Source organism: Cygnus atratus, chromosome Z (assembly GCF_013377495.2).
Source record: "Cygnus atratus isolate AKBS03 ecotype Queensland, Australia chromosome Z, CAtr_DNAZoo_HiC_assembly, whole genome shotgun sequence".
Classification (NCBI taxonomy): Eukaryota; Metazoa; Chordata; class Aves; order Anseriformes; family Anatidae; genus Cygnus; species Cygnus atratus.
In genome coordinates this window covers 7,746,767-8,888,124 of record NC_066396.1, presented here as the reverse complement: position 1 = coordinate 8,888,124, position 1,141,358 = coordinate 7,746,767, and the positions used below count along the sequence as shown (strand labels likewise).

Below are 1,141,358 nucleotides of genomic sequence, written 5' to 3'. Positions count from 1 at the left end.
AGCTCTGGAAAACACTGTGGGGGGTGTGAAGCCCTGCTTAGAAGCATGGGGCTGGATATAGAGGAAGATCATTGCAATGGCCCTGCACACAGCTCTGTGCGTCCATGCGTGGCTGGGAGGAGGCTGAACGTTCCCACAAGAGCCTGAATCACCACCAAGGTAATTAATGCAAATTTCCCAAACAGGCGAACAAGTCTGGAGAAGCCTCGCTGCCTGGCCTGAACACAGTGAATGGTGCAGTCATCTTCACCCCAGGGCCTGCAGTCCCTTGGAAATTTGGGAAGAGCTTCTAAGGGGTCTGGAAAAGAAATCGACCAGAAAACCACCGGTCTGATCTCACATGGCCTAAACCCTCCAGTGTTGTCCACTTGGGAGAGCAGTTCTCATGCACCCCCCTGGAGATGAGGGGGCCATGAAGGGATGGGAGCCTCATCACAAGCATGCAAGGACAAGGGCTCAGAAGGCAACAGCTGGAGGTTGAACCCTTGGCCCCACCAGCTTTCCTGCACCCCATGTGCCCTACAACCACTTGTCGATGGTGGATATAGGGCACATGGGGTGTCTGTCCCCCTTTCTCCACCAGCACCTTGGGCTCTTGCAGACCTCGGGGACACCCCTGTTATGTCCCTGCCCCATTTGTCTGGCTGTGGCTGGGGGGCTGAGCCCTACAAGAGGGTCCCTGGGGGAGCTGTGTGTGGAGCAGAAGGTGGCCATGCCCTGTAGGTGATTTGCTACCTCACTCCCCATCTACAGCTGCACCTGGGGGCAGGTAAATCTCCTCCAGACTTGCTTTCCTGCGAGTTTTTCATTTCCATGAATTACCACCGTGGTTCTCCATCCTGCAGGAAACTCTTTGGCTGCACCAACTCCAAGCTGTCAGTGCATGGCGGGTTTTGCACATCCCATGTCCTTGGCCCACTTAGCACCTCTCAGCATCCTTGGGGTCCTCTGCCTGGCCTGCAGGATGGGTTCTTCTCCTTCTGTGAACCTCTGCCGTGGATTCAAGGGCTGGAAGAGTGTGGAGGGGACCAATGCCAGGCTGCATGCCCAGTCCGGATGCTCACCGGGACCGGTCCCCTCCACAGAAGGCAGAGAAGGCTCTGGTGCTGCCAAAACTATCAGGCTGAGGATTTTATCTCAGACAGCTTTGGTTTATCTTTGCATGGGTGTCCCAAGGGTGTGGAGGAGGGAGCCAACCCAAGCCTTTGCATCCAGACCCTCATTTCCGCAGCTCAGCTGCTACAAGCCCCAACGCCCTTGTCCTTGCCTCTGACGGAGGCTGGGAAGCAGGTGAGAGAGGCCGATGTGTTCCCTCACGCCGCAGGGGAGGCGTTCAGCTGGCTGAGCTGGCTGCAGCCCAGCCCTGGCTGGTCTGCGCTGTCCTTGTCTCCGAGAGCATCGAGGGGCCTCTCCTTGCTCTCACCCTGGGGAAAATAAAACACCTCTGAATGTACTTGCTGGCTGGTGGTAGGGACCCAAAAAAAGGCAAGCAAACCGAGCAGGGGGAAAACTGCATCGGGCAGGGGCTGCAAAGAGGGAACCGTGCGGAGCAGTGAGCATCTCACATGGACCACATCCCTCTTGTTGCAAAGAAGCAGCAAAAACACTGCAAAGGGCACACAACTTGGGTAAAAGCTTTTCTCCATCTCAAATGTGCTCTTCTCTTGGCATCCATTTTTAATAGAGTTCCCTCCCTCTTTTTTTTTTTTTCTTCTTTCTAAGTGCAATGCTGGTGAGCATTGCCGGGGCACTCAGTTCCTTCCCTTGGCAGCACAACACGTGCTCAGCTTCAGAAAAGCAGAGATTTCCCTAGAGTGAGACGTATTTTCATTTACCTGATCAATTATGAGCAACAGAAATTAGAAGGGAGAGTTTGGTAACATTGTGCCTCGCCTGTCCTTTAATGGGATAAAGCTGTTTCTTCCAGAGCCATCTCCAGCTGAGCTTGATGTGGTTATAAGGCGTTTTGCTCTTTTTGTCTTCATATATGTAAAAATATTGTCCCATTCATTCTCCTGTTTGCTTCTGCCGCCTACCCTCCATTTCATTTACCCTCAACAACATCACGTCTTTCTTGTAGTATAAAATATGTATACATACATGCTTCTCTCATATCCACTTGCTGGCTAAAAATTCGTGGTAGCTGTCAAAGAGTCTGATACAAAGGCACAATGGAAATACCTTCCTATTGCTCTTAATATTCTGATGATTAATAAATAATAGTCATAAGAGGCATTTGGATCATACCCTCATCTCCAGGCTTTGACTTCTGCTTAACCCTCAAGTGCTCAGGCACTTGCACTCAACCACCTTAGCAGGTCCCTGCCAACCGAGCTGTTCTATTCGATTTGATTCGATTTGATTCTATCTTATTCTGCAGCACAGGAATGAGAGGGGAGATTTGGAAATTCCCACCGCCAGGTCTCGGGCTGGTCTCCTTCTGCTCTCGCCTTATCTCACAGCCTTCAGGCTCAGTGTGTCAGCAGCTGGTGCTCTATCAAGGCCCTGCACCGAGTGATTTTGCCCCATCGCCCTGTCTCCGGAGCCTGCCCGAGCGGCTCCCATGGGCACTATCTCCTCTCCCCACCCGCTGGGTGCCTCTGGGAGATGCTTGCACAGCTCTGCGGCCAGATCGTGTCCTGGGCCACTCTGTGGTCCTAGCCCTACTGCTGGGGCTTTGCTGGTGCACAAGAGAGTCCTTCATCCCTCAGCACCACTTTGCTCTTCCAGCTCTTCACCCCTTACAGAGCACCTCTCTGTCTGTGTGCCCTGTTTATTTGGAAAGGCTTCCCTTGGTCATCCCCATGGGCTCTGTGCCTCATCCAGCCACGCTGGGCTGAGCTCCAGGGCCAGATTCATGCAAGTGGATAACAAACTTATCAGGACCGACGTGGTGTTTCAGTATTGGGCAACTGGGACCGCTTCACTGCCTGCGGTTACCTGATCCCAGCTCCTCTTACAGTGCAGAGAGGCATTTGCAATGGCAAGCGGGGAGAGAAGGGAATCGCAACCAGACCCCCCAAAATCACCTTCATTTTCTTGGATATAGAAATGATCCATCAAAACCAGTACCTCTCATCATGAAAGTCCACCCTTGGACAGCCATGGAAGGATGTCAGAAGATGCGATACTTCCCTAGAATAGTTCCCTGACCTCCGACAATTTTCTGTGACTCAGAGTCCCTGAGTCAGAGGTGTCTTTGTATGTAATACTCTTCAGTAGATTTTTCTCCTGTGAATTTATGTAGTTATTTTTGAAGTCGAGTAGATTTTAAGCATTTGCAACATCCTGTGGCACACAGCTTCCCACTCCAATGGCCTGTTTGGGTGCAAAATCATTTCCTTTGGCTTGCTTTGATCCTGCCACCTACTAGGTTTTTTAATGCCCTTATCCTCACGCTGGAGATGATGACCAGTCCTTTTCTACCCAAGTGCTTTCTGCCCCTCATTATTTTACAGGCTCTACCATAACGTTTCCCATGCACATTTTTGGGGGATAGGAGAGTCCCATCCTGTGCAGCTGTCCCTTCTATGGATGTTGAGACCTTAAGCTGTTAGGATCACCTGAAGACGGCTTCCCTTTGGTCCTCATCCCTTTCATGACAAGCACCACGAGTCTCAGGTGCACCTCCACAGATTGTCTAAAAGACAAATCAAAAGAAAATAACCCAAAATGAGATGTCACCACCAAGGTCACTTCAAATTGTCCCATCTGTATTTTCTCCCTTGGGTGTTACTGCTGTCATAACCTAGACTGCAGGACTGGGGGAACCCATCTCTTTGTGTTTGCTTGCACACACAGGGGACACAAAAAACCCTTGAGTGATAGCAGAGCACACAGAACAGTGGCACTTGCTGTCCTGGGGGCTTTAGGGTTTCTGTGGGGAATGAGAGCAAGAGCCCAGGACAAGAGCCTCCACACCCACAGGACTTCTGCCAGCTGTTTCTGCAGAGGCAGAGCTTTCATGCCTGGTCTCTGCTAGCACCCTCTTGTGTGGACTCTCCAGTGGCTAATAATGAGTTTCGTCCAACTTTGGTCCTTCTCCTCCCAGCTGAGCTGCCTGATCCCACAAAGCATCTCCGAAAGGCCAGCATCTGGGGGTGAAGCTGCCCCCATGGGTTCAAAGGCAGGAATAAGGAGGAATCTGGCAGCGACAGGCAGTGTGGTTGCATCATCTCTGTTTCCGTGGGAAGCAAGGGCAGAATGGGAACTGCGAGGGAGCTGCCTGACCACCCGTGCCAGCCCTGGCTCAGCTCACCTGCACCCTGGCAAACCCTGGCACTGCCCTGCCTCAGTTTCCCCATCAGGTGAGAGAGGAGGATGGAGCACAATGGTCTTGAAGCTGGGACAAAGACGAAAAGAAATAGACTGGTTAAATCTGAGCTAGGCATGCAAGTCATCATCATCATCACCCTCACCCTGCCAATGTTTTCTCTTCTTGCCCAGGTGATCCCTTTGCCCTGGCACCGTTCACTCCAGCTCAGCCCTGTTTGCACTTCCCAGCTCTGTGACAGCCAGTGCCACATGAAGCGAGGGAAGGATGGAGGGATGGAGGGGGCACCGGGTGCCTTGGCACTGGGAGGTTTAAGCCGTGGATAAATAAATGCCACATTAGCATGTTCCTGGCTCTCTTCACTACATCCAGTCTCAGGAGCTGCCTTGGAGATTGATTTTTTTTTTTTTTTGAAAATTGAGCAATATTCTGCTGGAGGGAAATTGCCAAGGGCTGTTTTTGTGGGATCGTGGCAAACAAACCATCGCTGATAACGCATTACACTAGTGTAAGAGGTCCGAGCTTCACAGGTCCTTCCCCTCCCTTGGTGTCCCTGGTGTGATTTTTGGAGGCTGCAGGTTGTTTCTTAGGATGAGGAAAAAAAATAAATAAAAGGGAAAGGTTTCTCCTCCCTGTTGCTATGTGTAAAGCCCACAGCAACAGCAGGGAAATCAGGCAGACTTGCTCTCTAGCCTGTCACAGAAAGCAAGCCAAAAGCAAGCAGAAAATAAAAACATGAACGTGTTTCATGAACTATGAAACGTGTGAGCTTCCCATCAGCTCTCTTTGTGCAATTCAGGTCACCCAAGTTTTGCGATAAAGCTGTCGGAGCTGCTGGCTTCGGGCAGTCACAACCAGTATGTATGGATTATTTAAGTTACAACCAGTACGTATGGATTATTTAAGTCCTCTCTGATTTTATGACATTTTAGGGGATTTTTTGTTTGCTTGTAAGTGGAGCATGTAACACACTCTCCCCAAGCACAATCCACTCGGGAGGGCTCTGGACGTCATGGGATCCTGGACCCTGGTGCTGGGGACCTCGTACAGCTCCAGCGCTGCTGATGCTGAGATTTGCAAAGCGTGTGCTCCAGCAGAGCGGGCAGGGGAGGCTTCACGAAGCAGGTCACCATCCTGCCATGCCACGTGTGACCGCTGGTGCTGGTGAGATGCAGCAGGCGACCAGCACCCCATCCTCCCTATAGGGACCTGAGCCCTTCAGCCTGTCATTGGAGGGGACCTGGGACTGGGCACTTAAAATGACTTTAGAAAGGCACTAGAAATGACTTTAGAAAGAAAAGAGGCCTGTTTAATCCCACAGTGAACTGCAGCTTCTGCTGGGGTGAAACAGACCCCACCTGTCCCCAGGAGAGGAAGCAAGGTCCTTGGGTGTCCAGACCATGGCTTTCTGTGGCCATGGCATGGCCAAGGGGGTCAGGGGCTGGATGCAAAGCTCTGGTGGGGAATGCCCCAGGCAGGAGCTGGCTTTGCCTGTGGGAAGCGTGGGACATCTGCGGGTGATGCTGTGGGACCCCCAGGTCCCAACCCATCTGGTTTTGGCGGGGGCCCCGTCCCCTCCCTCAGTGTCAGCTCTATGTACCTGCATGCTGGTGGCACAAAAAGGTGGGCACTTGGGTCCCCTTAAAAAAAAACAAACAAACAAACAAAAAAACAACCTTAGGAACCATGGCCACAAATGAGTACCAGGCTTTTTGTTTGGCAAAGCATAAGGGTATGGTGGGCAACACCAGCCCCCTTTAATCTCCTGCAAATCCCCCTTTTTGGACACCAGAGATCCCTGGTGTGGTTCAGTGCTGCCACTGCCCTCCTCGCAACCCAGGGGAAAGTCACTGTGAGAGGACAGCCCTGCCCCACCAGCATGGGTGAACCCAGTGAGAAACAGGCGGAAACAGAAATAACCCAAATAGGCAGGGGGGAAAACTCAGCCCTAGTTATTGGTCCCATCAGCACTGTTATTTCATGGGAGATATTTCTGGTATCTCCTGCTTATCCTGGAGTGTGGCAGGAGGCTGTGTGCCCCTGTGCAATTGCTATCTGGGTGGAACAAAGAGATGGGCTGTGGTTGCCCTGGGAAGGGCTGGTGGCCATGGACCTTCTGGGATTTCGGGTAGGACACAGCGTCAGGTATTTGGGTGACTTGGCTGAGAACAGGTGATGATAGCCAGGGGCTGTGTCATGGCTTCTTTAGTGCAATTTAGCTGTTTTTAAGGAAGTATGCATGTTGTTTGGGGGAGTTCTGTCATTTGTAAGATGCCATGCTGACTACGGTGTCCGGACAGCTGGTGGCGATGAAGGATTTCCCTAGGGGCATGCTGATGCTGGCTCTCCATCCACCTGCACCTCCTAGGAAAGCATCAGCTCAGGGACACCACACCAAGGAAACTGCCAGGCTCCAGGGGATGGAGCCAGGGAACGGATCCCTCCCATTCCTGGGTGTGGGGCCGGGGCATGGCCAGACACAGGATCCTGTGGCTTTTTGGGCGAGTGGGAGGTGGTGGTGGAAGGCGAGCAGTGCCTGTGAGGGCGGGCACAGGGAGTGGCATGCTGTGAAGTAATTTTTGATGATGATTATTAGTATTAGCATTTAAGAATGGGGCGTAATTAATGACTTGCCAGGTGCTGAAATACTTTGTTAAATAGCCTCTTGCAGGAAAGGCGTCACCCACCGGCACTGCTGCAGGGCTGGCCGGGCCGCCCTGGGACAGCACGTGTGTACGTATACATAAGTGTATATGCAGTATGTGTAGGTGTGTGCTTCCAAAGGGAGGCTGTTTTGAGGCAGGTGTTACAAGGGGATGCTGAGGCACTTCCACTGGCGACACCTGTGGGCATCCCAGCCACCCACCCAGAGCTGCTGCTCGCTCCCTGGTGGCACAGTCCCTTGTCCCCTGTCGCTCTCAAACAGCACAGGGACGTGACCTTGTGGGCAGCGATGATTAAACGAGTTTTACCAGCTCTCCTAAAAATCATGAGCAGAGGTGTAATTACCCTCACCCTGAATCAGAGGGGGCCCGACCCCACAGGTATGCCCACAGCAGCCAGAGGTGTCAGGCAGTGAATCGCAGGGTCAGGACACAGTGAAATGGAAATCTGGGAGAGGAACTGAGCTGGACCAGGTGACCCTGGCATATCAGGGATGGGAGGGAAGGGGAGGAAGGAGCACTCCTCCGGATCTGTTTGTTTCATGAGCACAGAGGATGAATTCCTGCTGAGGTAGGAGCTGACACCGTAATTCGCGCTCAGCAGAGTCACGGGGCCAGTCCACAAGAATTACTTGCAGAACTGGCTGGGAGTTAGGCATCCGTGCTAGCTGGAAGTCATTCTTTGCAGGTGATGTTGGGATCCGAGGGAGTGCGGGGGAGCACGTGCACATGGATGGACAAATGGTGTTTGTGTACCCACCATCGGGGCAAACCCAGGGGACCCGACCTGGGCTGGTGAGATGGAGGAAGAGGTGATTCGCTGTTATAATAAGCAAAAAAATGTCTCTGACAATGGGTATGTGAGGGATGCAGCCATTTAACCAAAAGGAAATGATGCGCTGCTCCAGTCAGGGACTCACTGGGGTTTGCTGGGCAGAGATGCCATGCGGTGGTGGCAGGGGGAAGCAGGGCTCAGCAAGGCAAAAACCAGGTAGCTGTGGGCACTGGTGGAGGCCTGAGTCTCAAATCTGTGACCTCACACTAGGGGATGGACCCTGACAACCCCAATCTAGCTGGACCTGAGGTTTGGAGCTGTTTCTGCAAAGGCACTATATTAAAGGGAATATTTCTCCTACTCCAGTAACCCACTTGTAGGCTGCAGCCAGCCCAGCCCAGCTGCCCTTGCTTCCCCAGCCTTGCAGAAGTTTCCCCACGCAAGCCAGGCTCTGCAGTTTTGCCTTGTGCTCTCTGCAGGTTACATGCGGGATGCCCACCCTGACAAATTGTGAAGTAGTGCACCCCTGGCTGCTCTGAGCTCGTCCTACCCAGGAGCACACCGGCAATGCTGCCTGGTTCCTTTGGGAAACAAAGCTATTTTCTGGGTGTGTTGAAAACTTCAGGCGTAGTATTTTTGCAGTAACTGTTTGGTCAGAAATCCTCGTGCCAGAAGCTGTGCTCAGCTCCTGCTGAACCACCTGAGGCGTCACTTGGTAGGACAGGGCTGTTACACCCAGCCTGTCCTCACGGACAAAGCAAACCATCTCTGCTGTCTGCCAGGCAGGTCAGAGGGGGCTCTGGGTCACACCCCTTGGGCTTGTTTTTGGGGTTGTTTGGGGACCAAGCTGCTCAGGTGCAAACGTTACAGTGCCTCCTGCTCCAGGCTGGTTGAAAATCACGGTGGGATGACTTTTGTAAGGAAGGGTTGGCTGTTCTGCCTGGAACTTAGGAACAGGCGGAGAGCTGCAAACAGCAGCCTGAGCGCTTTAGCAGGACGTACTAGGAGCAACACACTAATTATGTGAGAGAAACACCGAAAACCCTGTTCTGAGAGAACTTTGGAGATGAACAAAGCTTCTGAAGGAGGCAAACGGAGGGCTGGAGCCAACCTGAGGGTGCCCCATCCCACGATGACCCGTGGCACTAGGACTGCGGCAATGACGTGACTGGGGGTGGTTTGTTGCAAACCGTATGTAAGTTCGTGAAAATTTTAGGGTGTGTAGGGGCATTCGAGGTTTTAATTTAAAGGCTGGACGTGGTGCTTAGGGGCCAGTGGGTGACATTGCGGGTAGGGCGATGGTTGGAGCAGATGATCCTGGAGGGCAACCTTGGTCTTGGAAAAGAACCTCACTGCGATTGTATGGTTTGACTCTGCAGTTCCCCCGTCTGAAGGGCAGTGGTGTCTCACGACCACACCACGACATCCCCACAGCTCTGCCCTCAGCCCCGTCAAACTCCAAAAAAAAACCAAAAGAACCCAAAACTGCCCCATTTTACCCCCCCCCCCCAGCCGCCAAGCGCTCCCAACCGCCGCACGCGCACCCCCCCCCCCCCCCCGAGCACGACCCGCCGCAAAGCGACGACGAGCGGCCCTCCCTCTCACACAAACCTACCGGGGGGGCGGGACGGGAGGAGGAGTTAGCCAATCAGAAGCCCGAAACGGAGCGCGCGGACCAATGGGCGGGCGGCGGGCGGGCGCTAGCGGGGTGGGCTGCGCCACGCGGGGCGGTGGGGAGAAGGAGGAGGCGGCGGCCATGATGGCGGTGAGGGGGCGGGGGGCAGCATGAGGGGGCACGAGGGTGCCCGGCGGGGCCGCGCTCGGCGCCCCGAGGCCCGGGGCCATGCTGTGTTCTCCCCGCAGGGCTTCAAGGAGCCGGCAGAAGCGGCGGAGGCGGAGCAGGGCTCGCAGACCCCCGGGCGAGGCGCGGCCCGGGGTAGGAAGAGGCCGGCCCCGGCCCCGGCCCCGGCCCCGGCCGCGGCCCCGTCAGGGAGGCTGAGCAGGGCCGAGCTGTACGAGCCGCCGAGCAGCGAGGAGCTGAACCGCCTCAAGGAGACGGAGGATCTGTTCCACTCCAGCCTGCTGCGCCTGCAGGTGAGATCTGCCTCTCCTTAGGGCCCGGGGGGATTTTGGGGGGATTCTGGGGGCAGCGCCAGGCTGTGAGCAGCTGCGGAGCCCCCCTGGCGTGTCCCCTGCAGGAGCTGGGCTGGGGGACAGCGGGCATGGGGCAGGGACAAAGCCCAGGCTTCCTGAGACTTACAGTGTGTTCTTGGGATCTCGGCTACAGTTCTTGTTGCCATGCCACCCCGGGCTTCTTGCTTCATTTATTGCATTAAAGTTGAACGTTTCTAGCAGGCAGTTGTAGCGTGTTGGGAGTGTGAGTGCCGCATCTTGCCATGTGGTGATGTATTGCTTGTCAGGGTCAGGGAGTAACATCGCCACGTGCACCCGTCTGCTGCAAGTCTTTTGAATGGGACAGGAGGGTTTTTTGTGTTCTAGGGAAACAAGCAGCCTGTGTTAGGAGGGGGTGCTAGCTAAATAGCGCCTGGTGGTCTTCACGTGTGTGGGTTTTGTCAGGAGCAGCTGTGATTTCCTGACCGCTTCCTAGTTTGGTAGCAGGATCTCTAGGACCTCATTCACGATGTAAACCTGCAGGAGCTGGCGGTTTGTCGTGCAAAAACCTTTCTGAGAGCAAAGCCCATGACTGTCGTACCGTTTTTTTCGTGGCTGGACCTCACACAGCAGTCAGCGGAATGGAGCTGATTTCCATCTAGCACTTTACAGGAGAGGGCAGGAGCTCGTGCTTGTGGGCTGACTATTCTCCCAGCTCTGAGATAAGTTTTTTGGAGAGACCCAGGCGTTGCCCAGCTCAACTTGCTGCCTTCTGTGCCTTCGTGCTGTCAGTGGTGCAGTTCTAGTGTTATAGCTGCTTTTCATGGTCCCGTTTCCCCTGCAGATTGAAGAACTTCTGAAGGAGGTTACACTGAAGGAGACGAAGAAGAAGAAGATTGATGCCTTCCTCCATGAAATTAACGGCCTGCTGAGCGCCATCCCGGAGACCTCGGAAAGCGACGTAGGTCCCAGGAGGCTGGAGGAGGCAGCGAGGCCCCTGTGTGGAGCAGGCTCTGCTGATGACAGAGCCACTTCCCCATGGGAACCTCCCTTAGGGACAGAAAAAATACTGCCTTGCTTTACGTTGGAGGGGTCTTCAAGTTCTGGGTGTGGGTGCCTGCCAGCTCAGGGCAGCGCTGTGTGGGAGGAGGGGTCTTGTTCTGTGCCCATCTGCTCTTGGTGGTGCTTAGAGCCTTTATTTCTCCTGCCTGTCCCCAGCTCACCGACCAGACGTGGCTCCCCGGGGACGTGAAGGTGCCGTTCCTGCAGGTGCCTTTCGACGTGAAGGGCAAGTTCCGCTTCCTGCCCCCGGCCCAGCTGAGTGTGGTGGGCAGCTACCTGCTGGGCACCTGCATTAAGCCCGAGATCAACGTGGATGTGGCCGTCACCATGCCACGGGTGAGTCTGGCTGCGCCTGAGCTGAGCGCCTTCTCCTCCTGTCCCCCGTGGTCCTGCCCCTCTCGTGATTCCTGACACGGACACGCAGCGTGGCAGCTTCTGTGAGGAGCTGGGGAGTGAGGCTTCGGTGCTTACGCTGTTTCAGAGTTTCAGTGGCTTTGGTTTTAGCTCCTCGTGATGATCTTCCTGCCCTCTGCTTGGGCCGAACCTCTTCTATGTTCTCGGGGAAGTAGGATGTGGTCTGGCTTTGAGTGCCATTGCAGTTCTGCCCCTACTGCCAAGTCTGTGTTAGAGGGAGCCTCATGTTTGCAGGCTGTTACCGGCCTAGAGCTGCCTCCTCTTGCTGTCCAGTGTGGCTCTGACGGGCTTTGGGAAGATGCAAAGCCCTGTTGGGCTGCACGGCCCCGCTCTGTGATCCTGCAGCCTGGTGAACCAGCAACAAGGCAGCGTTCCTCGCTGACCTGGAGCTCTCTCGGGCCGTAGCTGTGTGTTGGAGATGGGGGGGAGCTGTGGGTGTGGTGCCGTGGGCTTAACCAGGCTCTGCGTGCAGGAGAGCTGAGATTCCCCTGTCCCCCTCCTTGCAGGAAGTCTTCCAGGACAAAGACAACCTGAACCAGCGCTACCACCGCAAGAGAGCTCTGTACCTGGCCCACATTGCCCACCACTTCTCCAAGGAGAGGCTCTTTGGCAGCGTGAAGTTTGCCTACATGGACAGCAACCATCTCAAGCCCATCCTGCTCCTCAGGCCCCAAGGTAGAGCTTGCCCCTTCCTCCAGCAGAGGGATCCTTGCAGTTGGTGATAAATTTTTCAGCTTTGCTCCCAGTTCTACCTCCTCTCATCCCTCACCCATCCTCATCCTCAAGGTCTCCTCCCCTCCTATGGTTTCTGAGCCTCTTCTGCAGCTTGGCTGGGCTCCCCAGCCTTGCTGGCTTGCCCAGCCTCAGGGAGCAAAGCAGACCCTACAGAAATGTCTCTGTCTGGCACTGTCTTTCCTGTCCAGTCTCCTCACCCCTGCTCCCCGTTATCTTCTTCCCCCTTTGGTGCTTACAGGCAAGGAGAAGAAGCTGGTTACTGTCCGACTTCACGCCTGTCCTGCCCTGGGTTTCTTCAAGCCGAGCCGCTTCCATCCTAGCAAGAACAACGTCCGGACAGCCTGGTTCATGGAGCAGAGCACCCCCAAAGGAGGTAGGGCCTGGGCTGGGGGAACACCAGGCTGCTTGTTGCAGCCCTTTTCTGTGAGTGGGAAGTTTGTGGTTGGATCCAACGTGTTACCCTCTCCTCGCACAGGAGCCCCTGAGCCGCCCACCCCACACTACAACAACTCCATCCTCTGCGACACGGTGCTGCTGTCCCACCTGCAGTTCTTGTCCACCGCCTCCACCGACTTCCCGGGCATGAAGGACGGCGTCGCCCTTCTCAAAGTGTGGCTGAACCAGAGGCAGCTCAGCAAGGTGAGGGCCGGGCTGGGCTCTGTTCGTGTGGCCAACATGTCCTTGGCCTCTTCTCCCTTCCTCGGTGTGGAAGGGGGGTGGTTTGTCCCCACGGGGTGGTGTGCTTGGCTCGTGGTGCCTCACTGAGCTCTTGTTGACTCGGCCGCTTGTTGCCACAGGGCTTGGGGTGCTTCAGTGGCTTCTTGGTCTCCATGCTGGTTGCGTACCTGCTGATGAAGCGCAAGATCGTCAGGGTGATGAGCGGGTACCAGGTGCTGAGAAACGTCCTGCAGTTCCTGGGTGAGTTTCCAGGGGCCTCTCTGGGCAGGGGGAGCCCAGTATCAGCAGTGTCTCTGCACAAAGCCTGAACAGTGGAGGAAAAGGAGGGTTATGGCTCTTGTCCCTCTGTTGCTGGGCCCCTGTGGGTGGGATGGACAGGAGGGGATGTGAGTGAGTGAGGGAGACACAGGTGGCAGCATGACTTGTTTGCCTGTTTGCCCACAGCCACCACTGACCTGAGCGTGACGGGGATCAGCCTCGCAAAGGACACAGACGCCTCCCTGGTGAGCAACTGGCTGTGCTGCTGGCACTGCTGGGCAGGGACATGCCCTGTGTGGGGCTGTGGGATGGCAGCGAGGTGGTGGTTTGTGCTGTGGTCTCTGTGCTGTGGCTCTGAGGGCTGTCTCTGCTCTTCCAGCCTGCCCTGGCTGACTTCCACCAGGCGTTTGAAGTGGTCTTTGTGGATCCTTCCGGGCTGGTGAACCTCTGTGCGGATATGACTGCTAGCAAATACCACCAGGTACCGGCAGGTTGTCATGGCATCCTAGGATGCTGCCTTAGGAGAGAGCTGAGGCACGCAGAGTGGTTGGGTGTCTCAGAGAAGGCTGTTAGATGTGGGGAGGGGGTTCAGTTCTGCATTTCAGGCTTTTAACACCTCGGCTCTGAAGCTTAGGAGTGAATTGTAAGATTTGGATTTACTGCTACCTTACCTGTCGCACTTCAAATGTGGAGGAAAGTTCTTTACCCATGTGTGGGCACCTTCAGGTGAAGCCAAACAGCTGTTCAGCTGGAAAAAAAAAATGTTTTGGAGCAGAAAAACCCACTTTGATGGCAGGGACATCGAGGAGGGGTGTCTAGCCAGCAGCATAGCGTGCAGTCAAGTGACCAGCAGATGAGGATGGAGGCCGTCTAGCCTCGGGGTCTGCTGGGGACCACAGAGCTTGGGTGGCTGTGGTTTACTGGGGGGGCACTGCTGACCGCTTTTGGAGGGATTTGCTTTCCTCCTCCCCTCCTGTTCATGCTCCTGCGTTGTCTCCTTGCTCAGGTCCAGTTGGAAGCCAAGCGCTCCATGGAAATTCTGGATGACAGGATGGTGGATGGCTTCCAGGCGCTGCTCATGACCCCGAAGCCCATGCTCAGAACCTTTGACCACGTCTTCCAGTGAGTCTTCTCATGCTGGTGGGGTGGTGCTGAGGGAGCCTCTTCAGGGAGGAGCGGGCTGCTTCTGGTTTCTGACCAGGGTGGATTTGGACCTGTCTAGTGGGAGTTGGCCCTGCTAGCTCTGGGATAGATGTTGGTGCCTCTTCCGTTTGTTCTTTCCACTTCTATTGCCTAGATAGCTTCCCAGGAAGAGGGCGGCAATGCTTTGGCCTGAGATGCCAGAGTGCAGTGCTGCTTTTTGTAGCCCCCACCCTGTGCAGGGACCCTCTGCTCCTTCACTTTACCCATCCTCTAGCATCTCTCTCGCAGAAGGGATTTGGTGGAGGGGGCAGAGGTGGGTGACTGGGTTTTCTCCTCCTGTAGCCTGAAGCACGTCTCCAAGCTGCAAAGTGCCTGCAAGAAGATGGAGCTGCTGAACGAGCTGATGGATCGCGGTGGGAACTACGTGGCCGCAGCCCTTCCCTTCATCGTCTCGCTGCTGGCCCGTGGGCTGGCTGGAAGAGCTCTGCTCGTGGCACACTCCTTGCCTCAGACCCCTGAGGTAACACAGTGGGCAGTGACACTGCATCGTCTGCTGCTTGTGGGGTCTTGTACATCCCTCGTGGCACTGCTGGGTGCAGGGAGAGGATTTTTACTGGCAGGGGAGGAGGTGGGCCTGTCCCCTTTGTGTGGGAAGGTAGGACCTGAGGCCCTTGACTGGGGCGTGAGGTGCAGCGTGGGACACTTGGTCTAGGCAGAAGTTGTGGCCCAGCAGTAGGGCAAGGTGAAGGCAACCGGCTTTCTCACCAGGAGACCTGTTAAGACCTTCCTTGTCTGTGCCCATCTGGGCATCTGAGAGCGTGTCCTGTGTGGCAGGAGGTTTATCTGTCTCGGCAGACACTGCTCCAGCAATGTCATCTCTCCACATGCTTCATATTTCGTGTTTCCTCTCAGTGGCCAATTGATGCTGAACCCCCAAAGCACAAGGATGTCGGGCCCCTGACGTTTGGGCTCCTGTTTGTTCCTGAGTTTGCTGCCAGCACGCTGGAGAGGGGACCGCAAGCTGATCGCCCTGAGGTGAGGGGAGTTCTCCTTGTTTGGGTGGCAGTGGGTGGGGGACACTGGTGGTTTTGGGGATGCCATGCGTGATGCTGGGTGCCTGCTGTGGACAAACTGTTATGGGTCAAGGATGAGGGGACTGCTGAGCTGCTGGTGCTGGCTGTGAGATGTTGGTAACGTGACGTCCTGGCCCCCGGGATGCCCCTTGGTCTGGGAAGGGTGATGGCCAAGCAGGGATGAGTGGGAAGGGACTGGGATGTGGAAGAAGCAGTGGGAGACCCGAGCTTGTTGCTCCACCCATCCTGGGGCTTCCATTTGGTTAAGGGAACCGAGGAGTGGAGCAGACCTGGCGCCCTGCTGTGGCTGCAGGTGGTGCTGGCAGGCATGGGACCACTTTGGCCAGTCCCCATGGTGGCCCATGCCCATGGTCTGTCTTGGCCAATGTCTCCCTTCAGGCCGTGGACTTCCGGACCTTCTGGGGGGAGAAGTCTGAGCTGCGGCGGTTCCAGGATGGCACCATATGCGAGGCAGTGGTGTGGGAGGCCAGCACTGTCTGTCAAAAACGCCTCATCCCTGAGCAGATTGTCAGGCACCTGCTGAAGCTGTAAGTAGCACCGAGCAGTAGCAGGGGCTGGGCGACGTGTGCCTGTGTGGGGGGCCGCTGCTGTTCTCCCTGTTCTCTGCCACGTCTGTGGTAATCCTGTCGTCAGACTTGTGCTTTGGGGGAAGCTGCAGGTCACTTGAGCTCAGTGAAATGTGGAAGTCATTTCCTCATTGTGGTCTGGATACTGCTGGCTGCTTCCTAGGAGAAGATGCAAGGAGGCAGTGACGTCCTGCCTTCGTGTCCCAGCATCCCTCTGAATATTTATTGTTGGCAGAGCTGTAAGATCTCAATGGCTTCTCCTCCCTGGACATTTCTTGAAATTGTCTGACACCTTGTGGTAGTTAACAAGGTTGGGTCTCCCAAGAGCACTTGCAGTAGAATTTCAGACCTGCTAAAAATGAGACCCTCTTGCATTGGGGAAAAAAAAAAATAGGATTGCCTGGGCCTCTTATTTTGGCTCAAGGAGGGGTTTTGCAAGGAAAGGCTGTGTTAGCAGCATTAGCTTTGAATCCCGTGAGGCTGCAGATATTGCTGCGCTGCTTTGAGTCGATAATTTGGGCACAGGAGGAACACAAAGATACAGGTCTCTTCACTGTGGCCTTTCTGTATGGAGGGATTGGACTGACCCTTGCTTGTGGGCACAGCCAGCAGGGTCAGGGTGGATGGGGTGAGGTGCCCCGGCTCCAATGCTCTGTTGTCTCCCTTCATATAGGCACGCCGATATTCCTGGGTCGTCCATCTGCTACACAGGAGCGCTGCTGGACTCCGTGATCAAGAGTGGGAAAGAGGTACAGTTGCTCCCCAAATGCAGGGAGCGTTTCCTCCTCCTCTCAGGGAAGGGAGGTGTGGGAAGAGCTGTAGGGAGATCATCTCTGCTGCGTGGACCTGAGGCACCTGGGTGCTTCCCAGGAGATGGCAGTGAGTGCGAGGAAAATGCCCGTCCTCAGGTGCTCAGACAGGCAGTGTGTCCATCGGCAGAGTCCTTCCTGCTAACACAAAGCGTAGCTGCTGAAGTGCTCTTGCTCTGGCAAGCTTCCACACCTCTTTCTCCCCTGCAAGCATCCCTCTGGCGTCCTCTCTGCTTGTGTGCACTATGTCCACATCATCTAAGGATACATCGTGGTCCCACTGTGCTCTGGCTGCACCTTTTCACCTCCTGCATCCTTCAGGGCACTGGCCAGGCTCTTCTGTGCCTTCATCCTGCAGACCCACCTGGGAAACCCAGGAGAAAAATCTTTCCTGTCCTGGTGCAAAGTCCTGATCGTGCACACCTAGCGCTGCAGCTGATTGTGCACCTGAAACAAAGAATGTCACTTCGAGACAAAAGAAGATGGGTCTGGTAGGCTGGGAAATGTCTCCGCCTGTACTTCTCTCCCGCTTGTGGAAGCTTAAAGCCTGGAGATGAGCTGTGGGCACTTTGGCACCACTTTGCTGGTATTTGGTAAAACCAGGGACTTTTATCTGGTTGTTAAATGGAGGAGGAAAGTTTTCTTTCTGCTTCTTAAGTGTTAAGGGGAACAGATAGACTCTTTTGGCCCTCTTGTTTGGGGGCCATTCCGAAGTCCAGCTTGACCATGTGAAATTAGCCTCAGCTGCAGCCTGGGCAGAGCCACTTGTCAGATTTTGGACAAAGTGCTAGTTTGTACAGCTTGCTGTGTGGTGAGGCAGCAAAATCTCTGCACCACGTCCCTGCAGGCTAGCCTGGGATGAGCAGGGGTGAGAGGGTGAGAGGATGCACTTTTCAGATCCTGAGTGCCTTTCAGGAGTCTGATTGTAACCAGTCCTTGCGGAATGAAGCAGAAATCTGCTCTTGTGTGCAGGGCTGTGCGTAGGGGCATCTCTGCTCTTCCAGCTGCTCATGTGCAGGCAGCTCGGGGAGCCTGGGGTGATCGAGGGATGTGGTGGATGAGGGGAGATGGATGGTGCAGCTGGCTCTAGGGATAGGCAGCCTCCCCTGGACTAGGGTTTGTCATTTGTGGTGTGCCCTGCAGAGGGTGCTGCTGCTCTGCTGTAAAGCCTGGGCAGGCCAAGTGCATGCAACTTGGTTCATATGCGTCTGAACTGAGCTGTTCAGCGTCAGTCATGTCTCTTTCTCATTTCAAGCTCTTCTCCAGTGCTTCAGGGTGGTGGAAGCTGCAAGGGCAGCAGCAGTTCTTCTTTCAGTGCTTCTTAAATGTGCTCCCCAGGGTTCCTGAGATGATCTGGATATTTTCTGTCCTTGCTTTTGCCATGCTTCGCAGCTAAGGGTGTAGTCAGAGCAGCTTTTTGTTAATTACTGCCTCTGCTGACGTTGCAATAACCAGACGAGAGGCAGCAGCAGAGCTCTTGCCTTGCCAATATGTGACCTCTTTACCCTCAAATCACTCCTAGCTTCTCCCTTTCTAGGCAGAAAGTTGGCAGTAGAGCTCTTGTGCAAGATGCTAAGGCAGCAACAGGAAATCATTTCACTTCTCTCTTGAAATGCATCTAGGATGCCTGCAGCTGCTGGGGAGCTGCAGACAGATTTTCTCTTGTCTTCCCTCTCTCATTTACCTTTTTGCCTTGCTGAACGCCTGTGCCAGGTGCTGCTCTCTGGGACAAAAGTCCCAGCTCCTTGGCCTCAGTGCTAGCTGCAAGTGAGGCGGGGTGGGCAGCTGTGCTACAGAAGTGGGAGAGGCAACTGCAGAGGTGCTCTCCGTGTGTCCGCAGGAATCGGGGACAGGCGAGGAGGCCATGGTCAGCATTGTCTGCTCCTACGATGACCTGAGCCGCAAGCTGTGGAACCTGGAGGGGCTGCCGCTGACGGTGACGGCTGTGCAGGGCATCCACCCGGCCCTCCGGTACACCGACGTGAGTGTCCCTGGGCACGGCCCACGTGGGGGTGGTTTGTATGGGGTTTGGGGGAGTCTCTGGCCCTGTTGGGGTTTGGGGTGAAGAGGGACAGAGAATTAGTTGTTCTTTTGTAGCCACTGAGAGCCCTCGGGGTGGTGCAGTGCCTCTTTTCTGCTGTCCCACCCCTAGGGCTGAGCACGCAAGTTGCTAAGCATTTTGTGTTGTGGGCAGGAGGTCTGGGGGCCGGGGTGTGCGGTGCTGTGGGGTTTCTGCTCCCTGTTCTCAGTGACCCGGTGGCTGCTCTCTTGCAGGTCTTCCCTCCTATTCCCATGAAGCCGATTTATTCCTTCCATAACCAAATCAGGACCAAACGCTTGCTGCTTCCTTCGGAGGAGAAGCCCTGCCCAGCCTACATTGCCCCTCTGAAAAGTAAGTGGGGAGAGATGTGAGCAGGAGATTATTTGGGGAGGAGAAGCGGAGGGAAGCAACAATGCTGACTCTGTCACAGCTGCATTTGTGTCCTGTAAGCGGGACCAGAGCTCCAGCTCCTCCTGCTCCCCCTGCCATAACCTCTAACCACAACCAGCCACCCCCAGCGAGCACCCCGTCCCTGCGTGGGGCTCACTGGCCTCCTGTTGTCCCTTTGCGTACAGTCATCTGCCACATGGAAGGCAGTGGCCGCTGGCCACAGGACAAGGAAGCCATCAAGCGCATCAAGGCAGCTTTCCACCTCCAGCTGGCCGAGCTCCTCCAGCAGCAGCACCAGCTGATCTGCAGGCCCACGGTCACCCACACGGACGTGTACAAGGTAGGGGGGTGTGGGGGTTTCCTTCATAGCTGTGGGCTGAGGGTGACGTGGTACCGGGGGACGTGTCGGGGGGTTATGGAGGTGATCACAGCCAGGATTTGGGTGCAAGGCCCAGCAAGAAGAACGGGAAGACCGCACTAATGCCGGGCTGCTGTTGTGTTCCTGGGGCACAGCAGCCTGGTTGTATTGCTGCCAAGCCTGACTTGTGCTTCCACCCCCATCTCAGGATGGCTATGTTTTCCGTCTCCAAGTTGCCTACCACCGAGAGCCCCTGATCTTGAAGGAAGTGGTCACCCCGGAAGGGATGCTGAAGTACCAGGACACAGAGGAGTCTCAGCAGCTGGAGCTGGAGACGTTGCATCGGCCCTATCTAACCAGCTCCCTGCACGGGTATGTGAGGCAGAGGGCCTGGGACGGACAGAATGGGGCCAGGAGCCTGTGTGGAGATGCCCTTCGATGATGGAGGGTGGTGGGGAGCTTGCTGTGGGAAGTAGTTTTTCAGCCCGCCTTGTGAGCTGGTGAGGGAGGAGAGGGGAGAGCTGGTTGTCCCTGTTGTCACATCAAAGGTCACCAACATGGGGAGACAAACACCAAAGAGCAGTATGATTAGAGGGGAACGTGTAGCAGGATTTCCACTTTGTTCCCTCTAAAATCTCAACACCCACAGAGTGCTTTGTGCTTGTGGTGCTAGACGCGTGTTTCTAGCAGGTGTTTATCCTTCTCGTCTCTCCTGCTGAATGCAAAAAGGTTGTTTTGGGTCCCGGGGTGTGTCTGTTGAACACTCACAGATATTTGTCTGCCTTCTTGCAGGCTCCAGCAGCAGCACCCCGTCTTCGGCAGCTCCTGCCGGCTGGCCAAGCGCTGGGTCAGCGCCCAGCTCCTGAGTGACAGCATCTCTGAGGAGTGTGTGGACCTTCTCGTGGCGTCTCTCTTCCTCCACCCAGCCCCCTTCACACCACCCAGGTGAGGATGAGGAGCATGAGCTGGCCTGGTGGGGACTCGGAGCCTTTTTCTTTACCTGGGATGGAGGAGGCGTGGGGTGGCCTCTGGGTGCTGGTGGTGCAGCTGCTCAGTTTCTTTTTTCTTGAGGACTGGCAGGGCTCTTTATCCCAGGGGTGACGGTGGGAGAATTGGGGTGAGGGCTGTGTGGTGGCTGCCAGCACGCTGGCCCTCCTGGGTTCCCTGGGAGGGAAGTTACAGCAGCGCTGGTGGCTGCAGCTTGTGTTTGTCCTGGAAGGATCTCCCGAGGGAAGGGCAGAAGGTCAGCTACTGAAAGCTGAACGGAGCAGTGTGTTGGTAAATAATCCCTGGGGGTCAATTGCTTGCTGGCCTCTGGCAGGTGGGCTGGATACAGCTCGGGGGGAGTGAAATGAAGTTAAGGGCTGTCTTTGTGCTCCGTGTGGAGCCAAAAGGTTACGCTAACCTGCACTCAAGATCCGGCTTCCTTCTCCAAAACAGGAGTAACTGCCTGATGCCTGGAAAGCTTTACTTGTCTCCTAGAATAGCCTGCTAGGAAGAGCCCTATCTTCCCAGATGTCTCACTTTGCGAGCACGTTGTGCTGCAGCTAGGCAGGCACAGTGCAAGCTTGGCCAGCGTCGTACAGAGCTGCCCTGGAGATGGGAGCAGCTCTGTCTCTGGATCACCCTAGCTCCGTTCCCACCTGTCCGTGCTTTGGGAGATGCAGGGACTGTCCCAATTTCTGCTGGTTTCTTTTGCATGGAGAGGGAGGAACAAGGGGGAACGACTCTCCTCAGGGCCATGGAGCAGGGGAAGCACCTCATTCTCTCATCTTGAGCATCCCTTCCTGGGCTGTGTGTGGCCTGGGCGTTGCTAAGTCACTCCCAAACCCTGTTCCCGCCGAGGTGCCAGGCCGGGGGAGCAAATGCTGGTGTCGAACTGTTTTGTCTTGTCTGCAGCTCTCCCCAGGTGGGGTTCCTGCGCTTCCTCAACCTGCTGGTGACCTTTGACTGGAACAACAACCCTCTCATCGTCAACCTGAATGCCGGCCTCACAGGTGAGCAGGCAGCACGTGTGCCAGGGCTGTGGGCGAGCTGTGGTGTGAGGATCTTGAGCCCTCCTTTGGTCAGCCCCTGGCTCAAGGGTTCTTGGATATGTGGGGACTCCCAGGCTTCTGCATGGAATGTGTAGATTTTCTACTCATTTCCTCTTCTGCTGTGTTTAACCTGGCTTTGGAGTTTGGCTGTGGCTTTGAGAGCCCCACTGAGCAGCCTATATCACAGGGGCTATCTGCTGGTTCCCAGCTGTGAGACCTGCAAGGAGAAAGGGCTACAGTCCTCTACTGTTTGTTACCTTCTGAGCTTTGAGGATTTCCTGGTAAATGTCTCTGGTTTCCAAAGGAACATTTTGGCCAAGTGGACCTGTGGACCTACACTCTTATTATTTGGTCTGTTGATCATCGTTTAGGTACCAGTTTAGGTACCAGCTGTCTCTTGCTGGGAGCCAGAAGAGACCATGGGATTGTCTTAGCTTTGTTGGGGTGCCAGGGTGGGTGGGAGAGCAACAGTTAGTGTTTAAAGCTGATTTATAAGAGAAGGAAAAGCTGCTTGGGAGTGTGGGCAGACTTATGGAGGGAGCAGCTGTTTCCGTGGGTTTCAGCACTCCCCCAACTTTCTCCTTTTTGGGAGAACGGGTTTTGGAAACTGATATTTTTCTGCACTCCAGCTTTTTCTAATGAACAAAATGGGAAGCGTTTTTGGCTAAAGAGCTGTTTCTTCCACTTAACAAACAAAGCAGAAGACTCTTCAGGTGCAAACTCTCTCGTTAGCTTATAACGTGAGCTCCCAGCCCTTGTTAGTCCCAGCGACTGCAACTTGAGCTGTGTCTGGGCCCACATGAGAGCGCCTGGATGAGTTCAGAGCCAAGGTCCACCCAGCCCTGCATCCTGTCTCCAAAATTCCTCATTGGCAGATGCAGAGGGAAGCACAAGATCAGAGCAAGTGCAGAGCTGATGCTCCCCTTGCTTCTCTCCCAGCCACTGCCAGCGTTTGCTGGTGCTTGTTTCTCTGCTGCAGAGGCCTGTCCTCTGTCCTTGAGGGCTTGGTGAGAGCTACCTGCTGCCTTCCCTGCAGAACCACTGCTGGGGCTCAGCCCCAGGATCATCCGGCTCTGTGTGGCAGCAGAGCAGGGCCGAGGCGTGGTGGGAAGGGACAAAAGGCAGCTGTGCTGCTGGGCTCGCCACCTGTAAACCTTCCTGGGCTGCAGCCACCCTCATAGCACGCCCTGGTTTTATATGTGGAGGGATTGTGTGTCCCACAGCCTCTGGCCAGCAGTGTGCTGAGAGCTGGGGAGATGCAAGCAGTCGGGTATCGGCACCCTTTCTGTTTAGCAGATGAGAAAAAAGAGCAAATATTCTGCCCCACGTTTAAAATGTGTTGCGAAGTACCCGGGCTGGGCTTGCAAGGAAGAAAAGGCTCATTGAAAACTCATAGATAATTAAAAAACGTGGGAGCTTGTTTGTATGACAGATCTATCTGGTAGTATGGCTGTCAGGGAGGAAAGGTGACCTGGAGAGAGTTCCTCTCTTCAGTGGCCTCCTATCTCTAGGTGAATGGCTGTAATTTTCCACTCATGCTTCTACGCACTCCCCACAGTCAGCAGCACATCCCTCTCAGCTTGTTTTGCAAGGTCTGCAGGGCACTGAGGTCTGGAGTTGGGATCAGGGGGCAGGAAAGGTTAAAAGCATATTGCACCACTTTTTTCTGGACTGTGATACGTGGGCAAGGAGGCTGGTGGAAGCCTGTGGGTGCAGCAGAGCATCTCACCCAGCTGCCTGCCCTCTGCAGATGCCGAGTGCACAGAGATCAAGAACAAGTTCATGGCCGCTCGCTCTCGCCTCCCCGTCATGTTCATCGCCACCCCCAAAGACCAGTGGAGCTCGGTGTGGACCCAAGAGCGACCCTCGGCGCAGGTGAGCTGGGGCTCCCCATCCGTGCCTCGTGGTGCCTGGGGCATTTCCCTGCTCCCGGTGTCAGGAGGAGCTCTGCCAGCCCCATGGGTGACTGGGGTTCCTCCTGCATCCAGGAGTTTCACCCTCAAGCTCTCTTTCCTCCCTAGATCCTGCAGCGCCTTCTCGTGCTGGCCTCAGAGTCTCTCCGAGCCCTGGAGGAGCAGCTCACGGACCCGCTCGGCAGCCAGGATGTGAAGGTAATTCCTTGGGGCCCCAGACGAGGGTTTTTGGGTTCTGGCAAAGCAGATGGGAGAGGAGCTGGACATGGAGGTGCTCCAGCCGTCATCATGTGGGCTGGAGGCTGCCCGCTCCAGTCCTGCCCCTGTGCGCAGGCATGTGTGCATGACCTGAGCTCCCAAACTCCTGCCCAGATGCAATTTAATAAATCCTCCGACTCTCACCACCTCCTGCAGTGGGGGAATGGTTCATCCTAGCTCCCAGCTTGCCTTGGGGTTTTGCAAAACGTCATTTGCTTCTCCCCAGCCTCCACCCTTCTGGTTTAACCTGAGCTGAGCTCGGCAGCAGGCACTGTTGCAGGACTTCTTCCGATGGCATTTAGGTTTGGGTGAGCTTGCTGGTGTCTTGGCAATGGGAGAGGAGTTGGAATCGAGCTGGTCTGAGCTGTCAGGGTGAAGCAGTCTTAATAGAAAGCGATGGGATGGAAGAGCCCTGGGAAAATCCACTTAGCAAGATTTCAGACTGTCTGAACGTGGGGTTTTACTTATATTTGAAAAAAATTAGGGAGGGAAGGGGAGGAAAAGTTAGCTCCTCTGTGTACTGGGACTGCGGTCCTTCAGCAGCAATGAAATCCAAGTCACTGCGCCTTCTCTGTGTAGGGAGCAAGCTGAGATGTGGAAATAGTGTTTTCTTCCTCATCCTTCAGGTGCATTAGTGTCCTTGTCTATAAAACAGGAGCGCTGTTTCTGTCTGCCCATGGGACAGACAGTTCTCTCGTGGGATTTGGTCTGTATAGCACCCCGAAAGTGTTGTCCACTGCCAGGTGTCCTTATTTCTGCTGTTTTAGCCTCATTTGTGGTGTGGACAGTTCCCGTGGTGGCTCTGTAGCCTGTCCTGTGACCAGACCAGTGACGCTGTGAAGTACTGGGACTGGGGTGCAGGTTTTGGCATGCCCAGTCTCTTCCGCAAAACACAGGTGCTGAGACACCTGAGACACCTTCCTCCTGCTCTCAGGTGGGCTGCGTAGTCTGTGTGTAACTTGTGGTAGCAGGACTTGTCACCGCAGGGTCTGGCACCGTCAGGGCCCTTGATTTGTGCCCGTGAAGCCGCAGAGGAGCGCGGCTGACACGTGTGAAGGGCTGCTGGGCCAAGCGCAAGTGTGAAGCACTGCCGTGCTGTGCTGATTTTTGGCAGGGCTGTTCCGTGTTTAAGGGTGGCAGGTGCTGGCCAAGAACCGTGAATGGCTTCGCTTGTTTCACCTCCTCTCCCGGCTGCCGGCGCTGTTGCAGTTGGGCTCTTCCCCAGGGGAGGACGGCAGTGACACGAGGGAGGCAGGTGGCAGGAGGAGACCCTTGTGTGGCAGCTACGGGCAGGGCTCAGGGCTGCATCCCGCTCTCTTCCACATCTTTTTTTTTTCTGATGACCCTGCTGGGCATTTGGGTGTCAGGACGCTCTGGGAGCCTTTTTCATTGAACCTGACAGCTCAGGAGAGATGAGGGCATAAAGGGATGAGGGCAGAAGAGCGGAGGCTTGCCTCGGGGTACAGCTTGATTCCTTACATCCGAGGGATGCGCTGCTTTCTAGTGATGAGCTGCACAGAGCCTTTCCACACTCCCTTAGCCACGTAACCGCGCCATCTGCTCCTTTTGGGAGCCTATTGTGGGACGGAGGAAGAGGAAGATGATAACAGGCAGAACAGCCGGTAACTACTCTTCCTTTCTGTGTCATGGCCAGGCCAAATCCAGCTTGAAAAGGATCCAGGATGTTGTGTGAAAGGGTGATTATTGGCTGTCCTCAGCGTGAATCTGCAGCTGCCTGCCACTTAGCTCCCGAGTGGGATGGGTGGGACCTCCTGCTCCTGCACAGCAGGGACAGGGACCTCGGGATGCTGTCTGTCTGTCTGTCCTGGGTGAGACAGCCTGTACCTGAGCTGAATGCTGAGAAGGGTCAGGGATGGGGTGCAGCCTTGGTGGTGATGTTTCCCCTGGTGATTGAGAGGGGAAGCCGCAGGGCTGGTTTATTTCAGGCTTGTGTTCATCCTTATGCTGCTTTCCACCCAGATTTGCTTGGACTCTCTTGTTGTTCCTCTGCGTTCCCTCCCTGGAATTAGCGTTATGGCCAGCTGTGATATTTTGGCAGCCTTTGTGTATCTTTATGGGATCTAACGTCCATTTTGGTCATGTTCCCAGGACAGGGGTGGGTGTCTTTGAGCAGCCCCTTGGGGGGAAGCCCGTGCTAGTAGCTTCTTGTTCCTTGCATTATTATTTATTACTGAAGGAAACAAACCTGCTGGCTCCCAGTGTCTTTGAAAAGATGGGTTTATCTGCAGCACTCCCTGTACTATGGAAAACGCGCTGTGTGAGTGATGTTAAATGAGGGGAGAAAAGAGGTTTCTGGCCTGGCTGGGAAGCGGGCATGTCCAGTGTAGTGTTTCCAATTTAATAGTGAATACGAGGCCGCTAGTGATGCTGTAGCCCATGTCCAGCCACAACAGTGACACTTTGGGTTTATTTTCTTCCGTGTAGGATGTTAGCAGGGTGTCCTGAACCCCCATGTATGTAGGGACCTGCTTTTGGCCAAGGTTGGGTTACCAGTTCCTGATGAGAGCAGGGTGGCTTGAGGGAAAAGGTTTTGAGGGGGCTGAGAGCTGGGGTGGCTTAGGGTCAGTTCCTGGCTCTGCCGCTGGCTCGTGCATTCACTGTGGCCACATCACTTAATCACGCTATGAGAGGAGGCTGCTCACTCTCTTCTTGAGCTGCAAACTGTGTGAAGTGAATCAAATGAGAAACCCCACAAAGCTCCCTCCCTCCTTCACCTGCCAGCTTGGCTGTAGGGGAGTGTCCTGGGAAGCACAGGCACATTTGTTCCATCTTCCTCCCCCTCCTAGCTGCAGCCCCTGCGTATAGAGTTCCTTATTCCAAACAGTAGGCTTTTAACATCAGGCTTCATGCCTAGTTAAACTGCTCAGGGTAAAATATGCAGCTTCTCTGTGAGTCAAGTGCTGCTGTCGATGGAGGGAGCTGCAGCCCGTTCAGCTCCCTCTGCAGATCCTCTGTAGCTGCTGGGCCCTCTGCCCCCAAGAAAGGGAGCTGGCCTGTGGTGAGCAGAGCTTCGGCCATAGCCTGTGAAGAAGGAAATAAACTTGCTATTTAAAAAAAAAAGAAAAGGCAGAAATTCCTGGTCTTCCAGTGACATCCAGCAGCACCTCTAAGCAACTTCGGCTTCTGCACTTGAGTCTAACTGAACCCAGCATGGTGAAGGTTCTGGTAGGATGCCAGCAGCTGCTTCAGGAAGGCTTTATTTTAATTTGAGTGGAGGAGAAAGGCCATCCACATCTCTTCCCGCTTCATTTTTTGTGTTTTAGTTTGTTAGGTTAAAACATGCTTTACTCAAATGGATGAGGGGAGATCCAGACTCATTTACCTGCCTTTTGAAGGGAGGTATGTTGGTCTCTGAGGGGAGCTTGTTCTGGTGTGCCAAGTCCTAACTTAGGCAGCTGAAGCTGACAGGACTTGAAAAGCCAAGCAGTGGTTAGATATGACAGAGTCACATTCTGGAGGGGCTCTTTTTCCTGTTTAGGCAGTGAAAAAAAGGACTTCTTGGACATGGCTTTCACTTCTGCTGTGTTTTTGCTGGACATATTACAGAGGTGAGATCTACTTGAGGTGGGGCAGTGTCCGCTACAGGGCTGTAAAATGATTTTTTTTCTTTGCTGCTCTCACTGCTGTGTTGTGTGAATGCTCCCAGGCCAGCTGAAAACAGGAGGTTTGTTCAAGCAGCCCTTACCTGGGGAGTTGTGTGTGGTGAAACAAAGCAGTGCTGCCATTCGGATGGTGTCGTTTGCTTGGAGGCTGGGAAGTGGACTTGGAAAAAGTCTCAGGGGAATGCTGCTTCCCTGGCTCAGACTCGCCCCAGCCACCTCCTGCTTGTCAAGTGTCTTGGGCTCAATCGAGTCGAGAAATAGAAACAACCCAGGGGTAGGGAGAGGTGTCACTGCAACCTCTGGTCAGGCCCAAACCCTTATTTTGGGTGGCAGCTTGGCCAAGTTTACCTTAGGCTGGGGTTAGGCTGTGCTAGGGTGGGCCCGAGCTGCCCCGGGGCTGGGCTTTGCTCGGGGCTGGGTGTCAGAGCCCTGGCATGAGTGGGGGAGGAAGAGGAGGAGGAGGGCTTGGCTGTAGGGGTGAGAAGTGCACGGTGTGCTGCAGTTGCAGTGGGGACCTGTGATCAAAACTGCAGGTTTGAGGTGAGCCGGAGGGCTCTAGCTCCCAAAAGGAGCTGTTGCATGTCCATAGCATCCTCCTAACTCCTCAGCTTTACCTCCCTGGTCCTCCTTCCCACCCAGTTCCTCTTGTTCGTTGCGGCGGGATCCTTTCTTATCCCTCTGGCCTGTACAGCTGTCCTTCACTTTCCTTAGGGATAAACTTGGGACAGCGTTTCCAGAGCTGCTGACCTTTTTGTAAGCAAAATGTGGGGCTGGGAGGAGGGGAGAAAACTTGCCAAGGCAACTTGGAGTTGCTTCTCACATGTCTACCAGTGGGCTTTTTTATTCGCCTTTATATTTGGGTCACTTGGGAACGTGCCTCTTCTCATGTGGATGCAGAGATGGGTTTGTGAGCTCCATGTCTGCGCTCTCACAGGGATACAATAAGCCACGGGCTTCGTCTGGATGGAAAGGCAGCTCTGGGTGGATTAGAGCTGGGATTTGGTGCTGGTCACTGATGTTGTTTGTGTGTGTTCCCTGACCTGGCTATAAGCCAGCCCCAAACAGTGGGTTTTCTGACAGTGCTGTGCTGAGCAGTGTCCAGTGGCTCTGTTTGTGTCCCCATGCCACTTACTCCACAAAAATGTACAGGCAGTTTTAAGTTTTCCATTTTAATACAACTGCATCCAGAGTGCCAGATCCCTCCTGCCCAAATATTTGTGTCTGGGATTGTTCTCTTCCACTAATGGGGCCTGTTCTCATCCTCTGCTCGCTGGAAGATGCTGCTGCCCTTTGGGACAATCTCTTGGACAGATGGGACTGTCCTGCTGTCCTGCAGCTCCTCGTGTCCCCTGGGGTTTCCTTTGACTTCTTCCTTCCCGGGTTCTGTGACTGTAGCTGGAGGGAACCACCTTGCCCTGCCGGAAAGCTCTTCTCTAGGGACCGTCCCTTAGTCACAGGGACACCAGTGAGCTGTTTCTGCAGACCTGGGAACCCAGTGGGGTAGGGAAGGCAGCCCTTCAGGCTGGGTGGCTGGTGTGGGTAGGGAGCAGCTCCCTTGGCAGAGGGCTTGGCTTGCTGGACACTTGGGCTGCAGCAACCAGGTGCATCCTTCCTGGTGCACTTTTCTGGTGCAGGGAGCATGTAGCCTACCCACCAGCAGATGGCCCCAGGTGCTGCCACCTTGCTCTTGACAACGTCCTGGTTACAGATTTGATTTTGCTGCTTTAAGGAGAAAGGGATGGAATGCAGACATTGACTTGGGAAACCTTTTATATCTCCTGCTTGCCTGTGCCCTACATTTGGTATTTTTTTCTTCCATGCAGATTGCCTTCCGCCCTCCTTTGGATCTCTACGATGTCCTCATCCACCTGAACTCCAACCAGATTCCTCGGCACCTGGAGAGCGTGGACCGGCCAGTGAAGTCGTTTTCCCGGGGGGTGGTGAAGAACAGCGCGGGAGTGAATGTCCTCTTTCCTGTGGTGGATTACGACCCTGTACAGTGCTACCTCCAGGAGCTGAGAGTAAGCATAGTCTTTTGGGGAGCTACGGGGGGTTGTCTGTCATTAATTCAGGTTATTAAGTGCTTGCTGTTGCAGGTGAGGGTAGATTTTAGATTTTTAGGAAGAAATTCTTTACTCAGGGGTTGGTGAGGCACTGGCACCGGCTGCCCAGAGAAGCTGCTGTAAGGCCAACACGTGCATGCACCATTGAGGCCAAATACTGGTCACAGATTTGTTTCTCTGGGGCTGGTTACGCATGTGGTGGCAGGAAAAGTTTAGTAAAGTGGGTAAACAGAGATCATGAGTATCCAAAAGTCATCAGCCCAGTGCTCTACCACCGTGTGGTCATGCCAAAGTCTTAGCAAGCTGGGGTGAAACACAAGGAGCAGGGTGGCAGTGGGATCCACGTGACATCTGGGCAGCAGATGTGCAGCCTCTGCCTTTTTGGCGCTTTCTAGCTGTGTTTGCGGTAGCTGAATTAATTAATGTGTGGAGATGAGGGGCAGAGATGCCCTTTCATCAAAAACTGGCTTGACTCTCAAGTGATCTCCTGCCCGCAGAGGTGTTGTGAGCAGTACTAGAAAGCAGTATTAGAACACGGGAGCCATGAGTTCGCTTTGGAAAGAAGGTGCTCTGCAGATCTCTGGTCCTGTTCCCCACTCAGAGGTGATGCAGCTTGGACAGTAGAGGAGGCTGTGTAGAGCCCAGTCCTGTTGAATGCTGATATCCCCAGGGATGGAGACTTCCTACATCCTTGTGCTTTTGTCTCAATGTTTGATCATTGCTATTGTGAAAACTTATTTCCTAGTATCTGAATGGCATTTCCCTTGCTGCAGCGTGCATTGATTGCTTGGTCCACCACGGCAACTGTGCTAGGGGCAGCTTGCTTGAAAGGAGGTCCTCAATTCTAAGATGCTTTGAGTAAGACGTCAAAATCCTCCCCCAGTTCTGTAAGTGGCACTGCTTGTTCGCCTGGAAGGTTGGGGTGGAGAGGGAAAGGAGGTGCCCAGTGCAGGGTGGGAGGCCTCCTGCTTCTGAGAAGGAAAGTGGTTGAGAAGCTGCAGGTCCCCCAGGCAGATTGCAGAGACTACTGGGAGACTTCTTGGGGTCCAGGATGTGCAAGAAGGAGGGGGAAGAATACCCTACACGAGGAAGCCCGATGACTGGGAACAAGTTAGTATTTCAGTCTCTCTGCTGTTGTCTGGATCTGAGATGTAATATCAGGGCAGGCTCCTCTTCGTTCTGTAAACGATGAGGGTTTGACCTGCCACTATGAAACCTGGACACAAGGCGTATCCCTGGGTAGGAAATGGAGTTTAAGCCTGAAATCTTTCTCCAACCCACGCTGGAAGGGAGGATTAGAGCTGAATGGAGTCTTTCAGCAGCTGCCAAGATGCTGGAGATGCCTGTGTGTATGGGGCCAGAGCTGCTGCATCTCCAGAGAGGTCAGGGCCGAGCGACTCTTGCGGAGACCTGGCAAGAGGTTGACTTCTTACTCCAAGAGGAATTGGAGACTCCTGGGAGAGCCAGTGGGGAAAGCAGGCTCCCTGGGGAGGCTGTTAACAGACCTGCAGCAAATCTGGCAGTGTAATGAGGCACTTGTCAGGAAACTCATCAGGGTGTGTTGCAGTTAGAGCACTTTCTTGTGCTTCTACTCAACTTGCTGTCTTCAAAGAGATGTCAGCAATGACTCCAGAAGAGAAGAGTGCAGATCTTTCCTGGAAAGCAGTTTTAATTATCCTAAGAAATTGACTTAATTGATCCACTCAATTACGACATCCCAAGTGTCTGAATTTCTACTGCCTGTTTTCTCTAATACAGGTAACAATAGACTTGGAATAGGGTTTGGTTTGGGTTACAAATTACAGCTGGCCCTAAATCCAATATACCAACATCCCAGTGAAGAAACGTGGGTTCATGCAAAGGTCACTTTGCCTTGTTGGAAGCAGTGTAACGCTCCCAAAGAGGAGCATGCAGTCAGTGTCTCTTTTTCTTTGGCCTGAGGGTGCCTGGGAGGGAACAGAGCAGGAGCTGGTCACAGGTTTCTCAAAAGAGCAAGCTTGGGAGTAGAGAGCCTGAAATCTGCCTCGGCAGCCTTTTCTGGGGGACGTTTCCTCCTGTTGAAGGCTCTGAGGTAGGTATGGCTCTGTTTCCCCTGTGGGCATCATACGGGAGGTGTCCTGTAGTACCAGTGCACTTGGCTCTTGTAGCTTCCAGGTCAGTAACAGGCAGATCTGAAAGGACTGATGAATATCTCTGGGTAAACAAGTATTTTTTTCTGGAAAAATCAGAGGTAACAGCTGCATGTGAAGGAGTTGCTATGGGGCACCTTTGCTCACGGATTGCTCAGCCATGTCAGAAGGCCTCAAAAGCAGACTTTGTACTGCATGGACACCAACAAGCAGGTGATGCAGAGCTGTCAGTAAAATTTACCCTGTCAGTAATCACCCAGCCCCGTGTCTTGGGGTCCTGATGTAAGGCCTTTGCTGTGCTTTGACCTGGCTTCAGTTGGTAGCCTCTCCAGCATCCTTGTGTTCTCCCTCCCCTGGTTTTACTGCTCAAAGCAGTGTTCAGCTCCTTCTTGCCCTGGAGGCTGGGAGCCCTGGGGCTAATCTGAATGCAGCAAGATGTTGGTACCGGAAAGGAGTGTGGCAGTAGCTCGGTGGCAGCAGCAAATCCTTACAGAAGATTTTTGGATGAGAACGCCTTTGGACACAGAAGTGGCTGGCTTTGACTCAGAGTAATTTGCTCTGCCTTAATAGCACAAACCACAGAATTGAGCAACAGGGTTGTAGCCATGGTGGTTTTACAGCAACAGGGGGAGACATCTGCCATGCAGCGATGCTGTTGGATTTTGTTCTCTTTTTATGGGTGGAAAAGAAATACCTTTTAATGTGGCAAGCTCAGAAAAGGTCACATTTTTAAGCGTCTGGGCATGCTATTGAGCTGAGAGGGACAGGGAGTATCCAGTGTCCTTGGCCCAGTAACCAGGACACCCACTTCTGTCCTGCCCAACCTGTTTGCACCGAGAGATGCCCTGTTGTTCTCAAATCAAAGGGGTGGGCAAGGCAGGAGTGCTCTGGAGCTGCAGGATTGCTGTACGCCTTCCCCCAATAGGAGAAAATAAAAGGAGGGGAGGTGCTAAGCCCTGACTGCTTTAATTTTTCCTGCTTCAAGGAGATGTGCTACAGGAGCTGGTCTGATTGAGTTGGTCTGGTGCCTGAGAGGCTCTGGGTAAAGATGAAAGCCTGGTCATGGCATTCAGGCAGTGAATTCTTAAATTCCAGGACAGATCTGATGGAAAAGGCCTGTTCTGGGAGTTGGTCCAGATGAAAAGGCTTTGCAGACAGACGCTTTTGAAGGAAAACAGGTGCCAGACATTCCACAGAGAGGGCTTCCCTCGCGCCTCAGCCTGGAACCAGACTCCCCAGTGCCTATTGTCCCAAGCACCTTGGTGAACAAACCCTGCATCAGGTTCTTGGGGATTCTCCAGCAAGACTAAATCAAGTTTTTTTTAAGTGACTCAACTGAGGTTTCCCATCACGACTGCAGGTTTGAGTCGTGGCTGCCATTGAGCAGCGCCTGCAGTTCTGCTGCCTTTGCTGGGGATGTGGCATAAAGGGTCAGTCAGCACAGCTCCTGCTCCAGGGTGGCTTGGGTCTCTGTCCTTCAAGGGAAGATCTTTCTGCCTGCATCCAGTGAGCCCTGTGGCTATGCTTATGTCCATCTGCATCCATTCAGCAGCTCACGAAGCCCAAAGACTCTGGTCATCTTGCAAAGGTCCAGAACTGTTCCTTCATGGAAGGGAAAGTTGAGTGAGTCAGTCTGTCTGTCTGTCTATAATGGCTGTTAAGACTTTTTTTTTTTTTACAAGGTCTTTGGTCTTGCTGGATATGAACCACTCTGTCTTTGAGATTTAGCTTTCTCTTGGTTGCATGTGCCTGTTACAGAGCTCATGTCATCTTGTACAGAGGAGATCTTTCCTGTGTGGGCGAGCAGGAATATATTTCCTGCTTTATTGTAAACATCCCTTTCTCTAAAGCAATGTTTTGTACTTCTTGCACCTTTGGACAAGACCTACCTGGAAGACTTACAGCCCCTTTCTTTCTTCCTCCTGCAGTATAGGAATGTGTGTCTTGCTAGTGCATGTTGAGAAGGAATTAGTGATACTAAAAGTTCTCGTCTCTTACAGCATACAAGTTGTGGTTATGGGATGTAGCTGGAACTGGGGAAGTGTTTTCAGGTCAGACGGCTCCCTTCCTGCTTTGACTGGCCTAACTCCTCCTACAGCATCTTTCAGAAGAAACAAAGACAAAATGGAAAGCTTTCGTTTTTGTGGCACAGAGGAAACATTCCTGTCTGGATCTCTGCAGAGGTGGCAGGAAATTCCCTGCCTTTACAGCTGCAGAGCAGCTTCGTGACCCTTACACAGTGCCCAGGGTCAGGGTGTGTGTATGCACACGGGTACACCGGTGTGTATCAAAGCATTTGTTCCTCGTGCTGCTTGACTGAGCTTAGAGGGTGCTTTTGGTTGGATTTCTTCTGTGTTGGGAATGCTTTCCTCCTCCCATAGGAAGGGACTTCTGCTTGGTGGACCAGTGGATGAGGCATGTTTACTAATACAGCCAGGAGTTTGTGGGTGTAGGGTTTTGGTGGTGGTATTTTTTTTTCCCTCCCCACTTGCCATACCTACTTGCCACTAACCTGAACCCCCAGGAGGGGGATGCTCATGTGGCTCTGGTGAGGTGCTAGGAGGTGGAACAGTTTGGGTGGGTTGAAAAAAACATCTTACCAGGGAAATCCCAAACCTAGCGCTCAGGTTTCTTTTTTCTTTTAAAATTCCTCTGATACAGAATCAACCCCAGCCTGTTTTTTTTTTTTTTGACAGTGCTCCTTGCTCTGTTTGTGTGTGGGGGCTCCATCTGTATCATATACTGTGGGTATTGAGGACAGGTTGTGTCAGCATGACAAAGACTTTAAAGCATTAACCACGCCTGTAGTTTGTTGGAAGTAAGTAGCTTTTAATAGAGTTTTATACTGTCAGGTCCCTCACTGAGAGCGCTTAAATAGTTCTAACCACTGAGCAAATGTTTAAGTGGCAAATGCATTCATCAACTGCAGTGTACCAGGAAAAGCAACCAGGCCCATTTCAGAGACCTCCCCAAATTTTGTAGCAGAAGTGGTGCAATGAGAGCTCGATCTCCAGGTGTAAGCAAGCACAGTGGAAAAGTGGGTGGATAAATGATTAGGCAAAAAAAACGCACCCCTAAACAACAATAAAGTAGTTGCTTAACTAGCAAGTGCTTACCTCATAGCTAAATCCATGCTTCAGCCCCAGCTGCTTAATCCAGTAATCCCATTTCAGATGAGGGTATTGTTTTACTTACCGCCTTTCTGCATCCCTTCGGTCCTCCTACCCGGGTGGCTCCCTACAGACCTTGGGCTAATCTTCTCCCAGGCACTTGTTGCCCTTTGGCTGAATGATGAAGCCCCTGTGGGTCACAGCCTGCAGATCCCTCGTACAAACTGGGAACCAGGTGTAGGGTGTGGTGGTCAGGATCCTTCTGAGCAGGGAGAGCTTTCCTTGGGCCTTTAAAAATGACTTGCGAGCAAAGATACGACAGCTTGGGAAGGGAGCAGGGGTTCAGTTGTGGTCCCCACCTTTATCCATTTTCTCATAAACTTTCCCTTGAGGGAGGTGTCTGCAAGCCGAGGCAAGCCCAGTGGCACTGGGCATAGAGTATGGGATGTGGAAAGGGAGGTGAACTGTTTGTTTTTACTTCCCAAGCCTCCGTACAAACAGAAGCGCAGCGACTAATGCACCAGACCCTCTTAATGCTGCAGTTTCCCAAGAGCTGGATGTGCATCTCTGCAGCCTGGGGAAGCTGGCCTGAAGTGCTGTCACATGGACCTTGCTGGGAGCAGCACAGGAGCAGAAGCTCGCCCTTCGCTGGGGTTTTGAATTGGATGCCGTGGTTTTAATGTCAGCCCTCTGCTCCCTCCTGGATGTACAAAAGGTGCTGGGTATCAGGCACAGCAGCGGTTTTATTGGGAAACGAGCTGAGCCTGGGAGGGTTCCTTTCCTGCAAATGCTCCTGGTTCCTGTCCAATGTAAAAATACCTGAGGAGCATCACGTGGCACTGAAGACCTCACCCCGTAGACTAACGAGGCCTTTTCAGGTTCTAACATGCTCTGGTCCCCTTTGATTCAGAGAGCTGTGCATTGGCAGTCATCGTGCTGTGTGCTTTGCCCTTTGCCGAGGTTTCCTTCCCTCCTGCCGTTTGTCTTTTGGCACAGCTAGGAGTTTTCCTTGTTGACCGGGCTCTGAGCATTGCCCATCGCTCTCAGCTGAGAAGCACCAGGGCAGGTTGCCTCCTCCTCAGTGTATTTTAAGAAAGTGGCCAAACCGTCTTGAAAAACCAGATAATGCCCTGGCCAGCCTTGCCCCCTTGAAGGTCCCGTGCAGTGGGATGAGCTGGCAGGTCTCTGGACCTTACCAGCTTGCTGGCCTAATCGTGTTGCCCTCTGTTTGTGCTGCTTCAAGTCCGAACTCATAAATCTGATTGTGAAGGTTGCAGACAACACTGCCCCTCCCTGCTTATCGGCTCCTTACACTTAAAATGCCACCCCACCCTTCGGGATCAGCGGTAATACCAACTCGATCCACCTTTTCCTCCTACTGCTATCCTGTCATGTCCATAGATGGTGCCTTCCAAACTTGCCTTTGATGTTGTTTTTTTTCATGCACATCATCACAAAAACCTCATGATACAATGGTGCCAGAGGAGACCTTTCTTTGTAAGAGGGTGACAGAGATGAAGCTGGGGAAACCAGGGGAATGCAGTTGTCATGGTCCTGTTGACCATCAGAAGGATGAAGAGGGAGCAGAGGGACTGTTTCTTGCAGTAGGTTGCTCCAAAACTAGCAAGGCCATGTGCAGAAACTTGCCGTGCACTGGTGTTGCAGGGGTGTCTTTGCTCAGCCCATTAAGCACGTGCATTGCCTGATGCAAGTCTCCAACGTGATGAACGGGTATCAGGGAGCAGCTTCTTGGCTGCTTGCTCAGCTGCCCTTGGGATGTGTATCTCTAGGTACCAGCGTGTTGGGTGCTGAGCTCTTGGGACAGACCTTTGGGTTTGAAGTTGCTTGCACACAGTGTTGTTTACTTCTGCTGCAGTGCTCATCCCCTGCCTCCTTGCAGCGCTGGGAATCCAGCTCACGTGGGCTTGGGGGAAGCCAGGCTATGGGCTTCAGTCAGCTCTTCTTGCAAGCTCCTTTTGAGCTCTTCTGCCCAGCGCCGTCCAAAGAGGTCACTCGTTGACACAGCTGCTGAAACATAGGGGCAAGGAGAGGAGATTTCTTCAGTGCCTCCATCAAATATTTATTTGCACCTTGTAGGACTTTGTGTAACTTGAGATTTCTGCTAAGTGTCCTTTTGGGATGCTGGGTATTGACAGCTCGTGGGGTGTTTGTCCTGGGGGAAGAAGGAGCTTTGATGCTCTGGTTGCACAAGATTGCAGAGCTCTAGATGCTGACCTTCAGGAAGGCCTTTGACTGGGGTTTGTCTTTGCTGCCTTGTAGTGAAACTTTCTGTGGCAGGATAGCCGGCTGGGCAGGACCTGCCTCTTGCCATATGCTGCACCATGAGGTCTGGGATGTGCTGGGCCCTGGGACTGGGCAGCTTGATGGTGCCAGGTCCATCCAGCTGCTAAGGTGACCATGGTGAAGAACACCCTCAGTGGGTTTCCACCCCAGGTATTCAACTTCCTAGATCTGGTTCTGTTTTCCGGGTGCTCTTGCAGGCCTGTGGGAGGTGATGAATTATTTTTCTGCTCTCTGGGACAGCCAGAGGTAGCTAGCAATCAGATCTGCGTGCAGAACTGAGGCTCTGCACATCAATGCTGAGGGAGAAGAGGCAGCAGGAGGCACTCAGGACTTGTCCTTATGCTGCTTTCCTTCTTGGAAATGCACTGGGTGTGTTGCAGGTTTGGTCCATGCTTGTGCAGAGCTACTGTGTGTCACTGGAAGGGATGGGCTGTGGCTCTGCCTCTGGGCTGTCTGGCATAACCTCTTTGTTTTCTCCCCAGGATGCCTTCAGTGATCTCGCCTTGTTCTTCTATGACAAGCATGGTGGGGAAGTGATTGCAGTGTTGTGGAAACCTTTGAGCTTTCAGCCTCAGCCTTTTAAGGTGAGTTTTAGACTCTGCTGAAGGCATGTCAACTTTATAACCTGAAAGCTTGGAGGGCTTTTTCCTGTAATTGTTGTGTCTAACTCTCATCAGCCCAAAGCCCTTTGAGAAGTGGAACTAATACTTCTGTCCCAGTCTTAGAAGGGGTGAAACCAGGACAGGGATGTGGCCACAGTCCTGTCCCTTCAGAAGTCATCCGCAGAGCTGAGAAGGGAATGTGCCCTTGGACAAGCCTAGCACCGTGCTCACTAGGTCAAAAGGGAGCAAAAACCAAAAAGCCTCTCTGTCCCAGGTTCTGTTCCCTGGTCCCGTTCTGGGAGGTGGGCAATACATTGCTGCTGAAGATGTTTGGTGTGTGCAGCAGGCTGTCCGATTCCTCTGGGTGTCTCTTAACAGCAACACCTGGTCTGCTAGAAGTTGGGGTGACAAGCCCAGGTTTGAGGTGCTCGAGTCCCGTTGTTGTACAGGGATATACTCCAGCTACAGTGTGTGGGTTGGCGAACTCTAGAGGGTGGTTAAACGAAGTGTGAGGCACACTGGAGTGATTCATGCTGCTTTCTATGAAGGAAAGACGCAGAGAAACTGGTGACTCACAGCCCAGAGTTGGCAGCCCAGGTTTTTCTGCTGTCAGTCTCTGGGTGATTTATCTCCCCTCTCTTCATGGCCAGGGGGCATTGGCCATTCAGCCTAGCTGCAGTTGTGAAACCCAGTTATTCATGGTGGTGAAATGAGAGGAGGAGATGCTGGCATCTGAGTTGAGTGTGGCTTGATTAAACATGAGGTGTATTTCTTCTTTTTATTTCCCATCCTGGTGGAGCCAAAGATCTCTTCTGTCTTGAGGTCTTGACACTCAACAACAGGGCAGAGCGCAGCCAGCTCTTAATCCAGGGTCACGGTGTGGTGCCTAGCATTTTTGCATACTGTCTGCTCTGTTTGCACAGGCTCCTCCATGTGCCAGTGTGCTCTTTTCCCATCTCCACCATACCCTGGCAGTTATTTCTTGTCCTCCCTTATGGTCTTTGGACTGTGGCTACAGAATGTACCCTAAAAGGGACAGAAAGGGCCACTCGTGCACTTCATTATCTCTAATAATAAGAGATGGTGGTGGCAAGAAGCGGTGTAGTGGTGTGACGGGTTGGATGTTGCAAGACAGGAGGGCGATTTACTACTTTTATTTGGGCCTTACGAGTGTAGCAAAGCAGCTCTGAGCAGGTGCTGCCGTTTGTACAATGTTTGTGTCCTGCAGGTCTCCAGCATGAAAGGAAGGATGGTGACAACCGTGAACAACGAGCTGGTCTGCGTTCCCAACGTGGAGGCAATTTTGGAGGACTTTGAGGTTTTGGGAGCGGGTCTGGTCAAAAGAGTGGAAGCTCGAACAGAGAAATGGACTATCTGAGACCACTGCGAGGTGTAAGAAGGACCTGTCCTGAAGCAGTTTGTTCACTCCAGGACCGTTCCATTTTATAAATCAGCCCTTTTAGGAAAGGGCTTAGGCTTTTTACATTTCAGAACTGTGCATCTGACTCTATTTATCTTTATATGGCTTGTTCAGAAAAGTGATGGGACCTATTGTTTTTAAGAATGCAGATATCTCTTTATTTTGAAAAAATATAAAAATGGGTTAAATTTTTTAAGTGTTCCTGTTCATTATAGGAGACAAAGTAGTGTTCATGTGAAAACATCAACGCCTGAAAATTGTCTGGAGTGTGTGTTAGGCAGTTTCCTGGTTCATAGTAGCTTCTGTTACGCTCATGGCTGGCAAAACGAAAGAAACACTGAGCCATCCAAAAATGAGCAGATGTTCCCCTTTGACTTGGGTCTGGTGAGACATTTCTGGAGCCATATGTCCAGTGCTGGGCTTCCCGGTAAAAGAGAGATGGGGACACTGGAGTGAGTTCAGGGAAGGGCAATGAGGATAACAAAGGGGTTGAAGCATCTCCGATATGAGGAGAGGCTGCAAGAGCTGGGGCTATTCAGCCTGGAGAAGAGAAGGCTCGGGAGGGTCTTACCAATGTGTATAAATGGCCCCATCTTCTTTCCTCCCTCATCAGGCAGAGTCAGTGATGTCCTGTGACAGAATGAGAGGCGTAAGCTGAAATGCAGGTAATTCTATTTAAAACATTTTTTGAAACCATGAGGGTGACTGAACACTGGAACAAGTTGCCCAGAGAGGTGGTGAAGACTCCATCCCTGGAGGTAAATCAAAACCCAACTGGACGTGGTCCTGGGCAGCCTGCTGTGGGTGACCCTACTCTGAGAAGCAGGGGTTGTTGGACTCGATTGCCAGAGGTGCCTTCCAGCCTCTTGTCTGAAATGATTGTGGAGACTTCTGATGGGAAAAGAGGGAGAAAGAAGTAAGAGAATGCACTGGTCCCATTCCCCTCTTCTGATCAAGGCAGTGCACATCCTGGCAGCAAATGGCAAGGAAATCATGTGTGGGGTGAAAGAAATCAACCTGGTGACAGCAGATATTGCTGAAACCAAAAATAGATCAAGCTTGGAAAGACAAATGGATGTTTAGGCAGTCTGAGAACTGTAGACAGTTTTTGCTTGATAAAGGGGCATTTTGGATGGGTTGCCAAATCTCTTGCTTCAAGACCTACCAGCCTCTCCAGCTATGAGAAATGAGGATTTCTGGAGGAGAGGTTTTCTTCTTTTTTACAAATGCTTTCTCTGAAGTATTTGAAAGCAGGCTATGGCAGAGACAGGGTACTGGGCTGGCGTTATATAGCCAGTGCCCATTTATCTAGTGTGTGGAGGCACAATGTGTCATATATGACATAGACACCTCTGTGCAGCATCCCCAGTTTTGGGCTGTGGGTATATATGCTCCATTAAAATCACAAAAAGCAGTTTTTGCTCTTCTTTTTGCCAGCAGCTGAGAGAGGCTGTAGGTGAAACCCTTTACCAATCTATTGCTTGCAAGATCTTTCTTTGAGAATGCCTAAACTAAAAACATCTAAAGCACTTAGTGGGCAAAGCAGGTATCAAACCCAAGAACAAAGCAGCACTCTCTATTGCTACTGTGACCCCTGAAGATGCTGACAAGTCCATTAGTAAACATGATGTAGGCAGTGATTTCGACAGCTTGCAGAAAGTAGTTAATTAGGGATTATTTTTTAAAGCTGTTTTTTGTTTTATCATCTTCTAGATATTTGAATCGCCTTATCTGCCTTCAGCGATGGCTGTAATCTTCCTGGGTACTCAGATTATTTCTGCTTTTTGCCCCTATCTGCCTTCATTCCGAACGTGCAGTTTGACACGGATCCTGTAAATCTGCCAACAAAACTGTTGGAGAACACTAGAGTGGCTGCACTGGTTGTGCGTTCGCTACCTCTGCTGATCTCTCCACACCCCATCCTGCCCTTGCTTTTCCCCTTGCTGTGTGCTTCAGACGTAAATGATTTGGGCTGGGGCATCCTTGCTGCATCTCTGTGCTTTTGCATAAGGCCAGAGGTGTGCGCTGAGGCTGATGCTCGCTCGCAGGGGAGCAGAGCTCCTCCAAACCCGCTGCTCTACCAGGTGGCTGGAAGTTCCTGCTCCCCTCTTCCCTGGGGCTGTCAGAGGATGGGGCACAAGGGAGTGCTGCCCCTCGCTGGCTTATTCCCTGGCTGGGAATATTGACGGAGAGTGGTCTCTGCTTTTGCAGCTACTAGTAGTCTTCCCTGCCCTGTCCTCCCCAGTAGGGCAACTCATGGGACGTGTGAAGGATGTAACCTGTTGGGGAAGCCCTGCAGCACTGCTGCTTTTATCTGCTTCTGTTCCTGTGTCACACGTTGCATTGCTATTCCATTTCTTTTTTGCCTTTAAAAAGATGTAAAGCTATGTGTATGGGACTATGTGTACCAGGTATTGGATTCCCTCTCTGCTCCTCGATCCTCTGGCAGCACTGCTGTGTGCTTTGTCCTCTTTGTTTTTGGGGAAAACACTGCTGTTTGCAAAGGGCCAGGAAGTGCTCAGGCTAGCCTCCTATAAAAATAACAATGCCAAGTTACCTGATGATAAATGAACTCACTTGTAACCAATCCCTCATGCGAGTACCAACCTGCTAATGTTTCACAAGCTTATGCCAGGGCTCAGCACCCAGCTGTGAGCTTAGGTCAGGCCTGTGCTGCTGGATTTTCACCACCACCAAAGCTTCTTGGGTTCAGCCCTGGTGCAGAAGAAGTGCACTGCATCCCCCTCAGCTGGAGGGATGGAGCTGAGGAGAAGCATGTTTTGGGACAAGGGGAGAATGAGGGACTGCTTGCAAGGGCAGCAGCCTTTCTTGCTTGCTTGAAGCGATGAATGAGGCTCGTTTACTTGACAAAACCAGCTCTGAAGTTTTGGGAAACCTCATTGTTATCCATAGGAGCTGCCCTGATAAGGGACCCGGTGAAGCTAAATGGTCTTGCTGCCGTGGCATGGTTATCTGCAGTGCTTTTAGGGACTGGATGTTGGTGCGCCCTCATTTTTTGGGCAACAGGTAAATAAGAGAGGACAAATGAGGCCTCGCTTGCAAACTTTATCTCCTGTTGCCTGACTAACAGGAGTCCTGTTGACTCCTGGTGTACCGTGACAAATTTCCATTGTGAAAGCTGGGGCAGGGCCCGAATTATTCAGAGCAGGCTTATTTAACAAACTGTTCTTGGTTTCTGCTTCCAGGGAAGTGAGTGGGCACTCGATTGCTTGCAGGATTGCCTCTTTGCTTAGCCCTGGTCCATCTACAAACAAGAGCTGTACAAACAGAGCTGCCCTGGAGAGCCTCGGGGTGTCGCAAGAGGCAGGACCAGGGGGAGCTTGGGGCGATACTAGTAGGTTTTGATCTGTTGCCACCACTGGATGCGTAGGTGTTGCTGCCACGGGGATTTTGCAGAGCGATAGGAGGCCTTTGAAGCTTTTTATGGAGAGCCTGTTGTGCGTGGGGGTTGAGCACCACAGGGGAGGTGTTTCTAAATGTGAGGTTGGGCTGTGACGAGGGGATATTGATGCACTTAGGGAGTGGATGGGTCAGCTGAGACAGGACTCAGCAGCATCTGCTTTCCAGCAGGCCATCCCAAAACCTGCTGTGTCTTCATGGGTCTTTATCTGAGACACCCATTGGGCAGTTTTCTCCTGAAAGGTACAAGAAAAGTTGGGAGGCAGCTGGTGTTGGCTCTGCAGAGAGGATGATGGATGGAGCCTTCCTCCTCACACCAGACCCCAGTTTGCCAGGCGCCCATCATAGCTCTGGGTAGCAATCACAGGGTCTTTGCGACAAAACTGGGGAAACAAGTTGGTGAGACACAGCTGGGAGGGGGGTGGATGATTCGAAAGCTGACGGGAATGATCGGAGCAGTTTGAAAGCTTTGGGGTTTGCCAGCCTGCTGAGTCTGGGCAGCTGAGATCTTGAAGGTGCTTTGGGTCGCCGTGGCTCTCAGACTTTGGGATGACCCCCTGAAAGGGAGAAGCCTGTTTTCTTGAAATAAAGGCACAGGCAAAGAACATCCTGCTTGGGCACCCAAAAATCACTGGTCGCTTCTGAAAACCTTTAGCCTAAATTTCCACGTCTACCTGAGGAAGGAGCAGATGTCTGGTTTTCAGTACGGAAAGGAAATAAGCTCCTTTAGGTTGCTGTGTGCCTCCTGGACCTGTTCCTATAGCAGCCGTGCTGCTTGGATCAGGGCTGGCTTTTTTATCAGGGTTTCATTTCTCAGGAAAACACTCTGAACCTGAAGTGTTTTTCCCGGCCAAGGCTGATCCTTTCTGGAAGTGCTGCTGACAAAGCAGCTCTGGCATACCGCAGCTTTGGAAGCGTGTGGGTCTGCACGGGAAGGCAGCGTGATGCTGTGCAAGAGGTGAGAGGGGCCTTCAGCAAGTGTAGGGTGCTCCACGGGGAAGGAAAAATCAAAGGGTTGGTGGGGGGGAATTGAAAAATGGGAGAAATGTGGTCTGGAAAGGACAACAACTCTGATTGTGGCTTCCATGAAAAAAAAAGTTTGCTGAAAAAGTAGGTAAATGTTTTCTGTAGCTCTCTGATTAGCTTTCCAAAAGGCTCAGCCAGGTGGAATAACGGGCAGCCCAATCCCATGCTCCTTCCCACCCCAACGTGAGGCTCCAGCAGGACAGCCTCTTCCCGGGGCTTGCAGGTGGTGGCACCAGGACTTGGGCTTGGTGCCATCCCATGGACCTTTCCTTCCCCAGAGCAAGGGGGCTGTTGCTCTCCATCCCTGCACCTCCTGCCTTTGTCCTAGCCAAAAATAATCCTCCCCATGAGTAATGCTTGCACCTCCTGCCCAGGATGGTGTTGCTTTTCATCAGTTACTGAGATTTGTTTAGCAGCAGTGCAACTGGATATGTTCCTGCCCTGAAGTGCTGGTGGGTGGAGGTGAGATGTGATGGGGCATCCAGGGAGGGACAGGGTGGCACGTCACAGCTGTGGTGGGAAGCCCTGGAATGACCCCAAAATGGGGGAGAGCTGTGGAGATGGATTTTATCTTGGATGAAAGTGTGCAAAAGTGTGTTTTCCCAGCTTACCCTGGTGCCGTGTTGTCCGTCCTGTGGGCTTGTGGCACTGACACCGTGCTGGGGAGAAGCCTTTTCCCAGCCCGTGCTCCCTGCCAGGGTTGCACTGTGCTTGCCGGGGTTGGGGCAAACCCAGCAGTTCCCCTGCATGGCTGTGCTCTTTGCCGCCTGTGTGTGACAAACACCATAAAAACACTGCGTAACGGGGAGCTGGCAGTGCTGGGACACGGCTGCCTTTATCTTCCTGTCTCAGCTGGTGCCGCAAGGCTCGGGGACACAGTCATGGGGCGGGTCCCTGTGAGGGACATCCCAGCAGGGACACGGCTCACATCACTCTCACCCCCTCTAAAAAACAAGACCTGGAGCTGCCTATGGGGTTTGCAGGCTGGGAAAAGCAGCACGGCATCTCAAAAACAGCCCATTCCCTGGCATGGCAATATTTTATTTATTATCACTGCTGCTGCCCCTGCAGCATGCCGTTTGCAGCTGCTGAGAGGGTTTTGTTCTGGGTGTGCGGATTGCTGGTGCTCGGGAGCTATCCGAGATAAACTATCAGCTGCTAACACATGGGGCCCTCCTGCCCCTCCGTGCACTGTCCTGTCCTTGCTGGGGCAGATCCATGCAAATGGGACTTTGCTTGCCGCCTAAATTGGGCTTTACAGCATGCTGGTGCAAGGGGAACTGAGGGCGGATAGGCTGAATGTGTGTTATCCCCAAAAGTCCTGAGAGAAGAATCCCATGCAGAAGTTGTGCCCGCCCAGCCCATGCCTTGAACCTGCTGCTGGTCGACGTCCACTTGGCTCGTGGAGCAGCAGAAGGAAACCACCAGGATTTCAGCAGTAACGTGCCCCGGGAGTGTTCTCCCAGAGGACATGTGAATGCTCCTGCCCTCTATATGCAGGTTTGTCCTGACCCCAATAAAGTTGGGGTTTCGGAGGGATGCTGCTGGATGTCACACAAGACGTGTGGCTGGAGACCACGTACGCCACCAGCTGTGCCGTGGTGTTTGCTCCTCTGGGGCTGAACTTTGGATCGTGGAATCCTCAGGGGCTGTGCGTCTCCTCCCCTGGCACTGCAGTCAGGGGTTGGGAAGCATCTTTACCTCCCTGCCTTAAACCAGAGAGAACTCCTCGGGAGCTGTGCTTGCACTTCCTTATGCTCCATGCTCCTTGGGCTCAGCTCCGTGAGTAGGGTCTGAGCTGCTGGGGCTCTGCACTACCCCACGCCACCCTTCCCAGGGCTGGGGACTGGCTGTGCTGTGGGATGACGCTGCCAGGAAGCCCAGAGCAGAGCCACATCAGGTGGGGAAGGTGAAACTGCAGGCACTGGTTGGGCAGTCGAGGTGGGAGCAAATTAGAAAGGTGTAAAAAGCAGGGAGTCAGCGGGTTTGTGGAGGGGACACCCCAGGGAGCCACGAGGTCCGACTGACGGTGCCCGGCCAGCAGAGGCTCTTTGGGCACTTTTTCAAGGCGGTGAGTGTGCTAGCACCCAGCTGAGGAGCTCCTGGCTGTCTTTTCTCTGCTTGTGTTGGCCAATAAATAATTGCTTTATACTTTCAAGGCCAAGCCCATTTTCTGCTCTTGGCAGGTGTGATCCACCCAGACCCCTTCTAAGCCACCTGAAGTCACAGTGTCCTAGTGCTCCTTTGCTCTCCCCTGGCCCCAAGCATCTCGTGCACGCTGGAGACCCTACGGGGGGTATGGGAGCCTGCATGGGGTGGAGAGGACGTGCTGGACAAGCAGGACTGGCCTCTGGGTGCTGTACCCCTGTGTTAGCTGGCTGCTAACGTCACAACAACCCTGCCCAGCGCTGCAGCGGGTGGCACAGCCTTTCAGGCACGACCTGGTGGTGGTCTGACACCAAGACCCTCTCCTCCAAGCAGAAAGGACAGGCTCGGGGCAGGAAATGCTGGGCATGGAGCTCTTTGGCCTGGGTGATGCTGGAGGTCAGCTTGGATGGTTACGGTCCATCTGCCTCGCAGATCTTCAGATGACAGCGTTTGCTCCACAGGGGTCAATGGCAATAATGCCAGGAATGGGACGTCGCTGAGGCCTGGACTAAGGAATCTGACCCTAGAGCAGGTTTTCCTGCTCATGCCTTCTGCTGCCCACATCGTTGCTTCATCTTGCTGCCTCATTGCCTCACTGCTTCTCCTTGAATGATCCTAAAGATGTCCCTTTCTACAGCAATGCAGTGGAAGTGAGGCATGAGACCTCCAACTTCACTCAGCACCGTGTCCATCTCAGTACTTCTTATGGGGGCTTCGGGTGGCTCCCCATGGCTCAGCTTCCCAAGGGTAAATTAAAAAAATAATGAGTAGGTGAGACTGGTTGTGAGCAGAGTTATGGTGCTTTGAGAGCCCTGAAACCCTACAGAGGTTATTCTCCCACCATTGTACTTGTGTTTAAGGGACAGAGCCCTTTTGTGATGTGAACCCCAAGAGATGTTCCCAAGGTGATGTTTTGGTCAGCTGTGGGATGAAATCTATGGGCTGGTCCCGCACAGGACTGAATCCCTGGCTTGCTCACAGGGATCCAGCTCTCCCCTTCCACATGCAAGAATGTGACAAGATAAACGTGCACGTTCCTCCCTATTTCTCCCTGAAGTGCTCCCTGACATGCTGCCGCTCTCCGTGCTGCCATTCTCTCTAATTCGAGGGTTTCCCACGGCCCATGGGAGATCTGGGCTGTGCACGATGAGGAGGTCGATAGCAGTGCTCACACCCAGGTATGCAGGGGGTGGTTTTGGCCAGGGCAATCTGCTGGTTGTGAGTAGGCTCAGCCCTTGGAAGAGGATCTCTGTCGGCTCCTGCTTGCAGGCTACAAGACGCTGCCTGGATGACTAGGTGGTGTTTGGACTTGGTCTGACAAGCTGATCTTTCTCAAGTTACTTGATTTATCCCTGCTTTTATCACTGTCAACGTGAGAAGGAGCCAACCCCACACGAGGAGAGCGGAGGGCACAGAGCAAGATGAATGTGCAAGGAGTGCCTGGTTGACCTGAAGAAGGGGAGGTGAGTGCTCCCACATTACATCCATGATTCGTCTACTCTGTCCACGGCTGCCTCTGCCTGATGCCTCCAAGAAGTCAGCTTCCCTTGCCTCCTAACACTTCATTGACTTCGGCCAAAGAAGCTGTAAAGAGGAAGATAAGGAGGTGGCTGGGCAGTAAGTGATGTCCCAAAGCTCTAGCAGATGATGAGCTATAGATTAAAAAATGTAAAAGGTTGAAAAAGAAGACAAAGAAGAGACCTTCTGTTCTCAGAAGTTATTTCTCTGCCTGGCCCAAGTCCCGTGGCCAGGCATCACGAGGCTTGCTGAGCAGCTCTCTTTGCCTGGGCTCAGCAGCAGCTGCTTCTGCTCTGGTCTGAACCAGACACAACTTCTTTTTGCTTAGAGTGTCTGCCAGGCAGTGGGTCCCTATAAGACATGATTTCTGAGCACCAGGAGTGGCTGTAAAACCAGATGACTGTTGGATGAGTTGGACCAGGCAGCCAAACTCTTGCCTGGTGTGGATCTCACGGACAGAATCTCTCCCTTTGTGTGGTGAGGACCATTTCTATCACAGCTTTACAGTGTGCACGAGCTCGTGCATGTAGATCAGAGCTCCCAAAATGTTTTAGTGTTTGTGGTAACTAATAAAGATAATGGAAAAATGCTGGCAAATACTGTGGCAAGAAATACACAATGATGTCCATATAATTAAGTTAATTGATAGCTATTAGTATGAACGTCACTGTTATGTCTCCCCAAGCATATACATCTCACTTTTCATGGCCGTGCCTTGGCCAGGCAGTGGATCCCAGAAACAAGGGGAGGAAAAAATTTATTCTGGTAGGGGCTTCTAGGGGGGGCAGCTGGTGCCATGCAGAGTGCGATTTTGAACTCTCAGCACAAGTCCAAGATCTCCCCGTAGATCATCCTGGCTCCAATGGGCAGCATGAGCCCGAGCTGTTTTGCATAGGGCCGTGGGTGATTCCAGCGCTGGTGTTCCTGTGCCTTGCAGCTGTTTGTGACCCCTGCACAGCCTGTGGCACCGCAGTGCCGTCCTGGAGATGTTCTCTGAGGCTTGGAGAGCCTGTGCCAGGCTCCCATGGGACACCTGGGGAAAGGGCCCGCTGTGGGACAGGGCCTTCTCCAGACCCATTGGCCTCCTCCATCCAGGAAACATGACATTAACTGCCCTGACCTGTGTACAGCACACAGCAGGGTATTCACAGCATTACCCCAAATCAGAAGATGTTCTGTTTTGAGCATGGGGGTGTTTGAGCCAAAAGCCCGCCATTTCCAACCCATTAACTCCAGGCAGGGGACAGTGCATAGTCCTGGTCTGATCTCTCCTGCAGTTAGCTTCCTTTCCTTCTCCTGCTGGTTCCCATTTTTATCTTTTTACCTCTCTGTCCCATCCCTTGACTGGAAGAGACCCAGGTCCAAATCCCTCCCCAACTGCACAGACCTGAACATGTTCACCAAGCCCCTCAGGAAAGCTTGGGTGGACCTGAGAGGGCACCAAGCTGAAGGGCTGCCCCCAGTTGGCCTGCTGCAGTTGTCCTGCCCCCAGTGTCCTGCTGAAGGCCCTGTGCCCTGTCTTTGCTGCAGGAGGTGACCTGAGCTTTCTCTTTCAGCCGCTGAATTATTTGATGCAAAGTGGAAAAGCTTTCCGAAGGAGAAACGTGAACATCTCAGCTGGGGCTCTGACACAAGACACTCAGTGTGGCTGTTAGCATGGGAGCTGATCTCTTCAGTTTGGAGCCTGATTTCTTCAGGGAGAGAAGGGGTTTGAGTCTGGATCCCCCTGACCACCAGGTGAGGACCACTGGGTGCAGGGAAGGGTTCACTGCTGGCTCTCCCTCTGAGGGCTCCTCTCCAATCGTGTGCTGCCCATGGTGACAAAAAGCCCCGCAAGGCATCAGCTTGTGTTTCAGACAGGGAATCTGGATTACTAAACACTCACTAAGGCTTGCCAGGACCAGCTACGAGACCATTTTGCCAAAATCTGCCTTCTTATGTTTGACTTTGATGGGAGCTTTGTGGTAGCAAGAGCTTCAATGCCTGATTTTGGGGAAGGACACTTTATCAGGGAGTGTAGTGATAGGATAAGCGGTAACGACTTTAAGCTGAAAGAGGGGAGATTTAGATTAGATATAAAGAAGAAATTCTTCACTCAGAGGGTGGTGAGGTCCTGGCACAGGCTGCCCAGAGAAGCTGTGGATGCCCCATCCCTTGCAGTGCTCAAGGCCAGGCTGGATGGGGCTTTGGGCAGCCCGGGCTGGTGGGAGGGGTCCCTGCCCATGGCAGGGGGGTGGAATTAGGTGGTCTTTGAAGTTCCTTCCAACCCCAACCATTCTGTGATTCCAGGATTCTATGGTCTTAGTGAAAATAGCATGACTCTGCAATTGCCTCCTCTTGTGCGGGTCCCAGAGCAATGTTTGCACTGGTAATTAGTGGAGCTCTCCTGAATGCAGAATATGCGGCTGGTAAAACTGTCTTTTGGGGAAAAGCATGAGTGGAAGTGGCTGTTCAATACCATTTCACACAAAGAGAGGATCTGGTGCAAGCACTGCCGCAGCCAGGTTTCCATGGTCCCACCTCAGAGCCAGTTTGCCAGATGGAGGAGTAGAAGGCGAAGCCAATAAGAGCATCCCATGAGCTGGCATCTCATCTCTCCCCGGGGAATTTCACTTTGAGTACAAAACCCGTAAGCTTTCTGCCAGTCATCGTCGGGAAGCGAGCGCCTTGTGCAAGTTGTGCAAGAGCTCGCAGCTCCCTCCTTATCTCCTGGTGGCACAGGTTTGCTTTCCATCCAATGACTCAGCGAACTAACCTTGGCCCAGAAAACCCTTTGTGTGCTGAGTAACCCCTAGATAATACCCTTCTGGGAAGAAAGGGAGGATGAGGGGGTGGAAACCCAATTGCTATCCCAGTGGCCACTGAGTTCAGGCAGGCAGCAAGTCTTGGGGTTTTGCCCAGTGCCGCAGCCAGGCTTTGGCACATGGATGTGTCTGTGGTACCTCCGCTCCTGGGGGCCTGCTTGGCCCAGCCCAAGAAGACTCTGGCTGTAAAAAGGCTGAGTTATTTTCACAGTTCTCATGGCCCAAGGAGGAAAGCTGTCCCCCTGCCCGTGCACATCTGCATGCCGTGTCATGCCTGTGGCAACCTCTTGACTCATTCACTCCTGCAGGAGACACCAGTGGGAACTCCCTCCCCAGGCTGGGCAGGATTGGCTGCAGGGAATGGGGAAATCACGCCGGCTTGTGCTCTGAATCCCTTTCCAGCTCTCACAATTTCCCTTTGGATTTTATAGTGCTGGGCAGGTTTTCTGTTTTTTTTGCACCCCAGATCTGCTGCCAGCTGTGTTGGGAGGTACCACAGAGGTACAACTTCCCTCCAGATGGTTTTGGCCATCTTGGTGTTCCTATATTGAAATCTGATGCTTCTGGGACCAAAGGGAAATGTGCCAGTGTACAAAATCCCAGCTTCCCTCATGGTCTTTCTCCTGGAAAGAACTATTAGAAATCACCTGCTTCCAAGGCTCAGGAATCCTCTGCTCAACCCTTGGTATTTCCTACAATCCTATCTCTTTCCAGAACACCACCTTCTGTTTAAAAGCCGAGCCCATCATCAAAACCGGTCCTCAGAGAGGGCATTTCTTATCTCCCTACAGCTTTCAGTCTCCCCATTGGCACAAGAAGCTTCTCCTCTGCAGATCTGACACAATGGACCAAGCAGGTCCCAGGTTTTCTTTGCCTCTGGGCCTTTCCATGGTACTTCAAAGCACAGGTGAAACCTCACTGTTTATTTTCAGTGTATCATCTCCCCTATAGATTTATTGCTTTTCCTTTGTAATGTACTCTATTATCACTAAAAACAACAGCAACAAATTAACTTCACTGAGATCCCTGCTGATTCAGTCTGGCCCTGCTAGGCATGACGGAAGCCTTTGCAGACATTTCCTGTGTTGAAGTGCTTGCAAAGTCCCATCCAAGACCTGTCAAACCTGACTGAAAAAGTAGTACTAAAACCACAGGCAGTTTTAGGGATGTCCAAGAGTGAGGTTTTCCAAGAGATGGAGAGGGTTCCTCCTGCCATCCCCATAGTGGATTGATTGGAAATTCCAGGTCCAATTTAATAAAGTTCTTTGGCTTTAAAATCTGTGAATCCCAAATACTTTTTCTGGAAGAAAAAAAAAAAGAATATTGGGGCACAGAAAGGTTGTTTGGCCTTTGTTGCACATCTTGGGTGCACCTCTGGCACCAAAATGAGTAGAACATTCCCACTTGGTTTTGGTTTCCACCCACTGGTACAATTTTTGCTCTATTACTGTCAGAATTCAAACGTTCCCATGGTTATTTCCTGCTGATTTAAAATCAGGAATTTTCAGAAAAGCAAACTGGGCCTTTTTGAACAAAGCATTCCTGAGAAGTTTCTCATGTCTCCCCTCCAAGACGTATTACAGTGGTGGATGGACACCCTCTGCCTCTGGGCTACCTGGTCGGAGCCAGATGAGGCTGACGGCGAGGTGGCAGTGACTGTGGATCCGTGTTTTGCAGGACACCCAACACTCCCTCCAGTTCTGTGGGCAGGCTCAGAGCCAAAAGGTAAGGGTTTGGCTGAGAACTGCTCTTCTAGGGCACTCGGTGGGCCTGTTTGCCATGCATATGCCACCCGCCTGCTTAGAAGAGGAGCATCCTCCTCCTCCTACCTTTGCCTTCCTTGCTGCTCCTCAGATTACTTTTTCTTAATGTAATGGAGCTGGCTGATTGGGACATGACCTGAGATTTATATAACTCATTGTGCAATACACTTTATGTAATCAGGGTTTTCTTATGTAATTTATTTGCAGGGCATTTGCCGAATCAAAGACCAGGCCTGATTGCTTGTATATGGGAGAAGGCTAAGTGGCAGACCACAAACAGGTTTACCATTCCTGGTCTGCTTGCTGCCTGAGAGAATACAGAGTTACAGGACTAGGAAAGCATGCACCTGTGGGTTTGGTGGCTTTGGTCCACATCCATCTCCAGAAAGTTCTCCCCGGGATGCAGCAAACCTCTTTTCAAGGATGTGGAGCGGGGTGCCAGGTCAGGAGGTGTAACCCACGCTGCCACTGCTGCTGGTGTGCACCCTCTTTTCCTTAAGAAGAAAGACAGCGGGCCTTGGGGTCACCCTTCTGAGGGCCAGGCCTAGAGGAGGTTGAGCTGCCTCCATTTTGTGCTGCTTACAGTGGGAGCCCCAGGCATGGCTTTCCTCTTGCATGCCTCGGTGAGGCCTTTGGAGTTAGCCCTCAGTGTTCCCTCTCTAAGAGGGCTGGATTGTGCTAGAAGCAGGTCAGGAATGTGAGGTGGGTGAAGGAGGATGTGATTCAGGCCGTGAGCTGAGGGTATGACCCCCCGTGGAATGAGATTAAACTCTGGTTCCTCCTGGCAGCTGTAGCCTGAGCACACAAATCGTGTCTGCTGTTCATGTTGCCCACTGAGGTGGTTAATCCATGAATGGGGCCTCATCCTAGCCTGAGGAGGGGAAGCGTCCACGCCCATACTGTGGCAGAACAGCTAATGGCTTGGAAACAGCAAATGCAGATGCCAAATGGAAAAAAAAAATATAACTATGGGGCCCTTGAGCTCTTCTCACAAATCATGCTCTGGCTCCCCATGCAGATGTGCATGAGTTGTCCTGGGGCAGAAGAAGGGATCAGATGAGGTAATGCAGCATCCCAGAGCTTCCCCTGTACCATTTTTAGTGCTCTTCAGCCTTCCTCCCCTCTGGTGAAAGAGGGCAGGTCCCTGCTGAGACCGCTGGGGAAGCATTAAGAGGATGGCCTTGGCGTAGTGTAGCTCGCACAGCTCAGTGAGGTGGGGCTGCTTCGTCCCTGGTACTGGGCACCAGGGCCCTCATAACACTCTTCCCTGTTGTAGAAGCTGCGTGTGGTGGAAAACTGGGCGTTTTATATTCTTTTGTATTCCTTTAAGTTAGAAGTATTTCACAATGTCATGGAAGGTGAACCTGACACCTGGCTGCACATGAGCTGGGAGGCTGACTGGATCGTCAGGCATGAGAACAATGTCCTGCATGAGAAACTGCAGCATGGTGGGCTGTAGGGCTTTTGAGTGCTAAAGAACTTGTCCCACAGTCAGCTGAAGTCTAAATAGTAAGGGACGTTCTGGTTATTATGGGAAGCTGAGAGAGCAAAGAACTTAGACAATTTGATGGACCTTTGCTTTGCCTTAATCTGTGACCTGAACAAGCTGAGAAGCTTACTAAAAGTTACAATATTCTTCAGCATGAAGAGAAATAAAAGAGGGAAATTTCTTGAAATGTGCATTACAAGATCCGTCATGGATCTGCTTGGCCTGTCCTCACTGCCTCTGCAGGAGGTAGAGTGCTCTGCTCTGACTGTGGAACGTGGTGTGTGCAGGAAACCCCACCTGAGACACCCCACATAACTTGTCTACTGGGCATTTCAGAGTAAATATGCTCAGTCAGAAGTCTCCAAATTTAATTCTTTTGATAAAGCTGGAAAACTTCCTGAGACTTCATCCATCCTCATTTCTTGCTACTGTTTTGTTCGGAATTTCAGCTCTTGCTGAAGCATGTGTGAAGTACCAGGATGACCCTGGATGGTTCTCCTGGTCACTCTTCCTGAGACATCATCACTTGTTTTGCCCACCTTACCCATGAAGCAGCTGATGTGTAGAGCCTTGGGAGGATGTTAAAGCTCCACCCTACTTGGAGCTCACAGGGTCACTACCCTTTTACGGATGAAATGTTAGGTGAAAATGAAAGTTGCATCAAGATCAGATTTTTGCAGTGAGTTCTGCCACGAGGCAGGTTGTGCTGGGTAATGGCTCAGGCATTAGGAAAGCTATTCTTTTATTTTCTGCTTCTGGGAATGTCTGCGTGAACTTCTGTGTTCCCTGAAGATAACCTGAGTACTGTGGTGCCAGCATCATGAACACACACTTGTTTGTGCAGGTTGTTGTGAAACATGGGCACTTTGGGCTTCATCTTCCAAAGATGAAGGAGTCAGGAGGTGTTGAAAGAATTTCTCACTTGGAAGTAAAAATGTAAATAAAAAAGAAATGATGTGACTCACTGCAGATGGGATAGAGGTTGTAGTGAGCCACCAGCTGTGGTGGTCAGGTCTCTCTGTGGAGTGGTGTAAGTAAACAATATTTTAAATAATACCAATGCTGTTTTTTTTTTCCTCATAGATGTCATTATGGATTTCTAGCTGCCTTTCTAAGAGGAGTGACCATTGTACAGCTGCCATACCTAGCTTTGTCAGCTCTTTGCTCACCATTTTCATTTGCTCTGACTGGAGAGAAGGAATACGGTTTCAGGAGGATGGTGCAGGGCTGAGTACGGATGCAAGAACCATTTTCTGAACAAACAGGGGAGAGGCAGACAAACCGTTGGGAAGACTGCAGCTGTATAGAGAAGGCATTGCAGGTGGCTGTGGCAATTATCAGCTGACCATAAGTCAACAGAGTCATGGTGTTGCAAAAAAGAAAGGAAAAGGTAAACATCCCTGGGATATGTAAACAGCAGCATTGTTTGTAGGACACCTGAAGTAGTTCCAACAATCTGTTATTGTAGACAATGCCTACGCTGTAGTAATGTGACCAGCTCTGGGCACTGCCCTGCAGGAAAGATATGTACCAGTGGGAGAGTGTCCAGGGGAATGCAACTGAAGTGATTGGAGGGTGGGAAATATGATGCATGGAGAAAGACTGAAGAAACAGGTTGTTTAGTCTAGAGCAGAGATTTTTCGATCTGTGGTCTGTTGTCTTCTTGTCTATTTTTAAAGGGTCTGGAAGAGGTGACTAAGAAAAGCACGTTTCCATGTGCTATAGAGCTGTCTGCAGATATAACATCTCTATAAAGGTCTGCACTTGCAGGAGAACTTATTTAGGGTCCAATCCTGAAGTGAGAGACTGCAAACTATTGCTGTGGCAGAGAAGACTGAAAGGGGCCCAGTGCTAGTTTTTGAATGTGTGAATTATGATTGAAGGAATAAGTTCTCTCAGCTGGAGGTGCAGAAAGTTAGGAGAGCACACTGTAGCAATGGAGATGTAGGGAGCAAAATCTTAAGGACAGTAGGATTGCAAAGTGCTGGAATGCATTATCTGGGCAGGTTGGAGATTCCCAGTATGGGAATCTCAAATAACAGGATAGATAAACATCTGTCTGCAGTCACAAGGATAGGGCTGACCCCTCTTGGCTCCCTCAAGGTCACCTTGCACCCCAGTCCTCTACGTTTTACAAGCAGTGCTAATTTATGGTCTCTGTTATTCAATATACTCATAAACACTCTTGAGAAGGAAGTGAGCAATGATCCAGTTGTCACCTAGCTGCTCACTTCCTTTTCTGGATTAGCAAAAATACGTTGAGCAACACTAATCCACTAATCCAACCCCTAGTATTGACAAATTGCTAGGCAGACCTCCCCATGTCTATTTTTTTTTTAATAATTCTATATCACAAGACTGACATGTTGGTTCTGAGAAAATCTGGCTTCAGAAAATCTTTTTTATAGTCTCAGATCCGAGGCTAACTTCACAGTGCTGACAAACAAACATTTTGAGCATCATCCACCTCTCCTCTGATCCGTGCTGTCTTGAATCTTACCTGGTAGATGTCAGACAAAATGTGATTCCAAGAAGGGCAGGCAGAAACCTTGGCTGTGATGCTTCTGCTGTTCTTCTTGCCAAAGATCCAGTTCCCTGAAAAAAACACTTGCTGTGGCTTAAAGAAAGCAAAAGATGCAGTTATTCACAGTATTGCTATTTGCTAGTGAGGAGAGCTATTTGAAAGCCAGAAAAAGCCTTTTTGCACATGTAGCTTTGTTACAGAGGCAGTAACTCTTGCAAATGACTTTAACAAGAGGCAGGAAAAAGAGAGGAAGAGCTGATGGATCTGGAAGGTGGCTTGAGGACAGAGTATTGAATGGAGACAAGACAGGTGAGGTGAGACACTTGCACTTCACAAGGGCAGATTCAAGACCTCTGTAATTGCAGTGCAAGGGCGGGAGCTTGCTTTCTTTGCTCTTTTGATTCTATTCCAGTACCATTTGCTGCAGTTCATTTGTGGCTTTAAAAGCTTCTTGTCTCTCCAGTCCTTGACTGCTGTGTCTGAAAGGCTTTGAGAAGCTGAAGCACAATTTAGAATTGGGGTAGTCATTATGTCTCCAGCATGCTATAACTTATTGCCCTCCATTAACTTCACAGCACTGGTGCAAGTGGATCTCACCTCAATGTGGACACCACCTGAGGCACTTCCACGTGCTGCCTGTTTTTTCTTAACAGACTCTCTATTCTGATTCATGGAGATGGGATTTCCACTCCAAAGGGTTTCATGGGCATCTTTGCACAAGACTTATAGGGCACATGATCAAAGGTAAAGTTATTTTGTAGGGTGATTTGTTGTTAAAGTAGACAAAAAGCAAACAGTGTTTCCTGCTTGCTGCAATCTCTTTGAGGTGGCTCTCTGCAGAAAGGCTCTGCAGGGATTACAGCTCTGAGCAGGCTCACCTTTTTGCCCAAATTAATAGAAGAGCTGCTGCATGGTGTCATCTACTAGGGTTCACAAACAGCAGTAACATTTCCTTGTTGGAGAATCGTCACGGGCATGTCAAGGATAACAAACTCTTAGGTTCAGTGGACAAGCACAAGTGCTCTTAATCAACCTTATGAAATCAAAGAAGTTCTCTTATCCTATTATTGAGAAAAAGTTATCTAAAGTCTCGTCTTGTGATAACAAATCCCAGTAACTAGGCAAAGCAGTCAGATCCTACTGGTTTTCTTTCTCATTGAAATTTTGTTTATGTTTCACATTCAGGAAAATATGTCCCAAACAGTCAGGAACTTAACAAGAATATACTGAATTAACTGGAATGTCTAAAAAACACATTAACATATAGAAAGGAGTCCGTCTGATTCTTGGGTAGTGGCTTAAAAGCTTTGCCCCACCTACACTGCTGAAGTCTCTGATATGTCATTTTGCTGAAACTTTGCTGAGTCTGACAATTGTTCTATGAGATAAACTCTTCTATTTCTGTTGTTCCTCCTGCCAGGGTTGTTTGCAGAGGGTGTGATGAGTGCTGAGTCCTGAGGATGAGGATAAAAGACACATTTCCATGCTCAGTTCAGAGCTTTTTTTTTTTTTTTTTATGATCACTTCTTTCCAAAGACCTGTAGAAAGAAAATACAATTCTTTTATAGTTGCCTTTAGGATTTAAAGCAAGCTAGTATGTTCCCTCAGTGTCCTCACAAGGATCCAGTGTTCCCATGGTGTTAACTTGTTGAAATTTTCTGCTTGTTACTTTGCAGACTCTTTCATTTACAGAAACAATCTTTGTTTCTATTTCTTCTTAAGTAGAGAAAGTACTCGAATGGATTTCAGTTTGATGACATGTCATTCTAGTCTTTTTAGCATCGTACAGGAATGGAAATTTTACTCCAGATAAATTGGTTGAATATTATTATTTGTATAGATTTTCTCCAGCAAGCATATAGTCTTTTTAATGTCATTAATTCTTGAAGAAAGTATTGACACTGAATTCCTTCTTAAAAATTTCACCACCTTTCCTTCCTAACATCCTTCAGATCTTTCTGAATTTTCTAAGGAAGATGTCTATATGCTGCCAGACAAATAATTTCCTGATTCATACAAATACTTTGTATTCTGGCAGTGATCACACTAACAATTGTTTTTCTAGGGAGTTTGCCATATGCAACATAAACACTCCCAGATTTAGATAACCTAGCAATGAAAGGCTAATTACATTAAGGTATTTGTATCAGGTGAAAAAAAAAATCCACACTAAAGTTCTTCGAAGAGTTTTGTTGTCACAATCAGTTAAGGAATAACTGAGGCTAGTTAGAGTCTTGAATCAGAAAGATAATCAACATCGATGGAGAATTTTCCAATCACTTATAGGTTGAGATATTTGGGTGCTAGAAAGTGCCTCTAGAGGAACATAGTCTTCATACAAAATCACAGTGCTTTTTTCCTTACTTAAATTAGTATCGTTCTCCAACTAGTGTCTTTCTCAAGGAGAACGTGGGCTTGTGTTTTTCTGACACAGCTAATGGCTCTAATAACAACCTCCTACATCTTTGCTCCCAGCCAACAAGCCATATAATATTTCTTGCACAATAGGATCTCTTTGAAAAACAAATATCTTACAAAGCTTGCTTTCTTTATGTAGATGCTGTGTCTATATTAAATCTGATGTCTTGTATGTGTAGGTGTTGCCTTCCCATAAGAAGACGTTAATTGTTTCCTTGTCTTTTGGACCAAAGGGTCCCTGATTTTAAAATCTGCTATGAAAAGCAGCTTTATAAGTTGCATGTAAAGGTTATTTTTTTGGCTTGTGACCAAATCCAGGTGAGTGTCTTGATCTTTCTTTGCTTTTGCATGCAAATTAATACACACTCCAGCTCCACGTCTCAGCTAGGAGGTGGCAATTAATTGAGTGAGGGTTTCCTAAACCACATCGCAAGCCACCTGTGGTCATATGGGTTTCTTTGTCCACCCTGGTAAAAAGTAGCTTGAATTTCTCACGATTTCCAAAATACCCCACCAATACAAAAGCAGTAGGATTTTAAGCCTCTCCTAGATGTGCCCTGGTTTGCACACACCTCTGAGCTGCGGTTAAGACTGGTCTCAGGAGACTCGGTAACGACAGGTCTCAGCACCAGAGACCCAGTGAGTGTCAGGTCCTGGTGGACCCAATGCTACAGAGCTGGGAGGTCTCAGGGAACCTCACTGAGCCATGCATGGTTGGATGGAACTGGAGACAAGGTGCCTGGCTGCCCCAGGAGGTAGGAACAGTGGAGGAGACTCTCTGTTGGAGGAACTGAGATCAGCTTTTCTTTAAGCAGCTTGCTGGTGGTCACTGGGGCTGGCAGCACTAAGTCCTGCCACTCTGTGGGACATGGAGAAGGAGGTTGAACTGGGCATGAAGAACAGGTAGGACAAAGGTGGAAGTGGCCCAGGTCAGCTTGTTGCTTGACAGAAATTCCAGCAGCCCAGCTAGCTGGGTGGGTAGGGCTGAAGTTTCTCTTCCAGGCTAATGACCAAAACCATCTACTTTTGGAAGAAGAGAGAGGAAGAAGTATTGAAATCCAGGAGCTGTGGAGCTGATGTGAAGGATATCCTACATATTCTACATGCAAATTTAGGGAAGTCTGGGTGTAATTGTGTAAACAAGGATAGAGCAAGCCATGCAGCTTTGTGCTGAGAGGCCTGTTGTGGCTGAGGGGCTTTGTTAGAAAGATGGGCCCATCCTCAAAGTACACTGTTCCAGCAAAGCTGTTCCTCTGCTCCATGAACCTATTCCTTGGGAGCACACGCATCTGTTGGGTAGGTCTCCTTCCTGAGCCCCTTCAGACTATTACAGGAGCAGACTGACATGACTGGTCAGCAGTCCCAGCCTGGGGAGATGTTCTTCAGCCCTATGAGGACCCAAAACTTCCCTGAGGGTCCTGGCTTATCCAACCCAATGTTAAGTGCAGAGGCACCCCCTGGAGGAGGGGACAGCACTAAAAAACATTAATTGTGAAAGTAAAACTCAACTTCCCTTTCTCCCAGCTGCTGATGAATCATGAGTTGATGCATCATGAGTTGGGTCCCTTCTGCGTGAGGTGGCTGAGGAGAAGGAGAGATGGAGCACTGCTGGGGAGGGGATGGCCGCATGGAGGCCAGGCCTGGCAGTTGGGCAGCTGGGCTCCAGGCAGGCTGCACATCCCACCAAACCTCTCCCTTTGAAACCCTCAGCCCTTCTTGCGGATCTGTCCTCGACTCCCCCAGGCTTGCCTGTGCTTTTTTGGAGGTGTAGCACGTGCTGTTGGACACCAAACTCCAACCCCAGCTTCATCAGCACCAGGTAAAGCAAAATAATTACTCCCCATGCCCTAGATCTGTCTCTCTTGTCCACATCACCTGCACAATAGTTACCCTTTTTTACCTGGGAACCATAGCCTTTAAGTTTGTGAGCAAGCCCACCCTGTCTCCAGACCCTCCTTTTGTTGTTTTGCATCTGAGTCCTCCTCTATGACAGTAGAAATTTGATTTTCCTGAATTTCATTTGTTTTCCTAAAGTCATTTATATTTTACCTGAACCTTTTCCCCAGAGCTCTCCCAGACTCTGTTGTTAGCATCCTATTTTTCTGCCTGTAAATTAAAAAAAAAAAATACAGACCAAAAGGCTAGCCCCTCTGGGCCAGTCACTGCATTCTTTAGAGATGTTCCCAGATTTGAGAGCGTGTTGCACAACAATATTTCTGAGTGCATATTTATTTGTTCTTTAACCAGAACTTAACTTCAGCTGTGGTCTGTTGATATTATATTAGGATTTCATGCAGAACAATGCCAAGAGTGGTATCTCATCTCCCGATTCCTCCCAGAGCATGGGGTAATCTGCCAGGAAACAGGTTTGATTTGACGTGATTTCTTCTCAACAAACCAGTCTTGATGCAGCTATCACCTCACTGCGTTCCCAGCACTTACAAAAGGAGCGGTGAATAGAGCAGCTTCCCGGGTACAGAAGGTGGCTCAATGGAGCTGGGACTCCTGGTGTCCTCCCGGGCCTGCTTTTTAAAGATAGATATTGTGTTTACCTTGCAGCAGTCCTATGGGAACGCCAAGAGATCTCGGAGATAATTACTAATGGGTCTGAAGTGTCTCCAGCTGCTTCCTTAAGTACCCCCCGTTTATTTGACTCTGCACACTACCTGACCTGTGTTTTTCCTATTCTGGACCTTTCTCCCACCCCTTATTAACAATTTCTGTAGCTGGTGGCTTGTCTCAGTTAACCTTTTCCTAGGTCTGGAGCACAGCATGGGCTGTACCAGCTTTCACTCAGTTACTTGCTATTAGCTGTCTTTTTTTGTAAATAGTAGCTCTTCTGCATTTCTTCATCTTCTGCTTATTCCAGTGTAATTCTGCTTATTCTAGTGTAATTTTATAACCCTCTCTATGCAGCCCTTCATATATCTCACTAGTTTATAACCCTTTTCATGTACTTTAGCCTATCTGAGTTAATCCTTGTCTGCCTCGGCTTTTCCTTCATGTTCATCATTACTTGTATGACAGCATTTCCACTTGTACAACTCCTTTCTGACTCCCAGATCACCAAATGGCGTCTGACGCAGTCACTGTAATCTCTTACTGTACTTCTTCTCTTCTCTCTGCATCAGGACAGTTTGCCTTTGTGCTTAACTAAAGGCATGCTCATGTGATTGCAAGAGAATTAAGCCAACACATCAGAAGAAATTATTACCTGTCAGCTGAAATATAGTAACTGACTCTGTCCTTGTGTTGGAGCCTGTTCTGGTTGTGAAATTAAATGGAGTAGTTCAAGCACCTCCATGTCTGGGTTAAGCAAACCCATTTAATTTCATTTGCAATTGTCTAGTCTTTTGCATATAGTCAATTGTCACATCAGCTTATTGGCAGTAATGACTTCTGATGAACTAATTGATCACTTGTGGTGATGTAAAACCATCCATAATGTCTTTATGTTAGCACATAACATAACAGTGCTCTCTTGCACTTGTGTTATTCACTTAGGTTTTTTTTTTTTTTCCTTTCCTCCCTCTCCCCCCTAAGGTAAATTCCCCAAGTTTGCTCATTGCTCCTTTTTAAAAATCCATTATCCATATTTTAAATCCTCTCTTTGGATCTGTCTGTCCTTATTCTGCTACTGGCACGCAAGATCCAACAGTACAAGTGAAACAGGAGGGTTGGCAGAGGACAGTTCAATTTGAATTGACATATGCATGGAGAAAAACAAGACCACGTTGTCTTTTCTGCCATTGCCACCTTCAGCCTGCAGAACATGCAGAGGAGTTTCCACCTGACACCCCGAGGGTGGCTGTCAGTCCTGTCCGTTTTGACAGAGGCGTCTTCCAGTGTGAAGTCATTGGTCACAGCCAGGAGAAATATCACAGAGGAGGAAGTTGTGGGATCCGATAGATGGTGGAAGATGAGGATTAAGTGGCCTCACCTTCACAAGGCAGTGTTGGTATTTCCTTTCTTCTCCTTTCCTCCTCTTGGCATGCATTTACTTCCTAACTTTCACCATGGCAGGAAACCCAGGTAGGGCAGAGATACGTGCTGTGAGTAGTTCAGCTATGTGCATGCTCCCAAGGGTCTAGCACAATTTGCAGGTGTCATTTGTTAAAATAAGGCAAGGTCTGGTCTGCCCTCATAAGCAGATCTGGGTTGGGGAACCCAGAAATGCTAAAAGGAGGTCCACTCTTATGACTGATGCACTGCTGAGACCTTGTTTCTGGTGGCATCCCCGTACTAGGGGTGTTGGGTTGTCCTAGCTTGTCTGCAGTGAAGTAAGGTCAGTTGTTTGGCAAACGTAGAGATGGGGAACAAGATAAGGTGGAATGGGGGCTGTGAGAGAGTGTAAAAGTAGGGAGTATGGGAGCCAGGACAAATGAGACAATAGATGCAGACGGGGTGGAGTTGTTCAGATGGAAATCTACCTCCTCTTAGCTGAAGAAGCATAAACAGGAAGATGCTGTGACTCATCATTTATTTATTGTTGCTTCTTGTTGGACAGTAAGAGACAGATTGGATGTCTGCAATATACTTTTGGATTCTGCATTCACTGGGGGATCAGGCAAGTTCTCTCTTTAATGATCTCTACTGTAATCTCAAGATCCACACCCTGGAGTCAGAAGTGTTTATGGCCACTGGTTTGTCTCCTCTGAGGACCTCCAGGCAGAACAGGCAGAAGAAGATCAGACTCTAGGCCTAGAGTTGGGCATAACACCTACCTTTTAATCCATTTATTTCTACTTAGCACTGTTTAGTCTTATTTATACTGAAGTCATTAAAGTTGTCCTATATTTCATGATTGAGCTAGTGTTATAATGTGGACATGAACGAGATTTATTCATGCCTTCAAAACAGATCTTACAAGAGACTATAAGAATAAATTCTGCTTATTAAGAGTTAGATTTTCAGTCAAAACTGGTAAAGGCACACAGGATGAAGGTAAGCATACGGTTTTCATAAGAAGGCAGCCTAATAAACGTTGGTCCTTTTAGGGGCCTGGGCCCAGACATGTTTGGAAAGCCTTAGAAGTCATTTCTTTGAGATGTTTTGGAAAATATAGTTCCAAGAACTTTTGAGGGATGGGAAAAGAAAGAGTTGTAGCCATGTAAAATAATATCCCTAAAAATCAAGCCATCTTTAAACTGTTTGTTCTCTCCAAATGATTGAGCTCATTCCAAACATTCAATGGGATCCTGAGGGAGACTCAATGGAATCTCAAGGGGATGATGGAGGATCGGTAGCCACAAAGTCACAAGGAAGAGTACTGCTCCTAAAAGCAATCTTGCAACTAAAGATAAATAGTGATCCTGAAAGCACCAAGGTCACCAGCAGAGTATCTACCTAAACATCTGCGATGCTCAGGCTGCACAAGCTGACTCTGAAATAGCCAAGAGTGACTGGGGAGCCCTTTATGAAGAGGAGAATGTACACAATGACTCAAAAGGTGTCAGTGTGGTGGTTCAGGTGCCAGACAAAAGACATTTGAGTGCCTGACTCTGACTAGCTTTGGGCAAATGCTCCGACTGCTCTGAACTTTTGTCTGCACCTGTAAGAAGGAGACTTCCCCATCAGACTGGGGCTTTCCAGACTGATCATATCACACAGACACCCTGAGGCTTAAGTGTATTTCCTTAGGCTAGACCTCTTTGTCGGAGGAGGGGGTAGAATCAGGAGCTAGATCCCGACACCAGGATCTGAGAGGAGATGTTATTATGTCACTGCGTCTCCCAGAACACATTTGTTTGCTCTACATTTCTCCTGGGGAGCTAGGCAGGATTCAAAAAAAAAAAAAAAGATTCAAAAAAAAAAAAAAAAGGTTTCTGTGGTTGCTTTGACATTGGTTCTTCACCGTGGTGAATGGTGGATGCTATGGTGAGATACATGATTGCTTAGAGTGCTGCAATGACAGCTGTGTCACCATCTCTCCAGGTGACAACACATGGGCTCTAGGGTGTCCTCTGGCCTCGTTCTGTAGCTGGTACTGTGTGGAGGACATTGGATCACTACACTTTTTAGGTTGGGTATGATCCCTTTTGGGGTTTGGAAGGAAGAGAGGAAGCTGCTTAAGGGCCACATGGGCCCTCGGCCATAAGCCAACTTGGGACGTGCTGATACTTCTCCATGAGGAATGCTGTTAGCTGTTGCCATTATCTTCAGCACAGTCCTTATCTGCATCTGGTTTCATGTCACTTCAGCTGCCCCAACTTTCACATTACGGAGTAGCATCATCTTGAGTAACTTTGGACTACTCTGTTATAGTTGCTTGTATTAACTAAAGACCCCGACAAGCAAATGAATTTGTGCTTGTGGTTCCTCCTCTTGTAGGTCAGAACCATTTCTGTTCTCCTAAGGATCTCTTCAGAGAAGTTTATCTGTCCACCTCATGCACTTCCCTGGGTATGTAAGTATTAGGCTGCAAAGGCTGTGTGCAGTATATGCACCTGTCTCTGAACAGATCAGCAGAGAAAGTCCCCATGGCTCAGAGGCACCTGGTGCTCTGTAAGTGGCCAGGCAGGAGCCACAGCCACAGGCTTCCAGGTTATCCTTTCATGTCCTCACAGGGAAGGTAATTTTACACATCAGTGTAAATGCTAGGCTGCAAATTGAGGTGTTTAGGGATGCTAGAACGTGTAAGGGATTTGGTAGGTCCTCTGAGGTCAGATGGCAATTTGATTTCCAGATTTCCCAAACCCAGCTTTCGCTTTCTTACATGGATCTCTAGACCCCATCCACCCTTCTTCCAAATCTCCTATGTTCCTCCAAGCTTTCTCCTCCCTTCTCCAGTGCTCCTTGGAAAGCATAATTCCTCTTGTTCCAGTGGCGTGAGCTCTTCACTCCTCTTCTGAGGCCTCAACAACCTGCATCAAGCCCAGTGCCACTCGTCCCTTTTCAGGGTCCTGTGTGTGTCTGCTAGAGTTTGCCTAGATTTGCCTCTTTGTCAGTAGAGTCAATCCATTTTGCTCCGTCACACTGTCAGCCCTAAAGACCCATCAGTTGGAGCATATAATCTATGTGGCCCTTGTTTGTGGAACACCCACCTTGCTCCGGTCCTCTGACCACTGGCTGGTTCAAAGTTCAACTCAAAACTCATTTCTATCATTCTGCAGTGATTTGTCAATTCATATTAATGACAAAATATTCAGCTCAGTTTCCTTTCTGTTTGTCTATCACTTCACTCCTGGATGTTGTTTTCCCTGCATCTTTCTCTCCTGGCCCTCATGCATGTTCTGTTATCTTTGACAATGAGGTTTCCGAGCACACTGTGAGGATAGCCTATGTTACAACAACTTTTTAGTCATTCACAGTAATTTTTACAGCCTTGACTATTGCAATTCTCTATGACACAAGGCCTCTCTCTCATGAACACATTTTCACACATGTGAATCATTGCTAGACATCCATTTCCCCAGTGATCTCTTTGGCAAGATGGGCTTTTGCTCACCTGCACGGACTTTCAGTGTTCATGGCTTTGGCATGAGCACGGCCTAACTTGGCCTTGGCCCTGGGATGTCAGGTGCCTTTGCACATGCACACACACACGCACACACACACACATGTCACTGTACAGGATTAACTGGACTCTACATCTCTATCTTTATCAGCCATCATCCTCTTTCTGAGTCATGGCAGAAGTAGATAAGCAGCTGGTTTTGCTATTGGCTTCATGATAATAAGTAAACAGTAATTAATATTTTGCAATTGTATAGCTGTTTGAATTGGAGAATCTGAAAGCACTTAATTAACATTAATTAGTCATCATTGCTTAGCCCACATGGGGTAGATAAGGTTTTATGGTGCAGAAGGGGAAACCGAGGCAGGAAAAGATAGCAGGACCAGGAAGGCTGAACTCCTGTCAGAAAGGTTTGCAGTTCCCAGGTGTTTCTTAAACCCTGCTGCAGCCACATTTTGAAGACACCAGAGGTGCAGCTAGGGCTAAAATGCAGAAGGCAAAATCCTGCTCCCTATTCCCAAAAAGCTCAGGATGGAGCCCTCCAGGGTTAACTGAGGCTTCAGTTCCTGTAGGGTTGTTCCTCTTCACTGCCTTGACTCTTCCTAATTTTGCTGCTGTTTGTACTTTGCAAATCACTAAGACCCCAGTGCAACAGGTAAGGTAGGCATCTAACAGAGCCAAAATAGTGGGGTGGATCTGGGTCTTGGCTGGATCTGGCCTGATATCTTAGAGACATTTTTTTTCTGTTGTCCAGAGATAACATTTGCCAAACCATCCAAATGACTTGCAAAGTCAAAGTCCTTGCAAAAGTGTGTAACAGCCTGCTGAAGGTCCAGATATAGATCAAAGTATTTGGGTAAAGGAAGAGCTGTCTAGACATTGTATGGGATTTACAAACTCACGCCAATGTCTTACATCTGAGGCTAGGTTCAGTTATTTAAATGTAGATGTCTAGGGCCCTTTCAGATGCCTTAGGTGTCCTGCCTGACCTCCAGGCAAGGAACGACAACACTCTCCTAAAGGTCCCATGTTGTATCTGCCAATTGGCTGGGGTACCCTAGGGCACCTCAGAAACACCTGGTTTTGGCTGAGTTGTGCCCCAGGTGTACAGCTTAATGGCCTGTGTCAGTGCACATCCAGCGTGTGGTTCACAGATGTAGGTCTGTTTCTCTAGGGATGCAGCCCTATCTCAGCCAAGGCCGTGTGGGTGAACTTCAGGGTGGTACTTTTTAATGCTGAGGGGCTGGAGGGCTGGAAGTGAAAGCTTTCATAAACTTCTTTTAATACATGCTTCTGGAGAAGTTCTCTGTGGCTAAAAAAAATCACCCAACTGATCACAACGCAGTGCTTACTCAAGTCCTCGTGATTCACCACCATCGCCTTCCACCAGAGCAGAGGGAACCCAGGACAACTGGTTGGTGGGGAGCCCTGATCTTGCCATGAAGTGAGGTTGAAACATGTTTTGCCTAAAAGTCTTGATGAATATTTGCTGACAACAGAGGACAGAGTGAGGCTAAGGCTCTGTTTGGGCTCAGCAGCAGAGTCTGTCATGGTTGATAAATGCTTGTTTCACTGAATTCATTCCTTTTTGGAGCATTTCTTCCCATTTGTTGCAGTCTTTTTGCCTTCCTCCATACCTCCCTGACCAGTTCAAGGCTTTCAGTCTGTCAAGCCCTAAACTGGTTTCTGTTCTGCTCTCTGCCTCTCTGCAGAGACTCCCCTCCTCTCCTTTTCTTAACCTAGACCCTATTTCTGCTGAGCCTCAGCTCCCACTTTCAGATCCTGGTTTAAAATGCCTCTGCACACAACTTCATGGTCCCAGACCCTCTGCTGTTTCTGCTGGCTCCCTTATCAGCTGCATGCACGCCTCCTTCCTGGCCTCTGTTGCAGGCACGGTCCCCCAGTGCCAGCTCTCCCTGGAGCCCTCCCATCTGCCTCCCACTCTGTCCCTTCCCACCACGTCCACAGGCTGGCAGTCCCTGTCTCCAGCTCCAGTCACTCCTGGCCCCCACTGCCTTCTTGTCTGCCTTGGCTTCTTTTTGAGGAACCACGAGGAGGTTTCTCCAAGAAAGGCTTGCCCTAGCACCACATCCAAACCTCCATCCCCATCCCTTTCCTCTTCAACTCCTAGCCTCATCTCCCTCTCGGATTCTCAGAACTTCCTTCCACCAGTGCTGTTGTCACTAGTGTTCATTTCATGGTGTACTTGTCCCTCCTGTCTGGGTTTGTCACCGCTCAGATAAGACTCCTTCCTCATAGACACGACTGGGAATCTCATGGAGAAGCACCTGGGGGAGGTGGTCAGTCTCTGCTTTTCATCCCTGGGGCCTTCTGCCATGGAGCCACCAGGAGACACCAGCCTGAGAGATCTATTTTCTCTGTGGGAATGTTGTGGTGAGCAGCCTTGTCCTCCCTAGGAACTGCAGAAATGTTCAGAAATGAGGTGGATTTTCAGAAAAAAGGTGGAGGAATTTCAAAATTTTGGGGGTCTTTTGTTAGCAAAGATCTACCAAGTCTCTCCTGAGGACACCTCCGATGCGTCTGGAGAACATTGGGGTGGATTTTCACCAGAGGGCAGAAGCAGTTACCTACGTGTCTGCCTCCCAACCATATTTTGAGTCCCAAATCCAAGGCCTGGCCACCAGGGCTTTTACATGTCTGAGTTTAACATGGACAAAAAAAAAGAAAGTAGATTTGTTGCTAGCCTACTTCTGGAAGCTCTTGAAAACGTCTTGGCAGCTAGAGGTGTGCATACGTGCTTTAGGCAAACAAACAAGGCAGAAAACGTTCAACCCCCAGCGGTGCCTGTTTGGCAACGCTACGGACAGGCTGGGGAGCAGAACAACAGGCTGTGCGATATGAATGTGCGAAAACACTCCTGATCCCTTCGCCCAGAAGGTGCTAGCTCTGTGAGTGGTGAACAAGGACACCCACCCGTCCCTGCCCTGGGCTCAGCACGGGGGGACAAAGGAGGGTGCTGGCTGCGTGCGCTGGTGCTGGGAAATGTCTGTGCCTCCTGTCTGGGTGTGCTTGTGCAGTGGCACCCTAGGCCTGTGGGGTCTGGCTGTGGCCGATGGCACACACATAGTGTGAAGGAACAATAGAGGATAGGTAGGGGATGACTGCAGGAGCCTCAAATCAAGGGAATAAGGAGAAGTATCAGCCAGACCTGCTGGATCAGTTGAAATCCTTGTTTTGAGCTTGGACGGGGTGTTTAACCACGTTTATCACCTCTTTGTGGGAGCAGAGAAGTGTCTTTCATCATCTGGCAGAGCTGTGCATTTGCAGGCACGGCTCTGCAAATGCATCCTGTCCCTCAGCTGTGGGACCCGGGGTGCCCATGCCCTGTGCTGGGGCCGTGCCTGTCCCGTGGCTCAGCAGGAGATGACTTGCCCCCCGGGCGCTGCCAATAGATAAGGGAGGGGAGTCAGGTTTCCCAGTCATAAAGGTGTTGCACAATTAATTATTCTGGCTTGGCTCTGCATCCCTGGAGCTCAAGGATGCCACACAACATGACTAGTGCAGCAGAGTGGAGGGAGCAGCCCAGCTGAGCCCCAGGCTAACAAATCACTTCTGCTTGCGTCTCTCCGCTGAAGTGAACACATCTTTCAAAGGGGGACGTGACGGAGCACGCTCTGGAGCAACAGCACCCATGGTCAATGGAGCTAGAAAAGTCTTCCAGCCCTGTGAGCTTGTGTCCTCCCTCTCCACCCAGACACCCCCCCTGCTGTGCCCACCCACCCACCACACTGCTCTGGGGAAGTGCAAATCCCTCATGCCTGGGCTTCTCGTTTGTATTTGTCTGGCTCGAAGCTAAAAGCCATTTGGCTTGATGGGTCTTTCCCCTGGAAATTAAAGACCTTGTATTTTTCTCCCCACAGTGGTATTTGTGCCCTGTAATCAAGATACTTCTCCATCTTCTCTCTGAAAGGCTGAGCACACTGAACTCTGTGTTTCTCCCTGCGAAGGGTATTTGCTTTAGCCCTCAGGTGGTTTTCCTGTGGCTGGCTTCACTATCTTTAAATTTTCAACATCCTTTAAAAAAGCACAGAAACCCAAACCCCACAGCCCTGCACTCTTCAGAGCTGGGTGCAGATACTCTTGTGTCAGTCTTGTTGACCTGCCATCATGTGCGGTTCCCTTCCTCTCCTCCAAGTGCTCTCCAGCAAGCCTCCTGAGGTGGGTGGACAAGCAGTTCTGGTGAGGAGTTGACTGTTGCACTATCTGTCACAACACCTGCACTGCCACAGACTTTCAAGAGCTGGTCCAGGTGACCAGACAAGCTGGGCTATGTTCTGGCCATCCAGCTCTTGCAATTATATAATTACGTGCTGGTGGCACTGGCGGTCCTGATGGACACAGGGATGCAGAACCAGACCATCCTTTTTTTTTTTTTTTTTTTTTTGAAATCCCAGTCCTATGAAGGGCACCTGATGTCGTCTGTACAAACTCCTAGGTAGGTCTCTTTGAACTCTACTGCAGCTGAAAGTCATAGCTAGGGAAACTCAGCTTTGGTACACAGACGACGTCTCTGATTTTCTCCATCTTCCCATGAAAGGAGGTATCTCCTTGGACATATTTAAAAACCATCTGGACAAATTCTTGGGCAACCTTCTCTAGGTGGCCCTGCTTTCTCAAGGGAGTTAGAAGACCAGATGACCTCCAGAGGTCCTTTCCAACCTCAACCATTCTGTGACTGTGTGAAGTACCAAAAGTACAACCCCAGACAGTGACCAGGGATTCTGCATTGCTAGGGCAGAGATTAAAATGTCTTAAAACATCTGGGGTGTCGCTCACAGGCTGATAGTTCAGAACACAATCAGGGAGGTATCCCAGGACCCAGGGCAACCATGTTTTAGAGGCCAAATGCTTTTCTGCTGAAAGCTGAAGATGCTCCAGTTGACACACGCAGAGGATTTAGCCCGTCTTTTCTTGTTATATAAGCTAACAACAATCTGAAGGTGTTGGTTGGTTTGGAGCACATCCATTGAATGATGCATTGCCCTAGAAACGGGGATGGAAAGTTGCCTGTTTACCAAGCGTTAAAAACAAGAGTGATGAAAGACAGCAGCGACCTGAGTTCAATGGCTTCAGCAGCAGGAGGTAATAGGGACTGATGTGACCACTTACCGTGGAGGTCCAGGAGCTGGTTTAGAGTTTCATGGCCCGGAGTCATCCTCAGGGCACTGCACGTTCCAGAAACGTCTCCGAAGCACCTTACAGTAAATGGCAACAAGCAGAAAACTATCAGGGCTGGTGTCAGGGGAGCAGCCTGCTTCCCTGGCCTCTGATGAAGCTCAATTTTGGTGAGTAAAGATTAATTATTTTCTAGATATGGGGCCTCAAGAAGATTTACCAGCAGTCAGCCCCAGTTCCCAAGCTGTGGTCCAGCGTGAAGTAACCCCTTGGTTGTTTAGCCTGAGCATGTCTGCACCTCCTGCTGGTGAAAAGGCATGGGACCTCTTCTAGGGCACAGGTCTGTTATACCCCATGTGGTGTGTTTTTGAAAGCTACATCCCAGCTGTAGTCCCAGAAGAGATGTATCCCCAGGAGGTCCTTCCACCGCCAAGGCAATTCCCTCTGTGACAGCTTGGTCCTCCCACCTGCCCTGGGTCTGCATCATTTGGGATCAGATCCTAAGGGTCCCTGGCTGAAAACCCAGTTTTTCTATGTTTGCTGGCTCTCCACATGTACTGGCTCTGGAGGAGTTGTGCTTGGAGGCCTGGTGAACCCAGCCACCACCATTATGTTTGGGTGCTGTGTCCACAGGGCATTGGGGGTGACGCTGGAATAGCTGCAGGGTGCTCTGTGCTAGCAGCAGGCACGCAGGTGGCAAAGCTCCTGACTTTCGGGGGGTCTCATGTGTGCTGGGGTGGTAAACACTACCTCAGGAAGACTTCTGCCTTTCCTCCCACTCATACACACCTTCGATGTCCTGGAGGAGAAGCAAGGCAAGAAGATTTCTATATAGGTTAATAACAGCCTTGAGTTCAGATTTCTCATGATCTCCCTGGCAGCAGCTGGGACCAGGTCTTCCTGGCACATCCCGTAGGGAAACCTCCCACGAATGACTGGCATGTCTTATTTCTTCCTAATGGCCCATGATGGGGTATCCCACCAGGTTGTCTCTGCCTCTCCATCCTGCTTTTGCCATTGCCAACCCCAACATGCCGGGAGGAGGGATGGATGAGCATGATGGTGGCCTTGCCAAGCCCTAAACCTTCTCTCTGCACACCATCATTTCTGCCAGCTGAGTGTATTCGTTGTGGGAGGGGTGGGAGAGCATGTGTGGAGCTTGGGTTGGTGCCTCTTCATGAGGGTTTTGCAAGGCTGAGCCAATGCCCCAGCTGGGTGCCTGCAATAGATACTCCCCAAACCACAAGTGGGATGAGTGTAAATGATCTTATCTCACCGTTCAGTAATAGGTATCCAATTTGCTGACTCCAGTTGCCCAACTCAAGTCTGATTCAGGTCCCCGTGGGCTTCCTGCAGGATGTGATAGCAGGAGGGGTGGGCGTGATGTCTGAGTGGAGGGCTTGGGAAACAGGGGTGGGCATGAAAGACCCATCACCTGCACCTCCCAGAAGGTCCTGGGGGCTTGATACCCCAGAGCTGAAGAATGTGTACATCAGTGTGTAGGTTAACAGGAAAAGCAGAAGTGATGCTGCCTGTCCCCAGAGGATGGAGAGAGCGTGCATGGGAAGCCCCATGACTATCGTTAACAGATTTTGCTGGTAAATAGCTCCCCAAGCAGTGTGTGGCATGATACCAGCTGTTCCAGAGCTGTCTGAGGTAATTTTCGTACCATGGCAGCCTTGCCCTGCTCTTACCACCCCACAAAACACACAGTGCAGCAAAGCACAGAGCCCTTCTATGATTTTATGAGGGGGAGACCTGGGGCTTCTCTTGTCCCCCTCCTGGTGTTCCCTTATTTCCAGTCTGCAAATGAACAGGAGCTGTGGTGGGGACAGGACTGCCCTACTGGGATTTGCTGGGAGGGCTGGGGATGGGAGCTTGGGGCTGCAAGGACAAAGCAAGCCATCCCCTCTGCAGCCCGGGGTGGGGGGATATGCAAGGCCCCCCAGGGTGGTGGGAGAGGACCCCATGCTCGTTCCTTCAGTACACTGTGTGCTTGCTCCACCTGGTGCTGCTTTCAGGGCTCATCCTGCCCTCCCCGGCTGCTGGCAGCCAGCAGAGTTGTGGGAAAAAGGGTTTTCTGGTTCTGATTCCCAAATCCAATCCCAGGAAGACAGGATTTGGGAGCTGCTGCCAAATGTTGTCTACGGATGCATGAGTGACTCACGGGCTCCTGTCTGCTGGTTTCTGATCCCCAGACTCCTTGTCCTGCCCCAGGGGGAGCACTGAGGCTCCTGTGGCCTTGGTGCCAGTGGTCTCAACACCCAGCCCTGCCCTCGGCCATAAGGGAGGCACGGGGACGTAAGGGAGGTTGGAGCTGTGCTGCCCGTTTGCGGGGAGGGATTGCCCCTGCCATGTCCTCCCCCCCTGCTTTCACAAGCCACTCTGGTTTGACAGCGGGATTCTCGAGAATATTTTTCATCTCATCCTTGTCTTGGGTCTTGAAGCAATCCAGGACTTGGGCTTCCTGTGTCCCCACATGGGAATTATTGTGTGTATCCAGTGCTCTGGTTTTGGACTGAGATTCTGAGTATCTCCTACATCCTATTTTGGCATCTACGTTTGCTGACTCTTCTTAGGGCTTCTGGTTTGCAAAGCTGTCCTGGTTTCAGTTAGGACAGAGTTAATTTTCCTCCTAGTAGCTGGCAGGGTGCTATGTTTTGGATTAGGATGAGAAGAGCGCTGATAACATGCTGATGTTTTAATTGTTGTAGAGCAGTGCTTACACCAAGCCAAGGACTTTTCAGCTTCTCGCTCTGTCCTGCTAGCGAGCAGGCTGGGGGTGCAGCAGGAGCTGGGAGGGGACAGACCCAGGACAGCTGACCCAAACTGGCCAAAGGGGTATTCCATACCATCTGACGTCATGCTGAACAATATATAGGGGTGGCTAGCCGGGGTGGGGGGGCCGGCTGCTCGGGGATAGGCTGGGCATCGGTCAACGGGTGGTGAGCAATTGCATTGTGCATCACTTTGTACACATTATTACTATTATTATTATTATTATTATTATTATTATTATTATTGTTATTCTTTTCCCTGTCTTAATAAACTGTCTTTATCTCAACTCACAGACTTCACTTTCCTGTTTCTCTCCCCCATCCCGGAGAGGGAGGGGGGAGGGTGAGCGAACGGCTGTGTGGTGTTTGGCTGCCAGCCGGGCTAAACCACAACAAAAGCCTTGTCTTTTCCCCTTCTGGGCAGGCCAAGAAAAAGAGGCCAAGACATTTTTCTAAGGAAATGTTGGATTGTCACCCTTGGGATATTCCATGTCAGTGGTATGATCAGTCAAGCCCCAACGTAGCTGCATCCAAGGAAAAGGAGGAGAAGACAGTGGCTCTCATCAGAAAGCCATTCAAGTCCTTTGCTTTTCTCCACCCATGAGATGGAGCCTTCACTGAAGCCTCCAGATCCAGCTTAAAAGCTACAGCCCCAAACCACCCCGTGTCCCATGGCTGCTAATGTCCGTACAGGAGCTGTCGGGTAGAGGACATTCTCCCTTCTTTTGAGAGAGGTGAACTGGGAGGTGGGTGCTTCCCTCCCTTCAGACCTGGAGTGCTGCACCCACCGAACAGCCCAGCCCTTCTCTTTACAGCCCTGTTATCTCCACAGCCGCAGGCGCTCCTCTCAGGTGGCCTGTCCATGCCAGATCCCTGCTGCATTATGGAATCTCAGAAATGCCCATTACGATTCAGTTCCTCAATGCCTGCTTGGTTAAGGAAGATGTTTAATACTTAATCTAACCAGGGGAAAAATAAAAGAGGCCAGGATGGAAATTCCCCGGGATTCAGGCTGATGCAAAACCAGCTGAAGCAACGGAAGTCCCAAGGAGGACAGCAGGCTCTGTTCTCACTTGCAGCAAATGTAGGTGAGCTTACTTTGCATTTGCAGGGGTGGATTTAGGGAGCGTCCAGGTGAATTTGTAGTTAAAGTCCTTAGACAGCCCTGAGGTCATAAGAGACAGAGAGTGTAGCTTGCTCCAAAGCTCCTGTTACAATTTGGTAGCTTGATTCTCTCCTGTGAGGGAGCAGGTTAGCAGGAATTTCTGTTCTGCGACCGTATGAGGGCAAGCAAGACTTGGCCTTCTAGAATTGGGTCAGGGTACAGGAATAGGGGAAAAAGAATTAACTATTTCAGGGAACACTGTGTCTCCTGTCTGGAAGCTATCCCATTTCTAATTTAACCCTCTGGTACTTTCTGCCCTGTTTTTTCCTAGGAAAGGAAAATACCTTCCTGGAAACAGAAAATACCTTCCTGCGAATGGAAAAAATCAACAGGACATCCACGCTCCTATGGTTTCTACCCTCCAGCCTAAAATTATCCATGTCTAGTTTATCCCTAGTTGCACTTGTGCCAACACAAACAGTTCTTGTACCTTCTCGTGTACTTACTGACAGTGGTATGTCCCATCTTGGCTTTGGGTTCATTGCATTGCCTTATTTGAGCACTTTTACCCTGTACGGGAATGGAGGGACTCCACTCACCTGCTTGTCCTTCAGATACTTCTGTGCCCCTCTTCCACTTTCAGTTAGTTTTCCTTTGCCTGACCTACATGTGGTGGTGAGGTGAAAGCCCTGCTGTGATTTGTAGAACAGAATCAAGGCTTCCATGTTCCTCTTACAAATACTTCACCCATTCTGTGGCACAAACACCAAAAAGGTAAACTAAAATGATATCTAGGTGTAGTGAGCTCTTAAAGTGATCTTTTCTCTCCCCAGGGACATCTGCGCTGGGACTACCTGTGGTTGGGTGGGACAGCAGACACCCTCCTCACTCATGGACACTTCCTCACCTGGCAGGGAAAGTTCTTGTCATTGCTCCTGACTCACGCGTTGGGCTGGCTGACTTTCATCCCATTTCTGCGTCTTCTGCCTTCAAGTCCTTTCAGCTCACCTGCTGCGGTGTTCAGTAGCAGCAGTGTCTCCAAGGCAGGCCTGGCTCTGCAGCTCTCAATGACTGCACAGAGCAGTTTATGGGGGAAGCTCCTGCCAAACACCCTATTTCAGGAGAGCTGTTTGTGATAGCTTTCCTTTCAGATGTGTTATTAAAAAGCTTCCTTCTGGAGCAATTGGTGCTCTTCCAATGTACAGTAGGTCTTCCGGTATGTAACTGCTCACACGGGAAAATGGCTTCTCTACAGGAGCAGCATGTGATGAACAAAGTTTATTCCTGTAAATCGGGACCAGCTTTGGGATGAGCAGTAAATCAGGCATGACAAGGAACCACCAGTGGGAACAGGCTGTGTTCCCCAAAATAACTCTGGGGGATTCAACCCTATGGAATTCTTCTGAGTGATAGGATGTGTAGACTCAGTTCAGGGTCACCTTTTGCTTCACTTGGTCCTAAGCAGTGGACTTCATGAAGAGCCTTTTTCATGAATTTTAAATATTATTCACATTATTATAGGTCGAAGTCCAAACCCAGTTTGCCAACTTCCATGCCTGTTAAATGTCCAAGGAAACTAAATTAGAGTTGCAGCTTCACCTTAAGTTTCTCAAAACACAGATGCCATCAACAACCCTCAGCTGTGTAGACTACCACTGTTTCCAGGAGGAATTTCTCCCTTTTTCTAGCTCAAGATGGAGAGCTGAGCAGACCCAGACATGAAATGAACACCTGCCTCTGCCAACCTGGAGATTCAAGGCAGGATGTTGAAATGACTGCGCTCAACCCTTCAGCTAGAATCATTTAGAAAGCTTATAAACTTCCTACTCACTCACTTCCTACCCTGCCTTGCCAGGCAAGCTATAATTTTTATTTTTAATGAAATCTGCTGAACAAGTCGCCATGTTCCTCTCAGGTAGATCACAGGAAGGAGGTGGTCAGAGGTGTCTTCCAACGGGAGATTTCACAAGAACGAATCCCGTCATGCTTTGACCCAGTGACCTCTCCTGGCATAACGGCGTTTGCACCAGGTGACCCAGTGCAGCGACTGACTCACTACAGATTTGTGTGATTCATGCTCTTCCCCCTGGTGGATTGCACCACGTATCCTGGGATGGGTGAATGAATTTGGCTTGGATAAGATGTGGAACCAATCGGTCCAAGTTTACCCATTCAGCTGCTTGAGGATAAGTCTGGTTACTTTGTTAAACTTGTTTTTTTAATAAGAAAAATTACACTGCTGGAGGCTGATTCAGCGCTTTGCAGAAGCCAAGGAGTTCATAAGCCTGGGTTTATTCTGTGTCACTAGAGCCGGTAGGAAAACAGCTGAAGGGAAGCAGCCAAGGATTGGGTTCTTCTTTTAAAATTTCACCTGTGTCTTTCCGCTGGGGCAGAGCAATGAGGGAAGAAGCCAAGTGGCAAGGCTGAAACACAAACAGCAAACATGGAGCCTGGGTGTTGGTTTTGGATCATGTCTAGAAATAACAGCCAAGCACAGTGAGTTTGTTGTGGCACGTTTCAAGGTTCTGCAGGAGAGAAAGGGAAGGAGTAAGAAAGTGACAAACTTATAGGCAAGTGTTCTGATGGACTGCGGTCAGAGGGCATGGGTTTAGATCTTGGTTTATCCCGTGATACTCCCATACTTTTGGGCCCCAGAAAATATTGGGATAGAAGGCTGAGATTTATGGAATGAGCTAAACAGAACAAACAATGCTCTCCTGAGTTCCCTGCTGAGCTGAGCTTCTTTTTTATCTTTGAGCTTTCCTCTGGGGGAACCAGTATTTTCCATAAATTAAAGTGTTACATCGCCCTTCTATTTTTTTTCCTTTGTTTTTTGACACTGTACAGATAGATACGGATAGTTCACTCTAGTTCACCTGATGTCATGATTGACTACAGCTTTGGCACCACCACCAGGGGGTGAGGCATGAGTTCTTGTGACAGAGGTTTGGAAATTTCCTTTTTTTTTCAAACCCCTGTGCTGTGGAAGAGTGGCTTTGAATGTCTGTGCAAAGCAGTGGTAAAGGTGTGGATATCTTGCTGTGCCCACCCAACACGAAGAAGGGCCAACAGCTCTGAGGGTCTACCTCAGGGTCTACTCCTATGTCCTTCCTTGTTTACTCCTGCTGACCCGCAGACTGCTAACCATGAGGATGGGTGCCAGTACCTTGTGCACCAGGTAACAGGTCAGATGGGCTTCTTTGAAAAATAGCTGCTGATGACGCAGTATCTTCAGTTGTTTTGTGCTTGGGTCCTGTGTCCCTGGAGTCCAGCTGCTCAGTGTGGCAGGGCACTTCCTGCCTTGGCACGGAGAAGCTCCAGAACTGGTACCTTTCAGCCCTTATTCACACTTCAATTAATTATTGCTTCTGAAAAGATCTTCCACTTCCCCCAGCACTGCATCACTGTCCCTTCCCCATGCTCCTTCGTAACCAATAACATAGTTCTTGGGAAAGCAATTGCATAAGTCCCCATTGCTCAGTTTAAGTCGCTGGGTCTTGGGCTGCAGTGATTCACCCTCACGACGCCCCGGGAAGGGAATCCACTGTCACTCTCTCCAATTTACTGCTGGAGAAGCTGAGGTGTGGAAAGGTGAAGTTTTTGCTCAGGGTCAGGCAGTGTAATTAATGGGCAGTGAGTCAGCCACAGAGCTGGTGTCGGAGCGCCCACCCCACCCCAGCTCCTCGGGCTCGCATCTGTCTAGACTTTTCCAAGCACCAGCTTTGATGCTGGTGCTACCACTATCTTCTATCATCATCCTGGGAGCCCAGACTGCTCCCCTCCCTTCACCAGCCATGAGGAAATTTCTGTACCCTCGACTCTCACTCGTAGCCAGTGGGGATTGGGTGCTGCACTTATGGGAGACACGTATCTGCTTATCTGGAGAAGATCGCATCTCCACATCCCTCCTGCTCTTCTGCAGGCTCTCTGGTGTTATGGCTCGCACCCAGCATGGCCCTGTCCCCACCACGGGGGAAAGAATGGGATCTAGGACCCAGACTAAATAAATTATAAACATACACCACAGCACCTGCCCACCAGCGGCTCAACAAATGGCAAAAAAAAACCCACAGATCTTAGCTTAGAAGTGCACCATGGCTTTAATTCTGGCTGCAGTGGCTTCAGACAAAGTCAGGGTGAAAAGGACAGAGGGGAATATAAAGGAGATGGGAAGTGCAGGATGAGGTGAGGCAGAGGAGCAGCTCTGGGTCCTCCATGGCTTGGATGATTCACGAGAATGATATGGGGAGAGAGAGGGAGAGGATGGAAAAGTGGGTGTCCTTGGGGCTGGTTTGCAAACCCCATGTTGCTGGGGTTTGGAGGACCCCACTGACGCTCGTGTTACCAAACCAGGCTCAGGCCCAAAGTAATGAGGGATGTTTCCCGTCCCTTGTAATTGCATTTGGACCCAAATGTTCCCCTGCATTCAATTCCTCACACATTATTGCTTTCCTAACTATCTTCCTGACTTGGATCCTTGGTCTGGCTGTGGCTTCTGTAGGGAATAAAAGCCCATTCATCACCACATTGGAGAGCCGTGCATTTCCAGCGGGAAAGTCGATGGTTAAAGAAGAGGAAAAGCTGGCAATCTGTGGTTTTGCAGAGGAGGTGAGGGAACAAATCCGGGAAAGGGGTCCCCTCAGTCCTGCGCATTCATCCTGCTGTGCTGCGTCAAGCCCTGCAGAGTCAAAGAGCCCGGGGAATTTTTACTGCTGGCTTAACAGAAACCAGATGCCACAAGTGGCGCACGTCCTGCCAGCAGCTCCAGATGCTACGGACTGGGACAGCTTTTCATTCAGGTGGTCTCATAAAATCGGCCCGGGGTGATGCAGGATGCCGCTGAGAACAAGGAGGCAGCAAAGGTCGATGAGTGAGTCGGCTCAGTGAGTCGGTGGTCTCCTTGCTGAGGCCATGCTGGGGATCTCTTGTGGCTTTTCTTCTTTTCTTTCATGGGGACTGGGATGAAAATGTGCTCGCAGAGCCTTGGGAGGGGGAAGCTGTAATGTCACCAATGGTTTGGACCCAGCTGCAGCCCTTCAGCCAGGGTGGGGAGCTGGGGGAGGCCTGGCCTTGCTCTGCGACACCAGCTGCTGCTGGGGGGGGTTACCGGGGCAGGAGGTGTCTGGCCCCAGCCCACAGCACAGCTGTGGGGACCGATCCTCCTGCCCCACTGCTCTGCTGCAAAAACCTCCACGGCCTCTGAATCAGGGGCAGCAGAGCCTTTGCCATCCTGCGGTGGGCTTGGGAGGAAAAGGAAGCTGGAAGCAGGTTGCTGTGATCACACAAACGGGCAAAGACGTTGTTTGTTCAGCCCAGCTTTTGGACTTCAGCTGAAGAGAAGCAGCTACAGCCCCACACACTATGTGGTGAAAGCAGCAGGGTTTGGGGCAGGACATCTTTGCCACCCTTAATTCCTCCTCCTACCGAAAGTCCCAAATCTTTTGCTCACCTATGTGAGCAATAAAGAAAGTGAAGAAAACAGCTTGGTCTGTCTCACGCTAAAAAGGAGGCGAAAAAAGGGTTTTGAAGAGGGTGGAAGGGGTGTGGTCACTGGGAGGTGTGTCAGGCACCACAAACTTATTTATAAGCAAAGGCAGCTCTGCTGGGGAAGAAACCTTGCTGAGGCTGTGTCAGCTGCTGTTCTTCCCTGACACTGCTGGAAGGGCACCTCTGCTGCGATGGGGAGGCAAAAGGATGTTCTCGCTACTATCGAGGAGCACCTGAGGATCAGAAACAAACTAGTGCGACAGGCTCTGGCTGAGTGCTTGGGGACCCTGATCCTGGTGGTGAGTCTGTGCTGGGGTGAGGGGGACATCGTCCTGGTGAGGGGGACACTGTCCTGGCAAAGGGGCTGTGCTGCTGCTGGAATTTGTCCCATGGATGAGCCCAGCTCCAGTGCAGCCTGCCCCGTGGGCACCAGAGGAGAAGTCCTTACCCATGGAGCAGGGAAAAGCTCATGCAAGTTGCTGTAGGGTGAGCTTTAGGGTGGCTGGCAAAGGGTGGGCTCTGCAGTGCTTGGCAGATGCTGTAGGGCTGTGTTGTACCTGTGGAGCGCAGGGAGCAGAGAAAGCTCCGTGTAAGAGCTGGAGTTTTCCTGGAGATCGTGCAAAACTTCCTTTCCCTCTCTGCCCTGGAGTATTTTCTTGGCACTGAAATAGTACAATTATTATCACCCGGGCAGTGAAAGCTTTTTCCTTGCTTTTTTTTCCTCTCTGTACATCCTGTGAAGAAGCCAGAACTTAATGTTGCAGTATTTTTCTCTGCTGCAGGTCCCTCAAGCCTTATCAGTGGGACTGCATGTCACCACCGCAGCCCTTGCTGGCGGCTGATCCCGTGTGCGTGGCAGTGCTGAGCTGTCGCTCCATGTGTTTTTTTTAAGTGCTGAATGGCAACACAACTCTTCTGCCTGTTGTAGTGCTTGGTTCCCAAAGGGATGGGGTATGAGGAATAAAGTGGGGTGGGTGTCTTTGAGGTCAAAGGCAAAACTTCATCTGAAGTGGTGGGGATCCAGAGCAGTCCTCCAGGCTTCTGTGGAGTGACAGTGGGTTTACCTCTTGCTGTAACTGATAGCAGGGTTGTTTGGGGAAAGCATTGGTAGCTGGAGGGGCTGAAAGCAGGGGAAGGTTTGACGAAGCTGCCTGTGCTCCTGGGGACAGCAGAGGGACTGACACTGTCTTACACTTTCATAGCATGTACTTTTCTGATGAGGAAGAGGGGACTACTGAATCTGGTGTGGGAGACCATAAAATGTTAATACTCCTGAAAGAAAGCATCTTTGCACAGTGCAATGGCTTTCTCTCCAGAATGACCCAGCTTTGGTGACTTGCAAACCTCCTGGTTCCTTAGGGAAAGGTTACTTGGATCAAGGTGTGTAGAAGTTGGTAGGAAAGTAGCCAGCAGAAAGCTGCTGTTCATGAATCACTGATGTTGCTGCTCTTAGCCTCAGGATAGAAGCAAGGCAGTGTTTGTGAAGAGGAATAATGTCTCCCGCTAGCCAAGTTAGTATTGGTGGAGAAATGAGGCAAGCCTTTAGCCGTGTGGATGTGAGTTTTCAGAAGGGCTTGTGGTTGAAAGAAAGTTATTCTTTCTTCCAACTGCTACAACTTTTCCCTACTGCCTTGCTGCTGAGAGGCAGAGAGGGGTCAGGATGTGCTCAGAGCATGGAAGGGTTTGGTCCAAAATCGTAACCAGCTTCCAAAACGAGTGTGCCTCAGCCAGGGACAGCCCCAGGGAGCACCACGCTTGCTGTGTCTGTGTGTGTGCACAGATATTGTAAGAGTGACCTGGGATCTCCTGCGGCTCCCATGCAGGGGACGAAGGGCTGTGGGAGCTCTGCACTCATATGGGAGAAAATGGGGCAGGGGGTGGGAGAAATGGTAAAATCCCAGGCATGGCAAACACTGCCTGGTTGTCAGCAGGCAGAAACAGGGTATGCAAAGGGGGAAATTAATCCCTTGGAGCTGTCCTAGTCTATTTTTCTGTTAATGAAGTGCAACTTTGAGATTTTGTTTCTTTTAATATGAAAAGCCACTTTTTTTTTTTTTGCGCTTCCTATCACCCATATTCCCCTGTGTCTCTTTTATCAGCTGCCGGAAACATAAAGGGCATTGAAGTTGTCTATTTTTCCCCCTTTTCAGAGGACCTGCGTTGTGGTTCAGGCTGCATAATCCCAGGACACGGATCTGGATTCTGCCTGGAGGGAAAATGAGCATTTGTATCCCGCAATAGTCCTTGCTGCCTGCCCTGCCAGCAGGCTGAGCTGGGTGTGAATGCATTTATCTGCATCTGAGCCCAGTAAGCATCTCTTATGGGCTTCAGAGAATAAATACCTGAGGAAAGCCATGGGATACATGGAGAGATCCATTCACAGGAGATGGTATTGACTGAACATGAATATATTAGAACTGAGCAGTGTTGAGGATGGATTTAAGGCTTGGTATTATTCACACTGAAGTCAACTTCCTGAGCCCAGAGTGAGACTGTTTAAAGTTTGCAGCTTACTTGAGATTGCACTGTGTAATGTAGAACTTGTCCCACCGTAGATATTGGCATGGCTTCAGCTCCTTCTCCCCTCCCTCTCACTTGCATAACTGCAACTCTCTAAAGCTCTTCTAGAGCAAAACCATTTCAGACCCCTGCAAAGTCTCTTTGCTGGTAAGAATCAACCTGGTGCTTGATTCTTATTTTTACGGGGGTTGTAAAGGTAGCAGAACATTACCTAGAAAAACAGTTTTTTTTTTTTTTAAGATAAAAATAGTTCAGCTAAGCAGCCAAACCCTGAACAGTGCAAAGGCGAGGTGCTCTCAACTTGCAAGCAGCTTTCACAGCTCACAGCACCTTGCACAACAGAGTTGCAGTCTGTGCCTGGTGTCCCTCCTGCTACAGGAATGGCAATGCTGATCCTGTTTCCTTTGATAATTAAGATGATCCTCCCCCCCCCCCCCCCCCCCCCCCCTTCAAAATATACTTTCTGAATGGTACATTAGGTTTAAACTTTATAGCTGTGTCGGAAGCACCCCTTGCTGGCAGTGGTTAAGCAATGCAAATGCTGAAGGCATTTTCCGAGTGACTTGCTGTTTGCGTTATTGCTGTAGCAACTCGCTAAAGCGAGATTTCCAGTGGCAGGTCTCTGTGCTTTCCTTAAAGGCTGGGTCTGTTTGCTTTGCTCTGCTGGCTGTAAATACCAAAGGTGGCTCTGTTAGGTTTTTACATTTGCAAGAGAAGTAGCTTGCTGCTGTAACTGATTTCCAAACTGGACTAACTATGATTCACTGCTGCTGAGGCATGAGGAAAGAACAGAACTACTCCCAATAGCTTTTCAGTCAGGCTGTCCTGGCTTTGTGGCTGGGTGGGAGCTTTTTGGGGTATGAGTGTGCTGCAGACCACAGAAACCAAAATAGCAAAGTGGTTGGGATGATCAAGGCAGGGGGAACCTCATTTAACTGTAGGCAGTGCAAAGCTTAAAGTCTGCCACAGCCATCCAGGGTGGCACAGCAATTTTTGTGCCAATTCTCTTAAAGCCAGCTTGTTGCACTTGGAGTGTTTTTTTTTTTTTTTTTTTTACACTTTGGTAGGATTTAAAAGGGAGTAGAAATCTTTTTCTTTCTTTTTTTTTTTTTTTTGAAAACATCCTTTCGTGGGACACAGCTTTCCCCCAGCAATGCCCAACCCTGTGAGCAAAACCCCACCAGAAACCCAGGTTGTTCTGAGAGCTGAAGCCCCCTGATCTGAGGGACAACAGGGATGCCACAATGTGTTCCTACTTCAGCATGTGTGTGGGGGAAACAAGCTAAAATAACAAGTTTCCTCACTAATGCCCAAATCCTCCACTGTTGACTGCTTTTTTTTTTTTTCCTTTTTGGTGTGTGCTGAGAGCGGTCTCTCTCCATCTCTGAGCAGCGTTATCATAGCACATGAGCGTGTATGGCGCAGCTCCCCTCAGACTCCCTCTTATCTCTCAAGTCCTGCTGCCCCACCTGGCTCTGAGACAGCTGGTGATGAAAAGAGAGCTGTAACATTACAGACCATCGGCCTCTGCCCTTCCCTGCTGGGCTGTTTTTGCCCAGGCTGGCTCCAGCTGTGCTGGACAAGAAGCCAGACTGTGGGATCTGATGTTTCTCCCATGCTTTGCAAACTCTAAATGTTGACCCACCTGTTGGTTTGAGAGAGATTTCGAGGAAGGGCATGAATGGTGCTCCTTGCACTGTCCCTGTGGCTGGCGGAGGTCCCTCTGGCTGTGTGGGCTGTGGCATTGAGGAAGGTCTGTGGATGCTGGAGATGGATCTGCCTTCAGATCCACCCCACTAGATGGGGAGGGCAGCAAGAGGCCGTGTTTGGGCTTTGCAGTGTCTTAACCCAGTCTCACGCTGAGCTGCAGGGAAGGATTTGGGAGGTGGCTTTAAACTGGCTGTAGTGAGAGCCCTCCCTCCCCTCCCTGCTTGGGAGGACTTCAGGAATGCCCTAGGTTTTGAGTTCCACTCTGATATGAATAAAGAGGTCTCTGATGCTTAAAATCTCCCATCAATAGCTCAGATCCCCTTCCTTTAGAGTATCCCCTGGGCTTGACTGCCCTTCTGGCATCTTCCCCACCTAACCAGAGGGCAGTGAGGGCTGAGCAACATTTCCCATCCACCAAGGTGATTAGGGTAGACTTACAGTGGGATCCTTGCCTAATCCCTGGTTTGTTTGCTAGCCAGAGAGTTGCAGCTTGGGCAACACCACTCCTCCTGGGCTATGCCAACAAAACTTTCCCATCTTGATTTAGAGATCAGTCTGTCTGAAGTTCAAGTACAAATGCATCCAGGCATTGCACCTGAAGGCATGAAAGAGCACTGACAAAGGAGGGAGAGGGCAAGTGAGGGAGGGAACCTGGCCACTGTGCAGGGGGGTGCTGGGTGCTACCCTCCTGAGTTCACCTACAGAACTGCTTTGCACAAGAGCTGTCTGTGAACCCAGGTGGCCTCGCTTCTTCATTAGCTCTTTCAACTTTTTTTTTTTGTCCTCCAAGGTTCCTTCATACCAGCTCTGACTAACTCCAGGCCTTTTTTGTCCCTAGCCAGGGAGAAGACGGGGGTGTTTGTCACCCGAGGTGACAAAGCCTCACATGCCCTGGACACAGGGAGGTTTGGTTTCCCTGAGTATGAAGCTACACCCAGCAACCTGCTACGACTCCTGTTATATTATTATTATTTGCTGCTGTGGTGGGCTCCTTTTCATTTTATGCAGTGCAAGGAGCTGGATCAGCCTGTGAAGGAGAAGCCTCCCTGCTGGCAGTGAAACCATTAGATCTGCCTCAGCCAGTGAGATGAAATTAGGGAGCTGGCTTCCATTAGCCTGGTTAATGGGTGCAGTGACCTCACTTTCTAGGAGAGTAGATTTAATGCATCAGAGTAATGGCTTGTTGCAATCATTTTATTAGCACTTAAAAATTGCTTTTGAACTTGCCTAGTGGCTCACAGGGATATAACAGCTGACTGCTGCACACTATGCTGTGTGGGGGACTAACCTGGGTTTCTGTTGGTTGGGATGTTTTCCGGTAATGTAAAATCAATGTGGTGGCATCGGGTTATTAAAATCCTGAGAGTGAGGAATCATCTTCCCAGGGGTGTGCACTGCTATCTCCTGACCACAGTGGACTAATATTGACTAAGGACTTTTACATCCATTGCATGGACTTAAAGCACTTTTGGTTAAAAAATGGATAAATGCTGACTTTCTTTTTATTTGACCTTCATTGCCTTTCAACTCAAACTAACTGCTCCTGAACTCCTAAGTATTGGAAAAGGAAGACTTAAGACTTAAAAAAAAAAAAAAAATAAAAAAATAAAAAAAAAAATAGTGAGGGTATCCCATATTTTATGGTTTGGGAGAGGGAATTGGAGGGAAAATTAACGTATAGAGGAAGTGGAAATTGTTGTGATTAAGTTTTGTCACTACCACAACAAAATAATAGGCACCTGGCAGGGCAAGGATTTGGAAAAGTGGATCATGACAAAATCTGCTACAGGGTTGTAAACTTTGTCTGATTTCTGTCCCTTTGAGCAGCGTGGCAGACCACAGTGACAGTGTGTGTTCCAGGTGCTGTGTCTGTCACTGATGCCTCTTTAGAGTCTTGAAAGAGTATATCAAAAGACAGAAGTGTCATTGTGGCAGTGGGGTTTGTCCTGCCCAGGCTTAAACAGGAAAGTCAGAGTTGGCTGTCCTGAGTGCTGACTACACCAGCAGAGAAAAGTGAGACCCTAGATTGAACTACTTGGTGTGGCTGCCCATCTTGGGAGGATGGGTTCCCTTCCAGATGCTGTAATTTCTCTCCATTGAGTGTGGGGGAGGAATTCAAGATGACCAGATCAGACTCATCATATAACTCAGATGTATAAAGGTGCAAAAAATCCCACTCCAGGTAAACATGTATTTTGCACAGACATGGTGATAGTTATTTTAACTTCTGTGTCTGTAAATGCATCAAGCTGCATCCGTCCAGACAACATAACTGTGTGGCATAGTTTGTGTCAAGGCTACACCTGACTAGGGAAGGTGTGCCACTGGCTGCTGCTGAGCGCTGCTGGAGTGTACCAGATGCTATAATGTAAAACCATGAGCCACAGGAGCGGGGATGAGCATGATTTGAATGGATTCCTAAAGTTCAAGTGCCGCGGTTGGATGTCATGTATAAGAATGTGTTTGTGCTTAGAGGACTTCATTGGTAGGGGATGGAACTGCACACAAGCATATCAAAGTTCAAACTTGTTCATAAATATCACCTTACTTTTTTTTTAATCATCTGCTTAGGGTTAGGTTTCCTGTTGTTGTGCTGAATTAAGCCAAAGAGTGCTCAGGGCTCATCTGATAAACAGTTGTAATGCTCCCGTGGAGTGGCCTGGAGGTGTTTTTGCACGGCCCATAGGCTCTTTCCTGCAGAAAAGTCGGAGAGCGATTGCAAGGTGTAGGATGGGGGGGAGAGGAGGATGGGGAATAACCTCTTGAGAAATGGCAGAGCTGGAACTCCTCCAGGTTGAGAGAAGACCTTTGTGGGTAAATGAGGTGGTGGATGGCGGGGTGGGGAACTTTACTCTGTGGTTTCTGTGACTAAAAGATATCTGGCTAACGAGCCAACCACCATCCACTTGCAGAACTGCCAGTTCTTTCAGCATGAATAACACAAATACCTTCATCAATAGGAATAAACTGGGGCCAGCCCTGCCAAACTCAGATGCACACTGCAGCTTTTCGTGGGCTTGTCCCTCCCTGGCCATACTGATGTGCTTGCTGTGTGGCCTGAGAGGTGAACACCATGGCCAAATACTCTGTCCAAACCTCTGACTGAAGTGTGCTGAGGCTCCTCTGGGGTAAGAGAAGGAACAGATGTCACCCTGGTTATTAGCCAGTATTTACTTGTTCAGTTGGAGCTACATTCCCCTCAGTAGCCTGGACATGGCTGGGAGTAATGGCTGTTTGCTGCACAACAAACAAGACTCATCCCTTCTGCCTTCAGCTGGGCGTCTTCTCTGCCCTGTCTTTCCAGTTGGGAATCTTGGGGTTGGGACATTGGAGGGGCTGTTCTGATTGCACCCGGTAGAGAGCAGTGCTGGATGTCACCTCCTGTTAACTAACAAGTTCTGCAGGTTCCTTTGTCCTTTGTTCCTTTGTACTTTCTCCACGAGATCCTGTGTTGGGGACCTGGCTCCTTGTCAGGAGGTACCTGCGTGCAGTGTCCACCTTGTGAGGTCGCTTCCAGCCTATCTGGCCACCCCTTTCCCAGCAGGCTGATGAGTGCAGTGTTTGCTTTTACTAACAGAAACTCATCAGTTATCAGGGGGATGAGTTAGCTGTGTTTTGGCTTTGCCTTTCCTCTGAATTGTGTGTTGCTCAACATCATGTCCAGCGTTGGCAGGAGAGATGAAGAGATCCACCCCTGCCTCCCAGTGCCTATTTGGTGGCTTGTCCCCTAGGAGCAGATGCTGCCTGTGTGGCAATTGAGCAATTCTAAAGTGATGGAGTTTATAGAAGCAGAAAGACTTGATGGGTGGGTAGATATGGGCGCACATTCAGTAGAAGTAAGGAGAGTTTTGATGCCTAACCTGGAGGATCTCTGGCCTCTGGGAGCAGGCCAGGAGCGGGCTCTAATACCTGTCCTTGTTTAAGGATGCTCACAGTACCTGGTGGTGAAGTAATCCCTGGTACACATTGAGAATCAGTTCAAGTAGAGTCAGTGGAAGATACAAGCAAACAGAAGGTCAGGACTAGAGCCCCTTAAAGTACATGGTAGGTAGTGGAAAGACTTGGCCAGGCAGAAGGCATCCAGCTGGATGAGTGATGAACTGAACCACCTAGGTAAATTAGCCTGGGTTGCTAAGGATGTGCATAGGAAGCATGGCTTTTGGATGTGGTTGGGAACACAAGGATCACCCATTCAGAGCAAATGTCTTTGAAAATGAGCACGTGCCTCCTCTAGCTATTAGGCAACACCCCTTATCACCCAACAGAAATAACTTCTGTTGCCCAAAGTGCTTGATGCATGTTGGTACTTCAGAGACAGGCCAGCTGGTCCTTTCCTACATAATTTGTCCTGGTCCTTTTCTACATAATTTTGCTATAGGAGGGATGTGGTTGGCTTGGGGTGGTGTGGGCTGTGCTCCAAGGGCCCACAGCAGGGAGCGTGCCTTGGGTTTGGGACAACTGCAGATAGCTCAGCTCAGGGAGGCAGCCCCAATCCCTCAGCCAGGGCTGCCTGAAGGATTGTCTGTGAATGCCAGGCTGACCCTGCCCTTTTTGCAGCCATGTCTTTATTTCAGGCAATCGCAAAATGGTGCCCTGCCAATCTATGTGCTACCGGGTCAGACTATTATTAGCAGTTTTTAACAGTAAGGTGCCCAGATCCCTTATATGAACAAGTTGTACTGTAAATACCTTGTTGCTGTCTCACTGACTCTTCTTGCCTACCTTTAGCTGCCTAAAATTGAGGTGTTTGTATAAAGACGTTCAGTCTCTTAGAGATGTGAGCTGTGGGCTGATCTTTATTCAGATTTTTTGGTCCTTGCTTCAGTTCCCCCAGCCAGGTACTAGGCTTGCCTTGTGTCCTTTCTCCTTCCCTCTTATCCCTGGATATGATGACTGGGGGTTGAAGCTTTACAGCTCATCCATGACCTGAGGCCTTCAATGGTGCATGCAGGTGTGAGCAGAGCAGTCAAGGGTGTCAGTCAGCAGCTGGCCCTGATGTGAAACAGAGGGTAACTTCAATCTCTTTTTTTTTTTTTTTCCAGCTGTTTGGCTGTGGCTCTGTTGCACAGATCGTGCTCAGCAGAGGGACTCATGGAGGCTTCCTGACTGTTAACCTGGCCTTCGGCTTCGCTGTGATGCTTGGCATTTTGATCTCAGGACAAGTGTCAGGTACGTTGTGGCTTTATGTAGGCTGGAACTCACTTGTGACAACTGGTGTGTAGTCCTCGATGGCTGCACATTTCCTGTGTGGCACTGGTTTGGAGACTGGTGTGCCCTGGCTTATCTCTGGGACCCAAGTTCTGCTTGCAAAAGTGCACTAATCTCCAGTCTTTCTGCAGGTGGACACCTGAACCCCGCTGTCACTTTTGCCATGTGCTTCTTGGCCCGGGAGCCCTGGATCAAGCTACCAATTTATGCCCTGGCCCAGACTCTTGGAGCTTTCCTGGGAGCTGGCATAGTCTTTGGGCTGTACTATGGTAAGTGCAGATAGTCCATGTGTGCAAGTGCATGTGTCTGTTATCCAGATTAAAACAGATCTTCCAGAAATGTTGATGAAACATTACTAGTAATAGAGTCTTTACATCTGGGCATTGTTCCAGAGCCATTTTCCTCTCCTTGTCAAAAAAAGAAAAAGATAAACTTCACCTGAATTTTTTTGCATTGTCTGAATGCTAGTATGAGACAATTGGACTTCCAGCAGCTTTGGCAGCCTTTATCAGGGTGATTGTACATCTTGGAAAACATCCCAGAAATCCAGTTCCTCATAAGTCTATTCCTCTTTCATGGTGCTCCTCAATACAACAATGTTCAATGGATGAGAACTGAACACTCTTTGTGCTGATCAGGAAAAGGTTTAATGCTGCTAATTCCAAACAAAGCAGTACTGCTGTAATTCTGTAATGTAAACAGGTAAAAGCAATCAGCACTTACCATTGCTCAGCATTTAATGGGTGTTAGAGCTAAGCAGTGTTCCAGTAGTCTGTGGGCTGAAGTCAGATTCTCTGCAGAAGAGAACTAACCCCATCCTAACTAGCTGCCTAAAACAGGGATGAACATCTATTTTTCTGTTAACTGACCATGGAGGGAACCTGTACAACCTGCTTAGGGTAGTTATCCAGCTTCTATACAGCAGTAGATGGGGGGCAACTGCTCTACGAGACAGCCCCAAGTGGTGAAAGTAATTGCATATTGGCTTAGAGGAAATGGCAAGATTAGCCCAAATCGTATTTGCTGCAGATCAGATCCGTAACAATATCTGTTATGACTTCTGTAGCACCACAGATGTTTAAGCACCTTGTGGGAGGAATTAGGATTCAGATTAGCGTTTCTTTTTTTTGGGCTCTAACTCTGGTGCCTTCTCCCCACCACCAGATGCCATCTGGGCTTTTGGCAACAACCAGCTGTACGTAACGGGACAGAATGCCACTGCTGGTATCTTTGCCACCTACCCATCTCAGCATTTGAATGTTGTGAACGGATTCTTTGACCAGGTAAGAGGGTGCTGGGAGGATGCCAGAATTTGAAGAGGGATCTTTTGGGGTGGATCTTCTGGGCCTCTCATTTGATTAGAGAATGAATTGCAGTTTCAAGAGGAGAGATATTGGCTCCAAGATCCTTTCTGTATGGGTACCTCACTAGCCCATAGGAAGGTGAGAGTTGGAAAGACTTAAAGCAAGAAAGCTTGTCTTAAAGGCACTAACCAGTGTTAGACCCAACGCTTGCCAGGACACCAGTGAAAAGGACATCACTTGGTCTCAGCTCCTGAAGGATGTCTCTTCCTCACTCCCATTGCACTGCGGTGGCTGTTGCATGACCCAGAGGTCAAGTGGGTGTGGGGTGCGGGCTGGTGTGGGAGGGGTCTCTCTCCTTCCTGAAGATGCCACCAACCACAAAGGCAGAGCAGCTGCTCAGCTGTGGCAGCCTGGAAGCAGGTTCAGGAAGATGTCTTCAGCTGCTTTTGGCTGCTTGGATGGTTATTCGTATCTCTTCTGTCCGTAGAGGAAAAGGTGTAGCTGTGATGGAGTTTGTCAGCTGCTAGGAGTGAGCTCCATTGTCCCTTTCCTAATAGGGTGCTGTCTGATAATGCCATGGGATGACTTAGTGCAGTTCTTTAAAGAATGAACCCTAAAACCATGAAACTTCAGAGGAGTTAAGTAACTTGATTAAAAGATTGGCCTGAAATAATTTTTGTCTTTTTTTTCCCCCCCCTCCCTCCCCAGTTCATTGGCACTGCCTCCCTGATTGTTTGCGTCTTGGCTATCGTGGATCCCTACAACAACCCTGTCCCCACCGGTCTGGAAGCTTTCACAGTTGGCTTTGTTGTCCTTGTTATTGGAACCTCCATGGGCTTCAACTCTGGCTATGCTGTCAACCCTGCCAGGGACTTTGGCCCTCGTCTCTTCACAGCCATTGCTGGCTGGGGCTCTGAAGTGTTCTGGTAAGTGCTTGCCGATGAAGACTTCGGGCATCAAGGGGAAAAAGCAATTATAAGTCCCATTAGGTGGTACTTCTGGCATCACAGAAAGTCTTAGCACCCATGAGGTATCTCTGGACTGTATAGACATTTTTAAAAAGACACTGTTTGCTCTGCTGCTTCTTAAGAAATCATACAAGTTGGGCAGTTTCCAGAAAATGACTTAACTTTGCTATCAGGGATGAAACCTCAGAGCATCTATGAGAAGTTCAAGTGCACCTTGAACATGATCTCTTTTTTTTTTTTTTTTAGTGGTAGGAAATATAGGGCCTTTGTTGTAATTGGATTTTGTTATAACTGGAGACAATTAAATCATGAACAATACAGGCTGTGTTTTCAAGGGATGCTTTCTTGCAAGTAGTGGGAAGGAAGTTAAGGTGCATAGTTCAAACACTGCAATGGTTTCTCTCCTTTCTTTGTGGGGAAACAGTTTTGGAGGTCCTGGAAGCAGCTGTTCTGAAATACTTGTCACCAGAACTTGCAGCAAGAGGCAACTTCTGTATTGGGTGTTGTGGTGGACCCATGGCTGCTGTTGTCTTATGCCTCCAGATATGCGCATTGACTTGCAACTAGATCTTGCACTGTTCCTTGTCCCAAAAAAAGCATCCTAATGCCTAGCCTGCAATTGTTAACCTTGTGCATTTCCTCTCTGTTTTCCAGGACTGGTAAGCAGTGGTGGTGGGTTCCAGTTGTTGCTCCTTTCCTTGGGGCTGTTGCAGGAGTGATGGTCTATCAGCTGATGATTGGATGCCATGATGAGCCTTCTCCACCTGCCTCTGAGCAGGAAACAGTCAAATTGGCCAATGTGAAGCACAAGGAAAGGGTCTGAGGAAGCTGCCACCCAGGTCTGGCAGACATTCATTACTCAGGACTGCAGTTGGCCAAGAGGAGGAAGGAGTTGAGAAGAGCTTCAAGAACAACGGGAAGAGTTTTTTTTCCTGTCTTGAGATATTATAGCTTTTTTTTATATCCCTGATGCATTTGCTTTAGACACTTTCCCGTGAGCCTGTTCCCCATGTGCAGTATCATGTAATCTTTCCCTACTAAAAGGGGCTTGAGGACTGTAGGAGTCAGGAGAGAAGTGGGCATTGCTATCCAACACCTCTGGCACAGGCCTCATGTTCAGGAATTTGGGATCTCCTGGGCTGAATTGTTGGCCTGGCCTGTGAGTTTGGCAAACTGCTTCCCTTCAAACCTTCGTCCCTATCTGCTGCAGAATGGGGACTGTGCAAAATATAACTTTTTTTTTTAGCATGGAATAGAAAATACAACATCCTGGAAAAAAATTCACTGCGATTCTATGATGGATCAAATCCATGCTTGGTGTTGCTCTAAAGTCAATGACTTGACACCAGGAATGGACTTGTCTAAAAGATTTTAATTGGCTTATCCTTTTACAACTCCCATGAACTCCCAGAAGATTATATCAATCCATTTGATTCATAATGTCAGAGCGGAGAGTGAGAATGCACAGGATTTTATTAAAAATACTAAGACAAAATGTTTACAAGCCACTGCATCCTGGTGTTTTGATCACAATTTTTAATATTGCCAACTCATGGAAGATAAAGTATGAAATTCTTGTTTCAGTTAGGGGATAACCTGGAAAGAAAGCTTAGCTCCCTGTAGCAGCCTTTCCAATTAATCAGCTTTGTATATATACTGCAAGCAGCTAATAGCCAAGTTCCACTGAAAACGTGGTGTTAAAGTTGTGTGTGTGTTCATGTAAATTTCACAATAGTATTTTTTTTTAAGAGATATATAAATGCACTCCTTAAAAAGCTGTTACCACATACCAGGGTTGGGATGAGTTAAGTTACTTTAAAGACATGTGGGAACTGCCTGTTCTCTGACAGCTTTGAGATACTGTCGGATTTTCCCAGGATAGCCTTAGATCATGGAATTATGCTGTTGGAGTATTTCGTTTTCTACCTTGCAGAATTGCTGGGGCATCCCTGGAACTCACAGCACTCTTATCACATTATTTCTGATGACAGCCTGAGTTCAGGCACCTCCTACACTAGCAGTGCTGGTGTGCCAGAGGATCTCTGGTGCTCTCAATGCCATACAGAGTATTTGAAAAGAGCAGTATCTGTTGTGAAAGAATTTGTTGGTCCCATGGCAATGCGTTAAAGAGACAGGCTTCAAAAGAGTTTATTTAATGTGTGAACTCCTTGAAATATGTAACTTTGTATACATTTCCAATCACTGAAATGATGTATTCTTCTTGCCTTTTTAAAAAATAAAATGTCAATACCCACACTGTAAAGTGTTAGCGCTGGTTGTATTTCTGAGTTGTTGTCAGCAAACTTTGCTGTGGAAAGGAAGTTGTCTATAGCAAAGGCTTCCTCAAAACCCTTTCCTCTCCACAGCCTGCAGTAGCAAAATGGAATTAACCCTTCCAGGCAGTACATCTACTTGCTCCATTTGTGTTTTATCCCTTTCCCTTTGGGGCAGCGGGGAGGAGATCTGTGCAAAGATCGAAGTATTGGCTAGTGGGTGGGGGCATCCTGCTCTTGGGCATCTTATTCTTAAGACAAAAGAAACAAGTAGTCAGTGTTTTGTCCCTCACCCTTTGTACCATTTAGCTTATTTTTTTTCCAATTAATTCAGTTCTTCTGGTTGTGAAATCCTACTCCGTATCCAGCGTATGTTCCAGCATATTTTGCTAGCAATTCCTTTTTCCTTGCATGGCTTAGCTAACAAGTATTACAGACCTTAACCCAATGCTTAAAGAATTGCACGGCTCTTCCAGCCTATGTCCCCTGAAATACCATTGTTGCTCTTTAGCTGATGTGTCCTGCTGTGTTTTTCCTGTGTGAAATGTACAGCCTTAAAATAACTCATAACTTCCCATACGGTGCCATAGCGAACAATTCAGTGTAGTCTGGATGAATGATTTCCTGTAATTCACCAACTAGAAATCAAATGACTTTTTAGCAAGAAAGCTTCTGAGTTTGGTATGTTCTATCCTTCAGTGCTGCTTTATCCCATTTCTGTCTTGAAAGTTTTTCCCTCAAAATCTGTTTTATACTATTACAATCAACTAGTATTGCTGCGGAGGTCACTTCCCTGTTTCCTTCAGGACTCGTAGACCTTTTCCCACTGTTCTGTCCCATAATGTCTTCAGCTGGCTTGATTGACGTACTAAAATTCTGACTACAGACCATATGACTTTGGATGCCAGTGCTGTCTGTTTGCTTTATGCGTACTCCCTACCCCATTCCACCTGCTTCTGTCTGGCACGTGGTAATTGCCTTGCTCCATACCCTTACTAAAACTGCAACAAAATGCTGTACTGTTTTCTGGTAAGATCTTGACTATCTTTTGTCATAACCGTGTTCCCACTGTGTAAGGCTTTTATGTTTGGGGATCTGTCGGAGGAGTGCTGAGTGCAGCTGAGCAGACCCATTGCCAGGTGGAAAGGGTGCAGCCCACTGTGAGCAGATGGGGAACTGTGCAGGGTTCTGCCTCCTCTTCCAGAGGGGTCTGTCCCATGTGAGACAGGAACAGGGTGGCTCTCTGCTCACCCTGGGAGGCGGGCAGTGCATAGGATGGTTTCGTATGCCATATCTCAAGAGCTCTGGAACTGTTATTGAAGTGTGGGGAGGGAAGGAGAGTTACCTGAAGATGGCATATTCCCTGGCAGCAGGCACACATAAGTTGCTGGAAATTGTGGTTATTTTCAGCTCACCTGCCTCAAACGAGTTTCTGGGCATTGTTCATTTGGCAGTCCCACACAAACTAAAAGCCTTCTTCCTCCTTTTTTCTTTTTTTCTTTTCTTTTTTTTTTTTTAAACTTACCATACATAAATTTCAAAGACAATGAATCATCATGTTCTTAATACTTTGCTTTTGGAATCATTGGAGAGGTAAGATTCATCTGGCCAAATAAAGACAGCTAGGTTTTAGGTCAGGTGAACTGTGACAAGCTATTGAAATATACTTACTTTGTAGGAAGAAATAAATCTACAGTTTAAGCTATTCATGCTTGACAGGGAGTGTAATTAGTCACTGGAACAAAATGTTAAAAGAAGTTGTGGATTCTCTATTGTGTGAGTTTCGAATTGAAACTGGCTGTCTGGCAAAAAGGTCTCAGCTAAACTGAAAGCTGTATTCTAAGAGCAAGTCCCACTGGAGGAAATTCCCAGACCTTTATATTGCAGAAGGTCAAGTTGACAGGAATTGTCACCTCTGACTTTAAAACCTATGAAAGTTATAAGGCAGGATGGAAAAACGGCCAACTTTTTGGTTCCTCTTGGTTCTCAGCTGGTTCTGAGCTCTTTGACGCAGGTGCTGTAACATGGTGGCATACCAGCTATGACCCAGAGAAACCTGCTTTTGGTTCCTGGTTCTCCTGGTACCTTGTGATGTGAGCCTCAGGAAACTCTTCCAGCTCTGTTTGCTTTGTCTGTCTGTGAAGAGGCAGCAGCAGCACTGATCCCTCCCAGAGCTTGCTCTGCTCTGGACAGCACTGATGAACAGCACTGGCAAAGAGCAGGCCATGGAAGATTGTTGTATTCCCTGCTGTCTTCTCTAAGTCCTTGGTAGTTCTGCATGCTCGTGCAACGTTTGAACTCCCAGCTCTCCCATGCGTTCAAGGATTTTGCCTTCGTCGCGTACCTCGAGGTGGAAAGAAGTCTTAGCCCACTGCTCAATTCCAGCATGACCAGTCGTGGTGTCTCCAGGGCCTCTGAGCTTGTTGGCTTTCAACTTTTTAGGGGACTCTGTAGCTTTGGAGGAGCCTTGGACACACATCTTATCAAACTACCTACTTACTGATCATTTACTGTGTAAAGTATATGTAAGTATATTTAAGTATGTATTTTTACTGTGTAAAAATCCTTCCTGGCAGCACAAACTTTTAGTTGAGTAGGAGGTTCCTCTTTGCTCTTCACAATTCAGCTCCAGCTGAGGAGCAATATCGCCCATAAGGGTTTCTCTGGATGCAGTGTGCACATGAGGGAGACATCAGGGAGCTCCAGACAAATGTGTCTGCAGCCCAGCTGCTGTCATGGGGCTTGTCACTGCTGCGCAAGACTAATTTGGCTGAAGAAGCGAGCATAACCAACTCACTCCAGGGGGCTGGAGAATGATTATACAGCCAAATGAGCTTATCAGATAGAAAATATTTTCATGTGTGGTCATATAATAACAATAAAAAAGCCACACTGGGAAAGGAAATGTCAATAGTATGAGGGTGTAAAAGCCACAGAGAGAGTCAATCATTTTAAAAGGCAATGATTTTATTCAATAAGCTGCTGAGATTTTCTAGCAGCAAAGTTTTGTGGTGTGTCTCGTATATAACGTTATTGAATTAAGAGTGCAGAGGTAGATTAAAACTTTAGTCAAGAAAGTTTTTTATGGTATTCTTTTATTTGCAACATTTAGGTGGCTATTTAAGGTTTCCCTGCAGCCCTCTAACAGCAGTCTGAAGAAGGAATGAAAACAGGAGTTCCCTTGTTAATGGCTTTGATCTGTCATTCCTAAAATTTCTAATGGGTTTAAAAATCAGCGTCAGTTCTCTATAAACCCATCCTAACGTCAAATTGTCTTGTTTGCTGAAAGCAGTGTCTTTGCTAGCATCAAAGCCTTCGCCTGCAAGTTAAAGAAACAGCAGAGATTTGACAAATGGCTTAGGCTCCGCATTTGTGTTTGGGCAGGTCTGTGCAGATAAACTACCAACGCACATCCAGGCCTAGAACTGCTGCATCACCTGATGTCCTTATGTTCTTGTATACCTTGTTTTTGTTTCTTTTTATTTTTTATTTTATTATTCATTATTTTTTACAAATGGCAGCTGTACAGAGGTATCTGTTGTTTTGGATGTAAAACTAGCTGCATAGTGTGGTCATTCAACTAGATGTACAGACACCCAAAAAACTTTATGACAGGGAATTATTTAGGTTATGAAATCCAACATAAACTATACTTACAAAAAAGTTACATCAATACAAAAACAGAGTCAGTTTTGGATCCTTACTCTTACTGGGTACCAGTCGGAACCTGTGGGAAATATCACCAGATTTCTACACCTGTGGAAAGCTGTGGGAATGTGGCCGTATCCCTTTTCATGTGCTTGCAAGTCACACTGAGTGGGTACTGGCACTCCTATAACCTATCTTGATAAATCTGTCTGCAAGTGGTGTGGGAGTCTTAGTTGTTGTAGGGCTTCTGATCCTGTTCTTCTGGAGCATGGGCAATGGGATCCATTCTCTACTGTCCTACAGGCTGAGACTGAGTGGCATTTATAGCTGAAGAAGGACATTTTCCCCTAAGAACCGTGTTGGGGGGACAGACTGGTTCAGCTCATGCCCCACTAGCTGCAGCACATCTCCCCTTTGGCCAGACAGATGACGCAGAGTGCCAGAGGACATAAAAATAGTCTTGCAGCCTTCGCATTGAACTGTAGCTTTTTATACTGTGTGAGATCTCTGCAGAAGACAATGTTAAGTTAAGCCTGAGTTAGTTGTTCTTCAGTGTGTATCTGGCAGCTGGTCTGAAGATAAAGGGCTGTTAGCAATGTTTTTCCCCACCAGAACCTCTCCAGCTGGGGCTGATCCAGAATCTGACAAAGGAGTTGAATGGACGACAAGGAGAGTAAGCTCTCGGGCTGAAGATGCTAACTAGGAGATACTTCTGAAAATTAACAAGAAATATGCTGCCTGAGATGGTGGTTTTACTGGTTGTGGGATCATAAACTGGCTTAGCTCCTTGCAGGGGATTTGCATAGTTCCCGTCTTCTTCTCTTCCTCCCCAGGATATCTTACAGCTTTCTACTCATTTCTGCTGCTGGCCTGGAACAGACTGAAACATCTTTCTTGGGATCTGGAAAACCTTCTGTAAAACATCCCCTGCACTTTGCGTGTCTCAGATGAAACTGTCTGACTTCTTTCTGCTTGCTTACATGAAACCTCATAATTTATGCACTGAGACACAGCTCGTCTCCATCTCAGCCTACGTGCCCAGCCCAGGCCAGCTGGCTTGCAGGACCTGTGCGCCTAAGTGAGGCCAGCCTTCGTAGCTGGTGGCATGTGAGGGACCAGGCTGCCTTTGACTGCAGCTGACCATGCTGACTGCAGGGCAGAGGATGAGATTCCTCACCTGGAGCCTGGTGTGTGACCTTGGCTCCAGGACAGGTGAGGACACCTCACTTGTTGCCCTGCTGGCGGTGCCATGAGTACCCATAAGCAGTTACCTGGGTGCTGTGGGGTGACTTGGTGCCCCTCTTGTGCTGCTCTGTTTGGTGGCTGCTGAAAAGCTCCAGTCCAGACACAAGACATGAGGCCCAATATAAGACACAAGATATAAGAACGGGCAGGATGGTCCCACCTTGGGTCCCACCAAAATGAATCTTGGAGTCCTGTGACCTTCATTGCACTGTACTGGGGCTGCAACATGCAGTGTGCAGGAATGGGGTGGGGTGGGGTGGAGAGCTAGCTGGGGGACTGGTCAGGTCTTGTCATGAGCCTTTTCCTTGTGATCCTACACACCCTTTTGCCCCAGGAAAGCACTGAGTGTAGAGTAGGTATATATCTGTTGTAGTGATGATTTACTCTCTTCTAATTTGGGAGATGCATTATTTACCCACTTCTCAGTGCCCGGAACACCAGAGAGGTGGTTGTCACAAACTCTGTGAAACTGATCACTCTGTCACTGGTGGAAATACAAGATAACAGGTGGGGCACCCAGCTTCTCTTATCTCTGAGCAGCAGGGGCACAGAGCAGAGTTGCCAAACCTCTACCTCGTGTCTGCTGCCCCTTAGTCCGGAGGCTCCAAGCGCTCAGCAGACGTCAGGCACTGCAGCCCAGCCCCGTGATGTCCCAGGTGAGCAGCTGAGTGTAAAAAACACATCACAGTGATGAATGTTCCTGATATGGGGACAAAGACGATGGTGTTTGTCCCTCCAGGTATGAAAGGTGAAACTGAAAAGACCTCTGGAGTGCCTGAAGGGACTAGAAGGTGGAGGGACAAGTGCACAAGAGTCTTGCAAGGCCTAGCACAGGGAACTGGTGCAGAAGCTGATGGTATCTGAGCCCTGCGGCCCATGGCTGTGAGACAAGTGCATGACAAGAGGGGTAAACAGCGGCTGGGGGAAGTCTGTGAGCCCATGACCCCGCTCAGGCTGACAAGTGGCAGCACAAACTTTGACTGAGCACTGGGGGAGTCGGTAGGAGAGACAGAACAGCGGTATCCTCAGTGCCACCACATTCGTAGGGTCTCCAAGCTCCAGCTCCTCTGGGTATGTTGTCCTAACTGACACAGTCAAGGAGTCTAGAGAATTGTCTGGCCCATGAGACCATCTGCAACAATGAGCTGAATTGCTTCATTAACAGTGCTAACTTTTGGCTCAACTCAGAGGCCTAAATGTGGGTGTCTGGAGCCATTTGAGGTGCCCTGGGGAGTCCTGCCTGGCTCCAGCTGCCACTCCAGAAGGGCACGGGTCCACTGCCGGCCTTGTGCCGAAGCTGCAAGCCCCATGTAGGTATCTCAGGGTGTCTCCTATGTGTGCACAACTGGGTCAAGCTCCGGAGATCACCTAACTGGAGCTGAATTCCTCCCCAGGAAACTACGGCTTGGGCAGTGCCAGAAACTCAACAAATCTCCCTGTTTCTATTTCTTTTGTGGCAGGAAGCCCATTTCCATAGTGGCATAAGAATGGCACAGGGACCAGATGAAACGTCTGTCTGCCTCTGTGCCCTGTCTCCAGCAACAGCCTGTTACACCTCCCTACCCTCTTTAGGAATGCTGCAACAGGGAGCAATAAAAACCACACAGGTGAGGTGGCTTTTGAGCTCCCAGATATTCTTCTTCATTTGGTTTGAGTTATGATGGAGTTGGTTGAAACCAATTCTCCTGAGGAGCCAGAGTAATACCGCATTTGCATCATAACTGAAAGGAGTTTGTTGGTCTTTACTGGGAAGGGCAACTTCATTCACAGTCCTAAGGAGAAACACTGATGTTGTCTCATAATTAATGCTTTTCTTTCTCTAATTTCCTCACTGGGATACAGATTCCCTGCCTGACAGGCTTGGCTTGTCCCAGGAGATTTCTGACTGTTCCGAGCTGTATTTGAGAGTACAGCAATGCCTTTCAGGACAATCTTGCAGGGAACCCCACAAAACGCTCATGTTTTGGCTCCCATCACTTGGAGGTGGCCCCAACTGAATGTGTCCTGTCAGATGCAGCAGACAAGGCTTGGCATGGGCTATCAGAGCTAAAAAAAGCTGTAGTTTGAGGCAAAGAGGCAGGCTGCACCAGGTTTCACTGCTCTTTCTGAAGACAGCACAGTCAGGCATCCATCACACAAAAACGTCATTTTACATGTCAGGCTTTTTATTATGAATGTGCCCTGTCCCTGGCCAGGAATCTCAGATCCAGAGCACAGGGAATTAACTCACAGGGCTAATATCTGGGTAATGCTCACCATTCAGATATGAGTCATTGGGACAACTTGTAATCGTTGAATTTTGTGTCTTGGCTGGCATTGGCTCAGCCACTGAAACAAATTTTCACTCAAACCTTCTGGCCTCACTTGCAACCTCTGAACTCCACCCAGCACAGAAGGGCAGAGTTTCTGTTGCTCTTTAACTTTGCATTCCCTTCCTTGCTGCATCGCTTTAGGTAATCTCCAGCCAAATCATTGCGTGTCTGAGTCCTTTCCTCTCATTTACCCTGTGCTCGCTCAGGAAATGTTTATAGGCCCTTTGGGAGGGAAGGTGCTGATGGGAGAGGAGAGGTCATGTTGATGAATCTCCCCTGAGCCAGGGGAACAGAAATACTAGCACCTGGTCCATAGGACAGCCATGACCCAATAAACCCCAACTCAGCTGCTACCTGACCAGTAAATCTGGAAGACCCCTGGCTAGAAGAGCCTGGCTTTCTTCTCAGCCCTCCTGGGGTCCACAAGATAAGTGGTACTGTGAAGGACTGGGGATTGTTAATTTCATCCTGTGTAAGGATTTTGTTTGGGTAACAGTCTCCCACCTTCCCTCCTTTTGAGGCTGGGCTTATTGGGAAGAAAATTCACAGGACAGAAAGCAGTAAAGCAAGGAAGGCTCTGGCCCTGAAGCAGTAGTTCTGCTTGATTTTAGCTCAGTGACTATAAAGCCTCGAATCCCATTCTCAGTGCAAGTGGCTGGGTTTAAACAAACAAAAAACAGCGCTTTGGGGTCTACCCGGAGCTATACAACCCCCAGCAAGGACGCAGGATTGAGTTCTGAACAAGCTGTCAAGACATTGCCTGAAGGGAAATGTTGGGGGAAAATACTCTTTGTATTTATAACCCAGGGGAGAATAACCCAGAGTGGAAAGTCTGTGGGACCACCCTTGGTCGCAGGAGATGGGAGCTGGTGCTGGGAGGGGTGGCTCTCCCTGTTTGTGCTATAGGGCATGTGTGTCTCTCCTGCAGCGTGCGCGGCAGTGTCAGTGCCAGCTGCCTGGAAGTGAGGAGTGGCGACGCTAAGCTTTCCCACGCCGGGGACCCTTTGTTGGTCTGGGCATGAGTCTCCGTGTGCCTTTAAAGCAGAGAGAGCAGCAGCAGCACCACCCTGCCCCGGAGCGGGCGGGGAGAGGTTGTAAGCTGAAGATAGTGTCATGTACTGGTGGAGACAGACTGTACACAACATTTGCTATTCAATCATTTTGGTTAAGTCGCTTGGTATTTTCCCTTCCCATGACCTGTTCTCCTCTCAGCCCTTTCATGCACTTCTTCCGTATTTTAGTGTCTCTGAGATTAATTTGTCTTCCAGGTTTTGTCCCACTTCTCTCTTTCATTAGGGCACTTTCTCTTGTTCTTCTTCCTCTTCACTCTTTTTCCCTCTATTCTCCTCCCTCATCCCCAGTGTCCCAGCAGATCCCCAGCCCCATTTCTGCTTGTGGGTGATGGAGGTGTGGGGAGAGGACCAGCCCTGATGGAGCAAGCAGGGAACTGGGGCCACAGGGGAACTGGGAGCTCTTGCTCCAGGCTAGCAGCCAGCCACGTTTCTCTGAGGTGCTCTCATAAAATATTCCCAGCATTTTATCAAAGAGGTGATGCTGTCATGGGTTTGTTTATTATTTCCCTCCAGGGCTTTGTCTCTTCACGGCTTCTTCCTTTCATTTTTGAGGAGGAAATGTTTGCTGCTCTGTCAGCCCCTGGGAGGAAAGTAAGTTACAAAGGGAGCAGGGGTAATGAAAGCCTTTTCCTGAACCAAGGTAACACAGCTCTGTGGTCACCTATGCCCTAAACATGTGGGAACCGAGCTCAGCCCTCAAGGGCACTGATCAGGGAGCTGATCACCAGCAGAAAGAGCCATGGCAGGGGAACAGGAACACAGCCTGTGTGCTGTCCCACTGATACTTTGGTCTCTGTTCCTTCAGCTGCTCCTCTCCCTTCGTGGTCCCTGACCTTGACTGGACTTCTCCCACCAGGCCCAAGCCTTTCCCCTCTGATGGGGTCCTCACCATCTCCTCACACACCTCCTGTGCACCCGCTCAGCCATTTCAGTTGAGCTTTGAGCAAATCTGTCCAGCTGCTTCCCTCCTCTCCTGCTGAAGACCATGTCAATGTGGCTTTCACCGGGCAGAGAAGCACGAAGGACTTTCCCCACGTGGGGGCAGACAAAAGGATGGAGGCAGGTGAGTTCCTGTGCCCACCCATCCCTGTGTGTGCTCCCCGTGTGTGACATGCCGTGGCCATGCCTGGGGACACCGTGTGAGCCTGGGACCAGATCTTCTTCAGCTGATGCCTTTGGGCTGTTTTTTCTCCACGTGCGGTCTGCAATTTAGGCACTTTGCACCCTCCCAGCGTTTTGGAAGGCAGTTCTGCTCTTGTGCCAGTATCTATCTTTATTTTCTAACACGTTTCATACATTCCTGCAGTCTCCAGGCCACTTTCCACCTCATTTACTCCTGCCAAAGATCTGTCTTCCTGTCGCTGTGTTGGGAAGTCTTGCACAGGTATGAGTGCAACAGCAAGAGGCTCTCAGGGTCGTTTGAGAGGACATGCAGGTCGGGAGCCCTCTGTTATTTTCTACTATATCCCCTTTTCCTTCCTTGTCTCCTTTCCTCTGCACACATTTGGGAACATCATGAAACACCTCACTGAGGAACTCCACTTCAGACCCCGGAGAAAGCATCAAGAAGGAAATGACTGAAGAGAAGGGGGGATTTTCTTTCATGATGTATATTCTTGCTACTAATTTTAGCCTTCTAATTTTCTTCCTTCTGGTATCACAAGTGTCCTGTGCTTGTGAGGGCAGAGATGTGTCTCTGGTGGAAGGTTTGGGATGCAGATGAGCTCCTGGCTATACCTTGTGTCATCAGGAATAGACCAGACAGATAAACAGACAATTCTCAGTAACTTTTCCTGTGAGGTTTTGTTCAGCTTCTACAAAGGAAACCCTGGAAAATTCTTCTAGAGTGATCTGCGTGCAAGCAAGCTATCGGCTTCAAAACAGGCTTCATCTCTGCCCTGGATCCTGAGCTAATGTGGTACTCTCCATCTCCTGTACTGACTGCATGTGTGCTCTGCAAGCAGGGAAGTCAACCCACACCAGAAGGGGTCTCTCCTGCCAGGCATAATTTTACTGTTGGAGACACACAGTGGGGACATGATTATCTGCTTCTGTCTGGTTTCCCCAGGAGCCGAGACCTATGTGATCATGCAGAAGGTGAATGCAGGTGCCTGTCTGTTCCTCTGCTATCTTTGAACCATTGTATTGGTTTTCAAAGTTCCTCCTGTTTAAAATGGAGTTGATGAGAAGATGTCTGGGCTTTTCAGAGAGGAAAGCCTGTTTTAGCTAAGCAGGCTGTTCTTTCACAGAGCTTCAATCTGGTTAGATATGATGATATGATCCTCTCCCTACCCAGCCACTGATTGCTGCAGCTCAGTTCTTGCTTATTTTCTCCTATATGGAAATACATCCACTGGGGTTGGGGAAGAGAGAGAGGGGGAAAATGGAAAAAATAATTAATGATGGCAGCTTTTCAGCAGCTCTGTAAAGTAAACCTCTGACTTCTATTCATGTTGTTAGGTAAGGAATTTATTTTACTTTCAGGCACAAAAGTGAGGGTCTATGCTGACTTGCCTGCCCCTGCTCAACATCAAACCCTTCCAGTCTTCACAGCCTCCTGGCTGCTTCAGGGTGTCGTTTGCCTCTCAGGCAAACCAGGCCCAAACACCTAATCTTGATTCATTGCTTTAGTCAGCTTGGAAAATCTCTGTGATTCTGTTTGGTTACTCATTTCTGGGAAGGAGAAGACGATTATATTGGCCTTTCTGGTTTCGAAGGAAAATGTGTGCTGTTACAGGGAGCATAAGGTGCTGGTGTAAGATCCAGGCCCAGCCTCACACCTGCCTGCCCAGGACCCAGTGCCATTAGACACCTGAGCGTGTATCCTTGGCACTTGGTGTCGTTCTTATCTTGCATGTTTATCGTTCATCCTTGTTGTTTTCTCTCTTGTGAGAAATGAAAAATGAACAAGGAGGACAGGGATCAAAGCTTCAAGGCCCTGAAGGAATGGTGGGTGAATCACATGGATCCTCTCCAGATATGAGGCAAACATGATCATGTCATCAAGGTGTTGGAGATACCGTGCTGGGAAGGGGCCAGCTCTCTGGGGAGGCTGAAGTGAAATGAAGCCCCAGAGTGGGGAGGAAAAGTGACTTTCTTGCTACTGCTTCTTCATCTGAGTCCTGCTGTGATGCTTGCCTGAGGGACTTGGGGCTGTGGAGTCCATGGGTCACTCTCCCGGGCCCATTATCCAACGTGTCTAAGTGCAGCTGGGGTAACACAAACCCTTAATTTAGATAGTATTTGTGCTTACACATGATTAGTGTTAGAGCATTGCAGTCTCCCAGGCAGGCAAAAGCCATGGGTGTAAACTACATCTCTTTCTCAACCAAAATTCTAGTAGAAAAAAGTGTGGGTGTTTACTTTTTTCTTGGGGGTGGGGTGGGGGAATGTGTTTAATCCACAATTTTTTTTTCTCTCATTGTTGGATGCTGAAGCTCATGGCCTCCAGAGCTGCACCTCCAGGGTGCTCCATCTTTCTGCATGTGGTACAAAACCTGTGGCTTCCTCTTCCAAGAGCTTGGGTCTCAGGTGCGTTCCCCAGCACACAGTTCAAGGGTAATTTGGCCAAAGACCTCACGTTTGTTATGAGGTACACGACTGATCTAGGAGGGGAGACAGTGGTGCCTACAGCTAGTTACTGGCTGACAGCTGTGGTTCTATGAAGATGGGGGGCTCTGGTGTAAGGTGACAGCTAGTCTTTGTGCGCTGCCATTCTCCCCACCCACCCTCTGTTTTTTTCACTTTTTTTGCCTGATCTTGCCTCTCCTTTCTTGGCTTTGAGGCTGGACATGTTTCCCCTTGGAGTGGCTCTGACTCTGGCTCTTAAGCATCTTTTATCTATCAGCTCCTAAGGTGTCAGTAACCTGTGGAAAATGAATGTGACACACAGAGCCTGGACAGCTATGAGAGGACTTTCATTGCCTCTTCCAGCCTTGTCTGTGCCCAAGGCAGCACTTGTCCTCACAGCATGGCTTGCTAGAAGGCTACATGGGCCAGACCTGGCAGATAGAAGGACTGTCCCTGAGTGATGTTACCTGGATCCCTCTGCACTGAACTCCAGAGGTGTGGGCATAATTAAGCTTTTTGCAGAAATTTCCAATTTCCTAAAAAGTCCGCATTTGGCTGAAAAGTGATTTGAGCAAAAATATTGGCTGTACCATTAGATGTAGGCTCAAAAACCAGAGAGGCTTTGAGATTCCTCCTAAGACTGTTTTCCCTGGAGTATCACTGTAGCACTTATGCCTTTCTTCCCCTTCTCCTTTCTGTTTTCATAATACAGAACAAGAGACCTAATCATGGATGTGGGCTCCCCTGTGCCTCATGGTTCCTTGGGACACATACCCATTTCACTACAGCTAGTGTCAGACAAGAACCAACAGCTGTGTGAGGAGCCATGGGACAGAAGAAGGGAGCAAGACCCAGAGGATCAGCCTGACAAGCAGTGGCTTTAACACACAGGGGTAAAAGTATATGAGGGGCAAGGAAGGTGAGGTTTTCAGGGGATCTTTTGAAAAAATAATCCCAGGAATAGAGAGCACGGGATAAAAGATGAAGGCATAGGTTTGAAAACAAGCAGGTGATGGCAGAGGCTACCTGGAGTTGGGAGCCAACTCCTTTATGGTGACCACTGATGGGTTCCCAGGTGGGGTTTGACTAGCTGAAGGTAAACGTCTTGTTGCCTGAAATAGCTCCCCATCACCCCAGGGTCTCGTAAACCCTTCCAGCTCTGTGCTCAGTCCTTGGCAGGATAGGTGTCAAGATCCTTGAAGGTGCTGAATGGGTGCTACCATGCAAAGGCTTTGATGAACTTGTATGGCACCACTCTTTTACTGCTGGCTTTTGCTCTTCCAGTCGTGCTCAGATACTTTTTCCTTGGGAATCTAGTTTGGAAAAGTATTTCTGGAGCAGTTATTAACACTGCATAGTGCAGCATTTGTTGCTGTTGGCTTATGCTTTTGGTCTTGTGGCAGACTCAGGGTTGACAAGAATTCAAATTTCCTGATTCTCCTTTCCCTTTTGGTGAACCCTGTGCTACAGACACATGAACAGTAATAATCAAAGTATTATAGCTTAATGAGTTGTGGTGAGCTATGTTGTCCAAACCCATCCAATCTGTCAAGGCATCATTTGTAGCTGTCTGGCTGTGGACTCCTACACCTACAAATGATCCACTATTCCTGGCTCAGGCAATGCCCTTACTTAAGGGAAGGGGAAAAAAAAAGAAGAGCTATTGGCTTACTGCAAGGAAGGGTTTGAGACCAGAAACCCGCAATTTGTATCTTGATGCTGTTCCAAATGGAACCAGAGCCGTTGCAGGCTTTGTAAGACTCATAGTACATCCTTTCTGAGGCCCTTAGAGGCTCTCCCCACTGTGCTACTGCACTGCAAAGAGCTTTCTTGGCTTATTCATGTCTCTTTCATGTGCCCTCTGCACTACCTGCACCCAATGTGGTCCGTGCAGTTGAGTGAAGTATAGCTTATAACACCCTAGTTTCCTAGAGTATTGTGATAGCATGGGCAGGAGAGAGCATTATCACACCCATTGGCATGGCCTTCTTGAAGTGGCAATTAATTCAACAAGAACTGCAGTGTTAGCCAAGATAAAGAAAAGTAAATAAAGAATTTGTCTATAAAAGCCAAACAAACAGAAGAGTTAAATAAACTGAAGGAAGAGGTGAATAAGAGAAAACCACACTTTGTACAAATCATCCTAAGGCTTGCCTAACTTCTCACTAGCATGCCCAGCACCTATTTCTCTACCTGCCCTGTTGTGCTTTTCTTATGCAAACTGCAACAATAAATTGTCCTTCATGGGAGCAAATGGAGATCTCAATATTCATTTTCTTTTTATACCCAAACCCAATGTGAAGTTCTGTTCAGATTCATATCTTGCTCCTTCACCCTGCCAATGACCTCTTTCATTACTGACTTGATTAGGAGGCAATCTTTTCCCTGGGAAATTAGTGAAGCTGAATCATTGCTGTATGGTGAGGTAGTACTCTTGTTCTCCCACATGTATCAGCAAACGTGGCTCATTGCAAGCTCTGGGTTGCGACTGACACAGCAGTAAGTCAAGGATGATTTGACAGATGTTGACTGGTCCCTAACCTAGATTTTGAGGTCTACAGTCCTTCATTCACATTCTGTACTCATGGACATGAGACAGCTTCAGTTAAGATGCTACAGAGGTGTGTTAGGTTCAAAATATAAACCTGAGACAGATGGTGGCATGGATGGATGGTGGTCCCATGCACACTTCATTGGCAGTGGTGCCACTGTCTGCTACAGACCACTCTTCTCTGTTCCCAGGCTGACATGAGAATATTCAGAACTGATCTGTCCGAAACAAATCATTATTTTCTGGCTTTTTTTTAACTAAAGCAGTTCCCTGTCCCACTGGTGGCAAAGCTGATGGGAGGACTAACCAGAGGAGTTTTTGGTCAGAAGAGGTTTCTGAAGATCTCCCCTCCAGCCTCCTGCTCTGACTATCTGGGCTGTTCCCAGCACTCAGTAGGCTGGCTGTGAAATTGTTTTCCTGTCTTGAAAAGCTCCTTGGTGACCTGTCCCAGGACTGGTCCTCCCTCCTAGCAAAAAATGTCCACCCTAAACCTTCCAAACTCCAGTTTCTTGTCACTCATTATATCAGCTGCCACTGCTGAGAAAAGCTGGGCTGCAGCATCATTGTAGTTGCCCTTCAACTAGTTGTTGGCTGCTACCCCCACCTTCAGCCTCCTCATCAGAATAAATAATCCCAGCTCCCTCAGTCTCTGCTTTTGGGATGTGTGGTCTGTCTCCTGCTCTTGGCAGCCCTTCTCTGCTCCATCTTCTGTTTCTTGATATCCCCCCTGATCTGGGGTCCAATAATAGAGGCAGTAACTCCTCGGTCTGCTGGCACGACTGTCCTAACATAAAATAGTATGTGGTTTGCCCAATTTGAGATAAGAGCCCATCGTGGGCATTCGGCTTTGCATTGACCATAAGGTAAGATGTTGTGGTAAGGTGGGGGGGCAGCCAGGAGCATCCTTCATGAATATCTGCACTGATGATGGACCCTTTCCAAAGACTCAGCAGTGTGCTAATGTGGTTGCTCAGTTTGCATACCAGTTATGGCTCATGTTGAGGGACTCTTTTTTTCCAGCTATTTGGGAATAAAAAGTCATAGCAGCAGACCTCCACTCAAAGAGATCTCAAAGAAAATCCTAATTGCTTCATAAAGAGGAGTGTGATTTAACTCTTCCCTCTGATTTACACCTCAACACGGTGTCCCAAGAGCATATTAAGGAACAGTGTGGGAAGCACCATCATTTTGCATGATACCTGTGTTTCTTACAGTCTGTAAAGATCTCACCAGATATTGCTGAGGATGTTAGCTCTGATGCCCTGGGAAAGTTCCAGCACAGATAATTGCCTCCTACCTAATTCAATCCACATTTAATAGATTGGCACCACTGAAGTGAATGCCTCCAGGATAGATGAGCGGTGGGAATCAGGAGTGCCCAGAAAAAAAAAATAAATGGCTAAAAAGCAGAGATGGAAATCCACTGAGAATCAATGTTTGGGGAACAGCCCTCCTCTCTGCCACAGGAAGCCCTGAACCGATTCTCCTCTCTGAGCTGTGCTGACCTGAAAGCATGGAAAGAAATCTGGGGCTGTGGTTCTTCTAGAAGAGTGATGTCAGGAAGGATTACACCATGTGCAGTGCTGTGAGGGCTGCCACAATTCTGTTTGCAAAGGTCTACACATGCAAACATCACAAAGGCGATTCCTGTGTTCTCTCCAGACCTTGCTGTATGTGTTATATGGACAGTGCGCTTTCATTTCCATGTGCTTGCTGTTCCTCCTAGAGAAAGAAATGTCAACTTGCCAGCCCTGGTGGGAAAGCATCAATAACGTCAGCATACAACCCTCTCGTAATGTAGCTGCTAGTACAGGCTCTCTGCATTACAGAGCTGACACCATTTGCTTACTGTCCAGCATAAGGTATTCAAACATTATCTGCAGAGGAGAAGCAGAAATATTTCCAGGATATTATTGCTCAGGGACAAGAAAACCTAACCCATCTTAGACATGGCTAAGCTGACACTTCCTATCATATTGCATATTCTTTCCTATATACTCCTCACACTTAAAGCAAACTGAAGTGGGTTGGATTTGCTGGAGATCTCCCTGAAAGTGCAGAAGGAAAGCTCTCTGCCTTGGCAGAGGCTTGTTCTCTCTGCTCCATGTTCTTTGAGATCATATCTACCATGTTTATTATTTTTCTTAATAAATTGGCAGCCTCACTGGGTTCCTCTCTGCCAGGTGCTGCACGTGCATTTACTGAAAGATTTATCAGGCATCCTACAGCCTGAGGTAGGTCAAGGCAGGGCAAGAAGTCTGTGAGAGCCATCCCATACCAGGTCCCTATCTTTGCTTTTAGATCCTCTGGGTGCTGCCTGGAGGCACAGATGGATGCACCTCACCTTCCCTTCCCTTTGGCATGAAGAATTGTACCACTACAATTCCCCTACCGAGTGGAAAACTGGACATCTCCTCACCTGTCTTGCAGTGCTGAATTTCTCGTATTTTCTCCCCCATGAGCAACCCAACTCCCTTCTGGTTGTCCCTTTCTCCAATTGACAGCACCCCCTGCCTTCTTCCCCAAAATCATGCCCAGGCTGTGACTGCTCAGACAGTCCCCGTCCCAGGGCAGCCACTGTCCCAGGGAACATGATAACATGAATTTTAAGGGAACATGGATGACGCTCAGCCCATTGCTTGGCTACCTTGTGGTTATTCCCAGCCTTACAGCTTACAGTCAAGTTCTGAAGGTCTGAGCATGTCCCCACTGAAAAACAGCCCCTCAGATAACCCCCCAGGCAGAAGGACTACCTCCTGCCCACCCGTGCAGCCCTGTGCTTCTGTCCCGTGGCTCTCTGCTCTTCTCTAAGAGGACAGCTGCTTGGTGACCCTGAGCCAGTCACCCTCTGAAGTAAAAACAGCCCAGAGACTTCAACTCATTTCAGAGCCCCGAGAACAAACCTGCTGCAGGTGTTTTGTCTGTGCAAGTACAGGAGGAGAAAACCGAGAGTGAGACCCGACTAGATCTTTCCATTTCAATCCAAATTGAATCAATTACTCATCCAACCGTGCTCTCCTTGTTATTCACTTAAGGGATATTCTCACTTAAGCAATTTCTGAGCCAGAGTCTTATTTGGAGGGTGTGTTATAATTCAGCTAGCAAGCTGGGACAGCTCTCCCTGGCAAGCTCGAGGTATTGAAAGGAGCTTGGCTTCAATAGATGAAGATAATTGGGGATATTGGACGAAGGAGAAAGAAGAGGGGAGAGAGCTGGTTTCATCCAGTTATGCGTACAGTATGTTAAGTAATCGTATAACTTGGTAGTAATGATTCATTTAGAGATGCCTTGTGAAAGTTCTGGGCTAGTTGAGTCTTGCACTCGTGCTGTAGGCTGAAGCATGTAGAAAAACATCTCTGGCTTTGAGGGCTTGTTAAATATTGCATAAGAGAATTAGCTCCCTTCTCTAGTGGAAGTGGAAGCAAACTCTGCAGGGGTTAGTGTGCTGGGTGGGGGCTCTCAAAATGGCAGGAGCAGCCCACTGGTGGTGGAAGGTATCCCTGAAATGAAGAGAGACATGGCCTTCTAGGCAGTGGAAAGCATGGGGCTTTGCCAGCAGGATGCTTGTGGCAAAGTGTACTCTTGCCAGCTGCAGCCTTGGCAGAGACCACGCACGAGTGACATTAATTAGACAGCTATTTCCCCTGGGGCCAAAGGTGCTTTGGATCAGTAGGCACTGGCCTGTTGTCCAAGATTACAGAATTTTAATTCCAGCTTTGATTTTTTGCAGCTGTTCCTCATCCTCCATCATGGACATCAGTTCTTCTGTCTGTAGAGGGCTGTGGTTTATTCCTTTAGAGTCTGTAAGAGGAAGAAAGTTTCCTTTGGCCGTGACATTATGGTACCATCATGGGGAGCAAAAGAAGAAGGCAGGGCCTCCTTTCTCTTGGTGTGAATGTCAGCCCAGCTCAGGAGGAGAGCCAATGTTATATTCACATTGTGTTACTGGTGGCAAGCTTAAGCATCATGTTCTTAGCTCTGAATGCATAGAAAGCCAAAACCTGGACAGCCTTAGGCATAGGAAGGTCTATGAAATCAGAACCACTAGTTCATTCCTGGAACGGGGATGTCATAAGAGTTCTCTGACTTATTTGAGTTTCCAAGTGCACAGTGACTTCAGTTCAGCCCTGCGTGGCAAGAAATTAATCTTTTCACCTCCCTTGCAGGAGGACCACTGAATTGTCCTGTCCATGAGAGAGATGTACGCACCTCCCAAAAGGTCAGCCACCAGAAGAGCCAGGGAATGATGGGGATGGGCAGTGTGCTCCCACAGCCCTCAGCACCAGGTCTGGGTGCTGCTGGATCCTGACACAACATGGATTTGAATGCAACCAGGTTTGAGTTCTGAATAAATTTCAATTCAATTAGCCAGGATGCATGATATAGGTATGTTTTTATACATACCTGACACAGCACACACCAAATTGAAAACAGAATTAGTAAAACCTTAGCTAAACCTTGTCCTCTCTGTCCCTGCCAGCTTGCCCTCTGCATTGCAGAGAGAAGTAGTGATCTCGGTTTGGCTGCCATGGTGTGATACTACGGGCTTGGTGAGGTCAGGAGACATCTGATCTGACCTAGAGACAAAATAGTGCAGACACACCGTGCTGGGTCTGATCTGGACAAAGCTTGCCAGGTCAGAGGTAATCCTTGGAATACATTTCTGACAGCAGTGTCAACTTCTGCTGTGCCAGAGCTCTGTTTCACGTGGCTACGGCTTTTATGTTCTGGTATTCGGAGCCCTCTTGAACCCCTTGCCACAGCTCTTTGATGTGTACAGAGAGGACTGGATTTCTGCCTACCCATCTCCATCCACAAGAACATCTCTGCTCTGACAGGACAGTATGGGAGGAAACATCTGTTCTTTGGCACAGATGAAAAGCGGGTCAAGACCTGTATTTCTGCAGCTAGTTTCCACCTCGCTCATAAATAGCAGGTCTTGATGGGTGCTATGTGGAATGCAAAAGCAACAGGTAGTGTAACAACAGATGTGTTTAGATTGGTGTAGCTGGATCAACCCTAGCATAATGCTATGTCTCTTGCTTCACCTGTGCCTTGCTTCCAGAGCAGGAGAGCCTTCTTGTTGTCTCTAACCCTGCTGTGAGGAATTGTCACTGCAAAGGGGGTGTCACAGGGAATGAGCATTATAAGCAAAGGCAGAAGTGCCTTTGCAGGATCACTTTTGGCAGGTTACTTCTCCTGTCTGTGAGACCATGAGCAAATCACTTAGCTTTTTGTGTTCAGGTCTCTTCATTAAAGCATTTAGAACCTGGTCTTGCCTCTTGCTACACATGTATACAGTGCTGGCATAACTGGATCTTGCTGCAGTTTTATTTCCGTAGGGATTGTTATAAGGCAAAACACTATCATAGCATCTTGTGAATCTGTGGGTTTAATAGCTTTGGATCACCTGATACCGAAAACATTGTAGAGCCGCTGGGAATAACACAATGCACAGGAGCCACAGGGATTTTTCTTGTAGGCTAAGACTCATGCATTTAGGTGCCATTTGAAATGCCCTGTGGTATCTGAAAAACCCACATGTGGCTGTCAAACCTGACACAGGAACTACAGCAAACCAATAAGAGCAGCTTAGCATGGCAATTTAAAGGGTGTACGTAGCAGATACCTGCATTCGAGCCCTATCTCAATGGCCATGTTCAAGTTCCCATGCCATCTCCACCACTGTGCTGCCCCCAAACATGCTTCTCTTGATCTTCAGCCACAAAATGGACAGGGTTTGTGTACTGCTTTGAAAGTCCAGATCCCATTGCTGGTTTGTGCAGAAACCGGTTTTTCTCCATTCATTTTTGGGTTGTCTGATAGCAAGATTGTGTATGTCTTTCTCAAAGCCCCAGCTTCATCTTTCCTTTTACCTTTCTTTCTCCCCTCTTTTGCCTCTGCACATGGAGCTGCACATGCAAATTTGTCACCAGTGATGCTGCTCTCTTTTCTAAGGATGCAGCTATATTCAGAGTAGTCCTTCAAAATACAGATGCATAATTAACGCATCATGAAGTGGTGGCTCTTCGTGCCAGGATTTTCTGAGCTTTTTGCCCACTTGTATTAATCTGAACTCCCATGTCGCAGTAAAGCAGACAGGTGGTAATGAGAGAAGCACCATTTCTCGATGTTCAGTCTAACCAGAGACAAGTCTCCAGAAATTGTTCCCTGACCTGACCCCCTGAGCCATGCCCCACAGCACAAGCTCAGCTGCTGGGTCTGAAGGTTGGGCTACTCACTGCCCTGCCTTATGCTGGCTGGTCTGTACCGACCCTGTTCCATGACCTTCCAGGTTAGAGGGTCACAATGAAAATTTCTAGTACTCTGTCCATGGCCAGAGCTCCCATAGTGTCATCATCCCTTGAGGCGCCATGTGGCTGCCCTGGTGAAGTTCATCACTCACAGAGTGTTCATGCAAAAGTTCATACATGAAAATGCCAAAGACTTTATTGAAAAAAAGTTACATTAGGGAGGACATTTTTGTCCTAATAGGGAACTGTCCTAGTCTTTTAATAATCTTATAATCCCCATTTTACATATCTGCCTTTCTTCTTTCACATTTGTTTTTATTTTCATTCTGTATCCACCTAATTATCATTTCCATACATTTCATACCACCAGAACAGGAATTTCCCATGTTTTATCTGTATGCCATTATTTTTTATTTACTCATTATACTGCATGATTAAGTTGTAAAGTAATATTCTTTTAATCTGTTTCCATAAAACCCAATGTCTTTGGGGCAGGCTCATTAAAATCTTGTGGTATCTCAGATGATTCCTTGAGGCCTAAAAGACAAACAAACCCCATCCATTTATCAGTACATCACCCATATCAGGTACATTTATAATATCCCAGGTTTGAAGACGTGGAGCAGACCGGTTAAAGACCATGTTTAGAGGGATTTTGTTTGCATCTATGTCAGTGATATGTTAAGGAACTTTTTATTGGAACATATGTTTGTTGTAAATCTTTAATTTCATATAAACAAATGTGTTGGAAAGGACCCCAGGATAAATTGCAGCCTAGTCTCCTGACTTGCTGAAACCAGTATCTTTTTGGTTGCTATAGCAGAGTGAGGGCTTACATGTGAAAATGTATTTATTACCATATATTATTCTGGAGAGAACTCCTTGCTCCTTGATTGTTAGCCTCACAACCAGGCTGTTTGTTAGGAAGTGAGAAACTCCAGTTCACATCTGAATAGGTAGGACCCCATAAGAGCACTATATCCATGGAAGTCTTTGATTGTCCCTAGCAAGTTTACTCATCTTTTCCTGCTCATCGCTTCTGCCTGGTCCTTTCTAATCTGCCCAGCTGATGGAAAGCAACGATAAAGCCATTTGCTCTGTTTCTGACACAGCTCTGGACACTGGCCACCAGCAGCTGCTTCGGGTCTCTGACTCCCTGACCACTGCTCTAACAAGATGGGAGGCTGCTGTGCGAGCATCTCCACGCTGTGCAGGACAACTCCCTTTGCTTGCTGTGGATCCTGGAGGTCAGGGTAACATCTCCACATCCAACCTGCTTGCATGACCCAAACATGACACAGAATCACAGAATCATCACACCTCTGCACAGTGCTGTGCTCCGAGCTGTACCAGCTCACACTGAGCTACTGCAGGCACATCCACACTGGGTGCTGTGGAGGTTTGCTTGGATCTCTCCCTCTTGCCTTTCACTGTTTGCTGTTTCTAGATATTTTTTGATGTTTGATGTAGTATTTGAACATCCCACAGCATTACTACTTGGTCAAACAGTTGCCTGGGGGCCCACCATACCTCGGGCACTGGACAAGTTTTCTCATAAATGTGTAAAAAAATGGAAAAACAAAAAATATGTTTTCTTCAGCTCTTAAAAGCAACAGCTTTTGTTATTTGAAAGTCACTGTTGACTAGAAAATCTGCCTGAACCAATGCAGGTTTTGATCAAACCTGCTCTTCTTAATATGACACACTCGTCTCGATGATGCTTATCACACAATGAATAATGTTGGATGGGAAGTGATGGGAAAGATGAACATCACTTGGAAAGCTGGGAGCATGTCTCTTGGTGCTGCAGGGCATGGCTTTCTGGGCTTTTCTTTATGCAATGTGCCATGCTTCATGATAAGTGACTGGAAAAAGGAGGCAGAAGCTGGCACTGATAAGTGCACAACACCTGGGCTTGTTAGAAATGACACGTGCATTGCACACACAGGAAAAATCCTGCAATAGAAAGGAATGACATTGACAGAGTGAGGTCACACGTCTCAGAGAGATGATGCCAAAACCTGTAATCAGGGTTCACTCGGTTCCAGATCACTTCAGTTTAAGAACAGGTGGGAAATGAGGTTGTCTGGGTCTTCAGACTTCAAAGACCTCCAGTACAAACAGAGCAGCTCCATCGGTGTGATGGTTCAAAGAAAAACCTACATGCAAATACTTCCTACCATGGGGAACGTCTGTAGCCACAGCCTAGACTTTTGTCTTGGGCCGATAGGTAACACATTTATTTTTCAGATTTCTGATCTGGCTGCATTTGCCCATTTCTAAGGCAGGTCTTACTCAGCTCTGACTACTACTTTTCATGATAAGATCTTGTTTCCTGCCAGTGGGACTCGGTTCGTAATTGACTGAGTGGGAAGAGAGGTGTGGGAAAGTGATAAAGTCACACTTTTAATAATAAAGGCAATCAAGAGCAAACCCAAATCCCTTTACCATTACACATCTCCTATTTACAAGTATCTCATAGTCTGCTCTAAGGAGGCTTCCTGTGCCAGAGGAGTCCAGATGGGAGAAAAGGATAGCTGGGGGGAAGGAGTGAATGAGTCAAGGGCTGAATAAATCTTTGATCAGCCCCATACCTGCAATCCATGGATGCCTCCTCTCCAGGTTGATTTTGGCTGGCTTCCTTTTTTTTTTTTGCCCACAAAGTTAGGCTTTTAGAGGAAGTTTATAAATTCTCGTTCTGTTCATTGCTTCCTTCACAAATTCCAGCACGACGCAAAAGGCAGTTACTTGTGCTTCACGGGACTTGGGACCTTCATCACCAAACCCAGGCTTCAGCTGTATGGAGGGGCGGGGGTTCCTTTTAATGAAAGCAGCAGACAAGGAGGCCATTTAGAAAAGTCAGAGCCTTTCATGCATGTGAAGTCAGGTTACATGAGACTCAGTGTCAAGCCAGTTTCCCAACGGGCAGAGTGGACACAACTTACTTGAGTGCCCACTTAGAAGTGATCCCTAAAATTCTGGATTTCTATTCCATTTTGAGGGTTCTAATTTTAGAGCAGCATTAGCTTTATCTTGGTGGACCAGTTAAGACCATCAGACTGGTCTGGCTCAGCCAACAGCCTGGAACTCTAAGCAAACATGAGATTTTGCTGCTGGCAAATATTAACTAAGTCGTGCTGACGCTGAAGGGGAGGGTGAAATATGAATGGCTAATAGGGATTTACTTTTTACATCGTCACCAGTGGATATAATTAAATAGTTTCTGTTGTCTTGATTGCTTGAAGATGACGTTGCTTGCAGGAGCAGACGACTCATTCAACATGCTAACGTGCATGCAAATCTATCTTCTTTCCAGGATGCCTGAAAAGCAGCTGGATTCCATAGCAATTATTTCAATTGAAAAGGTAATTGCTGGCCATTATACCAAAATCCATCAGTGTTAATGCCATTGTTACCATAAATGGTGTTGGATCAAAGGTGAAATAAAATGTCTCCTGTACTCCTTTAAACATCTAGATCTCTGGAAAAAATGAAGTTACACAATTTGACTATATTTAATCATTTGATTATATATATTTTCACTACAGTGTCATTGCACATGTGTGATAACATCAAATATCATGTTCTTTAGCCACAGAAGAAAATATTTAAGTAAAGGTTTTATTAAAATCACATGCCCATATTAATTCCAGCTTCCAACATCTCTTCCCTGGTTCCCAAATCCTTTGCTGTCAGGAGAACTCCTCTAAAGGGGATGAGCTGGGAAGGAAAGGACATTTCCAGGCAGGTCCGGAAGCAGGAAGGAGCCATCAGCTCAGGACAGAGCGAGGGCAGGGCTCCGTGCAGCAGCCTCGCAGCCAGCGGTGGCTCTGAGCTGTCAGAGACCCCCTTGCACTGGAGGGCCCCATTGGTATTGCAGCCCCCTGTGGGGCTCTGCCTGAGCTCTGTTTTGGAGCGTGGTTCCCTCCTACACCATTGCTGGTACCCCATTAGTAACAACAGCATCACTTTCAAGGGCTGTGCTCAGAGGAGTCCTCTTGGGAAATTAATGCGCATCAATGAGCACCCTGTTAGGGCTGCTCTCTCCAGGCACACACTAACCTCCTCCCTGACAAGCCCTTGGGACTGCAGGCACCCACGTGTGATGTGGCTGCATGCGGGCTGTCCCCATGGGGTTGCAAGCCTGTATCTGCAGCTGGGCTCTTTTCTACGGAAAAAGGCCCCTTTTGAATAGCTGGCAGGAAATGGCATGTGGTCTGCTTGCTGCTCCCGTACAGGCAGGGATGGCTTTGCTCCTGTAAACCATCTGGTTGCCACCAGTCCTCCATCCCTTGCTCCAGTTTCAAGCAGTGATCCTGAATCAGCAGCAGGTGGGAAGGGACAATAGATCCCCACCTCTTTGGTCTGCTATGAGGTGGTGAAATTTTGGGGGCAAATGCAGCTGGGGGTCTGCTTCTTGGGCTGCTGGGAAGATTCTAATCAGGAGTGTGAATTAGATTGACACTGACCTCCCACCACCTGGCTGATTTACTAATTTGTGCAATGAAGAGCAGAGGCAAATAATCGTTAAAAGCTTTTTCAGCCTGTCTCCAGCAAGCAAACAGTGGGATTACTCCTGCCCTTGTCCTTTGAGACAGGCACACTAATCCCCTGGTACACTAATGCATGGTGTGGTTAGGGTGTCTATCTTGCACGACCTTGCCTGGTGAACCAGCTTGGCAGGTTTTGCCAATCTCTCACATTGGGCTGGAGAACAAGCCATTGGCTCAGAAAATGGGTGGGTTTGATTCTTCTTCCACAATTTTTTTTTTATGGGCTACAGATGACTTCACTGTTGAAATGTTCCAACATGTTGTGGTTCTATTCTCTAGCATCTCGGGTAAAAGGAGGTATGGGAGATACCTCTGCTCTATCTCTCCCACAGAAACTGTGCCTGGGCTTTTGGGTTGCTGTTAGACCTCTCCTAGTGGTGATGTTATAGCCACTGTGGGCACAGGGCTCTGCAGCCACAGGCAGTCCTGTACCCCAAAACTGCCACAAGTGGGTACAGTGAGGGCTGAGAGTCAGTACTGTTCTCCAGCAGAGAAGCTGCATCACAAATGTCTCTGCTCTGCTTCTTGGTTTTATCCCCCATTGCACAACACAGTGTGCTTGCTTCCCAGCTGCTGGGAGGAAAACCTCTGTCTCCGCACTGCCATCCCTTGGAGCCACAGTGAAGGTGAACAAGGAGGCCTGGCAGCTGCAGTGCTCTCATCCAGCCCCAGCTTCCTATGTAAGTCTATTTTCCACTCCACCTTTACCACTTTTCTTACTTCTTCCAGAGCTTTTTGACCTGGGTTCCTCGACTGTGATGTAAACCAGATTCATTAACTTTGTGCTTTGATGACAAATCTTTATGTCTGGGCTCTGGAAACTGCTGGCATTTTCTGTATGGCAAGTTTCCCGATGAGTTTTGTCAATGCTCTAGCATAGACTGAGGTCTTTCTTTTGCTGAACATGTTTTTTCTATGTATTCCTTCTTTCTTACCTTCTTGCCAAAGTTCTTTTCAGGTTTGGATTTCTAACTTTGCCTCCCAAATTTTTCTGGCCTCTGCCTCATCTCCCTCTAGAGTATCACTGTGAACTAGCAGTTTACCACCTTCCTCCACTTCTGTAAATGCGGGCATGCTACAGAATACAGGCCCTTCATGCACACGATGAAACCATTAAAGTATAGGAGCCAATTTAGAAAGGATCTTGAGAGACAGTTTCTAATCCATCTCCCAGCCCTACAGCAGGATCCCATCAACTTCAATAGTTCCCTAATAATTATTTGCCTTGCCTGTTTTCCCAAGCCACCCAGCATGGCTTGGGAGAACCTAGACGATCAGTACTTCACCATTCTCACTATTAGAAAATTCCCCCAGTGCTTAACCTAAGTTGCCAGTGATAGTTTCTCCTATCCAGCCTTCGATTTTGCAGATACATGGGAATATGACTAGCTGTCCCCTGAGCACCTTCATTGTTTCCACCTTCTTTCATTTGCTAGGTTTTTTATTGCTGGAGATCGTGGCTGCTCCTTGCTGCAGTTGGTTTCATGTCTAAAAATGCACACCAAGAGGCTGCAGTTTTACACCCTGCCTCCATGAGAGATGGGAAACAGGTGGGTTCAATGTAATTCAGTGGGACTAGTGCAGTCATGTCATTCAGAGAACCCCCCAGGCACTTCAATAATCATCTTAAATGAAAGGCTATGAAATTAAAACCACCAGCTACATCCACCCATCTCTCTATCTGTACCTGCAGTCCCACATGTAGTTAAAGGGCAGGAGCATGTTGATCTGAGGACCCCAGCCCGTCTGGGGACAGGGTTTTATCCAGCCTGAGTTTAAGATCAGCAAGGAATGCGTTGTAATACTAGACAGGCTGCAGTCAGAAGTTTTGTTTCATTACGTACCTCCTGTGGCATAAGACCATTTCTGAGTTGAAAATGAAATTCAAGGTGAGGAGGCTGTTCTCCCTGGTTTTCTTGTGTTGCCAGCTTTGTGGGTGTTGGGGGACCTAGGCTTTTATCCAGAGTAATTGCACAAATTTCCATTTTTATAGTGCCCTGGGCTTAGCTAAGAAGGGGCCCAAGTGGAACACTCAAGGTGTTTGGAAGTGGTGTGAGACCACTTTTCCTCTGAAGAAGTTAGTCCCAAGTGGGAAAAGCAGGCAATAAGGTGGGAGGGAGAAACAGCAGATCAGAACAAAAGAGTGAGTGGAAACATCCGTGAGTTCTGTGGTCTTTCTCTATGGACTTGCAGGAAGTTTCTGGTAGAGCCAGGAAAGGTGCTTAGATCATTTATGCAGTGGTAGGAAACCTCAGCAGTGAAACCCACTCTGCTCTTCGCCAAACATCTAACCCTGCCAAGTTCAAGGTGAGACTCCCTCCGCAGAGGGCTGGCTTCCCCTGCTTGCATGATGCAGCCCTTGCCCTGGGCTAGAGCTGTCCTGGGCAGCAGGATGGATTGGGTGAGATCCAAAAGGTCCTTGCAGCTTGTATTTGTGATTTTTTACCCCCCTATGTTTGTAGTCTGCACATTCCTGCTGTGGAGGACTTGTTTGGGTTGTTGTTGTCTAGAAGCCAGATGACCCAGTGCCCTGCTGTGCCACACAGCACAAAGTCTTCCTGGAGAAGTACCTGGCCCAAGGAGTGTAAAGAGCAGCCAGGGCTGGTAGTGGAGGAGAGGGGGCACCATGGCATTTCAGTGCCCTGCTGTCACTGCAGAAAAATCCTGGAGGACCACAAACTAACTGACTGTGGCCTTCCTGCTGTAGGATAGGAGCACAGAGGATGTTTCCTGCAGCACATCCTGATAAAAGCTGCACATGGCACAGGGAACCTTACGACTAATGGCCAACTGGCCACTGCTGCTTGGCATTAGTTTGTCTTTGGATCCCAGGGCATGGAAAACCTGCTAGAACATCACCTAAGCTGTGACCGGGCTGTCTGACAGACACGTCAATTGTTTCTCCCATTTAAATGGTTTGATTTAAAGCCCAAAGGAACAATAGAATGATTTCTTATCAGCTCCCACGTGTTTGGTATTAAAACCTGCGCCCTGGAGGACCCGCTCTGCAGCTTTGACATATTCATCCCCAAGAAACCCTGACCGAGCCTGCTCCAAGGTGTACATTGGCAGTCATTTTGCAAACAGAAGGTGCATGCCAGCTTTGGGAAGGAAGCTCACTGCTCTGCTGCTGTACTCGAGACATGAGAGCTCCTGACTGTCTGACGGGAAGGGAGATGGGAAGCTATCCAGCAAAAACTCAACCACGAGGAAAATTCCCAGCTGGCCCTTGCTACAGTTTACTTCTTTTGGCGTAATGGAGAGAGCACAACAGGACTGTTCAAATGGTTTCTTCTCCTTCATCCGTATGTATGGCAGAGGCTGAAGGTTGTTTAAATGAAGTCTGAACTGGAGATGTACCTGATAGATCCCAGACAAGCCAGTTTTCCCCATGGGCTGCATACTCTAGACTGGGGAAAGATATACAAACATTTCATTTTTCATTGGTGGCTTTGCTGTCCCCAAACCTGCTGGCTGCTTAGCAGTTCTTGCTGTAGGAACCAAGTAAAGGGGAGGGAATTACCTTCTGGTTAATGACTTGCTGCTGCCCTCATCCTTGTTACAGGGGGATGGCAATCCCCTCGTCCATCAAGGCCTGCCCGCTGTCCAGCATTTGCTAGATGGGCCCTGTCACCATGAACTATGGGAAGGTGAAAGCAAGGAGCCACTTGACCTGCTGCATGGGCAATGCCGGCTGGTCAACATCTGTCTCATGTAAGTTCCCTTTTGGCTTATCAGCATATCCTTTCTACCTGCCCTGTCCCAAGATCAGGCTGAACCATCACCTGGCTTATCTCTCTCCTCATTAAAATCAGTTATGGCCCATCTCTTTCCTCTCAGGGCCACCAGAGGACAACGTTCCCAATGGACACCAGTGTCCCACCTGCTACAGTGTGGATACCTTCCATTGAGGTAAGGAAATTGTAAACTGCACTGGATCCAAAACCCAGTGTGTCGATCTGTCTGGGTTAATGAATTCTGGTAACTGTCTTTTGTTTGGGGCTATCTCATATTTTTGGTTGAACTGGCAAACAGTTTAAGAGGAAGAATCACAGAGAAATAAAAATGGGTGAAAAGTGTGAAGGAAAAAGAGAGGAAGAGATGTACATTTGAAAGGGGCCATGCTTAAAGTTGGGAAAAGTATGTTTTTTTTTCTTTCTTTCTCTTTCCCCATCTCACACAGATAACTGCTGGGATTCCCTATAGTATGACATAACTGAGGTCAAGAGCAGAACTGGACTTGTGAAACAATCTGATATATGGACATGTAATAAACTTGACCAACACCCTGAATTTTCTGGCCCTAGCTAGAAAGCATGAGGATGAATCTGGATTTAAACCAGTTACCCACTTGTTGGAGGTTCAGGTGAAACCAATATAGAGTTATTGGCTTTCTTACAAGGTACAGCTCATTAGCTTATAACTATTGTGGCAACAGGACACAGTTTGTTATAGTGGTGCCTGTGCTCCTACAGAGCAAGGGACAAATCCTTCCCTTTGAAAACTGCAGCTGAGCCTTTGGGGTCTGGGTACCCCTTCCCTGCTGCAGGTAAAAGACTTCCACATCTCCAGGCAGTCCCACCCATGATCCAGCAGGCAGGAAAAATAATGTGGAAATAAAGGATAACAGCATCTGTTGTGAAAGCAGAGTGGGGAAAAAAAAAACAACACACAACCGAAACCACAAACAAACAAAACCACAAAAACTTGCGTATGGTTATGGCCTTACTCTGAGATGATGGTGCTGCCAGGTGATGGTATGAGGGCTGAAGGTCTTTGCTATATGGTTTATATCTGTTTTGTCCAAACTCTGAATTAGAAGGTGTCTTGCAAAGTCAACACAAAAGAAAAAACAATTTTTGTAGTCACAGAAACGGAAATTGATTGGTGCAAACTATCTACCACTGAAATTAATAAAGGCTCTTAACTTGTCTTGACTTGACTATAAATAGAGGAAATCTGTGTGGTGTGATGAGCCACACAGAGGAAATGATGGTGTAGGAAAAACAAAGCAAGTTGAGGAACTAATGAAGCGTCTGTATACATTATTTGTATTGGAGATAGAAATGTCGAGAGATGAGGAAAAGGCTGAGGTGTTTAATGCCTTCTTTGCCTCAGTGTTTGGCAGCAAAACCAGTTGTTCTCTGGATACCCAGTACCCTGAGCTGGTGGAAGGGGATGGGGAGCAGGATGTGGCCCTCACAACCCACGAGGAAATGGTTGGCGACCTGCTACAGCACTTAGATGTACGCAAATTGATGGGGCTGGATGGGATCCACCCGAGGGTACTGCAAGAACTGGCAGAAGAGCTGGCCAAGCCACTTTCCATCATTTATCAGCAGTCCTGGCTATTGGGGGAGGTCCCAGTTGACTGGCGGCTAGCAAACGTGACGCCTATCTACAAGAAGGGCCGTATGGTAGACCTGGGAAACTATAGGCCTGTTAGTTTGACCTCAGTGCCAGGGAAGCTCATGGAGCGGATTATCTTGAGTGTCATCACACAGCATTTGCAGGGCAAGCAGGCAATCAGGCCCAGTCAACATGAGTTTATGAAAGGCAGGTCCTGCTGCAAAGCTTGCAACAAGCTCCAGCAGTGGTTTGCACCAACTCATTTGCTGGAGCTTCTTCTGCATGGGGAATTTGTTTTCAGATTAGCTCTTCTTTTATAATCTTACAGAATAAAGAGAGTACTTACGCTTCTTTTGTTTTCTTATTGATTTAATCTGATTTAAAGCTGCATAGGTTCAATTTTGGTTGGTTCTGTGATACGTTCTTTGAGTGCTTTGTCCACACTGGGACCTAGGACGAGCGCGTGAGGTGCTCACACACTACAGGCAACAGGACCTCTCAAGATAGCATTAGAGTCTGTATCTGCTGTTTCAGGATAAACCTGTGCTTGGGTAACCACTCTTCCAAGCTCTGGAAAGGACTGGAGGTGAGTTTCTGAGAAGTTCACTTTGATTAGAGAGCCAGCTTGACTCGTTTTGCCTCCCTTATAGTCTATTTGTTTATAGTAAGAAGAGTCGCTCAGCTCAGAGGGCTGCTGGTGGCCTACAGGCAGCCCTGAAGTAGTCTCCATTTCAGAGCGGAATCAGTGACCTTTTGCTACAAGCAAACTGCTTCCTGCAAGAGTCTTTCTCCTGGTGGTTGTTCTTGCCTTACCAGACACTCTATTGTGTTCTATTTCAGGTTTCAGGATTATCCAGAATAAATACTTACCTTAGGATGTTTTGGTTTCATAAAGTAGGCAACTTTCTATGGTGGTTCAAGTAATGGACATCTGTAGCGTAGTGCCTATTTTCCTTCTGTTGGTCAGACTACACCCACAGTTGGCTTAGCCTCCTTCTTCTACATTCCTCACCACCTAGCTGTTCTGCTCCAGCCACTGTCTGTCCTGCTAGCTCTCCTCAGGTTGGTCGCACGCAAAGGTACCAAAGAAAAATAGTACATCGGGCAACAAAGCTGTGCCTGGGAAGTAGTATGGGCTGTGGGCAGAAGGATAAAGAGATGGGAGCTCTTGGAGATGCTGGGGTGTAGCATGGAGGAGTGTACTTCGGCATCTTGTTATCCATCTGTTCCCAGATGAGTGAAATCTGCTAGAAAAGGGTGGCCTATTTCTGGAGAAGATTATGGGATTATTAAGCAAAATGCACGATTGTATTTGTGCTTACTAGCTCTGGCTCACAGTGCAGTGTTCTGGACATGGAGTTACAGTGATCAGAAATGGAATTTTATCTCCTAATTCAAAGCTGTGGCAGAAAGCCCTATGGAAAGCCTTGGCTGCTGAAACCAGACCACAATATGTGGCTGTAGTGAGATGATTACACGTACTTATATATGCATGAATATATATGTCATCAGCTTTTAACTTGCAGCATGGGGACTGAATGTTCTCATAATTTCAGTCTCCCCCAGACTTTATCTTCTCAAACAGGATGAAACTTCTTTCTAATATTCCCACTGAATTATTTGGATTTCACATTATCTATTATAATAAAGGGATGTGAGTCTGAGAGTGAAAATTAAATTTTGGGGTGGGGAGTGAACTGATAACACAGATTTAATGCAGGGAAAAGAGTCTGGTTAGGCTCAGTTAATTATTTACAGAGGCTGTGCAATTACATCGTGGATGTTAGAGAAGGAATAAGCTCCCGCTTCATGGTGTAGCAATATGCTGATAGTGGAGCAACTCACTCTTTCAGCATTTTTCCCGATCTGATAACTCCTTGGAATTAAAAAAATTCTCTACCCATGTAAGTACCTTATCCCTGAACGCATCTCCTGCATGTTCATGAAGAACGTTACCTTGCTGTCTGTGGCATCCCCCATGGCAGATCTTGATCCACTTAATGGTTCAACCCTTCACTCTTTAAGTTTGTTCCACTTCTACCTGTGGTGTTATCAGGATGGAAAACCAAGAAGTTTTATTCAGCCTGGTCAAGACTTGGATGAGACATATCTAAAGAACTACGGTACTGAGGTGGCATTTAGGGGAGGATAAGGAAGATGTGATGGATGTGCTCAGGTCCTGCATTTGACATGAGTCTTGTTCAGAATTATTAACCACAATAGGCCTCAGTGTGAGTTTTGGCCTCAAAGGGGATACAGCCCTAGAACAGGTGATCCATTGAAACCTTTCATGGAGAAATAACAAATTGCATCAAAAGGTCAAAAATAATATGGCAAAATTCTAAGCTTGACTATGAGCCAATCACTTTATCTCATAAATACAGCAGTTAGAGAAGGCCTAATACGATCTCTCCTTGCACAGCAGTCTACTCCCCTTGGCCTGGGATGAGTCAAGGTTGCTCTTTGAGGTTGAGAGATCCTTACTAACTACGCTGGTTGGTGAGTGAAATTTTAATCTTTAATGGTGTCTGATTTACGTTAAGATTTAGCAACTTAAATATGAAGTAGACTAATCACTGTGACTCTTGTCATCATAACAGATTAATGATACCAATCTACTTACTATAATAAAGTAAATTGCTGTTATATCACTAAAGCTGTAAGTGTTAGATATCTCTTGTGACAGAGGAGGAGGGCAGGCAGAAGTGTTTCTGGCAAGAGTTTGCAGGGCAAAGAGGAGAAACATCTCAATTTTAACTTGTAATTCAATGTTGTGGCAAACAATGCTGTTGCAATCTGTGGCTACATAAATGGGGGAATGATGAGTGGAAATAACCCTATGTCTTTATGACTGATACACTGATGCTTGGTTACAATCCAACGTCCACTTTTTTAAAGGCTATTAAAAACAGAAAGCATGAAGAAAAATGTCTCAGTGAAAATCTTCAGGAGCATAAGCTGGTGAACTTCCTGAAAAGCAGATAGAGAGGTGGCTTGTTTACAAGCTGTAAACATGCTTATATGCAAAAAGATAAGATTTAAAGGGCTCTTTTATATGTGAAAGCATAACAGAAACCTGACAAATCCAAAGGAGGAAAAGTCACATCACCTGTGTATAAATTTCAGCCATCAGAGCAGAATGGGTCACCAGCTTTTGATGTCTGCAAATCCAGCATGAAGGTCGTTCAGAACTGGCTGCTTTACTGGAATACAGGTCAGGAAGTTCAGGCTGAGCTGGTAGAAGTATGATAGACTGGGGTATGAAGGAAGGTGAGGAGCTGATGAGACTTTCTGATCTCAAATATGGTTCCTGGGGAGAGAGATGACGCTGGAGAGTTTTCAGATAAAAGCAACACAAAAGATGGAACAAAAACCCTGGTGGAGCCAATTTACAAAAACAAATGAAGCAATGGGACCTTGATAACTTGAGCAAGGAATGATGAATACACAATAGTTGCCTCTAAGTATCTGCAGGGTGTGAGCAACAGAGAAAGGGGCATCTCCAGCAATTCCCTGACAAAAAACAGGGTGAATAACAGGGGAAAAAGGGTGAAAAACAGGGGAAGCTCCATTGCTTGCAGGGTTTAATTGAGGATGCAGAAGGGAGCAGCCCTTGTCTTACAGGCATTTTTGGGAGGGGCAAAGAGAGATGTGGCCAGAACCCATCGTAGTAAATGGAATGACTCCTGCTGATTTTAACGGACTGTTTAACGCACTGGGCCTTAGACACCAAACTGGGTTGTTTCCATCTGCAGCTTCTTTTTATAATATATACAAACCTTACTCCCACCCATGCACACACACAGACATGTAAAACCAGATCTTCCCTTAGATCTTGCAGACACTTCAACTGCCAGGCATGTGAGATACAGCAGCCCTGGATGGCTGGATGAGGCCTGTCTTACCCACAGCACTGACCATGTCAACAACAGCTTTGATCTCCCTTTTCACATAACAAAGAGGACTCAAACCATTGTTTCCTCTCCCCAGACAGTGGAAAATTAACCATCTTTTGCTTCCCTTGCTTTCCTCTGAAGCTTCAGTTCTTTCTCAAGTGGTTGATCCAGCAGGGAAGCCCAGTGGCAAACAGAACAACAGCCAGTGATCTGCAGCAGACAGATGGAAGTGCAGAAATTTTGGCTGATAGGTGATTTTGTAGGGCCAGAGAGAGAGAGAATTTGAGCTGTCGTTTGGCAGACTCAGCCCTGAGCAAGTGGGTGGGCTGAGGAGGTGTGGGACAGGAGAAAATTGGGAAAAGGGCCTGTGTCTCTGTGCATCCATGCATGATGTGGAGAAGATCTGATCAGATACTAAAATCCTTGGTTCCCTCTTTCCAGTGTGTCTAGAGCTGAGAAAGGTTTTTCTTCCATTTCTTGGGAAGCATTTCTGTGCCAGCACCTTCACACCAGGATCTCAGGACATTGGAACCTGACAAATTCATCTGTTTTTCTGTCCAGAGCATGGTCTGGGGTTGTATTTGCAAAGGAATGTGATATTGTTGCTGTTTCTTTTACATAGTAACCATGGCTCTTAAAAGGTAGTTTGTCCAGCACCCTGTGCCAGCAGGTCCAGTAGGCACTTTGGGGATTACAGTTCTTCAAAGGCAAAATGAAGACAAACAGTGAGTGAAAAAGCAATGTTTCTTGCAGATAGGAAAAATGTGTCCTGCTGCATGCCAGAGGCTAAATGAGTTCTCCTGCCTCTTTCACAAAAGGACAGCAGGACTGGGGCCATCTGGCCAAAGCTGGCCATCTGCAATGGGTAGTTTTATCCACCTGAGCACATCACCAAACTACTGAGGTGACTGAATCAATAGAGCCCTTGGACATCAGTTTCTGCATCCGGTCAGAAAAATCACACTGCAAGTTCCCATCAGTACTAAGGCCCAACTCTGCCCATGCCACCAACAGAGGCAGCTCCATAGTAGACACAACATGTTAATTGAAGAGGTTCCTATCCCTAGGGTCCTGTCTTTTCTGTGGAGAACATATTTACATTAAAGATGTGGGGCACAGAAAGCAAACACTCCACAGTCCACTGTGCTAAGGGATTAGACTAAATGCCCAGAGCCGTATGTTCTCATCTCCTAACTCCTTGGACACTTTTATGGGATTGGAAACCTGCTGTTCCCAAACCCTCACACGTTTGCTCTTCTCTGGAATGCATGTTGTGAAGAACAACATTTGGTCCCCATCTTTATTACTGTTGTATAGAAAAAGCATCTCTCCCTCCCTATACACATCCAAAACTGTGAATAGAGCATCTTGTTCAGACCCTTGGGAACTCTCATAGAGACAAATGAATGAAAATAAAATTCACCCTTGTTCCTATCTTGGAATAACCTATCAAATCCTTTCAAGCAACCAGACTTGTCAGTTATTAGGACGAACGCAGATGTGCACGTCAATGCTGTGACTGCTTATTTGGTTTTTGCCACTGGGGACAAACCTTTGTGTTTTAGGATATTGTAGATCACAGGAAAGGAAAGGTTCCTCCCACAGTTCAGTGCCTCCCATAGTCACACCTCATGTATGACTTTGTCTCCAGGGACTTGGGACCCAGGCTCTTGGGTCTGCTGTCCAGAAACCCATGTTGTTGAAGCAAGGAATTCAAATTCTCTGCTCCAGAAGAACAGGTAGGGAGCAATAGATCATAGAATAAGTTTTCCCAGCAAGTTTCTGCTGAAGAGCTCCTGGGATGGTGTGGCTTGTCAGAGAAAATATGAAAACCATTGGTAGATGATTTTTCAAAGAGTAGGTTTTGGGAAATGTGCAGGTAGAAGGACTCTGTGGGGTTACAGCTCCAGGAAACTACAAAGCCTATTGCAGACTCAAGATGAGGACACATCTCATAGGGTTGGTTGGATCCAAAGGGGTTGATGCAATTTTGGAAGTAGCTTGTCATGGCCTATGTAGAACGTCTGACTGAAAGCTCAGATCCAGTGCAGGAGCTTGTTCAAGTTATAGGGACTCATTCCTCTCTGGGGTGGGAGTTTCTCTAGGGAGTTTCAGAGGATGCTTATCTCTAGTATCAGTGTAAGTCTCAGGGTATACTTAAGAAGTCAGACTTTTAATATGTCTTTAAGCTCTCTTACAATGTGTTTGTAAAAGGGTGGATTTAAGATATTTTAATGGGTTCATTCCCCCCCCACCCCGCCCCGCTGCTATTTCTTTATTGTGTTGCAGAGTCTGTGGTGGGCTATTCGCATACAGTGACAGCAGTCTGACACAGAGTTGCTTGCCAGAAGTTTTTGAGAAGTGTGACTCAGTCTCCTCACTATTCCAAGCAAGAATGGTACAACACTCTAGCTATGGCTTGATTTATCTGCCTTATGTCTTTATGAGGTTTTGTGGTATCAGACCTCAAGAAACTCAGGAACTTTGTAGACATTAGCATGGGAAATTCTTTTTTCCTAAAATGGGAGCTGAGATCATCAATATTCACATGATGCCAATAGGGGTGTTCTAAGGAATTAATTACAGTGTTACGAAATTCACCCAATTACGGGAACTGACCATATTGAAAGCAGAGTTGCTATAAACTGCCAAAACTACTAACAAGTACCATTTGCCATGATGAATGGCCCCGAACTGAAAGCAAATGGTGCTTAGGGCACTGATGGCCTACAGGAAATATACACGCAATGTATAATAGAAGTCAAGCTGGTTGTTAAACAACGTTATTCAAGTGTCCCCATTTCCACCTTCTCTTGCCTCCAGTTTTGTGTAGAAACTCCTGCCGGTGGGCTCTGTTCACGTCACCTGGTGACAAAGGTTAATGGGTAAATTGTGACAGATAGTTGCAGAAACTCCAATTTTACATCCAGATGGTTGGAGTTCAGTCCCCGTGGGAATCCTAACCAATCTGCACCAGATGCAAACTGCATCTTGCGTATGTCTTTCTCAGCTGTATTCTGCAAAGAATTGTTCTTGCTCCTAGGATTTTATGGGCAGTTAAGCAACAAGGATGATGACCCAGACTGTCCAGAGGGAAACTCTGATGTTGTTCAGGACAGCCCTGAGCAGCAGAAGGGGAAGGACTGACAGGATCAGTAAGCCACTGTGGGACACATTCCCCATACATATCCATCCTTTCCTCAACTATGGGAAAGTTCATCCATCTGCTTCTTATCCTGTTTTGTGTCAGCACCTCCCTACCCATGTGGCTTTAGCTGGCAGTAACCACAATGATGGCTTTTTCAAGGGGGACTGCCTTGGAGGACTCTTGTTGGCACCAGATTTAACTTTTCCCTCTGCATTTTGGCTTTTTGGATTCAATGATGACTGGAAATCTTCATCAAGACAGGAGGCCAATGAGGAAATTAAGATAAAGAAATTGAGCTTTTCATGCCCTGAACTGGACTGTTCACCTCCTTGCTATTACGCAGATAGGCCTCAGTGATAGAAATGAAAACAAGTAAAATAATTGGAATAAAATTCACTGGCAGGGTGAACACGTGACACAAATCTGGAAAAGATCAACATGAGGACCTCATCAGTGGACACATTTTGAAAGTCTAACGTTGTGACCCCTCTTGGCATCAGACAGCGAGCTAGTTTGAATATCCGACTGCTTCTTCTGTGCCTGAATGGCAATCTGAGAATTCTGCTCCAGTTCTGGATATTGGACAGCCGGGAGAATATTGTCCTTTATTTGCCTCATTTGGGTCTCTGCAGACGTTGCTGCACACCCTTGGGGGAATGGTGCAGTGTGTCAGCAGAAGGTATATGGTATATACCATATATATATATATATATATATACACACCATATATATGGTATATATATGGTGTAGTGTGTCAGCAGAAGGTATATTCACAGCAGGTGAATTTGCTTTGCAGTCCTTAGGTCTGTTGGCCACTGTGGATCAGACTGTAGGAAGTCATGAGCAGGACATTGAGGTAAAAGGACGATAAGAGGAGCTAAACACACATCCACTGGGGATGGGTCATAGTGCTGTTTTTTGTAGCCAGAAAAGCAGAAGATGAGTAATCTTTTCCTGCAGAAAGTCTATCTGTGTTGCTTGCAGTTTTGAACAAACTTTAGCTTTGTTAAAGAAAACATATTTTGATGCACCTGCTGACCAAAAGATGAGCTTCTGGTGCTGCTTGCTTGAATATGTGACAGGGATGAGAGGCTTTTCCTAGAAAACCTTAAAAAGGTTATCTCAAATTGCAACGTGCTGTTGTCTCTGGTAGGATCTTGGAAACAGAGTCAAAGACCAGTCGATCGGATAGGGGCAGAGCATTGTTTGGCCAAATTTCATGATTTTATAGTATATTTTGTCTTCTAAAAATCTGTTTGTTTAACTATGATTTGTGGAAATAGGTAGAAAAATATGGGCTTTCATGTGTGTCTTGGGTTAGCATGGTTGCTTTCTCCTGCATTGAAGAGAGGGTTTGAAACCAGCAGGATGCCTCCATTTCCTTGCAGTCTGTCTGTGGTGGGCCTCTAACAAAGATACCTTGCTTGTTTTCTTTCCCCATATTCCCATTTCCCCTGGAAATTTTAGAAAATTTCCCTAATTTTAGTGAGTGACTGATGCGTAATTTGGTGATATGACATGATTTTGTCATGCTATGCCACGGAGACTCAAAACAGTGAATGGTTTTGGATTCCTTGTATTTTTTAATTTTTTTTCCCTTGGAAGAAAGTTCAAAAGACCACTTTGAACAGGAAAAGCTAAAGGTCTTGTGTTATTAAATCCCTCGTAAGACACCCCTTGGTCCTTTCTAGGAGCCAGAGGAAGAGCAGGTTGGTGAATTCAGCAGGACACGATGACAAGATATTACAGCAGAGATGAGCAGAGGGCAGGAGAGTAGCTATCCCCTGTGGTAAATCTTGTGGAGAAATGCAGTGACCACAAGCATAAAAATAAACCATGTCCTCTCATCAGTGGCAAATTAGATGCCAGTGAAATGGAGGCTACAGTCCATGGAGGCTGATGAACAACTTTGTAAAGCCGTTTAAAAAAAATATTTACATGTATATGAAAACAGACAAAGAAGGAGGAGAGCTGATGGATTTAAGGGGAATGAGTCACTGCCTGTGCCTAATCCTGGAGGGCAGAAATGTTGGTGGGCTTTGCAGAGCAGGGCTAGTGCTAGTGCTACCTTCAGACTGGCCCACTGACTGTCCCCCTCAAGCACTTAGGATCTTGCAACAGTGAGAGGACTTGAGGGGCTCATGAACTGCCAGCTGGAAGGTGGGAAGGAGAAGAGGCTGGAATTGTCTTCTCCTTGTCCTAGGGAGGGCCAGAAACATGGAAATCAGAGGCAAATCGGGAAAAGTCTTTGGAGGCGGTTACACGTGTTAAGTATGTCTGAATGTTACAGGAAGAGATAAAAACAACCTGAAATAATAGACTTCAACCCAAGTGACACTGTCCATTGTTGCCTTAAGATGGGTAAACACACGGTCAGCTGCTGTAAGTGCATCTCAGTGAAGAACACTGCATGCTACAAACAGTGGTGAATCACAGTATGAAGAGTGGAGAAGGCTGAAAAGTATTCTTTAAAGCCAGGGTGGTTGAAAAGCTTAAATTCCCACACTATTTTCCTGTCAAAAAGTGAAATGTTGTCAGAATGAACATTTTTCTTGTGTAACAATAGATTTCAGCAGAAGTTTGGCATAGTGATATTTAAACTAAGTAGTACTGTTGGGTCAGCCTGACAGCAAAATATGAGTCCTGGCCTCTGCATGGTGGCAGTGAGTTTTGGGTGATAATGAGGTTTCTGCGATGCTTTCTGGGATTTCAGGTGCTTTCAGTAACGTTCAGCCTGACCCCTGCACAAACTGAGTTGCAGAGTTAGAGCAGATGAGGTTAGGAAAGATCTGAGGACAATGCAATGAGCATGGCAGTGAGAGACACATTTCTCTCTTTCCTTCCAAGCTGAGGCTTTTGTTGGAGAAGTGTTCCCAGTGGTACTTCTAAACCTGAACCAGCTGTGGGTTGGTCAAAGACAGCAAGTGATCCCTCCCTCACCAGTTATCTCAGCCCACACCTCTCTGAGAGGAACAAGAGCTTGTGAGAAAGCCCTCTTTGGATAAATTTAGGGCTAAACTCAAAGAAGCGATGGGTATGTGTATGCGTGTGTGGGCACATGTTGGGAGTAGGTGGTGTACTTGTTTAGGGTGATGACTGGAAAAGGTCCAACCGGAGTATTTTGAATAGCTTCAGCTCTTGCTACCTTATCTTAGTTGACCAAAACTTTGGCTTCTGATGACAACAAGTATCTGAATGCTGGTGGCTGTTGTGAGAGTAAGAGTTGCCCTATGCGTCCTCAAACAGGTAAACTGGTTAGGATAGACTTGGAGGGGAAGGACCTGGGTGGAATTCACCCATGTCTTTGAAATCACTGTTTGGAGAGGCTTTCTCAGCTCTGCAAGTGCCTGGTATTGAACCTTGGGTTTCTGACAGCTTCTCTCATGCTGTGCTCAGAACATTATTATGGACAAAGAGAACATATTGTATTCATATAGAGCCAAAAGCTCACTGTTAGGCTAATTGAAATCTTAATATAATCAAAACATAATAAAGTCATTATTAGTCCAGTTACAGTAATACTAATACTTACAATCCAGATTAATACAGAAAAGCCTAATAATAATAATTTAAAACAGTCACTAATAATAATAATTTAAAACCTGTTGTAAAAGAAAACTTACTAGTATCTAATCCTTTTCTCTGATGCTGTTTTCACCTTCTGATGTCCCTCTAGGTCTTGTGGTTAGTGTCACTCATGGGTAGGAGAGAAACTGCACCCACTGACATGCACTTCATTGCTAACCTTCTCAAGTGAAAGTCTTACCACCAGAAGGTTGAACTGAAATGTGACTATCTGATACAACATGTTTTCTCCCAGGATGTGGGAAGATTTTTTCCTGGTTCTTTTCATTTTTTTTTTCCCATCGTGTGCTTGGTCTGTTGAGGTTGTACAGTCCTTGGGACAAAGGCTGTATTCCTTTCTCTTGTCTTTCTTCTTTTGCTGACATGTTTGTGACTTTGTCCTCAACCGTTAGTCTCACAGATGTCTGGAGAGAATCAGTGCAGCTGATATTTCTTCAGAGGTGTTTGTAATGAGCAATGCTGGCAAGCTTCCCCTTGGGAATGGTAAGCAGAGATTCAGGGCTCGTTTCAATCCCAGAAAGAGTTTTTCCTACCTCCATTAATATGAAAAATAAGCCAGAAGCAAATTCCAAAAACTATTCTGTTCAATACACATTCCCTGTGTCTTATGTTATGCTTTGTTCACTGCAGCTCTTGATTCAGCTTAGAGATACAGAGGGCATCTGAGTGAGTCAGTGTGCACTCGCTTTTCTCCAGTGTCCAGGGCAGGACAGGGTGCCAGTCCTGCTCAGGAGCCGGTTCCTGAAGGCAGGAGTGCTGCTGCCACCTCTTGGAGCTGGGAATAAGGGATGAGCCCAGTGTGGGAGGCATTGCCATGGTGCACTGGAGGAGGCCAGCATGTGAGAAGCATGGGATGGTATTTTGTTCATGTCTTTTCCCTGTGTTTTGGTGAAAGCCAAAGACCTGAAACAGGTGGGATTTATTTGGTCTCATCCAGACCCTCAACTAGCAGAGGGTCCACAACAATATTTGTTTTCAAAAGCTATTTTTCAAGTCAGGTTTTAAAGGGTGCATGTGATGTGGCTCTCTCCACTTTCCGTGTGAAGTAAATATCACCTTTCTAAAGCTATTACTGCTGCTAAAATGCTATTACAATGCTTCACTGCATTTACTGTAAATGCTCTGATAAATGAAGGAGTGGAAACCAGGTTGTTTTAAAGTCACACTAAGGTTTGACCTGCTCTCTATGTAACTACCATCATTGCTTCTCTTCTTCTCCTTTGCTATCTCAGTTCTTAAGAGGTGCTTGTCAGCATTATATCTGTGTGCTGTCAAGGAATGCATTAAGCAACAGCTGTTATATGTTTAGTTCTCATCCTGATCATGAGGGGAAAATATGTGCAATGAATTTTTTTTGTTCCAAATCCCTTTGTTACACCGAGTCAGACTCTCTCTTGCTTTTTCTGTGCACAGCCATCCAATGATGCTCCAGTGACGCATTCATGTGGCATTTTTTCCAGATCTGATAATGCGCATGTGAGTACACACGTAGAGTTCTCCTTTTATGCACGTTGAAGTACAGCAGAAGGTGGTGAGGTTTATGATGGCTTTTAGCTCTGGGGAAGGTTTGCTCCACAGAGAGTGTGACTCACCCCACACAGGCTTTTATTACACTGAGGGACAGAGTTTGTTGCTGCTCGAAGGTACCAGAGGAGAGACTCTGTCGAGGACAGTCTTGATCCATAGGTGCTCTTTTAGATAACGTGGGCTCCTGCTGTCGAGATCTTTGAAAACAAGGAGTGAAGGTGATTTCCTGCTCTCTGGGAAAGCTGCAGCTGAGGCTGTTGCTCATAGCAGCCCAGGGTCACAGAGGGCCCAACGTGGTCAATTGTCTATGCCTGCCTAACTGCCAAGTTATTCTGGGAGTAATGTCTTGGAGAGGTATGTCTGAGGTGGGGAATAGAAGACTTCTCTTCCCACTAGCACATACTCTGCTCCAGATAGGAGCAGCATCAAATGTCAGTGACAGTTTCTGAATTGCAAAGAGCAAAAGCCAGATTTGGAGGTGCTGAGCTCAGACTCTGAAGGTACCCACAACTCTGAGGAGTGTAGGTTTCTGCAGTTAATCATTGATTCTCTGTGATCCATGCAGCAAGAGGAGGTGATGGTTCATTGTCATATGTAGCAGCTGGTGACAACACCAGGACTGATAAAACCGGCAAACTACTCTGGAGAGTTCCTGAAAACAGCTTGTGGGTGCACAGGAGCATGACTGATAGGCAAAAGGAGCTCTCCAGGATGATCTGTGTTCAGTGAGACCTGGGATGGCACTCTGCTGGAGCCTGGAGACCACACCTGATGGGCATCACCTTAAGGAATTAAACAGCAGCACTGTGAGGGGACACTACCTGCTGTCAGGGAGAGCCATGTGGGGGTCTTCCTCCAGCACCCAAAAGCATGGCAGCAAAATGCATCTCCTAGGGTATATTGCTGCTCCTCCAATGTGCTAACACACAGAGCTCATGCTGTGATGTTCACTCGCTCCTAACGGATGCAAATATCTCTTTGTGCATCCTCATTGCTACAATTTATGTCGGTGCAGATGGTTATTAAAGCAGTACCTCTAGGCTCTGCCTGACTCTGCCAGACCTACACAAATGAATTAGGAGAGTCACTCCTTGCTCCAAAGAGTTTAGTTTAACCAATTTGAAAAGGATGATATGGAGAAAGAGGGCAGATCATCTGTCCAGGCATGTATCCTTTATCGACTGCCTTTACGCTAGTAGAGAAAAGGAAGAATGCATTTATGATTCAGGCAGGTAAAAGTATCTCAGTCACAGGAGTTGTGATGGTTGCTCCTTCACTGCAGCGTGTTTGCATGTGCTTTTTTTGTGGCTCAGACTCAAATGCAAAATACACAGGAAATCTGTGCAAATAACACCAAGGCACTTTCCGGACAAACTTGTCTAAACAACATTTCCTAGTGCCAGCAGACTGGTTCTGCCTCGCAAACGGCGAGGAGGTCTCTGCAGCTGATTTGTGTGTGATATCTTGCCCCCATCTTTGCCTCTGGACATGGTCTTGTTTCCCAGCAGGTGTCAGAGGTACATGAGGCAGGATTCAGGCTGGGAGGCTGCTGTGACACAAGGCTAATGAGGTGTGTTCTGGTCTAATTAACAGTAACATATGGATGGACAGGGTGAATGAGTAAATGGCCAAGCCCCTGTGGCACAAGGGGGCTTTCATTTTAAGGCTAGACAGATTTTGGCAGCACCTCTCGTTGTTGATCCTTCCCACTTAGCCTCCTGTGAGATCCAAGCAGAAGCACCTCGGTATGACCTACAGCTCCCAAAATGGAGCAGAGGGCCTGGGAGCCACCACATGTGGGCCTTGTGCTTGTCTCCCATAGCCCTCCTGCAAGAGTGGCATCAAAGTGCATTGTCTTTCCTCCCAGTCTTTCCTCAGGCAGTCCTCCTTGGCTCCCCATTTTTTGTCCCAGCCACCTTTCTTAACTATTTGGGGTGGTTGAAATGGGAGCTGAGCCAAAAGCTGTCCTGCTGTGAAGGTCCTTGCCAGCCTGAGGCCAGAGCCAGGACTCATCCTGCAGTAGTGGGGCAGCCAATACCTGTGCACTCAGCTGCTGTATGTGCAAAGCATGACACCGGTGCTGTGAGATCTCTGCAGTCTGGCTGCTGGCCGTGATACACAAGCCCTCTGTGCCCCAGGACCTTTCCCTGCTCTCTTAGCAGCAGAGCTCCTGTCCTGATCTGCAGATCTCCAGCTACTGAGTTGTGTAGGTGCGAAATGCTGGGAAGCTGAGGTACCTTGCTCCAGCTCCTTCCTGAAGGAATATGGGCACCTATAAACTTGCTGGATCAGTCGTGTTTGGTGTCCCTCCTTGGCATTAGGCCGCCCCACAGCCGTGCCAGCAGGTGGCTTAGAAAGCAGCCATGGAAAAAAGATGCAAATATTTTTCAAAGGGACTTCATTTGCTCTCCAATGATGATCTGAAAAAGCTGTTTTATTAAAACGTGTTTTATTAAAGGGGAGGAGGGTGTGAGGAAGGAGGTATTGGACTGAAACAGTGTAGAGGAGCAGGTAACTATAACGCAAGAAAGTGGCCCATGGCACATATTAGTCAATCATTTACAGAAGCCATGAAATTATACTGTATGTATGCTGGAAAGGGAATACAGCAGCCCATTTTATGACATTTTCTGTGCACAGCCATTCAATGATGCTCCAGTGACGCATTCATGTGGCATTTTTTCCAGATCTGATAATATTCTGGGCTCTAAGCAACTCTCCTATCTACACAGATTATTATTTTCAAACATATTTCATGCACCTTTGTGCATAACATAACATTGCTTTATGTGTAATTGCCTATTTTAGATCTCTATCCACTGTTTCTATCCTTTGCTTACGTTTGCCTCGGCTTATGATGCTATCAAGCGCTGAAAGCTAAGCAGGACTGATCCAGCAGGACGGGTCAGCACTTGAAAGGGAACCCTCTGATTAAAACTGAGTGCTGCGGAAAGTGGTGACAGCACCTGGGGAGGGATGCGCTCCTTCCAGACAGACAGCATGTTGGGTGGGACACTGAGCGTGGGAGCACCGTCTTCGTTACGTAAGATATGTGACTTGTCATCCAAGTCAACGCACCGGCTGACACTGTAGGAATCTTCTATGGGAACTGGAGTTTTCTTCCAGGCTGTGGGTTGTCAGCAGGCAGGGAGAGATTCCTGGGCTGCCTTAGCCAAAGGATGTATCTTCATTCCAAGAAATAGATGGCTATTTAGTTTTTATATTATCCCTTATGAGTTGCCTAATATAGATGTGTGGACAGAATACTTCAGACTTTGACCCTGCGTACAGATTAGGGTCAGTCTGTTAAGAACTTTAAGGTGATTATGATTTATTAACCTCCGTTTCTTTGTCTTGATCTTGTTATTAGCGAGGGTGAATCAACAAATTCAAATTATAAACATCTTTTTTCCTCAGTGCTGACAACCTAGAACAAAACATGTTTTTGTCACTGCTGGCTCATACCTCGTTCTGCGCAGACGCTGATCAGGGCAGGAGTTCTTCCTTCCCTGGCCTGTTGCCTATTCCATAGGCCTGTTGCCTATGGGAACAAGGCATTTGTGATGGGTATTTTGGTGGTGCTTCCGAACAAGCTGGAATCCAAAGAACTTGGGGTAACTGTATGACAGAAATAACAACTAACCAGAATGTATCCAAAGCTCTTGAACAAAGAAGTTTTTAGAGTCCAGCTGTAGTCCAAGCAGATTGTCTTGTGGTTAGGCATCTGTCTCCTCCCATACCACCCTGTGGCTACACACAACAAATGTACTGTATCCCACAAAATTGCCAGTCATAAGATTTTCCCTTTGCCTCTTCTAGGGTGGATGGTGGTGTGGGCTTAAAAGAGGATTTGTGAATTAAGGGGAGTTTGTTCACACCCAAAATTTCAGGCACCACCAGCATTAGGGAAAGGAGGAGTTGGGTGGGACATGGCAAACCCCATGGCACTTGTGAGGGATCAGGACCCTGCCCCATCTGTGACCATGATGTGGAGGTGCCACGTCCCCAGCTGCCACCTCCTGGGGCCATGCAGAAGGGACAAGGAGGTGCCTGCACAGGTTGTCTGCTCTGTTAGTCTACTTTCCCCTGTGAAGCACTATACAAACATCAAAGGCAATAAAATGAGATGAACAGGACCAAATCAGTTATTTACTGCCCTAAACCGGGGCACGATTGTTCCCCATGGTGAGTTTTCAAGTGCCTTTTGCTTCTTGTCTGCTTTTAAATGACGCATACGATGTTGCTTCCTCCAGCTCCTGGGGGGAAGGAGAAGAGAGACTCTACGTGGCGCAATAGCTCTCCCTCTTCTAAAGCTTTCACTTTATCAAAAATGCCATTGAATTGCTGCACTGCCGTAGGCATTACGGTGGGTGCCCTGGTGAGTGGAGAGAGCTGCTCTGCCGGCCTGACCTGTTGTACATGTGAAGGACACTCCTGCCTGCTCTTTGGGGGCCTCTGACCGCTGGCCTCACCAGTGTTGAAGTGGATGCTGAGATGTGCGTGACCTTGGCTCTCCTGGAGAGGAGGAGATAGCAATGAGGAGGTGGAGCTGATGGCAGATGATGGCCAATGCAGCACTAAGCCAAGGCAGGTGTTTTTGTGAGTATCACACAGCACGCTGTGAGTTGCAAAGGTCTCCCCTGCTCCCCACAGCTGCTTCTGAATGAGGTGTTGTGGTTACCCACTGGAGCTGGGGAGCTGGGCAGGGAGAAGGAGTGACTGCCCAGGACTCACACTGGTGAGCAGCAGAGCTGGGAATATGTTCTGGGTGTCCTGGTTTCACCTCAGGGCAGCCCACCAACTCAAGAACATGCTAGTAAAGGTTGCTGGTCTTCCGTTCCTGTGACCAGAGTGATGGACACCCTGTTCCAATGGACACCACAGTCAGGTGGGCAGTGGTCACGCAGACTGGTTGGACCCACGGAGGAGATCCTAGGTATGATGGGAGGAGAGTGTGTGAACAGAAAAAAATGTATTTCCCCAGAATTGTTTTACAATCTCCAACAATTCACAGCTCAGGGACCACTCCTGAGAGAAGGACATCTGTGTTTAACAGCCACTGATAGATTTTTCCCTCCGTGAATGTGTATAGCCATCTTTTGGTCCTTTTTTAGCATCTGCAGCATCCTTTGTCAAGGACTTGTAGAGATGAACTACATACCTCAGAACATAAAAAGCAGTTTGAACCTATTGCTCAAGAGACTTGGGGTGAGCAGCCAAAGCCATGTGAGCAAACCAACATATTTCCTGGTAGACTCTATGAATTGGAGCAGCTGCTCCTGGAGGTGAAAGCTCCAGCCAGGCACTTGCTGTGCCTCATGCTGCAGTTTGATGCCTGCATGTTCACGTGTAAAAAGTTACATCTATAGGCTCACAGACCCACTGTGTGTTGGATGTGTGTTGCTCCTGTGGCAGAGCCTGGAGGCTGTGTTGGGATCAGATGCTCATCACATCTGCGCAAATCCATCCTGAGACAGCTCCAGAGAGCTTTCACACATTCACACTGGGGGTAGGTGCAGACCTTCTGCCATTCTCATGAGATTATAAATCAATATTTTGACCCCAAGAAGTTTCCTATTAAATCAAAATTGTAAAGGTAATATGCAACAATTACTTCTTCACTAGGAAATGTCTGATACAAGTGTGTGTAAAAGCAAACATAGGGACAACAAAGACAGGTGACAATATTTAGTATTTACCATGGGCCAGAAACACGCACACTGCATATAACAACTGATGTGTGGTGCCATGTGATTTGGGAAATAGACTGCACGCTGGTGCCTTTGCATGACGTGGGCTGGCTTGTAGAGTTGCCAGTTTTTCTGCCGTGCAGGACTTGTGCTGGGAAACTATGTGAGCAAAGACAAATAACTCTTTTTCAGGTGACACCAACAGATGGATTTTCAACTTCTGTGGGTTTCTCTGAGTAAATGGCTTCCCACGTAGACTGATGGGAAGCCAACGAAATCCACCAGAGCTGGATCCTATCCTGTCTCCCAAAACAGCATGAGAGCAGCTAAAGGGACTGGGGGAAGGCATAAGGGTGATGGGGTCTGGCCAATGCTGGAGCAAACCTCCACCCCTTTGCAATGCCTGTAGGGCTTCTTGGGGCCCTGGAAGAGGCTGGGCAGTGTCCGAGAGGATTTGTGCATGTCTGCAAGGAATCTGCGGCATCTCCTCCTGGCCGTGATAGAGAGAGCTTATCAGGGGTTTCCTTCAGATGCCTTCACGTCCGCACTGGCAGCAGCCCTCAAGGCTGAGAAAGCTGGCCTGGCCACCCACTCTCCGATCTTCCCCTCCCTGACAAGAGAATAAGGACAAATCCCCCATGGCAGGTATTGCTCACACTGGCTGCTGGATGCTGTTTGGGCACCCCATGGCTGGTGTGATATGGAAGAACAGGGTCCTCCTGCTGGCAGCTGGGGGCCTGGGGCCAATTTAGGGCTATTTGTTAGGATCACAGCTGCATTTAGTTCTGTCTTTGAAACAAATTAGCTCCTTATTCTTTTCTTGCAGCCTAATCTTCAGTTTCTGATTGAACTGCAAGTTCTTTGGAGCTGAGCGTAACCAAGCTTCGGGAGGCTTTACCTACATGCCAGCCAGCCACCTCCCAGCACCTTACAGTGTCTTTTATACATCAAAATGTTACAGGGACTCCTTTTTCTGTGTCCCTAGACCAAATACAGCCTTTGGCAGAAGTGACTAGAAGTTATGTCCAGTTGAAGGTCCTGTGAAAAGAGTTCAGTTGCTTTGGGTGTAAGTCACCATGGTGTTGCTCCCAAATGCACAAAATCTGAGCTGACATTTGCTGATTACACATTTGGGCACTGATTAGTGTTTCCTCACTCTCATTCGATTCACCTGGTGTCTCTGCCCCAGCCTGCAGCTGTTCCCTTTTAATATCTCCCTTTCAGAGCATAGGTGTTCACAGGAAAAAGCCTGGCTCCTCTTATCTCCAGAGTGATGATGCCCTGTGGACCCTGTGGTTTCCCCAGCTTTTACCTTATCTGTGGATTGAAAACAGACCCAAGCAGGCAGCTCGAAGCTCAAGGGGAGTGTTTGCATCCTCAGAGCCTGCTGCTCTCCCCATGGGGCCTGGGGGAGATCTGCAGTGTAGGCTGGGGATGGTCCTACACAGAGGGACATGGTGGGAGCCTGGCCCTGAGCAGGCTGGGGGAATATGATGCTCATGGTGTGTGTCAGGGATGGGCAGGGTTTGGGGGACAGCAGCAGGTGGGGAGCTGGCAGGACTTCAGCTGATATCCCACAGGTGCTCTAAGTCTCCTGTGGTCTTCGCTGAGACCTGAGGTGTCCCTGTGTCTTGCTTTCTGTCTCTGTTAAAGCTGAAAGGAGACTTTCAGACTCTGCCGGGTCAAGGGCTTTGTCCAGGAGGAAGATGATGAGGTCCCTCACAAATCGCCGTGCTGTACAGCATGTAAAAATAACTCTTTTCTGCCTGAAAAGCCAGACGGAGGGCAGGAGGGGATGGTGGCCCCCCACAGGGAAGGGGGAGGTAGGGATGTGGGGGAGAACCCCACTGCCCTTCGCTCTGTTGCCCAACAATGGGGTGAGGGCTACCCCGGGCAACCCCGGGCAACCCCTTCCTAGACAGCCCTGCTTGATCCTTAATGAGCAGCAAGAGCCACGTAATTCCCCTCCTGCTGACACCACCACCCCATGGATTACCTCTGGCTCAGTGAGCATTAGCAGTCTGGGGCAGGGAGGCTCTGCCCAGCCGGCCCCATGCCCTCAGAGAGGAAAGCAGATGGCTGCAGGCCAGAGTGGGCTCCCACTTCTGTGCAGCCACATCCCTCCACCTTCAGTCCTCCCTCCTGCCCGGCACGGTAAGACCTAGTCTTGTTTTATGGAAAAGGGGCCCATGTAGAAAATGAAAAGTAGTTGTGTGATGTGGGCCCCAATTACTCTTGAGGCAAGAGTTAGAAACCGTGGCGGCTCCAGCCTTCAGCTGGGGTGGGGAAGGCAGAGACTGGGAGCTGAGAGGGCTGTGTGACCAGGGGAAGTGCTTGGCAAAGTCCATTTAGGGCTGCCCTGGAGCTGTTGGCATTCAGTGTTTCCTTGGTGAAAATGAAGGGGTCGGTGGGATGTGTGGGGGATACACCTTCAGCCAGCTTCAGGGCAAGGGGCAATGAGGTGCAGGGTGAGTGGGTACTTGAAAAGCTATGGAAAGTGGTGTCCTGGAAATGGGAATGCTGCTAATGTTATGGAGAGCAAAGCCATATGTTGAGAGATGAATATCAGTTGTCTCTGTGACTTGCACAGTGCCTGCCATCTGCAGAGGAGAGGATGAGGTAGACCCTGAGCATTAGGTGGGAGACCATGGGGTGCAGGTGCTGTAGGGTACATCGAGCGGTGTCTGCCACAGCTCAGGTCATACCAGTGCTGTATGAGTCTCTCTGAGACCTGGTCATGCCTAATTCAGCTTCCATGAGGTCAAGGAACCTGGTTCAGCATTCACCCTTCTACTAGTGCACTCTGAGTGCAGCCTAATCAGGGAATGCAGTCACAGCCGTGTGGCTCAGGAGCCCCACGATCAGGGCCTGGCCTTGCTTCCTGAAGGAGCCCAGAGATGTCTTGGTGCCAGGGCTGACCCCATCTTCACTTAGCCTTATGGAGGAGCAAGCAGTCATTGTCCACGGTAAGGAGCTCCTCTGCTCAGGCAGCCTTTGGGGAGAAGTTAATGCTCCACCAGCAGGGCCAAAGCTAATGGACTGGCAATGTTCCAGCTGTTGATTAGTGCAATTAAGAGATAAATGAGCTCCTGGGTGCAGAGGGAATGTGCGCTGTCAAACTCAGTGAGAGAAGTTTCTCCTTGCCTGACAGCCCTAGAGTCTGTGGTGGGGCCTGTCCTTCGTGGGGTTGCTCTGGCAGGACCCTGGCTTGTCCAGCACAATATGTATCAACACCAACACTGCGAGTGGGCCTTGACTGTGCCAACATTTTCCTGTCTAAGCTGAGACTTTCCTCTCCAAACCGAGACCTTTACTGAAAGTGCACCTGCATTAGGGAAGAAAATGGGTTTGGTTTAGCAGGTGGTTGCTTAATGTGCGGTGGGAAACTTGGTAAAATCTTTGTAGGGCTAATGTTCAGTGAAGTTTCAACATGTTCAAAGTAAACATCAGGAGGCAGTGCAGAGCTAAGCATGAGCTGCTGTTCTGACAAACTTCATAGGACAGCACCTGTAAGAAGTGAGTTAATTCATGACTGCGATGGGGTAATGCTGGCACATGAACAAATGGTGTAGACAATTTGTCTGGAAATGAGAAGAAAGTCTCTAGTCTTCACAGCAGTGAGTGCTGGTAACAGGCTTCCACCAGGAGGAGTAGGGGCAAAAAGCACTTACCCTCAGAATGGAGACTGCTCAGGTCGTGAAAGGGGAGAGGTGACGTGGCTGCTTATATGGGTAGGGGACTGTTGTTGATGACCCCGGAGATCCTCGTCAGCCCCGTGGGTAAGTGAAACCATGCAAGTACGAACAAGCCACGTTGGGCGACCGGCAGATCTTCGCTCCCCAGCCCTCGGCTGACTCACCCGTCGTTGTTTGCGCTCGCTGGGGATCGCCACATCTGGATGCAGATAGGAAGGGCAGTCCAGCTCACCCGGTGGCAGGCACCTCCACTGGGTGTGTGCATCAGAGCTGATCCCTCCACGTCCCTGCTGCAGGCACCGGAGGGATCTGCCACCGTGACTCATAGGTCTGGCCTCAGATGCTTATTTTTTGTGGGGATGAACTGCCCTTTGGAGCTGCCTGTTGTTCGCTGCTAATGATAAAACGGAGGCTGACAGGCTCAGTCTCACATACTTGCATTTTGTGTGCTGGTAAAGCAGAGGTGCTCTGCCCTACAGGACTTGCAGAAAGACTTAATTTTTTTTTATTTCAGTCCTTGAACATTGTTGGATTACTTTTCTTTATTGTATAAAAGTGTATTAAAAAAAAAAGAAAGAAACACAAAACTAAAGGGTTCTCACATTTTCAGCAGCCAACAGAGGAGCCCATCTGAACATTTTTAAGTGAGAAATTAATGCATCAGTGCCATCTTGTGGAATGACCTGTGTAGGAGGACAGGCAGCGGTGAGAGGTACCTCCAGTGCCATACTCCTCCAGCTGTGATCAGTGATGCCAGTCTAGAAGCATGCTGGAGTTTTAGGGGATTTGATGGTCATTTCAGTGATCATGCTGCAAACACTGTCACTAAAACAAAGATTTCTATTGCAACGTATTTATTTATTTATTTATTTATTTTTCTGGAAACAGTTCAAGTCCATGGGATCTTGGGGTTCCCATAAAATTCTTGCCCATTTTCCAGCCCAGATTAGAATATATAGATGCTTATAGTTAATGCTTGAGTGCAGGAGACAAAGTCGTTCAGAGACATAGCAGCTATCATATTTGCAAGGGGAAGGAATCCACTTGAAGGGCCCCCTCATATCCAGGGGTGAGAAGTGAAGCTGTGTGTCCAGCTGTGACTGACTAACACCCTCATCCATCTGAGAAATCCTGTGAGATCTCCAGGGCTTACTCCCGTCCATAAAAACTTTCCCTGATGCAAGACAGACAATCATTTGTGGAGGTGAGAGGAGAAGCAGCTTCCCAGGTTCTGCCATACATCTGTCAGTGTCATGTGGGTGAGAGAAAAGCTCATGAACTTCTGCAGTGCAGAGGGAAGCAACACCTGGGACAGTGTGAACAGAGCTCTGTGTCCCCATCGGGGCAGCTGCTGGTAACTGCACCGGAGCTGTGCACTGTTCTCCTTCCAGAAAAGACACTGAGAGCTGCAGCAGGTTGAGAGAAAGGTGAAGAAAACCAGTCAAGAGCCAGACACAGCTCATGGAAAAAGGTCTTGAGAGTTCATGGTTGAGCACGGAGTAGTTGAAAGGGCACTAAAACCTTTTTACAGTGGATAGGTAAGAGCACCTGGTAGGCAGGGAGATGAGCAGAGGGAATTGGGAGGTGGAGGAGGAATCAGGAGCGTGAAGGCTCTGCTCTGGCACCCAGACAAGGCTGGAGGTGCCCATCCCTTATTCCTCAGAGACCGGTCTCTCCTGGCCCTGCAGGAGAGGAGGGGCTGGCGGTGGTGGGGAGACTCTTGGTAGCAGGGAGCCACAGCCATGGGCTCAAATACTCAACCTGAAGCAGCATTCAGGGCGTTGTGTTTTTCCCAGACACAGACAGGTGCACATCAGCTTCAGGCAGTGTCCTCACCACAGACTGGGCTTGAGCCAAACAGCCCTGCAAAGCACCATCAAGTGGTCCTGATCCTACCTGCTACAAAACTACTGGTGCCCAACCACCAGCTAGTGGGTTACAATGCAGAGCACAACCAAAAATTCCTGTTTGATGCCTGTGAAAAAGGCTATGGAGAAAGAGAGGGGCTTTAGGAACACACCGAGGCTGTTTACAGCTCCATTGCTCTGGAAATAGGCTCCTCCTGGGCAGAGGTACAGAGTTTGCAGTGCTCTGGTAGCAGAAATGTTGCATCCTCACCCATTAGTTTTAAAAGGATGGTGTCTGTCTGTGGTAATGTCGAAGCTAGCAGCTATTTTATTGGCTTGTTCATCTTTAACCAAATGAATGAAGGTGTCTGGGGGTGAAGGAAGGTTGCCAAGTTCCAAAGGGTAACTTAGCTCAGCGCAATGAAGTGTGCTGTCACAACAGGAGCTCCTGCGACCGCAGGCTGGAGGCGGAGAGGAGAATGCTGGAGCAGATTCAGAAGATGCTCGTGGTTCGTAGCCCGACCGTCAGGGAGCTGCTGGCAGAAGCACTGGGGATGTACATCCTGATGGTAAGGAGGAGATGGGCCCAGGTGTGTGTGTGCGTGTGCAGGGTGGGTAAGCATTTGCAGCAGCAATGTGCAAGGTCAGTGGTTTCCTACTGCATCCTCAGGGTTGCTCAGCAGCCGCTTGTTACTCTCTCTGGTGGTGCCAAAGCTGAAGTGGTGGAGTCACCGTCCCTGGGGGTGTTCAAGGAAAGGTTGGACGTGGTGCTTAGGGACAGGGCTTAGTGGGTGACAGTGGTAGTAGGGGGATGGTTGGACCAGAAGATCTTGAAGGTCTTTTCCAACCTTACATTCCATGATGCTTTTCTCCACACTGTACTGGAGGGGATGGCATGGGCTGGGCAGGTGCCTGCAGCCATCAGGGTCCTGCAAAGGGTTGGGGAGCAGGTCCTCGCTTCTCTAACACTGACAGCCCCTGCAAAATGGGAACAGCGCACATCTGCTTTCCTGCTGGGGGTGCTGGGGCAACGAGCACCTGTGAAACCCTCTGGAGCCACAATCCATCGTTAGGAAATGTAATTACCAGGCGTAAAGCATGTCAGGGTTTTGCTTATGGTTGTCTCATGTTTGCAAAAGAATAGTGCTTATCTCGAATCATACAGAAACTCCCAGCTTGCCTGAGGGGTCTCTTGCACAAAGAAAAAGTGAAACTGTTTTGAGCTTTTGGGCTGCTTGGAGGTGCTTAGGGGAAGGCAGGGGTGATCGCTTTGCAGTCAGAATTGATCCCTGTGGTGGTGACATGCCCACCGGGATCAGAGCCTTCATGTGTCGGACCAACACAGCCAAATGTAATCCTCTCTCCACTGAGGCTCAGTATCTGCCTGTGCCAATTTGCCACACCTGGACTTAGCCTGTAAGTGCTTTTGGGCTGAGAGCAGCCTTTTGGGCTGGACAGAGGATGGGAAAGTTATCCAAGAAATCCAAATAACTCATACTTGGAGGTTTTCCTAGGAGGAGGATAAGATTTGTATAAGCATGTGGGCCCTCTGCCACAGCTATCTGCACAGATGAAGGTGTTTATTTTCAAGGGCAACAACTGCATGTGCAGAGGATGCTTGCTTTTAATCACATCTTACTGTACACCCAGTCCCTCAAAGTTCACTCCTGCTGCACAGGTAGTTTTGGACACATTGAAAATTGGAGTACAGACACCTGTGAGTCCTCAGCAGGAGCTGAGCAAACCATGTTCCCTTCAATCCCCTTTGGGTTTTGGTGCTGGAACTCCCCAGGTGATAAAAAAACAAGTCTGGGAGGCCCTGCCCGGAATGCCTCTAGGACGTAGCACGCAGAGGAGACGTTCCTCTGCACTCAGGGCAGCCCGAGGGAGATTTTGGAGCCTTCAACTCACGTTGGCTCTTCCCTCACTAGACTCCATGAAGGAACAGAGGAGGACAAGCAGCACCCAGCATCCCAATGAAGCATCCAGCATCCGACCCTTCAGCAACCCCCTGGCCCTTGCTGCAGCTGGATATGTGCTGGGTGCATCTCCAGGACTCCTGGCTGGCTGCTGTTTGGATGGTAGCACGCAGACAGGGCCTTTTGTTTTACTGAACAGGAGGGAACCAGGCAGCGGGAGGAAGTGGCATGAGGAATGGGGAGGTAGGAAAAAAGCCTGTTTTGGGACTGGGAGGATAGAAGAGGCGACCAGAGGTTTGGATCTGTGCTGAAAAATAGATTCTCTGGCCTGGCCAGGTCTCCTGCCCTGGCCTCTATGCACTGCATGCTGTCCTGCAAAACCTGAGCTTTGTGCATCTGGCTTCTCCTGGGTGTGGCTTTGTACATGTTCAGAAATGAGTAGGGAAAAAGTTTTTGTAAGGGCTTTGCAGATGCTGGAGGATGTCCCAGGTGCTGCTTTTTGGGGCTTTTGCTGAGGCAGGCTGAGAGAAAGCCCCACACTGTAGCTGTGTGTGGCGCAGAGTGTGGTCTGTGTATACGAGAGAGATAAGAAAAGTGTCTGTGGGTACCAGGGGATTTGGGTGATGTCTGAAGGGGAAGAGGGAGAGCAGACACATGAGATAAAACCTGGATCCAGGCCAAGCAGCCAGTAAAGATCCGAATCAAAACAGGACAGGCCAGAGCAGAAGTTAGATGGTGCAGCACATAATGACTCTTTTTTTCTTGGAGGGGCACGATACCCTGAATAAACACTGATGCAGTCCAAGGTACAGGATATGCTCTCCAAGCCCTAAGTGGTTGGAAAGGCAGGGATCTCAAGAGAAGCTTTGTCCTTCTCCAGATTTGAGTGTAAGAGCTGTGCAAGAATTGATTTTTCCACCCTCTGACCACAAAGAATGAATGAAATAGAATTTACTTTCAGGCAATTTCTTAAATATGTCTTTTCCTGCTGGAGAGTGTTCACATTTCTTTTTAATTTCTTTCCCAGTCCCCTTTCAGTCACTAAAAAAATATTGAAACCTTGGTTGTTTTCAAACTGAAAAGTATATGTGTCAAAAGGAAAAGTCCAACCAGAATTTCTTTCCTTCTTTTGGCTGGAACAAGTTACCAAAATTAGAGTTGAGTTTGGCAAACAGCTGTGTGTTGCCAAACTACATTTTTAGTCAGTAAATTGTACACCAGGAAGAGAAAGACATCCATGCAGCTGTGGTGACGTTCCCCAGGCTCACATCCCAGGTTGTGGACACAAGGTGCCACCGCGTGTGAGTGCCCCTGGACATCAGGGACTGGGGTTCGTCTCCTCATACCCAACTCAGAGCAGAGCATCTGGTTTGGTGTGACGGAGTACCTGCCAATAAGGAATACCCAGGCACCTGGTCTATTTTTGCAGAGAGGGGAATCATTCTTGCTTGATCTCCTAACTGTGGACACCTTGGAGTCTTCCCATCTGTGGAGGTTTATTAGTACTGCAGAAAAAAGTGGCAAGGAAGCTCAGCCCACCATGGCAACAACACTACTTTTAACACTCCTTTCTCTATTTTTCCATGCACTAGGTCTTTGGCTTGTCTGCTGTGGCACAAGTGGTATTAGGAAGAGGAGAATTTGGGCAGTATCTGAGCATCAATTTGGGATTTGGCATTGGAGTCACCCTGGGGATCCATGCAGCTGGAGGAATCTCTGGTGAGTAGGACACCTGAGCATCATCTTTATGTCTCCTAAAGGCCACAGGCATTGGGGCAGCAGGAGTGGGCTGCAGAGCATGGTGATGGCATGACAAGGAGGGGCTTTGGCCTCACCACCAAAAAATGCAGTCCCGCAGTCCCCAGAGAAGAGCAGAGCAGGTCTGGTGAACCGTAGCCAGTGTCAGCCTTGTGATCCAGTGATCACAGCCAAGTCCTCAGTGGGGTGACAGGTCTGAGGTCAAGCCAGGGGGTCGCGGTGGCACAGTGAGGTCAGAAGCAGCAGGGGACAAGGCAGACATCGCATACCTACAGTATGCTGACCCCAAACGCATGTCCTGAGCTTAGACAGAGGGTGCATGGGTAGATGCCCCAGGTGAGGCTCTCACGGCTCTTGTTCACAGCCCAGCGCTGCACAGAGCTGCCCAGTATCAAAACCAAACTGGGCACAGGCAACCAAGTACCCAGGGTGGTCTGGAGGAAGAGGCTGCAGAGGAGGACTGTGGAGAAGGGTGGTCTCAGGTTGGCCACGAGAGGAATCGGATCCCGTTGGTGCACTCGGGGCTCTGCTCAAGTGGGGCAGGAGTATTCTTGAGACTCCCTGCTCACCGGTGGGCACAGGCAGAGGGAAGTGGGACAGGGAAGAGCACAGATGCAGCCATCCCCTCTCCGTGCAGTCAGAGGAGCCACATTTCAGCATTGCCCATGTTAGGCGCTTGGATTATGCCATCGGAACGTGGCCCAAGGAGATCTGAAAACATGCTGCCAATATGACCCATGCTGAAGTAAATCATTTATTGCAAAGGAAAGCTTACTGCTGATGTTGCAACAAGGAATAGTATGGAAATTTTCTCCTTATCACCCACACCCATGCACATCCCTCCCCCCCCCATGCAAACTCAGGAGGTGGTGTTTCAGGAAGTGGTGTTTCGGGGCCATAGGGTGATCTCTCTCACATGACAGAGCATTACCTTTGCCTTGTGCAATTTCTGCATTCATTTGCACCAAGTGAAGTGATTAAGGGCTCTAGTGGGCAGAAAATTAAAGCAAGTCCTCACTCTTGAACTGCTGGAGCACAAAGGTGTCCAAAGCTGGAGCTGGCTTTGAAGGGAAAGTTTTTCCATGCAGACAACCAGCTCTTAGACTCGCTGCCCATTTAGAGCTGGTGGATACGCCCCAGGGAAAGACGGCTGAGCAGAGGGGGTCCCAGGTGGCATTTGAGATGGAGCTGACCTGCTGAGGGCTGGGAGGTGGTTGAACAGGAGGGAGTCCCATAGAGGAGGGGACTCGTGCCATGCCAAGAGAGGGGTCTCTGACAGGTGAGATGACCGACTTTCTGGAGGCAGCCTGTGGTCTACAGAGAGCTAAGCAGAGGATGTCTAACTCCTAAAGGACTGAAGCTAGGAGCTCGCTCCCCTGCACCATTCAACTGCCCAGGGAAAATGGGTCAGCTTGGCAGGAGGGAGACCCTCCCCAGGGAGAGCCTTGGTGCTTGCTACTCTGGGGTCTGAGTCTTTACTCTGGGATATGGGGCATGCTCCAAATCTGGTGCATCAGGGCCAATGCCACTCTCCTTTGTTGTGATTTTTGCAGGAGCTCATCTGAATGCTGCCATCACCATCACACACTGCATTTTAGGAAATCTCCCCTGGAGAAAGCTTCCAGCTTATCTGCTCGGCCAGTTCCTGGGCTCCTTTCTGGCAGCAGCCACCGTCTTTGGCACCTACTATGGTATAGTTTTGTCTTTATCACTGGGGTTGCTGTAGGCACCTTTTCAGTCTTAACTTGCAGGTCATCAAAAATGTATCCTTTTGCAGTCCTCAGCATTATATCTCGGTGACGATCTTGAGCTCTTGGCTTGTGGGACAGACTTTTATAGTTCAAGGCCAGGCAGGGCACAGATATCCCTGGGAAGGATGTTTATTTCCTGGAGAACACAGATCCTTTTGCACAGGGTATTCCCACTGCTAAAACCTGTCTCAACACCAGTAATTTTGTCAAAAAAAATTGCAAAATAATAGGTCCAAAAAAAGGCATTTTGTCTGCCTTTTGTTTCCAAGGGCCTGCAAGGGCTTGAGTTGGATGGACCACCAAGCATTAGGCACAGCCGGAGCTCTGTGGGACTCTGCTGGCCTGTGGCAAATAAGACAACAGTCACTCATGTTTATGAGTTGTTAGCAGAAGACCCACCACCAGCATGTCTCAGTCCCCGAGGGTCAGAGGGACAGACGCCTCCCAGTGCATCCAGACCAGTCTGAGGGTGACAGATATCAGTGAGATCATGCCCTGCAAGGGGTGTGTTGACTCCATCATATCTGCCACTGCCTCTCTTCCCCTTTGTGTCTCTGCTGGCTGCAGCGGGTGAACATGCCACGTGTGATGAGCTCCGCACTGCCCATTGTGCTAACCCCCCTAATTCCCATTTCTCCCAGATACTCTGTATGACTACACCAAGGGGAACTTCACGGTGACAGGACCAACTGCCACAGCGTCGATCTTCTCCACTTACCCTCATCCCTGTACATCCTTGCTGGGAGGCTTCTTCGCAGAGGTCAGTGGGGACAGCTGAGGTGTGCTAGGAGAAGGTGGGTGGTAGCAGGCTCTGGTATGGGGCTGGTACAAAGGACTCACAGATCTGTGTGTGCAGACACAGTCACAACCTCTACTCTGAGGAGCCCACCGTCCAGGCAGAAGCTTGTCAGGTAGTGTCCAAGGTTGGTGGAGCAGGAGGACAGAAACCATGAGGTCTGAGGGGGGTAAATTGCTTAGGTCGTGGGAGAGCTCAGTCAGGAGGGTAGCCCAGAGCCCTCTGCTGAAGAGAGCATTAACTGAAGGAAAGATCCCAGTGTCAGCCCTCATCTGCACGGTCCCTTGAGGTGGCATGGGAGACCGAAGGGCTCAGCTACCTTGCAACCACCTCTGCAGGTCCTGCTGCTGTGGGGCCAGATCTGCTCCTGCAGGCACCTTTCCTTGCACACTGTCCAAGCAATGGGAAAATGTGAAGCTGAGCTATGGCAGAAACCACCTCCTTTTGGCTCTGCTCAGTTCCCTGAACTGTTCTTAACCTTTTTAAATCCTACACCTGCTCCACACTCTCAGGCAGCTCTGCTGGCTGCTCCTCACCAGCACAGATGGCCTGGGGCTGCTCTCACATGAATACAGCCTGTCTGGACTGAACCTCTGGGGGTTTGAACAGTCAAGTTTAGACTCCATACAGTTGATTCCCAGCATATAATACAACGTCCAGATGCCCAGAAATGAGAGGGGGATGCCTCAGGGAATGTGGAGCATCCCTGAGCGTGTCCCAGTGCTACAGAAGGAAGACTCACTTTCAGTTCAAATCTGAGGAAGCTTGTGTGTTTGTTTCTGAGCTGGTGAAGCTGTGCCTGGATGCTGTGAGGAGGATGGTGAGAGCTGGAGAGCCACCAGACGGGTTCCTGGTTGCTCAGCATCCTGTGTAGCGTGCAGTGTCCTTGCTGCACAAGAAAGCAAATGACAATGGCAAGGTGTTGCCAAGACTACAGGGTTTCTGCTCTTGCCAGCATCTCTGCAGTCCAAGGCTCTCCAGGTGCATCCAGAAGCAGAAAGAGACAGGAGTCATCATGTCTATACAAACAAGAACTATTGATGTCTTGGGCACTGCAGATCTATTTCTGTATTGTCGCAGACGGGAGATTGTGTTTCCCAGGTGAGAATCTGGTCTCTACCTTGAGTCCAGAAAGGGCAGATGCAGCAAGCTCTACAACACCTCTATCCTGCTAGGGAGGATCAGATATGTCCTGTAAGCAGATTGTTATGGCTCTGTGTCTGTTGGACAAAAGGTACTTAAAACAACCTTTGCCCCTAAATTGAAAGGTGGAGGGAGCTGAGTTCTGAGAAGTTTCTATCAGTCCTAGAGCATTCTTCTTGATGAAGTGCAGGCATTTTTGCTGGGAAATGAGTTAGTCTTTTCTTCAGTATCAGGAGGCAGGAATAACATAGGGGTCCTCCCTGACTTATCAGGCCATGAATCCCACCTGCTCTTTCAGTCTGGAAAATCTCTGAGTGGGATCCTCCTGCCTTTGCTGATCTCTCTCCTGACCTGTTTCCCCTTTCCTGCTCCTGCAGTTTATGGCGACGGTGATGTTGCTCTTGGGCATTCTGGTCATCCACGATGAGAAAAATAACGGAGCCCTGAAAGGCACACAGGCCCTGCTCACGGGTATCCTGGTCCTAGGCATCGGTCTGGGGATGGGAATGAACACAGGCTATGCCATAAACCCCTCCCGGGACCTGCCTCCAAGGATCTTCACAGCAATTGCTGGCTGGGGAGTGGATGTCTTCACGTGAGTGACCTGTTTTGTTTTTACATTGCCCAGCTCACAAGGAGAGGAGTCAAACCCAAGAGAAAACAGTCATGGAGTCTGTCCACAATTGGAGTGCAAGCCTGGTTCCCAAGGGGTTTGGGTCTTGTTAAGGAATTTTCTTTGGACCAAGTGACACTATCAAGTGGGTTCTCCTTTTCATAGAGCAAGGGTTGTGCATAGAGAAGCCCCCTGCACTGTGTACACATAATTTGGGGTACATCAATTCTCCAGTGCAGGATTCAGCTTGACATTTGAATACCTCAGTTTAGCCACCAGGAACTAAGTAAGTCTAACCTTAGTTAGCCAGAGATTGAGCTGGCTGTTGCAGTGTCTGGAGAGCCAGAGTGGTTTGGCTCACCAGAAAGCAGTTCCAGTCTGGCTCACCAAATGCCTCTTCTGTGTTTTGTTTTAGGGCTGGAAATTACTGGTGGTGGATCCCAGTCACAGCTCCAACACTGGGAAGCCTTGTGGGTAGTTTAGTCTACAAGCTATTCATTGATTTTCACAATCAATCTGTCCCGGAAAGTGGAAATGAGAAAGGACAGCCAGCTATAGAGACTTCTACGCTGTGACGGCCACGTGCTCCCAGGAAAGGGCCTGACAGCAAAGTCGAGGTCGACATACACACTGACAGCCAAAGGGTAACCAAGTGGGTAAGGGCATGTGCAACGGCACTGCTGGAGCACACACTTTTCTCACCCTGCATGTGGAGAAATGAGAGAGTAGCTTACAATAAATCCATTCTGCTTAACCAGACAAACAGGGTCTCTAAGAAACTGGGCAGACGTGAGTAGGCTAGAGCTGTCTATGACCTAAAGAAATTATTCAATCTCCCTGAGTAAAAATCTACCAAAAAAAAAAAGAAAAAAAATCACATTCTGGAGAAAAAGCAGAGCTGCAAGACTTCAGTTACCTGTAAGTTCACAGCAATCAAAATACAAAATCCAACAGGGTTAGAATAAAAATTAGATCTACACAGTGGCAGAAACAACTTAATTGAAGAAATTTTGATCTGGACTATTCTTTTTGTAAGAGATAGCAGATATTACACTGATGAATCAGGAGCTTATCAGTTTGCTAAATCTGGCACCGTATCTATGATCCAGTTTGTTAGAACACAGAGAAGAGAAAGGACAGTCTGAAAAAGAAACCTGGTGGGTGTTATTTTTTAATTTTTTATTAATTTGTTTTCTTTTTGGTCTAAATATTCAGGAAGCACTAGCAAATTAGTAAATTACAGGGTCTCCTGAATCCTGGTATGACCTGCTGGAACAGGCTAAGATATGTTTTGTGCTATGCTGGTGTGATGGAACCACGTGTGTTACCGATGAGTGAGACTTCAACTACCAACTTATGAAAGGATTCAGACAACTTCTGTGGCAGCATCTCCAAACACTGGAAAAACAAACAAACAAAAAACACAAAACCAACAAACCTTTTCTCCACTCTGAAAGCAAGAAAAAATGGGAAGATACTGCTGTGCTCCTTGCATGAATTCTGCCACCTCCATCTGAATGAGGAAATAGGCTTGCACGTTTGAAGCATTGTTGGAGTAAAAGTAAAACATTATCAGAAGCTGCCTGTCCCCAGGCTGGGCGATAAGGCTAACTTTTCTGGGGGGTGCTTAAGCAAGTACGTTTCATATATCAAGTGTATGACTGTAGTTCCAGGGCTGGGTACCACAAAGACAAAACACAGGACTCTACTGTAGATAGATGATAGAATATCACTGCTGCACAGAATTCCAAAAATTGGCACTTACTGGCTTTAACAATCATTCACATTACGCTACTAAAAGGACTATTAATGTATTACTGTCACATGGGGGTAGATGGTAGGTACTGACCATCACTGTTTCTTCATTAGAGTTGACCTTTTATTAGTAGAGCAGCTCCAGCAGATCTTTACCTGGCATAAGATGCACATCAGCCTAAGCGGCCTGAAGAGCATTAGAGGATTTTCTCTTGTGCAGGGGGGTGGGTGGCAGAGGACAGCTGCCAGGCAAGCCCTGGAGGGCTCTTTGAGCAATGACAGCAGTCTCTGGGTAAGTGCTGGAAGCCAGCAAACCATGTTAGAGTGAGGCTGGATGGCTCCAGAAATTTTGAACAGTGAACATACAATGGAAATAGAACAACTAGTTCTCATAGATGAAGAGACTCATCCGTGTGATAAACTGGGAACTTCATAATAGCTCAAGGTGGGATCAGCTTAGAAGACACTGTAACCTGTCTCTTCTCAGTGTGAGATTCTGCACTGCATTAAAACAAAAACAATCTAGCCTGCACTCTGCTGTTACTGTGCATCCTTGCGCATGTACTGCCAAAGGCATCTTCAAATATTTAATCACTCTGGAGGAAAATATTAACATCTTTATTAAAATATTATTAAGCGCTTACAGGGCGGCTTCATCTTTCTGAAGGCCATACAAACACTTGCAAAAGCCTCACAACAACCCTGTGAGGTAGGTTGGTCGTATGTAATTATATGACTGTTTCATAAATAAAAGATGCTGCTCTTTAAATAATCAAAGCTGATTTGGAGATGGTGACTTTTATTTCCCTGCTTAGGCACAAAACAGGTTGGTTGCTACCATGCATTTTCGGCATATCTAAGAGGACAGAATGGCATATAAACGTAATGGAAACAGATGCAAATCAGCAGTGAATGGGTTAAAGTGCAGTTCTACCCTGAAAACTTCCAGTACTGAAAACAGCATCAGGGGCTTGTAGGGCTGCAGGATCTCAGTGGCCCCTGGTCAGATCCTGCCCAGTTAACAAGTGACAAAGGCTGAATGCTCAGCTTTGCAAATGAACGTGTAACAGACCAGAGGGTCCTCCTGGCTTACAGGACTCCAACACCACAGACCCACCTGCAGCTGCCCTGGCGCAGCAGATCCCACAATATGAGAAAGCAGAGGCAACAAGGGACCTTGCAGCTTCTGGTTGCTCAAAGGAAAGGACATCACACAGATGTCATTATCTGAAAAGATATGGCACAAAGGCCAAGGAGTGGTCTGGTTTGTAAGAGCAAGTGCCAGGCCAACACAGAGATATGGAAGCCCCAGGTCCCTCTGCACTGTGAATCTCAGAGCAGGAGTTGGAAGGAGAACAGGGAAATGCAGTTTGAGTCTGTCTGAAGTGGAAGATACTTCTTTGTTCCGTGGGTTCCAGCCTGCTCCCATAGCATGCAAGGTCAGGACAGGTTTCTTTCAAAGGAGACGGCAGAAATGTCCTTATGCTGTAATTCAGCACGAGTGGTCCATTAAAGTAACAGTGACTTACATTTACTTTCATTTCACTGCTGTAGTTGCACAGGAATAACAGCTTCCCCACAGAGCACCGACATCAAGGGCTTATTCACGCCCTCTGAAAAGTGCATACTCCAAGTGGCAGGAGGGAATTAAATCAGTGTCTCAAGGCTTTTCTCAGAGTTGCCTGGAACTACATCCCTCCCATGTCCAAGTACATCGTGGTTATATTTCATGCAAACACTGCAGTGCATTTTCCATGGGCACATCTATTCATGCACAAGGAGCTTGGTCTGAATCGCTGAGACTCTGCATCAGAACATATCAAAGCTTATTGCAAATGCTGTTGGGGTCAGATCTGGGGATCTCGCTTCTTTGAAGAATTCCCAACTAGCGAGGAAGTCTTGGAGGAGGTCATGCTAGTGTGGCTCTTTTGGGCCCCTGCTGGCTGGGAGGGTGGTTTCTTTTTCATCACTGGCGTTTTGTTCTTGCTTTTAAATACCTTGTTGGGGTCCAGCTTGTTCACAAAGGAATCAGCTTCTTCAGAGAGGAGAGCTGTGTTGATGGTTATAGGTTTATACATGTTAAACCATTGCTGAAAGACAGGATGGTGGGGAAGGAGGAGGTTAAAAATCAAACTGCAATTAGACATTTTCTGCCTGTTCCTCCTCACCCCAGAGCCCTGATTTTAATCATACACCACATAACAGTTAGCAGTTTACAGGACAAGGCAGAGTGCCCTGTGATAAGGATACGCAAGGCACAGCTACAGCCCTGGAGCTGCCTAACATTCCAGACAGGGAAGAGGAGAACCAGACACAAACCTAAAACTACCTATCCTGCAGTGTAACTCCTATCAGGAGCAACTCCTGACTTAAACCACAGGAGGAAAAGTAAAAGGGAGGGGATGAAACTAAACCACTTTTATTTAGGTTCAGAGACGCAGAAAAGATTAAAAAAACTGGAATGCCAAAGTGCAAACTAGTTGCACTTCCCAAAAATTAGCTTCCCACCCTCTCTGCACATACAATGTTGCTGATTTTGTTTTAAACTCTTTACAGAAAGGATTTTGTGTTTGTTTCTCTTCGGCCTGATTTTATGCCTAGAAGTGACCACAATGTTGTTCTTTTTTGTTCCCATATGCCCCCACACCATTATGCCCTGAAGTTTCCATCTCTCAGCGTTTTTCCTACCAATTTCCCATTGATGAAGTCGGGAAATGAAACTGTAGGGGTTATAGTACTACAAGTCCCACTGACACCATCCTCAGTAAAGTATTTAACAAGATAAGCAGAAAATCAATACCAAAATGCAGACAGCAATCTGTTCACGTATTGCTTAATGGAAGAGGGCTCTAATATACCATCCTTAAAGACCTTCACAAATGATAATGGTTAACATACTAGGAGGATTTGAACTAACAGAGGCTGCAAATGATTAGGGAATATATGAATGATTTCACCAAGATTTGTGAATATAATAAAATGTTCTAGCAAGAAAACTACAAAAAGGCAGAGCACAGACACATGCTAATGTACCACACACCCAGCCCTGACTAATAAAGTAGAGCACAGTGTGACGTGGACGACACCAGAAACACAGGGCCAAATTCTGCAGCCATTCATAGATGGGAAGTCGGCAGTGATTTCAGTGAATTGTTTCTGTGCACGCACAGAGCTGAGGCAGAGATCAAGGAATGTCATGCTGGTAATACAGCTGCCTTGTCTGGGTTAAGAGGAAGATGCTCACCAAGACGTGCCAGGCCTTGCCAGCGTGCCAGGCTTATGTGCTGTGCTCTGCAGTAGTACCAGCTCTACTCCCTGACCTCACACAACGTGGAAGCTGGGTTAGGTTATATCCTTACCTTGGCCTGGGGGCTCACTCCATAGCTAGTGAAGGCATACTGCCACTGTGGGAGACCCAGGTGAGTGATGAGCAGGCGGTAGTAGGCTGTGAAGGTTTTGGTGAGGAAATGCCAATACAAAGCTCTGTCCAGGAACCATATCTCTGTGTCTGGGGAGACAACTAGAACCAACCAAACAACCAATGTTGTTGCTTTGCAGTGATAGGAGATCAACCCCTGGCCCAACGTCAAGTGGGAGACAAAACATACTTATGGGAAAAGTTGCACCTTCCAAAACACAGCGTCCCTGACTAACATAGGTGATTATCCAGAGGGAGTGTGGTTTAATGGTTAAGAGCATGGGTGCTGAAAAGGTCTTGGTCTGCTCCCAGAATCATGCAATAGCCATTACAGTCACTTTCCCTGCTGTAAAATGGATGCAGTTCTATTTCTTTCCAACTCGGGACTGACACTCTACATTCAAAACACTTGGACAACAGCAACTTTGCAGTATAAGTTCCAAGCATTATTATAGCCAACATTTATCTGCCCAGCAAAATAATAACAAGAACTGAATTGTCAGTCATCTGGATTACTGAGTATAGAGTCCAGAGTCCAGAAGTCATAGGAGAGCATGTACTGCCAACAAAAACACATTTTACAAAATCTTTCCAACGTGATAAAATCCTTCTCTGGTGGCAACATCCTTTGAAGAAACCACCATCCAATTACTAGCATAAAAAGAAGAGATTTTTCTTGGGAAACAGGTGATGAAAATTGTCAGTTAAATACACTGCCTCCTATGCTGACATCAATACTTATAAACAATGCTGCCTCTCCTTGGTCAGATTATCTAGGTTTTCAGCGTGTGCTGAAATCACTACCACTGGAAGCAAGATGACAGGTAAGAAGTTTCTGCCCTGGGAGTTCAAGTCACACCCAATCAAAACACAAGATAACAACTGCAGGCCTTTTTCTTAAGAACAGGTATCCCCCAACTGCACACCCCCACACAGTGTACATGCACGTACGTGCACACACACCTAGTGACCTGTGTACTTTGACAGATGACAGCTACTTGACAAGTGACCTGTATGTTTCACTGATCCCTGACTGAAAACAACTGACTGTGTACCTTTCAGAAGGAACAGCTCAGCTAACATCTTTCACTCTGCTTTTCAACCTGCTGCCACAAAATTTTGACCTAGTTAGCATCTGGAGGTTCTGCATCCACTTACATGGTGGCTGAAACAGTCTAAGCCTGTCTGAATGAGAAAAGGACCTTTTTGTCATTCATCCTTTGCTTCTAAGCAGACACCCTTCTCATCAAAATGTAAACAAATTCCTCTAAGACATGCAGGTAACCATAAATATGATAGTGGCTGAAGTCTAGCTCTCCACATTATTTCAACATAATTGCTTGCAGGTCATACATGAGTGCTTTCCTGGGTCAGTATGCAAGTATGCTATGCATACAGAAATACTAAGTTAAAACTCAGACTCAAACATTAAAAGGGAGAGAAAATGTAAGCTCCAGCTAAGCCACTGTTATGATGTAGCCACTGAGTTCAGCAGAGACAAGAAGTCTCAGTAAATGTTCATCTATAAATTGCAAAGGAGATCAGAAATGTAAGATGATTCTACACATGAGGCTCCCAGGTACAATCTGCAAAAAGAGATGGCAAACTTTGCTCTTTTCAGTCTTACCTGGTTTAGCGTGCTTATAAACAAGGCAAACTTTCCCATTCCCGTTGCATGGGTCTAATTCAAAGAGAAGACTACGAGAATCAAAGTGTGGCTTCTCGGGTTTGTCTTCATTACCTGAAAACAGAAAAAAACATTTCTTGAAACATGTTTGGAAAACTGACTGTGACTCAGCTGCAAAGAGTCAATCTGTTTTGTAGTTATTAATAAATCAGCTGAGGAAGAACTAAACTAAACCATTATATTTATGCTTCTTGGAAAGGATTAAAGTCCAGATAGAGAGAAAGAGAGAGAGATTTTAAGTCTTCAGTAGGAAAACAAATCACAGAATCAAAAACATGGCTGAAAAAAACACATCAAGTTGCCCTGTAGTCCTTCCCTGGCATAAGGCAGGATCACAGGATCAACTTTGTGGATGTCACAGGCACCTTATCTTTTCTTCCAGTGCTGGAAATGTCACAGTCTCCAGATACTCAACCCAAATGCATTGATACCACTTAGAAGTTTTCCCCAGGTGGATCCTGAATTCTCTTTGCTGCTAAAGTCCTCTATTGTGTTCTATCCGCTCTCCTTCTTTTGCCTTACATTCTTATTTTCTGAAAAGATCAGAGAGAACTGTTCTTTTTGTGTTGACGCAAGACTTTGATTAACTTGGAGATGTATACATTTCTTCTTACATTCCAGTGTAACATCTACCTCCTTCTCAACAGCCACACATTCTGACTCTCATTAAACTTGTGGCACGAAACCATCACAGAGCCTTTCTATGGGACCATTTTGGGACTGTGGAGCTGTAAATTCTTGAGGAATACAATTTTGAATTTTAATGCTGCTGAAGAAGAAGGGACACACAAGAGTTGTACCCTTCTGAAGAGTTCTCTGTGAAAATCAGGATGAAAAGTCTTACGGGGATTTAAACTTTTCATAATGCACCTTATAAGAGCATCAGTGGAGGTCTAAGTGGCTAAATGGAAGCAGAATCTGGCCCATTTCACTACAATGAATAGAAGACCAGGACTGTCGACAAACTGGAGTGTACAAAAGAAAATTTCAGTTGCATTTAGAAGCTACAAAAGCTACAGAAATTCAGAGACATAACTGTGAAATCAAATAGCATTTTTTTTTAAGGAGTCAGAATGACACCTGGCTTTGTTCTTGTCTTCTTACTTCTTCCAGTCTTGTTAGACTGTAAGAGGTCTGGGTTTTCTTTTCTTTTTTATTTTCCTTCCCCTCTCCAAACCACAGGATGCCCAGCATGTTCACACAGTCTGGAAATGCACATTTTCCAGCGTCACCTCACACTTCAGTGTATTTACCAGAGTTGCTTTTCCAATTCCAAAGAGCATATCTAGCTGCCTTTTCACTACCAAGACCAAACTGTTACCTTTTGTTCATAGAACACCATAAGCACACAAAGATTTTACAAGTTGAATCACTGGAGGAGGTTTTGGTTACAAATATAAAAAGGGAAAAGACAGAACAGGAGGACAGATGGACTGTTAAAAGAGTATGAAAATAACACTAACAACTGGCAGAGTTAACGATACCTGTCAGATTAACAGAAAACATGTCCACATTTTAAGGCTGTAGGGAACTACGAGGATGTATAGTAGCTATGATCCAGGAGAGACAAAAAACATCTACCTGGAGCGACCTTTTCTGGTGCCACATCCACATGCTATATGGTAAAAGTATCCTAACACAGCAAAAGGGATGAGGCAGAGCACACACTCCAACCTGTTAACAGGACCTTACCTTCCTCATCTGTGTCATCTTCCAGGTCAGCGAGACACGGTGCATTAGGCAGGGCATACATGGAGGAACCCCCAAGCCGACAAAGCTTTGAGATACTGTTAATCACCATGGAGCCCAGAGGCATTGGGGTATCTGCAATAAGACTGATCATTAATTACATTCAATGTCAGGAAAGCATAGGAGGTACTGTTTTTTCTCCAAATATCTACTCAATCTCTTCTAAAACAGAGTGGGTAGTAGAGACGCATATGCCCAACAGGCCTGTACACTTAATCAAGCCCGGCTCCAAAAGAGTGAAAATTGGGCTTTTTCAGACAGCACCACGTCATCAGCTCTTGCTCCACTGCAAGACCAAGGAAATTTCAACTCAAAGGCCTTTATTTATTTTATCTGCTTATCTGGAATAGGAAAGGAAGCGGTACTCATGTGACACTATGTCAGAGCTGTGCACATGAGAACTGCACTGCTGACTAGGCCCGTGTTGCAGCAGTTAGCCCAGTCCTGTGAAATTGGCTCTTAAACATCCTGGCTAGCTACAGCCACCCCCACAACACTCTTTTCCCTGCTGCAGTCCTTTCTACAAGGAACCACGCCACCCATTTACAATGCACTGGGTAGCTTGCCCTCTTCTACACCCCATCTGCTGAGGGTGCATCCTCTCGAATCCTGCTCCAACACAGGTTTTCAACAGTGCGGCAACATGTTGGTGTTCCTGAGTGAATGTTTGAGGACTTGCCACATGTGTCTCCTTCTGAGGACCAACACTGTCACTGGACATCAGGTCACAAGCAGCCATTCAGCCACATGCCAGCATGAAAGGCCTCAGAAGGCACAGATCAGGCTTGCTCAAACAAAGCAGTTATGCGAGCTGCTTGGTCTCTGTGTGCTTTCGTGCTTTCATGCTTTTTGTGCCACATTATTCAGAGGTCATGAAACACTAAATCCCACTTGAAACATGATGGGAGTTCAGTACTGGTGCTACAGCCCTGATGTCTGAAATGAAATCCCACTTTGTGAGGAAGACTCCTGTATTTGAGACTGTCTCTTGATGCCAGCAGTGTCTACAGCCCAATCTGACAACCTGGCTTTAAAGTAACAAGAGCCAAGAGAAGACTCAGTGTGCCTGACTCTTGCCAAACAAGGACAGATAACGAAGCTCGGTCCTGCTCTCCCTTCTGCCACTAACTCCAGAGATAATTCCAATGAATGGACAATGCTGGTGGAAAGCAGAATCAGGCTCAGGTCTTGCAATTCTGTAGGCTGGTGATAATCTTGGTATATATGGTGTAAGGCAATTCCCTGATGCATTATTTCTCGTTATCACAGCAAGGTCTTGTCTTTGTGGCTGACTAATGTAAACTGTGTGACCTCTGCTCAGGTGCTTGACTGGTCTGGCTTCTATTAACCGAGAAATGAGAACTATGTGAGAAGCAGGAAAACAACTTTAAAAAAATAAATCATATGTTCCATCTTAGCTGGGTAGGGTAAAGATGTAACTAACTAAGAAGACAGATCATCCTTCATAACTGTCATGATCTTTACAGCCTCCCTCTTCCTGGCTCATAGATGGGAACAGTCAGATGACTTCAGTAGATTCATTTTTCTCAGATTAAAGCCACCACATGGAGTGGAGAGACACTGAAGATACTAATGATGTAAAGGATTTTCTACAGCACTCATTATGGTTCATACTCCAATGTGTAATTCACATGTTTTGTGGTAGAGAAGGACAGTCCCTTCCTCATACTACAGAAATGGAAGAAGAGAGAGGGATTATGCTGTCAACACAAGGTCCCAATTCTGGCCTTTTATTCAGTTTGCCATTTTAAAATGAGTGCACATATCAGGTCTCTCTGGATTGCATATATATTATATATATATAGACACACACACTTCTAATGAGAAAGCAGCATTTTCTGATGGTGACTCCTCTTACTGCTTTATGATGGGATAATGTGCCAGAGCTGCTTCTCTCTCCACGAACCACAGAGGGAGTCCAGGTACTAGATTTAAACAACATACCTAAATCTTGCCAGTGTATTACAGAACAATTTTTATGTCATTGAGCCTTGTTTAGTTTCTAGACAGTGTTTGGTGTACATCTCTCCTATAGAAGTCCAGCACATGCAAACAATAGGTTTTGCCCTGTTGCAAAGAAAGCGACTTCTGATGTGCACTCATACTTTTTTCCTTTCACCAAGACACTTCTAAAATAGCCTACAATACAATGCAGATCTGCACTCACTTATTGAATCGGAGATCAGTCTTCTAGTGACTGATCAAGCTGTCTAGCAGACAGAGTACTTATTTTTTTCAAGTTAAGGAATGGTGCTAATTTTTCATTCAAAATGACTCTATGTGTGTGCATGACTCTTGCTCAGACTAACGCACGATGCAGACGTGTGTTGAATGCAAAAAGAAAGTTTGAAACTAAAGAGATTCTGCACAGAAAAGACTGTCTGCAAATAAATGAGGGTATCAGGAGAGAGGAACACATGGACTCACCATCAGTTTTCACACTCCAGGTCATCTGGAAGCCATCGGTCATGAGATAGAAGTTCTTTAAATCCTCTGGCAATATGCAGGAGTTTTTCTGCAAATCACAAGAGGCCCCAAGTGTTATGGGGAAATATAGAACATGCCTCAAACCCAAAGAGCAACTGAATGTTAGTACAGAAATATTTGCCACCAAATGTTTTGCTCAACTCCAAGATGACTCAAATCAGGTCAAATATATCAACCTAAAAACTTGAGAGAAAACTGTACATTTCTTGAGTCTGTGCTACTGTATTAGTGAAGATGAGGAGAACAAATTTCACAAAGAGCAGTCCGTCATCACAAGGTGATTACAGATTGTTCCCCGAATGAGATAACCCATCATCCTGTGACACTAACCGCTTCTCCAGGATCACAGATATAAGGACAACCAGCTTCTTCACACATCTTTATGGCTTGCAAGAGTAGCGTTTTGCTTTGAGTGAAAGCAGACTAAACCTACCTGCCTCACCAAAGCATGAATAATAGTAGCACAAAGATTCTTTTCTTCTGAGAGCTTTCACTTTCAATTCCAAGTAGGTGAGAGATGCACAGACTCAATAGTTGCCCATACTCAAGCTGGTTTCACATTTCACTTAACAGTATGCGTGCGAAAACACAAAGAGCCAGTCTCACAAATGTGCTGGCCTGGTTTCATCCCACCAAACTTTGGCACTGAGCTGGGACTCCTAAGCATGCCTCCTGCTGAGCCAACAGTGAAAGAGGCACTTGCATTGAGCTGCTAAGAGTGTTTCTAAGACACAAGATCCTTCTCCTATGCATATCTTCGCTGTGGAAGAAGCCTTTCTTAACTTGAACACTCAAGCAACAAATATGAAGGAGGGAGGATAAAGGCTTAAACCTCAGAACAAGAAGCCTACAGAGCTATAGTCAACTGCAGGTACTGCTCCTGGTGACAGGAGAGGGTGCAGACCAGTGACCCTTCACTCCCACTGATGTGGCAAGAACACAAAATGAAATGCTACTGAAGCATGTCAGTTTTAAGAAGACGGGCAACGTGTATGGTGAAAGGACTTACTGGTTGCTTCATCTGCAGTTGTTTTAGTCAAAAAAAAAAAGTCTATAAAAGGTTGAGGTGAGTTCACTTTTAAAGCATCAACTCAAGATTCCATGAGAATAGGACCCGAAAACTCAAGAGTTTAATTACTAAGAAGTTTGAAAAGATGAACTGTTTGTGTCTAGACGAATCTTTAAAGTCTCCAGTGATGCTAGTTCCAAAATTTCTGTGTTGACTTGTCCCAGAGCTGCACCATCCTCCTTAAGGAAAAGTTTTCCTAACTGCAGTCTGAATCTCTAAGTTGCAACTTGTGGTCATTCTCCCTTTTCAGTGCTTTTAAACCTTCTCAGAAACAAAGGCATAAATTAGCCCTTTGGGGGTCAAACTCCAGCATTAAACCAGAAGGACAGACAACTTCTTTAAAACATGTATCTGAGACCTGTATATAATCACAGGACTCAGGCAGCCACCATTTACAGGGAAAATGAACAAATAACGTGAGATTTGCAACACGGCATATCTGACGACTCAAGTGCTTCTGTGATGGGATTTCCAGCCTTTAAAAAAAAAAAAAAAAAAAAGAGGTCTACTTCTTTCATTAAGCCGGTTTAAAAGACACCCTGTTGGATATGGCCTGCTCTTTGTGCAGTGGGTTTGACACTCAGAACAAGAAAACACAAAAATACAAACTTTAAGAGCATTTAAAGGTCAGCAGTGCTGTCCCCCATATAAGTGTATCATGCCATAGATCCAGATGTTATTCAGGTAGGTATTCATAACTTGGCCTCAGAAGCCTGGATGAATTTCAGAGCAGCTACAGAATTGTTTTGGAGAAAACAGAGGTGTCACACTAACACCTTTCCAACACCATCCCTCTGCTGGGACTGAATTTGTAACATCCTCAGAACGGTGATCAGATTCTTCCCCATGTCTGCAGCCTGTGCATACCCAGTTACCCACCCAGATTATTCCTCAACACCTCTGTCCAGCAGAAGCCACCTCCTAGCCGTGCATTTAGTTGCTGTGCTGGCTTCTGGTCTTCACTGACTGGTACGAGGAAGGAAAGGTTCCGGCCTCCTCCTGTCCACATCCCTTCCCCACCTGTTGAAGCACAGTCCTGTTCTTTGAGTTGTTACAGTCCCTGTCCCCTAAGCTGTGGCATATACACAATGCAGGAACCTGTACCTCACCCCCGAGCTTCCTGCGTGCTAAATAATGCACTTTCTGGGCATATCCATTTATGCCTACAGCCGACAATTGACAAGTTCTAGATACTAATGGCTTTGCAGCTTGCAAGAGGGCACTTTGCTTTACTCGGTCCATCAGCAGCCTGTCACTAACACAGTGTTTTCCTAACCCAGCTTGCCAAAATCTCCAGAGGTGACAGCTACTGAAGCAGAGAATCTGATATCACAGAAACTTTGCTTTGAGAAGAACTTCAGATCATCTGATAAGAGCCTGCTGCTGGCCTGGTGGTAAGTTTCAGAAGATTACTAAACCACATGGACATATCTGAAGTTCTTCAAATGCCTTTAACAAACACACCTTCTTCTGTGGGTTCTCCTCAGCACTAAATATTTATAGTTTCATTCTGTACCTTCACCACTTCTAATTTCAAGCTGTAGCTATGAGCACAGTGACTAAGTTTAAACACTATGAAGAAAATATGACAGTCCTGCTACAAAGCCTCAGAAGAGCAGAAATGTTTACATAGCACTTTACCCCCCCCCCCCCCCCCCCCAATTTTTACTAATCTACCTCAGCAGAAAAAATATATATGGGATATACATGGGAACAGCTCTCTTGGTTTTGGTGGGTGTTTCTCTGTAAGTGGGAGAACCGGATCCGTTGGGATGACAGGTCCATGCACAAAAGTCATGTCTGGAAAGGCCTTCTACTCCGAATCCTCCTTTTTCTGGAAGGAACCAGCTACACGTGCATGTTTCTCCAGCTGGCCACCCTCCCCACTTTTGATTCTCCCACACATGTCCCCTTGTTTGACTTTCCAAATGCTGGTGGGAAATGCTGTACCAGAGCAGATCTGGTAAAACAGATTAGAAAGCTTTATTAATACCCTTCTCTCCCATCTGACAGAAAGGACTGACTAAAATGTCATATTACGCTTAGCCACATGACTCTATGACTTCAAAACAGTGTGTTTTTTGACAGCAGAGACAGAGAAACAAGCCATTATTGTATAACAAAAAAGCCTTCATCTCTAGCAGCTATACTGCCCCTGCTCAACTGGTAGTTTCCAGGGTTGAGATCTCCAGCCCCATAAAATACAATATTCCTAAAAACGTGCCAGAATTTGCTTAACCACAGCCCTGGCAAAGAGCCGTTTTCATCCCAGTCATCTGGTTACACTCATCAGCTCATAAAACAGAATATCCCAAGTGCCCAATATGGTGTGTGAGGTCTATTTCTTTTGTTTATTGACCATAATATCCCCAAATAGTCTCCCAAGAAAGCACAGTCCCCTGAGGATAGAGAATATTAGAAACAGGGAGGCTTTCGTGCCAAGAACTGATCAACACTGGATCCAGAGCTAAAACACTGACATAGCAATTCCCATAAATCAGTATTGAAAGAATGCCTCCCAAGCAAATATCCTAAAGAAATAAATAGCAATCAAAGCATATAGCTCTAGAGAAACTTCTCTGAAAATCCAAATGATTGCTATCCAACTTCTGAGGAGAGGAATAAGGGATTTATGCCACTTCTCAGGGCTGCCAAGTAGCAGAGCACATCAGCAGCCACCTTTCTTTCTCCCCGTCTTCATGACCAGTCTACTCTAGCTGACAGGTTAATTTTTGTAACCTACTGAGACTTTCCTGTTCATCTTTTTTTAACTCTGATCCCGGTGGGGCTCCCACAATTTCCCATCCCTTCCTCTTATGGAAAGGCGCAGGGCTGGGGTGGGCCCAATTCCCTGCTGCAGAGAACAGTATTTGGCAGTTCTTTTGAGGATGATGTTGTGCAGCCGGTATTTTAAATCAGATTATTGTAAGGCTCCACAGGAGGAAAATACTGTATCAGAAACACTAACTGCCTCCAGCCTGTTCCCCATTAAGCAGCCTGAAGAACTGTACCTTTCCTTGTGCGCTGGTTCTGCTGGCTCCACGTCTGCTGCTCTCCCACCCGGCGTGCCACAGGGCAGGTGGAAGGAGGGCAGATCCTGTGCTCCTGGGTGCCAGGGACCGCAGGCTCACCTAACGCTGAGGGAGGGCATTGCAAAAGGATGGGAAGTATGGGCCCTGTGGATCTGTGCACCTGCACGCTGATTTTGGAGTCAAAAGTAGATATGGTAGACATGACGAGAATGGCTTCTAGAACAGCCAGGAACAGCCACATCAGTTGCCAGTGGGATTTACATGCAGAGAGCTTCTGAGTCGTCTGGCAGCCTAAGACAGCCCACATCAGGAAAGCCCCAGACTGCTGGAGGGCTTTTTTTCCATTTTATTACAGAAACATAAACCTTTGTAGACAAAGACCGTAAGAAGAAACAAAAGATTACTCATGTAGAGTTGTAGAATATCAGTACTCCAGAGCCAGTTGAGGGCAGCTTGAACACTTAGGAAGCCAATTAGAGGAACTGGCAAAATGACCTCTTTCATTTTGCGTGCCTTGCTGATATGCTGAGCCCTGGGATTCCCAGCTCCCCCTAACAGATGCGATTTTATATTTTTGAAAAGCAAACCAATGATCTGAGTGACTTATTTCTCCTCTGGTTGAGGCAAAAAGGAAATCTAGATCAGACACTGTCACTGCAGATACCGGAGTGCCTCCTACCAATATTTCAGTACCACGACTGCTCTTACAAACCGCACACAGAGGGTAGCAGGGCAGTTGCTAACCAAGTAGTAGGAGTGGGAACTGATTCCTAGCAGGATATACAGTTATTAGCACTGGCATTCCAGCGACCTGAAAACTCTGTCTCTACTCCCCCTTCTACCGCTTGTCTCACTTTCTCTGTGAAAAGATAATATCTTTACAGGTCTGAAATACCAGGAATCATGAAAAAAATACCTGCCTTCATTCAAATATTTTGAAACACTTTAAGTTTTGGGGAAGTGATGTTAGCCACGTAAATACCTGACAAACATGTATCTTAAATATTTTTGTGAGTGTGCTGATTTCCAACAAAATATTCAGGACTGGTTTCAGATTAGCAGCTCTTTCTGCTTGCCTGTGTCTAAAAGAAAGGCTTGGAAAAATCTCTTCTGTTCTCTTGCTGTATTACTGCACTGTAACCTGTTAAAATGTTCACCTTCCCTCACAGAGCTCATTGCAGCTGACTGGTGCTCAGTAAGCTGTTCTAAGATTTTAAAACTTCCACCATGGCATCTGGTTAAATACTTGGAAAAAAACAGGCACAGTCCAATTTAATTAACACAGCTGATTGAGACAAGCAAAAAATAATAAATAAATGCTGCCAGCATTATTAAAATGCAAGTTTAATAATTCATAACTAAAAAGGCTTATTTTTCTTACAAGAGTTTCAGAATACCAGGGATTTTCTCTTGGCAGAAATACGTTTTCTTTGCAAAACTGAAATGGGACTGGAAAAGAAATGCTTCTAGAAAAACTGTTTAAATATATATATCTTAAGAGTAGAGCTTGTATTTGGTGAGTCTCAATAAAAAGAGAAGTGATTCTTTTGGGAAAAAGAAGAGTATAATTTGGGGAATAGTTTAACCAATTTTTCCCTACATTGCATAAAAAGGCCTGCAAATAGTTTCCTAACCAAATATGTAGAGGGGAATTAAAACTACTATCCATGTCAACACCGTGTTAAAAGCTCGGCCATGGAGAAAATGATTATGTGCATAAGTGTTGCCACCTAGTGGCTATGAGGAAACACTGATGAAAGCAACGTGAACATGTATACCAAGAGAAGCAAGTAGGGTGAGTTTGTAGAAAAGAAGAGGTGCAAGTTCACCCCTGAAGGGCCTTGTGAGGTGCTGAATGCCTTGCACTTAATCATTGCTGCAGAACACACTGCAATTGCGTGGACTGTGATAGATATCAGACTTAATCCCCACAGCTCAGGAAATAAAGGAAAAAATACTTTATCTTTCAATTCAAGGAAGAAGATTTCAAATCTCATGAATACAACTGGAAACAAAAAGAAAAAAACAAAGTGAACTCCTTTACTGTTAGTAGTCCAGTCCAACCACATCTACTTAATTTTCACCACTTATTTCCACAATTACCTATCTCCTTCACTAGGGGGAAAAAAAGCTGAAGTTTTGACAACTTCAAAACAAAGTGCGTTAGCTGAAGCATTTCAAAGCTTGGTTTTATAAAAAGTTAAAATTTAGAACAAACCTGATATAATTTTGAGGATAAGAAGCACCTGCAAATGAGAACAACCTGTTCTGGAAGAGCAGTCCTCTCTTCTCCATTCCAGAGGAACAGGAGTGAACCTCATTCTGCTGCTCCCAGACCCGAGCCGGCTCACAGCCAGGGTGTCTCGAACTTTCCAGCCCTGTAAATCCAACACCTGAATAGCTACAGGAAATCAGGAACCAGTTCACATGAACGTGAAAAATTGGACATTTTTGCCTGACCACCGTTAGGGCTACTGTACAAGTTCCAGTAACTAACAGAGGTTTCCATCACATACATTCTGACCTGGATTATTCATAAATATCACTAACTGGGATAGGATGCTACCAGAACTAGTGCAAGATTTTTCACTACTACTTTGGAAAACAACTGTAAATGGCAAGGTGGCAAAGGGGAAGTCATTTTAGGTAGTGGAAACAACTGCAGTGTTTGGGATAATGTGCACTTGAGCATAGTCAGGGTTGGAGGGAGGACAATTCACTCAACTCCATTCTCTGCCATTCTCCTTCCCAAAGGCCAGTCAGCTACAACTGTTCCTTCCCAACACGTGAGAAATACCTAAAAAGCAGCTATTCTCCCATGGCATGGGACTGACAAATGTACATTCGTTCAAAAAGAGGACTAAAAATGTCATCTCTGTCTACCAAAGTCACACGACAGTATTCAGGAGCACACAGCCTGATGCAGCGAGGTCAGTGAACAGGGAGCTGAGGTAGCACGTGCCCTCTGTGGTGTTCTACAACGGGCAGTGGGACATGCTTAGGCAAAAAGATTGGGCCTGTTAGTCAAAGAGGACGTGGGGGCTATGACAAATAGTGACTAGCTGAGACTAAAAAGAGAAAGGGATAACTGGAATGAACTCTGTGGCTCATTGGTATTTTCCATCTTGATGCCTTTACCTTTAAAGGCTGTAAGTTGAAAGAGCTTCATTTTGTCTGCAAGGATCTTGGAAAATAGTTTCAGACCTGGGTCAGAACAATGTCTGTTCTCCACTGAGTCACCACTGCTGCTGACTCCTTCTTAGCGGTGTCACTCTGAATACATACACACAGATGAACTTTCTCTAACAGAACAGGTGCATGAGATAGCCTAAAAACTGAGTAATAGCTGATCTACCAAAACGAAAAAGGGTTTCACTCTGCATCGAACTTGGTAATAGGTGGTCTCACAAAGTAGCCACTGTATTTGACACTCTCCATGGGCTGCTATACACTCAGACAAACCTCGCTGTAGTACTACCACGAAAATACTCACCTGTTCCCATGAAATAATTGCATGGCGCTCTGCTGGCTCCTTTTCCACAAACGTCACTTCAGCAACTCCTGGAGAAGTCTCTAAAAGGAAAGGAGGAGCATGTTTGCAGCTGGCACAGGTGACACCAGGCACTGTTAGCCAGACAATTTTGCAAGCTAACTTGACTGACAGCTGGGGAAAAGGCGTTAATGACTGCAAACATTGTGCTGGTGACTGAGCAGTTGCTTTCCTTTGTCTGTAATTGTACTCAATGTGTCTTGGCATGAGGATGCCTAGTGCAGCACAAGATGCCATCCTTTGATGGGTTTATAAAAACAAGAGTGCCTCTGTGCGCGTGTATCTATATATAGACAGATAGATACAGACGTACATTTTGTATTCAAGGTCTGCTCGTTTGCAGAGGCTTCGTGGAAAACAAAACAAAAAAATCAGCCATGGCTTCCTGGGCAAACTCAAAAGAGCTGAATCCCTGTCTGTAAGTGTGCCCTGTGGTTTCAGTCAGGCAGGACGTTCTCAGCTTAACACAAGACGTTGTGCAGCGTTGCCATGAATTGTTAACAACCATATTCCTCAAAGACAGGCACATCTCGGCGCTGGGTTTGAACACACGCAGAATCTGATCCCGATGAAGGAACCCACATGAGCAAACATTGGTCCTTTGGAACCCCAGCTGGACACATGCAAATCTGTTACAAGCACTGAGCTCATCATTTATAAAAATCATCTCAGTATTTTATGGGAAAGAATGCTACATAAATGCAAGATGCTAATCTACATGGTGCTATCCTTGCAGGTGTGTGACAGTCTCCCTTGCACTTATTATTTTATAATGTTTTTCTTCATCTACAGCCAACTGAAATAGTTCCCACTGACTTCATTCACTTTGGATTGGGTCCAGAAAGACTACTTACTTCTTGTTGTGGGAATTGCAAGCCCAGCACACAAGGCTGTAGAGTAGAAACGATCACTATGCAGGGCTTTCAAGACCGGCTCTGCTGTGAGTGAAAGTATTTGCTCCCGAAGCAGTCACACGTATTGTAATTGCTTTCTGATAAAACATACACAGTGCACTAGACGGGAAAGGCAGGCACCAGAGAGCTTTGGTTTGGTTTTTATCTCCAGTTCTGGGCTTTTCATTCCAGGAGTGGTGTTGCCCTTGTTTGTTCTGCTGGTGAAAGAGCAGCACTCAGTTCCAGGAAGTCTGAATGTTGCTTTAGTTGGAAGTATTGATTTATACATTGTCAGATAATTTAAAAGACAAAGCATAGCACCAGAAAACCAAAACTCCAAGTTCAAATAACAATAATAATAATAATAATAGTAGGTCACATAGATAATCCTTCAGGCCAGAGCAGGGCCCAACACACAGAAGACTCTCTGATGCTTTGCCAAGTTTCACGTCAAATAGTTGGGTGCAAGGCAGAGGGATCTGTCTCTTGCTCAAAAGCCTTCCATATGTATTCTGTTTCTAAAGAACCGTGTGGAATCAATGATCTAACCAGCCTTTTCCTTCTAAACTATGCAAGTCTTATAACAAATTAAGAGATTATAATAACAGAGTAATTGTTATTTCTGTGATCAAAGAAAACAGCAGGGATGTTTAATTCATCATGCACAAAGGCTCGGCTGGGATGATGGAAGATTTAATATCCTATCAGTCATAGGAAGATGTCTAAGAATGAGCGAGCTGCAACTTCTAAAGAGGTCTGAACCAAATCCAAGATCAAAAGAAAGAGAAACTCCATCTTAAAAGCCTGAATGTTACATTAAAAATATCCTGTGGGTGAGCCGAAGACCACATTTAACAGATGTGTATAAGTACAGACAGGAGCTCTATTTAATATTAAGGAGGAAGAGCAGGATAACTCTGCCCTGGGTTGCTTTTTCTTCCAGACGGAAGAAACCAGGAAGCCAACTAAGTTAGAGAAAAGATGCAGGATAAAGCTTGACTAGTTCAGGAGAATCTTCCCAGTTAAAACTATTCTGAATTAAGGTCACAGGAAACTCCATCCTGTTTATAGGAGATTTCATCTGGAAGCTTCCACAATGTTTTCCAGTACTAAATCTGAAAGACCTGATGTGACGGCCTGAGCACAAAGGTGAAGCAGGAACCAATCCTTATGGTAGTGCTAGTACTTACTGCAAGTCAGATAAACTGTCAGCATCTTTGTGAAACTGTCGAACAGTTAAATTCTTACCTAATAAAGACTGCAAATAGCAAAGTATACACCTGCTCTGGACAGTCCTGAACAGCTAACACCTGCCATTCAAATTTACTTCTGAGCAACCACACTTTCTGGAATTTGCTATTAGTCATGGAATTTCAGCAAACTGAATCATACGGGGAATGAAGACAGATGTCCCTCTTTTTCCTCCCTCCCAAATCTTCATAACGCTTCTGAGAAATCTCCTGCTTTGCAGGGACTTCCACATATACTAGAATTTTAACAAACAAGCAAACAAAAACTCCTATACAGAGTTTGCCTGAAGAACAATTTGTTTTCAGGAACGGTGCCATGAACATTTGTTCATGGAAAATTGGTATTGGAAAATTGGCCCTCAAGCTCCCATTGCTGGACGTGGAAAAGTCTGTTGTTTGAAAGGGCTGAGTTTCATTACACAATCATTTCTATCCTCTGAAAAAGAGTTTTACAAACTCAAGAGTTAAAAACCTTACTGCTTTTATGTCATATTTGGCAGAAAAGCATCCACTGGCTTCATGAGACTTACCAGAAGAAGGTATTTTAATACAGGACAGTTTCTAGAGCTGCTAACTACTGTGTAAGACATCCTTCTGAACCAGATACCTTTTGTTAAAGAAAAAACTGAACAGGTTGGTAACGTTCCTCAAAACTTGTACTTCAGCAACTCTAATTAACACGGTGGCATGCTTTGGGCTACCTAACTGGGCAAAAATACGTGCAATTCCCGGGAGGAATGGAAGAACAGAGAAAGAACCAGAATAAAAACAAACAAAAAACAAAAAAGGACCGGGGCGTGCTCCGCTATCTTGCACCACGCACGATGGCACAGACGTGGGAAAGGCTGGGAATTTTTGATGCCCCCTCCCCGCGGGGCCGGGCCGGGCCGGGCCGGGCCGGGCCGGGTCGGGTCGGGGCAGCCCCCCGGGACTCCCCCCCCTCGCCCCCGCGCCGGCCCCGGCCGGGCACCCCCTGGGGGCCGACATTTTGTGCGGCGTCCCCGCTGCCTGCCCCACCCCGGGGCCGTCCCGGCGGTTGCCGCCCGGCACTCACCCAAAATCCGCGTCACCCCCAGGGTGAGCTTGTCCAGGTGGGGCTTCAGGCTGCCGGGGGGCCGCTCCTCCATGCTGACCCCGCAGAGAGGCGGCTGGGGGCGCGTGTCTTTGTGTCCGCTCCGCTTTGTGACTGCTTTTGTCCTTCCTCCCCCGCCGTAGCCGCCGCTGCGCCGCGAGGTGCTCTGGGAGGTGTAGTCCCTCCAGCCGCCCGTAGCGGGCTCCGCGCCTCGCGTGGCCTCATGGGAGTGGTAGTTCGGCGGCTGCGAGGCACCGCTGGTGGCTGGCTCCGGCGGGACTACCCCTCCCAGAATGCCCCTCTCTTCCGCCGCCGGCCGCGCCAATGGGCGGCGAGCGCCGGGGGGGCGGCGGGGAGCAGGCTGGGAGTGGCGGTTGTTTCAAGATGGCGGAGGTGGACGCCGGGCCGGGCGGGGACGTGTACTGGAGCCGTGAGGGTATCCTTCCGCGGGGCTGGATCCCTCCGCGGGGCGGGGGGACGCGGGGCTGGGGGCTCCGTGCTGGGAGGGGGAGGGGGAGGGGGGAGGGGAAGGGGAAGGGAAAGGGAAAGGGAAAGGGAAAGGGAAAGGGAAAGGGAAAGGGAAAGGGAAAGGGAAAGGGAAAGGGAAAGGAAAAGGAAAGGGAAGGGAAAGGAAAGGAAAGGGGAAGGGGAAGGGGAAGGAAAGGAAAGGGGAAGGGAAGGGAAAGGAAAGGGAAAGGGAAGGGGAAGGGGAAGAAAAGGGAAGGGGGTGAAGGAAGGAAGGAAGGAAGGGAGGGGAGGGGAGGGGAGGGAGGGGAGGGAAGGGAAGGGGGCCATGGTGTCCCCCTGAGTGGTCTCCCCGGGCGTTCCCCCCTGTGCCTGACCTCGGTTTCAGTTCTGGGCTGTAAACTTGGGGAACTGGGGTTGGGTTCAGGTTGTGGAAGGAACCACCGGGGAGAGACCGAGCTGGAGGCGCAGACAGCAAGGAAAAGGTCACAGAATTTAGAGTCACTGGGGTTGGAAGAGGCCTCCGAGACCATCTGGTCCAACCATCGCCCTACCACCGATGTCACCCACTAAACCCTGTCCCCAAGCACCGGGTTGAGCCTGTCTTCCGCGTGGTCAGAGTGCGGTGCGCTGGGCTGAGCCTGCTGGGGAGCCGGGGGCTCTGTGTGAGGCTGTGGGGGCCGTGAGCCTCGTTTGGTGACCTTATCGCACTCTGCAGGTACCTTAAAGGAGGCTGTAGAGAGGTGGGGGTTGGTCTGTTCTCCCACGTGCCTGGTGACAGGACGAGGGGGAATGGGCTGAAGATGTGCCAGGGGAGGTTTAGGTTGGGTATTAGGAAGAACTTCTTTACCGAAAGGGTTGTTAGGCATTGGAACGGGCTGCCCAGGGAAGTGGTTGAGTCACCATCCTTGGAGGTCTTTAAGAGACATTTAGATGTAGAGCTCAGTGATATGGTTTAGTGGAGGACTTGTTAGTGTTAGGTCAAAGGTTGGACTGGGTGATCTTGGAGGTTTCTTCCAACCTAGATGATTCTGTGATTCTGTTACGGGAGCCCAGCTGGGCTGGGCGTGTCGGTACAGTGGTTGTGGTGCTGGGGTTTTGGTGTGTAAATGCTTGGCTAGTGAGATGAGCTTACACGGTGCGGAGAACCCAAAGGAGGTGATATTGATGTTTCAGCTCACACAGCTGAGGCAGAGGCTCAGCTAACTGAGAAGATGTGAGGGTGGAACTGTGGAGGCCTGGCCTGGCGGAAATGTAGGAGCTGACAATTTAGGTATGAGGGACTTGAGGCATTGCTGTTTTTGGCACTGGGAGTGGGATTCCAGCATCAGCTAGAAATGATTCAAAAGGAAGGTATGTGTGCATGCTCCTGTGTTTATGACAGGTTGCACACCCACCCCAAAACAGTGCACAGATGGAATGGGCCCACCTGCCCTGGGCTGTTTAGGGGCACATTGTTGTAAATCTTGGAAGACTTCCCATTTATGGTTTTTAAACAACAACAAAAAGCCAGCAACTTTCTCTGCCCTGTGATAGGGTGAAGGTTGGTAGTCACATACCAGATTTGTTTCTGCAGCACCATTACTCTGACTCAATTACTGTGACTGTACTTGTTTACTTTTATCAGTAAACTCCCGGGGTGACCGGGTGTCTCCATCACCAAATAAGGTCTCTTGAGCCCAGCGGTGGAGCAGTGCCCTCATGCATCAAGATGTTGCAAGGGGCGAGGATCTTTCTGACAACCATTTCTATTTTGCGTGTTTCTGCGAGGAGGTAGTGTTGCCTCTAATCTTGGCAAAGTTTAAATACCCTGAAATACATCGCGAGAACAAATGATGGTTGATGTTTTTAAAGGAGAGAGAGGGTTGGGTTTGGGGTGAATTGATGATACTTGTTTAATAGCTCTGGAAAACTGAACTCCTCTCTGTAATTGCCAAGCAGTTACAGCATAGTGAGGCAGACTGCAGCGTGCTGTGCTGTTGTGTGTCTCTAGCTTGCTGTGGGGGGACCGTGAGCATCATAAGATGATCACTTTCTGCAATGCCTGCGGTGACTGCTGTAGCCTTGAACATTAGCAGTAGCGTTAGTAGGTTTATAACGCATACTGTCAGCCCATTAGGAGTCTTGAGAGGCGTGTGGCAGTGAGTTAACGTTAAATGGCTGATGCTGGTGATGCACCAGTCTCACTCCGAGACAGGGATGTTGGACCTGTTTGTGAATCAGCTCCTGAGTCACTGCAGTCTTCAGCCCAGCTGATTAAGGTGGTCTGATCTCACTTGGGTTTGTCCTAATACACCAGGCAGCAAACCTTCACGGGAGGATGGTCCTGATAGCATAGGGGAGAAACAGCATCAGCTTTGTGTAATCCCACTACTAGGCATCTGTCCACAGCAGCGCCAATGAACGAGGCAAACTTCAAAAGCCAAATGTTGTTTAGGCAAATCTGTTTTATTTCCTACAGCCATGTGTTGATGTAGATTAACCATATGCCAGCCGAGAAAGCAATTGCCTATGCTGAGGTTCGTTGTTTCTGGTAGCAGTATGAGTCAAAGATCTTTTCGGGATCCTGCAGACTGCTGTCATAGCTTTACTGATGCAGCTGTTTGCGCTGGGCTGTGATCCAGATTGGGACTTGATCTACCTTGGTGCTTTCTGGGAAGAGAGGGCACGATGCTTTACTTTCAGAACTGACTCAATTTCTTCACCTGGTTTGTGGCGTGACCCCAGATTTTGTTGTGACAGCTAGAGACAGCCGGCTGCAGCTTACACGTGAGGACAAAAGTGCTTTCAGTGTTTGTAGAGAGATGAATGACACCAGTATCAGGTGAAGCTCTTCTCAAACTGGTCTAAGACTTATGAGTGATAATTGTTTATAAGTGTTAATGTGGATCAGAAAGATTACAAGTGATTCTTGCTTGTAATTACAAGCCCTTCCAGTGTGCCAAGTATCACTTGTGCGAAGGATAGTGAGGATTGATGGAACTGAAGTTGCCATCCAGAGATAAAAGCTTCTAGACTGTTGCTAATTTTACCTCTGCAGTGAGGTAGAGAAAACTAAGTTTCTGAGATGGTACTACCAAAATCAAATTTTAGTTAAAGTGAGAGTTTTGAGAGAGAGTTGGTATAGGTTACCTGAAAGATTTTCACAATTTGACTCTACTACATGGAGACAACTGTGCAAAACCTTAAACGCATTTATCTGTAAACAGTACAGAAATTAAGTAATTGAGTTAATTGGCCAAACTTTTAAGGCTGAGGAAAGTACTATTAATGAAATGTTTGTGGAGGAGGCTTTTGAGCCCTGTGCGTTTGTTTTTCACTTCGGCATAAAGTTAGTAATTTACGTGGGAATAAAAAATCTGTACATTCAACTAACTGAAGGTATTGCTTTAAGGAAGGTGCTGTAGTCTACACCCTTCCCTGAATTGTGTGAATTGTGCTGAGTCCTATTCTTAGTGACTTCTAGGAGGCAAGTTCAGTGACTGCTAACATAACAGAAGTAACGTGGTGCCTGGTCCTTTGTGATTTTTTGAGTATTTTCTGCAGTCACGTAATTCAAGATTTAAAGCGCTGGATTATTTGAGAGTTCTTGAGATAACTTACCAACAGAAATGGTTTCAGACCAACTTTTGATCTTGTTGAAGAAGACAAGTCCTCAGGCTTTCAGCTGGCACTTGTCATGTGATGATCAGATGGGAATGACCAACTTCCTTTGAAAGCTTCTGTGTTCATCCTCATTTACATTTCTTAGACTATGCTGTACAAAATGTAGTATTTCATCGTAGCGTGATTATGTGCTGTTCTGGAAGTTTGTCTTTCCTGTATATCAAGGGGTTCCTTACATAAAGATAACCCACTCTTAATTTAAATAAATATTATTACTTCATTATCTTAGTAATTGCCCTTACAACTGGGACTGGTCCCTGGGACCTTTTGTGAAGGTGACCTGTCAGATAATCTTTACTGGCTAAAAGTCAATGCACAGTGAGGAAGGAGTAACACTTTTTGTTTTAGCAATCTGTGTTAGTTTTTTTTTTTTTCCCCTTCCTAGTCAAGCTCTTCCTGCTTCCAGTTCTCCCAAAGTGTTGCCAATCTATTTTCTTATCAACAGCCTGTTAAGATTAAGGGCAAAATACTTATTTTTATAGTTGCATTTAAAGAGCCAAGCTCTTTCTTTTGTGTTTATTCCTTTTATCTTTTGTGTTTATTCCCTTTAACAAAGCTACTTGCAGTTTCTGATGAAGAACGGCCAATGGTGTATGTTTCAGGTATGAACTTCTAATAGCCATAAACACAGTTGTTTTTTCCTGTGAATGCTAAACTGTGCAGTGTTTTTTCAACTACGTTATTTGTGTATGTAAGTGTTTAAGGTACAGAGTCATCACAAGTACTTTAACTTGTATTGGGACATACAGGATTATAGCAGGGGATTTGTGCTCTGCTGCTTAGATAAGCATATGGTATCATATGAACAGTTTCAGGGGAGTTGTTTCTATTGCAGGTACAGGATAGTTATATTCAACCTATAAGGTAAGCAGAATTTTTAGTGTGGTCTCCAGGGAATGTTGAAGCATTTGAGATTCTCAGGTCTTTTGTAAATTTTGAAGAGAACGGTTAAAATGAAGATTCATTGTGTATAGAAAAACTGAAATTGTTTTGTAATTAGTTCTCTTGACCTTGATTTACTGAGCGCGTACTTGTGTACATCCCTGGGGAAATGATGAGTGTTCTTAGCCTCCCTTCTTTAGAATTTTCTAATTGTTGTCAAGCATAAAGACAACTTTTACAGTGACACCATGTCCTGAAAATATGGCTGCAGAGGATTAACTCAAGTAAAATTGCGTATATGTACAGCATATGTTCAGCAGTTAAGCAGTTATAAACTTTGAGGAATCCTTATTCTCTACCTTTGGAGTAGCATGGTTACCCTTACAAAAACAACAACAACAAAAACCCTACAGGGCAAGTAGCTCTATTAAAAATCTTTGAATGTGTTTAGTTGCTAGTATAATTCAAGCCAAGCGATATTAGATTGTTAATCAGTGTGTCCTAGAAAAAAAGCAGGGATCCAAAATGCTGTAAATGATTCACTCTGTGTAACATTTTTCCACTTCTCTTCCACTCCTGTGTTTATGAGGAGAATGTCAGAAACATTTTCCCTGGTGTCCAAGCATGGAGATGTTAAAGTCTGTAATTTAGTTCTTTCACTTGAATTGCTGACACACTTCTAAAGTTCATTCCCCAAAGGAGTAAGTTCATTCCCCAAAGGAGTATAGTCTGTAGTATAAATACAGTATTTGAGTTTTTTGGTCAAAACTTCTGCACCTCTGAACAGTCAAGACTGGATCTTTCATGCAGTACCAAGAAGCTGTTGGTTTTCATCTGCCCTTGGGAGGTTTTAGTGTCAGTGTTAGTGTTGACACTTTATAATTGCACGACGAGGATTTGCAGTGCTCTAATGTTTTTACCTGCAGTAGGGGTGGACTAATCCAGTTATGGCAGGAAGCTTTTTACAGAAGATCTGTGGAGTGTGCACTGTGGTGTAACCTTACTCATATGCGTGGTCCTGACAGGAACAGTTAGTCTGAGCAATCAGCAGCTTGGCTGTATAACAGAAAAAAAAATGGTTTATCATGTGAGTCGTACTTCTAACAGCATTACTTCTGTTTGGTTCCTATTTGTATCTGACTGTCAAAACAGCAGCTCAGTTTTATGCTTTTGTATCTTAAACACTGCTTTTTGCATTGAACCTCAGTCAGAAGACAACATGGAGGTTTCAGAATTTACTTCCATATTCATGTGGCTGGATGTTCAGTGCCATGCACCTCTTTTCTTCTGCTCATATTTTCATCTTAACAAAATTTAGTACGGGGTGAGAGTCTGGGGGGAACTGCAAACAGACACCTGAAATTCTCTTTCTTTTCGAAAAGAGCTGCTAAGCCAAGAATGAATTTGTGGAAGGCCTGTTGTAGGAGGCACAAAAAGGTTCCCGTTTGTCTTCATAATCTGTGTTTTACTTGTCTTTCATCTACAGGAGTGTCTACAAAAGGAAATTTAAGAACAAGGTATTTGCCAAAGAGTCAAAAAAGTGAAGCTGAGCCAAAGGTGCCTGTAGCTGTTGCTTCTGTTTCCATGGATCCTGTTAGGAGCACAGGAGATCTGACAGGGCAGCAGGTCAGTAAAGGCAATTTTTTCTTGCTTTGAAGAGTGCACATGGTGTAAAAATGTTGGGAAAATCTGAAAATCTTTAGATAGAAAAATTCTACCTAGCTTTAGAATACTATTACTCTTGCAAATTCTTAATTTTATTGTCCATTTACATGGTGGTTTGCTGGCAGAAATTAATTTTCCCCTGAGATAGCTTGCTAACTTAAGGAGAACAAAAGCTCAATGTGCTAATTTATGTAAGTGGTTTGCAACTGGGGCCATGTGAAATGGCTTATACACCTGTGTGTATGTGTGTAGAGGGAGAAAGAAGCTTAGAGTAGCTCCTAATCGGTATATTACTTGCCAAACACACAAGCAGTGTTTCAGTCTATTCAATTTCTTTGGTTTAGTCTTATCATTTAGAAACTGGACATGCAAAATTCTTTTTGGAGGCCTTTTTGTCGTGTCTGCTCATGTAACAAGGTAAAATCACTTTCCATTTTTGATAGGAAAAGTTAAAGTGCATCTGAGTAATAGGAGTTGCTCTGCCAGTTGATGTTATCTTTGGCTGTGCTTCAGTGTGTTATCTGGCCTACTCCTGTGGCAGTAAGTGACCCTTTTAGAGTTTATTGCGTTAGAAGTTTCAAAGCAGTGGGGTTTCCCTTAGAAGGTTGTTTAGTGTTCTGATAGGTCTTGTGATGTTCACAAATCTGTTGAGAGATGGCATTTTTCTGACGTGATTTGGGTAGTATATTGATTGTGAGTCATTTAAATACTGTTGTCTCTTGCCTAGCAGTCATCTGGGGCACCTCGGTAAGCTGTTAGGATTTAGTATCTTTGTACTTCCAGGCAGTGTCTAAAACTTTTCATAGAATCCCCAACTGGTTTGGGTTGGAAGGGACCTCAAAGCTCACCCAGTCCCACCCCCCTGCCATGGGCAGGGACCCCTCCCAGCAGCCCAGGCTGCCCAAAGCCCCATCCAGCCTGGCCTTGGGCACTGCCAGGGATGGGGCAGCCACAGCTTCTCTGGGCAGCCTGGGCCAGGGCCTCGCCACCCTCTGAGGGAAGAATTTCCTCCTAATCTAATCTGAATCTCCCCTCTCTTAGTTTCAAGCCATTCCCCCTTGTCCTATCACTGCACCCCCTGACACAGAGTCCCTCCCCAGCTCTCCTGCAGCCCCCTTTAGGCACTGGCAGGCCGCTGTGAGGTCTCCCTGGAGCCTTTTCTCCTCCGGGCTGAACACCCCCAGCTCCCTCAGCCTGTTCCCACAGCAGAGGTGCTCCAGCCCTCTGAGAATTCTTGTGGCCTCCTCTGGACTTGTTCTAATATGTCCATATCCATCTTGTGCTGGGGGTCCCAGAGCTGGGTGCAGGGCTCCAGGTGGGGTCCCACGAGAGCAGAGCAGAGGGGGACAATCCCCTCCCTGCCCTGCTGCCCACGCTGTGTTGCTGCAGCCCAGGGTATGGTTGGCTTGCTGGGCTGCAGGCACACACTGCTGGCTCATGTCCAGGTTCTCATCTACCAGTATCCCCAAGTCCTTCTCCTCAAGGCTGCTCTCAATCCATTCTCCTCCCAGCCTGTATTCATGCTTGGGATTGCCCTGACCAATGTGCAGGACTTTGCCCTTGGCCTTGTTGAATTTCATGAGGGTTTTCACAGGCCAGCCTCTCAGCCTACCCAGGTCCCTCTGGATGGCATCCCTTCCCTCCAGCATGCTAACTGTCATGACTGTATCTGGTCCACTGCTGTATTAACATTCATTAAATCTTGTTCTGTGTCTGGGTTAAGATGTCCTCTTTGTCTTCTGTATGCTGTGTGCCTCACATGTATGCTCAAAACTCTAATGTGAAGATAGATCACGCTGTTCTCACTACTTTGACAGAGTCGTTCCTCTTTGAATCCATAAGCAGCTTTGTTCTCTGCAGCATGAGACACTGATAACTAGTATTCATTTTTGGACCCCTCTTGGACTCTTCCCAATCTATATCTCTTTTACCAGTGTTTGCTTTTAGGAGACTGGTATGTACCTCCACTTTGCAAATGATGTTGTTCTTAAGTGACACACAGAGAAATTTCACAGATATTCATCATTACGTACAATTTTTATGTAGATGGGTCTCTTCATAAGCATCTGCAACCCTCCTGTCTCAGAGATGCCTTCATATCCCACTTTAAAATCTGTTGTGTTGTGTGTTGTTAGCATTACTTGTTTACTTCCCTTTTCCATGTGAGGGTTGTAGAGGTAGATTTTTTTTTGTTCTTTTTATATAATGCCTAATACACTGCAATGTGATTTGAGACTCAGATGTGCTTTAACAACATCGACAATAAAATGGGTTCAAAGCTTTTACTCTTTTCTGTTTTTTTTTTTTTAACTTTCTATGTTTCTCTTGTCATGTCAAATCCTCATGGAAACTTTGTACTTTAACTTTCAAGATAAGCTCTGAATTGCTTGAAACAAACAGAACAAAAACATTTTGCTTGTTACAGAAGAGGAAGGTTTCATACCATTTTTCACAAGGAGTTTTCATGACTAACAACTAATTTTCTTCAAGGTGTGGCTAGGGTTCTGTGTGTCTAGGGAGAGCTGATCACTTTATTTTGATGTACTTTGTGCTGCTGTACTGGTAGGTAGCACACCATTATGATTTACCAGAATCATCTGTTGAAAAGAATAGATTGAGTTTCTCTCTAACGTGAATCCTAGCAGAACTAGTTTACCTTGTTTTCATTCAGATAGACTTGAGGACAGTGTAGTAGGTTGAGAGTTTGGGAGAAGTCTTCAAAAAGGTCTTGTTAGCTCTGCAACTTTTCTGATAATTTCAATAAATCAGTGGTTTACTGGTCATGATTAAAATCTTCCTGCTTCCTGTTTCGCAGAACTTGTCTGCTTCTTTCCGGCAGGTTGTCATCTTCTAACATATGGATTATAAGGGAAGAAAATCTTCCACTTAGGTAGTGTGTTTTCCCCTCGAAAATACTGGGTTATGAAACATTGGATGTATAGAAGGCATGTATAGACAGGACAGAGATCTGGAAAAAAGGAGACTGTATTGTCTTGGACCCTGTCTCATTTGTCATCTTGTTTTTATGGTAGAGCTGTTGCTGTGTCTAATTCCACAGTTTCATTTTGACAAGCAGTAAGGCAGATACAAGCTTGCCTTGAAGAATTTTTTGTGTGCCATTTATCCATACTTGTGGATAATAAAAAAAAAAACAAAAAAAAACACAGATTAACTTTTCAGTTTTTCCTGTTCGTCCCATAAGTCTGTGTCTGACAGCATGTGCATGGGTTTGGGGAAGAGCTTGAGGTACCTTCTGTTAACATCTCCTTTACTAATGTAATAAAGCTTCTGACTTATTTGTTGATTGAAAAATGTCTTTTTTTTTTTTTTTTCCTTTTGAAGAGGTTCCATCAGCTAGCTGCTAAAACAGAGTAAAAATCATTTTCAGACATTTTAGCATAGGAAATGGAAATCCTTCAACCATATGTTTAGTTAAAGTTAAATTCAGTTAAGTTAAAGACTTTCTCTATTTGTGTGACTGTAAATAGCATATGTTTGTGAAGGAAACTGTGAAATCAAATGCCCCCTTGAAAAGCACTGAAATCTGATTTGCCTTGTGAAATCCTGTTTTTCCAAGGAGAACATATTGAAGTTAAAATAAGAACGTACTGCAGGGTCAGGTGGATGTAACCTGCCTCTAAAATCATCACCTCTTTTGAAAGCTGCGTAGTCCTTTAATTGTTTCAAACCATTGTTCAAGAAGCAATTAGCTAAGAGTGGAAAGGGGCATTTCCTCTCTGATGTGTGTAGATCAGCTGCTGTTACTGCTAATGAGGGCAGATAAGCCCAGTGTTTGCTTTCTATGTTCAGAGGTTGTTCAGTGCTGTATTGTGCTAGCTCGGCCAAGCTGCACAACATTTGGTAGCCTTCTTGTATCTCTTATTGAGGACTGTATGTGCTTGCAAAGGTTTATAACGTTTGTAGGCTTGTTAAAGTCTAAATTGAAATAAAAGATTAAGTGGAAATATTTAAACTTGTCAGAATCTTAGGCAGAATAGCATAGCTGTTATTACTGCAATCATTTTGGGATTATTATTTTGTACTTATTGCTAGCAATAAAGAACTGAGTCACTGATGGTAAATAAAAGCAATTTTGAACTAGGAATTGTTTCCCACTTAGAAACACCCAACATAGGTAATAATAACAATAACCAGGCACTACAAAGAACTGTTGCAAATACGAACAGCAATATGCCCTCTGGTGGACATTGATAACAAATACTGCAGTTTTCAGCGTAATAAAGGAATGTATTAATAGAAGAACTGGAATATACTAAAGGTTCCTTTTTAGAATGGGTGGTAAGTTGTGAAGGTAGCATATTAGTGATTGAAAACAAATGATAATGGTGTGCAAAGGACTGTGTACTTTTCAGTGTATTAAAAAATTTGTTTGAGATGAGGATTTACCTTCTACTAGCAATGTACTGCGTACCTTTTTTGCTGTTTGTATGCTTTGGTCATAATGCTAAGGCGGAATTTTTTTTTCTTACTCTGTATTTTAAAATGCCAATACAATAAAGTTTGAACCTGGTATTGGATATCACTGCACTAGGTTTCCAAGTCATGAGTCTATTGCACTTTAACTTCAGTATGAATCAATGTGTGGTGTGGGTTTTGAAACTTCATTCAACATGTTTATTATTGAAGCCAGTAGCTTGCATTTTACAAGTTACAAGTCTCTTAGAATTCTCCACAATTTTGGTAATTGGTTTCACTGAACTGTACTTACAGTTAAAAAAATATGCACTTTATTTCCAGTTGGAATTTGTCTACCTTCAGTTTCTAATTATTAGGTCTTGAAATGCTTTTAATGTGTTATGAAATACTTGCTCTTCTTTAAAGATTACTTTCTAAATTGTGGCTTTCAATTTTCAGGTCACTAATGAAGGAGGAATGAAGAGTGCTTCTTTAAAGGATTTATGTCCTGAGGACAAGAGACGCATTGCAAACTTAATTAAAGAACTTGCCAGGTGAGAATAAGTATCACCTGAAAATGCATTATGTTTAAGGAGAGTCATTCCGATAATTAACATCAAGCAATGTAAAACTGCATTATGGAACTGAATATTTGCATAAGGTAATTTTTTTTCGCTCGAAGAGGTATGAAGAGTGAGGCAGCCTGATCAGTTTTTTCTTGCTTCTTGATCCTAAATCCCCTGAACATTATGAAAACAAGAGCCAAAGTTTTGTGACCTGCAGCATAAGTATAGTCACAGGGCTAGATTTTGTTTGCTGCTTGTATCATATGCTTTTAAATAAATATATGTTGTCTTTTGGAAATAAGGAACTTCGTTGGTATGAAACTTTGTAGTGCTTATTTGTTAGGAGTAAGGTTTTATATGGAAATTCATGTTAAAAGCAGATTGCTGGTCTTGTGGCTAAAACATGCTAATCTGCATTCACCTGTGTTTTCCTCTGTAGAGCAACAGACTCCACTGCGATTTTAACTTACTTTGCCAAATTTAAGAAATTAAAGTAAAATAAAATCGTGTTCCCCCTATTCTTTGAAAAGAGAGGCTGAAATAGTGCAAACTTCTCAACTTTAGCAAAAGGTTTTTCTGAGTTTCGTTCCAGTACTAGTTTCATTCGTGAAGACAAATGATGGTAAAAATAAAGTTGGATTTGAGAGAGGAGATTTTTTTTCTTCCCTCCACTCTGTGTCCCTTACACTTCAGAGTTTCTGGAAATCTGCTTCTTACACAATGCCTCTAAAACTGAGGAGCACATGGCAGGTTTTCTTACAACACCAGAGGAGAAAACCTTGTGAGATGATCTTAGTGCCTTTAGGCTAAAAGTTAGTGTCCACACTGAGAACGTAAAGGCTAAGTTTTTTTCTAGAATAAAATGCAAGTTCTTAAGTATTAATGAAGTACTTTTTTGTCACAGATTTTATATGCACAATAATTGGCGACCATTACTGCCTTTATTCTTTTTCTTTTTATGTAGGAAAATGTGGGCAGAGAGATTACGTTACCTGTTCAAGGTCACGCAATAAGTCTCTGGTGCAGCTAGGAATATTTTCTCTCTGATTATCCCCGTCCAGTGGACCGTTTTGCCTGATAATAATTTGTACCAATACAGGTTTTCTTGCTATACTGTATTTTAGTAATTTCTGAAGTTCGTCATGCTTGCAACCCTATTTTATCCTACCTCGTGTTAGAAAATGTCTAGTTAAGGCTGTCATAAAGAGTAGATTGCTGGGAAGCCTGGTTACAAATTGTCAGCTGTTAGAGCTATTCGGACACTGTTGCCACTGTTGATATATAGAGGTATATTCTAATATTTAAAAAAGTCTTTTATAACATTGTTCCTCATAATACTCTGCTCTCTAGAGAATACTAGTACACTAACTCATTTGAGCATGGGATTCTTCTTAAATCTCAGATGCTGTGATTTTTCCCTGAGGACAGTTTGATATTTCTGCCTGACATTTCTTCGAAGAAAAATAGAAGGTGCAGCAACATTAATTTTGAAAAGTAAAATTAGTGGAACACTATTATTTTATACTTAGTTCTCTTTTATTTTTAAACCTAATCATATTTTTATTGGATGTAATTAAAAGTCCGTTGCAGAGTAATAGGGATGTTGAACTTTAATTCCGCTCACCTCGTCACTTTTTTAAAACTCTTCATAATTCTCATCTCGAGTCGTGTAATGATGGAGGCTTTTTACATGCAGTAGGACATTCTCTGCTATATCAGAGAAGACAAAGAACCAGCACAATGCTGAAAGTTTTCCAGGAAGACTGTCTTATAATACATAATTGGAATAATAAAGATCTCACTTGACCAGTGCTGTAATTCACCATTCCTTGTTTTGCTACTATTTATGAATGAGAATTATGGTAGTTGGAACTAATTCCTGCACGTTTATTGCAGGATGGTGGACAGAAATAGATTGGTCAATAACTGCCTGCATGAGGGCAGGTGTATGGTGGCAAAATTCTGTCTGCATGGAAACCAGTGACAAAACATGGTTAACTCCTGGGGCTTGCATTTCAACCAAGTTTTGCTTGAGCAGTTCAGGATATCGGTCTATTACTTGACTTTTGCAGCTGCTGAAGGGGAACTAATGTACTTTTCTTTCTCTTCGTATTTTTTTCTTTTCTTTGTCCAACTCTCATTCCCACTGCACTTTTGAACACTGGGAAAGTGTGTTGCCCGTGTATCACCTAATATGCTGAAGTGTGGGACTTTGTCTTGGTGTGAGTAAATTGTAATGCTGGCTTTATCTCTTCCTTTGAAAAATTCAGTTACTGTGCTCAGCTTGGGCTCTGCGGCTGGGGATTCCAGTGGCTGACATCACATGAGCTGTTAGGGACTTGATTGAATTTTGAGACAGGGTCCAACAGAAGGACTCAGCTGTATCCTCTCTAATCCTTCTTTCTAGGCTAAAAAATCTAATTTTTTCTCTGTTGCCACCTATCAATCTAACCGTTATTTTTCCTTTGAACATATCCAGTCTGTCTTCCTTCTTTACATGAGTAGGATAGTGACAGGACAAGGGGGAATGGTTTTAAACTCAAAGAGGAGAGATGTAGATTAGATGTTATAGGAAGAAGTTCTTTATTCAGAGGGTGGTGAGGCCCTGGCCCAGGCTGCCCAGAGAAGCTGTGGCTGCCCCATCCCTGGCAGTGCCCAAGGCCAGGCTGGATGGGGCTTTGGGCAGCCTGGGCTGCTGGGAGGGGTCCCTGCCCATGGCAGGGGGCTGGGACTGCTGGATCTTTAAGGTCCCTTCCAACCCAAACCATTCTGTAGTCCATTCTATGATTAAGATGTAAAAAGTGAGAGGCAAACTTGGTCCGAACTTAAAAGGCTGAAATGTTGCAGATTTGATTTTTTTTTTTTTTTAAATTGTGTCAGCAGATTCTGTTCACGTTGTTATTGTAGGGGAAATTCTGAGCAGAATGAGTCATGCCTATGTATGCCAAAATGCTCTGTGAGTAAATGGGAAATTCTTGAGTGTGATGAGCCATGATTTTCAAAAATAACCAGCATGGCACTACCCTGTTTACAGTAAGGTGCTGCTGGCATGGTGGTGAAAGTGGCAGGCACAGTAAGAGCAAATTTTAACTCTCCCTACAAGCAGAGGTCTTTTAAGAGGCCAAAAAAAAGACTTTCTCTCAGCTTTTGTTACTGCAGGCTACTCCTAAAGCAGTCATCAGGTTATGTAATGAAATGAGCAGTGACACAGTGAAGACACTGAAAGATTCCTGCCCTTGTTCTCAGTGCCGATGTCGGGACACATTAACCTCTTCCAAGAGGGAACAGGGCAAGGCCTCTTGGGACCTAGCCTGTTGACTGTTGAGCATTAAGGAATTGCTAAACTCCTTACTGAGAATGGTCACAACGTGTTCCGGAGTGAAATGTTTTAAAAATGATAGGCATATTTTAAGAGCTCTCAGCATTTGGCTGAATGAAGAGGGTCATAACTTTGCAGGGAAAGTATGTGTGTGTGCTTGCAAGCATTTACCTCGTTCCTTACTGATACATAGCTGTAGTATTGTGACTTTCTGGCTCCTCCTTTGACACGTGCATCACAAATAATTCTGCATGCACAGTTAAAAGTACCGTTCAGACATGCAGATTTCTTTTGAATGAATAGACTAAGAGGCATAGAATAGTTCATGAAAGACTTTTTTGCTTTTAGTGTTGAGAATTTGTATCTAACTCCTCTGTTTATCTTATTTGAAGTAAGAATACTTGGAGAAAGCTGGCTCTCTGTTGTCTTTGCAAACATATCTTTGAAAGCAATTTAGGTAGAAAGGTATCCTAATGCCCTTATTCACACAGGGGAGGGAGCGATTGCCCTTTTCAAATGAGGTACAAGATGAATTTTTTTGCTATTGGGTGAGTGTCTTTCTGGCAAAGACCAGTGGTGTGCCCAGAATGACTTGTATCTGGCAGCTAGGAAAACAGCTTTTAGACAGCCCTTTGTACCTCGTGGAGAAAATGCTGCCTCCTTCCTCTGTCACAGGAATCCCGGACTCTTTCTAGGGATCTGTCAGTCTGGGACACTAGTCTTGTCTACTGACATTGCATTACATGGACTTCTTAGTCTGATATTAAGAAGAAATTGACCAACTGAAATGAAAATTTTCCAGCAAAAGGTGAAAATGGGAATCTAAACTGGTTAATTTGATTACAGAAGTGGAAATCATTACAAAGGAAGGCAGTAAAGCAATTGTAGCATGTATCTGTCATTTAAGTGTTTTCCTTCCAGCTCTTAGGATCTTTGAAGGACAACTTGAATGAATGTGAAAGTCCCTATGACAAATCCACAGTGTTTGGCCTCTTGGGCTGCCTGCTATCATGGGTTTACCCATATTTATCTCATATTTAACCAAACGGTTATCTGGCTTTAACTTCAATGTCAACGTTTTTTCTTTTTTTCTGTATGTTTTACTTTAAGAGACAATATTCTGCTGGAGTTCTCTTAATTAGTCAGGCAGTGAGACTGCAAATGAGATATCCCTAAGCTTGTATGTAAATTACTTCTTGTTGATAGGTAAAGCATGCCTAGAATTATTGCATCACCAATCACACTTACCTATTGTACTTAAAAAGTCATTTGTAGCTATAAATTCATGCTGTGAGATCTAGTTTTGTATTATTTTGCAAGCTGCATATCATAAAACTTATCCATTGTGCAGCAATTTCAATTATGGGATTGTTGGAGTTTTTTGGTTATTTTTTAATTTATACAGACTGCTTGTTACACTCGAGTAAAATGTATCAGATTTGTGAACAGCGCCCCTAGACAAAAATGCTGCCATTCTGTCTTCCCGCAGTGCTGATGCAAAATGTCACTGTTGCCCAGTTGTACCGAAGGCGTGTTGTGATCAAGTCTGGCATTAAAATCCTTGTTTCATCTTTTTGGTGCACATCTTACACTTGGAATACTGAATTGCATTGCCTTGGTCCCATGTGTGTTGGGCTCTGTCTGATGCCCTTACCTTGGTCCTTGCTCTGTTTTTTTGCTTGGAATGTAGAACTTGTGGTTTTCAGGAACAGTCACCAAAATACTTTAATCTTGGCTAGCTTGCTAGTGGACTAGTATCAAGCAAGAGTTCCTGAAAGGTAAATGTTCCCAGCAAGTATGTGACTGATCAGTGAGATCTGAGTGAACAGATCCCAGTGGCAGTCCGTGCTTTTCATTTATTTTGTCTTCTCTGTCTTGCTCAGCCAAAGTTCTCATTGCATTTGGATTTCTCTTGGTAAAAGCTCAATTTTCCTCACACCTTTATAAAGTACAAAATACTACTTTTCATTTACTTTATCAGCACTTCTTCTTCCCTTCCCCTTCTACCCACCTCAGTGTAGGCTCTTTCAGTCAAGAAGAGTTACTTCTGAGTTTTGTCCCTAGTATGGTTTTGATGTTAGCATTATCATGGCTCTTCCTTGCGCATGCCAGTTTTCATTAGACAAATAAAACTTAGTGCTGTTGACCCAGGCATTGCTTCAAAAATTCTACCTGGAGAACATCAGTCCTGTTTAGTCAGTGGAATGAGTCTGTGTCATCAGCAAACTTGTTGGTCAAGTTTCTTCCACTGAGACAGCCAGAACTCCTGCTAGCAGCAGTGGATTTGGGAGCACACCATAATTGGAACTGGTGAATTAGGAATTAACTTGAACCCTAAGGCTGATGTCCTAGGAGGGGTTTCTGTCGATATATCTACATCATGTTTTTTTTTTCTTTTTTTTCTACAGAGGCTCCTGTAAAACAAAATTAAGATCTTTATTTAGATGCATCTGGAATTACATAAGCTTTGAAGTGCTGAGTTTAAAACAAATCTTGAACAAAGATTGTGTATCCTATGCCACAAGTTAGTTGAATGTAAATTGTATGCAAGGAAATATTGCAGGCATTGAACATCAGGGATAGTTCTACTGATTTGTTGTCTTCCCTCTCAGCTGTCAGTCCTCTGTTTGCTGCTGCAGGCAATGACAGTCAAGCTGAATACCAGTGTGTTGCCCAATGGAGCAGTTGTGCCCTTGTAGCTGGGGCGCCTTCTTCCTTTTACTGCTGTTTTCTGACCACAAGCAGAAGAAAATCAGATCAAAATCCTTCTTAGGAGTACTGTGAGCCTTGTTATGTTTCTGCTTAGCAGCAGCGAAGTCCTTCCTAGTTCTGCTAAAAATCATCTGTTCTTTACTGCCAGAAGGCAAGGAAATAAGGATATAAAAAAAAATCTCACTGAGCTATGTATAAGATGTGACATATATCCAGCATAATCTGATGACATTCTTGTATTCCTTTTCTCCAACTTCCTTTTGCCACCTCCTGTGAGTAACTGTCTTCTGTATCTTGCCTGCCCTTTATGGGCTGTCTCCTGCTTTGTGATACATAAACACATATTGCCACGTTTCTTCTAAGATCACTTACTGTTCTCAGTCATTTACTGCATAAGATATGTGGTACAATATATTCATGTGTCTGGGAGTATGACAGCTTGCTGTGATCTGTGTTAAATACAAACACAGCGCGTGAATGTGATGCAAACTGATACAAGCAGCAAATCACAGAATCTAGATAACGGGTAAAACGTTCTAGGTTTAGTCCAGTTCTGCTAGCACTTAATTCTTTCTTCTTTATCTAAGTCTTCTGTAATGTTCTTTGATTTTAATACTCCTAGGTGCAAGCATGGCGCAGTATTTCAGTTACCTGAACCTTCTTCTAATGCAGCATCACTACTCAAGTTATTAAGCAAGCATCATTCCTTATATAGTACCCTGGAGACAATATTTGTCCGCTCTTTCTCTTCTGATCTCTTTTTGCCCAATTCTTGCTTCATTCCTGTCTTTCATCTACTTGCTACCTTCATTCAATTTTTCTAATTGAAGGCTTTATTCTCTGATCTCTACTACTCTTTAAGGCATTTTAGGCATTCTTGCACCTTTTGATGATTATAGTGCCAGGTATGTCATATATGCTCTAGTCATGTTACCTGAGTGCTCTAGATTCAGAGAAAACAAACTGGTTGGGGTTAGATGGAAAAGCATGGGTCTGCAGCCTGTAGCACATGTTCCATACCTGTAACTGTATTGAGGAGCAAGGATGTGTGGCCGATAGCTTTCAGAAGCTTGTTGCCTGCTCATCTACAGGAGCACGTGGGCTTTGGGGATGGATCCACAGTTCATACAGCTGTTTGAGGAGAGGGAAGGGAGCCTAGGAATGGCTTGATGAACATTGCTAGAGCATAAGGTTGTAAAATAAGGCCATGGGCGTATGAATAATGGAATGTTTTAGTGCTAAATCAATGTCTTTTTGTGTAATTTAGAAACTATACAATTAACATCTTGTTCCAAGCTTTCAAACTGTCCTAATTTATGGAATCTGTTCATATGCTATATGTTATTTTTCAGCCTTGATGTTTGTAGAGAAAAGTTTCAGTATTATTAATTATTTTACAGCTTCGTGTTGTCTGTTTGAGCTGTTGTGGGAAGGGCTGTAGGTCAGTCGTAGAGCTGGGGAACGCTGCCTGTCTGTAGCTCACCCCGTAGGGGTGACCTAATTGTATTTATGCTTTTCTGCTGGAATATCGAAACACCTCTGTGTCCTATTTAGGGAAAGGTGATGATGTTAAATGGTAGCTCTGTGCCTAAATGGGGTTCTCATTGTTAAGGATGTCAGCAAGTCTGATGGGACGAGTGGAAGGTACAGTCCATTGCACATTTACACATATATGTGCATATATGTATCTTTTCCCTTTTTTCTTCCTATACGATTGTTTCACTTAAAAGAAGTTAAAATTTTAAGTTTTCTGAAAGTGGTATTGCTTTGGTCTCCTGTCATCTGCATTGTAGCAGCTCTTTCACCATCATAAAAGGCTGTATTTTAAGAGCCTTCAGCAAGAGAAATTGCTCAAGTGCAGAGCAATATTATTTATTAGTCTAAGCTTATTACTTAATATTTTTGTAGAGCTTTTATAGAACCATGACTTCTGACCCATGCTTTTAATATAGTTACAGGATCATCTGTGCATAATGGCCATCTTGCCTACACGATAGCAGAATAACTATTTTTACAGTCTCCTCATGAGATGCAGAATAAATGATCACTGTAAACCTTTCTCACATTGTTATCTTTTAATCTTGATCCAAGTATTTACACTGAGTAGCAAAATACAGGGTGCCATGGCACAGACAGAAAGGAAAATTTATTCCTGCGGCTTGATGTTTTAAGATCCCCAGAAGAGGCCAAAGTGTTTTGTTTGGAGAAAACTAACAAGAAAAAGATTCCTTTCATGGACTTATATTTGACCAGTAAATGTAAAAGAAGAATTAGCATATAGTTTAAGAAAGGGGAAAGTTTTTCTATTTCCTTTCTGTCTCAGCAGCTAAAGCTCTCCCATTTGAGTTTTCTGTCTACATGTCCCAGGCTTGTATGGATCCCAGTGTGTCTTCATTACGGCTGCAGAAAATCAGACTGCACAGACCACACTGTGGGCTCAGATCCTTACTTTGTAGTTCTGTGCTGTACGGTAATGTGCATGCACTATTGTGAGACTGGTGTCTTTGAAAAAATAATTTCTTGCATTGTCATATGCAACTTCCATTGTACTATGATAAAATAAACATTATGAGAAACTGAGCTTTTTCCGGGTGGAGAGGGTGTTATTCACTTACCTGGAAAGCAAAGGAATTGGAAGTCGGGCACTGTGGTTATGGGCATTTATTTTATTTCTCTCAAATTCTTTTCAGGGTAAGTGAAGAAAAGGAGGTAACAGAAGAACGGCTGAAAGCTGAACAGGAGTCATTTGAGAAGAAGATCAGACAGCTAGAGGAACAGAATGAACTTATCATCAAGGAAAGGGAAGATATCCTTTAAAAATGTGTGCAAGGGCTCACTGTCTGAAATAAAAAGTGAACTACAGAGAAATAATTGTTCTAATTTATGGCAGAGAATAAATCTGCATGTGCTGCCATTCAAAAGCAATCAGAGAGATGACTTGTCAGCATGTGATGCTGGTTCATTTGAGCTTAAAACTGCCATCCAGCTGTTCCTATGATGTTGTTTTGCTATGAAATAGATATTTGTCAACTAGAAATGGCAATAAGGAATTTGTGCATTAAAATATGGTTATAGATTTTTTTTTCTCTTAATCCTGTTAGGTTGTTGTAATTGAGGTCTGAAATTTATCTTGCATGGTATTCCAGTGCGAGTCCAGAGAAAGGCAACTAACACTGAAAGCATTTAAACCGTATAAATATGTACTACGGGGTTTAGCTGGCTTAGCCTTTTTTATTAATACAAGGTTGGCTGATTTTTTTCTTGCAGACTGTGACTTCCATTTTTGTTAAACTGCATATGCTTAGTCCCAGTCCTGGAATATCTCATGCAAAATGATCTTGCAGGAAGTACAGCTTTCCTTCAGTGTGGTGTGACATGTCTTTACAAAATGCTTTTGTTCATTTCTCCCGAAATTGTTGATTTTGATGCTTTGTTGTTAAATTCCTCAGAAGGCTAATGGTTGACTACAGTGGGAGAGAGGAGATAATGCTGCAACTACAGTAAAAGCAAATAGTTGATGATTCATCAGTAGCTGTATTTCAAGTAGGGAGGATACAAATACTATTGTAAAAAGTGTTGTTGAAACCTAGTGCGTAGTGCTGTTTTCAGTCCTGAGTCATCCCTTGCTCAAGTTAAAAATGAAGTTAGAGAAGTTACAGAGAAGGGAGAACCTATTTTCTGAGAAGGGGCTGTAGTGTGTATGTTACACTTGTGAATAGTGACCAACCATATGTAAGTAGGTTGAGACGGTGGTGAAGTGAATAGGGGAAGAGAGAATGCTGAGACAAAAAAAAGGACTCTTCAAACTGTAGTCCAGTCTTGGAATGGAAATGAATGGAGATAAACAGTCCACAAACTTAAACGTGAAGTTAGAGGAGGGCTCTGGGAAACTTGAGGAATCACATTTCGCAGTTAAGCACTGGAATGTTTGGAGAGGGGAGCTTCATTCTCATAGATCTTGGTTGGCTTATGAAAGGAATTCCTTGATCTGTTGTTTCTGACAGCAGGGGATTGCCCTTGATAATTCAGCAGATCCCCTTGCAGCCTAGTGGCAGTAATACTGGTAGAAAGAACTTGGTCTGTTGTCTGTACTAAATAATATACACATCAACAAGCTTAAATGGGTATGGAACATTTCCTGGAAAATAATAGATCTCATGTATTTAAGAGCTATTAGATGTGATTGCAACTCTTTCACACTGATTACACTGAAGTTAGTATTTTGTAGTATGTTATACCTTACGTGTTCATTCAGCCCATGAATGTGGGTGGGGTATTAGGTTCCTGATATATATATATATATATATATATATATATATATATATATCATATGTATGTATGTATTGATTTACCTGCATAAAGCTTTCACCAATTCATCTGAGGTTTATTTGGTTACCGGGAAGTAGCCATGCTTGCTTTTTTGTTTTGTTGCTTTTGTTTGTTTACTAGAAATAGACTGCACAAGCAAGAATACTTTCTCAGAAGAAGTCAGAAAGACATAGCAGAAGGTTAATGCATGCAATTTTACACTTCATAAAACTCTACAAAACCTAGAAATATAAAACAAGATAATTTAAACCAATATAATTTTAACTATAGGAATATTTGCCTATCATACGTGAATGATTCAAGATCCTTCATGTACCCCTAATCAGTTAATTTCTGATCTCTCAAAGCTCGTTGCAGAGCCAAGGAATGGTAGAAATGACTTGCCAAAGTAGAATATGGATTCTGGCTATTTTCAAGTACATAAACTTGAAATTCTTCTGAAATATACAGAGTTCACTTGCAAATAAGATACCAGGAATATAATAGCATAAGGAAAAACTTTCAAGTATAGTAAAATCAATTTTGTGTACTTTTTTTCCCCCAAAGCTAATTTATTCTCTATAAAATTAGTTTATCTACCCCAGTGTTTAAAATTACCCTACAATAATAAATCGGTGCTTCTGATATAACAGCTACAGCTATCCAGTGAAGTGTAACCTCAACTTGGTAGAGGTTTAATTTGAATAACATGGAAGTGTGCGCTTTTTCAGGGAGTTGTCTTCTTTTCCTTATTAAGACTCTTGCAGCAAGGATATGCTTTGTGTGCTTGAACTCCTAACTTTAAAAGCAGAAATTTCTCATTTTGTTGTGGTTGATTTTTTTTTTTTGAGAAGCTCTGTGGACTCATCTATTTGAATTCATTGTTGATGAGCTATGACAAAAGCATGGGGGATGGGAGAAGAGGTGGTGTGCACTAATTTCACTGCAGAACCTTGAGTAATTTCATAGAACTGGAGAATTGTATCTCTCTGAAGCGTAAATCTGCATTTGCTTTGGTCAGTACTGTGTGGGTGAGGATCAGCAACTAAAATTTCATGCAAACTTCAAGTCAGTTCCATTCTTCTCTTGCGGTTGAAACTTTGAGATTTGAACAGATCTTACTAGGGCATACCATTAATGGAGGACAACACTGATGAGCATGCTGTGAGTCATAAGTTGCCAAATCCCTGCTATCATAGAATGAAAGAAAATGAGGGATTTTAAGTAGTCATCTAGTCCATGCCTTTTCCCTAAAACAGTATCATCAGACCTGACACATTATCTTATGATTTGGTCAAAAGGAGCTATTCTGGCTTAGTTCTTCACATGGTGTGTCCACGTCTAAAAGAATGTGACTTTTTCAAAAAAAAAAAAAAAAAAAAAAGCAACCCTTGACCTAATGTGTCCTAATGAGTTCCAGAAATGAAAGAGGATCAAACCTTTATTTTGCATATGTGAAACTCTCATAGGCTTATTCCTAAAAGGTTCTGGTACGCTGTTCTTTGGAGAGGAGATGCTGAGTGGTGTAAGGTACGCGTGCTGTGACTGTGTATTCTGCTGTTCTTATTAAAATCTACCCATGTTGGGCCAAATTTATAAACTCTGCAAAAATCCAGTAACGTGTTCTGTTTCTTTCAAAGCAAAAGTTCCAGGTCACCTGCACAATATAAACATTCCCATCCTTGTGGGCTATTGCAGCTCTGGCTCAGGCTGTTGTGGGTTCTTCTGGGTATGGAACTGACTGCATCCTATCTGTGTCGTGGGGACCTGGACATGTAGAAAGAGAGGCATGAGTCAAATGAGAATGACTTGTGGAAGAGAGAGAGTAGAGAGGTGAAAGAGTTTGGGGTCAAAATAGAGAAAAGGACTGTGTTTTCCATGAATGGTAGCAAAAGGAAAAAAAATGGAAGCTGGGTTGGGCAGAGATAAGGATCTTGTGTCTCTAAGTGATGCAAGTGGTGGAAAAATGAATCTTCTGATAGGAAAGATTAAGCAGTATGTTAGAACAGAAATAAAGGCTGCACTTGAGAAAAGAGCATTAGGACCTGGCTGGAAGGAAAGACCTGGAAGTTAGTCTGGGCATGAGTAATGTGAAAGAACTGAAGCCTGTGACTGATGAGTTTGCAAGTGTTTGGGTTGAAGAATTAGAGTTCAGAAGGACCCAGGATGGGGATCAGTCAGATGGTTGGGAGACCGTTGGTGTAAAATGGGATGTGTTGGTTCAGTGCATTGTAGCACCATCCACACTTTGAAACAGAATGCTGGAGAAAGGTTATGTGAGATGGACCACCACGTGCAGTCTATCTCTAGCATCCCCATTTAATATTTGTCTTTTTGACGCTGTATCCCCAGATCATGTTGGATACATACCAACAATCTAAATTCCAGCATTTTCTTTGGAGTGTTTGACTTGCAACTTAAATGTCCGTTGAAATTTCTGTTGTTTCATTTGCATTTTCAAAATAAGGGAGAAGCAGTTTGTGTCATGCTCATAGGCTATTGTGTTATTCCTTCTGCTTATGCTAGGAGCTGTTAAGAGAAAAGCTTTTGACTTTCCTTTTTTTTCTGGCATTTTTTCAAGCACCCATTATTAACTTAGGTCCCAAATATGATTTAATTTAAGAAACGGGGAATTATCTTTTGTAAGATGCCCCAGTACTGTCATGATAGATGTCTTAGGAAAAAAACAATAATAACGAGATTATTAAGAAACAAATACTACTGTTATTTCAAAGCCCAGAGAAATTATATTATGGTCTTTAGCTTTTCTTGTTATCACCATTAAGGATTTTCTAATCTAAATTTGATGCTCTTGCATAAATGCAGAAGCAAAAACAGCCTTAACATTTCTGCAAATATCTCTTACTTTGGTAAGAGGAAACTTCTTAAAAATAAATAATAAAACATCAGTATAGAATTCTAAGCTATGAGAAGGAACATGTATTTCCTTGCCAGAATGATCGTTTTGGGGACAAAGAACAGGGAGAAAAAGTGGTGAAGAGATTCTATTTGTTACAAACTTTTTTTTTCTTTATGTAAATTTAAACTCATCAGCCTTACTAAATGTTTGTTTTGGTTTATATTTAGAATGTACCTGCATTTCTTAAGCTTTTTGGTGGAATTATTTTCTGGCTGAATATGATCTGTTGATTTGAAGACTCAGCCAAGTTCATACAACAAATCCCATATGATTTAATTGGCTAGTCTAAACATGATCACAGGCTCTTTACGTATGTCGTTAGTACTATAACTACTTAGCACTACTTAATTACTTGATTTTGCATGCAGTTAACATGAATATTAATTTAACTAAAACAGTTCATTTTCTGATATTGTTGGTGAGATAGAATATTAATTTGCTGGAAGAATAATTGGCTTCTTACAAACATTATGTGGAGTCTTTTAATAACAGTTCTAGTTTTGCCATAGTACTGCTAATTATGTTGCTCTTGCATATATTTGTAAATTAGTGCTACTTCCGTATTTCCTCCTCTTCCTATCTTCCTGGATTAATAGAGAATTACCATTATTTTTCAGAAGAAAATTTGACTTGACTAATGCCAAAGAGCAAAATGATAGAAAAGCAGGTATGAGGCTATAGAATTTACCTGACTGTTCTGTATCATGCTTACTTTCTCTACAATGTTGAATTTGCTTTTTTGAGAATGGGAAGATAAATATGTTTATTCAGTTTCATTTCCTTTTAAAGTCTGAGCCACCAATATTGTCATCACAGGTGGAGAAGCAAAACAGTGGGTCTTGCATAAAAGCCTTTGGGGAATGTACTTTGTTGCATGTATTGTCCTGGTGTCCTGCTTATCAGATGTGTGTGTGCCTCCGCAGTGCTGCCGTTTGCAAAAGGACAGTTGGTTTGAACTCCCAATGACAACACCTAGTGCCATACAGAAATAGGATATGGAGATTAACAATATGGTTAAGCATGTGGTTCAGGAGTGGGACTCGATGTTCCTTGTGGGTTCCTTCCAACTCAGGATACTCTATGATTCTGTGTGTATATGAAAGTTGGATCCCTGCCTTGTTCGTCCCTGCCCTGCAAAAGGTGTTAAAAATGCAAGAAGAAAATTGGTGCAAAGAGACCTTGCCACTTACAGAAAACTTGTGCCTAGTGTTTTCAAAAGTCAGACTGTTTATTTAAAACCCAGTAACAGTTTTAGTGTTTAAAGTTGGTTAAGTCCAAGTCCAATTTTTGATTTTCTTATGGTTTCTCTAGTATTAATAATGACAAGGTACAAACTGAGCGATTGGAATTACTATTGCCCTTTTTCTTCTGTTGCTTAACTCGGCTCTCTCAGCTTATAGTTTAAAATTTCTCCCTTCCTGTTTTTCATATGTGGATGCATCCTGTATATCATTTTGTGTATCATAATTTGTTTGAAGGCATGTGAGGAGAATGAAAGATTAGTGTCTTGCTCTTTTCTTCCATTTTATCCAACTGCTTTACTCTTTGAAGGTGTTTCCCTTACTGTTATTATAGGTCCCTGACTGGTAAATGTTTCTAAGCAACCATTATGGTCCATTGAATAAAAGCTGAACTTATTAAAAAGTCCCTGAATATTTATATGCTATTCTGTAACAGCAATATTGGCTAAATAATGTATGTATTTTAGAACTTCTTAAATGTAAAAGAATCAGTCAAGGACTATTGGGTAAATAAGGTATTTTGAATTTTTCATGAACTTTTAAACTAAAACAAGGTGAAACATATTGTAATGTTGAGCGTTCAAATGGATCAATGGCTGGAGATTCATTTAAAGCTCAGCTTTCTATGTTTAATCCTAGCTAGTGCCTTTGAGCACAAGCTAACCAACTGCGTTGCCCATGTTATGAAATGATCCAGAATCAACAGGCAGCATCTAAACAATCAATGTCAGCCTTTTTAGAATATGAGCTGTATTGGCTTGTTGCCCTAAAACTTTACACTCAGTGGTGCAAGACTGGCTGTGAAATGATGCTGTCAGTACAGAAGTGTAGATGTGGGATAAGAGAAGAACGGTTGCTGGCTTTGTAATTTGTACTGGAAAGCTTAGTACAATGTTATTCTGTGTGTGGCTGATTTAAGAGGAGATGTTCTCATCCAGCAGCTCTGGCATTGAATTTTGGAGACCCACTGGGGTGAATGTAGAGGGCTAGTAGCGTTCTCATATCTCATCTGTTTCTTGACACTTTGATAGCGCAGGGATCTATCTGTTCCTGACACTAGACTCTTGATGTCTCTGAGCTGCAGTCTTGCTGGCTGAAGATCTGGGGTCGTGCTCTGTGAGGTTGTTGATAGTGGCTAGGAGGTATATACTTGACAGATAACCAGTCTTCCAACTCAGAAGGATGAATGGTATCTTGATCACAGGCTTGATATTAGTTATACTATCCGGTTTGGATCTCAAAAACTGGCTCTGATGATGAGTTGCACCTGGCTGAACTTAACAGGAGGGACCCGTCATTAGAAATGTAGCTTCAGCCACGGCAATCTCGTATATTAACAGCAGTTACCATAAGGAAAAAGCCTGAAATAGGTCAGGTAAAAATTATTTCTCTGTAGAAATCAGTGTCTTAAGTGGAAAGCAGATTGATTTATTTTTTTTCAGGCACTCAAACTAATTAGGTTACTTACCTGACTAAATTTTGACCCTACTCTTGTGGCTACTGCTGAAACATTGGGTTTTAGGTATGTGAGCTTTCAAAGCAATGCTTCTTTGAGTTAAATTTTCCCTTATGATATTTGGCCTCATTCGGAAACAAAGACTGAGATCTCTTAAAAGGAGGCACAAATGGGAAAATGAGATCATTAATTGTTGAAGCTGGTACTGTAACAAATTGACTAGAAATGTGGATTCAGAGAAATTGATGTACTTTATCCTTCTAAACTAAATGAATTCTCCATCTGCTTCAGCTTCTCAACTATAATGAGGACGTTGGGCTGACTCTGCTATTGGTTTCTCTGTCTCCCTGAACTATTTTGGAAAGTTTAAACATTTCTTGCATGATTAAATACACTTTCAATAAATCAATCTCATAATAATTGTTGTTCAGGAGAGTTCATTATTCAGTTTAGTCTTTTAAATTAGTGTTCTTCTTTAAAGGATTCTTCTGACGTAATGGCTTCTGCTAAATCCATTTGCCATACTCTGGCTTGTAATTACTTTAGATTTGAAGAATAAAATGAATGGCTTTATTATTAATCAGTAGCAAATTTATCTTACTGTTTTTAACCTCAGAGTGGCCTTCGCTCATGAAATAGTTTTAATGGTCTAGATAGCAAAACACTTCATACCTCTCTTTCAACAGAGATTTAGTGAAAGCAGTCAGATAGTTTTGTGGGTTTTCTTCTTATTTGTCATAGTGACTGTCGTCGTGTGTAGGTTTGTTGCTGTATGCTGTCAACTGCTGGCCCTCTGAAAGTCTAGTTTTGTTATCTGTTTTTAATTGTGAATTTTTCAGATGGGGCTAGCTCTTCTTTTTGCCTTATGCTGTGGAGAGTACATAGCACTTAAACGCAGCATTAATTTAATGCTGACTGCTGTACTGGTCATTTGCCTATATGAACTTTGTCACTGTTCATGTATGATGAAAACTTACATGATTTCTTTCATTCTCTGTGTTATTTACGTGTGCTTTTGTAGTTGGAGAGTTGTGAGTCTGTGCTGTGAATTTTGGTAACAAAATGCCATCTTGGACTGATGTTGTATAGCCTCTGCGCGTGGACAGATAGATGTCCTAGGTGAATCTCATCCATTTGGCTCCTTCAGCTTGGCATCAGTTCTCTGTGCATTGTCTCTTGTGAAGTTTTTCAAAGCATCCTTAACTTTAAGCTGCCAGTCATTGCAAACTAATATAAAAGTATTTTCAGCCTTGCTAAACTTCCTAGTATCTAGTAGATGTTACATTAATATCTCAGTTTCAGAGACTGCTTGGATAAGGAAAGTGGGCCAGTTGCAGAATTACAGATATTCAATAAATCTCAGCTTTTAATTTCTGGAGGGATTCTTTCCTTTAGCAGCATCATGTTGGTTTTGTTTCCTGCATCAAATGTAATGTTTAACCAAGGCTAAGCATTTTTCAAATAATGCCAAGGAATTGTAGCAAACATCCAAAGAGGAATGAATAGTGTCCTTGAAATGTTAATTCCCTGGCTCTCTAGGAGGTCATTAAAAGTGTAAGTGAAAAACTCAGTAGAATTTATCAAGATACAAGAGCTTCATACAACACTTCTGTCTGTACCCTTTATTCATCATTCTATTTGTATTTCACCTACATGTTCTCGTTTCAGGAATCGTACTTGTTAATTTCATACCTACCTTTTCATGTTCACATACTAGTGTGTATATGTTTATTTAAAAGTATTTTTTAACTGTGCAAATAGAAAGCGATGACAGTATGGCCACTTTCACTGCATGTATGTCAACAGTTTTACATAAAGGTTAGCCCTTTCTTGGGACAAAAAATACCCCAGGGTTATAGCACAGGGAGTACAGTTGTAGTAATAAAGATTATGTTGCTGATAAGTTCCCCTCAAGGCCCCATGATGGTAATACCCCTATATTTTGTCTTTAAAGAAAACTGCTGAGAGGCAATAATTTTTTTTGTATGTGTCCCATTTTCATTAATGCATGGTAATTGATGGAGTTGCAGTGACTTGTAACAGTAATGAGTTCTAAACATAAGAATGCACTCCTTTCTAATAAGTGAGCACTGCTGGGGTTTAAAAGCGTACTAAATCAGTTGCTTTAGTATGAATTTATTAGTTTTTTTCAGCATTAGCTTTAATAGTAGTTATTTACATAAGCGTACATCCCATTAACCGCCATCAGGGCTGGAAAACATGCTGAACTGTTCATATTTTCATATAATTATTGAACATAATGGTTTCATTTGCATTTCTAAACAGTGATGTTTCTGTCAGGCTTGGAAATAGTGTCTTTACGCAGTCCCTATTTCACATCCACTTATTTGACATCGTTAAATTTTATGCTAATGTGCTTCCCTAGAATATCATCAGTAGGACAGATGCTTGTGCTTTAATATACAAATCAGAGATGCTTTTCCCTCCCCCCTCCCCTGAACTGCAAAAGAAATAAAAAAGCATATCTGCACTTTTAGATATAGTTTGTCTCATTCTAAATAATCTGTACAAAATGAAACTTTGCTTTCACCCCTGCTAGTCACTTCTGAATGTCGTAACAGATACCTTGTTTGTGCAGGGTGGGGAGCTGTCTTCTCCATGAAGGAGGAAGAGTCTTCTAAAATTCAAGGTAGCGACTCTGTGAAACTAAAATACTGTAACCTGGAGATTGCCTGATGTGTAAAGCATGGAGCCTTACACAGCAAGCTGCTGAACTAGGCAGTGGTGCATGGACGGGTCTCCTGGCAGCAGACATCGCTGTGCGGAAGGCTCAGGAAGGGAGAAGTTTCAACGCAGCAGCTGATCTACTTTTTAGGAAGGATGTTTCACCGAGTCTAGTGACTCAGTGCTTGTCCGCAGAAACGCACGTGGGATTGAACGCCGTCAGGTTTAGTTTTACATTTAAAATAGCTTTTTGTTTGTTTTTGCAATTCTGCAGATAGGTGGAGGTATGTGAGCCCACTGCCTAATTAAATAGGGACGATGGTGGTTGCACGATGAGTGTTGCTTTGACTCATTATATGTACGCGGATCATAAGAGCTTTGATACATGACGTGAAGTTAGCAGTGGAAGCAGAACATCAGAAACCTAAGAGAGTGCGGGTAATTGCAGTTCTGCATGAGGAAATGACTGAGTAAAAAACCAAAACGCTATGAACAACAAAACTGAACTGCTTTTCTTCCATTTAAAAAATGAAATGAATACTTCACATCTTGTTCTGTATGAACTTTATCTTGGAATGACTTGCTTGTGGAGCAGCAGTGCTGCTGAGCATGAGTGCAGCCTACAGTATACAGTTGTGGTCACAGGAAGAAGTAAATATCGAGATGTGAGCAATGTTGCATAAGAACCTATCGTGACTTCAGTAAACAAGTGTGTCCCTGCATATATCAAGCTCAGTGCTATGCTTTTACTGACTTACCCTATGTGATGTTGGGTGATGCTCCTTTCTTTCTGCTTTCTTCTGTCCTATTTATGTACTTAAATATTTGGGGTGCTGCTTGCTGGCTTTTCTGTGACATGAAAGGTTAAATGTACGCGTGTTGCTTATTTGTGGCATTTCACAGATGCCCTCAGCCTTGAACAATACAAATGCGGCATGTCTCTGAAAATCTTTTAGACTATAAAGTAAGGGTCAAGTAAAAGACTGAGAGAAAGGTGTCTCTCAGATTTGTCACTTTCCTTGTGTATTACGTATTTTTTATTTTTTTAAAATTTCTTCTCTTCATGGGATGTCATAGAAGAAGGCTTGAAGGAGGCACCCACATGCAGGAGGGTACTTGGTTTGAAATGTAAAGGCATATTTTATGCATAAAGGACCATGTGAGAAAACTGGAGATACTCTGATGGATTCTGGGCTTATGGTGTCTTTAATTATAGATGATTAACAATTTGCTAGTTGCTTTGCAGACAAGGGTAGAGACAAAAATGCCTACTGGGAAATGCTTGCAGTCTAAGACCTCATTCTGGGGTGTGTGTGTGTGAATCTCAACAGTACAGCCATATTTCAAGTCAGGAGAAGTAGCAATATCAAAACAACAATGTTTATGTGTATATTTCTATTATGGTTTTGAGCTTACAAGAGTGCACACAACCAGTTTGTAGCAAACAATTTGGAGCAAGGTGCTTTTTGGTAAACCTTTAACTCAGGATCAAAATAGTATCCATCAAAGCAGGGTAGCAATTGGTGAGAGATACTAATTTCATCTTGTGGAGTACTGGGAAATTATAAGAGAGTGCCTCTGTCATGCAGAGCAGGCTGTTATACAGCACAGATTCTGAACTGACCTCTTGTCAACTTCTCATTTGAATCCTGAAAAAAAGGCTCTAGGTAATTGCCAAGTATCCTTATTTTAATATGCAGCCATAAAAAGGTAAAGTATGATGATTTTTAACATCAGAAGATTAACATTTTACCTTTAAATAAAATATGATTAACTGGTACAGAATTAAAAGTAATAGAACTGAAATATTCAAACTATGACTCTATGGTGTCAGATTATGCATCAAGTGTGACAGTTTAAGTACTGAACTGATTTAAAAATGAGCCAGCTGAAGGATGTATATCCCAAGTATCAAGACTAAAATGGAATAAAACAATTGTGGCTATCAAAACTTTCTTAAACCCTCTTGGTTGGAGGAACCAGGAAATCAGAGAGTGGTGTTCTGTGACTGCATCTCGCCTGGTGCCAAAGCAGGTGCAGCGGGGGAACAGTCGGCATGCTGTGACGGCATCCCACACTAGGCTTTGAAGCCTGCCAGGTGATGATTACGTTTAAATTTAATTGCCAGGCCAAGACTATTGCTTCCATACTCATCTACTTCGATCAGGGTTCAAATATGATTGATCCAGTAGTTCATCTTTTCTTTCAGTGGTTTGCAGTCCGCCAGGCTTCCTATTATCCCTATGCTGTTTTATTTCTGGTAGATTGGCATATGTTTTGATAAATGAAACCTCATACTTATGATCTGAACTGCTTATTGCTCCCATTTGGAAATCTGAAAATGCCATTGTGAAGGTTTGTCATTTGAATGCTGCATATTTTGAGTCCTTGTTAGTAAAATGATTTTACTTTTTTCCGACCTTAGTAGTTTTGTAGACTAAGCTTGGAATTTGACAATGAAGTGGCACCTTGCTGTTGTCAGAAGTCCTCTAAATGAAAATTTTGAGTGCAATTTGGGAATATAGTTGTCCTCATGTAAATGTTTGCATCAGATTCGTTCACTTTAAGCTGTGACACCTTGCAATTGTTAATGAAGCATCAAGAGTGGAATATAGCTCATGTTCCATATCTGCAAAAATAAAAGAAATGGTAAAAAGAAAACAGTTCTGTGGCCACAGTAGTTGGCAGGTTTAAGTGAACAGGTTACTGAAATAAGAGGGTGTTGCTTTTACGTAGTTACTTCTGAAAGCAGTACTTTAGTATTTAAGAAAAAACGTTTGCAAAGCACTTAACAGGTTTCATGATACCTAAACTTTTCCAGTTACACTGCTCAGATGTTTTTGTGGATTTCTTTGTATTTCGCTGTCTTCAGGGGGAGCTTTTTTGTTGCTATAAGTATTGTTAGCCAACATTGATGAAAGATCCTTAGATGCTTTTAAAGATGTTACTCATCTCTTAACAGTGCAGAATAAGACTCAATGTCCAGCTGTCACTCCAGGTAACTAGACAAGTCCTGTGAGGTCTTGCTGCTCTGTTTCAATGCAAATAAGTATATTTAACTTGCCAATGCTCTTTGATTTAATCTGCCAATAAATCCGTTGAATAAATTTGCCCTATAAATAGAAGGAAATTAAAAATTAGAAATATAGGAGGAAGAAAAACAAACTTACTTCCAGGATAGAATTTGATTGTGGAAAGGATTGCATGGTGTTACCTCTGGTGAGGAACTAGATCTGGTAACCCTGGAAAGCCTCTTGGTTTCCCCAGCAAGCCGTCTTGGTACACTGCTCTAGTGTGGTATCTGGGGATCTGTGCACAGCCCATGAATCCTAACTGATTTTAATGAGCTGTTTGTATTGAACTTGTCTCATGTTGGCAAAGTTCAAGTTGCGTTATTACATTCCTTTCTCTGGAAGCAGCCGCAGGACAGTCCAAAGCATTTAACAACAATGCAATTACATTGTTCTGAGTGGACAGTGAACGTGCCAGAGATTCTCCTGGCTCATCTGCAGGGGACAGAGGACTATCAGGAACCTTCTGGCGCTCCCAGCCAACCCTCATAACATATTTATGTTCATAAAGCTGTGAAAATCTGCTTTGGTTCACTTGTTACTTTTCTGCAGCATGTCACTTTTGAAGGATCAGTGTTTTAAAAGACCCTCTAATTTTATTTTAATCTTGACACCTGTTAATTCCCAACCTAGTCACAATCACAGCTAGTTTAAACATGCTTGTTCTTGTGCCAGTGTTTTTAGGGTTTTTAGTCAGGAGAATTGTGGGGGGGGCAGGAAGTTTCAAGAGATTATTTTTGAAGCCAAATAATAGCTATTTTTATTGCTTCTTTTAGGTAAGTCTATAGGATGAGTTCAGCAGAAGACCTAGAGTGTCTTTGGGGAGCTGCATGAATGAGTTTGAGCAGTATCTCTCCCCTTTGCAGTGCAGCCATGCTGTTATATGACATGCAGAGAGACAGAGGAGGCCTTGTGGAGTTTCTACTCCACACACTGTCAACATCTGGTCTTTGGACCTATATCTTTGGGGCTTTCTGATATCCCTGTTACATAGTAAAGATAAACCACAACCCGTTAATTGCCTCTATAGTCTAAGAGGTGCTGAACTCGCTGGAGTGATGCACTGGTGTCTGTTCTGCTCATTCCTCCCCTTTGCCCTAGGCACCATTTACTTTGGATCTGGTGTTATATAGGGCCTTGCAGTCTGTGTTCAGAGAAAGCCTTTTGTACCCGTTACATGGGAATGTCTCAATGTAGTGCAGTAACTGGCCACAACACAAAATATAGAGCAGCATATAGAATCACTCTCCTCCAGTAAGGAGACTAACTTATAAATTGATGCACAATATTTAATCTTGTCTCGTCTCCCCCTTTTTGTCAGTCACTGTAGAGTTGAATATGCAAAGAATTGAGAAACTATACATATTGAGTATTAATTGAGTTAGTACTAGTGTATTAGCATATATTTCCCCCAGCTTTTGTTGACATTTATTATTTCTCTCTGCCATTTGGGCTCTTGGATCTCAATTTTATCTCAAGCGAGTGAGGCTTCTAGAGTTGGTCTGGATTTGTGGGTAACAGGCAGTAATTCTTCCATGCTTGCTATTTTCTGAAGCAGAATCATCATCAAACATTTTTTTTAAAAGCACGAACATCTGAGTTTCATGTTTAAAAAGCCAATTTGGGAGTCAATTGTAATATCAATCCTAGTGCCAAGATAAGTCTTTTATAACAGGAGAGTAATTCACTCTTAACAGTTTCATACATTAAGCTGCACTGTGTGACATTAATAAAATAGATGTGTAGAGGGGACGGTGTCACACTGTAGGATGTTTGTCTAGTTGTTTTAGGTGGCCTGACAGAACTCCAGTATGAAAGGTACCGAGTGTGGACAGATTGAAATGAACTTGCATACCAAATCATCTGTCAGAACCCTACTCTGCTGGGACCAGACTTGCTGACAGACACGAGCCTCCTAGTATAACCATGCGGTGCTTTATCTTTTATTTAAAACTCCATTGGCTCCTCGTTCTGTAAGTTTAATAGAGATGTAGTCTCCATTGCCACAATGTCAATTTTCCTGTGGTTTTATTATGCAGAATGTTGAGTGCTGTATGCCTCACTCTGTGAAAAAGATGCATTAGGGTTCTTGGAAAACAGCAACGCTAGAAAATAAATTTTGATTTGAGCTTCACTTACATAGGGAGTTTCCCACAGGTTTTGTGGCCTTGAACCAACAATGTTTTGGTTAAATAGAACTGGCATATGCAAAAAATTCCAATAGCATTTGTAGTGGTTAGAGTGTCAGTGTTGATGCAGCGTTAAGAAATAGTCGTTAATTGTTCCTAACGTTTTATTACAGTGGATCATGAGTGGAAGAGGACACAACTAATATCTCTTAGATTGTATTCTTTGACTTCAGGTAATTTTGTGGATCAGGAATTAAAAATTGTTAATCCTTTTTGATTATGTGTAATTACTTCTTGAGCAGGCAGTGAAAATAAAATAAAGGGGAAACAAGTATTTTTGTTGTTAGAACTGAACAAAACTGAAATTTACATTTTTCAGGAAATGTTAGTAGTTTGAAATTCAATTTTGTTCCAACAAAATGTATTTCAAGCAAATTATAAGGCTTATGAAATGTTTTTTCATAGTCTGTCATGACACAGTATGAGATGTATGTCACGATCCTGCCATCCTCATGGTGATACTCTGTAATGGAAGTGGTCTTTTTTTTTTTTAAAGTGCTTCAGCCTTTCATTGTAACATACATGGTATGTCAATACTGGATGTCAGTAATCCTTTATGTTAAAAATGAAGTAGGCTTTCACCTACTTCCTTATCATTATGACCTTTTTAGAATGAGTAAAACATGATATAAATGTGATAATATAGAATTTAAGCCAGCAAGCAGCTGAGCACCTGATGCAAAATTAAAATGTTTTCTTTTACATAGAAAGGATTTTCTTAAGTTTCAGAAATCTTGTTTTGATTTGTTCCCCCTAGTGGAAAAGTGGTTTTGACAAAAGTTTGGTTCTTATACTGTCTGTACAGTATAGCATGTGTTAGAAAAACAGACTTGAGAAGTATCTTTAGGCATCCTGCTCTTTCCCAACAGAAGATAGGACACAGCCTGTCTTTCTTTCTGGGTTCTCGTTCTTTGCCCAGATGACCTGAATTTGAAGTACAGATTTTCATCCCGATTTGGAGGTTTGCCATAACTGTAACCTTTCTCTAGGTTAGGAATTGAAATTACTTCTCATTCCGCAATGTAAGCTCTACAGTATTCGTTGCTGATAAACCTTCCAAGCTGGCATGGGTTTGCTCCATGTCCTCACTTGTGCTTTGTGAAAACATCGCAGTTTGGGCTATCCATCCCACCAATCTCTGGAAGAGCTTCCAGAAATGGTGAGGTCAGGCAGATCTCAAAGGCCCGTGAGTATATTGCCGGGAAAGCAGTGGGTAGGTGGTTTGATCAGTATGATCTGCAACGCCAGTAAACTTTTAACTGAGCTGGCATTAATGCAACCCAACTGAAGTAGCATTTAAACCTAATGAAACTAGTTTTAACAGTATCTGCAATGCTTTTTGTGTGTGAACGTGTGACATTTTACAAGTGCATAGCAAAGACTAAATTGATTCTTAGAAGAATACATTTCTCTAGTACAGACAAGACCCAATAGATCTTCTTCCTAGATAGCAGACTTAACTTTTTCTTAATTTTCTCTCTTGATTAAAATCCTGAATGGGGGTGATGTTTCCACTAAATGTCTACTCAAAACAAGTTTAGAGAAAATGGAATGTCGGCCTTAAAAATGTCACTTTAATATGCTTAGACGTGATAAGGTCTTAAAAGTCTCCTAACGATATATGATGGAGTACGTATGCTTGCTGTATTTGGAATCAGCATGTGCAGGGTTGTGTATTCACAAAATATTGATGAGACTATGCTGAGGAGAATGCTTGGAATAAGGAACGCTGGCAGAGAAAGAGAGATCTGACTGGCAAGTTTAAAATACACAGGTGGGTGAAAGGCAACTGAATATTAAATATGGAAAGTAAAACGTATTAAAAAAAAAACAAAGTATGTCTGTTTTTAGGAAAAATATATTTCTAATAATTTGCTTATTGATATTTAGATTTTTTTTAAGTGAAATAGTACAACTCTAAAAGCTTTTAGGTGTGAAATGTTAACAATTTCCTCTGTGTGCACAAGCACTTGTATTATTCAAACCTTTTTTTCATAGTGCTGACTGTGTATTTAGTACAGCAGATATTCTAGTTTTGGTAAGTTGATTTTTGTCTATCCATAAAATTCTGCTGACTTCTCTTTTGTGTCTAAATACTTGACTGATTATCGAATTCCATGCATTTGTGAGTACATCAGAAGTCTTATTTAACAATTAGCTTCTGGAAAATCAAGGAAAAGTACATGTCATGCATTTGCCACATATTTAAATCAGACTTTAAAAAAGCCATCTGTTCTATACTTAATTTTTAGGGTGCTCTTTATGATACAAAGAAGTGTACCATTAATAAGGAAGGTTCAAAACAGTTTTGTGTACCTATTAGGAGAAGAGTTTATTTGTGTGTGCGCACACGTGAGTGTTTATGTGCTCAGCAGCTTTCTTAGTCTCTAACTGAATTTTTCAAAACCACTGACAATTTAATGTATGCTCCTGAAGGTGATGTTGTACAGCTTGTAAGCAAGCTAGAGTTAGAACAAAGACAATAGAGCTTCACATTGGGTTGTGGGCAGTAGCCAGTCATACAACTTAAAATTGTTGTGCTTGTCTTGCTGCTCTTATATACTTTGAAACTGAGTAAGACTTGTTTGGAATAATCTATAACCATGTATGCATTTTGATAATATAAGATTTTGCAATATTGTCTTACAGATTTTGGATTTTTTTTTCAAAGTAGGCACATTACAGTTATTCTTTGCTTGTCTGAAACTGTTCTCTAAAAATTATGGGAACCACTTATTCTGTGTTTAATGGTGGTGGGCAAATTCCTTAGACCATCTAAACTTGTTTAATATCCCCCTACAGTGTTTGGACAATAGACTGATGTTATTAGAAACTATAAATCGAAGTTAAATTGAGGGTATAAATCATGCTTAAACCACAGAACAAAATCACATTAATGCGAAAGTGCAAGTAAGTAAAGGAAGCCATAAGGTAAAGTAATTGCAGAATCTTGGTTAAAATATGCACAGACTTATTAAACTTTTCATGATAAATATGAGACATGCACAGCTAATGCCTACCAGACAGTTCCCCACAGCATAAGTTACCTCTGTTGTGATTGTACTTCATTGACGTGGTGGAGCTTGGGCTCAGGAACCCCACGTTCTGAGAGCGTGTGGTCAGCAGCTTGGCAGTTACCTGAACTGGCACGGAGTGTCCCTTGCTCTTGCATCAGAGCTCAAAGAGAGGTAGAGGTATTGGTCATGGTCACAGAACTCCTACTGGGAGGTGAAGATGCAGTGTACTGCTGTGGTCTCCTCCTCTGGTGCTGTATTCCCTAAGGTAAGATACTGGAGAGGGTGCTATTGGTAGGCTGTATGAGTTTGCAAGAGAAGCAGTCACACTTCTGTTAGTTGGATCAATAGGCATGGGGGGAACAAAATGAAATAAATAGGGGTTAATGAAATGGAACTTACACTGCTAAGAGTTCTGTAGATTTGATCATTGGAGCTTAGGTTAGAAGAACAAAGATAATTCTTCCTGAAGGCTTATAAACTTCCACGTTTGTTTTCCCTTCAAGGTAGAGTACGTGGTGTGGAAGCATCTCTGAACAAACCCCAGATTTACTTTTCATGAAACACACTTTTTTGTGTTTTCTGCATCTGTAGAAAACTTCTGCTTACTCTTAGCAACTAGTAAGTGATGTCTGAGTTGCTGCTTATACCAGGCTCTGAACCTTTATTTTTACTGCCTACTGTCTTGTCTGAGAAAGTGTTTTAGTAGGAGTTGGTTTGAGCCTAGGTAGACTTGAAAATATGTACTTGAATGTATATTTGAATATACACGGGTACCTGTTCAAATACTTGGATACCAGTCCCAGAGCAGCAGGATATACATAACTCTGCGTCCCCTTGGATCTGTCTGTCTCTGTACACAGTTCTGGTTTCCCAAAGTAGATGCAGGTTGGTGTAATGAGGCTTTTCCTGAACAGCACAGGCCTGCTCCAAAGTTACCAATTTGTTGTGTATCTGACTGCCACTAAACAGAATGGGATATGTTTAATGCAAAACCATGGGAGTCTGCGTGGTAAAATATTAAATCTGAGAAGTACAAGAAAGAGCAACGAGAAATTTATGATAAGGTTGCCAAATGTAATTCAAAGCCAAACATCTCTTAAAACAATAAAACTTCCCTCACACAATCTGTGTTATCAGATTTTGTGATTTCCGGGTGAACTCGATACGTGTGCTGACTTCTATGCAGATTCTTTTCAGTAATCTGTATTGTTATCGGCACACTGATTTAAAAATCTTTACTCTCTGCACAATATGAGCAACTGGATGGTAAACAAGCCATGTTACTTATCTTTACCTTAGACTTTATGTGCAAACTTTAATACCATATTCATATAAGGTCTGACCTTTTCTACAGTTGCAAACAAGCTTCCAAATAAACCTTGAATTATTAAACTACCCTTTAAGTGAATGTAATGCAGTTCTCATGCTACTTTAGATTTCTCTAGCTTCCATTCCTGTCTCACAGAAATGCTTCCAAATGGCAAGTCAATCCTTCATAAGCAAAGTAGCTTTATATTTTCTTAATTAGGCAAAAACTTCAGAGTCAAAGCTTTTGTTTGAGCAATGCTGAGATCCTATAATAAACATTATGGGCATGGAAGAAGCTTTAATTCAGATGTTAATAGGCATATAAGGATCTGTTTCAAGTCATATTAAAGGACTACTGCTGTAATAAAAATTGGGGATTGTCTTCTAAATTAGTAACATCAGTCTGGTGACAGCAGCTCATGTTCTAGTAACCGTGCTGTTCCTGTTTAATTGTGTGCATGCATGAAGCAAATATTGTCAGGTTGCAGCACTGCAGGTATTTCTATTTGCATTGTATTAGCAACTCATGATACTAAGGTGAAACCAGCAGACATGGCTGAGGATCCGTTACTCCAAGCATGACTTTATCTTGCTTTGAAGACTTCCTTCTCTGGGCTGGTGGTCAGACTCATGAATTCCCAGGCTGGAATTGCTGAGGTTGAAAATATGGGAGTTTGGGTTTTGTGGGGGGAAAGAGAAGAGCTGCAGAGAGTAAGTGGGGTTGAGTATGTGAGGGTGGGCATATATGTTCTGTCTTGAAAGCTAAACTTGTTGGAATTTTGGGGAAAAAATGGTTAGGGAAGAAGAAAAAGAAAAAAAGAAAAAGGAAACCAACATTTCAACGTGTCATTTTAAGTTTGCCCTTAAATGCCAGTCTGAACCATATCTTCAGCTGCTTCTCTTGAATAGTATAAAGGTTTGACATGTATCATTTTTCAATGGCTTTTGAAAGATTTCTAAGCTCTCTGAAAGTGTGCTGCATTCATTTATGGCTATGTTGTATGTACGGGAGTTGAGATGGCTCTGATTTATACTGCTTTGGTGCACACTCCTTGTTGCTTAAGTTGTGGTTCCCAATTTAGGAACCAAGTCGCTCTCCTGATTATAAAGGTGCAGAAGAATCTGCAGAACGGCAGAAAAATCATGCTTGGTGTTTCCCAGATTGCCATGACTTTTGTTAGAGGCTGTAGGAGTTCAGATGTTCAATTCCCTTCAAAAAAATATTTGAAAGTTTGGGGCAGGATACATGAAGTAAGAGATGCTAACTACATAGCTAATGACAGATGTAAGCTTGAGCATGAGTATTTGGTTGTTTGCCTAAATATGCAGTGACATAAACTGTGACAAAAATACAGCGACAAGAATGCCCCAAATGGGGGAGAGCTTGTTAGTGAAACCACTCTAGGAATTTTACACTTGTTTACAGGGGACATTCTTCTTTGCAGTGTTAATATATTTATTTTTTATTTCTGATTAGCTTCCTTTTTCAGGTATACATTTTTTTTTTGTTTTTAGTTAACTATACATTGTAAAGCGTACAGAATATGCAGCACGAGTAGGGTAATGTTTGTATTGAAATCTTAATTTCTGTGTGTCTCAACGCTTGTTACTTTTTTATTGTGAACCTTAACGGTGGATTAAATTTTTTGCATTTATTTTGCCTTAGGTTTTGATGTATTTCAGTGAAGTTGACAACCCTTACATTATTGCCTTAAGAGCCACAGAAAAAGTATTCCATGTCTTGAAAGAGACCACTTTAGTGTATCTCACTTAAATGCTTGAGAATATGCAAGAATTTATATTCTAAAACTATAATTCTAGGCTTGTCATTATTGCTTGTCTAGGCAATAATTTTAGGCTTGTCATCATAGAAAGGCACCTTCACACATCTTTAATTTCTGTAACTAGTTTTAATAATTTCCCTGGGACCATCCTGAAAATAGACCTTTTCTCAGTTATATCCTGGTTATGCAGGTCAAATTGATTTATTTTTTGCTATCACTTTTTTTGTGATCTGGATAAGCATACATAAACATGAAATTGTGGATATTAAACTGTACCTAGCATTTTATGTTCTTTCCCATGCAACTTTTTCCTTTTTGAGAGGATAGAACAAAAACAACCTGATGTGTAACTTTACTTTCTGGACATAGAACTGTGCAATTTAGCCATGCGAGTTTAAAAACTCCAGTAATTCTAAGAATGGTTCCGGTTGTAATAATGTTGTATTGAATTCTAGTCGAACTGGGAAATTGTGTGTTGTTAAATGCAGAATTACACCTAGTTTTGGGGGGAAGAGGGGAGGGGTAGTTATGGAGGAAATGGGAAACTTGAGGGTTTTATTATAGTTTGCAGCCTATGAAAAAATAGAGCAAAACTTCGATTTGTGTACAACATGTTTTTTTTCCTCTTCAGTGATTATAAAATTGGAATGGCGATGTTCTTCTGTAACTCTCATGCTTTGTGAGAACATACAGGGTTACTGCATTAAAATAACGTAGCTGAAACTTTGTTGAATGGTCAGCTTTTAAAATATTAGGATGTGAAATAAGGTCCATATTGTGTATGCAAACAGATAACTGTGTATATGGAGCCAATGGGTGTGTTTCTGTACAAAACTCTGTATACAGTCTCTGCTCAACCTTTCAACTATATTTGAATTGTCTTCTTCAAATTTCTACTTTCTTCTACCTAATTTACATAATGCTGCTGCTCACTTAAAATCAGCTCGTTCTAAGACATAACATGTTGTGCTAATCTAGGTCCTTTCATTCAAGGAGATCAGAGTGGCTTGCAAATGCTCATAATTCTGTCTTCATCCTGTGCTGCCATCTCATCTTCATAAAAGTGAAGAAACCAAAGTAGAAATTTGAGGATTTGTTCAACATGCTAAAAGAAGGCTGTAACAGATCTATTTAAACCTCAGATACCTTTATTCTGGCACTTGTTTTTCTTTTTTTTGTCCACTTTGAGAGCTCACACAATAAGGACTGTGTGATAACTGCCTTTACAGAAGACAGAAGGGCTAGAATTTCATTTGAAATAGTTTGAGGATGAGTTTTATTGCTGCTTCGGATAACCTGCAGTAGTCTGAGAAAATACCCTTTTGCTCACAGAAAGGAGAATCTAAAGTTTACTCTTTCTTTATTTTTTCATGTCCCCAAGTTCTAAAGATGCTTTGGTTGAATTAAACCTGTTCGTGTCAAACCATATCTCTTTGTGAAAGCTCTGACAAAGGTTCTTGCAAGCTGCTGCTGCTTTTGTCCTCCTATATTTTCATTTCAGACTTGGCCTTAATCTCCTTGTGGAACACTTAGGCATTTTCTGTTTGTCTGCACATGGTCATTAATGCCTTGGACAGCTTTAGGGATTCTACAAAATCATATGGTGAAAACCGAAGCTGAGTCTTTTGCCATTTCCATGTTAAGTATTGGTTTGTATATGTGGATGCTGATATTTTATCTTGCTCTTGAACAGCTTTATATTGCAAAGTTGATTTGTTATCTAGCTGAGATTCCGTAAGTGCAATATGGTATCTGTCACCTTTGGCAGCGTGGCCTTTCTGAATAGGTGTAGGAGTTCACTGCAGAGAAAATGTCTTAATACATGTACATCGAAACTTTCCTTTAGCAGGAGGAAAGTTGTTTTAAAATATGGAGGAAAACAAGGGAAGTATTTTCTGGTTTGTCCAGAGGTCTTTGGCAACTGTCCTTAGGTGAATTTACTTCAGAGTGTCAAAGAGCGTGTCTGTAAGAGTTGGTTACCCTTTTTTGCTTCAATCATTGTGGTTTTGTTCCTTTTGCTAAGAGGGCTTTTTTCTTGTGGATCAGTTACAGTCTGTTATGAATCTGCATACAACTGTATCCAAAGAATTTTCTGGGGGAGTATAACTGTCCTTAATATTTTGATCAATTAAGGAAGAGACTATTTTTCTATTGCTATCTTTTTCTTTTTCTTTTGGGAAGATGGTGTTCCTAACTCTAGGAAAATTAAGTGACATGATGATGGGTGTGTTGCTTGTCATTACAGCTATTCACTTCACTGACTTGCCCCTCCACCTTGAGAATGCTTTTGTAATTTTTCTATGTATGCATGAATTTGTTTTCTTACAGTATTTAAAAAGTATTGCTTTCTTCCCTTTTGCCAAGGGAAAGAAAGAAAAGACTTGCATACTAGCAAAGGGGTTTATGAGACAGCGTGCTTTGTTGGTGTGGGGTGCACAGACTTTTGTTTGATCTGTGATTGTGCAGTGGGGGAAGTGACTGAATGGATAATGTTAGGGAGTTGTTCCTGAGCGACCTCTCCAAGATGATGTAAACTGTAGGTATCTGTTGGAGCACTTACCTTAAAATGCAACGTTCCTGGTTTGGCAGATGGAGAAATTTCTGAAGATTATGGGGTAAAAAGAGTGTGGAAAGTGTGAAAAATGCGAATGCCCTTTTAATAATGGAAACAACTTCTCATCAGGGCTTCCTCACAGTATCAAAACCTAAGAATGATAGTGTTGGCCTGATGCTTACATGAGTAGGGAAGCTGTTATGGATGAGAAGTTATCTGAATGATAGTCCTCTTCCCTTGACATCAGGGAAGGGCCTTTTTTTTTTTTCTGGTTGTTAAAATTTGTTTGTATGGAGGAGGCAAATTAATTCCTCTTCATGTCTGCTTAAACCCAAGAGGATGAAAATCTGGCACAAAATAGTGGGCTTTTAGAGTTCAAATAAAAATGTCTGAATTCTGTTAGCAGCTCATCTGTGCAAATGCTGGGGACAAGGACATCCAATATATTCCTTTTGAGTAATGGCATCCCTGTGCTTTTTAATGCAAAAGCTATATCTAGCTGTTGAAGACTTTGACGAATCTTGTTTTGGAAGGGGGAGTGACAACTGAATATGGATTGAGTGAAAATGGGAGGATGAAAGGGTATTCTCTGAACGGTGAGAGGTGGAGGAGAGCAGACAGTCCCTGTGCCCTCAGCCTTTCTGTGTAGGTTTTTCTTACCGGCACTGTAAAGCACCAGAAGTGATTAGTTGGGGTGTGGGGGGAATACTTCTGTTGCCCTGCTTAAAAGCATAATTCTTTCCCCAAAAGTATTATCTACTGGTTGAACAAGAACACTGTGCTGTGTGCTAGGGGCAGGTTGTTTGGTTCAAAGGAGCTGATTTTTTTGTGCTGTCTAAAGCAGTCAGTTAATATTGAAATCTTTTTGGTGATAATACGGGTAGGGCTAAGCTATCTTGTGGTAGATGTTGAGAATAAGCACCATCTCGAGGCTATCTTTCCCTCTCTTAGAAAGACATTCCATACTTTCCAAACTTGCCTTTCCTTTGCAGTTGGCCTTTAGGAAAATAAGTGAATGTATGATATGTTTCTCCTATAATTTTTTGTTTCTCCTATAATTTTCCAGACAGATCTTCATCAAAGAATAATCTTTATCGCAGTTGTCTTGTTGTGAAAGTTTAAAGATGGCATAGTTCAGAACTTTCTGATGAACTCTGTCTTGTCAAGTTTTCATTTGCATCTACCCATGCTTTGAGCCAAATCTCAGTTGTTTTCTGATTCCTGATTTCCCTTATTGCCTGTCCTGACCTCTGGATGTGGCAGGTCCTTTTCAGAGCTTCAACATTATCGTTGTGGATGATGGCGTCTTTTACAAAAGCAAAAAGAAAGCTCTGCCACCCTTTCTGCCCCCAAAGGAGGGTCCTGAGTATACTTCACTCAGGTACTCTCTTCAGACAGAGTTTAGTTTTCTACTGCAGTAATCTCAGCAAGGATGTGTGAGGCTTTCTTTTGGGGGTGTCTTGTCAGCCACACTTAGTTAAGATTATCCATCTTTCTATATCAAATATTACAACTATTACCTCTGTGGAACATTACTCTTATGAAACTGAGTTACTCTTATGAATCAAGAGTAGAAGTAGATAATGGTATGATAGTATTACATTTGGAAAAATACAGACTAATGTATTTGGGAAGAATGGTCCAAGTTGTATCGTATGTATGTGTGTATTAATAGTATCAAAACTGTTAGGCACTTCAGACTGGTAAGGGCTTACAATCCAAGTAGGTGCTGGAGGTGAGATTTGGGGGCTGAAATGTGACTAAATAACCCCAAGTGGATAATGGTGTTCGTGATGGATCTTGTTAGTTCTGCATTTGAATGATGACCTTCGGTAACGCTCATCTTCCTGGCTAAGTTAAGTATTGCAGAATTCTCAGATGAAACCTGTATTTTTGTAGGAACTTGAAATTGGATGATTATTCTTTAAAAAAAATCAGTTATGAAAGGAATGTGTTTAACAGAATGCATGAAGATACTCAGTTGAAATGGAGTGCAGCTTACAATGAAGTAATACTGGAGTATGTGGGGTATATTAGTGATTAATCTTGGTTATTGACTAAGCTAAGAATATGCAATTTGTTATTGCAAGAAAGAGCAGATTTTTGGGCCATCCAAGGAAGTACTCACTTATGGAATAAGGAGGTTAGTCCTCTCTGCTCTGTGGCAACATCTGGAAAAAGCTTTTCATTTTTATACCCTTGAAGTTCACATTTGTGGTGAACAAGTAGGTAAAATAAACTAGCACAGGAAAGAGGTACAGAGAAGATGGACTGACAAAAACAACAGGACAAGTAGGTGTTTTTATCCTGTTAGGATGGCAATTATAGCTCCATGGGCTGTTGTTGGTTTGCAATTTACTGTATGCATTGAGGGAGAAGAGAATTTCTGATCTTTATAATTTAGAATCATGATGGTGATTAGCCACAGAAGAAATCAATATGTTTCATGTTCAAATTGAGTTTACCAACTTGATTATTACACCCCCTACTTGAGATTTATTTTGAAAGCCAATTGGAATATTCTGCTAGAGCACTGCTTGCTGCTTATTGTAGCAATGTGAGCTATATTGAGCATGGCACACTGGAGATCTCTGATCTACTGCCTTGTTTCATCTGAAATTTAATTCAAAGTACTGGAGTTTTACTTCTGTGGCCTTATATTTTCTGGTTCAAATGTGACTTACTTGGAACTGCATTGCTGCTTTTGTGTTAATCATGTGTATTTACAAAGTTTTAAGTACGTTTGCTGTCCAAAGATCTTGCAAACCATGATAATTAAAAATGGCAAGTTAATAGATGAGATTGTATAGGAGCCATTAATGAAGAGGGCAAGCTGACGTTAATTCCTTTGCAGAATGTCTTTGAAAGCAGATGTAAGTTCAAACTGAAGCCCAAAGAGCAATGGGAGTAAAGGCTGCAAGCAATGTGGAGAAGCGAAGCACTGAAGTGATGTATAGTAGGTGGAAAAGTCGTGAAGTGACAGCTGTGACGGACACAATCAAGACTGACCATGAGACCAAACTAAGAAAATAGGTTCCTTTAGATGCCTTCATTCAGGACAAGGTTGGGCAATCTTGCTTAGAGAAGATAAAAACTTCAGCTGTTGCCGTTATGATCCTGATGAGGGGAGGAATGAGATGGAGAGTTTACTGCAAAGCTTATGTTCAAATGAAAATTATTTGTATCGAGTACCATCTGTCCATTTTGTGTCTGAATTTCTAAAGTAGTGAGCACTTAAATGGAGTGATACAGGCAGTGTGCAGTGATAAAAGTCTACTGGTCTCTGACTCTGTTAAAAAAGTGGAGAAGATTTAGGAGAAGTCTGAGTGAAATGATTGTGACCAAAAAAAAAAAAATGGTGGTGAAAACAATTACATCAAACTGACAGACCCTACAGAGTAAAACGCTCAGTAACAAGCCCATAGTGATGCTGGGTCCCCAAGAGTTCTCAAAATGTGAGAACAATTGCCTGCCTTGCAGTTCCAATTAAAAACTTACAAACTGAAGAGGACATTACAGATTTAAAACAATGGAAAACACAGCAAGCTGAATGTGTTATGAGGACCTGCTGAGGGAAAAATGATTTGATTTTCATTGTCCTCCTGACTTGTGACATTTCTGGATACCTAGGAGTGCCTGAATGAGAATACAGGGACTGTGCTGCAGTATTGAAGGATGCTGCAAGTTCATAAGGAAAGAGGGTTTCACTTTGCTTAGCCAATGGAAGGATTTTAGTAACCAAGGTCAGCCTATTCTTGGAGACTTAGAAGAAGAAATAACTAAATCTGCTCAGTAACACTTAGTCATAAGAAACAGAAATCAGAATTAGAAAGGCCTGTATTGCACCAGTATGGCCTTTCATATCTGTAGTATTTAAATGACTTAAAAAAATCTGCATGAGCTTTACAAAATCATTCTTTCCATACAAAGAAATGAGCCTGGTATAGATCATCTTATTTGTATTTTTTGAAGCTGGAGCTAAATCACGTGATCTTTTTTTATTATTATTTTTATTTATTTTTGATTCAAAGTGCTTCAGGCTTACTGGGCTCTTTCACTTAAAATTGCTGTACAGAATAGTTGAAACTTAAAAGCAATAGTTGCTTGGAGCCAGGCTTCGAAGAGGATTTTGTGACTTCAAAGCTTTGTCGTTCCTGACAATTGTTGTGGCACTACCACTGTAAAACTGACTGCATCAGTAATTTTTTTAATTTGATGCTTCAGCTATGGTATAGCATGGCTCTTCTTTCTCCTTCTGACTTTTGTTCTAAAGCATTACTCTTTGTTAGCTGAAAAGGTTTTTAAGGAACTGTCTTCCAGTTATGTTGTAGTTGACATGAAAAGGTGCTGTGCAGAAAGAGGGGAGTTGGACCTAAGCATCGTGCGGGGCACAGGCCCGGGATGCTGCTTAGCTGTGTTTTAACTGTGTCCTTATTTAATTTCAAGCCCATAGTACATTTTATTAAGCGTTTAGCAAGTTCTGTTTTTTTTTTTTTTTTGTAGGCTTTTGCTTCTCAGTCTCATGAGCAGAAAGGGCAAGGATGCTGTGAACGTGGGAGGGCTGCATGCCTGAGCTTTGGAATCGACAGGAGTGCCTCAGCTTCCCCGAAATAACTCTGTGTGGGGAAGGGTGCTGCTGGTCCTTGGGGAGATGCCATGCGAGGAGCATGTGCGTTGTTCAGGTTAGGAACACAAGAACATACAGTAGCAAAAGACACTGTGTGTAGTTAAGATCATTTGGGAGGCTGTTGATCTGTGGAATAGTGTAGTGTTCAGTTAAGAGTGATATATCTAGATAGTACCTCTGAACCTGTCCGTAATACGAAGCTAAACACTCTTCCACGTAGGAGCTGGGTTATAGGGGTTAGCAGCAGATAGAAGGGCAATGTATAACCTCTCGTGTAGCCAGCTGGAGAGTTGCTGTCCTTACATTTACAGATTAAAGGCTTGAACCTGGCTACGAATTCCCTTCAGTCTGGTTCTGAACTGACTTTCTGTTCTTTACCTGTACACTTCTTGCAGCCTTGTTTGGGTCCTTCTGTCCTGTCCCCAAAGAGAAATCTATTTTCACAATTAATTTTACTCAGAAGGATTTGTTAAAATATGGAGTCCTTTCTGTTGATTCAAACGGTTGCTTCATCTTGCCAAATTTCATGCAGCTCTGTAGGTAAGACTTCTGTATTCGTATATGTTCTCTTTAAATAGCTAGAAGCTATACTGAATTATTTGGTATGTATTTAGATAAGCATATCTTTGTTCAGGCAGTATTACCTGTGAATTTGAGGTATTTTTGTTAATTGATCTTGAAGCAGGCTTAGTGGCTTTAGTTCAAATTAATTTTAAAATTGCTCTTTATCTACTCTGCAAAAATCTCATGTGCAGTGCTTTGTTCTCATGGATGTGGCTTGTGTTTTTTTTTGTTTGTTTTGTAGAAACAGTTTATTTGAAATATGATGGCATGTTTATTTGTAAGGATTGTGGAAAGCCATAAATATAAATTGAAAAGAATTTGGAAAGGCTTTGTTTTTTCAAAATGAAAAAATCCAGGACATACTAGCTGCGGAAGAGAACAGTCTGGATAATACTCCTGAAAATTGTTTTTTTACAGCCAGAGCTGCATTGCCATTATATGTGGACAGCAGATGGCAGCATTAGACAACATGTGCTTTGTCCAGGTAGCCAGAAATCAAATTACTGCTTTTGGGGTTTCTTTTGTTCTCCCCCCTTCCCTCCTTTCTTTTATTTCTTCATGACACAAAGTATGAGCTTTAAATTTGAACAAACTACAGGTTTCATCCTTCTCTTACAAAATTAATTTGTGAAAGGATCTATGTTTCAGTGCTGTGTATGTTGTCAGTGTGTGAAGAAATTGTTCTCCAGAGTGAAGACAAAATTTCTTTGAAGGAGGGTGCAGAGTGAGGGGAGACTCTGCTATTTCACTTGACTCAGGAGGTTCTGTCTTGTCCCAAATCACATATATCCGTCCTTCCTCTACCTACTTACAGTACAAAATGTCATCTGGAAAAAAAAAAAAATTAGTCATAATGTAGCGGCAAAACTGTTGCCTGGAGAGTGTGCCTGCTGAGAGCCAGACGCAATTTGGAAACAGTAATAAGTTTCCCTTGATATGATTATTTTCACTCTGCTTTAAGGGGGGAGAGAGGATGGAGAAGTGTTTGTTCCTAATGGGAATGCCCTTGAAAGAACAAGTAGGCGCAATCAAGGGAAAAATATACATATTGTGCAGTTAAGATTGCAGTTCTTCTACAGACTAGAATAGATTCTAGTCAAATTAGAAAAGAGAGGTGGATTATGTGCCCTAGTTCAGTGCAGCACTACTAGCCCTGCAGCAAATGTCAGCATTTCAGCTGCAATGGCTGGTGTGTGTTTGTGGCATGATGTTATTTTAGGATGGTTAGTCTTCATTAATGTGGTGAGAAATGCAAGACATTTCTACCAAATGTGTACAAAGAATCCATTAAGTATCTTCTCTCAATACTGCTTTGTGTGAATAAGGCTCCATTTTGGGGGAACAAAATGAAAAATGCTCCTATGTAGCATTACCTGCTTTGGATGTTCAAAGTTGTCTTTAGTTGTTTGCTTTCTCCCTTGCCAATATCTGATCCCTCCTGCCTTAAGAGAACTGAATAATGTACTGTTGTCCATTTGTGTTGGTTATAAGACTGCTGCAAAGAAAAATATTTTGAAGTCCTAAATTGTGTAGTTTAATTACATTTTCTTAGCATGTAATATACTTTTATACTTTAAATAATAATACCTGATGAGAGAGTCCTTGGTAAATCAGGGCTGTGTATTCCAAATTGCCTATTACATTAGTGCAAGTCTGATATGGTCTTCAAGCAAATCAGTAATAAAAGATTTAAGCCTTTGTGGGTTAGCTGTAATGACTTTCAGCCACGCTTCTCACTGTAGTTCATGCAGTGATGTGCTGATCTGTCTGGTCCCTTCCTCTGGTATATGGAGGAAGAAAAGAACATAAGGAAAAAAGTGAGGAAGATCTTCTCTGAACCTTTAGGAAGGAAGCAGAACATTTTTATACTGGTAATAGTCTGCAAAGCAAGCAAGTTGTGGCTTTGAGACTTTGAATTTGTCTCATGTATGGTACCTGGTGGCCATATATGATCTGTTGAAGTCTTGGTAAGCTGATGTAAGGAAGTCTGGTTCTGCTTTCGTTACCTACTGCAGAAGTGCCAGCCTCCATATGTGTCCTTTGTCCTGGCAGAGTGGAGTTGCCGAAACTTCCCTGTCAAATGCCAGGTTCTTTAAATTTGAGTACAGACTACAAGAAACAAGGAATGAAAAAACAAAAAAAAAAACAAAAAGCTTTTCAACTCAGGTCAATCTTTGGTTAGTTGCGGTTTTCTTTTATGGGTTTTATTCTGTGTTTTTTTTTTTTTTTTGTGTATGAATATGTTATCTTGACTCTTGCTAGGAAAGAGAAGAGTGTTGCTAGTTCTGCATTTGGGCTCAGACTCTTCATGTGTTCGTGTGTTTTGCAAGGGTGGGAGTTTTATTAAGAACTGTAAGGAGAATTACATACTTTGGGTAGCCAAAGCGGGGGGGGAAGCCATTTAAATGAGAACTTATAAATCTGTTGGATTTGGTCATGATTTGATGAATTTGGCTTCTGGGTTGCCTGTTGCATGAGAAAAGCCACAAGGACTAAAGTGCCATTGACATCAGGAAAAACTGGGCAAACATATCTAAAAAAAAAAAAAGCCTAAAACCCCCAGTACTAATGCTTTCTCTGTGCAGCAGTATACAGACTTACCAGTGTCAATGAATATTGTTCTGCTAGTATATTTCTTATTTCATGCTTCATTTTCTCTTCTCCCAGAGCTAGAAGTGTCATAAAGTGGTTTGCATTATAAGTACTAGGGATACTGTGTAGAGACAGTATTTGCCATGTTCTAAGAAACAGAAGGTGCACAGTGAAATCTAAGAAATGGAACAGACAGTTCCACCTCTACCATTTGCTCAAAAGAAAGAGGCAACAAGTAAATATGTGGGCACTGGGAAAAAAAAAGTTCCTGTATGCTGATACCTCCCCCTGCCCCATGCAGCAAAACTGATAGATGTGTGCAGACCTACTCGTAGCAAGCACAGGCTTTGCATGCGAGTGCACAGCAGTTACCAATATTGAGGTTCAGTCTAGCTATCAGGAAGCAGGGAAGGGAAAAATACGGTGAAGTAGTGGCTCAGCTTCTCTCAAATGGGTTTTAATTGAGCTTTTTGTGATGAAAAGCTAATGCTCTCTGTTTCCTAGAGATGACTAATTCTGTGTTCCAGTTGTAAACAAGGAGATGGAGATGGAGTCAGAGAAGGCTTGTAACAAAATACAGGAGCAGGCATTTGATTGTTGACTAAATATTTTAAATACATTCAATTATCCTGGGGAAAAAAGGCAACCTATTTCTTTGTTACAGCTTGTACACTTAAGGGTAACAAATATGAGTGCTATGGTTGATGCTGGACAAATATCTGTAACGGGGCAGTTTCCTGCTGTAGTTCTTTGATCAGGAAGTAAACATCTGTATTAGAGGATTGCTGTTGCCTCTGATAATTGCTATGAATCTCTTCTATGAAAGGTACTTAACTCCAACAACATATTTAATGATGATGTGCATACAAATAAGCTGTATTTTTGGTAGTATTCTATACCTCTTTTCTGCATTGATCAGCTATAGTACATTCTGAGTACTTCTGTATATCATTGAAATGAGAGATTTTACTGCATTTTAAGAATGCACGTTTACATTTTTAGTTTTGTACATTTTTTTCCCCTAAGGTTTCTTCCATCTCGATGCGGTGAGGTAGAGGAAAAAGATAGTCCCAGAGAACAATAGTGTTCAAAATACCAGTGTCTGAAAACGTTGCTTCAGATTGGTAAACTTACTCACGCAGAACAAATGAGAACCAAAAATGCAGTTTCCATCAATAAGTCTGCACTTCATGTCTCGCTGAAGCAGGGAACATTAATAGATCTCCTCATGTTACTCTGATTAGCTATATGTGGAAAAAAGGCAAGGCTTTCCTGCTGATGAGTTAGTTAGAGGTTTGTGCTTTAGCAGTCATAAAGGAAAATGTAAAGAAGCTGGGCAGTGTCTTCTAATTACTTATTGTTTCTTAGTCTTATTTTAATACATTCAAAAAGCATCGTAATGTTTATTCGTGAGTACCTTTGCTTAGCGCTGGGGAATTTTTATCCTCATGAGGGTCCCAGGGTAGGAAGTGGTAATGTTGACAATAGTGCTTAATATGTTCTTGTCCTCCAAACAGCAGGAAATATTTACCTTCTAGAACACCACATAAACTTAGTGTGTTTTCCTCCCTGCCTTAATTTTCATCTTGGAAACTGAGGTAAATTAGTAGGGGCAAAACAGTCACGTGAGCGTAGATTTCAGTCAGTGGGGTGTAAATGGAAGTGACTCTGTTAATAAAAATGCAAAACCTGAGAAAATCTTTGTATGAGTTTCTATGTGGCCAAGCCTGTAGTGATCTTCAAAGGTCTGGCATCTGAGGGAAGTGATGACATGAAGAAAGTATTCAGTGTGGAAGATCATGTAGAGATCAAGAGAATTGGAAACGAAGTCAGCAGAAAAAAAATCTCTAAAGAAAGACTTGTATAAGAGAGAAAATAGAAGATAAGTCGGAAACTATGTCTAATATTAAAGGTTTTAGGAACAGAAGACATGAAGGTGAGAGCTCAAGGAGGAACCAAAAGGAACAGTTAAGGCCATAAATACGTGATGACAACTGTAACAGGATATGAAGTAAGAGACTGTGAGGAGTGGATCATGAATTTCTGCGTAAGGTACTGGGAAGAGAAGCATTGTATTGCTGACAAGGTGAGGCTACTGCCAGCATTTATGGTGTGAAATCTGAGGGCGTGTATTTGTAGTGGGGGCAGTTCTGCTGTCCCATTTCTTGTTTCTCTTATTAAGAGGGGTGTACCCAGCCTTTCTGATTGGTGCTGAGAGAGTAGAGGCTGCGTTTCTAAGTGAAACTCTGCATCATCAGTCTTGCTATAGCCTCACTAATATAACCAAGCATCACTAATAGACATATTTCTTGCTTCTAGCCATGAAGAAGATAGTCCTTCCTCTCAGCCAGTATGATGCTGAGTTGCACAGGTTGTGGCTAGGCAGACTGAAAAAATACCGAGTAAGTCTGAACTTCAGCATTCATCTCTGAGATGTGACTAACTTCCTTGCCTCTATCTATCCATTTCAACACCAGAACTTCCACTGGAAGCAAAAACTTGTCTTCAACATCATTCAGAGCCTCATAGTAAAAACATGTCGTGTGGTTAACCTTTAATACAATGTAACATTTAAAGAATAGTTTGCATCTTTTGCTGGCAAATTACTACATAAATATTTAGATTAGGTAGGAATAGGAATGTGGCATTATTTATGGATCCATATTTCTCTGGCATTTCAGATGCATGGTTGTTTTGCTCCTTAATAAATGCAGACATTAAAGGAACAAGCACACACAAAGTGCTAATTCTAAAGCTTTGCAGCTCTGGGGAGGAAAAATCTCCACATGTTTTGTTAGAACTGCTTGTCGTCTCCTGTTGCATGATAGAAATCATTTAAAACACTTGCAGTTGCATTAAGCTCCTTTATTTCTGATACTTGTCACGGAGTGACATGTCTCACCTACTAGTGCAGATCGGTAGCGGAGCAACCTGTCAGATCTGAAGATGTTTTGGTGCTGTCTGTTCCCTCTCACTTCAGAGGCAGATGTGTTATGGTACAGTTACTGCTTTAATTTTTGCCCCTATCTTGCTTCAGTTCTCTCTCACCTTAATACTTGGAAGGGGAAGGGAAAGAATATATGAAATGTGTATGTTTTCACTGGTGAAAACTGTCCAAAACAAAAACAAAAACAAACTTCCCTACCAGGAAAACACAGGTTCCTTTTTTTTTTTTTCCTGGTGTAGCTAGAGATCAGAGCCTTAGGGAATCTGACCACAAAGGTACATTGCCATTGGAGGGCGCCACAGTTCAGAAAATGGTCCTGAAATAATAGCACTACAAGGTGTTGTGGAAGCACTCTGAGGTCTAACACACATGAATTCTCCTACCTGCACTGCACAGACTTCATAGGTTACCAAAATCATGTATATTCTCTGTACTTCAGCTTCCCTTTTGTGATGGGCTTCCTCCCTTATCAAGTGAATGTGCAAGGGTGAGGACAGTCACTGATACCTGTAAGCTGTTCAGGTACTGCCATGATGGATCTTCTTAACTATTAACATAGCAAGTTTCCATTTGAGATGTGAAGGGCATGGGCCTTTCCTTATCTCTTGAAATTAAGGGAAAGTACTGAGAAACTCTGCTGCAGTATTGGCTCCCAAATTACTCCTGCACTTCCAAAGTTAATTCCTGGGGAGCAAAATCACTCCTCTGTGGTTTCACCAATGCTTATCAATAGGAGCACCTCGTGCTGGATTTTCTTGTGTTCGTGCCTGGGGCTTGGCAGGAGTATCACTCGAGACCTGTAGGATCTTGTATTCTAGTTTGCTGATGCAGAACAGGTTCTTGTCTTGTGTTTTGAACTTCTGTGAGGAAAGTAACTCTCTAGATTTTATTTTTTTTTACTTATGGTACTCTTCTTAAAAGTCAGTCACTTTGAGTTTAGGGCACTTGCAAGAGGATTACATACACTAACTTGCTTTTTCTATTTGTTGACCAAAAAACATACATTCCAGTATGCCTTGGCATACATACTTTGACCTGTTGGTCTGGAAAATACCAATAAATTTTCTGATTTTAATAGTCCCTTAATGTAAAAGATCTTTTAATGTTTCTTGAGCTTTTTTTCCCCCCATTTCCTTCTAGTGTCTTTGGTTTGATGGCTCAGAAATTTATTATAATCATGGGAATGTATTTTACAAGAAACCCTTTTCAGTAACTGCCTTGACTGAGCTCTTCCAAGCATCTGTGGTGAGCCCTGCATTATCTGTAGATGCACTGGATCACAGATTTTCCATTTTTGTTTTTATGGAGTGTGGCTGTATGCATGGAAGCATCTGACTGTGATTCTGTCTGTATTCCAATAATTAAAGAATTTGCCAAAGAGCTATTTGCTTACTCAAATATTAATCCAGTCAGAGAAGGATATATGAAAGTATCATTTTCTTGCTGCCAGTAGCTGTCTTTATGCAAAATCTTTTTAGCTATTTTTTTTCTTCTGATGAGCATTTCTGAATTTAGATGTTGGCATTTTTATCTTCTAGAGAAAAGGGCATCCAACACTGATGTCCTAAAGGCTAATGCTTGCCAATGATCTTCTAACAGCAGTGGAGAAGTGCAAAGTGGGGGGAAGTCATAGCTACAGAGAAGGGGTTCTCTCTCTTCCCCACCAATATATTAGATTGCCTTGGCTGATACACATCCAGCTGCCCATCGTGGCATGCTCTGTGTAAGAAACCAGGAAAACCTCCATTACGCCAGCTGTTCCTCTGTGGTGGCAAGTGTGCCGATATAAGGCTGAGCGGGCTTGGTTCCCCACCCCACAGGAGACTGAACATGTAGAGCTTCATGAAACTTGTTTTTACCCAAAGGCATGTAAGCTTCCAAAAAGTTTACATGTGAGTAAAATGTGAGTGGGTCACTGTCACCCTTTTTCTAATACAAAACTGATCAGCCAGATTAAACATCTTGGTCTCCAAGTAGAGGAGAAAATCAGAGACTGGGCTCCTGGAAGCCGTCTTTCCTACTGATACTTCCCGGTAGAATCATTCCAGGTCATTTGTTTTCTTCCTCTTGCATAAATATTAATCACTTGATGTGGAAATCTTTTTGTTGGCTTCAGAAAGCCAACTTATTTTGACATTTTGTTTTATGTGTTTTGGTTAACCTGTTTTATAACAACTTGAAGTGGTAGCAGCTCTCTTCAGATGCTTGGAGAAGAGGTATCTTCACTCTACTTCATAGAATGTCCCAAAGTGGAAGGGGCACACAAGGACACTAACAAGTTTTAGTATATTTTACCTGCTAACTTTATTACAGTAAGAACATAAAGTGGCTGTACTGGGTCAAACCACTGAGTTAAGTGTTCCAGCTCTCATAGTGGCCGCAAGCACATGGCACAGCATAAGAACAGGAGGAGCAAATTATAACACTTGCCCCAGAGAGTCTCCCAGTGTCTAAACCTGTCATTCAGAACTGGAGTCAGAATGTCTCTCTCTATTTGATAGCACTGGATGGATTCTCTTGTATAGCTGAGTTCATTTAAACTTTAAATGTTCACAGCTTCATGCAGAGTGTAGACCCACAGCTTAGAAAAACTCTGAAAAATCAGCTCCTTTTGTTTTTCTGGAACCTGGTAGACAGAAGTACTGAAGACCTTGTTCATGTCTGAATCCTCTGTTTGTTCAGTTACTTGCTGGACAAGTGCATGTGCTCTGTCCTGAAATGCTTCCAATAGAAACAAGAGTGTTTGTGTCTTCATGAGCCCCTGTGTTTGTCTGGCTCAAAACAAGTCTCCCTTTTGTGCAAGAGTAAGGACCAACCTGGTCCTTTTAGTCTAGTGAGAATGTAAAAAATCTATTTTCCTATCTGTTCCCATGTCTCCAGGTGCATTAAGGTACATTGTGCTGGTCTATCCTGGTATATTTTGCAGGTGCAAATATTTTTGTGTGTTTAATCTGGGACAGTGCTACATTCTTTACACGATATACCTTCTTTTTCTATTCCAGTGGTCCAGACCTCAAGAAATACAAAATGCTTGTTAATTTGAGGAGCTGTGGTTCACTTTAACTACTTCTAAATCTTGAATTGTAAGGAGGAAAGAATATCATTATTCACCAGATTGGGAAGGAGGAAGTTTCCTGTCTTACTGTGTGTAGATGTGTCACCTTTTGGTCTGGGTATGAGAAACTAAGTGACAAAATGAAATTCAGGCTGTAGGCAGACAAATGACTCTTGATTTGTTTCTATTTGAAACAGCTCTGTTTAGTTTACCTAACCATATCTCCTATTTTGAGCTGGGGTTGATTTTAGAATACTGTTAGTGGGAAAAGAGCCTACCACCCGGAAAAACATCAGAACACACCCCGTTTCAGACAATACTATTTGAGACCTTAGAGCTGTAAATGATGTAGAAATGTGCATGTATTAATGAGGGGTATAATAGGTTTCAGTGAAAGTGGGAGATAAGATGTGTTAATCTTGTATATTAAATAGTCCTACAACAATGAACCTTATAATGAGGCTGTTATTAAATCTTTTCTTCACTGGCTTCAGTTCAGTGAAACCAGTGCTTTTCAGCTTGGCATGTTTAAGGTCAGATTTTACCAGAAAGGAGTAACTTTGGTGTAATTCTGTTGTCATTCTTAGGTAGCTAGAGATGTGCACAGCACATGACGCAGAAGAAAATCTTTGCAGCACTCTTACATGACGTACTTTCCTTTTTTGGGGTTTTGGGACACCTCCTTTAAAATTAGCATTATAATGCTTGTATGGAATTTTATTTGCCCTCAGTGGCCTTTTAGGAAAAGGAGCATTGCATTTTTCTCATCAACAGTGCTGCAAACAGATTGTGCTCTAACAAGGTTAGAAAGACTGTCAAAATAGCAATAGTTTTAATAGAAAAATTATCTAGAATGATATGTGATTTTTACATTCTCGCTGTTCTAGTTATAACGCTGAAGGCAGTTCCATAAGAAGCACAAGATTTTCTGGGATTGCTGGTATTTATTTTTTGTATTTCTGTTCAGTGATGTTTGTAGATTTTTGTCTTACCACTTGTACCATTTATACCTAGTTGGATTAAAATCTACGTGCTCCTGTCTGAGCACATTCTGCTTTAAAAAGGGTGGAAAAGAAAGTTGAAATATCCTAGCCTGATGCAGATTGTGTAAGATACAGAGAGGCAACCATGTGAGATAGCAGCAGACAAAAGAATTCCCCATCATGGCCAGGTTTCTTTTCCAGTGGGGACCTGAACAAGGAATCTCTTGCTCTGGGAGTAATGGGAGCTGCTCGCCTGGCTGAAGGGAAGCCTGCTTTTCTCTGTCAACATTATTCCCATTTGAGGGCTGTAAGGAAAAGGTTCAGTGAGAGACATCAAGTATATAAAATTAAGAGTGATGATTGATTGTTTCCTGCAAAGAAGCAGCAAGACAGACACCACTGTGTATTCTCAGGTGATCTCCGTTCTGATAGTAACCAAGACCAAACCTGATTAGCTTCGTTATAAAATGAGATGGTGTTTTGTGATCTTACATTCTCATTCTCTGCAAAGCAGACAGCTTTTTGATTTACTATGCATGTTCTTTAATTGAGATGGAGGTGCTGTAGCTCTGCTTTTGGTGAGTTCAGGTTTTACATTCCATTTCTCTTTTGCCTCTCCATCCCCTTTGCTCCATGCATCTGACTCTGAGCTCGCATTTATCCTGTTAAATAACTCCTGTTACCGTGTCTAAACATAACAGGCTGAGCATTCTTTCTCACATACTTCAATTCCCACATAGACTAAAAGCACCTTATCTCTCCTCGGGCTTCTGCCGGGAGCTCTGTTGTCAAATTAGAGCAAAGAACACGGCTGTTTTAATATCAACTAGCACTGATATGACAAATGGCTTTGTGTAAACAGGAACGGTGGCTACTGTGAAAGATTGGGAATTCTCACAAAGGCCTGTAAGTGAAACAGCAAGTATTTCCAGTGATAGGTGCTTCATGTAAAGCTGCGGCTGACTGCGTGGATAGAGGAGAGTGTCATTTGAGGAGGATTGCACGGCGGATGTCCATGTTTCAAAACGATGTGTTAGATCCCTCTATGTAAGAAAATTAACCTCCAAATTTGACAAGCTCTCTGCGCAAGTTTAGTTAAGCGGGCTGTGATATCCAAGCAGGTCACTAGGTGGAGCTGCAGGTTCATTTTTCGTCTCGCAGGGGCTGACCAGTGCTTTTGTGGGCTTTGCAGATGCACATATGGTAGAATATTATCATTTTATGGTTACAATTATGAGCAATTTGATAGAAAATGAAAGCTAAATTACGCAGTGTTCCTTTTATTTGTTTAATTTTGTGCTCTAAATATGTCAAAGGAAAAAATAGCATTCTGTGCGTGTGGATGGTGATAGGTGCAAAACCTGTTTTTTTGGCTTTGCCTTCTGACACCGTGCAGGTTGAGATTGTTTTCTGTTGTTCGCGATGATATGTGTGGTGTTGTTCTCAGGTGCTGGGACTGTTCTGCACAGAAATTGTATATGGCTGAATTTCCAGGCTCCTTTTTTTCCCCACAAAAAAAAAGGATCATTACTGGCTGATACACATGCATAAGTAACAAGTTCCCTAACAGTTTCCAGTGGAAGAGGCAGGGTAGCTGTGCCATCTAAGCAACTGCCAAAAGGAATCTTGAAATTCTGAAAGTTGCTATTGACATTGGCAAAGCTTCCCTAAAAGGAGCAGATATGTTCTGAGAAAGCTCTTGCCGGTGTGGAAAATCTCCTGCCATTGCAGTTGTTAAGCCACAAGTAATTTTTTTATGGCCCATGGCAGGACCAGTAGGTGGTTATGATCTGTGTGGTCTGTATTTTGTGTATTCAGGTTCTTAGTTTTTTCTGTTTTCAGATTCCTTGTGTTCATTATTGTGAAAACATTTTCACTGGTGTGGGTAGTGGCCCAACTCGTCTTGTGTGTGCTGTATTCTTCTTTCCTTTTCATTAGAAGAAACTCATTAGCACAGCTGGGCTGTGCAATAAACCTTTATTTTCTTTTTTTCTTTGCCTGTAAGTATCCTTTTGTTTGTGTTAATGAAGATAAGGCTGGAGCTGTGTTTTCCACTTGGAATGGAAAGTGCAAGCCCTGAGATAGTATTTGCATTTATTGATCCAGGCACATCTGCTGGCATATGATGGCGTGTGATATTTTTGTCCTTACCCACCTTTGAACCAGAGTACATGGCAGATAAGCTGTCCAGGGTGATTGGCATATCCTGTGGGAAGGATTTATAATACATAGGATCAAATCTTATACTCTGAACTGCTCTTGCATTTTCAAAATATGATAGAGATTTCTCTGACTTCATATGCAACGTTAGGAATTAGTTCTAGGTTTAAATGCTCTCCTTGCTCTCTTTAAACCATGCTGGTTATCTTTTTGTTTTGGCCAGTTTTTAGATGCAGTGCATGTATATTGTGCACCTCAATATCTTTCAGTATTTTTAAAGTGAACTAAAGGGAATTTCATCATCTGGGTGGAACAGAGCATCTTGGTAGATGAAATAAAACTCAGGATGTCCATAAAAGAAATAAAAAAAAAAAAAAAAAGCAAGTATTATGAATAAATCATACCGGTGATTAACCAGGGTAGGAATTCTTATATCTTTAACTGCTTTTTTTTTTTTTTTTGGATCAATTTTAACAGTTGTCCTACAGGTGGTATGGGTGGAAACGGAAAGACTATTCATTGAAAACAACTTGTTCAGCTGTTCAGGAAACTATTTTTATTATTTCTGTTCCCACCTGATATCAGTAAGTCCAGAGAATAGATTTGAATGTGATGTTTTACATAGGCTTCCTGAAAGCTTCAAATGACTGCTGTGGCTTTTTCCCTAACTTTGTGCTGAACTCTCTAGCTTTCCTTAAGGTAAGTAACCATAACTTAACTAATTTGTATGCACCATATGCAGGGTTGGCTCACTTCAAAGTGTAATCAAGTCGTGAACTAATTACAATACCATATTCCCAAAGAATGTAAATTTAATTTACCTTCTAACAGAATGGGAATGTATTAAGCAATTCCTTGATACGAGAGCTGTAGCATTCAACAACATAATGCTGATGCTTCAAACAGAAGTGAAGTTCTTAACTTTTGTGGACCTTCTGACCTTTCTCCCTATGCATCTTCCCTTTTTTATTCTCGCATCTTGAGTTAATTTACTGACTGGATAACAATATTAAAATATTCAACTGTAAATTAAAATGTAACTGTTGGACTCCAGATTGGAGATCACTCTATCTTATTGTATGTGACTTGCTTCTTTATAGCGTTTGCAGAAATGTGCTTCCTGAGGATTATGGATCAGAAGAAGACTGTGTTTTGAATTGAAGGCTCATAAGGTTCAGACCTGCACCAGATGATTTCTTTTAATACAAGTGGCTGTGCAGAAAGTTCCCTACAGGTTCTTAGCATCATTGTGCCAAAGAGTCCACATAAACTCAGTTATATAAGAACGAGCGAAGTGAAGTTGTTCATAAAACGTTTTATTACCTTCAGTCTTTGCAGCATCTTTAGAGTTTAGATAATAAACCTTCATAGAAGTTACCAGTCTTTACCCTTTCTCAGAACAATGATTCACATAGGTTCAAGCTACTTACTTTAATTTCTCTTAATTTTAAAGGTAGAAGAAATGTGTTGAGGTTGACTTTGATCTCTGCCTGGATAGTTTGATTTCTGAAATGCAGGCTTGTTGCTTTTCTGAGGTTGTCAAAATGCAGAACTGTCTATATATTGAACGCAAGTTGTATATTAAAATTAAATGTGGGTCAGCTTCCAATGAAGTATGTAATTGTTTAATGCTAAAGGAAAGAGCTTAGAATATCTTAGTTTATATTTTAAAGTGTGCCTTTTAGATGTTAATTTATTAATACCAGCAGTTTATTTTTATTCATAAGACTTTTCATATGTAAGTAGTTGAAGCGGCATTATTTTAATCCTTTCTTTGGTTAGGAAGAAGAGAGAGCCTGCAGGTGGAAATCAGAATGGCATACATATTGCTTCTTTCCCAAAAGGCATGGTATCTTTCTCCTATTGATATGCAAAATTTTAAGGTAGAAAATAAACCTCATTGCCTCATGTCAAAATACTGAAAAAATATATGCTTGGATGATGCATGGAAAAATGTGGGCTCACTTCAGACTGAGCACACTGGTAGTGGAGTTTGCCACGAGGCTGTCGGGGCCCTTCGGGGTTCTGCAGACTCTGTGCAAACCCTTGTATCATAAGCAGTTAAGCGGAGATCAAGCCTTACTTGTTGGTGGCATTTGCTAAGACATTTTTGGACTAATGAATAACAGTGCAATAGGATGTCACAGTCATTCAGGGTGCTAAAATAGGAGATATATGCATGTCTATTCAGTGGATGTGAGCCTGCTTTGATGTTCAAGTTGCCGGGCACAGTCCAGTTGCCCTCTGGAAATGGTGTAGTTGCAGCCAAACGTAAAACAAAACATCAAAGCATGGTAAACTGGTTTAAGCACGATGTGCTAGATGCTGTGCTGTTGTGCCTGCACAACTTCTTGAATAGGGCTGGCTTAAACACACCTAGTTGGAGTGCAAGTGGGCAAGCTCAGGTCTGCCCGCAGCTATCTGAATAGACTTTTCTTTGGGGACTTAAGACCTCTTTCCCTTCCCAGTCTAGCTTCAGCAGCCTTGAGCCAGTGGTGCTGGTACTTCTCAGCTTCTCCTTGTCGCTCTAGTTTTTTCTCAGCCTTTGTCTTCAAGGGACTACTTGAGGCAGTGAAGAGAGTTTGGTCTTTGCTGAAACTGCCAGTATGATGATAACTAGTCAGCTTTCTAGAGACGTGTCCTTAAGCAAGGATTAAAAAAAAACTATTTTGTGTTTACTAGATCATGATTGCAGATGTCAAAAAGCTTTATTCATCACGTGCTGAAATTATATCCCTGAAGGTTCCTTGTATCTCTACTGCAAAGTGTAAGTTATTGCTGACTTACTTAAATTTAAACTTGTGCCTGTTTGACTTTTCTCTTCCTTTGCTTGCTCTATCTGTCTTTGCATGTCTGTACTAGCCCTTAGTCTCTTGAGAATCTTCCATTGGATGTACGGGCTGGTGGGACTGGAGCATCCTGTTGCTGAAGATGGAGATGTGGCTGTTGTGATCTCTTCTGGACGTGGATCAGAATGAAAGGATGGTCCAAGTCAGGGACTATGGGAACCTGTCATCCCTCAGCAGCTTGTTTGATGCTTGGGAAGTCTCTTAGGATGTGTCCGCATGGGTGGATGTAGACAGTCTTGCACACTAAGCTAATCAGCTGCAGGACGGATCTGGGCTGTTAGTGCTGTGCCTGGGCTACGTGACTTACCTTACAGCTTCAAGACTTCTGTGCTGGAGCTGGTGTGTGGAGCGTGGGGCTGCTGGGCTGCACCTGTGTGCGCAGATGTGCCCAAAGACTCCCCGTGCCACAGTTTCTCCAGGTGTAAAATGCAAACGCTAAAGCTTATGCCTTTCCCAAAACTGCTCGTGACAAACCGTTGAGGAGTGAGTCACTAGGCAAGGAGTTCTCACGCACTGAAAACACAACGGGGCCTTTGTTACTAGTTTGATTGCCAAAAAATCTTGTTAGTTGTGCTCTCCTCTTATGGTAATAGCTTCTAGAAAACTTTTTCCAGCCCCAAATTCCTGTGAGTGGAGGCTGCTTAAATGTGTTTCTTCCCTTACAAAAAAGGGAGGTAAAACCAAGCACCTCTGAAACGATACAGGCTAAAAAATCTCTCTGAAGAAAAAAATCCTGTTTGTTTTTGTCTGTCTTTCTTACAAGAAGTGATTTGGGAAAGACAGAACTTCGGCAAATAGGTCACCCTTGCAGAGTGGCTGGTGCTGGCTACATTTGGAAACCTCTGTCCTAGAAGGGAAGGCCAGTGGGTATCTGAGTGGCTGAAAAGAGGACATTGCACACAGAAAGATGTGGAGGTTGATGTGGAAAACTCAAAAGCTTTCTAGAAAGTTTCTGGTTGCTCTAAACCAAAATATTTTGGCTTTTAAGGTGAGCTTTGCTTACAGTCAGAGAAGCAGTGGGAACACTGTACTGGGAATGCTACAGGAGGTCAGCAGGTATGCTTGTGGTTAGTACTTTTCTTTACACCTCCTTTTTTCCTCCAAATTCTGGGGAAGCAAGGATCTGTAGCTGGCTGTCCTGCTTCAGCTGGTGAGCAGGCTAAAAATATTTCAGCAAGGATTAAGCTGGGCACAGTTGGTATGGTCTTAGCAGACATAAAAGACTAAGGCTTAGGAGTCAAGCTGAAGAGTAGGATTGAGACTTTGCAAGGTGGAGAGTCTCTACCAGGCAGGGTGCTGCTGCTGGAAGCGTGGCCCCTCTTCCAGCTGCACGTTTCCTCTGCCTGCTTCATGCCAGCTCCTGTGCTTAAATGACCCTTTGATTTGCTGGTTCGGTTTGCTAAGCCCTCAGGATAAGCAGGGGGCTTGGGAGAGCTGCAGAGCTGATGCAGATGGAGGGGTGAGACTCCTGGGGGTGAGCAGAAGTGTGTCTCTGGCAGGAGCCTAGCATTAGGGTTGGCTGTGCCTTCTTCTGAAGCCTCACCCATAAGATGCTCTTTGTTCCCTGCCTAATGTTCCTCTCCCTGGAAATCTGTAAGCGTGCCACTGCTGCATGCAGTGGTCCCTCTTCGCAAAGCCAACTCTATCTCCACTGAGGATATTATCTCTGAAGAGCCATAAATGAACTCTTAATTCTATGACTTGCATTCAGCGATGAAATTAACTAATTTATTCTGTAAAACATATAGTCCTTGCAGTATGACATGTAGTGTTGAAATCTTAACCTTTGCATTTCTGAAGTTGATTTTTTGGTCGTGTACTTCCCACCCCCTGTGAACAACCTAAATACTTTATTAACAAACTGCATGAAGTGTATTACTAGGATATGTTCAAATGCATATTTCTTGAATATAAAACTACAGTTTAGTGAAATGCCAAGTACCACTTCTCTCAGGTAACTAACATCTTGTAAATCCAGTATTTGTGCTCCTAAATGGATAAAGAAATATCTGTGAGCATTTAGGCACACGCACTTTTCTGTGGAATGCAAATCTGCAGGACTTGTTGTCTTGCAGGTTTTTTCACCCTTATAGCAATTCCTGTTTCTTTTTTATAAAGCAGATTATAAAAATATTTGTCACTACCTATGTATTTGTTTGGAGACCACATTCCCATTGAACATGTGTGCCCCCATTGTATCTGAAGGACTTAAATATTTTTGTGGCAGTGTTTGTTGTTTATTGCCTGGCTAATTTGTAGGGGAGAAAAAAAGAAAGAGATCGTCTTGCTGCTTTTAGCAAAAATTCAATAGAACAGAAGAGTAAGATCTAATATTAAAGCTTTTTTTAAGAAAGTATTCTGCAGTAAATGTACCAGCACATTATGGAGAATTATCATAGTTAGAGCTATTATACATGTGCCTGCAACAAAAGAACAGTTTTTTTTTTTTTTTCTTCCCTATTTGAAGCTTGATGTTTACTTACTTAATGAGCAAAGCAGGGCTTTGGACTATGTTGGCTGTAACAATATGTTGCTTAATGCAGAGTCATTGTCTGAATGAATGAGATTTTAATCTTCTAATACAGGAAGTTTTAACCATAGTTACACTGCTGATGGAATCTTCGAAGAATTTCAGAAGTATCTCAGCTGCCATTCAAGCTCACGTTAACTATTGCCCTTCTCACTTGTTATCCCATAACTGGCTCTTGGACAATTAGAATTTGCTTTCCTAACACTAATTTTGCATGTCGTGTTTGTGAGCTGTATTTTAAATAAATTTGGCAGCTGCAAGTAAGAGGTGGCAGCATCATGTGCACGGCAGGCGCTCTGCAGTCTGTAAAACATGATTTGGGCATCTCTCGTGGTACCCATGCACCACGTATGTATGCGCTACTGTGCGGGCAATCTCATCTGGCTTCCAGACACGGCTGGTACCAACATTATGGTAAGAGTGCGAGTGGGTGCATGGCCGTCACTCATGACCCCGGGGCCATTTTGGGTACTTGTTCTGTGTGCCAGCAGTGTGCTGGCTGGAGGGAGAAGAGGGTGAAATCTGTTTGGTGGGGAAGGGGCTGCTGGAAGCAAAGTGAATTAAGAGGGCTGTAAAAAACTGATAAAGATAGGACTGTCTGTTTTTATATTCTGCCACATAACATGGGTTTAAATGAATTTCCCTATAATTTGTCTTCAAATACCGACATTTAACTCTTAGGCAGTATAAATGAACTGGCTTTTTCTAGAGTAAAATTCATGCCCTGCGTCCAGGCTAATATGTTCACCTACTATAAACATTACTGCCTATGGTTACAACCGGAATAAAAAATTCCTTTTATATACATCATAGCTGGCAGAGACTCCTGAGACCACCACAAATCACTTCAGCCTTTTGGTGCTCTCTGACGAAATGAACTGAAATGTAAAACAGCCCAGGCTTCAGGCAGGCTGACTCTGGAAAGCAATTAGCTTGTTTAGACCATTGTTTGTATCCTCCTGTATTTCCAGGTGCTGAGCAAAGGTGGACTAGGAGCTCTCCTGAATGATTTAAACACTGGGCTTTAATAACCTCCCATTCCTTCCTTCCTAAAAGGTTTTGCTCATTCTCTGTGTAGCCTTTCATTTAAAACAAAGCAAAACAAACAAAAAGAAAACCTGGCAAGTTCCCCCTTCCCCCAAAAGAACAAGAAGAAGGGAAGGGAAAAAAAAAAAAAAAGGGTCATAACAGGGAATAACAAAGCAGTGAGTTATTTATGCAGCCATGATTGGCAAAAATGATTGCAACATGAATTTGCCCAGAAGCAATGATTAGATCATAAAAATGTTAAGGAAATCTGTAACTCAACACCATTTTATAGATTGAAGAAGTTTTTGTTCCCTACCTTAATTGCGGTGACTTGTTATTAAAGTATTTATTCAGAGTAATCTCTTTGGACAGCGAGCCCTTATCCCATCTGCATGCATAATTAAAAGTGAGGGGGGAGAAGGGGGAGCATAAATGGTTTACCATGCTACATGAGCAAGGGAGGGAATTACACAATGACAGGTGAAGAGCAGATTTATCTCCTGTTGCAATGCTGCAAGCAAGGCAGGACACTGTTGCTTGCTAATATCCTTGCAGACACCACAGTTGCTGCTTCTCCAGATTACTGTCCAAAAATCATTGCTGGTCTCTAAAAGGCCTGTAGCGCTGCATCTGTAGCTGTGGGTTTTTGAGCCGTTGGTGCTCAAGCAAAGAGATTGGATTTGGGTATGTGGGCTTGTGAATCCATGCCTCTGCTTAAAAATGGACTATTTACTTACTTGGCTGGATATTTATTTATTTATAAATAAACATTGGTAGTGTCTGGCTTTGCTGAATACAAATCAGAGGGTTGTAATTGTTCCAACTGAAACAATGTCATCACCTGCCTACTGCTCTGTCCCTTTTCCAATGATAAAAGAATTTGGTGCAATTCTTCTTTTTCCACTCTCTGAATAGAAAGAAGGTTGTACTTGAACATTCGTCTCTAGACAGATTTATCATCATTAGGCAGTACTCAAACACATGGTATCTGTTTTTAAATTGAACTGTTATGGATCTAAATCGGATTTACACAGAGTAAGTTGGTATATATTTGACTCTTAACTATTCATGAAACAGTATTTTTCCTTAACTTCTGATGTCTCACCTCTGCAGCAACAGTACAGAGAATGCCAGGAACTTTTGAGCCTTTATCAGAAGTACCTAGCTGAGCAACAGGAAAAACTAACGCTCTCCCTCTCTCAACTCAGTGCTGCCAAGGAAAAGGAGCAGAAGGTAAGCTCTTTTTTCCATCTCCTTTTTTAATGACATCTCCAAAACACGATCTTTCTTCTTCTAGAAGTGTAACTTGAGTACGTTGCCTTGTATTTTATGATGTTGGTAACTATTTAGTGATTGGTGTACCTTGACCTTCCCTTAATACATGGATTACAGGAAAACAAAAAAAGAAGCAAGTTTTGGATCAATAAAATGGGTGAAGTTAATTGACCATGTTGTTGTGCAATAGGAACCATAGGAACCCATGCCTTTGCTAAGCGAAAGGATAAGATGCTCTTCTGTTTTCTGTCCTGTTTCTTAAACAGTGAAATAATTACAGTCACTATAGCTACAGTCTTTCAAATTTTCACTGTGGCTTTTGATGACTGAAAAGGAGATTACAGATGATGTGTTTGGTCAATAAGAGCTTTCTCAAGTCTGTAAGGCAGCCCATCTGATTTGAGCTGTTTATAGAAGACCCATAATTATTTATGCTGTTTAAAAACAGAAAACATTGACTAGAGATACAATGTGTTAAATTAAGTGGTAAAATGGTTCTCAGATGTATATGCAGAAAGACTTGAAGACATGGTTACTGAGATTTTTTTCTGATAACTACGTACTTGATTTGTATCCCTGCTGATAGCAGATGATACCTTGAAAATTAAGGCAATTTATGCAAGTGCTCTACCTAATGTCTTTACTTGCTATTCTCTTTCAGTAGTTTCAATCAGTAAATCTCCATTCAGGGGCTGTCCTACCTTAAAAATAAAAAAAAAGACCATGCCTTTTTTAATAGGTTGGGCACTAGATCTTTCTTTTGCTGATGACTGTTTAAGACTTCTAGTATGGCTAGAGGTAAAGTCATCAGTGCAGAGTATCCAGGAGGTGGCCTGACTCTGGACTCTGCTAACAGAACTGCACAGACAGATCCTACTTCTCAGAAGTCCGTGAAGGCAGGGCTACGCTTTTAATTCTGTTCAAGAAGCAGGTAGCAATACTGACTTCATTGGCAGTAGGAGCAGGTTATTATGCATGTTTTTAAAAATACGTTGCAGTTTGTCAAGCTTTTGGCCTTATAAACATTTCATTTCTATTCTTTTATATTTTTATCTGCCATCCATTTTGTGATGGCTTTGAGTTCAAAACAAGAACCTTTTATTTTCTCTAAGAATGGATGATGCCTGTGTTCTTGCCTGTAATATGCAGCCCGCTGGGGTTCTCGGTGGAAAACAGTCCAGAGGAGCCCAGGCGGTCCAGCAGAACTGTGACAGCTGAGTTTGGGATGATGCTGTTACTTCTCTGAGGTTGAGTTGTGCTTGAAATCTTTCACCTTTAGCATTTCACCTTTAAATACGTGATTGTAAATGCATGTAGTCTAATTCCATCTACAATTCTAATACAGAGATACAGATAATAGGAAACCCTCAGCCTATTAACTGTCAAATTAGCACCTGAGCTACAGCAATCCATGTTCATCTCTTGTTCTTCTGTCTTCCTAAGCACTCTGTCAGTGTACATACAGAGACTCCTCTGAACTTGTTTTCTGACTTCATGTGCAAGTTCTATCAAGCTTATCTTTGATCCCATTATTTCTTTATACTTACAGGCACTTTTGTCCACAAATGCGAATTCAGATATTATATCTAGGTTTGTCTTGACATTTTATTTACAGTACCTAGCGTACAGCTCCAGCCTAGCAGGTCTGAAATTACCCTAGCCTTCTTGCCCTGTGCAAAGCTTTGTAGGCATAGATAAAAATTGTCAAAGCACGTTTCAGCTGGTCTGTCTCATAATTTGCAAAACATTGGTAATGTTCCTAGCTTTCCTCTTCAATTTTCTCTTCTATGTAATCCTGGTGATCATGAAGCTGTTTATTTCTTGAATGCATTTGGCTTTATAATTTGTTACCTTTCTTCCTTCCAAACAAACACTTCATGCTATGTTTTTCCTCACAGCTCAAACTGTGGAGAGATTTGCAGGACTGCCTCAGCGCTTCAGTTCTTTCCCTACCACACTCTATGTTGTAGCTATCAAAAACAAAGGAAAGTTGCTGGGCTGCTTTTTGGACCATAGTGTTATTTTCACACACGTTTTTGCTGCTCTGTCACTTGTCTTAATAACAGAACTGTGAACTCTTAGGGTCATCGCTGGTCTCTTTTTTGTTCCTTTTGAGTGTTGTCTTAATACAGCTGTTCAGACAAGCCTAGGGCTTGCATTTTGGTGTCCTGCCTCATTAGGTAATGTCACAGAGGAGCACAGCATGGAGGATTTTTTGGGAGGTAAGAACTTGGGGGGAGGACGTAGCCAAAACCTTTCCTCCTGCTCTGAGTGCTGCTTATTCCTGCGCTCTCTGCCCTGCTGAAGGTCCTACAGTCTCCCCCATATTTATTTTAAGTCGGAGTTTGAAAAAAGCCATCTTGATTTGGTCTTAGGCTAAGAGAAGTCTTCCTGACTTTTGTATGAATCCTTGACCATGGGGAATCTTCTCTGTTGTTTGTTTTGACTGGGAGAAGGAAATTCTGGCTGGCTGGCTTTAAATCAATTACTTAGTTTTCACTTCTTTGAACCCTCTAGGTGATGTAGTCACCCAGTTCAGGTGCACGCTCGTGTTACAGGGGCATCTGTGCTTCAGTGTAAGATGTTGCTCTGATTTTTCCTGTGTCTTGCAGAAAGACGGGACTGCACAGTTATAGTCTGTACCGAAGCATGGCTTTGTTATCCCTGTTATGAGCTGTTCTTTCTTGTTTCTGTTCATCTTTCCTTTTTTTTTCCTACTTGTTTGTTTTGATTCATTCCTACACCTGTATCTTGACATAACTTACTATTTGTCTGTCTGGCTCCCTCATTCTTGCTGTACAATAATGCTGACCGTGATCTCCCCTTCCCCCTGAGCTTAGATAGGAATTTGAAAGCATCTCCTTTTGGTGTCTAAATGCCGGGCTTCGTGTTAGAATAAGACAATTAACAGGTCAAGAGAATCGCAGTGTTAGCGAACTGCCATGGCATTGTTGCAGAAAGGTGGAGTTGTGCAGGAGGGAAGCGACTGCAGTAGCTGTGCACATGTAGCTGAAATGCAGCCCTGGTTCTCAGCTGCACTGAACTAATGCAGCTACTTTGGTGTTTGCTTTTATTTTTGTCTGTTTTAGCATCACATAATGGTAACAGTAATTCTGAAGTCACGTTTTCCTCTTACCTGATACTGCTTCTTTATAACAAAAGCTAGCCCTCGAAATTTAAAGGAGGTGGTAATGACATAAAAATGTGAGGAAAATGGTAGTGAGATGATTTAAGACAGAACTCTCGTGGAGTCAATAATCAGTAACTGGAACATGGAGCTTCCTTTTTTGTGAGATAAAGTTAATTCCATTTGAAAAGATACTTAAGGTGACATGAATTGAATTATTCAAACCGGCCTTCTCAGCATTAACTCTAGGTTAATATCTCATGATGCCTCTGGTTTCATTACAGGAGTTTTAAGTACATAACTTTTTATAATAAATTCAATACCTAGAAGCTGAACTGAAATTGGTTTACCTTCTACCAACCCATAAAAAGAAGCATTAATTGTAAAGTGAATATTAAAGTGGTCACTAAAGTTGACTCAGACAGATTCAAAGAGATAGGTCTTGTGTAAAGGAAGTGAAGAGCTCTACTGAACAATAGGCTTCTGCCTTGATGTTAATAGAAAATACTATCCATATTAAAATGTAGTTAAATCTCTTGTATCAAAAATGATTTTTGAATGTTCTTGCTGCAGCTCTCAACTGTTCAGTCTTGGCCATTTTCAGAAGCTTTACACGGAGATGTAAAGAAAATTGCGGTTGTTCTAGGTAAGCAGGTCTGACCTAGTTACACAGTTGCTGCTTCAATGCCATCTCAAACAGTGGCAAGAATCCAGTTTACTTTGGCAAGTTCCTGGCTGGTGAATTTGTACGTGTTCTGCAGCATAGGGTGGGACTTCACTTGCAAGAATGGGACAGGAGGCTGAGTTTTTACAGGACTGGGATTCTCAAGCTATTTCACCTAAAAATAAGGATAATGTCTGACCTGTAGACTCAGCTTTGCCTATTAGCCTTTGAATTTACAAGTACAGATGGCAGCTTTTGTTTCTTATTTGTAGAAGATTATCAACACATCTGCTAACTCCCTTGATTTACATAGGTTCTTGTTGTGTATGTGTTTTAAGCTTGGGTTCTTCTCCCCCGCCCCCATTTATAGAAATGCAATAGGTATGGGGTGGAATTGTAGGCAGAAAGGAGTATCAATAAATTATTTTCAGTGGGATATCTGCACTCACCCCTTCCTGTATATTACGCCATCTGTCTCCTGTTGTTTGATGTTTATATTTCAGTAATTCCAGAGGCCCTCGTCAGGAATGAGGTACTGTTGTGTACTAAGCACTGTGCAAGCATACTGAAGGACATGGTCTGCTTTGGGAAGACTGTAAAATCTTAAGAAGATTAGCTTTTTGGGAGGAGGCTAATATTTTTTTTAGCCTTTTTTTTAAATGTTGTTATTTCTCATGAGTTGCTTGTTCATCTTAAACATTGTTGACACAGTTGTGGTGTCATTTCACAGTTAAGTCTAAAGGAAGCCTTTTCTAGAAAGGACTACAAAGTCTTGCTTTCTTTTCATGTCAGTGACTAAAATTGATGTCCATATAATTGTCATTTTTTGCCTTAATAAGTGTAATTATATCCTAAAGCTTCAAAAATTAGTTATGATTATTTTTTCTATTGAAAAAGATATTGAAACAAGTCAATCTTCAGAAGCCTTTCCTTTCTGATTTTCCCCAGACTTCTCCATTCCTCTTCTTTCAGCATGAGTCACCTTTAAACACACTCTTAGTTCGCTTAAAGAAAAAAAAAATCCAACATATGCAAAGGGTTGTGAATGCTATAACGTAAACCTGCATGATAGAATTTACTTTGTCTGTTTACCCAGCTGTACTGGAACAATGGATGAGCCCATCTGAAATATACTTGAGAACTGGGGTAATAAATAAAGAATTAATTTGACTGTTGTCCCAGAGGTATTGGAATAATTTTAGGAGGCCAGACAGAGACAGAGGTTTAGCTTGAGTAAATACTGGGAATAGCCTTTCCTTACCTGTGTTACTTCAGGCAAAACCTCTGATCTCTTTCTGTGCCTCTCTTATCTGTGAAAGGGAGATAATGCTTTTTGTCCTCATTCATTTTATTTTCTGCTGAGAAAGCCAGGTTTTGGGAATCTCCTCATGTGTGTTCAGAGTGTTTAGCAATATTTCAAGCTTAGTGTCTGGAGTAGGCTACCTTGTGTAAGGGAGAAAAAGGCATATGTTTTCCTTTTACCTCTAGGTTACTTGTCCTACTAGATTTACCTGTCTTTTCTAAAAAATGCTAACTCCAAACAGCAATGGAGATGGACATAAATATTTAAACTAAAAGGAAACATCAGTATTGAAATATCTGTGCATTGCTAATATTCACAGTGTAACTACATCTGCTCTCAATCCCCTGGAAAAGTGTGCCACAGCAGGACCATTGGGCTCTCATAACAGCCCTGTCTACTTGCATGTGGTGAATGATGCTGTATTTTAGTGGTTGTAAGCACTTCACTCTCAGTTCTCTGCTTAAGTGAGGTCTGAGCAATTCACTGCTTAACAGATCTATGCTGCTTGACTGTCTCTTTGCTATTGTTCTATTGTCTTCATCAAGTTTGTCTTTAGTCACTTTAGGGTCTTTTGATTTTCATTTTCTTTGAAGGTTCCTCTTTGTTTCATCCACCTGGCTTTAAAAACTGTCTCTCCTGAGGAAACCTTTTATTTAGGTGGACATTCATATCAACTGTCTATTTTTCTGTTGAGGGATAAATCTGGAAAGAAGGCAATGCCTTCTCTTCCAGCAAAACATTCCATTCTCTTGGCCTCATAAGCTTTTGATGATATTTGCTGCTATTGTCAAATGACATCTCTGGACTTTGAGAATTTGAGAAATCCCTAGGACTGACTGTTCCTTGAGGACCTCCTGTTCTTAAACACCAATTTACAGATTCCTAGGTAAGATATTGCAGTTCCTTCAGTGTAACCCTTATAGCGGCTGTTGGGAGAGAGCTTTGTGACCACACTCGCCAGCATCCTCTACATCTCCTTTTAAGTGTGGGTGAAGATTCTTCAGTGAATATAAGGTCTCATAGGACTGCATTTGCAGTCAAGATTTTATAATATGCTACAGGCCTTGAGGAAGCAAGCTTCTGTTCTGCCCTTCGCTCTGTGGAGCTGGCTATGTAAGTTCTTTATCACTGTCAAGCAAACAACCTAGCTGTCTACCATTATGCTGGCACTTTTAGTAGTATAGTCTGTTTAACCTATGCATATATCTTTGGTTCTGCTGTCTTCGGCCTTTTTTTGAATGTTGAGACTCTTGAAAGTCAGTTTCTCATGCACATCCTATATCCTTGACTTGCTAGTTTCCAGTATCGAGAAACCAGACTTATAAGATTCCTCTAAGCATGGCGGGTCCTGTGTGTTGTGATCAAGATTACATGTGTGAATTTTCTGACTTGTTGAAAACTAGCCTTGGAGACATTCAAAACTGAACTGAACAAGGAACCTTGTTCAAGTAACTCTGAAACTGGCCTTTATTTGGGAGGGGTTTGGACCAGATGCCTTGCAGAGACTCCTTCCAGCCTGAATTCTTGTGTGATTCTGTTCTGTGCTCTCTCTTCCCCATCGCTCTTCAAGAGAGAAATCATCATGTAAAAACTTGCTGTGGTAAGAAGTGAAAATGCTTCTGGGCTAATAGCGGTAGTCCTACAACTGGACCCTTATTTCTGAAAGTCGAAATGACTGGAGTTGCTTTATAGCTATTGAAAAGAATTAGAGGCTGTAGACTCATCTAGAACTTCATAACATAAATAACTTTATGCAGTAGTTTAAATTCCAGATAGTGGGTGTGATATTAGTGATTATTATATTGGAAGGGAAATTGGTTACCATCTCTTTTGTGCAAAGCATACATTTTTGTGTTTTGATCAGGTAGCTTAATTTGAAATGCCTTTGTTTAATGAAGGCCAGGTTCAGGGCACTCTTCATATGGCAGAAAGATTTTTCGTGAGAGCCAAGGCTGTAATTTTCTTACAGCTAAGAGGGTGGGAATTCGTTATCTGTCTGTACCGGGATGATTGCCTGCAGAAATATCTCTTCGAGCTAGTTCTGAATACCCTAAGATTTAGCTTGAGTTTTTCATTTTGAGCTGCAAGAAGTTCAAACTTAAAGTTTGTCTGATACACAGCTTGCCATTTGAAGTTTATAAGGACTCTCCTGGACTCTCCTCCTTGGATTTTATCCACTATAGAACAAATTTCAAAGTTCTTGAGTCAGCTTATATGTCTATATAAGCAGAATATAGCTGGTGTGGTGACATCAGCAAACGTTATGTATCTATGGCATTTATTGCAAGATTGTGTACAGGGTGCATGCAATTTATGGTTTAGAACAGCCTGGTCACCTGTCTCTCAAGAATTAATTCATTAGATGTCATTCCATAGCATTTTTTGGTTGCCATCTCTTCATGGCAGATGCCAGCAATGTCTGAAATGTTCTACATTCAGGTTTATAGCAAGTACCATTTTCTCTTCATTTTGGAAATTCGCTCTTATGATTTCAGTTTGGGGCATATGCAGAAAAAGACCATGCAGACATTCAGGACTATCATTAACCAACGTTGATTCATAGTACCATCCGCACAAATGGGGATAAATGAGTTTCTTTTGTCTATGCAGAAAAGCTGCCAATCTGAAACTGATGCTGTCAAAGCCAACTACATAGATACGTGGCTTCTCAGGGTGGCAGAGCTATTTCCGAAGCCTTAAAGTAGGGGAAAGGACATGATGTCCTCTGACCCATCTCTGAGGTGTGGATTACCCAGAGGTCGGTGTCTGCCTTGAAATGAACAGCCACTTCTAGTCAATCTGTAATAGATATGTGTGATTCCATGTTGTCTTTCCCCATCTGTCTTCCTCTCCATTAGCAGCAGTACTTCTGTTGGCTGGAGCAGGCCAAGCAAGTTTTCAGGGTGGATTCTGTTTTCCAATGTATAACCTCAAAAACTTCTTGTCCTTTGTGGAGTTGGATCGTGAACATCAGTACCTTAGTTGAAGATTGTCAGTTCACAGTATGTCTGATGAATGTGTCTGCTCTAAATCTTCAGATAGAGGACTTCTCACAATGAAATAAGGACCTTGGTGCCTTCTATGGCAAGGTCAAGTACCCACTCTTGCAGGCTAATGTTACTTTTAAATTTCAGGAGAAGAATTTTTACTCAGTCATATCAGGAACGCCATTTAAGTCAGGGGGCACTCATGTTTGTGGCTACAGGAAAAAAAAAAAAGGCCTTAATTTTAATAGAGAACTTGTTTCATTAAATAGCTTGATTGGCTGCAAGCATAAAGTATCCTGTGAGCTATTCCGAATTTTAGGTGACGGCTGTGGAGACTACTTCTCTTCCTGAGATCTATACATTCATCACATAAACTTTCATTTTGACAGTGCTCTACTGTTACCACAACTTACTGACACAACTCTTCTTTTGGGATTTTTATCCTTCAGTGGCTCGTTCAGTCAGGCACTCCATGACTCCAGATGATTATGATTTTGGGGTGGTTATTAGTGTCCCTCATAATGTGTGTGTACATTTAGGTATGGAGTTGAAGGAAACTGTACGGTTACTTTTGTCTGTAACTTCTTCATTAAGTGTGTGTATTCTGCTTTTGAGACCCTGGAGATTTTGCAACTGAGAGGAAAAGAGCACCTGGGATGCGTAGAACTGTTCAGCCAGCAGCTTTTCTGCACATACATGTGAGAAGGACTTGCTTGTGTACCTTACCAGCATGCATGGTGTGTGTCTGGGAGCATGTCCAACCATCATGTGAACGTGTAGGCAGATGGACCTGTAACTTCTTTTTCTCAAACCAATACGTAAAGTCTGGTGAAGATACAAACCTCTGACTGAAGCACCAGCACAAGTTCAGCATTCACAATTCAATTGATAAACATGTAAGCAAGCTTTCAGTACAGTATTGTCTATGGCCATGAAACAGTGTTATTTCCTACTTTTTCTAAACCTTAACACAGAAATAAGTGGCTTTTTTTTTTTTTTTTTGTGATTTGAACATTCTAGTTGATCCATGGGCATCAGCCTTCTGCAACATTATCTTAGGCCCTTTTTGTGGATTCTGTAGCTTCAGATAAAACCAAGAGCCAGTGGTATGTCTGGAGCAAGTCCTTTTTAGTTGAGGAAATAAGAGAATGGTCTTTAAATCTTTAGGCCTTTTATTTTCGTTTTATCCGTGGGAATGTCATTAAAGGGACATGAGAGGTTTTGATTAGTATTTTTCATTACTTGTGCTGACCATTAGAGTTTTGCATACAAGTGAACTACTGGGACTGCTGCTGTGGTCTACCAAGTAGGTGAGGGCTGGCAAGCAGATGAATTGGGATCTAATTCTGTTCTGTTGCATCTTTTGCCATTGAGTTATTCAATTGCTGTCTGGCTTTTTTTTTGCTCTTTAAATAGGCGATGATGCCCACTGTTTGTTAGAGCATGTAAGCTCAGTGAATTTGAAATGTTATGTAAATGCAAAGATGAATTGTTGATTCAGTTATGAATTTAAGATACTGTAAGGAGAGCTCAGTTGGTCTGGGACTTCCCTGTACATAAGTTAATTCCTGTAAAAAGGCAGTCTTTTTGCCAGTGCTGGTTTAAGAAGAACAGGTGATTAACATGGGGAAAAACCTCCAGTGATGTATGATACAGGGCAGATACACACGTTGTATGATTCTCTTTACGAGCATGTTTATTCATCGGAGATAAAAAGGATCACATAATCTGAAGTGAAGAATCAGCACTTCTGCAAGTAAAACACGAGAAGAAAACACTGGAGTCTTCTATTTGCTAGGCACACACCTATGCATTCTTATCAGCTGCTTTTTAAGCATTAATTCTATTCTAATGGTTTAACCAAAGTATTGTCATTGTGACAATGTGCTTATTTATAACTATAGAATTAAATGTAGAGGAGTACAGATTCAAAATATATTTCATAACTTGGAGATTTTGTGTTTTGTTAGGCTACGTAACTCAGTGAACACTAGCATATTAGAAAGTTACTTCCTGATAACGTCTTCCTAACTGTGTGTGCGATAGCCTCGGGCAGTCTTGGGTCCCTGTGCAGAAGGCAGGAGTGAAGGTGAGTGACACCTCCAAAAGGTGACTCAGATGCAGCTCACGATTCAGTTTAGATGAATCCAAGCATCTTTATCTGAAATCCTTGTTATTTGATCATATATCAAGATACTCCTTTTACTTTTTCATGAATGATTAGATAGCATCATCATTAAGAGAATGAACACTGAACACAAAATTGCTCAATCCTAAGTAATAAGACCATATTTTTCTTGATGTAGCGTGTTGTTTTTCAGACACATCACTGATGATGTTTATTTGTTTAACTAGTCCCTTGCGTTAAAATTTGTAAATATTTTAAGTGTTCCTTTTAATTTGTCTTCAACCTTTCAGACCTGCGATTCTAAACTTCTGTGTGGGAGCGTATTTTAGGTGGCAGGCTGCCAAGCAGGCATGGCAAAAATGGGTATGTTCATTCAGCCCTTTAAACTTTTTTCCTAATAGGAGAATGCTAATGGTTTGGTATAAGAGACAAGTACTTCTGTTATAATAAATTAGTAATAAAGTGTTTAAGAGTATTATGGAAATCTTTTGAAATGTCAGAAACATTGTAAAATGAGGAGCTGGTTGTTTTTTAAAAATCGAACAAACAAAAGCTCAGCAAAAATCTCTCCTTACAGAGTAAAGTTCCCGGTGAAATCACCACATTTCAGTTCTGGTGCTGCTGGTGAAAGAACCTTTCTGTATCACAGTTCAATGGACAGGAAGGTTTGAGACACCTGAGCTGAGACCTAAAGAGGGGACTCTCCAGCCACCAGAGTAGATAAGCCACTTCTCAGCAGTAGGGGGAGAAAAACGTGCATCTTCTGATATCAAACAGGGTTCAGTTGTTTGAGTAGCAGATGCAGTGTCTCGCTATCTTTGCGAGCAAACACGGGCCAGTGTAAGACCAGGAGGCAGCTGGTACAGTGTGACAGCCCCTCTGGGGCCAGAGGCCACAGTGCTCCTGGTGCCTGCACAAAGCCTTGTCTGCAGCTGAGAGCTGGTGCCACAGCACAACCCTCACTGCCACGGGATGAGGAAACTTCTTTCTGTGATGGTCACGTCCACGTAATGAAGACTTACATACCCCTAACAGAAAGCTGGTCCTCCCAGAAGCTGGTCCTCGCAGTTACGATTTTTACATGTATTTATCCCTTTTCACAAAGGGGCAATTAAACTCCCATAAGTCTGCCAAATTTATTACATTCTGTCTGCCTAAATATTTCCTGTCATTTCAGTTGAATGTGGCATTTTCCGGTTCTTTTTATCTTACAACTGCTTAACTGTCACACGTTCTCTCTGAGCTGGTTAAATGTCAAGGGTGGAATAAATTATTATTCACATACTGTTATTTGTACAACTGTAGTATTTGGGTTGGGGAACAATATCCCCTTCTACTAGGTAGGCGTAGCACGGCCCCTAATCTGAATGACGGTCACTGTTCCAAAGCAATCACAATGCCAGTGTCTTGCAGCATTTTTTTTATCATTTGGAGATGAAAGCTGCTTTATAGATAAATGTAGGATGATTATATTGAGTATTACTTACTGATACATATTTCTTGCATAAATTTGAGTTTCTATTTACATTGCTTCCTGTAAATGCCATTGTTAATAGAGTTCTGACATCTTATTTCCCTTATTGCTGTCTCAGTAGCATTTTATTTCTGATGTTTTAATAACTCAATGTAGACTGAAAGGATAAAACCGAGGGAATTGACTGAAATAATTAGACCCTGATTTGTCTGGCTGTCCAGCACCTGACAAACACATCTTTGACATAAACAGAATGAAACATTTTTGCTATTAACCACTTACAAATAGCTATTTTGGCAGAGCTTTGAAACTATTGAATTCTCAGGGCATATTGTGCTGGGTAAGGCACCAATTCAGGATTTTTCTTTTGCCTTTGTGACTCCTCCTTCCTGTCTGTGTTGAAGGAGAGTCATATTTAGTAGCTTCACAAAAACTCAAAAGCAGTTAGTGTAGTTATCACCCTAACAAACTGAGTATTTCTGAGAAAGTGGAAATGTTCCCATTTCAATTTCTGGTTAATGACACACTTGAGTATGGGATCTGAAATGTCAGTCGTTGTATTTTCAAACCTGTAGAAACTTGAATAAAGCTTATACATAAGAGCAATCAACTCTGATAGCAGTAGGCTAAATATCGGTTTCTGAAAATAAATTTTATATGAATCTATTCTCCAGACAATTTGACTTTTAAATGTTTAAAAATGTGACATCTTTATATAAGTGAATACAGATTGAGGCAGGAGCTATAAAAACTTGAAGTTTCCATGCATCACCTACTTTTCACTATCACCTGTTAAACAGCGCAACTAGGTACAGTGCAGGCTTTACTACTTTCCATTGAAATAATTTACTGCCCTCCTGACCTGTAAACAGATAACCATTACCATGACTTGATACTGTTAGATGTTTGGATACATTCTCAAAGGTAATTCACGGTTTTAAATATTGTATGTGTGAAAGGTTTTATAACCAAGCATTTGGAAAACGGCAGCATTACATTTCCTTGAGCAGTGTTTTGGGAGTAACGATTTGTCACCGCAGCCTTGTTACACGGCTTTCTGAGCAAATGTCCTCTCCTTTCACCTCTTCCTTCAATGCTCTAAACTTACGTAAGGACCGCTGAAAAATTCATTAAGCACCTTCCTTTTTCTCAGCGCTTTCCTACAGGGTGACTTCACTATACTCTGCCTGCAAAAAGTTTTCAGTGACCTCAGTTATTGATTTACACTTAAAACTTCACTGCAGTAAAGGGGGGATGCTGCATTAGAGAATTCGGGAGTGAAAATAAGTGGGTCCTTGTCCTACATCTGCTTCTGACTTTCTCTGGGACCTTTGGAGAATTGCTTCAACTTCCTGTGCCTAAGCTCACTTACTTGTATGGTGAAGTTAACAGTGCTTCCCACCAGTGCTTGTAAAGCTTTTCAAGTTCTGTGCATGAAAACAGCAAGTACAAAGCATTGTCACGATTCATAATGGCATTACTTCTTTATGCTGAAGTCCTCAACAGAAGTAAGCACAGTCGTTCTGGAGTAAAGGTGGTGAATCCAGTCTTAGTCTTTTTTCTAGTACTAAGAAAATAAAATAGCCATAAGAAGGACTCATGCAAAATGGCAAACCATTTAAATGCCAGCAGGGTCATTAGTTTCCTCAGACTGCTGCTTTTGAAGGCTTCTTTTCCCTTTTGTCAGAAATAATCCCAAGAACCTCAGGCGAGAGCCAAGGTTTTCACATCTCAGCAAGCCGATTGTGCAATGACGTGCCTGAATGGTGCATGTTCATGGAAATCAAAGTGCCTGCGCTAGATAGTGGTGCTGGCAAGGTAGTGAGCTAGTGACCAGCAAGTACTTGGTGAGGTCCACTCCATCATTGTTACAATTGGGGTTTAGAAAGGACAGGAACAGTGGATGTAGTCCTGGAGCACGCGGACCAAAAGGGAAGTCCCCCTGAAAGAAGAGCGCGTGGAAAAATCTTGCATGACTTGCTGGAGACTCGGCTGTTAGTGGGACCTGAGGTCCTTAATCCTCACTTCTTTTATTAATTTAATTTTTAAAGCTTGTTTTAGGACGTGAGTGAGAAGTGGGCTAATAGTAGCTGGCAAATAATTTACTCAATAAGCCAATATAGATGGAGAGGGATTGAAGATAAGCAGAAGACCTCTGACATTTACATAATGTTTACCGAGAGCACTCGTTGTAACTTGTTTGTTACAGAAGTCATTATCTGGAGATTAACAGTAAATAGGGGAACGTAAGACTAGAATGAGAAAAAGACAAAGGGTAGAAACAGGAGATGTGTTTAAGCAGAAAAACAGGGAGATGATGTAGCCATGCTCTGTTGCTGGTATTTATGGACTATGATAATGCTATCTCAGTAGAAGCTCCCAGGAGAAGAAGAATTCATCCAGGTTATTGTTTCTTGAGAGGGTAATCTCCGAAAAGCGTTATGGAGATTATCTGTAAGTATGTGTAATGTTGGTAAGAGGGCTTTGTGAGATCCAGAGTTGATATTTCTCTCAAACTTGGAAGAAACTGACATTTACTTTCTGGAAGTATGCACCTTTCCTATGCAGTGGGTGTCATGAGTTTGCTAGGTTCAGTTTCCCATCAAAGATAAGAACACTTTCTTAAAACAAAAAAGGTAGAAAAAAAGGCTTTTATGATTTTGTGGTAGGCTGTAGAGGGGATGTGGGTAGCAAATAAAATGACTGGCAGAACAGTAGCAAGTTTGCAATACAGGTCAACGAGAGGTCCTCCTTAATGACAATAATTGTTAGGAACACTTGGAAACATTTTAAAATACAATTAATCAGTCTTGGGTTTATAAAGACTTATTATCTGTCAGACTGAGATTTCCACATAGCTGTAATTAGAGAGCTTGTTTAGGCTGCAGAAGATCTCTGCTGGAGTAGTGAAGGTTAGAGTGTGTCTGTGGCCCACTTTTAAATTTTTTTTTTTTTTTTTGGAAGCATGTTGGGATTTGTGGGTGTAGTTATGCTGGATTACTGAGTTAAAATGATTTTTTTGTACATCAGAAGCAAATACTACACATTTGTAGTTCTACTAAAACGTTTTTTTTTTTAAAAAAAGTCCTTTCATTCCTCAAACACTCTTAAAATCCTCTAACAAGATAATAACTGTAACCTAACAATTTTATATGGATAACCTTTTGTAGGCCTTACAATGTGTTCAAGCAGAAATGGCAGGTTGTAAAAAAAAATTATTGTAGTTGCTTATATTGTGATAGTGCTTAGAAGCCCAAGCTCTGTTCTTTCAAGTACAGTATGAATATTAAAGGAAAAGAGGAGATTTCTGGCCCACGCCACTGTTTTGCAGAAGCAGAGGTTGATGCTTGCATTAGCAAGGAGCATCAGCCAGGTAGTGGCATCAAGCATTTTGTCAGAGGAACCTGGTGGTCTGCTAAGAAGCATGGTACCAGTTTGGCTGCCAGGGTCCTGAGCCTGGAAATTGTACAAACTGCTGAGAGAACTGCCAGGGTTTGTGAGCTGCTGCAATAAAGTAGAAACAAAATTAGGAGGCTTTCTAGTTTGTGCATTTGTGTCTCTGCAAGTGCGCTGGGAAATGGAAGGACCACAAACATCAGTCCTGGAGTCACAAAGGCAGATGCTGCATGTGTATATAAACCACTGTTCCTGTCCTGTAAAGCTTACAGTTCGGGCTATAGGCAGCAGAGAAAGGAAAGAAAATACGTAGTGATGATAGGAGAGATGGCAAGACAGGGTGACCACAGAAGCATATTGCCATACATGCTTGCTGAGTGCACAGCAGTGCTCTGTGCCTGCCTCGCTGTTATCTTCCAGTAGTAGTAACCAGCAGTTGTTGTTAGCCCTAGCAGGGCTTGCTCTTCTGATTACAATCTTGCTTTTTTCCCTCTGCTTGGATTCCCATGTAATTTTAGCAGTATTCTTATGGAGAACTGTTAGAGCAAGATAGGAAGCGAATGTTTTATGGCAGCTGAAATCCTTGCTGGAAAATGGCTTTGAGCATTCTCTTTTAACCTGAGCACTTAGCACGATATTTGTGGCAGTCAAAAATGCAGGAAACGAGGATGCTTTGTTGCAGAGTTAATGAAGAAGATTTCAGCGAACACAAACCCTCAGTCGTAGCTATGCTAGCGATCAGAAGGTGCTTATTTTCCCATCTTTCAATAAGTTCTTACCTGCTCGTGCTCTCTTACGAGAGCATTTTCCATATGTGACAGATGAGGCACGGAGGAGGGGGGGGGGGTCAGTGGGATCACACGCTGGGTCCCTGGGGAAGAAACAGAATCTTTATTTGTTGGTTGATATCAGAAATGAATTACTTAAGGGCATGCCTGTGCCGCGCTTTGGTCGGGTACCTGAGCCTGCTCCAAATGGGCTGATATGTTGTACCGCATAGTGGTATTAGCTCGGCTCCCAGAAGCAGTAGAGCTGCATCAGTAATTAGTTCTTCTCAGCAAGCTTAATTAGCAGGCTCAAGCAGATACTGCACTGACATGGATACTTAGCTCCTGGTTCCCGAGCCAGCTTAAGTATGCGTGCAAGAGCCAAGCGCTGTGCAGTGTGGACTTAAAGTTTTGTCATGTCTGTTGTATTTCATTTACAGAGCAGAGTTTGTCTCTTTTTAAACTTCTTTCCTCAAGCTGTTGTTACAACCAATGCCCTTAAAGATCCCTTGCACCTGTGAGAAAAAGCGCTGATTTAAACAAGGCCAAAACACGTCTGATTAGAGAATAATCTTTTTGATTAAAATCCATTAGTTAATTTTTCAAATGAGTTTACATTGTTTTTATTACTTTTTTAAAAAAATCAAATCCCATTTCAGTCATCTTTTTAGGCAGGAGATGATTTATAGAAAATGATCTGAGTGTTTATTTGAACATCCAAATGCAATAAATCTGCTCAGTATTTCAATAGCATGATTATTAATAGAACACATTATTCTGTTCAATATTGCGTTGTCTTTAAAATTTAGCAGAGCATTAGTAGTAATGAAACTAGTTTAAATCAATATATCCCTGTTATGAAACCATCTACGTGAGGAAGAAAATTCAAAAATGTGCATGTAGCACGACAACTGGATGATAATTGCATGAAAAGGTCTTTAGGAGAGACTTTCAGGGAAATTTTAATTTCCTAATTTAGGATGTGTGTAGGTCACAATGTATTAATTTTAACAGAAATATTTTCAGGACTAAAAAAATTCACCAAAAAGTACTTTGATTGCAGAGAATGAAATTTTGGTCTTACTGGCAGCAATGAAAAAGCTCCAATTCATAGGAGTAGCCTTTATAACTACACAAAATGCAATGACTAAAATGAGTATTGTGAATATGGCCCAGAAAATATCACAGATATTTTTCTATTCAGTTGCAAAAATTGTGTGGAAAAAAACAAATACACAAAGAAAAACTAAAATTAGATTTAACATTCTCAGCTTGGCAATCTCGCGTTTCCATTAAATGTACGGGCCAGAATTTTTGTACTTAGCCATCTAAAATTAGACCCCCGAATAAAAGACCTGATTGTAGAAAGTGCTTAAGCTCAGTGTTTGTGGAGATGCGCATCCTAGTTCTGGTGGTTTAATTTTAGTTTTCTTGGTGGGTTACTGTCACTTCGTTGGACTCAGTGTTGCCACAAGACGTCTACTTCTCTTGACTTGAGCGTACAAAGTGCCGGTGAAGTGGGTGCAGGAGCATGCCCTACCTATGTGGTATGCCCTTGCAGCACAACCAGTGGTGGAATTGGGTTGCTGTGATACAGGATCTTTCTCACTACTGAACAACAAAACCCAAGCCCCAAACAAGAACCCTCTTCCCAAGCTCTGCTGACGCTGCCACGTAGAGGAAGGAGTGTGCTCCTCTGCGCTCTGTCATCCTCTACCCTTGGAAGTGAAGCTCTTCGGGAAACCTTGTCTCATGGTGCTTTGTGTGAGGTGGGAGAGTAGGAAACCAGTGCAAATGGGTATCTTGAGTCGTGGAGTGGCTGAGTGATTTACTGTTGAGATATCAGCGGAAGAGACAGATGAGTGACAGCGTTCCTGCTTGTGAACTCACTAGCTCTTTCCCTTCCCTAAGATGTTGAAATGTAATGAAACTTAAACATTTTTAAACAACTTCCAGATTAAATTTTAATAGGAATGAAAAATGAACAATATTCTTACGAGTAAGAAACGGTCTTCATTATTTTTTAAAGTCTGTATCATAAGGAACAGCACTATTAATAAGAGCCCTGAGTTTTTTATATTATGTATACTGTTCAGATAGAAATTTAACAGGGAATTTTAATGAAATGATGGCAGAAATCACATTTTTATTACATCCCTTTGCAGAATATTTCCTGTGAGACCAAGATAGAGAGAGGCCAAAATTAATGGCTTTTCATAGGAACTGAGTGATAAGTTATGTAAAGCTTATAAAGATAATAATTTTAGGCTGCTGTTTGGATAGCTAAACAGCCTTATGGAGAATTGCTGCTTAATAGACATATCATGGGAATTAAAGACATTTGGCTGTTAATTTGTATACATATTTTGGTATGGGACCATAAAGAGAAATTCAGTGTATACTTGGTTTGCCGCTCTGCAGAGGGAGGGGAAGGATTCGCTCGCTGGATATAGTTCCTGTCATTCAACCATGTAAGAGAACGCGGAGAGCTGTCAGGGGGCTGCCTCTCTTCCCCTTTTTCGCCCCTCTTGTGGTTTTTAGTCTGAACGTAAGAGAGCATGATAAGATCTTACCATGGTTTTGTTCTCATTAAAAATTAAAGAAATTGTTATTTTGGGAAATGAGAGTTATGTTTAGGGAAAATAAGCACCAAAAATATTTATGAAAATCTAAGCAATCTAGCATATTATGTTGACTTAGAGTCAAGCTTGTATTGCCCACTTGGCAAATATATTTTACCATATTGCTGTACAACTATAATAATAAATGAACATATACTAAAGCCCCCTATCCACTATGGCAACTGGTGTTTTAGAAGCACTTCACGTGCTCGCTTTCCTGTATTTTAAATGCAGATGTTCATCCAACTTTTAATACCAATGGGAGGCCCTGTTCAAAACCTGCATTAGAGTGAAGCACAAGGTGGCAATAAACTTAATTCGGGCTTTTATCTTTCTTGGTTCCACCTCAAAGCTTTTAAATATTGCAGTTCTGAAGTGCGAATTTCTTTTGTGTGAGTCATTTCTGCGAACACCTGTGAGCGGCTGGGTTTAATTGGCCTACAGCTGGCGCTGATTGTGTGCGCAGGGGCTGGGGGAGGCACCGCCTGCTCGGCTGCCTTCGCGGCGGGCATCATTATCTCCTCGTCTTCCTTTTCAGCTCCTTTTTCTTATAGGCAGGTTAGAAAGGTTTAGGGATTAGGGACTGGAAATAGAAGGGGCTCCGGCGAGATTTGATGCTTCTTGGATGAAGTCATTTCGGCAAATATATCTGCATGCATCAACACCTTATTGAACGAGTCAAGCACAGATTTGCTAATCTCGTTAGTCGATTTGCAGTACTTCTGTAGCTTTCGTAGAGGTGACGGTGCCAAGAGCTGGGGAGGCTGAAGTGCACGGCAGTGACAGTGGTGTGGAAGAAAGGAGCAAAGATTTTAAGCATCCCCTCTCCCTGTCACCCGTTAGCAAGTTAATGGAAGGTATCCCCCTCTATACGGCCAAAAAGAAATAGTCCAGTTTTGTGCATAGACACTTCTGATGGGATGATGTGGGTTTAGTCATTAGTGGTCTCATTTGCATCCCAGCTTGTTTGATCTTAATAAGTTAGTTTAAATTATCAGTCCTTTCGTAAGTGTCTCATGCATGTCCTACTTTGGAACAACCGTTGTTCTGATTTTGATTTCTGTAAGTTAAATTCAGAGTTAGGTGCTGGAATTATAAACTCATTTCACACAAAATACTACTCCACACCACTTGTTTCAGAAGTATGTATTTAGGAGGAAATGGTTTTTTACCTGTTGTTGCTTTGTGATAGTTTAGTACGGTTTTCTACTTGTAGGTTCATTGTGCTTTGCAGATGAAGATGAATTATGCAGCCTGCACTGGAGAAGGAATGACAGAGGGGAGAAACGTAGCCAGATCACCTGGACTAATCCAGAACATCCTAGAGGTTGTATGTCCTAGTGCTAAGAAGAAGAAAATAGTCTCTGTATGGGATATTTTATTCACAACATGAGCAAAGCAGGGTTTCTAAATCTTAATTGAAAACTGTGAACAGCCCCGAGCATATAAATATGCCTTTTGGATTATAATAGGCCTTATAGTCTTCCTGCGTTCATTACAAATGGATTGTAATTTGGGAAACTGTGTAATTTGCGAATCCAGAGAGTTTGTTGCATCCTCTGTTGCCAAGTGTGTTTCTATTAGGCACTCGTTGTATGTGGCCCGTAGGGGCCCTTGATGCCACTGCATTGAGGATCCTGTGTTTGGGGGCTTAACAGCCTTCTGCAAGGTGAGATTTACTCTAAAACAAAAAGACTGTTTAAGTGGCCATGAAAAGTAAGGAAATGCCTTTTCACTTTCATATGAAAGCAGCACTGACCCCAGCTAGATTTCTTCTTTTACATGGGCCACAATCTTGTTGATGACTGACTTAGTTCCAGCAACAGGCACACAACTCTTCACTTTTGAAGAAGCAGAATTTCAAGAAATAAATGCGTGCTGGGTGCAAACAGGTTATTGGAGAAGGAAGTTAATTCAATAGCCTCTCCCAACTTAATCTTTCTTTTCTCCTCTGTTGCTGTTTATCTGGGGCTCACTTCGACTGTTTATGTTAAGCTTGTTGCTTCCCTTTAAAATGCTTTAGCAGAGTTTCATACTACAGAAAGCAGCATTACCTAAATGGAGAAATGGCACAAACTGGAAGAAAGAAACGGTGACTGCTCTGGGACCAAATTTGAGCCTGATGCTCTGTTAAAATATGTGAGCATTATTTGTGAATTGTCATTATTTGACAGCGTTCACAAGGTGGTGTAGCAGTAGCCCCCGAACTTCAGTGTGACTTATTCAAGTTTCCTATTTGTGTTAGCTGACTTTGGTTAATTGGAATACATTAATATCGCAGACACTTTGCCTTCTTCTAACCAGATTTAGGGCTGAGAATGAGTGGAAAGGTCTTATCTTAATGAAAATGAATTTTCTTCTGTCTGCACAATAATGCAATAAAATGATCAGCCTTTTTTTTTTTTAAGCTGTTAATTGTCTGCATGTGTAACGCTACCTAGCAACATTTCCAGCAGTGCCGTTCTAGGGCCCTGCTGTTGGTCAGAGATTTTTGGAGAGCGCTGAAAGATAACGTTATTAGTAACAATTAAGACAAATGTTTTTTTGTGGCTTGAAGAAGGCTCATTTAGCAAAATCTCTCCAAGGCAAGTCACTGAACATTTACAATTGTTTTATTTATTTTGCAGGAAAGGAAGTTATTGGAGGGAGGGAGAGGAACTGCAGTGTACCTTAGACCCCCCCCAGCAGTGCTGCTGGAGTTAGCAGCAGTCCGAGGCACCCGCAACAGGGCCAAGTACAGGCTTGAGTGCAGACAGGTGGGCTGTGGGCTTCATGTACTGTAAGGGGCGAGAAACAGCTACCCCAAATATTCTTCTTACAGTAACTGAATGCTTTAGTTCCTGAATTAATTAATCAAAGGCCCTAGACTGCAGAGTCATTATGAATAGTCAGAACATTTTCAGCTTGGTGCTTTGGCTCATCAGTCTGGCAGGCACTGAACTCTGTCAATCCCTATTGAAGTTGTGCCAATCTTCTTAGATGAAGCTGATTGATGTGAGCCCTTTCCTCACCATTCATTTGGACAGCCAGACTGTGTGTGACTAAATTTTTGGCCATCACAGACATTCAGATGAATTCATTTTGATTAGTTCTAGTTGAGACTTTGGGGAAACATGAAAAGTGAATTGCCATTCTTTTCCTCCCTTCCCCCATGTCATTCTCAAGCTCTTCCCTTGTCCACCCACAACCACTATGCTCATGCATACATGTATGTGAATACACATGCAGCCATTTCTGTTGCTAGGCATTAATCCATGGGTCCAGGCAGAGTTCAAGAGCTTTTTTTCTTTTTCTTTTTTTTAATACTAATTGCCAAACTATTTCTTTTCTCTATACAACACAATATTGGAAAATGATGCTGTTTTCTCAGTGGCAGCTTTTTAATGCTTGTTCTGTCTTCAGTGAGTTGCTTTGCTTTTTCTGCTATCTGGTACAATTTTAGTGTAAATTAAATGACCAGTTCATTTTCTGCGCTCCATAGGCTGCAGCAAGTAATAAACAGCTTATGTAATCTCCTAATCATGAACTCAGCCAAAAAATGTCATAAAACTCTGCAGTTTACAGCACCTCGCAATGATTTCTGTAGCCTGCGGAAACCATATATTATGAATATTGTTTGCTGTGTTTTTTTTTTTTCATTTGAATTGTCATCATCCTCCATTTGCAGGAAGGAGAAAGACTTTCCTTTCTTACTTGATCTTCTGCTTTGAATCCATATTTGTTGTCTCTGTGTGTGTGATTGTTAATTCTACTTTGTGGTTGTCACTTTATTTCATTGAATTGGAGAAATGAGGTGAAATTCAGAAACGTGAGAGATAAATAAAGCTCTTCTCTACCCCTTCCCCTTTCCATCTCTTTCCTCCCAGTTTCTGGTCTTCTCCCAGATTTCTTGTACTTGTTCATCTAGCCATTGTATTTTCAATCCGTGTGTGTGACCAAACCTTTCATCTTTCTTCCCCTGCTCCCGTTATAGGATTTTCTTCTTCCACATATATATTTAACATTTTTCCAGCCTAAATAGCATGAAAGTTAGCAAAGTGTGGAAGAAATCTTCCATGAGAAGCGATGGAAGCTACCAAAAGCATTTTTATATTCAGCCCTTATTTCCTGTTTCATCATGTTTGTTGTATCCTATATAACTGTTTTCTGTTCTTTGGTGTTAACCATAGTGTATACTAAGTTTTTTTTTTAAGTTTGTCTTTTAACCTTTTCACTGGTGTTGTAAGTTACAGACTATCATTAATACATCTTAATTCTTTTTTTTTTTTTAATCAGTAGTACTTTGAAAGAGTGTTATAGAACAGCATGCTCTGTTTCAGTCGCAGTGATATGAAATAGTGTTGAGCATTTTCTTCTCAAACCCTTTTAGAGGTAATTTTTCAGTCTTCATGGTGCTGTCATTGATGCCACCTGTATCTCTGCCAGTCTTCCTTTGTGTAATGTGTTGAAGAGAATTGATTTGAACAGAACGATAGATGTAGTCTAAAAGTTACTTTGGAGAAACATCCTAAGAGGATCTTACGGTATTGGAAGGGTTAGAAGCAGGTTTGTGTGCCTTCATGTAAGGCAATACTGGCTCGGGATTCTTTTGGAGGGCTTCTTGGTTAGCCCTTAGAAGGGTAATTTGCTGCTCCCTTAGAGGTGATCGATCCTCTGCCTGAGGAAACCAGTCCTCTTAATTGTGTTCTGCGCACGTTGCTGTTCTCACTTGCACTTGTAGCTTACTTTACGTGTTTAAATATATATTCAGCTAAAGTGGTTCAGCTTGGGCTTGAACTAATACTGCTGTTACTGAATGTTCTTGACTTTGAAATTGGTGAAAGCTGAGAGCACCCAGCTCCTCAGCACCTTCCTAAAGTACTAATTGCTATAATGTCAGCCATGTATTTTATATGGCCAGCAAAAACTGTCTCTTGGTAAACCTTATTTTCTTCTTATAATTTGAGCTAAGTAATTGCTTGGTGCAATTTGATGGAATTGCACTGAATTACGATATTTTTAAGTGACAACTGTATGTTCAGGCACATCCATTTTATGAAGGTAAATAAGCTTTTAAAATGAGCTCAGATGCTGTACAACATAGCCAGGATTCATCCAAGAGAAGTAATGCAACATGCACTGAGGAAGAAAAGTAATGGGGATAGTTTCTAAAAAGGAATTGCAAATTCTTCTTAATGAAAAAGAAGAAGGAGAGAAATCTGGGCTCTCTTGTTGTGGAGCAGCAGATACTAACAGAGAAACCCACATACCCTTTTCTGGCTTGTCACTTCCTCTGGTGCTCTTGCAAAATACCTTAACAGAAAAATTTTAAATACAATTTTAAACGCTTGGGTTATATATAGAGAAAGACAAAGAAGGGGGAAAATGAGTGTTTTAACTACCTACAGTTCTGGCACCCTGTCTGCTTGTTTAATTACCGTAACACATTTGACACACTTGAAAACTTTTGACTTAAAATCTTTGTGTGTGGGGTTATTTTGTTTTGTTTTATTTTTATATGGAATGATGTATTTTATATTTTTTCCTCTGGATTGATCAGTCACTTTTATTTAGGCTTGATTGCTGTAATACAACTGCTGGTTATTTTTCTTTTTAATGCTTAGCCCTTGCCCAAGGTGCTTTAAGGGAGGAGGAATAGATCAAAATAATAATTTCTCTTCTCCTAACATTAAGGTATGAGTTTTTAAATGACTCAAGCCAATTTATTGCAGGGTAGATTCATTGTGGATACGCTCAAAATCTATCTGATTGATTGACGATGCTGTTCTATTGACATATCTGTTCCAAAAGAGAATGTGGGATAATAGGATGAAGATTTGATGAATACCATTTTTATTTAGAGAAAATTATGTTTTGGTGCATTTAGTATGTTTGTAATATAGGAAAGACTTTGAAAGTTACCTTCAAAAAGGTGACTGTAGGAAGGTTTCCATTGTTGAGATCAATCCTTGTGGGAACGGAAGGTTTTGGAACTGCTCCAGTTCCCGAGAGATTCTACTGCTGGAAGAACACAAGGAAAATACATTTCCATGGGTTATGCAGTCTGAAAGGTTTTTTTTAAAAAAACACACACAAATACTTTCATTTTAATTTGGCTTATAGATAAGTTGTATGTACTCTTTTGGAACATGACTGAATAAAGTTGGTTTTGTTTGTTTCCTTTTCCTAAAAATGTTTATAACTTTTTAGATCTCCCTTTTACAAGCAGGCAAGCCTGGCTCACTCATTGCCCTTATGAAGTGGAAGGTGATACCTACTTTCAAATTCTTCCAACTTACATAATTATTTGTACAGCATTTACTAAATAAATGTTGTGGCTTAACCCTAGTGGGTGCCTAAGCACCCTACAGCTGCCTGCTCACTCTGCTCTCCCAGACCAGTGGGATGGGGCTCAAAATCGGAAGTACAGAAGTTAGCAAAAAAGAAAACAGAGAAAACAAACCCATGAAAAACAAGTGATGCAAAAAAGCCCAGCAAACCAACAGTTGCTCACTACCAGCTGACCAGTGCCCAGGTAGTCCCCAGGCAAAGGCAGCCCTGGCAAACTTCCCCCCATATTTTTTCTTTTTGCTGAGCACGGTGTCATATGTTGGACTTGATGATCTTAGAGGTCTTTTCCAACCTAAATGAGTCTATGATTCCATATGGTATGGAATATCCCTTTAGCCAGTTTGGTTGGGTCAGTTGCCCTGGCTGTGTCCCCTCCCAACTCCTTGTGCACCCTCAGCCGCCTCAGTGGCAGGGCAGCACAAGAGGTTGAAATGTCCTTGGCTCTGTGTAAGCGCTGCTCTGCAACAACTAAATCATAGGTCTATCATCAACACTGTTTTCATCACAAATCCAAAGCACAGAAACCTCAAGCTACTATGAATTTGAAAGTAGAATTACCTGAAATCGTATGGTATAATTCCAAATAATGCATATGAACTCTTAAAATTCACAGGGAAATAAGCAAAGAGATTGTCCATGTTGTGTCACGCTGCTGGTTTACTGAATTGGTTCTTCTGTCTCTGCCTGGGAAGCAAAAACTGTTATACTAAATTGCATGTTGACAGTTCTTTTTTATCTTTTCCACATTAGTTTTACTTTCTGAAGCAGAATGTCCCCGAGTTTAAATCTGAATTTGGAGCAGAGGCATGTTTTGAGTGCAGCAAGTAAGATGTAGGAGAAGGAAAAACTTAATTTTGAATTTTCTCTTCTTTTTGGTTAGTGTATGGCAAAAATTAAAGGCATCTCTGAAGTTAAATCTGTTTTAAAGATGTCCGTTTCAAGTGTTTTTTTGAGTCAGCCTGTTGTTTCTCAGGGTGAAGCCTGAGTCTTGTATGGCTTGGCCTGGCATCGCAGCTAGTTAGGGTAAATTGGCACTAGGCTCTTCCTTCTGTGTTGTGAGGGTTGGGATAGGAGTTGGGATAGCAGGAAGAATCAACAGCTGTTTCCAGGCTTTTTTCTTGGCCATCTGTTGGGCCACTTTGGCTATATCCTTAGCTTTAAGGTGCACCTAAGCTACTGCAGCATCCAAATCTTGGTAAGTGCTCAGTCAGAGGTGGACATGAGAAAGCTACAGAAGCTGTGAGGTTGCATTAGCAAGCAGAAAGTAAAACCCTTGCTCTATTTCTTATGTACCTTCAATAAGCATTCAGTAATAGTTGTAGTTTTGTCTAAAAAATCGATCCGATGAGAATAAATGACTTGCATAAGGTCCTATGTGCAGTCTGTCATCTGGGCAGGAAACGTAGCCAGTTCTCCAGAGTCCCAAGGCACCGGGTCTGGGTTTTCATAGCTTTATTCCTCTCTTCATTTATATAAAGATGTGGTATTTGTAAGCCTTCAGGCAGGCCCGTTTTGGGTCACAACAAAGCTGTTGGTGAATGCGGGGACTGCAGGCAGTGCGCTGGGTAGTGGTACCTCAGCACCAAGAGCGGTTCCTCATCTGAGGTGGTGGTGGGCTCGAGACCAGCTCCGCGGCTGGGCCAGTGTTTGCTCTGACTTGCTGTGGCAGCTTTTATGTTCCTCAACAAACCTTTGAGCCAGATTATCCTTGGCTCGTCTGAAGGTTTGGGTCACAAACAGCTATGGGGCTGCACCTGTTTTGAAGGTAGTGGTGGTAGATGTGGACCTATGGGATGTTAGGAGTAACAACTGCAGAGAAGTTAAAATATGTGAGAGGCTTTTAACCAGGAAGAATAAAGTTGAATAGTATTGGGTGATGCTGAAATGGGAATGGCCTTTAGTTCAGCTAAGTCAGGCAGGACTCATTGTGAAACACAAACCAAATGCCTAGGACAAAATTCAAGTGAGAGATGGGATAGCTCCAAATAATGGCAGGAATCCACGAGTAAAGGCTGGGGAATCAATAGGTGTGTATGTGCATCACTGTAGCTAGCCAAATAGTAAGTCTGTCAGAACATACACCTGGGTAAGAGCCAGGGTGAGTAAATGCTAAATTCTAGCTGCTAAGCAGGCCCGGTGGTTGAATATCAGGCAGAACCCGCCTGTTTTATGATATTTTGCTGTTCATCACAGATGGGGTGAAAGTAACTGCAGGGATGATTCTGGTAGCAAGCTGAGGTAAGGCAAGAACAGTCAAGAGGCCTGAAAGATAAACTCCAAAGGAAAAGCCCAGTTTTAGTCACCTCTTCTGAATGTAGACAGCAGTTCCATCATCGTGTGACCTAAGAAAATCCTGCGTACCTCCTTAGCCTCCTGCTGTATTGAGTAGGCTGTGCCAGGAGGGAAGGATTTCCATTCTGCGTATGCATGGGAGGATGGAGAATTCAGGCTGGAATCGAGCTCTTCAAGAGAGACCAGCTTCAAAGCGTTATTTAGCCCTTGTTGCCCCCCTTCCAGCAGTTATCATAAACTCATTTATTTTCCACCCAACTCTGATAAGGGGCTGTAGTTTCCTGTGCTAAAAGAAATTATGACTATTACTTTGTGTGACTTGGGTACTGCTGTGAGTACAGTACAAGCAGGTGCCAATTTTTTTCTGTCAGAGAATTGAATTCAGAGGTTGTTATTGATGCAGTTGAACACATACAAATTTCAATACAAAATACGAGACTCCTAGAGTTCTAGTTAGTTGAATTGAAATAAATTCATATTCTCTTATTAAAAGCCAAGAGAAAAAACTGAAATGCAACTCTGTGCGTGATTCTTTTTAAAAATGAAGGCTAAGAAAATCCCAATTGATACATATAAGACATAGCTTTTTAATTTATTGCTCAAGCATATGCAAAAAAGGCATTAATTTTCAGTAATATAAAATTCTCAATGTGTAGTGCCTGGAGCTATGGTTTTGAACCTAAATTGCATGTATTTACTAAGCCATATAGCTCTGCAACGTGGAAAATGGAAGTACATTTCAAATGTGTGCAGAGATTGCCAATGCTAAAACCAGTTGTAATTTATAAGTGAGAAAAATAAAGCTTCAGATCGCAGACGAAGAGACACCTTTATTGACTTCATGTGCTTGACTGCATGAGGTACGTTCCTGAAAATAGGAAGCAAGTGCCATATTTTAAGGAATTTTAGAAGTCAAGCATCAAGGGGTAATAGAGTTGACCTCTAATTTCAGAAATCACAGGCTAACATTTGAGAGCATTTCACTTCCAAACTTTATTTAAAGCTCTGCTTAGCAATCAGTTTTATAATAGTGAGGATTTTTGGCTGGGAGGCACACCGGTTATGCTGTTACCTAGCAGACTTTTCCCTTCAACAACAGAAACCAGTAGCCAAGTGTGAAATGGTGATACTTTGGACTATGTGCAGGTATGGTGGGCTGGCCTGCTGGCCTTGGTTCACAAGTATGTTCTTGCATCTTCTATTTTTCTTTGAACCTTGTGCAAAGGATGATGTAGTTGGTGGCTTATGTTTCTAACGGGAGGTTTTGCATTCTTAGTTTACTGTCTTCTTGGTGTTGAAATATTTTAACTGGCATTTTTCTATCAGCCTTTTCCTAGAGTATCCATTATATGTTGCTGCAGTATGTTATCTAAAGGCTGTCTCTCGGTATTCTCAGTGGGTAATTGTCAGCATGGATGCTGCTCACCTTACGAAGGTGTTAAGGAAATACAGGTTTTGGATGTATATTTACTGTGGAATTGATTCCAGCCTGTGTTCCCTCCATCTAAAAATGAAGATTCAATACAAACACAATGCTCCTCTTTCCAAAATGATAGAACTGCTTTCAGTACAGATTTGAAAATTCTTAGAAAAATGAAAGTTAAAAGTATCAGTGTTTTCCTATTAGATGAGAAGCTTCAGCATAGTGAGATAAAACTGTGTCTTGCAAGATGCTTGCTACCTGCTATTAACTGAACCATGTTCTTGTATGTCTGTTGCATCCAGTGTGAATAGAAGAAGTTTTGAGAGCATGGTAACTGCCGCCAGTATGACATGAAAACAGTTAAACATCTGTTTGTACATTCAGAGTGGTTATACTAGCAAGCTGTCAGCCTTTATATATATATATATATTAAAAAAAAAGAGGGAAATTTAAATATATTTTCTATGAAGCAATTTTCTTTTGATTATTCTTAAATATCCATACCTGCTTTCTGAATACAGAATTATTAACACATAACGCGTAAACTTGTACAAGAACAAAACTTTTTTTACCTACTGAAATCTGAAAACAACAGGTTTAAAGCAGATGCTCAGAAACGCATCTTGGATGAATAAGGCTTCTATTTTAAGAAATAGAGCGTAGTTGTAAAAGCAAATGCAGGACAAGATTTCTGGGTAGACATAGTATCTTTTATTAAACTGGACTGGTATGCCTCGGAAAATTAGTGTGGTTTAGGGCAGCCAAACATTTTTGATGTCTGAAAAGGAAGCAGCAGATTTCAAAGCTAAATACAACTTGAGAGCAATTACAGTTCGGTTAATGTCTAGTTTGGATGTTTAGGTGTTTGTCCATCAAACTGCAAAATCGTAGGTTAGCCTCGAGTTACTCAGCAACTCATTTACTTGAAGTCATGAATAAATGTCATACATAGTACTTAGTTTTTTTTTTCCAAATGTAATTGTGCTGTACAGATATCCAGACTATTATGCGTTGTTAGCAGTCTGCTCTCATGCCTGTTAGTGTTTAAAAGCTAGAATGTTGTTTTTAACTGTGCTTGTATTTGTCTCAGATTTGGAGGAAAGGCGGGGGTTACTTTCACAGCACAAGGTGATTACTGGCAAAGCCAAGAAGTTTTTCAACTGAATTAACTCCTTTGTCAAATGGCATGTTTATTTTCAGGGTGGCTTTTAGGACAATTTAAATAAACTTGAAATACTCTGGATACTTTAGCACCGTAGATAGGAGACGGGAAAATAAAGGGACAGAAGATACAATTTTTATACTAAGGTTCCTCCCCTGCTTTACTGCTGTGGAAATGAGCTGCCACATCTGCTGTGCTGTGACAAGGTCCGGACAGGATACGTCCAGAAGACTATGGGAACTGGAATACAGGCAGATGATGGAATTGTTTGAGCTGTAGGCTATCTGTGCTGTCACATTTAATGGCATACGTTCAGCATCATCACAGACAATACTGTGGCAGAACACAAGTATATGGAGCACCATGTTTTTTTGACTGTTCCCAGAAATGGATTTCTTATATTTATTAATTCTGGTGGTGGAGAAACACTGATTTTGTTGGTATGGATATAGCAGCAGTGCCAAGAACATGGCCATTTAGCCAATTTACAATTTAGCACTGCATAGCCAAAGCTGAATGAAAGAAGATGCTAGAAATGGATCCAGAAGAATTTCTGGTAGATGCTTTTTGCTGCAACATTATATTTTAAGAAGTATCAGTGTAACCGGTTGGATTTCTCTTTATGTGTAAGGTTCTGTTGTTTTGGATCTGGATTGCAGTTTTATTTATATTTTAAATTATTTTTTGTTAATGTTAGTGACTGAATATCGGCATTCAGATTGATAGCTAGAATCCATTTTAGAGAGATTAATTATGAATGATTTTTTAAAAAAAGTTCATAATTCTCTTAACCCTTTGGAACCCAGAGAAGCCCTTCTGTAACAGCCTCCTATAGGACTGGAAGAATAGAAATCTATGGGATTTGTGTACTCTGAAGCCTGGGCCACTTCAGCTTTGAATTTTTTAATGTTTGTCATAGAATCATAGAACATCCCGAGTTGGAAGGGACCCATAAGGATCATCAAGTCCAACTCCTGGCACTGCACAGGTCTGCCCAAAATTTTAGACCATTTGACTAAGTGCACAGTCCAATCTCTTCTTAAATTCAGACAGCCTTGGTGCAGTGTCTGCTTCCCTGGGGAGCCTGTTCCAGTGTGCAACCACCCTCTCAGTAAAGAACCTCTTCCTGATGTCCAGCCTAAACCTCCCCTGCCTCAGCTTAACACCGTTCCCACGGGTCCTGTCACTGGTGATAACGGAGAACAGGTCACCTGCCTCTCCACTCCCCCTCGCGAGGAAGTTGTAGACTGCGATGAGGTCCCCCCTCAGCCTCCTCTTCTCCAGGCTGAACAGGCCCAGTGACCTCAGCCGCTCCTCATACGTCTTCCCCTCTAGGCCCTTCACCATCTTCGTCGCCCTCCTCTGGACGCTCTCCAACAGTTTAATGTCCTTTTTGTACTGTGGTGCCCAGTCCAGTTGTGACCAGGATTGAGAGTGTCCCCTTGCATTTTTTTTACCCTGATGTCTTCATCAGTAGAACAAGGATATTAGTGCCTAGTTACTGCCAGGAATATTCAGGCATAATGTTTATAAATACCTCTAAAGGTTACAAGCTCTTTCCAAGTGCCTAGTATTTCTGCTGATTTCCTGTTGAGTAGAAAACTATGTGTATGTGGGGTTGGGGTGGGGTTTCAATCATCAGATGTCAAGTTTTGTTTTATTTTTGTAATGATTTATGCAGTTGTTAATCAGCAGCTGACTCCTCTGAGGAAACTTCAGGGAGATCATGCATTTAGAAACAATCCTGCTTCTAGTATTTTCTCTCCATTGTATTTTTCTTCCTTTGTTCTTTTGTTCTCTGTTATGAAGGACATTTGCATGAAAACAAGATTTTTGTTTCTTAAGAGTTCATCTGCTCCTGCTGCTTATTCCCCACCTGGCCATAATCCTCTGTTTGTGACATCTCAATTGGTGGCTGTGCAAATGATTATGATGTCAAAGACAGGATTATGACTTCAGGTGAGAAACAAACAGCAGGAACAGGTGAACTCAGGAGAAATACACATCTCGACTTTTCTCTAACCATTTTTATGCTAAAAGCACAGGAGAAATGCAGGCAATAGATTATGTATGCATATAGAAAATAACTGATGTATAAGCGAATTGTACCATGCTAGTGAGTAACATGAGAAATCGATTCTTAAAATTGCCTTCAACTGTTTTTATTCTCTAGTTTTGTTTACAGAAAACTACAATGGTGTGAAAATACCCAATGACAGAGTGATTAGGACATAATTTTTTAAATTTTTTTACAATGTTACAAGTCTTGTAAGAGATTCCCTCTGTATCCCTCTGTTGTAACACAACATCCTTAGTTGGATTAAAATGAGGTTTGATTAAAAATGTAAAAGGAATGACCTAAACTGGACTATAAATGAGTTAACTGGGATCTCTGATGGGAGTGGGGTTTTGGAGCAGATCACTCTTTGTGAGATAACAAAGGGAGGTTCTTGGAACTGGCTGGGTTCTGCTTCAGGTTTTTTCATCTATTTAATGTCGCAGTTCATTTTTGTTCTGGAGGAACCCCACCCCCTGCTGCCCCTGCAAGCCATTTCCCTAAAGGTTTTTGCAGAATACCTCCTTTTGAAATTTCTTGTCAGCAATTGGAGTGTTATGATGATAAATAGCTTGTATGGGTCTGCAGTCGTCTGCTACTGTGCACTGACTAGTGGGAGAAAGAGATTTGCTAAAAAAGCTTTGCAGGTATAAGTATAATGCACGGGGTGTGTGTGTGTTGTAACACTGGTTGATGCATCTAACACCAGAGATTTTTTCTTTGGTAAATTTGTAGTGGGTCCTGAAGAGATTGCTCAAGAGAAACCTCATCCGGGGAATCATTTTGTGGACTTCTGCTGTTGAATGTGCTACAGTGGTGGTTGCCACTTCTGCTGGCTAAGCCTGAGGTCATTATGCTGACAATTTTGAGTTAGGAAATATTTTTTTGCTTTCTGAATGGTTGTAAAAATATGTACTTATAGATGGATTATGGATTTGTTTAGAGTTACTAGGTAAACATTTTTTTGGGTGCGGTTTGTGGAAAGAAATAGAAGAAATTGTGTTATCATATATCGATGTAATACTGTTCTGTGTATAGAAGCCTAGGTGAAAATAGGAGGGAAGAAGGGAGTTAAGAATCACAGAATTAAAGACATTGAAAGTCATCCAATCCACAAGTTTGATATTTGAAGTACTCCCAGCTTCAGAGAAGCCATGGGGAGTGTTTTTTTTTTTTTTTTTTTTTTTTTTTTTTTGACAGAATTGAAGTAGTTATCTTCAGGAACCCAGTAATTAAAATTAGAAAGTTGGTAACATTTTTATTGCAGGCAATTCTAGTGGTGAGATTAACATTAGATAATCTTATCATAAAATAACCAGGCACCCTATGATGATCTGACACATGAGAGGCTGCACAGAGCTCCTGGTCCCCTAAGGGCTGTGATTGTTTTATGGTTTTATCTCATGATAACCATGCTTTGGTTTTACCCTTTTCTGAGAGTTTCATATAGTACACATTCCCCCTATCTCCCCCCGTAAATTTGTAATTTAACACCACTCTAGGAAATGGCAAATCAGCATGAAACTATTAATCTTATATCATGAAACAGACACAGATCCAAGAAATCTGATTACTTTGCTTGTGGTCATTATCCAGACTGAAAGCTGGACTTGGGCGTTTGTAACATCAACAGTTCTGTCATCAGAAAGAAAAGATTTCAAAAACAAAGTGAAATTCTACAATCAACCTAATTTAACATTTCAAGCCAAAAATATCATGTGGCACCAAACTCCTTTAAGTGGTCACTTAATGATCAGCTACAGTTTGAAAGCCCTAATTTCTGCCCTATGTCTAGAGCTTCTTTTCCTAGTCATTAGAAGCATGATAAAGGACCCGAATGTCAGGCGTGAGGGCTTTAAATAATCTGTAGTGATTTTAATGAGTTCAGGCACAATCGCCACAGGTTTGTCTTGCTTCATAAGTATTTTTGAGATGGAGCTTGCAGTCAGACTCTCTGCTGCCAAGTTGGTTTTCGATCTTTTGAGAAGGATGGAAACTGGCTCCTGTTCAGTCCTGCAAAACTGAGTCTGTTTTAGCTTGAACTCCTCTGGAAATAGCCAGCTGCATCCCCTCCTCTCCAATGAATATATTGTGAACAAGAAATTCAGTTTTAATTTGTATTATCATTTAGCTAATTAAAGAAAACCCATTTTAAATACCTGACTGAACCGATGTGATTTGGCTTTCTTCTTTTCTTTACTCTTGGCCCTTCATCTATTTTGTTCACTCAGTTCTTCTGAATACTTGCAACTTCATATCTTCTTTTCTCCCATTAAGCTTGTGACACTTGAAAAGATGCAGTCATTTAATATTTAACTATGAGGGAGGCTCAATCTCTTTTTGGCTTCTCCAGTAGGATAGAGCTTTGTGCTTTACAACAGTATTTGTAAACAAAACTTCTTACTATTTGCAAATCCCAAAGGATTTTACAGATGTAGAAACACACAGTGAAAATTTCTTTGTGTTCAACTGGATGGTTCAACTCTGTTTCTGGAGGGAGAGAATTTTACTGTTGACCTAATTCTGCTCCCATCAAAGTTGGCAGTGAGTGGTTTTAGAGATTTTCAGCCTCAAAGCTTTGCTATTCTTTGTTGAATCCGGAGTTTCAGAAGAAGAGCTGAAGTGCAGCTCTTTCAGATGGAATAAGGAAGGCTTAAGCTTGATATTCAGAATACATTTATTAACCAACTCTATCCAAAGGAGTGGCCTAGGAACCTTCCACTCTGCATTAGAATTTTGCCACAACTTCCAAAATCAATACTTCTTGTCATCACAGGCTGTTTTCTGCTTTCATCATTTGTGCAGATGATTATACAGATTGAGTTCAGAAATGGGGGAATGATAAACAAGCAAAAGTGAAATACAAAAATATAAACTTTCTACAGTTTTCCCTGTGAAAATAAGTTCCCTTAGAAAAACCACACAAACTTTGAAGATGGACAAATGTTAGGGTGCTGGTTAGAAAGAGAGCAGAAGAGGTACATAACATTTGTTCATAGCTGTAGGGCTGGTGCTCTTAGGTTGGCACAGCACAATAAAGTTATTGTTCTATAGCAAAAGAAGTTCTACATCTCCATTTTAACTTGCAGAGATGGTACTAAGAGGTTCAGAGTTGGAAACAGTCCTTCCCTATCTCCTGTCCTTAAGACTTGCAAGCAGGGCATAGCGTTTTGTTAACTATTAATGTAAGTCTCTGAAAATGTTTAGTTCTTCTGCGTATTTTTCTGTGCTTATGGCAAATGCCAGCTTTCTGCAAGGATTTTCATTCAGGCTGTTGAAAATAGTGACAGTTATGAGCTTTTCTGTACTAAACTACCTCTAGTAAACCTCTGGATGGCTTTTATTTGGTCTGTCTGTCCAGACTGCAGTATCTCAGAATAAAGGCGATTGCCTCACAAGGTCACTGCTGTCCTGGAGTAGTGGAAGGCCTCTCAATTTATGCTTGGTCATGCCCTTTTAACTTAATGTTCTCCTTCACACAAGCTGGTAGTGATGGATGTCCATTCAGACAACCTAATGGCCTATGGTAACGATAGTAGAGCCTTTATATCAATATTCTGCAGCTGAAACCCATCAGGATGGACTGTCAAACTGCTCTACACCACATCTAGGACCATTTTATGCAAATAATAACTGTGATACCATTGCTATACTTTACGGCGTCAAGCAGGACTATAAAAGATCATTTCCACTGGTCAAGAGGAAGTTGATCTTTGTAGCTTGATATATCAGAGGTCATTTGCTGTTGTCAGCTGTCTACCTGCAGCAGTACTAAACCCACAGCAGAATGTCCTCAGCTCTTAAGGAATCTCAGCCACAGAAGGAAAGTCTTCTAGGACATCCTACTTAGTGTTTCAAATGTGTTGAGACTATTCTGAGGCATGGTGGGCTACAAAAGGAAACAACCGGCTTACCACCAGGGAATGCGAGATTGCTGTTTGTTCTGTGCCTGCTCCTGTTCCTTGATTCAACTTCTCCTGCAGTTTTTCATTAGTCAACGTATGTATCTGTTTGAGATATTGCAAGTCTGCCAAATAGAAAACATTTCACTTCTCGCTGAAATCACAGCCTGTATGCCAAGAGGATGATGAACTTTCATGTACAGAGAGCCCAACCTCCCAGACTCAAGTGAGACAGTTTGCCTCTGTTGCTCAGAGGTCTCAGGGCACACCTGTCCGATGCAGAGACTCAAATTAGGTAACAGATTGAGGTATCATGCTGTGCATCAGCTTGGGGGGACCTTCTACAGGGGATCGTTGTATTTTGCACAAAACTTCTGGATACACAAGTTCTTAGTCAAAAATGTCCATGTCCTTTCCATTTGCAGAGTGCCCTTTGCACTTCCATGGACCTTCTATATGACTATAGGAATATGTAACTATATATTAGTGTATAATTGCAAACTGAGATGTTGCCTTCCAATAGAAATGGAGTGCTTGTTAATGCAAGAGAATCTGACAGCTCTCTCATTAAACAGGTGTATAAACTACGGAAAGACTGAAGCAGGAACTGGAAGCATAATATATGTGTAACGTCTGCCCACGATGGAGCTCTGTCACCATCCAGAGAAGACTCTTAGCCTTTTAAGCCCCTTGGCAGCACCTCCAAAGTTACCTGTCTACTAGTTCATCCATCCATATATTGCATTCTTCAGTTGAGTGTGCTGAGAATATACACCTTTTCTCAGTGTCACTATAAAATAGAAATAGTCTGTGCTTCCATTTCTGTGTACTCTGGCAGGCTAACTTGTAGTTTCCCCACTCCCTTGTTTAAAGAAGTTGTTCCTGGTAGTTTAGTCACCTTGGCAATGACAGCAAGTTTCTGCATGTCAGCGGCTGTGGACTGGCCATTTTACCTCTTAGTTTCATTCCTAGTGACAGAGACATAAGCTACCTGATATATGCCGTCTTGTGTTCACTGCGGGATGGTGTGGGGTTAACGCGTGCAAGCTGTTGTCTCAAAGCAGAGGAGACAGTGAGCAGTCAGTGTCTACGCCTTTAGAGAACTTTCCTGATACGTGGCATATACACTTTTATTGAAATGTGGAGAGGTGAAGTTCCAGTGGTTCTGACTTGTCTCAAGGACTTTGTTAATTTTTGACTATCGAAACTATTTAACACCAAGTCACAGGGCTGCCTTTTTTTCTGTCTTGCACTAGCTTCTGGCCAGTTAATATGAAGTGATGTACTAGTTGGATTTTGGTGGGGGTCTTGTTCCAGTCTTTGTTCTGAGGTACGGCATCATTATAAAATGAAAAGGCCTTCTAAAAAGCTTTTTATTTCTTCTAAGTGCAACTACTACTTTGAAAAGATGAAGTGAGTCAGCCTGTCTTTAATGGGATTGCACTGAAATGTCTGCTTACATGCAACTCTTGTTGTCATTCCTTGGCATGATCGTTACTTTAGGGGCAGATTAGAGGTCAATCAGCCAGAGCCACGGGGGCGCCCACAGCTAGCCTCAGGATACTCCCTACAAATGTAAGATCAAAAGGGCAGGCACATGAAAATTACTGTTTACTTTTTATGAATTATTTCCCAGAGATGGGATCATTAGCAGAATCTAAATGCTGGCTGGCTTGTATTGCAAGGACACTCCTGACAGAACTATCTCACTTGGGCACACCTTTCCGCTCTTTTAAAGTCAAGAGATCCTCTGTTTTTGCCTGTGTGGGATTTTTTCTGTATTATGTAAATAACTTTCAAGTTGTATGTTTTTCCCCAAAATGCTGTTGCTACTTCTGCGTATGCTTTCAATTCTTAAATGTCTTCCATCTTTTTTCTTTGTTCACGCAGCAAATTTTAAAGGCTGTGTCCGTACCCGGGGACTCTGTAGGAGACACACAACTTCTGAAGGAAGTAAAACTGGCTGGTAATCTTTCTGAGTGAACAGTGGCTGGCACTTAAAATTCATCACTGGCCAATGGGTACCACAGTTATTCCTACTGTAAATATAGGGGAAAGGTGATATTGGCTGTCATGGCGAGGTACATGTTGGCAAATGCTGATTCAATGTCTACTCCTGCGGTAATCTTCACACATCAAACTCTACGCCTTCTTATCCACATAAGTATCTGGTTTCTGTTTGATCACAGTAATCAGGGCTATTTAGAAGGGTCACAGTATATTTGCCCTTTTGTCTTGTGTCTGGAGCTATGAAAGCATGACTTTGGAGCAAATGTTGATTGAATTCTAAAGAGACTGGCAGTAGCTGGGAACATGTGTAGTTGCTGATATGCTAAACTTGTGATTCCAAGTAAAAAACTGTTTTCTTTTTAAAATAACTTTGAAAAAGTTACCTTGAAGGACCAAATACATGGTGGATATTACTCTTTAATGAAAACCAATATGAACTTCCTTCTTATCATCCAACGTGTTACTAACCTTAATGTGAAATAATCAAATGCTGCCCAGTGTAGGAATGAAACTAAATCTTCTGGCTGCTAACCAAAATAAAATCCCTTATAGCTATTTTTGTATGTTCTTAAAATGTGTGCTGTGAGATTAAGCAGTTGTCTTTTTTTCCCTCCCTCTCTGCTATTTTTCTTAAAAAATTTTAAACACAAACATACACATACGCACACATATATTTATATAAAAGTATATATATATATAAATGCTTTCTTGCAGCCCCTTCCCATGCTAAGACCGGGGAGCAGATACCCAGTGCTTTGTTCTTTTATCTAAATCCTTATTCTTCCTAATGTAGCTAGATAATTTGGATAGGTGTGCTGTCATGCATTTGGCATGATGTTTTCTCAACATCGTTGTGGTTTTTGGCATTCATCTTGACAGCAGCAGCTTGAGAACTTCTTGCTAGTGTTTAAAAGGATAAATCAAACATTCCCCTTTCCATCTTTTCCTCGTGCAGATGTACACTGCTCAGGAATTTTTTGAATCCTTGCTGAACAGTGAGAGTGTAAAGGAAATTGTGTGTGGATGAGTGGGGTCACTGGATTCTCCAATACAGGGGACTGCAAGGAGCTGTCTGTGGGAGCATGTCTAGGGTTTAATGCAGCAGTGTTCAGAAAGCTGAGGCATGGATAATAAAAAATAATACAGTTGGTGCTAGCCTGTGTTGAGCTGCAGCCAGTCTCAGAAGTTTTCAGGCATGCATCTTGGTCTTCTTTAGGTTAGATAAGCAGTAGGTAAGAGGGTCTGCATGCTTACTTTCAGTCTTACAGCCATGCTCACAGGCTCATAAGATATCTGAGGGCAACTGATTTGGAGCCAGGATCTGGCATGGTTGCTCTGCATTTCTTGCAGACTGAAGTGGAATGAGTTATCTGATTGTGCTGTTCATCTTGGTTACCTTTGCCATTGACAACTTCTTGTAGTCATCATGGAAGACAATGGTTTTAAATTGTCTTCTATTACGTTTGTGCTTTGGAGGCTATCTCCTCTCTTTTTTTTATAATGTGTCACACAGGTCCTTAAATCTTTCCTCCGCAGTTCTACATCTTGAAGCTGATACCCAATTTCAGGTGTGTTTCTAGCAGAGATCACCACAGTGTTTTTAGGACCGAAGAATGGTGGAGGTCCAATTGCTAAGGAGTACAAGGTATACCTGCCAACTGATAGCTGTTAAATTAACATTTCCATTTCCCTGTGTATAGCCTTATCTTTACAGACAGGTGCAGATGTGTTGGGAGAGGGGCTATTTTTGGCTATACTGTAGGAGAGCCTGAAGGTAATGAGTTGTGTATAGTAAATCTTGCTTACTCCATAATTTCCACTAAATTTCAAATTAAGGGCCTAAATTAGGGTTAGTGTCAGACTTGCTCTTCTGCTATGTCCTAATTTTGTTTTAAAAGCACATAGCTAAGGACTTTAATATGTTTTAGATTCAGTGCTTGTAAGTTATACTAAAATCCCTAAGGGAGCCAAAATAACTTATTAAAACCTTGCAAATGTTTTTGACTGCTGCATTCTATTATTTTCTATTCCAGCAGTAGCATACAGCCTCTGCTGCTGATGGGCGGAGGAACGCAAACCTCCAGGGCCCATTAGACTTAACTTGTTTACTGCATTGATATCTATATGTTAAATGACAAGAGAGTTCAGGTTATTGAATAATTTAAAATTCAGCTCTAATTGGTGTCATATGACCTGGAAAAGGCCATGGATGACGCCAGGAGCATGCTGTGAAATTCTTATAAATAATTCATAAATTAGATCATTCATTTGCCTGGATGTCTTGTTAAATGCAGAAGTTTGTAAGTAATAACTGATGATATAACACCTGTAAGTATTTAGTTCATATGCTGGAAGGTAATCTACCTTGATGATCTTCTAGCAAAACCTGCCAGAGTATGAGAGTTAATTGCACTAGGGAGAATGCACTACATTTATTTGGGATGGGGCTTTGGCAAGGCGTACTGTGCAGATGTTGCATTACGCATTCCCTATCAGCTAGACAACTATTCTGTGTATGCCCGTGTTAAAAATGCAGCTCATCACTCTTCTGCCCTTATTTCACATGAACTCCAAATGCACTGGGAAATGGTAGTGACCCGCTCTGCTCACAAATAGTATAGTTTTTGAAATATTTATCTAGGTCTTGAACTACTGATTCTTCAGTAAAATAAAGGGCAGAAGTAAAAAATTGAAGCCACAAGATTGTGATTTTTCGTTTTTATAATGTTGGCAGCACATTGAATGTTAATAGTTAGAGCCGGTGCTGTCAAGATTAGTATAGTGGCATTTTTCTGTAGTGCAAACAGGTCTGGTGTAGTTTTGTTTCTGAAAGCAAACATGTTTGCTTAATTTTAGTGGTCAGCTATTGCATTGCCATGTGTAGCTACTGTTTGGGCTTAATGGGCATTCTGCTCACAGTGACTTCCAAGACTAAATGCAGAGACGCCTCACTTCGGTTTTCTTGGAGCACTGTATTATTAATGACTGCCTTATCAGCCAGTGTAAAACCAGTTTGCTGATCTGAAATGGAAGCATTTGTTAGAGATTATCTACAATATTTGTGTAGCTGGAGAGAAGGGTGGCATGTTTATGAATGCAAAATATACACTTATAGCTAAGTGCCAGCAAATGCTCACATGCCACTTTGAATGCAGGTTTTTTGTGCACCTGGCATCCCAGCTCACACCCTCTTAACAAAGGAGAGAAAAAAAGAATTAAAGGCAGCAGAAACATAGGAGGTGTTCCTCTGCTGTCAGCTAGCAGCTATAGATTCATTTTTTTGTGTGATGTGATCCTATTTTTATTTTTGTTTTGCTACACCTGTTCAGTATATTGAGTTCGGTAGATTTTTACAGGAAAAATGCAGGCTTGTGACTGTCATTCACATATTGTTCCTTTGACTTGAGACCACTTGCTTTATTCAGTGCAGTGTGGCAATCATAGCTATACATAATTACTACAGAAAATGGTGCTTTATTTCTTTCTTGAAAAATGGTCAGCTTACCTTCTGAGTTATCCGCTGCATCTGTCTTAGGTACTGACAGAGACAGTTGCCGAATCATTAACTGGGCACCTTGTAATGACTGATATTAGGTTATTTATGGTAGAGATTTTAATAAAGGATTATACGATTTAAAGGAAAAAAAAAAAAGATAGACTTCAATATATCCTACTAATTTACTTTATAATCTTTACCTTTTTACATTCTTGATAAATTCTTATGGATTCTTGGAAAGAATAGCTCCTTAATCACTAGTAATGCACTTCAAATAGTCTTATCATTTGAAATAGTCATTCTTAAAATGGCTTTTCTGTTGCCCCGATAGCATACCTGAGCTTATTTGTAATATATTCTCCTTATTCCAGTGACAAGAGCAAGTGCTTATTCTGTGGATAGATCTGCAAACCCCAAACCAAGCTTTATTCAGATGAGACCCATACATCACCAGTGCGTGGTGTTGACCGAGTTCCAGGTTTAGGATGTATATACCTTAATGAGTGTGTCAGCTAGGTCGCTAATGCCCTTGACACTCTTTAAGGTGTCCTTGTGTGTGGTAGTCTCTCATTTGCCCATTTTGAAACACTTCCTTCATCTTGAAACAACTTTAAATCCCTGTACTTGTCTTTTGGTTGCTGCTTCTGTGTGTTCTTGACTTCCTTCAGGCTCCCTGCCCCACACACTGAACTTGCATGTTCCTTTCCCTGTTTCTCCCAAACTAAAGAAACCCCCAAGATGAAAATCCAGAGGGAAACGCGCACAAAATACCATCAAGAGCAATTTTAATTGATTGTCTCTTTTTTCCCTGCATTCAAATGTACTTCAGCTGTGAACTGTAAAGCCAGGTGCTATGGATTAAACTCTGACCCTGCTGACATCCGTAGGCGTTTCGCTGTTAACCTTACCGCCACTGTATTTCTCCCAGTGTATGCAAGGACCATAGCTTTTGTCCTCTGAGCGCAAGACTTCCCGAGCTAATGATTTGGGGCTGGTTCTTAAACATATTTTGTGCATGCAAACCTACCAGTGAAATCTGTCGGGACGTTGCCTGTGTGGAGATTGTAAGGTCTGATCCGCTACTAGCTCAGCCCTTGCCAGACAAAGCCCCGTGTGCTGGAATCAGTGGTTGAACGCGTCTCCTCTACCAGTGCTGCCTATTAACGCTGCAGAGCACACAAGCGGTGTTCAGGAACAATTTGCAGAGATCCTAATGCTGCATGCATAAAGCTGGCGTGCTGTTTGTCTGTTTGTCGGAAGTTTTAAGGGCTGGATGTTTGTTTAAGCTTTGCTCCGAATCCCTGAGCAAAAATTACTGGGATTGCAGTAAAGATTTCTTAGAACTCCCCACCTGTCTTCCTTTTTCAACCTTTATAAAGATTATTTGAGCTGTTGTTTTAATATCTTTTGGTTTCCATGCAAGAGTTTCACATCTGATCAAGTCTTATTATTAGTCTGATCAAGTCTTGCAGTATGCTGCAAGGAGCTGTCTGAGTTTGTTTGTTTGTTTAAGCCTCAGTTAAAGGAAGTTGTAGCTTTAAATACCATACAGCAAGTGTGGAAGAGCTCCACAGAGGGGAAAGCACAGCTGTTCCATCATGGTCCGCCACGGTTTCCATGCGTCCCGTAGGTAATATCTTCCTTAAGCTCAGCTTGTAAAATTGCCTAATTCCTCATGCTTGTGAGTCTTTAGACTCAAGGTACTAGGCGAGTATTTAGATTTTTTTTCTTTACTTTTTCCTTTTACCTGACCAGCATCTTACAGGTTTGTCATGGAATGTTGTGGTCGTATGATCCTTCATAAATACAATAGTCAGGCTATTTTCCCTGCAACCTATATCCAAATGTAGTCTTGAGTTAAAGCATTAATGGAAAAATACAAATTACTTAAAAATTTCTGGCTAGCTTCTGACTCCCAGTAGTTAATTTTTCTTTAGGATTAGACCTTGCAAAGCATTGAGGAGCCTTCAAAGGCGTGTGAAACTGGAATTCAATCTTCTACCTAATATAACCTCCTCCTTCTAAAGGAATGAACAAACCCCACTCGTATTCAATGACATTAATGAGAATTTCCCCCCCTGCAAACATATTGTAGCTGTGAAATAACATTAAAGTTTCTCTGCCTTGTTATGAAGTCTTTAAATGTCAATGCCATTTCTGAGACCATCAGGGCAGATTTAATGGCGGCCAAGGTCAACAAATGCTAACTGGTACCTCTCTTCTAGGGCCTTCAGGGACTCTTAATGGAGTCTCAGCCATGAAGTTAATTTGCGATGTGGGCCTTTATTCTTAAATCCGCTCCTGATGATTAGTTTGTACTATCTTCATGTGTTTAGATTTCTTAACAATCTCTTGTGTCTTCCATCAACAAAAAAATGCTAAAATAAAGATATTCTGTCATTCCATGTTTTGCGCCTTTTTTTTTTTTGTTTCAGAACAAAAAAAAAAAACAGAAGAAAAACTTCTGTTTATCGGCTGTAGAAGGTGAAGTGTATTCTTTCTGTAGACCACCCTAATCTGTCAGCTCTGATAGCATCCTCTATAAAAACCTTTGGATCTGCCCCCTTCTGCTGTCCTGGGGGCCAGGGCCACTAAACACATTGAACCCCTCTTTGTGCTGTTGCCCTAAATGCTGTGCCAGCAAAAGCAGGTGAATGAGAGAAAATGGGAAATGAGAAACAGAATGTGACTGCAAGGTTCTCCTCCTAACCTTTTTCTGTATCTCTTCCCGTTTCTGGTCATCCCTTTATGTATTGTCTAATTTAGATTGAATAGGCTTTGTAGCCTTTATTTGTCTAGAAAATATTGCAGACAAGGATGGCATGCTACAAATAATAAATAACAAAACTCCGTCTTTTTGGCAGCATGTTGCATTTCTGCTCTGTTGCCCTGCCAGCCCCTCCAACTTTAAAATATTTTAATGTCCTGCACTTTTCACCCAGTCCGAGCACCAGACTTTCCTCAGACATTTAGCACTGACATTAATGCAAATGCCTCCAACTCCTGGGGCCCTTTGGGGCAAAACATGACATCCTTGGCTTTCAATCACATGGTAGTGAGGATATTTTTATATCCACAAAAGTAGAAATAATGAAATATCAGTATTCAGGTGCTAATCCATGTTAATTTACATTCTGTGAAGTCTACAAGAAACTTGTAATTGGTTGTCTTGAAGGGCAGCAGAGTATATTTGGTATTTTGTTTATTTATAAAAGGGAATTTAAATTATAGATATAAACACTGCATAGATTTGGATTATATCTCTCTTCTAATCATCACTGGACGCTTGCTTGCATCCTTAAGTTCCCCTGGAGTGATGCTTGCTGGCTGTCTTTCACTGTACCACTGTACCACTTTCACTGTACCACTGGACCATCCCTATCTGTTGTAAGCGTTGCTAGAGTGCAAGTAATACTTTTCTCACCATCTGTGGATACCAAATTTCACTGCTAAACCACTTTCACTGAAGTGGTTTCATTATCTTTAACAAACCTGCTTCTGTAATTAAAAAAAAAAAAAAAGAAAAGAAAAAAAAAGTAAAATAATCTCTGTGAAAAGTTCTGAAGGTCGGAGGATTTTATATTCAGTATGTTACTGAAATAAATGCACAGGTCTATCAAAAGAAATGTGAGTACCTGATTCACTGCTGTTCCAATGTGTATAACATCTCAAATGTTTAACTGCTTAGATGAACTGTAGTGCTCCGGGATGTAAGTAGGATTTTGATGCCTGTTGCACAATATCCATGAATATAACAAAACCACTAGAATTTGCTTGCATTGGGTTGACAAATGTGAGTTACAGTTGCTTTCTTTCTTCAGAGTTTTATCAGAGTGTAATCACTCGCCCAGCTTAATTGAAAAATCACTTACGTTTATAGCTGAATTTAAACATGTTTTGTATTTAAATGACAGCTTTTGATGTACAACCATTTTTTACAGAAAGTAGTTGGTTTTTATCTGTGTTTCTGTAAAGATATTTCAAAAACTCTCATCAAATTTCCAGCAGTAAGTAATATCCCATTCAGTGCAAGGTGAAATGTTTTACATCAAATCTCCTGCTGTGTAATGGCCAATCAAAGAGTATTTATAGTGACTGAATGGATTTTTTGGCTCGGTATTCAAAATTAAACATTTTCAAACATTAACATTTAATGTTTTTTGCCACTCTTCAAGTTGATTTTATGTAACCCTAGATGCTCACAACTACTTGATACTCTGAAGTGACTCATTTTATGCTGAGGATCCTGCAGGCAGTAGTTTTACATTTATTATACTTGTGTAGATTGAATGAAATGTATATTTGATAGCAGGTCCATGTCTGTCTTTTGATAAACGTTTTGTCAAGCTGGGCTGTCTGTCCAGCAGCATGACGCAGCAAGTCTGTTTCTGAGGGAACGTGTTTAACCAATGACATTAATGAGTAAAGATAAATTTTGGTAATTCACAAGAAATTGTTCTCTTATTGCAGGTGTCCAGTAAGAAGGCCTCATGCCAACAGCCACCTTTGGAAATAGATGGTTCGTACTTAGCCATTAGGGGACCACAAACTTTTTATAAAAACAGCAGAGCACCAAAGGCTGGAAGCCCAAGCCGTGTAGTGTTGTCTCAGCCCTGCAGGAATAATCACGATTGTGGGACTGAAATCCATTACAACCGTCAGGAATGTCTGAAGGAATATTCAGTGGAAAATGGCTTGCACAGAAAGTGTAACAATATGATTTCCTCAGTCAAGCAGAAAAGCCCTCACCGTGTAAAACCAGCTCAGGAGATGGACCAGAAATCAAATGAATTTCAGAGCACGTGCCCTCCACAAATGAGTTGTGGTTGTGCCTGCAGGCATGTAGGGAGCTCAGGTAGTGTGCAAGACAGCCACCATGTCAGCGAGGTTCCTAAGAGACATTCTGGACCTGTTCACAAAACCTGTGATTATTCCAGGCTCTCTCGAGTTTCTGGGCTGAATGACAGCGTGGATCCAGGGTCTAAAGAAACAGAACAAGCTAAAAGGTTGTCTGAAGAAAGAAGGCAGCAGCTGCTACTGCAGAAAATGGAGCTGGAAATTGAAAAGGAACGTCTCCAACATTTGTTGGCTAAACAAGAAGCAAAACTGCTCCTAAAACAACAGCAGTTACACCAATCCCGTATGGATTATAACAGGTGATTTTGAGATTTATATTTTAAAAAATAAATTCAAAAATTTATAATGAAGACATGGGCAAGGGGAAGATGGAAAAATGGAATTTATAAAATAAGATAAGGCAATACCTGTGGCATAAGTACCCTCTAATAGTGATTTAGAGGAGAGGAGACTTTAGTATATTAGCATATGCTGTTGGGAACCAGCATGACAGCTGTGGAAAGCAGCAGAGGAAAACAGTATGTGGTAGAAAGAAAGGCACAAGAAAAGCATTTCTAAAAGACTAGGTAGGAAAAGAGGAGCAGTAGAAGAAAATGAGAGCTTGATCTTAGTGCAGGCATTTTAAGGAATAGACATTTGGCAATGGAGCAGCGTGAGCGTGGATGACATAGATGTGGCATTCCTCTTCTGTCTTTGCAGAGGGCAGTTTTGAAACAGTGCACCTTCCTAGGTAGGGACTGGAAGAAATGTCTTTTATAGAAAAGATGAAGATAGTTTTATACATTTTATACATAGATTTGTATGAGTGTACATATATGTGTGTGTGGAAAAAAAGGGAGCCTTCTGAAGAAAGGACATTTTCCTTTCAGTGATTTTCGTGCAGGGGTAAATGCCAAGATTGTGGCATAAGACCTGCTTAAAAACTAGAAGAAGTGAAAGGCAAAAACCATAGAAATATGGAATGTGGCTTGAAAGGCCCTTGAGATTGCAGAAGGTGAGATAACACCTTCCTGACAATGTAAATGGGGACTCTGGCAAGTGGGAAAAAACTGGTTTATTGCTATCATGTGTTATGTAGAGTGGAGAGGAATAGTGGAGGGGAATGGGTTAAAGCCGTGGAAGAAAAAGTTGAATTAGCCAGTGTAACTCAGTTGAATACTAGTGTTTCAGCATTAGGAGGGGAGAGGAATGGGAAAATCTAGCAGTCTTTTAAAAGAAACTATAGGAGGATTTCAGAAGAATGCTTATTTCAATGCTATTTTAATGTGGTAACTGCTGACAGCATCCCACAAGAGTCTGCAATACTTGACCCATTTCCTACATGCATGTATTATAATCACTATGGAGGAATATATCACTTTCTTTTCTTAATCCCAGCCCCACTGGTTACTTTTTAAACTCTAAAAGAGAATACCGTAATTTTTGTGGTCTTTTGTTTCCTTCTCAGACTCTTGAAATGTGTGTGTTTGTTTAGCTTTTAAAATGTCTGTTTTATCAGAGGCAATCACAACTATGTGTGTGAAAATGGCTGAGGTCACAAACAAAGGATTATAACCTAAGGTGAGAAATAAGTAGGAACAGATGGATTCTTAATCATCAAATAGCTGAATTCTACGTATGCATCCCTCTGTATGAAAAAAAAGTAGAATATGAAGGACATACAGACTGAGGGTTTTGGTGTTTTGTTTCTAAAGGATAATGTTCAGCCTTCTTTGAGGCATCATCTGCCCAGAAAAAAACAGACCTTAAATATCTCTGTAATGATGTGCTTGTTAATGCCATTGTGCCTATTTTAGCCTTTCTTTTTTTTTGTCCAGGAAAAAAAAAAGGTTTGCAGAGCTCTATTTACTTTTAAAATGCTATGAAAAAATCATATGTGATCAATCTGAGCACTAAAACTGTTTTTGCAGTCTCTTTTCAGAGGTGCAGGTGAATGCACATTTGCCATTTTGTCTCTAAGAAACACAACTAGATAGATATAGTCTGCTTGCTCTTGAAAAAATACTCAGTCTCTTTAGAATGGAATGTTTGATATTTACAGGTAAATCTCTTAACCATCACAGTTATATTTCAGTTCTGGCAATATAATTCTTTACCACTTGATAACAGGGTAATTTTATGTGCTACAAACAATAAAAATTTGTTTAGCTAAGCTCAAATACCCTTTGCTTCCTTGGCGGGAGGCTCTAACCTAGTTCATCTCTTAACATCATGACAGTTTAAAAAAAACATACAACAAAAATCCATTTCCAAGTAGTGTTTATTTTTGTCTGTCCTTCTGCATGGTTGGAGTGCTGGTTAAGGTCCATTTTAAGCTGCTGGAAGTATTGTCATTGAGTGACAAGTAAAAGGTCTGACCATTTCTAATTATTGGCTATTAACTCTTCTCTTTTAGCTAAAGTATGAATTGATCCTTTTTTTGACCATGCTGCATCATAACTGCATTTTAATTCCCCACATTTCCCTGTTTAGCCTAAAGTGAGCATAGTACTTTCAGTCTGCAGTTTCTCTGGATGTGAAATAGTTGTTCAGCTGTCAAAAATGGCATGCGTGCAGGGAAAGTGGCAGCTCAATGACTTCCACTGATGCCAACCACACCAGAATAAAGGAGAGTTCCAGAAATGACAAAATATTCTTTCTTGGTAATATAGACAAATCTGGGTAAATCTTGGAAACAGCAATTTTATTCAAACAAAGAGGGAAAATTACCTCTGTTGCTGATTTTTTTCTGTCTTTACTGGAGAGAAAGAAAAAGATGGGGTAATGTATTAAAAATGGAGCATCACCTGTGGGCCCACAGTTTCAGAAGACAAAACCACCTCAAACACCTTTTACATTTTGTGCAGTTTACATGATATTTGGAGCTCTGGTGATGATGGATCTGTAATCTGAGCCAAAGAGGGATGCTTGTTTTGGATGCAGTGACCATTTTTCTCAAGGGAACAGATCCTTTGAAATCAGTAAATGAAAATTTTCTAATCTTTTTACCAGTGGAAACCCTCAGAAGGAAAGGCACTGTACATAAGTCAACCTTACTTAAAAAAGTACATGTATGTTACTTACAAAAGTACATTTGAAAGCATGAAAACGGTTGTGAAAGCTTCTGTATTAAACACGATTAATAGCCATGCTACTAGACACACAACTCACCCTTTTTGGGGCAAGTTCCTTTTGTGGTGATTTGACCAGCTGCATGAACAGCTACCTCTGCTTTTTCAGGTTTAGAGGCCACGTACCTGGTTTGGGAGATGTGACCATTGATGAAGCACCTGGAGAACTTGCTCCGATGATGAACGGCAACAGCATGGGACTAAGGTAATTTTTCTATTTTCTTTTAAGTACTTCACACAGTGTTGGTATATCTTCTTGACAGTATGCTATTGGCTGCCAAGTGTATTTGTTCATGTGTTTGTTTCAGATTAAGAGCTTTTTTTCCTAGAAAAAATAAAATTCCTTGGCTGTTGATTTTTATGGATTACACGCTGAACTGTTATCACTCAGGATTTAGTTGTTGACTTCCTGTAGTGCTCTGAGATTGCGTGCATCATGTCTTAAGGACCCTAACCTAGCCCAGGGCAAGCTGGAGTTTTCACAGAATCTTTGATTTCTTTCTCTGCTCTAGGTTTTGCTTCTTATTTTTCAAATCAGATCAGAACATCTCTTTAGGCTTGATTTGGACCTGCTGTAAAAATATATTAGCCTTTAACTCTGAGACAGAAATTACATTTTACCACTGGTGATAGTTGCTTGTTTTTTAAACAACACTGTGCTGCACCCTGGCTCGAGTATAATCAGTGCTAACTACCACTGAAATTATTGTCTTAATTCTACTTTCAATTTTTATCTCTTTATCTCAATTTTGCATGCTAATTAAAACTTTGATCAAGATATTTTCTTCCTATTCCACCCAGTTGCATTTCATGTTTCCACTGGAAGAAGATCCAAGCCTATTAGAAAAACAACAAACTGGAACTGGATTTGATAGAGTTTTCACCCCATTCTCAAGAAGTTGCTATTTCTATTCTACGCAGTATTATGTTCTGCATTTGAACTATCTGTTCTGTCAACCCAAGCATCCTGTTGGGTGGACAAGAAGTGCAGCTGATCTTTGAGTGGCCCCCTCTTCCATGAAAAGAAAAGATTTTTAAATCATAAGCTCTTCTAATTCTAGTATGAGAATGTCAGAAGAAATGTTTGTTTATAAACTAAGGGTTCAATACTTTATTTTTGTATTTTTAACTTCAAATGATACTGGTTTTATTTTATTTTACTTTATTGAGATCCCTCTTCACTACAAAGGGAAGTCAGAAGACTGGTAAGTCTTCTTTCTCCAGAAGAATAGAAGTTGTTACTTTCCTTAGAGTGCTTCATTGCCTAACCAGGTGTTTTGATGCTATGAGTTGCTGGTACATCCCTCGTTGTATTTTGATAGCTTTTTTATTTCATTTTCACGCAGACTGACGTGATCAAAGTGGGATCACTAACAAAAGAGAGAGAGTTGTGATATTAATATGCAGTAGCATTAAACCCTTGGAGGAAAGATGTAACCTAGAACATCTGTAGGACTTCTTGCCAACAGTTTACCAACAAACCTGCAAAAATCTACATAGCTTAGAAAAGAAAATGAGGAAAAACCTGTGATGTTTACAGATTTAGAGTTCCAGATTTCAAAAGGTTCCCCACCCTCTGTTCATTACCCTGGTTTAATTTACTGTAATTTTTCAAGGTTAAAATGCGTTTGTGTAGTCTCAAGTTGGTATGCCAGCTGGTTCCAAAGTTTGGCAGCGTAACAGTTGAAAGTTTTTCTTCCTGTATGCCATCTTTGGTTTTGCAAAGGTTACCAGATGAATGCTCCCTAAATAATTTAATGTTAGGCTGAAAGAGGCTAACAAAGACAAGTCCATTTATCTCTTTTATGCATTTGAATTTGTGATGTTTTCTTCAGTAGAGAGTGTGCAAGCATGTGGCTAAGGCTTTGAAAAGATGAAGAGATGGTAGGAATGTATTCTTGAATTCTTTTTTTAACACTTGTTTCTTTAATTGATTTGCCAAATGGTTCTTGTTATAGCAAATACAGCAAATGCTATCAGAACCCTAATGGAAAGCCAGCACTCTCTGACTTTCCAGTTCATACATAAGAGCTCCTCTAGCAAACCTCACAGCATGAAACTTGATTTCAGCCTTCAAATAAGCAAAACTTAGTTTAAAAATATCCTGATATTTGAAAGGAAGTGGTGAAAGTCCTTTAAAATACTAAAGTTGTTGAAGTGAGATATGGAGTTTAGAAGTAAAATAAATAATATAATCAAGAACTGAAAAACATAGTTTTTTTATAATTAACAGCTCATTTTGAGTTAATTATCTACAATTACGAAAATCTAATTGCAATTTATTCTCTACTATCTGTGGGAAGAATCGTAGGCAAGGGAATGTACATCACTGCCAGGCATAAATGCTATAGGATGGGTACAAATAATAGAGGAGCCCTTAATGAAAAACAAAAAGCAAATAGGAGCGTGCAGCTGTGCCAGACTATTGAAAGGTAATTGTAGACAGAAATGAGATATGTACTTTAAAAGGCATCTTGTCATCTCCTGTAGGGATTAATTTTTTCCCTGCTTGAAAAAAGCAAAAAAGATTCCACGAGCAAATACAGTACCGAGTTTGATTTCTGTTGCAGTGTTTGGTCATAGTGTGTATGTTTGTGGAAAAGAAAACTTTCACCTTGGGGAGTACTACAAGCTATAGCCAAATTTTCATTTTCTCTTCAGAATGCCCCATTATGTTTTCTTCATTATCCAAGTCAGCAAGTGTTGTCCTTCTCAGTCTCTTTGGACTGGCCCAGGATAAATTTGCAGCATAGAATTTGTCGCTTCCCTGCTGGGTATGTCGAGGAGCTGTTGAGAAGAAAATGTGTCTGTCCCTTTGCCTGCATACAGCTGGGCCAGCGCTCGGGACCTGAAGAGTCTTCAGATGCAGGATCTCCAGTTCTCTGAGGTGCAGCAGTCAGAGCAGGTTTTATTGAGGATGGTTTTCAGCAGCTTGGAGTGCTCCTAAGTGAGCCCACAGCCAATTTTCAGCTGTGGAGATAGTAACTTGTACAATTAACGGCAAGTTGTCTAGTTGTCTGTATAATTTCTTTTCAAGTCTGCCCCAGTGTGCAAGATGCTTTAAAATATTCAAAATAAAAACATAACCTGATGCATTTGTTTAGCATAAAACAGCCTTTTACAGAGTGCTTTCCATCTCCCAGACGCAGATGCTTGGTACATGCTCAAGTACCCACTCCATGCGTATTCAGTAGGATCAATACACCCGGCACCTGCTTTTGTGTGTGCTCCTGATGTCTGCATCTGGGAGAGGAATTTTAAAACAATCCACCCCTCTCTCCCTTATTTAATCTCAACTTTGGATCTGGATGTCATGAAAATAAGACCTGTTTAATAGCACAAACTTGAGAAGATATGGTTTACTGCTTTGCAAGCAGCCCCCTTCCCTCCAGAGTTGTGCTGTGTGCCTAAATCTTAATCTACAATGTTTCCTGCTTATCCGATTTTTAGGCATACCTATACAGCTCCACCGGTACAGCTTTAACTGCCTTCTCTCTAAATGCATCCTTTCCTCGGATTTCACACAATACTGCAGCTGCACCTCTACACTGACCTGTGCAAAATGATATAAATAGGAATTGTTGGATACTGTAGCTATCGGAGGGGTTTACAGTTGTCTGCAGGCACCCTTTCAGTGTATACTACCTCGTTAAAGGATTTCTTTGTCAGATTATTAAAGATTTGCAGGTGTAATTTGCCACCTTTAATTTCATTGAGGGCTTTTTACGTTTGTGTGCCTCAGCCTATGTCACCTGTGTGTATTTTCTCCAGCTTGTGTTTTTAGTTAGTTGAAAATATCCAACACAGGATTCAGTAGTACTTTCCCTCTGTTTGAATGCTCATTGCTATGGTGATAGTTCCAGGAGGGAATGCTGTCAGGGGTCTTTTAGAAGATTTTTATGTTTATGGTGTAACTATTTTTATTATCTTGAGAGAAGGTGACAATTATCTTTTGCTCCTTGTTTAGTGCTTTGTTATGAACTCGATTTCTTTTGCTGCTTGTTAGACATACAGACATCTTTCTATAGTGATGTACAAGCATACTTCTGTGGTTTTGTCCAAACAGTCAATGCAATTAAATGTAGATGCAGAGGAACACAGACTCGCAGCTCCCCCTGCTGTTCCAGGCATATGCTGTTTTTTTCACACAATACCCCCCCCAGCAACTTGTTTAAAAATAAAATAAAAATCACACGCAGTCATGGGGTTCTGCCACCTGACTCGCACAGTCCCCATTGCCCCATTCTTGAAGGGAACCAGTATTTACAGTAGCATTGGCAGCGCTCATTTTATCTCACATTTGGAGTTTCTTGTCAGTTCTTCTTCATGACGGTATGCATCACCTCCCGTTATCCATGTCCTGAGCCTCTGGAGGAGAAACCATCACCAGTGCCAGAACTGGCTTGTTGGCCAAGAGCTCCCAGCCTTCAGTTCATCCCCGAGCTGTCTTCGGTCTCTTGAGGTGCAGCTAAGTAGTATTTGGCCAACTTTTCTGAATGTTTTGAACACAGTTTGTTAGATATTTATTTTTCTCTCATCTCTTCACTGCTTCAGCAGACTGGCACATTAAATCGGACTGAAATCAACTGTGCTTACAAATGGCCCATAAAGTCCGTGTGTCTGGAAACTGCTTACTCATTTGTTAGTGCTCCTTTTAATGCCCAAGTTACTTTCTTACTCCACATTATTTTATATTGAAGTTTGTATCATTTTTAGGTGGGATATTTGCAGAGCAAACAGTAGTTTGCCCAGTAAAAAAAAGTGCTTATGGATCTGCCCGTAGTGCAAATGCTGATTTAGTTGCAGACGTGAATTTTCCTTTCTCTGGTGGAGTTGTTGTCTGGCTAAGTACAGAATGAGCATCTTTCCAACTGACACCAGCTAGAGCTGATTGTGCCAAAACAGGAGCATACATTTGGAGTTAGATATACGTTTTTGCTTCATTAGTGCCCCATGCGGACTCTGAAGGTAGTAGATTTTCTTGTTCAGGGTGAAAGCTTTTGTTCTGATGTGATAACTAAAAGCTTGTTGCTAAATGAGAGGAAGAGAGAATATTTATATATATATATATATCTGAGAATATTTATATATATATATCTAAGTATGCATATTTATATTTGTATATATTTTTAAGGCAGATAGTGATCTTTATCAGACTGGGGAGTGAGGAGCAGCTCATTTCCACTGACGTGGTGGTTGCTTCACTAATCTCATTTTCAAGCTTGCTTTGAACTGTGACAGGGTGTTAAGCTGTTTTACGTTTACCTGAATTATGCTGATTCTGCTCTCATGATCACGTATGCTGCACACAGCCATATTACATCATTACCATTACGGTCCAAAGAAACATTGAGCAGTAAGCCTGTTGATAGACTTGAGGCATAAGATGGAAGTGGGAGCTACCACTGTAGTTTTCATAGGCAGATGGAGCTAACCTGTAGGTGAAGTCTTCAAAAAAGCACAGGAATTCTGGTGCTACAAACACTTCTAAGGATGGCAGTCAGTGAAAATAGGCTTACTAAAACTTGAATACATTGCTATTTGCACAAATCTTGCATTTTCTGCCAGTCTTTTACATGGGTATGGTTCTGTAATACCAGAACTGAAAATACTTGGAGATTTTGTTCTTTGGGTTAAAATATTTAAAATTCATGTATCTCCTGAAGGAGTTTGTTCCTTGCCAACACTTGCAGACAGTGAGAGACATTTTTGCAAGTCATTTGCAGATGCCTCCTTTACAGGAAAATGTACACACTGTTAGTTTACTGCCTGAAATGAATTTTGAAAACCTGAATGCTATTTTTATAAATTGGAGTGGATTACTTTTTCAAACATATCATTTTGTTACTTTTTATTTTTAAATGTAATCTTGGATGAAGAGAAAATGTTGTTTAATCTATATATTCATATGTTAATCTATATATTCATATGTCCCAGAAATTGGTAAGTTGGACTAGTTAAGAAAAATCTTGCAAAACAAAATGTTCTGGAAGGTAGTTTTAAATTAGGAGGTTTTAAACCCACCCGAACAACTTTCACGCCATTTAAAAGCTTATATCCGAACTGATGGGGCAGGACTAAGAACAAAAGCTATTGGTATTACAAAGTTAAGCAAGAAATCCTTTGTACCCTGCCGTTCTGGTCACGATTGCAGCTGCACTAAGCTAAACCCGCTCTCCCACCCCTCTGGTGACCTTGGCTGTGCTTCAGCACACAGAGAATTGAAGCAAAAGGCAAACTCTGGTAAATATTAGATTCTGTCACTTGCAGATATACAGACTACATATAAAGATAACGGCACGCGTGCTCTCGTTCCTCTCTAGCTCTCACCTTCTCTGAAGTGGACTTGGTGTTTTTGCAGCTGAATTGCTCTGACATAAAACTTTCCAGACCGTGCTGGTGGGTTGAGCTGAACTCTGTGGCATTGCATGGGTGCTGAGGCTTTGCAGAACTACCCATTACATTTGTAACAGTGCTAATTTTTGAGAGCCACGCAGAGAAAATTTTAGTTTCAGCCCAGCTGATTTGTTCTTCACACTGCTCCTGTGGTGAAGAGGATTGATTTTTGTGTTTCTTTTGATATTTGGCTTCCTTTCCTCTGGTACTCAATGCTTCAGGCCTTAATCCTTTAACCTTGAATCTGAGCATCAAGGCTTCAGGGAGGGATCAGGCCTTTTGATGGAGAGAGAACATGTTTTGTTGTACCAAATGGTTGGGAGTGGTATAAAGCAAGACAGATCTCCAGACAGTATATATTCCTTTGTTGCGTTAAAACACTATAAACAGAGGATGGGTTTAGTGGGGATTATAAATAATCTGGAGGAAGGTGGCATATTAGAAGCAATGGAAAAGAGTTAATGACTTTTTCTTTAACATTTCACCAATAACCAGTCTATCATGACAGATGTGTACTGGGTTGCCAAATGTTAGAGTCTGATTTGGGTAACGGTTCAAAGCTCAGTGTGTCATGGAAATGGCAATGTGGTCCCCGATGGAACAGGGGAAGAAAGCTTTTCAGCTTCTCAAAGGGCAGTATTTGTGGAAGCAGATGCTTGCTTGCCCTACCTGGCATAAAGAACAGTTCTGCGGGCAGCCGGGAGAGTTCGTACTGCTGGATTTTTATAGGATCATTAATTATATGTTATAAGGCAGCTAAGCATGGCATTCCTAACTCGATGAATTCCATTATGAATGGCCTTTTCATATTCTTCATCTCATTATATTAAATGCATGTGACCTGAAGTTTAGCTAAAGTTATTGTTCGGGTTAACTTTCATTTAGTGGTTGCCCTAATTTTAGAAACAGTCTGATCTTTCGGTTTTATGGAGAGACGGGGGTTTTTTATGCATGTTTTTGCAGCACTATTTTAGATAATTTCTTTTGGAACTAGGTATGAACCTCTGTGAGGTGGCAGGGAAGGGATTTAGTCATTCCTTGATTTGCCTGGAGATTTCTGTGCACATATCCCTGGATGACAACATCCAGTTACATGGATTTGGCTATCATCTCTCTGCCAATAACTCTTAAACCTTCTGCTCTGTTCCATCTAGTCTTGCATATCTGACTGCCTCCCTGACACATAATCCTGGTTGTTTTGCCTTCAGATCATTCCTAATCTGGCCAAAACAGAACTCCTTACTTTTTCTTCTGAATCTCTCTTCACTTATGATTTTGATAACACCACATCCTCTCTGTCACTCAGACTTGTAACCTCGGGTCATTCTCCTTCTCCATACGCATTTGGGCTGCTGACGACTACTGCAGCTTCCTTCTGCTTTGCAGCAAAAATGTACCACTAGTTTGTCTGGAGCAAGGAATAGCATTTTAACTCCTGTCCTTCATCCTGCGCCTTGACTACTGTAAAATCTTCTTTGGCTGCTCAATATTCATGCCCTGCCCTCAAAATAATTTATCCAAATCAGCATCTTTGCTGCTCATTCAGATCTTGTCACTGTTGCTTCTCTGAAACCCTCCTTCAAAGGCCACTTGTCAAAGGTATCAGTCTACAGGGCTCTGCAGAAAGTCACACTGACACTTCTTGTTATATTTTATCTGCCATCCCCTCTTCTTTACTCCTTCAGTTCCTTGAAACTCAATGTTTTCTTTGGTGCTGCATGAACTTTTAGCAATTTACTCCTACCGCATTCCCTAATTCCTTCTGGCTTTTGGAACCACTGAGTCATGTCCCGGTGGATCCTGCTTCCATTTTGTCTGTGTCTTTCCTGTCTCTCATCCTTGAGCCCTTTTTTCAGAGTTTTTCATTAGTTTCAAAGTAATCCGTCTCTTTCCACTGACCACAAGGACGGTCTCTGCCTAACAAGTCCACTAAAATTTGAATCATACTCAAAACATCTCACTAGTGACCTAGGGAGAGAAGTATTATAACTTAACTGAAGTGACAAATCATCAGCTTTTATGTGTGGAAAAGCTTACGTCTGGCTTCTAGTACACCCAAGTTTGAAACAAAACAATATCCAAGTATCTTCAGTCATCTGTCAATAGTGTCAGACTTTGTCTCTTTATGTAACTACATGCCCTCCTGTTTGATCGATGCCTCGTTAATCCTTTTTTTCTTTTTAACTTTGTGCTCCTTTAATCTCTACCTACGTCTTGCATCCTTTCTGAGACAGTAATGTCTCTAAGAGATGGGTTAAATTTATGTACCGGCTGTAGACTCCATAGGAGTGAGGTGGTTTGGCAACACAAATATATGCAAGCCTCTAACAGCAAACACCACAGTGTCACAGTGACACTAGTGGCAGCAGCTTTGGACAGACATTTCCAGATGTTAACAAACTTGTGCAGAGCCAGACTTCCAAAACCTAAGATCAGTTGTTTATTTAGATTGGTAAAATATAAATTACGTTCTGTTTGCCAGTGGTAGCTGTAAGACGGCAAGATATGTATCTGATGGAACAAAAGTTCAAAATATGCATCTCACTGAATGGTTTTAAAAGAGCTGTTCACCTCTTAGCAAGGTAGTGGTTTCCCTCTTGTTGAAGTTCAGCTATACGTTTTTATTTCTTGAACATACAAACACACAAAAAGTGTTGTATGTTCCATAAACATCTTGGTTGAGTCAGTATTTGGAGGTTCCATTGCATTTACATAAAATCTATGTGTTGAAAGGAAATCTTCAGCGTGTGTTTGTTTTTTCTGTGGAGCTCAGGCCAAGGTTTTTAGAGTAGTATTCTGTCAGGTGAGTATCTCAGTCTGTATTTTACTTGCAGTAAGAAGCCAATTTTTCCATCACTAGCCATCAAGCACACTCTATGAAATAAGTAGCTTCAGTGGATTCAAGGTAACGTAAGTGGCCAGAAGTGAAAATTTTTTTTTAACCTTTACCAAGAGGTGCCTTGTCAAATCTACATCTGTTGGGTATGGTAATCCACTAATCTGAGGAAACTCCAAACTCTTATTTCTCTATTTACTTCTCTTTGGGCTCTAAGAATTTCTTAAAAGCAGATCAATAAACAATCTCAGTGTTTTCATTTTACTAAGCTATATAATATAGATGAGTACTGGAGTAGTAGTAAATCATTAATATACTACTTAATCATAGGATGACTGTGCCCCACAGATGTGATTTAATCACAAAAAATCACCCAGTGAAGTGCAAAGATGCAGCAGGAGGGGCGTTTCCAAAATAAAAAAAGGGGTAATATATGACACCATTTTAAAAGATCCTAGTATGAGAGCATTTGAGATGCCATGTATAGTTATAGTTGCAGACCTAGCTATATTCTGACATGTTGTTTTGATTACTCTTTAAAACAGGAATCAAAAAACACTTGAGGTTTGTGTTTGTGGGAACCAATGTGAAGATAAAGGTCACCATGGTGTTAGAGCTGTGCCTTGTACCTGTGCTGAGCTTTGTGCCACCACGCTGAGCCTCTGATGGCTTTTTGGAATAAGAACGGCATTAGAGTTTGCAGACAACAGGTTCACTAGTCCCAAGGTTTTTAAGACAGCATCACCAACAGATCTGTATAACCCTAAAAGACAATAGTAATCTGTGCCTAAAATGCTTAATTCAGTCATCACACAATTCTGATAAAGATGATTAGAATTAGAGGATGGATTTTCTGTGTATACGTAGCTCTTTGTAATAACTGTACACAAGAGTGCAATCTTAAGAATCTGTTGCTCTAATTAGGCATCTCTTCAAAATGTCTTGTTAGTAGGGCACACTGGAAAGCCTGTGAGTGCCTGCTTTCCAACTCTTTCCGTGCCCATCCTCTGCTACATCGTTACTTGTCTGCAGCAAATGGTTCCTCCCTGATGCGACGCATGTGCAGAACAGGGGCTTTTGCAATTGCAGCTCATTTACTGAAAGGTCCTCTTGTCAACACCTACCTGCTCGTCTGGAAACTCATATGGAGGAGATGGTGCTTATATATGGATAGTTGTAGTGAAGGAAAATGCAGTTTTTTTCTTAGCGAGCAGGTGGTTGCCGGCATGCTCAGCCCGAGCCCTGCAGTAGCGTCCCGTTTCCAGCCTGATTCACCGTGCAGCCCATCTACTGTGAAATCTTTTGTTCTGGGTGAGCCAGGTTCAGAAGGGATGATGCATTGCTCATCTGTGCCTTTATCACAACGAAATAGCAGCCTAATTGGGGTGATGTTTGTTCAGAAGATGGCTTGCATACGGTATTTTGATGGGTACCTTGTGGATGGGGTTGGCTCTCAGCCAGACAACAGTGATTCCGGATAAGGCACTAAGACAGGCATTCACTTCTCTGAAGAGCATGTGACTCTCCTGCTGAAGGAGAGTTATGCAGTTTGATCTACTGCAGAAGTTTGGATTTGGTTCAGAAACTTTGTTTGTCCTAAACAGGCTTTTGCATCATTCCTTATGGTACTTTCGCTGGTGACAGCTAGGCAGGCTTTTCAGATACACAGACGCTGTTTTGAAGGATTGTTTTTATACCTATGACTTGACATTTACATGACTTTCTTTTGTGAAGGCTGACAGCACTGCTTGCTGGAACGACAGGTGCTCTACTCTGCTCTATAAGAAAGGCCAAACACACAATCACAGCATTTTGTCCTGCTAAAGCTTTGCCAGTCTGCTTTCTGTGGCTATTTCTCTATGACTGTCTGAAAACCTTTATGTTGGGATTTTCTGTGGATTCAGAGGCAAAGAAAGAAAGTAATCAGAGCTCATTTCACTGTTTATTAGGGAAACTGTAAGCGGTGTAGGAATGGTGCTGGTAGGGAGTTGAAATGTGGCTAAGTTAAAGCAGAATGAGGACAGGGCTTCAAAGGAAAGGCATGAATATAATTTTAGGAGGAATTTAGCTTAGTACTTGCTACAAACGGACCTTTAACTGTGTATATTAAGTGAAATCCTGACTTCATTGAAGATAAGGGCAGTATTCTGATTGATTCAATGAGGCTGGGGTTTCACCTATGGCTGGTATGATCTAATAGGTCATTGCTAATTAAGAGCATATGCGGCCTCAATTCTCGCTGCTGGAATTAAATATCTGAGCACCAGTCACAGAAGGAATGGGGAAGGAACTGGTATCTGAAAGAGTGGTCTGGAAAAGCCGCACTGTGGATTACGTTACCCTGGTAGAGCTTGATATGTGAGAAAGTTTTTAGCACACTTGCCTGTATAACTCCTCTGAGATGAGAAGAAAAGTAAACCAAATGCAGTAGGTCCAAGAGGGACTGTTCAGCAGAAAGAAATAACAGAAAACTGAGCCAACCTTACTGAATTCAGGGGCGCTGGACCTGAAGAGGACTGTAAGGGGCGAAAGCTTGGGATCACTCCCCAGCAATGTACTGTGTGCATAATAGCATGTGGGATGTAGGCAATCACTGTGCGTTTTCTGTGATGAAAACTTCTTTACTTAGAGGCAGGTTTGGTAATACTTTAGTTACAGACTTGCCCTTGTCTGCTGAGGTGTGTTCCCCTGCTGTCCCTGCCTTCTGCCTTTTACCTAGAGAAATACACGAGAAAGGAGACGGACTCTGTCCTGAAGATCTCAAAAGTATAAATGAACATGCTCTCTAGAAAGGAAAGCAGCTGTTTCTTATTAACATGCACTGGATCCCAGCAGTGTCATTAACATGCTGATACGTCTAGCATAAGCCTCAAAATGCCAGGTTTCATAATTGGGCCATGAAATCTCACTCTAGGCTTGAATATGGCCTTCAAAGTCTGTATTAGAATAGGGCATTTTTCCTAATTTTTAAAGGAAATGAGGGGGAAAATGTTAAGCTTAGATTATTTTTTTTTCAAGCACTCTGTTTCAATATGAAATAGGCTTTAGATTTTTAGCAGTGTGTTTTGAAGGTTGATGATCTGCTGACATAAACAGATTGCCTTTGTCACAAGGAACGCAAGGGTGATGGCGTTGAGTGATGAGAGATTGCCCTGAAGTTTGCGCTGTGCTTCTCCTCCTCACTTGCAATGCTTACCTTTCTTCCAGCTCTATTCACACAAAGCAGGAATGAGGACACCAATCTCCGTCCTTTCTCCCATGTGCTGCTCTGGCTTTTTCTTGGTGGTGGAGTCACCATCCCTGGAGGTCTTTAAAAGACGTTTAGATGTAGAGCTTAGTGATATGGTTTAGTGGAGTACTTAGTGTTAGGTCGGAGGTTGGACTCGATGATCTTGAGGTCTCTTCCAACCTAGAAATCTGTGTCTGTGTCTGTGTCTGTGTCTTTTACATCTTGTCATGTTTCTCCCCAGCTCTGCTTTAAAGAAGGGGCAGGAGTGACCCTCACAAGAGGATTCGGTGTTGCAGATGGAGATATGCTAAGGAGGGCCTTAAGCTCTACCTCTGGTGTCAGGGTTTTCCTCATGATTATCTTTAAGCAGGTACACATGGGGTACGCACTAATTTCTGGTGTCTCAACTGGTGAGTCGAGTGTTTGGAAGTCAGCTCCAGTTCTTATCTACCTTTGAAGACCTGCTTGCTGTCCAGGGGCCTAGCTTCCTTACCACATTTGTTTCTTGCCTTTGCTTTGTGGATGAGGGAAATCACACAGCCCTGCCTGCCATATTCTTAAACAAACAAACAACAAAAAGGCCCTCTTTTGAAAAATACAGGACACTTGGATGCTCTGAAAGTAGAGGCTTACATAGAGTAGAGTTGCACGGTACACCTGAGAAGACTGCAAAAGTTGTGGTTGGGCCGAAACCGCTGACGTTACTTCTCAGAGCCACTCATCCGAAGTCTACAGACCTTTTCTCCTAGTGAATATTTTTTAATTGCCATGAAGACAACCAACTTCCCAAAGTTCCAGTTTGGAACTGGCGGTTTTCAAAGTGTGTTTTGATTACTTGATTTAAACTGGTTTAAATTCAGACCCCTGCTGAAAATGAAGATCCTGTCATGTATTGACACCTCCTTTGTCCCAGCACTTTTGAAATTGCTGCTTTATGCTGAGCTGACTGTGGAAGCTGATCTGGCTGAAAACTCTCCCAACCAAAGGGGTGGGGTAGGGAGGAAAAGATCATACTCAGCCTGCTTGTCAAACTGCATCCGAAATGGCAATGCAGGTTCCAGCTACAAAAACGTATTGCTTGGGTTGCCTACTTATCACCAGTTTTGCATCATTAAGTGTTATGCATTCTTGGCCTGATATAATTGCAGCAGATTGCACACATGAACTGTTAATTATTTTATTTTTAAAACATAAATTGCAGAACAGGAAAATAACATTCCAACATGTTTGCTTTTTGGAGCTAACCTACCACAGCAATCTGTTAGTTTGATAATGGTTAAACTCACAAGCCCTTGTCTCAACAGGGTGCAGTAGGGTACCATTAAGGCAGCCATCTGTTGAACATACATACTGGAGGCATGAATTGCCTTGCATTTTGGGTTTCTGACTAGCTATAACATAGACGTGTTCTCTGGATACCACTGATCTGCACTGAAAAATGCATGGAAAGATCAGAATTCAGTGAAAGGTGGGAATCCAAATTTGGGTTCGATGGCTGGGAACCCATCAGATGATCACTAGTTATGGAGTAGGGAAGAGATTAAAACTCTTGGGTGTACAGGTGCTGATAGTGAATGCTACTCTGTGGCAAGTCTTAGCTGCTTCAGTTGCTTAGCAATTCAATAGATCTGTAAAACTCCATTTGCAGACCAAGGCTACCATTATGGTGGATTGATTCATCAGGATGAGCAGCTAAAACAAGTTAAATTCTATCAGAGTTTTCCTGCATTAATTTAAAAAATGAATTTAGTTGGCTCTAAATGGACATTTGTTTTAGTATCTTGAAGAACTGACTTTCCTCTATTAAAGCAGAATAATGTATCTATATGGTGCCCTAACTTGAACAGTACATAAAGATTAGTAAATAAGACCCCATTAAAAATACTTATAATGTAAGTAACATGGGTCCCAATAGCCTTTCTAATGTCCATTAATGCTTATTCTGAGGATCAGAGCTCATTTTACTGAGCCATTTAGTCAAACCGTGTGATTATTTAGAAAGTTAATTCATGCATACTAAAATCTAGCTTAAGTAATGCAGAGGGTAGGAGGTAAAACTCTATGGAGACGATAGTCCTTTTTGTTATTTAATGATCAGCCATAATTAACTTGCAAATTTGAAATAATTAGAACAAATTAAAGGTATTTAACTTTGCCTCCCTAAAGAAAAATTCAAATTGCACCAAATGCAGCTTTAAATTATTCAAGTCTCAGAGGTCTGTGCTAGGTTTTTTTACAATGCCTTTTCTATGATGAGAATACCAATCTGCTTTTTGTCAGAAAGCATCCTATCAAGTAATTGTTCTTTGTGTCTAATAAATGACAGCTATTCTTCTTTGTAAAAGTATTTCAGTCTCTGAAGACTACATCAGCATTTCCATGGCATTTTAATTCAATAAAACAAAAGGTTAATGTTTTTCTACTTTTTAAGGAATGCAAATACTAGCAATATTCAGTGGGTCCTGAATGACATTTAAAATTTGCCATTCACGCTCAGCAGGGATATCGCGATATGATGCACTGGCAAAATGAAAAAAATGTTTAAGGTGTGTTTTCCTTTGTTGATGTACTTCAGTATTCATAAGGAAGCAGTAATGCTGAGGCTCACGTCTTTTCTGGTGATGCTACTTTATAGCTCCTGCCTTAGGTTAGGTGGGTTAGTAAGGTCTTTATTTAGGCAGTCTTCTCTGTTGTGTAGTTTCAGAGAATGCTATGAAAATTCATCAGATAACAGGGTGCCCTAAGGAAGTCCTACTAGCCAGCCTGCATTTGGATGATATGATGGATTGCTGGATTTGAAGATAGAGAAGGACCTGTCACTTAATCTTTGTGTCTGTACATAACTGATGCCTTTGGACCTTATGTTAGTTTTAAACTTTCCAGGTAGTCACATCGTTCAGTTTATTAATTATTCTGTAGCTGATTGAGCAAATTTTTCTGAAATAGATTTTTTCATTCCATTTTCGTTGTTTAATTTCAGTGTGTTGTTAATTGTTGACTTTTTTTTTGTATCTCTCTGCATTATCCCTTTCACTCCTTGGTGTGCACACCTCTCAGCCTAAGTATCTGTCATTTTAAAGTTTGACTACATCCTCACTGGGACAGAACTTTGGAGCAAGCCTTCTCTGATTAAATTCCAAAGAACGAGGCTCTGATTCATTGTTTAGTGAGCTGTAAAAGCAAATATGCTTGCTTTTGTTATTTCCCCATGAATTAGCGTCCGTAACTTCCTCTTGGTGTCTGTTTCTGTTTGAATTCTCTCTGCCATAGCATTATTTAAACCAGAACCTGATATTTTAGAGGTGACTGCACCATTTAAGTGGTATGGTAGTGAACCAGCAGAGTAATCGCTTCCTCATCTACATGACTAAGGTCACTGTCTTCACAGAAGATCTGTAGGTGGTAATTAAAATGTACTTTAAAAACTCAGAAAGCATCCAAATAATGATGACCTTAGTGTTTTTAAATGCTGTTAATCATTCAGGAACAGACAAATAAAAAATCAAGTACTGTATTATCAGAGAAATCTGATCAACTATTACACCTTTAAGCCTCTTTAAACATTTATTAGGGTCCAAACCCACCTCTGGCTACACCCTGGGTTGCAGGAGTTAGTAGGTTAATGATATCACAGAATTCAAATAAGATAACTAATTTAGAGTCACCATAAATTTTAAAAACATTTTGCAATATTACTAAGTCATCATGCGGTTTGAAACCCTAAAGTAAACGGAGGTTATTCGGAGAAATTTTATCCTACACTTCAGTCAGTTGTTATGGGTCATGAGCCATTATATAATGTTCTGCATTAATAATACGGGAGTAATACTAATTGTCAAACCAGCGCAGTGGGCCTTATTAAACAATGACTTTTACAGCACATGGATTTGAAACTTTTAATTTAGCTATCATTTTCTGATGGGAAGAAAGATACCTGCTTTTTTGCCTCAGATATACAGTAACTTCAGTAACGTAAGCTTTTATGTAAAATATTTTTGTGAATCATCCACCAATAAAACTGTAACCCAAATGATACAAACTTAGTAGCAGTCTTAGAGTTATCCTTTCAAAATTGGTACTTAAATGGGAAAAAGATTTGTATAATCTTCTGTTGATTTAGGAAAGCTGTGTGTCACTCCCATACTTGCAAACAGAGCAGTATAATCTTGGGATGAACTGTATTCCTTCATGTGGATAATCCAATTTTTTTTAATATTTTAATTACTTTTTTTAACTGTGTAATAGTCACAGGGTTAATGACGTATAGATTTCGGGAATCCTTATTTAAAGCAGTAGTTGTCTTCCTGAGAGCAGAATTTGAAAGCAGTCTTTTGTCTTTACCGAGAGAAGGATGGTCTCAATAACCTCCTGTCTTCCCAGAAGGTTTTTTTTGCATGTGTCTGCAGAAACTGAAATCATGCTTGCTCCATGTCACCAAATGTGCATCCCGGCTCTATCTGTGGAGTGTTTAGGATCTTGTGCAGGCGTCCTTCCTGGACCATACTGCTCATTGCTTTTCTGGTTAGCTTTCTCGTTTCTTACTCTTATTTTTTTTCTTTTTTTCTTGAACCAATGTACCATCTGCTTCCCTTTTGCAAACCATGACTGTTTCTCTCCTCTCAGATTCTTCTGTGTTTCCCTTTTTTTCTAGCAAAGTGAGCATTTTTCCATTACTTGTTTTCTTCCAACCTTGCTCAGCCATGCTGGGTAAAGTTCTTTCTGAACCTTCATCCCACTTGTCCTGTTCTAACCACTCAGGAAATCCAGGACCTATTGCATTAGGGAATGTGCCAAATACTGCAAAACTCCAAATATAATTGTCAGAGTGTGGCCAGCTGCTGATAACCAAAGACTCCTGTGGAAGTTGAAGTAGGTTGGTGACCCTTCAACCCTTAGGCGCTCTGCTTTCAGACATTGTAAATGGATTCAGCAGCAGCTCAACTAGCACTATGGTGGTTATGCTTCTGGGGAGGCAGAGGGCTGGATGCAGTGTTAAAGAGGTTGATATGTAACAGTGTCACCTTTCTTTCTTCCTAGTGTGCCAGTATCGAAACGTGAAGATTATTATCCCAGGATACCACCAGTGAGCAAAGCCTCCAGAACATCACGGAGCAGTGGTGGGAGCAGTTCAGGGAAGAAAATGGCTGGTTTTGGTGCACATGTGGAAGATGGGCGAGCCCTTCTGATGAAAACCAAGAGGGAAGGCAGCAAGTCAAGGAAAGGTAAGGGGAAGCATACTGTATTGCAGGTCTACAAGTGTGCTGATGTTTAGAAATTATATGTGTTCAAGAGTGGATCAGCAAAATATGCAATTAAAGAGAGAGGATTGCAAGTTGCTTAAAACAACCTAAGAGAAGCTACCTATGTTTAAAGTAAAAACATAGAAAACCTTGTAAATAACAAGTGATCTTCTTGGTTGGTGTTCCTGATAAAAGAGGAAAAAATAGCCCTTTAATCTCAAAAAGCTGTTTCAACAATTCTTCTTCGTTTCCCAGCAAGCAGAGAATAAGTACAGTGGGACTTGTTCTTGAAATGTAATCTTCTTCACATTCTTTTCCTCCCCAAGTAATGGCTCCACCATTACAACCTGGTATTTTGCCACACAGGGTTGTCTGTACTGCTAGAATCTATCCTGCTCTTAGCTTAGTACCTCCACTTAAGGAGCAGAGAAAGTATATTTTCTTAGGAAGAGAAAGGGCTGGGAACAAAAACAGCTTGGATGTTTCACTGCCGAGCCTTGAACATAATCCTTGGTTCAATTATGAGCTGGTTGTGTTTTTTTTTTTTTTTAACTTGTCAGCCAGTTTGCTGTATATGTCAGCATAAAAATAAAGAAAATGGCAAAATGAGAAGAAATGTGGTGCAGTTCTCAAAGGAACAAATAACTTGTGTTATTGGTTAAGACCGTACCAACATTAAAAAGCAGTCCCTGTGAAGAAACTTTCAAAAGGGTATCATCAGCCTGGACCCAAACAGTGGCTGAGGTTAATCTCTTCCAAGGCACAGCTACAAAAGTTGGAAGCCTGTAAAGGGCTTGTGTCCAAAAAAATCAATTTCTAATTTGAAAGAAAATCATTTTTGACTAACGGGGGTTCAGGACCCATTACTTTTGCTGTATAGTCTGCTGACATTTCACACTTTCTGTTGTGCACAATGAATCCTAATAGTCATTTTATAACATTGCTACACCAATCAATTTAAGCAAGAGAAAGCCGTTACAATTCTGCAAAGTTTCAGGGGCAATTTTCACTGATGGTTTTCTTTTATGTTTTTTTCAGCTATCATTATTTTTTTTCTTCTCTTTTCCTCTTCCTTCTCCCCCCTCCTTCTCAATACTGTAGTGATGAAATTGAGATTTTTCACAGTTGGATGGTGGGTTTTGTTCCTTGGATAGGGGTAGTCCCAAAAAAGTAATTTATTTTCCATAGATTTTGGGGAAAAAAATCCAACCTGGCCTCTCCTTCATTCACTCATTTCATTTTTATCACTTAGAAGTGACGAGCTGCACCTGGCTATTGCACGTTCAGCTGAACTGCACCTATGCTGATTTAGTGAGTGCAGTGGTCAGCATAATGTCCAAAGATGGCGAGTGTCTTTTGCAAACACTTTTTGGGATTGCTAGCTTTGAAGATACAGAGCTGCATGGCAATATTTAGCTTATAAACATTGGCACTTGCTGTGATACCAGATAAAGTTCAGAGAAATGCTTTCAAGCTGTGGAACAACCTCAGGTCTATTACTGATTTGAATGGCTTGTTTATCACACGGCAAATTACCTAGCACTAATCACTGAAGTTGAAGTCTTCTGTATTTAGTACCTTTTTAATTGGCTTCCCTCTGTTATATGTTTGGACTCCTTTAACAAGCATACACACACACTTGTACAGTGTTTTTTCACCTCTGGGGATCACCAGGGTACAATGTCAAGTTTCTTATTTCTAGTTAGCTCTGGACTTAGGTGTCACTGTCCTTACTTCTGCTAGATCTTACCATCTGCTGCTGAACTGGGATTTCAGCTTCAGAGTTTATTCTTTTATTACGAAGTAATTACGTAGCATCTAGCAAAAATAAAATGAGAGATATCAACAGTGTTTTTATGGTGAATTCTTAAAAAATGTGGCATTTTCCTAACTGCTTCAGAGCCAGCAAGCCTGGAAGTCTATCTGAGACAGTGGTCAGTACCTACTGCGTCAACAGAAACCAGTCACAGAGCTCTAGCTAAGCCATTTTATGCAGAAGGGGGAACAAAGTCAACCAGATGACATCCATGAAACTTGATGGTAGTAAGCCGGCTACTTTCACGCAGCGATTTGGTCAGAAAACAGCAGTGCTGGATCCTATACACAAAAGCGTGTCTGCTGAGAACTTCCTAACAGACAGATGTTTTACTACAGAGATATTTTTTGTTAGAGATATTTTTTCATGCCTTGATCTGTCTCGATTATTTAAATTGTAAATGCTTGAGGATAGGGACTATCTCCAAGCGTGTCTTAGTGCAGTGCCAGGTCTGATGTGGGTCTTTGGGCTCTGTTGCAATATAATATAATTTCCCCATACCTCTGGGAACTCTGGTGTCTCGGGGCACCATGCAACTCATGATAGAGTCCCTCCACAGCAGCATACACATTTGTATTGGATTTTGATGTTGTCCTTTTTCACTACTTTTGTTGTCTTCAGTTTTGTTTTGAGGAGATAAATCGACTAGTCAGTAAACAATTCTCATGGCATGGAGAAAGGCTTTACAGCCCACAGCACTGCTCGCTTACTGTGAGTGTAGTGAGTTTGGAAGGGGTAGTTTCTTAACCCAGTTTTCCTTTCTCACTACAAATGTTTAGTTATGCACAGAACAGCATTGTTAACCTGGTCCCATCACCTGGTGGGGGAAAGGAGCACTCTTTTCAAGGTATAAGCTTACTGAACCAGCCCTGCTTAGGCAATCAGTATTTATTCTTTCACTGTTGCTTTTTGTCTCCTTTTTCTGTTTGCTCCTTCATTTCTATTCTTCTTTAGCAAGTGTTTGTGTCTTGTATCCAAACTTTTTTAGTTTTACCAGCAAAACTTTAAGCAGACGAAGCAATCCTCAAGTCTTAGATCTTTTCAGCAGTAAATTGTTTTTATTGGTGTCACCAGCAGCTATGTCAATTTGTACTAAAATCTAACAACTTGTCTAGTTAAAAAGCACTGGAGTACAGAAATGTGTGTTTCTCTTTCTGCCCTGGAAAATTTTGCTTTTGGGTTGGGAAACTAAACCAGATTGTATTCATTATATTCTGCAATATTGGACAGTTCACCTCCATACATTTTTTTTAAACTCTTCCTCTTCACCCCCTTCCTAAAATCTCTTTGCAGTGAAACAAACTCTTTTTTCCATTTGTATCTCTTTAGGGGATGTAGCATCTGTGTGATACTGTATAGCATGCATAGCTTTCCTTTCTATATGTAAAAGAAAAAGGCAGAGAAAGAAATAATATTTTAGCTCATAGAATCTGTACTTTTCCAGGGGCTGATTTTTCTCAATAGTGTTTGTTTTTGGTAGGTTTTCTAATGTAGCTTCTTAGGGATTCAAGATCTGGAACTTCTTCCCTTGAGGGAAGACTCTTCCCTACAATTGAATAGAGCAATTAGTTAATATTAGTGAAGCGCTTTGAAGCTGTGAAGTACTATATGAATGTTAAGTGCTATGAATATTACTATTATTCAATTCATAAACATTTCTTTCAAGTTTATCAACCTAGATTTCCCCTTGCTTGCTTTCATTCCATTACTGCTTGAACTAGACTCAACACTTTTTCTTCGTTCTTAGTACTCACACTTTCAAAAAAGTTGACTGTTGTATTTCCCTATTTTCTTCATGTTTTAGTTGTCTGCTTCTCAAGCAGAAATATACAGCTATTTAAATTTTTTCAAAAGCGTCTTCAAATCATTCATATACCAAGTTAAGAAAATTGAAAACAGTGTTCTTAACTTGATCATTTAGAAGACATCTATAATTGCTTTGGGGGTAGCTTGCCTTTCAAGCTTATGTCTAGTTTATATTTTGTTATGCTCTGCTACTCCAGGTTCTCTCTTTTCTTTGGTATCAGGATTTAGATTATTCACACCATATATGAGCTTTCTTTTTTCAGGGTGAATGTGTCTATTCTTTTTCCATGTTCCTTGCTTCTCTAGGTCATCTGCAACTTCTCCAGCCTCATACTGTCTTCCAGCATCTGGAAATCTAATTAATTTGCTGTCATTTGCATCACCCCAGTTCTCTATGACTTTTCATAAATAATTACCAGTCGCTTCATAAATTCATTAACTAATTCCCTTTAGCCATGAAATATATATCCTTCAGACTAAGGATTTTGTAACTTCATCCCCCCTGATAATTCCTTTTCATCAGCTTTGTATAGGCAGTATTTGCCAATATTCCTTTTCTTTATATTTTTTTTCTTGCACTATATTTTACAATTATTAGTAGCTTGACCATTTTAGGATCATTACTGATTTAATCTTCTTTGTGTATTAATAGACCTGCTTTCTCTTTGGTGTTTCTTTTCCCTCTGTAGACTTCTATGCCTTTTTCAAGATGTTTTTAAAACATTTTTTGTTTCTATATGCACTTATTCAGGATTTCTTGCTACCTCTGTTTAGCTCTGTGCAGCCTAACAGCCTCAATATATTCTTTCTTAGTTCCTTTTCTTGTTTTCCATTTCTGGCCCTGGTAATATTTTCAAATGTGGGTCTTTGAATAGTCCCCTCGAGGCTGTATTGGCCACTTCCGAGTCCATATATTTTCTTTTTCGGAGAAATACATCTACTTTGCTTTGAACGTAGCATGTTGACAACGTGCCAGCCTTTTCTCATACTAGGAATTGAATATATTCTCCCATGCTTGCCAGGTTTTTATTACTTCAGTATTAGTTTCTTAAGATCCAGCTGCCTCATTCCACTGTCACATGAAATGATTTCTAAATATCTCTTTTTTAGTCATGAAGCCAAAACTCTAAGCAAGAGGCTTCCAGTCTTTATATGCATACCCACTCTTCTCATTGTGGATTGGCACTCTATCAAGTTACCAGGGACACACAATCAACATACATCCCCATGATATTTCTAAGAGTTCCTTCACTGATAATTAACTATTTGTTAGGCAAGTTTTTTTCACTACATAGTACCGAAGCACAGTGCATTGTAGCAGGGCAGTAAGAACACATGTCTTTGTTAGCGTCCCTAGAATATACATTAAAGCATGTGGTTTTACTAGATCGTATGCATATATTTGTATACATCTTAAATCAATGCAGTATTTTAAATAATCTTAATCTCTTGGATGTCTGTAAATTTGCGCTGGAGTTCCAACCTTGATGTATTGCTTCATATTTCAGCATGAATGGTAGATAAAGTTGCTGTTCACAGAGCTGAGAAATATTTACGCATGATAGAATTACTTAAAGAGCTAAATACTGTTTTGACTTTAATTTTTGCTGAGACTTGTAGTTTTCCCCATATTTACTGTTTAGTTAAGTGATGTTGGTTGGACAGTGCTAGTTAGGATAGATTAAAAAAAATAAACACAAAAAAAAAACCACAGTCTTTTATGTTACCCATAACTTGCATATTCCACTTAGCACTGACTAGTTGGAGGCAAGGTGTCTAACTAAATCATACCTATAAAACCTAGTTCTCAGGTGGATGGGTGCAAGGTGGAAGATGGGTAAAAAATCATCTGGATCTCCAACCTCAAAGGGTTGTATTTAGTCCATCTGGCAGACAGTTGCTCGTGAAGTCCTTCAGTGGCTTATATCAGGGCTGATGCTGTTTAACATTAACAATCACAACAGTGGGACAGGAGGCACCTTCCGCAAATTTGCGCACAACACCAACTGGGGAAGCAATCAATATGCTGGAGGTCGGGCCCAGTATTCAATGGACCTTAACAGGCTGGAGAATTGGTATGACAGAAGCCTGTTGAGGTTCAACAAAGGGAAATGCCAGTTCCTGCAGCTCGTTTGGACCAACCCCATGCAACAGGACGAAGTGGGTGCTAACAGTCTAGAAAGCAGTTTTGACAGAAGAGAGCTGAGGCTCTTGGTGAACAGCAAGTTAAAAACAAGTCAGCAGTGTGCTTGTGTGATGGAGCAATCAAAACTCATACTGGGCTATACCAGCAAAAATGCAGTCAACATATTGATGAAGTCAATAGTTAATAGAATCACAGGATGGGTTGGGTTGGAAGGAACCTTAAAGCCCCTCCAGTCCCACCCCCCTGCCATGGGCAGGGACCCCTCCCACCAGCCCAGGCTGCCCAAAGCCCCATCCAGCCTGGCCTTGGGCACTGCCAGGGATGGGGCAACCACAGCTTTTCTGGGCAGCCTGTGCCAGGGCCTCACCACCTTCATGGTAATTAATTTCTTCTTAATATCTAATCTAAATATACCCTCTTTTAGTTTAAAGCAATTACCCCTTGTTCTATCACTACACACCTTTGTAAAAAGTCCCCCTCCAGCTTTCTTGTAGGCCCCTTTAGGTACTGTAAGGTCTCCCCAGAGCCTTCTCCTCTCCAGGCTGAACAACCGTAACTCTCACAGCCTTGCTTCATTGGAGAGGTGCTCCAGCCCTCCGAGCATCCTCGTGGCCTCTGGATCTGCTCCAACAGCTCCGTGTCCTTCTTGTGCTGGGGCCCCAGAGCTGGGTGCAGGGCTCCAGGTGGGGTCCCACGAGAGCAGAGCAGGGGGGGGGCAATCCCCTCCCTCCCCTGCTGCCCACGCTGTGTTGCTGCAGCCCAGGACATGGCTGGCTTTCTTGGCTGTAGGTGCACATTGCTGGCTCATGTTGAGCTTCTAATCAACCAACACTTCCAAGTCCTCCTCAGGGCTCCTCTCAATCCATCTCCATGCAGCCTCTATTTGTGCTTGGGATCGCCCCAACTCAGGTGTAGGGCCTTGCACTTGGTCTTGTTGAACTTCATGAGGTATTTTATAATTTGAGGATTTGGGGGGTGAAAGGAAAGAATGGACTAGCAGTCCTATTTTACTGAAAGCAAGATAGTGACAGTTACACATGGAAAAAAAAAAAACAAAAAACCAAAACATTATAAAAGGTCACAAGAGCTGTGTCTGTGAAACAAGCTGCGTCCTTTGGATCCTAATTTTGCCTCACCACTAAGAAAATGGTCTACAGTGTAAGTCTGTCAAGATTTGGACAGTAAGATGAAGGCTGTATGTCTTATTACATAGATCTGATTATACATGATCCTGAAATGCATGCTATACACAGTACTGTCAACTGATAATGAATTCTTTGATTGCCATTTAACTGTATATAAAACACTCCAAAAACATTGCTACTTTTAGCCTTGGTGTTCTGTAATAATGGAGAATCACAAAATAGCTGCCTCAAATTTACTAGCATCTGGTATCTGACTTGTCTTCACTTTGTTTCACAGGGACAACTTCAGGACCCAGGAGGGATGCAGCCACGTCTCCTGGACTGATAGGCAGAGGCAAAGAGCTTGTAACCACAGCCCCATCACCAATCGAGCATAACACTTCACGGTAAGTTTCTGGGTAATCTCTGGTTTAAGATTCTGCAAATGCAACTATCAAATTCTCCTAGATGCAGGGAAGTGGCTGAATTTCTATGATATTTCATGTTAACACAAGATGGATAATATAAGCTAAAAACTGCCATATCCTTTTGACATTTATAGTAAGCCTTAAATTGCTTGTTAGAATAAGAAAAGCAGGAATATGCCAAGTTCTAACATTTAAATTTTACTTAGATTTTGAATAGAAATTATTTTATGTTCCAAGTCCTGACACATTAAATACATTTATAAATAATTTGAATGGATGGTGTTAACCCATGTTAGGCTTTAAATCCACTTGAAGATTTTAATCCCCCTGTACTCCATTCCCCCCCATTCACCCCCCCCCCCCCATATTTTATCAAATGGCATTTGGTTTAAAATGTTTTGTACCAGAGTTATTTTATGTTTAATGACAAGCAACAAAATCACATTAAGTCAGCAATTCCTGATTATGCTATATATCTGCACTAAACGCTCTGGAAAAGCAGCATTATCACTTCTGCTCCAATGAAGAAACAGAAAGCAGCATTGTTGTTACACTTAAGAGTCTAAAAACAACTTGCCTTCTTTGGGCAGGATTACAATTCTAGTGGTAAGTGCCTAGAAAAACAGCATACAATTCTTGCTTTTCTTTATCATATCCCATATTTTATTGTAATAAAACCTTCAGTTAAGCAACTGAGTAAATGCAGATTAAAGTATGAATTTGCTATATTTTACACCATTAGTTAGATGACTTTGTGCAGTGGAATGACAAGACTGTACAACCGTTCATAAGAAGAGTTAAATGTTTCTTGGAGAATGAGAGGACTTGAGTCAGATTTAATCTTTTCTTGGCCCAGTGGACTAGGAAAATGTATGCTTGATATCATCCCTGTATTCTTGGCAGCAGCTGGCAGTTTATTTCTATCTTCTGAGAGAACTTGCGATATATAATAGGTGAAAAATCACTATCAATATTGACAAATTTGTACTTACTTGCTATGGAAACACTTTTTTTTTGTTGTTCTGAAGGAAAAGATGATAATTCTGTGGGGATTTAAGAACTGAGAGAGATTGGGCTCTGTTTCCCACAAGTAACCGTATGTTTAAGCAAACAGAAACTACAAGACAGCCTTAGCATTTCTCTTAGAAGCAAGGGTTACCTTTGCAAGACAGTAATATCAGATAAGGAGTGTGTAAAGATACTGCTTGATACCACCTAATAGCAGTAAGTTAAGATTCTATTCAAGCACTGAGGAGTAGATATAATTATTCGCATCATACAACAACTGCTCAGAAAAAGGAATTTTATTCAAGAGGATTGATGGTCCATTCTTTTCCACAGAGGGGAGTAAAATAATTGTTGAAATATGCTGTTAGAAATCATATCAGATAAAGTGATCAGTAACAAGTCTGATTAGCTGTCATCTTTAAAGTTTTATTTTACTAGTTGATGGCAAATTCTGAAAAATCCCGTATTTCTGGGATGTTCTCTCCCGCTCTCACTGGCTTGCTTTCTCTCTGTTGGTGCTGTAAGTATAATTGACCAGCTTAAGCAGCCATGTTGTGCTTTCCCTTACTCATGGCCTTCTCTAATTGAAAATGGTAAATGGACAAGTATTTCTGTGGAGACCTAAAGCTGATCCTATCCTTCATCAAAAAACCTGCTTGAGCAGCAGGTCAGTCTCAATTTATCACTGAATGGTTATAAGCTTAGACTGCAGGTTTAACTAACTAAATTAATCAATATGGAGAATTATTGCTGCTTTTGTGCCACTAAAGTTAGTGTTTGTCAGCATGTTCGTTATAATCTGCGATTTGGGGGGGTTAACAGCTTAACCACAACAGTTGGCATGGGACACAAACTTGCAGCACAAAGCCCAAGCCTAAGAGCAAATTTATTTATTCGGCAGTACATGTAAATCTAATTACTTTTGACTATTTAAATTTATAGGACTAGATTCAACTCATGTTTGTGCCAGCTTTAACTAGCACAAACCCTGGCACCCGGCAGTAGCAGCAATGGAAAGCCTGCCAGGGAGAAGGTGTTGGAAAGTGACAGAAGCTCCCTGCCAGCACGAGGCTTTAGGGTGCTCACTCAGCTTCTGGGAGGGCTGGCTGGATAAGCAGGCATGGCAGGTAGAAGATGTGTTGGCTTGATAGCCTTTCTTGGCAGGGCTCAGTGAAGGCTTCAGCATGTGTTACAGCTACCTCCTGCATCAGGAAGAATCTCTGCAGTGCTACTTTCTTCTCTCTCTGTGAATCACCTCTGGGACAAGTGTGTCCTGAGAAGGTAAAGGTGTGTGCTTCGAGATTCTTAGGGCTACACCCATAGAAGGACCAGACTTCCTGAATGTGTACGAGGTCATCTCAGTGCTCTCTCTGAAGGAAAAATACTTCTTTTTCTGGCATCCCGAGTTAGTCTAATAGTGAATTTGTTTGCCCATCATGCTTTCATGCTTGCCTATGGCTGTTTTTCATAATGCAGCCAAGCATTACATGTTTGGTTATCCAGTGTTGTTAAGCCAAGTGTCTATACCTGCATGAGCCCCTTGAAATTATGTTCACAGCAGGTCTGGAAAGCTTTTTTATTCCATGTGCTTGTTTATCTAGATCAAAGCTGATATATTTGGAAAACAATCACAGGCAACATTCAGACTCGGAAGAGTAAGTTCTGTTCCTTACTCTTAAAGCGTTGGCCCTCTGACTGCCTAAAACATTGCCTTTTTGGTGACCAGGGACATCTTCTTCATAACTGTTGTTTCCCTAGAAGCAAGGCTCTGCTTTTTTTTTTCTGTAAGCTGGAAGGGAGATGGAACAGGGAAGTAGCAGCATTTATATGCTTTCATTTAGTAATGAAAAGTTTTTGTATAAACTGGATTTTACCTTAGGTATCATAAGGTAATGATTTCAGCAAAACAGGGATTATGTTGCACAACAAAAATGAAGCTGTTCTAAATCAAAATATTAAGTTATGCTTTAAAATAAAAAAGTGTTGTAAATTGTACATTGTGAAAGACCATTTAATTTGATTATAGCCCTGGTACAATTGTCAGGCTCTCCCCACGTAGAAACAGTTGTACCGTCGAGTTTGGCACAGTATGTCCTATAACACTGCGGATAATCAAGCACTTAAAAAGACACAGGCAAAGGTTGTTTTGCTCACCATGGAAACAGATAATTCTCCTGTAACATTCTTCACTTTGGGCATCTACGAAGTGAATTTAAGAACAGTTAGGTAAATTAAGGGATTGAGTGATAGTCTGGGACTTCAGCATTAAGCCTATGTTTTCTTGTTGCAGTTTTAAATCAGAGCTTTAATGCTAGCTGAATGCATTGTCTTGGAATGAAGTTTCTTTTAGCCATTAAAATAAGTGATTTAGAAGTACCTGCAATATAAATACTATATTTGAGCTATATTATTATCTGTTAGGCTACAGTGGCCTGTTGGAGTTCTTATAAACAGATTGTATTGTGTAAATTTGTGTTTAGGGACATTTTAAAAACAAAACTATTTACCCAATTGCCCAGCACATCTCAGGTGAATGTGTATTCAGGGACTTTTAAGCAAATTAATATCTGAAGTAAAATACAACGTGCAGAATTGTATACTTAATAATGCACACTGGAATAGTATAGAGCAGATCTGTTATGCTGAATATTAGGAAATACAACAGTGATGAGGTTTAATCTTTTGCTTTACTTACGCTTCTCAGCTCTGCACGTGTTGGGTGCTTAAATGTTGTTCAGCTCTTAAGACAATACCATGAAGTTTCTTCTCGTGTATCGTCTAAGCAAGCACAGCCAAAGAAATAGATTATTTTTCCCCTTAGAATCAGACATGATTTGAGGTTCAAAAGGACAGGGAGGACAAAACTTCTATTCCAGATCTAACTTTTGAGCATTTAAAGGAATGAAGAGTGTGTTTGGAGGGGGGTGGTGAGTTAGGTGATGAACATGATAGGAGACACAAGTTTTGTCTACTCCCTGAGAGAGCCAGCAGCACAAAAAGTCCAATATAGTTCCATATGCAAGTGATAAAACCAGACGTTGGCAAATTAATCTCTCTTATTCACAGTGTAGGTTGTTAATTGTTCTCTCTGCTGGCTGTCGATATAATGTGAAATTTTCATTCCCTATTCAAGATGGAAAAAGTTGTGGCTGAAAATGTTAACATTTGCATTTTTATTTGTTGATTTATTTAAAGGACAGCCTCTCTTACAGCAATCCATCACTCAGTGACACCCCAAATATGAATAATGTATTGTAGACTTGCGGTTACAATGTGTAATAAGTGCCAGAGACAGTAGAAGAATGTTAACTATGTTGCAAATGTAATATTTATCGACTCATAGTTTATTGCTTTCGAGGTTCAATAATACTGACCATAGGACATTAATATCACTTATCTTGATTTTAGTTGGGCACCTCTGTATGTAGAAATAACCCATCTATCTCATACTTACAAAATAAATGTGAAATTTACAGCACTTTGTAAGAAGTGCATTATAGGTTTCTTTGCTTACTGCTCACAATTCTCCTTTTCTGCCTTCTCATTTACTTATATCTAACATTGATCCCACTCCAATTGCCTGACCCAGCTGGTGAGCACCTCAGCAGTCTTCTAGAGGCTTTATTTACTGGCTGTATTATGATATTGTGCATTTGATGGTGTTTGGACCATGTCTCTTTTCCTGCTAAAGATCGGTATGAAGAGACTGATAGATAGTTTTCTGGTGCTTCTTTCTGAAAAGACCATGGCTGAGAGGCTAAAACAGAGGTAATTTCTCCTCTCAAAATACATACATATAATATCTAAACCATCTCTTTTAGAAGATCATGACTATCAATAAAAGGAGCATTCAAGAAGGTCAACAGTTGTCAGTATAGACATGGCATGTATTTACAGAGAAATGTTTAATCAAAGAATAGAAATACATTAGAGCAATTTTGGAAAATTGGGACTTAAAATTCAGGTTTTATTTTTAAAGTATATTTTTTTCTTGATACTCTATATAAGAAAAAAATGCAATAAGGATATGCTACAGTAGCAAATCAATTTGTAGTAGTCATTCATATCTTCAGCCCTTGCTCCAGAATTTGGCGTCAGAAGCTGAGCAAACAGGACAAACATTGGTCCTTATCTATGTTGTTCTGTTGTGACTACTAAAAGCTATGAAGTCTCAAATGCGAAATGCAGATGTGAACCCAGGACGGGGATCAAAACCAAATTTAACAATGGGAGATTTCAAGCTTGTGCTGAAATCAGATTTCACCTGTGAAGCTTGACTCTTGGGAAACTTGGAATTGGGTTCAGCCATGAAAGTGATAAGCCTTGATTATATTTCACATGGTAGACATCAAGTAAATTTTGAAATGACATTCTGTATTTACATCTGAGGTTATCAAATTTAAGACATCATCAGATTCTTTCTCTTTACTGTGTGTAACGGGAACACCTATTTGTGTCAAAGCAGCCTGCCTAATAGCTGCTTTGCGATAACAGTTTTGGTGTGTCCATTTCTGACAATGAAAATCATATTGGGAAATTCTGACTTGCAGTGCAAAAGGATTAATGTTAATTAGCAACTGTTGGCTGTAATTGTCACCCTCATTAAAATGCAGAATTATGTATTTCTTAGTTATAAATAACCTTTCTAATTGTACTTGATGTATGCCAGTTTAATCAAAAAGTACACTTGCAAACAGGCAGATATTTGCATTAATCTAGCACTGGATCTTTGAGGTTTTTTTGATCGTCTTTTATTCCAAAGTTGACTAGTTGGAGGAGGTCTATTACAGCTACATATTCTTTACACATTTTTTTATTCAGCTATGTGGATCTGACAGGATTTTGTATTAAAATGAGGGGAAATGTCTTCTGGGAATGTTCAGTGCAACAGAAAACGTGTCAGTTTTGAAGTAGTTGGCAAGGTTTACATCATTCAGTGGTATGACAATAAGTTGATTGTAGTTTGAAAGTAATAATAAGCAAAGGAAAATAGACTACAAATCATATTATGAAGCTGACTTAACTCCTTAAGTCTGTTTCTTACCATCATTTTCATTGTTATCTCAATTAGTTTTTGCATTTTTTTTCCCACTGCTTTTGCAGGTTCTCAAATACCTTGTTAAATCTTCATTGGATGTGATTCTCATTTGTACTTGTAGTCACAGCATTGAAGACTTAGTCTCAGAATACACACTATTTTCAGGTTCCTGCTGTGCTTTGCTTTGCCCCCTTGTCAAAAAAAAACAAACTTTTGACTTTTTTTTTTCCCCCCTCCACTGGTAGCCTAAGCACTGTATTGTAGCTTTTAAACATTTTCCTGGAATTGCTGTCACGGCAGTTTCTACAGAGCTTGACAAATTGAGACCAGTCTTGGTTCCTCTCTTCATGATTCTGTGATGAACCGTTCTGCATGGTTCTCTTCCTAGCACTGTAGTCACTTCTGTGTTCCTTCTCCTTGGGAGGAATCGAATAATAATATATACAGAATCATTGCATCTTACTTTAAGAAGCCACTCTCCCAAAATATGGCTCTGTCATACTTCCACCACATTGCTTATGCGTTAATGTATTCCCCTTTCTCTCTCTCCTTTGCCTGCCTGGTATTTCAGGCTGTAAACTCTTCAGGGCAGGATCCTGGCATAGTGAATCTCCGTGCTTGGTTAGTCCATGTAATAACGATGATTAACTGTGATGCTAGTGTAGTTAGGGTGGAATTCATCTTGCTTATCTTGAGACAACTGAGCTAGTTACCCTCAGGTCCTTTTATGGTCGATGGCTTATTTTAGGATCAGCTAAATCACCTTTTGGTGATGCCTGTCTTCCTGTGGACTGTAAAATAAGCCTGGAGTAACACACACTGACATCTTATTCCTCTTGTAGCTGAATATGTGGAACTAAAAATAAGTTGTTTGTCATTCATGTGTTGATTATGGATTGGAGGCAAATGCAGGGTTAACCTGTGTGCTGCATGGTCAGTGCCTTGATTATTAATACAATTTTAATACTTGTGGTATAAATCAAAGGGCTTAGCTACTGAGAACTCTGGGAGAGGAAGTGCACGTGTGATTACAAGCATACAGCATCTTCCTCAGTGGAACACAAGCTTGTGATAATGTGTTCAGTAAAAACTGTGGTGAGGGAAATCTGGAAAGAATCAGAGTTGTCACTGCTTTGAAGAATTCTCTCTGATTTATTTATTTTTTTAAAGAGACACCCTGTAAGTTGAACATAGGCAATCAGGATACTGCAATGAGGTCTGAGCAAGGCTTTGCACCAGTCATCTCCCATCTCTACTAGTTAAATGTTGTGTGCTCCGGGAGATGGTCTCAGCAGACAAACACAGCTCTGTCTTCTCAATTATTTCCAGCTGATGAGTTGCCTACTTACAAAAGAAGGTCTTGTCACCGTCACTTAAGGACGTTAGCCAGCACTTTATACCATTAGATTTGCCCCATTTCCAGGACTAGTTTTTAATGTACCTTTTTTTTCCTTCATGATATTCTAATTCTCTGCCTCAGTGAAGACCTCCAGCTCTTGTTTTCACTACCATGAATAGCATAGTATCAGCAGCGAATGTCATCTCATTATTTGTCCTTTCTCTAGACCACTTATGAATGCGTTAAAGAGTTCAGGCCCTAGCAGATTTCCGTGAGGCTCCATTGGTGACCTCCCAGGCCACTTTACAGCAGGCCAATTTTAATGTCCTCTCTTTATTTCCTGTCTTTTAACCAGTTAATGGATTTTCCTCTTAGTTTATGGAAACTTTTGAATCTTTGGTGGCAGATTTGTTGAAAAGCTTTTGGAACTCCAGATAAACTATGTAAACTGTATTTTTCTTTTCCAGATGCATAACAGTTTTACAAATCCAGTAGAGGTTTCCAGTGGATTATGACTTAATAGAAATACTTTTCACCAATGTGTCAAGTTTGCATTATGAATTTGTTTCTTTATTATATTTACTATCAGTCTGCCTGTTCTAAACATCAGAGTTCATCTGTAGATTGGTGTGTCGCTCCAGATCCTTTTAAAAAGAAACTACATTTGCCAATTTTCACTGCCTCAGAACTGAGGCAGTTTTAGGCAATTAGTTATGTGTTACAGTTAATAGTTCAGCAATTTCATACCTTCAGAGCTCCTTCAGAAGTTTGAGTGAGTACCAGCTGATTACAGCAGCTTATTATTGTTCATTCTGTTGATTTGTTCTGTGATGTAGTTATATGACACTTCAACTTGAGATAAGTCTTCCACCTTGTCCTCTTTGGCATCAGAAACTTCATGGTGAATGTGTGTCAACTCATTGACCTTTTCTGCTATGGTCTTATCATCCTTAGATGCTCCTTCTTGGCTTTGACTGATACTCAAACTTCCTATTTTTGATGTATTTGAAGTAGGATTTGTTATTAGACCCTATGTTTTTCTCAAGGTAACCCTTAATATTTGGCTGGGCTTTATTGTGCTTTTTATTTTTTTTCCTCGACTTAATTTCTCAGAATTTGTTCTTTGGTATTTTCCTTATTTGGACTTGACTGGATATAACTGTATAGTTTGCTGTTCTGCTTAAGTAGTATGACTCTGTTTCATCTTTCTGAAGTCTGCCTTCATAGGCTGTGTGTCCTTTTATGAAGACCCAGCATGACTATTAAACAAATGTGTGCCATTTACAAATGTTTTTACCCTTTGGACTGCCCTTTTACATTCTCTTTAACAAAGTCCCTCATTTTTATGTTGTGTCCACTTCTGAAGTGAAAGACTGCCATAGTGGATTTTTGCTCTGCAGAGATGCTGCATCAAGTTTATAATGTTCATTGTTGCTCTTTGTTGATAACATCTGAACTGTCCATTGCACGACTCAAGTGTGGAACCCAACCAACTAGGACTCTTCAGCTTGGAAAAGTTGGACTATGTTGGAGATACCTTAGAAGTTTATAAAATCAAAAGTCAAATGGAGAAAATGAGTAAGGAATAATTCTTTGTTATCTTGTCTACCGGATAAACCAGCAGGTATCAAATAGAATTGTGAAAATGGCACATTCAGAGTGTACAACATTTGGATAGAGGCCTGAGGCCTAGCTAGCCCATATCCTGACATCTTGTTGTTACTGTGGTCTTTACCTATTCCAAGACTGTGTCATTGGGGTTTTGTCTAGCTTCTACAGCTTTTTAGCTAAAGTCATCCATAATATTACTAATGATATTTAAGTAACTATAGAATCATAGAATCATCAAGGTTGGAAAAGACCTCCAAGATCATCTTGTCCAACCATCCCTCTATGTTCATCTCTTTAATGTCCTTGTTAAAAAATGTGGAAAATCCCAATATTTGGGCTTAAGTCACAAGCTCATAATGTTATGTATCTGGAATTAGACAAGGGGTTTAAGTGGAATTGCAGTAGGACATAATAACAAAAGACTCAGGCCCTGATGTTTCATGGGTAGAATAATGAAATAACTATGGTATCTTTCCATATTTTAGGTAGGGAAAGTCATGGCAGTGATTCAGTGCAATATAATACTGAACTGTTTAATACTTTTTGGTTTTGTAGGCTTTCCATCATTACTATTGGGAACCTTGAATCGTGTAGCATACCTTCCACTTTCTGATGGAGATTTGATGGGGTAGAATCAACTTAGAGTTGATGGGGTATAGAATTGTAGAATATCCTGACTTGGAAGGGACCCACAAGAATCATCACATCAAATTCCTAGTCCCTTGCTGTAGCAAGGAGACTATTAATGTCAATCTACAGATCTTTGTTCAAGCTGAATGCACCAATTTCTACTGTAAGGTGTGACTTTCATTCTCGTCCCATTACAGATTTCCTTTTCAAAAATTCATGCTATTAGATATTGGTAATTTTTGCTTTGTGGCAGGCTGTCACTGGAACAATGAAGTTATCTTCTCAACTTTTAGATAATCTTAAAGCATTTGGGGTTTGCTTTGTTTGTTTGTTTTTCATTTCAGATGACACACCATTTCTTTATAGATACCAATTATGTTTAGCATACAAATTTCCTGGTACGACCTGTTTCTAACTCCAAAGTAATTTGGGGTCATATATTTGTTTTGTGTTTTTTATGAGATTGTACTTTATTTATGACCCTCTGCAAGAAAAAAAGCTGAATTATTTCTTATAGTCTGAATGTGTTCAGGAGAAATAATTTGAAAACATAATGGAAAATTAAGCCTTTTACTGAACATAATATTCTCTTTGTTTTCTGTCCTGTACAAAGTTATCTGTTTTAGTAGAGGCGCCTTAAGTGTTGTTTTTCTCCTGTGGTTCATCCTAACCATAAGTTTTAAGGGATTTGGTTTGATATGTACTGTTGGAGAACATAGTGGAAAAAAAATTGCTTTTTCAAGTTCTTTTTCTGTAATAATAATAATAACAACACCAAAAAGGACATTTTAGAGTACTAATATATAATTTATGTATTTGAAATCTTTTAAAGGAGATTCCCAAAGCCTCTGTTGCTATTGTACTTTTAACTTTCATTTTTGCTTCATCTGCATTGAATCATCTTTTACTACTTAAAACAGAAATTGGGTTTATTGAAACATTTCAGTTCTGATTATTTTTTAATAAAGATGAAGAAGTCTAACCTAATGAAATCACTGGAATGAAATGAGAAAAATTAAAAAAAAATAATAAACTGAAGACTTGAAGATTTTATTAAGTCACATTTGGCTGTATGTTTCTCTGTGCATACTGTCTTGGATCAGTAGGGTGAGAAACATGCCATGCAAGGAACGACCTTTGCACTCTTAGACTGACTTTTTCTGTTACATTTCCTGAAGGGCGAGTGGCACACACCACTTGCATTGCCAACAGTACTTGTGTGTATAACTTCTGTGCCTCTGATCATGAAAACCTGCTTTGAGATGAGCAGTAGTGCTGAATTCAGATTTTTTCCCAACTGTTCAGACCTATAAATATATTTTGTAGAATGCACGCACATCTGTCAGTTTATCAGGTATCTGTGAAACATCGTAATGGACAAGCAGCTTCATGATTTATGAGTTTGCTGACTTTTTCATATTCTTAGAAATGAAATGCTTTCTGCTCCATGCAGATTATCTGATAATTCAGTGATGAAATGTGTAGGTGTATTTGTGGTATAAGGGGTGCAGTTTATATATTGCTTTGCAAGTCTCAGGTCTGATGTAGCAAGCTCTTGAACTTGTGCCCATGCCCCTGTGCATGGATCTGCTGGGGAATTTTGCTAGCTCCACTTTTGTTGCAATGACCTTGTCCTTTCCGATGAGCTTATGCTGTTCCAGTGCCACTTCCCCTTTTTACTGTAAGAGGTGAAACAATTCCTAGAAGGACTTTAACAATGCTCCAGATGCTGCTCATCCCAGCTTCTGCTTGACTCTGTTAATTGCTCTGTGCATCCCTACTCCTACCCATATGCTTGGAATTTGGAACCTGCATAACCACCTCATTCACAGGCAGCAAACTGATCTAATAAGAGATGTGCTCTCCCTCCTCCTTCCTTGCCAAGCTCAAATCTCTTTCAGTCGTCTTTTTCCTATCTCCTAATGGCATCTCAGCTCCCTGATTTTGAGGCGTGAAAGAGAAGTGTGCTTTCTTAACTCAGCCTGCAGTGACAACTGGATACTGCTGTGGTGAGCATCTTAAGGAACATCTAGATCACTAGAATGTATAGACCTATTGTAATTATCCATGCAATTTTCTTACTTTCACTCCCTCTGTTTTGTTATGAACTTTTTAGCAGCAGACCATTTCTACCAGTGCACAAACCGTAACATCACGTGACATTGACTTTACTCAAACCAGAAGATTTTTGTGCCAAGGTTGTAACATTGTATCATTACTTCATTGTATCTGTGTGAAAATTTTAATTTCACGCCCTGCGGACTTCACTGTCTCTGTGCACTCTGCTCGTGTTGTTGCATAGAAGGGTAAGTCCCTGGGTCACATTCATTTTGTAGTGTGCTTTTTTTTTTCTTTCCTCTTTTTTTTTTTTTTTTTTTGTTAGCAAGAGCTCTGTTTTCTTTGAGAGGTCTTGCTGTAAAGTTAGCTGGAGATTTCTGCCAGAAAAATATTTGCAAGCTTAAAGTGAAGATACTAACAATATTTTTATTAAGTTTCTTAACTTGTGTATATGGCTTTCTTATTAAAGTATATATATATATCTTATACATATATATATATACATGGGGTCGTATGCTACACTGTGAGGTATTTGTACGTGAATAGATGCAATTAATTCGGTAAAGTATGTGGGGAAGGGAGGGAAGACATATGTTTAATACATCATCATGTTTCCCATGCATCCAGTCTGATTTTACTGAATTGCAGACCTTTCTGTGCAGAAGCCTTTGGTTAAAGTTTGCATTGGCTTATGGGGATTTCTAGTTTGCAGGCACTGGCAGTTTAAGCTTCCTTTAAAAGCACCGTGCCTGAACTGTGCGGGCAAATCAGAGTCCGATCCTTGATGGTGAGTCCTTGAGATTTTGCCATATACTGTCAGTGAGGTTTAATATGTTCACGAAGAGAAAATATCCTAGCCAGTCAACGAATGGCTGATGTTGGAACAAACCTTTGGAGATCATCTAGTGCAACTCCTTACTCACGGCAGGGTCAACTAGAGCCATTTATTCAGGACGTGTCTAGTCAGGTTTTGAATTTCTCCAAGGATGCACACTCCGCAACCTTCTGGGCAACCTGTGGCACTGTTCAACCACCCTCACAGTCAGAAAGCTTTCTTTTCCTACGTTTGAGTGGAATTTCTTGTGTTTAAATTTGTGCCTACTACCTCATCCTTTCACTGAGAAGAGCCTGGCTGGCTCTGTCTCCTTTCCTCCACTAACCAAAGATTTATACATGATGAGATCACCCTGAGCTGCCTTTGCTCCAGGCTGAGTCCCAACTCTCTCAGGCATCCCTTGCATGTCAGATACTCCAATCCCTTAATCACCTTCGTTGCCTTTCTCTGGCCTCTCTCCAGTGTGTCCATGTCTGTCAGCACTGGGTCTGGTCCTTCAAATGGGTTGTCCCACCAGGACTCGGGAGAGAGGAAGGATCACCTCCCTCAATATGCCGGCAATGCTGCTTTCTATGCTGGCTTATATTTATGTATTTATTTATTTATTTCGTGTACCAGGGCAACAAGTGTCCAGTTCCTTCTTCGCAAAGCTGTCTTCCAGCCAGTCAGACATGGCATGTACTGGTGCCTGGGGTTATTCTTCCCCAGGTGCAGGACTTTGCATTTCGCATGGCTGAATGTTATGAGATTATTGTGGGCCCATTTCTCCTGCCTGTTGGGGTCCCTCTTTGAATACTTTCTGGTCCTTCTCATCCTCGAATTTATTCAGAAGGATATGGGAATGAGAGTCATTGCATTAGTCTCTTGAGCCGTTAAATGCCCGGCCTTATTTTGTAGTGTATCAATGACGTGATGTAGTTTCTGACAGAAGCGTAGACTATCCACAGGTGTATGGTTATCGAAAAGTAATCCTGCAGAGCCCGAGATCATCTTTTCTAGTTACTGCTGGGAATGAACAAACTAAAATTTCACTTCCCTGCCCATCTGTTCAGCAACCAAAAGTAGGTAATTTATCTCAGTGGGACACCTACCACCTGTGTAAAGTTTTTGAAAGAGGTTGTTAGCGTGCGATGACTACAGCCAAGGGACACCAGGCCCGAGTGCCTCGTACTCCATGCTTTACTGCTGGCTTTTTCTGTAGGGTGCCTTCTAACTCTGTACTTGCACAGTGTCAAACCTGTTTGGTGCCTGTGTCCCTGTGAAGCTCACAGTGATGCTACCTGCTTCGCCACACGGCATGCTCTCGTGCCAACTGTGCGCAACTCCTCACCAGCAGTCACCCCTCTTTGACATGCTAAACCAGGCACCACCAGCACACTGCATTTTTTTTTTTTTTTTTTACAGCTACTGTTTTATCTCAGTGGCTTCTCTTGAATTATGTATCCTCATCTTTCATGTATGAAATCTCAGCTGATTTAAAGATTACCCCAGAGAGTTCAGCACACCTGGAAATGAATGGAACAGCGGATAGTCCCAACCATTCCACCACAGAGCAGGAGGTTTAACAGTGCAAACCAGGAGCTTTTACAGCAGTTGGGTACTGGAATACAATTTTTATGGGAGCGTTGTCTCTTCATGTATGGTCTGCACCCAAGCAATCAATACGTTGGGATGCCAAGAATTCAAGCTCGTTGGCAATGTTTGCTCTCAGGCAAAACAGATTGAATGAGTTCAAAGAAAGAGCTGACATGTAGTGAGATTGTGGGCTGTTCTGCTGGGGCTAGGCACCAAGGATTTCATTAGATAAGGTACCCGAAATTGTGTGTGCCTCTCACTGGGAGGTGAGCAGAACAGAGCAAGTGAATGCAAATCTGGCTGAAAAGCAGTTGCTATCTGGTGTGAGGCTTCTGAGTACATTATGAAGGAAAAAGAAGCCACTGAGCGTAAACTACATATATAATGTCAGCACGATACAGAATCACAAGGCATGTAAAACTTAACCGCTCTACCCTATAAAGCATACTTCAGTTTCTTCAGCAGGAGTTGTGGTCACTCTGCTCCCAGCAGAAATTAGACTTTAGATGAACTGTAAGATCCTATTCACCTATCTTATGCTAGCATAACTGGCATAAAAGATTATGCCAGTTACTATACCATTACCATTAATGAACTTATACCAATTAAGTGCTGAGAGCAACAAACAGAGCTCAAGTTCATGGTGCAGTTTGGCCAGAAAATGGGCTTTTTGCAAGGCAAAATATGTCCATTTTCTTTATTTTGACTATTACTATATTTCAAATTTAAATTCTTCTGGATTTTTAGGCAGCTTCAGCCCCATTAGCTTCCAACCACACCACACTGCAAAGCATCCTTTTCGCTCCTAACACTCCGGCTATGCACCCAGCTCATGACCGGAGATGACCAGGGCATTTTATTTTCTGATTAAAGTTCTTTTTAAAATCAAGTCTCCCACTGAACACTTTTTTCTCACTACTTGGTTACTTCTGCCCTTTCTCTTTTTCTCCCTGCACCCTACCAAGGGACTGGTACGAGCACAGGGGCTGTCATCCTGGCCTTGCTGTTCCATGGATCAGGAGCTAGAAGATGTTTGCATTTACCACTGGAGTGTAATTCTGACTGATGGGTTCTTATCAGGGTTGCCAAGTCCATCCATCCAATTGTCTATTACTTTTTTGAAGACCAAGCAACCATAAAGTTGAAAACCATGTTGTATTTTTGGAATCTGAAATTTCAGACAATGCATTTATGAATTATTTATGGAGAATGTGTTTTCAGTAATGTGTGGCATAAAATGGAATGAATGCGTATCCATACTTGCCCTGAACTCTCCAAAGTGCATGCTAATAAACAAAATGATAACCTACCATCACTTTTGCCCTGTAAGATTTACAGTGCAAGCACTTTTTTGTGTGGTTTAATTCAAGTCAGTTTGTCAACTTAAAGCTCTAGCGTTTTGTTTTAAAGTACAACTTGGTGAGTGATTTTCTATTACTTAAAGAAATCTAACTGCCTTTTTCCCTCTATTTCAACCAGAGTTAGTGTCTGTAAATTTTTGTAGTCATGCTGGCATAGAGCCACTCTAAATTATGCTTTAATTCACAATTAGAAGGAAGTGGCAACTGTGCAGAGCAGCAAACCTCTCATTTAAAATGGCCATTATACAAGATCATGATTCTTCAGAATGATTAAGATATTGAAGATAATTAAGATATCTTTAGATTTTCGGCCATTTAGAAGTGCTGGGCTTATTTAATTTTTTTTAAACCTCCCTGAAACAGCTTTTTCTGTAATGACAGTAATACAGGACTCTATATTATCACAACGTGGTGTTTACTGGTATCTGGATTGTCTAATGGTAACTTGTTTTCACTGATATAGCTGACAGGGCAGAGATAATTAAGAAACAAAAGAATTTGAGTTTCTGAATAGCTGAATTTTGCTATTAAACACTCCATGCCACAGCAGAAGAAATTAAGCTGACAAGCAGGTTGGGAAGGATAGTACAAATCCCCAGGAAGAGTTTGTGTTTAGGTACAGCAATTGACTATGTAAAATATTTCACCAAGGTAGAGGAAAAAAAGAGAAGAGGTAAAATAACCAATTTCCAAGCATTTCCAAGGTGTAAAATAGAGGTTTTGCAATACCTGTTCATCCTGACACAACAAATAGCAGCAGAGAGGGAAGAAACAAGCTCCTGTGAGCCAGTGGCAGAACTTCCATTGGCTTCCGTAGGGTCATGATTCCACCCCAATATATACCTAAAACTACTGCAGCCCGATTTTGTTCTTCTGCTTAATGAGGTTTTAAATCTTGCACAGCCAGTAGCAGTTCTTGCCGCAATGGTTAGAAAGTCAATGAAAGCTCACAGTTCAGTAACTAAATGACAAAGTAAGAAACTTTGGAATCATAAAATGGTTATAAGTGCTTGACCTAAAACTCTACAGATCTCCCAGTGACTACAATTGAAGCAAAAAGTTGATTTATTATCTGGCAGTCTGGGAATATGGACTGAGTTTGTGAAGAAAGGCAGATAGCTCCATGTAAATGATGATGGGCTTTGCAAGCTGGATTTTTCATTATTTTTTTTTTCCTGAGCTATGCCTCTTATTTATTTTTTATTTTTTTACTTATTTAGTACCTACAAAGTTCTAGCCATTGTATGGGGTATAGGGTAGTCCCAGCTTTGCTGAAAGCACAGTAGGAAAAAGAAACGAAACATGAAAGAGAAATCAAAACTAAGGGGCAAGACCCAGAATGGCAGAGAGGAGGTGCAGAATTGCACTATGCCTTACATATGCAAACCCTTTGTCAGAGGCTTTAGCAGATTATAAAAGAAAAAGCACAATTTTAAAGATGATTCATTGAATTAGAGCTTGCTTTGAGGGGAAAAATGCTGGGGGACAAACTTGTAAAAGCAAAAAAAAAAAAAAAGAGAAGAAAGGCTGTTAAGGCAGGAGAAGTGGGGGGATGAGGTATGGCAGGAAAGATGATGACAGCTTAGTTTTGGCCCAGAACAATAAAGGGTGAAGATCTCGCCAAAGATACGCTGTGATGACAGAGTGCTTAAAGGGAATAAAAGCTAAGCATGCTCTGAAGTTCAAAGTTATTATGTAATATCACAGCAGAATCAGGGCCTCAGGTGCTGTACATATACTGAGGTTCATTTTCTGATCTGAAGAGCTTTCAGACTTGATGAGACAGAAGCGGGTGTGTGGGAGGGGAGAGAAGGACAATACAAACAGAGTGATTGCAGAGGTGGTTGTTAAACTCCATGGTAGTTCCATGGTTCTGTAATTCCTTTCTTTTCTACTAAAACTTCATTCTAAATTATTCCTCTGTCACTGGCAGATATGATTTAAAAGGTTTCTTTACTTCTCAGCACTCATGTCTTTGTTCGCTCTCCCCCTTCCAGAATTATTACAACCTCAGTTATGCCAATTCAGCTGCCTGCAGCCATGCCTTAAAAAGAAACGATCTGGGTTTTTTGTTGTTTTTTTAACTACTAAAAGCACACAGAGACAAAAACAATAAAGAAGTTCTTTCAGTTGTATTTGACAGGTTGGTAACATGGCAGCAGAGTCTGAGTGAGAGTCCGATGAGGAAATAATAGAAAAGGCTGAGTTTCCAGTAGCAAAAAGGTAGGATAACTGAGGGTTGGGAGCCCTGAGACAGGAGTGTGAAAAGGTGAGGAAAGCAGGTGTTGCTCTCTGACTAGTGGGTAAGTGAAAATGGCTTGTTTGTTTAGCAAGGAGGAATGAGAGCAGCAGTAACTCTTAGTTCAGTAATGACAGCCAGCTGGATGTTATCATAGGTGAAGCCAGGGTGAAAGCTGTGGAATAAAAATCTCTTAACAGACCTGATTTAGGACAAAAGTTTTTTGATGCTGATGCTGAACCCAGTATCCTTTAGCACACTGGCTCTGCTTGGTATGCAAAAGACCAGGGGCAAGCCAGCAGTGCTCAGCCTCTTTTAAGGCCATGTCCTCTTTAGCTCTTTGCTACTGTGTATCACACTGAGAAGGTTGTCTCCTAGTGCTGTCTACCAATGCTCATTTTGGTTAGTAAAGGTGTGAATTACCAAATTCTGCTACTTTTCTCCCTGTTCTTGCATGCAAAGGCTGTAATCTCTGATGTCATTTTCCACCAGATATAGCAAAAATTGTTAGTAACCCCATAAAACGAGGCATACTGTTCATTGGTTTGTAGGTCCTACAGCACACAGCAACGCGTTACAGTGCAGTGGGTCAACACACAAATTAGGAAGGGCGTAAGAGCCATGAAAGCAGCAAAAAAGCTGTTGTCATCTGAGTCCTCAAAGGCATGTGCTGTGTGAGTGTTGGAGGGAGCTGGTCTCCTCTCTGCTTCTGTGTAACCACACGTGGGGAATGTGGTGCTCATTTCTGGGTGATCGTTTACTGGAAAGATGCTGTCAAAGATTGGAGGAGAGTGGCAAAATCTGTTGCTGTGCTAGAGGTATTGATTTATGAGAGAAGATTAAAATACGTGTGGCTCAGATAAATGTTGACTGAGACTGGAGCAGAAGGGAGAAATGGAATGTTATTCAAATACTTAAGGAGTATTTGCACCAAAATAGGAGATGGATTTTTCAGTACTGTGCAAGATCTTTAGCTATAACAAATAGTGTGAAACTGGGAGGAAGAAAAAACCTCCTTTTCTATCTCTAGCTGACTATCAGAAACACATTCTTGTTGTGTTCTTGTTTGCAACACATAGTTTTTCCTCCTACAAAACTCTAAAGTGAAAATTCATGCAACGTTTGTGGTATTTTCCATGCTATTCTAATCTCCTAAATTGTATATCTTTCCCCTTGGACTTTGTCTATGTAGACTGTATGCTCCTTTGGACGCAGAATCATTCTTACAAGTGGTTGTAGAGTAGGTCCCCCTGATCAAGGCCCTTTAGGTTATACTGTAGCCAGTAAATAAGTAATAATGGTAATGATAGCATGAAATATATTTGGCTGTGGAATGGCTTCCCTAGGAGAATAGCAAGAGGCTGATTATTAGCAAAAAAATGTTAGGAAGCACACTGTAGGGAATGGTTCTCCGTCAGCGGGGAGATGGCTGGATGATCTAATAAGTCTTTTCCTTCTCTGGGTTATGATTCTGTGAATACTGCCTCAGAGAGTTCTCTAAAAGTCTCTGATACTATAAGCTCTCTGTTACGTGGGTGTGGGTTTTACAGCACTCCGGGAGGCTTTTGCTGAGGACACTGTAAATATATTCTGTTTTACATTGTGTGATGTATTTTAAATAAAAGGCTTAGATCTTTTTTTAATTGCTTTGAACTATTCTGCAGTCTGATCTTTTTCTTTAAGAATTAAGAAACTTTGAGATACTTTTGGAAAATACAGAACAGTTACAGGCAAGAAATACATCGCAACCTGGAGCTGGTTTAAATACATACAGCGCTGCTGAATTTGCCTCCTCCTGTTTCCTATGGTGAAGTGTCTGTTCCGAGTCCCAACCTGCATGAAAGTAAAATGGGAATCTCAGGCTAACTGGCACTGTCCCTTTGTCTCTGAGTCCCTATTTAATCTTGTTCATTCTCTTGATGCTTCAGCCTCAAAGATTGCACTTCTCTGGGTTCATTTTTGGGGGTTTCAGCATCCTGAGAAGTCAGTACATGGGGATACTCCTACAGAGATTTCTTTGGTCGCTGAAGATCAGGTCACAGGAAAGACAAGGTTCCCTATCGTGACCTGTGGCCTTCCAGGGAATGACTGCAAAATCATCTTCTCTTTTCAGCTTTCATTTCCTATCCAACTGGTCTCTCCTTTTCATTGACAAGTTCATCTCAGGCTTGCTGGGCCAAATAGCATACTGGCTAAAATCTGGACTATATTCATAGAGCAGGGAGGCAGAGAAGAAAGAAGTCGAAACATTGGGTAGGACGTTGAAGATCCTGAACCCAGGAATCTACTGGCGCAAAGAAGATCCACCACATACAGTGTGTATGGATTTTCAAAAGGCCATTGTCAAGGTTCCACACCAAAGGTTGTTAACAAAACCAAGTTTCCACAGGATTGGAAGAAAGTCCTTTTATCTGTTTACTGATCATTTTATGATAGCAAGCAAAGGGGCTTAATATACATTTGTCATGATGCAGAAGAGTCAGCAGGGACCGGTGTTGGGATGGTTCTTCATCAGTGACTTGGAACAAGAAGTAAACAGCAAAATTTTTTAGATGACCTAACATGTTTGTGGTTTACAGTAAATTCTTTCAGGTAGTCAAGTGTCATGTCTATAGCAAGAAACTCCAAAAAAGCATCAAAAGTGATGGAGGGATGAAAAGGTAATTTACCTAGGTAAGAGTCATCAACACCATGTCTACATGATACTGAACCCAGAGTATCATATCATAGAATCATAGAATAGCTTGGGTTGGAAGGGACGTTAAAGATCATCTAACTCTAACTCCCCTGCCATAGACAGGGATGCCACCCACTAGATCAGGTTGGCCAAGGCCCCATCCAGAGGAGGTGGTTACAACTTGTAAAATCAAAAGCTTCACAGAAGCTTGTGGGTACACAAGCCTTGGTGTACCCACATTTTGATTCCTCTGTGTTCTTTTGGTCTCTGCCTCTCAAGAAAGAGCAGAAGCTAGAAAAGATGCATAGGACAATCAAAATGATGAAGGGGATGAAGCAGCTGGCACAGAAAGAAAGAGAGAAAACCCTATGACTTTGGATAGGAGAAAACCGACTGGGAAAATTATCAAGGTTTGCAAACTTGTGAACGTGGATAAACTGAATATGGAACTGTTGTTCACCAGGGTACCGTCAGATGAGAGGGAGTAACTACATTCAATCCTTAAAAAGCATTTGATGAAACTAGAGGGATATTAATTTAAAATAAACAAGAGGATGTCTTTCCATGGTAGTGAACTTCCTGAGCTTGCTTTCACAGGACATTGCGGAAGCTGCAGGTTGAAAAATAAATCAGATGTATTTTTGGACAAAAAATTGATACATGGATGTTGAAAGAATGAGCCAGGGACATAATCTCTAGCATCCCTAGTGCAAGAATTGTGGACACAAGAATAAAGATGGCAGAAAGTGGCTAGGACTCTTGAATTCGGGCAGAGCTCCGCCCATCACCAATAGAACCTGGATTAGCTTGAGGTGGGTAATCAATCAGTCATCCCAGCCAGTTTTTCCAGGTAACCTCAAGCTGTAACACCGCTGTGTTGTCTTCATGTTTGGGGTAGCTTGGCTGCTAACACCATACCTTATCTGCATCTATTTTCTCCTGTGGAAGCTGCTTTTATTTGCCCTGTTTGTTCCAGTCAAGTAGGGATTTGACATTTGCTTTACAATAACAATAAGCTTGGTTTCCTTTTCTGTAAAATGGGTCTTTTCCTTACCCCTTGAAGGTGTTTTTAGCTGTATTTAGTGTTTGTAAAATGCTTGGAGGCAGATGGTGTTTTATGAATACAAAATAGTGTTAGGCTTTGTACTTGGGCACAATACTGTACCGTAATTCAAAGGCAATTCATGTAACATTAGTAAATCACTTTGAACTTTATGTTGAAAATATAAGCAGTAGTATAAAAATAAACCTTTTTATTTCCTCTGGTATATACAGTTAAATAAAGTAAGCCTATATAGCTACTAATCTCCAAATCGTATTGCCAGTATGCTTTGTTGAAATGCCATCACCTTGCAGAAGAGACATTCTGTGTTTTGTACACATTTATGGTTGAAGAATAAATTTTCAGAGACTGTAAATGAAAAGATATCTCTGAACATAGTGATCAAATAATATCTGACAGTGCTTGTTTAAAGAAATATACATATATCTCACTGCCAGAGTATTTATGACTCTAATAAGTTTAGTTATTTTGCCTCATGGGGAAATTTCTGCTCCTCCAAATATCAAACTTGTTTGGTGTTGCGCTGTTTTTTCAGGAAGGAGCAAATGATATTATTAGTTAAATGGGACTGCACAATGCAAAAATACAATAGCATAGTTTAAAAATTGAACACCATATAAGAAATATATTTTACCAGCAATGGGAAATAGACAAACATTAAAAATTTAATGACACATCCCAAATGTCTAAACGAATAAATAAACAAACATTGCTGTTCAGCTGATTGATGTGAGGATCCTCTGTGGTTACCTTCAAGAGCACTGTTTTCTCTAATATCCTGTGTAGTAATGAGTTCTGTGCATCACTTTTGTGTAACCTGACCGTTTTTTCAGTACTGTACATTGTGGGACTGTCTGAACTCTGATTTTTCAGCAGGTTTTATTAGACAATACCAACTGGTTTCAGGTGATTTCTCAGCAACCATCCTGGGAATAAGTGGTCTTATGGTTCCCAGAGCAACAGCCACATTTGCGTGTTTGTCATAAAAATGCAAACACCTTCCTTCCCATTCAATTTTGAAACATATCACTAGGTAAGATGCACCTGTAGATGTTCAGAGCGTTGTATTCTGCTGCACAGGCGATGAAACAGAAATACGGTGGAACGAAAGGTTTGACTCTGTGCCAACCTGTGCTCAATTTTGTACTGTTTCCTTCTGTAAAACATGAACTTTTAATGAACTGATATGAATTGTAATGCTTAATGATGTTTTCTGTTACCTTAATGATGGGCTACAACTGTCTTTTACGTTAAGAGTTTATAAACTCTACTAGATATTTATGTAATTAGGAGCCAATGCTGAAAGTTTGTAATAAAATTTCCACAAACACTTTAGTGTCTGAGGAGCCAAATTTCCAGCAACCTGTGTTAATTGTACACAGAAGATTAGGAGAATACTGTCACAGTATGGTGCAATGCCTGACCAGGGTGGTTTTAGTCACCCAGGTCACAGTTCTATGCTGACACAGCTACAAAGGTTTGATCCCTGTGGTAGCTCTCAGATAGTTTGGGCATCTCCATGCTGCTCTCTGTTGAGCCATATTTGGAGTTTTATTTTGTACATTAAAAACAAAGGTCAAATTTCTTCGTCGAAAGAAGAGCTTCAGTGCTTACCTTGATCTGTTCTCTCAACGCCCTCTTGTTGGCGGCCCTGCCTTCCTTATGCTTTATATGCCAATTCTTTGTGTCTCCTCTCCTGATGGAATTTATGGAAACCCTATGGTAAGACTACTTTCACCAAAGCGTAGCTATCTAAATAACTTCTAATCCAAGCTTGTAGAGTAGCCTTCGCAAACTTTCTTCTCCCATGGAAAAACATGCAGACTTTCAAGCTCAAGAAAGTCAGAGGAAAAAAATATAAATGGTGGAAATGTCAAGACTGGGCTTAGAAAAGATTGTTTTCCAGTCTGTTCTGTAGGTGACTTCCCAGCATACTGGCAGCTGTTGCTAAAAGGTGAAGACAGGCTGAATTGTCACCAGCTTTAAGGGGACAGTTGTCCACCTCATTTCCCTTCTGTTGAAAGGGCAAAACACATAAAAGAAAATGTATGTAAGCATCTAGCACTGATGGAACATTTGGTTGCTTGGTTGAACATCTATGTGTGAGGAATTTCTGTATGTAGTTCAATGTACAGTGCTGGTACTTCTGCAGAAGATTTGGGAATTTTTTCTCCTGGGGAAGCATGAACGAGCGCCTCTCTTTACTGTTAATTTCCATTAAAAGAGCATTCTGTATTCACAAGCCAAGTTTGCCAGATCAGTTTTCATGTTTGAAATGTTCTGACTTTTGGGTGCCTGATGCTGCAGCTTTGACTTCACTGAAGCCATAAAGTGTGATCTCAATAATCTGTTTTTGCTTACAGATTTAGGCAGATCATGGAAGGAATACATGTGGTGTTTTTAGAGAGAGTTTCATTTTGGGCTTTGAGCATTCTGTGTCTCTTTAAATATTCAGATACAAATAAATAGTGAGAAAATTGTCTTTGCAAGCTTCAAACCATTCTAGGTCTACTCTGTTGCCTCCAGCCAGATACTGTCTGATGTTGCCTAGACAAACCAGGGCAAACCATTATCGTGGGATTAAACACTAAATACCTGCAAGGAGCATTCTCTTTATCAGATAGCGCTCTGTTAGCAGAGTTCATTCACTTTATTGCATATATAACTGTGGTGTCAAATAGACTGATTTACAACACCTGGTCTTTTACATAATCTTTGCTATTTGCTGCTCTTGTAATCTGCCAAATCATTTAGCCTTCCTGATAGCAGAAATGCTGTAAAACTTAGATAAACTTGCAGAAGAAATAAACTCCAAGGTACTGCTGAAATCTAGGGCCTGCACGTTTGCTATAAATGCACTGGCTGGTTTGGTTTCCCCCTACCTAATCTGTGATTGAATGTGGCTGCTGGAGAAATTGAAATTTTATGATAGCACTACAGTCAGAGGAGATAAGCATTTGTATGCTAGACTAGATTAATCTAAAAAGAAGTTTTAGGTGTGGCTAATGAAACCAGTGTATGTGTTAACTGGTTTTCTTTGGGGTTCAAAGCATCTGTGTATATCTGTACAGAGTCTAGTCTAAAACTTTATGTGAAAAGTCTAATATAGCTATGTGCTAGTTCTCACTAGCAGTATAGCTTATTCCATTTTACATTGGAGATGTTTTTAAGGAGCCTCGGTTTTTAGAGGGCACTTTCTGAATGCTAATACAAACAACAGGACCATTTATAGTGGTCTTGCATGGCTACCTATGTCCTTTTGAAGTTCTTGGTTAGAGTAACTGTAAGACATCACATTTGGGTACAGTTAGCCATTTGAAAAAGTCCATTTGAAACAAAACTAAAGCTCTGTTTTTGGGGGTTGAGTCACTCATTTCTGGCTATTAGAGGTAATTTTGAACAGACATAATAGAAAGACATGTAGACACATGAAAAATGTGAAAAAATCTGGCAAAATACGTTTCTGATTGGATGAAATGCAAGCTAGAACATCTGAAGGAAATTAATACAGATAGTCACATAGACGAGGGAGCACTGAGATGCAGTTACGTTGAGTCAGGCTGTGTTAGGAAGGATGGCTACCATCAAACTGGAAGGAACAATGAAAATCAAAGGAAATTAAAGAGTTGGCTTTTGGAGCAATAATAGCATAACTAAGATTGCCATTAATATCAGTATTAACCCACCAGTGCCCCAGTTAACTCACATGAGCTGAGGAAGTGTTTCAGCATTTCTTGGACATGGCTACAAGTTAGCTTGTCACAGCCAGTGTTCTGACAACTGCTGGGACGTAACACTCGCCACTGGAGCTAATGAAGGGTATTTTGCATGGCTTTTCTGGTTTAGGGAAGAAAGTTGCTTTACCTCCTGCTGCTGCACGAGGAGACTGGACATTACAAGTGGTGGTGTGCCTCTGGGAAATCCATTGGTCTCTGCTAATCTTTCACATCAATAAACTGTTGTGAATATTTGTACTGAAGATTTTCATCCCATCTGATTTTAGGAACCTGCCTCAACTGGCTGATTTGGTTGCGTAGTCTTCCTAGGCTGCCCCTGTCCTGAATGGAAAACCCAAGGCTTTTCCACCATTACTCAAAGCGGGGAACAGCTTGAGATGTCTCCTCACTCTGTGGATGAACTCTTTCTTCTTAAGTGACAGGGACCGTATGGAAACCAACCAGCCACACTGATACCTTACTTGGGTGCTGTGAATAATGTCCTCTGCATGTGAGTGCCTGAATTATTTCAGCATTGGGAATGTTAGGCAGGCTGGTGTTAACAACAAAATGGAATGAAGGGGACTTTTAGGTAAAACTCTGGAGTCATATCTCTTAGATTAGAGAACAACCTCCCTGGGGAGGCAGGGAACCGGTATTGTTTAAGACATTTAAAATTGGACAGGAGAAAATGTATTGTAATGATCAATCCTGTGCTGGTATTTGGATCAGGTCTTGTCTTGTGTGAATATTAATAGGAAGTCTCTGTCTAAAGTACCTGCCATTATTCAGAGTGCGTTACTAGCTAACACTGGCCTGCAACCTTCCCCCACATCTGTACTCACACTTAAAGGACAGCCTGAGTAATGTCTAGCACCTTTGCCTTCTCTCGTGGTGCCTGAAGTGTTGATTTTGTATTGCCTTGCTTAGATTATATTCCTTCAGTGCTTCCACCAGACAGACTCCATATACTGCATAGAGATTTACAGGAAGCACATGTAGTTTGTGGCAATAATAATAAAGTCTCCTGCTGTTTTCAAATCCCCGGGAAACTAAATCAAGTGTAGAGGTCTATTCAAAAAAGTGCAGCATGTGTATAAGTCACTTTGCCATTACCTGTGTGGGTCTGTCTTGTACCTGTTCTGTGTATTTGGCTGTTATATCTCTGAATCCTGTCCTCGATCTCCGGAGTGTGACTAAGACATTACACACATCAAATGGAAAAGCTGATGAAACAGCTTAAAATAACCCAAGCACCCATGCTTTGCTCGCCTCTTTTTCACCACCTCTGTGCTGGTATTCCTCATAGGAACTTGTATAGCAAAATTCATTCTGGACTGATGGCCCCATTAGACAAGCCTAGGTCTAGTCTGGATTAAGCAGGTGGAAGGATTGGATTCAATTCCTGTGTGATGCTTAACGGAACTCCCATTTTCTTGGTATGTTTCTGTAGGTATGAAACCTCTCTTCTGGACCTGGTTGAAGCTATGAGTCCCATATCTGCCCCAGGACACCTCTACAGAGAATTATATGATGGGAACAACATGCACACACCTCGTCATATGAGCCGCAGGCCATCGTCTTGGTACCAGAACCCTCGCAGTTCCAGAAGCAGAGCGGATGAGATAGAGGAGAGCCGGCTGCTCGAGGAGATTTTCTTCATTTGACACTGCTCTTTATTCTACAGCCCTTCTGTAGAATTTTTAGGAACTTTTTATTTCTGATTTGCTTGTGTTAAAGTACCATTTTTAAATTATTTGAGTGACAACTGATTGTCTTCCCTCTTCTAATAGTTAATTAGCATCCAGTTTCATTTTGGATTTAGTAATCATGGTGCAAGAATGTTTGTGGGATAGACCAATCAGAAAGCGTTAACTTTTTTTCTAAACCTTTCATGTGCCAAGTAATCATTCTAAAGCAGATTTTTTTTTCATCTACAACATTTTCTAATAGATTGAAGTCACAGTTTTGCCAGTCTCATATCAGAAGTATATTTCATTATTGATTTTTAGCTCTAAAGCAGTTTGCAAGAACTGCCTAACATTCAAGAGCCATAACGTTCAAAGTAGATTATTTTCTAATTAAACAAGTCTGTTTAAAACCTGGCATATTATAAAGGTACAAGCACTTTACTACTTTTTTCAGTGATTTTATGATCTACCTTTTCCTTCAGCATTCTGATGTTTAACATGCTGGGTTTTTAGGGGATAATATCATAAGCTCAACTTTACAGTGTCTAATAACATTAATAGATGATGTTGCAGATTGATGTACTAGGCATCCATGTGAAATATATTCCTCTTTAAATCAGTGCTATTTGACATAGTTTATGCGCTGGGAGACCTAACCCTGAAATAGCAGAACACAGTCAGACATTGTAGTGGTCCAAAACCTATGTGATGTACTTTTCAAGATGAAATATATAGTTGTGGTAATATAAGAACAGTCTTAAGACATTTTCACTAACTTGCACTATTTTGATCTGGTATCCGGGCTCCATAGTAAATAAGACAAATCAGTAATTATTTCCACCAGCGGCTCGCAATGCACATTTCCCTGCCGGCTTTAATTATTCATGCTGTATCTATTTCAGTTTATTTAAATGCACTTCCATCTACTGCATGTACTTGGTTATTTAAAGAAATGTGCAGAATTGGTAAAAATGACTGCAGATTACAGGATTAATGGTCATTTTCTCCACAATGCGGTGTTCATATTTTATTGTAACAGTAGCCACCGGCATGTGTTCCTAGAAATATGAGGCTAAAATACTCATTTTGCACAGTAAAATTGCAGCGAGGGAAAGGTAGAATTGAGCCAGTACGGGCAAGTTCTAGGCCATTTGCTCCCAAACACCAATTGGTGGGCCAGTGCAGCTTTTTGCTGGTCTCTTTAGGCAACCCTGCTTATCTTAATGGCAGCAAGTTGCTGGTCTGATCCTTGGGGTATCGCTGCTGCCTGCTTCCAGCACGCTTGCTCTTGTGCAAGGCTTGGTACTCCTGTGCTCTGCAAGGAGCTGGCAAGACTGCAATGAGGCACGCCATGCCTCCTCGGGGAGAGCAAGCATGACGCAGAATATCCAGCATGCCCCCCTGGCAGCACCCTGCTTTTAGAGCAGAAATAAAAGGAGGATGAAGGGGGAGGTAAACCTTAAGTTATTATGAGCTGTTTCATTCAGGCTCGGTCTTAACCACAAATTAGGTGGTACCTTTTCCATGTGTCCCAGCTGAATTTTCAAAGGTGCTTGGAGGAGTTCACAGGAGGGAAGCGACATTACTGTCCCAAAAATGACTGCTGTGGAAAGGCCTTGCTTGGTCTGTCCTGCTGTCAGTGAAGCATCATAGTTCTTTCCAGTGTGTCCATCTGCTGTTGAGTGTCCCTCGTGTTCTGCTCCCTGACCCTGTGAAGGCACAGGTTTCTGGTTAAAGCCCCAAAGACATGACAGGTGCCCTGACCCAAGTGTAGCAGTTGGGGCAATAGGTTTTCTCACTCAGCATGTTTCTGCTGGCCAAGTAGTCTGCTTCTTTAGGAAGACAGGGAAAGGGTGGGGAAGGAAGAGAAAAATGTACAAGGAGCAGCAGGAAAACCATGGAAAACCATAAAAGTGATGACCGGCACATAGATCTTAAAGTTTTGGGTTGATTTTTTGTGAGTTGGTTTTGTTTTTGTTTTTTGTTTTGCATTTTTGGCATTTGTAAAAAACAGTTCTATGATTTCAGCCTGATTGCTTCTCTTCTCTTTTCCAGTTTGACTGAAACTTTAATTGCCCTTTCTAATAAGTGCTAACTGACCTTTTGAAACAGCAAAAAATAGAAGTATATCTCCTGAAAGGTGCCTTTGTGTATCCAGTCAAGAACACTGCATGGGAGCATTATGTTCTTTGGTTCCTCGTGGGTGTCAATATTTAACTGCTTTAGGATTCCTTATGATCCATTTTGTCCATTAACAATTCTAATTCTGATGGTGACTTTTGACTTGAATCTATATTTTGGTAGTAGCTCTTTTTAAAAAGACGCTGTCAGGGTTGTGGGCTCTGTGCTCAAGGTGCTGTCGATCAGTCAGAGCTACACGGGAGGGAGCTACACCTTTATGTAGCCAAGAATTCTACAATTAAGATAGTTGAAATATCTGATGGATGAAGATCTGCATGTTTTAACTATCTGTGAGATGTGAACCGAGAAGCAAAAGCTATTAATTTGGCAGACCCTGTGAAAAATCATTTTTTATAATGCTGGCTCTTGCTCTAGTTATCAGCAGTACATTAGGAATAGTGTTTAGCAGTCAGTGCAAGCGAAGATATTTTGCCATGAGGCACTACAAAGTTGAAGTTATTAAAACATTTATAGCCTTAGAAAAAAAATCAATGATTGTCAAATAGGAAAGGACAAAATCAGTAGTTGGGACTGGGAGGGGAATTGTTTTCCATCTGCTAAAACAGTAGAGGAAATGCAAAAATTAAACCAGCAAAAGCAATCACTTGACAGTGTCCTTTTAAGTTTAAGCTCCTATATTAGGAAGCTGCCGCTGGGGAGTTAGTCCAGCCACAGATTGTTTGTCCAGAGCGTTCCCAGTTAATACGCTTCAGCTACACATTGGGCTGTATTTTACAAGAGGCTTCGTGGAGTGACATGACTCCTGCTAAGGCTGCTACCCATACCTTCACTTTGTGTTCTTCCCGAGTGGCTCGTACACATGCGCTGGCCATGTTTGTGTAGTCGTTGCTTTTGTGCACCTTGCACGCAGTGGACCTGTAGCAATCACATCCTTTCCACTTGTAGCCTCTCCAGTCTCACTGTTGAGTACCATCTTGAACATATATTTATATATGTATGTGAGGTCTTAATCTAATAAATTATCTGGGGGTTTCGATTAATCTTCCAGCCTTTCATTTATTTGAATTATCTTCTGGCTTCTTTTGTCTGATGCAGATGTAGCAATTGCCATTGACAATATGTTCCACTTTCCACACCATCATATCATGTGTATTCTAAATCTCCAGCTTGCTAAAACAGTTGAGGAAATAGTTTTAAACCCTCTCTTTCTCTCCAGAACATGGGTATTGCTGTGAAAAGGAGCAAGACCTCTTTTGGGGCTTGATGTTTGGGGAACAGAATACAAAAGAGAGGAGAGATGAGAAGCCAGCAGCATGCACTGGGACAGAAAGGTGGGATTTAAAAGTAAGGAAGAAAGGATGGAGGTAAAGACAAAAAAGGACAAGGATGCAAGGGAGAGTACTGAATGAAAGGATGAGAGAAGGTATAATTTGAGTGGAGCTGAGCCAGCTCTGAGGGTAGAGATGAGTTGTTAAAATATAGTAAGTCAATTAGGGAGAAATGTCTTCAAGCACTGGTTCCCAGCTGAGGCTTATGACCTTATGACTCCTTTTCCAGACCAAGTTCCTGCATTTGGGGACCTACTGTCCAAAGGATACCTGGTAAATCAGGCAAAGGAGGAAATGACCTAACTTTATCTGACCAAACTTTATTTAGGCAGGGAGGCTAGAGAACAGGGAGAGTAGCAGGGTGAAGCCCAGAGGTAACCAAAGCATGGACTGAATTTAATTGCTGGTGGGAAGTGTGGTGTGGGCTTAGATTACAGAAGAATGTGAGACTGGATATAGCAAGAATTTGAATAAGGGAGAAACAAGAAAAACAAAATTTGTAGTGATCCACTGAGCTGTGGAGGTTTGGTGCTAAGGAAGGAGAGGAAAGGGCTTAGCTGTGCTTGAGACAGACTCAGCTTGAGCTATCCAAAAGTTATCCCCTGAAAGCACACATGAGCCCAGGGTTAAACTCTAAAAGTTGCAGCAGAGATTTTCTGAAATACGACCTCCGAGCAGTCTTTGAATTTGTACCATCTGAGGGGGAGAGAGCACAACCTGGTTAGTTAGAAACCTCTTTTTTCACTGTTAACAAATTTGTGAAATTGTGTGCTAATTAGTGTATGATTTATAAATTTACATAACTGCCTGCTACATAAGACAACACAGAATATTGAATGAGGTGATTTAAACCAGCAGAAGCACTGAAGTCTGCTCTGACTGGGTGTCTCTCCTCTGGAAAAATGCCTTTCCCAATTTCATAGCTGCTCCCCGCATCTCTTGAAGTCTTAACTGCGCACGATGACAATAAATGTTTTACTATAATGTGGTGCCGTGTAGCTGTGAGAGAACAGGCTACCTTGAGAATCTTTGGCATGACTATAGCAGAGCTTTCACCACGGTGCTTGTTTGTGGGGGGTGTTTGGAGCAGAAATCACCAAAAAAAAAACCACCAAACAACAACAAACAAGAAATGCAACTTGTTCTAGTTACTGTTGTTTTTTGACAACTCCCACGGTGGTTCACAGGGAGTGCTGGTATGTCCCAGCTGCAGCAAGAGGACAGAGACTTGGGGAAACAGGATTTGATTCCCAGCTTTGGAAAAGCCACTTTGCTTTCTTCTGTGGCGCTTTGGGTTCAGCTGGTGAAGACAATCAGGAATCATACTTACTACCACATCTCTGAAGGGCTGTGACTTGTATTAGCACCCATGGCATGAGGTGCTGGGCATATCCACCAGCAATTTGTCTCTGAAATGTAAGCTGTTGCAGCAGAAGCATATCAGCCAGTTGTTCTCATCCAACAGAAGCTGAGACTCAGACTTCATATATTTTGAAGCTTAAGGGGCTATTTCAGGCCTTGGGAAGCTAAACTGGAGAAACTCAGATGTCCCTGACAGATGAGGCCCTGACGTACATGAGGTGAGAGATGCCCAGAAGGTCCCAGCAGTGAAATCAATCCACAGGCTGCAGCAACAGATGTCAATTCCTAGTTTCCTTACTTCAGGAATCATTCTGAATATGTAAAAAACAAAACAAACAAACAAACACATTTCGTTCATAGCATTCAATAACCAGCCCTAGAACATTAAGTTCATTCTTTCTGATCTCATGTCTACAGATGGAATGTAAAAAATTAAGGAAAAGTTGTCTTTCCTGATTGTTTATTGGCAACTACCTTAAAGCTTTGAATCAAGGATGCAGTTGGAGCTCTTTTCTGAACACAGAGTGGTGAGTGTCATGAGCATCAAGGGCAATGTGGGAGCTCCTCTCCTCCTCTAGAGCTGGTAAGGAAGGAAATGGTGAGGTGGATTCACAGACTTGTTGGATTCAAGAGCTTGTTCTTTCCCACGCTAGAGTTGTCTGTGAGGTATTTGCACTGAAATTTTAAAAGCACCGTGTCAAAATCTTCCAGTGTTTAATTATCTGCTATGAAACTGCCTTGTTTTGAGGTTGAATTGCTCTAATTTTAATTTCCAGCTGCTGGACTTAGTTGTGCTTACAGAAACAAGATGGCACAGTTCCCGTGTTACTGGACAGTAAGTACCGCTATGCATTGGTAAGCTCCCTGCTCAGCCTTCTCTTTGACAAGCTGAGGTCCTTTAAGCCTGGTGTCACAATGTCTCTTTTCCAGCCCCTGGATAATTTGGTGGGGGTGTCTGGTTTTGAACTTTCCCCAACATCTATGCATCTTGAAGGGGTTGCACTAGAGGTGAATGACAGATTCCAGTTACCATTGCTGTGAATGGTGACAAAGTGGCCCCATTCTGCACCGTATTTCCCTGTTGACACGTCAGGAGCTTTGTTTGGAGGTGTTGGGCTGGGTACCTGGTCTCATTGCACTTAAGATCATGGCTCTGTTTCTTGGAAGCAGAAAGTCTGGGTATGAAATCAGGAGACCCTGCTAAATTTAGTAGAGTTGAGGAGGAAGAAACAATGCGACGTAGAAATACCAAGCAGAAAAAAACGTGGGATTCAGTTTGTGATGGAGGGTGAACTTTGGGGTGCTGCATCCATGAACTCAGCCACTTTGAAAACAATCCGAAAGGCACATGCTTAATGGCAAGGGGGGAAGCTAGACAGCAGAAACCCTCAGAGGGGGAAGAGAGAACAAAGCAGGAGGTGATGATACCTGATAGCAACAAAAACAGACAAGAAGACTTTTGAGCTGCAGGTGAGGAGGTGATGACACCTCCAAATTACACAGGAAATGGCTCCTTGTCGGTGGCTCTGGTGCCCTGGTATTTGCACGAGTGCCTTCAGCACAGGGATCTCATTACCAGAGAGTTTACTGGCAGATTGGAGGGATTTCAGTGAGGAGTAATAAAAATGATCAGGGACTGCTAGAATTGACATAATGAGGAAACAAGATGAGAAGAGTCAGATATTTATAGCTTGGGTGAGAGAGACAATTAAAAGGTGGGATGGGAGATGGACTGGGTGACCTGAAAGCCTTGTCTGTATCTAATAACCTCGTTGTGCTGTACAGAGGACTTGAATTTACCAAGGCTGTCAATCTGACTCTTAACAGCCCTAACTTCCCATGTTGAAAAGCTCAGGTGGGTGTACTCTGGCTGTATTGACACTGTCAGAATGTCACTGGTACTGAACTTTGTTTAAAAAAAAATAGTCATCCGCCATATTGTGGAAAAAAATGACACTTTGACAGCAAAGGGGAAAAAAAATTAGACCTGCATAAAATGAAAAGCCATTGAAGTCCTTGCTGAGAGCAGGCCTGAATGGAAAGGGCTCCTACAGTGTGAAACTGATGCTGCTGAGCCCTTCTGCTGTCCACATGGAGCTCTGCCGAGTGGGGAGGTCCCTGTAGAGGGATGGAGCCTTATAGAGAGATGGAGCCTTGTTCTGTGCGAGGCAGGTGCTGTGCCACCCAGCTGTGCACGCAGGTGAGCATCACTCCTGCTTTCTTGTCCCTGCGTGATGCTGAGCTCCACGATGGCTCTCTGCTCCTCCTGGGTTAGAGACCCCTGAGAGAAGGTGGCACGCTGGCCCATCCAAGTAATCACTGAATATCCTTGTGATAAGGGTTATTTCAAACTGGGGCTGAGCCGACGGCTGCGTCACATGTGCCTGACCACAGCGGAGGAGAGAGCTCAGGATTTGCTCCGGACTTGGGAGGCTGCAGCAGCGCTGGGGCAGCCCAGCTGGAGGCCTCTTGGTGACTGGGTCTGCAGGCAAATTAAAATGCTGTGGCTGAAAGTAGCAGGGCTGTGCCTGTTAGAGGCACTTCGGGGAAATATCAGAGTGGTGTCTGTTGAGTCTGATGGCAGAGTAGCCGTACTGTTTTAATGATACCTGTGTGCAAAGGCCACAGCTGCTTTCATCCATTTCACATTAGTCTGACTTTCATGGAACAGACATAGCCTACGGTGGTGGAAGGGAGAGAAAGGTGACCAAAAAAAAAAAAAAAAAAAGAAAAAAGAAAAAAAAAAGCCATCAATTTTTTACTACTTTTTCCATGCTTCTGAGCTGCGATACCAAGCTCCGGCTGAGCAACAGTAATCTTATCCAGCATACTGTTGATTCTGTTGATTTAAGCCTCTTGGATTTATATAACTTTGGAAATGGTAAACTATATTAATTTGCTGTGTTTTCAAGGGAAAGTTATTTATTGAGAGACATTTTTAACTCAAGTGCCAGGAGCCTTAAATCATTATAATAAATTCATGCTATTCAGGGCTTCTTACATTGTAATAAATTTGTTTTAAACATGAATGAGGAGATCCATGATTTCTTTAATATACTGTTATGTATTTCCTTTCAAAATGACACAGCTCACTATATCAAGTGGGAGAATAATAGTGAGAGATTTACAATACTTAAGAATAACAGAGCCTGGGAATGTGACATGTTAACCAACAGCGGGCAGGGGGCTGGCGAGAAGGAAGCCCACCGCTCCCGGTGGCAAGAGAGAGAGTTAACAGTGTGACAGCAGGTCAGGACAGGAGGGTGAAGGCGAGAGCTCAGTGGGAAGCATCGCTGCAGGATGGGAATCACAGCTCAGCCTTACAGTCACCTCCATTTTACTGTGAAAAGTGCAGTTGAAACACCCAAAAGGTGACGCAGAGTGCTTGCTGCGAGTCCCCCTCCCCTTCGTGGCTTCGGGTACCCACTTCAGCCTCTCCACAGGGACCTTGTCCCACAGTGGTGCACGTGGATCACATCCCTCAGTGGCCGCAAAAGCCTCTGAAGTGCAGCGAGGAGGCACCAGGTAAGCGCTCTGATAAATTTTGGTCTCCGCTGTTAATCCCTGATTCCTCATTAAACCTCTGCTAACCCTGCCACTCACTGCTGGACTGCTGCAAAGAGCACGAGATGATAAAACTGGCTTCACATCACGTCCTCCCGGCTTCAAGGGGGTCCTTGCAGAGGGTAGAGGAGGAGCTGGGCACAGACACTGCCTTGGTGACATGAGCATCCCAGGTCTGGACACAAATTTGCTTCGGCAACACGGCTGTGGCTTTCTTGAAGAGCAGAGCCCCTCTGCACCATGTAAACCTTGCTCCTGTGCCTCAGCCTGCTTCCTTTCTTCAGGGAGCGATATCTGATGTTTGCAGTGATCTTGGGATTGGGGTTGAGTGGGGCAAAGCATTGCAGTGCTCAGAGCTACAAAGGCCAGTTGGTTCCCTAGTATCTAATGAGAGCAATTACCCCCTGAGATGCCGAAAAGTCTCCCAGCTCTCCAGTACACAGCTGTGCTGTAAAGAAGCCCCAGCAGCAGCTCTGCAGAGGAGGCAGACAGACGTGAGGACTCTGCTTGCTGTCTCAGGGCTCTCTGTGTTTTGTTTGGAGTTTTGTTTTGATTTTTTTTTATCATGTGCTTTGTTTGGAGTTTAGTGCTAGTGCTCCTGAGGCACCAGCTGATCTGTAACCCCCGAGGCAGCTGCCTGTCGGATTACTAGAACTTCATCCCACAGCCATGCAGGCCCTGGGCCCTACCTAAAATCTGTCCTGCTCTACCACAGACCTAGCTCTGTTTTGCTTCTGTAGTACTGTAAGGCCAGCAGCTGGCAGCTATTTGCTAGGTAAGTGAGGGTTTTAGATCATCATGCTTGGTCCCAGTGTGCTTGCCACGAAAGACACATTTTGTCTCATACCCTAACGAACCTGCACTCTCCCTCACCCCTAGCAGCACAGGGACTGAAGTAGGCAATTTTGTCTGGAGACAAAAGCAAAAATCTGCCCCTAGGCTGCCTGTGCAGAGATCCAAGAGCATTTGCGTGGCTCTAAAGTGTTAACAGCTCTCTGATGGATGGGGCCATAACAAAATGCAGCCGGGCAGCCCTACTGGCTGAAATGTAGGCTGGATGGGCCCTACTGAAATGTAGGCCATCCCAAAACTGCATCCCCGGTGGCCTGGGCATGGGGCTGGCAGCGGAGGGCGCAAGGCTGGGAGCAAGGCCACAGGCTGCCGGGCAGCTTCGAGAAGGCCCCGCCTGCTCGCGGGAGTGATGGCAGGGCCTCATCTGTCAGCGCAGAAAAATGTCTGGCCAATAAACTTGCCAAACGTCCCTAATAAAGGGCTGGATGTGTTATCATGTAGAATGGTTTTATAGGGGACGGCCATAAAACGTGCACATTGCCCTTTAAAATGCCAGGATGAGGATTGATTCCAGCAGGGTGGAGGGAGAGGAGGAGGGGGAAGGAGGCTAATTGGAAAAGGGGGATAAATCCAGGGGCTCATTTCTGTGCCGTGGTTCCCCAGGGTGTCAGGGAACAGTAACAAAGCAGGAGTCATCGCTGGGCTAACCAGGGCTTATGTGCCATGCCTGGACCTGGGCTTCTTCACTCTGTTCTCTTCACCCCATGCAACGCTGGGTGCCTTTTCTGGCATCTGCTTCTGCTGCTGGCTCAGGCCAGCCCTGCTCTTGCTCCTTGCCCTTGGCCCAGGGAAAGCTGTGGAGATACCTCCATCAGCATCTCTGTTGGTTCCTCCTCATCTGCACCTCTCCTTCTCATCTGAGGGCTCCAATACCCATCGCTTCCCCCTTGCAGCTTCCAGTAGATGTGTCCTGCCTGGCCCAACGGCTCCAAGGCCAGCTCCTCTCTCCTTCTCCTCCCTTATGACTCCTGGCTGTCAGCTGGCCCTGAAGTCCACCACTGCCAGGAGATGGGCCACAAGGGTTTGGGCAGCAGTTTTAGGTCCCCTGCCCTGTGGGAGAGCCCATCCTGAGGATGCAGGTTGTTGTATGTGCCCTGGGTTCTGCTTGAGTAAGCAGGAGAGGGGGAGCTGGAAGAACATCCAAGGTGCATTTAGAAGTGATCAATAAATATATTGTACTCCAACTCACTTTTAATGCTGCAGAAAACAGGCAGTGATTTCACTTAATAAATGTAGACAGTCTTGCAGAGCTACAAGACCATCTATTCTGCTAGAAAATTTCTACACAACGGGATGGCATGAGACCCAGGCGCCGGTGTTTAAGTACAGCTGAGGCTCACAGACTGTTGTTGGCAGTGGGGCGCTGTGTCTGATTTCTCATTTTCCTTTTTTAGTTTCCCCGAACAGGGATGCTGGGCAGCCAAACCCTGATGAGATCTGGTATCAGGAAAAAAATAAAAAAAAATCTCCTTCTTAAAAAGTCAGTGAAGGCCTCTGGGTGGGAGCTGGGCAGGTACTGGAGGGACAGAAAAAGAAAGAACCAGGAAAAGTCAGATAGATGTTTGGCAAGGATTCGTTCAGAAATGTTTGTTGGTGTCAGTGTGGATTTGTTGGTATGTGCTAGGTCTCACTTGTCCTCCCATGCCATGCATGTGGTGCTGCCGAATTTCGAGTTTGAAGTGACCCTGGAAATCCCCAGAAAGCCTGGTGGTGGCACGAGTGGGAGGGAGAGGGGGTGGAGGCAGCCCCCGGGCTTGCAGTTTGTCCCTCAGCTCTGTAAATGCTCTTCCCAGTTGGATATTGTCCTTGGTGACCAAACCCAGGGAAAGCTGCAACTCAAACGGAGCAGACGCCTATTTGCTTCCACTGGGCTTGCAAAAAATAGCACTTCTCCCATCACAGTTAGAGATGAGTCAATATATCATGATACAGACCCATGTTAAACAACATGACTAATGGATGTGGTGTACCATGTGAATTTGGATGAGAGAATAGGTTTTGATATTAACTATTTCTTCTGGAAAGCAGAGAGAGCTTATGAAAAGTAGCCAAAGAGATGGATCTCACCTGACTTTCTCACAGGGTGCCCCACCTCGTGTGATAACAAGTTAGGTTTATTCAACAGAGGAGCTTTAGGACTGACACAGATTTTGAGATCGCCAAACTGGGCGGTGTTCAAGTCCAGGATTTTCAGTTTTGTTACACAGTTGTGAAGTTTGGAGTAATGTCTAGGCTCCCAGCCTGAGATGCATCTCCGAGGTCTGGATTTGCTTCTTCGCTGCCTTTTGGCTCAGGCCCATCTCTACTGTACCCACCACAGTGAAATTTTCATTGAACACAGTTTTAGTTCTGGAATTGTAATTAAGTTTACGGGCTGGTAAATTTTGCTGTGAACACTTTCCTGGCTCCTTTCCTAAGCATTTGGTCTACTCATCTACTACGTAGTGTTTTGCAGATGCTATTGTATATTATATTGCCAACCACAAGTATGAAAAAATGTGTGATTTAGAAAAATACTAATACATTCGAGGTCTTTTTGTTGTTGTTGTTTTTGCTCTAATGGTCACACTTCAAAGCTTTTTTTTTCAGTGTTTGCTAGACATTAAAAAGTTATGAGGTTATGGGGCATGTGGGAATCTCATCCTGCCACTTGACTCCACGAGCTGTAACCTTTCCATATCCTCATCAAGCTTATGATCAAACCATAAGCATGACAATACTGCATGTAATTGCGCTCTGAATTAAAGCATTTCCTCCAACATCCAGCAATAAGGAAAATGAAATCTTCAGGTAGGTTTTACCGACTCGCCTTGAAAGAATTTCATCTCATGCTGAACATTAAGCCACCTAGTAATATCTGGGTACTTGTCTACTTTGAGACCCATGGGAGAATTATATCAAACTCAGTCTTAAAGGGGATTAATTAAGCTGCATCAGTACCCTGTTTCGACACTCAGAATTTAGATAAGTTGAAGTAAGACCCCTTTAATTTACATTTTAGGGAATGAACTGAAAGAGATGTGAGACCTCTTTGACACCAAACGAGGGTGTCCGAGAAGCAGCTGATATGGTTTGACTAATCCGTTTTACATTATACCTTAGTTAATTCAGACAGAATGACCCAGCATAGACAAGCCCTGAGATGTTGAGACTGGGTGTGATTGTACTGCAAATATCTGCTTTCCCAGCTGTTTTGTGAGGAGATAGGAGGTGTGTAAGAAACAAGATGATCTATAAAATGTGACAGAGAATGTAAACCAGAGATAATAGCTCCCAAACGTCTGCTGTTCTGAACAAGTTTTGTCCAATATCACCTTTGTTGTGGTCTCAGTTTGTCTGTTTGTTTTAAAGCTTAATCAGCTTTTTTTGAATATTGGGAAATTTTACTTTTGAGGGAAGACTCAGACTCATTTAGCTAATTAGATACCAAGATGATGTGTGCTTTATCTACACTTCTGACATATTCTTTTTCTTATCCCTGCCACCAGTTACTTGGCTGTGAAGTCTGATGTCTCAACCCTTGCCAAGATTTCTGAGCTGAGTTGGTGGTGTGGGCTTTCTCCACCTTTTGGTTCCCATTTCAAGACGCAAGTAGTTTTCTGTTTACCACTATCTATTTTTTCCCTCCTTTCTTTTTTCTTCTGGAAAACAGATCCCTTCAAACTGGAGATCTGACACAAATGACTCTCGGTGCCTTGAAAACAACTTGTAAAGTATCCAGGGACATTTCTTATTAATGGGGAAACTGACCAACTCACCTTTTTGGGACAGAGGGGTTCAGAGTGTAATGAGAGCAAGAGGAGCTCATGAGATGGTTCCTTCCACCTTGGTGCCAATGCCTATTCATGTAGGATTTTCCAAATTTCCAAACAAAGCTGTTATGTTCATGAGTTTGAGTGCAGGTGGAGCATCTGAGAAATATCCTGTGGCTTGGAGCTCCAGCATGACCTATGTTATGAACTTTTCAGGAGGCTTTTTGGATCTCAGTATATAGACTGACTGGAAAAGGACAGATTCCACAAAGCACCATACCACCCCAAAACCCACTCACATATCTCCTGATGAATAGTCCAAAAGCAAAGGTAAGACACTAGATGTAGTCATGAGCACCTTGCAGAAGAACTGCCCAAACTCCTCGGGGAACCCCTGGAAAATGCCAAGAGGAGGTCTGGGCCAGCCTTTGGTGTCCCATGGGGAACTTGGGCACCTGAGGTGGGCTGCACTGAGGCCATGGGGAGCCCTGTGGATGGTGGGGGCTGGCAGGGTCTCTGAAAGCCCTGTGCAGGCTGTGCTGCACTGACAGGTCCCATGAGAGGGGCTGGGGAAGCTAAGGACAATGGATGGTCATTCAGCAGGTTTTGGAGGAGCTAGGACAAATCTCATGGGTCCCTGCCTGTTCTTGCTGTTACCAGCTCATGCTGCCTCTCACTTGGTCATTCCCATGGCTGCTGGTAGTGTTCCCTGCTGAATTTCCTTCCTGCTTTTGCAGAAAAGTGCTCTCAGTACAGGGCTGAGCCTGAGGCTTGGTGTTGAAGGACACTTTGAGATGTTCTGTGGGGCAGACTTGCTGCAGAAGGAAACCTCCCAGGAACAGCCTGGAAATTGGTGCTTTTGCTGGTCCTGGGTGGGGAGACTGGGGACCTTTCCCAGCTCTTCACTAGAGGAACAGCACAGAGTTTTCTGAGCTGGAAAATTAAACTCTTTGCATCAGGTGAATCCAAAGCCAGGAATTAATTTTGGAAGAAGGGTTCTCCATTTTGCAAACTCCAACTGCATCCAAACAGGTTTAGGGTGGCTTTGCTAAATGCTTTGCTGAGCCCTGACAATCCTTGGAAGGGAACCCAGTCCTCCTCCCCAGCTCCCCGAGAAGGTGAGCATCAGCGTGGGACGTGGTTTCTACAACTTCTGCACAAAGCAGCTTAGCAATGGGCTCACTGGCTGGTGCAAAGAGCTCCTGGTGCTCCACTTCATTGCTCTTTTCTGAATGTTGGCCACAGGCTTTGATGAGAATTATTGTTCGTGCTAAGGCAAATGGGTCCAAAGAGAACACGGTATAATGCAAGATTACATTTTTCTGGGGATTTTTAGCGGGAGTGTATTCCTCCTACCCATTATTAGCACTGCCATGTGCTTTAGGAGCAGCCTCACAGTTTTCTCTCTTTCCATCTCAGGCACAGCTACCCCCAGATGAGATGCAGCTGCTTGGTACATGGGACTGTACTGAGATAAAGCATGAAATCCCACACCACGGTGCCAGACAAGTGTTCTCACAAAATAAACCGGAGCCAAAATCTGTTGCTTTTGCTTTTAAAAGCTAATATTGTTTTCCTTTCCTTGTAGAAGAAGTTGACTGACGAAAGGCTGCTCACATGGAGTCTGCTTTCAGAGAAGGATGAAGAAAGAGAAGGCATGGACAAGGTAAGAAGTTGAGAGCCAATACGAAATACTTTGAGCAGAGAGGTATGTGATTTGCAAAAGATTTAAAAGGACTATGAAAACCATCAAAAGAACAAAACAACAACAACAAAAAAACAACAAACAAAACAAACAAACAAAAAAACCACAGGCTAATCTGAGGGCATTTCATTCTTACCCAGAGCAGAAGCTGCGTGCAAACTAATTATGGCCTCCTTCCCTTTGGTTGTTGCAGAAAAACTCCTCAGGAGGGAAGAGCCATTCCCAGGAGCATCAGGAGGTTGGAGTGGACAGACGTGCCCTGGCCGAGCAAGGCTGGTGTGTCTTGCTGTGTGACCAAGGTGGCTACTAGGGGGGGAGAGGCATCAGCATCAGATCAGGATCACAGCATAATTTAGGTTGGGAGGGACCTCAGGAGGTCTCTAGTCCAACCTCCTGTTAAAGCCAGGTCAGCTCTGAGATTGGAGCGCGTGGCTCAGGGCTTTCTCCAGCTGGATCTTGAAATCCTGCATGGATGGCAATCACCTAGGCCCAGGGGAGGATAGGGTTTCCGGGCACTCTTCTCCAGTGCTTGACTGTCCTCATGGGGAAAAAGTTTTTCCTTACACCTAATCTGAATCTTTCTTCTCTCAGCTTACGCCTCTAGCCTGACAGCTTCCCACCATGTACCATGCACACCATGCTCAGGGCCTGGCTCCATCTTCTCCACAAGCTCTGTTGCCCCCCTTTGCTGCCAGGATGAAGCATGGGCTCATGTCCACCGTGCTGTGCACCAAGCCCCCAGAGGGGGAGTCCTCTTGCAAGGCCTCCAAAGCAGCCCTGGAGACTTGCTGGGGAAACTGCTCTTCTCCCTCCCTCTTTGTCAGACATCATGGGCCATGGGGACAGCCCAGATGTTTGTTGTGGGGGCTGGGTTCATCCATCCAGGAGCTAGAACATCACTTTTTTAATCAGATAGCATCCCCGAAGAGTCATCTAAAGGTAACGGCTATTTTCATGAAATATTTCCATCTCATCCCCCACCCTCATTCCCTTTGCTCTCCCACTAGCAAATAAAAGGAGAACAAATGCTCACAGAAGTGATGGCTGGGGAAAGCTGGACTGGACCATAACTGGGTGAGACAGTATTTATTGGGGATCAGAGGGTTATGGAAAACAGTGCAGAAATGCTAAGAAGAAATTACAATCGCTCCCTTACTTTTTCTATTTTATTTTTTTCTTCCTCTCCTGTCACTGGTTTTTCCTCCTAGGTGTTGGGGTCTTTTCAGAGGCAATCGTTACTGTTAATGATTTTAGCTTGTTGGCTATTATCACATTTGTGCCTGGGGACTGCAGCCGGCTATCTGGGCTCTGGCAGGCCTTGACAGCAATCAGCTCCTTCCTGCTTCGCACTAATTTTCTCGGGGGAGCCCAGAAGAAAATACTTTTTCGTTCATTTTCCTTTCCCTCCCTGTGTCTCCCCTTTCCCACTCCTTGGCTCCTGCCCCCATCTCTGGGTGCTCTGCTCCAGGAAAGGCCCCATGAGGACTGTTGGGGACAAATCCGCAGCAAGGCATGGGGCATGCGGGAGGCACTGGGATGTGTAACAGCGAGAGAAAACATTCCCTGGGAAGAAGCACCCTGGCTTTTGTTATTCATGCTGTGTTTGGACCCATCTCTGCGCTGCTGCTGATCCCCCAGCTGTTACGGAGAAAGGTAGGGATCATTGTGGTTATTTTATGAAAAGGGTACGTGGATCTTTTTCAGTGGCTGCGGCTGAGCGCAGAGCTTTTACAGCCTTGAGTTTAATATTCTCTTTTTTCCCTCCATCATCATTTTATATTATTCAAAGCAAATCAGACAGCCTTTGAAGAACAGCTCAAAGCCTTTTTTCTTCTTTTTCTTTTTCTTTTTCTTTTTCTTTTTCTTTTTCTTTTTCTTTTTCTTTTTCTTTTTCTTTTTCTTTTTCTTTTTCTTGTTTAAGGTGGGAAAGAGAGGGAGCCACCTGGTACACTTCCTTTCTCAATTCAGTGATTTTATTCGGTGGGGAAGAGATCACATCGCATCTTGTTCTTTAAAGCAGTGTAAAAGGCAGGTAAGATCTGTATTTCTAAAAGCCCCCAAAGAGAGTGCTTTTCTGGAAGGGTGACCAGCATCTTTCTTGCACTGAAGCAGCCTGGCTGGTGGAAATGTGACTCCTCATGTGTGGAAAGGCTCTAGCCTGGAACCACTGTTGTACTGAGAACTACTGATGAAAAATCATTGCTCTGAGACACTCCAGTGCATATCAAGAATGATCTTGCAGGCTGGGAGGCATCAGGGACCACTGAACTCAAGTGAGGTGGCCATCAGAAAACAGGTTGCCCAGCTGCAAGTTGCCTTCTGGACAGTTTTCTGTGCCAGGCAGTGCTTTGGACAGGTGAGCTCTTTCCACCCAGAGGAGAAGTGGCATGATAGCAGAGATCCCAGGCTGTAGACTGGATGGGGTCAAGGCTTCAGCTCCCATGTTTGTGAGCCCACAAAATGGTGGATGGTAACACCATCTGTGCCACTATGCATGCCTGGCACCTCTTGGTCCTGCTCAGGTTTGGACCTGCAGAGGCTGAAGGGCTCTGTAGGAAGGGATTTGGGCTAACTCTCCAGTTATTGGATAGACACAGGTGACCTGGTGGTATTGTGTCAAAAGAACAGATTTCAGGTCAGCCAGAGCTGCAATCACCTTCCTTGCTCTTGGCCTATACGAACCTAGGACAACCAAGAGGAAATGCAGGGTTTCATTGGCCATGCATTGTGCTGTTGCATTGCTCCCGACTTGTTACAGGTGATAAGAGCACACTTTGCCAATGTCAGAGGATGTCCTGTATGTTTTTGCTCATCTATCACCCACCTTCTCCCTAGTTCTGGGGAGCAGAGAGATCCCTAAGAAAGAGGAGGACTCTCTCCCAGCTCTCTTCTTTCCCAGGCACGACTCTGCGTGATGGTATTGGGCTGAAAGCACCAGCCCACGGGTGTACTGCGAATGTGAACCTGTAGAGACATGGAACTGCTTCTGGACCTCTCCCCCCAGCTCTGAGCTTCCAGACCTGCCCATCTCTGCTGCTCTCACCACACTGAGGGAAGGAGTGTAAAACAAGTCATCAACCCCAAAGGTAATGGCCTCTCCGGGCAGGTTGCCAGTCATTTAATATCTTTGCTAATCATCTGGAAGTGGAAGTAAACAACATGTTAATGAAATGTGTGGGTGAGGCTAAACTGGGAGGAGCTAGGGGGTGTGGTTTGGACAGTGGAAATACAACAAAAGGATTTGGGGAGGTTAGAAAGACAAGCAGGAAATTACAGTTTGGGAATTATTGGAAGGACTAGAAGTGGGCAGGGGAGCAGAGTTATAAGGTCATGCTAAAAAGGCCTTTTAGGTGCCAGAGGGTGGAGGGGAACAACAAATTCAGCTTCCATCTGTTTTACAGTCCAGTTTGGTTTGTTCAGCCTGGGTAACTGGGGCCAAGAGGGCACCAAGAGGTCCCCTGTGGGAAGAGGGGAGGAGGAAAGGGATATGGCAATGCTGGAGCAGAAACAAGCTGGTGTAATCTGTCTGGAGTGAGGAACCTAGAGAGAAAAGAAGGGCCATGTGCTGAAGATGGCTCTGGATTAGCGCTGGAAATTATTAAGGTTATTATCTCTTCATCAGAGGGCTAGACAGGTTCAATAGCTGGTTCTTGCAAGTCCTGAGTGGGCAGTTCTTTTAATCTGGGTGGACAAAAAGAATGTTTCCAACAGCCCAAAGTGTCTGTGTGGCAGCACTGGGATCAGAGATGGTCAAAATCATCTGAATTAGAGTTTTCCAGTGATTTTTCTTTTGACATTTTTGCCAGATATTGGAAGTTTTTAAATGTGTAAATTTCCCTTTACTCCTCCTTCCCTCCAGACTTTCCTGGAAAAAATATATATTAGAAAGAAAAGGGATGAATCTTTAATGACAATTTGCAGCCATTTCTCTGCTCTGTTCACAGTGGAAGATCCATTGCAGGGCACCAGCCACCTCGCCCTTGTGGGCTGCCTGGGTTTCGTTTCGTACTGGGTCTGGGTTACTAAAAGGACCTGCAGAGTTCCTGAGCTGAACCCAAACTTTCCTGCATCTGTGCAGAGTTCCCAGGAGGAATTCACAGGGGAATATGGAAACCTTCAGAGTATCGATGTGGAGGTGGGTTTCCCTGCAAGGGGTTAAATCTTGGAGCCAGAGTGGGTTAGATGATGGGCTGAAATTAGTCAGTAAGTTTCTTGGCTCAGCTCGTGGCTGGAAAGCAGGAGGGATTTGTCATACATGGAGTCTGGAAAAAGATTGCCCTGAAATTCAGCACTAGATACAGACTCATTGACTCCAAAACGAGGGGTTTTAAGGGGCTGAAGGGGTGGGGGGGTGCTTATTTCAGGCAAAAGGTCCACATAAAGGCATGTGAGATGACCATGAGAGGAGGACCTGATTGAGGAGTTGAGGAAGCAGAGCAGGAGATTTACTGGCACAGGCAAGCAAACCGCCTCTCTCATCTCTGCTCGTGGCTCAGGCCCTCCATGTCCACCCATCTTCACGGCTTTTGCTGCTCTCCGAAAGGGAAAATAAAACAAGCCATCAAACCCAGAGATAGCAACCTCCTGGGCAAATTGCCAGTTGTTTAATATTGTTGCTAACGATCTACAAGCAGAAGTAAACAGCATGTTAATGAAATGAGTGGAGGAGGCTAAACTGGGGAAAGTTGCAAGAGCTGGTTTAGGCAGAAAATACAAGTACAGAGGCTTGGGGAGGGCAGAAATACACAAGGGAGAATCGGAACAGGAGTGGTGTGGGGGTGATGCAAGGGGATATAACAGGAGAGGAGAAGGAGGATAAAGCAATGCCAGGCATTCGGACTGCAGCAAGCGGCTGGTGAGGGCCCACCGGTAGGGTTGAAGAGACTTGGGATCAGGTGTGGAGGCTGCTTGTGATCGGCGTAGCCCAGCCTGTTGTCTCCTCTCTGCCATTGCAGTGACTGCCTGTAGACTTGCCTCTGGCTCATGGGAAACAGCCTGCATCTGAGCAGTGCATGGCACTGGCGAGGAGAGCCTTTTATTACAGCCCCTGCAAGAGCATCAGTCACTGCCCAAAGCTCTTTTAGGCCACCATTAGCCCAAAGGAAAAGTACTTTCCCAACACTGCAGCCTGGGACTGAATCAGGAACTCTTGAGTCTATCCTGGTGAAGCCAGCTGTGAAGATGGCAAATTTCTGCTGGCACAACAGATCTGGGACTAAGGTTTATGGGTTGTGCTTGTCTTGAGTAGAGGGAGATGGACAGTTTCACTGGTGTCACCCTGAGCCAGCAATGGGACAAGTTTGTTTAACATCTGGCCCTAACACAGCCTACAGGGAGGCAGAAGTCACTTCGGATAAATACTGCCCCAAAACATTTCATTTCTCTCTCTCTCTCTTTTTTTTTTTTCCTCCCTCCCCCTCATTAGAAATTCATTGGCTCTAATTGCAGAGGTAGTCAAACTTTGGCTGCATCTGAACTGCAGGTCTTCGAGGGGACTCTCACGCTAGACAGCAAGATGAATGATTTATTATTATATTATTATTTATTCATTTAAATTCATGAATGCTTATCCAAATCCAAAATTGCCCAATTTCATCCAGATCTGAATTTATAGATTTTCAGGCCAGATGGGACCGCTCTGATCAGCAGCCTGACCTCCGGCATCGCACAGGCCAGGGAACGCCACCCGGCAATTCCCACGGCGGCGGGAAGCGTTGCCGCTATGTAAATCAGCATTATCAAGCCCAGTGACTTGTCTGAAACGGTCTCTAGTGGAATCTGTGAAATTGGCTGGTGGTTTTCAGCTCTGTTTCTCAGTGCTGGGTCCTGCCTGCATCATGGAAAATGCAGCATCAGCTCTCCTTGGTCTGGAAGACAGGGGTGGACAGGGCTGTGGGATCAGGCTCCCTGCCCTACAGCTGTGAGATCCAGCCTTGCTCTCGTCTAAGTGGTTAGGCAGGAAGATGTGGGAGTCTAATATCAGCTTCTACAGTACTAATGAGAAAAACTTTGCTTTGTCTATAGAAACTGCTCCAGGAGCCCATCGGAAGTGAAACCCCCAGCCAAGCTGAGTCCTACCGAGCTAAGCTTTGGTGACCAGTGGCTCAGGGGAAGTTTGTGTGGACATCTGATGTGAAGACAGGTAGCTGTGAGTTTTACTGTTCCCATTTCCTCTGTCTCTTCAGGAAAATCCTTTTCTTTTCCCTGAATTGTTTCGCTGCCTGTATTATTGAAGTTGCTGAACCCCAGGACAGAATTTGGACAGTAACATGCCATGGAAACCTCAAATGACAGCAATTTCTGTGGGTTGTCAGGGTTTTGAGTTTAGGGATTGGTGTGTCTAGGGGGAAGAGGTTGGGAAGTCACACAGGAAGCAAGCGAATAATTAAAGGCAGACAAACTTAATAGCAGGCAAGTACAGAACGGGATCCAGCCTGCCCTAAAGGGTGGGATAAGAACCCTATCTCCCAAAAGCTCATTAAAATGTGTCTGTGCGTATCTCAAGGATAGGCTAGAAATCAGGAAATTAGCTCTGGCAGCAAAGACAAGATAAAGGAAACCACTGAGAGATCATCTTATTTTGCTTCCAAAGACTTTGTGCTTTTGTTGTAAACCAGTTAGTTGGAAGAATTCCCCCCTTCTCCAGTCACTGAAGCATTGATTCCCTTCTCCTCTTTGCATGAGGGTCTGGGATGAGATCGCATCTGCTCACTTCAGGTGCCACAGGTCCCGCAGCCCTGGGCAGCAAGTGGAGTAGGTAGACTGGAGGGCTGAGCTGGGAGACCAGTTCTACAGTCAGGTGATGGTTGCATGCTGCTGACAACCTGTTTTTTTGGGCTTTCAGTGATAGGAAGCCCAAAGCAGGACAGCTGGCTTTGCATGCTTGTAAGAAGACCATATTTATCCCCACAAGGGCATTATTTTTCCAACTTGTGTTCTTCTAAGTCACAAACTGGAAAGAGACCTGTGCAACCATGACAGGTTTGTAGGTTGCTCTTACATTCCCCATCCTGCTTTGACTGCTGGACCATAAAAGCTGGAGGAGCCTAATCCATGAGCAAGAGCATGCAGAAACAGGAGTTGCACTCAAACAAATGTCAAATGCTAGCCTGAGAGGCAAGGACACAGGTGAGGAGTTTACAATACATTCTGAGTTACCCAGGTTTTGTTGAAGAACCCTAGTATGTAGTACTAACTGGTTTTTCAGGTTAAGAAGAAGTAAATATGGACTAATGGCTGGGCTGTTCATGTGTTTGTTCAATGAATATGCTTTCCATAATGTTTTTTCCATCTGTAACTCAGCAGTTTGAGGGGCAAAGGTATGCTCTACAGGCTCATTCCTCTGATTAGCTCAGTTCATTTCTTAGGTCTCCTCCTGGCCTGAGATATGACCTTTATCTCTTTATCTCCTGCTTGGATAGGATTTGTTATCTGTGAAATTACTATAGTGACTGTGATGGTTGGGTCTCAGAGGTCTTCTGGTGACCGGAGCCAGGCTGGTGGGTTCAGCAAGAAGGACATGCCAGTCTTGCAAAATGAAGCATTGTTTCAATTATTTTAACACACACAAAACAAAGACAGGACAGAAAGAAAAGAGACCCAAGTGGTTTGTGCTGCAGTCATATCTTCTGCAGCCCTTCAGAGGAACCCCAGACCCCTTCAGACACTCCTTAACTTGCAGAAATTCAAAGATCACCTTTTCCAGCATCAAAAGACGGCAACAGTTCAATGGCATACAGCAGCAATTAAAGATTAGAAGCACTGTGGCTTTGTTTTGCATTTCAGGTTGGTGGAATTGAAAGGAGGAGAATGCAATCATCGGCTGGCTGTTGTCCAGGACTCTGAGGCTGCGTCTATACCTGTAAATTAACTGTAGCTGGGTCTGCTCTCTTGTGCAGAGGCCAGCTGGCACAGGATATCCTGCATCTGTACTATTAAATTCTCTCACCCTCCAAAAAAAGGGGGGTTGCATCCAAATTGCCTACTGAGAATGGGCACTAGTCTGTGCTAATTCCCAGGCTGCATCTAGGCATCATTTGGGAAAATGCTAGTTAGCTTGTGCCAAAAACATGCCAGGTAGTGTTTTATCAACTTACAGTACAGATCAAGTTCTCAAGTCCAGGGACAATTTTTGCAACTGTTCATTCTAGTGGTAATGATGTAGCTTGAGAGTTTACGTTATAAACTTTGGCAAGAATACCTCTAGGTCCTTCGTGGCTGTCCCTTGTGCTCAGGTCCCCTCTGAAGGTCAGTGCACTGCTGGGATTCCTCCCATGGCCCATCACCAACAGGCTTCCTCTAGTCTGAAGGCACTCACGTATATGGACCTGCCACGGTGTGGGCAAAGCAGTAGCAAAAAGGAGCTCCAGGCACAATGTGCCATTGCCGAGTACTTCACAATAGCACTGAGGCCATGATGTTGTCAGAAGTGGGACGTACAGGTGTGTGGTCTCTTTGCAGACTGATTTATGGAGAGTCCAGGGGAGTGCTGAAAGCAGTCCTGTGGGGCAGGGGCTGCACTGTGGCAGCCATACCAAGGACATGAAGTAGAAACTTGCACAGGCTGTGGGAACAGTTTAAACCGTAAAGCTGTCCTCTGTATAGATTTGGTGTTTGCACCTTCCATGTGCTATCTCAGGAGGCTCCCATCCCTTCCCTCGTTGTGGGATAAGATGGCATCACGCGGCACAAGGTGCAGGCTCCGGACTGCAGTGTGCTGTAAGCTGATGACACATCTCCCTGGTCCAAAGCTGGGGTGAGATGAGGGAAGGGTCATAAGCTTGCCTGTGAAGGCTGTGACGGTAGCTGCTAAAGGCTTTTCAGGAAGGAGCAGGGGTAAAACGACCCCTAGCATCCTCCCTGACATTCCCGCACCCTGCTAATGGCAGCCAAGACGACTTTCTGCTAATGCAAATGTTCACAGCTGTATGCTGGATGTTGCTGAGTGGATAATGGCTGATGAGGTTGCCTGTAGACAGTCACTCCACTACCAGTGTGTAATTAATTGCTATGTAAAGTGCTCTGAGATGTGGTGCTGCTGAAACGCTGGGTGTATAAATGCCATCCCCACACAAAAGGGAACAACATGCAAATTCCCTCAATATATTTTTAAATGCAAGCATTTTTCAGCTGTTTGCTCTTTTGTAAAATTTATTAGGCCCCCTCCTGGGAACTGGAAGGCAGCAAGGGCAGTGTGGATGGATGAGCTGGATTCCAGGGGCTCCCACTGTTCCTGCTGCTCGGCCCCAGACTCCAGGGGGTCATCTGTTTTTCTTCTCCTATTCCTTTAACCTCTGTTTAACTTTTGTTTCCTCTTTCTTTTGCTTTCTCGCATGGTGAGCTGCTGCCTGCCTTCCTGGGGAGGGCAGCAGGGAAGAAGAATGCTTTTCTGCAAAGGGCAGAAGCTTGTAACAGGTTCCTGCCCCTGTTTGCTTGTGAACCAGAGAGGTTTCTTGTCTGGCTTCCAAAGGAAACATGTTGTCCCAACTGGATGCAACCCAGAGAGATGCGGTTTCAGGCCAGCTGGAGCTGGAAGAACAGTGGCATGGGGTGGCAGCCTGCAAAGGGCAAAACCCTGTTGTTGTCTAATCACAGAGGTCTATGTCAGCTCTGAGGACAGACTGGGAAGGACAGACTGTCTTCCCTGGGGACAAGCCTATCACAAGGTTATTGACAAGCCTAGAGCAAGGTGGCCTGAATGGGAGACTATGAAATCTTGAATGCTAGGGATTACATGAAAAAGGCATGATGGCTCACAGCTTCCCATACCACAGGCTGGAGAGGACATGCAGCAAAATGATCAGTCAAGTTTAAAGAAAGACATGGGACTGGTTCTCCCCAGGGCATACAATCCAGGTAAGGAATTCCCAACTAAAGTGCAAACAGGTTAAAAAAGAAGTAGACTAAGGCAGGTCTGCTTCTGGCCATAGGACACGATAGTCTGGATGCTACCACTGGTACAGGAACGCCTTTACCTCCCGTTATCGGAAGTTGGGAGAATGTGGTGGGGCATGGGAAAGTGTTGCAGTCCTTACAGTAATTTCCTAGGCATCTCTTGCTGTTAATGATTTTTTTTTTTAATATGCTAATATTCAATATATTAAGAAATGGGTAGCTGACAGATCTTGGAAGGAAATTATGAGCAGGAAATCTGTTTAATGAGCACTTTTCTATAACATTTCTGAGAAGACAGTCATAGCTTGGATGCAATGCAGTGCTTCCATCAATGGTCTGGAAATAAAAACAGTGCTGCTCACTAAAACGTACAGATGACCTAAAGTTTGGAGGGGTGCTTAATATGGCTTGAGAGTACATGAAATGACTCTGGACCCATCAGTGGTCCAGACACATAGAGCACTCATTTTCACAGTATCTAACTGGGAGAAAGAATGAGAACCAGGAGGACAGGCTGAAGCTACAGAGTGGTGAACAACAGAATCACAGAATAGCTGAGGCTAACTGGAAATCATCCAGTTTGCTATCATCTAGTTGCTCAGAACCATGTCCAGTTAAGTTTTGAATGTCTCCAAGGAGGGAGAGAGAGACTCCACAACCCCTCTGGGCAACTTGATGCAGTGGTTGATTGCTCTTAAAGTAAGAGTTTCCTCTGACATTTAAATGGAATTCCCTGTGTTTCAGTTTTTTCCTCTTGTCCTTTCACTGGGCACCACTGGGAAGGGTTTGGCTTTGTCTTCTTTATTTGCCCCAACCAGATATTTATACATATTTATAAGTTCCTCTTGAGCCTTCCCTTCAACAAGCTATTTAGTCAGAGCTCTCAGCCTCTCCTCACATGTCAGAGTCTCCAGTTCGTCAATTGTCTCACCAGCGCTGACCAGAGAAGGATCACCTCCTTCAACATGCCAGCAATGCCCTTCCTAGCGCAGCCCTGGAGGCTGTTGGCTTTGTTTGCTGCAAGGGCACATTGCTGGCTCCTGATGCACTTGCTGTCCACCAGGGCCACCAGGTCCTCCTCTGCAAAGCTGCTTTCCATCTGGCCAGCCCCAGTGTGCTGGGGTTTGTGGGAGTCCCTCTGAAAGGCAGTGACTCTGAAGAGGATCAAGAGGTTCTGAAAAATGGTCCTTCATCTGGACTTGAAGTCTCAGTACCATGGTGGAACCAACTAATGCCACCTTGAAGGAGACTGGTGAAAGGATAGGACTACTTTTAGCTCAGTATAAGTCACAAGGGGATGGATAATGGAAACCTAAGTCTAGTGTGTGGATATGTGCTTTGTCAGGGACAGTAAGAAACTGGAGAGGATGCAGAAGCCCTCACAAGTTGGGGCTGGAGAAGATGCTTCCAAGAGAGCAATTTGTTCAGCTCATCAACAAGTTCAGACGGTGATGTGCTATGTGTGTGCACCTGCAATAAAAGGACTCTTTAATCTAAAAGACAAAGAAAGGCACAGGATAGACCAGTGCCTGTAAACTGAACACAAACAGATGTAAGCAGGAATCTGGGCATCTGTTTTGTTGGTCATTATCACAGGAAATTGCCAAGGTTATTGGTAGAGATTTCATCTCCCAGTGCTTTGAATCAAAAACGTGCAACTTTAGTTGAACCCAACCTGTACATGACTCACTGCAGTGTTGCAACCTGTGCTATCCAAGATGGCAAGCTGGGCTCTTCTTGTTGTAGTCTTTAGCTTAGACTAGAGTGGGTCCTAAAGTGATCTTCTTACAGCATAAAGATATGTCTATGGCAATCCCAATGGACATCTCAACTCTGTCATGCCTCTTTTGCTTGGCTTTTCCTCAGAATCTCAGCTATTTTTTACATTACCAATATCCATGGCTGGTAGTAGGTGTCCTCTGTAAGGACAAAAGCATTCACTCAAAGATTGCTAGACCCCACATTTTCACCCAAATGCCTCTGTAAGGCACCAAAGGCCACTACCTATTGGTACCAATGTGGCTTCCGGCAGATGAAGCAGAAATAGTGCTGCAGGTCTATGACAGGAAGAAATCACAGATATCTTTTCATTTTTCTGTGCTTTTACTCATCACCCACAACAGCTTCTATTTCTAACCCTGTGTTAAAAAATAACACAACACACACACAAAAAACAAACCCCTGAAAGTCAATATTTATTTTTCAGTCTTCCTGTCCCCTGCTGTTCGTCTCTGAATTTAATGCTTTTGAAAGGTGAATGATTGACGATTTACTGAAAATGAAGTTAAAATATAAATAATTCCACGATTCGGCTGCTGTATTAAGCAGGCATATGAGAAAAGCCCAGAAGACCAAGGTTGGCTTTTATTATTAACAAGGAAAAAAAAATAAATTTAAATAAATGTAATATTTATTAAAATTTCCTTTCACGCTGTTACCTGAGGTTCATAAAACTTTTGAGCTGTGTCAGCTTTGCACTCCCCAGTACATTGAACTCCAGGGAAAACTATAAGCAAATTCTTAAGATCAATGCAAACTACTTCTCCATTACTCAAAAAAGGGAATTTTAACTATTTTTGAAGGCCCCAGGACTCCACTAATCCAGATATAAAGACTTTTTTCACCTTCAAACTTCACAGTTCCAGCTCCCCTTTCACCCTCTCCCCTCCCATCGCCACCCCAACACATGCACAGCCCTTTATAGAATGAGAGAAAAGAGAATATACATCTTTCAGCCTGTTTTCCATCTTTCCTACGGCCAATTGTTCTGGATGAATTAGACCTAGATACAATTAAATCTCATGTAGTACCCTGTTTGTCCCCAAATGTGACATTAGGTGGGTTGAAGATGCAGAGTTTGGATCCAGATGGGAATTTGCCAGAAGGTGGAGGAGAGCAGTGTTGAGCTGCTCCTGTACCCCGGCTGTCCCCGCGGCAGTGCCAGTGCCAAGGAGAGGAGATATAATGCTCTTCTAGGTGAGGATGGCAGGAGGAGGAGGAAGATGTTCTCCTGGGATGAAGACACTGCAGTGACAAATTCAGGTCATGTTCTGTAAGCAGCACAGAGGAGAAGGGTTGGGGATGCAGGCTCTTTTAACATCCAGTTGGTTTCCAGGTTTGAATTGTAAAGACAGTGAAAAGATCCAGTAGGTTTTGCGTTGTTGTTTTTAATGATGCCAACACACTAAGAGAGCAGAGAGTCAGGGAGAGAAAAAACAGAGTAATTTTAAGAGCAGATACTCATCTTCGAGGGTATGGAACTAGAGGCCTAGACCTGTTCTTGGGTCCAAGTTTGCCTTCATGTTGGGCTGTGTACTAGACACGTATTCCAAAACCGATAAATCTGAGGGCCACGTGGGAGGGAAAAGCAGTGTTACAACACCTTCAGGCCTGCACTCTGCCATACCCTGGTGTTTGGTTAAGCTGCAGTGCTTGGTCATCGTATCATCTTCAAGGACTTGAGCACTGCTTGCAGTGGCAGCAGAGGGGACCCACAGGTTATGGTGATAACAGTGCAGAGGCACTTGTTTGTCTGAGCTGAGCATCCTGAATGCAACCTACAAATATAATCTGGCATGTACATCTGGTTTGGCTGGGGAGGGAGGAAAAATGCACTAGCAGACGGTCACCAAAATTTAGCCCTGGCACAGCTGAGTGTTTCTTTCTCTCTGTAAGAGTATCACAAAGAAATGCTCTACCCCAGTGAAATGCACCTAGGTGTAAAGGATCTTGGTCCTTACATGAGGATGTCAGTACTGCCCAGACTTTGAAGGAGATTTTGTGCACAGAGGTAAGTTTTTCACCAGCAACCTGATGAAGTTGCTGGGTGTGGAGAGCAGTAGTAGGCTTGGACTCTGCAAGGGTGGATTCAGAGGGAAAAACTGAGCAGTGTGAGAATGTGCTTTGATGTTGATAAACGTGCCTTGTGGAGGCATTAGAAAAAAAGAAAAAAAGAGAGGAAGAAGGATGTTGAAAAGGATGATAAAGCAAGAAAAAGATGCATGGGATTTGGAAGCATTTGAAGAAACCTTTTTATAAAGCTGTTCTAGGCACGTCCCGTCAAATCTCTCCTGCTGTGAGGAATTTTCATGTTACTTTGCAGATAAACTTGTTGAGAGCATGCTGTCTGCCTCCATGGTGACAGAACGGCGTCTCGAAGGAAACGGCCTTGCATCATCATTTCTCCTTCGGTCTCAGGCAGCATCTGTCACTGCAGAGCTGGGCTGTGAGCCGCGAATTAGACCCAAATCCTCCCTGGCTGGGGGAAGCTAAGTGGAGGTGAATTTGGTTTGTCGCGGGCTGGGTTTGTCAGGGTTTCCTTCGGTCTTATTTTTGGGTAGTTCAGATGAAAACGAGGGAACACAGGAAAAGAGATATGAAAGGGAGAAGGGAGGACGTATAACTGGATCACAAGTGAAGACTGCCCATAAAGGTTGTAGAGTCACCCTTCTTCAAAAGTCCCCTGGGCATGGACTTGGGCAACCTGCTCTGGGTGGCCCTGCTTGAGCAGGGGTTGGACCAGAGGGACCCTCTTCTGACTTTAACAATTCTGTCAGTCTGAGAAGACAATATTTGGGATATCAGAGGAATGAAAAATGTTTTTCCTTGGAAAAATGCTGTACTTTTCCAGGTTGTTCTCAGCTCCCACAGAGATCTTTACAAAATGAGGCCAGCCATCTTGGTGGGCCTCTGTGGCCTGGTGTTACAGGGAACAAGGACACAAGGCTTGACTAGGGAGTGGAGCAAGTCAACAGGATGTGTGTGTGGGAGGAAGAGGCAGCTCACATCTCCCCTACCTGCTCAGAGCTGTGCAAATCCAGTGACTGCTATCAAAGCTCCGGAGTCTTTTAGTTCACGCTCCATCATCATTCCACATCCTTCTCTACATTGCTGCCATGGTGCTGCCTTGAAAGACCACAGACCCTCTCTTGGTTCGTTCTTACAATCCCACCGAAAACCATCCCAGACATCTTTGAGGCCACCTGCATGAAGCCAGCCAAGGCATGGCTGCCCGGGAGGCTGCTGTTTGTTTCAAGCAGTGCCATGCCCTCGGGTTGCTCCCACAAGTTGCCTGCTGTATGCATGCGATCTTATTGCACCTTCACCCACTGGTTGTTTCACTCGGCTGTTCCCAAAATGAGATCCCAGCTCCGTGAACCAGAGATTGCTTATTGCATCTTCGCACAGCATCTAGCACAGGGGATGTGAGCAAGGGCATCAGCTGGTGATTGAAAGGCAAGTAACAGCTGACAATTCTGATTGAAATGTGTCCCCTGAAAATATTTTTCAGCAGAAAATGGGCCTTTTTCATTAAATGGAATTTTTCTATGAAACATTACCAGCTTTGTAGGAATTTTGCTTTACTTTATTTAATAAAAAGTTGTTTACCTGTTTGGTTTTGTTTCCTCTGTTAGTGTTTCGAAAAAATGCAGGAACTGAAATTGCCTTTGTCGCTCATTTAAAACAAGAAAAATCCTACAAAAATGTTTAACTCACAGAATTTTTTCGCTTTTTTCTTACTTTTGCTTGGAAAATAGTGAACATGTCTCAGTTGCCTCCAGTATAACTCTAGACATGCAAAGATGAACTTACCTTTGTCTAGTGAATGTCATTCTCAAAGTACAAAAAAAAAAAGTTACCATTAGCTCAACAGAGCTGGGTGTGATAGAGCTGTTTGGGAGCATCGTTCCTCAATTTGTGGGTTCAAATCCTCCTTTGGGTTGCATGACACTTGGGCTTCATATTTTTTCTAAGTTTAAATCTGTACCCTGAAAAGGAGAAGAAGGGGAAGGGGAAGGGGAAGGGGAAGGGGAAGGGGAAGGGGAAGGGGAAGGGGAAGGGGAAGGGGAAGGGGAAGGGGAAGGGGAAGGGGAAGGGGAAGGGGAAGGGGAAGGGGAAGGGGAGGGGAAGGGGAGGGGAAGGGGAGGGGAGGGGAGGGGAGGGGAGGGGAGGGGAGGGGAGGGGAGGGGAGGGAAGGGAAGGGAAGGGAAGGGAAGGGAAGGGAAGGGAAGGGAAGGGAAGGGAAGGGAAGGGAAGGGAAGGGAAGGGAAGGGAAGGGAAGGGAAGGGAAGGGAAGGGAAGGGAAGGGAAGGGAAGGGAAGGGAAGGGAAGGGAAGGGAAGGGAAGGGAAGGGAAGGGAAGGGAAGGGAAGGGAAGGGAAGGGAAGGGAAGGGAAGGGAAGGGAAGGGAAGGGAAGGGAAGGGAAGGGAAGGGAAGGGAAGGGAAGGGAAGGGAAGGGAAGAGAAGAGAAGAGAAGAGAAGAGAAGAGAAGAGAAGAGAAGAGAAGAGAAGAGAAGAGAGAAGAGAAGAGAAGAATCCATTGCTGGTCTCGTGATTCCTTCAGCTTCTTGACTTTTAAGGGATCAAGTCTTCCAATTCTTGCAGGATAGTCCCTGAGGCCATGTTAAGTCACCCTTGTAATTACTGTCTTTAAAGAGAAAATTTGGAGTGCTTTAAAAGCAGATTCCCTTATATTAAGAGATGGTACAGGTATGAAGCAGTGTGCTCCAGTGAGCTGGAGTTAACTCCCCATTTTTCCACCTCCGTGCCTCTTGTACCAATCTCTGGTAATTTTGCTTTAGCAGCTTGGTTGCGGAGTGTTAACTTCTGCTCTGGGTGGTGAGAATACGGGTGATATCACTCTGGGACATTGTGCCGTGCTCGCTTGCAGACATGCTTGGCTGGGAGGGACTGTGGCTCTCCCCGCATGTCACACCAAAGTATTTCAGGCGAAGCCTTTATGATAAATTAGGGAATGTGGTCAGCCAGAAACAGGCAGAGCTCTATTTTATTAATCTGCGGGTGGATAACAATAAAAATGATGAAAGATCTAATCAGCTACATTATTAGCTAACGGTTGGTGAGGCTGGGAGAGCAAAGGGGTGTGTGGGTGCTGGGGGGGTGCTGGAAGGGTTCAAAGACAGAAGGAGAGACAAGAGCATTGTCTGCAAGCACTGTTACACGTGAAGCTGTAAGGTCAAAACACTGCTGGGGGTGATACCTTCACAATTTCAGTCTTCAGTGCCCCTTTCTCATCTGCCATTTCCTTTGACAGCTTAAAAAGTCTGGGAGCACCCACATTTTCAGCAGCCAAGCGCCCCATCAGAGCCCGAGGCTCCCTGTCCCACCTTCATCCAGTCCTCTGTGCACCCTGGGGCACCAGGACCCCAAAGAGATTTTTCCCTTCCTGTCGTGCAGAAGGTGGGGAGATAACTCCTTTGTGGACTGCACTGAGGGGTGAGCTGCTGTGCTTCCTATTGGTGGGTCTTGTATTTTTCCAGCGATACTTAGGAGATAGAGGTGGGCAATTCAAGCCCCTTTTGCAGTCAGTATCAGCTGGGGAGGTTGGTACATGGTGCATGCGATGCTTAGGGTGGTAGATTAAGGCTTCTGCTTATTCTTTGAGCCCTCTTTTACTTGGGGTCCTATTGTCTTTTGTGGTAGCAAATTAAGCGAATACAGTAAAGGAGAGCTGTGTCTAAGCATCTGGATATGGAAGAATTGGAAGGCTCCAAGTCTCCATTAAAGCTTTTATTTGGCAACGTCACAAAGTCCTGCAGTCAACACACCTGTATGCAAATGCATCATGGACAGCTAAAGAGCTTCTGTTCTTCGCTTCCTCTCATATTTTGCATTGCTTATTATTTGCTTACAATTCAGGTCTGTCTCATAGTCTCTGTGGTAAGAGCATATTGAGGAAAGTCATCTCCTTTCCCAGTAATTTTCTCAGCTTCTCTTGATCATTAACATGCTGGAAATCACTTGAAAGAAACACTGCAATTTTTTAAGGGATTTTATTCATTTATTCATCAAGGTTAAGGACCCTGAAAAACTGCTGTCTACATCTTTTAGCACTTACTTCTTTCTAATCTCATATACATTATAGTTCTCAATCTGGAGTTCTCTTTCGCTATGAGGTTTTCTCTGCCTCTATCTTTTGTTGCAGTCTTAATGTACAATAAACCCCTTTAAAATTAGTTATACTGCTACAGTTGTCAGGAGAACTCAAGTGATCTGATGAATTTAGTAAGAATTCCAGGCTGCGAAACAGATACAATGAAATTCTCTCCTTCAGCCTACTTGCCTCATTATTAAACCTCCAGTTTATAGTGTGCAGACAGTCGCACACTATAATTGAGGTTGAATTGCCATTCTCATTATAAATCCCGTTTTCTTGTGTGCTCATAACTTCAGCCAACACATGGGCTGAAACTGTGCGCACTCACTTCTAGCCCGCAGTAGGATATTTAACTCTGTGATCTATGGGCTTTAGCTCTGCTGCCATGCTCTGCTGCCCCATATATTTCACCGTAACTGGAGCTTCTGGTGACGTTAAGGCACAAAAGCTAGGTATGAGCAGTTCTGCCTAACTTAGGCACGAGACTTGCATCTGTACTTTAGGCAGATAGTGAGGCCATTGCCCTGATGGAGGCTTTGATGTTTGTTACCCAGCCATCTGAGAGGGTGTTTTTTTCAAGATCCCGTCCATCAGCTTAAGAAATAGAAGCCCCTCTGAAACCTTGAAAACCACTTGTCCCTTCTGGTTGTCTGAGCAGGAAATTTGGGCATTTCCTTCATTCGCTGCCCAGAATTTAGGTACAGGTGAGTCTCGGCAAAACCCTTCCTTCCTTTGCTTCAGTGAGGTCTACAAGTTCAGCAGGGGATTAAGAACTGACTGGATCCATTTTGACCCAGAGCACTTCTGTTAGGGCCCCAAGCCTCTAGGGGCAAGGACCTCAGCTTTGCTGCCATCCCAACCTGTGAACAGCCTTATCTCCACGGGGAGCACTGAGAGAAGCCCTTGGTTGCACGCACACACTGAACGGGCCAACTCAGTGCCAAGTCCCCCAGCTGAGGGTCAGTTCAGGTGGAGATTTCTGCATCGCAGCTCAGCCTGCAGCCAGGAAGAGCAGAAGGGAATGGCCTCATGGCTGCAACACTCAGCGAGGATGTGAACTTTTGGGGCTCAGGACTCTTCTCTTTGTCACAGGAGTCGTGTGTGCCATTGGACACAGCAGCTGGGCCCATTGACTAGAGCTCAGCCCACCCAAGTGGGGGCATGGACCTCAAGATGGAGGCACTGAAAGCCAAACAGGACCATTCCCACAGCTGTGCTTGGAGGGATGTATGCGGTGGAGGAAACCAGGACACCTAAAGAGATGGAATACATGGTCAGACACCCGTGTCATGTCTTACATGCTCTGCACATCAGAGGAGGCATCCCCCTGCCCTCGCTCCAGCACGGTGACTCCTCCCGAGGAGGAGCTCCTCGAAGAGCTCTCGAGAGCTGAGAGCTTGCAGAAACTTGCTGAGAGTTTGTGGGGAGAAGAGAGGTGTGAGGGATAAAGAAAAACTAGTGCATGTTTGTCAAGAAACTCAAGCCAAAAGGATTTATGTCAAGAGATTTATTATTTTTTTTTTCTTGGCAGTTATGAGAGATCACATAAAAAATACGAAACACACGCACTCATATATTTATAATAGGGAGAAGGAGGTGGAGGAAAGAGATTCGTGCTAAAAGGAAATTGTCGAGTTGGGAAGCATGAGATAGAGAGATAAATGACACCCTACAGCCAGACAAACCACAGAGCAGGGCCAGCCCTGTCTGCAGACGCATGGCGTAGGGGAGGTGGTGTTTTTGATGCATGCTGTCAGGGAGGCCATAGCTGTTCACTAAATCCCTCTCTCTGCCCTCACTGTCACGGTCCAACAGCTGCTCGTGGAGTAGACAGCAGTGGTGATGGAAGGTGCTGCCATTTATCCCCAGCGGTTTATCACCAACCCTTCACTCCTGCGGCGCAGCGGGAAGCCTCCACCTGCTTCTGGCCCTCTGGCTTCTCATCGACTTAGCTCTGTCAGCAGCCCAGGGCCCTCCTCCACCACCCTCGCTGTGGCAGGAGCTCAGGACGCAGTCATGTGTGGTGGGGCCTGAGGGCCCCATCAGGACACAGTAATATGTGGTGGGGCTGGAGGGCCTCGTGGAGACGTTGCAGAGCTCATCTGCCCGTGCCCCACATCCCCATTCTCCTCCAGGCGTATGGCTCAGCCTGGGCACTTTCTCACACCTCTCCCCCACTTGCTTTGCTCTCCAAGTGCTACTTGCAGGAGAGGAAAGTGAAATGACAGAGCCCGAGGGAAAGATGAAAACACAGTCTCTGTCTGAGAAAGCGGGAGGGCCTTCCTGCTTCATTCCTCTCCTCATGCCCCTCTCTGTCCCCAGCTGAACCACTGTGACCAATCGCACTGAGAGGCTTTATTTTGGGTTACAAGGCTTAACAACTGCCTTAATGTCATTTCCTGCTTTTCAGTTCCACCCATCAGAGCCTGCACTCTTTGGAAGATGCTGGTGTTTTCCTGCGTGCCACGTGTACGTTTTGTGAATGTGCTGGGGATCCTGGCATGAAGGCCAAGCACTTTGTGGAACAGTTTTCCTCCAATGTAATGGCAGGAGGGGCTGGGAGTGAGTTACCCAGGCTGCCCTGTGTCAGTAACCTCAACAACTCCTTTCAAATCCTTTCCCTAAGAAGCAGTTCTGGCAATCACTGTCCACACTTTCCTGGACTGGACAGAGTTTTAAGAAGTAGGTTGGCAGGAATAAGGTAGCTCTGAGCTTTTCTGACTACATTATCCCTACGAACCCTGTGATGAGTTTCTGCAGCCACCAGAGCTATTCTGAATTTGTAATGAATTTGAAAATCATATCTCTGGATTGAAAAGCAAGATCGGTCTCCTCTAGAGGCGGTGTGTAGTGAAGGGTCAACTCCAGCTAACACCAGATCCAGCAAATGAAAATACAGTGTGGTTTGCTACTCCCTGGGTAAGTGTGAGATCACCTCTGTTCAAACATCATCACTAAGAAATTTCTGCTGCTCCCTAGTTTGGGCCACTGGCAAGAGGGTTACACCCAAGACAACTCAGTACAGCATTTTAAGACCTTCTCAATACTGGATTTCTGCATTAATATATAGTTGCAGGAATTTAAGAAATACATGAAGATAATGTACAGGTCTAGGAAGACAAATCCCATGGAAATTTGCTTACCTGTCTCTATCTTATAATTCCGTTCCTCTGATGAGCTAACTGTCCCCTGTGGTAGCAGTTGTGGTGGGTAGTGTGTTTACCTGTTGTTTGACGAACACTACTATAGGGTTTTTTCGTCTGTTCCCATGAACAGTTTTCATCTGGTAAGTTATTTTTTTTTGTTTGCTTGTTTGCTTTGTTTTGTTATCGATCCTGAGTTAGATTTTAAGCTTTGTGGGTCAGGCACCATCCTTTGGTCTGTGTTCATGTAGTGAAGAGCTTTAGCGTCTATACAGTGTGACAAGTCAGATTGTGCCCACTGGGGATGGACAAATCTTTCCTGCTGAAATATTTTCTACAAAGAAAGGTCAATTTTGACGCCTCCTTCCTTCCACTGCTTGGTTATTATTAATAAGAAAAATATTTCTTTTTGGGTCTGAACTTAAAGGGCTTTGTTATTGCTTGCATGTGTCAGGGTCCACATGAATTGCTGCAGCACCTGGCAGGAGGCTCAGTTCATGTAAGCCATACATCCGTTCTCTGCTACTGGTCCTTCTCCTTCACTGAACACTATTTCCCATAAAATACTGAAATGTCTTGCTAGTTGGCAGCTTTTCCAGAAAGTTTTGCTGCTTGCGAATCAACAGTTTTCTCCATGTAAAAGTTTCTATATTTTGAATGTTTTGGCCTCATTTGGACTGAAAAATGTACATTTACCAGGCTGGAATTCATTTATTTCTTCCAGTGAGGCCTGCTAGGAGGGAGATTTCGTGTGGGAGATTTCGCTCCCCCCTTCTTTCCCCACAAAGTTCAAGTAGGTCAAGTGCTACTGTTGGCAGTCCAACTTTAGCTTTACTCCTTCAAATCCCCACCAGTCTCCTGGACTTGACTTTACAAGTCCTTTCATGTCACTTCGCGCTGTAGTGGGAGGAAGTGAAAATTACGGGCCACAGGCAGGGTTCCAAAAAGTGCTCTCTCTTTCTCAGAAAAGGGCTGGCATCTTTCCATGGGCCTTCATTGTATTTTATAGCCATACTACAGTATTTAACAGCATAATTTAGTAAGTGTCGGTACTCTGTAGCAGAGTGTGGAGAAACCGTCTTATTCAACCTCTGGCGACGTGCACTGATTCAAATAATGCATCACGAGGTAATAGAAATGTTTTCTGGAAATGAAATTGGAGTCAGAAATGCCCTCATTGGCCATCAGCATAAATATTGGTGTCATCCTGATCAGCAAGCAGAATTCAAGACCTTTTACCCTTAAGAGGTGACTCTCTTTCAGAACTTCATGTTTTAATTCATTTCCCACCAAATTAGCTACCCCAAAGTGCAGACGTTCATCCCACCAGGTTCTTCCTGAGACAAGGACAGGGCTTTTTTAATTTCTGTTCATGTAACGACCTTAATAAGTTTAAACACTAGAAGATCACTTATCCACTGTTATTGTGCATCATTCTACCTGAATTATTTCTTTCAGTTCATAGAATATATGAAATGATTAAAGAAAATCAACGTCCTTGCTGTAGATTACAGATATAGCTAAAGGTATCTGTAGAAAACCTGCTGCAACAAAAAACCTGAGTGAAACGGTTTCCCACCCTTCCAACTGTGGTGTCTCTTCGTTCCTCATGCCCCTTAAAAGTTTCGGGGAGGTAGGTCTGGCTGGGATCCTGGACTGCCATCGGACACAAGGTGTTCTCCACACAGGGGGAAGGGAAAGCAAGGACTTTTCTGAGCTGTCACAGAGGCCATTTTGTGTTTACCTCAGCTGTACAGCCACCATCTGTGGAAATTGTCTTACCAGAGTGTCAGGGAGGTTACACGTCAAATCAAGCAGGAGGCAGCAGTTGCATCAGAATCTGATCAGATATAATCTCCTGAAGAGATTTCATTGTGTTCTCCAGCTTAGAAGGCTGCAGTGGCCCATCATAATCTCTATCAGTTGTACCAGACTTGTACACAGCATAAAAAGACACTGAATCCATGTAATGTCATCTGTCACGCCTGCAGTCACAATGCCAAGCCCCTCCTGCAGGAACTGCTGCAGTTTGGTCTTTGCCATGTGGATTTTTGACGTGTAGCCAGGTCTAAGTTGGAGGATCCTCAGCATATCAGCCAGGGGGAAGCAGCATTTCCTCAAGTCACCCTTTTCTCAGCTTAGCGGTGAGCCTAGTATCAGGGCTGTGCATCCTGCCCTGCCTTCAGTTCACAGGCAGTAAGGCTGGACTTTGCCTGATGAGGGCAGCCAGTGATAAGCTATCCAGTGTACATGTGGGAACCCCTCTCTTCTCCACTGGCTGGAACTGGAACTACCATATGGGGCAGGGTATTTCCCTGCAGCATGCACAGGAGTCCTTGTCCCTCTGTGCCCCAACACTTCTTTAGGTTAATGCTTTTGTGCTCACCACCCTCCCTGCCCACACTGGTTTTCCTTGAAAAGAAACCCAATCCAGAAGGGAGATGCAGTAAACTCTGGTAGATCTATCAGGTTTGACAGCAGTGAGGAGAGGGCTGCACTGGGTGCCTGTTCCACAACGTAGACACAATTGTGGTTGTGCAAGTCTAGCTATCTAGCCTTTGATAGTTTTATCTCATGAGAATAACAAGGGACACAGCCACAAGACAGACCTGCTCTGAGGAGGAGATTGGACTAGAAAGCACAGAATTCCCTTCCCATCAGCACTGCTATGATTTGTGTTCTACATCTGCTCTGTTTGGGAAGTTCAGAGGGTATTTGTAGTGGTAACATACTCATAGATCTACACACATCTGCAGCAATTGATAATACATTTCTTCTGTAGCCTTCTCCTGAAGTTATCAAAGCAGTCAAGATAGTATTTTAACAAGAATGAAGTAGATGAGCTCTTGTATTTTTAAAAGTCTCCTTTCTAAGCCTCAAAACCAATATGGGGCAAAGTCATATGCCATTTCAAAAATAGGTAAAGTGAAGTGATGCAACCCAGAAATGGTGATGAGTAACACTGCCATAGGCTAAGCACTGGTCTGTACACTCCTCTCAAGATGGCATGTGGCTTGGTAACTGTCCAGCTCCGCCATCTGCAGAGACTGAAACTCGATTGCTGTTAATGAGAATGAAATTATGGCAATATTAGCATAATTAAAATGAGAAGAATCCTAGTTCAAGGATGATTGATGCCCATGGAAAGCTTTGGATAGAAGCAGAAAAGTCAAGTCCAAGAGTGTTGGCTCAGACTTTATTTACCTACACAATTTCCCCAGGTACAGGAGGAAATGTCCTCAAAAAAGAAGAAAAAAAAAAGGTTTAATGTGGCTACTGACTGGTATTAAATAAATGATGCATGTTGGCAGAGCAATAGATGAGAATAGCGGAAAACACATTGTGAAAGGAACCAGAAGAATTGCTGTCATAAATCTCCCCAAACTATTCTAGACAGAGAAAGGCTAAAAACTAAGCAGGCTACTGGGAGCGTAAGGAAGAGGGCTTTAGGAAAAACCCATAGCTCTGTAGGTTCATTGCCAAAAGTTTTGCCCATATGTCCAGCCTTGGAAGAGGAGCATTGGATGGCCAAGGAAAGGAAAGGGATGTGAAGGTGTGTCATTGCAACTTGGGTTGTTTGGCTTTTTGGTTTTATTTTTTTTTATTTCATGCAGGTTAAAAGAGCTCCAGGTGTTCTCTCTAGAAAAAAGAGATTAGAAGGCAACATTAATCAAGTTTACAGCATATTCAAGCAAGTAGATAAAGAGGAGAGAAAAAAAAATACCCTGAAATGTTTGTCTAATGAATGCATATTTTAGCTGAAGAATTCGCAGGGGTCGACATGGAGAAAGGCATGTATATATGCAAAACTAGGGTTAGGAGACAAAATGGGATTATTTTCAAAGCTCATAAATAATGTAACTGTTGGAAGAAAAATGCAGAGGTTTCTGTTGATCTTATTGCCAAAGGAACAACTCTAGGCCTGATAAAATAAGGGGCTAAAGGGGATTTCACACAGAAGAATGGCAGAGCACAGCTCTTTGCCTATTACAGCATGTCACACTACGCATGGTTTTTCTTGGGTAAAAGATGGGCATGTTGGGACAGGATATTCTGGCTTCTTTGACACACTGAAATGGCTGTATACAGGGCTAAAGGACCTTTACATTGGCAAGAAATTACTGTTTCTTGTCGACTTTTGTAAGCTGTTCGCTGAAAGCAGTTATAACATTCCCATTAACTTTTTTTTTTTTTTTTCCCCTGCAGAAAGAGGCCATTGCTGAATGCTTTAGACAACCCTAATTGCAAAACCACAGGAGAAGCTTGACAGATAACCAGCCACTGAAAATGTTTGAGGAGCAGAAATGCCTTCTTCATTTGCATTTCTGGTTTCCACAAAAATTGTGTAGCTTCACAGTGACCAAGGCAGGTCATATATGAGCTTAGTTATCTATTTTGCACACACAATTATCCGTGCCATTGTCACACCTGCTCAGCCTTCACATCAGTCACTCTGTACAGTTTAGTCAAGCAGTCAAATGGCTAAAGTTCTCAAAGTCCCCGTTCCATATAATTTCCATTCCTGCCAAGTGAGAATGACCATTAACTGTCCCTCTGGCTCATATTCCAGTTTTGCTTTATTGAGCTGAACTCTATTTGTATTTGTCTTTGAAGTAACATTTCTGGACAGTGAGAGAAGCTAGACTGACCGCCCTGAAGCCTGCTTTCTGTGAGCCTGTGGTCTCTTTGTCTGTGCCCACCTGTGGCCTACCAAGCCCCAAATCTGTTGTGTGGAAGTTGCTGCTGCTCAGCTCGGGGATGAAGGACCCAGTAGCTCCAGCACCTCCTCTTCAGTGTGTAGAACCTGAGTGTGTGTGCATGCTCTTAGCCTGTTTTAAATGGTAAGTACGGAGGATGGCTAATCAGTTTACTTCCCACTGCACGTGGCTTCTCTCCATCACCACCTCCCAGCTGAATTTAGTGGTTTCCATCCGCACTGAGGTGACTTTTAGTGTTTCCTAATTCAGCCAGCTGCAATGCTTGGCCATGACCATCACCTGAGGAACAGACAATGCATATCTACACGCTGAAGCCCTGAAGGACTAATTCTGAGAAGTGAGATCTTACTCATTTCTTGGCTCCCCTGCTAAAATTGCAACAAAAGCACTAGCTGGGCTACTGAGCAGATATAGACTCCTCTGATGTAGGACTGTCAAAAGATTTCATATAGGATGGCTTACTGACCAGCTGGACGGTAAGTAGCTATTGCTAGTGGTCTGGTATACGGGCAAAGCAAGGCCCGGTCAGACCAAATCGATCCTCTCAGCCCAGCTGCACAGAACCCTGCCCACGTTTCTTCACCATATGCAGTTAATACGGGAGGAGAGCTCGTTTAAATCTGATGGATAAGAACCCTTCCTAAAATTGGGCATTTGGCAGTATCAGCCTCTTCATGGAAGGAAAAATTCCCCAGTCTCTGATTAAACTGGATCTGGACTGTAAGTCTTTCAGGCAAGCGTGTTGCTTTACATGGATTCCTTACCTCTAGGAAAATAAAACACCTTAAATGTACAGTATTTCACCCAAACACAACTCTCTCCCAGCCCTGCAAAAGCTTGGTAGTCAAGCATAGAAAATATTTACTTGGTAAAGCTTTAAGATCAGGCTTTTGGGCTGGAAACAGAAATGGCATAAATAAGCCAGATATAGGACAACTCCCACTAAAACTGCAAAGCTTAATCTGCAGAGCCAGGCAGCTCTCTAATAACTGGTCCCACACATAGGATGAGCCTGCCTGTCTCAGGCTGTGAGGTGCCTCCATCTAATCTTAGCGTCCCGTTACAACCTAGACATGGCATGCACAGGGACTCAGCACTCCTTTGTCTTTGGTGTTTGGGCTGTGGAGTGTGTGGATGTCCTGGCTGGCTGTCCCTTGGGGATGGAGGGACAAATACCTCTTCATTTGTCATCAGTCTCCTGGTTGCCTGCCCTCAAACCAAGGCAGGCTGCTCCCCAGAGCCAACTTCAGTGCATTTGTGTGAAATGTGAGGCACAGCGTTAGTTGGACGCCTGTTGTGCAAGATTCATGTGTTCCAGCATGCTCTGGGGTTGCTGCAGAAAGCAGCAATAATGGAACAGGCCAAGTGGAAAGGGTTAAATTGAGGAAAAATTAGGCTGACACTTTTCATCTGCACTTCTCAGCTATTGTAACAGCGGCTGGGGGCTTCTACTGGCTTGGCTTAAAAAAGATATTGTTAATGTCTAACACTTGATGACAGATGGTTCACCAATACTGCTAGGCCCATTGTCTCACTTAATAGCTCTTTGTTCTAGCTGAAAGAAGGTAGTATTTTCTTGTAGGAGTTGGTAGGAGGATCTGTGTACAACGTGCCTGCTGACAGCCATCCCAGTGCTGGAGTCTGCTCTGTAGCTCACTGGAGTGGAATCGTCTCCATTACCCCCGGAGGAGGGACTCACAAAGGAGTCATTACCGTCATGATGCCTAATTTGTGGGTGCTTTGCTGTCTAGTAGGATTCACAACACTGAATTAGGCAATTGCATTCTCTGTGCAGTGTGTGGAAAAAGCAAAACACATGATCTGATTGGCTTCAAAGGGTGGGGAGAAGTTTAGGGCCTCTGCTGCTCTGAGGAGGGGAGGCACCCATTTTGGGGATGTCATGCCATGGTTCCCTGCTGGGAAGAGTTAACCCACCCACTCACCAGCTGCCTGGAGACTTGCAGAGCTGAAACCAATAGCTGTGACCCAGCAATGCCGGCTTCCCAGAAGAGCGTGCTGAGCAGCAGATTAAGGTGTACCAGGGAGGTCCCTTCCCTGTTCCCTGTGTCCCTTCCTCCTCACAAGGTGTGCTGTGCTGTATAATGCATGTCGCCTGCTGGGGAGCAATGTGAGGAGCCTGGGTCTCGTAGGCGAGGTTATGGAGTCATTTGCTCCTTGTTTCTGTCCCTATTTCCACCTTTTAAACGAGGCAGGTCAATTTCATCTTCATGGGAGCCTTGGGACAAATGCCAGCTTCCAGCCAGGCAGAGGAAGAATCTGAACCTGGGTGTATTGTTTCTGATGTGAATGCACCGCACACCATGAGGCTGCTGCTTACAGGAAGAGGGCATGTTTACCTGTATGTATGCACGTATACCAGGAGTAATTCCTCCTCCTCCAGTCTGTGCCTGGCTGGAGATAGCCCATAATTTCATAACTTACCGGATCCTGACCCAGCATTCAGGGTGCCTTCTGAATGCCATAGGGAGAGGACGTTTGACAGCAAGGTGTTTCTTGCGACCAGAACCGGTTGTGTGTTTATCAGTGACAGTGCTATATAAGGTTCCTCAGAAGCAGCGTGGAGATGTTCAAGGTTGGCTGAGCACTAAGAAAAGCTGGTACAATACTGGTGGTGACTGTAAGTGTGCAAAGAGACACCTGAGTGCTGTCATCCCCTCGAGAAATGGAGCACAATGGCTCTACTTGGTACTTTCTAAAGGTTTATTTTGGATTTGTTTGCTGTATTGACATTTTTTATTGTAGTGAGAGGGAAACTCTGGGACTAAAATCTGAACTAAGGTCTGTTCTCATCAGTAAGTGGGACACCCGTGACATTCCAAAAGGTATTTTCAGACTCCACAGCTGACAAACCCAAGCCCATGGTCTAGTCCTATTTCATTGGCTCTGGAGTGATGGCACAAGCCAGGTATTCTCAAACTGAATTTGCCTAGAGACCTTTGTAGACAACAGCATCAGTAGCCTTCTTCCCCAAGTGATGCTGCACACGAGCTTGCACACCACACTGAAGCACTCAGTGATCTGTGTTTACCCACTTGCAAAAGCCCTGTGAAGTCTGAGTGGCTTCGTGGCCCCAAACCCACAAATACTTGTCATGACCCATGGGGCAGTCACTGCCCTGGTGTATTTGCCACAGGGGGGAAAGTGCTGTTGGAGGCTGAAAGGTGGAAAAGGTGGAAAAGTCCTCACCTTGCTTCAGGAGGACATTTCCAAGCAGTATCATAATGTTAGTTACATGAAGGGTCTATGAGCAGAGCTCTGTAGACTCATTTAATGTCCAGATCATCTCTTAATAATAGTAATAGTAGTAGTAATAATAACATTAATAATAAATTTCTTTAGTGGACAGCTGCGTGGATTGGGGATGGTGTGGAGGTGGGGAGAGGAAAGGTTTCCCCTTGTGTGTGCAAAAGAAGAGTGGCTCTGTGGCTATGTCAGGGAATGCTGATACGGAAAATTGAACGGAGGAAGGGATTTAATGTCTTATAGAGACAGAAGTGTGATTAATGCTTGAGGTGTCTCCATGGGACTGCAGAAAGAGTGACTGCAAGCCATGCCTTGTACATGCACCAAAGGTTGCCCCCAGCTATTCATGGGGATGGGATTGCAGCTTGCTGTAATCACACTGGTGCCACGGAGCACCTTGGTGAAGGATTGATCCTTGACCTTCAATAAACCTGTAGTTTCGTGTAATGTGATTTAGCAGCCACAAGTAAGAGCGAGGAGCAAGCATCAAACAGCCAATGGCTTTAGAACCTCCATAATAAAGTGTTCCCGGGCTGTTGTGCTCTGGTGCATGTGGGCAGGCAGCTACAGGCTTTCAGGTTGGCTTGGCCTCTCTCTTCATTTTCACTACTTCAGACTGGGGCTTTTTTTGGGCTACAGTATAGTCCAATGCTGAAACCAACCCATGCTGCAAAGCTTTATTTGTTTTGCTTCATAGCACCTTTACACAGTGTGAAGGGGTGAGCTTCCTTCAGACAGAAGTGCAGTGTCTCCACATAACAAGCAATTAAACCTTAAATCAGGGCACGTATGTCCGTTTTAGTGTGTTTCCACCATAACCAGAGCTCAGCAAGTAAACACCACTTAGTGTAGGCAGCTGTCCGGTCACAGCAGTGCTTTATTCCCCTGCACACCGGTGTTAACGAACCTGAGGTGGGTGGGCAGTGTTATGGTGCCAGTGTGCCACACAGGTGGCTTTAATAGTGCTTTCTGGCCTCCCTCTGGGAGGCGGCTGCTCCCCAGCACTGGATATTTTGTCTCCTGCGTACTGCAGGGTACTTGAGAAAAGATTCTGAAATCTCGTCTCACAGCCATCGACCAACAGCCCCCAGATGGCTCAATGGCCAGGGGTGTTCCCAGATGGATCCCCCAGGGATAAAACCTATCTTACTTGGCCACGTGGACATGTCCTTGCAGGTACACTGCGTGGTGCAGGTCGCACATCACATCCCCAAATCCTCTGCAGAGATGCAGCACCTGCCCCAAGGCAGGGGAGAGAAGGGGTCTTGGGAGCCTGTGTGTCACAAGGGAGAGCTGGGAGGGCAGCAGGAGAAATGGGGAGGGAATCAGGCAACAACTTTCAGTGCCACCCTTACTTAGTGTCCCACTGTGGGGAAACGACCCCTAATTGTTATGTTTTTTCCCCTCTTTGAAGGGTCTTGGATGATCTTCACCAGCCCTTTAACTCTCAAACTGGCCCATGTCAGAGGATGTGCTCTGTGTCCATGCAGCTCAGGGCAGGATGCTGCTGAAGGGCCTTTGGGGCAGAAACCTCTTCTTACTGGAGACCTCGTCCTCCTTTTCTAGGTCAGAGACTTTTGAAGCCTATTCCCACATCTTCATTTTTTCCTGAGCATCTTCTGTGCAGTGATTGGAGTGATGTATGTGCTCCTCCGTATTTACCCTTACTTGCAGATTAAAAAACAAAAAAACAAAAAACAAAAAACTGACCATATTCCCTCCTTGTATTCATCACTTGATTTACATTTCATTTATTTCTATAGCCCAGAACAGACATTAGTAACTCATAAGGGTAATAATAGGAGTTTCTACTAATAGAACTCCTTCCATCTGTGGAGTTCAAATTATGGACAAGCACCATTAGTCCCATTTAGAGATGGATTTAGCTGGTGCAACTTGTCCAAATGCAGACATGGCTGCAAGAATCAGGAAGGAAATGCAAAGGCTCCTGATTTCAACCCCGGCCTCAGCTCAGCTGATCTGGTACAGCCATTTCGGAGGGCGGGGGGCAGGGGACATGCACCATCGTTCAAAAGACAAGATGTGATGGATGCTCAGGAAGAAAATGAAGCTCATCTCTGGAGCCTGCTGAATTCCACAAGGTTGTCCTAAAGCAGCAAAAGGAGCAATGTCCCAAGCTTTGGCCTCGATACTTATCAGCATGAAAAAAGCATGAGCGTGAAATCAAACAACAGGCTTCAAATGGGAGCTACAATGACTCTAATTTGTATGTACCATTATTTGATCTTCTAACCTACTAGGTTTAAGGTAAACCACAGCGGAATATCAAGCAGACATTAAATGAAACAGTGTCATTAATTCAATCCAATGAGATATGTTTTATATAACAAAGGGATTTGTTCTGATACTCAAACAATGTATATAAATGAAAGAGTTGAAATAGATTCATTTTGTTCTCAAAGCAAACACATTAAGGAAAGCCATCAAGAAGTAAAGAACATGACTTTTTTTTTTTTTTTAAACTGTGCTTTATTTAGGGCTAAGCTGGAAAGCGTCATTCAATAATTACAGAAGATTACAAGGAGTTTTAGGGAATTGAGAGTGAAAGAGCAGTTGTATGGAACTGCAGCTGCATTACACATCTGTACTTCCTAGCTGTGGGCTCAGTCTGGCTGTCCTTACTCGAGTAAAATACCCGCATATCCCCATGGGAGTTTTGCCAGAGTAAGGACAGGAAGACAGGCCCACTAGGGAATTAAAAAAAATTTTAAAAAAAAAAAAGAAAAAAAGAAAAAAAAAGAAAGGAAGAAAGAAGTTTGAGATCAAGATAAAAAAAAAATAAGAAAAACAAACAAGAACATTAAAACAGAGTAAAACCGAATAAAGAATCAGAAACAATTATCACACTGCTCAGTCGAAGCAAACAAGTGTGAGAATGATGTAAATCAAGTTTTAAGACTGTGAAAATAAATTATAATAAATATGATATACTTTAAAATATATGTGTTCTTAAATAATTCATTGTTTTTTCTGAGTCAGATTTTTTAAAGCAATGTCTTATTTTTTAACTGCTCTAAAGTCATTTACCAAAGATAAATATCGTGCTTTCATTAAATAGTTTTCCTTGTTTTTCTCTATCATTACAATTAAAAGTCCTACAAAATATGCAAATTTATTTACAGAAAAACAGAGCCAGCATCTTTTTTTTTTTTTTTAAACATCCCCCTGTTTCTCAAAATTCCTTGTAAACAGTTGCAGAAATTCTTCAAAGAGATTGTTTTCTTTATCTTATGGTTTATTTTTTTATTTTTATTTTTTTTATTTTTTTATTTTTTATTTTTTTTTTATTTTTTTATTTTTTTATTTTTTAAGATTAAGGTTCTAGGCTAACCCCTTGCCCTGAAGGTTTCTAGAGCAAATATGGAAGCTACTGAAGCATAGGATGATGGGAATTTTGCGGACAGCAGATCATGAAGACATGAAGCGTTTAGCTGTGTTTTGTTGTTCAAGTTAGACCTAACGTCTGATAAAAAGACAGCTGTTTTGTTTCCCATTTGCATTGTCTACAGAATCGAGTTTTGTTTTGTTTATTTTTTTTTTAATAGCTGGAATGCTTGCAGTTAAAAAAGCTGCCAAAATAGCCATTTCTCTCCTTTTTCTCCTCGATAAATAACAGCATCCAACAGCAATTGGCAGAGTAGGAATTTATGCTCAATCTAAACTCTACAAAAATTACAGTTCTACAACATCTTTGTTTTTAGCATTAACGCTAACTTCTATGTAGTATTATTTTTTTTTTGCTTTTTTATTTTTTATGTTGTCTAATTTTTTCTATTATATAGGTATTTTAAACTTTCTTTCTTTAAATTCTGTACAACTATTAGGATTTTAAATGGGGAGAGTTAGAAGCATTTACAAACCTTTTTTGTTTTCCATTTTAATATCAACCATCTTTCCTTTCTCTTCTCTATGCCTTTTAATGTATTTATTTATGTATTTATTTATTTATTTTTTTTGCTTTTCATAGATATCCATCTCACCTGCCTTTAACAGCGCGATCCTTACGTATTATACAGAAAACCATATGAAAGCTTCATAGACTCTAATTAATGTATAACCAAAGAACCTCCCAAAGTATCAAAGAACTATTATCTTGCCGTTTTAAAAGCTTTTAAGCATTATTTTTTTTTAATTTTTATATATTTCATATAATCGCTCTCAAAAACTGTTTTAGGAACAGCTCAGAGAAAAGGAAAGAACTTCCATATTTTACATACAGCTACAAGTCTGCGGTAAAAAGTTTTGTCCTTTGGTCCCTATATAGCTAAGGAATGACAGATAAAGATGCTCAGTGACTGTTACCATGGGTCACACATGGTAACCGCATCCTTGGTGGCAAACAGGCACTCCTTTGTCAGTATCCAGGTTTGCATCTCCTGTTTGAAGAAAAGCCGCTGTGGTGATATCAGTGTCTCTTCAGAAATCCTGGTTGATCTTGTTCCTGTTCTGATTTTACTTATGTGTTTTTTTGTTTTCAAGCGCATGTCCTTCGAAGTCAGCAGATGTGATACTTTTCTTGAAGAAATGTTACAGTCTAAACAATCAAAGAGAGAATAAGTCTGAAGTCTTCAGCTTGATTGATATTTGCTGATATGTCAAAGGTGTAATCCAACAGTTCCCGTTTTTTTAATATATATATACTTTTTTTTTTTTTTTTCTAAATGTGGCCCATTCAGCTGCTGCCCTAAAAAATGAAGAAGATCATTGCAAATTAAATCAAAAAGGGGAGGTGGAAGTAGGGAAAGAGGGGGATATTTGGGACAGGGGAGAGACCTAAAAAATGAAAACAAAATTAAAAACAAGCCTGTTCATTTGGGCCCAATCCTGCTCCTGTTGAAAGTAATGGGTGTTTTCTTCTCCCTTCAATTGGGACAGGATGGGGCTTCTGCTTTGGTGGTTTGCTTTTGGACGTATTGGCTCTGATTCTGCTCCCACTCACGTCAACAGAAAGATTCCCCTTGACTTCAGTGAGAACCGGATCAAACCCAAAGTGAGCAAGGTAGTCACGATCATGATAGAGAAAAATACAATTGTTCCTAATAGTAATAATAATCATAAATCAAAATAATAGTAAGCCATGTCTATGTAAATCCATATCGCTATGTATGTACAGATAGCTGCATTTTAATTATTTTTAAGTGCCACTTTACAATGCCAGATCACAATTTTGCTTGGCGGGCTTTTGTAGCGTGAAAGGCATTGAGAAAGAATTGGCCTACATTTTAATGGGGTGCCATCTATGACAGTGTAGGAGCTTTCTGTGGAGACAGCTGCCAGTAACACCTACATCCTTGTGAATGTCAGAAAGTAGGACTTTGAACAGGCAATTTATAGGAGGTTAAATAAAAAAAAAAGACTGTTGGAATAAACTTTTTTTTTTCAAAAAAATGTAAAGCTAACATTTCTTAAATAAAAAAAGTTATTTAAAAAAATGTAATCATGATCCGACTAGGCTTGACATTTAAGTAGGATGCTTAATCATTAAGGATTAGCTCTTATCTCTTTCTAGCAAGCAGGTTCTTCTTACACACTTGGTGATTTATTACATCAAGAAACTTAGGAACTGCAAAAGGTCCACTCTGGTGGAAAAGTGTCATGCGGAATATCAATCCATGCTGGCAGGTTTTCACACTGTTGGTTCAACAAACAGCAAACCGTACACAGCAGTCTAAACAATTACAACACCAAAAATAATAATAGAATAAAAAAATAAAAAACACTCGTCAAGGACCCTTTTTCAGTTGTAAACAAAAAGATGCATTTTGCGTTTTGATCTGGATTGTTTTTTTTTTCCCACTTAAAACAAACCCTCCCTCCCCCTGAGCAATTAATTTTGGCTGGAGTTGCTGTAATACAGAACCTTAGAATTAGGAATTCTTGAAAAGACATACAATGAGGCTTTTCTTGGGGTTGTTTTTCTTTTTTTTTTTTTTTTTTTTTTTTTTTTTTTAATTTTTGGAGAGTGATTTGATATATCCTGAGGGGTAAAAAAGGTGTCAATTGAAAAAGGCCCCCAATTCTCCGGAAAAAAAATAAAATCACAAGATTTTCAGTGCAAAAAAATTAACCACACATTTTTTTTCTCTCATTTTTTTTTTCCAAATTATCTATACAGTTATAACCATCCCATTTTTTTCTAAAGAATTAGGAATCCATCTTTTTTTTTCCTTCTATGTGACATCTAGAGAAGCATAAAACGCTGACGAGAAATCAAACGACAAATAAAGAAACCACTGCAAGCACCAAAAACGAAACGAAAATGAGCACAGCAAAAAATTGTGGCAGCACAAAGTCAAAAAAGGCACATGTGATCATGACTGGCCAATCATCAACTGATACAACATCCAAGAAAAATGCTTCAATCACGGCACCTGCACGAAACTTGACGGCATGTCATGCAACCAATTCTTAGCTTGTTACATGACGCCATCATGTCACACTTTCAACTTCGAGTTGATTTGAACTTACGGCCTGGGGGACTGTATTCTCCACTTTCATGTCATTACGTGAACTTTTTTCCTAGCTCAGCGCGAGACTGTGGTGGATTTGACTGGCTCTTGGTTGGTTTTGTTGGAATTTGATTGAATGACAAAAGAAGAAAAGATTTTTTTTATATATATATATATTTATATATAGTGTGGAAAAAGGGAAAGGTAGGGAAAGAAGATATATATAAAAATAATAATCAAAAAAAAGTTACAAACACAGCATCAATCAAAAAGCTCTAATGGAAATACTTGCCATTAAACTATATAAAACAAAACAAGAAGGAAAGCAAAACAAACCAACCGAACGGAAAGAAATGAAAGAAAGGAAGAAGAAAAGAAAGAAAGGAAAAAAAGAAGGATGGAGGAGGCCTATCCAGAGACACACACATAAAACACACACTTAAATGTAGACACACGGTCAACAGTGAACAGTAACAGAACGCTGTGCAGCGGCTGTTGAGGAGAGCATGCACTGAATGAATGAGCGCAGACACAGATCGGTTTGCAAAGTCTGGAAAATAAATACATTTGCTGCCAACCAGAATGCTTTCGTTAGCACCAGCCTCTCCCGCACCACCCCGGCCTCCGGGGCTTCGCAGGATGGCTAGCCAAATTCCGCCGGGAGCCTTGCCATTTCCTCGGATGGACTTCGGAGCAGACACTGCTCTAATGCAATCACATCCCAGAAAGTTTAAAGTCATTGGGCAGTAAGAGACCATGAGCTGCTTTGGCTACTGAGAATTAAAATAATAATAATAATAATAATAATAATAATAATAATAATAATAATAATAAAGAAAGAAAATAAATCAAAAAAGAAAAGCAACTAGTGCTGATTGCTGCATGTCCATTTAGTGGTTCTCAGGACGGTGGGCTCCGAAACAGCAATGCTGGTATGGCGTATGAAGCAGACTTGTAGGAGGACTCAGATGACACGACAGTCCCTGAATCAGCGTTATTAAAGGAAGGGAAATTTACTCCTTTGGTTTTTGGCTTTGGCCTGAATTGAAAAAAAAAAAGGAAAAAAAGCAAAGAGAGGAGAGGAGAGGAGAGGAGAGGAGAGGAGAGGAGAGGAGAGGAGAGGAGAGGAGAGGAGAGGAGAGGAGGGGAGGGGAGGGGAGGGGAGGGGAGGGAAGGGGAGGGGAGGGGAGAGGAGAGGAGAGGAAGAAAATCATAAAGAAAGAAAAAATGAAAATGAAAAAAAAGAAAAAGGAAGAGGAAAGAAGAATAATAAAAATAAAGATAAAAAATAAAAAAAAGAAAAAAGAACGAAAAAAGAAAAAGAAAAAGAAAAAGAAAAAGAAAAAGAAAAAGAAAAAGAAAAAGAAAAAGAAAAAGAAAAAGAAAAAGAAAAAGAAAAAGAAAAAGAAAAAGAAAAAGAAAAAGAAAAAGAAAGAACGCTGCCAGGGGCTGGTTGCTACAATCTCTAGAAACACCCTGTTCCTTTCCTACCAGAGAAAATGTCCCTTTATTGGCCCAGGGAGTTTTGCCTCAGTAAACACCAAAAATCACTGCACACAACGATACATTTGTCTCATTCGGCAGCCCTGCACCCTGTTCCTCAGGTATTGCCTTTCTGTCACCTTGGCAGGGCTCATATCTCTCCTCCCAGCCTATTTCTAAAAAGTCACTGCACACAATTGAAATTTCACTTTGCGTTTGGGTGTCACAAGAATATTGTTGGCAGTTCTCATCCTGAAGTCATGCATGCTGGCTAGAGCAAAATTTATTATTTTTTTCCTTTTTCTTTTTTTGTCTGTTTCTATTTTTTCTGAGCTGAAACATGCTTTCTGGCTAGAGCTGTTATGCTTAGCTGACAAGAGACGGTGCTGAACTAAGCTCTGAACTGAGCATTGGCTTCAGCTCCATACTTTGCCCACAGTTGGATGCTGCCTTGGGCTGTTGACTCCTTCTTGATGGCCTTGCTCCAAAATTCTGCAGTTGGATGAGCTGGAAGTGTCAGCCTGAGCTTCCTGGGGTTTGGGTGAAGGGAATAGACTGGTTCCCCCTAGGGAGATGCAAGATTTGGGTTCACATTTATTTCCCAAGGCAAGAGGGAGAAAACTGTCTTTCTGAAGATGGCCCAGGGCAGAGCTGTTGTCACTTGCGCACTTGTGTCTCTGGGTACCCAAGGACAAACAGTGTGAACCATACAGGTCTGGGCTTTGCACGAGGATGAGAAAAAGGCCTCTTCCATCCCTCTCACCCCTCGGGGCTTTCTGGCTGTACAGCACCAGTCACAGAGCCAGGGGTGGCAGCACCATGGGCATTGCTCATATGATCATAGGCAGCACCCCACCTGTGCCAGCCTGAGGCAACCCTCAAGCTGAGGTGAGGCTCTTGGACATAACCTTGACTGGGGATAACATTTTCCCGTATGGCTGGAGCATGAAGGACCAGGTTGACCTGCCAGTGACCGGTGGCTTTGGAGCGGGTACTACCATCCCCCTGCTTGTCCTCCACACACACCTCCAGACGCTGTGGATGCGACATGCGCATGCGCGCCCACACACACACGTATGTACAGATGAAGGCTCAGAGCTTGCTGAGGCTAAAAGAACAAAACAAACAAACAAACAGACCAGAAAACATACTTTCAAATGAAAGTCAAACGTGGTCATCCTGTCTGCCTAACTTGAGTCTGTATTTCAAGCTGTCTTTCTAAAGCAGAGGCCTACAGCACCTACCTACTCAGCGGAGAGGAAGAGATCCTTTGGAGGTCTCTAGGGAGATATCATGCCCACACAGTTGATGTATCTCAGCCTGGACAAGGTTTCTAATAACCAGTAATATATTTAGGTCAATTGATTGATTCGGTTTTCACATCCTAAACTTGGTCAGACAGACTTTCCCTCTGGAGGGCTAGGCAGGCAAATGTCTTTCTCTGTTGACTAGGCAGAGGAGCTAGGTACCTATCTTATGAAGACTGCTTCACCAGTGGCCTGAAATTGAGAGGCAAGTTAGGCATCTGTGCTAGACTGGATGCCGGCCAAACTCATCTATTTAAGAAGAGCAATTCACTTTGCTGGGAAGAGGTATAAGCTTTGGGTATTGCTGAAGTACATTTGTGAGTAAAAGTATTAAGGTTATGAAGACAAGTATATACAGCCTAGTTCAGAAGTGATGCCTTGGAGATAAAGAGGAAGCTTACTTCCTGAGCACTTGGGGCCTGTGCACAAAGACAGATTAGGCAAAATCTCTTTGCTACAGGTAACACTGACCAGGAACTTGCTCTGCTGGAGCAAACCATAGCTAAATGCACCTGGTAAATGCCATTTTTCCTCCAAATCAGCTTCTTCTCTGAAGCATCTAAGTGAAGCCTGAGACCATTCTCTTTGAACATCGAATGGAGATAATGGCTGAAAGCCCTATTAGGCTTCAAGATGCAACATCTCCATCTGAGCAAATTACTCCAGGCTGGGTTTAGTGGAGAGAAACAGGGCTTGCTGTCCCCAGTTCATCCCAAAGGACCCCTTCTGATCAGACTGTGAATCATGGCCAAACAGGGCCTATGTCTCTCTTGATTATAATGAGTACCTTCAGTGACTAGATTTGGTGGAGGTAGTTACACTGTAAGTCTGTAAAATGAGAGGAAATGAATCCCAGCCAAAGCCTCAGTTAGAGCAAACATGACTTTAGTCATGTCCTTGCAACGCTCCCTACTCTACCGTCACCACAGCAGTCCTATCCTACAAACACCACTGTCACAGGAAAGCTTCGAACAGCAGCTTCTGACCAAACCCTAGGGATCTCTCTGTATTGCGGGAGACATTCATTGCCTGTGTTTAAGCCGGAGCAAGATTTCCTTCCAGCTTGGGCTTATCCAACCCAGACACAAGCACTCAGCTTAGGAATCTATTTTCTCTAAACTCTGAGAAGACCACGGAGGTGAGGAGGAACAATGACTCTGCTTAGCTAAGGTCTCATTGGGCCTTGAAAGTGTCTTTCTTACTCTCCAAAGACTACAAAGGAGATCTAGATGAACTCGGTAAGCCAGTTAGGCCAAGTAAGCAATGCGTGGAAAGCTCTTTGTGTCTGCTTTCTTTCACATGAGTGGTAACCCCAGAAGAGGACTGAGACATTTAATGGCAATCTGCTTATATCTTCCATCCCTACTTAACTACAACACACAGTCTTGCTAAAGATCAACAATATCCCTTGCATCTGATTCTAATTTTTCAGCTATTCCTACCTATTTTGTTTTCTCCACAAAGGGCTGCATCATTGCTGAGCCCTGATAGCCATAAACCTACGGAGATAGGCTAGGCCTTACTGCCAAGACTGCTAGATCATTTTTGGAGTGCTTTTTTTGCTGGTGCAAACTGCCCCAGTGTCAATGGGAGATAGATCACTACTCTTGCTAGTGAATATTTCTGTGACAAAGTCCAGCTTTTATACGTAGAAGGATTTGCGTCCAGCAGTACAACAACCTGTTGTACAGTCCAAAAGACTTTAAGAGCTAAGGATGTGCAGATGATCTTTAAAACTGTGCAGCTCTTGTGCTCTGTGACATTCACTGTATAGTCTAGAGTTGCTATGCTTGTGCAGCACCCTGCACACACCTCTCAGGGCATCTGCCTGCTGTCAGGGTATGAATGTATCTGCTCAGCTTGCAAGTACAACCAACAACACATGCAACATTGCTCTGTGTCTTCACAGGAGCACAAAATTGGCCCAACACTGCCTCTATCACGTTGCACTGCCAGGTTAATGTTCTACTCCTTCTGCTCCATACATATTCTGCCTTCTGTTTCTCATTATTTGCACTGTGTCCCTCTCCCTACTCCTTTCTAGCCAAGTCTCCATGGATCTTCTTCTCCATCCCTTTTTCTGTGCTGGCTTGGTGACATGGAACCTCTCCCTGAAGGAACTCAAAAGCCCTCAGTTCTTCCAGCACCAAAGCGACAACCTCCTGTGCTCACACCGAAGTCTCTGATCATGGCTGAACATTGCCCACCCCATATGTAGGTTTCTTCGCATTTATGCAGAATCCATTAGCTACTCTTTGCACACCCATCCAAAACTGCAGTCCGGATCCTGTCCCTCTGGCTGTTGGAGCCTGTGCCCGAGAGTAATTCTAGCAAGGTGGTGGAGATATTTTTCCTACAGGTGACAGATCTTTATAGCTGTTGCCTCTGAGGCTGATCAATATTATTTAAATTCCAACCTGTGTTTTTCTCCCTCGCCTTTCTTCTTGTTTCTATAGCAATTTCTCTCTCTGTTTAATGCCTCTGCACCAACTTTCTCCCAGTGCTGGATGGCTCTGCCTCCCCTCTGTCTCAGCCCTCCTCCTCACCATGCCCAGACACCAACCTGCACATATCTCCCCTTCTCCGGCCCCTGCCCGAACTGCCCAGTGGAGGTGGAAGAAAGAGGCACGGCTCTCCAAAACTGACTCCATCCCTGCAACAACCACTGCTAATAAGGCTGTCGTGGGGAGTCCGAGATGAGGAGCCCAAATGTCTTAGAGCAGGGAGGGCAGTGTGGCGAAGAACTTTGCATCCATGCTGGGATTAAATGAAGCCTGATCATTTATCCTAGAAATCAATGCATTTACCTGGGCTCTTGGGGTGCTATTTTTAGGAGGAAAAAAAAAAAAGAAAAGAAAAAAAAAGAATGTTTTTGTCAGATGCTTCAGTTCTAACATCTGAAGGTTAAAAAGGAGACAGATAGCATATATGAATCTATATATACATGAATATGCACACATACATATCATACATATGTATACGTACAGAGGTACTATATATACATACATATCAACAGACACAATTACACATACACAGACAGAGAAGCTAATGTGATCTAACAGGGAGATGGGAGTCCAGCATTTCAAATGCTAATGTTTTCTGTTTTCTTTCTTTCTTTTTTCTTTTTTTTAAGATGCTTGATATCCCTGCCTCATTTTTCCCATTTATAAATTAAAGGTGACGATAAAAATTAGCTTTTAAATTGTAATGCCCTTCTTTCAAATAATTGTATGACTTACTTGCTGTGCGGTGTTGTTACTAGGATTGTTCTCATTTAACTATGTTACATTAAGAGCTGGTTGAAAAATGACAATTATTTTCCAGGGGAAAATTGTCATTATTTTGGCTTTCTTTCCTGTGAATATTTTAGTTAAAAAAAACAAAACAAAACTGGGGTGGGGGAGGCAGCTAGTGGAAGAGATTAATTTTTGTCTTTTTTTAATCAATCTGAAAACCAGTCCATTTTTAACAGAAATTTAGTGTTTTGAATGCCAACATTTTTAATCAAGACAGTTTTGTGTTTTTTTTTGTGCTGCTGGCATTTCTTTTTTTAATCTACTAGAATGAAAATTTGCTGCGGAAACATCCAGTTTGGTCAAAATGTCACTTTTTGGTCACCCCCTCCTCCCCCAACCAGTTTGATGAAAAAATGTCAAGCAGCAATAGCTGTGTCACCTCTGATTTATCTATTTTTCTAGAGCCATTAGTCTCAAGCAGCGGATGAAAAAGCACTGCAACGGAGCGGCCGCTCCTCGGGAAGCCAGCCCGGTCGGTCAGAAAATGTCACTGGTTCCCCATGCAGTGTTGCTTTTTCCTGCCCTGTCCCCGAGCGGTGGTAGGAGAGGTGGGCACAGCATGATGAGGATGTCAGGGGGACACCCCAAAGGAGATGTGGAGGCGTGGGGAGGGACAGAGAGTGGCGCTGGGGTGGGATGGAGCAGGAACGCAGTGATGGGGAGCTCTGGTCATAGTCCTGGTCACCCTCCTCGTCAATGCCTGGAATTTATTTGCTCATGCAAACATTGCCATAGATCCTGTTCCTCTCTCAGCTGTGTTTTACAAACCAAGAGCTTCGCAGACAAAGATCAGTGCAATAAACTCAGGCCATTTCGGGAAGCAGGGCAGTAGCTGTGGTAAAAGTCAAACGTATGTCATGTGGCTACTCTTCTGGCAAAGCCTGTAGCCTCTTCCACTTCTGCTGGCCATCTCAGCAGGGCCCGTGCCCCGAGGAGCACGTGTCCTGCCTCATACTGGGCAATCACCCCTCCTTTTGCTGCTGGTGAACATTAGGTGGGAGAGGAAATTAAGCTGTGTGGAAGCTACCTTTCTGCACATAATGAAAGGTTCTTTATTACAAGGGGGCCTCAAGGAGTTTGCTATCTCCTGAGCATTGTACCAACAGTTTAATTAAAAAAATGTACATGGTTGAGAACCAAGTCTAATTGGGAAGCAGTGAGCGAGCCTCTGTGCCCTGTCTCTGCTGGTTCTGCTTTTCTCTCTTCATAGATTGACAAGAGCTTATCAAAATGCTGATGGACCCGATGCCTCACTCTCCCTTTCTTGCTGCTGAGTGTTAGGTAGGGAAGCAATGCCCACGCCCCCTTTTCCTTTCTTCCCACCAGACAACAGCACCTCCTGGGATGATCTCAAGAGCCCTAACCAAGCTCAGCCCCTGGATCTCAGCAGGCAGGGTTACCCTGATTGTAACCTCCAGGAAGGTTGCCTGATACACCCTACCTGGGGCTCGAGTGAGACACAATAAGTCACAGCTGCCAGCCGGCCTGGGGATGAGGAATTTTATCTGTAACTCCTCACCAGGAGCAGGATGCAGTCACTGCAGGGTGCTCATGTGGCATTGTGGCCAGGAAATGAGGAGACCCCAGCTCTCCTCCCAGCTGAAGCCCCTGGCACAGGTCCCCAACGTGGGGTGGCAGGGGCACCCTGTGCCCCACGGTCATGCAAGACTGCTTGAGGGCAGCAAACACCTGCGTGCATTCAGAGGCAGCCCCAGCCCTGCAAGGCAGGACTTGTACCCTACAGCACATCCCGTGCAGCCTCAGCACTCATGGGTCCACTTCCCCTGGACCATTCCCTGGGGCTGAGACTTACCCATCTTCTGCCAAGTCTGTTCAGCACCTCTCCTAGCCTCTGAATCCCTCCAAATCAGAATGCAGCCAGGAACACATACTCCCAGCTTGCAACACTCAATTACTCCTTCTGATATTTTATTTTTTTTGCCTGCAGCTTCAAATTACCTTCAAGGTGCACAGTGCAATTAGCTAAAAATATTTCCTGCTTCGTTTTAATTGCACTAAAACTCTAATGCACCTCCAGCGAGGAGCAGTAAGGTGGAAATTGGTGCCCCAAATATTTCAAATTGATTAAAGCCCAGGATGACTCAATAAGCTTACATAGTTCTATTAATTATTAAATGTTATTAATTTTTTGTTAAAAAAAACCTTCCTGAAGCCACATTCTATAAGATGTTTCTGAAAAGGCTACTTTCACTAAGGAGATGATAACTTCAAGTTTGAGAAAGATAGAACAGGAATCCCTCCATATAGTTGGATCAGTTTCCATCTGAAGAATTCACAGCTCTTGGCAAATTTTAGTATCTCAGAATTTGATTCTGAAAACACTTATGTATGTGACTGATGTATGTGACTTACGTATGTGACTCATTTCACTGCTTTAGCTGAGGTATTTATATGGTTCTAATTCAGAGCTGGATCACGTTTTTGTTCAAAGCCTTTCTTGGTTGAAAATGCAGGTGATCAGTCAAACTCTATGATTGCTAAGAAAATAATCAAAACTTTTTCTCTGAGAATTTAGAAAAAATCCAAAGCAAAACAACTTTTTTTTGAAAGCACCGAGAAGCAGTGTGCTGATTTCTTCATTCCTATTTCCTATGGTGGCTGGTTCAATGTACTTTGAAAAGTTATTGAAAATAAACTCCAAATTCCACTTGCATTCAGTGAAGAGTGCGATCAGTTTCAGCCCTTTAGGTTTCGGATTCACTGTCACCTCAGACAGCCCATGCTAAAGATGCCTGTCCCCTTGTGCCTGCAGCTGCTGTGCTGGCTGGGAGTGTTACCACCCCTGAGCTCAGAGAGCTGAACCACAAGACTGGACCCCTTTAGCTCTGCCCCTGTGCATGGGATCGCTCCATTCAACCCATTTTATTCAAAATCAACCTGTGTGTCTTAAATGGCTGAAACAGGAAGTCATTTCTGGTCTAGCTGACTTTAAACATGCCAGAAGGCTACTGCACGAGACATTTAACTGGCAGGAGCAAGGTGAGGGAGGGAGACACTGCGCAGCTGGAGGTGGAAACCTCTCCAGCTTATCTTGCTGCAGCTGGAGGCTTAAGTGTGGCTATGACCATGAGCCGTAGAGGGATGTCCAATGCCCTAGCCTTGCATTCTAGCTGGGTAATTTCATTACCTAATGTTAATATTAACGGTCTCATTGGTTTGGTATTTAGAAAAATAGTGTAGTCATCTGAAGTCCTGAAATTTTGTCTATGGGCCTCAGAAGAACTGCAGAAAGGATTAATGCTTACTTTTTATTTCTAAGACTATAATCTATATATCTCTTTTTTTTATTGTTTTTTTTTTAATTATTTTTTTATTTTACATTTTTACTGCCAATGTGACAAAGACATTGTGAAAGGCGACCACAAATGGACTTTGGCAGTGAGAGCTTTCATTAGGCAATATATTTAGGGAGGGATGCAAGCTGTTCTCAGGTCTCTTCCTTCTTCCATTTCTCAGCTCTCAAATGCACTTGTTAGCTTCGGTAGCAACTGAGGCTTGTGTGTTGTGTGGATGTGCTTGGGAGGAACAAAGCTGAGACCAATGAGCTCATTTTACATGGGCCATCATGATGTCAGATGAGTAGGATTTCTGTGCTGCAATGAATTCAGCAAATTTCTCACTGATCTCATACAGATGACAGCCTTGTGTTAGCCTAATCTTTATGCTCCTCCAGTGCCCAAGGGCTGGGGATTTACCTGAGTGAGGACTGGTGGTGGGGTAGCGTGGGATGGTGTGCATGTCTCACCCACCTCCATGGCTGTGGGTGCTAGTAAATGTGGGGTCTACAACAAATGTCAGAAAGATGATTCCATCTCTTCAACCCTCTCTCCCTCTCCCATACTCTCCAGGGCAGGAACAACCTCTGACCAGCTCTGGAACAGCTCATGTCTGCAACTGATTCCCAGACAATTTTGAGGGAAATTGAAGGTGCTCAGCCTCTTGCCAAAGGGCACATTGAGAAGATGAGTCTCTGAAAAAAGAACCCATCCCCTTGCTGCTGGTCCATTCACTTGCTTGCTCTGAAGCAGGACTCCAGGAAGGCAGGTACTGGCTCCTCCTTCCCCATGGGAATACAGGAGACAGATTAAAGAGAAGGGAAAAAAAATCATTTCACAGCTAGTCTGCCCCGAACAAGAAAAGGTTCCTGACACCAACAAACTAATCAACGCTGAAAGCTTATGAGGTCAAGGTTTCCCTTCTCCTCCATTATTCTTTTGATTTTTTCTAACTGGCTGGGACTTGAGCACTGCCCTGGCAAGTCTATAAATATAAAAGCCTTTCTCGCCGTCCTCTGGAGCACACCAAAGACCATTTGAATACCTGTGGGGAGAAGTTAAAACTAAACCAAACAAATGCAACTCGCAAAAAACAGCTTGTCCAGCCAATCTTCAAGTGCTGACCATAAATTGCTGTGAGTCAGGCCCAAGAAGCCTGTCTCTGCTCAACGGGAAATGGGAATGGCAGCTCTCTCTCCCAAGAGCAGACCCTCTGGATTCAGTGTTTCATGTGAAGATGTATGGCCAGGAATGCTAATGCCAAGCAACTCACTGAGCTGGCAGTGGGGTGTGAGCTGTGCCTTAAGGAGGCAGCCTGGGACCATCAGGGCTGTTCTCTGAACATGAGGGCTGCTGTGAGCTCCTCAGGGCCTGTGCATCCTGCCCTGTGCTCCACGAAATGCTGCTAAGTCTGCTGGGCTGGCCATCCTGGTCACAGCTGGTTGGAGCTTCCCTGACCCAACAACCAAGAAGATCTCAGCCTCTGCAGAGTCATTTCCGCTGGCACCTACAGAGTGTAAAACACTCCAGAAGCCAAATGAGGAGCATGCACAAACCCCCTTCCTATGTTGAAGAGATGACAGACAATCTAGGAGTATCTACACGCTCAGACTGGTGCTGAGGATCTCTTTCTGAAGGCTCTTTCCGTGCTCTCTGCACTGCAGCACAGGGAATTTAGCAGCCTTTTATTGGCAAAGGAAAGGGTGCTTCCTCCACGTTGCCTGTCCCTGGACTCCCTGTGCTCCTTTGGTGCGTACACTTGCTCTGCAAGAGACTCTGTTTGGTAGAAAAGGGGAAAAGAAAAATGTCCTGTTCCCTACCAAGGCCTGAGAATCAGGAATCATAGCTGCAGTGCAAGCTTCTCTGATGGATTCTACCTCAGTGAAATGAAATTAAGATTTCAGCAAACAAGCCCCAATTCCGTGGTACCAGTAGAACAAATGACATCTGATAATTGCTAACTCCTTTTGCTTATTCTTTGCTCTGTTCACCCCATCAGTCTCTCCAGATTATATTTTCAGCTGAGTTTAATGAACGCCATTTATTAAACTAACACCAGGGTTCTGCTCTGGCCTCAGACAGATGTGCCTGCTAATATGAATCATTTTGTTCAATTGGATTATTCTGATGAAGAGCGGATCCCCGCCACTCTGCGGAGCACAAACAAATGGGGAACAGCTCGCTTCCAGTTGTGACCAGCCGCTCGCGTTCATTAGGAGGCAGCTCCAGGCTCTGCAGGCAGCTTGGCAGGGTGGTGTCCCTACTGTTCCCATCAGCTGGTGCTTCTGCTCCTCTCCATATCCCCCTCACGTACAGAGAGAGCCCAGATCTTAGTGTGGCCTGAGCATCCTTGACAGGACGTATCACCACAACCTTTCCTGTGTCTACCCACTGCATGGGCAACAGGATTCGCCTTCTCCTTTGTCACAATGTATGATCTTTACCTGAACACACACTAACCCCCCCAAACACGTATTCTTCTCTGCCTAGTGTGCAACACCTGACCTCTTCTACATTGACACCTGAGAAAATGTAGACTGCTTATTTCCTATTGATCCTTCTTTACTCTGATCTTCTCCAGTTTTTTGGGCAAAAGGACAGGGATGATATGCTTTTGAAGGCTTAAGGTAGTGTATGAGTCAGAGAAAAGGGATAAAACCCTTCTGAAATCTCCCAGACAGAAGTTTCCTCAGTTTATGGCTTGGGATTTTAGTGTTGAAAATTTTGGGTCAATCTCTGTAAAATGTTGTGTTCAGGCACCAGGCATTCATCTATCTGTCTATCTCAATACAAATCCTACCTTCTGTGAACCATAAAACTCCTAGCAGAGTGACATTACCACTTCTCACATCGACAGAACATACTGAGCACACATAACTTGGGGAAAAATTACAGAGGCACTGAGAAAGATCAGAAGAGAAAAGCAGAAGATTTCTACTCCCTGACTGTAAGTGGCCAAATCCCACAACAGATCTTTACTTGGCACAAATCATCATTGTTCCATTAAATTATTATTTTTTTTTTTTTTTTTCCCCAGCTGAAGGAAGGCCCAACATTTCCAGAGCTACCTTTGATCCTCAGTGCAACTCATTCTACACTGTTTCTGAAGGAAGAAATTGCTTTCATTTTAATCCTACATAACACCCAGAACTTACTTCCAGGAATCTCTGATGAGTGCCACAAGCCAGACTGTCAGAAAGTGGGGCTTTTCTGAAGGAGAAAAGGCCCCACAGCCAACCATGGTGCCAATCCATGTGCCATTGCTAACAGTCCTTGAGCAAGCTTCTCAACAAAGCCATCTGCTGAGGATTTCATGCCTGCATTCAGGTTTAAGTTTAGGAATGCTTCTCCAGGAGCGCAGTACTCCATTACTTCTGATCAGGATCTGTGCACCTGTCTCTAAATTGCATTACACTGGTATTAGTGGGGAACAGGAAAAAGACCTGTATGAATTCCTGGTGGGATTTTGTTTAACATGTTTTATTTTTTACTGAGTAATGCACTTGTAAGCTGAGAAGAAGACAGAAAACCCTCAAATACAACCCCTCCCCTCTTCTGAATGCACCAAATCTCTGAAGAACTGACATGTAAGATCCCAGTTTCCTAGAGCAGTTGTACTGCCTGCCTGGCTCCCCTTCCCAGCACCCTGTCTACAGTGGTGGAGCAATGTGTGCTGTGCCAGGAGAACGCACAGACGAAAATAAAGAGCATGGAACGCATTCACTTGTTATACGTCACAGGAGACGAGATGCCATATCTGCCAATGACTGGAGATGTCTCCTCAAGAGGGGAGGAAAAAAGTCAACCTGCAAAGACAAATCTGAAGCCTGTGGGTTTCATGATGTTCACACTGGGCTCAGAAACTGGCCCAGTGGCTTCCCAGTCCTTAGATATCAAGGCAAGGAAAACCTATTTTCTTTTTCAAAATCTGCTGTTTAGGGTTTGTATTTACAATCTGCTTTGTATTACAGCACTCTATCATGGCAACCAGGGTCCTGGTGCACAGCTCACCCAAATCATCCAAAAGGTGTCTGCTGGCTTCAAGGACTGGGCCTCACACAACCAGAAGTCTCAAAGGCAGCCATCTCCTTGCTATGAGAATTTTAAAAAGCTGCTCCAGGCTTGAAAATAGTATATTTCCCAGACTTGAAGTGAAAGTTGCTTTTCAATTCAAGGAGGAAAGACTGTTCCAGCTCCGTTTCATTGCTGGGACAAAGCATGAGGCAGCTGGGAAACACAGACAGTCATGCTGAATGAGCAATCACCCATCTCGGCATGGGATGGGTACTTCAGACAGACCAGCTGCTGGATGTGTCTTGCACAGAAAAAAGGGGACATTTGAAGAGGCAGGGAGGGAGAACATCTCTACCACTAATGGGAGAAATCTTTTTTCTGAAGAGAATCACTTGAGTGTGCAACCACAGCTTTCATGGGATGGCATGAGAATTTCTCTTGTAAGTCATTGTCATAAAATGGGTTTTTTAAAATAAGCCACAGGGATGTGTTTGGAGGCATGTTCATTCCTTAGGCTCTCTGCTCTAAAAACACCAGAGCAGACAGAAGAGTGACACTGTATCTCCCTCCAGAACTGCAAATGATTTAAATAGTTCTGCCAAGAGACGGTTTACAGTTAAATAGGCTACAGCATGCCTGGATCCTTGGCTGCCACACGTCGGTGTCACTCCAAGGACTTCAGAGAAGCAGGTGCCTGAGAGCTTCACCTGATCATGGCTGTGGTTAGTGCCTTTCTGGAAAGAGCATTGAGCACTTCTTGGTTGGGAAACCCTTTCAAAAGGGTTGGATGAAGTTCAGATAAGTGGAAAAATGACCAATTTGAAATAAAACCTGTCTTTTCTCTAATTACAGTAACAGGGCAGGATGAAAGACACCTGAGAAACAGTGTTTGCACTGTAAGCCTTCAATTCTCTGCTGCAACTGAATCAAACACTTTCGAGACCAGAGTTCTGATATTCACTTGTATCTGGCCAAAGTTACTACACCCATTAATTATTCAAATACGCAATTATTGCATTTGATATATCACTGGATATAACTGTGGGAATGAGAAACAGTGTTCTAGTGCAGCTGATTGTATATGCCTTCCAAACCATAAGGACATCAATTTAAGGTGCTTACATTGATGGAGCACTCTGCAACCCCTTATTAAGATTCTTGCCAGCTCCTGTAGCAGTATTCCCCTGCAGAGTAAATTTCATGGAGATTTTTAGCCTCCCTTTCCTTTATACCTACCGTGTAAGTGCCAAACACTACCCCATACAGCTTCAATTCATGGTTCTGCAGTAGCTCTGAAAGGTCAGTAGCAAAAAGATCAGATCATTTTCAGCCTACCGATCAATGCTACACAAGTGACCTGAGTCCTGTGAACCATGTGTTGGAGCTGACTTGTAACTTTGACTTTATCTGGAGTTTCCAGTTTCCCACATTAACCTTCTCTGATAGTTTACTTTTCCTTAGGGCTGGAGTGCTGTGCCCTGCCTTCAGCCTGTACCATCCATACTGCCTTTTTCTGGACAAAGAAGCATCTTCACAATGCTGATGTTTTCTTTCAGTTAAGCTCACCAAAGGCAGACCTATTAGTCTTCATGCTTATGAAGCACAGAGACATCTAAGAAGAACATCTCTTGCCTGAAGTCCTAGACCTTATGGTCTCTTACATTGAGATTTGAATGACTTGCCCTTTGCTCTCTCCCTAGGTACTTGTGTTTGTGAACTGACAACACGCTTCTTTCCTGTCCACTCATTAGCAGGTACTGCTCTCCCCAGTGCCCTAATATCAAAATAATTTGCTAGTGTGTCCCTTATTTTAAGATCCTGTAGGAAAATGACCATGCTTGTTTTTAAACGTCATCCTGAATTTTTCAATGACTCTCTCATCCTGGGTCTTTCCCCCCTCTTATTCTCTTTATACCTATTCTGTCAAAGTTTGCTGCTGCTGGAACAAATATTTTGGCTATGTTTTTGCCATCCTGTGTTTTTCCATCTCTGGCTCTTGTTTCAAATCATTGCTCCTTAAAGCATCTATTCTTTTGCATAAATTTTCCAGTTTTTCTTCAAGTTGCAGTCCCTTGTGTACCAGCCCAGCAAATCTTTGTGCTGGCTGAACCTAATGAAAAAGTTTCTTCAGAGCCTACTGCTTTATGGTGACTGCAGCTGCCATTAACTGAAGGAATTAGCATTGGGAGGCTCTAAATCTGCCCTACCCAGCTGGCGTGTATGATGTGGTCCATACGAGATGCTGTAGTAATCTTGTTGCTCAAGGGGCTGAATATAGCATCCCTTCCCACTCCCAGTCAACGCTGGAGCTTTGGGGTTTTCCTGCTGGAAGCCCTCAAAGGTGGCACAACCATACCAAGGTCCTGGCCTTTCCACAGCAGGGACAACTCAGCAGGCTGCTTGCTGCCTGTGTCATTGGGAGAAGTTCTCAAAAGCCTCAGGAAGTTTACTTCAGAGCATCAGGACAAACTGTATCGCAGTGGGATGAGAACTGGTAGGTTGCTTTCATATCTATTATTTAATTTTGAAATAATTGCATTATCTAACATTCAAAAAAAAATGGGGACATGGGTTTTAATGAAGAATTCATGCTCTGAACTGAAGGCAAGTGTTATGGTATTGCATTGTGCTGCTCTATCACTCCCATGACAAACAGTGCGGATCCGTTAGTGACCTACATGGACTCATTTAGATGCAAACACAGCAATACTCCTGAAAAGCTGCCCTGCTTTGAGGAAGAGCAAGTTCCAAATATTGCTGAATGGAATTCAGTCTCAGAGTAGTAATTACTGATTGTAATTTTGCAGTAAATGCAGTAATTAATTATTGTCGTTTTCCATCAGTGCATTATATTGTGTGCCAATCTTAGAATAACTACAATAATTAGCAAATGGGATTTTGCATGCTCTGGTATTGAAACTGTGGTTTATAGAACAGACATGAGAATTTTACCATAATAATATTATTAGCAATTTAAATGGGCAGACAGGTTAAAAATGAAAAGTAACCTGAAAAGTAAAAGGTTTTCTTGTCAGTTTTGCAAACACCTTAAGCAGTTTTGTTTCAGACTCCCCCAGTTACATTCACTTCCATTCTCTCACATACGCGCCCAACAGTGTGAAGTTTGGGTTACAAACACACTGTGAGGGACGTTTAATTTAATCACATTTGTCAGTGGAAATTAAGAGGAAAAGTAATCCAAAGAAAAAAATTGGCTGAGCCGATGTTTTTCCAGTACCTAAACAGACTTTCCCAAATGAAGCTGTGCTGATTTCATTCCCACTTTATTCACTTATATTAAAGCTTGTGCTAGAGTACTGTTTTGATGTAATTATGCTAGTGCAAATTTCCATAATGTAAGCAAGTCCTAAATGATCTAAATGATGACTAAAGGAGGGAAATGACAATAATCTGTGCAGGAGGAAGAGGAATTGGTTAGCATGATTGTAGGAGGCATAACTACAAGAAATGGGATTAGGTCCTGATAAAGGATATTTAGTCTGAATCTCAAGATGAAGAGCCTAGCAGGCAACAGTGAGATCAATGCAGCTGCAGAACAGCCTCTCACTGGAGGTTATACAAGCCTATCTAAGAGGGATAAGCAGCCCAAAATTCAGTAAAAAGTACACTTCCATTTGACTTTGCATTGAAGCAATCTGAAACGACAAAAGGAGAAAGCCATAAATGTTCCATTTACGTTTTACGTTATTTTTTTGTCATGAGTGGAATGATTGGAATTTTGCTTGTTTGTTTGATTTTTGTCTGCTAATGTCTGATTACTTTAAAATGAGTTTTTTTGGTTTTGTTCTTTCTCTCATCACAGAACAGAAAATTCAAAATGCAAAGTTTTCCTATTTGGTTTAATAGCATATATATTCCAATGGAAAAAATGGCATTTCCTATGGGAAAAAAAAAACACCACATCACCTATTCCAGCCAGCTGCAAAAACAAGCATCTCACATATTCTACAATAAGCCACACATCAGTACATGTTCAGAAAGCTGTGAGGGAGGATCTGAACATCTTTTCTTTTGTATTCAAACTTTGGCCTACGTTATTTCCTCTAGAATTTTGGAGAAGCAGGTTGCCTGGACAATGCATTCTTTTAATGATTTGACACTACTCTTCTTATGAGAGCAGCTTATAAAATAATCTTACTGATGACTGTGTTTTTTTTTTTTTTCCTTTTTTTTTTTTTTCACTCTTCTGCCTCATTTGCACCTCTCTCAGTTTGTCTCACTCACACTCACTTTGTATCACTCAGTTTCATAACAGTCAATGCTCCAGGTTAGACCCATCCAAACATCTCTCCATCTTTAGCTTTAAATAAAACTTCAACAGCAGTGTACCTGAGGTGGAAAATTTGCTAACAACCAGTGACTGAAACAGAGCCACAGAAGGGGAATGGACAGGATTTTCACTGTTCTTCTATGCAACTGCAATTTAGTCATACTGCAGGGTACCTAAGGGCTCCTGGGAATGGCCACCCAAGTGAGCTGTGGGTTTCAGTATTTTTATTTCTTCATTATTTCATGCATTTGCTATCTGAAAGACACATGAAGTGCCTCTGAATCTTTGCTTTCTGATCCTAAGGGGGGAATTATAATATAATATATTGATTTTGGCAGAGTTGCCTCAAATGATCCTCTTTCTTTTGCTTTCTGCTCCCCCAACCCCATTCTCATATATATATATATTATTTTTTCCCCTGCTATAACCACCTCTTTAATTATAACGAAAAAAGAGAACAGAGGCGGCCATTTTGGAAATGTTTTGCCATCTGAATTCTTCAGGGCTTTGCTTGAAGCAGCTTGTGGGCTTATCTGCCACATCACAGAGACCCTTTCAGTGTTTGACAGCAACTTTAGAGCACTTGCAAGGAAAACAAAAGACTTCAAATCACTGTGGCCTAGACTGCTTGTGTCCCAAAAGGGAGATTTATAAGTTAAAAAACAACAAAAAAAGTGCATGTATAATTAAAATGGAGCTAATATCTTTCTTCCTTGGTTGAGAAAAAACACTATGATGGATTACATCAAACTGGGTGCTGCCTGAGTTTTTTGTTGGCAGCTTCTTATTTTTGGAAAGGAGTTTGCTAAAACAAAGCTTTTCCTTAGAAAATCCTCAATGAAAAAGTTTCTTGAGCATACTCTTGAAGCACATGAGTAATTGCCCTGATGTCAATATGGTTGTTCACATGCTTCAGATTGGAACTAAGGACTTTGAGAGCTGTGACCAAAGTAAAAGAAGATAAAAAACATACGGGAGTTATTGTGTTTCTTCCAGTTAAGGGAGCTACCTGTTTTCTAGCCTTGCAGTAGATATCTGTGTGCTTGGACTTAGCTGGCTTGTACCCTAGTGGTTTTAGGAAACTTATTGTTGTATTAATGCTACTGTCTACTGAGTAGGTGTGTCAAGAGACTCCCAGTGGTATTTGGTGGCTGACTGGAGGCTGCACATGAAACCAGCCGTGGGGTACAATAACCCTGTGCTGAGCCAAGGACAACTGACCCACCTCTAAATAGGGCTAATTACTGAGGGGTTAGCCCTGTGCCCTGACTGGAAACTGCTTTGTATTGGGCCATCATGACTAAAAATCCTGTGTTTGCTTCTAGGGTGCTGGTATGGATGTCTCCTAGCACTGGAAAGCAAGTAAGCTAAAGAAAGATGTGTAGCTAAGCCCTTCTGAGCTTTTGACTACCCTTTCCTGTCACTAAATGTCCTCTTCAGTCTGACCTGACAACCTCCCATGCTAAATCAGAACCTTCCATGGGATACATACACTCCTTCAGTGCCCTCCAGGGGCCACATACACTTGACTAATCCCTTTTGTTAGATAGAAAAAACAAAAACAAAAACAAAACCGAACAACACAACCCCAACCAAAACCACAAAAACCCCCAAGCAAAACTTTCTTCCTGGATAACTCCCTCCTGCTACAAGACAGGTACCTCTTCAGCTCCTTCAATAGGTTCATCAAGGTGGGAGTCTAAAAGAGAATAAGGACCTTTGAGCTGCATTTACTACATTTTGACAGGGACTCTCTGTACCTCTGATAGAGGCAGAGGATGTAAGTAGTCTGGTGGTAACAACTGAAATGATTTGGCTGGAGCATTAAAAACAAAGTAAAAGCCTGGAAAGCTAAAGGACTTCCTAAACATAGACAACTACTCAAGATTTTTCTCATGCTTTGAATAAGCAAATTAAAAAAAATGCTCTAGGAGAGAGATTTGAAATTTTATTGCCATTTTACCAGCTGATTCCTTTTTGTATAATTTATTGGGAAAACAAACAAATAAACAACAAAAACCAAACAAACAATAAAAAAACAAACCAACAAATCCTAGTCCTATTACTGAGAGATTTTTTTGGGGGGAAACAAGTTAAGACCTCAAAGTCAGCCTGGTTATGAAAAGCTAGACCTGGAGCACCTCATGCTGATCCATGATAAGGAAAACACCACAAACTCTTACCTATGGATCTTCAACAACACTGGAGTATACAGCCCTGCATTTTCTTGCACAACCATAAGAAACAAGCATATCCTCAGTGTTCACAGTTACGCTACAATATAAACCTATTTCTTGGTGCCAAACAACTAGGGAGATACATGTGTTCCTTCATCCGTTTGCAGGTGCTACTGAAAATCTCCCCCAAAAAGACAGTCCCTGCTTTAACAAAATAGCATCATGCATGCATCTCCCGCTCTCTCCCAACACTTCTGAGCAAAACCTGCAGTAAAAAAGCCAGTGTGATGAAGCAAAAAGCATTTCAATATGGAAGCATATTTTGGTTTCAAGCTTCCAAGAAGCCTTGTCAAAAGCAAGGAAAAGAAAAGAGGTATGTGAAGAGGGAAATTGCATCGAAGATTATCTTTGTATAGTCACATATAAAGGATATTCTGGACTATGGAAGTTGTATCTTGAGTCATTGTTGCCAGAGAGGTACTAAAAGCCCCTTTGAAATTAGCACATGCACCTAATACATTTATTGGAAGTTTTCTTAGTCTGCTCCATGTTTTGTTCAGTGCAGCACCTCTTTCAAAGACATTTTAATCCCATTCCTTAATTCTCAATAGAAAGGATACTGCTCTGAAGACCACAATAAGGTATTTTCAAAGATATTAGAAATACCAGTGGAAAATTGGATCAGTTCATAGTTCTTTGGGAGGGTTGAAGATGGGGACTTTCTGCCTGAACCTTAAGTGTGTCAAAAAGGCCTGAATTAAAATCACTGAATCTTAGATGTTATGGTCATAATGGCCTAGAAAGCTTACCTAACCCATCTCTCTGTCATTAACTTAGGAATGCAAACTGCTTTTTGCAGCTTAGGGTGACCCTAAGTGCTGTGTTTGTTGGGGAATCTCTGGTATGGAATGGCTTTAACAGCAGAGAAACTTGCCATCTCTGCAGCAAACACATACATTTTGTATATTTAATTTCTCAAAGAATTATCTAATGGAAAGGCCAGTCAGCAGTGGAAAACGTTTCCATTTTTGGAAACATCTCCATTTTTGTTATTGCTAATAGGCTGGAATTCCAATGAAACAAGCTGCTGCTTCTGATAGTTTTGACACTGTTACATGTTTTCGAAGTTTCCTGGTAGTATCAAGCTGTCTCCTTTCCAAGAACACAAAGCACATGAGTCTAACAATGAGACCCTCATTCAGATACGTCTAGGTCCTCACTCAAGCAAAGCTTCCTTGGCTTTGTTTGGGTTTTATCTATACACAGAAGTTAACAGCAACTGAACAAGATGACAGCATGGATCCTCCTGTTAATTTCTTGGGTTTGGGAACAAAGAAATTAGGTGTTATTTAGTTGTCACGGAGACATTTACATATAGTTATTATGCTGGGATGAAATTGGATACAGACTATACCGCATGAAGAATGATGAATGCTTTGAAACATTTGCAACACAGAGCTATTGAGACAGACACTGTCCCAGTCCAGTCACCTGGGATTAAACTGCAGCCCAGTCCCATCGCTTAATTGCTGATTTTCTTCAGCCACCAGAAACGCTGTCTTTGGCCGAGCAAGGGGAATCAGGACAGCTGCTGCCTCCCCTCTAGTGACCAGGAAGACTTTGGAGAGATGCAGGATGCTACTGTGGTGGGGAACCCTCGTTAAGCATCCTTCCGTCTCTCTTTCTAATGAGGCACAAACAGTTCCTGGTTTATGTGTAGGTGTGTGTCTGTGTGGTGTGGCTCTAGCCAGAGGCCTAAGTGGAAAAGGCAGAAGCCAGAGAGTTGCAGAGCTGAATCTTTTTGAGGGTCTACAGCACAAAGGAGAGGCTACAACCACAGCTGACACCCCCTTCCCCATGCAGTTACCTGTGCTAGTGCTTTGTATCCAGTGTTTCCCATAACCCTTCAGTAGGGACGATTAGCATCCTTTGGCCTCTTCAGCTGCACCTTCAGCCTCTTCATGCCAATCTGGAAGCCATTCATGGCCTGGATGGCAGCTTGGGCACTGGCAGGATTGTCAAAACTCACAAAACCTGTCAAAACATGAGGCAAGGCAGAGGGCTTAATGAGCCGAAGGGGGCCAAGGCGTGTACATGCAACGACCACTGAGAATGAACATGGGGAAGGGGGTGAGGGTGGCGGGAGGGAGGGAGTGAGCAGGTAGGAGGGTGGACGGGTGGGCTGGAAAGTGAGGAGAGGATGGTTGCCAATGGGGGACGGAGGGTAGGAGGGGTTGTTACAGATTGGTGTCCCAGGACGCTGTGCCTGGTCTGAGTGCCAGTTCAGACACGAGACTATGTGAAGCATGGGGATCCAAAGGCTGGTGCCACAGTACCAGCACATGGAAGATTTGGGTCACCCTAGAGCAGATGTGATGCATGGTCTCAAGGCACTTGTTCTCTGTCTTGTTCTTTTTTCCTCCGCTGTGACTGAGTAACATCTCTTTCTAGACCCTCCTTCACACCCCAACATAACCTTTCCTTGCCTTCCAATATTCAAAATGAGGGGAACCTGATATACCTACTGCTATCTCCTTATTATGGCAATATAAGCAAAATGTGAATTTAACAAGCTCTCCATTATGGTATTCATTGGCACGAATAGTTTGATTGTTGGCCACTTAAGAATATGAGGAGCTTTATTAACTGGCAATTACTGCAGACCTTTACTTTATGTTGATGCTGCAGTTGAGAAATATGAACACTAGTGCTTTCCTAACATGGTTTCTGTAAGTAGTTTCATACCTTGCCAGCACACCATCTAATCAGCCATGGACTCCATCCAGCAGCAGAAGCACCCATAGTGATTGAATAATGTACCTACAGGCCACCCATTCTTTGTCTCAGTGGAAGAGGATCAGAAGAGGCAAAATAGCTCAGAACCAAGCTAGATGCAGTGCATCTGACTCATTCAGCTTTGACGAAGGTTTTTATTTATTTATTTATTTTCTTATGTTAGCTCCAGGAGGAGACCTCATTTGCACATACCATACATGACTTTAGCTAGAGTGACCAGGAGACTGAGATATGACTGAGACAGGGAGCCATCACATTGTACAAGAATTTCCTGTGCTACTTTTGCCAGAAATGTCCCTGTGTGCCAAAAATATTTCTGATCAAAAACTCTAGGTAAGTCTAGCCTGGACAAGCCTGCAGTCCAGACAAAGCCATCTGTTTTCCCACCCCTGCAAAGCTTTGGCAGCACAAACCAGCCCCAGGAACCCAGTGTCTCTCAACAGACAGGCTGAAATGAAGAGACGGCTTTAGAGCCCCTCAAAAAGATAATGCTGAGCATTTGCTGCCAGGTATACACCTGCTCCTGACAACAGCACCGGGCATGGTTTACAGCCTTGGGCTGTTCCGTGACTGCATTCAGCAGCACGTCCTCTCTGGTCTAGTTCCTCCTCAAAAGCAAGGCTCAAACATGACAGAGGGTGGCTTTCGTTTGGAAAAGACAAGCACACACACGAATACACAAATATACAGAAACACACCGCCTCATTCTTGCATTAAAGCTGTACTCCCTGCCTTTGGCTAATAACAAAGGTTTATGAGAGGTCACCTAGCCTATGATCTCAGCCTCAAAGTGAGACAACAGGTTTATTAAGTGTGGCAGATGTGTTTTTTAGAGGGAGGCCCATGAAATAAATAGGCATCCCTCCTCATCCTCCCCTCTTGAAGCTGAGGCTCCAAATAACTGGCTTTCCACACAGTTATCCTGCCAGCCACCTGGATGAGGAGGAACCAACACTGCAGCTCTGAAGGTGTGAGCAGAAGTGTTGCTCAAACCTCATGGCAGTCATCAATCTCTAAACAGAAAACTAGAGTTGTGGTGAGTAATGAGCTGAAGTATTATTAAATGGCAGTGGATCTGCATTTGCAATCACCTCTTTACCAGGTGCTTACTGGCTATGTTCCCAGTTTACATTTCACTAGTTGAATAATCTATCATTCAACAAGGCCCTGTGATTTGATCTCAGCAAAGGAATAAACTAAGCACTTCCTGATTTCACCTGAGTTGATTCAGCCTTTAAATACTGCTGGAAGCTCCCTTGGAAATACTTTACTTGATCTTCAACCTGAAATTTGCTGTCTAGCTACCTCATGTCCTTGAATATAGCTGCAGTGAAAGACAGTTCTTTTTAAAATCACCTCTGGACTGCTAATACTGCCATCCAAGACCCATCAGCTCTAACAGTAAACTAAAACTGTGCCAGGGAAGTTCAGAGAAACTGAAGCCCAATCATCTATACCACTGAATTTTTAGAAAGGTTCTTGACATAGTCTGGCTTATGCCTAACTCCAAACAATTCCTGGGCGCACTGTGAGTATTAGCACAGGACAGAAGCTGTTTTCAGTAGTTAGCTTGGAGGTTGCCATGATATTCTGGAAAGTAACAGGATTTAATAGTTTGGGTGTGGGCCATCCTGTGCCAGCTGGCACCAGTGCTCGAGAAAAGTGCCAGGTACGTTTACTTTACTAATATAGACACAGCTACCAAATATCAAAGCTGAGTTGGCTGCAGCTGCACAATTGCTTATATCATGTCGCTGGAGAACCTTGCCTGTGAACTTTGATTTCTACTCTTGTGACTGGTCCTGTTGCAATGTACCTCCTACTGGCTGGACATGTACATTTAGAGTGTGTCTACACATGCATCCATTTGTGAGCAAATCACCTTGGGATCCTAAAAGAATCGATGGAGGTCTAGCCAATACAGTCAGTGGAGTGTAGAATGCAATTTGTCTTTTTTTGGGGGGGGGGGCGGAGGGGGGAGGGGGGAGACAGCTAGCTGTGCCCAAATGAATCACACTGTAAATCCCACTGGTTGTTTAGCTGCTGTTCTGCAGCTGGGACTCACATCTCAAGGTAAGAATGTGTTAACTGGCTAGTGCCTATATGGGTCATTCCTCAAAGTGGTGTTAATTGCCGAATCAAAATCCTTATGTATACAAGCTCCACCAGAAATACTGCCAAGTGTGATAGAAGTCTACTATTTTTCTACTTTTGCCAAGGTGAGACCTTTAATTGGGTGGAAAGTCCTGGTACTGGGATGTTGATACAGTTGGACCCCTGCAAGAACCCTGCCATTAGATAAGCTCACAAAGCCACTACAGTTTTTACAATCATTTTGCTTTTAAGATGAAATTCTAAGGCCATTTCCTCATTCTGTGCAAAACTGTAAATAATACAGCATTTTAACAAATAGGACTAATAAGAGAGATCAGAAGTGGATTTGCTCACTGTATTTCATTTAGACCAGATAATGAAGCTGGGAGTTGTACTTTAATGCTATTGGTATAACAGTTGCCCACAGATCTGGACCGGATTTGGATTATTTATTTTGTTCTCCTTAGTTGTCCTGATATCCACTGCTGTAATATAAGAAATCTCTACTGCCTAGCTGCTGAGGGTGGAGGGGCTGTGTTGGGTGGGCTGTGGAGAGAGAAGGAGGAGGGCAAATGCCAATAATTGCACATTTTCCATGTAAGCACATCCTAGGGACAGAGCAGCTAATGCCTCTAGCTTCATTTGACTGTTTTAGTTTCAGGGGGCTTGATATGCACAGAAGTTGTTGATGCATTCAGCTCTCCCCCTTCCTGTTATTTATGTGGAGTTGTATTTCATGTTGTTGAAGATATCTGGATAGATTCCAAAAAGAAGAAATGCTATGGCTTATCCTGAGAGCTGAGATTTCACAATGATAAGGGATAAGCAGATAAACAAGCCATGCTAACAATATATTCCTTTCTCTTTGCAGATCAAATATCTACTGATAGATTATATGACATTTTATTTTTGTTATGTGCACTATTGACAGTTAACCAGCTTTGTTACTCTTCTGGTGCTATGCCAGATTTAAACATGTATGACTAAGGACAGAATGAGTGTACCTGGAAAATTGCTTACATGCTTGCTTTCTGAATAGCTTTAATGCTTGAGTTCATAACTACAGGGCTCAAAGAATGGTGCTTGCACTTCCATTGCTCAAGAAGCTATCTGTGTTTTGAACACTACCTCTGCATTGTCATCTATACTCTTGAAGGACAAAAGAGAAAGGGAGAGGTTAAAAAACTCAAAGCTGTTTCTGTGCATCGGTTAATTAATAATCAGAGAAATATATGTCCTGGTCTAAATGGTGGGTAGGAGGACGGGATTTTGTGATAAATCTTTTTCTTTTTTTTTTTTTTTCCCAGGGATTATGTAAAAAGGCTGCTCTAATAAATGATTTATCAAAGCAGCAAAGAATCAAGAAATGTGCTGGGATTGCAGCTCAGGGCACCTAATCTTCCTGAGTCTGCACAGCAACTTCCAGGAAGGTACTGACACTGGAGTCCATGGCTTCTCCTGTCCTGCTCTTTCCCTGCATAACTTTTTCTACAGGTGGAAACAGGGGTAACGTCCTGAAGGGAGCTGTAGTTTAAATCCTCACTTCTTCCACATGAAATCTTGGTAGTGCAGCTTGCTGAAGGAGCTTCATGCCTTCCTCATGACACTAGCACGATCACCATTGCCTTTATGTAGCTGATATTACTCACGGGTGGATTTTATATTTTAATAGGCTGAGATGATAAAGAAGGGAATTTGCAATCTGTCTCAGAGGGCGTTTGAAGACTGTTTTGCAACTGTAAACTTTTCATTCACAGCGAGTAGTGTCTCTGCATGGCCATGAATTAGTTTGTGCTCTAAGTACAGGCCTGAATGAGCACATCGTTAGGTTCCCATGGATCCCTAATTGGCCTTTGTGAGTTTTCTGTTTCTCTTTGCATGCTGCAAGGAGAATTAGCAGTTAATGTGCAAAACAGGCTTTTGATGATCTGCTACCAGGTTGGAATAGCATGCTGCCTCTCTTCAGCAGAAACCTTTCTCTGGATGCAGCCCAAAGCTTGGTAACTACAATGAGCATCCCCAAAATTAGAAGTCAAGACTATGGTCAGTGACAGGTCCAGATACAAACTTTTGATCCAGGCTCCTGAACTGAGGGCAGACAGTCCTATAGCAGGTCCACTTATATAAGTAGGCTGGTCTCAGGCAGTGAAAAGGAAAATAGGAACCTCAAAGAAAAAAATATTTAACTTGTCCTAAAACTAAGAAGAGTTATGGATGTATGGAAGAATTATGGATATATATGCCATGTGCATGCTGCACAGAACTAGTATCTCAGTGGTGCACTTCACAAGAGATTGCAATGGAAATATAGACATTGATGCTTATTGTTTTTTTTTTTTTGGCCAAAGATGCACTGTTCTGGTTCTGGCTGTCAGTCTATTTCTCTGACTGCCAAGAGGGATCTTTCATAGCACGTCTTGTTGCTTCAGTTAAGAACGTCACTAGCTAAGGAAAGGATCTCATTCTTCTGAACTCTTCCGCCTTGTCATTCAACCCATTTCTCAGCAAAGAAAAATAAGAATAAGAAAAGAGGAAATAGAGAAATAAAAAAAAGAGGGAAATACTCTGGTCTGCAGGATCTGCCTCAGTCTGTGGAAGGCAAATTTCCATGAAGTGAAAGAGAAGAAACATGGTGCACATAGGCAGGGTACCAGTGCAGAAGTCCATGCCCCTTGCTTCTCTTGCACCCAAAGTGTTGCTACCCAAAAGATAGGAGGGGGCCTGGACCAGACTATTAAGATGGAGGAAGCTGCAGAAAACACTGGAAATTGGTTAGACCAATGGTCCTGATCTTTTCCTTCTCCCAAACACTCGCATTAGTAGTTAAGGAATTGCATATTAATATAATTGGCTGTTAATGTCATTGTCCCATCAGAGCTTGGGTTCCTCGCTTTTGTTACTAACCAGTGAAGGGGTGGCTCTAGGAATGGCAAGGAGGCATTTTCTGGTGGAAAAGCAACTACGAGGTGCTCAAATCATTGAGGCCTTCTCTGGGGAAAGGGTGTCGGGGAGGAGATCCCACCCCTCTCTCCCCACTGGGAGCTCACCTGCTACCCTGCAGTTCCTCGCTACCTCAGTACATTTAATTTCTAAGACTGTTCAGTTTCTCTTTTCCCATGTTTATTAGTCTTATCAGAGAATAGAGGCTTTCCTTTAATTGCCTTGCAAGGTCTTTACCTTGCTATGTTCTTTACACAATGTACTAGCTGCTGTCTTGCATTTTTTTTAGTGCTGTAAAGAATTTCAGGATACAATCTGTATGTAAGTAGCTTTATAATGTATGTGTGCATTGGAAGGTATTGTATTGTAAGGTGATTTATGGGTACTGGAATACTCAATAAAGGAGTATGTCTGCAGATCAAGGGCATAGTACTTCAGCTCTTTTCCAGTGTCTAATAGTGTTGGATGACTTTTTGGAATATTTAACCTTCCACTGATGTTTAATCATGTCCAAGTGGGATCCGTCTATCCAGTTATCCAATCCATCCATCCATCCATCCATCCACCCATTTTGTAATGTATGAACAGCTATTAACTGATGACTATGCTAAACAACTACTATTAAATATTTCAAATCTGTGGGATAATTGGAACCCCAGAATATTCAAAGAATTGGCTAAGAAATTTGCTGAAGCATTTATGTTCATTTTATATATTTATGGAATATTAAAAAAGCTTCAAAGTGCTCCAGAAAAAATCTATTCTTAATTTTCAAGGATGTAAACCAGATGACCAGGTAAACTTAGTTAATCTTTCATAAGCCTATGTAAAACTATGAAAATATTGATATGAGATAATATGATAAAAAACTAAATGGTGTACAATTAATACTAATCAGCATGGTTTCATGGAAAATAGAATCTATCAAATGAATCTGATCTCATGAAATCGCAAGTTTGGTTAATAAAGTAAGTTTTCATAGAGTTTACTTAAACCCTTCTAGAGAATTTGACAGAGATTTTTTTTTTACAGAAAAGGAAAGCAGCCCATATTAAACTTCTAAAAAATTGGATAACTGAAATACCACCGGAAAAACTGTAAATTGTGACTTACAATATTGAGGAGTTTTTAGTAGGCTCCTCCAGGAGCATGCTGAAATCTCTGTGCTATTCAGTTTCTCTAAAACTACCTGGAAGATATCTAAAGTAATTACTGGTAAAATTTCCCAGTCATACCAGAAGGGGTAAATAATGACAGAAGTAAGTCAGGCTGACCTGGGTCACTGTGTAGGCTGGATTCAGTCAGAGAGTGCTCATTTTAACCCAACAAAATGCAAAATTAAGTATCCATGGGAAAAAGCAGGTGGATAGCTCATAAAAAGAAGAATTCTACAACAGAAAACAGTGCTTATAACAAGAATGTAAGTATCTTGTTAACAGCCAAGTACATGAGCTCTCAGGATTACACTGAAATACTTATAGGGCTTGGCACATTCTCTGGATAAAGCCAGTCTCTGGGGAATATCCTCTAGAAATAGTGAGGTGATGCTACCTATAAATATGGTTCATGAAAGTTCCATATTGGAATTCTACATTTAGTTCAGGTGATCTCTCTAAAAAAAAAAAAAAGTCTAAGAATTATGCAGAACTGCAAGAATAATTCTAGGTCTGAAAAAGTAACAAGAGTTGCCACAGTTTATTGAAGAGAAGGTTAAACAGTCTTCCAATCATAGTCTATAAATAATTTCTAATAGAATGTTTTTCTTTTTCTTTTTTTTTTTTTTTTTATATATATACAGAAAAAAAAAATAGCTTGATGATTTCCACTGGATGGAAGCAGACGTTTGACAAATTTAAAATGGAAATAAGACACTGAGTCTGCATTTTTTAAATAGTGAAGGTAATTAACTATTTTGGAACATCTTGTTTAGCAATAGGGGTGGAGCACCTATCACATGAAATCTTGATTAAGAGATTTTCTAAAAGGGATGCTATGACTCAAGCAGAAGGTTTGAACCTGTCACATGAGCCAAGGTATCTGGCATATGTTATTTTGGAGTTCAGTCCAAAGGATCAGAACAGTCCCTTCTGATACTGCACATCTATCTGTCTGTCTATCTACCGTTCATTTCACTTTTCAGATATTTAGAAAATCAGTTCTTGCCTACTAATCTGGCATGGACTGCAGTAACTGTCATGATAGAGGTGACAATTGATGCTAATGCCTTACAATAAATGGCCCCAAAGTGTGGGCTGTGGACCACTGAGACAGCTGACTGGTACTCGTTCTTCATCTTACTTCCAGCTGAGAGAAACTGAACAGATGGGAAGGGGAGATTAAATGAAGAGTGAAAGTAGATGGCATGATTAACTTTCTCTAAAGGTCAGAACGCCCAGTGCAGAAGGTAGCTAGAAATACATGAGCATCTTCCTGATGTCACCTTCCCATCTTCCCAAGCATGCAACTACTTCCATACACTGAGGCAGTGTGAGCTTGAATGTACAGAGAAGTGGTCCCTGGTATTGTGCATAGTCAGTTGGATGCTCCCCAGATACTGCTTCAAAGAAGCAGTTACTGAAGTTTGAGAGCTGTAGATGCTGACCCTGAATATCGTGGTTCTAACCAAGAAAGACTTTTATTTCTATTATTCTTCTCTTTTGCAATCTGTTCTTTCATATAGAAATTACTGACATAACTCCACTGAAAGCAAATGATTAAAATTCAAGATTAGACCAAAATTTGGACAGTTTAAATTACTGCATGGCCTGATCTGGGGTTTTGACTCACATACATCTGCAACCAGGGCACCTGATCAGGACCAACATTTTCTAAAAAGAGGAAAAGAAGAAGCAAAAATCTGATAACAGATTTTTCATCCTATGAATGGAGGTAATGTTAAAACTTCTCTTATTCTCTTATTTCCCTGTGTACACAACTTGTATAAAGGATGAGCAACTATTTCTCTGATGCTGTGGACTGTGGGTCTACCCATTTTGCTAAGTAGGAATTGAAGTCATCCAATGAATGGATGGAAGAAGTGAATGATTCAGGCTCCAGCTAGTCTTTGGAGACCTCATGAAACAAACGTTAGTCCAATATACATACATGTACACTGTGAACAAGAAGCACTGTAGTTCATCTAACTAACTAACATGTAGATCATATTCCAACTCATCTGATAAATATCTTCCTCATAAGGAACAAGCTAGCCAGCAAGGAATCACCTACAGATAAGCGAATGGTATTTGTTTCTTTCTTGGATGAGAGGAACTCTTCTTGACTTGCTTTCTGAGCCTTCCTTGTGAATATCTGAGGTCATGATGTGTCAGTATAGGGTTTATGGGGAAAGTACATGGTTGGAAAAAGTGGATGAACTTTTCAGGAGACAAGGTCTTCTGCTGGTGTAAAACTAGAAGAAAAGAATTAACTTAGTATAGGTTTTATGCAAGCTATGAGTGAGACCTAAGTAGGTGCTAAATTAAAGATGCATCCAAGGCTAGGCTGGCTGGGGCCTGGTCTTGTGGAAGGAGTCCCTGTGCATGACATGGGGCTTGGGACTAGATGGTATTTAAGGTTCCTTCCAACAGAAATCATTCTGTGATTCTATGAGTCTATGAGTGTCGCTGAATCAAGATGGTTATTTTTACATCGGTTTTGTTGGAGTTGTATCATATAAACAAGATGAAAGTAACTACTGAAGCTCCCATCAGAGGTGTCCCACTCCATTTCTCATGTTAATCTTCATTTCTTTGATGCCATGTTCTTTCTTGGAACCCACTGAATTTGCAGATTCTTGATAAAGAAGCTATATATGAACACTGCAGCTACTGAAAAAAACAGCCATCCTCCTTCATCTACAAGAGACAGTCACCATAAAATCACCCTCCTGTTGACAGTATTTCATGGTGAGAAGGAAAATTCCTTCCTGGATTAATTAAAGAAAAGAAAAAATCAAAACCAAAAAGAAACAGACAAGGAAGGTGCAATACAAATTGCACTAATGACTTTTTTTATCAGTTCTCTCCTGTCCTGGGGAGTCTCTGAAATAGATCTGTTCTGTTTGTAGCGATGTACAGAATGGGAATCTTGCTCCTTGCTGATCATTACTTAGATAGCAAACTAACCATCTCTCCCCTTTATGTCATTGCGTATCTGACACCTCATTATGGGTAGGTTAGGGCAACCTAATACGCATAAAAGGACTAGAAGCTTCTCTTGTTGGACAGTCCAGAAGTTTCTGTTCAGAAGGCAGAAACAGCGATGAATAGCTTTTGGCCATGCTTGTCAAACCAATACATTTATTTTTATGGAGGCCACTGTATGAAAAACAGCTAACAAAACTAAAAGTGAAATCAACAGGGAAAAAAACAAACAAACAACCTCCTCATATTCAGTGATTCATTTGGAAGAAAAAGAAAAGAGAAAATCTCTTAATATTTACATCAGTAGGTTGTGAACTGGCACTGAACCATGCTGTGTACCACCAGGAGAAAGGAGTTATACATTTTAAAATGTAAGATAAAGTACTGATCCAGATCCAACTGTTAAATCTGTGGTCCTTTCAGTGCCAGTGTAAGACCTCTGCATTTTTGATTACCTGCAATGGACAGAGATGATCAGCTAGCTTCTCTTGTCATTAACATCAATGAGAATTAAACACCTTCATATTATATTGTAGCTGCTGCTAAGTTCCTCTGGGTCTGCCAGCAAAGCATTTACCGCTAATGGCCTTCAAATGAGTACCCTGAATCCTGGAGATCTCTGTGAAGCCCTGTGAAAAGCCTTCTGCAGTCCCTCTGAAGAGTTCTACTCAGTCTGTGGGATTTGAGATGTATCACTGATTATCGAAAGCATGATCTAATTCTGGCTTTTGGGGCACCTGCACAATGACCCTCCTGAATGAACTCTTTATCCATCTTTGAGAGGGAGATGGAAAAATAAACTTGTATTTTAATTACTGAAATGAGAGGAGTAGAAATATCACTGGAAAACACATTTATGAAAATGCCTTTGGTTAAGAAAACTTAAGATTTAAGAAATGCAGTATGGCTTTTGACAATTTGGACAGGGATCTTAATTTGAAGAAGTGGGGTAAAAATGTAAGTTTCTCCTAAAAATGTGGGTCTTGCATTGATTGTTAAAATAAATAAAGAAAAACTATTCTCTCATAAGCATTTTTAAAATCTCAATAACACAAGAATCCTTCTGCAGTCTGTTCAGCCATATCAGGAGATGCACAATGACAAGGGAAAAAACCTTACAATTTCTGGAAACCTTACTGGAGAAGGACTTTAAAGGGTAATTAGGAACCTCTCTTTAGAACAGTCACGTAATTTTTCCTTTAAATGGTCAGAACACAAAATCGGATTTGTAGGTCATGTCTGCAAAAAATGGAGAAAGCCTATTGTCTGTTCAGTAGTCAAAGAAAGCAGCTGCTCTTAGATGTTAGCTCCTCCCTTTTAAAACATTAAATATGCCTCTCAAAATATCAAGGGGACTGATACCTGGCTGGTGTAAGAAGGCTGAGTCCCACCGTCTCTAGGTTTTCCATGGGTTACATTACTAGAGGATCTCATCAGTGGTGTGCCCTAGCTGCAAGGGAGGCCAAGAGTATTTTGAGCTCTATTAACAAGAGCACAGGCAGTCAAACAGGGAAGTGATTACTCTTCTCTGCTCAGCACTTACTAGATCACATCTGGATACTACATCCAGTTTTGGGCATCCTCCTTCCCCCAACCCTGCCTCCAGCACAGGAAAGACACTAACAAAGCGAAGTGAGTTTAGCATAGGTCCATCAGGATGGCCAAGGGCTGATGAACTTGCCCTTTGAGAGAGAAATGACATAGTCTTTTCACAGTGGTGGATGGTAGGACAACAAGAGACAAGGGACAGAAATTGAAATAAGAGAGTTCTAGACTGGATATAAAGAAAAGCTTTTTCACCATGAAGGCCAACAAGTATTGGAGCAGGCTGACCAAATGAATTTCCATCCTTGGAGGTTTTCAAGACTTGACTAGATAAATCCCTGAGCAATTCTGAGATCTGACCCCACAGATGACCTTGCTTTGGGCAGGAGGCTGGACTCCTCGGGTCCCTGACAGGCTCTGTGAATCTATTAATAGACAGAAACATCAATTTCCACAATTTATGATTAATAATCCCCATGACCTTAACAAATTATGATGGATAAACCCAAAATGGAATTACCGATCATAATTATAAAGCCTTATTTTCTACCTAACACTCATGCTTCCAATGATTATACACTCATCCCTTAGCTAATGAAAGTAGAAAGGATGTTATAAGAACACCTCTTCATGGAGTTTAACACAAAAGCATTTTGACCATAGGCTTCATCTGATTCCGTTCAGAATTTCTTATTCCATCTGGCTTTCACAAACTCATTTACAGAAATCAGCTGCAAGCTAACAACAGGCGTTTACTCAGAAAATTCACCTCCTTAAGGTTAGGCTACGATTTTATAGTCATTTTAGCATCCCTTAGCATCTTAAGCATCCCTAGTTCAGCTGTTTTCATTGTTTTTGATAATCTGCAGACATATTCCCTATTGGGGAAATATATATATATATAAATATGCATATATAAATACATATATATATACAAATATATATATAAATACATATATGTATATATATAAATATATATATACATATGTAATATATTACAGATCAGGACTGGGGAGAGTGGGGATGAGGTTGAATTTGGTTGTGGATTTTAAATAGTTGAAAGTAGGAATGGTGAGGAAAGGTACTCATTTTTATGGGGATCTACCAATTGTTTTTCTGGTGACAACCTTAGTGATGTCAGTGTACACTATCTGAAGATGCTCATCGCATTTTATGCATTGGTTTTGGTTTGCTTACTTGAGAAAGTAAGATATCACATGCACCAATACACTAAAGCAATGATAAGATTACAAAATGAAGCACTGAAGAGTTAAAAAATGCAAGAATTGATGTTATGTATAAAATTTTAATTTTGTATTGTTTTGTATATGCATTAAGGTATCGCTTCTAACCACGTTTCTGTATTTTTCTTTTTCATGGCATCCTTGTTTTAATTACTGTAGAGAATGAATAACAGAACAGGGTGAGGAAGATGGCAATGTATCAGACTCATTATTGCTAGTGTTGGAATATAGACAGTAAATAAGGCAGGGAAAGGATGGTTTTGTGGTGTAGTTGTACAACCAAATGCTGCCTTGGAGAAGTGGACTTGACGCCTATTTTTTGCATGACATCCCAATTACGCTGGGTGAACAACGTATCACAAAATCCCTTAATAAGATCTCCTAGGCTACTTTCTTATTAGTAAATAAAATCTGCAGGCTCTGAGTGCATATGGCACATCATGGCTTCTATCCTTATGACTAAACTCTCTTATCCCGAAGAGAGGGGTAGTCTTGTCTATACCACTGTTTAGGGATGATCCCTTGTATCTTGCCACCCCTGAGCCATGCCCCAAAAACGTCCAGCCATGAGGTAACTGTCCTGGACCAACTAGAGCCAAAGGCATACAAATGTTGAAAAGATAGAGATAGTTATGGCATAGTGCATGAGCTGATATGCGAGGCCTCTTTATTTTTTTCTTGGTGCTCAGTCAGTGTGTGACCTGAGATTTTGCTGTTATGGAAAGGCTGCATGCCTGTACTGCATCTGAAGTGAACATAAACATAGCATGCCCTGCATTGTGTTAGATATTTTGAGAAAACGCAAACAGACCAGTCAGGCTTGTGGCATCTCAGATGAGGCATCTAAGATTAATAAATAGTTTTGAATATCTTTCTATGTCTCACCATCCCCTTGGTGAAATGAGGATGACATGAGCACTGTGAAAACGCTGTTTCTCAGCTTCATGAACCTCTCAAATGCTCTGCTGGGAAGGGCCTTAGGAAAACAGATGAGGAAATAATAATAAATTCATATTCATAGCAGGGTTTGAATATTGTGCGGGAAGGAAGGCCTGGGGCCAAGCAGAGAGCTGTGAGGATCTATTGAACAGCTGCTCTGTAACAAGCTAGCTGACAGACTTCAAAATGCTGAAGAGCAGTCCTGTATAGCAAATGAGAAAGGACAGACAGATATAAAGAAGTTGAAGATAAATATGTGAGGATGGATGGATGGATGGATGGATGGACGGACGGATGGACTGATGGAGAAACACTTGTTCTACAGCTCAAATTCACCTTGAATGAGAGAGATTTGGGGAAAACAAAATAAAAACAGATGTAATGGAAAGCCTAAATGTTGTTGTAGGTCTGCAGTCTCACAAGAGCAGGATGTGGTAAGTCCATGTTCAGCAGTTCAATCACCTTGAGTTCAGAAATGGGCCTGCCTGTTGAAGGGGTCACTGTTTTCTGAACAGAAACTTCTGGACCGAATGAAAGTAGTACTAGGGCCTCTTCTCTGGCATTTCTACACATGGGAGTGTTTGCATTTGAAACTATGATATCCTTTGAGCATAGGGAGGACCAGCTGTATCTAATTAGGGTTCATCTACTCTATCTAAAATCAAAGTATTTTTAGAGGAGGTGGCAGTAAATAGCATGCTGTTCAGGCACATGTGAAAAACCCATCAGGTTCTTTTCCTAGTTCCCAAAGCTGAAGGATCGATTTGAAGCCCAGAGCATTAAGTTTTTAATCTCTTTCAAAACTTTTTTTTTTTCTCTTTTCTTTCTTCTGGCATTAACTCTTAACATCGGTCACTTCCATTAGTCACATAAATGGCCATTCCTCCTTTGAAGTTCATTAAATGAGTAGCCACAAAGACCCTGCAGTAATGAGTTCCTCTGTCTAATTACACCATGAGTGAAAATGTTTTAAATGATTGTGTGTGTGTGTGAGTAGGTATGTACAAACATATACATAACTTCTAGACATATTCTGGATGGACTACATCTATCACTTGGGTGCAGAGATGGATAGAATAGTGATAGACACAAGGACAGACAGATAAATAGAACATAGATTCTGCTAACATATTCTTGTCTAATAAATTGTTAAACTACAAAAGAAAGCAGAAGTCTGTGTGTAGAATGTATAGATTTTCTTTAATGTGAGTTATTGGGAAAAGACATAGCTATCCCTTTAACTGGAGAGCTGCAAACAGCTGTTCCTTATGCATACATGCTTGCTTGGTCTGAAAGTTTTGGTAAGTCAGTGCATAACTGACAGTTAGATTTATCTCCCCAATAAGCAATCAACATTATAATAAAGGAAAAATGCTTTCAGTGCACCTTTGAGAGTGCATCAGAAATTAATCTAAACATCAAATTAATTATAGTTTGTAAATGAATAGTGGCTTACAGCCCTAATACTTCTCCTGCTCCTCCTCCTCCCCCTAAAACCTCCCCCAACCAACTGCAGCGGCTGGAGGTGCTGTGCAGTGAGTTTGATGAACTCTTCCTTCACTTTCTTACTCACACAACTCTTTCCTTATCAGCTGGAGAACTGTCCCTTCCTCACTCTGTGGATCTGAAGTCTCAGAGCCTGGCTGCTTTGGATTATAATAATTTTGATATTTGGATCTAGTAAATATAAACTTCTGTATTTCTGTATTGTAATACACCTGGAAAATTTTCCCTATATTGTCCCAACTCAGGCACTAAAATTAGTGGTTTCTTTCATTACTCTCTGAACTTTGGCCTGAAACCCATGGCTGTACGGCTATGGCAATATGATATTGTCCAGGGAACTGAAACAAAATTAATTGCCATAGATCATGAAAAGCAGAGGACATAGCCTAGCTCTGTGGGCTACAGGGAGAAAGTCTGGGGCAGAGATTTTTCTTAGGAAGTTTGAAATCAGGTTAAAGGTAAAAAGGAAAAAAATCAAATTTAATCATAGTACTGGTAACACCAGCAAGCAGAGCTCCATCTCCATCCCAAGTGCTTTCTAATAATTATTTTATCTGGTGAGAAAAAGGAAGAGACAGAGGAAAAAAAAAAAAACAACAAAATCCTCAAAACAAAAAACCTTTGAGTTGATAAATAACTCTCCTCATGCATATGTCTCAAACCCCCATGTAAAGGAATCAGTGTCCTGCTACAAGAGGGGGAAACAGGCACACAGTTAACCCATCATCACCCAGATGAGATGGGAACATGGGGCTGGAATTTCTTACCAGTACATCACCTTACTCTTGGACATACTCATTTTCTTGGACGAATTTAAGGAGAGCTTTTTTTTTTTTTTTTTTTTTTTTTTTTTAATTAAATGAGAAACTGCCAGCTTTGGCAGGGTTTGTTGGAGGCACATTGCGAGCAGGTGCTGAGCAATATTTTTCTGATGTACCTCGGGGTCTGTTGTTCCACTCTTAGGTCTTATGGAGTGCTGCCAATGCTCTTTAGACCTGATGTGCAATGCCCCTGGTCCTGGGGCCCTGCATAGCCCAGTCTCTCGATGTTTCTGCTCTTTCTGTTTCAGCTTCCAAGCTGAAACTCTGCAGACTGCCATGACCTGCCTGCTGCCTTGCATCTCCCACCCCACCTTTCTGCCACCACGCTGCAGTCTTGAACTGCCACAATGTGTTTTTAATAACACAACACAAGCTCTACCTATGTCTCAGCCCCTCTCCTGAGCTTCATCCCCTCCTGTGTCTGGTCCTCATTCCTCACTGCTTTTCTCACCTTTAGTCTTGGTCCCTTGGCTCACAATATAGGAGCTAGAAAAAACTGAGTAGGGAATAGAAATATTTCATGGTGAGGGTAATTAACTACTATGACCCTCATCAAGTGGTGTTTTCTTATCTCTTTTGGCATCTTCAAAGAAGATTAGTTGTTTTGCCAAACTGGGGGCCCCATCAGCAACAGTTGGGTGGACTCTACGTGGCGCAGAGCTGCCCTTGCAGTGCCCACTGCTCAGTGTCACGCAGAGCTGGCACACCCAGGTGCTTGCTGCTCTTGGAGGCTGGAGGCTGGAGGAGGCTGGAGGAATGAATTTCCAAGTGCACCAGTACAGCAATTCCTCTGGCTTTAATTTATCTACATCTTATCTGACACCTCGGGGTAATCATTTGGCCTCTGCTGTTCCATCCACGTCCTCATTTTTCTAATTTCTGTCATGTCTTCCTAATTAATATTGCCCAAACCTATCCTTTTCTTTCTCTTCTCTGTTAAAACATTTTCTTAGAACATGGTTGTCTTTGCATTTCACTAGTTTAATGTCTTCAAATGCCTTCTTAAAGTGTGTTCTATGTGACAACGCTGAGTGCTGCTGAAATTACAACTGTATAGTAGCATCACCCTACCCTACAGAGGGAGAATTAGCTTTGTGTGGGCAGCATGAAGAGCAGCTCTTCTCACATTCACTACTTGCCTTAGCAGCTTTAATGCCATCATTTTATCCAAGTTTTCTTTTTGCCTTGTACACCAACTGGTCACAATAAAATTCTCTGCATATCTGAGAGGGAAGTTTTCAATAGAACCATTGTGATCAGCATATAGATATATTGCATGTCCTCTGACATTCAGTATATATACAGATGAGCTTACAGTGTGTAGTGGGAAGTGCATGCCTTGCACAGAGACAAAATGTAGACCCAGAGCCCTGCAGAAGCTGATGGTTAGGCTGTGAGACATTGTGCCTCTGTGCAAGACATCCCAGGTCAGCCTGCTGTGAGAATGGGAGTTGCTGTCTTTAAGAAAACCCTTATTAAGTGTAATTTTTCCTTAAGTGAGACAACTCCTGTGGTGGTCCTGCCATTTCACTAGAGAAGGACAGGAAGGCCCGGTGAGGAGAAACGTGCTAGTTGTAAAAGAAGTGGATGGGAAGAGGCTGCAGATTGGGCACTGAGTGAAGAGCTAGGGACAGGAGAAAGACAGACAGAATTGTGAAGGGCTGTGAAAGTGAAATTAATAACTCGGGTGGAAAGGGCAGTACCGGAGGAGAATCTCAAGGAGATGCTGATGTGGTTGGTGTGGTGGAGGCTCAGGCCATGGGGATAGACAGGGTGATGGACAGGCCATGGGGATAGATGAGTGTGAAGGAGAAAGAAGTGTGGTCTATACTGGGACGTATTTCGGCTGCATCAGGATAGGGGGAAAAATAAAAGTCAAGGGTCTGAAAAATTGTAGAAGAAAAGGGAGGATTTGGGTCTAGACTGGATGCATGCAGAAAGAGGAAAGTCCCAGGCATCGCAACTTCAATGGCATGACTGTTTTTCAGAGAGGTCAGGGTTGTTCTCAGGCAGTCTTACACACTGCAGCAAGCAGACCTGCTATGGTAAACAACAGACATATTTTGACCACTTTCACACTTTTTGCACAAGACTGGTGTTTGCTGTAGTCTGTGTTCTGCGCTGCTCATTGTCAAGCCAGGAGGCAGACTCTGAACTGAGGAAGTCCAAGGCTTCATAACTGCAGTGTGGTTTCTTCAACACACGCAGGTGTTAATGAGTCTCTGCAGGATGGTGGGCCCTGAGAAACTGGGAGCAAGGCTTGTGTCTGGTCTCATTTTCTCCCATGGCTGTCCCTACACAACCCTGCCAGCAGTGGCCAAAGGAGATAATGCACCCATCTTTGTGCTGGAAGTGCAGGGGAGGTTCAGAGATGAAAACAAAGGAATAAAAGTCTTTTTTTTTTTTTGGGGGGGGGGTGTTGTGAGGGGTGGCAGAGGAGGGGGTAGGCTGGCTACTTACTGGTAGTTCATTAGTGAGAAAAGAGCAGCAAATGAAGTATTTTCTCTTCCCCTGGTAGAAAAACATGGTGACATTTTTTCTTCATGGAATTTTTTGAGTTTGTCTAGAGCAGGACTTCTTGACAATTTCTTGACAACCTCGGGCTAGACTCTGTTATAGCAATTTACTTGGGATCTGCATAGCAGATACATTTTAAAAGGTCATATAATGGTGGAATATCTTTCTGGGGCCAGACAGAATTGTCCCCCCAGGCTACCAGTTGGAGAGCTCTGGCTGGTTAAAAAAAAAGTGAAACAGAATGCAAATGCTATGTTTTTATATGTTGAGTTTGGGGAAATGCTTAAGCAGAAAAGGAAAGAGTTTTCTTACTTTCAAAGTTAACAAAAATCCTTCTCTTCCTTTAGGAAAAAGTAATCTTTCCTTTTTTAAAAAAGCAGAGTTTCTGAACAAAGAATTATAATCAGCTCCAACTTCAGTGGACTTAGCACAACAAATGAAAGGCCTGATTATCTGCAATAACATCCACATTTTTACATTGCTCTAAAGTTGAAGGTCAGCGGGATGGGAGGTTTGAAGAGCAGTGTGACATACTTGTGATAATTAGTTACCTTCTGGAGGAGGTGCACATGGCAGTGTAAGTGTCTGAAACCAACAGTCACATCAGGCACTCAGCTCTATGGGAAACTTTGCTAAAGTCAGAGAAAACTGGGGCTTGATGCCTGGAACCCAAAACTGACTGGGTATTGGTGTCTCAGAAGCTAATATAAGGTGACTAAAGTCCACCAGCAATCTCTAATTCCTGCTTTTGCTTGCCTGAGTTTCCACTTTCCTGCTTTCAGGCTGGAACACCCCACTGTTAGTGTTGGAGGTTACTGCATCAAACAAGCTGTGGTTTAGGTTCTTCCAGTAAGACTCACAATTAAGAAAAAACTCTGCTAAGATCCCTCAATCCCTGCTCAGCTATCAGACACAACCTCATGGTACCTTGGAAACAGCAACAAAGCCAGCCCCACAACCCTGCCCCACATGCTAGGTATGTGTTACTACTCTCATTAAGCCTTGTAGCCAGAGAACCTTTGAGACAAGAGGATATGAGGTGAATATCTGTCCAGAAGATACTCTCCCTTACTGGACTTGGCTCTCACCTTGTTTCTTCTCTATTTACCTTTGCCGTTCCCACTTGTCTGTATAAGGGGAGACAGGCTCAGTACTCCTCTAAATATTATTTATGATAGTAATAGCAATTTCACTGCCAAAGGTCCACTTCTAACCTGTTGATATCCTTGGAGCATTACTGTTCAATGTCACCTAGAGCTGTGCTGGTCTGCTCGTTTTGTTATGAGCTTTTACACAGTTAAAGCTCTAAATCTCTCATTTGAACTTCCCAACTTCTTCTTAACAAACTCTTTTGTTCTCTATTGCTTGAACATGCTGCAATCCCCTGACTACTGGTGAAGGGATTGCTGTGTCCCCTCACGCTAGGGAGCAAGGCTTTTTCAATCAAAAAGCAGCCTGTTCAGACCCTCTGTGGATGGGCAGGAGGAACTGTGTACAGAGGAGGGGCACAAAACTCTTGGAAGTACTGTCTGTCATGCATCATAGCTAGCAAGGAATGAGGTAAGAGTTCTGGGAGGTGGGCTGTCTGGGAAGGGAATGGGGAAGGCAACATGGGAGGGAAGCATAGTGTGGAGACTGATGGTGACTTTAAAATCAAATGAAACTCCAACAAGTCTTAACTCTGGAAGTTTGCCTGAGAGACAGAGTCCAGATCAGCTGCAAGTAACAGGAAAAGAAAAGCAATAGTTTGTCCCGTTGCAATTCTCACAAAAAGTTTGCAAAGAGCACTGGGTGGTGGAGAACCAGAAACTGCACATTCCAGTGGCAGGTGAGAGGAGATCCCCCATCCACCAGGTGGGATGGGACCTTTCTGGGGCTGCCAGAAGGGATCTTTCACAGCAGCACCTTTGCAAACAGCGGGATCCCACTGAGACATCATGCACACATCAGCACGCTGCTGTTGGCAGGCTGAGCCCTCCCTTTGTGGGTGCACCTTGGGGTGTCCCTGCCTGGTGGCCCACATGCATCTGAGGCTGTGCTCTGCTTGTGCTCCAGCTGGTGGAGTTGGGCCCGGAGCTGTGTGAGCACAGCGTTGCTTTCAAATCCAGCCTCTCAGCATGGCTTGTTGGCTGAGGCACAGGGTTAGCTGGAGCTATTTGTACGTTCCGTGGTGCTGGCTCAGGTCTGGCGGGCTCAGAGCACAGCTTCCTGCTGTCCGCTGAGCAGCCATCCCTGCAGAAGCCCAGGCTTTCAGCTGATGGTGTTCAGGCTTTGTCCCTTTGCAGTTTAATGCATCACACCCGCTGGAGAGCTGTCCCTCAAGCTCTGTCCTCCCTTCAACTCCACAGCCTGTTTTTTCTTTCCCCTGGGTACAGAAATTCCCACTGCTGAACCCATCAGCAGTTCATCTACACCCTGGCCCCCTCCATTGTGCTCCAGGTGCTTTAGTCTTTTCTGTACCCTCCCCACCTCCCTTTCCAAGGGGAGACATTTTCCACCCCACCAGCAGCAACTGCAGCACCCAGCTGCCAGTGAGATGCCAGACCTTCACTTCTAAGCAGCGTACACAATTCTGAGCATGAGACAATTAGGAGAGAAAGAGGGAAGGGGGAAAGTATTGACAGGAGTAAATCAAGAGAAATCATAAAGCTTAAGCAGAAAGAAAGCAGTTTGAAAGGTAAAGTATTTAGAGAAAGCCCTTTCCTGGATGAATCTAATTGTTTTGTTATCTTTACCCACCAAAGCATTTACTTTGGTTTGTCGCCCGATCCACAAACACTTTCGAGGAGATGACATTACCGAAAGGCAGGAACATCTGCATCAGCTCAGCATCCCCAAACTCCTGGGGCAGATGGTAGATAAACAGGTTACAGCCCTCTGGTCCTGTCAAGAGAAAAAAAGAGCCATGAATGGAAATTAATAGGATATGAGAAGCACATGGTGGAGATTTACTTTGGTGTCCCCTCTCTCTGACAGCTGAGGGATCACTGCAAGGAAGCAGTCTGCAGAGCCCAGACTGGATTAATGGGTCTTGGAGAAAGGGCTCCCTTTGTTCCTCGGCATGTCTGACTTTCCTCAGCTGGGAAAGAATGGCTGTGGGATGTGTTTTCACAGTTTTTCTTGGATCATCTGTTTATTGTTACCATTTCATCTTCTCTGGAAAACTGTATGTGTTTAGCAATGTGGCATCTATCCTAATGACCCTTCCCTATTCTCCTATATTGGTCTTCAACACACTTTCAGATGAATAAAGAAAGCAGAAGACCAGGAGTTCAGAAAGTCACCCAGAGGCTATGCTAACCTTCCCAGGACAAACACCTGGATAAAACCAAGAGACAGAGGAACGCAAGAGCACATGTGGCCATGGAAAGACAAAATGGAGGAATAAGAGCAAAAAGAAGGAAAGATGCAGATCATAGTTTTCCTGTGCTCTCCATAATGTCATTTAATCTGTAGAGTATTGGGTGACCGCCACTAACGCTTGCCTCTTCTCAGTGTCTGCACGCAGAAGTTTCATTATCTTTCTCATGTCTGTGGGAGGACTGTGATAACAAGTAGAACGAGATGCAGAAACCCCCAGGCTTATTTTGTTTTTAGAATTTTACATTCAGCCTCCCCAGCTTGACTCAGCCCAAAGACTCCCCCAAATCCGGGCAGTTTGGTCACATCCCCCAATTCTACAGGGTTCTTCAAAAGAGATGATAAATGGATTCAAATCCAAAATACTAGACTTCAGGACAGAAATTGCCTTTTTTTTTTTTTTTTTTTTGCCTCAGTGCTGTAACAAACTTCAAAGGGTTACAGACTTCAGAGGGTGCTTGGAAAAATATCCAGAGAGGAGTCTTTCATTGGAATATGCAGTTTTGCTAAAGTTCAGACTCAGAAAATGTTCTGTTGGAATTGAATTTTGGGGTGGAAGAAGGAGAATCTGCCTCTGGCTTAGAACGAAGCTTAACAATATGACTTTTATTTTTAAGTATTGTGTATAAATACACTGAGCAAAAATCCAGAGGGAACATCTGTGTCCAAGTGGTTTTGTTGGGAAAAAAAAAAAGCATTTAAACCACTTGCAGTGTCCACCAGCAGAAACCTGTATAGTATCAGGAGGCTGGGATTGGTTTTTTTTGGTGGGGGGATTATTTCCAAGGGTACTTCCAGCTGCTGCCCAGCTCTGCACTGACCTCCACAGGTAATCCAGCTCTGGTTTGCTCAGAGGGGTCAAGATGAAAGGGAATTAGTGCATGCTCCTTGTTGTGATAGTAAGAGGACAGAGAGAAATAGGGTGTCCTCCTTCCACCCAGTCCCTGTGCCTACAACCCTGCGACCTGACTGAGCTAACTTTCCCCCATTTGCGTCTGGGGCACAGTGTGGGGAAGTAAAGGGTTTCTTAATACTCTCCTTTTCTTCATCAGGGCATAATTACGGTGTCATAACACAGCAAATTACAACTTTGCCTTTCCTGTTAGGGAGAGGAGTTCGCCTAGATGCTCCCACCTTTTATTAGCCATTACTCATCCCCCCGGCTGGCAGGAGAAGTACGGCGGAGTCAGGATTCTGACAGATGCCCATTTAAAGCTCATTAAAATTCCTGGGCCTCAGCGTGATTGAAGTCACAGGCTCTCCACATTTCCTTTTGGATTAATGGAAAATGAAGCCCTAATGAATATTTGCTAAGCACAATTTTCCCCACTAATTTGCTAAAAGGACTGTCATGAAGGAACAGCTGATCCTTTGCATCTTGTGCATTTCCTAGAGGTCATGAGGATGGTGACAGGGTTTCTTCCAAATGGGGTGGATAGTGGGATGGTGGGATAATTAACTAATTAGGCACCCGGTCATCTGCTTAACTAAATTACTTTTGAACCTCAGTGGCCCACAGTCAGGTTCCCCTATTTCATGCCAAGCTTTTCATTCTTCCCTTCACCTCCTGTCTGCCTCTTCCTTAGTCTCCCAACTAAGCAACTATCCCTTCCCCAGTCCTTGCTGCGGTCCAGTTAGATGCAATGTGAAGTTATTGGCATAATAAGCTAGATATGAAACAGTCTGAAAGTGTTAAACAAACACCGACCCCCTTAGGTCTCTGTTAGGGTTGAGAAAATTCTGCCCAGGAGAAGATCACGGTCCAGAATAGCAGGGAAAATTTCATTTCTTCATTTGAACGTGCCCCAGAGCACTTCTGCTGTGGGATTTGAGATCCACATTATTATAGAATGGGTAAAATCTTGGCTTTGCTGCAATTAGTGGCAAAATTCCCACTGACATCACCAGAGCCAGCAGTTTGCTCTGTAAAACTGGCAAATTCTTTCAAAAATGCCAGCTGCATTTCCTGGGGTCTTGGATGTGTTGTGCACGAGTAGGGATTCTGCCTGCATGGGCTGAGAAACACCTACTAAGGCATAAGGCAGATCAGAAGGCATGCAATTTCGTCCACACCAGGCTTAGAGGTTGGGCTTAAGGAAAAAAACAACCCTTAGCTCACCTTGAACTCAGCTTTGTCTCACTCACAGAGCTCGGAGACAGAGAGGAAAACACCAGGAGGAGGTGAAAGAGCAGAGGCCATCCTCAAAGCCCAGTTCTGCTCTGAAATGTGGCTGTGAAACCCATGCTGCAGCTTCCCATACTGACTCAGATATTCAAGGCCAAACTCACTCTGTTACCAACTACAGAAGATTTTTGCTAATTTCCAATGCTGAAAACTCCACCTGCTACTGAGAAACAACCTGCGGTAGTTTGATTTGTTTTATCATTCTCACATATGAAAATTCTGCTATTAGAATTTAACAAGCAATTTCTTGTTAAATCCATCCATCCGTAAGTTACCTATCACAGTTAGACTCCTTGATAAAGAATTCACAAAACAAGCTCTCTCTCTCTCTCTCTCTCAGCCCTTCTATCTTGTTTTTCCTTTATTCCTAGTCAAGCTAATCTAGGCAGTCCATGGTAGACCACACAGTTATGTGTATGGCCACTGCTTTGTACATATCTGTATATTTTCGAGAAACTGAGTTCAAGAGTCGTTCAGCTCAGAATGCTATGAAGAGTTAAGTTAGTTCTCAGTGCACACAGGCAAGGATGTGTCCAAGGGATCAGGATCACTGGAGCAAGATCCCTGTTGGTATGGCAAAACCTCAGTGAAAACTCTAACTGTCAAGAGAAAGGTCTTATTTTGGACTGAGTTAATGGATTATTGGAGATCAGTATACTTGGCAGTTCAGGGCTGAATACAATACTATAATTCTTTACTAAGCACTTCACTTTGGTTTTCGAAAGGGCTGTAAGTCAGCTCAAAATCTAACCCTTGCGACACTTTATGAAAAGAGAATCAAGGTTCATTTCTACCCTGACACCTACCATGGATTTTGGTTTTATCGCTTTAAGTAATAGATATTTCTGCTCATTAATACACTAGAAGCACAGATAGTCTTGGTTCAGACAAAGGGAAAGAAAAGCTGTAAGAAACACACAGTTTATGAATAGTTTTTATATTACAGGCAAACCATGTTGGATAATGGAAATGCTTGTATGTGGGAACACTGGAACACATAGCAAAGAGATCTGCTGTGGGTCCTTGTTGATTTGGCTTGGTTGGACCTGAGCTGCTAAGTTATTGCTCTGCCCATGCTCCTCACCTACCAGATTGTTCGTAATTACTTGGCTTGGGGACAGCAGCCATCCCAATCTATCCTGGGTGTTCACTGTCTACATGAGTAAACTCCGCATACCTGAGCTGAGATCAGCTGTCTGTGATCACATCCCCAGCACTATGAATCAGTGTCATAAGGAGAGCCTATGACCACAGAACTCTTCCAACAGTAACTAAAAACAGGCTGTGCCATAATGTTGCATGAAGTTTGCAGGCAGCCCTTTGGTTGGATGCACAGTAAGTGGCATATACACCTCACCTCTACAGCAAACACTCAGAGGCTGTAACTTCATTGCCTTCTCTGCATCTACTTGCTATTCAAGCCCTCAACATGTTTGAGCGCAGGAGTCACAAGCCTGCATCACTTTATTTTAATGTGTATTTCTGAGTTTCAGAAATTATGTCAAGATGAATAATACCATACAAATTTGAAATTACCCCCAAGTTTTGTCTGGTTGACATGGTCTGAATGAAGACTTTGTCTTTACCTTTGATCGTTGTCATCTCTACCTTTGATTGTTTTGGATCTGTTCCACCCTATGCACCCCATCTGCTGCCAGCAGCCTCAGCACTCATGTGGAAGCAATGACTAATCTCTACGGGAATGATGCAGCAGCCAAGCAGTTCTGGGCTTGTTATCCAACCAGGATCCAGGAGCTGAGAGTTAGTATAGTTATTAACAATGTGATCATCGATGTTATTGTTGTGGTAGGGCTGGTTCATTAACAAATCAATGTTTGTGCACATCCTTGCAAACATAAAGCACTCTTTTCAGCACCAAGCATTATTATTAGAGTTACCTCTTGCTGCATCTTCCTGTTAAAGGTTAGAGGGACTTAAAGGTCTTAACTCTCTGCTAAAACAGTGTTGTGCCTTAGATATTCTCCCTCTAGCAAACAGTAGAGAAATCCACAGCAGCTAAACGCTGCAGGAAAATGGAGGACACTGCGAATGGCAACCTGCATTGGACCAGGAGTTCATCTTATATACCTGGTCCTCAACCATCCTCAAGCCCAGCTGCTCATGGGAAGGAGCAAGGAGTTATAAGATAGCTTGTCCACTGGGTGACGCTCACCCTCAACCCACAGAGACACACTGTGCCTGCCAAACTCAGGGGTCTTTGGGCAGTGGGTGTTCAGAGTGTGCACAACAGCTATATCTTGCTTCTGAGTGTTCCTGGCACAATGCTATGCTAAGCAAAGATCTGCTCGCCATTTTGTCCTGTGCTTAATCTAGCCCCAGTAAGTAATAAAAAGCAAAGTCCTTCAGCATGGGGGAAACATCTCTGTAATGATACGTTACGTCTGTGCATCTGTTCTCACAGCAGGGACGTGTACTAGAGCTAATCAGGAGCTGGAAGTTGTGTTCCCCAGGAAATTCTGACATCGGAAAAAAATTAATTCCAAATTAGATCGAAATGCCAACATTTCTAATTTTCTCACAAAATGAGATTTCTCCCTCAAAGTAGTTCTAGGCCATCAGAATGTTTTAGTTTGATAGCACAATCTTGATTCATTTCACTCTGACTGTTACACTATATTAAAATATTAAATGTCACAATATATATATAATAGCACATATAACATAGAATATATCTGAATTAGTGACCTAATAGAGGATAAAAGCTGAAATTTATTTTTCTAAATGAGGATCTCTACAATAGGCTGAAGCACCTGACTTAAATGCCTCACTTAGGCAAGCAGTCTCCCCTTCTAGTCGAGTGAGAGAAGTGGACTCCCTGGAGGACAGTTGGGATTACCTGAATGTGTTTCCTCTGAGGATCCCACAGTTCCCTGCTGATAGTAAAGGAAACATGAGGGACTCCTCTCCTCATTCAGGCAAGCCTTTGGGTGCAAAGCATTACATGACATGGATATCTCCCAAAACATTTACATGCAATAATGGGAGATTCACCTCTCCTAACTTTTCATGTCTCCAGTGCAGCCTGTCCCATAGACTACATAACCCAGGCTCCTCTCACAGTCAATGTAAAGAAATAGGTACCTTTGCTATATGATTCATCTCATCCTGGTACAGATAATATGCTCTAAAAGGGATGATTTCTGTTTCCTGATTATCAAGGGAGGCTGAAAGGACTCTATCAGCTCCACTAAATAGCAGGTGTCCGAAATGACATCACTGGCTTCTAATAAAGGGCCACCAGTGCTTTGTTTCCTATTAAATTCTTTATTCTGATGCAATTGTGGTTTTGATCCACAATCTTGTTGGCTGTCTTTAACAACCCCCACTGGATGTTATTGCCTATGTTGCTACCAGGCCTTTCCATGGCCCATGCACATCAGCATGCTCCCATCCCTGGGGGCTGAGAAGACAGATCTCAGCAGCTATTCCCCACAAGGATGTTCACACGTATTATAGTTAGTGCCAATGATGCCACATATGGAAATTGAGAAAAGACAGTGGACCAGGGATTCAAAGCAATGGGGCGTTTAATGGATGCTCTCTAGGTGTGTGAGAAGGGGAACCAATGTGGTGGGGATGGCATGCTGGGTCCAGGAAGGAGAACAGACCCTTCACTCACCTTCTCTCTGTTGCTGTGGGATCATGGGAGGCGGCTGTGGGAACGCTTGGCTAATCTGGCCATAAGCAGCAGGATAAGCAGCTATGGGGGAGAGAAAGGGAGAGAAGAAAGGACAGATTTCAGTGCTGGGAAGCATGGAGCTTTCATGTCAACAATCACACCAAGCTGGAGGTGGGCTTTCTCTCTGTATTTTAGCCTCATATGTCCTGAGATGCAGTAAAACATCACAGTGGTGATCCAGGTGGTGGCACTTGGCCCCGAAGACCCAACCTCCCTTCAGCATCCTAACAGTAGCACTGAGGACAGCCACACGGTCTAAATGGGGGTCTCCACTGAGATCTCCCCCACCAGAGATGTGTAACCATCCCTGATGGTACCACAAGCACGCTTGCTGACGAGCTCAGCACATTGATGCCCGTGCTGGCAGTCACATGCAGTGCCCATGCACATTTCCTTGTGTAATCTCTTTTGCACTCTGATTATTTCACACGCTCATAGCAGCAGTTCACACATGTATTTCCTCTCTCTTACTGTAACCTTCATATGCACACACCCTGTATAGGCACACTTGTGCATACACTCTCAGATATATATTTCCTTTCATGTCTACAGACACTTTCTCTTTCACATAGACACAGTGGAAAGAGTGTGCGGCAATTAAACAATTTTCCCCACCTCAGCTCCCCCACCAAGCAGACAAGGGGAGCCATTCAGTACCACAGATGGTAGATGATGTGCCTTGCTGCTAAAAATACAGAGTACGGGTCGCCTGTGAGCCCAGAGAGAGGGGGATAGGGGCCATGTGTGTGCAGAGGGGTTAATTAACAGCTCAAAGGGTTGAGCTGCTTCCCATCTATCAAACCTCACAAGCAATAAATGACAATACCTAAAACACCGGCAAATGAAGCCCTACATGGAGAATTAAATTAAGTTTCCAGATACAGCGCTGACATGAGATAATAGCCATTGCTCAGCGGGAGCCCATGATTGCTCCAGTTACCACAGGAAATAATGACTTTGGGGTGGCAGCTTCCTCGCAACGTTGGCCATGGACACCTCGCAAGGGGAGGCTGAACACGGCAGGGTCGTGATCTGCACCAGGTCACTTTGGCTGGTGTCAGTCCATCAGCCGCAAAGGAGCAGCTCCGTGAACGGGGCAACGTGAGAGTCAGCAAAAGCTGACCCACTGGAAGTCGTGAAGAAGCTGCCGAGGAATCGGGAGTATGTCTGCAGCTTCTAAGCAGGCCTCAGACTAACTAGCTGGGATATGGCCAGTGGTGCAGTGAGGCTGACCCCAGAGACGATAGCTTTTGGGGTGTGCGTGGTAGCCCTGGGTTCAGCAGTTGCACCTCCAGCCACACCAGAGCTAGCCAGTGCTGAGGTGTCTCATGCATGGCCAACCTGCATACCCTACAACATGGGGATGTGCAGACATCCCAAACCCTGCCAGGGACAGCAGGGTCTGGCTGCCCATCTCCACTGCTCACTGCAGCACTCAGGAAACACCCAATTTTTTTGCTACAGAAAGTGGCCCCCAAATCAAGCGTCCTGATCTTCCACTTGTTCATTGTGCTAAGGAGATCCAACCTGGTCCTGTCAATGAAGCTGCACCAAGGCGCAGGTCAGTGGGAGCCTTTCCCTGGTGTTTTATTGTTGAGGATTGCCTCCTCAGGGGGAGAAGACCCTGGGTCTTTGTTTGTTTTCATGAGTAGTGCAAATTTAATCTGAGGATCTGTGGCCCTGGTGTCCCTGTCTCAGCAAACTCCTCGCTTGCCCCAGCCCCTTTAGGTGTGTTCAGAGATTAAAGGCTTTAGAGGAGAGAAAGATTTATTGGGAGAAAGTGTTAATACTAACGACCTGCGTACTGCTGCACTCCAGCGTAGGCTTGCTGCAAGGGGTCTGCTGCAGTGGGGCTCTGTGCTGTGGAGACAGAAGAGAGAGAAGGAATTAAGGGATTAAAACATGACGGATGCTCCCCCTTTCTCTTCCCCCATCGATGGGTGGTGTGGGACAGACAAACCCAGAGGCTTAAGCAGCTTGCTTGCCCTACAGACAGTGTGGTGCAGTACCCCCATAATAACAGTCCCCCAGCTGTCCATTACCCTGTGCGACTTCAGAGCAGAAGGCAGACAAACTTTTCCTCTCTTTTCCCAAGTTTAAATTATAGACCACCTCTACTCATACAGATTTTTGGCATTGCAGCAGTCAACCCCAAAAAGCCCTCATCTTAAGCCAGGACTGATGCTGTGCTAGGTGCTGCGCACACTCAGATCTCAGTGATGGCTACAGGCACATAAAACTTTCAATCAGAGCAGAAAACAACAGGGGCATAGCAGGAGGAAGGAGAAGAGAACAAAGCACCGGCTCCTTCCACCCTGACATCCCTTCGAAGGACCACGCTGCTGCCGGGAAGCCCCCTGCCTGGGGAGGAGAGGCTGCTTGGAGGGGAGGGGGACACCACTTGTCTGCTCCAGGAGGATGCTGGGGATCTCTGCGTAAAGCATGCAGTCCCTAGCTGGCTTCAAAGTGCATTTTTTCCCTTTACAAGTGTGCATTCCTCCCCCTAAAACTGTTTATTTTTGTGAAACTTTGAAGTCTAGCTCAAATACAACCAAAGCTAGTTAAGATTTCTTTTTTTTCCTTTTCCCCTTTGGTTGATAGGGAGAGAAGACAGAGCAAATGAGAGAGAGTGAAACGTGTTGGATAAGCTCTTTCTTTATCTGCAGCAATAAAATATTTAAAGCAAAGCTTGGCTGAACCTCCAGTCCAAATGTCACCTTGGCCCTAATATTTCACTTCTTGTTATGAGTTTAATTTGTATTTATTGGTGCTGCATAGTTCTACATTTATTCAGTCCCTCCAGCTTCATACTTTTAGGATGACCCCTAGGAAACTGCTGCTTTCCCCCCTCCTTCCCACCTTCTTCCCTCCTACAAGAGGAGAGGTGTAGCTGGAGGAAAGGGCTTGGAGGGTGCACCCGATGGGGCCTCTTGGAAGGAAATCTGCTGGTGCTGTTGACCTAGCCAAGGAGAGAGACTGGCTAGATGCCAAAGTGCGTGATGTGGTGGCAAACATGAGTGCTACGAACCCAGGGAACATGGACAAAGTGCTTTGTTACAGATGCAATTATGGATTTGATCCTTAATGGCAAAGATTACCATTGATCATGATGGCAGCTTGTAAGGTCTCCTAGAACATTTATCAACACAAGTGCAAAGAGGAATGGTAAGACCAAACTTGGAGGGGAGAAACTCAATTAGCTGGCTAAGTCTTGGAGGCTCCTGTTGATTATGGGTATTACTGGGTCATTGGGGTGGTCACAGGAAGAAACAGGTGGGATTGCAGTCTTAGGCTGGAAGATGGCTGGTTGAATTGCTTTGGCAAGAGGGACCTTTGGCAGGTCCCACAGTACGCATGTGAAAAGAGAAAGCACTGCATTACTGTAAGGATTTGCACCCCTTGAAAAGGGGCATGAGGAGAATTCCTTAAAACCCCTGGAGATCAGTGGAAGGCATAGCAGGGATGTAACGCTGTATTTGTCAGGTGTAGATGTTTCAGGAAACTGGAGGAAATGCTTGCAAAGTAAAAAATCTGTTTTCTACTTACTTCTCCCTTCTTGAAGAAGGGAGTGACCAAAGTCTATTCTTTTTAACCTCTGTTCAAACCTGTTTTCCTCTAAAAACAGGCTGTTGAGCATATTGCTCCAGAAGAAAACTGAATGGTTATGAAAGGCAGAGTGATACAGCAGTTCCTGTGCTCCCCTGGGAGAAAAGATCTTAATAACTTGGACCACCCAAACAGACCATGTGCTGTCACATAGAAGGTACATCCTGAGCAAGGTGAGAAAGGAGACATGGTAGAGGGAGCAAATCTTTATAAGAGAATTATGGTCTTGCAGTCTGAAGGAAGGAGATGATCTACTGTGCCTGCCCCAAAGGCAACTGCCCTTTCTTGGTGGTACCCATCTGCTTACTGAGATAAAAAAAGAAATTCTCTTTGCTGCTTGGGAGATACACTCGTAGCATTTCCTTTCCCTGCCCCAGGTTAGCCTAGCTGGAGCAGAAGGTCACACCTGTCAGAAACCACAAATCAGCTTCCCAGGAGGGCATGGTGTAGGACGAGACACCAGTCCCCAAACTGGGCTGCTGGGGCTTGCAGGCTGGTGCAGAGCACCTAGCTCATGTCCTGGGGTGTTACAGCAGGATGGCTGCTGAACATTTCTTCCAAGGTGTCCGTGCTGACATTGCTCAATCTGCAGGCCATGCAGAAAGACAGAGTAAAAGCTGAGCCTGGACTTTGGCATGCTGTTTCCTTCTCTGACATGCTGGCAATTAGCAATGACTGCCTCTTTATTGATACATGGAGCTGTACCTATCCAACTGTGGTCCTTTTCTTTTTTTTTCTTTTTTTTTTTTTTCTGTGCCTTAAGTTGGGCATGCATGGAAACTGCCCATTCTCCCAGCTGTACCTGAGTCTGCATCCTGTCCACGGGGTCCTACAATGACAAAACCCTCCAAAGAAGCTATTTTATCTCTGGCTTCTCGGGCCTGAGAGTGTAGGCTTTGTCTTTCTTGAAGGGAATCTGATGCTTCTCCTGATTTTGGTTTGAATCAGAATAAAATCTTTTTCACAATTAACACCTTTCCCTGGACCCAGCTCTGGTCTTAGACCTTTAAAATGGATTAAATCATGGTGGGGTTGATCACTTCCTCAGAGAGAATGGGTGTCAGCAGCTCCAGAAGCATCACATCATCTGGATGATGAACATGGTGTCCTAGGACAGCTGTTGTCTTTGTGCTAGTGCTATAAACTGAATGGGACCTCTCAGCTCACTGGGGAGCTGCTCTCCTTACCCCATGTGAGGATATCTTGCATCTCTATGGAGCCATACTCTGCCCATCATAAGTAAGCCATTCAGTGTAGGTAATATGTGCTGAAAATCACCGTTCACCTTTAAGATTAAATATTAAAACTGGGCAAATGCTTTATTTAAAGGGTTTGGAACAACAGGCATTTAAATGCAGCCTTTTTCCCTCCCACACAAAGCTTTTAGAGTTCATTATTTCCTTGAGCCTTCAGGACTTGTCAGCAAGGGGAGTATCTAACTGGGAGTTTCTTTCTCAAGAGACTGTTTTGTGCCCCAGATTACAGAGAGAACTTCCTCCTGGCTCACAGCACATGCAAGTCAATGAGATAACTCATCCCTTGATTTCAGTTAGCTTTGATCCACGCTGGGAATCATTTCCTCCCAGGTAAAGAAGATGCAAGGTGTCTGTGGCTGACCTGACACTCAGGACTGCAACACTGGCCCAAGAGTCCCTGGATGCTCTTGAAAAGGAGCAAGGCAAAAGCACCTCAGGGCTGTAGCACCAGATCCCATGGGGAGGCAGCAACCCCCCAGTTCGGTGCTCTGTTTTATTCAGAGCCTCATGCCCTACCTTGGCTGTTTGGGAGAGGCAGTTGTGGCAATTCACCACCTGCAAGGATTTAACTTGGGAGTTCTTAAAAATAAAAGTGATTTCCTTTGCTCACTGAAGAATTCATCTTCCTTAGCTCTGAAGGCGTGTTTACTCAGCAAATGAAGATGTGACTTCAGTACAGTGGATGTGCCCATGCTGGCCAACACGGGCTAGGAAGATGCAGGGACACAGGCTCCAGGCTGGCTGGGTACCCTGGCATGAAGCCAGGGTAGCTTGGGCAGCCATGAGCATATCTTCCTGCTGCCACTCGCTGTGCCAGATGAATTAAACTTAGTGAAGGGCATAACCGCCTGTTCTCCCAGCTGTAGTATGGATGAAGCCAATGGTTGGTATTGATCCAGAAATCTCAAGACACTGATTAGACATTTGAGGAAGTTGTGGCCATGCTGTGTTCAGCAAAGTGACAGCCCTCCTACATACTAATGACCAGTGTGAAGTTCAGGAAGGGCTCAGATGTATGAGGGACTCATGATCCAGAGCTAACCTGCCCCAGGGTTGTTTGTAACTGTAGGCTGGAGTGTAACGTATGCTAAAATTCATAGTGGTGGGGAGATGTAAATCATTTTTGTGTCTCAGCAAGACACAAGGAGGGAAGGCTGCTTTACTCTTTGGTAAGATGCACATAACGTAATATGATTGTGCTCCTTCAAGGTAGATTTACACTGTCTCTGTGACCCCTTCTCCCCATACAGCTGACAAGTCTTCTCTGTTACTGCAAATATTAGTTGAAGTTAGTGTGGCAACAACCAATGGATCTGATATCCCTGGGATATGATAAACAAAATTCAGAGGTGGGGAAACTTTCTGCATTTTGAGCTTTTCTTTCGACTCTTTATGAATAGTTCTGAATTTTTCAAGTATCCTTTTCAAGAGAGTGACCACTGAATTCCGATAACGGTTACACACTGTCAAAAAACCAAACCAAACAAACATCCATGCAAACATGCACAATAATGCTGCACCCCTGTTCCTGCAACTTGTCCTCACAAGCACTCCCAATAATGGTGCTCATTTCATAGACGACATGTTGTCCATGCTGTTTGTTCTGGGGTTCCAGTCCACCGTGATCCAGAAGGTAAATAGCTAAGTAAGGCCAGGTAAGACCTATGGGAATGTAGGGGACACTAGACAAGGAACAAGAACATAATAAAGGACCTGCAAGGGCTTTTGGACCAGAACAAGTGCACGTCTATGTTGTAACATCAGGCAAAGACCTCAAATGTGTACAAATTTGCCCATAGATACCACTTGAAATAGCTTTCCTTGTCGTCATATTCATGAAGATCTTATGACCAATATACAGACATTTGAGAGATCAAATTTGATGTAATGTGATTAAATGGGGATCAGCTGGTGAAGTGAAAAAAAGCAGAGAGGCTCCCGAGAGGCCAGAGGACAAGTATCAATCACATCAGTCCCACTGAAGTTAGTGTAGCTGTTCTGCTTTACAGAAGCTGAGGATCTGGCCTTGCCAGGGCAAACTAAAGGTGTACTGTGAAAACAGATGCTAATAGTAACTTCATTTGGCAGCTCAGGGCAAGAGCCTTATCCCTGGACATTGCCTCTATATTAATTTGATAATTTCCATATCTCCACGGGAAAAATTCTGCTCAGATACTATTGTCTCTTTGCAAGACTATCCTGGCCAAGATGCCACAAGGTGACCATGGCAGATAACCTTCCATAAACCTGGAGACATAAAACAAGCCAATGACCTACTATATAGCCATAAATATAAATTTAACGAAGGCAGCACTTATTCATTAGGCAGAAGTCAAGAAATGACTCCCAAGTCCTTCAAAGAAAGTAGATCTGTTAATGTCACTTTCTGAATCCTCTGCCTGATGCCAAAAACCAGGGATGATTTCCCAAGTCAGCACGAAATACCAGTGCTTTAAAATTAACACCAGGAAGCTTTCTTACTACTGATATAACTCTAGATTGAAGCCCAACTTTTTAAAGGAGCATTCAGCTAGTGTTAGACCACACATTTAGCTTTTGTCAAAGAATGAAAGGATGGAGGTGGCAGTAAGAAGCACACTGTTACAAAAAATAAAATTAGTTTAAGGGATGTTCTACAAGGAATCCCTTCTGAGATGCCTGTAGCCCGGCTATGGTACCTGCAGCTGAGCTGTTACATGGGTGTCCCAGGTGAAAATGGTTGTAGGACAGAGGGCTGGAGTCTCCTGTGGTGCTCAGGGATGAAATGAGGAGGAACTGCACTGAAGCCAGTGGAGGTGGTGAGGAACAACAATGCTGGTTACTGCCTGGAAGCAGAAGACCCATTTCTCTGAGAGACAAAATAGGGTCTGGCAAATTTTGGGCCCCTACACACCCTAGGATTTTACTGTGGTAGAAGGGGTCAGCAAACCTTCCACCTATATGATATACCCTTGAAACCCTTCTTTTCACTGACTGCATTTCCTGGCAGTCATGCTTTATTTCACCTATTTCACCCTATTTTCCAGCACTGCTCCCTTCACTGATCTACAAAAGCATGTTATCACCTCGATCCACAGCTTTGTGCTCTGCCCCATCTATTCATTCCTCTGACAGACCCAGGGGTATCTTACACCTCTCCCTGGACCTGTCTCTGCAGCCTCTGGGAGGGCGGATGCGGGGTGCGGGGCGATCAAATGGAGCCAGTGCTGCTCAGTCAGGGTGGGGGGGAAATAAAATAATGATAGCACGACAAATCTAAGTGAAGGCCAGGATTAAAATAAATAAATAAATAACCGAGTGGGAGGGCTCTATTCACCTTCTCCTTAAATCCAATTTAAATCACTCTCTACAGCCCTAATCTATATCCATAATTATATCATTTCGTACAACAAGCTTGCGAGAGGTCTTAAGAAATTTATGTAGATTAAAATTCATGGGTGCCATAGTACAGATTCCATATTATTAAGATTGATTAGGACAGCTGATGCTGTGATTAAAGAAGCCAGCGTTTACTGTTGTAATTAATTAGGTATTCAGACACAACAATAACTGCAATAATAGAAAGAATGTGCTGATCCGGCAGAAAACAGAGACTGATTCTGTGTTTTATAGTCTCGTTTTTGTCATTTAGGACACCACTCAGTCAAAGACATGTTGTCCTATTGTCTCTTCCTGTACAGATCAGGGGAGCCATGAAACCCAGGGAATTTGTGCCCCCCGCTCCATCTTGTGGGTTAGAAACATCTTTTTGTAGCTTCCTCAGGCATAGGAGATGCTTGTTTGGGACCAGAAACGGCCATACTATGTAATTCATATAGCGCATCCCTGGAAATCAGGATTATCCTTAGTATGTTCTTAATAGGCCTGCCTCCAAGCCTCATCCACAATAGGGCCCCTGCTGAGACGGGTGCTGTGCAAACACACAATAGGAGTCATGTCTGCCCATGAAGAGCTTCCAGTGGGCAAAGCAAGAAAGACATAGAAGACTCAGAAATGCGGCAAGGTGAAGGTGGTTGCCCAAGGTGATGTACTAATTCAACAGCAGAGACAGGACCAGGCTTCCCTCCTGTTGCCTGAGCCCATAAACACATAAATCGTGGTCAGGTTTTTAAAGCTATTAGGGCACTTAACTCCATATTTTTTTGGGAGCTTGCTCTAAGTCACCTCTGAAAAACAAAGCTCAAGGTGTTAACTCACTTAGGTGCCTCTGAAAACTTTAGCGCAGTGCCTGCTTTGTATTTACACCTTCTTCCAGATCAGAGGAGAAAACACTTTGGCTCTGGAAAGGCTCCCACAGCTGCCTTAAACAACCTCATTCATTATGGCTGCAGCGTGATCGTTGGAAGTACACAGCATCATTAAAGTAGCTTAGACTACAATTGAAGATGGCAACTTATTATATTTTTAATGAGTGCATTCCTTCACTTATTTATTTTACCAGTAAAGCGTGGTTTATGGCACGTGGCAGATTGTTACAAATGGGTCAAATAAATGCTTCCCAGTCATAATGATGTTTCAGGAGCTCACTGTTGCATTTTTTGAACTGCTGATACAGAATATGAAAGGGAAAGCTCTCACTCAGGGGCTTAGGGTGGACAAACACAATGAAGCTAAAGATTTCCTATAGCAAGCAACCTAGCCTCAGGGCTGCTGAGCCAGGTAATTTCTAGGGCATGGTGCATGACCAGACCAAATGCTATGGGGCTTGGCTTTCATCCTGGACCTCCTACAGGTGCAGGAAGGTCACTCCTTGTCTGTTCTTCTCATACACCTGCTCTTGAAACTCTGTGTGACCCCTTTGAAATGTCAGGGCATGTGCTGGGGCAGGGGAAGCCAGTCCCTTTGTCTGCCTGTACAGAGGAATCCCTGATCCTGGCCAATGCCACCAGATGGTGTCTGTTGTGATCGGGACCGACCCTGTGACTGACTGTCCTGGAGCAGCAGCCTGCCCATCAGCAGTGCTGCTAGCCAATTGACAAGCTAATAGATAAGGCTGTCGTATCGGCATGCCGGCAACTCCTCCCAAACAAAATGAGTTTGGGTAATGATAATAATTACAGGTGGAGTCTGAATCCCGTCTCTGCTGGCAATGGGTGAAACTGGTTACTGCCTGATAGCTCTTTGTTGAGCCAAGGAAAATGAATTTATTGTGTTGCGTCAGTTCCTAAGACATGAGCACAGGAATTCACCCGTGGGGGACACCTTTGCTGCCAGTCTCAGCTGTGACTTGGAAAGGCTTGGCTGCCTAGTAGTACTGACAGCTAGTCCTCACCAGAGAGGAGTGGGCCTCAAGTAGGGCATGAAGCGGAGTTAGCTGTCTTGCTAGCCCAGATGTGCCCACTGCATAAGCAACAGGGAGTGGAGGGACTTCTGCAATGTCTGCAATGCGAAGTTATAAAGCTATTCCTGGCAGTGATAGGCAGACAGAAACAGAGCCATGAACGAGGCAAAGTATTTATAGTGTATTATGGACAGCTGAGGGAAGTCTTCTTTTATAGTCCTCAGTTACCAGTCTAAGTGCACTGAAGAACCCAGCATTCTGGAAAACATTCCCCCTCTGAAGCTCCTCAAATTCGCCTTACCACTGGGTCCACCCCTGGCTCTAGTTGGGCTGGACATCCCCTGGCCCGGGATAGAATGGGCTATATTTATGCTTCCTTCCTGGGCACATCACTGGGCAGAAGATAACAAAGCAGCGCCCACTCTTTTCTGAGTGCTGTGCTCTGTGCCCCCTGCCAGTTCCCTTATTCTGAGTCACTGAACCCATGACAGCTGCTCCTGTCTCTCTCGTTTGATATCCTTAGATCTCCCAGTTTTCTCCTCTCGCTCTCCTCTTCTCTTCCCGAGGAGGCTTTATTTTTGCAGTAGGCATTTTGTCTAGATCCTCACAATGCAATCTAGTAGGGGCAAGACCCATTCCTTGAGAGCAGAATTTTGATGGTGTGAAACACAGCAGAAACCAGTGCAGATGGCCTCCACTGTTATTGTAGGTCACACACTGTTACAAGGGAGGCACCGGGTTCTTGGTGGCTGAGAAGTGTTGGCAGAAGAGCGCCATCCTTGTTACTATGATGAATGTGAAAATGGCAAATGCTCTTGTGCTGCTGCAAAGTGACTTGCCAGATCATGGCACAATAGATTATGCTCTTTGTCCCCACTATGTGTTGTGACACATTGCCATGTTCAATAGCTCTGCACGTTGAAAGATTAAAGGGCAGGCATTAATGCACAACCAGGCTAAATCTCCAGAAGGACTCATACTACTTGAAGGAGAAGATTTTGCTCCCTTGTGATTCTGTCCATGCCAAAAAGTGCCCTGTGAAGCATTATGTACATATTGGTTGAGCTTGGAGAGGGTGTGAGCATGGCTTGCAAAGAGTATGTCTGCAAGGAATTGTTTTCTGGTGGTGCTGCATGGATCCGTAGCCCAACCAAAGCCACAGAAAGAGAGAACTCCTGCAGACTGGAGCTGTGATCAGAGATCTGGTGAGTAGGGATGTCTGACCTACTCTTGCCTTTGCCCCAGAGTCACGGGAGTTTCAGTAGTGAAAAACCTAAGACCTAAAAGATAGCGTGTGTCTGTTCCTGCTCCAGACAAAGGGAATATTAAAAATAGCGTTGGTGAAGACAGAAAAAAAATAGTGAAACTACAGGGCAAATAGAATTACATGATTTGGACCTGCTTTTACAGTGCAAAGACTGGAGTTCTGAAGTCATTTAGATGCAACATCAAAAATATTATAGCTAGACACAAAGGTGGACATGTAGACAAAGTACACAATTAATGGGATTTATTTGGGTCTGAATGATGTGGATGTCATGCCTCTACAGATTTTGATGGTCCTGTTTTGCTATTTTCAGGCAACAAACCACATTCTGCTACAGGATATAATGGTCAGAACCCACATTTCAGTTTTTTTTGTGGAGTATGAAAGAGTATCTGAGAGCAAAATTCAGGCATTAAACAATATATAGCAAGTCATAACCATAGCAAGACTACTCTTGCTATGGTTACATACATAATACTGCAGCACTCTTGGCCACTTTCCGAATGAGAAATATATCATAAAAGAAAATTGTTTGGAAGGAAGATGCTGACTTTGAATAGGGACTGGCATGTTCTTTTCTTCTCTATAGCGTTAGTGCAATTGCATGCTTAGCTTTAATATTTTATTTCTACCCTTGCATTCAGAAATGCAGAACCACAGGGCAGTGCCAATAACAGATGCTACAGAGGAAAGTGCGAAAAATCCCGTAATGAACAATGATGAAATAAGCTGCCCAGTGATGAAAATTTCTTTCTAACCCCAAGCAATTAGTGGCTGGATTATATCATAAAACATGAAGGTTTGTGTCCTTTCTACATTTTTATCCAGTCTAATGTGACTGTGGATGTTCTCATTATCCACATAAATGTCTAATCCTTTTTTTTTTTTTTTTTTTTTTCTTAATGCTGGTAAGCTCCAGGCCTCAATAAAGCCTGTGGCAAGGAATAAAGTTTTGGAGAGTGCATTAATGCTCATGAGAAGGAAGAGAATATGATGGAGCAAACACATGACGTGTCCTACACCTAACCTGCTACAAAGGATCTTGTTGTCAGGGTTTCATTGCTAGTGGGGACAGGCAGAAATAAAATGAGCGGTAAGGTTCTGGCTGACCAATTTACACCTCTGCTATCACTTAGGATGTCACTGGGTTATGGGGAAGCTTAGCCCTAGGAAGGACCAATGTATTGCTGAGGACATGCCGAGATAAATTCCAACTTCACACAATACAAAATATTTGGAAGTCAGCTCTACTGGCAGAGAGCAGACCCTCATCCTGCAGGGAAGTGAAGCAAGGATGACTTTTACCTTTCAGTGTGTTAGGCTTTTGGTGTTTGTGCAGGGACTTACTGTAGACTGCTGGCTGAATGAGTCTCCAAAACTCAGAGAAGATCACATTAAGGCCATTGACTTCCATATAATCTTAGATGAAATACCTAACTCAAAGCTTTCTTTAATTATGGGAGTATTTGGAGGTAGTAATGAAAGCTCAAATCATTATGATTCATCTAGAGAGATCATATTTTCTCTGATATCTGCAGTAATGTATCATGGAAAATTAGCTAAGAAGCTAGATAAAGCAGAAAAGAAGATATATGTAGAAATGGATGGATAAACATTGAGATGACAGACTGGCAAACAGGTAGATGCTTAGATGAACCAATGGATATATTTATATCATCCTAAAGATAGGGTGTTTTCTTGCTGCGGTGGCTGATCTCACTGAGCACACTAAGGCTTCCTTCAGTCTTCTGATGCCTCCCCATCAGCTACCAAGAGCTCCCCATCCCTCTAACCTGCTACAAACTTGTACACATGTCTAACTTCTAGCACAGTAAGTCCCTTGATTTCAATTGTGCTTAAAGTTGAACTTATAGCTAAATGTTTACAAGGTGTGTGTGGGAAGAAATTATAACTATTTTTTCAATACTCTTGATATTTCTGGGCTTTCCTTTGCTGCATTCACAGTTGTTTTGTGTTCTTTTACTTTTTTTTTCCAGTGACTTTGAGCAGTAACTAGGCAAGACTTTTGTATTTCTGCGTTATGTGATATTTTTCCTTGTAGCTCATAAAGTCCCAAGTGATGTTGAATCTTCTGAGTTTTCAGGACTGGTTGAGATGGAAAGATTTTTTTTTGTTAGGGCTTTTGCAGGATTTTGTTGGAGTATCTGACTGAATGTTTGACTTCCTAACAGAGTAGGTTAACCTGAGTGCCCCAGGGTAAAATACACCTTTGCCAGCTGGTGACTAGGATCAATTAGTAACATTTATTTAGAATTTTATTGTTATGATTGGTATTATTAGTATGTGTACACCAACTGGTTAGGGAAATCTTTCCAGCAAAAGCACAGCCTGGAGCAGAGGGCTGCATCAAATCCTGAGGACCATGAAAAAATATTAGTGCACATTAAGGAACCCTAAGTTCTTGGTGATTACAGCTTCAACGTGTTCATATATTTCCTAAGTACCAGTACAGAGGCAGGTACCTATTCTTTAATCTGCCTCATTCATTCGTGACTGCTAGGACTTGCAAAATTACCCCTTCAATACTGGATCTTTTGAGCTTGTCACAGTCTGAATCCTAGCAGCTGTGCCTCAGTGGTGAAGCTGAGCCAGTTCTGTGGCTGTGTTGAAGGAGCTTCAGTCTCCAGACCTGGTAAGGCAATAGGGCTTGAATGCAGCTGTTCTTTTCAAGACCAGCACCCATCGCCTGTGCCCATGGTCTGAAAGTACAAGGTACAATCCTTCTGAAGCAGCTTACAGTACCTCAGATGTAGACGATTTCCCTATGACTGAAGGAGCAGGTTGTGGTCTGGCTTACCTGGATAAGGGTGGATGCCATTAGCAAACACGGCTTCTGCGGCGGGCTGCCCATTAGCCTGCGGCGGAAGGCCAGTGAAACCATTCACCCCAATTGGAGATGGGATGCTAGGCACCGCTGGTGCAGTTATACCAGGAGGCGTGCTTCCACCTGCAAGTGGGGAGAACACAAAATTAAAGCTGATGAGTACTCGAAGCAATAACTACCTGGAGAAAGCTACTGACACAACAGCTGTGACCACCACGCAGAAGCCCTCTGATAACTCAAGAAACGAAAAATCTTCCAAATTTTTTCACCAACAAAGGGACTGCTCACACCATCACAGGATAAACTTGTCATTGCTCCCCTATTTGGAAAGCACTTAACATAAGAAAGGCTTGCAAAGCTTCCTTCAACAGAGAGGCATGTTCTTGGTGATCTACCTCTAGACTAGATCCACAGCTAACATCAAGTCATAGAAGACAGTAGGAATATCACGCTTCCTCCTCTACTCTCTCCCTGGAGTACTACATGTTTAATGGCTTAATAAGTAGGCATTTCTTTCCTAGATATCATTTAGCACCAAAAGAAAATTCACAGTCCCACCTTTCTACAGTTTCTCTTTGGAGATGTCAGCTTTGTGGGCGTAGTGATTTCCAGGGCTACTCTTTCTGCACTCTCTCATGAATACACATTTAACGTGCAAAATAAAGTTCCTCAGCATCAGAGATGCTGAAAAGATTTGGCAAGTTGATTTATAGCCTAAAGGCATCCCTTGATACATTTTTTAGTGTTGCTGTTTGGCCCCAGCCTGACTTTGTAGAGTTTTAGTAAGGATCTCCCACTGAAAAGGGGCAAAAGTTGTGCTAGATTTGTTTTTTCATGGAGCCATACTCCTCCCCTTCTTCCCAGCTCCCTGCCATGGGGGGCTGCAATGCTGCTATTTCAGAGAAACAATTTAATCTGTATGTTTTGGGTGGGATCCTGTGAAGAAGGATCTTCACACTGGTGAAGAAATCTTAAATTTCTGAGGGGAGAATAAAATCTCTCTGCTATCTTATTGTCTTCTCCTATGTCAGTTTAAAATGACTGGACAGTCTGTGCTTCTTGAATCATTTTCAGGACGTTTCTGGACACCCCACATTAGTTTTCAATACATATGAAATCATACTTTTCTCTTGCCAACTGTGGATGAAGTTAAACTATCTTATCTTCAGCAATATCCTTCTGTGTCAGGGTATACTACTGACTGAAAGTACCATTTTTGCAGGAAACTCTTTTTTTAAACCAATTGAAGAAATTTTCTTTGCCATAGCAGCACACCGTGATGGGTTAGTCCAACAACACACTACTGACTACTTAAATCTCTGTTGGTACTTTAAGAGAGCCAATAAGATTCATGAGCTGTTTCTATATGTTCTGATTTGAGCAGCCCAAGAAGCAGGCAATATTTCATCTCTTTTCTTATACCCTGAGCAGACAAGCTGCTGCTTTCCCTTTGCTTATTTAAATGGTGTTGGCCTTTAAAAATGTCCTCAGTGGGGATACTGGGAGCCAGTGGTGGCAACCCCAGTCCAAAGGCAATGCTCAAAGCATATGCCATCAAATTGCAAATCACAAAGGCTAGTTAAAATTTCAGTTTCTTTTCTGGATCTCTCCTTTATTTGCATAGGCAATGTAAGTAGTTTTTTCTAAAATCGCAGCAAGGGATTTGCGCTTGCTATTTTGTGCATGTGTAAGGAAGTTTAGGCATATTCATTGCAATTCTTTAATTTTGTTCTTTTAAAGAACACCCTGGAGAGGTCAGATCTGTAGTCGGAGGAAGACTGGCATAATGCCACCACAGAGAACAAATGGCAGTGTCGCATGCCAGTTGTGCATTTCATCCCCAGTTTGAGGCATCTCACTGCAGCTACTCCAGGTGCAGATTTACAGCATGGAAGGAGAGTGGGAGGAAGGGAGGAAAGGAGGAAGGGAGAAGGGAAGAAAGGAAGCCTAAATGAACTTCCATTTCTAGCCCTCTCTTTGCAGTAAACAGTGCGGCACAAGCAACCAGGAAGACCCACTTTTCCCTCAGATTACACCAAAGATGGGAGAAAAGCAAAATATGCACCAAACTTTCAGAGACATAAAATTAATTTCCTTGCAATTGTGGACTATTGTGCAAGATAAACCTGATTCTTTTAAGGAATCATCAAAATGCTGGCAAATAGGATAAAGTTATTATGGTCTGAGTTACCCACTGGGACTGCCTACTGCTCTGCGTTGACTGCAGGCAATCCAGATGACTAGTTCAAACTGGATGTCTCATCTTTGTATGGTTAAAGCCACATGAAATGCACCCTGTCTGTTAGATCTGCCTGGATCCAAGACTCTTGAAGTTCCCAGGTCCCATGGGAACTCATGAACATCAATGAACTCATGGTCTTGGCCTGAGAAACCCACTGTCCTGGGGGTTGGATTAGGAGTGCTGCAGAAGCAGGTTCTGGTCTGAAAGGGAGGTGAGATCCCAAGGGGCCTGAGGATACCAGCAGAGAGGCACGGTGCCCAGCCAATATCTCCAATGCCTTTAGGAATTCTGGGTTACCAAAGTCTTTTTTATAGCACAGTTTTTCTTTTGCTTAGGAAAGATCAAAACATATTTTTTTTTCCTCAATGTTCCAAACACTTTTTCTAACGCCTGTTTTTCACGGAACTTTGAAATGTTTCATTTTCATTCCAAGTCAGAACAAAGATATACTTCAATGACTGGAAATCCTGCTATGAAGCAGAATGATCATTTTCCATTTGGCTTTCTGAATGCTAACAAAAGCCAGCAGGAGAATTCACTTTAGGCTTCATATATCTCCTGGCTACTCAGAAATCGCTGCTAGTGTTGTAGGCTTGCTTGCTCAGACGTATGTGAAACATTTTCTATGCATCTTATCACAAGCTTTGTGAGTGTGGCAATAATACAAGGAGTCATTTCAAAGTCTAAACATTTCACAGGATCACAGAATCACAGAATCGTCTAGGTTGGAAGAGACCTCCAAGATCACCTAGTCCAACCTTTGACCTAACACTAACAAGTCCTTCACTAAACCATATCACTAAGCTCAACCAATATCACCCAAGAAATAATTGTCAATGGACATTTCCACACCCCTTTACAGATGTTTTTCATGAAGTAAGCTACATATTCAAGGTAAATCTGCAATAATGCCAAAATGCATGGGCTCCATGATTGAAAATATGTCATAAGGAAAGTGCAAAATCTGCCACCATGAAAGAGATCAAGGGACCGTCTAAACCAGCATCTTATTTTCAGTAATGACCAGTCATGGGTGCTCTGGAAAGCATGTAAAAAACATGACCTTTCTTTCCTCTTATATTCTGAGAATAAGAGTTTAACAGTTCCCAGAAGGCAGTGGACACCTCAGAAGAGGAGCAGAACTTAGACAGAAGAAGAGCTAGGATATTTTCCATGTCCTGGATATCATGGCAGACCCAGGATTTGGCTGTTGTACTGGTATTTACACACCTATGTCACAGGACTGCTAATTCTCAAGACACTTATATGCAAAAGGGCTTGTGCTCTTTTGTGGTGAGGCCATCAAGAGCCACAGCCTGGATTCAGCTTTCCAGGCCCTGAGAGCATTTGAATTCCAGACATTCTTTGTTTGACATTCTCTCTGCTCCCACCAACACAAAACAAATCTAGCTAATGCAAATATGATAATCTTTCCAGCAGCGGGTTTAAAGGGTGCACATATAATTAAGCCACTTGTCTATTTGGATTCGCAGTAGCTTCATCGACTCTTTGTTTATGCATTTATCATTGTGTAAACATATATTTCAAAATGTATGGTGTAAGATTTTCAAGTCAAGCACTTTTTCTCGGTTCTCCATAAGTTCATGTGGAATGAGATCTATCTTTCTTTCTCCCCTTTCACCTCCACACCCTCATATTCTAATACAGTCTGACCCAGTAGCTGCTGACATTGTTCCCAGCTACAGATTGCAAAGAGAAGCTAATAGGTGTGCTAATGGGGAGGTTTTCTTTGGCAGATAGAGGTTAGCAGAACTGGATTCACTAGGACTGGATTCAACAGCCTCCAAGCCTGCTCTGCTGCAGTACCTTATCTCCCTGCCATCCAGTGTTCTCTGCCATGAGGTATCTTTCCTGGCTGCTCTGTCAGTTGGCCCTTTCCTGCTCCAGTGCTGGGGCAGACTTCTCCACGTTCAGCAGTGAAGCTGCTCTCTTACAACCTTGCTCAGCAGGAGTCCCAGATCGTGCCGTCCTACCACTCACTGCACCACGGCTGGCTCAGGCCTAGCTCACTCCTGCCACATCTCACCCCAAACCCATGTCAGCCTACTCCTCTCCAGGCTAGCTCAGTGCTTCAGCGCATTGCTCACTGCAATGCCGTGTCACTGAGCTCAGTCTCACCTCCAGGACCTCTCATAGGAACAACTGGTATCACCCCTGGGACACTTCAATCCCAAACTGTCCCTTAGAAATGGTCCTTCTCTGCAGTTACATCCTTGAACCTTCTGCTCCCTTACCAGAGTCAGCAGTATACTGCAAACCTCTCCAAATTCTCACTTATTTTACAGTTTGGCCCTGCTTCCCCAGCTGCCACCCTAGTCCCCTGCTGTTAGGCCATCTACCACTGCATGACCACCATGACCACCTGTCCTGTCAGTTCCTTGACCTGTTCCTGCCCAAATGATTTCCTTTTGCTTCAAGCCCCCAAAAAGCCAGTCCTGTTTCCACCCCAGCTTAATTCTCTGCCTCTGAATAACATAACCCACCTCCTAGCACAGGCTTCTTGTGACCTGTTACAGTCTAGCCAGACCCTGGCAGCCCGTCACTGACTACCTGTCTCTGCTCCAGGAGCAAGAAACCTTCTCACCAAATGCTTGCATTCCAGGTAGCACCAAAGGCCTTCCCTGAGCACCTCCAGTCAGGGAATTTCACACCAGCACAAGGCTTACGTGTTCCAAAGACACAGCTCATCTCATTAACAACATAGCATCTCACCCCAAACCTTATTTTGTTTGTCGTTGGACATGCCTGGCTGTGACAGCACTAGCACTGACCCTTCACGTGTCCATACACACCACCAATAAACCAGCACAAATCACTGGGGGATGTTTTGTGATGTTGTGCCGTTGATGGTAAGAGAAACTGACCCCCAGCTGGCCCCGGTACCAGCAGAGGATCCCTCCTTCATCCCCAAAAAGGATCTGATCACCTCTGCTCCTTCCTTCTGGTGGCCTTCACCAGCAAGACTGCCATTTTAGGACACACCTCCTGGGGAAGAAGCTAACACCTAACACATCCTTCCAGGTCTCCTCTGCCACATGGCCAGATTTTCTTGCAGTTTGCCCTTTCCACCCCTCCCGGCCCCTTACCTGAGGTTGGTGTCATGGGGGCGGCCGCCAGGCCGTTCATATTCAGAGCCGCCATCTGCTGCATCTGGGCTGCGGCGAAGGCTGCCATGGGGTTCAGGTAGCCGCCCTGTGCCACCGAAGCCATGATCGCGGCCTGCTGCTGCATCAGCTGGAACAAAGAGAGCAGGGAAAAAATATCACGCGGTCACCAGCAGAGCAGCCTGGGGCACCAGCACCAAGATGGAGGCCACACACCAGGGTGTGAGGGATCCCTCTGGTTTGAGATGTCAGCTCACCATGCCTGTGGTACCCCCCAACCTTGGCATTCTTTCTCACTACAAGGGGCAAAGTTTATCATGGCAGCTTGGGGTCTTTATGTCCCCACATCCCCAGTGTGCTCCCCAGTGTGGAGGTCTCCTGTAAGCTGGACTCAGCACTCGGACTGCCAGACCCTTCCTTGATGAGAAAGGCAGAGAAAACACTTTATATGTTCCTGAGCAGAGAGGTTTCATGGCTTATGTTGCTTGTATCAAAGCTCTGGGAAAGCAGCGGTGGCTGCTGAGGGGAGACCAGTGTATGTGGAGCAGTGAGGACTGAGGTTCCCCTCTCCAGAGCAGCAAGCTTAGCTAGTTCTCTGGGGATAACTTGACCCATTTTCATCTGGTGGTGAGAAAAATCACTCTTTATCATGTTGCTGGGATTTCCTTAATTTTTATTTTTTCTAGAATGTCATCAAAATACTGCCTCTTCTAAAGCACCTACAAAAGGCAGAAACAAGGAACCTGGGCAATATTTTCAGGCATTTTGCAGTAAGAATTTTGGAAGAGAAGGGTGGCAAATGGATAACTGTGCTGGAAATGCTTCCTATATTAAAACCACACCTTGCTATCATTATTTTTCACTCTGAGCCTAACTTATGAACAGTGTAGTTCATGTGTACAGTATAGCTGCAGTGGGCCAGTAAAATGCTACTGGTGAGAAGGAGAAGACAGCTTAGATGAAGCTGCCTCTTGTCTCACTTCTCTGGAGCTGTACAAAGAGCCAGATGAGGTACATCTGAGGTCCTGTGAGACAGTGTCCAACCCCCAGTAGTGACTGACAGTGGATGCTGAGAGAAAGGGTGGGGAAAGAGGATGAGCAGAGACTGAAAACTCACTCTATTCATTCCCCAGCCTTTGGTAACATATGACTTGATGACAACAACAGAGAAGGAAATTTTTTTTTTATAAAGATTTTAAAAGTGACTCATGTCTTTGCTGTCTCCGGGATGAGTTTTGCTGCTCTCTGTGATTTCAGTTCCTCTCCCATCAAGAAATCACCCTCTGATGCTGTTGTTTAAGCACACGGGATACGCTTCTCAGCATTAAACAGACTTCAAAAGTCACGACAAAAAAGTCACGACAAAGTTGTGAGAAAATCTGACGGTCACGACAAAATCTACTCCTTACTGTTTAATGTTGAAATATTGGCTAAATTGACAGTTCTTACATATACAAACTGAAACAAATCCTTGAAATCACCACTCTCACTCAAATACCGAAAATTTCCTTGTCACCATCTGTGAAGAGACAAAATTAAAGGATGTTCTGCCACTGATCCGCTGTATAACCATGCACAAATTGTACAAACTTGCCCTGGTTTCTCCAGGTATAAACTGAGACGCAGGATATCTGTCTCCCCATGCAGGGGTGACTTCAGATCTATAGATGAAGAGTGCTGTACTAGAGTTGAGTACTATTATTTTTTGTAGCCTCATGTAGATTGGTGCCAAGGTGGTGGCTTCCCCTTTGATTGTTAGTTACCCTTTTTTATTGTACCCTGCATAAGACACTTTCACATTTTAATTAGTGATATCCTGTTCTTTGTAATTACTGATGGAATGATTAGACTATCTTTTCTATTATAGCACAATGCTGATTCCCCTTTAAGGAGTACATTTGTATCGTACATTTGTAGGCATCATTTGAGTTTATTCTCCAGATGAGGCACTGAACAGGTGATTTTATTAAGTATGCCAATGAAGTGAATGAGGAAAGGGGAATCCATCCATCTTTAATGCTGGACTGACTCCAGCACTAGGTGTACTGACCCATATCTCATTTTCTGTGCCAGGTATTTTCACCTGGGGACAGCTGAGGATATAACTGGCTGGTTGCAGAAATGATGGCCAAGATCTGTGCCTATAGGATCCATTTAGCATTGCTGATCCAAGTAGCATCTCTCTGAGATGGATGCAGTTGCAAGGGCTGGGATCAGTCCCAGTCTGGCCTTTGCTGACTTTTCTCTGTGTTCCTCCACAGCTGATCAGAGCTGCACAAACAAACACACCCCAAAACATAGAGTGACCTACAACTGGTAATGTGTGTGCCATCGTCAGTCTGGCTGGCAGATAATAGCCTGGAATTTGTACCAGGGACTTTCCTTAGGATTTCTAGGGCAGACAGTGGACTTTGACTTTGACATTTCCCTTTGTTAGATTCTGTAAACTAAATACAGATGGGGTTACCTCTGAGTTAGTCACCCATTATGGTTGATGTGATAACGGGCAGAAGAGTCTAGGCCAAGATTCATCTCTCCTTTCTGTACCCAATTGCCTCTAGGCAGATGAATTGCAGCTTTGTTTCTTCCTATTGACTGCATGTGAAGCCCCTGGTGATCAGTTCAGCTGCACATACTGACACAGTCAGGTGAAATCATTCCCACTCCTTACTTGGCCCTCAGTGGATATTTTTGGATGTTGGTTCCCAACCATATAAAAGAAAAGTGTTAATCCTTTTTTTTTGTTTGTTTCACTTTTATGTAAGAGACACAGGGCTCTATCTAGAAGACACTGTGTTGCCAATGATAGTACAAGTGATTGTGCTGCTCCAAAGACAATCTCCATTTTGCACTCAGCAGAGCTAAGCAATCACTTGTGACATTATTTATGGCTTTTGCAACTTCCTTTCCTGCTTATAGATGTTTCTAAGCTGTTCAGAGTTAACTCCACAACAGCAGGTGCTTCTCCTGGTTTGCACTGTGTGGCTTCTTGTCTATTCAGAGGGCTTATAAGTTCGCACTGGAAGATGTGTGTTGGGAGACAATACCTTGGCTATGTGTGTACCACCTTTTGCAGTATAATGCCATGCATGCATTTCTGTCATAAATCTTCAGGAAGAAGAGGAAGATATTTTCTCTCATCACGAGAGGAGCAAGATATTCTTAACCTGCTCATGACTGCTGAAGGTGCAGGGACTACAGCCTAAAGTCTGGTGTGTTTCAAAAAAAAAACCATTCAGATAAAACTGGCCATACTCCCATAGTGACTGAGTTAGGAGCTTGTGGAACAAAGAGGTTAAATACAGCTTAGGGTTAAAAAGCTAATGCAGTAAAAATAAGGTAGTAAAGGCCCTAAACTGTGATTTGGTTCAGTTGCTTCTGCTCTAGCAGGCATCCTGTAGGGAGTGGTCACCCCATTTCTGTAATGCTCAGTGCTCTGGGGTTACCTGGGCTGCCCTGGAGAGCTGAAAGCTCCCCTGGCATAGTAAAATGTGGAGCTGGGGACTAGTACCTCATGGCCCAGTGGACATACAGCTCACTATAGTCTTCAGAGCCTCCCCATGGGGTAAACCTGGATCTCCTCCAGAGCTGGAAGGAGTATAGCATCCCATACTTGAACACAGCCATGCAGCCCAGCTAATTGACTTTGCTTCATTGGCTGGAGAGGGGACCCCAACCACATCCCATCCTCACCCAGACATCACACCCCTTTGCAACACACCAGCACCCTTTTGCTGTCATGTTTCCCATTCATGCCTTGAAGATGCAGCCCTTTCTATTAGGTCAGAGGTGCTCAAGGGTAAGGGCTAAGGGGGAAGAGGAGGGGGACTTTCCCAGCCCAGCAGATGATGGTCACAGCATGGCTGATGGTCACAGCACTGCTGAGTGCAGCGGCATTGCAGGGGTGGGAGGACAAGAACTTGGTCACCTTGAAAGAAGCAGACGGCACAGGCCTACCTCCTTCCCCCCGCGTGGCTCCAGGGAGATTTACAAAAAGAGGGCAAGTCCTTAAGGGTCACTGGTCTTTCTTATAAAACCAACAGGGCATTCCCAAGTGAGCTAAAATAAAAGTCACCCTGCTCCTTCCCCAGCTCCCCCCGAAGACAAATGTCCCATCCACTCTCCTTTCACTTTGAAAGAGGCCCAGTGTATGATCCCAGTTAATAAAGCTGTAGAAAGCGAGGCAGTGACCCCACCAGAGGCAAATCAATAGCAGCCGGGCCCCTGGGTGTTGTGTACTTTAAAATATGCCATTTGAAATGCAGATTTTCCCTGCCTGGGCTGGGGCCACAGAGCACTAATCAGAAAGGCAGCAGCCTTATTATCTCAGGCTGTTCCAAGGGGACAGAGGGGAGCTTTTCCCTTCCTCGTCTGAAAGGACGTATTTCCTTCTGCTTCTCTCACTTCCTTGGCATGATCTTTGCCTCAGCATTTAGAGCTTTTTCCCATCCGATTTTATGGATTTGTTCCCTCTTTCCTCCAGCCTGGTCATTATTATTGCTCAAAAGTTTATCTTCTGAGGAGACCAGGAGTTGTTATCAAACCGGTCCATGCATGTGGACAGCATTTGTAGAGCTATGAACTTGCAGTCCCCTTCCCAGGGCTTGAGAACCAATGGGGCGTCTGGACAGGCACTGGTGAAGCCGTCTAAAGCATGGGGAGGGGTAGTACATGATGGCTGGTCAACGGGGAAAGATGGGAGGGTTCACCTCATACATCTTTTGCTACCTCACGTTGAGGTGGTTGAACTTCAGATGGCTATATCATCAGTGGATGCACAGGTACCTCCACAGGGTTATCCATCATATCCTACCATGGGAGATTTAGATGAGGCACAGCAAAGGGTAGTGTTTTGCAGCACAGTTGCACCAAAGTAAGAGCTTGCTTGGTGCTTGCTGCCAGTCCTCCTCCCAGAAGTGGGTCCCTGCGTGGTCACTGCCAGCCTAGGGGTGGGGACCCGTGGCCAGAGGTGGTGTTGGGAATGAGACGGCCACCTCTGGCACTGGGTGGCTGTCAGACAGCAGCAGGGTTGTACAACTGCTCTCCAGGAAAGGAAATATCCTTTTCCTACAGGAGGAGGAACAGATGCATGGAGACATGAAGTGACTTACTCAAGGCCAAAAACTCCTGCTAGAAATAGGACAAGGATGCTACAGTCAACATTTCCCAATCTCCAGAAGAAAAACGTGAAATTGAAGGAGGGGAAGAGGAGAGAGAAGGATTATTTCTGATGCACTCTTTTTGAAATAGCGTGATCATTGCCCTTGGAGAAGGCTTACTCTGAATGATCTGATGACCTTCTCATTTTTTTCAGTGTTATTTTCTATCCTCATATCTGAATCACCTGATGTTTTGTTTGACTATTCATATTCTTCATTCAGTAATAATAATAAAAGTAATAACAGCATCCTACGCTTCTCACCTCTAACGATCTATACAAACACTTAGCTAATTAATCCTCATGGTATCCCTGTGGTAGAAAGAGGTAAGTAAAGCGATCAATCAAGCAGTAAGAGGACTCGTATTTGGTAAATCACAGAATTGACAAATTCATGACTGTTTTACCTAACTGGCCCTTGGGAAATAAAAACATCTTCCAAGCCTTCAAACAAACTTAAGGTATTTTGAAAAATATTCAGAAGGGTTCTTCCTTTTTAAATTTTATTCTTTGAAACAAATTTCTGCTTTGAAAATATTATTTAAATTGTATTAAGACCAAAAAATTAACAAATGTGTTATGTATGGATTCATGTGTCTTAGTGACTTTCTGAAAACTGTTACACGATAGTTTGGTTTTCTAACTTCCTGAAAACTGTGAATAAAAAAAGAAATATATATATGGAGCCTGAATGTGCGAATGGCTAAGTCATGGTTCACTCCCTGCTACTCAATTTTTCTGAAATACCAGGGAAATGACAATCAGAAATATGATATTGGCCCTGCTACAAAGTACCATGACTTCAAAACAGCTTCCTCTTCTGGAACAGATCAGACCAACTGATATGCATAACTGGTAGTATTTACCAAGTATACTGTCCCATTTTTCTCATTTAAATAAAATAATTATATGGAGAAGACAGTCTATCTATATAAAGCAAATTTTCCCTGATTTTGTAGGGCTAGATTTAAAAAAGTGTATCTTTCCAAAACAAATTCACAATATGAATTGCATAAACGCTGGAGAAAGTGATTCTTCTCTTCAGCACTACCTCAAATCATTTAGCAGAAATAGCCTTTCAACTCCTCAGGAGCTGGAGCAAGGAGGCAGAGGTGGGCAGCTAGGTTTCATGGTCAGCACCATAGAGTCATTGCCACCCCAAAATCCAAGGTGACCACTTCCGATTATGACTGTGATCTATGCAGTGCTGCATGTACCCAGACACGTTGCAGTTACTGTCTGCAGCTCAGGAGCCAAGGCCATTTGCACTTTTTTGGAGTGAGGGGAGCTGTGATTTACTGAGGGGAAAGGACTTGCTCTAAGCCAGAGAGCAAATGTTACCATTGTCTGTGCTGCCTCTGTCCCCCATCTGTCCGTTTTCACTCAGTAAATCTATGCCTGTCCCCTGCTGCAGGATACAATCAGTGCCACAACTGGAATTTGGCCAGGAGACCGTGGCTAACACTCCCACCCTATTTTTTATGCAAACTTGATTTATGACTTTGATCTTATTTTAAATAATTTTAAAATTAAATCATTTATACAGTATCTGTCACTTTCCAAGGCTCCTTCCTTTGTTCTTGCTTAGCTCTTCTGCATTTTCCCATCTTCCCAACCCTTTTTGGTCTCTGCATGTTTCCTGTTCTTCATTGTGGGGCAGTAGTGACCTGAGACAGTCACTAAGCACTTGCCACTTTCTACATAGAAAGAAGAGCTGGAGGAACGTCTTCCGCTGCTGCTTATTTGGTTCAGGACTCTACTACCATCATTCATAGTCTGGTTTGACTTTTACTGCTCATGATTTCAGGCTTGGCCACACCATTGCTTATCAGGATCTAAGAGGGTGCATCGTGCTGCAGTATGTGCCTGTACGTTCATTCTCAGCTGACAGCAGATCAAAGGTAGTGCTGCTTAGCATCAGCCTCCTCTACAGGCTGAGTTCAGACCTGTACCTCAAGCTGGCTTTAACTGAGACTGCAGAAATTGATGCCCAACTGATGTGGATCCACAGAAACCTGACAACGAAAAGGGCTGGTGGCCATACATGCATAAACTAAAATAATTAATTGCCTCATAAAAAAATAATAAAAAGAAGCAGCTAAATGAATCTGGGAAGATATTGCTGGGAAAGGGAAAAAAAAAAAAAAAAAGAAACAACCCAAACAAACTGAAACAAATTAGTAAAGGGACTCTGGGAGCTTTAGGGAACCATGAAACCTGACTTGCCTTGAGCTGCATACAGAAGAGGTGAGGTGGGTCTGATATGAATTTCCGCAACCCTGATACAGCAGACAGAGTTTGTGCCAAGCTTTGTCCTGTTTTCTTGCAGGTGGCACAGGAGGGGGGGAGGCAAAAGCCCCATGCAGAGGAGAATCCCCTTTGCTTGCTGATTTCGTTGCCTCTGGAGCTGAGGCCATATGGCCACTGAACCTGAGGACTAGTTGCTTGGCCGACACGGGGCCGTTGCTGCTATCAAGGTTAAGGTTGCTTAAGCTGAGGTCGAGTGGCTTGGCAGGGAGCAGCAGCAGGGAGTGAACCATGACACGGCCATTTGCTGAGCTGCTGTGGAAGCAACTAAAAGAGGAGCTTGGGCCCAGAGCACTCTTGGTAAGCACGCTAACGACTGTCAGTCAAATACTGATGGACTGAGACCCTTGCCACCTCTCCCCCGTGGCGCTGCGTGATTTGTTAATCCAGGGCTGCCCACTAATCTCTCAAACAAGTGCACCATGTGGGTTTCTGCTGAACTGGCCACCTTGATGCACAGAAACCTCTGTGTAGGAGCTAATTCAGCCCCGGTGAAATGGATGGGGTGAGGGTGACTCTCTGGGGGATTCAGCACGCACCCACTGCCTAGGGACACCACAACCTGCTCCATGGGACGAGCCACTGGAAGGTGCTGGTTAACCAGCTCTTGTAGGACTGCTTGGTAACTCATCTGGCGATGTCAGTCAGGGCTGGACTGCAGTGGGATAGCTGGGAGGACATGCTATGAGTACAAACCAATGTCTCATGCTAGTTCTGACCTCACTATTAAGCACTGAGACAAGTTCTTAAACTTGCATTACCACCAGGTCCATGTGTGAAAACCCGTGGAGGGATGGCATGAGAGAAAGCTATGTCCCTGAGGGAGACTGGAAAATAAACAAATATGGCCATCATCTTCATTGTAGATGAGAAAATGAGACCAGGGGGTCAAATGACTCACCCAAGGTCACACAAGTTGCTGGTGGCATTGGCAACAGCTGTCACTGCTGTCCTGCTCTTGCCTTTTCACTGTTTCACCTTCCCTCCTCTTGACTTGCTTTAGCTCTTAAACTTCAGTTCGGGCTGAATAAAACTGCCCCCCCCATTCCCTCTCTTGCTATCGATCTCTCCATCTCCCGCTGGCATTTACAAGGTGCCAATCACCCTGATATCTAAGAGCCGGCAGTCTGGGGTGGATTAATCGGGACCGAGGGAACGTCACACAGCCTCGGCGCTCCCTTCCTTTCCTTTTGTGTGAGCCTGCGAGATGAAGCAGATAGGGAGAGACACAGATAGGGATGCTGATTGAGAGACAGCATCTGAGCAGGCTCTGGGTGTACAGGCGCCACACAGAAATGTGATCCCATCATTTAGACAGCTCTGAAGTCCCCAGGGTAATTGGTGTCACCAGCTTGTCATATCCAATGGGTCAAGATCTAAAACTTATTCTTTCCCCCTTATTAGCATATTTACCAGGAGAAAAAAAAAAGACGGGTCCAATTCCGTTTTCACAGAAGTCAACAGGAAAAATATTCATTGGTTTCAAGGGGAGTGGGAGCAGACCCAGGAATTTTTTCCACTCCTTCTTCAGAGATAAATCCTCACTCAAGTACCTATCCCCTCAGAATGCCCTGTATTGTCTAGTGAGAAAGAGATGGAGGGAACTTTTGTGGTATAAGGATGCAGACCTCATCTACTTTTGTATCAGCATAACTCTGGGCTGACTCTTTTATTGTGGTAATTATAGGAATTAGTCTAGATTAAAAATGAATGTAGCTAAGAAGAGTGCAGTTAAGAAGAGATGTCCAGAGCATCAGGACAGTGGTGTCTTTATCACCTCTCCAGCTACCTGATTGATGCCTGTAGCGTAATGCTGCAGCCACATCTTTTGGCTGAAAAACCTCTGCAGATGTTTGTCCCCAGCTGCCCATGGGTATCCCTCCTGTTTATTCCCCTGGTACATGGGAGCACAGATGCTGAATCCCTCTCCCCCTCCCCCCCCACCCCCCCAATTTTTAGCCTAAGGAAAGTTTCTACTTATGCTAGAAGCATCCATCCTGGTGCTATGTCAGGAGCCCAGCTCCCTGTCCAGTCATGAGTTGTCCCAGAGGACCAGCGTCCAGGTTAGGTGTGTAAGATGGATACCAAAACTTAAACATCACAACACTGCTTTGAATAGCTGATGTGTTTTCCCAGTGTGCTTAAACAATATTGCTTTTGGGAGTCAGAACTGTGTGTGTGCATATATCTACTTTTTCATTTTATGATGACACAGCTCAGTTTGCTCCCATCATTCAACTATTGAAGAAATCACTGGTTCCTATTTTGCTGTTGTACTTGTTTCTCTGCTCAGATGTGTTTTTGTGCTCTCTGCGTGCTATCTCTGTCCCCATGAACATGCACAGAGCCAATGTTTATACTTACTGCCTGTGCATAGGCGCCATAGGCTCCAAACTGGATGGCCATGGGGTTGAACATGCCCATTTGTCCCGCCATTTGCTGCATGCGTCTCATTGTACGCTCCTTGTCTGTATCTGCAAACTTCACCACCAGGCTTGAAGAGGCTCCCTGCAGGACAGGAAACAAAAGGAGACATGCCAGGGAATTAGCCAGGTACACATCGGCTCATGCAATCCATACAGCACACACGGACTAGGCAGTGTGGGATCCAGCCGACGCTGATTTTTTCCACACAAACTCACTGGCCTTTTGAATCGGACCTTTGCAAGAGGCTGAGGGCATCAGGAAGGAAAGGACTCTCTGGGGGGTGAACAACTGAGGCCAGCAGCCCAGTTCCTACTTTCCTCCAAAATTCAAACTTCCAGGCTGTCATAAATATTCTCTCTGCAAAAGTTGTTGCCTTACTCTTTCAAACTGTAGAAAACGTTCTGGCCTGTTAGCTCTCAGCAGAGGGTGAGGATCTGGACTCAGTGCTGCAAACTGTAGAAGTTTTTGCTGGAGTTATGTTGTGGGATTTGTGAATTGACAGACTTTGATGGAATGTGATAGCTCTGTGCATGCCAGACCACTAAGATGGATCAGTCTTCCAACTGTGATGTCTTGTAACCCCTGTGTCCAGTGAGAAAGCCCTGCCTAGCCTTGGAGGCAGGATTCAGTATGCTGGGTAGGGCAAAAGTCCCCTCACCAAGCAGCATCTAGTCAGCACTATTAAATCAGGGGAGCAAAAATAGGACCTTCTGGACCTGACTTCCCCATCCAGGAACAGCAGGGAATAGAGAGGCTACCACAAAAGAGCCCAAATGTAATGCTACATTTTTCTGGGCAAGTTATACAATGTCTGGGTTCTGTCTGCAGTCAACACTGCTGCAGAACTACTGATGATCATGAGAGCTGGCTGCAGGAGTCTGAAAAATGTAGAGCTTTTGGGAATGAAAGGAATCCCTCTCCTTCCCAAAATGAGAGGAAAGGTTAGTGACTAAAATTCTTAAATTTCTGATATGAGGCAGAGATAGGAAGAAATAGACCTGCTTAGGAAGGCATGCACTGAGATTGTTTTGGCTGGCTCCAAGGCCTTCCTCACTTCATGGGTTTCTTGATTCCCTACAGTGCGGTGTCCCCAGGGGGATACGGATGCAGCCCCGACAGCAGGCAGACAGTTGCCTCGGGAGCTGGGCTGCCACCGCGCCTGGGGAGAAGGGCAGGTGAGCTGTCAGGAGACTGACAAAAAGCAGCTGAAATCATCGCATTCCCATGGTACGCTTCCCTTTTGACACTCTGGTATTCACTGATGGAAATACAGTCAGCAGGATGACGGCAACAGGGGAGCACCAATTCCGTGCCAGAGGAGCTGGGCTGTTGTGGGGCTCTCTGTTTTCCTTCAGAGGTGGGATTACATGGGATTGCACATGGGAGTGTAGTTAATTTGTTTACACACACACCTATGTACCCGCGACCAGAAAAAAACAGTCTCATGGAAAGAAGAGTTGCTCCGTGACAAATTGGGAATAGTGTAGTAAACAACAACCACGGACGTACATATATATAAGTCCAGGCTTTGCATATTCAATAGCCTCTCCAGATCCTCAGTTATGAATAAGGAGTTGAGGAATTAACTTGCTAAAACAGAAAACAATCTAAGGCCACACAATGAGCAATGTTCCCCTGGATTAGCAGCCTGCTCTGGGAGAAAGTGATTTTCATTGGCAAAGAATTTTTCTTTTTGACCTGTAACTCTTTCTCTAATAAATCTATAACCCACTTCAACAATGTGGTGAAGAACAAGGGGTTGAAAGAAGTGCTTCAGGAAAACAAAGGCAGGGAGAGATGAATGCTCTATTCAAGGGTGGAAAGCAGTCTTCAGAAGTTATTATGAGAGCAAAACAGAACACAGGCGTGAAGGGGGGGGTGGAGAAAAAAAAATCCAGCCAAGATTCCCCTGCATTTCTGCTCAAGACTGGGCAACTTTTCATTTTTTTCTAAAATCACATGATGTAGTTATTGATCCTTCCCCAAATCACACTCTTAATTGCAGCTCATCGACAAATGAATATTTTAATGCATACATTTCCTGCTAATTATCACCTGGACCAGTCCTTAATTAGATTTCAACACTCATTTAATTAACCCTGATCCAAGAGACTGTTTGGTAACCTGAATATAATCATTTAAAGCTATTTGTAGCTGTATTGGAAGGAGGCAGTGGTCCACAGCAGATTGGACTGTTCAGAGCTGTTGTTGTGGTTTGCAGAGCAGAGGCTGCAGCATGGTGGGCACGATACAGTATGGAGGATTTTCAGACTGAATAAGCTGAATGAGTATTCATCTCTGCAAATAGGTTTTGAAGATGTGACCTGTTCTAGATAGCAGGACAGAGAAGTGTAAATAAGTTGGTGTCTTCTTCCTTTGCCTTTTCTTTCTATCTCTGTTTGCCCTGGAAGTCTTAGGGCTGGAGACCTGCCTTAGGAAATTGCTGATCCCTCACATTTTTGAAAACCCAGCCTTTATTGTAAATGACATCATGAAAACGTGGGTAAGCTCCATATGAAGTTCTTGCCCCTGGAGTGTTCTTCCCTCCTGATGTGAGTCACAGTGACTGCACAGCAGCCGTTTGACCCAATGGGATCCAAGACTGCCACTTATGAGATGTTTTTCTGTGTTGCCTGTCACAGCAGGACTTCAGGCCTCTTTGAACACCACTATCATATACACAGGGCAGAAAGGCCATTGGCAAACAGAATCAAGTTAGAATACAGACTACAAAGAAGAAATAGAAAAGGCAGCTTTTTTTCAGAGCACGCTGCAATGAGATGTACATGCAAGCAGTTCAAGATAAGTAGCCAATAGAGATGCTGCTCTGCTCTTGAATATGAACATTGACTTTGGGATCGATGCTTTCAATATGTGGTTCCTCCTGTGCAGCCCTTCCACATGGCCTGAAGGAAATCAGGCAGTGAACTCTACCGGGCCACCCAGTGCAGGATTTTTAGCAAAGGAGCCAAACAGCATTCATCTAAAACAGCCACAAGACAACTTTCTACTCCAGTGACTCCCCATAATCCACTAGATAACATTAGAAATACCACAGAATGGGCCAATTTTCAATGGGGTAAAAACTACAGAGCCCTTCATCTGGGCTATTTATTGCTTCTGTGAGCAGTTAAACCATGGTGTAAATCATCCGTTGTCTGCTGACAAAGGCAATAGGTCCTGTCTGCCTGGTCATTTATTAGTAATACATAAGCCTCACCCTTGCTCTCTCTGGTTGTTGGACTGGACATTACATTTCCCCAACTCCCAAGAGAGCTACAGTAGGTAAATCAATAGTGTTTGAAATATACTTTGAGATCTGTGTTAACTTTGCATTTTACTGAGGAAAAGACCTGTTTATTTCTCTGCCTTGCAGATCCACACTCAAAAGAGACTATTATGAAAGTGAGCCTTCCTGCTGGTGCCTCTGCAATAGGCTACTTGGAATTGGCATTTATCTCCTTTCCCATCAAATCAACCTCCTTTTTCAAGTGCTTTGATATCTACTGATGAAAAGAATAATATAAGGGCTAAGTATTATTATGCTTTCCCCATTCTCTCTTGGGCCAGCAAGTCTACTTAATATGACTATCTTGCTTCCCGTCCCCCTCCCGTGCACGGTAATGAATTACTCCCCTTAGTCAGCAGTCAGATGTTCTCCAGGCTGGCGGGGCGAGGAAAAAGATGGAGGAAAAATCACCCTGCACCACACTCACTTTGTAATCCCTAATCAGAGTCCTCTGTGGGAAAAACTAATTTCCCAGCCTGTCTTGACGTGTGAAATAAAGTCATTCTTGAAAACAGGAGCTTGACAGGTCGCTTGTGAAATTTCATATTCAACTAAAAATAAAATATCCATCCATTGATATTTCATTTAAAGGCAAGGGAAAACAAATCTTTTGCCTGGATGTTGGGACTGGTTCCCATTAGTTATGCCCTTCCAAATGGAGGGTATACACAAATTAAGTTTAATGTTTTCAACAGACCAAATAATACTGCACAGCATCAGGGAAATCTGCCTCTCCCTAGAACAATATTCATAGGCAGAGTTTTGTGAAGATGTTTCCTTGCAGAACATATTCTTGATTTTTCTTTCTTTGTCAGCTCTGTATGTCTTCTCTGACTCAGTATGTTACCTACCTCTAGAGACCGTTAGAAATATTTTTCTTGCAAAACTGATGAATTTGGGCCCAATTCACCACAGCCATTAAGATCATGTTTCGCTTTAAGCTTAACTAATGTCCCATTGGATGTAAGCATATACTTACGTACTTTACTGCAGGGATGTTTGTCTCATACAGGTGGACTTTTATCTCATGGTTAGCTCAAATGGAGCCACTAAAATTTTGGACCAAAAATATTTTAAAATGGCTTGTTACATTAAAGCTCTAGTGACTAAAGCTCTTGAGTATAAGAGATCTGAATGCGCAGATCCCACTAAGTAGCTTCCAATATGTCATCCATGCATACCAACTAAGATGCTTAAATGAATAGATACTGCTGGATACTTCTCATTTGGGCAATCAGACTACCTTCTTAAGTGTCACCATGTGAATGGGGTTGCTCACGTTGGACATTTTGCCTTAGCACTCTTCCCTTGAAGCATTCTTTGCCTTAGCACTCTTTCCTGTTTCCACAAAAGGATCCCTGATGTTAGGCCTTGAAAACCAAAGGGGGATTTTTTGGCTTCTTGGTTTCATGTTCCATCAGATCAGGGTATTTGGTATGAAGTCTCCTAAATTTGAAAGCAAACTAGAATGGGGGGATGGGGAGGGTTGATTTTGTGTATCTCTTCCGAAAAAAAAGTGCTGCTGAATAAGCCAGCAGGGGGCTTGAACCCAAACCTGGGATTTTAGACAAGTGAGAAAGAAACTACTGTCCAATTAAAACTGTAGAGCAGAGGGAATTTTAGCTAGGTAGAGATGTAATTACCCATGTTGGAAGATGGCCAGAAGACCAGGACTAACATTCCTCCCCTCTTTTGAGATATGCTATGTTTTTCTGTACTCAGGGCTTCAATTTCATGTCTCATCTGAAAGATGAGTAGGACAGCAGTCACTAGAAGCGATTTCAACTGTACGGTCCTGAGAGCTGGTTTAGACACACTTGAGGCAAGAGTGACAGAGACAGAGTGGAGAAAGGAGGCATTCATCCAGGGCTGGAGTGACAGACCCTTTGATAATGCTGCTCCCTCGGTAGAGGGGATTCTTCATGCAGTGTCTAAGCAGAGAGAGTTGCTGCAGGTACTTCCCTTCACAGGTCTCCAGAGTTGTAATTTATTTGGAGTGGAAGCTTGATTTAGGTTTTACTTGCCCATACACTACTTAGCAGGTGTCTCTCTGAGCTAAAGTTATTGCTTTCCACAGGGCAACAGAATCATTGACTTCTAGTGACACTGTACCCAATTCTAATTAAAAAGAACTCGATATATAACCCAGGTATTAGTATGTCCCTCAGATCAAAGTCAGGTATCCAAACAACCTAAACTTCAAAGCTGAGTTCCTCGAGCAGGTCTGCATTTTTCAGCTCAGTCTATGTCCTCGCAGATTCATTCACCTTCTTTAATGCATCATGAAATGGTAAGTGTTGTTACACCAGGAGGCTGGAAATTCTTTCCTGCTATTTAGAAATATGAAAGCAATAAATAATTCTTTTTTGTCTATTTGAAGAAAACCTACATTCAAAAAAATTCAAAAAAAAAATTGTAGGTTTCTCTTTCCCATTAAGAGTAACATGGTTTGGAAGATAAGGTAGTTTTAGTTCTGTATTTATTAAAAATGTACTTTCCCTGGAAATATTCTAGCAATGACAAATACTGTCTTGCCATAGTTTTTTTATAAATTATTATTACTATTGAAAAACTATTTGGTAGTTGCAGTATAGAACCACATTAAAGCTAGTGTCTGAATGATCACAACTTAGAAGAGACAGTACCTCTCCTTCAATCTAAATAGAAAAGGATGAAAACAACAGAAGTAGAATAATTCCACTGCCATAAAGTGAACTGCCTGTTGTCACAGCACAGTAGCATCACACCGAGATACATTTCAAGTGTGCATGTGATGCAGAAGAATACCGCAGTGACACTGAGCTGCAAACATGCTGCACACAACTGGGCATCCCAGATCACTGTCAGGCCTTACCACTTTGGACTGCTGCAGTGTAAAGCATGTTGCTTGACAGGGATAGTAAAAAGAATTTGCATTTGAGGCATGTTTAAACTGAAGATCTCAAAGCACTGTACAACTGCAGGGTCACTAATTGACATGCAAATATGCTTGCAGGGAGGTACTTGCATGCTTTAGCATGGTGAAACACGTGGTGAACTGAAACTATGAGATGAACTGGTGTAAAGCTCCAGTTTGGTGGCTTTGAAAGAACAAGAAATTTGTTTATGCTGAAAGATCTACATGTACTGCATCCCACTCCACCAAGACTGCAATGTCTCCTTGCTGCTGCGTGAGGCTTGGCAGCCACTGTTCCCTGTGGGTACCACAAAGACCTTTAGGATGGGAAGTCAAGCATATTTCCCTACCTGATTTCATTTGCCAGCTAACAGCTGAGGCAAAGACATGGGTGTTTGATAAGATGGTTTACAATTGTAAATTTCTGTAGATTTTGATTGAGGATCTTATTTGAAAGTTATTGTTTTGATCTAAACATATTTTTGCCCTTTAAGTATTCATTTTGATCTTTGCATAACCCATTTGGGTAAACAACTACTGAATCACAACTCTGTATTTTGGAAAGAGATAGTAGTCTGCCCAATAGGTCTCTCTGCCTTCCGTACAGATCACCAATACCAATCCAGATCACATGTCTGAAGCAGGGCCAGGAAGGAGTGGATTAAAGAGGAACAAGCAGAAGCATCCAGAGAGATTTAAACTTGATCCAGAGGCCGCTAAAATAAAAGAGATGGTTCCAGTGATTTAAGTGAGGTTTGGAGCAAAAGAAAGAAGGGGAGATGGAGGAAGAAAGAAACCCCCCTCAAAGCAAGAAGAGTGGTAAGGAGCTAACACTGACACCTTCACTCTTCTCTGTGGCAGGAAGAGCCTGTTCTTATTACAGGATGGCAGTGCTGCCTGCTGGAGCACCCTCCAGAAAGCTGGGAACTCCTTTGCCGGTCAGGGGGTGTTTTAAACCATATAAATAGCTCTGATCTCCTAAAAACGTCAGTGCTTGCAAATTATTTTAGCCCCCTCCCAGCTCCTAATCTCATCCAGATGAGATGGGTGTTAAATGTGGTGAGCCTCACGGGGCCTCACTTGGGCAACACATGGCTGTGGCACAGTCCTGTACCTGCTTTCCCCCAGCCACCTCCACGACTACTGATTTAGTTCCTAAACCCCCTTTGACCTGTGAAGAGGCATTACGGTGCCAGTTAGCTCCTTCTGCCTAGGGCGAGGCTGTGTAGCTCACGAGCAGCTACGCCTCTCATCCCATTTGGAGGCCATGAATCCCGTGGTGCGGAGGGAAGAGGTGTAGTGAAGAGGCCGGGGAGGCCGGCCAGCGAAGCCCGTCACATCCCACAGGTCTCTTCACTGTCCTGCCAGATGCCTGCGCAGCTATGGAGATGTGACTGGAGAAGAAAAGCAGCTCTGAAGAGTGCTCCAGCCCCCAAAGGCCGTCTTCGGCGCCAATATGATTCATACCCCCTGTCAGGCAGCCGGGCTGCCTGGATTTCTATTCTGGGACCCAGAAACGTGATTTATTAGTTCATTTATGGAACAAGGGGGGAGGAAGGGAACATGGTTCTGTGATTTTATTTTATATAGAAATTATTAAGGGGAATTATGTTAATACTGGGACACTGTCAGCCCAAAGGACATGAAATCAGCTGTCTTAGTGGCAGCTGTGGGGTGGGACAGTCCATGAACCCAAGTCCCCCTCTAGCCCTAACCTGCTGCCCAGAGGAAAACGAGCCTCAGCTATAAGGAATCACAGGATTTAGATAGAATAAGTGACTGCAAATTAACATCCCAGTATTAGGTGTCTTGTTGTTTCTTTCATACCAATGGCCAACACATGACTTTATAAATGGTGTTTAGGTAGCATATTCATAAAAATAATTCATTACTGGAAGGAGGGCCAGGCCTACTGCTGTTGAGCTATGAATGGACTTCTAATGTGATGTTATTTTTTAATAGAAGGAATGGATGTGTGGTGTCCATTCCCGAGTTAATTAAGCCAGTCTGTGTGTTACAGAAAGCCATTACTTGGAATGTATGCTTTTTTACAGAGCAGAAGGTCAACAGAGAAGAGAAAAAAGTGAGTCTGAGGTGCTATCTCCACTCTTTTCCATTAGCTCCTCCAGCATCACAGTGTAAAACGAAGCCTCAACCTTCTCCATTTGAGGAGATAGACTTGTGTTGGTGATAGCCCACTCCACCTCAGTGACCTCAAGCAAGTAAATTTAGGGCAAATTCAGCTGGGAGACATGGAGGGCACTTACATGCCAGAATCATCAACTTTCACCAGAGTTACCATTTGAAAATTCCCTCAGCCCCATCTTTCTGTATTCATGTAAAACATCGCTAATGACTTTCCAAGTTTCCTATTTAACCCACCAGCCTGAGGGGGTCAGCAACTCTATCCATGTGCTGACTGGCACAAGGTGGCTTTTATTAACTGAGGACTGGAAGCACTGCTGGAATCCAGATGAGACTAAATTTTGTTGGTTAATTAATATTCTGAATCATAGTCTGTTTAGTTGTTATCTACTTGTATTATGGATTTGTCTAAAGTTCTGTTTGTTACCTACATATTTTGAAGACACTCCTGGGAAGTGAGGTGGTGGACTGATGTCTTTAAGTTTGGCCTTGTTAATTCTACATTTTCCAGACTTTTAAGTATTAAAATGTAGATACCTAAGAACCCACTAGTAATTACTTCTCTGCTGGATCAGGAACAAGAATTGCTGTGACTGACTACAAACTGACTAAATCTACTAATTGTAAGACTTGCTCATTCTCAGACATTGTTTTTTTTTTCTTCTTCTTCTGTCTAGTGTCTGGGCCCTTAAGGGAACATTCAGATGACCTACTTGCAGCCATTTTTGGTGTCTATTCTAAATCATCAGTTACTTGAGACCAACAGATGTCCCTCTGAGTGGCAAGGGACATTAACTCTAAGAGAAGTGTAGATGATGATATTAGTAATGACACTGAAGTTTTATAGTTTGACCATCACTTTGATGTAATTCAGTCACATCAGCCCTGGCCTTGGTTGATAAGCTACTGAACGTAGAAACTATTCTGTAAGAGGTATGCATGGTGCTCAGTACAGAGCAATTCCATGCAGGGCTGATGATAGCCACATTTCTAATAGTAGCCATTGGTAAAAATCACCACAGAGTTGTTACGCAGAGGAAACCAAATAGAATCTCTACGAGGGTGAAGAGTTTGCTCTTGTTGAGGTGAGATACGCAAACATGAAGCTGTGGCTTCACACACCCCGCTCCCACATTTGCTTAAGTGACTAATTTGGTTGATTTCCTGAAGATGTGTTTTATTGGAAGCGTAATATGCTACAAGTTGTGAAGGAGTTGAACTCTCCCAACTTCATGGAAATGACAAACCCTCCTTCCAAGCACTAAAGGCTGCCATGAGCCCAGAGGGAGAATTGGATTGTGCAGCTGGATGTGTGTGTGTTTGAGAAGAAGGGAGGAGAGATGAGGAAAGTTTCTCCTATGAAAGAAATGATCCAATTTGAAGCAAGTCCCTCATGGGAAGAGCTGTGACAGAGGCTGCTCTGTTCCTGTTAATTTTCACAGTGCAGCTGTCAGCGGGTCTGTAAATAGTACTCCGCGAAGCCAACACTTCCTATCCACACATCAACCATTCAATTAACAGAAGAACAGAAGAAGGAAATAAAGTGCACCACAGCCTTCTATCACGGCTTTGATGTTTCCCAGCAATTTATGAAAGTGTACACAAATCTAATTACAAGCCCCACTGCTTCCCATTTACATGGAGCTCCTCAAGTTCAGAGCTGTTTATATAAAAATAATTGTTAAAAATACCTCCGCTGATCTACGGCATTGTGGCCCCCCACTCACCGGAGCCTCCATGCTGCTCCTCCCAGGGAGTTTCTGCCGACTCAGCACTTTGGTGCCAGCATGCACGCATAATAAAAGCTGCTTCCCTGCCGCTCTGCAAGTGAGACGCCTGGGCTACAACTTCATCATGCCCACGAAGGCCTATTTTCCTTCTTTCCTCCACCTGCTCAGTACTCCTTCTGCAGACTCTCACAGCTTTCTCTTCCCTCCCTAATCCACCTAAATATTCCTCTGCTGTGTTGACAGGGGGTGAGAACAGCTGCTCGGCCAGCTTCCGTAATGGGGCTGTGTCTGAAGTTAACTTCACAGTGCTTTGCAAAGCTTTAACTGCACTGTAGGAACGCAGAGCAATAATAATAGGAGTAATAAATATGAGCCGGGGTTGGTTTCTTTGATTGGAGACCTGAGCATCCAAACCCAGGATGGCAAATGGTGCCCCATTTCCTGTGAGTCAGAAAGAAGCCAACTCCACATAATGACAATGACACTTGTTTCCTGGGGCAATTTTTGATAATCTCATATTTAAGTCACTCTCACTTTGTAATTCATTAAGCTAGATTGCTTTTTTTTTTTTTTTAAACTTTTAATTTCACAATCTCTTACAGTATCAGAGGGTAGACTGAACATTTTATAGGGCAAGAAGAGAATCCCTTCACCTGACTGTTAATCATGCTTGGTTGGGAATTTCAGTGCCATGGGTGAACTTCCAAGGAATATGGTGGGTAGAGGGTGAAAGTCGACTTTGTTCATGGTGCTGTCACTGGTATTTGTAGATTAATAAAAAAAATAGTAAATATAGTAATTAGAGATCCAGTTGGTCTGTAGCCTAATAACACTGAATAAAAACTGCATGATTTCATAGAATTATACAATATCCTGAGTTGGAAGGGACCCAGAAGGATCATTGAGTCCAACTCTATCAAATCACCAATTTGATACAGGTGGCTACTGAGAAGACATCTGAAATCGTTTTTCCTATTAGTGCAGATAAGAGTTGCACAGAAGATGTGGAAACGGAAGTCCCCAAGTTGGCAAAGTTTGGGGTTGCAATTTTTTTTTTTTTTTTTTGAAGTTCAACGTAATTTGAATCTTCCTCTGTAAAGCAGACATCTGTTCAGTGCTTGTATCCAAGTCTCACATTTTCCTTTCTTTTCACAAAACCAAAGATTCCATATGAAAAGTAATTTTCATGGAAGATTTTCAGCCAGGCATACATAGACTTGGGATGCTATTTCCTGGATGCAGAAGAAATGTTGCAGTTTGACCAACCTGGTGCAGAAACTTTTACAGCTAAACAAAAAATTACTTGGTCTGCGTAATGAGGGAAGCCACCTTATAGCATTCTGGATGTCTTAACAGTTTAAAAAGACTAATGAATAAAAAGAGATATAGAATGAACATACTGTTGACAGTTGGAGTGTTAGGCAAGTTCAAAATACACCCAATGGATCAGGTATCAGAGGACTCTGACGAGGGGATGCCTGCTTCCTGAATCCCGCATTGCTTTAGTTGGGCAGCAAACACCCAGAATGGGATTCAGCTCCCCTTGCATTAGACATGAAGTTAGGTGTACACTCTAAGCTGCTTGCTCTTGGCACACTCAACGGGGAGGCAAATACCTCCAAAGCTGAGTCGGGTAATTTTAAGGTAGATGTCTGAGGTATTTGGGAGGACTCACACTCTGAAGTGAGGCCAAATTAAGAGCATCGACATCTGATTTGTAGATGGCTAATCTGGGATAAAGTTACCGAAGAACTTTATCTCCAGTAAGATTACTGTGGCAGTGGCAAGTGGAGCAGAAGGACTTCAGGTGGCAATGGTGTGTCACCAGGGAGCAAAGGCAATTGTAGACTCCAAGACATCTGCAGGAAGCAAGTGGTTTTGCTTTTGTTTTTAAGCAGTAAGGGTCCTTTTTCATTCTAAGTTGCACTTCAGGTGACTAACCACTATTTTGTGTCTGACAGACCATGGGAATCCAACACCTAGAATTAGCTAAAAAGCACACCTCTACTTGGGCTTTGATTTGACAGGTTTCAAGATCTATTTCTGTACAATATAATACCTCCAGAGGTATCTATTTCTCCCTATTGATTGTAATAGAAACTTAGATGACAAGCACTTAGACAACATGATCTCAGTTCCTAAACTTTTAGATGTCTTCAGTTAGGTGAGACAAGTCCCACCTCAGTTATTCAGTCTAATGCCATTGCAGAGATCTTCCTTATAATTAATGAAAGGAATTTCCATTATAATTTATTAAAGGGACAGACATGCCCAGAAGGTGATTTATATCATCCTTGCACAGATAGGTAATGGGAAGAATGTACAAATCTCTAGAAATCTCTCTCTCTCTCCATCCTTTGTGGGAAAACATTTGTAATAGATTACAAATTTTCAGGCTGTTAAAGCTAAATAAAATGAATTACATTCTTAATTCCTCCTTACCTTATCTGCTTCTGTGCAAAAAATGTAGGTAACAGTAGTTTTACCCCTTTCAGGAATTTCAGGAATTAATTCATAAGAACAAGAAATTCAGAGGTGGATGAGATAGTCAAAGAGATGTAACAGTAGTATAATATTTAACCCCATGTACTTTATGGGTAGCATAAAGGCTGCTGCAATTTTGGTATGAGTGATGAAGCATGGAGGAGAGTTTAATCTGCATGGGTGGATGGACAAGGCCGTATCTTAGATGTGTTGTGCAGGATGACCCCTCAACATTTGGCTGTTGCCCGGACGTGGAGAGAAAGAGAAAACCAAGCTGAAGATGATGCTTAGGTAGGAGCGTGACTGACAGGTAGGATGATAATGTTGTCCACAGTAATTGAGAATGGAGGCGGAGGAGAGAGGATTCAGGGTTTGGGAGGAAAAGTTTAAGAGCTCTGCTTTATGCATATTGAGCTTGATCTGACAGCTAGACATCCATCCACTAGGAGATGCTGGAAAGACAGGCCAAGATTTTAGTTTGGACAGGAGTCAGTCCTGCAGTAGAGAAGTTAGATCTGCAAGCTGTCACTATAGAAATAGTAGCTGAATTCATGTTGGTAGGTAAGGCTGCTAGGGACAAGGCTTGGATGAAGAAGTAAAGAGAATCAAGGGAAGAGACCTGTTTATGCCCGCAAATCTAAAGGTAATGGGAAAATCACTATTAAAAAATTATGTGCAAATGTACATGAAAATGATGATCTCTCACAAAGGAGGACATGAAGGTCAAGTAAACTCTATCCTAAAGCTGACAATTTTAAAAGGCCCCCAAAAAACACTCTTGGAGAGTGCTCTTAAATACAGAAAGAACTTCGGGCCTGCTCAGAAGTAAGGGATTTTGGGAAAGTTATTTTTCAAAGCAGTTGCTTTGTGTGAAAATTTGAAAGTTGTAGACATGCTTGGTAGGCCCTTTGGAGAAAAAAGAGCCTCACATGGAGAAGTGGACTTGTGACGGATGGCAGTCAGGCACCTGTCCAAGGAAAGGTTAATAAAAAAAACTTTCATAAAAGAAAGTTGCCTTTTGAAACTATTAGGCAACATATGTTGTGTGAACAGGAAGTCACAGTAGAGCAATAATCCTGACAGCTGTGGAGAAACAGGAGTCTGCCGCACGAACGAATGGCTCGAGACCTGACAAGAACGATGATGGATGCCCCGTTGGTAGTACACGAGGACAATGCAAGAGACATTTAAATTGGCTGAACCACAGGAACAACTTGGAGTTGGCATCGCAGCTGGACAAACGAGGCCAGTTCTAATGGTGAAAGAAATGGGAGGGGGAGCTGAAGAAAGATGGCAGCAACGCACCCCTCCTTTCCAAGGACGAGGGCTACATCGTCATCTCACCACGAGGTGGCTGCATTTCTCTGTGAACATCCAAGCCCTGAAACATGCAGTGCACCCTGAAGCACCATGAAAAGGAGAATTGGAACAGCGATCACTTGCAGAATTTGGCCCATTTCTTTCAAAGTGTCCGAAGCATTTTGAGGCCCTTTGGGAAAAGCAGTGTGTGCTCAACGTCTTGATCAAGCGGCAAGTCACTTGACAGGTCCTCACTAGTCTGCTGAGCCATGGTAACTGCCTGTGTGACTGCTCATAGCTCATGGGAGATACGAGGCACTGCCACATAATTTGGCTCAAAACTAAAACTAAGCTCATAATTTTCTCCTTGCATTTTCTGTGAACTAGCAGTATTTATATGGAGTACTGCTGAGGTTCAGCCAATTCATGGAAAGTTGTCAAGCCATGGACATTTGAATCTAGGATGTATCTAGTGAGGGTGAAAGTACAATGCTTTCTCAGATAACCAGAGATCTGGTTATTCAAGAACATTTACAAAACAGGTATTTGAGTCAAATAAGTCAACAAGAAAAATGGTCCCATAAAAATCTGACTGATGAAATGGGCAAATTCTTCATTATTTTGCAATCCTAAATTCAGTTGGCTTCAGCAGGATGAAACAAAAACTTGCTATGAAGTGGTAAAGAGAGGAATATTTTTTCTTATATAAAGTGTTGAAACTCTCTACATAAATAAAATAAATAACTCTCTAAATAAATAAAATGAACAAATTCTCTAAATAAATAAAATCTTCAACACTCCTTGTGTTTTGTCTGTTTTCTTCCCTGTCTTCATCTCAACGTCACCCAAGTTTCTAAGCTTTTTGGGTCTGGAACTGACTTTATTACACCTTTTAGTAGTACCACACCCTGTGGAACTGCAATTCCTGGTGTCAGTCTATAGACACTATCACTTTGGGTCAAAGTTTTAAAGACATTCAAATACATCTTCAGCCTTGCTCAGGAAAGATGTCCACAATATTTCACTGTGTGATGTTGTGTCATCAAGCCCAGCAAGTGGTTCTGTTAGAAGGAATCTCCTGTGAAGAGTCTCCCAGTCTTGACTGTAATAATTCAAAAAACGGAGATCCCACATTTTAAAAACCTCACTGGTAAACATTTACCATTTCCTAATCTGACTTGTCCGATCTTGAGTTCTAGAAAACAAGATCTTGATTATTTGCTACTACCAGAAACCTCTTCCTGTGACAAACTTTCCACTTTCACCCCTACACAGACCTAGAGCCAATCCGCCAGGCCCATTTTAAAATTATTTGGATAAACTTGTGAATTGAGACCAGAGGTTCTTATTAACAGGGAGGTTTTACAATCTTAAATATTGAATATTGAGATTCCCTGTGTCCCTTACAAGTCTTCAGCATGCTTCTTAGCCTTTCCTTATTTACACTGTGAATAATTAGTAATAAAAATAAAATACTATTATAATAAACCAAAACATATTGGACCAGATTGCCTTTCTGTGCTGATAATGGAACATCTTACATTCCTCCAGGTCTGCATGGTGGTGTACAAGTATCGTTTTGCATAGAAAACACATTTTGATTTTAATTTCCACTTCCCTGAACTATCAGCTTGGAAACGTTGTATTAGTCCAAGCAGAACGATACCTCAAACATTTCCTGGAAGATTCAGTAGTGTCTGACTGTCTTTCAAAAGCTGGATGTAAGGGACCACATTTATGCCCAGGTAGGCACTTTAGCAAAAGAAAGGCAGTGAGAGTGCACATCACGGTGTAATGTGTCTCTATCTTCTAGTGCTATCATGTGAGCATGCTGCTTTCTGCTCAATTTTGGCAAAAAGTTCTTTATCCTTCATATAGAAGAAAGGACTCTTTGGAGAGGGAAAACAAAAGCCTTTAGACATAAGTTTGTGCTTGATTCGTCCCTCTGAAACTTAAATGTTTAAGCTCATGGTGAATTTGACCCAATCTTTTTGGCCTCTGTGAACCATGTCTTTTTTTCAGTGCATCAGAACTGCTGTTGATGGAACACATCACCCCTTGGAGTTCTGTGCAGGTGTGATGAACTGACAGTGTCATCCTGGCCTTTCCTCTGATGAGTTAAACACCCCCGAGGTCCCACATGCCTAAGCCATCCTTCCCAGAAGATGAGTAGCAAAGCATAGATAAATAACCCCTCCTCCTCCATCAGGCCACAGAGCAGCAAAGTCAGGACTGATCTTCACGTGCCATGTTACAGAGCTACTCACCGGCATTGTCTGGCTGCCATGCAAGGCATTGATAGCCGCTTGGGCCTCCGCATGGGAAGAGTATTTCACAAATGCACACCCTAGAAGAGGAAAAAGAACATTAGAAAGGCTGCAGAGGTACCAACAACAGTCCATCTAGCTAAGTGTCCTGTCCTCAGAACTGGCAATAAAGAAACTAGCGGAGAAAGCATAGCAAACCAGTTATTCCTTCCCAAAGCCCAGCCATTAAACACATCTGCATCACAAAGTCCTATGCTACCTGCAGTGGGCACTGGTGGACCCAAACTTGGCAAGTACTTTTTGAATCCACTTATCTTCTGACCTCCATAGCTTCCCATGCCAGCGCTGTGCAATTTTATAATTTATTGCGTGAAGATGATTTTCCTTTTACTTGTATTAGACATAATGCTGAATGCTCCTCCTTCTGGTGTTATGGGAAAGAGCGAGGAGTTGTGTGAAAGTCAACAGAAAGCTGCATGTGCTTGTTACAAGCAACCACAGGCCAGCTGTAGAGAGGCATTCTGCCTGCTCCAAACACACAAGGAACTTGTCTCGTATCACTGCCTGGTACAGCTCCATTACACAGACTTCTCAATGCTTGTCCAGGCTCCAAACAGCTTTGGTCTGACAAAGCACCAAATACCTTCTAATATAAAAAAAAAAGTAAGGGCGGGACAGATCTACATATGATGACTGCCATCTTGCTACCACTGAAATCTGAATCAGTCTTTTACAGTGACTATTATATCACAATTTGCAGAGCCAGTGCCTCTATGGGTGCTTTCCTGCGGACATCAGAGACATGCAGGCAGTGCTTCTCTGGCCTGCACTACCACGTGAGGAATTTCACACTGCCTGAACTCTTACATAAGGTTTTAGGTCACAGAGGTGCATTTATGAATATGTGCTACAGTGCAGAAATGATCAACACTTCAAAGGGTCACATGCACCACTAGAGTGGGGGAAAGTATTGCTAACACTCTTAGCTACAAGCAAACTGACTCAGAGAGAAGAAGAGTAATTTCCATATGCTAAGGCGGTTTTTGGAACAGATTGGAAGAGATCTGAGAAGTTCTGGCTTCTATCCCCTTCTATTACTACTAAAGACTTTTGAGCTTTTAATCAATTTGCAAAGCCCCAGTTGTTTCCCTGGAGGGGCGCAGATCACTGCACAAGGTATGCCAGCCCTAACAATAGGGCAGCTGTCCTTTATTCCCTTTGTAGCATCTTCAGAAGGTCAGCACACCCTCACAGATCCATACAGTGCATGGTGGAAACTGCAGTGCTAAAACACCTCACTTGCAAACTACAAGAATGAGCTGCAAAAGTCCCTATAATCATCACTACAGGCTGGCAGAGGTGGGATCAAAGAAAACAATAGTAGCCCCTTCTAAAAAAAACACACACATGCAAAAGTAGCTTGCAGTTAGGAGCCCCTCACTTTGCATTCCTCCTTACCATTGTGCTAAGACTGTGTTTCAGGAAGAGCATAGCAATTGTTGCTAATAGTTGGATCTAATTTATAAGGAGCTGAGAGGAGACAATCATGAGAAAATGAGATAGATAAACTTCAGCTGGAAACAATACAGATCAATTATGACATAATCGCAGCCCAGCATTCCCGGGCTCCTGAGATACTGCACCTTCCTCTTCATTAATCAGAGATAATCCAGAATTAGGGTGTTTAATTATTTGCAGAGATTCTTTTGTACTTTATGCCTCTAAAAAGAAGATGCTGATTAGCAAATATACAAAAGCTTTCCAGCTTCAGTCACCCATTGTATTTAGAGCAGGATTTTTGGCTTCAGCATTGCTGTCATGTTGAGGTCTCCTCAGGTGAAATTTACCCCTGTGCTGAGGAACCTGATGGATGAACAGAGCTGGATAAAGATGGGAATGAAGGGAGCAGGAGGAGTTTATCTTGTTTAATACCTGAGATGCTAATGAGACCCCTCCATTGCTTCTGTTAGGTTTTCAGGTAGAAAGAAAAGTGGTAACTCAGCTTTCACCTGTGTATGGTGGCAAGGCAGTAGCAGAGAGCCTAACATTTTGATCCTTTATTTGTGTGTTCAGTGGGATGGCTTCTGAACACAACACCAAATGTGTACATAATCTTTCTGCCCCTTGTCACCAGAATTGAGGTGATCTCCAGGATCTCATGAGCCGAGGACACGAGTCATACCAGTCTTCAAAATAACTGTGTCCCTATGACAGGAGCAGCTCTGGAGTTTGAAGGGATTTTGACACACAGAGAGGTATATAACCTGTGCTGAACAGAGAGATACATGTGCTCATACGTTTTTTTCTTTCCTTATTTCAGGATTATAGAACTGGAAGGGCTGCTTTGACTGTCTTGTCAGCTCTCCTGCAAGAACGGAGGAGAGTGCAGAGTCAGAGCCTAAGGTTATGACTGCAGAGGGTGTTAGACTCCTATTGAGGGACTTCTGGTGTTGTGGGAGATCTTTATTTTCTGAGTTACTGAAGTAGACAACTGCTGAATTAAAAACAAACAAAACAACACCAAGAAGCTGTCCAGGCAGCTGCAATCCTGTGGGTCCTGCTGGATTACTAAACTGGATTGCATCTCACTGTGGCTTCCTCACCTGAGTACTCCTGCACTTGTGGATGCACATGGGTGAGCTTCACCCAGAGAGATACAGGCAGGCTCATTCCTCTCTCATATCTTCCAGGACAAACAGACTCTGCACTTCCCTTAAGGCAGAAAAATGTTCTGGCCCCAGCTCTCCTGCCACCCAGTTGCATGCTCCAGTACCTGTTGTGTTTGACCCTGGGTGACTCGTGCAGGAGATGGAGCCTGCATGGAGGACATGGATCCGGACATCCACTTCAGGAAAGGCTCAGATGCCTTTCTGGCTATGACTGGGCTGTGGTGTTATTCACTGGGAAGCTGGGACCTACCTCCTCCCAGCATTGCTTTCATTGAGGTATCTTGGAAGCTCACTCATCACATGATGCCTGGTGAGGCTTCATGTAATGGGTTTGCTAGGATTGAAGTCTATGCACTTAGTTAATCTGTCTAAAACTCAATTTAGGTGGAATTTATGCCTTATGGGTTTTACCCAAAATAAGTAGCTCACAAGCAGTATGTGTCATGTTGGTTTCTAGCAGATGGAAAACATTACAGACTGGGAATAAGTTTGTGGGAGTTGTGGCTCGCCTGACTGTCTCCTAAGATAAGGGCACTACCCTTAAGTTTTCTGCGGGATTGAATGCTTTGTGTGTGTGTATGTATCTGTGTGTGTGGAAATTGGGAGCTTCACATTCTCAGTAAATAGCACCTGCAAATGGAAGCTGGTAATATTAACTCCGTCAAGGCTCAGTATTGATCCTGAACATCTCACTGAAATGCAAGCCTGAGACTGCAGCCTGCTAGCACTAATAATTAAACTGGTTAGCAATATGGAGCTGCCACTCAGATTCAGATTTATAATGAAATTGTTTAAGAAAAAAAAGAGAGAGAGCAAGAATGAATACAAGTTTGGGGGTTGGATCTCCTTTGGAATCTGTTTCCTACAGATCTCAGGCATTATTGCCTTTATTATTACTCTGTTTAGCTCCTTTGTCATAGATTTTGTTCTGTACAATTCCAGGTGGAGGCAGATAGAATTTTTTTTTTTTTTTTTTTGCTTTTCCCCAATTTACTGATTCGTTCACTGAAGGGAGTGTTGAACTGCCTGCCATTTATGATGGTTGAAATTCTTCTTGGTGAATCAAACCTTTGGGTGTTATGAAACTAAAGTAGCCATAAAATCAAAGGAAGTTGCCCACAGTTTATTTTCAGCCATTTTTATCAGGAAGGCTGAGCTTCGCTGACGTACATCAAAATACTGCCCTATAATGCCAGAGTGAAATTTTTCTTGGCTAACAGTGATTTTACAGAATAGCAATATCTTTCTTCAGTGTATCACTGTGATTTGGATTTTTCACCTCCCTGTTGCAAAAATATGCTGGCTGTTGTTGTCACATGTCAAAATATCCAGTGAGATATGAACTGCATCAGCAAGACTGGTCTCTTCCCTGGTACTGCACATTCCAGCACAGTTTATGATGTATTATATGCAGATCAATATTTAATGGACACATTATACTGTCAAGAGAAGAGGGCTTCCTATTCAAATTGAAGTTACTTTGTCTGGAAAGTGACGGGGGGAAAAAAAAACGACCTTTATGTTCAACAGAGAAGTCTCATTCTTCTACCTGGACTCTAGAAAAGGTTTTCTTGTGCTATCCAGGTAATGAGGGATGCCAAAAAGTGGCAGAAGGAGGTAAGACAACTAGTTTTGCAATTAAGCATTGACACATTTCAAGCAGCAAATTCCTATTTACATAGGTATCCTCTATCCTTGAAATAATTTACATAGGATCCTGTATCCTTGAAATAATGGTCACTGGTTGGTGCATAACTATGCAAGACCCACCTAAAGAAGAGGAGGACCTGGGGCTGGTGGGTGAGAAATAAGCAGAGGCCACGGTGGAGCCGGTGAGTAAGGATGTAAAACAGAAAAATACGGTTTTGTTTAAGGAAAGAATGAGTCTGCTCAGTGGGGAAAGAAACTCCCAACTTTCCTAGGGCTGGTGGGGAGAGCACACCTTCAGAAAATGTAAAGGTTTGCATTCAGAGGGGAGAGTCTGTCCTGTAAGCAAACAGCAATAGGCAGCAGTTTGCACGTGGCCAGACACAGCTTGTTGTGGAGGGGGATGTTTTTAGGTGCAATCAGCTCTTTGTTCTCATGCACAAGCAGACAACAACCAGCAAAGAAATGGCCTCCCCTGGCAAATGTGACCCTTCCTAATGTATGAGATGCTGTCCTGGCAGCCACTTAGTGACTTTGTTGTGCCAGGAAATAATATATACACCAAGACTGGGTCTAGCTTGGAGCTAAAGCCACAGTGTGCCATAAGCCATTGTCTTACCTTTGCTGTTGCCATCGGGTCCCCGAAGGATTGTGCACTCCTCGATGTTGCCAAATGCCTCGAATAGCCTGCGCACGTCATCTTCTGACTGCTGCTTATTGAGCATGCCCACAAAGAGTTTTCTGTCTTCTGGAACAAAATAAAGAGATGCTTACCATATTTCGGGAGGGATGCAAAAGCCAAGATAGCTCAGTATCACATGCAGAAGAAACAGTGATTTCATTGAGGTGACATATTTCAGAAGCTGCTAGTCATTTCAGGTGCCTTGCTCAAAACACCTTAATAACATCTGACTTTCAGTGAGTACTTGAAAATAATTTGACAATTTCAAAGAAGAAGGAAAAAAAACTCCCAAACCCCAGAAACATCTAAAATGTTTTAACTGCTTCTCAAAATCTAGGCATTGAAGTCTTCCAAATCAGCTTTTTCTGATCAATTTTTGCAGTCAGCTTGCAGTAACTGAAATGACAACATTGCTCAGACTGCCACCCAAGTGAAATGTGGATAAAGATAGCATACATAAATAAAGTCCAACTGAAAAACAACATAAATTAGTAGCCCTCGCAATACTAAATAAGTCGCAGGAAAAAAAAATGTTCAACATAAGCTGTTTTGAATCAGGATATAGCTGAAGCCACAGCCAGTAAATTGAGATTTGTTGTTCATACCCACTCACAGACACATACCTACCAGTTTGGATGCATTTATATATATATGTGTACATATAAAGTTAATTTGAAATAAACCCAAAGTTTTTGAAACATATATTGTTTCTTGAAACATAAAGTTAACTTATATGAATGCTAATATCTGAGGTTGCTCAAGAAGATGCTGTTTCATGTCAAAGCAGGATGTGGTCTGCTGACAGATACCTTTTTTTGAATGAAGAAGACTATTTATACTTGGACTTATACCAAGTATGGAGAGCGTCAGTCCAGAACAAAACACCTTGAGAAAATGTTTGTGAAAACAGACCAAACCAATGGCTACTGAGTTGGTAAAAAGGTCTCAGGAGGCTCTGAGGGATGCCTATAAATCAGGTTTATATTTAGAGACTACTACCACTACTCCATGAATGAAAAAAAAAAGAGAGGAAATTTACATAGTTTACATCTTGTATGTAAACAGGCCATTTGCACATGATTCATAAATGTCTTATTTATCATTCATTAAACACTATGTAAATGGGTGAACCAAGATTTTTTTTTTTCAGAGCAGTTTACAGAGCAGATGTAACCAATTTGAATAAATATATGTAAATAAATAAATAAATACTTTGAATTTTTATTTATTTATTTTTAATGCACATATTAACCTAAAGCTGAACAAAACATTGGTTTGCAACAAATCTTTTCTGGCTGACTAATTGGGTGATTTATGTCACTTTCATTCACTGAGAAATCATTGGTGTAGACAATCTGTTCTGCTTCAACCAGTGTTTGATCAAAATTCCCCTCTCCAAGATGCACCTGCAAATTGGCGAATTACTCTATAGCCTTGTATGAGGATAATTTTTCATGCAGTTGATATCTACTGAGGATATTAGGAGCTTTCAGTCCTGCATTGGAGTTATCCACGTGAACCAAGAGTGCACTGACCACAGAAAACAAAGAGTTATGTTGCTTTCAGTTAGGCTGCTGAAATGGCAGGAAAAATAGGTTGAGGAGGGTATGTGTGCTTTTCTGATAGGAGAGAAAAAACATGAATAACCTTCTGATAGACATGTTAAAAGCAAGAAATATGCCTACTTTACGTTGGCATTGATTAGGCAAAGAGATTCTTTGAGGTCACAGAATCACAGAATCACAGAATTGAAGGGGTTGGAAGGGACCTTGAAAGATCATCGGGTCCAACCCCCCTGCCAAAGCAGGTTCCTTAGAGCAACCTGCCCAGGTAGGCGTCCAGACGGGCCTTGAATATCTCCAGAGAAGAAGACTCCACAAGCTCCCTGGGCAGCCTGTTCCAGTGCTCCGTCACCCTCACTGTGAAGAAATTATTTCTCATATTGGTGCGGAACTTCCTGTGCTCCGTCTTATGGCCATTACCCCTTGTCCTGTCCCCACAAACCACTGAAAAGAGGTTGGCCAAATCCCTCTGTCTCCCACACCTCAGGTATTTATACACATTGATGAGATCCCCTCTCAGTCTTCTTTCCTCCAGGCTGAACAGACCCAGGTCTCTCAGCCTCTCCTCATAGGGGAGATGCTCCAGGCCCTGTATTTGCTGGCAACAAAAAGTTGAGGCTTTAATGATGCACAAAGCCCTGACTAGCCCTGTGTATGTTGTCCCCACCTCAAGCTAAGCTGCTTTGGATATTGTAAAGGTTCGTTTTCAGGATGGTTTTCGTTCCTGGCTTCATCCAGGAGGTAAAAATGGCATTGGTGATTAGGCTCAGTGAATGGGCTGTGAACCCCAAGGAACTACATCAGGGGAACCCGTATAATCACAAGATGTTTTTCCCCAAAACGTGCTTGTCAGTGCTTTGCCCAGTATTTTCAGAAATTATTTGAGTAATTTCAATCCAGTAAAGGCAAAGAATGAATTAAATAGTCAAAATGCTCCCTACAGACCATATCCCTGAGGGCCTGAAGGACCTCCTTGGCTTTCCTTGGCCTATGATGGACCAATGACATTTCTCAGTCAAGTAATCAAATGATGGGGAGCCAGGTGGGAATTCAGCTTTAGAAACATCTCTTCTGCATGACCTAACTACCATTTTCAGGGAACACTTTGTAGGTTCCAGCAGAAATCACTTTACTTGATGGCTAAGCTGATGTGCAAAAGAGACTCTCAGAGGTGAGGTATAAAGTGTCAACTGAAGCTGAATGTGTGCTGTGCGGTATCTTTTAGGCTAGGGAAAGACAAAGCCTTGGAGAAAGAGCTGAGTCCAAACTCCAAGGGTTGTCCAGATACCTGAGAAAAACTCACCTGTGAAGTGAGAACAGCTGTCCTGGAAAATGGGAGCAGAGGGGTGTGAGTGAGCTGGGAACACCACTGGCAAGGGGTTTGCCGAGGGAGTTTGTGTCTAGTAAATACTTCCCGCACAGAGGAAGTGTCTATTATATTGTACGCTATACAGTTTCCCCTGTTTGAAATAAGCTGCATCAGCAAAAGCACTCCTATAGCTCTGCAACTTTATTTTCACCAGACTTTTTGCTAATATATATGTATCATTAAAAAAAATCACATCCCTCCTCTGTCAGCAAAACTCTCTAGTGTGGAACTGGCCTGAAACTGCCTTGTCTGGTTTAGTTTATGCAAAGCTTAAACCAGGTATGTTAGGAAACGCTTAATTTTATATTTCATTTTATTTTATTTTACTCCCCTTTTCTGTATATCTGCAGGACACTGGGAGGGGTGACGCCAGTCCCTGGAGCTGGCTGTCAGGAGAAGCGGTGCTTTGTGAGCTGCCCACAAGGTGGCCATCAGACCACCAGGAACAGGCTCCGATGAGGGCGAGGACTACCTTCCCCAGCGGCTGCTGGCCCAGCTGCTGCAGGGCAGGTGGCCCAAAGGGGTCCCCCGAAGTGTCCAGCACCGCCCGGACACCACCTCCAGCCCCATCTCCAGATCAGCGCCCTCTCTCCCTCCCAAAAAAAACGTGCCTTGGGCCATCGGGGGAATCATTTGTCACATCTGCCACCGCAGAAATCTACACGATCACACACTCGACTGATAAAAAATGAGTCAGTTTAACATGCTTTTTTTCTTGGAGAGGTTCTTCTTACAAAATACTGCGTTTACCTTTCACATCCCAGCCCTGCCAGGGCGCTTGGCAGCGCGTTTTAACAGCACCCCTTGCATGGCCAGGGTGGGAAAAGAGAAGGAGGAGGCCAGCAGCTGGGCCAATTCATCATGGTCCCAATCTTGGCTAATGAGTTTACCCCCTTAATGTGCTCCTGTGAGCCTCTCACACCCTGAGTGCCACTCTGCCAGGGTCCAAGACAAAAAGTGTCATGGAAGAAATCTAGCTAGCCTCTCTCTAGGGGCAGCCCTTTCCAGCAGCAGTCTGGAGGCTCAGTGGGGTGTTCATGTAAGCCTCTTCTCCCTATATATTTGTTTTCTTTCATTGGTGTTAACCCCATTATCAGTCTTTCCCAACAACCTGAGTCCATCATGCTTAGTTGGCCAAGGGAAATAACCATGGATGGTTATTTCTCTGTGCTGTCTTGCCCAGAAGAGCGAAAGAGACCCTCACCATGAGTGACCTGAGGCACTCCCATAATGTTGGAAACTAAATTCATCTCAAGTCTGCCCCTTTTTGCCATAAAAAACCCACAGTGACCAGAGGATCCAGCACCCCATGTTCCTCCCAGGGAGGAAAGGGAGAGAAAGGCTTCAGCAGTTGCAAGATTTCAGAGGTGTCCCCTTGGTGACATTTCCAATATTCCCCCAAAACTAGACTATGCCTTTTCCTGGCCACTCTGCCAGCCACAGTGGCTTGCTCAAATCAGGACAAACTGGCTGCAAGGTGCAGTGGTGAAGAAATGTAACTTGTCAGATAAATATACACTCTCTATAAATCTCCCCAGCCGTGTTTATACAAAGCCTCGGCACCTTCTCCAGTGCAAATAGGGGTTAAATTATTCCCTGTTCTATTTGTATTTAAATGTTATGTTTTTATGATAAGCGTAAGGCAGAGGTGTCAGACAGGCCCAGGCGAAGGAGACGGCACGCGTGAAAGGTGAAATAATAGAGCACTGCAAACCAAGTGCCGGGAGGAGATGGGAAGGGGGGACACGGGAGCGAGGGGGAGAAGGGGGAGGACGGGCACTAATTAAAGAGACAGAAGGGACAATGAGATGCAGGATGTTTGACCCTCTGCGGAGCAAAAGGACAAGAGCAAGAATCACAGCAATTGTGGAGGGACTGGGGGAAAATTAGGGTCACTCTCAGAGAGACATGACACAGGTTTGTGTTTATCCAGATAGCTCTCGCTAATGTATGTGTGCGCGTGGGGGTACATTTAGATAAGAATATATAAATACACTTGTGTTCTCATATTCCTCATGCAAAACAAAGAGGTTGAATCCCTGTATCAGGAAAGCATAAGCCGGCTTTACCATCTAGAACATCACATCCAAGGCCTTGGAAATAAAGAGGGACAGATCCACCACCTTCGTGGCCCAGGCTAATAAGGAGGGCGAACCAGAAGATCACTACGGTCCCTTCCAACCATCAAACCTCTCATTCTAAAACCTACGAGCATCCCTATTTTATTGTGAGTTCATTGCTAGGGCATCACAGATGGATGGTGCATGTGCTTCTCCATGCAAGAGCAAACCTCACATTTGTGTATTTCTGTATGGGAACACTCGTCTTCTGTCGGAGCATGGTATTCACCAGAGCAGTTCTCTAACATTACTCAATGCCTTTGGCTTTCTAAGCATCAGGACCAGGTTGCTGTATGGCTTCATTTCAGAAAGCAGATGCTAATTAATTCCATTATTTGTATAGCTAATAATTATTTGTCCCTGCTGCTGTTTCCCTCCTCCCCAAACACTGCTTGCACACACAGTGAGGGACCAGCTGCAGAGCCTTGGCCCTGGCACTGGGAAGGCCTTTAGGCTCATCTCCTTGGCACCATGAATGAGCAAAGGAGCAGCCCAGAGATGTTTGCCATGCAGGTGTGGGTAAGAAGAAAATGCCAGTACACGGGACTGAGGGGCACATCGACCACAGAGGAAGCAAGAGGCAGAGTGGGTCTTCCTTGCCTGATTTCCTGACCAGTCCATCGGTAGAAATGGGAGAGACCATGGCACTAAGGGTGTGCACCAGGGAGGGAGATGGACCAGGGAGACATACACTAGGGTCAGGGATGTGCCAAATCCACAGAGGAGCTATAAACATGGGGTATTTCAGACAATTGCGGTATCCAAAGAAGGAGCTAAAGAGCAGAGGGGTGAGCTGTGAGCCCCTGAACGTTATCAAAGTTTGGGTTGAAGTCCAGCTGTGAACTCCAGGCTGCAGGCTCAAACAGCTGGAGTGCCCCGCCGCTCCCCTCACCCCGTGCTAATCAGGCAGATCAATAGGCTGAAAGCAGGGCATTTCCTGGGGCCTGGGCTGCACACTCCTACTGCCATTTTCACAGCAGTCCTACAGCTCCGTGATGATGATTACAGCCCTTTCCACAGGGGAAGCGATTACGAATTCTGTTGTAGCTAATTGTAAATTAGCTAATTATCTTCTCCATGGTACCTTGCTGGAAAATACATGAACCTTGTAAAATGGAGGTGTTTCAAAAATTAGGATGGGGGAAAAAAAAAAAAACAACAACAACCAAAAACCCAACCCACACTGGGAACAATAAAAACCTACTGCTACCTAACTCTGAACAATAGCAACCCAATCCTCCTTCCACCCGCATGGGCGCCTATTTCCCCCCTTCTCACTCCCCCTCTCTACATCCAACAACACCCACAAGGGGCTAATTCTGCTGCAGGCTTTAAAATGTTTGCTGAGTTCACCTGTTCCTCGCAGCTGGGTGTTGTGGGGCATCCCTAATCACATCTTAGCAGGAGTGATTTCTTTGTGCTGATCTCTTCCCCTCCTCCCTCCCTGGTTCGGTTTTACTTAACAGATTCTTTATATCCCATACGTTAGCAGATATGATTGCACAGCTGCCGGTCTCCAACTGCTGGAGACAGAGGCTTTGAGACACCCGGGCTAGAGAGAATAACAGCTAATCTGAACAGCTGTGTGATGGGGACAAGCGCAAATGAGTATAAGCCCAGGTGTGGGAGTATAATTCTCTTGCACAAAGAAGGAAGCTTCATCCCACAGGTGTGTTACTCTCCACTGTTACATCTGAAAAACTTAGTTTGAAGGATTTCTCTTGTTTAATTGCTTGGCTGCACTCTGGGCCTTGACTTGGATGTGGATCCTGCACACAAAGTGGAAGAACAGCTGTACAAGAGATGGTGTGTCTGACTCAGAGCGCTGCCTCTGACCATGGCCAACTGCAGATGTCTAGGAAAGAGCAAGAGAACAAGGTAAGCAATTTTGTTAATCTCCCCAGATATTCTCCAGGCTTCAGCGCTCTGCAGTTTAGGGGCTTCCAGTGTCTAAAGTGGTATTTTTGTATACAACAGCTCTCAAAGTGTCTTTCTTCGATGTAACTATTCACTGGGATTTGAACCCATGCAGACTATAAGCATCCGGCGCATCCCGCAGCAAGATGTTCTGCAGCTTATTCATGCATTGTGTTACAAACAAACCCCTTCCTTTTGTTTATGTTGAGCATGCTGCTAACTGGTTTCCACTGACAGGCTCTGCATCTTGTTTTGGGAGAGAGTGGAAATCACTCCTGATTCAGTTATGGAAGAGTGGACCCAAGAGGATATGCAAGAGCTTCGCCAAAGTTTCTGTCTGCACATTTTCAACTGGTATTTGGGACTCCTGGGTCCCATCTCAAGCTGTGATATGGATATTATGGAAAGCAAAATTACTTTTCCCTTAATGTGATTTGTTATTCCTGGCACTAGCAGGATGGAAGACCATGTAGTTACTGTTACAAAAGACTTACAATACATCTCTGCCAAGGACAAGGGCCTCAGTGGAAACGTGGTATATAATAATCACCCAGGGAAAAAGGCAGCCTCAGTTTCCCCATCTGTAAAAAGAATAGATGGGTGTTTCCACCAGGCATAACTGGGTGTTGTTGAGGTTCTTCAGTGTTTGCCAATAGCCACAAATGCAAGCAGTTCTGGCAATAACACTGAATGGCATCTAGCCAACTGGTGGTCAGATCTCTGGCTGAACCCGCTGGTGGTCTCTCTCAGATTTAGGTGGCTGAAGCTTCTCCCAGCTCCATGGTGAGGGTAAATCAAGGCAAGGCTCATTTCTGAATGGAAAGCCTTGCTTCTGCAAAGGACAATGACCATGCATCTTGGAGGGGTCTTCTGGGGAGAGATTTTTAAGCCCTTCAGTGGTATGATCCATGAAAACATTGTCACAGTAATTTAGGTGTATGTCTCCAAGAGAACACAGATGGTGACTACTGTTGGCCTCATGAGTAGTTGGAAAGAAATTTAACATGTTGCCAATAGGTGAACCCGAAATCTAAGATTATGTTGTTAAATTAAATGTGTCGGGGCCTATTCTTTATGTTGAAGGCCCTCAACCATACTGCTGGCCTATCCTCCTGAGCCGGGAGACCTTTTTGACAGGTACTGGAAGAGCTTGTTGGTCCTAACCAGCTGCTGAACCACATCCAGAAATTGTTTGGGAGAGCAGGGATGTGCAGAATGGAGCTGGGACAAAAAATGGAAGGAGATGGAGAAGTAAGTTCAGACTAGGAGGATGATCACTCTCTAGACTTTGCTGGCCTGGCTCCTGTTGCAGTACCCACTGCCTACCTGCAGAGAAGTGACATCCAAGTGTACACCTACAGACTTGTAGCTCAGAGGAAAGCACACTTAGGCTTCCTCTGTGTAGATATGGGATAGATAGATACGACAAAACCAGGGCAACAGGCCAAGCAAACCCTGCCATGAAGAGAGAGCCCGATTCTTCTAACAGCAGAATCTCCTTGCACAGCTGAGAATATTATAACCCCAAGACAAATATCAGCAGTTCTGGCTGGCTGAACAGTGCCGTCACAACTGTCCATTGCCAAGAGATGCTACTCCCTGTGCAGATCTTAAATGACAGGTTTTATGGTGTTTAATATGGAGCTGGGAAAACAACTCACAACAACTCACTTTATTAGTAGCCTTTACTTAGGAAATCTGGTGGTGAGTGCAGTCTTAGAGCTGGTGTCATGCAAAGCACAAGGACTCTGCCTGATTTGTGCCTGGCAGATCGTAATTCTTACAAGTTTATTCATTATCTGAAACCCTCAACTGGAATATTTCTGAGAATGTTTCATGAGGCAGTGTTTTTTTTTGGGGGGGAAAAGACTCAGGATTCAAAATTTGGTCTTTTAAAATTTGATGTATAGCCCAAGAACCCAGTTTCTCTTCTCCTTCCCTTCACAGTAGGAAGAATAACTGAATTCGTATCAGCCTTCCAATAATTGGAAAGAAACAAAACAATCAAACAAACAAAAAAACACACATCTTTCCCTAAATATTAGTATCCTGTGCTTACAGTTGCAGTTTCCTTGGAATAGCCCTGGCCATGAGATGGTGCAGGGGGATATTCATGGCAGAAAAGCACCTAAGGAGACCCAGCATGGAATCGTGGAGGTATGCACCTGTGCCGTATCTAAGCTTTGCTGGATTTTCTATGACTGTCTGGGCTTCCAGCTCCTGCAGATCTACAGATGCCTTCCTCACCCAGCTTGATGGATTTCCTGAAGAAGGAGGTGAAGGAGAAGACTGTCTCGTACTATCAAATGACACCTCAAACAAACGCTGAATTACATCATGCTTTTACACTCATCTTTTAGAGACAGGTCAGATTTGAATACAACTCTTGCAGCCTTTGGTTCTGGGGAATTTAACACATCTTAATTCCTATGTGTAAGGTCCCTTTTTCACTCTGTGGCAACACTGGGCTGAGGCTGAGCCTGAAGGGCTGTTTGGTTTTCACACTCGTTCAGACCAAAGCTTAGAAGCTTCTTGACAAACTCCGCAGGGTCAGTGGTGTCAAGGCTGGTATGTCAGGAAAATAAGTTTCTGTTCCTAAACTCATCCCACTGGTGACCTGTCGGGGCTTTGAAACCTTTTCCAGAAGCCCAGAAGGCCACGACATTAATCCATGATAACACTCAAGCCTTGAGCACTGAGGGTTGTTGGAACAGCAAAGACATGGGAGAAAGGGGGGTGGGAAGTACATATTTTCTCTTGCAGGAGCTGTGACGACATTTCAGATCAAATTAAACTTCAGTTTTTAAAGACTTCAGTGGAGGTAATTGAAACACTTCCTCACAATTGCCTGAACCTAAGTGTTATCTCTCTTTTCCTCTGTATATCATCCCTTTTCCCCCAAGCCTGAGACAGCCCTGCACGGCCACAGCCTCCTTAATATTAAAGACGGTGATTAAATGGGATTCGCCAAAAGACAAAGGGCTGAAAACCTGCCAATTGTTAATCCCTCTTTCGCTGTGCTTAAAAATTCCATTTCCTTCATTTGAAGAAAGGGGGGGGGGGGGGGGGGGGGAAGAGAATTATACGCCTATGTCTAATTTAAATTCTGGCGTCGCGGGTCCTGTTCCCTTCTCCCTCTCTTGACGTCTGAATATATTCCTTTATTACCATTATTACAGCTTTCTGATTGCATTAAAATTCATCCACACGCTTCTCTCCACATTCCACTTTTCTTTTGCCAGTTTTTTTGCTAATTCCCTTTTTCTCTCCCCCGTTCCCTCCCCACTTTCAAATTATATAGAATGTCATTAAAGATCTCCACAAAAATGCCTCAACTCCTTTCTCTCTTGCTTTTATAAACTTGCTGGCTTCCTTCCTCTCCATCCCTTCGTCTACAAACAAACAAAATGAAGAAGGAGAAGCAAAAGAATACAATAATAATAAAGGAATCCAAGCAGCATGTCTCATAGGTCTCAATAACACCTCTCCTACATCATTCAGCTCCGGGCCTAATGCTCACTTCAGTTATGAAACCGTATTTCACACAGAAGTTTTGTGTATTATTTGTTTGACGCTTGTATCTGGAATCCACAGCTAAAATCAGAGTGGGGTGTGCCAGGCTGTGTACGTAAGCATGGAAAGAGACAGTCCTGCCTGCGACTATAAGCAGAAAAATAGGAAGGTTTGAAATAGAAATTTGATTTCACCCTGCTTTAGTGAGCAAGAGCTGAAAAACTGTCAGGATTTACCTACGGATGTGAGCAGCAGAGCTGGGCATGGGGTGCATGTTGGGTGCAAGACCTGAGCTTAAATGGGATCCACCCATTGAACCCTTCAGACATCCCACAGACTGCAAGAAGGCCTTAAAAGTGATGTTTTATCCCCAAAAGACAAACCCACACCACCTAAAAATATCTCGTGTATCTTTCCTGAAGCTTGTCCTGCTTTACCTAGGTGGAAGTCCCACTCTGGGGATTTTGTAGATAAAAATGAAGGGGAGAATCGAACTCCTTCCCTATAACAAGTACCATCTGCCTTACAGGCATTTAAACTATAGAGTCGGGGCACGACACAATGCCAGTATGATCAGGTGGGGGTGACTGATCCCCCTAATGTCCCTGTGACCTTCCTAGCCCAGCTGGGAGGAAGAAGCTGCTGCTGTGAAACTTTCATTCATTCTTTCCAGCTCTTCCAAGATGCTGAAGTGGGTTTTGTTTCTTTGTTTGTTTTTATTTTTTTTTTTTGCCGTCACCCTCGATTACACTGATATAATGAAATGACTGAAACTGGATGAAAAATGGAATTTTCTTTCTATGGGAAATACTTATGTCTCAAAAAATGTGCTTCCACTTTGAATTGGAGAGGCCAAAGTTCTTGTGAAATGGAAATTCTTCAGTTGTGAAATGTTACAGGGTTTTGTCTCAGAGGAATACAAAGGCTTTGTCTTAATAACCTCAAAACATAAAATATATAAAGCAGAATGGCTGTGGTTTTCAGCCAGACAAAAGAAAGTACATTTTCACACACTATATGAATAAAGGAAAGAGTTTCTGCCATGGGATGTTGTTGAAGGCAAAAGTCATAAATTAGATCCAAAGGAATGAGAAGCATCCACTCACTGCTACTAAACATGAAGATCCAGATGCAAAATCTATCTTAATCACTAAATCCGTGACTGCTGGAAGCTGAAGGATATTAAGGGAAGGGTCACTCTTTATAAAAGCACTGTTCTTACTCTTTCTAATGGGCACTGCTGGAGCAGAGGATGCCAGAGTAGAAAAACCTTTGGTCTCTCCCCAAACGGAAACTCTTATGTTCTTAGTGGTTTAATACAATACAGACTTGAAAGAAAATTAATCAAAAAGATTCTGTTAAAATGACAGGTTTGTGCCTCCTGAAATGAGAACTCGATGCATTAATTTCAAAAAAAATGTCCCCTGGCAAAAATCTCATTGAAACGGACCCGTTCCAGGGGAACGCTTTGCCTTTTACAAAACTTCACATTCGGCTAGATAACCGTTCCTTTGAAATGCTTTGGCCAGCTCAACAAATGACCCAAGAAATGAACGGGTCTGCTTCAGGATGCTGCCTGGCAGGATCTGGCCTAACTTATCCACATACTCATTTAGAACATTACCCCAAGGTGCGTATGCGAAAGAACATTATATTCCAAGCAATGCTACACCAGTACTTGAAATAAACATCGGGGATCCAAGGTTAAAGCTGAAGCTTATTGAAGTTAATGAAAAAGAGTGCCATGGAGCATTGCAGGCTTTGAATTGGACCCTCAATTTTCTGAAATGCTGTTCGGTGTGTCCCCTTCCCCCCTGCTGTTGGTATCACACCTCCCAAAGTCTCCCTGATGCAGAAGGCATATTACAGCGGTGCCAGGAGAGGTCTGGTGACAATGGAGGAGGAGGACAGCAGAGCCTGAATGATGCTGGTCACACCTTTCGTGTGCTAGGGTTTGGGAATCTATATATTTCCTGTTAAATATTTCCCTGATTCTGCCTCATTTCTTAGCCTCCTTTCACCAAAACTTTTCCTTCCTCTGAGTGGAAGAGGAAGACTTTCCTGCAAGCCTGACTCCAGTGTTTAAAACAGCAGCTCAGAGCATAGAATCACAGAATATCCTGAGTTGGAAGGGACCCAGAAGGATCATTGAGTCCAACTCCTGGCTCCACATAGGACCAGCCAAATATCAGACCATGGGGCTGAGAGCATTGTTCAATCACTCCTTGAACTCTGGGCAGGCTTGGTGCTGTGACCACTTCCCTGTGGAGTCTGTCCCAGTGCCCAGCCAATATCTTGGAGAAGAACTTTTCCTAACACCCAGCCTGACCCTCCCCTGCCCCAGCTCCATGCCGTTCCCTCAGGTCCTGTTGCTGTCCCCAGAGATCAGAGCTCAGCGCCTGCCCCTCCGCTCCCCTCGTGAGGGAGCTGCAGGCCACCATGAGGCCTCCCTTCAGCCTGCTCTGCTCTGGGCTGAACAAACCAAGGGACCTTAAGTGCTGCTCACACATCTTCCCCTCCAGGCCATTCACCATGTTCATAGCCCTCCTTTGGACACTCTCCAACAGTTTTATGCCCTTTTTACACTGTGGTGCCCAAAACTGCATGCAATGCTTGAGGTAAGGCTGCATGAGCACAGAACAGAGTGGGTCAATCCCTTCCCTCAACCTGCTGTGCCTGATGCACCCCAGGGTACGGCTGGCCCTTTTGGCTGCCAGGACACACTGCTGGCTCATATTCAGCTTGCCATGAACCAGAACCCCCAGATCCTCACTTTCTGTGGGGATGCTGTGCAGCCTCTCATCCCCCAGTCTATACATATAGCCAGGGTTGCACCATCCCAGGTGCAAAATCCAGCACTTGCTCTTGTTAAATTTCCTACAGTTGGTGATTGCCCGTGAGCAGTGAGGGAATGCAGGAAAAACTATGACTAAATAGTGTCACCTGAAACACCACTGCAGAAATGGAAATACATGATAAAACGTGGGATAAAAACAGCACACCTGTGGCCACAGAGGAATTTTCCTTTACCAAAATCAACAATCAGCGCAAACCTGGACCTGCTGGACCCAGTAAGGAGTTACCCATAGATGTGGGATGCTCCCTGCCCCAGGTTGGAGCCCCCCAAGCACTTCTTCTCTCTAAATTTGGGCACGCTTCAGATTCAGGGAAGTGTAGCCCTCAGCACACAGAGCCAAAGATCTCTCACTGGGGAAAGTGAGATTCCTTTCATGTCACTTAACATCCCCCTGCAAACATTTTATTGAAGATTATTTCTTCCACCCTCCCCTCGCACCCTCCCAACTTTCAACTCTGACTGGCTGTAAATGCCACTGTCATTTCCATCCGCTGACAGAGCTCTTTAACTGCTGCGCCGAATGGCATTCGCTAAAACCAACTAATAGAGGGAAATGAGGTTAACCTTTAAGAAAGGTGAAAACGAGCCCGGTGCTATGCCAGCAGTAAAGAATAGTTCATAAACAGCCTCCTGCTGCAAAGGCAGTTTACTCCAGGTGCTGGTCTTGCTGGTAGCTCCATTTGCTGCTGGGTTTCAGGGGTGGGCTTGGCCAGGAGAGAATATGGGACCTCTCTGCTCACACAGCTGCTCCGGGTACACAGAGGCTGCAGGATCAGTGGGCTGTGATGATGTCACTGGTGGTGGTTTTGTGGGCCTGAGTGAGGACTGGGGCCATGCAAGGTTTAGTCAACCTTTGTCTGACATGCCTGTGGGGATAGTCCCATGACTCTGAGCTTGGGCTACTGTCCTTTGAACTCGCAACAAATTTACACTGACTGTAGTGGATGTGTATGATAGCTTGCACCAGTAGAGATTTTCTCCACCCTTTTCTTCCCAGGCATGCAGGGAGATGGGAGTGTTCAGGGCCAAACCCTGCTTTGCCTGTCCCCTTAGTGAGTCTCTTCTTTTAAAGTCCTTCACAGCTCAGCCCAACACGACCTACTAACTCTTACTGACTGACTTCGGTACAGATAGTATTGTTGGGTGGTCCTGCACTCCCTGAAGGAGCATTACTGTCCTTTGGTTTCTTTCAGGCTTTATCCACTAGTCTCCTTACTTATCCAGGAGCTGGGTAAAATCTTGGCCTTAAGCCACAACTTGATCCTACATGTGCCATTCCCACACTCATACCTGAGACTCCATAACATACAACTCATGAAGGAGCACTAGTGGAGAGAGATGGGGACCAGAGACTGCGTACTTCCATACAATAACTGCAAAAGGAGAGTCATCTCTTAGTCGACGCTGAAGGGGAGTCTTACAGGAAGGAACTCAATATCCTACAAGTTTGGGTACCAGGAGTAGATTGCAGAACAATACTATGATAGGAACAAGATAAATATTTGTTGAGTAATTTTCTGTTGTCAGTGCTCTGTTTCATCTAATTTTAATTAGACCAGAGAGCCTGAAGGATGCTTCTACTACCACCAACTATATTAACAACAACTGGCAATATAGGAGTGAGTCCATATGAAGCGGAGATGTTGGTCTCCTGTTTTCAGTCAATTTTCTCCATTCGGTTTATGTAAGATTCATCTCTGTACAGCAGGGAACTGAAGGAGGTATTCTGTCTTGCCCCCTGCCCAGTGCTGACACTACTACTGTCTTTCTCATGCCATGGAAATTGTCCATGCTGAAAGTACTTGCAACCGAAAACCATTCCTCTGGAACAAATGATCAGTAAGCATAAACCTACAAAGCTTTGTGAAACAAGGTCTTTAGCTGGTGTAAATCAACAATATAGACATATATCATGCAATGATAGAATTATTTTCCCCACCAAAACTGCTATGGCCAGATTAGCAAATATAAAAGCCCATTATCTCACTCCTGCCTGAGGGCAGTACCTGAAGAAATTAATTCCCAGATTCAGGGTAAAATCTGAGTCTCAAAAATGCCAGTTTCCAGCTACTGGAGCTTCACTGTCCACGTGGGAAGATATAACCCTCAGAAGGCTTTTTCCACCTCCAGTTTCATGATCACTAATAATGCTTTTTGGCTAACAATGCTTTTTTGGGGGTCTGGAGAAAGAAAAGCTGTGCAAGCCAGATCTGAACCTGGCTCCAGTCCCTATTACTGCAATCGTACTGTAACTGTGCTAAGGGGAGTCATCTCTTCCCTTCATCAGTAGCAAGGTCTCAGAGACACAGAGAGAGACAGAGAGCGAAGGTGCTGTTTTATAGCAAGCCTTTTCTGAGCTTGAGAGCTCGCTGTGCTATTATTTCCCCCTTTTTCCCTCATTTCAGGCCTTTTTGTGTTTCATGTTTGGCCCTCGGCAGGCTGAGAGACGTGCTGACAAGTTGTAACTTTCACTCGGCTCTGCAAGGGCTTTGTTCTCTGCGTGCATGGCACAGGCTTGCTTCCTCTTTCGAAATGTGACAGCGAGCGATAACATTGACACGGGGAGCCAGCGCGTGGTCTCGGCACACTCCCTATGCTAAAGACCCTCTCTGGTGATCTGCAGCATCAGTCAGGAAGCAAAAGATGGGCATGGCAAGGGAAAAATACTAGGAGCAACAACCCCATCTTCCTCCCAACCCCCCCTTAACCCCAAGCTAATCAGAGATTCACAAGGTTATCATCAAAAGGGCCTTTCAGTGGTCTAGTTTTTCCCACTGCATACTGCAGGTGCCCACAGAGCTGCTCCCAAGCATCCTCCCATCCCATGGACCCCGTGGAGGAACCACCATGCTTAGCCATTCTGTTTCTACTCTACAGGTATCCCAATAGGTTGCATTTTGGCTAAAACGTGCATCCTGGAGAGGGGTCAAGTCTTACTCCCAAGAAGCAGAACAACCCTCGGCATCATAAGCTACTTTGATGTATAGCCTCTTGTAAGAAGAGCCTGTTCCTGACTTTTCACTTCAGTGTTTTTGGCAACGCCTTTAAATTAGAAAAGTTTCTGAGAAAAGTTCAGTGTCTCTCCAGCTGATTAAAGCACTTTTAAGCATTTAGGCTTTTTTTCCCCAGAAAAGATAATTCCATAAGGATCCAAGTTGCTTGGAGCTGTGTGCAATGACGACCACAACTCTTTAAGCCTGACACTTTGAGGCATCTGTTTCATTTTTCCATGTCTTTTCAAAATCGTTTACAGCTTTTAAAAGGTGAACACTGGGCTGGGATCAGTTTGTCAGTGCACTCCCCCACCCACATTACCTACTAAAAAATCATCTTTGTCCTCCAGTTTCCTTGTTTATACAGCAAGAGGTCCCATTAGATGGTTTTGCCCACCACCATGCTGGGAGCTAATGTTGACTTCCTCAGCCATGCTAACCACTTTTCTAGGTCATTGCCTAGGTACTTTTCTAGGTCACTGTCTTATGAAATACAACCCCTCATTCTTTAGGTCTGGTTTTTAGCCTTATTCCTCCATGAGTCAGCTTCGATTTGGTTCTGCAGAAAGACGCACATAATGCCTCAGCCAGGCAAAGCCCATTCAGAGTGACCTAAGTGACTCAGATAACTCTGTATCAGAGTCCTGTCTGTACAATTTCCCATTTTGTGTTTTCCACAGATTTTATCAGCTGGGATATTTAATTCCACAACATTCATGACAATGCTGACTAGCATCAGATCTGATCCATGGTACTGATCCATGCAGAAGAACCTTGCTACAAATACCGTCACTGTATCATGCTTTCTCTTTGACAACCACATTTTGGGATTTGTCCATTACCCACTTCTTAATCCATTTAATGTCCACCCTTTTGAATTCTGTACTCAGCAGGAACTACAAGAAAGTTCCAATTCTACAGATCCAACCTTTGAAGCTCATGATAGTTTCTACTGATAAAGAAAACTCAATCAGTTGGTTTTGCCAAGGGGAAGATAGGATCTCAAAGACACAGAGCCTCTCTCCTCCCTTCCCTTGCCTCTGGAATTGTTCTTTCTTGGAGGCTCGAACATCAGGCCTTCACCTCTGTTGCAACACAGTTCTCTAACACTGGCATTTAAGGAATGCTATATTTTCCTAAATACTAGCGATGTTCTCCAGATATTGCCACATAAGCTGGACACAGTCCTTAGTTGTGTCTATTCCTCACTTTTCGTAGTTACTGCTGATTGCTGGTTCACTCACAGGTCGCATCTGCTATGCAGGCATGGACACGTAAAAGCTCTGACTTAACTACCAGAAGAAGGACCCTGTTCTTCTTTATCATGCTGAGACCCTTGCCATTATTACGTCTGTAGGACACTGGGATGAAAAAGCCTCTCTGGGTGTGAGAACTGGAGGAGACCAGTAACTAAAGGAAAATAAAGTCACAGTTCTGAAGAGTGTTTCGTGAAAGGGGGAACACAGGACAGTCTTTTGCCTTTCCTCACCTCAACATCTTTTTCCTGGGAGCAGAAGTAATTGTGTTGAATGCACTTAGAGATTTCCCTGCACAGTGAAGCAATGTAAGGCAATAGGATTCTTATCATTCAGCTTCCCTGAGCATTTCTCTGAGCTAGAAACAAAGTCCAAGTCCCAGTTGGGATGACATTTATTTAGCATATGTAATGTTAACCAAAAGAAAGTCAGGGAGCATTCACTGAACCCTGCTTTGACTGCTCTGCTGTTTAACTGTTGGCTTTCCCTCACTGATTTTTGGCCTGTTGCAGCCACTTTGCGCCAGACAGAGGGAGGTCTGGCTCTGCGTGGTATGGATGCAAACCAGGATAGTCCTTGGGCTTACAGTCAGGTACTGACCCATCTTTCTTTTAGGTAGCAGCACACGCCGAGTCTGAGTGGAAGATAGGACTCAGAGAACAGAGTCTTGAAGGACGTCATGCAGATTTTCTGAATTTGAACAAAATCACTGAAAGTTTGCCCATCAGTAACCCACTCAAGAGTAAGATACAACAGCATGTCCCCTTCACCCTAGGGTTTGGTATTACATCCAGGAGAAAGCCTCTCTCTTTATCTGCTATTAAACTGGAAAATCGTTCTGGAGAAATCCCTCTGTTTTCATCTCTCCATCTGCAATCCAGAGGAATTCTAGCCTTGGTTGTGTTGAGATGTAATTCTGAAAGAACATGCTTTCACAGTCATAAAAGCACAGTAATAACACTGCTCTAGCATATTCACTCAAATATTGCCCAAATAATAGTAGGTGATGCTGTTAGCCCCGATTAAGGTTTGGGGAAACTGAGGCATGGTGAAGTTAAAGAGAAGCACAGTCTGGAATAGACTCTGGGAATTGTGACAGTAGCCTTGCAGTGCAACCCAACAGAAAGCATGGCCTTCTCCTTTGGGGCTGGATTTTTCCATGGTGCTTTCAGAGCCCTAGTCCATAATCCTGACTCCAAAGAGCTCTGCACAGGCTGCTTAAATTATATTAAAGCACAAGATCTGGAGTTCGGTTCACTTAGAAAATGTGTGTGTACGTCTGTGTGTTTGCATATGGATGCGTGCAGCGTGTGGGTGTGATTCCCTAAATACGAGGCGAAGTGCCTATCACAGAGAATAGACCTTAAAAGGGGTTTCTGAGCTGTAAGTGAGAAATCAAAGCTGGAAAGAAAAAAGGCAACCTTCCCACTACCAGCAGCAACTCAAATTAAAAAGCAATTGTGTATGTAAGAAACAGAAAGCTTTGGAAATACAGGGATAAATGACATTTGTTGTGAAATGCTTCCCCCACTCCTGTCCCCAAGTGATAAGGAAAAAAACAGGATGCTGGGGGAACTCCAGGTTGGATTCAGGCAGCAGAAACATTTTCAGGTTGAGCTTCGTTTGGTGCTCATTTGAGTTCCTCCATTAACTGACACTGGCAAAGGTGCTGCTGCCACGGCTCTCCAACCCCTTGCAACCCCACAAGAGCTTGAGGCAGATGCAGGCAGGCACCCATGGCTATGGTTCACTTCATGGAGGAGCAGGGAGCCAGGCAGGCAGTGCTGCCAACATTGGGGCACCTGAGGTGGCTGACAGATGTCAGTCAATGTTAATGCAAGTGAGAGGGACCCGACTGAAAGGTGCACCAGAAAGAGCAGTGGGTGCCTAGCATGGGCAGAGGGAAACCAACTCAAGTATTTAAAATGCTGCGGAGAGTGTGAGGGAGTATTTTTCCGTTGTCTTTGGTGGAGTGGAGGTCGCTGCTTCATCTCCATTCCCATCACCCAGCAAGAACTCAGAAACCCCTGCACAGAGCTGGACCCAGCCCGGATTCTGCCTTGGAGGTGCTGAGGGGCTGGCAGGATGGGGCTGCTGCTGATTTACTTCCTCGCTGCTGTTTGGGCGAGCGGCAAGGTAGGGAAGGGGGGATGATTGAAAGGATTGGGGAGAGAAGAAGAAAGGGGGAAGAAAAGATAATAAGAAAGCCCCCACTGCCCTCTGCCATTGAGCTGTTCACTAGAAGGCTCCCTACAGAATTACGCTGTCGTCTTGCAGGAAAGCATGTAATAACTGAAAATGCAGTGTCAAAAGGAATTTTTCAGGCTTTGACAGCTCATAAATTACAGTTCGTTGACTTCTTCCTGGGTCTAGATTTAAATTAATAGGCAGGCAGATATATATTTCTTTTGCTCCTTTCTCCTGAGCAGTAGCAGTTGTGGAAGTGACGCAGTTTCTCACATCTCCATCTCCCCCTTCTCTCCCTCCTTCCCTTACAAGCAATCTTACCCTGATGCAGATCAGCTCGACTCAGTCCCAAATGCCAGGGTTTGGCAGAGTGGTCCTCCTGACACTGCCTCTCCCCAGCACACACACAGTCTGCAGTGGGGAAAGCAAAGGCCAAGAACTTCACTGTTCCCTATAGTAAATGGTGTCTTTAAAAAATCAGGAGGACAAGTTTGGCAGAAAATAGTCATAGGAAAGTACAGGTCAGAGTACAAGTGATGGCTGCTTCATCTGAAGTGAAAGCAAGTGAAAAGAAGGGACCTGTCTTCTAAACAAGTCAAAATGAGATGAGATGGCCACCAGTGAACAAACGTGCACTGCCCTTTCCATGAAGTTGTAGGTGTTCGTGTGCTGGCTGTAGCGAGAATACAGGTAAGTATGTGAATAGATAGCTGGACAGACAGACTGCTGCGTATAATGACAAACAGACTGGACAGGGATCATAGCTCCAGAACAGAGAGTCCTTACAGAGATTACACTGCCTGTCCTAAACCCCTTGCAGATACTTCCATTTGGATGCAATGTTAGCCTGCATGGCCAGTCTGCCTGGCTCAGATGAACAGCAACCAGCATTTTCCTGTGAGGAGAAGTGGTGTGGGAAGGTGGACGCTCAGAGTCACCCCGTCTGCACAGGTCTGGAGTGGTTTGGTGGTGCATCAAAGCACCATAGGTAGCTGGGGTACTGGAGAAGATCTGTTGTTCTTTCCTGTCATGTGGTGATGGATTTATGAGTTTGGGATAGGAGAACCCGAGGTCTGTCTGTACTGTTTCTCTGCAAGTATGAGGAGCTCAGCCTGCATCAGTGACAGCTTTGAAATCCCTACGAGGCTGTGGATTGGCAACATGCAGGTAGTAAAATGCGTCAAGTGCTTTTGGGTCCTGCGCTTTGAAGAGGCCTCTTGTAAACAGAGGCTATTAATAGCTTCAGCAGCTCCTGCCACAAGGTGTAGTCTGTGGCCATCTAAGAAGCTAAGGAGAGCACTGGGCTGTGTGCTCGGCAGCTCCTTTGAAGGAGCAGCCCAGGACACATTTGTGTTTGGGAGGGTGGTAATGACTCAGAGCTGGCAGCTGAACATTTCCCTCCTCTGCTGTAGTAACACAGCGAAAGGGAGCGCAAAGTGCAGCACCAGAAGGAACATGGCTCCTGGCTGCCCTTAGGGGGGTGTGTGAAGGGACAAGTGCGATAATCACATGTTGGGACCGCTGGGGAGAGCTTTGCGCTCCAGCCGTCACGTCGCACTGGGGAGGCAGCTCCCTGAGAAGTGCTGCGGGCTGTGGACGTGGTCAGCCTTCAGCTCAGCTCCCAGTGCGATGTCCAGGCCTGTGGGGATGGGTGAGCCCAGGAGACGGAGGGGAGGCCTGTCCGGGGTGGCGAGGGTCTCTGGGGGATGTACCAGAGCTGGGCAGAGGGAGGGCAGGACAGCCAGCTGTCCCAGGTGGCACACCTCATGTGCAGTGACACGGGGATGTTACTGATCAACCGCCTCCACCACAAAATGGCCAGCCGCTGTGGTGCGAGCGTGATTCAACACGATCCTTGGGTGCTCTGTGGGCTCTGGTGCAATGACTGCAACGATGCAGGAGGAACAGAAACCCAATTTCAGCTCATCCAGGAGGAAAATAACCTCTTTAGTGCTTAAGGCTTCTCATTCTACAGTTATCTAAGCCCTGGGTCTGACTGGTTAAAGGGAGGTACAGTGTGGGCCTGCTAGTGGCTTGAATGGGGAAAGTATTGGGGCAATTTGCTGGATCAGGGGAGGATGGTCTGAGTGTGGGTGAAGCTATGCCAGCTCCAGCAAAGGAGTGAAACCCTCCTGGCAGCACATGGCTGCAGGCTCCACTGGTTTTACTGGGGGCTGTTAGAAAGCTGCATCCCCCAAACAGTGCTCTGCTGACTTGGAAGTAGAGTCAGGGGTTCCAGGTGCTTACATCTACTTGCCGTGACTCGTTTCATGAAAACCTGTTCTGGGGAAGACACTTATTTGCAATGCCTTGTTCAAAGGAATACTGAATACCCCAGCAATGGTGATCCTATCTTTTTCTAGGGCTAAGGGATCATTTGCATTTTAGATGACAATTTGTGCAGAGCTGGATCAGCCTTTCTCACAGCCTCACACATACCTGTATCAACACACTTGCAATGGGAGTTGCTAGAAAAATGGTGTAAATGAGTTCCAAATAAGTAAATGAATTCCTCAGCAGTCTCAGGAACCCACCAGAGGCACTTCTCTGTAGCTTCCAGACCACCGCTGATCTGCAGACCACAGCAGTAGAAAACTGCTTTCAGCTAACAGAAACCACTGCCAGAAAGATTGCACTGGTATCCAGCCTATGTCCTTTTGTCTTAATTTCTGCTCACGACTGTTTCCCATCAGCACTCGCTGCTGGCCCCTCACTGGGACTATCTAATCTACTATGCCCCTACAGCCCTCTGTGCCTTACTCTGATGAATACTTACTGCAGTCCCCTGCTTTATGATTTGCAAAACAGCATTTTGCAGAGGACGCAAAGGCAGAAGTGACAGAGGAATAAGGCAACCTTTCAATCCATTTATCAAAGTCCTTGAAGTTCCCATTTCAAGGAAACAATCAGAAACAGGGAGCATAAAAATTGAATATGAAATCCAGGGCATTTTAAATAAATGGAAAGGTTAACAACAAAGCCGACTCCCCTTGATGATAATAAGAGAAAATCAGTCCAAAGACCTGTTGATCCTGGATGGATCTTGTTTATTAGGAAGAGCCAATTGAATGAACTGATAGAAGAAAAACACAGAAATATAATGTTTATTCATTTCCTGTTTCTGTTTCCTTAATTGAATGTTTTGCTTTGCAAAGTGCAAAAAAATGTTTCTAATATTATGCTGTAGCCAAGCGAGACCCATTTAATCACACTCAGTGGGTCAGAGTCTACATTAGGCCATGCGCTGTTGAACTGCACCTGTATTCCCCTGGCAAAGGCATCGTTAGCTGGCAAAGCTCATCCTGATGTTGCTGAAGACCGAGCAGCATGTATGAACCACCCCATCCTCACTCAGAAATGGCAACAGTTAATGGAAAAACACGGCAGGAACCCCACAACTGGACCTGGGAGCTACCAGCCGCAGACTCTATTTACTGCTGCCCATTAGACCATCTCCTGGCTAAGGAGAAGTTGGTTTCATGATAGTTGTCTGGCATAATTATTTTCAGGAATAGAAACATTTAAATAATGAAGCTCAGAAGGCGTGACTTTTTGAGCTGAGATCTCATCTATTTAGGTGTTTGCAGCACATGTGTCATGATAATCTCAGCTTTGGGCTCAATGAGACCTTTTAAGGGGGCAAATTACCCCAAGTCTGTGAGCCTGTGAGATTTTCTGCATCTTCTTCTGGAAAGTTTGATGCTGTCTCTTCTTAGAAAAGTCATGCTGGGCAATGGGACCATAGGTCCCAGCTTCTGTTCACTGGATGTTACAGCTCCATGTTAAAATGAGGCATGAATGGAGCAAACCCACACCTCTTCACCTCTTCTGGAGAGGGAAGTGGTTAAATGTGGGGCAGACAAAGGCTGAGTAAAATTAATCTCCCCGTAAGGGATTTGCAAAGGAGCCTATGGGGAATGTGAAGCTACCCCAGGAAGAGTTAAGTACCAAACTCAGGGGCTTTGCAGAAAATCTCAGGTGCTATTGTTATTGTTTTCATTTAATATTGATCACAGTCTCAGAGCTGAGTGCCACCACTTTTTCCACTGACTGCAATAGTGATCTTCAGGAAAGCCACTAAGAAGCATAAGTTTCTCTTTCCTTTTGTTTGGATATCCTGCTCTTAACTTCTCACAGACTCCCTTGGTAACCTTCACCATTAGTTTATTTCCCCCCAGCTTGCTGCCACTGTTTGAGGTCGTGATGGCCATGCTCAGTTCTTTGCACGAGTGTGCATGGTGACACCCTGAGCTTCACACTGACTCTGTTTGTGTGTGACCACCTCAGTCAAGCAGCCGAAAACCTCAAGAGTGAAGCAGCCTGAGCTCTGTTTGACCCTTTGGTTTCAGGTCCTCCAGGTGAGGCCAACAGGATACTGGGGGTAGATTACTCTGCCTGTTTTGTGACTAAGCAGAGGACTGCTATGCTGAGGGCACTCAGTCTAACATCACTCACCATCATGAAATGTTCTAATTGTTTTTCGTGTGTGTGTGTGTATTTTTTTTATTTAATGGTCCTCTAGGACACTGAACCTACATTATGATCAGGGGCTGATGAGTTAAGGATATGGGAAATTAGGCTCAGCTGGGCACCTCTGCCAAGGGCTACAATAGCTTATTACAGATTGTACAGTATTTTCAGCAAAATACTTTGAAATCAGAGAGCACCTTCTGTGTGAGGGACAGGGAACTCTTTACCATCAAGGAGGCAATGCAGAAAAGAAAGCAGGAAGCTTTTAACCCCTGTCAGTCATCTGTCTGCTTCTCCAACCAAGGCCCAGAAAATCTCCCCTTCTAGCTGATGGGATGCCTTTGCCATGACATAGTCCTGACAGCTCCTCACTCCCCCAGCATTGAAGAACTTGATTGTATGTGTTTGTGTGTGTGTGTGTGTGTGTGTGAACATTTAAACCCAGGCAGTTACAAGCAAAATCTGTTACCACCTACTCAGCATCCCTTTGATAACCAAATAACAACCCCCCCCCCAAAAAAAAAAAAAAAACAACTTGTATTAAGGTCCTACCAACCCCCTACCTCCCCACCCCGAGTTGCAGAATAAGTTATTTGTTTTGGCATGCGGTGCAAAGGAGTTTTCTCTGCTAGAAATCGTTCCACAAGGACTAGCTGTTTCTGAGTCTTGGAGGGAGACAAAATATCTATTGCACAGGATGAAAGCCAACATCTAATTCAGGAAAACTGTCAAGGAACTGGTTTGGTGTTAGGCTATCTTAAAACTGCCTTCTGCTTCTTCTAGAACACCTGGTGCTACTGAAAATCTTGATCCAAACCAAGCTACTAGATTCAGTTCCTATCTTCTTTATCCAGTGTTGCTTTAACTATTTCACATAGTGTGCCCACCTCCATTTCTCCTCTGATACGTTTCTGCAACCTCGCTGAGCACACATGCTCTGAGAAGGAGTCCAGTGCTGTTGGAGGTGGCAGCTCCTGCTTCTTGCCAAGCAAAGGACAAGGTACCCTGCAGTATATGCATGCTTGGGAAACCTAAAGCCACGAACCTCTGCACATCATCTGGCGTCAGATACAAACAAACACAGAGTTTAGTGAGGTGTGATTAAAGCAGGAAATGGAGTAAGGAAAAGAAAGAAAGCGAGAGAGAGACAAAAAGAGAAGAATGAATGTGCAGGGAGGAAAGCTTGTAGCACTCAGTCCTGCATTTCCCTTTAGTACAGTGACAAGCAGCACGACGGTGTCTGTGGCTGATAAAGTTGACAAACAGAGCCAGGTCAGAGAACAACCGGAGCTTTAATCCCCTTGCTGGTCTGCTGGTCCACTTATTGAGGTTCAGGCTCTGCACAGGCTGAGAGCAAGACCTAGGAGAGCAGGAGCTCCTGGGTCTCCCCACATTTAGTATTCTGTTAGCTGTGCAGAGTAGGTGATACCCTCTAGCAAACTAGAAAACTTGATTTTTTTCAAGAAACTGAAGAAAAGCTAGGGTGTTTTGAAACATACTGCTTTTCTGTGTTTTTCTGAATTGCACAGTCAACCCCATTGACTCCTGGGGTCCTTGGGGTGCAGGAGTCTGCAGAGAAGCCAGGCCTTCAGAGCAGGCTTTGAAGAGCACAGAGGTAACAGCTATGTGGCAGGGCCCAAGCACATGCCTCATAACCTCACGGCCAGGCTGAATGTGAAGGTGCTCTTGTCTTTGGTGGACACTGCCGAATGCAACAGAAACCTGTGATGCAGGTTGGTTGGCATGGTTTCAGCTTAGAGCAGGGTGGGACATATAAAAAATGAGACAACGTCAGTTCTGTCCCTGGATCTAATATTGCAGGGTCCCCCGTCTATGTCGAAGGGCTGGGACAGAGCCAAAGTGAGGGCCTTCTGTAGATTGAGAATAAATTCAGACGTACTTGAATCATCTCAGGTATTGTACCTTATCATCTCACCACATGTACGTACACACTCACACGGGCTCCTGCCATCTTGCATATGCACTGGAGGGTGTACGTGCATTGCAGCACCTTGGTTTATGTTCTACAGATCTAGCACATTGTGCTAGATGAAGGCAAATTCTCCCCTTGATTTGGAGGGCCAGAACCAATTAGCATAGCCCTTCCCACCTCCCGGAGGGCAGGATGGGGTGTAATGTAGCCAAGGACTGATCTTGCCACGCAGTATCATCGGGGGTGACACAGCTGAGTCCCTGATGAGATGTTCGCTGACATGTGTCAGGAAGGATCATGGCATGCTTCCCTACACGCCCAGGTGGATTGTGGGGCTTCCAAAGGAGGTGGGGGGCTCCTAACATTTGGTAATATGGCATTTAAGATGAAAAGGAGTGAGCTGAGGCAGAATAGGACAAATTAATGTGGGATGACAACTGCCTTAAGGAGCATCAGATGTCCAGAGAAAATCAAAAGAATTCTTCTCCCCAAGTCTCCAGTGCAAATTTATATATATATATATATATATGTATTTATATATATATATATATATATATATGTGCATACATACGTCTGTGTGTGAGTGTGCATATAAAGGCAGATTGCCAGTTGGCACTCAGAAGTAGACAAGGTATATGAAGATTCTTAGATATATGCTACCTGTTTGCTTCCTGCCATGAGCTGAACACACTGGCTACAAATCACCTGTGTATATAGCTGTATGCATGTGTAAATATTCTTTTCACTCTCTCACAGATCTTGGAGACAGAAATTTTGCACAGGTGACTAGAATGAACGTTATTAATGGCAAACATTAGGAAGAAAGCCTGTGTGTATGGATGTAGAAGTTATCTGGAGGTGTATCTATAAGCACCAAGAGATGGAAGAATTGGATGATGTGATTCATAGGACTTTAACTGCATGTAAGAGGAAAACTAAGGAAGAAAACTTCTGCTGAATGGCTTCTTCACGTTGAATTCTGAAGACAGGAAAATTATCTTAAAAGAAAGTGGGTGGAAATACCACAATTTAAGAACTTTAGACACAATAAAACTAAAGTGCACGATTATAGAATAGCTGAAATAGGCAGAGATAAGAACTGGTAAATGCATATGGGTTTTGTGTTATCAAGTCCTGCCACTGTTTGAAGCTGATTTACAAACACTGAGATGCTTACAGACTACTCAGTAGTGCAGAAGCCATTGCTGTTTGGCCGTAAGAAGTTCGGCACCCTCAGTATTTCTGCCTGTAGCAAATAACTCAGCATTCGTCCTCTTAACAAAACCATACTTCTGGGCTGAGATTGAGGTTGCAGGTTTAAACACATACATTTTTGTATCTACAGATGGGCTGGCCATTTCGATTGCCAGAGCTGGCAGAGAGAAAGAGATGTACGAGTCGGGGGAGCCCAGCTGGCTATTCTGCTTACCCTGTGGTGGACACCTCTACCAGCCAGCTGCATTGATCTCTAGGCTCCATGCTGCTCTGCCAAGATGTCCACTGACTGCAGTGGGAGCATAAGCTCCTCACAGTCATGCAGACACCTCCACCTGCAAACCTACAGGGTGGTGTCTCGATCTGGAGCTGCATTACTGCTCAGACGAGCCACCCACTATTCCGATGTAATGCTGCTTCTCCTGCCAGGGCAAGGACCATCATTAGGGTCTACGGAACAGGACTCAGCCTTTTAATGTCACATCAGACAGCTGAATCTGCGTACATCACTCCTACGCCCCTTCACAGTCAACAGAGGTATTTGTGCTTCCAAAGGCTGATTCATCCTATCAACACTGTTATCTAAGAAAGGTTGGGAAAACTGCTCTGGGCAAGTGCCCATCTCTTTCAACTAAGTATGAAGTAAGTTTGAGTGACTACTTTGGACTTAGTGGTTAATATTCAGATGGCTCAGTTTAGGAGAGCTGAATCCCACCCATAGCATATAAATTAAACACACATAATCTTTGATACTTAACTGTGCCTGCAGGTATGTTATGCTGGAAGTGGTACAGATATCTATCATAGTTTATCTGACTGACCACAAACAACCAACACAGCTGGAACAACCAATATCAGATAAATACAAATTTTCTTTGTGATAAAATCTACAGAGGTAAAATAAAATAATCTCAAAAGATATGTCTTAATAACAATCTAAAATTACTGTTCAATGGACCCATAATCTTCTTGTACATAGTGCATGAAGAGGAAGACAAGTCAAAAGGAACTGGGAAAAGCTATTATTTGCAAAGTATTCCACCATTAAAACAATATGAAACTGCTACCTACAAAACAACTTCCTTAGACAAAGAGTAAAAGCATTCAAAATGTGGTGACAGCTGGTAAGACTCTGCAGCTCCTGAGGCTTCAAGATATTTTAGAGAAATAATATTTTGCACATATGCAGCAGGTTTCACCTGAAGATCTCAAAGCACTTTGTAAATATATATGCGTTAATTAATCTTCACAGCAGCTCTATGAGGTAAGCACTGTAAATATAATTATCTTGATTTTACAGATGGTGAACTTGAGACTCAGAGCACTGAAATAACTCCCCCAAGTTCACACCATGAATCAGCAACACCGTAGTGACTGGAATCCAGTGGTTTCACTGCCACTTCTCTTTGCCGTCGCAGATGACAAAAGTCCCTCTGCTTACAGTAACACATGGAAGAAAGAGCTACTTTGGGGCTTCACACTTTCTTGTTGGTAAAGCATTTTCAACCCTTTGAATAGGGGGCATAATAAACGCACGCACTGACATTCATTATTAATGTGCTCATTAGCATCTGCATTATTACCACTGGAGGAACATTATCAATAGATGGTGCTTGGTAGCAGGTCAGATCCTATCCCTACCACCTAATATGGCCAATTCTGGTGTCTGTTTGCTGCTTAAAAGGACGATTTCCTTAATAAGCAGTTCTTAAGAAGGCTCAGACAGCAATCACGCTTCCTGCACATCTTTCGTCTTCATTTAGTGTGACATTCCTGTTGTATCTTGTAAATAATCTGTGGTTGTCCCCACCGGGGAGAAACACAGTTTGATATAATGTCAGCCGGAGCTGAAACTGAGAAAGCTGAGCTTGCCACGAAGGGGAGGGTCTCCCAAGCACCCACATCTGGAATCTTCAGCCTACCCTTACCTTAATAAAAAGTCAACCTGCCAGCATGTAAATGGCAGTGAACAAAGGAGGATGACATATGGTAAACAGGAGTGGTAGTCAGTGGTAATGCCTCTGTATGGTGGGCTGCCAGAGCCAAGGGGGTTCTGCACAGGCACCTGGTGGTCTCTTTTCTCCTTAAAATAATAAAGGTACTTCATATGGTCATGCATTTTGAAAGCATTACTTTTTCTCTCACTGCATTAGCTAAGCATTTAAAGAGGAACTGTGCTGTTGTTTTCAGGTAAACCCAATTCCTTCAGATTATTCTATTTGATTCTATTCTACTCTGCTCTGTTCCTTACATGGAGCACGTCTCCATGGGCTGCCTTTCCTTATGGCAGGCATGCTCCAGCAGCATGTCTTGATTTTTATTTTTGGTGAAACTTACGTATTATAAATTATTTTCTACTATTACTTCTATTTTGAGATTCTCACAGGTATTCTCACCTGTTTAAATCCAAGGTGTGTCCATGCACACATGGACTGGGTATCTGTCTGGGAGCCTTGGAGGTTCATACCCTTTCAGAATATTCCCAGTATATTCAAAACAAATAGTACTACACTTCACCCACTTCCCTCCGTACATGGCTGCTCAACCTCCATAAGAATATTTTAATATTATCGTTTCTGATATGGCAGAGAACAAGAAAAGAAAGCATCCCCCAAGCCACTGAAAAGGTAACTGGATCTTTTAAGGGTCATCACACAGGGGCACTTTGGGCTGACGTCAAAGGCCGCAGCTAGTTCCCATTCCACTCCAGAAAGACAACTCCCCTGCAGCTCAGAGATGTCTGGATGTGAAATGGTTCCCAAGGCCACTTCTTCAGGGGGTTGTGGTGACCCCTCACTCCCAGCCCCATGCAGGCACTTGTCCCTTTACTATGGAAGTCAGAGGGGCAGAACCTGTCTGCCTGCGTTTCCTCGTCTGAAGACAAACCAACTGAGACACTCAGTTTGGCTGCGAAGGTTAGGAGGTGTTCCTCCTTCCCTGGAAACTCCTGGGTGAGGACATCAGTTCTGTGGGTGGGAAACCCTGAGGACAGAAGATTGTGAGAGCCATTCAAAGCCAAATCCTGCCTTGGGATTTGCACTGTGCTGCCCTCATGAACGTGTGCAGTCCTGGCCTCTCTGTTCTTCCACCACGCTTCCTTTCTTATTTTAATATTGACTTAGTTTAAAATCCGCCTCTCAGCTGTGCCTGCAGGGAGTTCCCAGCTGAGGCCAGTAACAGATGTGTGGGCACATCTGAAAGCAGGAAATGTCCCTGAGCTCCCTCCTGTTCGCCACCCCACTGGGGATGGACCCCGGCTGCTGGGCACCACTCTGGCTCCCTGAGGACAGCACATGCCCTTTTCACTCACTTATCTTTCTGGAAGTATATTTAGGGGAGAGGGGAAGGGGTAAGAGAGAGAAAAAAAGCAAGAGAAGCCTCCAAAGTCAGGTGAGAGATGTCTGCAAGCTCTGGCTGAAGCATCCCGGGACTCCTTCCCTGCCATTTCTTTGCTGGGTTTGCAAGATGCCCTGAGGTGGGTTGCCATATCTGCATAGATTTACTCGTGAAGGGAAAATTGTGCTATTGCGCATATCCCTGTTGATTGCCACATTGTTATGGGAGCCTGAGGAGTCCGTAAAGAAAAGCAAAGAATAAAATAAAATATAAAACGTACAAAAATTGTAAACAACAAAAGCCATGTTGCAGTTCCCAGGAAGCCCTGAAATCAGGACGCCTCGGAGAGGAGGCACAGGGGTAAAGCTGACACAAGAACACATCTCTTGACGTAACTGACAACCCCAGACCTGCATCCTACTCTAATTACCACCCTTGTCTGCATGTGTATCTGCTCATGCAGATCCTTCCAACTACTTTAGCACTGTTTCATTTTAGTGCAAATACTGGTCATCTAAAACAGCTTGAAAAACAAACAAGAGAAGAGAAATAGGAAGAGAAGAAAAAAAAAAGAAAAAAAAGAAGGAACTCCCACCAAAACTTAAAAACATCCACCTCTTCTAAAGAGCAGAGCAATCTCCTTGCTGTGAGCTTGTGCTCGGTTCAGGAGCATCAGTGCAGCCTGCGGTATGTGTAACCAGCACTGCTTGCTGCCTGTTAGACAATGCTGCTTCTGGACTGCTTGCACGTGGCAAAGATGCCACAAGACCTCCCCAAAACCCTGTGATCTTTGTCTGGTGGCTCTCACTTGTGGCTGAAGGTGGGGGCTGGAAGAAGACACTGGTTCATCTGTGCCTCCACCCAAACTTCCCTTGGAGGTTCCCCCTGCTGCAGGTCTGCTGCAGTTGTTTGTACAACAGCTGCTGAACTCCTGCAGCTTACAGCTCTCTGCAAAGGTTAATCCAGCACCGATTTGGGATTCCAATCCCAAACACAGTTGTGGGATTCCACCTTGGGTGCTGACACCCAGTAACCATCACTTCCCTCTGAAGCCTGAGCAGGACCCCCTGCTCTGAAACTGCTGTGCTATATGTCTAACCCTCTACCTGGCAGCATTTTGGAAACTGAAAAGAGACTTCAAAGCATTGTTCTATGATTGCACAAGTTGCCAGTCTCAAGGTTCTCTGACTAACTTCTACCTTCTCTGGGGACAAATGGTCTTCCTTAAACAATCAGAAATGTCAGTGATGCAAAACTGGTATCTAAAACATCCCCATAAACTCAAAAACAACAGGACAATTCATGGAAGAAAAATCCATTGAAAACTACTGATACAAAGAAAGTACCTCTGGCTCAGGAAATCCCCGAGCTGCCAACTGCGGGAAGCTAGGAAAGTACTGCTCTTGTAGCTTTCCCTCGTTTCATAATTGACTACTACCGGAGATGGGATATGTGCGAGACAGACTGTTGGTCTGACCAGATATAATTGTTCTTACGGTCTTATGTTATATTCTTGTGTTCCCTGGGAAGAGTATAACAGAGCTATGGGGAAAGGGTGATTACGGCAGCACCATGGGGAGAACTGTTCCCAGCAGAGTGCTGCAACATGGCAAACTGGTAGCCATCTCCTACGGCTGCTGTCCACGTTGTCAGGAACGGGGGATAGGAAAGAGCCACCCACTTGTTGGGCTAAGTCAGAGGCAAGAAACAATGCTACTAGTACAGGGGGAGGTAGACGTGGAAGGAAACAGAGTTTTCTTCCTGACATTTTCCCTCCAAGAGTTGCCGAAAATCTTTTCATGAAGAATATTTACAAACACCAGGCATTTAGATTGACACACAGTGTCACAGAAGCGTCTGCTTCCCAGAGGGAGTCTGAGGTTTATTTTTTAAAAAAACTGAAAACTCAAAAGCTCTTTGCAGCTGGAGGTGGGGAATAAATGCCTAACTTTGTAGGAATTCTTTGGATAAGCAGGAAAAAATATCCTATTTTATAAGATCTATTTGCAACATGTGTCTGTCATCAGGAAAGGTTGCTGCAAAATTGGAAAAGTGCTTTGTTGAATCATTAGAAGGTCGGCATGCTAATCTGGGTTTGCACCAGCATTTGCTTGAAAACTATCAGATGAGAAATTTCTGTGTGATCACTGAGCTCTACTGTTCTGTTAACAAATGGAAATGATATTAGAACTTGTTAACATAGAACTAATTAACATCCTTTCCCCAAGCCTAGAAAAACACCTCTTGTTTTTAAAGTCCTCAGAATATTCACCAAGTCCTCAAGCACCGGCTTAAGACAAATTTTCTTAAACAAAGCACACACTGGATACAACGATAGTCATGGAAACAAGGAAATAGCCTGTCCACCTCTCTACCCCTCAAAAGTGGTCTTGATTAATAACAAAAATCTTAAACCCAGCATTTGCAAAGAGGAAGGTGGTTTAGTTCAGGCAGGTAAACTGAAAGATGGATGGATAGAGCTGGAGATGGTTGGGCTGACGTTGGATCAGGATGCTGCACAGATGAAACCTGACTTTTGAAGTCAATAACTAGGTACAGACATAGCACTGTAGACAATTACCAAGATAAGATGCAGTTTTACCAATTGTACATCTGTATGTCAAGCAGAACAAATGAAATCCTTGACAGTCTCTTATAGGATACCAATCCAATTTAAAGTGCATGGTACAGGGATGAGAGCAGTGGTAACAGGTTAAGATAAATCTTGCCATTTTGCAGTTCAGTCCCAGCTAATTTATTCAGTCTTTTTATTTATATATTTTTTTCATACTGCAGAAATTTCTGAGCATTCCCCTTCAGTAATAAACTTGAACAAGCAGTCGACATAAGAATAGGGATTGACAGATTGATTCTGCCTTTTGTGATGAGCTTTTTTGACTCTAAGGATCAACACACAATTCACTGTCAGTCCAAAGCATTGTTAATTTGATATTACTTTATACTAATTTGATATTAATTTACACTGAGGATATGCTCCCTTGAAAGATGCAGCTGTTAGAGCAAAAGGTGAACCTTGCTGTACAGCTCAAGAAACCGAAGCACAGGCTCACAGCACAGATAAGGTCCACAGCCTAAATACACAGGGATATTAGAGACAACGGGTTTGCTTCAAACCTTACTTTTGTTTCAAACTTTTCTGCTGACTTCAGGTGGAGAGAGCTGGGGAATAACTGTGAGGCATTGTGTCAATAAAATCGCTGTAGATTCAGTGTGGGAGAAAGAAGTTCCTTGGCTCTGAGTTTACTCTGACACAAGTTGTGCTCTAAAAGCAATATCCTAACTGCTAGCCATCACTCCAAGGTCTTCATTAAACACAAACTTGGCCAACTCGATCTAAACCTTAAATGAACCAACTGAGTTCATTCCTCCATTGGTGTAAAGTGGCATTTGCTTTTTCAAATCTGGAGCCTTACACCAGTTCCTACCACTACAGAAGTGCTTTGGACAACCCTCTGTAACTTTCCCTCTCCCTGTTCTTTTTGGAAAAGAGTTTAAATCCAAAATATTTCAGTGGGAACAAATGACTGCCTTCCACTTGGAGGAAAGATAACTCCCATTTAGTTTCTTCCAGATGAAAGCATCCTTTGGGCTTCCTTTGGGCTTACACTTCCCTCTCCATTGTCACGGAAAGCTGAAGGGATGGAAGGGGAGGTTGGCCTGAATGATCAACTCCAAACCAACTACCCTACATCAGGTGTGGTCACTTGTGTGACACCAAAGCCCCTGGGTGCTCCTTTCCAGCATCCTCCTCAAGAAGTTGTACTAAGGGAGGGTAAGAGGGTAGACCCTGCTGACTGCAGCCATCAGTTGTGGGTTGGAAATGGCATCCCAAGTGCCAAATGTTGGAACCTCACTTTAATGTTTAATTTCGTGTTTAATTTTTAAAATTTGATTTGATCATTACCATAAACATTAAACAATATTTCCTGTTTAAATATGAATAGGCTGCATTATTTGATTGAAATGAGTGTTCAGATGGCTAATGCGTTTTATTACAGCCATAGAATTTTACTGTTATTTCCCCTCCAGCTGCTGCTGTTCCAGGGAACTCGAAGGGATTCAGTTTTCAATAGGATGGGCTCTATCCGATGGCACGGCGTGGTGCACAAGCTTGCCAAGAAGAGTCTTTCCCAGCCTGGGGATACTGCTGCTGGTAGTTTTATAGCACTGATGAGTAGCTGTTATGGTTCAATGTCCATACAGGGACCTCTGAAAGGCTCTTCACTGCCTATCTCCCCTCTACCTAACATCTCTCGTTTGCTATTGAAATGCCAGCTCCCATCTTTGGTTATCCTCTGATAACATCCCCTATCACTCAGTAATTGAATTTTTCAGACGAGTATCTCGCTGTTTTCTCCCATGTTGCCCCTTCATGCATGGTAGGAGCTCCTTAAAGAGAGCTGCAATCCCATCTCAGGATGTTCCCTGAAATTCCTCCAAAATGTGCCCCCTTGCTATGATGCTCACATACAGCTTTGACAACACTGAGACTGTACATGTTTTGAAACCACTTCTCTACTTGCTATGAAACTTTTCTCACTGTTTCCTCTACTCACCTTTCTGTTTTTGTTTCTCTGTGTTCTTCTCTCTTCCTATCCTTAAGATGTGGAAAGTTTGGAGCTTTTTTTGCTCTCTGTAAAAGCACTTGCATGGTATGGTACTTACCCATGACATGCCTTTCTCAGCATAATCTTAATTAGGGTGAGGTGGAAAACAAGAATTCCATTTAGCAGAAAATGTCAAGGCTTCGAGCATTATTTTGATTCTGGACCATGTCCTTTCCCAAATGCATGGGCTGACATCCTCACCCTCCACACCCTAAAATTCCCATGAGCACCGCTGTTAGGACAACTCAGCTGCATGGGTGTCTCCCATGCCATCATAGCATGGCTTACATGTTGAAGCACCTGCTGTTGCAAAAAAGTCCATCTTGGGAAGTCCACCTAAGAAACTTATCCAATAAAACTTTCAAGTCCACTACTTTTGTGTCCTGAGTCTGAATCATGAAAAATTATCATTTTTGCCTGAAAAATTGTCTCCCTCAGCACTCACCTTGTGGATAATAACCATTTAAGAAAGTAGCTTTCTAGCTGGCTGTTTCAATCCAGACCAAATTTTGCTGGCAGAGAACAGTGGGAAATGGAACTGGACATCTTTCTGATTAACAGTAAAAGCATTTCCACCTTTGTTAAAATAAAGGTGTATTCCAGTTAACCCTCAGGAAGGATTATAATTAGGAAACAAATCCTTGCCATAAGGCCATTCTGAAACTCTATCAGAAGAGATTAAACCACTCTTAGTGGCAGGCAGCATCATCCTAAACGTTTTACGGATGACAAGCTAGTTACAGGTCCTCGAATTCAGAATTTCCTGAAGTTAAAGGGAACGTCTGCATTTCTCCTATGTGGAGGGGAATTAGATCCAAAGGGAGGCGTTTTTCTCCTCTAACTTCTGTTTTCTAGGAATTTACTTAAAACTAGCTGGCCAGACTCTACAAGATATTCAGAGAGATGCTGGTGAATTTCCATGAAATGATTCATCCTCACCTGTCTTAGGAGTGAACTGAACACCCTGTGAGAATACCCAGCTGCTTCTTCACTGACTGGTGAAACATTTCAGATAACCAGCTTGGAATAACCACCTAACCTTCACAAGACAGAAGATAAGGGGGATGAACCCTGCCTACAAGCTACTTGCCCAAACTACATGGCAAGAATAAGACCAGAATTCTGCTATTCTGATTTCCAGACCTGCGGTCTGCTGTCTGACCAACTGTGACCTCAGTAGTGGCTATACCTTTCCCTGAGTAAAAAAAGCAAACAGTCTATAACATTTCCAATCATGTACTTTGCAGCATCTTCTTTTCAGTACCATCCCCATTTCTGATTGCTCTGAGGTCTTCAATGTATGTGCATTTTGGTGCGTCCACATTCTTTGTCCACAAACAGAAGCAAGTTCTGAGTGAGCAGAGTGAGGACAAAAGCGTCAGGGAGCACTATGGCGATGAGTCACAGCAGTCAGAGGGGAAAAAGACTTCTTAGGTTATGTTACCCATTAAAGACATGGGACATTTCCCAGCCCAACATTCCACAACATTTTTTCTATCCTCATTTTAAGTTGCCCAAATAATAAGTTACATCTCCTCCCCTTGGGACCCACCTCCACAATCTACAAAGATTCATCATGAGGACTTTCTTCCTTGTACCTAGTATAAATTCCCCTTTGCTTGAATTTCTCCAACAGAGTAGGGTTTCTTTTACTTCCTCGGAGACATTAATTAATTACATATCCCTCTAAACTCTCTTACTACAGAAGTTTGAGTTCACATGTCCCGTACAATATTGTGTTTGCCACCCATGAAAGCCACAGATGTCCTTATGCAACAGCAAATGTCTGCAGCAAAAACAACGTAACCTGCTGAGTCTCTGAAGATACTATATGTCGGTAACAAATAAATATGATTTATCACACGAAGTGAGACTAAAACAAACAAACAAACAAAAAAAAACCACAACAGATCTGAGCCCCTGTGAAGGCTTAAAGCAGGTATGCCCATGCACCTATGTACTCCTTGCACAAGACGTGGTCTTGTAATGTTGTTAGAGCACTGAGATGGTCACCTTTCTGTGGGAGGGTGAACTGGAGAAAATCACTGCAAGTCCTTTCCAGCAGCAAGACAGAGTATGTAGCCCACACGATTGTGCTGTTGCTGTCTTCCAGACGGATATATGCAATATGCACTTACATGGCACTCCACATTGACAAAAACAGGTCTTAATTGTATTTGATAATCAAATCTGCTGCTCCACTCAGGTACTGTATGGCTGGCAATTCAGAATGAATATAACAAATAGGCTCAATTTTTTTTAGCGCTCTCCTTGATTTTCCCCTAAACCCAATGCAAAATACAGTAGGTTTATATGATCCAGGAGGCATTCCCAGAGCCAAGATATTTATATTAATAAAATAATACTAGAAATGGGATTATGTTAATGGAAATCAGTCCCGCTTGCATTCTGAAACTATCTTCTCTTCCATCTTATGAGTAATATTTGAAAAAGAACAGATTTCCCTCTCCCTCTTTCCCTCTCCCCTCCTCCCTGCTTTCTCCCTGTGTCTATTACAAGGATTTTAATAGAAAGACATTCAAATTGTAACACTCAGCAGCCCATGAGAATCAATTATTTTTTTTTTTCAGTTGCTGGTTACCATATTATTTTGTATAATTGTTGATGTCTGTCGTCTAAATTATCTCACCCAAAAAGCGATCACATACATGTTGAAAAATATGAATAACAATAATAATAAAAAAAGTCTAACAACCCTTCACAACCCAGACACAACCTTGAGGGAAGGAAAACACTAAACAAAAGAGAAAATAATAATAATATATATATATATGTATAAAGCACAGCCCATCTAGCTAATTCATCTGCCCAGTAAGTGCATGTGTGTGGTGGATCAGATAGGCTTGACGGCAGGTGATGGGGTCAGGGCTTTGCACACACCCTGAAAGGGTTTTGATGATTGCAATTACTCGCCCACGCTTTGACATAGCACACAATGAAAGACTACAATTAGACAACTATTATTCCTAACTGCTGATACCAATGATGTCCATACAAATGCAGCTCACTTTGTCATTGCATTATTCATCCTTGAGGTGCATTTGTGTATATGAGTTTGTGAAAGGAGAGGGGTGGCAGCGGCTGTTTGTATTTGTGGCGCTGTATAAATTATCCAGATTTATGCACACTGTCTCTGAAATCTATATTCAAGCACACAGCCATGTACATGGTTTCCTTGCCTATATCTGCAGACTTGCACACACGTGGAGATGCAGCAGCATCTCAGGATGGCACGGAGCAGCGCTCCTGCTCTGACATTTCTGGCTTTGGGATGAAGCCTGGGATGGGTCTGTGGGAGACAGGGAGGCGATGTCCTGTCCTTAGCTTGTTTATTTGCAGGCTCTCTCATTCTTTGCACCTCATTTCCCCTGTACTGCTGTCTTCTGGGCAGTGGTTTCTGAATATGCTCTTGTTACAGAAGATTTTTAAACCAGCAGCATATTAGGACAGAAATTTTTTTAACTGATATTTAAACTGAAGTGCTTACCTCTGCTCAGCAGACACATCCCATTGCTGTTCAGGACATAACTAAATGTGGGGAGTTATTCTGGAATCATTAATTTCTAATAACAAATATTAATAATACTTAGTAATAGGAGAAAGTAATAGCTAGCAAGAATATCCAAAGTCGGTTAATCTAATTTGGGCTACAGCACTCTTCCTGAAAAAAAAAGAGCACCCGGACAGGGAATTAATTAAGAAAAGCTATTCCATGTTAAATGCACACCATACCTTAATCTGAATGAACTTCTCTGTGTAGAGAGCCCTTTCAATTTATTTTATCCTCTGGTAAAGGGAATTCTAGTCAAATGTTGCCAAAAGGAGTTAAAGCACCTGTGGGACGGGGCCCTGTGCTCTGTGTGGGAGCAGCGCTGCAGGATATGCTGGTGCTGGTTTAGCCCTTGCTCCTGCCTTAGCTGTGTGCACAGCTCTTCTCCCCACAGATACCAGCCAGACAATCACTGCACAGGTAATATATTATTAGATATATACAGCCTGACTTTGGCAATGTGAAATCCAGGGGCACAAGCGAATTTGCCCCAATCGATCATGTTTTTAATTGATTTACTACTGCATCATCAGGATGAAAACACGCCTGTAGCCCTGCAACACACACACGCCTTCTGCCACTAAACATTTATTCATGAACATTTTTGGACTGCACCGAGAATTCCCACCCCCAAGAAAGTAAGTCACAATGAAATGAAATGCAAGTGTACCCATTAATGATAAAATCAAATCATAAGGCACAAAATAATACAAAACAAGAGTAATAAGCCTCTCCGGGGAATTGCATCATTGTTAATGAAGCAAGTAATCAATAGACCGTTGTTCGAAAGTGTTGCTTGTTGCATGACTGCTTAGATGGAGACTGAGTAACAGCGGCGGCCTGAAAAACGATGTGCCCTGTAAGCAGCTACTGTGTGAGAGCTGCTTGGGAATCACGAAGCCTGGGAGACGTCGGTCTTTTGCTGGTGGCCCGCAGAGATTTACTTTCCTAGATAAGTCAACACCCCGCCCTCTTGAGCCCTTAAGTCCTGGTTGGTGATTTATCAGCAGGAAATAGCAATTTGGGTACTGAGGGCAATGAACCCAGCAGGCTGGGACCTTGGGAAGATGATGGGGTGAACTGCTGGTGCTGATGGCCCTGCTGCCACTGGTCCGTGCTGTGGCTGCAGAAGACAGACCAGGGGCAGGCAGGAAAGGCAGGACACAAGGGGTCACAGCCCTGGGGAGCCAGCTGCAGAGATCACCTAACATGGATGTGTTTGGCCCGAGCAGCAGCAATTACTTGTCCTAAGTCCCTGGGGCTTTCTTTTGGGAAGCTGAAGTTGCTCACAGCACATCTGGCTTTCCCTGCTTTGGGGTGGTCGCATCGGGTGGCAGTTGATGGACTTTTCACCACCTGTAGGTGCCATGCTGGGGCAGGGAGGCCAGGCCTCAGCACGAGCAGGGGCTGGAGTCTCCGCTCGGAGTTCAGGGCCAGAAGATGTGCTCTGCCTCCTGCCATCTTGCAAGCTGTCCAGGCTTCCTTCAGCTCCCCAGCGGGGTTTCCAGCCGCAGACATCCCCGAGACCTGACAAAGCAGTGACAGCCCCGCTGCAGGGCAGGCGAGTGCACGGCAGAGCAGCGAGGGACATTTCTGGGACAGGGGGCTGTGGGTGCTGCCATGGGCTTGCTGTGGCAGAGCGAGCAGCACCCCGTGCAGCTGGGCCCACGTGCCAGGCTGGGACCTTTCCAGCAGTGCTTTGCTTTTGCAGCACTAGGAGCAGAGATCTGTAAAACACCTGTCTGTCTATTTAAGAAGTAATGCACCGTGCTTTCAGCGTGGATGTTTAACTGCGTGTGAAACTCTGGCTGTGACCACGAGAAGGAAACTTTCAGGCTACAATCACCAGCACTTGAGAAGTGAGGCCCTGCTGGAGAGGGATTCATCAGCCAAAGGCTCGGCCCAAGCAGCTGGGGCAGATGTTCTGCCTCTGGGAAACCTTCTGGCTTTCCAGGACCTGAGCATGGAAGCTCCGTGGAAAGGAAAGGGAAAAGGGAAAGGGAAAAGTAAAAGAGAAAATGGAAAGGAAAGGGAAAGGGAGAGGGAAAGGGAAAGGGAAAGGGAAAGGGAAAGGGAAAGGGAAAGGGAAAGGGAAAGGGAAAGGGAAAGGGAAAGGGAAAGGGAAAGGGAAAGGGAAAGGGAAAGGGAGAGGGAAAGGGAAAGGGAGAGGAAAAGGGAAAGGGAGAGGAAAAGGGAGAGGGAAAGGGAAAGGGAGAGGAAAAGGGAAAGGGAGAGGGAAAGGGAGAGGGAAAGGGAGAGGGAAAGGGAGAGGGAGAGGGAGAGGGAGAGGGAAAGGGAAAGGGAAAGGGAAAGGGAAAGGGAAAGGGAAAGGGAAAGGGAAAGGGAAAGGGAAAGGGAAAGGGAAAGGGAAAGGGAAAGGGAAAGGGAAAGGGAAAGGGAAAGGGAAAGGGAAAGGGAGAGGGAAAGGGAGAGGGAAAGGGAGAGGGAAAGGGAGAGGGAAAGGGAAAGGGAAGGGGAAAGGGAAAGGGAAAGGGAAAGGGAAAGGGAAAGGGAAAGGGAAAGGGAAAGGGAAAGGGAAAGGGAAAGGGAAAGGGAAAGGGAAAGGGAAAGGGAAAGGGAAAGGGAAAGGGAAAGGGAAAGGGAGAGGGAAAGGGAAAGGGAGAGGAAAAGGGAAAGGGAGAGGGAAAGGGAGAGGGAAAGGGAGAGGGAAAGGGAGAGGGAAAGGGAGAGGGAAAGGGAGAGGGAAAGGGAGAGGGAAAGGGAGAGGGAAAGGGAAAGGGAAGGGGAAAGGGAAAGGGAAAGGGAAAGGGAAAGGGAAAGGGAAAGGGAAAGGGAAAGGGAAAGGGAAAGGGAAAAGAACTGCCATTGGCTGATGGGACCTTGGACCCAGAGCAGCATCCCAGCCTGTACCCCAGCACTGTGCAGATGAAGATGTTGGGGGTGAAGGTCCCAGCACTTAAGCCAGGTGTGTTCGTCTCAAGTGCAAGAGCAGCTCCCTCGGCTTCAGGCAGACAGGACGGGATTTAAGCTATGCATGTGTTTAAGCACCTGGCACACGAGTCTTTCTCTCCAGTGCATTTCTCACTCCCCTGGGCTTAATTTCAGCTCCTTCCACTTTATAGTCTGTGGCCTCTGCTGTAAATTCAGGGAGCCAGGGAGCTGATTTTTAAAAAATACTTTCTGCTTGAAATATTGCAAGTAAAGAGCAGATGAGAATATATATATATCAGTTAAATGCTTTTTTAAAGGCATATAAGACATGACACGACACACTGGATTCCAAAATTAAGTACAGTAGCAAGGAAACCCCAGCTGGAATTTCCTAAAATATGACTTTCTTTCTCTGAAACCACTTTTAATTTTAAGTGCTGACTTTTCTGACCCAGAATAAAGTTACAGGCAATGTTTACTAGCCAGCATAGAAGGGAATTGCTCCCTTATTGCATTCCAAGTGTGCAGGCCACTGAAAATCAATATAACGAAGTAGGAAAGAAAGAATAAGAGCATGCCCACTCGTCTCCCCCTTTGCACGCACAGACAGACACATCCATAGACCTGTCTCTCTCCTCCCCACCATGACAGGTAATGGCCCTCTCTAACCTTAGAGGTTGGCAGTGAAGAAAGATGAAGTTTGTCACATTGTTCCTGAGCAGTGCGTTGTACAGCTAGGTCACCTCTGATTTTTAGCCAGTCAGTCAAGGCTACCTTTCCACAGGCAGCGTGCAGCTGCCACTCCCTAACAAATAGAGAGATGATGAATCTGTGTCACAGCGTCCGAACTCCTGGTGCCCCCTTCACATGACGGAGACGACAGGGACATCAGGCAGGGTGATGCGAGCCAGGAAGCTCCATCACAGGACTCCTCGCAGGGCCGGCGAGGGACCAACCTCCGTGTGTTTCAGGGGCATGGGGAGCCGTGGAGATGTGGAAGGTCATGTCTAGAGGCTGCTTCTGTGGGGCAGGGGGCTGGAGGAAGGAGGCTGAGCATTTGACACTGAGCCTGGAGGCAGACAAGATGCTGCAGGAGCAGCAGAGATCCAGGAGACGTCTTCCAGACATCTCGCTTTCTCACCTCACTTCAGTACTGAGGCAGGAGGGAGACAGGAGGAAAGGAGGAACAATTCCCTGGCCACTTCTGCATCACTTGCTCAGCTTTCTGCAGAAAGGCCATGCTGCTCTTACAAGGGGTGAGATTTTGTCTTTAGTAACAAGGGCCCTTTTGATTTATGTGTGGTTTGCAGACTTGTCTGTGGGAGAAACCCAAGTAACTGCTGCTTTGGGGTTTATTTGGGTGCTGCTCCTTCAACAACAATGTTGAGGCACAGGTCAAAAGTGATCTCCACTTATGCCTCCCCGCAGCTCGCTGTATCTGGGGCTGTGCTCTTTGAGAACAGCTTCTGTCTGTGGGAGTGGGCCAGGGAGGGGTTTTCACCCCTGGCAGCTTGCAGGGCAGATGTCTTGTGAGCCAGACATCAGCTGCAGGGTCAGCAGCAATCAACAAGGGACCAGGAGCCCTCCCTGAGCTGTGTTCCCCTCAGAACCCAGACTGTGTGATGGTCAAATGCTGAGGCAGGAGCACCACACCAAAAGGTGTGTGACATCAACATAGGTGGCTCTGCCATCTCCAAAGTCTTGGGGTCATATAGACTTTTTTTTTCTTTCCTTGATAAGGAAGACTAAGGAGAAAAGAAACACAGAGCCCTGATTATCTGCACTAAAGACTGACCCAAGATGAAGTGTTTGCGAGATCAGCAAACCTGAGTGGCTCAGATCCCTTAAAACGTCTCCCTGGAGGTGTCTCTGTGCGATGCAGCCCCTGCTGGTCCTCAGTGGCCACAGCCTTGCCTGCAGCTGACAACTTCATCGCTTCCCTCTCTCCCTCCTGCTCTCTGTCGCTCGTCCTTTGGTGCGTGGGGTATTCAGGGCGATGGCTTGTGCCAGTGTTAATGGGAATAACACTTTGAGGCTGCTGGAGGGAATCGAGGCCTCTGTCTTCCCAGGCCATCACTGCTTTGTGAGCTCTGGCTCTCACCTTTAATGTGGAGTCAGCTTTCTTGGCACATGGAGGATTCACCCTGTGGGATACTTTGCTGACTTTTCTCTTCACCTTGACTCAGACACGCACAATAGAAATAGCAGCTGCGGACTCCTATGGTTTCAGACCCTGCCCTGTTTCAATTAGAGAGGCACATGGGTTTGCAGAGGAGGCTTTCAAGGAGGATTCGTGGGTTTCCTTCTGAGTCTTAACACACAGAAAAAAAACAAGCCTTGCACTGAGCTGCCTGCTTCTCCTGAACACCTCCAAGCACCTGGCAAGCAGTCAGCAGTACTGCTCCCCTACCTTGTCTGATGGGGGAGCACAGAGTGCATTCATCGACACAAGAGGGTTGCATCCTGGCAAAACCTGTCCCCACAGTTGTCCCAGTAGGAGAACAGCACTAAGGGGTGAAAGGCACTGCTGAGAAGACAGCAATGTCAGGAAGGCAGAGTGCTTCCATCCTGGTGACCACAGATAACTCCTCAGGCTGGAGCATGGCTATTGCAGTGGGGAGGTCACCTCTGTCAGCAGCTCAGCCCTGGGGCTGCGGAGGAGGTGGCCCAAGGGCAGTGGAGAGCACTCTCCCAGGGTCTGCCAGCACCCAAGCAGCATTTCCTGGGAGTCTTGCTGTGACCCCTGGGCAATGCTTTCCCAGCCTGGCATCATCAGGCTCCCGGTGTGGGGCTGGGCAGGAGCTAGTTTGGTCCCTCCAACCTCCGTTGCTGCTGCAGAGGAGATGGTAAGGAGCTGGAAGGGCAGTAGGTAACTGCTGACACCTCAAAACCTTGCTTACACCAAGGCATGCTCCACCTTAGGGATGTCCTTGTGTCCTGGCAGGGCTCTCAGAACCCCCCAGCACAACACAAGAGGAATACCCTCACCTAAAAGAAAAAAAAAAACAGTACCACAGTTTCTTGGAGCTGTTCTTGTTATTGAAGCAAGAGCCTTCTCCCTGCCCTACTCCTCCAGCTCCCTCACTAGGCTGGGGGGAAATAGCACAGGTCACCTTCCATGAGAAGCACCATCCTCACCTAGGGAGAGGAAGAGGAGGAGATGCTGACTGCAACAACAGTGAGCTAGGGTAAACTCAGAAATTGTTTGAACACTAGAGATAATTAGTCGTGTACATTTAGCTGGCCTTTTTTTTTTTTTTTTAAAGAACTGACGTAGAATTGTTCTAAAAAAAAGTTGAACTAGCATCTTCCCCACGCCACGTGCCCCTTGGCCCCATGGAAATGCTGTGTGCTCTCCCGCTTCCCACGAGGAGTGCAGCCGGCTATGAGGGGTAGTGCCTGCTAGAGGGTTGCGGCAGTGATGGGGCTTAGAAGCCAACCAGGATTTTCACAGCATCTCAAGCTGTTTGAGGCCTTGCCCTCTGCTGTCATGTGCACACTTGAGATTTTTTTTCCTTTCTTGCTCAATAAATCCCCTGTTTGCTAGACCTCGGGAGTGCACGAAAGTTTGCAAGTGACCCAAGTTCAAGCTAAAGGCTCAGCAGGAGACAAATAAAAGGAACTTTAAATCTATTATTAAATACGTAAAATCTCACAACATCTTTAGGTCTGACTTGCATCTTCTGAGCCCTTGAAGTTGCAAATAAAGACCAAGCAAATGGCTGGAACTTTGATCCCCGCTCTGGGGGAGGATCTGCTTTGCCTGGTAATACTCGGGAAAGTATCCAGAAATATACTTGTTAACATTTGGAGACTTTGGAAAATTATCCAAATTTTCAAGCTGGGACAAGACTGTGTATGGGCAAAGCTGGATGCACATCTTGTTTTTCATATCTCTAACAAGGAGCCAGTCGTAAAGAGAAACCGAGGAGTCTTAGCACAGAAGTAACAGAGTAGTTTATCCCCAGAGCACATTTTTCTAGGTTCTTATTATTTCATCTGTTGACCAGCGATTAAAAAAATCTAATTCTTCCTCAAAATCTTCCACATTGCTCTACCTTTCAGCCCACATTTTGAAATAGCCTAAATAAAATGCATGGCCATATAGAGAACCTCGACCTACAGATATTCAAAATTTAGCTCCTACTCAGAATTTGTTCCCTCAAGGGCAGGATAAATTGAAGCAAGCATTCCTCCTGACCAGACCTCAATACAGACCAACACCTGTTTCACTACAGGTATCACAAGGACCATGTTGTAGAGTAATTGTGGCCCAATGCAAACTCTGAAAGTCCATGAAATAACTTTCGGATTGTTGAAGTATTTTGCACATATTAACTGAACTTCACATCACCTGGCTTAAATGCGAGCAGCAGAACTGCTTCAAAACTAACTTTGAAGTTCTTCTGCTGGGAGTGGGAGGCTGGCCTGCCTGTCCTTCAGAGGTCTGAAATCACACGATTTTGTGAAAATGGTGCAAAACTGTTGTAACCTGGGAAGTCAGCTGCGGAGACAGAAAGAGAAATTGGAAGTTTCTATCACAGGCCATGCTATTCCTCAAGGGCCGGAGACTGAGCGTGACAGTCCTGGCTCACCGTCCGCAATCCCCATCGTTCAAACGCCAACCAGTGCCCCCATCATGAGCCTGGGGACACAAGCTGTCTCTCTGCTGAACAATTGCATTACTTTCAGGGGAACGGAAAGCATGAAGTGTTTGAAGGTCTCTCTGTCTGAGCAGATTTGCATGACCGGTTCTGTTAGCAATCACGCATCTCTGGCACGCCTGGGTAGTTAGACGCTCTTCAAAGATTTGCAGTGGGCAGTTTTAGCCATGCATCTTTTCATCTTTTATAGCTACACTCCTTATGTCGGAGCCATTAGCAATATCTCTAAACTCCCTTTCAATCATGTTTTACGGTGCCTGTTCAGTGCATTGAGGTACCTTTTATGGTTGCGATGACACTTTCATTATAAGCCGCTGTTTTCAGTGGTTTATAACTTTCCCCAAAAATTACCTTTGGGGGCTGAAATTTTCTCACGCTTTCTTATTCACCGGCCAGCAGTGAATTTACTTAGAAAGTTGGAAGATAATCTCCTCAGCTATTTTGGAGTTATCAGAACTTAGAGGGAAAAAAGGAAAAAAAAATCAATTTTTTTTGGCCATTAAAAAGAAAAGGTAATCATGTATTTTCAATCTCCGATAATGCAAAAACCTAGGGTGAACGCAGGTTCCATGAGACATCTGTTTATTGTGATTAAGTTTGGGCAAAGAAAAAAATTTAAACACAATGAGAAATTATAAGCCATTCAGATACCGGGCAATCCTAATAGTATGAGACAGAAAATGCATTTATGACTAGTGGGGGCCGAAGGATCTTTGTTGCTGGCTTCAGCACTTTGAGTTTCCTGAGCTTTGTGCAGTGAGCCCTTAACACAGCATCAATAAATGCCTTTTGATTTCATAAGCCAAACAGTCATAGCCACTCAACAAATATATAGGCAAATGCAACTAAGGTATTTATCAACTGCTCTAAAGGTATTTGCTCACTTCTCAGTATGTGTGTGTTCCAGCTGGCCCTAGATAATACCTATTGATGCCAGTTATTTTCAGAGTTTATTCTGGCTGACTGATTACAAGAACAGTAGTCATAGTGCGGGCATTTGCTGTTTCCAGTTGTGTTTACTTCCCTTTCCAGGGAAAGAAAATGCATACTGACTTGTTTCCTTTCCAGTGTGTAAACCTCTTCTTTGGATGTATCTGCTTGTTTGTGTGATAGAGGCTTTCATCTGAAGACCTGAACACTGTCAGAGAGAGGCTGCTGGGTGGGATGGACACCTGCTTTGATGTAAAGTGAGATAATCTTCACAACAAACAGGTAGATACTGTTATGGCCGCTGCAAATCTACCTGGGCTTCTTTTAGGTATATATCAAGAGGAAAATAAATATGGAGACAGATTCAGTTTAGATTATTCTCTGTGGATCTGCTCCAGTGCTGGCTCCAGCCAGTGGGTCCCTTTTCATTGGCTTTAATGGCTTTCCAATCAGGCTCTAGGGTCTGATTTTATGTTCAATGACCCGGCTGTTCATGATGAGGTTTCAGCAATTTCCAAGTAACTGGAGTTGCCAAATAGTTTTAGATATAAATGGTCCTCTTCTCTCATAAATTTTACAAAAGCAGCTCCACCTACAGGATCCCCCAAATTAGCAGGAGTTAAGCAACTCCTGCAAAAGGGGCCATGAAAGCTTGCTTGAGCTTTTAAAATTTGCTTTAGCCTTCTGTTAGGATTCCCCCGTGCATTTTAACCTGTACACGGCTGCCTTAAACAGCATGTCATCCAGACTTGCAATAGCATCTCTCTAATAGGACTAAAACCAGAAATCACCACTTTGAGTCTAATATTCGAATTCAGAGAGCTCCTAACTATGCCACTTTTCAGCACAGTACTTAACCACGCTATTTAAATTTTCAAGGCAAGGAAACCTGAGCAAACACACTTAAATGCCAGGTAGAGCTGAGCGGTACCACAGCTTGACCCAAACTAAACGAAGCTAAAATCCCTCCACTCACACCCGAGGTCACGAAAGAGATGATGGTTTCTCTTTAAAAGGCGAGTTACTTCATCCTGCAGAATGATATGCTGTATTTAACGCTTCATTTTAAGCTGTTTTGAGCTCAAATGAATATAAATACCCAATGGTCATTCTCTTTATTAAACTGGAGCTACACAAAGGACTAATAATCTGGTTGTCTTGTTGTTCAGTCTAATTATAGTAGGGAGTGTGAGGAATCCCATGTGCCTCCTAACTTTGGATGAAAACAATTAGTCTGCAGGTTTCTTTTTTTGGCTTTTATTATTATCATTATTGCAATTAATAAACTTCATCTTCCACTGCCAGAGTCTACAGAAGGGCACACTGCAGAACCAGGAGAAGAAAGGGAAATGCGGTGTTCTGTCTGCTTCACGTGATTTCTGCCTAGCTTTTTGGATAAGATTTGTTTTCTATATCAGGGCAGTTAGCTCAAGGGCTGGATCCTGGAGAAGAATATTAGAACAAAATGCTCAAAAATGGTTTTGGGAATGGAGGCTGCTGTCAACATTTCTCAAGAACAGGCCAAGCGCAAACCTTGAAGAGGGGCCCTAGGGAGTGATTTATAGCACGGACTGATACAGTAAACGCAATTTGTTTTAATTAAGGCGATGGGTTATTGCATAATTCACATTGCGCTGGCTGAAATGACCGCACCAGGCAGTTTTGGAGAATTACAAGCCGTTCTCATAAATTCCATTAACTGTAATGCAGCAAATGTTGCAGGAAACAGAGTTTCATCAAGAAACATAAATGCAACATTCCTACTTCTCGCAAGTTTACGCCAAAACTAATTCTGCACTATATATGCAGCTCTTAGCTCCTATACATAATGAAATACAGGTTTTCACTCCCTTTCCCTGGCACACCTAACAAACCTGCAAGTATGATCATCATTCAAAGCACCAAGACAAATCCTTAAGTAACAACCAAGAGCCTGGTGCAAAGGATACGACACGTCCCCAGGCCCACCCACCCAAGCGTGGTCCCTAGATCCGCACAGGCTGTTACATTGATGAACATTGATGTACCTACATGCATCAGTAACAGTCTGATTTGGAAAACTGATGGCTGTTTTTATCTGGGAGAAGGGGCTGTGCACAGCCTGAGATGCCCGTGCTTTTCAGAGTGAGCACACCAGCTTAATTCACTCCAGTGTTGGCTTTTGTAATCTCAAGTTTGGTAGCTTTCAAGAAAAAGCGTGTGATTATGCAATTAGAAAGTGAGTCAGAATTCATGAAACAGATATACAATTGAGCAGATTTAAATTTGCCTGGGTCAGCCTAACATTGACATTGACAAATTTTCTGAGAGACAATTTTGCAATATTTACATTCATTTAATGTTACTTTGTACTTCTAAGACAAATATAAACACAAAAAAAATAACTGTCTATTATATATCGTATAGTAAATAGAGAGATTATACTACTATGCATAGTATTAATAGAGCGAGAAAGATTCAAGGGATCTGTAAAAAAAATAAAAAAGATGTGATTGCATTGTTAAATATTTACAATTTTAAATGAATCGCTCAGTGCACTTCAGTTACTCCAGCCCCAGAAAACTGCAAAAATCATACACTTGAAAGAAAACAACAACAGCAAATATCTTACCATGATAGTGAGTTAATTAAAGAGAGAAAGGAAGGAAAGAAAGAAGAAAGATTTAGGATCAGCACTGGAATTCATGATTAGATGCAACCGTTGTATATGTTTCCGCAGTGAAACAATGATAACCCTAATAGATGTGAGCATCGGATTCCTAATACCCTGTCTTGGATTTAGCTCTCTTAACACCCACTGCATAACACTTACGTGCCCATTCTCCGCCTGTTATCTGGGTCTGTCTATAGGCAATAGCTATGGGTTTCCAGAAGCCTATTGCAAATCTTGGGATAAGGTTTTAAAACAGGCAGGGTGAGCCACCCATGGTAGCCAACAGAGAAGTGATTTGGGATGTGACCTTTTCTGTGCAAAGACGCAAAGCATAGCTAATGTTGTAGGAAAGCTACTTTTCTAAGGTAGGTGGCTGCAGAAACCTGCTGTGACCATTTTAAAATGTGACAGCCCTGAATGCGTGGCTGCTGGTGTCAGCAGAAAAACTTTCAAGGCCTCCAGTGAACCTGGGTGATCCCTAGACCCTGGTGGCCAACTGAGCCAGCAGAGCTCCTGCTCCTGATCTACCGGTGGCAGAGGAAGGCTGGGAGGCATGTGGCAGGCAACCTGTGTCACTCTTGGTGAAACAAACCAATGGAGCTGGCTGAAGCTGAAATTTCCACCTTCTCTGGGCACTTAGCCCATGGCCAGCCCAGCCCCACCTGCCATCTGAGGGCATGTCAGCGGTCGCCTTCTGCCCACGGTGACTGCTCACCTCAGGGCCAGTCCAGCAGGCTGAGAGCACCGACGGACAGACAGCTCAGCTCCAGCACACCTCTGAGATTATCTCTGCCTAACAGGGTGGTCGTCACCAAGGCTCCTCAACCCCAAATGATAGGATTTCCAATCCCTGTGTTCAGCTTGCATTTCATCTTCCAACTGGCGGCCGAAATAACTCTCCTTATTGTGCTGCTTCAGTGCCTGCCTTATCTATTTATTTTTTTCTCTGCCGGAGGACACGGACCTCTCCTCTGTTTGTATTTGGGCAATGCCGTGATCTCAATTTGAGGAGGGAGAAGAGGCAGATTTAGGTGCTGCCCGGCTGGAGAGGAATGTCAACCTATAATAAGTTGGTGGCTCTGCTCTTTCCTTCCCCTCCCACTCTGCTGCCTGTGATGTGGTGTTATCAGTTTGCCTCCTGTTCTTTCTTGTGCAGCATCGTAAATATAACAGCAAGCCAGAGCTGCTTTTGAGCAAAGTTCCTCACTGCATTATACATGAGTTTGGAAACAAGAGGAGTTTGTTCTGAATCCCATTTAGCCTCGTGAACTTTCGTAGGTGAATTTCAGGCCTATTTGGCTGGCTAAAGCTGAAGTTTGAATTATTGAAACAACAGGGGGCACTTTGGATCTCTTCTGCCAGAAAGGCTGAGAGAGACAGCATTTTATTTTCAGCCTTATTAAAACTTCTCTATAGAGAGGAAGTCGATCTTTTCAATTGCACTTAATCTCCAGAGAAATCTCCCACTGATCCCTAAAATGCCGAACTTGCAATCCTGGAGCAGTTTTTAACCTGCAGCACTGGAACGTTTCTAATGTTTCCAATACTGCTTAAATGCATCTCCCTCCGCCGATTACCCTGCTGTGGCCGGATACTGCCGAAGCCTACTACGGTGTTAATTTGCACAAGGACAGTAATTGTTGTCCACAGACTTGGGGGCCACCCGCGCCAGCCTGTGCTCAGTGCTGGGCCCTGGGCATTTGGTCGGGATGTTGCTGTGGTGCCTCTGATGTGATTCCAGGTAGTTCGTGCTCAGAAAAAGGACTTGTGTCACTTAACTCCAGGAACAGGGCTCAGCCTGTGCACATCTAATGTGTAAAATGTCTTTGTGCACACTGACTTTGGACAAAAGCCTTTGTTTTTATTTGGCTGGCTCCAGGTTTTGACAGACAGACTAGCCACACGTCCTGCAGCAAGGTGTCATGCTCCTCTGCAAACGTCTGTCTGGGCAGCACCCCTGAGCCCGGGCAGATGATAGGGTGGCAAAGGGAGGGGGCAGAAGGGGAAAGCAGCAGCACCCCTGGGAGAAGCTGGCTGCCGGCGCTGCAGATGGGGGGTTTCTCTCCTGCCAGAGGGGGTGGAAGTGGGGAGCAAGGGGTGGCTGCTTGTCTGCATCCGAATCAAAACGTGAAGACAAAAGACAAGATCCCGTCCTGTAATCTGAAGGCATCAGCCGGGTCTTACCTACACTTTTAATGTGTACTGTTTAAAGATGACGAGCATGAGATTAACAGCCTTTGTTTCCAGATCCTAGCTGCCTTCCGTCCCTGGCCCGGAGTGATTCTTTATCTCAGTTGCCAGCTTTGCATGTCATTCAGTTCAACTTAATCGCAAGGACCCACAAATCAAGCGATTTCAGGCTGGGGGCTCTGCCTTACAAAGCCTTTGCACATCAGCAAATAGGATTTTCTTGCACTTCCTCATGGACTTAACAAAGACATTTGCTCTCAGTTTACCAAATTTCCATAGTGCAATTTGGGCATTTCGCAGCACGGTTTGCATGAGGATCCTTTTGAAGTCAGGGAGCTCGGATGGCCTGTATGAATGGAGCGGGATTAGCACTGCAAATACCAGTTGCATCCACGTTGGAAAGCTCATAATTTAATGGCCAAGCAGTTTAGCCAGGTTCAGAGCCAAGGTCCTTCGCTGATTGAAAGGATAGAAATCTTGCAAAGGTACAGATTAGATGTGGAAGTGTACTAACAGAAAATGATATCCTAATTTTAGGATGTTAAGTTATTAAACTGAGCTGCTATGAAGCATTCACTGTGACTGCTGCACACATCCTTGGATCTCCATGAGACTTGTTCAATACAGCCCAGTACACCTGGCTTACCCAAACATTCAAATGTGGGAGAAAATCTGGACCTGAGAACATTGTGAAGTTGGACTCTATCGTTTCTCGGCAGTCATCAAACAATACCAGCCCTTTAATATCATATGCAAATCCAAGGATATATGAAACAGCTGGCTGAGAGTTATATATATATAGAGTGTATTTTTTTTTCTTTGTGTGTGTGTGTGTCAGTTGTTGCATTCAATAGAGAGGAGAACTATGTGTGAAAATTTAAATTATGCCTGATTTTGGATAGAGGAACACTGAGTAGTCTTAGCTAAAAATTTTGCCCTTTTTTGAGTAAATGTTTGATCTTGGGTCAAAGAGCAATAGTTGGTCAATTCTTGTTTCACAGTAATATTTAAATTTTTATCTAAAACTTGACCTAATTTCTAGAAATGCACAAATGGGTTAAATAACCCCTACATTAAATAAAAATGTAGATTTAATGTAAAAAAAGTACATTTTGGGTTGACCCAAAAAAAGTTTTTTAAAAGTATCACTCCAGAGAGCCCTCTCTAATGTTCAGGGGATTCATATCATTTCAGCAGAAATAAGCAGAGAGATGTAAACCACAAAGACTTTCAGGCCTTCTGATCCAGCATTATTATGTATCCAGCAGAGATCAATGCCTCAAAGAAAAGTGCAAAATCCCCTGAAATGCCCCATTAAAGACTCCACATTTAATAGTGATTAGTATATGGGTATCTGGGGTTCCAGCCCTTCTCCTCGTTATTAGCTCCATTTCATGTCACGTTCCCCATGCAGGCTGCTGGGATCACATGGATTTGTGCAGAACTGCACTGGAGGAAAGCAGGGAAGATGTCCACATCCCAACCAGCTGTAGGTTGCTTTGCTGTCCATCCAGTGGATGGCCTATTCTTCTTTCAGGATTAATTACTCTTCTCTAAAAACTCAACTCCTTCCAAGGAATTGTGGTAATGCCTCACACCAACATCACTGAGGGTTTAGGACATAAAAGGCTATACAGATAGAAAGACACATGGTGCCTTGGAGAGTCCTGGCATTTTATTCAGATAGGCTGATTGTCTGGCCATACTTGCAGCTCATCAGAACCAATATTACACTGCAAATGAATGAAGGAGTGATATAGGAAACTTCTGTCATGATGAGAAAGCCTAGTGAGTCTGAACATCACTCCTCCAACCCCAGCACCTCTCTCACAGATAGCAGAGGAGATACCGCACTTGCTTACGTGGATCCCTGGGAATCACAATTTCCCTGCTCCATCCAGAGCTTCAAAAAAACAACTGCTCCCAGATCCTTGAGGAAGAACTTGTCTGGGGGCAGAAGCTGAGAGTCTCCTGTGACTCCTTCACCCAGGACCTGTGTCAGGTCCTGTACAAACATGAGGAAGATAACCTCACCCCAAGCTGAGTAGCCCTTCAAAACAGAAGCAGGAATGGGGAGAAGTGGGAACGGGGACTCTGTGCAACAACCTCACTTCTGAACATGTGTCCCACATTCCCTGGGAGAAGGACACCAGTCCTGTTCTCCTCCTTTTCCCTTGCTGAGCGATACTTTCCCTTCTAGTGCAGTGAATGCAGATGCAATCACCTTGCATAACCGATCAAGTCTCCATTTCACAGCTGCTGAAGTACGGTCAGTGGCATTGCTCTGCCCCATGCTCCCTGCAGAGGCAGCTGAAGGAAAACCTCACAATTCCCAGTTCAGGGTGGTTTTGTCAGACAGTCCGAGCATATGTGGGACTGCCTCTCTTCATACCAATGTCTTCTGCTCCAAGGACACCACAGCACAAACTGCTGGCAGCTATACAGAATCTGTTTCCATAGAAGAGACATCCCACTCCTGGACCCACAGAGCAGTCTATCACGCGACTTCACTGCATTTTGCTTTTCCACATCAGCTTTAAGGAAAAGCAAACTGAAACATTACACTAGCTGCAGACATGGAGGCATGCTCATACATCTACACGCGGCTTGCAAAAACAGCTGCTGTGCATACATGCACACACGGAGTTCACCTTGCCCAAGCCATTAGCAAAGAGTATTTTCCGAGGAGTTTACATACCTTCCAGTGAGAAGCCCGTTTTGTCTTTGAGAAAAGTTGCTTTTCTTTTACAAATAGGGGCTATTTGTTTAAGCTGTTTTTTGAGGTGTCAAACATAAAAATGAGAAGAGACGTCAATCGGGGCCCAGGGGGACAGGGAGGGGGAGACAGAGAGACTGAAAAATGCTTCTAACGCAGGCGGCTTGTTTAAGCACAGAGTGTGCTGCAGCCAGCTGGATCTTTGGAGAAAAAGATGAATTTCTACACATTTAAACATGAATAAGGTGAGATGAAGGGAGGGGGAAAATCCATGAAGGTGAAGAGCCTTTTTTTTTCCTTTCCCCAGTTGTGATGGATGACTTCAGCCTAAAGTACTGAGCCTCCCAGTGAAGAAAATATCTACAGTGATTTTGATAAATAAATGCTTAGACCTTGCAGTTGCCACTTTGATGTTGGAGGGAAAGAAGTTTATACTTTGCAGTGTTTTTTTTTTTTTTTTTTCTTTTTTTTCCAAGGGACTGGGAAGGAGCAAAGCTGGTATGGACCTTCTGCCACCCCTGCAGTAAGAAGAGGGACTTATCCTGGGCATCATCTCCTACCGTTTTCTTCACTACACAGGAAAAACTGAAGCACCTGCAGAAGTTAGCATTAAGATAACAACAGGCAAAGCTAGGGTGACATGAGGCTGCCAAGTGCTTGGAAAAGGGAAGGAAACAAGGCACTTCATCCTACTGACTGACCTCCAGCATTGGCTTCTCCCTTTCCCAGTGCCAGTAGCATGAGCAGGCTGGGTGCAAAGCATCTCTGGAGCAGAAATAAACTCCCAAACCTCAAAGGGTCTGTGGAGGCAGACGTGGACCCCTGGCAGCTTGCAAGGCCACCAAGGTGCAGGTGTTCCTCATGGCTGCATTCACGCACCGCATGGGACAAGGCAGTCTCAAAGCTTTTTCTTGCCTTCAGCCCCTTACTCAGGGGAGCTGTTTCACCACATGCAAGATGTGGCTGCTTCTAGGGCAGGACATCAGGGGATGCACTTAACACTATTACAGTTCCATGTGGTTTTGCAGGAAAGTAAAAAAAAAAAATACTCAATTCCATTGCAACTACAACTGAAAAAGCACAAATGCCCACACTGGAATCTAGCTCAGAACATAAAGAATAGCCCACAAACGTGAAAAGAGAAGTCTTTCAGCTGCTAACCAGGACTTGTGTTTTACATCCCAGCTATGTTCCCAGCACTGCTCTGGAGAAATGTACCAGGAACGTGGTGTACAGCTATTCACTAACTCTGATTTCTGCAGCAGCAGTGTTTCTTCCTCTGGAGCTCTCCCAGACCTGCCTGGCCAGATGTAACACTGCTTTGCTGATGAGATGTGAACAGACCAGAAGTGTCAACCTATGTCTTGGAGAAACGAGACCCTGGCACTTCTGTGAGGCTCTGAAGTAGAAGCAAACATTGCTGGATTCCCAACCCGACTTTCAGAAAAAAAAAGTATATATATATATAAAATTGAAAAAAAATGCATTCCTTAGCTTTCAGTATACTGGGCATCTGCTCACATCACTTGTACCCTGACTCTTGTTTCCAAAGCCCATTGAGACTGTACCACATCAGCATGTGGGAAAGGGCAAATGAGGCCAAAGACACATTGAAGTGGAACACATTCCTGGTCCTTTCATTCGCTTCCCCAGCATGGGGATCCTTGATGGGGATAGCCGCGCTCCCACAAAAGGCAGTTGTAACTCCTCTCCCTCACTCCTGCTCAACAATGAAGGGTTTGAGCCTGCTCAGCATGAGTGCGGAGCTACAGAGGAGCGGATGAAAAAGCCTGAGCTAAATGGAGAACACAAACACATCTCTGAGCTACACTAATGAGAACATAACTAATATGTTACATATTCCCAGCAGCGCAAAGGAAACCTAAGGGAAGCACAGGCAGTCAGAGGTATTATTTCACTTGCTGTAAGCTAGTTTTATTCGCACAAGGGTCTATCTGTCTGTGTATTTAAGTCCCTCTACTGATTTCTTACATCCTCAGAAATGCCCTAAACTTTGAATCCATGACTAAATTGCTTGACTTGCTATGCAAAGCTGCACGAAACCCATGTTGTGAGATATAGTGGAAGAGGTGAGCTTTGGTTCAGTAAAAGTGTGGAGAAACTCATGAAATCCTGCAAGACTGCTTTTATTCCCTCTGAAGTTTGCTCAGTTCAGTTAGTAACCAGAGAGCTTCTGAGAGGCTCCAGATTCGCCCAAGCTGCAAGATGAAAGGAGGGTTAGAAGGAGGGCTATAAACAAGATATATATCTATTTTTTCCCCTCCGCAGCAAACTGTGGCAGAGGCAGCAGCAGACAAGAATGCAGATGTCCGTGTCATTTGCTACCCAGTATATCAGGGGAATGACAGGTCAGCACTTGGGTTTGCAGTGATTTGCATTCCCGAGCTGAGCAGGGTGACAATTTGAGGTGACATGACAGCAGGCTATGTTCGGAGCCATATTGGCCCTCAAGAAACCAGGGAGAGGACAGAAAATGTGACATCTCTTATTGGGGCCAACGGACAGACCCATTTGGGGGATATTTCCAGAAGAGAATGCACGTCCTAACACCTGAAAAGGATGCAAGGAAACTTTTCGGTGGGACCTGTCACACAGTTTCCGTGTTGTCTGTGAGAGTGATGACAGCGAGAGGAAGACAAGAAACAGAATTTTATTTTTTTCTTCCACGCACAGTGGAAGACATCGTCACCAGCTCACTTAAGATGTGGGTACACCACACTGTGCCCTCCTCTCCAAATGGGTGCAACAGGGATGTGCCCAAAAAGCTGCTGGTCCAGCGGCTTGCTGGCAGACACTGTATAAGATCACCCTTCCAAGACTTTTATTTTTTTATTCCCTTTCCATCCCAACGAGGATGACTTGCACACTGGGCTCCACCATCTCCATCAGTGCTTTCTGTAGAAGCAATTCACTTGTATTAAAAAAGAGGTTTTACTGCAAAGTGCATGAAAGCAGGAGGGAGAGGAGTGAGACATTGGAGAGAGACAGAGTGCAAGCTTCTTTTGGTACCGCTCTTCCCTGCTCCCCCTTACAAGTCCTGCTGATGTCTGACGCCTCTCTGCATGCAGCCAAACTCTGCTCACCAGTCTTCTGGGGTTTTGCACCACCTCCTTCAAGGATACTTGCCCTTAAACAAAGGGTCTTAAGCTGGCCAAGGGAGAGGGAGAGAGTCAGTGATCCTGTTTCTCAGGCTGTGAGCTGAGAGATCAAAAAAAAAAATGAGCCAAGTTTACGCTTGTGAGAACTTCCACAAGAACATTTCTACATTTTCTAATTGGAATACAAGCTTCTGAGAGGGGGAAAAGTTAATCAAAATTGTGAGAGTTTTCCTACCAGCTCTAGCCAAGGTGAAAGATTCTGTCCAAATTGAATCACATAAATCCCCTCAGGCCTTCTGGCTGGTCTGCTAAGCAGGTGGCTCATTGGCCGGTTAAAAAAAAAAAGTCACATGAAAATGCCCTCACTGTGTAGGCTGCAAAGGCTTTTCCGCTTTGTTCTTTGCGTCATGTTTAAGGGATTCCTTTTCTGCCCAGTGGAGCATCTCCATTGACTTATAGCAGCTGGAGAGCAGACCCCTGGGCAGATATGTGACTTTCCCTTGCTGAAACAGCTGATGTATTTCATCCCAGAGGAAATTGCCTTTGAGTATCTTATAAAGCAAATCCAGAGTATACACAGGAGCATAGTTTGAAGTACTAACTCAAGCAAAAGCCCATGGCAGGGAAGAAAGATGTAGCTGAGTAAGAATGAAGAATCCGTGCTTTAGAGGTAAATGCATTTGGGATGTACTATGGGGAATGCTGGAGTGGAATGGGCTAGGCAAATGGAGGGTATCATAACTATTATTTGAAAAAAATCTGCATCTAGAAACCACAGCTGTCATTAATTAAAACACTCATCTGAGTTTCACAGAGCTTGGCACTGTCAGAGTTTGGGAAGACACGGTCTATCTAGCTCTTCCTTAAGCAATCTTTTCACGTTTATTTAGTTATTTTAAATGCCACTAGAAATTAAGCTAATTTACCAAGTTCCCCAAATCTTTTAAAACACCTATTACAGAAAATAACATTAAAGACAGGAGGAAAGGAAACCAAAGCAAAGAGGACAGCAGAGACTGGGTTTGCCTGTTCATATCCACTTGTGGAAAACAGACCTGCACCGAAAAGACTGCAGTCCTGAGCAGTGGGTTGTGATTCCTTAAAGCAAAGCTCAGTCAGAGAGAGGTTCTCCTTTTCTGAGCTCATAGAAAACCAAACAGGCAGGGTCAGGAGGAAAAAAAAAAAAAGGTCCAGGTGGCTAAAGAAGCTCGCTTTGTACTGAAAAGAAAGATTTTGAGGCGAACTGCTGCCTGGGTAGCAAAGCACTGGGCAGTTCTACACCTTTCACTGTGATTCCTCATAGGGTTTTCACTGCATGGGTTTGGGAGAGAGATAAAAAGTATCTTGCCAGAGCTGACCTCGTGTGGGTTAGAGAGTGATTGCAGCAGAGGTAGCGCCTTGGGTGTGCAGGATCACACTATGCATGGTCTCTTCATGCACAGTTGTACTGTACCTTCGTCCTTGGCTTTCACACTACCCAAACATCACCTGTCTCCACACTTCTACTCATAAATATAGACACCTACTCAGCTCCTGCCAGGGAATTACTGAACATGTGGTAACGAAGTTAATCCAACAGCGTCTCCCTGAAATGTATTTATTCTCCAGGTATTACTGGTGAGGAGCAGGCACAGACAACCCTGTCAGCCTGACCAAACAATCCTCTCTAAGGTTTTCTAGGCTGCCCATACACTGTTAGAAGCCCGTCTGAATTTCATTTCCCTCGACAGGGCCAAGTGCTTCAGGGATTTACCCTGGTGTAAATCTGAAACAGCACCACTGATCTCAGAATAGCTGGGCCGGATCCACCCCAGCCTATGCAGGCTGTCGAAGAAAAAGCCTGTCTTCCAGAGGCACTTTTATGCTATCTAAAAACATTTTCCATCACACTACCCAGCCAATTAGCTGGAAGTGATAATTGTTCAAGGTAGAGGGGTCTGACAGGTTCTCGGCCTAGCACTGCCCTGGTCTCAGGTAGAGCACCCACTGCTTGGACTTGGTGCCACGCAGCCCTGGACTGGGGGAGAACTTATATTAACATGATGGTGGCACCAAGCTTGCACACCTGTAACTCTAAAACACTAAATTTTCAGAGGAACAGTATCCCCCAAACTTCCCTGCCACATGAGCATTCTTTTTGTCAGTCCTAGCAAAAAAGGCTAAGAGCTCAAATTTAGCTTTGTCCATATCTTCTCTTATTCTCCTGCACCACCAAGAGGTTGAGGTAAATTAGTGGGAAATAGCAAAAAGGAGCCATGCTGTCACTGCTCATTCAGTGCATAGATGGAGGACACCGGTCTGCTGGGGCTGGGTGTTCACGGACCGGCTAATTCTTACAATAGGGAAGGGCAACTTGAAGCCTGTTTGTATCTGTTCTGGAAAATTAAATTGCATCTGTTCATACTCGCACACGTGTATGCATGTTATGTATGCAAATGCATGCAGAAACACCCCCAGAGTTTCATTTGGCAGAGCCCAAAGGTGTGTCTCTATTTCTGGATGTTTTTTTTTTACTCCACAATGGTGGCTTTTTATGTGCATATCCAACAGTTATATTTGGTCCTTTCCAGCTGGAATGAAATTTGCAGACCAGAAGAAATAGAAAGGAGAAAAGAGAGAAGGGGAAAGTGAGTGAGGGAACTGCGGAGAACTGAGTGCCAGGGGCTGCCATCCAGAGATTTCTTTTGGCTCTCCCTTCCCAAGAAAACCAGAGCGAAGCAGTGTGCCAGTGCTGGGCTTCAGATTCCCCTGGCACCGAAGGCCTGGCTGCTTGGGAAAGACGTCTAGGAATGCCGTGAGCATCTGCACAACCCACCTCGTTCCCAGGGAGAGGATGATTTAGAGCGAGCAGAAGAGCAAACTTTCTTCCTCCACCCTCCCTCAGTGCTAACTTGGGCTGGGACTTTCGAGCACGCTTGGTACAGCTATTCTCCATCACAGTGAAACAGCATGGCCCTTTCCTGTAGCATAATTAGTGCTTTCCAGCAGTTATGGCAATATTTTGGGATTTGGAAGGTCTGGAATTAGTCCCTGGCTTGTCCACAAGCTTTGCTGGCCTGAGGCAAGCTACTTTTTGCTTCAGTTCCTCAGCTCTAATTTTTTATTTTATTTTATTTATTTATTTTTTTTTGTGACCAGCTTGGCTTGCTTCTCCTTTGGAAATCAACAGGATTTACTCCAGCCCTGAAGTGAAGCATGTGCATACATGCTTGGCTGGGCCACGGGAGATTGCTCAGCATTGAGTATCTTTGGATGTGCCCAAAAGCAGATGATTTTGGGGTAGGCCCTGTTTGGGTGTTACTGTTTCAGCAGGAATCTGCTCAGAAGTTGGGTGCACAAGAGCACCTCCTCCTCACCTTGCAGCACCTCCCTTCCCCGTCGTGATATCACTAAGCAAGCCAAGATCAACAGAACTGTTTCTGATAGACTGCCGTTCCAAACTTGAGCCCAAAGGGTGATGATCTTTACATATGTAAAATCTATATGAAAATCATTTTCTACTGTAGAGTCTAGCAGTGTGCTATGCTTTATTACACTTCCTGAGTTAAATTCACCCCCCTATATGCTCTTGAATTGCAGATGAAATGCTTCTCTGCCTGTACCTCTTTGTAGCAAATAGAGGAAAAAGGGCAAGAGAAGAGACTGAACCGAACTCTTGATGATTGTCCAGCTCTTGAAGAGGACAAACACAGAGATCTGGACTAGGAAGTCAGTGAACAGAGTGTTATCTCAGAGCTGGAAAATGAGCAGGGCCTACAGCATCTATGTGGACAACTGCTGAAGGTCAAACTGAGAGATTTCTAACAAAGTTGCTTGGTAGATATGGACTATGCATGGCCTTACAGACAGCATTAACTACTGAAGAAGGTATTTTCTGGGAGCTGACAGGTACAGATGTGGATTCAACATGCTTCATTTGAACACCACACACTGCATCATATGTTGAGTATAAAAAAGCTCTGAAACAGTCAGACTGAACTACAAATAAAACCTACTTTATTTAATTTTGTAGGTTGCATTTTATAAACATTTAGTGTGACAGTTCATATCTGTGATGCCTAGTTATAGATGCATTTGTGCCTAGGTAAATATACACACAAACACAAGCACACTGCCTATGATATATGCACATCTGTATGTAAACATATACACACAATACGTAAAGATATTTATGCATTTTACACATATATGTATACACACACGTGTGTGTATATATCTCCCTGAAACACCTGTATTACATTTTCCTCCTTACCCCTGATGCAAGTCCTTTTTTTAACCTCCTCAGAAAACACCTCTAGTGCCTCATTCTGGTGCCTAATTGGCCTTATCATTAAGATTTTTTTTTAACTAATGTCTAAGCTAAATGTTTCCTTTTTAGGATTCAAGCCATTGCTTCTTGTTATGCCTCTCTCAAAGATGTCTACATAATATGGATTGATATGCTAGCCAGGGATGGCTTCAAAAGAAGCAAATAGCATCCATTAAGGAAAGGCAATATAGGAATGAGTCATAAAAATATCCATCTATCTGTATATATTTCTGTCTGCGTGGAGATGGACACACAAACCATTTCAAGTACACACACACACACACACACACACAGAGTAGACTGCTGATTTTCATGGATTCACAGCATTTAAAACCCATACACCCATACAATCATGCTATCTCTCTCCCTGGATATCCCAAACTATGAGGTGTGCGTATACTTGCACAATCCCAGTAAGTTGTGGCTGACCGAAACACAGCTTGTCGACTGCTAACCATGCCAGTCATGCTCATTTTACAACCTTGTGCTCCTTGTTTTCAGATAGTGAAAGTTAGGTGTGATAAATCCCACCCAAACCCTGTCAAGCTGTAGGTCTAAAACCAGCCATTGTTTTAATTATATAGATTTGTGGTATCTAGTGAAAGAGACCTCCGGGCCCTGATTAAGATCTCTATTTGCTGCTCTAATGCAAAACAGTATTATTAATAGTGTTAGTAATAAGCGGTACAGAATGCAAATCCCAGGAACACATGTTATCAAAGCCTGTGCAGACTTTAATAGTTGAATGTTTGTAAAGTACTTTTTGATCTTAAAAAATATGTGCCAGGAAAGTGACTTATTATTATAGCTTCAACTCCACTAACCATGGGTTTTTCCCCCACTTTCCTCATTATTTATGTAGTATGTGACAGGCTGGTGATGGCTGCAGTCTTTCCTCAGACAGGGCAGGATTCTGCAAGTATTGAGAGTAAGGAGTAAGAGATAATTTTAAGATGGGTAATGCAGCTATTGAGATCAGACTCCGCTTTCCATTGTAGGTGGCTGGGGTGTAAAATGCAAAGGAGACAACAGGTAGACTAAGGCTGAGAGCAGGGCTTTTCTTGCTGCTGCTCAGAAATGTTTAAGTATAATTAGATAGAAGTTATTGCTGCTTTAATGAACAATTTGTGGCACAGTGATGTCCGAACTAAAACTCTTTGATCATCACAGTAGACTCTTCCCTCTTTCTGTTCCCAAAGCCCATTAGAATAATTTAACTCACCTCAAGTTTCTGCACAGCTTGTTGTTACTGGAAATTAGCTACTTTGTCCGATCCAATTTCATATTAGACAACATAATCAGAAGAGCCTCTGCCACTTCACTGGAAGAACCGTACTTCTACCATCAAAAAGATCTCATCATTCTCATACTCTCTCTAAGGTTTTCTTGATTTTCAGCCTTTTCTTAATTGCAATTTGTTTGGACCTCACAAGAATGCCACATCTTCAACTTGTCCCCCTACACATTTATATAGTTATCATGTCCTCACTCTTTGAAGTGATAACTACCTTTACCACTTTTCTCATGCCTCTTCTTGAATATTTTTGCTATGCTTTCTCTGATTTGTCTGTTCATTTACATATTTTTTTTTTTGACCCCACAAAGAGGACAATCTTCTATACTGTTCTATGGTAATATCACAGCTACACATAGCTGCACTTTTATTCTGCATACAGCACGTATCTATTATGGAGATGCTAAAATCCCATAATAATGCAAACTATTTCATCGCTCTGTGGTTCACAGCTGATGTGTTTCTGGAATGACAGACAACAAACTGACCTGAAAGGCTGGACCACATGAGAATGAAATGTGAGCAGTATCTTTTCCTTCTAATCTTAGACTCTTACAGAAGTGGAAAAAAGGTGCTTCATCTCCTTGCATCTGACATAAGAGGGATACAAAATGAACATTCAACAAATTTCATTTCTGAAGATTACCTCCCGCAAATCGGAATATAAGATCTTAACTTTGCTGCTGTAAATTGATAAAAAAGCCCTGTAAGATCAAGCTATACCTGCTATAATCCTCCAGTAACCACAGCTGTACTGAACAAAAAAATCCAAGTGAAAAGTGTGACAGAGGAACACAACCCCAGGACGAACTTATCTCAGTTTGGTCCAAAAGATACAAACGTCACCAGGAAAATAATCTCTAAAACATAACCAAGGCAGAAACAAAGAAATTTATGACAGTCAGGAAAAGCATGCAGAGCTGCGATGCTGCAAAACAGCATTGCTTTCATCAAGAATTTCTCATCCTTTCAGATAGGTGACTATTAAACGTTGCATTTGAATGCTGTTGGGTATGTTGTGTGGTTTCTTTTGTTTCTTTGTTTCTGGATGGAGACTTAGTTGTCTAATATTGGAAAAAGTGGAAAGAAAAATAACCTGTTTCTACAGTAGATCATATCGACATATTGGGATTTCATCTTGCATAGCTGAATCATTTGTATCTGACAGGTACTACTACATGGAAGATGTTAGACTTCAGAGATAAATTAATTCTAAGAAATGTTTATAAATCTGGACAGCTGCACCCATTGACTTCTGCTCCAATCTGAGGCAGAGTAACCGTGTTTTCAGAAAATGGCTCTCCTGTTGCTGTGACAAAGGAGTTTTTGGTGGAAGTCATTCACTTTTTATTGCTTGAAGAAGACAGGGCCAGGCTGAAAAATTTCACTGTAATGTTTATGATGTTAATGAACATAAATCAGAAGGCCATTTGGCCAGCCGTAGTGGCTCTGGGAAGGGATGTGTTGTGCTTTTGGTATCATTCGATTCAGAGGGCAGAGAAAGGGGAATAAACCTCCCTTCATGGAGTGCTGAAGAGTGGTTGCTACTGGCCTCAGCTGGAGTGGATGAGGGGAGAAGAGTGAGGTACCTGTGGCATTGAGTGGGGGCTCTTATTTTGCTGGGGAGCAAGGTAGCAGGGACATGTGACAGAACACGGTGAGGAGAGGTAGGAATGGCCTTTGATTTCAGGAGCTTTGAGTATGTGGATTTCAATCCATTTTGACCAAAACGAGCTGAACTACCTCTGTCACTGTCATGGTCATCTGTCTAAAATTTGCTTAACTCACCCATGCAATAGTTAATGGGATAAAGATTTCCCTGGGTTAAATTTTATGGTCTACATTACGTAATGCTGGACATGGAACCCTTAAGCTGATGCCTTTGTTCACCAGTCTCTTGATTTTGGAGGGAAAATGGTTCAAGGTTAAACCACTTCTTAAATAATATGTATGACAAAAGGGAAGAAAGGGGAAATTAGTTTTAAATGGCATAAAATTATGCTTTTTCCTGGTAAGTTGGAGCTGCTGCAGGATGTTTCTGATGCATTTATTTCCATCTGAAATACAACTACATTAATACACATGTGCAGGCACACACATACTTCATTTTTTTTGTACAGCTGTTCATTCCTTCAGTAAGTCCATAATCACTTCTGTTCTACTTCTCACATTAACAGACTACAAGACTTTCATGGCCTGAAAACAGCCAAAACAAAGTTTTTGTCTAATTAAAAGCTGCAGTTGAGAGAATCAAGCTGAGTATGAAGGTAGAGAATGAAAGAGTTGTAAAGTACCTTTTACGGTCTACTAGCTAAACTACACTGACCCTCCAGCATTTTGGCAAAATTAATGCATGAATCAGCTCTTACTTAATTTACAGGTGCACATGGGGGCTGCAACTGTAGTGAATGTCAGTTCTCCGAGGACTAAGTTCTCTGAATAAGTCCTGCAGAGGCAGAGAACCACCTCAGCATGCCATAGCGTTGGCCTCTATGCATGAACACAGACTAGAGAAAGGGAACAAGGAGAGAGGGCAGAGAGATGTGAATAAATTGACGTTTCTATTCTTCATAGGCAAGAATATGAACGTGAAGAAATGTCATCTTTCTCCATGACCATTTTAATGCTAAACTGTGTCCTGAGACAGGAAGAAGTCTTGGTGCACATGGTCCTGAGGAGCACACTTCCAGCTTGCTTGTGCTGGAGTCCAGGCTGTGAGTTAAGAAGAGGGGTTAAGAACTTAGACAAGAGAGGCTTGACCTATGTCTGGTATTGGTCTGTGAGAGGATGTCCAATAATTTCAATGGACTTTGCGTCATACACGATGGAGTTAGAGATGAAAAACAAAAGATATTTATCCAGTGCAGGAGATACTCAGGCAAGTTGTGCAGATAAGTTGAGCAGAAAAGCCAAGTCAAATGGCATGACTGAGTTTACCAGATGCCAACATGGTATAATGTATGGCATAGTATCACAGACAAGCAATGGACTGAAGGTCAAAATACCCAAAGTGATCAGAGATCCCTTCTGCAGATTAAAGGCAGGCTCCAGTATAGAACTGCCTGTATTTTTGCACAGTCACAAGACATTGCAGAGAGAATGTTCACATCTACCTGGTAGACAAAACACTTGAGAAATTCCCTTTTCCAGTAGAAACTCCTTACATAACAAAGAGAGTTATCATTTCAGAGAGAGGGAAGCGGGACTTTTATAATTTCTTCTTCTCCCTAAACCCGTGATCTCCAGTCAACCCAGAAGATCTTATTGTCAGTGAATCTTCTCTACAAGGAGAAATAGATACCACAGTCCTGCTGGAAGCTTTCCGTTATGTGAAGAGTAGGGAAAAGGTGGACAGAAGACAAAGAATAGGTAAGAAGCAAATTATTCTCTTACAAGGTGTAAGTTTATCTTCCCAGAAAAGAGAGTCTGGTGTGACAGCAGTGAGTAATATTCAGGAAACGTGACTGCAAGTGCCTCAGGTGCCTCCGGAGTTGGTGGGTTTTACTGAGTGCCAAGTTCCCTCTCTGGCTAGACGGTCACCTACAGGAATCTCTTGGCTAGGACAGTATTACTGCTGGGCAGACAGAAATCAGCAATGCTGAGAGGATGGTCCCACAGACTGGTAATGAAATGTCTTGCTAATGAGAGATGAGTTGGGCTGGGTACAAAGATCATTGCAAGGTGCTGCTGTATATGAGGACATCTGTCAGGTGCAGTTCACCTGCCAGGAACAAGCCATTTTAGTTGGATGTGACTCAAACTTCCTCTGTCTCTACATGATATTTGTAGGTTTTATAGAATAAATGCTTCTTGTTACCTTTGTTAGCATGTGTCATTGAATATATAATGTCCTGTCACTTTCACTAGTATGTTCTATTGACTATATTGTTGCTTGCAAAGCTCATGTTGAGTTAATGTACCCAATTTATTTATACAATTCATTTTGCTTTATTTCCAGAGACATGCTGTGACCATACTGTGATGCAGATCCTGTGGTAGTGACTATAATAAATAAATCCAGTGAACAATTATCTCCCAAATACAGATTCAGTGACACAAATCAGTGGAGTATAGTTCTTCGCTTACATTTAAGAGCTGGTGGTCGCATACTAAATGTGGAGTTTGACCAACAGGGATTACAAGCAATGCATTTGTGATCAGAACTGGGGGGAAAGGAGGAAAAAAAACCTCAGCTAAATGGCTCCACTAGTAATAATTTGGAAAGGAAAATCAGTTTTGTGGCATGGATGTACTGATAAAAACAATCTTTCAAAATATCAAGAATTTTTCCCAAGCTTGCTGGTGTATTGATAGATAGATAGATAGATAGAGAGAGAGATAGAGAGATAGAGAGATAGATAGATTGATAGATTGATGGACAGAAAGATGAATGCAGGGATAGACAGATAGATAGATAGATATATAGCTTTTTAAAAATGTTATATATTTTTTTCTTTTCTTATGATGCTTTCATTTGGAATAAAAAAAAAACACATTATCCTTTGGCAAGAAAAATACAGCACATATTTCCTTTGTCTGCAAATATTTTCTTTTTACCTGGGTAACATTTCATTCTCGGAACATTTTCTTTGGAATATCCTTGCTGTGAAAGTGCTCTCTATACCAGCTGAGACAGTATCATTCTACTGTTCATGAAAACTGGTAGGTTCTCTGGAAACTGGAAGAAATTTCAAATTTCCACAGGCAGAGTGCTTCAAAACCAAAGGAATCCCATAAATCCTTTATGGGAGAGACTTGTTCTCTCTGTAGTTTGAAATAAGTCTGACAGAGCTTAAAACTAGGTTCTCCAGACATGGGATGATTGTGAAACGGATTCCACCTAGCACTAAGTTTCTACAGCTTAGGCGTTGATGTTTGAACAGGATGTTCAGATGTCCCAGCTGGGAACAGATGTCCCAGTTGGGGAGATCTCATCAATACAGTTAGTATTATTTAGGACATAATTCCTCCTGCCAAATGATGGAATCTACCTTGGGCTGAAATGGATCTTGAGCAAGCTCCACTGACCATGTTGCCAGGCTCCCTGTTAACTACAGAAGCAGCCAAGAGAGATTTGCTCACATACAGACGCAAATACTGTGGACACACAAATTAAGTCAAATGAGTCACAGCCCTGATTTAGAGATAGGCAAAATTGAGGAAGATGAGGTTTTACTATGTGGCCCTTCCTATTATTCTTCTTATTCAACAGCCAGCAAATTGGGAAGTCTTTGCTATTCCATTACTTAGCAGTTATTTTACACTATCAGCACTGGTGTTTCTAGTTCCTCTAGGCCTCGTGGTGACAACATGGCATCAATGAGAAGACAGCAGCTTTGATTGCAAGATTGCTCCAAAGCCCTGAAAACCTAACAAACGTCTTATCCACTGTCATTCTTGTCACTTTGAGCTTTGTGCTCTGAGATATTTAACTCCCACTATGCTGTTATGCCTTTGCAGAAGATCTGCTAGGAGATTGACAATATCTTCACATAGGCAAGAGCTGCCACCTGCGAGAGACCCACATGGCTGTTTCAAAATGGATGAATTTCTTCTCCCTGGGTATGACTCCATTCATTAAGTCATGTCATGGTAGAGGAAAGGAAGAAAAGTAGGAGGAAGTCTTATGAGAAGTGAGACCACAATACTAGGAGGAGTTTTATTCTAGTGGGCCTAATTTGACGCTTGCTAGGTGATAAACTCAGCACTGACAGCTGAGGCTTCTCCCCACACGCTCCAACCCCGCATACCCAATGAGTGGGTATTAGCTCAGCCTGTTCATCTGCATCAAAGTATTCAGGGTTGTGGCATTACAGACCATGGTACAGCCTCACAAGCACATGTGACATAGGTCCTGACCTCAACAGGGCTGGAAAGAGTGGGCATTGAGTATCACTCAAAGAAATCCTGAGCTCTGTCCCTCAAGCTCCTGTTAGCGGTTGTACCACGGCTTGCTGATACTTGAGCTGCCGGCAGGAACAAAAAGACTGCTTCATGACGGCAGTCGTGCACAGCGTGTCTCCTGACAAGCCAAGGCATGGCAGGGTAAAGGGAGGGTAGGATTTCAACCTTCGCTCCAAGTTGCCTCGCTTTCCTGGGTTTATGTCAGGCCCTTAGCGTTATTTGAACATAGTTTTTGTGGTTTAATTTGCATAATTGATGAGATGGAAAATTATCTCGATGATTGATGGATGTTCTGCATGCACCAGAGTTTGTCACAAAATATAATGCATCTGTAGGATGAGCCTGCTGCTCCTGCCATGTTATTTCCCAATAGGGCTATAAAATTCTAACTTAACCCTGCAGGTTTTTAGGTTTCTTTTGTTTTTAATCTCTTACAATATAATGCGCAACATGGTAAACAAACACAGAGACACAGCATCAACTAAAGTTACCGTCTTTCTTCATTGTACTCCAAGGACATGCAGTAGGAAAAGGAAGAAATGGTATCACACTTGTGGAACTGATCCAAGGCTTTCCTACACCAGGTGCTCTCACTGCTCAGTAGACTTGCACTATAGCTGTATCTATCCATTTTCACCTGCTTTGGGTATAATGTCTCTCTCAGAAGTCTGCATTAATAAAAATTAATTTGCAATTGGTTAACAGTGTGTATACTGTCCTATACCACAATTTGCTCAATGAGTGCACTTTTTTTTTGCTAATTGCTTCTAAAAGATCTTTTTCACAATTGGAAGATGATGACAAGTGAAAAGTACTATTTAGCAATTAACAACACTTCTTCCCTTGGGAAGCCCAGCTCGGTCCATTGCTGTTCAGCAAAGCATCAAGATGCATGGGCGACCTGAAGCGCAGCTCTAAGTTGAACACGGAGTTGCATATGCTTTATGTCCAGAGCGTGCTGAAGTTCTCTGCTGAGCAGAGACAGACTTAGGGGCACCTGCAGCTTCTTTGCTGAGCAGTGAATGTGGAGAGATTCAGCAAATAGTGGCCAGGCACAGCAGGCAGCTACGCAATTTCCATACACCTGAATGATGTGGTGGCTGGTCAAGCTCTGCTGTGTCCCACCTGCACCAAGTACCTGTCCAGCCTCCTGGGCACTCCGAGGAGGCAGTTCAGGACTGCCACTCCAGGACACTGTGCTTTAGAGAAAGGAGAGGGAGAGACACCATTTGGTCCTGCATGGGCCATATTCAAGGAGGATTTATGAGGGAAGAGGGAGCAGAAAGAGGTGAGGAGTTTTCTTGATCCGCAAACTGAGCACATCTGGACCATGAACAACATTTCTAGAGCACTTTCAAATCATGATTTCAGCAGACTGAAAGCATAGGCTAAGCCTAGGATTATCACAGCCCCTGATGGACAGTTTTGCTGTGTCAGGCGAGTTTTCTAAACAACTCCAGTTGTGGTGCAAGGACGACACAACTACACTAATGTTATTGAGGCTGGGAAAGATGAAGCACCCTGCTGTCCTCTGACCAGTTAAGAAAAAAGCATCAGAACAAAGCACTTACCCCAGGAGCCCCTTACTGTGACAACTCATTGCAGTGAACAAAAATCTGCTGCAATGGGAATTTGTTCTCTGAGCTACATAGAGATTCCTTCAAACTTTGAATAGGCCTAACCTGCTTTCCTCAGTGACTTAATTTAATACACATCAGTTTGCATTTCCAAGAGGATGAAAACATGTGTGTGGCTTTAAGTGTGTATGTGCTACTGTGCACTTTTTTCATCATCTACTGTATGTCATTGATGTTTCCTGCAGAAGTATAAATCATGACTCCTTCGCCCCTCAGAAAAAGAGAATAACGAAGAACCATGGACAAAGTTGTGTCTATGCCCTTAGAAAATGACTCCAAACATGAAACAATTCAACTTCTGAACATTGATGTAGAAAAATCATATGGCAATGGCCATGGTTCTTTTCCAACAAGGAACTTTTCTACCAAGGCAAATGAAAGACATTCTCTTTCATCCATCCCCAGACCACACCAAACGCCGCTCCGGTTTGAAGTGACAAAGGGCTGATTAGTTATGATCGGCCGCTACAGCCGTGGCAATACAGAGCTCCAATCAATTCCTCAGCAATCAATTCGTTACACCAAACTCTCCTTCCCTCCGTCTGCAGCTGCCTGCTGTCCGTCAGGGCCCCTTCTCCTGCCTGCGAGTCCTGAAGAGCATCCTCCGAGGGGAGCTCAGCGGGCCGAAATAGAGATGGCTGGCTCGGCACGCCGTTGGGCAGGCATGCTCGCTGCCTCACCCCTCTGGAGCTGAGCCGCTCAGCTGCGCACTTCAAGTTTCCACTGTGATATTATATTTGACATTCAATTTGAAACCCTAAACTCCTTTAATGCAATATCTCGGCACAATGATAGTAATAAGGCAGTACCACTTGCTTTCGATTTAACTACCAAAGGCAAAGTGGAGAGAAGGGGGAAAATGGCCCAATTATGTTAACCCCTTCACTGCTAGCGATGGTACTCGATTTGCTTCATAGGTATAATCTTCCATGTTAAAATAAACTGAGCAGAAAATCAAGGGAGTGCTTTTTCAGCTAACAGCCAAAATGCTTTGTTTTGTTGTGTTCTGCTCCCTGGAAGTCCCAGAGGCTGCCATTTTGCTCTGTGAATCTCAGAAAAATTATGTGGAGGTGGTACTGGTTCTTGGTAGGGCTATCACCTTACGTAATTGGCAGGAAAGAAGCAATTAAAATCCTACATTTCTAAATGCAGGGCCACGATACTCCAACACTTCAGAAATCTACCGCCATGGTTTTGTCATGATCCCACATCCACTGAGAAAACAGCAGTGATTTAAAGTACTCTAAGGTCTTTTCCATACAGACGAATGGGTGGAAAATCAGTGGAGTAACTCTCAATACCTCTATTTTACTAATGGGGAAACATGTCAAAACTGGGGTTTGGTTTAGATGGGAGATGGAAAATTTGTTTACACCCCGAGCTGAAATACTCAGCGTAGACAGTAAACCTCTATGGTTTCCAAGGCTGAGAGCTGGGGTTGTCAATTCTTGAGAGCTTTGAGGCACCATTTCCAGCCCAAATTTTCCTCTTATCCTAAGGCACCACAGGACTGTCACCCAGACTTCTGTCAACCTTCCAGGCTGAGAAAATATAAAGTGTTGTTTTGTTACACCAAGTTTTGCACAGCTCTTCCACTGGAGTTCACCATTAGACTCATTAGATCTGAGCCAGCTTGCACCAAAGAAGGGATTGGGGTGGGAGAAAGAGGGCTTAGCCCTAATGAGTCAAGTCTAAAGTTATTTAATATTCCTACTTTATTAAGGTAAGGTTTCTCCTTCTGGTAACATCATTTCTTTCTTTTCTAATCTTTTCTCATCTTTTTTTTTTTTTTTTTTTTTTTCCCCCATGTATAAAGCTGTGCTTTATACACCACCTCTCTGACCATGTTTTTAGACATACGACTTGTACTGTTGTGGGTGGTATAAAACTTCCCTTCCTGCCTCTTCCCAGCTTGTCCTCAGATACCAAGTGAATGTCAGATCTAGACTCGAACTATTTAAAAGCATTTAGGCAGCTTTACATGGCAACACTTCGGTCAAACTTTCTCTGCTTTAGGAAAGGACATGTTGCCCCTCTTGGCAAATCAATTATTCAGACGCTGTGATAGTCCGAGGCATCGTATCAGTAATAAAGTAGTGAATTATTAATCACGGCTTGTGCCGTTTCGATTAGATTTGGGAAATTCAGGATTAAATTTCTGGCACCCTGTGTCTCGGATTGAGCTCAGCCCAGCTGGCCTGACAGGCATGAGCTGGCTTTGTACTTCAGAGGAGGCTGGTAGATAAAAATTACTTGAAAAGCCTAAGAACTTCAATTATTATTATTAGTATTTTGGAAGGAACTGGAATGACTGAAAATAGATTTCCAATCTGCAGGGCAGTTTTGGTTTCACACAAAACTTGTGCTGTAATAGCTCAGTCTTTTTTTTTCTAGTTCCTCTGAGCTCATCTGCTTGTTGCAAGAAAGACTAACTGGGCTTGAAAGACGAGGCAGTCTGGTGAGTCTGTGTGCCTGTGTACAGTATTTACACTTTCCACATTTTATCTGGGCTCTGAGGACACTCCGGGAGACTGAAATCATATTAATTAGAAGCACAGGACCAGCACTCCTACTGCTCTGGCACTACCAGCTGTGGGAGGGAGGGTCTGAATGCAGGAAGCACAAGCCTTGGTTTCAGGGAGGCTTTGCTTGCAGCCTGCCTGGGGGGCACAAGGTGGAACATGTGTGCCTGCATGGCACACAGAAGTGCTGCTTAGGGATGAGCCATGGCATGAGGTGACAGTGTTCACGGGAATTTGGTACTGCAGCATCTGGGGAAGTGAGCAGAGGGGCCCTAAACCTCAAACCATTTGGAAGAACGGAGGGTGAATTTTAGGTGCAGAAAAGGTGCCACAGAGCTGTGAAGAAAGCTCATTTCCTCTCCAGTGACTTTCATCCACAGATGAAATTTAATTTTTCCTCCTTGCCTATAGGCATAGCAGATTTGCAGAAGTTGGTAACTTCTTCTGCAGTTAGGCTGGGAAGTTAAGTAACTTTGTCCAGGCCTTAAGGAAATCAAAGGAAAAACCCAGGTGACCTGACCCTAAGCTCACATCCTTGTCAATGCGAACTGATAGCACAGGTCTGAAATGAAGCCTGCTGGGTTTCTCTCTGTGAAGTTGGCCTTTTGCTAGACATACAACTGAGGGAACAGCTTTTGCCACAAATGTAGTCCAATTCAAACCCTGAACAGGACTCAAAAGTGACCGAGTTGAAAACCCTTGACATGAAGGAAATAACATTTCACTCTGTGCAGTTTTAATTTCATCTCTCTGCCCTGGAGTCAGAGGTTTCTGAGCAGAACAGGGACTGTGGAGTGCATGTGCATTGTGGGGAGGAAAGTGTGTGGGGAGATGCTGCGTGGAGCTACTTTCTTACCCTTAGAAGCCTTCATGACTTTGGGGGAAAGGAAAAGAGAGAGAAAAAAAAAAAGGTTTTAAAAGATTTTTTTTGAAAGAGGAGCTGAAAAAGACATCAAAACAGATCAAAGAAACTCATGGAAGTGGGAAAAAAAAGCAGAGAGAGAGGGAAAAAAAAGAAGGAAAAGCTCCTGCAGTAACATTGGATGAAAATTAAGCTTCTCAGATCTGTTTAAAAGATATTCTGTTTGATCTTTTATATCTTCTGCTCTGATTATCCAGGTTCCTTTTGATGTTGCTGAGCCCTATAGAACTGATATGTAAAAATACACATACATATGTATTAATATAGTGGGTACACATGCACATGCACGCACCCTCTCATGCTGTCCTCGCTGCCTATGAATGAGAGACGTGGAGCCAATGGAGACGAGGCTACGTAAGGTGCAAGCTCTGGTCCTGTGTTGTGTGGCTCATGCCATGGTTTCTGTGGGGAAAGAAAAGCCTTGCTTTTCTCCAGGGCAGGAAGCACTAGGAAAACGTGTGCTGAGTGACGCACAGGTTTGGTTGATGTGTTGGCCAACATTTTGAGTTAGGAAGCTGCAGTTTGGTGGCACACCATGTCCTCACTCTGGACTCTCCTGCCTTGGGAAGTCCTGGACTGACAGACACGAAGACCTACGTTCTGCAAAAACACCGGTATCACTGAGGCTGTCCCAAAAGGCACCAACAACTAAAGGGGCTCGAGATATCTGTTTCTGAGGAGCCTGGAGCACTGTGTGCCACCCCATGGTCCCAGCAGAGACATCCCCCTCAGGTCCCTCCTGCCTCCCTGCTGCTTACCCTGCCTTCCTGCTGAGGTCAGCTGCAGGCTCCTCAGTACCGTGGGACCCACTGATTTCTTCTGCCCTCCCCTTAGGGTGAAGGGCCAGCCCTAGGATGGGTCACACACTATCAGGAGGACAAGGAAGGATTTTACCCAGAGAATCAGAGACAGCCCCAGCGTGCCAAGCTGGCTGCTGTTGCTGAGGAAGGAGGTGGACGGAGGCTGCATTAAAATCTCCTCTTTGTCCAGACAACGAGCCTACCTGCCTCAGTTCCCCCGCCTGCGAAGCACTTCTCATGCTGCTGTGAGACGAGGCCACTTTTGGAGGCAGCAGGACCCAGCCCCTGGAGGCTGCGGTAAGCGCTGTGTCCTCCTGAGGCCGGGCTGTGCTGTGCCGGCCTCTGGTGCCCGCTGCTGCGGTGCCCACGCGCTTCCAAACCTTTAATCTGCTTACCCTCCGGAGGCCCTGGGAGGCAGGCAAAGTGGTGTTAAGCTCATTTTACAGCGGGGAAACACAAGCGAGCTCCATACAAATACTGAGCAAGTTGGCAGCAGAGGTGGGATGCGCTGCACCTCTGGCCCTACCTCGGTGCTCGGTCTGGGCACGAGGGCAATTCTCCGCATCACACCTCCATCTCTCTGTGCTTGGCTCTGCATTGCCAGGTGCCAGCTTGTGTCCCTCCTGTTCCCCTGCCACAGGGACCTGTCATTTCTGCACTGCCTCCCTTACCCTGTATCCTCCCAAGAGGACGAGCACGGCAAAGCACTCCAGCTGAATTTGGGCTCAAACGTGATTTTGTGCAATTTCAATACACCAAAACATTTCTAATGGTTATAAATGTTTGGAGTGGAGTGGAGGCATCTGGGTGCAGTAGGTTCAGTATTTTGGGTTTTCTCAGCTGGGGTTGGTATGCTTGTTTGTTTCAGCCCTAGGCACTGGCAGTCTCAGCCCCCCTCAGTAGCTGCAGTACTGTGTGTTTATTCTCATTCCTCCTTGCCCTGGTCTCTCTCTCACCCTTTTTTGGATTTTCCCTTAGTAGACCTATCTATTGCCACTCCCCTCCTAATGTTCCCAGTTTAAAGAAAAAAAAAGGAAAATACATAGCAAAATTATTTTAGTTTTACAGAGAGCAATAAAATGATCAAAGGCTTATTTGTAGCTAACAGCGCACATACACCATTCATTGAACTAAGATGGTGGGGGGGAAACATTTTCTTCATCTCCCTACAAATGTGTTTCTTTAAAAAAAAAAAAATCAATAGAGGCATATTTTTTAATTAAAATAGATACTGATCCTTCCTGCCCCTGATGCTGCTACATGTTTTGCTGTTGTTGTGGCTGTTGTTATCTAATCTGGGCATTTATTTTTTTATTTATTAGCCCCTGACAATGGGAGATTGTAGCTCTGATTTTCCTGCTAGACTTGGGGGAACAGCAGGGAGCTGGACCCATTGGGGGAAAAGCTTTTGTTTTGGCTCCAATCTCTTTTCTGTGAAGGAGAGGGTCAAACACCCCCTTCCTTGGGCTGTCCCCACCTCCAGCTCTGGTGATGGATACAAAGGCTAAGCCTTGCTGTCTCCTTCTCTCCGTCCTTTTTACAGATGCAAATCCCTGCTGCTCAAGAGTGTCTCAGGGAATAAAATGTGCTCTGTGGAAACGCGTTCATTTGAAAGTGTTATGGAGATCTGGAAGTGAACTGCTGAATGGGGCTGTTTTTTTTCACACCTCTCTCCCCCCCCCCCCCCTTTCTTTTTTTCCCCTGCCTCTTTTTTTTTTTTTTTTTTTTTCCCCCAGAAGAAAACACCAACTTAGGTCTCCAATAACACGACCAAGAATGCCAGCGCCTAAAGCTGGCTTCTTCCAAACCCAGTAGATCTGAGTCTCCCGTTGCCTTCCTCTCACCTTCAGACCCTGCTCTGTGGACTCCCATTACACGTGAGCTCAAAGGGTTCCCAACGAAGCTCCTGTAACTAGTGTTCATGACAAACATGTTTGCTTTGATTATGTTGCAGTTGGAGCCAGTGTGGGACTTTGGAGACCAAGCCGCAACGGGCACATGGTCCATCTCTGGTCCCTGGTCTTCTGCCCCTCAGACTGAGGCAGGTGCACAGAGGTGGAGGCTCATTTGCTGACATGGCCTGGCAGTGCCCAATAGTTTTAAGCATCCTAAAATCTAAAGCAGAAAGATGAAGCCCCAGAGAGTCTAAATCAAGGGCAGATTCATTGTCCCTTTCAAGAACCCTTTGAGCTATGATCAGACCATGATGGAGGGGGGTGTCCTGGGCCTGAGCTGTCCCCTGCTGCAGGCCCTTCCTGAAGGCCATCCCTTAGTCCCCTCAGATGTCTTTTGTCTATGGGTCTCCATAGAGTGAGACCCCATTTCTCTCTTCATAGAGAGAGTGGCTCCGTTCACGGGCTGTGCCTAGACATAACCTAAGGGACTCTCTCAACTCCCACAGAGCAAAGGCGACCTGCACCAGCCAACAACCTGTCCCAAACATTTCTCTTTATGTGTGTCAGTAGGACACAAGGTCAGGGCTGCAGTGCCTGGGGAGAAGTTCATCCTTTCTGTCCCTCAGAAAGAAGTTTGTCCTTTCTGTCCCTGTGCTGTGGGCCAGATGCTGCCGCGAGGGAAGGCTTCACACACCTATGTGCACCAAGCACAGTCCGCTGCTGGAGGCACGGTACCTGATGGGATGGATCACTGGTCCCATCTGCTATGGCAAACTATACCTTTGTATGTAGTTAAACCGGTAGCTAAACTTGCCCAGCTTTAACTGTTTTGTTTTCATCTAGTATGTATGCACGTAGCATGCATACATCTCTCTGAGCTGGACTTCCCAGGCTCTGCACACCCCTGAGCTCCCCTGATTTCAGAGGCTGTCCTGGGCACACAGCTCCTCCCCAGCTTTGCTTCACTGGCCAAAACACACGTCAACAAAATAATTTTAAAAAAACTCTTCCCTGTTTGCTGTATTGACTCTCCTAACCCCACAAGGAACTTTTTTTCATTTTGTTTTGCTCCTTTTTCATTAGAAGTAAGCAGATTAATAAAGGAAATTGCAAAGAAGAAAATGAAAATGCTTAGTTTAAAACATGCCTCATCAGCAAAATCAAGTTTCACATTTTCACTCTTTTGAATTGATTGTGGTATCTTATTATTTGATAGGAGCATGCACATATTTCCATTCTGTGCTTAACTACATTTTTCCCCCCAATGAATAAAATATTTGACCCAAACCCTTTCCCTCTTGTAATCCAGCAGAGCATCTTACATTATGTCTGCAAAGAAAACTAAATAATGCTAGAGAACAGTCAGTACGGTGCAGTCCGAATATCCAGCACGAGACTGGTCCCTGGAATGGTTTGGGTATGGGCCAGCCAGTCCTGTCCCACATGAATCCTGGACGTGGTATGGAAGACAGCACAGCAACCTTCCACAGGAGATGGACCAGATTCGGCCATCTTGTTCTGGAAAAGGAGTTTTGCAGCACAGCTGCAGGCTCTCCTGTGCCAGCTCACCTCACTCCCAGAGGAGGTCTCTGGCAGTTCTTATTTACAAATATAGATATAGTCATACTCTTTCAACTGTTTCGGTAGATACTTGGGATCATGCAAGATCTAAGGCAGTTGTCAAGGTAGGTAAGGCAGTGGAAGCTATTCCTACTCCTCTATCTAAACACAATACACATAAAGGAAAATAAACTATACTCCTGAAGTCAGAATCTCATTCTCTTTGACTTCAAGAATCTTCAGATTTAGAGACTGGTGATTTAGAGAAAGGGCGGGATACACTTGAAGAAACTAGTTTAAAAGCAAGTTCCTTCTTTAAAGCTGTTCAGGATACTAACAGGATTATGCAGAACTGAACGGGGCTATAGTTTCCCATAGCTGTGCAACAGCACATGGGAATAAATTCTTCTAATTTCAGATCAAATGCCTATGGGCAGAGGCACCAAATGTGCACAACAGTACACAAGTTGCTATTTGCATGTGCAAATATTCACTCTGTAGAGGAAACACTGTTAGCTGTATCCATTCTCTGCTGAAGTCTTCTTTTTCTTAATATTTTCAAGACCTTAAAGTGCATGGAAAAATTAGAACAAGGGAGATATAAACAGCTCCCCTTCCCCCACCACCCACACTTACATAAGCACACACATTGAAAAGAGGTAAACTATATATATATATATCTGCAAAAGATAAAATCCACTTAAAAATGCAATCTCTAACCCTGTTCCAGCTTCTGAGTTTATCAGGTGGCAAGAAAAGACTTTCACACCAAAGGAATGTACGTTCTGTTAATAAATTCTGCTACAATATCTTTGAAAGTGTGAGCCAATAAAATGTTATACCTGGAGATTAAATTATATCCAGCCTCAGCAGAACAACAGTGACATCTTTCCAGAGGACCGGGGTTAGGATATGGGCTTTTTAAGCATCTGTCTTTACCTTTCAAAGGCAGCTGAAGAAGGACACTTTATTCACAATACCTTGGGATAGATGTATCTTTCACGGCAGGCCCTTATAACTGTCCACATTTGGGTGTTATCATGGGAGTAGCTGCCTTGCTATATGCATCTTTTCTCAATTGCACGTTATCGATTGATGGTGTAACAAAGTTTTTGAGTGATAGCTCAACAATGGAGAAGTTCCAGACTCCCTCTCGCTTTTCCTGTGTCAGTGGAGGGGAAAATGCCTTATCCTCAGCATTAATTAAACTCTATGAAACCTGATCCTGTGATGGAAGACCTGTGTGTAGATGCAGACTCTTTGACAACATCTTAAATTCACTGACAGACATTTACTAGGTAAATAAACAAGAGGATCAATCCAGTGTTACTGTACAGAAGCCAAGCAAAATTTTTGGTCTGCCTGCAAAATACAAGGGCCAAGTCATCTGATGTTGAAAACCACCAAAGCTTACTGATCACACCTGTAAAGGATGAGCTCCTGTAAAGGATTTACGGCTGAAAAAATCTGAGCTGGTGGATGACTACTAGTGCCATAACCAGAGGGACCTTCTGCCTGGTGACCAGAAGGCCCAGTCTTATGCCTTACTTTGGAAAACATGGGCTAATCTCCATGAGCATTGTGTTGTCTGCATGATTTTCTTTATGGGTTCTGCCTTCCTATGGCAGCACTTACCATGCAGTGGATGGTGTAAATCGCTACATGCCTAAATCTGCTTTCACATCAGGCTTTCAGTGACTGTATCCCCAGACTGCCAGTTCTTGGCCTACGTCCTTGGTGTCACCTAAAAGTCTGCTCTGGCCTGGGTGGATTTCACAGGGATGAGGATGGAGGTCTCAGGGCAACTAAAAGGAGGCCTCCCTATATCATTATTTAGGTTACCCCCACTGTTATTTGGGACAGAAAATGGGCTAAGGCAATGTCCCATAACTGTCAAAAATCTGTTACTGTTAGCACAGAGTTGGCCTGATACTCTCTGAGCCACATCCAGGTATGGTTCGGGAAGTAGCACAGGTCAGAAACTGCTCCCAGTCTGCAGTACGGATATGGACACTCTGTTTTGTGATGAAGGAGAGCTTGGCACTGCAAGTGTGAACATATGACCATTTGTCCGTAGGTATCTGCACTGATATAGAGGTAGTTCCTGCATGAATTTATATATATATATAAACACCAGCTGGGGGTTCAAGCTTGCACCGTCATATAGATGCACTATCCAAAATAAAACTCTCTAAACAGAGATGGCATACATCAGAAAACTCATGATATTGTCCCTGATTTTTACATAGTTTTCCTAAACGTTACTGCTGGTTGCTGCTTGAGAAATGGGGAACTGGATTACCGTTCTGTTTGATCAGTGATGCTACAACAACATTTATATCCTACAATGTCTTTGCTATGTTTAAGGATAAAGCACTCCTGAGTTCTCTCTTCTGACTCTCCCATCCCCATATATATGTTACCACTTAATCAGGACATTCTAAACACCACGTCTCTCCCCCTTGAAAATCAGGGCTGACTTTCAGCTCTCAGCATGATTGGAAAAAAGTCTGGCAGAGAATAAAGCAAAGAGTTGCATTTCCCTTCCAGAATCCGTGTGGGAGGATGAGATTGGCACAAGTTATTGGCCAAAATATCACTTACAAGTGGCAAAGCTCTTCCTAGGACAGTCTCTTTCACATCCCACTTACAATAACAACAATAGCCTTGGTATCATTTTGAAAGAGAGAGCAGAGAAGGTGTGGGGGTGGGAAGCGCAGGAATTACAGCCCTTATATTAATCAGATAGAAAAGCTCTGTCTCCCACAATTCTTTCATTAGCTGGCGAGACAGGTGCCCTCCGACCTCCAGCATCACTTACTTCCTTGGTAACAACTACTGCTGGCAGATGATCCCTCTTGTAGACTTCATCCATATTCAAAGCGTTGTCACATCCAACTGATGCTAAGAAGCTAATCAAGTGGAATTTTCTTTTTCTTTTCTTTCTTTTTTTTTTTTGGTTCCCCATTTCACTACTTCTCTCTTGCTAGAAAGATAGTTCCCCACTACACAGTCAAATTCTTTTGAACCCTGGGAAAAAGCCAGGTCCATGGGAAAAGGGAGACAATCCCTCCTCTGTTCACACATGAAGTCTCTGATGTTTTTTCCCTCTCTACATGCCAAGCGTACAGCTGTTTTGTATTCCCATTAACAGCATTTAAGAACAACCAAGCACAACCAGAGGCTTGATGAAGACACCTGTCGCAGCATGCTTGCTGTTTAACGGCAGGTTGAAAATTTCCCATCAAAACTTTTTTTGAAAGAGAAAATTAAATTTCCAATACTATCTAGGTTTTGGAAAGAACAGCCTTTACTCTAAGCCAGTCAATTTTACAACAGATATAAGATGAAAGGAGCCAAAAATTACTTTATCCACAGAGAAGGGTAATACTTGCACCACTGTTCTAATTTTTTAAAAATTATTTTTATTTTTCCTATGGTAAGCCTACCAGCTACATTATGCTTCCTTCCTGTGTTCAGAACCAGGCTCGCTAATGTGGTCCTGAAATATCTAGCAATAGTTTAAATGAGAATATTTTATGTGTGTGTGATGTGTTTTGTATGAAAATAGTTTCTACCAGAGAATTCATGGTCATCTCTTCTAACCACGCACAAAGACTATAGTAAGGGAATCAAACACTGAGGATAAGAAAGCTGAGTCTGAAGCAGTGACTATTACATGGGAAATCTGACACATATTCTTGATGAGAAAAAAGAACCAGAAGAATAATGAAGATGCCCTTTCTGAATTTTTCCATTCCGAGTTTTTATAGATTTCTGATTGTTCGAATATTCATCTAGGCGCAAATCTGAGGCCACCGAGTTCAGATACACAGTGAATCTTCATTCACAACTGTATGTGAATGACTGTCAGTCAAACATGAGGAAAGAGAATCAGTCAGGAATTTCTGCTCCAGATGATACAGAGCTTCAGTGTTTTGAGGAAGTTCCAAAACACCTTATTTCCAACTTTTGAAAATGATCTATCTTTAGACAGAAAGAATTCCTAAAACCAGTCCCCGATTTTTTCTGAAAAATATTTGTAAGCAAGTGACCTGAAGAATCTCTAATAAAAAAGCACCATCCATAAACAATAGCCCTGTTACAATGCCACTGATTTGCACAATTCAGAGGAAATGCTGACAGCATCCCCATTCAAGCACTAGATTCAAGCTACTGAAAATGTTGTTTTAAATCCTGACAGCATCTGTTCCTCTTCCATGAGTTAATTCAAGGGGAATAAATGTGCAAAACAAAGGAAAAAAGAAGGCAAAGGCGCACTGGTACCAGATAAACACCGCTCCCACAAATCTCCCTTATTTCCACCATCCACTGCCAGGTTTCTTGTTAGAATGTGCAATGCATAATTTACTCCTCATGTCTCTCCTTTCATCATCCTGTGAGTACAGATTCTTCCATAGGCATCCTTGGTGTTACTGCCGTTCCTGTCACTGGCGCAAACTGAAGCTGGCTGGTGGGTTTACTTCTATGAGCGTGCACTCTGCGGGACTGCTGCTGCAAGTTCTTAGCAGTCTCTGTCTTTGTGACACTATTTTTGGACCTCCCTCTCACTCTCTCTTGTCTAGCAATGTCTCGTCTCATGGAGACTGGAGAGCTAAGTTCATTAAAATGGAATTTGGTGGGTTATCGTGCAAAATTACCTCTATTTACATCTGCTGCCTGTCACTTTCAATGCTCTATGCCTTTTATCACTTAATACTTCCACTACCTGTCCATGCCAACTTTCAGTGGGCAGCAGTTGTAAACTCAAGTTAGTACTGCTTGCTGCGTTCACTCCTTCCTACAGCAGCCGCCTTTAATGGGCTATGTGAGCTGGTGCCTTGGCCAAGAATATTTGTTCATTGCTAAGACAGAGCTACAGCTGTGCTGATATCCAGAAATGCCAAGAATACCAAAAAATGATTCTCCCAGGCTGAATTATAATTCCTACACTGTTATTAACTCTTTGGCTTCCTCAAAAGGTTTTTTTTGAGATCAGCTGAGAAGGAAAAAAAAAAAACAACAAAAAACTAAAATTAAGTTTTTGGATGCAGTGTGCACTGAACCCGAATCTTTCAGCTCTCAGCTGGACCAAGCTATAGTATGTCAGCTAAAAACAAAATACTGAATTTTTGCTCGTGGAACAGAGCTTAGCAGTGAGTCAATGAGTGACATTCAAGAGGGGTGGAGACTGATTTGAGATCCTAGCACCCTGAGTTAAAAGACCATGCCTGCGTCCTGTTCGGGCAGCTGGTAGACCATGCTGTCTGCAGCCTGGCCACAGCCCGCAGAGCATAAGTTTCTCAAGTCTAGCATGCACTCCTGGTTGTGCAGCACTGCCCCAGGTAGAAAATCATGAAAACCAACCCATTTTCCTGTCTAAAATGCCACATCCATCACCTTCAGCTCTGTTTACTTGTGCAAGGCATTCAGTGGAGACACTGAAAGGATGAAGAGCAGCAGAGTGTGCGTTATTTTCACGGACCTCAGCAGGCACCGACTAATGTCCCACATCTGCAGAAACTCAGGCAATTGCATTTTCTTCTCACTTGCTGTGTTAGTGTGACACCCAAGCACCTAATCGGCTGCCACAGCAATGCCAGGAAACCTGCCCCTGTGAAAATTAGGCACACGCTGACATGGGACGGCTCAGACCTGGATCAGAAACAATGGCTTTACAGACTTCCTTCCTCATGCTTTCTTCCTGCCCTTTTGTCTGTGAATTAACATGGCATCAAAGTGCCTGCCACCCTGATCTCTGACCATGAGCTTATTAAAATTGCATTGGAAGTTAACAATGAGGATGGAAAACAAAGATCAAATGAATAATGCATAAACAACACACTTCAATTAGATATTGAAGAAAATAATATAAATATATTAGATAGCAAAATATCTTGAATTATAAATTGGATGGGGAAATTCTTTTTTTTTTTTTCTTTTTTTTTTTTTTCCCTATCAAGAGGAAAGAAATGAAAGGAAATAAAGAGATCTGTAGTCTTTGATTGGCTGATGAGAATAAACTGTGGGGATATTTATACTTCTTTGCTGTTCAAGCTTAATAATTTCATGTGTTTTTGCAAGATAACACTCAGGCCATGTGATTTCATCAACCAATCGAGCTGCCAGGCTCTTCGCTGACACCTGGTAATGAAGTGATACGGTAGGGTAGGACACAGTCACCTTATCTTTTTATAAATGCATTGAGTGGCATTTGGGATGCCTTCCTACCTTTCCGGTTCATTTGCATTACACAAGAACTCTCTAAATGTTAAAGCTTTCACTTGAAGCCAAAGTTTGATGCTTCCAGCGGCATCCAAGGAAATCTGTCTCAGAGTGGCACGCAAATAATGATGCGTGGCTGCGTGTGTGGGGACGGGGCTGCGTGTGCGAGCGGGCCCAGGAGCCGGCCGAGCTGCTCCGGAGCTGTCTGCGGCATGGCAGCGTGGCGTGGCCGCCATCCGAGCTGACAGGCCTACCCAACCTGAAATCATCAGAGTGCTGCTTCTGAAATTGTTTGAAAGTGGAGTGTCAGGAAGATGTTTGCATGGCGGCTGACACCTCCTCCCAGCGTGGTTTAATGACATCCCTCCCTTGTCACGGCTCTGCTCACACTTCACAAATAACAACAGCGGTTGAGGGACTTGGCAAGACGGCGGCGAGGGCAGGAGTGGGAACTTGGGGAAGGGCTGGGAGGCAGGGAAGTGCAAATCGCTGGAGACAAAACCACTTGAAAGGCCTCGAATCGGCCTGAACATTCGTACCTGGGAGGGCTGTGGGCATTTCTTGCTTTCCACACCATTCTCCTGTCTTGTTAAACATGGAATACAAATTTACCTGCCTTTGCCAGAGCAGCAGGAAAGGATGAAGTTCCTCTTGGTGCAGAGGCCAGTCCATACAGGAGCTAAAGGCCATGATGTGTTTGGCCGGTGCAAGGCAGAGCTGGAAGCACTGAGGTGACTGAGCTGAGGGGTTTGAGCTCCTGACTGACTGCTGGCTCCCTGTGGGCAAGGTGAACCACGCTTCTGCACCTCAGTTTCCCTCTTCATAAAACTGTGAGGGAATGGCAGCACCGGGACTGCCGAGTAACAGACTGAACACATCACGATGAGATGAAGCATGCTACAATGCTGTCACATAAGAGATGAATGCAGCACTTTAAAAATGCCTCAGTGACACTACATACTATTAATTAAGTGCAATTATAGCCAGAAAAAATGATCAAGCGCTACCTGGCACAGCCTATACCGATTTGATATTTCCCCTACTTCCAAAGAAAGAGACACATCTCATGTGCGTTTGCTAATTGGTGTTATCCTCCTGTCAGCGTTAAGACTGGGACTTGTGGCCCTGTTTCTGGTCAGGAAAGATGCTGCCTCGGGTTTTTGGCGGGCACACATCGAACAGGGCAGGGCACGCATCACCCATGAAGCCAGGCCGAAGGAAGACTTGTTTCTGTCAGGCGTGAAGGCAGCAGGAGAGCCACAAGCCGGGGAGCCAGGTACGCTGTCCCCACGTCTCGATCTGGCTGTCTCAGCTGTCTCTGCAGCCCTAAGAGGCAGGTTAGGAGCTGAAAGCCTGCATCTGCTGCTGAAAGAAACATGATTTGGTAGGTGCTCAGTGTCTGAGGATCTCAATGTGCGATAAAAAGATAATTTATAGTAATCATAACAATCACAGGTGAAACCTTGAGGCCTTTAACAGTCTTCCATGGGGCAGAACTACCACACAATCTGCTGACAAGTTTGCTGTCTCAAGGACTGACTAAATGACTGAGCTGCAGTCCAAGGACTAGCTCTGTAATGATACAGCAAGCGGAATGCAAAGACCCTTCTTGCTTTAGCTAACACACCTGAAGAAGGGCTTTTGTACCCCTGGATTCCTTCTTCTCCCCTCCCTCCATAGGTAGCTGTCCTTAGGATACAGTTTAAATTCTGGGGCTTTTTTTGCTTACAAGTTTCTAGCACAGAGATATGGATGTGCTTTATAAAAGACATAAAAGCTTGCTGGACCAGCTGTATCTCTGAGCACCTTAGAGGTGCATTTTAATCACCGTGGCCAGCTATGCAAGGGGTATATGAAGCGTCTGTACAGCTCCCCACAATTCCTCACCACATCCACACTCCAGGTATGTGCAAAATTCTCCCAACCCCTATTTCAGAACAGCCAGCCCCCCTCAGAAGCACTGTGGGCAGGCTCTGGTGAGAATGGAGGGCAGCTCACTGAGGGCATGAGATGGCATTTCTGCCTTTGGTAGTGGTGACTGGCACCGTGGTAGCCTCTCAGGCTTGCATGCGCTCTGCCAACCCTCCGGGAGTGTATTTACAAATTGAACAAAAGAGACAACAGATGCTTTCACATTACTTCACAGGGAACTGAATGACAAGGTCAGGGAAGAGGAAGGGTAGAAAAGAGCTTTGTCAAAAGGAGCGTGCACCTCAGCAGCCAGGATTATCTTAGATGGGCTCACACCCACAGCACTGTGGGAGTCCCTGTGCACCAAGCAAGCCTGTCCTTTGGATGAGTTGTTCAGCTAGCACCTTTTCCCTTGCTTCTGATGGCTTTCAAGCCAGAGGATAAAGGATCCCAGCACTTTTTTTTTTTTTTTTTTGTCCAGAAGGACTCTGTCCTGCTGCTGTGTCATCATTTCTAGCTCAGCACAGAGTCCACTGTCCAAGGTGGTGTGTGGGCAGATACAGGACATAGAGATATTAGCATTTGTCCCAATCTATGCACTGCCCTTCTAATTTGTCCCAAGCTACACGCTGTCCTTCCAGGTGTCAGAGTTTGCAAGGAACACATGGGCATGCCAGTGAGCAAGCTGTAAACCAAAGGATCCTCTTGTCTCTCACAGTAAGATGTCTGAGCTCGCTGCTGGTACAAAACATGCCCCCTGGAAGAAATGGGGGTGGATATGGCACCTGGATGCTCTACTGTACCATGAACATTATTCAGGTTTGAGGAGATGTATGCGACAGTGATGGACAATTTGGAGAAGACAACTGAAGCTTGAATTTGCTGAGGGCTTAGATCAAAGTCTGGTATAATCAATAGAGTCTTTCCCTTGTCCTCAGGAGGCTTTAAAGAAATCTCCAAACTCTTCAGCTGAGAATCCCTAGGACTCATTTCACCTAGCACTAAACATCTGAAAGTTTAGGATAGAGTCAAAGTGAATCATGAAAGCTCTCTATTACCAATGGAAAGGTACAGACACCTTACTCAAGAGGGTGACTCTTGCCCCAGCTATGGAAGTATAACATGAATTGCATTCGAGAAGTGTATTCAGGTTACTGGAGGAAAAATGCACAAATGAGAACATCAGTGTCAGCCTAACAGAAACAGCAACAGCACCAGCAGATACCAGCATATTCAGGTAAAACTTGAGGCAATCTGAACAGATACATAGTCTGCTAATTCTACATATTTACGTTCAGTGCAGAGCTGAATCTAAAAGTAAGGTCTCTCAAGTGGAGATCCCCATGAATTTCTTACATCTTATATGGATTGACTTCCTCTGATGTCTCCCTGACCCTCAGCTAATGTTTTGTCTGCTATTCACTGCACAACAGGGATAGATAGACTCAAATTTAACTGTTAGTGCTAGGGGGCATTTAAGGTAAGTACTGTGTAATTCCCCACATTTAATGAAGTGGCTGAGGAGTGCTAACACATCTATGTTAACCAAGATTTTTAACAGAGAGGGTACCTAATTCCATTAAAGAGGTTTAGGATGAAGTGCTTAAGTAGATAAGCACTGGGTGAGTTTTGGTGGGATGCGTGCTCTCTTGCTTTCTGTTATTTTTTGTTAGTATAAAATCCTCATAAAGGGGGATTGCAAGCAAAAATAAAGAACATACATCTTATAGATGAATGTGAAGTACATATATTTAAAGCAGAAGTATTTTTGAAAGGCATGTCACTGATTTGTAACAGTGCTGGCTGCATCCCCATCTATTTTCAAAGAAATCCCTAAAAGCTGATGGGTGCTTAGCACACTCCGAAAATTTGGTAATGTCTTCTGGCCCTAAATACAAGTAGAGTAAAGTAGATATATACTTCTGAATACTTTGGCCATAAAGGCACTTATTTCTGAGCAAGAAATAAGTGAAATTCTCATTTTACACTCTCTAATGACCACAGAACAGTTGGGTTATCTGTTCACGTCTGAGCTGAAAGACAGCAAGAGAGAGAGGGGCTGTGAAGGGCAGTCAGTAGTGAAGACAAGTTTTCAGTCTTGGAGCTCCTGAGCTTTTTCTTCCTTGAGACAAAGGCGGGGAACAGCCTATTCCTCGGCACGGGAACGAGCCCAGCGTAACAGAGGAGAACGGCTGCTCACGAGCTCTTCTGATGCAGGCAGGTCCACCGGGAGAGCTCCTCCCGCACGGAAGATCTGTGCTGGCACTAATGAATTTCTTAGCGATTGATTATGGAATCAAAGCTCGTCGTTTGTCCTCAATGGGCCTCAGTGTAATTTCTGTATGTGTTAAAGAAGTGACTCATCTTTGTTGATACAGATTAGGATTAAAACACACAAGGGGAGGTGGGGAAAAGGATGGAGCTCAAAGCTTCCACCTGTATCTTCTCATCTTTCGAGCTTAGCTTAATAAAAACAGAAAACATATGCAGGTGGCTGGTTCAGCAATACTCTGCCAGAATAGCAGGTGCTTAAAAGCTTCCAAATGTTCAAGATGTTTAAGAACTGGGATCTATCTCTTGTCATCCTCCATCCTCCACTCTCCTACATACCTCCTCTAATTGCAAAAAAATGGAACACTGAATAGCAAGTGCATTCAGATGAAGCTATGGGTCTGAGTCTGTCCACTTGCTTTGCTGTGGGCTCAGTGAACCCACTCCTCGTGCCAGGCAAGCGAGCAGTCCCTCCTGCAACTGCACAACTGCACACTATCGGCTATTTCTTTTCTCTTTTTTTTTTTTTTTTTTTTTTTCCCCCCCCCAATCCCCAGCCCTGCCACCTGCAAAACTTCTAAAACTTTTTTCATTTACCAGGAAAATTAAATAAACAAATAAATAAACCCCCAGAACTCAAAGATTCCTTATTAAAGTTCTGAACATATGCTACTTAGGAAAAAAAAATCTAAGTGAAATTGGCTGATAAAGTAAGAATCCCACAAAGGGCTGTTCTTCCAATCATCCGGTATTTCTCCTGTAATTTCCTCAGAGATTGTGGAATGATTTTCCAGATGTCTCTGTTCCTTCCAGGTGGCGTGTTCAACATGATTTGGAACAAGGCCAATCTTCTGCTTCTTCTTATATAGGCAAGAGGATACTGGGTGATGCACATATATGTACATATGTCCATGTTTTTTGAAACACAAATAGTATGTTTCCTTAAGTGTGCAAGAACAAGCACAACTCAGAGAAAGGGTGATTTTCTTACAAGGATGACAAAATTGCTCTCTCTGAAAAAAGTACCACCTGCCCTAATCAGTAAGAAGAAAACCAAGGGCAGTTTTGCTGTGGGACAGGGTTTGTCAGGGGTCAGGAGGTGGCACAGTTTCCCACTATCCTTTAATTTGACTGAAATAAATCCTGTACAGCCTCGAAGCTGTCCTGGTTTCCCCCACGGAGCTTGGGCTGCAAGGAGCAGGGCTTCCTTAGGGGTGAGGAAAACACCCCTAAGGAAGTGGGAAATGGAAATGGAAACAGCAAATGGAAACAACAGTACTAGGGTTGGGTCAGTCTGTTGGATCGTGCTAAAAACCACCTCATGTTCTGCCTATAGTCAGTGTCTGGACAAATATACATATTCCTCGTGGAAAAGTCCACTCTGCTCTTCACCCCATATACTTTTCACCTTGCAAACTTAACTGCTTCACTCTAAACGACAACCATCTTTATTTCTGGCAGCAGCCCACAGCTCTGCTCCATGTTATCAGAGACAGCAAGGCAATCAGCACGACCAATGCCTCCTGACTCCCCATGATGAATGGACATGGTGGTGTAAATGCCATGGGTGCATTTAAATCCTTGTGAGTTTGAAATGATGAGGAGGATCCTTGCTGGGATGACGGGGGTGGGGAGGGTGGGGGTGCCTCCTCCCAGCACTGCCTTCAGCAGGAGCAGCAATGACCTGTTGGGTTTGAAGATGCAGGAAGAAGGGAAGGCATTTCACCCCTCCAGACTGCCCCCGGTGATATACAGAAACTTCTCCAGCATGCCAGCCTCATGAGATAAGTGTAAGCAGGGGATTTGGGTCCTCCATTGCCTCAGCTCTACAGTTTGCTCATGCAGTTCCCTTAGCTCAGACTCCATGTACATGTTTTTGCCATTTTCACTCCTGTTTTTTCAATAGAAGTCCAGCTTTCTAATGGGCAAGTTTCGTCAGCAAGAAGTAACTAAATGCTCTTGAAGAGACATTTCCCTCTCTCCAGAAAATGTGTGATTTTCAGAAAAAAAAGTTCCTTAATCCTGTGCTGCCAAAAAGACCTTGTTTTAATTGAAAACTTGCACCACCAATGGAAAGTGCAACATTCATCTTCTATCTGTAATGCCCACTTGAACTACGCATGGGCGGTTCAATCCAGAAATGTTTGATAAAGCAGTGAGTCTGCTATCCTGTGTGACTATAGGTAACTCTCAAAGAAAACCAGGAAAATTAGGAATGGGATAAGTTCTAGAAATTTGGTTTTTCCTTTTTCTGAATTGGAATCAAAGGCTCAATATTTTTGGAAAGTTGTTACTCTAAAAAGTAAACTAAATAACAACAAAATGAGCCCTTTCTCAACTTGGATTCTCAGACATTTCATCTCCATAATTACATAGATACCAGAATGCCGTGCTATGATTTTAACCTTTTAAATTTTGTACCCTTTTTACAATAACCTTTTCTTCCCTGCAGCTTTGTCCACGTTTCATGTTTCTAGCACAGTTCTATTTCAATAGCCTAATGCTTTCTTCAACCACCAAAGCCAAGTGAAACACACACATACACACACACACGTATCGATGCTGAAACAAGAAATTTGCATACAATTTCCATCCTGGTATCTCTTGGCAGTAGAAGAGGTGTTGAAACCAACATTATGCCTCAAACAGCTTCAGTTTTGAATACTAGCTTTGCCAGTAAAGTGTGGGATCCCTCTCCCCTAACTGAGGCTGTTTAAAAGCTAGATGTCTAAGTTAGCTGTTCTACTGTAACTTTATTGTCATTTTAGATAATATAAACATCTCCTGAGGACAATTCATCCTTCTTACACGCTTATCTTTGGCTGCAGTGAAACAACCTCTGGAGATGCTTATTCTTCTCTACTGATTGTAAGGAAAAGCTCGGTGCAACTAAACCAGATCAGATGTCTGTCTGCTAGAACACCTCTACCAAGGAAGATGAACCCTGCCCCAGCTGGGATGTTAGAAAACGCCCCCAGGCCCTCTTATTAGCACACCTACGATCGTCCCTCTTCAGATCCTCTGGTCTCTACTGATTGCTGGACGTTGTTCATCGGCAAATGAGGTCATGACTTCACATCTGTGAGCAACAAGAAGAATAATGTCTGACATACCCGCTGTGCATAACTAGCTTAGAACTGCTGCTGCTGAAGGGCCAGAAAGTTCGGAGACTGCTTTCTACCAAGTCATCAAAGAGAACGCTGGAAACAGACTATATTTGTCTCTAAAAAGCTCTTTTTCATTTGCACCTCAGGTTTATTTCCCCAGAGTTTGCAACAGCCGGGTTCTAATTTTGGATATGTGGCTATCTTTTACTGAGACAGTCACCAAGAACACGAGATTGACAATAACTTTTTGGATGTGGGAATCAGCAACAAATTACTTTTTGAAAGTAATTTGAGCAACACTGAGTAGCTGATAGATTCAGGCCAGAAACACTTTCACCTGAATCAAGACAACCTCCAAAACAAATACACCAGGCTGGAAGCAAAGAGCCTTCTTGTGCTGGAGGGATGATTGGGTCACTGAGCATAGCACTACTCATTAGAGAGAGAAAAATGTAAGAGGAAGGATTATAAGGGAGGTCTTCCATGGTCTAAGGAGAAGAAGGGTGTGGAGGGAAGTGCTGAGGACACTTGAGTTATTCTAGCCTGTTGAGATCTTAAATGAAAACTAAACGGGAGTCCAGGAAGACGAGGGAGGAGAGCAGAAAACTCAGCGAGTTTGGCCACTCTGATCTCAGTTTAGCCGGCAGTGAGTCTGAAAACGACCTCAGGCTGGAGGTCTCCAGCTGTGATTCTGGCGCAGATGGTCCCCCTTGCTGTCAGTGGAGAAAGCATGGAAGAGCAATGGCTCAAGAGGTATTTCCACCCCTCCTTTTACTCCTCAAATAAACAATAACTTTCTGCCCCAAGACAACAATAAAATCTGCATTCCTCTCCGCCCTCTGCAGAAAAGGAGTGAAAACAGCCTGGGAGGAGAGGACCTCATACCTTGAGACCTACCAGACTGCCTCCTTCCCCAGAGGCACCTGCACTGGCCTGATCCTGCTCCCAGGGAGAGGGCTGGCAGCAACCCCTGCCGACCTGTGCGAGGACAACCCGGCTGGCATGTAAGCCCTTGGAAAGTGCTGCCTACCTCGTGTGCAGCTGCCCAGCAGGACAGGGCTGTCTCTCAGTAGGACCTCGGTGGCTACATCTACATTACCCTGAAAGGGCACCATCTGGAGCAGCAGGAAACGTGATGCACTCACCTCCTGCAGGCTGCCTGCCCACAGAGAGTTTTTTTGGGCCTGCCTGGTGACATGCTGACCCTCCGAGTACCCCTGCGCACACGAGGTCTTGCGCAGTGCAAGCGGAGCACACTTGACACACCTTAGGCCTTTCTTGCAGGCTTATTATCTGCACGGAGGGTGATTTCCCGGTCCTGAGCTCTCAGGGCTACCCTGAGGACTCGTGTAGACATGAAACATCACGCGTTACTTGATTCCACCTGTTTACAAGCAGTTCTTCCCCTCTCTTGGGCAAGGAAGCATTTTACATCCCTGTCCACCTGGGTCATTCCTCCCAGCTATGCAAAATGGCACACAACATCAGAGAAGGAAAAGCTGATTTACCATAACGGATCACAGTATGGGTACATTGCATAAAATATGCTGTTTGTGACAGAGGGAGCCATCCAGCCAATTTGATCGCTTCGCTCCCAGGGGATTAAGACACCTCCTTCATCTCGGCAGAGAGCCTACGAGTGGAAAGAACCTGAATTAAAATCTACCTTTTGCTTTGGTGCCTTCAAAACACTGTTGTCTCTTGTGGGCAAAGCCAGAGGTAATCCTGGATTCAGTGTTCCCTCTCAGCACTGTTCAGTTTGTTATCTCCCCTTGTTTGTTTGTTCCACTTACTTGTTGCGTCCCCCTGACATTAGGAGGATGACAGTCTCTGGAGGAAGGGAGCATCCTCCCTCTGTAATGAGCAGAGCTCTGCTTGCACTCATCAGTCTCACCTGGCTAACAGGCTGCCCCAGCAGCAGGACACCTCCCTGTCTTCAGCTAGCCAGCTAGCTCACACCGATCTCTGCCTTTCATACATGTAACGTTTGGCCGGGTAAGTAAATCTCAGCCTAACTGACTCGATCGAGGTAAGGCAGGCGGTCTGTGGCAGAATAAAACACAGAATTTACATCAGAGGCCAATGTCCTCCCCAGCCTCAGGTTCACGCCCCTAATGGGAAAGAAAAATACATCAGGGGCTGCTAAACAGAAAGACACCACCTCTGGCTCAGGGAGCTTTTGAACTACAAATCATGGGAGATGGGATGAATATTTTAGGGGAGAATCACTACCTGCTTGCCCTGGTTTTATATTTTTCCTACTGGCCACAGACAAAGACAGGGTAACAGGCAAAGCAGCTTTTTGGGCTGCTCCAGCCTTGCCATTCTTGTGTTCCTCCCTATCTCAGACCTTGGATTAGTCACCTAGGGCCAGCTTTTTAGTGACAAAATTATTCCCAACTGCCTTGACCAAGGTCACATTGAAAGTCTGTAAAAGGTCTGAGAATTAATTCCAAATTGCTCAAGTGAAATTTCTACACATTGGACTGTCCACCCCCTGATTCATGGCTGCTACAACTAATTTCAACTGCAGACTATCAAACTTTTTCAGGAGCTGTCTCTGATCAGTTGATAGTGTTTAAAAAAAAGAAAAAAAGGTGGGGGAACATGTCAAATAAATTCAAACAATAAATAAGCCAGCCGAAATCGAGGTCTGCTCATGGATATTCAGTAAGCTGCAAAAGAATCAAAATCTGCTGGATAAATTATTCATTGCAAATTATTTGTTCATCTTGACAGTCATAAAATTATACAATCCATTAAAAAAAGTAAGTCCAGTCACAGTATTTGACTTCAGCCCTGTGCTGCAGAGAAAACCCCACTGGGCTGGTATCTGGGCTGAACGACACACCTGTGCCCCGCAGAAGGGAGCAGGGGGTGTGCAGCTCCTCCTAATTCAGCCTGGGAGATGCAGTGCTGTACAGGTAGCCGCTCATTGCCTGCTGGGGGTGTGCTGCCATCTGCTTTTTGGGTATCTAAGGATATTCCTCCCACTACCCCACCAGAAAAGACAGGCTGCAGAGACCACCGCCCTCACAGTTATTGAATATTGCAAGCCACACAGATCCACTTTGGCTTTGTGCCAGTGGGTGATGGTCAAAGCAGGCTGTGCTGCAGCACATCCTGCTTGGACGCATCCATGGCCCTTTATGCCACCCTAATTTGGGCACTAGCATGCATTACTGTCACCTCACAGTGGTCCTGTTTTGTATGTAGGCCTTTGGGTTTGCTACAGCAGACAAAACAGGGAGCAGCAGTGTGCTGCTCGCTTTTCCCCAGCCTCCAACCTCCTCTCTCAAATGCATACCTGGGACCTTTCCCCTGCACAGCACGATAAATCTGCCTCCTCGCAAGGGAGGGGCGTTGAGCTGTGCTGATAACTCATGGCTGGGCACACTCCTCATGCTCACTTTGCATTGCCAAGCTTAGAGGGGTTGCACTTGGGTTGATAAGCACAGAGGCCATGTCAGCCATCGTTTTGCTGCAATCCATCCTGCTTGGTATGGCCCAAACCACTGAAAACAGCCTTTATTTTCAAAACAAGACATACAGCAGGGCCCTTATCAACCTGCAGCAAAGTGTACCAGAGGAGCACACACTTCAGTGCAGCGAGTCCCACACCAGGCTTATCATTCTCCAAGCACAGGCTGAAACAAGTGGAGATGCCTTTGATTACTTCTACACATACACACACAAGCACATGCGCATCCTTTTATATCTAGGGGGGGGATGTGTGAGACGTGATTAATATTAGAAAAAGTTGCAGACCTCAGGGAATAACCCTGTTACAAATACAGACAGAAACTTGGTGCTTTTACTCTGTTCTATCCTGGGTCTTACATACTAGCTCCATCACCACGGCATTTATTTCTCTTTCTGATTTTTTCTTCTTCTTAAGGTTTGATCTAAGGCCAGGTTTTCTAATGAGTTTAGTGAAAGGATCAAAGGATGAGAATCACCATCTGCCTAAAGAAAACAATAGTATTTCCAGTTGCATGATGGTATCTGGCAGGGAAAGCAGATTTCTGGGCTCCTCAGCTATATTATAGGAGAGAGATGGGAAGAGCAATAGAGAAGGAAACCTTATCTAACCAGATGCCGGTAAAATGTCTTCCCAAACCCCAGCCAATTATTTTATTTTGGCAGCAAGAAAGAAGAAAAAGAAGAGAAGAGAAGAGAAGAGAAGAGAAGAGAAGAGAAGAGAAGAGAAGAGAAGAGAAGAGAAGAGAAGAGAAGAGAAGAGAAGAGAAGAGAAGAGAAGAGAAAGAAAAAACAGGAAAGGGAAGGAAAGGGAAGGAGAGGAAAGGAGAGGAGAGGAGAGGAGAGGAGAGGAGAGGAGAGGAGAGGAGAGGAGAGGAGAGGAGAGGAGAGGAGAGGAGAGGAGAGGAGAGGAGAGGAGAGGAGAGGAGAGGAGAGGAAAGGAAAGGAAAGGAAAGGAAAGGAAAGGAAAGGAAAGGAAAGGAAAGGAAAGGAAAGGAAAGGAAAGGAAAGGAAGGTAAAAAGCAACGTGAGAAGAAAGCAGTGGACGTATTTATCCTCCTCTTGGAACGAGCCCCAGTGGTGCGGGGGGACAGGCAGGCAGCAGGCAGACAGACAGAGCTTATTGGAATGAACTCATGTACGTCCAAGGCAGCTCCTCTCCTGCCCCATTTATTCTGTCTCTTGACAGATCCCATTAAGCTGAACAGTGAGCGGACTGGTTTGCAGAGCCCCGTGGGCTGCTGCAAGGGAGCAGGTGCTCACACAGTTCTGCTTTCCCCTGGTCCTTTTTGGGGCAGGGGGAGCTGTTGGAACAATTCAGTGTTCCTGAGGACTTAGCAGGCGTGGATTTACAGGAGGGGGAGTAATTTCAGCTGTGCAGTTTACAATGCTGGTGATGGTTTTGGACTTCCAAAAGCCACAAGGCACACTCCCCTGACAGCAATACCACTTTAATATGCCTGAGGGTAAAATGAGGGGCTCAAAAGGTACTGACCACTTTTATAAATCTGGGCATGCGAATGTGTATTCTGTTAAGTCACCAGCCTGAATTTAAGAAGGGGGATTTCAAAGAAATTTAGATTCCTGAAGAGATTCCATTTCATTAGCAACCTAACCACTGGAAACCTGGACCTGTGTGGTTTGTGCATCAGGTGGCATCTGAGCCCTCTATCCATCAGACGCAACAAGACAGAGGAGGCTGCATACCCAGCCCTAGACATTTCAGGACATCATCTTTGCAAACAGCTCTCTTTAAGAGCAGAACAGTCCACCCTAGTGGAGTGTTTCTGTTTTTTAATGCTGGTGTCATCCTATTCCTCCTAGGCAAGTCACAGGTACAGAAGGGTAAATGAGCTAAATAGTGGCAGAGCAAAGGGGGAGACACGAAATCCACAGCCCTAGAGAAACAAGCTAAGCAAAGGACCTGCTCCGGCCTTTAGTGCAGCATCCTCTCCCTTAGCAGCTACTTGGCATTCCAGCAGGGTGGGTTAATCCTTTGCCTTTGATGAATCTTTAATCTTGGCACCTTGTGGCTGAAGCCGGCACTAACTAGCAGATCCTGGCGATCAAAGTCATGCACTTAAATATTTCATTTATAAATAAAAAATAAAATAAAATAAAAAAATAAAGACTTGGCTTCATAATAGCAATAAGGCAACTCCAAGGGCATTGCTATTGCCAATTAATCAGGCTCTTGGGACTGACGAGGAGCTCCACTGCTCCTTGTAACTCTAATTGCCCTATGGGTGCAATTATCCATACACCCCTCTTCCTCTCCCTGTCCAGCCAGACCTTATGGCTTAATTCCGCAGCTTTCTAGTTTTTAACCTCTATTGCTAAAAGCTACTCTCCCCATGACCCAGGCTGGTGGTGGAGAATGACAGGGTATATTCACACCGCCTTCCATGTGCACAGATCAGACTGCCAGCGAGGATGCCCGGGGAAGCCCCGTGCTGCAGAAGGCAATACACGAGCACTGCCTCTTGGATCAGCTCTGCAGCTCACGTCCCAGAAAGCACACAGTTCTCACCTCCTACTCGGGACCTCAAACCTCCCACTGAAACTGGAGCCTCCACTCAGATCCTGGGGCTGGATCCGAGCCATGAGATTTTGAGCAAGTAAAGGAGCCTCCTCATCACTGTCTGTGTTACTTTGAACGTTTGGCAAATACTAGTACTAAACCTATTAAAGACACATACTCTTTTCTGCAATATTTATTACTGAAGCATTTCCCAAGTTGAAGGTTGGACCTGAGCCACAAAACACCTAAACCTACAGATGAACACAGATACATGTGGCACTGCCATGGGACTGCCATGAGCAGCTACTTGGTTGGGGAGAGGGAAGAAAAGAGGACAAGGAGAACACATCTAAGGACTTTTGGGGCCTATTTATATCTTCTGCAGAAAGGAGTTTACCTCAGCCCCTTAAATATGAACTTCCCCAGACCTGGTGTAAGCGTGCTGCCTGACAATTTTGTTCGACAGCCCCCAGTTGTTTCAATGGGAGAAGCTGTGAAGCTCTCTGCTCACCTACCCTGAGACAGCATCACACGCATCTGTCATATGCTAGTTTTATCACAAGAGACTACCAGCTACCTCCTCAAAGAGAAAATTAAGAGTTGATTGAATCACTTTCTGTGGAACAGAAATTTGAGAATACAGGGCTCTTTAATTTAGCAAATAAGGATGTAGAAAGAACCGCAGCCTAGAAGATGAAGCCTGACTTGTAAAGGAGAAAGGAGGTCCCCCTTCTAAAGACTAATTAACTATTAGGAATCTTTATTAAGTATTATGGAAGATAATCTGTCACTAGCTACTTAAAGGGGGATTGGATGTTTTCCTAAAATATATATTTTACTTCACACTTTATTTCAACAATAGCCCTCTAACTTGAATTGGGAAATAATTCAGAGAAGTCTGAAGGCCTGTTTTATGTAGGAGGCTAGCTTAGATTGTCACACCAGTCTCTTCTGGGCTTAAAATACATGAATTATTGAGGTCTGATACTGAGTCTCCACGGCAAAGGTTGCTTTCTCTGAAAGGCTCAAGCCTTTAAAGGTTCACTTGTAGCTACTTGTAATGTTCATCACCTGCTGTAGTGGAAGCCCAAAGCTTTGAATTCAGGTCTTAAAGAAAAAAAAAATCAAGGACTGGATTCAGACTGTACGTGTTTTGTGCCCGATCTGAAGTTGGTCACCCTGCTATGCCTAACCATGTGAATAGAGGGCTGCAAAAAGCTGTCATACTGCAAGTTCGGAGCTCTTTATTTCCTTAAAGAAACCCGGTCTGTAACAATAATGTTTTCCTCATATTTTTATTCTTTAATATATCCTCAGCTGGTATAGAGGAGCAGAGATCCTTAACTTCAGCCGAGCTGCAGCAATTTGCCACATCTGAGAATATGTCTCATTTCACCTCTCCATTCACTGATGGCATCACCTCTTGAGAGAAGAAAAAGGCAAATTTAATTCCCGTCACCAATTCATTCCTTGCTTGCACTGCTGAGGCAACCAACAATTATTGCGGATCACAGACACGTACACACACAGCTTTGCAGGGAATCGCTGGAGTTCTCCTGCAAAGAACAGGCTCTAGCTTTCATAAAAATCGGAGATGGAACCGCTCCTATGCCTTGTCCTTTCCTCCAGCATTTAAGGCCTGGAAAGCTTGCTGCTTGTGTTGTAATCAGACCCAGCTGCAGGATATGCGACTGTGTTGCTTATTCCTCCCCTGTGTAATGTAGACCTCCATGCCTCACATGAGCCAGAGCCCTGTATGAGTTATATGGCTATTATGTTATAAGTAGGACTGATGTATTACGGAATGCCGCCATAGATCCTATTAATGGCACTCGGGCTCCATTTTTTTCCCCCGGAGTAAATTCTGCACTTTTTTGGACATGGACAGCTTCACAAAGATGCAAAGATCCGGCGGGGCTCAGGCAGAGCTTGGGGCTGGGCAGGTGAGGTGGCCTCGGAGCATTGTGGGGACAGCGCTCGCCCTGACATCGCCTGCGTCTGCCCCAGCCTCCAGCAGCACTGCCACTGCAAGCTGCCCAGCCCCATTGCCCAAACTGCTTTTGCCATAATAATGTTTTCCCTTGCTCTGAATTTGCAGTTACCTCAGCCCCTTGCCACCACTCATTCCTCTCTGCCCATGGACAGATTTGCTGGTATCTGCCCTTTTTCTAACACTTTTCTGCCCAGGAGCAAGACGTAGCCTGATATTTGCATGCGGTGTTTTTTATACAGGGTAATCTCAACGAGAGATGAATCTGGAGCCGTTTTTCAGGCTCAAACACCCCTGATCTTCACGAGATATGTATATTTCTGGGCTGCGGTCCCATTCTGCAGTCAGTGCTTTATAACAGGAAGAACCATAAAGCCTGGGATACGTATATGCAGGGAGTTGAAATCTCTATCTCGATGTGACTTAGGCTCAGATCTGCTTTTAATAATCAGGATTCAAACATAACCCAAATCCTTTCCTTCTATCGCAACCTCATCCTCATGTAACTATCTTTTGATGATTTTTTTTTTTCTTGAATTTACAGCTAGCCACTGGAATGGAAGTTGGAGGGGAGTGTGCAGATATGAAAGATAGTTGAATGGATCTCTTTCCCCAAATTTTGAAATGGGAACAAAGGCTTTGATGAATAAAAATGCCTCAACAGTGTGGTTTTATCTGTATCTATCAGCTAGATCGAGTCAAGGCACGGGCCCAGGCGCTGTGCCATGGCCATCCGGATTGTTATGGGCCAGGCACCCCTTCCAGGAAGAAATTTAGATTCACTCTGTGCTGGGTGGAAGAGATTTTAGTTATGTGGATAAAAGCTGTACTGTGTCACTTGTTCCTTGGGCCAGAAAATGGGCCTTGGCTGGTTTAATTTACTAGTGTTGATATATGTCTTAAGATTGCATCATTTGGTAATGATAACAGGACAGCGAGACATGAAAGTTTAAAGATAACAATATCTTACTCAGTCCTGCTAACAGCTCACTGCAGCTCCTCTGTATCTTACAGTTCATTTTCTTATTTCTTTCTCCTATCTTCCCTCCTTCCAAAAACCTAGCCAACATGTGCTATGTCATTTCTTACTAGATGCCTGAAATGGGTTTGAAAAGAGCCAGGTTCTTTGCTTAGAGGAACTGTGGGGCTCCAATTCAGTGCTGCCTCTGCTCCAGCCTAACTACATGCTCGGAAGCACAGCGAGCCAGTGAGTGAAAGATAGTAAAACCATGATGCAATCCCTGCCTGTCACATCTGATTTAGCAAACGAAGTTGGATGGCCTTACCAAAAAAAAAAAAAAAAAAAAAAAAAAAGCATAACCATGCTTTTGTGTTGGAACTGAACATTAACAATCAGAGGACAGTACTGAAACAGCGTGGCCAGCACATCCGCACATCCATCTTAGGCACATCAGGCCAAATGGAAATCCATGGCCAAGAGACACAAGAAGCCTAACTACCTCGGTGTCATAACACAGACTCAGCCTGATTACAGGGAAGCTGGTGAGGCACAGGACCGGGGCCATAAATCTGGTGTGCACAGTATGATGAAGACAGCTCCGACCAAGGGGTGGCATTCAGGACTGGCTCAGCTCGGGGAGCCACAAGGGATTAGGAAATTAGAAAAGTCTTCTTAGAAAAGTCTTCTTAAACATACACAGAAAAGTCTTAGTCTTCTCATAGAAAAGTCTTCTTAAACATACATAGAATGTACCATTAAATTGATCAAGATTTCTTTTCCGGACCTCTGATGTACCTCGTACTGCTAATGAAATAAACTATACTAATGTGGGGAGGCTTCCCTGAAGGGAAGAGAAGGAGAGGGAAATGAGACTGAAGAGGATTTGCATTTATATATCTCCCGGTGACTCACCCTGTATGTATGGACAAAGAAGCATCCCAATTCCAACGTGAGTGTTAAAAATACATGGCCTGAATCAGAGACACCCAAAGGACTAATAGTCTCTTGCTTTGTCACTTGCCCCCCAGCAGGTAAAAATCTCACAAAATCCATTAACTTCACCATCAGGTTATTCAGGAAGTTTCTGCCACTTTGGAGCCCAATTTATAAGATTTTGGCAAGGTGGTATCCTTGTCAGGAATCTGTTTGCTAAGTTCAAGCTCAGCTTTGACCCCCAGTCCTGAATCTAGATAGGTTTTAATTGCTAACTGGTGTCTATTTTACATGTGTTTTACCCTGAACATAAAAGCCTTTTTTTAATAAAGGGAGGTGAAGGCAGATGTAACAGGGGAATTCAGAGTTTGTCCTGTTGGGTCCAGAAGGGAGAAGATGAGTGATGAAGGAGAGAGGCTAGGAAAAAATGAGAGGAAATCACAGTCAATTTGTCAAACTAGCCTACTTCTCCATCATACCCAGATTTATCTTTCTCCCTCTTTTTCTTTATTACCAGGGACATTAACGTGAAGGTGGTGTCCTTTCTGAGCTGCACTCCTACGGCTCCTGCTAGCGGAGCATCTCTGAGTGCCTCGCTGGTAGGAGAGCATGAAGCTTCACAGCACGCTTGTGAGAGGAGTCAATATCATTAAGGATGATTGTACATTACGATACATTTTCTAAAGCTCCATCTATGTTACAATTAATCTCCAATTCCAAGCCAACATTTGGCCTTCCAAGGTACACATTTACTTTCCATCGCACGTATTAACGATTTTCTGTCCCTGGTCCCGACTTTCCACTGGTGTAAATCTATACGGAGCCCTCTCCAGCTCATTTTACACTGGCCGATCATCTCAGACTCTCTCTGATATTTGTTGTCTGGTGGTGTTGCGGGTCATTAAGATAGATGCTTGTGGCTACCTCGGGATGGGTGGATGACAGTGCGGGGAAGATGTGTTTCCTTATATATGGTTTGCTGCACTCAGTGGGATCTTTCAAGGTGGGATAGATTATCTGAATGCAAAGCGCGATTGAGCGCACAGACTGTCACAACTGTTGGGCTAGGAGGCACCTAGAAAGAGCTCATTTTTCTTGTGAGATGACAGGATCAACTCTATCTGTGTTGCTCTGGACAAAAGTTTGTCTACCCTGCTCTTGCAGATCTGTAGTCCCAGTGAGTCTGTGCCCTGCGTGAATAATGGATTTCAGCTTTTCATTGACTTAGGCATTGTACAGTCTGTCAGTTTTAGTAGTAGATTTTCCCTCAACAAAAATTTTGTCACTTTTATTGAAAACTTTTAAAAGCAGCACCTGCAATCCTGTAATGAAGCGAGCATTACAGGCTTATTTTTACAGTAAGTTTTGAAGCTTCATAATCACCGGACCTCTCATTCCCCCATTCCTCAGCTCTTGGAGGAATTCCAAGATGAACACATAAAGAAAAACTCATGATACAAACTCAAAGAATCCCATGAGCGCCTATTAAAAAAATAAAAAAATAAACAAAAACAACTACTCAAGATTTTAAAGCAGCTTTCATGCTTCTGTACAGCTTGACTCTTAATTTTAAATGTTTGGAATGGGGAATACTACAGTGGGAACCAGCAAAGAAAAGCATGGGCAAATCTACCTGCTTGATGCACGTGACAAATGAGCATTACCCTGCCCAAACTGGAAGCGGGCAAGCTGCACAAAGCATCAGATGACAAGAGATGAATACAGCCATCACTCGGTAAATGGGCATGGCCCAGGGACGGGACATAAGTGCTCTTCTGCAGCTTTGGGATGATGTCGGTGATTCACCCATCCAGGGTGACATCGCTCGCTGGAAGAACACCCATTGCTTGTACTGAGATGCTGGGGAGCCCCTCGCCTGTGTGTGAAGGGAGAACGAGGCTCTTAGTTGCCTAGCATGCCTGCACGAGAAAGGTGTACGGTAATAATAATGTAGTAAATGAGAAAGCTGGCTATTCGAATATGAGATCCTTTGTCAGCTTTATTTCACTTAATAATGTGACATGGCTTGGGGAGGGAAAAAATGATTAACCTTGCCATTTTTAAGCTTGAATTGCTGGGAGTTTTTCTGCTGAAATTCATGTCCTTAACTTTCTTTGATATTTAACAAATTCCTAGTTTTATCTCCATGGAAGCCTGCTTCAGGAGGGATAAAAGCAAAATGTGTGTGTGGAGGGGGGGGGTGGGGAGAGAGCGGGGAGCAAGCCACCATTTGGGAGTTGGGTGTAAAGTAGACTGGCATTGATTAACGTCGTTAAAAGAAAGTGGGAGGGGAAGCGTACTGAAAATGAGTGAAAGAACGGTATTGTAATCTGCTTTATTGCATTCCCGAGATGCTTGACTTAGCCTCATTGTCATAGCAAGATGATGTGTACCCTACGAGTGTATAAAAATATATGAACTCCTGGGACAATATAGTTCAATCTGCTCTGCTATTACCCATCATGCTCATCTGAGCACACTACAGCTATTAGATCTGTTTGTGAAACAGCTGAGCCCATGGATGGATCTCCTGCAAACGGAGCCTCAATGTACAGTTGAGACAGGGTCTGAATGTACAATATATGGAGGGAGAAACAATGGGAGTGAATGTACGCTGGGGACAACTGCAGAATGGGAGGCGCAAGAGGAATGAATCTGCTCCAACTGTAGATAAGTAATGGTAAAATAGACAGATTTCCACCTATAATTCATGGAGTTTGTTTCCCCCTTCCCCCGGTCAGATAGCCCTCAATCAGTTTGACTTGCAGGAGCTATCCTCCACTACTGAAAGTTGTTAAAAAGCTGCCATGTTCTGCCCCAGATGTAGCTCCATTTAAAGGGCAGGAATGGAGCCACACACATACAGAAAATCATGTCCCGACCTGTCTTCCCGTTTTCAGAGGGACTAAAGCGGAGCTACCTCTGGCTGAACAACTCCAAACTCATTGCAACAATGCATGTACGAACGCAATGCAGAACACATCCAAGAAACCAAGCTCCCCAGTAAAATGATGTTAAAGGCTAATAACACATACCAGAAACTTACCATCAGTATTCCTAAATGGATTCTGGTGTAATCCTAATAGATGTTCATTTTTAAGGCACTGGCAGACAACCCTTGTGCCATACCCACAACTAACATCACTACCACTGAGGCTTGTTTATCAGTGGCACCATGAAGTAACTGAGAAATGTTCTCGTAATACCCCATTATAAGAGTTTTTACAGACATATCTTTTTTCTAATGATGACACTGTTTAACAGACTGAAAAATAATATAGTATCACACATCTGCATCTCTGTAATCCAGTTCAAAACAGAATTTGTAGCATTCTTACTACTCAGCTTGGAGGAATTATAAAATGCCCCAAATGCTTCTTGTCTATTCCTGAGATACTACTCTCCACCAGAAGAGGAAATTAAAAAGAAAAAAAGAAAAAGAAAAGGTTGTCTTGTTATTTCCTTCTCTGGATAATTGCATTTTCCATACCTCCCCTTTCAGAGGCATTTACAGTGAGTTCTGCCTTCCAATGCTTCTATTGATTTGTAGCTCTGCAGGGTGAAAACCAGACCCTGGCAAAGCCAAAGGGAGTTTTCACTTCATTCTTAAGAACAAATCCACTGGTGTGCTGGATCAATGCAATGAGTCTTAGTGCTGGCCTGTTAAACTGGATTTGTAACTGCTGCTCAGAGCAACAGCTATGCAAGCAGCCAAACCAGGCTGCTGAACTTTGCCTTCACATTTTGACTGCTTTTTTTTGTGACTAGCTAACCTGGGTCACTGGTGGACGAAGGTCTGGGACAGCTCTTTCCATTCATGTGGTTGGTTTGTGCATTGAGATTTGCTCACTTGGTCTAGCCCTGCACCTGAGGTTCGGGCTGCGTGTTAGGGAAAGACTCTTCACCGAGAGGGTGGTCGGGCACTGGGACAGGCTCCCCAAGGAGATGGTCATGGCACCAAGCCTGCTGGAGTTCAAGGAGTGCTTGGACAAGGCTCTCAAACACAGGGTTTGGTTTTTGGATGGTCCTGTGTGGAGCCAGGAGCTGGACTTGATGAACCTTGTGGGTGCCTTCCAAAGCAGGATATTCTGTGATTCTGTGATTCTATGAATGGGAAACCTGGTTTTGAGCTACCTGAGGGAGCTATGGACAAAAGCTGAAGGGCTGTGGACAAAGCTGAGGAGCTGCCGTGGTGCTACCTGGTGGTGCAAGCTGCACAGCTACTCACAGGCTCTCAAGCACAGATGGCCAACCTGGCATGCAGTGGTGGACTTTGTACAGTAGAAGGTAGATTGGGTCCAAATAATGTGACATAACTCTCAGCAGAGCTGGCAGAGCTCCAGCAAGCAAATTATCGACAGAGGAAGGGATGGGGTCCATTGCATCATCTCTGAGATCATATCAATCTTAAGAGCTGAATAAGCTGTTGACCTTGGCCTGTTTGTTGGCTATACCATCAGATCAATCAGATACAATTGTTAATAGCATAGCCTAATTACTTCCTAATTTCTTCAAGAATACCCCAAGCATAAGAATTCAATTAACTGCAACTATACGGAAAGTTTGAAGTCTGAGCTATTCTCTTATTGACATCATTTGGCTGAAGAGAATGTGAGCACAGATGCTACATTTCTTAAAGAATCCAATTTTTAATTAATTTTAACTTATAAGTTAATGAATAGGTTTCTCTTGTAAACTCTCTGAGAATTACTTCTACCCTCCGAAAGTAAGAACATTAAGCTTGAGAAGGATAAGCTGCTGTTTGCTTGGAAAACAAAGAGACAGGATTCTAGCCTTCACTGCAAAGCAGATTTTTTTTTTCTAAAGTACCAAAGCAGGATGATACTCCTGCTTTTATTAGACTTCCTTATGCTGCATGCTCTCATTCCATATGAAAAATATAAAGCTGCCAGCAGCTTTTAGGAAGTGTATGGAATTGTGATATTAGGTAATGGTTTGCCAGATTTTCCTTCTTTTCCTCTTAGTCTTGCTCCACTTCCTAATGGCTTGTTAATACAAGTCAGTGTGCACGATCTCTGCAACACTTGAGGACTGCTGAAAGGAAAGGCACCAACTTAAGATACTGGGGAAGGGATCCCATCCACTGTGTGTGCAGCAGGCTTGACTTCTAATGGTCAAGCCTCTGGGTTTTGGCAGGGAATTTGTGGAGATGAAGCAATGGGAGTCTAAAGTATGCAGGGGTTAGAAATAAAAATACATCAGTCACAGAAGCCCAGACAGTAGTAATACAAGCCCTAGCACAGGTAGCACTATCCCCTGTTATCACTACATGGAGAAACTTGTCACTGAAAGTCCTGACAGGCAAAGAGGACCTCCTGAAGCTGATGCTGGGTAATCACACACCATCAACTCTGTTATGTATGTGGGACAGCCTGCAAGCATCTCCGAAAGGCATTTTCAATACCTGAATTGCTGAAGTGAACAGGAACTATGTCCACATTTGCTTTCACTTGCCCAGATATTTGAGGACTTGAAGGTAGACATGAAGCAGAACCAGAAGGAAACTGAGAAACCTGCTGCACTTGATGAGAGAAAAGATTGCCTTTATAATGTCTCTCAAGGAGATGAAAATCGACCCTTCCCATTGTGCGATCTCAGTTAAAAACCCCACTGAAGTCCAGCTCTCCTGGACACGGCACTGGTTTACACACACCCACAGCCACACACAGTACAGACAGGTTATAAACAGCAGCTGTGGTTCCTTTGGTTAAGACTGCACCAGTTTCTGCTCAGCTCGCTGTTTGGGTAAATGCACCAACTCACAGAGGCTGAACATACTGCAGAAACTGCTGCAATGAGGGTCGAAGGTGTGTAGTCAGCTCCCTTTAAGGCTTGCAATGACAATAAGTATCTATAGCCTCCCCTTTTTGCAGCTTCGTACTTGGGCAACTATTTGGGGAAGGTTCTGGTTTTGTTAGCAGTGCAATGATAGCAGCAAAACACAGAGGTACTGGCTTAAAAGCTTTTCATACTCTTGCCCCAGCAGGAGGTTGCACCACTTGAATGTGCTGGAAAGTGAAGGCAAGACAACTTCAATGTGAAGAGAAGGCTCTGAGGTCACAGGAACACATTCCCACTGATCATAAATAAAAATTAAGCCTAAAAGCTGAGTCTACTCAGCAGAGCTAGTCCTAAACTCCCTGGGCTGGGTGTTAGCTGTAGAACTGCAGCAACACGAATGGCAGCAGAAGGTGCAAAAAATGCCACTGAAATGCTGAAGGTGTCACCACTAGGTGCTGGTCTGTCCTGAGCTTAGCTGCCTGTTGTACCCGTGTGATGCTGAAGGGACAGCTCAGGTGTGCCCACGTAGGCTTCCCTGCACTGAAGGCAACATCTCAGCTCACGCCTGCCCTGCATGGTTAGAGCCGAGGTTTCACCGAGGTTTCATGGTTTCACCGAGGGACACTGAGTCTTGAGGTGCCCTGGGCTCCCCATCTCCAGGTTGTCCCTGGGAGGCCAGAGGAAGAAGTCAGGCACCTGACCTCACTGGATTTTTGTCAGACATCTGGGAACTCTGCACATCCCATGCAGATATTCCTGAGACACAGACAGACCAAGCCACCGCTCCCCTGAATACATGTAGGTGACAGCACTGCTTTGAAGGAAAGGCTGGACTAAAGACCATCAGGGGCCCCTTCCCACCAATGTTTCCATGATAAACCTAGGATATTTTAGCTGCAAAGTGGAGGCCAGATCTGCTCTGGTTTGCCTTCATGAGCTGGCCGTTCACCATCATGCACTGCCATCCTCCAGAGGAGCTCGGTCCTGCAGCGACACCACAGCACCTCGCAACTTCTCAGCTGTGTTCATTGCCTGGTCCAGCTGGGTTCCATATCCAAACGTTAGCACCCATATTTATCTATTTTCTCTTATGTTGCTGAAGTTTGAGCATAATTCCTTCAGCCATTTTTGGCTCCGGTGAGGAGCAAGAAAAGGACACCTTTCCTATTTGGAAAACTACGAACATTGTTTGCTTTTAAGCTTTGCTACAGAAAGAGAAACCCAGGTGGCCTTTGAACCCTGACACAGAGGCAATTCTCACTGAAGATGGGCTGGTGCCTTCTGCAGATTGCAGACAAAGAGGGGGGCAGAGGCAGAGGTGAGCATTTTCAAAACGTGGTAATGAAAATGCTCACAGGAAATGTGAATCAGTAAATACACTCTAATGGCATTTGCACTTATTTAACGTCCCTTTTACACATGCAGCAAGGCTTAGGCGAGCCTTAATATAAATGTGAAATGGGGTCATATAGAGAGAAATAGATACAGGGAAATGGGCACAAACTTACAGTGAGACTCTCAAGTGGAATGCACTGGTGTAACTCCTCATGTGTGTCAGGGAAAGATTCAGCCACACAGTTTATTCCCACACACAGATGCAGACACACAGATGCACGCACTTTTCTTTAAAAATAGTAAGCTTTCACTGGGCCCTACTTCCCATTAAAAAGGACTTACATCCTATGAAAATTCATAAACTCTGCAGGCGTTTCCACGGCGATTTGACGGAGTAATCTCCCGTCATCTCAGCTTCTTGGTGACAATGACAAGAGGAAGATGGATTTATCAAATACACAGTGACATGTTTATGACCCTGTTTTGCATAAGCAGGAACCTGAGCCAAAGGCTGTGCAGCTTGAGATAGCAAGAGGGTTTTTATAAATATTGTGACAAGCAGAAGTGATATTTGGAAGAACATGAAAAATTTTTTTTTTTTTTTTTTTTTTTTTTTTTTACAGACCGCGTTGTTGCAGGGACGGAGAGAAAGCCTTTTTCACCACTTCTCCACACTTCAGTCTCCCAGAGAGCTCAAAGGCTCAGATCTCCCTCTCACTGCAAAAAGTTTGTCTGTTAACCCTTTTCCTCCCTTCAGTGCAAAACACCCTTTTTATAAACATGTTGTTAGGGAGGGGGCAGGGGGAGCGCTCTCCATCTTTTGGCAATACGAAAATAACGAGGAGGAGCTGCAGGAACGCAGATGGCACCAGATAACTCTATTTATGACACATGCACGCAAACATGCCAGGCCCAGCTCCAGATGTACTGCTACCTTCACCAGCGTGGCTTTGAAAAGGGGATCACCACCAGAGGGCCCACACACTACTTCAAGTGATTTTACCCTATTCTTGCACACAAAACTCGATTATTGCAATTATTAATGCAGTTCCTAAACAGATAGTTCACAGGGTACTGCACAGTGGGCCCTCTGAGGTTACTTGTGGTGGCAGAAAGCTTTTGTCTCTATGAGGCACAACTAGACCTACGGCAGCACGGAAAGGCTTCAGAGCCCAGGTTAAACAAGGTCTTGCAGAGACCCCAGGTCTTAACACCAGTCTCCCCCGTTTGGTGTCCCAGACTGGCACCGAGACAGGCATGGTCTTCCCTGCCCAAACGTAGATGCAGATGGACTGTTCTCCTTCATGTACCCATATCATGCACCCCCAGCCTACATGAGAAACAGAAGTGTCAAGAGACCAAGAGATAGCTTCAGCCCAAGGTCCCTCCACCAGAGGACGTGGAGAGGCTTCAGACTCTGAAGTCTGCAGCTTGCTGAGGTCTGCAGAGTTAAAGGTAGGAGCAGGGAGAGGGGCAGAGGGATGTCACAGACCCAAGGACCGAGCCCCACAGTTTTACATCCATGAGTCACATGGCAAGGAGCACCTGAGCAGCACCAGAAACTCTTCTGGAGGCTGGCAGGGAGATAATATAAAAGTTTACACCATCTTTCAACTTCTCATAAAACCACAGGGGCTGGTTGGAAATGAATCACAGAGAAGGAAAACAAGAGTAAGAAATGTGCTTGCTTGTGTCTCTCCTCTCTGGATTCCATCATTTTTGTGATAATTTATATAGCAAATTAAAGGATGAGGCTAAAACTGCAACCGTGTGCAATGAAGGGTTGTGGGTACCCAGAGAGTTCATGTGCTAGTCTTGAGCAAGTCCTGCAATGCTCGATATGAAATACAATATTTGTTTTAAGTTTGCTTTCCTCCTCCCTTGCTCCTCTTTTCCCTTCCTCCAGATAAATATATTAATTAAATGACCCTTCTTTAGAATTACACAGAAAAGAGAGTTCAGAAACCTTTATTGAACTGACCTGTAAAACTAGAGCAAAATCAGCTTCTCTGTTGTTCTCTCTAAATGATTTTTCCATTGCATTTCACATCTTATCAGGGACTTGTTTGGGCTTGAAGCTCTGAAGCTTTTTCTGTAGGTCAGTTCAATAAGGCACTCAAAGCTGCTTTTCTCTCCATTGATTGGGAAGTTGGGTATGTTTTTGGTTTTTCTGTGTTTATTTTTTTATTTTTAAAGTAAAACAATAATCCTTTTTTCCTGTCTTTTATTTCCTTTATCTTTAAAGGAGAACATAGTCTCAGTTCATCAGAATTTTTTTCTCTTTCCTATAATGAACTCATCCCATTTCATTACTTGATGTCCAGAAAAGACTTGAGCTTCTCCATGAACATTACAGTGTCATAAAATTTGGCTCAAAAGTCTGGATTCAAACAGTTGTTTCACCAGATATGAGGTAGGAATGAAGCAGAAGCCTCACCAGTCATGTCAGCCCTGGGTGTTCAATGACGCCCCTCTGTATCAACAATCCATAGCCTCTCCTGCAGATTAATTCATTTGCCTCAACTTTCATTTTTGGTGCCATCATTAATAATTTGGCCAAAATCATTGTGTACGCTTCGTATCGGAGCACTGGTGTGCCAGATGCTGCACAAACAAGAGTTGCATACTTGGGGACAGCTGAGGAACAAAGGGAGGAATTGCTCACTTGTTTCTCTTACACTGTGGCGGGGCTGCACCTTATCTGTGGCTGGGAAGCTCTGTGCATGCGTCTGATATACATGGTTTTCAAGGTACAATATGGGTGTTGGGTGCTCAGAAAAACACTGGGGTGAAACAAAGAAGGTCACATGTAAGGAGAGAGAGACACTTGGGCTGAGGTTGGGTGGAAGGGATGGTGTGCGAGACAATGTGAATTAAATAATAGCCAGGGGACAGGTAACGCAAATGTCTTGGGCCCTACACCAGGATGACTACACCAGGATGAGGATGACTGCACAGGTCTGCCTAATGGCCTACCAGGCCCCAGGCCCTTAGAATCAATCATAGAATCAGTAAGGTTGGAAAAGGCCTCTAAGATCATCTGGTCCAACCATCACCCTACTACCAATGTCACCCACTAAACCATATCCCTAAGCACCATGTCCAACCTTTCCTTGAACACCCCCAGGGACGGTGACTCCACCACCTGCCTGGGAAACCCATCCCAATGCCTGACTGCTCTTTCTGAGAAGAAATGTCTCCTCATTTCCAACCTTAACCTCCCCTGGCGCTACTTGAGGCCATTCCTTCTTGTCCCATCACTAGTTACCTGTGAGAAGAGGCCGACCCCCAGCTCCCCACAACCTGCTTTCAGGCAGCTGTGGAGAGCAATGATCGTCTCAGGTCCTGGTTGGTGGTAAGTGTTTGGAGAAGCGTGGGACACTGCGTATGAAATGACCCACGTCTCTCCAGACATCTGACTTCACGAAAAATAGTTCACACCACAAGGTCAGTGATGAACTCCAGATCTGCCCCTTGGTGCCATTCTCCCCTAAGAGATGTTCTTCATTTCCACCCTTAATGAGTCCTGTTCATGGAGGGGACCCACCAGAGCATGGCATGGACACAAACAGCCCCCGCACCTGCAGCAATTAGCGGGGCTACCCAAAACCCTGAGGAACCAGACTCCTCTGTGAGGACAAAATCCACGAGCCCCTCAACCATGATGCAGCACTACACACCCCCAGCACAACCTCCTCCCTGCTGCCCCTGCCCAAGCTTGAGCCAGCGTTACAATACCCCAGGTGGCCCAGTTTGAAATTGCTATAGCTGTATCTGCAAGTCACCTTTCTTTGTAGGCGTTAGCAAAAAATTCCTATCTCCACTTGACTGATTATGTATTTTATCTGTTATATTTCTCCTGACCCCCCCCCCCCCCCCCCCCCCCAGCCTCTCCCCCCTCACAGCAAACAGTTTCATGCAAACCTTCTAAGATTTCTGTGGGGAATGGTAGGCAATAGAACTCCGTTGTCTAATGGGACTTCCACCGGCATTTGGCATCCTTCCTGGCATTTCACCCTTCATATTATAATTTATAGTGTAATGTATTTTTTTTCATATCACGCTATAACATAAATTATTGCCAGTTTGTCCTTACCACTCAAGGAGACAGTCTAGGGCTTTTCAAACCAGGAAAAAGAATGAGAGAAAGAAAGAAAGAGAGATGGAAGGGGGGCAAGAAGGGAGGGAGAGAGGGTGGGAGGGAAGGAGAGGAGTAAATCCATTTACAGAACAAAAAAACAAAAACCAAAACCCAAAATAAAACCATTTTTCCTAAGGCAAACTTCCCAAATAAAATAAAATAGAGGGCAACTTTTTGCCCCAATAACTTATTAAAATGCTCTGCTTCGGTCTAGGATATATCAACTAGTCCTCAGTGGACCAGACAGGAGAGAGTCTGCGGAAGAGAACATCATGCCAAAAAATAATGTATTTTAAAGTTTCTTTATCTTTCTCACTAGTATGTCCCTTAAATTATTAAAAGTGAAAGACATTTTAATATCACTTGGAGGCTGTTTGTTCATTTTTGGCATCTCATTTAGCCTGGAGAATAACATTATAGAAGACAGTTTTACTGTCTATTTACTTTATTACTATATGTTATTTCTATTATGGTCGCAGTTAGAAGCCCCGTTGGGTTAGGTGTTGCACAGATGCATCCCAAGGCCTGAGCAGCCCGTGTAGCAGAGGAGACTGTGGGGATGTGCTCACGTCCCCTCCTCTCTGCACCAGCACTGCTCCACGGGCAAAGTGCTGGCAGAAGACAGCTTCTGGCATGTGAGGAGATCATCACACTGCTCCAGTTCAGAAATTTACCCCCTTTGCTCACATAGTCCAAGCCATAAGGGACCATTTGAGCCTTGATTGTGGCCTCCTGTGCATGGCCGACCGGTCAGTCTGCCTGGGCAAGCTCCACAAGTGAACCCTAAGCCAGTTCATCGGCATTTTTAGGGCTTTAGGTAAAGGCAGGGGCTGGTCCTGCAGACAGACGTGCTCCTCCTCTGGCCAGACAGGGGAAATGGGCCTGCTGCCATGGCGTCTCTTGTGACAGCCAGGCTGGCTGCTGAGGTGAAGGCAGGAGCTGGACACTGGGCTGATCTAAAATCATTAATGATTCCCATGGCTTTTGCCAGGCAAGAGTGGAAGGGCTAACTCTGCTTAATTCTGGGAGGGCAGAGCCTAAGGAAGGAAACATGGAGCAGAGCTTCCTAAGACTGGGGGTTTGTGTGCAAGGATGCCTGGAGTTAAGTCTGAACTGAGCTAGTGCTCACAGCAACCTGGGCTGTTACACTGCCATTAGGTGCCAGAGCTGGAAATCGCTACAGCTTCTGCAGGATTTACACTCTGCAGTTGTAGGATAACACCTATAAACAGCTCTAAGAGAAGAGCTATAAGAGAAGAGAAAAGCTCTTAGAGAAGCTCTAAGAGAAGAGAAATAAATGCTTTGCCATCCCCTCATCCCCCTCCTTTCTCCATGCTCTGCTTTCCACACCTCCCTGGCCCAGGACCACGGACCACTCACCTTCAGAGTCCCAGCAATTCTTCTTCCACTCTACCCTTCTCCTCACTGCCTTGCCCAAATACTTGTGCACAGTTTTTTAGGACATCACCTCACACAGGACTGCTCTTGTGTTATAGTGTGTGTTTGCCTTTTCCCTGCATGGATGTGGCTACTGTGGGATGCCTGTGGCTAGTAAAGCCAAATACTCCAGTGTATGACAATCAGATACAGTTTGCCACCTTTCTTTCTGAACCTAAATAGTTTTTGCAAGGCACATTTTATAAATATCTTTGCACAATTGCAAGATCTGAGGATCTTTTTCAGTAAGGGACATCCTCATTGTTTTTTAAAGGCTGGAATAGCCATGCCTCCATTGGAACTAAGAGGCAATGAATATGCAGAAGGGTCCTGCCACATCCACCTGAAATGCCCAGTGGAAGAAACCAAAATAGTGGTCCCACTGATGGAACCCTGTCCTCTTCCTGGCCTGAGAAGTCCTCACCAACACCATTCCTTGCTTTCAGAGCAGCATTTTGGGGATTTCACCTTCATTTCCAATTTAAAATAGAGTGGATAAAATCTGTCTCCTACTTTTTCCAAGTGCCATTTTCCTGGCCACATATGGTCTTCAGGCTTTGCTTGCTGCAGATCCCCTGTCTCACAAGCAGGGAATACAGGTGGGCTCCTATTATCAATCTGCTGCTAAATCTAGGGATTTATCTGGGTTTCACATTCTGTCTGACTACAAGTAGTTTGTCCACCTTAATCTTCTCTGGGGGCGGCTCATGAGAACCACAGCTGTTTTCTGAGCCCATGGAGATGCTCAGAGGAGGGGCTGCAAAGTAGAGTTGCACTTTTGAGACGAAGTCTATAGAGATAGATGCACCCATATTAATTAGGCTGGTGAAGCAACACACGCCTCAACTCTTGCTCTCCATGAGAATCAGTCTCTTTACTCTTTACTCATCATTTTTTCACCCTACAAGTCCATATCCAGGTTAATTGCCTTTGCTCTGCTCTGACATCAGACCCTGAGCAGAATTTGACTCAAATGTATTTGCTTAGATGTTTTTTGTCAGCCAGCTGAGCAGAACCACTACATTACAGGGATGTGCATTGTCCCCTCTTGGACTCAGCCCACTCCCTATGTTTTTGACTTGATGGTTTTGAATCCAATCGATTGGTAAATGGCTAAATAGTGAGAGAAATTGCTTTCTCTCATTACTCTGCATGGCTGTGTCATTACCCTTTAATATTGCATCGTTATTGACTGATGCATCCCGTCAAGACATGGCCAGCGGGATGTAATGCAGTGGTAGAGAAGTGCAAAAATACTTCATTCAAAGTTTACTCCTCTAATGGGAGGTGGGTGTACAGTTGGGAGCGGGAGGAGGAGAGGGCTGAGCCCCGGCAACAAAAATGGACAAGCCTGCTCTTGAGCTTGGCTTGGACTTCAGTCTGTGATGAATGCCTTGGTGGAAAGATGCACCCGTAGTTTACAGTAAGTACTACATAGTATCTAAGCACAGGGAAGCCATGCCACTTGTGGTGGTTTCACTCAGATGGGCAGCCGAGCTCCACCACAACACAAGATGGGATATTCCCTAAGCTCATCTTGCTCTCAACATACTTGTTCCTTGACCTAGCAACTCTGTCACTTTTCCCTTTAAATACTATTATGGCTTGATGTAACCAGTTCAATATGGTCCAATATAAGATGTAAGCCAGAAAACAACAACAACAAAACATACAACAAGATAGTTTTCTCTTCTTGATGAGTTTCTCGGCTTTTTTCTCCTCATCTTTTTACTTAGACACTTTGAAGACGCTTGCTACCTGGGTTAGACTGGCCAGCTGTGGGCTTCCTCCCTCCCTCACACACCGAGAATGACTTTGGCCGCTGTGACATATCTTTGTAATCTGCTTTCATAATCTCATGGTACTTGGAGACTTCTGCCAAGCAGTCCCTTCCCATTCAAGATCCTAATCCATTGCTTCCATGTCTGAGCAACCCACAGAAAATGAAGGACGTTAAACACAACTAGAGGAGACACCAGGCAAGAGCAAAAACCAAAAACCAGCCAACAATTCCACAAAGAAAAGATGAAAGAAGAAAAGGTGACAAGTTGTAAATTCACCTGTCCATGCTCAAAACATATCCACGATTGCTCATTGCTTACTAACCACAGCTACCCTAAATTAACCCTCAAATGGCTGGAGGCATGTGGACATACTAATGACCACCTGGCAGACACCGCTCACCCAAAGTGCAATCGATCCATGAAATCCCCTGCTTCTGAGAATCACACATGCTAAACATTTACAAGGGTGCAAGAAAAATGACCAGAGAAATTAATGGGTGAAAAACCCACCCTGCGAAAACGGCTGCAAGGAAATCCTGAGCCTGGCTGTTTGAGGCTGTATTGTGGGCAAAGCAGTGCAGTACATTTTTCTTATTTTTATACTCCTACCTGCTGTTGGCTCCTGTGGTCAGGTGGTACTGGTTAGATAGCATGGCTTGTTGGGCCCCTTGTTATTTCCCTACATTCATGTAGAATATGTATTTTGAAACATAACTGTAATATTAGCCAAAGGAAGGAGAAAAATGTAAGAAAGAGATCTTAGCAACCAGTTACGAGTGAAAGAAATATAGAAAAAATACATACTGCCAGAGGGCTGGCTCTCTGCCCTACTACTCTGCTTCCCCTCCCCCTTGCCATCTTAGCCCTCATTTGGGAAAGAAGACCCGTCAAATTAAAGATGGATAAAAACTCATTAAGAAACAACAGGCCTAGATGAAATTGCCACTGGGATTACACTGATGGGATGGTCTCCCCCCACCCTTTCTTTCGTTCAAAGATTACAAACCCTTTTTCTCCTCCAGGGCTCTTGCCTCCATCCTGGTCCTAGCTAACTCCACGCCTGCATGAGCCCCTGGGTTTGGAGGGTCCATGTGGGTAGAAGGGGGAGAGAGTGAGGGTTGTTTGTTACACTTCCTTTTGTTTTTAATTAACCTCCGGTGTTTTCTTTGCCTAGAGAGCAAATCCTCTCACCCCGATTTTTTACACATGCCTGCATTCAGACTACAGAAAAGTTAGATCTAGAGAGAGAAAAACTGAGAAAGTTAGAAGGGAAAAAAAATGCTTCTCCATCAAAAGGAAGAGCGTTTTATTGGGAGGGAATTGCAATCTGTATGAGTTTTACAGGCCAATCTTTGCTTATTAATCCTGGTATGAAACAAGCCCAAGAGGACAGAACCACTCCCAGATTAATAGTGAGCTACCAGACTCCTGCAGCTCCGGATTCCTGCAGTAAACGAATATCTGGGCTGGGCTTTAGGACAGAGGTTTGTAACATAACCCTCCCGAAATAAACAAGCAAACAAACAAATAAAAGGCTTCTCTTGCTCTTCAATCTACACACTTCTTAAACATGGTGATGGCTGAAGAATTGAATCAGCTCTGAACTAAACCAACAGATCAAGGGTTATAGCAGAAGGAAATAGGGGTACTTTGGTACACCCATGCTTGTGCCCTGTGGCAAGACAGCCTGAGAAGACACCCAGAACATCATGACAAGACAGCAGGAGGGCCATGACATCCCATGGGGTAGAGAGAGTGCAGAATGGGCATATCATTGCAAAGCAGTGGTGAGCAAAAGGGGAGCCACAGCCCTCACTGAACTAGCTGGGCAGGAGTTCCTGGCACTCCTGGGGATGTGCAGCAGTCACAGTTCAGATTTCACATGCCTTAACCTCCAAGAGTAAGCTGAGCTCTACATCTCCAGTCATGTACATGCCAGAGGAATTAATTGCTGCATTCCCCATAACTAGGACAAATCCAATGCCATCTTGTGGAGGGGTTGACTAGAGGCCAAGGAAAGGTATAAAACCTCCAACACACCACTTCAACAGGAAGGCAATCAGCTTGGCTAACTGGTTTGATTGTGATTGGAGAAGACATGGGAATATTTCAGATATGTATTGAAACAGAAATATGGGCAGAGGGCAGAACAGGAAGATTTTTGCTAGGCAGGTTAACACAGGCATAGTCAAAGGCCAGAATCATATTTACATTTAAACCTCCATTCCACACAAATTGAGATTGAAGATATCTGTAGAAACTGAAAAACAGATTTCCCTAAAAACCCATTATTTGTGTGGACTTGTTCAATAATAGCACAACATCATGCTGCGGAGAGGTTGCTCACTTCAGCACCCTGAACCTTTCCATGTGTATTAGCATCCTCATCTTTTTTGGTCTCTACTTTGCTAACAGTGCTGTTACATAAAGGAACATGCTGAATAACAGCTTTGCTGTGAAAAGCGTTATCTTTCCAAGAGAGAGACAGCCCAGCAAAAAGCTTTCTGTCACTTTCAATAGGGACTTTGGGCTGAATCCTCAGCTGATGTAAATCAGTGTAGCTCTACCAAACCTCAGGTTGAGGAAGCGGCTCGGAACCACCTGATGTTTGTCTTGGAGGATCCACAGGAGATGCTGGCACACAGCCTATGTATTAAAATAATAATAGTAATAATGACAATGGGAATTGTCATTATTAATACAAGCAATAAATTGAATTTGCTATGGGCCTCTAGAACAACAAAAGCAACTTGAAAATATGGACAGTATAAATGTTTGAATACAAGCTTCCCTTTCTGTAGACCAAACGGGAATTCAAAGCTTTGTGTATTTTCACTGAGCAAATAATCATTCCACTGCTGTTTTGAAAATGGTGAAATTTGGGAGTAACATGAGGGAGAAGATACAGTAAAAATAAAACTATTTTGTGTTTTGTGCAATTGAGTCCCAAACTCATTCACTCCAGTCTTGACAAATTCAAGTTGGGGAGTCATGTATGTAATGGATCACTCTTGCATCTATATCAGACTGAATACCCATAGAAAATAATGTAGAAATGGCTGGATTTTAACTTCTCCAGACCTGGATTTCTTTGCCTTGTCCTAAAAGGGAAATCTGGTCACTGTTAATGATTGCGGGGCCTTTACTGTGAGGGAAGAGCAGCCACCACAGAGCAAAGTTGCTCTCACGCAAGGCAATGCAATGCAGGTGGACTGCAGGAAGCACGTGGTTAGCTATGGTAGCCCTAAATCTTCTGAAATTAAGGCCATTTCCCAGCCTTACAAAGCACTTGTAAACCACTTCTTTTTGCCTATTCTCCACCTACTCTAAGGACAATTTCATACTGTTCCAACTTCTCTGCTCTTTAGAAACCAAAAAAACCCGGGGACCATGAAATTAAGAAACTCTTCATAAAGCCTTGGGCCTGGTGAAAGGAGGGCCAAAACCACAGCAGAGGGGTTTGGAGGACCACGGAGAAGCTGTCTAGCTCATCTAGCCCCATATAGGACTGGCTCCAACTGTGCTAATTCTGACAGCTGCTTTTCTCCCCATTTTTAATCTACCTCTAGCGATGGAGAGCATCAGCCTTCCCAGACAACTGGCTCTACAGCTCTTCTTTCCTCACCATTAGAAAGGATTTCTTTTAGTCTGAATCCTTCCCCATCGAATTTCCTGCCTCTTGCCAGTGGCAATAAGGAAGTGAATAGACCTTCAGACAAACAACAGAAACCCCGTTCTCTCATTATACGTGTCAGCTGCAGCATCAGTTAAGTGACTGGTGCCATGAGAGCCGGACATAGATACAGGGCAGCAAGTTTCCCTGACAGGGACAAGGGGAAGGACACGTCCCTCTGCTTTCTTTCCTCAAACTTTATTAGAGTCAATCTTTGAAAATTCAATATTAATTCTGAGCTCCCACTTAATAAACTTGGCAAACCTGACATTTTTAAAACAAAACAAAACCATGCTGTTCACTTTCCCTTTTCATTCTTAATTGGCCCATCTAAAAGCAATCAAGTGAACATTTAGCTGTGGTAGAAAGAACTGCAGGAGACCTCTCCTCCAACTGCCATTACTCAGGAGTGCACAGGAGTGTGGATGTGTTTATGGAGAGTGGGAGGCACTTTGCAAATTCTCTCTTGGCAGCCGCAGAGGAGCAGGAGCTGGGTCCAAGGAGGGACGTGGACTCTGGGACAAGTCACAGCCACCTGTATACCTCTGGCTTAGGCTCCCTGTGTGGTGTTGGGGGAAATTAGGCGTTAAAGAATAAGCTGTATAAACTAGCACACTGCACAGGGAGCTGCCTAAACTTGCCCAAACAAAACAATACAAAGACAGGGATCTCTAAAATCCCATCCCTCAATGGGACTCACTTCATGCCCCCTGCAGGGGGACTCTGCCAGCCTTTGGGTGTCTGAGGCACCTCTTGCACAAGGTAACCACTGGAGCAGGGACCCTCTCCACCAGCTGCTCAGTCAAGGGAATGGGAAATGACAAATATAAAGCAAGAGCATTGTAAAACAAGGCTGTAAGCCTGTCTCCCTCAGCTGAAAGGCAGACCTGCTAAAGCACTTAATCTGTTTCAGGTAGTAGTGGTGTTGGAGGTATGGATATCCTGGCTGGGCTGCTGGGTGTGCGCGATAAAATACATCAGGTGTAGAGATCAACTTTTCGCAGCAGGTAATACAATTTCTAGAAACACACAAACAAGAACGTCTAGGGCAGGAATCAGATTTCAACAGTGGAGCCAAACAGAACGTATAATTATATTTTGCATTTTTAATAGACTTATTAGCATAATAATGCATTAGTCTAATAGAATATTAATGTGATGTGGAAATATTAGCATATTACAGAACCTTATTCATTAATATATTAGACCCTTATTGTATTAGTGGCACAATCTACTAGAGAAAATGTTGCTTTGTGTCTGATATTGCAATCCAAGAAAAAAACTGGGATGGCAAAGAGAGAGCCTCTCTGTCACAGGCATGCCTGAGTCTAGGTGCGTCTGCAACAGGGGAGGAGAAAACGCTTCTGTAGCCAGAAAGTGGTTGATATTTGAGCAGTTTTCCTGCATTCTCTGATTTAGATCTAAGAACTTTTCAAGCTTTTTGCATTAAAACTCCCCAGCCTCCTGGAACCTAACCCCTCAAGAACCACAGAGCTAAGGCAGAAAGTCCCTTTTCCAGCATTCAGATGCTCTCCTAAAATGCAGGGAATTGAGTGCAGATCCCTGCCCTCCCACCGTTTCACATCCTGGAGAATGTCTCCTCCTGGGACCTAGAGCTACCCTGGTGGCAAGCTCCTGTGTGGGACACTGCCGAACACTCGATTGCAGCAGTCTGTACCCTGATGTCCCACAGCCACACTGCCCTCTACTATCTGCTTTCTTGACACTGGTTCATCTTCTATACCCCACAACAGAGATCATCCTCGAGGAAGTGTAACTGAATCTGGTAGGGTCCCATGTAAAGATCTGAAAAACCCTGTTTAATTAAGGTCCCCCAAACCCCTCTGTAACTTTCTTAAGACTTGGTCAGTTTGACAGTCCTGGAGGAAAAGGTGCTGTCCCTGACCTGTTCTCTCTATCTGACCCTTTTTAGGGAGCAAGACCTCATGGCTATCCCTGCCTTGGTACTAGTGAAGCCGCCTCAGGGGGCGTTTTTAAGGCAGGCTCCCAGGACAGGCAGAGCACCAGAACAGGCATCTTCACTACAGGCTAGGTACTTGACTCTATGCCCCCATGAGCCGGACTGTATAAAGCAGTTCTTTGCTCAAGCTGTGTACCAGGCTGCATGACCCCGATGTCCTTATGGCAACTGAATAAACATGCTCTATAAGCTATGGAAAACAAATATCATCTAGCAACTTAATCCCGTGTCTTTCATTCACAGACAGACTGACAAACAGGACTAATTCCTCTTATTAATACCTTGACTATAGGCAGTGATGCTAACTGAGATGACTCATGGGGTGGATTACGTGCTTTTAGCAGAAGGGGGAAATGTGTGAAACAGAAAAAAAGAAGAATGTCAGTAGGGATGCTGAGTTTTGAACAAGTTTGTTGTTTCTTTCTTCCTTTCAGAGAAATGCACAGTCCTTTCCAGAAGCAGATATTCTCCAAGCTCCAGGTAACCCTCCCAAGTAAGGACAACAAAGAGAAGATGAAAATCATAATGCTTACTCTCTAGAAAGCATTTGCATCTGCCTGACATCTCTGTGGCATCGGGATTGTTTGAAATTCCTTCTAAGAAGCTCAGCAAAGTAGTTATTTTGCTTTAATAAAATATACTAGATTCCCAATATTCAAAGTTGTTGAATTGAACTGACTGTTGACTGTAGCGCAAATTTTTGTCCTGTACTAGAGCCAATGGGTTGGTTTTCCTGTTTTTCTTTCTTTTTTTTTTTTTTTCTTGATGCATTTAAACAGCAGCTTTTCTCTTCTCCTTGTGATCATGTTAAATGTTTAATTGCTCTTTGCATTTGCTGATGGCACAACATAAGCCCCTGCAGTAAAAGAGATTTGTGCTAAAACTCAAGTGCTTAAGAAATAAGGGAAGGGGTTATATTTTGGGTCAGTTCAATTATCTCAATTTTTTGGAATTATATATTAATTTTAATACAAGCTGCAGCACGGAAGCACAATTAGCATTCAGACAATGTGAGGAAGTCTTCCCTGAAGTTAACTGGTGTGTACAATCCATGCTGGGGATTCGGGGAGGTTATACGGTGCAGGTCACTGCCATAACACAGCTAAGCCAGGTCCTCAGACGGTGTAAATCAGCACTGTCAACGCAAATACCCTGATTTACGCTGGATAATTACATCCCCCCACTGCTATTTGAGATGGGCTCAAGATGACAGCTTTGGGATCATCACTAGAATACAGACTTTTCCTAAGTACCAAACTGCATTAAAGGCACCCAGCTAGCCTGAGAGCTAGAAACCCAAGCAAGCCTTTTATGAGCTGGCATTGAGCTGTTCAGAACCGATGTCAGCCCCTCCAAAGAAGCCCCGTTTAAGTAATAAGGAGAAAGCCTTGCCTTCTGCTTTCCCACCAGTTCAAATGCCTTCATCCCATTTGAGTTAAACTGGTGCACTCTCTGCCTGGTATATAAAGATTGTAGAGCACAGGAGAGACAAAGTACTCTCTGGTGGGACCCATCTCCTCCCAGACTGGTGCCTTAGGTAGCAATTACCCCACTAACATGCCTGACTCCTCATATCTAAATCTGCTTTAACCTCATAGCAGGGTTAACCCAAGATTTTTGCCAAAAAAAAAAAAAAAGGCTCTTGTCCAGTGAAAAACAAGGAAACAAACCTCCTTTGTTTCTAGTCTCAAAACTCCCAACCAGTTTGAGATGGGAGGTTTGCTCAGCGGTTTTGTGCAAGAGTCTTGACTGACAGAACCTGTCTAAACTCGAAGAATTAATGAGCTTGTATTTTGCAACGGGCTGGGAAAAGGAAACCAGCCGGAGAGACTCTTGATATGACTGCTAACGCTGCTTTGTTGCCATCCTTTGTTCAGCGCTCTTGGAGTGCCCAGCAGAGAGGGGCTCTGCTGCCTGCTGGAGAGGGGGCCCAGGTGATCCTGAAATGCAATTAATGCATAACAGCTTCGACCAATCCATCTAATTTACCACTCACTTTTCTCCTGGGCTTGCTTCCTCCTTTATTTTTCCCTATCACCATGAAGGATAGCCACTCATCTTTAAAAAAAAAAAAAAAAAAAAAGAAGCAAAAATAAAAGGAAAAAAAAAAAGAAAGAATACACAAGAAATAATGTGATTTTCTGGCTCACCCTGCTTTTTCTCTTCCTGAGCACTGTTTTGGGAGTCTTTTATTTAACAAAACAAGGTCAGCTCATCAGCACAAAAGCTTAAAGTTTCACTGGGTCCAAGACTGCTTCCATCTACGGAATTACTTTTTAACACATTCTGAGTTAAAATTATCCCCTCTGAGCCAAATGCAGATTGACAGCCAAACACCAAACAATCACATTTGGTTAATCCATTTACAGAGGTGCAAATGTCTAATCCAACACTGGTTTACTCTGACACCACAGTAATGTAGGGTTTTCTCCTTTTTTATTTTATTATTTTTTTTTTAAAATTTTTAACAGAGATTTTGGAAGGGAGACTCTAGTTTCTGATTAAGGGAGAAGAGAAGGATTCCAGGAGCCCCTGGGGCTGTGGGATTGCTCACCACCATCTCAGCCCTGTTTTGCTTGTTTATAGTTCAGAATGCAGCTTTTGTGTCAAAAACTGAAGCCTTTAACATTTTCAAAGCCCGTCTACCTCTCAGCTGTGGCACACATGCTGATGGAGCAAAACAAGGGCACCCAGAGTTCAGCAGCTCTTATAATTGGACGTAAACTGATTTCCGTCTAAGGTCAATTTGAAGAGGAGGCTTCAGGTGCCATTCAGAAATGACAAGAGAGCCTGATGTAAGCCCCAATATTGTAGGAATAATACAACACTGATCAGTTAAAAATCATTGCTGGAAAGTTGCTGTCAGGATTGTCTTGCCTGAGAGTAAGCTATGGATCTAGATCATTTAGACAGACAGATAGGCAGACAGACAGATACAGGTAAGGAGGTGAAATTCTGTCCTTGTCCCTCAGCAATCCAATTTAACCTGATTTTCTTCTATTTAATTTTGTGTGCCTTACTACAAAGGTGTCTATAACCTCATTATCTAAGAAAGGAAATGTGAAATCGGACTAATCTCTAATAGAGATAAATAGTTCGGCCGTTCGACGGATGTACATCTATTATTGCATTACCTAATTTCCCTTACCTATTTTTCTACTTATGCATCCAACTTTTGTTTTTTAGTGCTGTTGGAGAGGGAAACATTCAAGGCTTAATATTTGTCTGCGTTTCTTTAAAGCGGTCGATACACAGACACACGCAGCCACACACTCACAGCTCTGCAGCAAACTCAGCCTTCTTGAAAATGGTCTGTTGAACACCTCTGAAACATCGCCATGAAGACATTACATCACACACAGGATACTCAAAAGCCATGCCCAGTACTGAGAACGCAGCTACTCTATTTGCTTCTGCCTTGTCCTTCACTTAGAGAAGCCATCACCCCATCCCCTGACTGCCAGAAAGCCACTGTTCCCCACCGCGATTTGAAAACACACATGCTCGTGTCTGGGTCATTGCTTTTGAGGACAAGTAGCAGGGTTGGAAAATAAGGGAGAAGGTATGACATGGCCCTTTGGCAAGCTAACAGACGACTCGGTTGACATCAGGCGGGGTGGCAGAGCCGAACACGGCATCCCTCATCCCGTGTCCGAAGCAGAAGAGCAAATTCCCATTATCCTCATCTATCCTTAAGGAAGAAAAGGCTCAAAGGGATCTGCTGCCCACCCACTGTCCGAAGGACTCAGGGGCTGAGTTAATCCCATCACACTAACAGAACATAACAATGTGTTGAGAGTACTTACCGCATTCCTTGAAATTGAAGAAAGTTGCTGTGGTTATTAGTAGCTCCTAATGATATTTGCATAGATTAACAGACTTTAATGCAATCATGAATGCTACAATCCCGGGGAAAATAATGAAGAAATCCATTATGAGGTAATAAAGTAACTAAGTCAATACAGTAATAATTTGATCCCATATTAGTAATAATTTCATCTCCTGCTGCAAGGCAATTTTAATGCACATACCATTTCTGGACAGTTTTATAAATATCACCTTTGTTTGAGATAATTAATTAGCAAAATCAAAAAATATATTGCTGGTATTTTATACGATAAATTAGTCATTAGGTTTAAACTGGCAGGCTGTAATAAAACTTATTAAGATAAATGTGCTGGGATTCTTAACACTTCAGAGGAGCTGTTCTCCTCCGTCTTAAGGCTTTTCTGGTGCAAAGCTATTATCGCTGCTGGGTGGTTTCTATGTATGTTAAAACCCAATTATGAAAATCATGTTTATAACCCCAACTTGCTTAGCAATAGAAGCCGAACACATTAGCCCATACCTGCCCGGCAAACGAGGCCAAGGTGAGGGTGAGATGCTGAGGGCCCTGTTATCTCACTTCCCACCACCGGTCAGAACCCAGAGCCTGCTTCAAGATCGCTGTCAAATAACTTTACGCCGGAGGAACTCAGGACCAGGCCGTCCTGCTGCTCTAGGGCACATTGTGCATTTGGGGTGCTGGTGGGGAACATTACTCATTAGGTGAGTGGTTATCTACTCTACTTCTGCTCTTGTTTTGTGATTGCTGAATCATTTTTTGCCTCCCAGCAGCACCTAGAGGTCATAATGGACCCCGGCAACATCTGTGACAACATGGTCTGCTGCTGGAGCTAAAAGCTGCTACACTTCTCAGCGACCAGCACTTCTAGCCCTCTGGGCTCCAAGAAAGGCTTTGCTGTGTGTTTGGAGAGAGGTCCTGGCCAGATGGCACAGGCTGGCTGCGGCTGTCAGAACTGGACGGGGACCAGCTTCTTGCGAGGAGCGCAGATCTTGGATCTAACGAGCTGGTCTTGGATCCCTGGAAGACCATGGTGTACGGCCAAAGCACGGATTGCCAGGCCAGGCTTGGTGAAGGCACTTCCCAGGAACAGGGGTATTAAATCATTAGATTGCCTTCTCAAAGGGCATGTTTGGGGGCTTGCGTGGCCTTCCCCTGAGCCAGTTTACTGTCGTCTTCCCAAGGCATTCCAATTTCACGCTCTGGCCAGACTCTGCCCATGCCCCACAATTCCACATTTAGCTGAGGTTTCCAAACCTGTGTCACTTTGCATCTGAAATGGCAGCAAATGACACAAATTGACGATCCATCAAACTCTGGTCCTCTGTATGGGCTAATTCTGAATGCAAAATAAGAATGCCCCCAAAACCTCATTCAGATTTATAAAAAACTCAACAGAGAGTTCAACATTTATCTGGGAGCTGGACGAGTGCTGCTGGAATCTACTATTAAACCAATATCGTAGCCAAGTAAGCAGTCAAAAGACAGGGAAAGTGACAAAACCCACTGCTCCCCTCACTCAGAAAATCACCTCTGGTATAATATCATTAGGGCAGCACAATACATTGTAGAGCTAAGAAACGCACTGTGCTGTAGAAATACTCCCTTTTCTAATACACCATGGGCATCACTCTTGAAATAAAATGATATAATCAATACTTCGTCATACTTGTTTAACTTCTTTGGGGAGAAGAAATGTTTTCCCCTACCAAGTAACAGCGCCTTCACTTTATGGATACTTTCTCATTAATTCTCCAAGTGCTTTATGTACAAGTTCTCTTTAGGAATCCCACAGGCTCTGGAGTGCTGGAGGCTGGAAGAGCAACTGGGGCAAAAAATCATTGTGCAGGCACTTTGTCCTGGTAGTTTTTCCTAAGCATGCTCTACTGGCCAATGCCAGGGAAGGCTATTGGACTAGATGGACCTATGATACAACACAAGGGCAGTTCTTATACAGCTGTGTCACATTCTGGTGCCACCCGGCATGGGCCATTGTATTCAGTTGGTAGGCTGTATGCCTCGCTTCTCAACGAGACCTTGCTTAGACAAGGATTTCCAGTCCCAATATAGGCTGTGTTAATTGGAAGGCTGTTTATGGGTACTATGAGATGAAGAAAACTCAAGTCTAGTTCAAGCCTCAGAGATCTTTCCATTTGCTGTCATTTATGGAGACTTGCCAACCCAAATGTGCCCTCTGTCCTACCATCTCTGATTTGGTGGTTACGCTCAAAGGGGAAGGTATGTTTTTTCAGGACCATCTCCCTGGGGCTAAGCTTCCTCAAAGTGTTCTGAGACTCGGATACCCTTCTCATCATCCACTGGAGCTATTCTTTTGGCTGGTCTCTGTTGTGCCTGCTGGGTGATGAATGCACGTGACACAAGTTCTCAATGTTTGTGCCCCATGAGTGTTCTCACACCTTTAAAACTATGTTTCAGGGATATTTACTGGGTGGATTGTCTGATAGCTATTACGCTCCTCCCCTCTACCTCTTGCATGAATTGCGGTTACAGAAGCACAGAATAAAAAGGGTCTATTTTTGCATTACCACATTATACCACTTAACTATTGGGAGAATTGTGTCCTATTGGTAACCCCATACCATTTCTCTCACTAAGGCCTCCTGGCTATGCAGGATGAGGTGACCAAACGTTTAAGGACTGATGGGATAGTCCTAGGTGGGGGTCTACCCAACTGGTCCAAGTTGGAAAAGCTCCCCTGCACGTGGTCATCTGGGGCTTAGTCAGTTCATGACAGCTTCTGGGAACCTTGGTACTCAGACCTGTTTTGCACCACAGATCCTTACCTCCTTGACCATGCTCAGCACCAGATAAATCAGATGACCTTAGGGGCAAGGGTGGGGAGGAAAGGGCCTAGGCATAATCCTTTCAGCATCTCCTGAGGAGCAGTGGCTTTAGTGACAAGCATCTCAAAACTGCCATTCCACAACCGTTCCCCTTGTCAATACAATGACCTTTCAGAGGCGGAAGCTCCTTTTTATTACTCTGTGCACTGGGGTAAACCAGGCCACGCTGTGTTATCTACCCAATTTATCAACACTATTTACAGCAGGTCCATTCCACTGTCTGGCTTAACTCAGTGCCCAGAGACCCGGCATTGAGAGAGGAGGCGGCTGCTGAAGAGAAAGAAATGTCAATTCCAGCCCAGTCCCCTAAAGTGAAATAAAAGAAACAAAGTAAATAAGGAAGGAGAAGTAAATACAATATCTCCAGGGTGATTACGTCTATCTAGTCCAATACAGGCAAGCATGAAACCAATAGAAACAGTCTTATCCTCTTAGTTATCACCACACACAGAATGTCATCTCTTGGTGGCCTAAAAAGAAAGAAGGATGCCACATCCATCTTTAATGAATATGACATATCTCTCACCTGCTTGTATTTTCAGCAAACACAAACTGCTGAAAAATGAGATATGAGTGTCTGTTCTCCCCGTTTGCCATGAATCATGAGCATAGATTAAAATGTGTTTTTTTTTTTTTTTTTTTAAGAGTTACTTTGGGTAATTTTGTTCTCGTTCTGCTCTTCTGTGCTTTGAGGGTCCAGATTTGCCGGCTTTTCTCCACAACTCTGTGATCGAGATGTACTCTTTCATTCTTTTCAAAGGAAAGTAGAGCAGCCTGTTACATATGCAAATACTTCTAAAGGCTGAGGGTAATTGGAAAACACCAAGCATCATGAGACTCACTTGAAACCGCAAGGGTTTCAGTCTGCCCTCCATCATATTCAAATCATTTGAGTCTTAGGTCTGCCTTTCCATCAGGTTCAAATTCACTGATGTGACTAAACAGGCTATGACCCCTCCCTTGTGGTACCACTGCCTGTTCTGGAGGATGCTTTGAGCCATGTGATGAAGGGGATGCTGCTCTTATACATCACAACTTGTCTCAGCAGGTCTCTCTTAACAACTTGTCCTCCTGCCATAGGAGATGTATTTCCCTCTTCCTTCAGCAAGGATCATGGCATGGCCACCCATATATCCTTCAAATGAGTTAATGTGTTCATTATATATCCCTCTGTCTTACTCCCCTGCACCCTGGATTGATATCAGCCCCCAACATCTATATTAACTCAATACTAAACAGGTGGCCATCAATACCTTGGCTTTTGTCTTGCATTGTTTAGACCAGTATTGGACCATCACATGGATGGTCAATGGGGACTGTGAAGAAAAAAAGAATTTGTTTCTCTACAGCTGAAATATGGCCCCCACAAACCCCACAGCTGCAATGTATCACAATGTCTGGGCACACTCAGAAATGTAACTCGACCATGTACTCACAGATTTACAAATCAATCAGAGCAAAATCAGGAGATCTGGTGGAAATTTTCTTAAATCATATTTGAAGTGTGAAATTAGCAGAATGGAAAGAATAAAACATGAAAGAAAAGATCTATGTGTACAGAACAATTCAGACAGGTTCCACTGAAGCTGAGGGCTCTGTTCAGGTTTACTATTACAATTACACTTCATTGATGGCTCCTTCCCACGACTGCCTAGGAACCAGCCTCTGACAGCCCTGCCTGTAAAGCAGGCTCACTAGTTCATTGCTCTCTTCGAGTTGTGAACTGTACCTGCCTCCTCCAGGCCATCAAACCAGAAGTCTGGCTGAGGCCGTAAAGAAACGATCTGCTTGCACATGCCTTCAAGCCAGAGCTTCACTCCAGCCACTGAGGACTTCAGCTATGAAGTTGATATAGAAGAAAGGAAAAGAAAAGACAGGAAGGACCAAGACACCATTCCTGCTTATCCTCATAAGTACCTTGCCAGGGCAGAGGGGACCAAGGTCAGGATGATGCCTCGTAAGGGGAGAGTCCCTTGACACTGCACCAGGCTCGCTCACAACATGGCTGTTGATCATCTTGGGTTCTCCATGACATGAGCAACAAGCCTTGGTTGCATCCAAAGGCAGAGCAGAAAGCATTAACAGGATCACCTTGTGCCCATTCCAGGACAAACACCCTGCCTGTAATTCGCTTTGCAGCTCTCTCCTTATTTACCCTGGTGTTCCAGTGTCATCATGTCAGCTTTTGGTAGCTGTGTCCTCAGAGTCCCTTGGTCATCTGAGAACTGCCAACGTTGTGAGATACCTTTGCCACTCCTATCTGATTGGCAGTGAACTGTAACACCACCAGTACCGAACTTTCTGCAGTGTCTGTTAAAGATAAGGGGGGAAAAACTTGAATAATTTATGTAGTTAGTTTAATTTAAATAATTTATATGCTAAGCATTGCAAACAGAGCTAGAGTTGATAATGAGTCCGAGAAGCACATTTTGAACTCAGTTGCAGATTCCACTGCATTGTAATTCTTGCAGGATACAGGATTTCCTAGCAGTATAAAGGCCAGAGAGTGTAAACAAGTAGGTGCTTGGCAAAGAGTCTGTACAGACTCCTTCTTTACCAATTACCACCAGATCATCTTACGTTCTCTACAGCTTGCTCAATTTGAACCTCCTGAAATTATCAAGAGCTGCATGCATCTTCCCGAGCTGCAGCGAAAAGCCTGGCTCCATTGTTTGACAAATAACAGTCTGTAACTGCTGTAATCTGTAATCAGGAATCAATTAAAGAGATATCAACAGGAAAGGAAAGATAAGGGAAAACCAGGAGAAAATCAATGAACAACATAAGGGAATTGATCATTCAAAGGGTCTTTCTTAAGGCACTGGGTCTTCTCAGAGGACTCTTTGCTGCATGTCCCATAGGCTTTTTCTTTTCTTCTTCTGGTTTCGGACCTTTTAAATTAGGAAGCCCTTGTCTTTAGCAATGGGAAAAAACAAATATCCACTCTCCCCCCGCCTCCAGCCCTCCAGGTTCATTGAGTGACCACTGCCTTTTACATTTCTTATAATGCAAGTGAAATACATCTGAGAGGTTGCTTGGAGTTAAAGAAAATTGATGCTAAACTTTGTGAATTCTTGCATGAATTCACAGCAAATATCTCCAGGATCACTTTAGAGGATGTACATATTCTCCTCAGGGATGCAAGAACCAAAGAGATCACTAGCACATACCCCATGAAAAATAATCTCCCACAAATCCTTAAATAGTTTAAGATCCATCTCTGTCATAGCAGGCTGGTTATTTGCTACTGGCTTCCTTTTATTTTATTTTTTTTCTGTTTAAATTTCTAGCATCCTTAGAAACATGCTCACTGGTTTCAAAGAAGCCACTAGAACAGCAGTACTGAATCCATACTACCAACTCCAGCAATTGCTGAGTGTCAGGATGTTTTGTGTTGATCCATGACTCCTTCCAGAGTTCTGTTGTTAGGTGTGCAAATCACAGCTTTCAGCTAACAAATAAATACCTTTCTAGACATGAATTGCTGTGAAAAACAAAAGCTTGAAAATGTGATCCAAGTCCAGAACCCTGAAGACTCAAAAACCACAAGAGAAGTGAAAAGAACCCACAGATTTAATTACTAAAAAAAAAGAACCCAAAACACCACAAAACCAGTAAGTAATGATTTTTAAGCTTATCAGTGTTATGATTTTTAGGGGTTCTTATCATCACTTTTGAGCAGCTGCAGATGGCACAGTTGTGAAACTGTGAAAGACTTTGGAGCTTTTTCCAGTGAGATGCCATGATTTGGGTCATTTCCCCTTGTCAGCTGTGCACTAGATAGGGAATTCACATGCCCAGTGAAAATACACCTGGTGGTGGAGCTTTCCAGGACCCCGAGGGGCCAAAGACAAAAGCTTTGTGTGAGGAAGACCAGAGACTGGCCTCCTCCCCAGACTGCTGAGGAAGACAAAGGGAACACAGGCTCCCTTTGTGCCCACAGGTGGACTTGGGAAAGGTTGTACAAGTACAGTCAATGTGACTGTGGGAATAGCTACCTCAGGTGAAGGACCTAATCACATCCATGAAAGAGGGAAAGGTTTTGGAAAGCTGGGGACATTGTCTGTGGGACCAGGTATGGCTAACTGCCTGTGTGAGCATCTTCTCCTATCTCAGCCAATGTTTGGCTTGAGAACAGTCAAAATGAAGGGTGTGTATTCAGAGAAGAGCACCTTCAGACCACACCTGGCCTTTTTCACTGACCCATCACTGAATCCTTTGCTTGAAAAAGCAGTATTTCGGTATCCAGAACAATCATTCCACTGAATTTTAGGATCCCAGACTCAACAGGAACAGGAAGGCAGGCGTTTTGCTTTGGTAAAGCCAGAATTTTTTCTTTTCTTTTCAAACAGTGTGGGATATTTGACAAGGAAACCTACTCTTTCCTAACCACAAAGCAAAGCAGCACAGCATAGCTGGCTCCCAGTCCCCTTGTTCTGGTAGTTTATCTTCTATGTCAGAAATTGCTCCAACACATTCCAATGCTGTACAAGATGGTCTCCAGAGATCCCTTCCAACCCCAACAATTCTGTGATAAACTAAATATAGTTGAGCTACCTTTAGAAACTACCAGGAGAAGGCAGGACAGGAACAGTCCATAGCATCTCAGCATGTAAAGGTGGCTAGAAATAAAACTTATCCACTGAGTTAATTTCTTCTCCAATTTGTCAGCAAGCATTCTCAAACCAGAGAGTCAATTTATGCTACTGATCAGAATTTAGCCTAGCCAAGGATGAGATAAAGCCCAGCAAAGAGCAGCAGACTAATGTACATTAATAGGAAGTATTTTGCTTTTCAGCTGATGGCTCTGTAGCTTAAATATTGTGGACACTAAAAGAGAAGAACAGAATTTGCTGTACTGAGCTGTACAGTGTTGGTCCTTGTCTCCTGCCCAGGCAGTGCTTGGAAGATGGTGATCTCCCCATTTCGCCCCCATAACTCACTGGGTCAATTATACAAAGTTAGACAGAGAGAGCAGGAGAATTATTTCCTGACCCCTGCACTGCCAGTTGAGAGACTCCTTTATCTTTACCTCGTGATGCCTTGATACCAACAGGAAGTTATTGCCACTGCTGGTAAATAAAGGCATTTAAAATCCATTACAGGGAGAACGTAATGGGCTTTCTTTCCATTGAGTTATCTTTGTCTTGATCAAAACACAAGCAGGGATGAGCCTTTCTCCCAGTGGTGGGTGGTAACGGTCAGGGCTCCTTTGACCTCCTTGCATCTGACAGCCCTTTCCCTCTGCTCTTTAGGGAGGTAAAGGTTAAATGTCACCTCTGCCTTTCTTATTTCCTTCCTTGTTGCCCTCTGAGAAGGAAAGGCCTGAAATTCATATGGTGACATCAAGTATGGGGTCTGCTGTGTTACTGCACTTTTCAATTAACAAAACATCCAAGATTCTCTTTCATCCCCTCTCTCCCTGCTTCTCTCTGCCTCTTGGCTTCTTTATTTAGCATCCAAGGCTGAGCTGACCAAAGATTCCCTCTGCCTGATTTCCATCCAGAATGGAGCATCCCTGCTCTGCAATCCCCACGGGAGGCTCAGCTGTGCCTGCTCCTCACTGATGACAGGACTTCAGCAGAACAGTGGGAAGAGATGATGGAGGGGAAGCCAGTGACACCCACTTGGCTCTCTCCTGAAAATCCATATGGCACCACACAATACACCTCCCTCCTTCTTTTGCAAATCAGTGCTGCCACACATCCTAAAAATGTTTTCCTACCAAGCCAGACCTCTTCCCTTCTTACCTTCCCCATTTCCCGAAAATTCCTTCACATGGTCTTTTTTTTTTTTTTTTTCTTTTTTCCTCACTTGCTGCAAGAGACTGGAAGAATGAGGCTGAGTTCACCGGATTACACATTTAATTCCTTTTCTTCCTTCTTATCATATCGCCCACCTCAAATTGTGGCTGAGCAAGCGTGGGAAAAGTAGCACAGGACAATGCACAGCTCAGAGCAACCGTGGAAGGTGTGCGATGCCTTTGCTCCACCATTTCCTCCTAACCTTGGGAACAGCAAATGAAGAAGATATAAAGAAATAATTAAAAGGAGGCATGGAGAAAGGTCCATTGTCTATAAAGAAGACAAGCAGACAAGAAGACAAGATAGGCAGATGACGTAATCCAATTGCAATCACTGCTCTTTTCCTAGATCCAAGAACCCCATGGGGATGAAATACAGCTCCTTCACCTCTTCCAAACTAATGCATTCAGGACATCTAATTGTGCATGCCGTACATCTACAACTACACAGCTTCTCACTTCATAAAGAATGCTCATACCCTTTCCTAGACCGTTGCTGCCCACCTTACTGGTGAGATGTAACTCAAAACACTTCAGAAGAAAACATTGGTGAAATGGGTGAAATGTCAGGTGCTTTCTTTAAGACAAAGACTTAAACAGGGACTCTAAACTAAGCAATCAGAACTGCTCAAGTCACTGAGTTCACTCAAGCCTGAGGACTGCATTCATTATTATTATTGCATTTAATTAGTAATAACACATTATCATAAATTATGCAACAGAAAGTTTTGTTCCTTACCATTAATGTCTCAAAATTTAATGGACAAGATGCTTTATGGAAAAGTGCTGGTCAATGACTGAAAACACAAACACCACACCAAATAGCAAGCAATTATTATTATAATTTTAAATTATGCACAAAACACTTAATTCTACCTTTCCAGAATGTGTTTTAGGTCAAGTGTTCCCTTTTCTCTATGAAATCTACAGATAATTTTCTCCTTTAAATGTGGATAATTTTCTATTGCTTGAAAAAAAAATAAAAATTGAAGGACTCCTGATGAAAGCAGATTCTTCCCACAATTCAAATAATAGTGCTGAGAGCCATTTCTTGTGAGAGCCATAGTTTAGCTGTCTCATGTCCCCATCCTTCACAGGGCTGGGCTCCCCTGCCAGGATACAAATCCCATGGTGCCCCCCATCCATAGCATTTGCCTGAGGCACTGCGACAGCTCAGGTCTGGCCGCCTGGAAATTGAATTTCAATTTGAGAAAAGTCTAAATGTTCTTCTGCAGTCAAAGATGTCAGACTAAAAAGTTTCAGCACTTCTAGAATTCCGTGTGCCTAGGCAGGGTTTGATATTCTGCCTTCCCATTCCAATTCAGGACAAAACCAAATGTTGACAAAACTTTAATTGCTTAAGTCAGCTCTCCTATTTAGGTTCATTCTGCTAGAGCAGGGTGAAAGACTGTGAGGGCACTTCTACTTTTGCATCAGTCATTTAGGAATAGTTTTAAAACATGGGGGAATCAGTTGCCCTCTTAAAGGAACAACAGTGTTTGGTTTAACTAGTTTAAGTAAGGACCTAGTTAAATGGTACAGTTTTTTGATGCCTTAACTGCATTTTGAAAAGTTTCAGACTGAAGCTTGTGTTCAGATAGAAGCTGGGATTAATGCTCTGTTGTAGAAAATCTATTTTCTATTCTTCTGTGCAAAACCAACACTAAAACTGGAAGGTTTTAGGAATGCTAGCTAGTGCACTGATGGAAATGTGATTGTGTGCTCACACCTGCACAGGATGAATTAGCACCACAGTGCACAGTGCGCAGCTCCTACATCAGAGATTTTGGAGCCGTACCTAATGAATTGCCCTCTGTCAGATGACCTGATATAATTCATCAAGTGTGTTCTTAGATCTCCCATCCCTGCATTAAAAAATAAAAAAACACCAAGTCAACAACTACAAAACCACCAACATGCGCACACACATAAAAACCAAAACCAGCTGGGGGTAAGCAATGGCAGTCTGGTAAATTTAGAGCATGTGGTCACACTCCATTCCAGTGTGATCACACGACTGCAAGCCTGTTGTGCATGAAAATGAAGGTTCACTCCTGAATTTAGAGCCATGGACAAAAGTAACTGCAATGTCATACACCTGTGAGATGCTACCAGTAATGCTTAGTCACTCCCAAGTTAAACACAGATTTTCTTAGCTGCTCACCCTGCCCAATCCAATTGTGATCTGAACTTTAAAGTACCTGGTCAGCTTTTGACATAAGCATCAAGACATAAAGATGCCGTACTTCATAACCTGCAAACTGCTGTATGGGGAGAGACATGGGCCCAGACTAGCACATCCCACCTGGCAGTGGCCAGCAAATAACACGTGGGAGAGCTGCAAGAGTAGGTGCTGATACTGCCCTAGGACGTCTGCTCTGCCTCAAAACTGAATTGATAAATTTGTTGACATCGTGCATGATGCAGAATACCATCATCACATACTTTCTTTAAGGGAGACTGCCAAAGTGAAACAAACTACTGCCTGCCATGGTCTTTGCAGCCCCTATTTGGGACTGACAGTCAGTTGCTGGACTTTCACATTGCAGCACACGAGGCATTTCACCACATTTGTAGGACAACAGAAATCAGCAAGGAATACTCAATGGCAAAAAGCACCTGAAAACTACTTGCAGTGCATTTTTTTCCGGAGGAGGCAGCGCATTGGCAGTGTCCCTCTTGCTGCTCTGACACTGCAGAACCGGCGGTCCAGGCAGACGGGGCTACAAGCCTGCAGCTTCCAATGCCTTTACTAAAACAGCACACTCTTTAATAATATTCCTTTTTATTCCCCTGTTTCTCAGGGCAGTCTGTAACTGGACTTCGTCTGGTCTCTCAGCAGCCCTCCCAGTGACAAAGCACCTTCTGTCCAAAGGAATGGAAGCAGGAGGAGATCAAATGCCTGCCCTGAGCACACCTGAGACCCAGCAGCAGCAGGTGTACACCCTCCAGGATAACAGGGGCTTGAATGACAGACAGCCTTTATGATTTTTTTTAGCCACTTAAGAATAACCCCATGCATAATTTAAATAACTCTGCCATGCATTATTATCACTTAGTTGATCCTGGCATGTGACAGCTGCTAACTAAACAAGTAACAGGAGCAATAACACAAATAATGTCTTTTCAAACCAATCCAGGAACTGAACAGCTGAAGCAAGGCCTTGCTGTGAGGCCCGAAGAAGCAGGCAGCAGCTGCCTGAACTGCCCAGAAGTTAAGCTGACCTGGGGCCTCAACCAAAACTCTTCTTTCAAACACTTCAAGCCGACAAGGAGAACGTGCACTTGGACTCTGAGTCATGCACAGAACCCAGCTCATGTTCGCAAACTGCAACAGAGCACGGGGCAGGGGAGATAAATCTTCCCATTTACTCCAGTGCTTTTGGAAGATGTTCAGCAGGAAGAGAAGTGACCTTCGCAGAAGTGCACAAAATGACTGCTTAGGCAGCTCTCCTTTCGCACCTCACTGAAGGCAATTCCCGAATTTTGTGTCTCACAGAGTCTCTGCGATCTGCAGACCACCGCTGAAAGCACCTGACCTCGTGCAAGAGGAGAAGACATCCAGGCAGTGCCACTTCCCATCCCCTGTTCAGGGATGTGGAGGGATAAAGCAAGGTGTCCTCAGCCCAGGGTTCCTCACCCCAAGGACAGCTATACCCTGAGTCCGAGCACAGAGAGCTCCTCTGATCTGGCATGAAAGTTGAGATGGAAAATTTGGCTGTGTGTTAGCAGGAAGGAGATCCTAGGGCTGTTTACCTGTCTGTGGAAATCTGGGGTAATTCCTTCTCAGAAATGCCAAGGGCTGCTTGGCCTCACTACCTCTGAAAGGATCTGGTAAAGAAAAACATGGTCAAGAAAAGTGAGAAATGGCTGCATGCTGGCTGCAAACACTGGGCTAAAGGCAGCCACGCTTTATTTAGGAGACCCTTAAAGGTGTTTCTCCCAGCAATAACCAGAAGCCGAATGCACCACAAATTGACTGAGGTAACAACCTGCAGATAACAGTGGCTGTCAGCCCGAACTTGCCTTCCTGGACACCCTGTACCATGTACACGGGCTGCCTAGCAGCTGTGCCACACTTGCAGAACCATCACCCACCCTCCTGAGCCCAAAACTGCTGCTGCTGTGTAGAAAGAGAACCTTCACAGTTCAGTCTGGGAAAGTTTGGGGACAGAGGAAGATCTTAACCCCAAATTAAGGTGTTGCAGTCACCACAGGAGCCAACTTCCTTTCTTTCTCACCCGAAGTGCAGGATGGCATGTGAGCAGTACTCAGAAAAACCATTTGTCTGACTTTACATAAGAAAAAAAGAAATCCAAACAAAGCAAAACAAAAACAAACAAACAAACAACAACAACAAAAACAAACAAACAAACAAACAAAAACAACCAAAAAAACCACCACGGGAGGCAGTGGGGAAAGAATAGGGTGAAGGGGTACAAGTATGATGGTAAAATGTAAGCCTCTCCCTAGACACATAAACACCCAACCCTGTCTAGGGAACCGAAATCCTGATGTTGGAAGGCATGCAGACTCAGAGGAAAATAACTGTAATTTGTGTGAAGAAGGCATTTGCAGCAATTCATTATAATTCCTTGCTTGCTGTCACCCGTCTCTAAAGTCACTGGCAATGCAGTACTTGTGTGAAGTTATTAAGGCCAAACTCTTTTTAGATTCATGGCAAGTGTGGAATGACAAGGCGAGAGCCCAGGCAGTGATAAAGTGAAGTGACATGTCAGAGCCCCTTTCTCTCCCCCACCCCATCACTGCCATGCCAAGGATGAAGACACCATGGATTTTGCAAATGAGAGCTACCTCTCATCTCCCTGCCCCTTCCTGGGCTCTGCCTGCCACGTTTGCATCTCCATGAAGCATGCGCCCAGAGGAGGGGGCAGGAGGCAGTGGAGGAAGGCAAAGGAAAATTTGCTTTTCCTCACTTTCCTTCCACAAAGATCACACGGATTTCTCTCAGAGGTTCCCAGCAAATGGCATGCGTGTGAGAGACAGAGATAGGCAGGCTGGGGTGAGGAGAGGAGAGAGCCAGGTGGGAACTTTTCAGCTCTCCTAGATAAAGACACCTCTTAAATATATATATATGTATAAATCGATCAACGTATCTTGTATCTACGTTTATCCCTCTATCTGTGCTTTGCTGTTCACTCCAGTAACCCCCAAGACCAGACTGAGGAGAATCAAATCTCTTACAGATGTCCAGACTTCCAGCAAATAAAAAGCGTAGGTAAAAGGTGATCATTCCAGAGATCAGGGCTCCTTTCAAACTGTATTTCTCTGTCTCCTCCTGTTTTTGCTTGCATCTTTGGCCTCTACATTTTTTCCTTCCACTCCCCATCCCTTCTTTTCCTAAGCTGGGCAGAAAAATCAGCTTAAAGGATAATACTGCTCAGCTTTCAGTAGGATAACATAGCCAGCCCACGGGGAAGAGAAAACCTCAAACCCAACCAGAATGATGAAAACAAGCAGGTTATTAAAGGTCCTCCTAAAAATGACAGCTAAACTCGTGTTTGCAGATACTCACAGGCTGTTCCTCAGCAGTGAGGATCTCTGGTTCAAATCCAAGTGCTTGCCAACAGCAGGGCTGTAGTGGGAAAAAATCCTCTCCTCCCTCCTAGCCACATTATTTTAGCAGGCTAGGGATGCTCATAGACTCTGAGCCTAGTCTGTCAGAAGCCAAAGAGAAATCACCTCACCCAAAACGCTTCTACAAGTTAAATTAACTTGCAGTCACTTCCTGCCTATGTTACATTTAAAACTGGAGTAAAACCTGTATTGCCAAAAGTTCAAATAGATGAGCAAGGCCATTAAGAGGCATCTGATGGGACTAGATATTTAACCACAGTCCGCTGCGTTCTCACACACTGGGTCATGGCAGTCCCTTAAGTTATCCTTTATGCTACTGCACTGATGGCCCATCTCACCTCCCTTTAGGCTGGGGAGGATGTGGGGGCCTTTTGAAGTTTGTCTGAAAAGCCAGCATGTTCGAAATCTCGGCAAGGCAAGCCTGCAGAAGTCATCCGCAACCAGGGCAAGGTCTGTCTGCGGCCACCCCTCGCTGCTCTCCCGGGAGGAAACACTGGTGCTGTTGACTTCTCCAACCTCACTGTGAACCCATCCTCTTAATGGGGCCAAAAAAAGCCCATGTGGGGCATGGATGCTTGGCCACGAGGAAGGAGAGGAGCACGACACCCCAGGGACGAAGGTGCTTTTGCTCATCTGAAGGCAACAGACCCTGATGTGTGCTGGGGAAGCCAGGAGGGAGTTAACTCCGAGCAAGGATGTAAGGCTAAGGTACCAAAGACATGCACCCACTTGTTTAAATTAAAATTGCCCATAACCCCTTTATTTCCTTGCATCTGATTTTTCCCTGGCAGATGACAAGAAATTGCTGGTCGTTTGCAGTTTTTTCTTGCAGTGAAAAGCCCCAATCAATCACGCTTTCTTCTGACCCTGCAGTTAGAGGAAAACAGAATGACTCTGGGCTGTATTTTCAGACTCCACAGGTTGCTCCGAGCCTGTATTTGGTGCCCCCTCCTCCTGCTCTGCCGCCACGTTATAAAAGATCAGGAGTCTCTTTTATAAAATAGTTCTGGCATTTCTATTATCACACATGCCTGAGAACACGGATGCGATTGCACTGAATAGTGTGGAAAAAAAAGAAAGGAAAGGGGGAGAAAAAGAAGAAAAATCAAAGCGCAGCCGAGTTGATTATTTAAAGAGCTTGGTGAAATTTGCCATCCTTTTAAGGCATCCTGGGCTCTGGAATATCACTGTGTCACTTAATGTTTGCAGTTAAGTATTTACAGATCTGTTCCTATGGCAACCGATTCTTCAAAGTTACTTTTACAATTCTGTTTTCTAAAATGTGTTTCTTTGGTTGATTGCACAAGGATATTTGGAAAGCAGCCAGGTCTAAATCATGATTTTTTTCCCATTAAGGAGAGGTCCTTTCTAATCATGTTTAGTTAGTTCTTTGATGGCTTTATCTTGATTCGAAAATGTATATATATATATATATATATATATATATATATTTAGTGGGTGGGAGAGGGAGGAGGGGAGAACATGAACAAGCATCATGGGGCTTCAGTAAAAAAAAAAAAAAGGTGTTGGAAATTAGGAACGTGAAATAACCTTGTCTAAGTTGATTTTATTTATCCTTTCATTGTTTAGAAGAGTAGGCCTTTAACTGCATTGAAATAAATAAATAAATGCCCCACTGACAGTTTGAATGCATTTCAAGGCCACGGGAGAAGATGACTCACTTACTAATTAGTCAGGGAGACAGCAGTACAGGGAGGGACGATGAGCACCAGAAAGAGCAGAGCAGCAGAGAGCGAGACGGGCATGGATGCGCGGGGCTTGGCTGCCCCCGGCTGTGCCCAGACACCCGCATGGGGCCAGGAAGGCTGGCCCCGCCAGCAAGGAGACATCTTTAAGACTCCAACAAAGTCATCTGCCATGTGTCTATGCAAAGGGGTGGAGGACGCTGGCAAGTGCCATGAGCCCATTGGCCCATGCTCTTCCCACCACTGCCAGCATTGTTGTCCCAGTCCTCCAACCAACCCTTCATCCACCCAGAGACCACAAAAGGGAGCATGAGAGATTAATTTAGTTATCAACACATCAGGAGCCATACAAATACCTGGGATAGATGGGGAAGGGATGAACATGTTCTCCGCCAAATTGTGCTGTCCCTACCTGAAGTCAGAGAAAGATTTTAGCTTGTCAGGATATTTGGGAAAGAAGTATGCTTAGCTGTGATTTGGGAAATGTTTAAACTTTGGGCATGTGCTGGAAGGAAAATCAGCTCTGATGTGCCTGTAAATCTCACCACAAGCAGGGCTTCCTGCAGTGCCCAACAAGCCACCTCCCAGGCAAAGACGTCCCTGCTGATGAATAACTTCAAATAGGGGACAGGAAAAATATTGAGTTACTTGGATGGAACCACTGGTTGGGGTAGCTGAAGGCGAACCCTTAATAATCGTCAATAACCCACTCCTATTTTTCACCATGCCACAGCAGGAAGGAGTTTATACCTAAAGGGAAAGGATAGGACCAGAAGACAGAGTATTACAGAGTTAGCACACAGTATCACAGAACATTAAATGGAAAAAATCTGTGGGGTATCTGGCACTGATGAAGTAGATTGAATATGGATGGGTAATTGCAATTAGATGAGGAGGGATGGGGAGGGGGATAGCCTGATCCATATTCTACTGTACTTTTGTGAGACAGTATCAGATGGTCAAATCAAGGAATGAGGAGTCAGGACTCCCGGCTCACTTTCCAGCTCTGCCACTAATTAAATATGTGACCATTCAGGCACTCTGTGCCTCTACTAACCTAAACTTCCAGGATTGTTGTCAGGCTCAGTTAATTACTGTCTGCAAAGAGTTTAGAAACCCATACAAGAAAGATACTAGACAGGTAACCTGGTTTTAATGTTAAAGTTCAAAATATTATAATTGGAGAGCTGAAAAGGGGTGTGAATCTGAAACTGAAGCAACAGAATTACAGAAAGGCTTGTAAAATGAAGGAAAACTAAGGAAAAATAATAACGTGGAGAATAAAGAACGAAAAACGAAGACTCCTAGGCAGGTGACGGGCAAGGCAAATTTTGGCTGACTGAGATAATAAGCCACTCTTTTGAAACTTTTTCACTTTTTCCTCTTGCTGCAGAAATGCTCCATTAACTCTCAGGAAGATGATTTACCATTTGCCCTTTATAGACAAAGCTGAAAGAGTAGGAACATCATAGCAAAACATATGACCTAGCTTTTGGCACACCCTGTGGCTCCAAACCTTTAATGCACAACACGGGCTCTTGGAGTCTGAAGGGAGATGACAAAGAGATGCTGCCGTGCCACGGTGTTTATTAAATGGACAACAACTACTAGGAGGACCAGGAGAAGTTGCAAGGGGCAGATTCCTTACCCACAGGCAATGGAGGGGCTTGATTTCTTGTGATTTATTTACCCTTCAGTCTACTGGGTGAAGAGAAATTTCCATGATGCATGACCTTGAGGACAAAGAAGCAACAAGAAGTGGGCAAGGTCACCTCAAAGAAAACTCTGAAAGGAGGGGAAAAGAAAAGCAAAATTAAACAGAATAACAATGGAGTTTGGCAGTGATCTGCTGTATTATTACTTTTGGCTAGCTGATGGGTGTTCACAGCCTCAAAAAATGGGATACAAATCACAAAAACAGCGGGTCCAGAGGAGGACCATGAAGGTGTTCAGAGACTGGGGCACCTCTCCTTTGAAGGCAGGCTGAGGGAGCTGGGGATATTCAGCCTGAAGAGACGGCTCTGGGGAGAACTCACTGTGGCCTATCAGTCCTTAAAGGGGGATTATAAAAGAGATGGACAGCAACTTTTTACACATGCAGATAGTGATAGGACAAGGGAGAACTGTTCTAAACTAAAAAAAGGTAGATATAGAGTAGATGTTAGGAAGACATTCTTCACTCAGAGGGTGCTAAGGCACTGGCCCAGGCTGCCCAGAGAAGCTGTGGCTGCCCCATCCCTGGCAGTGCCCAAGGCCAGGCTGGATGGGGCTTTGGGCAGCCTGGGCTGGTGGGAGCTGTCCCTACCCATGGCAGGGGGTGGAATTAGGTGGTCTTTAAGGTCCCTTCCAACATAAGACATTCCATGATTCTATGACTATTATTTCACTAGGTTACAAATAAGGGGTTTTCTTCTCATTTATATGGGAAATATATCAGAGAGGAGTCAAGACAAACTAGATTCTCTCTCATAACCTACACTATATAGCGTGTTCATTAGCGTTATGCAGACATCCAGAAAATAAACATTCCTAAGCTAGGAACTGCATAAGACTTTCATATACAGTGTAATATGTCTTTGCCCAGTCCTTCTGCAATGAAACAAGCTGGCTTCACTAATAGTCTATTGGGTTCTCTCATCTCTATTACAAATAACTTTAGTTGCAGACATTTAATTAATGTTATAAATATAATATTTGTGATGTGTTGTGGGAAATGACTGGTTCTCTCAGTATGTATCATGTTTCGATTTGTTGTCTTCCCCTGGGTGCAGTGGCCAGGTGTTTTGCATGCCCCTAAGCAACCACAGCCAGTGCTTCAGGGACCCTGCCTTCAGATTCACTCCTTTGCTAGAGAGATGGGAGCTCGCCATCATCTTGGTGTCTTTAGGCATCTAACTTACATGCCAATGGGAGCACATGGAGCGAGGGGCATGCAGATGACAGTCATCTCAGGACTAGCTGGCTAAAAGTGCCTCCTCACATAGTCAGGGGGACACCAACCTGGACACTGAGGACCATCTGAGTGCTCCTATTCTGCTCTGGTGGCTCTGAAAGAAAGCCACCTCAGATTTCCCCAACTTCTAAATGTTAAAAATAAAGGAGATGAATTCCACCCCTATATAATGAGTAGAGGCACACAGGGGCCTCTGGACTTCAGAGAACTTTCTTTGGACACCTACAGTTAGAAAGTATTAGCACTCCCCTCTTGTGCCTGGGCTCTGATCCATCCCTGTGGCTGCATCCCTTCCATCTTAGCAATGTGCTGTCAGGCTTGGATTTCCAAAAAGAATCCAGAGGAGTGAAAAACTTTGATGGGATGAAAGTGCCCATCTCCACCAGGCCTCAGTGAAATGCCTAGACTGCGTTTTCAGAATAATGCCATTCATGGAGTGGCAGGATTGCTTCCAACAGTGAGGTTTTTTATGAGAAAAGTTTGAGTTTGTTGTAAGTTCTCACCACACTTTGTGCAGTGTTTTCCATCAGAGGATCTGAAACATCTTACACAATTCACTTTAGAAGAGCTCAAAACTCATGTGGGGTTTGACATCGTCATGGCTGGTGGTTTTCTTTTTTCGACTGAGTTAAATCGAGGCGCCTTAAAGAAACCAGAAGCGCACAATGAGCCAACAGCCCATCGGACAGAATACAAAGTTACGGAGATGATCCTGTGGCTAAAGCACTCACCCAAGTATTAAAAAAAAATAAAAAATAATAAAATATATAATGATTTTCTTTTGCACAGACACCCATTTCAAAGTAAAGTATTTAACCAGATGTCATCACACCTCCAGTTCCCCCCCAAAATACATGATTCTATGATTCTATGACCCTATGAAAAGGCACACTTTGTCTTGACCAAGTGAAAATGCACAAGTAGTTTAATGGGCTTTATTCCTTGACTATATAGCACCTTGCACACTACACTGCCTGCTCCAGCAAGGATCAGCTGATGCTACCACCGTGGCCATTAACTGCAGTAACAAACTTGTGATAAAGACCCCAGTTCCTGGACTAAAAGAACCATGTGTTGAGTGCAAATATCCTTGACACCAGTGGAAGTTTCATACACTTGCAAAGAGCACTGGTGCTCTTGGTATCTGTGAAAGCTGCCCTGATGTATTGCTGGCCGTGTGTGAGCTTCCACACACGCAATATGTGCGTGCACACGTATTCGCTCACACAGACACACACAAGATAGAGTCTTCTGCCACTTTCTATCTGGCAACATATTAATCTTGTGTTTCGCATTCTCTAAAAGCTTCACCATTATAACATAATTACTGCTGAAATTGACCTTTAAAATATATTCCAAATTTCAAATGTCTTTAAACCCCTCAGTGAGCACCATTTTTCAATTTCACATATTGTTTTCTTTTTTAGGAGAGGTGGGACAAGAGATGGGGAAGAGGATTAGCAAATGAATGTCAGCCTGTAACATATGCACATAGCGATAAAACAAAATCTTACAAAGATGTACCTGGACATTTTTAATACCCAGTCTTCAAGCAGTTACGATTTCCCTTAAGGTAAATGAAAATGTAATAAGACTAACTAAAATGTTGCATTTGTGTCTCACTCTTCCCTAAAGTAATTCAATCAATCAGTTTAGCTTCACTAATATTCAGATATATGATACCAGCAATAGAAAAGTTCAGGTACTCCTCAGCTCCTAAATATATTTAAACCACATTTATTAGAACACACATTTCCCTAAATTTGTATTAGTACCTAAAATTGGTTGTGTTTCTAACTCTACTTAAAGGAAAACATAACCTTGCTTGCAAATGAGATGCCAAACTATGTGGGGAGACAGACTTCTGTAGCACGATACCTCAGACTGAAAATGTGGATATTATAACACACCAATGGTCAAGTGTGTGCTTATATTACTGTGCAAATTAGCAAGTATGAAAGCATGTGGGGTAACTCCCATCCAGCAGCACTTTCACCCAGCTTCATCCCTTACAGTTTACCCTGCCCCCAGGAAAAGGAAGGCAGAAGAAAAGGAGGAAAGGGGAGGAAATTCCCACCCCTCCTGCTGCGGTGTGTCCCTGCACTGGGTGGGGAAGGCAAGGTGTTCACAGGGTGCTGTCCCTCTGGCCAGAGAAAAGACAGCAGGGGTTTATTCACATTGCTTCCAGCTGTGGGCCTTCCTAGGGAAATCCCAGCTGGAAAAAGTGTCTTGGTTCATAGGCTGCTCACTCTGTCTTCTCCCACGTGGGCAAGCATACGGTCTGCACAGCGGGACTACACGTGCACGTACTGCTCTGCTTTTACCTTGAAAAGTGGACAGTCTCACTGAAAACATTGGGCTTGTGTCCGGTTACTCCACCTGAGGATCCAGTCCATTATTTCCAATTAGGTTTGATGGAGGATTAATCCAACCTCAAGTGTCAGTTTCCTGCCCCCTGACAGCTGTTCGTGGTGTGACGCGCATGCCGTAACCTGCTGGCCCACTGCACCTTTCCCTTCACGAAAAAACAGAGCAGAGTCAAGCTTGCTAGAAATGAAGACAAATGAAAATCACTGGAAATCTCATTAGTGACCATCCAACAGCTTCGCTGAAAGGTGGAAGGCTTTTGCTTTCCCTTGCACACACCTGGTTTAGGTTGTGAGGTTTGTTGCGCGTCATTCCCCCCGACACACACCTTCTCCTTCCTCCCTTCTGTGGTGTGGTGTGATAATGCAAATAAACTGCGCTGCCTCCTTCGCACAAAGGTTTACATATTGTGCTGTTGATAACGCTTTTGGTATGCCTAATAGATGTAAGAGGGAAATATCTGTCTGTATCACTTCTAAAGTTTGTGTATTATCTAACTAGCTCACGCTGCTTTAGAGGTTTTAAGCCCTCCATAAGAAGTCCTTTTTCCTGTGAATCTTTTATGTTACACCTAGGTGTTCTCATTATAAGGGCTCTACTATTTGACAAGCAACGCTTGTCTCTACAGTCAGTGATGAACACAGCATGACAGGCAATGTGTGCCTCTGTCCAAGGCACTGAATCACAATAAAATGGTAAATTACTGTCTGTCATAGCTAGAAACTGCAGTGACTAATATCCAATTCCCTATTCTACATAAGATGAGGTGTGTGGTGGGGGGTGCACTCATTTGGTGGTGGTAGGAAAATCTAGTGTTACATTCCTTTTTATTGAATTCTTGCGATGGAAAATGTACCTGGACACTGAGAAAGAAAGCAAAAGAGGGGGTTTTGGCAGGAGAAAAAAGATGAATTACTAGCAAATGGCTTATCGCTAGAATATTTTTGGACAGCTCAGAATTTGTGATTGTTTGGGGATCATTGGGATAGAGATATTTGCAAATGGGATTCACTCTTCTCGCTCTCTGGCAGAAATACGGAATTCAGTTTCGATTAAAATGCAATAATAATTGTGAGTTGGACTGTGTGTCACTGCTGCTCAGAAAGGCCCCCATTAGAGAAGCCTCTATTTTAAAACAAGCCATTCATCATCGGAGTATAATTTCCAGTAAATATATTGTTTGTTCAACTGTAATGCTAGAGATAATGTTTAAAATTCTTCCCTCATATCTCATTATGAAATAATTGATAGCAACATGGTCATTTCTTTTCATTTGTGAAGCTTTTTTGTTGTTGTTGTTTTTCTCCCCCTCTTCCTTTAAGGCAACCTCTTGAAACAATCAATATCAGCAGTTTCAAAAGTGTGATACAATAAATAAATCTCTCAGACAATGACAGAGAACATCCTTATTATAATAAATTTACCATAAATAAAACTGTGTGTGATATTCCTAAGAGCCATTTTACATGAATGCCTTCAGATTTTGTGCAATGAGATAGAGGAAAAGAGGAAAAAAAATAGAAAAAAAAAAGGAAGAATAGGACAAAGATGTGTACTCGACAATTTGCTTCATTCTCAAAATATATTTAATTTGGCTTGCTGTATGAAGCATAGAGAATAGACTCCTCTCCCCTTGCAGAAATGTACTGTATTGTTTGGAGTTGTTTAATTAATGTTTACCTTGATTGTCACATATGACTGGATTATCTGCATCCTTTTTTAATGAAAAACAACATTGCTACAGCAGAGTTTGTAAATCATCTTTGTCTCACAAACCTCTTTTGGAATCTTTCTGCTGAGATATTTTAATGGACCAAAATCAGTAAGGACCAGCTGCTTTTGCCACTGAGGTCGAGCTTTGCAGCAACCCAGCAAGAACATACCAAACTAGCTTAAACAAAATCATAGCCCTGAAATGTAGCTTACAGCCTGCTGGGTACAGCACAGAAATTTCTGTTTTGCAGTCTTCCCCTCCCATTTCATATGACACAACCCGACATTTCATGTGAGCTTGAATTTTTGGAGAAAATTTCTCTTTTCCTCTCCCTCCCTTCCCTGCTGGCTTTCAGTAACATTGAGGCTCCATCGAGCATTTGGCACCCAACTTTCCCAGACCCCACCAAAACTCAGCCTACAGCATGTGCTTTAATTCAAGTACATGCTTAAGTGATTTGCTGAACAGGAATCAAGCATATGCCTAACCTTAAGGAGATGTCTTCTTTGACTTTGAACAGAGACGCTTCAGTTGTCTTCACAAAAGACCAGAAGGAGGAAGGGTACATTTTTATGCAAGACTTGCAATCTGCTAGGATTTGATATTGGTACTGGCACACTGGTAGTGGTATGGAGGTGGTAAAATGCAGGCAGACACAGGGAAATGGGGCTCTTCTGAAATTCTGGATTGCTTAGATCAAAATACTTATACCCGTACACTCGAGGTTTTATGCTTTCCTACTGGCTTGTGCTGGTGTTTTCTGAACCTCAGAACTAGGAAATTTAGGGGTAAAAAAAAAAAATATATACCTGGTAGGTGGTATATGTTTTGTTATTAATAGTAATACTTGGCAGTCAGATGTCACTTTTCATCTCCAAAGCACTTTACATAATTAACTAATTCATCTTCACCATCCCTGCATGACATGGAGCTTTTCAGTGAGGCGGCGCGGGTGCTCGTGCCTTTGGGACCGGCAGTGCTCGAAGAGCATCAGGCTGCCCGGATGGCACCACTCTGGGGGCAAATACAGCTGAGCAGTGCCAGGATGGGGCTGCCTTAGGACGTTCTGCAGGGCTATGTGCTAAAGGAGGGTTTACTTTGATAACACTGGCAAGAGGTTCCCCACTACTTCCCCCGTACTGCACGGAGAGCGGCGCTGCACAGCTCTGGTGAATCCTATCCCTGTGGCTGTCCCCACATCCTGGTGACTCCTTGGGGGCTCTGCCAGTCCCACCAGTGCTTGCATACCTATGGGACCTGCATTTCCACTCTCCACCTTCACCAGGAGCTGGTGGGCACGGGGTCTGGTAGGACCCGCACATGGAGAAATCTGCAAAACCTGCCTTTCCCCATCTTCACAGCTACACCAGCATTTCTAAGCAGCTCAGCAGTGACAAAGGGCATGCAGCAGACTCGTCTCGTGGCTCCTTGCTCAGCAACTATATTTGCTGACCTGATTTTATTATTTCCTTCTGTATTTCTTTTCCCTATGGAATGACAGAGCTTTTGCATCAGGACCCGATCCAAAGTACCTTGAAGTAAGAGACTACTTTTCTGCCTTTTTCTCAATGGTTTGGTCACATCTATGGGCCAAATACATATGCCTCCACACTGTCTATGACCATCCTGGGAGAGATGTTTCAAACCCATCAAAAGCCCAGATGTGCAATCACGACTTCAGTGGCCTGATCCGGCACTAGATCGGGGCAGGTATCTCCCCGCACCAAGCTCTGGGGAATGAACGGGCACCGCAAACCAGGCTGCTCCATCTTCCTGCAGGTTTCAGCACGTGCTCCGCTGAACGTGGGGGACAGACAACGGGCTTTGGTCCCGCTGCACGGCCATTCACACGTGCGCGGGAGGAGCTTTCCTCCACCAGCAGGTGATTTGTCAGCACTTGCAATGAAAGTCAAAGCCCGCAATTAGAGGGAGCAGCTGTACTTAGGAGAGAGATGTAGAACATCCCAGCGCACTCTTGGATTTATCATATTGAAAGAATACAGTCCTCTTTCTACGCAGTTGCAGTTTTTGATAAACGGCTTACATTAGGACACCTCAAAGGTGCACTGCATCATTAATTACCAGGGTATATGCTGTGGAGGAAGTTAATAAAACTTGTCTCTTGCATGGAATTGAGAAATCTTACTACCTGATGATTCCTGATGGAAGAAGATGTTTCTGAAGCCACATGTGCAACCTTGTACAGGTAATAACAGCAAAACACTCAGGGGAGTCTTTTATGTTTGAGGATGTCATTTTTCTTTTTGATTTATAGGATACTAATGGCTTTTCTTTTTTTTTTCTTTTTTTTTTTTTTTTTTTAGAGCCAAGAGCCATGGTAAAAATCAACTGATGACGTTTAGATTCAGAGAGAAAAACAGAACAGAAAAGAAAACAGCAGAATAAAATGGGACAAATACGAGTCTCTCTGGGAGGAATGCCAGCCGCTAGCTCCGCTATTATTATACTGGAGAATCTTATAAAACTCTAGCCATTAATAATGGGCTGCTGCCAGATATTGATAATTTATTCAAATTGTAGGTCTGGATTTGAGGGAGCAGATGTTCCTCATGCACACACTTTCAGAAAATGAATTCCAAAGAAACAAAATAACATTCGGTGCTATCAGTAGAGAGGAAAGGCAGTATTTTAGTTTGCAGTCAACATCTGGACTGCCTTCTATTTTTATTGCCCCCCTCGCCCTGGTTCTCTTCTTCCCATCAGCTGTTACCACTGGATGATTCTGTTGCTCTTCTTCTTTGATGGCAAATAAATAAAAAAATGCTCTAGCTTGTCTCCAGACAACTGATTTCACTGGGAGTAATGGGATCTGACTAACTTCGAATCACTTTTAGCATGAGCAAAGCCTCCAAACAAGCCACCTATTAGAAAGAAGGGAAATTACTTTTGATCCGGAACAAATTCCTCGAGTAATTTCAGTGTTTCGAGGCTGCTCTGCCCAATATAGAGTTAGTTTTACCCTCCAGCAAATTCACAGATGTTCACTCTCTTTACATCTCTCAGCTTTTTCTAGGCTGGAGGAAGACTGGGTATTCGTAACCCCAAAATCTCACTGGCACAGATGCTTGAAATTGAAGCAAGCTGTTCCATCATCTTCTCCAGTTGCTGGCTGCTCCATTTGAAACCATTCTAGACATGGTGCAACAGAACGTACTGTGTGTCCAAAAACTGTTAAACACATTTCCTTGGGCACAGTGACAAACGCTGATGAACACTAAACAGCAGTGCTCGCTACCAGGCATCTCGCACTCCGAAACAGAAGCCAACCTCTAGGACCAAATCCAGAGGTTGTAGCAAGATTGTGCTGGCCAGATCTCTTCCCTCTGAGGTCACTCTGCTTTCTACAAATCTTTGTGGTTGGGCGCTGCTTGGAAAGGTAGGCAGGTCCAAGACTGCCAAGGGAACTAGAGCGGTCATCTAATTTTCATCACTTTACGGGTGACTGTAGAGACTTACATTCCCAGCCGGTCCCATTTCACAATTCCCATCCATTTCCAGCTAATCTCATGCAGTAACGTGTCCTCCAGCCAGTCGCTTGCCATCTGTCCCTGCTCCTGACCAGCCTTTTTGCAGCTACAGCCCACGTGGGGAGGTGCGTGATGCTGATGCTCAGAGGTGGCATTCCTTCAGACCCTCTTGCTCACGCCTATGACTGACACCCCCTTGCCACCCCCACCACTCACACCCCCGGCCTTCACTTTGCAGTTCGAGCTACAAAGGCCTGTTTGCAAATAAAGGGAACCAAAGCTGGATTAGCCCAGGGAAGTGCATGACAGGATGTGGGAAGTTCCAGAGAAGGGAAAGAATAGTCACAAGCAATTTATTTGCAAAGGGTGTGAAGATGCACTTGTGGGTCACTGCACATCCTGAATAAACCTAAGGCTAGTTAACAGGCCTTCTGTTTGGTCCCCACTACCCTGTGCCCACTGTCAGTAATGTCAGGCATCCAGGGAAGGCTCTTGCATGATAGGAAGCTAAAAGTGATTGTCTTTTTTTCCCCCAAAGCTTGAAGTATGGCTTTCAAGACCTCTCCATGAAGAATTCCTGCTGCTTTTGAAGCTGGCTTGCTTGGAGGTCTGTTCCCTTCGCGGGAGAAACAAAGCCTAGCTGCTGCAAAATTCCTCTGGGGCAAATTGCCTCCCTTTTGTCTTCCCTGTGTTTAGGTGAGAGTGAAAACCTCTACATTTCACTCCCCCGTTGATGGCACTTCACAGCTGGATAGCAGAAGTAGAATCGAGTCATTAGCTTGCCTCCCATCCTCTGCGATGCTGGTTGGTTGTGCATGCTGCACTTCCCATGCATGACGTGGAAAAGAGTGGAAGGAGCAGGGCCTAGAAAGTCTCTCCTAATTTTTTGTGTGCCCAGTTACCAGCTGACACTAACTTTGCAAAAACTTTATTGACTGCTGTTATGCCTGGTGCTAAGTATCTTCAGACTTCATTCCAAGTAATGGAAAAAAAAAAAACGAGGGGCAATCAGCTAGTTCCATGATGAATGAAGCCCATGTCACTCAGAGAAAATGAATATTTCTTTGCAATAATGACCAGATGGTAGCAAGACTCAGATCCAAATTAAAACATGCATGATAAATGCCAAGAAAACACAGAAAGACAAAAACCCAACCTGGAGTGAAATCTCTCTATAAATCTTCACACCCCCCCCCTCCCCCCCCGAGCCCCCCCCGCCCCAACACAGGCACTTCTAATGGGAATTAAATTATTAAGAGATGTTGCAAGGAGAATACAAATGTGAGAGTCTTCTTCCTTCTTGGAACTTTTTGAAAGAGTATTTCAGCACAGCCAGCTGGCTTTTCTTCTCCATATGAGACAGCACTGGGCTGAATGGGAGCTTTTCATGTAAAAGTACAAGCAAAATACTAACCCAGAAAATAAATTATACATTGGAGTTGGCATAGAAATAGACCGTACTTTGCCTCCTGCAGAAGTGACCTATGGAACTCCTTGCTGCAAGAAATGACTACAGCTGAAGTCTACAAGGACTTAGAAAGGGGTTAGCATTTGCAGGTAGTATTACTACCCACAATTATACTAAACAGAACAACTGTGGATAGTGGATATGCAATATCTTAGTTCCAGGTGGATGCTAAAGATAAATTAAAGGTGTTAGAAAGAAACTCTTTTATGAAAAATGTAGAGCCCACAATGTGTTGTGTGCTTTTTCATGCGTTATGTGATACTTGAAAGTGGTATGATCAGGACAAAGGATAACAAGGACTGCTGGATCTGAGCTAATATAGCATTTGTGGGGATATTGTGAAGGAAGTCTGTGTTTTGGCATCCTCCTGGCTGGCTGCTGGGCAAGCCAAGCCTAGCCCTTCACTGTCCAACCAAGCGACACCCTCAGAAAGCTTATTTTTAACTGTGGCCATTTCTGATCCTGCATGATGCCTTTTATGTCCCCTTCCTCCAATTTGCAAATCTCATGGTGATACAAAATGGATGGTCTCTCAGGGAGGTGGCTGGCTCCTCCCTGTCAGCACTGACAACTTTCCCCAGCACTAAGTTAATGAGAAATATTAAATTACAGAGGCACACACACACACTTTGGAAAGAAACATAGTGTTTGATCCCCCCAAACTGCCAAGCTCTACTTAAAACCGATAACAAATGTTCTTCCCCAGCAAGATGTGATTAGCTTTTATACCTGTGCAGATTGTACAAACACACGGGAGGGAGCTTTTAAATATCATTGATTTGCCTATTTGAAATTATTAATTTCAAATTCGGCTGGAACAACCTTTGCTAAATTACACTGTGCCAGTGGGAGTTAGAGGACCCACAAGTCTAAACTTAACTTAAGAATGGGAGGAGGGAGGGTTAAAGAAGAAGAGGAAAAAAACCTGAAACAACTAAAAGTCCATTTAAACTCAGTAGGTTTCCAGTTAATTACATTTTCACACCTATCCCAGTAGTTACAGATGTATTTATAATGTATGCCTGCCTTGGTGGTTACTGAATACTGCATTCTCCACGGACTCTATGAGCCCGGATTTCTTTCCTACATCTAAAAAACCTTCTGTTTTAATTGCAGTCACATCCAAATACTGTCTCGGTTCAATTGTAATGGTTCAAAGTAGTTTCAAATGGTTCACTTCCCCCCCATTTCTTCCCTTCTTTCCCCCTCTCCTCTCCCCTATATAAAGGGAACAACTGGATGTCATGTGTGAAGATGCTGCAGACAACCAGAGTTTGAGGACAAACCCACCATTTGCTTGCCTGGTGGAACAGATCCACATGATTACTTTTCAAAAAAGCATTCCCACCCCATCCTCAGAACATACCCCATCTCTCTTGGACCCTAATATGTCAATTCCCCCCCCCCTCCACATCTCCTTGCCCCTTCTCTCTGAAGCATTTCCCCTTAATGCTGTGATCTGCTCTCCATGTTATAGATCTCATGAGAGGGGCCGTGGCTGAGATTCAGCCCATCATCACCAAGTCAGAGCTGGTCTCCCAGGCTCTGTGGAGGAAACAGGCTCCTCCAGAAGGCAACTGCCCCATCTTATTTTTAGGAGGAGATGAATCACCATCTGGAATTACTCTTTCCTCTCTCTTGGCTCCAAAGAGAGCCATGGGTCACTAGTTCAGTCACAGATATCTACATTATATACCTTATATACAGATTCCCCAATATCTACATTAAAGCAGATGAATCCCACCCTAAGAGTCTTGCTAGGGTCTTTTGAGGAGGCTGTTGCAGAGTTGCAGACTGGATCTGGGTATACGTCAGGGAGTGAAACCAATGCTACAGAGCCCACTCAGTATCTACAAGGGCTCCTGCACCTTTCAGGAAGGAGGAACAAGGTGCTACCTCTCTTCCCGAAATATTTTTTCTGAGCTTGACCCTTCATACCAGAAGTCCCCAGCTCTTCTAAAGAACAATGGAGAAGAGCCCCATGATTGTGCTCCTTAGCCTGTATGCATTTGACTCTGTAAATATTCTGCACCTGGCCCCATATGAACAACTTCCCTCCAGAGCCAGAGGCTCTGAAAGACAGCATCAGCGCTGAAACACCAAGGGGTCACAGCACAGTCAGTGGTTTCTTGAGGGCTCTGGGGAAGCAGCTCCCACACAAGCTATGGCTGTTGCAGCCTGTGGCCACCTTTCGGTTGTAGAACTAGGGACGCCTCTTCAGCTTGCCTTCTGTAATGCAGACCTCAAGCGCAGGCACCGAGATAGACTTGCAAAACAAAACCAACAAAACCAAAGTGGTCTTGTACCTAAATTTGCCCCCCTGGGAAGAAAATGAGAGAAAGGGCTGCACTGGAGAGAAACCAGTCATATTGCTTAATGTGTAACTGGAAGGCACTCCACTATGCTGGTGCTGAGGACAGGATGAAAACCTATCCGGAACAGAACAGCACTCAAGAGATTATTCACAGCCACAGCATAAACAGTGAAAATTTACTGGAGTATATAGACCACCCAAGTGTGCAGCTAAATGAGCTTCATAGTAATGGAATTGCCATATCCCCCTGAATTGTACCTCAGTAAGGCTACCCTGCTGTTTGAAAAACAAATTCAGACTCGATGGTGGGAGCCTGGATGATTAGAATACGAGCCATAGGGAGAAGATAAACCGTCTAAGTTGATAAGGATAGCATGGACTACTCTGACAGAGCGAAAACAGTGTGAGCATTCATGGAGACAAACAGGTTGTGGAAATATGGCAATGCTACATCTAAGGTTGCAGAAACAGTCACCTGTGGTGACATCGTACTACCTGGAAAGCCAACCTGTGCTTGCTGGAAGCTGCAGCTCTTTGTCTGGTGTCAATCAGCACAGCTCCGTTGATGTCAGCCTCTTTTCCTGCTAGTGTAATGTGCTGTTCCTTTGCTAATATAATGCAATATAATTTCACACTTTTTTAATCTTCAGTGGAGTTACACAGACTTCCACCAAGTGAGGGTTTGGTCGACAGCCTTATTATGGTGCACATTCAGAAGAAGGCAGAGTTAAGATCACAGAGGCAATCTTAACCTTCTTTCCTGACGTCTGAGTGCTCGACTGCAGAGCCACAGCATTACTGCAGTGAGTTTTCCTCCCCAAACACATCAACCCAGCCTAGCCACTTCCATTTAATTACAGTCATCTCCCCCCACGTCTTGACGAACCTTACGAATGCAACTGTATGCAGCCTCCCTACCCGACCATCACAGCTGAGCTGCGGGTGGCAAAACGGATGCAGGAGGAGGTTGGATGCTTCACTGAGGTCACACAGGCTGCCTCCTTCTCTTACTGATTTTTCACTTGCTCCCTGATTACACTTTCACCAGCAGCAGTCAGCATGAAGCCACAGCTTATGGTTCCTGGGGGCAGTTCTAGCAGCTGGGGAGGGCCAAAACACCACGGTCATCTTACTGTCCGACGAGGGGGCTCGGGTGCTGGTGCTGTGCCCTGATTATCCCTGTTTTTCTGCTAGCTGGTGCTAGCCCTGGCTAGGTAGTGCTCTCAGGCAATACCTGGGGGATGCCATGAGCTCTTCAGAGATGCATGGTCATGACTTGTGCTAGTCCGTTGCCTGCAGACTGCGGTGCGCTGGTGGGAGGGACGATGTTCCCTGCAGAGCGCTTTCCAAGGGGATTGCTGCTGGCTGCTAGGAAGATCCTGCTTCGGAGGTGCTGGCCCTGACTGAAGGTTGCTTTTGGTGTCCCTGAGGGCAGCTGGCAGCCCTTGGTTGCTGAGGGCAGGGTTGCAGGGCAGGGATCTCCTGTGGGGCATGGGGCTCGGCCACTGCCTGGCTCGGTGTCCTTACTCAGCGAAACAGCAGGATGGGAGGGAGAGGAGGGAAGGCATAACAAAACCCTCCCAAACCAAACACAAATGTTTTCAGCTGCTGTCAGAAGCAGAAAGATTGGAAATGACATCAAGTCAACACTCATTGATTCTCTTTTGTTATGACCATTATATAGAGCCATCCAATCCCTTACGTTCCCCTGACCGGCAAAAGCTCTCTGAGCATCTTAACCCGGCATCCGTGGTCCACTCTCTCCCATCTTCCCTTTTCAAATTATTATTATTATTAATATTATTATCCTCATTGTTTTTAAATCACTCTCTATATAACAGTTGTTTTTCACGTTAAATAACATCAGACGCGAGCTCGCCATAGTCAGAAGAATGAAACTGTCATCTCTAATTTGCCTGGCAGAAGCCGCGTTGACAGGAAGTTGTCTGTGGTTGTTTAGAAATAAAATAATGCTCTGAGGAGAAGTGCAGAAACTTAATAGGACTTTAAAAACAACAGGAGCCATGGGGACTGCAGATGGTTCCTAGGCCTAAGGACTAAATAAACAATGATTTTATAGGCAAGAATGTAGCCTAGGGGAGATGGCCTCTAAAGAGATGTTCACACATATTGTGTCCAACATCATTAGACTGCCCGGTGGGAGCAAACGTTCGGCAGTTAAAGACATTTTGAAAAGGAAAAATCAGCCTCAAAAGATGCTTTAAATGAACAGGAGGTGGAAGAGCAAACTGTCTGAAGAACTTCGCGCAGCTAAATGACTCACCAAACATCTGTCTCAGGGACCAATAATTTGAAACTGATTGACTTACCGGGCATAAAATATATAGATAAATGTAGAGGGAAAAAATAAATAAAAAACTTCCAATAGGGAGGGTGGGATTTGCTGCGGGAAAACAAGAGACGGGGCTTGGTGAGGAAGGGGATAGGGAGGGGGAGCTTCATAAATAAGTAGCGATAAAGGCAGTGGGGATGAGCACTTTCAAAGGTCCGGAGCACAGCTCACATTCTCTCTCTCTCTCTGAGGTTTCATTTAAGCCTGGCACATCCGAGCACAGAGATAAAAAAAAAAAAGGGGGGGGGGGGGGAGAAGGAAAGAGTCAACCTGATATTCACTGATTGAAAAAGCAAACACAGGGACCGGCTTCGAAAGGGCTCCAGTGCTGCGATTTGGAAAATAAGGGCCTTGGAACACCAAGTGCAATCTTCTACCCAGGGCTGCGAAACCCTTTCTGCCAAGCCATTTACATTTATAAGGCCTTCAATCATGCGCTTTTTTTTTTTTCCCTTTCCCCCCTTCCCACCCCCCTCTCCACCTCCTCTCTCTCCATTCTGCAGAGTGCTCATTTCAGTCTCGCTCTTTTGTTACACCTGTTTGCAAGGGGATATTTTGCAGTTAACTTCAGCTGTCCTCTTCATATTTATGGCTTTCAAGGCAGGCAGAGGTGGGGTGAGGGGGAGTGCCCAGCCAGGCTTTTTGTAAGGAGGTGTGGTAAATTTTGTCTCTAGCACTTTTTGGCTGTAGGGTTTGCTACAAAAAAAGGGATGTTGGTGTTGCAGCTGCTGCTGGAGAGACCTTTTTCTGCTACAAATTGAAAAGAACAGTGAAATCCTGATTTTATTAAAGCCAGATACTTATTTTTGTATCTTGATAGCTATATATATGTGTGTGTACATATATATGTTAGATTCTAAAGATTTTCTTGAATTAATTGCCTGGGAATAATCTTACATTTCTAAAATAGCAAATTCTTTCATAACTGGAAAGATCAGATTTTTTTTTTTTTTGTGTGTGTGTGTGTGTATTTTTCTTGGCAAGAATGTCAAAATACCACATTTTGACAATTTTCTGAGATTTCTCTCTGGATCTGTTTATTTATTTATCCCAGGTGAAAGATAGTTTGCAATGATTACCCTCTCACTGGACAAGGTCTGCTCTTGTTACCCAAACTTACTTTTTAGCCTTCCCCTGGAGTTGGCAGTTTAATTGATATGAACCAGGTTGACCTGTTTTATTTTTATTTTTATTTTTATTTTTATTTTTATTTTTATTTTTATTTTTATTTTATTTTATTTTTATTTTTATTTTTATTTTTATTTTATTTTATTTTTATTTTTATTTTTTTTCTCATTTGAGGGTACTTGGATCATATTCTGTGTCCCTTGAAGCAGCAGAAAAATAGCACCAGTGCTCTTGAAACTAACAGGATGCTCATCACCTTGGGTTTGTAAGACGAACGCCAGATAAAGAGAATCAATAATCTATCTCAGAACAGCAAAAACATCAGAGCAAGCCCTTCCACACAACCCTCAAAGGCTTGCAGTGAGTCACCATCAGCAAATGCAGATCTTGTTTATGCCTCTCACGCTATCAGGATAACACACTAGAAATAACACTGCTATTTAGATCTCGCGGAGCGTTTGTGGGAGGCAACGAGCCTCCAAAAGCTCTTGGCAGAGGCAGTAGAAGCATCACTGTTCCCATTTTGCAGAGCAGGCAAAAGAAGGACCCTCAGGAAGGGTCTGGGGGCCAAGCTGGCGTCTCCCAAGGAGCAGCTCAGGCCCCAGGATCAAGGGTCCCTCTGCTGCCCTCATCTCCAAAGGCACCACCAGCTTCAGCTGCCAGCACTCCGGGGTGGACAGACATTTCCAATGCTCACTTTGCAAAGTACCTGGCCTGCTGCTGCAGAGACTCTGCTCCCTGGGGCTAACTTCAGCTGTGCCAGGACAAAAAGGGTGATTTCCACCTCTGCAAGCCCAAAACATCTGTAAAGAGGAATCGAGCAGGTGCTCCCACTTTGAATGGGCGTTTGGAGGCACTCTCAGTTCTACCCCTAACTCCGAGTTGCTGTCAATGTGTGTGACCTTCATCCACTCTCCTATGCCCATGTTTTCAAGTGTGGGTCCCTGAAATCCTCATTCAGACATCAAAATAGTTGGCCTTTGCTTCAAAGTTGCTAAGCAACCATCGCTCGCACAGGAGGCTTCGGGAGCCGCATCCCCAGCAAGAGGCGCAGCCACCGCCGCATCTCTACCTGCTGGAGAGGTGCTTGCACTTGGGCACCCCAGGTCCAACTTTCTGGTTTTAATTTCTTCCTGCTTCTGTGTTCCCTCCTGTGCAGCAGCTGTTGGCCCTCTCCAAGCATGGGATTGTTCCACATTGTGCCAGTGAACACCTTGATGTGCTTGGGTGAGAGAAGCAGAGCAGGGGCAAGGCAGACAAAAACCAAGACGGCTTCTTCCATCCCCGTCCCCACTTCAGAGATTAGCTAAGTGAGTCTCACAAAACACCAACAGGGTCATCTCCTGACTTTGTAAGCATTGGATGGGGATAGGAGAGGGAAATGTCCCATGGTTGAGATGAAGAGAAACCTCAGTAGAACCAGGAGCAACGCTGGGATGTGGGGCTCCACATCGCTGGTGGGAGGGAGCCAGCCCTGCATGGGTGACAGTGGGGTCAGCAGCGGTGGGGGGCAGGACAAGACAGTTTTGTGGCAAGACATGGAAGGGCATATGGGATATTATTGGGGGTACCATTATGGTTCAGCCTAAAGAAATGTCACAGCATGATATGAAATATGGTCCAGCCCAGACAGGACTGGAAATTTTGCTGGAATTCTGGTTTCTTTGCTCATCCAGGACTTTTTCCCAAACTCAGAAATTCCTTCCTTGTTATTAACGTTCTCTGTCTTCCTTTGCGGTGTCTACCTTAGTCCGAGCTAAAGAAGTGCAGAAATCTCAAACAAATGAATACACCTCTATTTCAAAAGCATCAGATGTAAAGAAGGAACTGGGCTTGGTGGCAGAATTTGGGGCAAGTTCTTCCTGTTTGCAGAATCAGGAACATTCTGGTGCTTTCTTGGCTGTAGCCCCAGCTCTCAAGCCTGACCCATGCCTTCCCTCCTCTCTCTTCTAAAAAGTAAATTAATAGAAATTCTGACGAGCAGGGACAGGAGGAAGCTGTGACATGTGAAATGGCAGTCTCTGCCAGGCCGTGCTTGCAGAAACAACCCCCGGCTGCTTGCGAGGGGAAAACCCAACAAGAGAGAAAGCAGAAGCTATAAGCTATAAGCAGCCTGGCTATTTTCAGGTCCTGTTCCAGGCAAAACTGGTACTAAATTATTTACCAACCAATTGTGTGAAGGAATCAAATCCAGTGGCATCCACATGCGGCACTCATAACCTACTAACTGCATTAACGCAGCTGAGGATTAAGGGAGATTTGAATCAAAGCAATGGGAAAGAAATCATGTGCTGAAGTATTTAGATGTAGTCACTTTTCATGCTGACTTGATGCCTGGGGACTTGTCACCCGCCTTCCCTGGCAAGTGGCTGCAGCCAGCCACTAACCATTGGTGCTGACAGCTTCCAGCTCAGCCAAGCTTCCATTTTGGAGATCAAATTTGCAGAGATGCAGCTGAGTCCAGGAGAAAACAAAATTAAAAAAAAAATACAAAAACAATAAAAACCCACAAGAACACAGACAAAGGGAAAGGAAACTAAAATAACCCCCATGGTACTTCAGGGACTATCTGGATGAGTAGCAGAGGGCTAGCAATGGGAAAAGGACGGCTGTTAGGGGTCTCCCAACTTTTCCCAGATGATTCTGCTAACCAGACGACATCTTTTGCTGGATTAGTGCCTGATGGGATGGGGAAATGAATCTGAATAGCAATAAGGCAGAGAGCTGGAGCAGTTAGTCTGTGAATGAACAGCCAACTGCTGCAGTTGTAGAGACAGTTTTCCCCTTGAATGAGGGAGGAGGAGGAGGAAAAGGTTCTTATGGTTTGGGGAAGAATAAGGGGAACTGGTGACAGTCTCTAGGATGACCTGCTATCTTTCACTAGTAGTAAAGATCTGCTACAGCAAGGTAGGTACAGAGCCCCAGATTTAATAGCTGACCCCTGGGACTGACAGGCTCTATATCAGTGTTAAAAGGAGTGAGCTGAGTGTGGGGTGGTGCTGGATGGCAGTGGTGGCTGTGGGGAGCGCTGCCTCCACAGAGCCTGGAAAGCAAGGACACGAGCTGGCCCTGCAGAGAGAAACCCTCGGAGTCATCACGCACTCAGCTCACATGCAGGCCTTGTGTTACAGGGAGATGGAAACGTTGGCAAAGACACCGAGGTGACATCTCGTGATTGTCCCCTTGTACTTGGCTCTGGTGAGGCCGCACCTCGAGTACTGTGTTCAGTTTTGGGCCCCTCGCTACAAGAAGGACATGGAGGTGCTCGAGAGAGTCCAGAGAAGGGCGACAAAGCTGGTGTGAACAAGTGTGTGACAAAGCTGGAGAACAAGTCTTACGAGGAGCGGCTGAGGGAGCTGGGGTTGTTTAGCCTGGAGAAGAGGAGGCTCAGGGGAGACCTCATCGCTCTCTATAGGTACCTTAAAGGAGGCTGTAGCGAGGTAGGGGTTGGTCTATTCTCCCACGTGCCTGGTGACAGGATGACGGAGAATGGGCTCAGGTTGCGCCAGGGGAGGTTTAGGTTGGATATTAGGAAGAACTTCTTTACTGAAAGGGTTGTTAGGCATTGGAATGGGCTGCCCAGGGAAGTGGTTGAGTCGCCATCCCTGGAGGTCTTTAAAAGACATTTAGATGTAGTCCTTAGTGATATGGTTTAGTGGAGGTTTTGTTAGTGTTAGGACAGAGGTTGGACTAGATGATCTTGGAGGTCTCTTCCAACCTAGACAATTCTGTGATTCTGTGATCTCTTCTGTGAAAGTTACATTGGGATTTTTTTAAGCTCCTTTTGGACAGCAGCCACTAGAGATGGGCAGGACAAGGGAGCTCCACTGAACGGCTGATCTGAAGGACACTGGTCCTGGGCACACAGCTCTGGGGCAGCCCAGGGCTGAGGGATGCGAACAGACACCTCTCGCCAAGCCGTGTTTGCTGCAGCCTCTGCAAATCTGAGCTTGAGGTCTTTCTTCACTTCTGGCACCCTCTGTAATGTGATTTTTTTACATGGCAATCAATGACGCTGCTTCCAAGGGTAGAGCTTAGTCCTGCCGGTAAAAGGTGGTGAGATCAGGCCCTAATGGTGGGAGAGGAAGGCGCAAAGAAATGCACGCTGGAGTTGAAAGCTATGAAAATAGCAACTACTCTGGACTTCTCCCAAATCCAATAGTAAATGAAATCCAGTGGGACTTTTCTTTCATCACAACATGCAAAAATGTTTCTTTGCCTCTCTCTCTGGTGACAACCCTACAGGACAGATCTATCCCTATCTCTTGTAGTCCTCACAGATCAGGAAACTGAGGCATGGGCAGGACAGAGAGGGACACGGTGTGCTCAGGACAGCATGAAGAAGATGAAATGACCAAGGCCTCAGGGCTGGTCCGTGTCAGCTGAAAATGGGACAGGGATGAGACGGATGCAGTGTATTAAGCGGTATTAAGAGCTGTAAGAGGTGTGTGCATGTACCTGTTCTTCGCTACTTTCAGTAACAGTTATATCTTCCCAACCACCCAACAACCCTCAGCAAATCGTATTTGAAAACCACAGTCCATTCCTGCTTGTGTGCATGATTAATGCTACAGCCTTGCACATATAGACAAGGGCTCATCAATTTCTTTAAGTGGTGATGGCTCTCAAACGCTTTCCCTAATTTCAATGAATTTGCAAACCCCATTTCGTTTTACCCAAGCCTGTCCCCCAAGGGCTTACGTTGTGCAGTTTCTCCAAAATTTGCACTGCTCTAGATCTGTGCTTTGCAATCGGTTAACCACCTCCTTAGCAGCGCTTGTCATTTGGGATTTTCCTTTTTTTTTTAATAGTTTTAAATGTTATCAAAACACGAGTCCTAAATAAAATTCCTTCTAATAACTACCAGTCGTGGAGTCATTATTGGAAAGGGCAGCTGGTGGAAGATAGCAAAGCTGAGCTCAATGCTGCTATTTGGAAAGGACAGCTTTGTACTTAATAAAAAAAAAAAAGTCACTGAGTGCTTAAACTCAGGTTTCCCACACCTCCTCTTAGCATTGAGCCTGATCAGAGTTTGACTCTCCTCTAGAGTGAAACAGCTGATTCAAAACCAAACTGACCTTCTTTGGTTACTAGTAATAACAATGGAAAAAGAAACAGCATTCATGGGCATCTCCTTAACAAAAGGAAGCACTCAATTTCATGCAGAAGCTATTACCTTCCACTAAGCTAACACCTTCTGAAGCAGGCTATAAATGAAAAACCAAAACATTAAAGCAGAACAGCCTTGTCATATATTTTAACTTTTAATCATCCTATCAAGTTGATTAAATAAACAGAGAAAGTGGAGATTTATTGGATTGAAGGAAGAAGGTGACAGGGAAACTTCGAATGCATTCAAAGATTGGATGTTGTGCTGTATGCTAAAGCAGAAGTCAGGCAGAGAAGGAGGTACAGCTCTAAATGACTTTTTAAAAAGTCATTTCTCTGGACCACACCATTCCCAGCTTACTTGAAACTCAAGAACAGGAACCAAATTTTCAGATGAACCTGAGTTTAACTCACAGTGTAGATGAACCAACCATCTGCCTCCTATCCTAGTATGATACAGCCCTAACAGAGGCTGACCCTGGAAAGAAACCCTGGATCAAACCCAGCAAAAAGCTTCAGATCTGAGTTCACATTTCAAAATTTTTGCTATTTTTGGCCCAAGTCTGCCCATCCTAAACACTGGCACAACTTGGAACGAGATCCTGGAACAACCTTTACTCTTCATATTATTAAATCTCCATCTGCTGTCAGATATCACTCTTTAATTTTGTTTTTACCCCATGCACTTGAGACTTACAGTTTGAGTAACAAAGGCTGTACAAAACACAGATGAATCATGCAGGCAGGTTAGGGTGAACAGCTCTTGTATTAGTCACAAAAGCCTGAAGAACAAGATGAGTTATGTGCGTGCCAGTTGTTGGGAAAAGATTCATTAGACCACTGGGCCTTGAGCTTGGTTAAAATCACACCCTTTTAAATCACCCTGGAGAGCTTTTCTGGTATGGGGGATAACTCACCAGAGGAGGACTGAGGGAGCTGGGATCTTGGCATGCTCTGACACAGACAATAATATGACCTTGGAAAAGTCACTTTACATCCAAGTGCCTTTGTTTCCCCTTTGTTTCTATGTGGTGTAGCAAAATCTGCAGGTCAAGATCTGCATCTGCATCTTATTAAGTGTAAATACATCACTTGGGAGCCTCAGGTCACTCACAGAGGGAACCCTGAGGTGCCACCAGAAGATGAATGGTGATGCCAAGCCCACACCTGCACGTATGGACAGAGAAAAAGCAGTGCCAAGGCATGTTTCCCATGGCAAAATTATTTCAGAACAACAGTGCAGTGAGGGAATTGCCCTGGTCTTACTCATGATCACCAGGATTTACTCCATTAAGCTGGAGCCAAAACAAACTGGAGAGAGGGAGAAAGAGATGCTTAGAAGACCTGAGCCCTGGACTTCCACAAGGAGATTGAGGTTCGTGCAGTTCCTGCAGAAATTGTACACCAGTTGCAAGGAGAAGCAAATACACAGGCCAGAGGCTGCATGTAACCAGCAAGCAAGAGGCAAGAAGCGTATTAAGTGTTAAGTATAAATACAAAAATGAAATTAAAAAGAAAAAAAAAAGATCTGCGATCAATACTCTCTCAAATACCTGTCTTATCAAGCCTCACATGTTGATTGCAGCCCAACCAAAATGACCTGCTGTGAATGATTCCTAATCCTTTTCTCCTTCAATTTTATTTATTTATTATTATTATTATTTTCATTCCTACACTAGGATAATCTTTTATTGATATGATACACGCTTGTAAGAACAATGCTGCAGAGATTGTGGGCTTGCATCATTTGACAGGCAATGTCATGTTCAGAACTTTTACATCTCATCTATGAAGAGTACAGAGGGACACAGGCAGGAATTTTCAAAGGAGTCTAACCCCAAATCAAATAGATTTAAGTGGGAGTTGGAAATCCCAGGAAGACAATACACTGTGAAAAGTCTGTTCGGAAGCAGGTAAGAAAGGAGATTTTGTGCTCAGTGGTGTTAACTTACATCAGTAGATGATCTGGCTCTTTGTTATCCCCATTTTAACAAAGGTAAAACTGAGGCTCAGAGAAACTAAAGTCAGTAGGAAAAAAACCACAAGCATAGCCATCTTTTTCTAACTGAAGGGAGTTAGTGAGCATAATTAACCAGTAAGGATAATTAACCATTGAGAATAGGGATATAACAACCTCTCCATTGTTTTTAGACTTTTCAAGGCCATTAGATATCTCTGGCTGTGCCAGAAGCTGTAGGACAGATGCAAGAGTCACTACCTGAAATTCTGCACCATGTGTGAGGACAGAGAGAGATGTCAAAGTCTTGTCCTCGCCTTCAAAGCTCCAGTTTGTGCAAAAGTTGGAATAAGGGCAAAAGTTGGAAGTACTGTCATTACTTGTACCAATCCTTCACTTCATATCCCCAGTCTGAGAGCTGAGAGCTTATCCACACAGTTGCAGCTCCATCTCTTCTCTACCTAGGGAGCTGCAGCTCCTACACAGGTCTGGAACTTCAGAGTTTTCCATCCCTTAAAATTTCTCTCTTAAAATAAAAGCCAAAACAAACAACTCCTCTCTGTCTGCCTTGGACTTGATTCCCCATCTCAGAAGAATTCACAAAGGACTGACAAAGAAACTTATGTTTGGACACGGTAACTGATCTGATTAAAATTAAATGATTGCGTGAACACTTTGCGTGTATCCAACAACTCACGGGCCATTACACCCTCTAATTGTATGAGTTTGGTGTGCTGGATGTTATGAGGCAACATCATTGAAAACTCATGGAGCTGAACAAGGCAGAACTTGAGGTCTGAAATGCTTCTGATCTAGAGGATGCTTTGATTTGATCTAAATTCATGCCATACTGGTGAGGTTCAGAGAGTTCATCCCTTGGTTGCATGGGCTCCTCAGGCAGAGATACCTTCTATGCCCCTGGAGCAGCAGTCTGCAGTCATTAGTGCTGTTTGATTCCAGTTAATGTCTTCCACATCTGCTGCTGTAAGGGGTCAGAACGAATCTCTCCTTCGTATCTCTCCTCAGTCCCACCTTGGGACCCCATGCCCCAAGTCCTCATCAGATTGTCAGTCCCTTGTGTACTCTCTTTTCTCCTCCAACAACTCCTCTTTAATTTCACTACCAGTATTTCCCTCAGCTTGAAACTTTCCTTTAGTTCTTTGTCTCTGTCTGACCTTTTCCGCTGTCCTTGAAACCTTCCTCAGTCCATTCATACCAAGCATTTTCCCTTTCACATCTGGCCCATGGGGAACACATTTCCCTTTCCAGTCCTTTCCTGTCTCTTCTAATGTTTCCATCCTTTTCCACTCAAGATGACAAAAGGAAAGGAGAAAGACCATGAAAATCCCAGAGAAGACTGGAAAGTTCCCAGGAAAAGGAGTTCTAAGAAGAAGCTGAAAAGGATGGTGGGATAGTCTAGGAAACAACCCAAAATGAAAGCTAAAATTGGCCAAGACACAGACTGACCAGCTCCAGAATAGTTACCAAGCAATTTCTATAGCATCACTGCAAGTTTTCTGTAGGAAAGTCAAATGCAGAGCTTCGGATCACCCCTGAGTCTATTGCAGGGAGTCACAAATATCCCTGTCGATGACCAGAGTTGAGCAGGGATTACCAGCCTACCTTACTATTGCCACTTGAAGTGGCTGGTTAGGAGGAGACACACAAAGCCCTGTGGACTGGATAAGCTTCCCAGGAGCAGACCAACTTCAAATGAACGTGTCAGGTCCCAGAAACAATACCCAGCTCAAGTGCACGCAGGAAGGGTAGGACACGAGCACCAGCCTTTGAATCACTGCAGACCAAGATCGTATCATCCTGCAGCCATCATCCTTCCAAATATAGAAGGGGATTCACTGACAACCTCAACTCCTTATCTTTGCTGCTGACCTTTACTAAGTTACACAATTGGCTTCCTGCAACAGAGTGCTTAGATTCACAGTTTACTATGCACTGCCTGTCTCCACTTTTATGGTTTGCACTTTTACTTTATTATCTTTAATTTTCTTCTTCCAACTCTTGAGTGGGTATTAGAAAGTCAATACAAAACCTATTCCGGCCTTTTATTCTAAAATAACAGCACTAAGCTTGTTTATTTACACTGAGACAAGATGATATTTGTGACAGCCTTGTCAATAGTTCAATGGCATGATGCTAACTTTTTTCTTTAAATTCAAATGCACTTTATTTGTGTGTGTTTGTCTGTCTCTCCAGATTAACTCTTGTTTCCCAGAATCAATATCAATATTCTCCAAAGAGTTGAAAAAACTGCACAGACAACAGCTGGTGAGCAGGACACATGGCCTTTGAATGCCTCATCCTGGGGCAGAGGTGTGCTGACTCCCATGAAGGAAGGGTCAGCTATTCATGCACTGGATTTACAGTTCTCAGCTTGCTTGGTTGAACTGGACCATTTGGGAGAATTTGCTTTTGCCAGCAACGAGGCAAAATTTGGGAAATCATAAAACACCCCTATGAAGGAGCCCCACTGTGTCTTTGGGAAATTCAGACTCTTTTTGGCTTCTGCCACAGCCTCCTGGTCACCCCCTTGCTGTTGACTGCTACCTCTACTTCTGTGAGCAGCTGTGAAAGCAAGGACAAGCAGCAACGTCCCTTCACTCGGTATTCCCCTTGGGAAAAGACAGTTCATTCACCCCTTCCTTGATGCCCCACAGCAACATGAGAAGAAACCTCTGGTCAGTTTTGATAGCATCTATTTTTCAGTCCTACTGAGGCTGGTGCTACAGACATCTCAGGCCAGGCCCAGTGCCTTTGAGTCCCCATTTCCCACCTGTGAAACAGGATGGATACAAACCAATGTGTTGGTTGGTTATAGCTCTTAGTTGACAAAACCATACATATTTTCACATCAGCTGCTCGAATTCTAATTCTTAGCATGAGTGGTTTTATTTTCAGAAATGCTGCACATCCACTTTGCCCAAGGAATCAAAGGAAAATGCCTTCCAGCAATGAGAGAACCCCAAAGCATCACTAGTGAATACAATAGCTTCCCCACAAGATTCAGTATTGGGGTTGGAGCTCTCAGCACCAGACAACACTCCTGGCAGAGCACTTGCCTGCTGCACTGCAGCAGTAGATGTTTCTCTGACATGGAGCCACCACCACTGGAGGCTTTTGCTGCTCCCTTTTGGGGTCGGTTACAGGTATTCAGCTTTTCTACGAATCACTGCAGTGTAAAGAAATCTCCCAAGAAAGACTGTTTCTGTCTTGAGAAGTTTAATGTGACTGAAACACAAAGCACCTCTCCATCCAAATCCACCTTAATGTAAGATCTTAATCTTTACATTAAGATACGTCTTTATGTAAGGTCTACAGTGCAAGCCTCGTCAGAAAGCCCCAGGGAGGTAGCCCAGGTTACAGCCCTCCCAGGGAGTCCATCACATCTGAGGCAGTTTGTGCTTCCAACAAGCAAACTTAGCTTCCCTGGCCCCCATGAAAGGTTTGCCTTGTAAAGAGCTGTCTACGTTTGCAGAACCTGAAGACCTGTGATCCTTTAAAGCAAGATTGTCAGCAGAGTTTGATCACCTCTCAAAGGGAAAGAGGGAACTGCCTAAATGTGATCCATTTTCATTCCGCGTGGAGCCTGGGGAATGAATGAACCCCATAACTCAAGACAACACTTGCTCCAGCTCTAAAAATGCCTGATGTTCAGCTTGAACATAAGCTATAACTTCCTAATTGCACTTGTTCCTGCACACTTTTTCATGTTCTGCCTAGGACACACAGCCTTTTTTTTGTCTTATCTGCTAGTCCAAGCCATCAGTTTTCCTGAAGCTTGCCTCAGCCCATGGACCTGCTCCCAGAACTTATTGGATTTCCTGTTCTGCTGCAAATGTTTTGCATTGTTGCTGTGCTCTGCTCCAGAAGTGGCTGCCTTTTGGTACTGGCTACAAACAGCAGTCTGCCAACTTCTGTAAGGACACTGTGGAGACAAGGCACACAGCAAGGGCAAAGGTGGGTCATGAATTATTTTTGAACTCTGATTAGCAGTAAAGTGGTGCCTGGGAATAAACGCTAAACTGTGGAATTCAGATGTGGCTGGCTGATTATTTCCCATCTTCTGTTGACCCTAAAAGTCAATAAAGCTCCCGTACTACCCTTCTTTCAGGTTCCCCTCTCCTCCCTATAATAGTGTGATTAAAATACCCTAATTCAGGCCCAGCTTATTTGGATGGTGCCATGTGCCTATTCCCCATGGATTTCTTTGCTCTGGCTGTTGGCCAATCAAGGCTTCAGCAATCTGATCAGCTGCATGATTTAATGAACCCTTCTTTTGTGGGGAAGGGCACGTTCCTTTATAAAAACTGGTGAGATATCACATTTCACAGGATGACCTCTACTTTCATAAGATGATAGGAGAAAATTGGTTTTGGAAATCGAGGAAGATTGCGTCTTGTGAAACAGAATCCAGAGAGTGACACAGAGACCACCTTTCTATTCCAGTCCATTTAATTTTCAGGTTTTGGTTTTGATGGGGATCTAAATATAGTTTGGGTCACTGGACCAGAAGCACAAATAATTAAGAGGGAAGGAAAGAAGCCCCTCTCCCACTCCACTTCCTTACTCCAAGATACTCTCAGAGCAAATATACTGTGCTCAAAGCTGAATAAAGAAATAGAGCTTGGCCTCCAAGCCACTGGAGCAATCTTTGGGGGGAGACGTATACTTTTATTAACAATATCCTGCAATACTGTTTTGCTGCTGTTGCTCTGCCCAAAAGGAGAATTTGAAGAGGTCCAGGCATTCAGATTCATGCACCTGGATCCAGATGTGCTGTCTGGGGATCAAAGCCCCAATCAAACTCAGATAGTTTTGCACCTAGGTAATTTTCAGGGCCCTATCCTGAATTCTTGAAGGAAAGAGGCTAAAATAGTTACTGCTTATAACAAATAGAGATTAACTTTGAGAGTTGTTTAGAGAACTTAAGAATGATTCTCTTTCATGAGGTCATAAACTTGATGCTCTAGGCTAAATAGAGTCTGACAGGCATGTTTGTTCAGGATACATTTATTACTGAGCTATCCAGGGACATCCACAATTACTGTCATGAGACGTCTGAAGATTAAAGAGTAGAATGAGCAAAACAGAAGATTAAAGGCACAGAACAAGGAGCAGAGATGCCTGTCTTCACTGAGAGTACCCACCTGACAGGAAATGTTGAGCCATTCAGGAATGTGTGTGGCATGTGTGTGTACATCAAAACTCGCTGTACGTTTCCTAGATATCACCACCCTGCTTCCGCCACCTTTACACATACAGTGTGGTCTGGCAAAGGGCATGAATCTTATGGTCTGCACCCTGAGCTCTGAAGACAGCCCATCATGCAGCAACTGGACACTAGCAGGGGTGGATCAGTGCTGCTCCGTGGCCCTCCTGTGAGGCCTTGTAACCCCTAATATCTACAAAATGCCTTTCATTCTCTTTCCAGATTTGGATTTGGTTGGGTTTATTCCACCTGAAATGAAGGACAAAAGGATTTCCTCGTGTGCCCTCATGTCATGTGTTCATTCCTTCTCCCTTTTCAAGTCAGACCTGCCTGGACTTGCTTCTCATGGTGAGCTCCCTGGAGAGAGATAACCATGATAAAAGCTCCATCACTCTCTCTGTGCTGCTCTGCCACTTAAGACATGTTTTGATCTAAATGTGTATAAAAGCCATCAAGTGTGCCACACTCTATATAATCACTAGGATCCACTCTGAATAGTCAAAAAGTGACAAACTAAATATATGAAGAAATAATGTGCAATTAGTAAACTGGGGGGATGGCAGGTGTCCCAAAAGTTTTACCTCTAGAAATGCTGGGATGCCAACAGAACAGGCACATTTCATAAGACAGCCTGCAGCTGCTACTATTTAAAACAGCTTTGTCTATTCCTTCAGATGAAGAGTCAAAATGGGTCAATAGAGAGGCCCAACTAAAGACATCCTAGAGCAGTATGGGAACACCCAGGAAATGGCAAATTCATGTCATACAATCTTAGAGGCCATATTATATATTCTCCTTCCACTAATATCTACCTTTTCAATTCTTCATTCTTCAAGGAAAATTTTCCCCTTTGTCCTCACCTAGAATGAGTGTGAAGAGCACCATGCCTACAAATGGAACTGAAACAAACAGAAGAATAAAGAAAAAAAAAAAAAAAAAAAGATCAGCGTCCCTGGAGTCTCTTCACCTGCAAACACTTTTCTTTCTGTGTGTGCATGGCTACATGTGCTGCAACTTTATGACTGTGCTGGGTTCCCCCTGGGAGCTTCAAACTCTCTTAATGCTTACGGCCGCCAGTCAATTTCTATCCCAAAATATCCTCCATAGTAAAGACGTGAAATAGGCAAGAAGAAAACAAATATTAATTACTCCAGGAGTTAAAGCAGCATCCATTTGGATTCACATCTGTAAAAGGCCAATAAATTGAAGGCAATGCTCATAATTACACTGCAGGCCAGGCTGAAAAAAAATGATGCATTCCTCCAGAGCAATTTGCTACTGTTGGGGTTTAGGAAACTTGTCCCTCCCTGCTGCTGCCAAAAGAAGAAAGATAAAAAAAAAGAGGGGAAAAAAGATACGTCTTTTTTTGGATGTTGATGATTAAATAAAAGAGCCCTGAATGGCAATAGTCATTAGACCAGCAGGAGGAATAAATAAGGAACATCATTGGTAGTTGTAAATAATGGATGCCGTTTTGAGCACAAAGCAACACATCTGGTAATTATTCTCAATTCCACTCCAATTGCTTTGATTTGGCGGCGTAAGGTGCCACAATGAGTTCTGCCGTTATTTATTTATTTATTTATTTGCAAATCAGTGTTTAATTGTAAATTGCCTTGGAGGAATCAATGGGATTTATTGCTTCTGCCATGTGAGGTGTGAAATGTTTGCCATTACTGAACAATGGATTATTTTTTAATAATCTCTGTCTAAAGTCCTGTTCCCTTGTAATGGGGTTGTTTTGGCATGGACAGAAGTTGCTTTTGATCCCCCCTTCCCCACACATGTATGCTTTTTGTCTCTTTGCTTATACTTTTTTTATAGCTGCTCATTTGTTATCTTACAAATATTACTACCTTTATTAAAATGGAGTTTAAACAGGACCACTCTGCCAAATTCTGTTTATGTGACCTTCTTCCAATTACTTTTAGGAAGATGTTTTTGTGGACCTTATTTGGAGCTGACCAACACATCTAGTCCATTAACCCAAAAAATGGGATTTTTTTTTTTTTTGCCTTTTCTTATCCCTGATTATTTTTCCATTATGATTTGTATTTGTCTCCAGAAAGAATCCTTCCTATCCAGCCTTACTCTCTCCTTAAACTCAATAAAAAAAACCCTCCACCTCTCCGAAACAAAGGAAAAACGAAGGCAGAGTCTTTCCCTTTTCCTTTTTAGTGATCACTAGAAAGTATTGAAAATGAAAAAAAAAAAAGAATTTTGAAGAAATTTGCATTTATAAAATTTCTGTAGTTTTGATTGAAAGCATTTACAGATGTCCCTTTCTTCCTTCAAGAATTTCAATTAACTCTTGCACATAGCATGTCCAAACAGCAACAGGGATGATGGTGTCTTTTGCACCTTTAAAACGTATCTGGGCCTTGGCTCCTCAGCTATGACACAGTAATAATGGACCTTCTTTTTTTTTTTTTTCTGAATTGTCTGCTGAGATTATAACCATGCCAGGACTTCTCTTTTATTACAGTGCGTACAGTACTTAGCAGAACAGGGACACAGTCACAGTTGCTTTCTCCAGATGATACTGTAATTACCACATTAATTTGTATAACAACCTTCAATCCTCTGGCTGGGACGCTCCTTCCCCTGAGCCACACTTATTCCTGTACTAGACTGACACATCCTCTCTCCTTTGGACAGATGTTTTTTTAGATGTTTTTTTCAGATTTTTTTTAGGAATAGAAAGAAAAAAAAAAGAATTTTTGATTTTAATGAGGCAACACCAATTTCCACAAAATTGGCTTGACATTAAAACTAAAGCAGGAGACAATCCCCACCCTCGAGGCCCACAGCACATCCCTGATGAAACTTGGCTGTCTCAGTGGGGATGAGCTCCCAGACCGGGCTGTGGGTCCCCAGCCCTCTGTGGAGCCCAAGGAGCCCCAGGAGGAGCCCCAAAAAAACAGAAAGATGGGGAAGCCCCTCCTGTGTGTGAGCTGGGAGGACTCTGCTCCCCTGGGGATGACTGGAAAGGAGGCCACTCCTGAAATGTAGAAAGTGCTGGAGGTGGGCACGAGCTCCCCTCTCTCCTCCTCCGATGACAATCACCATACATTTAGCTCTGCTGCGGAGTGGAGCAAGCAAGCTAATTAACACAATAAGTCATAAAGAGACGGTGCCAGTGGGGAAAACGGAGCTGCATGAGCTGTCTGTATCCGTACCCCGTGCAGTTCTCGTGTCACGAGATCCTAACTGTATGATTAAGAATGACAAGTGTTAACCCCTCCGGTCTGGGGGTCTCCCAGCACTCCTGCTGCAGTGGTCTCATCCCATTTTCTTTCTCTGAATTACAGCAATTAGCAACAGAAAAGACATTAGTTCATCTGTCCCACACGCTCACTCTTCTCCTTGGCCAGGGTGAAATGAATCCCTGTATTCATATATACACACAATGAAGATTGTTTTAAAAAGCTGTTTCATTGACTTATGTCTCTCTCTCAGCCCGATTACCACCTGTACATAAAGGAATAAAATTTATTTGGGGGATAGGTGAATCTGAGAGGTTCCCCTTGTAGAGCATCCACCAGGTTGCTCCCTTGGGACTGGGATCATCCTCTAGCCAGCAATCATACTGACCAGCAGCCTGCATTTTGCCTGTAAGGTGTGTTTTGTGTCCAGAAAAGACATCCAGATCTGGGATGCAATGCCTGGTGAACCCGATAAACAAAAGCAGAACTCACACTGTTGGAAAACTGTTTGCTTGTAGCTGTTTTGTTTAAAACAAAAAGCAATTCCCCTTTGGGGGAGTCCACAGAGGATGGACAATCCTGATGATGTTCCCTCAGTGAGATTAAGTTGGGTTCAGGGCTGAGTGTGGCTCAAACCCAGACAGAGTCACACTTGCAATACCCTTTTGTATGACTGCACTAACTGAGTGTGTGAGGAGGGAAGAAGGGAAAGGAGCAAGGGAGAATTGAAGGAAAAAGGATTTGATGTGTTATTCCAGATCATCCAAACTCGGTGGCTCTCAGACCCTTACTTGCTACTTGCAGGAAACAAGGATTAAGATAATTCCTTTGAACAGCTGAGTCAGAGGATCATCTTTGTTATTATTCTTTTCTTGGACTGAGTGTCCCTGTTTAAATTGTATGAAATAATAATAACTGAAGACACACAGAAAAGCTAGGTAAATTCCTGGCACCACAACCCATTGGGAACGAATGTCGTTTTCAAGTCATATTTGTTTTTGCATTTGTTTTCTTTCTTTTTAGCTAACAGTGCCTCATACTTAAGTATCCCCTGAAGGGAAAAAAATATTAAAACCTACAGAACAGCTGACATAAAGAAAAGGACTGAAAAGAGCACCTGACTAAAGTGGTTATTATTATTCGCCTTGATACATGCTCACACACACACACATATACATTAATTCTCAACAACATCTTTACTAACAAATCCTCTGACAGTTGAGAGAGTTCCACTTCAGTAGGGAGAATTTGTTGCATTCTATCAATAACAGGATCAAAATTGCCCAGGAGTATCCCTTCCACTCCAACAGGCGTGCGTGCACCCAGACATTTTGCAAACCTTTCCCATTTGATACAGAGCTCGCTGATAGCAGCAGTGGTGTTAACATGAACTGTGCTGGGTGTCAGGTGAGATCCGCAGTTTTGTTTTCCATCCTTGCTCATGAATAAAAATAAAAAAAGAATATTATACATTGAAGCCTGTTTCTGGCAAGTGGGAAAAATTCTCAGCCCACGGACAGAATCTTTTTTTAGTGAATTACAGAAATTGTTCACTTTGGGGGAAGAGAGGGAACTGTGCTTTTTACATTCAAAAATAAGGAAACCAAGATCATCACTAGGATATAACACCCCAGAAATTTCTGGTTCTATTCAGCTCTTGGCTTAAATCCCCAGAAGGTAAGAAGCAAATGAACTTAACCTAATCAAGGAATGTTGCCCACCCCAGACCTTACAAGTGAGCCTGAGCAGACCCAACAAAAGCGGGGGGGAGGAAGTGTTGCTTCCAATTCCCAGATGAATTTCACCCTTAACAAAGCAGGAGACCTGGAGGTGGGCACACTTTCCAATGCAAATATACCCATGATGGGTCACTGCACAGGAGATCTCTTGGAGGCCTTGGGACTGCAGCCAGGACTTCCACCACCTGTGTTAAGGAACAAAATGCTTCTCCAGCGCCACTGCCACTACTGAAAAATAATAACTGTGGGAAGGAGATCAAGCCATCTCAGTGATGCTTCTTAGACACTAAGACAGTGCACAGTCTGAGTCGAAGTCTGACCTGCAGAAATCTAACAATCTCAAAGACTACGAGTCCATCAGTCTTGGGACATATGTATGCCCACTAAAAAACAATTTGCTCAATCCATCATCAAAATGTGTATAGCCAAGGATGACCTGAAGGAAACTGGTCACTGGGGTATTCCCCCCTGATGTCCCAGTTCTGCAGCGTGTTCAAAGACTTGCTGTGTGATTGAAAGGGGGACTTACAGAATCATAGACTTGCATGAGATGTGAAAAGAAACCCTACAATGCCCTCTCCGCCCCACTCCACCCTCTTTTTTTTCCCCCTGTTATTTCAGAGAGCTTTACCATGTACTGGATAGTGTAGAGATTTAATCTCCTGTATGGATCCAGATACCTTTACGATTCTGTCCCTTCAGCAAAGAACATCTCACAGGGGTTGGTGGACATTATCCTTACAGAATATCAAAGAACAAGACAAGTAATACCACTGTTTTAACATCTGCTGAGAGCAAAGGTGATTTTCCCTTGTGTTGGCTGTGCTGCTAGATGGCAAAGGTTATAATCCAGTCCTGCTTGACTGGGATATTGCTCTGAGGTCGTTCTCCCTCCAGTGACGCTACGCTAAAAGGAATGATCCAAAGACGGAGGTAATTGCAGATAGCTCTGCAGAGCTCTCTTCTTGTCCTGAGTTGATTCTCCACGTGGAGCCAGGAAGCACTAGAGAGACCTGAGACAGATATTCCTCACGTCATCCCTTCGCTTGATGCTTCAAGTGAAGAAGATGAGATTATCTGGGCCAAAAATCTAATTGCACGTGTTGGGGTGGGAGGAATTACTTGAGGTGAGCTTTTCTACCCTCTCACGCTTGACAGTCTCATCAGTACTAAGTGCCTGTGTGCTGTCACTCAAAGCTGGAAGCTGGCTTCTGTGCCTCGCAGAAGGCAATACTTCCTCAGCTGAAACACAATCTGTGTACACATACAGGGGAAGTATATGGATGGGGTAATACCTTATGGCTCTGCAGGGCATACCTGAGTCTACTCTTGGGTATCCCAGGTAAACCATAGTCACTTTTAAAAACTTCTGTGCACCTACTGTTCACTTGTAGTCAGTAAACCGAGCACAAAACTAGATTTCTTCCCTGATTTCTATTTGAGTTTTTGGGTGCAGACTGCTCCCAGCAGCTACAAAGGCCATAACACAGCACCTAGGGCCTCCATTTGAAATCAGCCTATGTCTGATCTCCTCACCCTCCTCCAGAAACTACGGAAAAAACATACATCACCACTTGGTAACCTCAGAAGTCAACCCTTCCTCACCTGAAACACAGAACCTGTGAACACAAATAGGAAAAGTTTGGGATGGGGTAATATAATATAGGATCAGCTTTTGGAAAAGCAGTGACAAAATTAACAGACAAAACTCCTCCCGTCAGGGTGTCTTTGGCAGCAGCTGCTTTTTTCAGGCCTTCCCTTCTCTCCTATCTCCTGCTCACAGCTCGAGGTCTCTTTGGATCCTAATCCTGGGGCAAGCTTTTCTATTGACTTAAAGGGAGCTGCTGCCTGGACTGAGTTTGGGTCTTCACTGCCCTGACTACCCCTAGCGACAGTGGTCTCAGCAAGTGGTTTATCTTCAGCGAATAAAACTCAGCCTCTGCAAAAGGCCTTGCTGGAAACAACGCCTGCTGCCAAGCTGCCTGCTCTTGTCTGGTTCATCACTTTGCAGACATCCAGCTCCAAAGAGGTTGGACCATGGTACACAAGAGCACTGTGCAGGAACCTTGCCACCAGGTGGACTTCCTCCCTTCCCCTTTTCTGTTTTCATTCATCAAGAATGGGTAGAAAATAGCTTTTTTGCAGTTTCATCCCGTTGGTCCTCCATACATATAAACAATCTCTCTGTCAGGATAATGTATACCAAAGCTTGCTCTAATGTACCCCACAGTAAATCAAACTGACTTTTAAGAACTTCTGTGGATTACTGCTTATTCACCGCCATTTAAAAAGACAAAAACCTGGTCCTATTCTTTCACCTGCTTGTTACAGCTTCTAGAAATTATGGTGATATTGCCTAAGAGGCAAGCAGGCAGGCAGGAGAAAGGAAGAAAGAGAGAAAGAAGAAAAGACATTCCTATTTCCAGTAAAAAGAATATAAGAATGAATTCTAAAGAAAAAAAAAAAAGTCAAATTGAAAATAAAACCATTGTTTTTTCTGTAGAATTGCCACCAGCTTTAGAAAAATCTAAAAAGATACAGGACCTGAACAATGCATGTGCACACACACAACCCACATATTACCTAGTAATGTGCAAATCCACGTATTCAGATCAGTGTAATTTTCTTTGAAAGTAGGAATTAAACTGACTTTTCTTTTACCCAGAATGGTACAATAAGAACAAATAACCTAAGTATATATTTAAAAAAAAAATCATGACCAAGAGAAATAGATGGAGGGAGAATTTTCTGATACTCATGAAAGGCAGTAGCTTTTAGACATGACCTTGATTTCTAGGAGCCCTTCTTTGAAACACATGCACATCAAACCAGTTGCTGTGAACACCTCCATCTGCACACCTCTGTCCAGAGTTACGCTTGGGTAATGCCCAGAGATTTAACTTCCATCCCGAAAAGCACAGGGATTTCAGGACTAAAGCTGAAACACTGCCTCTCTTGCAGCTAGATAAACTGCCACACATTTGGGGCTTCAGAAATCTGCTTCAGAGAGTGCTTTCCTGCACTTCGTGATGAACAGAAACACTTTGAGTAACAGCTCAGATTTGTTTATTCCACATGAAAAGCAGACAAAATACAACACTACTAATGCAAAAGAGTTTGGGAGAAGAACTGGTACAGGCTAGATCATTTTAAAAGGAAATAAGATTTGTTCACTCACCCTTCTTAACCCTGAAGTCTGTCTAGACAATCTGATGCGACTGAATAACAGACACTAGCTTATGTTTGAACAGTACTTTTTCTGCTGATGTACCAAAATCACTTCATAAGCCTGTGCTGGCTTTCCTGTTGCCTTCAGGTGCCCCTCATGCAAAGCAGCCACCTCTGATGCTGTGCTGGCTGTTAAACAACGTGTAGGAACCCTCCCCGGTGGTTTTGACTGGGGAGGGAAGAGAAGGGAAGCGCAACAAGCGGGCTGACTTTTCTGCTGTGTAAAGCACTGTTGAAATCAGCAGAAAGGAGCTAAGAGGTGTCTGACATCCTGTTAAAACCAAGAAGCTGTTACTACAGGAGGCCTCTTGACAGGGTATCAGAGTGCACACACTGAAACAAGTTGCTTCATGGGCAGCCGAATGTGTAAACCCTCTTCCAGTGTCCCTACCCCCATGAGTTCATTGATGTCTAATAAAAGATGGGCTTATGAGCACTAATGAGAACTTTCTGCTCTGCCTGGCTGCCTATTTTCATGAAATTTATAGGAACACAACAGCTTTGGGACCTCTTCCACCCCATCAACGATAGGTTAAATTACCCAGTGGGTTCAAAGCTCAAAGGAGCTGATTGACTGATAGATGGGCCCAGGCACACACTTACAAACAGCTTGATTGTACAAGCCTGATTTCCTTTGGAAAGAAGAAGCAGGGGTTTTATTGGTCCCAGCCAATAGATGGGATAACTTATAGCAAATTGCCTCCTATTGCTTTCTTAGATGTTTCTTCAATGACAACTCAATGCCAAAGCACCTTCTGGATTTTGGAGATGTCACATTAATGCCTCCCTGGGCCAAGCTCGAGAAGATCGGATACCATCACTGGGGAAGGCGGTACAGATGCAAGTGCATGGAAGGCAAAGGTCTGGAAGGGAATGGGAGCTTTTCCGAGGCATGCCCTTCATTTTAAAGGGCAAGGCTGTGGCTTTGAGAAGCTGAACAATTTCTCTGAAGCACGATTTTGTTTGTGCTGCAGGGGTATTTACTGTTCTAAGATTTTCTGGCATTTGTGTAGTGTAGGTAGAGCAGCTTTATGTAAAAAGGAGAAAAAAAAATCTTCAGAGGAACTTTAAAAGGACAATATCCCAACCCGCCGTCTGTTTGGGGGATTTTATTTGGACAGAGCTGTTGCTGAGCCTTTTGTGACCAGACATTTTTACGTGTTTTACTGCATGTTTGCACGGCTGTGTGCAGGAGATAATATAACTGACAGGTTAGCGATGACAGATTCTTACAGCACAGAGGATGCAGGAGGTCAGAAGTAGGGCTAAACCCTCTCTGGCATGATAGCACCATTGTTTCCTCTTTGCCTGCAATGCCAGCAGCAAGATGTTCTCCGTCCACAGACAAGGTGCACATGGGAGGGTGCTAAGGTTCTGACAGATTCCCCTTTGAGTTATCCCTGTGCACTGGGATTCACCTCCCAGCACACTTACAAAAGACCAGAGAAGACTCAAGCCAAGCTGAGGTAGGGAAAAAGGAAGAAATTATTAAGTAAGAAGGCGAGTTTGAAGTAGAGCACTGGATAGGACTGAGAAGATGTGACTTTTGCTCCAAGCTGTGCAATGAAATGCTGCTCCCAACCCATGCTCCTCAGCTTCCTTACCCATGCTCTGAGCATGGCAAAGAGGTTGTTTGTGTTTGAAACAGGTTTTGAGAGTTACTGACAGAGCTGCAGAAGGGGGAAGTAAACTATACGTCATCCAGCAAGGCAACGTGCATTTTAAAGCCACCTTTCTGCCCTTCTTCTCTTTGTGGGTAAAGGTGAGGAGCTTTACATTACTGTTACAAGGACAGAAATGTCCTCCAGTTTCATTTTGCACCCTACTCTGGTCTTTTCTATGGTCAGGAATGGCTGTGTTCACAACTGGCTTAGTATTTGAGGCCATAGAAATCAATGTCTAATGGCCAAAACCTACAAGAACCAGAGGACAGAAAAAAGAAAAATTAAAAGAAGAAAAAAAACAACAGATGCATATTGACATGGGGAGAAACCCTTCTGCAAAATTTCTGTACAAGTTTCTACCACCCTCAACCTATTCTTTTTAACACTAACTTGCCAAAATAAACTACAGTTTGCATTTTCAGTGGTTGTGGTTTTGGCTGCATTTTTTCCTGCGCTCACATCTCAGCTCTAAATACATTTGCAGGAAGGGAAACGAATGTGTGCCCTTCCTGGTAGCAAATCCACTAACTGTCTCTGCACTTCATCAGGCTGTGAAAGGCAGACTTCACACCACCAGAAACAGTCCAGGATAAATCAGCCCATTCACTCTCTTCATTCATCTTTTGAATGTCTTTTGCATGTGTTCAGATTGTATCATGGTGTAGATAAAGCTGAAAACTGCTTCAATATTCGCTTTTAATTGTTGGCCGTTACAATGTTTGGCTTTCAGAGAGGGAATGTGATTAGTGAAGAAAATCCAAACAAGCAAAAACCAAACTGATGGAAAGAGGATGTTTAAGGGTCAGTTACTTAGACTGCTCTCAAGCAAATCTTCCATGGAGGCCTTGATTCAAAGTCCACTGAAGTCTGAGTAGGTTCTAGACCAAACTCTAAATAGTTTCATGAGTACACACTGGTTTCTCATCTCTTCTCTGGACCTCTAAAGACTTACGAATTTTCAAAGGGTGAAGAGAAAACCCTGCTCAGAAGCAGGCTGCCTGCCCTGGCTGCAGAAAGTCCTGCACACAGAGAAAGCAATTGCTTACATGGAGAAGGCATTGTTATGGAGACTAGTTGATGCATTTCACCTGTCTTTCAGTGGGTGGAAAAAGAGCCAGACACAATCACCAAAGAGAGTGTACACTGCACCCTGTCAAGAAACCCTACCAAATCTACGCATTTATGACATGTTTCTGCAGGGGTAACGGAGCATTTGGACGGTGGCTACCCGAACTGTAATTGTTCAAGGACGTCAGCTGATGAGTGTGTGGCTTTTCCTGGATTTCCATATTTACTCTGAAGGCAAAACCTTTGTAGTCTGTGAGCTCTGCTGGCTCAAGTGATCACAGTGGACTCAACCAAAGGAGATGTACTCATTTATGACATTCTTGGACTGGTGCAGGACTATTTACTGGTATAAAACCAGCAGAACTGTGTTCTGCACCAACATCTCTGTCTCTAGAAATTATTTTTTTCAAGGGTGCAGGTGAGAATCCATCTCCCTTGCTCCAAAGCAAGCAGTGCTGTCACAGAGAGGCCAAGAGGAATGGCCAAAGCAACCCAGGCTGCTGGTGGCAGAGCAGACACTTGAACGAAAAGTTCTGGCTGTCTCCCTGTAACTTTGGGGCTGTCCTTTTCTGCTCAGAGAAGAAGCAAGTGACAGAAGGAGCCCAGCAACATCCACCAGCTTAATAACAATCATTACTATGCTAGGAGACCGGCTGGATAATGCAGTCCCAAAGCATGGACATGAACTAATGTCATCAGCATTGGTATAAATAGGGTGTCTGCATTTAATTAATAAATAATAGGCTGCAATGCTAATCTCCTTCTGCTAACTCTTTTCTAAAGGTGCAATCTATTAATCACATGTCACTGCCAGCCTGGTCACTTCTTTTTTTAGATTCAAGACAGAAAAAAAAAAAAAAGAGCTAGAAATAAATGGATCCTAAATACAGCAGGGCAATTGAATAGCACAGCCAGCATTATGATCCACTGCTGATTTCAATCCTTAGCTATAAGTTTTTCCCCCTAAGGATGGATATAATGCTTTAAAGAGAGTGAAGGCTTGCGATGTTGTTAAAGGTCAGCATGTTACTAATGTCTGCAAAATGGAGTGTTTTTTTTTTTTCCCTGATTATTTGCCCATGGAAATTCTGTCACTCCACAATGTCTGTCGACATGCAGAAAGCCCCATTTCTGTGGGAACAGGCTCACGTGGGTGAGATATTCCTACTGAGCTGGGGACAGCACAACTTTCAGAGAAGTTATTTAATGGAAATGTCTCACCTGTTTGGCACACTTTGAGACTAGGAAGCCAGAAATTCAAGGAGAAAAAAACAAAAACAAAAACAAAAACACAAACATTTGTGTTGGTATGGAAATGTGCTGGGGGGGAAATGACAGCACTGCTCATCTGGGGCCATGCAGAAGGAGCCATGCAAATTGTTTCCTTTGCATGTGAATATCCGCTTTCCAGGAAGCTTCCCTCTCAATGCTCTGAATGAACTTCATTGTGCCCACAGACACAATGAAGATTTTCACCTGTTCAGCTTCAGGATTATTGCCCTGCTGTGCCTTTTCTGGGGTCTCTTTAGAAAAACCTGGAAAACGTTGCCCCAGGAAAACATTGCCCTGGGTGACTTTGTGCGCACTGGGGCATATGTATTTAGGTCACAAAGCAAGTTTCCATCCAAAATATTTTGATTAGAAAACGTATCCTGCCTTCTCTAGTTGTCACACATAATTGATCACAAAAATGTTTCCTTAGTAATTTAACTGATTTTCGAAATGATTAAAAGCTTTTCAGAAAATTCATCTCTGCAATTCCAACCTGTTTGATATCAAAGTCGTGCTGAAGCCTCAGAAGAGTCATTCTCTGGCTAAATTTCTTTATTCTTCAGTCAAATGCAAGTCAGAAGTCTCAGCACAGAACATCTGGCTGAAATTTTACACTCAGTTTATGCAAGAGGTTAAATGAGTTCTAACGATTCCTTCTAGATCTAAAACCTATTCATTTTCTTTTAAACTAGCCTGAAACACCAGAAGAATGGCTACTGCTCCAGTGTTTTGGCCTTTCCTCTCAAAGTCCAAACTTAAATCAGGGAACATTACAGGCTCTAATAAAAACTGCATTGCCTGTAATAGCAGGGAAGAGTGCCGGATCACACACTGAGATCAAGGAGAGGCAGAGATAAATTCAGCTCATTGCAAACAGTGGAAATATACTTGCACCAGAATTTGAATTTCTGTTGTGACACATGGCGTTTGACCCCTGTTTTGTTCTAGGTGGCTCCAGGCCCTTTGAAGAGTTCCCCGTTAAAGAGGCAGCTGGTATTCAGGGACAGCTATAAATCAGTTTCCTTCTGCATCCTTGTTTTTTCCAGTGTCCCCGTGGTCCTACCTCGGGAATAGTGAGAGGCATGGTGGCACAACCCGCTCCCTGACAGTGCTGTGTGCACCTCGGGCATCCACTGAACCTCAGTTTCTTTTCCCTTTGCTATCTTGTACACCAGAGACGCTGCCTGGCCTTAGCTATGACCCAATGCATGTGGTGTGAGTCTACAGGAGGGTCCTCCTCAGGAAGGAGGCCGTGCTATTTATTAACTTAAGACCTTGTGCACATTATTCAGGATGTCACCTGCTTTGTGTCAGAGGACATGTCCCCAGAAAGAGCTTTGCTTAAAGGTTGTCCTTAATATTTCCTTTCTCCAGGTAGAGCCTGTCTCCACAACCCCTGGCCTGACATACTCCTTTCACTCCCAGCTGTACAACCCAGCACAGAGTTTTCCTCACATCTGGGAAGCTATTTGAGAGGTCTGCATCCAGACACTGTATCTGCTCTTGTATTTAGATAGCAAGCTCTTAAAAGAGGTCTTCTGTCTGTTCTGCACTGTACAGTGCACCTGGTGTCATGGTTCATAACCGGTCTCCTAAGCACTGCTGCAAGACAGATAGTAAATAATTAGATTTCTGATCTAGGGAGTGGAGAGACTGCTTTGGTTCAGCCCAATCTCTGAAGTCATTAAGCTCACACAATCTTCATTCCCCCTTGTCTGAGGTTCTGGCCCATTCTCCCACACCTCTTCTTCATTAGCTGTCCTTAATAATAATAGTCATAGTCATCGTGGAAAAAAACTATCCAAGAAAGCAATTCATCCAATGTAACTTATATTGTGGCAACATAATTTCATGTTAATTGGATGGCTGCTTGGAAGTGTCAGTATTTTGTGGTTTATAATCAATACATCTGGCCATTCATCAGCGACTCAAGAGATGGATAAAATAAAGATTCGGGGTAATTAAACACCATTTGTATGGCAGCTCCTAGGCAGAAAGTATTGCACTGGCTATGAAATCCTACGTACTAAGCTTGATGCTACAACAAAGCGTCCCTCTACTAAGGCCAATCCTAATACACCTGAGTTACTCATCCCTTATTTTTAACCCTCGCATAGTGCTGTTCACGGGGCATTCTCAGAGGCATTATGAAACAAACCTTCCCTGTCCTTTCAGCTGGGATATGTCCTGCTGCAGTTCTCACGTCATGAGCAGGCAGCATCTCCTACTGGACCGAGTCTGACCTGACTCCACAAAAGGGAAAGGAGTTGGCCCCACAAAGCTGGCTCAAACTATTTAGAAGAACATCATTATTTGGGGAGATTTTCAAAGGGAATATTTATACACCCAAGGCCCATTGATTTTATGTGAGATTTGAGCAGTGAAACACATTTGACACTTTTGAACATCTCTATTTATCTAACCAAGCTACTTCTGTGGAACTAATGATTAGAGAACCCGAGCACCTAATAATCTTCAATGAATCTATCCTTGCAACACCAATGTTATTTTATAGGTGAAAACTGTAATCACATAAAATTACTTGACCAATTTCTTATATATATATATATATATATTCAGCCAAAGATAATATTATTATTATTATTTTCACCAGGTAGTAAAGGAGTGAGAATAATAAATGGCCTGACCCAAAGTGACCTCTTCAAGGTCAGGCAGGAAATCTGCAGCAAGAATTTAAGCCTCAGTCTTCCAAGCTGCAGTCTATTGCCCTGTGTACAGCTTTCTCTTCCTCTGTGCAGGATCACGCTGCAACACTGCCCCTAAAATTGAAAAGAAAGGAAACAGTCCCTCACTAATTGAAGCCAACTGTTTATCCTCCCTGGGGGAAAATGTTTCAGTGCAGTGCTGCCTTGAAAATTACCTCTCTACAAACGATATTACAAGGGGCCATATTCATTTTCCGTCACAGATTCCAAAATGGGCTGGTTTTAAAGATAAAAATATTTTTGTTAATTATGAAAACACATTTTCATGTTTTAAAGACACTGGTGCTAGGCACGGCTTTTAATTTGAAATTTTTTTGTTGTTATTTTGAGTTCACTTCCTGCCCTGAGAATGGGAGTGGTAGCAAAACCAAATATAAAACTGAAGATGGAAATTGCCTTTGAAGAGGAATTAAAATTGATCAGATTACCTCTATTGCTCAGGCTGCTTGGAATGCAACCTCTCCTATTCTCCTCCCGACATTGTAAAATAATCACATAAATGGAGAAAGATTCCTTTCCTTTTCTGGGACAAAAACCCAGCATCTCTGTAATCCATACATTTTATATAGCACTTTTTATTCATAGATTTAACTAAGCCTTCAGAAAACTCAAGTATCATCATTCATATGCTACAGATGGAAATTTGTGGCATGCAAAGGTGAAAGTTGTGATTCATCTTACCTCTCTTCAGATGTCTAAAAGCAAGATACCTAAATCTGAGTTAGTTGCCATACGCTTGCTCCAAGTTCAGTGGAGAGAGAGGGAAGGGAAACTTAAGAGCTGCATTTATCCCATATGTCTTAGGATGGTGAGAATCACATTTTGGAGGTACCTTTCTCTCCTCTTCACTGTCCCCAGGAGAAATCTAGATAACAAACGTGAACCATATGCCTATATATTTAGGCCCTAAAATCAGATAAGATGAATTCTGCCTGAAACAACATTTTAAGAATAGTCATGCAGAAACCCTGTTTAAAATTTCTTCTGGTCCTAAGTCCAAGGTGCCTACAAAGCTCAATTTCTGGGTAAAGGCACTAGATACAGTTCACTCAGAGTGATGAATTATTTACATAGGAATTTCCTACAACCCAAAATTGATTTCATGTATGTACTACAAAATATACATAGCAATTGAAAAAAACTGTGTATACCATGGAGGAAAGTTTTTCTGACCTCCACTATTTCCTGAGTCTCAAGACTTCTTGCAAACTGTGATACTCTAATCTGGGATCTGAGCAGCAAAGGGGCAAAACTCTCAGTGAAACTTCCATCAGAGATGGAGCTCAGTCTGCACCGAGACTGCAGGGCTGAGCCTGTCTTATTTTAAATTGCTCAGTTGTAACCTCTCTGTGCCAGCAGCTGAGGGTACTGACTGTAGCCCAGGCATTTCCTAGCTCCCACATCACACTAAAAGCCACTTTCCAGAAAGACCCTGGATTACACAAGAGTCAATGGCTTTGCAAGCATGCAGTAAACAAGTGGCAGTCATGAAAAAACAGGTACACAGCATTATGTGATGAATGCTGTGCGTGGTTTGTACCCTGGCAATATTTCAGGCAGCACTGTAACTGTTTGAACTCACTACATCTGGAAACAGCAAATTTATTTATCTAGGACCAGGGTTTTAAAAGTGATTTGGTACTTGACTGACCTTGCTTACAGTTAGAGATAGATGAATAAACAAAACCACATGAATTGCTTATGTATGTGTTGGATGTATTCAATTCTGTGTTGCCAGAAAGAACCAAAAGACCCAGAGTAAAGATAGCAGGCAGGAGAGAAAATGTGGAGACCTCATAGTATTTCCTCTTAGTATTTATAAAACATGCCTCTTCTACCCCAATTCTAAGTAACCTGCAACCACTGAGTTTTCTGATAGATGCTCTTTAGTTTCTTTTGTACTAGTTCTTCTCTTTGGCATTCTTCCTTACACCATATTTTGCAGCAGACCTCTTCTAAGGGCTCTTCCTTCTCTAGTTTTGTACAGGAACCAGCAACACTGGCATTCTGACATGAGGAGGGAAGATGAATTTGTTACAGGCCTTGCCTGTGGATGGCTTGTGTATTTTCATTAAAATATCACTCGGTAAAATACATAAAAAAACAAACAAACAAAACACAAAAAACAGCAACAACCAACAAGCAAAACCCATCAGGACTAGGGACAACACCAATCCCCTCATACCTAAAACACTGTTGACCACTCAGGGGACGATGTTGGTGCATCACCCAGGAAGAAAACTCCACTCTGGGAGCTGGGCTTGGGCTCAATGCAACAACATTTTGGTCTCCTGTGAATATCAGACCAAACTCGCAAAGAACAAGCTTGGAAAATCTCAAGAAGCAAATTAAATCTGTAAGGTGTGAGCATTAGTCACCTTTACTTTCCTCAACATCAGGTAGAAAAATGGCCTATACTTTCCCCTTCCCCCAAATGCTTCTCTGAAAGAACAGCAAAACATACCTACCATTTTTTAAAGAAATGGCTGTGTAACCATAACTACAAGTTCGTCAATAGAAAAATACATAATAAATGTCTTGTTATTTCAAGTCTTTTGTGAGACAGTTCATTAGAAACTTCATTTGTCTACATGGATTGCACTTATTCAGCTATATTCTAATAAAATGCACATTGCTTCCAGTAAAGGGAATGCATTTGCTATTGATGTGCTATAAACTACTATACAGAGAGGTGTTATTATATCCCTGTGTAATAACAAGCCAATTATAATGATCAGCAAAACCTTTACAATAAAGTCAATGCATGAGGAGTGATTATCATAATGCATTCTAACTGTTCAGTGCCACAAATGCTTTGCAATTAATTGTGGAGCGTATCTATAAATGTATTATTAATGCTGTATAAAAACCCATTGACAAGCAACCTTTACATTAAAAAAAAGATACTAGGATTGTAATGTGTCCCCGAGTTCACCTAGGAACTTGAGCTGTATTTACAAAAGTGGGATTTTTTTATAGGACTACATTTTTTATTTCCTCCACTCTTCTCCACTCACTACTTCTTCCATTTTTGCTCTGTTATTGAAAAAACTCCGAACATCACTGAGCAGTGTGAGGGGCCTCAGTCATCCACCATACTGGATTTTTAGTCCTGTATGCATCATTTTAGGCACAACTACAGGCTTGCACTGGTGCCTTAACCCTATGACACTGACAGCCCAGCATACAGGAATGCCAAAGGCACTAACCACAAGAAACGAGCAAATAAAAGCAAATCATAACCTAAGCAGGCGATGCAGGAAGGGTGAGAAGGGAATCAAAGTTACATAATTGATGAAAAGTCGTGTGGTAGCTCAGCAGCAGAGAAAAGAACTGATATCAAAACCTCAAGGCAATGAGCTCCCCAGCCTCTCTCCAGGCTCTGCTCTGGGCTCTGCTCCTTCTTGTCAGTAAACTATTAGATTACAGATGCGTTATAAAAAATGTGCAATATGGTTATTTTTTTTCTCCCCCTTTTTTTTCCCTTACTACTTGGTTTAAAAGGTTGTCCTTAGGATATGTGCTAGAACACAATGTCCTGTGGATCTTTTCCAGTTCCTACTGATGGGCACCCTTCCATCGATTTCAATCATGATGGAAAGGGCAGACGTGAACAAAAGTTTGATTTCCCTTATATTCTTTCAGCAGGTGAGCACAGAGTGGAGCACATCAGCCTTCAGCAGTGTCATCGAATATAAAACACTACACATGAGGATCTGCCAGAGCCTTTTCTCTCCCCCAGAATGAAGTTTTACCAGAGAGAAGGGAGCACAAATGGGGTCATCCTGGGCTACTTTGAATTAACTGATCCATTTGCATGCAGTGCTGCTGGTACTTTCTGCCTGCTTAAAAACAGGGCCCTGTGAACACAATGGGGAATCAGCTCTCAGTAGGGTCATGCAGTCCTGAGTTTCCACAATATACTTGGAGATTTTTCATTTCTCATCACCTGCAATCAGTCTCATGACAACCCACAGTTAGAAAGAGAAGACTTCCATGAGTACTAAAATGATGTTTCCAGATCAGGCCTATCAGACTGATAATGGTTAAAGGAAAAACACCACTGTTTTTAACAGATGTTCTGAACTGGAGTGAAAACCAGTGGACAAAATCCCTTTGACTTTTGACCAGTGGACAAAATCCCAGTGACTATGGGCGTTGCTGTAGAGGCTCTGTCACACACAGTGGGGCCTAAAGCCCAGCTCAGGGCTCAAAACCCTCTCAAAGACCATGGCTACACCTGGACTGAGAGGAAAGAAAAATGCCCAGATCTGGGTGAGTTTCTTGGTTCTGGAATCAGAGAATCTCTGTTCACACTGGAAGGAAACCAGGAAATACAGGCCAGAAGACACCAGAAAGATGCTCAAAACTATGGGATACCCAAGGTGGCCCTTGTGGTCCTAGGCCTAGCTTCTTCCCCAGCCTTTGACTAGATGATCAGGGAGGCGAATAATCTCTAAGGCACCAAAATCTCTCCCTCCCAATATTCCCAATGGTCACAGCAAAGCCTGGCATGTACAGTGCGTGATCTTCACAAGTCCCTCTTTGTGCCATACCACGCTACCTGAGCTATAAACGGTGAGGGTGAGAGCACTACTGTGCTCATGATGGTGTTGACAGAGTTAATGAAGGCCCTCGGGATGGGTTCAGGGAAAATCAGCTTGGATCTTTCCTCCCCATTATCTACCTGGAATGTTTGCCAGTGCTGTCTGCCTGCTCATGCTGAGTGGGTGGGGGGACCATAAAAGAAAATGTGATGAGTAGAAAAAGCTGGGAAGGCCATCTAAAAGTGGGCTGGATGGATCACCATTTGGAAACAAGACATCTTTCTCTCCAGCTTCTGGGATATGAAGTTGTTAAGGAAGGCCAGCAATGATACAAGCTGGGAAACTGCTGGTATAACAGCTTCCAAGGAGCTCAGCATGCCAGGAAAAAGACGCATGGCTCAGAGATAAGAAAGAGATAAGATATACAAAGGTACAACTCTGATCTGTGCATAGTCCCAGACATAACGACTTTTCATATGTTGGAGCAGCCTAACCTCCAACAGTGCACGAGGGGAGATGCTGAGCTCTGGCAAGAATGCCATATCCTTACTTATCCTTAACTCTATTCTTCACACCTTCCTGCTGGGCAGCCAGACCTATTCCTTGCAAAGCACTTCCAGAGAAGAAGAAAATCATTCCATGTGGCTTTGTTAAAGCAGTGTAAAGCCAAACTGAGCTGACGATATCCAGTCTTGCCTATTTTCAGCACCTAAACAGGCTGGGATCTGGACAGGAAGCTTCATGAGAGGTCGTAGCCATCAGCACGAGCCGCAGAATTCTGAATATTTAAATGGAAAATAGCTAAATGCTGAACAGTTAGTGGGTCCTGGGGCTGTGTTTGTCACAGATAAACCCTGCCAGCTGCAGCAGAGATCTAGCGAGAGTTAGAAATGCCACAGATGAAATAAGAAATAGATCCAGACTTTTGCCCCAGAAGGAAAACAGGCCTTAGAAACTGCGGAGAAGCCATTCCAGCCCCTCCATCATTGCTAAGCTGATGGAACGGAATAAAAAGAAACAGACCATAGTGCATGAGCAAGGAACCACAGTTTTGCTGCTTATTGTAAGTGAGTGGACATTTTGCTCTGAAGCTGAAATAAACCATAACCAAGCAGATAATTTCAGAGCCTGCACACTGAATAATGGCTAGAGAAATGATGCAAGTCAATTGAAATATGACAGTCTAAACCTTCCAGCAGCTGCTATCATGTTCCCTAAACAGAAAAAAAAAAAAAAAAGACACTGCACATGCCTTCCCTGAAACATACACAAAAAAATTTGCTTGCAAGCACAGACAGACACAAAGGCTTTTGTACATTTGTGAAGTCTTGCATGCAGAAAACACTGCAATGTGATGAACTGCAGTCTCTCCTGTAAATCTCTCAGCTCCCTCTCTGCAGGACACTGCAGCCTTTCAACTCTAAACCACTTCGGACTTTGGCTTTTTTGTTTTCTTTAGTCCAGGAACCTTCTGTATCGCTTTCATAAAACACAGAAGGACTCGGAAACCACTGTGAAGTGTTTCTGGGTAGAGAGGTTAACACTGAGCCTGGGTAGCACACTGTGTGCACCTTTGCATGCCTTCCTTTGTGGACTTTCCCCTGTCCTTTGAGAGGAATGTGGAGGCAATGGCGCATCTAAGCATCACAAACGGAGTGCAACTAGAGTAGCAGGAGAGTCCTTTCCTCTTAAAAAATGTTACTCCCAGAACAAGCTAGTGGGACCTAGGGGCTGTGTTGATCATAGGTTAACCCTGCCAACTGCAGCAGGAGTTGTCTAGTGAGAGCTAGTGATATTGCGGATAAAATAAGAAATGGCTCCAAACTTTTGCCCCAAACCACAAAACAGACTTGAGATCTTCCCCTAAGTTTGCAAAACTTTAAGTCACTGATAGCTACAGACTATTTTTAGAGCTGAGCACAAGACAAAGAACTAAGAAAAATAATCAACAGAAATGATGAAATGAAAATTCTATCAGTTTAACTCAGATTTGTCTGGATATATCCAGAATGTAATGTGGAATTATAATTTACACCCCTAAAAACATATGGGACAACCTAACCTATGGCAAAGTAGTTTCAATAGAGTCAAACTAAAATTTGGGTAACACAAAGGCCAATGAAAGTTTTTAAGATACACTCAATAAAGCTAGATTTACACTCTGTTTTTTCAGAATGAAATAGAGAATTTTGGCCCTTTTATCATGTTCTACCAATTCCATCATTGCTAAGGTCTTTATAAAACGTCAAAGGACTCTGACCTTCCTGTGAGATATTTGGAGCCTCATGAAGCATTTGATAGAAGGAATACTCCTATATAACATTTTGCAGTTGAGCATCTGCACACGCACAAACAGGCAGGAATGCAAGATGCAAAATTTTCCCATTAATTTAGACTGTTTCCCAGGAGAAATGTACTGAAAATACATTCATTTCTAGTTCCTGTGAGATTAGGCAAATGTAAATAATGCCAGTTTTTATTGAAAAGGATTGCATTCTTTGTCTTGCTCCTAGTCCAATATGGGGATTAACAAACAGAATAATAGAAACAGCAAAACTAATAAGGGGCACTCCGTATTTCCATTTTGTTGGGTTCAGTGAAATTTGTGCCAAGCAACGTTTCGAATTCTTCCCCAAATCTAGATGGCCTGATACTCTAAATTCATGCTCACACACACTAAATGCCAACAAACCAACTTTCGGTTCAACTAAGAATCAAGACACAGAAGGGATTAAAGACCAGTGAAACCCAGACTGCAGAAAAAGGGAGAAAAAGGCAGAGCAAAATCTCTTTTTGTTTCTGGTGTTGTTGGAGTAAATTCCAGACTCCTAGCAGCTTGAGGCTTTGGGAGAACTGACTGGGAAGGTCAAGGATTCACGTTTCAGCAAAATGCACTTGTTTGGCCTTGTATAAAACAAAACCTCACTTCCTCAAGAACACCACTCACCATTTCCAGTAACAGCCTCCTGGCAAACTGCAGGTTCAAAGAGCACCACATCCTCTCTTTAATGCCTGGCACCAAAATTCCCCATGAGCCAAAAGACAGGGGCGTATTCAGAGCAAGTGCTTTGAGCAAACTGCAGACCTGTGCTGTGCAGAAGAGATGTTTCATCTACCAACCCCCCCCAACCCCCCTTCCCTCATGTCCCATCCCTATACACGGACGGGGTATAATAAGCTACAACTTAAGTTTCTTTGTTGTTGAAGTTGACCTTTATCTTGCAGCCCTAATGAAGTCTTTTGATGTGCTCCTAAGATACACGGCCTCCTTTTTAGCATTCTGTTTGCCGTGTCCGCTTTAACCGGTGGGCTCACGAAGAACGTAAGTTTTCATGCAATGCCTCCCTTGGGTGCCAATTGTTCTTTTCTCCCATAGTTACCCTTGAGTCATGCCATTCTGAAACATCACCAGCCCACAAGCAGCCTGTCAGTGGGGAATTAGGACAACGTGTCTTTCACACCAATGATGAGCACACCCGCTTGGCCCCTGCATTATGATCACCACCAACAGGAGCAATACGGGAATGGACTGTGTGAGAAAAGATGAGGTTTGTGTGTGTTGGGGAGATAATTAGCTAAAATACAATGGAGAGGGAACTACTGGTGTGACGGATAATGCAGAATCAAACCACCACCCAAGCCCTGTGAGGTTCAAACCACCTCTCCTTAAAGCAGCTGCTCTTAGCAAGAGTTTGAAAACCCTCCCCAGAAAGCCAGGCATGTGTTCTCTATTTGTGATTTGCATTAAAAAAAAAAAAAAAAAGAGTGATTGGGAGCTACATACCCTGTAGGCGCACTAAGCAAATTGGCCAGCCTAATTATTATTTTTTGGTATGTCTAATTAAATAGACAAAAGGCCCTCCCTTCACTCTTGCTGTCGGCATGAGCTCCACTGGAATGTGCATAATGTCCCCACGTTTGCCCAGGCAGCTGAGCCTTTCCCTTTTCCCCTAGGAGATCTGCACTGACAACTGCCCATGGCTTACCAACGCCTACCCAGACATGGAGCCAGATCTTCAGAGGGGAAGGAAAAGGGGGCAAATTGATCCTGTTTTGTTAAAAAATACTGGAGGATAATGTGTTACGTGTCATGCCTTTGTTGCAGGTTAGAAGCGTGCTACAGCCCTTCCTAGCAGAACTTGCCATCACAGAGCCTGTCAAATGCTTTCTGCAGACTGCTGGATGAATTCCCCTGAATTTACTTTATGGGGACTCCAAAAGTGTCATATCTATCCCTGGGATTTCTGGCATTTTTCCAGCATTCAGCTTTTGCCCTGCTCTGCAATTACATGGCACCACAGACCTTCCTTACAGAGCCTCTGCCAACCTGCTGGTTTTACCACCCCGTGACACCAGCCCTTTAACTATGAGCTATGTACAAAGTCTTCCAATGACTTGAGTCACTGGAGAGTTTCAGCCCCACACTGACGCAGTCAAAGCCTCTGGAATCCAAAGCTTTCAACTGAAAAAGCGCACAATTTCAGGGCCCTTTGTCTGAGAGGAGTTTTGCTCCTTTTAAGTAGTTGGTGCTGGGGATTTCCACTAATGCCAACGCAAAGATAGTAGTCACATAAATGAGGAAGAATTTATGTCCATGGTAGAAATTAAAGAATTTTCATACCTTTCAGAGCCAGATCATTAATAAATGACAAAATCTATTGCCATGTTTATATGAGACAGAAGCACTAGTGTTTTTACTGCATATATGGACAAAAGCCTCTCCTTTTTTGTCACTCAGAGAGCCAGGGATAGAGAAGTACCATGTCATTATATATATACATATATATATATATATGTATGTATAGAAATGTACTGATACAAGAAAATAAACAGCATGATAACCTGTCCTGCATAACAGACCATCTTACAGGTGAAGTATCACAAAATCAGTTGCGTCAGAAAACCTTTCACAGAAAACACCTTATCACTTGTGATCCACTGAGTGGTCACTTAGCAAAGCCTTCCAAACCCACCATGCAGCATGGAAAAGCAAAAGACCAGATCCTGATTCCAGCTACACCTGTGCAAATCCTGAATAACTCCCTGCTACTGAGAGAAGACTTCAGCTTCAACAACAGATTTATTCACATAAGCCGATACAGGTGCAGAAAACTCCTCAGAATTTATTTTACAAAAACAGAGTTGCTTCAGTTCAAGCAGAAACAACATGGTCGGACAAAACGTAAAGTATCTGCTTTATCCTAATGAAATTAAACACCTCTGCAGCTCGGCCAAACATAGGTTTGAAAAACCTATGTTGCCATCACTGCTGTTAAACTTTGTTAAGTCAGCGCCTGATGCTTCACTTCTTAACAAGGCAGTTATTTGTTTCCCAGGCAATCGCTGGCACCTGCCTGCCTTTTAAAATCAAATAATAATTGAATATGAGGAAAGCGAGACGAAGTAAAGGAGATTTAATAAAGAGAATCTTTGCTGCAGAGGGAATTTCTTTGGCAGTGATTACGTTACTAATTGATCAGCACATTGCCTGAGAGAAGCCAGAGACAACAATTATACTTAGCACTGTGGCTGAAAGCAATGCAGTCAACTACCTCCTCGGCTTTCGCTATCCGCTGGTTTCACCTGGATCGGTCTGTTCATCTGTAAAAGAAAGCAAAGAGAGACAGATATTTAGCAATGGAATCAAACCTTGTTATACAGAGGCTTGCTTTGTTTTTTACCATGCATCACAGTTAGCATCAGAACAGACTCCGTGAGAAGGGAAAAAAGCAATTAGTAAGCAAAGAAGTGACCACAGAGCACAGGTTGCTTTGGCAGCTTCTTGGTCTGAGGTGAACCAGTGTCACCCCATTTACCTAACAGGGGCTCTGCTGAATCACACCAGGTGAGGGATCTGACTCATTTCACACAGGTCATGAAATTTTAAATGTAACTTTTTAAATTTCTAATAGTTCCTTCTGGAAACGCTGTGTCAGAACAGAAGTACTTTATTGAAACATACGGTTCAGTGAAACTTTAATTGCAAAGGTTTCTTGAGACTGTCATGGTGAAAAGAAAATGGAAAAGTGAATTCCATCTCAACTACTGGCTCTGTAGGATAGTGAGTTGTATGTCTATCAGAGTCATACCAGGGGAATGAGACTTAGATCTGGCTTGTCCACATGCCATGGAAGTGGTGGCTGTTGAAGGTTTTTTTGAGAGGATGGGTAGTATGCGTGTCAAAACCTCTCCCTGTTTTGACTTTTCAGATGTCTGTTTCCTTTTTCAGATCAGAACTTAAGTGCATATAAAAATCTTGCCATTGTGCTGTGAATAGGATTTCTGTTCTCTGACTTACCCCTGTTGCTCTGTCTCTGTAACAAAAGCACTATGGACCATCACTGTTGCCAGTGCTAGGCGAGGTGCAGAGTGTGGCTGCCTCCTCCGGCCACTCGGGCCCAGCCAGGCTCCTGCCTGGCCACTGGGGCCCAGCCTGGTGCCTGGGACCAGGGTCTCTGCCCAGGCCGGGAGACGTGGCTGATGCTTTCCCCATTGCAGGCCCAGCTGGTACCAAAGCTTGGCACATACCCCAGGGACACAAGGACACACAGGGACACACAGGACGCTGACACAGCCAGTCACATGGACTGCCCAGCCAAGGGCTGCCTTCAGCAGCACTTCCTCACCAGGCTCACATACACGCAGACAGCCAGCCAAGCACCCCTGCCCGGATCCCAGGCCCCTTGTCCCCCTCACGGGTTGCCTCCTTGTTGGCTGGTCCGGCTTGAAGCTTGCTGGGGAATGCACACACACACCCCGAGTGCACCAGGCTGGGGGAGATGCACAGTTGGCCCCCAGCAGCTGGCCCCAAGCTCAGGGCTCTGCTTTTTCTGCATCCTCCCAGTCTGGGCCCTCTGGTTCACGTCTTATCAGCTGCAAAGGCTAATCTTCACAGAATCACAGAATCATCTAGGTTGGAAGAGACCTCCCAGATCACCTAGTCCAACCTCTGACCTAACACTAACAGGTCCTCCCTTTCTTAAAGTGGACCTGTAGTTTGATAGCCTGTCAACTAGTGTGACTGGGAGGTTTGTCTCTTGTTGTTGTCTCCCCACTTAGAAGTTCTGGATCAGATAACCCTGCTGAAATCCTGCCTCTCTTTCTAATTTTCCCTTGTTGCCTTGGAAAAGGTCCTTGACCAGCTACCCTTAAAAGAGGTGTCTCCTTCTACATACCCTTACACCCAGAGCTGCTCACTCCCAGGAGAAAGCGGCAGCAGATGACCATGACCATCTCAACTGGTGGTACTTAACACAACATGGGTGTCCAATGCACAGGGTGAGGATACTCTCCTCCTGTTAACAGCTGGGGATGCAGATTAGACCAGAACCAGATGAGCTTTTCATCTGAAAGCCTCTCCCTGCCCTTCCTCCATGTCACTTAAAGCAATACAAACACCATGGGGATGAACTACTCAAAATATTTTTCCTGTGTGATCACCACTGAGTGGATTGAAACTGTCCTTAGGTTTGGCAGCTACTGAAAGTGCAAGCTCAAACAGGCATCACAAGGAGTTCAGATGGCAATGGGAATCTTCCCAACAAAGTCAGACCAAAAATTGGCGGGTAAGTGTTACAAGATGCCTCCCCCACTTCAAAACAAACAAATAAATAAATAAATAAAAGGCAGGTGGGGGTTAAATTGGGTATGCATACTTTACAGAGGCTGATACCTCCCACAGGGATCCCACAATAACTGTGGCAGGTCCAGTAAAGCTGTTCTGGCCCTCAGGCAGAGTGCAAAGGTGCTCAGAGTTGCCTTCCATGACTTTCCTGCAAAAATCATCGACCATAGCCACCCCTGTGCTCCCAAACACTAGGGCCAAGAGCCACAGCCCTGCTGAAGCTTTGTGCTGGGGTCAAGGTTTGGCTTGCAGATGCAGGGATTATAAATTTTATTCCTGATTCTTCCCAATCCCAGGCAGGTATAGATCTGAATCATTGTCTTTTCTCTAGAAAATATTGGAAAAATTAATCTTGTATCTTTTGGCTTTGCAATGAATGACTTGCAAGCTTTTTAGTTGTCACGTCCTTTATCTAGTTAGTACTACTATTTAATAACTAAATATTTTATTACTCATTTTCTAGCATCTCTATGCTTCTCCTCCAGTGTTTCCATTACCTTGGAGAACAGTAGGAGTGGTTCTGCCACTCCCTTATTTGTAGCTAATTGCAGTTGGCCAGCAAAGCTGTTAGGTTTGTTCTTTTTTTTATTTTTTTTTCCTAATTTCCTTTTTTTTTTTTTTGAAAGTAGTTCATTTAGATTTATTCTAATTGCTCTGCACACATATTTAGTAATAAAAAGTTATCAAACTGGCTGACAAGTAGGTTAGGATGACGGAGAGCCTAGCAGATCCTGCTGCATTGTTGTCTTGAGAGTAAAATGTACTTAGCCATAAACTGACTACAGTTAGATTCACTCTTGGAAAAAGTAGGATCAATGGCTCCAGACACTACTGAGCAATTTCTGCTCTCCTGTATGCCTGTATCCTGTAAAAAACTCCAGACGTTTTAAGTGCTAAAACCAACAAAGAATCTGGTACTGGATAAAGCTTGTATCAGACCCTTCTTCTGCAACTGTAAAGATCTGTCGTTCACCCGTGTATCATAAGATACTAGCAGGGCTGGAGGCAATGTATTTGGCATCAGCAGGATAGACAGCCTGCCATAGCTCTCCTGTAAGCACATGTGAGTAGCTAGCTGCTATAGACATTTAAAGATCTGTTAAACATAGGCGAGGAGGGTGATATATGTCATATAAGTAAAAATGTCTAAAAAGTGTGATTTTAAGCCACTCCTCAGACTGGTGTCTGAGATGAATGTGATGAATAGTTCTCTGCAGTGTCTGTTCCTCTCCACTGATCACGAAGGTAGTGTATGCAGGAAGGGTAGAGTTAGGTGAGATGAGCCACTTCTTAGTACTCATACACAGGATAATAAAGCTGAAAACACCTTCTCTGTCTCTGTACTCTGATTTCCTCCATCGGAACTGGTTTGTGTTTACAGCAGGTTGGTGTTGACACCATCCATGTACCAAGGTCTGACTCCAGCGCTGTTAAACACTTACAGCTGAACTCTTGGTCTACATATGGGTTCCCAATGTGGACACACGGCTAATCTAACTTAAGTGGTGAGAGGAGGTCCTTGCTGCTTATGCCAGAACAGCCAGAACCTGCATGCCAGGCAATCAGAAGGAAAAACAGTCACATGAGCTAAGAATTTATAAGAGGTGTGCTAACAGCCACGAAAATCACCTCTGAACTCAAGTAAACTTTGGATCCAGCCTTTGGAAGAACTGGAAATAGCTCTTCCTACTTGTGAAGAGTTGGATGTGGTCAGTTTGCAAAAGGCAGAGAAGACCATCAGGCCCTTTAGCAAAATAAGAGGAGACAATATTTGGGTAACTTATTTTTTGAGATTGGGGCATGAGGGAGGAGAAGAAGAGAATCTCTGTGAAAAGGAAAAACAGAGGGAGGGAATGGGTATCCAACAGATGAAGAAAAATCTGAGGAAATTAATAAGTAAAGGCTAGTGTAATTTAATGTACACTATGATTTATACACTTGACAATTTCTTTATAGACCAAAGAAAAAGCGCTGCATGCACGGAGCCCATAATACAAATTGAGATCATCTTGACATGAAAGACACCAATTACAGGGAGAAACATTGAGAGGAAAATAATTAAGTTTCCGCTCTCCATCTATGGAACTTTTGTTTTTTTTCTTTCCCTTTCCTCACACAGACACTCTGGGAGCAAGCAGCTGGCATGGGCGGCAGAAAAAAAAGGCTAAGTGGGAAAATAAAATGGCAGAAAGAGGTACCTTCCCCAGTCTGGGGAAGCACCTGTCTGGAGAGAAGGGATCTCAGAGATTCAAGCTCTCTGTTTATTCTTCAGCTGAGAACTGCCATGGTTTTAATGCAAAGAAATCAAGTTTTTTACTCCAAAGCACAGTCCCATGAATAGTGTCTTGAGGAATAATGATATGGATGTCTTTAATATCTGTCATGCCTTGCTGGACCCTGAAAGTGTGATAGGAGAAAGAAGTAGTCCTACGGCACTCATTTGGGCTTACAATAGGAGGAAAATGTTGGAGTAAATGAGGTTGTGTAATGCCATCTTCGCCCTGAACTGGAAAGGATGGTGACCCCAAATTACTTTTTTCAAATGCTTTCTGAGGGAAGAGCTCACATCATTACACTGCATATGGGCAGTCCCACTTACTGAGGATGCCTCTTCTCAGTTTTGTGAGAACGCAAACCCAGAACTGGTACAGTTGCTTTTGAGAGAGAGAGTCAGCACATGCAGCCTTAAAAACACTGTGCCTCAGTGTCTAAAGCTCAGTTTCTCCAGACTTTGGGAAGGATCCATCATGTGCTTTACATTCACCCTGCTACATGGAGCACAACTTAGGCTGGTATCCAAACACCTAGTACCTGCTGGCTTTGGCTGTGTATATAAGGGATTTGTGTTACATTTTACTTGTATCTCAGGAAATCCAAGGCAGATACCGATGAAACTTCTCACCCACATCTTCAAATACCTCCAGTGTCATGAAATGCGTGTGCCAATAGCTGCCAATACAGTCAAGAATGATGTCTCTTACTCAAAGCTTTCTCTAGGAACTTGTAGTAGCAATCGTAAAAGCCCTAGTTAGGCCAAGAAGAAGAAACCTCAGATCTGAGGAAAACAGAAAGGTGTTAATAACAATGCCAATCAGCAAATCTGATTAATGCCATGGGCAGCCATAAGAGACCACAGGAACTACAGATATGGTTGTGAGCTTTTAGTGATTCCTATCATTAAAATATTTAAAAGAGATTTGGCATTACAGGGAAGAAACTAGGTAGGATGATCCAGATGACTGACAGATGGACTGGATGAACTCTGGAAGGCTCTCCTCTAGGAATAATTACACTTCTGTTTGTTGCAATGGTCCTCCTTTTCTCTTCCCACAGGTGCTCTTTGTGCTCTCCTTTGAAATAGGATCATGGTTCCTCATTCTAGATTATACCTGCTGGGCTGTCACAGTGAAAGAAGCAGTGTTTTATCATCAGTTAACCCAGAATGAATTATCTCCTCTTTAGCCTCTCTCTTACCCTTTATGGCCTGACTAAAAATGTTTGTTCTCTATATCAACCATGAACACCTATCTGGAGTGTTTATTAGATTCCCAACATTATGGTACCAGAATGCTTAATAGTCATAAAACCATTGTAAGTCAGGACAGTATGTTTATCCCTATGCATGATGCAGAGTCCAGGTTGACCACAGTATTTGGAAGGGCCTCACTCAACATCACTGCCAAGACAGAGGTGTGCTGAGGACCACTGAGGCACAAAGAGATTTAGGTAAGAGCCAGAAAATGTAATGTGGTTTCTGGTTCCATATGAGAGGTGCCAAGCAGCTGTGGAAAATCAGTTTTATTCACATCTGTGCTATGTTTCCAATGTGGCCTCAGGCAACCTCTGTGCCTCTGATTCCCAGTCTGTGTTTGGGAACTATGGGCACTGGTTAACATTACAGGTGTGAATCCACCCTACTGCAGGACAGGGTGCTGCAGGTCTTTTCTCCACAAATGCCATAGGTGGTTGAGTTGATGGAGGAGTCAGAATTCCAGGTGCATCACATTGCTCATTTTCCTTTCGTCCTTTGTGCCTTCATCTCTGCTGAAAACCACCTTTACTATCACCTTTGCACACCTTGGACAAAATCACTCTACTCATTACGCTTCATTTTGGCTTTTCCCTCCTTTTGCCTAAAACCAACCCATTCAACTAATGCCAAATGTCAACCTCCCACATCAACTTGCCACTTGCCCCACCTACCCCCCCCCCAATCCTCTCCACGAGTAGAAACGCGACATCATTTTTCATGTCCAATTACAGCCACTGTGGTGCCACAGTTAAAAGACAGCGCAGGTACTCCTGTCAAAAAGGGTTTGAGTTACAAGAAGCGATGAATTACAGCAAGCCCTTTTTCAATTCTCTGCAGAAATGAAATGTCAGAGCTTGCTGCTGTATTTTTTCTCAGCACCATCAGCTACAGGCCACTGCAGGAATTAGACAGGGGACAGACGCTTTTTCTGTATCAGGATTTTTTTTTTTCCTAAGGTTGTCATTTTCTCCCCCACCAACCTTTTTCTGCTCCCCTTGGCTTTGATATTAATTTAGAGCAGGTAGAAGGATCACCTGGGAAAGAAGAGTAGAAAACAGAGAGAGATGATTTCTCACTGTCTCCATCTTTCTTACTCTCATAGCTCCTACTATACTTTCATTTCTTGTCTCACTTTTTCATTGCTAACTAATGTACATGGGGTTTTTAGCCAGGACTAAGGCTCTACCGTGTTTGAGAACGGACAAGCTAAAAAGACGGAGAATAAGGGAAAACACTAAGGGTGGAGACTTGCCTTGAATACTTTCAAATGAGACCAGGGACAGGAAGGAAAAGTGAGGAGGGGAATGCTGAAGATCACTGAAATGCCACTAATGATTAGGAAGATGATGTCCAAGGCAGAAGGGAGCACTGTTGGAGATAATCTGCTGTCTGTGCTAAAGGATTAAGTCACTTCAGGAGACAAAATAATAATAAAAATCTATAAAAAAATAAAAATTCTAAAGGCTGTGTAATGTATAAGACCATGGAAGATGACTACATTGATCATTTATGTAATAATAGTCTTTCCTCCCCTCCTTACAGGGCTTAAGAAATTTGAATATTCCATGACAACAGATCAGGGGGTATGATTAAGGCTTTGTATCAAAAACTGTGAGGAAAAGTATTCTGTTGTCCATGTTTACTGAAGTTCCCAAAGAGTAAGGCTGGAACAGTCTTGAAAGTTGGGCTGTTAACCTCTAACAAGGCCTGCTTCCAGCTCTGCATCAGTCTTCTGGATGAATTTGGTCATATCACTGCATGTCTCTTTCTCAGCTTTCTATTCCGTAAAATGAAGACAAAGACACCCTAATGTATCATGAAGGTGGTTGATGAAAAAATGGTTCTAAATGTTGGTGTTAAACAAACAAAAAATATTCTGTAATTTCTATGCCTGAACCCCATGGGCAGACAAAATGGCAAAGAACAAACTCTTCTTGCCCGGCCATGTTCTGCTCTGTTGGGTATTGTTCAGACATCAGCCCTCTAAATCAATCATCAAACACTGCTGTGACCTGATGGCAAAGGATGGGATGTTGATAGGAGCTAGCAGGTCTCAGCAAATGCGTACTGGGCATTACTGCACCTGTGTACCCAGATCCTAATCCCATCTTCAAACATCTTGCTTCCTAAAGATGCCATGTATTTCTCGATCTCATGATGTTAACTGGACACATGGATAGTTTAATAACTGACCTGAAATTTCCAGAAAATATGGATATTCCTTATTGTTTCAGAGGGAAAGTTATTTCTGTTCAAAACCGTCCCCCAAAATACCAGAAGGAATTTCCTTTTACCACCTCTGATGACCTTCTGGTGGCCTGCCATGTACACAACAGTAATCCCACTTAGATCAACACAGCTACTTATGTGAGTAAAGGTATTGGCATGAATGTGTTTTAAGAGTGGGTCATAACTTTTAAAGCATTGAGCAAAATCTACTGTGATTGAAGGCCCTAAGGAAATGCAAAGTATATTAGTGTCAAAGTTGGAAAGGCCAAGAAAATCACCTACGATTGAATTGTGTGTGTGTAATTGCAAAGTTCAAGTAAATCACTCTGTACCTGATTCTGAGTGACATAATTGAATTACAGTGATCTAAACTAGATAGCCATGAGAGTGAATCCAAAGCAATCTCCTCTCTGAAGAAAAAAAAATAAACTCGGGGCCCAGGTCCTCAGCTCAGGGAAATTTCCATAAACATTACAGAATCAGGAAAGCTGTTTCAACATGGGTTAGCTACATAGAGAGCTTTCTGTATTTGTATACTGCAGCTATGAAGCATAGAGCAAAAACCTACTCCTTTGGGACCAGAGGTAAGTGCTGTGGTTGCATGAATTGCCATGTGATTACACATTAAGCATACTTTTGTGTGGGCAGCACAAATTGATACAGTGTTGGATTAATGAAAAAGCAGGGAGAGGAAATGCTTTAGAAAGTTTGGTGAAAAAAATCACATTGGCCTGACTTGTGGGAAGCACTCACTAGTAATGAATTGCATCTGAAATGACTCTATCCCAAACCTTATCTGGCTAGCAGACTCTTAATTCCTCCCTACCACCCTCTTCCTGGCCTGACTAGATGTGTGTCATAGACATGTACACAAATAGATGAGAAGATCTGAAATGGGAATGTATGAGGTATGAAAAAAATATCTTGAAGGGTCTGACCTTTACAAATCAGTCAATGCTCTGGTGCTTACCCCCGAGAATGATTGCTACTGGCCATCCCACACTCCGAGAATTTTCTATATATCATATAAAACACATTATGAACCATCCATCTAACTATCGATTCATCTTTCCCCTTGTCTCGTGTATATAGATGAACCTAGAGGGGGCTTAAGTTCAGTTCACGTTCATGTACAGAGCCTATGGCTTCGAATCCAAAACTTCTCCCCTGCAAAACAGTTTGGGCTGGAGTTTGAAGAAAACGCTGATCCTGTTAGTAACAAAATTAAGACTTGCCAATTCCACAGATTCTTTAGTTTATTCTTGGGGATGCTGAGTGTGTGGTGCTCCACATCACAGTGTCTCTGTATTTAAATGAAGTGGGGCCAGAGAGGTTGATGGATCTCTTTATCAAGGAGTGGAGTGATAGGACAAGGAGCAATGGTTTTAAACTATAAAGGGGTAAGTTTAGATTAGAATATTAGGAAGAAATTATTTACTGTGAAGGTGGTGAGGGACTAGAACAGGTTGCTCAGAGAAGCTGTGGATGCTCCATCCCTGGAAGAGTTCAAGGCCAGGCTGGATGGGGCTTTGGGCAACCTGGTCTGGTGGGAGGTGTGCCTGCCCATGGCAAGAGGTTGGAATTAGATGGTCTTTAAGGTCTGTTCAAACCCAAACCATTCTGTGGTTCTGTGATCTCAGTGCTTTGTGGGGACACCCAGTGCTCAGCAAGCTTGAGGAGAGTAAGAGGAACAAAACACAGCGTGCTTGGAACAACAAAGCCTTATTTCCCAAAGCAAGAGAAACAGCACTGTTTGTTCTTTTAAGTATTTATAAATACTGTTTCATATGCAAATTTGCACAAGAAAAACAAGCAGGAGATCCCCTTAGAGCTCTGGGCAGTCACACAGTAAAAATGTCACTAGATAGGTCTACTTTCACCTGCTAGCCCGTGTTGCCACACACACGGTGTGCCCTAAGGTACCGCTGTCCTGATCATCCAGACAGGTACACGTTTGTACTCATGGCTCTTGCCAGGTGCTTGTGCACTTGACCTTTCCTTGGAAAGAAGAGGGCCTGGTAGATGTTGACTTCTAGTCACAGCCACATGCACAATGACATGTAGGAACTGGGAGACACTTTTAGCTTGGTGTCTGTAGTCCAAGGCCGCTTGCATATGTGAGAAATCCCTGGGCATTCAGTGAGTAGTGAGCATACCCACGCATGCAAAGTGTCCCAGGGTTGGCCCAGTGATGATGCTAGGCTATATATAAGGGCCTGTTTGTCTGAGGATCCTGACAGCAACAGTGTAAGTATAGAAGGGACACTGCTCATTAAATCTACTTCTCCGCTGCTACCACAAGCAATCACAATATGAAATTCTGTTCATAAATGCATCCCATTCTGATATAAAACCAAGTATTTTGCTGTCCTTACCTCCCATCTTCTCTAATACCAACAGAAATAAGCTTTCCCATATTGTCACCTCTCTTCTTCTAATTTCCCACTTGAGTTTATTTCAAGATAATTTACATCCAATTTTAAAATGTGCCCAAACGACCTTTTATCTAAAATGGTTCTTCTCTATCCCTGGCATTTTCTATTAGCCAACTCTGCATGCATTTAGCAGAGCCACCATGTCCTCTTTTAGCCTAGATATTGCGATCCCAGCTCTTTCAGGGCAGAGCAGCATCATCATCCACACATATTAAAGTAGCTCATACAGATATAACCAAGATAGCCTTAAACTTGCCAGCATGACTCACAAATAATAGCACATGGTCACGTGGAACTTAAATGAGCAATATCAATAAGTGCTGAGGGTCCTAGATCCGCTTTGCAATGTGTGCTCAGCTCAGGTGTTTGCAGTTGTGGAGTTATCAGCACCTGAACCCAGACCCTTTATGTGAGCTGGCTCACAGATGCTGTCTGTGTGGATTGGCTCCGAGGTTCCCCAGCGCTGCCTGCAGCTGGTGCTCATTCAGGCAGAGGCGTAGCCTGGAGGGTGCTCAGGAGCTGCCTTGCTGAGGAAGCACAGATAAGGGGAAAGGATGGGGTGTTGTCTGCGTACAGGGCAAGTCACGATTTTCTGTATGTTGGGTGCTCACCACAGAGGCCAGAGGCCTCTTCACTGTGGATTTCAGTGGGACAGGCGAGCAAGCCAGAGAGACAGATGTACTACTCAAGGCATTATAGACTTAACCCCTGCCCCCTCACTTAGAGATGAACATCTGTTCTTGTCTTTTCTTTATCCCGAGCCCATGACCTCTGCCTGTTGGCACTTCCCTGCTGTGCTCTTCATTCTCTAAGCTTTATGTCTTCTTCTGAAGCAAGACCCAAATGCTGCCTTTGCCACTAATGGTTGCTTGGCTTGCCTTTGCAGACTTTAGGCAAGGCCAAGCTCCCATTGACTTCACTGCTTTGAGTTCAAAAAGAGCTTGGCCACCATCCATCCAAGCAGATTAGACCTTCTGTGCTCGTGGCTTTGTATGCCTGGCCACAAAGATAAGAACCACAGCCAGCCCTTTTGCACATGGAGAAATTCTTTCCACGGCAGTGCCATTTAACAAACAACTGAGTAAGCAATGTAACTTAACTATCTGCTTTCACCTACTGACAGATTCATAAAATAAAGGCACTTTCAGTGATGTAGATGTGCAGGTAGCCTCTAGGCCTGAACTCAAGCACAGTCTCCCTGGGAACTGAAAGAGGGCATCACAGGGTTAATGTTGCAAGCAGGATTTTCCTTGGTACTGGAATAACGCCAGTCTGAGCCAGTACACCGGTCCTGCTTTCAGGAGTGTTTGTGCTCTTCCTTATATTCCAATTTCCCCTTCCCCAAGATTTAAGTTCTTCCATGGGGTAAGCTTGCCACAGGATAGCAGATAGCAGTACATTATCTCGATCCCACATCGCAGGAGGACCAGACCTAAGCCTAACCCAAGTAGGATGCTGTGGCATTTCTGAAGCATGGGGGTTTCCTTCTTGTGGCACGTTGCTATCATGATACAGGTGGTATGGCTACACTCTTGGTTCTATGAATGAATAAATGTAGTCAAATTATTTTAAGATAATCTGAAATAAGTCCTGTTCAAGTAAAAGAAAAGCAAAACAAAATAAATAAACAAAACCAACCAACCAAACAAACAACCACAACCCCCCCTCAAAAAAACACAACCAACCAACCAAAAAAAAACAGCAGCCATGCCGCTTTCTCCTCTGGTTTGTCTAAACTGATTTGAAATCACACCTTGAATCAGATGTGTGAAAACCTTGCCTAAAGATAAAACTCTTAGCTGCATGCTGGATCAGGGCTGCAATTCCTGAAGGAAAATAACAAATAGTAAAAATAAAAAAAGCAAACAAGGAAAGACTCAGAGAAAGAATAATATTATCTTAATCTTGACACTGCCCCTTTAAAGAAAATCTTCTGTGGAAGGGTTTAGAGCATTAACTTGTGCTTCAGTCCTCTTTCACAGCTAGGAAATGTATATTGGAAGCGGATTTTAAACCCATTCAAACACCCAAGTCAGCCCTCTGTTTGTTCCTAATAGTGAGTGAATGAGTGAATAGGCACAAAGAGGAACCTTGCAAATATCAGTATGGCTTTCAAAAAGAAGAGAAGGCAAAAATCCTTAGCTCCCCAAACATTTCCCAAATTGGGGAAAGCATAGAAAGATTAACAGAAAAAAAAAAAGACAAAAAACAACCTTGATACAAACTGCGACCTCTCCAGATTCCCAGTCCTCAGAGCCAATGTGATTCCCGTGCTCATTTCAGCCCATCCAGAATCAGGCCCTCTCACTAGAGAGGAGCTTCCCCTCACCCCCATCGACGTATAACTGGTATCATCTGGTCCTATGTTTTGACAATTATCTATAACATAATTACGAGACTGATGAGTATTGCTGATTAATTATGCCATCCTTCAAAGTTGATCTGGGTACTTACAATAAACAAACACCCTGGTTGGGCAACAAAGGTGATTTTCTGTCCCTGTTCCAGCTAGCAAAGGCTAGCAATCTCATTCCCCCATGCAGGGATGTGGTCGGAGACTCCCAGGGATTCGTTTCTGATCTGTCATTCATGTGGTGCTGCTTCTCTTCTGGTTTCTGACTGCACCCTGCTTTCCCCCTCCCAAATGATAAATATTTCCTCTCCGCTGAGAGCTATCTAACAAGAGTGATGTCTGATACTAATGCATTGCTGATGCTTTCCTCCTCTCTCCGTCTAATTATGCCCAAACATTGCCTTTCTTTCTTTTTCTCTCTGAACAACCACATTTTTTTTTTTTTTGCATCAACATGTACCAAAGCATTAAACAAGACATTCCATTAATTTCTTCATCATCATAACTTAAGTCTGGGACATACCCTTTAAATATTCATTCAGCTATGAAAACTGGGCATTAAAATTTTAATAATGTCAAGCTCATTTGAACTGAGCTCCTGGGGGACTATTACGATACAATTAGAATAAATATGATGATTGATTTGGTGTAAAGATTCACCTGTCCACATCTGTTAGTGGCCGGAATCAGCAAGCCACCTCTGGCATCACAGCTGATAGTTTCAGGTTATTTACTCCCTCCTTCCTCACCCCCATCGACTTTCCACTTGGTTGCCAGCTCAACCCCACAACTTTCTGCGTGTTCAGCTTGGGTTGGGTTGGAAGAGGAAAACCAGAGAGGCCCCAGTGAGAAGAGACAATGCTTTCCTCCCTCCTCTCCCTCTTTGTGCTGTGGCATTTGATTAAAGACAGAGCGTTGATCAGAGCCCCTAGAAGTTCAGCCATAAACATTCTGGCAGTATTAGCCATTAACCTTTTACAGTATGTGTCTGAACTCCCAGGGTCTGATTCTTCTGTGGGGGTCAGGAGCAAGCCTATGCAACGCTGACAAGTCTGAACCAACGCAGAGGAGAGGAAGGCTTGATGCTTTCTAGCAGCGTCCTTCCAAAATCACAGCGGAGAAACAGTATCACATTGTGACACTGAGAGGATAAAAACACAGCGAGGGAAACGGAGCAAGAAATCATGCTACTTAAGGAACCTTCTGTTTCAAACATAGGATGTTCTCAAATATGCAGACAGATAATTAAAAGAGTTTGGTCCACTGGGTGCTGAGCATATTTGAAAATTTGGGCCAAATTGCACTTTCTCTCCTCTGCAGTGTGGATTAGGTGCTACATGGTATAAACACGAAATGAGAGAAATCAGAACCACAAGCACAGAGAATAAACAGTTTTGTTTGTTTTTGTTTTTAATATCATCTACTTTAAATAAACTACTCATTGATCCTCTGAATTATGATATAATGCAAACCTCTCGGTATTTAAAAGTAACCCCAGTCTAGCACTACATACAAGCACTGCCAGTGTTTTTAGCTTTATGCTTTACCATCAGTCTGCTGACATATGGTGCTTTCCTTAAATCCTCAGCTTCTGGACCCTCACAACTTTTTAAGATGATTTTTTCTTTTCCAGAAGAAAAGAAAATTCTTAATGCTTGAAACAGAGCCCCCCCCCAAAAAAAAAAAAAAGAATACATGGAAATAAAATCTCTTATTTGTATTATCATATCATACATGATTGCTTGAGATAATTTATGATTGATGCATCTTTACAGAAGGCAATGTTAATTACTAGAAGCATTATTTGTTTTTTACTGCTTCAGGCTGTTTCTTTCCTATTTGCGCTTTGCTGAAAGAGGATACTGATCCTAAATCTGTCACTTTTTTTCAAATTCAAATCAAGTTCAGCTCCCATGCATTTTCTCTACCTCCTGCATTATTTACTTTTCCAAACAAAGTAAAAATACGTAAAACTGTCCCCAAACACTTTTTATGTTGGAAACTAAAACAAACAAGCAAATCCTTTGATAAAATTCTATAGGACAAAAATGTACATACGTGTACCTTTAGAAAAATACTTACATTTAGGATCTGCTCTTACTACCAGCAGCTCATTGCTGCTTTTCTGTGATGGACCTGGTACTTTATTTAGTGTACTTAGACATAAAACAAAAACCTTCATAACATTTATATCATTTGAGATCAACAGGTCTGGTTTTAGTGTTTAATACCGCTCTCCAAGATGTTCTTTGTTGTTTGCTTTGTTATCAAGATACTTCTAACCATAATTCTCAAGTAATTTGTACAACGACTTTTCCCATTGGAACCCCTTTATTCTTGTAATCTCTGCTTGAAAGATCAGAGTTTTCCAGTAAGGGAACTGCAGGCCTTGTTAGATGAGCTCCTGTGACCACCCTTGGTATTTGCTATCTGATCACATAACCGAGGTGACACAGGAGAACTCGTCAGAGTTTCTAACCTTATGATGAAAAGGAAAATTTCCTGGCTTAAGACTGGCATGGGCAACGAGGGCCAGGTGTTTGTACTGACTTTTTAAGCCATGCCCATTTGATTCCTGAAAGCATCCAGAAGCACAAGACGTCAACCCCTGCCAGTACTACAGGCTGTTACCAAAGATGTTTCAGTGCAATGGGTGCAACCTCATCCTCTACAATTTCTATGTCCCTTTGGGGTCCTCCTCCCTGTCCCAAAGAAGAGATGATTTAAAATAAACTCAGCCATTGCACACTACAATACGGAGACCAGAAAGGGAGTAAATGGTCATTTGATGTTGGCTTTCTCAAGAGGGAAAGGAGCATTTTGGAAAGTCTGAACCCTACTTGCTGTGAATGCAGAGTGTGAAAAGACACAGCCGAGAACTCTTTTTAAAGTCTGTTACCTATCATCTTCTTCCCCACTAAGTTTCCTCCATGGAAAAAGGGGTTAGGCAGTAATCTTTACCTTCAGGGCCCATTGTGAGGATTAATTAGATATTATTCCTACAAAATTGTGAAGTTCTAAAATGCTATATAAGCTCTCAGTATTATTATAACGTGCCATACTCTGCATAACGTATACCTTTGCAATATTACCCCTTGGTTGTTCAAGACTACAGAACTGCTGCTTCTAATTGAGTTAATGGCTTCATAGGTTGGTAATTTAATAAAACAGAGTGCTTAAACCAGCAAGGTTTTGATTAAATGGGGTGTGTGCAAAGGGGAATTTATATTTGTTAGAGGCTCCATAAATCCAAGGTATCAAGGCACAGATAATGCCAGTATAATAGTCAATTACAGAGCGGGGAAGGAAGGGCAGAGCTGGAAGCCATCTTGGACAGCAGTGTCATGTACTGCTGCAGTCAGGTATTTGGGGCTGATCTCACGAGCGAGTGATGGGGTGCAAATGCAGATCAGACACAGCACTTCTCCCACCTCTCCCAGTGATTTTCCAGAGGCAGGGAAGCTCTTCATGACTTAAGAGAGAAACTGTACTGCTTCTTCCAAGCTGGTGCCTTACCCACCTGGTTTAACTGTAACACCACACTGAAAATAGGAAATAGGGGGAAAAGTCCTACTTACTTAATGAAAGGACTCTGCTTGTACCTAAATCCCAGGCATCTCATGAAATTGCTTTCCTGAAATAAGCACCCAGCCTTGCCCATGTAGAGAAATGGGCTGCTTAGCGTCCTCCAGAGGGAGCTCTTGGCTGTCTAAATTTAGACATCTAAATTATGCAGCCCCAATTTCCTGGATGGAGAAATTAAGGGTTTACTCTGGGAAGCCTGCTTCATTAGGTACTTAAAATGAAGTTAGTTACTTCAGTGCGCAGGCTGGATTGCACCTTTGACTCCACTGACAGCACAGCTACAGTGATTTTGGACTTTGGGAGCAGCTCTGGGGGCTTCCGCTGTCTGCTGGAGCCGGTAGGAAACCTACCTGTGAGCTTTGGGGAACAAGGGAACGAATCCCTCCATCTTGGCACTTTTCTGTGCTGTAAATGCCAATTCATAGCTGCTTCTGTGCTGGCACCACTGAGAGTTAAAAGTTTAGTTCTTGTAACATTTCTCAAGAGCTGCAGCTTAGGCAAATATGAAATAAAAGTGATCCTTTCTTTTGTGTCCTATGTCCCTCTGACCCCAAAGAACAAAGTCAGTAACCCAGGCACAGCTACCCTGGCTATTTTGTTTATAGAGAACAGCACCCACAAAGCTAATGAGAGGGTTTTACGGCTGTTTGCTGAGCACTGATAGATAATCAGGAACAGGTCCAAGTTGCAAAGTTTTATCTGTTAAAAGGCTGAAATTTTCCATTATAAGGGCCAGGCACAAAATTCAGGTCCTGACTCAAACACAGCCGGCTTAGGAGGGTGTATGGCAGTTGTGGTGCTGGCTGGGCTCAAATTTGTTCAGAGATCTCTGGCTCAAAGTTACTCACTCACATCTTTATCTGACCCAGCCAAGCTGCTCAGCCCAGCCACCTGCACTCCTGCACGGCTCCATTCAGATGTGGAAAGCTGGTGAGATATCATGTGGACATGGGATGCCTGGCCCTGCATATCCAGCTGGGGGCTGGGGGTCTCAGGCTGAGCTCTGCCCTGGGCAGGCTCTCTGGCAGGGCAAGGAGTGTTTTGTGTCTCCAAAGGAGCCAACATCAGTGTTCGCACTATGTGGGGGAAGAGCTGACTCAGCAGAACCAACAAATACTTGGAGAGTGGGAAGTCTGACACCAGAACAGGATGCTTTTCCTTCTCCCTAAATGTTGTGCTACGGCTAGACAATAGGTTATTGGTCCTGATACTTGTTAGTCTCTAGCCAGCCTTATGGCAGGGGTCAGGCTGCTTGATGGAAATTATCCTCCTCAGTCTTAAAAGCTGTGAACTTTTATGAAGTTCAGCTTTCAGTAAAGGCTCCGGATGATTAGTTTACTGCTCCAGGTACAACTCATTCCCCACAAGAATCTTACTGGGGCATCACCAGAAATGTGGCTTCGATTCCCATAACCTCACGCCAGGGCAGAATGCCCCTCTTCCCCCTGTGACAAGCTCGACTGAGCCAGTGCTGGACAAAGGGAATTCAGGATTCAGCTCCTTCACGTGAGATGGTGTGTGCATGTGTGTGTGTGTGTGTGTGTTTTAACTAAATCATTTATGGTCAATAATGCCAGGTTATTATAGGTCAATAACTTTCAATTATTCACTAGCCTTGCTGTGCTCCCACTGTCAGGCAGCACACCGGCATGTCGGCTCTCGAGAAGAAAAAAGCTCATGATGGGAGCTTTGGAAAAACAAGCACGAACACAGCTTGAGCAGAGGAAAAGAAAGCAGAGGAGGGGGAGACTGTGAAAAGTCCTGGTTGCTCACAAGAGTATCTTGGGGAACGTGTGTGTGACATACTCTTCCTCATGCATGCATGCACAGTCATCATTTCTGGGCTCCCAGCTGGTCAGACATGAGGCAGCCCAGCTCCCAGCACTGTGTGACCACAAACTGTTCCTGAGCTAACACTGCCTCTCATTAAGGCCTACAACCTTGGGTTTAATGCCACGGTAGCCTGGGGTTGTGTAAGCTTTGTGCATGGACAGCTAATGGTCACGGTTGCCTGCTCTGTACTGGGTGCCCAAGAGGGGAAGAGTACGAGTTTTGTTCAAGTCAGTGTGCAGATATTACTAAAGAAAAAGAAAGAAAAATTTAGACATCAAAAATTGCAAAGCAATGTGAAAATGAGTGTGCTGCTCCTAACCAAATGTTTTGGGACAGCAAGATAGGGCACTGGAACTATGGGATGGACCCTTCTCTTATGAAGGGCAGGCACTGGAAAATGAGCTTCTGTCTGGGAAGGGGAAGCAAAGCATCGGTCAAAGATTGAGAGAGAACACAAAGAATAAAAATTCTGTGGTTTTGTAGAAAACTGGGTAACTAAGATATTCACCTAGGAGCCTTTTTGGCTCTTTGCTGAGCAGTGCATCAACCCTACTTCCATCTGCCTCCTCTATGAAACAGCCTGGAGCTGATAACACTTATGCGTGGAGAGGGACTCAGCCGGGGGGACAAGTGCCACCTTTCCTGATGTCCGAGGCAGCGGCCACTGCTGGAGGTGACATCCCCAGCAGCCTCGGCTTTGTTGCCTCCCACGTTTGCACAGCTGCCGTGGGTGATGAGGGGTTAATGGGAGCTCTGAAGAGCTGGTCCATTTTGAATGTGAATAATGGGAATACTCTCCTTCAATCGCGTATTCAGCACAGGGATGTACAGAGGTATAAAGTTAATCACTAGCTGGGCCACCCCTATTTCCAGAAAAAGAACTTTAATGCCTCCTTTATCCAATGAAGTACCATTGTTATACCTGCATATTATGAAGGGTTTATTAAACCGGTGATAATCTATTCAAGATAAAGTGATCTGTATGGCCAACTGAGCACAGATCAGACAGAATGATGGGAGGTTATTGTTAAAATATGCAAATTCACATCCTATTGAAATGCAAACCCTCCAGATAAGATTTTTTAATAAATCTGGTCTTTTTTCACTGCATGAAGGTAACCTAATGTTTATTGACTTCAAGACCATATAATGGAACGTAATATCTATTAGTCAGATCCTTGCCTCTCTTTCGATTACTGGAGGTACATGTTCTGGCTCCCGAAGAATTTTTGTTTTATGGTTTGGTACAAAAGAAAAGAGATTAAAAACCCTGAAATTAATTAACTTCCCTCTACTCAACACCCCCCTTCCTCTTCAACTGCTGTCATTAGTTACCCAAGTAAAAGGAAGCAGCACCCATCAGCTGAGAAACTGTCCACTGCTTTCAGCATTAGGAAAAACAACCAAAAGGAGAAATGTGGCTAATACAGAACATCCCTCTATGGCAAAAGATAAAAAATAAGACTTTCGGATGCCTTCCTTGGGTTTACTATTGCTCTGTCAGAGAAAGTTGTGTAAAGTTTTATTTTACTCTCCTTTAAAATAGTGCTGTGAAGTAGCCTGACCTGACTTCTGGGTGTGAACGTTTCTGGGTGTAAGACCAGTTTAATGCATGTATTTGTCATATGTTTATGATTTGTGGGGGAGAGGTGGCTACGGAACCAGATACAGCTCCAGATACCAAAGCAGCAGCTGAAATAAAAGCTTATATTTTAGTGAAATGCCAGTGCTGCGATAGTAGAAGTTGAGAACCCATTTCTGCTTAAAGGTCGTTTCTTCTCAAATGCTGTAAAATCTACATGCTGATATAGATTGATCCAAGACTTGGTGTGCCTCATGGAGGTTGCAGGTTTGTTTCTCATCCCAAAGTGAAGGTCAGCCGGGTGAGCGTAGCCTGAAACACAGCTTCCTAGGTCCTTGGAAAAGCCCTCCCAGCTGTTCTGTGATCAAATCGGGACTGCAGTCATGTCTAGGGGTTCAATATGCAAACCGAAGCTGAGCAAGGTGGGAGGTGGAAGCAGCTGCCTACACTTGGTTACCTGCAGCATCTGCGCCTTTTCTGGCCCTCTCTGTTCTGTGCAGACAGGGCTGTGCAACAGCCCTAGGGGCAGACTCTTCACATACAGCTCAAAACCTTTACAAATCTGCTCCTCTCTCTCACAGCAGACCTCTGGCTTCCACCGTAGCTGAAGAATAACCCAAGCTAAACCCTTCCGGACGGCATGCCTGTTTGGCTGATGGGGATGTGCATAAAATGTGCTGTCTGCCTGCGTGCCTGTGGTGGGAACAGCGCTTCCCATCCCCAGCCTGCACCTCCGCCAAAACATGGCCTCTCTGCCCAGGCACCCTTCTCATCAGTCACTTCACTGGGTATACCACCAGTTACAAATTAGCACTTAATCAAGATAAATCCCATAGGAAGGATATGGATAACATGCAATGCATTAAGCCTGCAAATTAAGATGGTCTGATTTAGCCTTGGCTTTAAAACTCCCCAGCTTGCATTAGGACTAATGATGAATGGATGTACGTCCCTGGTTGGACAGGAGCTCTGTCAGGGCACGGCTGGCCAACAGTGACAAAGCGAGTGCGGAGCAAGTACTCTGCTCAATGTTCATTAGGGCCTTCCATACTCTCCCTGCTTGGGAATGTGCTTTCCCTTGCCGTGGATGGTTGTAATAGTGACACTTCTCCGGGATCTATCAACTTGATGGTCCTGGAGTTCATTAATAAAATCTAACTGAAGGCACTGGCTTCTGGCATCATGTGCACACTGATCAGAGTGGGGAAACTGAGGCAGGCAGGGACATATTTGGAAAGCCTGACCTGCAGCGTGCCTGGTGATTTCTGTTTGCTGGCTCTAAACAGGACCCTGAGCATCACCTTGCTGAGGCACCCTCAGTTGCACCTGGGAGTCTCTCATTCTTCTGCTAAGCAGCTGCAGGGATGTAAGTGACATTTCAGCTCTCTAAGCATGGCCCAAGGTAGTTACAGCTCAGTGGTCTGAATTCTTAGAGCAGATTAGTGGAGGAGCAGTGAGAGGAAACTCTCTCCCGTTCCATCTCACAGCTGCAGTATGCGTGATGCACCGGATGGTGCTCGGTGCTCCTTGCTCCAGGTGCAAATACAGCTATTCCTAATGAGCATCCTGCTCTGTGGTGCAGCATGCTCTGCAAACATGCAGTCAGAGATTGCTTCTGTCCCCGTGTACCTGTGCCATCACAGAGCTCTGCTTAGCTTGCCTTCCTGCCTCAACTGCTGCAAGACCCCCAAAAAAGCCATCCATCTACTACATATAGTTCAGAAAGTAATCTCAGAGTGAGACCGGGGGGAAGAAAACCCCTCAGCAGCCTGCTTATCCACCAAGGTCAGGACCCGCAGGGGCTGGAGCACGCTAAGATACAAATCCTGCAAAATGCAGGGAAGCTGCTGTTCTGAGGGAGGCTCTCTGTGATGGGGGCTTCAAGAGAAATCAGTTTAAGACTCACAGCTGGGAAGCATCAGGAAATGGCTACAACATGCCAAGGGTTAAGGGGCTTTGTTCTGGCTGTGGAAGTAATTTAAAGGAGGAAATTTCTTTAAAATAACAAGCATGGCAACATCTGGGGTTTTAAATGTACTTTTCTTCAGATTTGCACTAGTGTGCAAGCTTGTCACAATAGGGTTTCTTTCCTGGATATCATACTGCTCTTATTACTGGGAACAACTACTTTCTCCAGCGTGTCTCTATTTTATGGCTTTTTAAGATATGGATGCTGTCATCATATTCCCCAGAGATGTGTTCTGGTTCATGGCGAGGCTGTTTTATATAATCTCCCATGAAAGATTAAAACAACAGCAGCAGGAACAACAATGCAACAAACTACCTCCTGAGAAAAACAACGAAGTTGTGGCACAGGCAGCGAAGTCTAATCACCCACTGCAAAGTGGCAGATGTAATACATGGGGCCTCTCACCCTACAGGAAGGCTGGATCACATTCACCCCCAAGAGGGCCAGCCCATTACCCCATCCCAGGAGGAACTGATATCTGTTACTTTACTAAATGACAGAAGAGCTTTTCACAAGAGCCAGGTGGCTTGGGACAGGACTCAGAAGTTGTCTGCATTTCTGTATGATAAAAACGAGGCTCAGGCATGGGTTGATGCCTACAGAGTGTTGTGACCCACCTTACAGTAACTCTGGTGCTGCTGCTCGGTTGCCCTCAACTTTTCCCAGTCCAACTCACAGGAGCAAGGGGTTTGGGTTTGCTCAAAGAGACCTAACACAGCTGAGCTTGCCCTGCAGAGGGACCTAGAGCTTGCCTTGGGTCTATCTGAAGTGGCCATCTACATGTTAACAATACAGGTGAGGGACAACGCAGGACCCTCACACGGTGTAGATGGGTGTAGATGAGTGTAGATGGGCTCAGGGAGAGCCCATTACCTGGGTGACCCCTCTTTTGGGCACCTGCCTCCTTCACCCTCACACTGCAGTGAGCCCGTGACTGACATGAGCAGAGCCTGACCCGTCAGCGTGAGGGAGCCAAGTCACACCTGCCTCCAGCTAAGCATCCCCTGCACCACCATGGGCCCTCCCTCCATCACTGCCCGCCCCTCACTGCCACCGGCCGGCAACCACTGGCCCATGGTGTGCTGCCCTCGTCCCCGCCATGCCTGCTCGGGCCTGGTGCCGGCCTGCAGAGCACTCTGCCAGCAAGCATGGCTCCCGAGGGCTGTGCTTTTCCTTGCCTTTACGTCCCCTGTAAGATAAGAGGCCAGTAACTGCTGATTTGCAAGGAAGAAGAGGGTTTTATGATGAGGCAGCAGGGTTAAGGTGGCTTCTTGTTAGTTTGATAGCCCTGTAGATGCCCATTGAACTGAAGGAAGGGGACATGGCTGTGCCTGCTGTGCCCATGTCCCTGCTCCCAGGCCAGAGACAGCAGTGGGCCGTGCTGCTGGCTTTGTTTCCAATCCAGTTTAACACCACAGATTTGAAAGTCTGACCACGACTGCGAGTCAAGTACCTAGGGAAAACAGTTTAAGGCAGACAAACAGATCAAAAACCACTGATGAAAGAAGAGGGAAGAGAGGCAAGAACTGGAAGTTGTGGAGAGCAGAAACCAAAGACCTGCCATATAAAGGAACCAAAAGCGGAGGTCGAAAAAGTCTCATAAAAAAAAGAAGTATAACGAGTGCTGTCATGGATGATTACGAGGGTTTGAACCTGTCACCTACAGCAACAAGAGCACTGGCCTTTCTCACTCGACCCCAGGGGATAATGCTGTTGGCTGAGGTTAGGGAGGGCAGGTGATGATTTGCTGTTCAAATACAAAGCAAAGATGTCCTTTCACTCCAGATAATTAAACCAAAAACATAAGCAAACAAGGCCTGAAGTTCTGGAATTGCCTGGGAAAGTCCCTGAAATCCCCTATGAAATGCTGCTAGACCTTATCATCTCCACAGCATTCACCCATCCTTACTCAATGCCATTATCTTGGGGATATTCTGTTCCCTGGTGTCCGCTTAAAACATGTCAATCTAGACACAGCCAGAATAACAGGAACACCCCAGCCACATCCCCAGGAGTCCTTGGGTACATTACAGGACACAGAATTCATCCAGAAATTCTGGAATGGCATTGCTGAACTGCAGCCGTTCTTGGGAGGCAACACAGGTGCTATTTAACCGAGCATAGCTTGACTGTGCGAGACAGTAAAAGTGATGGGAGGAGGTAAATTCCCTGCTCACAGGACAGGAGCAAACTGTTCATCATTTTTCCTTCACCTATTTTGTGCACTTCTGATGACCACTCAAACACTCGTGTTTTACAATGGCCAATACTCAAAAAAGGCAAAATTTCCAAGGCATACATACAAATATTAAAGGAAGCTGAATGCTCCATGTCCACCCAGATTTGTGTCTGCTTATTCAGTCAGGAATGTGAAACAACACCGTATGATTTTGCTGATCAATCACAGCTCACCAACACAGCCTGAAGAGTGAATATGCATAGATAACAATCCAAATATGCAAAAAGGGAGAGAAAATGCAACTTATAGTTACGAATAATTACAAAGGGTGAATTAACAATTAGCCAGTCATTAATGTAAAGTCTTTGGAATGAGGAACTACACCAACCAAACATGAATATATTTAGCCAAGAAATTAGAAAAAGGGTTATCTACTGTCAACAGCGTGAAGTCCTGGTCCAGCTGGAAAGGTGGGGAGCCAGGTACAAGGCTCAGGGTAGAGCTTGACAAGTTCATGCAGTGGCAAAGGATCAACCTGGCCAATCCAGGGAAATTGTTCACTCATGGATTTTCCCTTTTGATTTTATTTTTCATTTTACCCAAGCGCAAGGGTGCCTCCTGCAATACTGCTGTCAGCCAATGCATCAAGCTCTGAGAGTTGGCTTAGAAAATGTTCAGATTGTTTTTTTTTTTCCCAATTGAAAATAAATGCTTTTCCACCTTTCCTACAAACACTGGTAGATAGAAACTTAAATTATATATAATTATTAAGGCCAAACAGCACCAATTCACTTGACTGCAAAGGCAGGACTTTTAGGAAACAGATTAGCGAATGTTGTTGTTGTTGTTTTTTAATGATAAAAATATTGTGAGAATTGGCAGCACTGCTCAGGAGTTTCAGTTTTCAAAATCAGTTTCCAAAAACCTGGACAAAGATGTTTTGATTATCTCTTCATCTGTTCACGATACTTAGTTTTCCCATTTGAAATTCAAATAAGCTGATGCCGTTTGAAATGAGAGGCACTGCCTGGTGCATGTGAATGGGAGTCAAGGATTTCTGTGCAGAGTGGTTCAGAAAACTGCCAGTTTGTGTGTGTGCAAAAGTAGTCACCACCGTCCTGACAAAGCCACCGAGTCTGAATCGTGGATCTCTGGAGCAGTGGACTCGAGCTCTGCAGCTTTTCTCGAAAAGCTGGCAGATGCCAGCTGGAGGCTTTAGAACCTCTGATCTGCTCAAAAGGACGGAGCTCATAACACTCGAGTCGCTGACACTTTTTATTTCCTACACACATTTTGGGAAGAGACAGAGAGGAGGCTGTGAAGAAGCAGAATTCACCAAAAACTAAAATGTGCAAATCATTTTTTCCCCCAGTTTCTGGCAAACCTTTTGATTATTTTCCATAAAGAATGATAACATTTGAAAATGCAAACCCATTATTCGTTTAGTTGAAAGCTGATTTTTCTTTCCTGAACTCCCCTCCCCTGGTATTTCATCAACACCCAGACAACTTCAACTTAAATAAAACAGCAACAACAAAGGCATGCATTTCATAGTGCTTATTTTGGCTGAAAAGCCACCTTTCATATACACACATGCACAGTTTCAATCAACCCTTTTGCCAGTGCTGCTTCTGTGTTTATATCTCAGCACCCAAATTGTTTTTTATACCTCTATTTCCCTACAATGAACATCTTCACCCCCCCACCCCCCCACCCCCCCACCCCTCACAGTTATTCTGGGGGTTAGATCGATTAATCATTTTAAACTGCTTTAAAGATGAAGAACAGAGGGGCAATCTTAAACCCTGAATCATTATACCTTTTAACTTTGGGGTCTGGACATCAAATTTAAAGTACAGGATTACTTCAGATGTTGTAAGCAACATTTAAAATCCAGGGGTAGAGATTTTTGGTGGAGGAGTAACCTCATGATCAATACAGTACAAAAAAATACAGTTAGATTGAGAGGTAATTCCTAGTCTAAGGCTTAATAACACATTAAATTAAAAAAAAAAAAAGTATTAAAAGAGAATAAGAGATATTAAAAGAGAAAAAGAAATGTATCAATAAGACGTGCAACAGAACTGCCTCCAAGCAGAAGGCTGCTCTCAGACTTCTCTGTAGGCATGATTATTCCTGCCTGGGAGAAAAGCCCCATTAAAAAGTATTCCTGCTCCCTCCCCTGGTTATGGGACACCATCCTGATGAGAAATCATTGACAAGCCTGCCTTTTTCTAAAAGGGTTAGCCAAACAAATTGTCTTTCTCGCCAGAGCTCCTCTCCTCGCTTCTGCCCTTTTGTCTTTCTCTCTTCTTGTTATAGTCAAGAGTGAACATTTTGGCACATTAATTAAAAATAGTAATAGCTGCAACAGAGAAAGAAGAGGAGGGATAAGGTGGGGGAAGCTGAAGGGGGACGGTAACTGCAGCCCTAATTAATGGAATTACTCTCCGTTGAAAGCCAGCCTGATGAGGACTCTTGTCCTTGAATAAATACTCTGTGTGTCTGCATACGTATGTATATGTGCCTCTCACTAAATATACACGTATACGTAAACACTGCTACTCTGTTGCTTAGCAGCCAGTAGTGCCCTTTCATGAGAAAACAAAATATATGTGACAAACCATCTCAAAAACACAAAGTTCTGTGGGCATATTTCTTTTCTCGTAGCTACTCAGACAAGGTGGAGAGGGGCCCTGAAATTAATGTCTCATCCAATGGGCAAAGGCAGAACTAAGCTAACTGGATTCCCATCTGTTCCAAACATAGCCTCAACATCACACGATAGTAATAAATAATATGGCTAAAAATTAGTCTTTTAGTTTAGATTTTTTACTGGGTGCTGGACAGATCCTAATTTCACACAAATATAGATTGCTGTCAGGACATACCCACTGGATGAAAACAAACAAACAAAAACATAGTCTGACCATGCACTATCCTTTCAGATCCTCGGGTGTATTTCAGGAGAGCAGGGGCTGTCTAATCTAAATGCCTCCTACAGCGAAATACAAACTGGAACTTACCAGAGTCTAATTTTGATCTAAACCCAAAACAAATGTGAACTGAACTGACAAACGACTGTTCCAAGTGATACACGCACTTCTTGTTTAATTTTTTTCTGAGACAAGGCAGGGCTGAGTAAACCTTTTCCATCTCATCTGTAGAGAGGATCAGCACGCCTGTCCCCTCGGGCTCACAGTACATGCCTCCCCACCTTGTTTTCTCTCTCCGTCACTTTTTCTTCCCTCCTCCCAGGTCAGTTATTTGACCTGCAAACTGGTCAGCCCGATGAACATCCCCTTGCTCTGTGCCAGCGCAAGGATAGATGTGGTAGCCTCAACTCGGGACTTTTACTACAAGAGGTAGCAAAGAAGGGTAAGAAATTGGGCAAATTGTGACAAGCCAGTGAGAGACAACAGAGCTGACACCCCCAGACATCCAGTGGGATGACTCTGCCCAACCAAGAAGCCCTTCTGCTGGGTCCTCCCTGTGGTCACTGCAGTAGGACAACATCCTCAGAGATCCAAAACCCAGCTGGGATGTAAAGGGACTAGGTCCTCAATTTCCAAATGCAAATCCCCGTGGCAAAGGTGAGTGTGGAACCAAGGCCATCTGAGTGCTAAGCTGACAGACAGAATGACAACATGGACATCTGTCACATCATGGCCACCGTAGGCAGGATGGCATGGGACTCTTGGTGTTATTCTCATTGGGCAGTTTTAAGACCACATGAACAACCCTTGTAGGTCAGGATGAAAATGAGTCTAGCTTAGTGTCTTACACAAGGGCCATCAGCAGACACCAAAGGAAAGATGAAAACCAGGCAAACACATGCTGCTGTCTCTCAGGTTGAAATTACGTTAGTTCAAGGAGTTTCCGTACACTGATGTGGTTTTGATCTACATGGTAACCCTGACTTGACTTCCATGAACTTGTGAGTCTCCCCACATAGACTCCTAACATCCACAGCAGCGGGCGGCAATGAGATAACCACCACCACCACTTCCTACATGACCACCACTTTCTTTTTCTGACTTGGCTCCTTAGCAGCTTCATTTGGTGTCCCCCCTTAGCAGCTTTCATTCTTGCTGAAGTCAACAGAGCTACAGGAAAGAAGCAGAGCTAAGCCATGAAGATGTTACTCCACATTGATGTGAGCTCTTAAACATCTGTTACCGAAATAGCCACCCTTTAGTGGTGAGAGAAATGCTCTCTCTATGGCTATAGCTGTAAACAGATGGATAGATATAAGGTGATGTATGGAGCTGGAACAACCAGTTAGTAAAGTTTATAAAGTACTTTGGGGGTCCATCTGGATGGAAGGTACTATATAAATGTAAGGCCGTTATCAGTGCCTCCTAAGAGCACCCGACTATCACTCAGCGCTTTCTTGGATGGACAGTTAAAGAAAACACATCAAATATATTTCTCGGTAGATATTTCACCCAGACTCTTTCACTTGCAATAGCAGAGGTCTGGGCTTTCATTTGTACAGACCATTCCCATTTGCAGTCACAGGGAAAAATCCACAATAGCTCAACTCATGAAGTTGCTGGATTTGTTATGTTTGAACAATGAGGCTTCACAGCACAGCCCTGGAAATAAATGAGTGATTTGGGAATTTGCTAGTGGCAGGTCTCTTGCTGCAGTAGTGGATGGATATAACTAAAGGGATAGTGATGGGAGAGACATTTTTTTTTCCCCCAGGGGCACTGCCCAGAATTAAATTCAAGATGGTAATGGTGGAAAAAATAGATAGTCTTTCTGGTGACAAGGGGATGCAACATGTGAATGCTGGACATCAGAATCTGCACAAAATCCTGGTGGTCTCACTGACAACTGGCATGGGGAACTGGAGGAAGAGATTAATTTTTCAAGAAACTCGGAAGATTGCTCCAGGACGCGTTGGAGACCAACAGAAAGATCCCAAGGATCTCACTGAGGCTCCTCCATAAGGCTGGGACCACCTTCTTTCTCACAGCACTTCTTTGGCTAAAGAAATCTGGTAAAGGGTGGGTAGGCCACTCTGGAGGAAGCCCATTCTTCCATCCCTGTGTTGTGCCTGCCTTCTTTGGTCTTAATCACTATTTTGTATGAAATTAGGGGGTGTTTTCACAGAAATTTAGGGTAGGAGATTTTTATTTTTATTTTTATTTTTTTTATGAAATAAATTTGTATCAATGGAAAATCTCTTTTTCATCTGTACATCTTGAATGCCCCAAAGATCTCAGTCTGGAGATGCTGCCAGAGGAAGTGTGTTTTAATTCCCTATGCTGCCATCATTCCCTGTTGTGAGATGGCTTCTCTAAACTTACCAAACCTCCCAGAATACTTTGTAGGACAACACTTGATGAACTATCTTTTTCCACTAAGACTAAAGACTATTATATGTACCATACCCATGTAATCTAATATAGGATTATGGTTTACGGAAGAAGATGTGAGCATGAGCTAACTAAATTGCTATTCACAGCATGGTAGCCTTTTCAAAAATAACTATTTATGCATTCACTCATTATTTATCCATGGAATCAGAATATTCCATGGACAATTTTAAGGACCTTATATAATTGCTTTTGTCAACATTTTTACAGGGAAAGGGAGCATTTTCAAGTCAGTTTTAAATGGAATTGTTTACATATTTGCTACAGACCTAGTTTCTCTCTATTTATGTTGCACCTGATGTGGCATTTAAACCCTTGTTTAGAGATAAAATTGGAGTAAGCTGTTTCTTTGCTTGAACTGAATTTCCAGTTGCAGGAGCCTGGAAGACTGATGTCAGAATTGGCCCTTAGTTATAACATCATCTTTTTGGGCTTGGGTATCAGTTCATTCAGCTCTTCATTTCAGTTTCTAAACTTTGAAACTATCACTAACTGTCAAGATGATGGTCAACCAAGATGAAGATGATCATTTCTCAGGGAGATCTGCCATAAGAGACCAGCATGAACTTGTCTTTTGACTTTTAAAAAGCCATCAATCTGCCTTTCATTAGGAGAAATGAGAGAGGAGAAGTGGACCTTTGACTATTCTGATAACATGGGAACCACACAGTCCTGTTGGACTAATCCTGACCTTTCTGAAAGTCTTTACATTTGACAACTCAGAGACAGAATTACAAGCAAAGAGATATGTGGGCAGGTAGATTTCAGGTGTTTTCAGTCATGTGTTACCAAAGACATACATAGTCAAAGTAATAAAGCATGAAAGAGGTAAGACACAAGACGACCCAGTGCTCATGGGTGTAGAGCGCTGTAGGAACCACACGGCATGCAAGCATTTACAAAGCATCCATTACCACGGCAGTATTTAGATGCTGAATCAAGCTACTAGTCAGTGCAACATGAAGAAGCATTCACACTCAGGAAGGCTACACTGATCCCAGAAGAACTATAGGAGGAATAGTGGCAGGCTATATACGACATGCACAACCTGTGAATAATTGTTTCCAAAGAGGACTAAGACAAAGAGATGGCCAAGGGTGCCGAGGTCAGATTATTATTATTATTTTGACTACAGCAGCCAGACAGATCTCAAATGGTTGATTTGAACAGCTCTAACAGAACAATGTCGTTAAAACCCAACAGTCAGTGCTTAGGGAATGACATTGTTGAGTTGCTACCAAAGTCTTGGCGGGTGAATATGAAGTTTCACATTGTTAATGACTAGCATTTGTAATGACTGTTTTATTCCATTTCAGCAAATACTCAATTTCCAGAGAAGCTCCAGGATAAGCATGGGGAAATGAATCAAAATGCATTTTGGGTGCATACCAGCCAGCAGCCTTTAGCTTGGTCACAGGAAGATCAAACAGAGACCCCTTTCTACATTATCGCTAGCCAGCTCTCGACATTGCTATTTCAACAACTTTTAAACCTAGGTTTATTAGTTTCATTAACACCGAGCATTTGAGTTGTGAAATGGAGTCTGGTCCCTAATTTTAAAGGGGCAATTGACTACTCAGCATCGACGTCCCAGGTCCCAGTTCAGCAGCGAGCTGGAGCACGTGAGTAATTTCCAACACAGGCATGCAACCTATTCAACTCAGCATGACAGGAGCTCGTGTTCAACCTGCAGCATGGGGCAAGGAGGCAGCAGATGGGAAATTGGCACAGCAGGGACTGACACAGCATGGTTAGCTACATGTTTTTTTGGTTATTTATACCTGTAAGGATGAGTGGGGAGGGAGGGAGGGAAAAGGAGGGAAGCGGGCATGGAAACGGCAGAAGGAAAGGAATGAAATCAACACATTGCATGTTGAGGTATAAGGACTAAGAAAAGTTTCCTAAAGAGACAGATTCCCCAGACAGATTTGAGTATTTTATTTTTTTTTTCTTTTTTTTTTTCTTTTTTTCTTTTTTTCTTTTGTTTGACAAGGGTGCCATTCAGATAGCACAATGGGATGCTGATGCTGCACACTAATGGGCACGCAGAAGTTTAGTCACTGGAGGGAAACACCAAGGAACAGGAAGGCAAGGAGTGAATGTCTTTTGTGCATGACAGCGTTCTGGCAAAACTGACTAAAATGCGTGGAATAAGCCCTGCTTCCAAACAAGCACCTGCTAGTGACAAGTGAGGTACTCAAACCAGTAGGTGAATGTCTCCCAGTGAGCTGAGTGCATCACACTGTGCAGGAACTGCTAGTGCTATGCTCACCACCACTGGTGCTACCTGATTAAAGTCTATTTGTTAGCAAAACAGGAGTGGAGCCGCAATCGGCTTCTTCGTGCCTCCACTTTGATCCCCCCTGTGCACAGCTTTCCTAGGGCTAGGAAAAAAACAAAGCCTGCAGTGCCCTGGCTTGCCAAGACTAGCTGCTTACTTAAAGTCACCTGGGAATGGATGCTGACCTTCTGTCATGTAAAGTCATGGTCCCTGGCTAAGGCAGTGTGGGCTGAATGTTGATAGTTTAACTGGTCTTATAGGCACTTCTCTCTCTCCCCACCATGGAAAGCAGGAGTTAGCAGTGCACTAACTGAGTGTTAACTCAGACAGATAGGGAGCACTTCAACCTTGGAGTTAATAAGGCCAAGAGCATATCACTGTGCTAGCCTGTAGCCCTCTGGCTCCTGGCAGAAGCTGAGCAGTATCCTCTGCCCAGCCGTTCTGGTGGGGCTTATCCATGCTGGAGGGAAAAGAGGGACATGCCCTGGGAACAGCCTCCCACCAAGGGAGTGCTTTCTCCATGACAAGTGGAGAAAAGGATGGAGAGGTGGGTGGGAGAAGGAGGAGAAGCACGGGGAATACAACAGACACCTTCACAGTCATGTTACCCTCTGGGGTGAAGAAAGGAACCAATCCAAGGATGCCAATCCCCGAGTTAACACTCTCCCTGCTAGATCAGGATGGGCCTCTTTGAGAGGTCCACGCCAGGAGCTTGTTTGCAAGGTACTTCACCACTGACCCCGGGAGCCCTTGGGAGTATGCTGGGTACACTTCAGAGAGCCCTGCCGGTGCCTAATCTCTGCGTGAAACCAGCTCTGATAAAGAGCAACTCTGGTGGCCAAAAATGTTGCAGTGATTTTTGAGCAGACTACAAGCTAATCCCCAGGATCATGATTAACTTGTTTATTTTGCTCAGTTAAACAGATTCTAATATCTGGGGCTGGGTGTAAGCATTGCTAAGAACACAGTCACTAAGCTGCCAGCTTTGGGTTGCCTTTGGTGATCTAGATGGCCAACCTGGCTCCATAATAACCCTGAGCTTCTGGAGAGCGGGGAGGTGAGTTTCTATTCTCTTCTTTTCCTTTTTACTTATGTCATTTTCCAGATCTGAAAGATGATTTGGTCCATCATTGAGCGGTCTTCCCAAAAATAAGACCACTGTTCTCTTTAATTAGTCACTTATTGACCTAGATTGAGGCAATACATTTTCCTTTTCACTGCTCATCTAAACAAATTATCACAGCCCTGGTAGAAATCTCTCTTGGCCTCAGTGAGTAGCAGAAGACAAGGAATTGATATAAAGAGATGGAGAAAATAGCTCTCCTCTCCTTGTCCAAATGCTGGCAGGTTCTTCAGTCAGTGTTTCCTATAAGATAGGAAATAAAAGGAGCTTGGTCTCTTTTCCATTTGTTTGCTTCTTGCTCTCCAAAGAACAATGAAGTCACGTCTTTGAAATAATAAATGGTTCACTTAATAGCCACTAATAAGAGAGCACACTGGACCTTTCCTGTCCAAGAACTAGAGTATTTGCTCTTATATGACTTGATTTAGGTGCTAGCTTTCATGATTAGTGGTGTGTGCTTTACACCCTCCTTTCTCCCCCAAGCATGTGATGAACAGGGTATAAAGCATGAATCAGCGTTCAGGAGAAACCACATAGCAAGCAGCACCAGGAAACCAGACCTCAGCTAGTGTTCATGAAGCAAAGAACAGGAATTTTTCTTGTGTACTTTCTGCAAAGCACCGCCCTGCTACAGACACAGTCCAGATCCCTCAGAAACTGTGCCCTTTGGATACCTTCCCACAAGCAACCATTAGGGTGTGCTGCACACAAGCAGTCACTAATTGCATCACAGGATATCTGAGCTTAATTCAAGCTGCACATGCAATGCCAAGTCCTTTATCTTCAGAGATCTAGGCAGGCCAGTATCTCTGCCTTCTCATTGCATCTGGTAGTCACTGACATCCTCAGTGATCCTTGATGCCATGCTCGGAAGTGTCCTCTCTCACGCCGCATCTTCCACCTGGAAAAGCTGTCTGTTTTCCATTCTCCTCTGGGCTCTGTGTGTTTAACCAGCCCCACCATGTCAATAGCTGAGTGACTCAAGGGTTACAGGCTCCAGGGATGACACAGGTAGAACTAATCCTGCCTTGGGGCCTGAAGACAGGTTAGACAACCTCTGACTGGCTCCGCAGTCCATGATTTCATGCCTTATCCTCCCAAACTGAAATAAAGGAATATATTCCCAATAAACAGAAAAGTAAACTGAAAATTAAGTTTTAAGGGGATCTGAGCAAGCCAGAAATGTGGTCAACATCCAGCATGCTTTCTGTAAAAATAAGGGCTTTTGAAGTGCAGAAAATGGATAACATGTTTTTCTCTTTTAAACTGAAAGGAGAGCACTGGTCTCACCCAGGAAGAGCATTTCACTGAAACTCAGGAAAACTTAGCACCGTTTCTGCCCCTGCTTCTCTCTTGCTATGTTCCTTTTGTTTGTTTAGAAGAAGAAGAAAAAAAAAAAGTTGTTTGTCTTTTCATCTCTCTGGCTACCAGGCTTCCTGGACACCTCCTGTTCACACCATGCTGAGCATGCTGGAACCCAGGAGTCCCCCAAACACCCACCTAGGGGTAAGACCTGTGTGGATGCAAACACAGGGGCTGTACAGAAAGGCCAGACCAATGAGACACATGGCTCTAGACACTGCTCTGCACACACTTTTGGGGTGATCTCGGACAAAACCAGGGCTAGAGCCCAAACTCAAGTGCTCCGGTTCTGCTCAGCGGGGGCAACATCCTGCACCCGGTGATGCTGCTAAGGGGCTGAACACTCATACTGCAGTGGGTTGACCCAACAGTAATAAGTCAGCTAAATGAATACCTGGGGAGATAAGTTTTCATTAATCAAGTCCAGATGACTTGGAGAACAAGTAGTCATTGAAAGCATCTAGACAAGCATGGAAGACTGCAGCTGTTAACACTGCATACTACATTATCACCACATATTTAGATTGTTATTAAGTGAACTTTAAGTAAGGCATTCTCCATTTGTCATTTTCTCCCTGGTGAATTCAGCTACCAACATTGATTTTTTTCCTGCTTTTTTTTTTCTTGCCTTTTTTTTTTTTTTTTTTTTTAATCTGAAAACTTGGCTATTAACTTTTCAAAACTTATTAATCTGTTTTCACTCCATTGGTAGCAGCTTCCCCCCACCTTCTACTTAGCTTGTTAAAACTCAGCATTGATTAAATATGACACAACAGTAAAATATTACATAAGTGCACGAGCAAATTTTTACTTCATTATCGGCACAAAATGAGTCATCTTGAATATGACACTGGCTTTGGCTCCATTTTCTCTCACTTTTTTGCTCTAGTTTTATATTTAATCACAGCTTTTTTTCTCCCTCTCTTTGCGCATATGATTTTGTTTTTCAAATCCACAGCAGAACGATCCAACTTTGTTCTTGTGCTATTAATTAACACCACACTCTAGCTTCCAACATACTTAAATGATGAATAAGGTTAAATTCCAGACAACGTTCTGTACATTGCCATCAATTAACAATTTTCGAAGCAGCGCTTCATTAATAAACATTGATCAGCAGAGCCCTTGTGTGGAGTGTATTGGAGCTGAGAATTTTTACCAGAGCTTCTTTTCTGTGTGTGCTGGAGTGTGTGGTGTGCGAGCATGTGCACGAGCGTGTATGTGTGCGTGTGTGAAAAAAAATCAATGCAATATCCTAGGAAACTCATCAGCATATCATCTCCTTAAAGGTTAATTAAGAATTTGAGGAAGAACAGAGGGGCTGAAGCAGAGGTGATGGACATCCGTGTCTCTCCAGATCATTAAGTACTAATTAGGTTTGGAAAGTCTATTGAACTTCCTTGGTCTCATCAAGCCATGTGATGGTCCCTGGATACCTCAGTGTGAAATGCCATCAGCACTATATCTCTCTTTATGAACAGGATGCACTTCAGTCTCAGGTGTGCCTGCTCTCTCTCACTTTCTGTGTGTATGCCTTGTTTGGCATGTGTCTGATTAAGTTATTTTATATACTGCATAAAACCTGTATGGAAGATACAGACTGTTGCAGAATCGTGTGTAATGCAGCATTTTTTGCTTGTAGGGTAAAGAGGCAAAAAGATGGGGGTAAAAAATCAAAAAAGTTCCTGTAAAACATATAATCAGAATGGGCAGGGGAAAAACTTACAAGTCTATATGAACTCTCTCACTGTGCTGGAAATTCACTTAATGAGGGCTTCTACACTGGCTTCCCCTTACTTACGTTATCTAAGATGGAAGTGGGGCAAGAGGGGAGCTCTAGGGCGAAAGTTATCAGAGTAAGACCCCACCAAGCAGCTTCAAAGAAACCACAATATGTATTTCATTAATTATCTTAGACACCTCTTCAAAACCCTTAGAAAAGAGTTTTTCATAAATTGCTTCCATGGAAGGTCAGATACTGCTTTTAACTTTATTTTCTAGGATTTCAGTATTTCTCAGTCTACAAGTCTTGCAGAGCAGACTTCACTAAGGATGTTTCCTTCAAATTGAATTGGGAATACAAATTTAGATGCTATGCTATGGACAAGGACGTAGCAAGCAATCCAATCTGTGCCTGGAAGAAACCTTTGAGGTGCCCAGGGACTGAATCAGCTGCCAGTGCTAACGTGCAAAGCAATTCAGACCAGATGCCAGTGACCAGACAGGTTCTGCTAGCAACCAGCATTGACGGTGCTATTACAGAAAGCACAGCTGGTTCTGCTGTGAGGGTTCCCTGAACTTGGTAACTCAATAATGGTAGTTAATTCTAGCTTTTAGGCAGTCTTAAGCTGTTGGGATGGCATAAAGCTCCTGAAGGGCAAAAGAAGGATTGGCCTAGTAGCACTTCAGCATTGTCAATCCAATAGGGTCCATATCTAGGAATATGCAAGAGATGCTTTCTTATATAAAGAGCTAAGCAACACACCTACTCACTTCCTGAGGATGGAGAGAAGGATGATGGACCTTAAGATGTTAGCACTGCTGTAACAAAATGGTGCTGGAAAGGGTTATTCTCTGAGCTGGCATTTTCAAGGAACACTGAATGTGAGGGAGGATGTTGACACTGGGGATAGCTGCCATTGCCTTTTTGATCCTCATTGCACCTTGACTTTGATTGCATCCGATGGAATTGAAGTTAATGGTTCACTGGCTCAAACTGTTGCCCTGCCAATACCGAGCTATTAACATTTTGGTTATTAACAATCCATTCGGTTGCATTAGCAATGCCGTGGGGTTGCAGGGAGCAGTCTGGACATGGGCTTGTGTGGATGCTTCTGGAATTAAAATCAACGGCTGCCCATCGCCATCGCCACTGCCACCTGATTGTCAGCAGGAGAGGGCTGAATTGAAAAGCTGCTGATAATGTTGCAGCCTACATGTCTGCTCCCGAATATCAAGGACCCCTTGATAAACCCACTGCAATGCCTGGAGCACTTCATCTGCAGGCGACTTGCTCTCTGCAATATGGAGAGGATTGCCACTAATCCTGGCGCATTACTGTTCACTTGACAGAAGTCGCCTGAAACAACTTGCGTCTGTTCTTGTCCTGATTTGCTGTCGGTATTTATTAAGAGCACCGTGTTTAAAATGGCACACAATGTAGCCTGCAGATAACATCTTAAGCTTCCTGTCTATACCAACAAAAAAACAAACACCCCCCTCCTGAGAAAATCTCCTCCAAACGTTGTCACTCCCCACTTTGCTCAACCATGTCGCCACTGTTGCTTCCTCCCCACGAGGTCCCTCTGAGAGCAGCGGTGGTAGCAGGAGGCACCTTATCTCTGATTGTACAGATATTCCTGAGCTGTTGCAAAATAATTTTTAAAACTGAATGAAGTTTAAAGCCACATACTGATATAAAACAACATATTAGCCACTCAAATCAGTTCTATTTTCATTACTTCTGTAGAGAAAGGTGTTGGACTGGCAACATCTGTGGGCTTCTCTTAACCAACAAGACCTTCATGTTTCTCTCCTTACTGTCACAACTGAAAGGACATAAAGATATTATAGCTTCTCTGAGCATTTGGTCTTAACCATTCTGCTTACAAGTAATCAAAACTAACTGTTGAAGGCTGAATACCGTAATGGTTATATGGTGTGGATTCTTATTTACCAAGAAAGAATATGGTTTGACTCAATGGCACTGACTCAATGGCACTGACTCAATAGATCTGGCTTGTCAAAGTAACTGGATCTACATAGTTTGACTTCTCACATGAAAAAAACAAAAGCAACAACAACCAAAACAAAAACATAAAACATCCCCAATAACTCCTGCTCTGATTCTGATTTGTGTCTGGACACATTTTTAGACATACGGCAAGTCCTCTGAAGAAAAAACAGCAAACAATAGCTACTAGTAAATGACTCTGAAACGTGAGTTTTCCAGTTTCCAGCAAAAGCCCTACAGTATTTCCAGATGGGGTGATTAGAACTGTTTCTCCTACCTTTTGGTATGTCTTGGTTTCAATATTATCATAGACCAAAAATCACTGTCTGTCTCGGTAACAGGAGAGAGCTCTCAAGCACATCAGCAGAGAGAGCTTACTTTTACATGTATCCCACCCTAAACCTGTGGTTCTTCTGCCAATTCAACTCAAAATTATCATACAGCAAAATAAACGTGAGAGAAGATGAATAATAAATATATATTCTAAATAAAGAAGATATTACAGAACCTAAATGAAATCCTGTTATTCTTCCTTTCCTGGCCCTTGAAGATTTCCTCTTGCTAAGCTGAGGTTATATGACTAGAGGAGGACATTTTCAGACCTATCAGGTCCTTAAACATCTATTTCTTCTACTCTTGGATGGTCAGCATGCTTAAGAATTCAGCATCAAACAAGCTTTTTCTTGTTCTTTTTTCACTCCCAGTACATTGGCCTCATGAAAAATTTCGTTACTTGTGCATGTGAAGGACGTGTGTTTGTGTGAAGATATACTTCTGCAGCAGTCTGGCATATTGTAAGTCACGTTATGTATACGTATGCATACCAGTATGTATACATATCCAGATAATTGTGGAGAGGATATATATGTCTGAAGAGGGAATGCTGTCATGCCTGGTCCAGATGTCAGTGTACTTTGGTCCGCGGGCAGGCGGAGAGTGGTGGGAGTTAAAGAAGAAGGTTTATGCTGTGAGGAGTCCCAGGTAGCAAAAGGAGTTAACATAAAGCGTAACTCTTCGGATTTCAGTGCAGCACTGGAAGACAAACCAGTAGAATCTTTCCCGCTGTCTTTAAAATAAAGGACAGGATTGCAAAGCAAGGTCCTGCACATCAACCCAGTCCATGCAGCCTCTGAGTATTTGTGGGACAAGCAAAATTAGGCATGGCAGGCAGTAAAAGCACTTCCAAATGAGGGACAGATGGCTGTCCAGAACTGACGCTGCAGGTGTCTGAGACTTTTAATTCCTGATTTGTTCGGGGAACCTTTGGCTCCCCAGTCCCTTGCTACCGCTGTCAAACTTCTCTAGAAGCAGGAAAGAATGTGGGGACAATGTGACACAAGTACAGAAGGTGGTGGAGCCATTTGTTAATCCATCAGGGAAATTAGTCCATCAGACAATTGCCGCTCCACACACTGCATCTTGGGGAGACAGGTGTGTGAGGTGTGCGGGTGTGAAGGGGCCGTGGTGGAAAGCTGTGCATCGGGGAGGAGACACCAATGAGGATGAGCTAACAAGCTTTAGGGTGGGAGGTGGGAAAAACAGCAGCCAGATCCTGACAGAATGTAACAGGGCGTCCAGAAGAGCAAGGCACAATGTCTGCCCTGAACCAGCTTCCTACTGGTTTCATGTGGAAACCTCAGCTCAGAGAGGGGTATGAGTCCTCGGGCACCACCGAGCCCCATCTGCCAGCATCCTCTTAGGGACCAGGAGCATTTCGAGAGCCCTATTTCGTGTAACCTATGTGGGCTGACTCAGAGCTGGAAAGGGATAGGAGCTCAACGGACTCTGCCTTGTCTGGTCAGCCACAACATTTGCAGACAGAACTTTCTGTGAGCTCTGAAGCCAGTGAAGCCTGGCTTCCTAAAGGTTTGTACTGCGAGCCCTGACACTGCTTGGATTTTCTGGCATCTTCTTAGAGGTGTGGTCCAGCATGTCCCTTCTTCTTTTTCTGAATGCGTGGTGCTCAGAACTGCACATTACAACATATTCCTCTGCATCAGCCCTCAGCAGTGTCTTCTCTGGGAAACAGGGTAGCTGGGATGAGAGGAAGAAGAAGCTCATTTTGTCTATCTGCTCACTTTGGGATATTGGCACTGTGGGACACGATTCCCCAGTCCAGGACCGGCAGGGCCGAAATCGGTCATGTTGCAGCCTTGGAATCTGCATGAGCTACAGACCTACATCACCATGTGTATCCACCCTCCTTGAGCAGAGGGAGAGGAAGAGGGGAGGGATCATAAGTGGATACTTGGAAATTTTGATAATTTTAAGGACAAATCTTCAAAAGTATATTTCCAGCTCTTACACACTGACTTTTTTCTAGAAATCAGGAAATATGAAAAGGAATTCAAAAGCATCTCACTAAAGATAGGGTTGTTTGGAAAGATACTTTCCATGAAAAAAGAATATTGCAAATGCTCACTTTTGAACATCTTTTGGATTTAGTTCATATTGAATCGCAAATCCTGGATAGAAAGTACTGCACCTTTGATGGAACGATATGAATAAATAAGCAGTTTTCTTTGCTTTCTCAATGAGCCGCTGTATTTACTTACCCAGGCTGCTGGGGATGCTAAGGGACAGGCAGGGACAGGCAGTGCTGCGGGGCTGTATTCCCACCCATGCAACCAAAGTGCAAAGTGTCCCTCAAGCACTGTTCAGGGAAATTGCATGCAGCATTGTGACCAGGCACGTTCTTTGCACTACAGAGGAACTAACTCAACTGTACATCAGCAGTTTGTCCAGGGTCTCTGCGATTGCTGTTTTATTTACTGGATGAAAAGTGTCACCATTTGGTAAAATTTGAAAGTTCAGGTGCTTTCTAGTTTTCTGCATTAGAAGAAAGTCTCTCAAGCTGTATCACCTTTGCCTGTCTTTAGCTGAGGTGAACAGCCTGATTCAAATTTTTGTAAATATACTTCAGCTGGTCTCTGAGAGCTGCTCCGCACTGCAGAGGAATGAGTCACGTTGTTGCTTTCACTTGTACACTGGGGATATTGCTCCTGCCAGGATCATGCCATTTACTTGGAGAACTAGTCGGCGCTTCTCTCCTGCTCCAGACTGTCATCCTTCCCTTCCCTTTCCCCTTCCTCCACCCTCTAGGGCCAGCAGGACAGCATATTTCTGCTGTCCTACAGAGCTAGACCTCAGGTCTCTGATATGTTGCCCGATCGCTGGAGGAGGAAGGAAAAATAAACCCCAGAAAAACAAAACCTGTTCCCATTCAAACCCCAAAGATGGTCCCTTTGTGCCAGCTGCACCATCATACTACTACGCTTTATCTTGCCATGATTTTTTTGGTGGAAAGCTGCCTATGCAATCCGCGAGCACTGTTGGAACAGCCCAATTTTACAAGCATAAAGTATTATGATTGCATTGATTTCCATCATAAATCATATTTTCCATCCTCTGTCTCTCTTTCCTTGCACTGACTGAATTAAGCCTTGGTGTTTTCTTTAGCTGCTGCCAGAGCTGAGGCTTGAGATGATATTAGGGTAATGATGATAAATTTTACCCTCAAGCCAAACCATTTCCACATTACAGATAATGTTTTTTTCCAAATAAGTTCTGTTATTGGAATCCAGGACCCACCACATCTGCAGTTCAGAAGCTGCCTCAACACAGTCTCTTTGCTGTAATGGGTTTATAGATTTGAGAATTTGCGCTAAACAAATAAATGAGAGAAGAGAGGAAAGAATGAATGAAGGAATGGAAAGAAAACCAACTGCAAGGAGGAGAGAAAGAAAAGAAAGAAAGGGAGAAAAGGGAGAAAGGAAAAAAAGAAAAAATATGGGGCAAGAAGAAATATAACAATGGGGGAAAGAAGGAAATATAGAGAAAAATGAGGTGAATGCATGCAGCAAAGCAACAGCAAGTGTGCTGCTAGCTGCTTGTGTCTCTGGGAAGGAGCAAAGCTGGCACAATGGAGAAGCACAAGTGCTGTACAAGCATGCAGACCCACAGCTATGTGCTTCAGATTTCATTCCTGCTTTATTAAAAGACCATTCCCTGGCATGTCAGTTTGGAAAGGCCCAGTACAGAGAAATGTAATAATCATGGGAAATCTCTGCTGTCCTCACAATGGACTAGGCTGAAACTGAGGAAAACCTGACCTGGTCCTGACCCAACTGGGATTCGTGCTATGGCCTCAGTCTCAGGTGGTTTCTTGCTGGTCTGAGGTTACTCTCATTTTTCTTAAGCTACAGAAAAGCAGGTCATCTGCCAACCTTTTTCTGGGGGGAATTGAATCTGCACCATCAGGCCTGCAGGACAGTGTCCCCTGCTCAGCAGAGCAGATTCTGGGCTTGGTGACGTTCAGGAAAACAGCTGAGGGAGGAGAGCTCCACAGCTCACTTTTCTGCAGCCATTCTAAGGCACCAGTTCACCAAGTCACTGCATAACTCAGCATCCCTCACTCATGCTCTAGCCCTGATTTGGAGCCTGTGTCAGTAAACCCAACGTATGTGTGGCTTGTAAGCAACCAAGTCCCCTTCTGCTCTGCTCCTCACACTCACCAGACCACACATGTCTGAGTGTTTTTTTTGTCTGTTGCTCTGCGTGAAGTCCCCCATGGGAGAGCGGGGACAGAGACATCCACCACAGCAGCAGGGAGCCCTTGGAAATTGGGCTGACCCAGAGCAGCACAGCAGTTCTGAGGAGCTCTGGTTGGAGACATCATCTGCACACATAGACACTCCCTTGGGGGAAAACAAAACAAAACAGACCCCGCAAAAACAACAAAAAAACCCCACCTTGATTTCCGCTCAGTTTTCCTCAGGGCTCGCCCTACCAGGTGAGGCTTTCTGAGGAAGCAGCATAACATCTGCAACCATTTGTACACGCAGAGAGAGAATGGTTTCAGGTCCTTGGTTCATCCTGAGCTGTAAGGCTGCATCTCATTAGCTCACACTGACAGTGGGACTCATCTGAATGAAAGCAAGTACCTGTGACACAGACCTCTCCGTCAGAGAGCTTCCCCAGCCTCCCTTTAGAGCCAACAGAGACAAACAGGCAGTCCGAGCTTGGGATTCATCTCATCGTATGGTGGGCATCTGAGTAAGTCAGGCGAATCCCCCACTAGCTCTAAAGGGGGGGACTTGCTTAGATAAAGCAGCCTACATCTGAGATTAGATGAGCTGCATGCAGCTGCACCTGACTTCTTACTGGTCCAGCTACTTGCAAAGGGACAAATGGCTCGTGCTGTATTTGTGCGGCTTACATAAGCATCCCCAGTGTGATTTGAGCTGGCAAATAATACTACTGCACAATGAAATAGGTATGCTGCACAGAAGAAGCAAAGAGGTGTCTATCACAGGAAAATTAATTTAATCACAGTGCTGGAATATGAAATGAAGGTGGAGAAAAGGTGAATCCCACGTGGTTTGCTAAAGATATTCCTTGTTGTGCTCTAAAAGGAGGCATGATCTCACAGGCAAAGGCTGACTTAGCATGACAAGCCTCTGGGCTGAATTCCCCTAAAAAGGACAGAGCAGAGTCTGTGGTTTTCAGCTCCCGAGAAGTGTGGAGTCAAAGCTCCCTGCAGACTTTGTCGCTCAGTCCTGGACAAGTTGGTGGGTCTTCAACTTTTACCCAAAAAGCTCCTGAGCCTGAAGACGCACAAACATCTCAAAACACTCCCATTAGCTCAGGGGAAGTGTCGGACTCAAGATTTGTGTCTGGGCCTTCTAGATCTGCACAGAGATGTGAGTAGTCCGGGCTTTACCCTCCAGTAGAAGAGAAGCAGAGCTGGTGATCCTGGCTCTGAGACAAGGCCTCTCCCAAGGTGTCTGCTGTGTGATGCCCCAGCTCTAGCACTAAAATAAATAGGTCTGGGCATGCTCTTAGGCACCTCACTGAAAGCACCCAGCTGTTTTTATTGTTAGTAAGATCCTTTGTGTGGTTTTAGTTGATGCCAACTAGCGCTGTCCCAAACCATGCCTTGACAGGGGGATAGCTCAGACTGGGAACATTTTCAGATGAAGTCTGGGTAAGGCTGCCCTGTTTTTGGAGGAAGGGAGTTTAGCCACACGGTTGGGCTTTGCTCTGTGCCACTTGCCCATGGCCAGATAACACATCCTGGCCTGTTTGACCCCACGGTGTAGCTGCTGCCTTGCTGGTCCTGCCCACCCAAGGTGTCTGACTCCTACAAAGGAGTGCCCCAGGTTCCAGATGAGCAGGGGAATATCTGATATTCCAATTCACATTTCTTCCTTCTAGCCTTCCCCCCATAAAGGCGGCACTATGCCGGCTCTGGAGCTCGGAGTTAATTGCTCTTCCAAGCCCTAAGCAGAAGCCCTCCCTGCAACCAGCCTGAGCAATGCTGAAATACAGCCTGATGCAGATGGCTGAGGCCAGCTCTGATTCGGGCCAACAAATTTACAGCAGAGAGAAGGGAAAAAAGATGGACCTGCAGATAGGTAGGCAGGTGGCAGGCAGTTTATTTCACTGGCAGTACTGGAGTGCCTACTTCATGGGATACTAAATGCAGTAAGTGGGGAGGAGAACAAATTTAAGAGTGAAGAAGGAGGGAGTAAAGCAGTCAGTGCTCTTCAGTGTATAAAGAGAAAATCCTGTGCTTCCAGCACAACCTCAAAAAGGGACACTTTTTTTCCCTTTTGAAGTCCCTCAAAAAGGGACCTTTTCAAGGTCCGTGTGTTTATTATTTGTACCTGCCCCTAAAGAGGTCTTTGAGGATGTTGGTCACCTGGGAAAGCCAGCAGCCCTACCACGTCCCAGCCAGGGCTGGCACAGACAGCACATCCCAGGCTAGGCATGCCAGATGATATGACCTTAAAATTGGGCTTAACCATTTTACTTTCTCACCTGGATGAATCAAATTGGGATCAGTCTGACTCAATCAGACTGTCTGGCAATCCTGCTAGCACCCTACAATAAAAAACACCCTGATATTCTGCTGCTGCAGTCAGGACTATCAGAAATACGTGCTGTCCTCCATCATCCCCCAAAGCTAACTGCTCCTGGTACTGCTGACTAACCAAGTTAGACCTCCACTTTGAATCTTTATTCTTGGCACCCTTTCCAAAACTCTGAGAATGCAGCAGGATGCCAACACACAGGCCAGGGCTGAGGGATGATTTTCCTCCATCCCTTTCTATCCCACAATTACAAAATCAGCAAAGGCTTCATGTGTCTCCTTTCACCTGCAGACTGTTTCCTTGTTCACCTTGTTCACTGCAGGAGAGAAGAAACCACAACAGAAACATGGAATTTAAGTGCACACAACTTTCTGGAGCAGAATTGCTTTCCACAGGTGGAATGACTGCATGGGAGGTCACCAAGGCATGGCTGATGTTGTAGCTGTGCAAGCTGAAGCAGCCATAAAAGCAACCAACACTCAGGGCACAAACCTGCAGATACCAGGAACAACCACCCTAAGGAGGTCATGAAGAGCCTGGTGCCAAGCATCCAGAAGCTCCAGGTCCCAAGCAGGGTTCCTGTGCAGTTCTCCCTCCTCTGCCTCCACACGTGGACCAAAAATAAAGGATCCATTTTTGCACTGTTTGATAACTGCAGTAGCAAAGGCAGGACTGAGATAGCCTTCTCTTGGTCCTCATGGACAAGATAGCTAAGAGGACAAAGTCACCAGCACACTTATTAACAACCAGCATACCTGCTGGCAGTCATGCCACGGGGAGAAGGATTAGATAAAGCACGGAGAACAACCCCCTCTTCCACCTCGTAAAGGAGCATTTCTAACCCAGCGCAATGGAGCATTTCCAGTTACTGTGGCTGTACCAGACAGCCTCAGTCTGCTGGGCTGTGATGCTGGGCCTGGTTTGCAAATAAAAGAAATACTGAACTAGATCTGACTATTTCACGGATAGTGTTTATTTTGTTTCATTTGAGCAGTGTTTTGGTTTATCCTGTGTTTAATCTGAAGGATGGAGCGGTTTCCCAATAAATTCCATACCAAGATCTCCATGAGAAATACACTTAAAAAAAAACACAACCCAACAACAAGAGCAACAAAACCCTTTCTTCTGCTGCTGCTGATAACAAGGCCTGTTACTTCCCAGCCTGTGTTTGGTTTCAACACCGTATAATCTCTCAGCTGCAAACAAGAGACCAAGATAGCTCCGACTAGAGCTACCCTATAAATGATTTTGTCCTTGATGTTTGTTCTCACTGGAGAGGTGCCAAACTCCCTGCCGTGTGGTTAGGTACAGGTGGTAAATAGGCTTTTTGGCTGGTTCAGAGGTAATTCAGAGGTGGTTTGCTAAGGAAAGCTAGGTTTGTACCCAATGAGAAAACAGAACTGTTTTTAAAAAAACTCCTCTCTGAGGTTAATGTTTTAGTGTGAGACTCATCAGATTTCTTCTCCATTTGGACACGGTGGATGGTCTTCCGCCTGTGGTCTCTTTTACAACAAAACACCGAACTTGGGCTCCCTCTTGCTTCCCCCTTGACCTGTGCCGAAAGCTGACAAGGGCTGAGGGAAGCCTGGAGCTCCTCGGCTGCCCCAAATGAGTGTCTCAGTTTAAACCCATGGGTATGGATCCACCATGATTAAATTTAGGCTAGAAATGAAGAGGAGAAGGAGATGTGGAAAAGCCATCCAAAGCAGCACAAAGAATGGGAGCGATCTGACCAAACGCAGATGCCTATAACTGAGCCAGGCCCCTTCTACTCAATGGAGATAATTAGGCATCGCTCATGAATCATCTCTCCCTAATGAGGAATTGAAAATAGACCAGATGAATCACAGTCCAGAAACACCTATTTTTCTCCCCTCCCTGTAGAAGCCCAAGGTAACCATCTGAGACAGAGTCATTTACACTGTGGGCGGTTAAAGTTAGGTGAGATGAACAAAGAAAAAAAGAAACAACACAAAAATCATCAACAAAAGCCTTTCTTGATGGCTTTTAGAAGGAATAGAACACTTGGATGAAGGTTACATAAAAGCATATGACTGAATCGGATGATGCAGGGAGTCCACTGCAGGTCAGATGGGACAGCTCTTGCTACAATCAGTTAATGAAAAACTACCTCGATGGAAACTGTTCACAACCACTGCTATGAAAATCCAGATACTCCCCTTTGAAACTAATGAAGCACTTCTTGGTTTATGTTGGGATAACGAAGCACTGCATCTTCCCTCTTAATTTGAATGTAAGGCTTACAGACTACCGAGTTTCTCTTCTCTCTTCAATTAATCTATTTTCATCCAATATTCCTGTAATTAACACAAATGAACCAAGGGGTTGATCTGAATAAGGAAGAAGCAGAGGCTTACTCAGAAGTGAAGGTTTTCCTCATGCTCTTTTCCTCAAATTTATCTCAAATATCACCTTTCAAGACTCCTTTCCATTGAATAAAGCTAACTTACCACAAAGAATCAGAGAACCACAGAATGGTTTGGGTTGCGAGGGACCTTAAAGACCCTCTAGTAAAAACCCCTGCCATGGGCAGGAACACCTCCCATGAGATCAGGTTGCCCAAAGCCCTGTCCAATCCAACATGGTTATTTATGCTGCCACTGCTGCCTCAAATCTCATTAAAAAACACTGCTTAGCTTTTGTGAGACTTCACTTGGTAAAAATAATCAGAAATAGTGGTAGGTGTTGGAGGGGAAAGATGGAAGGGCTTTGGTGTTCTGTGGGCCTTTCTTTAACAAAAGCACAGACTGTTTTTAGAAAACCCTGTGTGTGTCTTAGGATCCAGGGATGAATCCCACCAGAGTATCCCAGCACGCACACGAGCTATCTGAGCCATAAAGGGGAGCCAGCACACACCGTCCCAAAGGCACCCAGGATGAAGTCCTACTTTCCTGCTCTTGCTATGCGTTAGCTAGGTTAAATCACACTCCTGAAGTTAGTTGAGTTTCTTTAGGGTAAGGAGGCATGTTCTCTTCATGGTGTCCTTGTGTTGAATCTGACAACAAATGACTCTAGTTCTTGCTTTTATTTTTGGAGTCAAAGGGTGATTTTCTGACACAAGACAAAAGTTACCTGGAATTATTCTGAAGCTCTAACAGCACGAGAAATGTAATTCTGCACCACACACAGCCCCCCTTGCCACTGATGTGGGCAGGTGCCCACAACCTGCTCCTTTCCTTGTTCCTTTCCCTCTCCATCTCTGTCTTCACAGGGTGATCCCCTCATTTGGGGATTAATGTAACAAACAACCGACTTCATGAGTCAAAAAGCCACAAGATGGCATTATAGAGCAATTAAACGGGAAATCTGTGCTGGAATCTGTTTTTTCTCTCTCTGGAGGAGGAGGAATCACAAGCAGCCGAACAGCGCTTGCTGTAAGAGGGGACAGGTGTTTCGGAGCAGCTTCCAACACATCCACTGTTACTTCTGTTGATGGTCTCACCTGGTTAACTCTTATTAACATTTCCAAGATTTCAGATGAAAGCCCTTCAGGAAGTGGAGGACAACACATGCCTCTTCACCCAGCCTTTGTTAGCGCTATTTTCCTCCTCACGCACTGCTCTTTTGGCTTTTCCCTTATTCACGGGTGTGTGGTGCACAATCCTGCTGGCCCCCAAGCCAGCTGTGTCTGCTTGTGAAGTAGCAGTGCTGTCAGTGGGAAGCTTTTTTGGGGAACGGACAATGGTATGGCCTGAATCACTCTTGCTGGGCCATGGCAAGCTGCGTGGGTACCAACGCACAGTGTGAGCACACAGGCATTGCTCATGGCTTGCAGGCTCAATGGCACAGAGCGGTTTGGGGTGGGAGGGGACCAACAGGAAGGATGTGGGTTATTCTGGCAAACCGTGCTAGCATGGCAGCCACACAGCACAGTGTGGGGTTGGCCAGGCAGTGGGAACCGCATGTGCATCACTGTTCCTACATTCCTACACTGTACCTACTCCTTGGGACGAGTAGGTGCTGTGAGGGGCACGTACCCCTGGTTCAGACACCCACATCCCATCACAGCAGTGAGAGTGTTGGGGGGGGAGCCGGCAGCATGAGCCTGATACTGGAGCACTCATCAGCCTTAAGGGGAGAAAATAAGGCTGAAAAAAAGCGACCCTGTCTCTGACTTCCCCTGCAGCTCAGTGGAGAATGCAGCACTCAGGAACAACTGAGCCACTCACCAACACCTGACACAGCCCCGCTTATTTTTGTAAATAATATAAAGTCCCCTTTATTTCGCGTCCTGCATTGTTGCGGGCTAGGCCAAGGAATGCATTAGGGCTGGTTCCTCCAAGCATCCTGCAGATGAGACGGAGCTCAGGCTGAACATGCTTCAGAAATCAGTGATTCAAAATAAAAGCTGGGATCACCAGACCTCTCCAGCATCTCCCTTCTCGTCCTAATGGTCAGTGAGGGCAGGTACTTTTCGCGGTGGCTGCTAGTGAACAAAAAGATGCAAAGGTACAAATGTTGCTGTTTTATATGTGGTGCTGTTCAAAGGAGTGTGTGAGAAACTATTTCCCTTTTTATTAGAAGTCAGCTTGGTATTGTTATTTTCATTACTCCTACCACTATATTTACAATTATCACTATTATTAAATTATTTCTTATTCAAATGAGCTAAGAGAATCTTTGATTTTTTTTTTTAAATTTTATTTTATTATTTTTTTAAGCTATAAAAGAGCTAATAAATGGCTGCATTAGGGCTCAGAGGAATTGATGTGAGATTATTCCCTGTTGGATTACTTTCTCAGTGCTTTGTCCAGCTTCATTTTAATATTAGTCATCATCATTTCATGTTTGCATTGTGCTCCAGTCAGGGATGATTTCAGCGCTCTATTTCCTTCAACATAAAGCTCCCAAAAGCTTAAAGGCAGATTGTTCAAGAGAGTGCTGGGGTGAGGCTTGCTGCACACCCAGGTGCTGTTTGCCATACCGGTCAGTGCCACGGCATTGTTCCTCTGATCTTCTCCTCCTCCCTGCACCCCTGCTTGGACCAGGAGAGGTCGGTCCCTGTCCCCACCGACCTGCTCATGGCCCTGTGGCCCTGTCAGCACCAGCTTTGGTGCTTGGCAGGAATGGAGATGGTTCAGCCTGATAGTCCCCTAAAAAGCTATTCTTTTTTTTTTTTTTTTTTTTTTTTTTTTTTTTTAGCTGATTTGGCCCAGATGAGCAGCAGAGATAGTGTCACGAAGGGCACATGCCATGGATCCCCTGAGAGCAGAAGGACCACGGCCATATGGCCATGCCCCCCTGAGGGAAAAGCCCTCACATCTCATGCCTAGAGCACTGGAGAGTTGACACAGGATGGGCAAGAGAAGAGGAGATCTCAAACCCAGGGAAAACATACAGCAGGTACGGGTACAGGACCAAACTCCAGTGCAAAATGCCATAGGAAACTACTGGAGATGGGGTGTTTTACCTCACTGTGACCCCCTACCTAACGCAGGAGTATCCAGGCCCATATGTGGGATCCCAGGCCCTGTGCTACTACTGACGTTGCTGCAGGATCGCTACCGCTGCTGAAAAATGTAGGCCTGAAGTAGAGAAACAGAGCAAAAGGGAGATGTCTGGGGAGCTGAGATCCTAGTAAAATGATTCCTCAGCATAACTTAAAGAGGAAGGCATCTCTAACACTAAGAGCCCAATATCATGGTTATTCATGTGATACGAAGAGACAGCTCTGCACAATGCCTTAGAGAAGAGATCCCCTCCCAGGAACACTCTGAGGTCCTGATTTAGCACAGACTTAAAAATGCATTTGAGTCACACTACCTCGAGTGACTCTGGCTTCAGTGCGCACACCACGGCTCTCGGCGCTGCGCCGGGGCACGTACCAGCTTCCACCCCAAGGGAAAGCAGGCAGAGGCACAAGGCAGGGGCTGATGCTGGGAATTCATGCTCCCTGAGGGCTTCGTACTCAGTGGCTCTCCCTGTGGGGAGGCCTTTCTGGTAGGCCAGCACCTGACTCATGCCAAAACAGCTGAGATGTTAGGTGGATGAGATGATAGACCTCACATTGGCATTGGGTGAGCTCTGCTGAGCTCCTTTCTTGGCTCAAAGGAACACAAATTCTTCTCTTGGGAAAAGCTCTTCTACACCAGGCTACAAGCACCACAGTCAGAGAGGGGGAGAGAGTCACAACTTCTACCTCCTAACACTGTGAAACTGGTCAGAAAAGACAAAAAGAATACTTGGAGCAGGAGAAAGGGGGGTGATGGGTAAACCTCCATGGCTTAGAGATTGGAGAGCATGCCTTGGAGTGAGAAAGTTCATGCTTTTGTCTTTTATCCGATATTGATTTCATGTAAAACATATTCATATATATATATACAGAAGTGTGAAAGAGAGGATGGGCTATTCTTCAAGGATATGCACTATTTATATGGTTACAATAATAAGAAAGAAATGCTTTATGCAATTATTATAGAAGACAGTATGATTAGACAGGCAGAGAAAGATAGAAAGAGTCAGACGGGCAGAAATATAAAAGAAAAAGTCAGAGAGCTAGCTCGCTGTTAGGAAAGCAGAGTATTATGAGAAATTATTGTGTAAAGCAGTAGTCGTGTAGAACAATAGATTAGGGAGAAAGAACCCTTAGCCTGTCATTGCGAAGGAAAAGTAGAGCAAGTTCAGGATGCAGCGAAGCATCCAAAGGATGGTTGAGTGGGTTAATAATGTCACAGCGACATAATCAAATTAGTAATGCTACCTTGGCGATGTGGCCCTGTCTCTCAAGGCATTTACCTGGTTACACCGTGCAGAGCACCACTGCTGGGGGGGCACAGATCTCCAGATGTGCTCCCCAGTGGTGGCACATGTACTCTCTGGGTCCCCCAGCCATTGCTGGAGGAGAGGGGAGCTGCCAGGGCAGAAATCTCCACCCAGCTCAGCCCCCGGCCAGCCTGACAGCTCCCTCCCTGCTTCTGCACTGGGGAAGAGGTTTGGGGTGAGCGTGGTCCCTGCTGGCAGAGGGGTAAGGGGTCCTCCACAAGGCAGCAGCAGCCTGAGGACACAGGCAAAGCCCAGGGGAGAGCAACAGGTGTCCCGCACATCTGACCCTGCAAGCACAGCATGCCACCCTACCTCCACACCGTCTCGGCTGCAAATCTTTGAAAGCACAAACCCTAAAGCCCTTCTGGCACGGCAAAGACCTACCGGGGGAAGTTTTTGATATGTGTCACCTCTGCCTGCCTCATCCCAAGCAGCGCAACCTCACTATGGCTGCACCCCTGGGGCTGTCTCCTGCAGGGCTTCAGCCTGGGCGTGAGATGCCCCAATGGGAAGGGACTGCGGCTAAGACGAATCTGGCTTTCCAGGGGAATAAGAGAAGAATAACGGGAATAAGGGCTGGTCTGAAATGGTGCAATCAGGCTGAGGACACCCAAAAGATGAAGCAACAGAAAATGCACAGGGATGGACAGGAGGCAGGGAGATAGGGGGATGGACTCACTTCACAAGGCTGTTATGTGCAGGCTAAAAATTCATATGGAGAATGGGGAGAGGAAGGGAGGAGCTCTTACTGGGACAGAGATGCATGAGAGGAGCATATAAATATTTTTACAGTTTCATATAAGTCATTTGGGCTGCTGCTTTGCAAGAAATTCTCACATCTGTCTTTATCAGACTGAAATTTACATGTTCGTATTTCTACAGTTATCTTTCATACATAAGCTCCATTTAAATACATATATGTGTACGTGCACACATATGTAGCACACAGCTACATATACATTAAGGAAAAAGAGCATGGCTGGGTGTAAGTGCCCACAGCCCAGGCCACTGCTGCCTGGAGGAGTGTCCATCCGCGGCCCGCCCTGCTCTTCCCTTCCAGGACAGCACAGACAGCAGCTCCCCCTGTTCCACCTGAAGAAGAAGAAGTGTCACAGAGTCCCTGTGTCCATTGGCAGGGCTCAGAGACAAGCATGGGGCTCTCAGGGAAGGAAATGGAAAATAAAATCAAATGAGGCTTAATCCGAAAAGCAAACGTTTGCAGGGACAAAGCCACCGCAGGGATTGTCATTTCACAAATTGTATTAATCTGGGCAAATAGTGCTTCAGAAACAGTAACCATGGTGTTTATGCTCAGTTCCTCCTTCTGACCTTATCTTGCCTCCCTTGCTCCCCTCAATATGGGCCAAACCCTTATCAGTTTGCACCAAAGGTCCCTTCCTAGGCACAGCAACCATGCAAGCCTGGAGCTCATGCATGAGTCCGATAGGGACGACTGAAATGTGACTTTGCTCTTTTCATTAAACAAGTGTGGCAGAAATGACAACGCCGCCAAGCACCCAGGTCCCCAGGGGGCAGATCCCACACCTTCTCGGGGCTGTGCTGCCAGGAGGGCGGTGTGATCACCTTCCGCACCTCAGGTCCAAGTAAGTGTGCGGAGCTGAGCAGGTGAAGGAAGGGTTGGAAAACTAAACCACGCCTAAATGCAAAAGGTTAAGCAGGAAAGAGCAAGGAAATAATTATAACCAGGCCTGCAACACTTCCTACGCTCCTTTTTGGTCCAACCAACACATTGGCCGATACTGCGTGCCTTGGGAGATGCTTTGCTGTATCTGTAGTCCTTCAGTTCAGAAAGGAGAGAAGAGGACAGGATTATTATTTTTTTTTTCAGGTAGTTGTTGAAATCTCTCTCCGTCTGCCTATCTTTAGTATTTTTCCTGATCACCTGGCATCTGAACAGCCACAAATCCAGGAGTTTTCTATGTATGACCCTTGTCCTAAGGAAGAGGAGAGGATGCTGAAATTTCAGCTCTATGGATGGAGACAGAGCAGGCACAATTCAAGAAAACCAACCTTCTTTTTTCCCTAATGAATACTGACTTGAAATGATGGTGGGAAAAGAGCTTTTTGCTTTTTTTATGCTACAAAGTCCACCAGATTTGCTCATGAGCAGGAAAGGTAGAGGCAACTGGTTTTGCTTAATTTCTAAACCATCAAGACATCATGGGTTTGAACACCTCAGCTCAATCTCTAAAGCTATTGAGTTCATGTTCTGATTAAGAGAGGCAGCGAACAAAGGAGCAGAGAGTATGGGGGAAGGAGGTAAAAGGGTACAAACTAGCACAGTGAAAAGTGAGGCAGTGAAAAACATACCGAGACTGTGAAAAAAAAAAGACGCTTAGAAATGTGGAAAGAGAAAAAAAAGGTTCCAGAAAAAAAAAAAATATATCTACTGTACCTACCTAACAGTTCCCCCTAATCCTATCTGTCATGCTAATTACCAGATTGAGGTGTTGGAACGTTATGCAAAGACAAGGGTGTGTGTGTGAGTGCATGTGCATGGCTCCTGACAACTCACACGTACAACCTGCTGATTTCCCCCTTTAGCTAGAGGGAAGATTTTTTTATTTCAATTGAATCACCGTCAGAATGAGCTGAATTACAGGAAAGACGAGGTTAGGCAGCTCATGTAGCTTTTGAGAAATCCAATAAAAAAAATCCAAAGGATTCCCCAAACCCCAGAACTCCAGGAAATGTGCTAGTTCCTGTGTATTACATTGTTTCCTTCCTAACATATTAATGTCCAATATGCGACAATATGCAATGGCATGCTCTGCTTTCCCTTTTCTTCCCAAGGCTTTCACTCTGCCTGCAGTTCTGCACGATTTTCTGCACCCATCTGAAGTTGCACGGAGTTTTGCACCTACGTTCATCTCGCCTGCACCCCCAAAATGTCTGGCTGGGGCTGAGCCGTGCTTTGGGACTGAAACAGGGCTTACACAGGGGCAGGTGGGCAGAGGGCAGCGGCTGTTGACTTGGTAATGCAACAGCTCAAGTGACAACTCCTCATTAGCAACTAATCCAATCGCTCCTGCTAACCCAATCAGCCTGTGGAGCTGGAGCTGATGCTTTTCAGGGTGGGCATTTTGCTCTCCCAAACATCCCAGGAAGGTACACGAGGGATGAAGGTGAGTGGAGCTGGCCTGGTGGCACTGAGGGGGTTCATCCTCAATGTGGCTTCAGTTCCATTGGGCAAAACCACAACAAGCCCGAAGTCGGGGCACCCCTTAGCATCCCTCTGCAGCATCACACACAGATGAGTGCCAGGGCTAGAAGCTAGCTGGGAGAAGAGGAGGAGAAGAAGGGCAGGGTTAAGCCCCCCTCTGGCCACAAAAACTGCGATCCTGAGCTGAGATTTGTCAGCAGACATGTCGGTATCGCACCACCATGCCTTCATTACCTCCTGGCCTCTAAATAAGGGCCAGTACTGTTAGGGCTGAGATAAACCACCAAAGAGGCATTCTGCAGATGAGAGAAATGAGCAAAAACCCTGCAAAATCCTCTGCAGTTGGGTCTAAACGAGGGCTGTAACTTCTCACACATGTCCCACTCCCAGTGTACAGGAAGAGGCTGATTAATCCTGCGTGTGTTTGGCTGGAATATTGCATTACTGGAAGCAAAGAAACCCCTTAATCATATTGCTGGTTATGCCAGAGGTCTGTTTTCTCTCAAGTGCATCACATTAAGAGCCATCCCTGGGCTACAGAACTGTCCCAGGCTATTTTTTGGGTCGCAGCACTACAGTCAGGGTGTTTTCTATTTACTGTTCTGGTTTTGTTTCAGTGGCTGGTGACTGGCTGGGCTGTGGTTAACCTTCAGATAACCACAAACACCGTGGATGTTTCTGAAGGGAGAGGGAGATGGGATATTACCACCTCTGGTCTCCAAGAGAAGTTCTGACCTGCAAAGAGCCTCGCTCTTAACCTCCCTCTGCTATCTTCTCCAAAGGCAGGGGAGGGGGAAGGGCTGATGCTATATGCACGACGCAAGTGGTGCTCCCTCTCTCTCTCCCCCTTTTCCACCCTAAAGGAAGAGAAGAATTTCAGAGGGAGGACTGTGGTCTGCACCTTCACCCTGTTTTGAGGACAGAGCTCAGTCCCAATGAGCTGTGTGCTGGCTGACAGGGCATCCTTCCAGTCTTGTTCCCTTGTTCCTTCCAGCATTACAGGGCTGGCCATTAATGAGAGGAAACCAGAATCCCTAAGACCATGCTCGCTTGGGAGACGTGGAGCTTTGGGAGTCTGTAATTCCTCCCTAGGGCCATTACGGGAGTGGATAGGGAAGGGAACAAAGCTGTCTTGCTGACATGGTGCCTCTAGAAAGCCCAGGGGAATGGGTGAGGAACACAGATGCCTACTGGGATGATGCACCATGTCCCTATCTCAGTTCCCTCTCCTCACACACCTGCAGAGAAACACTTCCCTGTACTGAGGAATAAAGGAATTCCTTCTGATACCGCTGGAAAGTCCTTGTTCTGTGTTTTAGCACAGAGCTCAGGTTCAAAATTGCGCTCATGACCAATCTTGTGTAAAAGAAGGAAAAAAACCACACTAGAAAAATCCCCCCTTTCCCTGCTAGGACAATTTCTGAGGTCCAAAAACCAAATAAAACAACCCAACCAGCATGAGAAGTCCTGGCAGCAGCTTCAACTATTGCAAACACATAGACAAGACCCGTGACAGTAAACGATGTCCCACAAAGCGTGAAACTAAGCAGAAATGTCCTTGGGGAAGGCTGATTATTGCACTGAACCCCAGGGAGGAGGAGGTGACAGAAGGAAAAGAGCCTCTATTTGTACAAGCCACTTTGGACTTCCCCTCTGAACAGGGCACGGGGGCTCTGAGTCTTATGGCCTTTTTAATAGGGACATCTGCTCCTGTCCCCATCCCAGCTGGATGGCACCTCTGTGTGTTTGCTGTGAGTGAGATGTGCCATGTGTCACAAGGAGAAGCATATCCTGGGCAAACGCACGCCTTGGAGGCCTTTACACCGCAGCAGCAGGTCCATTTGTTTGGCCTGGGCACTTGCGTGGGGGCAGCAGCTGCATTCTCCAGTTTATGTGGGATTTCCAGGTGGATAAAGCCCCCTCAAGGGTGGATGTTGCTATTGAGGTAATGCCTACACAAGTGATGGTGTGGAGGGAGGGGGTTTCGTGGGCACCTTGCACTGTATCTTATTTTATTTTACTGTATTTTTCCTTCCGCTGACATCTGGAAACGAGAGTCGTCTCACTGCTACAGACTCTCTGAACTCAGGCCATCTGTGGGACCATCTTTTCCTCTCCCTTAGTTACGACCTGCCCTGCAGGTGATTGATTGTGATGGAGAAGGGGTGTAGGAAATGTCACAGGGATGCCCACATGGTCAGTAGCAAATCTGCCAAAATGGGATTTCTGTCTAGTTCATGTGCCTGTTATGCAGCTTTTAACACTTGGGTAGGTGTTCACAGGGATGGAAATGCCAAATCAACCCCATTTATTTGCCTCGTGTTCCCCCCTTCCATCTATGCCCTTTCCCTTTGGAAACATCCAGCCACAATTTTTAAAAGGCTCACATTTATAGGGTAAATGGGGCAGATGGAGGAGTTCATCCCATCCTATCTCTTCTAAAGGACTTCAGGGGCCACATGGAAACCTGCAGCAGCCTCTCTCTGCCCATGAGCAGCAAATTTAACTGCCCCATCTGCCACCCTAGCCCTCCAACAGCACATAAAACAGTCCAGCCCTTCCAGCGAAAGGCCAGATCGTGTACAAACTACCATATGCAGAGGTTTTACAGGGTTTTGTCCAAATGACTCGCATGAAAAAGCAGTCCTAGCGTGACCAATCCCCAAATTTGAAGGAAGAGCCACCAAAGAAATGCGGGAGAAATTCTGTTTTGTAAAGGAAACTTGGCCAGAGAAAGCTTACTATGAGGCTTGTAAGTGGAGAGCCTGCACTGATTCGAGCTGGGTGTTAATAATAAAAGCAAAGAACTACAGCACTGGCTCCCCGCCACCCACCTCGGCAAACCCGGCTGAACCTAGCAGACACAAATGCAAGTCAAACTCTGTAGGCTGGATGCACAATATGAGCCTGTTGTCCCATCTGTAGCCGTGCACATGCCAGTGGAGATCAGCTTAACACAAGGCAAGGAGATACACAGGGAAGTGGCTGATTTCCTCCTCCCTTCCCACTTTTTTTCTGCTCTGAGCTGGGAAGGGAGCCTGGAAGTTGGTGCCACGTCCGCGTTGCTCCCAATAGACTGGCTTGGATATGGCAAGCAGAAGAGGATGCATGGCATATGCTCTGTGCTGTGACACAGGGACATATGATATGGGACCAATGTAAGCATTATGGGAGATGCTGACACCCTAAAGTGCCCACAGTGCCCTAAGACACCGATCCACCAGGCTTCTGCCCCAAAACATGAGCAGTGCATTTTGACCTGGAGCCCCCAGCGCCCACGCCAGGACCAAAGCCCTGCAAGAGCTGGTGGGCAACTTGCTGGCCATGACCTGGTTCGTGTCCTCAAGGCCTAATTGGCATCCTGTGCAATCGGTCTGGCTTCATCTGCCAGGAGAGAGTAAATCGTCTCCTCCTTTCACAGATGGGATGGGGGAAGGGGTGACCACCGCATGTCTGTGTCGGTGTCAGGGGATGGCAACAAAGGATGTCAAGAAAATGGCTCTGCCAAGGCACTCGCATATTTGGCTTCTCACCTGATGAGCACAAGGCAGGTGGCAGAGTCTATGTCATGCCCCGTAGGGAGTGGGGAGGCAAGAGAAAGAAAGGAGGAAAAAATAAGACTTGTGCAGATGGGAAGTGCCAGCTCTTCTCACTGGAGCAGAGCTGTTTGATGGGGAAACCCAGGCAGAGAAACTTCAGAGAACTGGGAGGGAGAGAATGGAGTTGGTCAGTGTCAGCAGGCATCGCCTGAACCTCTGCTGCAGCCACCTTGCATTTTGATGGGAAAATAAGTAAAGCCCACAGTTAAAAAAATGGAAAATAAGAAAAAAAACTCAGAGCTTTGAAGTAAGTCTGTGACATGGGCATGTGTGTGCACAAAAAAAAAGAGAGGAAGAGAGAGACACAGATTTAAAAAAAAACAAAAACCAAAAAACTTCTTGGAACAAAACACACACAAGGCAATGCCAAAAAATTGAGAAGGAGAGTGGTTACACACTAATTTAATTCTCTAATCCCCCTACTCCTGTCACTGTTTACTCACTGATAAATGTGCAGTAGCTTCAGCAAGACAGCCACATTTGCAGAAACTGACAGCCTGACTCAGAGACTATTTACCTAAAGACCATGAATATTAAAACAGGTTTCCAAAAGGGCCCCGTCTTGAAGGAGAAGATTAGCATGGGGCCTCTTGCTGACAGACTCTTCCCTCTCCACCCCTCCTTCCCCCACTCCGTGATGCATCTCTTGTGCAAACACTCGAGAAGTATCACCTAGCTGAAGAACTGAAATGTTGGAGCTATGCCCTGGAGCTGTGCATTCAGCTTTAGCCTGACAGCAAAAACACCCATCCATCCAAGACAGAAGTTGGGGTTAGGGTTTTTTGTTATTTTTTGATTTATTATTTTTTTCCCAATAATTAAAGCCAAAATTCAAACCCAAATCTTTTCATTTTCCCTCCTTCCTTCCCTTCTCTTCCCAATCTAGAAGGTGAAGTATGAGCACAGGGTGCTTTTGTAGATTTAACAAGGGAATAAAATTATACTCCAAAGTCCTGATCCTTAAAGAGTTTGGATCTGTCTCCTAGGATGGCTTGTGGGATTGATCAGAAAGCTGGAGAAAGGTTACGGTAGAACCAGAAAGGACAGAGCAAAGGATAGCTGTAAAGATCAAGAGAGAAGGAATGGTTTCCATAATGTGGGAAAGAGGAAATGAGATGACAGAGTGGAAATCAAATCAGTGTGCACAAAAACATGAATGGTGTCAAAAGGAATATTGAAGGGACATTAAGTGGCCATTTATGGGGTTTAAAAAAAAAAGACAGAAACAAAAACAAAAAAAGCACAAAACTCTACCTTGGAACAAGTTTGAAACCAAAATAGGAGGGTTTTGTTTGTTTCTGCAACATATATTTTACTGGAGGAAATTCTTTGCCACAGAATCTAGTGGTGACGAAAATTATACATAGACCTAAGAAAAACTTAAGAAATTTACAAAAACAGTGTATAATGTGCTTTCCAATGCAATAATACAGAAGCAAATAATCACAGATTGCTAGGAGAAGAGAGACTGCAGCAGAGGAACAACAATACTGCACCTGCCCTGTGCTGCACCCTTCCCCAGCCCACCTGCCACTGCCCTGTGAAATGCTCCCTAAGATGGACCTTCAGGCTAGTCACAGGGCCCTCCTAATATCCTTCAGCTGAAAGGAAAGTCTATACTACACAGAAAGCAGTGATGCACTCAAGTTCAGAGATCATTTTTAATTGGTTTGTATCCCAAACCTAAGCACCTGGAGGACAGGTTTTCGTAAACATGCTGAATTTCCTCTTCCATGAAGCTATGCTATGCTTCCATAGCTATGCTATGCTCGGCATACCACAGCTGGAGGAGTTTGAAAGCACTCAGGAAAACATCATAGCCGTTCAGTATACAGCAGGTCTGTCACCGTCCTTTTGCTTGTTTTATTTGGACTGGAAAATATTTCAGAAGCAGTGAGAGACCCTGTCCTACAGTGATTTGGCAATGGAGTTAGAAGCATAATTTATTTTGGGCCTGTGTTTCTCTCTGTCCTTATTCCCCCTCCTCTCTACAGGGTAAAAGGAATACTCCTTTTCCAGAAAGAAAAGATTTGGGGAAGCCTCAACACACATGGAAGCAGAGCCATGCATGTATATGCCATATAGGTATTGAGTACAACCCCTATCATATAACCTGGGACAGCAATACGTAGACTACTGCTTCATCTACCCAGGTTAATACAATAAGATTGATGTCTCTTACAGTGGATGACACCAGTGTGATACATTTGTCCTGATAAAGAATGTGCTACTTATCCTTGGAAATGGGTAAATATCCTGACTCTGAAAACAATGACATTCAGCCTCCCTCTTAGGTCAGTGAACTATTTAGACAGAATTAGAGTTCGTGATTTTCCAGCTTCTCGAGCGACCTGAAGATGACTTGACGTAGATGCTCGTTTGAGATAAAATGGCTCAGCTCTGTTGAAGTCAGTGGAGTTGTCCTGCTGTTTGCTTTTGTCGCCAGCTGAGGATCAGGTGCTTTGAATGCAAGACTTCGGGAGCATTTCTGCCAACTACATGATGGACAAGGCTAACACAAGGACAAGCGAATTTGGCTTCCAGGGAAAAGGGCTAATAGTTGTCCTACTTGCACTCTCCTGGCATCCCTGGACACCTTCCCAACTGCAAACAGGCAGGCCATGCCTAGAAAACTACTGTCAGTAAAGCAGATCCACAGCAGAAAGATGAGGTTCAGAAGGGGGCTTAAAGGGTTTAACAAGGGTTAAAGCACGTCACCACCCGGCACACAGCTCTTCTATGGCGAACATCAGGATCCTGCCTCAACACCAGCACCAGAAACAACCCCAGCCCCTTCCCTCTTCATAGTTACCAGATGCCATGAGGCTAAAAATACACCTAGCTAGAGGAAGATGAAGCCTCCCCGCAAACACACTGAAAGCTACTGAAAGACACCTCTCGTCCTCCGGGGATGGAAAGGGACAGGAGTCAAAGTGAATGGAAATGTCACCTAATACAGACAGAAATCCTTGATGAACATTTCTTAGAGGTTACATTTGATATCTTCTTAAAGGAAGGGTTTAATTATAACCAAGACTATCATAATGAACAAGCAAAGATGGAATATTAATATATATATTAGGAAATCCTCCTGGAAGCAGAAAGGCACTGTGTGCAGAGGAAGTGAAAGTCCCTCCAGCCTCAGCATACAGCCCCAGGCAGAACAGCTTCCTCTGGCTTCACTTCAGAGTGTCTTCCTCTGCAAAACCTCCTTCTAGCACCTGAATTTCCTTCACTTTCTTTGCACACCTTAGGCCTTTAGCAGAAGCTGGGGAGCTCTGTCATGACCCTAAGCATACAATTACACGGACCAATATAACCTGCTTCGGGTCCAATTCTAAATGCAGGCTTTCGTGCGAGCTCTACAGTTAAAGAACAAATGTTATGAATATTAAAAGGTGTATGCAGTGTTTCCTGATGATCTCACAGCATCCATTTAGCTTTCTGGGACACTTTAGATGGAAAAGGTTTTTGGAAACCCCTTGGCTAAGTGATTGCCAGAGCTTTGGAGTGGGTTAATGCCGGCAATAGTCACTCTATGCAACATTTGTTTCTTACATTCTTCTTCTAGCCATTTCTTTTTAGATCTTTGAACAGATGGGGCTTGGGTCTGTCTTTCCCAAGGAGGATTAGCAGGTATATTTTCTGTATTGACTGATGTCTCATTGTGGACTTAATTATTTGAGAAGCTTCAATTTTTATGTTGTTTTCTCTCTGGTAGATACACATACATGAAGAATTACAGCATCCCAGATGTATAAGCAATACCCCCTTGATTTATGAGGGTCCTGCAGTCTGTATGAAGCAGAGCAATGCCCAGGCTCCCAGAGGCCAGACAGGTCTGTTCTCTATCACTGCCCCATATGCCTTGCAGTGGGTGCTCTCCCTGTGTGTGCAGCTTTATGCCTGAACACTGCAGGGCTGTGAGCCCCTTTCTGCTTTGTGTGCCCATGTATGCTATGACAGACTGACCTAACATGGACCCTGGGGTGTGCATGTCTCTGTATGACATGCTGCACCACCATAGCTAGGTGCTGTGCCTCCTAGCCTGAACCCTTGCTTGGAAGAGCTCTTGTGATGTGTACACTGTCCAGTAACGATGCTGTGCACAGGTATTACTCACCTTGTGCCTTTAGCAGAACAATCACGCATCACCCTGTGCATTTGTGTGCATCCCTGGCCCACAGCTGGACCCCAAGAATAGAGCTTAATGCACCGGGATTGGAGAAACTAGAGTGGTCCGCAAAGGCATCGAGGTATTTAACTCCTGTTTAGTTGCCTTATGCCCAATAGGATGGGAGATTAGGGTCTTAAATAAGAGTTTAAACGCATAAACATTTTCATGGGTGTAGGAGTCTGTCAAGGAACATACCTCCAAGACTCTGAGGGAATAGTTTCTACTTTAACACCCCCAACCACGCATTCATCACCCAGTAGACATGCAGACAGTCCTCCTCTTCCCTCTCCCTTCCTCTAACTACAGCAAAACCACACTAGTCAAACTCTTCCACTATCAGCAAGAGAAACTGCCATTTACACATTTACAGAGCAGTAGACACAACACCAGTTTAATGATATAAGGAGGGAAAGAAATAAGGAGTAATCTGTATATAACGCACACATATATTTTAAAGACTCAGCAGAAGACACTCCACTGTCATCTTCATTTACTGAGAAATAGCTAAATATTAAAGAGGGCTGGGTCTGATGGAATGAGGTGGCAAGTTATCTTTCTGGTCCCTTTCACAGGATACCTGTGGAGACTCAACGTGCTGCTGGCACCTCGCGAAGGCCGCAAGGGCTTGTGGCGTGACACAGGCCCGATCAGGCCCATGACAGCGGGGCACCTCGCAGCCTCCTGCTTGTCGCCCATCACCCACAAAACCCGGTCCCATGTGCCTCCCGAGCTCTCCACGTGCAGTCACCGCTCCTTCATTTCGTAACAGCTCCAGATGGGAGCGATTAACAGCCCATAGGCCTTACACACCTTCTTACACACCTTGTGGCTAAACCACAACACGTGGGAAGTAGTTTTCAGCAAATTTTCCCAAATTGCCTTAATTTTACAGGTTGGCGGAGGGAAAATGAGTAACCCAAGACATGCAACAGGCCCAATGGAAAAAATACAGGAACAGAAACCAGGTTTCCTATTTCTTAGATTTATCCTCGCTTTCTAGGCTATACTGTCTCCTTTAATGCTGACAGTCATTTTAAAAATCAGTCACAATACAGGGCTGAGAACAGAACTGGGAGGCTTTTTCATTTTTTTTTTTTTTTTATAAGAGTTATTCACAAAGGTGCATGGATAAGCCATTCATTACTCCACAGCTGGATTGCAGCCGCTCATAGCAAGGCAAGACCCTCAGCACCCAGTTGTAGGGCCAGACAAGGAGTTTAGCTGGAAGAATGGAGACAGTTTTAGACTCAAGTTTAATTCCCAGCTCAGCCAAATTGTCCATCCTGTGTCTAATTGCAAACACCTAGGCCACTGAGTTAGTATTTTCCAGCATCTCCAAAGTTTTTGAGGCAGTAAGTCAAGTAATGAGCAAGAGGCACTCCGCAGCGTGACATGGGGAGTACAAGCACCTAGGCAGGCAGATAAATTGTTTCTGTTCTCTGCCTGGAAGAGCATAACTTTGCAGTTGTGTGTTTCCAGTAGCAGCATTCATAATTATGAATTCAGCAAGTCACTGCGCTGTGCATATTCCACAGCTGCTCATGGAGAAATCATTGTCTGTGAGAAAAGCTCCTGCTTAACGTGTTTGCTGCAACAGGCATAAAAATTGAGCGCAAACTGGCCATGAACAGGCAGAACAAATTCAATTTGGGAGTCACAGTGCTATTGTGTCCTACACAATGGTCTGCTGTCACAGAGCTCTGCATAGGATCCAGGGACAGACATAGGAAACTTTGACTCAATTTTCAAATTATTTTTTAATTTGGTTTCCTAAAGAAATGAGGTATTCTGTGATCATTCTTAATGTCTTAATGTCTATTTACATTTCCCTCATTTTTTTCCTCTCCCCTCAATAACTTGGAACCAATTGGCACAAGAGGTTTCATCTGCAGCTGGTAGATAGGAGAGAAAGTACTTGTGAGATGAAATGCTGTGGGGGAAATGGGCTCTGTTTTTTCACTCTCTAAGGACTGTTTATTTTTGAAAAAAAACTTTATTGGGGGAGTAGATGTGTTTTGGAATATTGTTCTCTCTCACCATTAAAAATGTAGTAAATAAGCTGAAATCCATAGTTGAAATTATTTGTAAACTGAATCAGCTGCTATCCATGATTTAGCTTGTTTACACAGCACAGAGCAGAGGTGATCCAGCTCTTGGCTGACCTGAAGACCCAAGCATCGAGCAAGCGATGTCTCCAGTGCTTGGTCTTTACCGGTAACTCCTTTAAACCACCACTGCTCAGGCTGATGTTGAGGGGTCTGAAAGCCAACAGACTGAGATCAGGCTTAGGGACTGCTGCCTAAACTTTTCTGAAAGTCACCCATCAGGCAGTCATGTCTACTTCTCTACTGCCAGTCAGTCAAAAAATCAGTCTGGCTCCAGAAATTCATTCTGTGATTTAGGGCAAGTTTTGCAGCCACCCTTGTACCTTCCTTAGGCTTCCCTATATCTTGTCATTTCTTAAGGCTAATATAAATAACAGTAGCCTTCATGCTGTTCTGGGTTTTATGGGGGAACTGATTCAGCCAATGCCCAGTGTAAAGAATTCACACGGCCCACCTCCTCCCTGTCTCTGCACACTCTTTGACAGGTCAAGCCTGACCTTGCAGCACAAAGTGCCAGTGGGTGAAGAGCCAGCATGGGACTGAGCCACAGGCAAGTCCTTTAGCTGTTTTCAACTGCAAGCTCATTTATTTCCAAAGCTGCCTAAATAATTCCCAAGATCTGGACTGCTGTACATCTGTTTCTTGGTTTGCCTCCTACCAGACATTAAAAAAAACAGCACTATTGTGCCTCACAGAAACTTGGTGAGGATGGATTTCAGCAATGAATGGCTGTCCTGTGGTGCCCAGGCACTACCGAAATGCCAGCACTACTTAGTGCTCGTATCAGTTTGTTATGGTTTAGCCCGGCTGGCAGCCAAACACCACACAGCCGTTCGCTCACCCTCCCCCCTCCCTCTCCGGGATGGGGGAGAGAAACGGGAAAGTGAAGTCTGTGAGTTGAGATAAAGACAGTTTATTAAGACAAGGAAAAGAATAATAATAATAATAATAATAATAATAATAATAATAATAGTATTAATAGTAATAATGTGTACGAAATAAGTGATGCACAATGCAATTGCTCACCACCCGTTGACTGATGCCCAGCCTATCCCCGAGCAGCCGGACCCCCCACCCCGGCTAGCCACCCCTATATATTGTTCAGCATGACGTCAGATGGTATGGAATACCCCTTTGGCCAGTTTGGGTCAGCTGTCCTGGGTCTGTCCCCTCCCAGCTCCTGCTGCATCCCTAGCCTGCTCGCTAGCAGGACAGAGCGAGAAGCTGAAAAGTCCTTGGCTTGGTGTAAGCACTGCTCTACAACAATTAAAACATCAGCATGTTATCAGCGCTCTTCTCATTCTAAACCAAAACAAAGCACCCTGCCAGCTACTAGGAGGAAAATTAACTCTGTCCTAACTGAAACCAGGACACAGTTACATACACCTTTGCAGATCCTCTCTTTGTCCACAGGACAAAATTCACCAAGGACAAATCAGACTGGGCTAGAACCTTAGCTCAAGTAAATTGTGGTGGTCCCAAAGAACCAGCCAAAATGCCACGTCCACAGCTCTAAAGTAACATGATGAGCTCTGTAAGCTGGGAGCTCCTCCACGCTCCTAGCAAAACTAGTCAAGGAAGAATTCAGATTAAGAGGAGCGTGCACAAATGTTTTCTTAATAATAATTAATACATGATTAATAGGAACAAATTCTGAAAATAAATGATTATAAGATGTCTCTATAGCATGCCACCAGGATGATGGGGATAAATGATGCCGAGGCACCTGAAAGTTGAGAGCCCATTACTAAGCATTTATAAACGGGAATGCATAAAAATATTTATCCATGTCTTTCTGAAACATGCTCTAATGTGTCTTCAAGCAATTTATCAGCTAAAAAGTAATTTTCATTAATCACTTATTAATTATTAATAAAGTGTTTGTAAGTGTCACCTTAATTTAGAGTGCTTCTGACTCAAGGTGCACTTCCAGATTTTCATTCTTGAAGGAGATCTTGACTCCCAGACCTGAGTCCTTCAGACTCAAGCGACCTTGGTATATCCTCCTTCGCCCAACCCACCCTAGGTCTCCACACCTGTTAGGCTTGCAAATGGGACTAAGTCATGTTTCTGGAAATCACAGTTTGTCATTTCAGAAGGAAACTTGATCAGATCCTCTCTCCCTGTTCACAAAGGTGGATGCCCAGACCTGGGAACGCAGCATTCAAATGTTTCAATTTATCATTACAGTGGAACCCTGAAGAGATCACATCTGCTAGGACCATAAATTGGACAAGATCCCACTTCAGAAGGAGCAGGCTCAGCTCGATATTCCTATTCTTGAACAAGGGACCAATTAGGCAGGTTTATTTACCTGCCATAAAATGAGATGTTAGCCAGTGGGGGAAGTCACTTAAGGACAAAAACAACAAAAAGTCTTTCTGATCTCTCTGTTAGAAATGGCCAGCTTAAGAAACAGCAGCTCAGCAGCTCTTCATGATCTCACTTCCACCTGTATGTCTTCCTTCTGTTCCTCCTGCTTCTTCATGCCTCCTTTCAAGTCAGTTTCCTGCCTCTCTCTGCATTTTCCCCTTCATCTTACATGTTTTATCTTCCTCCCTGTCCCTTCTCTCTTTTTTCCCTCTTCACTGTTCTTTTTCTTAATTGTTTCTCCTACTCTTTTGATATATATCTATACACATATACTTTTTTTTTTTTTTACACTTGCACATATTCAGCTAAGATACAGTTTTGAGCTTTGCTACTGAGCAAGTAATCAAAAAGGTCTTACATCTCAAAATAGAACCTGGGCTACAAAATGAACAAATTGCTCACACCACCTTCCTTTCATAAGGTTTTGCACTGATGAACAGATCTTCCACTTGCCAAAACCTGGATTCAGGCCCCCAAGAGACGGTAAGGGGAAAATCTTCAGGCTCAAAAGTGGTATTTTCTGCTTCTCCTCCTAGACTTAATTCAGCTTCTCGACTAGATGGATAATGGTGCGAGAGCATCCAGAGTGGAAGCAGAGAGAAGCAGACACACACCTGTCAGGGATGGTCTGTGTACATTTATCCTGCCTCCGTGCTGGGGGATGGACGAGATGACCTCTTGAGGTCCCTTCCGGATGTACTCGTCTATGAGTCCATGATTAATTGCCTTCATGATCTGCAGTTTATCTATCCAAAGAAATAAGCCTCAAAATCTCCTGCAAATACATATCCTGTGGACAGCCTGGGCAGATCGCCCCTCCTTCCCTGGAGTGCTGCACCCTAATTTGGTCTCCACAGAGGGGATGTGTCCCTGCTGATCCATGCAGAAATATAGTCCCTTTCACATCATCTAATAGCAAAGGAATTAAATAATAAAGCTGATTTATCTCAATAGAGAAAAGAAGGGAAATACAGCCTCTAAATGGGAGAAAAAAATCCTATGCTCAGTGTCCCCTGAAGACAGAGACAGGGAACTGAAGCTCAGTGAGAGCTGCTGATGGCACATTCTGGTTTCCCAGTACTCCCTTTCCTCCAGCAGGAGCAACTTGTGGCTGCCTTCCTAGGCTAACGAGATGTGGGGTAGCACACAACCTTGCTGTCCATGATGGAGGGAGGCCACACGAGAGGAGCCTCCTCTTTTCAGTCAGAGGTGGTCTTTTGCTCACACTGAAGCAAGGCTTCATTGGCTAAGGATGAACATAATCAAGGCCAGACATGTTACCAAAATGTGCCAAAAGGAGGAGAAGATATAATAGAGAAAAGGAAAGGAAAGATGACAATCAATGAAGGGAGGGAAAAAAATCTAACAGGAATATCTTATGAAAGAGAGATGTTATGAATGGGAACCTCTTAGCCACGTGAACTACAATCATGAGCATCGTCTGAACCACGCTTGCCATCTCCAGATGATTTATTCCCTGTATTTATTTAAGAGTGAGACAGATTTAACCTTAAAGTCATCTTTTTCTCTTCACAGACTCTTATGGACTGGCTCAAATGGAGATCTCTACAGTACTAAAATTTGGTCAGATATATTCCACCCAAGGAGAATTCAAACTGAGCCTTCACTATAACACTACAGCAGATCCTCCTGGAAATGCTGCTAAGGCACATGGAAAATAAGGAACAGATTGGTGACAGCCAGCATGTGCCAGATCATGCCAGACCAATCTGGTGGCCTTCTACAATGGGGTTACAGTGTTGGTGGATAGGGGAAGAGCAACAGATGTCATCTACCTGGATATGTGCAAAGCATTTAAGCATTTGACACCGTTCTGCATGACATCCTTGCCTGTAAATTAGACATGTCCTTGAAAGATGGACCACTCAGTGGGTAAGGAATTGGCTGGGTGGTCGCACTCAAAGAGTTGTGGTCAATGTCCAGGTAGAGACCAATAATGAGTGGTGTTCCTCAGGGGTCAGTACTGGGACCAGCACTGTTTAACGTCTTTGTTGGTGATATGGACAGTGAAATTGAGTGCATCCTCAGCAGGTTTGCTGATGACACCAAGCTGTGTGGTGTGGTCACCACGCTGGAAGGAAGAGATGCCACCCAGAGGGACCTGGAGAGGCCAGAGAGGTGGGCATGTGCAAACCTCGGGAGGTTCAACAAGGGCTGCCCCATCCCTGGAAGTGCTCAAGGCCAGGCTGGATGGGGCTTTGGGTAGCCTGGGCTGGTGGAAGGTGTCCCTGCCCATGGCAGGGGGGGTTGGAATCAGATGGTCTTTAAGGTTCCTTCCAACACAAACCATTCTGTGATTCTGTGATTCTATGAAAGTCTTGTAAGTAGAAGAGCAGGTCTTCCTGAAGAAGCTGGTCATGCAACACAGATCTACTGAAAAGGTGCCTAGTTAATGAACATAATGCATAATAAAGATATTAGGGACTTAATCTTGCATATTTAGGCTGGCCACATCTAGGCTGAGGAGTTTATATTAGCCTACCCTTTCAATAGTCATGACAAAAATAACAGAGGAAATTAGTTTGGTATCACACTTTCTGTCTCTTCTGAATCATCAGAATTCAAACTGAGTTAAAAATTAATAGGGGTGAGATGCAACTCACTAAATATAGATACCTACAGTAGCTGTATGCATCTGAGCTAGTCACCCTCAATTTCCTTGTTAATTGAAAGAGAGAATTAGACACTTCCATGCACTTCAACAACTCACTTATGCTTAGGGTACATATCTAAACCAGAGTTCAGAGGATTGTATCAAAAAAAACCCTTAGGTCTGTCTACTGACCACGAAGGGAACTTATGGTAGCCAGTTTAGATGTAGATTTCTAAAGGTAGATAAGATTCCTAATTTGTAAATTAAAAAAAAATAATAATAATTAAAAAAAATATATATGGATAGTAGTGTCCCTTTCTACTACGTTTAGCAGGAAAATAGCATCACCTCTACGGTTTCCTCTCTTTCAGAACTATAGAGCAGATATAATGATTTCTTACTGAATATTTCCTGATAACAGAAAAAAATACAAATTTAACTTTTTTTTTTTTCCTAAATTAAACTGTCCTGACCAATTTTCCATTACTTTTCATATTTCTTTAGTTTTCTCTGTCTCTTTCTAACAATCTCACCACTTGTTTCTTTACTTCCTTTTCATCTTGAATACAAAGAGCAGGTTGATCCCAGCTCTGGCCCTGGAAATGTCAGGCTGAAAATGTTACTCTTGGAGTGATTTGCATGCATTACAAAGTGACAGGTGACAGGAGCACACAACCTCGGCTAATAGATGATTAATGATGTGATGTTGGCCAGCACTGTTGACTCGTTTTCCTTCTCTTTGGGAAACTTCAAAGGCAGCTGGCATTTCTGTTGCCTTATGACAGGCTCATAGGTGAGTGTAATTGTTTAGTCCATATGTGCATAGCACAGAAGTAGCCATGAGCGTGTGCATGAAGCACGTTTATTTGTATGTGTGTGTGTGAGGCAATGTGCAGAATCGTATGCATGAGCTCCTGGGTGTTTCTGTGTGCATACAAGCTCCTCATATACAAACCACATGGTTTCAGTGGGTTGTTGAGAGCATCATTATCCAGCTACTATATTCTGAATAAAATACCATGGCCCATTTGGGGTTACAGTCTAAAGGAACGAAAGAAACTCACTGGAATTTTAATCTGGGTGGAGAAAAGTCAGCCCTAAAGTAAACAGTACATTTGGAAGGGAGCCCAGTAACTAGCAACCAGAAAAGGATTAGAAATAGGTCAGGGCTGTAAACTTAGATCTTTCTTTCACACCTTTATTTTTTTATTTTTATTTTTTCTCAGCAAAATTTGGGAGGGTTTAGGTCATTACAGAAATTAAGGACAGTGGTAAAATGTGAGCTTATGTTTCAACCATACCCAAAATTCAAGACACAGGCTCAGTTCCGATGGATGTATTATCAGTCTGGAGTCCACTTGAAGAAGTATATGGAGTTTTCTAGGAGAATATTCTTAGCCAGGGTCCTCCCAACACATACAGATGCCAATCTCTTCTGTGTTCTCTGGATTTAAAGCCCTTGTGTTTGGTAAAGGTGAAGCAAATCTCATTTCCTACTCCACACATGAACACTCCTCCCTCCTGCCCTGGGTTTCCCATCCCCCAACACTCTCTATTCAGGAATTGCTTTCAAAGTTGCTCAGCATTAGTGGAAAAGCAAACAAACAGAAATTGCAGATAGGGTCTGAGGTTATGAACAAGGATCAGAAAAATTGGTCTTTTCTAATAGAAATGTATAGGTTGCTGAATCAAAATTCTGCACCAAAAGTTTTGTTGTTTCACTTCCCTGCAGATGGAAAAGAACAAAATTTGGTCTCTCTTTAAGACACCAAATTGCTCAAGAGCCAATACTGCATGAAGATGCTGTAGCATAAAGGAAGCTTGTCTTTACGGAGAGCTTAAAACAGATATGTTTTGTCATTATTCTTCCAATAGCTATCACTTGGAAAAGCACAAAGCAGATGTCAAAAGCTGAAAATACATGCTCATAAAACCAGAGACAAATGGCCAGAGGAGGCCTTGAAAGATTTGTATCTTGTGTTGATTAAAAGGGGAACATACGAGAGTTACTGACCACTGGCTGAGATAAATCTCCTGCACAGTCATGTAAAATTGGATTTGAAAGGTCCTAGAGAAAACATCTGGGTCCTGGGTAAGAAACCTGTCCTAAAGAACTGAAGCCCATGCCTGAGTGCTGAGGATGGCCCCAGCATAGGGTAGTTTCTTGTCTGTTTGGCTTAGATATGGATGGAGAGGAAACAGCTAGCTGCTCACAGCCTAAGGCAGAGGCTCTGGTGCTTCTGAAGCTCTCACATTTTTGGTTTTCTTTGCCTCACAGACTGTTCAGTTTGTTAACTCAATCTAAAGACTTGTCCACTTCACCTTTCCCAGCCCTCACTAACCCTTCAATTTAAAGGACATCACCCAGTCCAACTCTGAAGCTGCTCCAGACAGGACAAGACACTAAGTACCAGGACACCGGGAGGGCAAGAGAAAGGAAGAGCTGGGAGTGCTCACATCTATTTCAGACCTGTCAGATTTGGTACCATGCCTCATGCCTGCTTAAGCTGAATTGCCTTAAAAAGCTGAGCTTTCTCCATTGCTGATGGGAGGAATCCAGTGGAAGTGGGTGAGGCCAGCTTTTCTGAATCCCTCTCCCTGCTCCATGCATTGGTAGCACCTACAAATTGTACAAAGGAGTTCCTCAGCCCAGCCTCAGCAGGACGACTGGTCTGCTTTGACCTAGATAGCAAGAAGGAGGCAGGCATCTCTTACACACATTGGCAAAAGAAGTCTCAGTACTTTGGGCTTGTGACAATGTCCATCTCCTGTCTGTGACAGTTGTGACATTCATGTCACAGACTTTCAGGTTAACCTGGGTAGATACTACAAATGGAGAGTGTTGTTTTGAGTGCTTTTGGAAATTAAGCCCATTCTACAGATTTGATTCCAAGTCTACTGCATAACCTGTGTGTGCATGTCTTTTTGTATGAATGTGTCAAAGGGGGACAGGAATAAAGGTAAAAGTCAACCCTTAAAAATAAATATTTTAACTTTTTAATATTGTTATATTACATGGAAATATAGGTATTGTGATGGTAATGACAGGAGCATATATACATATAGACTTAGTAACAGAGAGATAAAGGGAAGTGGCCTTTGACCAGTGGTGCTGACATTTTTAAGTGACACAAGAACTGGCACCTTTCTTGTTTCTTAGCACTTCAAAAAGCTACTTTGAGCATTTTTCCCCAGATTATAGATAAGCACTAATGTCAGCTATCAGTACCACGTTGCTAGCTTTAAAAGCCTGAAGATTTGAAATTACAAAAATCAATTTTCTACCATATGACCTTTGTGAAGATTTGTTCAAAAAAAATAATAGAAAGAAAGAAAGCTTAAAGTTTCTTTCTGGTTCACCCTTTCTTTTGTAGAAATTAATACTTAATTTCCTAGTACCTAAAACTATGGAAATTCATTTCTTCAGGGTAGTCAAGAATTTGGCCTTCTGTTTTAAGCGAAATTTGGATGGCAATATCTAAGGACAGTAGCTGGTTTGTTCATTTTATTTTCTTCCCTAAGCTTGTACTGAACAAATGAGGCAGGTTTGGTTCCACACAATCTTTCTGGCTGTCACTAAGAACAGAAATTTGCAATAAAAGGGAAATTGTCTTGAGGAAGTTTTCAGCAAGCATAAAAGGGAGAGTTTCGAAGGGAAGTGGGTAACTGGTGATTGCTACTGACACTTGCTAAACTACCGGAGTCATTGCTCACCTACTACCAAATTGCAAGCACCTCAGGGTGGAACACACTACCTGCTGTAAGTCCCAGTCCTGTCATTGAAGACAACAGGGGTTTCGGCATGTCCTTGGTGGAATCAAGATTAGTTACCTATACTATACAGAGAACCTGAGTACAGGAGAAAGAGAATATATATATATATATATTTATTTTTTTTTAAAGTATTTCTAAGTCTTATGCTAACTGAAAAATAGGAGAAAGAGACACTTGAAAATGTAGACTTGTTTTGCTTCACCCTTCAACATAGAAAACCTAATTAACAGCAAACCCCATAAAGTCATAGCAAATGTGGCTCACCTAACTTAAGGTCATAGTTCAATCCACTCCAAGTGTGAGAGTTTTTAACTGATCTAAAGCAAACCATCCATCCTGGACCAGCCTTTATGAACCCAGGTGGGATGACAATTTCTGCACCTGACCCTTCGTGGAACACAAGCAATTCACTTCACATGGCTCTGCTGCTAAAGGCCCACTATGTAAAAATGCTAGTGGTAAATAAGAAGCAGAAAGTTCATGGTGTGCTATGAGGCTGAAAGGTTTCCACTCTAAAAAGCCTTTTGTCGCTGTGTTGGACACTCCCAAGACTAAGCTCCCTTCACCTAGCTGGCACAATGTCAAGAATGAAAGTGGCATCGCTGTGAAACAGTGCAAGTATTCACACACTTTTGCAGCTATGAGGAACGGAGAGATGCAGCATCCTGAAGTTTTCTTTCTCTGTGATCTCAGTCTGAACTTCTGACCGATACATCTTCTATAACCCAGCTCCAAAGGGCTTGCCAAAGTGCTGCTCATGCCTTCTAGACACTGAGAGAGCGTGTGCATCCGATCAATCTGCTTGATTTGTGGGTTAAGAATACGTCCTACAGTCAGAACCAGTGATCTCATTGCTGCCAGAGTGAATGCAAAATACCTTCAGTGAAAACAGGGGGATTGATCTAAAAGGACACAGGTAATTTAGAGCAAAAGTTGGCCTTTTGTGTATTAATTAAAAAGTTTCCTGTAACCTATGGGACACATCATCTCTCTTACAAAGGTTGTCATCTCTGCACAGCCAGCCATTTGTTTTGCTTTCTTCCTACAGAAACTTGATTTCCATAATGGGCTATGCCTTTTGCTACTATATCCTCTGGGAGAGGGGTCTGGTCAGATGATTAGCATTATCTTCTCTCTTAAATATTACATTATTAAAATTGGGCAGGGGTTTTTATGGCAGCTGACTAACGTCTCATCTCAGCTGTCAAAAATCTCTATTCATTGACAGTTTACTTTATATGGCTCAATTAGCATAACAAATGACTCGTCAAAAGTTATGTAGGCATCCTGTTGATTAATGTCATTTATCTTGCAAACCAGCAGTAGATGGCTGAGTTGTTCCTAACAATTATTATATACATCTATATACATTATGCATCACTCTCAGAGAAGCAGCACAACTTAAGAGTTGTTTGCAGACATTTAAGAGTGATAAAGAGCTTCCATCAGCTGTAACAACACAGACGACTTCCCGAGCAAGAAACAGGTAGAGGATGAGGCCAAGTTTCCTTGCATATCACCCCGCACACATCCAAGTGATATCATGAACAGACATTTCTAGGAACGTGTGATGGGACTGAGGAATAAAGAGGCCGATCAGAAGTCCTAGAATCTGTCTGACTTTTGCCTACTGCCTCCATCTTCTTTTAGCACATTGACCTGGTATATAGTATCTTTGCTCATGCTTTACTTGCTCTATGGAAAATGCATGGAATAAAAAGCATCTGGGTTCTTCAGTTTCAGCTTCAAAGACTTGCCTTGGGATTTATGCTCCTAAAACGCTTATGTGATTTGGAAGTCCAGTGTCCTAAGCCCCCAAGGCCAGAAGTGATAGCAGATCAAGGGGCATGGTAGAGCAGCAGAGCAGCTCATTTCCTATTAAAACAGGACCCTTGATGAGTGACAGTGCAGCAGCACTGGACAAGAAGTAGAGAGACAAGGGTATTTTTTATTTATTTATGTATTTTCCCTGAGCTCCACCACTCACCTTTGGCATGGCCGGCCTTAACCTTCTCTATGCTTTTTTTTTTTTTTTTTTTTTTTTTCCCTCCCCTCTGAATTTATCAGCTCTGCTCATATGGTCTAGGAGATCTTTGCCACAGGACAGTCCCTTCCTGAATGTTTGCAGACTTTTACCCTGCCTAAGGTCAGGGCCTCAGAACCCCCCATTATATAAAAACACAAAGTTTCTCCACAGAGCAAACTTCCAAGTGTTTACCACTGCAAGAAAGACAGGCTCATTATCAGCTCCAATCAGGGAGCACCTCTGATAAGATGCCAATCTTCTGAAATTTCTCCAAACAGAGGTTTTCTGCCAATGAAATCAGAGATGGCCATATCTTAGGCTGGAGGCATTAGTATGGGTGGCTCTGTAATCATTATGAAAAAGTATGTGTGGGTTTCAATTGTTTCAAAGTAATTCTCCTAGAGGAAGAAGCTTTTATCATTGAACTCTTTAATAAGGGCTCTTCCCCCCAGCCCCAGGAGGGACCATGCAAGGTTTAAAGAAAGTACAGCAAGTGCTCTCACATCCGAAGCCACTAGGAGTATATTTTATAAAGCAATATTAAAGAAATACTGAGAGCAGAATAATTTAATCAGATTCATGAAATCAAATACCCCCAAGGCAGTGATGAAGGTGCAACTCAACAAGTGCTGGCATTTCATTCCATAGGAAGAGGAAAATTCATCGGCTCCTCTTTTTTTCCCTTCATAGATATAAAACTTGACACTAAATAAAACTAAAGTCAAATAACCCTAGGACATGCGGATTAGTCCAAAGGCACCTTGGCCCCTCAGTCCCACTTTGCCATGCCTTCCCTTGTCTGGGAGTTGAGATCTATTCACTAACAGGGAGTTGGAGGGCAGGCTGTCAAGTGTTTCTTTAAGCAACTTTTTTTTTTTTTTTCTGATCACACCTTAAGTCACTGGCAAAACATTTCAACACCTCTTCTCTCTCTCCTTACATCGTGTCTATCATGACTGTATTCATGTCATTCATGACTTCTGGTGAAGGCAGCATTGCAGAACCTGATCCCAAACTGGGGTCTCCTCATGCTTTAGAGAGGTGTAAAAATATTATATGAAAATTGGATTGAAAAATCAGCAGAAGGAGAAGAAAGGACTCTTCCTGAGTCTTTCTTGAGTCTTTCATGTTCAAAATCTTGAACATTAAGGTGCCCAGGGGTCCTAAGTATCAACAGTCTCTTGCAAGCAAAGAGACTACAGTTTTTATTCTTCTATGCTGTTTATGTTGCTACCTGTGCATTCAGCTTCTGGTGGCTGCTGGCCTTCCTGGACTTGTGGTAGAAGCAGTGTTTTTGTACCTAATCAGAGTAAGCTACGAAAACGAGTAAACTGACTTTTATGGCAGCTTGTGCTGCTAACCAGCAGGCCTAGGGAGCAGCTCATGGAGGAAAAAAAGGGTATTGTTCCTGAGCATCTACTATGGCCCCATTTAAATACCATCTGAGCAACAACTTTGGGTGCACCAACCCTTGAAATACCTCTGGAGAAATCCGCTTAATTCAGTAGCCAGATGCATAACTGAAGCTGAGAGAAAAATTCATCTCGAAATTAAATTTAACTATCCAAAAGCTGTACAGCGGGGTCATTCCAGACATCTACACCTGCTGCATCATTAACAGGGAGTCAGGCACCTCATGCAGGGAATCATCCTATGCTGTGAGATGTGGCATCCACAGCCTTACAAAGGTGCCTGTCTCTCCCTATTGACTACAGAGAGCTGAGAACAGTAGCTTAGACTGCGTGGCTTTCTTTTCACAGAACTAAAATTAGTTGAGAAGATTCCCACCTAGCTGTCTTCCCCAAAGCTACACAAGAGAAAGTAGACAGCAGAGCAAATTGTGTCTCCTCATCCCCAGGCACGTGCTGAGCAGGGGATCACCTTTCCTTTTGAGACCCCACCTCTGCAGTGAGGGGTCAAAACATCAAATCAATGCACCCAAGGTCCTGGTGAATGCAGGCCACAAGCACTAAGGCAATTTGGACAAGCGAATACAGCACTACAAAACATTTAGGTGGCGCATGGTCCTGACAAGCAGCAACAATATCCCTGAGACGGATTTTTGAAAAGTACAGGGAGAGGAGCCTTCAGTTTATGATGCATATTTAATAGCTAAAATATAGCAGCAGTACCGTCCTGTCCTGCCTGATGGCTTCTCTCTCCAACAAGGCCATCATAAATTCTGCCTTGAGTAAAGCAGAACTGATTGGACTCAATTTATTCTTCCTTAAAACACATGCACACACACACACTCACAAACATCCACGAGGGAAGGATATAGAAGTTCCAGGAAAAAGCCGTAACTCAATTGTCGTTGTAGAAGAGAAGGATAATTAAGTAAATGTTGGCAGGGAATAACATTGAATAACTTTAGCAGAATGAGTTCTTCTCTGCTTTGCCCTTTGCAGAAACTATACTGCATTCTCCAGAGAGCCCATCCTAAATTGCTTTGGATAGCTTCCTTTTTCCTGAAGGAAATCAGAGAAAACAGGGCTTGAAGGGAACTCCAAAGGTCAGCTTCCCCCTCTACAAGACAGGATCAATTCAATCTAAGCTGGTAAAGATGCATGTCTTCAACGCTTGTGAGCAGGATATCAGTCTGTGTGCTGTACAGGTACGCAGTTAACTCTTCTCATATCAGCTAACTGGAGACCAGGAGAACTCAGGTAACATCTGCATCGCTTGGATCTACAGTTGGGAGCAAAGAGAACTTTTTTGGAAAGCATAATATGTTAGACCTACGTAGACACCCAATAATGTAACTGGCTTCTGAGCATGCCTGAGTATCCAGAGTATGAGGGAACCACGAGCTGCAGTTACTAATTATTTCCAAGGGCAGATAAATAGCAGCTCTCCTTTTTATTTATCCCATGTGGTGATTCACTGGGTTTGTACACTTTGGCACATTTTATGTCTCAAATTTTTCACGAGTGTACAGCCAGCCAATAAGTTAACAGAAGAAGAAGAAGAAGAAGGAGGAGGAGGAGGAGGAGAAGAAGAAGAAGAAGAAGAAGAAGAAGAAGAAGAAGAAGAAGAAGAAGAAGAAGAAGAAGAAGAAGAAGAAGAAGAAGAAATCACTGCAAATCTTCTAAGTCTGTACTGTTTTTGACTAGAATATGAGAGAGAAAGAGCACACGTAAGATGACAAGAAAGAAAACAGAACAGCAAAATGTTAAATTGACAAGTCTGAATTCATGTCCATTGAGGCAAGCAGATTTCAAATGCAATGGTTTCTTTGAAATTTCAGTGGGCTTTGGACAATGTGTTTCCTGCGCTTCTCTCTGAGTTCATTGAAAGAAAAGCAAAATGATATGCATGTGGATATACATGCAGTCACCTTTAAAATGCAATTATTTTAAATAAAAATCTTAGAAAATATCTACCTGTCTATCACGGAAGGTTATTCAAGCTGCTTGATAAAGAATCTTTCTCTAAAACATATTCTGCAATCTATGCATAATCATGTCATTCGATTTGCTAGACCTTCAAGAATCACCACATAATGTGTGAAATGAAGAAAAACACCAGATATCCTTACATTGACTTTGGTATGGCAGTGCTAATTTTTGAGCCTTCAGAAATGCAATGCAATGCAATGCAATGCAATCTTAAAGTTTCAAACACACCATGAAAGTATCCTTGAAGGAGAAACAGAGATATGTAATTCTCTCAGGATATTTTTCATTAAATAGGAGAGTTAGCAGAGAAATTTTGGGCTATCACCAGAACTGAAGTGTGTGGTAGGCTCAGGATGAGAAGAAATGTCTCATGGCTGCACAGTCACTGCAGTTCCACCCTTCCCTGACATCTTTACTGCCACATTTTATGTCAAAGGATCTGTTAAGACAACGTGTGTTTGAAGAGACTCATTTAAAAATATTTCCAACAATAGTGTTACTTATACACAAAAGGGAAGACGATCAATAAGAAGAATGCATCCTACTGAATCAGCAAAAAGAATTTATTTTTTTCTAAGAAAAAAGAAAATGGCAGTATCGTGCTTATCCAGGGCTCTGGCTGGATACACATTAAGAAGTGTATGTGTTTAGCATATCAATATTTTCACCTCAGTCAACCCTAACTTTAACAGGATAGCATCTGGTTTGGCTTAATCATTCTGGCTCCTTCCATGGTCAAATAACAAGAAATGAATACTTCTAAAGAGAGATTTCTTTTGTTCTTAGGCTTATCTCAAGGATATAGTGGATAAACTTATTTTTGTGATGCTCCTCTTTCTTTACTGACTATAGAGAGGTTCTAGATAGCCAGACAAGCCTCAGCACCTGACTTTCAGACGTCTAGAGGCTGTGCATGTTGAATGCAACCACTGACATCTCTTACTTCAGCCTGAAGTGGCTAAGATAACAGTGGCTGAAAAGCAGCTGGAAGAGCATATATGTTTTTGTTTAAATGCATCAGTGAAGGAAGTAGATGGCCTGATTGTAATTTCTGATTTGTGTTTTGGTGCTAACAGGAAGCGTAAGCTGCCTGAAGTCTTACAGTGTAAGCAGATATGGCAGATAGGAAAGGATGAAAAGTTACAGGAATTCTAGTTCAGAGACTAAGTGACTTCCTTAAGGTCAAAACATCTATCTTGTCTATGAAAAAGATAGGAATAGGAGCTGGGTTGCTTGAAACTCAGCCCGGGGGCCTAACTGGAAAACCCATCTTCCCTCTTGAAACTGAGCTGAACTATTTAATGTAGAACAATTCCTTGTGTATGAGCTGCGAACCACAACGGCCTCAAAACACGTACAAGCGTGACTGTGAGCCTACCAGAAATCTGTCTCTGGATGAGATACACAGTCAACCCATGAGCCTGAAAGTGAAAACACACCAGGAGAAGCACCTCACATGGGAAGAGCATCAGCTCCTAAGTCAGGAACATATGTTTCTTCAGATGAGCAGTTTTCCCACCTTAGCACTGCGAAGGTATGGATAGAAATACTATAGCAATAGGTAGCTGGAGAGGAAATGGAGAACATTGGATGCAGACTCCTGCTCCCCTAAAGATTTGAATTTAGTTCCAGTTTTCATTAGGCAACACACCTAAATTACTTGCATCAGGTTCCCTCTGCAGTCATCTTAACAAATAACGGCACCTTCTGAGAATGATTCCAATTGTCAGGGGACTGAATTGCCCCCTGGAGTGCCCTTTCTATGCAGCAGCTGCAAGTAAATCTAGTATTCACCCCACTTAGAAATACTTAATTTTGATGGGAAGCAAGTACCTGTGGAGATCAGACGAATGGAAGAACAAACCATATAATGTGGATATAGATAATTTTTGAATTATCCTGTGGATGAGCAGGGTTTGACACTGGGCATAAAGTGCTGTCAAAGCTTTGCCACTGATTTCAGCACTGCCTGGGTTTTACCCGTATTGCAGAAGCGCTGATGAGGAGCTCAGTTTACAGATAGGACTGCCACAGGTTGTCTGAGCTTGGGACAGGCATCCAAAGGATGAATAGGATATCTACAGGTGGTCTGGGCTTCAAATAATCCTCCAGGAGATGATTACCAGCAGCAGATCTCTGTATCCGAGGCTCATCTGTCATAATTTCTTAGTAAAGAAGAAATGAGGGAAAAGATCTGCCAAAAATATATATGATGGATCAGCCAAATTGTTTCTAAATGGTACCTTAGTCAGAGATCTCCACAAGGGACCAGCAGCCAGCTGCACTACACTATAGAGTAAATGCTACTGCTTTGGAAAAGAATCAGTGGCAAGTGATTTGCATTAAATGTTTTTTTCTTTTTTTTTTCTTTTTTTATTTCTTTTTGTTGTTGTTATTTTTGTTGCTATTTTTGGCTAACACAAAACTGCATCAGCATGTGAAATTCAGAGACAAAGTGCCCAGTTGCTGATTTTCAGTATATTTTTTGTCCCCATGTTTAGAGATTTTACTGCCAAGGAGGGGGGGTGGTGAGTAGGGGGGGATAGTAGCAAGGCGGAGGTGGTGATGGGGAATCCAAAAAAAACAAGCAACCAGAGAGAACATCCATAGCCAGAAACAGCTTTTGTTTTCCAACATTTTCTTTCAAGCTCATGAATAAACAGAAATCTGTGAATTCAGAACACCTGCGGTTAGCTAGCCTTGCAAAGGAGAACAGAAGAGGGAGAACTAGACCTGTGCTGAAAGCCACAAGCTCATGAATATGAACAGGGGGCATGGGAGTAAACGAAGCCCCAGGATTCACAGATCTCATCATGGGCTAGAGATGCTTTCAGCATATGGTTGGAATGCAGCAGGCTCTGGCCATTATCCTGCTATTGAGGCTGCTATAGGGACTGCTGCTCTCCTACAGTTTGTCCTGGAGGATTGTTCTCACCGATATGGTGTGGTGAAATACAGTGTGAGAAAAGTGCTTAGATACAAACACACACAGGTATATGTCGGGATGGCTCTAGCCATCAGCCTGGTCACTTGTCCAGAGCAGCACATTGCTAGGGGCAGCAAAATGGCTCTGCCCCTCTGCTTACAGCCCTCGTCTAGACAGATGTTGGGAGGGTCACAGAAATGCTGCCCTCATTCCGCAGCCACCACTCCCTGCCTGCTGACTTCTAAGGTGAAGATCAGACTTCCAGGGCTCTACCCCCAGCTCCACTCTGTCCCTCTCATGGCAGAAGGATCCTGGCCAAATCCAGTCCCTCATCTTAGAAGTGGAAAAATTCCCTGTAGAGATGCTTCCAAGTATTACCTCTGCATATGTTTTTCATACAACCAGATATGCATGGATTTATGTGTATATACAAGGACATAAACATCTGTAATGATTACTGTAAGGATAAATATACAGGTACGTGTGTACATTAACATCATCTACATAGACACATATGTATGGATTGCAGAGACGATCAAATGCACTAAAAGATTAAAAAAAATAAGGCCAGAAAAGACCACTGGAGCCAACCAGATCTTCTGTCTTGCATTAACCAGCCTTCACTATACAAGGCAAGTTTTGTTAGGCTACAGAACATGCTGAAATCATACTGTGTGGTGAGAACAACAACAAGAACAAACAATAAAATATTTAATATTCTCTAGTGGCATTGACACTGTCTTTAAGCACAAGGCACTGCATTAACATTGTTCATTATGCCTCTTAACTCAAGTGGCTAGAACTCGACTACAGGAGACAAAAAGCAGAGAACAGTTTTTGCAATGCTTTTGCACTCAGAGAGCCTGAGCTGAACTTTTGGGCAATGTACTTGAAGAAATATGTGTATCGATCAATGAAATCAGAGAAAAATGATGGGAGGATTACAGGCTGAGAAAACAAGAGCCACGAGAAACAGTCAAAAGAATTGTACCTGCTTACTGTGCAGATGAAGCAAATGAAAATTGTCTTAGGATATGCAAAGGACTTTACCTGGAGAGAATTTATGAAGGGGTTTTGTTTAAAGCATGAGATGCTTTTTCCTGGAAAAGTCACATATCTCAGTGTAAGATGGTCCCTGTCTTCCTGAGGTGCCACTTTCTCTCCTCTAGCTGTGGAGCAAGCCTAGCCAACTTCCCTAATTATTGTGTGATAATAAGAATCCCTTCCAGGTGTGATAGCACTAGCCTAAATACAGACATTTCATGAACATCAGGGCCTTCACTGGCAGGCTATGCTTTCTTTTGGATACCTTTTCCCTGAGTATGTGCCACTTGCCAAAGTTGGAGACAGGACACTGGTCTATGTGAATCTTTAATCTGACTCAACAGGAAACATGTATGTTCTTACATAAAATACAAACCAAAACAAAACCACCAAACAAGCACACACACAATACCACTGAATTTACTTTGGGTTGATGTACATAGCGTGAATGTGACAACTATATCTCATTTGAGAACTCTCACCCTACAAAGAGTATGTAAGTCTGGCATTCATATTCAGTGATCAGCAGTCATGTTTTAAATACCCTGAGAGTTCTTGTGAGCCCTGCACTCTTTTGATCAAATCCGTAAAAAGTTTGACTTGGGTAAAGCAACAGTACCCTGATCTGAAATGAAGCCATTTCCTACTTTTGAAAATGTTCCATGGATCATCCATGGGCTTTGGTGCCTTACACAGCAAGCTCTGCTAGAAGCATTTGGTTGAATTTTAGGCATTTTGTTTGTTTTGAATGAAATTTCCAAAACACCGTCTCTTCTCAGTGAGTTTTTTTTTCGTCACTAAATGACAAACACATTTTCAAGTCACTAAATCCAACTGAAGTTCTGGAAAAGTGCTGGTTTTCTTGGCCTGCCTGAAACACATTGTTTGCATGCAAGGAAGACGGTACACAGAGACTATCAGATCTGCTGCTCAACCAGACCATTTCTATCTCAGTGTTCCAGTCCTGGATGACAGCAGTTTGTTTTTAGCTCCACCTTAGGAAGACTCAGAAGGGCATGGCATTCGCTGTAGTAGAGAAATCCAGCTGCAAGCACACGAATTCATAGCTACCTAAAGACTCTTCCCACCCCACGCTTGTACCTGGGAACTCCCCTGACCACAGGGCCACATCTCTGAGGTGCGCACCTCAAAGGTCTGTAGGAGCTCACAGGCACTCATAGCAGATCTGGTAAATGAGTGCCAGGACTCAGACTGCAGGTGAGCAAATTCAGTGCCTTTAGCTGCAGCCAGACCCTCGTTTCCTCAGTAAGAGAGGGATGAATTATGCAAAGTACACTCGCAGTACAAGCAGCAAGAAATGACAAAACCACTGAGAGAGAGGGAAGGAAAAATAGAGCCTGCAAAGCAGAGGAGAGCAAACACAACTGTGCTGGGAGCAGTAGGAGGGAACCCTCATCTGGGTCAGTATCTGGCTGCCAACCTAGCTGAGAGAAAAATTCTTCACCATTCTTGGCCCTCATTTCCCCGTGTCGAGCTGCAGTGATGGACAAGCTGAAGCAAGGACTCTCCCTTATACACTTGCTCTTTGCAACGGTCCCTTACTACAGTTACTGTTAATGTAACTTTTCATTAAAAATTAAGTTAAGAAACTTCATAATAAATTATGTACAACTCCAGAACCCAGACAGAAAAGCTTTTACCTCTCAAATCCCAAGCAGACTCTCCAAAAGGGAGGCTTTTCCCTGACACCGCGTTTCAAAGCCTGGCTTTGGCTACCCTTTGAAGCACAGTATCAATGCGAGCTCTTCTCTGGGATTGTGTTTGTTGTCTTTCCAGAAACCAATATAGTGGGGAAGAAAGCAACTGTGTGAAATATCCTACAACCACCTGAGCAGGACAAAGTATTCAAGGTGTGGGCAAGAAGAAAATGGTTTTCCTTAGACACCAGAGCCCTTTCAATCCTGGCCCCTGCAGGACTGTCAACGTGGTGACCAACCATCCTGGCACGCTTCTGCAGAGGGAGACCCTGCCAGGCGCAGGGCTGGACTCACATTAATTGTCTCCTGGCCAACAAAGACTGACAAGATTGCAAAGACTGTGAACTCACGACCTTGATTTGTTTCCCCTTCAACAGCTCCCTGGATGCTTGGTTTCTCAGCCTCCTCTCTGCCTCCTCCTCTTTGTCTAGGAGCCTTCACAGGGCAGATACAGCCCCAGCAACAAATTCCTGTGCCGAGGTGGCGGAGCAGCGCGGGATGTTGACACGGCTGGAGTTCATTACTCATCCCCCCCGCACAGGTAGGACTGGGTGGAAGGACAGCACATCAAAGACAGACTACATTTAGCTGGATACTTTCCCTCAATCACTGCATTAGCTTGTCCTGATCCTATAGTTAAAAACAGCTATTTATTCTATCACTACACGCCGGCAAAGATATATTGCATCAAGTCAGCACCTACAATTATTATAGTACAGAAAACCTTTGCTGTAGCACATTTAGTGCTGCTATTTATCAGACACAAGGCTATTACAACCTGGCTCCCAACAAGGCTATACAATGCTGGCACCCAGGAAGACAGCAGGTGCTCTGAATTAAACCAGAACCCAAAGACTTTCTCTTCACCTTCGTCAGGCTTCCCTTAATGGTCTAACAAGTACTGGGGGGCTATCAGGAAAAACAGGTGTTGCAGGAAAGCTCCCTGCTTATCTGACACTATGTCTCAGCATCATGACATACCAGGGAGAAGGGGGGAAGATTTTGTTGAGTTGTGAAGGATGTGATGAGGTCTGAAGTAATCACAGAAATCAGAATCCAACTAGGTCATACACCTCCTTCAGGTGCTGAAACTTCGGTATTTAATTATAGTAGAGATTTCTTTGTGAGGTGCCTATCCCTCATGACCTGATACCCAGGAATATTAAACACCCCAGCCCACCTGCCTATCCAGCCATCACAAAGTGCACGGCTATCACTGCTGCTCCACACAAATAACCAACCCAGGACTATGGACATCTTTTTGGTGTCTCTGCTATATCACTTAAACTTTATTCTATTGTTCCCAGCAAAAGAATCTTGTCAATGACATGCACTTCAGATTAATTTGTTTTCATGTATTCCAGAAGAACAAGGGGTCTTTCTTAAAGAATTCTCTCCAATTTGCTAACCTTAGGGTTGCTAGTAAATTGGAAATTTGGTTCACAAATTCTTACAGATTTATTGCAATGATTAAAAAGAAAGAGAGAAGGAAATGCTAAAGAATAGCTGACTGATCACTAAAAGGGATTTTTCTGGGGGATGTGTTACTGAAAGCCTATTATTGTCGAGTTCTCTCTTCCCCCCTTGTCAATAATTTTCAAAAGAAACTCAAGCTCAAATCTAAGAAACTTCCCTGATGATTTCTTTCTGAAAAATGATGCATTTTTTTGCAAACTTCATTTTTCAATAGAAAAACATCGTCAAAATGACTTTGATCAGCCCTTGCCAACATCTTTGCAGCCCGGTTGCCAGCAGCTATGCCGGGTAATCTGGGTGTGGTCTCGGTGGAGCTGTAGGAAGCACTATCAGCAGCGATTACACATGTCCTAAGTGCCAAAAGGCACTCATCTCTGTCGAGTTCAAGTGTTTATACGGACAAAAGGAAATCTGGAGAATTTCTAAAATCTATAAGGGGGGCCCAAAGTCAGAGAAGAATATATAGGAACAGCTGAGTGGGGATCAATAACCAGCCAGGAACAAAGGACTAAGTGATAATTTTCACTGTGAGACCGATGTTGGAGGCTTTGAGTCACTGCTGTCAAGTATATTTTCCTTCAGAAGTTCTTGGGACACTTTGAGACAGCCAGATTTAACTTTATTCTCACCAGCTTTCCACCAAAGGCGTCTTTTCAAAGGTGCTCCTGAAGGCCCTAGGCTCCCAGGGCCCCTCTTAGCGGGAAGCATGTTGTCACCTGAAGCACGTTGCCATGTCATACCATGGAGACACTACGGACCATGACTGCCTGACCGCTCTGCAACATGACACAGGTGGCTCATGGGATCTTCTGTGATTTCTTTATTTAGGTTTGATGCTCCCAGACAGCAATGCCATCTTGGTAGAAGAAACGAGCAGATCAGATTGTGTGACAGAGAAAAGCAGAGAAGAGGAGATGAAAATATTCTCTATCATATTCGTAACATTAATAACTAATGCAAAAGGAAGATTTTGCTTCTGGCCATCATTGCTGATGCACAAGACACACACACAGTGAGCAGATCTATTGACCTGACCTTCCTGCTTACTGTGCAAGTGTTACTAACGTTAGGGTGACTGTATTTAAGAGACAGCAGCCCTTAAGAGGTATCTGCTGATGGAGCTGCAGACACCACCAAAGATTCATGCAACTAACTAGGGGAGGCACCCAGACCGTGGAAATAATTTGCTTAAAAGCATGTTGATTTGGACATCACTAATCTGGGCATTGATCTCTGCTGGCATTAACTCTGCTGTTAATGCAAATAACTGAACATAAGGATGCTATTAATTGTATTGATATAGTGGAAAGCATTGCCCTTGACTTCAAGGCCCCCTCCTTGATTTAGTGCTTGCCAACGACTCAACATTTTTGTCTTCTCTCCCCCTTTCTGCTTGTCCAAAATGATGTTTCATTCCTTTTTATGTCCCTGCTGTGCTTGGAACATCCTGTTTCCACATTCTGCTCCTTCAAATGCTCCTTTCTTCCTGAAGGTCCTACATTCACCTTCCCTCCCTCCCCAAAGGGCAATCTCACAATGATAACAAGGCAAGAAAGACCACGTGTCCAGAACATAGCAGCAGCACACCCAAAGAATTCAAGTCATCATTCCATCATGGCAAATTCCATCTGTGATTCCTTGGACCAGAGGATGGTAGGTTGCTGGAGTGAAGGAAAAAGGAAAGGGATGAACAAAAAGCAAAGAATGTGATTTATCCATACATCAGTACTAAGGGTGTTACTTGAAAACAGTTTTTTCCTAGTGTCCAGTTTCCGAACTGAATACTAATAAAAAGTAAAAGATCTAGAAGTTACAAAAATGACTTGGGGATTTGAAACCCTCATTTTCAGGATGGCTTTAGGAATTTTACATACGTAGCTTCTACAACGGAAGGTTAAGAAAAGTCTGTTGCCCGTTATTAATACCTATTAGAAGAAAAAAATCTGATAGCAGAGTGGAATATTAGTTTAGGAGCTAGTTTTAGTATAGTTTAGGAGGCAAAGACACCACAAAACATCACACTAGAAAACTAAGTCTAAAATTACGATAGTTTATTTTGACTAAGTCAACTTTCTAAGTCTTAAAACCTTTAAATCAACTTTAGTTTTCTGTAAAGTGTATTTAATACATGAAGCATATGCATATATATGCACACACTAAGGAGAAAGCTCTTCTTGTTGCAAAGGAACCATTCATTTAGAGCAGAGACTTACCAAATACATAAGAGAATCACTTTCTCTGACCCCAAAATTTTGCAGTGAGTATAGTAAGGAGGATGCCGGAGGAAGAATACTATTGCAGATCTATCATGGACAACTACAGATTTCATTGAATAATAAAACAAGTATCAATTAACTTCATGTTTTTCTCAGCCATTATTAATTGTTTGATTTCCCGAGGGTACTGTCGTGGTAGAAACTGGTGCTGAGTGGATCTGAAGAAGTGAGGGTATGGTGAAGATGTCATATATGTAAGTGGCTTCCTGGATCAGGAGGCCTTCAGGCTGTCTTTTTCAACCAATCACCACAGCTTAGTTTAAAACAGGGTTGCTGACTGTTTGAAATGCTGTCAACTTTGAGATAATCAGAGGCATTGCCTCTGGAAACAAGCACGTTGTGGGACTGCGAAAGGAAGCCCCTGCAGAGGAGAGTAGGGATAGTGTATGTAGCAGCATTAAATTGGCATCTATTTGTCAAAAACATCCTTTGCCACCTCTTTTCTCTAGAAAAAAAAAATCCACTGCAAAAAAACACCCTTATCCTTCAGTTCCTCAATTAACATCGGAATTGTAATCAACCCCTTTGCAGTTCAGGGATCTTTGAAGAGACAGGAAAATGAATGTTGTTTTTCAAGCTCAACATAAAAATATAGTAATGATAGTGGGATTATATTGGAAATACTTGGCCAATAGGAAACTTGGAGGGGCTTGATCCTTTCCAAATCCAAATCCCTTTTGGTCCCTTAATCCATAAAGCTTACTAAAGAAGTATGCTATTGCTACACAGTTGCATTTAGGATTTGCAGCCGGATTTTCATGTACAGTTGTCTATCATAATGTATCTGTAAAAGCATCTTCAATAATTACTTTGCACTCGCAAAGGGCTTTTCTCTTAGCAAAGCAGTGGTGCAAACGTTAATTTTGAATAGCAGTTCTGTAAGTGGGAGATATTTGCTAGCTCTATTTCACAGATTGGAAAACTAAGGGACAGAGGGTTAATTGAACCTAATTAAAAAAACAAAACAAAACAGTTAATGATTTGTATCAAAAGAACACATAGTACTTCAAACAACCTGCCCCCTCCCAAAAAAAAAAAAAAAAAAAAAAAGTAAATGTTACTTTGTTATTTTCCTTTCTTTTTACTGTGTGGTACCTATGTGGGTCTTAGCCTTTCCTGATTTAGTGAAAAGCTGTGGGTGGACATGATTTTTTTTTGCATATTTTGGTGGAAATATCCTGAAAAACTGAATCCTTCCAGTACCTAAAGGGGGTTTACAAGAAAGCTAAAGAGGGACTTTTTACAAGGATATGCAGTGATAGGACAACGCGTAATGACTTTAAACCAAATGAGGGTAGGTTTAGATTGCATATTTGGAAAAAATTCTTCACTCAGAGGGTGGTGAGGCACCGGCATAGGCTGCCCAGAGAAGCTGCGGATGCCCCATCCCTGGCAGAGCTCAAGGCCAGGCTGGATGGGGCTTTGGGCAGTCTGGGCTGGTGGGAGAGTTGGAGTTAGATGGTCTTTAAGGTCCCTTCCAACCCAAACCTTTCTGTGATTGTATAAAGAAACAGGGACACAACACCAGCTTAGCCTTGATTCACCACTTCAGTGTGGCTAATGCCATCAGCACTACTACAAATTGTCCTTCATTAGAGTAAGAATAAGGAATGTAGTCTAAGATGGTCCTGCCCAGCAAAACAGCAGGATCATGATAGCATCTACCTGTTCATTAGCACACAGAATATAACATGATCTTTCTCTCCCATGGACTACCAAGCAAGCCAAGTCACTCTAAGAGCCAAATTTCATGCTGATTTCCTTCCACTCTCTTAAATATCCAGGGCCTTACTGGAGACCCCAAACATGACACAGATCAGTCAAATTTCAGTGGCTCCATGGTTCCTGAGGAGGAGGAACAGATGGACAGGAACACAAAGAGGCTGATTGCATAATTCCTGTTTCTTAAGTAACTAGACTAAAATTAGGTGTTTTAAAATCCAGATTGGGGGTTAATTTTGTTTGAAAGTAGGTGCTTGAATACTAACACATATGGCTACCACAGTAGCTGTGTCTGTTACTGTTGTCAAAATCAGGTTCTGATACACCAGAATCAGGTCAGTTATATCATTGCAGACTACTATGTCATAAAATGAGCCCTAGACCCACATATATCTGGATAGGTAGGTAAGTAAGCTTTATAGTCATTTCCACTTCAGCCATGCAACCTCCTAACCATAACTTCTGGTTTCAGTCAATTACTTTATAATTATATTCTAAAATGTCATGTCTGATTTGAGCCAAACCCTTGGCTTTTAGCCTTGCCAACAGAAAGAAAGAGTGTGGCATGAAATTGCAATATTGGCCAAAATTTGGCTGTGCCATCTATGGAGGTACCCACAATTTAAGGCCATATTTCCATGTGTAACTTGGGGTGTGGTTCCACAACAGAAATCCTTCAGTCACAAAACCATCAGAAAAGGTTTCAACTAAACTGCTCGTGAAATCATCTATTCACAAAACAACACAACAACAACAGCAAATAGGAATGTCACGAACAATGGATTTTGTTTAAAGTTCATCCAAACAAGAAATTGAGCTCAGAAGGTACACATGAGAAGGGCATTAATCTCTTGTACAACAGTGGTGGGAACAGGCGACAGATTAGTGATGTATAATGTATACAATCTCTTTCTAAGAGGCCAACAAATGACTGGCAATCCCGACACAAACCCTTTCTCTCAAGATGGCACAGAGACTCCACCTTGGCTTGCTTTCTTTCTGCCTAGAGGAAAGGTTTTGTTCTGTGATGAATTTGCACAGAGCAGTGGAGAAAGTGAACCTCTTCAGTGCTACCCTGCACTATGCATGGAGTCATATATGCATATACCATGCAACAGGAGCAAAGCCTGATGCAAATCCTGATCCAGGTGGAGAAGAGGAGGCACAGGGGAGACCTTATGGCTCTCTACAACAACCTGAAAGGAAGGTGTGGGGAGCTGGGGGTCAGCCTCTTCCCACAAATAACTAGTGATAGGACAAGACGGAATGGCCTCGAGTAGCACCAGGGGAGGTTCAGGTTGGAAAGTAGGAGACTCAGAAAGAGCGGTCAGGTACTGGACCGGGTTGCCCAGGGAGGAGGGGGAGTCACTGTCCCTGGGCGTGTTTAAGGAAAGATTGGACGTGGTGCTTAGGGACATGGTTTAGTGGTGGGTGACAGTGGTGGCAGGAGGATGTTTGGACCAGATGATCTTGGAGGTCTCTTCCAACCTTACTGATTCTATGATTCCAGGGCTTCCACAAAATCTTCCTCCCTTCACTTCCCCCAGCATTCCCCACCACATGCCCTGTTATGAATTACCCTTCATGATAGGGAAGGAGGACACTGGAATTATCTGGCAGTACCTAAATACACTGGTTTAAGGACTAGAGCTGTAATCTGGAGACTGCTCTTCCTTTGCAAAAGGCCAAAACGCCCCATGCTGTGTAATCCACTAGGACTGCCACTAGCTGGTATGCATGGCACTCAGATGCAGCTCCAATCTCCATTGTGGCTATGAAAATGCTACCCCCAGTTTTATTCAGATGCAGTTGTTTGTCTCCTCCTGAACTTATAATGATAATAATGATAATAATGATAGTAATAATGACTGACATTTATATAGTACCTTTCATCCAGAAGGATCCCAAAGAGCTCTGCAAACTGATTTACAAATGACTGCATACCCATATTAAACACCCAAACCCTATGTTAATGCCATGTTAATGTTGCAAATATGAGGCGGCAAAAAGACAGGAAATGCAAAGGTTACACCTCCAGGAACGACATGCCGCACATTCTAGGAAGCTCTACCATTCACCACATCCCCTGGCAAATGTTGTGCAGCATGTAATGCTTCCCAAACAGGAGGAAAGGTGCTCAAAACCTCGTGCATCTGGGCATGAAGTTAATTGGGTGAGCGAGGTGGAAATTTCTCACAGCCCCCTTCCTCAGGTGCTGATGTGGAAAGCTGAGCTCTCTAATCCTCTATTTTTATTTGCTACAGTTGAGAGGGCAATACTAGGTGTAGATGCCCAACAGTTAGAATGTGGCTAATGATGCTGCAATTGGGCAAGGGAAGGAACGGGAAGAACCCTGCTGACTTCAGTGAATGCTGGATCAAACAGTCATTGAATGGTCTGAACAGCAAAATGCCACTCTGTCCCTTTTTTATGCTTATTTTTATTATAAGTTCCTCTATCTTTTCAGATAGCATTTTTTTCTTTTTTACCCCTTTACTCTTTGAACTACAGGGAGGACAACCTATTTTGGATCCAGCTCTCACATGGCAAGCTGCGGCTGAAAGGCATTCTACATCCATTGAGCGATGTTCCTCTGTTGGTAGAACAGATGAGCCCAATGTTAATGGTGCAAACGGTGCAGTTTTCAATGTACAATTAACCAGGTCAACACCGTAATGAATAAAAAATAAAGCTGGCGTCAGGAAGGGCCCAATGAAAGTTCAAATCAGTTGTTGTCTAGGTGCTTGTGACTCTCAAAACACCCTTATATAGGATGACAGGTAGATATAGGGAACAGATACTTCTTTTTATTATTATTATTATTTTTCTCACGTAAGATCAAATCACCTGTATCAAAAGACTGATCTGGCGGAGTTTGAAGGAAGAGAATCTATGTTCGAGTGTGAATGGTTTAACAAAAGCAAAAACCCAAACCCTTTTGACTCTAACCAGCTGGGAGTTGCTTTTGGACCATCTGGACATGGAGGGATTTTTTTTTTCCTTTTTTTTCTCTGTTGCAAGGTGGCCTGGTGAATAGGGTGAAAATGCATACGCAAACAAACACAATGTAAACTGCACAGGGCACATGCCCACATCTCATTGCTATAGCTTCTTAAAAGCAATTATTAAAGCAAATTTATCTGTTAGGGCAGTCATTTCTCACAAAATTGCATGTAAATTCTGACTATGTAAGTTATTGAGTTGCTCTGGCAGGAGTTTGGCATTACTTTGGACTTGTCTTTCTGAGCTCCTGCCATACCTTACATCGCAGACTAAATGTCCCAGCAGAGTAAATTGGGGAAAAATAAGTAAAATTTTATCTATTGAGTTCCTCACAGCTTTGCTTGCTTTGTTTCGAGAAGATATTTCCTGCCAGCTCTGTGCATCTTCATACAGTGATGGCACCCAGAGGGGAAAAAAAAAAAAAAAGAAGCAGCAATATACAGAATATAAATGATTTACTTTGAGAAGGACCTCAGCCTATGTTTGCCTCAACTTCCATTACAGCTCACAAGGGTTAAAATTCGCTCCTCCTGTAACTGCTGCTGTCAAGGCAGGTTGTAGAGCAGCTTCCCAATTCTACTGCCGTTACCCCAAGGGTGACTGTAGCTATCCCTTATGCCGTGCAGAAGCTTTCCTTCCACCTTTGGTAAGGCTCTGTACTGGCTGGCTTTGCTCAGTTCTGGGAGAAGAGTGGTTAATAGTGTCATTTTGGAATTTCTTATTAACAGGCCAGCAAAACTGCAAGGCTGACAGCACTATTAAATATGACAGTCTTCTTTAAAACAGACACAGACACAGATTTCTAGGTTGGAAGAGACCTCAAGATCATCGAGTCCAACCTCCGACCTAACACTAAGTACTCCACTAAACCATATCGCTAAGCTCTACATCTAAACGTCTTTTAAAGACCTCCAGGGATGGTGACTCAACCACCTCCGTGGGCAGCCCGTTCCAATGCTTAATAACCCTTTCGGTAAAGAAGTACTTCCTAACATCCAACCTAAAACTCCCCTGTCGCAACTTTCGCCCATTCCCCCTCGTCCTGTCACCAGGCACGTGGGAGAACAGACCAACCCCCACCTCACTACAGCCTCCTTTAAGGTAACTGTAGAGAGCGATAAGGTCGCCCCTGAGCCTCCTCTTCTCCAGGCTGAACAAGCCCAGCTCCCTCAGCCGCTCCTCGTAAGACTTGTTCTCCAGACCCCTCACCAGCTTGGTCGCCCTTCTCTGGACTCGCTCGAGCACGTCCATGTCCTTCCTGTGGCGAGGGGCCCAAAACTGAACACAGTACTCAAGGTGCGGCCTCACCAGAGCCGAGTACAGGGGCACAATCACTTCCCTAGACCTGCTGGCCACGCTGCTTCTTATACAGGCCAGGATGCTGTTGGCCTTCTTGGCCACCTGAGCACACTGCTGGCTCATATTCAGACGACTATCAACCAGTACTCCCAGGTCCTTCTCGGCCAGGCAGCTTTCCAACCACTCATCTCCCAGCCTGTAGCTCTGCTTGGGGTTGTTGCGCCCCAGGTGCAGGACCCGGCACTTGGCCTTGTTGAACTTCATACAGTTGGCCTCAGCCCATCGGTCCAGCCTATCCAGATCCTCCTGCAGAGCCTTCCTGCCCTCGAGCAGATCGACACACGCACTTAGCTTGGTGTCATCTGCAAACTTACTGAGGGTGCACTGGACGCCCTCATCCAGATCATCGATAAAGATATTAAAGAGGACCGGCCCCAGTACCGAGCCCTGGGGGACACCACTTGTGACCAGCCTCCAACCAGATTTGACTCCATCCACCACAACTCTCTGGGCCCAGCTATCCAGTCAGTTTCTAACCCAGCGAAGCGTACACCAGTCCAAGCCCCGAGCAGCCAGTTTCTTGAGGAGAATGTTGTGGGGAACGGTGTCAAAAGCCTTACTGAGGTCAAGGTAAACCACATCCACAGCCCTTCCCTCATCCACCAAGCGCGTCACTTTGTCATAGAAGGAGATCAGGTTCGTCAAGCAGGACCTGCCTTTCATAAACCCATGCTGACTGGGCCTGATCGCCTGCTTGCCCTGCAAGTGCCGCGTGATGACCCTCAAGATAATCTGCTCCATGAGCTTTCCTGGCACTGAGGTCAAACTGACAGGCCTATAGTTCCCCGGGTCTACCCTCCGACCCTTCTTATAGATGGGCGTCACATTGGCTAGCCGCCAGTCAACTGGGACCTCCCCCGGTAGCCAGGACTGCCGATAAATGATGGAAAGCAGCTCGGCCAACTCCTCCGCCAGTTCTTTCAGTACCCTCGGGTGCATCCCATCCGGCCCCATCGACTTGCGTGCATCCAAGCTCCTTAGCAGGTCGCCAACCATTTCCTCATGAATAGTGAAGGCCACATCCTGCTCCCCATCCCCTTCCACCAGCTCAGGGCACTGGGTATCCAGAGAACAACCGGTATTGCCGCTAAAGACTGAGGCAAAGGCGGCATTAAGCACCTCAGCCTTTTCCTCATCCTTAGTAACTAGGTTTCCCCTCGCATCCAGTAAAGGATGGAGATTCTCCTTAGTCCTCCGTTTCGCGTTGATATATTTGTAAAAGGATTTTTTGTTGTCTTTAACGGCAGTAGCCAGGTTGAGCTCCAGATGAGCTTTGGCCTTTCTAATTTTCTCCCTGCACAGCCTCGCTACATCCTTGTAGCCCTCCTCAGTGGCCCGCCCTTTTTTCCAAAGATTATAAACCCTCTTTTTTCTGCTAAGCACAAGCCGCAACTCTCTGTTCAGCCAGGCCGGTCTTCTTCCACGCCGGCTCGTCTTTGGGCACGTGGGGACGGACCACTCCTGTGCCGTTAAGATTTCCTTCTTGAGGAGCGCCCAGCCTTCCTGGACTCCTCTGCCCTTCAGAACCGCCTCCCAAGGGACTCGGCCAAACAGCGTCCTGAGCAGCTCAAAGTCAGCCCTCCGGAAGTCCAAGACAGCAGTTTTACTGGTCCCCTTCCTGGCCTCGCCAAGAATAGAGAACTCTACCATTTCGTGGTCACTCTGTCCAAGACAGTTTCCGACCACCACATCTCCCACCAGTCCTTCTCTGTTTGTGAAGAGAAGGTCTAGCGGGGCACCACCCCTGGTAGGTTCACTGACCAGCTGCGTCAGGAAGCTATCTCCCACGCTCTCCAGAAACCTCCTAGACTGCTTTCTCTGTGCCGTGTTGTGTTTCCAGGATATATCCGGGAAGTTGAAGTCCCCCACGAGGACAAGCGCCGACGATTTTGCAACTTCTGTCAGTTGCCTATAAAACTCCTCATCCGTCTCCTCATCCTGGTTCGGCGGTCTATAACAGACCCCGACCAGGACGCTAGCCTTGCCGGCCTTCCCGTGGATCCTAACCCACAGGGATTCAACCTTATCATTCCCAGCCTGGAGTTCCACAACATCAAAAGATTCTCTAATGTAGAGAGCCACGCCACCACCCCCTCTGTGCTGCCTGTCCCTCCTGAAGAGCCGATAGCCAGGCATTGCAGCACTCCAGTCGTGGGAGCGGTCCCACCACGTCTCCGTGATGGCAACCAAGTCGTAGCCTGCCTGCTGCACGATGGCTTCCAGCTCCTCCTGTTTGTTACCCATGCTGCGTGCATTAGTGTAGATGCACTTCAGCTGGGCCATCGCCTTCTTCCCCAGCCTAGCCATTGTTTCCCCCGGCACGGCTCCAAGCCTTGTTTGAGCCCCGTCCCCCTTCTTGCCTAGTTTAAAGCTCTCTCTATGAGCCCCGCCAGCTCCTGGCCTAGGATCCGTTTTCCCCTTGGAGATAGGGACCCGTCTGGGGCCATCAGGCCGGGTGCCGAGTAAAGCTCCCCATGGTGAAAAAACCCAAAATTTCTGTGCTGGCACCAGCCTCTGAGCCACCTATTAACCACGTGAGCTTTCCATGTCCTCTCCGTGCCTCTCCCTTCCCCCGTAGGGATAGACGAAAACACCACCTGCACTCCCGCTCCCTCCACCAATCGTCCCAGCCCCCTATAGTCCTGTTTGATAGCCTTGAGGCTTCTCTTTTCAAGATCATCACTGCCAGCCTGGACTATCAAAAGCGGGTAACAGTCAGAGGGGCGAACCAGGTTTGGAAGCTTCCTGGTAGTGTCTCTGACCCTGGCCCCAGGGAGGCAGCAGACTTCCCTATGCGTGGGGTCAGGCCGACAAATAGGGCCCTCCATTCCCCTGAGGAGGGAGTCGCCCACAACAATCACCCTTCTTTCTTTCTTGATGGAGGCAGTCCTGAGGCGTGGAGTCAACTTCCTCACCTCAGGCATCCTCCTGGGTAGGCTTCCTACCTCGTCCTCACCCACCGGTCTCTCAAGCTCCAGGGCCTCAAACCTATTGTTCAAGGGCACCTGGGAAGGCAGCGCCGGAAGGGGAGGGCATCTCCTGCGAGGTCGAGAAGGACCTGTCTCCATTCCTCCTCAACTCGCAGGTCCCCTCCCTCTGCCCGATGGCAACAGGGCAGGGGGTCCACCCCCCTTTGGGGCGTCTCACCCTGGTCCCTCTCCCTCCGGTCCTGCAGGGAGTCACTCCACCAGTCTATCTCCCGCTCGCACTTCCTGATATCCCTCAACCTCTGCACCTCCTCCCTGAGTTCCGCCACCATGCGGACCAGGTCGTCCACCTGCTCGCACCTCACGCGAGCAGTCCCTCTGCCTCCCGCCGATGGCAGCAAGAGGCTCAGACACTCCCCGCATCCGGAGACCTGAACTGCCGCATGTTTGGACGGGCAGTCGGTCTGGGTGCGTACTGACTTCCTAGAGAAAGCACCGTGCCTGGTGGAGACCATTGCAGCCCAGCTGACGGGAGAGTGCCGTTAGAGGAGGTGTCCCTATGGGCGGGTGTGAGCGCTCCGCCCTTCCTGCCCGCGCTAACTGCCTCGCTAACTGCCTCGCTAACTGCCGCGTCACTCCCTGTTTGCCGGCCCTGGTCGCCGCGCTCCTGGTCGCTCGCGCTCCCTAAGGGCTGCCTTTGAACGGCCGGGGGGAGGAGCTGTCGCTGACGCTGCTGGCTCCGCCTACGCCTCGTCAGCCTCCCTCACGAGGGCTGCCGGTGCTTGGCGGCTGCCTCACGTAGGCTCGATGCCCGAAAAATAGCCCTGCCTGTCCCGATCCCGCGCTCCGCTGCAGCACGCGTCTGCCCCGGAGCCGGTCGCCTCGGCAAGTCCTGACTGTTTGACTGGTGGGAGAAAAAAAAAAATGTGGCATGATTTATACCCGGCTGTACGAGTCACAGAATCTCCTCTATATCTTGTGTCCAAGGAATGATCGCTCATCTACAGCCTGCAATGTCCTCAAACAGCTCGTCACAGATGGCTCATCTTGACTTTTTAACATTGAAACATGCTCATGTGTCCCACTGTACCTTTCCTGGACAAAAATACTACCCACCCCTTTGTTGTCCCCCCCCACAGTAGGGTTTCCTCCCAGACTGAAGAGCCTGTACTTGCTCCCTGCACTGGACAGCCGGCTTTTCTGAATGGAAACATCACGCCCCTAGTGGATGGCAGCACTGTTTGGGGCAAGGATTTCACAGCGGGGTTGATAAAGCGTGAGGGTGTCTCAGATTGGAAGACCACTTCCAAATGGGATTGAGGAGTTTATTACACAAGATTTTATGTATCTACTTGGGAGTTTTGAGAGACACAAGAAAAATGCATTAAGATTAGATTAGAGGAGATGACATTAAATTAGCCCAGCACAGACATAGTAGACCAGATCAACAGTCGGTGTAGCTTAATAGCCTGTCTCTGACAGCAGTCAATACCAAGAGCTCCCCTGCAACAGGCAGGGCACCAGTGGGTAGCTATGGGGATAACACACTCATAAGGACAATGTCTTCCTAAACCCCATTAATTAGAAGTTGGTTTAGGCACTGAAGCAGGGAAGCTTATATCCACTCTGAAGCTTTGGGCTTTTTTATTTTTTATTTTTAATCCCCACAATTGTAAATCTGGATGTTCTTGCTACCTAATAGAAGTCTAATCCCATTCTCCCTCTTCCCCTCCTCCCAAGCTGTCAGAATTTTGGTTTCATAGACTAAGAACAACATTGTTTTTTTCAAACCTGAATTGTAGCTTGTGCTTGGGCAGGACTGAGAAACCTACATAACAGCTGGCAGCAGCTCTGCCCAGCCTTGAAGAAACAAGGGAGAAGAACGGCTTCAGTCACTGAAATCAGAGACGACAAATTTTGTGTTACCTGCCTGTAATCATTAAAGCAGCCTGAAAAATGTCCTTCCACATATTTTCACTTTTCATATTTAGCACCCATTTCCATTCTGAAACATGTCTAGTAGCTAAACCACCTTGGAAGGGATCCAGGGGACATGGTTAGCATCCTGTATTTTAGATATCTTAAGTGCATGTCTCTTGGCTGGGCCACTGGCCTTACACCCCATTTGAATAATACAAGGTTTTACTGAGAGGAAGAGGAAGGCATATTACCCAAAAGAATAAGGAGAGATATCAGCTCTGCCTCATTTCCAATGCCAGCCCGGTGTCTCGTTTTACTGGATGAGTTGTGTAAGGACAAGAATACAACTACTGGGCTCAGGGAGTGGAGGCTACAGGTAGTATTTTCTTGCATGAAGCTTTGAAAAGGTTTAAAAATACAAAATATTTTTTAGGCAATATATTATAACTGCTGGACAGCTGAGGTTTTGTTGGTTTGGGCAATGTTGCCTGTTTGCATTTCACCAAATATGTGAAGTGTGTGTGGAGGTTTGGTAAATGGGGCAGGGAGCCCTAAAATTTTGTATGAAGTACTATGTTTTTGGTTGGTTCATGCTGCTATTGTGGTATGTCCTTTAACTTGTCCAGTCATTAATTTGCCCTTCCATAAAATCTTACAAATTCTTTGCCTCCGAAGGAAACTGTTAGCTTGTTTTCACACCTTGGAGTTTTTACAGAAGAACCTAGATATTGCCATAAAGGTCAGTTCCCATGTGGCCCCATGAGCTAGTGGGCTACTGACAGCGGTCTCCATTTCCCTCTGCAGATAATGATCCCAAGACTGACTTCGTGTCTAGTGATGAAGACAGAGTTGAGCCTACAGAGGAAAATGAGAGTATGAGTCATTCCAAAACCCAAGAAGTGTTGCTCTGGCATTCTTTAATAAAAAATTGCAGTTTTCAGATGAAATAACTTACTTTAAAATGTAATTGTAAACAAAATGCCATAATGCTCCAGGTGAAGGGGGAACATATTTTGAGCAGATGCAGTGTTCATATTCACCTGCTGGGTCCTAACTTTGGAAGGCAGGCCTTTCTGCTCTGCTGTCCAACCATGAGGAGGTGGAAAGGATTTAACAATGCAATGCAAGGTGTTTTAGAGGTCCTGGGAGACAGCTGAAAAACCTATACCCAATAAGTGTCCGAAGAACATGTCTCTGCTTGTCTATGCTTGCATGCATATGTGGTATTTTTTGTTTTGTTTTATTTTATAACAAGATCTATTGACTAACTGGGAGCATTTTATTAAAGAGAAAAGTCTGGGTAAAGCCAGCAAACTATTCACTGCCAAAATTTACCCAGAAGTACCTGTGTAATTGAATTTGGCCGGCTCTAGCAAGATATTTGATTTTCTATAATTGGATTGGATAAAATGGGGAAGAGGGTGGGGAGAAAAAGGAACTGGAAAGTTATCTGTCTCCCTTAACAAAATGATCCAGTGACTTGGGAAATTTCTCTGCCCTCAGGGAAAGAAGGGCCAGTTAAAACATGAAAACAAAGCAAGTGATGGACTGAAGCAAGAGGAAGGGCTAGAAAGCAGGGGTTAGTTCATGACTCTGATAGAGACTCCTGGGATGCATGTGGGCAAGTCACTTAATCTTCCTATGCTTAAATTCTCTGCTCCATGCCTATTTCAGAGTGCTTTGGGGTGCAGGAATGTTGTGCGTTACAATGCAGTTGGATAAGAACTCGACCTTTCTGCATCACATAGTGAAAATGTACTCTCTCATCAAATAAGCAAAAGCCAGTACGTAAATGAGGATGTAGATAAAGGTTTTTGAAAGGCTATCACATCTTCAGCTTGCTTCTGTTCCTACTCATTATTGTAGACACATTAGATTAGAGGACTTGGACCATCTGCTGGTGATTTGGAGGCATTCAGCAGTCCTGGACATACCCACTGCACACAGCTCCACTGCATAGGCACATTCAGCATAAAGCATCCCGAGATTTTCCTTCAGCTCGTTTCTTAGAGTGATGAATGTAATTCTCCTATCTCAGCAGAATCATGACACTAAATGGTATTAGACATTTTAGGGAATAAGATCAACCCTCCTAGATCAGAGAAAGGGTCCTCTCATCAGCCCTCCCCTACAGGAGGTGCATAGGGCAAATGCAGGTAGCAGAGGCTGTTTTTCTCCTGAATGCCCTCCTAAACTTCAGCCATTTTCTATTCAGGGGGTTTCTGAGATGACGTATCTACATAGCCAGTAAAGTTCACTGTATTTCCTCATCCACTCTGCATCTGAACAAGTGAAAAACAAGGAAAGAAAGCATGCCCCACACTGTGTGATAGCCACGTTATAATCAAAAATCTCATTTTAAGTAATATGGAGCCTACACTTGTCACTTCAGCAAGATCAGATGGGATGGAAGCAAGAATTTAAGGAGGAGGATGAAGACAGAATCATAGAATCACAGAATCATAAAGGTTGGAAAAGACCTCGAAGATCATTTGGTCCAAACATCCCCCTACCACCACTGTCACCCACTAAACCATGCCCCTAAGCACCATGTCAAACCTTTTCTTGAACACCCCCAGGGACAGTGACACCACAACCTCCCTGGGCAACCCGTTCCCATGTCTGACCACTCTTTCTGAGAAGAAAATAAGAGACTGACAGATTACTTTATCCCTTTCTATCAAGAATACAAGTAATACTTTAAAAGTGGTGATATAAATATAAATGTTTGGTGGTATTGTGACATTATTTGATAACAGTATCAAGAAATATTTTAGTGCTATCCTTCTTCATTAAAAATGACACACTGTTATTTTAAAGGATTTTTAAATGTCTAATCAATCTTCCCCAAAACATGAGACTGACTTAAAGTTAAGATGGAATAACTTCAGTTGTTGAACACAATTGTAGTTTGAAATGAGTGCTAGTCTTCCTTTTAGAAACTAAAATTTATTTTTCTGAAGAAAAAAAGCTGATGCGATCGAGTTATATGTGTGTGTGTTGGTCTATCACTCTCTCCTGATTACATTATTGCATGCTTCATCTGAACATACAGCAAAATAGAAATAATAATAATTAAAAAAAAAGCACACCCCAAAATCAAGAACATTACTACTGTCACTGATGGGAAGGGTTATGTTAGTATCTCACTCTTATTAGACACCAGAGAATCCACACCAGTGAGCATCATCATGAATATCTTAGCCACAAGTGAAGATTCAGCCACTGCATGTACCTTTTTCAGATGTCTCAAAATCCAACCATCAGACAAAAAGTCAGAGGAAATTCATGTTCACATGTGCATGGCTTACAGAATAAGCTATTTTATTTTGCAGATAGATGAGCTATTACACTGAGGATTGTAAAACTTTTTGGAATTAAAATAGACAGAGGAGGAAGAAAGAAAAAGAACACATACCTAAATCTTTCTTTAAGATTTAATGACAGTCTACTTCCAAGAACAACCTGTTGTGAGGGCTGGTTTTATAGCCACACAAACCAGCAGTGTGTGTTACCCATGGTATATACCATTCCTCGCCTGCCTGCTCTTTGTAGGGAAATGTACTCTTCACTATCAATATACATGAAGTCAACTTCCTTAATCAGTTTAAAAGCCTTTTCAGAATGTATTTTGTGGGTGTCTCAGTAGCTGAATCTTTTATTTATAGACTTGTACTGGGATGGTCATTTGAATTTTTGTTGTGAGTCCATATTTTATTATGCATTTTATTTGTTTTTTATTGAAAGCTTTCTGAAGCACTAAGAAAGATGCCGGGCAAGTGATTGAATAAAAGCACACTCATTTAAAAACTCTTCCCTGATCCTTCTGCCTCTGCCCACTGAAGATATGCACACACCAAGACTTCTGCCCTCTATTTCTAAGCACACACCACTACTTTCTTTTATTTTCGTCTTCCATGATAACCTAAACAATTTGTGTTGTTACTGCAAACAGCCAACATCAGAATGCTAATAGATGTGATAGAAGTTGCAGTAAGTTTACATATTTTGAAGTAAACATTCAGATACACAGGAGCCTCTTTACTTTCCCTTTCCTGGAAGTTTTTTATATTATTATATTTATTTATTTATGTATTTATTTATTTATTTTTACCAATCAGGTGTCTCTTTTTGCAATGGATTTGTAAAACATAACGTTAAGCATCACTTAAAGATATTCTGGAAACTTTTCAATTTTCAAGAAGATAATTTTGAGATAAATCTTTTTTCCTTCTTTTATAAAAAGGAATCCTTAATGTTATTAGCAAACTATTGGGGGGAAAAAAAGAAAGATACATTTTTTCTTGAAAAGGAAAAGAAAGAACGGTATGTGCTATTTTCTGATTTGCTTTGTGTTTGCCTGTGCTGTTCCCCATATACTGGCAAACCTTCAAAATGGGCTGTTCCACAGACAGATGAAGTTACGGCATCCAAGTCCATAAAGACACTTTCCATTCAGATTTCTGGCCTACTCTCGCTTTCCTTTGGAAACTGATGAAAGATAAAATCTTAAAGGAAGCCATTGGTCTGTTCAAGAGCTTTTTTACTATTGGCTGACTACGCTGTAGGAGGAAAATGCTGCCATGCTCCAAACTGCCATCACTTCTGTACAGAACATCTGCTGGTAAAGCTATGTACAAATAGAGAAAATATTAAATAAATAAAAAATAGATGAATACCAAAGAGAATTTAATTAAATGAAAAGAATATTAGGTTGTAACCACTATGGGGAATAAACAAAGCCCTTTTGTTTGGAATATTGAATACTCAGTCAGACAGATCCAGGAGAAACACATAACAGAAAACAATTGGCAAAGCTGTGACCTACATCATCTAACCTGTCCCCTCAGCTCTTTTTTCAGGAATATTGACACTGCTGTTTTCTCCTGAATGTGTCTGTCTTCAGCCATGCTATTGAACATTTCCTTCTGGTGAGCCTCTAGACACAAGCACACACATACACACATATCTTTACTCCAGATCATCCTGCTTAGAGACAAAGTAATCCCTTTATGTATAGATTTTACTTAACAGGTTAAGTCAACATCCCTTGGCATGATAAGCTATATATGTATATCCACCTTATCCAAAAAAATGTTATAGGAACACCTTCTTTGTTTTCTGAGATGATGCTAACATTTAGGAGGTCTTTAACACCAATGGCATGCATGTTTGTCAATAGATTTACAGCAGTGATCTTATAAATTACACAACCACATGACGAAGAGCAGAACAGGTGATTAACTGCTTTAACCACGCACCTTTGACCACGTCACCTGCACTCTGTCCACTGATTTATCACCTCTGTGTGAGAAAACCAAACCCAGGACTTCAAGAAAACCATAGAACTGCTGCCAGGTCAACCACTGAAGTGCTTAGACTACTATTTTCTTCAGCACTTGCAAATAAGAGTCAGATGCTGAAGTCAGGCAGATAAACTCTTACTGCACTTCACCATTGCGTGGTCCAGCTGGACACAGATTGACACATGTACAGTTCATGCTATTTATTTTATATGTTTTAACATGATTAAAAATCTGAGACAGCTTGAAAGGCCACCTAGTCTGCCTGAGCACCTATAAAGCTGTGATGATTGCTGTGTAGAAAACAAGATGTTTCAGTCCCTAGTTTCTGTCAGCTAGAAATCTTAAAAGAACATATTTCCCCTAAGTATTTTGCATAACTGTGGTTCTGAAGGAGCCTTTCATCATGCTAATAATACAAGGTATGAAGAAGATAGTTGAAGATAAAGTATTTGTTGAAACAAGTGTCCTTGACTTAGCTGGGGAGGGGGACTGCGACCCTCAAAATGCTGATCACAGGGTCACCACACAGTCTGATTTATATCTTTCCAAAAGGATGGCATACTCAAATCAAACATCTTCTGCCCCCTTTTAGTAAAGCTGAAGCCAGAGAACTACCTAGGACATGTTGATTTGTTTTTTCATATCCAGGTACGACTGCACCTTCACTGAACTCTGAGTACACAGAAACCTGTAACACCATGGACATCACAGTGCTGCAGTCAGCTAAGCAGTCCTGCAGAGGAGTAGGAGATAACTGGGTTTGCTGCCTCTAGGACATTTCTCCTCTAGAAGGCCAGTGTGAGCCTGAGTTTATCCACCCAGATGTGGTCACTGAACATAGATAACTCCATCTGAGCTAGTCACTTCTGATTTTCTCTATAATCAGCAAAGAAAAATGGATGCTCTGGGAACAAAATTCATTTGACTGATTTTAGATTTCAACATTAGGATGAAAGGAAATCACATCAGAAAAGAGTGTACTTCTCTCTACTGAGTGCAGCAGAAGCCCACACTGATTAGCTCAAATGTGTATAACCAAAAATCTCTACAGCTACAGAAGATGTGTCATGTCTGTACAGACAGACTGTAATGGGAGTTCTAGCAAAGAGGACAAGGGAGTAATTAAATAAAAACTCATCCTTTCTTATGCAAAATTTAAATATAGAATATGTTAAAGTGGCTGAACAACAATTAACTGACAAAGTTAATGAGATGGGGGGAAAAACACTCCAAACAGACTGAGTGCCAGGTTTGGTGTGTCTGGATTCCTGTGTGTACCTTGCAAATTTACAATGTCAAATTGACATAATTTGAAGGAGATGGTGGGCATTATCATGGAAAAAATGAAAAAGCAGCCCATTTATAATCTGCATATGCATATTTATTTATTCAATACAGCAGCAAATTCTGCTGTTCTCTGAGCGGCACCTTTGCAACTTACAAATTTCTCCCCGTTTGCACAATTAGTGCTGGCAGATACATGTGCTGGCTGGTGAAGCATTCTTTTCCATCCTCTCCCCTGCCAAGCACATAGGCCCTCAGATATTTTGTTGAAACCCAGAGCAAGAATGTGTTACTGATAGGTTAACCTGCAAACTTTGGATCCTAATCCAGCATGAAAACAGCTTTTAACTGTGGGTCATGAAGAGCTGGGGGGCCTCGAATATGTACTCACCAATAATGTGGACATAGGTTATAAGTTGTATGCACTATGAAAAGATGTGTGAGATCCCCAAAACACTATTTGGGGTGAGCTGAATTTATGGTACAGACAGTGGTCAGGGCTGCAAAGTTCTATGACTTCAACTGCTCAATAATCCAAAAATCAGCATTTCTGAGTTCTGTTTCCAGCTTTCACCTGTTCTCCTCATTTTCCTGAAAGGGCTGAACTTCTCAATAGCTCCATTTGTTCATCTGTACAGCAGTTGTGTACAGTACTACAGGCTGCAAAACCTAATGGTCATAAAATATACCTTAGTCCTCATTCCCAGAAGAAGCTCATTTGAGACAAGCTTTTTCTTCATCTAAGGCAAATTTTCCACTATGTTTCTCTCTCTCCCCCACTGAAGAGTATGCCCAGAAATGCAAGTAAAGGAAAAGTAGGTTAACTGGGACATCACCTGTAGGGTCCAAGAAGTACCCCTTGGCAACCTTCCCTAGGCCACAAAGACCTCTCCGGAAGGGATTTTCAATTAGGCGTCAAATTAATAAGGCACTTCGGATGCTCCATTCCTGCAGGAAGACATTAGTAATTTGTTTGTTCCAAAGGCGCCACTCATATTCACACAAAATGGCATTTAAATGTTAATCGAGTCAGGGGATGGGGAGTGCTTGCCAATCACTACGCAACTTAAGGTCAAGGTTTTTGTCTTAAAGGAGGACTCAATGTTAATTTTAAATTTAAAATTCTTGACAGATAGCACGTTTTCAAATGCCTGCTACAATCTGGCTTGTTTGATTCATTTTAATGAGTAAGTAACTCCTGGCAAAATGAAGGTTTTCCCATGTCTTCAAGGAAATGGAAGGGCAAAGAGGCACAGTGGACTAATCCTGCATCCACTACAGGGAACAAGAAGCAAAACCAATTTAGACTCCCATTCATCTCCTTGCTCCCCATATAGAGACCAAAAAGAGTAATTTACATTCCTACAAACACTAGGCAATTATTGGAGATTTCAGTTTAAAAAGAAAAAAAAAATTCTCAATATTGAATTCAGCTTTGACTCTCTGTGCTGGAGGAACATTTTGTGTGCATGCCTGTGCATGTTTGCTTTTGTTGTTTCTTTGCTTTACATTCTGATGGCTTTTTTTTTAATTTTTATTTTATTTATTTTTTTGACCTTCAGAGTGTGACTTATAAATAGGATAAGGAACCTGTGATCTCTTTGTGCCTTTTTTTCCAGATGTGTGAACCAAACAGGACGAAGATTCCTCTGTATCAGAAAAAGATGCTCAGGCTGAATCAGTGATGTGCAGATAATGAGATGTCCCTGTGGATGGAAGACACCAACAGGTCTTTGGAGAGCTGCAGGATGGGTCTCAGGGCTGTGGCTGTGGATGTGCCCAGACATTTTTGTTCTCTTTTCCTCCGCACCCTAACAGATTTATCCTGCGCTGTTGACAGTTCCTAAGTCAGCTCCCTAAAACAACCAGAGGGGTTTGCTGTATTTACTCCATCTCGTTGCAAGCTGTGCCTGGGGCTGACGTCCCTCTCGCACAGTTCTTGCCACTGCTGTGCAGGTACATGACAGACTGTCATACTTCCCAGGCAGCCTCGCAGGGGGTGATGGATTCAGATTGTCACTAACTCGAACTTGTGGCCTGACCCAGGTACGAAGAAACAAGGACTGTTTCTGCTTTCCTCGCTGAGAGAAGCAAGATGGGGAGGGAATGAGAAGGGCTGCGAGTGATCAGGGAAATCACTGAGGTACCGGCAGATTTACAGATGCTTTATAAGAAGGGAGTGAAGTTTAGTTCTGTTTCTCTCAGGAGAAAAATAGGATACATGCTGAGGTAGATAAAGGAGGACACACAAATCTCATAAATGAAAGAAGCCATATGAATGTCACTCGGCATAGCTTATTTCTCTCTGCTGATGATGAGGGAGGTCTTTGCATAACTAATTCAGGCACGGAGACCTGCCAAGTTAGCCGAAATCAACTCCATGCTAGCTGTTGGTAGGAGTAACAGTAAAGAATCTACTTTGATCTCTCCTTAGATAAATGAAACTAACTTCTGCTCTTTCCTGAGGTCAGACTGAGGACTCATGGCTGCCTTTCTGGAACGGGCACTGCACGCGTATGCACGCGTGCAGGCACAGCTCATGGGCCTGGACACCAAGAGCCTTCGGGGCCTCTGTAGGTCATCTTTAGCCCATCTCACCACCTGGCCACTCTTACACAGACAAACAGCATTTAACAATGGGGAGATGGTCAGATTCTACAATCACACAATTGTTTTAGATAGACAGTATTTGAAGAGTGAAAGGTTTGGGCTGGATTTACCCTACCTAATTTAAGAGGACCAGTCTCCACATTTGATTATACTGAATGGAGAGATATGGGTCAGAGTTAGGCCTCTCCAGAAAGCTATTCAATCCGTCTGGGATCTGAACTGAACCCCGAGAGTGTTGAGATTCCTCAGTTTGGTGGAATGAATTTGGACATTAAACAATTTTATGATGCTGGAACTACCTATTATGTACATATACAGCCCTCAACAAAGAGGCCTCTGAACTGTAATCTTGACCTCTAAAAGTTTCAATAACTGTTCACAAGCCCATCACACACATATCTGGCTCACTCATATGCCATCACCACAGACTCATGACATTGTTGTGATTACTCTGGAAAATGAACTTCCATTGGCATTCAATTGCATTCAACTGAGCTGCTGACAACCTCTCAGGCCTCTTAAAGTCTGCAGGAAAGGAGAATGGTAAAGCCCAATAACACTAAATGAGATCAAGCACATGGAGTCAGTAGTAATCTCAAGAAAAAGAAACAGATCCTCCCTAGGAAGTTGGGTAGTCTGATCTTCGACCAAAAAACTGTTACCAAAAAACTGTTGCCAAAAAACATACTCCTTAATTTGCTGCTATTTTAAAGCAATCAAATCACTTTGAGTTTCATCTTTAACAGTTTCTGGCCTGTATGATGGTGCTCAGGAACAACTTTCTATTGATATATAGTCTCAGAATGTAGTATTTCTATTTTTTATTACTATTTGTTTTATTTTTTCTTACTATGTAACTTATTCTGAATTCTTTGTGCAGTTTCTCTTCCTGACACCATCACTTTTCTTTATGAAGTTACCTAAATGTTTATAGTTAATCAGTAAACAGATTGATGAAATGAGTTTTCTTCGTGTTTGTTCATGGAATGAGTAAGTTCAAACACACAGAAATAAATTCCTTACTGGTCCCAAACACTTTCATTTATATGTGACAGGTCACTTACTTTTCCTGCAGAGTAAATACTGGTATGATAGTACGACACAGAAATATGGCATTAGTGAGTGTCACCATTGCTATCTCTTTTTGATTTCTCATTTAAGGAGACTAAAAGAATATCCCAGGAAGCTAAGCTGTCAAATAATAATATAAAATTCATTGTTTAAGACAGTAGTAGAACAACAGCTTTGAATAAAATGAGATCAATCTATGATTTTCCATTCCAAGGAAAAGGAAATCTGTAGGGTGAATCAGATTTGGTTAGTTACAGAAGCAGATATGTCATGTCAAGCTATTCATGTAATCTGCAACCTAACTGCTGTGAGTTTTCTACAAGAATTTTCAATTGGCACCTTCCCCAGGTAAGTGTTCACATTATTATCATGTCTTTGAATAAGTCTATGTCAAGGCTAGAAATAGACTCAGAACTAGAGTGGAAAACAGGAGAAGAAAGTTCCTACCGAATTTGTCAATAAGCAACTACAATCTTAGGAAACTCATTTAGTCTCTCCCAGTTTCTGCTTTCATTTTCTCTCTTAATCCCTGTCAATTTTACTTGGAATTGGACAATATTTGCTGTGGGGACTGTACTTGAATGTGCACGTGCACTGCACTTGGTACAGTTAGATCCAGATCTTGGTGGTGACCACTGGGTGCTACTGAAATACAGATGACTCTAACAGCCTAGGCAATTCTCCTCCCTCCCTCATCTCAACTTCATCTCCACCAGGAAAAAATAAATAAATAACAAAATATCCCCAACCAGCCTAATAAATACGTAAGTAAAGTAGTCCACTTCTAGTTCAGATGATTATACTAATAAAAGGTTCAAAAAATATTATAGGATCTCTTCAGACACTAATGTTGGAAAATAGAAAATTCAAAGAGAAGCAAAAACTGTCAAATTGTCCTGAATGAAGAACTGCAGCATCCTGACTGTTTCAGCTCTTCTCTGGACCTCAGTTTCCTGGCTTCTTTCAGATGCCCATTTCATAAACACAAAGATTGCTTTATGTGGCCAAAAACTGCATTTATTTATTTATTTATTTATCTATCTATCTATCTATCTATTTATTTATTTATTTTTAAGAATCCTAATCTATATAGTGTCATGTAGCTTTGAATATTTTTACTTCTTGGGAAAAGCAGAATCTAGGGCATTTCAGTAAGCATGGAAAAAATTACTTTTGCTTTGTCTGGAGAAGCAAGGGAAGGAGTTAAAGCTAAGATGAACCAAGCACACGAATGCACTGTGCCCACTGGGGTCTGGCTGTATATTCATTACACAAGGTCAGGGTCTCACTTCCATTCCTCCTTGTGTAATTTAGGTAAAGCCACCACACAATGCCTGACCTTTCCATGGGACAAGCTCCCTGCCTCCCTCCTGACATGCTGCAGTAAATTTGTGTGTAATTAAACATAGTGTTTCGACACGCCAGGTCTCTGTGGCAACCTGGCCTCCCCTCTCCAGCTGACCTTTCAGACTGAATCCAGCACAGACCACCAAGGCCAGGAAGTGGCTAGTATCGGAGTGCAGCACGATAAAGCAGGGCATGTCTGTGCAGATTAAAACACGCTGCTCCTTGCCTTTCCTTCCACTTGGGCCCACACTGCAGTGCACACTCCATGGTGAAAGAGGGACAGGAGACACTGCAGAAGCGTGTGAACGCAGCTTTGCTCCTTCAGCCACCCCTTGGGCATGGGATACCTCCAGGGCCCCAGCTGTGATGAGAACCCAATGGGCAAAACAGTGAGTAAGCATGCAGGAAGACCAGGGCCTACTATAAGGAGCTCCTGATGTGAAGAACAGTCTTGGGAAGAATGGAGGCTCTTCACAGCAGTTGGTTGAATATGTGATGGTTGGCCTGGACTGATCTAGTCATCTATCAGACAGCATAATTGCTCTGGGTCATGAAGGCAGGAGGAGATGGGGAATAGCCAGATCAAGGGTCTGAGAATTAATTGCAAGAACCTCAACTAGTCCGTAGGGGTTTGCCTAAAACCTCAATTGAGACTTCTACTTATAGGAAGCTGTAGGAAAACATAATGATATTGCACCAAAAGCGAGATGTTTTTGCTTTGGAGAAAAAATGCAGTGCAACAATATTGGGCATTTGAAGATGTTCTTTGGAGGCTGCAGATACTTTTGTGGAAGGACTGTAAGAGTTAGGAGCTGTTGCACAGGACTTGGTGATGAAGCTGAGAGTCAACTCACCTATCTTAATTCACCTATATCTGTGTTTGAACTAGTCTTCTACTTTTATTTTATTGCCAAAGGAGAGAAACTGAATATTCAGCCCATCTGGCCACCCTGAACAGCTAAAGTGGATATAGGTTTCACCCATTTAGATTTATGCAGATTGGTTAGAGTAATCCCACCCCAACTTCTTCATTTACACACTGACTGGTGAGCACCATTCCAGAGATAAAAGGGGATCTCAAAGGTCCTTTAGGGCCCTGAAAGTCAGACCATCTGTTCCCAGCTATATCAACCACAGTATATTCAAGTAAAGTGACTTCTTTGTGCCTCATTTTTTTTATATGATAAAAAAATAGTAAAAATAATATGAAAAACTGTGTTCCTCTAAATTACAGTAGTATATTACCACCAGCTATGACTAGCATTTTAGAGAATAATAGAAAGTGTGAGAAGCCTGAGAATGAACAATTTTAAATAATGTTTTTAAATAATGTTCCGTCAAGGGTTCTGCAAATCTGGATACCTCCCCTAGAAACCTTTCTTAGCCATCACAGACATTTAGGACTACAATTAACTTCTTGTTAGTCAGAAACATCCTCATCTTGCTGTTTCTTTTCTACATCAGGAATGAAGGCACCAGAAAGGGAAAGGGCACTGCAATATACTTTCAGACAAGTTTCTATCATTAGAAATTCTTGTTTGTCATCACCTTCCTTCACAGTTTGTCCTAACACGGAAGTGGCAGTATCCTAGGCATCTGAAGAAACTTTTGCATTCAAGATTTTTAGGTGTACCACATCAAACTGATCACGAAAATCTTATCACACAACCTTCCCTCTGCTTTCCCGTTGCTCTCTGATGTTAATAATTCTCAACCCCATCTTGCTCACGGCTCACGATCCCTTTGTCCTCTAGAAGTTTCATAATATTTTCTCCACCTTTACATTCCATTATTTTAATGGGGAGAGAAGTTAGATTTATAGTATGGTAATTGCCAGCACCAGAAGAAAGAAACAGAAAAAAGACCTATTTTTGTAGGTCATCCAGCCATTTCCCTTGCCAGTGTCTGAATGTTCCTTCCTGCATATGTTCCCCCGTTTTGTTCAATGTGCCTGTGACTCTCCTCAGCAATGGATTTTCCACCCTTTCCTTTGGGAGACCATGGCTTGATATACCTCACTGCCAGTAAGTGTTTTATTCCTGATATTTATTGTGAGTTTTTATTTGCTTAATTGTATCCCATTACTCTTAGTTATATCCCTGTGGAACCATCCTAAATAATTCCTTCCGTCATTGGCATCTTTCCCCTTCAAGTTTGTGTATTTATTTCTTGTCCTGTTAATCACCCTTTAAGAAAACCACAATCCTTCAGCACCTTCATCCTTGAGATATACAGGAGAAGTCTCCACCTAGTTAAAGTCATTTTTCCTGTTCTGAAAATCACAGAGATACACAGGCAATTTCCTTTGCATATAAATTCAAAAGATAGTAAAGAGACACTGGTTAAGCTTTACCATCCACTGAAAGAAGAAGAGTGTTAGAAGAAGCAGCTGAAAGAAAGGGATTTACAATAAAGTTACAAAATCCATGTAGTAGTCTAAAAACTGTAACTATCAGAATTCTCTGGTACTAATTTTTGTGGGATCTTGGGAAAAGTGGCCCATATCGAACTGTCCTCCATAGAAAAAAAAAAGGGGTTTTAACCTTTATTTTATCCTCCATGGTGAATGGTATGCTGCATGACTCATCTAAAAGATATAATGAAACAAAAGACCTGAAAGACCTAGGAGTATCAAAGCAAAACACACGGACTGAATCAAGTAGGTTAGTTCTTTCTGTTCCCACCCCAACAAATTATCAGTTTGCAAACTTCTCTACATAGGCTTAGAAAGATGCAAAGTTCTTGCTGGATAAAAAATCTGTTCCCTGCCCACTTCCAGTCTTAAGTCTGTATTTTGCAATTTCTAAGGATCTAAACTATAGGATTTCAATTCAGTTATAGGGTGTAGATTTGGTTGCAAAACGCCTGTTAGTGCTAGCCTTCGGTATCGATACTTCTTCCTGTATCACCAGGGTACGATGAGGATTACCTAGTTAATGCTTGTAAAGGGCTGAGAAGTGCTGTTTAAATGTTATTCTTATGAGCTCTTTGGTTCTTGGGGCTAGTTTCATTTCTGTTGAAACTGCTGCTAATACTTCCTTGACCTTTTGATTCAGCTGCAGCACCTTTGGCAAGAGACCTCCCCTCTGAGGCTGCTGGTATTTCATCCATTTGATTCACACTTGAGCCTGAAGCACACTTATTTACAATCAGAATTAAAGCACTGGACGAGGGTTGTTGAGTTAGTTCTTAAGCCCTGGCCAAAAAACCTGCAAATAAAAAATTATCAGAAGAGGACATGGAAAACAAAGACAGAGTGTGTCTGTATGGAGTCTCTCTTGCCAACATCCTCCTTTTGCAGCATTTGGAGTGGGAGGAAGAGATGTAAATCAAATCCAAAGGAGTGTTAGATAGAGTAGAACTGACATTTGAAGCTGTAATACCTTAAAGTCAATATCATTATCTCTGATATTTACTGTAGCATACAATGCTTGGATGAAATGGTAAAGTTCACCTATTCTTCCCATACACACTATATTGTCATATGTGCTGTTAAATACACACACACACATATATATAGAAATTAGAAATGGCTTCGCCTAAATGCCCAGTGTGAACTTCCATCCAAGGCCATCTGCTGCTCAGACTTCTCGGAAGCGCTGTGTTGGTGGGTGAGCCATTTTATAATATGGCATATATGTTACGCTATATACACATATGCATATATATACATACATGTTATCTCCCTCAAATATTTTTTTCCATTTGACTGGGAATTATTTGGGATGGGTAGCTGGGAAGGAAGGCTAAAATGACCAAAGAGATATATTATCTGAATAAGAGACTGGCAAGATTTGGGACTTCTCAGGAGAGTGCAAGGTAGCAAAAATCCCACTTGTACTTAGACATCTGTAGGTGCTCAGTCAGGACTGTTTTTGTAGACAATGGAGAGAAGCAAGCACCTTTGTAAGCACACACAAATCTGAGTTATCTGAGATGTATATCTCAGGGTGTGATGAATCATTCTCAGGAGAGGACTATTTCTCTCCACTGACCATAAAGGGAATTTAACATAACTACTCTTTTGGCCTTCAGTGTTAGGACAGATAGATCTCACCCCAGATTCCACTTTTTAATTTAGAATGGAAAGATTATAAATCTTTAATAGAGGGGGAAATGTTGAGCATGGAAACAAGAACTTCTGCAATCTCTTCCTAGCTCGCAAATGAAGCTCTGAAGTGGTCTCCTGTAAAACTTATCAGATCGGTGTGGGACCTCAATCACTTAACTTAGGCACTGAAAATGTAGAGTTATTTCTAAATACATCCATCAATTTCCTACTTCATCAATGGGTGCTGTGGAATGCTTCCAGAGAAAAGCTTGGGTAATGTAACTACTGGTTCACTTTTGCTCAGGTCACAATACTAGTAATGGAGGATTTGGATCTGATATATTTGTTCCTAATGCAAGGATATCCTTTACACTATTAATTGGATTCTGGTTTATATTTGTTGAACTCTCTTTCCTGGTCTGACATGCATTCCTTAAGGAAAGCTAGAAAAGAGACATCCATGTTCTAAGCAAACTCTATGTTTGAGTCCCCTTTTCATGTGAAAGAATATGTCTCCCCATTTATTTTACATGTCTTTAAACTCCATACCATGTTCTGTTGTCTCTTAAAGCGAATCTCACCTCAACACCACCTGTGGCAAGCTGAGCTGTCCTACACTGAGCACAAACATTCCTCCTCCAGCCATGCAGCGCACAGACCAAACTCTCGGTAAGTCTCTGGGGTCCTGGTTACTCACATGCCACACTATTGCCACAACACTGTCTCAGGAAAGGCGTGTTGCAGATGGAGAAGAAACTTCTGGTGATTACAGCAAGAGACAAAAATGTCTTTGAGTGGATGGAGACTATAAGACTATTGCAAGAGATGCCACTGTTTCTAGATGCCAGAATATTCCATACCGCAAGTGACTTAGGCTGTTTCTCTGAAGAAATGATGAAACACACAAAAACACAGAAGCACCCCCTGCCAGTTCTAAGTTTCATTATTAATAAGCCCAGAGTTACCTCTCTGAGAAATGACCACCAAGATGACGTCAAGAGCTTCGACTTCAAAAGGAATCCTGCTCATTTTCATGCCTTTGTAATTTTACATGAATTAAACACGTTAATGTGATCAAGAGATGCATTCATCATGTATGGCATTATCTTGGGAGATGAAGGTGTTCCTTTTTTTTCTGTTTTCTTGATGGAATTATTATTTCCACTACTTTGCCATTACTTGATGGTTTGGTCTTCAAGGATAATCATCCCTCTTGCTACAGCACCAGCCAAAGTGGAAATAGCAACACACACAGAGAAGCAGAGAAGACAATGCTGGTATGAATGAAAAATCCTGCAAAGCACCTTCAGTTTTTTAGAGGGGATTTGAAAAGCTGTCAGTTTTCTGCTGCAAGCTGACTAGTTCTCTGTACCTCTGCGCACAAGGGGTAACAATGAAGCTTTCCAATTCTTACTTCTTTACCTGAGCTTCTCTTAGTCTTCGCGACTAAGTCTGAACTTGGCAGCCTGGCAACTGGGAAAGCAACGTAGGCTTTGCTATGAGTTCTTCCTCGGCTGCTCTCAGGATTCATTATTCCAAGGCATGCACTTGGATGGCAGGATCTGACTTTTTGTAGGATAGAGGACCCCTGTTGGAGTAGATTTGTTTTCCACGACAGGGTGCATCACAAACTCTATTGGGAAATGACGTTTCCTGCCATGGACACACCAGCTCCAATGAAAAGAAAAAAGGTGTCACCTTCTTCCCTTTTTGGTGGTATGTGTGCTTACCCAGGTGTTCTTTCTCCACAGTCCCCAGATCTCAGCTCTCCGTTTGAAAAGCTTTCCTTGCTTTAAGTATGTGACAAGGTCTGGGCCCCAGCTTGCTCCCTTCTTTTTTTCACTTGTCTATTTATCAAACACTAACTAGTTTTCACTACTGGCAAGGGAGCCTTTCTCACTTTGGCTCTTGTTCTCTGAACTGCAGAGTTTCTCTCACTTTCTGCCTCATGGATTCCCTTCAAATCTCACTTGAATTTTTCTTTTTCCTTACAATAATAGGACTAGACTCGGAGGTCCTGAGACTCAGTTTATGCTCAATCTGTTAACGATGCTTCACTTTCTCACTGCCCCCATCTTGAAGAAGCTGATATTTCATTCACCTGAAGTGTGACAATTTTTAGCTATTCTGGGAAACTCACTGCTTGGAAGCGGTTCTGCAAAGTGTTTTGTATTTTAAAGTGCAGATTATTGTTTCCCCTGTAGAAGCATCAGGCACCTTAAATGAGCACATTCTACTCATAAGAACTGCAGTCCCATTTTACTGCAGTAAGTCCATTGGGTCCAACCTCTGCTGATCCTATTGATCCACTCTGGCAGCCTGAAATAACTTTACGATGGGTGGAAATCCCTTCTGGAGAAATTCCTCAGCTCCCTGATAGGAGGAGGAACATAGTGTGTCCGTGCAGTTCTTCCAGCTGCTCCTGACAGAGGCATGGGAAGCAGAACCCAAGCTACAGACAGTGGGAGGTTGCTGTAGACTAGTTCAGGCATGATCCACCCTTGTCTTAAGAAGCTAGGCAAACAAACATAAGTAGTTTTAATCCTATCCTCCCCTTCTCTATGATCTCCCTTCTTAACATGGCAATAGGAACAAACAAACAATGAACTAGGGGCTTCATATTTGGCTGAGACTAAAGCCAATGCATAACACCAGGCCTTTGGCGATTGCTGTTCCAAAAACTTCAACTCGCCTTTTCTCAAGATTCTCCCACACCCTTGTAGTCCTTATCAGAAAGGAGAACGAATGGGTTAATGCTCCAATACCCTGTCTTAGGTCATCCCGTACATGTACTAGGTTGAGTCAAGAGTTTTGGATAACTCTTCCCATCCCTTTTTATTGGATAGCGTGTTCCAGATTGCCGAAGAAGAATAAGACCCAAAACCAGAAAGCAACTGGATGGCTCATCGCTTTCTGCTGCCAGGGAAGAGCTAAACTGAAGACACCTGTAAGCTACCTGCTGCTGTCTGTAGCCAGAAGAGGGAAAGGAGAGCTAAGAGACTCACCAGTGAATCAAGATCTAGTTCACCAGGAGATCTCATTTAGTTAATTGCATTCTAGGTCACCTTTGCATTTTCTGCCTCAGTTGCCCTATCTGAAAAGATAAAAGCAAAGATAAACTGAGATGGTTTTGTGGCTTCAAGAAAAAATATTGACTTCCTTTAGAGCCCCCAGATTAGAACTTGCTTACTGGACAATATAACTGCCTCAAAGCAGATCCTAGTCTTGAGATGTGTATCATCAGTTCAACAGCTCCCAGTACTGTGAGACCTTGACCTCAATTAAACCCATATCCTATGGAATTTAGTGGGAATAGCATAGGTGTACCTTACATGGAATTCAATCAGGTTTATAGTTTAATAAACAAATCCATGTGAAAAGGGGCTAATAAATAAGAGAATTACTGAAAGAGCAAGCTCCCTTTCACAGCCAGAAAAGGGCCCTAAAACAATCCAGAATTTTAGTTATGGTAGCTACAAAAAGGGGATTTTTAAGTAAAAGACAAAAATACACCTTTGGCAGCATTTTATTTACCCATTTAATTGATATTCACTCTCTGAGCTGACACATTTTAGTATCAGAGTGGGATGATCTATTACTTAGTAAACAGAATGATCTAAAGTAGAGGTGGAAGAGATCTACCGGGACAGATTTTCAAACAATTTACATGCTCCCTTATATATACAAAATATGAGCACCATTGCACACATAACTATACATGCAAATCTGCATAAATGCATATGCAAATCAGGCTATTGTGCAGGGTATTATGTCCATTCAGCGATTCAATTGGTGCAATTAACCAATTTCTACGCCGAACTCCTGTAACTGGGCATGCAAATTAATGCAACTGCATGCAAAGCTTACACCAGCATTTACGTACTTAAATGTTCTGTGTATCTAGCCCATTAAATAAGGGTCTGTTTTAATTAGAATGTGTAATTCAAACCAGACCAGATCACAATGTACTTGGAAGTCCAGTACATAAAAACAAAAACATATTTTCTGATATGCTATGTTGTTCAAAACCATCAAGAGCTCTCCACTGCTTCCCTTGGATTATGAAACTGCAATCACAATTTATCAGACCTTAACACAGGAAATACATTTCTCCTGATGCTCAGTCAATTTTTTTCCTTGCTTAACTTTATCTTATTTCCCCATGTCATCCTCCCACTCTAAACACCATCTCCCACAGAATCATAAAGTGGCTGCTGTGTTTGCTTAACTCAGTTGCAATATTTCTAGGAAATGAATTGCATCTGTACGAAGAAAACAGGAGATCAGTGTATATAGAAAGGGGATCCTGTTCTAGGGGTCTTGTTGGTGACAAAAGAGCCCTGTTTTAGCAAGTCTAGACATAAACAGGTCCTAGTAAAAGTAAACCTTGAGCAGAATCTTTCCTGGTACTCACTAGATCTTGTATAATAATGCACAATGCTTTTCCTCAGTACATCTCAAAGCCAGGCTCACAGAGGCCCTATTTTACAGACGGAAAAGGTAAGGCAGAGAAGAGGAAGCATCTTTCACAGGCTGTCACAATAAATCAGTAACCAAGCAAGGATAAAGTCTAGATCTCCTGAGACCAAGGCCAAAAATGAAACAGCAAGAGGAGGAACTTTCCATAAAATCACATCCAAAACCCTGGTTCTTTGGCTGGACATGCCCTGGTAGCTCACTGCAAGCTTAGGATGTGCTCAGACACAGTGGACTGATCTCTGAATTCAATGCAGAAGTCCTTAAAGTAGTACAATTCAATCCTCAGCTTTGCCAAAATCATGGAGACACTAAGATTGGAGGTCATCTGGTGCAGGCTCCTTCTAAAGCAGCACCAGCTTAGATCTTGTTCCCTTCCTTAGTACACATATATTTCTGTAATATAAAGATGATTTTTATATAGTTTTAGTTCTTTGATAAATATATTCTTTTTATAAGTACAGAATGTTTATTTTCATAATGCAATCATGTCACAAGAAAAGAGGAAGAAATAAAGCCTTTAAAGGTCAAAATTTGTTTGGCTTCAAAGATGAGGGTTATCTACAACTTTCTTAATATGGGTGATGGTGCTAAACCGTATAAACTCATGGTACTTTACTGAGTTAAACGCCCCTGGTTACAAAATCTGCTTTGGCGAATGGCTTATAAACATTCTGCTTTATCAGACTTACATAATACTATGTTTTGCAGATCACATATCTTAGAGCTATACTAGAAGCACTTACTCTGTGCTCAAGGTCCCCTTTCCTATATATCAAACAACAAAATAATGAAGAATTATACTGAGTTGCTAAAATATGAGAGAGAGAGAGGAGGAGGGAGAAACACATTTTTGCAATATTTTGAACCTAGTGTCACTGGGATTTTTTTAATGCATAAGAGGCAGAGTAATTTTGCTCTAGTTCCACATTAATTCCTGCACAATATGCATTGGGGATATTATTTTTTTACAAGACGTTTTAAAACCAGGCCTGAAAACAAGCAAAATCCATTACTGACTTACAGTAAATTCCTAAAGGATTCTACGTACTTCTGTTCCTACTTCAAAATGGCTATACACGCACACACACAAACAGATTCAGCAAACATGGCAGTATATTTTAAGATTCACTATCCTGAAGAAAATAAGACAAGAAACAGTAGACCCTATTCAGCAAATTTATTGTACTCCCTTAATTTCCAAACCTCAAAAGCACAATGGGCGCTTACAGCACACGATCATTTTTAATTCCTAGAAAGTGATTTAAGATGGGAACATTCCTAACGACGACTTCCAACAACCCATTTCCAACATGGCCCTGTTCCTAGATTTAAACACTCTGGTAAGGCTTGTAGCCTTATTGATGCTTCATATTTAATATGAAGTAGAATTAAACTTTTAAAACTATTCTATGCCATTAAGTCAGGAAAAGTTAGTAGCTGAACTGTAAATCTGCGACCATATATATGTGTGTGTATGCATATATATATACACAGGCTGTATAATACTGCAATAACGGAAAAGACAAGTGATGAATCTGGTTTCCCTTAATTAGAAAGGGAAGGGGAAAATGAAAGAAAAGATACAGTGTTATACTGAATATTATACAGATAGGGAAGAGAAACAGGAGATCTTAGATGTCTGGACAGAATATATAAACAGAGCTATTGAATCTGCTCCTTAGAATTAAAGGGTTTTGACCATACCCTGAGCATATTTCTGGTTGTGAAACTGGAAAACAAGTTGGAAGACTGATGAATGAACCTCAAATCTTCAAAAGACTGAGAGTGAGTAGTTGACTTTATATACTGAAAGCCCTCAATGAGATACAAAAACTAAAAATACCACAAAAGTTTTCATTATCTAGAAGTCGTTTTCCAAGCCCATGACACTTTGTAGTGCTGTTACATCTGGAAAGACACATGTAGGTGAGCACAAAATGGCACAGACATTGGATGTCAGCACTGTCTAGCTCTTTCCCTACGTGATTTGGCTCAGGCTGAGGATCAGACAGGTAACTGAACTTGCATCACACTGCCATGGCTCCTCCTCTGCTGTCAGCAGCCAGGGCAGCGAGCAGCACAATTTGCTAGCACTGCCACATAACAAAAGGCATGGTGGACAAGTGAGCATCAGAAGCCTTCTTTGGAGATTGCAGATGGACAAATAAGGCCAGGAGAGTTATTTTTTGAGTTTTTCTAAAGAGACTGTTGTTTTGGATGTCCAATTTGAGCCTTCTAGGGTAAAACCAGTGTTTGTCCTGACTCCTCTTTGAGCTCAAATTCCTGTTGTTTCCCAAAATCTCACGTTGTCTTTGCTCTGTGGTAGTTTTTTTTGTGTTCCTTTCACCTCAAGCATCTCACTACAAAGCACACAGAATCAGAGCCCACCTTGCTCAAAGTCTTTAATCTGCAATAAACACAGGAAAGAGGCTCCAGGACTGGGATTTGAATTAGGAAGCTGCCAACTTCTGTTGCTTTATTCTCCACAGCTGCCTAGATGTGACAGATGTGGTAGAGACGAGCCCCAACAGAAGGATAGGCTCTCCTGTGTCCTGTGCCACATGTCATCCACAGTGAATGCAAGGGATCGGGAGACACAACACATACTCTTTTTGTATGCACATATATATAACCCTCCCTGTGTTGCACGTTCCACACTAAGCCAAAGGTTTGGAGATTAGAAGAAGCAGCAGTGAATTCAAGTGGAAACGGCAGAACAGAAAGGCATTTTGTTGTCACAGGCAAGATTTTTGGTCTCTCTCCCACTATTTTCCTGTAATGTTTTATTAATGTATAAGCGAAATCTAAACAGCCACCGAGATTTTCCCATCAAATGCAGGGGAGGAGGAAGACTTCATCACAGTTCTATTTTTAAAGCAAGAGAAGAGGAAAAAAGTGATTTTATATTTAGGCTTTCAGACAAAGAAAGGAAAGATGGAGCTAGTAGAATGGTACCTTCAGAGTATGTTTGGGTTAGTGGGATGCTGATAAAGCAAGCCCTCAGCCTTACAAAAATAAAAGACCTCTGGCTTCTTCTATAAATTGCTGTGTCGATTACATATAAATGACTTCCCTCCTCTTTCTTTCCTTTGGACTTTGTATCATCTCCATCTACTCTGCCAGACAATAAAACAGCTGAACTCATCACCAGAATTTATAGGCCAAGGATTTGCTCTGGTCACCAGCCTAGGGCGATGCAACACAAAGAGGTTCAGTCAGGTCTAAAAAGAAGGAAGTAGTGTGTGTGCATGTCTGTGTGACAGGGAAGAAACCAAAGAGAATTATTTCCAATGACAATTCTCCCAGCATGGCTACAAGAGATGTATGACTGTCAATGTATATGGTCACGTACACACAGCTGAATTTTGGGATGTTGAGTACGAGATTCTTCGACGTCCTATACTCAACTTGCCTGTGAAATAGTAAGCCTGAGTGTAAAAATTTGGTTTATGCATATAAACTGCATACCACAGCACCATACCTGCTCCTGTGAGAGGTGTGCTCCTGTGCTGCCTTCTCCAGCAACGTGCAGGTGTATGAGGTTTTATTCTGGTGTCTGAGGAAATTATGGACGCGTGCAGCAGCTACACATATGTTAGCATGTTCTGGCTTGCTGAAAAGCCCATGAGTGCTGCCTGGGACTAAGATGGCTCTGCTCGTCAGAACATCTGTACGATCGTTAGCATGCGGATCTGTGTGCTCAGGCACGTATTGACACTCACTGCCTGGTACATGGTTATGTTACTTTGTGCGAGTGTGTTTTGCCTTGTTTGAAAGTCTTGGTAAGAGTGTGTATATCTGCCTTTAAAAATTGCATTGCCGCAGCATATAAATATTTATATATGTAACTGTCATAAATCTGTCAGCTTGGCAAACGTATGAGTCACCAAGGTAACTTTGGGAGATTTTTATTGAAGAACTCATAAGCTGGAGTTGAGGAATAGCTGAAAGAAATGAGAATTAATGGCTACTCAACATCACTATCATAAAGTTAGTTATCCCAAGTTTCAGAAAATGAAGCAGACAGCACGTCTGTGACCATGGACACAGTTTAAGTACACCAGGCCTGTAGAAGCTCAATGCTCCAACTAAAACTAACTCGGATACTGGGTCAGTGCTGCTGGAGAACCCAGGGCAGTCACACTTTGGAAACAAAAGGCTGTTGCCCTTCTGCACTGCACCATGATTGCTTTTGGAGAAGCCTTCAGGATTTTCAGCTGGCGTTTGTTATGTGTGCCAGCTTACTACAAAGTCCTTCACAGAAAAATGCTTTTGTAATGGAAACCTCACTTGAGTATATGGCAAGTAAGCCTTTGTCGCTATTACTCTGAGGCACCTGGTTGCACCGTCAGCTTTACTGTGTTTTAGCTGACAGGAGAAGTGCAGTCGTTTGGTATTGCAGAGATATTACCAGAGACTGAAAACACCTTTTCCTTATGGCTTATCTACAGAGGAAAGACTTTTCAGAGTAAGCTAGGCAGTGTGCTTCTTCACCTGTGGCCCACTGGCCTCTGTTGGCTCTCCTAAAAAGCCTTTCATAAAGTAACACCATTCAGTTCTGAATATATCAGCATTCCCTGATCCCAATCCCACATCCGCTGCCCTGATTCCCCAGTGCAGACAAACCCTTGTGCTGCATCCATATGGGCTTGGTACTGGAGGCTCATCATACAGGGTTGGCATACACATCTGCTGTGGGATTTCATCGAAGAGGTGCTGCCGCCAAGCCACTTGGGTTACCTCTGGTAGTGCTTCAAAAGCATGGAGTTACAGGATACAGGGTTTATTACCGAGGGGTATGCAGGAGTTTCTTACAATCACAGAATGTCCTGAGTTGGGTGGGACCCAAATGTGGGACTGCTCCTAAGTCTTTGTCTTCCGCTAATAACTGCCTTACTAAATAATAATAACAAAAAATCCTCATGCATCTTGGGGGGGGAAATAAGACAGGTGATTAAAAAAACAAAACTTAAAAGATGTGGTCACAATTCCTGTGTGCTGTCCCAGGTAGCACACCCCTAAAACCTGCCAACACATCAGTGATGGGTGGTTTTACAGCACTTGGTTCAACGGCAAGTGCACAGAGCGACACGCTCTCCTTGGACAGGAGAGGGGATGGTGAAAATCCAGAGCAAAGCCTCAAAGAACTGGTAAATTGGGCCAGGGGTGTGTGAGGCTGGGGCTGAGGCACAGTGCAGGGGCTCACTGCTGCATGGACATGTCTGCGTCCTGGGGAGACCTCTGCAATGTCGCGGATACAGCTGTCATAAAACTTAAATACAACAGGCATCCTTTCATTTCCAGCTAGCTAATTGATTTCCTTTCTATTATTATTATTGCTTTTATTAGGAATTCACCAGGACTCCTGCTTCATGTCTCAGCTTAAGGCCAAGTACTGCAGCATCTCACAGGGACAACTTCCACTTGCTCTTTCAAACACCATATCAATTTATCTAAGTACATTTTCCTCTTAAAATTTTGGTCTTCAGGTAGCAAAAGTGAAATGACTAACATAGGACATCTCTCTCAATGTATTTATACGAACATGTATGTATGAATGTATGGAGCTGTAACTGTGTGCATGTATACAGATAAATGTCCCTGTTAATCCACCCATATACGTTCACACCCACACACAGAAAGAAGCACATTTCTATAATCTTAAATCCAAGGAAAAGCTTGTGGTGGGCTGGAGAGCTGTGTGTAGCTTATGAGAGCCTTTCCTATGGTAGGGAGCAGGATAAAAAAAGACCATAAGCTCCTGAACCATGGGCAGGTCTGCACCCCAGCTTCCCTGGGTGCTGTTTCTCCACCACCCTTTGGCACGAAGTGAGAGAGAATTTCAACTCTACTCCAGGCTGCTCTTGGTGCGGCAGGCAGTGTGTCTGCCTGGGGTATCCGCCAAACCCTACAGGTAGGAGGACTCTGACAGTCTCTGGGACCCCAAATCCCCAGGGGCAGGCACGTCGCCTACCCCCTTGTGGGGCTCCTGCCCTCCTGGCCCTGCCGCACCACATCCTACGCGGGGCCGGCTGGCCACACTCGGCAGCTCCAGCTAATAACTTCCAAAGCTGAAAGCAGCTTTCAGCTCCATTTCCATGTAAGTCAGTCTTGCTTACTATTCATCAGACCCCTATCCCCTGCCCTCCTTCCTCGGGCATAATTGGCCTCTCATTATTTGCACATTATGGAGATATCTCACTTATTCGGGAGCGTTGCAGAGCCAGGCGAAGCAAGGAACGCACACTCCCTGCCTGTGCTCTCGCTGCCTCGCACACAAATTGCTCCTCTTTCTTTATGGTGGAAAACAAAAACAAAACCCCAAGCCCCAAACAAACAAAAGCCGAGGATGCAAGTTTCAGACAGCAAGCGAGCAGCGCAGCACTATATCAAGGTGGATTTATGACATCCCAGAGTGTAGGACAATTCCTTAAAATGCACTCACAGTCAGGAAAGTGACTCTGTATAAAATGCCATCTGGGGTTTCCATAGTTTATTCTCTCTCTCTGGTAGCATTTCCAGGTTGAGTTTGTTAAGTCAGAAAGATTTATTTTTTTTTTCCCCTTCCAAGCCTCAGCTCTGCCACACTCCCCTAAAGATGGGCCATGTATTATCTAGCTCTTACATCAGCTTAGAGGAGAAAGATTCTGCCAAAAAACACAGTTTAATCGTTTTCACCCTTATACCTTGTGTCTGTCACCTTACAAACCATTGAATTTCTTTCAAAATGCAACGTGGGTCTAAATACACCGATATTCGTTTGCACCTACTTCACTTGGGAAAAATTATTTTAAGCAAAGAGGTAGAGAAGTGGACTGATTTTGCAGATGTTTTACAGCTGAATCACATAAACCTGCCATTTTGAATATTTTTTTTATTACAAGAAACTCTCTAACACAGCATCTAAAAATATTTAAATCTGAAAACTGCGAAGATATATTACAGTTAAACTGAAATATTTATTTTATTGTGCTGAGGAAACATACTGCTGTTGTGCTAGCAGGGCTAGACGATTTCATTTGGGTCAACATTTACAAAACATTTTTGTTTAGTCAGAAAGAATAAAACCATGAAAAATTAATTGTTCTCTGCTAACTGTAATGCTCAAGTTTGGAAATGTGAGCAATGAGAAGGAATCAATGATGGAGCTTGGTGCAGCATAATGGAGAAAAAAAATGTAATTTCTTAATTAAAAATTATGAATGTAACTTTTGTTGTGTAGAATTCCCTATAGAATAGCTCGGATCTTCCTCTCAGTGACTTCCAACAGCTACTTAGAAAGCTAGCCCCGACATCAGTACAATTATGATCTTGCTGGCTAGCTAAAGTGAAACGAGAGGCGTCTCTTTGTGCATTGAGCCTTTAATTAAGCAATAATAAATGAGATCTACCCATAGTTCTGTGTGTCAGGCTTTGGATTAGGAAATATAAAGACTGAGGAGCTGTGATTCATGTTCAAATATAATGCATGGTTAGGTAACATCCAAACTGATCAGAGAGGGGAGCCAAGGTCCTGATACAACCCAACTATTCATCACTTATCAGCTCTAACCTCTTGACAAACAGGGCACCCCTCCTTCCTTTGGTAATAGGTTAATTAATTACCAATTTAGAAGTAATCTTACAAATCAGCTGTTGCCCTTGATAAGAATTAATTGCAGATACTTTTTGGGGAGGAACACATTAAATGGACCTTTCTTTAAAAGCAAATATCATCAGAAGGCAGATGAGGAGTAAGGCTCCGTGAGTGGTTCCAGAGATAGGAGAATTGTCTGAATCCTCTTCATTGGGGCTGTGGATGACAATGAAACTCATTAATTTTATTTATTGAGGAATTACCAAGATTGTGATAAAACTGTTGTAAGCTCATTTGCAAGCCTCCTAGCCCACCCATGTTCAGTTCCCTCAGAAGCAGAACCCTTCTCCACTCCTCCTTCTGGTGGGGGATTTACTTTGCAGTGAAATAACCCAGCCTTCAATTATCATGGGCAGGATTCCTTCCACTTAAGCTTATGTAACTTTAAGGCAGATGCCTAGGCTCCTCCCAGAACCAATGGAGGTCTCTTCAATCTATTCACTTGATGAACTTCAAGTGTCCACTTTAGGATGAGATGAACGGTGACCTAAGCATCAGTAACTGTCCTGACTACCTCTCCACTGGATCTAAAGGCAGCCTCAAGACACTTGCTCAGATGAAGACACATATTTCAGGCAGACCGCTCTTTTTGAGTGGCATTTAACTTGACTGTTTTACCATATGAGAATCACCTTGCAAGTGCCTACTCCTCTCCACTGACCACAGAGCCTGTTCGGAGATATAGGTACTTATACCATGACATGGCTGTATTTGCTTGGGTGAATCCCTGTCTTGATAGTCTACCAACCATCTGCCCACTGCCACAGGTTCTTTAACAGAACAGAGCTGACTTCCAATGTGTTTGAAAAGTACTTCCACTAGATCATTTCACTATGTTGAGACCAAGCTCTCATCGTGATTGGCCACAGGCTTAGCACAACGTATGAAATATAAGGTAATCACGACAATAGCTGATGTCAAACTGCAAAACTGAGTCCCAGAGCCATACCTTAGAAATGCAAGCTTCTTGCTTTCAGTCTTTGAAATCTGAGATCATGAGAAAATCAGGTACCAGATATAAAGAGCTCAGTGAATCTAGATCTAAACTCCTCCAGAGTTGGTAGGACTTTTCACAAGCACAGTCAAATCTTCTCTAATAAGAATTCAAACTCACCAGACCTCCTGATGTTTATCCATTACTAGAAAAATATATGCTTCATTTCCCATTCCCATTAACATGGATAGCTGTGGCAAAGGTGCATGAGAACCAGCGGGTTTATAGATCTGTAGCCATATGAATTATCAGCAAGATGCTCCAAATCCACTGGGGTCCGATATTTACATCTCCTGCACAGAGCCATCATGAGGTCTATGCACCATTTGAGTCCTACCTAAGCACTCAGCTGGGCTCTGCTCTCTCATATCCTGTGCTGCAATGAGATCAACCCAAACCATTCTACCCATCAGTGATATCTGGCTCAAATTTTCAGGACAAAATTTAAGATTGGTTCTTATTTTGTAGGGGAGAGGTTGATTACTTCTTACAATAACTAAGTAAATTAAAGAGTGGTGTATAAACGGTCTTATACTTCATCATCATATTCTCCCACTGGGTAAATATTAGACTGATGACCTGATTCTTTTCCTCGCATCACTTTTTGGGCTTTAGTCGGTCAGAAAGAACTGATTTTCTGTACTGAAAATATTTGCCATAAGATGTTAGATGAGAAAATCTCAATATCTGTGCAGAGAAAATTGGAAGGAAAAATAAATAAATAAATAAAAACATGCTTCTATAATTACAAAATAAAAATGACTCAACAGATTCAAGACAGGAAGTATTGGGGAAATGTCAGTATAAAATTACTTTTTGTTTTGAAATTGAAGTTCGTACCTAAAGGACTAATAAGCAAAGTAAGATAAAAATCAAATTAAACAGTTTAAGATCATGATCTTGAAATATATCTACCTGATCTAATCTGATTTTCTAAAATTTCTCTGCCATATTTTTCCCAGTTCCATGTTCTATCCATAACATCAGAAAATGTTATATAAAAGTAGTCTCAAAAAACTCTTTTCCAATGGGAAGAAACAATTCCTGTACAGCTGCAATGTGCCACTGCCCAGTTTTGGGTATATAATTAGAACAACATTATTTAGCCATTCCACTGCTAATGAAGAGTCTCCTTGAGCTCAGTGGTCGGGGGTAGCATTTATGCTGTAGGAAAACCTATTTTTGAGCCTCCTTGTCACTATAAAATTTTAAGTGACCACAGAAAATGACATAACAAACACCATGAAGTCACAGACACTGATGGTTCTGTTACAAAAGCATTTGCTGCTAGGAATATGAACAGCACTGTTACTATTTCTAACTGCAGCACAGTTCCTAAAATGTTTTCCCTAGAGCCATGCAAACCTGTTGTTGCAAGAAAATGAATGGAAACTAGGTTTCTTAGGTGGTGTTCTCTTTTTTTTCTTCTTTTTTTTTCTTCCCTTTTTTTTTTTTTCTCCTGATCGAGACATGGGGTTGAAACTTGGCTCCCGTATGTTAGAGCCTTGTAAGTTTGATAAAAAAAAATTGGTCTTAGATCTGAGCAAACCCTTTATCAGTTCTGGGCAGGATTCAGAATTTCATTTCTAACTGGACAAAACTCTCCTGGTGAAACCCAACATTATTATGAGTCTCAGAGTAAACAGGGATATGAAATTCAAAGAGTTGTGCTGGTTTTTTGTTTCGTTTTTTACCTACGAACCTGTCCAAAACCGGAACATAGTTTTCTCTGAAGAGAATCCCTAGAGATTCACATTCCCTGCTAACCCTTCAGCCCTGCATTCCCCACCAAATAGATGTCATACATCATTTCTGAAACTCAGACTACAAATGGGAGCTGAGAATGCACATTTCCTAGAGGCAGGAGTAAATGATTCCCCTGACATCTCTTTCTCCTACAAGGCATTCCACCACCTATTGTCCACTCCGTATGCTTCCTTCTCCCTGGCGATACCTCCAAGAGATGGCTGATGTCCCACCAAATAAGCTAGAGTACACATCTTTAATTGGGTCCTGAAGAAACTTTATTACCCTGTAGCGAGCTTTTTTTTTTTTTTTTTTTTTTTTCTATAACAAATTATCCTAATGATCTGACCCAGGACCAGATGTTAATTGCAATGGAAAGTAATCAATTTCCTTTACTGAGCGTGAACTCATTTGCAAGGTTAGTCAGTGAGCAGATATGCAGTTCTTAATGAGGCAAGAACCTAGCAGACCTTCTGGGTTCCTTGTGTCGATTCCCGGTTTACTGCATTGCACCTGTTTTTACCCTACCCATCTTCAGCCAGGCCACCCTATTAAAAAAGTACAGAGGAAATAAAAAATAATAAAAAATTGTCACCCGCCTGTAATCACTTGGTAAAGGACAAAAAGAAATAATAATGAAACAACCACAGCCATCTGAGAGCGGTAGATTCTGAAAGACAAAATCACCCTCTGTATATATATAAAAATAAAAATAATAAATATGTAAATCACACAGGAAATTATGGCTAACGGCATGTTGTTTAATAGAGGGTATTATTATAAATATGGGAGATGCTCAAACAACAAATTAAGCCTGCAGTATTCCGAGAAAGAGCTCAGAGGACACAACCTAAATTCTAAGTTGGCTGCTGTCTTCAGTGCTTTTGTGCTTTCGTCTGGGTTTTATATCACCGCCAAGCACAGCTTTAAGAGGGAAAGGTTGGGCCATCCAGAGCGATAAAAACATAAAGAGGGGAGGGCGGGAGCAGGAGGAGGTACTTAATCTTCCAGTGAACTTCTCAAGAGATAGTTTTGTAAGAAAAAGTGTTTTCACTAGGTTGGATGGGGAGAGCACTTTCTATCCTGGGGAGGACAAGGGGAGGAAGGTTATCTGTTCAGCAGCCACCAGGATAGCTGTAACAGTGCAACCTCTCATGTATTTGCACCAGTGGAGCTGAAAATTGGAGTAAACACCATTGCTGTAAAGAGCAGTTTAGCCTGCCTACCTAGGGGTTGCAGTGGGGCAATTACGTCCTGCCGCTGCTTCTGGTAAATTTCTAGTCTACCCTGGCTCCATCAAACAACCTTTTTCTTCTTTTTTTCTTTAAGGAGGGATATGTTTCCCCTCCAATTCCCTCTCAATTCCTAATGCTAAAGCAAGCCGTGTTGCTTTTCAGCCTGATTCTTAGTTTACAAAATCCCATATCCACCATTTCATATGTGAAAAGGGACCATAAATCTAAATCAACGCCTCTTCCAAGCAAACTTGGTTTTAAAAATATTTAAGAATTAGCCCCACTGCTAATCAAGATTAAACCTCATATCTCTGTTAATTGGGAAATGCTAGATAAGAAATCAAATAGTTTTTTCTCATGGGGTGATCTTCCACAAAATCCTCCCAGGTATACCAGCTTTCAGAACAATCTCTGTTCCAAAGATACCTCTGGACATGAGGAAGAAAAGAATGCTACCAGGTGAGGGATAACAATGCCTATGACTGTCACTCCTTTTCAGAAATTGTCTCAAATCTCCAGTCCCAGCAAATAATGCTGGGAATTTACATTTTCGGGCCTGGCAGTGCCACTCCAGGGAGGTGCACAACTCAGGTGAGCCCAGCCATGAGGGTGATGTGCTGGGGAAGAGGTGGAGGCAGGCAAGTGAGAGGAATCTAAGGGAGTAAGGATTAATTAAAGACGATGGGAAAAAAAAAATCCATCCCCATAATATATTTTTATTCATATATATTATAGCAGCTAATTGCAAAACTGAAATCTCAGTGGCCCCCAATGGAGTTACATAAAGCACAAGTAATTTTCAGTGCATTCAGCTAGAAAGGGGTATTGGAAGGTGCATTCTGCATCTGTCTACATTAATAAATAGCAGTTCAGTAAGAGACTTTCTCGGTGACGAGGTCACCCCCATGTTGTGCCTATATTAGAGCCCCTTTCAAAGTGCACACGACAGGTTGTTCTGCTACGTCAAGCACAGGGTTCGACGAAGCCTGGCAGCTTCCCAATTTGTTTGAGGTGAATACGAATCCTGGAGGTGAGGGGGGTGCCCACGGCTGATGAGGGAAGTGTGCTTCTTCCTGTCATCGCTCGCGCGCGTTCAGGGGCAAAATCCGAGAGGGGGATCGAGCGTGCAGCAGCTTCCCCACCAAACTGAGTTAATTGGGAGGGATGTTTAACGAAGAATATGCATCACCGTCATGCTGTCTGAGGAGAGCAAGTGTGCATCAGCTCTGCTCACAGAAAAGAAGCTGCAAATTTTGCCCTGGAGTTAGCTCCGCTGCAGCAAACTTGTTTTATAGAAGTCCTTTCCTAACCATTGCTCGAGCTCTTGCCTGGCCCATTTGTACATGTAAAGTGGAAATCAGAGTATCACATCACCGAATTTGTGAAAAGATGGACTCAGAAACTGCTCTTGGTGTCAGGCAGCTGAAGACCTTCAGCCGAAGACAGCACTGGCCCCAGCAGCCCAGCCCTCTCACCCCTCTCGCTGTCCCCTGTCCACAGTGGGGACAGAAGGGCTGCTCCAGTAAAATATGATAACAGCACAGTAAGGACCTCAAACCTCTTCACGCGCAGCTTGGTCTTATCTGCTCCCAGCTCTGCGAGCCCAAAGCCCGTTCATCTGCCTGTCAAGTGCCAGCCCAGATATCTGCATGAGTAATCACTGCAGATCCCAAATGGTGCATGTGACTTAGATGCCACTTTCTCCCTCGCTTCTCCTTTCCCTGTCTCACCCAAAATAACAATGACACGACTGCTATTTTCACCTGTTCCCCAGAAGAGACATCCAAAAGCACTTCCCTGTCTACTTATCACCTCTCCTTTCTGCTCAGAGCCTCTCTGCGCACCAAGAAGGAAACTCTGGCGGCTGGGCATTCAGTGCATACACCCTCACTTTCCTGAGGTTGCTTACAAAAACTTTTCAGCGAAGGATGCTGAATGTTACTAGGGAACATACTCAGTCATTAAAACAAAGCTGCAAAGAAACCACAGGAGATATCATGAGTTCACAACCTGTACCACAAACCAGAGACCACACACAAACACATTTTCTTGCTCCATGAAGGGTCAGTTTTGGATGGGCTCAGGCAAAGCCAGCCAGCATCGTTAGCCTAGCTTGTGGCAGGGTTCAGAAGAGGGGCTTGGGGCAAGGTGTGGGACAGCATGGGTGGCCAGCGGACAGGGTCAGCTACCAAGATGGTGTGAGCATGGGTGAGGTGAGCCTGGAGACCACCACAGCGCTGGGCCTGGACACCTGCTTCCGTGGTGGCCAACACACCAATGTCCCTGCAGGGGCAGCCCCACACATGGCACTCAGCCCGCTGCGCAGTGCTGCGTGTGGGGAAAAAGAAACTTCTTCCTGACCCCTGCAGGCAATCAGTTTACGCCCTGAAGCATGAGATTTGATTAGCCTCATTATCTCAGCTTACATAACTGTAAACATTATTAATGGTAATAAAATTATCTAATCTGTTTTAATAATACAGCCACAGTATTTGTCTCGATGACCTCCCGTGGCTGTAAATCCCACGAGGGACCAGCACACGGCATAGTGGCTCTTTTTATTTATTCTAAATTTGCCAGCCGTTAATTTCACCAAGTTGCCCCTTGTTCTCCCATTACAGGATGGAGTGAGAAGCAGCAGACTGGGTCTGAGCACACCTTTCCTAACACCAAACGTGAGCATCTCCAAGTCTGATCAACAAGTCTGGGAGTAGACACCAACAGGCCTTCAGGCCTTGGGATTCACCCTCTCTCCCTAGCTGTCAACTAACATATTCCCATGATATCATGGGACCAGGCCTGCACTCTTTAAAACCCACCATGCAGTTAAGGAGATTAAGTACCTTAGACTTGAACTCATTGATTGCTTGAAGCCTAAGCTAGAGTTTGAGCTTCCAAGTATCCCAGCATGGTAAACTGCTCTGACCTCTGCAGGGAGGTCTTGCAAGAGCTGGAGATGGCCACAGACTTCTCTAAAGAGAACTGAGAGAGGTGAAGGAAGCTTCTGTCTCATCTTATGCAAAGGCAAACCTGGGTATGAGGCAAGGAATGAGAAAACAACCTATTTCTAGTCTTGCCTGCAGCAGATTGCACCTACCAATGCAATTTTTATGGAAATGCTGTGAATCCGCTCCTGTATCCACATTTTTTAATACACTGGTTTGTGTTTGAACACAAATTAGGGGTGATTTGGAGAGCAGAGGACTAAAGAGGAATTACTACTTTACTGTGCTTTTGCACATGGTGCTGTGCTGCATTCTCACATAGGATGTGGGAGGAAGTACAACTCAGCCTTTTCTTGTAAAGATGCAATGATATAATTCAAGGGGTTTTTAAATATTTTTAAGTAGTCTTTGCCTGCCGGGTAAAAATACCCAATGTAAACATTTGCTCACTGTCACAAATGAAGCTGTCCCTAAATGACTAAACCAAAACGAGTCTGGTTAATAGTAGAAGGTCAACGTGGGAGCCATGTTGTTGGTTGGCCTACTGTAATACATGCCTCAGATTAAACTTTGGTTTGGGCCACATGTGGCCAAGCCCTTCCATTTCTTGTTTCCCCAATTTTGTGGTCTTCAGCTGGTAGTAGAGCTATTATGAATCAAACAGGAAACTGGGGTGCAGAATTGCGCTGATTTGTAGGAAAGAGGGCAATTCTTCAGAGGCCTTGTCGGGGCAGGGAAACTGCACCAGCCAGCATGGCAGTGGGATGAGGGGAGGATTTGCTCTGTGCAATGAGATTATGGCACTTGTCCACCAATAACAGCACACGCACAGAGGCTCCCATCCCACAAGCCATTCCCTCCTGAGGAGACCATGGGTTTTCAGCAACAGACTGTGTAAGATCCAGATCTGTCCCAAGAAAAACACCCTTGAGACTTTAATCCACTTGCTACTTGTACTTTGGGGAGGAGGGAGTGTAGGCAGCTGCCAAGGGCACAGCTGCTAATGTCGCCATTGGGCGGCTTCCCTTTCACCTGTTTGGCCAACAGCTCTGTAAGGACAGGGCTGAATCCAGCCAAGGCCAGGCAGAGCGAGAATCCCTCATTTCAACAAGAGCAGTTCCCCAGTGAAAGCAGAAAGAGGCAGAACAGTTCCCTCAAATCCCACCAGCTTTTGGTGGGAGTGAGGGCAGGTCTGGGGAAGCCTTCCAGAGAGCCAGCATCCTCCAGGCCTTCCCTGTGCAAACGCTGCTCCTCATTACCACCATGACAGCATAAATCTGTGTAGATAAACTCTCCACACTGAAGGCAGAGCTGAATTCCCAGTCCACAGCATTGACCTACTCGTTAAGCACTGCAGTGCCGTTTGCTGGATTCCCAGTGCAAACATATGCTTTCAAACACAAATTGGGATTCTTCTAGCAGATTAAAGCTGTTTTCCTTCCCTGGAACACAGCCTGTGAGTGTGAGAGCTGAAGGTTCGGCTGCCTCGCCGTGCTCCGTGGCTCAACAGGATTTAATATTCAAGTTGCTCGTCCTCCATCCTCCCCTGGCCCCCCTTCCCCTCTCCCCCCTCCTGCAGACCATCTCCACGTCTGGTGCCTTCCTCCTACCGATTCCCCTCAGGTCAGAAGAACTCTGTCATCAATCCCCCACTGAGACTTATTTCCAAAGATCAGCACTGACCCAGAAGTCACTTGGCACCGCACCATCAGAACAGCATGTGCCGGTGCTGCTGAGAGGAGAATCTCGCAGAGACTGGATTCTGGATGTCGGGCCGTCTGCTAAGCACTTGTCAGGCTCCCATATTTCAGAAAGAAGTCCTTATGTGGGTGACCCGGTGACTGGAGGATGTATTTATAAAACAACACGCAAGGGCCAGGTGGGTTGACGCTGCCATAGCGCTCTGCATTGCGAGACTGTGCTGGATCCCTGGTTCTCTCTGCTCTCACCCCAAGAACGGGGCACGAGAAGGCTGCTGATGAGTCTGGAGTCAGAGAAGGGCGCTGGGGGTGTGCTGTGGGATGAAGGTCTCTGAGGAGGGTGGAGAGAGCACAGGGTGCAGGATTCTGCACTCGACATGGGCAGAGGGCACCACGGGGCCCTCATGAGAGGAAGGACCTCCTTCTCAGAGCTGGTGTAAGGTAGGGACCAGTTTTCCACTTGGGTTCTTCATGTCAGGAACCCTCACTAAGAAACCCTGTGGAGACCATGCCAGTGTTCATCAGACACCTCAGTCTGGCAGGGAAGGCCCAGGGACAAGGGAGAAGCAACAGCACCATACTGTGGCTGGACTTTGTCCAGATGGTGACAGGACAGCATCCGCAGGAAGCGCTGTCTGTCAGCATAAGCCATGAGGTAGCTGGAGCCTGATGAAGGAAAGAAGGCCCCATGCTACAGATTCAAGAGGGAAGGGCCTTGCCCCCAAACTAGGCAGCGCAGGGAGGTGCCATGAGCCAGTCCTCCTACGTAGAGGTTTCCATCCCATTGGGATTTTATCTGTAGCCTGCAGCAAGTGATAGCCCCCCCCAGCTGATCATCTCTCAAGGCTACACACATCCCTGCAAAGCGGAGAGCTTCCGCTCTTGGCGAATATCAAGTACATTTTGCAAACATCCCTTACACAATCTCCATGGTCAAAGCTAAGCTGATGAAAAAGTGGATGCATTTTTCATCACACCCTAAACACGTCCCCTTGGTTGCTGCCAGCTCAGGAAACACAGAGGTTTCCCAAATCTGGGGCCACTGGATTGCATCCCACATGCAGACATGGGACAGCTGATCGCCCAGTCAGAGTGGGACAGATGGAGGGACGTGCCTTGCTGTGGGTACACAGATGCCAACCATTAAGGAACCTCATGATTGCCCTGACCGTGTTCAGAAGCTAACTGGAAACCTACATTTTGGCAGCATAAAGGGTACCCATGCCAGGGGGATTCAGAGCTGATTTTGCCAGCACTATTCAGTGTTTCTAAGCAGGCAGATGCCAAACTACAGCGATGTTTATACAACCAGCTTCAGGGGTGCAAATCTGAAATGTGAACCCCAGCTTTTTTCTGTTGTTGGCCAGAATACAACATATGCCATCATGGGACCTCTCTTCTGGGGTGAATAAGAGAAATTTTTGAGGTGATATTTCATGTTGTCATGCACGCAGCTTTGAATTTTGCATTCTTTGAATACTGCTAAATCCTCAAGGGCTTAAGTGTTCAGAAAAATGGAAAAGGCCACTAATGGGAGACAGAGAGTGAATTAAAAAGGAGGCCACAACATAGCACAGAGCTAAACACAAACACACGCAATCAGCTCAGCCTGAGTTTGAATGGAATTACTCCAGGAAGAACAATTCCTTTCACTCCAGGAATTACTGGGTGAATTTCTCCAGCCCATGTTATGTAGGTCAAAGCAGATTATCGCAGTAGTCCTCAGGGTTTTACCATCTATGAATATACCCAGCTGATTGCTGAGCAGGCCTCTGGAAGGGTTAGATGCAACGTGTGCTGATACTGTTCATGCATAGAGGGTGGGTGCATGCCCAGGTTAAGAGAACACGGTTTTTGAGTTGTAACTCATGATTTTCAGTGCTGAGATGCTGAATTCACAACCGAACTTGCTTACTTTCCCAGCCTTCACTTTGATTTCTGTGCAGTCTGGGAAAGGGATATGGGACTTCAGCTGTCACTGCAGATCCTTGGGATGGCTTCTGCTGCCAGCAGGAGTTGAAGTCCCTTTTCCTAGGCTCTTCTAATGACGGCTGGTGCTTGTCTGACCCCACACCAGTCCCAAAGCAGCTGCTTGTGCTGCTTCACCTCAAGCCTGCTGCATGCTGTTAATGCAGCAGAAAGAGCGTGAAAACGTGGCTGAGGACAGGAGACGGCTCTGCCCCTTTTCATGGCAGCTCGCCACTGGAGCTATTTACTTCTATTGTCTAAACACGTCCTTCACTGTCCTGACTCAGAAGCTCCAGTGATTTACGCAGGGCTGACTTCAGACGCCGCTCCCCGAAGTGCCCCGACAGCCCCAGCAGAAGCAGCGAAGTCAGCTCCTTTCCCTGCCACACGGCAGAGGGCGGCTCCAGCAGGAACTGGGGCTGGCATCTGCTGCACTTTGCGTTAGGACCCCGGGCTGTGAGCTGCACCAGCATGGGGCAGACGTGCCTTCTGCTCCGGTGCCACATTTTGGGGGAGCAGCAGACGCTGGGGAGAGGGGGAGACGGGCACCACTGCCAATTCCTTATCATAAAGCACCTGAGATGGAGCAGAGGCCAGGTCCAGAGGCATTTTAATCTGTGCTCTTCCAAACACAGGCCCGGCTTAATTTCAGGACTCTCTTCTCCCTCCTCCCCCTGCACGTAAGGACGGAGTTATCAGGATCTCAGTATTCATCCCACGGTACGGGTAAAGCCAACATTAATTCTTTGCTCTCCCATCTCACCATTTCTATTTCAGGAGTTCTGGGCACCTTGGGATGCAGCCCTTATACTCTGAGTTTAGCCCACAGGTAAATCCGCAGAGGTGGCTGTACCTGCTCTTTCTATGCCCACTGCTTTAAAAAAATATAACAAGAAGATGCCCACATTAGTATGCAGAGAAAGCCAATATATACAGGGCATTAAGCATGCAGTATAAATGAGGCTAAAGGAAGAGCAGCATGGATGGTGAATGTTTATGGAATAACTTAACAACTGGGAATGATGTTGCATTTTCCATGCAAGCAGACAGACAGATATAACATGGTCCCAACAGGGAAGAATAAATCCCTGTAGTTTGTGGCCTACTTTCAGCTTCATTAATGGAATAAAGGCCAGGAGGCATGATGTCATGAAATTAGCTTCCTAATTAAACATTGCCTTTGCCTCTCTTCCCCTCCTCTCTCTGGATGAAGTCAGTGGCTTTGCTGGCTCAGAGTGCTTGCTATTTGTCAAGGGTTGAAACTCCTGAGAAGGATGTTTAGATGGCTTTTCCAGCCATTCTGCAGTTTGTAGCCCAGAGGCTGGCACCCTGACTTCTCTTTTCAGGACACCTTGAAAGCCAAAGGACTCTTCAATTCTCAGACATATCCATCTTTCAAACAACTGCCTATGTAGAGTGCTCCAAGAACCTCTGAAGAAAGATTATATACATAACATGTAACATGTAACATGTAATATATAATATATAATATATATATATAAGAGAAGATATAAAGAAAACTCTCTGGCTGGGACACCCCAGTCAGATTTAGTGCTTACTCTGAATTTGATCTTTTGCCCAAACTTTTCAAATAAAGAAGACTCAAAAAAAACAACCGGACTGTACAACCCAGCCTAAGCGATGACCTTCCTTGTTAGGCACCAGGAGAGGGCAGCTTTGTTGTCATTTCCTCTCCTTGCTACTCCATGCCCATCATTTCTGCAGGAACAGCCTGTCTGGTTGTCTGAGAAGGGTGCAGATGAAAAAATATTTTCCTTCCTTCCTTCTTCTCCAGGCATATACAATACATCATAAAAGGAGATCAGAACCAGGTCATATTCACCCTCCCCAAACCTGCCAAAGTGCAGTAAGAGGGCATCCTACTAAAGAAAGGAAGATCTAGCTTTTTCCTCTTCTACTTTTGCAATATTTTATTTGGTAAATCCACCATTTTTCCCTATGGTTATTACTGCAGGTGATTCATACACAGAAAACACCATTTTCCCCATTACATAACATTTTAGTTTACAATGTCAGCTCCTGGAAAAGAGCAAAATTCAGTAGTACCACATAAAAAATCATCCACAGGCTTTCAAACTAATCTGAAGTTTGTGATATCCTGGTACCCTCTCATATTGCAACATCCTTACATCAAATCCTTAGCATGGCTACGATGGTAACCACACAAGACCTCTCTCCCCAAAGTTTCTGAGTACCCATCATCAGCATGAACATGTTCGTTACTCTTCTCTGAATCTACCATATGGGCAGTGCACCGACCGTTCTCGCAGAAACTGTCCATGACTTCACTTTGTCCATTCAGCTAAAAATGCTGCAAATACAGTATGGCCATGAATAACAGAGAGCACAAAAGCTGATGTTGCCAAGAATGGGTGACTCAGGAAGTGGTTCAGACATATGCATGAGAACATTTAGCCCTGCAATTCATCAAATGTGTATGCGTTGCTCATATTTATCATTTTTATTTCAATACCAAAGCAGAACCTACTGTATATATTTAAAAAAGTAACAGTCCCTGTGGCAAAGTAGTTCCCTGAAGATCAGAACACCCCTGTAGGAGAGCTAGAGGCCAAGACCTTATTCACCTTCCCTTTCTCATACAGGTTTTGTGATGGGGATACACATGCCCTGACGGATCTCTGTCTTAGGGTTCATGGTGTGGAGCAAGAACCCACTTTGGAGTTTTAGATGGGACAAGGCTCTTTCTTGCCCATGTTAATCACCATATATAGGACCTCAAAACACTGACAACGTTCTGGCTTCTAATTGATCACCTCTGGGCACCCTACCTTAAATCCCACATGTATCAATCCTGGGATTCTGAAATGAGCTGCAAATGTGAATGTACCACTGAAGTGTGACTGATACCTAGAGCCTAGGGACTGAAAATCCCTTCACCTCAGCTGCCCACCCCCACCTGATGAACCCACAACTGAGGCACAAAGCACGGAGGTGGGAGGCAGGAGGCCACACAAGGCAGAGGCAATGGGGCTGTGCGCCAGCACTCCAAGGCATGATCTACAGCCTTAACCCCAAATCAAACAGCCCACCTATCCTTCTCTGCTTCTCCCCTCTCCCCCCTCGTGCCCTGCCATACATCTCCCCGTGTGACACTACTACAGGGCATTCCTGCAATGTGTGGTAAGTAAGTGTGCGTCCCCGGGTGCGCTCGTCTCCCATCGAGATGGAGCTATTTTCTCTCACTCGGCATCTTTTGTGCAGGTGCGTGCTTTACAAACAGAAAAATCAGCACTCTGCAAAAATGTTTCTGTTAACATTTATCACCCCTTCCCTTAGTCATCACCGCAGCAGCCCTCCCCGGGGAATGGGAATGCTAATTCAAGGGAAGATATAATGCTAGCCCATTGGGAGCCTTGGATCAGAACAACTACACAAAAGAGAGAAGGAGGAAAAAAGAGAGAGGGAGAAAGGGAGAGAATCCTTCTAAGACAGAGGCAGAGAAAAGAGTTGAGGTCTCATTCCCTTTTATTGCAGCCCCATGCTTTTTAATTGTTCCGCCTGAGTAAATCCTTCCTCTGTGATCCTGTTGTTAATGAAAAAGTCCATTGCGGTCATTCTGCTGGCTTTAAGCTTATGCTTGCCCAATGGTTTCTTGAATCCCAGAGCTGTTAATATATCTGGAGTGGAGCAGCTGCAGGGCAACCTATTTCTATGATAATGTGTATACAGAGCTTTTATCTTTTTTTCAGATGTGGGGGGGAGGAGAGTGATGCTTAACTCTTATCCCCTTTCTTCTTCCTCACCTCTGATCTTTCTCCTAAATATTTCCAGAGGGTCCACCCAGAGCCTCAGGTGTTACCATACAACTTCAATTTTGATAGCCCACTGTTAGGGGCTGAGACTTTATCTGTATCTGAGTTGTATAAGGCTCAGTGTTGCCATTGCAAAATCATGAGTGTACAACGGTTAATCTTTATAAATAACTAGGCTGTTAAAATGAAAATCCCAAGCTATCCCAAAGTGCTTTCAAACTGCAGCAAAGCCTCTGGTTCTGAATTCCAGGAGCAAATGATTTCACCCTCCAAGAGTTCCCATAGATACACAGTGATTGAAATTGAAATCTGGAGTTTCACCCTATAAAATTGTAAAATGTTACATGAAACCAAATCATTCTGCAGACTCCATCAAAAACTGCCAGCATCTGTGTTTGAGGCATCTACGTGTTATAGTGCCGCATGGAAACCCATTATAAACAATGTCTACATAGTTAAATTTCATGTTTGTTCCCATCTTACAGTTTGGTTTAAAAGTTCTCTTTTCCCCTCCAACCCCATTTCTGATGAAAGAAATAAAAATTAACAGGAAAAAAGCTGAAACACTCCAGGATGTCTCAGGTAACCCCCAAAGAAAACAAACCCCCAGCTCTCTCCCTCAGACTTCCCCCTCTGAAACCTCAAACACATTTCTAATAGGGAAATACATATGTTTATACTAACTATGGTTTTCTAGTACATAATATTATTATTTTTAGCAAGAACTGTAGTAGAATGAGGATTGCCCTACAAAGCTAAGCAAGATCTGTAATAAAATAATCAGCACATCAAGACACAGAATTTTGCCGTATTATCTGCAGAGATCCTTTGAATCTCATTTGTATAATAAAGCAGAGAATTCCTTCCCTTGAGTGCATCAAAAGCACATTCAATCTGAAGACAGCAACACAGAGTATTTTCCTTAAAACTGAAAGAGACACATGCAGGCCGTGACTGTTTAACTGTTTGACTGTGTAATATTCTCCAAAACCCAATCATCCAAACTACAAACCTCCTTGATTAAGCGTTGGCATCACGAACACAACCTTGGACTTGGGTGTGGTTGAAACACAAAAAATCTAGCTGTGTCCTTTTGTTTCCCTCCATCCTACAAAAAAAGGGATTCCTCCAGTCCACCATACCTCCCAGTAATAGTTTAGATGATACTGTTACACAAGTGTCAGACTACAGAATACTTGATTCAGTCTCCCATAGATATGCTGGATCGAAAAAGGTCAACAATTCACTGACATTCACAGAATAAAAGTTTATACATCTTTAGCAAAGACTTTTAGGATACAATAAACGTATAAATTGACCATCACAATGCAATCACGTAGCTATGTAGACGGCTGTTTATTTATTTATTTATTTATTTTTCTATAGTCAGATATTTTAAGGAAAATGTTCTTCTGGTGAATCCAGGAAAATGACAAATTCAATGACCAACATCCTGCAACTTTGCGTTTTTCTCAAACTAAAGACAACACTGTGTCAGTGAAAGGTCTTGTTTGAACAGCTGGAGACCTGAAGATTTGCATTTGTAGACTATGTAGAACAGTTTGCCAATGGGAACAACTCTAAAGGTGAAAGGAAAATTCAGTGTGAAGCCTATTCAAACCCATGGCCTCTGTGAGGAAGCCTGCAGTAACCATTTTTAGCCTGGTGAGGCTGACTTTTGATTCCACTACAGCCCAACTAGTGATCCTTAGGAGTGTTCTACCAGGCCAGTTGGCCAGTTGTAGCAGAGGTTATCCCGTACTAATTCCTTCCCCCCTCTGCCCGCCCCCCCCCCCCCCCCCCCTCGCCGAATTAAATTCACACTGCACCTTCAATTAAAATTAAATGGGAGATGGTGGCAAGGAAACAAGGAGAATCTATTCCACAAAAACCAACCAAAGACTCATTTGTAATCTCACAAACCAGGCACACTGCCTTTACAGGAGTGAGAAGAGCTCCCCAGTCAAGCTTCTGCTGATGTGTTTTGACAAAATCCCTTTATTTGGGTAGTTTGCCTGATCCTAGAGTGCACAATATTAGAGCCCTGCTGTTCTGTGCACTCTACAAGCTCCTAGTAAGGAACGGTGCCTGGTCCCTTGAGGACTTAATTTAAAAAATATATGACAGAGAGCAGGAACAGCAATGAAAGCAAAGAGAAAAGTTGAAGGGCACCATTGCAACAGGGCACTCAGACAGCAGATTTCAAAGCCCAGTTCCTTTGACTGTTGAGCAGAGCAGAGTGGAGCCTGGTGCACACACCAATTCTGGATGAGAGGATAGGACAGCTGGGTTTGCTGCTGCGTGGACATATCCACTGGCTCCAGATGAGCTCACACATTTGTACCTGAGAGCTCCACTCAGCGGTGCAGACATCACTTGGAAATCACTCTGAAGCTCGGAGATTCACTTTGTTGCTTTTGAAAGCCTTGCTCAAAACTGACCCATGAGGTTGGCTAGCCAAATCCCACCTGAATTAGGATCAGAATAGACACTTCCAATACAGTGGGCCAAGGTCCACATCAGAGAAGAGCAAATGGGGAAAATCTCTTCCAAAATTGCTTTTTTTATTTTTATTTTTTTTTAATTTTTTAGTTTTTCTTCACTAAAACTATGGACTGTGAATGATGTTAGGTAGGGCTGAACAGCAATCTGCACTCCAGGTCTGGAGCACTATCTGCAGCTCAGACAGCTTTCTCCAGGGGTCAAGTTTTTCTGTTCTCTAGCAACAGTACAGAATTCACATCTAGAGTTACCATTGGAGACCACAGACATTCAATTTCAGAGGACAAAAACAAAACAAAAATCCATCATGGATCCAATGGAGACTAACATATTTGGCTAGTTTAAGGGCCAGGTCCTGGCACCTTAACTGGATCAGATGGCTTGGGAGAAATGTTTGTGCGATTTGCCTCCTTGTGTGTGGGCCTCGAGCTGGAATGAGGATGCTTCCAGGGAAGCTGCAGCTGTGTACAAGAGGAGGAATCACTAGCACAAGCCCGGGATGCTGATATGTAATGAACCGAACTGGTCCATTTTCTGCTTCAGAAAAAACATCGTGACTTGATGACTCAGGGGGAGGGATGAAAAAAAAGAAGAAGGGGAAAAAAAGTCAAAGGAAGCTGGACCAATACCAGATCTTCCTTTGAAAAACCTAGGCTTGGCTCCTCACCCTCCCCCCGAGTCAGAGAGGAACAGGGCAGCTCCCTCTCCAGGGAGCTCTACCAACACGTACCACGATGGTCCCCGCTGGATTGCAGGTAGCCTCTAAAGACCTGGGACACCAGCCCACCACCTTACTGAGCCCACCACCTTACTAATAATATTATTTATTCTACAAATATTACATTTCCTATTCACATCCCTATCAGAGGCTTTGCTGTTTCATCCTTGCTTTCTGGGCACAAGAGATGTTGCTCCTCTCTCAGCCCTTCTCCTCTTTTGTGTTTCCTTACTCCCTTGTCCTTGCTGTCCTCATGAAGGAGGGAGCCCGGGACATCGCCCGGGTCCTGCACCTGGGGCGCAACAACCCTAAGCAGAGCTACAGGCTGGGAGATGAGTGGCTGGAAAGCTGCCTGGCCGAGAAGGACCTGGGAGTATTGGTTGATAGTCGGCTGAATATGAGCCAGCAGTGTGCTCAGGTGGCCAAGAAGGCCAACAGCATCCTGGCCTGTATAAGAAGCAGCGTGGCCAGCAGGTCTAGGGAGGTGATTGTCCCGCTGTACTCGGCTCTGGTGAGGCCGCACCTCGAGTACTGTGTTCAGTTTTGGGCCCCTCGCTACAGGAAGGACATGGACGTGCTCGAGCGAGTCCAGAGAAGGGCGACCAAGCTGGTGAGGGGTCTGGAGAACAAGTCTTACGAGGAGCGGCTGAGGGAGCTGGGCTTGTTCAGCCTGGAGAAGAGGAGGCTCAGGGGCGACCTTATCGCTCTCTACAGTTACCTTAAAGGAAGCTGTAGTGAGGTGGGGGTTGGTCTGTTCTCCCACGTGCCTGGTGACAGGACGAGGGGGAATGGGCGAAAGTTGCGACAGGGGAGTTTTAGGTTGGATGTTAGGAAGTACTTCTTTACCGAAAGGGTTATTAAGCATTGGAACGGGCTGCCCAGGGAGGTGGTGGAGTCGCCATCCCTGGAGGTCTTTAAAAGACGTTTAGATGTAGAGCTTAGTGATATGGTTTAGTGGAGTACTTAGTGTTAGGTCGGAGGTTGGACTCGATGATCTTGAGGTCTCTTCCAACCTAGAAATCTGTGTCTGTGTCTGTGTCTATCGCTGCTTCAAAGCCCAGAGCCGCCTATTGATCAGTGAGAGCTGGAGGCACGTCTTTCCATTTTCTTCTCCTTGTTTGCTCAGGATGAGCAAAACCAGATCTGCTTTACTCCTACCAGAAACTTAAGGACTTGAGAAAGCAAAAACATTCCCATCTTCAGTCTAAAATTATACCATGTGTGTTCTTATATCCTTATTGTGAAGCTACACTAAAGCATCATGTGTCTTTTTCAGCTGCTGCAAGGAGCACCAAATAATAATGCAGCTTGCAAATGATCATTTTCAATACAGTAGTTGCTGGCTCAGGCAAAGCAAAGGGGGGGCAGCAAACCTAAAAGGATCCTGGGTATTTTTTTTCCTTTTACCTCATTAAGCTTTGCTTCCAATTACATTTTAATGATGCTTGATGTCTTCTGTATGCTAGCATTTACTGCAGTCTCTTTAAATTTAATCGTCTTGATAATGGGTTACTCTGACACTGCAAATTAGGGGCTGAAAGAAACCTTTTGCCACATGCAGAAAACGCTGTGTGTCCACCCTGCAGCCTGTTGCTGCTCAGCAGGAAACAGCAGCCTCACATTGCACAGTTCCTGCTGCCTCACGGCTTCCTGCCTCCTGAAGGGTGAATTAAGGCTGAACAAATCATGAGTGGAAAAAAAATAAAGTCTGGACAGAGATCCTTTGCCCTCATTGCTGGGCTCAAATCAGGGATCATCAGGTTACATGCATCACCTCTACCTACATGAGATCTGAAGATGAATCCTACCAGGCTGTTTCCACAATGACCTGCCCCAAAGATCGTGTGAACTGAGGAAATAATCACATTTATAACCTCTTCTCCCTCCTTCCATGCCTATTTTCATGCCTTCCCCTTTTCTTCAGTGTACTGGAGGAACCTCAGCAGCCATAGGAACTCTTGCCCTGATATTTTTAGCCCAACAAAAATCTCTTTTGATGGTTTATTGTCTATTTAAAGGCAAGAAGCACAGATCAGCTTTAGAAGGTGAACAACAAGATAACAGGACCATTCAGAGCACAATGGTCAGGTTTTCTTAGCCCAAAAAGGATCCAGAGCTCTTAGGACTTCTGGGTTCTGTACCAAGTGCCCTTAAGACAACCTCCTTCATGGTGCTGCAGAAAGCTGTGGGGTAGGCAGTGGGTGTATGAGAGGGACATTTCCGAAAAGGTATTTTCTACCAGCATGTTTGAAAACACTGGAGAATTAGATCTTACTCTGGGGCACAGGGCATCATTGCAAGAAGGTCATTTTCTCCAACTTTCACTGCCCTCATCAGGAGCTTCAAATGATTGGTTTCTTACTGCAACCAGTAGTTAACGGGAATTCAAGGAACTATTTTCAAAGGCAGTCTTCTGCTTTTCCTGCACCTCTCATCCTCATACAACAGGCATCTAGCCAGTACCCATACAGGCTGTAAAGTCACAGCCTCATGAGGAAAGATAAAGAGAATAAAATTAGAGGCCCGTCGCTCACAGATTTTCACACTTGCTTGTGACTTCCCATCACCAAACATCTAACCAACTAGCAACTGCTGGTTCAAAAACCTTCCTAGGATCTGGGTACTTTCTCATCCCTTCTTATTCAAGGAACACAACAAATGGGAAAAAGATCTTGCTGATTTTTGTTATGTTCTTGCAGAACATAAACAAGGAGAAACAACACTAGGAGAGGCAGGAAGAAATGAGTTCCACATGTCACAAGTCATTTGAGTGGTGTACTGGGATTTAGGTCAAGACCAGGTTCTGCACAATCTCCCTATCCTTAAAGTTTTAAATATTTATTTAGAAAGCAACTCTGAATAAAAAAGTGCTTTGAAGGGGTTTTATGGATTTGGTTTGTGATTCAGAACTTGATTACATTTCCCATCTCTCTTTTGTTAATATTTTGCTCTGCCAAATTATTATTTCACTAGAAAGGGACAGCTCCTTCACACAGTACAATCTCTTTGGGCAATTCAGTGGAAGAGGTCCTTCTTCAGCCGCTGGGACAAACAGGACAACAGAGTACTTTGTTAGTACATCTGGTTTGCCATCAGAAAAATGATCAAACAGCTTCAGCTTGATTCCTTCTTTCTGAGCTTTCCTCGACGCAGAACTCACAAACTGCACTGGCAGCTCCTCTGGTAGGCTCAAAGAGGGAAAGGAGAACGAAGACACCCATTTCCTTCCAGCTGGCATCTCCTACTGATAGTGGAGCACAGTGCTGGAACACACAGCTAATCGTTCCCACCTTCCACTTCAGCACAGCATCTCTTCTACAAAGAGGACAGCACCGAGATGGGTACATGACTTTGGGTCAGGCTAGTGCAAGCAATGCAGATCCATCTTATCATGTTCACAGAAAGTAACCAGTTCGCTTAATGGGTGTTCCATTAAAGACAATAATTAAATAGGTTATGGAAGCTGAACTAATCTAACAGCCTCTATGACAAAGACAAATATTTTTTCGATAAGTCTGATGGATTACATTCAGTTTTTTGTTACTCTCCCTTCTTTTTTTTCCTGAAGAAACTCTTCTGGGATATCACAGGCCATAATTTCAGTCATCTGCGAAGGTCATGGTTGAAGCCTTGCACCTCTGGAGAAGTGGAAACAATTCCTCCAGATGTCCACATAGAGTCATCTCTTGTGGCTACACCCTGGAAAGGACTGGCCTGTTCATATGGATATTACAATTCTCAGCTGACAACTGATTTTTCAGATTGGGAGTTTCACAAAGTCTCTTTACAATTGACCAAACTGACTACCAGATTTTTCTAAGTGGGGAAAGGTCTCTCTTCCCATCCCTTCCTAAGAGGACTGCAAAGTATAACGAGATGACTATGAATAAAAACATGTTTTTGCAAGTGTTTGATATTTCTAAAATGGGTATGAATTTGTCTGTGAAAGTTGGTGATTTTTCAAGTGACTCCATCCCTAAACTTTTCCAACACAGAATTTTTACCTCCCTTGTTTTCTCTCCAACACATTGCTTTTGTGCTAAAACAAATATAGAAAGTGGAAACAAACAAACTCACAAAACTTCTGATTTTAACCTTAAAAATGAACTTGAAAGAAAATAATATCCATTACTGCCAAGATGTCTCTCTTACAAGCATGCACTACTATTTTGGGGAAGCAGAATGTGTGGAAGGAAAATCCTGCCTGTTATTTTCAGTCCTAAAATAACTCTTTATATATTTTTTATTTCTTTTTTGAGGGCTTAGTTTTGTTTGTTTTTAAGAATCTGATTTAGGTTAAGTACGGTATAAAAAACAATCAATATCTCAAGGAAAATGTCTCACTTCAAACAACCCTCTACATAACACATCTCCATTTGTTCAGCTTCCTTTCCATTTCAGTGCTATTTTAATGGGGTCTCCTCCCTTTTGCTCTAAAATAATCCCCTTGCATCTTTAGAATCAATTTCTCAGAGACCCCAAATGCCATCCTGTTGCTTCTCCAAAACCCTTGGAAATGGACTGGAAACCAGAAAGGGTCAGGCTCTCTCCAGAGGTTTCAAATGCCCACTGATTCAAGCAGGCATTGCTTTACTGAGGAAGGCTGTTTTCTTCAGCACATTCGTATTTCTGCTTAAGTGCTACCCCAAGAAGCTGCAAGAAGGCCTAAAATATAACACCTCTTTCCCACCTACAACCTTAAAAAATGGGTTGCTTTTCTGGCTTTTGAACAAATATGACTAATGAATGCAGTTTTCACCTGGACGAGGATCAACGCTGATACGTGAGAAAAGTTTAGCTGAATCCAAGAAAGTTTTTGCTTTGACACTTGCCACAGGATTTGTGCTTACTTGTGCTTTCTACCCATTTTGCAAAAAGCCACTACATCCTTCTGTTTTCAAGTGAGGAAGTTAAGGGATTTCCCTAAGTGCATTAAATAAATCCATGGAAAAAATAGGAGTCCTCCTAAGCAACCTCCTTCCTCTGTTATGGCATTGTTCTCTCAGCCTCACTAGGTGATAAACCCATCTCCTCCCACCAGGTGATCTGGGACCACCGTTCTGTTCCTCATCAGCTCAGCTCATAGCCCAGTCTAAAATAAATAAATAAATAATGAGGAAAAAAGAATTTTTCTTCAGATTCCCACTACCTTTTGCCTCCTTTCCCTCTCCATTTACCCATTTATCATTCAGGGAACATAAATAATTGAAAAGAATAGTACATAAAATTAATTGTAGAAAACATAGGCTTTTAAATTCTCATCTGCATTAAAAAATAAAACAGGGATGTTTGAGCACTCCATTTTGTAAAGTCACTTCCAGCAGACTTTCTGCACTTGCATAGAATTAGCTGCAAGACTTAGCAACACCATTCATCCTGCGAAGATGTTCTTATCTGGCACCCATAGATCTTTATCATTGGAAAACATTAATTGAATATTTATTGACGAACACCAGAGAAAGGTGAGAAAGTGAGGCTGGCAGTGTGGGGATGGAAGGAGACAAAAAGAGGTGAAAGTGGGGTTGGGAAAGGTGGGAAGGGAAGGATGACATGGCTGTTCCTTTTATAGATGGCCCTCCCTGATCTCGTCAAGACCCCTCCCTCCCGCTATGTTCACACACGGTGTGATAGCAAAGGAAAGAAACAAGCAAGTTCCTCAGCACGACCTCACTCTGGACAGAACAACTGAAACGCTATGACTTATAAATAAATAAATAAATAAATAGGAAAGACTTAAGAGAAAGACTCGAAGATTTTGTGCTCCTGACCTCAGCACAATCAGAGAGAGAAAACTTGGCCAGGACACACAACCACCACGACCTCTTCCAAAAGTCACCTCTCCCAAGAGCTCAGCAGAGGCAGTGAACAATCCCACAACACGACCAATTTGAATCCCTAGTATCCTTTAGCTTTCCTTAGAGAGACTTAGAGAGCCACACTGTGTTTAATGCTAAGTTCCTTGTCCTATTCTTTCTCTGTCAATACTTTTTTTGAAGCAACCGGGCTATTTTAACCAAATTTGACAGAGTTGAGGGAAAGAATATTCTCTGAGACAAAAAAAAAGACATTACACTCCATAGAAGTTTATGAGACCAGACAGCTGAGTGAAGGAAACTTTTGTAAACCTCTGTTGAGAAAAACTGAAGTGTGAGCACATCTTTATATTAGACATCAGAGAGTCTACAAAGAGGGTGCATCGAGAGAAAGGAGGGAGACTGGATGTCACTGGAAACTGGGCTTCATTCTTTCCCCAGCACAGAGATCAGTTATTTTTGTCACCAGCACTTAAGCGCCTTCGAACCATACACAGAGTGACATAACTGATGTCTATCAAAAATGTTTTGTGCCCTCTGTCTTCTACCTCCCCCACCCAAGGGAGAAGCACGTGTCAAAAGAAAAAGACTTTGCTCTGAAGATTTTATGGTAAATATTTTTGTGAGTTGCTAAAGATTGGCTGATGAAGGGAAAGAGGAACAAAACACTCCAGAATGGTTTGGAAAGAGGAAAAGCAGAAAGGGAGGCAGAAACCATGGTGAAGCAAGAAACAGGGAATAATGAATGCTGATGAAGGAATTACGTTTGGGTCAAATCAATGAACTTCAGGGTCAGTGCAATCAGGGCTGGCATCAGGACATCTGAAGTCCACCTGCAGTTCTGTTACAGGTTTGTGATGGCCCCATGGTGTCCAATTGCCTCATTTCTTGGGAGGTTGCATTGTGGAAGCATCACGTACACCCATCACACAGAAATTTTGGACTGGAGGAGAGGAAAACTGGAGGTCTAGACCTGCCACTCACAGACCTAGAACTGGGATGTTCTGGAGTAATTAACACCAATGATGGATTACTGCAAGGAGCAAGTGGTTGGCATTAAAAAGGGGAAAAATACAGTCTGAAGGCTTGGGGGAAGACTCATGGCAATGACATGATGCAGTAGGCTCATGAGGGAAGTGGTGCAGGCTACTTTACTTGGGATGTTAAAAACCGAGCCAAATACACCTGAAAACATACATCAGGGTACATTCTCAAATCATCCTTGCTATCCTATGACTTTTCCAGCCACTTTGTAACCCCTGTAGGTGTAGAAAATCATCTTCCTTCTCCCACCTCCCCTCTTTTTTTTTCTTATTTTTTCTTTCTTTTTTTTTTTTTTCTTGGAAGAGCTCCCAACCTTTCTTTCAGAAGACATTGAGATTCTCAGCTCACACTCTGCTATTGACAGAAGACCTCAGGTTTGTTTGCGCCTTGATTGGGAGTCAGATAATCCTGACACAAATATTGCCTAGACACGCTGGCTTTGCTTGTGCCAGTAGACTCACTGATGTGTGGCCCAGGGGTGTGTGTGCCACTGTTGTGCTTTTCTTAAATCTCTGTTTTTTTAGTGGAGGCACTGTGAAAAGAGATGATGCCAACTCCATCGGGGGTGCAGCTGACTGCCCCGCTCCCCTCTACAACTCACTTGGGGTCTCCTCTGCTCTCAGACCTCTGATAAAAGGACATAGCCCTCTCCATGGTGTCGTCCATGGGGTCACTTTTGCTCAGCATCTCCTAGAGGGTTGCTAGGACGAAAGACAGTCCAGTGGCTAAGGGCTAACTGAAGGCTCAAGAGATGCGGTTTTAATTCCCTCTGTGGCTTCAGGCAAGACACTTAGCCCGACATCCACATAGGAAAATGTCAAAAAAAACTGCATTTCAACGCAATCAGAGACAAAGTGTTTTGTGGTGGAAATGCCACAGGAAAAAAAAAAATGAAATAAAACCTTTGTGTTTGGAAGTTAGGTTTTTGTTTGCAACATGCCTTTGTTAAAAAAAAAAAAAAAAAGATAACTTTTTAAAAGGGGGTGGGAGAGGCAAAAATGGAGAAATTTAGGGGTAAAAAAAAAAAAAAAGTAATTACATAACTTTCCAGTATCTGCCCCACATGAAGCAAAGCAAGAACAAAGGATTTCAGTGTGCCACTGGAAGGGATTACATTTTTTATTTGTTTCACATGAAAATTACACATTTGGTTCAACTCAGACTGAAGGCAGGTTTCTCTGTGCTCCAAACTGTAACTCTACTTTGCCCATCCAACACAAAATTCAAGCTCTAACCAGGAATGTATAAAGGAAACTGAGGAGAACAAAAGAAAGAGTTGACAATGAGATAATTTCAAGTTGCTTCTTATTTTGTGGATGCTTTTTCTATCATCCGTGCGTGCACAAAAGTAATCTGGGAAGACAACCCTAATAGGTGCAAGGGTCTCTTTGAATGTATGTTCTTGACACGGAGATTTCTGAAATAAAATAGTCTGGCTACCAGCCAATTTCTCCATTTAAGACTGATGTGACAAGTAATTAACCAAGATGGGGAATGTTTCTTTAATGCAGCAGTTATGTACAAGTTGCTCTGTTTATATCTCTGTTCCTTTCCTCCCCCCCCCTTTTTTTTTTCTGATCACCAGATTGCTTGCATGAGACACTTTGAAAACCCACTGCTTGGGAAGATTTTGATTGCAACTTTCCTGCCTTGGTGGAGGAACTCTGGGAGGGCATTCAGCATTTCATCCTCAAAGCGTTTAAAGGGAGTGAGAGAGAAAGACAGAAAGGAGGACAGAAAGAGAGAACTAAGGAATTCAGAGGGGTGCATTATTCAGCACACTTGGAAATAACCCTTTTCACTGGCTCCACTAAGCCCAAATGCCCTGGAGGTTTTCAGTATCTATCTTTTTCCAATGCAGCTCAGAATAAAAAAAAAAAAAAAAGAAAAAAAAAGCTCACATCTGTCAAGATCACAGTTTCAAGAGTCCCAATTTATTCAGAATGGGATAAAAGAGCCCGTTGGAAAAAGATTTGAAAGGGGGCTGGGGGAGGGAGACTGTCCAGTTCCTGCATCTATCCATCTTCCTAGCTCTGTGTGCATGTGCAGTGTGTAACACACACACATTCAAATACACAGATGAGCAAAGCTGCACTCCTGCCTGCACAGAACTGTTTGTGTCTTCATGCAGGGCAGTTCTGCAAATCTCACATCTGTCAAGAGCTGGGCATATTTACATGCATTGACCTACAGATATGAAACCTAAGCACATATGGATATGGTATATGGAGATATAGATACATATGAGAGGCTCAGAGTGTGAAGAGCAGGAAATACAAGGGAGAAGCTTAAAAATCTTGTTGACTTTTTTAATCTCTGCCCTTCTTGATCTGCTAAATGCTGTCACAAAAACATTTATTAATATGCAAATTCTAAGTAGCAATCTGGAGCCAGTCAGGTTGCGCTAATTTGCACATTAATATCCTTCTTCTGGTTTGCCTTTGCTCTCTGATGGAGGAGAGGAGACAGAGGAATCTCATGCTGTATCCTTTTAAAAAGCTGCCACGGTGGTGGTCCAAAGTTTCATTTGAAATGCTGATGCACATTTGAAGAGGAGAAATACAAACAGCATCTAACTCGGATGCAGAGAATAGGGCAAAGAGAGAGAACGGAGCGGGTATGGGAGAAACCACTGCCAGATGCTTTCCCCCCAAATCCCATAATTGCTCCATAATTGCAGGCTGCAAAGAAGGCTGCACCATAATGAAATTGGTCTCAGAAACTGGCTTTGGAGTTCTGATTGTTTTCTCTAGTGGACTGATTTGTGTTTTCTCTGGCCTGGTTGCCTCCCAGGATGGTTTTCCCTACAGACTGTAGCTCATAGGCAGGGGGGGAAAAATGTAAAAAAAAAAAAAAAAAGTTTTTTTGTTTTTTTTTTTTTAAGAACAAACAAACGCCTTTCCTTAAGAAATGAGCTTTCTCTTTAAAATATGTTTATAGCAGAATGATTCCCTCTTCAGCCTGAAAGAGACATAGCTGAGGCAGGAGGTAAGCAAGGTCTGTAAAACACTCAGTAGCATGAAGAAAGTGAGTGATATGGAGCAGATGATCAGTGCCCAATATCCTTCCAGCACAAGAATCAGTGACTACCACAAGAAAGTAGCATGCAGTGGGTTCAAAATACTGAAAGGGAGTTGATTCTTCACACAGTAGTGAAAATAAGAAACTCCTTGCTTCAAAATACAGGTACAAAAGATCTGTGTAGGTCCCAAAGCTATTAGAGAAAAACAGAAAAGTCTACCCAGTGCTTTCAACTGCAAAGAGCTCTCTCCAGAAAAATGTCTAGCCTGAATTTGCTGACAGAGTGCTGTCAGAACCTAGCAAAATATTTCTGTCTTCCTCTTGTACCTTTATGCAGGCATCCACTTAGAGCCAATGTAGGTGAAGAGGCTACTGGGTAAGATGGGTTTTTGGTCTGAGTTAGAAAAGGTCTTTGTACAAAAGTTGGGCTTTTGCTTAAGTGATTAAATATGAGACAAAACCTCAAAGTAATCATGAGAGCTGAGCAGTAGAGTGATAATGGGCCTGACCCTGTAATTATGGGAACGATCCTGCAAATTTTAGTAAGGCAGATAAAGGCTTTAGATCATCAGGGTTGGTGAATGTTTAGCTAATAACACATTTGTCTTTACAGTGAAACTGAAACACCAAAGGAAGAGACTGGCAGATTTTTGAATGGTCTTTCAGAATTTTTTCTTTGGATCCTTGGTTAGACTGGGAGGTGAAATAATTGTATTCTTACATATTTAGCTGTAAAACCAAGAAAAGAGTGGTTTTGTGATGTGAACCTATTCAGCTCTCCCTAGTATAACTTAAATTGATTGAGATCTCCATACCCTGGACTTCTTTCTCTTGAGACTAGGTTAAGACCTTCAACTTGCTCTTATCATTTGATAACAGCCACTTTTGCTCCTGGCTGCCCTAAGTCAAATGGAGTCCGGTGACCCAGAGGTGAAAGGATCATTTCCAGCCAGCTTGATCAATCGCCTAAGTCTGTTTTGCAAAATTGTCAGGAAGATTTACCAGACAGGTCATCAAGTGTACTTACTCAGAGTTTCACTCATGATGTTGATTGTAAAGCTAATAATATTTTATCCGCACGTTGCAAAAAGAAAGAGTTTTGTAATGGTCTTGAGCCATGAAGTCCCTATTGGTGCAGGTTTTTCAGGCCCCATAATCGATTATAACTTTCTGGTAAACTGATGCAACATTATCTGCCTTTAGTTTACAAGAGTACATAAAGATAAAAGTGCATGGTGGAGAAATGGAACTACCAGTCTCATTTATAAGCGTAGAACATAGAGAGAGATAATGAGGATGAAACATGTCTACCTAATTTTAGCTACCTCAATACAAAACATCTACTTTAACCAGCTTAACCCCACTCCTTCTACCTTAAATTAGGAGAGACATCTCTCTTGAAGGAGATTTGTCACATACCGAGAAAGATACCTGCAGCAGATATGAGACTGGAGGCACTTTCCTCATCAACGTCTGCAGAAGAACCAGAACAGCTAGTTTGGATTACAAGAACAATTTTGAGTAGTCTGAAATCAGCTGACACATTTATGCCCCCTCCCAGGAGATAAAGTGCGTCCACGCTTACGGGGACCTACATTTTCTGCTAACATTTTTCCTAGTGCAAAGCAGTGTAAAAGCATGACTGAAACAGAAAGATGATGCTTGTTTTTACCTGCACTATGAAAATAAGTGTATAGAGAAAAGTACAGGATCCACAACTGCTACCACAAGGGCTAATACTGTGATGTTAGAGAGGGAGACCACTTTGGTCAAAGCTGGACCCAGTGATAACAATGCCAGCCAAGCAGGGGAAGGTGCAAGGTCAACCTGTAGATTACTGGAAACTAAGCACTTCCAATCCATTAATTAATTACACAGCTGGAAAGAGGGGACTGCGAAAAAGGTGAACACAATGACATTGCTGCCAACGGGAGCCCTCTATTTATCAGTCATAATGAGCTTCCTTCCGCCCCCCTGCATCCTCCCTCCCCCAGTGCTGCAGATGCACTGATGTGGCTGAGCACTTGGTCTCCCCTCTCCCCTCCCAGCCAGTCCCCTCCGTGCCAAGGTGGAAGTGACTCAGTCAGTCACGTCAGTTTGGCCCGGGGTACCTCAGTCTGTAGCAGGATGCTTGGAGAGCAAACTCCACCACCACAACAATGCAAGACATCTGCTGGCTGCTTTCTTGGACTCCTTTGCCCAACAGCTCCTCTTCTTCCCACTCCTGACACCATCGGTAATGAGCCCCTGGCTGAGTCGGAGGGCTGAAGACAAAAGTGCCACCACCTGCTCCAAATACTTGAAGCTAATAATGTGAGCAGGCAAGCATATTGAAAGAAAGTTGTGTTTTTTCCCTTTTATTTTTACTTCATACAGTGGAGAATTAAATCTCTTGTTGCAAGAGATGCTGAGCCAACCGATAGCAGAAAGAAACTTCCAAAGGACAGACTAGACAAATTCATAGGTCTATCAGTACCTACTGAGCATGACGGCTTCAGACTAGGAAGTGCTTACAGCAGGAATTTCAGGGAAAAAGTCACTGCCTATTCTTATACTATGCCCCCAACCAGCTACAACTAATTTTGTTTTAAAAATGGGATACTAGGCTAGATAGGCCTGTGCTCTTTCATAAATAAGACCCTTAAGCTAGCCTGCTAGAAACCAACGTCCATAGCACTCAAACCACAATATAGACCTAAGATGACACCAGTATTTGTTCTGACCCAGAAGGTTCTTTCTGGGCTTGCCTAGAAGAGCTATCCACTGTGCCTCATTGCTAGATAACAGCATTACTATTACACATGGAGAAGCTGAAGCAGGGCTAAATAATGCACCAGGACAGGAAAACCTATCTTTTTCAAGACAGGATTGAGAGCACATCACTTTCTGAAGTGGATGCATTTTTAGTTAACACATTCTCTCTCGGCACCAACTTCATTAGGTAGCTCTGAGTTCATGTTGGAGGGAAGTGGGCAATGGATCAAACAAAGCCACCTATTTCTAGGAGGGGAGATGCAAACTCATGTATGAATTCCCTTATCAAGAGAAAAGCAGAAAGGTGTGAACTTGTCATTTGGGAGAACAGAGCCAGGGTGCAGATGGTACACCTTTAATAGTCTCCTCTCATTTGCAAAGCCTAGGGAAAGGAACAATGCTTATTACTGTCTCCTGCTTTACTCCACACTAATGGATGCCTCTGAACTTAGCAGAAGTCATCCCCATTAAATTCCTGCATTATCAGGCCATTACTTGACAGGGCAAAGATTAATCGCAAACTTTCCTGGGACCATTTATTCCATTTGCCAATCTCTCTCCCCATTACGCTGCTTTGGTTGTGTTGTCAATTTTTCAAGTGCCAAGGAGTTTGGACCGATCCAGTTTTCTGTCCATCCATCTGTCACACACCTGTCAATCTGGTTCGATCTGAACACACTATTTACTTTGGGAAAGTCAGAGGGGGAGGGAGGTGGGCGGGATGCTGCACGGTGTAGGAGGCACAAGGCCCAGCTTTGAAAAATAAACAGAAAGCAGATTAGCAGGCTGTATTATAGAAAGAATGGAGGACTGAGAGAAGCCATAGAGGTAGGACTGAAAATTTAACATCATAAATGTAACATTTCCCCTGGTTCTGCAGGCTGACTCAAATCGTTAGTCTGAGAAACTATGAATGGGGTACCTCAAAACACCTGTAGATTTATGATTATAGTTCCTTTTATTGTATTGCTTGGTGCAGGGCGGCATGTGACATGGACTGAATGGAAGAACAGATCTTTTAAGAAAATAAACTTTTAACTCAGTGGTCTAAGTTATTATTCAACATCTTCAGAGCTTAGCACCAGGAGTGCTCAGGAAATGTAACAGAGGGAAAGCGAATTGTACAAACACTTCAGAGAGGACTTAATTACCCATCCTGATTTCCTTTTAATCGGCATGCATTAAGGCAGTGAGTTTGTTCGCCGTTAGTTTAGTTTTGAAGAAGCCGACCTTTCCTTTCTAAGCCGTTCTGCTTCACCACCGGTGTATGTGTCCCGTGACTAAAAGGTATTCTCACCTCACTGGTAACTATCACAGAAGATGTTGCTGTTCATCTCAGCTCAGAAATACCACCCCGTGCTTTGCCATGCAGTTCATACAGATCTGTGACTTGGAAATAGTCCTGGCTTTGAATTACAATCAGGATAAAATCCATCTAGGTTCAAGAGTGATTTAATTGGACACAGTGGCCCAGATCCTCCATGTAGCTTCAGGTATTTAACTAAGATGCCAAAGCTTGGAGTTCAGCCATCATAATCTCTCACCGTAGTCAGTAGAGGGGGAAAAAATAAGCAATTCAAATATTAAGAGGTTGTATTCCCTCTAGAAATTCCCCCCTCCCATCTTCAGCAGCCTATGGTTATTAGGCAAATGGTGTAAGTTTCTGGGGTTACTGTATAAAGCAGGGTGGGTTGAACCTAAGCCACTAGCGCATCTGGGGTCCACCTCGAGCTCAAATGATCCTGACCTCCAGGAAATATGAAATCCTGGAGTTCAAAGGCTGCAGCGTTGGTTTTACTGTTCAGGACTCTCTTGACACTGCTGTTCATTCAACTCCTCTTTCACATCCTATTTGTTAGAAAGCACGTGGCAATGATTACCTTGCTCCTCCCTCCTTCAGGATGATTAACCAGACTGCAAATAGCTTGACCCCAGTCCAGGTTGGTCTTAGCCATACCTTCCCGGGAGCCTGTGTGCTAGAAAACTGGAGACAAGTCCCTCAACAGGGACACCCTTAAAGACCAGCTATTGATTCAGGATCTTTAATATGACAAAAAGTAAGACCTAAGCTTTGCCAAAATGCCAAGCAACTGACAACCATGAAGAAAAGACGACAAAAAACTGCAGCTGTTAAAAGCCAAGTTCATAATGTTTCACAGCAGGCTCCTCAGGATGACAATGTCTGAAACCAGAGACTCATGGCAGATACGCCGACTCAATATCCAGATGAGCTGGAAGAGGGAAATACTCTTTCCCATGGCATGATGCCTTCCAGAAGCACCAGGGGTGGGGGACAATGACTATTTTTTAAGATTTTCTCTAGATGCAACAGAGTAGAAGACAAATTTTTATTTTAAACTCACCTAACAGTAAATAACTTCTACATAGTTTGTGCTTGTGAAGATCATTGGTGCAGACTTAACCCTTAAGCATCTCTATACCTTCCTTTGTCTTTTCCCTGTCTTTGAAACTGAAGGTTAGAAATGAGTGGAATGATATTCTCAGACAAGTTTGAAAAATTAGACCTGCCAGCTTTCTCCCATTGCTGTGGAGTGCCAGCTCTGCTTTCATCAGCCCACATTAGAGGTTTCTCACCCTCAGTCCATTCAATCAAGAGAAAACAGTACAGGCAGATAAAATAAGGACAGTTCATCTAGCACCGACACAGATTGGAAAAGTCCTTCCAGCAAAGCCCCAGTAGAGATGGAAAATAAAATAAAAGAGATTTTTCTTCATTCCCACTAACAGCCCTCCCTCTCACCTGCCATCACCTCCTTTGCATGAAGCATCAGAAAAGTGTCTCCATTTGTGCCTTCATGCATTAGAAAACTTCTGTGTAAAGCAGAGAAAAGTGCAGGGGATCCTGGAATATTTCAAGCTTGACAGGATGCTTACAATGATATCTCACTTGTTTGGATCCAGCTTAGGGTGACCAAGAGAGCCTAGGGGAGTGTTGAGGTGACCTACCCAGAGTAAAGCAGGCAAGAAATTTCTAACGGAGAGCTCTGGAGTCACCTCCTAACATTTCACATCGCTTTGCGCTCTTGTTAAACCTTCATGAGGACTTTGGGGCAGGACTAGATAATCCCAGGGAGTGAATCATAATACTTCAAGATGGGGCTGAGACAGGCTGGATGGGACAGGCTGGAGAAATCCAGCCTGCTGAGAACAGTCTCCAAAAGTGATGATCCCAAACCATCCATCAATAAGGACATGCTCAGGTGGGATACTTGGGCAAGTGATAGAAGGGACAGGACCAAACTCTACAGAAGTCCATCCAGTAATACTTCATGTCAAAAGTAGGCGAACTCTGTCCAGATGCCTCCCTGTCTCCAGGCTAGCTCCATGAAAGACGTTGGAAGGGCTCTGAACACACCGCCAGGTCAGGGCTAGCTGTCATGCTCCCTTTAACTCTTCCCCCTTTACTCCAGCTGCCTGTCCCCCCTCACTTCTAGCTTTAGTTTTCTTTCCAAAAGATACTTCTGATCTCCCCTTAACACCCACTTCTCCCTTCCGTTCAAACCTGACATACTGTGCCTCTCAGGTTTCTGTCCAAGTCTTCACTCTGTTTCCAAGGTGGCTGTTACTTTGGTTTCTAAAGCAGACTCTCTTCTCCATTTATGATGTTTCCAATGTTCTTCTTTACTTAAAGAATCATTTTTTTCAGCAAACTGTCAAAACTCTGCACTTTAAAACTATGTAATGGGGGCTGCACAATTTTCTGTGCTGAATTAGGGAAAAGACTATGAGAGAACTGTAATATACATCAATGATTTAGAACAGCACAAGACTTTGGCTCCCCTAATCCCAATTTTAACAAACAGATGGGATGGAAAAGCATTACTGCAGCATACACAAAGACAGGGGCAAAAAGTGTGTAGACACCCCCCACCCCACCCCCTTCCCCCGGGCATGTTCTCATTGTCCTAGTCAATACAATTGCAAGTGCAACCAGATTTCTGATGCATTGGGTATCCACACGACAAAGATCCTGGGATGTAGCAAGACCTTACTTGATTAGATCAGCCCGAATGCTGGAAAAAAAGTGATGCTAACTCAAGCCCTCTGAATAGCTATGCTGTTTAGGCTTTTCGTGTACAGCGTTTCAAGCAGCAAGAGACAGAATCTTAAACTGTCTCCCTGTTGTACCTCACCGTCTTTTCCTACTTTGTTTCAGTGCCAAGCCAGTGTCATTGAAAAAAGAGGTCAACAACTGATTGTGTAGGTGCCAAAGATGGCATGGATCAAGCCAGAAGAGCAGGGAGACTTAACTTTTTGAAAGACACCTTTGTGAGAGACAGGTGCCTCACACAGACGCAAGATACTGCTGATCAGCTGCGTGTGTCTTTCAGTAGCAGTCTCCTGGCTCCTATTGGGATTCTACTTGTACATGTAACCTCTAATTTTGGAAATAAAATGCCTTTCACTGGAAACGAAAAATCAACACGTCGCTATTTAATGGTTGCTGATTCCATAGTTTAATTCATTATTGACGTTCCACCTTGCTCTGAAACAATTAGGAGTGCTCATATGATCAGTTATCAAGTCTCAGTTGGGAGGTAACAATTTATGGCTGAGAAGCTGGAAGTGACAACTTCTGAAAGTGCCTTTCAATTGCATATCCCCTCAGTTCCGATAAATGTACGCAATGGCATAAATATGTATTGAGGAGCAGAGGAGTTAAGGAAGGATGATGTAGTGTAACAAAAAGCATGACCAATGGTGCATGCTTATGTACCTAAGGGTGTGCAGCACAACAGGGAAATAATTTCTTGTGTTCTCAGAGAAGAAAAGGACTGATGGAGAAATATAAATTAAAAACAATTCTCCTCTTGAAAAGCATGCTACAATATAAAATGTTTTATGAATTGACTACCAGTGAAGACTTGCACAGGGTACTGAAGAGAGATACCCTGCTAAGACCAAAAACAGTGAGAAAAGGGTGAGCAACTAAACTAACAAGTCCCTTCACGTGATCACATTCTGCCCCCATCTCCTTAGCTCAACAGAGAGCCAAATGTGCTTCAGGACAGCACAGATAACCTTGCCCAGCTGTTCTTGTCTGCTATGCTCCCGCTGGGACCATTAGAAGAGGTTCCAGCAGGGTGGGGATGAGCAAAGGGGGAGCAGGTTGCTAGTCTTCAGTGCTACGCTGTTTATCCTGCTTAGCCATAAAGCAACGTAAATCAAGCATGTCATCCTACCTAATTGCATGTTCATATAGGACTTAATTGGTAATATTCCTGCAACCCAGCTCCTCAACCTTCATGTTGCATTGAGTTCCTCTCAGAGACTAATGAGCTTTATACAACAACAAACATTTAGGTCTGTTGTTCTAATTCATTAACATAATGGGCAATACAATGAGCAGTTATGATAATAAACACTAATAAGAGGTACTAGCAACACTTATTTCTGGCAATGCCAGGCTGCGCGGGATGCTTGCACAGAGGCAGCAGACTGACAAAAACGGGGTGCAGCCACTCCGCACCTTCTCCAAGTATCTACCAGAATATCAGCTCCATGTCTGCCAACAATCCATAAATAACTGCTCTTGCAGATGGTGAGAGAGGAGCAAAATATCCTAAGTTTACTTTTATTTATTTATTTATTACCAGTAAAGAATTTGAGAAAGGAAGATGTAAAACAAGTAGAACCGTGCTGTTGAGTCCTTTTGTGAAACAGAGGGGCCCATCCCACTAGCTATAGGCTTGGCTGCTGTCTGAATATTGGAGAAACTTAGCTGTTCTCCTGCTTGCAAACACACTTTGGTATGTACAAGAAAGGGAAACACTAACAGTTTTTTCTCTTGCCACTAAGGTCAGCCATCTTTAACCACACTAATTTTCCACGAACAGCTGACACCCCCCCCATAAGTAAACAGTGGGAGAATCTTATCCCCAAAATCACACAGGTATGTACATGTACACATGTGCAAAAGGTTCTTAAGATTTCACTGAGCTCTGATTCATGGCAGCAAAGTTCACGAATTGTGTGTAGAACACCAAGCTGCCATGAGAAAAGCTCATTCGCCTGTTTATTTCCCAAGCAGATAAGACCAGGTAACAACGGGGATCTTGCTGAAACATGTGCTATGTGATACTGATAATCTTCAAAACAAAACCATGCCCATTGCTTTGTTACATTTTAAACAATGACCTAAACAAGTTCAGATCTTAGCCTATCTCATCCTTTCAAGATTTGTTAATCTCTAACCTCTTTCTCCTTTTAGGGCTGTGTGAGAAAATGTTTTAATCTAGCGAGGATAGCATGGATGCTCTGCAGGCAGGACAGACCCACAGATTCATGCTTTGTTCTTTGCCACATCAAACTTACTACCTTGACTTAAGACAGTTGCATGTCTGGGAAGCAGGGCATCATTTATCTTTTAACTTGACAGCTCAAAAGGGTATCCCATTTACAGGTGTGGGGTGTTTTTTTTGTTTTGTTTTGTTTTGTTTTTTGCCTTTGCTCTTCTATGAACAGACGCTTTTCATTTCTACACCCATACTCAGGTTCTCCATGATAGACACTGCCTGAGCAAAGAATTGTAAGGCTACAAAAATGTATGATTTCTGAAATTCATGGCCAGAACTTTACTACAATGGAAATATTTTTTTCTAATTGAAATTTACACTGCTGTTATGACACTAATTCAATTATTCCTTAAATTTCATCCATCTTAATTTGATCTTCTTGTAAAAGAAAAGCCAGTTGTTTCCTTGACATAGGTAGAGTTGACTAGAGAAGGAAGGGATTAATCTTCATGCTTATAACATCCTTTTGCAATTAATCATATTATTTAAAGTAAAACAGAATAAAACCACTTGGAGTAAATATTAAATAATCCAACGGTGCATAAGAAAAGATCATGCAAATAGTCACCTGACAGTTTGGCTTCATATTCCTGAAGAGCTGGTCAGCTCTTTGGTGCAGCTTACTTCAGAAATGTATAGGAGTCTGTAGAAGGGTGCAAAACTTTTTGCTGCAGTAAATAAGAAAGCCCTTTCAAATAGGTCACAAATCACCATTAAAGACTGCATGTTGCTGAGCATCTGTGACACGCAAGGCATGGTATAAAAAGTGTCTTGTGCTGGAGGTGCATCATCTTTCATAACTCTGCCATCCCTCATGGACCCTACACATGCCAGCAGTCTCTACAATGACTCAGGCTTTCCACATGCTGCCTGCCAAGCAGTGGTTCTAGCAGGCAATGGCTTTAACTATGGTGGGAGTTAGTTATCTGGAAGGACATGAAATGACCACTGTGTTGACAGTCTCAGATATTTATTTTCTTCATGCGTGACTCATGCATAGTGATAGTTTCACCCATATGTTTGACTATGAAATTCCCTCGCAGAGTAAAAAAATGCCATAGGTATGGTTATTTTTCCTGTAGAATCACCAATAACTCTTTTGCTATGAACTTCCCTTGGGGGCAAACAAACCGAGGAGGTTGTTTTTTTCTCATACAAGATCAAGTACTACATTCAGAGAAGACAGGGAAGATCATCTCATCTAAGCAACCTTAAACTATCCAGATTTTAAGCCTTGCTTCTAACAACCCTATAACCAATGAAGGATAATCTATGCCTCCACGATGACAACTCATTCCATCTTAAAACTGATGGTATCCTAGAAATGTAGGTAATACTTGGTGAATTACTTTCAGATGGTTTGAGGGAATCTACTCTCTTCTGTCAGCTGCAGAAGCAGTATGAATCTGGCAGTCTGACCTTCACAGCTTCTCTCAACTACTCAACACTACTTTGACCTTAGGTGTTTGCATAGGCCATAGCGTTTATGTTAGGCAGCTGTAGAAAGTAACTGGAACAGGGTCTTCCTTGCCTGTTTAGTAAGGGGAAAGCCTGTCTTGCTTGCCACAGGGAAACAGAAAGGCAATGCCTTCCCTGAATCTCCCTCTTTCATCCCACTGTGTGCCTTGGAGGGAGCAACCTCTTCAGGGCAGGAGCTACCTTTGCACAGGACTTGCCCAGTCACCCTCTCCCAGCCACCACAGACCTGGAGATCCATCAGCTCTCACCCATTCACAAAACCTGCTCATCTTTCTGGGATCCACTGCAGTGGCAGGGAGGTGAGTGCATGCCAATCCTCCCTTCCAACAGCTGGGTTCCCAACTCTCTGCCAATGGTTTTTGTTGACCTGCAGCAAAAGTGAGCCTGCAATTCAAGGAGAGCACTTCCTGAGATGAATGGGGTGAGGATGGGGAAAGACAAGGTCATTTGTAACCTGGACTTTCTGAGGGACACCTTTGCCTCAGGATCAACGGTGTTGGTGCCACAAATGTCTCTGCCATCCTACCCTCCCCGTAATGAAAACACACACCATCATTCTTCCTTTCAGGTCTCCCTCCTGCTCATCCAACCAAACTTTTAACAAATCAAACGCCTCCTTATCAAACCAAACTCCTTCGGACTTCGGTTCTGGGGAAGGGCAACTGGGGAGAGAAGTTGATTGTTTTAGAGAGTAAAATTATTCTTTCTCCAATCACAGCCTATTGTTTTCCACCTGGAAATCATATATCAAACTGGATGGAAATATTATTTTTCAAAGAGAATAAGGTGAGGACAGGACTTCCTGGTAACTTTGAATCCCATCGTTGACAATCTCACCATCCATTTAACTACAGCTTGACTGTGAAAGATGTATTGGTGGCAGCTCACTTAATGATTTGAGAACTAGTACTGCCAGTGCCCCAAGCCAATTTGCCATTAAACAGCAGAGACTTGGAGCTTTTCCACTATACAGTCTAATTTCTGGAGGGAGAGGAGACAGGAATGGCTTTCTCTGTGTGTGATGAAAATTTGATTCTCACCAGTAAAGATTAGAAAACTCAACATATTCTCACTGTTTTCTGATGTATGTTTTAGAGGTATTTGACAATATTCAGAGTGCAAACCCATGATATGCAGAAATGAAAGGCTAAGCATAGCTAAGGAGCGTTATCTGCCATGAAAGCTAGTCAGCTTTATTTATTTATTTACGTAGGAAAGGTAGGCCCTAGAGTTACCCCAAAATACAGGCTGTAGTTAGTAATTTCTTTATCTGTACAGTCATCTAGCAGACATAAATATAACTTAGACCTTCAGATGGGATGGATCAGCTCTAATTGCAAATAAACTAGGTTTGGATGTATGGTCTACAAGATGTCGGACTGTCATTAAGGCCAGCAACTCTTCCCACACCCATGCAAAAAACAAGCAAACAAGAAAAAAACAACAACCCAACATTATTATGCTTCTAGCAAGTAAGTGCATTCATTCAGAAATTCTGAAGACCTCTAGATCTTTCAAGTCCAGCAACTGCAAATCTTTTGGGTACTTCTTGCCAAATTTACTTAATGAAACACTACAGTGCAGACCAGCTGGTTTCAGCCCAGATCTCCATCAGTGCCAGACATAGCACCAATGCCAACAGTTCTCCATCACTGCTTTTGTCTGACCCTCTACAAATCACAGGGCAGTGAATTTCCCCATTAGCTCTTTATTAAGTTCAATGACTTTTTAAGTTGAAATTTATCTTTCAAAAGTGTCCTCCACTCTTTGAAGAAACTAATAGATAAAAAATATACCACTTCTTTTTCAACATGCCATTTCTTTTTCAGACAGTTATACTCACCACTTAAAAATTGCCCTTTTGTCTAATTTTAACTTCTGATCTTTCTTTCTTAATGTTTGCTTCCTTACACTGAAGTGTCTTTTATTACCTGGTGTTTAACTTCTTCTGAGGGCTGGCCACATGGCCATGAACTAACTAATCACTGCACTATGTTTTGAATCACCACGAGGTTGTGCAGGTGCCTCCAGCACAGCCCTTTTCTTTGTTGGCTGCTGGGCAATAACCTCATGGCCGGATGGCTGCTGTGTCTCACCAGGGTGGTGGTGACTTCTTTGGTGGCAACAACATTGTTCGTGATCATGTAATTATGCTCAACTCCTTTCCCTCTGTCTCTGCTTCCCCTCCCACTCCTCAGCTGTTTATGCTTTTGGACATCTTGTTCCCCACTTTCTTTCTAAGTTGTACCTCCCTGCCACTGCCTTCTCCTCCTCCTCTCCCTTACTACCTGACTTCTCTCTGATCCCAAAACCTGTTTTCTTTGCAACACCACCTCCTCAGCTCCCACTGGTGGGGCTGGCAGTTCTGTTTCCTGGAGAAGGCAATGTTAATCATGGCATGGCAGAAAATCTTGTTAGCTTGGACTTTGAAACTTGCTTTTAATGCCAGTGAGCTACATTTCAACATCAGGAGCCAGGGATTTAGACTACAAGACAAGGTCTTTAACTCTGGTGATGCACAGTAATGACATATTCACTCTATGATGGTTTTTATAACTCCTGGGTGTCTGGTAACAATTATAGTAAGTGATTTTAGTGAAAATCTATATAAGTAATTAGGTAGCTGTCTCTCCCCCTCACCTTCTTGGGACCTCTCTGCACACCATCCTTCTAGCCTTTGATTATCAAAATTGCCATGACCCTTCCAGTTTCTGTGAACCTGGATTATGTCAGTCTGTCTCTGCTTCAGTTTCTCATGTGCTGTGCAATTATAATTGGTCATACTTTGAGGCTGTGAGAACTAAAGTTGTAGTGTTTAGTCCTGCAATACACAGGCTCAGGATAAATGCAGCATTCATTTGTTACACAATCAGAATACTGTGCAACTTCCTTTTTTTAAAATTTCACTCATACTTCTAATTTATTTATTTATTTATTTTCCAGCTAGGAGCATATTTTCAATGGCTCTAAGGAAAAGCAGAGTGGGTTGCACTGAGCTTCATTGGAAGATGGGAAGTCAATCACCTCTTGTCTTTTTGGAAAGCTACCAAGCATTACAAAAGGAGCGGTAAATCACATAAAACTTTGCAGCAATATACAAGTCTCCTTTCAGGTCAGAGAAGGGACAAAATCCTAACACCAGGTGTCATAACCCTCTGTGAAATGAAGCAACTGAATTTCACAAAGCCTTTGTCACTGCCATTTAAACATGACCATGCTCGGAGACTTGCTGGTTTATCCAGTCCTCAGGACTGAGTTAAGTGTCAGGATGCAAACACAGGCTCAGGCATCTTTAAATCAGTGGTAGTCTTTCCTAATTAACTTCTGGCATGTTATGACTGAAACTCTCTCAGATGCCCAAGTTAATAATTTGTTCTTAAGAACAAGCAGAAACTGCCAAGGTTCTATTCTAAGTATGAGTTTGGGTTGGAAAAATCAGGAAGTTCAATGCAATCTTGAAAGAGAAATCCCTGGACCTGTGTTATTCTAACAGATTCTGGCTCACGGGCTTTATTTGCTTTTTAAGTCTCTCAAGATCTCCCAATTCCTTTCTTTAAATATTTTAGCTTTAGGAGAAAATTAACCCCTAAAAATAAATGAAGGATTTATAACTAGAGAGAGACCTAAGTTCTGTATCTAACTGATGTTTACTTGAAGCCTTTGGCAGTCCTTCTCTGGGTTCTAGGATAATGAGATAGAAACAATTTCCTTATTGTTGTTGCAATAACAATAATTATTGTCATAAATTCATATTCTGCTCACAGTGTCATCCTGTCACTTTCATCTAAACTGTTCGGCGGAGATCCTTCTGTCTTTCTGGTGGTGGTCTAATTTAACACCTGGGAAATGTCTGTTACGACTCACACCCAATTTCAGGATTGACAGGTGACAAAAATCTGGAAATTGCTGCCATGGTCCAAAACCTTAACATGTATTCCCGAAGAAAAATATAACATATGTAGTAAAAAAGTAAAAAAAGTAAATGGTACCTGAATGTTAGTACTAATGAGCCAAACAGGGCAGAAATATTGTCTTCAGAAGAGATCTGAACAGGTCTGGAAACTGCTGGGAGATGGCTGGATCATCGCCTAGCACTAGCTCTGCTTTAGTACCAGAGATGGGACAGTCCAGCTGTTTCTAATTCTATGCAAGATACACAAGAAATGTATATGGTTTCTTATTACCTATTTTCCCTTCATTATCTGTATTTGAATTCAAATATTTTAGATGTTTTCCAGAGGAAGAAAAAAAATCCATTCCACCTAGTCTCTCTCCAAAACATAATTAAATTTTTTTTTGCTTGAGTGTTGTTTTTTTTTTTTTTTTTTGCTGAGGGGCAGATGTTGGAAGGCAGAGGGGGCTGATGTATCATTGAACAATGACAATTAAATGAATCTCATTTAGTAGGTCATAAAGTTAACGTGCCTAATTGGAACATAAGGATAGAAGAAAGAAAAGAAAAAAGGAACCCTTGTATTATCCTCTCTGTTTCTTCCCCCTTTCTTTTTAAGGATAGCATATCATTAGTCATCATGAAAGCTCTTGGTGACCATTGAAACAGAGGAGGGACCTTTGACACAGCTTGATCAATCCTAATTGAATAGACCAGAGGGACAGCAGCCAAAAGCAGGGGACCCATTCTTTGCATTTGACAGCCTCGTCCTTTTTAGTTTGTCAGCTGTCAGAAAACATTGGGGCATTCTCAGGGTGCATGCGAATGCTTTAAGTTGCCATACAATTTTGTGCTACATGAAGAAGGTGGTTTTAAGGCTTGAAAGGTGTCTCGTCTGTTCAGGAGATCCAGGGACTCTCATGTAGGGAGGTGCCTGCTGGAGTCAGTGAAGCAAATGGGAATTTTGTTATGTGAGGCTTTGCAGTACTCCCTTGAATTAACAGAAGGCTCAGTTCCATTCCTCATTGGAATATCTCAACCCAAGTTGATCACCATTACCCTTTTACCTTATGGCCTCCTGCACTGCACAGAAATGTGAGGCAAAGAAGTGTCTCAGGCTCAGAATTTCCCACGACACTTCCCCCTTGAAGACACATTCTGTATGCTTCTCCATTTCTCGTGAAAAGTGAATAGCTTAAGAGAAAAACTGAACTCCCAGAAAAACTGCGTGTTTGGGAACAGACACTTCTTTTGTTTGCAGTGCTGTAAACAAGCAACACCCATTTGACTTCTAAGAGGCTGTTCTACATTAGCCCTAACATAACGGCAGCCACACCTGAACAAATACTTATAGGAATCCAGGAGTGAAGGATGAAAGGAGACAGAAAATGTCTGCCTTCATCCTTCCTGTCCTCCTATCTTTGCTCACATGGCATCAGTGCAAGCAAAAACTCATGAGAAATTTCAAGCAGTAAATAGGGAATCAGAATAGGCACATCTAGGGTTAAAATAAGTAGAAAATAATTTAGACTGAAGAGTATCAGCCAAGAACTTTGCTTCAAACACAAACCACTGTCAGCACTGAGACCCCTTTACTTGCACTGCTTTCCCAACCCTTTCTCTTGCCTCCTGTTATATGTACTTTTTGGGGATTTTGCCTGTCCTGACTATGCTTTGCATCCAAGCACCAGACCACCAAGGCAATTCACTGCTTTCACGTTGCTTTCAGCTTGATATGGAGTTTAAAACACTGAAAATATCCCCAGAAGTTTCGTCCTAAGAGGGTCTCTATTTTACTTGTAAAAACCTAAACAACTAAAGATGCTCAGAGATACTACCATCTTCTCCTCCTACGTTATTAATCGCTCAGCCATGGTTGCATCTCATTTCTTCTCTCACACTTTGACAAGTCAGACAAGAACTTCAGAAACGTCCACACATCACCTCCTTATCACCTCCCTTCCTGCACTGCTCACAGCCCACAGTCCGTCCTGCTCTAAGAGCTGTCTCTCTCCATGTGTTTGGCAGAGAAAATGCACACACCGGTCACAGCTCCTCTAGCCGTCAACTGCATCAGGAAGACATCTTCCTACTGGGCTATAGGGGAAGGGAAAATTGTCACATTGACAGTTCCTCTCGGCATGGTTTGCAATTTTGTGTCTCTTTCTACAAGGAATTATTTGCTACAAACTTGTGCCATTATAGATGATTTTCATAAAGACCCATCTCCAGGTGGTTGACGGACTGCGCAACATTAATATAATTAAACCAAAGGAGCAACAACCCTAGCAAAAAAAAATGAAGAAAAGATCTCTGAAATGAACAAGGAATAAGTTAGGAAAGGTCAGAATGGTCATCAACGCTGTCACGACTATGAAGGTCTTCAAAAGAGCCTGCATGGCCATACAGGATGCTGACAGACATCCACGGGGAAGGTCTGAAGTAGGGCCCTAATGGTGAAAGTTTCTGTCATATTCTAGAAGCAATCTGAGCAGTGAAAGGCCAGGTGAGCTCAGCTGTGCTGGAAGTACCATCTGAGCTCTGACAGGTCATACCTAACCGTTAGTACAGAGAATCCTCAGGAATCTTCTCTGTCATTATTCAGCTTATGCTGAGAGAGATGAATCTCACCATGTTGCACTGGTTATTCCTGTGACAGCTGAGTGGGGCTGTGTGTCCAGGAACAGCAAAATGCCATATTCTCATACGATACTTCCACTGATAAATGCCTCCCGCTGTGGCTGCTTCACAGGATTTAAATTTTCACCTGGAGCAAAACAGGTACTCCTCTTGGCCACCGACTCTGCTTTAGTCCCAGAAAGGGGAGAGGTCACGGGGGAGGAAAACTATTTCAGAATGCATCTCAGGCTGCAGTTTAGAGAACCCAGGCCTCTGCTGGATTTAGCCCACCAATAAATAAAGAAAAATCATGTAAAAGTCAGGTTTCTTTACCTTGGTGCTTCCAACAGAAACTTCTAATCCTCCAGCTGCCCGTGGTTCACAGAAGTGTGTTGAAAACCAGTTTAAGACCCAGCATAGCTGACTACGGCATGACATTCAGCCAGCTGTGGAGACTCACACCAGATCTTCTGCCTCAGGACAGTCTGGTGGTGTTTGGGAAGGTTTTGCAGCCCAGAACATCTTTCCTTGATCTCAATTGTCAGAGAACAGGTCCTTGATACTGCTAGCAATTATGGGAATGTCTGATACTCATACCTCTTATTTTTATCCTAGCAAAGAGAGACTTAATATTAGGATATGCAAAAGGGAAGGAAAGTGTAAGGTTTGTAGGTGGGTGGTATTATGAAAATCTACAAGTGTAAGGTGGCAGGGTTGTTGGTAATGTTCTCTTCCACCATAAACAGGAAACTCAAAGGTGCAAGACAACGCTGTCTATAAGTAACATATCTCACACATAAGCCTCAGGAAGAAAACTCATTTAGCTCGGGGTAGAGATACCTTCTGGAGAGAGGAGGAGAAGTCATCTGTGACTGTTAGCACTCATGGTCACCAGCACAACAGTGAGGCAATCCCTAAACATACAGAGTGCTGCACATGGACTGCCCACCTCCTGCAGAACCAGGAGGTCAATCTCTAGATAATATCAGTTGTCTCTACTGACCTTGACATCAACCAAGGACACGTTAGGATCTTTTCACATATGATTACTTTTCTTTCTGCACTATAACCATATGGGATTACCTCCCATCCCCCCTCACACATTTCTCATGTCTTTGAGCACTACTGTTGGCTCTCATATAACCATCTCAGGGTGCTTTAAAGGCTTATTTGTCCCCCAGCAAGGTAAAAAGTTGCCATTCAAGATTCTCAAAAAGCACAAGAAGGAGAGAAACCATAGGAATAAAGTTGTGTCCTCCATACATATGGAAATATCACTGCAGGAGGTCGAGGGCAGACCAGAGAAAGATTCAGAAACTGGAATGAGCTGGCTGGAAAATATACATACTGAGTGATGGACAGACAGAGGGGGGCTAAGAAAAAGAGAGACCCAAAACACTGCTTTGGAAAGGACATGGGTTACAGGAAAACCAAAAGAAAGAGGCAAAATATATATATATATTTTAAAGCATTCTGAAATAAAGCATTTTTTATTTCATCATTGTGTTTATTTCATCATTGGACCTCCCGTACCCTACTATTCATCTATTTAAGTCCAAACATAGAAACACCACTTGCTAGTTTTAGCACACTTTCCAAGGCATACATTAACAAAGATGCACAAGAAAGTGCAAACCTCTAAAACAGACGTGACATATGTGCAGCAATCAGCAGCTGACCACTGGGTGTAATTTGGTTTTCATCACCGTTGGTTTGTGACTTTCTAGAAATAGTGCTAAGAATTTGGTAGAAAGGATTCCTTAGCAAACCATAATTTGGTACTGAAAGTTTTATGAAACTGGTGAAGAATTACTGAAGATTTTATTGTGAGAACCTTTGATAATATTAAAGTTGCCATGCCTTTAAACTTCAACTGAGGAGCAGTAAAATTTGGTGTAACTGAGAAACAGTTGCTTAGCTCATTACAAAATCAGATGTGCTTTTTTGCGGAAATTAATGTGAAGACAAGAGGAAAAGAAAAGAAAAAAAAAAAGACGAGAATCACTATATGGCTCATTACAAGGAAATTTGATTCTGTTCAAACAACCCTGACTACAGAGACATTTGAATCAGCAAAATGAGATACTTAGTGAGGGACTGGTACATCTCAGTCTTACTGGACTGTCCTAGCTCTTCATCCCTGTAGTAGCAATCAATTGCAAAGACTCATTATTATTTCACATCTGCTTATTACTGAGATGATTTTTGTGTTAAGAGTCTGAAAGACCTAGATATGCTATTTCTAAGACAGAGACAGAGTAAGGAGTAGCATCCTTATTCTACAAAGCCAAAAACCAGGAGCAAATTCTTGCGTGATCCAACTCTCGTGGCAAAAGGGTCTTTTTTTTTGCTGTGTTCCCCTCTCCCCCATGGTTTTTGCATGGTGCAAAGCTGCATTTGTTTCACTCTATTGTAATGATAAAATCTTTGCTAGTATATTTCATTCATTCAGAACTACCAGGGAAGAACAAAATTTCTCCAAAAGTAAGTACATTTCTCAGGCACTTCTCTCTCTCTCTCTGTTTCTGCTGCCAGCTATGCACAAGTCCATGGGAGGAGATTCCTAACCCAGCCATCAAAACCAATACTGACAGGCTGTAACTTGTAATCAAAGACTGACCTCACTCAGATTGTATAGGACTCTAGGGAGAATCCTGGGAACTACAGACTAGTAAGTCTGACTTCCACCCCTGGTAAGATGACAGAGTCTATAATAAACAATACAACCATAGTGTAAATGAATTATACTTCTGTTGGGAAAAAAGTCAGCATGGCTTCTGCAAAGGGAAGGCCTGTCTCAGTAATCTGCTGGAATTCTAGCAGGGTGTCAGTAAACACATGGATAAAAGGGAAGCAAGATTCAAGAGAAGAGGACCTTCAAGAGAAATGTCAAAAGGGATTGGTTCTGGGAGTAATTCTTTTCAACTTATTTATCCATGACCTGTACCTGAAGAATATCCAACTTTGTAGATGAAGACAATCTCTTCTAGAAAGTCAAAATGCCTTCATGTTGGCAAGAAACTGCAGTGATCTCAGAAAACTCTGAGTAAATGGATGATAAATTAACTCTCACATGGATAAATTTAAGGTAATGCAACTAAGGAAAAACCTACCAAAGCCATCAGTGATGGTTCACAATGCTGAACACAGAACTTGCAGTTACAGTTAAGAAATCTTGGCTTCATTGTTGACAGGTGTCTGAAATCTTTGTCTCAATGTACAGAAGCAACTGAAAAAGCCCATGAGATATTGGAGACTACTATAAAGGTTTGATAATGAGTCAAGACATGTCATTTTGCCTTTCCCTAAAGGTGTGGTGCACCCAAATCTTGAGCTGTGTGTGCTCCCTTGGCCTCCACATCTCAGGAGAGACACACTGAAACCAGAGGGGTTACAGGAAAGGGCAAATGAAAAGACCAGGGTGGTGGGGCAGCTGCCTCCTAAGGGAAAATTGAAAGGCTGGGCCAATTCTGGAATCTGAGGCATGGTATCACTGAGGATTACAAAAGGTAAAAGCACTGGATGAGCTGAACAGGGAAATGTTCACCACATCATGCAATAAAAGGAGGAGGGAAACAATGAAAGTAACAGTAGATTGGTCTAAAACAGATGAAAGGAAAAGCTTCTTTATGCACTAAGTAGTGGTCCTTTGGAACTATCACAGGAGATTTTAAGGCAGGACAATATCAACTGGTTTACAAAGGGACTAGACATTCACAGTCTATCGGTAAAATGGAGACCAAAAGGACTAGCACAGACATTTCCCCTCACATCTGTAATAAAAACAAGCTGTGAATGCCATCGGAGTACAAAAGCAATAGCCCACAGAAATTGGCCCATCTTGTATGTCCTCCCTGAACAGCATCTCTTACCGATTCTGCTGGAGACTGAACACCAACGCAGATGAACATTCGGTCTGATTGAATGGACATTTCTTATGCTCTTACAACTGTGTGCTACTTTGATGGCAGGCGTCATTTCCATGCCCATATTTTAAGGCAGGGGCTACATGCCAGTTTTGAATCAAAAGCCACACAACAGTGATTGATCAGGGGTTTACTTCAAGCTAAAGAACTATACCAAAAACCAGGGAATGCAAGGTCAAACTCAGCACCACCTTAACATAACTGCATGGCCCAACCTGGATATGACTTGCATTTGGCCAGCTCAAAGCTGTGTGAGAACTAAGGTCTATCTGCAAAATATTTCAAAGGTATATCTCATTACAGTCTGGTATCTCCAGGGACAAAGGTCTCCCGGCTAGCTCCTGGGACACCGAGTCAAACCTCCCACTTTTGCAAACACCTTGTTATCCAGGCAGAACAAAGTTTAAGGGAGTTATTTTTCTGTGGCTGTCTGAGCAATGTGTGATCCATACTGGCTTCTGATTGGGGACATATTTTGTGGAACATTAGCTCATTATTTATCTTCTGTTCCTTTTATAGCCCAGGTGGGCCAGTGGCATGAATATTTCAAAAGAGGTTTTGTTTATCACTCTGAACGTAATATAAAGAAGAAAAAGGCCCTTCTCAGAGGCAGCTGCTTCTTATGATCCAAGAATTTGGGATGACCCATAGCTGTCATTTTATAAACCTAGTCCACAAGGGCACTGGAGTCTAAATGATACTGATTGATGCTATGGAAATAGCTCGTCCTTTGTGAAGACATTTTATCATAGCACTCATAATTGGAAGAGTGAGTCTATAGATCCAAAGTAGGATTCACCAGAGAAATCCTGGTAATGGTGTTAGAACAACCTTTTTGTTAAAATATAGGGTAGCAGTTCCAACCTCTTTTTGGTAACCAGCACGTACAGTGCACGTGATTGGAAATGAGGAATGGCTGAAATCCTGACCTCATCTATTCTTCTAAGAGTACTGTAAAGAGAGAGCTCCATCCTTGTCCCATTGGCAGTGTGGAGAAGGACCCTGCTTGGGTCTGCAGTGAAATGGGAACAGTAAGCTTGGATCTCTTCAGGCTTTGCACTGGGGGAAAAGCAACCCTGGCATGATCATGGAGCAAGACATTCAGCAAAGAACAGAACTACCTATTCAGCATGTTTGACTGTATGTGGTATCTCTGCTTCCCTTTGACGTCCAGAAATGGGACAGATTCTCCCATCTGCCACTGCTCATAGTGGGTTGAGTGGCCCAAGATGGGCCTTCCCTCAGGTGGAAGCCTGTCCACATCTGCAGACTTGTAATCCCATGAGAACAAGAACTGCTATAACCCTGTGCTATCAAAACTATAGGTGGGCTCTGCATTACCTTCTTTTTATTAAACATCTTTAGTATGAGCTCCTCTCAAGGATTTAGAGACCACTGTGCTCCCTTTCTGCCTTGCATCTGTCTCTCCAGAAGTACAAGCTTTCCACCTAGTTCATGTCCCATAGCTATACCTGAAGAGGAAGAAAACCCCAAAGCCCCTTGTGATCCACATTCACAGCACTGGCAGTTCTGTAGGGAAACATGTAAGTAAACCTCTGAATTCCAGCATCTCTTCCCAGGCAGACAGTCAAAGAAAAGAAAAAAAATCCATTCAAAGGACAAAGAGTGTAAACAAAGGCACTAAATGCTGTGAATGAAACCAATAAATTAATTTCCCTCTAGACTTCTATGCTCACTCCCACAAATAAAACACACATACGTTGGTGCATTTAGTAGCAATGAGCGCAAGGACACCTAACTGCTCACATGACAATCGCATGCACAGGTTTTGAATAGTTTCTCGGAAGAGCCTGAAATGCAGAGAATCTGAAGGGAACTTGAAGGACTACCTTGCTACGTGCTTCTGCTCTACAGATATTTAAGATTAGGAGACAGACCAGACTGTTGTGTATGCAACCTGAATATGCCACAATTGCCCCAAAAAGCCTCCTTCAACTCCAGCACTGCACGTTGTCAAATCTATAGCCAGGATAAAGCCTGCTATCCACACTACAAAGCTCATCAATAGACAGACAAATACTTACAGTAGAAGATATTTTTAAACTGGCCACATTCTGAAGCATCCTCTCATATTAATTCCTCAGAACCTCAATAATGATCTGTGAGAACTCCTTTAAAACCCACCAGGCATAAAATAATTTGCAACAGAGTCTGTCAGCAAAAAGTATTCTATAATAGATAGATAACTTCTGGGTCATATTTTTGATGTAAAATCTGAGAGACTGTTTCTGCATGCATTGATGATAGCATTAGAGCATGGGATGCCAGGCTACAAGAAGAAATAGGGATAATTCTTTAACACTTTAGGGTTATGGTTTTTTGTTTGTTTTTCATTTCTTATCTACATTATTTTTGTTATGCTAGTGTGAATCCAGAGTCATTCATTTATCTGAATACTTTCAGATTTATTCCAGTGAGTTCAAAAGGAAGAATTAAATTGATATCCAACAAATAGCCTTCCAATTATGTAAAGCAAGAGATATGAATCTGCAGATACTGCGAGGTACAAATTAGGTGTAATTGGCTAGACAAGGTAACAGTTTTTTCCTCATTCCACTTACTCTTTTTCAAAATTCAGAGTAAAGAAAAGCAAAAAATAAATTAAAAAAAAAAACAAACAAAAACAACAACAAACACAGAAGACACCCAAGTGCTTGTCAGTCTTTCATTTATCCTGAGCATTATTACAGACAAGTCTTAACAGTATTAATGTTCACTTTGATTTAAAAAATAAAATGAAAAATAAATAAAAAATAGATGTTGCAACCATTAAATTTGTCCTCATATGGAAAGGAACAGAAGTCATAAACAAACCTGATTTGGACCGTTGTACAGACTAGTAAGTTTTGAATAATTCATTTAGGGAAGATTTCAACTCTGAGTGCTTTAGAGTTGTGAGTGAACGAGTTGAGGTTTGGCTATTCAGAAAAGAGATTTCTTCTTGATTTCAAATATTGCTTTTCTTACCAAAGGGTGAAATACAGGATGCATACAGGAGGTAGACCGTAATAAGAGCCAGAGAGATATAGGGCATCTCAAAGACCTAGAATAGTCCTCATTTGAATTCTATTCGGGACTTCCTGGCTTAGGCCTCTGTCTACATCCTCCTGCTTTTATTCTCTTTAGTTGTGCACTAACAACTTTAAGGCTCGTGCAGAATGTAAGCTGATTGCTTTGAATATAAATGCACAGACTATTAAAAGCAGAATTTAGGCTTCTAGACTCATAAATCATAAAAGGAAGCATAAATTCTGTGTTTTAGTGGAGATTTAAATTCCTAAATGGGTTTTATAGGAGCCACATAAGACCTATTGACAATACCCCTTTATGATAAAAAGTAAATAGAAGTGACAAAGTCAGAATTCAAAATGCCACTGCTTAGCTCCCACTAGCCTGAAGAAGACCAAAAAATGGCTAGAGGAAATCTCAGAGGGAAACAAATGATAACATGAAATTAAATGTGTAATATTCCTTTTTATGCTGTGTGGGGGAAAAAAAGCACTCAGAGAATGAGCTGGTGCATTTGCATAACAAAGGAAATCAACAACAACAACAAATTGCCATCGTGTTCAAAGCTGATAATTGCACAGATGACAACAAGAAAGAGCCTTTCTTCTCAGCTCTCTAGGGGACGAGCCTTGTCAAGATGAGGAAAAAAGGTGGAAAGTGACCCCACTTGCTTTCATGAAAATTAGCAAGCTCAGAAAATGTCTTTGGTGCAAGGGGGTGGCCAGTGAATGGTCTGAATGCTAATGAACACAATGAGGGCAGAGGCTCAGCCAATGTTCCCATCAACCCCATCAGATGATCAACAACTGGCAGCAGCCTCATCTCCAAACCACCCTCCTCTAGTTGCTCCTGTCTAACCTTGGCAGCAAAGCCTTTTTGGAAAAGTGAGTTTTCAGGGGGCTCTGCCTTGTGTTTGCTTGCTTTCTCCATTGACGCTTTCTTTTAGACTTGCATTGATTGTGGATTTTTCAGCTCGTATGAAATGTGGTGATCCCTCCTGCTTCTGCACGGCGCAGCCCCAGGTAATGATCCCCAGTTTTCCCCAGCTGGGCTTCTCACCTTGTTGGGATCAAGGGCAAGGTATGTGCAATCACTAACTCCTCTAAGATTTCCAAACCCTAGAAAAGTTCTGGCTCTGGAGAAAGAGGTACTTCTCTGGACACAAGCGGAACACCGATTCTAGCTGGTTTTGTCAGCGTGAAAATATGTATTTGCTTTGTCTGCAAGATGGAACATAATTCAATTTATCCAATGACTTCCTCGAAGCACTGCAGCTCCAGAAGTCTACTAAAAGTGCTGAATAGTGGTAGTATTTTTTTTAATTATCCACTGCTAGGGTGCCCTTGAAAAGAGCTCTGATACCCTTTGAAAGTATGTGACTGATGCTCAAAGTCCTAGATAGAAAGGCAGGCTGTAAGAGACCAGGACCAACTGATACATCCCTATCTGACTCACCACTTCTTCCTTACCATTTCCTAGCCCTGCATCAATAATGCAGCAGGCAACAAGAATGACCGAAGTCACAGAGTCTTATTCCAGTCTTTCTTATTCTAGGACGAACTCTAGTAGCGCAAAAATAGCTCCCATTGGCAAATCTCCACAGACTTGAGAGATTTCAACCACTGAAATCTGTCCTTTAACCTTATGGAAAATATCTATGAAATTTAGCAGAGTTTCAACCATTTGAGTTTAAAAAACAAACAACAACAACAAAAAAAACTTTTCAGAGTTTGAAGAGTTTAAAACAAAATACAATTCTAGAGACTTAAATTATTAAAGTCAGTGTACATTCTGTATGGTATTTTAAAGCCTTCCTCATAGAATACAGCTGCAGACTTTTAATTTTCTGTCATGGTCAATAGGATTGATCAAAAAGCAAACAGCTCCTTCTCCTAACCCCTTCAACAACGTAGGGAAAAAAATGTCTAAAATCAGTCAGGTATTGTTTTGTTTTTAAATCCCCCGGGGTTTTTGTATTTGGAGTCTGGTGTCTAGTTCTCCTTTATTTGCTCCAGAAGAAATGGATAGCAGTCAGAGAGACCTTGAATAGACAGACAGTTAAGGTACTCACATGAGATCCCTGGGTTCAAACCTCTATAGCAGACAAAACAGAAACTTTTGCCTGAGGCTCTAACATTCTATGTACCTTAACCTGCCAGTCCTTACAGTTGGAAAAGTTTCATCTTGTATAAATAATAAAACACTTGTAGGGAATGGGGGTCGCAGGCATGAAAGCTTTTCATTGGGGGACTCATTTAGGAAGACTGAAGGCACAGACTCAAACCCTCCACCAAATGATTGAAAGAGCAGGTAAAAAGCTTTCTCATCATCTAGACAAATGCAGGAAGCCTCTGGGCTACCAATAATCTTTCTCATGTGTGTGGATTTCTCTCTCTCTCTATTTTTTTTTTCCTGGTGGCCAATAAACATGAGAGATCTTCACATCATTCTAAACTATAGTTCAAGCATCTGTCATCAGGTAGAACTTTCTCTGCAAAATTATGCTCTAAGGAACAACCCTCGACTGCTGTAGGAAGAGGTTTTGCTGACCAGGACAGGTACAAACACTTATATGGGGACTGCAGATGGAACCTCTAGCTAACTGCAGACTCCTGGTTAAAAGGAGTATCATCTTCCTTTCTAACCACAACCAATTTGAAAACAACCTTTGGAGGTCACTGTAAGACAAAATAAAATTTTACCTCTAACTGTTCCTCTAACAAGCTCAGCTGTTTGCTGCCCAGCACCTTCACACTTATGCTACAGAGCATGGACAGCTTTCGTTTTATCTCTGTTTCATCTTCGGCAATCAAATGAAGATGGAGACTAGTTTCTCATGGGACCTGGGGAGCAGTCTGAGATACTCGCTGGTTCTACACCTGTGACACAATGAAAAATCAGAATCTGAATTACCACAAAGGAACACAGGATGCAAAGGGGGTGGAGATGATGAACTCTTTGTTATTTACTTGGTTTTGGATGGAGTACAAGAGCAAGGCTATCTTGTCTGAAGCCTGTACAGCAGTTCATGATGACCTAATCAGGTAAGTGGGTCCTTTCTCTGCTGGTTTTTCTTCCTGGCTGATGAAGTTCAAGACCTGTAGGCAATGGATGAAGCACCAATTGGCACCTCTCTGGGTGCAGGCTTCACTACACGAATCGTTAATGAGTTACTCCTGCCAGGTTTCTGTTGGAGCAGCAAGGCTGGGGTCCGCAGATAGATGAGTTTTTCCAACTGAGGACAGCAGGTGCATAGACCAGACTGCGCAAACAAGAGGGAAATGGGACTGGCTTGCATTGATCCCAGCTGAGTGTAGCAACATGAACCAGGGACAACTCTAATGGGCTCTGGGAGTTGAACTGGGAGCGATGAAGAGGGGTGCAGGCGGAAGAAAAGTTGGAAATGCTTTGAAGTGAGACTTTTCAGCCTAAACCCATCACAAATGTATAATGAAGTACATACACAAAGCCAGTCTTGAGGGATGCCTACAGGCCCATTAAAAAAAAAAATAAAAAAAAAAATTAAAAAATTGTCTACAGCACTGGTCATTAGCAAAAGGTTGAGTGTTAATGTTGTTAATTTTCTGTAGTGTACTTCAGCTTACTGATGGGACAGACAGAGCTGGGAGATCCTTCCTCAATATTTCAACCTAGTTTCTCAACAGGGACAAGTAATTCCAGATCTTGCAAAATTAATGAGGATTGTTTGCCAATGGCTTGCTCGTGATTGGATTCTCTGATGTCTAATAAAGGGCAAGATCAATTAGCTGTTCCTTCAATGGAAGCACGACTAGAGCCTTCCCCACCATCCTACCTGTTTCCAAAATTCATATTAGAACAGAACACATTTGGGCATTTTCCTCCTGCTACCTAATTTAACTGAAATCAGCTCAGAGTTCAAAAGTTGTTTTGAAGAACAGGCAGGTTGTGATCACATAATCTTCTTTCCCCTAGAAGCCAAAGGAACAATTTCAGATGAAGTCAGGGCTCCTTAGGGACCTGCACAGCAGTGTGATACTATTTGTCCAGCAAGGCTGAGGCAATAAAAGCATCATGGCCAGTCTTGATCTGAGCTGATCTGCCTCTGCCTCACCAACAGTTCATCTCTGGGGTTCTTAGGGCTTTGGGGCTCACAGACCCTGCGCCTGTGTGTGTAATGGAGCAGTCACTATCACACTTTGAAGTGTCTGGCAAACCTTAAGAAATTTCACGGCCTCACCAGGTAAGGAACTGGGTTTTAACCTCAACTGGCAGATATTGAACTGAGGAAAAAGGGGAAAATCAGTCACATGAGTTGTTCAAGAAACGAAGAAAGCTGTGGCATAAAAATACCTTTAGCTTCCACATGTCAGCTTACTATTTTTGATCATATTCCTTTTCAAAGGTAGGTGATTTGGTATTTGGTACAATCCTGAAATGCTTGGATGGTTTGGTGTACAGATTGGTGTAGTTTGTTTTCCTTCAACCAAACTAAGGTCTTTCACATGATGGTTTACAAAAGGAGCAGGGCCATTACTTTTCTCTTATTAATTTATACCCTAACAGCACCATCTCCACCATGAGGAAAATTTTAAATCCTGCCCTGTGCACCCTGCAGGCACAAAGCCAACCCCATGTAGTCACCAGGTCAATCTCCAGCAGAAGAGAGAAGGCAACTCTCCCAAATCCCACATTCCTGTTCCTACTTGACATTGTCTCTCTCTCCCCTTCATTTATTTCCTCTGCTCAGTGTGCAGTGAACCTCTCCAGGTTCATTCATTCATTTCACTTTGGCAGCATGTCACTATTGGGACAATCTATTGAGGATGAGATGGAAATAATATTACGCTATTGAGCTGATAATACCTGACTTTAATATCTCTTAGCAGTATCTCCATTGTGCTATGTCAGTGAAACAGATCAGACAGTGTAGGTCTCTAGTGTAAACCAAAAGGAAGAGGGGGGGTGAATACTTCTGCTATCGAAATTAAACTTCTCATACATCAGCAACAGAAGGTGAAGGGGCAGCAGAACTGTAAAGGAACAGATCAGCTACCTTTCAAGTAGCACCTCTGAGCAGGTAGCTAATAAACATCTGTATTTAACTCCAAGCATTATTGTCTCTCATCTCCTTGTCTTGACTGTTCCCACTAATACACTAGGTTGGTTATATATAGCTCATTTTAGTGACATCATAACCATTCCGTTGGTCATTATCATGTTACTTAAACAGATTTACAGGCTGTGTGTTTGAATAAAAAAAAAAGGACAAAAGGGGGATGTTCAAGGAGCCATAAGAAAAGATATTCAGGAAGCGTGGTTTCCTGCTTAAGACAACCCTAAGAAGCTCTGTAAGTGGCTCTCTCTAAATCAACTCAGTAAGTCTGTCTTGTAGATAAGACACAGGACAGGGAGTTGGGAGAACCTCAGTATTGTTTTTGTTCCTTCCATTTTTGTCTATCTGACCTTGGGGAATTGTTTAGCTTATCACTATCACTGTTTCTGCATCTCCAGCTTGCATGTGAGAGAGCACCTTCTGCACTTTGATGGCTAGATGGATGTGCACAAGTTAAACGTATTCATTCCTTTGATTCTCTTCATATGGCAGCAGTGGAGAACATGGTTCGACAGCTGGCCCTGACAGCCCCTGATCATGGTCAGATTTGGTCCTCTGAATGCCAATATTTCATGTGAGGATGAGGATGGAATTGGATAGAAGGGTATTTTTAATTTATTAAATATCCTCTGCTGCCTCAGCAAGTAGCTCATCAAGAGAGTCATTAACAGCATGAAATTTTTAAATGTGTGTTTACGAATGGTGCTAAAAAGAGGATGCCTGGAAGAGCCTTCCAGCTCTTTCAGGTGAATTTCAATGGCCCCATCAGCTATGGATAAAATGCAGAAGGTTGAAGAGGTCAAGTCTGAAGTAACAGACCTCTGTTTAACTCTTCCTGCCCTGCTGATGCTGGCTAACTTCCCTTTGCCTTTCCACCACTTCCCAAAAAGACTCTTTGCTGTTCCTCTTCACGTACTGATAGCCACAACTTCAGCCTTCCTTGGCTGTTGTGCTGCTGTCATCTAAAACCTCAGGCTGTAAGATATGAGTGTGAAAATCAGAGTTCAAAGAAGGATCAAAATCTTAGGTCTCTGTTTCTACAACTGCCTCACACTTATTTCTGGAGGAGCAGTCAGAATGAGGTAGTCCTGTTTGCTATTTTGCAAGCCTGGTGAAAAGTGTGAATGAGAGGTGTGTTAAGGCAGCATAATTTACCAAATAGAAAAAAGAAAGAAGAAAATAAACTTTCTAATGGGTTTCTGAACTTTCTGGGAGGCTGCAGACACAGCATCCTAGTTTTTGAGATCTATGCACTGATGAGTTTTACCCTTTTTCTTTTGCTGCTAAACTTCCTCATGCAGCCAAAATACAAGTAGTCCCTTGGCACTGATTTATATTATTTTTAGCAATGTGCAGGCAGCAACAGTTTTAGGCCCTCAAAGCCTAATAATATTTTAACTTTAAAGAAGAAAGAAAGCAAGAGAGAAAGTGATCTTCCCGAGAAGATTGGAGCAGGAGGAGGACAAAAGTAGGGACTGGTGGATTCAGTGCTGAACCCTAATTAGACAGGAGCTTGGCATGTGCAGTGTGATATTAAGGGAGCTCTGTCCTGGCAAAGCTCCCTTCTGAAGAGAGGAGGGACTAAATTCAGCACCTCTTAAAACCATCGTGGTCTAATATCTGTCCAGCTCTGTGAGTAACCTCAAATTTAAATAATCCTGACTTCCAACTATATTTGCACAACTCCTAAAATAACATGTTCCAAGCTACAAAACAGATGATTGGGAGGGTGAGGGACCGGAATAGGATTCAGGACACTTGGGTCTTACGACCAATTCTGCCCCAAATTTTCAAAGTGACACTGGGCAAGGCACATCACTTCATACACATTTGTTGAAAGGACATATTCTTTTGTTTGGCTTGTTTCTTCAGGCAAAAGCAACTTTAGGAATGGGTTGGGGTGGTGTTCTCCTGACATGTGAGTCCCTGATCTTAGGCTCTTCTAAAGCAGAAATACCCAGAAGCAATTCAGTACTGGCATATCTTCATCAGACCACTGGGAGTAGATTCATCAGTACGGATTTAGTCATCTACAGTATTGGCATTTACATCTGAGATAGTCATCTAGGTCACCTTCACAGCCCACAACGAGAAATAGTCAATTCTAGAGCATGATCCATTTAATTCAAATGTACATGTCAAGAGAATCACTCTCTGGAATTGCCTATTTCTCTCCACTGACTGTGTATAGAGCCCAGGCAATTAGGTCAGATGCGTATTCATTACGCACATTTATCAATGCATCACAAGTTGTGACCCCTTGTGGAAGATATCTTTCTGGAAGCATCCAGAGTTTGGTCACATTTCCACACTTGGCTGGTGGCTAGTTCTCAATCGGGAGATCCCTACTGACCTCTGCAGACCCCTCTGAAAGCCCATTTTTTGCCATGACCTGATAGAGCTGAGAGGGTTAGAATAGGAATAAGATGGGTGCTGATGAAACAAGGTAGATTTCTGGATCCTTTTACACAATGAGTTTTAATTCTGTTTGCAGGGTAAAGGGAAAGCAACCCACCTCTCCCAGATATGAGTAATTCTGTCTCTCAGGGAAGCAATGCGCTCTGACTTCTCATGAATTCTTGTTTCAAGTGTGAACAACGATGCAAATTCTCCACTACCTACTGAGGGGTCCCTTTCACAAAGTGGGGTAGTAATCTTCTAGTTGGGTGCCTAGCTTCACAAGGCTAGTCAGAACTTCACATTTCATTGAACCTGTCCAACAAGTTCAAGGGTTACAGTAGGGCACAAGGCAGAAAGGAAAAATAACAGGCACTGAAAGAACAATTTCTTAAGAAGATGGACTGGAGGGAAAAAAAATAACAGAAAGAAAATCAACAACCCAGCCTGGAAACCACCCCGCTGCCACAAAGGAAGCCATTCATTTACATTCGCAAGGAACCCAACAGCAGCTGGAGGTGTCTGGGCGGTGCCATTGCACAGATGATGTCAGGCCTGCAGAAGATTTTTCAATTAATCTCTCTTGACCCTATGCCTTGAAACCTCATTCCTATTTTTAACAACCCCATTCTGTTGGATGACCCTGGGACCCAGTGGCCAATAATGCCTATTTAAGTAACTGCAGGGGTGTCAGTAAGTATGCAAGGAGAATTTGCAAGGGGCTCATTATGTAGACAGTTAGTTACCACAAAGAAGGACTCACTCTCTCATTCTTGCCCATAACCTGGTAGCTGGGGACCTTAAACAGAGACTCTCACATGCTACACACAAACAAAATGCTCTAAAAAAGCCATTACGGCTTTTATGGGTAGGCGGGTATAGAACTTGCAGAAAAAAAGGAAGTGCATATGAACATGTACCAAACTTACCAACAGCATCAAGAAAATCACTGGAAATTTTAGGTTTCAACCAGCTATCCTTTTAGCAAAAATCTCTAGACTGGAGAGGTAGGATGAGAACAGAGAGGGTTAGGCTTAAAGAAGAGTGAATGATAAGGTGGGTTGGATGCAAGGATACCAACTACAAGTGGAAGGGGAATTTTCTTCTTAATACCACTACTATTGAGGCTTTCATAGGTAAGAGCTAACAAACAAGTAAGAGAGTTTACAGGAGTTGCACGGGTGATGTTAGATTAATGCTATTAATCAGAATGTGAATACTGTCATCCCGGGTCAGCCTAGAAGTCTCTAACAGAATAACCTGTTTCTGACAGTGACCTGTGACAGATGTTTGGGGGAAGTGTATAAAAATGGTGGCAATTACAGAGTGATCTTTCCCCTGGCTGTACTCTCATGCCTGCAATCAGCAGTTTAGAAACTTCCCAGCTTTTTGTTTCTGAACCTTTCGGAAAGTTTGCATGTAAAAAGCCACAAAACCCATCAGGAGAGTCTGACGCTTCAGGCATTAGTGAGCTGTAATTATGAACACCTTTCTCTGTCATAAGAATTAAAGAAAAGTGGGCAGCTTGAAAACACCACTCCAAACAGCCCTAGATCCCTGACTAAAACCAGCTTTGGCATACAGCAGAGCGTGCCCTGTTTCTCCAGGTATCCTCTGAAAAGCCATTCAAGATCCTTGCCCATCAGCTCAAACCAAAATGCCCGAACCTAGCATGCCAAAGAGCTGGATACAGTATTGGAGAAGGGAGGCTTCAAGGCTCTGTGGCTGTTCATAAATTATGATAAACCTGTTCATCCAGCATCTCTTGAAAAAACTCTTGTCCACCTAATTGTCCTTGTACCACCCTCCCTGGGTCACCAACTAGCAAGGCAGCCAATGCACTCTGCCCTAGCAGCGTTACACAAAACTGATCCTAAGCAGTGATGAAAGGAAAGCAGAAGGGCAAAGCGCCAGTGGAACAAAGAAGATAAGGCCCACAGAAATCCATCAAATTTTAAAATGCGGCGGATGCACTAACATCTCAGAGGAGACTCAGATAAGGACGCAAGTAACTCTTCTTATATATTCCTTTGAGGCTGAACTTTGATGCAAAGCCTCGCCAATTCTCCAACAGGTCTGCTCATCTCTTTGTTCATTTGAGAGCCTTTCTCCTTTAATGGTGATTGCATTTTACTGAGTTGTATTGATTATTAAAAATAAGAACTAAAATCCTAATGCTGCTGCGTGCATTTTTCCGCCAGTCGCACAAATCTGACTTGCCTCCGTTTGCTCTTATCACCGGAGTTTCATCCAGGACAGACCTTTTGTGTGTGCTACCAAAACAACCTTGCCACTAGTACGTTCAGGCCTGGGCTCTACATTCTGCATTTTGTGACATCAGGCAAAGCCTTCCTTTCTTTTTGTCTACGCCAATTAGTTTATATTATAGCGTTTTTTCTTTCCTTTCCTTTCCTTCCTTCTAACTTTTAATTCCCCTTTCTTTTTAATTCACTGGCTCTGTACTGGTGTTGCTTAACTCTCAGGAAGTATTCTGCGACATGCTTGATTAAAAAAGATAAAGGAGATTAAATTCAAGCAGTTCTGTATTTTTATCTTGGTACTTCCATTTTCCTCCATCAGCATAGCATCTGTAATATTGGAACTATTTATATATTTAGTATTTTAACATTAGCTTTGTTTTAGGTCAAATTTTCTAAGTTCATTACTTTAAACCCAAGAGAGAAAATTTTAAGGTGGATCTAAAAAAACAACTTTTTTTTTCTGATAAAACGTATTTTAATAAGACTATTATTTATATAACAGGTCTCATGTTTTGTGACAATTTAGAATAAATTCATGCAAAAATCACCAGATTTCTTTGTTGTTTTGTGTCATACCTATAGTATTTTGGGTTTTGCATCTTTTTCTTTTCAAGCAGAGTTTCAAATACTAACAGAATCAGGTGATTTACAGAGATGGAAATTTCAGGAAAAAAATACTATGAGTCTCCAGTAATTGCAAGTTTAACCCTCAGATAATCTTCATTCTCCTTAAATGAAAAACAAAATGTAATTCATTTTATTTGCATTTCATCCTGTAATACAGAAAGTTGTTTTTTTTTTCCCCCACCTTAAAAAAAAATATATCTCTGCAGCTCTTTAAACACAAACCTAAGAAAAAAAAATGCCTTCCACCTGGAGTTTTGACTCCATGTTCTTTCCTTCAAGTCATATGCCTGACTTATTTGTAAAAACTTCCAATAAACATGAATCTGACAGTCAGCCTAATATGCTGGAATCAAAAGCTATTATTGACTTTGCCATATTGATCAATGGTGGCCCAAGCCCCGTAATAGATTACAGTGTTTCCCTGCGAATGTGGCTGCTCAGCTGTTCCCTCCCTGCAGTAAATGAATGTTCCTCTGTCAGGAAGTGTTAAAATGACCTGGTTCAGAGCCACCTGCTCCGGGCCTTGCCCTCCCATGGATGGCAAGCAACGCGCTTCTCAAAGCTGAGGAAATGTGGAAAGCAGCAGGTCACTACTTCTCTTCAGAGGTGGATCTCACGTGGTTCTTTGCCAAGCAGGTTTTACCCTCTATGGCAGGGGGGTTGGAAACAGATCAGCTTTAAGGTCCCTTCCAGCCAACCCATTATGTGATTCCACTCGATCTAGCAACATGCCCACGGCATATGTGAATCATAGAGTCATGAAGGTTGGAAAAGACCTCCAAGATCACCTGCTCCAACCGTCCCCCTACCACCAATATCACCCACTAAACCCTGTCCCTAAGCACCACGTCCAACATTTCTTTAAACACCCCCAGGGATGGTGACACCACCACCTCCCTGGGCAACCCAGTCCAAAGCCTGACCACCCTTTCTGAGAAGAAATGTCTCCTAATTTCCAGCCTGAACCTCCCCTGGTGCTACTCAAGGCCATTCCCTCTAGTCCTGTCACTAGTTATCTGCCAGAAGAGGCCAACCCACAGCTCCCCACAACCTCCTTTCAGGTTGTTGTAGAGAACAACTAGTTCTACATGAACACCAGTGTGGATGTGCTCCTGCTTCCCCACTCCCCTGTACGTGCTATATCCTCCCTGTATAGACTGGGAACGCAGCCATGAGGAGGCTAATTGACTTGTCACACGCTTGTCATGAGGAAGCTCAGGAATAAGAGGGAGTTTGATGCCCCTTCTTTCATGTCAACAGCGGGTGTATGAAATGTTGACTAGCTCCTCTCTCTCCTTATGTTCTTCAACCCGACCTTCTCCCGGTGCTGAATTCTGGGATGGTTTCTGGGAGAAAAAAGATCTCTTCATCTGCTTGAGAAGTGTGGCAGGCTGGCTTTTCCACGGCATCAAACTGAGTTCAAATCCAACCCAAGGAGGACTGTCTTATGCCTAGAGGTGACTTACACTCCAGCAGACTGTTTAGCCATGGTCCTTTCTGAGCTCCCCGGATGTATGAACTCCAAGAGCCCCAGGAAACCCCCAGACACCTCCCAACAAGCAATAGCAGCAACCATCTGGAAGGCAGCCCTTTTGCTTTGCACTGCCCTGGGCTGGGATTTAGGCCAGCCATCAGTTCAGCTAAGTTCCTGGTAGAAGCAACCTTTCACGAGGGTACAAGTATTTGGAAAATGGGAACAGAAAATTCTGCTATTCCTACAGCTGTCCTTATCTCAAAGCCAAAGGTTTTCAAAACAACAACAAAAAACAAAAACAAAAACAAAAAAACACAACCAACAACTGATGTTTTGTGGAAATACCCAATTCAGAAATGCTTAAATGCAGAAATATCTGAGGTAAATTTCTACTTTTCTCCTAAACAAAAAGATGTAATCTGTACTGAACTGCCAGTTGCAAGAAGTGTTTCAATATTATCTTTTCACAGGAAAAAATTATATGCAGTGTTCGAGAAAAATGGAATGAACACATAAACGCTGTTTTCAGTGAAACCCTGTATTTTTCACAGATTGTTTTTCTATGTTGGAATATTTCCACTGGATTTAATCACAAGAGAAGCAAAAGATTAAAGAAAGGCACAGAGGCCGAGTGATCTGCTCAAGACTGGTGATGGTTTGTAAGGAGACCCAAGCAGGTCAGGAGCAAAGTGTGTGCAGAAGCAAGCCAGCATTGCTCTCCCATGTGGGAGAGTAAGCCCACAGCCAACATTTCCAGATCTATTAATCAATCACCCTTCGTTCAGACACGGAGAAAACAAAACCGTGCTGTGAAGCAAACAACGAACACAGCTACTGAAATGAAAAGGATGCGGAGAACACAAGAGTTTTCGAGCAGGTGGCATCAAACCCTTCCTGAGCAAGTCAAGGGCTCGGCATCCCCAAAGCAACTAGGCACAGAACTCCCCAAAGCGATCTCTTGCACACTTTTCTGTAGTATGTAAATTTATTGAAATACAGTCCCCTTTGCCTACTGGGAGATGAGTGCTCTGTGATCTGTCCTCTCAACCCACACTGACACAGGCAGCTGACATTGTGGTTTTGAAGATTTCCCTTTTGTTTTTGCTGCCAACTTGTGGGAGGGGGAGAGGAGGAGGAAGGGGAAGGAGGAGGGGGTGATGTGCCTGCGAGTGTGTGTAGGCAGGCCAAGAGAATCTGTGCCACTGAACACCCAGATGGCAGGAAAAAGTCACCTTTTACTAACTGGATCCGAGGCAGATTTTTGTAGTGTGTGGGTGTAAGGGAGGGCAGGGGCTGTGAGGAGGATGCCGGAAAGCGGAGCATGTAAATGCACATATGTTTGCCCCAGAAAGAGGGAGAGAAGGGCCCACAGTGGATAAACAGGCTTCTATCTGCATGTGTCAAGTGACAGAGCTGTGCAGGGAAGAGCTGAGTTACGGAGCCAGCTTGCAGGAGCAGAAATCTAAGCACCTGATAAGCCTCTCCCTTGCCCTTCTCTGTGCAAAGGCACAAGGGAGGTTTCCAACTTTCTGCTGCCCTTGTGAGGTACATTACAGGACAGAATCCTCTCCCTGAAATCCTCTGAAACAGGCTTTGACAGCATTGACAAACTGTCTGGCTTGACCTGTACTTTCCCGACATCACTCGATGCGACACGGCTCACGAACAAGTCAAGGGCCCCATTCTTAGACTTCATGGTCCTGACCATGAGGTTGTGCCTCCACACGTACCACTTGGTAACCTGAATCCCTGGCTTTAGGGGGAAATGACCCCACAGAAATCACTCAGGCCTACTTTTCTGGGTTCCCATATAGCTATGCTAATAAACTAAATCAAGCTTCACCTGTAAATTTCTTACCTTCTCTCCAAAACCGAGTGGGTTGAGTCCTGCTTGCCTGAACAAGCCTCTGAGCTGTGCTACCCCACAGGCTCTCCTGGTGGGCAGCCCCCTGCTCAAGTAAGGTCACCAACTCAAGCCTGGGCCCTTAATTTGTCAGTGCACAGTGATCCTTGGGAAGTCCCAACTCCTCCATCTCCAGGACCTGATTCACCTGACCTACCTGAGAAAAGCTGGATGGTTTGGGGCTCTTTGCACATGAAAACAATGAGAAAGAAAAGCTGGCTGGAGCTGGTGAATCCCAGTTCATCTGGGAGTGTATGATAGACACACAAACCAGCAGCTCTCTCAAGGTGCAACTAAATATCAGAAATTACCCCACGTGAAGCCTGTGTGAACTGAATGCCTGAGTTAGTACTGATGTTCATCCTAGAGGTAACTAAAAACCCATGTAAATCTCTCTGAAATCAGAGGGGTAATGAAATGCAGCTTAAGGCCACAACCATCTCACTTTCGGGGGGTTCTTAAAGACTTGAAATTAAGTCAGACATGTTAAAAGATTGACAAGTATTTCCAGTGGGATCTGACCAGACTGGAGAGCTCTAAGCTTTCTGGTGACTGAAAAGAGAAGGCACAAAGGGATCATTTGAACCTCAGTTGGAATGAAGATGCAAAACCACACAAGAAAATCTGATAAAGAATGATCCTAAGAGCCCTGCACAGAGAAAATGTTGTGATCTTACTTTTTTAATGTCTGCAAGCCCACAGGTCCCAGGTTTCAAGACAGAATGGATCATTTTGATGATTATTTTGACCTTCTGAGAGCAAAATTTGCCAGTAGTCACCAGGCTGCATACAAGTCCTTCATATCTCTCATTCAGCAGAATGGGAGTCACTAAATGCCTCTGTAAATACAGGTATTTTGCCCACCATTTTTCTTCTGATAACCACGCAGGCAAAGAGGGGACTTCTTGTTCTTAATTAGCCCCAACCACCAAAGAGATGCTCTGCACTGTCCTAACAGGGAGGTGCGTAAAGCCACCTCACCTGCTGCCATGTGTGGCACTGGGAAATTCGCCAGTGCCACCTCTGCAACGAATATCAAGGCAAACCTTTTTGCAGTGCCTTCAGGACTAACTGAATGCAAGTAGAAACGGGGAAAAATAATCCCCTCACTTTTCGCTCTCCGAAGGCAGCAGATGCTTTAAAATTCACCAGGCAAGGCCTGCCATGTAGCAGTGGGGCGGAGAGGGTGGCTGCTCCATGTGTCTTCCTCTGCTCCCCAGGCCTGCTCCCAGGGCTTGCATCTGCATGTGCAATTTGGGCATTTCCATATATCGGGACAATTGTTATGCAGATCTTTGGTGCAGGGAAATGGTTTGTTCCCTGGCCCTCCTCAGCTTGCCCCTAGAGAGGGAGTGAGGCCTGTACTTGCTGAGCAGCACGCCATGGCCACCCTTCGCGATCCACCAACTGGCCAGCTACAGCAAAGCTGACTCCAACACTTTAATTGTTCACTCTGTGCTAAACAGAAACACTTTTATCTGCCTAGAGATTACAAATGAAGGCCTTGATTCCCCACCCTCCCTCCACTGTTATTTCCTTGACCTGAAGGAAATTATTCTCTCCTCGAGGAGACACCCTGTGGTAGAGTTTGCTGTGATAGCAGAAAGGGACACCGGGTCATCGGCATTAGTAATCGAGGGCACGAATCTCAACCCTCACCCAAACCATGTTTCTGCCCATGTTAACTGGGACCTTATCCTGGCTGAGTGTTTCCAGCCCTGCTTGGCAGGAGCTGCACCTTAACCAGGGCCTGATTCAAAGCCCACTGAAGCCAATGGAGATATTCCCTCCCTCCTCAGGAGCTTTGGATCGGGCCCGCAAGGAATAATCCTCAGTAATGAAGATCAATCACCAACTTCCATGAATCAAAGGCAAGGTACGTTAATCGAGATCTAAATCAGGAGCTCCGTTAATGGAAGAAAAAAATATTCCTTGTAACAACGCAGTAAAACCACAAGGCCTGGGGTACAAGCTCTGTTGAGCCATGACTGTATCTCCTAATATCTTCTAGGAAGTTCTTGGTGCAGTTTTGATCATGACAGAGATCATTTATAATACATGTGAACTTTACTCATCTAGTATTTTTCCTCTGCTTTTGCTTAAAAAAGAAAAAGGGCAATATTTGCACTAAAACACCAAAATATATAAATATATTACAAGTTTTTCCAGTCAGATGGATTGGTATACAGCAGTCAATATGCAAAAGTCACACACATATTCCCCAAAAGGCAAAAAACATACCATGAACTGCCTAGTGTGACGTCTTACATAGCACAGATTCAAGGTGTTGCGAGAGTGAGTTACTGGGCCTAGACCCAGGTCCCCCATGGGGTAAAAGAGTCCCTTGTATCAGACTGCTATGCTCCTTCAGTGCTTAAAAGGTGTTGTCACAGGCTTGCTGAATGCACTTATCAAGGGAGCTGCATTCTGAGCAGGTCTCTTCCTCCACGCTGTCATACAGAAACACGTGCCATATTACCAGCTCATCCTCTCAAGCAATGACAGATCACATAGTACCGAGTTTTGGCAACGTATAGCAGATTTCACGAAAAATGTATCTTATGTTTTCTGCTTCATCCTGAATCAAAAGGCAAAAGTCACCTTTTCCTAAATGTAAGCTCTGGTCCCCTCAGTGAGGCCCTGCTGTACACAACCAAAACTGAATCTGAATCTGAGGTATTCATCCCATTGCAGACAATTCATTTCCAATGAGCTGCCATGGGACTCCACCATTTCAGATGGTAGTTTTATGGACAGGCAGGCCTCTACACTCCATCCACTGACCACAGAAGGGGGTGGAAACAATTATCTCCTATTTAAACATCTGTCTTTTGGATATTTAAGTAAAACCCATATTCAAAACTCATCTTGAATGGGGCGCCTGTAAGTTGCAAGTGGAAAAGGCACAATTTGTGCTGCAGACTTCTGTGGATGTCACTGCCAGCAGAAGATCCCTGATTCTCACCGTGATGCAGATGAAGCTGTCTCAGTCAGCTTGAGAGCTCACTATGCTCATGGAGGGAGTCTTTGGCTGTCCCTGTACCGTGAACAGATTTAATGCTGCATCTGCGGTTGGCTCCAGGAAAACGTCTCCTAGTTTGTGAGTTGTGTAAAGGCTCCTATCACGGATGAGACTGAACTGGCACTCATAGACCTGAAGAGATGTTACCACCAGAATATTAAAATCTGTTTTAATACACTCTATTTGAGTCCAGGTTCAAGCCAGGTTTTCCAGCACCTGATCACAGCCACACAACAGAGGATGGGCTTGATAGAGAACTGCATCCTGTTTCATGTGAAATCAGCCAGAAAAAAAAAAAAAGCAAAAACACTAACTTAAAAAAAAAAAAAGGAAAAAAAAATCACTTAAAAAGTACGAAGGAAAAGTATCAAAGCAAAACAGCTGTGCTACAAATAACACTTTTTTGTTTTCAAAGTTTCTTTAAGAAAAATAAAAACAAGGAAAAAAAAGTAGTTGTGTTCCTCTGCAAGATGAATTCCCAACTTCTCTGAGTGCCTGGATAACACCACCCGTCTGGGGCTTAAACCTTAGAGCCACAACAGTATCACGCTGTGAACAGCAGCAGTGAGAGACTGCATGGTGGAAGACCAACCTGGAGTCCCACCTCCCAGCTTTACTACCCAGCTGATTTCCCCAGACACTGATGCAAACATCTGGGTGTTTGTGCATGTGTTGACATTTATTTCTTTATTTTTTAATGCTAGAGGGAATTGAGGATTAGGTCTGTTATTGCCACTAACCAGGCAATATAATATCTTGAGCTGATCACGCCCTTACAGTGCTTCAACTGAGGAGCGCAAGGCAGAGGCAGGATGACACTGCCCTAGGAAATCCGAATGGAGATTAATGCAAACCACAGTGGCAACACAAACAGCACCCAGATATAATGCACCGAGTAAACTTTTTTTTCTCCCTTCACATTGTGGTACGTTAGCCACCAGAGGGAGTCCAAGAGACCCCCCAAGAACTGCAGGATAAACAGATCAGCTTTTGGCAAAATAGAGGTAATTAAATATTTTCTACCAGGGGTTGCAGAGTTCAAACCGATGTGAGCTGCTTTAGGTCACTGTGCGATCTGCACCGAAGCAAGATTTCTCAGAAAAAGAAAGCTAAATCAGACTTAATTTACAGTTTAACTTCTCCAAGAAAACAAAGGGAATAAAGAAGCAAGTTGGTATTGTCAGTATTATTGTTGTTGCTGAAAATAGACTTTTCCCTGTGTATTTCTAATTAAATAATATTTTGTGATTATAGGTCAATGAAGTTGAAAAAAGCAGGTCAGGAGACCAGAATCCAAAGGGCAAACAGCCTCATCTGTATCGCCATACACATTCTTGTGTGCATGGAAACACACGGAGATATTTAAAGACAATTGCACTATTTTCTGTTCAGAATTACTGTCTGGTAGCAGAGGATGAGAAGAGATTTCACCCTGCCTTGCATCTCCCAGCCTGACTGCAGTAATGGAGCAGGAGAACAGCTCTCCCGGGGGACTCAGAAGGGGCACGGGATGTCACAGGCTGCTGCTGGTGGCCATGTGAGGTTAGAGAGACACCACCACACACAAATATCTGTCATTTCCCTCCTTAAAAGGCAGGGCAAGAAGCAACACTGCTGGGCCAGAAACAGCAACATGCCAAAAAGTGAGTTGTGCTCTGTTATAGAGGTTTTGCAGCTAAAAGTAACCACATAAATGTTAGGAAAGATATCTTCCCCAAAGACCTTACTGCTTGCCTCTGGTCTAAGTTGGGATTATTGCCTTCATGGCCAATTGCTGAGCAGTTGTCTTCATCGCTCAACTACAAAATCCCCATCCCTGCCTTCCTTCTTGACTCTCCAACCAACAAGCCAACAACCTCTAAAGATCACCCCCCCCCCCTTTTGTCTTACAGTTATGAAATCCCATAAAATTGGCCTGAGAACAGATGGGTTTCTGCAGAATATTGACATTTTAGCAGGAAATACATACAAATGTGGAGGAGGAAGAAACTCACACTATTTCTGGCTAATGTGGGGCAGATTGTGTTTTCAATATCACGCCAGTAGTGCTAGCTGAGCTGTGCTGTCCAAGCACACAGAGCTGAAATAGATGAGGTAAGGGAAGGGTAGAACAGAGGAGCTAAGAGATGTGACTATGGTCATAGACCAGATCGGTGGCAGAGCATACTCACATCCACTACACTAAACAGACTCTTCCTTCACCATATTTGAGTAGTCCACTTGTTAATACCTCACCCGTGGCTGCATTGGGTTGAAGGTTGCACCTACAGGGTTCTGTACGACAGCTAAGAGCTGAGCTGTACAAACAGGTGCATGATACTGTAGACAGTGATTTGGGAGCAGTTTGTCAAGGAGATCTGGGCTGTGGACGAAGAGAAATGAATGGCTCAGGAAACACCTCCTGGACCAAAATCAGTCCAAAGTCTGTGAAGGCAGGACTTGAAAAAGAAGCCTGACCTCTTCCTCCTACATGAGGAGTGTGAGATAATATTCCCTGGCAGGCTGTCTGTTCTCTGGATCAGCAGATTAGTTGGAGTGATTACAAGAAAGGAAAGGATATTTTCCACTCAGTTATTTACAAATTGTACCTAATGAATTATTGATCGGGTGAGTAGCCCTCTGTACAACCCTCTAGGAACCCATCCTTTCCAAGTCACATTCATGCCCCCCCAGCCCAGTAGGGCCAGGGGAGATGGTTCACCCCTGAGACAAAGGGGCACCTGGCTGCTGATGCCACTCTTGTTTTTCCATTCCCCACTGCATGCCTGCAAATTAAACCTTGTTAATTTATGTAGAAAGCAACAGAAGTGGGAAAAAAAAAATCAAAGCTATGCATCTGCATAGGATAAATGCTATTTCCACTGCTCCACACGAGCACAATACTGTGGATGAAGGATGAACACACGACTTAAATTCAGGAGACCTGAGTTCCTTTTTTGTCTCTGCAATGCTGAAACAGTTACCGACTGTATTAGCCAATGTAATTAACTGTCAGCAGCGACAGCAAACAGTCTGAGCAGGTCTCGTCCATGGCTCTCTTCACAGCCATCCAGAGTAGCCAAGAGCCCTACCAGCCTAGATTGCGATGCATCCAACTACAAGTCGGCACCTGCCCAAGGCCAACGTGAGTCATGCCCTAAAACTCACCATCTGTCTTGCCTACCTCTCTGTTAACTACGAAAGGAGCTCAGGTGTAGATGAAGCCTTGCACAGGATGGACCTAAAGGTAGATCGGATGGATCCCACCACCGATCGGTGGCCCAGCTCTCCAGCAGCAAATGGTGCCCTATTTTTTTTCCCTGCTCAGTTTGTCTCCGTGTCTCTATGCAAATTCCTCATGGCCTCATGACCGTATGCATGCAGGTTAACGCTATGCACTTTTATCTGCGCCCTTTCATTTCGATACTTTTTGGGGAGAGCAGCTGAATTAAAAATACAAGGTTCAGAACCTGAATCTTGAATAGAAATACGATCTTTTATTCCCCGTATGTACAAAACACAGCGAAGCCCCAATTTCCATGGCTGTCCTTTAGCCTGCACACTCAGACAATAACAGCTTGAGCTGCTCCATGCCAGACCTCTCACCAGCACAAGGCAGTGTCACGGCACTCAAGTCAATGGCACTGCTTTGAATCATATCCAATGAATACCTGTTTATAATGTACAACAGCAAACATTTATGCTTCTTGTAGCTACAGCTTTATTTTTTCAAGGAAAAAGAATAACTTTTTTTTTTTTTTTTTTTAACATAGCTGGCAAAGAGGTTAGAGTCAGTTTCTTTCTCTCTCCCCCTCTCTGTGTACCAGCTGTTCTTCATGGGGGGATATATGAGCAGTTTTATACAGTTTTAATATCCACCAGAAATTACATCTCACTGCCTTTAGGGACTGAACCTTTAAAATTCAATTTCAAATAAATATAATTATAAAATAAGGCAGGGAAAAAAAAGGGGGGCAAGAGAAGGAAAGAGAGCATCAGAATTCAGTTTCTCACTATGAGAGCTTCAGGGCACAGTCAGTGGGGCTGTGTTCTTTCACAACAGTAAGAAAAATGGCCCGGGGCTCTGAGATTAGCATGTTGATGTTTTGGTCATCACTCTGTAGGAAGCCAGAGCCAGCAGCATCCCATGCTGCAGAGAAGGAGGAGGAAGGGGAGCAGGGGGTTTTGCAGAGGAAGTTTTCATACCTTCCCAAAATCTTTAATCACTGGAGAAACAGTGGAAGAGCAGAGAAAGAAAACACAATATGGAACAAAGCTGAAAGGAAAAAGGGAAGATTGCTGAAGTATCATTGTGCTTTTTTTTCCCCCAGAAAAGGGAGGGACCCAGCTCCAAACAAAGTGGTGTCTCAGCACAGATACAATTCTGGCACAGAAAAACACAAACAACAACAAAGCTTTAAAAAGAGTAGGACTAAAAACAAAACAAAACAAAACAAACAAACAAAAAAATCAACCATCACAAGGCCAAAAGCTTTGGAGCCTGTTAATTTCCCTCAAAAATGACACAGAGGAGATGATCTTGTTAAAATGTAAGACTGGCGTAACTGTGCAGACACGCCAGTCCTCAGAGAGGCAGTAAATCTTACTTGTGCTCTGTTTCGATAGAGCCAGCATTTTTTAAACAGAGAAGGCTTCACATTAACGTAAAATTAGGAAAGTCCTTGCTTACAGATCTTAACAGTAGTGAGCAGATAGGTGTTCCTTCTGCTCAGCGAAGCTAGGGAAAACAAAGTGTGTTCAGCATTTTGCAGGGGTGATGTGCTGTGTGTGGCTGGCAATATGGGAGCACCGCACTCTTAACACCTGTTGGGACCTCCCTGCCCAAAGCGTGCGTGGCTCGGGGAGCCAAGCAGACACCACCAGGAGGAAAAACAGATGAACAGAAAATGTGGGTGGGGGAGGATTAGGCTGGGGAGTAGGTAAGTCTGAGGGTTTTGTGCCCTGTCACTCAGACTGGGGAGCAAAAACGTACCAGCAGACTCGTTGGAGTGCTGAGGACAGACTGGGAACAATTACAGACCGGTTGGACAAGAGAACTGGTGCTATTAAAGCTATGTGAAAATACACGTTCATTGGGAAAATCCTTGTATCAAAGACAAAGAGATGACTTTGAGAGATGAGGAGGTACCTGCACTGTCCACACAGACAACAGACGCTCAGGGTACTCAGCAATTTGCAGGGCAGGAGGTGAAAGTGGAAGGAAGCATGGCGAAGACTGGCACACAGAGCAGAGAAGGACCCTATGTCCTTATGCCCCATGGATGAGACACACTTAACTCTTCGACAGAGGTGCCGCACTGCAGGCTCAGCACTCCCCAAATACTCCCTCTGCCTCACTTCTCAGGAAGAATCTATTTCCAAAAGGCAACATCAATGCATTAGAAGAGATGCTGTAGTAGAAGGTATAGATAGAACCATAGACTATTTGGACCATGTGCAGACTGGACTCCGATGTCCTTCTTCTGACTTTCTGAGCTGAACATAAGAGGGTATCTTCTCTGGAATTCAAGGTAAGGAGCACTTTGTGGGAAGAAATTCCCTTTTCCTTCATTGGCAGTTCCCAACTTCTAGGCCAACCAAATGACCTAGCTGTGAAAGGCTGGGCATCCCTGGGTATTTCTGAGGGAGACAGGATTCATGGGGATGAGGGGAGCTACTAAGTCAGGAAATAAACTGTAAAGGCCAAAGCTTATAGGGTCAGACATCTTGCAAAGTCACACAGATGCCCAGAGCCTATAAGATCTTGGTGCTCTGGGACCCAGTGTTTGAGGAAACCTTTCTCCTTTTCTCCAGCAATTTTGTCACTGACTGCTGGGACTCCGGTGGAAATCCCTGGAAGCACATTTCCTCTACAGCCTTTCCACAAGACGCTCCAATGACCAACTTCACCCCATCAATGTGCCCAACTGCAGCAGGACACTGCCCAGAGCAGTCACCACTTCGTGAGTCCCTTCTTTTTGATCCCACCTCATGCCCTCTGCCTGCTCCCTTCCCAGCCCTCGTCCTTTCTCACACAACTTGTGTGCCATCAGATAACCAAGTAAATTACCATTTCAGGAGGCTGCCCCCTTTTGCCTTGCATCTGAATAAGCACCGGGTTTGCAGTTATTTGTTTAGCCACTGAGCTGAACAAATTAGATTAACACAACACACGCAGCGAGGGGAGGAGGACACGGGGTGGGGGGCCCTCTAACAGAGAAGGGAAGGATGCTGGGGAAGTGCTGTCGTCATGGCAATTAACCCTGCCTTGGCAACGGTGTCCTTCATTCCTCCAGAAAATCTGCTAGGTAATTCCCCCATCCTCTCCTCCGTGCACCTTGCAGAACTGGGGCAGAGCTGCACAGGATCAAAGCTGTGCTTCAGAGCTCAGGAGGTTGTGACAGTTGCATTTGCGTGAGGGGAGATGTGTGGGAGAAGCTTCCTTCTGCTAAATTCGGTGACACACTGTTAACAAGACAATACAACAGCCAGGGATGGTTGCTGTTTTCTCTCTCCCTCTCTCTCTCTCTTTTTTTTTTTTTTCCTTACAGTCCAACAAGACCTTTCATTATATTTCAAACATGATTTTTTTAAGCTGTTGTGAAGACTCCCTCCTACTGCTTCCGCTGCTCTTCCTCTTCTTTCGCTGCAGCTGATAAGCATCTCCCTCTATCAGGCCCTGTTTTGTACACGAGACACACAGCATGGGTTTGTGGCAAAACAGCTTCCTCTCCTCTCTTAGAGATGGGCATCTTGCAGGAAGGCCGCTCTTACCAAGGCAACTAATCTTCCTCATCTCTAATTGCAGGGAAACTTCGCACGTTCTTCACCCGCTGAGGTGGAGAACGGGTCAGTAAGGTTTCCAAGGCGGACTTTCTGGTGGTATAAATTAGCACTGCTCCTCTGAAGTCAAAGATCTCACTTCCAAGAAGGACCAGATTAAAGCATGCAAGGATTGGAAAAGTTGTTATCCCTATTTTGCAGAGAGCAAAGCAGTCAGAAAAGGGAGATTCAAACGTAGTGGCCACGAATGTCCTGAGTTATGAGCCAGCAGCTCCCTGGGGTGAAGCAGTCCTGACCACCTTTACACACAGTGCTCTGGAAAGTCCACAGACTGGTCCATTTCCAACCAGAAATTGCCAAAAGGGCGATGGGGAAACTTCAGTGCAACCCACTCAAGATAAGCAAAGGACCAGCTGTACCAAGATAACTTAATTGTCTTAAAAGATAACTTTGACTACGTTCCAGGACTTTGCCTTGAAGCTGGTGCTTCCTTCACTTCCTGCCTCTCTAATCGAAAGGTGTGGAAGCAGTGACCTCTCACAACACCAAATTGTGGTTTTGTTTCTGTAACAGATCCCTCTGGAAAAGGGGAAAAAGTCCCCCCCAGCACGTGACAACATCTCAGAGCTTCCTCTTCCACCATGGAAAGGGGTGGGCAAGTGCTCAGGTAGCTGGAAAAGGGTTGAGTCTAATTGCAAGAAAAGATTTACCAGGTTAATCAATGTGATGTCACCTCTGATAAGACTTGAAGCAATTCTGTGTAGGTTATCAGGATGTATTGATAATCCAAATTAATCAAGGGGTGTGGATGGATGGAAAAGCCTTTTTTTTCCTTAGCACACTACTGTTACAAAAGACACATTTTGAAAGAATTTAACAGGAATTTTCCTCCACTTTGTTTTATGGACTCTATCTCCAGAAAATTTGAGCTTGGCGGAAAAGGACTGAAAGATCCTTGTTTATCTAAACAAATGGGAAGCCTTGAACTCCCTCCCAGATTACACAGTAGTTTCTAGTGATCTCCAACTTCAAATAGGAACCTACAGCCAGAATTTAATTAACCAACCTATTGGCCTCACCTGTAACTAACATAAACAGCAAGAATTCTGTTTCTCAGTGGAAACTGGCAGGGGGAACTGGTGAAGATGGTGGCAGAAGGGTGACCTTGGACTTGGATAAAGCCTGTGGGCTGCAGTCATGTAGGAAGCATGAAACATGCACCCCAGCAAGGCATCAGTGCCAGCATGAATTTCCTCCGGGGCCAGTGAAATAAGCAGTTTGGGGGAATTATTTGAGTTTTTGGCCACGGTGACTGAAAAGTTGTGGTTTGCACCAGACGTAGGAGGGATGATACACGGCGTCAGGAGTGATGGCAGAAAAAACAGGGTGAAGGTTGCCATTTCTCAGCGCTCTCTCTGCTGCAGGTGTAATGGAGAATGTTAAATGGAATGACTGAACACAACGCAAAGCCTTAACTGGTTTGGTTGCTGCTTGCAGCCTGAATGCTCCTCTGAGGCACTGCTACATGAAGGGGCCTCTAGCCCCAAGTGCCACTGCAGAGGGAGATTCCTGAACCATCGGGCTTATATATATACATATATACATACACATATATATATATGTATATGAAGTCATGGCTTTCGACTTTTGCAAGAGAAAAGGCTGACAATGAGAGAGAAGATGCATGAAGATATCTGAAGTCTCCCTGCTTATAACATTCCCCACTGGAGTTCACCTGACAGATTCCCCAGAGCAACAGGCAATTCTGGGCTGACGCAGACCTTCAAGTGATGGATCTTCTCATTTTTAAATATTTCAGGGGAAAACTCTTCAAACTTACAGCTTTTTTCATTTTTTTTTCCCACCCATGGTCTACCCTCCCATGAAAAGAAAAACAACAAACAAACAAACAAACAAACAAAACACTAGGCATTCAGAGAACCCAGTTTTCTTGGGAAAACAGTGATTTTCATATATGTGGCGTGAGCAGATATCGTGATCTCTCAAACAGGAAGAAAAGACCTGTTCAATCCACTGGATTTTGCAAGATGCAATTCCTCTTAGTCAAATTCAGCAGTTACCACAGAAATCCCTACACTTTTCCTAACCCTGTAGGCTGCCACACCCCACTGTGCTATAGGGGAAGAGAGGGAATGTAACTAATAGTTAAAGGAGGCATCTGGAGAGCCAGACTCATGGCTTTCATGTCTGCTTCCATCACCAACGTGACATCACCTTCGTCAAATATCTTAGGAAAAGACTTTCAAAACTAGAGCACTTAAACTCAGACACATCCACAGGTCCTCTGAGCTCTGAAACCACCAAATCTAAGGCCTTCAAGTGCCCTGTGAGTGTCAAACCATGAATAAAGGTATTTACACCACGTCTCTGATATCACCTCCAGGCAGCTTTGTCTGCCCCACTTCTAATGGGAGGCTAAAAGTATGTCCCCCCTCCCCAAAGGGCTGCTGCACATTTCTGCAATGCTCACAAGGGGCTTTGGGGAAAGTGCCAAGAGGTCTGAGAAGTCAACCCCCTCCTCCTTTGCACTCTCCAGGAGTAAAATTCACTTCTGCAAAGAGAGTGTCCCCGGCAAGGTTTATACAGGCCTTAATTTGTGCTGGATACTTCTCAGCAAATGCTATTCTAGATGCCAAAGGCCAGCTGCAAACTCCACAGCAAGAGCTAAAATCAATTTGCAGCCAAAGTAAAAAGGCCTGGATATCTGTCCCTGGCTCCTTTGCTTTCCAGCACAGCCATGAAATGAGCTGCTGCCTTTGGTTACATGGTTAATTTCAGAAATGAAAAGACCAGTAGCAATAACAACATCGGCGGCTCCATGGCGTGGAGCTCGCAGAGAAGCTGGTAGCCTTTGCAATCCAAGCTGCCATATGCCCTCTCGGAAACAATTTCCTTCCAGTTCTTGGAAGAAAATAGAACAGGGCTACTTCTGGGGAAGAAATTCAATCTTTAAAACATATATTCAGGTGAGCGAGGAAGGCCTTAGATAAACAATAGAGCAGATTGCTGAGGGCCATGGAAAGGGGGGCAGCGATTATAAAAACAATGTCAAAATTTGAAGCACTCAGAGGAGGGAAGAGAGAAGTAATTTTAGGTGTCTGGGGAAGAGGGGAAAACCTTTTTTTTTTTTTTTTTTTTTTTTTTTCCTGCAAGATGAAAAGTACTTTCCATTATGACATAAACACAACCACTCTTCAGTGTAGCTGGAAGATGGACTTTTTCTCCTCTCGCAGAGTCAGAACAAAGCAAAAATAGGAAACCTTGTTCTCAAGGTTGACTGGAGCAGTCTAACCCCTCTAACCACATGAAATCCAGCAAGAACGAAGCCTGGTCACGAGTGCCACCTCTGCCGTTTAATACAAGCTTCTCACAGACCCCAAGCCCAGGAATCTGCTCTGCCACTGTGCTAACTGCAGACCTGTACCTTGAAGACATTTCCCATTCCTCGGGTCTTGAGCAGGACATGGTAGGTGGATTGCACCAGGGTGGTTCTGCACTAAGGCTGAACATACCCAAGCTGCTTCTCAGGCAGGGCAGTAACACCCCTGTGTCCTCCCAGCATTGCTTATACCCTGAAAGGTGACTACTGCCCAGTGCCATTATGTTTCTTCAAAAAGAAAGAGATGGCTTTCCCCCTGTGGCTTTGTAGAGGCTGTACATTTGTCTCAATATTGCTTAGCCCCATTTTCCCTCTCAGGACTGTTCCTCAATGCAGTTACACTTCAGTTGGTACTTCGTATCTCAACAGTTTTAGAAACCCGAAATCCAGCCTACCCAGCATGAAGACATGACAAAATGCAAAATGGGGAAGCTGCCCATTTGAGATAATTGAATGGACTTGCTGTACCCAAGTAAACCTCGCTCTTTAGTGTATTAATATGAAAGTATGTTTTTGATGAAAAATGCCCTCATTTTACAAATAAGAACCTAGCACAAAGAAGAAGAGACCAGACCCTCCCAAATCTCAGGTTGGTACCTTCATCCCAGAACAATCTGACCTCGTGGGGCTCTGGCATTCCCACAGAGGAAAGCTCTTGGAACATGATTTAGAACAATAAAACCGCAAATATGAAGCCAGCCATGATTCACACACAAGGGACAATGGAGACAGGAGCTTACCCAACCATATCCTCCATCAGTAGCAGAAATACAGATTCAGGAGAAGAAAAATATATATATATATGTTTATATATCTCACCACTGCCTCAGTCATCCATGGTAAATCTGAATATATAGACCTACAGACTGCCTGGATCCTCTGCGATGAATGCTTCTTGGGCTGGCAGATGAAATACGTAACTCCTTAAAGGCTAACCCAGCAAGGAGACGGCGCTGACACTCCGCTATATTTAAAATGCCCATGTTTAACTCAAACTGTAGTATGAATTACACTGCTTATTTTTGGCTGGGGTTAAATCGATTCATAATGATTTGTGCTTCTCTCCTGCCTAGTAACTTGTCATTAGACACACAGATGTCTTAATAACACTTTGGTTTAACTTTAACTTCTCCCCTAACCAACCTCGCTCCCATTATTTGTGCTGGTGGACAGGGATGGCTGAGATTTCTTTCTTTCTGTTGCACGTGGAAAGCGTTAGGTAACAAATATTCCTTTACTGTCACACCAAGCTCTCTTGCACTCTGAATTCCCCCTGTATAATTCATTAACTAAAGCTTCTTCTTAAAGGGGGGTGATAGAGTGGCTTGTACTGGTTTCTCTCGCTGGCCTTCCCCATTGAGGATGGAAACTCTTCAGCGCAGCTCCTAGCTCATCCTACAGGTCGCACAGCACTTACCATATCAGGGCTCTGATTATTGGCATGTTCTTCACAAACTACCACATTACAATTAGGAATTAAAAAAGACTGTCAAAAAACATACACATTTTTACCATAATATGAATCAAATAAAATACAATCCCATTCTGTTTGGAAATGTTTTCAAGGAAAACACAAGGGGTGGGGGAATGAAAATAGGGCCCTGCTCTCCTGCATTATTAGGTTCTAGAGTTACTTCTCTTTTTTTTTTTTTTTTTTTTTTTTTTCCTACTGGGGAAGAGGACAGAAGAGAGAGAGGGGGAAAATTATTATAAAGTGAGAGTTTAACCCAATCAGGACCTCTTTATAATGCTTGCACAGCAAACTCTGTGGCAGCAGCAATAAAAATAATGAAAGGCTTTGTGTCTCAGTTGAAATGACACAACATGTTTTATAAGCATTTCAAACATTTTCATTGAAAAGTTGTATTTCAACAGAAGAAAATCAAAAGACACCTCAAACAAAGGTTCACAACACTTCCTTCCCCCTTTCCTTTTTTAAAAAAGAACTGTAAAAAAGTTGCCTCTAGGCACCTTTTCAATCCCTTCTAGCAGTGATGGTGATGGTTTTTATTTATTTATTTTTAATTTTTCATCATTGTGCCACTTTCTGGGTAAGTCCTCCCATTCTAGTCTCGGCCTGGGAGTAAAAGCATTCCCTTTGACACATAGACTCTGGACTGGGGACTAGTATTTGTGAGAGCTGAATGGGATTCAATAAATTTTCTCTATATACATCCAAGTGCTTTAAATTTGAGGACAACATCTCACCTTGGCTAACATCTCTCTTTTTTTTTTTTATACTTCCCCTTCCCCCTGTCCTTTTAATATTGTTAATCTGTTCCTGGGTTTTGCCACAATAAACTCCCTAGATTAGTATTATTAATAAAAGCTTACCATCCGCCCCCTCATTCAACTAATCTATGCATCCTTTTTTGTGTGAAGGTGTCTGATGTCAACTTTGATGATTTAGCGGCCATAAAAAATAAAAATAAAATAATAAAATCACCCAACAAGCTCTTAAAAAATAAGGGGGGGGGGGGGGGGGGGGGGCGTGAGGAGAAGGAGGCCCAGTGGTACAAAACTATAAAAGGTTAGATTAGACTTTAGCAGAAAAGTCTCTGTGATAATTACTGTTATCTGCTGATCCATAAACTCTTCACACAAACTGCAACAGTAAACCAAAAAACTGACACTTTAATAGCAATGTGCTTTGTAGTGCGGGGACATCTCTCCTCCTCCTTCCCACATCTCCATGCCTCCGAATGCTTCATTTCCTCGCAGCCCTCTGGCAGGCGGAGCTGACAACCCTGACTGCCGGCAAGCAGCGAGCAGCTCGAGGTCAGCGCTAATTATTGCTAAACTTCTGCAGACTCACAGCGGGATCAAGCTGGGAAGGGAGGAGGAAGAGTAGGTGAGGTGAACCATCACACTCCAGCGGTTTGGGATGATTCTTTGAAAGGGAGATGGAAGGAAGAGGAGGCTGAGGAAGGCTGCGAGAAAAGAGCGGAGCTTGTCCAAGATGCAAGTCCATCCCCTGCCTCCATCCATCCATGCCATCCATCCCTCAGCCTCCCTGTACACCAGGGCCAGCATGGGTGGTGCTGCCCTTCCTCAGCTGATGGGACAAAGGGGTCTGGCCCCATGCAGATGGAAAGGCAGAGATCGAGGAGCTCTGGAGAAAAACCTTTCTGGACATGGCTTTTGTGCCACCAGAGAATGAGCAGATGCATCAGTGCCGACTTAAGGATGAAGATCTGGAGAGGGAAACTAAATGCTTTGCTTCTCATGGCTTCTCATGGTTTTATGGCAGGTGACTGTGAGCTGTTTTTGTCACTTCATGCAATCCAGAGTTAGCCCCTTGTAGATACCAAGGGGGAAAGCTGTTAAAGTTTGTGTGATTTTTTTTGGGGGGGGGTTGGCGACTGGCAAATTCGCTAAGGAGGAGCAAATGTTAAGAGGACTGTCCAACTGGAATTAGAGAACTGCCCTGTAGATAGCCATGCCAAAGGTACTCTGAAGTTAATGATTCTTTAAAATAATTAAGACGAAATTTCAAACTTGAATTATAATGAAAGATTGTGGGCCAAAACAGCAGCAAGCAGAAAACAAAAAGGTAATAGGCCTCCACTTCCTCCTCCAGGCCCTACCTCTGTCTCACTTCCCAACCCGCTACAATTTAACAGGAAAATATCAACCATACCTAAATATCTGAAACTACCTAGTAAAATTCCAGCAAGACTCACACCCAGTTTTTCTAATCCTACAAGAACAGTGCAAACTCCCCCTGGAAAGACCTCACTTTCTATTTCATTACATTGGGTTTATAGACTCCTTTTCTAGAGAACAGTTAATGTTTGATAACATCCTACTCAGTTCAAAGGGAATTTATCCTGACCAACTTCTGCAATGCATTTATTTGAAATACCATTATGTGACCCAAACAAATCAACCAATACATCTCGAAGCCAGTAAGAACCAGGACAAAACTAAACCAGTATCTTGCAACAAAAGATAAATATAAAATTGGTTTTAAAAAACTAATTAACAAAAGTAACAAAAATGTTTTAGCACTAGTTCTAGCTTCAGAGTTTCTAATAATACAAGAAGACGCTGGTATTTCTAGTCTCGTGTCCTGTGCATGACATTCCCATAGAATCTCACACAGCATTTTCTGCATCAGATCCCTCTATTTTGTCTACAATGCAGCACTTCTTTGAAAACAATCCAGTTTTCATCTGAAGATCCCCGACTGATGGGACATCCATCATGCTCCTAAACACAATATCTAGCCGCATCCCTTTTTGCATATTCTTTCACTCTCCCCCCTTATTTTTTTTTTTGTTTAATCATAACCTGCAACTCCAGAATCAAGTTAAATAAACCAAATGTGTGCATAAATCTATTTATTGTGTGGTAGCAATATTAAGACAAACGCATATGCTCAAATTTGTAGAAGAAGTTGCCCAGAAACTAAGTCCTGAGATCAGAAAGCACAGCCCCCATTCTTCCAGAAAACCATCATCCTGATCAGCAGGCTTTCTGTGAAATTCCTGCATTAAATGTATATATGCATATATTACCAGTTCAAAGGAGTCTCAGTAAACTGAAGGGGAGAACGCATTTCAAGAGGACAAAAGATTTTTATTTACTTTTGAACTACACTGCATAATTACCCTGTGCAACAAATTGCCACAAGGTTTCACGAAAGCCAAGACCTTACTGTAATTCCAAATAGGATTAGACATTTATATGCATAATGAGAACATCCACAGTTACACTGACTTGGATAAGAAATGCTAGGGAAATAACCCTCCTGCTTCCAGGCATAAGTCAAGCGCAGAGGAACAAAGTTGAGAAAAAAATTAGTTTATTCTGTACTTATCCCTTCTGGGTATTTTAGCACTTGTCCTGTAGCACCCCAAATAGTATTATCTGGAGGTAGAAACAGACCATTGGTTCAGTCAAGCAGTTCCAGCAAGATTCAGTTATACAAGTATAATTCTCAAATCTCTGAGAATTTACTGGTGAATACATAAGGTTCCCTCCTCGCTTGGATTAATTTTTTTTCACTCACATAGCTATTTTGCATACAAAAGATAGCCATACTGTCTACAGACATATGAGAGAGGACACATCTATAGGATTGAACCGAAGGTGAAAATCTTTAGGATGTATTGAAACATTCATAGCTATGTATCCACGAGATCAGTCATTACCAAATAGATTATATGCCTTTTCAGAGTTATTTCCATAAAATCCTGGTGATTTCATTTCTATTGAGTTTTGTAGGCCTTTGCCTTAAGAAACTGATATGTCAAGAGTACTGCTGAATTTGTCTCATTGTGCCTATGGTTGGCAAAGGGTATAAATATCAATGGCTAATACTTCAATTAAAGGGATTTTCTGAAAAGTTAAACAACACATAGATTTCAAGGCTGTAATATGCTGACAACCACCTAAAAATTTGCACTGGAGTTCCTTGCTGATTCAATCACCTTCTCTTCGCAGACCAGACACTACGATTATGAGTCTACTTCTCCCCTCTGCTAACTAGAGAAATCCTCCATCGCAATCGAGTAAGAGTTATACTTTTAGACAGGACAATCCCAGGTTACATCCCAGTAGATTACAAGACTACTAGCAAGTACAACCCTTCGTACAGGCCAATGGACCACATCTATCCTGTTGTCCTCCTAACTGTTGCTCCCTACTATGTTGCTTTAAACAGCTCAGGCAGAAGGCTCCAAAGCAATGTCTTGTCTATCCATTCTGAGTGTCCTTACCATGCTGTTCCTTGACATATATTCCTGTGTCTTTTCTATTTGGGTCTTCTATGGCTGACTTGCTTTTTCTAGGTGGATTCAGGCAGGGTTCAGTATCATGGGTATGTGGCTTTCCTGAGCTCAAAATAAATCCTAAATGACTGAGCTGTAGCAGACAAAGTGAGAGACTGCAACATGGAGCAGTTCACCCTCGATGCCCCAAGACCACATTTAAAAACTCTCATTATCAGTAAGCTACTCGATTATTTCTAAACTGTGAGGCTATAACACAACTAGCCATTAAAGCTGCCGTCCCTGGCCCACCTGGTAGCCCAGCTGGCACACAAACCTTGAACACAGCCACCAAACCTGTCCTGGCCCTCACCACGAGCTTCCCACCATGGCAAAGCCTCATTAGCCCAGTTGGAACCACGCACCCCACACCCAGCACCAGCAGATCCCTCTCAGAGATGGAGCAACACAAAATAAGGGGAGGAAGGAATAGAGGGTTAAAAATATCGCAGGACCTCAGACTCTCTCCTGGGCAACTTTCAATCCCATTTATTTACTTATTTATTAAAATAATTTAAGCCATGGGAACAATCTCTGGAGAAGTGGAGTCTCGTTTAGACTTATTTATTTATTTTTACTGCCTCCTGGAATGAGCTCCACCTGTCTCCTGAGGGGAGATGTGGCACAAGCAGAGCCAGAGGCAATTTTCAGACTCTTGTTAGGCCATGAAAGACCCACAAGAGAGAGCCTGGGCTTTTCAACTCTTCTGTCTGACCACACAGTGTGAAAAATGCCACGAAGTTCTCACTCTGTTGAAGTCCATGGCAAAACTACTACTGCTTCTCTGAAAACAAAATTATAGTCAGGGCTCCTCAGCTTCAGAGATGGCCTTAGAAGTGAGAGATAAACTCTGTCCACCTTCTGCTGCCCCTTGAAAAACAATCTTGAGGCATACTTGAGGCATAACAGCATTTGGGTAGTAGAACTAGGTCTTAGCTGAGAAATAAAATAGAAAATATAGCACCCAGGTTCAAAATACAGCGTGACTTTTGGAGATAGAGTTGGCCCAGCAGCCACTGACAGCAGAAAAGAAAGAGCTAATAAAAAGCCAAAGACCCAAGAAGTAGTGCAGTAAATGGCTTCATACATTTAGTTTGCAGCTTCCTAATTCAAATCTATGACCATTCTCCACTCCAGCAAGAGATGCAGGAAAATGCTGTGAGAACAGCTCCTGACTTGGATGCTACAGACACCCACTCCACAACCACACATGGCTCTACCTCAAGTTCCCAGCAAGTCTCCAGCCCCTCACCTTGGAGAAAATGTGAGATCTGGAAGGTCTGTTGGAGAGACTGTTTCAGGGCAAGGGCCACAAACTTGTTCGGGAAGCAGAGGAGGAAGAGTGGCGAGCACCAAATCCACTCCTGATGTGTTCTGATGGGGAAATGGAAACATGGAAACATGCTCATAAGCTGGCCTGACTTCACTGAGAAATGAGGCACACCACCAGGAAGCTAACCCCTTTCTCCAACTCTTCGTTCAGTGCCCAGACCTCAACCCACCCCTCCTCCTTCATCCAGGACATGTCTTTATCCCTTCTTGAAAGGTATTTTTTGGAGCTCCATTCAGTACCTGGAGCTCTTTTCCAGCCACAGGGATCACTGCTCCTTTGGCAAAGAGGTCTGCAACGTCAGAACGCTCTATAAAGTCCTCCCTCTGTCTCCATCTTTTTTTTTTTTTCTCCTCCACAGCCCCTCACATTATTCATCATAATCATAAAACATTCACTTGTGCTTCTGACCAATTGGAAGGCCCTCACGGGAGGCCATAAAGGGGGGGTGTCAGGGTTATAATGAATGTAAATGCCAGGTGTTTAAACCGGATAATGTGCAATTTGCAACTCAAGCAATCTGCACAATAAGCAAACCTAACGTTATGGTACCTGATAGGGGCACGATGGCCATTCGGAGAGAATGAAACATTTTATGACCTCTATGTTGCCCTCATCTCATGATCTAATAATAGTCCAGACAAAATTAGTTCCTGCTATAATGTGTTCGAATGTTTGGGGGGAGGTGGGTGGGGAGGAGGGATTGAAAGGAGTTGGAGAGGAGGATGAAGATTGTATCAGGTGGCTGAGCTGAAGTTTCAGAGGATCAAAGGGAATTGTGAGCTGGATATGCTATTTAAGACAATAACCTTCTGCAGAAAGTGAGGAGGTCAAAGATGGGTCCTTCGTAACTATCTCACACATGTATATATGTGCACACAGAGCCATTCCCCAGGACTTGGATGTCGACAAAATTAAAATAGGTTGGTCCCTGCGAAAGGGCTGATTTTCTGGCAGTGCAGGGCTGGCCAGGCCGGTTTCCCAGTGCCTGACGGAGCGTCATCATCCAGAATTCAGCTAATCTCAGGCTGGAAATAGCTGCAAAGAGGAGTTATTCCCGTCTCGCTCTCCTGTTCCAGAAAATGACTTTTGTTTTTTTTCTTCCTTCCTTGCAAGGCCAGGTCTGGCTTGGCAATAGAAGGGGGAAAGGTGGGTCTCCATCCTCTCCTCTTGCCCCACGGAAGAAATGGGAGCAGAGCTAATCTGCTCTGGTGGCAGGGGCACCAAGGGGGAAGTCTCTCCTGTTTTCTCTGCAACCTGTGCCATGCTCTTTAAAATGCTGTTCAGATCGCAAGGAAGATAGGAAGGAAAAAGGAAAAAAAAAGTCTTTTGAAGAGGGCCTTGAAAGCCTCAGAACGTGCAGCTCCCTTTGGGGAATTCAGTCAGGTTTGTTTCTCTAACCCCCATGATATAAACACTTTCCCCTTGTGGTACAACAGCTCCAGACAGGGCTTGCTGTACCTCACAGAGCAGGAGGGGAGCACAGAGGCTAAGCCACCGGCCAGGGAGACCTGTCCAAACTGCAGGCCTGGCTGAACTCAGCATCACTGCGCCTCAGCCTCTACCTACACCTCTCCCCGCCATTTTAGAAGGCAAACTGACCACGCCTCTCCATAGGCAGACATGCATTTGACTTCAGTTTACGTGGCTCAGCCCCAACATCATTCCTCTGGACGAGCCCCACAATATGTGAAAGCCTTCGAGTGCCCCAGCGCTTGGCCACCACTGCTGTGCTCCTCAGAAAGGCTGCCCGGCCTTCAAGACACTGCAGCTCATGCCACTCGGTGTTGGAAGGGCCGCTTCCTGAAGACATCAAAACCACATCAGAAACTGGAACGTGCCTTTTTTTTTTTTTTTTCCCAAAGCAACATCACAGCTTTGTGAGAAGCATCCAGCAAGCTTGATATATGCCAAGAGTCCGCATCTATTTCATTTCATAACGTGGCTATTTTTTGGTGTTGAACCAAAGAGAAACAAGGCCTGTTCTGTTGTGTGTCTCCCCTGAGCACTTTATGACAGATTCATCCTCTGTCTTTTTTGTCTACCATTGAGTAGCAACGCACATTTGTGACAGCCGGAGAAGTATCCCACCTGTCTGACAGAGCTAGAGAGCTAGATTTGTTTTGGATTTTGCAAAGCTGTGTTCATCGCCGTAACTGTTGAAAGAAAACACTCATTCTGCTCCCAGAAGTTTTTTAGTTTGTTTTCAGTAGGACCTCACTTTCAGTAAATTTCTGTTGGATTAATCTGTTTTTAAAGTTGCATTAAAACATGTTTTTGTGCCAACCCTGAAACTTTTTTATTTTTTATTTTTTTTTAGTTTTGGGAAAGAAATTATGATAATTTAGCCACAAACCCTCCCTGAGAAATTCCCATCAGAAATTTCATGCATACATGAATACAATGATTGCCAAACTGTGTTCAAATTTGGCTTTTTTCTTTTCCAAACCTCTGTGAAATCAAAGAAACAAGCCAAACACAAAGAAGCATCTGACACAGGTCTAATGGGCTTACCAGCATCATGTTTTTTATCCAAGACCTCTCAGAGCTCCCTCAAACATTTTTTTTCTCACTGCAGTTTGCCAAGTTGTGGGTCAGGCTCCCCTCTTCACAACTTTCCTGTCCTTCCCAGTTCTGTACATTTAAGATTCAACCTTGTTTCCTAGATTACACACAAAGGTCCATGGTACAGAACACATTCCTTCTATTCCTACCTCAGCTTCCTACAGACCTTTCTGCTGTTATTCAACCACCCATGAGCAAACAGATGTCTTAAACCCTAGAGGACGTAGCTGCATGCTACTGCCCACCTCTGCTTCAGAAGTAGAAGACAGGAGATGAGACATTAGCCTTTTCATGGCTATAAACTGATGATAGCAAAGTCCCATTTCACCTGAATCCCAAGCTGTCCTAATCCTCAACCCTTCACCATGTAAAACCTCTGTCCCAGAAATTATTCTGGGCTGCAGCTAGTCTCCAAGAATTCATTAATTTCATCCGATCTGCAGAAAAAGAATAACATAGACTGGACTCTGGCATCTCTCGACGGTTCTGAAGAAAAAATATCTAGGAGAAAAAAAAATCAACACTATCCATTTTAAGTTTTAAATCAATGTCCTTTCTGTGCAACACAGAATACAGACCAAAGTGGAGTTACTTTTTGTGCTTCTTCAAGCTCCATCACACCCCTTGATGATGGAGTCTCCTTCCCGGGTCAGTGGCCCATACCTAAGATTTGCTGCCAATGGGATTTAGGCACTGAGTAGCAAAATTTGCCAAAGTTCAATAACTTTCTTGTTAGCCTGTGTTTCAACAACATAGCCCTAAGTGGCTGTCATTTAACAGAAGCAAGGATGAAAGGTAGATCGTCTGACTTTCTATTATAATTTCTTGGTTTGGCTTTTTAAGTCTGTACATGCAGGGAAAAATAGATCAAGTTTTGGCACGGAAAAAAATGCCCCTTCAGAACCCAAATTCTGCAGCTTTTATTTTCTGTAGCAGATGATGATCTCTGTTTATAAGGAAAATTAGGCCAAATCCAACATTTTCACAGATGGAGGAGCCTGAATTATTTATCAGAGGTTCATGATTTTTCTCTTCTCTCTCTCTCTTTTTTTTTTCTTTCCCCTCTTCCCTAATTTGTAAATAAAGTACAAAAAGGCTGATATATATTTCATGACTGGGATCAACACCACATCAGCAAAGCTAAAACAATTTCTCTCCATTTTACTCCCTCCCTCTTTCTCTCCCTCTCTCCCTCTCTTCTGTTGGAGATGTTCCACTTGTATAAATAATTAAACATTTGTTGGGCCAAGAAAGGGGGGGGGGGTGGGAGGAGGGAAGAGAAAGAGACTGACTTTTTGTGCTGCAGTTGAAACATGCATGGAAAAAAAGTTTCATACAATAGGAAACAAATGAAATGACATAATTTAGCTAGTTCCGGCTGTTTCTTATGAGGACACAAGGCACACTGGAGTTGAGTGATGAGATAATACGTTCCCATGGAAACTTTCCTCCTAACACCTAATCGTTAAAAGGTTGGTTTAAGTCCTGCATTTGGAAGCTTTGTATTACTCTCTACCAAAATGTTTCCTTCTGTTATTTACTAGTTCCTCCATGCATTTTCCCTCTCTCTCTTTTTTTATTTTTTTTTCTCTGTGTTTCAAGACCTAGAAGGATTATTCTCATGGGCTATAGTCACATGGCAATGTGTTCCACTGGATCTGAGTTCGAAGACACACAAATATCCCTGGAACAAGAATAGGGAACATGTTTTTGGTAGGTTAAAAATAAATTACAACTGTGATTTATTTATTTATTTTTAAATCTGTACCATGTCCCAAAGCCACACAAATTGCTGACTACACCCGGACATTTCAAAGAGATACAACAGTACAGCAAACAAAGGAAAAAAAAAGGCAGAAACTCATGAACTGAGATGAATATGAATCAACAGGTACTTTGCACTGAAACCTTGCTCAGGCATGGAGATGCAGGTTAGGATATACTCAGATTTCTCACAAGAAATGCTAAACAAAACCCCATGGAAAAATGCAATCCTTATCTGCTTGATAACAGAATGTCAGTCTGGAGGTTTCCAAACGCTCTTCTAGGATCCATGTCTAAGCACTTAACCCTGCTCTACCAAAAAATAAACCAAACAACCCACCCACCTTAACACACCACTGCAGTTCTAACACATGAGCAAGACTGGATCCCATTAGCAAAGATCAATTTCAAAAAGAAGCAGAAGCGTTTGGAGGTAGATGATACAATTTACTGCATTGGAAATATCTTATTTAACTCTAGATCTCACTATGTGATGAAAACGGACTGTGTATCTAGAAGCCTACCCTTCGAGAAAATTGTGGTATTTCAGCTGTGATGCCTCTTTGACACTTGAAAAGTGCAAGACTTTCAGCAGCCTGAAGAAAGGATAGATCCCTTATCTGTACCACAAGAGGGTGACATGATAGTGCTCGTGCATACACATAAGTCCAGGCTTTGACAGCACCTCCTGTGAAATTCCCAGCAACTTATTTTTAGCACAAAGCACCAGTAATAAAGGGACAGTTGTGAGAGATCGTTACTTGAAGTTTAGCAAAGACTTGGCACAACAACCAAAAAAAAAAACCCACATCTGATCGGTGTGTTCAGAGTCCTGCAGATGCACTCCTGTCAAGGTAGCTGAAACTAAATTGGTTTTCTCTTTGACGGCCATTAAACCTGGGTTATGCTCCACTGATCAGTTGATCTAATGGAGAGGTCAATTTTCATGAGGTGTGGTGGATAGGAGAGCTAAGGAGACGGGTCATTTTTCATCCAAGTATCTGGCTTTGGCTTTAAAAGAAATCATCTTGCAAAAAGAGTGAGATAAATACAGAAAAGTTTAATGAATGTTCTAACCTCTTTCCCTATAAACTTCAACTCCATCACACTATTATGCTTTCCTTAATCTCAAGGAAATAACCTCAGAAGAAATGAGGGTGAAGTCTGGACTAATCGCAATCACAGTACCACAAATAGTATGTTTGCCTGTAATTTATCAAACATCCTGCTCACCCTCCAGAAACTTTTTCCCATGCTCATCTCCTGGCCAAGCTCTCCTTCCCTCCTTGCAGAACATGTAAGGGATTGCTCATTTGGGAAGCGGGGAAGCAAGCATCCCTGCAGCAGAGCTTTGCTTCTCCGCTCAGAGAAGTTTCAATCAAAGGGAAGAGAGACCCAAAAAGGATGAAAGTACCAGCAAGCCAAAGCATCTGTCAGGGAGAAGCGTGTACACTGAGAGTGCAAGATGGCCTTACAAAATGCTGAACAATCACAACTGTCCTCCCAGCAAAGGGGAGAGAAGTGCTTCCCAGGGATACACAGCAAGGGATATTGTCCCTCCAGGTAACTGCGAGCCCTGTCACCCAGAGATTAGCTACTGGCGCTCGGTCACAGAACAATGAATTTGGCTATCCAAATGAATCTGAGGACACACTTAGCAAAGAATTATTTGAGGTGGAGTTGCATAAATCTCTTTTTTAAAGACACAAATTCAATCTAGGATAATTCCTTTTAAAAGAAAAAAAAAAAAGAAAAAAAAAAAGAACAAATCTAGATGGATATTTTGCTATCAAAATAAATAACAATCCCATGTTATACTCACTTATCTCAAACAAAATAGAGCAGTCCAAAAAAAGTTCATAAGACCTTAACTACACAACTTACCCAAATGCCTTAAAAGCATATATTATAATTAAATCAGTTCATATTTTTAATTTAGAAGTTATTTGCACCTATTCTCAATCATTTTCTTCATTTCAGAACTTTGGATTCATCTTAATTTCTTGTTTGTTCCCATATTGTATTTGGCCAAGGATATCAAATCAAAAACAACCAAGCGAAACTCCTCTGCAAACATTTCTGGGTCTAGCTGATTGCAACTACAAAATTTAAAGTTTATGAGATTTATTATTTGAATGAAATGTGAACGATAAACTAGTATAAAACTCAGTATGTAGCTAAAAGGCTCTTACAGTATAACATTTAACTGTCACCAGTAATTGCAACTATAAATTACTGTAGCTTCTACAGTCATCCATCTGAGAATAAATACTTGGGAAAAGTACTGAGTAGATACCCCAAAGTAAATGATCTCTGCCCTAGTTTGCTAATAATTTAGGCACCAAAGTGCTTGAATAATACAGACTGACCGGGTGGGCTGGAAAGACTGGTACAGTGAAAGAAAAGGAATTAACCACACAGTCCCAAGTCACAGAATGTAACTTCAGTGTCAAAGGACGTATGGGAGACACCTTGCAGCCATGGACTATGCATGAAGAAGAAACCTAATACTGTACGTTATGGACTGTACTTAACAAGCTCCTATAGCTCAACAGACTTTCTCCATATGGATAAGCTAATCAGGAACCATCACTTTCAAGACAAGTCTAGTATTTTGGAACAAATGCAGGAACAGAGGAGCGTTCTGGACACACCAACATCCTGTATCCAATTAAACCTGATGCCTCAAATGCTAACACAGCAGCTTGTGGACTGCAAAGCCACAAACTACAGACACCCTATCAAAACACTACTCCACTCACTCTGCAGGTAGAAGAATGATAAAGAAAATTAGCCACAGGTGACATAATAGCCCAACTGGTTAGCACACTATTAGAAACTGCTCAGATACAGCAAGGAGGAGATAAGAAAACTAGAACTGACCAAAAAAAGGATGAAGGGTAACATTATGCTTAAGGAAGAAGGTATGAGATAAATAAGATAGCAGCTTTGGAACAGGTGATACCAAAATAACCCTGCTTGCATGCTCAGCCTCCTCGGCGTTCAAGGGATGCTCCTGCTCTTGTCTGCAGCCCAGCCGGTGTGGAGAAAACGCAGCCACCACCCCCAGTCCCATGTGGTTCTGCTTTCCAGCAACGCGTGAAATCGGCGTTTCAATTTGAAAGCCCTGTTCCAAAGCACCTGAAATTTGTATCTGCAATTTTAATTGACTGCGAGACCCTTAAAAGGAGGAAACTAAGCACAGCCTGCAGGTACACAATGCCTGACAGCCAGTGCTAACAAGGACACACTTAGCTTGCCTGAAGAAACAAACAAGCCCAGAATTGATAACTATTTCATGAATGAGCTGTAGCATGTTGTTTTAAAAAGATGCTGTCAGAAGAAAAATACAAACAAAACAACACATGTTATTGGAGGGCAGTTGCTATTATCTGGGCTATTAGCAAATGGAAGAAACTATTAAAGCAGAAACAGTGTTAGAAATCTAATTCACTTTTTGGCATTAACACTATTTACTGCTTTACCCTTCTCTTATGTTGGAACAGAGAAAACGGACTAATCAATTTTCTGTCCTAGTCCTGGCACAATGTCTTAGCGGTGCCTGAAACAACATGTTTGTGGACCCTATGCTTGGAGCTTACAAAGCGATGACAGGCTCACCACAGAAAATGGGTTTATAATGGATGGGGGAGCATAAGTTCTGAAGAAGGTTGTCAACGTACTGCTCAGTTAATTTTATTATCCATGGGGGTGATTTGCCTGTAATTCATAGCTCATTTTTTTATTTCCCATCTCCATTCGGAAGGTCCAAAAATTATCAGAACTCTGGTGTGTTCCATGCTGTTCCCAGCTGAAAACATACTCACTAACATATAGGTTGATAGGATATATAATGAATTTGTGAAAGCAAATACTACCCTTCTCCCTAACTCTTCCTTTTCTTGAAGTCTTCATGACCAGCTCAGGGCTCTTAAAGCAAGTCTGTGGCACAGATTAAACCCATCTCCTGAATAACTTGCCTTAACTAAAATGTCACTGCTAGTGCTTCCAGGCAACTTTAACTTCAAATGAAGTGGGCGATCTGAGGAAAATGAAAGAGGGAGAGGTAACAAGGCACACATGGCACAAAGAGAACAAAAACATAAATTAAGGATTTGGAATTTTACTGACTTTTGTGTATAAAGTCTGGAAATGCATCTGCTGAACCTCGGTTTGTGTAAAATCCTAAGCATTTGGAGCACAGGATACGCACTTTAAATGTAAGCCAAAGGAAAGCAATATACCCTCAGTACTATTTCCATTTAAACTGCTTAGCCACACACTTGCAGACACGAAACAATTCCACTGAGGTCCTCCTGCACTCAGGAAATTCTTCCTGGGTCACTGACCATCATTTAAAGGGCACATCTCATCCCAGTGTCCAGCGTGAATTTGTCAAATTAGCCTTCAGCTGCTGCCTCTGCAGTACACACAGTTGTGCTCAAAAACCCTGAGCTCTTCAGAACGGCCCTTACACCCACTTAACAATCAGAAAACAACACCAGAATATATGCTTACTATATTTCACATGCACCACAAGCACAGACCCTACAAAAGTGAGACACCGGCCGCCTTGAAGGCTCTTTATTAGGACTGCACCTTTCTGAGAGAGCCATTGTGATGCAACCCAAGTGATGGGGGCCCTGGGCAGGAATCACGGTAATCCCGAGGCCTCTGTTATAACCAGAAGGTCAGAAGAAATGATGCTTTCTGTCCTCAAAAGCCTCCAAGTCCTTAACATTGAGGTAGGCATGGGAGAGCCTTTTGCGAATGTTGGTTCAGATAAACATCCTAACAGCACAGTAGTGTTGGCTTAACCCCAAAGCTATGTCAGCTGTTTCTACTGTCCAGAGACCTTTGTGTAGCAGGGACGTGAAAGTCCTGCCAACATCAGAGACATCGACTACAGAGCCCGCCTTTCTAGGCCTCCTTGAAACTCACCTTTGCAGTGACACCTCCAAACCACTCAACACCCACGAGGCAGCTGCTCTGCTATCACTGCAACTTCCCGACAAAATCATAACCCACTCGCTAGTACCTTGCTCTCCCTCCATCTGGCTGTGTGGCCTCGCTCAGGCGTTCACCTCTCTGAGCAGCTTGGGTCAAGGACCAGGTTTTTGCTTTGCATGTGGCAAGCATTCAGTGTTCCAGAGGTCTTTTAACTCCAAACAGGCGCCCGTCCTACGGCAGTGCACGCTGTACTAAACTACCATCGACACTCCCGAGGATGAGCCCAACTCTGGATGAGCATCCCTCTGGACACTGCTTCCACCAGCTCAGCGCAGTCGGGACTGGGATCCTTGGGTCCATGAGAGCAAGTGGAAAAATCCATCAGGTAACTAATGGGGATTTAAAAGTAACTTTACACATATTTCCCTACACCACCACCCCAAAAAAAGCAAGATCAATAAAACCCACTACCGTCTTATTTCACTGACAGATAACTGATAACCTGCAGTACTAGCTTACATCCCATTCTTCTTCTTCCTTTAATTAAAAACAAAACAAAGAATAATCTTATTTTGTTCGGGGGGGGGGGGGGGGGGTATCATCCATGATTAAAAAAAATAAAACAAAATCAAAGAAGAAAAAGAGTTGGGAAATGACCTTTGGGAGGAGATTTTATCCTGTTCCAGTACAGTTAAAGCTGCCTTTTCTCCAGAGAAATAAATTAAATAAGATATAATTTTTCTGTTTGCTTTAAAAAGATCAAGTGATGGCTTGAATCAGACGTTAAGAGGGCACCGTCTTCCCCCAAAGTACTTTAATCAGCATCATCTCCCTGGCTGCCCACGAGGCCAGCTCTGTTTGCCCACTGCAGACCAGGTAACACCGTTCCCCGCTACTTCACTTGTCTGCTTTGATCCCACAGAGCACAACCCCTCTTCTACGTGTTTGCACTGTGTTACCTCACTAGATCTACCTCCATAAAATCTTTGGTGTTCCCACATTGTTGCTGGTCCCCTCAGAGATTTACTGCCATTAAACCCCAGGCATATTTATGGGTTTTTAGGGAATCCTAAGAAACCAAGGCAATGGGTGGCGATAGGATCGAGTCTGAGTCTTGGGTGCTTACTCCTATATGGACACCGAGAACTTTGCCTTGAATATTATGCACACAGAGGCCCAGGTTTACGAAAAGGTGCTAAGGATGGGTAAATTCTTCCCTCCTCAGGACAGCACTTGGACACATGCTTAGTGATACACACAGCATGTTTTAGCACATCTGAAACAGAGTTGATCTCCCTAATGAATGCCATGCTTTATAGGCAGGACCAATGCTGCCTGCATAATTTCCATTTTCCTTTTTTCTCCTAAATCCTTTAGTTTACTGTCTCGTGCACACAATGAAAGGCCTGCAAAGCATCTCTGTATTAAAATACAGAGACTCACTTCTGTGGTTTCCAGCTTCGATCTCGTGGCCGTTAAACCAGCCTGATGATTTTGAGTTCCCCGGCAGCATTCTTGCTTTCCGAGCCTGGGGTTCAGAACGGCTGCCTGGCAAACAGAGCAGCAGCCCAGCTTTTGTGGTGGAGCTGCCAGCAGGTCATTCGGGAGCACGCTTAAATCAGCCACAAACCAGCCGGCCCAGACACCGAAAGCGCGCTGGGCTGCCCAAACTCTTCGATGGAGCGGGCATAAAATTGAATCGTGTCCACTTGAGGGTAGGAACACTGCAGGGTCTTTTTCACAAGCATGCCCCAGTGATCGGGAACAAATTCTTTCCTTTCAGTCTATCCCCCTGGTTTCTCTGTGCTGGGTTATGTCTGTATAAATATTCTAGGGACCTGGGACTTGGGGGCTGAGGTAAGGAGGAGGAAGCCAAAGAAAATACATTTTAACTAGCAAGGACAGTTTCTTCTCTTTCTGTCACCTTGTGGGCTTTTGCAATAGAAGAGATATTTTATTTGTATTTAATAAAGCCCAGCGGTAGAGCTGCTTATGAATCAAGCCGCATCATGCATGGAGCTAGAAAAAATATATATTGGGATTTTCTAGCTCGCTAGAGTTATTAATCTGGCTCAAAGCCTGCAGTAGGATTTAATATATTAAGTGAAATTGCAGGCCTTTGCCCCTGTCTTTTCGCTAAGACAACAACATACATACGCCATATTAGATTCCATTTTTTGTACATTTCAGATAAGGAGTGGATTAAATAATGAATGAGATTCCCATTAGCTTGAAATTTTGCTTATTTCAGGCAACCTCCCCCCTCCCCTTTTTTTTCTTAATCAAAATGACTCCACGGTGGAATATTTTTGCATTGATTTGAAGGGATTTTTTTAAGCACTCATTAAATTTGAATTTACACATCTGATAATACTTTTTTTTTTTTTTTGGTCCCAGACACTGAACACTGCATTAAAAAAAAGATAAAGAGAAACCCACCCTGCTTTCGTCTTGAGTCATGTGAAACATTTCAGTGGCACAGCACATAAAGATTGGAAGACCTTTGGGATTCCCCATTACTTGACAAAGTCAAGTGAAAGACTCCAGTGTGGCTTTGGTGCACATCTGAAAAGGGTCGCTGAAATTGATAGGAGAGGCTGAAGACACCCATCCTTGCCACCCTCTGTACCTCTACCACGCCTGTACAGGGCTGTCTCTTGCAAGGCACATTCTGGTATTGTCACCAGCTGCCTCAGGCCCCAGGTCCTCAACTAGCGGCTTTCCACCACCCTAAGATGATGCCTTTCTCTTGGGCAGGTGTTGCAAAATTTCTGTTAAGTTCAGCAAGAGCTAATGCAGAGCTGTGTATTGAATTGATTTCAGGCTGAAAAGCAGAGATATTGGCTTCAGTTTATTTACTGAGTAAATGGCAAGTTTTCCAATGCTGTTCTGAATATAAATCCCTGCCACAAGAAGACAGTCACATCTTGTACTTGAGTTGCCCAGGGAAAGTCCTACCAATCTGTTCATCTTTAGAAATGTCAGCAAGAGACAACCAACAGCTGACTTACACATAACGCGGCCAGGCAACGCAGTCAAGGTCTAGCCAAGCTACTACTCAAACAGCAAAGCCAGGTGTGCTTAGGAAGGGATTTTTTTACCCACCTCTACTGCACGTACTAGGGGGAAAACCTTCCCCCCTTGTACTGAGCCTTTTCTCAAATAGGAAGACAGGGTGGAAAGCACTCCATCCCTACTGCCTAGAAACACTGGATGCAGCAATCAGCTTGCCACATTTGCCCTTTCACACTATCAAAATGTTACATAAATATTTATCATCGTTATCTTACCCTTAACAAAGTTCTCCTGACATTCAGCTGAAAATTTTCTTTGCTTAATTTCCTACTACAACTTCTAGTAAATCTCCCTTTGTACCATCATAAGCAGTTCATCTCCTGCCTTGGAATTTACACCCCTGCAAATATATGGAGATAAATATCACCTTGCCTCCCTCCCCCGCCCCTCAGTCATCCCTTAGCCAAGCTATACATATTTGGTTCTTTTAATCTTTCCTCGTAAGTCAGCTCTCCACAGACCCTTCATCATTTTTGTGGCTCTTGTCTGAACTCCCTCCAATTTGCTGACATCTTACTGGTGAGAAGGTGCCAGTGTGGAAGAAGGGGCTGAGCTGCTTTCTGCTACACTTATCGTAAACTTGCTATGGCCACCACACCAGGGGCCCTCTATAACCCATGGGGCAGGTACCCTGGAGGCTTCCACTGTGATTTTCAGCTGACAAGAAGAGGCTCTCAAAATTCATTTGAAAATAAAGATATCCTAGTCTTATGCCAGTCATGCATATTTTTTAATTCCCATTACTTGTTTTCTCTGTTTTCAGTCATAAAGTTGTGTTTTCTACCTTTATAATTAAAATCTAAAAACACTGATGCAACTCAACAAAATACTTTTATCATCATCTCTTTCAATCTAAAGTGTCAAGAACAGAAACTAATGAGCCCATTATCTTCGGAAACAACCAGACCTAGGCCCTGTTCTTCCCTTCTCCCCTTCAATTCTTTTTCGGTCTGGGACTGTGCAACTCAGTGACAAAGGAAAAAGTCCCAAGTGGCCACATTTCTGTGTCTTGCAGGGAGTTGGAGGCTTGGTTCACTAGAGCAGATAAAGCACTGAGATTCCCAGCCAGGCGTGCAAATCTTTTCTTAGCTATTGGGATACACTGGCTTCTCTCCGGCTGCTTAAAGAACAAATGCAGTCAGCACAGTAATGACGCCCTGTCCAACAAATAATTGTATATTTTTTTTACCATTGCAGTGCCCTCAAAATCTTCCTTTTAAATCAGAAAATCTCTGTGCTGGGTGCTGTAGAGGCAAGGCTGCCACCCCACAGGAATTCAAACTCTGTTGCAGCTCAGGGCCAATAAATGGCAGAGCTGTGCAAAAGGACAGCCCTGCTCAGGCTGAAAAGCAGCGATCTCAGTAAGGTGGCAGCTGACTATGGTTACTGGAGTTTTATTTACAGTGGTATGAGAGCTTTTTAATTGCGTATGAAATAAAACACCAAAGGACTCCTTTCCCTCCATCCCTTATTTGCAGCAGAAAGATTTGGTTTACAGATCTATCCTGTAACAGATCCTTTGCAATTTTTCCAACAAATGATACACTGGTTATGTACAAACACAATTAAACGTGAGGAGGAGGGACTGTAAATTCCAGGGACTTAAGAGGAAGGCCTACCAGCCAGGCCCAAATTTAAAAGCTGGATTCACTGAGTACAAAGCATGGCAGTTCCCACGCACTGCAGTGCAAAGTGCTTCAAAAAGGGACCTCGTCAGAGTTCAGAAGCACACACAACAAGGAGAAGGATTATTTCTGTAGCTGGGTTCAGTTTGGCAACAGCCAGGCCCTTTTTGGGGCGTGCGCATTTCTGCCCTCTCCCACAGGAGAACCCATTGTGGGCTGACTCCCGCAGTTCCCCCTGCCGTAGGTAAGAAGTTTACGTGCTTTGAAGTTTTTGTGTTTCCACAGATGCCCTCCCCAGCACATGGGACCAAAGGCCTCATTCGGGAACCACTGCTCCAGGGGTCACAGGGTGCTGGAGAACAGGCTGCCTGCCACTGTGGCCAGGGGGGACAACCAACATGCACTGTGCTTGCTCCAGGCATAAGCCTCACTCCTCTGAGGGGTGTTACCTGGTCCCCTCAGGACAGGCCAGTCCTCAAAAACAACGTGGCGCGATCTAGAAATAAAAGCCAGAGTAACTGTGTGAACATCTCTTGGCTTCAGGCAGGCCGCGGGGCTGGGCAAAGCATTCCTGAGGAGGCAGCTGCAGTAGCTGAAGCCAGTCCTTAAGGATAGTTCAGCATCAGCAGTTTGGGAACCCGAAGCTTCTGACGGATCCACTTGTAGACTGCTAGGTACTAATTATCCATCAATTAGATGTGTCTGGTCCTGCCTCGCAGCAGAACAGACACCCTTTCAAGATCCCTTCCAACTTGCGTGCAGCACTAGGATTTTCTCGGTAATGATTATCTGTGATATACAGCTGATACACAGAGAGAGAAGGGATGGACAGACAGAAAGAATTGGTTTTAACATGAGGGGGAGATGGGGAAAAGATCAGGGTAAGCAACAAGGGGAGGTGGAGGGAAGCTCTTTCCTCTTCTGAATTTTGAGCAAACAGCTTCCTTGCATTTACTCCTCCTTTTCTCACAGAAAAAGAGACCCCTCTGTAAAACTCAAAGGCAGCAGAACTCTTTTGTAAGAAATCAGGAAACGGGTGATAAATATGGCTCAAAAGCAAAGGAGCTGAGCTGGCAACTGCTAGCAGACTTTTCAAAACCTGCTATTCACCCAGAAGAAAAAATGGGAGGAGGGTGGGAGTGGGTGAAGGGGGAACCCGCTCCGATGAAGACAAATAGATAGCAATAGCTGGCATCTGCTTTCATTTTGTGCTCACAATAAGCTCCAATTTTGAACTCCACTGTCCATACTTTTCACTTCAACCTCACAAAAAGTAGTGTTGTCAAAATCCCTTCTGCCCCAGCACCACAGTCTTGCTGGAAGGCCCCAGGAGCAGCAGAGAAGTTGCAGGTGGATATAAGTCTGGGACAACAAAAAGCCGTGGCTCTGGGAAGCACTAGGCAGCCCCGTCTGTGCCTGGACCCCTCACCACATGTCCCAGCAGCTACTCTGAGGTGTACTACCCACTGTTGTCCTCCCCTCTTCCACACTACCTTCATGGGCAGCTGAGGATGGAAAGCTTTACTACCGACTGAGCGGCTGTCCCAGAGTAATGCAGTTATTCAGACTCCAGAACTCAATAGGGAAAACAGCTCTCCTGCTCCTACCTGCAAAACTATTACCAAGATTTTCTGGGTTTCACCAAAAAAAAAAAAAAATACTAGGTGAAACCACAGGCAGAGTAAGGCTGCAAACTCTGATGTCACTGCTGCAATAATCAGATTATTATACACACAAAGCACTTGGCCCCTTGGATCTAATCACTGCAGTTTTCTTTTAACCTACCTCACTTTTGTTTTAAACAACCCTCTGCAGGTCCTGCAGGGACCCTGATCACTGGCTCCCAGGTGGAACGTTGTCCTGCTTTTATGAAGTTTGAAAGCAGGTTCTTTCACTGCATGCTTTTTTTTTTTTTTTTTTTTTTTTTAGTATTTGAAGCTTAGCCCCTGGGAATATGCACATCTTTGCAGATCAGAGCCAGAGGAAAGCATGACACCAGGAAGAAAAAATTCTGCAGGCTTCAAAGTACACTATGACATTATTTTTAATCTCTTCAAAAGGGTTAATGGCTTCCCCCTTGAATTCAAGGTTCCAATGTCCGTTTATAAAGGTCATCATAAATCTGCTGCAATTATCAGTTTCTCATCCCACAGCAGATTTGTCAATCTGTCCATGGCTCCTTCCCAATGAATACTGATTCAAGCTTTGCTCCTTGCCTTACCAGCACTCAGAATAGCCAACAAATGATGGTGAAATTACGCAGACAGAAATGCTATGCCCAACTGATGAATCCCAAAGCCCAGCACCTATTTCAGACAGTCATGAGTAGAAGTCTATGGATAGAGAACAAAAAAAGAGCACAAGTCAGTCCCTCCTGGCCAGAGCCTCTTTCCTCTGGACATCAGCAGTTATGGAAACTCTCAGAAATAAGTTATGTGAACAATTGTATCTATGAGTCAATATGAACTCCCTTTTGGGAATTTGCCTAGTATGAATTTTCCTAATACTTATTTTTTAAACCCACCATTACAGGAATACTCTTTCATCTTCACACTATCCACCAACCAGTTGAACATTTTGATTATAGCAAAAGACTCCTCCTTTTCAACAGGGCAAATTCCCCCTCAAGTTTAGGTCTTAAAATCTCTACCTCCAAACTGTTCCGAAGTTGCTGGCTTGCAGGAATTTAGCTAACTTTTCTTCCATTTGGATGGAAGGGCTTCCAGGGCTGGTTGTACATAATTTGGGTCTTTCAACAGTATTTTTCAGGGACATGACATTTTTCTAAGCTAAGTGGCACATCCTTCGCATACTGTGAAAGCTCTGGAAATAATTGTTTGCTCAAAGTACGAAGCCAAACTAACGAAGCTTGGCTTGCTACAGATTTGTGGCTCGGGCCTCCCATGCTCTCCCATTTCAATAATCCAGCTTCTTCCATGTGCTGCACTGTGACCAGAAGACTGCGAGCCCTGCAGGCACAGTAGGGTGGGCGCAGATCAGACACAGCTGCTGCCACAGCTGAACCCTGCCCATGTCTTCTTGGCAAGGGAACTCATTCATATTCCTTCTCTTGGCCAATTTTTGCAAAACTAGTTGGACTCTAATTATCATCAAGACTTTCAGGCTTTTTCAAATGTGTTTAAAACCAATCGATAGGTTCAAAAACATCATGGGGAGAGTAAGATGGAAAAGTGTAGAGTAGAAGCAGGTGTACAAACATAAGTGGGTGGACTGTGCAACTGCATAAATTGTGTTTCCTTTGGAAATGAGACCAAAACCATCGCCCACATCCAAGCAAAACAAAGGTTTGCCTTACTGTGTCCCTCCTACTGCAGCATTCCCATCGGAGCCAGGCTGAGTGGTCGCTGAAAGCATCCTCCCATGCATCAGAGGCTGCTGCGGCTGGGCGAGCAGGAGATGGCAGAGCTGCCTCCTGCAGCCTTGCTGAGGAGCAAATCCTTCCTCCCCCCGGGCACCTGGCGTGTCCAATGTCTCCGCTCCCTACACCCAGTGATGTTTCCCATCAAATGGGAGAGAGGAGATGAAACTTCAGCAAGTACAGTGTATAGTGGGTAGGAACAGGCACATCCCCTTGCAGCGCACCTGGCCACAGAGGATTCCCTGCCTTTGTATTTCCATTTGAGAGGGTTGGAATTTGGTGGGCAGTAGGTAGAAGAAGGGGTGTCAAGAATTTAATCCTGTTTGCTAAAACGCTACACAAAATCTCTTCCAACCAGAAAAAGACATACTTAACAGAAAAACAGGAGAGAATGAAAATAAGGAAGGCTCTTTGGGGGAATCTTTTTCTTTGTTATTGGCAACGTTTGCAGTGAAAGGACCGCAGGAAACAAAAATGACCATCAAGAATGAAGAACTCAAGGTAAGGAATTGAGGTCTCAGCACCCAGAATGGCCAGTGACAGGACCAAATGACTCTTCCATCTCTGAGACTATTACAGACATTTCTTCAGAGACTGTGTAGGAGAGCGACAGGAGGAGTTGACTATGGTCACAGTGATGGATCAAAAGGATCCTCTAACAGCGAGCTTGACTACCAGAAGGAAAAAAGTATTATTCCAACAGTAGTTCTGTCTGTCCTCCCAGATTTTCTTGCCTCATTTGCTACTACGGGTTTAAAGCAGCAGCTTGCATCCTTACAGGACTCCCCTTCCCCTTCTCCTGACTACAAAATTTCCACCAGAATCATCAGGTCCCGTTTCTGATAATCTCTGTTTCTGCCCTCCTTACTCTCAGTCTTCCTTATCCCTTCTATCAGAAAGTGTTAAACAATAGCCCTTTAGGTCAAAATCTTTCGTTTAAATCTCTGAAAGATGAGACTCAAAATGGATTTTAAAAAGGTCAGAGATCTAAGCTTCCAATTCTCTGTGAACATGAAAAGCCTGAATCCGCTCCAGCACTCCGCTGAGCAGAAAGACTTGGGGATGGGAACAAATTTACATGGAGCTGTTGCTCCCGAGCCTGCCTTATCATTTTCCCCCTTTTCCCCAGCTCCAGCCTCCATTCAGAGGCCACAGCAGCTTCCCACTGCAGCTCACAAAAATCAGTAGTAAACTAGGAAATTTGTATTCATCCTCTCCATGCTGCATTCCCTATTCTCTTTTTCTGTAGTGGCAATGCAGAGAACCCCACTGAGGTTTCTGTCCTTAAAGACAGCTAATGCCAGAAGGAAGGGGAGAGGGGGGAAAAAAAAAAAAAAAAAAGATAGGAACAAAAAGGAGCCAGAATCATCCAACAGGGAACATATTTCACAGGCTTTAAAGTGTTCAAATCACAACTGTACCTGATTACCACAAAGTACATCACTCTCTTTAGAACCAAATTTACCCACACAAACTTGGTGCTCTTTCCCTCTTTATTACTGTAAGTTATTGCCCTCGGAAATGCTGACTCATGAAACTTAGCTTATGGAAAACGTTCTATACGTTAAGGGAGCAAAACCTCACATCATCTCAGCTGCTGTGCTGCTGTGGCTTGTGTCCCTCCTACTATGAGTGTCAGCCAGGACATAAAGCAAGGGATTTGGCAGTCCGGGTTTCTTACTCTTGCTTCTACAACTGATGACTTATTTGCTATCAGGCACAATACTTTTAGTCTTCCCCTTCATCTACCCACTTGTCTACAAAATGGGAACTGAGTGTCTAGTAATCTCAAACACAAGCATTAGGACATACTGAATTATTTCCCTCAAAATATGAGATTTTTACAAGTTATATTTTTCTTAATGTTAAGACTGTACAAGCTACAAATTATTTTTAGAAAATAAAGTAAAAGCTCGGCTTTTTATAATCACATATTTCTAGCAGATGAAGCTTTGCAAAGATCCAGATATCATCATACACAGAAAAATATATACAGAGTAAGAGAGGGGGAGAAGAAGAAATGGCAAATCTGAAAGCCCATCCTCACCAGAGGAGTTGTCAGGTCTCATCAGTTAATGTTGTCAGAAGTGCTTTGGAAGAATCTCAGGAGAAAGGTGTGAAAAAGTGTACAATGCTGGTTATTTGCTTTCTGAAAGCTAAATATCACATTTTAAAGGCCAGAAATGCACAAGCCCAGAAGGGGCTAGGTACCAAGAGGGTATCTCTTCCAGCAAAACACCCAGACAGATCAGAGCAGGGAAGGCTTACTATTTACATCCACTTTACAATTAAGCAACAGTACTAACATGATACCACAGCTTGCCCTGAACTCAGTGCTGAAGCTCCTGGTCCCAGTCCTGCACAGGCCTCCTGCACATACTTAACTTGGGTTTCATTGAATTCAAAGGGATTACTCATGCATGTAATGTTATTCATATGAGTGAGTGCTCACTGGATCCAGGGGGGGAAAAAAGCAACCCTTTTCAAAGATTCAGAATATTCAGCAGCCTTTATTATTAATTATCACTCTGATTTACTTTTTATTTAATATCATGCTGCATTTCTTCTTCATATTTTATAATCATGCACACAGAGATCAGGATCTGCCATTGTGGATTTCAGCAGGAGCAAACCCACTAAACTGTCATGAGAAAGACTAGTCTCAGCTTTAATTCTGTTTCAGCAAAACACCTGTAGGAAGCCCTCCAGATCACACCTGAGAGGAGCCTTCTGAGCAGCTTTTAGTCACTCAATGTCTAGATCAGGTGCGTCTGGAAAAGGGATTTTCTTCTACACTCAGGTAAAGAAAAAGATATTAAAAATATCATTTTTGCTGGATTCAGTCTAAGGGTAACATCATTTTTTCATTGATAATCTAAACAATTTTTTGGACAAATCTTCATTTTCTTCTCCACCCTTCCCTTCTAATTTGTCAATGCTAAAAACTCTATTCTCAGTAGGAAAAAAGTTCTGATAGAACATTTTTACTAACCCTTCTTTAAGCACAACTTACAACTACTTCCCTGCATCCTTTCTGAGGCCCTCTTCTCACCCTTTTCCGACTGACATCTTTTCTGACACCAGAATCAGGAATCATGTGTTGTACACGTGCTCAGTGTTTTCCCAAACACACTTCTGCCGCAGCTCATCTACAATCTTACACCCTTTAGGAACAGGAGACCACATTTTTGGGAAGAGGTTATAGGGCGCTCTTCTAAATGTATAGTCTCAAAAGAGCCTTTTTTCAGAACTATAGGAAAACATGATTTCCACTGACAAGCTTGTCTAGTGCTTTATCATCTTACATCCTTTGTCAGCACTCGAAAGGCACTGATGAGATGGGCCAAATATTAACTACAAGATCTTCCCTGTGGAAAAGCAGCTGGGGTTACTACCTCTTCCAAGTACACAGTACAGACTTACTGCACACACATGCTTTATACACACTTGGTTGGACAGCACGTTCTCCATAGGAAAGCCCAGACCACCAAGTTTTTGCACTTTCCACCAGAACGTCTTGCTCTCCCCTGACTACACAGGGGAATGCAAACACCCCTTTCCTGATCCTCCCCAAATGGAGAAGCGATCTGCCCAGGTCGAGCAATAAGCCTACATCTCCCACATCCCATCCCAGCACCTTCCTCACAGCTTTATCCTCCTCTCTCTGCTTTAGATGATGCCCTCCAAACCAGCAGCCCCAACTTCCTGAGCCCTCCTGGCCCCGTCTGTCAGCCCAGCTGAAACAAACTCCGTTCAGGCTGTCCAACTCAGGCCAGACCGAGCAAGCGGAGCTCACAGATGGTTAAATGCATTTGACATTTCACTGCAGGGCCTGCAGCAGAAATACTTGCCTGCTGTAGCCAGAGCCCCGGACAGTAGCGAATCAAGGCTTGTGGCTCCATCGCTGTGTGTGCACACTCTGCTGTGAGTTAATATTATTGGCTCGCCCCTCAATCATGCCTTTTCCAGCTAGCTGCTCCTGTCAAAGCACATCTCATTAGGCCTGAAGGCTCAATGAAATGGAAATTCATGTTTAAATTTAAAAACAACATATTGACCCTGGGAGCCAGTGATGTCTACATTTTTAATAACTTACTGAGAATAAAAGGAGTATATGTGTACTGGGGGAGGGCTGGGCAGTGGGAGAAAGAGGGGATGGGGAAGCATAGAGAGGACAAGTGCATAGGGCACATGGCCAGCCAAGGACTCTGGTCCTCTCCACTTCCCTCCAGCTCTCTTCGTACTTTATTTGTCCCTCTGGCTGCACGGAAAAGAGCTCAGGCTTCACTTAAAGGGACCTCATAGCCTCAGAAACAGAACATGTCCACAATTTGATATTAAAAATGATGAGAGGGAGAAGAGCATCGTCAAATGCAGCCTGTGCATACGCACAGATGCACACCCATCCCTGTATGTGAGCCCTGATCCTCAAGTATCCCAGGCAGATGTGTGTTACTTCCACCGACCAGCAGCGTGCTGCAGAGCACGAGTAAACACAGCGCCTTTTGGAGGAGGATAAGAAGACAACCACGCTGCATGTGACTTGCCATGTGGCACCAGCCCCAGCCCCCTACGCCTTGCTCTGACATCCTTAATCCCAATGGGAGAGGCACGCACAGCTCCCTTGCTCTTCCCACCACAACTGTTAGGCAACCCATGGGGAGGCAGAGACAGCATGCCCTCTCCTCTGCGATTACAGGGGGAGTGATGCTCCTTCCCTGGACTTTGGTGTTCTCTGCCAGCATCCAGGTAGCCAGTGATGGGGAGGCAAAGGTGGGAGGTCCGGGTGTTGTGTGATCATTGCAGACCCCGTGGAAGTGGGGTTTTTTTTGAAAGCAAGCAATCTGACAACGTCACCTTGGTGAGCATCCAACTTGATAAATCACACGCTGCACAGCTGAACCCGCACTGCTCCAGCTCCAGACTTAGGCAGGCACTGCGCAGCTGCTGGGCACTAGCGAGGGGCTCCTGGTGCCAACCACGGCACAGCGGGAGGTGTAAATCCACCACTCATGTTTTGCTGGGGAGCATGGAAAGCAATTTCCGAAAAGCTTTGAGATCTTTGGAGGCAGCTGCTAGAGTGAGCAAAGCATGCCTGTGTCTAAGCAAGGAGCTGCAGTCAGCTCGGTTGTTTCTGCTGTGCTCCCCTCCCCTTTCTCGGCACATTTCTCCTGGACTCCTGAGCACTCCTCTGGGGCTGTCTCTGGTCCATCCCAGGCAGCTGCCTGGCTCCAGGGACACGCTCATCTGCATACCAGAAACCTGAACACAACTGAAGACTTTCTGACCCACTTCCCTCTGCAAAGATGTCCACTGCAATTCCAACTAAGCTCTAAACATCGTAGATGTGACTTCCTCAGGTTTGCCTCATTTATGTTAGATCTCTGCTATGCTCTGCAGCTTATCCTTCTGCTGCCCTGCTAATTATCCTCCTCTCCTTTCTTCTGGACTGCTTACCATTAGTTCTCAATTCTGCACTGCCTTTCCTATCTTTCCCTTGCCGTCTTTGACTACTTTGATAATTTCCCCGGCACTTCTCATTCTGACATTGACAGTTCTTGTTTCATACTGTTGGCATTTTCCAGATGTATTCAAAGACTGTATTCACGGAGTTTAAGGGGGGATTTCTCTCCCTCGCCTCCTCGACATCACACGCTGCAGAATTTCGCTCACTCACTGAACACCTTGCTCTTGGCTAAAGCATCTCTTCCAGGAGGGTATCCAAATCTTGATTTGAAAAATTCAAGCAATGAAAAATTCACCGATATGAGGTTACGACAAAGTTCAACTACACTCACTGAACACAAAAAAAAGTGCTCTTTTTTGTCTGGCTTCCTTTCTCAGGTGTTAGCTCTCAGTGTCCCTTGCCCTGATAAACTAGAGAAAGATTGCTGTTCACGAAGTTCTGACACTTTTAAGCACTTTCCATTGCCTGCAGGACTTCTCTACCTCCTCACCTCCTCCTTTAAGGCTCTGGGTGATTCTCCATCCCTAACACTTCCCCTGTCGTTTTCCTGATATCCCAGACTACAAGTCCTCAATTGCTATCCCCCATCACACAAGCACCCTGAAGCGTGGATTACATGCTCCCTTTTCACACCAGCGTGCAGGGTCTGCACCTCAGCTGTGAGCCTGCACATCTTGCCAAAAGGCTCCAGAGCTCCCTTTGCATCCCACCCAACTTTGAAGCCTCATGAGCAAGTAGGGGGAGAGGGAGGGGGCTGACAATCTACAGGGGTCATATGTGAATGCTATTAAATAGCCTTTGGACTTCTATTTTATTTATTTATTAAGCCAGAGGAGGAGTGCAGAAAAGGATGGAGATACTTTGTTTCCCAATTTGTGTCTATTATCTATTGAAATTTGACATAATGTCTCCACAATTCCCCTTAATATTCCACTGTATATAGAATGTGACTAGCTCCACCATCTAATGTGACAGCTTAGGAAGATTAAAAAGAAAAGCTAAACTAGCAGTAGTTGGAGATGAGGAAAAGTAGCACATTTATGAATAATTTCAGCTGAATTCTAACAACATTGCATTCCCTGGACAGGACACATTTATTATCTTATTCACCATGACTACTGCAACATTAGTGATTTGTTGCTGAATCAATTATTAATTCGTATGAGTGAATAAGGCTGTGTCACTTAACTTTTCAGCTGGCTGTGCCCACTATATACTGATTGCAATTTTTAACTGTTTTCTCTCCCCTTCAGTCATCCTCCCTACTGTTACCCTGTGTGCACATCCATGGTGATACAAAATAGTATTTCCATTTCAGAAATCCATTTGGCAAAAGCCACTTGTTTTCCTTTAAATAGCAAGTCTCTCCCCTGCAAAGCTCCTCTTTCAACACACCAACTTTATACGCAAGGAGCTGAAGCAGCAGTCTGAGAAACTGACTGGGTAAGGCCTGATCTGTGAAAGAAATTTATAAAAAAGATCAGTCAAGTGAAGCCTTCTTCCCTCAAAAGCTGCTTCAGCTCCTTCTATTGAAGTGGCAGGAGCAGGACTTTTAAATGGTTTGGGGTGTTTTGTCACTAGGATATAAAGCATTTTTTATTCTCCATCAGTGAGGTCCAGGAACAGGTAAGCTCACAGACTTCATCAAGGGCATCGACCAAAGCAGAAGCAAAGATACAACACTGACTACCATCCAATCTCACACCTGCAGCTAAGACACCTCTGTGTCAGCTGGTAGAGAAGCAGGCAACAAATCTGAAGAGCTGAATTACAATCGAGACTCTGTCACTGATTTACTGCAATGGGCAGTGATGGTCGAATCTGAATTTTGTCACTCAACACTTTTAAAACACAACACTAGAAAGAAAAAGGAAGATGTAATATGTTCACAATACCCATTTACAAGCAGCTAAAATGACAGTCATTACTTAGTCCTGTGTCAAAGCACAACCTACCTATCAATGGTCATTAGGCAGCAGGTAAACCCAATCATTTTAACAAATTACTGCCTGTGAAATATATTGCAATTAACCTCTAAGCTATGCTTAAACCTTGCATGTAGAGCGATGGAAGAATGCAAGCTACCTAGCTCCTGGCCAGGATTAGCTACCCGAATTTCTCCTATCATCCACTGGAGCAAGCTGTAAGCTGCCTATCTCTGCCTGATGCAGGTGAGATGCACCCATAGCTGCATCTTGGTCTTCCAGTTTCAGTTTGGGCTGGGAACCAGTCAGTCCTTAGTGCTGACCAAAGTAATGGCCATCAAGTGTGCAAGTGATGGAAACAGCCTTGTGTCTTTTACAATGCAATGTCTTGTCCTAAAGAAAGGAAGAGGCTGCTGCATCCCAAGGGAGAGAGGTGCTCTTGGATCTCCAGAAGACTCAGGTCCATCCATGCTCATCATTCAACAGCATGATCTGCAGCTGCTGCTGTAAATGATGAGTACAGTCACTAAACATCCAGGGCCCCATTATCAGCACAGGTGCTGAAATGTGTTGGTTTTGAAAGGAAAGTGCTCCCAAACCTTTGGAGAGAGCAAAGGAGATTTCTTTCTTTACTCTGCCCTTGTCAGTCTCTCCCCAAAAAGTTTCGGCAGGACAAGCAAGTGTCAAGACTTGTCAAGTGTCAAGAAAAAGATGATTGCTGTCAAACATAAGCCAAGATTTCCTAAAGGAACTTGGGTATGTTTGCTAGAACTTGGTTTTGAGAAGGAAGAAAAACTTTAGTTTCCATATCACACCTTTGAAGCACATCACCATAAGGCCACCCTCAGGCAATTGGCTTTAAAAATGGAAAGCCTTCCACCTAGGATCCCGATACCTACCACCATGGCACTCAATCTCGTATGAGTAACTATTTTGACTGGCGTCCTTCAGATTAGTGCAGCTACTTCATAACAATGATCAGAAAAAAGCTAGAAAGACACCACTGAAGTCATTGATCATCTTCCAATTGACTTTAATGCTACTGCTAATGAAGCTTTACAACAAATCATTTAGGATACAGGTATAGGGTATGCTGTACACCAAGGAGTGACATGAAACCTTATCAACCAGCTTTGAAAGGAGAGTACTAAAATGAAAGATTCCTTCAAATTGTATTTTGTATTTCCCTTAATGAGAGACCAGACAAATAAGATGGTTTAGTTGTAGATCTTAGTGATATGGTCTAGTGGAGGACTTGTTAGGGTTAGGTCATAGGTTGGACTATGTGATTTGGAGGTCTCTTCCAACCTAAATGATTCTGTGATTCTGTATTTTTAGGAAGGTGATCCCACATCATGCTTACCCACATCTGGCACCCAGTGGAGTCAGGTTGTTCCTCCCAGTACTATTGCCTGATACAAAAGTTTCTACGGCTGTGATAGGACTAAAGGCAGATAACTTAAGAACAAAATCTCTTCCCTTATCCTTCTTCCAACTTTAATGCCAAGCAGGGAGCACCACAGGAACTAAAGTAAATAGTAAAGTAAATGATGACAGGTCAATTAGAGGATTGAAATCATGTCCGATTTCATAATCTGAAGCGTTATAAGTAACACAGAAAGGATTTGTCTACATGCACAAGAGTAAATATTTGATTTTTATCTTGACATTGTCCTTTCAAGGAAAGTCAGAGAGGGGGACAGATTATAAAGGGGATACTGAACATGATGATAATCAGATGTTTTATAGTTAATGGCTAGATAATGTAGGAAGGATGCCACTAAGTCACTATAGTTGTCGGAGTAAGGGACAGGTCATGACAACATGACCCATTCCCTCTACTAAGAGGGGTTAAAAAGGACCTTGGCTAATTACTCTGCATGGCAATATTCTCCTGCAGTCGCAACCAAAGCCCTGCACTTCTGCCTCATGCGTCCTGCGATCACATGGGGTTGGTATGTAGATGAACGCACACACACAAAAATACACATCGTCCTTCTTGCTCCACTCAGATGCATTTGCTAAAGTCACATGAGGAAGTCAATGGTAAAAGAAATAACACTCAGCCCTCCACAGATCTATTCCAGACAAGGCCGTTTAAAGACCTGGCAGCTTGTTTTGTCAGATTTTTGCAGAAATCTCATCTCACACTTGGTCTCCCCACATCTGCCTCAATATTCGCCAATTTTCCAGGTCTCTCATTTGACAGGGAGAAGGAGATACAAGTCTTGAAAGTCTTTTGAAGGAGTTTTAATCCATGCTTGGGAAGCTGAAATCAGCCTCTCAGTTTCCCCCAGTTCTCATTATAATTAAAGTGGCCGTGGAAGACAGGCAAGGTCTCTACATCAGCTGAGCTGGCTTGACATGGGCCTCAGGAAAACAAAGCTACTCATGGAAAACGTTTGTTTATAAAAGCCTAAAAGGACAAAAATGAAAAAAGAAAAAAAAAAACCCTATCATTTAAGCCTGCCCATAAATCTCAGTAAGACTGCAAAGTTGCAGCTTGCTTGGTATGTTTTATAGACAGAGATCTTGCTGACTTGGCTGACACTAGCTAGGAGGCAGGGAAGGCAGGAAAGTTGAGATTTGGGGTGGGTAAACATACCCATCCATCAAGCGATTGGATTTGCAACTAAAGCTGTGAAAGCCACATCACATTAACATTGCCAGGGCGGGAATGATGTGAAAATCATCCGTCTTTGATGCAAGTGACAGGAGGGACAGGGAATACACATGTGGGGCCAGGACAGCTCTGGCTCCTCTGTACATTCAGGTTGAGGTGCACAGAAAATGCCTCCCGCAGAAACGCACACCATTTGTACTGCTGGAGCATCTCCCTAACTCTTTGCTTTTGGTGGGAGCAGGGAGAAGAGGGTAGAGAATGGGTCCCAGTGACCAACCATGCAACCTCCTTTCAGCCTCGCATCCTTTTGTTCAGAGCAAGATGCCCCATTTGTGCTGAATTATGTGGAAAAAAACACAAAGGCTTTCGTCCTCCGGAGTGTCTTGTAGAGAGGAAAAAGCTCAGACCAAGCAATTTAGTTCACTTAGGACCCTTGTGTCTTAATCCACAGAGTGAGGTTTGCAATCAGATGGGGGAGAACAGGGGTGTGAAGCGTTGCTCAGGCTCCGGGGACCCTGTCCTGTGGGTGTAGGGCAGAGAAGGAGGCGAGCACTGAGCTGCGACTGGGCACCGAGCTCCTGCCCAGCCTGAGAGCAGCCGCCCAGGCGTTACTGCTCACCAGCCTTCAGGAATGCAAAGCAGCTTCTGCGTGTAGGTCATTTCAGGACGGTGACAGTAATTAAAGAGAACCCTAAAATGTGCTTGAGACACCAAGTGAAGAAGGGAAGCAGAGGCTGGGGGTGAAAAGGGAACAGGTCCAGCTCCTCAAGGTGAGGGGAATGATGAAGGACGCATAACAAACAAATGAGCTTTAAAAACACATACTATGAAAATTTATGGAAAGGAGAAGGCTAGAAGATAAAACAGAGGAGAAGCAGTGTGCATTTGGACTGTGAGAGCAGAGACAAAGCAAACTGCCTGCATGACTTCCCAAGCACGTGGCTCAGGCAGGACCTCCGCACACCTATGGGATGCCTGCCCTCCATCCTCATACCCTGCACACCTCCTGAGCTTTGCCAGGTGGGATGCAGGCACAGAAACAGGCATAAGTCCACTGGGGTGCAGGAATGAGAAATGACCTCTCATCTCATGCAAAAGAGGATGTATTTCAACCCCCTCCTCACCCACAGTGACTATCACACGTGTGCAATGTCTCCAGCTACCGAAGTGTCACTGCATCCCTCTGCTGCTCGTAGTCCTGCTGCAGAACCAAGCTACAAACCAAGCTTCCCACAGTATTTGGCAATCAGAAGCAGGCTGAGGAAACGGAGTTAAACTTTGTTCATGTGTGACACCTATACATAAAGCCCTCCATGTACATACAGACCTGCTCCCCCTCACCACTGACATTATGAAAGGTTTGCTTCTACTTTAAGGACACAGTTCAGGAAGGGTGGCTGTTGAAACACATTTCTCCATAGAGCACACGGCTCTGAAACAAAATGTTATCATGAAAATCCCTGTGGGCTGAAGCTGGGAAGGAAAAACAGACTCCTGACCTGCAGTTGTTAAAAATGGCTTTTTGCAGATGAATGGTAATGTGAAGCGCTGTGTTACAGAGGGTAAAAAAAAGAGTGGGAACTCAAATTGCTTGTAATTTTAGCACCTTGAAAAACAAAACAAAAACAGCACAGCCCGTAATCACTATCAGAAAGTAGTACTGGCACAGGTCTGTGGTATACTAAGAGCCATGTGCCTGCTTCTCAGCTAACCTGAGAGCAATACCATGGTTAAAAGATGTGTATCGCTGCTCAGACCCAGATCGATCTCACCGTGCATGTGCAGCGTGGTGGTCAGGACACATGGCAAAGTGAAAGAGAGAAGTCTGAAGAAGAAAGAAGGACCCAGATCTTGCTCTTCCTGACCTCCAAGAGCTCTCATTCTAGCTAGCAGAGAGACAGGAGCCATGGGCTTTGAAAGGCCCCAGGGGATCGCTGCGATGCTTTTGAAGCAGCCAAGCTCAGAGGCCGAGCATCGTCGAGATTTGGCAGCAGCCGGGCAGCAAGTCTGAGGGTCAGGTGTGGGTGCTGGCACCAGCACTCCAGTGCTGCCTCCTCTGCCTTCCTCCCCAGATGGGAAATACCACTGTCTTCTCCTTCTCATTGGCCTTCAATAGCAGAAGTTAGGACTTGGGTAATGTCTGCAGACAGCTCCTGTTCACTCAAAATCCTGACAGAAAACTCTGTAACTGATGAAACCTGAAGTGACATGTTGCATAAAAAGACAAATCCAGCTCGGTGTTACTCTGATCATTAGAAATGAGTTGAAACCAAATGTTAGCAACTACATTTGCAATAGCTAGGTAGAAGCGGAGATGATGCTGACAAGAGGCGCGTTGTCTCACTGACAGCCATACCAACTCCTCCCTCATGTCCTGAAGGAGAACCGACTCTGTTACCCACAGCTTTCAAAAAGATATCAAGACCCCTGTGAGCCCAGACAGCTAGTAAGTCTGATCTGAATTTACTGCTGCAGACGGATGTGGAAGTAAATGGCACTTTATGAACTCCATCATTTATTGACTCACCAACATTGTTTGCTTTTGGGGAGGCTGGTGGTGCTTTTAAACCTGGTTTTCTTCGCACTGTAAGGGGAGTGGCACTCATTCATCTGGCTGCACTGGCCTCATACAGCCAGGGTCACTCCCTCACATGGCAAGCTCCTCCTTCCTTGTCTGGGTACCGAAAATGCTCCATTTCAGACGTGCTACTTGGAGCCCTCTGCCTTCCCCTGCAAGGACACTTCCTAGAAATCCTCCAGAAACCCCACACTTCTGCTAGTCTAGGAGCAGGCCATTGTACATGGAGATTAAGATCCAGGTTTAGGATCCTTGTACGACCTCAGGCAAAATGACTGGCATGGGAATCAACTTCCCTAACTGCAGCCGGCTAAAAGTTAGGCCTTGCTCTAAGGCAGTCCCTTAACTGCCTTCAGAAGTTAATGGAGACAGACAGCCACCTCAAGAGATGTTTTGCCCCACTTCTGGATGGGACAGATTGCACTCCAAGTATCTCCACAGACTAAAGAGCAGTTGATATGACTAACTTCGATAACATCCTGGCTTTTAGAGGATTAGAGCTCAAGGACAGGAATCCTGCACCTCTACGTGCCTCACCTGCCCACCTGCAGAGCTGTTGTCCCCATGCTTAGTTCAGTTCAGATACTGTAGTAAAAATGTAATGAAAATGCTTTAGTTTAGTTACGACTTAGACAGTTAGAGGTTAGGAAATAAAGGTGGATAAATGCCTATGGCAGAAACAAGAGCTTCAACTAGAGTTGAAGGGGGAAGTGATGAACACATCCCCCAAACCCTTGCAAAGGTATCTGCAGACAGGTAGGAGTGATGCACAGGGTGACAACACAGAGCCTCCAGCCACCAGCCCAGTTCTCTCCTCTCCTTCACCTCCTCAATGTCTCCACGGGGCCAAGGCACAATGGGCAAAGATCCTGAAGCTGTGACAGCAACACAGCCAAGCTCATCTGAAGGAGGGTCTGACACAAACTGCGAGGTACAAGCCTGGCTACCTTCCCACTGGGCCACTAGCTCTCTGCTGGTACCTCTTGCATGCTTGATCCTCTGTGGCCCAAATATAAAGCCCAAAGAGTTGCACTTTGCTTGATGGCCTCAAGGTACAACTAAGTACTTCTGCAAGTTTGGAACTAACAAACTGGTTTCTGGTAGCTGAATATTTCATGGCTGGATTTCTTGGCGTCTATCGAAGACAAAGCAACAACCAAGGCTCCAGGACTTGGTGTAAAAAGGTTGCTCCCCTGCACCTCTGAAACAATAAGGTTAAGACGGGTCTTGCTTTTTCTGGATGAAGACAATGGATAGCCCTTTCCTCATACTAAGATAAAATGTGTAGGAACTAAGTAGCATTTAAACCAATAAACCGATTGCTGTCAAAATTATTTTGAACACAAATAAGTTCCAAAGTATTGGATGGGAAGGGGCAGAGGGAAGAGACTGATGAAGAAGAGATTAAAAAGAAGTAAGAAGTGCTGGAAAATGAGGTGTTTAAGAAGCATTTCTACACAGGTGCTAAATTACCCCAGAAAGAATCAGGCTGGGAAGAATCACCACAAGACGAAACTCTCAGCGAGAAGAGGAAATCTGGTCTCCGAGCCCCCAGCAAGCCCCCAGGTACTCCGGGAAAGGTGTGGGAGTAATCCTGCTGGCTCAGTGCTGAGGGACATGCCTCCTGCTCAGCTCTTCATGTCCACTCCCACTTAAGCTGCCACAGAATAACCTTGTGCTCCCCGCTGTGCCACTGCGCAAGGGCTGGCAGGGGAAGGGGCTCAGGGATAATGAATGAAGCTCTATATTAGCCACAGCAGCACAGGACAGTCAAATGAAAGGGTAAAAGTATGGTCATGAAAGACAAGCAGTCACTCCGACTGTGTGCTGGAGGTAATTACTGCTATATAAATAAACCAGAGGAAAAAAAAATCTTTTAAAAATCTAATTACCATGCAGCACTGTGGGTTTCAACCTTGGTCAAGTACAGGCAGACCTGATTTACGCTCCATCATAAAATCCTAAGCACGAGGCTGGGCTCTTTCTCTCTTTACAATATGAGTCAGGGAATCAAGCGCAGAACACATCTCAGAGAGGAACTGCCAGAGATGTGCCCATGCCTGGGTGGGTCAGCATCTCCACGCAGCCCAGGAGCACGCAGGCACACCAGCTGCACATACAAGTCACTGCAGTTTTCCTTCTGTAAGAAAGAGCATCTGTTTGTTCTGCAGAAAATTATACTCCAAAACCTCCATTTCACTGGACCTTTGGTATCTTGGTACAAGTACAAATATTTCTTTGGTACAGAGATGTCTTTCAAGAATATTGTGAAGGGATCCCTCCAAAACTTTTATAAGCTTGTAGGGAAAGGAAACTCAGGCAGAGGCTTAAAATATCATGGATACTTTTGCCTCCTCTTACTCAAGCAGGAGTTTAGTGCTCTGCTTTTCTGAAAACCTCAGTGTGAATGCTTTGCCCAAGCCAAACAATGACCCAAAGTTAGATTTTTATTTTCCATGCCTTTGCTTATTGCAAAGACAAATTTCCTCCAAAAAGAACAGCAGGTAAGATGCAGCAGCTAACTTTAAATGTCTTATTTCCAACTTCCAGAATACTCAACAGCACCAAGTAAACCCTAAAGCATATCTGATTCTCCTCATGTGGAACCAAGTGCTACACTGCAGATCCTTAACTGCAGAAACACTTCTAACAGCAATCAAGTTAAGGCTGGATTTGAAGCTCTGTTCAGAGCTGATATAAGTGGACAAGAAGCAGATTTCCCACCATGGAAAAACAGGAGACTACATATGTTTTCCCATCGCAAACAGAGAGAAAAATCAGAATCTATTAGGCCATTAATTTGCAAGCCAGCAGAAACATACACATATATATGACAAATATTTTAGGTCAGTGAAGTACCTTACATAAACATCAAAATGCAAAAATTGTCTCAAAAAATTACAACCTCATTCCTATTTAACAAATTCTCAAAGTTGTTTAAAATCTGAAAGAGAAACATCTTGCTTAAAGCCATATCAAAACAAGATGCTTCAATAATTTCTAAACATAAACACAGATTTGAAAGTGGTGGGACACTCTAGGGAGAAAAATAGCTCATTGTGTCATCTAATTGTTTCCAGCACTTTTGAAAAACAAACAGTGAAGCCATAACAACTATTAAACATTAACCAAAAGTAAGGAAAAAAAACACTGTCAAGAGTTCAAAAATAAGATAATTTCCCTATCATCATTAATGAAATTTATTACCCAGCATCTGTTACCCTACCTTTAAAAAGTCAAAGCCCACTTTTAATAATTGCCTCTTGCTTTTATACAATATCTGGCACTCGCACAGCTTCCTTGATTAAACCTCAAAGCAGGTAAGCACCGTGATTCAGAGGAAGGAGGACTCAGAGGTAAAAACAAATTGCTCATAGTTTCAGAGAAATCAGTGCCAGCGTACAAAATCCCAGGTCCGAGATCGCATCCGGTATAATAAACCACCCTGTGGCTAAAGCCTTGACTACAGATATATTAGAGCATTATTCCCCGCCATTAGAGTGCACGTTTTGCAACCCTGATTGCAGCAAAACCTCTATAGCTGGCGTTCTTGCACACAAACAAATAGCTGCATTGGAGGACCGGGTAAAGCGGGTGGCTGGTGCTATGTGCTGGGCTGGTCGCACATAATGCCACCTGAAAAAAAGCTAATAGGAGCAAATGGATTGCAAACATCTTTAGACCTGAAGGTTTGTGACCCACAGAGGAATAAACTCCTTGAAGAGGCTTCCAGTAGCACAGGAGGCAAAGAACCTGATGAATTAAAACAGCTTTCCCAAGGGGCTGCACGCGTGGTGGCAGCACTGGGAGGCTGAGAAGCCCAACCTGGTCTCATGGTATAGGAAGGTGTGTGGGGCAGGGAAATGACTCCTTCCATCTTCTACCCACTTCTGACTTTATTTTCTGAATTTGTACTAGCTGTGAAAACCCCAGCTGTAACAGATGGCATTCCTGCAGCAGCAATTCTTGAAAGATGTTTAGCAAAACCATGACCTACACCTCTAAATTTTATCCTATCTTCCTGCAACCCTTTCAATCAGGGAAAACATAAGCAAAGAGTTCAAACTGTCTACAGTTCCCTTTGCTTTATATTTAAAAGTAAAAAGAAGGGAACAAATATTAAAATGTTTCCACACAAATAAAAAGATAGAGAGCTCTAAAAACAACTGGAATGGCTCTTGGGAACAGCTCGTCTCTTGAATAAATACTTTGCAGTTTACAGCTTTCCATAAAAAAGGGTATTTTCTTTTCTCTATCTTCCTTCAAGCCACATACCCACAAGCTTTACGTGGTAAAGCAACGAGCTCGATAAGCCTGAGGACATGCTGCCCATACGCGTGCCTGGAGATGTGTGGCCAGGACTGGGTTTATGACCGAGGGATATTTAACATGTGCCATGTATGGAGACTGGCCCCACTCTCACCACTGTGGTGCCTGCAAGCAGGGAGTGTACAGGAGGCCCAACCTGGAGCTCAGCAGATGAAAGACACCAAAGCTAGAACTGCAGGGACATCAAGAGAAACTCAAATCCTCCTCATCAAACCATAGCGCCTACCTTTTCCTCCTCTGCTCTCCATTCACCCTCCTCTTTCTTCATCTGTCCATGGCCTCCAAGCTCACGAGTAGTTCTGGTACACCCAGCCCTGACAGGTTACTGAACTTTTCTCCCAGGCAACTCCTCCTGCTTGCCAACAGGATTTTCATTTAAAAAATAATAATTCCTGTTAGCATTGCAGGAGGGGTTATTATTACTAAAAAGCCTGCACAAACTGATTTTGAGGAAGACAGACAGTTGTCAGCTCCGAGCAGAAAACCCCCGTAGTCACAGATGACTAACATGCTCTTACCAGGATGATGCCTCTCTGTAAACTGGCCAATGAAGAGTTCTGCTTACTCCTGTCTAATTCAGCTGACCTCAGGCAACCTTCCTCCGACTTGTCACAGTATAGAGAAGCATCAAGTAATGAAAGTGCAGCTTGAAATTTGCAGAAGTTCAAGAGCACATCAGAAATTTTGATTTTTTCTTTTAAAGAAATAGGATGTGTCAAGCTTATAAATGGTCCTTCAGGTTCCTCAAGTGCCTGACCCAGAGAGGAAAAGAGCAAATGCTTTAAGTGTTTAGCTCCTGCTTTACCATCTAGAGTAAGTGACAAGATGTTGAAGCCTTGTAGGCAGAATATCTATGTGAGCAATAGGACTTGCTAAGTAAGAGACAATCTCAAGGAAGAAATGGACTGAGACCTTATCTAGGGCAAACGAGACTATGGATTTAATATCTGGTGTAGGCTATTACTATTCTTCTGGCATGTCACGTAACCTACCCTTCGATGAAGTTTTTCCATCCTGAAAACAGAGCCAACATTTGTATTTTTGTTCCATCTCGCAGCAAAATTATGTGGACACAATCCACCCATATTTGCTGAGAATTATGGATGAATTACTGAAAATCCAGCATTTATTTCTGATTCTTAAATACTCTGAAATGCATTGAACTCTACAAACAAACAAGGACTAGATTTGCTTCTTTTATTGCTATCATAACGTTTTTAAAGGAAACTTGAATTTCGTATAGTACTTGCTGCATATATATCTGTCTCCAATATTGCACAGAATTCATAATAGAAGTTCTGAATTGCAAAACAGAAAATCTAAAAAAAGGCATAATTAAAAATGTAGAAGGATAGAATTAGGCAAGAATAATTGTGCTCAAATAGCAGCAGATAGAGTCCAAATCTCAGATGGAAACCTGACCACTAAGCCACAAGCAAAACTCACAATTATCATGCCATACAATGAATAAATATATTCTTACATATATATTCTGAAGTTAGCTGCAATAAGGGTCAGGACTCAATGTGCACTGAGTTTGCCATAACACAATTCATAAGACTGTAGCTCTAAAAAACACTGGATCTCTGCTAGGTAATAGGTGCTTTATATCTGTCCCCATGTTTGTCCCCTCATTTTGGGGAGGGACCTCCAGCCCCTGTGATGGCATCAGCAGCAAACCCAGCTCATCACAGGAGTTTTGCAGCTGTGTCAGGCTGAAAGAGGCTGGTGAGGGCAGTCACACAGCAGAATATTTATCGTGCATCACTTAGGAGATGCAGAATATTGCTTGGACACTTTAATAGATGCATCAGTGTTAACTGATTTGCTCTGAGGCACCATATGCTAATCAAATGGGGTACAATGCATAATGTCACATTAATGTTGTAATAAAGGAAATCTCGATGTGTTCCGTGATGTCTTTATGATTAACTTTAATTTTAGATGGCTAGTGAAGAAATGTGTTCAATACCTGGATCTGCTGTCTAATTACCTAGCACATAACAAGAACCACATGTACGATAAAAGGCCAGGGTTTTTATTGGAGATTGCTGGTGACAACATAAACCATAAACAAATCCTACAATCTGAACAGTCCTGAAACAGCATGGTCTGATCAGCATGTGAGATCATTTAAAGCATATTTTTATTTCCTTTCATCTTTAGTCACCAACCTGGAAAAAGGAAGCATGTAGATACAGAGGGATAGACTTTGAAATCTGCTCCCAACAGGATTCAACACACAGGTCCAACAGATACTTTACATTTACTTCTACAAATAAACATACTCACAGTCCTGTGATTCAATTCAAGCCACCTCTAATGCTTACAACAGCCTTTCAGGTAGTTGTCCTAATTCTGGTCATTGTTTTCAAAAGTGTTTTTACTACTTTCCTTCTTAACACAAAAAGCCATACACCTACTACTATGAATTAGTTTCTAAAATTTTGAAGCAATACATAGAACAAGATTTTATTAACAGCATTTGATGTTGAGAGTTTTTTTTTGTTGTTGTTGTTGTTTTTTTTATGTACGCCTCAGAATATTTTGCACAGAAAAAAGGTATACAATTAATCATTGAGGAAACTGAGGCATGGTTCCAATCATTTGATTTGGGTAACAGCACTCAGGAAGGAATAGATGTTAGGTCCCACAGCTTCGAAATCAGCCTCTGAGCAAAAAAGTATCTGGGACAGACATCCTTATATTAAATAGCATGTGCCGGGAAAAAAAAAAAAAAAAAGGGTTTGGCCCTATTCTATCAGGTAAAGGATGGACTGGCAGTCTTGTATAAAAGAGGAATTGATTTACAGTGATGTCTCTGTTATAAAGATTCTTACCCCAAGTCTGGTGCTTTTGCACATATACACAAATCACCATTTTACACTTCTTTTGTAGTAGAACCTTTTAAACCTGGAGCCTGGAGAAAAGTTTTTCAGCTGCGGTAATGAAAATAAAAACAAAACATGAGTGAAAATCTGTGCAGGAGCTTCCTTTGACCAGACCTGCTCAAATGCAACATTTGAGCCCCTTCCCACAGACACACTCCGAGGTGGTTTCTCCTCAGGTACATTCAACTTGTACTTGGTGGACACGAACAACATTATTTCAGACTTGTATTGCTGAAAACAAGATCAGGATCCTGCCATTACGACTGAAGCTGAAAGGGAGGAAGGGAAAGAGTGAATTCTGGACCTCCAAGTTAACTACTATCTACTACACTAGCATAAATCAGAAAAAACACTCTGCAGGTCAGTGGACTCACACCAGGGTAGGAGAAGTATAAAACTAGATGAAAACCAGGCCCAGGAATTAGAGCAGCAGTGCTGTCTGGGCCCTAAGAGACAGCCAGAAACCCTTTGATAGAGTAAAATCCTGGTACGCTGCAAGAAACAACCTGCGAGTGAGTTCCCTATCGGCATCATTAATGCATTCCCCAAAGCAGAAATCAGAAGGCACTTTCCAGAGGAGCAAAGCTGTAGAAAGATGCTCCCTTTTTAATGACACCTGCAAATGTTTTTCCTGATGTGGAGACAAAGAAATTGGCTCCTGCTGACTTGGTACCAAGGCAGGCTGGGGCTGGCATTAAATTCACGGTCAGAAGGGGTGCAGGGTGGACAGGGGGAAAGGAGGAGCCACTTAAAAGCAGAAAGGCCAGCTAGAGAGCAGATTTACAATTTATGCACCCCTTTAGCCCCTTGGCTTTCTGAAGCACAGGACCCGTGCTCATTACAGCCTGTTCTTCCGCTCTCTGGATTTACGGAAAATGCTGAAGAAGTGTTCAGGATCAAATGGAAGGAAATCAAACAAACAGCCCCAGGGATGCTCACGGCCTCAGCCAAGAACCAGATTTGAACTCTGCACCTAGGCTAAGAGTCATGTATTCAGCTGTTACATGATTTCAAGGCTGGAGTTTGGGTCCAGATCAGATCAAGAAGCACAAAGCTGTTACTAGGTACAAGATTTCCTCCTCCCTCTTTTCTTTAAAATTTGTGTCTCAAATCAGTGTAGCTGGGCATCTTAAGCAAAGTGAACAGAACCACAAGGGCCCCAGAAGCTCAGGTGATCCAAAAGGAAAGATCAACACCTACCATTGTTTGCAGATTGTCCAACATCATCTTCACAGCTTCCATGGATAAAGACAGCACGACAATCCTAAACAACACTCTTGTGCTTAACACACACCCTTGTTGGCCAGTTCAACATCACCATAGCTTTCTGTAGCTCTGTCACCGTATATTGAAACTTACTGCTCCCAGCAGTAGCTGTAAACTGTCCAAATTCAGAAGATAACCAACTCCATAGAAGCACATCTGACATCTATGCCATAGAAGCCAACAGTCTCATCCTTTTTATTTCCTCTAATGCTTAGCTCTACTCCAATATTTAACAATTCCGTCTACCCTCACCTGACTAATGCAACTTGTGCAAATTCTACTGATGTTTTCTGTGTCCTTACAAACACTCATGAGCATGGGGATACCGATTCCTGACCTCTGTGCACTACCTCGTTGTTGGATACCAAGGTACCAGTGTTACCATCTCATATGGATATTCAAGGAGTTTGTCACTCTGGCACACCTGGACTTCTCAATGTTAACACTGGCCAGTGACTGATCAAGAAATAATCTAGAGATCATCAGCACCAAAAGATGACAGTATAAAGGAAAGATCCTGGAAGAGGGATTATAAAAATATTCAGAGTTTTGACTCATTTAAGCTTCTTCCCCAGCACAGCACTGAAAGACACTGGCTGATAACAGACACTATAATTTCTGCCTATCCTACAAAAACTGTTGCACCAGAATCAAAAATTAAATATAGCATTCCAGCCCAGCTCCAGATAGAACTTAAGATGAACATGAATATTTCTGGGTTTGCCTAACCCATATTTCTAATGCTGTTTGTTCTAAGTCAGCAAGCCCTGGTTTCCACAGGGAACGTTTGAACTTAAGTCCTAATCTACATGAACAACGGCAAGAACACATGAGAGCAGGAATTGTAAATCTAAAGCCTTTTATTATATTTTATTTTTCATTGCCCGATCGTTCCATAGCTTTAAGCATTGTGGTTTCCACAGAGGATAGCGGCACACTGCCAGCAGCACACCTAATTAATTTCTCCTTGTCTGTTCCATGTGGCTTCCTCACCCCCTACCCAAATGGCCCTAGATTCATTGCAAACCTTTAAGAGTTTCATCATTAATTTAGCCCAAGTAAGAAGTGAATTCTTAATTCTAGGAAAGAGCTACAGCTGACGTGAGCCCAACATCAGTTAGGCCAGGAAGACCTAGTCCATGCCCTCGGGACCGTCTTTCTGGGTTCCTCCCTGTCCTCCCAACAAAGTCAATGAAATTTAGCATGGTCCTCAGAGGGTGACCCTTTGATAATCAAGAGGTGTATAACACTTGGCATTTACTCCATATAGTGTCTTTCACAAGAAGGGCTCAAAATATCTTTCTACATTAAGTCTCACAATATCCTCAAGGGGAAAGTAAGCATTATCCTCGTTTAATTAATGCATTGCCAAAGGCCAAAATGTGAGCTAAAGGAGACTGATCCTTTAAGGCAGTGAGCTTGCTCAAATTCTGGTCAAGTTGGCTGGGAGATGAACACTCAGCACCAATCTGGAATAGCCTCCAAGACCAGTGTCAGTTTTTAGATCAGAAATTCTGGTCCAGTGTTCTTCATCTAGCGCTTTAATCAATGCCTTCATCCCCTGCTGGGTAAAGAATCAAGTGACTAAAATAACAAGGCATTTTAAATTAATTTGTGATGGTGAATATATGTACATAAACCAGCCAATCATGAGTGTCAGAAGCACATAAACAGACACGGCCCTTTATACTGCCAGTAAACAGGCAATAGAAAGGCTCAGCAGGAAGCTACGAACCTTCATAGGACTTGGATTTCATTTTTGCACTGGCCAGCACTTGCTATATGGCCCTGGGGTAAGTCACTGCTGTCTGATCCCCTGTTCAAATCGTATCTATTTCTATCGCCTTGTCACTGATGATGAGTACCTTTCTATCAGCAATGTACTGCCTAAAAGAAGGTAAGAAAGAACTGCTCTATTTCTCAAGTCACATAAGATGCCTATTGTAGCCAGAGAATTCAATATAATTGACGCAAGTATTTGTGGAATTAAAGTTCCATCCACTGGATCATAAAGGAAATGAAAGATGTTAACATCCCTCCCTGCCTATTCTCTGTTATCCATACCTTCACACCTTCTTCATGGTCAGAGCTGCTTATTTTCATCAGATCCTGAAGGGTTCCAAGTCTTTCCATACAATGGAAGCAGACTCATCAGCTTGGTTGAGACTCTTAAGAGACGCATAAGCAGGCAGATCCCTAAATTAGCTAAAGTACCCAGCAAGATACATTGTTATGAGAAAAAAGCAGCAATGGAGAAAAAGAAAACTTTACCATGACATACACCACAAGCCAAATGCCCTCAGAGCTCCACTGAAACCCAGCATAATTTTTTCCTGCATAGCATCTGTAAAACAGAATTAAGTTAGCACATCACTGAAAATAGGATCTCTCATATGGAGGATAATGCCTACCATCATCTCAGAGCAATTTGCTGCTCTATATTTGAAGAACTCTTGAGTTTCTACAATAGGCAGTCTAATTGCAAATATTTGGTGTTAATGTTTGATGCCTAGGAGCACAGCAAAGCTAAGGTGTATTTCAAAACAGTATGTGCGCTTGCTTTGCTTCAGGGGCAGGATAAGACATCCATTAGAAGGTGATGAGCTAAATGCAATCTTCTAGGAAGGTTTTATGATTGTACCAGGATTTAAAGAAATGCTATTAAATGCACCTTAGATAGGTCCAGGTGTAATACCAAGTCACACAAGTACTCCGACAGATCGCTTTGAATAGGGGAGCAAGGATTTCAGGAGCTGAAGCCAAGTAAACATGGGACAGAGAGACAACCCCTAAGCCAACCACTTCACCAGGAAACTACCAAGCACAGCACCACATATTCTGTAGGTTATTGCTGTTAACCAGCCTTACTGAACTTCCTTGATTTGTCTCCAGCATAACCTTGAGAGTGCATGGATGTTGGAGGTGGCAAAATTATATGAAAAAATCCTAAAGATGACAACTTGATTAATGCCAATGATTTCCTTCAAAACATGATTATCCAGTTTGTGTTCCTGTTGGGTACAACTTCTGCTGCCAAACCTCAGGTTCTGTTGCAAAGAAGTTCTGCTGTATGAATTTGCACGTTCTTCAGCATATTCATTCATCAAAATCTAAAATTCAAAGTTTCTCAAATGTTTTTTTTTTTCTTGAAACAGTTCTGAACTTTGGAATTTATTTATTTATTTATTTATTTTCAATTAAAGCAAATAAACCAAATGCAACTAAAATATATTTTGACTTAATTTTGTTGTTTTTTTTTGTGCATGGTTTTCCTTCACCCCAAGCTCCATGAGCAGGCAACTATATTAATACATGATAAATGTATACAGTTCATAAAAGAAAAGGATTCATCCAAATTTTCTGACATAGTACTTTGTTGGTTACGTATTCCTTAGTGTGTGCTCAATTCAAGTGCTACTTTTATAAACCTATAAACAACCTGACCCATAAAAATTAAAACACTAGCTTCTAGTTATATATTGTTACTTACTATTTACTTTATTATATTAGGCATCTCCTATGCTCCAGGTACTTTACAGCTCTTAGGATAGTTAATGCAATTTAAATATGTATGTAGTGACTGTACTAAGTTGTCATTCAAAGGCAGGGAAGAAGTGACCTATCAGTAAAAAAAAAAAAAAAAAAAAAAAAAGCTAATTACAGTTTATCCCATTGATTTATTTCTCCCCAAGCATCCCCTCCCATTTTTTGTTAGTCTTAAAAACCCTAGGTTGTAATTTTGATATATGCTGCTAGATAGATTAAATACTAATTAATTCTCATCTAAAACCATTAGTTTGATCAATACAACTAAAAGCTTCATTCCTCACATATGTATTTTTCGGCTTTAGAACTATATAAATTTTCATCTCACATGGTGGGATTAGATAATAATCAGGCCAGGGATTTAGCTTCACAAAATTCAAGAAAAGCTCCTGTTCAAATCCTTCTGTCAAAAAAGAAGAGTTGATAGAAGACGGACTGGATAAACTCACCAGGCTACACCCTACTCTTCCATAATCTCCCCCTCATCTTCCTCCTAGGAGGAAGAAGGAACCTCTTAGAAACAGATGTGAAAGAGAGCACCCAAAGTGAGTTAGAAAAAGCTACTTCTGAGATTGTTTCCCAGGCAAGAAACACAAAAGATGACTGGAAAACCTTCAAGAAGGTTTGCCCTCACGTTCTGCAAGGAACTGAGCAAATCCATTTAGCCCTTCCCGAATACCACAAGCAGAATTCTTGCCAAATGAGTCAATTAATTTCCCAGTAACCCCTACCTTCTGCTTATGAAGGAGGACACTAGAGAGAAAGGAAAAAAAAAATCATAGAAATCACTTGGATTCATCAGTGATGAGTGTGATGTAGGAGCCTGACTAGAATTTCATAAGAGAGCCCTGATACAGGAATCGAAACAGAATAAGGTAAACAGCCTGTAAAACTTCTGTTTTCAAATAACATTTATTATCATGCTGGGAAAAAAAATGCAGCCAAGCAACAGAGATGGCTTCTGAATCTCCAAAAAGATTTCTGAAGTAACTTTGAAGAAGGTCATGTGAAGACAAGAGGAAACGGGAGCCCTTTCCTTCCGCAGAGGTAAAAAAAATGGGTGACACTATGCTAATGAAGACAATTCTCTCCCTGGATGAGTCATTCGACAGCAGCAAGGTCCCTGTCCTGCCTGTTGATTCATATTCTTTTCCCTTTAGCATCAAGAGCATCTTAAAAGGGCTGTCTGCGTGACCTACCCACTAACAAGTTTGGGTTTGATTTTTTTATTTATTTGGTATTAGCATAGTGTCACCCCCAGGAGATTTTCCCTTCAGTGATGGAATACCCTCTGGGTTATCTTCTGCAGGGCAGGACAGAGCGGAGCTTGAAGCAAGACATGATGCCAGAGGAACTATCGTGGAAACAAGACAAGAGCAGGCAGCATGTCTGTTGGTGGGAAGGTCAGCTCAGCCTCCACCTCACAGTGCAAAAATTAAGATAGGAATTCTTCGCCTTGAAGTCTTGTTGTCGCTCGATGAATAATTTCTAATAGTGCTCTCTCCTCTGCCTTGACACACAGGAGCTTTTAAGCAGATCAGCCCCTCGCATGTGAGAGCCCAGCTCTGAACCCATGCAGTGGTGGGATGTAGGTCCAATTATGCAAAGCTTCCTTGGGCAAAATTGTTTAAAAATCAAAATAAAATGAAGGTGTCCACACCGCTTGTTGTAACATTATCAGCTGCACAAGGATTTTACATTTGACCCTACAGACTGCAGTGGAAAAAATTATAAACATTGTCCTTCAGAACTAGAGCACTTTATTCTCATTTAATGACAACTATGATGGTCTTTTTAAGCAGCAAGCAAAAATTAAAGTACTATTTTTAAGTGTGTATTTTTTAAATGTATCACTTTATGGAGACATTACTAACCAGATAGCTGGTATAAACTGTCATATTTCTAGTGACTGAAGGCAGCTGAATCAATACTTCAAATTAGGTTCAATATTTGAATGCAGCAGTAAGGAAGGTGGTGTAATCCACTGTTATAGATTAGATAGCATGTCAATCCAAAATTGCACATTACAGAGAAATCTTTAGTTAGAGAGTTTTCCTCTGAAGATTGCAGGTTTTACTGAATGGCAAATACTCTTTGTACTAAGTCACTGAGCCCAAATTTTCCCTGTTGTAGTACAAGGCAAAATTTGTCTCCTTTATCTACTGCCTTGCCAATAACACTCAATAAAACATCAAATTAATTATCAAAAAGTATATAAGATCAACATATTTGATTGCCCGCAATGAGATGCCCAATGACGCTAATTGCAAAAAAAAAAAAGTATTCATTTAGAACTAATCATCAGAAACACATTTCAATGTGAAATAAGCAATAATCAGTATGACAAGAATAATAAAAGAATCAATTGCACAAAATATTAAGCAAGGGCTCTTGTACATTAAATATTCATTTTATGCTTCACATTAACACCTATAACTTACTAAATAAATTTTAATGTTTATTGGGGATTTCTTAATTTTCAGCAATGATCTTTTGAAAGGAAAGCACAAATCTATTTAAAAGAACTCTTTGAAAAGGTGACTTTCAGTTCTGTAATTCAGACAGATCCTTTTCCTCTAGGTTTGTAGGCTTTATTAATACAAGAACATTAATAACAAGAAATCTCTATTCAAGTTTTACTCTTTTTTGTTTAAAAGGCTGGTTTTCTTTAAACAAGGGTCCTCACTCTGATTTGCTTGAAATTAAAGGCAAAACTCCCATCCACCTCAATAGGAGCACAAAAGGAGCTAAAATTCACAATGTGCCCTCTCTTACCTAATTCCAAAAATCTCGCACCACCTTTTCCCTGCCTGGACAGGCTGATGCCAGGATGCTTGCTACATGCTTGGATAGATTGCTGAGGAACAACGAGGTATCTAGACTAAAGTGGGAGAGTTTCTCCACCTTTTAGTACACCAGAGAGTCACCAGTGACTAAATGACAACAGAACTGTGCTATACCGCATTAACCAAGTCTCAGTGGCAGCAGGACCTGGCTCTCATGTTATACATGAAGTCACCCGAGGAGACAGATCACTTGTGATGTGCAAAGACCTGGGGAGCTCTGGAAGCTTCCCTCCTCCCTCTTGTTTGGGCAACAGAGGCTGTACTTGCTTGGAGCTGTTTCAGTGACAACCCATGGATCATACTGCCTTATATCATCATTAGCCTTAAAAAAAAAAAACCAAAACAAAAAAACATGTGACGCACACTCCAATTTAACAGTAAGGATTGGATAAGTAAGCTCTGTTGAAGGCAGCAATATCCTGGCAGCTGTGCTGCTGTAGCAGCAATGAAGGGCAGCTTGTATTCAGGCAGGATTAGCAGATCTGCTCTGAAAAGGCTGGGGATGCAAGAGGGCTGAGTAATTCCTACAGAAAAGCCAATTTTTTGTTTGGATGGGGATTGTTTGAGAAGGGCACACTGGGTGTGTTGGACCTGGCTCACCTGTGTTCATGTCATATATGCAAGTTTGTCCCCTTTACAGGTGGCTGCATCACGTCTCTCCAAGCTCCCTCACCCATAGCTTTGGGTGGGCTCGTGGATTTGTCCTACACCACTGCAGAATTACTGGGTGCTGTAGCACAGCTACCATGCTCCTGTGGGAAACAATCCTGCCCCTCAAGCCAGTGACATAGCCCCCATTTGTCTAAGAAGAAAAACATTTCACGTTGAGCTCAAATTCTACTTTTCTGTAATAGTGAATTGCTTGTCCATGCTCCCCATCTCATGGAGCCCCAGAGTTTTGAGGAAAGGTGCAGTGGCCTGCATGGGTAGAAATGCTTGTACAAAGTCCTGCTTTTACCACCCTGTGATGCTGGCTGGGCCAAACTGAACATCCAGGTGAACAATGTTAGATTTTGTCTGTAATCACTATATAGTTTTTAGCCACCTCTCTCCTTGGAATTCATTTTTATTTATATAGGAAGGAGCAGATCACTATGAATTCAGCAAACAGGTACACAAATGGTAGAACTAATAAATGTTGATTTTCCCAGTCTCTCCCCCAGCTTGGATTCTCTGGTGTCTGAATAATATAGTTAATCTCCACTGAGGCTTCTCACTCAGTGGGAATTAGGATTCCCCTCTCTATCCACAGTTCCATTTTCATTAAATTTGCAGGAATTGAATATGTTTGAGGGGGCTTACTCCACTGTGGGGGTGGGGAAGCAACTTGGCCATTCAGTTCAAAAGCTTGAAAAAAAAGGCAGGAATGGAAGATAGAGCTACAATATACATTTTTAAACCCTGTGTTCTTAGGAATCCAAACTTAAAGAATCAAAAATATCATGGCAATTTCAAATGTGTCTGAAATACAATAACATACTTAACCACCCTAGCTGGTCTGAGCTTCCTGACCTGCTACTAATATCACCAGCTCTCATTTTATTCACTTGCTCAAAACTAAATAAATAGCGAAAGCAAACAGATGAAAACCACAGGCAAGAAAAACACATGACAAGTTAAAACAAAAAATGTGGTTACACTGGATGATTGGGTCAAGCTTCTGAATTCTGTCACTGAAGTCTTCCATCTCCTACACCCTCTTCTGTAAGTGTCCACCTCTCATTATGGTGCACTGATCTTCTAGGTCTGGCATACTTTCTGAGTACCCTTGAGGCTCTTGAGCGCAGGTTGCAATCACCTGCACTGTCGCAGGTAACCATGGCTACTTCCTGCCCTTGAGTGAGAAACACTCGGAAACAGCATCAGGAGATTAGCCACAGAGCAAGAGGAAAAGTCAAGGCATCGTTAAAGCAAGGAGGGCTGCATCCTGCCTCAGATGGAAAAGACTACATGTGCTTAAGCTGGAAAACCAGCTCTTTGAGGCAGAAGAGCCTCTGGCCATACACAAAGAGTTCAAAGTAGCACATACACACCCATTGTGCCAAATGGGGCTTTTCTCAGGTTAAATGTGTCCCCAGTTTCAGTGGGATGCACTGGGAAAGAATTCAGCCTATTGGGCTTTTGCACCAAATTAGAAGCAAAAATCATTGTTTCTAATGCAGCACATGGGAAAAAAAAAAAAAAGAAAAAGAAAAAAAAAAGAAATATCGACTGCTAAAACTCTTCAAAACATTGATTTCCTGTGCAATGTAACAAAAATGACAGCTGCCTCAAAACTTGTGTTTTGTCACTCCGTGTGACATCTCCTGTCTGCTCAATTATTCAGCAGCACCAGGAACCAAACTTAGCCTGGTCTTGTTCAAAAGCTCATGGTCTGAGCTGCTCAAGTAAAGAAGACTTTTTCACATGTAGTCAAACAGCAAAATTTATTGAGGCAGAGGCCACCTATTGCCAAAAAAGTATGATATTCTGCAGGATGGACACCCCCGTACCAGGGTGATATCTACCAGGTAGGCTGGGAAAAGCAGCTGATGGTTAAAAAGGGAAAAAATATGATTTTAGACCCTTCTGTTGAAGCAAACTTACTCATTTTGACTCAGTCACAATTAAAAAATATCATATTTTCAGGTTAGCTACTAACTTTAACCCTGTAGAGCAGGGAAGATTTTTCTGAAAAGAAAATGAACTTTAACTAAAAGGAGAAAAGCAATCATATGGCACCTTCAAAATGCACCCTTTTCTCCCATTTCACATCTTATCATCAAAAGGGTCATCAAATTTGACCCAAATTAGTTAAGCCCACACACTTGTTGAGCTCAAGATTTAACAAAAACATCCAGCTCTCCCCTGGAATCTTTTGGGCATGGAAAAATTAGCTTCAAAGTCTTGGCTTTATCACAAGTTTTCTGTAAATAGATCGAGGAAATGTATTTATTGTTCACCATGCTTGTCCAACCCTCTGGCTCACTCTGGAACCCCACCACGCAAACACCCTCCCAGTCCCCAAACAGTTTGGGATTTGAGTCCAAGATACAAAATCAGGAAAAGATATACAGGGAGAAAAACAACGAGATAATGCCAGAACTCCCTCATTATGTATAAAATGCTCCCCTTCCCATGCTGCCGGAGATTTTGTCTACTAAAAAAAGAAATGCTTCAGAGCAGACATCATCTCTTGCTGAATGCTTCCAGAGCCACAAGCACAACAGATCCCAGCTCCTAAGCAATAGTTTCAGCTCTATCAAGGAGCCCTTTGGAAAATTCACTAAAAGATTTTGTGAAATCTGGAACAAAACAAAGTATTAACCACTATAAGGGCAGAGGTACAGGCTTTAAACACACCAGCTGCTCTTCTTGCTCCACCATCCCCCATACACTGCAAAGAGCAGCCCTACTGCGTTTTGGGCATCTGATCCTCACGTTCTGCAGACACCGCAGGGCCCTTTTACTCCTCATCTCACTTCTGTCACACCTACACCAGACAGTAGGAAACCTTAAACATACACTGTAATATAAAAAAGTTATTCCTCTTTAAGGGAAAACTAAGCTACCTTACCCTTTGCCAAAATGACCATATTGCTAGGTGTGGCAGAATAGATGAAGGTCAGAAGTTTGCTCGGGGTGGGATGGCTGATGTGCCTCAGCATCTGCAGCCAGCAGCACAGGAGGCAGCGGCTACCTCCGTGTGCAGGCGCAGAACATGGAAATTCATACACCTGTTTTTCATATGGGAAATAACTCTTATCCACTTTATCAAGTCATCACATTACTTGTTAGTTATATGATATTCTTGTAATCAACTCACAGAAATGTACTTACAGTTCTTCTTAAAGGATAGCTTTTTTCACCTGTGCCTTTTTTTTTTTTTTTTTTTTTTTTGGACCATGCAACTGCTATCGAAGGTGAGTGGCAAATTTCTAATCAACACATTTAATCTCACTGTCTCTTCAGAGAGGCCACTGTAGTGTTCACATAATCTCATTTGTCTGGGTTCCTGGAAATTACTTGGAAAAACAAAGGTGTGCAGCTGCAGAAGTGCTGCAGGGTGAATAGAGAAAAGAGGTGCTCCAGCCTCTTCCTCATCTCCAGCATTTCTCCCTCAATTTAGAAAATGCAGAGAATCCAATTAGCGACATTAAATAGGGTTTCCAGAGCTATTGATGGGGCTCTGCATGGAGCACTTCACCCAGCTGGAGAAACAGCATTTCTAAGGCAAAATCCAACCCATACCCCTAACGCATTTATATTATATTGACTAACTGGTATTGGAAAGACTGAAGTCATCATCACCATCGCTTAGGATTTGTCACGTGGCCACATTAAATACATGCTGGAGATTTCAACGGGCAAAACTGACAGCACCTTAAATTGAACAGTTGATGTCCCTTTATCTCATTAACTTCAGGCTCTTAAGTAACCAGTCTTTCAGAAACACTTCAAGGGATTTCATCGACTGCAGAGCGAACTGAAAGAGATTATCTCCTAACTTGACACCTCCATTGGAGTGGATCAGAGACCAGAAGTCGAAGCCACAAGACTGAGTAACTGGTGCTCTTCGCGGCTGTAGTGCTGGTTACTTTTGAATGAGCCTTCCCTTACCCCAAATCCCTGCTGTCCCTCTGCTCCTTCCCTTGAGCGGGAAGCTCCCAAAGCACAGGAAGCCTCTGCACATCTGTGAGGCACTAAACCCAGGACTGTCCTGAACTTCACTGGGGTTCACAGTAGCTACTGATGCATAACTTAAACTGAATTACATTGCCAGCAGAATTCATTTTGACAAGGCAACAGTACGCTTTTTAAAAAAAATCTACAAATTAGATGATTCTAATGGAAATACAATCTTCTACATCTGAGTAGAATATTAATGCAGAATTGGGAACAGCACCTTAGCATTAGGAGCCTAGTCCCCAAGTTTGCTATATATTGAATGAACAGAGATTGGCATAGCCAGATGGCAATTCAGATCCTAGGTAGGCTGAATTGACCCCTGGAAGTGTCTGTGAATATTAACAGTTCCCATTAATTATTTGGAAAGCACGTCTTAATTTACACTGAAGCCTCCAGCATATTTCTTTCCATCCCCACCCGCCCTACAAAATGTTGACACAGAAGACACCAAAGCAGAACATCCCCCAAAAAGCTCTGAAAATTTGCCTTCATCCTCCTTGTGAAGCTGTCTATGCAACAGATTGTTTAAACCTGTCTAGCTGCACTTTCAGGACTAACACTAAAATTTTAATTTCGGTTTTCAAGTAATACATCAAAACGCATTTAGGTGCTCTATAATATAACAACAAAAGGGCAAATTCCATGTCCATTGACACAACCAGGGTAGCTCTCACTTTTTTGCAGGTTTCAGCTTTATATAACCAGGTAGGACCACAACAGCATTGTGGGAATTGGGAGTACGAGAAATGGTGGGGGGGGGAAGAAAAAAAAACATGCAGTGAAGTTACCTTTGCTCCAATATATCATTTTTCTCTGTTACTGCAGAGCATTACAGTTGAAGAGGGGAAACCTGGACATAGGCCTATTCGTATGAACAGCTGCTCCTGCTAATTACCTGTCGGTTTCTAAACTCCTTGTCGGAAGGCAAGGGAACAGCATTCCCACCACTGGAACTACTAAAAGATCACCTGTTTCTATCAGCAGATCAGAAATGGAGATTCATCTCACTAACATGCTTAGGATGGTAATTTAGGAGGGAACCATAGCAGACGAGGATTTACATATCTTTAATTCTGCCATGGTATTTCTTCCCAAGACCCTCTCATTCCCCTGTGATTCCAGGGGGAGATGCTGCTCTGAGCACACCACGACCAAGGCCCTGTTGGGAGCTGCACCTTCATAGGAAGGTGACAAGGTGGGGAGTCAAGACAAACAACCAGAACATGAAAAATTAGATGGGAGTAAGGGGGGTGTCTGTTCCTGAAGAGGGGGACAGCATCCTCACCATGAAGCTCACCGATCTTTTTCTCTGTCCCCTTTGAGTGGGCTTCAGCTAGGAAGGAGAGTCCCAGGCTACTTACTTTCATGGTCCATTCACATCCGAAACCCTCACTGTTTAATGTTATCCAGGGAGAGATAAGAGGGACAAGAAGCCAAAACAACTGATGAGACCAGCAATATTTCAAGAACCTTAAGAAGAAAATCTGTTGGAGCCAAACAGCCTTTTCCTTGGGAGCCTGTCATCAAGCCATTAAGGGAGCTTGCTGTTCACATCTGCCAAAAACATCCTGCGGACGAACACAAGTGGTGTCTGGATCCAAACCCACCAAAGGTAACAGAAAGAGTCCTGCTGATATCAACATGGCTTGGATCAAGCTGGCAGCTGCTCACCACCCATTTGCCCCAATAACTTAAATCCCTACGTTAGGAAACAATTTAAATCCCCCTGACTTTGGTTGCATTAAGGGGATGCTTCACTCGTCTTCTGACTCAGTCCTTAGAATGCATCCAGCCTCCTCTGGTTTACTCAAAGAGCAGACATCATGAAGAATGTAATCAGCCCAGTAAAAGCTTAGTATTAGCCACCATTAAAAGCCCACAACACTCTTGTTCATTATCAATATTCAATATCAAATCCAACAGAGGAAATGGCTGATGGATACTGTACACAGTATGGATTTTTCATGCCGCCAACAATTAATTTCTTATACAAATGAAACACCTTTCATATTAGTTTGTCACAGAAGTACCAACTTGCCATCAGTAGGGTCTTTTGGCAGTGTAATTCATACTTACTTTTTACCCATCTGTTAGCATTAAGGCTTATTTTACATTTAAATATATATACACACACACAACACACCCTCTTCCAATTTTCCTTGAAAATTGAAAAGAATTAAGTTAGGATTAGGTTAGTGTTTTAAGCAAAGAGTCACAAAGATGGATGAAGACACTTTCCAAGAGATAATATACTGGAGATTCCTCCCTACCAGGTGTCCCCTGTGTGACAGGATTTTCCATATTTTTATGTATTACACTGTATATAGCTTTTCATCATTTTTTGCCTCTTCTGTCAAAGTAAACTGGCCAAGGTATCACTTAGCTTCATTTCCTGAGACCTGACCAAGGGTCAGCAATTACCTTGAACTCATGTCTGACATTAGCAAATAGACAATCTCCTCTTGCTTCCCACTTGGTGAATCAGCAGTCCCCATGCTAATTGCGGTGACAGATTTTGCTAAAGCAGGAGAAGGGGAATTCCAGGTTGACAAATAGGTCCCCGGAGAAGTGCACCTGTCAGTTACAGGAAAGCCGACATGGCACTGCGGAGGCAGAAGCAACAGGATGAAGCCATGCCACCAAAAGGGATATTCGTGGGGTCATGGGGAGAGCGAGCTATGCTGACTCACACAGGTTACGGGGCAGCACGAAGCCAATAGGGATTATCCAACCAAGACTCTAGAAAGAAAAACTAAAGCAATGCATCATTTAAAAGCACAGCAGTGAAACAAAAGAAAACAAGAAAGAAACAAGAAATGGTCAACTGGTTGCTTGCTCCTTTTGTTGCCTCTTGCTGTATTGTTCCTATCCAAGACCCTAATGGTCTCTGGCTCCCAGTTACCCCAAACATTCTTCCATCCAGTTGTCAAGATGACAACTAAATCCTAAGACAACTAATCCTTCTAAAGCTTGCTCCCTTCAAGGTTTCTGTTTACAGAAAAAGGATTTTTTATTTATTTATTTTTTTTACTTCCCACAAATAGGGCCATTACTTCCCCGCTCCTAGTGAACACAGCTCTTGGTGCACATCCTGAGCCAGAACCAACTGCAGCATTTGAGTTTTTGGTCTTGCAAATTGGAAATCTGCAATTGTGACACTGTTTGTCATGGTTATAAAGATACAGAAGCAAAGACCACCTTTAAGAAGTGTTGCAGGAAAGGTGATTTTTAAAAGGGGTAGGGATAGAGAGAAAGGGACAGGGGGTTGGGAATGGGAAGGAAGAGGCTTGGATGGGGTCTGGGGCTCTCCCTTCTCCCGGATCTCAGTAACCTCCTTTCCCTGTCGCACCAAGGTAAGCTGGGGAGCTGGCTGCACCCTGAGCTCATTTCTTTTCCCAGTGGACGTTGCAGCACTGAACACACAAAATGCCTCTCTGAACTCAGATCTCCCTTAATTCCCCATTTCTGCTGCAGCTCTGCTCATTGCAGCACTTTGCTAGGGAAAATGAGTACCCGTGAGCTGGAGAGAGCATCTCGTCCCCGCAAAGCAGGAGCCACAGCTGCACAGCCATATGATCGGGACATGGCAGGACAAGGCAGAGTGAAACACAAAACAAATTGCACCAATATTGCTATTATCACATTAGCACAGGCTCCAAATCCTTTTCAATTACAAGACCAGCTTGGGATCAGCCTTCTCAAACAAGTCATGGAAAAGCAGGGAATATATGTCTCCCTAGCTGTCAAATTGCACTCTTTTCCCAAGCAAAAGGCAATTTTTGCTTTCAAAGAAGTGAAAAAGAAATTGCATGGGAAGCTGGTGTTTCTGTTTTAATAATGAAATGTACATCAATCCAATTTTACTCATCAAGCACTGAGGAGCTTTAAGAGTGCCCTGAATTTCCAGTCTTCAGGTGGCCACTGATGCCCAAATTAGCTCTGTTTCACAGCTGTTATTAGTAGTGCTTTGTGCCTGCTTCACAACTAACAAAACAGTTTTATATTAACACAGGGACCTAAATAGATTTGTCCATTAAACGCTAGTACATTAGACCCAAGGTGTCCCTTACAAGCATCCCAGTGGAGTTTTCTAAACAATCTTGACTAGAGCAACCTTGGGAGGCAAATTTACCAAGAAACATCGCTATTAATAATAATCCTTCCAGGGCTGAATCCAGGGGTAATGCAGAGCTGTTCAGGAAGCACAACTAAAGCTATGCCGTCCTAGGGGGAAGAGGGAAAAATAAACTGTTAGAAGTAACATAAAGGGAAAAAAAGAAATCCCAGAAGAGAATGATGTGATCAAAGATTTGGATTCAAAATCCATTACATTAAGTAGGGTCTTTTCTTTCTCCTGCATTGAAAATGATATTGCAAGAGCAACAAAAGTGTATTCCTGACAGATCAAAATAAGATTTTTACCCCTAGAGGGGTAAAGACTTGTTAATTTCTTGGTGGGTTGGACAAAGTTAAAAGATTCATATTGTTGTAATTATTAATTTCTTCAGTAAAGTGTTAAATCTCCAGGTACTTTACCTATTGGCTACATTTTTTATTTTATTTCCAGCAAGCCTATTTAATGTCTCATCTTCTCAGAGGAAAGAAATGTGAATGGAATTAAGGATGCATGATCACAGCTAGCAAAATTAGCCAAGACAAGGAAAGGGACAGAGAGAAAAAAAATGAAGTTGGAATAGTTTAGACTGTCCAGAAACACCAGCAGAAAATATCCTGTGCAATGTTAATTTATCCTTACTGAGATAGATTCTCTATCCTGATCAAAGCCATTTTTCACCACTTTGGTTTTGCCAATCAGCCATATCAGACCAAAAACATTCTCTAGAAAGCAATACGAGGTCAATACCATCTTCAAAGAGAAGTAGCACACAAACATACCCAGCCCCAGTGCAAGCACCCACATACATCATTTCTGCCCACAGCTCTTTTCTGAAGAACAGCTACCAGTGGCTTTGATTCCCACTAGGCTGCATGAATATCACAGTCCCCCATCCCTGGCTGTAGTTCATTACAGCAGGACAGGCTGACGGACAGACAGCTGGAGCAGGAACCAGGCTGCAGCGGCATCTGTGCCTCCCCCTCTCCTGGGCATTTACAGCAGGGAGAGGACCGGGGGCAGAACCCAGGCTCCCCCATCCCAACCCATCACCAGGCTAGGATGGGATCACGTTGGATGATGCACTGAACAGCAGCCTGATGCTTCAGCAAATGTCTCTTAGAAAGCTAAGACCCAATTAAGGAGTTTGTTCAGCTCCAAATTATTATTTTTTAGTTTACTGAAAATGCCAAGATGATTATGCCTGGGGACAAGCCAAAAGGTTTTGCTTTTAATCTTTTTTTTTTTTTTCCTCTTTTTTTATTTTCGCTTGCTCAGTGCTATTCATAAAGCATTACCACCCAGGGACAGGTTGCGAGGGGTCCAAATGCGATGATAGTTTCCATATCACTACCTGAGCCTAGGAGAGGCCAAGGGGGAACATATTTCCTACCAAGCTTAATGTTTTCAAGGAACAATGCCCGCTACAAACGCACAGTGCCGCTGGGCCCCAAATTCTCCTTTTATTAAGAATCAGGCAATGTAACTCCACCTTGGGAAAAATCAGTCTCCAAGCCTCAGCCACGAGTCTTTTCAGAGAAGGGGGCTCTTGCCATGCCTTTCTGGTTCCCTCCTTTGGCCTCACTGCAGCAGACCACGATGCTAATTGGAAAAGCGAGACTAATTAGAACCAAAGAGGCAGGAGAAATCGTGGGGGGAGTAGAGGGAGAGAAGAAGAAAAGTAAATTCAAGCACAAAGAACATTCCTGCCCTGCTGTTCCTAGGAGGGATCTCGTAACAGTGGTGCAACAGCCCAGAGGCTACAAGAGAAAAAAAAAATTTAAGCTACTGTGTATAACAATGAAAACATCAAACCCTTTGTGTACCATCAAAATGGAAACCAAGAAATAAAGTTAAGATGCTAAACATGTGTTTGAGGAGCACTGAAGCATGCAGCATGTATTTGGCTTCCACCTTCCAGGGAGAGCAGGGAGGCCTGAGATCTATTAAATCCAGGGGTGGCCAAATGCTCTGCAGGTGTGTATGGGGCACGAGCCCCAAAGCTTGGGCAGATTTTGAAATGTCATCCCACCAGGTAAACATGCTGCCTCCCTTCCCTGCAGAGGGAGATACCCTTCTTTGCCTGGAAGAAGGTGCCCTAACCTTTCTCGGTGAGGACTTAGAGATGCTACATCAGCTCATCTTTCAACTGGAGACTTTTGTTTCTCTTACCCCAGGAGCAGCCTAGGTCCAACCAACATGGCAGGGAAGTGCCTTTGCATGTAAGCAAGTCACAGAAGACTTGAAGTTTGTAAGAAGCTCCTCCTCACCGCTGTGACGCCCCAATTCCTCACACCCTCTGATGTACTGATGTGTACAATAGCAGGGAGGTGCAATCAGCAAGGCCCAGAGAATGTGGAAAAAACAGCATTTTAAAGACAAGAACAGTTTTTTTCCCCTCCCTCTCTAATTGAAGAGCTTTTTTTGTGCTCAACTTTACTGAGAATAAGAGCCCACTGCATTTCTCCATGTTCTAACAGGCACATGCAAAGGAAGAGGCAGTAAAGGTGGACAAGGAGGCCGAGCCACCCTGATTTCAGCAACACTGAGCTGCTTCCTTCAGGGATACAGTCTGCTGTGCCAAGATACTCATTTTAAGGCCATTCATACACAGGGATACTTATTATTACCAAATATATCAGAAGCCTGCAGGAACATATTCAAGTCTCTCAATATACAGGAAGGACAGATTTTGTGCTGTTCATTTCCCCCTACAAAATGCTCATTTCAGCAAAGAAATGTGAACATTTACAACACAAAATACTGAAACGTAAAAACAACAGTTTACTTTTTCCTTCCTCTCAGGCTTTTTTTTTTTTTTTTTAGCATCTTAAAAAATTACCTTATTAATTGGCCTCAAGGAGGATCACCATTCACAAGACAATTAAATCCTGGGGGTGGGGAAAAAAGAAACAAGATAAAGTACTGAGCTTGAGCACTGCTTTGCATCACGGCAGGCTGTGGGAAGGGGGCTGCATTCATTTTCTGCAGCTCTGTGTCCACTGTTCCCCAGCTTGCTTGCTCAAAGTGGAAATAATTCCTGTTTCTAAAGGATTTTGACTTCATTCCCTTCGCTTCCTCACCGGGGTCACAGTAAGTGTGGTAGGACCTTAAGGACAAAGAGAGGAAAAAAAATAAATAAGAGCAGGCAAGGACAATCGCAGAGCAGCCAGCATTAATGTCACCATATAAAGGGTCTGTCAGCATTTCCATTAGAAACTCCTATTTTCAAAGGTTTATAACTTGGCCATAAAATTTCACTCTGAGCAGCAGCTGGAAACTTGGCAAACAAAATCTCACTCAGCCTCAATTGATTTTTCTTTTCTTTCTTCCACCGTCCCCCCACCCACCTTCATCCTATGTCTTTTCTCTCTCTCTTTTTTTTTTTTTTTCCTCCTTTTTCTCCTCCTCCCAGAGGGTGTTTGGTTGGTTTAAGTATGACGGCAGAAGAGAGACACCCTGACACATGCTGCCTGATGCTCCAGCTCTGCTTGTGTTTTGCCTCTTCTGCTCCCTGCTGCCATTTGCTTTGTTTATAGGGCTGCAGTCTTTTGAGGGATTTGCCTCACTTCCAGATATTTGAATTCCCAGATCTTTTAAGGACAGAGCTCTACTTTGGGCTGGCTGCAAGTACCATGCATCAATACGCCAAAGCTCCCCAGTGTCAGGACAGCCGAGTTAGAAACAGTAAATGTCTTCTCTCCTGGTCTGTGCTGGTTTTGACCCACCGACTCCCTTCTCCTGCTGTAGGAAGGGTTCACCTACATGGGATGTTTAAGTGAATATGACAGCAGATATCCTGTCTGACACTTGAGACTAAAGTGGAGACTAAAGCATGATGCTGGGCAACTGGAACTCAATGGCCAAGGTGGGTGGACCTTGCATGGACTGGGGACACATTGCAAATGCTGAACAGCAGGAAGGCAGCTCTGTAGGGGTAAAGAGTGACTTGAATTAAAAACAGTTTGCCCTGGTACGAGCCACTCCCGCAACTGCAGCTGCAAATATTCACAAATAAAGACGGGGAGAGGAAGGAGAGAGCGACACAGTGTCATCAGACAGGGAGATGTAGGAAGAAATCCCAGTAAAGGCAGGTTTTAAGGTGTAGCCAAGCAAACAAACATTGAGAAAGCAAAGTAAAGAGACTGAAGAGCGAGGCACAAAAGGCTGAGAGTTCAGGTTCAGAAACATTCCAGCATTTGAGATGCCTCTCAGAAGTGCCTGAGTCAGCAATAAGGAGCTGATGACATGGAGGCAGTGGCCTCTACCATGAGATTCCAGCCCCAGTCTGTGGTGGTAAGAGCACAAACTCATACACAAAGTAAAATTAGTGAGGAAAAAGGCAAAATGTAGTCTGAATCTTCAGCAGTGCATACTGGGGGGTTGAAGTGTCATGCTCATCCTTGCACACTGGGAGTTGAATCCCTCTCTCTCTCCCCTGAATGTCACAATATAAAATCTGCTGGCCAAAAGGAGGTGACAAGACCAAAAAAAAAAAGCTGCAGTGCTTGGATTCAGGCTATGGATTGCCTGAAATATCCACCATGCTCTATTTTTTACACTAATCTAAACAAAATAAACAATTATATTAGAAAGGCACGAGAAAATTACATCAATAAAGAAGTAGCCTCTTGATACTGTGATCTCATTTTTCAGGCTCCACACACAGAATTTGCAAGACATCTCCCTCTGCTTTCTTTTTTTTTGCACATACTAAACCACTTAAGCAATTTAGGGCAGTGTTTCTGTCTTCCTCTAAGCATTTCAAATTTCTGCGTCAAACATGAGAAGTGAAATAAGATGCACACAAATCAAAACTGAATCCAAGCTTTTTCAGAAATCCAGATTTGGAGTTTGTTTTGTTTTGTTTTTAACCAAATTCCATACAACCACAACTTTGTCCATGAGCTAAGAAGTATTTCTACTTGCTTGGACACTTGGGTTTTATCCAATAGAACACACAAGCTCATATAACTTAAATTCATGTGTCTCAATTATCCCACAAACAACCAAACTAACAACATCTATTTCTTGGAAGAAATGCTGTAAAAATTGGTACTTTAAAGAAAATAAAAATCAGCATCAAATTAGACAGGAAGACAAATTTAGTTTAAAATCCTACCCTTACATCTCTCTCAGAGTAAGTAAGCTCAGCAAATGCTTGTTTTCCTCTCTTAGAGTAGTGACGTCCCCTAGCAGAAAAAGAAAGGGCAAGCAAATAAAATATCGGGAGAAAACTGGGGCCGCAAGGAAGCTCGCAGAAAAAAGAAGCAGCACAGTAATTACAAGGACTTAGGGAAACAGTTACACCATCCCATGGAGTAAGAGATCAAGTGGAAAGGAGAGGAACTAGGAGAGACTTTGTTTTTGATGTTTTTAATTGATGCAATGCATGGTTGATGCCTGAAGATTTGCTACCAGTTTTGTTATTCTAATTAGCGAAGTGTACAGACAGGCAAACCAACATCAAAACCCTGATCCATCGCAGCAGACCTCAGGCAGCTTCAGTGGCAACTGAGGAGATGCGTAAAGCACTGTGACACCAAACACCTACACTGGAAAAAAAAAAAAAAAAAAAAAAAAGGATTTATGGGCTAGCGTGCAATACTGGCAGGGAGACCATCCCTTACTGTGGGACCACGGCACCTCTGGTGAGCTCTAACTGCAGCAGCAGGCATAAGGCTGAGCACGACAAGCACAGACACAGGGCTACTCGTTTAAGCCTGCTCTTAGATTTCTTTTCCCCCCACAGTGGTTCATGAATATGTTTGATATGTAGATGTAGATTTATATCAGTTAAGATAGGCTAAGTAAAGTTACCGGTTAAGAGAGGCTAAAGAGAAGTATGGTTAGGGATTAGAGTGTGATGATAAATGATAATATGCTTTTGTAATTAAAGCAAATCCTGTGTTAAAAAGGACTGGAGTGTGTTTGACTGCTAGATAGGGTTTTGGGTCTATTTACAGTCCAACTGCACTTTTACACTGCTGAGTCTCTCAGCCCCAGTAGATCATTTGACTGTGCAATGAGGATGTTTTTCCATTTTCTTACCTACTCTTTACTTAGGGCACAACCAGGTTTCTCAAGGACGGGTTTTTTCTTTGTGACCACTACCCGCGCGCGAAGTTGGGCTTGGAAAATGTGACCTAGTTCTGTAACTATTTGGCCTCTCTAACCCTCACCTGCCTGTGTTTCCCCACAAAACTGCCCATGAAACACCCTCCCGACAGCATCACTGCTCCTGGTGCAGGAGAAGGGCAGCACAAAAACAAGCAACGCACAAGGAGCAGCAGTGCTGGCATTGCCCCTTAGGGTATTCTGCCCTACTGTTCACAAAATGGCTGCCCAGTTATAAAAAAAAAGCACTGATGAGGGATTTAAGTGCATCAGCTATACACATGCAAATACATATATATACAAAAAATAAACTTGGATATAGCTGGGTCTATATCACAGTCCCAAGTAAACAACTTGAGCCATTGCAGCTATCAAGGAAGCTAATCTTTGTATCATATCACCCCAATTACCAGCTTATTATTTCTTCTGCTTCCATTTAGAGATGGATTTACCAGTTTGATAAAGCATATGCCAATTTTAAAATAGGAATTGAGGCTATGCACACCACATATGAAAGCTGGACCTGAAAACTATTTTTTTACTTTGTAGTTTGGAATTATTACAACTTACATTTGGAATTATTTCAAAAAAAAAAAAAAAAGAATGTAATTTTTATAATCTTCCTTCCTTCCTCTTTCTTTCTTCCTCTTCCTTTCTTTCTTTCTTCCTCTTCCTTTCCTTCTTTCTTCCTCTCTTTCTTTCCTTCTTTCTTCCTCTCTTTCTTTCCTTCTTTCTTCCTCTCTTTCTTTCCTTTCTTCCTCTCTTTCTTTCCTTTCTTCCTCTCTTTCTTTCTTTTTCTTTCTTCCTTTCTTTCTTCTCCAGAATAACCCTTTTTCCTTCCTCAAAACCTTAATCTCTCTGCTCTCCATGAACAGTATTTCCCTCACCTAAATACCACCATGTGCCAAACACATCCCTCTGAGGAATCCTTTAGACCACTGCTAACAAATCACAGAGCATCTGGGTGGTTTCATTCTCTCTGGATTCAGGCTGGATCATTGTAGGCCATTCCAACATTTACCCTGTAGCTTTATCTAGACTTCCACCAGTGCTCAGCACAGGAGCGTGCTCACCCAAGCCTGAGCACATACCAAGTTACACATGCTTGTGGGTGTATGCACATGAACACACACACACACAATACATTCTCAGTGGATTATTAACCATCTTTTCATTAAAGTCCCTAACTTATTTGATGCAGTCTGATAATTACCTCACAGTATACTGATACAGAAAGAATGGGATTGCCTGACAAGATTGCTTACAGTGGAAACAGGAACACTGTGACCATAAAGACCAACAGAGAGCGCAAGAAGGAAACGATGAATTTCAGGCAAAGAAATGTCAGGTGACTCACCTTCGAGCAGCCAGACAGGCAAAGAATCACCCAGAGTTATCTGAACTCTGCGAGACACACTGCAGAGATGGAACCTTATGGCCACAACTGCACAGTGCTAGCTTCTCAGCTTGCAGGTCCATCTCCCCCATTCCCCAGGCAAGAAGCCTTCAAAGATGTAACACCATTCACATACTCAGGGGAAATTCTGCATTCCCAAAAATGCATATCACATGAAATTCCCTCCCAAAACAGAAAGTTCACAGGGTCCCACGCCACCTATAATTTTAAACACACAAAAGAAAAGAGCAGGAGAACACAGCTGTATTCACCAGCACAGATTATGGTAATTTTAAACAAAAAGGCCAACCAAACACACTATGGACATCCACACATATAGCCTATTGCAGGTGCAAACCTACAGGCCATTAAAAAAAAAAACCTAGTCTTTAGAAGACATCTTTTGACTAACATCATCACCTTCACGACACTGCACTTATGTTGTGAATCATCTTTCCCAAGAGTTCTGCTCTTTCTCTTCATCTCTTCCCTGTCCCCCACAAATGGGATGCTTAAACCTTTGAGCATTAGCTGTCACCAAACCTACGATCATCTGTGGCATGGCTAAAAACAACATTAATGATGATGCTTTCCATATTTCACTGAATTACTACAGACTCCATGAAGAGTTAACCTTCTTTTCTAGAAATGATGTGTAACTAAGCTTGTGTGGGAGTCTACTACATTCACAGCCACAGACAGGTTACTTGTGCTATCAAAAAAAACTACATTCCCTAATAACCAAATGTGCAGCAAAAGCGTTTACCTTCAGCACTATGGCTGAAGCAAGGCACTGGTTATTAAATGATAATTTTGTACCCCATATGGACACTGCTGAGACCCAGCACCACACACACTTACCATTCCAGATCCAGGAGCAACGTGTGTGAAGATGGCTGTGCAGGAAGATGGAAAGTTACCAAAGGTTAAGCAACTTATTTCAGATCTCGATGCATTTGCAAGAGAAATTTAAAGCTAGGAAACAGCTCCTACTTCCTCCTTAACACAAAAGAGGTCTGCAGTTTCTAAAAGTAACCCATAAAAGATGCTGGAAACTAACCTTGGAGCAAGGGTTCCTTCTCCAGCTATTGCTATTTGTTTGACATGCCAGCAGAATGGGTGGTGAGGAAAGGCAAGGCAGAGATACTTCAGTGCTTCAGCATCCTTCGGAGCAGCGAGGGCTTTGCAAACTGCCTTAGCCAACTTAATTAATGGAGACGTACATAGGGGCAGCAATTTAGGTGTGGGTTTATGGATGGTTAGATAGATGCAGATATCCTCACAGTATGCTTGCATATAAATATATATATTTATATATGTATATATATAAAGTCTTCAAGACAGATAAAATGCACACAGCTGTTAGCAGCTGAAGCAGGCCTTAATTACACTCAGGTTGTCATGGTAACATCTGAGAAGCTTTGCCTTCCTGGATAGGAACATTTGCCCTCTTGGAGTTTCAGCATACCAAGAGAGAGGTTCTAAGGAAAATTAGAATAAATCACAACTTTCCCTGCCCTTTGTGTTTTCCTGCCAAGGCAAAAAGGGCTGGGAAACAGCATCGCTCCACAGGACTGACACATCAGAACAAGGCACAAGTAAAATGGTACAGGAATATAAAGGATGCTGACACTTAAATTGCTTTGTTTTGCTGAGAACTAGCACCCACATATCCAGCCTAACTTCTCAACGTATTCATTAGCATATTTATTTATATATATATATATATATATATATATATATATATACACATACAGCCCAAGCATATGTAAGACATCATTAATGTCATTAAGTTTGGTATGTGAAATTATTAGTGCTAACACTTGAGATTTTATTGATAACATTCAAGATGACTGAAGGGAGAAGGATGTTACCCGATTTAGCCATCATCTTGCATCAAACCACTGACAGGAAGGGAACTTCGGTCTGTTCTAACTACAAGTCCATACTCTGATTACGGACAGTTAAACATGCAGTTACTGATGTCTCAGAACTTCCAAATAAATTCTGCCTTTTGGTTGATGGAATAACATTTAAAACAGCACTGGAGAAAACAAAACAAACAAAAAATCATACAGTTATGGAACTCATTCAGAAATCACTTGGGCTGTTTATTTCAGCAGCAGTTTACTGAGAAAAGACTAAATAGTTAAAACAAACCCTCTTGGAGCAGAGACCTGGAAAGGAAGTGGCAAAGCAAATTCTTGCCTTTTTCTGTTAGAACCAAACAATTCCTTGTTTTCCCTTCAAATGCTTTGTGATGTGAAACATCCTCCCTTTTTTATTTTTCCCCTCCCTTAACATGCCTTAAAGAACAGGAAAAAACATCCAAGCAGATGAATATACCTTATCTATCAAGCACCACACCCCGGGACTGCTTTAATTCATCTGGCTCACCAGCACATTTTCCTGAATATTTGGCAAAAAAGCAGCACCATGGTGTGCTACTCCAGAGGTAAGTGTCCAGCTGGCAAGACTGGTCTTAACAAATTTGGGCAGCCTATAGTGGGAGTCTATGTTGGGGGCTTCTTAAAGAGGTGACGGCATTAGTCAACCTACACTTCTTTTGTAGGCAATGGAGACCCACAGGCCCAGGGGAAGGGGTTTGTCCCTTTTCACAGGGCAGCCCCTTGGGCAGGGACAGCTGACTTGCAGACATCAGAGGTCAGAGGAGATGGACCTCCTCCCAGGGCTCCACAAAAGCCAACAAGCACACAACAAGTGAGTGCATGAGGGGCAGCTCTGCTTAAATCACTCAGATGTGGCTCGAGTCTCGCCTCCCTCTTGCACAAAAGGATGTTAGCAATGCACAACTCCTGTGTTTGTACAGCAGGCCTCCAACCACTACTGTAATACATCTAAGAAAGAAGAACTGAAAATCCTAATGAAAGCAAATTTGCATACAAATGAAAGTTATTTTTGTATGCACTATTCCCCCACCTCCAGTTTCGTTCTCTTCTCAGAACCTCAAGGATGCATAAGATAGGAGGAATTACTGCTGGACAGAAACCTTGTTTCTAATTCCCACTGAGAAGACACAGCAACATTTCTCATGAAACACACTGGGCTCTACTGATGCATTTTACTAAATGGGGGAAAGAAAAGATTTGTCATTTTTGTAACTTGAAGAAGGGAGAAAATATTGTTTCAAAGTAAAAAGTCTAAAGGTTTTATTTCAGAAAACCAAAGGAAAAATGAAGAAAGGGATAATCCCTCTGGGATTCCCCCAAAATTTCAGAGGGCACAATGCACAGCAGCTTTTATTAAGAGATGACTTTTACATTAAAACCTCTTTAAACCCCAAATTATTTGAGAATGTCTTTTTTTTTTTTTTTCCCCAACTGAGCACTGAATGTGTTATTTTGAAGGCTTCTCACATATTAACTAGGAGCATTTTGCACCATCCTTTCCTAGGAACTCATGTTTCTAACTTCCATTCCTCCCTCCCATTCCACTCCACCCCCCCTTTAATTTTATTATTATTTTTTCTTTCATTTCATAAGCTCTCAGCTTTTTAATATGAGAGCCTTTTATTTCTATAAAACTGCAGCTGCTTTCATTTAGTTTTATGGATTTAATGTATTTAGAGGTTCCAAGAGAAGCTTGGAGCTGGTGGTATTATCCAGACGTTTGCCGCTTAGTGCCTTTTCTAATGACAAGACTTATCTGATTCAGAACATTTCATATCTGTAGAAAAATTAATTCTCTCTCCCCTTGTCTTTAGGCCTCAAGATTTAATTTGTTCAGGGGATTCTTTCATGCACTTTTTTTTTTTTTCCCTTTGCAGATACCCTGATGACTTACTTCCAATGCTGAAGTTGTTCTTCCTGCTGGCATTTGAGTCTGAACCGTTTGCAGCTTGGTACTTAAGTGTCTTCCCCTCACCGAGGCATTTGAGCTCCTTTTGGCATCTAGTATATTTTATCCCCCTGCTCTGTGTTGTACAGGTTGCTATTCTCACCGTGTTACATATGCGGAAATGAAGCAAAGAGGGAACCAGAACTTATATCTACAATTGATCCGTATTGATTTCAATATGAATTACACATATAAAATACTCTCTTAAATGTAACGTTAAGTGATTTACCCAACGTCAAACAGGAAGTTTGCTAAAGAGTGGAAGCGAATATTGGCGTGGTGTTTAAGGATACTCTTTTCTATCAAAATACCTACCACTCTACTGTGCGATGCTCCTGGAGGTATCATTTACAGCAAGCCAAAGCAGCACGTCCATCACAGAAAATTGGTCAATGAATTGCTGAAGCTTCTCTGGATGTTGGCCTCAATGTTGAGAAGCAAAATTTAAGGCAGTTCTGGAGGTGGACAGCACATGAGGCATCCTATCAACACCTACAAAAACCCAGGTTCTTTTCATGGGTTTAATCATTAGGCACAAGTATCCATGGCTTAGTCCTCTCAGAGTAACCTTCGGACAGCAGCAGGATGCTTGGCATGGGCCAAGACTTTGAAGCAACTGAAACCCTGATTTAGTTACCACTTGCTATTACTCCATCACCTATGCAGCGCAGAAGACTGTACCTGTTCACAAGTGCAGTTATTATCCACATCTATTTTTCCCCATTTCACCTCTCTACTTTTTGTCCTCTGCCATAACTCCTGAGGACCTTTAGAAGGCCTCACACTAGCCTTCCTCTTCATCCCATCTATTAACCTGATAAGCAATGAAAAAGTTCATTGCAATAGTCATCCATCATTTTTAGGCTTTATGGTTAATATCCTTTAATACATTTATGGGGAATCCGCACCTTGCAGAAGCACCATTTCTAACCGCTTACTGTCTTGGTTAAACTCTTCATGCATTCTTCTTACAATATTAAGAAATAAAGTGGAGACAGTGGAGACTTCTTATGAATACATTTCAGATATTTCTTCTGCCCACCCAGTTAAGAAAAATCGCCACTACATAAAGATTTAAGCCTTACCGGTTCTGCAGTCCAAGCCTGAAATTGGGTATATTAAAGCTAGAAAATAAAAGGAGTTAAGTAGATTTTAATTTAAATTTCTGAATTTGTTTACAAACACAACATTGAGGAGAAGAAAAAAAATAGAAAGCCAACCCTAAATTAAACTTTCTTCAAAATAACCAAAACTTTACATCTATCTTAAGCTAATTGTGTCCCCTCCTTGACCCTCTTCCCCTTTGAATGGTGCCTTTCTCTTTTTGAAGAGAGGAAAAACTGAAACCAGACCAAGATTTGAATTGGGGGGTGGCAGGGATAGGGACTGAATTTGGAGGTCAGAAGATGGAAAATGGAAACAACATGAGAAATTTCTCTGCCATAAGTGTCTTAGAAAGCTAAGTTTCAAAATATTAGGAACAGAAGTCTAAGGAGGGAATGCATTCTCTTTTTATTTTTTTTTTTATTTTTTTTTTTTGCAATGTCTTTAAACAGAAGGAAGTAAAAGGAAATAAAACTTACATGTCAAAATCATCTCTACCCCTTTAAATGCTCAGGTTTATGAGACATTTTAATAAAAGCAAGAGAAAAAGATTTGATATTCCTTCACTGAAGAACGAAATCACAGGAAATACCTTCAGGTATACACACTATTAGGAAGCTAAAGGGCACCCCCAAACTCCGTTATATGCATTCCCATGCAGCTACTTTCAAGGCTTTTGATGGAAAAACTCATAAAAAGGCTTCATGGCATCAGGTTATAGAGGCAGGGCAGTTACAACCACTTGTGCCACCATTCCCAAGACATGGGGATGAACAAGAGGTGGGTGTAAGTTTGGCTCTGCGCTTCCCTCCAGAGTGTCACACTGGCATTAAATACATCCTGTGCCCCACTGAGGACTGAAAATCACGCTAGGTGCTGCAGAGGCAGACAGCATCTTTAAGAGCTCACATGCCAAAAGAGGAGACAACAAGCAGCTATTTTAGGATGAAGCCGTACAGGTCAAGCAAAAACTGAAGTGGAAAACCAAATCTCAGCTTCTCTGCACAAAGGGGTTTTGGAGCAAGGCATGGAGCAGAGCTGGCGGCTCTTTAGCTAACTTCACGGGGGCACCTCCTCTGCACACGCAGGTCTGCAGAGGAGCTGCAGAGGGAAGAGCTGTCCCCTCCCCAGGTGTCTCTGGAGCCACAAAAGCCAGGGACTGACTGTTCTCTAGCTTCAAAATGAGGCACGTGGACATCCCTGATGGAAACCCATCCCCACTAATGCAACCTCAGGCCAAAGCTCTGCAGTTCTCTTGGGTAGGGTTGGGAGGGAGGGGAGCTTTTTTTTTGTTGTTGTTTGTTTGTTTTAAACTGAGGTGATGCCTCCCCATGTCACACCACAGCTCTTTGGGCTCCTGCAAACCCCTTCGCCGCTGTTTAACTCCCCAACGGGGCTGCACACTGAGCTGAACTCCGTCCGCTCCATTTCATATCCCTTCCCTTATAAACCTTTATTAAGGCTTTATGTTACACAACTAGCACCGATACAAAACTATTGCATTTAGGCTTTCGAGGCGACCAAGTGCATTAAAACTCCTTGTGTGGAATGGCAGGAACCAATTCCTCATTTTTACTGGCTGGGAACTGAACCTTAATAGGCCACAGAGCACAAAACTCATAAACCACCAGAGTAAGGGGAGGAGGAGAGGGGGGGAATCAGGAGGGGGAGAAGTTGGTGGCTGAGGTTATGAAATTATAACAGAAGAAAACAAAAGGCGTGGAACAGGGTGCAGTGAGGAATTCTCGCCATGCATGGTGGAGTTAACCTTGCCACCGGTGCCCAGCAGCTGGAGGGGAAACAAATAAAGCAGGACCGTGCTCTCAACAAAAGCAAGCATCGCTCTTTGACACCAGCATAGCAGCAACCTTCATCTCCAGCCCTCGTGCTCCTCGGGAGAGGCTGGGGATTGCTGGCTTAGGCATGAGTTGCCTTTGCCTAGCAACTGGCACACCGTCTGTCCATCTGTCTGTCAGCCTGGTCTATGGTCCCTCTGTCCCCATGTGCACTCAGAGATCCTATGGCAGACTTCAGGTGGGTTTGAATGAGGATGGAGCTGAAGGTGTCAATTCTCCCATTCTGATTTTGGGCAGCACTGTGTTTGCATCTTGGGGCATGTTCAGCCCAGACCCTTTTTCTTCCTCTGCTTCCGCAGACCCCCGCTGGAAGCTCTCGAGGAGGGATCACCCACTCGGGGAGCACACCTAACCCCACAGACCCACCTGGAAGGTGGTGCCAGCCGCTTCTGAGAGCACACATCTTTTCCTGCCTGGCTGTGCTGTAAAGATGATCATTTCTGCTGATTGAAACAAGTTCAGGATCCAAGAATGGTTTTAAAGACAGATGTGGGACAACGCAAGAAACCAGACAACAGTCAGAAGCTGATTTCTCCTCTCCCCAGTATGAATCAGGTGCTGTAAATGCAGAAGCAATTCAGCAGATCAGAGAGGAAAAGTCAAATCTACAACTCAGAACACTCCCCGGTTAAATTAAACTCTGCAGCCACTTATTCTGGTGCTGAGACAAGTTACTGCTGGGATTCTGCCCTACTGGGTCGCACCGACCTGTGCTGCAATGGGCCTGGGGTGACAGTGCTTCCTGGCATAGCAGGGAGCCATTTCACTCCCTCACCCAAGAAAGGAACTTATTAGGAAATTGAACAAGCTGAAAAACATGAGACGAGCCTAATAAACGCAATTGTGCTCCAGTCAGCATCAGAAGGGCTGGCTGGACTCCAGGAGTTGAGGAGTCAGTCCCTGCATCAGGGTTGCTTCAAATCAGAAAGGAAGATAATCACCCATTTCAGGCACCACAGGGATATTTACTTAGTGTGTTCTGACTTTGAAAATGGAAAAAAAAATCACAAGATATATGACAGCAGTTACCTTCCAGAGCTTAAAGTTATCATAATGCCATACTTCTAATTACAAACCAGACTCGCGACAGCAAGGGCCAAGAGGAGCCAGGTTCTAGCAGTAAGCAGTTTGTGCTGCAAACCTTTCCTTGGGAGCCATCTCGTGTCACATCCCAGCTGCCCAGCAGGAATCCTCTCCCCTCGTCAGATTTCTCTTTAAAACCATGATTTTTTTGATTTTTTGATTTTATTTATTTGTCAATACCTGCTTTAAAACAACTTATAGGAAACATGTTTCATTACCATGTTTCTGCGGACATAGGGAGAAGGGCCTGAAACCAAGGAGAGATTTCCCCCTCCCACCACCTGCCTCTAGAAATATTTTCCCACTCGAAAATAAAATGTCTTCTGTCTCCTGGGAGGGAAGTCTGAACAATACAGGGAGGCTGCTGCACAGGTCAGTGCTTGGGATGTACCAGGCCATGGGAAATGAGAGCCATGACTCAGGCTGGTGGCTGACCTAAACTAACCCAAAACCAGCACTGGTAGGAGGGAGACCACCAGCAGCTGCTTTCACCCTGCTGGTTTCCTAGGGCAGCACAAAATTTTCTCATCAAAAACAAAAACTCCACCTTTTTGTAGAGAGAAGGTTTTTTTGTTTGTTCATTTTTTTTTTCTTTTTTTAACATTTTTAACGACACCAAATTCAACTGAAATGAGCTACTTTGTTATCACAGCTCATTATCGATTGCTAGCTGAATGTTCTCGGCAAAACCGGGACGAGCAAGAGTAAACCTTACATTAAAAGCATGGTCCTATTGATCACAGCCGCCGCCACTGGCCCTCCACCAAAGCAGCAACCAGCTCCTTTAATAAAAACGTAATCCTCCAATAGAGAGGAACCCATCTGCCTTCCAATCCACTCCGCATCACGCTCTTCCGAGCGGTCTTGAGAGAGAAAGCAGACCAGTCCACCCCCCCGATACAACACTATTACTAATGCAGTGACACCACCACGCTTGATTTAAGTACATCTGGCATTTTCAGGTGTAATGCCTGAAGCAATAATACTAAAAAACCAGAACAACACTAGTTGCGCCCTCTGGGAGTTGCATGTGTGTGAACTAAGTAACTTATGGAGTTCCTATTTCCATAGTATCAAGTGCTTTACATTCTGTAAGGTATTTATCCTCCTACCACCCAGGGGAAGGAGAGGTCAGTGCTGCTCCTCTCCTTTTCCCAGTGCTTCCTCAGATCATCTTTTCCTATTGTGTGGAAGTCGGTGTGGGCTTGAGGCCGAGGGGCTTGGTCGGGGTCCTGCAGAAGGCTGTTGGGGGGGCTGTGAGATGTCTGCCATCCCAGTCATAGGGCAGACCCCGGGCTCTGCTGGAAGCCATCTGGTCGAATGGAGCAGGATGATGACAGCACTTGTCCCTGAGGATATGGGGACTTCTGCATCCATTTCTATTGCTACAAAATATATCCAGCTCTCTGCAGATGCTGTTTGCATTTACCCTTACCACCACCTCACTGCCATGTCACTGCGCACTTTTGGAATGAACATTGGGAAAAGGGGACCCAGAAGCCCCCAGTCTTATTCTGAATGCCATAAGAAGTCCCTCATCCTCCCATTGCCCTTGCCTTGCAGGATTTGGGCTGACACCTTGGAGGCTCTGCCCCAAAGATGTTCCTGGAGAGGATCCTTGGTGATCCCTTCTCATTCCCCATCCTCATCACGCTCTCCTCAGCCCTACCTTAACACTCCCAAAGCCCATTTCAGAACAAGGACCAGGGCAATGTGCACATGCATAGATTCAAGCTTGCGTTTCGGGTCAGAAGCAAGCCGCTTGGATTCAGCAAGCAGAAGAGGTTCAGGAGACAACAGGGGGGTGTATGGAGAGGAAGGACAAGATTCTGATCTCACACAGAGCAAACAGACAGGGAGATACACGGACCGGTGGAAGCACACAGTGATATGCAGTTGTGCAAGGGGACACGTGGAGCAGGGGAGCCACCTGCCCTGCAGTGGTAACTCAAAAACAAGCCCAGTTCCCTTCCCATGTCATCCTGCAGGAGCAATTCCAGCCAAGTGAGCAGAACCACAGCTCCACCCTAAAAGGGCTGAGGGGATGGAGCAGGAGCCACCGAGCAGGATTCGATCCCCTCCAGGCACAGCCCGCACCCTCAGGCGACAAAGGACACATGTAGCCCCTGCGTGGCCGTGTGATGCTGGGGACTACGGGGCCTCCGCTCAGCAAGCTGAGTTAATAGAAGCAAAACAAATCCCCTTTATTTGCCTTGGGTCAGGGGTCAGTGTAAGTAAATCATTAATTAACACGCTGGCGCCTCAGTGCTACTGACAGGGTTTTGTGTACACAGTGGGACTGTGGCACCCCCTGCAATTAAGCAGGCAGTGAACTTTCCTCCTCCTGCTGTCTCTCGCTCGGCTCGAGCAGGCTTGCTTACTCCCCTGTCCTCATCCAGGTCTTCTCCCTGCCTTCCCTACCAGCCACCACCATACTCATGTTTCTTTCTTGCTCAGCAGAGCTACCTGCAGAAACCAAGCCTCATAATTTTGTTGCTTTTCAACTTCTCGAAGCACCTCCTCCTTTAAAACACCTGACTGGCTATGAATTCATCAACATTTACATATATATTTCACCTCCACACTCAGGTAAAGCTGCCCCTACAGCCTCTGAAGAGCTCACAGGTGCCTGGTGATAACTCAAACACTACAGTGTCTCAAAGGGAAAAAAATTTCTTCCTCTCACAGCCCTAGATTTTAATAAAGTCTGGGATCCCAACATGTTACTAATGGCACCTGGATTTTATTATTTTTTTTTTCTAATCAAAGCAGGTCTGTTGACAGCCTTATTTCCATACCAGCTGGGAAATTGCCATATAAAAAGCAGTCATCTCAGACTCCATAGTCACAGGCCCTCTTAACAACCAGACAGCATCCGTGGAGCTGCTGGGGAACGTGTCTTACACTTCTTTGCAGAGGGGTCTGCTTGTGTTTGGTTGCTTTGGGGTCCATTTTCGGAAATGTCTTGACCTGCTCTCTGAAGGTCCCGTAACACAGACTGACTGCCTCACAGCTACATCATGGTCAGATCAAGGCTGGCTACAACACTGAACTTTGAACTGGAAACTCAGCTCGAAGCCCAAGATTGGGGTTCATCATTCCCAAACCCAGAACTTAACATCCACTTGTCTTACACGTGACAGCCCAAACTATAAGTGAGACCATCTTGGCCAAATCCTAACGTATGTTAGTGCAGCTCCTAATCAAAAACAATTACAGAAGCTCTGATCCACTTAAACACATTTGAAGCAAAAGCACCTGGACAGCTAACTTCCTCTGCTCCTGAAGCATTATTAGTTCAGCGTCATCTTAGTCTTTGACATGCCTTTCACATAAGGTAGGAATGACAATGTCCTTAGCACAACAGGCCTTCCGACAACCTTCCCCCCCACAACCTCTGCAAAGGGCTATCACATCAGCTTGATTCCCAGCACTGCCACACGCAGGCTTGAGGAGAACAGGAGGGGGAAGAACTTGGCTGAGCATCTCCAGGAGCTGTGCAAGGGCTAAGAGCTTTGCTCAAACAAAAGCAAAGCACGTTGCAGCACCTTAGCTATTACTGCCTAGTATGACCACGAGGATTCAGGTAACTCATAAATCTGCTTAGTTGCAAAGATTAAATGCCAAAATTTCAGTAAATTTAAAGCCACCTCCAATGCACTAGAGACAACTGAAAGCTCAAGTTCTTTCAGTATGATGATGCCCTGTCCCAAGCCACACCTGTCCCCCTCCCTTTACACCCAGTTACTCCCCTTTTGTCCTTGCATGCTACTACGGATAAAAATACAGATAAAAGAGTTGTAACCTCCCCATGTACACATCTACACGCTAACAAAATTTCCCTACGCAGCACTCTTGTGGATCACACATCCTGAAATTTCTGGTCTTCAGGACAAAGACTGAAGGAATCAACACTTCACTCCTCTTTCAGAGCATCCCACTGGTATTTTTTGTCTTTGTCTTTCAGAATCCAGTTCACAGCCCTTACGCTAGTTACATGAAAACGCCACCCTGTACGGTTCCGAATCCAATGGATATTAAAAGCAGAAAGCTGCTAGAGGCCAAATTAACAGCACATAATTAGTCTCATGCATAAACCTCTTAAAAAAGTACAGGGCACTTGGTGTCAAGATCAGACAATTAACTTTGTCAGAGCACAGGAGAACGTGCTGAAATGCTTACATTTGCAACGTAGTATTAAGTCTGCAATTCTCACCGGGCCTCCTGTGAGTAAATACTCTAGGTCAAAGCCTTGACAGCCTTATTGAGATTTTGCTCACTTAGTGCAGGCTCTGCTCACGTAAAGACCACATATAATCCAGGGAAAGACTTCAGAGTTTGGCTCTATGTTTTGACAGCCTGTAAAAGAGCAGCTGAAGTGTAAGCAGGATCAGCAAAAGTAAGCCCTTCCATAGACACCACCGTCTGAAAACAGTGCTGTTTTACACACTCTCCAGTATATGCCTGTTCACTGCAGCATATTCTGCGGAGCCCCAGTCAGCCAACCTTTTAAAACATCCCAGACTGGGGAAGGGCTTCTGCCAGTTCCTTTTATTACTGCCACATCTCAGCACAGTGATCCATCAGCAATTCATATCCACAATCAAGTGGACTTTTCCCTGGGGAGTGGCAGACCCAGGGAGATTAGCACCTGTCTCTCTTCTGTTTATCACTGGCAGGTGCTTAAGTGAAGCAAGATATAAACTTTGTTAAAGTGAACAAAGCTCCCAAAAGATAAGATGAATGTGCTGGGCCATGGAGCTAACACTCGCTCAGGAAAGAGCAAATGATACTCCATCTGTTTAGCAAAGGTGGCTTTGTGAGCTAACAGGAGGAACAACGTTTCATTAACATGGTGAGCGGTAAGAGCCAATGCACAGTTACTAGGAGAAAGTGTTCTGCAGCACAAAGGAAATTTACTGGCCCTACAAAACCTGTGCACCTCGGTGACTCCAGGCTGGCAGGCACAGGCAAGTGTAAACTAGCTGCATTCCAGCTAATCCCATAGCTGGAGGATCAAGAGGACCTGGAGCAGAGGTGTGGACGTGAGCCAGCTCTGACTGGGAGGCAGGCTGGCCACATTTGTGCAGCACCTGAGCTAACAAGCCCCTCTTCTCCCCAGACAGCACTCCACGCAGCTTAACATCAGCAGCTAGAGAGTTGGATCTCTGTATCATGTTCTGCTTTGCAACCACCTGGTGTAAACACCAGATACTGAAACGGCTTTTCCAAGTAGCAGATCTAGGTGTAACTATTACAGGCACCTCCTCAGCTTTGAAGAACTCAGGTGTGCAGAAATCAAGAAAACAAGGTGAGAATTTATCCACTAGCTTGCCGTCCCATTGGACTGCGTAAAAGTTAGAAGATATTGCCCTCGCTGTATCAGTAAGGAAAGGGGAAGACTGTCCCCTTCCCATTTCTTAAATTTTATCTAGGCATTTCTAGGAGCAGTTTTTTTTTTTTTTTTTCTTCAAATAACCATGCACACAGCAACAGAAAAGCACAAAGGTTGCACTCATTCACCCAGAGGCAGAAGTTTAGCACCATGGTGCATCTTCTTGCATCACTCAAGTCCTCAAGTATTTAGATTAGGCTTTGAAAAATATTTACTGAGAAACACTAAGTAACTTGTCTGACACCAAAAAGGAAACATGTCAAAAGCTCTGGCCCAATGTGCTGGTGCCCAGCGTCTTTGCAGAATATGGATAATCCTTTGACATAATAAAAGTAGATGGTATTTGGCTCTTTCTAGTTTAAGGGAAAAAAATAGTTCCTCGTGAATTTGTTTAATGTAAATAAACCCTCTATTTATCTTTGTCTTTAATAAATTCATAAGTTGTTAGAAAATCCTTTATACAGGAAGACCCACTGAGCTATATCATCTCATTTTAAGAGATTTCCTGTTGGTGGAATACAAAGCAGCCACCTGCAATTGCCTAGTGCTCGAAAGGATTTAAATAAACACACACAGATAATTAGATCAGTTAACCTCGCAAATTAAAACAAGCACATTGCATTATCTCCAGTTTATCCTAAAAGAAAATATGAAGTTCCCCCAGATAAATAGTTTAATAAAGACAGTGAAGAGCTTATACAAGCGGCATAACACTAAGTCTTCTAGGCATGCGGGCTAACAGGATGAAAACCCACTTTCTGACTCATTTCATGCTGGAGGACTGGATCCTGGTTTGCACAGGAGCGAGGGTTCAATGCAATTCACAATTTAATCCACGTTGTCAGAGCTGTTTTCCCTGACATCACTCAGGTAGCCTAAGCTATCGGTCCTGGGTCATGCCCTATGCAGTGGGAAAGGCTAGGTGGGATGCCTGGCCATGGCTCTCCAACAGATGCAGGAGACAGACCTGTAACCTTCAGAAGGCTGAAATTAGGGCAGATGCATTGTCACCATGGCTGTGATCCCACTTTGTGACTCAGGCATCCACATTTCTTCTGTAAGGTAGTGACTGCAGCTGGGGTGAGCTTCCTCGCGCAACCAGAAAGCTAGGCACAGCTCACCACGTATTATGCAGTGTTTAGATACAATTTTATAAGGGAGTTTTCTACCAGCTTCAGAGCAGGTTTGCTTATTAGTTTTTAATCCCAGATCTCATCAAAACAGGATAAGCAGAACATCTTGGTCAAAATGCTGTCCTGCATCCGAGGCACCACCACAATAAGAAATACGCTGAAAGCAATATCCTTTCAGAAAACATTTCAGTGCTTTCCAGGAGAAGAAAGTTTTGTTGCTTGCTTACTTTTCCATCATTTCCGCTCATAAGATTTGGCAGCACTTTATGCTTTAAGCAGTAAAGGAAATGGACACAATTTCAGCAGCGAGCTGGACCTGCAGCACTACAGACCTTGCACAAAGGAAGCTCCTACAATGGCAGGGCACAAGCCGCATGCTGCTCCCTGTGCTGACGCTGTAGATGTTGGTCCTGGAGCCAGCAGCTGGTACTCTTGGGGCTGTCAGTGCTGCTGATGGCACCTGTTCTCAGGACCAAACCTATCAAAAAATGGTTCGTGAAACCCTGCTCTAAATGACAAATTTCAGGCTCTTCTCTTTAAATACAATATTCATATATATACACTCACATCCTCATACACTTGCGAATGTCATTTAAGCACCAAGGAAAACACAGAACTGTTGGCTACAACGGTGGCAACTTATTTTTTGCCCCTAAAATTTACTCCCAAACTACATTTGTGGAAGAATCTGAAACTGGATGATCCTACTCTGAGGGCTGGTCAGAAGATCTATAAAGAAATAAGATGTTCCAAATTAAACAGTTTGGAGTGAGAACTTGCTGCTCTCTCTGTCAGGTGTGTAACTTGGGCCACTAAGTTTTTTAAAGATACTAATATCTCTAGTAGAAATTGGTGCTTATACATGTAGACTCCACAGAAGTAGACTGAAACCTGAATGGACCACAGGAACCGAACTCATTTTTATGTTCAGGATACATTAAGGTTGCACACCAAGTACATGTCAGAGTCTGTGATACTCAGGCTGGTTTCTGTACAGTTAATGAAATTCCTAAGTCAAGGCTTGATTACCCACTGCCCTTGGTTACCAAATTGTTCTGGTTAGCCTAGCAAACAAGCCCACTTTTGCATCTGCTCCTCTGCAGATAAATCCCCTGGGCTGGCACAGGAGAAGGTCATGGCATTGGGAGCGCATCCCTTAATGCCACGGGCTGTACTGTGCAGCCCTGTAAATAAACACAGGGGGCTCAGTTACCAAAGCTATCCCTTCTGTACCTCTTACTAGATCCTGAATGTTAAGAGAGGAAAATAAAAAATCTGAAAAGCAGCAAACACCAAGAAAAAAAAGGCCAGAAAATAATCTGGCTGCTACAATGCTAAGACACAGATCCTCCCTCATCTATTTTACACCCCCCCACACGTTCTGCTGCACATCCAACACAGTCCTCGAGTTTCATTTCAGAAAGTAAAGCTGCTAAGCAGCTACCAAGTGACCTTTGCCTCTCAAATGAGTATTTATGGCAGGCAACACATACATCAAGAACAACAAAAAGTTTCACCAGTAACGAAAATGTTTCTGCCAGCAATGTATCTTTTACAAGCTTGCAAGATGTACCGAGAGCCTAATAATCAGATTAAAATCACATCAAACTATGTTGGGAAGTCAAGGTGAAGGCCTTTGGATTGTTCTCATGAATAGCCCTACCCAGACCTACCAGGTGATGATAAATTCAGTTTTTTGCTTGGTTGCTGTTTCTGAAATTTATTTTAAAGGCTTACAGTTTTTAAAAGCCAAGAGGTGGGAAAACGGTGCTTTAGCAATTCTTACCACTATCTGATAATCGTGAAATGGTTAAGGAAAAAAACATTATTTCTCCTGGGCAGTGGGCTTGGTAGTAAGTACCTGGTCTTCCTTTTGCAGGTAGAAGCTCACACCTCAGAGAGGCAAAGTGATCATTCACATTTCTAATAGGTAACCTAGGAAAAAACACAAAACCTCAAGTTCCAGGACAGGATCATATGTCTCCTAGGATCACTGGAAACCAAAGAGAGATTTTAGATAGATGTACTGTAGAACAGGAGTGGTCAGAGTTTTAAGCTGCGAAACAAGGAGAGATGCTGAAGTCCTCATTCTTTGTTTCCAACCCCATGCGCAGTGCCTGCGTGAAGTCTGGCTAGAATCTTTCATTTCCAGATAGCATACTGAAGGCTGGGGATAGGTGCCTGAAATGGATACCACAACCCTGTTTCCCCTCCCTGCAGAAGGCCACCTGGGAAATACAGGCAAGCATTGACAAAAGAAACACTGTCATCTGTCAGGGTGGATTGTTAGGTGTGAGAACAGTAGTTCAAAGTGTTAACACCTGCTTTGCAGACATAAAGAACAGTGAAAGCCTACACAGATGTTTGCCTCCACAGAAGAGGTACCAAGGGTGAGCAGCATCCAGCCAGCCCAGATACAACATCTAGACTACAAAGCCCTACCCAGCTTGCAGCAGCAATGCTACAGTCACCCGTGCATCTCTCCACAGTACGGGGAAGCAGTTTTCTTGCTTTCAGGCTTGGATCCATCAGTTTTGTTCAGATCAGCAGCTCAGTCAATTTGAACCACACAGCTGACTGTGCACAAAGCCACTTTGGGAACACTCAGGTAAGATGCTCTCCCCATGAACCTATACGGCAGATGGGCAATGATCCCATTTGCCCTATCCGCTCAAGGCCAACAGAGAACAACTAACTACCCATGGCCTGGAGGATCACACATCAGGGCTCTCTATGTTATTATAGAGTCAGTGAACCATGGAGAAGAGCCAACCCTAGGGAACAACCTTAGGACAGCCTTGGGAGCCTGTCAGGACCACAGAAGTTTCCTTTTCACTCTTCAGCCTTTGGCAGCCACAGCAGCAAGCCCAGAGTTAACACACGAAGACCCAGTAAGGGGCAGAGCAATATCCAGACAGAGAGGGCAGGAGCAGTGGGCTCACACAAGCACTGCAAGGGCAGAACATCGCACCTGCCTGAGCTTAATCTAAAAGTCAAATCACTTGACTGCATATTCCAGTTAAACTAGCATGTCTGCCACCACTGAGCCCGTCTGAGAAACGTATTCACCTACCCACTGCACGACTCCCACCAGCTTCTCAGTATAAAGAAAAGTAGTTTCCTTGGAAATAAGAGTGCGCTATCATTTGCAAACTTGTAGAAAACCTGCTAAGACTTGTCTCTCTTTTCCTCCAGGACAGACACTACAGATAGCTCACACAGAGGACAAAATCGCACCATTCTCTTGCATCTACTTCCAAGGAATCCCGATGAAGTTCTTCCTCTGATTCCAATGGGAGCAGAACAAAACAGCTGCTGAATGCATATTTAAGAAGGATCTACCCACCAGCTTTGTATAGAATCATCACTGCATTTCTACGCACTGCCAGAAAACCCGATCTACTTCTTCCCTCCCCCCAGCAGAGTTCTCCACACAAAAATGAGTCACTTTTATTGACTAACCCACAAATATCAAAAACAGCAACAAAGTCTGAAGAGCCTTTTCATTGTCTTTGCCTCCACCAGGAGACTAAAACCCTGTTTTAATGCTGATTTCAGAAAGCCCCTAGTTGCTTTTTGTGATTATTTTTTTTAACACAAATGTTTATTCCCACAGACTCCCAAGATGACATCAGCCAGCAGTGGGACTTGGCCACGCGGAGGGAGCACTCTCCTACACACAGGAGCGGTGCTTGCGGAGGCACCAGTGAGTCAGCAGCAAGCAGATACGTTACACGTACACACAGCCCACATGCTACTGGATGCATCATCGTGCTGTAGTAGATCTCAGGCTCCAACACACTCGTGGAGCTCCCCATCCACCCCAGAGAGAAGTGGTCCCTCGCACCACTGCAGCCGTACCCAAAACTGGTTTGCTACCAGACCAGCCTCAGCCCCAAATTGCCTGGAGCCTGCACCAAAATCCCAGGGACCAGTGCCAATGAAACAGCACACCCAGCCTGGATCCTGAGATTCAGCAGCTCATGAGAAAGATGCCTCAGCAACTTCGTTTGCACAGAGCAGTTTTAGGTCTGCCCAGTGCAAAGATCTGCCTGTAGAGATGAACAAGCACATGGTGGAAAGTCATAGGGGCTTCTCCTGGCAGTCCTGTGAGGACTCCGCTGCTTGGGGCATAATCTGAAGAGCTCCACAGAGCAAGAATTCACCAATATCTTCCCGTCAGAGTCCTGTCTTTTCCCAGGGAAAGGGGGGTTTGGTCCTTTTTGATGTGTTCCAGTTCTGTGATGGTCTTTTTATACATCACTTATTAATCTTTGTGTATTTTTCATAAACTTAAATCTTCATCAGAATTGCAAGCAGCATTTTCATTTAAATAAAGCTTTATTACATAATTCTTTCAGCGTACGTTTGAACAAGGTTTCTATAACTAATAGTTTTAACTATTTAGCAATATCAGTTTTCATATTTTCCATAAAATTGCTTTCCTGTATTTTCTGTTGACTATTTCTTTAATAATAGGCAAGGTGATTGTGACTGAGAGGTTGACCGAGAGGTGGACAGTCATTCACAGAATAGATCTTAAATTTGTTAAAATTAAGCTAAACTTACCACAGCTCCCATCTAACTCCCCCATGCCTCCCAAGTATTACACATCTCCTCATATAATTTTCATTAAGTACAAGCTACTATTTGTTTCATGTAACCATTTCATGCCTTACAGAAGCTTGATCTTTAAGTCAAGAATATGAACTCACAATTTTGATCTTTCAGTCAAGAATATGGACTCACAATTATTTAGTTAGACACTAGGGTAGTTTACTTTGCAAGGCACCAGATGAAAGAATTAAGGAATTAACTGTGAGAGTGAAAGGCATGCTCTCGTGTACGTGCTGATTGAAAACTTTGTCTCCTGAACACCTCATCCAAACTAAGAGCACTCTACAAAGGAGGACTAACACCTTTTTGATTCAGACAAGATAGAAAATACACTTCATGCAGCAGGGAAATTGAGTTATTTACTGTGCATGCACTCTTCAAGACAGGCCGCTGAGGCAAGCCAGCATGTGTATGATCCCCTCAGAAATTAGCACAGATTGAAATGGGTTTGTGTCTCCTTCCTGACAAGCAGTGCTTTAGAGTACTTCATCCATATTTTTTCCCATCTTCTGGAGGACCCATGTGCCAATTACTTGTACACTAAGACGTGTGGATGCTTAAAATTAGAGAAGAAAAATCATCTAGGAATGAAACAGACTCTTCTGTCAAATAAACAGACCCTGATGAAGTGGACATCAAGGGAGAATTTCTAATTTTCTTCCTGAAAGCAATGTTTCATCTGCATACCACTTATCAGCGAGTGTTTCAGTGTTTCTTTCCATCACTTGTATCAGGGTGAACCAGAACACAACCAAACCCAGAAACACCATGAGTAAAGAGTTACATACCTAAACTTACAGAGCATTATAGTGATAGACTTTTAGTAATTGGATGTGAATTATTGGGTACCAGAATTATTTGCCCCAGCAAAAAGTATGCAGTTCCCTGCATTTGCTTGGTGTCCCTGCATTAGCGTGGCGTGGAAAGGGGTATCACTTATTTATACTCCCTACTTTTGTATTTTCCTGACAGAGTAGGAAGTGGCAAAGAAGCTGACTTTTTTCCCCAAAGTCTAAACAGAATTGTCTTTTGAAAATAAGAAAGGATTATCACATATTCTAGAAAAAACAAAACCCCAAATTGTTTGGCAAAGAAAGCGTTTTCATAGTGCTGAGAGCTAATAGGAACCTCTACTAATGGATTTGAAAAATTATTATTTGCATTCAGTTTTCTATGCCTATGTCACAGAAAGCTTTTCAGAAGCCCCAAGAGGTATAATACAAAAGATCCAAGCTAGTCAGAAGGCTGTTCATTAATACTTATACTTTCAATGCATCTCCTTCAAAGGCATGCTTGAAGCTGTAGAAAGAAAAGACTCGTAAGAAATAGTTGTCCATAGTAATTAGTATTCTTTATTGAAGGCCATTTATCCAACTTCCAGAATATATTGCAGACCCACCTAACTCTTCAAACACCAGAGGTTATATCGAACAGCAATTTAAAGAGCAAGAATCTTACAGGGAAGGAACATACATACTGAAAAAAATACCAGAATAATATAACACAGGCAAATTTTTGAAACCTGTCTTCCTTTTTGCATTAAACACATCTGTCCCCCACTGAAGTTCTCCATCTTCTACTTGACACAGCCAACTAAACCCCCAGCAGTTACATTAAATCTTTCTCCAAAGTCTCAAGAAAGCTGTTCCTCATTTGTTCACCCAGCCAAACTAAGCCTTTTTTCCCTCCTAATGAATTTGGAAGAAGGGCAGAAAAGAGTTTCCCTGTGAAATCAAAAGCTACGACTGAAACAAGGCTGATAGGCTGCTGAAAATGCACCAAAATATGTTTGTCAGTGAAAGACCTTGTTTGTAACCATAAGGATTGCACACAGAATGTTTTTTGATCCTGGGAGGACTTTGATCTACACTAAACCCTCAAATACAGCAAAGGATGTCAGTAGGCTGTGGAAAAAGAAGGGAAAAAAGGAAGTGCAGGTATGCAGCACCAAATAGATGACAGTTCTTGATGCGTTTGTCAAGCACAACCAGGCTTTGGACAGAGGAAAACAGGTATTGCACCCCTGGAGAAAACTAGATTTCACCATCTACACCAGAAAACACCGTTCAATAAAAGGAGAGATTCATTGAAAGCATCTCAGGGCAGCTCTGGGCATGAAGTTTGAGGTAAATAAGCCCTTTACCAGGATAGCCTGGCTACAAGGAGTTTGACACGAATGAAATTCAGTGGTCTCCTTTTTTCCAGTTCTCACCACAAGTGAATGAGGCTTGATTGAAGCTCAATGTTAAAAGCATTCTTGAGGACTAGAAACAGAAGTTGATATTCAAAAGAGGAACCAGATCAGGACTCCTGGGCCGCCGATCAAGAATTGGCAGGGCAAGATGTATGAGGCAGTCAAGGCCTAGAGCCATCCCTAAACATGAACAGATCAGAGCTTGGTGCTGATGTGATATCACATGAACTCTTCCGGTATGGGTGGGCAGTGTACAGCTACAGAAAGACATCACCCTTGGTGCTAAGATAATACAGATAAGACCTTTCCTGCACACAGAACTAATGGTTGTGCACCAGTGAGCAGTATGAGAGGCATTGGGCAGACTACACTGAAAGGGGGTTACCTAAGACCATCTCTTCCACATGTCACTATATCATTCCCTCAACTCTCCTCAGGACACTGCCCAGTCACAAACATTCATCCTCCCCCTGAAGTAATAGTAATATAAAGAAAAAACTAAATCCCTCTTGACAAAAGACCTTCCTTCCTGATGTTGTCACCTAGGCGGGGGTAGAGGGCACCTGATCAAGCAAGACAATGCGAAGGCTCCAAACATTTCCCTGTGCTCAGAGGCATTAGAATAACTTTGAGGAGCCTTGCTAATCAGCATCTTTTGTGCCCTTTGGTGAGATGTGGTGGAACATGATAGGCATCTTGTATTATGTCTTACAGAAAAGCAGAGAAGAGAGTGAGGAATACTTAATACAACACAGAGGCTCAGTGCAGTGACAATGGTCTCTATTATTCTTGGCATGACCCTAATACAAGCGTGGGGTTGTTTGCAAGATGCCTCTTTTTGTTGAAAAGTGTATCTGTCCCAAATTTTATTACAGATGTCAAATACAGTATGGACAAGTACAGCATGAGTATAAGAATTTCTCCTTTCTTTTACTCCCCTTCCTCCCCCCTCCCCCCCCCCTTTTTTTTTTTTTTAAGTAATAGTAAGAATGCCACTCTTTGCTTATTTATTTTCAGGTCAATCACAAGAAAGAAGAAAGAGAAAGCCCTTTTCTGAAAGGCAAGAGTCATCCTGAGCCATTGCCTTATATTGGAGGAAAGCTTTTCACTCCCAACAGTTATCATCCTTTGTCAGCATCACAGGAATATCTAGGACACTGTAGTCAAAAACAGGGGCTGTCAGTGCTAAGTACTGTAACCCAAACACAAATGCGTATCAAAGTAAAAATGCTACTCTGGAAAACTAAGTGTCTAGTAGTCAAAGAGGTGACAGTGGGGAAAGCTTAATTAGCTCCATTTTATTAGATATCAGGGCAAAGTTGGGTTCATTGACTTGCCTGTCACAAAGGCAAGTACTATACCTAGGTTTGCCAAATCCTGATTCTCTGCTTCAGCCCTCAAAACCACACCTAGTCATAGGCACATATTTTCCCATTATACTTTTCTCTTGGCCCCAGTTGCCCACCCAAGGAAAACACAGGAAACTGGTTTTGAAGGAGGAGATCTCATTGAAACTTGAGGTCAGCTAGAGTAAACTGTCTATATCCTAGTCCCTTCTTGTAACAGGGCATCAAAACCCTATAGATTAGTCCTATAACAATCAAATAGATCTGGCATTGTGCTTTCAAAGGTCCATACAAAAATCTTCACCTCCTCAAAAAATATCCTTAATACTTCAGGTAAAAATAACTCAGTAATTTAACTAAAAACAGAGGGGAAGAAAAAATAAAGGAAGCGCATGTGCAAATATTCTATTCAAATACACAAGAATCTGGGGAGTAGGAAGCTTACCTGTGGTGGACAGCGGAAAGCCAGCATCTGTTCAGTTCTTAGTCTGCATTAGGTAGGGCAGGGATTGGTACCTGGGAGGCTCCATACATCCAGCAAATATCATGCCTGCCTCTTGGGTTATTTCTGTTTTTTTTTTTTTTTCTGGCCCTCTCATTTTAACAAGTCTTCCTTAACATATATCAAAGAAATCAGTCTCAAATACTTGGATCCAAACTACCATGATTTCACAGACTGAAGGGGCTTGAATTATTTCTAGAGAAAATAATTCAATTTAAAAAGATTGAATACAATGCACAAGACTCAGTAGGGCCTTATCAAGAACACTGTCAGGGATTAGGACAAAATAAAAAGGAGCCTGGTCACCAAGTGACACAGACCAGTGTCACCTGGATTCCACGTCAAGACAGAAATGCTGATCTCCATTGGATATGCAGATTGAGTAGCTATATACACCATTTGGGAAGCTTAAGCATCCCATATTAATATCATCATTGCAAGTGAGGGAAACAGACACACCTGCCCTTAAGGCTTCTTCAGGAGAAGAAAGTTAGGAATTTCCTTCAGTAAAAGAAATGGTATGAACCGTTCATTCTGGACGTGTGACTTTCCTCACACAGTGGAAAAGTAATTTTAGGATGGACAGACTGATGTTTGGTGACTCACACTCCAGGTTGGATGGAGTGAATCCAGGTTTTATCAAGTGGATAAACTGATGATTAAGTTTGCATGATGGATACTATGGAGTAACTGCTGTAGGATTTCTGTATCTCAGTGACCTGGGCACCTACTTCACAAGCTAAACCAGCTTAAAGAAAAGCGGTATTAAGTGCAACAAGAAGAAAACTGGAATGCAGCTTCTTTAAGGCTGACAGAGGACATAAAAGGAATGGGCATGCAAATAGTTATACCCTGATGTGATCTGCCATTGGATGGTTGTCCAGTCATTACGCTCAAGTTAGTTGTTAACTGTTGATTTAAACAGTTGCACTGAAGTAAATGTTCCACAACTAAAGTCTTTCTAGGGAGAAAACTCCAACCACCTTCCGCAAGCACCTGGCTTTTGATGAAGACTTTATTTTGTAGCTGCCGGGGGCGGGGGGGGGGGGGGGGGGGAAGAGGAGAGAGCTATTTCTAGGGAAAGAAAGTTGAACTAAGACAATTCTCTGATGAAATAAATACTTTAAATATATATATATATAAACACTAAGGTCCACCTGGTACAAAGCTGATTTTATCCTTGTTGATTTAAGTGCTTTAAATGAAGAAAGGGAAAAAGGGTCACTCTCTTTGATTAAAAGGGTGTTTAGGCTAGGTTTCAAAAAGCTACAAGGTTGCACGTCCTCTTAGTCCAAGTTCAAGGTTAGAGCTGGTATTAAAAGGCAAAGCAAGTGACATCAAGTGGGCTGCTGTTAAACTTGGCACTTGTAATAGTGTCAGCTTCTGTTCGGAACTCTCTTGGCCTCTGCACAAGATAATGCAATTCAATAACAGCTAGCAGAGACTTTCTAGGACTCTCAAGGATGTTTTCCGGCATATAAATGGAGAGACCTCCAGTGGCTCTGTTCTGTATCACCAAGCCACCATGGACAGGTGTAAGACTTCAAGCAACATCTCAGGAGCAGTCCTGGCTGACTGGATGGGTTGTGAACTATCGTAACGGTGATAATAAAGAGCATTTGCACATCAGCACAAAAAAATAAAAAAATAAAAAAAGAGCAAAGAGGATAAATGTGACTCTTAATCTTCAGCTATCTGCATGGGAAAGTATGATTAATAACTACAGAGGCTTAACATACCCTCCTCAGATAACGAGTGAGGTGGCCTTCTCCGAGCCCTGATTATCCTCTTCTAATGGGCTTCATTTATTGTGTAAACTAATAACCAAGGCCTAAGCACTGCACACTCCAGGGTCTGCAGGAAAAACACCGGGCCCAAATGTGATTAAGTTGGTGAAGATTGCCCAGCAACACAGCATGTTGGTTGGGGGGGAGGGCAGGAGCAGGGAATGGATGGACCACGAGAAGGAAAGGAGAATCAACACAACCTGCAAAATAATGGAGTAGAAAGTAGCAGGGATCTGCCTGCTGTGGTATAAATACCCTGACTTTCAACTGGGATTGCTAGGAGTTTTCAGCCAGAATTGGTGGAAAGCCAGAATACAGCCCCACAGTGCTAATACCAAGAAAGCAAGGCATTGGTAATGAGGAGATGTGATTGCAATGCCATCCAGAAAGTCAGCAGCAATGCCAGATCTGGAGAGTAACTTGAGTTGTCAGTCAGAGTGACTGTGCTAGAGCAAAGAAGCACTCAAAGAAAGCTGGATTCCCCAAAGTAAAGGAGTTCAACAACACAGCCCTGGCCCAGGAAAGAAAAAAATGACCTTCCAGCTCCCCTGGCTATATCTCTAAAATACAAGCACAGCTGAAGGCAGGCAGCTTTACAGGGCACCTAAAGAAAGAGGATCGGACCCTCATTTGAGCTGCACCGATGTAAAGTAGCTTAAATTCCACAAGAGTCCACGGAGCTACTCTGAATTTACACCCAGCAAGAGAGAGAACAGAATAGGAGCTCCCCTCACTGAGAAGCACATTTCTTAGCTGCACAATGAACATCACATTAGATTATCCAAACTGAAATAATTGTAAATACCCAATTTATCTGGACCCGTTTGTGCTGTCTTCTTAATTGTTGCACTTCACTCAACAAGGACTATGAAATTAGTTTGGACAGGCTCACTTGAGAGGCATTACCACTGTGCTATGGCATCTTGAGCTCGGAGTGCTGATGGAAAAGGTTTGAGGCTTAATAGAATAAAAATAAAAGAGAAACACAGCAATATAGATAAATTTGGGACCTCCACTGGCACCTGAGACACTCTCTTTGAAGGGTGTCACATCTGTTTCACTCATTCACGTTTGTACAGCCTGCAATACAGCTTGTAAAAACCATACTGAGTCCACAAACACGTTTCCCCAGGCTTCCCTCAGCAGCTGCCTGACTCCTGGATGCCAGTGACATGCTGTACCCAGCTTCTCCTGGAGCATCTCTGCTTCTCCCCTCCCAGGTGAAAATACAGCAACATCAAGCAATGAAGATGCCATTGCAGGTTGCTGTAACCAAAATAGATAGCCTGCAAGGCTTCCCCACCACCACCTCCCCTCCCCTGTACAGGTTCAGGCACAGAAAAACTTGATCCCCAGTTGTTCTAAGGAAAAACAGAAGCAAACCACTCTGACTGTTTTTTCTTCTCTTGGGCAATGTGAGCCTACGCTGACAAGCATATATATACTGAGCCTCTATTTCAAAAAACATCAAATTTACAAGCCAGATCTATATACATGCAGCATCACAAAATGAGAAAAGGATCAGTAGCTTAAGTGTCTCCCCTTTTCAGGAAAAATTACATGATCTCCCAGGCAAAAGTAGTTGGGAAGCAGTGTGTTCTGCCTTAGAGGCTCTAATCTCAACTCATTTCACAAGGCAGGCACTATGCGAACACAGGGTAATGTTTCCAGCAAATCTAAAGGAGATAAGAGACAGCAAGGACAAACATGCAGAGCAAGATGGGATGGAGAAGGAGACAATGCTGTTTGGCCAGACACGAGGTACTAGAGTGACTTCATTGAGAAAGGACACTGCTAAGTAGCACAGAAGACATGCAACCTCTCACATGTTTATCAAGGAAGACCTTGACAGTGGGGCTGATTGTAAGCCAGCCATAAATAAAAAGGCCCAGAAAATATGATTCCAATTTTGCCACCCTGGATACAAAGTGCTATTCCATTGATCAAAGCTATAAACCAAATCAGAAGCTCATGCCAACATTTCTTATAAGTTACATATTTACCACGTAAAGTCCCTATAGTAGCAAAGAAATGACTGAGCCATTCACACAACAGGAGAACAACAAATTCACCCCATCTTTTTAAAGAAACAACCTGAGCTTAGAATGGATATTAGTTATAGCTGGGCAAGACTTGCTCTGCCAAAATCTGCCTACAAAGACACTGATCAAAAATTTTTTTCCCTCAACATGCCAAAGAAAATATGCAGCAGAGGCTCTGAGGATTGTAACTTCCCATACCTACAGGGAAAAGAAGGGAATAAGTGCATTTGAGCACCAGAGTTCACTTAGAGCTGGAAGTGTGCGCATCTCAAGGTCAAAATTTAGTACAGAACTCAAAGGAATTTGAAGGTGTATGTTTTTTAAAGGAGTTGTATTTTAATGAGACTTTTTTTTTTTTAAGGGTTGACATGGTAGAAAGAGGAGAGGAAAGCATAGGAAACAAGATATAAGAAGTTTCCATTAAAGAGAAAAATGGGAAATGCACATTTCTTATTTGAAAGAATAGGTTAGGCTTAATTTTGTCCTTGTACTTACAGAAACTCATCAGAAAGATTTGACATTGCTGGGAACCTGCCAAGTGCAGCAACTCATACATGCAGTGCCACTGCACGGCTCTCTCCGCAGCTGCTCAGGACCAAGTCCCCTCAGATAGCTGCCGAGGCCATTACACAGCCCCACGGCCATGCTCCTCACTGGAGGCAGAGCCCAGCATGAGGGAAGCACAGAAGCTAAGTGGGTTGTGTTATGTCAAGTCCCATCAAAAGCCAGCCACACGCAGAGAAATGGGGCAGCCTCTGCCACTCCCAGAAGGACTGCAGCTCAGCTGATTTTTTTTAAGAGGCCTTCTAAACATTAAGCACAGTTTTAAGCTTAACGATGCACTTGGATTATTTAACACAGGATATGCAGCTTTCTGCAGCTACTGGCTGTGTTTGTATTAAGGCTTGAAGTGTCTCCAAAATAACCTGAAGTACATACTACGTGCCTAGATGTACTACTACATGCCTAGATGTTCCTAACCTAGCTACCATGGGTAGCACTAACAACAAGTTTTTCAACCAAGGTCCAAATCCTTATTGTGTAACTGCCACAGAAATTAGTCAGGGAGTGTAGCTGCTCCACAGCATTCAAGTCTGTGCTGTAGTGTTCTCATTCCTATTATAGAGGGAAGATGAATTAAACCAGAGTAGAACATTTTTGTTTCAATGATAATTTTGGTGACAGATAATGCAAACTTGATCCATCACTCCTATTTATGGTCTTTAACCTCCTTTTGTTTTGCTGCTTAATTTTTGAAGAGAATTATGCTTGTTTCACTGAGTATCCAAAGGGTTTGAAGACACATACACATTGCGTAAAGAAGCACAGAGCAGACAGCTTACAAAGTAAACTATGGGTAGTACAGCTACCACTAGTAAACCTATAGTGTAGGCAGACAGCCACCAGTGACAGTCCAAAGCATGCAACTCTGCAGCACCTTCACTGAAATGCTTTACTGCAGTATTATGCAGTATCTCACACTGCCATTCCTGTGACTGTACAGACAAAAATTTAATTGTGTCTTTAACAGCACCTGTTTTTCTCTTCCCCTCTCTCTGACTGAGAACATGTAAGTAGAAGCGAAGGTCTAGTGCTTGGAAGTTATTCCTGGGTGTATCCACTATCTCCTTAATCAGCACGACAGTACTGGAAACCCTACTATTTAGGGTTCATTAGTAATTAACGGCTAACACCACTGAAACACCACGACACTGATGATCTAACTCCTACAGTTTGGAGCTGGGACCTCTCTCTAGTAAAAACCCATGAGAGCAACTAAATGGCCCAGCAGGTGTCAGGGATGCTCAGTGATTTGAGAAATCAGATATTCAAATGCAAAGATTCTTGGTAGAAATTTGTTTCCCCATTTAGAGCTACGGTACTGGTTCACGATGATGTCATTTCAGCAGTGACAAATATAGCTGACTCTGGTTTTTCCTACGCCATATAAATCCCTTGACCTCAATCAGATCACTGCTGATTTACGCTTGTGTAAATGAAGTCAGAATCAAACCCATGGCATTCACAAATGTAGGCCAGAGTAAGCATTACTCACAGACAAGAGACAACCCTTCAGAGGAAGGAAAAAAAAGATCATTTTCATGCAAATACCCTTAATAATAAGGAACAAGAGATAGAAATAAGAGTATGAATGAAATGCAATCAAGAACTGCACTGAGATCAGATTTGCTTCTAACTTTATGATGCTGCATCAGCTGCTCTTAAAGTAGCTTAAGCCCAAAATTTGACCTACCTGAAACTTGTTAGATATAATTTTTCATCAGGGATCTGAGAGCTAACTCAATCCCTAGGCTTGGCTTTGAAGGCAGCTGAAGTTGCTCAGCTGCTTGCAGGATCTGAACTGTTTTGATTGCTCTGTGCTATGAAAATGGAAACTTTTTTTTTTTAAACTGAGATCCAGGTTTGCCCTCAAATCGTTACACATTATCCATTTATTTATGCATAAACAGTGGCATTATGGTTTGGAGAATTGGAGCCCTTTGATGGAAGGTAAGCTTGACTAGCCTATGGGAGTTTACTGCTATGCATATAAATGAGGCCATACATACAAAAATGCAGAACAGACAAGTGAAAATATACAGCATCTCTTTAAAATGAAATACTTTGATTGCTCCAATCACAAGAAGTTGTAAAACTACCCTGAAGAATTAACAGCCTCAGTACATGCTAACTACATCCATCATAAATTCGTCTTTAGTTTCTGTTATCATATCACTGCCTCTTGGGACCCCCAGTCCTGTCATCATTTGCCCTTTATAATTTATTCAGCTTGTACTTGCCTGAATCCTTTCTACTTATCATTCATCTTTACAGTTGTACATAAAATTAGATTGATCCTCCTATGGCAGACATGTCAGAGAAAAAAGTTGTCATTGAATAACACAAAGTAAATGAAGGTCCAGCAAAAGCTTTTGTTGAATAACTTGGAAATTATCCTTTGAGAGACAGAAGGTATCAAAATAGAAAGACAATACTACTTTTAATTTTTTGTACACCATACTTCAAGTGCCACCAAATTTCAAATAACTGAGAAGTCTGGTTCCCATTTTGGGTTATCTCAGGCTAAGCTTTGTCAGCCACCACGAGTGTGATGAATACACCAGTCTCAGCTGAGACACCAGCATGCATCCAGTCCCCTGGTTCTGCTACAGGTCTTGCTCTGCATCCTTTTCCTCCAATGCTCTTTGGAGGGGTCAGCAGAGTGTTTGCTTTGTGTTCTAGGGGCTGCTGTGTTGGGATACAGAAGCCAATCTTTAAGTAGTGAAATGGAACTTTAATGTTTACCAAGCAGATAGGACCCAGGTGTTTCATCTCATCTGGTGAACAGAACAGCACTGTCAAACTAGAGGAGTTTTTAGCAAATGGCAAGTGCATATGGTTTCCTCTATCTCTTGCCCCCTCCCCTCCCCAGAACAAGATCCAAAAATCCTTCCATTGCCTGGTCAGTCAGAAGGGGGAAATGAGGAAAAAAATCCTTTTAACTATGACATTGACACCCACAGATTTTAGAGTACTGAAGTATTTCTACAGGACTGTTTTTCGCAAGTCTCTTACCTCAAATCTGTTTTTATTCCTTTTCATCTTCATTTTTAACTTCAGAAAATAGACATGTTTCTCCCAGGGGAACAATTAAATGTGTTTTCTATCAAAATCTAAAGGGCATGGTGAGCAGGCTGTGTGTTCAGCAGGCTACTTTAATCAATGGAACCCATCCAGCCTGCCACTGCTGACCAAATTGCAATTTACATTGGTAGAGAAAACTTTTGAAATAGGAAGGTGCAGGAATATAATACCATTTTTGGCATAACGGTATAACAGTGTGCAGAGTGATATGTGGCTTAATGGTTTTCTAACAAGCTTTTGGAAAAAGCTTTGAAACATTAAAAAAGACAGACTAAAATTATAGCAAATTGTACTCAACCAGTGAAATTCCTGCTATACGTGCAGGACTTATGAAGTCCACATGACACTTACATCTCATTTTAAGCCTCATTAAAAGGACTCAAGAGCTAGATTTGCAAGACCCACCCCCCATTCTTGAGGTCTTTCCACACATATATAACAATTTAAGCAAATACCAAGCCAATACCAACAACATATTGACCCAAAAAATATTTTGAAGTTTGTGTTCAATTTCCAAGTTATTTTAAATCTGTGTTTAATAAGAGTGTCATGAGCTCACCTGTCTTCTAATGTTAAGGGTGTGTATTTTTAAGAGAATGATGAGCAAAGCAGAACATTTTTTTTTGCTGGATGGCAGAACAGACAGAATACAAGAACCATTCAGAAGAAAACTAATGATGTTTTGACTGAGAAATTTAGTATACCAGTAGTACCACTCTCCACTTCAGGAGAAATAGATACACTACAAAAACCCAGCCTACTTCCCAACCTGAATAAACCCTTTGGGTCGCTGAGGTTAACAATTTCTTATCTACTTAATTTCATAATTATTCCTCATAATTCTTCCAGGAAGATTTTAACATTATGCAAAGAGACAGTGCCTCCAACCAAGCATACGTGGACTATTCATTCTCAGTGCCTGAAAGACCCACAAAGAACCAGAGAAAAAAAATGCCGCTGTGCTTATCATACATGAGCTCAGTTTATTTGTGCTATAAATAAAAGTAGATCTTGATAGCATAATTACATTTCTCAGCATTATCCTCTGCCATTCGCTTCAGAAAGAAAAAAAAGGGGGAGAAAAAGTTACCTTCACTATAATTTGTAATCAAAATGACTACACTTAAAACATAATTTTATTTCCCTGATTTCATTTCCCATGGAGCTTTGTGGGGCAAATAGATAATATTATACCAAATCTACAGGCAGATAATTCTTCCATCCCCTGCACTATTATTGTCTAGATCACTCCCCCCACCCCCAGCCCATGTTTTTCCCAACACCATGGGCTGTGTTTTTGATGCTGAATTTTATCATGGAGAGATATCTCAGCATCAGAAATCCCAGGGGTGAATCAATTTTTCCTTTCTCTGCTGGCTCCTTTCCTCTCCCCTAAATTACTCTTCCTTGCCTAATTTACTTTTTATGACGTTGGAAAAAAAAAGAAAAAAAAAAAACACGTGGTTTCCCACTATGAAGGATTAGCACAGATTATGGTGAACAGTGTTAATTATAGGTGGGGAAAGAGAATTGTGCATCTCTCCAATCTGTTCTTGATTTCCCTCGTGCCTGTCTGGCTGGTAATAAGCCCCCTTTAATCTGGCAGTCCCCTTGGTGAAATCAGCACCACGGACAGCAATATTGATTGCTTCTGAGAAACCATCACAGCTGCTCAGCCAAATTACCTTTGATATGTGACCTTTAATGTAATTACTGCAACATCAAAGCATTTCTATAAATTATTAAAGAACTAATATACTTCATCATCCAGCTCCCCTATTATATGTAAAATAAACAATCACAAGTAAACGCTTTAATTTGGATTGTCTGATGCTCGCAGAAGTGCTCTTTACACATACATACACACCCTCCTATGTTAACCTTCAATTATAGGCAAGAGTTTTAAACTATCCAGAAGAGACTAATTCATTTTGAGGAAGAGGATTCAACTAATAATTTTATGCTTTACATTCCATTCTAGTTGCTTTAAAATATCTATCATGATTCCTTGCTGCCCAAAAACAAAGTGCCATAAAGACTTTATTAATCAACACATACGTGCTTGGAAATCTTTTGATTATTCCACAAGATGACTTTATGTCCCACATATAACATGGAAATATGTGAAACATATTTCTGTCATCTTGCAAAGCACATCCAGAAAGTAATTACTGTAAAATATGTGCATGTAGCCACTCCACTAAAAACAGTGATACATAGCTAAGAGGCAAGGTGTCTGAATCTGGACACAAACTCCCGATGCCTCACCATTTCCATGCATTAGCATTCATGTGCATATTATTAAAACGACAAACTCTGTTTCAGAACACAAGAACACAAACAGCAATGTTGCAAGAGAAGACAAATACTGATGGTGGGGAAAGAAGCATCTTAATTCAATGGCTCAATGTAGTACAATTTTTCTTCCTATACCAGCCTTGTTAATTATTTTTGATACTTTCTCAGTAGTGCTGTTTGTGTCACAGACTGCAGAGGGTCAAGAGAAGGTGTTGTATATGTGTCATCTGTGAACTCATGTGAATGAGGACTTAGACCCTTGACCTTACAAGTGCTTTTTATTTTATGATGAACTATTCTTGATATTGTTGGTGCATGTTATCAAGCGCAGTCAGGTAAGTCATAAATAATTCTCTGCTACTCACACAGGAACCATAAAACAGTATCCAGGCATAACAGTTTAATCAAGAGACAAGGCTAGTTTCCTTAAATAAACTACAGTGACATCATTCAGAAGATGAGTTCAGAAACTTGGCAGAAGACTGCAAGCAGAGAGTTTGCTGGTGAAAAGTAAGGTTTAATCCTAAGACGACCAAAACTAGAAGTGAAAGGGATGGGGGGAGTCAGTGCTCAGAACTCTCAAAAAACAGGTCGCTATTTTAGAGGATTCACTGTTCCCAATTTAATCAGATGCAGATGCATAAAAACCTCAAAGGATAAAAACAAAAAAGGCTGCTGAAATCAGTGTGGCCAGTACAGGCTGTAAATGGTAGAAATGACCAACTAAAAAGCAAAATTTTCACCCGTAGATTAGAATTAGACAATAACGTGGGAAGAAAGACTTGATCTCAATTCAAGTGGCTGAATTTTGCCACTGTACAAAACAGTTTTGATTTTAAGAGTTCTGTGAATTAGAATCCCTTAACTGCAAGGCAGGATTCAGAAATGTAGACACGTAAAGAAGTCTTCCTAAAAAGTCCTGAATATACTTTTTTTTTTTTTCATTAAGCGTAAGGGCTCAGTCTCTCTGTTTTCTTGGAGATATTTCCATCAACCTCAAGATGAAACTAACCTCATAAAAAGATATAAGCTCCATGGACAAATGAGTGGTCTGGCTGCTAATGAGGGAAACAGTCTCGGTGAAGACAATTGGAATACCACTCACAATCTTTTAAATACACAACACCCTATTCATCACAAAGATAACTCTGGTTTTGATAAACACATTCTGACTTCAAGCTCATTTCAGAAAATTTCAGGTAAAATACCTGGAACATCCCTGTTCAAGACACATATAACTTTCTGCACAGCCAGATCTTAATTCTCTCTCCCCTGAATGAAACATCACTTGTTAGAAACAAAACAAAACAAAAAAAAAAAAAGGAAAAAACTAAACACCCCAAAAGATCCAAGTTACTTTCAATCTGCAGCTAACAGGTTTCTGGAAAAAAATAATTCTGAGGGAGTTGTCAGCTGACAGAAATGTATTTTTAGGGAATGAAGTATGTATATATTTACATAAGGTATGGCCTTTAAAGCAAAGATAGATGTAGATGAGCAAGTGCGTGGGCATCTCTGTACTGGCAAGGTGGCAAAGAGATAGGTAAATAGACCCAGGATGATGGAAACAAGCAGAGCAGAATCAACACTTTCTTCAGAAACAGAGCAACTGGTGTATCTCAGGTTTTGAGATAGGTAGGTTATGGGTAAACAGGACTCAGTCATTCAACACCAAGTAAAGACAAGAGACTTTTGGATCAATTCCCTCTCAATTTAGATGCAACCTGGGACCCTTAGGATCCCACTCTTAATTACTTGATCATTGATTTCAGTGTGATTTCACTGATTTCAGAAGACAACCTTATTCTGGTTTGCAGAATGCAGGAGTGCAGCACTCAGCTGTTTCTAATCCATGCACCCCAGCTGAATCTAAATAGTATCTCCCTCCCTCCTTTTGGTTACTGCTAAACTGGAAACCCATCCCAGCAGGTCTTCCCCACGTAATGTAGATTCTATTTTTAGCTCTGCTTGTGTTGTCTGAACCTTAGATCTTGCTCATGTGAATAATTTTCCTCATTATCTTGTGTTCATCTCTTCTCCCTCTTTTCTCCTTGTCTCACTGCCTTTCCAATCTGCTACAGCTGCTTGAATACTAAAGTAACTGAGTCAAACCACTTTGTCATCGGGAATATGTTTTCATTCCATGATAACTCAATAATGTGATCTGTTTCTTGATTTCTCAGTACCACACCTTGCTTCATAGAAGGAATATAGTAAGACATAGAACCCAGTGAGCACTTCACCGTAGCAGTCATAAGCATAAAACCTTTCCTCACCTGAGTAAAGCTGGTAGAATCCAGCCCATAACCAGTTAATTACTCTTTTCCTAGCTCCTGATAGGAGCAAAAGGCTTTTCTTTTTTTTCTGCATGCAAGCTATTTGTGTGGGTTTGTGGTATTCTGATTTTATTAGCACAACACAGATAGTGAATCATTCAAGCAACTGAAGCCATTGTGCTTCCAAACCCAAGATGGGAACTCCATATATAATCCATTTTAGATTTTTAGAAAAGAAATCAAGCTGGACTCACCCCCGGCAGTGTCTTCTGTTCATGCAGTGCACTCTGGGCCTTTAGAGCAGACTCCCTTTCACAGTATGTTAGGAAGGCACAGCCTGTAAATAAAAGAAAAACACTTGGTAAGAGAAGTGCTTCAGAGAGAATCTGTTTAAAAGTGGGATGTAGAACAAACCACTTTCCCATTATTCCATTCCCAGTAAGTCAACCATAAAACCTCTTTACCAGACTCTTTACTGCTGACCTACTAATGAAGAACTTCCTCTTAGCCTCTGTGAAAAGCAGGCAACAGAATAGATATGAGTGTTCTTTTCTGTCTGAATACACACTTAAGTATCAAATATGGAGGACTGCACGAGATTTGGGAACTCAAGAGAACCCAACGCATCGTGTCAAGGTAGGACATGAGATTCTATTCTAGCAACAGCACTGGGAACAAGCCCTTTACTGTCATACCATGCTGAAGGTCTCATACCTTTCTTTTGTACCAAGCACTCTTCTGTGCCAAGCACTCTGAGTAAAGGGCATAAAAGAATTTGGGACTTCCAGCTGCAGATGACTATGCCTATTGCTCAGTCTGACTCGCATCCACAGGTATTCTCCCTGTTTGCATTCACGCCAGAAAGTCACCACCCTGCACATGCTGCTGCAAGGGCTCACTGCCTTTGTGTGAATGGCTGGAAGCCAGTCCCAGCAAAGCCTCAAACCAAAACACCCATGGTGCTTTACAGACCAGCAGAACTTCAGAGATACCCCAATGGATCATATGTCCATTTCTTCCAGAAAGCTGTTTTATCATCTACAAGGGCTAAAGCCCTGTCATAGGAGGGCAGAGCAATAAACCCTACCTAGCCTTCTCTCCCCACCTCCATTCACCTCTTCTTGTATAACTGGTCAACATTGCAATCTTATATCAGTTATACATGTCTCATGTGATCAGATCATTCATTCCTACTGCAGTATACTGAAAACCTGCCAGCTCCTGCAGCAAAGAAATGTTTGTTATGCAGAGGACATTTTCTCTGAAGTTACTACAGAGTGCCTGCAACCTCGCCAGCTCCTTGAAGAGGAGGCATTGTATCTCTCAAGGTTCAGGCATCAAGTTCATCAAACCGTGAGCATCTTCCAAGAGGAAAACAAGAACAGCTAGACTGCCAAAGGAAACAAACATCTCCCATAGTCTGATCTTGACCCACCCACCTTCTCCACACTCGTATGAAAACCATGTGACAGGTCAGCAAACAGTAGATTCAACTCTTTCCCACTCTGATCACCACTGAGACTTTTGTCCATGCAACAGACACCATTTTATTCAGGTTGGTTCCTTAAACACTGTTACTGAAGAACAATACACTTGTTTGCTTTACATTGCTTTTAATAGATTAGTATGCACAAGAGAGTAAGGAGCAGGTATAATTTCCTTGAAGGTCACCTTGGGACAGTCACCCAACTCCCCTCAAAATGAAGCAACAAACCAGTTACTTGTTCTGCTTTGGCACAGAAGAAAAAAAATATTTTTTGCCCTACATTACTTTCTAAAGGTCTTGTTCTTCTCAGTGTGTTCAAGACAATCACATTTGTTGCATTTCAACTGAGACTCCCAGAAGCAGAAAGTGACAGTCAAGGAAGGAGACTAAATGACAGCAAGTTTGCATCCTCTAATTGGAATTATTTGGGTTCATTCCCCTCCAACTTCAAACAGATGAGCTTTCAGTCTGCATCTGCTACAGAAAGGGAAGAAACTGTGGTAGAGAAAGTTTACAGCTAGTGGAGGTAATGGATTGAAAAGGATCCTTAAGTCACCCATAGCTGGATAATCAAATGGGAAACTATGCTTAAATTTAATTTCAGTGCTAAATCACAGGCTGAGAGCTCTCTGTTGACTAGACACAATAAGAAAGTCTCCCTTTAGTAGCAGACATGGAGCAGCTGATACAGTCTAATTAGGCACATCATAGTGCACTGTTATAGAGATAAACTATGCAGTGTAAAGCTCCCATAATGATAGCTATATTTTTCTCCTTATTGTGATGGCTGTGACGACAGTTCAGGGTAACAACGTCCAGCAACTTCTACCACCTCATGACTGCAATTCAGATCAAATAGACAGAAGGCTGCTTCACTCTGAAGGGGCAAGGCTTCCTTCCAAGTTTCCCAGGAGGTACGCATGGGGCCAAGTTCTCATGAGGGAGCAGCTTCCATCAAGTCCTCTGCAATGATGTTTGTGCAAGCGGCAGAAGTACCGAACTTCCAGACAGAACTGATTTCCTGAACTATGTGCGTGGGACAGAAGGACTTTGAAATTGAAAAGAAAAAAAATCCAGTAAGAGGCTTTCGTATGGTCAGACAAAACACTTGAGGCAAAAATGTTTTGTAAAGTTATTTTTTAAACCTCATTCCTTAAATATATTATGCGCATGAATTACACTATCCCAATCTTGTTAGGCAAAGTCATTTATTTAGGAAAAAACTACGGTTTCAAGTTTTGATTGCTTAGAGACAGTGAGAAATCTCATCCCAGCAATGGCCAGCTGGAGGAAAGTACAGCTTAATCTATGATAGGCCTCAAATCTGAACTTGGGAAGGCCAGTTCATGCTTTTTGTATTGCTTTAACACACAGGATTGCTCTATAGGGATAGAACAGTCAGAAAGCAGTATTTTTCAAAAACATTAACACTAGGCTTGCAATAAATAACTCTTGCAGGATGGAATGACCGATTTCATGTATCAGTTCCTTATGTATTAAGACAAAGATCTCTTGCCTCTCCCCCCCGACCAAACATCCAAATACTTGATAAGTCCTTGATATATGAGGTATAATGCCGTTACACTTTCAGCACCTCCTTCACACGTTATTTTTCCTAAGGTGCCCCTTTCACTGCACACCCAGGCAACTCCTCCAAAGGAGTCCTCCTTCCTGGAGGATATTGGTTAAAGAACAGAGCACTAAGCGCTCAGGTTAACACCACAGAATACAACCCCCTAAACAGCTGAGTCTTGAAATAATACCATATGAAGCAACTATATCAGGTTTCATGAAGAGAAGTCAAACTGCTGAAAGTGTTTTTTGTTTTTTGTTTTTTTTCCCAGATAGGAAAACAATTTCAGAGCAATCAATTTTCCCCATAGAATGTTTTGATTGTGCAGAGAACCACTTATTTCACCAAAAAAAAAAAAAGATAGAAAACTTAAGTAACTGTACTTAACAGCTCACTTGCCATCAGCTGTTTGGGCTGGATGTGAATCTGGTTTCAGAGTGAAAGGTTTCATATTCTGTAACAAATCCTTTGCACCAGCCAGCCCTGTGGAACAGCCCAGTGTAATCAATATTCCTGAACACATCTTTTAAGGAAAGATAGGGTGAAGACAGTGCATTATGTCCATCATCTGCTTGTATGGGTGATAATGACTGAGTAAGTGCAGTGCTTTAGAATTATATCTGAATCTGAACAAAAAGTCTAATTGACTAATTATTGATAATGAAGGACTTGCTCCTAGCTGTTCCTAATTTCAATTCCATTTCTCTCAACCATGCCAAGTTTTCCAGACATATGTCAATCAGCTGAAAGATGTTTTGTTTGGATGTCTTTCCAGCTGTTCATTTGCTACCAGTGGACAGCTCTTTGGGCTAGTGTACAAACATCTGGAAACTCCCAGCTGGCAATTAACTCCCAACCTATTGAACTGCAGTCTCTTGGAAACATGAGGACATATTGTGTGGTCTCCTGGGAAACAGGGTTGTTAAAGAGAAGGGAGAAACAAAAACAGGAGCTTGAAATGAAAAAAAAAAAACACAGGCTCTAGTTTAATTTTACCTCCAGGGAATTCAATAACATAAATAATAACTGCATGCAATACAGATGGATAATGATTACACAGCAACTTCAACCCCACAGTAAGCCTGAAGATCCTGCACAAGCCTGGGAGGCAAAGCAGCCAGGGGACACATTCTGAGTTCAACAGCTGAAGTCTGGAAACCAAGAATTGTTTCATCCCACCAGCACTCAGCTCGTCCTGGGACGAACAAAAGCAGTCTTTGCACTTGATATCTCAGTACTCATCACTTCAGTGAGTTAGTTGGCCCTCTGATGCTTTAAACCAGACAAACACCTCTGACCAGCTAAGAAGCACCATTCACTTAACCTAGGTTTAGATATTTAAGACTAGTTACCCTAAGGACTACCATTAATGACAAGAAGTTCTTTTCACCTAGCACACGAGGAACAAACCTCTGGAGAGGCTATCCTCTGGTGCAAGACTCCAGCACAGCTTTCTCAGGTGCAGGTTTTTAACCTCGAGGTCTCATACTCACACCACCAGCTTCCACCTGCCACCTCCAACCTCCCAGCTACCTCAACTGCATGCATTATCTGTACCTCAACCCTTGTTACATATGGTGGAAGATGAAAATGATGCATACTGGGGATCTATTAATAATCAAAATTAAGGGCTTTCCCCCTTTCTTGCTTCATTCTGGCATACAGCCACAGGTATCCTGATGCATTGTTTAGACCAAAGAACCAGGCACATGGTGACTTATGACCCTTTCTTTGCCTGATGTGTTATAGGGTCATGAAATGTCACCAAAACAACTCCATAACCTCACACAAAGCATGCCTGAAAGCTTCTCCACATATCTAGATCCAGAAGCACTGTCTGAGTGCTAGGGTATAGACATGACCACTTCCAGGTGTTTGCTCCATATCCAAACAAGTCCTTACAAGTCCAGCCTAGATCTACCAAAACGTACTCAGACACTTCAACAGGGTTTGGAAACAGCCCTTAATCTTTCTGAGCATACCATAGGTTTGCTCTTTGGCGTTATGAGGTGTGGTGGTTTTACTCGGGTGGGCAGCTGAGCTCCACCACAACCACTCTCCCACTCCCCCTCCTCAAAAAGGAACAGGGAGAAAATACGATGAAAAGGGCTCAAGGGTTGAGATAAGGACGAGGAAATCGCACAATAATTATTGTGACAGGCAAAACAGACTCAACATAGGGACATAGTAAGATTTATTGCCTATTACTAACAAGCTAGAGAAGCGAGAAACAAAGGGAAGAAACCAAAAGCACCTTCCCCCCCATCCACCCTCTTCCACCTCCTGCCCCTGAGCGGCGCAGGGGAACAGGGGAATGGGGGTTATGGTTGGTCTACAGCGCTTCTTCGCTGCTGCTCCTTCTTGGTCACTCTCGTCCCCTGTGCTGTGGGGTCCCTTCCACGGGATGCAGTCGCTGCTGAACTGGTCCGGAGTGGGCTGCCCACAGGCAGCAGCTCTTCAAGAACTGCTTCAGATATGGGTCCATACCACAGGGTCCATCCCTCAGGAGCAAACTGCTCCAACCTGGATCCCCCACAGGCAGCAGCTCCTGCCAGCTCACCTGCTCCTGCGTGGTCTCCTCTCCACAGGCTACAGGTCCGGCCCGGAATCTGCTCCGTCAGGGGTCTTCCACAGGCCGCAGTCTCTGTCGATGCAGGTCCACCTGCTCCACCGTGGTCTCCTCCACGGGCTGCAGCGTGGAACCCTGCTCCACCGTGGTACTCCATGGGCTGCAGGGGGACAGCCTGCTTCACCATGGTCCTCATCACAGGCTGCAAGGGACTTCCGCTCCAGCGCCTGGAGCACCTCTCCCCCTCCTTCTTCACTGACTTTGGCGCCTGCAAGGCTGTTCCTCACTCCTCTCACTCTCCCAGCAGCATTTTTTTTTTCCCTGTCTCAAATATGCTCTCACAGAGGCGCAAAACAACATCACTTATTGGCTCAGCTCTGGTCAGCAGTGGGGCCCTTACCTAACATGGGGCAGCTTCTAGATTCTTCTCACAGAAGCCACCCCTATGGCCCCCTGCTACCAAAACCTTGCCACATAAACCCACTACACAAGGGCAAATTAAAAGGTTTGTTAGGTGCTTTAAGACTCTTGGGTTAAAGCCAAAAGCTAAAGCAGATTCTGAGCTCAGGGGTGTAAATCCAGTCAAAGGGAGAGCTTGTACGTAACTCAAAGCTATGCAATTACACCAACATAAAATTAGGTGCATGATTTGACCCATAATCTACAGCCTCTCTCAGAAGAGCCCTTGGCTCAGACCAGAACCTTGGCTAAATCAGCAATAACTGCTAACAGTTAGGACAGGTTTTGAGAAGGCTGACTCAAGTGATCTAAGCCAGTGTTTGATTCACAGTTGTGATTGCAGTCACTCAGCTGACAGGTGATAACTCCTGAAGCTACAGTCCTGCTTCTGTTACCTGCAAACAAAACTAAAATCCCCACCCAAGACACAAGACACTAAACCCATCACAATGCTACCAGGTTTCTTGTTTGTTCATTTTTCTTGGTTAGCAACATGATTTGGTTACACTGATACTCACTGACAATAGGAGCAAGGTTTTTTTTAAGCCAGCCTTCCAATTTAGTTTCATGGGACTCCTGCATAGCACATGAACTGGTGATCAAGATACCACTGTTAACAGTTACACAAGAACAAAAGAAATCAGTTCATATGCTATCTACTACTATAGACCCCCCCCCTTTTTTTTTTTTTTATATTTAACACACCTGACTTCCCAAAAGCCTAAGGCAGAGAAGCCAAGGGCTTTTCTCCAGAAGCCCACTGCTGACTTCAGGAACATAACTGTAATTCAAAAGCAGAAACCCAGACCTTTGTGCTGTATACAGACAGAAGAGCAAGAGCATATACCTCAGGCCACATGCCAGTGGTAATGCTCTGACCTAGCAGCTACAATCTCACAGAAGAGAACAAGGCACTTGCAAATAGTAACTTGGTTACAGATCCAAGCATCTCAGTGATGCTTCACTCCCTCTGTACCCTAGTTACTTTTAGGGCACATAGTCCCAGATGTACCAGAGGTCTGTGGGGGACCAGAGGCCCTACCCCCATCTTCCAATCCCTAGGCCTGTGTTTAAGAGACCTCTTCCTTTGAGAGTAAAATGGTTCCTACCTTCAAGGTCCAGAGATCTTTTACAAAAAGAAGGATGGTAACACTTAAGAAAACTCTTGCCTCAAAATCAACACCTCAGATTACGTCTCCCAGCTAGGATTTCAAAGTGAAAAAGAAATCTTTTTTCTCTAACTATCCTAGCTCTACATGTCTGGTTTTGAAGCAGTTCTCATTTGCTCTGTCTACAGTGGACTGCCCAAGGTTTAATCACTTGAGGGTTTAAAAGATTGAGCTGAATTTTCTTGAGGGGGACACAATCAATAAAGACTTCTGGAACTAGAAATGTTTTATCCAATTTCTTCATCTGTTTCTCTCAGTGATTAACTACCTTCTGACAAAAGTTAACATCTTTGCTGGTAAAGAACATTCACTTGGCTAGAACTTTTTCTTCATCTCCCCTGCTGCACCACTGCTGAACACTAACTGTATAGAGAAAAAGATAGGAATAAAAATCTTCCCAGATATTAGTTTTCCTGTCAATTATATCACAAGGCAGATTAACATCCGAAAAGCCCTGCTGTGTGGAATGCTAATCTTCTTTTTTGACATGTTATATCCCATTAACTATTATGATGCTGTCATTTTCCTACTGTAGGTAATTTGATAGGGGTCTGTATATAGACCACACAAAATACATACTCATACACACCCAAGAACCAATGTTAAAAAAAAATGGAGTGCAAATCCAAAAATGCAGAATGTAACTGCATTTACAGAATATTACCTAACTTAAAATGCATTTATTATACTTCAAAATAAGACATGGATACAGACAATCCAAAACAGTCCTTGCTCAGACCGAGCAGTGCTTAACTACATTTAGCAGTGTCCAGGCAGACAGCAGAGAAGCTAGAGTAACTGCTATAAGCATTTCAACAAAACAGTTTCCATCTTGTTTTTCAATATATTTTTAAATGAGAACACCTATTTAAAAGATTCTCATAGGAAGTTTCAATGAGTCATTTACCACAAAGCATTTTTAAGGCCCATGAAACAACTTCTGATCAAAACCTAGAGGAAAAACTTATTCCAGGACAGGTCTAATCCAAATCAGGCAAGCAGGGTCTTCAGCTTCTACACATTAGAAGAGAGTACTTTGTCAATAGCAGCTCCTTGAGGGTGCATCTGTTTTCTTTGAAGGTAACTCTACAGGTACCTTGCCTTCATGCCACCCCAGAACAGGGAAACTTCCTATTTCTTAAACCTTTCCCCCCAGCCCTTAGGATAAGGGAGCAGTTTCTGGCTCTGACCCACACAAGGACAGATGTCTCCTAGGGCCCTGAAATTTCTTTGCAAGTTGCTTTGAACCATCCTGTGCTAACTAGTACGCTCAAGATATGGGATTGAATGAACTGCTGGTTTGACGTAGCACATGCCAGGTTCTAGTTGCCCATATCTGCCAACATTTTTAGCTTTCATCCTGAAGCTTCTGAGATGCATTTGATTACCTGAGCCCAAGACAGCCCAATATCCACTGCTTAAGTCCCTGGAAGAGCTAGCCCTTCCCAAACATTTTATTTTTGGGAACAGATAGATCAACGTCTATTTTCTATACATCTAAACTGCCAATGAACCTGCTGCCCTTCAGAAAAATAACAACGTAGATTTATAACAACATAGATTTACTGGTTAAAGAAGTTGTCTACTAAAAAGATTTCAGGTATATCTAATAAGGCCTGCAAATACCTGATGCTTTTAGTTACAAAAGAACTCATGTTTAAGCAGACCAGCCTCACTTCAGCTTTTCATTTGTTGCCTAATAACTGTGGACTCAATGTTGCAAGAAATAGGCATGTCTTCAGGCCTTATCCATCAAGCAATTAGAGTTTTGATTTTCAAGTATAAAAAGGCCAACTTCAAAGTGAAACTCATGATCAGATGCCTGTCTAGACCAAGCAACAGTGTTCCTGGTATTTCAGAAAGTCACTGATGAGAGTCACAGACACTCTAGGGAACACTCAAGTGAGGATGAGAATAAGCAGGTTTCAGCTCCTAATCAGTCTACCTATTGTTTCAAAGAAAAATCCAACATGTTTGTGTTATCTGTTTTACATTGCAGCTCAGAAAAAAATGCTAATAAAAGTTATGATTTTTTCAAGATTTTATTTCCAGTGTTGTGATTAGCTAATGTATTTATTTATTTTGTGATTCACTTGTGAAAGTTATCACTCTTAATCCTATTGCTGACACTACCACTTATATTCAGACAGCTATGGGTTAAACCTCCTTAGAATACGTGCATTAATTAGGTACTGTATCTGCTGTTCTGGGTCTTGCCTTTTAAGTTCTATTGTTAGCAGCATATGAATAACTCTGTGGATATTCTGAAACATGCTTCAGAAACTTTCCCTTCTTCAGTAGATCCAATTCCCTTGGGGAAAGTTCTCCCAAAATTCCTAACTAATCTCCACAAGTTATGTTAAATAGTATTCACACTTTGAATGCCTCAAATCATTGCAAAAGAAACCCAAAGCAACACCATCTCTAAATAAGTTAAGATTGTTCTTCCACTTTTTCCATACCTTGCCTGTCTACATCCACCTAAGACTAGGATTTTTCTTTCTTAAACTTCTAAAAACCTAGCAGGAAGGTGATAAGGTGAAGAACACATGCTCCTTGGAAAAATATCAGCTGTGTAGTAAGTGTTCATAGTTAAAAGAGTTGATATTTTCACCCTTAAGAAATGCCAGGGACAGTGGACATCTTGCAGACATGATCAAATGATCAGTTATTTATGCTTCTATCTCAGTAACTTGTTCTAAATACAAACTGGTACTGCTCACCAAACAGCCTCGTAGTCTTTAAATCAGAGCACACAGGTCAGTATAGACTTCTGACATTTCCAGCTCAGGGTGGAAAGGCACTGAAGCAACTGCAAGGAGTAGCCACTAGGTAACTTCTAGCCCATTCAGAAGCAGAATGTTGTCTCTGAATTTTTTTCTCATCAAGTTTGCCAACCACACTTTTCCACCTCCAGAAGCTCAGATCCAGAGCTGAACCTGAACACCTCTCAAAATCAACCTCAGCACCTTTCTTCTACTTATAAGAAAGCTTTTCTCTGACCCTACACACAAGAAACATAAATGGGACAATACTGGATTTTCATTCTAAGTTCCACAGGGTTTTGTCAGGTTTAAATTCACTTAAGTACACCTGAAGCCACACTAATATTACAAGTCAAATCCAGATCCAAAAATAATGTTTTCTTTTCTTTATGTAGCAGCTGCTCCTTTGAGAGGATCGTCCTGAGACTGGAAGTCTTCAGAAACCTGTAAGAGTCAAAATATGAGCCAAAGAAAAGTCTACAATACCAGCTGGCTTCACAAGATTTCTGGAGACAAGTTTTAGCTGTCAGAACAATTAACATCCAGAATCCCAAACAAGATGCTGTTTTTCCACGTGTTTTGACTTTGAGAAGTTTCTTCTATCCACTAAGTGATGTTAGGAGCAAACAAGTATTGTCTTATCTTCTACTTCTTTCTCCTTACCCTTCTTTGTCAATATGACTTGTTCATTAATTACAGAAAGTGAAAGAGCATGAAATAGGAAGTTCTTCTGCAGGCAGCCAGAGATAAAGTAATCTTCTTGATCAGACCTCTATCCACTTAAGGCCAAGAACCACAAAAACACATACTGTGTGTCAGCACAAGACAAAAAAAGAGGTGCTCTGGGAGCATGACAGGAGAAAGAAGAAGCCTGCAAAAGCTTCTCAAAAATCCTGTCTCTGTTACAGCACGAAGAGACGGGTCCCAAGGGCCTTCACATCTCTTGCAAGAAGCTCTAACCTGAGCCACCACTGTGTTGTACAATCCTGCTTCAAGAGCCCAGCTCAAGTACAAATTAGGGGGCCAGACAAGGCACACAAAAGCTAGAAGATTTAACTGTGTATCCAGAGTCCCACAGATAGTTTGTAGGAAAGGTCAACCTTGAATCAAAACCTCCCAAGACTCCGGCCAGAGATACGAACACCTACCAGTCTACTCTTCCTAAACATGGAAAAAATCCTACCTGCACTTGCAAATACATAATGATCCTAGCAGATTCTCTTTAAAAAAAAAGAACTAGAAACTATTTTCCAGTGCATCTGTGCAAATTCCTATCTAGCACTGTGGAACTGAGCTCCTGGGCAGGAAGATGAAAACTACCATGTGAGTTTAAGTCTAAACCTTCAAGTTTTTGCAAGAGGTATAAGGATGTAATCTTCAAAGTAGAAAAAAAGCTGGTGAAATTAATTACAAGATCTGTGTAATTTAAAAAGCTTCAGTGCACTAGGTTTAAAAGGGCTCTTGTCAGTGTGAAGTGAAGGAAGTACAATTTCCTGATGAATAGAGAACACAAGGTAAAGTGTACAGCAATCACTACTAGAGAGATATTTTGATCACTTTTTGCTGATGAACAAAAAATAGTGAACAATGAATTTATAGTAAACTGCTTCAGACAAATGTTTTATATGGTTTGTAGCAGAAATCTTTACTTTGAAAATAAATTTGCATCACTTTGCACGAGCAGCATAGCCACAGAAGCACCAAGTACCACCAGGAAGATGGCACACGATAAATGTCACTTGTATCAAGACAGAAGAGCTGCCTAGCAGAAGCAGACCCAATTTTTAACAATACTTATCTAGGAAAGATAAACATCACAGAAATAAAGGTTTCATGCAGAAGAATAGAGACTAAATCACAAAAGACCTTAGAGGGTGTTGAGGCTCTGAGTAATATGCCTGGTCACCTGAATGTCTGCCAGGGAGGATCAGCTATGCCTAGCACCTTGCATGATACCTTGCGTGATCCTACTCCTAAAACAGAGGTAAGAACAGCCACACAGACATCAATGTTCAACAGGAGACATGAATCTGAAAAGGCAGTAGTGTCAAAAGACATTTTCAGATGATAGTGGACAACAGTTTGTGAATAGCTCTTCCTCCTTTGCCTTGTGTATGTCACTTCCACATCAAAGTGAACTCCTTCCTTTGGTGTCAATAGAAAATTCACACAACTAAAGCAGTCCTGTCAACTACAATCACCTGGAAGTGTTTGGAAAGACATGGAAGGAAAAAAAAAGAAAAGGAAATCATAGATGAGTAATAAAAATTCTTAATGGGCTGGGAGGACTGACTTATGAGGGAAGATTAAGAGAACTAAATATGTATAGCTTGGCTAAATGATGACTCAGAGGGATAGACGATAACCAGCTACAAGCCTGGAAGGTGTAAACAAAGTATAGAGAAGAATTGTTCAGGGTGATATTGAAGAATAACTACTAGCAGTTACGACATGAAATTCAACAACAGTGCATTTAGGCTGAGCATCAGGAATGTTTCCTAACTGTCAGGAATACTGGTGTCTGCTCCCCAAGCCAGCCTTCCCAGCTGATCTCTCAGAAATACTCAAAATTAAAAGAAAGAATATTCTTGACTAAGTTTACAATGTGTGTTTAATATATGACCATACAATGAGAGGTTTTCCCAATCCTAAAGGTTCAGTACAACAGTGGAATAATCCCTCAGACGCTGCTGGGGTGTGTTTTGCAGGTAGGGTGTAAATGAAGGAGAGGTAGAAAACACACAAAAAAAGTCAGAGGAGGTGGCTTTCATGTTCTTGTGCCACCACAGGGCAGTTCAGAATGCTTTTTCTCTCCCTATCCCACTCTGAGGCATAAGGGGAGAGAAATGCTTGAAACCCTATACCAAAGTCATGACCACAGATCCTTACATGATTTGAGACAACTGCAAGTTAACAGATGAAAGTTTATGACCCTACAGAAGGTAAAAGTAAACATTACTAACAGTCTGAGTCATTAGAGCAAATCAGTCCTTCAGGGAACTTTTACTACTCGAGTCACTTGAAACTATAAAAAATGAAAGTTAATCCTGATCAAAGAGCAAATGCATTCAGGGGGCCTCTATTTTGTCCTGCCTTCTCCCTGTTTTTAACTTCTGTGATTCTGTCCAACAGCTTAACACAGTCTCTAACCCAAGAGAAAGACCATGCTTTTAAGAAACCAGTTTCAATAACTTTTCTCAGTGAAAACAAATCAGAATGTCGACTGAATGGCATGGAAAGTTGTACTGAAATGCAATCCATCCATGGACTGCTAGGCAATTGCCTACAATTTTCAGGGGTTGGATAGAGCTGGGCAGCCAGCCACCCGCCAATTTTTTGTTGGTGGCGTGTTGTATTTTATACAGATCAATTTCAGGGAAAGAGAAAAAAGGCAATTATAATTCTACTAGTAGTTTTTGCTTTAAGGTTTAATATGGCATCTCGCTTGATACTTTTCTCCACTGATTTAATAGAAATGAGAAGAGATCTAAATCAAGTATGGACACAAAGGCACGTCTATACCAGTACAGTATCAGTGCTAATACAGTTCCTAATGGGAAAATATTCATGATTGCAGAGCACTCACATCAAGACAAAAACAGAAATCCTGTTGCCCACAGCATGAGAAGCTAGACCAAAACTTTCTAAGATACCTCCTGAATACAGTGGCCTCACAAACCTTTTCCATTACACATCTATGAATCACTGGCTAGTGGATGCCTGGAAACAAACACATTAATGATGTGGTTTCACTTTATTATTTTTTCCATCAGGAAAGCTAAAAATAGTGAGCCAGCTGCTGAGCATCTCTGGGAGGCTGAAACTCACTGGAGAATCCCTGCTGATGTCAGAAAGGCAGAGAGTAGAGTTTAATGAGTTTAAAAAAAAAGATAGTGTTGTGAAGGAGTGGATTAGAACATTATGCGAGAGTGACGGTACTAGGTCAGACAAAGTCCATCTCATCCAATATCCTGTCTCCAACAGTGGCCAGAAGCAAATGCCCTGAAAAGAATGACAGGATACGCATAATGCTTGCTTTGGGTATTCTCTCAGTCTCCAGTCTAGTGGCTTGAGGACTTCTGAGCCAAATCTGATCTTTGTGTATACAGGAATCACTTGATGAAAGTCTCATTTTCACATTCATTACATTTCAACATTTCAGTTGTTGCTTTTCCTGTAAAGGGATAAAGTCTGTTTACATTATATTAAATAAGCTTTCCAGAAAGAGTAGTGGAGTCCTTCCTAGCAAGCTGCTATCTTAAACATGCACCATAAGAGTCTGCTTCCAGGATCACCTGTAATTCAATTGCACCAATCAGCCCAAAAGATGAACCAAATGACTCCAGCTTTAAAAGCACGACCCCTTACCTACCTATTTACAGACAGGGAAGCTTTCAAGATCAAAGCAGATGAGCTGGCAGGATGCTTGAGTTGAACCATTTTTGCCTTATTGGTTTTTGGTTTTGTTTAATTTGGTTCCAGCAAATCAACATTGCTCCAAACGGAACTACTTCATCACAGGATTTCTCCTCTAGTTCTAGCTCTGTTGATAAACGATGTTTCTCCTGATCATACATTATGCATAAATGAATACCCTCAGGAATTTTAACATCCCCCCAACCGCAAGAAAAAAAGATTATACACAACACCCACCACACACACACCAGACCAATAATATACAATCTCTTCATGATCCTCACATTTAAGGCTGAAAATACAGGCTTGTTTTAAAATACAAGCTTGTTTTTTAAATGCAAATCAGAAGACAAGAAAGATTAGAATTTAAATTGTCCCTATTGCAAAATTACATTAATGTACATATAAGTGACAACTCCTATAAAGTATATGGAAAAAGATGGTGTATATTCATTCTCCATACTCTAGATTCTGCCACTGGACTGTCTTTGTTCTGTACTTGTATAGATACTAGCAGATCAGCATCCTCAGAACAAATGCATGCAGCCACTTTCTCCAGCAGCAATTCACTGCCTGAATCAAAATGTGATATAATCACCATATGATTTAATTGTAACAACCTACATATGCTGGTAAAAAGACTTGTTATGCTATAGCTAAGATGAAGGTAAGGTTCCCCTACCTTGAGAAGAGAGAAAAGCAGAAATCTCCCCCTAGTTATTATTAAAACAGTCCCAACACCAGACATATCTGAAAGACCTTTCTCCCCACCCTCACATCCCCTAACATAGATACCACCCTTATTCAGACGAGGCTCCACTTACACAGTACTTGTATTCCCCACCTCCCTTTCCTCTTCTTCAAAGAAATTTCAGAGACCCACTGCCAAGGATGAACTACATAAGATTCTCATACATGAAGATGATCAGGACATGCCCTGCAGATGCTTGCTTCAGCTTTAAGCATCTTAACTAATTTAACAGGTAACTGAACAAAATGTAGTGTATGCAGCCCATGTAATATCAGTACATTGCTTTGACACCAGTATATTATGATGCAACTTAGTCATGTCATAACATGACATTTGACAACTCATGCTCAGGTCTGCCCAACTGAAGGGCGTTCTTCAGCCCATTGACACACCGGACTGGGGGCTGATCTTTACAGACAACTGTGATATTCTGTCTCTTGTCTTTGCTCTCCATGGAACACAGCGAGATATCCAAACTCGCTCATCTGCCCTGAATTACCATGTCTAAGAATTTCTCATCTCTTGCATGAATGCCCTGCAGCCATATCTCCAGTCCTTTGGCTACAATTCCTGCAGAACTCATGGAGCTGGGTGTCCCCAAAGGAAATCCATGTGAAAAGGGCTTATGTGCAGCTTAGATCCCACACCAGGAAGGGCTTTCACCTCACTTTAACTTACCTTAGGAAAGAGGGCAAGTCAGAGCCACTTGCAGCTACTTTTTCTTTTGGTTTTGGTCAGCATCCAAAACCCACGCAGGTCTTTGCAATATCAGAGACTGCCTGGCAAGGTGGCAAGTCAGTGGTCACCCAGAGAGCATTACATGATAGGACACATTACGACACTTTGAAGTGCACATCCAAGGGTATAGCTATTGTAAGCTAGTCATTAAAAGATCTCATAACATCTCTCCTCTCAAATGCAAAAAAGGAAAGGACAGCACCTCCAGCATCTCTTGCTGCCTTCAACAGTTAAAAAAACAAAGCCTGAGCCAAAAAGACTCTTCAGGAATGGGGGAAAAGAGTACCAGTGCCATTAATAAGGCTGTTGAATAAGGCTGCTGAGGCCTCAGCACCAAATGGGGTACCCACTCACTGCATATGATTCAAAAGGTAGAATTCAAAACCTGGAGCCAGAGAGGTATTTCCACATTTTTATTTTATGCAGGAACTAAGACATTGCTCTGTCAGTTTAGCAAAATAGAAAAAAAAAGCCTGCATAGATACAATTGCTTGATACATCACAGTAAGTATCAGGGAGAAAAGAGGCATTTAAACTAAAGGACAATATTGCACAAGGACAAATAAGTATAAATTTACTATGAATAAATCTGATTTGGGAATTAGAAAAAGGTTTCTAACCATCAGAGAAGTGATGCTCTAGAACTGCCTTCCTACAAGGATAGTGAGAGCAAACAACCTAATTAGTTTAAAGATGAGGCTCAATAAACTTATGATTATATGAGGCAGTTTTCTGCAACAGTAGGGACCAGATCCCAGTGATCCAGGAGTCGTGTCACTCTGCCCTGTGTTCCAATCTGCATCCCATCCGCCTAAGCTCTCAGCTGCAGTGCAGTGACCTACCAAGAGCCTCAGACTCTTCTAAAACAGGACCAGCTGCTGTTTTCCAAAATGTTTCAATTTGCATTAAGACTGAACATTTCCTACCAGGCTAGAAAAGTAAAATAAAGATTTTTGGGGAAGGAGGGGCAGGGAGAAAGCCCCTAGAAAACATTATAGAAAGTACAAAATGAAAATATTTGAAATCTATCACTGAAATTAAGGTGGGGGAAGAAGTACAAGATTATTTCTATTGGAAACTTGGGCAAAGTACTGCATTATTTTGAGAAATAATCATACAAGTTGAAAACCATTTTGATATTTGATAAGATCAGTCCATATATTTGTAATTTTTGTTGCAAGAGATAGTGTCTCTGGATAAGCATATTAGTTATGCCAAACATTTTCTGCTCTACTCTACAAATTGAGTGCAGCACTCTTGGCTGCATAGCAGTAGTAGGTGAATCACAGAACTGTCAATTCAGAGCAATTACAATGAAATGGAGCTTGGGAGATCAACTCATCCAACCAGCTACCAAAACACATGGTGTATGTAAACCCATTTAACATTTTCCTCCAATCCATTCCTAGAAGCCCTCAGAAATAAAAATCTATATTTTGGAATCAAAATGCAATATGTATTGCCTCATTCTGAATCCTACTGAGCATTAAGACTGGCAGGTGGAGGAGATTTAGAATAGAGCCATTCCTCATTTTCAATAAAAAAAACTTATACTGTACTTCTGCTAGTTAAAACTGTCCCAGGATTACCCCAACAGCAGTCTTGCTATTATCCATTTTTTTTTTTTTTTTAATATAACCAATAAAGCTCCCAGGAAAGATCAGTCTTAATATGTGAAGCAGTCTCATACTGCAAGGGAAAGTATCTAACATACAGAGCAAGTACCTCTGGACTCCTCTTAGGAGATGTTAAGGTGTCAGATTTACCAAAGAATTCTCAAGGGATCTGCTTGACCACTCCAATATTTCACCATCTCCTAAAATAGATTCATGGCTGCCAAAACCATTGATGGACCACTTCTGACCTTCCATTTCTATCACTGCCAGAAGGAAACAGGGCTGTACACAGTCCAGGGCATCAGATCTCATCTCAGCTATCACCTAGCATACCTGTCTTATAAAAGAGGAACAGCATAAATGATGAGTAGAGCACATTTAACATCCAAACATTTTTCTGGATATGTTTGAAGAGCTCTGTGCAATTTTGATTCCTCTTTCACAGCAGTGTTAAAGAAAAGGGAGCAATTGCTATCTCTATTTTACCAATGTTGAAAAAAGGCTTAAAAGCAAGCAGTCAGACTACCCTTTCCATCTACTCATATAGAGTACTTCAGTAAAGGTTGTTTATCCTAGATTCTAAGCTAAATCTGGTACTTTTCCTCCATCAGCTTTCCACAACTTATCTGTCGTTCACTTTACCTTCTCTCAACTTAGTCCATAAAGAGATTTGGGGTCTTTTCTGGAATAGAAGATGTTCCACAGCTACAAGCTGTTATAACAACCTGTCTGCCTGCTGCTCTCCTGGGCACCTGCATTATGCAGAGCTTGGTGTTCTTACTCTTCACTTCAGGATCTGGTGTGACACTTCTGAAACACAGCAGACTACAGATCAGATGTTTTAAAAAGAAAAATCCTTAAGAGTAGCTTCAAAAATTTAACTTCCCAAAGTTGTCAGGAAGAAAAATTGAGACCAAAGGAAAGGCAGATATTTGAGAAAAGTGCAGACAATGGGAAGGATGTAAACTAGCCAGAATGCTCAACTTGCAGACACTAATGTTTTCGCACCTTGTCTCCCCTGCTTTGGTTTCTCCCATTGAGAAGTGGGTTCCTTGTTAAAAACTGCCCTAAACCACACCTTCACAACGCATGAGCAGCCTTCACTCAGCACATTGACTCTCCCATTTGAGCAGTTATATTCCCAACTACCTAAATGGTTCTTGAACGCTTCAACCCCTTCAAGCAATGCAAACTGCTCCTTCTTATTACCCCACTGCAGTCTTTCCCAAGCTCCCTCTTACTTCTGCCTCACAACAGTCCTCTGGGGCTAATTTCAAGATAAGCCTATTGGGGAATGAAGCCTCCCCCCATCCTTCCAGTAAGAGACTAACATGCATGCTGGAGCACACTTGGATAGACACAAATGTGTAAAAGATATAGAAAAATGAACTATAAGAGATGAACACTGAATGTCAGAATCATCTTTAAATTTTCTGAACTCACTTAGGAATCACTTTCTCAAATCACTCTGGAAACTCGACCCAATGTTCTATTCCTTCACTTATGCCCTTTTAAAAGCTACATCTTTAAACCTCAGCCTTTCTTCCACCAATTGTGTGCACAAGGTATTTGTGACTCAATTCTCTTATATATGCAAAGGTCAAAGAATATCTGCTAATCCAGATGATTTCAAGATTTTGGGGAGGTTGGAGTAGGGGAAGAAGGTGCAAGGCCCAAGCAATGAAATTCCTGAAAACAGAGCCCCAGATATGAAGTTTTTAATGAACCTTACTCTCTATCAGGAGACTGGGATGAGTCTTTGTCCACAGAAGGCAGGTGGATCAAGAAATTTGAAGTCCCATATCAGTGTTTTTGTTGATGTCAGTAACCTACTGCTGCATCTGAGTCTATCATGGACAAAAAATAATTTCCATTTTCAACTGAGCTTGATTTGTGTTCAAAACTTACTATTAAATTTGGAGCAGGTGAGGAGCTGCTTTTCTTTTCAAAGAAAGCACTGGAGAGATGGGTGGACTACACTTACTCCTTCCCCAATTTTAAGATTTTATTACCAATGACACGAATCAAGTAAAGACTTCCAAAAAACCTTAAGTCACTTCAGAGTTGTTATCCTGCTGGTGTTAAAGGAGATCCTGCACTTAAGTATTTCAGAGTAACTTCTGTTGAAAATACAAATCCCTCTGTCACTGAAGCTATGGCATTGCCTTTATGCCATAAAGTGGGTTGTCAGCAAAAAGGGTGATGACCAGATCCTTCCCTGTCCACTCTCTATCCTTCCACTTTGTTACTTAGGGCATTGACTCTCAGTGTCCACAAACAGATTTGCTTAAGATCCCGTCTGTTTGCAGCAGCAGATGTCAGGCTCTTTCAGGAAGGACTTGGCAGCTTCTTTTCCACTGTTTGGTGTTGAGCAATCAGCATGGCTGCAGGAAACATTAAATAACAGACAGGCCAGAAACTGCAGACCAGTCCCTCAACAGCACAGGTAAATATGCACTTTGAGCACAAAGCCTTTATTCCCTCCCCCTTCCCTCCATCCCTTAGATCAAGCACACCAGAGGCTTGCATATGCCTTGTATCGACAGCCAGCAGGTTGGGACTCGAGCTCAGGCTTACATCTAGCTTTCTTACACAGTGCAGAGGTACCTTGAGGCATTTGAGGAAAAGCTGCACCAAGACAAATCCTCTTGCCTCCAGCACATAATACAGAGAAGCAATAGCAAATCTGGACTGGGAGCAGCTGGCCTTGCTACAAAGTGAGGAGTGAGAACAAAACTAGGCGCTGGGCCTGCCTGAAGTTTGGCTCTGGTCCTCTGTGGCTTTATTCCTACTGCAGCTACAAACATGTGAGTCTACAATTTAGTAATAATATACTTCTTGACTGACCTTTCCTGGCAAGTTAATGACAGGAGAGAGTAATAGGGACATGCTTTTTAATTTAATGTCAGTCAATAGTAGTATACAACTAATAGACTTAGACATCATACATTCAATAATTGTTTTTACTTGAAGCCCTTACAGTTTGCCCACTGAAACACAGCATGTCAGCAGCAGTCACTGCCTATTGATAGGCACCAGCAAGACGTTTATTCATACCTTTCTGGCTAGTTTACCTTCTCCTGGAGCATCCATCACTCGAGAATCTAAGCACCGAGATATAGATTCATTTATACGTGCACACATTTTGGCTCAGCTGCCAGAGAAGCTGGGATCATTATACCTTTCGCAATAGAAAGCTAGCTCCCCTACAAGCACACCCATTTATTTCACATCACTGCCAGAGGAGCTTATTTATACCTTCTAATACCTAGAAACCCCAAACAGAATCAGTACTTCCTTCAAGTTAAGAGGCATATGCGTACCTGGGGCCAGCCACATTCGGATAGCCTGAACACAAGGCTTTTTCCTCTATCTTTGTCATTTTTCAAAGGACTCAATAAAATACTGAAGATGGAAACAGCAAATAATAAACACTTGGGACTTCAGCAGGACTGAGTCAAGTGGGATAAAATTTCAGACCAAGGCCAAAAGCTGAGGAGTGTCTGTACCAGGTTCTGTTATGCTGCCACAAACAAGATGCCTCACTCAAAGTCACCCACAGGAGAGCAGCACCTAGCACCAATCCACAGCACCCCTCAGCCATTACTGCCATTCAAGTATCTCTTTGGAAAACAAAGAGCACATTGCCAGGGGTTCAGTTAAATAGGCATCAGCAATGAAAATTAACTTTTTTTTTTCCCCCATATGAGCACTATTCTTCCTTTTGGTAGGGGACAGGAGAGTTGCATCGATACTTGGCTCTTCAGATAGTAGCTGCCCTAGGGTTAAATTGCTAAAAACACCCTTCTTGCATGTTATCCTTATTTTGTTGGAAGGATTAGGTTCATTTCATTTTACATGGGAAAGATGAATGACCCATTCCACTGGCAAGGTCTAAACTGCAGCCCTTTGCATGCTGAAGTCTTCCACCACTTACTCTTGTCACAAACACCACCCTGCAATCCATTTAGTTTCATTTACAGCAAATTAATTTCTCTCTGACCTTTGGCTCTGCTGTCAAACAGGCCTGAGACAGACAAGAGCTTAGGAACAGCAAGTGCATTTGATGGTGTCAATCACCAGACCTCAGGGATATTCTTAACTTCTCCTGTGCCAGATCAACAAAAAAAAAAACCCTTCTCCTGCTTCTGGAGGAACAGGGCTTGTGCCCACCCCAGCTGTGGTTTTGCTAAGCAAGCCCTGCTCAGCCCCCAACAGCTGCCCGTAAATGGAGATAGAAGGCAAATATTTTACTTACTATAAATTTACTTTCAAATCTCACTCCACTCCTTGTCCGTCAATTAGATTTATTTTCTTTAGGTTAAGTTTTAAAGGCAAATTCCTTAATGTAATGGTCATACTGTTCAAATTGCTACTCCAGCAATTTTATTGCCTTACTGCCATTTGCATACCATTACCCACTGTGCCTTGCAGCATCATTACTCTGCTTTCAAGACTCCATCTCTAAGAAAGAGCAAAATACAGTCAGTCCCTAGAGGGAAAAGGACAGCTAAATTCAACCACTGCCTCTAATTCTCCAATGGAAAGATCTTTTGCCTATTTTCCTCCATTACAAGTAAATTTTTCATCCAAATGCCCATCCACAGCAGATTTTGTCCAGAATAAAGACAACCATCTTGCCAAGAAAAGGGATTGTCTGCAGTTAGAAATGAGGCCCTACATTTGCCTTCTTTCCAAAAGGAGAATAAAGTATTCACACCTACTGTTGGAGCTCTCCTCATTGTTGGACCTCAAAGAGGAAGCAAGGCTGAAAGAAATGGAAGGCAGTTAAATGGCAAGGCCTAGCTGGGCTCATCTGAAATCCTTTGCTCACAACCCACCATGCTCTTGAGCACTGCTGAATCGAAGTCCTTGCTATTTCCAGTGCACTACCTGGTAAAGCCACAGGACTTCACGTGTCACCTAGCCTCAGTGCTGGTCTCTTCCTGCGTCACTACAAGAGCCCATGGGCTCTCTCTCCATGAATTTTTCATGGGGACGTAAAAGTTTCCTGCAGCAAGTTAGATATTTTCATTAAAGAGAACACACTGAGTAGAATCAGAAGCATCTTTGCAGGCTCCGTTCAGGAAGTCCTTCTGCAGAGTTGGCAATTGCCTGTGGAAAATTATTTTCCAGAGCACACCCAGACCCTCTTCCTGTAGCCATATGCTAAAAATCACGCTTCACACTCTGAAAGGCCCCAAAAGATTTGAAGGTCTGTCATTTTTCTTTTCTCACAACTGTAAAAATTCTTAAAATAAGGTCTCCATTACCAAAGGAACCTAGATTTTTCAAAAGCAAGCAAAGGAAAATCTGCAGAACTGAGTCATTTCTGCCAGCATGTTTCTTGAAAATAATGATTTCCCTCCTCCAGCAGATATCAGCATCTCTACTTCCTCTTCCAGAAGGAGTCTATCCATGAAGATAATTTTCACCTTCATTTTTAACTATTGCTTGCTATAGTTTGGACTAAATCCCAACATGCAGCAACAAGATGTTTATTTATAGTCTATTGTAATAAGCACTGTTGTATCACCTCACTTTTTGAGCCATGTCTGTGAATAGTCTTTTCCTTGACTTTTTCTTTTATGCATCTATTTTAGAATTTTTGTACCCAATTCAATAGGCCCAGCAATTTCTGATGGTGCACTACTACGTCAAACAATAAGTTAAAACATTAAGAAGTCTAAACACAAAAACATTCTTTCTTAAATCTTTCCCTATATCTTCTTGTTTTCAGAATACCTGACTACATTGGGGTCCAAGAAACACTAACTTTTATTGGGGATTCCTTTAATTTAAAAGCAACTTTGCCAGAGTTTCCAGTTATTTCAAAGTCCTTCAACTCTTCTCTAACTTCCACATCAGATTCCCATGTAAATGCCAAAAGCTTTAAGTGTTTTGATCTCCTTAGACAAGAGACCTTACACAAACCTACGTGGTTATTATTAATAGTACTGTCATGTTGAATGCTTTTGAATTTATGTGCATGACGCTCCAGGCATATAAATCCATGCACAAATACAGATATGCAACATTATACAGAAACATTAATACTTAGTACTTACGTAGTGTCTTTTATTTGAGACATTTGAATAACTCTTGAGAGGTGCTCTTCAGAGCACCAAACATCACTGGTAGAAAGAGCAGCCGAGCTGCTAGGTCACATCCAGCCATCTGATAACTCTGTTCAGGTCCACAGCAGCCCACCAAGCACCTCCTGCTCTAACCAGGTTTTGTTTCTCAAGTACATATGCCAGGATCAGAACAGAGAAGGGTCAGTGCCTTAAAGAACTCACCAAATAGCTAACCAGCTCATGCTCCTCTGACCAGCACAAACATCTCCTTGCTTCCCTCCCTTATCCTCACATCCCAAGATCCCCAATTCCCATTATTCAGGACTCTTATAAAACCTGCATCAAATTAAGCATGCATTTATGCATTACTCATTTTACAAGACCATAAGAAAGTGAAAAGTTCATTGGGCATACTAATGTGCATGTCCACTCCATCCTTCCTCCCACCCCTTACACGGATCTTCCAAAAGCAGAAGATGCACAAGAGGTGTAAGGTGACACAGGGATTTGTTCTGGGATAGCTGTTGTAAGTGTAAGAATACATTAGAGGGTGAAAGCTCACCTACACCACACCAACACATACCTGCCTCTCTCTTACTGTCAGCCTGGGGCTTCTACAACTTACTTTTATAGAAATGTTTGTTTTCTGCCCACCCGAGCCGAGGCTCCCTCTTGCTGGTGGCTGCTTTCCAGAGATGGGTAGTCTCCCATAACACACAACTTAGAGGAAAACTGTGGGAGCAGAACTCCAGAAGGGAAGAATTATTTCAAGTGGCTTGATAGAAGAGAGCTTAGAGTTTCCTCTGTTTAATGGCTTAAAAGATTCCCCTCTCTCCTCTCTCCAGATGAAGAAACATACTGCAGAAGTTACGTACATCAAAATGACAAAAATAGTGGTTAACATATTAGAGACTCCACATACCTACAGCAAGAGGTTGCCCAGTTCCTCCCACATTATCACCTACAGGTAAGAGAACTGGACCATTATCAGACCATTTTACTGTTCCCCAGACCTGTTAAACTCAAAACCAAATCCAGTTCTCCCAATTCACACACACGCAAGAAAAACATAACCAGAAACAAGCATCCTGGTTTCCACCATGGAGTTGCATGATCCACCTCTGAATATATCACAAAGAGCTGATTTACTGTCTCATACTAACCATTTGCAGACAGGAAAGTAAGGATGACTCTTTCCTCCTTCCAGGGAGGATCTGGAGTCTCGGTATGGTCTATAAAACTCCTGTGCCTGAAGCCTTTGCACTCACCATTGTTCTTATTCTTGATGCTTTCATGGCTGTCCTCTGCATTGCTATGAGTCTACTCCAGCACCAGGGAAACTGCTATCCCTGAGCACCACTGTATTTCTACCACTACACAGGAGGACAGAGTGTCATATCCTAAATAACAGTACCCTGTCTTGCAGCCAGATCCCTCTCGACTTTCAAAGGACAGATCTTGGTTTCTGAGCAATGGAAGATTCAGTAGTTATGTGTATTTAAGTATGGAGGGGGAACCAGGAGCAATTTTAAGGACATGTGTAGTTGGTCTTCTGCCAAAGTGCTTTATTCCATAATGAACTCTCCCTTTTAAGCCACTTTGCAGACACTTTGGTCTGAGCCCAATATCAATAATATAGGTTAAATTTCACATGCTTAACAATATTTAACCCTGGGGCCTCTTCCTGGGCTGTTAAACACCAGACAGTGCACCAGCCTGGGTTACTGGGATAGGAGGCAAAAGCAGCCCATCGATGGACAGGTAACCAAAAAAGCAAAGAAAAACCTTGACCTGTGTTGCACGAGTTCAGCATTGCAAATGGTAAGGCAGACATTCTCTGTCAGATTGTTTGTAGTCACATTTAAATAATCAATAATTCATCACTTACAGTGAGAATGTTAGGTGCAGAAAGCAGCAGAATGTAAAATGAAATGGCTAATCCTTTTTCACATGATCCATTAACAACAAAATATTAAAGGTGAATGAGAGAATGAGAAGACATTTCATGTGCAAGTGCACTGGCCTTTTGCCTCTGAGGAAAGGTCTGTACTCAAAGCTTCATTAGGTCAGAAGCATAAGTGGGTCACACAGACCTAACAGACATTTGTCCCTATCACAAAAACAGCGACAGCCTGAGACAATAACCCAGGGTCTCAGAGAAAGCTGAGGTTACAGGAGGACCCCGTTCAATTCCACACAATCCCCCAAGCTATGTGTGATATGGGCATGTTGCTCTGTTTCTTTTGTTTTGCCTCCCATCTGCAAGAGAACAGCAGCTCCCGCATATTTGCATCGTGCTGGAAGGATTAGCATGTTAAACCAACTGCTTGGGGACTGCTACTATAGGGGAAGAGAAGGGACACAACCAAGTCAACTGGCGGCTAGCAAATGTGACGCCCATCTACAAGAAAGACTGGAAGGTAGACCCGGGAAACTATAGGCCTGTTAGATTTGACCTCAGTGCCAGGGAAGCTCATGGAGCAGATTATCTTGAGTGTCATCACGTGGCACTTGAAGGGCAACCAGGCGATCAGGCCCAGTCAGCATGGGTTTATGAAAGGCAGGTCCTGCTTGACGAACCTGATCTCCTTCCATGACAAAGTGACATGCTTGGTGGATGAGGGAAAGGCTGTGGATGTGGTCTACCTTGACTTCAGTAAGGCTTTTGACACCGTTTCCCACAACATTCTCCTGGAGAAACTGGCTGCTCTTGGCTTGGACTGGCATACGCTTCATTGGTACTGGCTGGATAGCCGGGCCCAAAGAGTTGTGGTGAATGGAGTCAAATCCAGTTGGAGGCCGGTCACTAGTGGTTCCCCCCAGGGCTCAGTACTAGGGCCAGTTCTCTTTAATATCTTTATCAATGATCTGGATGAGGGGATCGAGTGCACCCTCAGTAAGTTTGCAGATGACACCAAGTTAGGTGCGTTTGTCAATCTATCAATCTGCTCAAGGGTAGGAAGGCTCTGCAGGAGGATCTGGATAGGCTGGACTGATGGGCTGAGGTCAACTGTATGAAGTTCAGCAAGGCCAAGTGCCAGGTCCTGCACCTGGGGCACAACCCCAAGCAGTGCTACAGACTGGGAGAGGAGTGGTTAGAAAGCTGTCTGGCTGAGAAGGACCTGGGAGTACTGGTTGATAGTCAGCTGAATGAGCCAGCAGTGTGCTCAGGTGGCCAAGAAGGCCAACAGCATCCTGGCCTGTATAAGAAGCAGTGTGGCCAGCAGGTCTAGGGAAGTGATTGTGCCCCTGTACTCGGCTCTGGTGAGGCCGCACCTTGAGTACTGTGTTCAGTTTTGGGCCCCTCGCTACAGGAAGGACATGGACATGCTCGAGCGAGTCCAGAGAAGGGCGACCAAGCTGGTGAGGGGTCTGGAGAACAAGTCTAACGAGGAGCAGCTGAGGGAGCTGGAATTGTTCAGTCTGGAGAAAAGGAGGCTCAGAGGTGACCTTATTGCACTCTACAGGTACCTTAAAGGAGGCTGTAGCGAGCTGGGGGTTGGTCTATCCTCCCACATGCCTGGTGACAGGGCGAGGGGGAATGAGCTAAAGTTGCGCCAGGGGAGGTTTAGGTTGGATATTAGGAAGAACTTCTTTACTGAAAGGGTTGTTAGGCATTGGAATAGGCTGCCCAGGGAAGTGGTTGAGTCACCATCCCTGGAGGTCTTTAAAAGACGTTTACATGTAGAGCTTAGTGATATGGTTTAGTGGAGGACTTGTTAGTGTTAGGCCAGAGGTTGGACTAGATGATCTTGGAAGTCTCTTCCAACCTAGATGATTCTGTAAAGTGGAAGCGATGCTAACACACTGGTGTCACTGGATATGAACACCGGGATATAGCAGCTGAGATGGACAGTAAGGCAGCAAGGGAAGAGCTCGAAATGCGATTTTACACTTTTACCACATCTTCACTTAAAATCTTAAGAGAAAAGATTAAAACACCAACAGAACAGTACCGTGTTGATTGGCAAAGCAGCTTAACAAGCAGCCCCTGCTGATTTGGGATGCCCAGCTCTGACCCCTTAAAGCAAATCAAAACTGTCCAAAACTGTCCCGTTTTAAACAGGCTACTAAAGGACCAGCTCTGGAAGCATGCCTTACAATCCTTCAGTACTTAAGCTCAACTTATTGAAATTGAACACTGACATCACTACAGATGCTCTCTGCAAGTCCAGAGGTCTGATGCTAGAACATTTGTCCTCATTTGAGACACTCAAGTGCTAAAGAAGGCAGAAAGCATCAGAGAAATGCATCAAAATGGGGTGTGAGGGCAGTTTCTGTAGTTTGGGGATATTCCTTCGAACTCCTCTCATTTACTTACTACCTCTCCAAGTTGATTTCTTTACTCCAAGACATTGTTGGGTGCTCAACATCTGGGTACCTCCCACCCCAGTACCACTTTCGCCTCTGAGATCTGTGCTCTGAAGCCAGTTCTTTCCAGGCAGCGCTCCAGAACATAGCATTTCTACTGGGAAATGATGACTGCAAATAAACATAGCATCTACTTAGCAACAGAAAGAAAAAGAAAGAATAGGTTTTCTTTTAGTTTTTATAAAAGGCACAATAATCTCTCGCCTGAAGAGTAGTATAAGTGCTTCTCATAAAACACCATAAAACAATACAGTCCTGTAAAACCAAACAACATGTCAAAGCCCTATTTATTCCTTTCATTAACCTGATCTAATCCCAAGAAGTGTCTAATGGAACATGCATTGAATTGATGAGGCTTCCTCCAGCCCCTCAACTTAACAAAAGAGATGGAACAAATATAAATACATCTACGCTTTACACTCAGTCGTAATTTGCTCAAAGCTGGGAAGAACTTAAAAACACCAGTGCTTCATGGTAAACTGACATTTTCGTTAAAGAGATTTTTGGCTGTTTTTGCCTTGTTTTTCCAAGCCTCACACTGGGGACATGGGTTTTATTGAGAAAGAGCCCTGCAACCCAACACAAACCATCCCCCTGCTACTGGGGAAACTTCTCTACAGCCCTCGACAGTGGTTTGAGCAGACAGGTAGACTATATCCCCGTTCTCAAGCCCTCTCCCCCAAAAAAATTCTGCCATGCCTTTTTATTTTTAAGATATCTTTAAGATTCAATTAGCACATTTTTCTGACTTTTATAATGTTCAGGTTTCTCCCTGTCTACACTTTCATCCCCACTTCCATATGATGACCACCCAAATTCAGAACCCACCTCCCAGTAACTGGATTTTTATTTTTTCAAAGGTCTCTCTGCATTTGGTTAGGAAAAAGAAAGACAGGATGCAATCACTAGAAGGGAAGGGTCAACTGAGGAAAGAGCAGCCCCTCAGACTTTTAGTAATGATCTTGTGATGCCAATGGCTGTCAAAAAAGAAATTCATGCACTGATTCTAACCTGACCCGTGAAGAATGGGCAAACAGGCTGCACTTTGTAGCTTTGTCTCCACCAGAAAGCAAACGTTAGCAAGGGGGCTGCTTTGTGAAAGGCAGCAAGAGTATATAAGCAGATGGTGTTTGAGCATTTAACCACCGCAATCCAAGCATGACTTGGCAATGACTGTACTGGAGGCCTTGTTTACCTTAGAGCTTTGGACAGCGCAGCTGCTACTGCAGTTCTGGTAGAAATTTTCAAGCACAGGTACATCTGGCAAGGGACAGGAATAAGCCATCCTGGATGGGCAGAAGGCACTGTCTCCACTCCAGCAGTGCACTCTGCGCACAAGCCCTACACGTGCTCCACCACCAGTCTGCATGCTGAATCCCAACCAGGACAGCTAACGGTCTGCATCTACATCTGATAAGAAATATTTGGCCCATGCAAGCTCAAACAATATTTGAGGGGCTGACTTCTCAGCAACCAGGAATTCTAGATGTGTTTTAAGTGCCCAGCTGCAAACTGCACCTTCCTCACCTGTTCTTCCTCCATTAGCTACCTGCACACTGTTCAACAAAAACCTGCTTTTCTTCCATCTGTGAGGAAAATAGCCATGGGAGTTTGGAGATGTTACTTGCACATATCTAAACACAGGAGGAGATGAATATGGCCTATACAGGAATAGAAATTAGGAACATAACCAATTAGCTCCACATTCTTAGACAAAAACATTAACCTCTGCACAAAGTACCAGTGATTTATATTTATTCTAAACCTATTTCAACAAGCGTCCTCCACGGACAATAAGCATAACAGGACCTGAGCTCTCATTCTTACTAAGAAGCCCCAAACCCTGACCTCCAAAAGCAGATCCCAGTTTTCCCCTTTTTCTTAAGCAGCCAACCAAACATAAGTACAAAAACAAATCCAAATTGCCTTAACGTCACACTGCCTGCAGAGCAATGGTGAGGTGATCCCTCGCCTCCCATTACCCACCCCAATAACTCTTTTATATGGAGTGTGAAATAATTAGGACCAGCAAAAATAATTTAGGAAACAAGAAGAAACTAATTGTATAAGCTTGTTTAGGGAAAACACAAAGGACAAAAGCAAACCGGGTAGAGATGCTGACAGATACAGTACCAGTATATTAAAGCCCACACATGTATTAATAATAAGCTAACTAATGGTCCCTTGCACAATACACAATGAATTTACTACACAGCAGCCTGCTGCTGTGGTGCGCTGTGGCTCCACACAACAGAGAAGATCATTGTTTGCAAAGCAGGAGAGTTTAATATTGTGTCCAGTCCAATGACTTTACACTGTGTTTAGGGAGAGACCAAGGTTTCAGAGCACAGCTCTGGGAACCCAAAAGTCTCCAAGCCAGCACTGTTGCTGATTACATCCTCTGGATCTGGGCAAAGTCATCAGCTACCTCTGCGCCCACCTCCCTGAAGAGCAAGATCCCTGTAGCAATAACTAGCATTACTTTGCTGAAGCAGAGTTCAGGCCTTTAACTAATGCTGTGTCTCATCTTTCATGCAGGCACTGATGACAAGGATTGAGCTCATCTTTCTTCTCCAAAAATGCAGGTCTTCTCACCTGAGCTAAAGGAGGTTCTCCATTAGCAGTAAAAGTCTATGGAAACATTTGTTCATGACTTCTTTTTCAAGTCCTTTTTGTCTCCTCAGACCATGCTGGCTATGCAAGAAGTCCCAGTTGCTAGGCAGGAAAACCAAGGCATAGAGACAATGTGAAGGCTCACTGAAAACCACACAAGGCTGAGGGGGAGTGAATGCATAGCTGCTGCATCCACAGATCGCCTTGACAGCTCAGATCTACAAAGCAGCCTGAGGTCAGATAGCCTGTGCCTGACTGCTAAGCATGAAACCTGAGTGACTGGACCAGCAAACCCTGACTTCTGGCAACATGACCTTATGACAAAGTCATCTGCAGACCAGACCACACTTTGACTTCAAGTAATACATTAGCACTCTATTTAACTATGTTTTGTACCATGTCTGTTTGCACCCAGAACACAAACTGGTCACAGCCATTCTGGAAGGTGCTCTGCCCCAGGGAAAGCACTCCTTCAGGAGAAAGCTTGTTTAGGCAAGGTGAGCTGCAACTAAAAGTTCTGGTGGGTATAAAAGAAAGCCTTAATTTAGAAGTGAGAGCAAATAGGGCAGTAGGCAGTCCCACTTACAAAAACAACTTGAACAGTTGTTTTTAGCGTTTTCCTTCCCACCATCAATCCTATGTATTGGAAATTCAGCCAATGCTGGAGCTGCTGACTGTCTATGCAGACAAGTCTTGATCTGTTTTGCAAACTGCCTCATCCCCTCCAGCAGCTCAACTTTGCTGGCTGAGCTTACCCTGACCCGTGTTTTAGTTGTTAAAAAAAGCCCCCCGTTCTTCAAGTCACTGTCTCAAAGAAACTAGTCAAATACACTTGATCCTTCAGAATTACCTTTCCTGATCATAAGCTTCCTAGCTCAAAGCAGGTTTAGATACAACACACAAACGCTGAAAACCCCTTCTATCTTATTTTTTCTTATGAGTGAAGCATTCAACACATCTGAGTTACCCACCCCAAAACTCCTCTACTGTTTCAATGCATTGCTGCTTCCTTCTTCAGCATGCACTGCAGCTGCCAGGCAACACTGCTGTTTGTTTGAACAGCTATTGCACATCTCCCCAGCAGTGGCTGAATGTCAGTGCCAAGGCTAAAGGTTCTCCCTGTGTGTACACACACTTTTGTAAAACACTTCAGGATCAAAGGTGCCAGGGAAACACAAGGGTATCATGAAAGCCCTGAGTTTCCTCACAGCCTGCTTGTCAACTAATTACAGTTGCATGCTTTGCTGAGAAGCTCTGAAAGGCATCAAGAGCAAAACCCCATGGCATCATCTGACACTGACAGTGCTGTAGCTGAGAGTGCTGCCATTTTTTATACTTTCAGGACTAGCTTTGAACTGGATGTGAACTTGCATAGATATATGCCTGATGCACAAGTCAAGTGCACCAGTGCAGTGATCCACCACGCTTTCCATCACTTTACACTTAACTGCATGCCAAGCCTTCATAAATTACACTTGCTGCTTTCCAATCTGTGTCTGACAAGAGCACAGCCAGCCTCAGTGTCACTTGTGTCAGCAGCACAGCACACAGGCAGCAACTTGCGTGGAGAACTGCTCAGAGTTGTTCCTTCTGACGGAGTCATCACAAGTTTACTTCTTCCTGCCTTCCCCTTCCTGAAAAGCTACAGGTAATGTGAAATCCAGCTGGACTGGTAGCACAGACCATGACAAGAAGGTTATTTTCTGGGGTGACTTAGGAAGAGTCCCAGACATACCCAGAAGCTGAACTTGGTCACAAGAATCTTGGCAGACCATCTTTGAACATGCACAGCCCTTTTTCTGAGAAAGGACTTGTGTTTCAGCACCAAATGATCTTTGTTTGATCCTGCCTCATCTGACACATGGATCGCACCTCCAAATAATGCCTGAGAGCAGATGACAGCATGGGGTAATTGAGGAAAGGAAATCAAGAGAATCGCATCTTCCACCCTCTTATTTTAAGTGCTCTAACACCACATCTCCGTTTCTTCGCACTCCTCTATTAGAAACATCAGGGGCTGAGGGTCCCCCCCCCCAATCACTTAAAAAGAGATTGTTTTGGCTCTTAACAGGTAGTTTATGAAAGGAATTAAATGACGTGGTCGCCTGCAATAGCAGGGGGGCAGACTCAGTGACCCAGGGGGTCCTTTCCAGGGCTGTGTCAGCCTATGACTAACATCAATAAAAATGATTTCATCCCAGCTTTTACGTGTAGGCAGAAAAGCAAACAACAAATTAGTGAGAACAAGAAGCTCTGAAAAGCTGGAGGGAGGGGGATGGAAACAAGCAAAAAAAGCACACGCTCAGTGTTCGGTGCGGGGAAAGCAAGTGTTCAACATGGACTAAAATATGACTTACGAGGCTGCTCATTTCCACCTCTACACCCACATACCTGAAGAGAATAGAATTTAAGTGTCCCAGCTCTGGTTTTGTAAGTGATTTGACAAATTGTTTTCTGTGCTGCCACCACAGTCACCCAAAATAGGTAAAATATTTCATTTTGGAAAGGAAAACATTTACATGAGGACTTGACCTTTAACTCAATGTCAGAAGCTCCCCAGGTGGGAGGTGAGACTGATGGGAGCTTCAGCAGAGCCTAGAAGCCTCCTGGAGTAATTACTGTCTCTATAGCAACAAAACTCTGATGGGAATGGGGGGGGGGGGGAAGAGGGAGGGGGCTACAGACCTCAAAAGCACAGGGGTTCCCACCACTATGCTTCTCCTGGGCAGCAAGGGGGTCCTGCTCATGCTCCAGGAGAGATGAGGGCTGAACTGGACAACTCAACACAGAGAGGCTTCTTCCTCAGCCAAATGGTGGGTCCAGCCCAGCAGCACCACACCACAAGGCAAGACCCATGAGGGAAAGCAAGATGGGAGCAGTCCTCACTCCTGCTCAGCACTCACGTGCCTGCTCGGGCTGTCAAACCAGAAGGAGAGGTGCAGAGAAGTCACTGTCAGCTATGGAAACCTCAGCTCACCTGTCAGTGGAGCTACACAGCAGTCAAAAAGCCTTAAGACAAAAATTTTTCATCACAACTACTTAAAAGTTTTCAATATATAAAAAACACAGCCTAGGAAAAAAAAAGCAGGCTTCCTTTCAGAGTACTCTCATTGTCACTTAACAAGCCAAGTGGACTGCACAGTTTTTAGATATTTCTCCATAAAATAAAAAGTTTCTGGCCGGGAACTTCCACAGGGCCGAGGGGATTTAGCAAGTCACCAAGACAAGGAGAAAAACTAAACGCCCTCAAACCCAACAGAACAAGCACACTAACCTGACTGGGCATACCATAATGGAAACAGGCTAGCCAAGGCTGGAAGGGACTTCTGGACAGCATCTTGTTCAGGATGACCACAGCCTCCCCTCTTGTGTCTATCAGCTCACTCAAAACATTGAGAGGTGATGTAGGGTGGGCTCTAACACCAAGAGCATTCTCCACTTCTGAAAGTGCCATCTGACACTCAAGCAATGCTAAGTCCAGGTCCTACATGACACTGCACTGGAGCCTTTTAACCTAAATTCCTTGCTAATGGCTGGAACTGTTTTTAGGGAGGAAAAAGGGATGCACACACACAAGAATTTTGCTTCCTGATTTTAGCACAAAGATGAAAAATATTCTTGGTGCTAAGCAACAAATATTTCTTCCTCTTCCATTCAACATCTGTGTTTTAAGCCATTTTCTTAACTTTACTCCTCTCTTTTCCTCCCCTTTCTCCCTTTACTTACAAAAAGTGTTCCATTCAGTTTAATTGGAACAGATGGAAATATATAAAGTTCCTTTAAAAAAATATAAATAAATTATATACACATACACACTTAGATTATGATCCAGAGAGGGGAAAAACGTCAAGATCTGAGAGCAGAGAATATGAAGAGCTAGTACTCATTGTTCTGATGCTGAACTCTAATTTTAGATGTTTACAAATGTGTGCTTCAAAAAAAATTTAAGAAAGTGCTGCTCCATAGTGTATGTTTTTGCTTCTCTTGTAGCTAATGCAATGCTGGGAGCTAGCAGTTAAAACCTACATGCAAAGCAATTCCATTCCTCAGAAATAGGGAAGAAATTGTTTATGAAGTTCAAACACTTTTTCCCCCACACACTCACCTTCCCCCTCCACACAAAAAATTTCTCTCATTTTCCCACCACCCCCTTCGTTTGACCCTAGTACCTTTGCTTTTTCTACCATTCTGAATTTAGTGCTTCTGACAACTGACAGCTACGGGATTGACAACCTGAGAGAATGACATCCTGTTTATCCAGAAGAGAGGCACAGGCAGCCATAGCTCTACCATGTTAATTCTACCTTGCTCTTGGACAGCATTTTCATCAGTAAATCTCAAAGCACTTAAGGAGGTCAGTATCTTCAGCCCATTTGCTAGTGAGAATGACAGGCTTGCAGGAATGAGAAGTAACTTGTCCAAGGTGAACCAAGAGAAAAGCAGCAAAGTTGTATATGTTACTCACCTCTGTCAGGGTCAGCCTGCTGTCCAACTCATCCACCCATCCCCTTAGCAGGGGAAGGCAGCATATTTCCTTCAGCTCTTACCACAGACAGAGACCATTCGGAGGTCAGACGAACACACCATGGACAATTCAAGCTGCAGAAACCACTGCAGCTGCCAAGGGTTTCTTCGTGGTGTTCCTCTGCTTGCCATAAGTAGTAAAATACACACTCCTACTCATTTCCCATAGGCTATTAAAACAGCAATAGTACTAACATCACCATGAATAACCCTAGTTTTAATGTGTTTTTTTTTTTTTCCCAGGCATGAGGAAGATCAAATTTGTATACAAAACAGAAGTCCATGCAGTCTACTTGCAGATCTCTTCCCAGCACCACTGAAAACCTCCAGAAACATTACACCTGAGAGATGCTGCTAATCTAGAGGGAGAAAAAAAAGCAGCAGAAGGCAGTATTACTTCCACATGAGATATTTAGATGAGCTGAATTTAACTTACCATTTAATTCATTAGTAAGAACACAATTAACAGTGTTCTCCATTTATCAGCCCTGTTGACTACCAAAACTTTTTGTCTGTACCACAGCTAAAACCTCACAGTACTGGCCAGAAAGCAGAAAGATGAGAAGTTAGATAAAAAACAAGATCTAGTTTAGGATGTTTTGTTCAGCTGGAGATACTTGATATCTTTCTACCTGCATTGTATTACAAAAGAACATCAAGTTTCCCAGGCTTCGCAAGTATTTGAGTTAGTAGTTGCCAGGAACATACACACTTAACACAAAGAGAAAAGACTGAAATATCTTGTTATTAGTATCTCTCAGGGAACTTCCTTCCACCTACACATCTCCAAAAGGAATAGGAAAATTGAGGTGCAGACCAACTAAGAGATGTATCCCACCAGCTCAAGTTTGCAAGACCCATAGGCTGAACTTCGAGTCTTCTCCAGATGACCCCAGCAGGGCACAGATAGACCAGTTTCACACTTTAACCTTGTATTGAGACTGCCCCAGAAGGTCAAGGTTTGTACTAAAATTTTGTTGAAGGCAGACCAGAAGTGATCTGGATGAGCAAGGAAGCAGGGGTCCTATTGATTGTCTCAGGGTATAGAGGGGGAAAAGAAATAGTGAGCAGGTACACTTCTGGTGCAGATATGCAGCAAGATCAGGCTATCATTTCGCCACATACCAGCCCCTACCCTCCTAAAAACATTTTTTCCTCTCCTGCCTCTCAAACAGAATGTTTTGGCCTCCACTGTGGAAGACACCACAAGGCAAAGTGCTTACAATATCACTGATGTCTCCCCACCCTTCCAGTTCTTCAGATAAACCTTTGAAATCTCTCTACCAGTTCTAGACCTCTCCTTTGGGCTTTGTCACTTTCTGTGAGTTCACATCATTAGGTAGTTTCCTGGCAAAGGGGGATGAGAGGAATTGATGTGAATTTGCATCCCCTTGATACCACCCTAAACCAAGCCTCTCCCTCCTTGAAGCTGTGCCAGTCAAACACTACACGAGACAAATGCTACGCTGCCTGATGTGGAAAGTGTGGGTTCGACTCCCAGCTTTGCCACAAGCTCCTAGGTGACAGGCAGTTTTTACTTGCCCTTCTGTAAAACGAGCACTGCATTTCATCATCCCACAGGGAAATCACGAGGATAAAACCCCATGGATGTTTGAGCAGCTCAGATTCAAAGCTGGTAGAAATTTTCTACTAGAAATACTGCAAAACTGGGAGGGGGAAGAGGACTATTTTCCCCCCAGAAGTATTAAAGGTACCCACATGCTCATTTCTGAGGTTGCTCGGAGAATGAAGAACTCCAGCAAAAGCTCCAGGAACAACAACAAAAGAAAGGCAGTAATTTGTGGTAGTAGTGGTGATAGGGGCACAAATTGGTACAAAAAGCTCAACAACCATTTAAAGAAACATAGCAGCACTTTTTCTTTTTTTAGTTGAAAAGAATACATTTTGGCCAGTTCCCTATGACACATTAAAGCCACCCCAGAGCCCCACTGTCTTTAGAGATCAAGACAAGCATGATTTTTTCAATCTGCTGACAAACAGCAGAGAGGAACTGATGGGTGAAGAACAGAAAACTTTTCATCTAAGTAGGCAGGGTTAACAAAACCAAGAATTACAAGTAGCAAGTAAATAACTAAAACAGAAAAAAGTATAAGCAATACAGAGACAGATCATTCTAATCAGACAGTGTAAAGACCCATTTTGTCTTTTTTCATTATTGGCAATGAACATATATCATGAAGGTAACAAAATCCTGTATGCTCCCCCAGTTACCTGGCCATGAGCTCCAAGAGAACTGAAAGCACAAGAAAAATTTTGGCATGTTTTATTTTGGACCAGCAGGCAGCAGTTTGTACTGATAGATGTATTTTTGAGAGCATACAGCTGCCTTATTCACTAATTAAGGCTTCTGAGAGTGTAATGAAAAACTGTGATTTCACTGCATGGCAAACAGCCAGCACAATTTGTTCCAGATACACAAAAGAGATTTGAGTTCCAGATTATCCGGGTATGGGTAGGGTGAGTTTTATGCAGGTGTGCAAAGAAGGCACGGGAAGGGGGCTGGCACCGTATTGCCAGCACACTCACAAATCATAGCACTGGAATTTCTTCCAGAAACAAAACCCCACAAAGCAGAGATGACATTTACCAGCTGTTCCAGTGTAACAACCCTTACCTGAGCAGTGGGCAGTATGTGATACGCACCTGATAACACTAGAGGGAGCTTGAAGAGGAGGAAGAGGAAGCACTGTTATTTTTGCTGAAAGGGGTAAGTTTGCAAGATAGTATAACCTTGTTTATACAGTGACAAAAAACATTCAACTAAAGGACAAGATTCCTGTTCTCCACTCCTTTTCTCTTAATGTATACTGGATGGTGTGAAAGTCCCTACCTAAACATTGCCTGTTCTTCCTCACAAACAGAAGAGAGAAGTCTTCCACATTGTCAAAGAGGACACCCACAAAACTATTTTGGCTTGCTCAAAATCAAGCAGTTCTCACACAATGTGATTCAAGTCCCCAGACAATGGCTGCTGCATGACCACATCTCTGAATGAAGCTGGGATTTCAGCAGTTGAAAAGACAGAGCTGAAGCAAGAAGCCAATACCAGGAACCCCAAGAACTGCTGACTAGCCAAGAAGTACTAACTCCATGATAGTATCCCTCTCAGAACATCATTGCAGTATATCACCCTGACCACACTGGCAGCAGCCTTGAGCTAGCAGAGAGTGAGAAGGATGCACACTATCAAATTTACATACATCAAGCAGACAACAATATGACCAAAATTAAAAAGCTACTAATACACAGCAATCTGCCAAATTGAAATTCTGGACACTTTGGATATCCAGCTCCATGTCTGTATCTATTATATTATGAATATCATCTCTATGACTACCAGCAGCTGGAACATACAAGGTTTGCTTTCCTCAGTATTTGGAATAAAGCCTTTGTCTATCTCAGTACTCCATAAATAGCACTTTTCCCACCAATTTCTCTGTACTATAATCCAGATTATATCCCAAAGCTGCAGCCAGATGCCATTGGTTTTCAGATATTAAGGAGAATATTGATCTACAAAGAGGAAACACATCAGATGAGATCCCTGTTCGTTCATGGAAATAAAGACATTTTTTGGAGCTGAACCCCAGATTCAGGCACAGTTTTGATCATCTGATCATTGCAAGGAAGAGAAGTCACAATGCAAACACAATCTTTAAAGGAATGCATTCAAAATAGGCAAAGGAATAAGAAGGACACTTTTTACAGAGTCATTTAAACTTTGCAAAGGACAACAGGACTACCATGATCTAAATCTTTAGCTACACTTTTAGAAGTCACTGGAGCTTTTAAAGATGTTGTTCATAAGAAAATCTTGTTGAAAATTTGTTTTGCTGAGAGACCATTTGGAAGATAATAGCATTATGAAGTATTGGATACCCCAGCTTAAGTGCACTAAGCTCCCAGTAAAGGCACCCCTCGCCCTTAATATAACTGCATAGTGCAGCTATGTTTCTTCCGTAAGGTCTTTTATCGTGTCTAATACTTCACATGATTTTTGTTTGGTTTTCAAATAGATTCTTTGGTTTGTCTTAAAATAATTGCTATGTAAGAGAAAATCTCATTAGAACTTTCTATTTGTTTACTGCTTGTTTTCCCACTCAGAATAAAATTTCCCATTTTCCCTCCTGCCCTGGCTCAGTGAAATCAGTCAGCTGTCCTTCGCCTCAACAAATCACAGCAATTAGCAACAAAACACCACACCACAAGCATTGCTAAAGATTGTCCAAGAAACACATCCAGAGACAATAATCAGAACACTTGCATCATGAAGCTCTTAAAACACCAGTCAGAGAAAGCCTAATTAATCTGATTCAAAACAAACACTGTGGCCAAACACTAAGTGACATTAACCAGGCTGCAAGAGACTTCTGAAGGAACAAAGCAAACTTTTGACATGGTCAGCAAAGCAGCTCAGAGATGGAGAGAGCTTTGGGGATGGATTGGTGCAAAGTAGCATGCTAGGAGTAGAACAAGCAGGAGAGGAGCTCCTGTTTGAAACACTGAGCTCTGTACAACACCAGCCCTGGCATATCTTAGTGTGACACATTATGGGAACTAGAAATCAATGCTCCCACTAGAAGAGTGGCATGATTTTTCAGAACTGCTGAGCTCAGAGATGCCCCCATTGATTTCAGTGGGATCTGCTGTGTATTTGCCATCTCTGAAAGGTAGGCCACACACTTAGGTGCCTATATATAGCCATGAAAGTCTAACTTTAGGCATCTATTTAAAAGATAGGGAAATGTCAATCTCTATTCCTGGAAGTATCATCTCTGAGAAAAAGTAAAGCCCACAGGGGCCAGCATTGTTTCTGGCATTTCAAACCCTTCTTGCAGGAGTAGTGTTCCCTCTGTCACTCTGGCTGTAAAGACTCTCTGGAAAGGTACCACAGCCCTGTCTGTCTTCAGGTTGAACCAACACTTTACAGTTTTGATGAAACTAAAACCCCTCCTCACCCTCCCACATTACTAAAACAAAAGATATAAATGCCTTGGTGATGGTCAACATCCCATTCTTTTCCTGGCAGGCTGTGTGTCCTTCACGACTAGCTAAGAAACACTGCCCCAGGACTGTTAAAAAGCCATTACGCACCACCCCAGAGCAGATGCATTTTCCTACTTCCAAAAAAAATATTTTATAGTAATAATGGCAGGTCACCTTGAATATATCAGAAAAGAATACAGCACTGGCAGCTCCATATGATTTAGAGTTGTTAACAAGTGACTTCACCAGCCTGCACAGCTCCTGTAGTATGTTAAGTGCTTCAAAAAGTTTATGACATTGCCTGTTTTTAAGTATGATAATATATAGGGGTATTACCTCTGAACAACTGCTGTGCTTCATTTGACAGAACAGGTCATAACAAGCCTTCACTTTACTCCTTTGAAGCTTTGAATCAATGGTAGGATTTTGTCCATTTCTGTACTGAAGTTGCTCACATCGAGTTCCCTTTTCTCTCCTCACCACAAAACCTGCATTTTTTTCCACAGCTATAAAAAAGTGAATACTCTTAGATCAGGGACATATGTTGTTCTAACACCTAATATTAAGCTGTTACTACAGTGAAGTATGAAAGGACTGAAGATATTGCTACAGTTGTCACATTGCAATAAACTAAGGATATATTCAGTTAAGTCCAGTTTTCTTCAGTAAATAGTCTTCCATTACAATAGCAGCCAAAGAAAAAGAGCACCTAATATACTGCCTTGCCCAACATCACCGCAGGGTTTTGGAGAACATTTGCCATTCAACATTACATTTTCAGTTTTTACTTGCCTAGAATAGACCCAGAGACAGAGCTTCATCCCACTTCACTTTAGATGCATAGCTGAGGCTCTCAGAACAGCAAGTGATGGCCCAAAGTTATTTATGCAGCCAGTGAATGCAGAAAGAAGGGTCTCAGGAGGGCTGTTTATAACCACAGCCTGCCAGGTCAGGCCCAATGACCATTTATCCCAGTATCCCATCTCTGGCAGTGGTCAGTAATGGCTATTAAGTGAAAAAGCACAAGAACAGGACAAATATGCATTCTGTCTCCATAGTATACTCTTACAGGACAAATATGCATTCTGTCTCCATAGTATACTCTTAACCTCTAGCTATCTGCATCTCAAAAGACTTGCTGACCCCAAGGTAGCAGCCTGGGACTAAAAACCCTTGAGTGGGGTTGCCTGAATGTTTGCCCAGACACTTTGCTGTAGAACTCCTGCCAACCCCATCATGCTGCAGCAGAGAACTGTATTATTTAACTACCCATTTCATAAGGAATTACTGTTGCTTTTTAACTATTAATCTAATATTGCAACAAGAAAAAGGCATTAAATGAAGCTGTGAGGGAACAGGGATGACTGTTCCATGCTCTCCTTCTTCAAAGCATTTTGGATCTTATAGACTGTAATCACAGTCCCATAACATCTAATTTCCAGGCAGAGTACACCCTAACTTTAGATATTCCATACAAAAAAACCCACCTTTTTCATTGTTTGATCACCTTTTTCTTCTTTCTCAGTACCTCATCTACCCCTTTTGAGACCAGGATTCACGAGACACCTAACATCTTAGTCATCTTCAGCCAACATGTCATGAGTAACTACTCAGGGAGTCAAACAAAGGTGAGCATGTCAAGTGAGATAAGCTTAGGCTAGGGAAACAGCTAAGAATAAACAAGACCTATTTTAAAGGAAGTACAAATAAACATACTGAGTTCCTCAGTGCATAGGTAATGATGTAGAAACCACTGCCATATCACTACTTTAAAATCTTCAAAGGGTGATATTAACCTGTTTCAAGATACAAATAGGCATGCCCAGGAGAAATCCAGCCTCCAGATGCAGAGGTAGAAATGCCATGGGACAAAGATCAAACTTTTTTTCTGAGCATCTAGGTAACCCAATACTGCATAAACATTAGGGGCACTTCTAATTATGGAAGCCACCAGCATTAGGCTCATTTTTCTAGTGAAGAGCTAACAATGTCTTGCTTGAAGCTGCAGAAGAGCTAGGAAACAATGAGACTCCCAACCTCCATCTCAGCCATATAACCTCTAGTCCAGGAATCCTCTATCAGCTCTACAACAACCACTTACCAGGAGCAGAGACACTGCTGCATTCTGGAAAGGTTTACTGAGGTTTCTGGGGAAATACTTTGATAAAATGCTTTTTTTTCCCCAAAGGGGTTTTCTAGACATGTTTATCTATATACTCAGCTTGAAAGACCAAAATTATAATAGGGAAAACCAGAAAACTTTCAGAAAAGGTTGTCTGGCAGATTTTTTTCCCCCTATTTTTCAACTAGCAGTCTTACTACTCTTCAAAAGTCTTATAGCAACTCAGCCAGACACCTCCTGCGATTTGCCTACAATTCCCAGCATCCCCTGTAAAACACTTTCAACTCCTCCTGCTTTTTGCTCCAGAACTGATGCACTGATCCAATAATCAGGTATCATGTTATCTGTTTATCCTGTCCAGTCAATATGTTGCCATTTAAATTGCATTATCACCAAGATATATTTGGCACAACATCCGCAGGGATCGTGTTACACAACACTTAATTGCTTGCTACGAAAATGCAGGGCTATGAAACCTGCCCCATATTACTCAACAAGAGGCACTGAAACATGGCCCTATCTCACCCCATATCTGCATTGTGCTCCCCAACAGTACCTTACCAGTGACTGCTGTACTCTGGCACTGGCTGGAACCATAGTGGATTGCAGGAAACCCACTATTTGTATATGCAGAATTTGCAGCTCAATACTGAAAAAATATCAGCTTCCTGGTGTTCTGACCCTCCACTAAAACACAGGCTGATTTGAAAACCAGCCAGTAATGCACAGTGTTATTCATAAACAATGCTTTAGGCATAAGTGAAGGGAGTGGATAGTACCAGTAGATAGATAACACTCAAGCAGGCAGAATCCAGAGGTTGGAAAAAAATGCATTTTAAATAGCTTTAAGTTAACAGTGTCCAACAGAAAAGAGGAAGAATGCCTATAGTCACAGTCCTGAGTAGCTCCACATGGGTTTGCTAGCGAGGCCCAGACACAAGGGAAAATAGTATCTCCCACTTTACACGAGTTACTTACTACAGCATTCTTTCAAAGCATTCCAGACAGACAAAAACATCTCCCACCATCAGGTTTCACCGAGGAGATATGGCTGCTGGGAGACTCATAGTTGCACATACCCGCTACAGAGGTAAAAAGACAAATCCATTCTGCATGTGGGACCAAGGCTTGCGGCTCAGCCACTTCCAGCTTGCTGCTGGCAGCCTAGATATTACTTCTAAGATAAATGAATAAGAATTTAGGTCTTATTGGATTACTGTTTATTGAACTTTATAAACTCCAATTAACAGACCCCTGAGCAATAAGAGACATGTAGCGTACTCTTCATTTTATAGTGCAATTATTACTGAGTTTATCCTCAGCTGAACAAGAGGTATTAACGGGTAAAACATGGGAAAGAAGACATACTAATAGATAAAAGCAGATATTGGAGACAGGGAGATAAACAGATACAACTAGGAGAAAATGCACAAGGCAAGAAAAAGCACACGTGTTTGGCTGATTAGGTTATTTCGTTGCTTATACTACTATGCAGGAGGCCTACAGGAAATAGATGAGAGTGACACAGATGAGTAAGTGGCCTAAATATGCAAAAGCAGGAGAAAAGAGGCAGGGAGGGGAAAGGAAAAAAAAAGAGGTAAACAGCAATCAAAATAAGGCAATGTGAAATTTATTGTTTTCACAGTTGCTCTAGAGGCACATTGGGAAGATCTCCCAATTCAGCATTTTGCCAAGGCACAGAGGAGGCAGTACTACTACAGAATCGGTGCTATTTGAAAGAAGGAAACACTCAGGATGCTCATCTATCAATTCACTTAGGTATAAGGGAATGCAACAAGATGCAACACCACCCCTCCACCCCAACCCAACATCAGACAACAAACCATGCTACTAACACAAGATCTGCAGAAACTAAGCTCCATCAAAAGCCATGATGAAAGGAAGGTGTTTTTAAAGCACTACTACTGCAGGTGTTGTGTTTTTTTTCCCCCAAGCCATCCTCACCCCCACCCTCCCTCCCTTATTCCTACCTGCCTTTTTTATTTTGATTTATTGAACCTGTGCAGACTGTCTTTCTCAGAGATAAGAGTATGTTTGTGTATAAACCCCAGCAATAACTAACCACATTGATCCACTCCTCATAGCCAGGGTTTTCAAGTACTTCCACATGCTGAATATAAGAGCTCCCCTACCTGTCTGCTGTAGGTATTATGATGTGGAAAGAGGAAAGAGCTGTGCCATCTTCACTTCAGGCTTGAACTTCTGAATCGCTCCTCCCTGCTGGCAGCTCCTTCTCCCCCATCCCATGGCAGGGGCAGAGCTCAGGGATGCTCCCCAAATTCAGGGATGCTCCCTCAAAGAGCTTACAGCTCACACAGGGAAGGTAAAAGGTGGGTGTTATCCAGCTTTGAATCCTAGGGTCCCAGAGATGCTTAGTGTCAATTGTTTCCCTCCAAAATGGGACTGAGCACAAGAAAGCAGGTGGGAGAGGGCCAGGCTGAACACGAGGCCTGGGCCACATAGGGGGAAGCAGCTAGAGTTGGCCCCACAACATGGCTGCCACCAGGGTGTGCACAGCCATTTTCTGCTCCTAGGGAGCCATCACCCAGCTGTTGCTTGTCCAAATCTAGCCAACACATTAAAATCTGTAGGAAATTAGGAGGGCTGACAGATGTGCCCTGAGATGGTTAGGAGCACAGTGGGCAAGATCAGGTGATGGCTGCAGTCTGCAGCAGCCAGGAGCTATCTCCCCAGCATGGAACAAGTGGAGGTCACCACCTAGACAGATCTTCCTCTCAGGGAAGGTGCTGTTCAGGGCTGGAAAGTCCACAGCCCACACTCCTGTGTGGAAGAGGGTGTGAGCTCCACCTGTGCAAGGTGTGCTCTGATAGAGTTAGGCAGCAGGTGGAGGAGCTGCAGAAGGAAGTCAGCAGGCTACACTACAGTAGGAAGGGGGAACAAGAAATAGGACACTACATGGTTCCATGAAAGATGCCATGCCCCACCACAGTTGCAGTCTGAACACAAGGCCAACAAAGGAGCAAGAGGACAGAACTATGATCCATCAGTACACCAGGAGGAACAGCGTTGTCAGGGCATTGAACTCCCCCTTGACAAAAGCTGGAACTAGTCCAATACCATTTTAACCAAGTTATTTCTTTCAGTCATAGGAAAGTTGCAAGGGAGTGCTAGCAACAGTTTCAACCCATCTTCCTGCTCAAAGGAAGAAACTTAAAATAGGTTCAGCAAGTTGTTTTTGTATGCAATATCCACTGGAACTACTGTCATCAACTGCAACAGGTAATAGACTGCAACAAGACATACCCCACATCCTAGTAAGAGGCCTAAATCTTTATCTTCATTCTCTGAATACCATCTGGTGACTTGTTACACCTCCTTTTCATGGGCAGAAGGTCAATTTACTGATGTTTTGAATGAATGGACCTCCTGCAAGATCAGGAAGAGATGAAAGAGGCAAGCCCTCTATTTGTAAGGCTTTCCTGCAAGCACTAGTGACTTTTCCGTAATTTATTGAGATGAATTTAAGAAAAATCTCAGCTTCAGCTTTTTTTTTTTTTTTTTTTTACAGGCCACAATCCTGCAGCTACCTCCAGTCACAGGAGGTGCTTACACTACTCAGCTCCTCTCCCGAACACTCTTCCTCTTCAGACACTTGGAAGCTGTAATGCCCATCCCCTCTACAACTACTCAGTAGGCAGTGGAAGGAAAATATTTCTCCAAGAATAGGTTTTGTTACTTATACATAATGCTCATGCAAGTACTGATACAACCCAGGGCCATCAACAAAACAGGAAACTCTCATTTGAGTTAGAGTTTGTACAATGCCTAAACAGTTATAGGAAAGACAAACATGTCCCAGGTCAGCAAGAGTTAACATACTCAAGGAACTTAATGTACCTAAGGAAACATGGCAAACTAACAAGTCAGCCCTCTGCCTACACCCCCCCATCCCACCTCCTGAACCCCCCGATCCTGCAATAGATCATAAAGAATGGATTACATTAATTTTCTATAAACTGTATCAACTTGAGTGACATGTCCTTAAGGGTTAGGTGATTGATATCCACAATGAAGTCTTATAATCTAAAATCATATTAATATTAAAGATTTTCTGTCCTCTACATGCATCATTAAATTCTGAGTATAAGGTGAAATTGACAACATACATTTTGACAGCTTATCTATAATAAATATGCAAATCTTGATACCAGCATGTCATCACAGACTTTGCTGCTCCTTGAAATATCAGAGAGATCCTTTCTTTCTATGACATTTACAGTGAAATATCAGATATAAAGCATTTTGTATGACAGAATTTCATTGGTTTAGTCTTCAAGCACAATGATAGGGGCTTCCTGTTCCATTGGCACCAGCATCATCCCTCCTCCTCTCTCTTCTTGGCACCATGGGGTGGGGGGTGGAGAGGGAAATCAAATGTTTCCACTCATTCTTTGCTTTTCTTACAGAAAATGAATTAAAAAAATGGTCTCTGAAGGCATCTTAGCAATGCCTTCCCTGAGGCTCATGTATACTACCAGAGGAGATGGTTCCAAGCAGCAGGGCTGGATTTAACCCAGGAGAGGAATTAAATGAATTAACAGAGAGGATGGCAGTTGTTCTTAACCCTGTGATGGCACCTCAGGCCTACACAGTGCCATCTCACCCATGTACATGGTGTAGGGAATTTAGAAGCACAGCCTTCATGAAAACAGTATTTCAAATTGTTTTGACTATGGCACAAGACCTACCTGGCCCTGCACCATAGCCACACAAGTCCAAACTGCAGATACCTGCTCCATCATGACCTGGTGCACAGCAACTCACGCTTCAGTGTTCACAGAATAGAGCTCAAAAGTCTGGCAGCTACATCTTTCTTCATCTCCACCCTGGTGCTTGATAGGACTCCACACAAGCAGCATGAAGCAATGCCACTTCTGGTCTGCAACACAACACTCACAACAAAGGGATACAACATACAACCCAATTGTCCTGGGCTGACTTTAATGCATTTTGCAGCCCTCACCCCATCATCCTTACCTTCCTCAGCTCTTTTTATCAGAGGTTTCTACCAGTTGACAGTGACAGGAGCAGTGTTTTGCTTTTGTGTGGAAATGCTGTGACTAGCACTGCAAACATCTAATTTTGATTAGAAATTTGAGGCATAACTAATCTAAACAGCTAATCACAATTTTTATACTACCTTGAGAGAACGTGTACATGTCCATGTGCACATACAACCGCTCTCATTATCTCCTAAATTAATCCTCACATGTTCTTGTCAGTAGAAAAAGAATTGAAGGGAAATAGAGATTTTCAATGAGGACAATAATTCATAGGAAACCAACCTGAGGCTATGAAATTTATTGTTTCAAGGTCTGTTATAGCTGTTTACTCCTGACAAGGGCAGGGCACAGGTAGAACAGGAGCAAAGAAGATAAACACTGAGGCATCTTTACTTCTGTTATCTTCTGTCCAAAGCCTGACACTGGCCAGAAAGTGGGGGATATAAACAGAGAAACATGAAAGCCTAAAGGGTCTGATAGTGACTTTCCTCCAACTATATACACATACAGATTCTATGCTAAACAGGAGATAACACCACAATGTAGCTTTACCCTATGCTCATTGAAAGATAAAGCACTGAGCCTTTACTATATTGCAAAAGTATTAACCCCAGCAGTTTAAACAGAATAACCCTTTTCACCATCAGGAAGAGAAGATTTAAAACTAGTTCATGTGTTGAAATCCTCAGGGTCTTTTACTTCTTAAGAAAAAAAAAGCAGTGAGTGGCCAGGGAAGACCATCCCCCCCTCCTCCCCCGTTTTTTTTTTTTTTTTTCCAGTGCTACCACATCACTACTGCCTTGCAGCCATCAATACTTCCCTCTCACATAAACTGATAGCAACCTATATTTAAAGAGGATCTATGTTTGTTCAACAGCATCCTCCCTACCAGCCACAGATTTGCATGGAAAAGTTTGAAGCACTAAAACTATTTCAAGTTTTTTGGAACCTGTAAGGGCAATCCTGCTGCTCAAGTAGGAAATCCGTGTCAAATAAAACCTCTCCCAATGCATCCTGTCAGCAGCCAGCATCTACTCACATCCACACTGCACAGCTGCTATGCATCATGAGATGCAGGGAGGGCTGCCACCTTGCCTGCCATCTAGGAACCAAAGCAGGAACTTCCTGAGCTAAGATATACAACTCAAAAACCTGAGCAATAAACAAGCTCTGCAGGAAGGGCTGCAATCCCTGCAAACTACAGAGACATCCCAACAGGATGTGTTGCCAGTGCTGACCCCAAAACACGAGTTGTGCCTTCAGGGGCAGAGGAATAAAGGAGGTTTCATTTCCTCTTCCCCTGCACCATTCTCACAATTAACACTCAGCTCTTGTGTTGCATTCATCTCTGACTAATCCTCCCCTGCTTTATTTTTTATTTGTGTTGACTTGACACACCATAATTCCTGAATCAGCTCCCATTTCTTGTTAAACCAAAGGTAAATTATACCAAGTCTACCCAGCAGTGTTAAAGCCAGCAGGATTTATAATGCAAAGCACCTGCTCAAAATACCCAGGCAAGCATACCAACTACAAGAGCTTTCCACAGTGCCAGAGACAAACACGTCACACCCAAAGGATGCAAAACAAAACATAGATAAAGCAGTGCAGTTTATGAGGGACTGAGGTCTCCACCCCACACCTAGGGCCTGATACATGGGAAGAATGGCTGAGGCAGAACTTTCTCCTGGCTTCTGCTCATGCAATGATTTTTCATGCTTCCTTCCCTGGCACCATGGTTGTGCCACCTCTCACATGAGCATCACCCCCATCCCACACCTGCATAGCCCCTGGGATGTGGCAACGCACTTGCCATCACACACATATTCCTCTTCACATGCCAGGACTCTGTTCCTAGTCACCAACTGCACTGCCTGTGCACAATCCCTCACCCTCAGCTCACAGTGCACACCATCACTACCACACTCCCCTACTCTATTTGTGTCCCTCTCCCCATTTAAAGCACCACCTCAGCACCCAACACCCTACCTGCCTCTTGCACTCACTGCGTTGTTCCCCCTGCATTTGTGTCCCAGGCACTGCATGCAGCCTGCACCTCCTCTTCCTTCCTCTTGCCTGCCTACATCAGTCTCTTTCAAGCTTGCAGGAGCCCATGTGCCAGGCAGGAAGACTGTTTTTTGATTCATCCACATTATCAGCAAAGTGCATCCAGATCTGAACAGCCCTGTCAGCTCTTGAGAAATGAAACAATAGCAAGTATCTGGTGAATTTCATGGTTATCAACACTCCTAATCAGGCAGATGAATTGGAAAAAAAAAGCATTCATTACTTTGAACTAATGATTCCTTAACATCTTTGCTTTTTGAGACTTGACTTGCTTCAGTTTCCTTTTTCATTTTTTTTTAAATGAACAGAAAGCCCAACGCTTTTTGCCGAGGAATTTGTGCTATCCCAGAGCTTGAGGTCTCATTTCCTCTCCCCCTCCTCCAGCTTCTGTTTGTAGAACATCATTATCATTATGTAATGATGTTTCTGTCGAGCTGGCAGAGTTGCATAGTAAAGCACATTAACCTGGCGATAACGGATCACTTACATTTTTTATCATGATCTATTGCCGAGTTAGCACACCAGGCCACTTCCAATAGCGCTGCGCACTCGATAAATTAGTGTGCTGGCCTAGAACCCATGATGGAATATCGTTTGGATTTCTGGTGGCTCTGAAACTAATTGTATTTTTCCCCATCTGTTTGCTTTGCCTTGACTCTGGGCTGTTGAGGTTGGGGAGTGCAGGGGATGAGAGAACAAGGGATCTGTCCATCATGCAGGATTTATCCCTTGACATTAATTGTCTCACCCACTCCATTAGGCCTCTCCCATCAAGTCAGTCTGAGTTGATAGCCTCAAACTCAGCCTGATCCAGTCAAGGTACTGAGCCGCTCCTTACTTTTTGATATTTTTGCAAGTAGACAAAAGATTTCCTCTGGTTGCTAGCAGCTTCTGATCAGATTGCCTAAGGAGCCCTGAGTCTCTAAAGTTATCTCACCCAGATTTGGAATCAGGAGTGAATTTTCCAAAGTTTTTACCTCCTACCATATTGGTCTCACTTACAAACCCAAAAGCAATACAAATTGTCAGAGTATTCCTCAAGCCAAGGGAGAGCTCAAAGTGCTTATGTGACCAACAGCAAACCCATCTGGTTTCCAGATCCCCATGCAATGCAGTAGCAATAATGGGTTTTAATCCCACTACATTTTTGCAAGGATAATGACACTGGAGATGCTTTCCAGGCTCAACCGTCTAGACAAGATTGCTGCAGAGGCATTCCAAGAGACAGATGCCTGCAACCATCAGAGTTGACCTTTCAGGCAAAAGGAGACATGGATCTCTATAACCTCTTCGCACATAGCTTCTGCAGTGGACACCTAACACAACTGATCCAGAGGGATTGTCTCCTTTTTCAAAAGAGGCTTGTCTGTTTTTCCTGCACTTCAACAATTCAGAGCAAAAATAAATCACATTATAGGCCCTATGCAAACAGTGGTAAAGTCAAACTATGGCATTAAGTACCTCTTGCATAGTCTATTGAGAGCTGCCCTGTTATTACTGCAAGCTAAGCAGGTCACTATAGAGACCTATGGGTCCCAATCCTGGAAACTTATGCATGTAATCCTTGTGCCACTGCTGACCACAACAAGTTTATTTGTGTAAAGTTAAAAAAAACTTCATGAAGTGCTTGCAGGATCAGAGTCCTATTTCCCTGGATGGTAGTTCTGCTGCTGGTAAATAAGTGCTAGGAAATAGAGCAGAGACATGCTGGTTTGTGCATCCCCGGGCACACAGAAGACAGTAGCAAACTAATATTTACCAACCTTAAAAAACTGTAAAAACCTGGAGTTTTCAGCTTCTCTGACTGTACTAGCAGCAGAAGAGTGAAATAAATTAAATAATCACACCATAAATACTAATTAATTGCCATTAAAAAGTACTCAAATCATTTAAAAGAAAAATGCAGCCATTAATCAGAATAGCTCAGGTACCTAAATAAATATTTACTATTATGCATGCGTATTTAATCTACCTACCCATCAAAGACTAATGCTCTGTTCCTTGCCAGTGAGGCTTATTAACATCCTAGAGGGAGTAAACAGTGCCCCAGAACTGTGCAGGAATGGGGCATTGGGATTTAGGAGTAAAACAGTTGCAAAGGTAAGAGTCGAAGACTGGAGGCGTAGTCCTATATATAGGCTTACATATGGGAATAACCTCATTTTATTACCTGTGTTTAAATTAACAGTTCTAGGCCCTAATACACAAACCTCATCACCCCAAACAAGTGCTTCTTAAAAAATAGATCCCATCCTGAAGAGCTCCTAAGCCCACACATCAAAGTCTTTTCAGGATCAGGATTTAACATACTGTATTAATGAGAATTACTTTCAATCTACTGTGCAAGAACAGGTCTATCTATAGCTTTCAGAAAACAAAAAGCTGCTATGTTTGAAGTCTACTCAGGGATGATTTGTTAGGGAGGTGGGTTGGAACAATTTTCAGGAAAAAAATTCAGCTAGGGAAGAAAAACAGAACTTCTAAGCTTTAAAGTAAGAAAAAAAGACATAACTAGCTTTGTTTGAGAACACACAATCCAACTCAAAGCTCACAAAAAAGAATTAAGGATACTCACCATCTGGAACAAGGAGATTTAGCAGTCTATTGCCTACTGAAAAATGGACCCTTTAGGGCCTTTGCAATGCTTCTGCCCCTCATTTTTAAGGGTCATCCCCCCAAAAAAGCAGGGTAGAGAAGTACTTTCACTGAAAGGGAACTTTAACAAGATACAGCTCGGGGGAAAGAAATGTTAAAACAAAGGACATTGGGGGCTTGTTTAGATGCTGTTATGAGATGCTTGTGGGGTTATCCTGAACTTGTGTGCCTCCATTTTTTGAGTAAATTGCTTTTGCAAGTGTCTTTAGGGGAAATTAAATACAAACAATTAATAAGCATTGGGAAGATTACTTAAGTGTTCTCAGTAGGCACTTGCTATGATTTCTATTTTTTCTAATAAAACAAAGGGTGAGGGTGAGATTTTTTTTAAAGTTTTTTTTAAAGTAGTCTTTCCTTAAAAAACAAACAAAAATTTTTTCCCCCCTCTCAATGAAGTTCAAGTAGAAACAGCAGTACTAGCAAAGTCAGAAAGACCTAAAGAACAAGCAAATCTATCAAGCTTATAAGCAGAAGTTATTTCATTTGTTTCATTGATATGGTCTAAAATTCTGTTAACTTCTGATAGAAATTTAATGGATGAGACGTAGGTAGAGGCTGCTTTAGGAAACAGCCTTTTTAAACGCTACTATTAGTGAAAGAGCAGTGACTTTTCCACTCACAAAATTTTTTGATATCTTGATTGCGTCTATTTAAACTGAATTTCAAAACTTATGCATACTTTAACAGTTAAAAAAGTTACCATCCAATAGGTCTAGCTCTCCAATGGAAGCCCCTATTTTTCCAAAAGCCCCATTCTTCCTAAAAGAAATAAGTTAGGAAACTACAAATCTAGGTGCACTTAGAATACAAGCTTATATTCATAAATGAAGAAACAAAGTACTCACTTTGCAACTGAGAGCCAAGTCCAACAATCAGAGCCAGGTATTTGCCTCCAAAGAGATTTCAGTAACAGGTTTAACACCTAAGGAGCTTTAGAGATATAGCTCTATAAAATCATCAAAATGCACAGATTATCTCTTCACATAGAAATTCTGGAGAGAAACTTTTTTGCGCAAACTTTTTTTTTTGCGTAGTTCAAGGAGGTGGAGAAGAGAAAAAGAGGGTAGGTGGGGATTGAATAGAAGAAGAAAAAAGAGGAAAAAAAAAAACCTGCCCCCACAACAACCTCTCGGCTGTAAGGGACTAGCTTTATTGACTCCGGTAAAGCAATCTAATTTACACCATCTGGAAACCAAGCCTGATCTCCCAATGAGCTCCTGTCCCCAGGTGGAACCACTTCAGCCTGAAGGGCCTTCAGGGGCAGGAGCAGAGCTTTGCAAACCTGGCAAGGTCAGCCTTCATTTTTTGTGCAAAACAGGTGCAACAACTCTCCCACCTATGTGTAAGAAACCCCTTTTGTCTCCATCCTGTGCAGCTGTCTTTCTTTAGGTAATCCTAATAGGGACAAGAGCAATTTTCAGGAAATAACTTGTTGTTTATTAGAAGTAACATTAGAAATCCCTTTTGTAGCAAAGACAATTGCCCGGCTGCTACCTTCCCAGAAGTGTGAAGAGGTTACCAGGAAATTAAAACAAAAGCTATGGGGCTGACTCTATGTTTTAAATACACCTGGCCTGGAAGAGACATCTGATGGGAGAGGCCTATGCAGGTGTTCAGAGTTAAGGAATGCGGACATGAAGAACCACGATGCTATGGGGCCAGTATCTTCCAAGCCTGGTGTCTGTTTTGTGACTGCATAAAACTAATTTATTTATTTATTTATTTATTTATTTATTTATTTTTAGGTCCCTGGGGAGGGTGTCTGTGCTGTTTTAGCACTGAGAAGAAAAGTTCTCCTAGGTTGGTTCAGTGGTAGGACTTCAATATGAGCAGATCACATTTACCATAAAACTCTGTAAGATTTAGGAAGATGAGCGTGTTTTTTGCTGGTTCTTTTTTAGGACTTGTTGTCTTTCCTTTTTGCTTTAAGTAGAAGGCAGGTTCAAATCAATGTTTTAGAAAAAAGCACCTTGGTTCTTTTTCCTTGACCCCAGCCTGATTTTCTCTCTAAGAAAGCAATGTTTTCTGTTAACTGTTGGAGAAACTACAATCTTTGTGTTTCCGTGACCTAGCCTGTTTTTTGTTGTTGTTGTTGTTGTTTTTTTCTTTAGTACTAAGGAGGTCTTAACAGAAAATCTTCAAAAAAATCTAAAGCCCTACATGTTTCAGGTGAACATTTGTTTCGTGTATGTGTCTGGAAAGAGGGTAGTTTTGGGGATCCCAGGTGCTGTGTAGGGCAGGAAGCTGACAGGGGTGTGCTGAGCATAGCTAAGGGGTGATGGTGGTGGCTCTGGGTCAGGACAGGTGAGCAAATAACCCACCAAGTACGTGGCAGTGATTTGATGTATTAACTACTACTGTTCCTCCTGAAACTTTTGTGCACCAAAAAGAATCAAGATGGTGCTTTGGATGCTGCATTATCAAAGGATGAAGATATTTTGCTGCTTCTCGTGTCTTAGTTCTGGGCCAGGGAGAGTCTGAGAGAACAATGCTCTGGTAAGGGCATTTATATGACTCAGAGGAGACCTCAGATCTGGGCCCTGCTCCGAAGTATGGATTTGTTAGAGGAGTATTTCTGCTAATGGAATAGGTGCTTTTGGGGTTGAGTAGAAACTGAGCAGGGCATTTGAAGTTGGGACATAAGCACCACAAATTATGGTGCTTTTTATCTATCCATTTATTTATTTATTTAGTGGCTGTAGCACCAACTTTTGCCTATATTTCATGTAGTTGAGAACAGCAGTAGTTTTTAATTTCTTGGGGAAAGATAAGAATATAGGTTATGAGGTGCTTTTGTGTGATGTTGATGGCAAGTGTATAAGTATATAACATTCTTGCTGACCTTGCTGATGGCACCATGCATGGTGCAGTACAAGGAACACTGGGCTGGTGGTCAAAAAGCTTTAAATTCATTTTTTTTCCCTTGGCTACTGAGTTACTATATGGCCTTGAGTGTGTGACTTCTGTTTCTTTCAGCTGGAATTTTTCTTGGAGCATGAACAGCACCTTGCACTGGGGCGCACTGATTACAGCTGAGCTTTCTAAGCACAACCGTATCACAGAAAGCAAACTTATGAATTATTTCTGTTGGTTGTCTGAGAGAAAACAAATTTATTCTTACTCTTGTAGTAGAATATCATTACTATTGCAAGGAAATGGAGTTTCTCCCAGCTGTGCAAAACTGGTGACAGAACTAGGGAGCTTTGAACTTCCCATTAATTTGCAAATGCACGAATCGTCACTGACTGGCAAGTAGGATTTACGTTTGTGTTTTTGTTTGTTTGTTTATTTATTTATTTGTGGGTAAAATTCATTCTTCTCTGTTTAGGTTTATATAGCTATTTAATTTGAGGGTGATGTAGAGGGCTTAATGAGTGCATAGGTGTGCAATTCCTCTTTACAGAGAAGTTCACTCTTATCATGGCAGCAGGAGACTATCTCCGCTATGCTCTTAGCTTCATTTAGGATTAGGTACATGTTGGTGATGTGGAGGTTTCCACGTATCTGGAATTTGGACTTACAATCAGAGTTGGTGTGCGAAGTTATACCGACGCTGCTTTTGGTGGAGCATCGTCTTTTTGCAGGGATGTCTTAGTTCAATGACTTTTGGTTCTGCATCCTTTGACTGGAAGTGACATGGTGTTTCCTACCTGCTGAAAGGCCAGAAAGAACAAAAGATCTGCTTTCCTGTTGCATCTCAGCATTTCCTCTAATGCTAGACAGAGGCACTGGTTTGCACCCGGACTTCACCAATCATACCTTAAACCCAAAGACTAGATTAACTTTGTGATAGTGCAAAACTTAAAAAACAAACAAACAAACAAACAAAAAAAAAAACAACTGGATTCCTTGCAGGAAGTTCAGCGTGCTTTGTATCTCTTCAGACTACCAGAAATCCCTCTTCTGTGGAGTCGGATCAAGACAGCTTGAATAGGGCAACCTGGCTGTAGGCTGGTGTTACTCACCTTCTCTCCATGGAAAAAAGGTTAACTTAGCATTAAGAATACAAGGCCAATGTGATGGTGGTGTCAGTGCCTCTCTCTCCATCCCTTCTTTCCTTCCCTCCAATAATTTCTGAATTTATTATCCATTTTCAGACAATCTGACTAGGTCAAAAATCTAAGTGACTGAACTGTTCAAATTTTATGAAAATGAGTGTTTGGGTAGAGAAGACATTTAAATTAAAAATGCCCTAAAGAGAGACCACAGTGATAGCTCAGCCATATTACCTGAAAGAACTTGAGTTCTGCTGTTCAAAAATCTTTTCAGGTTTTCTGTGTTTTCCAGTGTGTTCAGCTGTGTTGGATAGCACCTGCTGGAGGAATCCTCTTAGTGGGGCACTTCATGCCAAGAGCACCAGGGAATAAGAAAGGAGCCAGCCTGGGTCTCTTGGGTGATGCCAGCTGCAAGCTAGTGTAACCAGCCTTGCTTTCTACCAGCCCCTGGTTGTCCATACTGCATATCTGAGGGCCAGCTCAGTCCCCTTTGTAGATCAATCCACACATGGGTAGGAATTGTCTGTAGCATGGTCTTTTCTGTGCTTTTAGAGGGTTTCAACTTACCCTGTTTCAAATACAGTTCGACACAGCAAGAGTCATGGTCTTGCTTTCTTTGGGAACTGCTGGGCTGGTGGTCAGATCAGGTTATGTGTGATCTTGCAGAGACCAGCATGGGTTTTCATCTACAGGAACAAAAAAAAAAAAACACCCTATGGCCTATGTTCTCCTGAGTGTATGAACATTTCATTATTACCCCCTGCATAGAGAATCTCTGCTTTTATTTCCTTCACTTGCTCATGATCATTGTTTTAAATTTTTTCCTCGAACTCCAAATTACCACGTTAAGCTCCAGTGTCTGCAGCAGGATGGTCTGTTCTGAAGGACCTGCTAAGGAAGCAAAGGTGGGAGCCGGTGCAGTGTACTTCTGAAATCATTGTGTTTAACTCGGTCCAGCCTCCTGAAGTTCTCTGGGTGCCTGTCGATTCAACTCCTCACAAACCCTGCTAGGAACAAGCACTGAACTCATTAAGAAAACATACAGGAGCTAGCGCGCGCCTTCCTCATCAGGGATTTGTCTGCATGAAAACGGGCAAAAGATGCCTTGCAGCAATTACGCCAGTGAGTACCTTGAAAGCTGATTTCTTAACAAAATGACATTTTCAAGCAACTGTGCTGTCTGTCTATCTAGGGGTGGTACTGTCTGTCAGTCTGTCCTTCCTGTATAACCCTGAAAGTCCCTGGCAAATTCAGCACAATATGACAGAGGAGAGGTCTCAGAGACTATTATAAACTTCATTAAAGGAATGACTGATAGTGAAATCACTGAAGAAAAGGCTACTAAGCTCACCCTTTAGTAGACATTAGGGAATCCGTATGGAGAGCGAGACATCAAAAGTAAAGCATCACCAGTTTTCTCTGCTCTCCGAACAACTTGTTTTTAGCTCTGTTGGACCTGAGTGAGACAGGGGAAGGACGGATTTAATTCACCCGCCCTGGCAAGGGAATATGCTTAGCCCCTGACATCATTATAGACGAATCCCTCCAGGGATATTAAAAATGGAGAGCATAGTTCAATCTTGGTGGCGTCATGTCCAGAGGGCCAGTGGGAGAAATCCTCCTTGCCTAGTTAGGCTTAAAGCGAAACTTAACGCAAGGAGGATGACTAAAGTGCATTTAGAGCGAGTGATTTATGTAAAACTATAACCTTTATAAAATAGGATTAAGTGCCAATGTGCTTACATTTGGATGGGGAAGGCTTGTTATTTGCCCTGCAAGAGTTATGGCCAATAGGTCTCTGCAAACAGAGACTGAGGAAGAGACAGAGAGTCTCAGTTGCTCTTGTGTTTTTTTCCTTTGCTCCTGCCCCGCCTCCTTCTTTCATTAAAGCTACACATCATATGAAGTGGCACCAGCCTCAGAGAGTCTCTGACAAAACCATTGCATGGAGCCTCAGGACAGAACTTGCTGCAGTTCATGTTCTCTCCTTCTGCCCTTCCTCTCCCTGCCTTTTGCTTTCCTAGTGTACATCCAATAAGTCAGACGAAACTTAATCTTGTTTACTCTGTCTCTCATTTGCTCTTCCTTTCTCTCTTCTCCTTTTCTCTTGCTGCTCTGCTTCCTTGTCCCTCCTCTACCCTCCAGCTTCAAGTTGTTTTATGTTGCTCTAGAACAGCAGCACTTTTTGGGCTTACCTTTATTCTTCCCTGTTTCTGGCCTTCTCCCTTGGTTGCAGATCAATAAGTGCAAACAGTGGGCAAGGGAATATCAGCAGAATAAAAATGAATTGATACAGCTCAGTCCCTATTATACCTCTTAAATTGTTGTATGGGCTGATTTTTTACAGAAATTGTATGATTGGAACAGAGGGAGCAATTCTGCTTTTTTGTTCTGAGACCCACAGACATTGGGTATTCCTGCTCAGAAACCCACATGGTGTCTTGGTGATGAATCCCTCATCCAGGAGGTGCAGGCTGTTGAGGGAAATGACCAGTGGTCAGTGATGATTAGCTAATTTCACAAGAATCCATTTACTTCCCCCTCCCAGTTCATATGTCAGAGCCCTGGCTACTTTAGGATCTGCTTGTGGATTTATTTTATTTTATTTTATTTTTTTCAGACTCTAGTATATGTAAAAACCTACTAAGAAGAGAGTGGATCCAGCAGCCAGAAATTAGCTAAGAAGGTAAATTGTCAATGCTTTGCTTTTTCTTATTGTTTTGTTGTTTTGTTTGTTTGTTTTCTTTTTTACAAATAACTTGTTTAATTAGCAGACACATTGTGCTGTAATGGCTGAGCTGGGAACTCGTACTTGTACCTGTATTTCTGTGCAAAAACTTTCTCCTTTTCTGTACCTTCTTCTGTGGAAAATGGGACACAGCACTACCTGAAATGATGGAAATGGGGAGCTCAAACCACTTAAAAATAATCAGTGACCAACAAAATCTGACTCTGGTAATTTCTTGGTTTTAGGAAAATCTCCCCCTTCTCATGCTGGTGGGAGAACAGAATTATTGGTAGACTTTGCTTTTCACTTCCGCTGCTGCTATCTCAGAAGGAAATTGTGAGTATAAATCAGTTGGGGGCTCTGATCCAGCTATTGTCTTCTCTTTTTGACTGCAGATCGCTATGTTTTCCTCCCTATGAAATGGGAATTAGACTCATGGAAATGCAACGCCTGTAAAGCCGATTCTTATCACGCTCCAGTTTTCTGCTGGTATCATTGCAATGACTTCCGCATTCTTTGCTCCTGGTATATATTGGGATTTATGAAGATAAGAGTAACTGCAATAAGATTCCTCAATATTAGCAAGAACGATTAATTTCTAGTCTGAGCACTTACATGACATGTGCCAGTTATTGATGGATGAGTAGTAAAAGAGGCAGAAGCTATGCTCAATTTGAATTCTTGCTTCTCCAACCCTTTTCAATATACTCTCCACTTTAGCCAGGAGCTGTAATGCTACGTTTCTGCAATAAGTCCGTTCTCCCTCAAATTTTTCATTTGATTTAATATGATTTCTCCCTCAAATGGTTACCTGCTGCCAGGGTTTGGAGCACGGATCTGCTCTTGAGACAAAACACAAAGACATGTTCACGACCTGGCTTTTTCAGATTTCCAGCCCTCCTGCTCTTGACTGAACTGGCCATAGTGTAACAGCAACTTTTCTTCTGGGGATTGCTTTAGTGCTGCAGCTCAAAGCACTGCATTCAGCAGGGAGCTGGGAGAGTGGGGAGGCAACCAAACTCCCCCCTCCCAACACTCCACACATCCCAAATCAGTTTGATTACAGTTTTGTTTGAAAGCGGCTGGGTCCCTTAGAGTCTAAATGGTTGTCGTGTTTTAGAGATGGATTATTCCAAATCCTTAGGAAGGGGAAAAAATTAACAAGGAAGATAAAGTAGGAAAACCACTGTTGCAGCAGTTGCATCAGCTTCAGCTGCCCAATGGCTGCTGTTGTGTAATGCAATCCTTATATACAGTGCATTACCGACTTCCAATATGCAGTAATATTTACATTAGCATTAGGACACCATCAAGCCTTTACTTATCCACATAGTTAAAATTGTTATCTGTATATGAACCCCAGAGATGATATATCTAGTTGTCAGCAGTGACCTGATGATAATAGCAGTACAATTTAGTTACAATATACAATATCATTAATCATCCAAATGTAGCATGAACAGAATGGGCCATTTGCTAAGGTCTTTCCAGGGGTGGGAGGAAGGTCCCTCACTTATAACAGCTGTATCAGCCAGAGGCTTTCCTAAGGAAAGGGGGCTGGCAGAAATGGGGGGCGGGGGGAAGATGTCTGAGGGGGTGAGGTCTTCCATCGAAATCAGAATCACCTTCAAGGGTGGTACATGCCTCTATTTATTAGCATTATGCTACATATGCTAATGGCAGACTGTACACTATTTCTGAGCATTAACATCTGCTCAAAGCAACAGACTTTCACTTACAGAAACTGATTTAAACTCAGTGAAGCAGATAAACACAGAAATCTAAGCAGGTGGCTGCGACTGAAGGAAGAATTCTCAATTCCTGCACTCAACCGATGAACTTCACTAAAACCATAATTAATATTCAGATAACTATATTCCGACACATAGAATAAACAAGATCATTTAAGGGATGCAAATGTCTACAGGGATGAGGGGAGGCAGGGGCTCGGGTTTGGAATACAGAGTGGTTTGAATATAAATCCGAAGCACTCCTTAATTTCGTACTGCTGCCTTTGATGTTGGCCTGGGCCAGAAAACACAAATAGCAAGAGGACGTTATTGCATTGTTCACAGGCACAAAGTGGGAATTCAACTTTTAAACAAATAGTGTGTGGAAGGTAATAATAGAAATAGACCTTTGCTTGTAGGGTGCTTGATGGTGTATTGACCTTGTTACAGCAGTGCTGGTTAGTTTGGACACTGCTTTTAAAACCGTAGCCTTTTATTTGGAAACTTTGTAGAAGCACTGTAAAGATATGAACAAAAGAAGTCTCCTTCCGTTCTCTCCAGTCACACTTGGCCAAGTTTTGTGTTGAGCACTGATAGCTGGTTCCAAGAGAAAGACCCGCCAGTGTTCCAGCCATGGGATAATGTTGCAAAAGTCTGCCCTGTTTCTCTCAAATTCCAGACTCATCTAAAAGGTTGGATGGACTTTAAATCTAATCTGGCTGAGCCTGAATCTTGGAGTGAAATGCTAAATGGGGTTGAATTTTACGTGGATTCAGCTTTTATTGAGGGCATTTCATCTGGTTCCAGAGGTACCGTTTCTCCGAAAGAGTTGTGATAGTTCTTTTTCTTTCACAAAGGGTATATAACCTTCCGGTCAGTCTAAAAGACATATTCAAACCTTGTATGCTCCAGCTAGGACTTTGGACTGGTATTTCCTTGTTTGCCTACAAAAGACTCAAGGCTTTACTGTTCCCTCCAAATTACTTTTCTCCACTGTTGACCAGATGTGTGGACTTAGGACTATATATGCACTGCATGTCCCACCAAAGTTTTCAAGAACTGTGGATCAGATCATCATCCTGATAAAATTGCTCATTACTCTTCATTACATGACAAAATGAATCACATCAGGCTTAGAAAATCCCTTGCATTGAAAATGGTGAGAGGCTGGGAAAATGTTTGAGAAAATATTGGATATTCTTGCACTGTTCTCAGTGCTCTCTAGGCATCTTCTCGAGGCCACTGTTGGGTGTGGAACGGCTTTGGGTACTCCATACCTCCAAATCAGTATGGCTGTACTTAAGCTATTGAGAAAGCAACATTTTTTTTTTCTCTTTATATTCTCTTTATATCTTTCATGTTTGCAATTTTTCTCTGCAAGTCCAGAAGGTAAAAGCTTTGTTTTTAAAGCTGAAACTTGTATTCACTGGACTCCAGGAGAGGGTGATTTGCAATGAATAACAAGTAAAGCAAAACTTACAGGATAACTTTGAGACCTGACCCCCAAAATAGCTACAAGCACCACGTGCATACTTGTATAACCAATTTGAATTGACTTTATTTTTTTTTTGGTGGTATTGATATCTCCTTCAGTTTCTACAAGCTTCGTGAGTTTTGCTGTACTTCCTCACAACCACATCCAAGGTGTGTGAGAGTATATGAGAATCTTTATATATGTGTACATTTTTCAGCCAGTGTTTAAATCTTTAAGATTCAGATTTTCTCAGTTAAATATTTTGAAACAACAAAAATTAGAGATCTCAAAATGTACTGTTTTGAGATAAAATGCTTGAATGTCTTTTGTCTCAAGATTTTTCATTCAATTTCACAACTTTGGAAAGTTTTTTCCATTTTTCTGAATGTATCAGAACCAATAATAAAGCACTATTAACCTGTAAACTCGAACTTCCTGTTATCCTTGAAATCAGAAGTAGCAAGTTCATGGTCTTCCAAGCTCTAATAGCAACTCCCTCTTCTGTGTACACTGAGAATCAAAGGATGCAACTATGCCACCCTGATCTTCTTGATAGGAGTCCTAGCATAGAAGATACCTAAGATACCTACGATACTGTGAAGATCTGGAGTTTGCTCGTGTTAATCCACTCACCAGTATTTTCCCTCCACACACACAGGTTCACCTAATTTCCCTCTATGGATTCGGGATGTTGGAGTCTGCTAGATGGTTTTTGTGCTACAAATCATTAGGAATGCGTGGGCAAATTCTGCCCCGATCTATACACATGCAATCTATTTGACTTGAGTGAGGCTGCACCCAGTTAAGGACTTCATCATATGCTCAACAAAGTCAATCATAAAGCTTCTACTGGCTTCAGCTGTGCAGGATCAGGCACTAATGGGGGGCAGAATGCACGATGTTATTATCATTTTAAAATTATTAGCTTCCGTATGTTCCCAGATTTGTGGGTATTTAAAATGACTGTTTGAGGCATGTATGACTTTTTGAAATTCTGTTCAAAAGGATTTGTTACTTTTGAATATTAACAATCTGGAGGATTTTTAGATGAAATTGTTAGGCTGTTGTGGCTTTTTTTTTTTTTCCTTTGTGCTTAATTGTATGCACGTGATTGGTTTCATTGACTGCTTTGGAGGGGTGCGAAAAGATTTGTCTGAAAAAGTGTTCTGTATGAAGTCACAAGGGGGAAATGAAAAGAATGCCTACCAATCTGTTAAAAAAAATAAAATCGCCCAAGTGTGTGGTATCAATTTTCAGGGAAGAAAAAAAAAGGGTGTTTGCAAGAGCCCATAATGCAGTCCTAAGTAAGTCCTCACTGCCAGTTTGAAAGAAGAATTTGTCTGAGGGAAAGTGGAGCCAAAGCACCTGCTGAAAAAGGAGCTTGCCTTTGGGTAAGGGGGGTGCTGCTGCTTTCCTACCCTCCAGAAGCAGAGGGGAGGTGTGAGGGTTACAAAGCAGTCAGAAATCTCCTCCTGAGCAGTAGGACAGCTGTACCAAGATATATAGTTATTATAGACATATATATAGCAAATAAACCTGACTGGAATCAGGACATCAAAAGACTGATGCTCTCTCCCAAGTATTCATCCTTTAAGTACTGTGTCTTTCTTTCTTTCTTGTTTTGTTGACTGCCTATTAGTGTGCTAATCTCTTGGGGGAGATTACTGAACAAATAGCTGTTGGACAACAATAATGACAGGGAAGGAAAGCACAAAAAAAATGTAAGAAATGGAGGAGGGGGCCACGATATGGAAGCGGAGCTGCATGAAATCACTGCCTGCTTTAGGGCTGGAGGAGGGCAAACAGCCTCGTTTCCCAACAGGTCAATGGGGGAGGACCTAGGTCCTCACAGGGGGGACTTGTCACCCTTACAGCATCTGTCCCTGCCTGCCCCAGGAGGAATAGGAACGTGTCATTGATGGGAGCAATGGCGGGCTGTGCCTGGTTCCCCCATTTGCTCTTCCTGCAGGGCTGATGGATGCTGTCCCGGTGAACATTTCAGATTAAATCAGGTACTTCTCAAGCTGAACAGCCTGAACTGGGAGTTGTGGCACACTCATGGCCTGCATGGACCGGGCATGGAGCTATGGGCCACCCGCGGGGACCTCCAGCAGCTCCCAGCTCAGTCTCCTCAGCCCTGCTGCTGCCGCCCAGCCCCAGTCCCACCGGAGGCACAGCTCGATGCGAGGCATCTGATACAACCGATTTCCCAGCTAACTCTTTTGGAAAACAAATCTGTTGTCAGCGTTACATGTTGCACAAATATTGTCGCTTCCTGGGAGATGTTTATCTGTATTTGCCAAGGATTGCTTTTGAGCTGGACGTTGAACCTGTTTCCATGCAATGATTAACACTGGTGGCAGAGCGAACAAAGGGAAACAGCTTGGGGTGAGCTGGTTTGTTGAAAAAAAAAAAAAAGAAGAAGAAGAAGAAGAAAATCCCCATAGTCTGATAATGCCACAGTCAAGGGAAGGCATTCTGTAATCTGGGAACAGTCCTATATATAGCAATATGCCTGAGTGCCTCTGGGGAGCTGAAACACTTATAAATCTCATGTATTAAATGGAGGCAGAGCACAGCAGTCTCTCTGTTCATATGGAGGTGGCTGTTTCTAGTGGTTCTTGTGCTTCCTGGAGTAATATCCCAGTACTCCAGGCTGCAGCTTTAAGAGAACTCCCTCTCTTCCTTTCTTCTTCTTTTTTCTTTTTTTTTTTCTTTTTCCTTTTTTTTTTCATTCGTTTTTTTTTTTTTTTTTCTGGCTTCTTTGGCTCTTTCCTAACTTCTTTTTTTTTTTGTTTTGTCTACATTTTTGCTTCATTTTGGGAGACTGAAAGCAGGCCGTTAGCTTTGACTAGATTTGCACGGCTTTTTTGTCAGTTGATATTTTTTGGGGAAAAATAGCTTAGCAGGAAGAAAAGCTGTTCACAGATTTGGAGGAAATTTGGCAAGTTGTTTTAAGGAGGACAAAAAAAAAAAAAAAGCCCAAACATTGACTATCTAAAAAGAAAAAAAAAAGTTTATTAGTGGGATTTTTTTTTTTTTTAATAGCCAGTGCTTGTTGCAAAATACCTTGAAATATTATTATTATTATTATTTTACCTAGAAAATAAAATTAATTCTTCAGCCTAAACTCTCTCTCTTTTTTTTTTTTTTTTTTTTTTTTTTGTCCATTGGGAAAACCAAACAAAGCAAAACCCAAAGCAACCAAACCTCCCAATCCAGACTTCAGCAACTAGCTGCTTGCACAGCCGTAGTCCTGGTTTCTCCCTGGCGCTGCAACCCCTGTGTTTCGCTGCCATCTCTGGCACTGGTGTGCCCCATGTCCTTGGTCACCTCCTCAGATCTTCTTCCCTCATGCATATATGTGCAGCACCTTGCACAGAGGGGACTGCTGTTGGCTGCGACCTGAAGGTGTCACTGCTACACTGTGAATGCTGACACCCGCCACAGCCTTTTTCTCAGCAGCAGGGTGGCTGCACTGCAGTTGCAATGAGCATGCAAAAAATTGTAATAGGTATCGCAAAGTACAGTTTTAGCACTTCAAAGACACCAATGTATTGACCCATTTGTGTCGATATTTATTCCTTAGCAGCTGCATTAGATTGGCATATAAGCCCCTATCTAGCTTCCATTAAAATCAGTGACAAACTCTCATTGACTTAAATGGTGCAGGATAGAGCCCTAAATCTTTAATGTAGTCATGTGCATGTCTCTGTTTTTTTCTAGATAATGTAACCACTACAATGTAAAAATACATCTGTTATGCACACTTTGCTCAAATATCTGTAAATGTGATGGTAATCACCCTTTCATATTACATGCTGTATATCAACAAGTTATTTCTACTTAGGGAGAAGAAAAAAAAAGTTCTTAAAAAGTTCTTTTCCAGAAATGCAAATGTGCCTCTGTATAGAAATTCCGTGTTAAGGCTGCCTATAAATATTAATTCTTCATAACATATACTAAGGCTGTCTCACACTAGGAATTTCACTCGGAAGGATTCAATCCTTACGCAGTCACTGCATGCTAATACTTGTCAGTGCCTATGCATCCCCTCATTAACAGCATCAACTGGGTTAAAATAAGACTGGCACACCGATTGCTGTCACTGGGGATGCCAGATCCTTTCCAACCTCGTTGCAGCATGGCAATGGGACCAGGTTATGCGTGGTTTTACTTGCCACTATCAGCAGTTGCTCTTCAAGTGCCTTCCCTGCTGGTTGTTTCTACCCAGTGGCAGTATGGGGGTCTTCAAGGCTTGCTAGGGTAGGGACTTTACACCGGTGCCTAAAATGGCCCTTCTGGCTGTTGTAACAGGGGAAAGAAAATCCTCAGTGGATAAAAAGTTGAGCTTCACCCCTCTGCCTGCTGTGGGTTTGCTCATCTCGAAGCAAAGGAATGAGGGAGAGCACTCAGGCTGGGGTGAAGAAGAGCTGGAAGGGCACTAAAGGACCTGGCTGTGACAAGGTGGCCGTCACCTTTGCCAGGTTAATTAGCCAAGACCCAGATCTGCCCCCAAGCCCCTCCTCGCCACTGGCTCTTGCCCGGGCACCTGGAGCAGTGGGGCCGCTGAGATGGCTGCCAGCCACGTCGCCAAGTGACGTCTCAGCATCTCCTCACACTTCCCCCGTCTGCCAGTATCCATCTGCTGTCTCTCATCCCCTGCTCAGCATCCCAGCGCCTCCAGGCAGGAGGTGTCCTTTTGTCCCCATCTGCGCAGCATCCAGCACAGGGGGGCTCCTGGCCCCAGCAGAGGTGACACGGGGGACAGCTGTAGCTCTCAGCCGAGGCCACGCCGCGCAGTGCAGGAGGGGGCATTCAATGTAGCGAGCAGGCCACCCTGCCCTGCCTCTATCTGCTCACTTTACACCATCGTGCAGAGTTTCCTTCTCCTTTGTAGGAGCTGCAGGATTGCCCCAGGTGAGTGCACCCTCACAGCCGTCCCACTGTACCCAGTGAGGAGGAACCAGGCTGGCAGAGATGCAGCAGCTCCCCCAGCAGTGCTGCCTTTACCCTGCTCCTCGGCACGGCTTGGGGATGGGAGTTAGCGTGAGTTAATCCTGCAGCCTTACAGGAGCAAAGTCTGAATGGTTAATGTATGTTAAAACCTTACCGCCTCTGCTGCCCGAGCCTGTTACCTGCAGCTAACCCCTATAGAGAAGGTGTTGGCCAGACACCAAGAGAGAAAACAAAATAAAACTTTAGATGACTTGATCTGAAGCCAGGGTGTTTGAAGAGGGAATGAGGGGCATGGATTACACCTCGGATGACCCTGCTGCTCCCCTACCTGACAGGTTTCTTGTTGTCCTGGCAGGCAAATGCACAGAAGACCACAGCTCCAGTGCAGTGACTCATGCTCTGCTAGCAAACTCTCCCTGCATGCTCCAAATCCTCACTTCAACCCCGCAGCACCAGTGAGGAGACAGCAGGCTTGTAGGAGATGACTGGACTTAAACCAACATCCTCAGCGTATGTTTTTTTGGGTAGGATTTAAACCTGTTCCACGAATTGAAGAAGCTGTCTTGGCATAAGGGCTCCCCCACCCTCTTCCCCTACATAACTGCGTCTAAACTTATCTGCCGAGCTGTGGTCGTTTTGGAGGGTGTAACATACACGTTCGGCTTCTGAAATTCCTCCTGGCCCTGGTGACTTTATGGAGGCTTTCACCAGGCTTGTGTCAGCCCCCTCCTGTTTTTTGGTAACTGAATCTGTGATTATGCGAGTGGGAGCATTTGGGGAAGGGAGATCAAAAAGGTCCCCACCTGTCCTGATTTGGGGACTTGGGTCTGGTTCTGCCCCAATAACTGTGTGAGTAGCGCTGCCCTGCCAGCCCATCCAACGCAATAAGGGATTGCTTCTGAGGAGTAAAGGTGGAAGAAGAGGATGTCAGACAGCCCCTCCTGGAAAGATTTATAAATGCACCATAACCGACTTCACAGGCTCAGTGCCTTGGAGAGTAATTGAAAGAGATGTTCCATATTGATCTTTTCAGAAAGTTCAGTTTGTCTAATCCATCCCCTCCCTAGAGCTGGGTGAAAAATGTTTGAACTTGTAGCACTGGGGTGGGATTCTGCTCTCTGTCACCTGGATGTAAATGTTGGGCCATTGCAAGCTCCCGAAGGCCATGCAGCTCCAGTGGTGTAAGGGAGAGCAGGAGACAACCCCAACCCTAGGTAAAGTGTATGATTGTGTCTGCAACTGGGCTTGGTTTGAGGAAGCCCATTTTTGATGCTGTGAGTTTCCAGCAATTTTACAGGATGGGCATAATGTCTCCATGTCGTGATGTGAATGCCAGGGATTTATTGTGCGAAATATGGAGAGGGAAGATGATTTTGTGATTAGGAAATCAGATTGGGACTTGTATAATCTGTGTTTAATTCCCAACCCAGCTGTAGATTGCCTCTCTGCCCTTGGATAAGTCACTTATGCTCAGATCCATAAAGCTATTTAGGTATCTAACACCCATTGATTTCAATGGCAGTTGGGCTCTAAGTGCCTTTAAGGATCTGAGTCTTAATCTCAGTGCATCTTGGGGCTAGGAACCAAACCTATTAGATCATGACTTGGTACTTCTTTTCTCCTACTGGATGAGTGCTTGTTTCTGCCCACTTGGAATATGATGGGTCTGTATGCATGTGCACAGCCTCTAGCACAGTGGGGTCCTGATCTCAGCTGTTGCTGGAAGAATGCAATAAAAAAGTGATAACGGTTGCTGATAAGTAAATAAAAAATAGAAAGCTTTGAAAGCTAAACTGCAACAAAATAATCTAAGAACCTTAACGTTACAGTCTAGGTTTGAATACCCATGTCTTTGGCTACGCATTGATCTCCTGTGTCCTATTAAATTATTCAGCCCTTCTAGCAACCCTCCCTCAAAACATCTCAAGTACTTTACATGTATGAATTAGGCTTTGCATCCCTTCTGTCCAGGCATGGGATTTTCATCTTGCTTCTTTGCAGTTCAGGAAACTGAGTCACAGAACCTTGTCCAGAGCAAAAGGAACCTAAGTAGGCACCTAGGTATTGACACAGCAAAGCATGCCAGTAAATGCTGCCTTGGGGCAGACCCACAGTCCCTTCATTCCAACCAGAACAACCCAGCTTTAACCAGCTCTCTGGGGACGGGAGTCTCATTTCTACCCCTCTGATTTCTAAATCATTGTTTTCTGTCTCCTCCTCCTCATTAAGTTTGTTCTTCTAATGAGAGCACTCTTCACTCTGTGGTTGTCCCTCTCCCTTGGTGAGAGCAGGCAACGTGAGGTCCTCCATGGGATTTTAAGCGAATAGGAACACATAAAACCAGCTCCAAAGAACCAAATTTAGAGGCCACGAATGGGTCAGGGGCCTTTCTGAATGGTTTAAATTTTTTACTGGATACACCACTGGGTGACTGGCAGTGTCTACAGGAGGACTGCAGTTGTGTCCATCGTGAGTTGTCACCAGGGAGAGACGGAGAAAGAATGGAGAGCTTTCCCCACTCTTCCAGCCTAACTGCCCCTTCACAGGAGATGTGGGGAAATTCCCCCCCTTGCAGCCATCAGCTGGGGCTTGCAGGGGCCCTGACAGAGCTGGATATTAGCACACTTGAACAACCAGCCTCAGCCAAGCTTGAAACCTGTGCCAGGCTGAGACACTGCCATGGTGAGCACTGGATTCTTCTTGTCTGAAGCACATTTCCCCCCCATATGGAGACTATCCTTGATATTCACGCATTTTTCCTAAAGCACACGTGCCCGAACTCGTTGCATTGCCCTCCTGCTCTTTGGGTTTCAATAACCCCAAGGGCTGGATCCTGCCTGCAGATTCACTGCAGGGAGGCAGACCGTGCTGTCTGGGGAGCGAGAAGGAGCAGGGAACCACAGAGACATCCAGTGCTTCCTGGCTGTAATGGTTCATAGCATCCTAAAAAAGCAGAAGGGTTTGGAGGGGATGTTACGGCCTTCCTTTAAAACAACCATTCACTATGAAGCAATTAATTCATTTCCTGAATTAAAAGGAGCCTTTGGATGCTTTGTGGTGTTGCAGTACACCTAACACTCGCTTAACCAGGATGAAATGGGGAGAACAATGCCAGGAGGAGGCCATTATCCTTCTCATATCCAGGAAAATGGGAGCGGTTCCACGTGGCGTTTAATTCATGTGAGTGTTGCTGATGGGTTTAAAGCTCTTCTAGTTTTCTCATGTGTGTGGAGAAAAACCAGCAACAACCAGTGACTGAACTCTCCAAATAAATTATGGGACTTTCTTCCCTCTGCTCAGCTGCCCTGTCTGTCACATCCCTCTCTCCCACTCCTTCCTTTTTCCCTTATAAAAAATAATCGGTGCAAAATAAATGAGTGAAAAGCCAACATCTTGCCAATGCATCTTTGTGGAAAGGTTTAATTTCCTGCCCTGCTGTGTTTTTGTTTGTGTTTATTTTTCTTTTTCCCAAAGGAGAAAAGGAAATAGAGAAAAAAGCAATGAGAGAAAAAATAAAGAGAATTGAGAACTTGACAGCCAATAAAGAGAAGCCGGTTTGAGGAAAAGAGCAGCATGATCGTGCCCATATTTCCATGAGTACGTTTTCCTTGAGCCAGCAGGATCAACCACCTCTATACAGATCTGGACAGGGGTAGGAAATATCAATCAGGTAAAGCCTATCAGAGAACTGAAGTTTGGCATCCCTACACCCTCCCTTCCAACTTGGAACATCTTTGTGCAAAGCACCAGCAGCCAGGCAAAACAAACTAGAGGAGTGGGCAAGCGATTTGTAATTTGTGACAATTTGTGGCAAAGGGGTCTCTTCTGGGGTCTGCCTGGTGTGAAGGCAAGATGGACTGGGTGGCATCCCCGACGGTGTGGCGTGGAGCCACGTACCCTCCCTGGAGGGAAAGCCAGGATGCTCGCTTGCAGGATCCGAGTGCCGGGCAAGTGCGTGCGGCAGAACAGATAAGAAGGAGCCACAACGTGGCAGCATTGTATCTGGCGTGTGGAAGAGACAGTGAGAGTCAAGCCAGGCTGACCTTGGTCCTTCCTATATCAGATCCGAGCTGATTTATTAGGAGAGAGTCAGGGATGGAGGAGACGTCCAAGGAGCAAAGTTTGTTCTCAGGTACTGGTGCCTCTGGTAACTATCCTGCACTGGATGCGAGGAAAAAGAAGGGGGAGAAAAACAACAAAACTAGGGTGAGTTGATTATTATTCAACAAAACAGGCTGGGTTCCCTTGAGCAAGAATCTGGCAAAGCTCTGCCTGTTAGGAAATATCTGTTAACGTGGTGTGTGTGAGTCCAGCAAGATCTGACCCTTCATACTACCAGTTAATGTCACTCTGTTAACTTTCTGGAAGAGCTCAAAGTTCTTCATGGGGAAAGACTGTTCATCCCATTTTGTAGAGCAAGGATAAGAACCACAATGACATGTTAAATATCTGCATTTTTAAAGTTAATCCCTAATTTACAGTGTCCAGCTTGAAATACTAATCGCAATGGGGACCCCTACCCCCAAATCACATACACAAGGAACATACAAACTAAGCAGGCACTAAAAAACGTGACAGCCAGCTTTAATTTTTCTCTAGAAATGACTTGCTCAGCGTCTGCAGAGTAAACCAGCAGCTTAGCTAGGAAAAAAAAAAAAAAACGCAGCTCTCCTAACTCCCAGCTCTCAACAGCCCCGTGATGGAGCATTGAATGTCTGTGTAGGGCTGGGAATCACAGGCCGTCCTCGTGGCAGGACAGAAGCAAGGTGGGCAGCTTGTCTGGGCAAAGCACAGCAGCACACCTGAGTTCTGTGCCTCTCCACCCCTTCCAAGGAGAACGAATCAGGGAAAAACAAACAAACAAACAAACAAAAAAACATTTGGGTTGTGTAATGTGAGCACGAAGCTGACATAAAAATAAGGGCTTCAGCATCTGGGCTTGGTGAAGGAGGGGAAGAGGGAGGAATTGGAGGGGGGGGGTGAGGAAATAACCATTTGCTGCCACCTGAAGTATTGTTTAACGCTTTACTTAAAAATGCTGACAGCTTCTGCACAGCTGTACCCACGGCAGAAGCAGCCTGCAGGCACATTGATAAAGTATTAAGACGAGTGCAGATCTGGGCATGATACAAAGAGACGAGAGCTCCTCACAGCCAAATTAAGGCAACGTGCACGAAGTGACTGTTACCTGGCAAAGGCTTGTTTTGATGCCAGCGTCTTTTGTTTTGATTTCAGATCAAAGGGAGGCTACGTGGCTTAGGGGTGGTGCTCCGAGCTGCATGGCTAACTTATCTGTGCCATTCAAGCAGGCACCGCATTGTCTGCTTGGAAGCAGGAAAAGATCTGAAATAGATGAGGAAGGGGTGGGGAGACAAGGCAACAACACCTCCGTGCTGGGGAGCCATGCAGAAGTGCATTTCAGTACCTGCCCTTCTGCTTTACGCAGGTCTGGACGCAAAGTCCTCCTGCTGCTGGTCTGGGAAGTCTGGCTCCAGACCCAGGCCTGGGGCTGGCTCTGCTCTTAGCAAGCTCTGGCTCCTGCCCCGGGATCCCCTCTGTATGTGCAGCCCCAAGCTGGTGTAACACTGCATTGGTGTGGAAAACATCATCCCGCACACATCCAGCACACAGCAGCCGTGCCGGTGTAACAGTGCCTGATGCCAGCATGCTTTTGCCTTCCTTCTGCTATGTGCATGTGCATGTTCGTGAGTGTTTATACGTCAGTATAACCACTGTTGTACAGGTATTACAATGCCCCCAGCAGAGAAGTTTTGTCACCTTGGTCATGCTGGTGCAGATGAAGCAGTGCAGCTTTTCTCCTTCGACAGACCGAAGCACAGTGCTGCAAAGCCTTAAGCTCTGCCAGTTCCCGCTGACTTCCAAGGAACCTCAAAGCACCTTTTGAGAAGGTCTCAGCATCTCTCCCTGCTCCCTGAAGGAGGATTGGGTCCCAGGTTAATGAAAACTAGGGCAGACTTACACCATCAGCTGTCTGAGAGGGTGCCCAGCATTTTGAGAATGAGAGATGGGAAAAAATTGACTTACCAAGGCAATGGGCAACCTCAGCATAGCGAAGGGAGACATAAAAATACAGCCAGGAGCCAGACACCACTGTTCTGAGCCAGACTCACGATGCCCTGAATAACCTTCCTGCCTCAGTTTCCCTCTGACTTCAAGGTGGAAGAAAATGCTGGCTCACTGCAGCTCAGCACGATGTGGATGTTACAGTCGAGGTTTCTGACCCGCTCTCTGACATGCAGATACCTTCTTTGTGTTGCATTGGAGTCAAATAGATTGGCTTTGCTGCTGCCCCTGTTGGAGCCTGCACCAAAACCGGGTTGCGTGGCATCTGACCCCATCCCAGTCCATGCATGTCGCATGGGAAAAGAGAGAACTCCAACTCCTTCCCTCTTTTCTTCCTCCTACTAGAGTGGGGCAAATCCTGATCTCGTTTAAATCACAGTAATCCTGGAAGAAATTCACAGAAGTCTCTACCTCTAGATCTCCATGGGTATAACCGAGAGCAGAATCCATCCCCACGTCCTCATAGATGGCTCCTGAGCTGGCAAAAATACTCAGGGCTCCTTTATCTTGATGGCACAAGATGGCTCAATAAATGTAAAGCACATGTTACATAACAGTAGAATAATCTATGGTATTGAGGGCTCACAGATCCTGAAAGTTTTTTCTGCTTTGCAATGGGGGGAATTAAATAAGGAGAAAAATATATTTTGAATAAAGTGCTTGTTGCAGAATATTTTTTTAAATACTGAACTGCGAAACCTAAGTAGGGCAATACCCTCCCTTTCAACAATACTTTGACTTCCTACAGTCAGCAGATGTAATATGCATAGGATTCAGAAAGATCCCATTAAAATTCATTAAACCATGTTTCCAGATATTTAGTAAATTTTGAAGAAAAGAAACCTATTGCCTCTTCTGCTCCGTATGATGGCCTCTTTGAATGTAATTAACCCTTCATTCATGGGTCTTTCTATCCAACTAATCTTCCACCCTATGCCTTCCGATGCATTTTTAATACTGCAGCTAATACCACCACCTAAAATCCTCCAGCAGTCACCATGCAATAGAGCTCTTTGCAAAGGCAAGGTGCTGTAAATCTCCATAAACAGTGCTTGGATGAACAGCAAATTCAGATAAGTGATGTGTTCTTTTTCACGCCTTCCAGTTACAAACGGGGGATGCTTTTCATCCTTCAAGGTAGATTTTTAGCCAGGACCGATGCTGGTTTCCTACCTGCCTGGGGGATTCAGCCACCGGACTGGGGGAGCCCAACCAGCGATGAGGGGAGAGAGGGCTTTGATAAACAGCAAAGCAATGAAAAGAAGCCTAGCGATGCATGTGCAAATAAACCTCCAAAATTAAAATGCAAAACAGAAATGGATACAGGGAAATGAAGAAATGGTACACATCAGCTTTAGCTGTCTGGAGTGTAAAACTTTTCTCACTTTCTTACAGGGTTCTCAGAGGCTCGGGACCCGCTATGGCTGTGTCCTGAATGCCGTAAGCTGTGACAGATTTCAGATCAGAGCTCCTGTTTACGGAGGTACTAAGCAGAGATGGGGATGATATCATGCAAAACATACGAAACAAAAAAATATTCCCGTTTCTCTCTTCCTTTTTTCTCATCTGATAAATGAGCTGTTTGTCAGAACAGGCAGTGGAGCTGGAGGGGCCGGGGGGAAAGAGTTTGGTATAAAAGAAAAAAAGAAAAGTGAAGATGATACCTGAAAATATTCTGTTTCTCTTAGCTGAGAGCAAATCCTATTCCCAGGCCAACCCTAATCAGAATCTCTCCCTAAAAAAAAAAAAATCAGGAAGGAAATATTTTAAATTATTGGAAGGGTCTTAGCCTCATTCACGCTTCAAGGTGTCCAAGGTACGTGGTGTTTCTTTCATGATTTCCATGTTCTGCCCCAGCTCTGAAGGAGTGTTATTTCTGAGTCACAGAATTATGCTTTTCACTTGGCTCCTGTAACACCCCTACGCTTAATTATTTCATCTGAACTGCAGATTTCCACGGATCCAGCAAAGCATTTAAGCACCTGCTCAACTTTAAGAACCTATTGCTTTCTGGGAGGCTTTCCACAATATGAATTAAGCACACACTTTGCAGGACGGACGGTTCTATACCATAACTACATTTCATCTGGACGAGGTTCAGGCCCTTCCCAAGGGGCTGGCTGATGTGTAGTGCATCGCTCTAAAATTTGCCCGTGAGTGCGTGTGCCTTTTTATTGAAGACTTTGTCATATCTGATTGAACTCTGGCACAGGGTTTGTGATCAGTCTCGGGCAGTTCGCAAAGCACAAATCCTGGCACTGTGGGCTTGGACACAAGGGTTATGGTTTGTGTATCAGATGTGGATCTCACCCTAAGGCACCGGGAAGCCAGACTCGTATCTGCCGGCCTGACAAAGAGGCACTGTCATTGCCTAGCCTCGCCAAATCGGGGTATTTTAAACAGAAAGCAGAGAGATTCTGTTTAAAATACACAAGACATCTATACAAAGGATGAGAATTTCAAAGTATGGCACAAGTCTTACTTTATGAGGATGTATTATTGTTCTTCCAGAGCTGGAAAAGGAGGAGAAAAAACACAGAGGAGCTCAACTCTGCAAAATTTGCGGACCCAAGTGGCAGGCTGAGCGCTACACAGCAAGCTGTGGAAAAATATCAACAGTCAAAAGCCAAAAATCTGGTCTCTGAGCTTGCCATTCAAAGACATATGATGTACTATCCTCCTACCCAAGAAAGAGGAGCGAGTACACATGAAAAAATTAGAGGTTAAACATCCATCCGGGGGATGTGTTAACTACTCCACACGCCACTGGCACTAGGCACGGTGCCTGTAACACGACGAAAATGTGTGTCCAAGTTAACAGCAAAGTTCAATTGCTGCGAGAAGATGTGGACGGATTCATCCGCTTTAACTGTTTCCATGATTTAAGCATTAGGCACCGGGAAATTAGTCTGGGCAATAGTCAAGACAATCTGCACAAAGCCCGGTCCAATGTTGCTAAAACAAGCTGGCTGAAATGAAAAAGTGCAGTTGTGACTCCCCGCCTGATACCAACATACACAAGCAAACACACATGCGTGCACAAAAAGGCCCTGATTATTATTCTTATTATTTATGAAAGTGGATGAAAAGCCAAAGGGGGCACGGTAATGCACCCAGATGCTGATTAGCTGGAGATTATATTGATGATGTAATAAAAATTCACTTTGTCTCTTAAGCTGCACCAGGACAATCAGAGAGAGATTAGATAAAAATCAGAGAGAATGAATAATAGAAGGGAGAGGTAACATCATAAACCATAACTCCCTGCAAAATGTTCTACCTCTGAGTGCCCCCGGTCAGAATAAATAAGGGCTGGAGGGTGTAAATACAACCCGAGCACACATAGGAAGGAGGAAGAAGTGGATTTGTATGTGTATTATTTATCAATGAGAAGCCAGATATGTGCATCTATGTACCTGCAAGGGGTTGCAAATGCACACATACACACCTGTCTAGCTCTGATAAACAGAGAGATGATGAGAGGGAGCCAGGGAGAGAAAGTGTGGTGTTTGGAGAGGGACAGATAGGGGAAGCATATGGGATGGACGACGGGGATCACACAAGGAGTGTAAAGAGAAATGTGAACCTGCGGGGAAAAACAGCACTGCCTCTACGTGACAGGGTGAGGGGTGCACATGCAGCCCCCGTGCCCATGTATTTCCCCACACACCCACCAGCGTGCATCCTTGCCTGACACAGGGCCCCCAGCCTCACCGAAACCCGGTCGGAGAGAGAAGGGAGAAGACTTTATCCTCTTCGAGCACTTGCTCGAAAAGGAGCAGACCTGCTGCACATCCAACGTTGGTTTAAGTTTACTGACCATGTTTAATATTTGATTAAACCTTTGGCATAGCTGACTATCCTGATCTGAATAGATGATCTGATGCTTTCTCTGGTAGTAAAGCCAGGCATAAGTAATAGCCGTCTTCTAACTACTGCTGCCTTGCGCATACCAGTAGGGTTCTGCCGCGTCTGAAAACCTGCTACCTGCTTTGGGATTCTTTTCAGCTGCTCGGGATTTTCAGCTCGGGATTTTTATAAAATCAAACAAAACCAAAACCACTACCAAAATACTTCCCCAGCCATGCAGGGGACTGCGATTTATTAGTAGCTGAAGGAAAAATCCTTTCTTTCCCAAGAATTTCCCGGCTTAAATATTTTACCTGCACTCCTTGCTGCACTTTTTGCCTGTGGTTTGCATTATTACTCACTAAATACATTAGAAAATGCTCATCAGCTTGCTTGGCAGCTTGGGGATGTTTGTGTGGTTGCCCACACACGCGCTCGCACACACACACACAGCAATTTTTTAAATAAATCACAGTAGCAGGGGTGAAGAGAGGGCACGCGGCACTTCGCAAGGGAGCAGAACAGCGAAAAAGAAAGGACATCTCCAGGATCAGAAAACAGGGGCTGCCGGAGTTTCTCCTTGCCTCCGAACACCCACGAGATGGCCACAGTCGCAAGGCATGGAGGGGATGAAGGGGACACCAGCCCGGGCTGCTCTTACCCTGTCCTTCTAGATGAGGAAATGTCAAACCACTTCACACCAACACAGAACAGGACTAAATAATCAGTGTACATGCTTTACACCTCAAATGAGACAAGGCTTGCCAGGAGAGGTAATATCTTTTATTGGACCAACTGATATAGTTGGAATAAAATAGACAAGCTTTCAAGCACACAAGGAAGTCAGTCTGTTTTTTTCCAGCTATATCAGCTGGACTAATAAAAGATATTACCTCCCCTTACAAATGTTGTCTCATTTATAACCTTAGACCATCACCGCTAAAGCTACAGCACGACTTATACCTTAAATACACAGAAAGCTCTTTGCAAAGCCGGATATCATAAATTCTTCTTTACACATGGCAAACTGAGGAAGAGCAAGGTCTAGGAACAGGATCTTGCAGGAGAAGGAAGGTTAGTAAGAGGTCTGGGCTAGAAATAGGGTCCTAATCCCCTCCTACCTACCTCTGAATGAAGCAGACTGGTGCAGTGTTACACCAAAGCCTTATTTTACCTTCCTGCTTTAGTGCCGGGCTGCTAGAGAAGGGTCCTGGATATGATGGGTAGCTGTGTTTCAAAACAGCAGGGAAAAATATTTCTGCAAGAAGCTGAACTGTAGTCCCAGAACGGGCTGCCAAGAATAGTTAAGAATAAGCTCATGATTTAAAGAATTCAAAGGAAAATATATGTCGGATTTTTGTTCAGGTGTGAGAAATCTGCTGCCGATATAATGAAACAAGAAAAGTGTTTTTTTTTGTTTGTTTGTTTTGTTTTGTTTTGTTTTGCTTTGTTTTAAAAAAAAAAAAAACAATTTTTTTTAATTTTTTAATTAAAATTTTAATTTTTAATTAAAACAATTTTTTTTTGCAATTGCTTTGGTGAAATTATAGAACTACTGCTTTTTTTTTCTTTTTTTTTTTTTTTTTTTTTCTGAAAGCATAAAGCTTTGAACCTTAAAAGAAAGAGAACTTGTCTCTCTGCTTTTTCAGTTGTTTACATACTGAGATATATATTTGTTTATCTGCACGTGTGTATGCTTTGTGTGTCTTTTGGATACTATTCATGGTTTTTTTAATGTTGGTGGGGCCAGTATACCTGCCTTTTCCCCAGCCCTATTTTGGGAAAAGCAACGAGAGAGAAGAGGGAGAGGAGAGAGAGAGGAGAGGAGAGGGAGAGGAGAGGGAGAGGGAGAGGAGAGGAGAGGAGAGGAGAGGAGAGGAGAGGAGAGGAGAGGAGAGGAGAGGAGAGGAGAGGAGAGGAGAGGAGAGGAGAGGAGAGGAGAGGAGAGGAGAGGAGAGGAGAGGAGAGGAGAGGAGATGTAGTTTGTGCAGAGCTGAATGAGGGGAACAGGAGTGTGACCAGTGCAGTCGAGATGCAGGTAAACGGGGCTGCGCTGGCAGAGGCTGGCTGTGGAAAATGAACAGCACACGAACACGGGTAGGCTGAGAAGGACTTTAAAGGAAGCAGGCATGTGGAGAGTCGTGCCTGGGGAAGGGACCTGACGCTGGGGACAATGCTGTGCCCGTGGTCCGCACACCCGTGCCTGGACATGCAACCTTTTCCTAGGGAGGAAGCTGGGCAAGGGAGGATGAGGAGCAGGTCCTGGGTCCAAACCCAGTCAACGAGAGTCCAGGCGCAGGAAATGTGTGGGACAGGGGTAGAGAAGAGCACCTGAGGAGCAAGTGGCTCTCCTGGCATTCCCACCAATCGCTTCTGCCTGCCTGGGGGCACAGAGTCGGGCCACTGGGCTGGCTGGCAGCTCGGCTATTTGCGCGTTAGGAAGCTGCTGCCAGGAGTCCTATCCCTGGATCGATGTAAGGGAGAGGACAAGGGAATGACACACCTATTGTGCAACCCCTTTTATGAATAAACTCATAAAATCTAATTCTACCAGCACCTCTCTGGCCTTTTTCAATGAGCCGGTCAGTAACAAATGATCATTTAACGGCACAAAGCAGCCATTATATGGGAGAACAGTGAGGCTAATACAACACACGTTCCCCTCCAAACAAGAACCCAACATCCCTTCTTCAATTTTTTTTTTCCTTCCCCATCTGCAAACACTGTCAGTAAAGCTGAGTAAATATATAAATAATTAAACAAACAAATACTTTCCCTGCTGCCCCCGGGCCTTTGATACTGAGACTTCGTTGGATTTCAGGCAAACAGCATCACTTTCTCACACTCACCCTGCACACACGCTTCTTCTCCACCTTTGGCAGAATATCATTGACTTGAGTGCACTGTGATGATTTCAAATAGACTTGGGGGTAGATAATCGACTGTACACACACACATACACACGCGCGCACTCCAGCTCTTCCATTATTTCATAAAAAAACATAAGCACAGATGGGATGGAAACACAAAATACCACATACGTTGCTATTGATGAACTAGCTAAAACTACAACTGAAATTAAAAAAAAAAAAAAAAGGAGCCTGATTTATTTGCTTGTCAGTGGCCAGATCATCGCTTTGGGAGATAATCTGAAAACCCCCTTTTAAATGAAAAGGTTTCTAAATGAGTTTTGTTGTGACTGGGTACTCGAGGTCACTGGAATCTTGCTTATCCCACACAATAAGCTGCTCCTTGAGTAGCAGCAATGAAAACCCCCTTCTGGACTACCTTCCTCTGCCAAAGCCGGGGACGCTCACATCCTCTGCTTAAGGATTCACGCGGTGTCTGTCTGTTGTTCGAGAGGCTGGGTCACAGTCTAACTATTGACTTCGCAGAGTGTTGGGTTGGTCCTCGGCAAACGGACGACAACTGCCAATTCCTTCTGCCCATACCGAGGGCAGGAGTACACTTGTCTGGAGGGAACCTGCTTTTTTTTTTACTGACCCAAGGAAGGCAGATCCCTTCGGCTTGATCCAAATTGTATTGTGAACAATACAATGGTTTGGATCAGGCCCTTGGAGAAGAAAGGTGGGATGCAGCCCTTCGTCAGATCCTTGAGCCTTGCAGCTCCCTCAGTTGCCATAACAATGAAGAGTATATATGTGATTCACTAAAAGGAAAAAAAATAAAATAAAAAATCAAGGATCCTGAATCAGTGAATGATGATATTCCTGTAGACAGAGAAATTACAAAGGCTGTATCCTACTCACACAAAGAAAACTGGCAAAATTGCCATTGACCCTTTCTTGGCAAAGCAGGGATAAATATGTATTTTCAAGTAAAATGAGCAAAGCTAATTTCCACCTCCCCACCGCATGTTTTTTGCAAGTACGTTTTCCTGCTCTGTGCTGAAGAGGCTCTGATGCAACACACCTGTCATCAGAGACGCACCAAATCCTTTCCTGACGGAAAATAAATGTCAAATTTCTGCCATTAACTCCTCCCTCCTGAGAAAATCCAACCGGCCTAATATTGCAGATGAGGAAATGACAGATGAATAGCCAATGGGAGCCGACAGGAATCTTCCCATTGATTCAACAGGTTTCAGATCAGGCCTGAAGGCACCAAGCTTAAATGACTCTATCAGAGAGTGCCGGTGAGTAATTATCTCAGCCCTGATTAGAACCTAGTCAGCCCGGTCCGTGTCTGTCGCCCTCACCCACTATGTATTGTTCTTCCTTTGAAATTGCAGACCCAGGCACCAGTTTCAAGGGGGCAGCTCTGAGACGTGTTAGCCACTAATAGAAATACAGAAGGAACAGCAACGCTTGCTTTTCTCACTTGTTTGTTTAATTTGGTGTTAACTTTTACTGTGCTGAGAGCAAAATGTAAAACCTAGCACCACTATGTCACCGTCATCTCCTGCAAGATCTTTATGTGCATTTCCTCCTACAGTTTCTATGGGTTGAATTTTGTTTGTTTGTTTGTTTGTTGTCAGTGACTAATTTTGGAGTTAAATCATTTGTAAGATACTTTTTTCTTTGGTACCAAAATCTTCTGGGTACTCCAGACTCTTGCAAATAAACATGCAGCAATGGTATGCTTTTAAAGACTTTGCCAGAGGAATTTCGTTGGTTGCCTTGCCCATTCCTCATTTCCACTCCTACTTTTCTCTTTTATTGCCAGTATCTTGAATGAGATTTCTCTTTCTTAAAAGAAAAATAAAAAATCCATAGTCAAAAAAAAAAGGAGAAAAAAAAAAAAAAAGGAAAACAAAGCAAAAAAATGACCACTCTCCCTCAGAACACACAAAACAGAATAAAACCCGCAGAACAGCATAACTGGATAACAGTATATCTTTATAAAGGAGGGTGAAAAATTGCATTCTCATCCTTGTATTATTGAGGATTGAATAAGATCAAATAAATCACTTTTAAAAGCAATTAAATGCTCACAAAAGAAAAACACTCACTCTGTAAACTGAGAGAAGAAATAATGAAATGCAAACCATCTCGAAACTACCGTACAGCAACTGGAACGAGACACTTGAAGCTGAATGGCACGGTGGGACTGAACTGGCATACCTAGACAAGGCAGCCTATAGCTGAAGAGGGAGCAGTTAGGAAATTCGGAAGCAAGCTGGTCTGTGTATCTAGATTTACGGGAGGAAAAACATCTCGGCAGTCACATTGCATGTTATTGGAAGCTCCTGCCCAATGAGCGGCACCTCGCAGAGCTGCCCCTAACTTAGGGTCCAATGCAAACACTGCTGCAGGCGAGGTGGGGTTTTCCTGGAGACTTCAACAGGGCTTCGGAGCAGGTCACCATCTGCTCTGCAAAGTCCTTTCCCATCAGTTATAGACTGTGCATATCGTGGAGTATCTGTTACTTCTATCCTCTTTTTTCCCCCATTTTTTTAAATGCTAAAAAAAGTGTGAAAAATAAAACAAATAGGGTACTTTCACTGCACTGCTGCATTGAAAAAAGAGCTCCCTGGGATCAGTCCTGCTCAATCCTGGAGTTTCTCTAGGTCTCTGACTTCTCTGCAGCTGCCAGGCACAGACCCGATCCTGGAGGAGGAGGTGTCCTGACTCTGCGTGGTTCTGGTGAGACATGGCACAAGAAACAGAGCCCTGCCTGGAAGGGGCAAGAAAACAGCTTTCTCTGGGTTAGCTTTCAGAGAGTTGCCAGCCAGTTCAAGCTACTCAGCAAAGGTATCTGCCTCTCTCTCTCTCTTTCATGCACCATTTCAAAGAAGTGCATCTTTACCTTACTATATTATTAGAATCAATCAATATTATTAATATTACATGTGGGTAATTCTGTAAATTCTTCATAGTTCTCCTCCCTGCCTGTTAACAGCAGGTACATTATACAGTCTGGTTAGATTGGTCAACCAGGCTATCGATAGTCTTAATAAGCAATATCTGTATTGTGACCTTTGCTCACAGAACTGAATCTCTCCTATAGGGCTGTCAGATTCCTTAAAGAAGTATTGATAAGCTCATTACTGTATTGCTACATATAACTTTAGGTGTGATTTTCATTCGCCCTGAAGCATCTAGTAACCTAATACTTTTTTATTTTTTTTTTTATTTTTTCCTACTAAAGCATTGGCCCTTTTACAATTGATCAAATAGTGAATTAGAGCATTATAGAGAGGAAACATAATCAGGGGATTTCTACAAGCACACTGTGATATATCTTTTGATCTTCTGACCACCTTCCTCCCTCTGGATCCTAGGAAGGAAGCACTGTTTTATAGGGATATTATTAGGCTGATGCTGCTTTATACATCTACCTGCAAGAAGCTACCAAATCTGACAAAGATATTTGTGTGCGTTTGCAGTGAGTGATGCATACTATGTGATGCGAATCTATCCTTAGGGACTGAAAAGGAGAGGAACTATGCGCAAATGTAAGTCTGCCCTTTCGATACATGCGTGCATACACAGTCTCCGTGTATTATGTACACAGGCATTTGAATTAGAAACAGGCCAAATATGCAGTCAGATCTCATCAGACCAACTCTGTCTGCAAAGCTCCATTTTTATTCTGTTTGAAGAAGCTTCATGTCCAGAGTTATCTGCCCCAGTGCACTGGGAAGTCAGCCGGGTTACCTCTAAAATATTTTAGAGACTCAGACACAATGTACAAATAAACCAGACATGGATTAATTAAGTATGACTGTGTCATTAAATTAGTACAATGAACAAACAGCTACATATCATATTAAACTCTGTATATAATTCCAGGAATAACCTGTTACGTCACCTGCCACTTTCATGTAACAATACAATCTCTCTACTGTCTTTTAGAAAGAAATTATTTAGAGACATGTCATCCTGAATGTATGTATGTCTATACCAAATGCATGATTTCATTAATATGCACGTTGGTTGCATGCGCGTGTGATACACAAACGTGGCAGACACGTTCGTATCTGTTTGCATACGCAACTTTCATGTAAAAGTTCATTCTCAGTGGCCACTTTCATGCAAACTATGGCGCAATATATTTTCCAGAATTAAATCAGGAAATTACAGGTCTCTATAAGGGAAAAGAGGAAAGAATAACCTGTGTTACAAACTCTGCCTGTACTGCACCTTGGTGTTTCAGACCATAAGCAAGTTTCCAGTGGCAAAATACTTTGACAGACCTAGGAGCGAAGGCACCTCTCGCTGGCAAATACACATCCCTGGAGGCATCAACATCACCAACAAAGCCGTCTATGAAATACCTAATGTTAAGCAATGACTGTCTGTGTTCAACAAAGGAGGGAGAAATAAACAGATAAGGGTGAGGTAGATCGAAATCTGCATGCCTCATTGGCTGAGCTGTCGGATATTTCTAATGCATCTGAAGGGTTTGTTACTAAGAACCTGTTAAGTCTCTTTAAACCTTTGATCTGTAGCCAGTCTTAACAAAGGTGACAATTAATTAAAGGAGAGTGCATTGCAATAAAGTTACATCGTGGTCAGTTTATATATACTGTCCAAAGCTGGTTCACAGAAGTCACTGTCAATTAAAGTCTTCTTGGAGTCCAGTTCATTATCAATTTTTCCCCCTTGCCTTGATCAATATTTTTGGCTGCTTCTGCTTGACAAACTTAACACAATGTCTATATCTATATGTCCTGCCATTCATTTACACGGAATAGATGGCCATATATGATTTATTTTTAGCCACTACGTATGGTCTGGCACTTTATTTGAGAGGTTTAGAGCTCTCATCCATCTTTATTTTAAGGAGCGACAATAATAAGCCCTCTCTTCCTTTGAAGGGATGTCAGGTGGATATAATGAAAGCACATTAAAAGCTGCATTTACCTATGTGTGCATTCAGGCCGTGGCTCACAGTGACAAAAGCAAACAAATGCAACATCTGCGGTGACATCCTGACTTCAGCCCACCCCAAGTGATGCAGCACAGAGAGAGTGATGCAGGAGATCCTGCGATCCCCAAAATGCGACGATGCATCTCCAGGAGTTACGGAGGGAGAGAGGTCCCTATAATAAATATTATTATATTTAATCAGTCACGGAAGCAGCAGTGGAGGAAAAGCTATAGCTTTCCCTCGCCATGGTTATTATTTTTCCCTCTTTCCGCTGCAGATTTTAATACATAAGGGTCAGCCTGCCATGACAAGCCCTGGCAACAGTCATACGGGCATTGGTGGAGCAGTTAAGCGAGTGAGAAATGTGGCAGCGGCCGGACTTCTGTCAGTTCCTCAGCTTCGTTTAAGTTTTAGTTTCACTTGCTGAAGGACAGCTAAGTTCAGGGACAAGCCAGCAAGCACAGAAGATGGTCACATAAGCTGCAAGTGTGGTTTGCTACGTAAATCCACAATCCTGAACTTTAACAGGAAGGGGAAACATTCGGTTTGCAAATGTGAACCGACTGATGTGACGGCAAAGCTCTTATGGACTTCTGCCCAGCCAGCAGACAAGGGGCCTCTGCTCCCTACTGAAAGAAGACGCTGGGATTAATAAAACACCAGCCTCGTTGTTAAGGCCAGGATTCGGCTTAGCTCACTTAACACCTCACCTGCTTAGTGTGAACTCTTACAGGGCACAAACCTGATGGCGCATAGTGGAGGGGTCATATTGAGCTCCGCAGTCTCCTGCTGTCACGACGTTTTATTGTGAGGCTATAGCCAACACTGACACAAGTCTGGGCGTCAGAGGCTTTTTGCACTGTTTTAAATGCAGGTACCTGTCCCACCAGCCTCGATCATCTCCCCCACTTTTTCTCACTTGGAGCCATTACCGCCTGTCGCACAAACCCGCCTGGGTTCACACTTGATTGACGGGAGGGACGGTAACAGCTCCTTTAGTGTCGTTCTGGTCTGTCAGGTCAGCGCGGCTGGTATGCATGCACATAGGGTATGCATGATAAAAAACACCCAGACGTCTTCCTGAAAAGTGTGGCTGCGTTTTTGCAGCTCTGAAGGCTAGGAGAAGCCCTCCTCGGCCATCCAGCCCCTTCTGCCCCTCGCTCTTCACTCTGAGCATTGGAAGTCCTATGCACGCCCTCCTTGACGGGTTCAAACCACTTTCCTAGTAAGCACAAGACACTTTCTGCAATCTCACTCACTCTTTACTCAGGCAAAATTTCCAGAGAGTCTCTGACAACTTCCTTCAAAAAACTATTCCATCAGCTGCCTGTCTTTTGTTAAACGATGCAGTTTGAATCCTCTGCTAAAGAAAGCCCTGTCTGTGGCACTGGCCACTGGCAGAAGCAGGATAGACGACCAGATGAACCACGCTTTTCATACAAGGTGACAAGGATCCTCAATTTTTCCCCCTACTTTAGTGCTGACATTCCTGATCTCTTCTAGATGAACACAGGAAAAAAAATAATAAAATAAAATAAATCAAAAGCACACCATCTCCCTTTTCTGTTTTAATACTTAAGAAATTAGTAAATTCCTGATTCACCATTTAATTAAAACACTGTTTCGGCCAAGTAAATACTATGAGATTTAGTAGTTGTCGCTATTATTATTATTTTTTTTTTTTCAGAAGAAAAAAAATAAGTAATTTTTTTTTTCCTCCTCTAAAATGCCCAAAGGCACCAGTCTATGTAGATATTTAGGGACAGAAGTAATCTTGATCTATAAATGTGTTGGAAGTATAAGTCTAACCTGGAGAAAGGTAAGAGAAGAAACAAAAGCCCCAGAACCATGAACTTTAATTTCTTTCTTTCCTCCACATTCTGTAACTTTAAAGCAAATACATTCTTGTAAGGACGATTAGTTGATATGGTGGTGGGGCTAGCTAAAGAACAGCTTTCAGTGCAAAACTTAACAGCCAAGCAAGAGATCCCAGAAAATTGGAGTTTGTACTGGAAATGCTGACACAACCATAACAACAGCATCATAACTGGCTGCAGCTGCTTTTAGAAACCAGAATCCATGTCCAGACCCCTGAAAAAAGAGTTAACACATAGCCTTCTAATTTATGAAGCAATCTGGGCTATCTGTTTGACATTATCAAATATACATACACGCTCATCTGTACGGGAGATATAATGTACAAGGGGTAGCTTTTTTTCTCTCTTCCATCCAGCTATCCAATTGCATTTTGATTGTTTTAAGGGGTTGTTCTTTAAACCTAAGGCACAAAGCCTCCTCTGTTTTATTCCAGTTTATTTGTGCATTTACCTCCCTAAAACTTGTTTGGTTTACTACCATACTAAATGCTGTATGTGTTGCTTTCAGCCAGGCAAGCCTTATGTTTCAATTATGGAGGAGTTTATTCAGCACCTGTATTGCATTGTGCTTCTTTTCAACTAAATTTCCATTTCCCAAAGGCTATATGCGTGAATGTGTATACATCACTCTTTTTTCTGTGTGTGTACACACACACAAATCTATACATTTATACACACGTACAATATATCATCTTAATTGAATGCACATTTTCATTGCACCTCTGAATTATTGAGATATCCAAAACCCCCATAAACATCCTTAGACTTAACAAGGTTTTAATCTTTCTATCATCTATCTTTGTAATCAAGCATAACAATATAATGAATGGAAGCCTTGTTTACCTACCCCCTAGGTGTCTTAAATTCCAAAATTATTTATACTTTTGAGAAGGTAAAGCAGCAAAAGAACTAAACTGTTCTTTTTCTACCGCATTTTTGTAGCTGCATTGAATGCTTGATGAGTGAGGTTCGGGTCAGATAGGTACACCATCCTAGTGGGACCGCAGTAGTGGATTTTGAGGAGGTTTTGGGGGTTTTGTGCTTCCCTCTCTCTAAATAAGGGTTGAAAGAAGGTTGTAGCTCTCACATCCATGAAAGACTTGCTTTCTCACTGCACACTGTCTCCACTCTTTAAGTGCACTCACCCGCATGTGTTTCAGTAAATCTCATTTAAGTGTAGAATGCTGATTTCTTCTGACTTCCTAAATAGAATATTATGGAGACCTGTGTGTTTTAAATTAAAACACATTCCACGCCTTGGGTACAAGCATGGTTCGGTAGAAAAGGCTGTTTAAACCTATGGGGACAGTCCTATATTTAGATTACATTAATTCATAAATATTATACTAAATACCACTTAAATTGGCCTTAAATGACTTCAAAGATAATGCATTATAATATGGCTGTCCTGAGAGCACTAACCTTTATGTCTCCCAGTAACTCAGCCTTTAAGCATACTCCGCTGCTAGATAAGAAGGGGGGAAGTTATGAATGAATGGCTTGCTAAATTGTTCAAGTGTGATTAGTTAACTCCGTGCACGTGCGCGTGTGTGTGAGCGCGTGGGTGGGTCAGCTCGGCCCCGGTAGATCTTTACCCGCGGATCTCAGCACACAGCCTCTTCCCAACCCTAGAGCAAAGTGCCACAGCAGGAGTGCATTCCTGCCCTGTGTGGAGAGAAGCAAGGAAGGGGGGAATCTGTAGCAGTGATGCTCGTGCCACAAAATCTTGTTTTCTCAGAGATCTGGCAATTCTTTCCTGCCTTCCCTCACATGCTGCTTCCCCCGTACCTTTTTCTCTCTTCGCATGCCTGTAAGACAGTTGTACTCTCCTGCCTGTTCCCTGGTATCTGTCCTGGCATCAGCCAGGGCTGCTGGTGAAAGAACCTAGGACTTCACTCCCCCTTTTGATAGTTTCTTTATTATTTTTTTTATTATTTTATTTTTTATTTTTGGCAAGAAGGGAGTCGTGTACTTTATCTTCAGGTTCTTAATTTTCAATTTTCTTCTGATATACAGAAGCACCACAGTAGGATCTCTTCATAATATTTTGAATCATACACATCCTATGCTCTCATTTCAATGGATTTACACCTGAAATGACTCTGGTTGCTATGTTTTTACTCTAAGCTAATTCTTCTCTCTTCCCTCCCCCCAGCACAAACCCACCTTCTCCCTCTCCACACCCAAGATTTGCTCTCCGTACACTTAAATAAACTACAGCCCACTATTAACCCTTCGAGGTATACCACTGCCACAGCTTCATCCCCTAGATTAGGAATAAAATCAACTGAGAGTGATGTATCAATTAATGTATAAGCATTATGTATCACTTATGGAAAACATCTTGGGGTTTCATATTGCCATCCTACCCCTGAGAGCCAAGTTGGACTACCTTTATGCAATTCTTCACCTATGCCTCCAAGCAAAGCAAAAATAAGGAGATCTGAGTGAATACTATGCTTCACATGGCTGAATTTAGAGAAGAGAAAAGAGAGAGAAAATAGATTAAAAATGAAATGAAATGAAATAAAATAAAAAAGCCAAACACAATCCTTATCCTTCAAAGCCCCATCACGCTTTTTGACTTAATAGCAATTAATCACTACTGGCAAGAAAGTAATTTTTTTCCAGGTAGCCAGAGGCACATTTTTATCAGGATTAGCTAATAAATCAGCAGCATCGCTAGAAAGGAGTTCAAACTCTTCTCGGATGTACTAAATAAAACCAATCTCTGAAACACTGGCAACTCGGTGTCTATTGAATCTTCACTCAAACCCCAGGCTGCGATACAACAATCATCGTGATCATTTTTCCTTCCAAAGTCCAGAACTTCTACGAGATTAAAAATGACTGTCTCTTTCAAGATGAACTCATGCAATTTGGTTTGATGAGGTGACAAGATTTCCCACCTGGCTTTTTTCCTATGTTGCAGCTTTAAACCAGAAATGAAATGAAGGGAAATGAAGTTAGTATCTTGCTTAATTCAGGAATATGTGTTAAACACATCCAAGCAAGATAAATGATTCCTCTCTCTCTCTCTATCTCTCCCTTCCCCCCTTCCTGAGTTTGTCTCTATGAATACAGGCATACAGTAAAAGCAAAACCGAACTGCAAGAGAAAGGATTTCCATCTATGAAATAGAAATTAAAGTTAGCGCATAGATTGATTAATTACAGGTTTACGGTAGAACAAAGCAAAAGAGTAAAATCTTGTTAACAAATCAAAATACCCCTCCACCCCTCAAAAAAATCCTTTACCTAGACATTAACTCAGACATTTCCTCTGTACTGTGTTGAATGATTCTCTTCAGTGGAGCTTTTACTGTTGTTATTTTTGTTTTATGGAAACCTTAGATAATTTTTGCAAACACATGTGCGCACACATGGGCTCGGTGGCTACTCTCACTGTGCCTCATCTATTAGACAAAACCTCCCAGGACCTTTCCTTCCCCGTGCTTCTTACCATTATTTTTATCATTATTATTAACAATTATTCTAGTGTGGATGTCATGTTTAAATGATGCCCATCAGACCTTGATGTGGCTTCTAAGAAGCTAGTTTGAAAGGAAAACAATGTTTGTAAGGGATACACTGTTCATTTTAAATATGAGAAGGGTGTTTGGAGCGACCGGCAAGAAAGGAAGGAAGAAATAGCCTATAACTTGGACTGAGCCCCCAGTCCCTGAGCCCTGAATGTTTTCTCTAGCCTGTGTGATACCAGTACTTGCACTGTCAGGGTATATTTTCATTCGCATTTCCTGAAGGTGGAGGAGAGGAGGGGAGTGAGTGGGAAGGGGGAAGAGATGCCTCCTAAACATGCTGTTAAGTTTAAGATTTACAACTCACCAAGGCAGCTGGAAAGCTGGGAAGCAACTAATGCCATTCCCAGTGACTCTCTCTACCAGGAGTGAACCAGGCTGGAGTAGACATTGCTACTGAACCTCTCCTGTAACAGAAGCAACTTCCACTCCCCCCGTGTCCCCCTGCACAACCCTTTTTCTCCTGCACTAAATCTGGAGTCACACCCTGCTTACTTCTGATTAGATCTTTTTTTCTTTCTCTCTCTTTCTTTTCTTTCTTTATCTTTTTCTTTCTTTCTTTCTTTCTTTCTTTCTTTCTTTCTTTCTTTCTCTTTCTTTCTTTCTCTCTCTCTCTCTCTCTTTCTTTCCTTCCTTCCTTCCTTCCTTCCTTCCTTCCTTCCTTCCTTCCTTCCTTCCTTCCTTCCTTCCTTCCTTTATATTCCATGCCCAATGAAATAAATACACATACACACATTATATATACAGAACCTGAATTAATAAAGTGGCTTCGTTTCATTCCTGGGTCTCTCCTGCTCCTAAGCTGAGCTACCATGAACATTATCTCCAACTTCCTCCCTGCAAGTCCTACTTTCCTACCTGGGAATCTGGTACAGACCCCACTACACATACCCTCCCCAACCCCCAAAACATAGCATCCTCTAATCTGAAATGCACCTCCAGAGAGACTAAGCAGGGAAAGTAAAGGAGTGGGCAAAGACAGAACAAGCAAGGCATCGCACGGGGAGCACGTCTCTAGTGCCCTGAAAGAAAACCCAAAAAGTTTCCGGGGTGGACTTCGGGCACATTGAAGTAGTGCTGGGAATATGCCTGCTCGGAGACTTCTCCCTTCTGGAACTGAGATGCGACCCATCCCTCCTGTCTCGCTCTCTCCAACACATTCACACTTTGTGATTTTATACTCCCAACCTGCTTGAGATGGGTTTTTTTATCGTTGTTTATATCTCTGTTCCCACGCTGAACAAAACCAGAATGAATACCCCCCTCCAGCACCCCAATACCCCTCGAGCAAATCACTCTCCTCTGCCTCTGGTTTTGGAGCGGGCTACAAATATGAATCCTAGTAGCAGCAAAAAATGAAAAAAAGAAAATAAAAGAAAAGAAGATGCGAAGGTGCCGGTGCCTGATTCACAACAGTTGTAAAATAGGGGCTTCCCGGCTCGGCGCAAACACACGGACAGACACACGGACACACACACACTCCTGGGTGGAAAATGTGCAGCTCCCAAAGATAAATAAAGAAATCCTCTTAATTTTTTTCAGCACCACCGGCGTGTGGACAGCTGCTGCCAGCCCTGCCGCCCTCCCCTGCCGTCGCCTGGACTCTCCGGCTTTCGCAAGTGACTGCATGTCGCTCCCCAAAACGGGGGGAAAGAGGGAAAAATAGTCCTAAATAACCCAAAAGGAGCTGACCCCCTTCTCTGCCTCTCTCTCTTCGCTTTTCAGGAGGGTCTATTATTACTTTCCACCCCCCCCCCCCCCCCCAGCTTGCCGCCTCCGCCCCCGGCCAGCCGAAAATGAAATAAAATGAAATCGAAAGGAAAGAGAGAAAGAGAGAGCCAGAGAGGGTGCGGGAGCCTGCCTTCCTCTCCCAGTCTCTCCCGGGAAAGTTCAGGAGGTAACTCACCTTTGTGCATGCCAGTGAACCTGTCCTTCAGCACCGTCAGTTCATAGATCTTCCCGAACTCCTCGAAGAGCGGTTTGAGGTCTTTCTCGTCCAGGTTACGGGGGATCTGCCCAATAAAGAGCTTAATGGCATCGTGGTCCTTCATTGGGATGGTGGATGGGTTTCCGGGGCTATGGTTTAATCCGTTCATATGCCCGTTGGTGCTGGGGTTGCTGTGATTGCTACTCAGGCTGGTATTGTCTGGTTGTCCGTTTGCTAACGTGGCCATCTTTATATACATAGAGAAAATCTTCTTTCCTTTTTTTCCCCCTCTTCTTTTCTCTCTCCCTCCCTCTCTCTCGCTCACCCTCTCTCTCCCTCTCGCTCGCTCTCCCTCTCCCTCTTTCACACACACACACACACACACACACACACACACACACACACACACTCCTCCCTCTCCGTCTCTCTCTCTCTCTCTCTCTCTCTGGGTCTGATCTGATTTTTTTTTTTTTTTTTTACATTGAAGATCTGTGTCCTTTCCGTTTAAACAGGCTGGATCGGTTCAAATTCCCAGCCAGACTAGGGGGTGGGGTGTGAGTGTGCAGATGTGTGTGTGTGCGGGGAAGGGAGGCTGGGGGCGGGGGGCTGCTGCTGCCTCTGCTCGGCCCGAGCCCCCTCCTCCCCTCCGAGCACCCCCTGTCTGCCTGCCCGGGAGAAGCTCAATGGTATCTTCCAACACAGCCCCTGGCTATAAATAGCACTAGGCGCATGGCTCTTTGAGAGACAGTCAATTTCTATTGTGCCAAGTGAGCAAAGGGGAACGGCTGCGTTTTTAGGACCAATGATGATGATTTTTTTTTCTTCCTTTTCCTTTGCAAGCCCTCCGATCAATTGCTGTCGTTATAATTTCAGTGATCATCGGGAAATCTGCCTTTTATTTGAGAGGGGGGAAAAAAAACACAAACCCAAGGTGTTCTGACTTCTTCCTATTATGATGATGCCTCTTATTTATTGTTTACTCGTATTATGATTTCGCAATTGATAATAAAAACAGTTGAGACACGGACGAATCCTCAGGCTCAGAGGTTGCTGTTGGTGTTGTTGTTGTGGTTGTGATGTTACAAGCTCTCTTTATTATATCTGTTCTTGTTGCGTCTGAAAAAAATGCATGCTCTTTAAGCTCTCTGTCTTTTATTTTTATTTTTTCTTAATTATACTGCCGATGATGACATCAAGCTAGGAAAGGCGCAAACTGTATTATTGTAGGTCTTTGGAGGGAAAGAAAAAATATTGAGATGACTATTGTTAATTTTCGTGCTGCCAATATTTATTTTACGTGCAGTCAGTGCAGGCGTGCTAGCTGTGTGTGTGTGTGTGCGCGCGTGTGTATTGGAAAGGGATTGATTAGGTAAGGTTTGCTTGCCCGTCTTTCAAGCCATGAGGATATTCTGTCTCTCTCTGATGGAAACATAAATCGTATTTTGTAGTCATCAGGGATTGGGAGTTGCTTGTCCGAACAATGCTTTCTAGACAAAGTGTACTGTATGGTGGAAATGAAATCAGCTCTCGTTTCATAGCATCTGGGGGTGGGAAGGGCAGGGAGGCTCGGATTAAGGACACAACTCCCTCTTGTCCCCCAGATAATAATAACTGTAATCCGGACAGCAACCAAACAAGGCACTGCGTGCACTCAGTGCAATTTTCCTGCCTTTTTTTTTTTTTTTTTTTCCCTTTTTCCTTCTCCTGGCTTCCCGTGCAAGCTGTGCGGGGACCAAGTTGGGAGCAGCCCCAGAGTTACCTGGCCTGAACCACCCCGACTGCCCCGGTCCCCCCAAATCCCCCAGTCCCCCCCTAGTCCCCGGGGATGCTCCGAGCCTTTGTTCCCGGCGCTGCCAGCTGCTCCCCGCGGTGCCGGCGGTGGCATCGGCCCCCGGGGGTGGGCAGGGAGCGGGACCCCCCCTTGTCCCCCGGGGAGAAGCGGTAACACGTGTGGCTGTAAACGGAAGGGGCAGCGGCAGAGGGAGGGAGGGTAGAGGTTTAAATTCGCAGTTTTCCTGCCTGTTTTGTAGACCGGGTTTTATTTATTTGTAGGGTTGCTTTTTTTTTTTTTTTTTGGTTGTTGTTTAAAAAATAAAGGCGGTGGTAATAATAAAGAAATGAAAAGGAAAAGAAATGAAAATGAACAGAACCACAGCACCGTTGTGGCGGGGACGGCTTTCACTTTATTTGGGTTTTAACAACAGAGCGGCAAGGTAGCATACTGCCTCCCCCCCCACCCCCCACCCCCTGCCACAAAATAAAAGATAATAATAAAAAAAAAAAAAACAACAACAGCCCGATGCAGGTAGCTCTGCAACTCCCGAGGCTGCTTCCTCAAAGCAGAAGTGTCCCGGGGTCCCGGGGGGGCGGGTGGAACCGGACCCCCTTCCTTGGTTCCCCAGGACCCCCACCTGGGGGCGCCCCCGCAGCTTTTGGTGCCTTTTGGGGCTCCTTGTGCCCCTAATGGGGTGACAGCTACAGGCAGCTCCGTGCATTGTCTGGTGCTGCTTTTTGGGGTCTAATGGGGGGGGGACGGGGGGTCTGCATCCCCTTCCCAGGCATTTACTCATGATGTTGAGAAGGTGCAGGGATCTGGCAGCCTGGGAGCTGCAGGAGGGCAAAGCCCTCAGAAAACCCCTTTCTCAGATTCCCAGCCCAGTGACTCACCTGCTTTCAGATCCTGCCCTGCACCTCGGACTGGGATAAAAGAATGGCAACAACAGCAAAACCCTCTGGAAACAAAACCTTCCTGCACCCCCCACCCTGCACCAGGACATTAAAAAAGCTCAATATCCACTCTTTCTGCACCTTTAAACAGCACTTGCGGTACAGCGAGGAGGGCACACTGCAACAAGACTTGTTAAACCTAAAAGAAGGAATAGCCACCACAGTGCAAAGTCAAGCAGCACCCAGCACGGACCCATCCCAGGGACAGGTCTCTTAACACCTTGTCAGTGAGCAGGCCACTGTGCCTGCAAGCACCTCTTATCCCAAATGATAGCCAACTAGGGGAAAAAAGTAATTTTGTTGCTCACCAACGGTATCCCTTTTTTACCAACATATATTTTTTAAAACTTTGAGCTGGTCTATGCCCCATTTCCACAGAGCCGTCAGTAGTCATTTAGAAATGGATGCTGTTCAAGTACAGCCCCCTGGTGCACAGGCACAGCTGTGAGGGGTGGCAGGATGAAATAACATGGACACAAATATTGCTACAAGGGATCTGCGATGCACACAGCTGCTGCTGGGGATGGAAATAAGCTGTACCCCATAAGCACCTTTACACATGTACAAGGGTCTGTACTGGATTTTAAGCAGATACAGGCAAAGGACGAGTAAAATTATCTATAAACCAGCCTTTACCGAACAGTTCCCAAGCGAGAAATGTTCCCAGTATAATCACAGTGGGTCCAGTTCAGCAATCCATAAGCAGGGGAGTCCATGGGAATTTTGTAAGAATAAGGTCTTTTGTAACAGGCTCTGGCTTCTCCCAGAGAGTAAAAATCATTTATCTGCTTGGAACCAAAAGAAAGCACTTTCCTTTTTTTTTTTTTTTTCACTCTTAGATTATTTTTTTCTATGTGTCTATTTGCAGGAAAAAAAAAAAACATAAAAATAAAAATAACCCTTCCAAGCCCATTTACAACCCCATTTTGCTCCTGCTCCTCACTCTGGTCAGCATCTTTTTTTTGGAAACACAAAAGCTATTTATTTCGGGCTAGGTTGCTGGTGATTCTTCCTTCCTCAAAGACACGCTGCCCCAAATCCTCACCTCTGGAAAAATGCACCGACATCACCAGGCCACTGGCAGGAGCAGCTGGATGCCCAGGAGCAACCAAAGGTCTGCGCATACCTCTTGTGAGAACCGGCTTGTAGCGCCGGGCTTTGGCTTTTAATGTTCCTTTCAAAGGGCTTGATTGATTGCTGTTAATCCTGTGAACAACTTCGGTGTTGTTAACAGGACTGCCCGCATTAGTAAAGGTACTCGCACACATTAGTATGCTCCTCGTCCCCATGACGTCAATAGACAGCTTTCCAATGACTTCCAGGAGGGCTGGATCAGGCCCTTGCTAGCAGCAAGTTTTTAATGAACAGTGTTTGTGCAGGGAATGGGGGAATAGCAATACATCACTCCCGAATATCTTCATTCTCCAGGAAATGATCAGGTAAAGAAGAAAGGCAGGAACAGGCTGAAAGGTTGCCAGAGGGGGATGCTTCTGCTCAACTTCAAAAACCTGGACACGGAACACACAGAACCAGCATTCGCTGACTGATATCAGATACATGGCAGGCCACCTCTGCTCCAAATAAATAAACACCGTGAGTAAGTTTTGGTTTCAAATAACAATTTATCCTTCTTTAAACCCAGGTAGCTAAATCAACCCATATACTCCCAGATTCTCTGCTGGCTTACTTCATTGCAGTTTTCCAAATAAAATATGAGACCATTAATAGCAAAAACACACGTAATCATGGTCTGAAGACACAGCTCTCAGCCACTATTACAGGGCTCAATCCTGCAAAGTCTTCTAACTCAGATGGGATTGTTTACTTCAGCCTTGTTAAGCTTTCCAGAGAGCGCTGACAGAATCAGGGCCTATTAGCTGTGTAACGAATAAAATAATTGAGAGCTGCAATGGGGACCTCGAGCACAGCTAACAGAAGGAGCGAGACCAGCATCTGTGAGACTTAGGGTGAGAACCCAAGCATTGGGGTGTGGGCCCAATCCTGACATTCTTAATCTGCATTGTTGTTAATCACTCTGCCGTGGTCAGAGGGATTATTCATCTGAGGAAGGATTAGTCATGTGAACATTTGCAGCATTGGTCCCTGAATTAATGTGTGAACCAGTGTGGATTTTTTTCCTTTTTTCTTTTTTTTTTTCCTCCTACTTTAGTTAGAATGAAGAAGGTTGATCGAGGAGAGAAATGAAAAACTGTTTGCATCCAAAGAAGCTTAGTATAGGATTGGAGTCAGTGTAGGCAACAAAAGGTATCAATGCAATAAAAGGGAGCTTTGTTTATGGAGGCGTTTTGTTATTAAAGTAGCACTGGTGAGAGTTTCAGGTGGCAAAGTGAAGGCTGCATAGAAACAGGGGGTTAATAGAGGACAGAAAAATAGATGAGAGCATGTATGCGTATGTTTGCATGTATGTTTGGGCGCAGGTTTTGTGCGAACACATACATACACATCATTATTTTCCACCCCATGGATCCTGTTATTTAAACAGAGCTCTCCAGAATATTCCTATTACCCATGCTGTGAGCACTGTAAACATGTTGTCTTAGTCCTTTGAAAAGAATATCAAGTTTATTATCTCCCCATCCCTTTTCCTTAATATGTATGTCCCTGTACATAATGAGTAATGAAAGCAGGCAAGCTTGCATTGTGAGGACAATAATGCTTCACATTAATATGGTCCTTTTCATCATCAAATCACTGTGCAATTATTAACAAATTAATGCTCACAGCGCCCCTGTGAGGAAGGGAGTTTAATTCAGTTTAATAGGAGCCAGTAGCACCGCCAATTATAAAGGTTGCCTGAGAGTTCCTATAATAAAATCCTGTTCAGCTTTGATAAACTGCACGTGTTGTGGCTGAAATTCTCTAAGTTGGGTGCCTACATTCAGCTCCAATTCTTTAATTATTTCTGGAAAATTTCAGCTGTATCTATTTGTCTGTCCCTGAGAAGAGCCCAGAGGAGAAATGGGCTGGTTTGAACTGAGTCAAATGAGATGCTTTGTAAAGCTTTCCTGTCCCCATGCTTTACAGCATGATACTAACAGCTGACAGGAGGTGAAGCTCTTTCTCAAGCCTTTTTGCTATCTTGGGGAAAATCTGCCCCAAAGTGGCCAATTAAAAGCCTTGGGAAAATGGCAGTTCTCACAGGCTCACTAGAGATGCAGATTTCCAAAACCAGGCTCCCCAGTGACTCGGTTCTCACTGGGAATGCTCCGGCAGAGACAAGAGCTATCCCTGGCATCACAGCACTGCCCAGGAACAGACCGTGAAAAAAAATGGAGCCTGGGTACCTGAGACAAAGGCGGGGAGTCTGTCTTCCTTGTGCATTCAGGGACTGTCAGGAGATCCCACAGTGAGACTACAGCAGAAGGTGAGAAGAGACAGCTGAGAGGGGATTCAGGAAAGCAGGAATGAGAAAGGAGGTCAGGGTGCATTGGAATGGGTTGAGAAGGGACATAGATGGGAGCAGACTGGGGTTCAGACTTAGGGGTAGTGTCTCTACCAGCAAAGAAAGCAGGTTCAGAGCATAGGGATAAGAAATACATTGATTATCTTCCTCTTAACATGGTCTTTGGCATGAGCTTCGTCCCATATCAGCATCCTAAACACATTCTGGGGGCAGTTTGGAGGTCATCACAGACCAATAGGGTATTTCCAATAGATGCTTTAGAAAAGGCTAGTATATTTTGGGGTGAAAACGAGCTAAGGCATATGGATATGTGGTGCCATGCCATTTGGTCCCAGTGTTTAAGAATTCCTTGTTTATTTATTTGCATTGACCCATTTAGCTACAGAACTTGGGAGGAAAGGTCGTGCTGAGATGTAGCAGTCTGCTTCTCAGTAGGAAAAAAATGGGAAAATGGAAAGAAATTAGGTGAGATAAAACTAATGGGGAATTGTCTGTGGTAGAATAACAGGGACAAAGGAAGGAATATATTGTAAGAAAATACTAGAAAATAAACTGTAGAAAGCTTAGTGGACCTGAGAACTTGCGGGGATGGCAAATTCAGGGACAGGGCAGTGGAAAGTCAAGGTAGGAAAAAAGAGACATATTGAGAGGGAGCCAGAAAGTGGAAGTGGATACAGGACTTTAACCGGGAGGAGGAATGCAGAATGAGTGTGGGGTGGATCTGAGATTGGGACGAGTGAGAAGAACAAGGGGCTGTGCCTGGAGGAGAATATCTGCCCTGCAAAGCCCACTCTCCTGTGTGCTTGAAACAGGAGGCAGAATCCCCTGGTCCTCTGCAGTCAACAAACGGCACTGTACATGCCATCTACTCTGTGAGAGACTGTGTAATTAAAGGCTGAATCAGAATGCATCTCTACAACAAAGGTGAATCCAGGTTGTGCATGCAACCTCCATTTTGGGTGCTTAAATATTAATTTAAGTCCTGTTTTTGCAACCAGAATAATTTTCTTTTCATTAGGACTTATGTGCATTTTTTTGTGTGCCTGCATATGTGCATGTGTGTACGTATGTTCACAATTATATTTATTATTCAGATGATGAGCATGAGGCAGAGAGCTGCAAAGAGAAAAAGTTGCACTTTTTTTTTTTTTTTTTTGGTAGCCTCTCCAGTTTGGGATTCAGGGACTCTAACTTAATTTAGGTTAAAGGCTGATTACAAACCAGCTTTTTGGGAGTGCTGTCCTCCCACAGCTCTTGTCACAGTCAGTGCATATTCTTAAAAATCAGGCCTATCTCTGAAAAGGACTTCAAGCAGCTAATTTATACTTGGGCACCCAGCTACTTGCTGAACTTTATGAGAAGCAAGCGTGCAGATTAGGTGTGTGACGTTGGCATCCAAAGTCAGTGGTCACTTTCAAAGTGGAGGTTTACAGCCTCAGGGGAAGCAGTGACAAAGTCAATGCTCAGATTCAGAATGACCTGATATCCCGTGGCATGTTTTACTTCTGAAGCTATGCCGTGCCTCACATTGAACGATGATGTGTTGTAGGCACAGTCTCAATATTGGATTTGTTTGCATGAATGAATACTTGCTTTACAAAACCCATTCTTGCTCTTATTTTATTCTCAAAGTAGCCAGAGGGAATGTCAGTCAGCGTCCAGCATCAAGGCTGCTGACTTCATGTAGCCTCATTATGATGCAGATGCATGGTGGATGACCAAGTGTTGACAGCATGTGTGGGGTATGCGTGTGTGCCTGGATGTGTGCATGCACACACACACGTGGGAATGCTGTAGACAGAGAAGGAGGGGAATCTACAGCAAGTGTGCAGAAATGCTTCTCATCATTTTTCTGTTAGAATTTCATAGTATCCTTAAATATTTTTTTTCTTATTTTGTATTACCTCAGTCTGTCTCTCTCTCTCTATTTCACTGTCTCGCTCTCTATATACCTATACCAACCTATCAGTCCTCTGCTGTCTGATATATGATATCTCTACCTGCATTATTTGCTACTATTGTTGCAAATATGCTCAGTTTCTGTAATAGCCAATTTTCTAAATTCATCCTAGAATTTATGAATGTAATAAACTCTAGATATTTTCTTATGCTTTTTTAAATTCTATTTCTATTATTTTTTTCTGTTAGTGTTCAGGATAATAAATCACCTATAGCACTGGTTGTCTTCTAAAGGCTGGACATGCAGATGTAGGTAGTAAAGAAAATAAGAATATACAAACTGCCAAGGGCTTCAGCAACAAAAGGAGAGACTACTCATGATTCTAGGTAACCATGTAGCCAACCCAACATTAATAAGCTTATGGAACAAATACAGAAGGTTGTCTGGCTGCTGTGTGAGCACATTAACGTGGGATCTCTAGGAAAGCATAGGGTCTTGGTCACTTCAAAATTACATTTCCACCTGGGAGCTGTTTTCAACTCAGACACTCTTCTAGCATCTCAGGGAAAGTGCACATTGCATGTACCTCCCTGTGATCTTCTTCAAGTAATAGCTGTACTACAAGTGACAGCATAATACGAAGATTCAGACTCCACTTGCTCTGTTGACTGCAATTGGAGGGTGAAGAGATCTTTTCCGGTATTTTCAGCTGGTGGGTTTTGCTGGGCCTTAAATCAGTGCTGAAATTAGAACAGACAATTTTTCATCCTTTGTGGTTTCTGCATGTATCCATTTCATTTAGGAACCCCAGTTACCTCTGTAGTGGATGCTGAAAGATAGGTGTTGGCGATGTCTGTTCATCCCTCCAGGCCTCTAGCTGTGAAGGAATTTGTAGATCTGAGTTCAGATCACTAGGAGGCAGCAGATGAGAAAAATGTTTAGATAATGTCAAAACATGGACTGGAAAAGAGGGAGAGAGGGAAATTGAGAGGGAATACAGAGGTGAAGGGAAAACTGGCTCACAGAGAAGGCAGAAGACAGCAAAAAAGCTACAGCTTTGTGGAAGAACTAGAAGAGTCTTGGTGAGAAAATAGGTTAGGGCAAGAAATCCAGAAGTTATCAGAAAAGGGCTGAGTGGGTAAGGAAACTGAGGCCTTTCTGAGGAAGCTCTGGATGTGCAAATAAGGAAACTGGATACAAAGGCTCAGAGGGGTAGAAGCATAAAGAGGTTGAGTGTGGGGAGAAATAACAAAAAAAGATGTAGGCTCTTCCAGAGTCCATAATAATAAAGGGTCTCTGACTCCTGCCATGATTCTACTATCTGCAAATTCAAGTAGGAGACTGGTAAAATGTTCCAGTTCCATCTGCAGTGGCTCCTGATGGAGGCTGAAAAACTTCTCCTGCTATCATCTGTCATAGGAGGTGTTGTGACAGAAAATAATGCAATGAGTCTAAGGATGTCATGACCCTTGTGAATTTATCTACACTAAAAAAGTACATAAGATGAGCAGCAGAATTTGTATATGCATTTACATACATATATTAACATTTTAATAGTTGAGTAGAATGAAAACATTGATACTTCAAGGTTAGGATGTGCCAGTATTTGTTTCATATACAGTCTGAAGTCAGTCTTTTTGCATAAAAGCATGGAGCAATGAAGCATGGATTTTAGTTTTCTACCTGCTGGACTGCCCAGATCACCCACTGATGCCTCAATAACAAGTTGTCTCAAGCCCATGAAAGAAGAGAAATGAAATGTTTGTATCGAAGGGGGGGTCAATGAGGAGTCAGAAGCAAAATGGGAGGGTGCCTATCCCATAGTTCTGCTTGCACGTGTTGGCTCACACTGTGCATCTGCTGGTGCACAGTCAGAGAGGCACTGAGAAGAGGCCTAGGCGAGCGAGCCCTGCTAAGTCCCAGACTGACAGAATCAGACCTTGCTTTCCAGAGGAAATTGATTTTGAACAGAAAAGGACTGCTCTTCTTCCCAACCTGTGCCAACGGAAAACTTATCTTTCTTCTTGAGTTTAGCTGAAGGAAATGTCCAACTGACTACTAAAAGCAGTGCATGGTGTCTGCTGGCAGTGCGATTTGAGCAGAACCAAGAGCCCCCAGAGTGGGGCATGAAGGTGAGACTACCCCATTCTTTCCTCAGAGAGAGAAATACATTGCAAATGACAGCAATGCTATTGTTGTTGCTTATGAAATCAGCGGGGAGAGAGACTTCCTGAGCAATGCACCTGAGAGAGATTTCTGCTCCCTTGGACAACCAGGATCAGGCCATGGGGAAACCAGCTAGCTTAAAGAAGTTGCATGGTTGAAAAACATTAGTAATGAGATTACACCCCAGCACATACCAAATAATTCTGTATCTTTGGGATTCAGTTGTTATGAAATCAGACATTTTAGGATCTTATTACTATTCACATGGCTGATATCAGATGAACTTATATAACTCCATTTGGCCTGTGTGCCTCCAGCAAGCCTAGTCCTACCTATGTTTGATTCAGCCAAGCTGTAATGTCCTGAAGCTTGGTTGTCCTCCCCAGTCATTTCACGAGATCAAATTAAGGCAAGAGCCTTGCTGGTGGCTTATGAGCTTCCATTATACACAGTAGATTGGTCTGGGTTTGAGGACACATGGGACTTTGTGCTTAGCTGAAGATGTAGATACTATTTTGATGCCTGTGTTCTGCAGGGAATTTGTTTCCCAAGGGAGCTTGTGCTGCTGTCTAATGCCATCAGTTCCCAAATTTTTGCCCCTCCTGAGCTTTGCAGAAAACCTAGATCAGGTTGCACAGCCCAGCCCAGAGAACCTCAGCACTTTTTTTTTATCCAAATCATGTTTGCTCTTTCAAGCAAACATGAGTTTGGTCTCCAATGACTGGTATAACATACCTTTGTCTATATGGGATAAGAATCTGCTCTTTCATGCCAAACAATTGAATAAGAAACCATGCTATTGTTCCTCTATATTATTATTATTATTATTATTATTATTATTATTATTTTAATGAAAATTATAACTGTGTGAGGGGAAACCTCTGTCTAAGCACACAGGATCCAAAGCCACCATATCCCCCAGCATGCACCCCTGTTTCCAAACACTAAGATTCACCCCAAGTATTTCTATGTAGTGAAAATTGCAAGGGGTTCTGTATTACTACCTCTCCCTAACATTTCAAATATGTAAGTGTATACTTTTAAAGCACTGTTCAAGCTGTCATGTCCCCTTTCCCTTCTTACAAAGCACTCAACCTGGTCAGCAGCAGATTATATACCAAATTATCCCCAGTTATCACATCTCATTGATTTTGCTATTCTTGCCATAGAACATATTGAAGGTTTGAAAATCAGAAGTCAATAATGTCAGGTGAGCTAGGGAGGGCAACATGCCTTCTGATGAACCAATTCATCAGCTGAACAATCTCAACATGCTCCCTAATATTGATCTTAATATTCTGGGACATTTCTGCCACAGACAGCTTTTGACTGCTTTAATTTCTATGGTAACATTAGCAGGATTGGGTACTTAAGCTTGTGTAACCTGGAAGACACTCTGTTATCAATGGATTTAAATGTCAGTTGGGGTCATGTTGAGCAGTATTAGTTCCCAAACTTACCTGAGTGCAGAACAGCTTGTGAGCCCAAGTGTCACCATGTCCCTGAGCTCATATAAGGATGAGATTCAGGACTGCTCCAGTGCCACAGTTTCCATGGAAAGAAAAGCACAACATGCAATCTGGATGGGAACTACTGTGGGCTTTGTTCAGATCCCTCAGGTTTTTGTAATCAGATGAAAGCAATGATGATTTACGACAACAACAAAAGTATTTGCTGGCACAAGTCTTTAACACATCTTGGACACAGTCTTTAAAAATGTTTGTCTACTCTGAACTATAAAGCACTAAGTAGATTTTCCATGATTCCCCAAATTTGCTTTGTGCTAGAAGTAAGGACTGTTTTTTGTGTTTCACTCCTGAGTCTAACACTGCTCTCAACAAGGACATCACGTATCTATGCTGACCTCTGGTTTCCAATTGTACTGTGTAATGGACTTGGTAATGAAGAGTTATTCTGGGTTTTTAACATTGATGAATTTAGATTTTGCCTTATGCAAGACCCTAGAAAACAGGAGGTGAACCTCCAGCTGAATCTCTGGAGGACATTCTCATTCCTGACTAGTCAAAATTAGCTGGTGGAGATACTTTTGTCTGTTCATCAAACACGGTGTGTTACATGACTAGACTTATACCTGAGATGTTTCAAGTGAATTCCCATACTAGGTGGGAAAGCTTTAGTCCTAAATTCGTAAGTTGTCCACAAGTGCACAGCAGAAAGGTCACTGTGGTGTGTAAATACCATAAAACACATAGGAGTTTCCCTAGACACAATAATTTCCTGGGAGATAATTTCGATGGTGAAGGACTGAGGTCCCTGGGAACATTAGCAACAGCAAAACACTCTTCTGCAATACAGCTCAATGCTTGTAGATACAATGAAAGCAAAGGCCTGAATGTGATGTTCTGATTGGCCCTTATCCAGTTTTCAGATTTAAGAACAGTCTGAAGACCAGTATATGTTCAATCAGCCAAGGTCCGAGATAGAGGAAAAGAAAAGAATCATACAGTCAGAAATGTAGCGTGGTATATGAGGGCTTGGGCATGGTAATAGTAAGCTTTCTTAAAGAGGATGGAAGGTACGACACTTTCTTGAAACCATTCTCTCAGAGGCTGTCCAGGGACAGTTCAGCATCCCTTGGCAACCAGGAAACAGATGAATATAGAGTTAATAACATTCCCAAGGCCAGCATTCTTCTGCTGAAACAGATTCTAATATAGAAGTCTACATGCGAGCTATTTTTGTGCCCACAATGACTGCTGTGTTTGCCTCCACTCCTGGCATCACTCTCATTGTACTGTATGTAAAGCACTTTGGGACACATTGGCTATGAAAGGAAGTTCAATTTGTGAAACCAAATTCTATTCTACCCTCAGTCACTGCACACTGAGCCGGGTCAACTCTGCATTCTTTTTTTTTCTTTTTTTTTTTTCCAGAATTTACAGCTTCTGCCTGCCTTCAGAGTTACCGAGGAAGCGCACATGTGATTTTATATCATTCAGACGTTATATTTTTATGTGTAAAAATATGTACACACTTACACACACACACATGCGTGCACACAGACTCTGTAGAAATGACTCATTACGAAAAGCAAGAGACAGGGAAAAAAATCAATGCATGCCTTTCTTTGCTTGAAAATTTCTATTGCTTTTCTGCTGAATGATGTTCCTGTACTATCTACATAATAAGTACCCTCTTTCTTTAGATAATTAAAGAGATGCTGCCCATATCCAACTAAAATTATATATTTATACATGGCGACCTTCTATTAATAAACATGTGAGATTGTTAGAACTGAACAAAACCTCACAACTCCTCATTATCTCCCTCCACTTAGGCTCTTTATTATCCTTCTTCTTGTGCATTTAGTACGGGTGAAAGTTGCCAGAGAAACAGTTTCAGTAAAAGGACAAGGTAATGCAGCCTGTTGTCTCACACCTGGAGTCTCATGATTTGCACTCAGTTCTTGGTTCTGATCTCTGGCATGGCCATGGGCCACTTTGTTTTGTGTTTCATGAGCTCTAAAATGGGAATAACATTATTTTCCCCTTGCCTCTCTCCTACACAGAGTCTTTCAATGAAACACAGTAGAAAACTATTGTCTTTTTCAAGGCTGAGTGCTTGCCCATGGAACATCACTGATTTTCTCCAGACCATGATCGTGTATACATCTTTAGAGTATGAAAAATCTCCCTCTGAATGCGATGGTGCATTTTGGTTTCCGATAATTTGGTCTACCATGTAACATTAGAACCAAAGAAAATTATATAGATCAGTAGATGCAGCTAGTGGAAAAACAAACAAAAACAAAACAACAACAACAACAAAAAACTAACCAATCAAGCCAATCAAAAAAAATACAAAAAAAAAAACAACAACAAGAAAACAGCCAAACAAAGAAAAATGTCAGTTGCGTGAGGTCAAAAATGTCCTTGAAGAAATATACTGGGTGGTAAAGCATCCACTGTTAGGTTTCTGTTTTGTTGTTTTCCTAAGCAGTATGGTTGGTTTGATAAAAAGATATATCTATTTTCTACTCAAACTCACGTTATTCCTATGTTTAAGTCATCCTCATTACAAAAGCAGTACCACCATAAAATATTACACCTCTGAAAAGAAATAAACAAAACTCACCTCTATAAAAAAATCTCTTTAAGAAAATGATTTTTTTTTTTAATTTATTTATCAGCCTAGAAGAACACAAACATATATGTTGCAGCCTGCCATGTCCTCCCTGATTTAAGGAAGCGGGCCTCAGCTGTTCTTGCTCCAGAACCAGTGGATCCAGGTAACCGTCAAGGAAGAATCACTTGTATTGAGCTAGAAAAGAAAGTTAGACTGTTTTTGTTGAGTTTCCCAGTAAATGAATACATGAATAACATTCTCGTACACATCCCTTACTTTCAGCACTGCTGTGGTCAAGGAAAAATGCAGATAATGAAGCATGGCCGATTCTAGTTTAAGCAATATGGTGTTTACCTGTTTCCCACAGACTAGCCTAAAACCCAAGCAAAAGGATTTGCTTCACTTCTTCCCTTCCTGTTCAGCATTCATCATTTATCTCATCTTCCAGCTCCCCTGCTAAGGTGTAGGTTGATCTATTTTTGTTTTTGTTTTTGTTTTCCTTTTTTTTTTTTTTTTCTCTGTTTTATTAAGTCTGTTTACTGTCACCCCTTTTTTTCTCTTGGGCCTGGGAGTCTGGTTGTCTGAAGTTTGGTGTTTCTTGTGCTATTGTTTTAGCTCATTTGGGTGCCCAAAAAAACATTTCAACTCACATTTGATTTACCCAATAAATCCTGTTATCCCTGCCCAGTTGACAGCCTTCTCACTTACTGTCATTATCAGCTATATCCTATTTGCCCTAATCTAGTTATCTAGTCTTGTTACCAGCTTATGTTACCAGCCTCCACCCATGCAAAACTCCTTTGACTCCAATAGCAGGCAAAAGGAAAGACACTCCTGTTCTCTTTGGAGTGGGCAATTCTGAAACAAACTCAAAGCATGTGACAGACATTTCTGAAAGAAGACCTGAAAAACATCCATGCAAAAATGCTCAGGACAATAATTCTACTCAAATGTAGAGTTATCAGACTAAATGATCTCACCCAAGCTTTGCAACAAGCAGTCACCTGGGTGTAAGGTCTCTGAGAGCTTGCTCCATTGCATCACACTGCATATCCAACAAAATCTTCCACTCCTCCCACGACTGGCAGCAATGTACTTCTATCCTTGCCCATTACCCAGCCCCTCCCAAACTCTTTCAGGTACTCACTGATGAAAAACAACCTCCTGGCAAGGAGCACTTTGGCAAACTACACACCGTGTCCCTATTTCCTATGAATAATATAATGTTTCTCATCCACCCTCACCACTCTTATGTGCATCTGAGCCTAGACTAAAATTTTTCATTAAACTATTGGTTCTGATAATCTAATCGGAACATCTTGAAATGTTTGATTTTTGCGTGAAAAACACCAGCTTTTTACATGCCAGGCCCTTTGGAAAACCTCTGCAGCACTTCTCTATGCTGAATCAGAAGCCCAAAAGTGCATTAGATGTCAGTGCAGTGTTAGACATGCCTTTCTTGGATAAGATGCAAAACTGTGGTCCTGTGGGGCCAGAGATCACTGAGAACAGACTGAGTTAACCAGAAAAGCAGCAACAAGAAAATGTTTTAGATCTGGAAGTTAAGGGAAAATCTCTCCTTCACTGATACTGCAGCAACAGTAAATGGAGAGTGAATGTGAATATTCTGTTTGGGCTTTGGGCAGGGCAAACCATGGGATCTTCAATAGCTGTCAATAGGCAGGACTGGATTTGATGTCTTGTTTGAAGGCACACATCTGCAGGATCACAATACCCTCCACTGACCTCAGCAGAGCCCTGTTTGGTAACTGGCATGAAGTGGAAAAGAAAAGAGGTCTTTTACTGACTCATTCCCATCTCCTGAGTCACCCGGGTTTCCCTTGCAGATCTCTCATCTAACCATTATTATAAGGTTGCATTAGTGGCAATGCCATAATAAAGCTGAGCTGTGATACCTTATAATGTAAATTTCTCCTGCATTACATTTTTGTGACTGAATTCTTTTTCCAATTTTGGCACAAATTCATCAAATGAAAAACAAATTTTCTAAGATTTTTTTTCTCTTCCACAGTAAAATATTCTGTTGCTTTTACTGAAAAAAAATTAAAAGAAAACTTCTTTTAAAATGTGAATATATTTATTTTTTTTTCAGTGCCTCTATTAATTTAAGACAATCTCTCCATGCTTCCTGTTCCACCCTGTGACTCATCTTTAGGATTTCTCAGTCATCTGCTGTTCAGTGGGAGTTGAAATAATCAGCAGAAAAGTTGATCTCCAGATTTTTTTTCTCTTTTTCCTTTTTTTTTTTTTTTCCTAATGTTATAACTGAATAAAGATATGCCAAGGAAAAATGAGGGACTTGACAAAGATACATAAAAAAAAAAAGAAGAAAAAACAGAAAAAAAAATTTACAAACAGGCTACAGCGTTAAAATAAATGAACACAGCAGAGTCAAATTAACAGCAATATTGCTTTTAGACCTTTGGCTGCTGTGAAGGCAACTGATTCTTACACCATAAGAGGAGACAATTCAGCAGCTACGATCTAGGAGATGGAGAGTCAATTTCCTCCTCAAGTACGAGCTCTCTGTGTGACTTTCTGTTGCCCATATGTCAAGGAAGAATTATAGCATCTCTTTCCTTCACAAGTATGTTGGTGGGATAAATACATTAAGGACTAGGAAACACTCAAGTCCAGACTCATCCCGCCTAACTCTGACACCTATCTGAGGAAACCAAGAAGTTGTTTACGTGTTCAAGAATATATAAAGTCAAGGCAGAAGGACAGACAGAAGGCAATTCAGCGTGCTGGAGGTGTGAGTCACCTAAAGGAGCTGTTTATCTTTTTCATTGAACACATGGTAACTGCATACCTAGGGATGGGTTGCAGTTTTTTGAATGTAGTTGTCTAACAACCACTCAGATGCCCTGTAATAGCTAAGATATGCTTCGGGCAGATAGATACGGAATGTGACTTCCATGACTGTGTGGGATGTCCTGAATGTCATTACATGACACTGAATGCCTATATTGAAACAACTGAATTTCTAAATGGCCTTCAGGACAATACCACTGCAGGTCATTTAGATGTTGAAAAGGGATATAGTTATACCCATCTGAAGACATCTGTTGAGATAAAACAGTGGTCACCTTGAAAAGTGTTCAAAGCCTTGAAAGTATCTTTCCTGTTCACTTTCCCCTCTGCTTTCAGCGTCCAGTTTCACCTAAATTGTATGTCAGCTGTGAATTTCTGTACGAACAAGGTCAGGTGAAAGATGAAGTGGGTAACCTTATGTTACATTTACACTGTGGTAGGGTGTTAAGAGCAGTGACATTTCCCAACCTTGCCACATAGAGTACAGCACGCTGCTCAGGCTCTGGCCACTAGGTGCTCCCAGCCTTGAAAAAAATTGTTCTCTAAACCTCTCTTCCCAAATGTGTGGCTGCTTTGTGTGTGCACGGACATAGCTTTGTTCCTGAGCAGGTTTTACTGTGTGGGAGTATGGGTGATCTTGCAGTGGGCTCTGTAAGAGGCAGCGAAAATACCAGGTAGAAAATTCAAGACCATTCTTGGATATGCCATCGAGGTGCTCCTGATCAACATTTCCTGAGCATGTCGTTCATCATCTTAGTCTCCTTGTGAGTGTATCTGTGGCCCTCATTGCTCTTGCCTCTGGGCATCCCCCTCATCTCAGACGGTTGCAGATCTTACTTAAGAAATTTCAATTAATAGGCTAGTTGCTCTACATTCCCTGGAAAGTCAATGGAGAGAGACACAAAGCTCCAGGCAGGGATTCAGAATTAAGGTGGGCTGAATTCCCCTCCAGAGAGGCTATCTCCATCAGCCTAGAACATCTCTGTCCCTAATCTAGGAACCTCCGTTAACTTACAGCTAGGCATGCAAAAGTGTTTTAAAAAATTGTATTTAGAAACACTAACAAATTCCTTCTTTACCAGTGGAGATATGACCCTGGTGTATAATGCCATACCTTCTCCATATCATTGGCTTCTTTTCCCATCTCTCAGTTCCAGAGCCTTGCCTCTGCCTTGCTGTATTTGAAAGATTATAAACATTCTTTCCTGTCCTCTTGATTATTCCTTCCAACCTTGCTAATAGCTGACCAGCTTTCCACTGTACTGTAGCACAGTATATAATAACCTGCAATTATTGTCCATTTAGGCTTTCCCCTGGGTCTTCTTTATTCCTGCCATCAGTGGACCTGTACACTGCTTTTCTGCTGATTTTACTACCAGATTCATTGCTGCTGAGATGAAAAAAAAAATCACTGATGATCTACAACCTGTTATATAATTTTCCCGTCTGTCGTTCTCTCTTTTTTTTTCCCAGTTCCTTGGTCTACTATGGAGACTTTATGAAAATTGCTTTATAATAGGCCTTCCTCTGATGTTGCATTCTGTTCTGTACTGGATCACTCCTTGAGTATTTTGCTGCTGTCTTCTGTACTTCTGTACAATGGTTACAGTTTATGTGTTACCTGGAGGTCAGTGCGCTGTTTTTGACTCAGCTTCTCCACCTTTTTTTTTTATTTTTTTATTTTTTTCTCCAGACAACCAAGGTAACTAGGATTCTAGAATCCTAGCTGGGATATTGCAGTTTATTGCCTTTCATTTTCATTAGGAGTTAGGAAATTATTACAACAGGTCTGACCTACTTCTTAGCATCTGCATGAGAAGTGTGCAGCGTCTACAAAGCACTTATCTCCTATATTTCTTCAGTTTTAAGTTGTGCTCCTGGCCTGGGCTAGATAGGCTAGTAAGCCTTTCATCCAGTGAATTTCTCAAGTCAAAGCCAAGTGGCTGTTATGTGATTTATATGACAAAGGCATATTAATGACAATTACATTTCTAAACAATTCAGAGGATTCAGGCTATTACAGACCTGAATTTACAGAGACACATTGTTGTTACACCTACTTCTTTCATAAGTTCTTCTTCAATATATCACTGATGAATTCAACCATCTTTGAATTTATCCAGAATCTGTTCCTGTAAACGTTGTAATCAGTGCACTCTCATTCAGGTGCAAATGCTTGCTGCTTGAAAGGGTTAAACACATGCAGTTCATTCAATCACAACCAGACATCTGCTGCAGCTCATTAATATAGGTGCCTGTGTGTACCCTTCTTCAGTCTTCAAACGCTATAGTTGTGCTTGGTTAACGGGCAGTGATCTTCCATGTCTTCCAGTCACTGCTGTGGTGGCACCACTCCTGAATTGAGCAGATGCAAGGAGTGAACTCCGGGCTTTTCTTTGCATCTGCACACTGCAGCTCCGCCACCCTGCTGTGCCTGATCTGTGTCCCAGAGGCTTCCTGGGGGTACTTGGACCTTCTCTCTAGGAGTCTGTTTGTGCTACCCTCTAGTGGCCAAAGTAGAAAGAATACAGCCGAATTAAGAGCACATGCCAATTTTTATGAAAAGGTGATCATGGATTTTTCTGACAACATGAAATCAAAACAAATCATTTTGGGAAGTGGGAAAAAAAACACCCAACAAATAAATCTGTTTAAGGTTAAAGGTTGGGAATTAAATGGAACTTCTAAAACATGAGTGTCTTCTAAATGTATGTAATTTGCATAATACGAAACCTTGATGAAATGGAAGGTGATTTTAGTCTCTAGGCGGAGACTCGGAGTATTTTAAATATACCAGATATTTCTTGTGTGAACAGAAGGCAATAGTTTGATGTTCCCACTCAACCTTAGTGAAATATGACAAAAACACTGAGTTTCCCCCACTCTTTGTCTCTTGTTGAGTATAAACTTTTCCAGCAACAGAAACTCTCCTACACTGTTCATACAGCACAGTAAAGTTCTGCTCTTGGCTGAACTCTACCACAGCAATGAAAGGAATGAATAATATCTGATGAATTACAAGGGGGTAGAAGGAAAGCTGAGAGAAGGTGTAACTAAAAGGTGGAGAACTGCTGACTGAAGGTGGATGCCTGAGAGCTATGTGGGAGTATGGGACAGCATTTATGAAGTTATTGAGCTGGAGGTGCTGGCTACTGCTGTAGGGCTCATGTAGGGCAAGTGAATTTAGGCAAAGTGGAGGAATGGCCCCATCTCCTAAAAAGCTTGACACCCTTGGGAAAAAAAAAAAATCAGACATCTCAGCGTCTGTGTGTCTGTAGTGAGGAAATTCAATTGCTAGTTAGAATATTCAGAAAGTTCCAACTGCTTTCAGTACACAAGATGATGTACTGTCAGTAACACTCGTGTTCTCACTTGGGATAATATCTAAACTACTGTTCAAATGGCAGGAGAGCAACTGAGGGGGAAGCTAAGACCATTAGTTTAAGAGAAAAATCCCAGAACTTTAACTGCTTTAGGTGGTATGAGGCACCATCCAGTTTTATCACCCCATAGCCAATAATCATCTCATGGTAAGGTGTCCAGGCAACTGTTTCTTTTACTGAGCATGTGGAAGAGGGTTGCCATTTTGGCTGTGCTGTGCTACTGCAGACCTATCTCCTATGGGGCTATTTTGGTCTCATGAAATAGTAACCCCTAATTTGAGGGGCTTAATGCAGTAGGCAAAAATCAAAGTAAGACTTACATTCATAAAAAACTCATGAGTTTGGCAAATAGAGGATAAGACAGCAGCTGAGAGTTTTGAATTGAAAGCTTAGTGGTTAGATCACTGTTGCTTAGCGTTTGCCTTCAAAGCTGTACTCCCAGGAAGGAGGGCAGGCAACCTAGATGTTAAGTGGAAGATCAGATTAACCCTGACGTTTCTAGGTCAAGGAAAGAACTGAGGTCATGCCTTTCCCATGCTCACCAAAGTCACATTGGTGCTGATCAGAAGTGCTCATGGAAGTACTGATACAAAATTCAGGAGGGCAAATGGTGCTGCTACTCTTTAAAATGCAACATGTCAACAATTACTGATGTTTTCACTCACTACATCACTGTGTATGTTCTACCCTGTCTCTCTAAAGCAATGTTATAAATCATTGAAGAGAATGGTTCTATTTTTGCCTCAAATACGCCAGCCTTGAAACCTTACGAATATTTTTTCAAATTAGATCTTCAGACTACGAGATCATTTTACTACTTTTAACTAGCTGCTTTATTGTCTTTGCTGGTCCTTAGTTTGGAGAACCATAGCTCTATGGCAGAACAATCAAGCCACTAGCTACTCTTTGGGGAAGAACAGTCGCACTTTCTGGTTTCCAGAAAACATTTCTCACCTGGTTTTGTACATTACAGAAAGTTTAAGAAGAAACAAAAAGTTGGCTTTCTTTAGTAACACATGGGAAATAACTCAGAGTTAGACAGTGGTGAATGAAGAACCATGAAATAATCAATTCCTTTGTCCTTCTATGGCAGATTTTCTGCCTGTTCTGCCTGATAGTTGTTCACTGTGTTTTAAAGAACCTCCAGCAATGGAGATGTTACATGCTTCCCAAACAATTTACTCATCTGCTTAACTATTCTCCATGAGGAGAACATTTTTGTGATGTCTAATTTAAATCTCCTTTGCTGTAATTTAAGTCCATGCCTTCTTTTCCTATCTGCAGTGACTCTGAAGAACAATTCATCACACTTTTCTTGGCAGATTTTGAACAGAAGAACCATTACCTTGCCTCCCACTAGTCTTCTCTTTTCTAGACAAACTGCAACAATTTCTTCAATCTTTCTTTTGGAAGCATACAGGACAGGTATAGTTTAACCATATAGCAATATATCTATCTCCGTAGTCCTGATTTTGATCTTCCACTTTAGGTTTGCATTCAGACCTGTCCTTTTCTCATTGGAAATATATTTGTGTTAATTCCTGTTTCACATATCAATATAAATAGAAATGATTTTATCTTTGGCTGTGATTGCCTGTTTCTCTGGACCTGTGCTTTAGTCTGAAACAGCTGTGGGTTTCTGTGCAGGGACTGTCATTATTCTGTAACAGAACTGCAGCCTCTGATCCCAAGACTACAGTACCCAGCAAGCGAGGACATCTCTGAATCCCTGTAAAGCATTGAGCCATGCCAGTGGGGAAACACTTACCTTTGAGCAGGGTTTTCAATGTAATCTGTTTATCATAACATGGACAATGACTGTTCTCTGAAGGCCCAGAAACTTTTACCTTCTGTGCTACCTGTATGACTGTGGGTATGTCATTAAGTTTTCTCTTGCCCGAATTACCTCTCTCTGGAACATGGAAAAAAGGTTTCTTGACCTCAAAAAGAGAAAAGAATTTGAAAGTACATAATTGTACTAAAAAATGGTAAGATGCACAAGTATCTTTATGGCAAGGACAAAGCCTGCAACAAACAGTGAAGCAGTGACACTTTTCAAATTATGAACAAAGATCCAGATATGAAAAAGCAAAGGCATATATTGCAATGACTACCCCTTTTGCTATTTACCTCACAAAAAAAAAAATAAAATTGTCTACAGAAACAAATCATTATATGTACAAAAAACACATTGGTTCACCTGAAATAAGATTTTGAATACTTATTCGTTTTGTGATAAATTTATACACTACAAATTTCTTATTCTGTAGAGTATACTTAAGTATCCAAATCAGATTGAGAAATACAAACCAACCAAACAAAAAGGTTTTTATTGTAGTACTGCTTTAAATGTCCATTTCTTGATAACTACCGTGACTCATATCTGTCTATTTTGCAGACAATGTGGATGTCTCAGCACTTTCACTATGTAGGGTTTTTAAACTATGTGATTTGTAATCTATGCAAATGAAGCCAATTAGCAACTTTAAATGTTCCTTAAGTGGAGAGTTTGGTATTTTGTACAGTACATAATAGTCCCAGATAATGGATTCATTAGATGTTGTGGGATCTTTTCACCTCTACAAATTAGGTCATTTCCTCCCAGATAAGCAGCTCTGATTGCTCTATTTCCTGCAAAAGTTAACGTCACTTCCCATTTTAAGATCCTCCATCCAGTTTCTTACATATTTGCCATCTTGTGTGCTTGCATTTGTAAACAAATTATTAATAATAACAATAACAGCAGTAATAATAATCTAAAGCACTAGTGTTTCTGGAGAACATGACTATAGAAATACATTGCTTGTCCTATATACAAATTACTGGTAATATTTTGATAATTAAGCTCTAAAGTGGAGTAAAGACTCAAGATCTCAGGCCTTATGTTTGGAGATGTGCCTGTCACTGTGACTGGGACTTGCCTGATGGAGGACTGGCCTGTAAAATTCATATGCTTGCTGTGCTCCTAGAGGTATCCTAAATTTCAGCTGCTGAATTCAATTTCAGTCGCAGTCGCAGTTCAGCATTGTTGTGGGCTGCGACACTTTCACCACTGCAGCACGTGAATGTAATGTTTCTCCTGTGGTTTCTCTGGTCCTCCCTCCTTTCTCCTTTCCTCAGACAAGTCTAGCTGGAGAAGATGAGGAAATTTCTTAGTGCAAATTCAGGAAAGAGAAGATTCATTTTGGGAATGTTTTACGTAGCTGAGGACAAGGATTCTTTAGGACGCGAGACCAGGGTGAAGAGGAAGAGAGAAAGAGTGCAAAAGGAGAGATACAGAGATACTGCAGCTAGTTACTGAGGGAAGGGAAAGGAGAGACTCAAAATGGACAGCTGGACAGCTGAACAAAATAGGAAAATGGATCTAATAAAAAATGATTATGGGACAAGAAGGGGTTCAGGATGGATGCTGTGCTGAGAGCAGAAACCATTGCAGGGAACGTATGCAAGGAGGGCAGTTATTTTCATGTAACAAAATGGTGAGTATTCAGCGATAAATGAATTTGCTCACAGTTTTGAACATGCAAAATGAAGCATAGGATGATGGGCTACACTGAAAGGTCAGACTCTTGCTGTCTCAGTCCAGTACCTGCAATTTTAAACCTTAAAATCTCAGTGCCTGAGTTTCTCACTATATAGGACATGCCAACAAAACACTGAGGAGTTGTAAAGTAAATCTTATTCTATCCAAATAATGAAAAGGAAAGCAAATTAAAACAATCAAGCAAACAAACAAACAAACAAAAAAGGTAATTTTTTTTCCAGTTCAGATTTTTTATGAAAATTATGGCCTTCTTTGTTATTAACATAATTTTAAATATATATTTTTAAAATTCCTCGTGAGAAAAAATACCTGATTAAGTTAAAATACACCTCTGTCCTTCACACTCATATTTCATCACATTAAAGACTCCAGTTTCCAGTTCTAGTGATATTTGCTGCCTGTTTTCCTTCAAGTCACATGAGAGGAGCTGGAAATTAAATCTAAGCCTATGAAACATTTCCTTTACTAGTCAGAAAGCTGCCAGCACGGTGCTGCTTGATGCCATGGGAGTGGTGGTTTTTCAGAGATGAACATTTGCAGCATCTAAACTCACTTCCCCAAGCAACCATCAGATGGTAGCAATGCTTGTTTGCTATCTACCATGGGCTAGATTCAAGCTGGGAAGCAGAAACCAAGGCTGTTATTGCCAGTCCCTGCAGCCACCCAGTCGCCTTTAGAGATTGCTCTGATGTTAGCATTTCGGACGACACTAAAGCTGCAGATCGCAGTGTTAATGCTGAGGTAGACAGTATGTAAAACAATCTGATCTTATATGCACAGAGTTGTAGCCAATAGCCACATGCATGAGGGAACAGATGAAGCCCAAGGGAAATGCAGATGTCCTGTCCCTGGTTTTGTTCTCTAGGTTTTGGTTTGCTGCAAAGAAAGACTTTAAGGGGTGCAGGAATAAAAGTAGCAAGAAAATTAACTTGGGACCTTGAAACTAACTGTGGTAGAGACTCTCAGGCAAATCGATCTAATGTCGCAGAAGGGTGATGGGGCGGGCTCATGTAGCATGTAGGAGTCCTCGGTGAAGTGATAAAAGGCTTTCTTATTGAAGGCCTGGTCTAAGGTCACAGAAAGCAGCCCTCCACTAGGGATACTTTTAGTTGAGCTTCATCCTTGAAGCTAAGGGCAGGATTCGATATGTCTGGCTTTAAATGTCAAACAGCTGGGCACCTAAGCCTGACTTCCCACCTGTGCTCCCCGTACAGCCTGCAGGGTGACAGAGATCTCTCTGGAGAGAAAAACTTTGCCCATGTTTAACTTCCTGACCTGGGGTAAGAGATATCAGCCTGTGAAGGTGTCTGTTTCTCTCTACTGATCAGAAACGGATCCTGTGTGACTCGCTTAGATTTTGGCCCCAATTTTAGGTGACTAAGGGACTATAAATCAGTCCCTGTGAACGCCATTGAAAGGCACAGTTCTCAACATTTGCTCTGCTTTCCCTCCCTAGCCAAAAAATTAGAACAACTTTATAGAATATATGCACATGGCATGCAGTCACAAATATCTGTAACCATCATATTCAGTTAATTAACAATTTTAAATTAATTGATTCTTCTCTAGTTGCTTATGTTAGTACATTTCCCTTGAGATATCAGTGCTATTCGGACCCTCATCAGGAGTTAGAAGGTTTGTTTGCTCGCCAGAGGTATTTTTTCTGGTCTTCTGTCATGTCTGGGACTGATTCCCTTAAGATGCTCTACTACTGCTGAGATGTCTGATCCAGCTGCTTGGGGAACTGCCTCTTTGCATTCACCTTGCCTTGCCGTTTGGTCCTCATGTGATGTCTTCTTTGGTAAAATGTCCCTTTTACACCCATTCGGCCCCTGTCCCCTTCATCTGCAAACTTCTCCTGCTCACTCTTCCTGAGGTGGCAGCTCCATTAAACCACAGGATGGACTCTTAGGGCATCTTTACGTGTTTGAGACAACTAATTCCCACCAGTAAATTACTAAACTGTAGCCCACTATCAGACTTTATGACGGCAGGTGTACTATATTTAGCAAAAATAGATTTAGCATGCTTGATTACCTGTTTAGCCATAGTGTCTTCTAGTAAGCTCTTAGGGAAGTGAGAGTAATATTCTAGAACAAGTACATTTTTTTTCCTGTCAGCATAATCAGACCTATGTCGGCTTTGCTCCAGAGAGAGCTTTTTTTTTTTTTTTTTCCCTGAATCACTGACATTGGATTTTTTTGACTTAGACCAGGCTTATATTTTTGGCATGTATAGTAAGTCTTGACAACTTCTTAAATGTCACTTTATATTTGTCTAGGATACTTTTTTGTTTGGTTGTTTGTTAGCTCTTTGATTTTTTCTTAGATTTTTCAGTTCTTAACTGGCCTTTGTAGATGCTCAGAATTAGCTGCAATGTCTGGGTGCAGCCATGAACTGGGAGGAATGCAAAGCAGTCTGGGCTGGTTGCTCTTATCCTACATGCTCATCACAAGACAGCTCAGCCACCTTGGTAACCCTGGTGATGTCTCCTCAGGACTGGGATACGATGTTGTACCTCCCCAGATGTATGGGTTTTCTTTCTCAGCTGTTGCTCTAGCAAGTACAGTATGAGTTTTGTCAGACCACAGGCATTTGTTTGCACTAAATCAAAGAAGAAGCTCAGAGAAAACCTCTGCAATGTGCTTATTTGCACTTCCACTGTTACAGAGATGAACTGAAGCTTTGAGCTGTCTGCCAGGTTTAGCTTTAGATTGCAAATCATATATAAAATAAATAAATAAACCATATTTTCAGCATGACTGTAGGAGGCCATGTAATGGCTACTTGTGGCTTGTGGTCAATATGGAAAGTAACCGTCTCTTATAAATAAGCACAAGTTATTTACTACATCTATATACAAAGACTAAAGCCTTATTCTACATTTAAATGCATCAGTGTTGTTTTTTGCAAGCACCAATGAACACTGCCACTCACCTTTGGTTTCCACCGTGCTGCTCTAAGATATCATTACTGGTGCCCTCCCTAAGCAGCTGCATTTTACACTTACTGGAATAACAACTTATAGCCAGGCCCTTTTAAATGAATGTTCTGTGTCTGAAATTCTTTACTTAGATTTTCATCCTGTATCCATGGGGCATCTCTTTCTGGCACTGGTTTGGGTAGTTAAATTGACACCTGGATGCTTTTCTATACTGCTCATCTGTACATTTTCCCTTTCTTTTGCAACAGGATGACTAGTGATGTCTTTGTGGCACAGGGCTTCCAACATTCAAACTCGTACTCTGCTTTAGGCTGCCCAAAACCTTTAGATATGTCATTCTACTGTCTGATCCCAGAGCTGTCACTGTTGGTTAAGCAGACATCTGTGCTCTTCAGAGCCTCATTCCTTCGTAGTGGGCTGGGTTGGGTGTTGTAACCAACCTAAATTGCAGACTGTGGGAACGATGCCTCTAAAGAGGTGTCCTGAATGTGCAAAGATGTATGGCATTTATTGTAGAGGCACAAACCAAAACTGTGACTTCTCAAGCAGAAAATACTTAATATTGGTCCTAACCTCTATTATTTTTCTCTTTAATGGTAGTAGGAGCTATTTTCTTTTTGCATCTCTGTTCAGTTTGGGAGCACCTATAAACAGGAAAGATTTCATTCTTGTGGATACTCGAACAGTATCCCATTTGGCACTTCTACTTGCTTGAGGTGTTTCATGTCAATAAGCCTGCCTCAGATTTTCTTTCAGCCTCTTCTTTAAAAATCTCTGTTTCCTGAATAACATAGTGGCAATAAAGCTCAGCTTTGTCCTGAGAGCTTCTTTGTTCTCTCATAGACTTCCAAAGCTGTTTCAGTCCCTTACTTCTATGCTGCTTGTACCTTCTTGGTGGCTTTAAGATCTTGCTGCATTTTAAGTAATGAGTGGGATTTCTTTCCTGGGGGTATGACAATTGTCACATATAATGGATTTATGCTAAATGATACATCTTTTGCTTGTATGACTTCATGGTAGCAGGGGAGCAGAATACTTTGAAGAAAGGCTGAAGCACTACTTTCTTTTTACATTTTTTTTTTCTCCTCAGTTGTTGTAAATGCTTGGTTAAAAGGAATTGTATAGCTCTCAGAGGTATATATCAGTAACGGGAAGTAAGAACCTCACAAGTCCTTTTGGTCAACCACACAAATAAGCTTCTCTTATTTTTTGCCACTCACCCAACAATATAGAAATTTAGGAATATTAATTCATATATATTCAGGCTGCAAACTTAGTTATGGCCATGTGCCATCCTGCAGAGTCTGACGCTGGAAAATTTCTCCCTGTGATTGCTCTACCTGGTTGAAACACCTGCTACTGAACCACAGCACTTCTTTCAGACAGTTGAACCAATTTTGATCTTTGTTGCCACAGTCAAAAGGAGAGAAAAGTGTATACATGATGCAGGTGCTGATGATTTGCACCATTTTTCTCGTCTCATGGCAGTGATGGGGCTTATGCCATGACGTGGCTTTGAAAACCCCAGCTGTATCTCTGAGCATGAGACATTATAGTGTGAGTCTGAACAAACTTGTAGAAATGGTATTCTTTTGACTTGCAACAAGAATAACACCAGCTGATATATATCAAGGCCTCCATTTATTTTAGCCATTTTTTCTGTTGTTGATAGGGCGATGACTAACATTTCTTTCTTGATGGAAAACAAAATAGGGTGGATAAAACATATTGAAAAGTTAAATCAAAGGCATCTGTGGTTACTGAAAGCCAGCATTCATCAGTAGGGAAAGACATTGCGAATCTGGGAGCTCTTAGATTTTAGTGCCTTCAGTTTAAATGTCAGACATCAATATGATATTTTTCTGTATCTGTAGAATTTAGTTTCAGAGTCTTCTTAAAAAAAGTCAAACAAACAAACAAACAAAAACTTTCTGGTCTCATTGTTAACAGCCTCTTTCAACCTTCAGTCAGTTATCCAGTGTAAATAAGAAAATGTTTCATGACATAAGTGGCGGGTTGATACGTGCGTGAAGAGCAAGGCTTCTCCCTTAGGACAATGTACTTCGCCAAGGAAAGCTGCAGAGACATTGAAAGAGGTGATTCATGGTTTGAAGTTGAGAGCTATTCAGATTTTTTTTTTCAATTAATAATGAAAAATATATGTATATAATGTAGGGACAGAAAAGCTTATGAGTGACATGCACCTACTTCTCTCACCTATTTCTCTCTTTTTCATTTAGAAACACCCAGAACATTCACCTTTGAGTAAAGTAACTCAGCTGTGTACTGAGAAAGTCAGAAAGAGATCCCTTCCTCTTCACTGTCAGTAAGACTTATCCCCAGTTTCAAAAGATAATGCATTTGGAGGCAAGGGGAAGTCCTAAGGAAAGAGAATATGATGGGCATAGAATATCTGTCAGCCCAGGGCATCATGTTGTCAGTCCTGCAAGTTTGTGGGTTATATCAAGTCAAATTTCTCCATTGTGTTGGACATGATTTTAACTGAGGAAGATTCTCAGGTGCCTTGAACAGATTCTGTGGTAAACATGAGCCAACCTAAATAGCTGCTTTATTATAGTTTATTATGGAAGTGTTGGTTCATAATAAATCATTGTCCTCTGTAGAAACAAGCTTGAAATGAGTGCATAAATATTAAATGGCCTCAGGAATAAAGACATTTTAAGCAGAATTATTGAGTGTGGTTTTCCAAATCCATTGGGTAATCCAAAATCCCCATAGTCATTTAAGGACCAACATGTACTGCCATTTATAGTAATGTAAATCCAGTGTAACTGTGTTGAAGTCAATAGAGTTATTCTAAATTAACATAAAAAATAGTAGAGTTCAGCCTATGAAATATAAACAACATAATTGCCTGAAATTCTATCCATTAGGATAAAGGAACAAAATTCTATACCTCTGCAGAAATAGGAATTAAAGTGATTTGTATTATGTGTGTAAATTTAGGCAAAAAAGATTATACTGATTTCATTCATGTAATAAAGCTCTTATACCCTAATCAGAAAACTTGAAGCAGAAGTTATTCATTAAAAAAAAAAAAAAAAAAAAAAAAGCTATTCTACATCTTAATAGTTCCAGCAGAAAAAGAAAAGGGAGGGCCAGCTCTGTGGCTTTGCGAAGTAGAGATATTTAGACCAGTTTCATTGTTTGGAAGCCCCTCTACTTTTAGGATAAAGTGGTAGAAAGATGAACAATTCCTGTATCCTCAGTCACTGATGATTCTTAGACTTCCTGCATCGGTAGGATTAGTGTCTTGGGAATGGCCACAGAGGGCCTTGGTTCCCCAGAGCCTAAAGTACACTTGCACAGATTGCCTTGTCTCTGCTCATCCATACACTGATGAGATAGATTTTGCTTGTGTATGCAATGAGTAGGTAGGGATGGGAGAAAGATGCACCTTTGGGAGACACGTAACTTCAAGGTGTCCATCTGCAATTGCACCAGTCACGTTAGAGTCCTGCTGAAGAACCAGAGTGCTGGGCCTTCAAGAATGCCTGACCTGTAAAATTTGGGGTTTTCCCCTCAGAGCAGATCTGGCCACTGAGAGGGTGCAGAGAGCAGGCAGTGTGAGCTGATCAGGTATGGATCTAAAGCTCAGGGACAGACTTAACTCTTGGTCAGCAAATAGGAGATAAAATCACTCCTCTGCCAGGCTGCAGGGATGTTGTGAGGAACAACACACTGATGAAGGAAAGCACTCAGTGGTGGTGCTGTAGGTTCTGCTTAGAAGCTGGAGTGAAAGGAAAGGGATGCAAGCAGAAGAAAAATGTCCATTCCTTTGTGCATTTATTTTTACATTTTTAGGTAGTCAGGGCTCATTTCAACCTAGCAGTTCTGTACTGTATGATGGAGGATGTTTATGACCAGAATCATTGCTTGAGGTCCAAACAAGGATCGGTGGTCCTGTGGGTGGCCTCATAGTGCACAGAAGACGCTGTGGCTGAAACCCTTTCTGCTAGGACATGACCACTGACTTGCTCTCTGCCCTCAGTCACAACTACAGGGGACAGGGGATAACTTCGGGACATCTTGTTGTATATTTGAGTGCTTGATTTATGAAACACAGCAAAGGCAAACCAAAAGCTGGAATAACTTGTCCATAGGAAAACACCCTATGCTTCAGCTAGGAGACATGCCTTTAAATGCAACCTCAAAACATTTATAAAACAGAACAATTTGTATTGTATTCAATAATGTTTTCAAAGGATTATCAACCTGTGTCTGCAGGTACCTTTTTTTTACAATATATAATCTATAGCACTCATTTCCCCCTCTCAATAACCGTATAACAGAGATATGCATTACAGAAAATGTGTATAGGTTTGCTTCTATTATAGTCATGATCAAAAGGCTATGATATATTGAAATATTTGCTTTGTACAAATACATCTGTTATCAGAGGGTTCCTTAACATAAATGGTGTATTTTCTATAATGTGCTCCGTCTAATGAATGGTTCAGCGAAGGCATGAGAACAGAGCTATGTGGGGAGAATGCAGTATTTTCTCTTTAACATCCAGGAATTCTGAATACAAGTAAATGCATGCCAAATTTTATTGCTTCTAAATCTGAATAATTGTATTTCTGAGCTGTGCATCTGGGTAGATAATAAAGCCACAAAACAATTTAATGAAACATATAAAAAACAAATGACATTACTAAATATTATAATATGCAGAAAATATATTTTGCTCATTGTCACCTAATCTTTCATCCACATACTAACAAATGATGCAACAATAATTGAAAGTCTTATTATCAATCTAAGTAAATTGAGACCAAATTTACCTTGTTTCCTTTTCTTTGTGTGTATGTGCGTATATGTATATGTGTATGTATGTGTGTGAACATAAAAGTGAGATTGATATTAATGCTTTATGGTACATTTTTCCATAATAACTAAGGTGACCAACATAAGTCTTTTTTCCATTTAAATCCGTCCTCAGCTCATATTGTGATTATGTTACCTAGCCAAGTACTTATAAGAGGTAAAACTTGAATGTGTGGCTTTCATCATTACCTCTCTTTGATACACAATTCTGCAAGAATGAAAACTGGAGTACCAAAAAGAAAGTGAAGCTCCTCATTTATAAATTCATTGTCTACAATTCACAGGTATGAGTTGCCCTAAACATTTCTTATAGTCAAAGGACAGGCAACTCAGAGGGCAGTTCTGCTGACTCACCACAGAAGCCTATTTTTGGATGAGGTGAACTGTCCTTTTGAGGATATGTATTTCTTTCTGTTTGCTGTCAAGGAATCCTAAATGACCTGCTTAGACTTAGATGTCTAACTTGTAGAAGCCCAAGTAAGGAAACACAAATCCCATCTAAAGAGGTACAAATACTCCCACGCAGGAGGGATCTCTTTTGCTCTTGCAATGATTCTAGCACTTTGTCACTGATTTATTCTGCAATGCCATGGAAGAGGTCACTGCAGATTTCCAGCTGGTTGTAATGTCTGGATTTAACAAATGGCAATCTGAAGTGTCTGCTGCAAAATGCCTTTTACAAAGGTGAGCCTGTATCTTCAAAGGCCATGCAAACAATAGGAAAAGGACTGAATTTCCCAAAGACCAGAGCATGGTAATGTTGTTCTGGCTTTACTCAAGACAGCTGTCTTCCTTTTCCTTGCTTGTGTTGTGTTGGCCCAGATTTTGGCATGCTTGTACAAGTAGTGTCTCACACCACAGGATGCCCTGTTGAAGTTGGTGCAGGAAATTGTGTCATTCACTGGGTGAAAGTGGGTTAGAGTCCACCTTGTTTCAAGAACAGGTAACCAGCTCCTACAGGTACTGCCTACACCCATAGAGAAAGATTACCACCACCACCTCATCTATTCCCTTGCTTCTGGAAGAAAATTGGCTAAGGCCTCTGTTCCTTACTCTGCTTTCTTACATGTCAGGTCAATTTCAGAGCCTTGAACCTTACTTTGTAAATTCTGTAAACTGAGAGCTAATAAATACTCCGAGCTTATGAGCAAAAAAATCTTGTCTCCTTGTGACAGAAGGAAGTGTTTTCAGAGAAGATAGAGGCTTTATACTGTAAGTTGTTTGTTTGTTTGTTTGTTTGTTTTGTACTGAAGACAGGACTTCTATTTTTGTTGTTGTTGTTCCACACAGTGATTGTGGAACAAATTAATTCCTGTAAGAACAACCATTGTATAGATCATAACACTTTGCACTCTGGGTGTCAAGTGCAATTTTTGATTCCTTCTGCTGTTCTTACAAACAACTCACACAACACTGATATAAGATAGCCAGTTAAAGACTTAGAATTTTCTTCTGAGAAGAGAGAGTAGGAAAGACCCAGACATAAGTAACCTCACTGGCTACATTTCTTAAGGTGCAGCTGAAATGAGCAAAAATATTCTGACTTCTTTCTTTAAGAATCAAATGCCTATGGACAGTTTTCCTCTTGTTTATATCAGTCTGATTTATTGTACTTCACACAACACAACAACAACGATGACAACAACAACAACAATTTGGCCCTTAACCTGCAAAAGCAATTTTTTGGGATAAGGAATTTGATTTGACTTCAAAGAATATGAATCAATTCTTTCTATTCTATAGTCGATTATTCCTTTTCAATGAAACTGTCTTTGAGAATAAAGATTTCTTTGATGAGGTTTAGCCTTACAGCCTGTTGCACTCCACCTGGATTCAGCCATGCCTCCGAGATTTCTTCTTCCTTCCTTCCCTCCTTCCCTCCTTCCTTCCTTCCCAGAATCAGAGAATCGTCTAGGTTGGAAGAGACCTCCAAGATCATCTAGTCCAACCTCTGTCCTAACACTAACAAGACCTCCACTAAACCATATCACTAAGGACTACATCTAAACATCTTTTAAAGACCTCCAGGGATGGCGACTCAACCACTTCCCTGGGCAGTCCATTCCAATGCCTAACAACCCTTTCAGTAAAGAAGTTCTTCCTAATATCCAACCTAAACCTCCCCTGGCACAACTTTAGCCCATTCCCCCTCGTCCTGTCACCAGGCACGTGGGAGAATAGACCAACCCGCACCTCTCTACAGCCTCCTTTAAGGTACCTGTAGAGAGCGATAAGGTCGCCCCTGAGCCTCCTCTTCTCCAGGCTAAACAACCCCAGCTCCCTCAGCCGCTCCTCGTAAAACTTGTTCTCCAGACCCCACACCAGCCTCGTTGCCCTTCTCTGGACTCTCTCGAGCACCTCCATGTCCTTCTTGTAGCGAGGGGCCCAAAACTGAACACAGTACTTGAGGTGCGGCCTCACCAGAGCCGAGTACAGGGGGACAATCACCTCCCTAGACCTGCTGGCCACACTGCTTCTTATACAAGCCAGGATGCTGTTGGCCTTCTTGGCCACCTGAGCACACTGCTGGCTCATATTCAACACTGCTGGCTCATATTCAATTCCTCATATTCCTTCCTTCCTTCCTTCCTTCCTTCCTTCCTTCCTTCCTTCCTTCCTTCCTCCCCTTCACTCTTTTTTTTCTTCCCTCCCTGCCACCCTTCAAGATTTTCTTAGATGGCCGCTATCTAAAACAGAACTAAAACTCTGGTAGAAGAGCCACAGTTAAATCTTTGATGCTTGAACTAAGGAAGTTATATTGTCCAATGCATCTAGAGGAGATTTATGCTTCAGAGATTTGTTTTATATATGATTTATGATGCCATATACTCTTGAAAAAATAAAACTGCAGCAGGACATGGAATAGCTATTTATTTCCTAATACATATGTATTCCTTTATATATGTATGCACAATATATAAAAAGCATATAAAATATACATAGAAAGCTATTTTAATAGTTTAAACCACTGTGACGTGTTAATACTAAGATGAACTCTTTATTTGAAAGACTACTGATGGTCTTTAATTTTGTTAGTATTTTAAAATATTAAAGTCTTTTGTTCAAAATATAAAGCATATATAAATGATATACTTTACTTATTCTTTCCTGAGTATAAAAATGGAGCACTGTGTACCTAAAAATAATTTTAAAAATCTCCTTGCAATTTACATTTGTGATGGCTGGTGAAGGTGGTGGAATATTTTTTTAGGATTAATGTGACTTAGTATAAGCTTATGAATGGGCTTCAAATTTCAGGTTCTCATTAAAGCGATATCTTTGCAAATGAAACATAATTGTGAACTTGAGTCATAGATTCAAATTTGAACATTTTTCTGAATGTCTGAAAGATAATATTTTGTGTCTATATTAAAAAAAGAAAAAAATGTTCTAAGCACTGAGATTCCCATCCCATATTTACCTTTACACACATCTGTCCATTTTTAGAGGTTTAACTAGAATCAGATCTATTTAGAAAAACTTTCCCGTAGCTATAAAATCAGTGCTTGCACCTCAGTGAGATGAACTTTATAAATTTAATTCAGTATTAATATCTAGGTTTGATACACTTGTTATTTTCTGTAATTTAGCTATATTTAATATTTAATTCATTTTTCTCTTAGCCATTACATTTGAGAAATAAATTCAATTGGAAATTATATAGATGTTATCAAAATGACCAGAATTTGTGAAGAACATTCAATTTCTTTGTTGCAGAGAGATGTATAAATGGGGAGTGGGGCAGAAAGTGGAAAAAAAAAACCATAATATTTTTATATATATATATTTTTTTAATCAGCACATCGAAAGTCCTATTTAATCTACTGAACCTAAAATATTATTTTTTTTCCAAATAATGCCTTAAATGTAAGCAACAAAATATTCAAAGTTTGTATTTGGAAATAAGTAAAACAGATTATAAACCTGAAATGAGACTGTTTTCAATGTCCCATTACACAGAAGCATAAAACACCAATACAGAAATCAGTTCCTACATTCAAAAATTAAGAACCAAATTACTCACCCTGGGGTCACTGTCTGGAAAGGAGAAAGGTTGCAGACAATTTAGGAGATTCTTATAGGAAGAAGCTATCTTATCCCTTCCTTTTTATAGGTGAGAGGGAAGGGTTGACATTTTTTGTTCTTGATACATAGCTTCATGATATTGGAAAAAGGGTGAGATTCTGTGATCTAAGGTGGAATTTATCCAGACAAGGAAACCTGTCTTTTTTAGATACTCAGCTTTACTTTCATGTTCTTCCTCTTTAATGTTAAATGGGTCACAGGACTTACAACCTACTCACCTTTTAAAACTATTCATGCCTCCTTCTGCTGTCTGTGATAAGCAGCAGTGATTAGAATTGCTTAATATTTCAGGCAGAGGGTGGGGTGGAAGTGCTCCAGCTTATTGGTAAGCAAAGTAAGCAGCACTGGTCTCACTGGTAGCAGGAAGATGAGTGGTTTAGCATCAGACATTATATACTCAGAAGAAATAAAAAAAATCAGGAAAAATATAAATAAAAAAGAGTGCAAAGTTTTATTGTCAAGCACGGCTGTCACTTCGTGAAACCACAGTCATATATAAGATATATGTGACATACTAATAGGAAGTAATTTACCCAAGGATGTTTTTGTGCCTTGAAGTGCCTTCAACATTTCTGCTTTGAAAACTTTGCAAGTGTGTATGCATCAGAGCAGTTACTGAGGTGCTGAAGTTCTCAATTTGTGCACAATGTGACTTTTATAACGCTATTAAACGCATCTCATGGAAAACGGTGTGCACAAAACAATGATACATGAGATCTCAAGGAGGCTGCTGAGTCGGGGAGAAGGCTGGAGTGGGGAGAAAGCTTTTATAAAGTCACTTTGAGAATGCACCTCCACTCCAGAAACCGTCTGTTTATTCACATTGGAAATTATCTCCTGCACTTTGGGCTGAGATTCATGCTGCTTGCATTCGTCACCCCCTCTGTATAATAAATTAAGTGCATTTTTTTTTCTCTCTCTCTTTAAAGTAAATTCAGGGTTGATGAGATGCAGCAGATTGACAGCCCTGGTAATTGAACTCATGTATTTATCTCTGGTATGGGGCAATGACAGCCCTAGTTTTCCTCTTGTCCCGTAAGTTCTAATTTGAAGGGATGGCCTTACATGAGGACTCAGTATCTGTAACTACACTGGTTGTGGAAACAACTCCAAAAGCTCCCTGTCTTTTGGGTTCAGTGTGAGTTTTTTCTTTCTTACTCTTGCTCCTGCTTTGTCTACCTGCCCTGCCCTTTTCTTTCTGGCACCTAGACAACAAATTTTGGGTTCTTCTATGATCTGCTGAAGAAGCAACATACCCATGGAGCCCTGTTTTGGGTTCAGGAATTTCCATGAATTTATTGGAATACTGTAAAACTCCAAATTATCTAATTGTAAATGGCATTTTTTTTTCCTTATTGCTGTATGTTGAGACAGTTCTGAGTGCTATTTCTGTCCAGTGGAAGCCAAACTGAGGGTACCAGATTCATTTACTACAGAAAAGATGAGATGGTAATAGACCTGGGGAAAGAAGTCAAACAGATTTTTCTGCGTGATAGGAAATTCTAAAACTGTGTGTTTTTTTTTTTCTTTGTTCAATTGTAAATACAAAGAAAGCCAGAGAACAAATAAACCTCTTGCTGCAAAGTGAAATTCCCTGGAGGAAAAAAAAAATAAATGAGGGAGGTGAAGGTCAGTCCAAATATTTCACTGATAAAGCATTTCATTCAGAATAAAACTTTTAATAACTTTTTAAATGTACAGCAACGATGATTTTTTAAGCTATTGTGAAATTAAAACCAAAGTATCCCATGCAGAAATTATTGTTAGAGAATTTTTTGTTCATCTTTGTTTTCTTTCTGACATGAAATTTGCTTGAAAACAATATTTTTAAATACAGTTTGTTAGATAATTCTATGTCATTTTCATCACCAAGCAAGTATTCTGGCAGCATTGCTTCGAAGAGCTTTAAATGCCAGTGACTATGGCTCTGAAACATTCTGCCCAATTTTAAGCATCTAAACTAGGAGTACAGTTACTGTAGATTTCTGTCATCAACACGTGAGAGAAAGAGATGCCTCCAAAAGGCAGGTCTAACCTTCACATCTAACTTCCAGTCTCCTCTGGTCATATGGGCAGAAATGGAGCTATAGTAATATAAACTTCAGATGCCACACATGTATCCATCAGATCATGCAGAGTCCACATGAACTTCACGACTCTTGGTGTTTTGGACGCTCAGGTGAAGACCAGCAAAAGCACAGCTGCACAAGTGAAGACTCTAGACTACTCTGTCATTATGGCTTTTTCCTTCATAAAAGTCTCAGCATACACAGTCCTTAGCCATGGACTCAAACACATTGGATATACTCAGGCTTTGATTCAATAGCTAGGAAAAATAATAATTAAAAAAACAAAACAAAACAAAACAAAACAAAACGTACAGTTGGGATTAGATATTCCTGTATCTATTTACAAACAGATTCAGTCTCGGTGTTGTACTTTCTCGTCTGGCCTTTAGAGCTGATATAGGTCAGCAGCAAATAAATTGTCTTATATTAAGGCAAGGAAGGGGCAGTGGAGGAAGATGAGCCATGATAGTTTAAGACTTACTCCTGAGCTGGTGCAATTAATACATTACATTTTGTTCATGCCTCATTCTTCCTAAAGGCACAGCTTGTGTCTTTGTCTGGGATTTGGATGCGGAAAACTATCTACCACCTCCAACCCCAATTTCCTCCCCCTCCTCTTCAATTTTCTTAATGGTAATCAGGGAGAGTCAAACTTTTTATTTTTCACACAACATCAAGACATTGTATTAAATATAGGATTTGGGACTTGGCGAATCAACAAGCACATTGTACTCCAATGGAGACAAAAGGTGACTGAACAGTTTAGCCAGCCGACATACAGGCAAAAGTAATGGTCCACAGTAAGAGGATTGCCGGCTCTATTGTTGGGCCCACAACGGGGACCAACTTATTGCAACATTAATTTCCCATCTCACATGGAAGTTATTTCAGGTTAAGGAAGTTATTTCAAGTCTAACAAGCAAACAGTGCCCACAGTTTAATCCTATTGTCACCCTGATGGATTTATATTTGCTGCTGGGTTGTAGGGGTGGAATGAAGCTGCTTTGTTATTATTTCAGCTGTATTTGTTAGGGGAAAAAACAACCCCAGATTAGGTAAACATGACTTCTGCTACCTTTAGATAGTCAGGAACTGCTTTTCTGTTAGTGTAGGTATAAGATGACTAAAATTATATCTTAGTGACGCAGAAATTCTTCACTCAGGGATGACAGAAATATTTTTAACTGTAATTAAGACTTGTGAAATGTCTCTTTTTTTTTCTTTTTTTTTTCTTTTTTTTTTTTTTTTGGTTACATCTGTGCTTATGACTTCACCTTGTTTCTCATTTGCCTTTTTTTTTTTTTTTTTTTTTTAATATCTACTGCAGAAATCACAGCAATCCATGGGGTCAAGTGTAGTATTTACTGTGTGTAATGCGGTTTCCTACTGTCTGCATCCTGGAAATATCTGTAGAAGTTCACCTACAGGTATATATTTTCTCTGTAACCCAAAGCTGTGACATGAGTTAGATTTGCAGCTATGGGTAAGTACTTTAATGATATTGAGTCACAACAGCAGATATCTCCGATAGACTAGACATTCAAATATTTAGTTATCCAGGTTCAGACTAGGTCTGAGATCCTGTAGTGACCCTTTTTAGCACAAGGCTATTTAACTTTGCCTGCACAGAAATGCAGTCACATCTTTGGATTACCAAGCAGATATGATATAGACTCAGTTTAGCCAAATCTTCAGCTGATGTTGATCATCATAATTCCTCTAAAGTCAGTAAGTGTTACAGTGATTTACATAAGTAGGAAAACCAGACCTCTAGCTTTTATAGCTTTCTTGAAAGTGACTGTTCCTTTTCAAGGTATTCATGGCCAGAGTGAATAATTCACAACAAAGTTAGGAGTTATGTGTGTTGATATCACAAATCTAGGTCATTTAGAGATGGTCATCATTTCTTGTGCTTATGTGCTTAGTAGTCACAGTCAAGTTTCATTTGGGAAACAAACAAGCACACAAAAATATTCAGGGATGAAAACATTATTTTTTTTTCCAGGAATGCTTTTCACTGCATGTAATTAAACTGAACTTAAATATATATATATATATATGCATATATATACATATAAGTTTGCTGAAGCACAATATCTACAAATGTACACTCAACATTTTGACCTTAATTGTATTTAAAGGGGAAAAATAGAGAAGCCAACAAGAAAAATTCCAACCACTTGTGAACGTTGCTTACTCATTTTTTGGCCAGTTTTAAATGAAATAAAAATAAAAATAAAAGTAACAATGCTGACAGGCAACTGGCTTAGAACAAAATCTTTCTTCCTCAGGGAAGAATACATCCAAGTGCTGAGTTCCTCTCTTCATTTGACTGGAAGTGGAGGTTTTACTCGGGTGGGCGGCCAAGCTCCACCACAACCGCTCTCTCACTCAAAGAGGAACGGGGAGAAAATACGATGAAAAGGGCTCAAGGGTTGAGATAAGGACAGGGAGATCGTGCAGTAATTATTGTGACGGGCAAAACAGACTCAGCATAGGGACATAGTAAGATTTATTGCCTATTACTAACAAGGTAGAGAAGCGAGAAACAAAGGGAAGAAACCAAAAGCACCTTCCCCCCCCCCCCCCCCCCCGTCCACCCCCCCCGTCCACCCTCTTCCACCTTCTCCCCCGGAGCGGCACAGGAGAATGGGGGAATGGGGGTTATGGTCAGTCTATAGCGCTTCTTCTCCGCCACTCCTTCTCGGTCACTCTCGTCCCCTGTGCTGTGGGGTCCCTTCCACGGGATGCAGTCGTTGCTGAACTGATCTGGCGTGGGCTGCCCACAGGCAGCAGCTCTTCAAGAACTGCTTCAGATATGGGTCCGTACCACAGGGTCCAACCCTCAGGAGCAAATTGTTCCAACCTGGGTCCCCCATGGGCAGCAGCTCCTGCCAGGTCACCTGCTCCTGCTTGGTCTCCTCTCCACGGGCTGCAGGTCTGGCCCGGAATCTGCTCCGGCAGGGGTTCTCCACAGGCCGCGGCCTCCATCAGTGCAGGTCCACCTGCTCCACCGTGGTCTCCTCCACGGGCTGCAGCATGGAACCTTGCTCCACCGTGGTACTCCATGGGCTGCAGGGGGACAGCCTGCTTCACCATGGTCCTCACCACAGGCCGCAGGGGACTTCTGCTCCGGCGCCTGGAGCACCTCTCCCCCTCCTTCTTCACTGACTTTGGCGCCTGCAAGGCTGTTCCTCACTCCTCTCACTCTCCCAGCTGCTGTGTGGTGCAGCACTTTTTTTTTTTCCCTATCTTAAATATGCTCTCACAGAGGTGCAAACAACATCACTTACTGGCTCAGCTCTGGTCAGCAGTGGGGCCCTTACCTAACATGGGGCAGCTTCTAGATTCTTCTCACAGAAGCCACCCCTATGGCCCCCTGCTACCAAAACCTTGCCACATAAACCCACTACACTGCATCAAGTTAGTGTTCTGAATGGCATCATGACTCTTTCCATTGCTCCTCATTATGCCTTTATTATTATTATTATGATTATTATTTTTCAGCTTATGTATGTGTATTATATTTCTTGCTGTTCTATACTTTATTCCATACGGATAGAACACATGCAAGGCCTGTCAGCCTGACAGTCTTTCTCAGTCTTTTTTAAAAATAATCTCTTTAAGCATTTCTTGATCCAGATCTCTGCCTTATGCTCTTTGGAGCAAGGAACATTTCTGTTTTTTGAGTACAAAGAGTTCCTTTCTACAATTAGTAAAGCATTTTCAAGGGTGAAATCTGATATACAGTTCTCAAAAAAGCTGAAAATATGCAAACTATCAACCAGTCCTGTTTGCATAATTCTGGTGCTAACATAAAGTTTTTATATTCCCAAAATACATTCCTTCACATAGATTTGAAGCACATCGATTGGAAGCATCTGCTTGTCCCATTTTAAGTCCTTTGTGGGGTCCCCACTCTCCTGTTTATAGCATGTTTCTGAACTCTCATTGCCATCATCTTCCAGTCCAATTCTGGGATCTTTGATCAGAAATTACCACTGGTCCCAGCTCAGTGACTCAGTTTTATTTAGAGTAATGGTAGCTATTTAAAAATTATGAATTTGCTATTTATTTTGCCTAATTTTAGTTACCTGCATGGTAACTAAATGTCAACACGTGAGCTGGTTTTCTGAGCTCTAGTTGTTAAGATTGTGGGTCTCCACAGAGGGATTCCTCTAATCAAGTGCTGTGCCTACCTCAGGCAGAGCTGGATTATTCTCCAGAATCCATTGGCTGTATCTCTGTGGACTATTAAAGCATTCTCAACACTAAGCTCATATTGCAGGACTCAAGGAACTTGTAGGTCCTGTACCCTCTTTGTCAGCACAGTGTGGCTGCCTTGGGTTGCGTGTCACTGCATGTAATTAAACTGAGCCCTAAGTGTCCAGGGATGTCTAAGCTATCCTGGTTCCCCATGAAGTCGGCAAGAGAAGAGAGCTGGAAGGAACTGTTGTTGGGAGGGGGTATTGCTCACTCTCTGCCATAAATGTAAATTAATTGCCTAACTTTCTAGATAGCTGAAGTTACCTGAATTAAAACCCAACCTGGGGTGCATAGGTGGGGTGATGTCAAGCTTTTAATAGCACTTTTAAAGAAACACAGCTTTCTGTCATACCTTCAAAGTAAATCTTAATCTTCTTTGATTTGGAAGGTTATTTCTGTAGAAGATCCTGGGGTAGTTGCCTGCTTATTTATTTCAATATTTCTTTACCTGAGTAGTGGATAATAATCTCACAGGGATTTTATTATCAATTATTAACACTGATATAGCACTGATTATATACAAACATATTTATAATCACATTATGTTAGATACTGCAAAAATAAATCAAACAGTACTATTTCTATTCCACAGAATTTGCAGGCTGAAAGAAAATATGTAATGAAAGTGTCCTAATAAAGAAGTGAGGTTGGTATGGAGGAACAAAATTCATTTTACAAAATCCATAGTCTGTCAGCAGTAGCAATTATAAGTCATTTCCTGATATTTTTCAGTGCTTTAACATGTTTGGATGACAGTCTCTAGACAGCCTAATGCCAGTGTAGGTGAATCATATAGGGCGTTAGTGCTTGTAAGCAGACTTGCTATATTTGGGAGAATAAATGTTTATGTTATGGAAAAACAAACAAAAACAAAACAAAACAAACAACAGCAACAACAACAACAACTAACCAACAAACAAACAAAATACCAACAAGAGCATTTGCTTTGAAATCTCTGGGACAGAATTCCATTTATATTTAGTTAATATCATTGTTACAGAAATGAATTAGTTGGTTTACATTTAATATGCAACAGTTAAGTAAAAAGATTATCAACCTATTTTGATTTTTTTTTAATGAAATGTATTTTTACGGTGCTTATATTAAGTTTGGTATACTGGATTTGATTGGAGAAAAAATATACCATGACAGGAAAAAGAGATTCATTCTGGGGAAGAGGGAAATTTATGCTAGACTAAAACAAACAAACAAAATATAGACAGAAGTCTACACTGATTTAACAAGCAACCTTCTTGCTAGAACAGTATCCTACTGTCATGCGTTAGGCATTAAGGCACCCATGCTAGTTGCACAGTAATCCTATGTGTGTGTATCCAATGTGTGATTTTACATGTATACATATGTGCTTACCTATGCAGGTCTGTGACCTAAAGCTACAACACAAGTGAGCTTAATAGACTCAAGCAACTGCTAAAGAATGGGATTTTATGCACTGACTTAACTAGGACTTGAAGTCCAAATAAGATTATCTGTGCCATACAAACTTTAATTTGGATCCTATAGCCTGTAAGTGAAGTATCCAGCTAAATGAAAAATTTATATGATGGTTGCAGCAATAAAACAGATTGAGAATATCCACAAAGCACAGCCTGACTTTTACACTTTGGATTGCTGAGCTGATTTGTCCTGCAGGGATTTCCTACTCCATGAAAATACAGCCATTACCCTACCTAGTTCACTGTATAAAAACAACTGCACATACTGCAAACACAATGTGTATTTGTTAAAACAAAATTATATATATATATTTATATTTATTTTCTGTGCAACACCATGTATTAATATAACCATCCACACTAAGTGCATGTATACTAACCCTGCATTATAAGACAGGAGAAAGAGCAGGCAAATGGGATTTATTTCACTGAACTTCTACAAATGGGTTTCTCCAATGGAGATGAGTACATCCAAACTCACTTTATAATCACCAGGAACAGTATGTGGATGTGATTCGTCTGTCATGTTTTAGATGTTAAGAACATCCTCTAGATGCCTATTTCTGCACACTGACAATGAAATGAATTGCTGTGACTAACACAGATAGAGGTATCTACCTGTCCATGTGTAAACCCCTTTTTCATTTACATTAAATCTCCATGCAACAAGTGTGAAATGTGATGTCATAGATTGAAAAACATTATGTTTGTTTAATTACCGCTGTTGAATAAATACATTGTTCAACTGAAGTTGTTTCATGAGAGTAGTTGTTTCAGAGTAGTTCTGATAAAGACTGCTACTCAATAGTTTCCCTAGTATAGATTCTCTCGTGTCTGGTGAGACATGGTGTTAGTAAACTTTCACTTGCAGTACCTCCTTCCTGTATCTGGGACAATGAATTCCTTTAAATGTGTAGAAACTTTGTATTTTTTGTTACTTCTATCCTTCTGGCAAAAATGGTTGAAATTGACTAATTCAAAATTTACTGAAACATAGACTGAAAATTTGACATGTGTTGTGTGATCGTAAACATTGAATTTCCTTAGCTAGCCCTCAGTTTCCCAAAAATGCAAGAACAGTTTGAAGTCTACAAATCATGACATTTGTTTCTTCACTTGTTTGTTATATGTATTTTTCCCTGCACCCTAAATCTACTGACTTCTAGAATCATTAAAAATTAACTATTTAAATAGGAAAAACTAGGAATGAGTAGTGTCTCAATCTTGCCTATCATGAGGGTATACCTCTCTTGGTTTTCTCTAGGTGTTATCTTACTACATCTAATAAATAATAGTGACAAACTGCAAACACCATGGAAAGTTGCATTGATTATAATATTAATTCCAATACAAACAAGATAGATTTTTTTCTTTAATTCATGGGGAACAAAACATGACATAGAAATTGAACATAAACAGAGTTGGGATCTACAAGTCATTTTTCTTGTTTACTGTGAAATTGGGCCTAGTTAAGTTTCAAAAATGCTAATAAGGAAATAAATTAGTTAGCAATTTTCCAAGGCAATATCTCATTGGATTTGTATTTGTTTACTTTTATCTATATTTATCCTTGTTAACCCTTTTTCCCCTGGCCATTCAATTTCATACATTTTGTTCCCCTCTTTCTAAATACCCTCCCCCCCCCCCCCCCCCCCCAAGATTGTATTTATGTGTTTCCAATAAATAAATAAATAAATAAATACACTTCATGGAAAAGAAACAGGACAGGACAGGGAAATAACC

At 43.5% G+C, this 1,141,358-nt stretch overlaps 6 protein-coding genes across 60 annotated transcripts; 4 read left to right on the top strand and 2 right to left on the bottom strand.

Moving 5' to 3' along the window:
* Positions 1 to 9,437: 9,437 nt before the first annotated feature.
* On the top strand, positions 9,438 to 39,021 carry NOL6 (nucleolar protein 6). Of its 2 annotated transcripts, XM_035565939.2 has the most exons (26): positions 9,438 to 9,476; positions 9,575 to 9,805; positions 10,668 to 10,784; positions 11,042 to 11,221; positions 11,806 to 11,974; positions 12,273 to 12,407; positions 12,510 to 12,673; positions 12,832 to 12,952; positions 13,157 to 13,215; positions 13,350 to 13,451; positions 13,977 to 14,092; positions 14,456 to 14,633; positions 15,026 to 15,148; positions 15,586 to 15,734; positions 16,447 to 16,522; positions 18,423 to 18,563; positions 18,857 to 18,974; positions 19,199 to 19,353; positions 19,580 to 19,743; positions 20,164 to 20,316; positions 21,271 to 21,368; positions 23,158 to 23,282; positions 23,429 to 23,518; positions 29,025 to 29,222; positions 37,290 to 37,391; positions 38,638 to 39,021. In XM_035565939.2, the coding sequence occupies exons 1-26, from the start codon at positions 9,468 to 9,470 to the stop codon at positions 38,785 to 38,787; spliced, it is 3,423 nt and encodes a 1,140-aa protein (XP_035421832.1). In that variant the 5' UTR covers positions 9,438 to 9,467; the 3' UTR covers positions 38,788 to 39,021. The 2 variants fall into 2 exon arrangements, with proteins under 2 accessions (XP_035421832.1, XP_050572198.1); XM_050716241.1 differs by having other exon boundaries at positions 9,465 to 9,805.
* A 40,074-nt stretch (positions 39,022 to 79,095) lies between these two features.
* AQP3 (aquaporin 3 (Gill blood group)) lies at positions 79,096 to 93,878 on the top strand. 2 transcript variants are annotated; one of them, XM_050716422.1, is made up of 6 exons: positions 79,096 to 79,275; positions 89,173 to 89,299; positions 89,470 to 89,607; positions 90,503 to 90,621; positions 91,351 to 91,568; positions 92,265 to 93,878. In XM_050716422.1, exons 1-6 carry the CDS (start codon positions 79,240 to 79,242, stop codon positions 92,431 to 92,433), a joined length of 807 nt encoding a protein of 268 aa, XP_050572379.1. In that variant the 5' UTR covers positions 79,096 to 79,239; the 3' UTR covers positions 92,434 to 93,878. The 2 variants fall into 2 exon arrangements, with proteins under 2 accessions (XP_050572379.1, XP_035421833.1); XM_035565940.2 differs by lacking the exon at positions 79,096 to 79,275 and adding an exon at positions 79,525 to 80,199.
* A 50,278-nt stretch (positions 93,879 to 144,156) lies between these two features.
* Positions 144,157 to 156,381, top strand: LOC118257685 (aquaporin-7-like). Its single transcript, XM_050716354.1, has 7 exons — positions 144,157 to 144,161; positions 148,269 to 148,395; positions 151,338 to 151,464; positions 153,057 to 153,194; positions 153,896 to 154,014; positions 155,571 to 155,788; positions 156,222 to 156,381. Exons 1-7 carry the CDS (start codon positions 144,157 to 144,159, stop codon positions 156,379 to 156,381), a joined length of 894 nt encoding a protein of 297 aa, XP_050572311.1.
* Positions 156,382 to 158,157: 1,776 nt separating this feature from the next.
* TPGS2 (tubulin polyglutamylase complex subunit 2) lies at positions 158,158 to 177,951 on the bottom strand. Of its 3 annotated transcripts, XM_035565942.2 has the most exons (8): positions 177,772 to 177,907; positions 174,518 to 174,597; positions 173,243 to 173,270; positions 166,864 to 166,951; positions 164,359 to 164,490; positions 162,607 to 162,720; positions 160,921 to 161,081; positions 158,176 to 159,651 (listed from the first exon to the last, which is right to left on the bottom strand). In XM_035565942.2, the coding sequence occupies exons 2-8, from the start codon at positions 174,538 to 174,540 to the stop codon at positions 159,409 to 159,411; spliced, it is 789 nt and encodes a 262-aa protein (XP_035421835.1). In that variant the 5' UTR covers positions 174,541 to 174,597; positions 177,772 to 177,907; the 3' UTR covers positions 158,176 to 159,408. The 3 variants fall into 3 exon arrangements, with proteins under 3 accessions (XP_035421836.1, XP_035421834.1, XP_035421835.1); XM_035565941.2 differs by lacking the exon at positions 173,243 to 173,270 and having other exon boundaries at positions 158,160 to 159,651; positions 177,772 to 177,951; XM_035565943.2 differs by lacking the exons at positions 160,921 to 161,081; positions 173,243 to 173,270 and having other exon boundaries at positions 158,158 to 159,651; positions 177,772 to 177,951.
* Positions 177,952 to 178,142: 191 nt separating this feature from the next.
* Positions 178,143 to 355,132, top strand: KIAA1328 (KIAA1328 ortholog). 5 transcript variants are annotated; one of them, XM_035565944.2, is made up of 12 exons: positions 178,143 to 178,225; positions 182,487 to 182,522; positions 184,289 to 184,428; positions 189,343 to 189,437; positions 198,171 to 198,286; positions 246,455 to 246,582; positions 266,308 to 266,418; positions 292,233 to 292,918; positions 295,839 to 295,934; positions 313,228 to 313,412; positions 320,621 to 320,729; positions 347,354 to 355,132. In XM_035565944.2, the coding sequence occupies exons 1-12, from the start codon at positions 178,174 to 178,176 to the stop codon at positions 347,565 to 347,567; spliced, it is 1,968 nt and encodes a 655-aa protein (XP_035421837.1). In that variant the 5' UTR covers positions 178,143 to 178,173; the 3' UTR covers positions 347,568 to 355,132. The 5 variants fall into 5 exon arrangements, with proteins under 5 accessions (XP_035421837.1, XP_035421839.1, XP_035421840.1 ...); XM_035565946.2 differs by lacking the exon at positions 266,308 to 266,418; XM_050716342.1 differs by lacking the exon at positions 266,308 to 266,418 and having other exon boundaries at positions 178,154 to 178,225; positions 182,477 to 182,522.
* Positions 355,133 to 419,451: 64,319 nt separating this feature from the next.
* Positions 419,452 to 1,096,151, bottom strand: CELF4 (CUGBP Elav-like family member 4). 47 transcript variants are annotated; one of them, XM_035566000.1, is made up of 15 exons: positions 1,095,857 to 1,096,151; positions 1,004,112 to 1,004,194; positions 695,335 to 695,386; positions 691,029 to 691,037; positions 600,817 to 600,834; positions 497,894 to 498,022; positions 492,959 to 493,038; positions 476,789 to 476,929; positions 466,939 to 467,086; positions 461,563 to 461,712; positions 449,132 to 449,194; positions 448,862 to 448,867; positions 447,275 to 447,355; positions 440,889 to 440,972; positions 419,452 to 419,579 (listed from the first exon to the last, which is right to left on the bottom strand). In XM_035566000.1, the coding sequence occupies exons 1-15, from the start codon at positions 1,096,134 to 1,096,136 to the stop codon at positions 419,452 to 419,454; spliced, it is 1,452 nt and encodes a 483-aa protein (XP_035421893.1). In that variant the 5' UTR covers positions 1,096,137 to 1,096,151. The 47 variants fall into 47 exon arrangements, with proteins under 47 accessions (XP_035421893.1, XP_035421867.1, XP_035421868.1 ...); XM_035565974.1 differs by having other exon boundaries at positions 476,786 to 476,929; positions 1,095,857 to 1,096,136; XM_035565975.1 differs by having other exon boundaries at positions 476,786 to 476,929; positions 497,894 to 498,019; positions 1,095,857 to 1,096,136.
* Positions 1,096,152 to 1,141,358: the final 45,207 nt, after the last annotated feature.

What these genes read in the sequence shown, in the direction of transcription:
- AQP3 (XM_035565940.2), top strand. Translation starts at nt 80,092, where the DNA reads ATGGGGAGGCAAAAGGATGTTCTCGCTACTATCGAGGAGCACCTGAGG. An exon ending in GATCTCAGGACAAGTGTCAG is followed by an intron (nt 89,300 to 89,469) that starts GTACGTTGTGGC and finishes GTCTTTCTGCAG; the next exon opens with GTGGACACCTGAACCCCGCT. An exon ending in TGGGGCTCTGAAGTGTTCTG is followed by an intron (nt 91,569 to 92,264) that starts GTAAGTGCTTGC and finishes TCTGTTTTCCAG; the next exon opens with GACTGGTAAGCAGTGGTGGT.
- KIAA1328 (XM_035565944.2), top strand. Translation starts at nt 178,174, where the DNA reads ATGGCGGAGGTGGACGCCGGGCCGGGCGGGGACGTGTACTGGAGCCGT. An exon ending in GCCAATGGTGTATGTTTCAG is followed by an intron (nt 182,523 to 184,288) that starts GTATGAACTTCT and finishes TTTCATCTACAG; the next exon opens with GAGTGTCTACAAAAGGAAAT. An exon ending in AGGCAGCAAGTCAAGGAAAG is followed by an intron (nt 313,413 to 320,620) that starts GTAAGGGGAAGC and finishes TTTGTTTCACAG; the next exon opens with GGACAACTTCAGGACCCAGG.
- LOC118257685 (XM_050716354.1), top strand. An exon ending in CGTCTTTGGCACCTACTATG is followed by an intron (nt 153,195 to 153,895) that starts GTATAGTTTTGT and finishes CATTTCTCCCAG; the next exon opens with ATACTCTGTATGACTACACC. An exon ending in TGGGAGGCTTCTTCGCAGAG is followed by an intron (nt 154,015 to 155,570) that starts GTCAGTGGGGAC and finishes CTGCTCCTGCAG; the next exon opens with TTTATGGCGACGGTGATGTT.
- TPGS2 (XM_035565941.2), bottom strand. Translation starts at nt 177,844, where the DNA reads ATGGAGGAGCGGCCCCCCGGCAGCCTGAAGCCCCACCTGGACAAGCTC. An exon ending in CTGGAGTGTGAAAACTGATG is followed by an intron (nt 164,491 to 166,863) that starts GTGAGTCCATGT and finishes GTCTTATTGCAG; the next exon opens with ATACCCCAATGCCTCTGGGC. An exon ending in AGATGACACAGATGAGGAAG is followed by an intron (nt 162,721 to 164,358) that starts GTAAGGTCCTGT and finishes TTCTGTTTTCAG; the next exon opens with GTAATGAAGACAAACCCGAG.
- CELF4 (XM_035565952.1), bottom strand. Translation starts at nt 1,096,136, where the DNA reads ATGTATATAAAGATGGCCACGTTAGCAAACGGACAACCAGACAATACC. An exon ending in GTTCACTGGCATGCACAAAG is followed by an intron (nt 1,004,195 to 1,095,856) that starts GTGAGTTACCTC and finishes TTTTATTTACAG; the next exon opens with GCTGTGCCTTCCTAACATAC. An exon ending in ACCCGATGGCAACAGCAAAG is followed by an intron (nt 493,039 to 497,893) that starts GTAAGACAATGG and finishes TTCCTCTTCTAG; the next exon opens with GGTGTGCATTTGTGAAATAC.
- NOL6 (XM_050716241.1), top strand. Translation starts at nt 9,497, where the DNA reads ATGAGGGGGCACGAGGGTGCCCGGCGGGGCCGCGCTCGGCGCCCCGAG. An exon ending in CGCAAGCTGATCGCCCTGAG is followed by an intron (nt 15,149 to 15,585) that starts GTGAGGGGAGTT and finishes GTCTCCCTTCAG; the next exon opens with GCCGTGGACTTCCGGACCTT. An exon ending in CCCACACGGACGTGTACAAG is followed by an intron (nt 19,354 to 19,579) that starts GTAGGGGGGTGT and finishes CCCCCATCTCAG; the next exon opens with GATGGCTATGTTTTCCGTCT.